This window comes from Bacidia gigantensis (genome assembly GCF_019456465.1).
Source record: "Bacidia gigantensis strain McMullin 20006 chromosome Unknown contig_246, whole genome shotgun sequence".
Taxonomy (NCBI): domain Eukaryota; kingdom Fungi; phylum Ascomycota; class Lecanoromycetes; order Lecanorales; family Ramalinaceae; genus Bacidia; species Bacidia gigantensis.
In genome coordinates, this window is record NW_025408602.1 from 4,996 (window position 1) to 971,542 (window position 966,547).

Sequence of the window (966,547 nt, forward strand, 5' to 3'; positions counted from 1 at the left end):
CGCTCCCTCTTATCTAAAATTACTAAGATTTATTATTTCTGATATCTAAGCTAAAAGAGGTTAGAGAACTGCGTACAATAGCTTGTTATTAAAACCGCAATATAGGTACGGCTACAACAGAATTATAGGACTATGTACAATAGGACGTTATTAATGGCCGCAATGCAGGTGGCCTTCAGCCCCCTAGGCAGGCTGCCTACGGCACCCTGAGTCATAACGGGTTGGCCCGAACCTTAAACTTAAAGTATATCTAGATATAGGCGAGGGGCGTATAGGTAATGTTATTAAAGACACGTCAACGACACCTTTCGCTAAGCAAATTATAAGACGATATATGCAAGGATTTCTCAATCTAGGTGGGAGGTGGGCAACGCGCGAAGGTACAGTAACATTAATTAAAGACGCGTCAACGATACCATTCACTTAGGAAAATACAAGACGACGACATGTAAATGGTACTTACATCGATCTGCATCATTAAAGGTCACCAATAGAAGGGTTATGGGCGATATGGTACTACACACTTGTGTCCCCTTCGTCACGTCAAAGGACGCGAAGAGTTCAAGCGAGGAGTGATTAGCGGGCAACTCGACGAGAGAGCTAATACGTATTGGGACAACAATCCAGGAGAATAGCGCAGGATATTCAAGCGAGGAGTGATCAAGTCGGGTGGAAGGCAGGCAACTCGGCGAGAGAGCTGATACGTATTAGGACGACAGCAGCATAAGCATGGTTTGGTGGACTGCAAGTGGTTTGGGTGGACGAACTAGTTGGTTTGCTCGATATCGGTTCAGTCCAAGGGTTGGACGGACTGGTTTAGTTAATGGTCCTGACAGGCCATATGGCGTAGTAGTTGTTTTAGATCGGGGTTTACTTCGCGAGCTTCGGCTTCCCTTAAGATCTTTAGGTCTATATTCAACTCTTTAGCCAAGTCCTTGAAGGGGCTCATGGACTACGTAGTGGAAACGCCCGGATACTACTGGATCAACACGGTCTATGGTGTGAAGAACATCGTGGCTACCTTCGCGTATAGAACTGAGAATGAGAGCACAGCCACGATGACGTCCTTGAGCAACGCCATGGATATGCTAGATACAAGCCCATCTTTCTGCATAAAGACATTTGCCGTCTCGATCGCAAACAACTTCGAGAAGAAGATCGGTATCGTCGTTAAGAACTAGAGTAAATACATCTTCAGTATCAAGTGCTATAACGTCTTCTACTTTAAGAAGATGGACTGGCATGGACCCCCGCAGGTCGGCTCAGTCGTCTACTTGGTCACCAACGACATAATAGCGAACACCAAGCCCTTGTCCAAGTCCGTGGTCATAGATAAGCTCATAAGCGAAACCTTGGTCTTGTTCGGAGACCTGAACTTGAACTCCTTCGCCAACACAGACTCAAAGCCACTCGACCGGATAACTCCAACATAGACCTGGACAGACGACAACGTCCTATTCTAGGTCCCCTCAACCCGTGCATCGTATTGACGATCAAGGCCCCGGAACGCTGCTCAATCCCTAGCCCCGACCCTTCCCCGATTGCCACTGGAATGCTAATCGATAGTATGCACCACAACTCTTGTGAGAGGAGAAATTATAGGGGGCCTGTGGCCCCATTGACAGGCTGCCTCCGACACCCTTCGTCAGCGCGGATCGGCCCGAACCTTAAACTTGAAATTATACATATAGGTATAGCGCCTGTCAACCCACGAAAGGATCATTACGGTCATGCCAGCCCCTCTACTAATGACACCGGCAACCTCACCGACGCCGAGATGAAGGTGTACTTAACGGCGTACAAATACGTCTTCGGCAACGGGCACGCGTTCTTTGAGTAGTTGGAATACCCGACAGATCTCATGTTGTCGATCATTAAGCCGAGGTGGATCTGGCTCATGGTGACATCACTAGTCGACAAAGTACTCAAGCGTCTTCTCATTGACTACAGGAAGTTGATCATGGCTGTGAACATCTCCGATCATGCGTGTGCAGGAGGACACGAGTGGAAACGACGTCGGGCAGGAGGAAGTCGCTCTGAACCTGTTCGCCGAGGACATCGAGAAGTTCAAGGCAAACGAGGAGCCGGATGTGAAGATTACCGGATGTGAAGAGTACCAGACGTGAAGAGTACCAGACGTGAAGAATACCGCAACGTCAGCTTGACCATGATCGGGAAGACGAGTATGATCGGTCGGTTGATCGACCCCGACAACAAGGCCGTGAGCCAGAACTGCATTATACTCGATAGCATAACGAAATATTATCTAACAGCGTCGCCGGCTACAAGGACATGCACGCGGACATGATCGGGGCAGGCAGGCGAAGATCTTCGACGTGTTGAGGAAGAAGAAGGCCTTGAACAAGAAGGAGCTCATAGATGCGCGTGCGTTCATGGAAGAGAGTTCGAGGAGTTCTGCGGGAGCATAAGAAGAAGATGGAAGTGGCCGCAGCAGTACCTGTGGTCGTGGCAAGAGAGAGGCATATACGAGCGCGAGATGCAGCCCTCGGTCCCGTTGTTGAGGAAGGATACAGGCGCACTCATGAGCAGCTTCGTGTACGGCGAGATAGCTGAGGCCGGTCACAAGAACGTCCATACGGACATGGCTGCCCCAACTCGGGCACCTGCGGGCGTGAGATTGTAGAAGCCCTGGATTATGGTTCTTCTGCACCCAAGGTTTAACTCCATGACCACATCTCATAAATGGTCTACCTCTTGTCCACCAAAGCAACGAATATTATCGTTGTGCATACCATGCATAGCAAACATGCAGGATATAATCACGGTCTATCGGGTCAACCCTGTGCCCCCGTCCTTTCGAAATTTCAACTCCTCCGCACATTGATTTCCTCCCCCCCGCCTACAACCTCAAAATGACCAATACACATAAGTCTGGCAAGAATTCTGATCTCTCGGATGCTCCTGGGAATCCTACAAATCGTTTACCATTTCCAAGGGCCTAGCTTCGGTGACTTCCAGTGTCATCGATCTAGAGACGCTTAATCGGAAAAATCGCAGACCTATTGTTCCAGCCAAAGAAAATACGTCGCAGAGAAAGAGAAGAAGCAATACAGATGATGAGGTAGGAAGAGGAAGCAATAAAGATGATGAAGTAGGAAGAGGAAGTAATACAGATGATGGAGTAGGAAGAGCGCTCGCTGAGGTTACATTGACAACATTGGACAGCAAGCCAACACCAGCGACACTGGTTCGGATTTTGAAGATCATCTTGACGACATCATTGACGATAGTCAACAAGACCCTTCATTCCTTGACTCGCAAGAAAGCCAAACCAAAAGACAGAGATACTCTACAATATGGAATGCCGTCGCCGAGGTCAATCATAAAGGCTAGAATATTACCAATGCAAACAATGTCCCAAAAATATCAATTTTCTGGAGGGACTGCAAACATCAGGAAACAAGACGCGTTCACAATTGGCGCATTAGTCTTACTCACTAGGAGAAGCAAGAGCCACAATAAGAAGACGTTGTCCAGGCTTTGGCTCGTCTACAGCTTTGCAATGTTGGGCTGAGTCAACACAGCTAGCACGGTATCCATTGCTCAGTAAAATGGTATACACTCCTCACCAAAGGGAAAGAGTATGTCTTCACTAAAGGGAAAGAGGTGGACACTGCGTTGAGATCCTTGTAGATGCAGCTACCAAATCATTCGAAAAGGAAGATTGATGCAGCTATCAGATCATGTGAAGGAATACTGAATGTCTGGATCGCAAAATTACATCCACTCTTGGCTGTCGTATGATGTCAGTGTGGCAACTGCGTCATCTTCTTCTTAGAGATGCGTATGCATCGAAGCTGGCAGGAGAGTGCCATCGACAATGAACGTTGAAATGCCTCCCTTTAGTCTCAGGACATTGGCGATACGTATCGAAGTAGACATTTCGAGGTCAAAATTGACAGAAACAACGAAGGAATGGTTCTTAGTTGTGCCTGCGTCGATGTCCTTAGGGTTTTGTTTGAGGCATTTCCGATTGGTATGGATGAAGGTGGTGGAGAATATCCGGCGCCAGGATCATGTGCATGAGGTTGTCGGGACAATTGATCCTTCCTGCCCCGCGAAAGAACACGAAAGACATTCATGCAAATGATGATGAACCCCGCAAAAGAACGCGAAGACATTCATGCAAATAATGAGGTCGTTGAGTTAATCCGAGTCGAAAAAGAGGTACAAGATGAAGCTTGTGACAATCTGGTCAATGATCCTTGTTGGGACAAATTGGTAGAATTAATCAAGATTGCGGACGAGGCTCCTGTGAGGGATCGGGACAACAAGGCTGATCTAGACGACAATACTTTTCATGATTTTAGTGATGCTTGTCGGGTAGAGGTTGTGAATTAGGGCAGGGAATGAGATTTGACGACAAGGCTCTTGTAAGTAGCCCAGACGATGAGCCTATTGAAAATTCCTGCCAAGGAAAAATTGGCGCCAATGCTAATGGAAGCAATGGCTTGTAGTTCACCGATCACGGCAATAAAAAGCACGAGTAGGAACATCATAAGATCTAGCATTTTATGAGCGAGGGACACTTGACTCTGGCGAAAGCTATCATAGTAAATACAATTAACGTTCTTGATAAAGTGCCGCCGTACTACACTTTGGGTAGACATAGCAAGAATGATAGGTATATTATCTATTAAACATTATTTCGTTGCTGGACATTGACAGTCAACGTCTTCTGGGCACATGGGCAGTTGGAAATGATCAAGGTTTCCGAAAATTTAGTTGCTACATAAGTGATATTCTTCTCGACCACCTTTGTTGAGGCTAGGCAGGCTGTGGTGTATTTGTCCACAAATATACGAGTCTCGACTATGTATGGCATGAAGGGTTGTCAGAGTGTAGGATCAATTCGTGACGGTGAGAAGGCCAGGTTACTGCTTATTAAATTGTCAATCTCGAAAAGGATAGGGGCTCTCTCAATTTGTCAGCACGATGTCACGAGTCCGTGCACTAAAGTTGTCAGCTAGGGACAAGATGTTTCGTGTGAATCGATAATAGGCAGCGATATAGGGCTTAAGCTACCCCAAACATCTCCTTCCATTCTGTATGAAATACTGCCCCTTGCGATCTCCCCATGGTACTCCCTATGAAGCAGAACAAGTGGTGACCATGGTTGCAGAAGACAGGGCGCCTTCGGCACCCTTCGAAGTCTCGCGGGCGGGTCGGCCCGAACCTTAAACTCAAAATATTTTGAAGCCATTGATATTGGGCGTGGTATTGGGCGATATATTAATATTGAGTAAATCTGCGAGACAGCGGTGGTAGATGGGGCAAAGGTCTTCCTCGCACTTGAAGAATTTCAAGAGGCTCTAGCGACGAATATCCAGAGAGGAAAAGTTCACAACATCTTAGAAAAGTACAACTTAGAAGGAAGGTAGAATCGAGGGATTCTGGGCGGAATCGTTTACATTCAATATGGAAGTGGATTTCATGTAGCTGTTTTACAAGGGTGGTCCCAACTTCCGGCCCTTACCAAGTCCGCGCTGTAGGTGTCCAGAGAGTAATGCAATACGCGTATTCATAACGTTGGCAGACGTAATTCCCATAGCAAGAGATCCTGAAGCCGCCAAGCCGGAAGGTACTAGAGTAAACACGGCTAGTAGCAGTAAAACGGCGGGCTAATTATACAAAAAGGCCAATTAGCGACAGTTCTAATGACAACTACAGCTATCGCTTGGGGATCTGCACATTCGATGAGATATTCAGTGGCAGGCAGTGGGTCACGATAAAACCTGAAACCCCGAGAATAATCATTTGCGGCATCCCTTGCCATCTTCCGTGGCTGGCTACATTCAAACCAGACGTGAACGGAACCACGCATAATCACTGTTCCGAGACTGGCCAGGGGTGCCCGCAAGTGGTCGCCGAAGTAACGCATAGTTTGGTGGATCCATAAACAGTCGTACCGACGGTCATACCGAACATCCGCAGTAGATTTTTGAAAAAAGGACTGAACACTAAAGCAGCGGCCGACTGGGGGTTCGGAGAACACAATCCTAGTATTCCGCAGAGCAGGATATAGCCGGGAAGAACAAGGGCGACCGCAGACTACGCCAGCGCTGGAAAGCAAAATGAATTTCCATCATTGACCGATCCGAACCAGCGAGCCAAAATGAGGACAGAGATACTGCTGACAATTCTTTCATCGTTGTTACCCAAAAGTGATTCTTAGACTCCCATTTTATTATAATAAGTCCAACCAGTGCGCCAAAGAAACGTGCTACCGGGTTATGGGACCAAAAGCCATAGGACCCACGGAAGCGCTCGCAAAACCATATGCAACGATCCGAAGCAATTTACCGAAGTAGTTGCGCCTGTTCTCAATCGCAGCTAAATTCTCTAAAGCGCCTGACAAGGACGCCTTCGTATTGTGATTTGTGGCTAAGACGTAGGTCAGGTTTCCCACATTTAGCTCTTCAACCCTCTCAAGATCCGACAAAGGCTGAACAACGCGTCCAAAGGGCCTTGTGGACGTTGCCGGGGTGTATATGAGGAAATAATTGGTCAAATGGACGAATTGAAGGGAAATCTCGCTGACTTCTTCCTGTATAAGGTGGCTGGGAGTACCGCAGGAAGCCAACGCTGCGCAAAGGGTCAGCCATAGACACAAAGACAAGCGACCGCCCAGCCTGACCAGACGCAGACACAAGGACAAGCAGCACATGGAACTTCGGCAGGAGAGAAATCCGCTCAACCATCTTCAAGTGCGGAGATGACATGTTCTTGCTCTTAGGAGACATTACGGACGGAAGGTGTAAAGAGTGTCATTTCAGGGTTTTTCGAGGTCAAAACGGCGTTCTTTGCATGTAAGATTTCAATGCTGCCTTAGACAGTTTCGCAATCCCAGCATGCAACTCACAGTTTGCAGATCTTTCAAACTTATAACAGTATTCGCGCGACTATTCGAAACATCCAAGAGAATAACATTACAAAATTGGAGCATTTTCAATTCTCCAGTAACATGGTCGCCACAATATAAAAATCTAAGTCGCTAGAAAAAGACCTACAGCATAGGATAGATGGAGTCCAACAGAGTATTAGTACAATCAATGCTTTATTAAGTCCTTCGCTTGACGAATCCGCGACCATAGCAATGCTCTTCACATCGTACTAGCAACTTAGGTTGTGATACTGCGCAATCTTAGCCCCTGACCCTAACTATACCAAAAGAATGAACAGCCTAAAAGTGGCTTGAGTTAAGACAACAGAAGCTCCTAAAGTACTAGATTGATACTACATACCAAAAGAATTACTAGCACAGGTGGCCTTCGGCCCCCAGACAGGCTGCCTTCGGCACCCTGAGTCATGACGGGTCGGCCCGAACCTTAAAAACTTAATATCTCTTTGGATATGTAGGGACGGTGGGACGAGTACAAATGAACACTGTGGACTAGGAGTAAAGCAGTTGACCGTTGCTTCAGTCGCATCACTTTCAAGTAAGGCAGATGTCTCATTGACCACCAAAGCAGAAGGGAGTTGGACAACATGTGACGCAGAAAAAGGCGACCAGTACAATGGAGAGGGGTATCTTGGCCCAAGCCTGAGGATGAATGAAGCACGGCGACTTGGAATTTGCTGTACTGAATGTCACAGCAATCAACTTATGAGGGCAAGATATGACATGCTCCATGAATGGAATGGAAGTACAGCGTGTCCATTGGAAAATATGTGAATTGGGAGAAGTTGGCAATATATGACAGCCACTACGGCACGAGAATGTTTCTACCCATCAGCTCGTCATGATAATGTTGAGGAACATATTGAAACAAAAGAGCTAGTACGAGGATCGGAACGGTGATCCGATCTCTTTCATCGCGCGAGCCGGCCATACTTCACCACATCAAGAAGCAAAACGCGGTCATTCTCGAAACGATCCAAGCCTTGCGACAGCCGATCTGCGTCGAGATGTTTCAAACCAAGAAAGAGAAGATGTCCCTCGGCTTCCAAGTCAAGATGAGTGCTGAATGAACACATTAAGACAAAGGCTTGTCCACAGCAAGTCATTACGCGATGTGTATTACAGCACGCTGCCCACGGGACAAAGCAAGATTAGTGCATCATGAAGAATGATGGCAAGTGATTTGAAGTTTCCCTCGTTGCGATTTGAGATTGGTCTACGACATCTAGGACGCGGAAGACATCAATCTTGTTTTCGGTCAACCGGGGTGGGAGGTGGGTATCAAACTGCGACAAAGGATAACGATAAGAGGGAGTTGAAGAGAAAAGAACGCTCGATCATAACATATACGACGATTCAGAAGGCAACGGGGATATTACCGTCCCGATGGGTAAATAGCTCGACCGTGGACGACAGCATCATTGCGGAGGAAGCATGTACTGGAACCCCGTCTTCATTGTGGTTCCTTCGATGCGTAATTAGGTCCCCTCTACTACACATTATCGAAGTATGGGTCTCCCTGATTGCTGAACGGAAATGGTAGGGACGGCAGCCAGGTGCAGACGTTATGCGAGCAGTCGACGACAAGCACTTAACAGCCAGTGGCAGTAGCCTGAAGGATTCATCAACAGTGGAAATGATGACGACCTTCTGAATTGTGAAAGCCATCACCAAGGATATCATGCACTTTTCACACACTAATACAGCGACATCTGAGGGATAAATACGGGTTGGGGTGGGCCCATATGACGACGAAACGATGGCATAGTAATCGCCAGCAACTTCACAGCAGGTTGGGGTTAATGAATGATACCGATCCAATGACTGCTGGTTTCACCACGAGAGGTAGACATACAATGAGACATGATACTGCTGCGGCCAATATATTTGTCAACTATCCCCTTCCACACCGGAAACATGGATATATCTGTCCAACGAGTGATTGTGGTCTGACGCAGATGCGCAATACATGCCGATAGAAACAAAAGACATCACAAGCCGACGACTTATTTAACTGGTCGGACTGGCTCAAAGATGGAAAAGACAGCCCCCTTTCTCAAGTGCGGGTGCTTGCTGAGATATTTGAACCAACATGCAACTTCCTGCTTTTGGCGTGGCTACTGGCAGAGAGCAAAGGCAAAGTGTATGAAAGGTCGTGGAGTGGCCAAAGGCAAAAGATGACCTATGAACACGTCTGACGAAACCGGGATCATCAGTAAAGGGGCTGGTATGACCGTAATGATCAGATCTTTCGTACGTTGACAGGCGCCACACCCATATCCACTTTTAAAAAAATAAGTTTAAGGTTCGGGCCGACCCGCACTGACTCAGGGTGCCGCAGGCACCTTGTGAAGGGGGCCGAAGGCACCCTGTCCCTCTGGGAGATGTTGTTGTGCTCCAGTCCATGGAGCAGATATCCAGCACCTTCAGCATTTAGAACCTTCAGCACTTAGATCAATTTCCAAGGTTTTGTTTCTCTCATCCCAACGAACATCATACACTACCGCGACCTGCACACCAGAATTTGAGATTGTCGGTCCACACCAGCAAAAGTATTCGTGCAAACCGTTCCTCTGATCGATCAACCATACATCCAATTCGACCATCTATGACCTGGGCTGCTACTTCTCTCGATGGTAGTATCTTGCATACCAACACGTCAATGAAATCTATGCAGCCGCAACGCTATTGGGGAGGGCATGTGCCCAAATATTGAAAAACACGAGGGAGAGAATGGCATTAGAGACCGAGGGTAGGCGAAAAATAGTCCAATCGACAGACGTAATCAAAGACAGTGATAGGTTAGCGAAAATAAGATGTAATGGAGATAGTCTTTTACTGTTGGGTGGGAAAATAAGATGTAATGGAGATGGTCTTTTGCTATTGGGTAGAAGCCCTCGCCTAGGACTGAGGGTTGTATCATCTTAAGCATATACCAAGTTCTTACCCATGCCAAAACTTTTTGCACTTTAACATGGCAGACATTCATCCAGTTATTGACGGGATAAGGAGGGAAATGACCTTCAACACCGAAAACTTAGACGTATGCAAGGTGACATCCACGCCAACGCGGAAGAGATCACCAGGAATACTGGTCAGGCCGGAGGGGAGGCGGGCACAACATACGACGCCTACCATACGACAGCATTGAATTTCAAAAGCACCTACCAGACCAATGATAGTATCACATCAGGCAAACTTCAGTCGGAGCTGTTGTCTCCCACTAATCCGGCCATCGCTTCTCGACTCTCTCACGGATGATCTGATCATCGAGAATGTGGTTGCACTACCATACCCAGATGTAATCTTCTTCGCCTACCCTAAGATGAAAGGCTAAGCAGGAAGGTAACTTCGAGGATGCTTTGAATGAGATCTTGGATCCGTAGTGAACATAGGCTGTCTTCAACGGAGAGTACAGCACCGAATATGGCTGATACACGACTTCGAACCGCAACACCTAGAATGGAAACGACAAATGGGAAGTTGGGAAGGGCAATGATAATAGTCGCTGCGAAAGTTTCGCTACGTACCCTGGTGCTATCTCCGAGAACGCGAAGGGTCAATCGCTTGGTGATAGTATCATATGGGCTGAGTAGCGCTGCGAAGTAGAAGCAACTGTGAGACAGCACTACCAGAACATTCATTGTGAGTCTATGACTTGGTCTATTTGCACTTCTCTTCCTGCTGCATGGATCCATCTCTTTGCACTTCTCTCCCTGCTGCATGGATCCATCTCTTTGCGCTTCTCTTCCTGCTGCATGGATCCATCTCTTCGCAAGCCCATCCTTCCACCTGCGTGGACCCATCTCTTCGCAAGCCCATCCTTCCACCTGCATGGATTCATCTCTTCGCAAGTTCAACCATCCTTCCACCTGCATGTATCCATCTCTTCGCAAATTCACCCATCCTTCCACCTGTATGGCGCTCGTCTCTCCGCAATCGAGCCTTGGCCTTGAGCAGTCTAATACCCCTAACCCTAAGTTCATCTTTGTATGGTTCTCAGCCTCCCGCAGTAGGCTACTGCCTACGACAATGATCTGGCAGACGGATCGTCTTGACAGGTGCTCGAGACTGGGCCATCGCAGGCATCCCGATAGCTCGCATCATCCTCAACCACAGCTTCCAACAATCTACATCCCAATCCTGTGCACAGCTTTCACCAATTACAACCCGAGTCCTGTGGCACCAGTAGGATCATTCGTAAGTGAACGGTGGAATGCGCATCTGCCTGGTGGCTTCCCTCATGAGTATAGGAACAATCTTCAACCAGCCACCGGATCGGAGGCAATGGCTGCTGAGTTACTCGTGCCATTCTCTGGAACGAATTTTGGACCAGGTGTTTCTGCAAGTCAGAGCAGACGGAATCATTCCGTGGCAGTGCATCGCATCTTCGCATCGGGCATAAGTTGACCCGCGCCCGCGCCGATTCTCTTGCATCTACCAAAGTCCTGCTGCACCACCCTGTTCAGGCTCTTCTTCTCGACTGGCAATACTCACGTCACTGTTACCACCCGCCAGCTCTTCTCCTCGCCTGGCAGTACCTACGTCACTGTTACTACCCGCCAAAGCTTTTGCGGTATCAGCAGCAACACTCTCACAACATTCGCAGCTACACCTCCAAAGCCCCTCCTTCACTTTCTCCCCCAGCACCACCGGGTCAATGTCAAGAAAGGTGCATGGTCACCATGATCTACTCTGCGCTCTGCGCCCATCTGTCTTCAAAGGAGCTAAATCACCAGAGCTCTGACCGCCAAAACCACCAGAATTGAGAGCCTACAATTCCTGCCTCATACACACCTCCTACAACCACCACTCCGATCAACATCGAGAGGAGCGCGTTGTCACCAAAACTTGCTGCACGATCATCTGCCCTCGAAAGAGTTCAACCGCCCGAGGTGCTGACCACCAAATCTATCAAAGTTGTGACCACCAAAACCACCAAAGTTGCTGGCATGCAATCCCTCCCTCAAACACCCTTCCTCCCGCAAACACTCTTCTTCCGCCGCCTCCTCTACTCCCCTGACTTCGAAGCCTCAGAGACGAAAGTATGGCAATCACCACCAGAATCACCACCAACAAGCGCAGTACCACCGCATACACCCTTCTTGCCCTCGAGACCTCCGAGACCCGTGGTCTAGCCGTCAAGATTGAAGGCGTGCAATCCCTCTCCCTTGCTCCAAATCTTCATGTTCTGCGACTCTGTTGAGGCACTTCAACATACGCGGCTGGCTTTTGGGAATGAGACTGTCTCTGCTGTGGATACAGGAACGATGACGGGAAGAGCATGAGACTGCCTCTGCTGTACATGCAGGAACGATAACGGGAAGAGCATGTTGGCACAAGACTCGACCTGACCATGGATGCCGAATGGTTGAAGGGAAAGCCACCAATAAGTTGCATGGGAAAAGAAGATCGTTACATATACATTGGAGTGGGACTGGCAAACGCTTGAGAGGAGCAGACTTCAAGTCGGAAGTCATGGGTAATCATCACCGACTTGACGCTGGTAATCATCACCGAATTGACGCTGGCTGGTTGGAGGAACAAGTATACGAAATGATCTCCCGCAGTTGAGCTACGGGCACAGCGCACGTCGTCAAGTTCTGCGTCAATGCCGATCAGAGCTGAGCGAATGCCAATATACACCTGCGTGGCTGCAGCAATGCGATGCGCTGTCACCGCATGGCACTTCCAGCTGGAGACTCCGCCTTGACACCAGCTGGAGATCCACCTCGACACCGAGCTGGGTGGAGAGCAGCCATTCAACGCAGCGACCGAGCATCTCTACACCCTCCACGGCTGCCCCACCAAAGTTGAAGTGAGCGCTCTACACCCTCCACGACTCCCCCACCAAAGTTGAAGTCTCTACACCCTCCACGACACCCTCACCAAAGTTGAAGTCTCTACACCCTCCACGACTCCCCACAAAGTAGAAGTGAGCGGATCAAAAGTCATGTTGACAGCCAAGCCGATCCTCCTCCTTACACCCACCCTTCCTCCTCACCTCTATGCCTCCCGCAAACCTCATTCGACCCTTCAAGTATTACGATCACGATACCGCCCTCAAAAGCCAGCTGTACCGATACGTGCTGTGCAAATGCTGTCTGCCACAAACCTCGATCCATGAATCGGCAACGAGAAGACATATTCAAGGGTGGTCCCTGTCGGAAGAGCATGGATACGACGTGGAAGATACGCCCGCAATACACTAGGTGAGAAGACACATTCAAGGGTGGTCCCTGTCAAAAGAGCGTGGATACGACATGGAAGATGCCGCAATACACGAGGCGAGAAGACACATTCAAGGGTGGTCCCCGTCAAGAGCGTGGATACAACGTGGAAGATGCCGCAATACACGAGGCGAGAAGACACATTCAAGGGTGGTCCCCGTCAAGAGCGTGGATACAACGTGGAAGATGCTCCCGCCAAACACGATGTGAGAAGACACATTCAGGGTGGTCCCCGTCAAAAGAGCGTGGATACGGAAGATGCCCCCGCAATACACGAGGCTCGGGTCAGGCAGAAACGGGCTGGGTTCAGGCAGAAACGAGGCTTCAGGCCAGCCTTGACACAACACATTCGCCTGAAGAAGGGGGAAAAGGGGCATGCTAGTACAGATATGGCATAGTAGGGGCAAGATCCTGTCTGGCTGCCAATCGGTCCACCCCGTCCCTTCGACGAATCAAGAGACCGGATATCCACTACAAGCTATCGACGACAACCACCTCGTCGCAATAACAGACGTCCCACGGGTGTGTACGGTGGCTTCAAAGAGTTGGGGAACGATCATACATTGGCAGCCTTGCAACTGGTGAAGCCTGCCAGCGGGGATTTGAAATTGCGCAAGCCATTTTGAGGGCGCACAAAAAACAATGCGCGTCAGCTGTTCATCATCCACAGCACGATTGAATGGTCAAGTATTGCAAGCGCATTGTGTGGTGTACTTTCGTTGTATGGGAGCTTCATCCACCACCAATAACTCGCAGCACTTACCTGCACCACCACCTGCACCACTACCTGAGCATGAACAGTACAGTCTCCGACCCTTCCATACGCTATCCACCCTCATCAGCTGTCGACTTTAATTTGCATCGTGTCTTGTCCTTGTTCTGGTGCATGTCCCTACCAGCAACTCCACCAATCCACCAATCCACCAATTTTCGACCAAATTCGACCATTTCACTCGCAATCAACTTCGCATCACTTCAAAACCAAACTTCTTTCACATGCACATCATCATCTGCTTGCCTTCGTTGTTGTTTCCTACCTCACCGTTTTTGGTGGTCTTCCGAAAGAGGAAAAGCGTAACCCTGCTTTTTTGAAAATGAGCTTGTGTAACTCGCAACGACTTTGGGTGGGAGGCGGGTTTACTATACCTCATAGACTGCATGACGGTAGTGTCTGATATGAGATAAGTGGTAGAATGAAAGTGCAGGGTGAGAGGGTCATTTTGATGTAGGGTAGATGTATTTTAGATGGGAATTGCGTGATGGGTGGGGGGGAACCACACTCCCGCAATGTGAGGGGAGGATCAACCACCACACTCCTGCAATGCGACATGATTGATTTGATTGTAGAAGTGATTGTGAAGGTGTATTAGTAGTGTATGATGAGTGCAAGGAGTGTGCAGTGACTGTGCAGTGACTGGAGGGTGGATGAGTATGGTGAGTGTGGACCTGCACAACCAGACACGACAACATGCCCAACAACCATCACTGCATCATGCACGACACTTCAACAGTCAATGCGATGAATGAACGACTGAATGCAGGTAGTAGGAGAATGATGGAGGTGATGGTGGGGGTGGGTGAAGACCTGCTGGATGGATTACTACAGGCAAGTTGGACACTGAATCCCCAGACAACCACAACTGATGGGATGAATAATAGGCATGAGAAGAGACTGACATGCGTAAAGAGAACGAAGAAGACATTCATCCAGACAGTGATCAGAAAGGGTGGGGGGTGGGTATCATACAAACAGACACCCCTAGACAACCGTGAAGAAGACATCCCCAGACAACCACGACTGATAGGATGGATGAATAGGGATGAGAAGAGACAATGACATGCCAAAAGGAACACCGAAGACATTCATCCAGACAGTAATCAAACCGGGTGGGGGGTGGGTACTTCACGAAAAAGATACAAGTTGGTCACCACATCCCCAGACAACCATGACTGACGGGATGAATGAATAGGCATGAGAAGAGACATTGACGGCGAATGACATGCCCAAAGAGAACACGGAAGACATTCATCCAGATATTGGTCAGAAAGGGTGGGGGGTGGGTTCTACACGAACCAAGAACCAAGTAGGACACTACACACCCAGACAACCACGACTAATAGGATAAATAAATGAAAGGGAAGATAAGAGACAATAACATAACCAAAGACAACGAAGACATTCATCCAGACAGTGATCAGAAAGGGTGGGGGGTGAGTACTACATACAAGAAGACATACCCAGCCCCATACCCACGTTCACACACACCAACTGATGGGACGAATGAATGAAGGGCATAAGAAGAGACAGTGACAGACAATGGTATGCCTAAAGACAACGAAGAAGACATCCAGATAGTGATTAGACAGGGTGGGGGGTGGGTAGTACACGAAGAGGACATAACCAGCCAAATACCTATACCTACACACACACCACACGAACATGACACATACACATAAGAGAGGAACAACGACAGTGGTCAGACGGGGTGGGGGGTGGGTACTACACGAAGAAGACATACTCACCTACACACCCACCACATGAAGAAGACATACCTACCTACCAACGCGGAAGACATTCATCCAGACAGTGGTCAGAAAGGGTGGGGGGTGGGCAGTACACGAAGAGAACATACCTAGCCAAATACCTACACCCACACATACACTACACGAAGAAGACACACCCACCCACACCCACTTATACACCACACGAAGAAGACACACCCACCCACACCCACTTATACACCACACGAAGAAGATACATATCCACATAGTAGTCAAAATGGGTGGGGGGTGGGCACAACACGAAGAAGACATACCCACATATACCACATGAACAAGACATACATTCGCACCTACATACCTACACCCACACACACACCACACAAACAAGACGCATATTCAGATAGTAATCAGACTGGGTGGGGGGTGGGTGATACACGAAGAGAAGATACACACAAGAGAGGAACAACGAAAACAGTACCACAGCAAGATACAACCAACACATGAACAGTACCGTACTACTACCTGTAAAAGGAGTAACATCCATGGAGACACTCACTCAATGACAGAGAGATGACCTACTAACAAAAGACACGCAAGACATCCATCTACATATAAGTCAAGCCGGGTGGGGGGTGGGCAATTAACGAAAAGAAGAGAAGTTACGCAAGTAAGATAGACAAGAATGACACCACTTAACAAGAAGACACCACCAATAGGCAAGACACTGACATACACCACGAACAACAACCTAAGACATGGATGTCGATAGTTCTAAAGCCGGGTGGGGGGTGGGCAATATGCGCAAAATGGAAGACAAAAGAGATGGATACAACAAAACAGGATGAATGACAAAGAACTACGTGGAGGACATTCATGCTGATAGTGATCAACTCGGGTGGGAGGTGGGTAATGCACTCTAATACAACACCGTCGACGGACGAAAGACACCAATGACATACACATGAAACGACGGAAGAAGAGAACAACATCGAAAGACAACGCGGGACATTCCATCCAATGGATAGTTCAACTCGGGTGGGAGGTGGGTAAATCACACAACGATGCAGGTACGCAAAGAGACCACGACAACAACATGCGAAAAGAAGGCATCAACAAGGAAACAACGGATAGTTCAACTCGGGTGGGAGGTGGGTTAAACACACGGAGAGACCTCGAACACAATACCTTCAAAAGAAGACATCGACAAGGAAACACTTAAGAAGAGACACTGCGGAAGAAAACCCTCGAAAAGAAGCCATCGAAAAGAAGCCATTGAAAAGAAACACTCGAAAAGAAACTCTCGAAGAAGATGACATCGAAAAGAGCATCCTCCAGGAGAATACCCTCGAAGAAAACACCCTCGAAGAAAACGCCCTCGAAGAAAACACGTTCGAAGAAAACAACCTCGAAAAGAACTTAGTCGAAAAGGAAACCAAAGAAAGTCCATTGAAAGGAACCCCTCGAAAGAAGAAGACGCCCGAAGAAGAAGACCCTGGAAAGGACGACCGCGAAGGAAACAGCTCAAGAATGAACACTGACACGGAAATGTCGAAAAAACGTCGAAAACAAGTCTGTGAAAGAAACACCTCGAAAGAAGACCTAACTACACTTCAAAGAACAACATAGTAAGAAAAAGACATCGAATAGATGTACGTAAGGGAAAAAAAAAGCCCTAGCCCTAAACCCTTGCCGACGACGGGCGCTCCCGCGACCGCCTTCAATAGACTTCACAGAGCAACCATCCGCAACGAACAACCACAGTAACCAAGTGGAAGGACTGAACAAACACTGAACAGGTGTAGAAAGCACGAATAAATAGACTGAACAGCTATGGAAAGCATTCGCCAAGAGACACACTCATAGAGTAGAACCCTCACGTCTCCCACCACATTTGAGTACTCCCTACCGCGGATTCACCTACCAGTGATACCTAATCCTGCGAAGCAGGTCGCTTAATCACTTACTAGTAATACTTAATCCTGCGAAGCAGGCCTCTCTCTTACTCACTAGTAATACTTAACATTGCGAAGCAGGTCTCTCTCTTACTCACTAGTAATACTTAACATTGCGAAGCAGGTCTCTCTCTACTCGCTAGTAATACTTAACATTGCGAAGCAGGTCTCTCTCTACTCGCTAGTACTACCTAATTCTGCGGAGCAGGTCGCTCTCTTCCTTGCTTTTACGTAACCCTGCGAAGCAGGCCTCTCTCTCATTTCTCATACCTAATCCTGCGAAGCAGGTCTCTCTCTCACTTACTAGTGTCCCCTCTCGCGAAGTGATTACTCTCTCACCAAGTGATACTCTCCGCGAAGCGATCATTGCTCTTTGCGAAGCGACCGCTCCTCCGCGCAGCGGAGTTCCTGTTCCCCGCGAAGCGGCATCCTATGCTCCGCGAAGCGATGTCCTGTTCTATGCGTAGTATTCCCCGCGCTATTCTATGCTTCGCGAAGCGATGTCCTGTTCTATGCGCAGCGGTGTCGTAATCTCCGCGGGGTAGTATGCTGTTCTCGGTAAAGTGGTGTGCTGTTTGTCGCGAAGCGGTGTGCTCGTTTTCCGCGCAGTGATGTGGTCATCCTCGACGCAGTATTGCTCTCATTTCCCGCGAAGCGATCTCTTCTTATGAACGGATTGTCAGGCGATTGGTCCTGCTAGCCCTCTGTGAATAGTCTCCTGTGAGGAGTATTGCTTGCTTTGCAATTTTTAAAAGGATCGATTTTGCGAAACAATACTCCACCAAAGCAGTTCTCAATGAAAAGGTACATCAATGGCGCAATCTCATGCATTTAATATTAACATGTTAGGTCGAATGCAGAAGTGGACCGGAAAAGGGGCGTTTATCAAGCGCTCCCGTAGGCTCGTCTTGGGCCAAGCCGACAGAATTGTGCTAAATTTAAAGAAAGCTCGCCGTCGCTGGACAGCGGAGTTAGAAGTCGAACTGGGAATGAAAGAACTGTCAAAACCGAAAAATGCTGCGCTGTTAAATTGCTGGGCGTATATACTTTCCAAATTACTGATAGAGTTGTAGGGAGGTTTAGCGTTACCTCCTCAGTCGCTCCACTCAACACTGGATCTCAGGAGTCTGTACCAAAATAAGATTAGAGTTGGAGCTGCCAACACCACAGAGCTTCTTTGGTGGCAAGCTGTCGCTGCGCCTAGTCCAGGATAGACTACCAGCATCACAGCAACAGACGCGTCCTACATTGTACCGTGGTCGACACAATACACAGGCTGCACTCAACACTCGATCATTTCAGTGTGTGCGCTGCAGTTTGATAAATCTCTTCGAAGAGCTAGTCCACCATCTGCGCGACAGGTTCTGCAATACTTATTAAAACATTGCGAGTTACACTGCTTGAATGCTCAATATTTTGCGTCGCTTGCTGCAGCGTTGGCTCCCGTTACACAATCTCTTATGCCGCGTGATTATGTTGCCAAACATATCCACAGTTCTCTCGTCTATGCAGCGCACACCTCCAATGCCTGGAATCGATGAGCAACTGAAGAATCTCCAATACCTCACATTGAGTTGCTGTGTACGAGTCTTCAGCTCCACCTTGTGGTCTGTTTTCTACAAACCGAATGTCGATTGTCATCTCGCTACGAATTAGTTATCGCTTGCCGACGTGTTATTCAGCGTCTTATCAACAGCAAAGACGATGGGCTCTCGACCAGCGGTTGCGCCATTGCAGGAGCAATCCTGACTGGCTTATCGGCACGTATTCCATGTCCTTGAAGACTTTGGATGCGCGATTTGCTCGTCATGATCCTGTTGCTAATGCCTGGCTAGGGTGCCTTCAGCTTTTTCTTGAGGGATAGAATGAACCACTACGAGCACAACATCGACAGTCTCAACGTGAAGTCGAGTATCTGTTGGAGGTGCTACAAGATGAGGAACCCCGCCAAGGACTTCACGGTATACGAGGAGATGAAGAGAAGGAGGGACGCGTTGGATGAGTGTGAAGTTATAGAAGTAGCTGTAGACATCGCAGTAGTAGTACATGGAAATTTTGCCTTGTACATGGATGACCGGTTCTAAAAGTATGGGGGCAGGTCACGGGTTTGGTGTACCACGAGCCAGCCTGGAGTAGATCGACGTGAAGATGACCATAGACGACCCGACGGAGGAGAAGGCCTACGGCCAGGAGGGAGCTGATACCGTCGTCGTCGACCGTGATTGCGCCCAAGTGGTCAGGTGCGTGTTCAACGTCACGAATTTGTTGACGAAGACGATCACGCAGGAGGAGATTGACAGCACCGAGCAAAAGTACTGCAAGAGGCACTTGAAGATGAGCCCGGACAGGAAGACCTACTTGATCCCGTCTGGCTTCGCTCGGACGAGTTGAGAGAGTCAGACTCGCAGATGTTCAATCGCATAGTTATCGATGGCCGGGAGGACTCGGAGGACCTTATGAACTTCTACTTCGACAAGTCTTAGGCAAAGGTGAATCAAAAGGAAAATGTGCAACGGCTATAGACATATTCACACGTGCAGGTTCGTGGCATCGCCGTCGAAGGAACGCACGAGCAAGGTCTACATGCCGCTCACAGTGTTCAAAAAGGGCCCTTTCTCTACGTGAAGGCAGACAGAAGGTGCACCACAAGAAGGCTGGGGGTCGGGGATGCGCCTCCTCGAATCCGAACTTAGACGACGACACGAGCACGTACATTCCGTCGCCATCGAAGTCGCCGTTGGTCTTCTCGCAGACTTCAAGACCAACTCTCATCGAAGTCTCGTCGTCGTTTCCTCTCTCGATTATGACTCCCAGGGCACTATCAGATCCCTGTGAAAGGCACCTTCCCAAGATAATCGATGAGGGCCGCCAACAGGATCTGGCACCCAGACGTGACGCAGAGCATCATCGTGTCTTCAAGGGCGCTCGTCTCGTAGTTCCGCGGAACTGCGAGATCGACCCCGCGGTCTACACCACGATGACTTTCAAGGAGATGTCGATGCACGAGAGCGGGGAGGCCTAAAGCTTAAGCCGAAGGTGTGGAAACAAATGACCGCCTGCATGTTCAACAAGGCGTACTGGATGTCGTACGTGACCAGATCCAAGCAGGGCATTATAAACACCATGCTGGGGCACGGCATTGCCGGTCCTACGGCGTGATAAAACTGGGGATGATGCTCGGCACGTCTATATACCCGGACGCGTCCTCGTTCGTCATCGACTCCGTGCTTGCGCCCGAAATACCGCTCCTTAGGAAGCCGTTCTACTCGCACAGGCTGACGTGCTCGTCCGCTATCGCCAAGCTGACCAAGACCATCCACTAGAGGGGGATCAACATCTTGAAGACTCCGTGTTGCCCGCTATAGAGACATTTATGAGGGACATGGACACCGCGTACGGAATGATGAAGAAGGACTTGTCCGTCGTCTTGTGCAGTAACCCTCACGGACGATTAGATCGAGGGCACCACGCTCACGAACTTAACTCACTTATAAGGTCGGGCACTCAGATGACCTTGCTGAAGAACGCGATTTTGGTCACGTCCATGATTGAGGAGGTGGACGGCGTCATGCTCACGAACGAGGTAAGACTCGCGTTCGCCGTCATCATCTGCTACGTGTGCTTGTGTGGGCTTCCCTTGTTGGAGTCGGATCCAGTCCAGTTGATGTACAGCCTTCCGCTCGACTGGTGTACGTCGTTCACGTGCTTAAACATCAAGTGTTGAGGGACCCGGAGAGGCACCCGCTCGCGGGGATGGACACGGACGTCAGCTCGACACTGGGCGCGATAATCGGAAACATGGACATGCTCTTGTCGCCGTTGACACCCACGCAGGAGGTCGGAACGGTGGCCACGTACTCAAGCTCGGAGTCCGACGAGTAATACTACGGCCTCGTGGTGTTCACGCCGTCGTAGGCTTGTAGTAGTAGATGTACGACGTACAGGTTGCATATACCTGGTACACGACGAGACCAGCGACGTACACAAGAGCAATACCTCAAAACACGAATATATGTAATACTATAATTATGATGTGCAGGGTCTGCACGAAGGCGAACATGACCCCAGAGCTATACGCGTCCTTCGACGGAATTAAGTACGAGAGCGTGTTTACGAAGGAGTGGATAAGCTCGCACACGATGAGCGACGCCTAAAAGTTCAAGACTGCAGTGACGGTGATCGTGTGCCCCAAGTGTACCACGTCGCCTGTGATCGACATCAGGCCGGAGAACCTGCCTGGGATAGCCAAGTCGATCGGCGACAACACGAGGAACATCCTGGGCAAGTTCATCGTCCTGAACGACGGTGTCGAGGTGTACAAGTGGACCAAGAGCAGGTTCATTAAGGAGGACGGAGTACGAGACGGGGACTAACGCAGCTTCGACAACTACGACATCTAATGAAGACGACGACGAGGGTGAAGACGAAGACGAAGACGATGACGAAAACACAGACGTTGAGGATCACGACGGAAGATCGTCCCTAAGAAGTAAGCGCGAACCAGTACTTGTCGCTCCTTTTCGCTGGGGGGGGGAAGGAAGGGAATACGTACCGGGCCGGGTTTTAAAATGTAGACAACAGAGACGACCCTCACCATATCCATAAACGGCACCGTGTCTATGATCGTGATCGCCGCTACGCACTCGATTAGCGACTTGACGTCGGATGGCGACCCGGGGATCTGCATAGACCCGTTGCCGTACAGGGACAGCGCCGTAGATCTCGCCAAGTGTATAGGCGGCTGAATCTTTAGCTGCAGCTGTTCACCACTAAAAACGAGATTATGTCTATCTGCTGCAGACGGTCTTCGAGTACGCCGAGAGCACGTGAATGGACTTAGGCATCATCACCAAGATGACCACCTTTGTCTTTCTGTGCCTAACCATAAACATGATCGAGCTGCCGGAAAAGTTGCAATGAATGCACGATGGTTGCCTATCTTCGTCCTCTTAAGCTCCTTCAACGTCATCCACCCGGCCCACCTCCCCTTGATCTCCCCGTCTACGACGACAGTATTGCTCGGGGACATAGTCATAGGCTCGATGATCTGGATGAGGTCGCTGAAGTTCGTCTTCGCGGACATGATATCAAGCGCGTTCCCCTTGATGATCACGGTGGAGACCACAGGTTTCATTGTCTTCGCTGTTATGTTGGAGTCGTTGGATACCCACGACATGATCGGGAGGATCTTCCTGATCGAGCCGTCGACGGTGGCTGCGTACCTAAGCCCCTCTCTGAACGAGCCGATGATCTGCTTCGTGAACAAGTCCAAATACCTCTCTGCCTGAACAACGCCGACAAGTACTCGCCGGCAACACCTTGTTCAGCCTCTTCTCGAAGTGCTTCACTATCTCGACTCGACTTCCTATCTTTCTCCCTATGCGTGCCTTTAACTGCCTGCTCATTATACTTCGTTATCGCGTTCTCGAAGTCGATCTCGTGTTCATCTTGTACCAGACTAAGTAGTTGAAGCTGGCTGGAGCTGTTGAACGGCGTGACCAATACCTTCGTCCTACTCCACAACAGCAGCGCAGACATGGACGTCGAGTTGGTCAAGTACAGCAATGAGTCCGCCGTGAAGGTGCAGAGAATCGCGGAAATAATCAAGGAGGGGTACGTGAAGTTAGCTCGAGACATGGACGTGATGGTGGACGCCCATGATGGAGATGCTGTCCGCGAAGTGCAACCACACAGTTCGAACCCGTAAAGACGTGGTGGCTTATGAGAGGACGAAGGACAACGATGTCCTAAGCTTCGTCGACGACATCTGCATCGACACAACCATAGACATCACTATAAACACGGCGCGGAACACAGGACGAACGCCGTTACGTCCGCCGTCATCTCCGACTGTATGTCCCCGCTCGAGTTTACGGACAGGGTCACGGAGACGAAGGCCAGCTCTTTGATAACATCCGTCGGCTATCATCGCGTACGTCTTTGAGTGCATCTGTGCGTCGAAGAACTCACGAACGCGGAGATGCACATGCTCGCGGACGAGACCACCCAGACGTTCATGTGGGTATACGTCGGTCCGAGGACGAACGTGAGCGTGATCAATCCACGGACAGGCTTATCTACGTGTCCAAATTCATGAGCAAGAATGACAACATGTACAGGACGATGGTCGTGCATAGCAACGAGGTCGCGTCTAACCTCATGAAGATATACAAGAATACGAACACGGATGTGAACCTGCATCTCAACATCAACACACTAATACTCCAGCAGGAGGTGAGATATTCCTGCTCGCAGACGAACATGCTTGTCGGGATGTCCCCGTGCGGATCCGTGCATGAGCATGTTAAAGGCGTGCCCGTCTCCACGGGAACATGCGGAAGTTCTCGGTGAAGACTAGGAACACCGACACGTCCATGTTCGGCAAGATAAGGTGGTACGAGATATGCTCAGGCACTCGATCAACAGGTCCAAGTGCTATCATCTCATCGCCGATTCCTGTTCTTACGTCTCTCAACGCACGAGAGGCCGAAAGGTACAGCCTGAGTCTTTGGCATCTTTCGCAATTCGTTGGTTATGCGGAGAATTGCTTGTCCCTTCCCCCAAATCTTGATGATGCTGGGTGAATCTTGATTTCGTGGCGTTGCCGCGTTGGAAAGCACTTCGGTAAGAATTGATCTTGTCTCTTGTATACTGCAGTTGGCTCAAGTGCTCAAAAACACTGTGATGTCCTTAAGCAACTTGTCGATTTTCGTGGACCTTGCGTCAAGACTATTGATACATCAAATTAGTCTTGTAGTTATCATACCGGCTCTTGACGTTGTCCAGCTCTCGCCAAATACGTCGAAGGTCTACCAATGAGGGCTCTTCTTGTTCCGGAAATGCAAATCCAGCGAGCAGGGTGATGAATCTTCCGCTGCATAGTTCGGCGCTTCCAGGTTGCCGTTAGCGGTCGATAAGTAGTCAATGCCGCTAAATCGAGGAAGGTAGTAGTGTTTCCTGCATAATTACTTGCATTGGTCGCTGATCCTTTTCTAGCGCACATATTTTCAAAATCTTATGCCAGTGAAGCTCGTTAAATCTGTTCAACGATTCCATAGCAATCTAATCGATCGGAAGATGTTATGCTAGGAGAGGTGTATGATTTGTCAACTTCAGTTACGTACTATGCAATACAACTGCTCATTCAGAACAAATGGGAGACCGACTGCTTTGTCTTGATTCTTCGCTCCGAATTTGGAGGTGATCACCGCACGAAGCGGCTGCATGGCCTATCCCTATATTCAAGTTTGTTAGGGATTTGACTTGCTGAAACCTGGGATCTTGTCATCACAAACGCCCTTCATGTCCTTGACGCCGCGTCGTTTGTACAAGTTTGAAGGCTTGCTGAGGAGTAGCACGAACACTAGGATCTTATTATAGCACGAGAAAGCTGGAGCCCGCGTGAGAAGCTGAGATTGAATCTTATTAGCAAGATCCTCCCGCGTTCCGATTGGGAGGAGAAGAGTCGAATGTTCAATAAGAGCTCTCTTCAGGTTGGGGATACTTTGCGAACCAAGGAATCCATTCAAAAGGGACATCGCCGCTTCCAGAATGAATTTGATAATATAAGACTTAAGGCTGTGCGTCAAGTCTTTAGAGTCTAAAAAGAATGTTACCGTCAGTAAGAAGGAATCTCTTAAGAAGGAATCTCTAAGCTAGATTAGGCTGATTGCCTAAAAGTTTTCTAATATAAACCAACAGCATCGTACTGCGCAACGCTAGTTAAACAACCGATATTGCATACAAAGTAGAGACCGAACAGAACGGTGACGCTCTAGTGAAGGAAGAGGTCAACGTCGACAATGCAAAGTTTGACTTTAATAGGTATGAGATTTCCGAATTCCAAAGTTCAATACTAATCAAAACGGCATGCTCACGAACCAACAACGATAGCAACCTTATCATCTTGTAGCGCCTGTTGCGCCAATGCTTGATCCGGGTGCCCTTACATTAGCAACGCCCACTCGATGAAGCAGATCTTAAGGATATATTCGCGTCATCTCGCTGTCTTCGCAACTTAAATATTGTGAACAAAGGTTTCTAGATTAGAAGGGTTTCTCAGATTTCTTACTTTAGTCTAGTCGCAAGGGAAGAATCTAGCGTGCTGCCGTCTTACTTTCAGCGGTTTCAATCGATCTATGAGCTTGTTGCTTTTCAGAACTCGCTTGCTTAAGGGATTGATATCCCTGTCAAGATAGACACCACGGACGCACTCGGTCGTGCGATCATACAATCCTGTCAAAGTATTCACTGACATGTAGTCCCCTGGTATGTCAGTGATGAGTACCGCCGGATTGTCGGTCAAGCCCTTTATGTCCTCTTGGCGGTATTTCATAAAGATGCTGAACTCAGCTTAAGCCAATATACAGAAATACAATTGAAAACAGACCGAGACGGTAAGGTGAAGCCAGAATTACCACGTATGAGCCGAATCAATTCCTGTCCAGCCAAAGGAGTCTAGACCACGGACAGCGAGATTCGCAGGACGCCCAGACTGCTTCATGTTGGCTAGCAGGACGGGCATGAAGAAAAGGCCAAGGGTAAGAATAGTTTTAAGACAAAAGCAGAAACCGAATATAGAAAAAAACGTCGACCTTTTTCTTATTATGGTAATAATCGGTGAAATTGGACATCGATATCAATTAGCGGAGTTGATAACGAGTTGTGGAGGGACGCGGTTTCCAGTTAAAGATGGGCTAATTTACCTCTCATTAGTATTTGCGCGAAGCAAAGCTGTTTGGCTTGCTAAAAGACGGACTCTCTTGACTTCAGAGCAGTGAAAAGCAAAACGTGCATGATGGCAATAGCAAGAGCTAAGAGTTATTTGACCGTTATGGCCTGCCCTCTTTGAGAAGACTCCGTCGTCGTTCGCAAAACTTCATTGATGTCAATGTTCGACATATCGTAAGGTTACTTCTTCAATCAAAAGTCCTTGAGAATTGCGCGACCGAAGTTTCAAGATATCATATGCTGTGAAAATGGCTTCTACGCAGCCAATATTGGAGCTCCTCTGCTAAGACATTCCAACTACTTGCAAAGCCGTAGCATAGTAGAAACTAATAAGTAGACGTCACGGAGGTAAAAGCAATATAGAAAGCCTAATCAAGCTATTACTCGTTGATCTATAAATGAATTTTATATATCAAGTTACTATCAACTCGCTCCAATTAGAGTGGCCGGCGCTTGTTCAACGAGGTTAGCTGTGAATAGTGTTGTCCGCTCTTACGCTTTGGCAGAAGGCTATACTAATGAGGGTCGTACCGATTGCAAGTTGTACAACCTTTGTCATGGACGGAAAACAGCATAGCACTAATGTTCCATGAACCATTCTACTGACTAAGGAAAGCCACTTATTTTTTTCTTACTGTGAGAGTCGCTATTTAGAAATATACTCTTCCCTATAGCAACTTACACGAATCGCTATGGTTGGTCTCTTTCTCCTAGTCTAGGACAGCTAATGTCGCTATGCCTGCATCGGTCAAGCTATGATTATAAGCATGACCTTGTTTTTTAGCTCTGAATTTTCGAATCCACCTAAACTATACCCACAGGCGAGCCTTCATAAGCTTGCCGCCTGTCCAATCGCCATCTCTAAGGCTGTTTGAGGAAACAGTATGCCCAATCATCTGCAAAGTCACAGACCCGTGCTCCACAACGCTGCCTACGAATCTACAAGGCAACGTGGGTGAATCAAGCGAAGACAACGGGATCTCTGCACTTTCAGGGCGGCTCGGCCCGTACCTTAACTCTAAACTGCGACTTCCTCATGTATATCTGTCGCGGGGTGTAAGTTGCTCCTATCCCGCACTTTTAAAGCATGAGCTTGGCATTGCATCAAGGCTTCAGAGTGTCCCAAGCAGAACTTGATCTATCCCTAGAGTTCAAAACGGGTGGGTGGGTGGGTAAGCCGGGCGAGGAGAGGTCCCCGAATTGCACCTCGATAACAAGATCTATAAATGATTGGTGCAATGTATATTTCTTTGCCTGATAAGTCCCCTCATATTCACTCTGCAGCGACTTCAAGATTTCATGCCGCTCCCCATCATGACCGAAGTCTAGGATGAGGCTGACTATCTTCGCAGGTGCCTGACACATGTAGAGTCTTGCTTTGCTTCGTTTAGGGTCTCAATTGATAGGATGCCAAGTGAGCAGGAGCTGGGGGCGTTATGGAACAAGCTTTTCCCAAGGCGACTTTTTCGAAAGAATCCTCAGATTGGTGTTGAATTCATCGGGCTACTTCGGCAATACAACTGTTCACTCTATTCGACGATCGCTTGGGGAAAAAAAGAGGGTTAGTGTTTCTTTATATCATGTTATACAATGATGAAGGTGCAATGCGCAGAGAATCAGCACATCAATCAAAGCGATCCCCGAGTTTATTGCCAGAGTTATGTTGCAAACACTTCCTCAGTCGACGGAAGGAGAGCTTTCACCGTAGAGGAGGGTCACCACGACAATATCGAGTATTTCCAAGAATTCTGGGCCTTCCGTGAAAAAGGACTCTCCCACAAACTACCAGCTGAGTAAATGGCAGCGCTTAAGCGTGATGCTCGATTGGTCGAGCTCTAGAGTAGAATATCAGTACTTCAAACGCAGCGACCCACTGATGATCAACTCTAGCAAGCAAGAGGGAGTATCGCAATTCCAGATCGAGGTTTTTAGAACAGACAATATAGCAATCCAGCAAACATAGGTAAAGCAGCGGAGGGGCTGTAAAGCAGCGGAGGGGCTAGAAAATCGACACTTAAGCAAGACAAATTTTGGCGGACGACGTAAAGATGGACCTTGAAAGGGTGCTATTAAAGATTATACCCGAGCCCTGCTATACCGCGATGATTATAACTTCAGACAATATCGCCACGGAGGAACAACGAAAGCAATGTATTCAGGATCTTTATCTTTTGGTTTCTCGGGATTGCAACACCTTGTATTTACCGGGAGAGGAGCCTTCCAACGGCCGTTGCCCAATTGCAGATTGTGGACTTATAATCGTTAGGTTAGTACACTCTATAGTCATCGATTTGATTACTCACTCTTAGGGTTTGTCTAAAAAACAACAAAGTACCTACATGCATTGTTGTCATAGATATTCCGTGCGCTCGAGCACTTGTCATTGGAAATGGAATATTGCTACGATTGCTTTGCTTGGATCATTATAGAAAAGTGGGAAGCCTATTGTGCCGTACACCTGGGGGTCGACATCCTCTGGACGATGTGGAACTATCAAATACTGCAGCACGCTATTACGTCAGTCCTTCTGCTAAAATCATGGGTTACCTGCAGCATCCATGTATCAGCATTAGAAGGGGCCTAGGAAGTTAAGGGTAGTAGCCTTCTTATATAATCACTCTTTTCATTTAATAGACTGGAGCTAAAGGAATAGATTAACATAGATACGCCGATCGCAGTCAGGAAGAATCTCCTTTCTAATGGGATTACCTCTCAATATGCCGAAAGGTACAGTCAGGTTTAGTGGTATTGCAATCAAATACAGCCTGGCTATGCTTTACTACTTCTGGGTACCTCCATGCAGCTAGCTAGACGTGATCCACTGTTCTTAGAAGGGGTACTAGCAACACCCTAGACTGGAAAGTTTCTTGCTTATGGCAAATCCAGCTAGCCAACCCTGCCGCTCCTATCCAGTGGCCGTGGCTAACGAGATGCGCCACTCTGGGCAGCACGATCTTCCAAGGACGAGATACTAAGACTGATTCTCGATTGCAGCATTGGCTGAAGCCGGCGAATCCGTTTGTGCAGGAAGACTTGTGGAGCACTTCATTTGTCAATGAATTACACATGATTGGTAATGAAAATAAAAGACTGCGAATCTTAGTGGCTGCCGGATGCTGCATATTATACTTTGGTAGGCTTGCCACTCTACATAGACTTCGACCCTCTTGTTTTGCTACGTTACTATTCTCTAGAATTTCGCTAGACCAAGACAATTCTCTCCCGATGATAGGAGCGATCAATTTCTTCCGAGAGTCTCCAGAGTGCCTACCATTCCTAGACGACTAATATCCAATCGATCTTTCTAAAAAGCCCGGCCCTAGCCCCTTGCGAAGGTAACTTATCCTGAAAAGCGGCAGCAAATCCAGCACCTGAGCTCGTATAGAAGATCCCTGCTCCGTTACAAGTAAGTCTTATGCATTCCCTGTCTAAATAATTTAAGAAGCCGTGGGGAAGTCGGAACAGCGAGTAGAAGAAGGATTTATAAAATTAAGAGTCACTCCTAATATACTATATTAGTAGACCCCGAGCCTTTGTCTATCGTATTTACTATGGATCAGAATTGAAATTGAGCATTGAAAATCGGCCGATGACTGGGCACACAGCCGTGGCCTTTTGTATTTAGCTTAAAGACCTACTGCTAAAGAGTCGCTCGTTCTCAACTGCTGTTGGACGGAAACATCCACAGAGGACATGGATATTAGATTCAAGAACCAAATAGAGGATGCAACCTCCTCGCCATCCCCGCAGCTATTAATGCTGAAAGTGTAGTTATCCAGCTTCGCTTTCTTAACATTCTTACAGACACTTGATACGAAACAACGGTTATTGTACCAGCATAGACTCCAACGTAATCACAAATGCTGAGCTTGACGGCTTGCAGGCTTACCAAGGTGGCCTTGATCAGTAGGCGAGGCGAGACTGTCTGGTTCTCCTGAAGCTTGGAACAGTTTTCTAAGGTTCGTCGATTAGTGTCGACATTAAAGTCTGCTTTTCTTCGCTTTAACATGCGCAGTTCTTGCTAGTCTCCTCTCTGTCTGTTTCGGGTCTAGGTTTCATTATCACTAACCTGCATCATCGATAGCTTTAAGCGTGACCCCTCTCTACATCGCGAACTAGTACGCGCGTTTACTCTGAGATCGGGCACATCGCTTAGACGGTTGAGAAATGTATTTTCGTCCCCCATCGACTGATCACAAAGCGGATGCGGACAATAATGTTGTTCCTCGGATCGCAATCTTCTCAAGAAAGAGAGCTTTCATGAAATTCGAGGGCAATATTTTCATGTTACCGCTTATGTTGAGTGGCGCGAGGCAATGGGTGGCCTCTACGTCCCCATACCGGACCTGCCTATTCAATCCGCCATGGAAGGTCTTAACTCTTTGTCGCTTTCAGAGATATTTCTGGCCAAAGTGCCGGTGTGTTCCGCCCCTCTGACATTGAGGCGGCTGCGAGTGACCAACCACCACGGCCGTCCCTATTCACCGCCACTGGCACAGGGTAACGCTGGGCTCCTTCGGAGCCCTTCAGGCACCACGTTCGGCTCGGCCCGTACCTTAACTTAAACTCTGATCTTCTCCTTCCTTTCTTCTACCTTTTTCCTAGGTAACCAGGGACTTCATAGAAAAGGGATATCGAGAGATAGCGGTGGGGGTTGAGCTCAGCATCTCTCAAGAAGAGCGTTTTTCGAATTTCAACCCCAAGTGTCTTGCACGTCAAAAGCTTTGCCTGTATATAAAATACTTTATTACTTCTAGCAGTGCTCCGCTCGATCTGTTGTAGTCTGCTCAAAACCGATTTCATCTGTCTGTGAGAAGTGGTACCAAGTGATGGAGTTAATCTCATTTCGCCCTGCATGAAGTTGCCCGGCACCTTTCGACCATAATAGCTGCACTTCTGCAAGAACAGCGTAAGTGGTAATGGATACGAAGCGAATGTAATAGCTATCAACGGCCGTTGTGAGTATCGTTCTATCTTTTCGAAGCTTCGCTCTTCTGAAGCCGCAGCAAAATAAAACAAAGCTACCGCGACAGCGATTGAGCAAGAAAACCAATATACGCTGCAAAAGATAATGGCCGCTGATGACACCTTGCACGAATGAGTAATATGACACACCTATCAAGCTTCGAGAATCATCTCATCCTATCGACATGCGCTTAGTCATCGAGTTGAATGTGGAAGACAGAGTGAGAGTAAGAGGAAGAGTGAGGGCATTTTACTCCCCGCAACTGTCGTTTTGACATATCTAGTGACTTGACCCGACGGCTCAGGTGACGTTGACAAGTAGAGGTTGATCTAGTTTTGCGCCGTACATACCCCTGTGATCTACCAAAGGGCGAAAAAGACATGGTTCTGATCGACGTAGTTGCAGTCAAAGAAGTGCATGACGATATATGAATAATATATCTATTTTTGCTTCAGATAAAGCACGCCTGCTCGCGAAGTGCATTTGCGGCCACGATGAATGATAGGTATTGTAACAGAATAGGCTTCAGATTATGTCCTAAGCGTTTGTTGTAAAACATAGTTTAAACTTTCAAAGTGTATATCATTGCGTTAGAAATGACGCTAATGGTTGTTGATGTTATGGAAATGTTACTTGGTATTTACGCAAAAGGGAACGAACGTCTTAGTACACCAACAGTAGACTATGCTCGCGTTTGACTAGGTGACTGGCTCTAGTAAACACCGGCACCTGCGCTCCAAAAGCGATCGCCTGTTGTCAAGCTGATAGAGTTGCATAATGACACCGTGGTTGGCGTATCTCGTACACCCTGTCCCGTTGTGAACAGTCCACTTATTTAAGACTTTGAACGCCAATGTTCTAATCTTCGCACATAGTTTAGTCCGCTTCTCAGTTCGCAAAATCACTTGACTTTCTTCTTCAGAAGAGAATGTCTTTCGTATGCTGTCCAGTCATACTGGGCTGTAGTGTGATAGTGGATTCTATTCGTCAGACATCTAAGGACGATCATGTCGAAATAGAACATTAGCCTATCTTAGAACTATGCAAGTGGGACAGCAGGATTGTTGGCTGAGATACATTCTATTGATGGCAACAGCAATCACTTGGTGCGGATTGCATGTCTTAACTCTGCATTCATGTAATGTTAAGTCATTTTTCTTAGTATGCTGTAGTAAAGCTCCTAAATTACTCCGCTGTATTAAAAATCACAGGTGGTCCAAGTATTGATAGGGTAGACCTGAATCTTCACAGCTGGTGGGGTACACATTGAATCCTCGGGTACTCTTTTTGAGCAGCGATTGCAATCTCTATGCGACGACCATTCCATTGCCTGGAGATTCATCCGATGTCTTGTAGGGATTCCCTCTCCAACTACTCTGGCTACTCAAATTAGCACCAGGGCAACCAAGATCAGGAAGTCGCAATTTAAAGTTAAGGTACGGGCCGAGCCGCCATGACTCAGGTGCCGAAGGCGCCCGTGAGTCTAGCTCGGCGAACACATGCCTTAGAGTCTTGTGAAACTGAATTCATGCTGTTACCAGCGATTGAGTCATAACTAATGATAATAAAACTTCTCACGGTCACGGCGGATATTACGCGAGTAGATGCGCTGGCCACCTCAACAAATGCCCGTCAGATACTCACAGATTCGGCCTTCCTACATGAAAAGCCTGTCATCGATTTTCACGCGCATCAGACATGTTTCAGTACACCTGTCAATGAGTGGAAGATGCCTGCAAGCAGCGATGATATCTCTTTTGACGGGGAGAATACATAAATCAGCCCGAATTCGCAGTGAACGACCTTGGGCAAGACTTATTCTCTGTCTAACACTGACAACCAAATTTTAAATGCTCCTCTGATGAACCATGAGGAAGAAGACCCGACTTTATACTACTAACGCATGCAATTGGTGCTTCATTGATCGTTGTGCGCTTTTCAGAGCAGGTATACTGTGTCTACCTCTGTATACTCATCCTAAGCGGTCGGTGTTTCTGCTGGGAGAGGAAGCAGATTGCTAAACGAGATCCGAGAAATGAATTTCAATACTATAGTGGGCATTAGCAGTGCATAGAGAGCTCAGTTCTGCCAGTTTCAGTAAGCTGGCAAGGAAGAAGCCTGACTGAAAACCAACGAGGAGATGCAGAAGGTGACAAAATGGTGCCGCCAGCTGTGATCCACTTCTCCGTGAATGCCAGGGTGTGCGGTGGTAGAATATGCCGGGTGGAGGACTGGGCCTTAAGTTACACAGCGAATCCATCGCATTTACGCCATTACTGAGTGCTTGATGTAACGTTCCTTAGGGTATCTCTTAGTTCTAGGACCAGTGGGTAGTATTATTGGGTAGAAAAGGAGACTGGCTTAGACGAATTTTCTGGGAACAAAAGCTGTAGCGAAGGCCAATGCCCAATGGTTGATACGATGTCACCTGTATGCGACGTGACCTGGTCCATCTCCCGAAGTTCAAAACGGGTGGGCGGGTGGGGAAGCCGGGCGAGGAACAGGACCCCAACTGCACCGCCAGAACGAGATCCAAGATGAGAATCTACCCTAGCAGACTGAATTTCAAACTGGCAATCAACGTGAGGTTTTTCTTGTCGCCTAAATGTATAAGAGCGCCTCATGACACAAATGCTCCTAATATCGAACACACTTTTTATCTGTTAAGTGATCTGGTTTCGAACCCAGGAACCGGCGGGTGGGTGAGGAGGCTTTTGCACCACGAATATGATCTAAGGTTAAAGCCACATTTCGAGAAGTCAAATATTGTGAAAGGAGCCTACGCAATGCCTGAAAGCCTGTCGAAGGTAAACAATTGCCTATCTTATTTATAATTTTTTCTTATCCCTAACTCCCAAATTCAAGTCAGTCTTGAAATTTGAGAAGAAGATGAGACGAAGAGCGAAGACGACATGGCGAGCAGTGATGTTCTATTGATATGATTTCAACACAGGACACTTTTGTATGCCTCTTGGTTTTTACAACCTGACTCAACAACATTCAGTATACGCTCTCAACCCGACACGCTACTAATAATTTTTTCTAGTCCTGCTTTGATACGGTCTTGGTGACAAACTCTAGGCCTTCGTTTGGAGTGACGACTTGCTTTAGTGCGATTGCCGGACAGGCGAGGAAGAAGACCCAGTATCGCATTCCTATCATTAAAGCATGATTTCATCCTGCCCATCATCTTCATCTCGGCTTATGTCAATCACGTTCTCATGATTCGGGTCTTGAGGATGGTTGTCTCGTTGCTGCATCATCTCCTTATAGAGCAGGCGCGTCTTATACACGAGGGTAAGCGGTCTATCCCTGGAATCTTTGATATCTCGTCTTTGTCTTGAGGAAAGTCGATTGCCTTTCGTCGAAAACTCGAGTCTATCACGGAGACTTCTAGGTATATCCCTTAGGTTGTTATGGTCCTTTGGCTAGTATGGTCCCTTTATTATAGTTCCTTTGACTGGTAGAGTTCCTATAGTTAGTATATCCCCTTTGGCTAGTAATGTGTATAGTTCGGCCTCAAATGATACGCCTAGTACCTGCCTAGAAGCCTCCTTGAAAGGACTCTAAGTAGTTCCCTGGAAAACCAGCTCCGCTTTGGAGTGTCCCCTAAGTCCCCCTAAAGGAGAACAGACACTCCCTATACCATCCGAAGGGTTAGATCTCATCAGACTTCTCCTCGGCCTGCCGAACAAATTCCTCCATGATTATCTGATGGAATTCGATGTGATTTACAAGTTCGTCTTAAGAGAGTAACGTCTGGGCTGTATGTATACACGATGAAACGGGTACTTAGGGAGCCTTGCCGGGCGCAAGTGGTCCCCAAAATGCACGGCGGAAACAAGATCAAATACTTATCTCCTTTTTCCTGGCTACTGGCGTAAGTATAATGTGAAACCACGAAAGTACATCTTATAGATTCGCGAACGCCCGATGTTTCGCATGCCACCCTTTTCTCAACGTCTGTTGCTATCATTGTAGCACAAGTCATTAAGAGAGATGGCTATTGTGGAGGTTTTCTTCATTGCAGAATCACTGGTCTGGTCTCGCGCAACGATCTGCATTGATGCATTGACCCGCTGCGCTATTTGCGTCTGCCGGTCTCACATGATTACCTATCTACGAACTTCAACAAGCGTTCGCCGTGATGACTTCCTCAACGAATGCCCTTTGCGTCAAAGATACCATCATTTTCTATCGACAAATCAAGTCAATCATCTAGAATTAGTATGAGAACTCGTCTTTGCAAGCTCGACGTAATGCTATGTCTTGTTCTCTTCCTGGTCTTCTCTCTTGTCGCATACGCGACTCCACAAAGCAAGTATACCCACTAATCCCATTCTTACCACTACTAATATCCCTCAGCTGCACCCAGCAACTTCTCTACCCCTCTCTCTACCACACCATCAATCGACTGCCCTTACAGTCCCCATCACGACATTGTATACGCCGCCATTAGCGACGCACGCTTCTCCCTGCGTCGTGGCCTTGACGCCATCCGCCACGGTGTTGACGGCGACCCTATCTTCGCCGCCTTCTACAAAACCAACAACTATGCTAACTTACTAACGCATTGGTTTAGCCGTGCAGCGACGTTCAATCCTCTGGACCCAGCCATCCGTTTCATTTGCGTAGGTCGTACGCGCCCAAGAGAACGCTACCGACAAGCTTACCAGTCCTGCCGCGAGAGGGGTGGCGCACTGCTTGTCAGTACAGCTGAGTCGCCCATCACTGGCCTCGGGGTGAATGGAATTGCGATATGTCCGCCGTTCTACGAAAGGTATACGCCGGAAGGGCGCACGCCGAGGCCTAATGCTTGTGCTACACTTGATAACAATGTATGGAGACTTCCAACTGCGTTTTCAACGACGCAGGGTTCTCGTATCATCCACGAGGCTCTCATACTGTATAGACCCCCGAACGAACTACCAGATACGCCCGTTAGTATGGTAGAGTTATTCACATTGGATGATCGAGTGATAGCGAGCAAGTCATCAGTAGCGTTTATTTTCGTGATTGGTAAGTATAACTTGATGAGCGGTGGGAATTGAGAAGACATAAAGTGAATATGCTGACTATGGGCTTATTTAGAGGTCAAGAATAATTGTTACAACCAGCTACCGGATATTCACGCGCCACCCTACAATATCCCTCGAGTTGTGGGGGAAATGAAACAGCTACACACCTCAACGAACGCTAATGCGCATAAAGAGTGAGTATATCAGGAAATGGCCAAGTAAGAGAATGGACAATGTAATGGTCTAATGCAATTCATAAGTACATGGCGTCATGGTTTGAAAAGAAAGCGTACTGGTCTGGTTCAGATGGACTCTGAACAAAGTCATCAATGTTCAATTCTACTGAATATGAGCCTTTAATATTGATCTTAAGTCGGACCAAGTCGCCTACTAGCTAATCCACATCAAGCAAATGGCACATTATCCTTCTTCTTGTCTGCTGGTTCACGGTGCCATATAATTCGCGGAAATAGAACGAGCATAGCATTAATGATTTGTCCGTCATACTGATTCTTACGTGCAGTAGCGCTGACTAATACCCGGGGTCGTCTGCGGCCTCGATCACATTCGCGTCAGCAATGACGGTGACGTGCATCCGTACGCTGAAAACTTGCTGCCTATTCATAATCGGGGAATTGAGATGAACGAAGATGCCCAAACATCATGGCCGTGGTGGAGCTGATCCTTTGAGGTTGCGGCTCGTATTTCCTATTAAGGAGGTAACGTGGGCTCAATGCGGTACTTCTCACCCCATTGAGAAGGTAATAGGCATCCGTCGCAGAATCCTACTGAGAAGGTTAGAGAGCATTATACCGGAGCTGTTCGTGACCCGTCTTGCTGTGATCGGACATTCAATTCATCCGGTCAAGTGGCCCTGGCTTCTAGACACCCTGAATTGTCCATATAAGGGCAATCCTAAGAATCCGTTGACTCGAATCCATGAGTTCTGTATCATCTGTCTGGAACCTGTGGTTTTCATATCAAAATGAAGTCTATTTTGCTGCTTGCTGTAACCTCCTTGGTTGGCTATAGCGTTGCTACAACACCCCAAAGACGAGCTCTCACAGACGCAGGTGTGCCAGACACGCCGCTCGTGAATGCTGCAATCAACTATACCAAGAAATTCTTGAGCGAGCAGTCATTCAACCATGTCATGCGCTCCACAGGGTTCGCCTTTAGCATCGCCAACTATACCTCGGAAGTAAATGTCATCGACAAAGAAGCCGTTGCAGTCGGCGCCATCCTGCACGATCTCGGCTGGGACACATCCGGCACACTCGTCAGCACTGACAAACGCTTCGAAGTTGATGGGGCCATAGCCGCTCGCGTCTTTCTTGCGCGAGAAGCCCCTCACTGGAACAGACATCGTGTGCAACTCGTATTTGACGCCATCGTTCTACACACCACCGCAGATATTGCGATCTATAAAGAGACTGAGGTCTCGGTGTGCAACAGAGGCATCGATGCCGACTTCAATGGACCGGGCAACGGAACTCATCCGGTGAACGGGTTGACGAAGAAGGCGTATGATGCCATTGTTGAGGCATTTCCTAGGAAAGGGTTTGTTGAGGATATCAAGGGGATTATTATAGGGTTCTGCAGGACGAAGCCATTGACGACGTATGGTAACTTTCAGGAAGATATCGGCGACGCTTACGTGGAAGGCTACACCTCCAAGGGCAATACGTAAGCTTCTATATGAATCAATAGTTGTTGACCAACGTTTGACTAACAATGTAAAGAATCGTTGACATCACCGAAGGTATCACAACACAACTGGAACGAAGTTAATGGAGTTGGGGGTTTGATATACCTTTGTCACTGCTTCGTTCAAGCGCATCGATCTGGTGATACAAAGAGTTGCTCCTTGATCATTTTTGTCAGATAGTAACGATAGACTGCAATAAGCAACTTGAACCATGCCTGTTGCCATGCTGGTGCAAATGACCGGCTTGGCCAGGCAGCAATGTTGTTGTGGGTACAAAATGAGCGCGTCATAATTTTTTCCCTGGTGTCCTGCACATTTTGAGTACCATCCCTTATTGCTTCTCAGTCCGATCTTAGAAAGTGCGTGCTAATGCGAGAACACATTCTCATTACGTGACGCAAACGTATACATGTCGTGGTGGCAGAGAAACAACAACATCAGCTTCGTATCAGTCAAGACATTCAAAACTGCCGCACAAGCGACTGCCATGCTAAGCGTTTCCATAGCAGCATGTTCGTCCCTACGTGAACAATGCGTTCACTCAGAATGTATTGTGACTGCTTACTCTTAATGAGACTCCACTTACTCTGGATCTGCCCGCACTCAAATGGGGCCACTACTGCCGTTGTCACTGTTTGCGTTTCTGCCACAATTGCTACTCGCCTCTGCCCTATTATTGCGAGGTAACGTATCGGACATTAGGTAAGTGATGTATATGACTGTTCACTGGCAGTGATACTAGACTAAATACTTGTGCAACATGAAAGTGCTCGAAAACGCATACCAGAATTCTATCATGGCGACTACACCTATGCTGGTGAAGTAGACACCTCCGTCTCGTTTGCGGCAGCAGAGTCCTCCAGCTACTATATCAACACGGAAATTGACATACAACTACGATCCAAGCCGGGCAGCGTTCGAACGGCGCCTGGTAGAAGCGTCTTTAGCTATGTCGGCGAGAAAGGCGAGGTGAAGGTCACATTTGAATGGGTCATGAACGGCGGAGCGCCCTTCACATACGGAGAATGCATCCGCGCCTTGAACCCACTTCTCGAATACTTGGAGGACCATCCCGAAGAGGAATACCACCCGGTGACCGTCACGATTTCAGAGAATTCGAATTTGAAGATTCTTGTTGAAGTCGAGCCAACCAAGGACGGTATTAATACTGATTTGAAAAGCAACCTAGGTCTGATCTTCGACGGCAAATTCTATCCTGGTAGAAGACTAGCCGCTGCACCCGTCAAACGTCTGTTGGCGAAGGTACGCTGCGAAGATGCCGATCATCCCGCGCACGAAGCTACACAGCACGTTATCGTAAGCGATCCGTTCGAACAACAATATGATATAGGGGGTGAAAATCGTCATGCATTTATTTAAGCATGAGGGGCAGGCTTGGCCCGAGTTCTCTTTTAAGGCATTGGCAGACTTGTTGGATGAAATTGATTTGTATTTTCAAGGTCTTGTGGTCTATGGGCCGTTGTATGGAGTGATATCGCGCACGCTTCGTGTGGATCAGCCTAATGTTGGGTATCTGAAGATTGATAAGGAGGATATCGTTGCTGGTGCATCTGGGATTACTCGCAACATGACGAATGTTGAGACCTTTTGATAGCTCAAGAGAAAAGACTCCCTATCACAAGAAGGATAAAACCAAATCTAAAGTAAAAGTACTCTCTAAAATATTAGTGCAGGATGTCTGTCCGACGAGGTTGTGTTTACTGGGATTCCGTTGCTTAATGATATTCTTTATCTAGTTATAGTTGTTGAGCATACTTGTAGTGCGGAGTGGGTAAAAACTCCGTGAAGTGTTGAGCAACGACCCTTGTGCATTGATCCATTGGAGGAATGTGAGTCGTGGAAGGAGTGGCTTGAAACAAAGCAGGCTTGATCAAAGGTCGTTATGATATGAACTCAGAGGCTGAGTCTAGTCAAACATCATTCAAGATGGCTAGAGCATGCAGGACACCGGACGCTTTCTTGCAGACTAAGATATTGAGATGCGTTATGCTACTGGCCCGAGAGATCGTGGCATTGACATTAAGACACATGACCAAACTGAAGGGATCTTTTGAGCTGACGTTCGTAAAGTTAGTGATAGATGCTTGAAGCTTGATCGAGTAGAATAGAGCCGGACAAAGCTGGCACCGAAGAAGGTCCGTGGGTCGTTTCTGACAGGCCGTGTCAAGAATGCAGGCACAATGACATTTTCCCGGTTCATCTACTCCAGACTGGCTCCTTCGAACAAACAAGCGCTGCAGGTGCCACGTGCCAAACACATCAACTATCGATTTTCAGTTCCGTATATTACCGACCCAAGGTAGTCCTACCCCGTCCCTAATATTGCTAGCGTTACGTGGTTGGTGCTCAGAAAATTCGACGGGAAGGACAGTCTTCCTAAAACAAGCTAGCCATCATTGAATGGCAACGCTTTTCTTGCACCCAGAAAGCTTTGATGAGTGCCCTTTCGACGGTACCAGGTAGATTCCGCTCGTTGTCGCGATTAATGTTGGAAAGTCTGAAACGTTCCGCTTGGCCAATCTCCCGGACACTCCTTTGAAACTGGCCCCAAGCCCCTGATCGAGGCTCTCTTGAACCGAAACGTCTGCATGTGTTTCACAACTTATAAGCAGGCTCTACATCTTGCTTGGATACTCTTCCTCTGAGTCTGCCCGGTGATGGCATTCAAGGTTGAGACTTTGCTAAGTCAAACGTCGAACGTCATGCTATCCCTTTCATGAACAATCGAAAGTGGATTGTACTGATATGCCTAAGTTTCACGGAGCATATCAAGGCTCTCATGCTATCGAAATGTCAATGATGGCTACATAGTCTGCCTTGTACTGAAATTGACCAGGCTGACTGGCAGACCGACAATAATGGCCTCGTGTATAAAATCTTGGGCACTTCTGCTCACTCTGGACAGTAAAAACTCCAGACCAGAGCATCAAGAAGAATAGATCGATTTTTACCCTCACCCAAACCACCAACATAACAAACGAGACTTACCTTATCAACAGCACCATGCAGATCTTCTCCAGACTTCAATCCCGCCCCTTCCTCCTCCTAGCAGCCCTAACATTCCTCCGCAACACCGCACTCGCAATCCCAACCTCCTCCTCCCCCCCTCCCTCCTCAACAAACGACAAGACTCAACCCCACCTCCACCCCCAACCTGCCCCCAAAACAGCCCGTCCAACGACTTCTGGGCCTGCGGCACCTGCGCCGGCATCATCGGCACCGACGCCTTCGGCTGCATAATCGAAGCCATCGCATCCGAAGGCATCCTGATCCCCGCGGCGGCAGCAGCCTGCGCCGCTCAATGCGAAGCCTGGGGTCCTGCCGCATATGCTGCGTGCAGCGCTTGTTTCGTGCCAGACCTCGCTGCCGCTAGCCAGACGGAAGCTAATCCGCCTCCCTCAGCCTGTTTTCCGCCGTGTGAGGATTGCCATCCGGGAGGGCCGAGGCCGGGCGATCCGGGTTACTATGTGCCCCCGACCTCAGTGGCTCAGGGACCGGCGAGTTCGAGCCCTGCGCCGGTGCTGGCGGCGCCGGGGTTTAATGGTGGAAGTGGCGCTACTTCGTGAGATTGTGGAGATTGTCAAATGATGAGAAAAGGGTGAAAACGGGGAGTATGTCGGAGGATTCATGCAAGGCTATTTTGTATTGGACGGCAGAGAGAATCGTTGGAGGTGGCAGAGTAGGGTGATAAGCATAACGAGCTCATTTGCCTCTGAACCTTGCATCATAGATTGAAATAGTGATTTTTGTGAATTCTGATCCTGTACTCACATCAATGTCCACCCTCATAGTATCCATCTGCTTGTTCTGCTTTCATGTGGTGTTCATTGCCAAGGCATTTATCTGTCTCCAAGCTGACAAGACAATATATTAGACCCCTTTTCAGTGCATCAAATTCGCATCTCATTCTTGGGAACCTCGGTTGATATACGGCTGCTTCGCTTTGTTCTATCTCGTACTCTCAGCTATATTTTCGCAGGAAACGCCAAGGCGAGCTCATGCCTCCTTACGATGGATCAATAGCCCCAATCGCTGCCCGACCATCAAGACTTCCGACTGCCGAAGCTAGGTATAAATCAGGTGGGATGGTAGACATAGGGCTGAATTTCCTCGTATGGTGGCAGATATACCTGGCTGGGCTCTTCCAAGGTTGCAAGTCTGCACGCGGGTGGTGCAGAAAACTGTCTCAATTCGACGGGCTTATTAGTGATACCGTTGGTGTAGGCAAGACGTTTTCGGCCACGTCCGCATTTCTTCTTCATTAGCCTGCTCCTTAGTCTCCTCCTGGGAGGCGCTGTAAGCGAGGTGTTGCCTCCAGATCCACGGACGCCATTAGAAGACTGACTGTGCGTCGCCGGACGAGGAAACCAAGACGGCTCTTTCCCCAACACTCTCATATACTTTTTGACAAGCGTCACGATGGAAATGAGACAGGCTAGCAGGACGAATCCACATATCGCGTAGAAGAATATTTTCCCAACGGTCTGATCGTATTTGCAGGATTCCGAATTCTCATCTATGTCGCACTCATCGACACCTTCACCTCTGCCTCCATATCTTGTATGTCTTGTTAGTCACATGTCTGAAAAGATGACATGCATCTCATGATCATCAACCAGTCGGACAACTAGCTGATCGTAGAGAATGTGTCTGATGTGGACCTAGCTTACCTGCGGATGATCATGGTGACTATGTGCTACCAATAGGTGCAGCGCATTCGGAGCCAAATGCAGCTCTCTTTGTTCTCAGTGGATATCCACCAAGGCTCTATCGCAAATGTATCAGCTCAGCGAAGTGATGACAGCTATGTCTGACTCAGAATCTTGAGTTCATGAGAGAAAGTGATTGACGGAAAAGATGCAACCTTCTAAAGCCAGGACATCGTAGTAATCTTATGCACTAAATTGAGAGTCACGAGATCATTGATGAGTCTTTGTGTCTAAGTACTGCCACTTCTCCTTGCATTGCTTGGGGTTCCGAGGCAGCGGACAAGGCGGATTCGGCCTATGGAATGCAAGGTCCGGCAAATATCTCGGCGATGAGCCTCAGCCCCGAAATTAGATACTTGCTGATGACCGTTGTACAATTGCTGTGAGGGGTATTGCTTCTGACTTGCGCGATATATGAAATAGGTTGTGGTCGGGTTTTGCACAGCCAGCACAGCCTCAGAAAGCGGTCGGCGTCTTTTGTCACTTCTATGATCGAGATGAAATCTTATTATGATATGAAGGAAAGATTGAATGTAGTTAATCATCATTGAGTCTCTGAACAGGCAAGGGTCGGCTGAGGCAGACTCATCTCGATATGATGGATCAAATGATGCAGTCAAGTACTTTCGAGTACTTATGTATTAGCCTTGGTTGCTGCCCCTTCAGTCTATGGTAGATATGCCCCCGTCTTGAGGCGTGGGATCACTGCAATATCTCTCACATCATCATGTTTAAGCAACCACAGCATGAACCGCTCCATTCCCACCCCCCATCCGACACTCTGGATGGGCTTGTAATCTCTGAGGTCTATGTACCACTTGTAGGTGTCCAATGGCACTCCATGCTGAGTCAAAGCAGCTTTCACGTCGTCTGCCGTCTTATGCCTCTCCCCTAGGCCACCCATTTCGCCAATACCCATCAAAAGGTCGCCACATAGTGCATTTTTGTGTTCCTTGTCGCTGTATGCCTGATAGAACGGCACACTTAAATGTGACATATTCGTCAGCCATACGACACCGCCATGCTGCTTCATAATAGCCCTCTCGCCCTTCCTTGTCAGCTTTTTACCTAACGCTGGCGCCTCGGGGACAACGTATTCCCAAGCCTCGGTATCGGCCCCGCAGATTTCCATAGCTTCTGCAAATGTCATCCTGGGGAATCTCACCCCCGGGGATGCAGCAAAGTCAAGGAGATCAGTGATGTGGCTTGTGTCGCCAGCAATGGATGTGATGAGGCTGCGATGTTTTTCGAGAAGCGTACCAGCGACTGAGACGACGAACTTTTCCATGACCTCCATTCCTTTGTCCATGCCACCTTCGAGCTCGCACTCAACATGAAAGAATTGATTCAAGTGAGACGAATCCGGATCTTCACCTCGAAAGGAGGAGCTGACGTAGTAAGTTCCTTTCGTCCCCTCTTTCAACCTAAGCATATATTCCAGCGCGAATTGCATGGAGTCAGCTAGGTACGTGTCACGGTCAAACAGAGAAATCCGAACTGGGGAAGAATCGGAGCCTAGGCCAACAGGGGAGCTGATGCAATCCGATGTCAAGGGCGACAGGACGTAGTCAAAGCCCATCTCTGTCCTGAAGAAGGTGATACAGGCATGGTAAAATGTGTCTTGGAGTTCAAACATGGCCTGATACCAAGGGTGATTGAGCGCTTGAAGTGAATGGGCCAACGGGTCCTTCCATGACCCTGGAGGTTTCACAGTCGTTGGCTTGAAAAAAGCTCTGATTGTGTCCACAAGCTCCAGCATCTCCCTTTTGTTCTTTGAAAGCGGTCCCAATTGACTTGTGACATAGCCTGGATAGCTTTTGTGGAAAGGCGCAGGGCTTGGGACAGCCTTCATCATAGATATCGGTTGAAGTATCAGGATTATACTGCCATTACTATCAGCGAGTGGGTCGATGTTGATGCCACAATGAGTGACGCCAAGAGATGTCTGCAAAAGCTCAATCACCGCCTGGATGGCTTGAACAAAGCCCCAAATGTTCTTGGCATCAAATGAGCTTTCAGGCTTGTCAGCATGTGCCTTTTGGCGTAAGTTGCATTCACCGCGAACGCTGCCTTCAGGGGAGAGAAAGGCCGCATAGGAGTCACTCTCCCATATCAACCATGAATGATAGTCCTCATGAAGCCCAGAACTTTGTGGGCTCTTGGGAACATGACCATTCGCAAGTGATAGTGAGGTACTCGTGATTTTGGCATGGATTCGACCCAAACGGGCGTCAATACTTGCGCGCCGGGTATGTCCCCGATCGTGTTGCTTTTGCCCATGTGTGCAGTCGTCTTTTTGAATCTCGAAGGGTAGTAGGCTGATTGTAGACCCGCCACGTGAGACTATTCCACACTTTGAAGATCCTATCGCGTGACGGAGGGCTAACTCGATTTTCGCAATGATCTTAAAAACATGAAGCAAAATACGTAGATCCAGAGTACTGATTTCTTTGCAATTCCGAAGTTCAATAACACATTGACCGTGCACAGTAGGGTATCTTGTGAGACCGGCACGCAAAACGCCATCTGCGTAGAAAACGTGCTGCTCGAGGATAGGCACTGTTGTCTCTGCCATGGAAGATCGAGCTGGGGTCAGAGACGTCGAACTCGCTGTGCTGAATATTCGACCTGTTGAGCTACTGTAGAGCTTGCCTCGATGATCCATGGCAAGAATAGCGCAAGGCATACCATCCGACTGCTGTGAGACTTGCTGTATAGCTGTGTCAACGGCACTTTCCAGGGGTACCTTTGATGCAACGAGACTGGAAACAGTAGCTGCCACGTTTGATTCCAGAATGGCTTCTCCGTGCCCGCTACTGTAATATTAAAAAAGAATTAGCGCTGTTCCTTCTGGGTGAAGGTTGACATACCATGCGACTGCGACGTGCTTGTTCACTATCAAGCCAGCACCTATGATTGCAGTATCGCCAATTCTTCCCAGGGGTTTGCCCGTTTTACCACCGGTGGATCCAGCTGCGGCTAGGTTTCCATGAATGTCAAGGGCGATTGCTCCAACAGTCCCTAGATTCTCAGCTTGGACTGAGTGGCCGGCTTTCCAGTTTTCCAGATGATCCATCCGTTTAGTGGTTGTAAAGTGAGTGTTATCCACAATATCCAGGCCAGCTTGATGTGCATAAGTATCGGCAGCTTCGCCAACTAAAATACATAATTTATCGGAGTCAAGCAAAAGACGTGCAGCCTCGATTGGGTTCTTGACCGTCTTTGAACAGGCTACTGCTCCGTAGGAACCTTTGTGTCCCCCCACGATCGCAGCTTCCAGTTCGTGGCCTCCAACCTCGTTTACAGCACTTCCTTTGCCCGCATTAAAGCCTTCATGATCCTCGAGGCATTTAACGATGAACTGAACTACGTCGATAGCATTCCCGCCAGTTGAGAGCTTAAATCCAGCTTGCTCAGCGATTCTCTCAAGGAGAGCTTCTGTCGCAGCCTGAACGGCCGCATTTGCTGTCCAATTCTCCATGGTACCAGCATGTAGGGCTACGGAGTAAAAGTTGGAGGCTTTTGCGAAAGACATCTGGGCGTGAGACGGCAGCGTTATCAATCGTTTGATGTACCACTACCAGTCTGCGCAGAGGAAATAGTCGTTTTCGGCAACAATTGGTCTGATAACAGAGATAATTGAGTGTGTTTTGAGATTGAGGCCGACTTTCCAACGACTTGTTCAGGGTATTACTGGTACTTTCGCTAATTATTAGCAGTTTAACAGATCAAACTCTTTGACGGTTGATCTCTGCCAAAGGCATTTGCGGGTTGAACAATGACCCCTTACCGCCCTTCCAGTAAAGTTGTCCACGTGCTATCAGTGTACGGCTGTGTCAACACTCTGCCACGCGACTTAGACGCGTGATTTAAGGTTCCAGCGGCGACTTCACACATTTGACACTTTTGGTGTGGCAAGCCGATGATATTATAACCATCGCCACCATGCGGGGTAAAAGCTAGCCATTGGACCAAATAGCTTCCTCCTTCCTTGAAGTAAGTACTGTTTACCTCATCTATTAGACACCCATCAGCTGAATTCCAATTACGAACAAGCGATCGGTCATGGCGGGTATCGTCAAGTTTCCAAGCGAAAGCCCGAAGTCGCAATGGACCAGCGTGAAAATATCCCAGGAGGAGAGAAGCTCTGGTTCGACAAGTCTTGAAAATGTTCAACTAGGTGTTGAACAATTCCAGAAGAACGGATTTGTCGTTATTGAGAATGCAATTCCGCACGATCTTCTCGACCAGCTTAATCAGAGGATGGTTGAAGAAACGGCAATTTCATTAGCTTGGCCACGAGTACAATACAACCATGGTGTCAAGCATAAGAACATTTCTCAGACCCCACCCCTGTCCCAAGATTTCGTTCACGAAGATATATGGGCTAATCGCCACGCAATCGCAATAATCGAGAACATTCTTGGTCCACGTCCCGAACTATCATTCATCAGCAGCAACATCGCCTTGCCGGGTGGTATTGGACGACAAGCCGTCCACTCCGACGCCTACCACGACCACCTTCCATTCCCCTTCTCCATCGAGATCTACATCTTCCTTTCTGACGCTTCTGCTCACAACGGCGCCACGGAGGTATGGCTCGGCACCCACGAAGGTTACGGCAAGAAAGATCACATTGGCCATGAGCGAGGCTGGATTCCGAAGCACCTCCTCAATCAACGTGCTGAGATTTCTCCTCCAATCCAGCCCACAGTACCCAAGGGGTCGGTCTGTATGCGAGATCTACGCCTATGGCATGCTGGTATGCCCAACTATACGCAAGATCCGAGAGTCATGCTGGCATTCATTTACTTTCCTCGATGGTATAGATCCCATATGCACTTGACATTACCTAAGGAGGTCAAATCGAAGATAGAGACTTGGAATCATGTTGCGGTTAAAGCAGAGTACGTCGATGGTCCTATGGACCATCTGAAACATCGACTCAAAATGAACTTCACCCAGATGCAGAATAAAGGCTTGTTTGAGAGTCGAGTCGAGACGGATGAGAAGATGGGAAAGCCAAAGGAGGTGGATGTGGAGCCTACGGAAGAGAACTATTGGATACCAGCCGGAGCTGTGTAGGAGGAATGGCAGATAGAAGAAAAGGCGAGTGCCTTTGTCGTCAAGAAACTCTGTTTCTTACTGTCGGACATATCATAGACAAGGGTATCGTAAACTAAACACGCATGACTCTCTATCATTCCTTCCAAGCTTTGCCTCACAAAAGGCATTGACATCTCAGATATCTTCACTTGCTTCCGGCGGTCTAGAGTTATTGGAATATGATGAAGCCGCCGGAATCGGATGCTCTTTCATTTGAACCTCTTAATGGTCTATGCTCTTGCTCTTAAGGCGTGCTACACATATGTTAGTAGATGACGAAGAAATTCGTTCTCTATAACACTGACCATTTGCCTGGGTAACGCGGAAAGGGAACGCATTCGCGAACAGTGTGTCGCTTCAGGATCCACGCAAGAAACCTCTCGAGACCCATGCCATAGCCTCCATGAGGTGAAGATCCATACCTAGAAGCACATTATCTCAGTCATGGACGACATTCAACATGAGTTGCTTCAAACTCACTTTCTCTGGTCCGCATAGAATGCGTATGATGCCAAATCCCACTTGTTCTCTTCCATGACCGCAAGTAACTCTCCGTAGTCATCCATTCGCATTCCAGATCCAACAACTTCGCCTACACCGGGGACCAGCACATCCACACTCTCGGTGACTTGAGGGTCTGTCGGGTCTTTTTTCATGTAGAACGCCTTCAGATGGACGGGGAAATGCGTGAGCATAACAGGGACACCGATCTGGTCCGTCATTGCTCTCTCTGCAGATTCCGAAATGTCTATACCGAAAGCATAAGGCTTGTCCTCATCGGTGGTGATCTTGTGTTCCACTAGCCACTCGATTGCTTCGTCATATCGCATGCGCCTGAATGGTCGGCTCGGAGTCTTGAAGCCAGGGTTCAGACTGAGGATGTAGCTAGCACTTTCTGGATCCGCGAGGAGTATGTTGATGACACCACAGAGGAAATCCTCGATGTGTTGAAGCAGATCTCCAAATGTGATGAAATCCAATTCACCCTCAATGTGCGTGTATTCCGATAGATGGCGGCGAGTGTGGGAGTTCTCGGCGCGAAACGATGACTGGATAGCATAGCAGTCGCCTAGCACCGGCAGTTGCGTCTCAAGGTATAGCTGAGAGGTTTGCGTCAAGTATGCTTTGCCACCGTAATATGGAAGGGAGAAGAGAGATCCGCCTCCTTCAACTTGAGTCTGGACGAATGAAGGCGCAGAAGCCTCACGCATGTCGTGCTCTTTGTAGTATTGTCGAAACGCAGACAGCGCTGATGCGCGCACTTTCATCACCCTTGACTCCTCCGTACGCCTCAGAACAAGATGTCGGAAGTCAGGCAGGGCTGCTTGATCTGCACTGTTGGGAACAATGCTCGTAAAGGCCTCCAGTCCCCCTGGCGCTTCGCCAATGATCTTGTAGTAGTCGACATGAAGCTCACGATCTCCTGGCGCCTTGTTCTCTGCTGGAACCTCTTTCATTTCACCATATATTTCGAGCGAAGCTTGTTTTTGAAGCAGGATAGGCGCAACAACATTGACGGAGCCAGAGAATAGGCACAACAGCTCGCCACGCGTGTCTGTCAAGTACACGAATGTACGGGTCTTCGAAGCTCGAATATTTGCGATTCTCCCAACCACTTTGACTCGCGTTCCTGTGACGGTATCGTTGCCCAGTATCAGTCCTTCAGGCTGGAGTTCCGAGATTTTGAGCTTCACAGCAGCTGGAAGACTAGCGTCCTGCTCAATAATGACTTTCCTTGCTTCCGTAATGGCGGCTTTTCGTTTGATTTCTTCGATATTTTGTCGCTCTGTCGTCTTCAGCCATTCACCGAACCGTGTGGCAGTCTTCTTCAACGCCGACTTGGAAGCCTCCTTCCACGTTCCATCGCCGTCCTCAGGGTTCTTGGCGCGAGTGTAGTAGATTGGTGTATTGATACCCGACTGCGGAGGGAAACTGATATGTGCGGCCAGAAGGGTTCGAAAGGGATCTTGTATGGTGCCTGTAGTCTTTGTGGAGTCATCACCGGTGTCTTCATCAACATAGATTGCTTTACGATCGTGCGTGGCAAGGTCCTTGGACGGGGCGTCTAGACTCAAGGAGCTAGTCATTTTGGCTGAGATTGATGATAACGCCATCTTGGGGTTGGTAAAAATGATGATGGAATGGGGGAGAGGCAAATGGTTCGAAAGCCTAGTGAGTCAGACGTGAGGCAGACGTGAGCTGTTCGGTGTCATACGCCCAGTTTGTACGACGCCTTGGCATGACACCAGAGTATCAAAATACGCGCGTTTCGAAGAGAGAGCGAATGAGGAGCACTATAAAAATTGGAAAGTGTTGAGGTGGCAAATTGGTAACATTGTTTTCTATCGCCACCGAGCGGGGTAATAGATAGCGACCAGATTCTTTACTCTTCGGTACACACACTGTTCACCATATCTATCAGAAAGCTGGGCCGATTCAGTGAGGAGCGTCTTCCTCTCTTTTCAGACAGGGGTGACTTATCGTATCTATGCATACAAGCGCCACGCTCAGCCTGTAGTGCATCCCCATTCAATTCATCTTAATGGGAGATATGCTGGCAGGGTTGTGCAAACACTCGTTCCATGCTGAAATGATCCTCCAGTCGTGATTTCGAATGTAGCTGACCGCCCTCTCGCTTCGAATAATAGCGCAAGCTCAAATAGGCCCGCTATCTGCCTGGTGTAGCCCGGATGAAAATCGAACGCGCAGCTCCCCTTTCTTCCAACCAAGCTCGATGTTTTGTTGCTACATCGTTCGAAACCGTCGGAAACGATCCACATGACTCGTCCCTCGACACATTCAGATCTCCATTGTTGTCAGAAGTAAGCCCAGAAGTGGTCAACCTCCCAGTGTTCCCCGACCAACATTGGAAAGAGACCCTACCCTCCTTCGGCCGCATCCTCTCAGCAGAACACCCCGGCCTAATTCCCACCCTTCTGAAGCCCTTAGTATCCTTGGAGCATTGAATTGGCCAGAAGCCTTCAAGTCAAACAATCCCCTCTTTCGCTGTGGCATCGCCATTGTTGTAGCCACCGAGACGCGGCCTTCCTTCCAACCTTGGCGCCAACCGAATTCAATCCCATGCCGATGGAGCAAGAGGGTAGTGGGGGTGTTGCATAGATTTTCGACTGATAGCGGCGGCGGACATCATGGAACGGGAGTAGAAGGGTCTATGGGGGAAATAGTGACTTTGGCGTACTATTAGTATGACGGAGAGCGACGGCACGAAAATTGGGAAGAGAGTGAGTCTGGATGAGATATTGTGTGAGGGCAGGAGAGACGCGGGGGAGGATCTCGGGATTGCTTGGGCCGATGAATGCTCATTGTTTATGAGCTGCTCATAAATCTTGCGTCCTCTGAATTATACGATCGAGGGTGATTGCGAGGGATTACCTTCAAAAATCTTTGTCTCCATGTCATCTAGAGCATTCTGTTTAATCAATAGTAATGTTACGAGGAAGAGCACTGTCCTGCAATCGAAACGGAATGACCTTCTCCGTTCTACTCCCCACCAGCACCCTTCTCCCCGACTTCGCCTCACTCATCATATAACTGACCTCCCCCCATAGTTCCTCGGTCCCAGGGAATTCCGGCACTAGAACCATAACCTCATCCCACTCATAGGTCCACCCTTCCAAGAAAGCCTTATCAATCGCCCCCTGAAAATCCAAGCTCAATTCCGCCCACTCGAATGTCTCAGCCCGCGTGTAATACTCCGCAGGTTTTTTGTCCACAACATCGAAACGGCCAGAGTGGTAGTTGTCTGTGGAATAGACCGTAGTATGTTTGGTGTCCAGGGCCATGATGGCGATGTGGTCGAATGCTGCGGAGGAGCGTGACGAGGTCGTGGAGGGGACGGCGATTACTGCTGCCAACCCGTAATTTCGTGGGACGCCGTGGGTGCGGAGATACTGGACTCCTGTTGCTACCTTCTGCTCAAAGACGCCGTTGCTGGTTGTCTGATTATTAGTAGCAAAGGTGGTGTTCTTGGAATCTTGGAGTCCTTGCAGGCGTTGGGGGAGAGCGCTGATTGCGGTCGCCCAAAGAAGGATTGAAAATATTTTCATAGATGTGAGGCATGTGATAGTTCTTTGTCGTTCTCTTTGATACGTGTGCCTGTAGGTGTTATCACATCCTGTAAAATTGTTGTCGAGAAGAGTATCAAGACCATTACAAATGCACGCATCATGAAAAGCGCAAAGAAGCCTTCGCCGCCCACCGATGTCTGTTTCAGTTGCAATGTCGCAGTCTGAATGTGTTTGATAGGAGGCGAAGTCGCTATATCCGCGCTCGCTCTCGCTGGTAGGCTCTCGCATTTCCCGCTCTTGCATCAAGGCACTCTTATTCGTGCGCGTAGGAATGTCCATACCATTATTAATTACAGATTGAACAACACTGTTGGAAATGATGTCGACAACATATGGCGTCGAGACTGCCATCAATGCTGTCGAAGTCGGTATGCAAAATCACAGCCGTCAGGGGTATCTAAGTCAGCGAGATCGGCGATTTGATTTTCTGTGTCGACTACATCTTATAGACAGCGACGATATTCTTGTTGAGGTGCAAGGTCGAGACGAGTAACGGCGTGTAATAGGGACCGGGAAGCTGCTAGGCGTAAAGGATAATGCTGCACTTGATAAGGATGCCGCATCTATTAAGGCCGATGGGAGCGATGGGATTGTTGCGCTGGAGAAAGATGCTGAGCTGGATGAGACCGCTAGGCTTGATGGTGAAGAGAGATGCTCCGTTTGACAATGCTAAGTCTCATAAGAGGGGATTAAATGATCTCGAGGAGCATTGAGAAGACAAATCACCCTATCATAAAGGTAGTATTCATGCAGTTCTCGTGCCTCCCTCTCCCCTACCTAAACCCCTTACCCTCCCCAACAGCCCCTCCTCACCCTATTTCAACTTCCGAAAAACCCCCTCCCCAATCAAAAACCTCGCGTCCCACGCGGGCGCGCTCTCGGTCCTCCACGTCCAAAAGAACCAGCCATTACTCTTCTGCGCGAACACCTTCGCCTGCTCCGCCAGGAACTGACTCACATTACCCCTCAACCCCTGATCGGCCTTGAACTTCTCAAAATCATTCTCGCCCTCGGAACAGGTCATGTTGATGCCGGGCCCGGCGCTGAATTTATCTTCGTACCGCGCGCCCTCGTTGCGGCCGTTGAGGTATTTGGCGCAGTCGGTCAGCGCGCCGCTCCATTCGCCAATGATGGTGGGGTGGGTGGAGTTTGTGACGGCGGCGTCGATGTCGAGGGTTACTTGGGCGAGATGGGCCTGAAGGGGTGTTAGCTAGCTTGTGGGGTGAGGTGGTGGTAAGGAGGAGCACGCACGGTTAGGTTGAGGACGAGCAGGTTGACGTCGAAGACTTGGTAGTCGTGGTGATCGATGATGTTGGCACCAGGGCCAGTCTGGACGTATTCGTCATTCCATTTGAAGGCGTTGACGAAAGCGTCGCTGATCGTCACTGCGGTGTTGGGGCTGCTTGCTTTTCGGACGACTTTGGCGCCGCAGTTGTGGTAGTTGACGACCTTCGTGGTTGTGTACTCCTTGTATCCGAGCTTCTCTGGGAAGGGTTCGTTGAGGAGTCCGATGGCTGACACTGCAGGGTTGTTGCCGTATTTTGATGAAATAATCTTGAGGACCTTCAATGTGTGGTCAATGTTTCCATCCTTGGTCCAGTTGCCCATTTGCGCGAACTGTCCAGAGTTGTCAAACCCGTTTTGGGAGCCGGGGGCGCCGTGCAGGTCGATGATGACTTTTAGGCTGTACTTCGCTGCCCATTGAACAGCCTTCTTTAGGTACTCTGCAGCGCCAGTGATGTATGGGTCGCCTTCAAGCTTCTGAAAGGACCAATCTGATTGCTGTAAGATGCAGCCGACTGGAAGCATTGAAATACTTACAACCAACACCAATGCGGACCTGATTGAACCCAGCATCACTGATTTGCTTGAAATCACTTTCCGTGATGAACTTCTCCCAATGATCTTCCAACTGACTCTGAGCATTGGGATTCTTCTGGCAGAAGGTATACTCGTCGACGTAGTCCCCACTTGGGAAGAGCGATGGAGTGATCCATCTGCACAATTTAGATTAGTGATCCAGGTGATATTCAAGCTGACTCACGACTCCAGGAGAAGCCACCCGCCCAAGTTGACGCCTTTCACAGTGCCCTTCGCGCCAACTTGCCAAATGGCACTTGCTCCACCTCCTGTCGATTGATTGCTGTATTTTGCTGCTCCACTGTTGTCTACCCCAGATCCACTCGCGTCGTCCCCGACTGTGATATCCACAGGTACCTCACCGGCATCTCCAGTACCTAGATCAGAGCATACATCACAAGGCAACCTGCGGTGATCAGTGGATGTCGCTCGAGACAAAGGGATAGTACTCACGCAATAGCGCCTGAAGCCGCGAGTATTGATATGACGAAATTAAAACCCCTCATGATCTGATGCCCTATCTTGCACGAGGCAATAAAGAAGGATGATTTATCACAACGCAATTTATGTACAGTGGTATATATGACTATGCGACCAGCGCTCGCCGGCAAAAGAGTGATGCGCGACTTGGATAACGAAAGGCGTTACAAGGCAATAGTAAGCGACTGTAAGTAGTAATGTAGATGCACTTCAATGAAAGACTGTAGGAGAGAGAACAACCCAGTTGTCTTCCGCATACTCCTTATTATCACTTACGATAAATCAACATTGAAATTGTCGGCGCCCGGACCATGCACTGCCGGTTTCAGAGCCTAAACTTGACACAAAGGTGAACGGGACGGGAACATCAGTGTCAGAAGCAGCGTTGGCTGGTTTGTGCGGTTGGTGTTAGGTGGAGGGCAAACCGCTCTTCATCTGCGAAGATTCGACCGTAGAAGGCTGCTCCCCAGATCGTCTGGATTGATCTATCTCGTGAAGACCCCATGATGCGATCTTGACGACGCTATTCCAAGACACGGAAGAACCTTTTCAGTAAGCATAAAGGCAGATGCGACCCTGCGATCGACACTGCAGACCACAACGTGACATGAAAATGCGGAGACTGGCGCGCATATGAAGCTTAGCAAGGCTGAGTCAATCAGTCGAAGGCAGACTACTGATTCAAGTATTCAAGTATTCCATCATTAAAGCGGACTGAGGCGGGTTGAAGCGAGGACGGCACGCGTTGCGCTTCATCTTACGGAGATTAAGAACGAAGCTGCTCCGCTTCTTGCAGTCTTCCGGTACTCTAAATCTCCGTCATGCAGCGATTTCCATCGAATTCGGTTGTGATGCGTTGGATGAAGATGAAAGGTTGAAGATGAATGTAAGCAACAAAATGTTGATCCGCACCAAGCGCAGATCACAATGTGCCCCGTTTCGAATGACGGTGACCCACGGTAGAGGTCTGAAAGGTCCAATGCAGCAGGGCTTTGCGAATGACACATGGTTCCACGAAGGCTCGCCTCGAGATTCGTTCCACGTTCACGAACTCCTTGGGAAATAGCAATATAGCATGCGTACAGCAGAATCTGTGTGACGGCAGATGGAACTCCCACATGTTCAATCCTGTTCTTGGGCCAACTCGCCTGACTCCAAGTGGTGACATGTCCAGGTCACACAGTCAACCCCTTTCCAGATGACTTGTTCAGGCTCTGCTTACATCTGATTTTCAATGGTAAATTCACACCATGTTGGATCTCGGATGCAATCTATCCCGCACTTTCGCAACCAACACCCCCTCCACCCCCTTCCAGGCTCAGTCCAACGACCATTCTTTTACCTCTTATCTTGTTGCCTTACTATACCCCTCCAAGTCTTCCTGGACCAAGTATCCCCTGACAACGCCCGAGGGTTTCGGCTGCGCAGTTGTTGATGCTGTGCTTCACAAGTTTCACTATTTCCAGTTGAATTCAGGGCTAGGGTTAGAGAACCCAGCAGATTTCTAATAAAAGGCGTATCTTTCAGAGAACGAAGCAAATTTCTGGACGGAATAGTGTCGGGTCCAGCGGCCGTTGGATTCTGCCTCTCAGGATGCTGCTGTGGACTTCAAAATTCCTCGGGTCAATCAATGCGAAGAGTCTGTTCGCACTTTGACGTATCACGGCGGATAACGTTGACTTCTTCCTCACTCGGGCCTGTCATCTCACTTTCCACACCCGACCTGCGAAGATCACGCACTCGACACTTCGAATTGATCGATCGCCCCTGACAATTTGGAGGCATTCGGTACAGAGCAAACCACGGCCAGCGACAGAAATGGGTTTTCATAATGACGCCAGATCTTGACAACCTCTATGCTGATCCTCTACACTTGTTCATGCTCTTCATGTTTCCTGCAGGGAAAATGACGAGGGTAAGATTCCTACGCGACAAAACGCGAAAAAGACACGCCAAGACCACTAGCGCCAACGCGTCCATTGGGTCACGATAATTCTTGACTTCGCCTGTCATCCACCCAGTCCCTCTTCTCCTATATGCAAGCTGAACATTTGACTCACACCATATCTCCAACCTACATGAAGCTGAAATGCTCAGCGCCTCGCAACAGCCTCTTGGAGCTTTGCACGCGCGAAAGCGCAATGTGAATTCACATCAAGACTTGTTGCAAGGCACCGAGGTCGATCGTCGCATCGAGCTTCCTCAGACTCCATAGTGGGATTCTATTGTGATGCAATACTCATCTTCACTTGGTGTAGGGCGGTGTGTCAGGGGCCACTAGCAGGAGACCAAGGCCTGTGGCCTCAACGACCTGTTGATTCACTTGCCATCGGTGAACGGCCACCTGAGCTTGAAGAGGCAACTAAATCCTGGGTGAAAACGTGCACAAAGGTCCTCGTCGCAGCCTTGTGTGGTGAAGAAGGTCGAGTGGTGGCCAGCGAGTGTCAGCCCCATCACACTGTTTCATTGTTCCCCCTGCCCATCCCCTTTATTCATTCACGTTTCTTTGTGCTGTACGACAACGATGACAAAGACGAGCTTTCTTCAGCCTTTCTGTTTGCTATTCTCTTCCCCACTCCTGCACTACATTTCTCATTAAACCCTCGCGCCCAACTCTATCATCTCAAAATTCTTACTTTCCTTGACGCTCAAACTTTACTTCTTCATCACCTCACTAGCCATCATGCTCATCTCAGCACTGGCTAGCCTAGCGCTGGCAGCTACGGCATCCGCGACCAAGCTCTACGTCTCGTCGTACACCGGCAACATCACAACCCTCGACCTCGCCCACGGCAGCAATGGCACCCACAAACTCTCCCTCATCGACAGCACGCCCGGCTGCGCAGCGAACGCCTCCTGGCTGCGCATCGACAGCAAAAACCGCAACCTATTCTGCATCGACGAGGGCATAGTCTCCGCCAACGGCTCCCTCAACTCCTTCAAAATCGACGCCCAAGGCGCGCTCAAACAAGTCGAAAAGGGGCTCAAGACCCTCATCGCACCCGTCAACGCCGCCATCTTCACCGGCACGAACGGCAGCCAACTAATGGCCGTCGCGCACTACGCCGACGCCCTCTCGACGTGGCACATCGACCCCACCACCGCGAAAATCACCCCTGGCCAGACCTTCAACTTCACCCTCTCACACCCGGGCCCTGCACCGCAGCAAATCCGCGCGCGACCACACCAAGTGCGCTTAGACCCGACAAACAAATACTTCGTCGTGCCGGACCTAGGCGCGGACCTTCTCCGAATCTTCTACATCAACCCCCTTACACTCGAGATTTCCTCACGGCCCTCCATACCCGTAACGCCCGGTTCAGGGCCCCGTCACGGCATCTTCCACGCCGAGGGCGTGAACAGCACATTCTACTACCTAGTCAGCGAGATCGCGAACACTTTGACAGGGTTCAAGATCAGCTACCTGCCCTCCTATGGGGGCATGACGTTCGCGCCCATAGTCAACACCACGACCACGGGCTCCAAGGCCAACGATACGACATTCACCGGCAACGCAGCCGCCGAAATCGCCATCACGAACGATTGCAAGAGCTTGTACGTCAGCAACCGCAACGCCAGCGTCTTCAACATCGCCAACCCGGATCCGGACAAGAAGAACACGACGCGCATACCGTCAGATTCGTTGGCGACGTTCGATCTCAACGACGCTACGGGCGGGGTGAAGTTCGCGGGCTTGAGTCCCGCGGGGGGCACGTTTCCGCGGAATTTTGCGCTGGATAGGTCGGATCAGTATGTTGCTGTCGGCTTGCAGACGAGTGGGCGTGTGGCGGTTTATGAGCGGGATTTGAAGACGGGGAGACTGGGGACTGAGTGGGTGGCGGCGGTTGAGGGGTTGGGGAATGTGACTAGTATTGTGTGGGGGGATAGGTTGGCATGAAGGGGGCGGGTAAGGGAGGGGGGCGTTTTCATTTCTTAGCTCTGGGTGAGGGTACTATGGTTTACTTATACATGCGAGATTCCAGAACATGGGCTGCTGGAAGGATAGCGAGGCGTCGGCTTCGAGATCTGGCAATTTCAATTGATTGTATTTACTTTTCCCCCCTGCGCTTGATCGTTTCGTTCTGATATCAAACCCTGCCAAACGAGTTGCTAGTGTCACTCGCTCAACTCAACAAACCCTCCATTTCTAAGATGCTTTCTCGCCGTCGGCCATGTTCCCGAGTCGACGGATGTATTGCCCACGTGCTTCCATCTGAGATTCAACGGCGTAAAGACTCCGTGGCCAATCTCGTCAATCGCTGAAACACAAACAACATGCCCATTTTCCATTCCCTCCGATCCGTCGTTGCTGCATTGATGTTACAACGCCATTTGACTTTCTCCCTAGGAGACGCGTCCGCCGCGTTCCATAAACGATATCGAAGGGCTGGTGGGACTCACGGGATGCGGCCGAGTGCATTATTAACAGGTTTCCCCCCTCCCACCACCATTCCCCCCTATCCCCTCCCCTCTCCTCCCCCACCAGCCCCTTCCACCCCCTCTTCCTTCGTCTCTCCCATCAAGCTCAAACAAAACACCCCACCCCCCCCCCCTTCTCCTCCCGCTCCTCCCGGACAGCACAGCGTCTCCTCAGGCTGGCCATTAATATAATGCACATTCAACGCGCCCGCTATCGCGAATTTATCCACGCTGATAGTATGGCCGTCCTCGAAATTTCTGCACGAGATTTCAGAGTTATTCTCAGCGGTGCAGGTGTAGATGTCTGCGTCGGCGCAGTCGGTGGTATTTGCAGGCAGGGTTGGAGGGGATGGGGCGGGGGATGGGGCGGGGGCGGGGGCGGGGGCGGGGGTGGTCAAGGCGAGAGGGACAGCGAGGAGGAGGAGAGAGATGAATGTTGTGAGGTATTTCATGACTGGAACCTTGTAGTGGTGAACTCCTGTTCGGGCGAAGACACGGGTGTGGAAGACTGGGGTTATGTTGTATAGAGGTGGGTTTTGCTGTAGACAGTATTTCGTTTTTGAGCGGATGAGATTGAACAACGGTAGTAGAGGAAAGCGATGGGTTTATTTATATAGACAGCATCTACTCTCTTTGATGACAGGAACAAACAAAGGACGCGTCGGCCCCCACGTTTGATGGATGGTGAGCCGCGTCGCACACCGAGACCCAGCCAGTCGAGCGTTCGAATCTGAGGTCTGTCGCGCTCGAGGTTGAGACAGAACGAAACACCAACATTTATTGAAAACGGTCGATATTGACTTATCATGCCGTTCGGGTTGGCAAGAGCCCTCTCCGCTGCAATTCGGCTTCTCATTGGTTGTACTTTCTTCTTCTACTTCCTGGCCATTGTCTTCAGAATTATTGAATGTACTCAGTTGCGAGAAATGGTTTGGTATATGACGGCGGTGTAAGTTTCCTGATCGGAGTAAGTTATACTTGACGTCGGTGGAAAGAATCTCAAAAGCGTGCCACATCTCTACCAGTAATGCGCTGTAATGCAGTACCTTCCTGGATGTGGACGAAGGGCTTTCCATGACTGGTGTCTTATTTAGAGAAAAGCAATTAATGAGTCGGATTGTTGATCAAGAATCAGGCATTTCATGGGGTGAATAGTGCTGTTTCCAAATCTCTCTTGAATGCTGGAGCTCTCTTGCAATATCATTTCTGGGATCCATCGTATAAATTAGGAAAGTCTTTCAACCCCTCTACCACCACCTAAGCCACTTCTTCTTGCCTTCATGACCCACGTCACCCTCCTCCATCCCCCCATGCTCCCTCACCACATTAACAAAAACCTGATCCAGCGACGTCTCGCCCACCGAGTAAAACTTCACCCCCAACGCCGCCTTATTACTCTCAAGAGTCCTAAACAAATTCGCCACGCCACCACCCTCATTCTCACCTCCCTCCAAACCACCGATACCCCTACGCGCGGGCACCGAAAACCGTAATTGCCCACAATACGTCTTCTCATCCAGTCTGGCGCCCTCAAAGTGCGTGCGCACCCACATCTTCAATTTTTTCATCTCCTCCACACCCGTGTACGGTGCGCTGTTCGTCACCAGATGGACATGGTAAACATCACCCCATCGCCTCCTCAGCGCATCGCACGTGTCCATCGCGAGAATGCGGCCGGACATGATACCCGCGCGATCAGCCAGCGCGTCTGCTTCTTCCATGCTGTGCGTCGTGAGCAGAATACTCCGACCCGCGGAGACGGCCGCTAGAGTCTTCCACATGGCGCGTTTGCTAGCTGCGTCAAGGCCACTGGAGGGCTCGTCGAGGAGGAGGACGGAGGGGTTGCCGGCCATGGCTATCGCGAGGGATAATTTGCGCTTTGTGCCGCCGGAGAGTTTGTAGGCGAGTTGGTGGCGGTAGGGCTCGAGGCCGAAGACGCGGATGAGTTCGTTGGCGTTGTGGGTTGGGGAGGAGACGCCGCGGATTTGGGCGTAGAATTTGATGTGTTCGTAGACGCTGAGAACGTCGGTGGCGTCGAATTGGGGGCAGACGCCTAGATGGGCTCGGGTTTTGTCGCGGTGGGTGAAAAGGGAGATGTTGTCGACATGAACGGCGCTGAGAGAGCTGGAGGGGCGGATGTCGCCTCTGATGAGGGAGATGGCGGTTGCTGTCATTATCAGTAAGTGATAGACAGCAACGAGCAAGCGACTTACATTTTCCAGCGCCGTTAGGACCTAGCAGCGCGAATACTTCAGACTGCTTGATATCAAAAGACACATCATCGACGGCAACATTACGGCCAAACGATTTGGACAGGTTTGTCACGCGAAGACCTGTCATTTTCTCCCCTAGAGTACGAAGCTCCATCGACTGTGACACGCTACCTGCAACCGCATCTTCAGCATGACGCTGCTTGCTGTAACGTTTGAAGAGCATACGCGGCGAGAACCCTGAGTCCCAGAGAAAAAGGATAGCGAAAAGAATCAAACACTGCAAGATCAGGTAGAATATGGGTCCGCCGTAGAGCTCAAACGCTCCAGGAGAATCTAGTTTGCCACAATCAATCAAGAACTGATTCAAGGCGACAAACACCGCTCGCTGGAGATTAGCGACAGGCGAGATAAAGCCGATAGAGTTTTGAACCTTTCCCAGCGTCGTACTCAAGTCTGCAATGCCAGTCCTAGTCTGAACACCTAGATAAGCGCCAAAGTAAGCCAGGCACATAACCACTTGACCACTGGCACAAAGCGCCCAGGCAGCCAGCTGTGACTTGGCGAACATCGATATTAGATATCCTAGAATTGTAGAAGCGAAACCGTAGAGCACGAGAACGACGAAGATATAGCCGAGGTGAATCCAGTGCTTCGTGCCAAGTGAAAGTAGCGCGGTAGATATTACGCTGATGACGATCACGTGAAGGGAGTCGAAAGCGAAATAGGCTAGCCACATGGGCTTTGACTTCACGCCATTGGAATACTGTAGAGCGCGTGCTTGGCGGAGCCGCTCGACTGTTGGGTACAAAGCGTAGAATGCTGGGTAGATGGCAAAGACGAGACAGAAGTAGATCGAGAATAGCAAGGCGCTGAATGCGTAAGTGTCGGGCTCAAGTGGCAAGACGAAATCAGAGTATGTCGTGACGATGCCAATGTTGCTCAGAAGATTATTCATGACGTTCTGCGTTACGACTGATTTGAACAACGATGCCGAGTAAGCGTTCCACGCAATGACTGGAGCAGACGTAGCATCCCCAAGCCAGAAGCCGCCGCCATCTAAGTTCTGTCTTTGCTCGGCGACGCGTGCGTTAAAATCCTGAAGACTGCTAACATTGTAGAGATTCTGGAAAATCGTTGGGTCAGGTTGACCTCTTCTAGTATAGACCGAAGGATAAAGATCGTTAATGCGGGACAGTGATTGGCTATATCCAGGAGATGGCGGGCCTCCAACTGCATTGGGTTCATATAGCGTAGCGAAAGACGATAAGTATCCTGCAGAGGGAGGGGCATACTCCTTTGTCTTTTCGCTTACGGCACAGTTCATAGGGTTAAAGTAGTGTAGTAGCAGGGGCGACACGCCGGCACCGATGAGAGCCACAATCAGAGCACTCAAATGAGGACCCCACTTCCTTCGAAAGACTAGTAGACGTTTGATAAAAAGCAGCCACATTTGCTTGCTTGCGTGAACATGGCTGCCGTTGTGTAGATTGATGTCTTGGAGTTCATCTACGTTGACGATTACTTCTTGTGATTTCTGATGACCGGAATCGCGTTGGTGAGATCCTTTTGCATTTGGATCCGACGATGTTAGAGTGACTAGTGATGAGCCTGCTAATCGCAAAAATACATCTTCGAGGGTTGGACCAGATATTTTGCAGTCGTGGTGTCCATGACTGCTTAGATTGTCGACGAGGTTTGCGGCTTCTGCAGCGTCTCTAGCATGAAGGGTTTGAGTCGCGTGACTTTTCTTCTGTCTGTCAGATGCGAGATTTCCTCGACCTTGTTGCAGGGGTTGAACGGTCTCAATAACGTAGCCGTTCCCGTAACGTTGCTTAAGCTCCGCACTAGATCCCTCAGCTTTCAGTGTACCTTTCGAGAGGATAGCTATGTGGTCCGACAGGAAGTCCGCTTCGTCGAGGAAATGCGTAGTCATGATAATAGTCCTTGATGATCGTTGGGCAAGAAGGATGTCCCAGATCTTCCTACGAGACAATGGATCTAGTCCCGAGGAGACTTCATCAACACAGCAGACTGCGCTTCCACCTGCAAACATCATAGCGAGTTGTACCTTGCGCTTCTGGCCGCCAGATAAGGTCTTCGACTTGGCGGCAGCCTTGCTATCAATATCGCAATCGTTTAACATTGCTCGTACATCGGCTTCTGTACCGCGAGAATCTGTGGCTTTTAGATTGTGAAAAATTTTTACGTGTTCTCTAACAGTCAAGTCATCCCTAATCAATTAGTCCTCGATCATTTTGCCTTAGCGTATAACTTCAACTTACCAGAGGATATTCTTCTGTGGCGTGACACCCAAACCACCAGATCCATCTACCTCGATCTGGCCGTTGCTCACTTTGCTGAGACCCGCAATTGCGTCTAGGGTAGTCGATTTGCCGGAACCATTCGGGCCAAGTAGCATGAGAATCTGCCCTTGACGAGCGGAGAGGTCCAGATTCCGAACAGCATCCACTTGCTTCCTCTCACTCGTGAATAGTCGAGCGAATAGACTGGGTTTGTAAGTCTTACTGAAATCCCTTAATTGTACAGTAGCGTCGAGCCCCCGGTGACCTTTATGCAAGATACGTCTGTTGCTTGACGTAGCGAAAATAGCGCGCTCGATACCCACAGCAGCGAGAGGATACACTATTATTTGAAGGACCAGAAATATCCAAAAATTAGATCCATGAAGCTTCCACGGGCTGTCTGGGGCCGAAGCATCTAGCTTTGCTCCCAGATTCTTGTACTCCCATCTCAGGATGAATACCAAGAAGTATGTGTAATTGGACGACGGAAAGAACAGACTAAGAGCAAAGACTGTTGCTGGCGTCTGCTTAGGGTCCGATAGCACCTGTGGAATGATCGCAAGGACCACCACGACCACCACCACGCAGATACCGCTTAATTGAGCTCTCTTAAAGAAGACCGCGCCAAAGATGGAAAATGAGCATAATGCGAGACCTGCGAGAATATGATACACGATCGTAATTGCCGGGTCCGTGAATGTGAAGACCTTCGCAGCAAGGATGATACCAATAGCCAGCCAGCTTGGGAAGTAGAGGATGGAGAAGCTGAAATGGTAGGTGAACAGGCGTAGGACCTGAGGTAGCCACCGCTGGGTATTTGGCATCATTGCTTCAACCAATTGCGCAAGGCCGGATTCCCGCTCGTAGGCAATAAGGCCTGTAAGTTGATAGACTACGCCAACCATACCCAGGAAGTAGACGACGCCAAAGTAGCTAATGCCAGATTGTAGGTAGCTCTGGCGGGTGTCACTCTCTCGTTGCTCCTCCGAGACTGTGGTGAAGGGATACTGAGTGACGGTGGAAAGGTCTCTTCCATGGTATTCTGGTGTCTTCACGTCAAGATTTTAGAGTCAGCAGCCATCTTATGCAGGTCCGTCACACTTTATACGTACCTGTGTAGTAATAGCATGATCAATCGCTTGTTGAAACGGCATAAGGTAAATCTGAGCATCGTTCTTCTGCCGTGTGACATCAAAGGTCTTGCCTAACGAGGAGTCTGCCCTTAGCGTGTAATTCCAATTTCCCCCTGATTGGGGGAAATTTGGGCTGGAGTGGAAAACAACAGCGCCGTAGCATTTGGATGTGCCGCGTACAGAAGCCTCGCACTTGTCCGACAAAAGTGTCTCGTCAGAGGCTTGAAATAACTGCTTGCCAGGAGCACGTTGTACTTCGTCAGACAGTGATTTGACGACCTTTAGCATGTCATCGCTTGCGTACGCATCGACGATGATGGCAATGGTGTTTCTTGACGGACTGGACCGAGAAAGCGCCTCTGAGAAGGAGAGGATGGGAGTGGCTGTACCTATGCCGAATTGTTGTGGTGGATTGAAGAAATACTGTGCATAAGTGACCAGCAAGACAAGGGCGAGAGGGAAAATTAGTGCCCTCAGCAGGGTCGAGATCGGACGTCTGACTGCTGCAATAAGGAGGTTTTTCTGAACGAGCACTAGTACTTGCCGGATAAGTAGAGCCATGCCGGGTCACGGGGAACTTGAGCGCAGATTCAGACGCCAAATGTTAGATGAACACCAAACAAAGCATTGCAAATAGTTGTCCAATGTAGGGTTTGCCTGTTCAAGCATTCTAGAGTCTGAAGGAAAGGTTGTAGAACATATATATTTGCAGAACGCTTGAGAGGCGCAGCGACAAGAGTTGGTGCGCAATTCTTTACATACATTTTGTGAGGGGGAGCTCGTGCTTCGTGCAGAGACATGCCATGCTGCTGCCTGATTTAGCATTTCAGTTTCGAGGTCAAACGTAGAGTTTGAATGTCGCAAAATTCTAGCTGTGGTGCACTGCCCGGAATTCTCAAGCGAGACTACCGAGCGTTTATGCTGTAGCACCCAAAAGAGCAGTCGTCGGCTCCAGCTTCAGATATTAGAACAGCAGTCATTGCGTCCGATGGAAGACCCTAGAGCGCATAGGGCGACCACTCTTTCCTTACTTGATGCAACAGCATCCGGGGGGGGAGGCCAGAAGACTTCACCAAAAGAGCAGTCGTCCTAGGCCGAGAGGCAGTGCAAATAGCCCGAGCCCATTCGCGGCAATCTGCAATATCGTAAGTTGGGTGCTGCCCCGGAGGTGGAGTGGTTTCAAGCTTGTGTCAAGCATGAAACGAGAAAATATAGCCGCGGAAACCTCTAGACTCAGAGTGAAACGAGACTCTCGTCAACATGGAAACATTCAGTAACAAAGGCTGTCAATAGCTAAAGATATACGACTATAAGTTATTGTTGGAGTTGGCATGACCCTTTAGCGCTCAAGATCTGTCCTGATGAAGAGCAAGTCAACAGCGTCGACACTGGTAGGGTTTCAACGTCAACCAGCTTAATATATCATCTTGTCGCTTCTAGGCCATAGGTTGTTATCAAGTTGTGTTGATCTTCTCATCAATACAGAGTCTTGTGGTCCAATACTCCAATGATCGGCCGCTCAGGCGTGATATACCGTGATGGTAAAGCAAGCCTGGCCAAAGCTGGATCAATATGGATGAATCCGGATAATCTCGCCCAGTCATCAATATCCAACAGCAACCATCAAGGGAGGTCGATTTTACCCGCCCTCTTCGCATTGTCCAGCTTTTTCAACCACGCGCAAGTGCACAGACGTCACCCTCCTCAAGGGCGCGGCTTCTTTCGAGAAGTGACACTCGCCATTCCAATAAGCCGTAAAGACCCAACATCTTTGCGGACGTATCCCTATCTTTATGCATCTCTTCTTTTGACACATCTGTACCATGCTTACACAGCAGTGTTCTCCCTCTCTCGGAGTAACGGCAAATGGTCGTAGGAAGGTCAAGCCCTGGTGTAGCAGCTCCTCTGCCTCAACACGATTAGTGCTTCCACATGTGCGCCAGCACCATCGTATCCATCTCTTAAACCTCAGACGGTCTCGTCCGGCATACAACTCTAGTAGCGGGGGGAAGGTCGGGAGGTCGCAGGCAGCTCTTCGAACGCGTTGGAACAACTCCACGGAGATGCGTCGGACTCATGCGTGCTAGCGCATGTCGTACAATCTTCGCGGTCGGACGATCGATCTTGAGCTGGAGACCCTCAATTAGGGCCAGGCTGTATGCTGTGAGAGGTAGAGGATGGCAGATCGAGTCAAGCAAACAAAGGGAACACTGAAAGGACCGGATCAATGTTTGACCGGCCACCGATTTCAAAAAACCTGACGAAGCGAGCGAAGCTGATGACTCTTGCCCAGATAGTCAACGGAATTCTCACAGCACTTTAGAGCTGTCCTGTTGGTATTGTCCTGTTGGCGAAGGCTTGAAGCAAATCGTCTCATGGGGCTGTTTGGGTGTTCAGATGGCTAATACGGTCATGAGGAAGTTTGGCGATGATGAAAACCAAAGCTCCTTTGTCACTATGCATTCCACTATACCCGTTGATATCAACACCCACATCCTCCACTATCACTCCGTCGCCCCCACCCCCTCCCCCACCCCCTGCACCATCGTCAAATTCCCCTCCCCCTCCTCCCATCCACCACCACCACCACCACCACCAACATTACAATCCGAATGCCCCCCCTGCTGCCCATACACCCATAAGTCCTACTAATCGCACTATCACTACTCCAAAAGAAGACGCCCAGGCTCCTCTTCCTGCCCGCATACCACGCCGCCGGCAAATCGAGGTTCTTCAAACACCAGCCATTGCGATTGGCAGCGTCGTCGATTTCCGCGGGCATGACTTCGTCCGTGGGTTGCAGGGCGGCGGGGTCCGGGACGAGGAGTTCGGGGAGAAGACGCGTCTGGCTACTGCCGCTGCGGGTGGGGATTTGAAGGAGCATTACGAGGGCGACGTGACATGTGCCTGTCATCCCTCGTCAACAAGGTGTTCACTCCTGCGATTCTTTTTGGCGAAAATTTTACAGGTGCTGAAATAAATGGTAAGGGGGAATGAAGGGGTAATTACGTACCGTGAACCATACCCAGCGGCGTCAGCTGCTGATACGGCGTCTTCGGGGCAGGAGCCTGGAACCAATATGTCCATCGGCGCTGCTGCTGGTATTGAGGGGTGATGATGAGCCAGAGATCCTTATATGCTGATAGGCAGTCGTCGTGGATGAGGCGGGAACCGGCCCAGTCTGGGTAGAAGGGGTGGGGGTCGACGCAGAGGGTCTGTTCCTCGCCGAGGGTGGCGTTCACGGAGAAGTCGGGCTCTGATGAGACGGGATCTGTTTGCGCAAGGGTAGGGGAAACGGTGGAGAGGAGTGCGAAAATGAGGAGGGTGAGGTTATTGAACATTCTGCTAGGAGTCGTAGATTCGAGCTGAGTGTCGTGTGAAGGCCTTTTCTGATTTATGGAGGATGTCGACACCTACACCAGACTCAAATTCCATGCAGCCCAGTGAGGCCATGGTAAAGCATTTCCACCATGTCGCACTCTAGCTCGTGTCTTTCGGCTTTGGCCCCGCCGATGTCGAAGTCTTGAGTTGGTCCAAAAATAGCTTTTGCATTGAAATGAGACCTATGTTTGAAACGACAACAGGCCTGAGCTCCTTTCAGTGAGTCCACCCGATAAAACGAGTCGTCACGCTTCACATTCGAAGTATAGATCCATTGAGGGACTCTGTCGACTAAGTTGGGCTTGATGTTGAGGATGAAGGATTTGTAGGCGGCGGATTCTAGGGTTACGGGCCAGGTTGTGGTGGAGGTGGTGTGCAGGGCTTGGAGTTGGGCGACGGTGAAGTCTGAGGCGCGGGTAGGCTTGTTGAGGTTCTGCATGTTTGCTGAGGTTCGAGTGATAGTGACTTGAGATGGAGGGTTGGAAATGGTGAGGATTTTGATGCAAGATGCAACATTTTATCGTGTCTGTGGGTGGGCAGTGGATGGAAGGGAGAGGCGGTGGGTGGAAAGTACGTATTGAGGACCGGGATCTGGGTGTATGGCGATGTCTCGGGATTACTTGACAGCACCTACACCTCGCCACTAGCTTCAGTTGACTTGGTCTATTGAATTGAGATCGCTGGCGTCGACAATGCGAGTGAGTATTTGCAGTAGACGTGGGCTATAACCCTCAAGACAGAATTCGTTCATTGTCATCCAAATGTAAAATATATACAGAATGAACCCCCCATATCGTCGTGTATGCCGATCATCAAGATCTCAATGCGCAATGCAAAACACCGTCCATCTATCCAAAGGTCCCAGATCCTGTCCTAAACACCATGCTTCGCCCCCCAGCCACACCCAAAAGATTGTGCAACCTCCTCGCATGAATCCCCCTCTTATGCTCATGTCGATGTCCCTCCCTTTTTTGCACCTGCGCATTCGACGTGTACGTCCCAGGGTTGTTGTACTGATTCCCATTGCCACCCGTGACGCCCTGGTTGTCTTCCTGGGGCCCAATAGTGCACTCCACATACCCCTTCTTCGGCAAGCCAATGAACGTGCTCTTCCCCGCCGTATTGTCCTGATACCAATAATTGCCTCCTTTGGTGTCCGTGAAGAATTGATCGATAGCGCTTCCGTGCCCGTTGTTTAGACAACTCGTGCAGTCCTGACCCTGCTGGCAGGGCGTCTTGCAAGTGTGCAAGTCTGACAGGTCGAGTTTGCCGCCGATGTAGGCTTCTGGCGTTCCCTTGCCTGAAGGGTCGCCAGAGGGGAATTCGCCGCATTGGACTGCAAGACTGAAACCATCGACGAGGCTGATGTCGCACACGGACTGGCCTTGTGCATTCGGGGCGATTGTGCATTCGATGATGGTGTTGCCGTACGTGCCATCGCCTAGGCCGCGGGATATAGGAGAGACAAACATTGCGCCGGAGCCCTTGAAGCAGCAGTCTGCGTTGTCTTGGCCGAGTTTGCCGTTCGTGGTGCCTTCACAAAGACCGCGTCGCTCAAATTGCCAATCGGGGTTGTTCGACTTGAATTTGAAGGGGACGCAGAACTCCCCATTGCTGCCACCTGGGCTGCCGCTTGGGGAATAGCCTTGGTCGGCGGTAGTGAGAGCGAGGAGGCTCGCAAGGGAGAGGAGCAAGGACTTTGTAGAGTAGGAGGTAGGCATGCTGAGCTAGAGAATGAAGAGACTGGTGAAGATGAGAAATGAGCGGAATAGAAACAATCAATCGTGATAGCACCAGGCCAACATATAAAGAAAGGAGAGACTGCGCCTGAAAGGCCAAAGGATCGCGAGGGCAATGATAGAATGAGTGAACTGTCTTTGCTAGTGAGCGTAGACGGCAGGCAGTGCGCTTTATCTATCCCCCTCATGAAACAGGTGGTTGTGCAACGCCTACCTTGTGCCGTAAGCCGGGCCACCACCACCAACCTGAAACGTCGCATAGACTGCGTATGCCGCCCTCGTTACTGCACAGTTTGTACGACGAGCTGCATATCTTTGTTTGTTGGGCTTACAAACAGGAACCTCACGCCGCACTTCACGTGGCGGAGGTTTCGCTGGAGTTGGTTGTTTCGTGGCACAGCAAGGCTAATCTCTGCCAAGACGCAGGAAAGCGCTTCGACAACAGGGCGATGCGAATAGGAGTCCATGGGATTGTGGCCCGTTCCAGACGTGCTTGCGGGCCTCCGTGAAACCTGTGGGGCCTTACCTGAAAGCCGTTTCGGTTTTCTCCAGATTTAAGAATCATGTGTGAGGCCCCAGAGGTCGGTCCATCACCCAAGATTCTCCATCAGAGCCTTCTTACGACCATACTTCCTATCTTGCAGGTACATGCGGAAGTCCTATCGTCTTCATCTTTTTCACCTCGTCGTGTGCAATGCCACGGGCGCCTGCATTTTCTTTTTCAAGCCTTGTGTAACACTTGCCGAGTCATGTCTCATAATCACCTCTTCCGATTGAATATTCAGCTCCCATGGCAAAACGCCGAGCATACATCGCACGAGCATATCTTCAGCCTGTGGTACATATCCTGAGAAACCCCTGTTGACGATCGAGGGCTCCCAGAGTGGCAACGAATGAGAGGGACATAGACAAAGGCGACGGTGCACAGTATTTCCGAAATTCGCTGTGCTACCGTTACTTTTCTGTGCATATATGTGTATTTGGCCCAAGGGCTCTTGCTCGTGGCTGGGGCATGGAAGGCTTGGGTGTGGGAATGTTGTACGAGAGTTCTAGTCACATGGGTTAAGAGAAAGATACCACTGCCAGAATACCGGATACGGCTTACCCAGGTTTCAATAACCCATTGCATCAAGAATGATCACAATACCACAAGAACCCCATTAATCGTTGTGTCAGCTGCCCATGCGAGAGGGCTGCCAAAGTCCGCCGTGCTGCTCCATTTCCACAGGTCATTGTAGACGATCAGAAACCCGTCGGCGTGCTTCTGATAGTCCATCATTGCTCAATGCTTCTCTGAGCTAAGACACCTGCTGGTCTACAGTTGCGACGCTTCGCAGGAATAGTAGAACGCTTCAAGGACACGAGACTTCCGACTATAGAGCTGGGAGCGTCTCGGATCGGAAGAATGTTACGCCTCCCGGAGCTCGTAGCAACGTTAGTCCGAGGCGCCTGAAGTCTCTGGAAAGTCGAAGGATCAAACACTCATTTCCAAAGTGCATCAGTGGGTGGCATGAATCTGCCACCCCTGCATCATTAGTACTCTACACTGGGGCCTGTCCTTCAGACTCCAGCATGACGGAAAACAGTGAGACATATGCTCCGCCACGTCTGCACACTTGCAGCAAAGACTCATTAAGAGTAATTGGCCCAAAATTACAGGAAAATCTGTCTAGCCACCATTGTGCATTCAATCTGCCAGTCAAGACAACAATGGATCGTTCTCTTCCAATAGCTCAAGATCTCATCTGTTGGCTGTCTGAAAGCTCATCAACGTTAGGCACGGGGCTTTATGGCCTTTTGATCCTACCATTACGAAGCAGATGGCCTTTCCACTCCTCAAACTTTGCAAAATTTCGCCAGAGTTCATGACAAGCAATGATAGCAGGTGCTGTTCGAGCGTTGTTGAAGGGTGTGCGCATATCATTTCATGTCGTAGCATGTTATACCCATTATGCTCGAAGTTTCGACATCCTGACTCGCAGTGAAAATGCCGGCATTGCGCCTAACAAATTCCTTCGGAGAGCATTCCATTCGAGTGAGATATAGGCTCTTTAACATGCGTGTCATTCCGTAGCTAAAATCGAGTTTAGCTGCCATTGTTGGTCGCTACTTATATGTTGAAGGTGGACAGACTTCATACTTAGACGATGACGATAAACCACAGTACGCGCCTGGTCAGTCATTCAAGATCTTAGCCTCCTTCAAGCTTTTTGCTAATGCTCATAAAAGAAAGTCAAACTTTGTCTCTTGATTTGTCAAAGGATTGGGACAACTCCACCGCAATCTGGGCTTCATCAACCAAGCCGTCCGACGCCCCGTTTTTGAATAAAGGCCTTCTCTGGTACCACAAGGCTGACGAGAAGCTGTATACTGGTTTCGTCGGCGCTTCGTCGACGTACGATCGGGACAACGTGCCCAAAACCCCACTCACCCTTTGGTCTTTTGCCCTGGATCAGAAAGGGACCGGGTCCTGGAGCGAGATTTTGAAGCCTGGGGCAAACAACTGGTACGACATACTGCGATTAACTCATGCTTCCACCGCCCAAACCCCTGAAATTGGATTTGTCCTCCAAGGCCACGACGAAGACCTCAACTCCAACCTTGGCATGCTACAAATGAATTTCGCAGCTTTATCCTTTACAAATGTAACATCGACGACGCCTTTCCCCAGTCCCATCATGGGAGGTAATATGCAATATGTCCCAACTTGGGGCTCAAAAGGCCTCCTACTGGCGATTGGAGGGGGCGGCATACGGACGGGTAATTGGCCCGACTACGACACAGTCCCAGTGTTCGACGTCGCAGCACAGAAGTGGTACAATCAAAACGTTAGCGGTAAGATACCCGAAGGACGATACGACGCCTGCGTCTCTGGCATCACTTCAAGCAGCCAGACGTTCGAAATATTCTTTTACGGGGGAGATGCCTTGGTAAACGCGAGCGCCATCAATTACGACCAAATCTACATCCTAACCCTGCCCGCCTTCCATTGGATCCAAGTACCCTACACAGCTCAGCATCCCCGATTTTGCCACAGTTGCGATGCCGTTGGTGGAAGCCAGATTCTTGTTCTAGGCGGCGCAGATCCCGCAATTCCAAGATCTCCGGATAATTCTCATAAGCAAATGACGAGCCCGGATCCGTTCAAACAAGGACTCGGAGTCTTCAACATGACGAGCCTGCAGTGGCAAGATCATTATTCTGCTTCACCATCACCGTATGAACAATCTAGTCCCATCAAGCAGCACTACCTCGAAGTGGGCCAGTAGGTTTCCCTTCTCATCCATATTATCCCAGAAGCCAGCTTACACATTTCTAGATCCTACATACAATCACTCCATCCCAACCTCGTGGATCTTTTCAAAGGCAGCGACCCCATCTCCTGTAAGCCAACAAATATCCCTCGAACCTGTTTTCTCTCGTTCCGCTCCACCTCCCTCTTCTATAACCTCACAAAGCTGACCTTTCCAGCCATCCAAGCTGCAGACTCGACTGCAAACTCGAACGCAAGCTCGAACGCAAGCTCGAACGCAAGCTCGACCGCAAACTCGACCACTAATTCAACAAATCAAAGTCACAGCTCATCCACCACCTCGTCAGACCCAGCTCCCCCTAATAACCCCACCAACACAGGCGTGATAGCAGGCGGCACCGTCGGCGGCGTCGTAGCACTCGCGATAATTGTCACCCTCGTGATCTTCTTCCTTCGCAAGCGTCGATCACCCAAAGCGACACCATCCTCCAACATCGACGAAATGGGCGACCGATCAAAAAGTCAACTAGCGAAGATGCACGAAGATGCTCGCCCTCTGGAGTTGAATGAAGTTGGTGTTCAGGAACTGAGTGTTTCCAACTCCGCATTCCAACGCTGGGAGAGAGTAGAGATGGGTTGAGCTTTGCCATCCGCATGCGAGTAAATGGAGAAAGGGAATTCGTCTCACTTTGTGGCTGTAGCTGAATAGGATGGGGACTTTTATTCTGACAAGTGATGGAAGCTCCGGCGAGCATATCATAAGCCACAGACTTGAAAATAACGAACAAAACACCCGCCGTAGCAAGACGCAGACTTCTCAAACCCCCCACATCCCATTCTTCTCTCCCACGTACGTCCCAATTAATCACCAACCCCCTTCCCAGCCCCTCCCAGCACTCCCACCGCAGCAGCGCGGAACGCATCCGCAGTTGCAGATCGCCCGCCTTCCCGCCTTCCAAAAAAAAGATCACACAAAATTGAAGCAAAAAGAGCGGGCTGAACTGGGATTTGAACCCAGGACCTCTTACAATTGTCATTGTGATGACCCAAAGCAAGAATTCTGCCACTGAACTATCCAGCCAAGATATTCATTTGCTTGGTATTTGTATATATATACTACAAATTTTGTGGGGAAAATTTGTCGTTCTCGAGGTGCCTTTTCCCTTGAATCTAGATCTTTTATCGAAATTGATGCGCGGTTTCGCATACCACCATAGCTATGCATGCAGTAGCGTACTTATGTCACAAGCCTCTCTGGTCTCGCTGTGCTATCAAATCTTGATCATACAAACAGCGATTTCTATCAAAGCGCACGTAAATACACGCGTGAGCAGATTGCCTCGAATATCACTCATACCAGTAGCTAACGCTATTCGAATTCTAACGAAGACTCTACTTACTCCCACGAAGTCTATCATCCCATCCCCCATACTCAAGCCGGTAACTCCTACGTCCTAGTCAACAATCACATGAAGTCTAGCCTTCAACACTCGCTCACTATGCCATGGCACCCAAAATCGCGCGAAAAGCCGATCAGCCTAGAGACCATATTTGCAGTGTTTGAGTATCATCTAACTCTCACGCTCCGTCTCTCATTTTCGAACTTCAGAAGCGAATGACACCACAAATCTTCCTATCGCATTAATTCTCTGGGTCGATGAATACAAGTCGAGTCGGTGCGCCATCGGCAGCTAGTCTCGTAAGTTGCGGAGGCTCGAGATTCCGCATTCTAGTCCGCTATTGATCGCTCTCGTTTGAAAGCTTGAGGTTGCTCTCGGGAGTTTGTCTTGCGTAGTGTGAGACCGATAGCGGAGAGGGAGTGCGAAGATTCATATCCCTCCCTGTACTTGCTCCACACCCTGTGCAATTTGGCACGGCTTTCGTCGGGGTAGATAGTCCCATGTTCTGTATGAAGACCGATTTAGGCTGGTAGGTGTCATGTATGTGGTGAGTTGAGAATGTGGGCGTGGGATTTGCCAGTGGGCAAGACGTGTTTGTCAGTGTCATATGCGGGAATAGTTACATTACGAGTTTTCTGCCCTTGGCCGTTGTGGCCAGAAGAATTGGTGAAGGAGCGTTGGCTTTCGTCGTTGAGAATTTGCTGGAAGCTGGTGGCTAGCCGGTCGCTGTTTTTCAATGGAATTCAGAGCGCTTTCACCTTTTAGAAGCTCTGGTCTCAGTAAGGACGCTTTCGATTTTTTTGCAGAGTCAATGTCAGGAGGCTTAGACTTTTCAAGGATTTGCACAACTTCGTCATGATGAAACACTCCCGCATATTGAATAGCCGTATAGCCATCGTGATCCTTTAGTGTTGTATCAGCACCATGTCGCAGCAGCTCGCGTACAACATCGACCAGTCCCACTTGCGAAGAAGCCATCAAAGCTGTTGTTCCGTGCCCGTAATACTGCTTATTAACATCCATGCCAGCTTCGAGGAGTAGGCGCACGGAATCAAGTGACCTTCTCGCGGCGATTAGGAGCGGACTAGCACTCTTTGCATCACTTCCATCAGGGTCCACACCATGATCGAGTAGCAACTTCATCCCCCTCAAGTTGTCAGTTTTCGTGGCATAAATCAAAGCTGATGCTCCATCGGAGTCAGTCAAATCGAAAGTTTCTTTGTATTCTGGCTTCAATAGATATGTCAACGTCCGATCTCTGTTCTCGCCCGGTGGATCCCTCGATCTCAAAGCATACATCAATGCCGTACGTCCAGTTTTGGATCTGATTTTGTAATCGGCCCCATGAGTGAGCAGCACCCTGACAGTGTCTGCCTGAGAAAGTCCAGAAGCTAGATGTAGAGCGGTCTGTCCATCCTCATTTGCAATGTCTGTCTTCGCGTGGGCACGACATAAGTCTGCCGTTAGCCACTCATAGCCAAGGTACGCAGCGTACATTAGGGCTGTATACTTATCCGCGTCTTTACGGTCTATATCGGCACCAGCCTGTAAAAGGTAATTGACAACTGCTCGGCAATTCTTGGACGTTGCGTGCATTAGGAGTGTCACCTCTTTCAAATCTGATGCATTGACATCAGCTCCCCTACTTACCCAAAGGGCAACAATTCTCAGCAATTTGTATTCGTCGAATTGGTAATCTAATTCGCTCATCAGCACAAGTAGACTATATTGACTTCCAGTGTCAATGGCGACTCCTTGAGCGATGAGGTAGCGCACTAGACCTAGATCTCCTTCTTTGCATGCCCAGCTCAATTTCACTTCAAGACTCGCAGATTTACTGTATCTTTGACTGTCTTCTGAAGCTTCCTTGCCAACAGCAAGTTTCGAGTGTGTTAAGTTAGATAAGTCCGTGGGTGTAAGCTTAGACAGGTACTCATCGTCAATAGGCACAATGGTTCGACCTACTTTACGATTATTGAAATTGGAGGTCGACTGCGATAGGATCACGAGCCTTTCTCGTGTGGTTCGCGAATTCGTACGACGAAACGGATCTTCGACTGCCTCAATTGCAAGCCGCGATGTGTCAGGCAGGTCACCCTCATGTACAGGAGAACGATTTGATCTGCGTAAAATCTTGTGCATGGATCCATCTGTTTCTGCAAGAGCACCATCGTCGAAGGTCTCTCCCTTGCGAGATCTAGCGTCCCCTTGAAACCCTAATGCTTCTGGTTTTGCCCATACGGGTATTAGTCGATAGAGCTTCATACGAATCAATTCATCTTACCCCATCCCCACGGGCTCTAGTCTCCATAGCATCTTCAATCAGCTCGGCGATTCCACCAGCGACCCTCTCATACCCAAGCTCACTTGCACTCTTGAATTTGCACATCTCCGAATGATTCGCGGGAATCCATTGTTTACGTTCGCATGCAAGGCCAAGCGAGGCAGAGTCGTCATCAACTATCTGTGTTGGTGTAAGTCACAGAATTCTCATCCTATCACTGGGCCAAAAACATGAAAGTGGGACATTACCTTGCCAGATGCACCAAACGCTATGTCCTCAAAGAACGAAAATATCTGGATTCGACCTACAATGCCACAAAACGAGTCTTGAAGACGTTCGAGGATTTCGGAACCTAAGCGCCGAATGTCAGCAAAGCTGATTTGCATAGGTCATCAAGGTAGAGCTGTCGCGTTTGCAGTTTGGCGTACCTCTAGTGAGAGCATCGATGATTTTGGTATTGTGATCTTTGAGAACCATGGTTGCAAGGTTCGTAGCAATTTTTGCCCAAGCTGTGTGATTACCACCTCGGTGTGGCGTCCCTAAGAATACGATGCCGTACGTCTTGCCAGATATGGCCGCAGTACGTGGATTTCGTCCGTTGGCTCGATTTTTATTGGATTTGATAAGCGCGTCCTTGATGACGAGACCGCCCAAACTATGGCCAACAAATATAATGGGGCGGTCTCGCTGAAAGCCGTTGTCACTCGTATTCCTGCGGAGCAGAAGCCACAGAACTCTTTGACTCACCTCTTCGGTCATCCGCCGCTTTCTCTGAAGGTCCTCAAGTAGATTTATCGAATGCTGGAAAATGCTACTCTGACTTGCGTTGCTGAAGAAATTCATGACATTGGCTGCCCAAAGCTTGATTTCAGCAACATTATAACGAACAACGCTCATACAAGCTTGGGCTCTAGAGAAGTGATCTTGACGAGAAAGCCAAGAAAAGACTAAGCATCATACCATCATAGCCGTAAGACATAACCCGAACATTTGGAAGCTCTACTGGCAAAAGATCTCGAGGCCAAACGACCTTATCAGCCTCCCACGTCTTGATCCTGTCGCCACGCAAACCATGGACAAAGACGAGGTCGGCCTGTATGGGCTGTTCTCCAGCAGCGACCACTTCCATACTTCGCGCTACTCAGACACTAGAAAGCTTCGAGAAAGAGTTCACTCGTGAGGTAAACAAGAGAAGTCAAAACGAAGTAAAGAGCTGATGTCCACAAGGCTAAGCGCCATCCTTTCTGATGGTGGGTGACTAATTTGGATACGGTTAGGTCGTGCTGCAAGGTGATGATCCACGAGGAGTCTAGACCAAGCCAACAGGAAACCTATAGAGCAGAGATCTAATGACAAGAAATGACGACCACCCAAGGAACCAGGAAAGAGGATACGAAAAGTGATCTCAGAAATGGAAACAACGATGGCTCCCGATGCTTGAGCAGCGTCACAAAGATTGTCGATACCGACACTTACACAATCACGTCCGATACCTAGGACATCCACATCGCTGGGTACTCGACGACAAGACACATTTGTAGTCATATCCACCTTCGATAGAACATGCCTCAAGGTGAAGAAAAGACGGGAGCAAAAAGGTTGAACAAAAACGAAGATTTCAGCGCTAGTGTAACATTCATCGTATTTACACCCCCAAAAGCCCATCAGGACCCAAACTCACATCAACATAAGAAAGTCATAAATGCACAATCCTCAAACAAAGCTCTACTCATTACTCCCTCAATCATCAATCCTATCTCATGTATATACATCTCTCCCCCCTCCCCCATACAGAAAAAGAAAGGATAAGGGCAATCAGCCCAGGGTATCACAACAAGCAAGCAGGCAGGCATGTAAACACCCTTACAACACCTCCCCCAACAGCTCCACAAACCGCATATGCACCTTCGCAAAAACCTGTCGATCGCCCGTCATCTCGGCGAGATTCCTACCCCTCAAATCCGGCGCGTGCGTGCGTATGCCAAACATATCCTTCCCTCCACTACCCCACCCAGTTCCGCCAACACCGCCTCCGCTTGCTCGGGCGGTGAGGAATGAGCTTGCCATTCCTCCCCCTCCTGCCCCTCCTCCTCCTCCTCCTGCTGCAGGCCACCCCCCTCCCCTTGCTCCTTCCCGCCCATCTCCACCATCAGTGGTATCTGCAGCAGAGCCTAGAAAAGGGGAGGGGGAAGACGAAGGCGCTCTATCAACCTTCCCCCCAACCACGCCGCCAATCCCATGAAACGCCGCCACAGACCGCCAGCCATGGCGTAGATCCTGCCCCCATCCCCACCCCCACCACCTTCACCGCCCCGCACCAAAGCAACAAAAGCATACAACCTTGTCCCGCCCCTCGCATGCTGATCCCTCAGACGGAAATTATAAGCGACCACGAAGCCCTCGCCTGGCGTGCCGAAAAAGAGCGGGCCGGACGTCATGCCGCGCGGGAGCTGCTCGCCTGAGAGGGCGCGCACGATGGCTTGGCGGAGAGAGGTGTAGGTGGAGGTGGAGGTGGGCGCGTGGGTGGAGAGGAAGGTGCGTTCGTGGGAGTGCGTTGGGGAGGAGGATGCTGAGGTGGAGGTTGTGGAGGGGAAGGATGCTGTTGCGGGGGTGAGGTGTTGGGGTTGGGGGGTGTAGCTGTGGGGGTGGTGGGGATGGTGGGGATGGCGAGCGGGAGGGGGAGGGGGGAAGGAGTCCGTGGTTGAGGAGCAGGAGGACGAGTAGCCGCTGTCTGGGTCGGTGGGGACAGAGAATTTTGTCTTTGTGCGGAGGGTGGGAGAGGTGGGTGCGCTGAGCGGGGAGGCGGAGAGGGGGGTTTCTGGACGGGAGGGGTGGTTCGCTGCTGCTGTTGGGGATGATGTAGGGGTGGAGAGCTGGAGGGAGCAGTTTATGCAGTCCCCATCATTCTTGCTCGTTCGGGGTCTTTCTCGTGTTGGGCCATCTGAGGTGGTCGGTGGATTTGGGGGCGGGACCGTGGAAATTGTAGTTGTCGGTAAGGTTGTATTTGTATCTTTATCGGGAGATGTAGATTGGTGGACATCAGCGAAGTCGAAGGAGCCAGTGTTGCTGGACTCTTGTGTAGCTTTTTTATTTTCAAAGCTTTTTGGCGCGCTTCGCAAATCGTCAAAGCTTGATGCAGTTGAGGGCGGGCTGCAAGTGAAGCAGGAGAGAGGTAGGGCTTGGGTGCAGATGATGGAGGTAGGGCCGTGATTATCGCAGAAGTGCGCCAGAGAGAGCTGTTCGTCTTTTGTCAGTGACGGTACGTAATGAGATGGCACGCGACATGCCGTCAACTCCATTCTCGAGATCCTCCCCACGCTACAAAGACACACTTGCCCGCATCACAATGTCTCTGGCCTCTGCCGTCCTCGACTCGTTTCTTCGTCTTGTTCTCGCCGCTGCGCGTCTCAGCAAGCGATGGTTCGGTGTTGTTGTTCTTCTCGGTAAAGGGCGTGCAGTAGTTTTGCCCCGGAGAGGCCGTAGGCGAAGATCAGGCGACGTAGATTGATGCCCCTTTTTATGAAGCGGCCAACATCGCCTATGGTGATCGTTGTATGGTCAAAGCTCTTTCTGATCTGGAATACCTCGTGGTTGGTGGTTTGCGCTCCAATCGCTCCCTGCGGGTATCAACGGCGGATCTTCCGGGGTTTGATACGGTCGTCCTGTCGCCACGGACCGCAACGTGTCAATTGGCCCCAGTATGAATAGTAGAGATGTCGCAAGAGTATACGCAAGGCTCAGGATGCGCAACAATGGGAGCACATGAACTTGCACGATGGGCTGCGCAGAAAAAAAGTCGGATCAGAGCTTCACCGTTTTGGCGCTATCAGAGACGTATTGAGGCTTTACCGCAATTGTATTAGCCTTATCGACGATCGAACAGCCAATCGGTAGCTTGCCATTTGAGATGCAGATCATTGGCATAGATCGTGGCTGCCATGTGCTCTGTCACTCATACTTTCAAGCACGTGGAAACGGTTGGGCAGGTGCCTTGATCCTCGCTTCCTTTCAGCCACCTACACACCATCCGACGACACTGCCTCCATTGGCGCTGGTCCGTGCCTCGTACCCTCTGGCTAAGTTTAGGACGAAGGGCAGCAATGACAATGCTGATCCCCCTGAGACTAGCTGCGAAGGTGTCTTCTATCGTCGTACCATTACATACTGGAAGCTAGAAGAGAGCAACCTTCAGCTCAGACGTTCAAGTTCGTATGAACGTCTGCATCTCCTCCTTGGCGCACGCCAAAGTCTTGTAGCCCTCACATCGTACGATCGATGAATCTATCATGACTGCGAATCTCGATCCTCTACATGGCCATCCATAGAGCAAGAGATCACGAGGATGCTTTGCATTGCATTCATACCTGACCAGGCTACGACGAGGCTGGCCCACTCGGAAGGTATGGACCGAAGGGCACGTTGGTCAGGTACCATACATTAGTGTAAGGATGCTGTCTCGAGGTAGCTGCAGGGGCCCTTGCTAGTAGAAGAAACTTACTACCGTGCTAATTTTGAAGAGCATCTTGTACATTGGAAGTCATCTGTTGACGTCCCGCCATCTTTAGGCAGCGAAGGTGGTACTGAGGTACTATCCCAAAGTATTGCCAAGACTCGGCGGGGAAAAGTGAGGCCGGTCCCGGAAAATCCCAGCAGCCAGTCATGTTGTTCGTTTCTATCCTCACGTCAAAGGGTCTCGTATAAGTTTCTTTCAGCTGAACAGGCGCATGGCCCTTTCTCCATCAGTTTGAAACTTCGCGTCAGAGGCACAGCAGTGGCACTGCGGTAGACGAGCTCCCCTACTCCGCTCCCTTCCCCTCTTAACATGGACCTGACACCTGATCCCGTTGAGACGATGTCATCTCGATCGCATTCGCCGTAAGCGACAGACAATTGCTTTTTCTTGACTCCAAGAACTCTTACCTTGGGCCAGACCATCTGATGATGGTATTGAGTGACACTGCGCCTTCTCTCTACGACCCAGACCGCTAATCGTGCATTCTCTTTCGGCCGGCTCAGCTGTCTTCGAACGACTGAGGCTTGTTGTAGGATGAAAACAGACCCTTGCTGGCTCTAGATATACACCGACTCTTGGGGATGGCCCTTGACCGTCGATGAAAATATTATCGCCCGCATGCTGCCGTTTCATCCAGCAGTCTTATGAATGTAACCCTCTGGACAGGATGTACAATTGTTAGTGAGGCTCATGCAGGTGAGCGTCGGCGAGCGGCGTGGAGACTTCCTGCAGCCTACCTTTCTCTGCAGGACCAGCGTCCAATGACTGATGCTGCGGCTAACTGGTGCAGTAGTCGCTTCGCGCGCTCAGCCGAGGCCAGTGGTGAGTCTGCACTTGGGTAAGCAGCCACGTGTTTGTGAGAGACCTCCCTGGTGTGAACAATATGCTTAATATTTTGCGAATGTAATGGAAGGCCGGCGGTCTCACTGACCCTTGCAGCATGACAGAATACGAGGCCTACCGAATTGCTCTCCTCGGCCAACGCTCAGCCGCATGAGATCAAGCGAAGGCTAAGCCTAGGAAGCGAAAATGAATCATCGTGGGTGAAATATACGAGTACACGAAACAGTGGCCTCTCTGTGCGTTTCATCAACATCTCGGGTGATCGACAGGAACAAAGCCAATCGTCAGGCGCCTCTAAGCTTTCGATTCCGATCCATGAAACTGGCTAGAGCTAGCCTGGGTGGACCAAGCCCCTGGAGTTAACGAGGCTATATTCTCCCAGACAGATGGCTCGGGCTTTAAGGCGGGAGCTCCCAATCTAGCTCACGCACTGTGTCTGCCCTATGTCGTATTGTGAGCAATTACTAGTTCGATCTAGCCCCCTTTGCTACCCTAGTTGGTCCAGACACGCTTGGCGACCACTTGTGGCTTGCAGCATCGACTAAAATTCCCCAGTCCGGAAGCACCTGACCATTCAGCCGGGTCACGCCAAGGCCACAGAATCTCCCCCTTTTAACTATTACTGGTTGAACCTCCGCTCAGCATGGCTACTTGCCATGCTTTCCTTGACTCAAATTCAGCCTTATCGAAGTCCCCATTCTGACCACATGCTTTACATCATTGCTTACAGGCAGCAATGTCAATCGTGACATGCAACGCTATTTTTAGGGGTTGACATCTGTACCTCGACGCTTGCTCATCGACCGGGACGATTCAAAAGGGCCTGTATCGGCCTTTGACACCCTCAGATAAATCGTCCAGGCTCACAAATCAAGATCTACATTGAATCAAGAACTATATCAACCCATTCTGGAATCATTCCCACAAGCCGATAGCTTCCACTACTCTTCTCGATTCCACACTTCACCATCCCTATGGATCGTCGGTACCCTCCTACGAGTATGCCTCAAAACACTGACGGAAGTTACAACTGGGCGGATTGGCCTCAAGGGCCTACAGTTGAAGGCCAAGGTTATCAGCAAGCCAGTCCGTATCAATCCTTCGATCAGTCACACTCTCCAAGCCCTGGATACCCAGTGAGCCCCAATACACAAGGACAGTGGATAAATCCAAGCCAGGCAGAACAAATGGCTTATGCAACAGCAACCACTGCTCCGCAACTCCAAGCCCAAAGTCTCCACCCATACAGCCAACCATCCCGGACTAACATGATGAACTACGCGGCGACTGACGCAGCCTGGGAAGACCCAGCGGTTAAGCAAAGCCCTATGCCCTCTCCTGGTATGGACTGGGAGTCTTGGATGAGTCACTCGCCGACCCCACAAGACGATGACGTTTCCACCAATGCCTCTTACTTCGGAGACGAGGCTGTCGCAAGGAAACATCCCTCCGTCCGTAGCCCAACGGGCAGCGAAGACAGCAGTTCATCACCTGTATTGAACAAGAAGAGAGAACGAGCACAACACAACATCGTAGAACATAGGTACCGGGAAAAACTGAACAGGGAGATATCACAACTCCGCAATCATGTTCCAGCCTTGAGAGATGCACAAAGCAGCAAAGGCGATTCACCTGCGAAAATCGGCAAGTCCACAGTCTTAGTCAAAGCCGGCGAATACATCGAGAAATTGGAGGAGGAGAACGAGAAACTGAAGAAGAGGAATGAAAACCTAGAACGACACCTTCACCGCGCAGCGCACGAAAAGAAGCGCTGATCACCCAATGTCTAGAAACTGCAACGCTCATGAATTTTGATAGCGATTTCTGGTGTCGGCGTCAACGAATTTTGGGAATCCTCAACGTTCCTTGCGAAAGGAGTTTAGTTTACCTGTACCTACAGACAGACTCGAGGGAGGGCAGTCAATGCTGATGATTGGCGCATCTGGCATGTCGCTTGTGTACGATATCATAGACCCGAGGAGATCGATTGAATGTACGATACAATACCCATCAAGGCCAGTCTCATACGTCGTACACATAAGCTCAGCGAATAGACTTCCCCTTAGCCCACCCTCCTTCGCCAAGAAGGGCCCCAGCAAGAAGGAGCGGTGAAAAAAAGCCTGACGTGGCTTTCTGCAAAGCCTCAGCGTAGACAATAACAACTCGACCGCCTGGCTGTTGATGACTACTTATAGGCCATAAATTCCGACGATGCGTGCGGAGCGCGATGGAATCATGCCACCTCTGCAGGCGCCACCATAGAGGCTACCATAATGGCGCATGAGCTTCAAGGTCTAGGCCGTCCCCTATTGGTGACACTGGTGATGCCAATTTTGTGGCTTCGCTAAGTCCTGCCATTTGTTAGGAAGCTGCATAGCCCTACGCTCGGCCTACGCTTGGGCCAAGGACCCCTTGGACCCTAGATGAGACACCAAAGATCTTTCTATCTGAGTCTTATCTGTTGACATCGGTCTGTCGATACCGTGACGTCGCTAGTAGGACGACGACCGTCAAGTCTCCAAAGAGGAAGCATCAATGAGTCATAGCGGGCATGGCCAGTGTCGATGCTACTTTGACGCAATATTGAAGCATTTCTTTCACAGTCATGCCTGTGGAAACTTGACAACCCCTACCTGAGAGTCATAATAGGCCAAGTCACTTCAAGAATCCAGCTGATGACCTCAACGCTTCGACTCACTCGTAGTCGAGAAGTAATACCGGTCTCGAAGTAACATCAGTAACGACAGACCACCGATAGAAGCGCCCGTACGCTTCATAATACTCGAAGCGATCCGATGAATTTATTCTGCGATAGGAGATTCTTCCAAAGACCGCAAAAATTTTACTTCTAGGATGCATTCTTACAGTATAAGCGAATATGCAAACGCTTACATAAAGCTTTTTCACAATCTAAAACACGACCGTGCATGAATCCCATGTTATTCCATCAAGAATCTCAACTAGACTAAATACCGCAACTTCATCTCACCAACGTGAAACTGTCGATCGTTCACTTTCATGGTTCATGAAGCGCTGTCAGCAATCACAGCTTACATAGAGGAAATCCCTCAATGCCGTCAGATGTGATTACACTGACACTTTGAGTGCTCTGAAGATGTCATAAACTCTAATAAGCGTAGCCAATGCCGACACATCTCATATTCCAGAAGCAGTACGCCGCAGGTCTGTGATCATCATCTGGATTCCGCAAATACCAACTCAAAGTACGTCAGTGACCTCATCGTCCCCACAACACTCATCGCTCACGCAAACCGCATTCCTCCGACCCCCAACTTTATCTCCTCATCCACTGCTCCCCCTCCAACCCCAGCAACGCCAACGATTCATTCCCCCTAAACCACGCTCCTCCCTCCCCCGCCCCATCTCCTCCACCTCCACCCCCACCACTTCCTCCCCCACACCCCCCTTCCCCTCCCCCATCCCCCACCCCCACAACCCCCGGTCTATAAACCTGCACATACCAACCCCCCTCATCCTCATCCACTCCAGCCCGCCTCGTTTCGGACAATCGACTTTCATCTGCCGATACTGGCTCTCGACGTCCTGGAGCGAGAACATGCCGCGCAAGCCAGCCTTGGCACAGCCCAGCACCACCACGCATTTATTCCCGTCGCCGTACCACCCACGGTAGTCCCCCGGCTGGCTCGCTTCCCAGTTGTACCGGTGCGTGAGGTAGTCGGTGTCGGCGCGCATGGCGGCGATGGCGGGGCTGCAGTCTGTGTAGGTGAGGGGGGGCGCGTTTCGTAGCAGTGCGCTGAGAGGGTGAGGGAGGAGGTCTGGTTTGTGGTGTTAAATACGGAAGGGGTGATGGCTGCGGATGAGGCGAGGAAGGGGTGAAGAAGGAGGAGAGAGAGGAGGAGTGGATGTTGGGGCTGGGCTTGGAGTTGGGGCCACAGCAACATCGCCGGCAATTAATATTGGTGACTCCACAAAGGACAGGCTGTGGGTGTGGTGGGTATCGATAACGACTAGCTTTGCTGTCAAACCTGCATGAGATGGAGCATACTTTTTTCTTCTCACACCCCTTCATCCCACCCACAGACGCACACGCATGCACATGCATAACATATATGCCTCCCCCCTCCCTCCCCCCCTCCTTCCCCCTCACCCCACGCATATCAGAAGGATTCACGTGCGTATCTGCCCCGTCACGCCTCGCCAGATGCGTTATCGAAACACAAAGTCTCAGCGTGGCCGCCGTTGCTATCGAAAGCTCTTGGATGGCCGCGGCTATACTTGCCTGAGACAGGGTATTGGGGGGGAGGTGCGAGCGCGCGTGTCTGGAGAACATTTGTGCGCCACGAGGTATAATTTGAGATACGCGGGACGCATATAGAGCGCCTGTTTTGAGATGTGTGTGTTGTGTTGGAGTGGGCAAAGGGCAGGGTGTGGCAGGCTTTTTTGTCGTAGGTTTATTGGAATCGAGAGGCTGGGTATGACGGTGTGTTTTATGACTAAAACAGGGGGGCCGGAGAAGATAGTTGAGGAAGTTGCCATGGAAGATTGGCTCGCTGGAACTCTCAAATCGTTCATTCTGTATATCATCGACGTTGTGAGGGATGGACTGTTGCAGCTGACCAGTGTTTTGGGGCTGTGATGGGAGTCCACACACACAGCACTCGGTCTGCTTTTTTACTTGCACACACCTGCTCAGTTTCTGCAACGTGCGTAAATACAGAGTCGGTGTGTTAGTTCATCGATTGGTAAGACCTTTGGTTTCCAAAGTCTTGCCTTGTGCTCAATACTTGAAACATCTTGAATCGAAATAGCATGGCAGGCCACTAACAATTATGAGCGTGCGGCTATGGGTATCTGTCATCTTGCTTTGAGATGTACAGACTACTAGATGGCTTTGCAATTCAACTGTGAAGATTGATAAGACACATATTCCCGCAGTAGAATAGGGACAAAGATATTGAGAGGGAGAAAGATTTTGAACGGCGCTTGGTATCAGAAGCAATTGTCAAGAGGCTGGAAGCTAATGAAGATTCTAGTAACCCGTGAAAAGGAGGCAGAGGTCTTGCGTTAGTCATTCACTGACCTAAAAGATTAGGGTTGAAGCTTTTGATTTCTATCATCATGAGTAGTTTGATCGCAGCTCTACCTCGAAGCAGATTTCGAACTGAGCCTCTCCACTAATCGAGGACTTAGTCTTAGGAACTCTGAATTCGCACCGATTGCTGATCCCATAGCTGATAGATCAAAATTAACGGTACCTTCCTGCTGTCGGATAGTGCCGCATGGAAGTCTCCGTCTTCGTGTAGAACTCTCATCTTGAGACCGCGACAAAGCGTTCCAGTATGTGAGCGCCCTCAATCCACAGAATAGTGAAATGAGAAGACGAACCAAGCTTACAAGAGGAATTTTGGCATGTATGGACAACAGAAGCGGGAGGAGGCCTTGTTAGACGAGGTGTGAATAATGCGAAAGTATTGATCAGAATAAATAAGGAATAAAGCAGTCTGGAAAACCCCAAAATGAGGTCGGCGCTGATTTTACCCCTCAGTGCACGGAATCTTCGACACTGACACCTTCAGCGGGGTCCTTCAACACACCCTCTACCCCTCCACTTACATCCACTAGTAGCATGTCTTTACCTACAACTTTTACCAAACTTCCTAGGTAATTCAAACCAATTCTAACTCGCCGTAAAGCATAGTATCGGAATTCCAATTGCCCAATCGAAGCTGTAAATGAAGCGGCAAATAGAATCGATCCACTATTATTAGCATTGATCATATATGATAATCCTGAGAAAGAGCCCGTTAAACCTCAGTACAGACCGACGTCCTCTCTCATTAAAAATTAAAAATGGCGATGTAAATCCAGAGCAAAACCCTCAAATGCAAGAAACGTTGGTAGAACGAGTGACGAGATCACAGCCATAATAGCAAAAAAACGACAGATTGTAATCATTATTTCTTCGATCATTAAATAACTGTGGTACCACTGACGAAGGGAGACACAACGGCTGTGCTTGAGGGCAAGATCACCATGATTCCCGAGGTTGTAGAGCGTAGGCTTACAGGTACACAAAATACTAGCACAATGCAAGCGTGCCGTTGACATCGGCTGATCACCAGATAGCACACCATCCTCGCCACTTTTCTTTCAAAGCCCGCAGACACAACAGATGCTACCAATTTCTGCAGCTTGCGCATTGGTATTGTGAATACCCCCTCACAAGTCTAGACGGTCCTTTCCATCATCAGAGTTCTTCTACAGACATCAGCAACAAGTAAGCAGCCCAGTCCACTGATCACTAACAGCATCACCCAATACCTCACCCCTTCCCTCAGCACCCTCCCCTCCGTCCCTCATCCCTCACCCTCACCCTCTCTGCGGCCCATGATTCACAATCTGATCAACCGTCATGAAAACACCTCCATTCGCCTGCGTAACCACCCTCATCCCCACATCTGCCACCCCCATCCCTGGGCCTGAAGGATGCTCTACTCTCGTCCATTCCACTTCCACGTGTTCCCCTACCCCTCCCACCCCTAACCCTCCCCCTTGTCCAGCCACCTCTCCTACTCCTCTCCCTTGTTCTCCCGCCTGCCGATCCCCGCGCCGATCAGGGTCATCGAAAGGATTAAGCCAGGACATGTCCAAAATGTCGCCCAACCCCCCCATCCCCATGTCGAAAACTTCTCCGAAATCTATCCCTGCCCGTCCCCCTCCCCCTCCCCGTCCCCCTCCAGTCCGTCCAATCAACCCAAAAACCTCTTCCTGCGCCAATCCACCCATCCCCATGCCCACCCCTATCCCCATCCCTACCTGCTGTTTATCCCCCCGAGGAAACGGCCTATCCCGACAAATCGGACACCCATTCCCGCGACCGGGCACGAGCAGCCATTTCGCAGCGCACAGCAGCCCGAACTCGTGCCCGCATTTGCTGAGGCGGATGGGCGTTTCGGGCTCCGTGCCTGTGTGGTAGGGCGTGGTGCAGATGGGGCATTCGTTGTCGTGATCGTTGGCGGGGGCAGGGAGGGTAGGGAGGGTAGGGAGGGTGGAAGGAGGCGGGGCGGCTGCTGCTGCTGGTTGGGATGAATTCGCTGGGTTTGTTGGATGGGGCGAAGGACGTGGAGGGGCTGGTGCTGAGGCTGCTGTGGGCGTTGGAGGTGGAGGTGTTGGAGGTGCCATGGAGCAGGAGGGAAGAAGGGGCGCTGGAGCTGAAGCTGCTGGAGGGGTGTTGCGGACGGGGCGGCGGTATGGTTGATATGGGAGGGATGGACGGCCGGTTGTTGAGTTGCGCGTTGTTCGAGGCATGGGGGTTGGTTTGTTGTGGACAGCGGATCGAGGTTGGAGAGTAAGGTAGATTGAGTGCAGAGATTGGGGTTTGTGGGGTGGAAACAATCTAGTGTTTGGGAGGGTCTGACGTAGAAGTTGAGGTAGCACAACAACAGTAATGCCATGAACACTTGTACAGAGCTTTTCAATGTAATTCTTTGTCTATTTGATGTGACTGAATCGATTTGGGAAGTGTTGAAGACAAGATCTTTGTTTTTCCTGTTTGCGATTTTTTCTCACAACACTTGCTTAGACACTTGGACGAGGGTTTGGATCACGTGTTGGTCCTGTGTAATGGCCAGCTGCTCTCCAAGCCAGCCAATCGAACTTTTCACCCATATTACTGACACTTACAAATGAACGACGAAAGATCGGTTGATATGATGCTATTTTTGATCGTCTTTCTCCGTTGAAATAGGAGGATCATTAGAATCTTCCAACGTTGATATCTTTAGCTTCAGATCTGGTAATCAGTCCTCAACACAGGTATCAAACGTTCATTCTCTGTACAAGCCTCTTGGTCGTTGGCTTAGAAAGATCCACTGTTTCCATGCTCGGTGTGTTCCTATGTCAATAAGAATTCAGCCTGGCTTGAAAGCTAGATATTGACAATCCATTGCTGGAAGGTACTCGGTATAATCTGCAATGTGCATGTCTTCTTCGGCCCGATGGCCTACTATCAACAACTCTCTATTAGACAATAGCTAAAGGTTAGTTGGGCGTACGATGTGTATTCTGATCTAAACGCATGTCAGCTCGGCGCCAGTTTCCACAAACGGCAATTGAGTCAGAACAAAGCAAAAAGAAAGATAGATATGGAAACAACCCTCCAGGCTGCAAATATATACGAATACCTTACCAATACTTGCCATTCCATTGTGCTACCCTCGTCGTACGTTGAAAATTTACTCTGGCTTAGCGGATTCTCTGCCTCTGCCGTCGGGATTCTTATACTCCTTATCACTTTCATCCACTGATGGTCACATTCTCACACCCCACATCCCACTCTTCCGGCTTCCCCAACCTCAACTCTCCCTTACCACTATCCCCCAACCTCACCAGCGTCTCCGTCCCCATACCCTCATACCTCGGCCAGCCCGTTCTCTCCAACCCCCCGTCCGGCTGTTCCACAAACGCCTAGCATCAATCAGCATACCCACCCAAAACCCCTTTCCCACCAACCGTATCTCAGGAAGGAACCACTTACCGCCCATGCCTTCATCATAACCATCTCCATCTTCACCTCCTCCGTACTCTTCGGTAGTCCGCTAACGTCCAGACTCCCCCCGAACACCATCTCAACGTCACTCCCATGATACGCGCCACTATCGGGATAAAGGCGGAGATTATCCCAGTCGCCGAAATAGACGAAACGATACACAGGGACGTGGTGGTTGACTTTGCTTTGGGCGGTAAAGGAGGCAGGGCAAGTGAAGTCTGCGAGGTTGAAATGGTCCCATGCGGATTGCGGGAGGGTGACGTTGGCGGAGTAGGCAGGAATCTTGTAGTAGCCTGCTTCGTTCGAGGTTTGGCCTATGAGATAGGGCTATCCCGCCAATCCAATAGATCAGCTAAGAAGGAAGGAAAAGAAGGAAGAAGGTCTCACCAATCGTGAGAAATTGCCACTATCAGAACGTGCCTTGTAGTCATCGAAAACACTGACCCCATCAGGCGTTGGCTGGAACGTCGGCGGCGGCCTCGCAGGATCCGAGCCCGGCACCAGTGGAGGCTTCACCTGCGCCGCCGCGGCCTCAATGGCGGTCACGTTCTTGACAGCGCGCATGCACGGCAATGTGTCCCCACTACCACCACACCCCAAAGCCTCAGAAACTTCATACCAGTGCGCCGTAGCAACGTCGTTACTATTAAGTCCGAAAGAAAACGCATCTCCAGAATGTTCGATATACCCCTTCACAATGGGATCGTTGACGTGCGAATAGGACCAATAATCCACAGCGACACTCGCAGATGATTGGCCCGCTATGACGATATGATTGGGGTTGCCGCCAAAGCCGTGGATGTTGTCGCGGACCCATTCGACGGCGAGGCGTTGGTCGAGGAAACCGAGATTTTGGGTGTTGTTGGGGGCGCCGGGGAAGCCGAAGATGTTGATGCGGAAGTTGACGGTTACGACGATGATGTCGGTGGCGGAAGCGAGGTATTGGCCATTGTAGAAGGGCGTATGGCTTGTACCGATTGTGTAGCCTGTGGAGTGATTCAGGGTGTGGACTTTAGGGGATAGGGAAAGAATGGACGGGGGAGGGGAGCTCACGACCCCCGTAGAAGTAGATGACTACTGGTTTTCTCTTCGCAGACGTGTCTTTGGCCCAGATATTAAGGGTCAGGCAGTCTTCGCTGCGGTTTTCGTCGATACTACCGGTGAAGGCGGCGATGATCTTGGGGAATTGGGCGTTTGCGTTGGGATAGGGTCTCGAGGGAGATGGTGGTGCGACTGGGCATGAACTGGAGGATTGTCAATTGTGTATTGGTACAAGCCTGGAGAATTAGATGTACGCTGACTATGGTTTCAAATATTAGTCATTGATGGCTTATTCCATCGTGTTTGGTACACTTACGAATCTTGAAGCTTCAAAGGTGCTCCTCTTATTCCCATCGTATTTCTTGGGGCCAGCAAACCGAAGATCGCCTGTAGGAGGTTGTGCGTATGGAATACCTAAATACTCGACGACTTGCGAGACATTCGAGGCTTTGTGGCCAAGTATCAGGCCATTTGAGGTTTTTACAGACGTCGCGTAAACCAGAATAGTGAAGAGCGACAGCAAAGCATATATAAAGCGCATGAAATGCATGATGGGGCTAACTTTTCAAGTACAGAAGAAACAAATGCTCACGCGCGCAGTTAAAGATATCCAACAGCAGTCCAATACGCGAAAAGAAGCAGTCAAGAAATCGCATGGAAAACGTGGAGAACGCATCTGCAGGGTAGATCAACATGCGAGAAACAAACGATGGATGGCATCCTTCGGTCGGCCCATCCAAGAGTAGGATCGGTTAGCTAGAGTGAAAAAGCAACCTGCATGAGGCTATCCAGCTGCCCCGCCCCTCCTATTGGGCTGCATATGCGGAGACCTGCAAGACATCAGTCGTCTAGGAAGGTGCGGAAGAGTTCGGACCAGCCAAGACTTCCGCACTCCCGTGAATGCCCGAGGGGGCTAGCAGCCTTGCCAAGACTTTGCGGCCTCGAGCTCCCCCCTTCCATGCCTTCTCCTTCGTCACTCATCCCCACCACTTCCCCACCTCACCGGCGAGCCACGAATTCACAGATTCCTCCACCACCTTCAGAAAATATGCCAGCGCCCACCTCCCCACCCTCCGCTCCACCAGCACCGCCAAATCCTCAACGCCCTCCCCTCCCTTCACCCTCAACTTTCGACTTCCTCCCCCCTCTCCACCCGATCCTCCTGCGCCTGCTCTCCCCGCCCCCACCCCCGCCGTCACTTCCCCTCTCATCATCACTACCACCACCAACGCCCTCTCCGAACGCTCTCTCCCCCCACCTCAACCTCTCCCCAGCACCCGTAAATCCGGGCGCAACAGGCTTGGGGGAAGGGGTGGGAGTGGGTGTGGGGGCATACCTCTCACCGAAGGACATACCCACAGCGACGTCGAGTATAAGGATGAAGATCGCTAAGGCGAAGGTGGTGGTGAGGGGTTTGGAGGGCGTGGACATGGGTGTGGAGGAGCAGGAGGAGGTTTTGAAGGAATTGGAGGGGGAGGTGGAGAGGGGGGTAGGATATTGGAGGGGTTGAGGGGGATGGCTAGGGGGTTGGGTGGAGGGTTGAATGGGGGAGGGGCAGGGGAGGGCGAGATGGAGTTGGGGGAGGGGTGAGTGAGGGGTGATGGACATGAAATAGGGCTGATTGGAACATATGTGGGAGGGAGGGACAAGTGAATCGAAAGAGCGTTGATGCAGCATGAGTGGGCCGAAAACAAAGATAGACCTTAAGCGGGGTGGGGTCGGGCGAAACGCGCCGGGAAGAGAGGTGGAAGTGCATCAGGGAAATTTGCAGGGTGGCGGGGAATGGCTTTCGCCCTGTTGCTGCTACGAGAGCACTTGGGAAGCAGTATGGATTCAGACGCATGTTTTATGAAAAGTGAATGTTCCTCGACGTCTACCCATGAGCTCAAAATTGACGAACGTAGGCTGCATGAGCTACTTTTCGGTGCCATACAATCTATCTACAGGATATATCACGACGGCATCATTCATAACAATGACCGTCACACGTGTTGAATCAAGCCAGTCGCCAGGCTTCTACCTCTGGTTGCAGGACTCTTGTCTAACCCAAAACGCCAGGCTGTGTACAAATGTGATGAACAGATGCTCTAGCCAACCACACCTTCTTCAACCCCATTCTTCCACCACACGCGCCCCAAACATCATACCACTCATTTAGCGTTTAAACGGGCAGGGGGAACGTGCTCGCCCACATCGATATCTCCTTTTTCATATCATTGATCTCTCCCACCTCACCACCAGCAACCTTGGCCTTGAAGTCCTTCAACTTATTCGCCTCCTTTGGCAGCGCCTTCTGCACGTTCTTGCAGATCTCGATGCACTCGTGGATGTATCCCGTTATCCGCTTGAAGTCATCTTCGCCCATACCCCTGGTCGTCATGGCGGGCACACCGACTCTGATACCGCAAGGCGTAAGCGCCGACTTGTCACCTGGAATAGAGTTCTTGTTGCAAGCGATGTTGACCTGTTCAAGCACAGCCTCAACACGTGCACCATCCAATGAGTGCTGTCGGAGGTCGAGCAAGACCATGTGGCTGTCTGTGCCATCGGCAACAAGTCTGTGCCCGAGGCGCTTGAACTCAACTTCGCACGCCTTAGCGTTCTTGATGACTTGCTGCTGGTATGTTTTGAACTCAGGCGAGACGGCTTGTTTCAGGGCAACGGCGAGGGCGGTAATGGTGTGATTGTGTGGTCCGCCTTGATGGCCTGGGAAGACGGAGAAGTTGATGGGTCCTTCGAGATCGTAGAGGATTTCCTTGCCTGTCTTGGCATCGACTTTTCGCACGCCTTTTCGGAAGAAGATCATGGCGCCTCGTGGCCCACGGAGGGATTTGTGGGTAGTGGTGGTGACGATGTCGGCGTGTTCGAAAGGGGACGGGATGACGCCTGCGGAGATGAGACCGCTGATGTGGGCCATGTCGACCATAAGGTAGGCTCCGCATAGATCCGCTATTTCGCGCATTCTCTTGTAATCAATCAGGCGACAGTATGCTGAGGTCCCGGCCACGAGAACTTTTGGTCGGTACATCATAGCGTTGTTTTCGAGGGCTTCGTAGTCGATGAGGTCGGTTTGGGGGTTGACACGATATGGGAAGGTTTCGAAGTAGGTAGAGACAGCGGATATCCTGCAACCTTTAGCAAATCAAGCCCGGCCAATTGCTTTGTTCTACAGACTTCTTTGCGGGTGTTTGATAACCGTGACTCAAATGACCACCGTGTGGCAAATCCAGTCCCATCAATCTCTCGTGTGGTCGCATTATGGCTTGGTAGACCTGTAGATTGGCGGGACTACCGCTCAGTGTCTGTACGTTGACGCCCCACTTGTCTGCATCCACATTGAATGCCTTCAAGGCTCTTGCTTGACATGTGAGCTCAATTTGATCAATGAACTGGTTTCCACCATAGTAACGGGCACCCGGGTATCCTTCGGAGTATTTGTTCGACATGGGTGAGCCTAGAGCATCATACACAGCTCTTGATGTAATGTTCTCGGAGGCAATGAGCAGAATAGATTCTCTTTGACGCTGGATTTCCTTGTCCTTACTGAGGATTAGCAAGCTTCTCTTCGTAGCAGCGGTGTCAACATACCATTATAGCCTTGATTTCCGGATCCAGCTCGGGCAAGGACTTGTGCATGATCTATGAAATGTCAAAGACCAATTCATTCACAGGCTTTTTGGTACTCACGTCCTTGTGGGACTCTGGCAGAGCGTAGGTCGCCATGTCTCCCATTTCGGCGGTAGTGTCGAGATGTCTGAGTGTGCAATGGTAGACGGAAGTGGTTGTGAGGTTCAATGATCCAAAATGCCTTTCGGACACCCAGAGTCGGCGATATGATCTGTATATATAGCGACAAGGACCCGAGTAAAAATTTACTCCAACATGTCCAGTCGGGAAGCTGCACACGCGGGGTGCCGCCCCCAGCGGGCGCTAGAGCGATAAGATTAGGGGCGAGATCTTAGGGCAAGCTTTTATTCTCACTCGCCTCATCAGTCCTTCACTCTTCCCCAGACTCTTGTCAAATGCCTGGTTCATGAGAAGCTTTGCAGCCTGCAGGGCTTCTCCGCATCTTCGAAAGGCCAGTAATCACTTGAGTCATGGCCAGCTATGGGACTCCTCACAAGCAACCCGATTCAAGCTTCAAACAATCAATCAACGACGGACTTTCTTCCCTTCGACCACGAGATCGCGTGCCGGGAAATTGCAGCAGCTCAATTCCTATATGAAAGAAAGATATGGGTCCAATGAAAAGCAGGAAAAGGCAATTAGAGACGCAAAGAGTCAACGATGGCATATCACCATTGGACTCGAAATCCATGCTCAGCTGAATACGGCGCGCAAGCTCTTTTCGAGTCCGTCTATTCGAGGGATTACTAGCTTGCCTCGATACTGAATTACTCTAGATGCAAAGGCTTCTGCCGATGATGAACCCAACACCAACGTCGCGCTTTTCGATATGGCTTTCCCCGGTACCATGCCCGTATGAGCCTCTAGATACAGACCATAAAACACTTACTGACCGGCACTCACAGATCTTTCAAAAAGCTACCTTGATACCTGCTATTCGCGCCGCGCTTGCTTTCAATTGCGCCATCCAGCATGAGAGCACATTTGACAGGAAGCATTACTTCTATCACGATCAGCCCGCAGGCTATCAGATTACACAATACTATTGTATGAAGCATTGACTATGCACAGAGCCTTGCTAACCCTTGATAGCGCCGTACGCGAAAAACGGTGGTCTTACACTCACAGACCTGGATGGGATGGAGAGTCCAATTACTATCCGCATCAAGCAGATACAAATGGAGCAGGATACCGCCAAGTCTACGATGCAAGGTACACTTGCCTTGCTAGATTTCAATCGTGTCGGTCAGGCTCTCATTGAGATCATCACCGAGCCTGATATGCACAGCGCGAAAGAGGCAGCCGCTTGTGCCAAAAAGATCCAAGTCATACTACAATCAGTCAATGCAGTGACGACAGGCATGGAGCATGGAGGTCTGAGGGCCGACGTCAATGTCTCTGTCAGCCCTGCTGGATCCTCGAAATTGGGTCAGCGGGTTGAGATCAAGAACCTGAGCACCTTTCAATCAATTGAAGCTGCAATCCACGCCGAAGAAGCCCGTCAGATAGCTGTCCTAAAGTCAGGTGGAGAAGTCGCTGGCGAAACGCGATCATGGTCACTCGGTAGCACAGAGACAAGGAGACTTCGGGGTAAAGAGGGCGAGGTGGATTACCGATATATGCCAGATCCTGATATTCAACCTCTCACCATTGGACAGGTGCGTCACATTCCCTGGTGGGTGGTTATGAACCCGCTAACATGGTGGCTAGGACCTGATTGACAATATCTCGGCCGAAATGCCTCCCTTACCAGATGATATAGTGCACGATCTGGTCGAGAACTCAGGTCTGACAGTGAAAGATGCTAAAACCCTAATGACTCTCGAAAACGGAGCGCGACTAGATTACTTCGACGAAGTCAAGGCCTTATTGGCTCAACTGCGAGGCAATGGCGTGCAAAAAGCCGAGCAAATCGACAGCAAAGATTCCATACACCCACCTGCAACGACTGAAGAAACGAAAACCACTGATCGAACAATCGCTAATTGGTAAGACCCAAACCCCAACCTCCCCGCCGCCATGTTTTGTTTGCTAAGACCCACCAGGACCCTCCAAGAAATCGGTCATCTCCTGTCCACCCACCCCCCAAAGCGCTTCTCGCCCTCCCTCGTTCCTCCACTAAGCTTAGCCAGCATCCTTTACGCTGTGCATATATACCTCATATCTCGCTCGGCCGCGAAACGGATCCTCAAGCAGATCTACAACGGCGACGAGAGAAGTGTTGAGGTCATGATCCGCGAGGCAACTGTTCACACGTTATCAGAGAGCGAGTACGGCAGTGTTGCAGAGGCAGTGCTTAGCGAAAATGCCCAAACAGTGGAGAGCATTACGACGAAGGGGAAAACCGGCAAGGTACAATTCCTGGTCGGGCAGATGATACGACAGGGTGGAAAGGAGCTGGTGCAGCCGCAGCGAGCGGAGGCTGTGTTGAGGGAGAAGCTTGGTCTCTCGCCAAAGGCTTGACCGTCAAGAACAAGGATAGCTTCTCTATTGATACGACCGTGAATCGTATCACGGATATCGTGCCGTTAAGATCTTCTCAATCCAGCTCCATCGAGCCTCAAAGTACCACTTATAATCCTCCCACTTCCTGCCAGCAACATTCGCTTTTCATCAGATACCCCTCTGCCCCACTCTCCTGCCCACAACTAAGCAAGTACCTCAAACCCCCTCCTCACCACCCGCTCGAACTGCTCAAACTTCACCTCCTCCCTAACCGTCGTGCCCTTAGCCTCATTCTCCTTATTAACCGGCACCCTCACATTCCTCTCATCGTACCCCCAACCACAAATCTCGCCCACAAACCCCTCAAACTGCGCGCCCCTCACATTCAACCACCCCTCCACCACATCCCGTTTCAACTCCCTCGCAATCTGGCCCACCGTCACCGCAATCCTCACTCTCATCAGCTCCTCAAAGCCCGCCACGTCCGCCGTCAGATCCGCGTACAAGTCATCGCTCTCCAGCACGTCCCAGAATTTTGCGTATTCCGCTGACTCGAGCAGCGTGTTGAGGTAGACGAGTTTGTGGATTGCTTCGACCAGGGGTGTTTCGACGGGAGCGGGGCCCCCGTTGGTGCCGTTGGCGTGCGGTTTGGGGTCAGAGGAGGAGGATGGGGTGGAGGGGAGGGTGAGGGGGTTGGAGGGGGAGGGTTGGCCGAGGATGTGGGGCGGGAGGAGGTGCAGTGAGAGGGAGAAGTCGGGGGCCGGGAAGACGGTGAGGCATTTGATGAGGATGGAGGTTATGGTGTCGTCGCGGAGGAGGTGCGGGTTGAATTGGTATCTGTGGTGGAGAAAGGAAGGGGGAGGGTTAGTCGTTGCGAAATGGTATAGGAAGAGATGGGAGGGTAGAAAGGGGGGTTGTCAGATAGAGCTAATAACGTGACTTCAGGCTCGCAGAGTGGTGCGAGTCAGGTAATAGGAAACGTTTACGTTTGGTTCATCATTGTGGTTTCAGGGATGAGGGAGAGAGGAGAGGATGGGTCACGAACAGCTTGAGGAGGGCGAGGTTCGCGTAGCAGTCATACGTCCGGTCTTCGCATTGCTGTGTCACGTATTCTTGGAATATCGTCACGGTCTCTGGGTTATATCTGTCGAGACCGTTGAGGATTGTGTCGATGTGAGCGGGGCGGTCGGGGGCGTAGTCGAAGGCTATGCCCATGGCGAATTGGCTCTAGGGAGTGTGGGTATGATGGTGGAGCAGAAGTAGGTGAAGTGCTCGAACTTTTGCGGTGCGATTTTGCGGAGCAGAGTTTAGCCGAGGCTTTGCCGAAGACTCTGTTTTCCTGTAGATTTTTTAGCCAGCTTCATCTCCATCCCTTTACAGTACAACATACGCTCCTCGATGTGAAGAGATTGGCTATGTACCGTAACACTACTTTCTTCTCGTCCCAAAATCTCGAGCAGCTGGTCTCTGCAATGGCTTGGCCATTCGCTACGATATCGAGGATGACGACAGAACGATCTGCCTCATAGTATTTCTTTAGGCAACCATTGATGTCGTTATTCCTTGGGTCTATTGATGACGCGTTCGGGTTTCTGTACAGTCTACGATACCGTCTCACATTCTAAGCTAGAAACCTCATCATCACCTGCATTACTTTCTTTACTGCTCGTCTCTATTTGGTAGATGCTGCCTGCGAAGTCCTAGCCTATACCATGACCGCGAATAGCGATTACGATCAAAAAGGTTTTGCAAGCAGGTATGGTGATCAAGACAGCAGGTATGCCACTTCAAAAGCAAATGACATTGAAGTGTGAGTCAGGAGCTGCAACCAAAACTCGGAATTCTTAACCTGCATTCGCAACTGTGGTCAATGTGGCACTCATCACTTATTTGCTGATTCTACTCTGGCTGTAGGTCAAGCTTGCAAGTGCAATAGGATTTGATTTCGTACTTGGGTTCAGCCACTGTTCACTTGAAGGAGCTGCGTGGAGAGGATTTTCACAGGTCGTCTAGCTATTTACCTGCTCACCACGGAATGACTCTGCATAATTTTACTCTGCTTTGAAAGACCGGCGAGAAAGGTTGTGGAAAAACTTAGAATTCTCTAGATTTCAACTCTGCAAGGTCGGAACCACACTCAAATGCACAGATGATCGAGCTAATCGCCACAGTGGCCGGGCTCCATACCTTGTGTAAAAGGAGACGGTAATTTCCAAGCCGAGCGAAGATGGCGGCGGCTTTGACAAGCACAGTATGAGACAGTTTGAGGTTTGCATACGATCGTGATCATTGTGTCGTCGACTCGAAAACACCATGCTCAACCAATAGGCGACTCTTTCCTTCTCCCACCATCTAGAAGCGAAGCCCTCGGGCAATCTCGCAGGGGCCCCTAGTAGGCGGTGCAATTTTCGGTTGAGTCGCAGACTGCATTCAAAGGGCTGCGATTGCTTTCAGTCATCTCTATGGCGAGTAGGGCGTGAGGCAACAAGCTTTGCGAAAAACGCCGAGATCACTCAAGAGGATAGCCTTGTTTTACTCTCACACATCTCCCAAGATTCGCATCCTGCCGTCTGCAAGCCACCCTAATCCAACTTGAGGTTGGTGATATACTCAATCCCAGAGCTGTTCATGGTAAGCACACACTTTTGAACGAGGAGCCCATATCCAATCGTGCTCAGCCGGCTACGGGTATCCTATCCTTTGGATCTTGTGAAGCAGAAACCGCACCTCTTCATCTTGGTCCAGTCACCATCATCACGTCGAGCACCAGAAGCCGGCCATGAAACGATAGCTGAAAGAGCCATCCTTAGCGAAGACAAGAAGGTGTCTGAGTTTTGGAATCATCCGACCGGCCCGTTTCCTAATTTAGGACGTGCAGAATTCCGTGATCGACTGAAACGCTGTCAAAGAGCTAGATGTTACAGAGCCTCAGCCGTACCGTTAGTCTAGTCTCACTGGATACCTACGTTCCACAGAATGAAAGAACCTATACCGAGATCATCACACCCATTTACTGAGAGGAGAACAAAGACACAAAACGATGCTAGCAACCCGATGGTATTTCCGTCCACTGGTCTTTACTTGCCACGATTCTGTCTAAGTGTTATAGAGGAACATCTCTGCAGGATCGCATGAGAACCTCACGGTATTTCGACTTGCCATCGAAAATACCTGGAATGTTAGCAATCCGATCAGCATCTCCTGTTAGAAGTGCATCGATGACCTCATTCATACGGTCACGGATTCCTCATCTATTCCTCCACATCTCGCCGCCCGACACGTACTGTCTCACCCCATACTCAATCGCTCCTCTGTGCGCACCAAACACATTACATCCCCGCACGGCGGAAGTTTTGACATGGGCGGTTTCAAGCTCCTCCTTTCGGCTCATATGACAAATCCCTTGGCAATGATGGTTTCACGTCTTGTAGTGAGCAGCCATAGGATTCCGTGACGTCTAGTTGCTTAAGTATAAGAATCCTGTTACTTCACCGTTAAACAGGGGCAGCAACTCATAGTCGATCGTTCACTCGTTGATCAGAGCCGGTCCTCCATCGCAAAACCCCTCATTCAAAACACTCGATCTCTACGTCAAGTCAGCCAATCACATCCCTCACCCATACTAAATCCACATACCTATCATCACCTCAACCCCTCCCCTTCAGTCCACCCATCAGTCCTCCACCAACCCTTCCCCCGCAAAAATGCAACTCACATCCAACATCCCAACCCTCTCCCTCCTCCTCCTAGCCCTCAGCACCGTGTCCCTCAACGCCCCCGTCCCAGACGCAGCCCCCCCATCCACCCTCATCAAACGCTGCACGTCAACCGCCAACGCCTACTCAACAGGCGGAGACCAAACAGACAACGAACACTGCAACGACGACGGCACCCCCTCCACCACCACCGGCACCGGCGACGGGGGCTCCGGCACCGCGACCGGATCCCACAGCAGCTCTTCGTCTGGGGTCACCCTAAATCCTCCCCTGTTACAGGGACGGGGACGACGACGGTGGGGCAAGGGGCGGGGGTGGGTACGGGAACTGGTACGGGGACGGGATATGGTACTGGAGCGGGAACAGGTTCTGGGGTAGCCAGCGGTGATATGTTGAAGGCCGCGTATCAGTGGTGCCTCACGAATTCGCCGGATAAGACGGTTTGCGAGGTCTTCAAGGGGCAGACGCCAGGGGCTGGGGGTGGGCAGCCGCGCTTCTGAGGGGGAGATGTAGCTGAGGGAGGATGGTGCTGGAGTAGGGAGGGGCTGAGCTTTGATGAGGTCGCGTGGACGCTGTGACGCTCGAGATTGTTTTTTTTTCTTTTCATTTTGTGGTAGAGAGTGTGGCGAGGTGTGTTTGCCGGTAGGAAGGTAGGCATGGAGGTAGGGAATGAACGCTCGTCGTCAGATCCGCGCTTTGGACGTGTTCATGAGAAGGAGGCCGCGACAGGATTCCCGGAAATTTGTCCTTTGCTGGTAATATTCCTCTAGTCCACGTCGTTCATGTGTATTCCCCCTTTGAATATCAAAATATTCATATTCTTCACTGTCGCTTGAAAAGCCTCAGTCAGATCGTGTGTTCTTCTTGTGTTTACTCCCGAGGTTCAAACACCGCGCGCAGCGTGCATTAATCCGACGGTCCCGCAAGCAAAGCCGTCGATGTCGTCTTTGCAGATGGCGAACCATCTCATGCGCATTGGTGGAAAGGGTGAAGCGTCGACGTCGTGGGCTGAGGCTAGCAACAACCACCCATCCCAAGAAGCGCCGTTCCCTCATATCTTTCCAAGCCGACGGAACCCCTTCACGTGCCCATCTATCCAGCATGCAGCGCAATTCCCAAATCATCTCGAGAAAAAACAACCGAACATATCAAGTTAAATTTCAGTCAAACGAACCCGGATGCGGTAGGTAATTCAGGATGATGATGAGGATATTAGATCACCGCTTTCACACAAAGCTGCTCCTGCAGGTCTCAGAGTGGTTCAGGGAGTTTAGTAACATGCAAGGCTTTTCGGAGGATATGTCATTGATCTAGAAACTTTTGGAGTGGCTGTGGGGATCTCAGATGCCCCTTTTTGGCCCCCAGGGCGTATAATATAGGCGCAAGTTTGAGGCTCGTTTCAGCCATCTGCGGCTTTGGTGAGGCTGCTTTTGAAGGTCTTGTATCTTTTCAGTGGGGAGGGAACAGCTCTTGACATGCTCTGAGAGGATATGTTTGCTCTTGGGTAGGTTTCTGACTCTTGGTGAGAGTTGGGGTTGATGGGTTGTTGGTGGAAATTGCAAAATGTGATGATTACTTGGTCGTTTTCAACATCTTGACCCTTCGGTGTATCCGATGATCTGACCAGACTTTCACATCTTGCATCGAATGAACAGCGCCAGTGTATGAATCCACGTCGCAATGGCACGAATCTGCCTCATGCTATCCAAGAACACATCTCAACGAGGCCAGGACCCGGCCTTTGTCAGGGAAACGTGACGGGAACGGCACATCCATGTTTCAGGGTAAGATATTTTCAGGACAGAGATGCCGCCACGAGGCTCCCACGAGGCTGAATATCAGGTACGATCGTGGAGGAAGAGGAGATACGGGGAGACGGTCCCGTTGTCTTCTATGTATATATACCTGCATCTTCCACCCACCAATTCCATTCTTCATCACATTACATCAGATCTTGAAGCAGGTCTTTGAGCGAGCTTACTTTCTGCCAATCATTAAATTCTCACCTGCACACATTTTTTAAAGCAAAGCATACCATACCCCCCACCATCTTCCACTCCCAACCCATCTCACCAGACCCAACAACGCCCCACATCCCCCACCACAAACCAAAACTTCACGATGCACTTCCTCACCCCCCTCGGCCTCGCCCTCTCCCTCATCACCACCACCACCCTCAGCACCCCCGCCCCAGCCCCGATGCCTCAAGCCTTGAACTCTCCCCCGACCTTCGTAACCTTGTGCGCAGGCCCCGTGTTGGCAAACGGCACATGCTCCGTCCCCGTTCAATACCTCCCACTTCCGGACGACTTCAAACACCAGCCTGGCAAGCGAGGCTTAGTACCGCAAGCCACCTATTACACGGGGCCGATCTGCAACGAAACGGACGTGCTGGCTTCGTGCCTGTATAATTCGGGGGGTGATGCGGGCTGTAATTCTATCCCCACGTCGGAATCTTGGACGAATACGTGGGATCCGCGGTGTCCAGGGAATTGAAGGGGTGAAGGGGTGAAGGGGGGAAGGAGGGAAGGGGGAGTGTCGGATGGGGCGAGGCGGGGCGTGGGAAGGAAGGCTGAGGGATGGGGGAAAGGGGATGGGAGAGGAGAGCAGGTTAGGAAAATGGAGTTGTGAGTGGGAATAGATTAGGAACCGGGGGGTGGAGGATTGTACGATAGATGCATAGACTTAAATAGCAGTTTTGCCCGTGATCTCGTTCTTTTTGGTTTTGTATGCGCGCTCGAGACTTGATGTGGAATAGATGAGGAAATGGTTTCTTACCTAGAATATCGAGTTGCCTCGATGATGACTCTCCCGTATTAGACAACGTGGAAAGCCTCGAGATATGCCTCGAGTCCTGACAAGTACGCACACGGTCTCTGCGCAGTCTGGACGTGGGAGGGATACAGCCAGCCAGCCACTTACACTCCGGAGATGTACATGGACCGTGTCTGCCTACTACGCGGACGGTATATGTTACCCCAGCTGCATAGAGTCTGATAGGCCATACCGGGGAGTCGTCAACGCAGTCGCTGGTTCGAGCGTGTGAATTATGCCCTTCGCTCTCCTTCCTCTTCTAGAATTCTCACATACGATCGTACCTATACCCTCCATGAGAGCGATGTCTCACTCTCCACCCCTCCACCATCCAGCGAAGTGATGGGACTTCACACCACCAGCACCTACAGAAGGAGTTCTCCATAGATATTTCCAGCGTCATCACTGTTCCGGGTTTCCAAATCTTCGATGTGAAGCTCAGAATAGAGGCTGTCGATCTGAAACCATAGAAGCGCAGGACAGGGGTTCGATACGGATGTGGCCTTAATACGTATCATGCTATGCTTCTGAAACGGCTGTGTGAGCCGCACTTGCATGGTCAGGCTTTTCTCATCTGGGAATACTGATAGTAAAGGTCTTGGTCCTGGGCTACTCCCGGAATTTGCAAGCTACATAACCATATTTCGTTCGTGAGAAGTCATTAGGAATTGTCAGATAGCTGCTGCTTAAGTATTGAACAGACAGCCAGAATCCATCCCACATTATGAGGCTCGTTGATTAAACTCGAGAGTTTCCATTGTGGATTTGTAGTACTTATTCCACGCTCTCTTGATGCTGAACGTACGTCATGTGGTATGTATGGCTCTGAAAAACACGATTGAACCCGGTCGAGCAAGTTTAAAAGTCACCGTACACCGAAGGATACAGAGATGTCGCTGGAGGTGGATATTCGACCTTTAAGATGGGACAATGGCACTTTAATGGGCGAGTAAGGGAAATGGCTTGCAAGGGCAAGCGACGGATGTCGGCAAAACTAATTTCCGGAAAATCACCACTAATTCTTATCGATTAGGGCTGCAAAAAGTTCAGTATCATTTCATTGCGCGGCGCGTCGCACGCTCATTCACTGCACCAAAATTGATCCCATGCATGCACGCCAGAACTTACGCCTCAAGTCAAAAGCATGTGTGCTGTTCTAAGTCGCCCTTATCATCGTTAGCTCGCGCCCCCAGTCCCCCAAATCCCCTCAAGACGGTCGACTCTGAAATAGCTCTCTAGCCAGGAATGCCAGCTGCTTTAACACGTGACTCGTCGCTCAGGTTCGGAGTGATGAGGAAGAGCTAGGATTTGAATACAACGATAGTCGCAATGAAGCAACTTAAGCCGGTCATCAAGAGCGCGGAATATGTCGAAAATTCGGACAGTGAGGAGGTCGAGCATACCACAAGAAGAGACCATGAGAAGCCTAGACAAGCCAATGATCTCAAGGCGAAGTCTACGAGAACTACAAAGTCATTTAATCGCGCTTCACAAGGACCAGGAGGCCGACAAGATCAAAGGACGAGTGGGTCAGACACTACCAAGTCTGACAGTAGGGCAACACAAGAGACCCCGATCACAAGCAGGAGCTTAGGAGACTCGAGTGTACGGGGCGAGTCCGATGCATCGACTAGCTCAGAAGTCGAAAGCCCTTTGCATCATAAAACAATCCAGGCTAGATTGCAAAATCATTCGGCTCCAAAGCATAGCTTAAGTGTCAAGCCACCTAGCGGAAGAGCCTCACTCGAAGCATCAGTCTCCAGCGATGAACAGCTTGGGAATGAGGCATCGTCAGATGAAGAGGAAGCGCAGCGAGGTCGCAGCGAAACCGAGAGCAACAGCTCAGAGACAGGCTCAGATAAATCCCCACCAATATCTAGCAGAAGCCCATCACACGCCGCGAGACAAATGGTTGCTTTTGCTCCACCACCATCATTTGAACCAGCGGATATCGCGTCACGGCCCCCTTCTAAGCTCGAAAGCGCATTCTCAAGCGCTCAATTAGATGGAAGACAAATATGGCACATAACTGCTCCCTCCTCAGTACCGTTCTCCGCCTTGAAGGGAATCACCACAAGAAATATCACAGATGGCTCGTCTGTTCTAAGTCATGCGGGGAATGATCATGGATTGGTACCTCGTCTAGATACCGACGCGACTGGTTCCGATATATTGCTTGTCGCCTCGACAGAAGCCAATGAATACGTACATGTGAAGATTCCCATCTCGAACACTCTCAACCTACAGCGGGTTGTAAAGCTGCCAAGCCACGTTCCGAACCAACACGACCAAGCAGATCAAAATATCGCAACGATTCGTAAATCTACTAAGCCAAAGAATGAACAGCCTGAGGGTCTCAGAATGCGCTATCAAGCATTTGGAATACCCAGTGCTAGTCCCTCCGGTTCGGAGTCAAGACATGTGCGCCCGGTAACCCAGAAGCCTCAGTTCAAGATCCCCAAACCCACAGAGCAGGAGGTCCAAAAGAAAAGAAAGCATGCAGTGACTCAGTCTCCATCTAACGAACCCGGCACAACACCTTCCGCGAAGAAAGCGAAAGCTGTCGCTATGGACGATGATCATGACTTACTGAAAATCAACAGAAGTCCCGAGACCACTTTAGATTCGATAAAGATCAAATCCGCGAAGAAGGAGCGAAGAAGAGAAAAAGCTAAACGAAAAGCCGAAGACGACCAAAACAAATTATTGCAACCCTTCAACGTGCCGCGATCTATTTCATCGGATTTGCAGGGTTTGAGGAAGGCAGAGGTTATCGATGATTTACAAGCAGTAGACGAGGGGATCCATATCGAGGATGCTGTGACAAACGTAACAGAGGACATGGACATTGATGAAGACCGTGCGAATGAAGCACTCACAAATCACAAAGACGCCGATCATTCGCCCAAGTTTGATTTTGAACAGGACTTGGCAGATGAGCCATTCGTGAATGATGTCTCTTATGCATCGCTAAAACAGTCTTCGCCTCTAAATATTAGCCAGGACGCGAATCATGTGAAGTCGGAGACCAGAGAAGAGAGAAGGCAACGAAAGGAAGAAAAGAGGCGCCGAAAAGAGGAGAGACGTAGTGTGAGAGCACTACAGCATACCGATGCAGAGAAGCCCAGCTTTGATGCTGTGGAAGAAGCAATTAAGCGACTACCGCCAAGCAAAAGTACGTCTCCTAAAGTCAAGGCACCCGTTGACGAAGACGATGAGCTAGAATATGAACCTATTGCACCATCGCCGCCGCAGGTGCGCAGTCCCTCCAATAGCCCAGAAGCAAGCCAGCCCACTCATAAAGCTGCTGATGAGGTAGAAGAAAAGGCTCGACTGAAAGAAGAGAAGCGGCAAAGGAAAGAGGAAAGGAGACGCTTGAAGGAAGTGAAGAGGGCAGCGAAACGAGAGACCGTAGCTGAAGAAGCTGAACATAAGGGGACGTCTCTCTCCAAACCAGAATTGACTACGGTGATACCGGCAAAGACGAATACGTCTGCCGCGGTAGCTGCCCCTAAATCAACTCAGAAAGAAGAAAAGCGGCCGCATCGACCTGTGGAGACTCTGAAGCCGTCTCCAGTCACTAAGGCTGAAGATAAGATCCGCCCTTCAACGGAGAAAGACAGATCTTCATCGAAGCCAGCAGCAAAACTTCCTAGCCAGGCGCAGTCGAATGTGAAGAACCCGTCTCATGGAATCGATGCAACTATCAATGAAGCAAAAGCAGAACACACGCCCCCCATCACAAAGAAACGAAAGCGGCAGACTATCGCACGTCCAGAGCTGATGGAGCCAGTGACACCAGCCGTCGACGACGCAGACAGCGCCATTAGTAAGCCCAACCCGATCACTAAAGACAGCGACAAACCAAAGCCCAAAAAGACAAAGACTATCAACCACCCCCCAGCACCCCGATCATCTTCACCTCAACCCAAGTCATCTTCTCCCCCCATTTCAGCCCCTCGCAGAACATCAGATCCCAAACCCACCCCCTTACCTTCCTCAGCACAACCACCATCATCCACCAACCCCTCCAAAAAGACACCCAAACCCCCTAAACCCTCCGAGTCAAAAGCACCCTCAAAAGCACCCTCAACAGCACCCCCAAAACTCGAACCAGAGAAGAAGAAATCCGCCACCAAAAAACGCAATACTTCCACGAACAAACCCCCATCGTCCTCTCTAGCGACATCAGCGCCCCCCAAGCAGTCTCCCCTTCAACGTCACGTCCATGGAAGGTTTGTTCAGGAGGAACAGCACGGTTTCGTCAGGGGAACAGCAGAAGGTCGAGAAAAGGCGGGGCAGTAAGGGTGGAGATGGTGATAGTAAGGTGAAGGGAAAGAAAGGAGATGGGGATGGGGAGGGGGGGAAGGAGGAGAGGAAACCCGTGGGGATGGATTGGTACGCGAAACTCAACCCTGCCACCTCGGAATGGAACCGGAAGAATCGATAGTGTAGGTTTTCGTCGGTCGGTATAAAAAGGAAGTGTGGGAACCGTGAGGTTGGAAGAAGGGTAATGAGAACCAGAGGGGGCAGGAGGGGGAGGGGATGAGGGAGGGTAGTATTTGCATTGCATGCAAGCCATGGCTTGTTTGTGAGAGAGAGAGAGGGGGGGGTGGGGGTAGGGAACTTGGGGGTGGAGACAGAGTCAAAAACGGGAGGTGACGGAGGGAAGGAAGATGTAGCGCCAGGGACTATGTCTCAACACTATATGTGTGTGTGCGAGAGGCTTGTATTGTAATGATACCCTGATCCCTCCCAAACTATACGTAAAACACCTCGTCTTCTTCTACAGTCCACCCCGATGTCGTTCACTCATCCCACCATGCAATCGCCACCCAGTCTATACACATACCTAGGCGCCCTACTCCACCCTAATCCTGACCCTGACCCGAACCTCCCTCACGATTTCACGACCTAACCAGCAAACTCCGTCCCGTCATCTCCTCCGGCTGTCCAAGCCCCATAAGATCCAGCACAGTAGGGGCCACATCCCCCAGCACGCCCTCCCCCTCCCCCTCTTCCTCAAACTAACCCCCTCCGGCGCATTCGCCAGCACAAACGGCACCCTATTAGTCGTATGACTAGTCTTAATTCCCCCCTCCTCATTCAACATCTCCTCCGCATTCCCATGATCGCTCGTCACAAACAGACTGTACCCCTCTTTCTTACAAGCCTCCCACACCGTCCCAATGGCCTTATCCGTCGCCTCCACCCCCTTGATTGCCGCCTCGTACACGCCCGTATGGCCCACCATATCGGGCGGCGCGAAGTTTAGCATGAGGAAGGAGTAGGAGTGGGAGGCGATGAAGGTGGCCATGGCGTCGGCGACCGCTTGCGCCGACATGGACGGTTGCAGGTCGTAGGTCGCGACTTTGGGGGAGGGGATTAGTTTGCGGGTTTCGGAGGGGAACTCGGTTTCAACGCCGCCATTGAAGAAGAAGGTTACGTGGGCGTATTTTTCGGTTTCCGCCGTGTGGAGTTGGGGTGTGGGGGGCGTGGTGCGAGAAAGGTATTCGGCGAGGACGTTGCCCATTTTTTGGGGCCTGTGATGGGGAAGAGGGGGTTAGTAGGGGGTGGGAGTACGGGATGGGAAAGGGTGATGAGGAGATGAGGAAATGGGGAGGGGGAGGACGCACTCGAAGGCAATGGGGAAGGTGTATTTGGGGTTGTAGGACGTCATTGTTGTTAAAGAGATGGATTTCGGGTAGGGGAAGTCGGGACGAGGAGAGCGGTCGAAGTCGCCGAGGAGTTGGGTTACTTCACGGACGCGGTCGGAGCGGTAGTTGAAGAAGAAGAGGGTGTCGTTGTCTGTGACCATTTAGTCACTGGAGGGAGAGGGAGGGAGAGGGGAGTAGGGGAGGAAAAAGACCTTGTACTCTACCGTTTTTGCCATTGACGATAATAGGTTCCAAGAACTCATCCTTACCACCCTTCTCACCGGTCTCATACCGTTCCTCTATCGTCTTCACTGGATCTGAGCTCTCTTCTCCTTCCCCAAGCACCACGCCCTTCATCCCCACCTCGACCCTCTCCCACCGCTTGTCCCGATCCATGATATAGTATCTTCCCACCACCGTCGCGATCTTGGCCACACTTCCCATTTCGTTGATCTTGTCTAGCAACTGCCGCATGTACCCCGCCGCGCTCTTAGGATCTGTATCTCTCCCGTCGCCGAAGAAATGTATGTAGACTTCCGGCACCTTCATCTCTTTCGCAACTTCCAGCAGTGCAAACAAATGCTTGATATGCGAATGGACTCCCCCATCACTGATCAAGCCCAGTAGATGTAACCGCCCGTTGCCATCAACAGCTCGTTGGAAGCAGTCGGTGAGGGTCTTGACTTTGTTCAATTCGCCTTTCTTGATCGTCTGGTCTATCCGCACAACATCCTGCCACACCACACGTCCGGCTCCGATATTCAAGTGACCGACTTCGCTATTGCCCATTAAGCCTTCTGGCAGACCCACAGCCAGCGAGCTGGCGTCGAGCTCGGTGTAGCCTTGTGCGGTCTTGCTGTTGGGCTCTTTGAAAGAGTCCATGATAGGAGTCTCTGCGGCAGTGATTGCATCGCCTTTGGAGCTTGAGGTTGGAATACCCCAGCCATCGATCACGACTGCCTTCTAATTAGCTTCATGGGCAAAGGATTTGAAGATAAGGAAGATTACTGAGGACCGCCTTCTGCCGCGGGTCGGAAGACATGGCTCAGATAGAAGAGGGACACTCAGGATGTCGATGATAGCAATGGACCCTAATGATTGTGTTATAGGAGGAACATAAGAATATCCAATGGATATGAAGTGCGTAGTCCGGCGATTAATTCGCAGGCTCAAGTAGAAAGGTTTTGTGAATTTGACATTTGAGTCATTTTTCGGAATGCGGCGAGATCCCGGGGTTGCCCCGCTATGAGAGCTAGTTCCAAGGGGCCAGATCCGCCACTATTGGCATGGTTCTAGGGGAGCTTTTCGGGGGTGCTACCCCCGAAAATGCCCATTTGATAGGGGTTGTTGAAAAGCATTTTTGGCAAAACTCACCAACAGCCAAAACATACAAATGACTCGACCACGAGTTCTTCACCTAGCGCCATCGCTCAATAACAAGATACTCAATCAAAAGTACAATCCCTGCCGTAGGTCCTCCCTACTTCGACCCGCTGGCATCTCCGGCAAAGGCTTGTCATTCCCACTCCGACTAGCAGGCATCTCAGGCAGAGTCTTGTCGTCCGGTAACTCTGCTATCCACCTCGCTGTTCCCTCCTGGTTGCCCCCAGCCATCTCAAACCTCGCGTTCATACTCCCATACTGATGCCCTGCCGCCTCAGCGATAGGCGACCCATCAGTCTCAGCAACAGGTGCCCCCTCCGTCTCAGCCGTCCATCCAGACTCCGTGTCCTTCTCATGCAAACCATTTGGCCCTTTCGCGTAGTCAGTTTCTTGCTTCACCTTCTCTCCCTCATCTTCCGCTTTCTTAGCTTTTCGCTTCCTAAGAACCCAAAATATGGCGGCGGCAGCACAAGCGAGAGCAGCGACAACCACACCCACAGATATCCCAGCTATCGCACCTCCTGAAAGCGCATCGTTGGCTTTCGCTTTGGGAGGAGAGGCAGCGGGCCGGGCAGGCAGTGGTGTCCAGTGCGCGGACCAGCTCTGCGCAAATTTTCCCGCGGGCGATGAAGTGAGGGTTGCTTGATCAGGAAGAATACTCTGGATGTTTGGTGCATCTGGTTCTGGACCTGGCGCTTGTGCGAGGAAGAAGGTCGATTGGTTGAAATTCATTGCCAAGAAAGTCGATTGTAGGAATGCGCGACCGAGGAAATAGCGGCCGGATTGATCAAGAGCATTGAAGGGGTAGCACGGGAAGTATTGCCTTGGGGTTGGGACGATGGGAGCTTCGAGGGTGAGGTCGAGGAGGGAGAACGGGACCTTGATCGTGATGTTCGTGGGTGAGATGTTGTTTGCGGCGGTGTCGGCCGTGGAGGTGGAGTGGTTGGTTGTGCTTTGTGCGGGGAAGATGAAAGATAGGTAGGTGGGTGAGGTGGTGATGCGTTTGTATTGTGGATCGTTTACGTTCCACATGTAGAGACCGATGCCGGGTTCGAAATTCACGGGTAAGAGGCGGGCGATGTTGGTGCAGGTGTCTTTGGACATGTAGAGATATGGGAGCACAGCGTTGATTTCTGTAGGTTGGTGGTAGCCGAACGTCTCATTCAGGGCGAGTAAACCAACATATGAGTCTTGAGGGAAAGGAGAGCCGCCCTTTTCGGTGCCGATCTGGATATCAAGAAGGTTGGGCTCTATTTTGCTATCAGACTTTGTGATGTCGAACTGGCCCACGGAGCCGATAATGCGGCTTTGGTCATATCCTCCCCAGACAAGACTACCTTCTGGCCCCAGGTTTGCCGAGCCGTAGTGCAGGCTGGTGGATGCCGAGGGTATAATGTCCTTGCCGGCAAGATGATTGGGAATGATCATGCCATTTCCACGCTGATACTTTCTCTCTCCATCTAAGCCCCCGAGCGCGAGAAAACCAACTTGTGGAGAGTAAGTTGCTCCATTGGGAAGAGTGATATCCTGCTCATGGATGGAATCGATAGCACTGTTCTCTACGGTCGTGAGCCCCGCCGTGGTGTTGAAGCTTACAGAGTCCACCAGGATCGATGCGTTGCCTGTCGTTTTTTGAGCAAGATCGCTGCCCTGCGATTGAACGACACCAGGGGCATCTGTGATATTCTGGTTCGCGGTCGTCGAATTCTCAGGATCGTAGAGACCAGCAGAAGCTGCTGCACACGTTTGCTGCTGTGAGTTGCTGCAGTAGTCGGTCGCATAGAATAAATGATATGCGAAGCCTCCTGGATAGAGATCAAGCATATTCAGTGGCTTCCCAGTCTGATCTGTTCCAACGCTAGCAGACACTGCCTACAATGGGCATAATGTTCAGCTTACAGCAGTGACGCCAGGCGGACGATAGTATTCCTACCTGCCATGGACCGTCTGGTCCATATTTCTTGCCTTTGCTCCATTGCACTACCTGTGGTGTGCCTCCGGCCGCGACAGACACAGCGAAAAGAATGTAGATGATGACTGAAAGCATATCAAATAATGCAAGTGGGAAGAGCGATCAGAACATGATAGTCGAACTGCAAGAAAACGTCCATCAACACGGAATTGCGTCTGACTTAGTACTTACCAGGTGCATGACCGTAAGGCGATCAAAGTGCAGCTATTGCTCGTGATGAAACCAGGTACCTGAGCCAAGCAGGGCGCCACATAGCACTTATGCAGGTTGGAGGCATCGCGATACTTCTGACCGTTGACACGGCTTGATGAAAGACACGCCGCTCATCGTCAATGTCAGCTGGCTTAAGCATCATTGGCTGCTTTGGAGTCTGCCATTTCAAAAGCGGCATGATTCGTTTGATGGTGATTCGCTTCAGACGGCAAAGTATTTTCAGTGCTGACGGTCTGACGCATGGCAACGCAGGGCTGGCAAGGGGCTGTTATACCTCATGCATGTCAGCATACCTTAGGCCTCGTTTCAACCCTAAATTCGTCTCTTATTGGCGCCTATCTTTCGCTTCTTCCACCCAATGAAAGAAAGATTTCGGGTGTCAATTTTAGGGAGGTCGAGAATTAATGCAGGTGCTAACATTCTTCACAGCTTGCCGAATAAATCGATGATGGTTGACAATCAATGGATTCTGTGGCGATACTTGGTGAGTCCTCGGCGAACAGTGCTGGAGGTTACCGAGAGATGAGTTGAACGGACAGCTCATATGACTTGAATGGGATTGTGAAACCTTGTGCATGCCGCGAGAAGTACGTTGCAGAGTCGGTTTCCTATTCTATCGCTGGAATTACTCGGTGACATTGTCCGTTGGCCTCAATGTAGGGATCCTTGCATGTTTCTGCCGTCAAGACGATTTTGCGGTTGAGTGGCTGGACTTGGGTGAGGCTGCAGCTGCAGCCTGAATCCTTGATAGGTTGTGGAGCAGTGAACCACAGCTATTGGCGAACCAAAGCTTTGAACATCTCATATCAGGATGATGGCATAATCTGCAAAACTCCAGCCTGCTGGGTAAGCAAATCTTTCAGTTTGAGTGAGCCTTGTTGGGCAATGCCTCACACGATTCGTACGACCTGTTCTATTGCACTTTCGAACCATCTGTTATCAGACAAGTGAGCAAGTCCTAATCGGCTGTAAGTTGAAGTGTCAATTATTCCAAGAACCATGACGTAGAATCGTGTGTCATAGAGCTGATCCGGAGATGGTGATAACGTCGACGATTCAGAGTGGGAATCAAGAGTGGCGTCTTTGGTAGGGGCTAAAGCTACATGAGATGTCCCATTTTTCTTGGAGTCATTGCCCTGTTCATAACCTAGTAGTATGCATGGGAGAGGCTGTGAGAATGGTAGCAATCTGTCTGTTGCGCCAGCTCTTTGTATGCTTCCACTACTCTGTGTCAAAATGCAATCTGGGTGAAATACCCTTTCAGGATCTTTGCCTAGACTATATTTCCAAGCTTCAGTTGGCTCAGGGCAATTGATCTCTACGTTTGATAGCAAGGCTCTCAATTCGAGACAGCCCTTTGTCACATGGCCGTATGGATTCAACCCCGCAATTTCACATTTGATATCTTCTACAGTCGCCAATGAAGTAAACGGATACTGACCAGTTTTGTCGACTCGGTATTCGGCAGATTTGATGGAGGCCCATGACCAAGACGGTGCAATGTAATCGGCTTTGCACGTTGCCAGACCAGGGCCTGACAAAGGATTCACCCAGCAGAGGTCCATTATTAAGTTCTTCTCCCAGAGCCCTGCGACGTATTCTGATTTCAACAAGGGTTTAAAATTTCTGGCCGCGCCGCTCAATGCTGGCAAGCGGTCAGTATCGTATGTCAATTGACGTGAGGAGAATTCTGCAACGATATCGTGCCATATTTTGTGCGGTTCTGACGTGGACTCACACTCCAACAACTGCTGCGGTAATCCTATTGAGTGACGTTGAAAGGGTTTCAGCCCGTCCTCCGCTCGTACCACAGACCTACATTCCCAGATAAGTTCAGCACGTGTAATATGTAATGTTCGGCGAGATAGCAAAGCCTCCTGGAAAGCCCAAGCACGAGACGCAAGGGGGCCTGAATTTCCCCGTGAATTATTTGGGGAGCTTAGGGCGTCACGTCGGGCGATCACATCTACCTTTTGGCATTGGGGCAAATCTAGCACAAATTTTGATGGCAACCACATTTCATCCCTGGCAGAGAGCAACGGAACTGTGCCATCTCGAGATGCATCAGCTGCTATTGTAACATATGCGTTTTCGTAATATGCGCCCATGTTCGATGATTCTCGTTCCCAATCTTCCGTGTCGTCCTGCAGAATGCAAAGTGAGTCGATCCAAATGTATTGTAGACCAAGCTCGCGGCAAATTCGAATGGCGTCCTGAAATACCAAGTTAAGACTTTCCCAAGGGACGTTGTCTCTCATTTGCGTGAAATTGGCCGTTGTCACCTTCAGAGGTTGTTGTTGACCCCAGCAATGACTGAGAGCAGCGTACGTTCCGTACTGACTCGGCGAAGGGTGAATTCTAATTTTGTCAGTGTCCCCACTACCAATGCTGAGTACTCGCTTCGGCATCAAGCACACGTCTTGGCGAGGACATTTGATGTGATGATTGGAACACTCCTTCAGCTCTGCAGCGACGAACATTGCGCACATCTGTGGGCTGGCTCGCAGCGATAGTTCCTCATTTGAGCAGAGAATTGGCAATTTCGCGATGGAATGCTTTTTTATTCAGGTCAAAGAACTACACACGATATTCTAAGGACTCTTTGATGTGATGACTTACCTTATCTTGGATATAGAAATAGAAAGGCCAACATCTCGTCCTCTCATCAGGTATTTCATAGAAATCAACCTCGACGTGAGCTGCACAACCGCGTCCCATGTCAACGGACAAAAGCGAGTTGTCCAAATCTGCTCTTTCGGGTGCAAAAGCGTCAACCATTGTTTGCAACAGTGAACAAAAAGGACAGCTGGGTGACAACGTGGAATATTCAATCGTAATCCTAGCTTCTTCGTCCTGTGATGGTAATAGATCGAGATTACTACAGACAAGGCAGACCTGGGAACTCATTTTGGCAACCACTCGAGAAATGGATTTATTATGCGCTCGTTGTCACCAAACTTATCTAGAAGGACCACGGCATCTTCAAAAGTGGAGATAGGGAAGCGTCCTCGACCTCGACACCGTCTCTCTTTAACCTCGAGAGTCTGCAGACAAGGGGGCCGAGCGGCGGCATGTTCCCCCGGAGCTAAGGGAAATGCCAAGACTTTTTGCTGAGTCTCTCGCTACTTTGCTCACCTTCGAACAAGCCAACGGCTCTTCAATTTCGGATGGTCGGCAAGTCAGAATCTCTGGACTGGCCCTGTATCCCTCAGACTGACTGATTGCAGGGCCAATCAGTGCGTTTGCTGCGAAGAGAGCAACACATACGCCAAAGGAAACCTCCCACGTTCTGTCAGAGCAGATTGCTCCTCCTGCCCAACATGAGGTTGAAGATCCCCGAGACTCTCCTGAGCCTCCGAGAAAGAAGCGCAGAAAACAGAATCGAAGTGAGGTTCGAGATAGTATCTCTGCAGAGCAAGTGCAAGATAGCCCAATCGTGACAGCGACTCCCCCAACAGAACATGGTCTTGTCATCTATCCTACAACCAACGTGAGCCTCGAACAAGGATTTGATGCAGAAGAAGAAGAATCGCTCAGTCTGACTAGCGATGAAACCTCGTAAGAGCAAACGCCACAGTAATATACTGGGCTAATCAATAGACAGTGAATGTAGGCCTGCCATACAGGACAGGTCAATTTCAAGCTTTGTGCCGTCTGACGCGAACATCCTGGAGAACACTTCAACGCAATGGACCGTACATTTAAGCCCAAAAGATGTGCGTGATTGTTTGGACCGCAAAAGAGGTCGTAGCTGAGGAATTTTGCTAGACCTTAGGCATTCTCGGACAATATGATCTATGGGTTCGTAAAGGGGCTGTGGGTATCGCTGGAGCGGTGCTACGCGAGTCTCCAGAGCTTCGGCGCGTCTTTGCTCCTTCCACACACGCAATCCCAATCATTCGACCTATACCTGATCCTTTTGGATCCAGAAGCCAGGGAGCTGAGGTCACCATACGGTCATGCGGTACACGTCTACATTTAATTGGGCGCTTGTCACCGCTATTTAGGCGTCTTTGGAATGGAAGAGACGAAGACCCACATGCAGATCGACGATCTTTCATCAATGTGAGCAATGAGAGATTCTAAGTCTCTGCTTCCCTGACAAAATTTAGATCCAACGCACTAGGGATGACTACTACAAACGACCCCTGCGGTCGCTACAGTTGCCTCAGCCCAGCCTGTCCATAGTACGGCATATGATTGACGCCAAAGTGCAAGCCAAGCCGTTGGAAATACTCGTTTGTGGGCCGAAGGCGTCTGGTAAATCAACGATGAGTCGCTGGCTTTTGAACGCACTTCTTTCGGCATCTCAAACTCATCGCTTGGACAATAGTAGAAACTCTATGCTCTACTTCCTTGATCTAGATCCTGGGCAGCCTGAATTCAGCCCTCCTGGCGAGATATCTTTGCTCAAAGTGCATTCTCACAACTTAGGTGTTCCCTTCACTCATCCAACGCCACCTCCAAGGATGGCTCAAAGTCTTCGCTCTCACTATGTGGGATCTATGACGCCCAGAGATGATCCACGGCATTTTCAAAGATGCACCTCCAATCTTCTGCAGACATACCGAGGCTTGTCCGAGTCAGAGCCTGGAGCTACGCTACTTATCAATAGTGCTGGTTGGATCCAAGGCAGGGGCTACGATTTACTCATGGAGCTATTGTCTGATTTACGTGCGACTGATATCATTTACACAAGTACCACAGGCCCAGATGATGTGATAGAAGGCCTCGTGAAAGCCTGCGACGCCAACGGAACACAGCTTCATCAAGTTGCTTCACAACCATTTCCGGATGAAGCAAATACTGCCTCCGATCTGCGTGCGATGCAGAGTCTTTCTTATTTCCACCTCGCTGAATCTGAAGCTGGGAATTTGCGGTGGAATTCGCAATTGCTGATGGAGATGCCTCCCATGCTTGCGCCTTATTCTGGCCCCAAGCAATGCATTTTCGCTGCCATGATACTCGGCGAATATTTCAACCCAGACTTTCTTGTATCAATCTTGGACGGCTCCACCGTAGGTTTAGTCCTGATTGAGAATGACTTGGCCATCGATAGTTTACGGTCGCATCCCACCTACGGTGAAAGTGGCAGTCTGAATGACGGTATAAACAGTGAAGAAAGTCTTGCTCGGAAAGGGGGCATTCAATCCCAAATGCACTCTGCGATCCGCCGGTCACCAGATGAGATCCCATATTTACAGCCCGAGCAAAACACCGCACCACTTCTCCCGGAATGTAGCCGCTCCCTCGGACAAGCACTCATCCGCTCTATTGATTTACGAAACAAAGTCTTCCATCTCTATACACCCGTCTCGGCTTCGGAATTACAAAGATTGCACTTTGAAAACCGCAAAATTATTTTGGCAAGGGGCAGACTCGACATTCCGGCATGGGCATACAAGGAAGAACTTGAATATGAGAAATCTTTGCATGGAAAGGGACATCCCCCTTTGGGTTTCGGAAAAGGACCTAGCAAGGACAAGACATCTGAGGAGTCAGAAATCAATGGATTGATGGCAGAAATGCAGAATGTGACGAGGAAGCAGCCATGGGTAAGTGTTGTAGAGAGAGGCAGGAGTAAGGACCCAAAAGCGCGGAGAGTGCGGCGAGATATTAGGTACAAGGGCCAGGTAAAGGGTGATACATGATGACATGGTGTAGTCGACGACTCAATCAACAAGTGATATGTAATATCCTAATACCAAACCCCATATTGTAAGAAATTGATCTGCAAATATGATTGGTCAAAGGCTCTGCTGAGTCACGCAGCCTCTCAGCCCTACGAAAGCCAGATCCTTGCCAGGAATTCCTGTCCTCATTCCCTCAATCGCTGTTGATTATCCATAGTCAGTGGTAGTTCTCGGCTCGCCTCTGCTTGAACTGTGAGGCTATTCATTCACATCGAGCCTCGACGTTGTGGTGTCTGTCTCGTCGCGGATCTCCTATTCTTCACGCTTCGCGTCGATACCACTGCTCGACACGGGTCTTCCGCATACCGCTAAGGGACGAACAGAGTGCACGCTCAGCCCAAAGATACACCGCTCACGCACAACCAGTCGATGATGCTAGTTGAGATGAAGAGAATGGTCGCCTATACATGATTCCACACATCATATGATCAAAACACCGTGCGACCTCTCCCCACATTTTCTCCGTCCGTGGCTAGGCATTTAGGGCCCATGCCCGCGCTAAGTGCTTCACAAGAGCAAGAACACTCAACAACAGGCTCCATAATGAATAATAAGAGAAAACGAGAACTTGGTGATGGCGAGACTGATGGAGCGGTGCCGGCCAATGGCTCAGGCAGTGATTCATTGAACATTCATACCTGGATGAAAGATGTCCTTGACGTCCTCAAAAGGTGGGTATTCTACCTCAAAGGGGCCGATCAGCGGAAGTATTTGAGGCTAATCAAATCTGCGTAGAAATGATGGCAGCCCATCCATCCTTGATTTCCATTTCGAGTCTGCGATATCCACCAAGCCTTCTCCGAAACGCAATAAAGCCTCCGAATCGTCGATGAATTTGTGCATCGCAAAGAAAATCAAGGATGCTGCATACACCAAAACTGATGAACTGATCGCAGATTTGGACACGGCAAGTAGCAAGTACTTGAAGGAAGTGGAGGAAAAGGTCACGAATGGAAAATTGACACCTCGCCAAGCGGAAAGCGAGAAGTCGGGCGTCGCAACGTTGAAGAAAAGGTTGAACGGCCTGATAGCAGGAGAGATGTTTCAGCGACAACGTACCTTGCAGCAACATAGCCATTCCGAGAAGCATCCCAGCCAAGACTTAGGTGGGGAGGCGTTGATCTCGGCTGAAGGAGGAATCAATAACAGTATGATTCTCACACTAGTGGGAGGGGAAAGAAGTGCAAAGCAGCTCTTCTCGAGTCTAGCCAAGCCAGGTGGAGATGATACATCCCTCACGGAAAGACCCTTACCCAACGGCATAACCACCACGAGTGTGATCCCTGTTCATACTCTAGAGGAAGGTAAAGAGAAAGTCACAACGATAGGGCAAAGCTTCCCGCCGCCATCGAGCCTCAAAGCTCTTAATCCTCCAAGACCGGCATCGAAGCATACTTCCACAAGAAGTAATTCTATCAACTGGTACAGTGCTGCCGACGCTGCCGCTTCCCCAAAAGAATCGTCAACGCGCGATCCATACCCAAATCAGCCACTTCCTTCTGGTCGTTGGCTTACCTACAATGTCCCACCCACCTCCGAACAATTCAATTCCCCTGGCTCCAGACGAAAGCACCGGGAACGCGCGTTGAGCTCTGGAGAGCCACCATCTGCGATTGATAAAGAGACAAGCAAAGCACATGCCCAAGCCCAGGACGACGCTTTGTATTGCAGTGTCTACTCGAGCTTTGCGCCAAGTCGGGACGACACTGGAGCAATTGTATCAGAAGAGCAGAAAAATCGGCTTTGGTGGAGCAAGTATGGTGAAGCTCAATATAACGAAATATTGGACGCTCGAGATGATCTATTGTATGGTCCGGATGAGATGGACCAAGATATGATTGAGGAAGAATTAGATGAAAAGGTGGTTGAAGAAGCAATCGCAGAATGGAAACCGCTAAGTATCGAAGAGATATCATCATTTGATAAAAGCAAGGAAGCTTCATCAAGAGAAGCTGAGGACCTGCTACAAGAAATATCGGAGCTCTTGGAGATACTAAACTCACACCAGCGAGTCAGGAATCTTTCTCAACCTGCGACTGCTCGTCCTTTACAAGGCCAGAAAGAGCAGCTAGCCACCGCCCCTCTAGATCCGTCGACCCCATCATCGTCGGAGACAGAAGTCTATGAGGATCTGAAAAAGCAGCTTGTGGAAGTAATTTCAACTTTGCCACCTTACATGCTGTCAAAATTAAATGGAGACAGGCTTGAGGCTTTGCAGCTCAGTACCAAGCTCAAATATCCATACAAAAATCAAAAGGGAACACTAGAAGACGATTGGACTTCTCCTAAAGCAAAAGTCGCACCTAGCGGGACATATTCAACTTATGGGGCGGGTGCCGCTGTCCGTGGGGCATATGCTCCGACTCCAGTCCCACAATATCCACGGCAAGCACCTGTGCAGGCCTCTGTGCAGAGGCAAGCTCCCAGCGCTGGGTATGCTGCATCGCAATACTCAGGGCGACCAGCACCCGTACAATATGGAGGGAGCAGTATGCCACGGCCGTCGTACGGGCAGTATCCACAGCAGCGATCCTCATCATCGTCATCATACGTCGACCGTTTCGCCAATGGTCAATACACTCCCCAGCATTCGTATTCCTCCTACAGCCAATACCAAAATTCTTATAGGCCTCCCATGGGTCAACAAGCGAACTCTTACGGCCAGCAGTATGCTTCACCACAGCCAAGAGTCGCCCCAGCATCAACACCCACGGGACAAGGTTATCAGCAGCGACCCCCAGGACCTCCTACGTACAATTATGGCGCTACACCTGGGGGGCCCACTTACACGCCTCCTATGAGTCAAGGTCCCCCCTTCACTGGACAGGCAGTTGTAGCCGGGCAGCAGCGGCCACCTCTCTATCAGCAGCACTCCTCCCATTATGGGTCGCACTCCCCGGCCGCAGAACAAATGAATGGAATGGGAGTGGATGGGGCAGGAAGGATGTCACCTGCATCACTGGACGCGAGACCATCTCTGCAGGGCTCTGTCACTCCACAGCCTGCAAGTGGACAGTCACCAAGACCTAACGGAACACCTGCTCCACAGCCAAATGGAGTGACGGCTTGAGATGTGTAGAGTAGGGTTCCAATGGATGGCAGACATGGATCGGACTGATGTTTGTTGCGATGTTGTACAGCATCTTCTCCAGCTGTTCATGTCATGTTCTAATAATAGATGGCTTTAAGTGTGGGTTAACGGACGGACCCTTGCGGATCAGTAGAAATAGAACTGTATTATCCAAAGACTCTACCCAGAACTACTACCTCTTCGCTCCTCCTTGAGATAGATGAGATGTCTCTGATCTGTTCAAGCCAGGGGGTGTTGTGTGCTCAGGAAACACCCTTCATCTAAGTCTCCGCAGGCCAGTGATTGGGCTCGTCTCTCCCCAAATACCCTACATACCCGCATGTTGTGCCGCCCCTCTCTTGCAGCGCTGATGCACGGCCAACTCAGCATCCTGAAACCCACATCCATTCAGGCCAGTACAGCGCCGCCCCCATACTCGGTTCCCGATACCTCCACCAACAATCCCTCGCAAGCTTATCCATTGGATGAAGGGCCGGTTCCTGCTTACGATCTGGCCATCTGATTTGCAGCCTTACAACTGCGCTTCAATTGTGCCTTCCAATTGCCCATCCCAATGCTGGCCGTGGGCTTAACACCCATTCACTGCCGTTGACCTGAGCGTTTCGGCAAGGTCTGAAGATGTCTCATTCTTCTAGCCACCATGTACAGTTCTTATCTATGCCATTCAAGCGTCGTCGTTTCATGCCAAACACTTCTTAAATGACCCACCTGGCTGACCAGGCCTGTATTGACCCCCAACGATTACATCAGGAACGGCTGCTATTCTGGGCAGACATCTGGGCATTGAAAGACTGACACCACCGCTTCGGAGTTGTGAACATCGACAATTCAATCATGATGCCGTCCATCAATGGCTCACGACGCCGGCATGCGAAGCAGCCATCCTCGTCGAAGAAGAAAGCGCCCCCACCAGATCTCGCCCTCACCTCTCGCTACTCCTCCTCCAGCAATAATTCAGATACGCAAGCAACACCAAGATCCATCTTTCACTCAAGTCTCAGACCCTCAAAGCGGTTTTCAAAAGAGCCAAAACCAGTCCCGAGAGAAGAGCCAGTGGGAAGGAAGGCAATTGAGGGGCCGGATAAGGAGAATCTCGATGTCTTCGCCTACATGCAAAGAGATGATGAGCCATGGGACACGCCAGTCAGCGACGAGGCAGAGAAGGAGCTAGAACCCTCAGATGATGAGATCTCGCCAATTCCTCCTGTCAAAAGCCTGGAAGGGCCCCAAGCATCTCCACGATACAGTGATCTGGAGGTTAAGGCTATACAAGACGGAATTCACCGGGCATGGGGCAGAGCGAGTTTACACTCAGATTCTGGCATCTCAATGCATTCCTCGAGCCCAGAACAAGAGTCGCCGATAATGCAACACAAATACCCAATGATTCAAGAGGACGAAGCAGACACGTTGGATGCCAATGTGGAAGAGGACGAGCACCAGCACATTGAGCTGCACGACTCCCCCGAATTCCTACCTACTAACAACGGCCCACCCATGCACTCCATCGAAGCAAACGAGGGTCTCGTGCCCGAAGCTTGCCACGTCTCGCCTCCAACATTCGCACCACAATTCCTCTCCGAAGAACCTGTCTTCCCGCACCTCGAGCTCCCCGCAATCTCCCAACGCCGCCACTCCAACTTCGCCCCGCAGCGGCGCTCGCGTCGCGACAGTCCAGCACAGCTCCCCTGGAAGAAGGCAGGGTACGATCTCCTCGCTTCCAACATCTCCTCCCACCGTCACCATCATTCCCGATCGTCTTCATACGACGGCCAGCAGTCTGAAGAGCTTATTAAACCCATCTACCGCAAATTCGAGACCCTGAACAATCGCATGCTGCTCTACTTGCAAGACGAGATCTCTGAGATCGAAGAGCAATTGTCTGAGCTGGACGCAGCGATCGCGCATGAAGATGGCGGACATAACAAGGTGGATGCACCAGCGAGTAGACGGCATGAAGCGAAATTGCCAAGTCAGCTGCAATGGCACCGCTTGGATCTTCTACACCGTAGCTTTGGGAAGGTTGAGCTGTACAGTACGTCGCCATCACTCCTCCCCTCCCCGTTTCCCTTCTATATTGTCTCGCGAGCATTACACACGTTGGTGAAACGACATGCTGACCTGATGCTTCAGATAGAGCACTAACCTCCTACACCCACCTAATCCGCACCCTCGACCCCGCCTCCAGCACCGACATTGCAGCCTACAGATCCTGGATCGAGGAGCACACACCCATCGTCCCCTCTGAAAGCACCTTCCTGTCTCATCAATCCGATCTCGTCGCCATCACGGCCACTCCTCCCACCATCAATTCCAACGCGAACAACCACACAAGATCCCGCCGGCGCCACTCCTCCACTCCTTCCTGCACACCCTCTGAAAATCATCTTGTTGAAGATGGGAAGATCCGCCTCGATTCTCCGTTTATTGTTTTGGCCTTTATGTTTGTCGCGACGATTATTGTGTTCAAGGTTGTGCCGAGATTGTTGGCACGCTTGGTGATCAGTACGATGGTGGGGATGGCGACGATGTGTTTGTTGAGGCCGGAGGGGATGGGGAGTTGGAAGGGGTGGAAAGAACGGAGAATGGAGGTCGCGAGGGTGGCGTTTGTTATGCTTGTATTGGCGCTGATTGTTGATTAGTGGGTTCGTTGGTGGGGAGTTTTTGGGAGATGGGAAGGGAGGTAAGGGAAGGGGACAAAAGGGAGGATGAGGAAAGAGGAAAGCTGCATAAAGGGATTCATGTAGGTATATGGGTGGGTCTGGGTTTAGGCTTGGGCATGGGTATGGGTAAGGGTATATGTATGGATATGGCTACGGACGGATACAGGCACACGAGCAACGACTCCACGAATTTCTTTCGGCTATGTACACTGATGACGATGTTCACGAAGATACCACATATATAGCAATATCATTTCGAATTACAATCTTGATTTCGACTCTCACATTCTTACGAAGCCTGCTCGATGCTTTTTTCGCACTCTGGGACTTCTGTATCAATCCATTCACCGGGGTTCCTGAGGTGGGGCACTGAACGAGGCAATTCCTCTTAACTGCATCCTCTCTAGCTGACTGCACACATTGGACTAGGTAAGCCATTTGCCAACTCATCAGCCGTGCGTGAGTAAGCTGCTACCTTGTCAAACATCCAGGTCTTAACTGAACAAATCAATCTCCATCAACTGAAGATGATCATTCGACAGAATGGATCCTCTGTCCATAATCGCCTCAAGCGTGGCTGTCGCCCACACACTTCATGTGACACTGCGTGGTATCCAAGCGACTCGCCGGGCCCTCCCTGAGCTCATAGCTCTGCATAACGAAGTGTCTGATTTACGGCTAGTATTGCAAGAGCTCGAAGCGATTCTTGAACAGAGGGAGCAAGCAGCCAACCCTTTACCTCCTAACGCCCACTTGATACAGGCGATCAATTCTTCTAAAGGTAAATTAGTACAGCTGTCAAACGAAGTCTTGACATGGGACCTCGGACACCCACTGTTCAGCACAGTTGATGATCAAAAGCGATTCCGTCTTTTGCGAGTTGGACGTAAAGCACAAAGATACAAAGAGGAGCTGAAGGAAATCAAAGCAAACTTGACTGCACATTTATCGATTCATTCCACGTAAGCCTACCGCAACTGCAGATTTCATTTACAGTACCATCAATCCTTTCTAGTCGAAAAACTCACGTCTTCTCCTGCGCAGGTCCACTACCAGCCGCATTGAAATCGACCTCCAACAAGTCCTACTCGTTGCAAGGGCGGAGGCGGCCAAATCTGACCAGAGCCATGAAACCATTAAGCAGCAGCTGACTCGGCATGGAGAGCAACTACAAACACTTGCGAGAATGACCCAGTCTGATCAGCAAGACACCAATACCAGCCAAAGCCAAGCTTCAGCTGTTCGAGGAGAATACGCACCTGTCAACGAGGTAGTGAGCGCAGACAAATTCGACACTGAGAAAGTCAAAGCTTTCCAGCACAATGGGTCCATACTATTCGAATCCAGCCAGCTGACCGCCATAAGTGCAGTGGGCATCCGCACCGCCCAATTTCCCCGAGCAGCTTGCAGTCCATGGTGCAGCTGCATCTGTCACCACGAGCGACGCTTCCGAACACCTCAAATCCTTGAGAACGTCATCGGGTCTCTCTTCGTGGGCTACTCAGGTCTCCCCAAGTTGACGGAGCCGTGCGACGAACATGGCTGTCGCCTTCGCGCGCAGCCAACCTCATCCATCACCTATTTTTTCCCACCTTGGTTCTTGGCCCGTGCTTTATCGCTTGTGCTGTCTTCGACGCCGCTGGCGGGGCCGATTGCCACGCTGAAGTTCCAGCGCGCCATTTCTGGGGACGCTGATGTTTTCAATTTTGCGAAGTTGGGGGAGGTGGAAAATATGAAGCGGTTGTTTGAAGATGGGCTGGCCTCGCCTCATGATGTGCATTATGAGTCCGGCGTGACGCCGTTACATGGAAGCAAACGGTCCTTGTGAATATTATACCATCAATTGCTAACGATCTGCAGTTGGCTATCAGCCACCGTCAAATCCACGTCTGCAAATTCCTGCTCCAAATGAACGCCAATCCGTTCCTCGAGGATCGCACTCAGTGGTGAGAACGCCCCCGCTCGTTGTCAGCTTTAGATCTCTCTTTCTAATCATCATCATTTGACAAGGGCGGCCGCAGACAACGCATGGGACAAGATCCTCAGCCGCAGCTTCCCCTCCCCCACCGAAAAAGCCCTGCGAGAGATGTTCTCCGAGACCGAATGCATCTCGCGCCGCGACTTCACCGTCCTGCACAAGATCATCCTCCACCTGCTCCCCAACGATCTTGACGCAGTCCTCGCAGCCTCGACGGCCGAAATCAACGCCTTCGACTCCAACCAGCGCACCGCCCACTCCCTAGCAGCTGAGCGTGGCGACCTCCCCTCTTTGACTACACTCTTCCGCTACGGCGCGGATCCTGCCCCCGCTTCTACCTCCGGCAGCACGGCTCTCCATTTTGCGGCGTGCGCGCTCGATCCGTGCTGTCTTGCGCCGCTGATTGAGCATGGCGCTGTGATCGACGCGAGGACGAATTGGGATCAGACGCCGCTGATCTATGCGGCTGCGTATCGGGAGGATAAGAGACACGCGGAGATTCTGCTGCGAAAAGGGGCGGATGCTGGTGTGAGGGATCTGGATGGTATTAATGCGCTAGGCTGGACGGCGATTGTGGGGAATGTGCCTGTCGCGAAGATGATCTTGAGTTCTGGTGGTGGTGCCGATTTGATTTTTGCTGCTGATAATGGAGGTCAGACGGCTTTGACGAGGTGTGTGAGTGTGAATCGGTATGAGATTTTGGAGGCTGTGATTGAGAAGTTGAAGGGGGATGGACTGGAGTTGGTGGGTGATGAGCAGGTGCTGTTGGCTGCGGCTGAGAGTGCTGATCTGAGGACTTTGGCCTTGTTACGGGAATTCGATTTTGAAGCGTTGGATGTTACGAGCGTCGTGGATGGGAATGGGGAGTGCGTTGAGGGTGTTTTGAAGAGGCGTGCAGATTTCGATGAGAGTTTACTGGCGGCTTTTCGTGGTTTGTGGCAGCGGAATGATGAACAGGAGCGTGATGTATGGCATGATGCTTTTGAGCATTTGGGCTCTGAAGGGTGAGAGTGAGAAGGGGGCACTTTGGAAATCTATGGGGTTGGGTATGGGTAGGGTTTGGGTGAATGACTTCAGATTGGCATGATGGCTCATTTACTCGATGTAGTGGAGATACCCATTTTCGGGACCAATTACACGGTGTTAGAGTATACAATCAAGACGTACGATTTCAACATACCGAATTGATTGACTGTTGTGAAAGGAGAGCGTTGTCCTGTCCTGGCGCTTCCATTTCGTCCACAAATGACGTAATTACATGCCAAGCCTTCAACCTCGACCCCAAGTCACAGCTCTTCATCCATTCATATCAATGCCATAATGATGTCCCAGTCCGTGGTACCATTTGATCTAGGGCCATCAGGGTCGAATGAATGATCTCATGTGCTCGTCAGGCTGAGTCTGGTAGGCACAGTATGGTGGGCGATATCGCAGGCGAGATGATTGGTTAGTCTTGTCTAGCTGACTAGCTCGTTAAGGCTACGATGGAGGTGCGGGTTCTTCATGAGACTATTTAACGTTCCCTCCTTTTCTACCTCCTTCCTCTGCCAAATGGTCCTTTGAAGTGCCTACTGAAATGTCTTTTGAACGTATGGATCCTCCGAAAGCTGTCTCTAAGGGTGCCCACATCGTTAAGTTGAGTAAATCAAGGCACTGGGAGCCACAAGGCCTGTCCCCGCAAGAGAGGTCTCAACTCTTCATCGATTTTGGACGCACGCTAATCATATATGCTTGCCTCGTTCTTGGTATAATACTGACCCTATCGTCCCGTTCCTCACGTAATCTTGACTTGCCTAGCATCCAAACTCCATACTGATCACTTACAGCGATCTTAAATGCACTTGTTCAAATATCAGAATGGATGGCTTCCCTTTTAAGCTTTGCCTTAATTTTTCCAGTCATGGCATTTCTGGTGGGTTTTGGCTTAGACGTCATCGGCAATCGCGATTCTCGTCGAGTTTTCAACACAGACATACTTTCCATTAGAAACTTCGTAACGAAGAATCCACGACCAGCACGCTACATTAGGGACATGGGCAGGCCCCGACTTGCTCCAGGTAATCGAAGACTCGAATGGATTTGTGTAAGTGCGCCTCAAGACTCTTCAAAATATAGCAAGGCCTCTTGTATCAATCTGACATTGGTAGGATTGTGGGAAAAGACTGTATGGCGACTTTGACAACAGCAATCCCGCATCCATTGAGACTTTGCAAGACTCTCTGACAACACACGCAAACGAAGGAGGATCTAGCAACGCACCTCCAGGGTCCAACGTCACATCAAATCAAGAGCATTCCGTTGCCGGAGACTTAGGCGTCCGAAAACCTCAGTATCGTAGCAAGGGAAAGACTCCGGAAAGGCGCCCCGCACCACTAGGTACATCACAAAATCCGATTTCTGACTTCACAAGACCGCCTCAGTGGTTTGAATTGCTAGCATACTCGAGGAAAGGTGAGAAAACGCTTGGTGAGATTTCCTTAGTGGATATCAAAACGGACGGAGAGCTGTTCCGAACGATCAAGCAGAGGTACAACTCCATCAGGGGATCTCAAGCAAAGTATCTCTACCTACTGAAACCAGTGGACATACATTTCGTACAGGTACGTCAGAAAAGTTCGACTTTTCCAGTACTCTAATATACTCCAAGTTCTCTCTACAAGATCGCTACCGGGCCTTCATTCATGACGCTCCCAGGAGTTGGCCACCTGCTGAGGCCACACTGAAAGGCCAATGGGAATACGAGATCCCAAAGACAGGGCCACCGGTGCCACCACCGCCAATTCCACCGGACGCGTTCTTTCACCATTTCTGGAGCGATGAGAAGCTGCACCGACGCGCGATATGGCTACGTCGGATGCCAAAGAAGTTAGGTCACGATATAAGATCCGAGCCACTCGATCTGCCTGTAGGCTGGGGCATTCTCATAATCGAAGGACTCAACAAAAAGAAAGCTTCATGGATTTTGTTCTCTGCAATGGCTGTGGTGTTTATACTCGGTACATTCTGGTCTATATACAAGCAACAAGGAGTCAGTATTTCGATACTGGCGCTCATGGTCCTGAGTCTCGTGGGCTCATTATTGACGTCTGAGTTCTTTGCACAGCTTGGGGAATAGTATGGCTTTCTACGACTTCAACGGTGGAAAATGCTGATGGAGCAAGTGGCTGGTGACCCTGAATCAGTGCCTTTGTACCAACCAAGTATCCGGGATGCCTCGTGACAATGTCCAAAAAACATCAAGGCTATGAGCTACAAATATTGATGTATAAGTTTACATCTGGAAGTCAACCAAAACAGTCAAGACCACTGACGAGGCGCGTAGGCACCGCTGCACCTACAGCTACATCCTTCAAGGCGAATAATGCAAGCATACTAGCGGCTACAAGAAAAACAAACATCAATTAGCAGAAAGTGAGGTGAAAAGCTGCTTAAAAACCAAAAAGCCAATGTTGCTCTATGAAACGTAGAGACAACTCGATATCTACCCCAGTTCGCACTCCAACACAGGAATAACAGAACACTGAAGCGCTTCTTCATGCCTCAACACACAAAGCCATCATTCTCTCAGAAATCTGCATTTCTCACCACGTCTCCTCAGCATCGCGAATATCAGTCTAGACGGCGTCTTTCCACCCCGCCGCTCTTCTCCCTTCGCCACCGCGTTGATCATAAGCTCTAGAAACGGATCACCCTCATCCTCATTCTCACCATCACCATCACCATCAATGTCCGCCCTACACCCGAGCCAAGCCAATGCCGCGTACTCCTCAGGTTGTGGGCGATGATTAACCGTCTCCACACTTTCCTCATCTCCACTACCGAGACAGCCAACCTCACCGCCGCTATCGCTACCGTCGTCACTGTCTCCAGAACAAGTAGGGCTTACTTCATCCACCGCAGCCAACAGGTCCAAAATTGACATCTTGCCCATCGTCCACGGTGACGGTTCACCACCGTGGTCACTTCCCACGTCCTTCTCTCCTATCTCTCGCCCTCCATTCCCCGGCTCGATCGTGCGAGCATCAGTCCGCTCGGAGGGGGCCGATAGTAGTCTACCGTGGTAGTCTTGCAATACCTCCATTGCCGCTGAGTTGGGTGGTGCGTTCTCCGGCGGGCTAGAGGGCTGGGAGTGTGTACTGACTTCCTTTATGATTGGGATCTGCGGGTTTGGATGGTCGTGAATGGCGTTGTGGCTGAGTTGGTGACCGACTTTATTACTGATTTGGGATGGGGATAGGGGTGGAAGAGGTGGAAGTGGTTTGTTTCGAGAGTAGGGGCGAGAGAAGTTTGGTACGCCCTGAGTTCTATTGGCGATAAGGAAGTCTTTGGGAGGCGGTGTTGGTGGAGGTGGAGTAGGATGTGGAGATCGACGGGAGCAGTGAGAGTGTTGTGCGAGTGGCATAAATATACAACGTTAAATTTTGGTGCGTGGATAGTGCGTTGGAAGAGTGTAGGGGACAATTTTGTAGAGAGAATCGCGAACAAGAACATTGTGGGGGAGAGAGGGGAGAGAGAAGGCGAGTGGTGTATTTGCACCACAATGGACAAGGGCTTTGTCTAGCAGGTTGTACACAGGAAAGAACAATGAGCTGACGGCAACATCATGGGCTAGGAATCATAGAAATCGGAATATGGTTTGTATGGTCTCTTCTGATCATTCCAGTCTAGATGGTGCCGAGCCACGTCGAAGCACACGGCTTGACCAAGATGTTGTCGCCTGTCACCGTCTCGCGTCCCTCAAGTGCAGAACAATCATGTTGATGCATGGCATTTTCCCTCACCGTATGTGGTCCGATCTCTTTATGCCTGTTCCACTCTATGAATTCCAAGTCAGAGTCACAATAATGTGAGCGCCCGTCTTGGTAGATGTAATCCACTCTTGACACCAGGCCTCTCGGTCTCAACAACTCCCATCACCTGCCTGAAAAACGAATGTTTCCTGTCTGCGACGGCGCAGACTGCACTCTCAGCATTTTTCCACCGCATTTTACATGCTCTGACAGGAAGGAAGCCTCGTATCACGCCTCGGCGGGGGAGGTTGGGAACCATCGGTCATTGTCCTTAGGGCGGATGGGGCAAAGGTCTTTATAGGGAGGTCCATGATACGAGAGAATATGCAGATAGTCGAATCGAGATTTTGAAGGCGCATCAAATCCATCGAGAGGGCGCTGGAGAGGATCTGGTAAGAAGGGAGTTGGTTCGTGAGGAGGCAGTTGATGGGGTTGTATTATATCATACGCTAGACCTAGTGCTGTATTAATGAAAATATAGCCGGCCGAAATGTGCCTCTCCGACATCGAATGCCATAGTCATGAGTCTCAAAATAATACTGTGTGTCTTTTCTACCCGATAGATGTTGGGATCTGTCCCTTTTAAGAAGCCCGGCATTATTTGCTCATAAGGTGGGATCGTTATATTCGCCGCTTCGTTTCGTGATTCGTGCCTTCTCTTGACTCGCAGTCTTCGCAAGGAGCCTTATATAATGTCCATTGATCCTCGTGTTGCCGCAATTCATGACTGGCAGGTTGCCAATGGATCGCTACTCAAGCGTATCACAGGAGAGAACGCCGAGGCCTATCCTGTCAACGTTGCACTGAAACCATCTCACTTCCCCAGGGCCTGCTTCGTCCATGCGCAAGAATTACAAACCATCTTCAATCGTCTCTATGCTGCCGTCTCGTCCGACGAAGCCTGGCTCGAGAAGGCTCTTTCTAATCTACTGCAGACAGATACCCTAGCCAGAAGACTTTGGGACATCCATAAAGAGGCTAAGCGGGATGGTAAGTAACCTCTTGAGAGATCCGAGATCTACAGGAGACGCCTGCACAGGGTGACTAATCCCCCAATGGTTCCAGGCCTGGTGCAGCCAATATCTATGGGCGTCTTCCGTTCTGATTACATGGTACAAGATGCAGCTACTCCTAACGATAGGCAAATCATCAAACAGGTCGAATTCAATACCTTCTCTGTGGCTGGCGGCGTGCACGCGAACAAAATCTCTGATATGCACCGGTATTTCACACATAATGTCAGTGCAGCCGCCCCATACTTACGGTTGTAGATTATTCGAGCGGATAGGCAGCCCACCATCAACCGATTTAATGCCACTCAACGACACAAAAGACTCAATCGTAGCAGCATTTGAGAGAGCTCACCGCCTCTATGCCAGAGAGAATGGCGGTGATCGACGACTTGCCGTAATGATGGTGGTGCAGCCGAACAATTTCAACGTCTGCGATGAATGTCCGATTGTGTACGGATTATGGTATAGGGGCATCCCATGCTATCGTGTTGAATGGGGTGATCAGCTTGAAACATCTGTCAGCTATGGCTCATCATCAAAAGAACTCCTGTTGCGTCTTCTGGACGGCGAAAGCATGGAAATCTCCATTGTTTATTACCGAGCCGGGTACGAAGAGAAAGAGTATGATCAATTTGGCTGCGAAATTCGCTGCATTATCGAGCAGTCTCGAGCGATCAAGTGCCCATCGATCCTAGGTCATTTGAGCACAATGAAAGTCATCCAGCAAAAGTTGTCCGAGCGGCAACATCTTGAACACTTCCTCAACCCAGAAGATGCTGAGAAAGTCCTCGCTGTGTGTTGCGAAATGTTTCCTATGGATACCTCAGAAATGGGCATGAAAGCTCGTTCGCTGGCCCTGGACAGGTCTACAGCGCCAGCATATGTTCTGAAGCCATCTCTGGAGGGCGGAGGTAATAACGTCTATGGTAACGACATCCCTGGTTATCTGGGATTTGAAGATGAGGAATCGTGGAGCAATTACATCCTAATGGCAAAGATCCAACCACCAAAGGACGTCACTAATACCCTTCTATCATGCAAGGAGGGAGTTTATGAAGGTGGCATTGTGAGCGAGCTAGGCATATTTGGAGCGTGTGTTTGGAAAACACTCCCGCAAGACCAGGATGAGAGAGCGGGTCCGCCTGTTCAAATACTTGAAGATGAAACAATTGGTTTCTCTCTTAAGTCGAAGAGGTGGGATGTGGACGAAATGAGCGTTGTGAAAGGATATGGCTGCTTCGATAGCCCGAAATTAGTGCCATAGTTGACATTGATCTACGAACATAATTGTCTGCACTGCCTAGCATCTCAATTGGGCCGACGGTTGATGCCCCGTTCCGGCGATTGAAATTCTAGAGATGCATCAAATACAATATATAGCAGAAACAAGCCGCCCATTCTCTGATTCAGAGCGACAATCAAGCCAACCACGCATCGACACATAACCGGAACTGCCACAAACACTGGGTCTAAAGTATCGCGATTGATTGTTGCACTACTTGACTACACGAAAAGAAGGCCGTACGATACGGTAAGGAATTTCCAAACTCGGCTGGTACTCATTTTGACCCTTTTGCTTCACTCTCAGGGGCACAGACCTTAGGCCGAAATGGGCAGTCTCCAAAGGTTGTAGGGTGTGTTTTCTGTGTATGTTCCACCAAACATTGAGCCAGGGAAGTCGTCGTTGGCCTGTCTGTCCGGCGTAAGTGGGTCCATCAGTGATGACGACGTCCAGAATCAAGTGGCTGTAAAAAGAAAGCCTGCTTGTTCTTCCGCGATCGAGGTCTACTGTTTTGTTTGAGGGAGCTGCGCATGAACCTTCAGGATCAGCTGCTGTACTCGAAGTATCTGTTTTATTGAAAAGGAGGTTTAGGATAAGTTGGAAAAGTACCTCGCCTGACGGGAGAGAGGTAAATGTTCAGATCAGAGGGTCAAGAATAGACTGAGCTTCAACAAGGACGAGGTCATTCTATTTAACTGCACTCCTGCTTCCCCATGTCCGAAGATACATCCCCCTTACTCGTCGCGGTCATGAGACAACAGCGACAAGCCCAGTCCTCCAGCCCTGTACATCTGGCCGCCGCCGAGCCTCTTGCAAGGACAGTACCTTACCCTCTGAGCAAAATCTACATGCCAAGATCCGTCACCAACCTAATGATGTGTGCAGTGGTAAGCGAGCTTGGGCAACGGACCTAGAAACCTCCTGGTTTGTTCTAGTAATTCCCTGGCCGGCAGGAGTACCTGTGACCGAGGCAGCGGAAGCGTGGATCGAGATACTGATCGAAGATTCTCAGGCTTTGGATTGGGTGTGATGTGAGTATTGCAGTGGATCTGATGAGTGCAGACATGCACATGTAAGCCAGCGGGACATCATCTCAGCAGCAGGTAGTGAGCCAAACCAGCACTAGCCGGGATCAAGTAGCTTGTGCAACCTCCTTTCCTTGATCAAAAAATCGTGCATGTTTCTCGCCTTTCACAAGTCGTCAACAGAGCCTATGAGACCCCTACCGCCCTTCCCTTGGGAGGATACCAAACCAGCTCAGTCTATCAGCCACCATTGCGCGATTAACAAGAAATCGAAGAGACAACACAAACACTGTAGTGCCAGTGAGGTGAGGTGAGCACAGCTTTTCGAATATTAATGATAGTGATAAACAACAAGCATAAGTACAGATTTCCCAAGTGCAAGAAAAGACGAATCAGCACGCTCCTATCTAATGCCGTCTGCCCAGCAGTCATGAGTAGATTCGTTCGTCTATTCATTCCTACCAGTCCTGTGCCATTATTCCTTTTCCTCTCCATGCGTCGTGTGTCGTGGTCCCCCTCGCATTCTTCCTTCGTGGACCGGAACTCCGGGTGTAGCAAGCCCGCGTGACTACTGTGAACTCATTCGCTTCTTCCTATCCAGACTGCCTTTTCCTCCTTCTCTGCCTCCTTCTTGTCCTCCTCGCCACGGCACCTCAAAGGATCATCTCACATGACGAAGAGGAGGTTGGTATCTAATGTCGCAAAACCCCGCATCAATAAATACTCTTTCGTATTACCTTTGCTCGCCATACAGCACGCGAGATTCAAGAGGCCATTCAGCCAACCCCATGACATTCAACAGAAGAAGAAGAACCTTTGGAAAATGTTATTTCACGACCTGATGACCGTGGGTTGAAATTTTGGCTTTTTCTTAGAAAGGAAAACGAGACCAAGAAAAAGGCGATCAGAAAAACTATAATTGAAGGACGTCCACCAAACAGACCGAAAAAGCGACGAAGAAGGTAGTCACCAATATTGGGGTGGCGAGATGTAGAAGGAGAAGCAGTAGAATCGAATGGTAGGATGTCATGAGTAAGGAAACAGGAACGACGTACTCAGCGGATGGCTGCAGCTCAGCTGGGGCTTCTGCGTATACTTCTTTTCCAATTCCTCGCGGATGCTGTTAAGTAGCTGAACGTAGGATTGCTGTGGGTTCTTCTTAAGCGCAGTGATGAAAGCCCAAGACATAGCGCCAGTGGCTTGGCCACCGATCTGGGCATCCTGACTGTATCGCGATGAAGTTAGCAGCATTCCATCACTTTGAAGTTAAGTACTCTAGTGTTGATGGGAGACGTACGAGGTTTGGGTATCTTTGCTGCCACTCCACATCACGACGTCAGCAGGGCTGGTCTTGGTACGTTTAGATTGTTCATATGATTCGTCGCCTTTGGTCGCCTTCTTCAAGAAGCCCATTGCAGTCGACGCCATGCCTCCATAATCGCCTCTGGCGTAGGAAGAAACGATGCCAAGCAATCCTTGGCCGGCCTCCTTGGCAAGATTAGGTTCTTTCAACACGCCCTGCGTGCTGTAGATGTACGGAAGATCCAGAGCGGAGCCAGAATGGCATGAGTCGAAGATTGCAGTCAGTCGCACTCCAGGCTGCAATGACTGCACCATGATGCGGTGGAGCTCGTCGTCCACGATGTGTCCAACTTGGCGGAAGTCGACGGGATAGATGACCTCGTCATAGCCGTCGTCTTCGTCGCCGTCGAGATCTTCAGTCTGGCCACCATGTCCTACGACAGCAATTCAATAAGGTGTGACAGAATCAAGGTTCACTGGGAAGTAAAAACGTACCAGAGTAATGGAAGAAAAGGGAATCGTTCGGCCTCGCGTCCTTGACCAGCCAATGCATGCCACGAATAATATTCGCCTTTGTAGGTTGACTCATGGGAGCCTGCTGGTCATCTGTAAGGAGGACCATATCTTCCCTGGCATAGCCAAAATGCCCATTCAAATAGCCAGACATATTCTTGACGTCGTTGATACAGCCTCTTAGCTGGCCCCTTTGATTGAAATAATTTATACCAATGAGAAGAGCTTTTCGACGGCCTGTGCAATTGGAATATGCGAAGTTATAGCCCTGAGGAGCTCCGGTACCGAAGCCTTGGGCTCCTTGAGGTGGGGGAGGGGGGCGCTGTGATTGCCCTGCACGTATGAGTTGTTATTCACGGATGCAATGCCTATTGCACGTCTCTTGTCAGCCACCAAATCTAGATCATGAAGTAGCGAACGCCATACCTGGTCGGCCGTTGTACATAGGACCTCCTGATGGGGGTGGACCGTAACCTTGGCCTGCAGTCGGTGGTGGCTGTATGCAAGATCAGTCCTCCATCAATCATCTGCGTGTATATTCTCTAGTGCTTACTCCTCCATACGGTGATGGCGCACCGTAGCCTCCGCCATATCCTGGTTGGGGCGACGGCTGTTGAGGCGGATATCCTTGGTAACCTTGCTGTGGAGGCCTAGGCACGTCGTTAGTCCGGTTTGGCGCAGACTCGCTGAATTAGATACGCACGGATAGCCATTTTGAGGAGGATAGTTCTGGGGAGGCGGGCCCCCGTATCCTTGTTGCGGCGGTGGTTGGCCATAGCCATATTGAGGTTGGGGAGTTCCGTAATTCTGCTGTGGCGGATAACCCTGATGCTGCTGACCTTGGCCTGGGTAATAAGACATGACCAGCTCTTGCTGCGAAGCTAAGGTTTTGGGCTTGGTGCGACGAGAGCTGAACGGAGCTGAGTGCGGAGGAGCGTTGGACTAGCGGGGCAGCTGATGTTGACGCGAAATCGGACCTAAATCATCGAGAAAGGCCGCGACAAGCGCTGCGACTATCGGAAGATAATTGATGTGCCTTCAGCAACTGTCAGCTTGGTCTGAGGTAGTATCGGTGGCGTAGTGATAGTGATTGAGGTCTCAAAGGTCGTTCAGCGATCGTCATCCCGTTAGTGGAGATTTCCTCTCTCGGAAATTTCGGACAGGACTTGCTTACGGACGCGATGATTGCCGTTTTCGGCCAAGCCAAGCAAGCCCCCTTTGAGATAACTTCCAAGCTTGGACCAGCAGATGTCACGACATCAGAAGCATGATGACTATGACTGTGGCAACGAGATGCTATGTGTTCTGACCTTCCTGATTGGGAAGACAGGGACAGAGTCGCAGGAAAGACAAAGCTGAGGTAGGAGATGGCAAATGCGAAATGTTCAGCTCCTTCAAGCATTTATGTAAATCGTTTCTCAATTCATTCATGCTGCAGATGATGCTACCAATCCCCACAGCCCGGAAGATTCGAGGCTTCTAGTGTGCTTCCGTGCAACTTCTAACGGATTACTACTGTAAGGTCGTGCATTATCTTTCGTTCCCCGTGCTCAGCCCTGTCCCTCTTCCATCATCCTGCAGCAATAAACAGCAAGATTTGGCAGAGATGTTGGCAGAGATGCAGCGAGATAACCCTAAATGGACGTTTGACATGCGAACAGCCGTTACATCATGGGGTTCTTACTTGATGCAGGCCGGTTGGGCCGGGCCTAGCACAGAAGGTGAGATGTGACTGGACGTTGGCCGCGGCGTTCAAACGACTCTGGGACGAGCGGTGTCGCAGAAGCGCCAGCACGATGGACGAATCCTACGCACGGCAGCTCTATCCGGGTCGACCGTTTTGTGTTCAGCAGTCGTTAGTCCGTTGATCTGGTTGGATGAGCAAGCGGACGAATCTCCTTCGCTGGTGGCTGCATATGGGCCTTGGCCGTCGCATTCTAGAACTCTGGTGGCGTTTTGCGGTCCTGCAGCGATGTTACCATTTGGGTGAGCTGACCTCCGCTGGCTTCCATGCAACATGGTCGATACTTAGGCCAGAACTCCAGATCACACCTCTGGCTACCCTATCACTTTCACGCACCAATCACCATTTGCCATCATTCCAGTCCGTAATCTCCGCTACCGCTCACCGCACGGTTCTGGCACGTTTCCTTCCTTAGCTAAGGCACCGTGCCAGCACCAACGAGCGCCTTACCATGGCTACTGTCCGAGAATCGTTAACCACGCTGGCGCTGGGCAAGCCACGAGCTCGTTGGGGGGCTCTCGAATAAACTCCCACCTTTCTTTACCACGTCGCCAGCTATACAAATACATCTTCGAATTCTAACCATCCGATACAACACTTCAGATGGCTCTCCGAAAGACACAAAAGCGACAGGTCTCCTTCACAAACTCAGTCTCTTCGTCAGCTTACCCCATCGATCAACTTTACACACCCCAACGCCTCCGCTCAGTCAACATCGACCCGCTCTTCTACCACCCAGCATCACCCCGCCTTGCTCCCAAATCAACCGGATCTGACTCAGACGTCTCAACGCCGTCATCGCCAATACTTAAACCAATACTCGAATCCACTTCACACCCAAGATCATAAGTCCAACCAACAACCATGCTCTCCTTCCTCACCTCCCCACCCCCACGTACCCGCCAATCCCACCTCTCCACCATCACCACCGAGAACGGCGCCACAAAAATCGACTTCCACCCCGCCTCCGCCTCCGCCTCCTCCAACTCCAAAGTCTGCAGCACAACCACAGTGCGCGCGGGCCCAACAATCCACGCGCCCCCTACCACTGGCACCGCTACCAAACCGAGACCTTCCACATCCACAGCGGCACCTTCCGCGCCAATCTCGACGGCCGCACCGTCGACTTCGCAGCCGGCAGCACCGCCACCGTCGAGCCGGGCGTCTACCACACCTTCTCCAACCCCTCTTCCACCGAGCCGCTCGTACTGTCCACGGGTCTGGATCCGATGGAGCGGGAGCGGGACGAAGCCTTTTTCCGCAACCTCTACGGGTACTTGGACGATTGCAGGAAAGCGAATGTCGGGCCGAGCGTTTTTCAGATCATGTTGTGGTTGTGGGTTTTCGATTGCTTTGTAGCGCTGCCGGGGCCGAAGAGCGTGGGGATGCCGGTGAGCAGAGCGTTGGTGTTTTTGCTGGGGGTTGTGGTGGGGAAGTGGGTGTTGGGGTATCAGACCAGCTATCCTGAGTATTATGATGGGAAGATCCCGTCTGCGCCGACGAGGGAGCAGAGGGAGAAAATGAAGTGATGATTCTTTATGGTCGATCTGCGCGCGAGGTGTTTGGGGATTTGGCGAAAAGGCGCTGGGTATAGACCGGGGTGGGATATGGGACCGTATATATATACACCAATACAGTACTTGTACGTAATGCGACGCTTCCAAACAACTTTCACTTATTCATCCCTTCGAACTGCGTTGCTCTGCTCTGTCCCGCCTTCATCTCGTGAGCATCGACTCGCCGATTGCGTCCGTCAGGCTTCACGAGAAATGGGAGAGGAAACCTTCTCATCATAAATATTAACAACGAACACCGGGACGGAGTAGATTTCCACCTCGACGACCTCTGCCTTGAGAGCAATCCTCTTCAAATTGACAGTGAACCTTTCCCTGCACTTAGCAGTCTCCTTTCCAGTCGTCTTATACCCCAGCCATTCCTTATCGATCTCCGGGTTCGAGATCGACGGCAAGATATGCACCCACGGCGAATCCGCGTCATGAAGTCCAAAGATCGCAGTAACTTTCTCTCCAGACAGGTCGAATTGCGCAGCCCCGCACTTCCCGTCTTGTATGGATGGTTGAAACAGTTTAGTCTGCAGATTCCAGTGGACGAGAGGAAAGACGCGGACGGGGTCGGTGGGCAGATTCTTTGGATGATGCCTGATCATGCGGAAGCAGCGACCAGGTGGCGCCGAACTTGCTGGGCCTACTAGAGCAGCAGCGGGATTCTGTCTCACGTAAATGGTTCTATATCTGCCCCGGCGTTTTTCCTCGGCAGACAGTTTGTCCATACGAGCGCTTCGGATTCTGGCGAATTGCGTTTTCGGGGTGTTGGTCCAAATCCCTTCTCTGCCCGACACGCATTTCAGAAGGATCACGGGACTCAAGTCGGCACGCTCGCCGTCAAAACAGCAATCTAGGGAGGCATAGTATGTGATATCCCCTTCATCGAATGGGATAAGGAATAGCTCTACCCTTAATCCTTTGTTCGTCACAGCAAAAGCATCGCTCTGTGCCCACGCTCCAAAGGACTTTATACGGCCAGAGTTTGCAAAACTGTGGGGGGAGCCGGCAAGTAGACCGGAATACCCTTCAGGATGAGACGCTTCTTCCATCCACGCGAACAAGGACTGATCGTCGGTGCTCTTCATGATCTCTTCCTGAAGGCGAAGGAATGCGTTTTTCCGCTCACCGTAAATGAGTGGCATGTTGACGCCGAAAAGACCTAGCAGGGAGTATGACATGTCTTCGACTCTGGTTGTCTCCCTTTTCGAAGCCCAAGACATTTTCTGAGCCACAGAGAATGCATTCAAGTTCTCACCTTTGAGAGCTCTTGCTGGGATCTGGGTTATTCGACGGACACGGCCTCTGAGCGAATCCTTTGTTCCAATGGGCACCCACTCTTTCGTAAAGAAGATAGCGTTTGACGGTGCTATGAGTTCCTGTAGGGTCCATCCGCGCTTCCACCAACGACTGCTCCCAAATTTTCTCGACACTCCGAAAGGGTCAATTCGATCCACCACCGAAACATCTGAAAGATAGATATAACAAACGGCTGCGTTCTTATACCACAGAAACATCGAATTGATAGCCTCGGACAACTCTGCGCTGTTGGACTTGTCTATGCAGCAGGTGTCCACCCAAAAGTATTTCAACCCATCGGCAACAGCTTGATCCCTGCCCGAAGTGACTTTGTTGGATCCTGTTAAAGTCCTCTGGCATACGTTGTCAAACAAGATTTCCTTATCGCCCCAGGTGTGTGACAGTATTGCATATCGTGGGACGTTGTCGCCCTCGAACGTCTCGAATGCTAGCGTATCGCAGCGCAGCAAGCGCATGGCGGTCGTGATGGGAAACCCGCCAAGCGTGGAAGCAAGGCTGATGTTAGGTCCAAGTATAAGTCATGTTTCCCGTGATGGAACGTTCGGTAGTCTAGCTAAGTCATCAAACGTTGAGACAACTGACAGGCACCCTCGGGATTCCTGTATTCTTTGATAAAGACAGCTGTCAAGAGCTTCCTCTCTGCCACGAGGCATCGCTGATAAAAGGGAAAAGTTGGAGTTGTTCGTCGGTCTGAAATTTTTTCGTCGATCATAAGGCAATCGGCTTCGCTCTAGGCGCACCAGGCATACTCCTTCTGGGTAGGGGGGCTGCATGAGCTAAGAGCTGTTAGGCAAGCACCCAGGGAGTGTTCCTAGCAGATTAGCTTTGTAGTTTCCTCGATGAACCATACCCTATCAAGGCTCGGCCCCTGAATCAACCTTGGTCCGTCCAACGGCTCGCTGCCCAACATCAAGAATCTCAATTCCCAAAAAAGGCCTTCACTGGTTCTCCTCTATCCCTCTCCTCTCCCCTCCACCTACTGCCTCACCATTCAAGCGCCTCGCCACTCACATTCCGTCCTTCCTCCTATTTTCGCCCCTCTCCCCTTCATTCCGCTCCTTTAAATTGGGCAAAATCTCAATAGAGCAGACGAATGCTTCCCGACTACATTGCAAATCTTCTGGCTGTCCTAGCACTGTGCTATCTTTGCCTACCGAAAAAGGTGGGGTGACTACCACACCTTGTCCCCCAATACCCCACACTAATTTTTACCGAACAGCGTCATGCTGCATGTTTAAAGCGAAATACATCAGGCTACGAAAAGCCGTGTTGGGGGCCGCAAGGTTGAACCATGAAATCATGTTCTGTGCCTCTTAGAATATTTCCCTTTGCATCAGCGATTTGCCAAAAGTTTGCCTGAATTCCGTATTTGGCCTTTAGCGCATGGGCCATGAGTGGGACAAGAGTTGGATGAGTCTGGGACGATAACACCAGAAGCTCCTTTGACATCTTTTGGAGCTGCCTTGCTGTCATAGTAGTCTGTACATACAAGGTCGTACATCTGAACCTTCCGTCCGTGAGGGAAGCGGACGCGTTGTGGTTAGAATTGGGGTTTTGGAGGAAATGGATGCGGAAGGTCAAGTGGATGTGTTTTATGTCTTTGTCGCCGGAGATCATACTCTCAATGGCTTCGCAGGATTGGCTCTGGAGCAGGAAATCAGTCAGGGATTTTAGGTCTGCAAATGCGAAATGCGACACTGCACACGAAGTCAAGGTTTTGTCAGATGTTGTGGCTAGCACAAGGGGTAATAGCATGGTGCCATCGGTACGTACGATGCCGAGAGACGTCCCGCTGAGGTAGGCTATCGTACATTTCTCGGTAGCTGCTGAGGTCTGACCGGCAGTACAGTGAGTGGACCAAAGTGCATGCAAACTACGCAAATATGTAAGTGTCTTCATTTGGATCGCAAGCCGTATGCTGTGGAGAAGCTCACTTTGTAGGGGTGGATTTATCGTGAGGTTTCCGGGGCTGAGCCGGCGGCAAGATCCTGAGAGCTCAAAGGAACCACGGCAAAATATCTCAGAGATCGAAACGACACGGTCAGCAGAGGTTGAATGGTCACAACCACCAGTCCCCCTATTTGCAGCACAGGTCTTGATGCTGGTAGAGGACCTTTCGTTCGAAATTCCATACATTACTCCGGAGAATATTAGGGATCGGAGCAAGGCTGATGCATTCACCAAATTGTTCGCAATAGGTCAATCTCTCTGGTTGATCATCCAGTCGATTGCTCGCACTGCTCAGGGATTACGTATGGGCTGTCCCTCTGCATAGGTAGAAATAGCACTGACCTATTTCGCAGCAATCACTCAGCTTGAGCTAGCGACAATGGGCTTTGTAGGGTGCGCTCTGCTTATGTATTTGCTGTGGTGGGATAAGCCATTTGATGTTGAGCATCCTGTGTCCATAAATTGCGCCGTAGAGCACCAGGAGCAAGTGCTTGTGAAGCTGAAAGAAATGTTCGATGCGCGGAATGCATCGCGATTTATATCGCCGGGTTGGAAGGATTTCCTCGATGAGCAACGTATCAGAAATTGGGCGTACCTGGACGATTCAGCTCTTGGGCTAGGTAGGCATATCAAAGTTTGGCAATCGTTAGCTGACGTCCCGAAGGTCGAGTAATTTGGCTGGTAAACCTGATCGCGATCATGGCTCTAGGGATGGCATTTAGTGCACTGCACCTTGCGGCTTGGGACTGGCATTTCCCATCCTCTGTTGAGAAATACATTTGGCGGATCGCGGCATTGGTGGCCACGGCAGCCTGTGTTCCAGTCATGATTTTGCTACCGCTGTTGGGTGCGGGTAAGAAAATCTGGCAGCGCTTCATCGTCATTGGTGTTGTCTTTCCCCTGTGTGGTCTTTACATCATCAGCCGGACGATACTCTTGGTACAGGTATTTCTGTGTTTTCGTTCTATGCCAAGGTCTGTATATAGATCTGTCAATTGGACTCGGGTTCTTCCTCATGCAGCTTAAAACCCCGAAAATAATTGCAGCAACCTGAACTCTATTCCTAGACTCTATTCCACAATGTATTGGATGCTCCCAATTTTGCATCCCGAGATGGTCATTCTTGACGACCTTGGCGCAGATCTCGGCGGCGACGATTGCTAACGCATTCGATTGCCTCCCTTATCTCTCCGAATGCGGAGGCCTTGGTCACACTTGTGAATTCCTTGTATATGGTTGCTTTTTGCATTCGCCTAAGATCTCCTTCGCCTCATGATCCCCAAGCAATTGTATATGCAATCTTTGTCTCTTGCACCCTCATCTCGAATGTGTATTTGAGCTCTTGCATCCTAGCTACGTATCACACGAGTTCTTCTCGGCTGAAACAAAGCTTAGAGACAACGGCCCACACTGACCATGAACGGCCACGAGCGTATGCTTCGTGCTGGGAGGCAGCATTGAAAGCCTCCCAAACGCCGGAGGTCATCTTCTCATGCATGTTCATACGATTTCGGTGGTCCAAGATTCCAGTTTCTATCCATTGTGCTTCCCCCTCTTGTGGTTTCGTGTCAGAAGCAAGGTGTGGCCTGGCGTAAGTTCCACCCGTTCATGTCGCAGGGCCAGGGGCTGCTCTCGAAAGTGGGTCGATGCTGTCGGCCAAGTCGGGTGCTTCTGAGGGTAACGCCTCGAACGCTACAAGGGGGCAGCAAGAACCGTGTCTGGTAGACGCTGGAGCGTTGTTTTCCGACCACCGGCAGTAGTACCATAGAGAAACTGATCCGGTAATTCTTACGTATATTAGACAGACCCAAATGATGCGACTCCAATGGAATCAGGACGATCAGATACTACTCTCTAAGGCCTTTCCTTGGGGGATTGTTTGGGAAATGATGATATGAAGACTCATACAAAAGGCGGGGATGTGGGTATATCAAAAATGGGTAGATCTATTGAAACCGCCCCTATAAATTATTCACCCTCCAGCTGTCTCATTGCCATCTCCACATTACCACAATTACTCACGTCCCACAATATGATGCAATGTTCAACTTCACCCCCGTAACGATCGCGACTCTCTCCAGGCGCTTCATCCACCTGCAAACTCATGGGCGCGACAGCATGCAGAAGCAAGACAAACGGCGCAGACATACATACAAGCCTGAAACCGCATAGAACGCAGCAGCGAAAAAAAGGGGGGTATATTTGCTTCCTTCCTAGCGAGCGTACAGGCACCAACAGTCTACCAAACGCCTCTATTCCATCAATGATACAGAGGAAGGTCTAATGAATGGATGGATGGATGGATGGTGGTACATCTCCGACCGTTGCGCCCACTTCCCGTCGCTGAGAGCACCGCTTCCATTGCCTACCGTCCGTCCATGCATTCTCGAGCGCATTATCATTCGGTTGCGAGTGACTACTGTGCGTTGGATGTATGCAGCCTCTTCACGCTCAGTCAGTAAGTCTTCCAATCCATCATCTCAGTTTTGGTGGTAGGGGTTGGTGAACATACGCTCGCTCGGCCCAAGACGACTCTACGCCTCAAAATTCCTCTCCACCTTCGGCTGCGTGATCATGCTCCGTTTCTGCGCTTCCTTGACCTCAGGGAGATCGCGAGGTCTGCCTTTGCAATCAGCACTGTCCTTCTCGCTCCCGCGCACCCCAATCATCGGTGGCAACCACTGCAGCAAAGAGAAAGGAAGCGTACATACATAGTCAACGCACTAGCACCCAGTAGCAGCAGCGCAAAGAACGCTATCGTTTGCTGTAGCTGCATCTTTCTTCCCAATATCCAAATCTTTCGCCGTTGGGTTATCAAAGATCCAGTACTGTTGTTGTCAAATGCCACTCAGCAATTTGAACAAGCAAAGCGCAGCAGAATGGAGGGGAGGGGGATGGGGGACAAGTTGCCTTTTTGAAGCTCTCCCCTCGCCTCAACGCAAGCGGCACATGACACGCGCAACCCCAATAATTCCCCATCCTTCACCACCGCAGCAAACCCTTTGTTCCCAAAAGTAGGGTCCCCCCTCCTGTGCCGCAAACTGGACTGGTGCGCCCTGACCTCTATTATTCCGCATGCGGCTAGAGAAGCGAGCCTCAGACCTGTCATGTCTCAGGCTTATCTTGGCTTGCTGCATTTAGCAACAAAGGGATGCGGCCCACCAATTTTGGGCTTGCTGCGGCACAAACCCAAACCACTCCTCCCCTTTCCCAGGGGGTTGGTTTCACAACCTTCTGCTACAGGCCTGCAGCGGGTCTCATCATCACAGGGCGGCTAGATAAGATGATGAGGACCCGAGCATGCGAGGGCTACGTATTACGGTATGGGGATAGCGCCCCTGCAGGCGAAGGCGGGGCGGGGGTTTCGGGAGTGTTTTGGCAGCTTTGATCGGGCCTGGAGGTTGCAGTGGTGTACTGCAGTGGCTTTGGGGTCAGCGTGGATGTGGTGGGTATGGATAGTGCAGGAGGGGGTGGTTGGAGGATTCGAGTGAGATTGAAGGAAGAGAGGGATCGCGTGGGAATAGACCTGGTTGGCGACTCTAAATATGAGGATGGTCGTCTTTTTCACCGAGGTTCTATATTCTGCATCGGGTGGAAGCTGTGCCTATTTAATTCAGATTTGCTGAACGATCAGTAGAGGTGTTGGCTCATGAGACGGGTATAGATTTGCTTCTGGTGCTTGTCGCCCCGATGCAACTGACATTCGGAGTGCTATCCGAGTTGAGATCAATCCGGTCCTAAAGAATGGGCCCTCTGCGGGCGCACTTGGGTTCGTTCCCTTGCCTATGCCTTCTGCCACAGAACGCTTTATCTGAATCGACTTCAGTCACCCAATCCGCGGTATATACTTCCTGTCTGTCATACAGCAGGAGGCCCTCACAATCTTCGCTCTTTGTATGTCAGGCTAGATTTCAAAGCCATTTTGTTCGACTTGCCTTTCGCGGTGCCTTATCAATAGAGCTTTGTCGACGACTTCAGTAGACTGAAGGGTGAAGATTCTACAAAGATCTCGTCAAATGAGCCCGTTCCACTCGATCCTCCTGATTTGCCAAAAGATTCTCGAAACGCACTTGGAGCATACAGTTCAGACGAGGAAGCTAGAGCTAATTAAGAATCCCAAGGTGCAAACGGGGCAGACCCTTACGGAGCCCAAGCTGGAATGTCTGGGCTATGTTATTATCGACAGAAGATCTTTGGAACTAAAGACGAGGAGCAAAAACGCTATGATGCGCGAAATCGGGTGTATTAGGAAGGGCGTAATACAGACACTCTATCAGCTCTAAGGACTGCCTATGGCGAACATTTCAACAACTACATCGAGGGTGAGCGAGTCTCAAAGAAAGCACAAATACAGCAAGCTCGCCAGAATGTGACAGACAAGGACCGTAACAAAGACACTCTGCACCAACTTTCAGAGGCATACACTCCATTCGAGAAGGGCAACTTCAAAACAGAGCAGCTCGTCGAGCTTGACGATATCGATCGAAGGAACGCCATGTACAATGCAACATACTGGTGGGATAAAAGCACGTTCAAAAGCCCGGCTACACGGCCGACTCCATCCGCTACATGCAAGTAGAGGCCTCCTCCCACCTGGGACACAACATCCACAGACACGTTCCCGCTCGAATTGTCCGAAGACGGCGCAATCGACCTCTCAGACGAGAGCAATGCAACCAAGAACCCGAAATTTATCCAGCCGTCAAACGACGGGACCTGTCGATCCCCACTGCAAGATAACGCCGTGGTCGTCTGTCACTGGAAAGCGCATGGGCAACAACATCACCGGTTTCGGCAGGGTCGGCCACAAAAGGCTGCGCTTCGACGTCACGGAGCTTTACTACTTCCTGACTATGCCGGATTTTATTATAGGCCTGGTGCAGGCGTGATTGGGAGCGATTCCGTATTTCGGTCCCGTCATTAGCTTTGCACAATACGTCAGTGAGTGGCCCATTTCCTTTAATTATTGGCTCATACTGTCCCTCTCAGTAGGTTATATGTGTAGCGGACCCTCTGTCGCTTGTTCTATATCAACGTGTCATGTCAAAGCTAATGCGTGCCTGTTGCGAGAGGTGTCAGGACGGCTGTGGAGAGATTCTAGTCGTTATGCGGATATGAGACGATGGTGGAACGTTTGTGTAGTATCAATGAGTCTCACTGAATGCGAGCTCATAACGTGTAGAAGAAATTGCAAACGAGAGCGATTGACCTACGTGAGATGGAAGCGTTCCTCCATCTTCCTATTAGCGTGTGATGGATACAATTAAATCCTTGGCACAAAAAACAAATCCCACACCCCTAAACGAGCAGTATGCAAACAGCTTAAAAACGATATTCTGAACGTTCTAAAGTGATTTGAGCTATATAATCAATATGAAAGTAGTTTGTTGTTTTAAAATCTAGTATTTTAGGTCTTAATATTAAGGTATTAAAATAGTTTTTGAAAATCTTAAAAATCGCTAATAATTCGCTTATTGATCGCATTAAAACGCTCAATTTGATGGTTTTAAAACTTGTCTTTTTTAATTAATATTAAGGCTTTAATAATATTTTTAATATCTATTAAATAGATTTTATATTAATTATATAGCTTAAATTAGTTTGGAACGTTTAGAATATTATTTTTAAGCTATTTACATACTGCTCGTTTAAGGGTGTAGGATTTGTTTTTTGTGCCAAGGATTTAATTATATCCATCACACGCTAATAGCAGTTGCAAAACCCGCAAAACCCGCCTCGTCCTTATGACGCGACGATCCTCTACGGCCTACTCGCCTAGATCCGAATCGTATGCCAGGTGTTCTCCGAGCTTCTCACCATTAGCCCCCTGTACATCTCCATGTGAGTTGGACCGCCAAGTATAGGCATCTTGAACCTGTGATATTCCCCATGCAATGGCGGTATACTTCACTATCCAACATCCGTCTCGCAGGATCAATGCCCCTTTGACATGACATTTCCGTCTCTTATAAATCCAGAATCCGACGATGGATCTAGGGCAAAGCCTACTTGACAACAGCTCGGACCAAGTGTCCGGATAGACTCCACCTTGATAGACGCTAGGTCAGGCGAAGGATCTAGCGCTGACCGTCCGAACCTACCAAGCAATCCTTTTCCAAGTTTCAACGAGGCTGAAACAAACACAGGGGCATGAGTGGGCGCAGTCTTCCTCGCGTGCATGCAAACAACTCGAGGACTCTCCTTTAACGCCCACCTGTGTGAAGATCCATCCTTGCAAGGGCCGGTTGTCGCCGCGTGTGGTGACGTTAATTGGCCTGAATACAGCCATGTGCCAGCCGCGTACTACTGCACGTGAAGAATCCTTCGAGATGGACATTACTCATCTCAGGGAATGCTCATAAACAAGAGAATCCTTCATCTGCCAGCGATGTTGGTCATCATTTTCATATTCGCTGTTGGGTATGGCGCCGCTATGGCGATTGCTCATTCCAGCCACTGCGATATGTTTGAAAATGGTTTCTTCGTCACCCAGTGGAAGCCTTTACGCAGGTAGCCTTACGCGTCGCCAGCAAGCTCAAAATCAAGATATTGTTCCGTCACCATCGCAATTTCTCAGGAGACGCTTGGCTGCAGGTGCGCTTATCCTGTCGTTCGGAGAAGTACTTACTTCTAATTCGGTACATCAGCTGTCAGGGTTGGTGACTTCCTTTATGTCAATGGCGGTCAAGTCTCCTATACCGGGGACAATAATCAAGTTATCGTGTCCGATGGTTAGTAGTATGGTCAAAAGAGTGAGAAAAGGAGTCAAGTTTGACAATCGCTTTAGAAGATCTGACCCTGTCGCTGGACCTATCAAAGGACTGGCAGAACACCACAGTGAATTTCACCTCGACTACCAAACCAGCGGAGCTTCCTACTTTAAGCAGAGGAGTTCTTTGGTATCATCAGGCAGAAGATCGGTTGTATACAGGATTCATCGGTGATCCCTCGGACGATAATCCATCTCCTGCTGTATGGACTTTCGCGCCGGACCACAAAGGTCAAGGGTCATGGAGCCAGGCCGTAGCTGCAGACTCTTCAGCATTCACAAACATCAACAGGCGCGGAAGGGCTTCCACTGCCCAAGGGCCCGATACTGGATATGCGCTTGACGGTATGAGCGGAGGCGACTTCCAATCTGGAATTCTACAATTCAACATGGATGACAAAACCTTCCAGACACTAAGCAATGCCGAAGCATATCCCTCGCCCCAGCAAGAAGGCGCCTTGCAATACGTACCAACATACGGTGAGAAAGGCTTGTTGATCGCATTTGGGAGTATTAATGCAGCCGGCAAATTCCCGACCACTAACACCGTCCCGGTCTTCGACATCAAGAACCAGACCTGGTACAACCAAACAGTGACCGGTGACAAGCCTCGTTGGAGGAACTGGTACTGTACTGCAGGGATCCAATCCACAAACAAAACATTCGAGATCTTCTTCTATGGCGGATTCGACCAGGATGGCGAAGCTGCCCTCATCATGGACGACATCCATATCTTGACCCTCCCCGCATTCAATTGGATCAAGGTACCTTACCCAGCAGAGCATCCGCGCGGGAGCCATACCTGCACGCCAGTGGGAGGTGCCCAGATCCTCGTCATGGGCGGAGACGATTCTAGCCAGGGTGACAATAACCAGACCCAGAAAATGGCGACGCCTGATCCGTGGGCGCAGGGGCTGAATATCTTCAATCTTGAGACATTTGGGTGGCAGGACAAGTACAACGCGAGCTTAAGGACGGATGATACCTATCAGCAGTCTGATCCTGTGAAGCAATTCTATGCAGCTAATTCTCGGTATGCCATCCTGCCGAGTTGGAGGAAGTTTTGGTTTACTGACCTCTTCCATGAACAGGCTGCCTCAAAATGGCACAGATCCACACATCATGGCCCTACTCAGTGGAAGTAATTCCTGTAAGTCCCACATCTCCACTCGTTTCATCTCTCTCTTCAAAATCATGCAACAAATCTCTGACCCTGCGCCACCCAACAGCCATGACAAACACCTCCGCCCCCTTCGACCCCGGCCCAGAAAACACACCCATACCAGCACAACATCACACCAACAAAGGTGCGATAGCAGGAGGAGTTGTAGGTGGTGTCGCAGGCCTTGCACTAATACTCACCGCACTCCTCTTGCTCTACCGCCGTCGATATCGCAAGCCGGATGATAGTGCGAAAGCGACGTTGGATTCAGGGTATACTAGTCATGGATCTAGTGGCGTCGCGGAAGTGCATGGGGATTCCAAAAAGATGGAGATGGGTGGGGGCATGGGCGGGGAGGACAGGCAGGAGATGGGTGGACTGGGGAGGCTGGAGTTGGGGGGAAAGGTGGTGCATGAGGCGCCCGGGAGTAGTGGGCGGTAATACGACTCATATGTAGTGCTGATCAAGCCTTCACTGAGAGGTCGGTGGGCAACGTAGGGTAGGAAAGTTGCATAGGGTGCTTGCTTTGAAAGCAAGTTGTTGTAGAAGTTCGGCGCGGCGCACTGAAAGGAATGGGATCATAATCAACTCCGTCCGCTTAATCGCACGTAGTCGCAACCAATGAAGCTTTCATTGCCTATACGAGGATGGTTTCTTCCACCCGCGGCATTGTGAGCATTGTATGAGCATTAGTATCACGTAACATCTCTCCAAAAATTATGCCCGTAATATGAATGTCCTACATTCAAGAATTCTAGAGTATCTTTCTGATAGGACGCCGGAGCTGGGCGACATGCGAAGCAATTCGCTTCCAATCAATCCTCCTCGTGTAGGTATAAAGAAGGTTAGAAAACAGGCATGACCTCGTTCTCCACGACAAAGAGGAAGGTTGAACGCGCCACTACCGGAGTTGCACATGCGATATGCTCACGAATGGCATGAGACACCTGCATCATCCTGCGTCGCCTTCCTCCGGTGACCTTCCACATCCACATCTAGCGTCCTGCATACTCAATGTTTGTTGAATGCAGCTTCCAATCATGATCAGTATCTCGCCCATCTCCTGTCGATCAGGACATGGCCCTTGAAGGGCAGTGGGTGCCATGACGAACTTCTTTCAGCAGGTCCTTCGCAATTATGAGCTATATAGGCATGGCTCCCAGGCGTGGATACAGCACCTCACAGCCTCATCTCTCACCTCCAAGATGTCTACAGTATATCCTGCCCTTCAGAGACTGTCAAAGTATGCGCAGGTAGTGCTACTTTCCTCCGCCTGCTCGGTTCTTGGGGGCACACCTCCAAGCTGCCCCAACGCACAAGTATCGTGCCAAAACACAACGGCCGTGGCAGACACTTGCTGCTTCAACGCCCCTGGTGGGCAACTTCTACAGACACAATTCTGGGACTACAATCCACCCACTGGCCCCTCCGACTCGTGGACGGTCCATGGCCTCTGGCCTGATCACTGCGATGGCACATACGACGCAAATTGCGACCCTGCACGAGCCTACACCAATATCTCCTCCATCATCTCCGCCGCTGGAGCAACCGATCTCCTCAGCTACATGAACACATATTGGAAAGACTACCAAGGGAACGACGAGTCATTCTGGGAGCACGAGTGGGAAAAGCACGGAACCTGCATCAGCACCCTCGAGCCCGGCTGCTACGCGAACTACGTCCCGCAGCAAGAGGTGGTCGCATACTTCCAGAAAGCAGTGGACCTCTTCAAGACCCTGACGTCCTATACATTTCTCTCCAACGCAGGTATCGTGCCTAGCAGCACGGCGACCTACACGTCCGCGCAGATTCTCGCGGCGTTGAAAGCGCCTCGTGGCGTCGATGTGGCGATTCAGTGCGCGAACACGAACGAGTTTGACGAGATATGGTACTTTTTCAATGTCAAGGGCAGCGTGCAGACTGGACAGTTCATTCCCGCCAATCCAGGTATTCCTTTCCTTCCCCATTCCAAATCCTAACCACTGCGACCCTACCCTCTGGCTTTCTACATGCTTACTTTTCCCCCTCTCAGACGGTTCCAAATCCTCTTGCCCTGCTACAGGCGTCAAATATCTCCCCAAAGGAGGCACCACCCCGCCCTCAACCACAACAAGCAAACCCACCACCTCCCCCACCTCCTCGCCTGGCAACCCTTTCTCCGGCCGCGGCACCCTCCAAGTCTCCACTTCCGGTCAGGCTAAAGGCTGCATCATCAGCGGCGGTACATGGTACACCACCGGCACGTGCGCAACATTCACAGCTGCAGCGTCAGGGGCTGGGTTCACGTTGACGAGCAGTAAGGGAAAATGTGGCGTGCAGGGGAACAATCTTGTTTGTGGGACGAGCGTCACGACGGCGACGGTATTTACCGCGGGAGGTGCGGACCTTGCCAACCCGAGTGGAGGCACGACGTGGTATGCGGCTAGTGTGCCGAGTGGGAGTACGCAGGTTACGGTGAGCACGGCAAAGGCGGCGACGGGGCTGGTGATTGAGTGGCAGAGTGCTTGAGGGATGGATATTTGGATTTTTGCATATATTTTTATATTCAATTAATAAAAAGAAATTAATAATAGAAATTAAATAAGTATTAATAAAGAAAAATAATAAAGTAATTTATATAAATATTATAAAAGGACTAAAGAAGAAAGAGGATAGAATTAAAGAGTATTTAAAGTAATTATTTATAAAAGAATAAAAGACTAAAAAAAGGTATAAAAATTAATTAAAAGGGAGAATTTTAGTTCTATTAAGGGTAATAAAAAAGATATATTATAGTAGCTAAATTGGATAATATATTTAGTTATATATTATAAGAAAGTAAAAGAAGGATTTATAGAGTTTAAGGTAAGCGAAGATAGGAAAGAGGGATAAGATAAAGAATAAATAGAAAGGGTAAAGAAGAGTTTAGTAGATGCGGCGGACGCTGCCAAGGGAAGGGCATTGGTCTAGGGTTGTTTCAGGTATTGCAGGTGGATTCTTCTGCTTATAGATGACATGTTGTGAGTGGCCCATGGCACCTCCTGAACTAGCACTAGCAATTGTGGTTGCGACACTTTCGCGCGTATGAGCCGGGTAGGAAATTGGTAAGGACAATTGCGTTTTATCAACTCAGTGAGGTTGATCAGGTGCACAGATCCGCTGAAGTTTGACTCCCTTTCCTGACATTCGCGTGGGTTCTCATCTTCAAAGCGTCTTCGAGCTCACAGTCATCTCCAGTGTCGTCCGCCAACCTCTGCCCCAATCAATGCATAATAGTGATGAAGCTTTGGAACCTGCATATTATGATGCTTGTGGCTCCTCCCTAATCAGTAGCCTCGACAAGACACTTGCAGGCAAACTGTTCCTTCAGCCACTAGCTCGGAGTATCGACCTGCTGTGTTTTCATTTGTTGAACCATATATCATTCTTAAAGGATTTCTTCGCTCTGTTTTGCAAACCAATTACCAGCTATGGTGTCAGAAGGAGAATTTTGGCTCATTAGAAAAGGATGTTATCGGCGCCGTTCTCGTTCCTCCAACTCCTTTACGTTGCGACGTACGTCTGCTATATGATGCAGAAGTAAGTCAAGCTCTTTAGAGCCATCGCCCTTGCGGTTAGGAGAAGCATCTGATAATGATATAGACATAAGCGAAATGACTGAATCGTTTGCGCGGGTAGAGCAGTTTTCTACGATGAGATGACCAAAGCGCTCAGAGAAACTTAATTTCCGAAAAAGGGAAGACCAGGTGGTACGTGATCCTCTCAAACGGCATGGTGCTACTTGAACCCCTCTCATACTGAGAGACCGTAGTGTATGATAAGGTATAAGACACGTAAATTGGCGTGGGGTCAGCCTGACACAGGTCAAGTCCAAAGCCTTCAGGGCAAGTGTAGGTATTTCATCATTCGCATTAAGGCAGAGTAGGGAGTCGCTACAGATCTTCAAAGACTCCAAGTGGGAACAATGACTGAGAAGTCTGGATAGAATGTTTGCGAAGCTTGATCGCTTGTGGAGTTGATCTTCTCGTAATTGAATGCTCAGATGTTTAATATAGCTTGAGTGATGTATCATGTCTGCCCCGAAACCGGCTCTATGATTAGTTGACTTGAGTTCAAAGGCCTTGATCAGGGAGATCTATCTAGTTGGCTGCGGCATATTAACCACAATTTCGTTAAGCTTGCTACAAGGCCATTCTTAAAGCATAGCACGTATTACGCGTGAAAAGATGCGTGCCGCTACGCAATCTTATACGCCGTCTTCATCTATCCTCTTACACAAGAACGCGAAAGCATAAAGATTGTGAAAACGTTTAAATAAGCTGGGCAGCTAGGATTAAAGGTGATCTAAGTCGGCATAAAGATAATTACTCTGATTATTAAATGACTTTCGGTTGACATTTATAACGATAACCTCTACATAAATCGCAATAGACGGATTCTGTGCAAGCGCATATAAGTGCGTGAAACTAATACGTGACGCAACTTTGATCTTTCGTTATAAAAATGGTGCAATAGCATAGTAGAATGCTTTACTCGCAAGCATAAGATTTCGAAGCGACTTATCGCTCTTATGCTTCATTTAAAGCTATATATATGGTCCTACTGGATTATCAGGGACCGGTCCATCGTCGATATAGCCGGCGATCTAATGTGTCACCAAATCAGAGACTGCAAGGAAGGGCAACAATTGCAGTACTCACCGTGTTACAGATTTCCAGCGGGACATTCATATTGGGTATGTTGATGGCGAAAGTGAGATCAGAGTGATAGATCAAGGAACAGAACGATGGGCGGCTGGCCGCGGAGTATTGTAGAGCCGCTGATATGCAACCGAGATGAGTATCAGGTGATGAGTCGTCGTTGCCACCGGGTAGCTAGACCAATTCACTCACTCAAATGAAACGAAATTGATTAGAGGAAATTGCGGAGACCTGAATGTCACTCATCTCAGGACCTTCAATGCATATAAATTGGGCGTCCCCGACACTGCAATGTATCACTCTTACCAGTTCATGAACAAGAACTGTCATACAACATCCCCAAAAGTCAAATACAAGATGCTTTACATCCATCACACCCAGACGGTGAAGCCTAGCAGTCGCTTCTACGGCATGTTCGCTATTCTCGGCGTCATCTTCCTCGCATTGTCTGCCTACCAAGCCACGAAAGATAGCGATTGGACAGGTCCAAGTGTTGAATCCCAAGCAATTTCATCTGTCCCACGTCAATCTGAAAAAACTCCTGTAAACATTGGATTTCCGTTTGGTAATGCCGATGCAAATCTAACATTTTCCGAAAATGACTTGCGCAAGAGAGTCGATTTCTGGTAGGCTGTCTCACAAATCCTGACTACACTGCTGTTTACTCACTCGGATTGGATCCAGCATCGCCTTAGCAGCTATAACGATCTTGCCGCAAACGTGAGTGCACCTCACTACCTCCTAACGACCTCGCTGACGCCATGCCGCAGGGGTGGACTTATAAAGACCAGGAGGAATTGACGAGTGTCCTTGGTTATAAATATATACATAAGCAACTGGGCATCTCACCAGCCCAGGATCTTCACATAACCAATGCTCAGACTGAACCATTCTCGGATTGCGAATTTTGAAATATTGTAGGTGACAATGCAGCCTCTCATGAATCTCATCATGTCATTCGGACTGATTCGCGATGTAGCCGCCAACAGATTACCACCTTTTACATTTTTGAAAACCCTAAAGGCCGAATGTTGATGGGATCATACAATGTCAGCCCCTACTCCAACTTGCATGGTCAAGAGAACATCACCATTGGGACAAACACGAACGTCGCATGGTGGCAGCGACTTCCTGATCTACAAAAATGGTCACAGGTTGCGGGGATCGTATGGAGTCAAGTCGCGGGCAACGACGCCCGCTCCCTGAAATACACCTTCAAGTCTGACTTACTCACTCCACAAGACCCCGGAGTTTACCACATTTGAGATAAAGCTGACTTTTCCGACCGCTTCTCAGGCAAGGAATTGCGACTCCTGCAACTCAGCAGATTATGATTGAGGCTGCGAGGCGACAACCCATCACCATGCCTGATCCTCATGGCTTTGTGTTTGACCAAGCGTGGCCTGGCGACACATTCCCCGCAGGATCCGATACTTACGCAGCTCTGATGGGCACACCACGTGGAGTCGGTATCGTGTATCTCTTGATCGGCCATCCAGACCAATTTGGCAGCAAAACCGTGGAATCCGTTATGATTTTCACAATCGCAGCACAGACACCGCCATATCATCTCCTTTTCACACTCACAGACTAGAATGCCGAAAGTTTCCTAGAGTGTCAAGTCTGTACCAACCATTTTTAACCGAAGGCAAAGTATCAATTTCATATTAGAGGAAACATGCACTTAGATATGTAATTGGTTTCAATACATACGGGAAATATCGATCCACCAAGAGGACCATAATGGAGTCGACCGGGTCAGTGATGCCGAGTTGATGCCGAGGTCCATCAGGGGCCAGTCAAAGGGAATTCAATCAGTTGCCATAGACATTTACAGCGGGAATATCACACCCCAAACAAATTTGTACTCATCTCAAGCCCCTTGTCTGCTCTCTCACCTTCTGTATCTACCAATCGGTCGTCGACGTCCTAGGGTTCTCCAGCAATCAGTCTCATTGCCACAGTTCCATGTGATATGACGCCTTCACTTTGATGACGAGACCTCTGACGAGGTTGATGAGAGCTCCGAAATACCCATCAGGATCGGCTCTGGACATCATGAGCAAGATCTGCGGTCTGGCGGAAGCATTCATCTCGGTCTGACTTAGTGCAAAGTTATGCTTTACCCAACGACAGCAGCAAACCCTTCTCAAAAAGGTATCTCCACAAATGCATAGCGCGCTATCCTTTGTGATTCCGTTGATCGAGACTGTCCTTCGGCCTCGGTGTCCTTACATCATCTGGCGAAGAACACATGGTCACGAGAGAGCCATAAAGTTTGGCTTCGTACGCATATGCTCGGCTCGGCATATGGGGACCTGTGACTGAAGGAAACCATACACAAGGGAGGCGTTCAGGATGGCTGCATTGCAAGAATCTTGCCCGTATCCTCTTAAATAATCTGGGACTAATGATTTAGTGCCTCGTGGAGTCAGTTTTGGGTGATGGATCACAATCTTACCTCAGGACTTGTCTTCTCGAGTTGAACATGGTCGGAACGCGGATAAATTCTGACCAGTGAGGTCGATGAAAATGACCTTTTGGTCATGAGAGATCTCATGACCCTGTAACTCATGACCCTGTAATCAAATTTCTTAGGTGCTGTTGCTGTTTGCTGTGAGAACTCGAGCTAGAAACGGGGACGACACGGTCTTATCATTACTAAATCGGTCATGCTCGGTGATATGACACGCTAAATGGTCTCACACCATCCTGCCAAAAACTGTGTTTTGCAAAACCAATCGGGAAATAAAATTGCTTACCATCTTTCTCCTCGGTATCATGAACATGACAAATAGGAAGTAAGTCCGTTCAAGTGACTAGTCGTAACCCCACTCGGTGTCCATTATTTGAAGGTATAAGACCTCTCCAAGAACGACAAGAAACTCATTGACCTTAACTTTCCAGATCCTCGATTTTGAAAGTCAGACTGAGCCTTGGAATCCAGTGAAAATGCTTTTATCCAGCCCCAACTTTGTCTTTCTTTCAGCAACCCTTACCCTTGTGGCATTTGCAACAGCAATCCCAGCACAATTAGAACATCGAGGCCTTACGTGCCCAAGTGTCAAAGGTACCAAAATGCACTACTCTCAAATCTCCCCGGTCGTGTCAATAGGCCCATCAGCTTCGTCATATGTCCCCTCGTCTATTCCTCAACCAGCGCAGTTTCTTCTGCCCTTGAGCTAGTCTAACTAATTATTTGATATGTATAAGGGATCGGTCCTCGCTCTTATGTCTGCTGTAAGACATACGTGGAAGTCGTAGAGGAGGACGAGAATCAATGCCTCGATGGACTTGTTGAGTCTCCTGGGACGCAATGCCCAAGCGATCACGCGACCCCGATTTGCTGCGGTGATTATGTAAGTGTGGGCTTGCGCTGATAAGGTGAACGTGAGAGCAGCTACTAATGAACTGATGTGCAGTATTTGCAAACCCCGGACGGGAAGGATTCTTATATTCTTTGCGGCCCGCCTAAAGGGTCCAATTGAACTTGATCGGAGAGGCTCAGCCGAGTCCGTCGGGGGTTTTACCTTGTGAACAATCATTCGTTTGAGGATATTGTCGTAGTCAGAGGTGGACAGAGAAGATGATTGTGATTACAATGTTGATGAGGTTGTGGCAGATGAATCTTAACATGAGAGCGTCAGTATGAGCAGTGTCACACCTCTTTCGCCGCAAGGTTAATTCCAACATGCAAGCAATTTTGTCTTCTATCACATGCAACGAGTATTTGCCTCTTTGTAGTCCTATTTTCTGGCATACCTTTGCCCTCCTTGGAAATTGCTAGCCAGTAGGAGTTGCATAACGGAAGCCAATGACATCGCATGCCGATGGCCAGCAGTCGTTGGCTCGTCGGATGCCTTTTTCCGCTCCTTGTGAATCAAGTTGCAAGCCGAAGCTTCGATTAAGAGCGAGCCATGCTATTCGTGTTGACATTGCGCCACCACCATGATTTAGCATTGGGGTTGAAAAGTGCGATTCCAGGCCTAAGGTAGTACGAAGTCGGCGGAAACTTCGGTACGGTGGAGACGGGGCCGATGTACTGACAGACTGAGCCGTATTATCCGTTGAGGCTTATGCGGGCCCAGCTATCTGAGGAGTCAACTTCAACAGCCGATTTGGATACGGGACATTCGAGGTTGACTAGATCACACGATATGCAAAGTCTGGATTCCCTTTAGTCACACCAGATATGCACCTCACATCAAGGCTGACCTTGAGGCAGACTCAACCCGGCCGTAGTATTCAGCACTAGAGACCCTAGCAAATCACACGTCAGCTGTTTATGCATATACTTGGCTCAAACTACTCGTGAAACATCAATTGATACAATTCCTCCCTCAACATGGATGGACAAGCACAGGACGTTCGGTGTCGGACCTTTGTGGGCAGAGATGTCTCATATTGTATGCATGTTTGGGGTTCTGTAGCTCAATGACGAGCTAGGGAGGATTCAGCTTAAAGACTTACATCCCAAGTCCTATCGCTGACCTCAATCGACCAGCCAAGTGGCTTTAGCTCATCTCATGGTACGGACACGCTGCTGATGGCGTCAATCAAAATATCGTATTCATCACACAACCGATCACAACGAGAAATGGAGCAGCCCTGAAGTACGATCTGAAACGGAAAGTCGAAAATCGGACTCGGAAAGATGCACACTGCTAGATTGAAGCTTCACATTGTGGCGGTCAATCAGCTTATGACCCTGCGTCTTTCGAGAGCAGTCAACCGGTTACTTTTCTGCACTAAAGTGCTATTAAACGACATAGGTTGCGCGTAGCCCGGCCATAGACAAAGTATAGCTTCCATTGATGACAAGAAGCCAATCATCTAGCGGAACTCTCCCCCGCGAAGCCATCACAAACACCCACCAAGAGAGCGTCTCGTCCCCGATTTAGCTGCAACACCCTAACTCTCATCACCACAAAGATTCGCGTAGCGCCGAAAACCCAAAAAAATTCAAACTCAAACTCAAAGACTGTGACTGTGACAATTTCCCTCCAATCATCCTGAGCTTCTGTGTCTCTGATCTCTCTCAACACCCTCACTCAACCAGTCAAACCCTCCCAAAACCCAAGCAACCTTCATCAAAGCTTCCCACCACCGCCACCAGGAGTAGGACCAGGGCTCTTGTGCGCAACTGCAGGCTGCTTTACCCCACCGCCATGAGTAGCTGATCCCTTGCCTGGTTGAACCGCAGGCTTCCCGCCGCTGCTGCTTTGCCCATGATTGCCAGCTTGACCACCGCCCCATGGGAAAGCCAGAATGGGGGTGGCAGTGAACGCGAGGAGGGCGAGGTAAAGAGTGGAGGTGAGACGCATGATGGAGTTGGTTGGGTTAGAGGTGGTGGAAAATTGAACAGTCGAGGGGATGTAGATGGTGAACGTGTTTCGCGGCCAGGTGAGGTGATTACAGCTGGACGGATCGTCTTTGAAATGAGAGACGTGGAAGGTCGATCTATGGGTTTATATCACAATCTCGTCTTACACACCACTCCATCTCTATCATGTAAGTCAGTCTCCCAGAACGCCTTGCTGTTGATCACCTTCCATAACGAAGCATCAGCTGGTGCATACATAACTTGATACCATAATCCGAAATTCGACAGGAGAACTTCACCACACCTGATCAACGCCCAAGACTCAATAAGACAACCCATTATAATCGATTGTAGTGCATTTCCACGATTTCATAGACACTCTAGTGGATCAGCGTGATGCAGACCATGCATGATGCTCTAGTAGAAGCCCCTTTTCGTCTCACCAGCAACTCCTAGCTCCCTCGTACTAGCAAAGACGATGACTTTGTAGCACCATCCACAATGCAAATGCGTCGAGAAATGTACGATGGTGTGCGATCACGATCACCTTCTCTGGTCGAACGTATCTCGATGACCCCGGAGCGATGTGAATGGTATCCCCACGTTTCATGTGAGCAGCTCAGTCAGAAGTCGAGGTTAGAATGAGAAATCTCGTAAGGTCTGTCCGATGTGTTCGAGTTCAACGTTTCACTGGTTTCTATATTGCTCTGTACATGCTAATCACTCTAGGTGCATCTAACAAATTCACACACTCAGCGCACAATCTTCGGACGAGGAGCGCATCAAACCACGGACTGTTCGTCCATCAAGACCTCCTCACCACTAAGTCCCGTCAGGATATAACTGTATCCCCTTTGGCCTCTTCTTCAAATGCTTTAGCCCGTTCGTATTCGAGATGTAGACCGCATATTTAGTAATTACTTTCCCCGCCGTTAACGCCGGCGCCTAAAATAAGTATAGCTCCATTCTAATTTCATTTCCTTCAATAGTATTATAATTATCTATATACTTCTTAATCTTGTCCCTCTTAACCTTAATATATATAAAGTTACCTTTTAAATATATCTTATTAATAGTAGTAAATTAAGTTAAAATATAAGACTAGAAGATATTATTAAAAAGATAAAAGATTTTACTACTAGGAGAAGTAAGATTAAGAAATAAAGCTTCTAATATTTTAAGATTAGTAGTCTAATAAGCTTAGATATAATAATATAATAAGTTATAATCTAATATTAGCTATACTAGCCTAGAGCTTTAAAGGTTTAAAAACCTTACTATTAAGTATTTATACTAGCTAAAAACTAACTCTCTTACTAGTAAAGCTATATAGTTACCTTTAAGCTAGTTAAACCCCTTATTAATATAGCTTTAGAATCTATATTTATAGATCTATATATAAGGATAATAGGTAAATATTTTAAAAGCTTTTTAATTAATAGAAATAATTATAAGAATAATAGAGTAGAGGCTACTAAAATACTATATAAAAGCCTAAGAAATTAAGCGAAATAAGCTCTTAGCCTACTAAACCCTAGTCTAGCTAGATCCTAAATTATAAAGATAATAAATATCTTATAAATTTAAATTTACTTTAGTAATAATAATAATATTAATACTAATAAAGTAGCCTACTTTAATAATATAAATATTAAATTTAATAAAAGTATAAAATTACTTTATTTTTATTCTTTTTAGTATTTTAAAAGGGGGTAAATTAGTTACTAATAGTATAGTTAATAACTTTAATATAAGTTATTATATTATTATTAATCTAACTATATTAATATTTAATTAATCTAATAAAAAAAGCTATAATTATAATAAAAAGTAAAAGAAGAGCTATAAAGTAATATAATATTATTATAATTAAAGTTAAAATATAAATTATATAATAAAGTAATAATTATAGATTTTTAAAATATTATTAATATTTAAGAGTATACTAAGTAGATTATAGTTAAGGGAAGTATTATATCTTTTTATATATCTTTATTTTAAAGGCTTTAATATTATTTATATATAAGCTAGTATAGTATCCTAGTCTAGTTATAGTCTTCTAAACTTAATTATATTTTAAAGGCTAGTTACTATATCTTAAGAGGCTATAAGCTTAATAAAAGTAGTAAGATATTCTAGTACTAACTTTAAAGAATATACTAAGTTTATAAAACTTAATTTAAGCTTAAAAATTAGGTTATTATTAAAATCTTAGAAACTATTAATAAATATATTTCTTTATTTATATATAAATAAAGATTTAATATATTATTAATATAAGTAACTTAACTTATTATAATTATAACTAAAAGTTTATAAGTAGAAATAAAGACTATTTTTAAAGTAAATTTATATTAATTTATTAGATAAATTTAAATATATTAATTTTATATCTTTAAGTTTATTTTAAATATTAAATTAATATATTAAAAATAATTAAAATTAGATCTAGGAAAGAAAAGCTTAATAGATACTTAATAAAGTATATATTAAGATATAAAACTAATATAATATTTAAGACTTTAAATATAATAATAGTTAACTACCCTAGTAAAATAATTTTTTATTAATATAATTTCTTTATTAGGCTTAGCTCTTAATAGTATTAATTATATAACTTTATTAGTAAGTAAAACTAATACCTAAAGCTTTAAGATAAGTATAGAGCACTAGTTACTAATTATAGTAATTTAATAAATTTAATAAAGTAGATATATATTTATAGATAGAATATATTAATAAAAGAAGAAAAAAGTATATTCTATTTAGAAATCCTTATAATATATTCTTTACTTATTAAGATTAAGCTAATAGGTCCTCTCTATATAATACTTTATAAAAAGTATTATAGTTTCCTAATTATTATTAAGTAGGGTTAGTAGCTTTATAAATAGTTTAATAGAATAACTAATAATTTATTTCTATTATTTCTTATTAGTATTACCTTAATATAATATTAAAAAGAAATATATTAATAAAGTAAAAGTTTTTCTCTTAGACTTTACTTTTATTATATAGCCTTTACTAAAGTATTATTATTAACTCTAAGCTTACTAAGTATTTTCCTATTAAAGGTTTTTAATATTAGTAATAGAATTAAGGGGAATAATTTCTTAAGAATTTAATTCTAATTTAAATATATAGATTTCCTTTTCTTAAAAACCTTTATATTTTATACTCTTTAATAATCTAGTTTCTACTTTTATTTCTTTAAGACCTTAAAAGATATTTATTATATTCTATTAAATAATTTTAACTTTAATATTAAATATATTAAAATAGTTATAACCTTTTAAGCATAGTATTACTTACTTATTTAATTAGTCTTTAGTAAAGTTATTTATAATATTAAAATATATTTTAGTATTTAAAGTAATTATAAGATTACTTTTAATATTTAAAATTAAACTTATAAATAAGTTTTAGATTTTATAAATAAAACTTAATAAGTCTTAGTATAAAGTACTTTTTTTATTTTAAATAATTTTATTGTCTATTATAATTATAATATTTATATTTAATATAGTTATATTATAGGGAAGCTATATAATAGAAGTTAGACTAGAAAGTTAAAGAAAGGTTAAAAAAGTAATTAAGTTTTAACTTTATATTATATTAATAATATATTAATTTAATTAAAAGACTAGAACTAGAGAATATTTCTTTAATTCTAATCTAAATTTAATTAAAATAAAATAAATATAATATTCTTAATTTATAGAAATAAAGTATAATATATTAATATATAAATATATAAAAAGCTTATAATTTATATATAAAAGTAAATATATATTATTTATATTTTTAGTTAACTACTTATACTTTTTATATAAGATATAGCTTAAAACTTTTTATTAATAAAGTTTTTAAAAAATAAATTAATAAAAGATAAAATTTATTAATAAATTATATAATTAATTATACCCCCTATTAAATAATATTTATATAGGTAGGAGGGAATAATTATTATTTAAGTCTAAAAGTGCTTCCCTTTTATTATTCAAGTCTTTTACCGCCTTAGTTTGCTTAAAGACTAAAGTACGGTAAAGCATCAAGCTTCTTCCAGCTAAAAGCTTAGCGACTGTGGCGTCCCGCCCATGCAGCGTGACGACGCTGATTCGTCCAGATCAGGCTGTGGCGTCCATCTACGCGCTCTGCCTTACGAGGCACCCTTTCCACCCATTCAAGTCCTCACATCTTCAAATGACTCCTCCTTTCTTTCCACCCCACTTCACTATCCAACAAACTAAAAGATCTTCACAATCCTAACTCCCAGCAATTCCAAAGATGAAACTCGTACAGGCCAGACAAGACCTTTAGCCCTGAGAGGGTAGAGATATGATGGAAACCCTTCTCGACGACGACGCAGCGTATGCGAGCTTCGAGACGAAAGCCCAGAAATCTCGCCGCGCGGGGTATGGTGCAGAGAGTTGTGCTGTCAAAGTACTTGAATGGCCTGCGAAACGAGACGCCAACCCATCGCCGCTCGTGACCAGAAGTGTCGCCGACGTTGTCAATTGCCCCCTCTCATATTCGAGCTCCTGTCCGGAACTAAGACCGAGGTTACGCGTCATGTAAGCCCGTTTTCAACTTCCCGCATCCGTTGCTGAGGTTGAGATAAGTTGACTGAGGTGCTGCGGGTGGTGGTGGGCGTAGTTTCGCACCCTACGACACACCCACATTAGAGACGGCAGCGGGCACGCTGGAGCTTCTAAGGTGGATTGGCGCGCCTTCGGATTTCTTGGATGTTAAGGTTGCGAGGAGCTTGCCGCCTTTTTTCTCCGACGAGGGTGGTGGGGATGGTGGTGGGGGGAGGAGTCATGGTAGGCCTCTTATCCCCTTCCGTTCTGGTGGTAGCTTTGGGGAGGGGAGACGATGGTGGATTTGGTGGGCTAACCGTGGATTTTGGTTGGGATGCGTAGTATCATGGATCCGCTTCTTCGACCTCATGCTGCCGGTGATGCAGGGGCATGAGAAGGGCCCGCCTGTTGATTCGGGCATGTTGATGCGGTGGGACCATTCCCCACTCCAACCCCAACCCCAACCCCAAACCCACACTCCACTCCAAACTCAAGCACAATCCAAGTCAGAGTCAACAGTGACTTTCATAATCTTCAACCCCCGCGTCTGGTAGTGGAGAGATTCATCCGCGCTTGGTCCCATGATCTGAGTGACGTACTGGTCGATCCGGTAGCGTTGTATTCCATAGCGATCGCAGCATTCGGCGACGATGCGCTGGAGAAGACGGGGCGGTGTCAGGATTTTATGAGGGGGAAGGAAAGAGCTGTAAGTATTGACCACCCACCCAAAGCCTTTCCCCCCGCTTCCCACATTCACGCCTTACTTCCTCACCATCCACGACCTCCACCTCTATCCCGAAGCCCATCCCCCACCCGCCGTGAAGTGCCTTCTCATCAAACAACCTTAATCTAAACAAACAACACAACAGACAGCAGCATCCGCCTCCTCAACCCTCCAAGACTTCCAGCAAGATTTCCACATCCTCCACGCCATAGCCGTGCAAATGATAACACTGAACGAGCGCGCCGCTTCCTCGTGCGCGAAAGTCAAGATGCTGATTGATTCTCACGCTGAGTATCCTCGTGACTCTCCCCATGCGGACGTGTTTAGGCTGGTGCACCGTAATCTCGAGCATAGGATGGCGCAGGCGGAGGAGTGGCGGGGACAGTGCGGGAGTTTGCAGCTGAGGGTGCAGAATATTATTGATTTGGTAAGCATCGTCCCTTCTTTTCTTGAGAGGGGTTGGTATTGGGAAGGGTGTGGGTAGGGGTTGGATAGGGGTCAGGGGGTAGGATTCATGTGGCTGGGGAATGATGCTGATGAACTGCATGGGTGTAGTCATTCAATATCGTGACCCAACAGGACAGCGCGGTGTTAAAGCAGGACAGCAGGTCCATGAAAGCCATAGCCACAGTGACTGTGGGCTTATTACCTGCAGCGACCGTTGCTGTGAGTCCTTTCCCTCCTCCCTTTCCCCCTTCCCCCCTTTCCCCTTGTGTTCTCCACCTACGCTACGCACTCAACGACAACAAGAAATTGACTCCAAGCTCTCGAGCAGACGATCTTCGGCTCTCAATTCTTCGCCCTCAACCCCACAAGCCAGAAGATCTCCATGGCGCTCGATTTCTGGATCTTCTGGACCTTGACAATTCCGTTGACTGGGGTTGTCAGTTTGTTGTATTACTGGCTTTGTTATCAACGGCGGAGTGGGAGGGTGTTGAGGGGAGGGGCGAGCGGAAGGGGGAGGGGAAAGGGGGAGGGAAGTGAGAATGGTGAGGGCCGGCTGAGGAGTCTGGCGGCGCGGATGGGGGGCAGTTAGGGTGGCGAGGGGGAGGGAAGGTAGGAGATGGGGAGGTAGGTGAGTCGTATGGCCCCGCATATCGAATGGATGGTGCAGTGATCGGGAACGATCTCAAGGCATTTAGTGGGTTTGGTGTTGCTGCTGTTGGTGAGTGAGGCGGTGCGCTGCGGCTTCGGATATTGTACTGGTGGTATATGAGTCACATGAAGAACTCAATGGCTTTAGGAAGTGCATAGATCATGGGCCTCAGATGATGACTCGTGACCCTAATTTCCAGAAAAATTTGAGGGTTACAAAGGGTGTTGTATGTGTCGGAAGTGCGTTGGTAATACGTTCCTTAACGAGCTTTTGGATCGATGATGCAGCACTGGATGTCGAGTTGGTAGGGCTAAGCTGTTCGTAACTTGATGGTTCCAAGCCTCCAGCTCAAGTCTGCGCCCATTTACACTCATGCGTTTGGTCTAGAAAGGGGCTAACAGAACTCTGACAGATGTGACTGACTAGTACGTGAAAGGAGTGGGTGAACATTGCCTGAGTGATCAGAGTTGGTGTCCAATGTTGGCTGTCTAGATTACTATGAAATCCCAGCTTGAGCACGCTAATCAACTGGATTCAGAATCACACTGGACTCCATGAATACCATAATGAAAGCCCGATGTCAAGTCGACTGGAAATGCACTGGCCGTGCTGCAGTCTCAAACTGCGCTGGATGCTTCTCGTCTGTCATTTCATGACTTCCAAGGGGGTTATACTTTTGCCACTTGCTTCACTGATAGCCGCCTCTGACTCGGAGAGCTGTTGTATTCCCAACACACATGTAAGATGAACATGGCATCCCTTGGGTTTTGCAATTTGATGTATAGCTCGATATTTAAGTGGTAGACTGGCAAAGAATTGTGCAGATACATGACACTTTTATACCATCTGCTGTAAAAGCGTTGTAGAATTACTTCCGTAGTTCGGCAATTAGAAAGTCAAGAGTACATTCGCAGATTAAGTGAGATTCTCGAGAGAATCTAATCGTATCTCTGTCAATGAAATTCGTAAAACCCGTTAATCTATTGGTGTAGCCTAGCTTCCCCCCCCCCCCCCCACACTATATAACAAGATCTCTGCAAGAGCTTTGATACTTCCGAAATCCATGGAATAACCTTCAATCTTCTAACACCAGTACATGAACCGGACCTAATTCCTCTTCAAAAAGAATAGCTCAATCGATGACGTTTCCGCGAGGATTGATCCCTATTCAGCTCATGTATTTCGAGTAGATCGCAGGTCGTGGTCAATGAATCTTAATCTTCTTGCCAATGATTCTCGCAATCTTGCGGCTGTCACGCTTAATCACAGAGACCCAAAGAGATTTGCCTGGCAGGGGTGATTCCATCAAGGCTTCCTCATCTCTGCGCCTTTTAAAACAAAGTTCTATATACATGAAGCTCATGACAATGATGGCAAGGAATATGAGCGCTTTTTCAAACGGATCCGTCCATACTCCAGTTCTGCGACTATCAATGTTTGTTGATTCGGGTGCCGTTTTAATGGACCCTAAGATCCTCATCGCCAAAGGTATCGCCAGACTTGCACATGCAACGCTAGTTAAGTTTCTAATAGACAATGGGTTTGTGGCCGTCGTTTGGGGGAGCATAATTCTAATGATGATCACGAGAGTTGCCGTTGCGGTGAAGCTAATTCCAAGCATAACCACCACCTCTAAAACCGTATCAACGAACGTTGCAGTGTTTTTGAAAATAGAGTCGATAGGTTTCTCGTAGAAAGGCTCCCACTCTCGAAGTTTTCCCCAAATTATACCGAGAATTGCTTTCAAGCACTGTGCGGAATACTATCCAGGTCAGCTGCTTGACTCCAAGCTAACTCGAATAGAAGGCTTACCATTTGACCTGAACAAGCGTTCCGGAGAAAATCTTTTTCGTAGGCTTGGACGGTAAGCCGTAGGTTCAGTCTGAGTACGTCATGTATACGCTGACCATCTCGGCGGTATAGTGCTTCGCTACTTGTACTCCAGTAATTCTCAGAAAATACTGGTCGGCACACAGTAAGATTCTGCATGTCCTAGCCAAATTCAGTGCTTGCAACGACAGGTATGTCAAATTGTGTGCTTACCGGCCGATCATGGCAATCATCCCAGAGACTCAGCTTGAACTCTTTCTGAGATGTAGCATTACCCTTGTCCGCGCGCTTGTTGGAATTTTGACCGTAATAAATCGCGAACGCGATCGAGAGTATTGTCAGAATGATTGTCAAAGTCGCGCAGACTTTTACATTGGCCAAGTGACGTCGCACCCACTCGAACCGAGACACTGGCTTCTGTGTTTCTGTCGGAACCTGAGGAGCGATTTCATACCCATCATTCTGCCTGTGATGACCATATATCAGCGAGAGTCTTCGAAGTCACGTTTCCCAGAATACATGATTGCTTGACATACGATGCTTCCGTCGGTGCGGCTGAGGTCACTGGTCCGCTATGAAGGATAGCAACCTCTGGCGAGTCTCCTGATGGTTGGTCGGTAGCGACTGAGTCGGCCTCAGGAGCAGGAGAAGCAACAGCCAGCGACGTACCGGTTGGCGACAGCGGTTCGAGGGCAATGACGCTGCCCTCATGGGGTCGGTCTACTGGGAAAGCACCTGGAATCGACAGAGCCACCATTTCGATTGCATCGGCGCTAAGACACTGCCGATTCAGAGCCATAAAGAAGATTGAGAGAGATCAACGACGGGGTCAAATGCTTGTAGATTCACAAAGTTACCTGATGAGAGATTTGGGGCTACACGTAGCGATTTAAGAAGAGGAATGCCTGGCGGCACTGCCACACCGACTCCCATCATTTCTAAAAACTGCTGGCGCCTGAACCCATGGGCTCTCTGGGCTGGGGTTCAGGTCTGTGAGCCTCACGCCTTCTACTAACCATTAGATCTCTCCCTCGAAGCCCACCTAAACCAAAACGACGATAGTGCGATTCCTTCGATTGGTAGCGAAAGTCCGAAGAACAGTGGCTTGAAAAGCATTGCGTGTGCTGTGTGCGAAAGCGTCGCAGAAACACGTCTTCATAGCCAACCAAATCTTTTAGCGTGACAAATCGGCCCCCCATGCCTGCCCTAGCCCCCTTGGAGGTAGTATCGAGGCATGTTCTGCTGCTAGTTATGTTTGGCAAAGGCTATGTTGAGAGCATGAACGATGGACTTCGCGACGAATTGGCCTTGACGATTGACGATTGCGGATGAAGTGGAAGTGAAGATGCACGGACGCGACATGTTTCAATAAAAGTTTTGGGAACAGAACTTGATACGGTATTGAAACAGTCAATCAGCGCTTAGAGTTCTACTTATCTAGGGGACGTTAGGGGAGTCCGTCCCGGGGCCTTAAACCCTATGGCGCATGGGCTCAACGAGTTGCCCGGTGCCTGGCATGATACAAGAAACGACTAAAATAGTATCAATTTTGATTTTAATTTTATACTATTTAATGATTAATTCATAGTAGCTTTATCTATTATAGCTATATATCAAATTTATTCCTTATTTATTTTTATTATTAAATTACTTTCTAGCTTAATAGTTATGCATAGTAGTTCCCGGCCGCATGCCTCTGCTGAGATGTAAGGTCTACTATGCTTCATGATAACGATCTGGAGGTGCGCGTGGGTCAGCAGAATGACGTCTACAGTCAGACCAAAGAGCTAATGCTGAGCATTATCTATTGTCTAGAAAAGAGATCTTTCCTAAAGAGTACCGTATATTCTCTTCCGTATATTCTCGTCCGTACATTCTTATACGTCGTCACCGAGTAGACTGTGTAGACTAACATGCTTTTATCATATAAAGTCGCAGCCCAATCTACTTCATCTCAGATCCTTACTCTCCTCTAATCCATCAAATCTACTTCTTGAGCTTCTTCCACCCATCAATGATCCGTAGACTCCGTATCCCCCGCCGCACCCTCCCCCGCGGCATTCGCAGCAGGCTTTTCCGTGCCACCAGCATTCTCACCATCATCAGGCTGCGCGGCGCCACCTCCACTGCCAACCTTCCTGCCATTGGCCGACAGACCAGCCTGCTTAAGAGCGTCGGCGACCTTCTTTGCAAGAATGGCGTGTTCTGTATCGCTCTCATTATGTCCCGCGGGCAGAATATACCACTCTCCCTTCGCATCCTTCTGAACGGAGTAGGTGACTCCGCCGCCATGCTTGTCGATGTCGGCTTGCAGACCATTGGCCACGGCCTGCAATGCTTGCTGTTCTTGAGATTGGTTCGCTGCGTCGTTTGGGGTGGCGCCGGAGTTCGCGCTGCCGGGGAAGGGACCGGCTTTGTGGGCGGCGGCGGAGGAGCTGGCGGCTGCGGCTGCTGCAGCCTTGGAGGCTTCCTGTGCTGCTGCGGATGCTTTTGTTTGGGCGTCCTTATCTTTCTGGTACTCGGCTGCGACTTGGTCGTTTTCCTGACCTAGCTGCACTAGGTTTGTCTGAGCTGGTCATCGCATCAGTTTCTTGTGCGGCTATGTGTGTCTGTATCAGTCGGGCTACTTACGTGCGCCTCCAGGACGTGGCATTCCTAGAGTTGTGAGGGAGAAGAGGAATACAGTAGTACAGAAAATGGATGTGGACTTCATCGTCGATGGAAACGGTCGATATGATTTCACGTACAGTTCTGAAAGTTGTCTGACAGGAGGGATCAAAGAGCTTTACAGGGTAGTATGTTGAATCTATTGCTGGTGGACGAATGTTCTTCAGATACTGTTTTGCGAATCTTAGGTTGGTGAGTCTGCCTTTATATAATCAAGACATGGCCGGTTGAAGGTTTGAAATTTTCCTCGAGAGGCATATAGAGTGTCAAATAGAACGGTATCACGATGTCACTAGTCATGGAGAATGTTTTGCTATGGGACACGGGTTTCTGTTTATGTTAAGAAAATGCGCGATTAAAATCTCTTCACTGTACAAATCCTTCAAGAAGAGACGTCATGGCTGTCGAATGGCATGGATGTTTACATGGATAACACGGCAGAACAGAATAATGACGCATAGAATGTCATTGATCAGAACCCTTCCTGACTATTTTTGGGCGCGAGAAGGGCAACCAGCCGACATCCCTTCACAAAGACGTTTCGACTCAGGACATGGCTTGCTCTGTCATGAAAATGACAGAGCGAGCTGAAATGAAGGGTTTCGTCCTTACAGAAGGCCGTTTCATGCAAGGACACGGCTCTTGCTCTCAAGAGAGGTACAAAGATGGGGGAGTGACGGGCGACGTCAATCCACCGCAAACTGCCGTGCCAGTGTTGCAGCCACAGTTCTATGGTCATGGCTTGTGCGTCCGCGATATACATGCAAGGTCTGTCAAGGAGCTTAGCCGCAGAAACGAAGCAATGCCTGTTTGGGGGAATTCTCCCTTTAGCGAAAGGGATTTATTGGATAATCTTGAAACGACTGACGGCGAAAAGGGAGCTAAATACCCGTGCGGGGTCGAATGCTATCCCTCAGGGCGAGATTCTACCGCTTAGCCAATCGTCTTTTAATTGTGAAGTCTCGAGGCAAGTCAAAATGTACTTCGTGAAGAGGTCCAACAGAAATTTTAGGATCCAAGATCTAAAGGTCTTATCGCGCCTTTTGCTTCTGTTGACAATTTATACATGATAGTGCGGGGATATCAATCTTGATGGACGGGAAGAAGTAGTTTCACGTAGCCGGGAACTAAGATACTCGGCGTTTCGTTATCAGAATGCTTAAACCAGGATGCTTGGTACAAGAGACGGGAAGATGCTGTTTCAGGCGGACGGCTTGGTATCAAATTCCAAATATAGGCTTCCGACATTCATATGACGCAGAAGCACGGATGCCTGATATCGGCAATCGCTATGACTGGGTACCTTGATGCTCATATCGGAGGAATTTGCCTTAAGTCTGCGCCTATGGGCTCGAGCTTTGCAGTCCGAGTGACTCTCTTGACGCTGAATCACATAAGTTGATGTATAGCCGCACAACTCATGTCGAGTCTTGATGCACGGCTGTTCAAGAGCAGTAAGCGTACGTCGCATTTCCTTGCCTGAGAAATATTAGTCTTGATGTTGTGATATGCTGCCTTGTCTGAGAAAACTTTTCTCCTTTCTCTTGACATTGAGCATATTATATCCTCGTTCCGATAGCCATCATACAGCGCTCGTCATGAGGTAGCTTCCAGTAAATGAAGGACACAAGCGCTGCCACATCAGTGGCTGTCTGAGTACAGGTACACCAGGGATTGCTCAAAAGGGATGCCATGGAACATCGATGTTCCAGCGTGCATGATTTGATCATCAAGACAGGTCACTGAAGATGTAAAATCTGTTTGCAGGGCCGATACCTCCTGTCGTGGCGGAGTTCATCGCCGATATCACATCCATGATTCGATTAGAGAAGCAAGTGCGGAAGTACCAAGACCCACCGGCGATACAACATCATATGATCACTGCGATGAGCGGCCTACATGCGATGACATTTAAGGGGGCTTTGGGAGGAGATGATTAGGGTTAGGGTTTGATAAGGATCTCGGTAGCTCTGGCGGACGACGATTAGGAAAGTGCTTGGTGAGGGTCCTGTAGTATAACGCAGGTCTTACCCGCTTATAGTGATGCCTTCACTTTGGCAAAAGATCAACAGAGAGGGAGAGGAAACCATGGAATTAATAGTCTCTCCTGCGATGACATTAGAACAGTACCAATATCCCAGTTCGTACGTGTAGGCAACAGGTGAATTAGCCATAATTGGAGTCTACTTTGTACGCAACTTTGAACGGATGATCGACATTATGATTCGAGAGCTTTGCGGTGTCTCTTGGGGCTGAGAAACTGAGCTTCAATCGATGCGTAAGTATCTCCTCCGAATCAAAGTCCTTTGATGATTGCAGTGAGATTGGAGCAGCTAGAAGGGCGACATTGGGGAGTGTGACGGTGCATTATAAGCCCAGACTACTATATAGGTGAGGATTGATCGCATCAGTGATGATCATGATGCAGCAGACGGTGGGCTTTGCGAGAGTGTACTAGGCGTAGCAGACGTGAATTAGAGAGATATTAGTGTATCTGTTTGACTTGGACTTTTTAGGGATGCAAGCGCCTAAAGTCCGCTGAACTTGGAGTAGGAGTAGTTATACGATGTCTAAGAAGAAATGCCAAGTGAACGTCGGCGTTGAGTATCAGGGAGATGGGAAAGACAATCTAGAGAAGCGCGCTTTGCGCAAGACTGGTGCCTATAAGCGAAATAGGCTAAGTTGTATATGACCTCCCTCTATTAAGACATCTACGGGCTTCATCGCACATATGAATGCACATAGCCACCTCATGGCTTTACCGTGAGATCAATAGGGCATACTTTCCTTATACTGACATCACTTAGTCCAATGATCTTCTCCGAGAACAAGATGTTATACGAGCGCTCTTCACTGGCTTCGCAGTTATTATTGCTCCTCTTCGCCTGTCATGTCGGAACCAGTATGGCACGCGCGCTTCCTAATCAACCAGGCCAGTCACTTGACATTAGACATACGTATGTCGTATATACCTAGAAGTGGAATTCAGCTTTAAAGGATCATACTGATTAAATTCATCATGCATAGAAGCGGAGAAGAACGTCATCTTCCACCAGTAGGTCACCGACAGCCATCGAATGAGTATATCATCAAAGCACGCAACGCGATATCAGTGAACAACATTGCAATATCTCCAAATTATCCCCCACTACCGCTCCCCTATACCCATGAATTCGCATTCGAATTCGATCATTACACTCTCTCCAATTACCGCTGGCCCATCCCCTCAGATGTCTACTTACAAGCCATCTTCGATGCCCTATCAGCTGGATGGGAGGCTATCGTAGATGATGTTGAGGACTTCCGATCATATGCGGAAGAAAGGGTTGATGAACGCCCATATCATGATGGGTACCGGTTTGTGAGTAGAGGGGTGGAGTTTGTCATGGTGCCCGGGCCTCATGGTGTTGACTACGCGGATTGGAGGTTTTTGCTGATGGCTTTCACGGATATTGTCTGGCTGTATGAGGTGCATGGGTTCGACTTCACGGCTTGGGATGGTCCTGTTGGGGTGGAATCGGAGAGAGGGATTATGATGACGGGGAGTATGAGGTTTGTGGGTGCAGAGAAGACTGTCAATAGCGCAAGTATTGAGTGAGCATTTCGATATCATAATCATGGTCGTGCTGGTTGTCCAGTGTGCTGAGAAATGACTTTTTATGGTAGTACGATTGGAGCCTTGAAGGAAGTGGATAAACGAACTATTTGAAACCAAGTGAGATCCTTGAAAGTTAATTTGGTCTTCTTAGACCCAGTCGAAATATGGCATTGCCTCGGAAGCCATTGCTCCGCCAGCATGCAAAACTGCTAAGCTCGAGGGCGGGATCAGGACAAGGACATAATCTTTCAACATAGCGATACCGGCGCCAATTCTATCGTGAGTCATCTCGCATCCCTAGGATGGTGATGTTACGCCGGCAGCCTCATCAACGAGTCGCCCGGTGCCCGGCATGATACAAGAAATGATTAATATGGCACAGATCTTGATCTCAAGTCTAAACCGTCCAGCGGTCTTTCTAAAGGTCTATCTTTATCTGTCATGGCTATGTACTAAACTCGTTCCTCACTTATTCTTGTCGCTAATCGCTCACTTTTGTCGCTAAATCACTTTTTGGCCCAGTGGTCCCACTCCAAATCCGAAAAACTTTTACTATCCAGCGCCAGAACTTCTATCCGTCTCAAATATCCAAATCAAACTATGCCTCCTCACCTGTTCTGTAATCTGGTGAAATGTTGAATATCGTGCTCACAGACCTAGTCCAATTCTCTACCGCCGTTCACTCTCAGCGTAACGTCTCCAGATTCGCACCATTAGAGAATTCCGCACTTCGGACTGCAAGCCCCAAGCGCTTCACCCTGTGCCTGAGCTAGTAGGAGTGCAGCTGTGTGACAATCGCACTTTGTCTTTGCCCTTTTATGGTAGTCGCAGACGAGGCCGAGCCGGCGTTTCAATGCAACTTCTTTTCTTTCCTCTGGCTCTAGAGCCCGCCTTCTTGGTGGAAGCTGTGAGGGCTTTCTGGTCGTTTTCGCGGGCTGGTCCTGTTGTGAGGATGCTGTACGTGATCGAGTCTGTTGAGACGTCGTGGTCGTTCCTTGTCGTGGGTATCGTATATCAGGAAATTGATCATGACGCAAATTTCCTACAGCTTGGGGAGAGCCGAACTGTGAAGTTGAAGAATGCTCTGCTTTGGGTAGGATTGGGATGGAGGACGTGCTGCGATTTTTGATAGAGCTTAAGCCGTTGAGGTTGAGCAGGCCGTTCTGCTCCGGTGGGGTAGTCACCCTTCGGTTCGCGGGGCCGTGCGATTGTCTTTCAAAGTTCGCTTGTGGAGTTACGAAGTCCCAAGAAGAATTATCTGCATTGGTAGTGGTAGTAGGTTGTGCGTCTGGTAATACTACCCAGTCCTCATCCAAAATGTGGTCAAATTGTGTCGGCATAGCTGGAGCAGAAGTCGTGAGATTGAAGTAGTCATCCTCGAAGATGGTGGTGTATTGGTCAGAGTCCACTTGCTCTCCTCGGAACAAAGACCCCGTACTACCTTGAGTCGAGTCGTGCAGTAAGGTTCCCTTCATTTCATCGTACATCTGAGCTTGGTCAAGAAAATGGGGTCCGTATACCTCGTTCGGCTCGACATCATTCAGACTGAAAGGAGGAGGAGCGGGTGGAGTATGCCAGGACGCTGATGCTTGGCTGGATGACATCTCCGAGAAGCCATAGCATTCTTGAAGGAATGGCTTGTGTCCTTCATGGTATGTATCAAATTGACTATTGCCCGGTCCATTGGGTTCATTTTCACTCATGCATAGGAAGTCTTTCAATCCGGCCATGGATAGGAATTCTGAGTCAGCAGTGGGGCTGAGATCTGTTAGAGGATTCGAGTCATGTTGAAGGTGCGATGTTAAAGCTAAATTGGGAAGATCTGAGGCGGGTCTATGAGCTTGGCTCGCTTGCGTGATAGAGCTTTGAAGGGTAGTACCAGAGGTAAAACTGGAAGTGTCGCACTCAGCGAAAAGCCGAGCATCTTCGTGATGGGAGGCATTTGCCTGGCTCAAGGGGTATTCAAGAGGCTCTTCCAGGTTTGGTGAGTGATAGAAAGGTCCATTCGCGGTGACACGGTTCAACTTATCCATGATTTTTTGGTCCTTGATCGATTTGCTGTCAAGGTAGGTCGATGGGTCTGTTTCGATGTGGTCGGCTGAAGCTGGTGTCAATCTGTAATGGCTACACAGCTTGTGCAAGACTTGGCTGCACGTGATTGTCGTCGTGAGGAAGGTTGAGGATGGTAGCACCCGCTTAAGCTTATCGGCGAGGCTCTGCAAGTACTATGGAAGTCTTTCAAATTGAGTTGGATCTCCCTGGGAATGTCCGAGGGATCTGGTACCGATCAGCAGAGGAGACTGGCAGCACTTTATGTGTCTGCACACCGTGTTACCGAAGACACCGAGACATACTTAGGCATAGAATTGGGAAGAAGAACCACGATCTGACACGAGCTCCTACGATACCTCATCAAAATCCTCGACCGCATTTCCAGCAACACGTCAGGCTCCAATTGACAAACCAAGATATGCATGATTGCTCTGTACTTTGCACGTTTCTGTATCTTTGCGTCATGTTCAAGGATCGAGCGTTATTCTAGAACCTTCATGCACAGCATGCTGTCCGAAACGACCAATGAGAGACAGCGTCAATACACCGGTTGCTGCGGTCATGGAATTTAGGCTAGTGCATGCAGAGAGGCCTGACGAATCGATGGCTTACGGAAAGGTACATACCCGGAGGCTGTGTCCTTCCATGATCTTTCAGCCTTGTACTATACCCAACTCTCCTCTCTTGATATTGGAGCGGTCAGTACTTCTATCACTCGAATGCAACTGCACATAACCTGGTAAAATTGGTTGAAACTTCTCGCTTGATCCATTCATCTATCGCTCTAATCATGATGAGTTCCATATATATCTTGAAAGATGCCATACTCCTGGGCCGGATGCACGTCGTCATACGGCTTATGATGTATTTGTAAGGTTTAGAGTCAGAAGGTTGTGCGCGGATGATGGGCGATCACCACGTGGATTTTGACAGGACACCACCACCACTGGTGAATGCCTGATGGCGTTCCATGTGGACTAATAAGGCCTGACCCATGGTTCATATGCATCATCTTGCATATTATACCGGCTGAATAGCGGTCTAGAATCTCCGTCAGGTCGTCCCACTGAGAAGTCCAGACTGCAGAGCCTCGTTCAAGAGCGTGCGATACGTCACTTCTGCAAAGCAACAGCCCAAATGAATAAGCAGACTTGATTGATAAGACCCCGCTGTTGACCTAGTGCGAACAAAGCAGGTGGGGTACGCGGTGCTTGTTTAGTGGGGTCAAGGAGGGGCAGTGTAATAAGCATCGCTTACTCATGCTCAATTTGGCTGGTAAATATTTCTCTTCGGTTGTCAATGGTTAAGAATGCTCAATTGATGACTGTGATTTCTCTAAGTCGTCGCCACCCTCCGCAGCCTGACAGCACAAAGTTGTAGGGAGTAGTATAGTGTGCTTGATCCTATGCTTGGCCAGGTTGTGAGCAGTACACACTCTTGGTAAGCATATGTTCAAGCGTGTGAGAGACCGCCTGCATTGTGACGAACTTCTAATTCTGTAACTCGTCAAGTAGAGCTGACAACTCTCTTATCAAAGTCTCGCTATGGCTAATGACACTCGAAAACCAATTCTTCTATCCTTTGTTCCAGATTTAAGTCTTCACAGGTCTCTGTTCCAGGGTTCCCTGTTTCAGGTCAGCACAGCTGACGCATTGACGGTACAATAAAGAGTAAGGCTACCCACATGTGATCCATATTTCATTGAGCTTTTTGAAGCAGCGAACCAATGCAGCATCGTTACCGACGCTCGCAGCGAAATGATCTATCTTCCAATCGTTGGAAAGTGGATGCACACCCTTCGCGCATATCTCGTACAGTCGGCACAGAGATGAAACAGCTCCTTCCAGCACGTTGGCAGTCTGATCGATTGCATGAGAGGTGAATGTGACTACTGTAAAATTCCTGACGATCATTGTGAGCACGCAGAGTGTACACAATAACATTGGCTGGTCACGAGGTCTTCGACGGAACAAGGTCTGCTGCGTTAATCGTAGAAGTGATTGCAATGTCCTCTCAAGCTTGTTACCAGGTCGAGTCTCTGATTCTTCATCCACTGCTGCTGGCGTGATCATTCGCTTCTTGACAGTCATTTGCAGGTCGTATCTAGATGTTTCCAATTCTACCTCCTCACCTTCACAGCGATATGGCATTTTTATGTCCATTATTGACAACTCATATGTTAGTACGAAGGCTCGTAATGCTGCAACGATCAGGTCATTTCCACTCATCTCTACATCAGTATCTCTGTGTCGATCTTCCAAGCTGATCTGGAGGGTGGCCATTTCCTCGAAGATCTCCAAGGTCGATTCTTCAAAAAATTTGGCCATACCTTTAGTAGGACTTTGAAATTGCGCCAGAAATTCTGTCACAGGAATACATATTCCAGGTGAGATGGTTAACTGGTCTGCCTTATTAATGCAGTCTTTAAATGGCCGCTTAGTATGGGCGTAATATACGAGGACGGTAAAAGTCGATCCGCAGTCGCCTTGGTAGGACCATTCTCCACTGCCAAGATTCAAATCTTCAAAGTATTAGGCTTGTATATGGCGTAAGGCTCATCGCGTACCTGGGACCACTCCAGATAAAGCATCAGCAACGGTACCACGCTGACACTCGAGCTGCCAAACATGTTTGTTCCGGGTCGAGCATTCTTTGCATGGTGTGTTTTCATCGCACTATTATACTTGAGCAGCAACCGATTTAAGTGATAGTCGGTCTTACCTGCTTTCTCAAGACTTTGCATCTCCAGCAAGAGCCACCAATTGCTCTTAACCTTTTCATTTGCTGGCGGCTGTCAATCGTAAGTGGGCCACTCCGTCTTGCTTTCGGCTTTGCTATGCCACCGGTGCCGGTGGTCTTTGAGAGTTTGGAAAGTCGCGACTGGATGTCAGAGCGGGTGCATTGTGCCAATTCTGCGTTGGCATCTTTCTGCCTTTGAGATTGAACATCTCTTGTTACATTCAAGTTACCGCGCTCTAAGGGATTCGAGGAGACGGCAAATTGCATACTACTCAGTAGTGAGAGGATGCCGCAACAGCTCGTTTCGGGTAAGGCGCATGCTTACTGATGTCCAGTAGTTGCGACGCATTCATAGCACTCAGAGGGTGGTAGGGCGGTTTCGCCATATCCAGCATGAGTACAGAAGCCATGTTCACATCGGAGCCTCCCTGGAATCCCAACACAAAGGTCACAGGTGAAGGAAATGCTGTGCATTGGTAACGGCATGTCGTCAAGGGCTAGAAGACAAGCGTGTAAGTCCGAAAGCCGGGAGAGGGGGGGGAGGGTTGAAATCTTTCGGTTGGCAAGGAAGGTCTGGCAAAGATTATATATACACTCTCAAGCACTGCCAAAATGCACAATCGCTGGTGCGGTCGACCAAGTCGATGTGCCTGCTTATGGTGGTTGCGACGACCTTACTCTATTCCCGATGGTCTGGACCTTAGCCTTGCCTCGATTGACAGATTGATTCACAAATCGACCGTGCCTGATCGTGTCAAAGCGCTTCAGGCGGTATGCAGACAAGACAGGTAGCATCCCAGATTAGAGGCTGCCCAGGCTAGAAGCTGCGACTGCAGTAGATCATGCAGCCGCATAGGTGGCGGGGCACTGCTGACATGCAAACTAATAATTATCGGGTCAAAAGCAGCACTGTGACCGCCTTGAGCGGTCTTAGAAGCCGTTGTCCATAAGCAAATAGACGCCGAGACTGCCCGCCGTCCCGGAGCGGCGCCTCGACCGCCCTGAGCGGTCTTCCTTATCCCTCCCTAGTGCGCGGTCTGGTGTCTAGTCAAAGCCTCTAAATTCAGCCTTCCGTTCCGAGCGTTGGTTTGACGCGAGCCGGCCACGCTCAAGAAATGATGCCTTGAAATGGTGCGATAGTTGGTGGGAAAGTAGTTCTGCAAGTTCTGTTAGAGGTTGATTGAAAGTCATCGGGCTAGATCTACACGTTCCAAAGGATTGGAGGCAAGTCTGGTCGTGATATGCATTATTGAAGTTCTTTAGTCCATGGTGGTGCAGGCCTTGGCGTAGCCGCCTTCCGTCAAAACCAACCCTCGCTCGTTCGGCCTCCTGTGAATGCACTATTTCAGCACATTTGCTTGGTCAGTACTACTACCGTCCCGAAACTCTGTCACATTCCTATCACCTGATTTGTACACTACCGAGAACCAAGGAGCTCCAGGCAAGCTCCACCGGCAAATGCACATTATTCCGCTTAAAGCGGTCATCAAATAAAGCCGCTCCAAAGCCACGCATCAAACATGTTCCTGAAACGACCCGATCCACACCAGATATATCAGGATTGATACCGCCCTCGTCATGGTACCATTACCGCCCGGGAAATTATGCCTCGACTTTTATCCAGGACCCAAGTCTGCGGCCGTTCCTCCTGCATCAACACGTATAAAAAGTTGGACATCCTACGTTCTCGATTTTCACTCATCATCAGTCTTCGGTACATCGATGTCATTGCCCTCGTCACTCTTGACACTATACGGCGCCTGATATGTTGATCTCACGAGCAAGTCACTCGACTCAGCCACCTGCTGGTGCCACCAGGTCCTCTTCGCATCCTGTCATCAGCCACGGTGGACCAAATCCATGGGGGCCAGAGGCAATCAGTAGCATCGTGTTCGGATGTATCATGGTGGTCATAGGATTGTTATGCCTGTGGCAAGGCTACCGGCGTCGCGGAGGTACGTACGCCATTGGGGAAGCCTTTTTGTCAGTCACCTAGACTTACATCATAAGCTAGAGAGCCAAGAAGATTACACCCTACCTTTACAAGACATCGTCATTGACAACGCAAACGCCATCGTCGCTGCTAATCGTTCCATAGCCTGGACGGCTGCCAGGGAGAGCACAGGCGACGAATCTAGCAACACTGAAGCTACTGTCAGGGAAGCTTGATCACAGAGGATAATGCACTGAAGAGGATACGAGTTTGACTTCGCTCAATTGCCGATCAAGAGCTTGAGTGGTCTTGTAGTAATGTTCATACACTACCGTCTCCTGACTACTCGCGATCTCATATTCAAGCTCACAGCTCTGATTGAGTGGCTAACAGGAGCTTGTTTATCCACATAGACTCACAAGGGGCGTCGTCACCGTGCCTCTTATATACTTCTCCACAGGACTGACCGAGGTGTTTGGATTGTAGATGGGAAGACTGGCTTTCGGACCACTTAAACCCTTTGGAGATTGTCTCATTGATGGACGGTCATCCGCACTTGCTTATGAGTACACAATGTTTGTTCTTGTCTTGCTCAGCAGTCCCGTTGTGTCTGATTCTTGTTGTATGTAGAAGTTGAAAAATCAAATTAACCACCCGATCCTCGGAGCGTCTTAATTCAACGCTAGTCCAAATGAAGAGTAGCTTATCTTGGCAAAAGCTTGACCACGGTATCTCAATTTGGTGGATCGACGGGCGGGACACCAGGGGAGGTAAACTCGCGCCGCTTTGATTAAGAGGTTCCTTGGGCGCAGAACTACTCAAGGTTTAGGCAAATCAGAAGCCTCAAAAGCAAATGAATAAGCAGTTTACAGAAAACAAGCCTCTCGCTGGCACCGCTGGGCCACGGCAATTGCTAGCCTAAAAGAGCATCTGGGGTTCCCCGTCAAAAGTGGGTGAAAGCATCGAGCAACTCCAACTAAAGGCCTCTATATCGATGTCGGCTTAGGAACCTGAGCTCCAACTGCATGGGTGAATCGACGCTCTAGGTCGGACCTTTGCAGGACTACTACTTACCTGCACTTGTTTGCGAGCTACTATGGCTCGCTATACCCGCGCCGTATTCATCACCCTCCTCCTCTTCATCTTGGTCACCTACTCCTCCTTCCGCTTTGGTGATGTCGAACCAAGGATCCCTCATTTCTACACTCAACAGCCAAAGCAAGATCCGGCTTTAGAATTTAAGGCTCACACGGGGGGCTTGAAGGATGTCCAAAATGCCACACTTGGGGTACGTTGACTCAAGGTTAAAACTGGAGAGCTCCAACGCTGACATTCTACCGCGCAGTTTCAAAAGATCTTTGTTGTTAATCTACCAGAGCGACCCGATAAGCTCGATGCATTCTCCCTCGCTGCCTCCCTTACAGGCTTTCGGACTGAGGTGTTGCCCGGTGTCAAAGGGGAGACGGTTATGAACAAAACACTTCCAACACTGAACGGGTTACCTGAGAAGAAGAAGGAGAGAAACAATGTGATAGGTTGTTGGCGAGCACACATGAATTTTGCAAGAAGGTAAGAGGCATGCCCCGTTTCATGTGCGCAAGAATTCTGACACATTCCGCCAGAGTCCTTAATGAGAATCTACGCACCGCCCTCGTGATGGAAGATGATGCAGATTGGGACATCAACCTCAAAAATCAGATGGTGCTTCTAGCACAAGGTACACAATATATAACAGGCGTTCCATCAGGAACGCGACCTATGTCTCCGTATGGCGATGACTGGGACCTCCTATGGATCGGGCATTGCTCCTCCACGATCCAGTCAGGGGATCAACGACGCTTCATCATTGAGAACGACAATACAGTGGCCATACCCGAACACCGGGTCAATTTTCTCGAAAATGCCATCAACACAACCAAAGAAGGTCTCGACCCACGCACAAGACTCGTCTATCAGGCAGGCGAGGGTCTCTGCACCTACTCATACGCGCTTTCCAACCGTGGCGCTCAGAAGATGCTCATGCACCAGTCTCTGATGAAGAAGTGGGTGCCGATAGACTTGGGGCTGGGAGTGATGTGCAAAGAAGAGAAAAATTTTAAATGCCTAGGCGTTTTTCCACAGCTAGTAGACAGCCACAAAGGTGCGGGAGAGACCAATAAGGACAGTGATATCCTGGACCCAAGTGCCAAATCTGAGGTCAGAGAGAAAGGCTACACGTTCAACATTGTACATTCAACGCGACTGAATATGGATAAGCTGATCCGAGGGGAAAAGCCGGTCGATTCAGAGGACTGGAGTCAGTTCCCCGATCAACCGCCAGTGGAAGGCCCGGCAAGGACGCGGACCATGAACAGACAGAAACGATGACACGAAATTCATTACATGCCCGAGAATGGAAGAGAGTGTGAAAAAATATTGGACGAAGGGGAATACCAGCGTATCTGAAAATTTATGAGCGACATGTGTGAGCATTTGGGCATAGCTTGGAGTAATGAGGTAATTGGTTTTGCGTTGTGTTGATATAACGATATTGGTACCATGGACGTTGAAACATCAGCGAGGGCGAAATGTTGGCATTTAGGCGTGGGGTCAGAGGTTCCACATTTCATTGGCGGAGTACATTATGTCACAAGTCATTGCCCTGACAGACTCTAAACTGGTCATCACTGGAAGATATTCTTATGAATTTCATTGCGTTCAACAGAGTACTTGTATTAGCTGTAGCGCATACGTCAAATTACTCCGTAGAAATGTATATCCCGCCCGCTCCCCGCCCGCGCAGGCATTTCCCTCCTTATCCCACTCTCCACGGAGCTCTATCAAGATTCAGCACAGCTTCAATTGAATCGTTCCCGTAGTCAATTGAGCCTTCTCAAATTCCCACTATCCTCGTACGAGATTGTATCTCCGCCCGCCAAAAGAAAACCCCTCCACCTTCCGCCCCTCCCCCCTCCTCCACATTCTCAACCACCTCCTACGATCCGTCCTCCAACGCCTCCTTCCAACCCTACACCTTACACCCTTCCCTCCTCCCCGCCCGTCTCCGCTCCCACCCCCACCTCTACCTCCCACGCCTATCCCCGCCCCTCACCCTCCAGCCTCCGCCCAACCATACACCCAAAATGTCCCCCCCGCCCACACCACTACCAATACACATCCGCCCCGCCACACCCCACGACATCCCCACAATCGCTACAATCTCCGTCCGCGCATTCTGGAACGATCCCCTCTACGCGTACACCAATCCCTGGCGACTGAGCCATCCAGACTCGTTCAGGAACCATTTCCTGAGAAGGACGAGGGAGCGGTATTGGACGCCGAGTTGGAGGTTTGTCGTTGCTGAGGTTGATACATCAGAGGCAAGGGGAGAGGCGAGCGAGGGAGAAGGCGGGGATGGAGGAGAAGGTAACGGGAAGAGGGAGGTCGTAGGTTTCACATGCTGGCACCGCGAACACGGAGATCTGAAGAAGGGGGTTGGGATAGGAATAGTTGGTATGGCCGTACGTACCCCTTACCTGCTCTCTCCCCACCAGTACCTCCTCACTCCACCAGAGCCACCTTACCAGCCGAGGGAAAAGACCTCACTGACACAAACCATCTACAGGCCTGGAGCGAACGCTCGCAATCCTCGAAAACAAATACGTCGCCCTCCTCGGCCTGGACAGAAGCGTCTGCAAGCCCAATCTAGCCAAGTGGACCGTGGAGGGGCATAAGAAGGAGTTTCCGGAGGGGGAGCCGATTTTGTATTTGCAGAACCTTGTAATCCTTCCCCTCCCCTTCCCTTTTCCCACCCCTACCCTCCTTCCCCTCCCAGTCTCCCCTCCTTTCCACCAAGCTAATACGATCACATTAGTGCGTCCTACCCCACCACACCCGTCGCGGTATAGGCGGCAAACTCGTGCAGTGGGGAATACAGCGGGGGAGGGAAGAGGGGGTTATGGTGGGGCTGAGCAGTAGTCCGATGGCGGAGAAGTTGTATAAGCGCGAGGGGTTGAAGGTTGTGAGGGTTATGGAAACGCCGATCGGGGACTGTCCTGTTTTGGAGTGGAGACCTGGTGGAGATGAGGGTGGTGGGGAAGGGAAGGGCGGGGGTGGGGAGGGGGGAAGGAGGGGATGAACGGGTAGGAGAGGGGGAGGTGGGGGAGGTGGGGGAAGGGAAGGGGAGAGGGAGGGGAGGGGAGGGAAAGGATTACAAGGTTCTGCAAATACAAAATCGGCTCCCCCTCCGGAAACTCCTTTTTATGCCCCTGCACGGTCCACTTCGCTAGATTGGGCTTTCTGGGTGCTTTCCTTTATGATGGATGAATTATGAGGTACGAGCGACGATTGATGATCATGAAGGGCAGGATAGAGTGACTCTAAGCGACGTAAATAGATATACGATTTATACATTATATATATACCCTCAACATCACCAAAGCCCCACGTCAATCCCCTCTCCCCCCCCCGCCCCCCTCCCCATTCCCCTCCTCCTCCGTCTCCTACCAGCTAACCCCTCTCCCACAGCAAGCACCATCTTCTCCCCCTTCTCCCCCCTCTCCCCCCTCTCCCCCTTCTCATCTCTATCATCAACTTGCCCCTGACCTCCATCCCCTCCATCCCCAACATCCTCCTCAACATCAACATCCCTTCTCACCAAAGCCCTCACGGCCTCCCACGACCCCCGCCTCGCCCTACGACTACCAGCGGCCTTTGTCTGCTCCTTATCCACCTCCCCCTGCGCCATAGCGGCTTCTTGCTGCGGGCCGGATTGGTGCTGGTTTTGTGCGCCTTGCGGGGATTGGGGGGACTGTTGTTGTTGTTGGGGTTGAGCTGGTTTCTGAGGCTGAGAGGCTTGCTGTTGGGATGGAGTGGCTTGCTGCTGCTGGGCGTTGGCAGTAGGAGCTGGCACGACCGTCGTTCGCGTGACGTGCATAGTTGTCGTTGAGGCGTATTGTCCCCCACCCTGCCCTTGCCCCTGCCCCTGCCCTTGACTCTGCTGCTGCTGTTGCTGCTGCTGAAACACCCTAACATAATTAACCAACCAAAAACTATCCTTATAACTCGCCCCACTGCTCGCCACAAACTCCTGACAAGTCTTCTTCCCCGTCTTGGCAGCGCATCCGCCGCTCTCCCAGACAGAGTCCTTTCCCGCCCAGTCGCCGCAGAAGGCGGTGTTGAAGACGATATTCATGTCTTTGAAATGCGCGTCCCAGTCACATCCTTTGCCGGCGAATTTGGCGAGGGGTTGCCCCCATTTACTCGGGTCGGGGGTAGAGGACTGGATGTCGGCTGGTATGTTGGCGCGGGGGAAGAAGTATATCGATATGCCGCTGCTAGTCCATTCGGTAGCGTACACGCCGCCGTTTCCCTGGTTGAAGCCCGCGCCGAAGCTGCTCGAATCTTTCGCCGTGATGGCGCAGCCCGTGTTTTCCTTATCAGGCCCACAATCCGTCTTATTAGATGTACCAGTGAAGCCGGCGCTAGAGTCCAGCGCACAGTTCGCAGACGTATGTAACGTCATCTGATTCCTTTCCTGCATGTTGACGCCCTCAATAACATCGATTTCCCCACCTGCGGGCCAGGTTCCTGCCCCCAAGAGCCAGAAAGCGGGCCAGGACCCGCAGACGGGGGAGGGGATGTGCAGGAGGTCGACGAGGAAGAGGCCGTGGTTGTATGATTTCTTGGAGGCGATACGCATACTGTCCCGGCCGGCGTTCGTGGTGGAGGTCGGGTCGGCGGTTAGGTAAGAGGCGAAGTTGGCGTTGGGGACGGTTTTGATGAGGTTTTTGGAGTCGGCGGCGGCGTATGAGTTGTATGTTACGAAGCCGTGGGTGGGGTCTTCTTGGGAGAAGGGGGTGAAGTTGCCGAAGAAGGTGTCTTTGCTGAAGTCGTCTATTAGGGCATAGCCTGCTATGCTGGTTTGTATTAAGATGGCGCTTGCAAGGAAGCGTGTAAGCGAGGGTGTATGCATGGTGTACGATACAGCGATGGAAGATGGGTATGTACAGAATGCGAGAAACGCTGCAAGACCAGCTGCAGGGGAAATGAAGGACTATAGTACAAGAAGGGAAGGAGTGCAGGAACAAAGAAGGTGGGAAAACAATGGCGGGGAATGCCATTTTAGCAGGCGCTTTTGTGAGATCGAAAAGTGGCACAAGACGAACAAAGACTTTTTGGCTAGAATTGTACGGAAGCTGGATAATAGGCTTGTCGATGTTCTTTGTGGTGTGACTAGTGGCTAGGGAGTGAGCGCTAAATCTCAGGAGATGCCAAGACCAGCAGGATCAAGCGACGACCAATCAACGCGCGAGTTTCAAATACGCTCAAACAGATAGAGATGCGGTTTCAGATCTGAATCATGCAGCAGGATGAGATGATGACCATTCAGAATACCTCTTTAAGCTTGTCGCTCATGTATTACCAGGAGTTCACGCGTCCAGGCTCGGGCCGTCACTACTTACTGGTACTGCATGCTGGCTCGCATCAGCATGTAGTCGTTCCAGCGGATCGGGTCGTATTTGGCCGGGTGTTTCTCATCAATGCATGAAGGCAGACATTCGACCATGTGTTCTCCTTTCGGACTCACGAAGTATGGAATTGAGTATCTCTCCCTGGTCATTCGGTCATCGCCGGTGAAACGGTCTTGTCTGGGCGGGAGATTGACACGATGGACCGTCGACTTTAGGGTGTCTAGGAAGGTAAGCTACAGGGTTCGGTCGCACGACGTCTGACTGACCATTGCTCCACCTCATCATGAGATCTCCAATATTCATGACCAGCGCGTCGGGTGCGTCTGGTAAGGGTGGTACATCGATGAACTCTCCCTTCTTCTTGGGATTTTCGATCTGCAGACCACCGCAGTCATCTTGGAATAGTAAGGTAATGGAAGGCCAATCGCTATGCGCGTCCATACGGATAGCCTTTTGCTGCTCAATGAGAGCTGCTGGCACGGGAGGATAATGCAGGAGTCGGAGCTGATTATTGTGGCCATCGTGGGCAGGACGGAAATAGTTCTCATCCGAGAGGCCGATGCCAAGCGCCATTGCACTCATGATGTTCTCAGCTGCGCGAAAGCACTCCCAGTAGAAGTCTGACATGAAGCTTCGGAAGCCAGGGAGAACATCCTCGGGAAGCCAGATATTAGGTTGTTGTTTATTGTCCTCGCTACCGATTTCGTAACTTTCCTACAAGGCCTCAATAAGAGGTAGCCCAATGAGGCTTATGAACCCACCTTGACATCCGAAACAGAACGCAACTTGTCGATCTCTTCATCTTTGTCTTCTTCATCACCCATGGCATTCGAAACTTTCTCCAGTCCAGGCCATGAGTAGCCTCGATGGACAGCGAAACCAGGAGGATGCGGGGCAAGCATCTTCTTTTCTTTCGGTAGATTGTACAACTTCTTGGACATGTCAAAGGCTGCTGCAAGCTTGTCAGAAGCAACGTGATGATTGATAATGTAGACGAAGCCGACATCGCGGCATGCGTTAATGAGCTTGGCGGCAACAGATTTCTTTTCCTTGGTGCTGGCACCAGGGCGCCATGCCGCAAAATCGACGATTGGGATTGTTGTGTTGGCTGCCATTGTCATTGATGAGTTGAGAGCGCAGATTGATGGTCAAGAGAGCATTTGATGGAGAAGCCTGCCGATTATGTAGCAATGAGCATGTCAGACTCGGAGTTAATTAATGCTGACTGCCGTGCATCCTGCACCTCGTTCCGGTACGAGGTTGGGAGCAAACGTTTTCATCGGCACCTTGACGTCAATATGATCAATCAGCTTGATGACTAGACAATTGCGTCTGCGTACATTTGACCAAATTTGCGTGTCCCACGGACCTTGTTGTCCACAGAGAGCTTGTGAGAAGTAAGAAAGTGATCCGCACTCAGCCCTACAGCTTGAAGTTCCGCCATTTTCTTGGCAGTATTATTTGCATAACTTTCTGCTGGCTCGAACAAAATTGGTTTAGTTAACATCTTCATTATTAAGATCTTGATCTTACAAGATACATTACCATCGTGACACAGTCGTCACTTTCAGACCACAGCCACTACCACCAATACCAACCCTGCAACCCACATCAAGCCCGAAGACCCAGCCCTACCAGCTCCGTTCCCAACCGTGTTAGAATTATCGTTCGACTGCGGCTCATTCACTCCCGTATTACTCGAAGGGCTCGCCCCACCCGCACCCCCACCCGTAGATGTCGTCGTCGGTCGATTTGTGAAAAGCGCAGTATCGAGTCCGCCCGCCGAAGATGACGCAGTCGGCGCGATCTGGGTTGCCGACGCGCTGGACGCGACCTGCGTATTCGCTTTGGCAGTGGCAGTGGCGGTCGCACTTGACTGCGCCAACGTGAGTGGGCGGACAGAGAAACTGCTCGTTTGAGAAGCGAGGGTTGCGCTGGGGGATGAGTCGCTAACGTCACCGCTGCCGCTGCTGGCTTCTTCGGCGCAGATCTGGCCGATGAGGGAGGTTGCGTCTGGGGTGGAGTATTAATCTTGAGAGCCAATTTGGGAGATGGGGTGGGGGAAGCTACCTTCGATCTCGGAGGGATAGCAGTCCGCTACGCTGACTTGGCAGGTGGGCGACTCGAGACTGTCGGTGAAGTCATTGTTGGTTTCGCAGGCGCATGCCCAGTCATCCGGGCTACCACAGGAGTCTTGGATGTATGTTTGAAAGCAGGGGAGCTGCGATGTTAGGTGTGGAAGTAGAGCGTGCTGAAGAGACTTACCACGCAGGGCGAGATTTGTGCGACTAGAGGGGCGATGTTCTGGGCATTTGATACCGCGACGAGAATCAGGACTGTCACGAGGGTAGGACGCATCATTGTGTGGGAGCAAATATTGGACTTTGCTTGAGAGATGAGGAGGGAGACGCTCTATTTCAGAGATTGGGTCTGGCAAGAGGCTGTGTTCTAGATTGATTCGCGAGGTCGAGAATCCGATAGTCAAATTTCCTAGTCAGGCTGAGAAGGTTGCTGCACGCGTGAGCCGTGCATGATAGACAGCATGCCAAGTGCAGGCCTAAGCGAGATTTGGCTCCTTTGTTCATGTCCAATCAGACGGTCACTTTTGCTCAATCTCTTCAGTGGAGTGAGAGCGCCTTCCTGTGTGCAAATGCCATAGTCGACTGTCAGCAGAAGTGTGATCGACATCATGCTGAGTCCAAACTTCGAGCATTTTCAAGAGCAAACTTCGAGCAGGTGTGAATTGGGGTCACGCCGCGACCCTTATTCATACATATGGAGTCCAGGATGAGAAGGGTGGGATCGGCCGGCCTAGAAGTAGCCTCTTCAGCCTTGTTACCGATTCGGCAGGGACTAAATCGAGAGCAGTAATTGGGTGTGATGGACCTGCATGCCGCTAGCCGGATTGGGCAGCTCAGCCTTTCGAGCCCCGCACAGACCACCTCCTTCGTCGTCCCTCAGTCTGACGGAGCTGAACCATCCAGACATCATTACCGGACTTTGCGTTGGCTTTCGGACATGGCGCAGACGACTGCGTGAAAGGCCTTTTGCAAATCGCAGGCTGCCGGATACAACAGATCTTGTGCGCGCTCCGTGAGACTCGGCGATAAAGCATTCTCGAACCATTGACTATTTTGAGCGGAGTCCTACCTCAGCAGCATCAGATGCCAAGCTCGTTCAAGAGACTCAATTGTGATCCCAGATACAATTTAGTCAATCTGTCCTGCTAGATTCTTCGATAAGAAATGGATGACGAAATCTTGGCGCCCTTGGAGGAAGTGATAACGATGGCATCGCGATCAAGTGCGAATGAAAGGACAACCAACGATAAGGCCTCGGTCGATCTGGGACATCACTCGGTCGCATCTTTGAACTTGAGTAACGACACGGCTACGAGTACTACGAGCGACAGCCCAAGCGAGCGACCACCAGAACGATTCCTCGAAGATAAGTGGCATTCACGCTGGAGAGATGATTTTCAGCGTGACTTCAAAGCGATACAAGCATTTCAAGAGTGGTATGACTGGCGTGAGAAGAGTGTGGGGCGCATTTGGCTGCGAAAGCTGCTTTGTTATTTTACATTTCAATCTCCCCCCAAAAGACCTCAAATCGAACATCTGCAAGACTTAATCCGACAGCTTTTCCTCCCGCGTGACCAAATTCCAATTCGGATCTTTGACTTTTATGATTCGGAAGTGCAAGAGTCATATGATACGCTACACAACGTAGAAAAATGTGGGTAGTCCTCTAAATCATGGTAACTACCTACCGCATGCTCAGTGACTGACCATGGCTAGACTGGAAGAGCAAGCCAGAGCACTGCAAGCTTCGTTGGATGTAAGACTGTTCACCATCGGTTTGACTATTGATGCTGACAACTTGGCTTTAGTCATGCTCCCGTAGGGCCTGGCGATTTCCAAAGCGTAAGAACTTTCTTCAGTAAGATGATAGGCCGCCGACTGAGGGCTGTCAGTTTATTCGGCAAATGTTTTGGGAGCATATCTCTAGTTTCGATATCGATAGCGACTCTCTCACCTTTGAGATGCTTGAACAGCTCGACCATGGGTTTCCGAAAGCCAAATTGACGATGCTATACTGTTCAAGAAGGCTCTGGAGATTGAATTCTGTGTGGAGGTCTCTACTTCCACGCGAGCGTCACGATGGCGACGGAAGTGGAATAGGCGAAGAATCTGCTTGGGAGCGTAGAATCTTGGACCACGGTCGGTTCCGGGTTTCCCCGTGGAGAGTGTTTACCTCGGATGTCCCGTATCAGCTTGGAGAACTGCGGTATGCAGGTTTCGGAATCGCTCCAGCCGTCCTTCCAATTCGTTGGGAAAAGTGGAAATGGTCACCAATGTTTTGGAGTTCTACATGTCGAAGCCCACTTAGCTGCAACATCGACCGTCATGGTGGTATGTTTCCGCTTCCCATATTTGAGACGCTTCCTGACGGGTGCAGGAATCCTCCTCACCTTTTCCAGCAGCACTCCTGTTGGATCAATCATCACCGGCTTTGACAAATGGCACTGTCAGCAATCTCGTCGTAATATCCCTCCACTCGAAGATCTTTGGTCTAGATTAGACGCCGGTACACTGCTGTCTTTCCCAGATCTAAATCCATACCTTCTGTGTGTTTATCTTGCAGCACAACTTTCCTCTATCCCAGAAATGTCTCCAAAATTGTCGCTCCAGGGTGATTGGACTCAACGAACACAATCCTTGGTTCGTACATGCTAGCACCTTGATACGCTGTAGTTCTAATGATTACTACCTAGGTCAATCAACGACGGCTATTCCTCTCCAAGGACTCTGGAAGACATATCTTCGAACAACACATTGAATATCTGGATGACTTATCCCAGCTTTTGGATGCTTTGGAGTATAAGGAAGAGTATCTTAGAAAATTCTTCATCGTGGAAAGGCAAGACCCAACCCATGATCGCCTTACGAAGATGATTGAGCTTGCAATAAGCGACCTTCAAGTCGCACGTAAACAATTCTCAAAGCTGGTTGAGGACCTGCGTACAAATCTCAACATAGTCAGTCTCGTCAGGATCACACTAGACCCACCTTATGCTAATTTGACCGCAAGGGATTTCAACTGCGCACCATCTCGCAAAACGAAGCAACCCTCCTAGCTGAATCGAACAACCGAGCCATCCTTGTATTCACCCTTGTGACAATCATTTTCCTCCCGCTTTCTTTCTTTACCTCCTACTACGGAATGAACTTGCCGGACGTAGCCAAGACTGACAAAACGCAAGCTTGGTTCTGGAAAGTCTGTGGAACTTCGACTTTCGGCATCGTTGGCTTGACTATTCTCTTTGGATTCAAAAATCGATGGACTGAATGGTTATTCTGGACAGTCGCTAGAGAATGGGATATCCGAGACGAAACTGTAGATCTTTCAGACTATTATGGATGAAACTTTGTCACTCGAGGATTCAATTATCACCATCAATAACGAGAACTAGCAGTCACTCCGACTCTTCAAGGCAGAAATACTATTGTGATACGAGGAGCCAGGGGAGACGTACGCTTTGGCAACTGCCCTCAATCAAACAACAACTTTCACGCGCGGTCTGGGATCTTTCAATCGCCACTTACGAATTGCGCGACGCCGAGTGATTTTCAAAATGCAACAGCTAATCTCTAGTGGCAAGTTATAGGTCTGAAACTCGATTTGAAGGCCAATCAGGACCAATCTTCAGCAGTTTGGACGGTTTGGACCCTCCATTCTCTTTAGTACCACAGACTATTTAGATTTAGAACTAGATGACCTCTATGATGATGACCTCAACAAGTAGACCAAGTGCTTAGAAAAGCAAATAGTCGATTTGCCTAAACTCCTGGCGGTCCAGCAAACCTTTGGCCATACTGAGCAACGTTGATAGAAAAGTCTACGGACTAGTCCAGGAGGTCAATAGCCGTGGTAACTACGAGAGATCCGATATTCACGGATGTCTCGCTGTACGTGGCAGATGATTTCGTGATACAGCCATCTATTACAAGTCTCCAGCGCCTCGTAATCTATCACAATGGTGGCCGAACTTCTACGTGCCACAGCACTTGTGATATCTCGTCAACGGGTAAAAAATCAGCCATTAATTCTGTGCATCCTCTGCATACTCTGCTTAGTCGAGAGCAATCTGGATCCCGATATGCAGTGCATGAGGCAAGCTTTTGCGTGACCAAGTCGGGCCACAAAAGATGTCAATTTTAATGTGTGCAGTACAAACGGAATCTATTGCGAAGGATACCATCCACTGTAGGAGAAGTGGGATGAAGAGAAGTCGGCGCAGATTGTAACCCACGAACACATCCATGTGAAATATTTCAATTGTATCGACGACTGATTGGATGGCAATTTTCGAACACATTATCCACCAAGCTCAACACCGCAGTCCTGACAAACCACGAAGATGTCTTACAACACTAAGGGCTGCCACTTCTTCCTACCCTTTCCCTTCCTAGGTCCCAACGCCGTTCCCTCTTCCTGGACGCTCTCAACATGATCCTGATCTTCCCCTTTTTGCAAAAAGCTCCCATCTTTCTCCGCAACTTCTGACCACAGCTTTTGAGGAAGCCGATCGCTTGATCCTATCCCTATTTCTCTGGACAAGGGATTGACTGGCACGATATCACCCTTGAAGCCAGCGATAAGCTGTTTGGTACCCTTGGTCGACCATACAGCATCTCGCCTCGCCGGTTTCGAAGGCTCGTTCGAGAGATCTTCTGCTGTGATCTCTGCTGGACCGCCATTTTCATGGGATTGTTTGGCCTTTTGGCGGGTGCGTCTTGGTTGTTCCGTGTGTTGACGTAGGCTTCTGGGGCTGTTGGAATTTGGGTGCCATTTATGACCTACTTGAGTCCTAAGTTTCTTCGGCCGGACGGATTGTTCAGCATAGTCTTTGGCATAGGCTGAGAATAGTGTTCGGACTCGAGCGTATTCGTGGTTTACGCCCAGATAACAAGCTTTACGGTACCGATTCGTTTTGAGATCGGGAATGGCTTTATGGTACAGCAAAAGCTGCACTGTCTTGAAGACGTCCAAAGGGTCAGGAGCTATAGTAGGTTCTTCCCACTCATTCCAGTTGAGCCAGTCGTTGGATCGCGATGGGTCAGCTGGCGTTAGCGCAGAATGGAGAGGGGTGAGGCCGGCCCAGTCAACGGCATTGACATTTGCACCTTTACTAATCAAAAATCGAGCCGTATTCCAGAGCTTCCCCGAGCACGCGAGATGAAGGGGAGTTTCGCGATCCCAGGGGTTTCGAAAGACATCATTTGGGTTCTTTGAATGACTGGCTATTAGCTGTGCCATTTTCTCATGTTTTAGGCGAAGTGCGCAGAAAAGAGCATTTTCACGCATCGAAGTTTTGGCTTCAGGATCAGCTCCAGCTTGGAGTAAAGCCTCTGCAACCTCAAGATGATTGTTTGCGGCGACCACATGAAGTGGTGTAGAGCCAGAGACGATGTACCGCCCAGGTTTCGTCAATTCACTCGAAGGCTTATATTGGTATCCTAACAGGTCTCGCGTCAATGTCTTTATATGAGGGTCTGCTCCTTTTGCGAGCAACAACCTCACGACGGATACATGGCCTTCAGAAGCCGCTTCATAAAGTGGAGTAGGTCCAATCATCGACGAAAGGGATCTAAAACGGTCATATTCCCGAAAAAGATTGATGTTGGGGTTTACTTTTCGGTCCAGCATCATTCGCACCGTGGTTTCATGTCCATGTTTTGCTGCCCAACAAAGGGCACTGCCTCCGTCGTTTTTGATGTTGAAGTCATACAGAATGTCATTTGCGAGATGATAAAGTCTTCTACTGACACGAGTCCAAGCGCAGATGTCTCCAGTGCTCGCGGCAGACTCAATACACTGGATTAGGACCTCATTGGGAAGATTTAGGAATGCCATCATCGAGAAGTCTCTGATCTGTGAATGAAAGAACTTTGTATTGCGGCACCCTCGGACCTTGTGATCAGATGGCTTCTCAAACGATCCTGAGTGGAGTCTTGCGTTGCTATATCTTTGATCGTCGTGCTCGAGCAATTGTCCTACGAGTCTGAATGAAAAATCTGAATTAGTGTTTGTCTGAATGTCAAGATCGAGCGATGAATTGGGTGATTTTGAAGAGTCAACTTAGACTTTGTGTGCGTGACCCACTTCCCCAACGTTGGGATGGCTACCTTGGATCCACAATCATTTCTGTTGGGCTGAGGGGCCTGTGTCGATGAAATCACAGTGAAAAGTTGCGTGAGAAACATGGTGTTGTACAATATCATAGGCAACATTCACACATAGACGTAACACAACAAGTCATTCGAGCTCTGGTGACATTACCCCTGAATACTCATTCATTACACACTAGCTGTTTTCAAGTATGTTTCACTACTAGCGCAAACCTTCCCATATCTCTTGGCAAACACCTCGAGTACTCCAGGCACTTGAAGCGTCCATCTCGCACCCCCAAAACAATGACAGACAACCAAAAACGCCTCCAAGAGCTCTCAGACGCCTATCAAAAAGTCCAATCAGGTCTGCTTTGCCCCCAACCCTCCACCTTCCCCCACTTTTCCCCACCCATCTCCTCCACCTCCACCCTCGCCCCCACCCCAACATTCCCACTAACCCCCCCTCCCCTCCCTTCAGACCTCTCCGCCCTAATCCCAACCCGCCAAACCCTCTCCTCCCAACTCTCAGAAAACCAATCCGTATTCCGCGAACTGACCTCCCTCCCAACCTCCCCCACCTCCCCAAACATCTACAAGCTAGTCGGCCCCGTGCTGCTGAAGCAAGAGCGCGGTGAAGCGGAGCTGGCGGTCAAGGGAAGGTTGGAGTTTATTGAAAAGGAGGTGATGAGGGTTGAGGGGTTGATTAAGGGGTTGCAGGAGGAGGGGGAGAGGAAGAGGGGGAGGTGGTGGGGTTGCAGGCGGGGATGGGGGGGCAGGGGTAGGGGGGAGGGGGAGGAGGGGATGGAGGGGAGGAGGGACGAGGGTATGGGTTTTGGGATAGATTGGGGAGATGGGAAAAGAGGAAGGGAAGTTGTGATACGTGAAAGGGGATGGTGCTATATTGATGGGGAGTAGATGTGATACCTGCAACGGCAAGGAGAGCCTATCCAGCGCTTGAGCTTCTGGTAGCGCAATGCTGTGGTGTCGCAATTACGCCGTCTGTTGGGGTACCAATTGTGTATCCGTCTACAGTGATACACATGTCCAGGCTAGACGGAGATTGCATTGGATCATTGAAATCGTGACTGAAGAACCCGAGGACAGAAGCAAGAAGAAGGGAGCCAGTGGCTCAATATATTAAGACATCTAATCATCATACATGGAATCATATGTCCCGTAGCTTTTGAGCGTGATCGTGCTCCTCTATCCATCTTCAAAGCTCGCTCGCCACGTCCTCGCTCTCCACTGGTTTCGGGCCAGACCTCGATGCTAAATCCTCCAGCCACTCATCAACTACAAGCCTGGCAACATTCGCACCCATTAGACTGCTCGTCTCCATGGTACTTATGAATGGCTCGATGCCACTCGTGTACCAGATATACGCTTCGTCATCATCGCCCTCCAACGGCACTTTTATCTGATCAAAGCTAACCCTGGGATGCTCCACAGGATAGCTATCCCAAACCTTTTCGTACTTCCACGAGACCAGCTCTGGAACCTCTCCATAATCGTCTGGTTTCCAGTCTAAGATCTCGAAAAACTGCGATGGCTCGACAGGAGCTGGAGAGAAGATCTTGTACAGATACTCGTGCTTTCGGGTGATATGATGGCGGACTATTCGTAGAGTGCTGACGCTATAGAACCATGGCCCTTCGCCAGGTGGCGCATCATGAATTGGTGCGGGTGTAGTTGTCAGGACTGAGCGGGGTACGGCGTTGCCTGGAGAAAGGTGGAACGTTTCAGGATCTAGTGCGAATGGAGATGTGAATAGGGTGACATGAAGTCGTACGTATGGTATTGAAGGAATCGGTAGGGCGGGTTGAGGAGTCAGAGTGAGATTAGCGAATTGATAAGGTGCAGCGAGGATGATGGTGTCGTATGTTGCTGGTTCTAAGGTAGCAGCTGCATCTCCCTGCTGAGTGGCTGATAGTGTGAAAGTGCCGTCATCATTTCGGGTGATACCATCCACGCTGGTATTTAGCAGTAGATTAGGCTGACCGTACCGTAGCATGCCATCGAAGATTTGCCAATTGCCTCCCACAACGGACATGGCGCCATCGGTGGCCATGCAGACCATCGTCTCCAGACCGTGTATGTTCTCCAAATTCTGCGCATAGTTGACGCGAGTACTAGCTTGTATAATGTCTCTGGCAAAGTCGTCACCAACTCCACCCGCTCTGAGGTATCCTAGACCCGCTTGCGCGACCACGTCTTCCAGTCCCACCTGTTGTACCGCACCTGTAAGGTCCCCAAAAGGAAAGACAGGAGCTTCGTACATCTTCAAGAATTTTCCCACGGTCTCTTTCATGAGACCTCTCGTTTTAATTGGTGCCAGGCCGTATCGCCAAAGCAGCCTTGCAAGCATCCACCAACCGCCCGTAGGATCGCGCGGGGACATATACACCATCTGTTGTCCGTCGAACACCCCAATAGAATCTTCTAGCTCCTTTTCATCTCCATCGTCTCCATAGCCCTTCTCTTTCGATTGAAAGCCTTGTGTAGATAACGCCTGTTTCTTCACCGCATGCATGAGATTCTGATTTACCTCCACGAAAATGCTAGCTCCAAGCTCCACAGGCTCGCCTCGTTCGTCATCGTCGTAAGTCTGCACCGTGGTGCTGCGTCCACCCACGTAATTATTGCGCTCATACACCGTGATATCTATTCGACCGCAGCCTTGAGTGTAGTGGTGTATGTAGTAGGCAGCTGATGAGCCGGCAGATCCAGCGCCTAAATTGCGTCAACAAACCGTTTGAGCAGGAGCTGGCAGGGCATGGTACCTATGATAGCAACACGTCTGACAGGGTCGAAAAGAGGGTCGCATGGGAAACGTGCCGACGTCACAGGTGCGAGATTTAGTAGAGGCTGGGTGTTAGAGAATCGACGATAGAGTGCTAGTGCAACAACGACGAGAATACAGAGATTGAGCCGACCGAGCCATGGCGACCTGTTGGAGCTAGATGTAATTGGCATGGTGGATGAGGAACCCTGATCCCGGGGAGATCGAGGGATTGACTGCTACATTGCAGAGGCAATCGAAGAGGTCACAGATGTAGTATTTCATTGGAGAGAGCGGGGAGTCTGCAAAACTAGTCGCATGTCTTGGCGCTGGCATTCTCCCGGTGGGACGTCCCGTCGCGCTGACATCGACGGTCTTCCCTTCTATGACTTCAGGGGTAACAATGGATTGACTCAGTGGATAGTCGAATCGTTAGGATCACAGGAAGAACGCGCAGGGAGATTGTCATGCGAACTGTATGAATTGAATGCCACTAACAAAAGTCGACTTCACCGTTACGCAGGAAAGTGGAGGCAATATGTTCTGGATCCATTCTCGGACGTCAGACCCTCAGCTAGCAATCAGTACAAAGTATGACATCCAAAAGCTCGCAAAGATCCCTGGTCCTCAAGCCCGGGGATCCAATGCCCTAGGCTTTTCTACAGATTAAACTACGTGATGAAATAGGCAGTCTGCTTGACTGCTCTACTTGCAACATTGGAAGCTGACAGGCGTGTCTTTAGGCTTGGAGCAAGGCTTTGACACCGGGGTCCTAAGGTCTCTTGAAGCGGACGTTTGACACGACCGCATGCGTGCAGGCGCAAGCATATGTACTAACATTATGCAGGGTCGAACCTTTCTTCTAGTTTCGCAAGATCGCCCTTTTTCGTGGCTTCAAAGTGAGGTCAATTTGGACCTCTGATGACGCTTCGATCGTGCTCGTTTGTCACGTGCTTAACCACCGTCGACATTGCGAGGCTTTCGCAAAAAGGTCGGCTCGGCACGCTGTTTCTCGCAACTCGCAAGACCATCCCGAATCGTTTCTGTAGCTCGGAACAAGCGACGTGACCACTACAGACCTCATCAGAAACGCATACAAATATCTCTTGCCTCTCACACATTTCCATCCCTCTTCATAAGCTTCCATTTCTCTCACCCGGACAACAGCAAACAATTCAATCAACCTCGAGGAAAGCATAGATCATTCTCTATTTGTTTCTTCGATTTTATCATGCATATTTCTCACCTTCTCTCCCTCTTCTCCCTCCTCACCACTAGCAGCATCGTACTCACAAGCCCAGCCCCGATTTCAGCGGCAGTAGTACCCCAGCCCGATACTACATGCGACGATGGCACCGGCCACAAAAAAGGCACCGGCTGCAAGCAATTTCCAAATGGCAAGCAGACTTGCAGCTGTGATAATGAAACCATCGTGAGTGAAGATTCTTTTACAACAGCTTCCTTTGATCCGTCACACCTACCATCACCCCCGCAAATAAAGCTCTCGCAACGTTTGAATCAAGGTGACACTGGCTAACGAGGGGGGATGCAATTGACAGCTTATTTGCCAAAGCGGCGTCTGGAAAGTCAAATTGGACTGTAGTATCTATACACCCCAGCTGTATTGTGTGAATTTCCCGGATGATCCTCCAGCGTGCCGGGCATGACGGAGCGTTGTATCGAGGGTTTCGGAGATAGGCACGGATACTAAGCTATTAGATGAATTGAATCCTTTCATGAGAATGTAGGCACATTTGATCTAGAAAGAATCAGGAAAAATGTTTTAGATTAAATGTGAAGAGCGAAAAAGGTTGAAGTACAGTCTCAATCAGCTCAATCATGTATACTGGTTAGTAAGCAGATGAATGCCCCGCACTATTCGACAAGGCTGGTATTCACTATTATTTTCCCATCAGTGTGCACATTCGATCCCTCGAGATAAAGCAGTACCTCAAAACAACTCAAAGAAAAACGTTAATCAGCAGTCCTTAATGAAGCCAATGTCGGAGCATTCGGGAACTCCTCAAGACGACTTGGGGCCAGAGGCCAAGTTTGCCCGTTTCGTGGGAGTCAACTTGGAATTGTTCAGAGCTCACACTAGCCAGCTGGAGTACATTGCTGTCTCTCATGTCTTCGGCAAGACAGAGTGGTGCCAGATACCTGGAATTCAGGGCGAGGTATTAGCATCGAGCCAAAAAGCGGCTTTCATCGAGAATGAACTTCCCTCGCTCGTTGGTGATCAACCTTTCTGGATGGACATCTTGACAGTCAACCAGAGGAATCAGGCTGAAGTAATTTCTGTCGTTGACATTATTCCTCAAATCTTCCGTGATGCCTTAAAGACACTAGCGATTCGAGAAGATGACGGGATATATACTTGCTGTAGAACTGCGCTTGGAAAATTGGACTGGCAGAATCTTTCTCAAGCGTGGCAAGATCATACTGAACAGCATAGGGATGATTTGCGGGACGAGTCTTACCTGCAACGCCTATGGACCTTTCAAGAATGCTTGTTCTCACGTGAGATACAGTTTGTGGTCTGTCGAAGAGGTGAGTACATATACCCGCCCTACAGTAGTAGTACCGATGAGCTTAGACCTTTAGAAAGTCACTCCAATGGGGATGGCGGTGTGGCTGAAAGATTCTACAAAAATCGAGTGGACGTGCAGCGTATAATGGAGTCTCTTTGGGTCCTTTGGCACTGTTTCTGGTCATCTTCTGACTTGGGACCAACGATCGACGAGTTTTCACATGCATATATTCATTGTAAGACTATCACACGACCAAGACCTAGGCGAAGAACTGAGTCTGAGGACATACATACTGGGCTCTTTCGGATGGCGACATTGACATCGCATAGAGTAGCGAGTAAGCCACGCGATTATATCTTTGCAATCATGCCACAATTCCCTTGGTACAATTATCCCAGCAGTGCGAAGGATATGACGTTCAGTCAGATTTTTCTTGATCTATATGACCAAGCAGCCAATACTGGACATCAATTCACCCCAAGAATTACAGCGTCTATGATAGAATCTATCACTGTGGAGGTGAATGACGCTCTCCTGCCAAGCGAGCATCAACCTGAGCCCGAATGCCTAGGGGATTTTCTTAAGTTGCTCGGTCAGCGCCTTTCAGTGGATCCACCGGCGGGGTCTTCTTATATTCACGTTACAACCAATGTGCTCGTCACAGAGATTACCGATGTGTCACGAAACAACTTTCTTGAAATTATTAGGTCAAGTATGGAGTATTCTGAAGACCTATGGCGTTTCAGCCACCGAGGTGGTGAGCTGTCTACGTTCGGTAATTTTCCACAAATTTCTTGGGAGCTTGATGTCATGGATGCAGCTACTCTGGGCTGGGTTCCTGATGCCGGAAGTTCTTTCGGCGATGCACTTCTTATGACAGAAGAGAAAAGCCAAACGACAATCATGACAGGGCCAAGACTGATTTTCAGGGAAGGTCCAATAGGAGAAGATCATGACTTAACAAGGATTGAAGAAGATCGTAGCATGGAGCATGTCACAATCCTCCAACAGTCGCGAAAAATTCTTGATCATATGTGGTGCGCATCGGATCGTATGACGAAAGATCCAGCCCAAGAGAGTGATTTCAAGATTTTCGTAAGTACTCCGAGATTCAAGTGGCCCAAACCACTATTGCAGACGATGTTACTTCTGGCAGCCATGGTCAATTGTCAGATCGGGCTTTCTGCTGCTCGATGGGTCCACAAACGCTTTGTGCCGGTACTGATAGCCTACGGGAAAGACACCAAAGTTCTTGGTCTACTAGCAAGGCATGCTCGCCCATCCAAACTGGGAGAGATTAAAGAGATGTATAGCGCAGGCCACCATCCTCAAGGAAAATCAATAGGAAAAGATCTCGTCCTGATTGACCCTGTAGTATCGGCTGGGCCTTTGGGTATTGTTCCAGACTTTCTCTACGTAGACCAGACCAGTCGTCAATTCGAAACAAGGATGAAAACACTCTACGGGGGCCTAATTAAGATTATTGGACCTGGAAAGGTCGCAATACCTTATATATCTCCAGAAGTGTTGACCTCTCAGCGCCAGAATAATCCCAAAGACTAACGGAGCTCCAACTAAAAGTTTATCCCTCTACGGGAGACGCTCACAGATGTACAGACCCCAATTCTTTCGCTCACTAGGGCTACTATCTTGCCTGGATACCCCAGAATAATGTAGTGGGGATGAAGATATAGCTTCTGGGCCCTGCCAATGAGGCGAGGCCCAACACTAATTTTTCTAAACCACTGATTCGGCAAGAAATGAGATATTCATACTATTAGCTACGAAGTAAGAATCATTCCTCACACATGGTGCCAGTATTCACATACTTCAACGATTTGGCGCCTCAAGAGAAGAACTCCACACTTAAGCGATTCAAGTCTAAGCGGATAGACATTCTGCTCTACCCCACCTCTGCTACTAAATTTGATATCGACAGCTGCGCACGGCTCTCCTGCTCAATAACACGAGAGAAGTTACTTGTCCGCCAGAAAGGGCGAGCTGAGACTATCAGGGCTGTACTTGAGTAGAACTTTACCTTCAAAAGTCTCTGCCCTCGTTCATTTCCCTTCATCAATTTCATTCTTCATGTATATATTTCAAAGCAGGACTTTTAGACTGAAGAAGCTTCACGATTATTTTGGCGGCAACTTGAGCCATAGAAGGTCGGAGAGTACATCCTAAAATGAGGTTCTTGTCTATATTTCTCCTTTCGCTGCTCGTAACCTTCACCCACTGCATCCCCTCACCACAAACACCCTCTACAATCCCAAACACCTTCACGAAGCGAAACGAAGACGTCGTCCACAGCGGCAACTACGCAATCGTAAACTGCGCCACTAAGGCCACCCCAGCCGACCTACTCCTCCGCCGCACCTACAACCGCCTCGGCGACGTCATCACAGACCTAGACGACCACGGCCTATCCTCTCCCTACGGCCTAAAAGCCTTCTTCAAATCCGCCTCCGCGATCCTGCGCATTCGCGAGGTCTTCTCCCGCATCCGCCGGGGCGACAGCATTTACCCGAACGGGGTCGAAGCCGCACCAGTCCTCTACTGCCTCTCAGCCGACGACCCAGACGAGTACGCCCGCAACATCTACAACGATCAATGCGTGAAGAAGGGGTATCCGGCGGGGACGATTGCGGGAACGGAGTTCGTGGTCTTGTGTCCGCTGTTCTGGACGGTGGAAATTGAGCCGGGCCCGGAGGAGTGTCCGATTCTGCTGTTTAATAGGTTTCCCCGCGAGACGGATGGGTTGATTCAGAATCAGTTCTCGACCCTCGTGCATGAGCTTGTGCATTTGTATGGCGTGGAGGGCAGTGCCACGGGGATGGAGACGTATGGCGTTCAGGAGGTGATTGAGCTGGGGGCCGCGCAGAGTGTGGAGAATGCGGCGAATTATGAGTATTATGCTTCTTGTGAGTGGAGAGGAATTCCTGAGATGGGAGTCTTGGGATTTGTGAATGAAGGATGCTGATTTGCTTTGTGCTTAGTTGTCGTTGCGGGGTGCACGGAGGCTCCGACGATTTTTGGACCTTGAGGATCTGTCGGTCTTGTATGGATTGGAGGAGGCACTTCTCGTACGAGTTGTGCTGACCTTGCGAGAGAGCGGGTCTTCTCCTTGGCTCTAGTCTAGTAGAAGGTCGAGATGTCATATGAAGGAGATCCTGAGCACCTTTCTGTCAACGTGCAGGCGAAACAGACCAGGGATGTGGCACGAGCGAGTAGCTGCTCGGGGGTTCCTCTTCCAAACACCTTTCGCTTACAAGTTGAACAACTCCACATTTTGGTATTAGCGTTGCCAGGCAAGTCCTCGAAATCGATTGACCTCGCAAGCGCTGGTGCAGGGACTGTGTCCACAACTTTCGCTGGCTTGCTTTTTGGTCCCGGTAGATAGCTTGGCCAAGGACTCATTGTCTTCTCTCGAGAGTGAGGGTCGTACGAGCTTGACTGCGACTGTACGACTCTGTTCTCCGTCTCTTCCTGCACTCTCTGAAGCCATTCATCGTCGATCTTGTCCATGTACACATTCCATAGCTTCGGGAGACATACCACGTCCTGCGAGCAGTAATCGATTATATCCTGCTGCAACGGTCGCGTGTGAAAGACCTCGTACGAGCCACCGTACTCTGGGCCGAACAATCTCTTTCCCACACACTTAACAGTCTCCCACTTGTGCAGTGCATCGGATGAAAGCCCAGCGTCTTCCTTGATGCACCGAGCGAGTCCATTGACCCGAGTCCGAAGCCAGAATCGTCCCGTTGCAAGCTCCAACAGTTGGAGGTCTTGAATACCTCTCAAAGAGATATTGAAGTGAGCAAATAGGGCATCAGAATCGTTGCGGACGTCAAAGAAGACTTTTGGGATTTCTGCGGATTCAAGAATCGAGCGGAAGGTGGTGCCAGAGTCATTTGGTGCATCGAATGCTGCTTGCTTCAGAACAAAGACGTCTAGGAGATAGACGTGGTTCTGTGGTAGATGGTAAAGTTGGATGATCGAGATGGAGCCATCGCGAGAGAGTCTGATGCCTTCAATGTCCAGATAGAACGAAGGCGGATTGATTGGCTGGCCATCGAGGCTGTCGAGAAGAGATGCCAACGATCGTGTATTGTCGATGATAGTGACCGCTATTGAGTCAGTCATGGCTGGTAAATATGTGAAGATGTAAAGTATCTACGTCTGCAAGTATTTGAGAGTTTGAATTACAGGGAGACATGATGCTTTACTTATAGACTCCGTTGTGCGACATCTAAGTTCACGATGGAGAATGATGTGGCTCCTGGAGGCTTAGTCTCAAGGCAAATAACCATAAGTGGCCAGCCATGGCTGTCATTAGCATTCAGTGGCTACTGCGTGTTCTCCTGTAAGTTTCGAGGCGTCTTCCTCCCGGTTTGGTACGTCTGCCTCAGAGAAACAGAGGCTTGTCCGAAGGGTGCCTTGTGGCGTTGATCATTGTCAGCATCTTGCAGCTCAAAGGTAGCACAATTTCGAAGTAGCACAGCTACGGCGTACCACAGCTCAGATTCTCCACCGCGCAGATGTACCACAACCTGGATGAATTGCAATTTAGATGTAACACAGATCATATGTGCCACAGTTACTGCCACCATAAGTCCCTTTAGGGGAGGGTCAAAGACTATATATTTAAAGTCGGTCTGGATATTATCATCCTGTACGAGAAATCCTATAGATACCTGATTGTTTAGTAAGATATATTTAGAAGTTAGAATGAGGTCAAGCTTTATGGAGAACAGCCGCTACAATTAGGTTTCAGCCACAAGATAGTCCAAGGATACGAATGCAGCTGTATCTTGTTGTCGGTATGCTTGAGCATAATAAAGGTGTGGTCTGTCTCTTGGGGGCGGCGACAAGGTAATAGGGCACTACTTTGAGATACGCCAAGTCACTTAATGTTATGTGCCAAGTTGGCGCCTTTGAGTAATGAAATCTAACAATTACAAGTGTTCTCACTATGGTGAATGGCGAACGGTGACTCATCGTCAAAAACGTTGCGCCGTAGCCGACTCTACCAATTCGAGCAGGCTGCTCTATGCGTCGGGCTGAGAATTAAAGCTTAAAGCATCGAGTAGGAGTATCGCTGGCCTGTAGATATTCTGATTCTCGATGTCGGCGGGATTTTTTGACGAGATAAGAGCAAGTCTTGTGAATGAAATGTCGAGGGACAACCTTCAACACATATTAGTGCGGTATTTTCAAGACAAAGCTATGAAGTTTCTTCGCAAACTGATCAGAAATTGTCCAGGGTAGGCAAACCCTCAACTCTTGTCAACTGAGCGCTACCACATGCACGCTCATAAAAATCATATTTGCAAACGAACGAAGAAGCTAGGCGACCAATGTAATAGTGCCGTTGCGCTTGACCAATTACTATACCATGGCAGGATTTCGCCAGAGAATTATACTTGAGTCACAAACCCTCCAGACAACTCTCCCCTTAATAAATCTCAATTTTTCGCAAAATTCTATCCACGGCGTAAAAGTAGCAAAGGTCGAGCCCAAGGACGGGATGTGGCTGACAACGGGGGTATGTTTCGGGTAAATGCTCCTAGGCAATACCTCATACGGATTGCCTAATCTTGACACATGAAGGCTGAGCCAACTCACGGCGCCTTAGCCCGTATCACAATTGTATGGAGGCCCTTAATTAGGAACTACAAATGTCACAGGTGCCCTAGCTTGAGATCGGGATATTGCTTCAGCCTCAAAATCTCGGCTTCTTTGTTTGAGGGAAAGACAAGGGCTGCCTAGCTTGACGTACAGGGACATCTTAATCAATCTTTATTTACATACCTCTACTTGAACAGGGTAATTCCTAATTTCTTAGTTCTCAATCTTTGACACATCTTCTGCTTGGGCTTTGTGTGAGTTGCCTATATACAATGATCATATATCACCCTTCATTTGGTCCCACTCTCCGAGTAAATGACAGAAAACCCCGCAGAGAGAGATCTGGCAGCTACTCACGAAGTGACAGCTATTTGATTCGACTTCCTCGCCTCAATCGAACAACGTCCCCCGAACAGCAGCCTTACACGAAAACCAAAAGCGCGATCTGTAGCACTCATGCAGCCATTGATCACAACCTTCTCTATCTTGACGGTACTTATGGCGATTCTGCCTTTCGCGACCTACGGCATACCCAGCCCATTCCCTCAAGAGGTATCAATAGACACGGCTGGCTGTGTTGTACGCCAATGCGCAGCAGGCATCAACGCCGCCGCCGGATGCTCTTGTGAGTCTTTGGTTCCAATCATCTGCTCTACTCCTGGTATTGACTCGGGGTGTCTCAGGTCCTGCGGAGCAATGGGTTGTTACATCTGTTTGCAGATCATGCGGTGATGCCCAAGTTGGCGCTGCTAATCAACTGGCTGCGCAAGCGTATCAGAGACCAGCAGGACTGGGATGATGGGGGGAGGTTTGTTGTGGTGGGTGAAATAGCGCGGTATTGCGTACGTGGTAGAACGTCTAGTTTGATCTGCTGGTGATTAATGCTTTACTATGGCACAGTGGCAATAAGACCCATTCCATACGGTTTTGATTCTGGTACGACATAGTGTCTTAGGGATATCTCAAGCATAAGAACAAGTAGGCTGCTTCAGCAGATTCTAGTCAAGACATCAAAGACAAGGATGGAGGTAGTGGATATACATCTAAGGTGTTGAAAGTTCTGGCGATGAATGGAGAAAAAGTCCTCACGATATCTTCAGACGGGTATCTCTGCATGATCTGTCATTTGCTGATAAACATCTCAATCCGTCGCTTGTCGCTTGCTTCAATTTTTGCGTGATATACCGCGAACTCCAGCGCCTCAAACTCACCTCTTTGTGATATACAGATAGACGGGTATCATCAATGCAATGATGTCATGGCGTGTAGAATCAGGTGTAGGCTCATGTGACAATACACCTGTTTCCAGACCGCCATTATCAAGATAGCCCACCGTATGACAGATGAAAAGACTTTAATGTGCGCCAGAATAACGCCCAACAACTCTGGCTATCAGTAGACGAAAATAGCGCGAGACTAGGTGGGCTGAGAGTCTTGGTCTCATGGCATTGCGAGTCTCGTATGGACCACCTCATCTCAGTAAGGACATGATAAAGAGCCTCATCCAGAGCGATAAAGACGCCGAAGTGATCCGACACTGTCAACTTGTCCACTCAGACTCATCGAGATAAGCCCACCGCTTTTCCACGGCCAGGTGAGCTTACCCTTCCTCCCGGTGAGTTCGCATCAAGACTCCGCGGGAACAGAATGAACCACTCGCCGATGACTCTGACGTGATCGTTTCAATCTTCTTCTTCAGCATCTAAATTATACATTCAGAAGATCTATTCCTCCCGAGCATATACAATGTTCATTCACGCATTCGCCACAGCGATCAAGGGAGATATCAAAGAGCCAGAGCTTCCGCCGGGTCACTACTCCCAACATTATCTAGGGCACTTCCATCTAGAAGTAGGGGCAAAAACGTGATGGGATCTCGCAATGACGACATACCGGACAAAAAAAGTGGTATGCATGTTTCGAATGTTGAGCCGCAAAAGCTTGCTATATGGCTTTGGATGATCCTCGCTAATCTCCCTAGAAGTTGCATGAAGATAGTTAATGATAAGCGAGGTAGGTATCATCAGTAAAATAGTGCTTAGAGGAGCGAAGTTTTTCTTGCGCTTGTTGCCATACAAGCATGACAAGCCTCATGATTTCCAGGCTGAATCTCAGCTGGAAGGTTACTTAGATGCAGTCTGAATCACTGAGATTCTAGTTGCGAAAGATATCGAGTTCGCGTCTATCGTAGGGGTATTCCAATCGTCTGTTTTTCTCTATGATATGGTTGGTAAGCCGTACCGGTCCAAAGCTGGTCCTTTGTGCAACATTCCTCCCCAACTCCCAAACAAAACTTGAATGATCTGAATGCCTAAAGGCTTTCGGACTCTCTTACGTCACTTTGCTGAAGATAATGTGTTTTGTCTCATTGCGGGTCGCACAGAGGTCTGAGCCTCAGGAACCACCAGCCGCCAGGAGTATAAATTTCCTGCGGGGACGCGTACGTTAGCCGCCCTGTACCCCAGCTTAATATCTTGAGCAGGATCACAACATCATACCAGTCTCTCCACGTGGTAGCTTTACCATTCAAAGACCAAACAATGCCATGCAGTTTCATCCCCACAAGCCTCACCCAATATGCGCCGTATATACTAAAAATAGCGATGGAGACGGTACATGGAATCAACCTTAAATGAGCTGTAGCCACAGACAGGGTCAATATTGTTGGTGTCTTAGATATCGCTCTCGTCATTGGTGACAATATTCAGCCTCAAGCCTCTCTCCAAAGGTTCTCCAGGCATTGACTTCCAGCATAAAATGCCAGAAGTCGCATGGCTGTCTCCATCACTCCCACCGATCCCATTCACCAAAAGCTACCACATCAATCGCAAATCCAATTCATCACAGCTCCCACTTTGACTGAATTCACGACGACAGGTCACTGACCCATCATGTTCGCAACACTAGCCATATACCTGACCCTCAGCGTCTCCTTCAGCGCAGCACTACCCCAGGCGCCCCCATCCCCAACCGACACGGGCCCATCCCTCCCTACGGCAAAACCCTACGACTGCGGCGAGCCCGGCCGTCCAGCAAACATCCCCTGCAGCGTCTGGATCGGCGCACACGACCAAACGGTGGCATTGCAAGAAGACCCCAACGTCAAACTGTCCGTCCACCCGCTCAACAACAACGAACTGGAAAATAACCTCTACCAGCAAACCATCCGGGCCTTCGTCGACAAAGTCTCCCTCGCTGCCTCCTCGGGCCAAGTTTATAATCAGAGTAATGTGGACTATCAGCAGAGCGTGGGGAATGATGGGGGGGATTTTGTGGCTGTGAAGATTGCGCAGACGCTGGATCAGTTTGCTAATGTGCAGCCGTTCACGTATACTGGGTTGAATGATGTTTTGGAGACGTTGGTTGATGTGGATGCGAAAGTTGAGTCGGCGATTACGTTGAAGAAGGGTGATGGGACTGTGATGGGCCAGGGGTGTATTTCTACGTCGAGTAGTCCGAATTGCTGAGAGGCTGGTGCTTGCCATTTGCCGGAGTTCGGCATGCTTGCGTAGGACTAGCCGATGCAGATAGTAGATTGCGGCTTCATAGTTTCCACCTTTGCATCAGCTGAGATGTCCAGAATTGTCTTGCGTGATACAGTTCGCTCTATTCGCCAAAGAAGTTGTGAGGGCAAGACATTCTGCCAGAGACCACGTCGGTAGGTATCATGAAGCCTTTCCTGCATGTCCGTTGCGAGCCCGTTGATCGCAACCATTCTATCTGACTCTTTGGTAAGTTTTGATCTGCGGTACTTTTCCAAGAGTCGGCTCCAGATATAATAGCCGTTCAAATGGACTTCAGAGTGCTTGCGAAAAGTCGTTTCAGAGCTACATGCCGTTTCAGTAGCGTTGATGAGCCTCTTTAATATCGTTTTAACGTTGTTTGATGTGGCAGCGCCAGAATTGCTCTCCGGTGTCTCGATTGCGGGAATCAACTCAATGGGACTCTTACTGCCGTCGTTTTTTCGGGGTCTTTTACTGCTGCTAAAAGCCTGAGCCAATATCCACAACGCTTTTTATCGCCCATCTTGATCGCTACTCTATATTGGATATGACGTAATCTCTACGTTCTCGGCGCCAATAGAGCTATAGTAGAAATGCCGGTCCGAAAAATAGTGGACGACTCTGTCTAAGTTCTTAGCCGATTTCGAGTCAAGCAGACCATTGAGATTGCTTTCCTGGTAGAGTACTGATCCAGCTGAATTGGACAAGTCATTGGACTGGGGTTTATCGTGTAGTAAAGCCTATCAATTGGCCGCATTCGTATCGCATTTGTTCTGAGAATGCGCTTCTTTGGCAGGTTCATTCCAACATCTGCAACTGGTTCACAATTGCCGATCTAGAACTAGACGATCCGCGATCTGCCATGAAAATTCTCAAGATCGTGAGCCAAAGGCGTCACGATGTCGTCGAAGACCTTCTGCTGTAGGTCTTCATTGTCGAGATTCATGTCCAGCACATCAAAGGGTTGGCGCAGGCACCTTCTTACCACGTCGCCATATGAAGGACCCATTTCGTTGTACACCGACCTCAATAACCTGTCCGCCGTTCGCAGTCTCGTAGATAGGTCACCGGCTTCTCCGTCTTCGATCTTGTACATTGCTGCCAGAGTTCTCCCGAAGCAGAGTTCAATCAAGGTAAAGCCAAGTGCCAAGAGAGCTCGGCTGCGGTGATCGAAGTGAAGCGATGAGGATTTCGAGGCATTTGGTTTCGCTGTGCAAAGCTTCCAGGGTAAATATGGGTATGAGTAGTCCGCGCCACCGGCTACTTCGCTGCTGTTATGGAAGAGTATGTCCTCACTAGACCACTCGGATTCGAGCCACCATTTCGTTCCGGTCAATTGAAGCACGCTGGATGCCAGGATTACGGCGATGCGCAGACGATCGCCCCTCAGGAAAGACATGCGAAGTGCTTCTTTGTCTGCATTGACTAGGAGCGTTCTTAGAGACACAGATTGCCGCTCAGCAGCATCGGCCATAGCCCGGAATATGTAATGTCTGTATCTCGCATCTGCCTCATCGTTTAAGAAGCCGACTTCCGGTTGGGTATCGGATGACTTGCAAAGAGCGGTGCATATGTCTTCAATTACACCAATGCCGTGCTTTTTCTGGCTATCCTGCTGCAAGGCGAGTGAGGTTGGGATAGACTTTGGGTCCGGGGCAAACTTGACACGGCCCTGATCATGCTGCTCTTGCGTGCTACTTACCCCAAATGTATCGTCTGACAATGGTACTACATCAATTTCTTGCCATTGTGAGTCAATCGTTGGGCAAGTAGCATCTTTCCGACCTGTAGACAGTAGTATTTTGAATCGGCAATCGTTACTATCCGTCAATTCCAACGGTCGAGGCCTCGATTCAAGCCTTAATGTGGCGATGTGGTAGTCATTACATTCGCATTTCCAGGCCTTGCCATTCACAAGCAGGCTGTAAAGACTCCTCGCATGGGCTCGTACGAGCTTCAATTGAGCTATTGGACGCTTTTTGAGCCGTCTCTGACGAAGGGGCTCGAGGTAGACATTTTGATGCGTTATGTCTCTAATGTCTTTATTGGCTTTGTCGATATCATCTAGTATCTCTTTGTACACATTCTTCTTCAATGTGACCTTGATCCGTTTCATCTCACGTTCGACCACTGAGTAATCTTCCCACAGAACCTAGTAGTTTTGAGTCTTGCCTGGCCAACGGGAGACGACTTGGCTAGAGTACTAACCTTGCCTGCCATGTCGACGCCTAATTTTTCGCACAGCCCATTTAATGCGGCGTGCATTTTCGCCAGTGTCCGAATATATGCGTGGTAAGAACGGCCTAACCGCTGCTTCAGTCGCTGCTCATATCGGGGGTCTTTCCACATAACCCCGCCTGGCTGCGACATCAGCTCCTCCATTTCCTCGGATGGAACGATGTCTTGAAGAAGCTCATCCAACGTATCAAGGTAGTATACTCGATGCGTCTCCATCACACTGGCATAGTCACTGAGCTTGATTCGGTAACGTCGCCAGTATTTGATGGTTTGTACGCCTTCTAAGAAGTGGTTCAATGCCCCAATGGCGATGGGGAAGGCGCCAAGCGCAACGCCTGCTACCTCAAAGCCAGACATCAAGACTTGTTTCTTTATATATACGGTTACAGATGTCCTCTCAAGAAACTAATTGCGACGTTGTCTGGAGGATGGCACCTCAGAGAAGGCTGAGATCTCGGTTGGGCAGACTTGCCTAGTCATGCATGATGACGTACGAGGGGGGAGGGGTGGCTTGGGCACGAAAACAGATGCTGACCTCGAGAATCGAGAGTCTTCTTCATATCTTTCCCACTCAATCAAAGCCTTGATCCAAGAGAGCGGCGACATCGATGCCATAGCGTGGAGGCGATGACTACTTCTATCTCGACATCGATAATTGGCTGTCTTAAATCTTTCAATACTTTTGTAGACGAAGCAGAGAGCCGGGCTGCCAGCGAGCAAAAGACCAATGCAGCAGCCTGGAAAGATGAGCTCGGACGAGTACGAATGTGGGCAGCCAATATTGGAGCCCACAAAACCGGACAATCGTCCTTGGACTTCCGCCTGAGGGATGCCTCACACGTTCGAGACCAGATTCTGAAGCTCCTTACGGACGTCTCGAAAAGACTCCAAGAGGCCCGAGAAATACTCGCAGAAGACATAGAAGAGGATCAAGAGGAATTAAGTGACGACTCCTCGGATAGTGAAGATGCCACCCAAGCCTTAGACGAGCTTCGTCAGAGCACTGCGACAATCATCGATTGCCTATTCCAAATGTCCATGCTGGTCCGCAAGCCTGCGCAGCATGATGCGATTCTGAAATCGAGACGTGCTGAAGTTGCAGCATATGAGCCTTTTGATTACAATCATGTGCGAGAGAAGTACCCAAAGTCAGACGATCTAATTGTGCAGCGTCTTGGGCATGCTCTTACCCGAAGGCGCAAATATCTCAAATACCGCGAAAGACATGCGATGAAGTTGATGCAGGGTATCGACAAAGTGACTTGGAATCTAGAAGGTGAATCAAATGTGGAGGGGACTGTCAGCTTACTCTCCGATACTATCGCTACCAATTTGGAGGAAAAGAACATTCACTTTGACGAGGGCGCCTCTGACTCAGGAGTCACCCAGACATCATATGCTCAAACGCTGCAAGGGGGTGGCGACATCACGATACCACGACCGCCAAAGGCTTCCAAAGATAAGAGGCCCTTCGAGTGTCCCTATTGTCATATTGTGATCACAATCAGCGGCACTAAATCATGGAACAGGCATGTTTTCCAGGATTTGCAACCCTATGTCTGCATGCTGCCGAACTGTACTACACCTGACAAGCTCTACGCCACTCGACATGAATGGCTTCATCATTTGAAAAGTGCTCATGCAGCCGATATCGCTGGAGATACAATACCAGCGTCAAGTCCTTTACACCGTTTCACTTGTGTCTTGTGTCAGGCAGATTTTGCCCTAGAAAAGGTCTACGAGCGTCATGTCGCTCGGCATCTACAGGAGCTTGCTCTCTTCATACTCCCACGCAACGACGATGATATTAGTGACGGTGAAACGCAGTCTGGTGGCAGTGAAGCCCACTCTTCTGATGAAAGTGTAGCTGCTCATGCTTGGTCCACATTTATAGGGTGAGGATAAGCTTCTCGTAGGATATGACTTCAGCTGATGTGGAAATCACAGGTCGAAGGTATCAGTGATCTCCAAACGAGACATCCGGTACGAATTTCTAGTAGGTCACTAGCTGCTCGCTGACAATATCCTTAGTTACGAGGGCATCCTCATCAATGTAAATCCTGAATACAACATGATTGAGCTATCGCAGGTTAGATATTCGGGCACCGAAGCGCGCGGGAGAGAAACTGTTCCAGCCTCGAACAGTCTATATAAGCAGATACTCGTTCATATGGATGAGGTGAACGATCTCCAGCTTATGAGGGAGCAGGAGCAGGAGGAGGAGGAGCAGACGCGACCAGTCTTTGACCAAGGCCTGGAATATTCCGGAGGACTGGTAGAAGACACCGAGTTTCCACAGTCGTCAAAGTATAAGAAGGTACCACCCGGGATGATACGATATTACATACGGGGCGATGATATCTCGTTCGAGGTATTAAAACGCCACATTAATTCTATGCTTGGCGCTGGAGCGACCGCAGCTGCTCCAACCGCTCTGGGTGTATGACTTCCTTATTCATAGAAGGTCTTGAATGCTGACATCTATAGGGTCGAACGGCATACATGATTACCGCATACAGGGAGCTCACCGAGGTAAAGTCTACCGCCCCACGTGTCCATCAGTCGCTAAATTTTGAAGCATGAAATTCAAGAGCTTAAGCAGATGTCGAAGGAATATGAGGCTTCGAAGGATGGAAGAGTCAACGACATAGTGAATCAGGACTCCACTCCTGAGTCTTGGTCAGGTGAAGATGATCCAATCCGCTCAAGAGAGGGTAGCATAGTTCAACGTGATGTGGACAGGCAAAGTCGATCCGACAGCCCAGCCTCAGACCCAGTTAGAGAACTTGAAAAACCTCTGTCTATTATACCGCCAACACATGAAGAATTCGCTGACACACGAGTGGTCCAGAGTCCTCCATCATCTGAATACGAGCGCCATGCAAGAGGAGGACGTAGGACGCTTGAAGATGAGGATAGTCATGTTTTGCGAAGCGGGTCAAGAGATCAGAGCAGAGAATCCTTCAATGTCGTGACCGATAGCTTAGCAGGTTCTAGTCCTGAAAGAGCTGGTAGAGAAGTCCAAGCCGATATAAATAGTGCGATGGACAAAGCCTCTCGAACTACCCTTCTCACACAATCTCGCCGAACAATAGCACAAAGTGAAGGAGAGCCTCGGGGCCGCAGCCAACTTGTATACAGAGAACAGTCTCCAACAAGCGCGGGAGACGAGCTTTACTCCACCAGTAAAATCACCAGACAGACGACTCGTGAGCCCAGCAGAAATGATAGAATAACAATTACTAGGAAACGACAACTGTCAGAGAGGGCTGCACTATCTAGCAAAAATATCGTTAGACATGAGGACGTACTCCGATATCTGGGAGCTGAAGGTCGGGAACGAGCTAATGCGGAAGCATATGGGCAAAGTCTATCTCGAGGGTTTGTTGCAGGAAACAAAGTAGACGAGAGTCATGCTAGACAAGATAGTTTTGAAACACCTCCAAGAAGTGCTTTGGTAGAGACGGAGGAGAATGAAGAACCTCGTACAAGAGCTCAGCGGATAGCGCTGCAGGAAGATGACAACGCCGATGACAGTGTGCAGACCAAAAAGACCGGGCACGAAATAGTCGATAGGATTAGACAGCAACAGGCGCGATTGGCAAGAAGGCAAAGGGAAAATAGAAGGAAGCTCGATTTGGACTCGAGTGAAAGCGATTCACCATCTATGGCTAGACGAGCGGCGTGGCATGTGTCCTTGGAGTCGAGTGAAAGCGAATCAGTAGGTCTTAAGCCAAGACCAAGGACGAGTGAGAGAGCCCTACATCTGCCGGAAGAACCAGCTGTTCAAGCGATAATGGATGTTACGAAGTCAATGCCAGTGGAGAAGCGAAGCCGAAGAAGAGTGCAAAGAGAAGATTCGAGCGATAGTGACAAGAGTGACATTGAGGACGGCACTAGGCAGCAAGCTCCTCAAGATGAACATAAAACACCCAGCCTCACTAGTAATGAAAGAGCCCAGCAGCAAGAAAGCAACGTGACTTCTTCGATCGATCAGACAAGGGCAAGAGGGGAAGAGAGTGACAGTGAGAGCGATCGTCTCCAAAAGCAACAAAATATGAGGAAGAGGCTAGAATACAGTAATTTGGAAAGGCAGCGCAGGAAGCGATCACAACCCGACGGAGAAAAGGGGCCCGAGAGAAGGCCACAGCGACCGGCAAGCAAAGAGCCAGCTTTCAATCCTCGTCCTGCTGACGATGAGATGTCTGACAGCGAGCCTGAACACAGCGCAATTCAGATGGCAGGGCGAGCACCAAAGGCTCTTACGAACGTAGAGCGCTTCTTTAGGAGAGGTGGACAGGAGGAGGATTATCCCACGGATTTACCAGCGCCCGACAGACGGGGAGTCGAGAGAGGAAGACCAAGGAAGGGGTCACTTGATAGTGGGCACATCATTGATGACAACAGCACTATAAGTAAAGCCCCACCCGTATCCACGCGCCAATGGGACCCATTGCAATCGCATGAGGAACAACAAGCGACGTTGAGGTCGCCGAAACTTCGCGACCGAGACTTGAAAGAACTCCTCAAGACCATCACATAACACCATCCTCCCAAATCAATCACCCAACCGCTTCCTCACCTCCATGGCACCTACTTAGTACTACCTTCGTGAGGGAAAAGGTTAGAGGAAGTTGTTCAATTGGTGCGGGCCGTGGTTCGAGTGGTGGGAGGCAGCGGAGCGCGTCTCCAGTGCTTGGGACATTCCTTCGACATCGTGACGAGATCTTCGAGTTGTTTCTACATGGGTCAGCCACGCCAGACTCGATGGTATTACCCCTGCCCTTGAGTGGGAAAGGGGAGAAGGGGGAAGGTGGAAAAGGGGGAAGGATGGAAGGGAGGAAGGGGAGGAAGGGGAGGAAGGGGGAAAGAAGGGGGGGAGGACAAACCTCACTAAAAGGCCGCGCAGCTGTGATCTTATACCCTTTCATGCCCTGCACTGAGATCAGCGCGCTGCTGGTGGAGAACCGGGGAGAGAAGTCACACGATGGTACTAAATGGAGAATAGGAAATGGGCGACGGAGGAAGAGGAAGTGGGAAGGGAAAAAGGGGGGTGGACCTTATAAACCATCCCCCTCGCACTCGTCCCGTCCCCCAGCATCACGCCAATCTGTCGCTGCAGTACCGCGCCATCAATGCCGTCGCTGGAGATGAAGTAGTCTTGAAGTCTCCTGCGCTGGGAAGGGTGTTTGTGTTCCATCGCTCTACTTGATCTTCTGTTGAAGCATTGTTGATGAGTTTGTGAGAAGAGACGGGGGAAGGTGCATTAAGTAGACATTACAGAGGAAGGAAGGACGCTTCATTTTTATCGCTTCATCCACAGTGCCTGGGTTTATATGGTTGTGAGATTGACTGCCATAGTATTAGGGCGCAAAGCCAATTCTAGTTGTTTTGGTGAGGGAAGAAAAGTGGCGTGAGGCGAGCGGTACGGTATGCTTCATCCTTTTGTGTGGGCTAGCTCGTCAGAACCTGGTGAATATTGTAGAATTGAATGAAAAGTGGGCGCGCTGAGACATGGAGATTGGAGGTCGTTGGAGCCGATTGGTTGATTGATCGCAAGTGCAGCTAGATATATGCATGATGTCTTTTGCGGATGGGAGTACTGGTCGAATACGAAACCATGAGCTGGACGCTCTAATCGAGGGTAAATGTGCAGGTAATGATAGGGCACTAATCTGGGGTGGTGATCTTTAGACACGAAAAGAATCGTAGAGAAAGTTGTATGGAAGAAATGTGGAGGTCTGGCTCTTCAAAATACTTCATTTGTGCCATACCTTCGTGTTCTCAACATAGTGGCAAATTCCCTGTCATTTGATAGTACTGTGTAATCTGCCACACGATGCTATTCGCCCCCTCCCATTCTCTTATTTCTTTGAGCCTGGCTTATTGCCGCCTTTGGGACGCTTGTCACCCTTGACAGACTTCCCCGAGCGGGAACCCTTCTCCTTGCCCTTATCTGACCCTCTGCTTTTTTCCTAGAAAGAGTCACCAGTTAAATTATTCCTTGCGTAGTATGTCGGAGACTATATTTACGCTTGCTGGTTTTTCCTTCGGTCTGACCGTCTTTGCGTTGCCCCCTGTCCCATAGGAGGAAGATGGCATATCTAGGTCTTTGGTAGGCGAAATCCGGTCTTTTTGATGGTATTGACAGTTTCCAAGATGTCCAGAGACTTTTAAGGCAGTTTAATGTCAATTAGGTTGAGAAGTCTACGATAAGGTCGACACAAGGCTGTGAAGCGGGGTATCTTAATAGACTTAGGTACATGCACCGTAACGCGGGTTCATCCGATAGGAGCATAATATCCTGGTCGAGCGTTAGCTGTAATCGCTATTATCTTTCTATCTCGACGTTGCGTTCCAGGATTGCTGGCCATTTTGCCCGTGATTCACAAAAATGTATCACTGGAGTTTTATCGACAAAGTTTAAGAAGCCCCGACCCCCCTGCCCTTAAACAGGCACAACGCCACTCTCCCTTGTCCACACCCCATCAAGGGGCTTCTCCCTTCTGAGAAATGTGCCTGACTCATTCATCCACCCTCCACCAATACCACTCTCTCGACGTCCTCTCATAACGCGCATCATTCTCATGTCTTAGTCATCACACCTTACCGGTGATTACAGCATCCCATCCCATCCCATCCCATCCCACACCTTCGTCTCAAGCAACTCTCCTAATTACACCAAACAGCCTGAGAAGGGGGAGTGATAGCGTAATCACCCTCAATTGTCTCTGGCTACTGGTTTGGGGAAAGCGGGGGCTGGAGGCAGTGTGATGTGATGTTTCACCACGCTCCACCCCGGCAAATCATTGCGGTAGTTCTATTGTGAGCAAAAAGGGGAGGGAGAGAACCTAGGGGTGGTCGGGGTTTCGGGTAGGACGCAAGTCTTGATTGGAGGACTGGCAGGCCTCGTTTTAGAAGCAACAGTCCCTTCGTCTTAGAATAGTCATTGTGGTCCTATTTTCGGATAGTCCGACTCTTTCAAGATAAGGTTATAAGATATATATATGTACAGGTCATTATTCGTAGCCCTATTACCCTGAGCTCAATACCAAACCAGGCTGGGTCTGGAAAACAGCTGCCCGAGCCAGCAATAACTCAAACCTTGTTCCCATCATCCCTCCTTGCCCTTTTACATCACAAGATCGCTCAATGCGGGTCCGAGTTACTGCTCCCTAACGGCACCTGCAACGCCCCCGTCGTCGGCCACGTCTTATCCGTCATTCCCCGACTAATCTGCCCCAACTCTCCATAACCTGTAGAATTAGTATTCGGATCGCCGGTTGGCTTATCCGCCCACAGCACCAGCAGCTGATTCTTCAGCCCTGGGACGACGGTCTTCCCAGCCGTCAGTGGCTGGTACATCGACGCATTGGTGCCTGCAGGATAGCTCGGTGCTGCCACAATACCCTCCGTCGCGTTGAAACTTTCTTGGTTGGTGCCTAAAGAGGGCGAGCCAGTGATGACCAGTTCGTGGATGCCAACACTAGCGCTTTGCTTGGCGGAGGCGTAGTGGTAGAGATATGTTGTGCCGTTCTGAGACACGGCTGCTAAGTCTGCGGAATTGCCGTAGAGGAAGTTGGGGAGGCGCAGCCCTGCGATTGCGTACATACTTGTTAGTGGGTGGGTGACTGGGGGTAGATGTTGCGGGTCGGATCGGGGCTGGGTGCACAGCATACCTTTTTTGTAGCCGTTTTTAGGCTTGTCGGACAAGGACGTCCACGCCTCTTGGAGGGTGCTGTTGCCTGTTGCGTAAAACAGTCTCAGAATGCCGTATCGATCGTCGACCGTTGCCGCTAAATGAGAATTGGGGTATGCGTCCGTGATTGTGTCGCCTTCGAGCCATGTGTCGTTGGCTTGAACCCAAATCATTTCCTTGACGGAGTTGGAGCCGTCAGTTTGCTGGGCATGGTAGAAGAGGTGTGCGCTGGGTCCTATACTGGTGTTGCGCGCATAAACAGCAGTCATGGCGTAACTATGCCAGCTATCCTGTGGATCGCTGCCTTGAGCAGGTAGAGAGATGTTGCCGACCATGGCCACGTTCAGACTGTTCAATTTTCCGGGTTCCCAAAATTGGTTGTCTGAGTAGATTTTCCTCTTTTCCTGTAGAAGGCCGTTCGTACCCACGTAGAATAGGCTTCCCTGTACCACAGAATTAGCCGTGCGCCTTCCAAGATGATGCTAATTCACCTGTTGACTTGTTCCGTTCATGTATGTGATCGAGGCCAGACCCGTATTGTTCAATGCATCCGTAAGTATAGGACTAGATTTTGTTAGTAAGTGAAAGTTCTCCTGCAATGCAATACTTGCTTTGCACTCTGCCAAGATGACGATCCAGTTGAGACAGCTTCCTTCACATTACCCAGCAGTGATTGAAAGTAAAGGCGGAACTCCTGCCGTTTCGAAGGATCGCTGTTTCCCCCAAGGTCATATGATATTGTACATAGGGGAGACCCTATCATTACATCCGCTGACCTGCATTGAACATTAGCTGACTCTGAAAAGCTCGAATCTAGCTATGCGACTGACTGCGCTTGAGGGAAGACCGGCCCACTTGGTGTAGGCGGTGGTGGTGCGGACTGCGCATCCGACGAGCCCTTGTTCTTCGCTTTCATGCCCCCAAATATCCCTCCTACTACAGCACCGCCAACAAGCAGTAAGATTATGATGACTAACAGTACCCAGAAAGTCGATCGGTGGAGCCAGCATATCCGTCGGTCTTTCCGCCGATCTCGCTCCCTGATTACCGGACTCGATGGAGCGCGTGATCTTGCGTCCCATGGGCGGGCCCACGAAGGCGTTTCCGGACTGAGCGTTGTACTTCCATAGGCGTAAGCTGTTTGTGGTGACATTGGATCGCCGGGACCCCCGCGGACAACGGTCACTACGCCGCCTTCCACTTGCTTCTCACTCTTGTATTTTATGTGCTCGTCTTCATCGAAGTGAAAGCCGTATGGAGACTTCTCCGGCTTCGGTCGCGGGTCGACTTGCAGACCTTCGTAGTCCTCGGCGACCGGGGACTTGTAGGTCGTGAGCGAGTATCGACAGACCTGAAGCATTTCTGACGTACCTTCTCAACGCCCTTCTGGCGAGGCATGGCGCGCGTGACCTTTTGTGTCCTGGAAGAAACGAGATGGGCCGCTCTGTTGGGGTCTTGGGGTTTTTTGTCATGTAGGAGTCTCAAGGTGACACCTTTCTACATCAAAGGAAGCAAAATCTCCGATGGGACAGTGAGACGACGAAAATGGGAGGGTGTCGATCTTAAGCTCGCCAATGGCCCAAAGAACGATGCCCACCCACGCGCGAAATGTAGGAAGGGCATTTGTGGGGTCAAGGATGACGCCAGAAGCTTTGATAAGATCGTCTAGAAGGCAACAATGGGTTGGTAAAGTCAAAAGTGGGTTGCTAGCATGACACTGGACCGGAACCAGATGGGCACTAGGGGGAAAAGCCTCGTGGACTACTGGATCGAGCAGTTTCACGGCGCGAGTGCTGTTTGAGGCTGGCCCGGACAATGTATGGCCGAGTTGATTTTCGTAAAGTTTTCGAGTATTTCTTATCGAGAAAGGCCAAAGCATTTCGGTCCAACGAAGGCATTGTAGGTCAAACCACCAGTTTCAAACAGGAATAGTGTTCTAGATGGCACTACTGAACCGTCTCAGCTGTGGGGCTTGACAAGCAGGTAAGATCGCGATAAATCTCTATTGGCGGATGACGGTGAGCGACATATCGTGCGGCTGTGGCAGTCACACTAGGGTCCAGCATCGATGGTCGCCAGAAAATGCCCCGTGGCTTATGTGTGAGGAATCTTAAGTGGGCTGCATGATTCCAAAGGTACGGGAATGGGATACCGTTGGCATGCACTAGACGCACTGCGGACAATTCCCACAACGTCTCGTATCGTTAGCCAACCTTGACGTGCATTCCTGCTGGAGTAACGGTGGGTGAAAATGCCGTCTCCAGCCGTTCCCAATGGTGCGCTTATACAATGCGGTTGTATTTTCATCCAGCTAGCCCGTTGCGTGAAAATCTGAAACATTTCCGCATAAATGGCCCGATTTCGTGTGCTTTACGTTGTGAAGTCCTGCGTAACGTTCACTGGATGAGCAGGTAGCTTATTGGTGGATTGGAATGGCAGATCTGAGGGCCAGCGTTTGCCGGTGATTCCAGAATCCACGGGTCGAGTTACGGGCTTTGATGGTAACTCTGCTCAATGCCAACGACGACCCAATCTTTTGTGGCGCACACCTTGAAACAGACATTTGGCTCGCTATGCCGTCATTTCGTAGACTGTCTTTCCTCTGAGCCGTCGAGTGTGTATGCATGTCTAGATCATTGTTCCTACTTGACACTTTGGAGCTGACCTTGACGAAGACCATCAACTTTATGTGTCCGTTGCGATGTTGAAAGTAGGTGTATGGCATTTCAGGCAAATAACCCCTCGCTCTCACGCCGAATGGACTTCGCTTCAATCTCAAACGAACCATGTTGCATCTGTAGGAACTCTCAAGTGCACGCTCCGGGAGGGCCGATCCTCGTTAGATCCTCGTTGCGAGACTGAAGTGCGTTTCGAAGCCAGGTCCCAGGGGTAAAAGAGTGAAGAGGTAGACTCGCTAAAATCTAGGTGGCTTTTGAAAACCAGATACTTTGGCTTGGACCACTACTTGGATTTATGAAACCACTCAGGAGCTTTGGCCATACCTTTCTGAGAGCCACATGTCACGCCGTGCATTGGGTCATGCTAAATCTGCTCTGGTGTCTCGGCCGTGTTGTCTAAGGTCTTGAAAGGTCTCGAATGAGGTTGGACCCAGAGCACCTTTTCAATCAAGTGTAAACTGAATACCCAAAAGGGCTAGAGGTCTAAGGCACCAGCTTCGAGCAGCTCCTGTCCAGTTTGATCCATGACTTCACGGATCCTTTCCCCTTCATCCAGTTCAGTAGGAACTTTAGGTTTTTGGGTTCGTTTGAGGGCTGCTTCTGGCTGAAGATGCTTGATTGAGGATGTCAGGTCAAAATTGCTCATGAGCTCATTCATGACCTCTTCCGGCATGCCCATCATCTCCCTCATCATGGCTGTAAAATCATCTTCATCGGGATTCTTAGTCGTGTCGCTCGCAGCTGCTTCAACATCATCACTCGAAGCGCTGGCTTCAGAGCTAGTCTCATCGTCGTCGTGATCCATGTCATCTATTAGACCACCATCGGAATTCTCGCCTTCGCTCTTGAGAAAGTTTTGAAATCGCTCTACCGTCCTGCGTAGATTGTTTTGGACGCCCTTATCACCGAATGCGGGTACCGAGTTTGACTGTGCTTTTCCATCGAGCTCTCTTTCAAACTCACCAAAATCGATGTCAAGCCAACTGTCGCTATCTTCCGACAGACCCCAGCTTTTCACATCGCTGTCTGAAGGTAGTTGCTCTTCCCCTGACTCAAGATCTTCAATCAGAAGTTTGATTTCGCGCACTTCTTTTTTGTCCCTATTGTGAGGGTCAGATAACAACATGGCAAACCCGCATGATAATCTTCCCCCAATTTCCAACTGCGCTCTTACTTTCAGATCTACTGCGTGCCTTGCCAAAGACTCCCATACGCTAGGCAAGGTAAACTGTTGACTCCTGAGCTGTGCATAGCCGACCTTTGTGAATTTGACTGAAGCTTCTACCAGGTCAGGTGGAGAGAAGGGTAACCCTTCTATACCCTCTTTTTCCAAATGATGGAGCGCAATGGGGTCACGAAGGTAGAAAGCCTCAATTGCCGCACTGACGCAGCCGGGGAAATTGTGAAGGATATAGGCAAGCTTTCTAGGAATCTTGACGAGGGCACAATGCAGGCTTTCACGTATTTGGTGGGGATATTTTTGAAGCCGCATAAACGCTTCAACTTCTATCTTTGCTGAGTGCTGCAGCTTGCGGTTTGGGTTGCCTATCCATTCGAGCGCTCTGTCAAGTGTCATCCTATCTGAAGTCCCGCTCAGACCTCGGACCGCTTTGCCTGGTAGTTCAAGTGGTATGACCAGCAACTTTCCCGCATGAATCCATACTCTGAAGTCGGCCACTTCGGGATTTAACCAAGTTGGTAGCGCGTTGGCTGCCTCGATGAGAAGGAACTCTCCATCTGTATCGAAGACTCTGATCCACACTTCTGGGAACTGAGCGCTCAGTTCCCGCAGTAAATACACGATGGTCCATTCATCATCAGCAGAGTCACCGAAGTTGGTTCGCCCCCACAGATAGCTCCTTTGCCCGTCGCGCTTTATTTTGAGCTCGAAACCTTCGCGCTGCCAAATGAAGTCTTGCAAATGAGTCTTGATTAACTTCTTCGCCGCATTCTGAATCTCGCGCAAATTGTCACGAGCGTCACTGCCGTTGGGATTGTTATTTATTAAATAGATGGAGTATTCGACACAATCATCTGGAAGGATCTTTGGAAAGCCATCGAAGCCTTCGCCGAACCACTTGAGATCATCTTGTGATCTCGGCATCGTCTCTTGACGGAATACTACTGACGAAATGAAAGTGAGATGAAAGTGTGATGAAGGCGAAATAAATGAGATAATTAGGCCTGGCCACCAAGCGCCGAGGCGTGGCGTGTAGGGCTGGGATGTCTTGGCAGGAGTCCTTAGCGTCGGGGATAATGCATGTCCGGACCTTCATTGTTTACTTCTGCAACTTTCACCAAACAACTTCAACATGACTTAGCACCTTCGTCCTCCGACGTGCTCTACGCGTCATATTGATCCATTGGATACATAGGTCACTGTATCCACTCCATGCGTTATATTGTACAACATGGCATACATAGAGACACCCCGCACCGACGCGGGCAATGCAACATACATGACGAACGGCCATGACTTCGAAAACTTTTCAGTCGAGAATTCAATGCTCTCGCCAATCAAGAAGAGAGAAGATATCGTCGCGCTGATGAGAAATGAGCGCGGCGCAAGTCTCAAAACACCTCGAGCTCGCATGCCACTCGCCGACCGCAGAAATCTGCCCGCTGTCCCCAAACCCGCCGAGTTCACACCATTACTGCAAAGTGTGACGAAACGGAACTTTGAGCGCAATGGCAAGCGAAAGAGTGGGCCTGAGACACCAGCTTTTCTTAAGGCTGGCTACCAGAACAAAGGGAGCCCAGCGCTGCCTGGGGCTGAAGCTTCGGCCCTCTATGGCAGTGAGCTGGGTAGCTCTGTGCTCGTCGACAATGGAAGCACGCCAATACCTCAGATTACTTCTAGCAGTGCACAGTCAACGCCACTTGCAGCTCTACCGAAGCGCGATGCCACAGGAGTACTCCCCGATCAAGGAAACCTGATGACATTAAGGGAGCAAGAAACTGTAGATACCCTTGCATTCCCGTAATGCTCTCTGCTGACATTTGGCTAGATCATCGACAAGATCGAGAAGGAAAACTTCGGTCTGAAGCTGAAAATACATTTTCTAGAAGAGGCGTTGCGAAAAGCCGGGCCTGGCTTCAATGAAGCTGCTTTGAAAGAGAATACAGATCTCAAAGTCGATCGTGTCACATTGCAAAAAGAGCTCACTCGCTGCAGGAAAACACTCAATCAAGCCGAGCGTGATCTTGAAGCGTATAAACGTCATTTGGAAGAGGTACAAGCTAAGGCGAAACGACAGCAGGCGGACGAGAGCTTACAACAGGAGCTTGAAGAATTAAGGACATCTATTCAAGAGCGACAAGAGGAAGTTGAAGAGCTTCGGGACCGGCTGATCACCTCAGACCAAAATGATGATCAGATGCAAAAGCTCAAGGACGAAATGGAGGACCTTGCGGCTGACCTGAGCGAACGAGATCGGCATATTGAGGAACGTGACGACGAAATTGATAGATTGAAAAGTCAAGCCAAAAAAGACTCGGATGAGTTGGATGAGGTCTATGCTGAGCTCGAGTCGGAAAAGAATCGAATGCAAGAACTAGAGGCTGAAAGCGAGGCAAAGAATGCCAATGAAGCTGCTTTGAATCAAGCCAAGGACGACCTGGAGGATGCTCTTGCGGCGCAGAGGAAAGCTGAGAATGATTTGGAGGAAGTATGTACAGTAGTCTACGTCAACCTGCCCATGCTAACTTGCCGCTAGCTTCAAGATGAGATGGCCAACAAATCCTTCACAACCAAGGGTTTAAGTCGACAACTTGAGGAAAAGGCCAATAAACTCCAAGATGATCTTGCCACTCTGCGGGAAGAGCACATAGACCTTCAATCCTTGTTCGACGACAAGTCCCGACAGGCTAAGAAGCTCGAGGATCAACTCCAGAGTCAAGGTCAAGACGCTGATGTACGAAACCAAAAAGTATCAGACCAGCATGAGCTTCTGCGACATGATCACGAAGCAACCCTACGGAAGTGCGAGTCTCTCAATCATGATCTGAAGAAGACCATTGAAGAGCTTCAGAACAAGTCTGAAGAGAAGGATCTGCTACACTCTCGGCACGACGCACTGACCACTGAGTCTAACGCACTACAGAAAGACCTAGTCAAGACTCGATCAAGCCTAGACGGTCTTGAAAATGATCTCCAAGATGAGCGCCAGCACGCCGCAGACAATGATCGCCAGCTCAGATCAGAAGCCAAAGATGAGATCGATCGTTTGTCCGAAGAGATCAATAAGTTGCAGCGCCAACTTGCGGACAAGGAGACTTCCAATGCAGGTGAGCGTGATACGTGGGAGGGCCAGCTGCGGGGTCTTAAGTCGCAGAAAGAGAAGTCAGAAGAACAAGCTGCAGGTCTTCAGCGAACTATTGACAAGCTTCAAGAAGTCGAGGGTACTCTGTCTAGTAAAGAAATGAAACTTCAGGAGGCCTTAGAGAGCGAAAAGGAGCGTCATCGAAGCGAAGAAGCCGTGCTTGAACGACATATACAGACTCTGAACAAGGAAGTGGAAGATAAACGACAAGAACTCGAAGAGCTACGAACCGATCTTTCTGAAGCTAAGGAGAACGTCCGACTCAGCGAACAGGAGCAAAACATTCTCGAGGAAAAAGTACAGGCTCTCGAGGACGAAGTGGAGGTTCTGCAAGGTGACCTGGAGGAGGCAGATACAGAGAAAGCTCGCTTGGCGCTCGAAGCTGTGGAAGAAGAGGCGGCAGATCTCAGAGAACAGCTGAGTGAAGCCCAACAAAATTATAATAGATCGACTATTTCACGACCTGATCAGCAAGAATTGCAGAGCAGACTCCAAGGAACCATGGAGCAGCTGGAGGAAGCGCAGGTGGAGAGAGACGCTGCTAAAAGCCAGATCGAAGAAATGCGAGCTTTAGCAGATGATACCTTCAAGTTGGACCGGGAGAGATCTGATCTCAAAGATTCTAAGCTAAGGCTAGAAAGTGAGGTTGGACGTCTTCGTGATGAGCGGAGCAATCTCGTCAAACAGCATGCTGCTGCTAAGCGTGAGCTAGAATCAAAGGTCGCGAGAGCTCTATCTGAAGAGGCTCGTCTGGCTGATAAGGTTACGAGTCTACAAGGAACGCTCGAGAATGCTGCGGAAGATAAGAATCTGGAGCTAGTTCTTGCGAATGAGAAAGTCCAGCGACTTGAGAGACGCATTAACGACTTAGAGGAACTTCTCTCGTCGAGCGGTGAGCACGATAGCGTTGAGCTCAGCATACTTCAAAAAGATCTTTTAGCTGCAAAGGAGAGAGAAACAGAACACCTCCGGCGAGAGAAAGCACAAAAAGACGTTCTTCGCGACCTCAAATCTAAAGTCAGCCAACTCGAGCGCCAGGCTCACGAAGCAGAGCTCGCCCGACTCGCCAGCTCACCCAAATCATCCGCTTCAGGCTCCCCTCATAAAACGGAGATAGTCGAGCTCCAGCGCCGTCTTACTGACGCACAAATCCAACTCCGCGATTCCAAAACTTCATCAAAGTCCGAGCTCAAAACCCTCCAAGCCCGTCTCGCAGAGTCAGAGCACAACGCCCAAAACGCCGCTGACGGTTTCGATCAACAGCGCGAACAACTTGAAGCAGACATCGCCACCTCCCGCCAAGAGCAAGAATCTCTTACCTCCAAGAATACTTCAGCAACTCAAACAATCACCCGTCTCCGCACCCGCATCTCCTCCCTCGAAAACGAACTCCAGTCCAACCGCCGCTCCACGACCGCGGACGACACCATCGCCGAAGAGCGCGCTGATCTCCATCAGATGCTCAAAGATGCCAAATTACAAGCCGAAGACCTGGAAGTCCAGCTCTCTAGCCGCGAGACTTCTCTTTCTTCAGCCCAAATGAGGGAGAAGGATTTGAGGGCGCAATTGAAGCGGGTTCGGAGCGAGAGGACGCTGCAGAGCCAGAAAGCGGCGGCGCTGATGCAGGAATTGGATGTTTTGCAGGGGAGGTATGAGCGCGCCCTGGATAAGTTGGCGAGTAAGCAGCGGGCGTGGGAGGAGGAGAGGAGGAGGGTGAGGTTTGCGGGCCAGAATACAAGCAGCTTCCAAGATGGTGGGGGTGAGGGTGGGAATGGGGAAAGTAGGGTGGTGGAGGAGAGGCATGGACTTGAGCTCAAGGGATTGGTGAAGCAGATCATGTGGTTGAAAGCTAAATTGGGACGGGTGGAGCGGTTCAGGGCTGATTTGGTGCATGAAAAGGGGTTTTTGGGTCTGCAGGTTAGGATGTTTGAGGATTGGTATGTCCCCTCCCCTCCCCTCCTTTTCCCCTTCCTTGCCCTTCGTCATTGATCACATACTAATTCTTGAACGCACAGTAATAAAGCACAACTAGACCTCCTAGCCGAAATGGGCGTCTCCCCCGACCGCCAGACATCAACCAGATTACGACTAGGCGATGCGTTGAGGAAGCAAGCTGGTGATAACATGCGAAAGCCGGCGAGCTTGAAGGTTGTGGCGAAGATGGTGCTGGCGACGTGTAGGATGAGGAGATTGTCCGGGGAGTGGGCTGAGCAGAAGAAAGTGGGTAGGGCGTTGAGGAATGCGCGATTGGGGAAGGAGGGGAGGGAAGGGAGGGGTTTCTGATAGATGATTGTGCGTATGCGAGATCAATGGCGTGTTCAAAGGGTGCTACTACTGTCATTAGTCGTCGGCATGCTGGGTCTGGCGTTGCGTTTGAATTGTGAAAAATGGAATGTTGAGTATAGTCATTCCTGATTTACTTCTTCTCTACTAGTTATGGCATTTGGTCGTTTAAGCTTTCGTGATCTCCTGCTTCGTTTGTGATATGTCAGGCGCTATGGTCTCAGAAAGTAGGCCCCGATTTAGGTTCGGGATTCGAGGTGAGTGCTTACTCCTAGGACTCGCTTAATACTCATGAGTCTCAGTGATGCTTTGTTTTCATGGGTGCTCTGTTTTCATGAGTCTTTGATTGCTCTTCAGCGTGTAATTTGTCTTGCCTGTCATGGATGAAGTCGAGAGGCAAGATTGTTCGGCTATCGGTGAGCTACGCTTGCAGCTATGCAAGCGAAAATGACGTTTTGCTGTGGAGCAAGATGTCGTTCTTCTTTGTTTACATGAAAGCTAACTAGATTACTGATAACGAAGATAGAACCCGAGGTGAATGATATCACACCTGATTGACCAATATGACCAATTTGGCCTGGTCAAGCAGGTGTGACAAATGTTTCGATCCGTCTTTCGAGGTTATCATGCTGCTCTGGAAATTGTATCCATAGCCGAACTGGAAACTCGTTAGCAATGATGGACTTTTATGATAGGAAAACCAACAATCCCGCCAATCTTCGTGCATTTCAGAAAAGCAAGCGATACGGAGAGTATCGCCGTCCATCAATTGTTTCCACTCTTCCTGATTCCATCCTGGTGATAAGGGATTGAAGCCTTCGGAATACACCTCGTAAGATCGACAAAGATTGAAAAAGGTGTTCTCCATCAACCTGGTAGCAAGTCTGAGGCGGCGACTCTTACGATTAAACCAGATATTCTCTTCGAATATCTTGAAAACGAGAAGAGTACAAAAAACCAAGGGTTGGTCCTGCACGCGATTCTGCGACATGATATTCGACAGAGCTTGCACCAGGTCTCCAATCATTGAAGAGAGCTTCTCACTACACTTCGGCGTCAGAAGTGAGTTGGTATCTGTTCCACGTAGAAGACGATGACATTCTACACTCGGATCTTCGATATATGATTCTTCGGACTTTTGATAACCCTTCTTTTCCAGAAGCTCGTGACTAAGGAAAGTATAATCGAACAAAAACATTTCGTGTGTCAGGACTAAGCAGCGTAGAGCCAGTGCTATTGGGATGGTCTCGTCCCGAAAGTCTCCAGGATTTTGACTAATCAAATCTGCTTGGTATTGTGCGGCTCTTCCAATCATTTTCTCTGGAAGACTCGCAAAGTGTTCTGGCCATCGCAATGACACGTCATAAAACTGCTCCAAGAATTGAATGATAGGTAGAGGTGGCTGCGACAGAGCTGTTTTTCGACCCTCAACTGCCCTAAAATCCTGAAAAATTGACTTCGAAGCAGCCTCATCGTAGGTGATTCGCACCCTAATATCATGTTGATCGGAAAGTAAGTGGGGCAAGAACCATTCTCCTGTGCCGAGATCAATATCTAGATGAACTCAGTGTTTGATCACGGTGAAGGCAGCGAGTCTCTATCAAACTAGGAAATTTGTTATGAATCTGCTTCACTAGGGTTGTCCGGAGGCTCTCAAGACCCGCGGAGCTTCGCCTTTGCATTGCACATCCTTTGCAATTGATTCTTACTGGAAGCTGTGGGGAATGAGCAAGTCTGCACTTCAACACATGACTCACGTAATCTCACCTGGCCATTTGCAATCCTGCATCTTGAACAAGCGCCCTGCAAGGTCGGGCGAGCTTTTGATTGTGAAAGTCTCTGCGCTGGCATCAGGTGCTTATCCACAGGAACTATTCTCAAAAGGAATGTTGTGATTGGGATGCAGTTTGGCAGTGTGAGATCTGCTGGGCAGTGTGGGGTAAGTGAAGTGAAGTAAAGTGTTACATCATCTTGAAGTGTTGACTTAGATTCCCGTGAACAACACTTCGAAAATTTCTGCCTCCTGTTGAGATCCTCGTCTTAATTCTCATTTTTAAAAGGAAGCTTGGACATATCGACGAGCTAAGCAGGATGATGCAGGCTTCACTCTACTGATTCTGAAAGACTAATCGGTTGATACTCTAGCCATTAGCAAGTGAGTGTCTACATCTACGATGGTTACATTTCTGACCGCGATTTCTAAGAGTACAACCAGCGTTCATATTTATCGGGACCATTTTCCACGATCAGCGTAGGCAACCAGTTTTAGTGTCCAGTGCAGAATCCAAGCTGGTCTATTATTGACAGAGCTAATAGTTTAGCAGTTTATTCGATCCTCAAACTAGATTACCGGTCGCTATTTTGACCCCTCACCTGGACTAACTATTCGCGAAATCAGCCACTTGGATTGTTCATCCAGCGGACTGTTCCCTACATTATCCACGATGGGGCTCCTTGATGTTCCTACTGAGACTCTCGCCCAGTGCACCGCCTATCTAGATAAAGAAAGCGATATCTATGCTTTAGCTCGAGTCTGTACCAGGCTCCACGATGTTGCCATCAACATTCTTTACGATTTTAATATTCAAAATCACAATTCCAGGGCTCTTTTCTGGGCCGCAAAGCATGGACATGAAAATTTAGCCCGAAAGATACTGAGTCGAATTCCCAATCCCAATTCGGTGACCAACTATACGGACCGGCATGACCAATGGAAGGATCCGGGCTTGAATATAGTCGGCGATTTTACACCTCTCCATATTGCAGCCTCCGAAGGCCATGTACCCGTCGTAAAGCTACTTTCGAATTCCGGAACATGCCCTCATTGCCAATTTGAGGTGCTGGACGAACAATATTTCCCTTATAAGTCTGATCAACATAAGCCATACATCTACTCCACGCCACTTCATTTAGCCTCCAAGGATGGCGACGTCGCAATTGTGAAGCTATTGCTCCAAATTAAAGCAGAACCTGAAGTCAGAACTTTAGGTGGAGCAGCGCCACTCTATCACGCAGTTGGTGCGAAGAATGAGCGAGTAGTACGATTGATCGCGAGACGGGTCACAAATGTTGGAAGCAAGTTTGTACATTCAGGTCACTATGTCACTCCCCTGCATCTTGCATGCATGAATCTCCGGTGGGATTCCGCACGTTATTTCTTAGAACGTGGCGCGGATGTCAACCAAATTGACAACAATGGCAATACGCCTTTGCAAAATACATTCAAGTAAGCTACCCATCCGTAATAACCCCATTTAGACTAAGACATATAGCTCTACGACTCATGTAGATGATCCCAAAGGCCTCTATATGACAGTCAAAATCCTACTGCAATTTGGGGCTGATCCGAAACTGGGGAATTGTGGCGTCTGTTGGATTGGAGTCAATCACCACCTTGACTCAATTAGGACACTTTTCAAGGACTACGCAAAAGAATATACTCAAAAACCAAAAGAACCCCCAGTGCAGATTGGTCGTGGCTGGATGACGGCACCAGAAATACCGAAACTCCCGGACATCGAAATTGAAGAATTGTGCAATCCCAGGCCCATCCCTCAAATGCTTTCGCTTTTCGACGGAAACGAATTTCCACCCCTGGGTGCCTAGAAATACTTTTCCAAGACGAAGTGATACATGTGATTTGGATGGTCTATCATCAGCCTCAAAATTTGACGTTATGCTTGCATGCTCTACACATATCTCCACTGGCCCTAGACCTCGAAACGCGAGAGACAAGAAAAGGGTACTTTTTTTTTCGGTTCTCGAGCTCAAGAAACTGTTGGGAGGGCGGGAATGAGGTCATACGTCCAGCAGACTATGATAAAGCGTTCGAGGAGTGATATGAGTGTCTTGTGAATGTAGTGTGTGGTTAATAGTCCATGATGTTGTCAGTGAAAACAAACCCAGCGCTGAGGCTGAAACAGAGCCAACTAAGAGCAAGGGCAGCCATTCATGATTTGAAACCCTGTGAGTAGGTATGAGCAAGTTTGCGTATGTAACAATAATTATCGAGCCGAGTCTCATACGTGAGCTCGGCTTCTGTATGCAGACATTTCATCAATTCGATTTCCAATCCGAGTTTAATTTGACTTCCTTTGTCTTTATGGTCTAGCCCTCGTGTAGTGTTGTTTTATGTATGGTTGTCTCGGATACTCAATATGAGTCGATTCACGAACAAAGCTCACAACGTGTAGTAAATCACTCGACGCATGACATTGAAGTCTGAGACAGCTCCTCTAAGACGCTCAAGATGAACTTTACCCCGTTTGCACCAGAGTCTTGAAATCTGTTCCTGCCAGTTGACGCTCTTTCATCTGTCCGAGACACCACCATTGTTGTCGAAGGTCATGGTCTCGGATATGCACAATGCCTCTGTCTTCCAATTATAATTGCAAGTTGGAAGGGTATGTATATATGTCTGCTCAGTGCAGGCAAGATGTACATCACCAAGAGGCAAGACTACAGTCGCAGCATCAAACCTTTTGTACTCTTTATCATACGCTCCCATAGACCTTTAATTGATTAGACACTCATGCAACCGATATCCGTAGCTCGGGCGATTATGCAAGGCAACGATCTGCTACAACCTCACATCAATATCCACAGCGACATCTTCTTCGAGCACGCTCGATTCATAAGTAGGAACATCTCCACCGCCTTCGTTGGCTTCATCCAGAGTTTCCAAGTTTCTCGTCGAAGCCCACTTCAGACAGACGCAATGAATCAACGGATAAGATGGCGACAAAATTACATGCACCACCGTGACGATCTCACAGTTCAGGACATTAACAGCATGTTCACCGTGTTCGATGATTACTTCTTCGGCAGCTCGCTTAGAGGACGTGTCAGCATATTCTATTTCTCTGACTCTGACTTCCGCCGCATGACAGGTCGGACAGGAAATCATTTCGGATCGACTGTAGCCTATACGTCTCCAATAGTGACTGGAGCATACATTGCCATCAGAAAAGCCAGGGGTCTGAGAGGACCAGAGGAAGTTTTGAGCAACATGCTGCATGAAATGTGTCACGCCGTACTAGAGATATACGGAGAATATTGTGACAAATGCGTGACAGCCCGACATGAGGAAGCAGAATGCCGTTTTACTACACAAGAGCATGAAGACCGCGGATACACGGGACTCGGTCCATATTGGATGAATCTCGCTTACGCAGTTGAGTATGGGGCTCGGAGAGCTTTCGTTCTACCAGGTTCAAATTGGGATCTTCATGTCCAGGCAAGAGCTCGAAACGAGTAGAACGCACGCCAAAGTCGGGCAATGCAGCGAGCTATGGATCCGTCGTCTGCGTACGTACTGCCCAGTCATCGATGACGAGGACAACTCCTACAGAGATATAGATAGATGATCGTGTTCAGTTTGTCGAGTAGCATTAGGCGAAGCTGGATTCGCTTGGGCGCTTGTGGGATTAGATACACTGGATAGATGTTGTAGAAAGAAGAAGACTGCCAGTCAATCCAGTACCAGTTCCTCTCTGGTTCTATGGCATTATTCGTGTGCATTCGGTATCTCAGTGCATCTGTGAACGACTTGCCCTCCATAAATTCCCTACCCTCCTCAAGCACAACTCTTGGGTGGCAAAAACCTCTTAATCTATAACTAATTTCCAGGAAGGTCAATTAATGGTACACGGTCGACGAACAGTCCAACATTGTCATCGCTCGCTGCTGTAGCGGCAAAATTACAGTAAGAATACTTCTAAATATTACCCATCGAACATGATTCTCGCAACCAGTCAGTCTCAGAGTCTTGAATGATGCATAGAGAGTTAATCTAGATATAGTGAACGCCAAGACTTTGAGTAACCCTAATAGCGTCTGCAAGGTCTGCATTATCTCACATTCAGGGATCGATGTCTAGATTGGCAAAGTCAATGTGCTAGAACATGTAGACTTACATGAAGTGCTTGTGTATGATGGTCCTTCATGATACATAAACAATCAAAGGAAGACGACAAGAATCGATTCACCGTCCAGCTTGCAAGTTTTCCATGCGTCAAATTTTCTCTCACCAAGTCAACTCCCCAGCAATGTGACAAAGTGGTGTATATAACCCCATCAGGAATCCGTTGCCCTTCACAAAGTCGTAGGCTGTCAACTACTCCGTTGCCCACACATATTAGGCGGCTTGGTTTCCAATCCTTGAGCAGACTTGGTACCGGACGAGAGCACTTGTATGTCTTGATGCATCGCTCCAACCAGTGAGATGCCAGAGAAAGGCATTGCCTAGATCCGGTATTCTTGGTCATCAACGTCTCTGAGAGCTGGCTATTATTAAAGCCCCAACTCGTAGAGTCTTCTTTACGCATCACAGGGACCAAGTCCAGATCCATGTAAAGCATAGGTTCTGCTAATGACCTAGTCTCAAGTCGAAGCCTTATGGTCGTCTCTGGTAAACCTAAATCCTTTCTTCGCTCGTAATTATAACTCAAGGCCAACAAGGCTTGGTACGATACGATTTTTGACGATGACGCGTGTTTCTCGAAACGCCCGCAAATACAGCAATCATGAGCAATAGCTTCTAAAAAGGCATTATATGTGTTATGGTGATGACCAGTGCCAGACTCAGTCTGCGTTCGGATTGCTTGCAGCATTACCAGGCATGTTTCGCAAAACATAACGAGGGTTGAAGGCAGAAAATGAAATTCGAATTCAAAGGCTCACTACTCGCAGGGACAATACTGCATAAAGCTAAGACTTCAAATATCGCAACCCAAGGAACAATGACTCTGAGGCATGCATTATCGTGGTCCGCCTCTATATGACAATGATTTGATTGCAGACACGAACAGCTTGTTGAATGATATATCGGCCTCCGGAGAAACTCATTCACCGGAATGGCAGAGGAGCTCGCTAAGTCATTTTAGTACTAGTGCTTTAAATTTGAGACACGTATCACAACTTTCAATACCATCTGGACCTTCGCAAGTAAAGCGATGTATTTAGACAGACTATTCGCATCTCATACACTATTGTATCGCTTGGGAAACTCGACGACGAACCCTTTGATTCATCAATCGCTTGATGGACTCGTAAGCTGTGAAATTACACTGCCTTGAAAAGGGTTGGATGAGATTTCTTGACGAGGTCGGCTCCCTTTTTCTGAGTCAATAGCAGAACTCTGACTAGAGGGAGTGGGGGGCTTGAAGTATCTGACTCACCTTTTCAGCAACCATGTAAACAACATTCTGGATCCTGCAATCAGGAATGATGGGGAAGATCGAAGCATCGATGACCCGGAGATTTTGGACGCCGTGCACCTTCAACGCTCCATCAACAACGCCTTGCTCAATGCTTTGAGACAATCTACAGGTTCCACAAGGATGAAAGCCGGTTTGGCTACGCTCCAGTATAGTCTTATTCATCGCTTCATCCGAAGCACGCGGCATTGGCCATGGATAGTCTTCGCCAACTAGATCTTTCATTCCATCGCCATTCTTTACGATATCGTCGATGAATCTTACCCCCTCGCGCAGCACGACAAGATCTAGATCGTCAGCAAAGAAATTGAGGTTGATGTATGGCTGGACTTTATAGTCCGCGGACCGTAGCCTGACCTCACCAGGAGGAGAGACAGGTCGCAACAGGTCGACAATTATGGTGAAATAGTCGCCTTGGAGAGGGACTGGGATGTGCCATTGGAATGCCGTACAGAACATTGGCTGAGGCGCCTATCAGTATCTCCCGAATGAAGTGCAACAGAAGTACTTACGACGAAGTCGATCTCGAAATGCGGCTGGCCATCTGGACCGAAGGGATCTACATTGCCATTTTTCTTCTTTGCAGCCACGTATGCTTTGCTTGTAGCAAGAGCCTTATCGATCCGTGGAAAGCCAACAAGCTCAAGCAGACCGCTGTGGAGAGGACCTGTGTGATCACGTTGATATGCTTGTACTGCTGCTTCTTGCATGGGCCCCGCTCTTAGCAAGTGGCTATCGAGTCCATAACCGTCTTTCAACTTGAACACGTGTGGCATGATAGGATGGTCAAGCAAGTTTTGGCCGACGTGGGGTGATTCGACCTTGGTGTTGATGCCGAAAGTCTCGAGCTGCTTCTTTGGACCAATACCAGACAACATCAACAGCTTAGGTGTTTCAAATACACCGCATGATAGGATCACCTCCCGTTTTGCTTTGACTGTGAACTCGGTACCATCAGCAGCTACTACAATCGCACCGACAGCTACACCGTCGTTGATCAAAAGCTGTTTGGTCTGGGTCTCTGCGATAAGTGTAATATTGGGCTTGCCATCCAGGAAGACTGCACTTGTCGATCGAACACCTTTATAGATGGTATTCATGCATTTGACCAAGCCATTAACTTGCCCTTCGTAGATGTTCTCGGTTAACTTTTCGCCCTTACTTACCCACGCGTTGGAGAGTGCATGTCGAAAAGGCTCTAATTCTGGGACCATGTCTGAGATTGCAACGTCGAGCGGACCCTTGCGTCCTACTTTGGCCAATCGTGGGCTGAAGTGCTTGCTATCGTCATGATAGTTTGCTGGCTTGTTCTATCTATCAGACAGGATCCATAGCAGGGTATCAATCTAGCGAACATGAAGGAGGGTCGCATACCTTATCGAAATACTCCTCGCACCCGTTCCAATTCCAGCCGGGGCCACCATACTCCTGCCAGTCATCATAAGTACCATGACTTCCCCGAACCCAGGTGAAGTAATTCAAGGCGCTGCAGCCACCGAGTGTCTTGCCTCTTGTATGAGGTTTCTCGACGCGCTCGTAGTCAGGGCGATTGATCATTGTGGCTTTGTAGCCCCAATCGTACTTGCTATTACGCAGCTCGAAGGCTCGCGCAGGGGTCGTGATCATTGCCTCGCTTCGGGGCGTGCTACAAAGGTCAATATTGAGGACGATAGAGCGAGGTTTAAAAGTCTGTAAATTGGGCTCTTACCCAGGGCCAGCCTCAACCACTAGCACGGATACATCTGGACTCTCCGCCAATCGACCAGCGACGACGTTCCCGGCTGTTCCACCTGCGCCAGAAGTCAGATGTCAGATGCCTTGCACATGCTCCTGGGGAACTGTACCTCCGAGGACGATGAAGTCGTATTCATGCTCGTTGATAGGTATAGAGCCCATTTTTCTTATGATATAATTATGCGTGTGGTAGGCTTCGATTTTCCCTCTTCAGACATGACAGATGCTTCCGCCGCGAACGTATATACATCCTCGCTGGCGTCCAAACCCTTCCGCTTCCGTGAAGACTCACCTGACTAATTGAAGTCCCGCTTACTCCGATTGACACCGTAGCGAGCGAAGCGAGGCATTGACGCTTATTGGCTGGCATTCACTTAGTCATGTATGTAGAACCATGACAAAGCCACCTACCCGCATGTACTCAAGTCAATATTGTTCTTCCTGTTTGTTTGTTTCTTTTTCAAATCGGGATCAATTGGAAACATCGTTCAAGGTCTGCATATTCAGGCGTCAGCAGTGGCAGGCATGCGTATTGCCGGGTGTCAGCTCGGAAGCAAATGCCTTGTTTGGACTTGACTGATCAAAGTTATCATGACTAAGGGTCCGACGTGCATATCAATGCTTCATGCCGCGTTATCCTGAAGAGAAAGATATGTCGAAACACAGAGTTTGCAGAAGAATTTTGTCCCTCTTGAAGCTCCCCAAAGCTGCTGTTCAAGTATCTACAGACAAGCGTTTCCTCTTTCAAAAGTAATCCAACATCAACATGGGGTCCTCATCAGTAGAATCAACAGTGTACACTCTCACCGAAGGCCAACCTCAACCTCGCAATGACACAAGTGCCGGCTTGCAGACGACCAATGGCGGCTCATACATGCTTCTCAGCGACACGCAATTGATCGAGACTCTCGCTCACTTTTCACGAGAACGGATCCCCGAGCGCGTCGTCCATGCAAAAGCGGCCGGCGCAAAAGGCTACTTGGAGGTCACTGACGATATTTCTGACATTACGGACGCAGAGTTTCTCACAGGCATTGGTAAGAAGACTGAGCTCATCACTCGTATCTCAACAGTAGGTCCAGCAAGAGGGTCTGCAGATACAGTCCGCGATGTGCGTGGCTGGGCAATCAAATTCAAGACAAGAGAAGGTAACAATGACTGGGTCTTCAACAACCAGGTATCCATCCCTCAACTCTCTATCAATCCATGACCACCACTCACATTCGCCCTTCAAAGCCCGTCTTCTTCATCCGCGACCCCATCAAATTCCCCTCCCTGAACCGCTCCCACAAGCCCCACCCAACGACCAATGCTTCCTCCTCAGACATGTTCTGGGACTTTCACGTCCACAACCCCGAAGGCATCCACACCCTCTTCTTTCTCTTCGGCACACGCGGCACACCCGCAACACTCCGCCACCAAAACGGCTACTCCAACCACACCTACATCTTCACCAAAGACAACGGCTCCTACCACTATGTAAAGATCCACCTCATCTCCAACCAAGGCATCCGCACCCTCTCCAACGCCTCAGCCGCTCATATCGCCGGCACTTCGCCCGACTACCACAGCCTAGACCTACGCACCGCCATCACCGAAGGCAACTTACCCACCTGGACCGTCTCAATCCAAACCATGCAACCCTCCACCGTTCCCACGAGCGGCCTCTCCATCTTCGACCCCACGCAAATTTGGCCGCACTCATCCTACCCTCTCCGCAAAATCGGCACCATCACCCTGAACCAGAACCCCTCGAACTATTTCACCGAGATCGAGCAAGCGACTTTCTCGCCCAGCAACATGGTGCGCGGGATCCTGCCCTCGGCGGACCCAGTGCTACAAGCGCGTATGTTCGCCTACCCAGACGCAGCGCGGTATCGACTTGGGGCGAATTATCAGTTTCTACCGACGAATAGGCCGGTGAACGAGGTTTTTGCGCCGACGCAGAGGGATGGCGCGATGAATTTCACTGATAACTATGGGGGCGAGCCGAATTATGTTGGGGCGACGATCGGGAAGAGGGAGGTGATATTTGAGGAGCGGCTGCTACTACGAAGAATGAGGATGGCGGCAGGGAGGCGGAAGTGGTAAGTAAGATGCCGGCGGTGTTTACGTCTGAGGTTACGGAGAAGGATTTTGTGCAGCCGAGACGGCTGTGGGAGATCATGGGGAATAAAGGGGAGCAGGATGAGTTTGTGAGGAACTTAGTGGCGCATGTGAGCGAGGTGACGGTCGAGGGATTGAGGAAGCAGGTCTACGGTACCTATTCTAGCACATTGTTGAGGGTATGGATCTGAAGAATGCTGACTTTTTGCTCTGTAGCTCTCTTTGCCAAGGTCGATCAGGACTTGGGAAGGCGATTGGAGCAAGAGACAGAGAAGAAGGTGGCGGAGAGTGCTGAGCATCCGAAGAAATCGGCGTGGCATTGATTGGTCAGAATAACGGTGTAGAGCGGCGATGGGGCTCCTTATGTGGAAATGAATTATCGAGATGGTTCGGTAGCTCACCACGTGTCACTGCAACGATCTCTGCTTTTGTCAACCTATCCTCGAAGCTTGCTCACCAGCACTACAGAAGATACTGTTGATCCTAAGGCTGGCTGTATTTCATCTGCTGTACGGTATAAGGATAAATGATTGAAAAAAACAACTATCCTGCCCCGCTCCTCGTGTCTTAGGGATTAGAAAATACCTCATTTGTAGCTTCTTCACATCAACAAAGACAAACCGCAACTCCCGCCCATCCCCAGTTTTAGCCCCTTTCTGCTCAACATTCCACCACTCCGTCACTTCCCTAATATCGAACGTCTTCCTCCCATCACCCATGATAATAGACGGACACTTACAATGAATCGAGCAGACCTTGTCCCCGTCTCAATCGCAAATCTTGACATTCGCCTCTGTTTTGATTTCAAATTGCGACTTCTTTGAGGCGCTTTATGCATTCCACAAGGCGTGGGGTGCAACATACCTTTTCGCGGCGGGATCTGGATCATCACTGTCTGTTGTCATCGTAACTAGTCTTCTATGGATGATCCAGACACGTGGAACATTTATCAAGGGTGAATTTGATGCCAAATACCAAATGGGTCATGTCATGCGTCAGTGACCTCTAGATTTTGTCTGCAATGAGTCAAGACATACCAACAAGTCAAAAAGTAAGCATAAATCCTCGTGAAACATTCACCGACGTCAGAATCACAGCAAAAGTAAACAGTACCCCAACGTAAGGTTTGAATAAGAGCTGAGCTGGCCCGAATAGATTGCTACTCCGACTCCAGCCTTCACGACCTTAAACTTTCACTCCAATTGAAGCTCTGAGAGCCACCAAGACACCATCAAGCAACGAATTGGTCCCCCACACTCAGATTCCCCACCAATCCATCCCTTGCCCTTCACCCGTCACCCACCCACCCACTCAAGGCCACTTAACACTCAACTCATAAGCATCATCCTTCCCAAGCGTCGCCTTCTGCATCCTCTTCCCCAACACATCATTCACGTCGTCCAAGTCTATTCGATCATAAATTAGCCTTTCCCCCCAACCCCCAAAGACCCCCAAAGGAAACAAACTCACCCCTTTTCCCCTTCCCAACTTCCTCCCCATTAACAAAGAAAGTCCCCTTACTCCCATCAATGCCCATCGCCTTCAACTGGTCGCTGACGCGGTCGGGCAGTTGAGTGAGGTTGGTGTCGCGCTTCCATTTCACGACGAGCTCGTAGGCGTCGTCGGCGGCGTGGGTGGAGGGGTTGAAGATTGGGCCCGTGGGGACGTTGGGGAGGGTGGGGATGGTGGGGAGTTTGATTGGGGCTGTTACTGGGGGCGGTGTTAGGGTGGGGGATTAGGTGGAGGGTTGGGGGGAGAAAGGAGGAGGGGTAAGAGGGGAGAGGGGGAAGGAAGGGGGAGGTTAGGTCGAGAGGTGTAAGTGAGGGAAAGGGAAAGGGGGAAAATTAGGGGACGCGGAGGCGTACGTGGAGGTTGGCCTGGAGCGCAGAAGACACCTCCGGCTAGGAGAGGCACGATGAGGAGGATGGTGGATAGCTGCATTGTCGAGTTCTTTTAGAATATAGATGGATTGGTTCGTGTTTTGATATGGGTTGGAAGGGGCTCAGAAGATGAACGAGTGTGGGAATGAAGGACTTTGAATGATCTTGAGAATCGAAAGAATGAATGATGCTGCTTGTTGTTGAGAGGAATTGACGTCTACTTTATACCTTTCGTCTGCTGTGAAAAGAGAGTCCCTCCATCCGATGGACGGAGGTCAGGCCGCTTGCCCCTTTTTTCAACGTTGCATTGATTCTTAACAAGATGTCACTATCGCCAACGGCTGAAGATCGTATGACTTCCCCTGTTCTACTTGCGCTGGTTATCCACCATTGTACGTTGAATTTGCTTTGGCTAGAGTTCACTATCTCAGTTGGCTTCGCTTGATAGACGAGAGTCAGGAGACGACAAAGTATATCCGCGGGTCTTCGAGACGTCGTCTCCAGGCCTCATCTACAACCACAGGAATATTTGAGATAGTATGAAACACAAGGGGGTCGATATGGTCGCGGACTCGACAAATCGGCCAGGCTCTATGTTGCTTTGGTCTATCGGGACTGTTGTAGACACCCTGTATCGGCTAATTTAGGTCATGACTTTACGTACGATCTCCACCAGATCAGACTCAAAATCGACGAGGCTGTACACCAGAGCTTTCCGCGTGAGACAGAAGCTGCAGCGTCATGATATCTGACTTCCACTAGCATCTATTTAGCGAGAGACAAGCAGGTCGCTTACGCCGTATGTCTCACACCCGCAAGGCCTCCACGTGGCATTCGGAGGATTGCCCTAAGCGCACCATTTGGAGACGGATACGAAAGCGCTTGTAGACTTGTTCCTGAATCTAGGGCCTGCATACAGCCAGAGACGTCGATACGGTCCCCCGTCCATGTCGAGTCATGCGAGCCGTCCCGAGTCTCCAGCCTTGGTCGCCAACCACGGCAGCTGCGTAACGACAAGCTTCCGGCCGAGCACGTGGAAGTCATCAGGTGAGGATTGTGGCTGTGGACTAGGTCATCAGGGCATGTTTCAAGCAATCGCGGCCCAACAGGCGTCAGGTACAACCGAGCCTAGAGTCAAAATGGGTTGATCGGGGGCTCTGTGATATCGTGGGCTTTGATGACAGCATGTATACACTGTATTGCAGCTCGAGAGGAGGACAGTGGGACGGACGTATTGCCCGTTTCTACTAAGTCTGCCCCTTCAGTTCACCCCTGATTCAGATTCAGGGATGGACCAAGTTGAAAGAGAAGCGGTTGTCACGCTACTTCTGCATATATTTCAGCATCCCTATATCCGCACATCCTTCGTCTTCTCTTTCATTATCAGTCTTCATGATGGCTTTCGAAGACTCTCACGACTCTGCTGCGTCTTTGTTAGAAGACTGTCTGGATCAGAGGTATTCTAATGATTCTTTCGATATCGAACCGTTGGAGGAACCCTCCTCAATCAGAAAGCGGATTCTCGTCCACGTATTGTTTATCGTCGTCCATGTGCTCATTCTGACGATTCAATTGCTATTACCGTCGCCACTTACCTGCCAGACGTCGTCTGTGTCTCTCATCCATTGTGGGTTAAATCGAAAATATCGTCCGCTGAGACTGACGACCCATGATTGTAGCACCAGCTAATGAAGCTATCTCGTACATTGCAAAACAGTATCACATCGAGCCCAGGATCAACAGCCCGTATGTTGGGGAGCCACGTCCAGAGCTTGACGACGCTTGGGAAAGTCTTCTGGCCAGTGAGTTGCATCTGGACATTCAAGTTGTGGAAGACGACTCCTAACTAATCTTGCAGACACCAACATCCGTCTCTCTCAGAAGGACATGGAGGCCCTAGATCGAGATGAAGGCATTGCTCTGCCCGACGGCGGATACCTCGGTATCATCAATGCCTATCATGAGCTCCACTGTATAGTAAGCCATTTGCATCCCGAATCAAAACACCAGGACATGAACATGAGCATTCTTGACTGACTGATATGGACCAGAAACGTCTCCACCACGCGCTCTACCCCTCACATTACTTCCCCAATCTCAGCGCCAAAGAGCAGAAGATGAACCTGATGCACAGCGAGCACTGCCTTGACACCCTGCGTCAAGGCATCATGTGCCACGGTGACACCTCACTTCTGACGCTGAAGTGGGTGCCGTGGACAAAGATTCCGTTGGCAAACTTCTCGGCCCCACATCAGTGTGTGAATTGGAAGAAGCTCGACGGTTGGGTAAGTTCTCAGGCCTTACACAGATTTGGAGTTAGCACTGATGTGAGTCAATGAATAGGCAGGGGAGCACTCGGTGCCCAGAATCTTTGAGAAAGATTATGTCGTTCATCCGACTCTGGGGCCGTCTTTTGGAGGGAATGGGAGCGCGCATTTGGGTGTTGCGGTGGATCAAAGTTAGGAGATGGTGGAGTGCCAAGTACAAAGCTGAAAACGGAGAGTAGTAACATTCGCTGACAAGAGAAGCCCACTGCTAGATTCTTAATCTAGCCTATGAGCTGGAGTGCTACAAGGATCTGAATAGCTTGCGTAGAGCATGGCAAAATAGCGTTTGGGAGGCTTATTGAAAATTGCACCTTGACTCCCGCTCTGACTGATTTGAAACATTCCACGATTTTTCTCAGACTGGATGCTTTACTTGAGTGAAAGTGAATGATCATATGCAGACTCGGTGTCAAGTCCAAGGTATGAAATAGCCGATTTCAGAGAAGTATGTGACTCAATAGACCTCCACTAGGTAGTTATAAGCACTACATAGTCATGACCTTTCACACCCTCGGCCGCGCAATTGAGACAGCTGTCATGAACAAGGACCGTTTGATAGCCGCGCCCGCAGCACAGGAACTGGGCGGCAGGGCTTCCCTTGGTCATAGCCACCCCGAAATACCCATGAGTATATGGATTAGCGACTGATGTTGCTTTTGAAGGATATTTAGCCTGATCGATGACATTCATCGCCGGATGGGGGCAGGTGTCGCTCCATTTCATTCCCATGTAACCTTCGATCACAGCTCCAAGGCGGACCTTTATTTCCTGCCCTGCGAATTTGAAGCTGCACAGCAGCTCTAAGTTGTGAAAGGTTTCTCGAATTGTGATCAATGGACTTCCGAGATGGACCCCAAGATTGGATGGCTTCAAATCGCCAGTCGTTTGTAGACTATTGGCCGTAGACCTGGGCTCTACTCGATCGGATACAAGCCCTTTATTGTATCGACCATTAAAGATCAATTGTCCATCAACTACTGTGAATGTGACAGCTTGTCGGGACGGTACACTAAGAGTCTCGAGTATAGTTGGGTAGACAGTGGAGGCACCCGAGCTTAAGGCGATATCTGGCGCCTCATAGGCCACCAGTGGACCAAAATTCCTCCCTAAAAGGCCGCATTGAATATATAGCATCAAGTCGCCAATACTAACGCGGTTGTAAAACAACATATCAATCATTTTTGAACCATAGTAATTGGAGGATTCGACTGTCACGTTTGGACCTGCATCAATGAATGAGCACAAGACGCCCTTACTTAATATTAATCCAACGATCTGCCATAGAAGGTGCAGAGTGCAACGCTTTCTTTTTTCCTTTGGCCTCAAAATTGATGACCAACTTTTGTTCCAGCCGCACTTTAGATCTTCACTGCAAACGCAGTGGCATCCATGAGTCTTGTGAGACAATACCCTACTGAGATTGTGGAATGCGGTGTCCTTATCCACCGAATATGCTGTAGGCTCAGCGCGAAGAACAGTCTTGCAGATCGCTCGAAGTCGTGATCGAGGGAACGGTCCAAGGAGGTCTTGAAGCAGCATTGGCTTCACCAATCTACCCGAGTTGGGACCGATTTGTTCAACCTCGATTTCTGAAACAGTCCACATGAGACAGTCACCGCATGCATCAAGCAATTCTTGGTCACATGTAAAGCCATGCTCAAACATGAGCAATTGCAATCGGTCTGCAAGGCACCCGGCCCAAGTGAGTCTGTAGCTCATCTCCCACCCAAGCTGCTGGCCAGCTTCATGAAACCTGCCGATTGGTAGGTTCATTTCTTCAGCCTCAAGCATACTAGTCTCAAGATGAATCTCAACCAAGTCTTTAGGCTGTGATGCTGAAACCTCACATACTATAGATGTTGACTCGGCGTCTTGAACTATAACCCCTTCAACAGTGATCTTTGTGTTATGCCTAAACGAAGCATGCACTAAGCCTAGTATATGTCCCATGCCACGTGTTCCAGATACACGGCAGATTTTTCGATCTTCGCGTAACGCGCGACTAATAGCATTGAGCAAGTGCATCATCAGATCGATGTTCAAGGGCTCGAGAAGATTTCGAGGACAGGCAATATCATTTGATTCGTAGACATCATGAATAGCCATGATCTGCCTAGCCAACAAATTGCCAAAGCCTAGGGTTGCCAATTTTGCCCCCAAGCAAGATGCAACGTCAGCTAGCTGTTGCATGCTTGCAAGGTTGGCAGACTTTGGAAGAAGTTCAGCACACAACCGGCTTAAGATCATGCCAGTATCAGAGTTCCGGAAAAGACTCGTCAAGCATAAAGATATGAGTGCAACTGCTTGACCACCAGCAGACTGAGCCATTAGAGAAGCAGTGTCGTTCTTCCTCCAGCCTACGGCCATTGACAAGTGTTCTAGACGCACATCACTACAACGGTGCAACAGAGTTTTGACTTTCTCAGCATACTCGCCGCTCGTGAAGAACATAGCCCCTAAGTTCTCCAATTGGATAAGCGCCAGAGGAGCTACATTGTCAGCAGAGAGAATGGCCAGGATCGAGGAAGCAGCGCGGACTCCTTGTAGACTTAGCCCCCCGACATCAGACTGTAATTGCACGTCACGCGACATTGAGGAAAGAGAGATGCACTGTTGGGCACGACTCTTTGAGCAAGATTGTATGACTTTGGATACTCGTAATGTGTGGTGGATCAAAGTCAGAGCTTGGAATTCTCATTCTCTTGCTGGTGTGGATTGCTGAAAGCCCGAATATAATGATTCAATAGCGTCTTTTGCTCAGGATACCACGATGTGCATCGAAAGGCTCTGCATTTTTGCGACAAATTCAGATGCATGTCAAGCTGAGAGAAGGTCTTTCGGTCTGATTTGACCTTCAGCCTTGTGGTATACCTAAGCAGGCGCTGATAGGCTGAGCCTTTATGCATGCTGCCCAAGCTGATGAGGGGCATTTCAGCTCATCGTTGAATATGGGCAACGTTCCCATTGGATCTCTGCTGATCCTAATATCCCGCAAGCCTTTTTATCGATCTCCGAATGTTATGTATGGACTAAAGATCAGTCATCATTCCAAGACCTTCCGCTGGCGAGTATAGGTTGTCGGAGATTCGTGGAAAATAGTTTCTCCGTCATCCGAAGACACCAAGGCTTGGAGAGAATCGTCATGCGAACTTCGACTCTTATTTACAAAGACGCAACGGCCATTCAAGAGACTCAAGAAACCTCTACCACATTCTCGCAATCTACGAGCCTGAATCATATGACCTGTTGTAGAAGATGCTCGATATGAACAGACAAGATTCTGCAGCCCGCCCAGGATTTTCTTAGACATCAACATCTCGATCTCAACATTCCTATATAACACCAAAACGAACGAGCTGTGCGCAGATCTGCACCCTCTTCGTACCATACCAGCCGTCTGAAGCACGTCACTCCAATTGAGGCCTATATCGTTCTTTCTACTAGCTCTACGTTGCAGAACCTCAACATTCGCAATTGTCCCCCAGGCGCCTCACCTCCCTCCTCGACTCCAATACCCTCCCCTCTACAACGCAATCATGTCCAACACAAATTTTGTCGACCGCGCCATCGCCACAGTCAAAACCGCCATCGAAGCCGACAGCTCCGCTGACTACGAGCGCGCCTACCAACTCTACTACCAAGCCCTCGAACTCTTCATGCTCGCGCTAAAATGGACAAAAGAACCCTCCCAAAAAGCGCTTATCCGCTCAAAAGTCGCAGAGTACATGGAACGCGCCGAGAAATTGAAACAACATCTCTCAGCCCAAGATAACAAGAAGAAGCCCGCGGCCGTAGGGTCGAACGGGAAGGTATCAGGCGGGGGTGGGAAGGGTGCGAATGGTGGGGAAGACGGGGACGAGGGAGGCATAGATGCAGATAGCAAGAAATTAAGGGGAGCACTGCAGGGAGCCATACTGACGGATAAGCCGGATGTGAAATGGGAGGATGTGGCGGGGCTGGAGGGAGCGAAGGAAGCGCTGAAAGAGGCGGTTATATTACCGATTAAGTTCCCACATCTGTTCCAAGGTAAAAGACAGCCATGGCGGGGCATACTACTTTATGGACCACCCGGGACAGGTAAAAGCTATCTCGCGAAAGCTGTGGCGACGGAGGCGAACAGTACTTTTTTCAGCGTGAGCAGTAGCGATCTGGTATCCAAATGGATGGGCGAGAGCGAACGGTAAATCCTCCCTCTCCTCCCCCTGCCCCTACCTCTCCATCCCCACTATTACTGACAGCTTCTAGCCTAGTAAAACAGCTCTTCACCATGGCGCGCGAAAACAAGCCCTCCATAATCTTCATTGACGAAGTCGACGCCCTCTGCGGTCCGCGCGGGGAAGGCGAATCCGAAGCCTCCCGCCGAATAAAAACCGAACTACTAGTGCAAATGGACGGTGTAGGCCGCGACAGCAAAGGCGTGCTAATCCTCGGCGCGACCAACATCCCCTGGCAACTCGACGCCGCCATCCGCCGACGCTTCCAGCGCCGGGTGCACATTTCCCTCCCCGACCTACCCGGGCGCATGAAGATGTTCGAACTCGCCGTCGGCAACACGCCGTGCGAGCTCAAGAGCGAGGATTTCAGATCCCTTGGCGTGTTGAGTGAGGGGTACAGTGGGAGCGATATCAGTATTGCGGTGCAAGATGCGCTGATGCAGCCGGTGAGGAAGATTCAGACTGCGACGCATTATAAGAAGGTGTTGGTGGATAAGGAGGGGGAGGAAGGGAAGGAGGAGAAATACACGCCGTGTAGTCCGGGGGATAAAGGGGCGATGGAGATGAGTTGGACGGAGGTGGAGAGCGAGCAGATGCTTGAACCGCCATTGGTGTTGAAGGATTTCGTCAAGGCTGTGAAGGGGGCGAGACCAACGGTTAGTAAAGAGGATATTCAGAGGAGCGCGGAGTGGACGAATGAGTTTGGGAGCGAAGGGGGGTAGATTTGTGGGAACATGCTTCGAGAGGGAAATAGGGTAGGGTACGGTAAGGAGGATGATATTCTGATGGTAGCATTGGCGTTGTAGGGCGTTTATATCAATCTGAGAATATCTATTCTGTTCAATTCAATGATTCTTGCTTCCCAATTTGCCATGGTCACGTAGGTCTCACACCCGGGAATCTTCTCTAGGCTTCAACGCCGACCACTTTAGGCATGGGAGATAGCCGAGGACGTCGATGAAGAGCAGCGCTTGCAAATAGCAGTCAGAAATCGTCATTTTGACCGACCGAAAATCACGTCCGCTTTTGCATGTCATGTAAAGTACAAATTCCGCCCCTTTGTCCAACGAGACACAACCGCCAATACCGAGCTTCACGTTTTCCCGCCTATCCAGACATTCCATGGCCTGACGCCATGCCTCACCAAACCTTTCACATATCGAAAAACACACACGAATCAAAGCCTCACTCATTCTGCCAAAGCCACCTGCTACTCATCACCCACCGCCAGGCTCACCCCCCCTCCTCACTTTCTCCCTGTCCAACTCGCCCTTCAACCTCCGATTCTCCTCTGCCCCTTCCTCAAGTCTCTTCCTCGCCCCACTACGATCCAGCAGCCTCGCCTCTCGCTCAGCCTTCAATCTCCTCTCCAACTCCCTCAGCCGATGGATCCATCTCGCCTGATTCGGTTCTGGCACAGCCTGGCCCTCAGGGGCTTTACTTCCAGTGGTGATAGGCTCCTGATTCAAGGCTACCTGCTGTCTCGATGACGAGCGACGAGACGGTGAAAGTGGGGAGTGCGGACCACCAGTCGCATGGGCGAGGTGTTCGACGGCCGAGGAGGAGTGATGGCGCGCTAGTGTGGGAGGTGGTGCGGCGATGTCTTTGCCGCCTTCTTGTAAGACGTCTACAGAAGCTGTTGGATGGAAGGTGTGTGTTGCGTTCTTCGGAGAACCACGGATCTTAGCTTCTTTCTGCAAAGCGGCGAGGTCTGATTTCAGAAGGCGGTTTTCGCCACGAAGCTTAGCGATTTCTGGGGCGGCCGTGAAGGCGCCGGAGACGCGGTGTGATTGCACGGTCATTTCTAGCTTGTCGAGCTTCTTGATGCGAGCGTCAAGGGTATGCTCGAGTGACTCATATTCAGACCAAAGATTGCGTTCCGTGACTTTGATGCGAGATTGGAAGCCGATGATGTTGTTTTCGATGGCGGAAATGGCGCCGAGAAGATTCTTGCTGAAAGGGCCATACATATCTTTGTTACTAATTGATTCGACGGTTGGGAGATGATTGTTGATGAGAGAATGTTGGTGCTGCCAGTCTGAACCACAAACGGTAGAGATGCGGTTCCAGAGGTTGATGAGCAGAGTGTGGCGGTCCAAGACGACGTCTTTATAATGAGATTCGAGGGAAGCAGCTCGCTTCCTGTCTGTCGCACGTGACCTCTCGAGCTCTGTGATGTGAACATCTTTCTGTGAGACTGTGCGTGTAGTCTGTTGATGTGTGCGCTGCCACTGGTCGTGTTGGGTCTTGTCAGCACGGCGACCCTGCCTTTCTCGCTCGAGAAGGTCAGCAAGCTTCTTGGTTTCGAGGCCATGGCTTTCCAGCAGTGCATCGCGATTTCTGACGAGGCGATCTTTCTCGGACAGATCGCGCTGGACAGTCTCGAGTTCTGAAAGGGTAGTCTGCAATTCTTTCTGCATTTTCGTCACTGACGCCATCAACGAAGTGCGAGTCCCGTTAGGCTCGCCCAAGATTGCTTTCAGATGAGTTTCAAGCTCGTTCAGCCGTTCCTTGAGAGACGTAGCTTCGTTTGTCCTTGTGTCGAGGTTTTTCCTGACTTTCCTTGACTCATCCTTGGAGGAAGACAATTCTCGGTTGAGGTCGTTCATTACTTTTTGAACTTCCTGTTTCTCTTTACTATCGATAATCTCCCTCTGATGCCTTTCATCGGCTATGCTGACCTCAAGATCATTAGCTTTATCCCTCTCACTAGCAAGACTGGCCTGCAGGTTGTTCAAGGCGTCTTCGAGATCACCGATCTTGATTTTGTCACCCTCTTGTTCCTCGCGAAGGAATGCAACTTCGCTCTGGGCAGATTCATGTTGGACAGAGAGCTTGGTATTCTTGTCCCTCCCTTCGCGAAGATCTTTATCCATAGCATCTGCTTCATGGCCGAGCTCATCAACCTCAAGCTCCAGCTCGCGGATCCTCTTTTTCTTGCTGTCCACGTCCTCCTCGATGCGGAGCATGCTTTCGCTCAGTGTCCGCACCTCTTGACGGAGGGCCTCTGCGTCTTCGGCACGATCAGAGAGCTCATTCTGCAGATGCTCGATGTCTTTACCACGTTGTTCGAGTTCTTCCTCTAGGGCTGCAATCTTTTCGCTGCCTTCGGCTTTCACATCGTGCAATTCAGCTTCCATATCGTCATGAGCTCTTAACACATCATCTCTCTCAGTTTGAAGGTTCTGCAGGTCTTCGGTGGCTAGAGAGATATCATTGTCATACAATTGTTGTAATTTCTCATGGTCAACCTTGAGTACGTCAAAATGCTCAAGCTCGTCCAACAATTGGTCGGCTTGTCCGGCCAAAGACTGTATCTCAAGTCTAAGTTTTGCATTTTGATCGCGTAAATGACCGTTCGTAAGCTCCAGTGCTTCGCGCTCGGAGTCGCTTACAGGAGTCATTCTCGTCTGATCACTTGCCCTAGAGCCAGGTCGTCCATGTGCGCGTGATGCAGAGCGTTCGAAAATACTTTCGCCAGCAATTGAACGCGTGCCATCGCCTCGGCGAGCACCAAGCTTCAAGTCCTCGATCTCCTGCTGGAGGCGCTCTCGTTCTCTATTGCGCGATGTAAGCATCGATGTCTGGGCGCCAACCTCACGGCGAAGCTCCGCATTTTCAAGGCGAAGCTGATCCACGAGGGTGCTGCTGACTGCAGTCGATGGACCATTCTGCTCAAAGCCACGATCGGAGCTGTTTGTATATGACAATACAGAAGATTGCTTTTGTTTCCTCTTCGCATTGAAGGCATTCGCCACGAAATTATTCGTCGTACTTGAAGACCCATCAGCCTTGAGTCGTCTGATCTCTTCCTGAAGCCGTCGGTTAGTCTCATCAGCTTGCTCACGCCGCGCTGTCTCTGCATCTAACAAGTCTTTCCACAAGTCGACTTCTTCGCGCACGCCAATGTCACTACTTTGCTTTGTCGAGCTCAGCTGTCGTACCACCTCTGCGAGTTTCTTCTTTTCGGTCTCCTGTACAAAAGACTCATACCTTGCTTTTTCTATCTCTACATCATGATTCGTTACTCGTTCTCGTAAATACGTGACTTCTTCCTCCAATTCTGTGAAGGCTTCTTCATCCGGTCTCAACTCGGGAATGTCGGGTACAGAAGACTTCGTCTTTTCTGAAAGCTCATCAGACTTCTCCTTTAGCTTGCGCTCAAGATCACGAATCGAGCGTTTGAGCTCTCGAGTATCTTTTGCTGATTGGAACTTTGCTGTCCGCAAGTCCACGTTCTCTGAAATCATTGCTTTGACACTGTCATCAGACTTGCGATTCAAGGCCTCATCAAGAAAGGTAATTTTGAGCTTGAGATTCCAATTCTCCTTCATCAGGCGATCAATAGTAGTGCTCTGCTCCTTTAATGTCATGTTATTCGAGTTACGACCTGCAGGTGTTGGACCCGCCCGCTTCACAGGTGATTGAGAGCGTTGTCTATTTCTATATTCACGTGCAAGCGTCTCAGGTACCCTAACGTCATCGACATGCCGATTGATGACTGTGTCGGTAGGGTTTGAGGTTTTGCGCCCCAGGGTGACAGGAGTCCTGGGGTCTGATTCATCTGCATTCTCTTCAAGCGCAGAGAGCCGTCCTTCTTTAGCTTTGATCCTGTCATCTTCACCACTGATTGCCGAGATCCCAGAAGCCATGCTACCTAGACTTATCGATCTTGAGTACTCTGTAGGTCGAGAGCTGATTCTACTGTATTCTGGCATGGCGCCCCCAGACTGTAACGCGTAATCTGCTTCAAGTGTTGCATCACTGGCCTCGGTGACTTGAGACGAATATGACGACCTTGTGCTATTCATTCGACTGTTCAGGAAGGGGGGCCGCATTCTTCTGTGGGAAGGACTCTCAACTTCTTCGACACTGCCTCTAGCCCTTCGTGATGTGCTCTCTGCTTTTGTTGGTGTAGGAGAATCAAATTGAGGCGCTGTAGATTCGTCATAGTATTTTCTCGGTGTTCCATGCTGGTCAAGTGGTATGCCGCCTCGACTTTCGTCAAGAGTTTCAGCATTGGTCGAAGCGCTTGAAACAGCCCTGGAGATAGTTCTTGCTGCCGCCGCCGCCGTGGGTGACGATGATAGTGTTTCTAATGATGAAGTGTTTGGATGAGATTGGTCGTCCTGCAAGTGTTGGGGCTCAGATGATGGTTGTTGAGCAGGGCCAGGCGCCGGTGTGTGATACATGCTCGGGCTAGGCGGAGAAGGTGCTCTAAATTCCTCAGGATCAGCAGATTGATCAGGCTTGGAATGCTTGACAATGGTCGTAGTAGCTTCACTTGGCGCAGATTCTTCAGATATTGTAGATAAATCACCAGCTGTGGGTCCTCGCACTGGTGCGACTGGTGAGACATCTTGAAGGAAAGTTGAGTCGAAGTCCTCTAATTTCTGTCGCATTTCCTTCTCTTGCAAGAAGGTGTCATTATCACCACCAATGAAGGACGAATCATCCTGATTTGGTGTACCGCTTGTTGCTTGACCCGTATTGCTGGATGTTTTGGCCTTGTTTTCCGTGGACTGTGCAATGTCCTCTTCTTGCAATGTCGTCTTGATGGGAGAAAGCTCCTCATCTGTGTCGAATCCACCCGGGACAAGCGACTTCCTCGTCTCGAGTGGTGGGCGGGGTGAAGCCATGGACTAGCTAAGAGCACGCAAGTCCCCCCTTTCGATATTCTGCTGGGCAAGATCGCTGGTTGAGAGTGGTTGAAAGCGATGCATAGCTCGCAAGATGCAAAGAAGCAAATGAACGAATGAATGAGAAGCAAATGCAAGGGTACTGTGTCGAGAGGGGCAATCAAGCGTTTATTTTGACAGTTGATAGGGGACAGAGGTCGCGTCTATGATGTCGCGTTTACAAGGTTCATAGCGCCCTTTAGCAAAGGCGGGACTTTCCGCTGTGCCAAGCCCCGCCCAGCCCCTCGGCATTGGTACCAGCCTCCGCTGCGATAATTACCATCCACTTTGAACCGTTCTTCTTCTGCAACGACAATCATTATTCTTCCATCCCCCAGGAGTGCAGAAACTCCGCACTTCCAACTGACTATACACAACGCCAAACACCCTTCTCTCGTGCCCACAACCTCCCTTACAAGTAGCCCAAGATTTCAGGTCCCTCACAGCTTGACTCTTCAAGCGTCCTTTCGCCTTGACACATTCACGCCACTGTTGACTCAAAAGAAGAATCAAAATGATATGATCAATCGTCAGCTTGAACGGCGTAATAGCTCCTAAAGGAAGCGCGCCTCGACATCGACGAGAATCCTAATCTGCAAAAACCCCACCTCAGACCATCAATCAAACAATCGCCCTCCTCAATCGGGCTTTACGACTCTCATCCCTCCATTCAACAGAGCCTCTGCAAAATCTGAAAATGGCCCGCACAACCATAGTAAAAGTGCTCGAATCACGGCGGAAATACGTATGGCCAGAAACGCAGCTGAATTTTTGGCTGCTCGTCATGCTGGTCTCAGGCGCCACGATCCTGGGCATCTTCACATACTTCATGACAGTTCAGCACCAAGTGCGTGCGGGTCAGATATGGTATGCTCCAATGCTACACCCTCCCTACGCACCTAGCGTGTTGCCCTGGTGCGTCTACACACTAACACAGCCGGATTGCTGTTTCCCCTAACTTCGCTTCTACGACCGCCGCGCTTAATGCACTTCAAACTTTCAATTTCACTATCGTATCTATGCTAATGGTTGTTTGATTACAGGCTATTTCCCTACTCCATAGCCGTCGGCTCTTTGACCGTCCTCTTCCTCGCGATCATCCTCGCCCTCGTCCAGCAGCGCCAGCTCCTCCCCGGTATCGTCCTGCTTGGCTGCTTTATCCTCTTCGTCCTCTACCTCACTGGCCTCATCGAAACAGCCATCCAGCTGTACGGTCCATCGGGCAGTGTCAACAGCTATTGCAACGTCTACAAACCAAGTGCTGGCTACCAGCAAGGTCAAGGAGAAGCAACATTGGCATATCTAGAAACTCAAGGCATCTGCAATGACTGGAAGGCAGCATTTGCATTTTGGATCGTGGGAACGGTGTTCTTGCTTTGGATGATGGTGATGGCATATCAGGTACAAAAGGATGTGTTTGATTAGAGCATTTGCACATGATTAGAGATGACTAGCGTTCATGAGGTATATATGAATCTCCTTGCAATTGAATTCGTAAAGTCTAGCCGTATTGCCCTCAAGATTTTGACTTCCAAGCATGTCCACGGCAGTATCACGTCCTACTAAGGCAGCCATCATAAAGCCCCTTTTCTTCGCACTAGCCGTATCCAGTTAATCTTCCAGCCCCTTTTCTCCGCCGCCTCAATACTGGACGCCGAAGTCAATGTCCAGCTTATTCGACTTAGTTATTGCTAAGTTCGAAGGCGAAAATTCCAGGCTCGAATTCTCGGTTTTTAAGTATTTCCCACCTGCAAGATCTTCAGAAAACTTGGGAATAAATATCCTGTTGACGATTTTGTCCAAAAATGGTCGAGGCTAGGTGGTTGCTACTGCTATAAGACAAGATTCAAACTACCGGAGGATATAGTGTCCACTGCTTCTTCGTAAAAGATTACGAAATACACGTCGAAAAGCCGCCTCGTTATTCACCGCCGGCCCAGTCTTGGGCGCCATAAAGGCCGCTTAAAGAGTCGCCTTTCACGTTTGTATCCTGTTCACTGGCATCGAAAGCTGCCCATTGGCAGCAAAACAGGTGGTGAAAATAGGTCATGGGCTCAAAGTTTCCTCAATGCATTGGAAAACCGGTGTCTTGAAAAGTTTCATGAATAATGCAAGCGCAGTCACTCAAGATATTGATTCTGTCGCTCGTCGGAAATGCCATATAAGTTTTGTCAGTGTCTTCATGGTGCCACATCGATGGCACTCTTTAATCACCAGATATTCCCATGTATGAGTATCAATGGGCTTTACTCTAACCTTTCACACGATATCATACACGTGACGACGGCGTTTTTATGGCAGAAGAGGCTGGATCTATCAAGACCATCGTGCTTGAAATCCCCATGAGAACTTCGCATATTTGAAAAACTGCATGAAGGATCTTAAGACACGCTTGTGCATGTGTAGACTTTCCATCGTAATCTTGCCGGGTCTAGACATCGATGTCTTGGCTTATGCGAGTTGTAAAAATCATTACATCTATTTTTATGAGAAACGATAGATCAAGAGGTGGGATGAGCTCAGCATGCCCTCTCGCACTTCGGACACTATGATAAGCAGGTAAAGATTGAATATGTAAGGCTGTCCGAAAGGCAAGCGGCAATTCCTAATCGATGATGATACAAAGGAAGTTCGTGAACCAACGTCTAGCCAGCTTTTCAATCTTGGTTTCAAGCTGACCATGATTCAGGTATTCCGGGCTAATTGAGTATTCAGGTGTCTGCGTTGAGTGTTCAATCATCTCCTTTATGATTTCTTTAGCTATTTCTAGTGACCTTTTTCTTTGCTCTAGTGGTCTTGGATGTGCTACAGCCTAGGGACTCTATGGCCTGTGCCTCCGCCATAGTCGGGTAGAATAAGTAGTGTTGGCGATAACTTATCTCGCCGAGCCCATCGTCGAGGATTCGAATTCGATCCCTAGACCAGCTAAGTTGTTGTGCTCGAAGATGGACTTATGGTCTGACTCATTGAAAATATAAGTATCTTTTCAAGCTCGTCCCGCTTGTGTTGCGTCTCTCTCGATTCATTTGAGAAATGCTTTGCCCAGTCAGGCGATTTATGCCTCTGCCCTCAGGTCCTAAGGTAATTTTAAAGGCTTCCGCTGGCATCATGTAAAGACCGGTATCATCTACCACTAATTCATGCAGTAATTCAACAATAGATTCCATCAGCATTGGAAGTGTCTGGCTCAATGTTTTGGATGGTGTACGTGGTTCATTCGAAGCCTTATGTGCCAGACTCCATAAGGAATCAGATGCTTGAAGGCAGGATCTCGTAGGATATCGCGGGCTTCGGAAAAAGCTGGAATGCAGTAAAGTATAGAAATATTAGTTGATCTTTCGGGCTTGATTACAGTGCCGTCACAATAGTCCGAGGGCCAGGAAGGATCCCGCATTCCAGCCGTCGGACGACGATATAGAATAGGTTTTATAAAAACTGCGAGCTGAAAAACGGACAGGCCTTTTGTTTTCCATTGCGGTTCAACTGGATCGATATCCATTGTATCCCTAAAATTAGCGATTCGTTCTCCTCGCGGAGAAGGAATAAGGCTTCATCCTCTTGCCTTAAAAAGGTGTGCGTTCTCTTGCTTCGATCTTTTGGCCTGGGACCTGAGAAGAAAACCTCATGGGCCAAAACGTTCGCTCCAAAAGAAACGAGGTCTTTCGTCTGAGAATCTTATAACCATTCTAAGTCCTAATTTGGACACATCTTTACCATTCTCATCCAGCGAAGTGTAATCATTCAATATCGTCGTTGAAGTCGTACATGACATCGTTTGAGTGATGCTAGAATCTTCTACACAAACGAGTCAAAGCGTAGACATTTTTGGCTCTCGCTATAGACTCAATGCATTGGATTAGGACCCCATTGGGAAGATCGATGGGCGCTGTTATCGAGCATCAGTTGCTTGCTATCGCCTTCCTTTGTCTCCAATCTTTGGAAGTTTTGAAATACTTCAATCATTTCTTCCGCGCATATCCGTTACGCTGCTTGTCTGAGTTTTCTCCTTCGACTTGGCTGCTGACTTAATGTCTTCAATTTGCTTGCTCTTGCGCTTGTCTTCTTCTTAGCTGACGGCTTGCTCCTATGTGAAGTCTGCATGATCAATCTGTGATTCTGATAGATGCTGTCCCAAGTAGTCGAAGCCTTCCTCTTCCCTTTCCCTCTCTCTTCCTCTTCTTCTTCCTTGTTAACGTTGTCGTCGTCAGTGGAGTTGGCGATGACGGTAGTCGTGGTGGCTGTGGTGACGATGGTGGTGGTGACGGTGACGGCGGCGACGGTGGTGGTGGCGGCGGCGAGGAAGGGTTGAGGGGGTGGGTGACTGTCAATCCAGGCCAAAAGGCCTTCGATATCGTCTGGCGCTAGACTATCATCGGATGATGATGAATGCTATGAATTTGTTAGCTAGAGACTCGATCAACGCATTGACTGTGAAAATCTGCTAAGTTGTATAGAGTCCTGGTGTGTGCTTGAGGTCGCCTGTATTTCTATAAGCCTTGCTTTCTCTCCCTACCGATGTCAATGTTGATATAGAAGAAGAGAAAAGCGCCGGCTAGCTACAAGTGAGGACACGTCCACCGTCCGCCGCAAGCTCGACAAGCCCCTCGCCGACAAGAAAGACTTACCAGGGGCCAAGAAGAGATGGGCAAACAAGCCTGATTGTTTGCTAAAGAGTAAAAGGGATTCTAAGCCCGCATGTGAAAGAGGCTTTCAAGCAAGAAAGAATCCCAGGCTCGAGAAACCATTCTGTGCTACGACAAGCAATGAGACGACTTCAATGTGCATTTAAGAGTCTCGAAATGCAAATTTCGGTATAGAATCGTCGGAGTAACTAGACTTGGCTTAAAACCCGGACGCAGAATGCTGTGACTATAATCATTCGTAACAGCCAAAAAGCTTGCTCTCTTAGTATGAGCTGCATGTGACCATTACAAGGTTCGCTGACAACTCTGTGAGGTCAATGGTCAAGACGTAGCCAAGATAGGCAGAAACTATTACAGCTTTCAGGCATTGAGGTATCCAAATTATCCAACAGTATCGTAAGCTCGATCAAGAGGCACTCTCCAAATGTAATCCAACCAGCAAGACTTTGGCTCCAGATGCCGTCTTTGTCGACATCTGGAATGAATCTCATGGCTGTCTTGGCGTTATATACTATTCTTTCCTCTAATTCATACACCTTTGCTTCACATTTGGTGGAGATGTATATCCAGACTGCTTTCAGAGTCTTCGGTTCTACGCCGGAACTCTCACTCGCCACTTGACCAGAGGCTTAGTGATTTTTGATCTCATATCTGGTCAATCAGTCTGATGGCTCCAAGATTTCGACTGGAAAATGGTCTCGAAGATATATTGTTTCCTCAGAAGAGTCGTTATATCGAACAAAATCTATTTTGAAGAACAGGCTGATGTAAACATAAAAGTCCAGACTTGAAGACGCAGAAGTCGTTTATAGTCTCAATCTTTCCAGTCTCATTGTCACGCAACCTTCAGTCCCTATGATCGATAGCATAGCCCCTGGAGCAACTCGAAGTCTCAGTCGCCCAGACGCCACACAAGGAAGTCCATACGTGCGGGCTTCGGTTAATGTTGTTTTCTATTCAGCGCCTGTAAGTAGTTCGATACACTAGATGCTCAATATTTGTCGATTTTGTTCTCAACCCTGTCTAAAAATTTCTCTATATTGAAATAGTTGGTATAGATTTAAGTCTATACGTTGTACTATTTTGCTTTTATGTTAGCGGAGGCTCTCAAGTATCGCTGACCATCCCTTATACAGGATTAGGAATTGGATATTTTAGTATCGCTTCTAGGCGAGTTAAGCAGTACGATTGAACCAAAGATATTGCTCTCATAGCTAGATTCAAAATTTTATTTGATTCCTTCATTTATATTCATCGACCGAAGTATATGAAGTTTTTCCTCCCTAAGGAATGCTCTCCACACGGTATCGCAAAGACAGAACTCGTTGAGTATGAAATACGAGTCGCCGAGCCGGCAGAGACGTTAGTAGGATAGTGGTAGTAAAAAAGTTACAGCTGGAAAGGTTGCAGTAGATCTGAAATCGACGAAAGAACGTTCATTAAACTACCAAACACTAAAGGACTCGATATTGACGTCCTGATCCATTATGCTCAGGTCGATCAGCGCGGGATCGGATTTTTGAGCCGGCAGATGCGTTGAACATGCCAACCACACAATACCTAGAGGTGGGAGAAGTATTGAAAAAGAACTACCTTGTATAAAAGCCTAGGGCTTTACCTGTGGTCATTATTGATGGTGCCGTCATGGTTCCATGATAATCCGAAGGTGCTGAATGATCGATTGGCAGTGCGGGCGGGAAAGCCATCTTACCTCGTGGGTAACATCCTCGACTATAGGGTGGGAAACAGATGTCTGCTGATGATGATTCGCTGTACCCTTCTCAGTCTGGATCGTTCGATCGTTAAAATGACTCGACGCTAGCGCTGAAACAGCGTCCTTGCAGAGCTGTGTTCTAAATGGTGTGAAGACAAGTTGTCTTCTTGAAGTATTTTCGTGCGTCGTCTTTGATTTACGAGTTGTATTTCGCTCGGAAGTTAGCAACGATAGCATATTTCTCCCCTTTCTCCAATCTTACAATCTCCTCACCAATTGGCAATTCAATCTTCGCTTGTCTTTTTGCTTCCTCCATATTCTGTGATAAAGAGTTGGGCTGGCACTCATTGCAGCAGTGTCCATGTAGCAGCTATCATCCGTACACTTGAAATGAGTCAAATCCATCGACAAATGTGTCGGGACCTGGATCACTAGTATTGAGATCCATATCTCTTGCTTTGGGATGAGGCATTTAACAAATCGAAGTCAGATAATTAGAGGACTGAATCTCGACAAAGAAATTGAAGGTATGTTATCAAGCCCAGCCTCTTGCCTTTGAGGATGAGCGGAGTACGACAGTATTTGGTCTTGAAGAGTCTTTATTGCATAAGTCACCGTGCGAAGAATTCCATCTGCTTTTCCGCTTCCAAACCCAGTATCTCCCATTCATCGTAGGAGAATAAGCCAAATGGCCAGAAAACTGCGTACAAGGACTGATTAAAGAATTGTCTGCCCCTATGCTTCAAATTTCCGATCGTAGAAGTCCCAGTAGGAATCAATAATCGTTCGAAAGTGATCACAGCACATGCCCATTGACCAAGTCCATAAGGAAGTATGTGTACCACGTCTTGCTTCGTCCTTCCACTCATCATTTTATGAAAGCTTTGCCCCAAGGATCTCCAGTCTCACGTAAATGTCACGGTGATATCCGTCCTTTCTTCAACCCTTTGCGGCTGATGTAGCAAGATATTACAGAAGCCTTGCCTTGCGAAATCTCTCCTTCGACTCAATAATGCTACACAAGCTGGCACTTGCACAGACTTCATCCGGCCCAGATATTCAGGGCAGGATATCGCTTGCTGTAGCTGACTCAGTTGTCTTGGGTTTAAGCCTTCAGCAGATCATCATACTCCCAATCGGTAGTCTTGACATGACAGAAAGCGATACGAGGAATGTACTTCTTCCGAATCAAATTACAGTGTAGCAACAATATACCAAGCCACGGACAAGACGAGGCATCAGCTGTGGGGTTCAGCCTTGCCATTATGTTCTTTGACGCCTTCGTTTTCCCCGGCTTGTTGCAAAGTATCTGTCGTTTGACCTCTCTATAAGCGATCTCCTTGCTTTCATGTCTCTCCACAGACTTAGCTGTCACCACTGACGGAAATGCCAGCGCCGAATCAGCTACTATTCACCTTCCGAATGATAAATATCAAGTATGATGCTAGTGAAGGGACCCACAAGCAGAGAATCATTGCGTCTGAACGCTCCCTCCATGACGCAGCTTGATCACACCCATCTTATCGGCGCGAGTGTTAGCACATGCTCTCAGTACCACTAAGACTTCTTAAACGTCTCTGAAACGAACTGAAGATCTCTGCCAGCCGAGACCTATAACCACGGATTATGCAGGGTTTGAGGCTTTTCGTATCACTCGACGCTATGGAAAAATGGGCCACCCGGCGGCAATGGAATAGGAGGCTTATCGGAATCTCGAATGCATGAAAGAGCAAGGAGAAAATGTATGCTGAGTCTGAGTGAACGAGGAAAGGCAAAAGAGCAAAGATAGGATTGAATTCTCGAGAGAACAGAAGACCACAAACACACTTGCAGGGCGGAATGTTCAAAATAGCGGCACACACGCTAAGTGCTCATCAAACATCGGAAATGCCGTCGACTGATAGCCTTGTACACAAAAGAATATATATATATAGAGAGCATAGTCAATTCAAGGGTAAAAGCAGACGGCAAGAGGAGTTCACGAAACACTTGGGCTTCGAAGAAAGTCTGCTCTAGGGTTCAAGAATCAAGAGCTATGTTAAGATAGACGAAGAACTTGTGAAACTTATAGGTGCGGTTTGATGGCAAGCAATCCCGAAGTTTGTTTAATTCAAACCAAGCAATAGAAGAATGGGGGCCTGTGGGACAGGCATGAAGTTTGATTCATTAAGATTATCAAATACATATTTTCGGTAGTGCCCATGAATAATCTCTGGGGTTGGCCATGACAGCACAAGTTCTAGTACAAAGCAAAGATGCCCATTCTAAGCCATAGGAATCAGATGTTTCACCCAGGAAATTTTGATGTGAAATTCGTTAGCTATGCGCGTGCTCATTATACTCTGTCATGATGTCATGTATGCTTAAAGCCCGGGCCAGAACAAGTAAGTAAATGCAATAATGAGGCTGAGATTGTAGTTGCTGATGAGTCTATTGCCGAATCCTTCGAAAGGTAGAGGGGTAGGGGTAGGTGGCAAAAGCATGCTACCATTCCCAACGTTACCTGATCCTGTTGCTGTAGAGAAGCTGGACGAGTAGAAACCAAGAGAAAATGCAGCAGCCGTCGGACCTGCAAGCAGCGTGGACTCAGGTCCGACGCCACCTACTACTCTTGTAGTCGAGGACATATCGGCGGGAGCCACAGATGCTGACAATCTTTGTTCTGTGCTGGTAGGAGCTTCAGGAGGTGGTATGATGGCTATCGAGGTGGCTTCAATACCCATCGAAGTTGGTACATGGGTGGATTGGCCGAATGCACTGGGAACAGTGGTGTCAGCCGCGGTACTTGCTGCTGCAGTCGTCGAGTCGGCTGTGTTGGCTGAACGTAGGACAGGAACATCAACTGAAGATGTGGTGGCTTCGGCACCAATAGAGGGAGAAGCTGGTACTTTGTTGCTGCCACTAACGCTTTGAATTGAGCTAGCAGAGGCGAGAGGGGGTGTGTCATCTTGACTTAAGTAAGTCCCTGAGAAAGCCTCTCCAGGTGCACTAGAGCCTGTCGCAACCTTCGACGGTACGCTCGAGCTTAGTGCAACAACTGCGGGCTTGGTGAAGGCTGGTGCATCAGATATGCCACTAGCAACGATTTCAGCTTTGACGCTAGAAGCGGTTTGGCCACCTTCTTGCAAAGACGAGGAGGACAAGAGGGTCTTTGATCCACCAATGACCTCTTGCACTGGTGAGCCATTTGGCAGCGTGACTACAGGTGCTCCGCCTGCATAGGTTGCGACGGCTGTGACGGAAAGATCTGACAGACCTAACAGAAAACTTGATGGCAATGATTGCAATGGGACGCTGGGTCCTCTCGTCTCCGCCTCTGGACCCATCAAAGTAGTAGAACCTGAAGCACTTACGCCAGGGGGAAAAGTCTCGTACTCGAATTCGGTATTGGTTGAGGCGACAATTTCACCAGAGGAAAATACGGCTGCATTTGAAGCTTCTACATTGCTGGACGAAGAGGGTGCGCTTGAGTCAATTGCTGTCATGGACAGCAAGGGGGGCCAACGCTCGATGGTCCCACTGGAACCGACAGCGGTATTGCGGTAGGTTGAGCGGGGCCCAGTAGAGAAGATCCGACCTCCGATGAGATGAGAGGCGATAGGATGTTTCCAGTAGGAAAGGAGTCCTTCGAGGATGGTAGGCTCCCTTTCGAAGATTCAGAAAGCCTGCTCAAAGCTTCTTGTGATGTATCCGGTTTGGCAGCCGGGGAAGTAGACTTCACACTCTCGGATTTGCCACCAGTCGATGTTGTTGATGCTTCAATTTTGCTTGGGACCGGAACATTGGACCCTTCAGTCTTGACACCTCCAGGTTTGCTATCGGTGGATGTTCTCGGTCCTTCAACGTTGCTGGGGACGGGGACACTCGACCCTTCGGTATTGATCTCTTCAGGCTTGCTATCAGCCGGCGTTGTCGATGCCTCAAGTTTGCTGGAGGCTGATACACTCAATGCCTCAGTTGTGACACCTTCAGGCTTACTATCGACGAATTTTTTCGATACTTCAAGCTTACTAGAGACGAATGCACTGGACCTTTCAGTCTCAAGACCTTCGGGTTTGGTATCAGTAGGTGACTTCGATCCTTCAATGTTGCTGGGGATGGAAACACTCGACCCTTCAGTCTTGCCCCCAGACTCAAAGGTAGAAGCTTCTGGTTTTCTCCCCGAAGATCCTCCAGATGTCTCAATCTTTACGGCTGATGGATTGCTAGACACTTCAGGCTTTCCAATAGAAGGAAGAATTTTCGTCTCGGATGCGGCAACGGAAGGTCTGGTTGCCATTTCAGGCTTCTCGGTGAAGGATGTCGGTGACTCTTCAGATTTGATGATGGTGGTTGCCAATTCAATTTTACTGATGGTGAAAACCGGAGATGGCTCAAATTTGCCTTCAGATGACGATGGGGACACTTCGGCCTTATCTCCAGGGGATAGTTGCGAGTTCTCTGGTTTGCCAGACACCGTAGAAGGTCCAGCACTCTTTTGAGCGGCCGACATTGGCGTTATCAAAACTTCGAAGCTGTTCGTTGTGAAGATAGCCAAAGGCAATTTCCCAGAGGCTTCGAGTTTTGCAGACCCTTCACTGACAGTTGTTGTATGTGGGAATTGTGCTTCACCTGATTTAGATTCACTTTTCGAGTCAACACTTGCTTGGTTTGGGGTGTTGGTGTGTAGCGGATTTCCAGAAAGCGAAGACAATAATGATACGGCTACCGCAGGAGATGTGGCAGGTGGGATTTTCTGCTCAGACTTGTCAGGTGTCTTGTCATTTGAGGATGTCTTAACCAGAGATGGCAGCTTGTTGTCATTCTCAGTATTTTCAGATTCTATTGCAAAAGAACCACCCTCGGACTTGTTGAGAATGGGCGGGAGCGTGGATGAAGTTGAGGGATGGCTGTTTGCCGTCAGGAGAGAGGTGAGACCAGCATCTTTGCTGGGTACTATCGGAGCTGTTACATTTGGAAACAATTTGCTTAGGCTGGTCGTCAGACTTGCAATTTGGCTTGAGAAGAGTATACCCGTGGGTGTGAGAGTCTTTGATTCGCCCTTAAGTGAGATGAGACTAATGACTGACTTGCCACTCAAAGTCTGCGTTCCAGAGCCGCCCTCTTGCAGGGAAGAAGGTATCGAAATGTTAGTGGTCATTGGTAAAGAAGCCATAGAAGATGCGGAGCCATATCCGGGCGGGAGAATTGACGTCTCATTTGATGAAGGAAGCTTTGTGACATAAATGGAAGGAGTAGTGACAAAGCCTCCCCCGTAACCATTCCCAAGCATCGGCTGTGTCCAGACGGGAATAAGAGGAGAAGTCAAATTAGTGTAGGACCCTTTGTCTGGGATCGATGCCCCTTCAGAGGGTGAAGGTACCACTGAGTACCCGGGAAATGAAGTGATGTCTGCGGTCGAAGAGACTGTCAACGTTGGTTTTGAAGGAAACATCAATCCTTTGCTTGACAGAACAGCGGTACCCAGGATGGGTTGCTCGGGTTTGCTTGAAAAGCCTGAAGGATTGCTAGGGCGTTGCATTGAGGAGATTGTATGGGTATTGAGCTCTTTGGAGGGGACAGTCGACTCGCTAAGGACGATATCATTGCTGAAGGCTGAAATTTCGGGCTTACTCGACGCAAGCGTCAAGCTCAAAGAGGACGAGGGTACCGGGGCCAGTGTGATTGAGTACGTGATGATGATAGGCTTGATGTTAGGCAGCGATGCCGTCACGTTGGAGGACGAAGCTGTCTCAGCTTCCGTGAATTGTAGACTTGAATCCGAGAAGATCGTGAACGGAGATTCTGACTTATCATCATATTTGCCCGACTTTGAAGTGCTCGACTTCCCTGTAAATGAAGAGCTTGAGGATACGTCCTTCAGTGTTGTTGGAACACTTGACGAAGCCTTGTCTTTGTCTGATGTTGATGATGGCGAAGATGTGACAATTACTGTCTGCGATGTAGACGAGGAAGACTTGTCTTCACCAGATGTCGAAGCGGTAGATGAAGTCTTATCATTCGTCGGCAATGTTGCTTCAGACGTGGTTTTGATATCGAATGTAGACAACCCCGAGGTTGAATGTTTGTCCTTGTCGGGTAAGCTAGAAGTTTTATCATCTCCTGGCAGAGTCCCCAAAATGGAAGAGGCACCGGCGTCTTTGGTCGAGGTGTGAAGCTCCTCATTAATGCTTGTACTATCCTTGTCCTTGTCGGATCTAGGGGTGGGGTTGGTTACTACCACACCTGTTGAGGGAGCATCCTTCGAAGCCGTCCCGGATACAATATCAAGCGTGGACGTAGGCTTGTGTTGACTTCCTTGTGTAGTCAAAGCGCTCGACTGATCCTTACTCGGTGTTGGGGTGACAATTGACGAGATTCCGGACCTTCTGATAGAGACGATATTTAAAGACGACTTATCGTTGAGTTGAGAGGTAATCTGGGAAGATGTCAAATCTTTGCCTTTGTCTTTGTCGGCATTGTAGGGATCGGTTGTCCGGAGAGGCTTGTCATCTTTACTCAGAGACAGGATTGAAGAGATCTTATCTTTGTCGATATATTTCTGCGGCAAAGAGGATGAGAGGTCTTTGGCCGGCAGAGCCGTGATGGAAGTGTCGGTGACAGATGATGCATCAGAGTCCTTCTCGGCGTCCTTACTGTCTGATCAAGAAGAGTCAGCCTACGCAGCTCATTTTGACAATAAGTAGGACTCGATGGGGGTGATGATGAAGATTGGATGAGAGCAATGTCTACAGTCGAACATGTGAAAGGTAGACCGTGTAATGCATTCACAACCTACCTGGCCATCGGCGATCTAGTGAATTGTCTGATTACAACGTCAGCGAAAGGACTTGAGCATCACTGCCAGCACAAGCATGGCATTCAAAGTGTGTAACATACACCATGGCTTCGCTGATATGTTTGGTATTGCGAAGGCAACCACCAACAGCGTTGTGAAAACCCGCATCGTCAATGACCGCTCGTGAACGCGATTGTTCACCTCAAAACAAGGCAACTGTCAAAAAAGAATGTGAGTAGGAACAAGCGAGTGACTATGGTCAGGAATGGGCAATGGAGGGTGCTTGTGAATGTTTGTTTAAGAAATGGGAATTTTGTCAACACTCCAATGACGTGATGCCCGGATTTGGAAGCGGTTCGATTGACGACGACACTGACTTCCGATCTTTCCGCAGAGCCACCGGCCTATAGAGCCAGTGAATCTGCAATTGAATACACCAGTCGTGGAAACGGCTGCCGATTTGCCCTCGCAGTATGAACACAGGCGCCTTCTTGGTGGACTGCTCTGGCAACAAGCCTTGACAGCAGGAGAGGAAGGAGCGCGACCGGAAGAACATTTTTCGATGATGACCAGCATGACAACGAGCAGTCACGTCCCAGGTTCTGCTGCTTTATTTACTTTCTGTCTTCCTCTTCTTTTCTTCTTCTTTCTTCAACCAACATCTTTCAATCACAAGCATCCAAGCACCGCATAGCTTCTGCATCATTCCATCGTTTCTTACATCGCTTTACTACGCCTGCATCAATTAGTTCAATCAAGCACAACGTCAAGGATGCATTTCCCACGCCTTGCCTCTCTCGCCACCCTCCTGGCCTCATTCACTCTGGTCAATTCTCTGAAAGAGCCAGCCCTCTCACCACGGTTCAATGGGTTGCACGAGATAGCCTTGTCTCAAGATGGCTGCGAGATCAGCTGTTTCATCGAACGAAATCAACACACATTCTGCTACATGGAGTGCTCACCAGATTCCAACCAAGCTGCCTCTGAGCCAAGTAGGTAATCCGAATCCACAGCACCAGCAGCGTCCGTCAAGGTACTTACATAAAGCAGCAAGGGAAATTCTCCCACTTCTTCGTGCCCGTGCAAATGGCGAGAAAGAAGGTACTACGACCAGCACCATCAATGTACCATGCAGTGGCCAAAACATTGTATGCCACTCCTCGACGCTCCTCATATGCTGATTCCACTGACTGCCCCATTAGAAAACCCTCCAAGCCCGTGCAAATGGCGAGAAAGAAAGTACTACGACCAGCGTCCCTGAGAACGCCTGCGGCGGTCAAGACACGGCAAGCCACTCCTCGACCCTCTCATATGCTCACTCCACTGACTACCCCAACAGCAAAAACTCCAAGCCCGTGCACACACCATTCGCCACGCAAACACAACTGCCTCTCCGGCAGCGGTCTCAACCATCACTGTCACTGTGACCATCACCACAATCCCAGACTACTGCCTCACAGCCGTGCACTTCAGTCCAATCCCCATCGTCCCAACAGCAACACTCACACAAGCCTCCTCACTCCTCGCCGCCGCAAGCGCAGCCCTCCAATCCGCCACTGCCACGACAGGTCCCGCCAATACCAGCATCTCCATCATCACACCAGCACCAGCACCCGTCCCCATCATCCCTGCCCCGAAGCTCATCGGCACGGCTGCGAATGCAGGCATCCCCCAGGGCGCCAACTCCACGCTGCCGAGACTGACGCCCACACCAACGTCGACGACAATTGGAGCAGCAGCCCCGATCCAGCCCGTCCGTGGCGACGCGTCCAGCTTTACCAGACGCGAGGAATTCTCCATTGCTGTGTCTACTGCGCTCGGGATCTTACTATTTGATTGGGTCTTTGTGCCTTTTCTCCGTGCGATGGCAGAGAGGGCTACGCGCGCTGTGAAGAGGGAATAGGGTAGATATGATGGCATTACAGTATTTATATGATGATGGTGAGATGGTACGTTGTGAGGGAAGGCGATGTGGTAGATGTGCGTGCGAGTGGCAGATGAGGTTTCCTGTCAGGAGTTTGGGTGGTCGGTATTTTGGGATCTTGGTGTGAGTGATGGCTTAGGCGTCGACGGTAAATGGAAAAGTGCTTTGGTTTTTTTGATTAATGAGAAGCGTCAGTCGGAATGATTAGCGTATAGGGAATGATAATGAAGTTATGACCATCACGATGCTCCCGTCAGCGATTTTTGCGTTTGTGGAAGTTTGAATTTGGATTTCATTGAGTTGTGCGCGGGTGCGGGATATGATGGAAAGGTGCCCACCTATGCAAACGCCTGGCTATGCAGCATGTGATCCCCCCTGTGCTCTATCTTCCCTCCCGTTGTGCACCATTACACCGCTCCCTCTTTCTCCCCAACTCCCCGTCACCTTTCCCACCCATCTCACGACTCTTCGCCCTCCCCTGCCTCACCCTCAAGCGGACATCCCTTCCCCAGCACCGTCCCAATCAATCTCGCTCTATCAACCTTCGGCCCCACACTTCTATCCCATGCGTGCTCAGCCCAGTCGTCGTCGTCATCGGGATCGGAGGGTTCGAGAAATTCACGGAGAATTGAGGGAGGCTCGGTGCCGGGCGGGAAGGCGTGGCGTAGGAGGCAGGACAGGTGGAATGTGTGGGGGTGGGGTTCGCAGGGGAAGGCTATTAGGTAGGCTTGGTGAGAGTCTGGGTCGGGGGGTTAGTTAGGTGTTTTGAAAGCTGGGTGGGGTCGGGCGGGTGGGACGGGGGAGGGGGTGGAAGGGAGAGGGGGTGGAAGGGAGAGGGAGAGTGGCGAAAATGGGCGGGTGAGGTGCAGCGGAGTGGAGCCTTGAAAAGTAGAGTGGGGAAAACACATACCTCGATCGTTGATGGCGTCGCCGCAGCCCGCACAATGTCCGGGCTTTATATCTTTTGCCTTGATCTCTTTCGGCCCGGCATTGGTGGCCTGCTTCTTGCCCTTCGAATGCGCGGCCACGGAGAATCTGATCCCTTTACGCAACCCTGAAGAACGACTTTGCATTGCACGGTTGATCTCACCTCGGAGTACTCTTGCTGCGCCACGGCTGATGCTCTCTTGGACCTCGAATTCGCGGAGTATGTGCTGCAAGCCATCCTTCAGACCTTGCACTTCTAGGCCTGAGGGAATACGCTGGATCAGGTTGAGCGGGTCGATGGATGTGCCGACTTCTTTCAGTAGGCCTGTGATGAAAGAGGGTTTGTCCATGCTTTCTTCGATCAGGTCGTCCCAGAGGGCAGGATCGTGCTGTTCCTTGGCAAATTGAATGGCTTGGCTGACATCGCCAATGCTGTCGATTATAAGACGTAGTGCCTGCGCTGTGCGCCCTTCTTTGGAGAGGAGATAGACGAGCTCAGGTGTGTAGTTGCGTTGCTCGCAGATTTTGGATGCAGAGCTTAGAGTGTAGGATTGAGAGGCTTTGAGGAATGTCATTAGTAGGTCACGGTCATATTCAGCAAAGAGGGCGACGGCCGTGTCGGCGTAATCAGAAACGAGGTTTTTGCCTTCTTGAACTAAGAGACGCTCTTCTTTGGGTGTGGATCTCGAGGTGGTTTGATCAGTTGAGGTATCACCATGCCACAGAGCCCGGAAGTAGAAGAATAGGTATGGATTGGGCGTACTGTAGCGGCTATTGAGTTGGTGGATGACTGATTCGGGGAGAACGACACCACGATGCGCTTCTGTAACGAGAAGACGAATTGGCTCGAGTGTGAGCTCGGCAAGATCAGACAATGAAGCGGTACGCTGTTGATCCTTGCTCACACGGAGGAGAATGAAGCCTGGGATGTCATCTGCTACCGCTTCGACGAGGTGCGTTTCAGATATAAGACTCATTGCTGCATCAGCATCTTGGAGGCGTATGTAGCAGCGAAGTGCCTTTCGAGGTCGGCCAACAGCCAAATAGAGTCTTGCTAGGCTTTCCATGAGAAGACGCCAGTCTCTACCCGCTTCATTGTCTTCCACCGAATCTTCGCTGATTTCTCCAGACTTGAATTTGCCATGGATAGTCTCAATAATACTGTCGACGTCAAAGAGCTCAGGGGGCCATCGTCTGAGTAAGTCACAGAATTGTGGTATATCTTGGGATACGTAATGACCTAGTATAAGTTCGTACACAGGGCGACTAAGAGGACCCTGATCATGGTCGTAAGGCACGAATGGTGTTATATCATCAAACTTGTCCGCTTGGGCAAAAACCCTGATCCACCGTTCCCAAGCAGAAGGAGTACCCAGAACCTGACCGCATATTTTACCAGCAATTTCCCAGTCCTGGGTGGTGACGAGCTGATCGACCCAACGCTCTCCAACACGGATCTTTTCCTTTTTGGCGCGAAGCTGAATGGTTTGCTTCTCTGAGGGAGCCACCAAAGACTGATCATCTGCAAAGAAATCACTTAGGCTATTATCTGTAGGAGTGCTGGGAGAGCGGTCGGAAAGTCGGTCTTCTGGAGCAGTGGCTGCCGCCTCCGGACTACGATCTAACAGATTCCACGCTTCCTCATATCTTGCGTGGCTGTCTAGCCAGATGAAATGATCAGGTAGGGTGGGCTTCGTTGCAATGATACAATCGTAAGGACTTTGAATAAAAATCTTCATCCCATGCGTCAAGATGGACGGATCTGGTGAGTCTTCTAGCTGTGTGGTCTTGGGTTCTTGTGTTTGAAAAGCTTTAGGATATTTTATTTGAGCAGCTTTAAGGTCCGTTATGGCGTTTGCTTCGCTGCCTGTTTTACTGGGGCTGGTACTGTCCCTGCTCCGAACACTAGCACTACTGCTGAAGAGTTTGGTCGGATACATGGTTGCATCCCAAATGCCACCGCCGATAGCCTCAATGCCACCACCAATAGCTTCCAGCGTTCCACGCTGGTTCGCAGTGTTGGTGCGCATGCGGATGGCGGGCAAGACGCTCAAGTGGTAGTCTGTGGCAGAAAGGCTCTCGTAGCGAGTAATGTGAAGCGTGTCCGCCACACTGACTTCTTTCTTAGTTGTAACATCGACTATCCTCATTTCGGGTTGTGAAGCATTCTGACGCCGGGAGAGCCCTCGTTTCGTCGTCTTTTGGGTAGTATCCTCTTCTGGTGTAACATAAGCAAGTATAAGCAATAGTTTTGGGGTATATAGCGAAATTCCAGATATAATACAGTCCATTCGTAAACTAGCAACGGGTTAGGCAAGTCGTATGATAGGCATGCAAGCGTTACATACATCGTAATAAGCTCTACAAGTCCAGCTCTGTCCTGAGCGGGCGCTTTTGCTGTCTTTGCACCAGCAGGGTGCACATTGACAATCCAGATGGTTCCAGACCATCCTACAACAAGTTTCTCTATCGTCCTGCTTTTTTGGGTCATCCTGAGGCGTTCAATGTCGGCTGGCTCTGCTACACCATCATTTGGTGATTTCGTCGGAAATAACTCGTCTGACTCCAGTCCTGCTTCATCGATCCATTCGACATGAGCTTTCCATATCCCAGCCAATTCATCCCACCCTGGGCGGTTTGGATGATCAATGTGTTTCATGCGCTTCCAAGCTAAGTCGGATTCCATGGACTCAAGATGCAGATTTGACCTCATGAATTTGATGCCATGCTCATTGACCCATACAACGTACTTGCCTGACAGAGACCATTTTATGCAACTGATTGCGCCCTCTCCTGAATGTAGGACTTGATCCTTGCCAGTATTTGATCCCAGACCAATTGAACCCAGCCATCCTGAGGCCGACGCGGCAGCGCCAGTAGTCGTAGCGTCTGACTTTGTACCAGTTTGGCCTCCAACGGTCAGAACCAAGCTACCTGCACGACCTCCTGACAAATATGATCGATCTGATTTGAACTCTGGTGATAACGCGACAGCATGAAGAGGTCTTCCAAAATTCCGCAGCTGTACATCTTTTGGATCTGTGAGGGATGTCACGAAAACATGACCGTCTATTGAGGAGGAGGCTATGAATATAGCGTTCGATGGTATTAGAGGAACAGGTGGCTGTTGAGTGTTCTTGCTTTGCGGTGAATCTTTGGCGTTTCTTGGAGCTGAGGGAGTGGGAGCCTTCGTCTTGTGTGCTGGCTTTTGGTGATGGCCTTCGACCTTTGTAGCGGCCAACGGGGGCGGGAATGGGGATACTGAGACCGATGTGATCGACGCTTGATGAGCGCGAAAAGAGCGGATCGACTGGAACAATGGCAATGATAAAGTATGCTGAGAATTCAGTCACCATACTGGAGAATGACCAAGCTACTCACAATGTGGCCATTATGAGTTCCAACAAGCTAGCGCTGGTAAGTGGCTAGAAGACCTCATTGATGCTGGAACGAAGCTTACCATCTTGTCTCCAGCGACGAGGAAGGCACTAGTGGAGTCTCCATTCCGATAGACTGATCTGAGATGCCTAGTCAAGGACGCATATTTCAATCGAGGTTCCTCCTCTTCCTCTTCCTCCTCAGAAGCATCGTCCTGCGCCTCTGCGTCTGGATTGGATAGCTTGCCATTAGAAGCAACCTTCGTGATTTCTTCGTCTTCTCTATCGTCATTTCCACCCTCTTGCGCCATTCGAATGCAGTGGCATTACGTCTTTCAATGTCTATACCTCTCTCTGGTTCTCACCGATGGATGATCCGCGGATTTGTGCCAAGGGAACAAAAATCGGCCCCGGGCGAACCCCTGTCCGAGCCAGGGGTGAGTGCCTGACGGTCTAAGTAGGTATGCAAGCAAGGCAAGGTACGTTAAAATTAACACTAGTAGCAGGGGATCAAGTGGTGCTATCATATTATCCCTGGGAACACGGTCCTAAGACAATGTCTTGTCATCTACACATCATCCTCTTCCTTTCCGATCTTCTCCAACCCTCCTCTACCTCTTCTCACTTGTTCCTCTATTCCCAGGTCCCCTATTTGACGCGACATCGCTTTCACGAAAGCGCCTTTCTCGTCGCCTCTTTTCGCATTCCGCGCCCTCATTTTCTCCTCTATTTCCAACTCGGCTTTCTCCTGCGTTTCGATCGCTTTGAGCCGTGCCGACCGGGAAATCTCTAGCTCTGAGGCTGTGGATTGCATGCTTGCGAGGTTGGCGGCTCTCTCTTCTGCGGATTTAGAAGCGGTATCCTTGTTAGTGTGATGACCGTCGTAACGAATTGGAGAACGAGAACGGAATGGGGGGAGGAGCGTTGGTGCCGGCGATTATGATTAGTAGGAGAGGATCGCCGCCGGCTGTCGTATGTTGGTGAGTTAGCAGAGCGGCGCCGAGAGTTTTCATGATAAGTTCTGCGGCGATATTCATTCTCGGCGCTGTGCCTCTCTTCTCTGTCGGCTCGTCCTCTACTTCTGTCGCGTTTTCTGTGACCAGAGTGATGATGCCGGTGCCGGTGCCGGTGCCGGTCCTCTTTTCGTTGAAGGTCAACGTCCCGATCCGCAGCTTTCAATAGCAGACGTCTTTGCACAGGATCGTTTGTCAAAGCCTCATAAGCAGCTTGTTCTTGTTTTTTGATCGCTAACATTGGATCTTCTTGGATTTTGCGAGCCGTATCACGGACCGAATTCATATTCCCTGGAGCTGTAAACCCATTCTTATAGGCCCCTTCCTCTAAATTCTCGTCATTTCTTTTAACAAGCGAATCAATCCTCCTCTTACCCAGTAGATAACCTTCCATTTCTTCTGTTGTACCGGATTGTCCAGTGGTTGGTCCTGAGTACTATATGAATCAGCCCGTATTTTTCTTTGCCTATGGGTGTTGTGATTGTGCTCACCATCCAATCGACCCTCTCTAATTTCTGTGATCCGTTTGCTGTCTGTTGCATCTGCTGCAGCTCCTCAATCTGGCGTTCTTGCCGAAGCTCTTTGATCCTTTCCTGCGTTTTTTTGCGCTCTTGGAGTGCTCTTTGCTCTGCTTCATATGTACGTTTCTGATTAGATAGAATCGAAGGATGCCAGGATTTCTTCAGGTTAAGATCTCCCCCATGATGGCGGTTTAGTAGGACGTAGATGAAGATGCGGGATGTCTCAGAATTTCAAAGGATTTAGATGTTATCTTTCGACAAAAGATCTGCTCTGTAGGGGATCAGCGTTGATGTTGAAACTGGAACAGCGTTCAATCCGACGAATCAAATTTGGCGAGCGCACGCCATCTTCAGAATGTATGATGCAAGTCTGACAACCGCTGGTAACAAGAACTGTTGTACCGTCCTTGTACGATGTTCCGCAACTACGATAGGTTACCGCTTATGTAATCATGAATTTTATACTGATAATATTTCAATCTCAAGCTAACCAGAAGAGTAACTAGAGCGGCACTTCAGACGCCAAGAAACGTCATCTGCCGACATCTGGAGCCTTACGAAAATTTTGATAGCAGAGGCACCGAAGACAGAGAAGTTTCACGAGTCCTGGACATTGACAATGTGCTATGTTTGGCTTGTGCCGCCATATTCCACGAAATTCGACCCTGTGCTTCGCTCGACGGTACAGTTCACTCATAACCACAAGCAATGAACCCTTACGCCTCGCCGGCGCGAGGTGTTCCCTTTTTCATTCTGGGGGCCGCCTGCTTGCCAAGAGACGTAAAGACTTCTTCTCTTCGAACAGCGTCTTGAAGTCAGAGTTAAAAGAGGCACGAAAGAACGAGAACACCACATCTACAAAGAGAAAGACGAAAAGAACTTCCGCTGCCGCGAATTCTTTGAGACGGGTAGCGGTGGAGGCCCAGAGGTCTCGAGATGTCAAAGAGCACCAAAAAGGATCGTCGGCGGGGCCAGATGCATTGAAAGTAGGTGGGATCCTTGGGCAATTTCAAGGAGTTTTCTGTTGACGCGTCGCCGCACAGACTGTGACGGCAATATGTACAGCCCAAGAATACGACATCGCTCATATTGCGCGCATATTGGAGGGATTCGGCCATGAGCTTGACCCCTGCGGCACAGATCTCTACCCTCAGGTAGTCCACGTCGCCCTTCCTGTGCAGATATCCCCTTCCAACCAAAGTGAAACATTCTGGACCACTGGGGATCTCTTTGTATTTCCGTCAGGGACGATAGTCGCTTGGGATATCCCAGATGCAACTTTGGAAAGTCTAGTATCAGGCGCGCTCCGGCCTGCGGCTACAGCGCCTTTGAGCAAAGTCGAAGAAGAAGATCTTGAGTACGTGGAAGACGCAAACAGAGAAAACAGCAGTATCAAAGGCGATCGCATAGTACTTGGCACAAAGCCACAGCCTGCTCAAGCTCGTTCAGATCTGCAAGCAGGTGATGGCAAGAATAACAAGGTTCCCACTTACAGCGAAGCCGTGAATACAACTCCGAGCCGGACTCTTGACACTGTGCTTGCAAAGATCGCCTTTTCATCTGGACTGGCGAGATCAACGAAGCTCGCTGTACTAGAAAGCTTGTTGAGCAACTACTTCGAGTCTACTAGATCAATCCCAGAGGTGCTTTCACGTGGTGGACGTCTGCCATTCACGCGCAGTTTCATCCTTCAAAAAACGGGACAGCTACTTAGCATCCGAGCTCAATTGAACCTCTACTCGGAACTAACAGATTCCCTCCCAGACTTGTTTTGGGATAGCCGGCACGAGCTAGGTCTTGAGGGCTACTACGACCAGGTGGGCAAGGCCCTCGACACCAATATCCGTATCAAGGTCCTGAATGAGAAAATGGACTACGCGCAAGAAATTGCAAGTGTTCTGAGGCAACAACTGAGCGAGAAGCATGGGGTCAGACTTGAGTGGATCATCATTCTGCTGATTGCTGTTGAAGTGGTGTTTGCTATCGACAAAGAAGTGAAGGAGTATCGGGAGCGATCGGTCCGATAAGTGAGTGTACGACAGGGCTCGCCGAAAAAACTTGTCCATACGCTCCGCACTATGCAGGCGATTCGATTTCGTGTGCCCCATGGCAGCGAATAAGACGCCTCTCGGTCAAATTATGCTCGGCTGCGTCCTTGTCACGATGGGTGATTGTTTCTTACTCCGAGATCAGTCCTAAACCAAGACTTTGGTCCTAAATCAAGGCTTGCCGGCGTCAAGGGCTTTTGAAATAGAGATACGCTCCACTGAATCATGTAGCATCGAGGCTTTGGTCTGCCAACCACTTTGTTGAGATACCCATATGCTACCAACGTCTATACACCGCGTGTACTGAGCTTCATTTTGTATTTTGTATGTCTCTGCTATAGGCAAATCGGTTGCCTCCTAAGGCGTGCTAGCCTAGCAAGCTAGGCCAGAAAAGACTTAGTCGCTTCGCGGCCTTTTCTTTGAGCACGCCTGCTCCGGAAAGTCGTGTTTTTTAGATTTTCAGCTTCGTGTCCCATCGGTTTCGTTTGAAGTTGGTTCCCAACCACTTTCACATATAAATCTATGTATATATATGTTTGGGATATAACATATTATAATCTCGCGCCGAGTTTTTTAAGATTTGAAAAAAATTGAAAGCTTCAAAAGTTATTGTTGATTCAAAAATTTTGTATTAAAAAAAAAAAAATTTTGCTTTGCAACTAGAATTTTCTGAAATTTAAGAGAAATTTTTTCTCCTTAAGTAATTTATATAGAGAATCAAAAGATCTCACCCCGAGTCGTAGCCGTCCAGTTGTAGGAAGAAAATAATAATTTTTTCTTAAAGGTTGAAGTTCAAAGACTAAGAAGCTCTCAGAATCAAAAATACCGGGAACCTCGACTTTCCGGTGCAGACCCCCTGCGGGGACTCACATCAACAACACTAAAAAGGCCCCTAGCAGGGGGTCTGTATTGGAGACAACAAATCGGTCGTGAGAGTGACCTATCGGCGATAAGGGGTTAGGTCCGTAGTTGAACTAAAATAATTATCCTCAATTCTGAATGCTTCGCCTTAACGGGAACATCGCTGCATGATGAGCAGTCAAGTCCTGAAGGTATGTTGATAATATCGAGAGAACTTCTCAATACTGAGACTTGATTGACAGGTTCCTACGCCGACAAATGTTTGTATATTCTGCGCCACTCGACTCCAACTCCCGACCATTCACGCTGCTACACGAAATCAGAGGCGTCTATTCCGTACCACTGCAACTAAAAGAAAACCACCATCTGGTGCAAGAGGACAAGAAATAGACCATGAGCAGGAACAGTGGCCCGAAAATGGGTGGCAACACCCACCGAAGTCGAGGCCCCGATGGGAGGGCGCGGCCAACAGGCCTTTGCAAAGGGGGTCAGATAGCGGACAATCTAAAGCGTCAGATCATTTTTCTAGAAGACAAGAACCACAACGGCAATCTACAGGGAGTGAACTCGCATCGTTGTTGGATGGTCTCTCAAAATCTGTATCCTCAACACAGAGCACAAATTATGAGCGCGCTCCTGTGGACCGAAGTAGTACACAAACAAACCCTCCATCCTCGAGACTGAAACCATACTCAACAACTCCGGCTCGGAGACTTGGTGGTGAATGGACATGCGGTTGTGGACATGAGAACAGTCGCACAACACAGATGTGCCGGAGTTGTCATGCATTTCGACTTTCTTATACCAGCAACGAGGCTCGAAGAACTTGGCAATCTGATTGGACGTGCAAAAAATGTAATACACTCAATGACGGTAGCCAAGAGACCTGTCAAAGTTGCAGCCCTCGCCCTCGTAGAGCTAAGTCTCGGTCGCCTCGTGATGAAATTAGAGGGCGAGACGAAAGTGCATCCAGACGCATGTCATTTCCACCTACTAGCCAGCTTCCTCACAGACCCAATTTTCCCAGGGACCAGTCTAAAGATGCAGGTGAAGACTCATCTCATTTTGCAAGAGGAGTCGACGAAGAGCGTAGGATAAGGGAGAGTTCTCTTCCAGGCGGTACTTTTGGCGGACCGCGTAGGAGTCTGGGTGGAGATGCAAATCCGAATCCTGCTTGGGCACAAAGCAGAGGGCCCTTGTCGTCGATTGGAGGCCAATCACAGAGCGAGAAAACCCCCCTGCAACAGCCTTCCCCGACGACCAAGATCTTGAAACGGATCCTAGAATCTTCTTTGATGATTCATTTGCTGATGAAGCTGCACCCCAGACCGCACAAAATCAAGCTTTCATGATGCATCAAAAGCAAAAGCCTGAAAGAGATTTTGCCCGTCAACGAAAAATTAAACGTGGTGGTGTTTTACGAAACGCTGAATGGGATGCCGGAGAGGCAGAAGGGGATTCGAGCCGATCAAAGCGAAAAGCAGAACGATTGGAGCAGAGAAAGAGAGCCAAAGCAGCTCAAATACAGGCAGGACCGCCAAAGCCTGTCTACATACCAGAATTCATCAGCGTTTCAAATCTTGCCCCACTCCTAAAGGTCCGGGTGGATGGGTTCTTGAGGAAGATGAAAGAGTTAGGATTTGATGAACTCAACCACGATCACATCCTGGATGCCGAAACCGCTAGTCTGATTGCTGCAGAGTTTCATTTTGAGGCGGTACTGGATCAGCCGGAGGATCAGGACCTCAAGCCTTTGCCACCAGTAGAGGATCAGTCAGTGCTTCCAGCTCGGCCACCAGTCGTGACTATTATGGGCCACGTTGACCACGGAAAGACTACACTATTAGACTACCTGCGTAAGTCTTCTGTAGCAGCATCTGAGCACGGCGGCATCACTCAACACATTGGGGCTTTCTCCGTGCGCATGCCCGGCGGTAGACTCGTTACATTCCTCGATACTCCTGGTCATGAAGCATTTCTTGCAATGCGAAAGCGTGGGGCTAACGTGACCGATATCGTAATTCTGGTCGTTGCGGCAGATGACAGCGTAATGCCCCAGACCATTGAAGCCATCAAGCACGCTCAGTCCGCCAGAGTTCCTATGATTGTCGCCATCAACAAAGTTGATAAGGAAGACTCAAATATCGAGCGTGTCAAAAGTGACCTCGCGCGCCACGGAGTCGAAATTGAAGATTTTGGAGGCGACACCCAGACGGTACCGGTTAGTGGCAAGACAGGAGAAGGAATAGAAGAGCTAGAAGAAGCTACGGTAGCACTTGCCGATCTTCTCGACAGACGAGCCGAAACTGAAGGTCAAGTAGAAGGTTGGGTATTGGAGGGCACGACGAAGCGAGCAGGTCGAACAGCGACCGTACTCGTACGTCGAGGCCAGCTTCGTCCGAACGACATCATTGTTGCCGGAACATCCTGGGCTCGCGTACGATGCCTTCGCAATGAAGCCGGTGTCATCATCGAGTCTGCAGGGCCAGGCACTCCCATCGAAGTCGACGGATGGCGAGAGCAGCCCACCGCCGGAGACGAAATGATCCAGGCGCCCGACGAGGCAAAAGCAAAATCAGTAATTGACTATCGACTCGAGCTTGCCACGCGGCAGCAATCTGCGACCGACATTGCCGCCATCAACGAATCTCGGCGATTGGAGCAGGAAAAGCGCGAAGACCTCAAGAAAGCCGAAGAGCTTGCAAAATCGAAGTCGAGTGACTCCACCCCCATCGATACTGGAGCTGAAGCCACACACAAAGCGACAACACCAGCAGCGCCCAAATTGCAGCAAATCAATTTCATCCTCAAAGCTGACGTCTCCGGCTCCCTTGAAGCAGTAACAAACTACATTTCCGGCGTTGGCAACAGTGAAGTACGTCCACACGTCCTCCGCGGCGCCGTCGGCCCGATTAGCGAGTTCGACATCGACCATGCCGCTGCCGCCTCTGGCTCTATCATCTCTTTCAACACCCAGATCGATAACGCAATCAGGCACACCGCAGAAGCGAGGGGCGTCAGGATCATTGATCACAGCATCATATACCGACTCGTCGATGAAGTGAAAGCCGTTCTATCTGAGAAGCTCGCTCCACTGGTCACGCAAAAAGTCATTGGCGAGGCGGAGATTGCGCAGGTTTTCGATATCAATGTTAAGGGGAGGAAATATGAGCCTGTGGCGGGGTGCAAAGTTCGAAATGGTGTTGTTGGGAAGGGGAGGAAGATCAGGGTGCTGAGGAATAAGGATGTAATTTATCATGGTAAGTCTCCCATCTTTCCCTGCTGCGGCAGATTCTCCTCGTTCATGGGGGGTGGGGAGGAGAGTAGTGAATACTGACGATGCACCAGGACAACTTTCCTCCCTCAAAAGCGTCAAAAAGGACGTCGATGAAATGCGTAAAGGCACCGAGTGCGGCATGAGCTTCACGAATTGGGCAGGCTTCAGGGTCGGCGATCAGGTGCAGAGTTATGATGAGATCGTGGAGAAACGGACGCTATAAATATGAAAAGCGGACATAGATGTGTATATAGAGATCACAGCTATGGACACAGGTAAGGAAAAGCAGAGCTCTGCTTCTGACACGCTTGCTTTCTGTGCATCGCTTTGTTTTCTCAAATTTCTATTGCGTCGTCCATCCTGAAGTTTGCGTATCTCGCTTGCAAGAATTGGTGACTGTCGCGTTCTATGTTGCTACTGCTGTCTTTCTGTCATGGTGTCAGAGGACGTAGCCTCACTCTTTTTTGCAACGAAGACAAGAGAGCGAAGGAAATAGCAGAATCTCACTGCTTCCGCCCCTCGCTCTCATCTGAAAAGCTCTCTGGCGTATCTCCAGAATTTCAAACCTCATATCAACAACCCCGGACTTGCGTCTCCCCCTCCACCGATTCGCAAATTATTTATACCCCCTTATCAGAGAAAGTCCCGCTGGGTACCGCATCCAAATGACATGACAGAGTCCCCAAATATAATCAGTCCAACTACTGGTCTCTTCCCTCTCCCCATTCTCCTCTCTCTTTTCTTCAACTCACTGAAATCTCACACCCTTCGCCTTCCTACCCGTACCCCTACTCCCCTTCCCCGTGCGTCCCCGACTCACACTAGCCTTCCTCTTCTTTCCCGCACTTCCCTTGCCGGAGCCAAAAGCGCCATCATCGCCCTCCTGTCTCCGCAATCCGTTTCTATCACCCACCCCTCCTTCCCCCTCCCCTTGCCCCTCGCCGTCGCCGTCGCCGCCTTCTTCGAAAAGCTCCCCTTGCCTCGACACCCCCTGGCCCAGCAGCTCAGCAAACGCCACTGCATCCTCATCATACTCCTCGCTCTCCTCCGTTGCGTTCGTTTCCGTGCCCGACACGAGCGAGATGCTGGGCGTAGGCGAGCGGTTGCGGTAGGCGTGTTCGCGGGGGTAGTTCTTCGCGTAGGGGTTGTTCTTATCGGTCGATGAGGTGGAGAGGGGGTATTTTGGGGGTGGGGCCATGCTGTTGGGATGGTGGCGAAACTGCGGAGTGGTTGGGGAGGTGAGAGAGTAGGATGTCAGTGTCTCGTCGGGGGTGTAGCGCTGGGTGGCGGACTCGGGGAGTTTGAGGCGGAGTTGGTTTGAGTACCAGAGGGAATCAAATAAAGGGGTTTGGAGAACCTGGGGAAAGGGAGCTGTTAGTCAGTTGAAAGAGGGGGAAGGGGAAGGGTTTTATGACTTGGATAAGAGGGGTGTGACGAAAGGTGAGTGCTAGGGGAGGGGAGGGGACGTACGGCATGGTACCAGCTCAGCTTGTAGTCGACGGCCAGTTTGCCTTTGTCTAGCTCGCGGAGGAGGATGCGCTCGATGTTTGCGCGTGAGATGCGGTGGATGGTGCCGCTGCGTTCGTGGTGGGATATCATGTCGTTTGTGAAGGAGATGTAGAGGTCCGTTATGCCTGGCATTGTGCTGGGGACCAACGATGATGATGTTGATTTCGCTATCAAAGAAGGTACGATTAGTGGTTGAAAAGAATGTAGTAATAGGGCGAGATATTAATAAGAACAAAACGAATGCGTATCACCGCTCAGGTGTTGAAGAGCAGAAAAGTGAGTGACAATGAGATTTTCGAAGTGTCGTACTGAATGCTGAGGTGAGGATTGGCCACCTCGTGTCGTACTACCCATGAAGGAATATGAATACTATTTTATCCATATTTGAGGCAATTGCAAAGCTGACGGCCATATTTGAAGAATGAAAGCCCCAAGAGGTTCGACTTTCACTTCACCATCATCGTTGGTAGATGGTGAGAGTAATTTTCAGTGCACATCTATCGCAATGACGACCAACACATCATTTGAATCAGTGTTACCTCCTCACTTCAGGTGTGAATGTGAGGTTACCTCTTCTGTCTAATCCAATCTCAAGACCACGGCTTTCTCCATGCAGATGATTTGGTCTTTCGCATGCAATTCAAGGAGTCAAAAGAGTGTTTTGCATACGTGAAATCATGCTTCTGATATGTCCGTGATCTTACTTGTCGCTTGTCCAGCAAACCGTTGACCACATATCTTTGGATATTTTATCCAGCAGCAAAATCGATCCCTTTCCGTTGAGATGAAATCTCCGTTAAATTGGGCTCCCGGAAGGTTATACTTCCACTTCGATGATGGACGATGAGATGTCTCGAATTCCTGCAGCAAGGCATTGAGAACTTCATTTTTGCGAACTTTCTAGCGCCATCAATTGCGTTGCAACCCCCTTTCGACCTTCGGCTCTCCTCGAGAGATTCTGCCGCTGGAACTTTGGAAGGCGCCTCCTTCACGCAGAACAATCGCGATCCAAGGTCCTGCACTCTGAAAGTTCACTTACTCTCCCTACTCTCCCGCTCCACCATGATCTCCTCTCCAATGTTCTCTCTACCTCCCCACAAATCCCCTCACGCCCCCCACCACCTCCCCCAACCCCCCAACTACCAAGTCCGGTCCTCCCCACTCCTCCCCCTCCCCCAACCCATCACTCCACCCCTTACCTTCCCTATCAACCCATACAGCCCTCAAACCCGCTTTCTTCGCGCCCACGACATCGAACGGATTCCCGCTGACAAGCCAAACACCCTCTCCCCCCTCCTTACCCTCCTTACCCTCTCCATTTTTCCTCCCTAGCTTATCAACCAAGTGCGCGTAAACTTCAGGCGCAGGTTTATACTTCCTCGTCTCCTCCACCGTGATGATATCCTTGAAGATACGCGCGTAGCCCCCAAAGACGGGGAGTTGAAAACGGAATTCTTGACCATAGAGGCGGTCCCGTTGCTGAATACCACTGCTTGGAGGGCTGGCGCATTATCCTGCCCTTGGATGTCGGTTGATTGGGCAAGGGCAGTAAGTGCGGGGGCAACGTCCGGGAAGGTGGAGAGGCTGTCGTATTTCTCCATCAGCGCCGAGATCTGGGGAGGAGGGAGGGAGAGGTCGTGCTCGCGTAGCGCGTGCGTTAGGGCGCGGGTGGTGAGGGTGTTGAAGGGGATGTGTATGTCTTCTGGTCGTTAGCAGGACTTTGAGAGACGAGGACAAGATAAGGGGAAGGGGGGACGGACTCATGCTGTTACACCGCCAAGTATATTCCAACTGGTATCTCCGCCAGAGAGAGGCGATGGAGGAGGCTTTGGCTTCACCGAAGTGGTGGCCAAGCTCGTCGGCAATTGAGGAGGTGGAGAGGAGGGTGCCGTAGAGGTCGAAAGCGAGGGTTATAGGAGCTTGGGAGGACATGGTTGGGCTGGGGAGGGGTGGGGTAGGATGTAGCTGAGAGAAGGTGGGATGCAGAGGGCATGTTGGAAGGCTTTGGGGATTTCGTCATTGGGGTTGTTGATTAGACTTCTTCAGGTGACGAGATGTGCAGGCTGGATGAGGTTACCCGGCGTTCAGGTGTACGAAGTTCGGGCGTATATGTAGAAAGGACGTTTATGTTTTGTGACATTACATTCGTTCATGCTATGATTTATAAAGAGCAACATGCTTTTCGTGATACCACATGCTTGATTTTGAAGCCGCTGCTTTCTATCAATGTTTTCCTACTCATGACCATAACCGAGATATCTCATACCGCAGACTGAAGCCTTGACTCAAACAGCATCATGAATCTAAGCCTTCTTCTTTCCTCCTCTCCCACCTCTCGCCCCACTACCCATCGCAGCCGCTTTCCTCCGTTCCTCGCGATCATTCACATCCTTTGCCTTCTCCCGTTCCTGCTCTTCACGCTCCTCTTTCTCCGCCACTCTCCTCTTACTCTCTTGCTCCCTCTTCTCTTTAATGAGACTCAGTCTTGCCAAGTCTGCCCTTGCCTCATCTGTTTTCCCCTCAGCGTGCAATTTCTGATACTTCTCCCTTGCTTGCTGAGCTTGCACAGCTTCCCTCTCCCTTCGTGACAGCTGCGAGGTATCTCCACCCTTTTTCGGGACTTTAGGAGCCGGGGCGTCGGCTGACGGTGGGACTACGGGGGCTTTGGCTTGAGAGCGGGATTTGGCGGTGTGGTTCGGGTTGGCGGGCATGTCTTCATCTTCTGCTTCTGACGAAGAATCCGAGTCTGATGAAGGGATGTCGCCAGGGGCAGCAGCTTTCTGTGATTTCTTCTTTATGGCAGCTTCCTTCTTGGCTTTGGCGGCGGCACGACGCTCTTCGCGGGTCAGGTTTGAGTCGTCGGGTTTGGATTCGTCGTCTGATGAGTCTTCCGATGAGTCTTCCTCCTCTGAGGAAGATTGTGGCTGCTGTTTGCTCGGATCCTGAAGAAATTCGCTTTCAGTAAGATGCAGGCATGTTCGTGGAGAAGGGGGCTCACAGCCCACATGCTGATGGGGTTGCCATCTGCATCTAGAGGGGTGAGGTTCTTGCTGAACTTCTTTCCTCCTGAAAATACATCAGTATCGGGATTACCCACACTTCGCCCATGACTACGAACCTCCTCGTGTTGGCTTGCTGAACTTCCCCGCTCTGCCTCGTCCTCCTGGTGCCATGATGTCGCGTGACAAGCTTGCAAAACCGAGTGAGGGCAAGAGTAAGTTTACGATCTAGTGATGTCCTGTTTGCAAACAAGCTTCAGAGCCCCCACGTCTGAAAGGTCCAAGAGGCCAGTCTCTGTGTGGCTACAAAGAGCAAACAAAGTTCCTGCTGTGACGTGGGGCAACATCGCTTATTGTAGTCTAGCGCTGTCAGGTCTTGGCAAGAAAGGCTGCCGACATTAGCTTACTCAGCCGCTTTGAACAACTCATTTAAAATCATCCCTGAGTAGACGTAGCTGCAAGATGCTCAGGTTAGCCTCTATATTAGATCAACGATGAAGGCCATGGGGAAAAAGCCTCATTTCGGTGATATTAGCCTTGGGACTTCTTTGTTTCAGGTGTCTTTCTTCGGCCTAGCCTGGACGTGATTCAATAATCATTTCTAGGCTGGTCAGGGCAACCAACAAGATGAGGGGAAGCCACCCCTATTCCCGACTTATCATCCCTACCGAGCCGCACACTATCATAAACAAACATCTTTAGGGCGCCGTTGGTGGAGAGGTTCACGATGATCGCAGAACGAAATGCACTCACAACTTGCTGCTACATCGTCATGCTTTGTGCTACCTATTGTACCCGTGCATCTCGCCTATCTTGATGACCGATCAAGACATTGTTATTGTCTGCTCTTGAGCCTCCATTCCAACACGATGACGACGAGGGTCTTCTGTGCCTCAAGAGCGACGACATGTCGGTACCGCCATAGCTTACGATCACGCTTTAGCGGCATCAGCTAACTCGAACCGTCTATATTCCACAGCTCGAGAATTACCGCATGCTTGGCTTCGAGCGATCGGTCTTCCAAGATGCTGGGTGGGGGCTATCAAGAGGTCTTCAGCAAAAGTACAAGAAGCTGCAATGTCAGTCATGAATTCAATTTGTTTTGTTTTCTTTACACACAACAGGGCTTCTTTTACCAGATTCTACTCCAAATCAGAATACTTCCTGTACTTTCATTTGGTTCAGTCCCACATAGTCCGTCAGTCAATATGGGTTATCCTACGCTGTTCCTGCTACTCACCTTGGGTATTTCCTCGACTCACAGACGCAAGGGGCCCTGCTGACCTTGATGCAGGTACTCTGTCGGTTGCTGGTCCTTTGCCCAAGGGAAGTCAACTACATCAAACAGACGGAGTAAGCTTCGCTGGAAGCAACCTTTTCTCAAAGAGAGACGTCTCTAGCGATGTTTGTGGGCAGCAGAGTGGAACCAAAGTTGCCTCTGATACTCGGGATGCCAGCACTTGGACTAATTATAATATCGACAAATGGTTCTCGGACAAGTGAGTCATGCCAGATCTGGCCGATGGTTCGGTGGGTATGACGTGTATTGACCTGCATGAACAGTGTCGGTCCAATACAGATGAATGGTTGGACGCGTGAAGACGCACCCCAACCTGTCCCGAAGACCTCGCCACAACCTGTAGTTCCAGAACCCGTCCCAAAAGGCTCCGATGTGTAAGTCTCGATGTGTCTAGCTCATTGCCCCTCGACCTGTGTACTGATCGGAGCCATAGCGCCGTCAAGCCCCCTGCTGGTAGCAAACAGAAGCGTCAAGGATCAAAGTACGACAATATTCAGCAAATAATCCTTCACTTTGCGGGCAACGAAGGCGCTGAGCAGTGTGACGAGATCTCTAGTCCTGTATGCCAAGGTACAGGTCTCGATTTCAATCTGTGCATGCAGCATCCTGAAGCTCACTTCGTCTTTTTCGCCATTACCCATTTTGCCAATTGGTTGCACAAACTTCAGAACACTTTCACCTACTCTACAGTCGCCGCTGGTCTATCGACGGCAACGCTTGTCAAACAGTTCTTCACTCCTCAAGTTGACCCAAGTACATTGGTCCTGCCAGTGGCAATCATTAATGGACTTTTTGGCGCCCTCAGTCTTGGTATCCCAGCGGCAACTCTGGGATCAAGTGCCGCCACCATTGTAAGTGGAGTACTTACTCAAAAGGGTTTGACCGCTGTCGAGTAAGTCTTCACACTTCATTGGGACATATCTCTCAGGAGCGCATGGCTGATTGTGTAATTCAGCCCCTTGGTTCAATGGGGAGAGGTCCAGACCGCAGTCGGCAAGCTCTACCAATCTGTTACCATAGCCCTAGACCAGTACTTTGACTCAGTCCTCAAGACTCTCCCACAATACGCCTCAGGTGCGGCAGTCGATTACTTCAATGACCCGGTGCAACTTCCGTCGGTTCTCAAGGACGGCCATTTCGCCTCCAACGTCGATGTAGGTAGCATCAACCCTAACGTCTTCGGCGCCGTCGTCTCTCCTGCAATCAATTCCCTCTGGGTCCAAGACCGCGTAGCCATCTTCAAAATCACAGACCATGCATACAATCGCGTCGACCACGGCAAAGCTTGCTCATTCTGGCCTGACCAAACCGTCTGCAGCCCGGACGGCGGCACGGCCTACATCTTCGCTCGCTGGATCAACACTCCACAGCCACGCGAGCGCATCCCCGCCCTTGACACCAACAAATGGCACGTCTGGGGTACCTCGGACAAGGGTGAAGCGGACGATGGCACCAAGAACGCCAACCATCTCACCGAATACGCCCTTAGTCTTGACATCATACTTCAGTCTGCCATCAAACAGCAGGCTAAGCACGGCTACCTTTACAGCAATACGCAGCAAGACACGCTCGATCAACTAACGAACGACCCTGGCGATATCACCGAGGCGGACCTCGCGAGCTGGACGATTCCAATCTGTGACATCGATGCGATACTGAAGGCGCATGGGAAGACATACATTGGAGCTGAGCCTGTCGGGACGGAATTTGGTTATTCGCTGCCAACCTGGGCTATGTGTACTTGTGTGCAAGCGGAAGGGTGGCCAACTGATAAATATCCCTACGAGAATCCTATTGCTAACCCGGAGTGTTCGCCTGGCTGGGGCTGAGTAGACAGAATGCTCACACATGATGGAAAAAGGCGTGTAAGTGGAGTGAGTCATGGCTTGTGAATAAACATCTTATTACGTAGTCATGTGCACTGAATGTACGAATACTCCTTATGCAGGCAAGACCTGATGGAATCTCTTGTGAGCGCATCTGTAGTGCAATATCGGTTTGTATGGTTTCATGGCTCCCCCAATTTTCCTCAAATAATCCCGAATGAGAAAGAAGTATTCATCTATCAAGATCGTAAGTACGTATTGGAGCTGCGTAGTTTCCATGAGCCCGACATAGACCATACAGAGAGTGTTCTCAAGACTGCGAGTTTCGAGAAACAGATGATGCTAAGGTAGGTAGTTTCGTAGTTTGTCACGCCTTGGCGTAATTAAATAATGGAAAAAATACAGAGGTCCCGCTGGCATTGCCGCTTTTGCTAGTTCTAGCGTCAAGGTGAGCTAGAGATGACGGGATATATATACCGCTACTCCTCTTGAATCACCCTCTTAGGCTTTTGGTGCTGGGTAGAAGTCGCTAGAAGCCAAAGCTCCGCCGATCTGTCGTCGGAGTCCACCTTTACTAAGGGCTACGTCTGTTGTAGTTCAACACAGTGCACTTTCTTCCCATGCTGAAAAGAAAACTGTTTGGTCGTCGTAGAGGCATCGCCCCCGGATCAACCAAGGGCTGTCTCGGCGACCTCACCTCCAATTGGAGGAAATGCGCTCCAGTATACCAGTGTCCGCACCCACCGGCTATGTCCAGCTAGGGAAACTACATGCGTCGGCTTCGAACTTCCACTTACATGCGGCTCCGCAAACATGAACAGCAAACTGTAGAGGCGCCATGAGTAGTGAAGCAAAGAATCAACGAACCACGGCTTGACACGAGCAAGCATGCATTCACTCTTACAAGCATCTACTCTCGGTGACTGCTCTGGATCAAAAGGCTCCTGCATGAACGGCAACATTTCAGCAGGCTAGTCACCCACTTCGGACAAGCAGATGCATGCCTCACCAATGACCTTCGAGGGAACACAATATCTTGTCTGTCAGAGACCGTTCGCTGCGTTAACACTGCATATAGTCTGCTGGATCTCGAGTATTACACCCACTTCAGGGCGCAGGATCGGCAAGATGATACCTTAGTTCACAGCTTGGCAGGCTCCCACACTTCTACTTAAGCCTCAAAGCAACTATCGAGAGAGGGACAAAGCACATATATCTACCTCTGACAGCCTGCTCGGAAGAATTGGAAATCATCAACTAAGCCGATCTCATACCAGAAAATCGACTCAGCCCGAGTACACTGCTCAATTATATTTTACCTTCGTGACAGAATACACCATGCTCTATTGTCAGAATTGTGGGAAGCAACGCGTTCATGGCCACGCTACAAATGATTCGCACGCTTGCTACTGCGAGGACTGTCGGAAGAGGAATAAGATAATGTTTACCTATTGCACACATTGTGGCTCAGATCGGACTCAGAAGAACGATCGTTGTTATAAACACTGGGCAAATTGGAAGGTAGAGACTCGATTCTCCTTACACAGAATCAATCAGCTTACAAGTAGCCGAAGTAAAAGAAAAGAAGCAGAACAAAGTGGAGGCAAGATGGCGTGGGAGGCACAGCGCCATCGGTCGTTCTCTGCAAGGTGGAAAGGGGTTTAATTGGGCTTGTTGGTCTTCGATGTCTTTTAAAGAGACCGCCTCAATGCACGGCTTTGAGGCGAAGCCTACGGGTCTGTTGGGATCAATCTCACAAGCATGACGGAGGAAGCTGGTACACGGAGTGTTTCCTTCGCGCAGTCGTTATCAGCTTTAGCTGAAGATGTTTGTTTTCTACCTCCAGCATTTTTGTTTCAGATTTCAGCTCGGCATGACAGGGCGCATGTGTCGCACAGAGTTGTGGGACTTTCTCTTTCAATTAGTAGCTGGGTTTAATCAGCATCATTGTACAGAACAGTCGCAAGTCTCACTAGCAGCGCAGAATGGTCACTCTTCATCTTTGACCTGATGAGAAGCAGAGACTTCCATTGCCCCTTTGCCAGCGTGCATCGGTCTAGCCAGCTTGCGGCCGCTTTTTCTCCCGATATATCTTACCAGATGTATATGCACAAGATCGCCGATTCTCTTGAAATGCAGCGACTTTCTGGGATGACCTTGATTTTCGGGAGAATGAGGCTCAAATGTTGTATTTCACCCAATCAAAACCAATCGACCGCCTGCTGACTAGGAGCCTCAACCACACCCACGCCAATAGCACCGAGTCCTTACAGATCCCGAATCTTGGCTGCAGAGATCTACGGCGTCTTTCCTGCATGTAATAATCCAACATATCATGTAATCATGCCCAGAAAGGATCGATCCTCCTTGTGCTGGTATCGGTTGGGCCGATTTATCTCAGCCGCCAGCCGCCAGCAGTCCAAATGTAGGATATATTGACCTCAACGGACCAGAATTTCCCAAATCGACGTTATCAAAAAGCATCCAAAGCCATGATTGAGCAATCAACAGAGATCACAAGCATCGATGCTGTCAAGGTCTTGGCGGAGCCAGGGGCGTTCTGCACGCATCACCAGTGCCCTGCATGTTAAGCCTCGCCCCTCGAAGGTAATGGATAATTGCCTGTATGTCGTTCTGCCGTGTCTCCCCTCATAGCACGGTTCCCCTTGGTTGCAATTAGATGACATCTATAAGGTGCTTGTAACCCAGACATTGTGGGTCTTCGACCGGAAGACCAAGGATAAGTGACTCTCTCTATACAGTAACATGGTCTGCAATCAAACACAGGTGACATCGATTGGTCAGACTCCGCACGCCAGAAGCATATGCGGGCTTCACCGAGTCTAGACGTTGGTTCTTGCCCTGCATGAATATATGTTGCTTTCACGCTTACAATCGGGTTACGCTGAGTTGGCTTGTGTCGGTAATTCTGTTGCGGAAACGGTTTCTACATCTGGCAATACGTAAACATTCGCATTATTCACACTTTGGTAAGAAAATTAGGGAAGTCATTGTATAACATATGGAGAGTGTAAAAGCGGCGACCCCGGGAGTACCCGTATCGTACAGCTTGTAAGCTTGGCACTCACACGTACCTTACTAACTCAATTTTCTAGCGCGTCCACATTTCCCTCCCCATCATAAAACGCACCCTTCATATTCACTCTGACTGTCCCAGCTTCCCACGGCGAGTCTTGGAGGGGAAATTGGAGGGCAGATTGATTTCCCGTCGACTTACCCTTCGCCTCCTTGTGTAACAGGTGGGAGGTGGAGAAATAAAAAAGTATGGGACATACAAATTATGGTGTATATTGGTTAGTGGTTGAAGAGCCATGGAAACCCTTCTCTCGTGAAGTCTCAAGAACGAGATAGATGGAGGTGATGGCATGGCATGATATGGGATGGGATGTGCATTGATAGCTGGACCAGGCGTCCTGTTATGTGGCAACTCTCCCACGAAGCCAACGAAGAAGCTACCATAGACACGAACAGAAGAGACTTCAGCCTCCATTCGATGGCTTAATCCCACTCCCCCCACCCTCCCTTCCTCGTGTGCATTACAGTTTTCGCTTGTACACCCTGCCGAGCGGCTCTTGCGTCGTCCTGATGTGAAACCGACAGAAACAAGCATTTGCGAAGCTTTCCATCCTTCGGAGAATACATTTGCGTTTTTAAGACAAGACGTGGGAGATACGTGGGAGATGCGTGGGACTTCGTGGGATGCGGCTGTGCTTATCGAAAGCTGAGGTGATACATTGCTGGCTAGGTTGTATGACGTGGTTGAGGCAATAATAATATCGAAAACTATATTTGGTGTTGGTGTGGGTCCATACTACAGCTGCGTCAATTTCAGCCGCGTTGGATCGCAATAGATTCGTAGGTGAGATAAGCGAGGGTGAAAGGATCAGGGCGTCTGTTTTGTAGGGTTTCTCAGGCGCAAAATTTGCATAAGTTCGAAGGATTGGGTTGTGATTATGCACGCTAGCACCGGCTTGCTATTACTCGAATGGGGAGGAACGACGACATGTCATGAATGCCACATTGATATATCTTGGATTGTTCTATATATACTGGTGAATGAGGTGGTATGGTTGTTGTAATGCTATACACGTGAACGTTCCAAAATGCAAGAACTTCCAAAGCGCGTTAGGTGGCTTCTTTAGAACAATCCCTAACCGTTCTCAGAGGCAAATTTGCGATGCTCTTCTTTCTTGGTGTAGCGTCCTCGAGAGCATCCAAATCGAATTGACGTATGCCCGTGCTGACATCCATCTCAGACGTCTTAACGAAAAGTCCTCCCTTCCCTTTTGTCCAAATCTTCCAGAAAACATAGAGGGCGATGACAATAGGAGCAGCCAGGTACGATTCGAAGAAGACTTGCGCATCGGGAGATCCGCCAACAGGCTACATTCATACACATCAGCATTTATCCTTCAGCGTCACAGAGAGAAGGATGACTTACGAATAGTGAGACGTAAAATGTAGCAATCAGGGCGATACAGTTGAGGAAAAAGCCGATGTAGCTGCCGATTATGCCGAATTGTGCCTGGTACGGAAGTTCGTCCAAGGTGTGGCCCTGCGCTTTCCAACCGGCTCGGAACCGTATGTGCGAAAGACAGATGCTTCCCCAGACGAAGAAGTAGGATAAGCCGCTCAGAGACAGGAGCCAGGTGAAGAATGTGTCGCCAACATTTGCTTCATTGATGAAAGCGAGCAAACCGAAGCAGAGCTGAATGACGACGCACCAATAAGGGCGGCCATGCTTGTCGATCTTTGTGAGGAATTTCGGGCCCATACCTCGCGTAGCCAGAGCTTGCATGGTACGTGTTGAACCATAGGTGCACGAGTTTGCGACAGAGAGAACGGAGATAGTGATGACCGCGTTGAAGACTGACGGTAAGCCTTTGACTTTCGCCGCTTGAATGGCTAGGACGAAGGGAGATGCCTTGGTGTTTGCGCCTGAGGATCCGAGAAGATCTTTGGAGTCGGATGGAAGGATCAACCCAACAATGAAGAGAGACACCACATAAAAGAAGGTGATTCGCCAAAAAACCTGCTTTGTTGCTGTAGGTAGAGTCTTTCTTGGGTTGGCTGCTTCAGCCGCAGCTAGACCGACCAACTCTGTGCCACCGAAGGCGAAGGCGGCGGTGACAAAGACAGAGCAGAAACCCTTGAAGCCGTTCCGAAACGCGCCTGGGTCGTGCCAATAGTGGGCGCCTATGTAGCCTCTAGGGTCGCTTGGAACGCCGCCGCAATCGACGATGATACCAAAGATGATGAAACCGCTGACCGCGACAATTTTGATCAAGGATAGAACGAATTCCACTAGACAGATTCATTAGAGACCTTCTTGGAACCAGGGCATCAGATAATCACCTTCTCCATATCCCCGCACACCAAAGATCTGGATGGTGCAGAGAGCGAATAGGAAGACCGTTATCCAGACTCCTACGTTGATATCGTCTCGCCAGAATTTGATTGTGATACCGGCAGCAGTGATTTCAAATGGCAAGATAGTAAGCCACGAAAGCGCATAGTCCCATCCCATGGCAAAGCCCCTGTTACTGTCAATGACCGCTGTCATCGCAGGGTTTCCTAGACTTACCATGACTCGTCAATGAAGCGACACGCGTAGGCGAAAAAGGCCCCGTTGACGGGAATCAAAACAGCCATCTCTCCGAGCGCTTGCACTGTGAAGAGCAACATGCAGCCGATGATCATGAACCCGATGAGCTGGTTGGCAGTTTCAGTATTTAGTTGCTGTGCATAGAAATGCATAACATACAACACTCCCGGGTCCACCAGCGTGAAAAGCAGAACCAGAGCCGACGAAGAGACCAGCGCCGATTGAACCGCCTGCAGAACTATCAGCAGAGTATCTGTGTTGCTGCACTTGCATACACCATACCGATAGCAATCATCTGCATATGGCGGCCTTTGAGATCTCTGTTGAGCTTGCCTTTCGTTGGCTCTTGAGCTTCGAAGTCATGATCGTGGACTGGGCTGTCACTGCTGTCGTATTCCTTGTCCCGAGGGAACTTCTCGTCGACAGGGCCCTTCTCCATGTTGACGGCAATATGAGAGGGGAAAGTATCAAGGTGTAGGAAGGACCACCAAGGGCAGGACGGCGACGGTGGTGGGGAGGAGGGGAGACGAAGCAATAGAAGTGAACTCGGTACCGGGGACTCGGGGAGCTTCAAATAAAGAAGCGTGGCGATGTGGTAGCGGCGGTCATTAGTCCGTAAGTGATTTGTTCCGATCTCAAGCTTCGCTACGATTGACTATTTCGAGACCTCGGCCTGTCGCGCAGGGGCAGGTGGGAGGGTTGCGAGATAAGGAATGCGGACCCTAGCGATGATGTTCCATCGAGCAGGCTGGATGGAACGGCGTATGGAACCGTCTGGTGTGCCTTTCAGACATGATGTTGCTGATAGCGTCAACATGCATATCATGCTAGACGATCCAATGTCGTGTGACGTTGCCTGCTTTGCTTTGAGTTTTTTCTGGAGCTGCCTGCCACGATGTTACTCCATGTGTACGAATAATAGGACTACCAGAGAAAGCCACTGTGCCCCGCTCGAGATGCGGGTTTTTCATGGCCACCGCCCCCTGTTATCGCGTTCCAACAGTTTGTCACCTGGGAGTAAGGTATGTCTTGGATGAGTTGCCAACCCCCACTTGTCCTAGCGGGACATATCGCACCACCCCTAGATCAGTCTCAATTATTGGAGCGCCAGCCGTGATTCGTCGCCGCTTATCGAAGGCCTGTGGTAGAGACTCGGCCGAATTTGGTCCAATGGCGGTGCGCCTATTGACGAGCCGTTGGCCGCTATACGGGTACTTGCGTAATAGCGCCCTGATATGTAAGGCATGCCGTGAGGAGGAGCAGGCCACTTTCTCAATGAGGAAGTCGATCCAGTGCACCGGGGAGCTGGTGTGGGCGGCCAGATCATGTTGATCGACAGACAAATTGAGGGGTTTCTGCGCACGCTCGCCCCCGAAAGAATCTGCCACAAATATTTTAATTGGTGCTATTTTACTCACTAATCTTTAGTCGTTGGGCCCTGTAATCCGAGATTTTCAAGTCGGGAAATGCCATTCTCTGGGTAGATAGGGACTATCATTACGGTCAAATGCTAAAGCCGACTTCCCCTAAGGCGGTGCGATATGTCTTGTCATGATAACGGCCGGATCTCATCTGAGTGTTCCTGCACTCGCTGTGGATTCTCCTTGCAGGGATTGGTTTTCCCCATGATTGTCCTGCGCCACAGATTGAAACCAAGCCCATGGACCGTCCGTTCGCGATCCGAACCTTGGTGGTGAATGCTGCATCGGTGGAAGGTTGCCTGCAGGCATTGCTATTACAGAGATCCAATACATCGCACGAGTACACGCTGTCGGAGGCATTGAGCTCTGTCGACCGATTCATAGAGCTTGGCGGACTACCATCTGCCTGGCTTGAGTCCATCAGTCCGCGAGGTTCCCTCGAATGTATAGCCAGTGGGTACCATGGGAGTTTAGCATCCATGATTTATTCATTCCCAAACCCCGCATTACCAAGTCTGTAGTGCATGCAGCTGTTCAAGACTCGCCTGAGCATAGGCAGCCGTCAATGCGACGGTGATCAGTGACGCACAGTGATGGTGGCAGACAAGAGAACCATCCTCAGTGATTGCCTTCATCGTGACTGCGGCTTTGACTTTCACAGGACATTGCAATCCTAACAGGCTTTGCATTCATCAACATTACGCTCCGAATAAAGAGTAGAGTGAGCATTGTGGAGATGCGATGTGTGTGGGGTGATGGGGCAGATTGGCAATTCAGGGGGATTTTTGTTTTTTGATACAGGACCTGAATGTATTTTTCCCCGAATTAACAGCTACTGCAGGTACGAATGAAACCTTGCCCCCCTCTTGCCCCTTTTCGTAAGGCGCTGCTATGGTGAGAATCATCCACAGTGCTCTCCGCCATGGAGAAAAGCACTGATATGTGTTGTCACCTCCGTGCGTCGACGTGCAGTCTGGCACCCATAGTCATTGGCCCGAGAATCGCTAGGATGTAACCTGACCGTTCTTCAGCTGCAACGGCAGGATTCCGTTTCATATTCTTTAGCGTATCGCAAAATTACCCGAGACGGATCACGATTGCACATCACGGCCAAAGCTCCCACCTGCATGAGTTCGTTGCGTCCGAGTGTCTTCTTTCGAGAGGCCTCGCGAATGCAATGGACCGCATCTCCCATGACCTCGTCCTCAGGGGAACTTCTCGCTCTTCGATCATGGACCAAATGCTCTCCTCCTTAGACCCCCCTACCGGCTTCTCCACTGGACAACCCACCGCTCCGCTCGAAGCCGCCCCAGTCCCAATTGTGCCTGCCGGGCCACGTCAGCCAACGTTGCAGACCGATACCATCTGCACTACTCTCAATGAGCCTACAAGAGAAAGACCAGGAATCATGAGACGGTTCATGGCTCGCTTCAAGCGGTCTTATGGCCACCAGGCAGATTCGGCACCACCAATACCCAGTCTTCCCCCATTAGAACCCATCGATCTGAGTATGTCGAAACCGGGGACTGCAGGGCACTCTTCCAAGCACAGCATTGATGAAGACCGGCTTGCGGCAAGACTCTTCTTCCATGGCGATGAAACGATCGCCCCCAAGTCCGAGGCAGCTGCTTGGCTCGGCGGTGAAGGTATGATGTTTTTCTGCCAGCTTGCTCAGTCACGATACTCTTCTCACATAACAATAGGTGCCGCCCGGGACCGTGTACGCAAAGCCTTCATGGAAAGTTTCGAATTGCATCAGACCTCTATCCTTTTCGCCCTGCGTGAGCTCTGCAGCCGTCTTTATCTCAAAGCGGAATCGCAACATGTCAATCGCATAGTGGAAGCTTTTGCTGAAAGATATTATACCTCCAATTTGCCATGTGGATACAGACATCCAGACGTCGTGCATGCAATAGTATACTCTATCCTCATGCTCAACACTGACCTCCACGCGAACGAAGTCGGCAATAAGATGACCAAGAACGAATATCTGAAGAACACCCTCCCAACGATCCGCAGCGCCGCATTGAACGCTGCGCCCGAGACCTTCAAGAATGTGTCGGAGGGATTCGACTCTCCAATCTCGCCCCGGCCCAAATTGCATTCAAGGCGTACTTCAGTCGATGAACGGCGATCTTTCGACCGCGAACGGCCAAAGCAAAGACTGTCTAGGTTTATTTCTGACAACAGCATGTCGTCCTCGAAGCCCCAACTATCTAGAACTTGGACTGCTACAACCCTCCATTCGAACGCCGCCAGCGCCTCAAAATCCCGACTGAACTCTAGCCAAGTCGGTGATTTGGTGTTGAGCCCTTCCTTGGCTGTCACACAGCGTACATGGGAGTATGAAGTTGAAAATATATTGAAGGAGATATACAACAGTGTCCGCCAGGAACCACTTCCGTTGTTCAGTACGGTGGATCAACGCAATGGGGTAGACACGCCCCCACTATCAGCGCATAGTCTCGCACCGTCTGAAGCGTTTCCGAAGCGGCAGCCAAGTTCAATCAGCCTTGATCATTCGAGATTCCTCAGAGAAAGCTCAAGGCCACAGATGTATACGAGGGAACGTAGCTCAACGAGCCGTCTCGGGATTCCTCGAAGACACTCAAGAGCAAGGTCAACCCCACGCAGCCAGCGTTCTTCGATCGACGAACAGTCGTCGATAACATCCCCGTCAAGTATAAGCGCTTGGAGTAACAGCTCGCATTTAAGCAAACTGCCTGACAGGGGCTCTTGTGTGACATGCGCTAAGAAGGAGAACCAACCAGCTATTGGCTTTGCAAATGCAGTCAGCCAAGCTATCATTCGTGAAGAGGCTGCGCCTTGCGAAAGCGACGATGGTAGTCTAGATGGAGCCCCTCTTCTTGAAGATGATAGCCTTGGTCTTGCGGGAGCACCATGGGCAAAAGAGGGCATCCTACATCATAAACACGTGAAGCTTAGTGAAAATAAGAAAGCATTCAACAGGAGCTGGGAAGAAGCTTTCGCAGTCATCGAAAAGGGTCGTCTACTTCTCTTTGACTTCAAAACTATGGGAGCAAAGAAGGCTTCACAGGTTCCGAGGGGCACTGTAGTAGGGGGAGGCAATTGGGCGGAGAACACGCAGCCTCTGGCAACTTTCGTTCTAAGGTACTCTTATGCGGCGGTCCTACCGTCGCAAGTGATTTCAAGATCGCGACCTTACATCTGGGCGCTTACCGAAGCTACGGGCTCTCTCCACCACTTCCAAGCGGGTACGCCTGAAATTGTCCAGGAATTTGTTACGACTGCCAATTACTGGAGCGCTCGTCTTTCGCAAGTACCATACGGGATGCCTGCGACCAATCTTGAATTCGGCTGGTCTAGAAGAGCACTCTACACGCGTCCAACGCGGCCATCAAGTAAACATTCGAGATCTGCCTCAATCTCTAGTCCCCGACCAAGCACAGTTGGCTCCTCTCGATATGACAAAGTGGAAGGCCGGGCGTCAACTGAGAAGTCAGACCGTGGCATCTTCGTCTGCGAATGGGAAATCCCACGTCTACCGGCCTTTCCCAGCAAGTTGATGGAAGTGGATCAAAAGAATGCTATGGCTCGATATCTGAAATCTGCAAGAGAAGAGCTCCAAAAACACAACGAGCTATGGACGCCGATATGTCACGCCGTAAGTCTTTCGCTAAGTTCAGCCTCTTTTGTGCTTGACCCTAACAATTGAGCCGAGACTGATTTTTGTAGTACTTACCCAACGATCCCAAATTAAAGAAGACACAGACTAATTGGCACAAGAAAGCGAATTGGCTAGCTAACGAAACATGGAAATTCACCATGTTCATCGAATCCTTGGACAATGCGGAGAAGGCAAAGGAAAAGGTTTATGCTGAAAGAGAAAAGACTTGAGTTTGACTTTGTGAATACTGTAACACTATGTAAACAAGCAACAAGAGTCAAGAGACTCACGAATTACGAATTATGAACGGCATGTTGACTTGCCTTGGAAGTGAAGAGGAACAAATTGTGTGGACGGAGAGATGGAGGGGATGACTTATTGGTCCTTCAAACACGACTCTTAGAGCTCTGAAGGCGTGATTTCCTAAGTATGTGGCCTTACGCCACAAAGCCGTGGCAATCTTGATTTCGAGCACAAGACTTTACCTTTCAACCTTCTGGATCATTCACTGCTCCCTACTGTAGATTTTAAATTACAGCTAGTATCTGGGTATATTTAGCGTGGTCTGCCTGCTGCAGGGATCTTGGCAACATCTGTAGAATTGATCACGTCAAAAACATTCAGGACCAGTGAGGACATCCAAAAGGTGCGTACAAACATTCCTCGATGGCTTCCATATCTGCCACCATTATGGACAACCTTCGTGTGATCGAGCTCGGGGTGTTCTGCACTCCAAAAGGTCTCGGCTCGCTAACCATGAAGCCCGACACAGATCTTCGGCCCTACCAAAACAAACAACAGACAGTACGACCTCCATCAAGATGCCCACAATGCTGGAGGATCCCACAGCGCCGGTCATTTATCGCACTTCCGGCGCTCCACCTTACCCTGTACCTTCAGACTCATCACTGCCAGCCACCATAGGCCCCCGCCAAGTCACGCTCAGAGATCGTGTCACCATTGCGACCATAATGCCTTTCTCGACTCCATCTGCCATACCAGAAAGGCTGCTGCAATACCTTTGCGAGGTTCTGAATATTGAAATTGAGAAGGGGGATACTTATCCAATGACACAGGCTATGAGCGTGCCCACTTTCGCAACCTATTGGTTCCAAAACTTCGGCGCTGTGATGTTGATGGGTAATGTAGCTGATGCTGCGCAAGCTGCTCGAATGGAAGAAGAGGGTGCTAGATGGGAAGAGGTCTGCCTGGGGAGCTTCTATGTCAAACCGAATTACCCTGGACGGAGCAGCCACGTCTGCAATGGAGGTTTCATGGTTACGGAGGCAGCAAGGAATAAAGGTGCTGGACGATTGATGGGGGAAATATACCTGGAATGGACACCAAAGCTCGTAAGGATCCCAGTCCCTTGGGCTTGCGGTGCAGTTCTGACTGACCCATTACAGGGCTATACCTACAGCGTGTTCAACTTGGTGTACGAAACAAATGTTGTTTCATGTCGCATTTGGGATGCATTAGGCTTCAAGAGGATAGGGCGTGTCAAAGGATGTGGAAACCTTCGGTCTAATCCTGACGAGCTCGTAGATGCTATTATCTATGGTCGAGACTTAGGACCAGACGCGGAAGATTATGTGTCTGAAGAACGCTTTGACAAGATCAGATACTACCTCAAGCACGGCAAATATCCGGTTGGTGCTGATCGAGCGGAGAAAAGTCGACTGAGAAGCGCTGCAACTCACTATAAGCTTGTACCAGGCGACGATGGTGATGAAGGTGAAGACAGTGAAAAGTTGATGTTGAAGGATAAGGAAGTCATCAGTGATCCGCAACGTCAGTATGGCATCGCGCGGGATTTGCACGCTCAGCAACACGGTGGAATCAACAAGACTACTGCAATGATTGCAGAAAAGTATCATTGGGTGCGTATTAAAGAAACAGTCAGCCTGGTAATCAAAAATTGCCCAGATTGTAAAGATACTCAAGTAAGGCCTCCCGCTTCACGATCAGCAACCAAGTATCAGACCTCGACGCCCCGACAGCAGAGAGCCGCGCCTCCAGATCCATCATTTATCGATCAGCTTTTACGTTTCGACAATCCTACGTCTCAAGGCGCACATGGCGCACCTGCTTCGAATATTCGACAATCACAGCAACAGCACACTGCTCCCGTTGCGACAATGGGATCAAGCGAGGACTACGCTGGTATCCCCCTAGATCCTCAAATCGTACAGAGTCACCAGAGCACGACACCTGACTTTGCGGAAGGTCTAAGAAAAGTCGCTGAATTCAGTCGTTCAATACGTCCTCCGGAGACCCGCATGGATACAACCATGGATCTTGGAGATCACCAAGCACATCAACATGCTGACACTCGGATGGCAACCGAACGACATGTGAGGCAAGGTGATGACCCTATGGCGTACCAGGATTCGGAAGGGGCTTTGCATAACCTCGCTTCTAACGAACGTCAAGCAGACGTTCAAATGACAGACCACTTTCAGGTCGACCAACAAGGCCAGTGAAACATCGAAAGGCCGTTCAGAATGGATCACTCCTGTAAATTCGCAGCCATTCTGGCTACATCTAGTCTGACTCTATCTAGGCCAAGGTCTCTTGTTAATTTCGCGCACAATGGGTACACTCTACAAGCAGCAAGCCAAAAACTCACATGAATCAATCTTGAACTTCAACTGACGTGCCGGTAGCGTACCTTCATAACTTTAGGGTTGGAAGGATGGATACAGCCGCTTTGAATTCTTCGTCCATCAGCAGCCCTCCTCTCTTCTCTCGATTTCGATGTATTCCGTACGTTTTTGTGTGACGGAAAGACTGGAAATATGGACAGCAACTACTTCTCCACTGACCTGCGCATAGACCTTTGGATATGTCTCCCAGCAACTGTCAAGCAAGCATCCTTTTCCATGTCATGAAACCACAAAATCCGAACATAGTACCATTCTCACGATGGCCTCATCAAGAGAATCCAACGTTTAGATCTAAGTTGTGAGATTTTCATTCATTTTTAAGCTGTTTCGTTTCTCTTGATATTAATTGAACCTGGTATCTTTTTCTTTTCATGTGCCATTGTTATTCTCCCTCGATCCTAACCAGAGTGCGCCCCGTCAAGGGACAGCCCTAGACCTGATGTTTAAGTAAGTCTACCTGATAGCCCAACCACACGGTATTTGCCCTTGGCCAATTGTAACGCAGCACGGGCATCCCGGCTTCAACTCTCGTGCCAAATCAAAGCTGACGTCGGCGATCAACAGAACGAAGCAGACAAGACTTTCTCGTCCCGGGAGACTACCAAGCTTCTGGAAAGTGCTTGATTGAGACGAGTCTCGCTCGTCTACCGAATCATGCATCCCGGACCACGGTGTCGTAGGAGTCCAAGACCATGGCATTCTCAACACCCCGCTGTAGCCCTAGGCCCTCTCTCCTCTCCCTCGCTACCCCCATTCTCTCCAGCCTCTTCCCGCCCTCAAACACCTCAACCCACGCCCCCGTCCCCCAACACAGTCATATTCCCCTCCCCCTCGCCCACCCCTATCCCAGGCTCCCTACCACTCAAAACCCCCACACTAACCAACCCCCCCACCGGCCTTTCCCCTTCCGCAAACACAATCCCCCCATTAAGCCCCGCCGCCACGCGTCCCACACAATCGTCAATCAACCTACTCACGGCCTCCAGCACCGTCACGATCCGCGCCTCCACCTCCTCCTGCACCGGGTACCGCTCCGGCATGTCGAAGATTATCAGGCATTCGTGGTCTTCGACGAAGAGCGGGACGGGGATGTAAGCGTTGTCGCCGTGGTGCGAGAAGTCGTGCGTGAAGATGTAGTGGGAGTTGCGGTGGTTGCGGAGGAAGTGGGATAGGCCTGCGCGGCAGTGGTCGCGCCGGAGAGGGGCGTGTGGGGTTCGTAGGGGGTGCAGTGGGGTTCTAGGGTGTTGGGATTGGGATTGGGGAAGGGGAAGGGGAGGGTTGTGTTTGTGATGTTTGTGAGGGTTGATGGGGCTGAGGGAGTAGAGGGGGGAAAGAGAGGGTGAGCTGAGGTGAGGAGGGGGGTAAAGAGGAAGAGGAAGGAGGAGAGAAGGATGCGAATCGAGGGTTGTGGTCGCATTGCCCAATCATTCGTCGCTGAATGTACAGTCCGAGTGGGAGGATGCGAAGCGGTGGCGTCCGTAACGCAAGTTTGAGATTCCCATTTAATGAGTGTGATGTAATCGCGAGCTGAGCTGAGCTGCTGCTGGAAGTTCCGCAGCTGCGCTTCTATGGTGGATCGTGTCTAGGATGCATATACCAGATGATCGGGTCTTGCTGCTGCATACACGCGCATAGAAAAGTCTCTTGTTTCATTCCAGATCCTTGGTGCGTGGGTATGGTAGGCTTGCCTTCTCGGAGTATTCGTTTTCAGCTTGGACAAGAACGTGAGATACAGCGCTTGTGTGGATGGTGGTCCAGTAGCGCATTTGTACTGGAATCTTTTGATGCCTTGAATTGAGTGTCCCTATGATTCTGGAGTCACTGACTGGAGTAAGTATCTATAGCTTGAACATGAGCTGTCACGTCGGGCGCAAATGCCGTTAAAATTCACATGCTCACTTTCGATGATGTGAGCTTCATCTTGACCTCTTCAGGGTGATTCAACCAAGTCTCCCCGTGACAGTCTTCCACAGGCCCTCTGATAAATCGTCCGGCCGTCCATGTAGCGACATGAGGTCGTTTCTGCCTGTAATCATTCCGGGCCATGAACAGACTCCCACGCGAATCCAAGGCTTGCCAATAGATTGAGTGCGCTGATTGACCACAAGGCCTACCCAGCGGGGTCCCGGTTCTAGATCTCCACAGGATATCCATCCCATCATAAGCACCTTGTAATCGGTAAGCAGTCGAGGAAAATGTGATTGCAAATGTGTAAACCGCACACGCTCGCTATTCGGCAATGTCAGGACTGATGAATCAGGCAAAAGATTATCCTCATGCAATGAGAAGATGTCAGCAGTTCGAGGAGGATGACTCTGAGCATCGAGAGCCACATGGGCTTCGAAGAGGGAAAGGCCGGCATTTTTTCGATGAAGCCAGTTCTTGTGCCACTCGTCCACCAGTGCGTCGAAATCGCAGACTTTGCCATCGTAAAGCGGGATTTTCCTTGGACTGGCTGAAATGGTGCACTTAATTCCCGAAGTCAGAGCACCAACGTACACAAAAGGAATAGTCATGTGTCTGCTTACACGCCAGGCTTTGCCCTCTCCAGGCGGTTGCTCATGAACGTGCAGCTGTGATAGAACAGGATCTTTATCATTCAAATGGAAACCTAGCGAATCCTCGAGTCTCGAAAAATCCGACTGTGCGCCGAGACGAATGTTGTATACTTGCATGATGCCGTAGACTCGATCTTCATGTAAGCTAGCCTGGCGCTTTGTGGAGGCGCTGTAGAGAGACCATTCATTGACAGCGCTGAGTGCGAGAAGGCCAGAATCCATGAGTGTTTGGCAGACCGCCATGGAAGAAGGAGTAGATTCTAGACGACACATGGTGTAAATTTGCTGGCAGCGAACCAGAAGCCAGTTTATCGTCAAAGGCATGCGGAAATCTGCATCCATTCGATGCACTAGTGAGGGACCAGCGGAGGAACGAGAGAGAATAATGGCGTCTTTGCGAAGGTAGGCTTCCTGCAGCGTCCATAGTGACGTAAACCAGGGTTGATGGCGAAGGTCTTGGACGGCGTCCAGAATGGAAGTGATTGTGTCCAGCGAATTCATGCATTTCGATGTCCGTGAAAAGTATGCAGAGTCCAGGGTACTTCCTTTGATATCGTCTTTCGATGCATCTAATGGCTGACGACTGTAGTAGTGTTCGATAGGTGATAGGCAATCCTCTAAGGCTTCCAATGTCCATGGCACAAGCCACGCGAACACTCTGGCTGCTCTTCGGAAGATGGCAGCTTGCTTGCCGATCTCATCAATTTTGACCGTATTGTCCTCCTGATCTATGCAGGCCACGTCGACCCAGACGTAAGAGACACCAACACCGGCTGCTTGAATAGCATTCACGAACTCATTTCTTGAGAAATGAGACTCGCTGATTGGTGGTACGGTCCAAGTCACATTCTTGACCGGAATTGAAGCACCTTTTGGATCGCTATATCTTCCCCAAGTGTAGGATAATGCATTGTATGCGGGCTCTTTGCACTCCCCATAAATATTCTTCGCTGATCGTACAAAAGAGGTCATCGTTGGTATATGAAGCAGACGTCGCGGCCAAATAGTCTCCTCCTCACGAGAACTTGGCTCGTATCTTTCATAAGCTACGTGAGGCTCAAGGTGTGGAAGCATGTCCCTGTTTGATTTGAACCTTGTGTGCACATCCTTTTGGGGGGACCTTCGGCGACGCTTCATTTTCGACGATATCCAAATACATCAATGCAGAAGGTGACAGCAATATCCCCGCGCTTTCAATGCAATAATTTTTCTATCAGAAGTTGAAACAGCGATGTACCCAGGAACTATCCAAAATCAAGGGAGATGTTTTCAACACACTTTCTTTCAAAGGAGGTCCGTTCTTCAAAATGAATGCGGAAAAACGACGCTATGATGTCAATGTCAAGAATTAGCAAAGGCTAACAATTCTACACTTCGTACAAAATCAAGCTCAAGGCTGGCACGGTACTTGCACTCTCGAAAAAAACCTCAAATGCTTCGAAACTTGTTAAGCGGTTGGCTTATGTGTCGGCTTTCACAACGGGTGAAATTGAAATTCAGTCGTGGTGTGAATATAATCTGATACTTTTCATATGCCTCAGTGACATGTGATTTGTGGGGTCCGTGGTCCTAACGCGAGAGTGACTGTCTTCTATGAGCTTTATATTACTTGGCCTGCAATAATTGACAGAACTATCTAGGCAGTCTATCTCATAAGAGATTGCAACATCGTTCCTTTTGACATTGCTGAGATTTCCGCATTGGACACATGTCATTGTTTACCAGATAGATACAGGCGCTAAATTAGAAGGCTCGTTTCATACAGGTCTTGGCGTGATCGCTACGCGTCAGAATTATAGTAAACGAAACACTTCCTATATAACCAGCCAATCAACCCCAATAGATTCTACATCCCAAGCAGCTCTGCAATTTGCCAGATAGACACCAATTTTCAGCATAATTATCTGCCCAGTCTCCCTTACTGTACCAATCTGCTTGAGCAGCAGGCCAGTTTGTGGCGCTGGTGTTTTTTCATCGTAGAATACCTGTTGATACAAGCAGACAGCTATATTTGGGGCTTGCTGAGGGCTCGAAAATGTAGACAACCACACTTCAACGTTGCCAGAGAAGCCCGAGATCTCACTGTCGAGCGTCATTACATCTTCTTGACCCGGTAATGGAGCCCAGAGAATGTCCTTCTTCAAAGGGTTGTATTCATGGCCTCCTGCGTTCTTGAAACACGCGGCTGTCAAGATTGCAGCTTGCTTGATGCACACGCTACCATCGTCTTGAACGTTCCACGTCTTGACTACAGGATGGGCATAAATACTGAAGCCGATCCTGTGTGGTGGAACTATATACGTCTCGCTGGAAGTAAATGGCAGCATTGAGCCGACGGGCTTCCGATCGCCTACAACATTCCATTCATCGTTGGCTATTGAAACAGCCCCTTGAGCAAAGCGCATATCGCATGCTATAGCAGTGAAGAATGTTGGCCCAATCGTTTGTGACGCCTCCTGTAAGAAAACGGCTGGATAGAACCCGAGCACCAAATTGTCCTCTGGGGGCGCCTTTTTGTGCTTCGATAGATAATCTTTATACCAAGCTGTCGCTCCGACGACAGACATGATTGCCTCAGCACGGCTCTGGCTACACTGTCTGAGCTGCCCTGACGTAAATACCGCAGCTGGTGAGGTCCAGTGGATACTGTTAATAGACGTCATCGTGAGAAGAGTGTCAAGATCATCAAAGGCGGCAGCGCTAGAGGTATCAGCAGTACCTACTTCTCCCTCTGCACTATGTTTGTCCACGTACAATGATCTTTCGAGTGTCTTGTCAACGCGAAGTTCATTTTCTCCGGAAGGTAATGTCTCCTCAGCCTGATCTGAATTATGACGTGATGCCATGGCCACCAAGTAGTCCAAAGTGATCACAACATCAGGTCCAGCCCGCAACGGCTGAAAATAACGGTCGCAGACGATCATGTCAGGCCGGAGGCATACCTCCTGGAGGGTCCACAAGCTGGTGAACCAAGGCACAACTGATGTCTTTTCATCATCACCTGGATCTGATGCTACCTCTTGCGAAGTGTCGAGTAACAACTCATTCAGCTCTTCTAAAGATGCCTGATCATCGTTGTTGAGTTCTATGGTGGCCTGATCTTCCGAACATTGCGCCAAAGACTGCTTCCGGAGATACGACTGGCTGAACCATTTTGTCGCACTCCTCAGACATCTCCAATCGATAGCGTCGTTCAACCAGGCGACAGCGAATTCTGCATTGCCAAAGATAGCGGCTTGTCGCGCGATTTCAAGAAGTGCGCGTTCAGAACGGTCTTGCGGAATACAAAAGAGATCAATCCACACATATCCAGAGCGGAAGATTTGAAGGAGCAAATTTGGGATTCCCTGCACTTTAAATTTTGTGTTTTGAGGAACCAGCCATGGAACACCCTCAATTGTCAACGATGGATTCTCTTCTCCTTCTATGCGCCATCGTCCCCACGTATGGCTCACGCAGATATATTGAGGCGGGGATTGCAGCGAGTCGGTCTTGACTGTCTTCTGCAGCGCCACGTCCCAGAGATAATATGGAAATCCTCCTCGTGCCTTGCGAATCTGCAGCCAAGGGCACGCTTCGATACAAGCGGGGATCACATCGAGCTTGGATACCACAAGATCTCCTAGAATGTATACTTGATCGTTGTCTGAATGCTGATTTTGTTGCGAATAAGTATCAGCAGGAATATTTGCGAAAGACCACGCGACCCTTTGAATAGCAGCGTCACTTGCACAGAGTTGACGCTGCTCTTGCACGAAGCCACAGAACGCCTGAAAGTTGTCCTCATGCAACTGCCGAAATTCATGCACAAATTCGAGTTGGAATAGCATAAACAAGTTTTTGTGATATGTCGATTCAGAGAGACGAGCGAGCTCCCGATCAACGCTCTCATATCCGCTCTCGGCGTTTTGTTCAGAAGCTGCTTCTTGAATAGCTCGTTGAGCAGCTTGCGAGAGCGCCGGGCTTTGAATTCGGCCACTCCACCATTCGTGGAGCAACCGATAAGAATGCAATTGGGATAGGGATAAGCCACTCCGGAAGCTGTCGATTGCGTCAGGACGACACAGATGGTCTTGCACGATGCCCCATTTCTTTAGGGCTCGTTTGAAGCCAAGAAAAGAATTTTCCTGGTTGAAATCATCATCATGAGTCTCCACGTAGTCACCCAGTGGCTCGCGGAGCCAGCTGCTATAATCCATATGTCAGTGGCAGAAAGGATCCGACCCCTTTTCAATCGGCTAAGGCTCCATGAAAAGCAGCCGATGCCTCAGAAAAGCCCTCGTGGATGTCTGGGAAATCAACGACAATGTGGAAACAGACGACGAAGCTAATTTGACCTATCTGGCTCTGAAGGTTTTGTTTAATTTGCCATGCCTGTTTAAATTCAGTTCGATTCTGGACTGCTAGCTCAGACTCGACGATCACACAGAAGCCTTCGGAGTGGAAGCAGTCGAGGCATTGCATTAGGACTTCTGCAAGGGCTGTAGTTCCTTACCACGCTGCCCTTCCGTTGTACGGTTCTTGTCAGATCTAGCGCCGCTTCACTCTCTCGCATTTAAATGGCAGACTCTTATCACCGATTCGTGATTACTTGCTTAGCCTAAAGATTTCATCCTAACCTTTACTTCATTAGGGATGGCTCGGAAGCTCTGTCGAAGGCTTGAGTTTCAACCTCGTCAACCTATTCGATGACTACCGGGAAAACCTAGGTCCAAAGGTCAAGTAGGCATCATGTCTCAGGTACAAGCAGACCTCGTCATAGCCCAGTTCCTCCTCGAAACATGATCGCGGGACATTGTCTTCGTACATGGCTTGACCGGTAGTGCCGATTCTACCTGGGCAATGGAGAAGGATGGTTTCGCTGGCCTTCGCGACTCCTTCGTCAGGATATTGCAGATGCCCATATATCAACATTCGGATATGATGCGGATGTAGTGAGTCTCTGGAACCCCGTGTCCCAGAATCGAATCAGCAGTCTCGCGGAAAACATGCTGGGGAATTTGGTCCGTCTGAGAGAACGTACGCACACAGAAGCTCTAAGCATGATCTTCGTTGCGCATGGTCTTGGTGGGCTCATTGTTCAAAGTGCGCTGCATATATCGCGAGGGAGCTTCGAGCCTCACCTGTGCAAATAAGAAGCCTGTACGGCAGGTATTTGCTTTCTTAGAACTTCACACTTTGAGTCTGACCTTGCTCAATGAGGAAAGCTTGGGGCGCTCTTTGCCAAAACATTCAGGCGTGCCAATATAGATATCGTCAAAGTGCTGAGCCCAGGATCTGAAATGCTTGCTGCTATTCAAGGTCGGCTCTTGTGTAGGTGCCGACTTGGAGCCAACCCTTCGCCTGCTTGTTTTGATCACATTGCTAGATTATCGAAGTGGGACTTTGACATAGCTATTGACTACTTTGCCGTGTCTTTTGCTAGGCCTAACAGGAAAGTGGGGTCTGCTGTGGCCTTCAAAAGTTAGTACGCGGGCGAGGCCCTTTCGAAGCGAAGATTTCACAAAGAGCAGGAGACATAATTCTTGGCGAATTCACACTCAATGCATGTTTTGACAATAAATTTACATCTAGCTGTGGACATTGAGAAGCTCATTCGTAATTTTCGAAAAGTACAAGCTCGCCTATGGCCGCTTGCCAAAATTGAACATCATACACATTACCCTCAGCAGATATCACCATATTTCTTCTGCAACTGGGATACACACGTCCAGAAAAAATCTTTTTTGCACAGCTCGCACATGGATTTTCAATGGAGCGACCTATTCTTTCTACAGCGCAAGAAGAAGCGTTCGACAATGCCAGATCGGCTACAACGACGTCAAAGATATCATGCAAGGACCAGAGGAAGGTTGATGAGAATGTTGTGCTAGTTTGATGGACAAGAGAGAGCAAACAGAGGGATCTGCACCGACAAGTCTCACTGAACTGTCTGATTCTAGACTCGGACTGCTAACACATGATGTCTTAACTAATTATCGCTTCCCATGACCGCGAACAGGACCTAGGAACATCCTTATACGTGATTCAAGAGCATTGTGTCACCCCATGAGCTTCTCCGTGCGATAATTGTTGAACATCCGGAAACCCACCGCGATTACGCAGACAATCCAGACGCCTGTATATGCCACAAAGCCTACCGGGAGCCAAGTTACCTTGGCTTTATGGATACTCAGCTCAGTACCCGTACTCAGCTCTATCGGATCAGACAAAGATCCAAAGTGAGTACAAAGACAACTTCGGAATAGGCCGACTAATTGAGCGATTGTACTGAAGACGAGCACGAAGGCATTCACGATTGTTGTGGTTGCATATACGTATTGCAGAACCTTCGCCGTCAGTGGCTTTTGTGTACGACCCTGCGTAGGCCGCGACGCGATCCAGGTTCGAAGTACCATAAGCCAAGCGAGGACGAACGATAGCGCACCGTACAGCATGAAAGTGAAGGACCTGCATCCAATCCCAATGGTAGGCGTGCTATATGAGATAGCGGCCGCACAGGAGCAGACAAAGGCTACCATAGCCCATGCGAGCGTTTGCCCGAGAAGGTACACGAGGTAGAAGTAGGCAGGACGGTGTGTGTAATTGAGGGACGATGACTGATTCACAGTTGCGTCTGCCCACCGCTTCCAATCGTAGGAAGTCCTTACTCTTTCTCGGAGAGGAACTGTTCGAGGATGCAAGTCCACCAATTTTCCAATGGCGTCATTCGCTACGCCAGGATTCACACTTGCAATGTAGGAGTTGCTGAGTACTGCAAGTATGATCAGCCAAGAATACCAGATCCCATATGCAAGGCCATGTGCAGAGTCATTTTCACCGAGCTGAAGATATGCATCGTGAAAGGTGGAACCGGTGGTAACAAGTAACAGCACAACGGGCACGCCCACGCCGTTGATAAAATCCGCCCTTGCCTTTAAAAGGGTTTTGATGCCCGTTTCAAGGCTGGCGATGAATGTAGGATTATCAAGGGGGGTTTGAGCGCTGTCAAGTAGCTCTTCTTTGCCAGCTGGGCTTTCAGAGTGTGATGCTCTCTCTCGTAAGACTGATCCTTCTTTTTGTGGGATTGATTTGGAGACCTCGACCAGATCTTGCTTCTCTTCCTCCAACTGAGGTCTGAATATAAGGGCCGGATCCCGGGTGAACATCTCGGTTTGATTAGCTATCATGGCGACGCCTAGTACAACTCGCGCGGACGTTGTGTCCGCCTTTGTTAAGTCTCGTACCATTAAAGCATCCATCCAAAGCTCTGCGAACGCCCCACAAATGGCGCTAGACGGATCACCGAGGAGGGCAATATACTCCTTTATCTGGTAGCATAGGCTATAAAAGGGCCATTTCTGGTCCTTACTTCTTCCGTCTTCTCCCACCGAGCATAGAATGAGGAGGGTCAGGGCTGGTATGACCCAAGTGGCCAAAGGCTGAAGCCATTGTTTAGCGGTACTGGCTTGGTAGCCAGGACAGTGTTCCTTGCACCATCCCAATGACGCGTTGACTGATGGGCTAGGCGAGTCAGCCTTCTCGAAGTCAAAGGCTGGATTGACTCCACAAGCGCCCCATGGCAATAAGGGATTAGCATCGTCGAATTGCTCCCGGACGGCTTTCATACAGCAGACGCCCCATTCCATTGAAGTGCCCGTGCTGACAGAGGCAAAAAGGAGGAAGAATGTGGCTATGAGGAGAATCTGATGTGTGATTGCAGCATACTGAATGCTGTATAGCAGCATTCTCGTAGAGCCTGCTCTTCGTGCGATCTTCAAATGTGTGGTATGGGCAGGGCAATTTCGATCCAATTTCGAAGATGGGGAATTAGCTTTGCTCAAAAGGCTTATACTAATGACCGGACCTCCTGTAGGTCCTTTCGTGGCCTACTCTGTTTGGGTCTCACCGAAGGCTTGGTTTGAGTCCAAGCAGAGCCTCACCGAGTAGCATGCTGGGTCTCGACTCCCCGATTCGCCAACGGTGATACACCCCATTATATGCAGTCATATCATACGACAACTGTGTGGCTGTTTGGTGGCAGCGAATCAGATCATCAAGGCGAGTCACAGTTGACCAGAACGGATCACTGCGCTGTCGATCTAAACCACTTCTGGGCGGCCTGGGGTCACCTTCGAGGGCGATTCCACTCCGATTTGGCAGCCTTTCAGCTGACACATGCAGCTGCATGAACTGCTAAGACTAGCCGATAGCTGTCATTTCGTTAGTCTCTAGCTACTGCTGCATCGGCGATCATCATGGGCGCTAACAGCATTGATGTACCTACCAAGCTGTTCTATGCCCTATATTATCGGCGGACCGTTTAGCTGTCACTCAAGGGCACCTATTTCCATGTCCTCTTCAGCATAGGATTCTGTCTCTGTCTCTCCGCTCGTCCAAGTCACTACAGCTTCTATTTCAGGATCATAATGCCTTCCAGAGGTTGCCAGCTACTCATCGCCTACCGCATCATCGTCATCGTCGTCGTTGCAGGCGCTCTCGGCGTTCCCGAGCGGGACTACACATCAACAGCTCAGATCCCACCTCCCACAACAATCAGAGCTAACCTCCTCCAACATCAACACCCCCATACTCTCCACCCACGAGACGACCCAACACCAACCATCGACTTCGCTTCCGTCCCCACCTGCGTCCTAACTGAATGCATCTACCCCGCCTCCCACTACACCCCGCTCCCCTGCCCCAGCATCCCCGCCCCCTGCCCCTCCGGCAAAGGAACCGGCTGCTCCACCTTCCCCAAATCCTGCTACTGCAACCTCGCCAAGCCGCTCGAATGCGCCTTCCACCCTTGCGCCTGGGAAGACGTGATACGGATGGAAAACTGGTTCAACGCGACCTGCCCCGACGTCGAGCACTCCATCAAATACAGCTTCCAATCCAATTCTAAAACGGTAGTGGTGCCAGCTTGTGCGAAGGGTTGTATTCGAGACCAAACGATCTCTTATGGCTGCACCTCCGAATCCAGGAATTGTTTCTGCTCGCACGGCTCGTTGTTCGGGTGCACGTCTACTTGCTCCACTAAGGAAAACTCGACGGTGGCGAGTTGGTTCGCTGCTACGTGTTTGACATCCGCGGACGAGGCGACGCAGTTGGTGAAGGGGGATAAGGAGGAGAATTCGCAGGCGAAAGCGGGGGGCCCGGAGCCGCCGGAACGAGCGAAGCCGTTTAGGTGGTATGAGAAGCTTGCTGTGAGTGTCTTTTGCATTACATTGGGTGTGGGGGTTGTGGTGGCTTTTGTGGGTGAGTGGAGGGATAAGTATGGGTTTTTTGATGGGTAGAATTTTGCTAGAAGGTGGCCGGGAGGGGCGAGGTGGGTTGGTGTCGAGGCGATGGAAGGGGAGCGGTGATGGAGGGGGTTGGAATGGGAAGGGGTGGAGAGAGGAAGTGAGGCTAGGCATGGAATTGCCCAATATGAGGGAAGACCTGCACGGTAAAGCTATTCGTCATCTTGGATCATTATGTTCATGGACTCATATACCATGACACTCACCGTCCCCCCACAGGCTACGAAGGCGCAACAAACGGCAAATAATAACAATCCTTCACCAGCCCTCCCGTAACCGTATATCTCAACCCCCTATTCTTCAACCTCTCAATTCCCTTTTCCGCATCCTTCGCTAGGAAAACCTTACTATTCTGCCCCTCCCCCTCAAAATCGCACGTAATGGTCAAGAAAGCATTCCCACTCGTATCAAGCGCAGCGTAAATATCACCCGGCTTATTATCATCAAGCGGAATCGGCACCAGCCCCACAAAGTCCGCATCTTTCGGGATCGCAATCTCGCTCGAGACGCGGAAACGCGAGACGCCGTATTTCTGCATGAGATCAGGGTAATAATGTAGGAAGCGGCCTTCTGCGTCACCGATGGCGTAGCCGGAGGTTGCTGCGAAGAGGGAGCCGCCGTTGCCGGACGTGAGGTAGATGTTGCCGTTTAGAGGGTCGATTTCGAGACCGTAGGTGGCGGAGGCGTCGTTGATGTAGACATAGGTCTCGTCTGGGATCTCGTTCGTGGTGTTGCCTGTGGTTGTGAGATCTTGGTCTGCTTCGTTGAGGGCGAGGTCGCTGAGCGAGTCGAAGGGTTCGTTGTCTGCGGGTAAGTCGTCGTCGTCGCCGTCTACGAAGTCGAATGGCTCATCACCGCGCTTGGTGATAGCTCGCTTGGTGTTGCCTCCTACATCTCCGGTTTCTGGAGGGGTCGGGTCAGGGTTGTCAGCGGGAGTCTCGGGGTCGTTCGGCGCTGGGGAAGCGGGATCTGCTGGTGGTTGATCCGTGCCACCAGTATTAGTAGGGGCTCCGACCCTATTGTTCGTTAGCGGAGCATCGCCAGATGAAGATATGGAACGTACGGGATGCAATCTCCCGTAAGTGGGACTGTTCGTTGGTCAATGTCAATTTTCTTGAGACCAAAGAAGTCGGCGTATAGATTATTCTTGACTGAAAGTCCTCTTTGTCAGCTCTTTCAGCCCGGTGAGGGGTTGGAAGGGAGGAAGGGAGAGGAGGTGCATACATGATATCTGATAGCTCACGCCATTTACACATGTAGTGTCTCCGCCAATCCCCTCGCCTGTAGTACTCCCCAAATACTTTGCTGTTGCTTCGATACTTGGCTTCTCATATACTGCGGCAGTCTTGCGGAATTTTATTGCAGGAATATCAATGCCCAGTCCGACACCAATAGGAAGACCTATACCCGCAGTTGCTGTAATAGTACCTTTCGCTTGGAAGACTTTCTCTACCTGTGGAGTGAATCCCGAGGTTGATGACTTTGAGTTGTCCACAAGATCGAGGTTCGCAGCGAAATTTGGTATGGTCACTTTCGCTCCTGCTAGCACTTGACCAGCCAGAGTGACTCCAATATCAATCTCGGCATCCAGCGTGACGACAGGACCAATTGAGTAGATTCCAGATACGGAAAGCGGCGGGACTGGGATTCCTTGCGAATACAGCGGATATCGATACTCCTGCTTGAATTCCGCCTCAGCATCAATGCCAATCTGCAACCCGGCGGCAATGTTGCCATTCAGACTGGCTTCGGCTTGAGTTAAACCAGCAAGGATACTGTATCTAAGCCGCCCTAATACCAGGACAGTCCCTTGGACGCCGCAGTCAACGCAGTATAATGTGACACTACCGCTGACCGCCCCGCCTTTGGAATCTTTCTCTTTCTTAAAGAGTTGCTTCGCTGGGCCCCACGGCGAATCAACGAGATTTGAAAGTGCAACATTGATAGGCAAGTTAGCTGATGCCGTAGGAGCAATAGTCAAAGCATCAGAAATGCCTTGTATTGCCTGTTTGCCTAGATCTACAGCTGCTGCTCCCAAGTTACTGACAAATTGTTTCCCTTTGTTCCACAGCTGAAGAAGATTGAAATGTCAGCTTTGATTGGCTTGAACCCGAGAAGCACTTACATTCTTGGCACCGTCAAGCCAACCGCGACGGCGTAACCTAACCATTCTGCGCGACTGTTCGACGTTAAACCCCTGATCAGCATTATCAGATTGACTATAATCGTCATCAGTGTTCGGTGCAAAGTTCTCGAGACTACTGCTGTAGTCGTTACTATCAAATTCCAGGAAGCCAATCTCTGCATCAATATCTGCATCGAAAGTAGGAGAGCCACAAGTTGCCGTGTAGAAACCGTCAATCATAAGAGAGGGTGGTGCACCACAGCTGCTGTTTGCAGAGCCAGAAGCGGTATCGTTGAGACCAGAGGTGCTATTGAATCCAGATGTATGATTGCCATTTACAGGATACGGCGGAGTTGGCGGATTTGTCTTTGGGGTGCCACCTTGACTAGGTGAGTAGATACCCCAGCTAACCTCGACTTCTGGCATTGCTTCCGCGATCGAGAGTTCCTGCACTACAGTGACACTGATCGACTTTGCCTCATAGTCAACTTCAACACCCTTAGCAAGCCAGAAAGTATGCTGATCACTAGATTTGCCACATCCGTCCTCGAAAGTAATGAATATGAAGGGCGAATCTGTCGGCCAGGTCGAAACAATGCGATCAACTGTATCCTGATCGCTACAGCTGACAACAATATTCTTATCATGGCAGCTGGACACTTGTATACGTTCGGAATGTGAGCAAACTACCGAGGGATGAGAGGTATTGGTCGAGACCTGAGCAAAGGTATGTTCTTCATTGTGACCTGGGTGCGAGGGGTCAGCATTGCTAGAAGTAGTATCCAATGCATATCATACTGCATGCACCACCAGGTGTATAGTAGAAAGTTTGCTGCTGGCTTGGCTCCAGGTTCTTCAAGTCCTGCACTGGCTGACTCCAATGCACCGCAGGGAACAAAACGCCGCGCGACTGCTGATTTTGAGCTTTTTGGTTACTAGATGGAGTTGATTGCGCCCCTTGATACGCTGTGGAAGTAGTGGCTGGCCCCGTTGTTGCTGTTACAAGTTGGGTACCATTCTGAGCCAGTGTGCTGTTGTAATATGGGAACACTGAGGCAGACGCACTGCTACCAAAAGCGGTCCCCACACCCGAGGAAGCCCCATTTTCCCGTCGGAGCCTTTGAAAGTGAGGTATGGCATGGACGGTATATGAGTGCAAGAAAACAGTTGCGACAACAATGATCTTGGCTGCGCCAGCATACATCTCAAACATAAGCGTTGGATCTCATGGCTTCAGATCTGCGTTGCAGCGCGGGTATTATAGATCCTGTCTTGTCAGTGTTGTGCTAATTTCATTTTCCATTCCTGCTTCTCGCGCCCTAATTTTGAATGAATATAGCACTAGCCAGTCCTGGTGTAGTTAATCCCGTCCTGAGGTCGGGTGGTCCCGATGCGGCCAAAACGCAATCTCGCTATGGGACTCTCAGCTCTGGGCAAAGGACGCCACACCTCCAAACAGCTGTAGACCAAGGTCCAGAACACGGCATCAAAGTAGGTAGAATTTGGCGGTAGCCCTGACCAGTCGGATTGAGAAGTGACCCATCACTTCCCTTGGTGACTGATGCAAGGACGCGAAAGTATAAGCTCGGCAGTGGTCAGCCACGTCAGATCCTCCGGCGATTATACAAAGCATTAACACAATCTCTTTCCCCCTTAATATATTGCTGTATGGTTCACACAATGGACCCATCGTCTCACTTGCAATCATGCGTGCCGTGTCGACCATCCTCTTCGATTGTGAGATTGTTTTGCTGTTCCTCCGCTTTTCCGTCGAGCCCATTTGTAGAGCTTCATTCACGAGGGAGCCACGACTTTGAGTAGTTATCATCTGTCACAGTCTGCTATACTCATCGTCATTGCATGCGCTCATCAAACACAATCCTACTCAACTTTGCAGAAGAAATTGCGTATCGAGCCAATCCAATTAAGAATGATCAACAGAGCGTCGGCAATCTTCCATAGGAGATCATAAACTCCATTGTCTCGATGTCACAACCTAAAGCCTTTAATGATTTTCGTGGAACTCCACACAGCGAGAGTGACGAGGACGAAGCAGATCGAGGTGAGAGCGAAGATCCAAAATGTCGGACCAGACTCATTCATTTGTTTGACATTCATGCCGAAGAGCGTTGCTGAATAAGTGAGTGGTATATATACAAAGGCAAGCTGCGTCAGTCGCTTGACAGACTGAGCTTCTTCGATTGACTTTTGTGACTCCCGGATCGCAAGAATTCCATTCTCAATTTGTATTCGCTCTTGAACGATACTGGATATATGGTAACCGTCGTCTAGCGTGCGTTTGCAGCAATTGATTATGTCTGACATATCTGCGGTCTGTTCTCGATCGCTGTGACCATTTTCGAAATCTCTGATGAATAAGCGTAGATTCTCTAAAATATGGACCGCTTCTGCGTGGTGTTGTAGCATTGCGCTTGTCTGGCTTTCTTCACCGCTCGATCTATCCTGATGAAGAAATCTCAATACCTCTATTCGGTCTGATATCAGTTCGAGAGAGATCGAGATCACTGGTCGGAGACATTCTAGTGCTTGGTGCTCCAGGGTATGGAGGTCTTTGCGTGGTAAGGACTGCAGCGTCTGAGCACAAATCTTGGCGAAATTGGATGGAGTTAAAGCATTATATAATGCGCTGGAGAACTTTGAATTCTGATGGGCTGTCCTGAAGATTGAGGGACGTCCATAGGTCTCAATACCATGACTGGGACGGGATCTAAGCTCATTGGAGACGAATATGAGGACTGCATACACATTAGCAAACAAGCAGATGCTATGACACATTCAAGAATACCAATAGGTATACTGTGATTGATCCCTCCTCTGTTGTTGAATACCAGACTCAGAAAGTAGGGTTCCATGATAAGGTAATCCTCAGACTTCATTGGGATGCCAGGCGGGAGTCGACTTTTCCTGTAAATTGCGGGATGCTCAGTATCTTCTTCGGAGCTGGCCCTCGGTCCAATTAAGCCTCGTAAGAATGAAGGTTCCAGATCGAATGTCATCCCAAGCGCTTCCACTAACTGGAACGGCATTCTTTCAAAAGATACGACATGGAGGACTCGAAGCTTAACATTTTCATCATGGGTCTTCAATTCTCTCTTAAGCGTAACCTCTGGAGTACCATCTCCCGGATCATACGTTCTCGTCTTGAAAGATTGACCTACAAGGTCAGAAATAACTAACCGCGTCCCGTTATGGTCCAATACATCCCAATTGTTACGATGATCTTCCAAATAAAAGTACAAATCCCGATATTCAGGAAATACGCCAATATGGGCGCGAAGAAAGTCTTTGTACGTTTCAAATTGGGCTTGGTTAGTATTCATGTCCGAATTACCGTCGGTTGGATCTGCTGGCCTCTGTTGACAATCTAACATGGTGTGTCCAGGGTCGTTTTTGATCCTCTTTTCGGTAAATGGTCGGTCTCGCCGTTTTTGTGCGCATCCGCTTTTGACTAGTATGGGTATGTAGCGGAGGACAAGAAGAGAGCTTTGCTGTCCTGAAGCCAAGTAGTGGCGATGATCTAACGGAGTTTTAGAAGCTTTGACGACGGGTAGTGAGCGACAATGGTGCAAAGCTTACAAGGAAACGCTGAAGTTCAAGTAACGGCATTTAGGCAACAGGGTCCTTCTGCATCAGGCTGAGAGGACCCTGCATATAGCTGAGACGAGACTAATGTGAGCCGAGAAGTATCAACCACTATACTTCGAGTCCATTACTCGCAACCTTCCTCCCTTTATGTCTGCACCAGTGTTCAAATACTTCCTTATCGATCAGCCTCACTGTGGGAGCTTCATTCCAGTCTCCCGTCGAGGCTTCCAGACTTCTCTTCTTATCTTCCTCTGAGATAGCTGTTGACACAACATCGTACCAATCCTTGGTAGCCATCACGCTACGCGCTAGGATCATTTTGAACTCCATAAACAACGCCGCTCTCGGGCTGCTCTGCGAAGCCTGCTGTTCTAGCTCTACAATCTCTGAAGCAACCGTTTGTGCCGCTGCCTCTGTTGCAAAGGAAATGGGTTGCGAGGGAGAAAGCGTAACGAGTAGTCGATGCATGATAAGCGTAGAGCCGAGACAAATGCCTAGAAGCTCAAATGATTTGTCGCATTCGTATGTGGAAGTATTTGGAACGGCGAGGAAGGATACTTGGTCGGTATCGGAGCTGCGACCCAGAGTGCGCATGAATTCATCGTAGCTGTGGCGCCACGACTGTAATTTCTGTAATATGGAGAGGGAGCATTGGATGTAAGCCGAGACAATATGGCTAGGGATAAGCTCATCCCGCTGAGATCGGCAGACAAGTTCCTGAACCTCGTGCATCAGGCGTGGGATAGGACACAGGATGATCCAGAGCGAGATACTAAGCTCGCTACAGTCAGACAGGGCGGTGCCTTTGATCATGCAGTTTTGGATGGCTCGTTGCCAGGGCTCTTCGTCCACGAAAGTAAAAATGTTTTGCATCATTGCCTCTGTGAACTGGGATAGTCTCAGAACAATCATTTTCACACGATGGGTACAAGAAGAGAGAGCAAAACGAGCTTACCATTGGCCCTACCATGGCCAGCAGCAACGCCTTCTCAAATGGTGTCGTGTAAGCTGTCGGCCCTCGCAACTTCAGAAGTGCATTAGCACCACTCATGTGATAATCCCAGGCTTCCGGTTGAGACTCTGAGAGCAACTGCGATATTCTGGTCAGCGAGTTGTCCTCATAGTGGAAGCATTGGTTGTCTGTGCAGGCATTGCATCCTTACCTCCCATAGCGACAGGAGCCGTACCGCACAGAGCACATCGGGATCTGTGACTAGCGTCAGATCATCTAGAGCACTCTGTACGCTACAGACTGCCCGCCCGAACAGAGCAAGTGCGTACTTCGATGGCGGCTGGCCAGAACCCTGTAGGAACTCGCGAACTCTAATTACAAGACACTTTGTTACTGCTTCAAGGCATGGGGTGTTGCCCCATCTGCTTGGCAGATATGAGATGAACGACCACTGGCGGCAGCGAAGGACATGGACCAGCTGAGACGGCTGGCGGGCGAGTTGCTGTGCTGTGATGCGACTGACGTAGTAAGTTGTTAGAGCGGACAAGTCTAGAATATCAAAATTGAGCTCGCGTCTAAGGGCTTCGTAACCTGTCGGAGACATATTTGGTGCAATCTTGAACAGAGATAGAACACCCTTTTCAGCTATGGTGTCCGTGCAGTCGACTGGGCTTGGCTGTTCGCTAACGGCTTCAATGTTCGCTACATTTTGCCCGGTAGAGCTGACATGCTGGCCCGAAGACTTGTCAACAAATCTGCTGTGATGACGTGGTTCATCTTGCTTTTCCAGGCTGTGCGTGTCGTGGCTGTTGACAGGGTACTGTAGTAGATTGACCTTGCCCCAATTGCCGTTCTGCCGTCTAGTAACGGCGGCTTTGGCCATTGCCCGCTGGCGGACAATACGACGCACGTCATCGCTCTGTGGGGCTAGAGGCTCCGTGGAGTTGATGAAGCAGAAAGACGTTTGTGCCCTTTGAGACGGCATTACGGCGTGTTGGTGGGATATGTACCAGATGGACGAAAATCTACGCCTCTCCAGAATGTCTAGGCATCAGCAGAAGGACCGATAGGGTATCAAGAAGGAAAGTCCAACAGCCTAATGCGTTGTTTAAAGAGTGAAGACACCGGTTCGGCTACCTCTGTGAAAAAATGCTTCATACTTGAAGGCCGAAATGACATATTCAGTCAGTCATGCTGACGCGAAGAACGAATGAGTCATTCCACATCACCAATCTTTTCCAAGGCAGCATCTTTCGAGCGACCTCTTACAGTCTACTGCCGTCGATAACAGGGTCAGTTCATCCACAGTCACTCATATTTGCAGTGCAAGGGCGGAAGAGGGTAAGATGACGTAGCGCGAAGGACAAGGGTACTGACTTCCCGAAGCGGTTAGAGCAGCAATCCCAGCCAATCACGATAGCCATCGCTTAGCTCAGGGGCGAGATAGGGGCCACAACATCCAGCATCTCGACCAACCTTTACAATCAGGCTTTATGCGACTCCTCTCACTGCTCAGTCTAAGCCGTTCTAGGAATACAGAAGTCTAGTCACAGTTTCGTTCCCTTTACGGAATACAGTACCCTTGCCAGCCTCGAGCTGAGATGATTCTACAAGAATCTTGCCCCTTAACCATTTACGGAGAATGGTATCCTAGCATCTTGACAATGATACCTAGCTCTTCATAATGAATGTTCTTGTCCTGCGAGGTCCAAAACACATAAAATGGCCTCCGGTTACCACTTTTACTCTTTGATTCCTTCATTACAGCGCTCTGCTATTGTCTTCCAAGTTCATTTTGAAAAACGCTACCCCATTGATTCAAATCGTGAAAAAACCAGTACCATGGAACCTATCACCACTGTCAGAGACTTAGTCCAACGAAACAAGTACCACTTCTTCTCCTCTCCTTCCTTTTTTACATCACTAACATTTCAAGAAACTATGCCCCCACGCACGTGGCCCTTCCCACGATGGCAGAGGCACCAGGCATAGGCAAACCACCTCCAAAGATCTTGATCAGTATGTATACTCCACCTTCCCATATCCAAGCCAATGCTGAGACAGCCCAGTCACATGCGCAGACCCCCGCTGCGTACCTGAGAAGTTCCTGCAGCTTGAACCCATCGGTAGGCAACTATTCCTCTCCTCTTACTCCATCCTTGTCCCCCGACTACTATCCAATGCGTCCACAATCAAACGTACCTCAAGACTCGGGGCAGAATATTGACTGACACCAAAAATAGAATACGTCACCTTCCGCAATCCATGTGGGCACGTAAAGCCAGTCATCTCTGCTCTGCTGGCTCTTGACCACTTAATTCAAGGGTTTGAGGAGGTGATGATCATTCACCATACTGGTATGCCTTCTCTCGCCCCTCTCTTTCACCTCTCCACTTCAAAAATAACAGATCCCCTATGCAAACATGCATCATCTGAATCGTCAAACAGATTGCGGCGCATCTATGTACACCGACGCCTCCGTCAAAGACGGTCTCAAAGCCCGTCTACCACCCAATCTCCATGGCGAAGTCGACAGTATGGACTTCCATGGCATCACTGAGTAAGTCACGCCTCTACCAGCCCCTACTGCCTTCATCAGGCGAGCAATTTGAGCAATGAGCTAAGACGAAAGTTAGTATCGCGCAAAGCGTCCGCGACGACATGGACGTCCTGAAAGCCGATCCGTTCGTGCCGCCGAAGCTGAAGGAGAATGCGTACGGATTCGTATTCGATATTAAGACGGGCTTGATGACGCCTGTTCAGGGGTGAAGAGGGCAATGTGGTCAAAGTGGGAAGAGGGTGGCAAGGAAAGGGATGAGAATGAGAAGTCAGGCGTATCGTGCTAGGTGCTGATGAGAAGTAGTTTGTGGAGTATGATAATGTTGCGTTGCCACAGACGAGTTTCTTACATCAATGCTTTGGCACCAGTTTCTATTGCGCGCACAGATGATATTAACGTTCCCCATAGGCCGCATGCTCATCAGTAGTTTGTCAAACAAAACTTTCGTGATAACCGGATCCCCTCTCTCCCCGCCGATCGCCCACGAGCTTCCTTCCTTAGCAACTCCGACGGACATGAAGCACAGCCGAGATCAACACACCCTACCACATCGCAAGCACACGTATCTGCATGACTAGCATCGGTCCTCATCCCCCCACTCCTTCCAGAGGTGAACGTCCTCGAACGAAATCTAACAGCAGAACCCAAGGACAAGCTCACACCATAATCCCACACCCAACAATAACATGCACATCAATTTGTTATCTATCTACTCAACAAGTTACTAATTCATCTCATACCGCCCCTACAGCCCCGCAACAATCCCTTCAGTAAACGCCCACACATCACCCGACCCATGCCTCGCAAACGCCGCGCCCGTATAAAAGGTACTTTTCGCCCCTCCCGCCCCTTGCAACGCATTCAATTGCGCATAGAACCCACCTTTGATCGCATCGCTGGACACGCGCAACTCGTATGGCGTGTGGCTGTTGAAAGCGACGAATTTGGGGGTGGAAGGTGTAGTGCCGGGGATGCCGCTGGCGGTTTTGATGCGGTTGATGGTAGCGACGATGGCGGATTTGACGGCGGCGTCTGAGTTGAGGGGGCGCTGGCGCCGAATTTGATGTCTTTGAGGTTGGGGATTAGGGTTGGGTTGACGCTGTAGGCGGCGGGGACTGTGGGGTGAGAGATTAGTGATGGTTCTGTGAATGGATGTTTGTGAAGAGGGGCGCATGTACCTGGCGGTAAGTTGTAGGGCGTGTCAGCGCCGACGTTGGTGATGGAGTCGATGTCGGGGATTCCGGTGTCGGAGACTAGGGACGTGTAGTATGCGCCTGTCACCCATTGCTGGAAGAGGGAGCGCTCTTGGGTGCTTAGATCGAAGCCGGCGAGGTTTGAGACGAGTGGTGGAGCTGATATTATGAGTTTTGAGGCGATGACTAGCTTTAGGCCTTGTGGTGTCTGGATAACGAGCTTGACACCGTTGTTGGTGCGAAGAGTGGCGATGACGGTGCTGCTGAGGAAGACATCGCCTTCATGTCATCAGTAATCGCGGGTAGAGAATCAAGGCATGCGTTCAGGCAGCAACTTAGACGAAGACTTACCACCCAACTCCTTACTGGCCTTCTCATACAATTCGCCATTGTTCCCTCTTGCTGTGGTCAAGAATCCGGCCTGGAATCCAGCCAACGTACTTGTCCCGAAATATCTCAGCACATACAAAGACGGAATCTCCAATAGATTACCGAACCCTTGGGCGTACTCATTGATCGTGAACACCGCAGAGTCGATCTTGTACTTCTTAATGAAGTCGCCGAACGGGATCAGGAGATCGTCAGGCACAGGGTTCGGTAAGTCATACCCCGGCTCATTGAGGAACGCATATTTGGCCAACTGCGCCCCATACGCGCCGAAACCTGCAGTAGGATCTGCAGGTGTATAGCCCGCGACTTGTTTTCCTGTACGGAAATCTACACGATACGGTGTCAACTGTGAGCTGAAGTTTGCGACGGTCAATGGTATGTCGAAACGGGCGAAAAATTTCTTCACAATGTCTATGTCTTCGTATAGAACGACTCCATAATCGATTTTTTTGCCAGAAGCAGGGTCAGTATATGTATTAGTGTGGCCGCCGAGGTAATCCTGTTTTTCAATCACAGCGACGCTTTTCTTGCGGTCGCGGAGAGCGATGGCAGCGTATGTGCCGGATGCACCACCTCCGAGAACTACGACATCGCGTTTTATGATAAAGGAAGGGGAGTAGGAGGCGGTGTCGAAAGAGACCGCTGGGGCGGCATGTGTTAGTGGAGGGAGGGTAGCAAGACAGGTGGCAAGGAAGAGGAGTGTCTGGCGGATAGAAGGCTTCATACTCGCAGTGGATCAGATACAGATGGGAGAAGCTGCAAGTTGAAGGCATGGCTGCAGCATGTCGTCCCTTTATAAGCTCTGCTCGTTGGAAACTTGGGATCGGTCATTTCACCTGTCTAGGGAAGAAGTCCACATGCTCCACCCTTGTCACCTGCTGCTTCCCCTCTCAGCAATCGAAATATGAAAGATCGATTGGATTGCAAAATCAAAATCTCCCTGTCCTATCAGTGGCGCTCCCGATCCGCACAGGAACCAAACCTGCCAGGTGGGCCGAGGATATCCGGATTTTCATTTGCCCATCATCGAATTGTTTTGTAGATGGAGAATCATGGTGTCGTGCAAGGTTTGAAATGTTTGACTTCCCCACAAGTCCGTCGCTAGTGGAAGCGCTTTTGTAGGTCTCCTTCCCTGTTTGATTATCTTGACCCTCCGCAGCTAAACGAAGTCAGAAATCCATCACTTGTGTACGATTGTTGTCGTGTATACTCGCAAATTAGAGCACTAGGCGTTCATGATCTTTTCTTAGCCTTGACTTAGTTATAGCGAGCACTTCAATGAGAGTCCAGACCGCTACCCATCTCGTATTGTTTGAACAAGTTTAAGGAGCCTCGGAGGGTTCACAACTGGCATATTATACTTTGCTAGAACCGGACCAAAGTCACTGGCTAAAGTCTATCTAGTTCTGCCGTCAGGGTCGGAGAACTGATGATCGAATTGGTCTTTTGTGTCTCGGTCCTTGTTTCTGGCCTAATGACTTCATCGATTGGAGTCCTCTTACCCAGCTTACACAGAAGGCGCGATATACCACCTTCGGCGACCCTAAAAGCTGCAGTCCGCGACCCGCATCCTGATATTTCATAAAATCGTATTTGTAGACCATGTCGAATATTCGATCTGCTTCATATGTCCTGTATATCATGTAGCCGGCACCAGCCGGTGTGTGGTGAGTCGGCTCAGAGATGAAAAACATCTTGCTCCAACAGTTCTCGATATGTGCAGAGAGCTATTGAAAAGAGGAGTGGTAAGAACATATGATGAACATAATCTGGACGTGAGGTCGTCACCAGTCGTCACTATAAATAAGGTAAGGCACCCCTAGTGTGACGGTCGGTACCGTACTTCAACCCAGAGCCTAGCTTGGCGTAGAGTATAACCCTACGACAACATGGGCCGAGGGTCGGTTTTTTTGAAGGTTGCCGCGCCAAATTAGAGGCGCAAACTTAGGGTCAAGCTGGCCTTATACAGCTAGCCTACAGGCAGCTCTCCCAGGCAGCCGTCCCTAAAACGCCCCCTAAAATTGGATTTGGCGCGGCAACCTTCAAAAAAACCGACCCTCGGGCTACTCAACTTCTCCGCGATAAGACTCTTAAACGAATTTCGAAAAACTATAGCGGCTTGTCACGGAACACGGACGGTGGGTTTTCAAGGTGCTTTCCCAGCTTTTGACAGTGGCCTACGATGTTCTCATCCGAATATCACCTGCTTAGATCGTACTGTCGATTATCGTGTACAAGAATGGCCAGACAATGGATATGATGTACGAAGTGAAGAGACAATGCCCAAACTGGTATGGAAAGAAACCCTCGAACGGCATTTTGTTTTGAGTCTTCTAGAAGCTCTGTGAAAGGAAAGCCTACCTTCATATCGTGGATATCTTACGCGACGATCTGTTCCACAGCATCATGAAACTCATCTTCCTCTCCTTCATCATCGTCACTTTTTGTCATTTCCTCTGTCCCCACACTCTTCAAGAACTTACCGAAAGCGTGAGCGAAATCTTCTTCTACGTTCAAGCCATCTCGTAGCCGTTTATCCACGATTTGTGGAATCGCCAAACCTTCATTATCTACACAGTCCACGTCTCTCAAGGTCAATCGAAAGGCAGTCAAGACACGTAGAGTTTCGACTTTGGCATGGTAGGCTGCCACGTGAGCGATGCTGGGGTATGAAAGGCTTGCTCCTGTGAAGTTTGCACCTTTGCCAAACAAATACTTCAATGCAGGAACATTGTTATACTCGACCGCGTAGAAGGCCGGAGATCTCTCGTCGTGGCCTTTCAAGTTGGTGTCCGCACCCTTCTCTACCAGATACTCCATCGCATCGTTGTGACCCTCAAGTATGACTGTCGTGAGTGGCGTCATGCCTGGGATGGTTGCCCAGTTTGGATCGGAATTTCCTTCCATCAATGGCCGATAGTATGCCAAATCAGATCGGTGTCCTGCAGCATAGTGCAATGGCGTCTGACCTTCAACATCGCATTGCGTAACATCAGCTCCTTTCTCAAGAAGTGGTTGAAGGCAGTCAGGGTTCCGTGCCTCCGCTGCGTACATGAGAGGACTGTGTCCGCGTGGTGTGCATAGGTTTGGATTTGCGCCAAATTCAAGCAGAGACTTGACGGTCTCTAACATACCTCGCTGGGCAGCCCAAGAAAGAGCAGTCCTGCCATGAGAATCGGTATTGTTAACGCAACCTGGGTTGTTCGAGATGTAATCGACTAGAGACGAGGTTTTGATTCCTAGGACGATTTGATGGAGGATTGAGAAACCCATTTCCTCAAGACAATCTCGGTCGCTGAAGATCTGCTCCATTTCTTGTTGTGTTTCATGTTCGAACGATTTGCCAAGTATCTTGATCCATGCTAATTCAAGTGGGGATCTAAACATTGTGAGGAGCGTTAAACTATGATCAGTAGAGACCTGGCATACAATAGATTCCAACCATCCTCAATCAACGGATCAGCGCCTATCGCAAGCAAAGATTTACATATTGCTGTGTGGCCGTAATTTATTGCATACTTTAAGCTGTCAAAGCTCTTGTAGACCAGACAAGAGGCCTTTTCAAGGAGACACATGTACTTACATGTAGTGGTGTCCAACCCCTTCAGAAAAATGTCAGATCTCAAATATGTTTGTCCAGCATCCGGCGTTACTTACCCCTTGAAAGTAGCGCTTGCATGCGATTGACGACTGCCAATCATTTTTCGGACCGTTCGAACGTCATTGCCTTCAACAGCTCTGTATATGGAGAAGTCTGAACTGATTGGTCGGACTTTAAAGCAAGCCGCAGGATCACCCTGGGAAGTTGTAATTAGGACAAGGGAGAGCATCTTCCTCAGAAACAATGTCGGCAGGTAGTAAGTTAATGTCGCAGAAAAGGGTGACTTCTGGGTGCAGCGTGTATCTGAACAGCCAGTAGACAGTAGTGGAAGATTAGAAAAGCCTATGAAGATTTCACCGAGTACTTTCTGCGCGAAAGACGGCGATCTGTATTTCTTTCTCTGGTGGCAAGTGCAAACACACTCAGAAACGCAGCCTCTCTTTTGGAATCGAGAGAACTCGAGCTTCAGTTTCGAAACGGATTCTGTCGATACTGTAGTTGATGTAGTTGCAGGCGGGAAATCGCAAGGCAACTCGGCGTCCAAATTTTCACTCCCTTTGTTTGCGGCATATGGAATTGAGATCACTGGAGCTGACTTTGTCACTGTCGTGGTGGTAAGTCTCGACCTTTGCTCCAAAGTGACGACTGAAGAGTTCAGGTTTTCCGCAAGTGCAGCGAGCTGACGCTGTATCTCCGGTATTCTGCCATATTCGGCCAGTCGTTGCACGAGCCCTTGGAGGGTTGCATTGAACTCATCACTTCGCTCTGTTTGGCGCTGTACAGTCTCCGCATTTTCCAGCAGAATTCTCTTTAGTAGTACAACACTACGATAGGCATGAGTGCTTGTGCGGTTAGCCGACGCTGCTCAGTGCCTTGTGAAGCGTCACATAGCCTTGCCTTACCTGCTATTCGCAGAAAAATGTACAGCCACACTTGTCTTCAGCTCTTGAAGTTCCTGGCGGAGTGATCTCATCTTCAAACGATGCAAAACCCATTGCCTGTGATGAATGGTAGTCCTACCAAGACCTCGAGACTTCGTCACGTGCCGGAGAATGACTTGGATTTGTAGTAGAATTCGCTCTATCCTCTTGATTGAATACTCTACGTTGGAGATGATTTCAGGATTGCCAAAAGGACCAGTAGCACCTGGAATAGCAAGCCGTCGGTCAAGAGACTGATTCTCACCAGTGTTGTCTTTGATGTTTGACAGAATGAGCCGTGTATCGATGACGTCGTTCTGGAGGAATGCGATCTCATGAGGGGCATTCTGCAGTTGAAGTATGAAGGATAGTACTGTGTCAGCAACAGTAATAGCTGCTCCGGTCACTGTCACGGCGGAAGCGATGATAGAGATGGGCTCCGCCATGGCTCATGATGAGGAAGAAGGGAAAGAAAGTGATCATAATGAGGATAACAGGTCAAACTGGGCATCTTCATTTCAGCCCAAACGGACACTATCACGGCCTTGCTCCGTAGTTCAGCCTTCTGAGCAACGCCAGCGCTAGGAGGACATACCGACGGACAGATCAAGTACAGGGACCGATAGCCTCAGACATATAGAAACGCTCAGAGAACTACTCGTTGTATGAAAATCTTGCAGAAAGTACGATTCTCTACAAACAGCAGAATCGATATCATTGCTAAGTCGGCCCTAGAAGAGTTAACCTGCCTACCCGCCATACGGGGCCCTTATAGGGCACTTTTCGATTTTGGCGTCGCAATAATTAAACATATGATTGTAAGTCTGAGGATCTTGCTACGCTATCAATATTCGAGGATTCCCTTTGTGCCTTATAGTAGTGGGAATGATGCTAAAGGACACTTGATTGATAAGTCTATTTGAATGATCGAATAGGTGAACATGGAGTTTGTGCGTACTTTTGAGAGCTACTCCGAGCCCAACCTTGGCCCGCTACTTAGGGCTCTTTTCAATAAAACGCACATTCGAGCAGTACAACGATTGAACTTGAATACAATAATCTATAATTAGGGATTTTAATTGTATAGCTATTTCTGAATTAATTAAGCATTGTATCATGGTTAAAATTCTAAGAATCTGTTTCCAGCCGAAGGGTTAGAAATTGCCCTAATTCAAAAAAGCCTTGAGTATACTCAAGAGTTCATCTCAAGGGAACTCTATTGCTGCCTAAAGTACAAGCGTAGGAGCGAGCCCATGCTAATGCAGACGCCGGTCTACTCCGCTAAGCCGGATGGGTTTAGCATTCAGGCAGAGCCTGTCTGCCCAAGTTGACTTCAGCTAATGAGGCCGAGTAAGGCTGCCTTCATGGAGGGTACAAAGAACTGAAAGACTTCTCACGCTCGGTACCGATCGCCTACCCTATAACACAATGGAGACAGCTCTGACGATCACAGAACTGCTGACTCTGGATGCCCATTCCTTGCAGAAGAGGTTAGAAGCAAGAACGCTTACAAGCGTTGAGCTCGTGGACTCGTGTCTCGCGCAGATCGAAAGTCATGATCGAAATGGAGTGCAGTTGCGGGCAATTACTGCAATTGCACCACTTGACAAGCTTCGAGAGCGAGCCCAACAACTTGACAATGATCGCGCGTCAGGTCATGTGAAGAGTAGCTTACACGGGATACCTATACTTGTCAAGGTCAGGTTTCAGCACAGAGATCAGAGCGATGACTGAGTCGTCCAGGACTGCATTGCAACGAGTCCAAGATATGGGCTCAAAACCAGCGTTGGTAGCCTTGCGCTGAAAGACTCATTTCCTCGAAAGACATCCAAAGTCGTTGATAAGGTCTGAGGTTACATAATCTCACATCGATTTCGTCTGCTGATTCTTTGCGACCGAAGCTCCATGATATGGGTGCTATAATCCTGGCAAAGACCAACCTCAATGTACGATAGAGATAGGTCGATAGCTAAATATGGCAGACAACAGGCTGACGCATGTATGACAGGAGCTCTGTGGTGCAAAGTAAGAACATGAAACTTGTGAATAGGGACCGACTTACCAGCTTCTAGAGGGGAATCTGCTTCCAACGGCTGGTCTGCCTTCGGTGGACAGACTCGTTCGGCTTACATACCGCTTGATCCTGAAGACAAAGGGATGGGACACACTGTATGCCACTACACAGTGTAATAAGAAACAGGATCGCTAAGCAATACGTTAGAACCCATGCGGATCTTCGACTGGTTCTGCCGTGGGAGTCTCAGCTGGATACTCTCCTCTTTCTTTGGGGACAGATACTACAGGATCGCTTATTTCGCCAGCTACTCGGGCTGCGTTGTACACTCTGAAACCAACTCCTGGCTGTGTGGATATGTCAGGAATTTGGCCTAGCTCTGTTTACTTCGATGCGGTTGGAGGAATGGCGAAATCAGTTATTGATCTTGCCACCGTGACTGATTGTCTTCTGGATTCGAGCGTGGAAGAGCCCTCACAGCCTCGAGCGCTTGTACATTGCCTCTCGAAAACTTTCAGCGGCCTCAGAATTGGATTTCTCGATCCGCGTGTCTGGCACTACCCACGAGAACTCGTCCCAAAGATTGAGGAAGTGGACAACCAGATCGTGAGTTGAGTCCGTAAGGGCTGATTGTATGCCGCGCTTACGAGCACGACTCAGATAAGCGCCATTGACGATGCAGTCTCGGTGATTCGCGATCGTGAAGCGGCTTCGGTTGAGTATCCCATCTCATTCCCTCCAACATCTGCTCTCAAACGTAACGGACGCAACACTATAACAACTGCAACAAGTAGGTACTGAGCCTCGAGCGATATCGCCACGAATTGAAGTCCTTTCTTGCAGTCTATGAAATGAGAAATGGTACATCAGAATACCTGAGCCATGCCAACGTAGACGACGTACATTCCCTTGAAGAACTCATAGAGTTTAATATCAAGCATGCAGCCGAAGAACTGCCAGCAGGTTAGTACAGGAAATTGTCCTTAGGCTGTCTTGTGATTTGATCTGATCCAACAAGGTCATCCCGACCAAAACTTGCTCTTGAAGGGATTGCACGAACGCCCAAGTCGAGCACGATACGAATCAGATGTGGCATACTTTCAGCATATCGCACGAGATCATGGCTTGAACAGGTTGTTCCATGAAGAGGATCTTAACCTGCTTGCATTTTCAGCAGATTGTCTCTTCTTTCTCATGGCATCTGCTGCAGGTAAGTTCTTACAGTCCTTCCATTCGCGTTCCTTGAATTTTGTCTTCAGAGATTAATCGTATTGACCTCGATAGGTGTCCCAATTGCATCAATGCCCCTGGGTATTTTAGATTACAACGGACGACCTTTCGGACTAGGCCTTGTTGCGCAGGCTGGAAGGGAAGATCTCATGTTCCAATTTATGAGCGCTTTTGAAGCCTCTTTCCCTAAAAGAGGTGTCCCATCCTTCCCGACACATGATACGATGAAGCCTTAACTCAGGAAAGTTTCTTCATCTAGGATTATCAGTAGAGCGCACACAATGAGCTTCAGCTCTTTGTCGTAATGTTGGAACCTTAATTGCGTAGAGGTATCGCAGTATATTATGACTTAATAGATGCCTAATGCCTCACACATTCGTGTATTGGGTCAAACTCAGGGGTTACACTCCAAATACGGCCCAGTAGGCTCCAAGTGATCACGACGATGTGTGTAGACTTGACATGTCATAAGCCATTCCTATCGCTTATTGTTTGTGATGCCACAGCAACCCCGGAAAGCGATGATAATTTCCACGCCCGGTCATTAGGCCAGAGGATATATGCTTCTCGAGCGCCACCTTTCCGACTTCATCTACCATTTGATGCGTTATTCGCAAGCGGCCTGGCAGACAGGAAATATGTTGTTGGGTAGACATCTGCACAATGGGAAGATCATCGTTTCATAAGCTTGTGCTGAATTCTGTGTCCATTGGCTTTAAGGCTTCGCCACACCTGAGAAGCGTCGAACAAATAGAATAGAATAGCGCTTACGAGCAAAGGCACTGACGTTAAGAACCACACCCAGATATTCAACGTGGTTGGACCACCTCCAAGCTCCTGGAAATTCATTCCAAAGAAAGACGTTGTGAATGATAATGGGACAAAAATGAAAGCAAGAAAGGTAAGCTTGGCCATGCGCGCTGTCTGATTAATAGCCTCCCTTGACTCAGCGATCACGATTTCGTTCATCAAGGTTCCGATCGCCTCCGTGCAGTGCTTGTATAGCTGTTCGTTCATCTTCAAGAGGTACGCAAAGTCATCCTTAAGATATTGAGTCGAGGCTTCCGTCTTTTGTTGATTTTTAGCATCGGAGGCTCGCGGCCAATTTGGAGACTGCATATTCTCGAGGGAAGTGCATGACTCTTGATTTTGATGTAGGTGTCTATAGAGTAACTGTTTCAGACCTTTGAGATTGTGCAGGCAGTCCGGCTCCTGAGAATAATGAGTGTCTTCGAACTTGTCGAGCATACCGGCACAGAATGAGAGAAATTGTAGCTCTGCTTGTGCGACGAGCTCAAAGACCTCTCTCAAAGCATACAGCGTATCGCAAGCCATCAGGTTCGGTCGCAAAGATCGCCCGTAGTCTATGTGCAGAGTGCTTGCACTTTGCTTCGAAGGACGTGTAGGCTGATCATATCCAGGACCAGGACGACTTTCATCTAACTTGTGCGATTTGAGTGCTAGCATAGGTTTATATTTCATGATAGGTTGTGTACGAAGGCTTTCGTGTCGCCGCTTTGTGCCCATCATGTTTTCGTCAAATATCCAAGGACCACTAAAGCTTTCAGACAAATCTTCACTTGCATCGACCCAGATAAATACTTCTTACATCAGCCTTAAATTTTAATACGATAAGCCTTACTCATTACGGCGAAGAGAAATCTACACTCACAGTTCCAACCATCTCCCCGTTCCTCGTCTGTCTGGAGGTAGATGGATATTCGTTGCTCTATAACAAAACTTTTCGCATCTACAGTCCAATAATCTCGAACTACCGGGTCACTTGTGGCAGCCTCCCCTCGCAGTAAGCTCATTATATAATGTTCCATGCCCACATTGTTCGCATTTCGCTGACGCTCTGAGCTTGTGTCCCGGCGTGCGCTGGGCTCAAGTAGCTGTACGGTGGTAACATTGAGGGTCAACATCTTTGGTGAAGATGAACGCAGTGCAAACGCTGATGTTCTTCTCGCAGATCGAATCGGGGGTCCGAATTCCAGGAAACGTCGGAAATACTCTGGATCTATGTTGTACGTGGACCCGATGCAGCGAAGCCACTCTGGTGAAGGAAACCCCTTCAAGAAGATTATGTACTTTGTTGTCTCGGAATTTCCAAAAAGCTTGCCATGGCGCAGGTCGTCGCACGAATGAAGCTGGCGAGTGTTTTGAAACCACAAACCAGTAGAAGGCTGCTGACAGAGCTCATAGACGGCAATGAAATCACCGTGAGAGCGAGACACCAGCTTAGGTAGAGGAGGATACCTGGGAGCGAGAAACTCGGCTAGATTCCTAAAGTTATAGCCTCTACCTGAATCTAAAGCAGAAAAATCGTCGATGGCCTTGGCATAATCATCCTCTGTCCCTGAATTTGAATGCGTCAGTGGTAACAATGTCGCAGCAGGTTGCGATGACCTACAAACCGACTCGTCGGCCGAATCTGATCTGAGACGTGAGTTCTTTGGGCGGACGAAATCATTCGATTCTTGTGGTGGACGGGCCATGAATCTCTCGCTTGATCGTCGTCGGTCCCAAACTTGACGTCGCTTCTCAAGACACAATCTTCGAGTATGGAGTAGCAGTTTAAATCTGTAGGACTTGAAAGCTCAAGCCATCGCACGCCGTCTCTGTTAGTTGGGAGGTGTATTTCTTAGCAGGACTCATATGTCTGTTTCGCTGAAGATTTCGAAGCGGAATCTTTGGGCTCGGGAAGGACCTGGGGGCCATTTTCGGTGTGAGCCTGTCAGGAGGCTCGCTGGTGGCCCTTCGAGATCGAGCATCGCCGGACTACCCTTGTTTGCTAGGGCTTATGGGGTTCTAAGCGCCCAGCGGTCGGCCCCCATGGCTTCCTCCCTTAATCTTGTTTTCCAGGGGAAGATATCTCGTGATAAGCTGTCGCGCAGCCTGGCCAACGACAACCCTGTCGGGCCTCTATCGTATTCCATTCTAGCCCTTCCGTGTTCCACCCACCCTTATCAAGTTAAGTGGCCCCTGGACATCTCCAATTGAGAATGTAGAAACATGTCGTCAGTTTGGCCCCAGAATCAAAGAGCGATTGTTCCTAGACTTATGTTCTCAGAAACCGTTTGTGCCAAAGAATCTCATTTATGACACTTAATGAAGGACTTAGAATCCTGCAAAATGCGAGCGACTGGCGTCTTTAAATGGTCCCATCGGCTCCGCATCCACCTCCGATGCTTGCTTCGGAAAAATCTAGTCCTATGAGCCGGTCGTATAGAATTGAAAGCTCTGCTGGTATCTTGCGCTCTACTGAGCTCTGCTATTAATGGTAACCCAACGAATGTGAGCTTGTTGTTCATGCATTACGTACGGTCTCAGAAGCAGTAGGGATCTTCGCTTCGATCGACGATGGAACACCCTACTGTCCATAGCTTGTGCGCCTTCGCCATCCATAGCGTGTGGGGGCTACCAAACTATTCTTGCATGTAACCTCGCTAGGTTCATGCTAACATTTTATTGGTCGCTCCACTCTGACACGAGGCTCTTACAGCGTCCTTCCCAGTCATCGGTCCCTGCCTCCATGATTCGCTAGATCTACGATGCGGCGGCTCCTAGGGATCTGAATGTCTTTGCGATTGCATGGCATTAATCCAAGAATCTCATCATGACCTCCGTTGACTGTTGCATTATTCCAGAGCCATAGCTTTCCACAGATAACAGGTTTCCTCTTAACATGTACAAGCTCTACCGAGGAGACAGGGTGGTTGGTGATGACAGGGACATAGAGTATGATGCTTGGTTGTGTGATATGAAATCGCCAGTATCTCATGTCCGCCTTCTAGTATTGTTGTTGTCCCTGGGGTAGCGACTCCCCTGCTGAGGCATGGAATGACTCGACAGGCTCTTGGATTCAAGCCTTGATGACGAGTACCGGTCCGAGAGCACAAGTATGGATATATAACTATACCATCATCGAGTCACCAACGCCCTTTATGCAAAAAGTTCTCGACGAAGGCAACGATCTTCTACATATGTTAGTGGACCTTCAATGGACGGTAGGTAACGGGAGTTATCTATGTCATGATTATCTCAAGTTAAGCAAATAAAACTTGAAGGCACCAGGTATACCTTTGTTATTCATTTGTCATAGCCTCGGAGGCTTGATAGTCAAAAAAGTTAGTACTCAGGACCTTTTGATAGCTTCAGGCTAGGCTGAAATGAATAGGCTATATGTAATGCTCGAGAACGTCATTACAAGTATAGGGAAGCCATAGATGTTCTTTCTGGAATCGTCTTCCTGGGTACCCCCCACATAGGACCTGGTATGTCAGGATTGGAGGAAGTACTTCCCCATATCGTGAATTCAAGACCCAGATCGCGGTTTAAGTTCAAAGTGGCAAAAAGTGATCAAGAGGATTTGCAAACACTGTGCCGTGACTTTGAGCTGGTAAATCTCAAAATTCCTATCATTTCAGCATATGAGACTCGAAAAACGAAATCATCCGATCGTAGGTCAATTGCCAATGTATTGAAAAGCCGTTCGCATATCGTAGGTCTTATGACGGCAGTGTAACACGTCGATGGGCCTTCTTCTTCATAAGCTGATACCTCGTCCAGGCTGTCGGGCGAGAAGCATGCTGTGTCAAGAGTCAAAACGAAGCGCTTCTGGAGATCGACGAGAGCCACGACGATATTTGCAAGATTGGCATCGGTAGCGAACCTTATAGCAAAATCGAAGACTTCCTGAGGAGGATCATCTCGGAGGCGCCACGGTACATTGGTGAGCGATTTAGGCCTTGTAAGTGGTGTCCTCGAAAGCTTTTAAATTCGAGACAAATGACTCTTATGCTTCACCGTATTGTAGATACCGGTCCCCGCGACCCTGATCAGCTGTCTCTCAGAAGTAAAAGTACTTCTGACCCAGTCAATATGTCCAAGACAACCGAGAGTTTCCAGATGGTAGAGAATAGCGTAGAGCCAGGATCAATGGAAACGAAAATGAATGCCACCAGGCCCAAATCAATGACTGACTCTTTTGAGGTCTTGCAACGGCCTGAAGAATTTGAGACAGCCAGGAAAGACCCCATCTTACCTTGCTACTCCCTGAAAAATATAGAAAGAAATCCAGGATTCTTCGGTCGATCGGGAGAGCTAGAGTTGATCGATAAGTATCTACTTCCTCCCACAACTGGTCAGGATACTAATAAGCTAGCATTGAGATCATTTGGGATATGCGGCATGGGTGGACTGGGGAAGACACAAATCGCGATGCAGTACATTTTTACCCGCCAGACACGTTTTGACGCAATCTTCTGGCTTTCTGCCGACGACAAGAATACACTTGGTGTGAACTTTGCAAGCATTGCTCAGCAGTTGGGTCTAGAGGACATGACCGACACCCAAGATCTGACTATCAGCCGAGAACGGGTCAAGGGCTGGCTATCAAATCCTGTGAAATCTTTCCGAAATTCCGATGACCAGGAAAACGAAGCATCTTGGCTTCTTGTCTTTGACAATGCCGACTCGTTATCCGTGTTAGACGAATATTGGCCGCTGACAGGGAGAGGCTCTGTTCTGTTGACAAGTCGCGATCCCATTGGCAAGACAAACTTCTACACTGAGAACAATGGCATCGATGTTTCCAAGCTGTCCCTGGAAGATACCATGGCTTTCATACGCATTCTTACGAAATCTACGCTTGATTCCGACAACGGCAAATCCTTGAAGCAAATCGCAGAGATTCTAGATGGGCTACCACTTGCCATTGAGCAGATGTCGAGCGTCATTCGGCGTTTGCGAGTCAGTTATGCTGATTTCCTCAACCTGTATCGAAAGGAGAATTGGCGTCTCCATGACCTTGGGCCACAAGAAGATCGGAAAACCTATCAGCATACTTTAGCTACTGTGTGGTCTCTACAGCAATTCTCGGATAGCGGCGAGACATTGCTCCAAGTCTTTTCTATGATTGATCCTGATTCCATTCCAGAGACATTATTGATACGCTACTCTGGGAAGATCGAACTTCAGGGATATCCCCCTGACATGATCGCTTACTATGGTGCTCGTGCAGAGCTCATGAGTGCATCCCTGGTCGCTTTAGTCAATGAGGAAAAGACACAGGAGAAGAGCCTAGCGCTACACCGCTTATTGCAGGAAGTGGTTCTAGCGAAAATGGACGAGATGCGAATGACAACAGTCTTCGAAACGGCATTACAAATCCTACATTCAGAGTGGCCGTTTCAGAGTCTGCTCCATCGGCACACACGTGCTAGGTGGAGCCAGTGTGCCATGCTGTACCCACATGTGGCACACTTGAAAAAGGTTGCCTTCAGCATTGAATCTATCAGACAAAAGTCTTTAAACAACATTGCTTTCCCTGCACTACTGAATGATGCGGGCTGGTAAATAGATGTCCAGATACGGTGAGACTCAATTGCTGATGAAAGACAGGTATCTTTTCGAACGCGGCCTTTTGGAAGAATCCCGCGAACTCTACACAGAAGTCCAAACAATCTGTGAATCGTCGGAGCAAAGGAACACACAAGCTGTCGCCGACTTGCTCCGAGAATGCTACAATAATCAAGGCACAGTTGCGAACGAGATCAACGATCCAAAAGGTGCTCTACATTATTTCAAATTATGGGAAGGTATGTTGCTTGAGCGCCAAGCTCATGATGGTCAAGCGGTCGAAGATCTTGAGCTTGCGATCATGCATCAGGAAGTAGCGATTACATTGGCGTTCAATGAGGACTACGAGAACGCAATTGATCGATTGTGGAAGAGCTGGAAAATTAGGGAGAGATTGACGGACTTTGAAGAGACTACCCTACTGTGGCCAGTCTCAAATCTAGGATTTATCTACTGCGAAGTTGGCCGCTTGGAAGAAGGACAGAAGTTGCTGGAGAAATATTTGAAAGTACGAGCAGATGTGTTCGGAGTAGATGACACGCAATTCTTCGTGTAAGCTGCCCTGGAATAAACCCCTACAAGCATCATATGGTCTAACATGGATAAAGAACGGGCAAATGTTTACATGCTTTGGGCAACATCTATGCAAGCCAGGGCCAGATGGACAAAAGCCTCAAACTTCACACCCGAGCTCTGACACAATACCGCGCAACTTTGGGAGAAGGGCACGCCCGCACGGCAGCAGCTTGCTATCGTTTGGCAGATCACTATAAGAGACTTGAACAATTTGATGAGGCTGAGTACGAAATTGAGACCAATGTCGAAAAGCACTGCTGACAATGTTATCAGAGTCATGATCAATCAAGCACTTCAAGTGTATTCATTTCGCAAGTGTCATCTAAATGAACTTGCCCGAACTCTATATAAAAGAGGTCAGCTGCTTTCAGCAAAGGGGGACGCATCAGAAGCCACTGCTTCTTGGTCGAGGGCATATGAGTTGCGGCGTTCAATTGTAAAGGATGATGTCCGGCCAATTGACGAGGTTTTGGAAAAGGACTATGACAGACTAATCATTTTTTGGAATCGATAGAACAGAATGTGTGTCCTCAATGTGCAAGTCTCTAGTTTCAGTCGTGCTGGTAGTACCGTGAATGGTGCTGCTACGTGATTATGAGCTGAGTTGGCCTTGTACGAGGCTATAGTGAAAATTGTGTGGAGTCACGATTAATGAATAAATCGTTCTGAACTACACCGGCAGGCCGAAAGACTTGCATAATGAAAAGGTATTGTATAGTCGCTCAGTGACGAGTCGTAGGGCCTCCTTGACATGGATGCGATTGCAAGATATTATACGCCAGACCCGATTGCTATCCCTAGGTTTGTAAAAAAAATCTCATCTTTTAGTCTATTTTGGAACGATGCACGACCGAGCATTGTAGAGTGCCAGATCGCTCCAGGGATTGACATTTAGATGACATGCTCCGCACGCGATCTCGGTTGGTAAGCAGGGGAGAAAAAGAAGTCTGTTGACCGCTGTAGGGGGATAATAACGTTTTCTAGAAAGCTTTGCTCAAATTCGGTGCTATGAAGGCTAGGACACGCGAGTGTGAAGCCGAGGTCGCATGACAGACACCAGGCTACGGCAAGTTGATACAATTGTCCCATCTCCATAAAGATCTCCTTTGACAAGCGCTTGGCCACTAGCTGTGCCGTCACAATCGGGTATGCGGTTTCTTCACTTTCCTCGGCCAGAGCTTCGATGGGCTTGTTGTAAGCTAACTCGATGAGCACAATGGACAGTGTAAGTAATGTCTCATTGGCCACCCAGATATGAGGGTTGCTTTTCAATCCTGACGCGGGGCTGGTGGCATCAAGAACCCTACTTGACAGAAACCGCTTTGAGATGTAGGGTTGCGGGAGGGCCGAGCCAGCATGAATTTGACCAGTTGGCAGATACAGAATATCCTCTTTGGCCCAATTGTCGAGCCATTCTGTAGAGTGCAATTGCAACACTGTCGAGGCCAGGGCGAAAGCTGCGTCATATCGGATGCCTTGAAACAGCTTCTGCCTCTTAATCCGACCTCCCTTGCTCGCAACATTTGGCGCAGGCTGCAAAGGCTCGCCGATATGGATGGACGCCACGGGAGCTTTGACATCTTTCCTAGCGTTCATGCTGTAGAGACCTTAGCAGGCGTCTTGCTCATCAGCCAGAACGCCGTGACATTTGTCGTCATCGTCATCGTGATGAGATTCCTGGATATTCTTTATCAATTTGCAGAGGTCTTTGATTTCCACCTCTTCTGCTTTGTTGATGTCCTGCTTTTTGGCTTGTCTTTGTGGCAGAGGCGCCTTCTTCGGTTCTGGGAACACGAACCTAGTGGCTCGAACCCGCGGTCGTTCGGGTGATTTGGGAGGCTCATGGTCGCTAGCCGCCAGAATCAGTAACAAGCAGCCACAAGAAGTCGGCTGAAAGACATGATGCTGTACTTACTGCTTGTGTTGTGGCAGACTACCTCGCTCTTGATGTGAGCATTCACCATCCGATGTCGAGCGTTGTCCAACAGCAGGGCTGTTGGTGATAGAGTCTGGGTCGTAGATCAAGGGCGCAATTTCGGCTTCCCGCCAATCAAGTGGCGGGTGCTGGTGGACGTTTCTTTCTGCCTCCGCCTTCCCTTCGGTCGCGTAAGAAAACATGAATTTGAATCTGATATCTTGACTTCTTCCTTTGTCTTCCTTACTACCGTTGCCGTCGACATTGCCCGAAGCAATGCTTTGCGATGGTCTGCGGGCCTCCAGGCGGAGATTGGCGTGGTGCGGGGTGCCACACTCGCAATGCCATCCCCGGGATAAAGCACTGTATAGACTGCGAGCGCAATTCCTAACTTTGCGATAGGTCTTCAATGCATCGTCGGTCTGACCTTTGTGTGGTATATTGCCTTTCAGCATTGACGTGTGGTGCTTAACGACTTCGAGCTTTGCTTCTTTCTCTTGTCTGATCACGGCCAGGTTCTGACTTTGGTTTTTCAATGTCTCCAGTTCGCTGAGTCTGCGATTCAATCTCTCGACGCCTATTTCGCCTTTTGACCTGTGGAGGAATTCTTTGATGGGTTTCAGTGCCCCCACAGAATCTGGAGGCTTCGTGTTGGTCGTCAGTATTTGCTTGGTTGGCTTGGGGAAGTACGCACTGGGTTGAAAATCTTCTGCATTTCGTCCATTATCTCTTTGATGTCTATCATTGTGTCCTTGAACGCTGGGTAGACCGTTCCAAGATGGTTCTCAAGCTTCTCTGACAGGATAGGATCCTGCCATGATTTTCCACCAGGGTCTTGTAGGAGCTCAATAAACTGACTGTCTGGCAGCACCGGTGAAATGATCTCTTCGATTGTGTTCATATATATATTTTGCTGGGTTGCAAATGACCTGGCAAGCTGTCGCATCTCCTTTCCAGCAAGGCCCCGTTTGTATCGATCAATACCTAGCTGAACGATTGGTAACACCCCTGCGACGAGACCTGCAACCTCGAGTCCTGACATGACGCCCAATGGAAGGGCTCTTGCCAAGTCTACAATCTGTCAGAGTAGACTACATAAACATGCTCAGCAGAAGGGACTGCCGGACTAGTGTTTAAAACACGATTCAAAGAGGGCGGCTGGCAGCCTTTTGACTTCGATGGAGGGCCGTCCGCCCCTCTTGCCTTGTTTGTTATATCGTTTTTTTCAGAACATATTGCCCCCGCCGCTTGTGAACCTCCCACCACCAAAATTTAGCGTATATTAGGTAATTAGTAGGCGAAGACCTTATATTATGAAAAAGCTTATCATCGTCTATATATAAGGCTTAAAATAAGATTTATATCGGCTTTTTTAATAAAAGAGGGTCTAACTTATATAAAAGATATAGTAAAGGAGCTAATATATAGCTAGCTAGTATATAGTTACCTTTACTATTTATTATATAGTATTTTTAAATATTATTTTATTATTAGCCCCTAAGCTTTTATATATAGTCTTTAAATATATTCTATTTACTTTTATTATTTAATTACTATTATAGTAATAAGTTAAAAGCTAATTTTAGTTAAAATTAAAATTAAAATTTAAAAGAATTTTAAAATTAGCTTTATAAATAACTAGTTTATTACTAATACTTATAATATTAATATCTAAACTACTTATAATTATAAGAACTTAGAAGAGCTTTATAGTTAAGTATATATTAAGTTAAATCTAAAAAGCAACGCTCTTTATATTATTAATTAATATTATAAAAAGTAGATTTAAGAATATTTAAACTTATAGCTAATAGCTTATTTAAATAAGATTGCCTAGTTTATATTTAATAAATTCTATATATATTATAGTGAAATTACTATATAAAAGGCTTTTATTTAAATAGGCTAAACTTAAAAGAAAAATAAAAAGCTTATTTAAGAATATAATCTTAAATTAAAAGAATAATAGTTTATTAAGCTTAATTAATACTATATATTATAGCTTATATTTATTAATAAGTTAACAGCCTATAAAAAAATAGATATATTATTATTATTTAAAGAATTTTTTATTAAGCTAACTTAGTATAGCTAACTAATACTTTAGCTAATCTTCTTCTAGTATATTTTACTATTAAATTTAATTATTTATATAATTAAAAAAATAAAATATATTACTAGCTTTTATAGTTAATAAGTATATTACTTATAAAATTATATAGGGATTAACTATAAGCTTAATTTTTATAGCTTTTACTTAGGACTAAGTTCTCCTTCTATATTTTATAAATAATAATAAAAACTTTATACTTATAATAAATAATATTAATATCTATTATAATCTTAGACTAAAAATAATATATAAAGAATATAATATTGTAATTAAATATTTACTATTTTATTTTTTTAATTTCAACTTAATTAAAATATTATTTATAATTTTAAAGAATTAAATAAAAGTAAACTATAAGTTAGTAAAAGAATATAAATTTAATCTAAATATAAATAGGTTTATTAAGTTTTTTAAAATAGCTATTTAAATCTAAGAAGCCTATAATAACCCTAGAGTATTATTTAAGAGATTATATATTCTATAGCTATAAAAAATCTATAATAGCTTATATATTATTTATATATTTATAATAATAATTACTCTATAATTTTAGCTTATATATCTATTTTAATATATTATCTAAGTTAGAAATATAATTATTATTATCTATATTATTATTACCTTTAATAAATAGTTATATAATATCTTTATTATTTATAATTTTTAAAAATAGTTTTTTAACTTTATTATAGTTTTTTACTATTATAATATTAAGATTACTTAAGTTCTTATAATTTTATTTACTAGTATAATTAATAAGTATTTATATAATATTACTAAGAAAATCTAGCTTATAGATTTAATTAAAGACTATATAATTATATTTAGCTATTTATAACATTTATACTATATAGAAATTTTTATCTAGCACTTTTCTAACTTACTATAGGCTTATAATATAATATAGTAATTTCTTTTTAAGCTAGCTAAAGTAGTTATTAATAAAGCTATCTTTAATAAAACTATTATAATTATATTAAAGCTAAAGAATTATAAATCCCTTTATTAATAATACTAAGCTTTATTCCTTTAAAATTTATATCCTTGCTTTTTTAAGCTAATAAGCTTCTATTTCCCTAGTAAGTTCGCTATCTATAGCTTATATAATAAAAGATAATAAAAAAGGAGTAAGAAATAAAAGAATAAGAAAAACTACTTAAATAACTTATTAAAAAGGTTAAAAATTATAATATTAATAGGAACTTATTGTAACGGTCGTTTGCCTATGCAAAGGCCGTGTAACGACTAGCTTGGGTCGTGTATAAGCTAGGTTAGCTTAGCAGGTAATAACGAGCTATAAATGCAAAAGAAAATAAGCTCTAAACAGCGAGCTTAAATACTGCGATAGTAATACAATTTATACGTAGAGCTCTATTAAAGTATTTAGTAATAAATATATTAATAACTAAAGAGCAAACTATCTATTGTAAAAGGAATAATATTATATATCTAAAAGTACTTATACTATACAGGCTACTTGCAGTTAGCAGAACTATAAGCACTATATTCGCTATAAGCGCTGCAAGCGATATATAGTTAGTTACCTAACTAAGCTAGTAATAAGTATCTATGCACTATAAATCCTGCAGGGCGTAATACTATCCCCCTATAGTACTACCTAACTTTATAACCTAGGCTGCTTTTACCTTTCTATATTGCAAAATGCTTTCCTCTTTTTACTAACGTCGTCTTCGCTTATATTAAGTAATATAATATAAAAGTTAGATTATGCTTTTCCTTTGCTTATCTTGTTCCTATAATAACTTAAAGACTTATAAAGTATTAAAAGGGCAGGATTCTTATAGTAAATATATTTGTGCTAGTCGTCCTAGGAAGTGCGATATTTTTATCTTAGAATTTATCTATAAGTAAAAGCTCTATTCTAGAAACTTCCTATATTAACTAAACTTTTCTAAGGGAAAAACTTTAAAATAAAAAGAAGGAAATTCGTTTTCAGATTAACCTTATTTCTAAAGAGTATAATTTTAAGTATAAAAAAGCTGCCCGCTATTATTATAAAATGCTTACTCTTTTATCTAAATAAAAATAGCTTTCCGAAATATATTGTTCTTTCGATAAAAAAGAAAATAATTATATTAAGCAAAAGGTTAACGTTATAAAGAAGCTTAAAAAGCTAGATTATTCTAATATTACAATAACTAATACTTCTATTGTTGGTAATTCGTCTAGTATTTAATTCCTAGTAATATCTTCTAAAGAAATTAATTAAATAATTGCTGATTTCGATTTTAATAACTTTCTTTTCCTATTTAAAGCCGCATAAATTAAGGCTTAATACCTTCTAGAAAGCCTATTTAAAGGTTTTAATTAGGATAATCGCTAACTGCGTTAAGTTAATTATTTATTTCTTTAGTATTTAATTATAAGTATTCCTAGTTAATAAAACCTCCTATAACGTCGAGGTAGTTTTTCTTAAGTGCTTATTTCTTATTTTTTGTTTCCTTAAACTGCTCGAAGTTGCTTTAGGCTAACTTATCTAGTTTTGTTTCTTTTACTGCTTTTTTAACTAGCTTTTAGGGTCTACTAACGCTTTTTTTTTTTAGTGTTTTTTTGTTAGTAAAAGATTCCTCCTCTTCTACTATTTCGTCCTAGGACAAGGAGCTAGGCGTCAAGTCCTATAAATTATTTTCTTTGTTTATTAGGTATAGCGATAGTCGTTGTTAAATACTTTCTGCTAAGTTAAAGATTAATTTTTTATCTATATTATCGACTAGGTTTTCTTTAGAGTATATCGAATAATCGCTTTCTTTCGAACGTAGTATATAGTATTTCTAGATTTCTTTTGTCCTAAAAATATCCCTTCTATAGGATTTTGCTATTAATTTTTATATTGTTTTAAACTATTTCTATATTATAGTTGCTATTATATCTATATTTTTCTTAAATACTATATCGACTTCTAGGATATTATTCTATATATAATTAGTATCTTCTAGTCCTTGCTAGTTTATTATTATAAAGTTTTTATATACTAAAAGATATATTATCTAGTTTTCTAATAGTATTTTTCTTTTAAGTTTTGCTTCCTTTATCTTAAGCAAAGCTCTTATATTTTAGTTCTATTTTTCCCTTAGAATAATATAACTTTAGTTACTGTCGATAACTTAGAATAATATTGTTCCTATTAGTCTATATTTACTTTCAATATCGACATCCTATACTAAACTATTTTTGCAAATGCTTTTTATAGCTTCAAAGTATCCTCTAATTCTGTTAAATATTTTTTTTAAATATTTTATTTCCTTATTCCCTGTTGATTAAAGCTGTTGTTTATTTTTCTCTAATTTTTATTTTTATAGCCGCCGTTATAGGCTTCTTAGTAAAGAACAGTAAATATTAAATCCTTAGCTGTTTAATTATTCTTTTTCCTAGTTTAAGTATCTTTAGGTACTAACTAGACTTATCTTTTTCTAATTAATATATTCTGCAGTTATTCTCTATATAAGCTGTTTATAAAAGTCTATTATAATTGTTCCCTATAGCTAGTATAATTTCTTTAGCTATTTCAATCTATTGTTCTGTTACTTTAGTAGCTTTTTTTAGGCAGTTTCATCTAATATATTTAGCTTTACTATAAGTATAATAAGTTTTAATTCTTAATCCTTTTTCTAAAATATCTATTTCTATTAGATCTCTTATAGATTATTGTCCTTTTATTATAGGCCTTTTTTGCTATACTTGTCTATCGAAGTACTTTTCTTATTATCTGTTATTAATCTAAACTACGATTTCAATTATTAATTCTAATAAATCTAGTTTATCCGCTATTACTATAGCGTCTTTGACCCTATTATATAAACCTTAATAGAAATAGGCTACTAAAGCTAAGTTGTCCTATTCTATCTTATAAGCTAGCGTTCTAAATGTTGCTATATAAACTAATACTAACGCTCTTTACTTTAGGTTTTGCAGCTTCCTCTTAGTTACTTTGTTTTCGTCTACTTCCCTAAAAACCGTCTTAATATATATTATAAAGTTACCTAGGTTATAGAATATTTGTTTTGTTTTGCTTTTTTAATTGTTGTCTATATTTATAAAGTAGTCCTTTAGATAGGGTATTACCTAGTTAAAAGCTGCACTTATAAAGTATAATATAGCAAATATTACTTTAGTAGTTTCGTTAAGAAACTTAGATATATATATTTTTATATAAAGTTATACTATAACTATCTATTGTTTTAAAGTACTTTAGTCCTTTTTAAAGTATTCTAGGGTAGTATACTTAATAGAGTCCCCTAGTCCTAAGTTTAATGCTAAGGACAGTATAGGGGTCCTAAGCGTCGAGACGGATCCTATATTATTTATAAGTTATTAAAGTATAATAGTCGTTTACCTATATAAAGGCTATATAATAATTAGCTTAGGTTATATATAAGCTAGGTTGGCTTAGCAAGTAGTAACAAGCTATAAACGTAAAAGAAGGTAAGCTCTAAATGGCGAGCTTAAACACTGTAATAGTAATGCGATTTATATATAGAGCTTTATTAGGGTATTTAGTAATAAATATATTAATAACTAAGGAGCAAACTATCTATTATAAAAGGAATAATATTATATATTTAAAGGTGCTTATACTGTGCAGGCTGCTTATAGTTAGCAGAACTGTGAGCACTGCGTTCGCTGCAAGCGCTGCGAGCGATACGTAGTTAATTGCTTAACCGAGCCAGTAACAAGTATCCGTGCGCTGTAAGTCCTGCGGGGCGTAATACTTATAGCTTAAAAATTCTATCCTAATATTAGTAGCCTAAAAGGAATATTAATAAGTTATTATTAAAGATACTAATTAATTTTAGAATTATTTTTAGAATTATTTTTAGAGTTATTTTTAGAATTATTTTAGAATTATATTTTAAACTAAGTAAATAATAACTATAGTAGTATATTTAAAGTAATTCTTTTATTAAAGTTTTCTAAATAATATTAAGTTTAAAACTTAAAATTTTAAAAAAGCAGTATATAGTACTTATTATCTTTAACCTAATATAATACTTAATTATAAAATAACTAACTATAATAATAAGCTTTATAAAGTCTTAAATTAACTTATTAAACTTTTTATTTAATAGTTATTATTATATCTTTATATTAATAGTATTATTACTTTTAATAAAGTTATTTTGCTAAGTATTTAGCGAGCTTAATCTTATAAAATAGAAATAAAAATTAGCTTAGATATTTATTTTATTTTAATAATATTATTCTTTAAGAATTTATAAAATATTCTTTTATTTATCTATTAATATTATCTAATCTCTTTTTAAGTTAATATAGTTTTATCTTATAATAGCTAGTTTTTTATAGCTATATATAACTTCTACTTTTAAAAAGAAATTTAAAACTTATAAATTATTAGTATAATTTTTCACTTTATCTTCAATAGTATTATAAATAAAAATAAATAATTTATCTACTAATTTATTAAAATCTTTCCTTTTTAATATACTACATATAAGCTTTTTTTCTTACTCTTAAAGTATTATTATTATTAGTTTAAAAATTTAAATTTTTTACTCCTTTTTTATATTTATATTCTAGGTACTATTCTAAGTATTAATAAGATTTAAAGAACCTATAGTAAGTATAATATTATTATAGATAATAAGATCCTTATTATTATAATAAGTTTTATATTTAACTTTTATAGAATTTCTAAAATCTATAGTTTTTATTATAATAAGAGTAAAGCTTCCCCCTAATTTATATAGTATTTTATGTAATAGAACCTTAAAGATTCTTTAAAAAATAATAATTAAATTGCTTTTACTTATATTTAAATACTATTAAATATTCTATACTTTAGGTTAATCTTTAAATAAAACTTATTTAAGCTAATTTTACTTTTATAATTATAAAAGCTTTAACTCTTATATTAAAAGTTATTATAAAAAAACTTAAAAAAGTAAAAAGATAAGGAGATATAAAAGTGTATAAAAAACTTATATTATATTTTAAATATAGGGCAAATATATCTCTTTAAACTAATAATATACTCTTAAATATAAATATATTAAAAATGTCCTACTTTTACTTTAATAAAGATTTTACCTTTTTTTTTAAATTAATTTATATATAAATTAAGTTAAAGAATTTTAAGTTAAATAAGAATTATTTATATTCTTAATTTATTTAGCTTAAATTTACTAGGAGTTTAGGCTAAAAAGGTTAAATATAAGATAAAAATAAAAGTAAAAGTCTTTTAGGAAATTATATAATAAAGTATTTATATAAAAGTAAAAGCTTCTTAAGGTAGCTAATATTTATATTAAATTACTATTTATAAATTATAAAAGCAGTAGGCTTTTTTAAAAGCATTAATAGTAAGGCTATTAATTAATTTATAGTAAGAAGGGGGGCTAAAGCTAATAATAATATATATTTAGCTAGCTTTTTATTAGCTATTTAGTAGTTAATTATAATTATAATAGTAATACTAAAAAAAATATATAAACAATAACTTAAAAGCCTCCTTCAGTATTTTATAGCCTCTTCGCCTACTAATTACCCAATATACGCTAAATTTTAGTGGTGGGAGGTTCACTAGCGGCGGGGGCAACATATTCTGAAAAAAACGATACCACAGAGCAGACTGAAAGATACTCTAAGAGACGCTACTGATGCACGCTTACGGCGCGAAGAGACGGGTGCCCCCCACCACCACTTCAATCTTAGCCTGGCTTTCCAACCTTCCTCTGAGAATTTTCAGTCTTGTATCATTCATTCCGTTGGGAATTGAAAGATGTCATTCGTCAACGTCGATGGATCTATCGCCTGTATTCTTCGAACTTGTCGACAAACCCTACTCAAGCTACGTCGTTACCTACAGCACCAGCTTCATGATCCTGATCTTATCTTGGAATCCGCAAGATGCAGTGACGCTGTTGGTCGTCTTTTGATGTGGGACTCAGAGACCGGCGCTGGACTAGGTCGACTTGATCACGGACTTCGAAAATCCTCAAGACTTCGCGACGGAGTGTTAGATCTATTACGCGAATTGGTAGCTGTTACTAAGGAAGGTCTGTAATATGGAAGACTTCATAGTCCTACTACTGATATCAATCTAGCAATTTCGTCCATGAATGGTAAGGAAAAAGCTGACGGAGGAGATGCCGCTCAGGCACATGAACCCTCACCAACACTCAACAAAATTCAATCGATTTCATTGGAGCTTGGAAGTAGTCTGTCAGCAAGCACAGCTGATCTGTCTTCACCACTTCATGAAGCGATATCTGAATTAAACAGCATTCTGGATTGCCTCTTGAGACAGGTTCCAGCTTTACAAGACCCAACCCCTCATGACTCAAGAACAAGGAATACGTATGAAGGCGCATACTTCTTTGATCTAACTCACATCACGAACAAATTTCCTAATGCAAACGAAGAACTATTGAAACACCTAGGAGTCGCGAATTGGAAGCGTAGGCAGGAGCTTATATTTCTGCGAGCACAAATTGAAGAAGCAGAAGAAGCCAAGGCAGAAGCAGTGACCCCTTGGTCAGCTCTGAAAGCTGGTCAATCGGGCATGAGCAAAGAAACCCAAATCTATACTGCTTCAGAAGCTGGGACTACAGCTTCGCAGTATAGCACTGTCGAAAGTATTGGTCTGCAGAGTTGTACGACGGGCCATGCATCGACATTTTCAAGGAGAGCCTCTATGGAAACGGTGACAACCTCGATGTCTGGTGCCTCCGTATACAAGGATCCATCTCTTGATCTAGATGAAGCAGTCGATACTCCCCGCTTGAATTTACCTCGCCCGCCAGCGCCAAATTCCAACTTCGAAGGCAAAAGATTTAAATGTCCATACTGTTCTTTCGACTTGGTGAGGGTTACTACCTTGAGAATGTGGAGGTGAGTCATCGACAAGCTAGCTTTACACCTCGAAGAACGTTGATAAATTTGAAGGAATCATGTCATGACTGATCTGGAACCATATCTTTGCACTTACGGTGACTGTCTACGCCCAGCGAAGACATACGGCTCCAAAAACGACTGGATACAGCACGAAATTGAAGTGCATCGAACTGAGAAGAGGTGGTTTTGCAAGCCATGTGATAAAGAGCTTGTTTCCAGACAAGCCTTTGATGAACACATGCGAGAAAAGCACACTGAATTCAGCAAGATACCCCAATTAGATGTTTTTGCAGAAATCTGCCAAAAGACCTCCGCCAAACTGGAGTATCGAACAGAATGTCCTTTGTGTCTACAGGGGAATCGTAGCGAAAAAAGACTACGAAGGTTCGTCTCCTACCCGTTTCTATGACCAAACTTGCGTTGTTGCTCTTTCAGATCGCTTTCAAGTCTGTATTGTTCCTACATTGGGCGCCCACTCGGTATCCCAGATTTGTAATTTGTAACGCCACTTGTTGTCTAAGTAACCGGATGGCATATATACCAATCCATGAAGCTTATGACCCATATAAATTAGGCATCTAGCAGATCACCTCGAGCAAATTGCCCTCTTCGCCGCGCTCCGAGACAAATCGCGACTTGAGGATGATGATACTCTCGACTTGATAGACGATTCAGAATCGGATGAAAATGTTGATGTCAGCCTCAGGGAAAGTATAGACAGTCTGAGTATAGGATCGGATAGAGACAATGATTTCGATCTCATGGAGGATTCAGGATCGGATGGAAATACACTAGCGGAGAGTGTTGTGCTCGACACACAAGATGACTCAAAAGATCAAATGGAGACACGTCAAGCCGCCATAGAAAGATATCTCGGCGACCAAGTGGAAGCGAAAGTAGGCAGTATTGGTCAAGGACTTCAAGAAACTTCTACGACGGGACAAGTGTGTTTTCCCGTGATGACCATGGTGCATCCACCAAACGAGTATTTCTTCGGACGTGATCAGGCTCTGGAACAATTGCATCAGAATCTGTCGAATATCGGTGATATCTGCGTCATTCACGGGGCGGGTGGTATCGGGAAGACCCTGACTACTGTCGAGTATGTATATCGTTACAAAGATGAATACGAATGCATCTTCTGGCTTCAAGCCGACACTTCGCCTGGTCTGGCAGAATGTTACGCTGATATCGCGCGTGAACTCAAACTCGTTGAAGGAAACCAGGATCAGTCTCAAATTATTGAACTGAGCAGACACTGGCTGGACACTAGCGGTAACTACACGATTGAATCTTTCTAAGTCTCCTCGCTAACAGAAACAGGACGTCGGTGGCTGCTCATATTCGACAACGTTGAGGTTTGGAATTACGTAATCTCGTATCTGCCGCAAGGTTTCTTTCATAGTCGAGGCTCTATCATTGTTACCACCCGGAGTTCCGACTTCGCCACAAGAGTCAATCACAACTTACCACTTCAAACTTTTGCAATTGAGGAAGGATCAATCACCCTACTCCAGTATCTCAACCGCCCAAATCCCAAAAGTGACCCCGACCACCCCGTAGCTCAAGAAATATCTGGCCTTGTCGGCGGATTACCTGTGGCCCTTTCTCACGTCGCAGGTCTTGCAGCATACTCAGAATGTACATTGTCTGAGCTCCTAGAAATTTTCAAGCAAAGGCGTAAACATACTGAAGCCGCGATGAGTGAGGACGATGACCTTCCGGCCTCGTTTCGACAAGCATCCTACAGTTATGATGAGACGCTTACCATGGTGTGGAATGTCACTTTGAGAGAATTACCTATCGACCCCCGAGACATGATATACATTCTAGCGTACTTGAGTTGTGAGGCCATTCCAGAATCCATGCTCTTTGGCGTTCATCAAGAAGATATCCTCGATTTGTTCGATTCTAGGGAGCCAATTCGGTAAGCGAGACTAAGCCGATAGCCTAAAAGACTCCGGCTCAATGTTTTACAGATATACGAGGATGAAGAGAACCCTTATCAAGCGTCGTCTGATACAGACCAGAAATATTGACGGCGAAGCCTGCCTCTCTCTGCATCGATCGTTACAGCGCAGCATCCAGGACACCATACTTAAAGATACCAATAATGCGCAACTGGTTTTTGATCAGGCTCTTGTCCTCGTTCGCAAAGCTTTTCCTGCTCCGTCACCCACTCAAGCCCCTGACCCGATGAGCTGGTGTGGACAACAGCGGCTGCTTCCCCACGTCAGGAGTCTTCTGAACGTTTTTATAGAGGGAAAAGATACGATCCGCGGATCGAAAAGGTTCGCTAAATTACTCTCTGATGCCGGAATCAACCAATGGGCTCACGGATTTACTCGAGACGGCCTTTCACTACTCACGACTGCAGAACGAGTACTACAGTCCGTGCGTACAGACTCTTCGAACCTACAAGCCGATATCCTCTCACTCGTAGCTCTGATGCAAGATAACATGGGTATCTCCACCCGAGCAGAGAGTCTTCGCCGTCGTGAGCTAGCTCTCAAGATTCGAAGGAAGTATGTCGAAGGTCTTTCCCAGGCGAATCAAGTTGAAGAAACACTTCTATACAATTCTTCGCTCGACTACGGTATCTCTTTGCTCCAGTACAACAAATATCAAGAAGTCGAATCAATCCTGGACAGATGCCTCGAGAAGTATCGTCAATGGGGCACACCAGATGATATTCCCTACGAATATGCCAAATATGGTCACAAAATGGGACTGATCCGAATGTACCAAGGACGATACGAAGAAGCCTTGGAGCTTTGCCGAGATGGTGTTCAGCAGATGGAAAAGACAGGCAACGATTCCCTCATGCTTCGCTTCAAGTTCGATCTTGCCTGCATCCATCTGCAAAAAGGGGACATTAAAAAATCTCTGGCAATCCACAAGGAAGTTTTAAATCAACGCCTTCCCGTATGTGGTAAATCCAACGAAAACACACTCCAGAGCTACTACGCCATCGGCGCACTTGAAGAGATCCGTGGCAATTATGCAGAAGCCGAGTAGGTCTAGCCCTTTTTCCCCCTGCCCTCTCACGTCACAAGAACCGTGAAGATTCTCCTGCTCTATCAATCAGTCCGAACTCGGATTTTAAATTCGGAATACTGACTCGCATCTTTCAATACAGGGCCAATTTCCGGCACGCGCTTGATAGACGGCGGACAGCGTTCTGGTCCACCGAAGCGATCGCACGTACGCAATACCATTTGGCTAAAGTTCTTTGGGCTCAAGGGAAAGATAATGAAAGAGCTACCAAGAACTATGAGGAGGCAAAAGAGACACTGAACGAGTTACTTCCTTTAGATTTCCCCGACAACCTGAAAGATGTGCAAGACGAAGAGGTGCTATTCGATCACCTGTTGACTGTTTATGGGGCTCGGTTCACGGGAACGAAATTGTTGGAGGTTGTACGCTAGGTATACTCAAAGGTTCATCTCCAGGTCTGCAGTAGCGAGTGGTCTTTGTATCTCTAAATCTAATATCATCGAACTGTTAGTGGGCGTCTAAAAGCAATGTGTGTTGCTGAAAGACGCGACCAAAGAAACTTCTTGTAGCCGCCGAATGCTCAAACTAACGTTTTATGACTAGAGTAGGGAGTCCAATGAATTCTCTTGTGCGGGCCAGCCTCGTGTATAGAGAGTTCGCGTTCACAAGAGTACGGTTGACTCGATTCCAGAAGACTTTAGAGAGAAATACCCTCGGTCGGCGGGGTGCCAATATCCTTGGGCTCTAGAATGTCTGCCTAGGGTTTTCCGCAAGACTCCCACCAAGACTATCCTCAGAAATGGAATCTGGGTCGAGAGGGCGCCCTAGCCCTAGAAGAATATGGCTAACACTTATGCCAGCCAAAGGGATACACACCTCTGCTCCAAGAGACCTCCGTTCTACAATCTCTAAACACCAATATGCCCAGGCCTTCTCATTCCAAGCAAAGTATAGCTCCCCCACCCTTTCGGTACTCACCACCCTCGCTCATGACTGAAGCCTCTCGGCTTCCATCAGCTTCGTCGATCTACAGAGGCTTGATGCTAAAGATTGAGGATTGAATCGGGGCAAATTGTAGAGAGTAGTACCGGTGTGGTGTCGTTTCGGCAGAACATTGGCAATGCTTATGGGCTTTAGGGCTGCTACATGATGTCTCGAATGGCAAGGCAAGAAAGTGAATCTGTAAGTCAGCTTTCCATTCCAGTCCCAGTGCATTCTGCCATTGGAGAGGGTCCGTTGCCTTCTTGACGGCTCTCGTTATCTGTCAAGAACGATGCAAACATCATGAATTTGCATCGCATATTTATGGCAACAACTGTCATTCGTGCCACCTGGCATCTCAAAGTACTCAAAACCCCCTCTTCAAACCTCAAAGCTATTCAAGAGCTATCCAGCTTTCGCACTATTTCAGAGATGCTCAATTCCTTTTTTCCATGGACTTTGATTCGAAAGGCATTCCCTTAGGCCTTACCTTAGTCTTTACAGTCTGCTGCGACTGTCGTCAAAGCACTTACATTTCAATTTTCTCAGATCTAAACCTTAGCCTTGACTGGAGAGTCGACCGACAACGGGCTGTCTACCCTTTTCTTTTCGATATATCCGTCATTATTTGTTACCCCAATCTTGCCAATTACCAGCCAGGCGGGTATCAGGGAGATCGCCCATAGACCAAAGTTGAAGTACACGCCTCCAACAGAGGCCATTATCGCTACGCTATTGACGCCATACTGAAGACCATCAATACGCCCACTTGTTGAAAATAGAACTCGATACTCACACTGATGGCTTGCCAGGCTGACTCTGTTCCCCGAAGCAATCCCGCAATACGAACAATTTCTGGCTGTGTCTTTGCAATATGACCAACTACAAAGTACCTTAGCCCTGTCAGTCGCACCGTAGTAACAGCCACGTCTTTTGATACTCACAGAAACAAATAGTTGAGTTGAAATCCTGCCACCCAGAATAGGAATAACGCGAAAGCCTTGCCGAACCCAGGATCAACCCAGTCATATATTATCTTATTCCTATGGAAGTCCGTGACCAGGACAGTGGCCCAGATCCACCAAACTCCTTGTAAGCCAAGTACCACAAAGAACGATCCTCGGGCGCGAGTCTTTAGTGGAAGCGAAAGCCGATCAATAAAAGCTCCTAACAAATTGCCAGCTATGATCGCCACGATGCCAGAAAGGAATGAACCTAAAGCTCGAGCGCGGACGGTGAACCAGAGTGAGGCATACGTAAACATCACAGCCTCCGTGTAGACGCCTTGACCAATCAGTGGAATTATCAACAGAAACTCTTTACTAAAGAAGAGTTTGGCTGTCAAGATAAGTTCTTTCCAGCTGTTGTTTGTGATGCTCATATCGACAGGAACACCATCTTTGCGTTGAACTCTCGATGGCTTGTTTACGAGCAGGCCAACGAATGGACCGGCGGCTTGCAGGGCTATGAAGATTAAGTAGACTGTATACGAGACTTTCCCAGCCTCGTTGGCCTTCGCATTGAGTCCCAAATTAATCGCCTGGTCGCCCCACCAAGTCAGCTCTCTTCCCATGAACAAGACCATCGTCGTACTTACACCACCGAGTATCTGCCCTCCTACCCGAAAGCTCAACCAGAGCCCCAGAAACTTCCCTGATTATACGGCTCGGGATAACTCAACGCAATCGCCGCCTCTGCCATCCAAAAGACACCGGCAGATATACCGCACAGAGCAGCACCGAAGAGCACGAACCACTCAGTACCGTACCGATTGTTCGTGTACAAGCCAGCCGCATATGGCGCATAGCCCATTGTACCGAATATCAGAGCCCATTTGATGCCGATGAAATGCACGATCACGCTGCCTAAGCTGCAAGAAACTACCATGAGGCAGAATGTCAGTGCATTGGCGCCGTTGACGAGGTAGGGTTTCTCTTCTCCGCCGGCTCCGAGCGAGTTCATTGCTGCGACGAGCTCATCAGCGTGACCAGTCCCTCCATGAAGCTTTGACTAACCTCCCCATATTCCGGGTGCGAGAAAATTACAGGCGCCGAGGATCAATGCATTGTACAGAGTCGACCGATACCATTTGACTACAAGCAACTGTGAGTTTGATTCAAGATGTCGTTTCTACTAAACCGCTGTGTTCAGATCTCACCTTCCACTTTTTGATGATCTATTGGTCGGTCCTCGACTTCACCATAGGCATGGGGCACTTTTCCGTTACTGTCGTCTTCACTCATCTTAGTTGACCGTACGATATTACTTCAACAGCAGCGATGACTGTATGACGAAACTAAGTGGAACTCCTGGCCGACAAGGGATATATAGAGCACGAACCGAACCGCATAGTGGAATGCACTTGGTCAATGCACGTCTGGAATACCTGTAAGGCTTCACGATTGGTCAGTGCCTGGCACCGTCGGAACATAGCGAGGCTCTAGCATGTTCGCACGACATCTACCCACCAGATTGCATGCTTGATTCCGCGTTCTACGCCTATCGCGTGGGGCTCGCATGGCATTTTCTCTATCCTGCCATGACAAAACCAAAGGGGTCCGGACAGGAACATATCCAACCTCTGTCACATCTAATCCTCATACTTCAGCTCTCTATTACCTTTTCCTTGAGTTTTGCTTCTTCTCCAGCGATGTCACCTCCGTGTGCATCTGACTTTTCAATCCTTTTATTTGCATACGCAGGCTCCTGCTCCCCAGCCCTCCAGAAATATTTTGCCCCTGGATGGTTCTCCGCCAATCTCCTTCCGCCATCCCTCCCAAAATAATTCTCCCTCAATGTCCCTCCAGGCACTGCATAATTCTCCCAAAAGACACCCCGTCTCCTCAGCTCTGGAATCAATAATCTGATAACATCTCGAAACGTCTCCGGCACACTTGCATAGCTCAGATTAAAGCCATCAACACCCGATATATCGATCCACCTCTGCAACTCATCCGCTACGGTCGTCGGACTTCCAATGAGTTTCGCTCCATTACCTCCAAGGACAAGCCAATCCGCAATCGTCTTTTTATTCCACACTACACCCTTCGGGCTCACTTCCGCCCAATGATTCACCATGCTCCTCACCGCAGGCGGCGCATTATCACTAAACCTGAAATCCTCATCGTCACCGTACTTACTCAGATCATACCCTGACCAGCCTCCAAACAACGCCAGCGCGCCCTCTCGATCTCCATACGCAGCCAACTCTTCATACTTCTCCCTCGCAGCTTCATCATTCTCAGCCACAATGACAAGCACCCCAGCAACGATCTTGATATCAGCTGGATCCCTCCCTAACCTCTGCGCCTCTACCCTAATGCCCTCCACACTAGGTCTGACTAACTCAGGGGTATGCCCGTTCAAAAAGATGGCCTCCGCATGCGTAGCCGCGAACTTCCTCCCCGCCGTCGACGTGCCCGCCTGAAACAGAAACGGCGTGCGCTGCGGACTCGGCTCGCACAGATGCGGTCCGGGCACAGTGAAGTACTTCCCCTGATGCCGGATCTGTCTCACACCCTCCGGATCCGCGTAGGCACCTGAAGGGTGACCCGGCGGCAGGACGGCGTCGTCCCGCCACGAGCCTTCCCAGAGCTGGTACACGACGTGCAGATACTCGTGCGCGATACGGTAGCGCTCGTCATGCTCCACCTGCGTTTCTAATCCCAAGTTCCTTGCTGCGGAGTCGAGGTACGATGTCACGATATTCCACGCCACCCTCCCCCCACTCAGATGATCGACTGTCGAAAACTTTCGAGCTAGCAGATACGGGGCTTCATAAGTTGTGCTCGCCGTGACTCCGAAACCTATACTCTCCGTTGCGGCGGCCATGGCAGGGATTGCGTAGAGAGGATCATTGATGGGGAATTGACTGGCGGCGGGGATGGTGGGGGTGAGGTTCGCGGGACCTTTGTAGACGTCGTATCCGCCGAGGACGTCGGCAAAGAAGATGGCGTGGAACTTGGCGGCCTCGAGCTCGCGGGCGAGGGAGATCCAATGGTTGATGGATTTGTAGTTTCGGGATGTGTCGGCGGGGTGCTTGAAGAGGCCTGGGTTTAGGTGCCCGGGAGCTTGCATGGCGAAGGCGTTGAGGATCCATTGTTTCTTTTTTGGCTCTGCCATCTTGACCGGGTGTGGAATGAAGGTGTTTCGCAGTTGGAGGTAGTCCCGATGCAGTACGGCTCAGCACCACACATCTGGACGGCAAAGACTACAGCCTACTCACCACACTGTATCGCTGATTGACTATCTAGAGAGACTCACCGAGACCTTCAGATGTTATGAAAGTCTTTCTTTTCCGAGTTGAAGCTTTCATCCTGAAGATGACGTGCATCAGACCTTTCACCATCATGCACGACGATTGCGCCATCCGCTATCAGGCGGGTACCAACCAGACCATATGCAACCCCACTCAAATGGTGGGGGAAGCACACAGCAGACGGAATGATGCAAGATACGGACTGCAGGCTCATTCAAGATCCCTGGCTTGGGCATTGACATAAATTGTATGAGTCCCAAAGGACCCTACAGCTTACCATATCAGCACAGGATGCCCCCTGAGTCATCTCACTCCGCTTCATCTTCTCCTCTATCGGGCCACAAAGAAGATAGCGAGACATCTGTGGACTCTTCCACGGAAGCCCCAAGATCTGACGACTTCGCATCCTCCAGATTGTTGTTCAAGTTGGAGGAGCATCCCGTAGACCAAGGCCAGGATCTCAAAGTCGGTTACATCCCGTTCGACTACTGCCTCGATCGGCAAGTAACATTTCTTGTGTGATAGGTTGCAGTCATAGGTGCCGGCATATCCGGAATCACTGCTGGCGTGCTACTCCCTATCAAAGTCCCTGGCATCCAGCTCACCATCATAGAAAAGAACGCTGACGTTGTGAGCATTTCCAATCAGGAAGCTGTCAAGCACCGCATGATGAGAAATCTTATGAATCTTGTAGGGAGGCAATTGGCTAGAAAACTCCTATCCTGGCGTCCGATGCGATATTCCCGCCCACGTGTACCAGTCCACCTTCGAGCCAAACATAGCATGGACCGAGGAGTACGCTCAAGGCTATGAGATCAGGGACTATTGGCAACGAGTGGCACGTAAGTATGGTGTGTACGAGCGGCTTCGCACTAAAACAAAAGTTATTGCTGCCGTATGGGACAAGGAAAGTGCGCAGTGGCAATTGGAACTGGAAGATCTGGTGGCTGGACGGAGCTACAGCGAAACATTCGATGTAGTGATCGCGGCGATAGGCCGATTCAATGCATGGAGGCTACCTCAATATTCTGGGATTGAGTCATTTGCCGGTCCACTTCGTCATGCAAGCAACTGGGATCCTTACTTCGATCCCAAAGGAAAGTCTGTTGCGGTCATAGGGAACGGGGCGAGTGGTATCCAAGTGACGACAAGTCTTCAGCCAATCGTCAGCCGACTCGATCACTACGCAAGAAGCCCCACTTGGATTGCAGGTTCTTTTGCTGGAGAGGGAGACGGAAGAAAACTCGAGCCTAATCATTACTCGCCTGAGCTGTTACAGTCTTTTCAAGATCCTGAGGTGTACCTTGACTTCCGCAGGAAATTTGAAGAAAAGTTCTACGTAAGATTTGACGCGATTCTGAGAAACTCCAAGGCGAACCAAAAATTGAAAGAAGAGTTCGTGGCATCGATGACGGAACGAATCAAAGACAAACCTGGTCTACTTGAACATATCGTACCGGATTTCTCGCCGAACTGTCGGCGACTTACCCCTGGGCCAGGCTACCTGGAAGCCTTGACTCAGCCGAATCTTGACTTCATCCGCATACCAATCACCCGATTCACCAAAGATGGAATCGTGACAGCAGATGGTGTTGAGCGGAAAGTCGACGCCGTCATCTGCGCTACGGGAGCAAACAAAGACCTACTCCCACCATTCCCCATCACCGTTCCCGGAGTCGGCTCCTTACAAGACACATGGACACCCAGCACCTACACATACCTCGGTCTAGCAACTCCATCCTTCCCAAACCTCCTGTTCATCCAAGGACCCAACGCCACCGGCTTCAGCGGGACCGTGCCAAACCAGATCGAGACGCAAGTGACCTACATCGCCCAACTACTCCGCAAAGTCACACAACAGCGTCTCAAAACCTTCGTCCCTTCCAAAGCGGCGACCGACGATTTTGTAGCCTACAGCGACGCTTTCTTCGCTCGCACCGTCTGGACAGAAGGATGTAGCTCGTGGGCGAAAGGTGCGAAACCGGGTTCGAGGATCCATGGGCATTGGCCGGGAAGTGCTTCGCATCTGAATTTCGTGAGGCGAAATCCACGGTGGGAGGACTGGGAGTGGACGTATAGGTCTAGTAGTGGGAATCGGTTTGCTTATTTTGGGAATGGGAGGGTGGGGAGGGAAGAGAGGGAAGATGGTGATCCACCGCATCCGGATCTTGTGAGGTACTTGAAGCGGCCGGATTTAATCGATTTGAGGATTTATCATGAGGAGTGGTTTGAAGTCTAGTCCCAACACAAGGTCTGTAGAGGTGGTGTGTCAACCTCTCATGAACAGCGGGTTTGAGTGAATAGTACTTCTTCTACCCAACTTCTATCACTTCTACATGTTCTATTCCTGATCATGTTGTAAAGTCCTCTTTAGATAGTTTGGGTGGCTGCAGCTAGTAAGATCTGGTGAATATGACTAATAATCGTCACAAACAGAAGGACTGAAGATCATCAAACAGACAGACCGCTTCTCCGCAGTAACGTAATTAGACTGGAGGGAAGTGACCATATTCGAGTGAAGTTATTGTGCAAATGAGCGGTCAGCAGCATATTTAGGAGCATTCACCTCAAAGAGGCGAGACAATTTTGGCGTGTCCAAAGAGGAAAACCCTACCTAGCACCAGGTGGCGCAGAACTGGTGAAGAAGGCTTTATAGAGGCGTATTTCATTGAATGAAAGCATTCACGTGAGTGTTTTTGAGTGTGTGGCGTGCCACCAAAGTATATAATTCCTAACAGTAGCCTTGTACTTCCTACAATTCCATACCTTCTCAAATGCATCTTGAATGACTCACAGAACACTGTTCAGTCATCAAAGACATTTCTTTTTCCATTGATCCAACCACAACCCCCATTCTTGCCGAAACACCAGCTTATATACTAAATATATACTCCACATCTTCAACTATGGCGGCTCAATCTTCGCGTCGCACAGAATTGAGAGACGCACTCGCTTCACCACCTCAATCGCCTGCACATGCAGATCCAGAGTCGCCTAGGAAACGAACAAGACTTTCCAGAATGACAGAAGATTCCAATGGGGACATGCTCATCGAGCAATACCTCTATTACATTGAGCCATATCGTTCGTCATCGTCAATGATCCCCTACCCATGGCCTCTCGAGCTCGAGAAAGCACCGATACGATACGAAACCCTATCAAACGATCCTCAATTCCGCGAGGCTCTCACACAACAGCTAAAAGTCCACAAGATTCCCAACTTTTCGGCTTCGTTTCATACGCAGAGTAAGCCGGGCTACGAACCCCACACACAAAGAACAGTAGCTTTGCACATCCAAGTGAACGTTAATCCAGACATGCCGGATTTCGAATAGTTGGGCGCCAGGAGGGCGGTCGAAGCCCTCCTAAGCAAGCACTCCAACTGCTCAGGCTGTGAAGTGGAAATGTACGACCTGTTCAAAATCGCTAATCCATTATTCCTCCCGATACCCTCGACGTCCGGGGTCATCAAGTTCTACGAAAGTATCAGGAAGACTCTGTTACAGATCATCATTTCTCGAATCCCAGGCGCTTGGCGATCCATGTGCATTTTCACAGTGGAGCCGCGCCGGAATGACCCTTCAATCTCAACGTACGATGTCGTTATTAGGGTCGATTCCGTTTACCAGGCATGAATGGTCGACACTACGCGCCATTCTAGAAGTCGCCATTGCGGAAGCGAGGCCGCAAGACAGAATCGGCGTACGATTTGTGCCCGGCTTCTAGTGTTGATCAAGATATTGCGCCATCCCAGATCGGTGGTAATTCAAGAAAGGGCGGATTATCGGGATCTATCATGGAACAGAAGCCTTCGTCAGTCTTGAGAGGCATTGCCGGAGGCTCAGTCAATCTGGCAACAAAGGCCCCCTCGAGGATGTGGTTTATACAACAGAGTTCGTTATTGTGAGCGCCAGGTACAAAGCCTTAGAGACCACCCCTGATCCCCCCTTCTAATCGAGACTGAAATCCCGTAATTGCCACCTTTCATTCACGGAAGCAGAGCTCCAAGCCTATATCTCTTTCTAAATCGGGGCGGTAAGGAAGATATAAGCCTACTAGCTCGTAGAGAAATCACAACAATTCATCACAAAATATGCCTATTCATTCAACTACTCGAAAGACTAGACACATTATTTCTATCCCCAACTCATCCTCACTACTCCCTCCTCACTCCCAACCGGCAGCCCAAACTCCACCCGCCATTTCTCCCTTAGAGCTTATGCAGCAATAGGCGGGGCAGCGGAGTCCGGTGCGGCCGAGTCCTCCACCGAGACGGGGACGATGGCAAAGGAGGCTACGGACTCGACATTGCCATCGAACTGGCTCTATTGAGCGTAAAAGAAGTCGTCAGCACTGGGCCTTGTGGACCTAGATAGATAGGCTGGGCAAAGGGGAAGGGAAAGGCGGCCACTTACCTTTGCAGTCTCGATACTCTTCTTAGCCGGATCGACGAGGACGTTGGCGCCAGGGTACCAGTTCGCTCCCGTGAGCACTCTAGTTTGATGAGTCAGTATTAATTGGGGGTGATGTATGAGTGAAGAAGGCGGTGCGGAGCGTGGTTGATGCGAAGAGGGGACGAGGGAACGGGAGGTTACCCAAGCTTGTCACTTGTCTTCAGGGCATCGATGACTCGGAGGATCTCCTCGGTGCTGCTGCCGACCGTGGGAGGGTAGCTGAAGATAAGCCGGATCTTTTTGTTCGGGTCGATGATGAAAATGTCGCGGACGCTCTCGGGCACTTTGGCTGTATTGACTACTTCCTGATCGACCCTTGATACGGTGCTGTCAGCAGAAGTTCGTTCTTTTTTAGGCGTGAAAATGAAATGAACGTGCAAGTGTGCTGGTATGCAAGTGCTGTTTCTCTCTGGTAACTGCGTGAGAGTAACCCTTCGAATAGGATAAAGAGGTCATGTTTCGGTTTATTGCTCAAGTTTCCCATATGTAGATGAAATATTGATACTCACATGTCATAGAGGTAGGCAATCTTTTTGTCCGAATCTGTAATGAAGGGAATGATGAAATCCTTCGGGGTGATGCCTTGGATTTCCTGGACCCATTTCTTGTGTGCGTCGATGCTATTTGGGGCGAGGACGATGAGTTTCACGTCACGCTCATCAAAGGAATCAATGATGCTTTGGTAGACAGTCAATTCCGTGGTTGAAACCGGATTCTCTGTACGGTGCGGCGTCAGTACTGAGCCGAGTGATAAAGGTGCAAGGCAAAGCAGGGTGACTAGTATCTAATGAAAAGCAGGGAGCTTTACGGTTCGGTTGAGCGAAAAGAACAACCCAGCGGTCCTGTAGGCCCACGAGGGTCTTAGGTCAGCTACTTTGATAAAGATTTTGCTTTTGAGGAAAAAGACATACTCCAATGAACTGATGAAAATCGATAGGGCCCTTTATAGTAGATCATCAGCTTGTCATTTCGGGAATACAGAATATCTTGATAAGCTGGAGGTGTTCGTACATTGGTGGTTTCTGCATTGAAATTGGGTGCAGTCTCCCCAATACGCAACCTGCCATGTTTGTTTAGTTCCAGAATTGTAAGGATAGTGAGGAAAAGAAGAATAGATAGAATGATTAGACTAACGATTTCTTACTCATTTTTGCAAGGAGATATGGAGGAGGTGGTTTAGCAGTTCTTGACTTTGGAAAAAGGTCGTTGAGGTGTAACGGAGGTATTGTTGAAAGAAATTTCAAGAGGAACGAAAGGTCAATAAATGCCCATGATTTCCATACGCCATGGACTGAGCGACTATGTGGTTCTCGAAACTAGGACACTCTCCCCTCTCAGCAAGCCGGCTCGAATCGCAGTCGACCAACTACAGTACAGAGACACTGAGTCGATGGTCTTGTCAGGCTCCGTAATCGGGGCTTCTTGCTCAACACGTTCCTGTTGCGGCCAATAGACATTCCAATCCGCCATCATCTGGTATATTCTTCTCACATAGTTCTGGTAGCTGCAGGAAGATGAGAGCTGTCATTAATGCATTGTCCTTCTGTGGAAACGGATCCGAAGTCTCGGTCGCTGATCTGCACATGACCAACCTGAGGAGTATAAATCAAATGACCTATGACAATGCAGCTGCTGCCGGAGTCGACAATAGTCTGGCGCAAGTGCTTGACCGAACGAGCTTCCTATGGCCGCCATGTGGGACACTGAAGAAACATTATTCGATGCTTCATTATCAGCCGGAGGAGGTTCTGTTCTTTCGACTGAAAGCGCCGGTGGGGTCAACAATTCAGGCTAGCCCATGTCGATTCGTCCTCGCCAATGATGCACAAATGGTTGGAGTCGCAGATGCAGCACCTTTCAGCTCCGCCTGGTTGGGTAAAGTCGACGTTACAGAGAAGGTATAGCCTCGGGGGTTATCTAGGTGGTAAATCTCCGATCTCGCCAGGCCTGAAATTACTCCTGATCCATACGATGTCTTATCACACGGTATTCCAAGACATGCGGAAGTAGTGACTATGGGAATCCTGAATTGAATTGGGCTCAGAGACAGGGCTTATGCATGCCCCGCACAAGGCTAATGCAAGTCTTATGCAGGTCTGACAGGAGCACTTCCTAATGCGTCTGACAGCTCAGCTGGACACATCCTGCACGCTAGCCTAGCTCCATGATGGCGTTTCCAACCTCAGCTGAACTATGGTAGGTAGTGAGTCCCTCTTGCCGATCGCTCGGACGTAAAGTCGAGTAGATATATCATTCCCAACGGTCGCATTGCAAGAGACATTGTCTCCATCAGCCTTTCCAAAACAAAAACAAAGATTCGAACATTCAGACTTCCATCCAAACCCTTCTTTACGACCTTTGACAATCATTGAAGATGCTGGTTAGTCATAGACCCACGCTCTGGTAGCATTGACGGCCATTAAATACACTCGCAGTGTGGCTCCTGCGGTGGACGTGGTTGGTGGGGATGTTCCCCCTGTGGTACTTGTGGAGGGCGTGGGCGTGTGCTCTGTCGTCGCCGTTGCGATACCTGCTGTGGACAAGGAGGAAATTGGTGCGGAGGGTGTTGGTCTAGATGCTGTAGGTGTTGCGGCACCGGTGTCATAGTTTCCTGAACAGGTGAGGCCCTATTGACACTCACACAAACGGCTTTAAGTAACGGTGCTGTAGTGACAACGAAGTGTTCTCAACGAGAAGCCTGCCGCTTCGTAGGATATTGGCCAAATCCAAGGAGCATGTTGACAGGGTAAAGTCGGCGGGACTCATCTAAGGGTTGCATACTTGTCACTGGTGAAAGAGTAGAAGAATTTCTTTGATCTGAAGATTGGCAATTGACTGGCGCAACAGTCAGAGATGATTCCAACGTCCTTCGCTTGTTGCTGTACTTTAGTCGCGCAGTAAAAGATTCATCATTGTCTCCCTCGATCTATAGTCCTCTTGCCAACAGTTTCCTTCCTTCCCTGTTCTGTGACTGAAACACCCCTTCATTTGTGCTTTGACTTACACACGGGCAGTCGCTCTTGCTTAAGACTCTTACCGAGGCCGCGAGTGTCTAGCTCACGAACCAAATCCCCTTACTAGGCACGTAAGCTAATACTCACATGATTTCAATCTTTTTTCAGACCTCTCACATTCTAATGCTCTCCTTTGAATTTGCACGAGAGCACAAGTGAGGATCGGGGAATTATGAAGCAGCGTCAAGACAGCACCAATGAATAGATAGAGGGCGTAAGTACTGAGACGATAAGTGAATAGAGCATAGGGAGACCACAGGGGAGCCAGAAGCAAGCAGTGACTCGACATTGGCGTTGTTCGAAGGCAGTATTGGCGGCCGTGAGGTGAATATATCTCGTCACCCCCACCCAAGCCTCTTATCCGAGTTTCTAGCGTTTGACTTAAGGTACCATCCAATGGTGATGAGCTGTGACACGACCCACTGGCTATTTCCAAGCTTTCATTCTAGACCCTCGCCGGCACGGGCTAGTATGCAGCATCAACCGCTCGCGGTCTCGTTCAGCTGGCTGTAGTGTCGAAGTGGACGCCACACCTCGGCCTATTCCAATGGCACGTCGCAAATGCTGTTGCAGCTAACAGGTTCTGTCCTAGGTTACTACCCTGGCGCACAAGAAGCTTTTGGCTTGTAGGCTCTAGCACGCAGGTTGGTTTCCCGTACATACATCTCAGCTGAAGCTTGTCTAGCCACCCCTTGGCCTGAGCATTGGATAAGCCTGTATGAACGCTGAAAGTTGATACGGCGGAATGTCAAGTCTACAGTCTTAAATATTTACGAGAGCCCTTCGTAGATTGGAATTTCCGACTTCTACGGTAAAATCAACTTGATCAAATGGCAGCTCTACCGCCTTCAGCTCATAAGCACCAGCACTCCGGACTCATCGTTGTTCTCAAGGATCATGCCAGAATAGAGAGCGGCTCACCCGTGCAGCACATCATTGATCGTCACCAGTGTGCGTCGAATCCGATCTTTGGCTCAAACGTGGAGCTGAGTGCAGAGCATTCTCACCTTGCTAAATACCATCGCGTACATGTAGCTCCAGAGAAGTTTGAAGAGCCTGTCGCGGAGTTGAATGCGCATGATGATGTAGACGCCGCATATATTAAGCCGGCTGGCACACCACCTGTTGTTCAGGTTCCGATCGCTCCGATTACTACGGCCATTGCGCAAACAAAGAATTTCACGGATCATCAAAATCATCTTAATCCGGGACCGGTCGGAGTTGACGCTCTGACTGCACACATCAAGCCTGGTGGGCAGGGAGACGGTGTGAATATCATTGACTGTGAACGGGGATGGCAACTCACTCATGAGGACTTGCAAGTCAATGTTGCCAGTCTTGTCTACGGGGGTGACCTCAAGTGGGATCCCGATGCCAACGACCCACTCGCCAAGAGATACGCATAGAAAACCTTCGAGGATTCGTAGCCTGGGTCAGGGGCCTCATCAACCACGGCACAAGCGTAGTAGGGGTGGTTAAAGGCGACCTGCATCCTTACAGAATCACTGGGACTGCTTTGAATGCGATTGTTCGTGCTGCAGCTTTCGGCCTCGAACAGATGGACTGTGCGGCGTGCGTCTTTGAGGCTACCAAGAAGCTAAACGCTAGTGACAAATTGCTGCTCGAAATCCATCAGCCGGGGCCAAAGCCGAAACCCCAAGGGTCTAATCACGACCAGTATGGCCTCATTTCTTTTGAGTGGTAGCCAGATCAACTAGCGGTAGTACATGCTGCTGTCAAAAAGGGCGTCATTGTCGTTGAGGCCGCTGGTGACGGTGAGCAGGACCTCGACAACACAATTTACGACGTAATTCCCTTGAATCTTGGCAAGTTTCCAGACGAGTGGAAGAACCCATTGAACCCAAAGAACAAGGATGTGAAGGGAAACTTCTTATTAGGAGCGATCCTAGTAGGTGCCGGTTGCCCACCACCTGAAACGCATGGAAATATCAACACACTTGATGGATTCGGATGGAAGCTCGGTCCTGACAGCTCCAGGTGCTCGTTCTCCAACTACGGTGCCCGTGTCGACTGCCAGGCACAAGGATGGCAAGTCACAACCACGGGGGGCGGGGATCTCAAGAAAGACCAAGGTGTGGACAGGTTCTACACAGACATCTTCGGTGGTACATCTAGTGCCTCGCCGATCATCGTGGGAGTGTTGGCGTCCATCCAGGGGATGCTGAAGCAGGCGAGAAGGGAGTTGATCACGCTGGACCAGGCTGTGAAGCTGCTACGCGATACTAGATCGCCACAGCAAGACGGCGCTTTGGAGAATAATGGTCCGACGTTGTTCCCCAAGACGCAAAGAACTGGCAATCGGCCGGACTTAAAACAGCTCATTGGGGTTCTCAATCTTTGATGCTCTGGTCTCATTAGAGATTGATTAGTTGTGAGGTAGATATTGAATCTACCATACGTATTAGCATACGACGCTGAACGCACATTGATCACATCTGATGGTGTTACACAGCACGACCTGAACCCCTAGATCAGATTTTCAGCCTCCTCAGGTTTTTTTGATTGATTCGTAGTTCTAACCTTTTTGGGAAAGGCCCATTACGGACTCTTGAGGAGTTCAACCACAAGTCGACGCTCAATTGACTTGTTGACTCGAGAACTTCTATGCTTAGTATTCTTGAGACGAGAATGTATTCTATCCAAGTTGATTCTTGCATGTTCGGATTTATCGGAGATATGACTCGATCTAAATTTGAAATGGTAGAGTGCTGCCTGGTATGATGCGGCAGAAGCTGCCGCTTTCCCATGTGGCTACCAACGTAGTAATTTCCAGCCAAATTCTATTGCGTAAAGCTTTAGGGGCAAATATAGGGATTCCAAACTTAGAAAGCGCCTTATAAGCTAGTCTTTTACCCTCGAGGTGGCTCCTATTTCCCGCCATATGGGCTTGGCCGTGCCAAAAAGACTGAACGACCCTCGGAAGGAGGCGTTGATAGCCAATTCGAAGGTTCTGAAAGACACGACCGCAAGCATCGTCTTAAGCATCTTGCCACCCTTATCCGACACTCGGAACCGAGATCGGCTCCTATGACAGATCCACTCTCTATCGCAGGAAGCGTGGCAGGTGTGACCACGCTTGGAATCCAGGTCACACAGTCATTGGTCGAGTTTTATCAAGCATATAAGCGCCAGGACTCTGAGCTTGCCGGTATTACTGGGAAGCTTGAGAACCTTGCAGAGACCTTCCGACACCTTGAAAAGACTTTGTTGCGTCGTAGTTTTCGAGTAGACGAACAAAGTCTGGTCACGAGAATTGAAATTCCAATCACAGATTGCGAGGAATTGATTCGAGAGCTACAGGATGAATGTCAGAAGTTTAGCCAGACCTGCTCAGCTGGCGTCAAAGCTGCTGTCAAAGTGGCAGGACGTCGTATCGCATACCCATTTCGACAAAGCACGCTCCAGAAACTCGACGAAGATATTAATGAGATGGGAGCCAGCCTCTCCATTGCGCTAAACGTGTTGCAGCTCAATGATAACCAGAGATTTCAGGACAATGTTACGGAGATGAAAGCCGTCTTGGAAGCGGTTAAATCTAATCAGATTTCATCGGATCTTCGTGAGTGGCTCAACGCACCTGATGCCACCATTGACTACAATGCGGCTTGTGCAAAGAAACACCCAGGCACTGGGACGTGGCTCATCAAGAGCTCCGAATTTACGAAATGGTTGACCAATGAGAATACTATCTTGTGGTTGAGAGGCTTTGCCGGGTCTGGCAAGTCAGTCTTGTGCTCCACAGCGACACAATCTGTGCTACGACATTGGGGATGCGACCGTGGCGTCGGTGTTGCATTCTTCTATTTCACTTTCACCGATGACTCGAAACAAGATGAGTTGTCTATGATACGAGCATTGCTACTACAACTGTCGAGCCAGCTCCAAGATGGCCACGCAGATCTCACGCGGCTGCATGAATCATATAAGTCTGGTACACCTCCATCGTCGGTTCTACTGGAATACGTCCGGCGCTTGATCCAGAGGTTCCGCCAAGTATATATCCTACTGGATGCGCTTGACGAAAGCCCTCGAAATGGACGACGAGAATACGTTCGTGAAGCTGTAGACACAATGCATAAATGGGGCATGCCTAATTTTCACCTTTTCGTCACGAGCCGGGATGAGCCAGAAATCCGTGCATCTCTTGACCATCCTGCCACCCAACAAATCATAATGCAAAATGCAGGAATTGATAAGGACATTGCTGACTTTGTATCAAATCGGCTAAATGAAGACCGAAGGTTCCGGAGATTGTTCCCATACCGTGATAAGATTCAAGAAAGATTGGCCAAAGGGGCTAACGGCGTGTAAGTAGAGGAGTATCGAAGAGCAGCAGTGTCAGGCGGGACTAATTGATTTGCATAGGTTTCGGTGGGTCGAATGCCAGCTGAAATCTCTGCAGTCGTGTCCCCGCAGTGAAGACCATCTCGACAAGGTGCTCGGTTCATTACCTCGATCACTGGATGAAACATACGAACGGATACTGTGTAGTATCGACGACCATCTGATTGAAGATACGCGAAGGATTTTGACTCTACTCTGCTTTGCTTCAAGACCATTGAAGGTGGGGGAGCTTATCGATGGTATCGCTATAGAGATTAATGGCTCCCCAGGCTTGAATCGTAAACGCAGATTGCAGGATTCTGACGATATCCGCGATATATGTCTCGGACTTGTCGATATTGGCCTTCATGCCCGTCTAGAGAGTATACCTTATGATGATGATGATGATGATGATGATGATGATGATGATAATGATGATGATGATGATGATGATGATAATGATGATGAAGACCTGACGCCAACAGTCCGAGTTGCTCACTTCTCTGTTCAAGAGTATCTGGAGTCCGAACGTATTCAGCGACAGAAGGCTGCAATCTTCAGCTTATCCCGCGTTGCAGCACATGCCGAGATTGCACAGATTTGTTTAGTATATTTACTTGAGGATGGCCTTTCCAGCTCAATTGTGTATCAAAATCTTATGCAAGAGTTTCCATTGGCTCAATTTGCAGCCAGGTATTGGTATCGCCATTATAGGGATAGCGAAAGCCCTACTCTCGCACTCAACTCTCTTGTAGTAAAGCTATTCTCACGTCAACATTCATTTGCAACTTGGGTGAGATTGTACGATATGGATCGACTTCGCAGAAAGGGTGTCGGATTCCACCGCCCTCTTGACAAGATAGCAACTCCAGTATACTACGCATCCTTACTGGGACTTGATCAAATTCTGTACATACTAATTGACGAGGAGCAGGCAGCGAGCGCGATTGTGTCGGCTCAATCGTCAGTAAACACGCCTCCGATCCTCGATCAGATCAACGCTCGAGGCGGAGAGTATGACAATGCACTGCAGGCGGCGTCATATCAAGGTCATGAAAAGGTGGTACAGCTGCTGTTGGAAAACAGAGCTGATATCAACGCTCAAAGTAGAATTTATGGCAATGCACTGCAGGCGGCGTCATATCAAGGTCATGAGAAGGTGGCACATTTGCTGTTGGAAAAAGGAGCTGATATCAACGCTCAAAGTGTACTTTATGGCAACGCACTGCAGGCGGCGTCATTTGGTGGTCTGGAGGAAGTGGTCCAAATACTACTTGAGAAGGGACTTGACGTTAACGCTCACCGTGGAATTTATGGCTCCGCACTGCAAGCAGCGTCATTTGCAGGTCATGAGAAAGTGGTGCAGATATTGCTCGAGAAGGGAGCCGATGTCAACAAATATAGAACAAACAGCAAGATGTTATGTGGACCTCATAATACCGTACTGCAAGTGGCGTCATATAGAGGTCATGACAAGGTAGTACAGATATTGCTTGAGAAGGGAGCCGACGTCAACGCTCAGGGTGGATTTCGTGGCACCGCACTGCAGGCGGCGTTGGGTAGTGGTCATGAGAAGGTGGCGCACATGTTGCTTGACAAGGGAGCCATTCGCCCATCAAAGAAAAAGGCTTCTGAAGAGAAAGGCTCTACGACGCGTTGACGAGCGTCGAGAATCTGGCCCTAACACTGCAATATCAAGGAAGTACAAGGTTCCGAAAGGGATGACCTAGTGGGCACCAGGAAGATGGGAGGAGGCGTTGGGTAATGATCGCCCCCTAAACATCGATCAATGTCTACTGTCCGACCTCTTGCATATTCCAGCTTAAGCACTAACAGGATGCTTCCGTGAATAGCTGATGATGCTCTCTCGTTAAATGTCGCTGAAAACTATCACCGGATAATCTTCAAGGAAAGCAAGATTGTTGGGCACAAGTAGTAGCCCTTTGGGCTATACATATTTGTTATTTATACCCCAAGGATTGCTATTTCAGGATAGGAAAGGGAAAAGGGGTACTTCCAAGGGAGTATAAAGGGAACAAAAGGGCGTAGCCGGTATGAGGCTGAAATGGCTTCCTCCGTCTCGGCTGAAGCGGCCGTCGATACCCTCCTGCTGCTTAAGTTTCGCCACTTTTGAGTACTCTCTTGAAAATTGATATCACAACGGCCAATTCTGTGAGCGCTGGGCTCAAGGGTTGTGCAACAGTGTATCGACGGCGGTGCAACGAGGCAGCGCTGGCTAGGCGCTGCAGGTGTTCCAGGGCCACGCCCTAGTGCATGCTGGTGACAACCCTCGGGCGTAAACCCCGTCACCCCGGCGTCGAGCCCCATTGGAGTAGACGGCGGTTTTGCAAGTGGGGGTACTCGGGCTGCATAAGTCCCACGCTACTAGAAATGGATGTCAAAGCAGATTTATCTTAGCAGATACCTTGCTCGACTGCGCTCACATTACATCCTGGCCCTATGTATTCCTGGTTTTTGGCGATAGCACTTGCTGTCACTATATCGTGGCTTGTATCTATAGTCCTTCGAGGCTCAAAAGATGAATGTCATGACCCTACATCAAAAGAGCAAGTCAATGTTCTAAATGACCAACATCCCGACCCGAGAGCCTGGTTGCGCGGCTCAGCCTTCGGCGACGACAATGTATTTCTGCTTCCTTCCAAGCATGTATCCACAGACCCATCCGAAGATGGATCCAGCGAAGCGAATATGAAGCCATACGTCGTTTCAATGCTCATGTGTATCGAGGTCTTGATCTCGATCCAGCATCCTCGGACATCCGCGTCGTAGTCCAGAAAGGCTTTGAACGTGATCTTGTCACCGTACCGCTCAAATCGAATTACATAGCTCTCTCCTACGCGTGGGGCGATGAGTGCGACGTTTGCGAAATAACAGTCAACAGGCAGACCTTCAAGGTGACCAGGAATCTCTTTGAGGCACTCGTGTTCCTTCACGCTGCAGAGATTGATTACCCAATATGGATCGACGCATTGTGTATAAACCAGGACGATGCCGCGGAGAAGAGCGTACAAGTGAGAAGAATCAAAGACGTGTATGCCGGAGCCGGACGGACAATTGTTTGGCTTGGTCCGGGTACAGAAGGTACTAACAGATTCATTGACTATGTCAACAAATTCGCCCTAGATCATTACGATATAGACCCTCAAGAAAATTTGAAGCTCCTCGTTCATGGGGTTCGCACCAACCTGGCTGTCTTGAAGGGATTTGGGGAGTTGATCGTACTCCCGTACTTTCGGAGGCTATGGATTGTACAGGAGCTCATGGTTTCGCAAGGGCCCGAGATCATGTGCGGAACACGTATGATGCCATTCTTTGCAATTCCGATATTGATGAGAGTCGCAATCAATTTCAGCATAAATATTTCACAATGCCAAACAACAATGGGTGTTTCACCATATCAGAAGAACCTGGCTCTGTTGTATGACTTCCGAGATGAAATGGACAGAAGTGGCGGAGCCATGGATTTGAGCGTTTGGATTGGACTAGTTGGCGTGAAGCATCAGTGTCGAGATCCACGAGACAAGATTTTTGGCCTTTTGGGGCTGTCCCTCGACAGGTGTTCAGAGGAGCTAGCGAAATTGAATTACACTATGTCGCCGAATGAGATATACACAGAGACCACGAAGTACATTCTACGGAAGCATAATGACTTGGACTTTATCTGCATCGGTCGCGGACCTGACCGGAACCAGGAACTTTCGAGCTGGGTTCCGGATTTTCGTTTAAACCCATCTAGATCATTTCCAAGCTGTACAAAAGATCCGCTAATCAAAACGCACGCGTTTGCTGCAGGTGGACCAGAACACTCAGCATCACACCCCGCTATCAATGCAAGGGCAAAGTACGACGAGGCTGTAAAATCGTCTCCAGACTACCTCCGATTCATGAGTGATGTATTCAACAAAAGCATTCTGGTAACTCAAGGAATCGTAGTCGATACAGTCTATGATATGGGCGAATTATATGACATAGATTGGTTGGAAGAGCCCAAACATGCTGATTCAATCCTCAGTACAACTCAGCTAGCTCACCACCAGAAGATCTTACATGAAACCGAGCAAATAGCCCACAAACGTGGCAGATATAACAAATGGATCTATTCTGACAGTCCCGCATCATACCAGCACGCCCTGTCTCGAACACTCGTGTGCGGTAGAGACGCTGATGGGGAGCCCTGCAAACCGGGAGGCGGCTTCTATGCATTCAAGGACCCCAAGATTCCCACCAGTAATTCTCAATTGAGACTACAAGGCCCCGATGTCACGATGGACGACCTAAAAGTACATTTACCACGCCTCCGACGCCATTTCATGGTCTCATCAGCCGGATACATCGGACTTGTGCCGCCAGGCACTCGGAAACATGCTCTCATCTGTGTTCTTTTCAACTGCAGTGTTCCGGTGATACTACACGCACTGTGGCCGAATCGGCCGGCAGGGTCCCGTAAATTCGTATTCGTCGGTGAATGGTGAGTGCTGTATTGAGGATATAATGATGTTGCGTTGTGCTGATGTGGCTTGTGCCTGTCTTCGCAGTTATGTTCACGGGATCATGAATGGAGAGATAATCGAACAAGCTGCAAAAGGAGATCATTACAGGGCTGAAACTTTCCATATTGTCTGAAGGTGGTGCAGCCTCTTTTGATGAGGTATTGGTGCTTCTTTGGGAATCCAAAGCATTAAAATATGATTATCCCATCGACTGTTAAGTGCCTTAAATCCGAAATTCTAACCTAGTAAAGTAAAACCTTTATAACTTTATAAATATAAGCTTATATAACTTCAAATTAGTATATATTATAGTTTTAGTAATATTAAAGATATTTAGAAAGTTTTTAATATATATTCTAACCTTTAAAAGCTTTAAATTTAAAGTTAAAATTTTGAAAAATTTTAAAAAAAAATTAACTTAAACTTTTAAGCTAAAATCTATATACGCTAGTGGCAAAAACATCCAAAGCTTAAAATATAATATATAAGCTTTATATTTATTTAATTTTTAAAAAGATATATATAATATTTAATTTATTATCTAAATTATAAATAAATTTTTTAAAAATAAACTTTTTTTAATAAATAAATAATTGTCATAGATTATAATGAGAGCAGGATAGGAATGTCCCGATTAGGCTTAGCTCAGCCCTACCCGGCTTGGCATAAGGCCCTATCTCTACTATAGCTTATTAGATAGCTTATAATTAGTAGTAATACTAAAAGATTAAATATTATTATTATTTTACTAAATATTAGTAGTTAAAAATAGCCCTAGCACCTTAGCAAACAACTACTAAAAAACCGCCTTTTTCTTAACCTTTTTACTAGACTAGTCGGCTTAAAATAATAGAGAAAGATAGCTTTCCTATTATTATAGCCCTAAAGCCACTATAAGGAGCAATGATAATACACTTATAGTAACTAGAAGACAACTAATTAGAAGCCTTAATAATAGTAAAGACCTAGCTTATAGAAATAATAAAAGTAATAATATTAGAAAAGCTTAAACTAATTAGAGTAATGTTATTAGAATATAAAAACAAGCTATAAAAGCTAGATATAAGGGCTTTAGAGTATAGATTATATAAGCTATTACTTATATATAATTTCTAGGGTTAAATAAGCTAAAAAGAGACGGAGAAAATAGCTATAACTATTTTTCTAAGCTTATCGCTTTAAAACACGTCTTCCTAAGACTAAATATATATAAAAGAGATAAAGAAAACAGTTATATTATTAATAAACTACTTCCGCTAATTAGATATTAATTACTTTACTAGAAATAATTATAATAATATTTATAGCTTTATTAAATATATTAAAATTATAGTAAAAGTTAAAAAAGTAAAAGCAATATTAGATTATATTATAATTTTATTCTTAAGTAAAAATCTTTTAATAAATAGCTTAAATAAGGCTTATATTTAGTAGTAATATAAGCTTACTAACGAATATAGATACTAGGTTTTAAATATAAATAACTTAAGTATTTTAGTTAAAATTTTATAAAAACGCTTTAAGTAGATTAATAACTAGCTTTTAGATAATTTATTAAGAAATCGCTATATAAAATAGGATACCGCTAGCAATAAAGACGTTATTAAGTAAGCTAACTCTTTTATAATTACTATTAAATGTTTTAAACTCCTAAATTATAATGCTATTATAATAGCTTATAATTGCTTTAATAATAAGCTAAAAACTAGCCTTTAGCCTCTATATTCCTATATAAATTATATTAATTTCCCAAAAGAGTTAGTATGTCTTTAGCCGATTTAGTACGATATCTATATATATAAGTAATAATAATAATCTAGGCCTAGTCCTAGTCCTTTTAACAACTAGCCTCTTTACTATCTACTATAGTAATAGCAAAATTAGCTAATAAGAGCCTTTTTTACTCCTCTATCTAATTAGTAAAATTAGCTTCCTTAAAATTAAAATTTCTAACCCTAATATTAACTGCTATGTTTAGTACCCCCTTTTTAATAATTATAACTAGCCTATTATATAAATATAAAAGAGGGAATACTATTTATAGCTATTTACTTTATTAATAAAAGTAAATAAAAGTAGGAATATAATTTAATTATAAATACTTATATTAGTATAATTAATCCTATAGCTTATAATCTTAATTATATACTACGCAATATAGGAAATATATATAATAATAAGGAATATATATTTATAGACGCTTAGTTTACTATTAGAAGTAATTATTACTATTATTAAAATAGCTATATATATTATTATAATAATTAAGCCTTCTATAGTTTACATAGCTTTTAGCCTATTAATTACTTTTCTACTAGTTTTAAATAATTTAAGCTACAATTTTTTAGTTATATAGTTATTTTGCGATTTTATAACTTTATTAAAATAACAATTTCCTACCTCTAATTTTTAATACTTCTTTTAACTAATTAGCTTCTGTTTGCTATTACTCCTCCTATATATTAATATACCCCTCTAATATAATCCTTAGCCTAATTAGCTTAACCTTGCTGTCGCTATAGCCTCTAATAAAATAGGCTTTTTTTCTAATATAATAAGATTAAATCTTAACTAAATTTTAATGAAATTAAGTTAAGATAGCTTCTTTAAGAGCTAAGACATATATATAGATAAAGATAAGGCTATATCTATAATAAGGATATTATTTTTTATTGTTTTTAGTAGTATATTATTATAGATTATAATAAGAGCAAGATAAGAATATCTTAATTAGGCTTAGCTTAGCCCTACCTAGCTTAGTATAAGGCCCTACTTCCACTATAGCTTATTAAATAGCTTATAATTAATCTATTATTAACTAACTATATTATATATATATTACTTATTAAGGCTTGTACCTAGTGCGTTTTCTTATAATAATTAAATAAGATTTTACTCTAAAAAAGTTTGTGGTAATTTTCAATATTTTATTATTAAAGTTTTTATTTTTATAATAAAAATTAAATACTTTTATTAATTAAATATAAAATAAATTTCTTATAAAAATATATTAAATTTTTTAACTTTAAGATAAAATATTTATGATTTCCTAGAATTTTTTAAAATTTTATTTTCTTAGTATTTATTATTTATATATTAATCGTTATAATTTTTACCGCGAACCCAATTAAATTAAGCTTAAAATATTAAAAAGAAAGATTTACTAAGTAGAATTAGGGTTACCCCTGAAATAAGGCACTTAACAGTCGATGGGATACCGACAGCTATCGGTTTATAACAATAACACAAAACCTGTGAAAGGATCTACCCAAAAAGGAATAATGTATTATGAGGTGAGAGGCGGGTAAAGCTGGGAAAGTTTTGTGGGTCTAAGGTTAAGGAAAGCCATCTTGACCTTGGAAACGTGGTCTCTTCCTGCTTTGGTACTCTTATACTTTTTTCGCTTTTGACTCGCACATAAATTACCTCTGGGCCAACCTTATCTCCCTCTTTTCCACACTCTACCGAGAATCCATTTCCGCCTGATTATGTGTTCCTCTCTTGGTCTGCTCAACACGCCGAAACGGAAAACCGACCCATTGTAAGATTGAGGCAATTGCCACACGACTGTACATTTCAGAATTTCCTTTCTTAGGCCAACATAATGTATATGTCTATCCATTATCATCCAAAGCATTTCTAACATCTACTATTACAATCGCAATCATAGCCCCACATCCGAGCGCTATGACCAATACCACAACCGATTCTACGTCTCACACGAGAACCAAAAGCTCTAGGCTCCAAGATAGCTACGTGGACACACGAAAAGAAGAAAAGAACAGAAAACACAGTCCAGATAGCAAGGCCTTCAAGCAACTAGAGAACTTCAAAGGCTGGAAATGCTACAGCAAAGACCCCAACAACCGGTCGTGATCCATCCATGCATTCACTTTAGAAAAAGCGGCAAGCGAGCGGGCGGCCGCAGCAAAGGAGTCTTGCGGGAGCACCGCGTAGCATCAAGGGAGCAAAAGGAAGCATAGAATGGGTATACAATTCGATTGCTGATTTATTAACTCTTTCTACGCCAAACTTCTCCAACATCAATCGAACTGAACGTCTTCTCTCACCAATCCTCCGGCCAACGTTACTTTAATTGAGGGTCTAAAAGAAGAGGTCAATCAAATTCAACATAAATTTTCCCTATAAGATGGGGAAATCACCCCTAATGATTGCCTCGGAGAATGCTACCAGGATACAAAAGCGGCGGCTCTAGAGGAGGCAAATTAATATGTATTACTCTGGGTTCGAAGTAATAATATATATATTTCTATACTTCCAAGGCCGTCTGATACTCACTGCCAATACCCACGCAGCTCTCTTAGCCACCCTCAATCCCATACATATGACTCACTACTTTTACACTCTCCATTCGCTATGCAACTCCATCAATGCTCACGCCACGCTATAAACGCTAGAAAGCTCACAATCGCTCACAGAAAATGCAGCCTCGCTTGCAAAGACCAGATCGCTGAAACGACAAAAGCTGGAAAAACAGCAGCCAATCATCATCGCCCTCCCTCCTGACCACCAGGCACCATTCCCCTCAAAGCCTCCTCATCGCTCATGGTAGGAATCATATTCCGCTCCGGATACGGCCCCGTCTGCCTCTCATCCACCCCAGCCCCAACCCCAACCATCCCCTTCAACACCTGCGCGTCACTACCAGTAGGTATGAGATTAACATCCGGATAGCTCTTCCCCGAAGCTCCCGCCACCCCACCCACACCTACTCCGCCCTCACTCCTCCTCCTAAGCACCTCTTCATACTCCAGCGTCCTCCTCCTCGCCTCTTCAAGACTAATAGGATCCAGACTCCCGAATTGCAACTGACTATTCGGATCCGCAAACCCAACGATACCCAGCCCATTTCCCAGATCCATGCCTGGGGCCCCCACCCCGGCCGAAGAAGACCGCGAATGAATCATCGGATACGTCGGGTATGGGGGTGAGAAGAAATTTGTTGTTGTGGGGCTGGGGTTGCTCGATACGCCGGCGCTGGAGGCCGCGGCTTGGACGGCTGGGGAGGTTTTCGGGGATTTGCGCAGTGGGCGGCCGTCGGGGGCGCGGTCGCGGGGGAGACGCTGTGGGGGGAGATTTGGGGATGGGTGTAGGGGGAGATGGATCCGGGTGGGTAGGGCGGCGGTTCTGTTTCTGCGAGTGAGGCGTGTGATTGGTGGGAGGTGTCGCGCGACATGGGCTGGGATGTGTAGCCTGAGGGGAGATTTTGTGGGGTGTAGTAGAAGTAGGGTTGGTGGATTGTGGGGAGGGACTGTGAGAGATTGAAGGTTTCTGCTGTGGAGATGGTGGAGGGTATCGGATTGGTGTATGGTGCCTGGAGTGGGATGTTGGAGGCGATGATAGGATTTACAGGGCGTGGGCGTTGGCTGGTGGTTATCATATTGTTGTCATAGGGTAGAGGGGCTGGATTTGGCCCAAGTGGTGGTGGAACAGCGGTGGATTGAAATGGAGGGTAAAGGATTGGTTGTGGTTGTGGTGTTCCTCGAGGTACCATATTTGATTGGTAAAGTGTGTTGGCAGGGGGCCGCCCAATAACAGCGGTATCGGGGTCATCGCTGGAGTATAATGTGAAATCACCGTCCATTCTCTGAGTATCACCTGTATCAGGGCCTCGAGGTAGGAATTCTGTGGCCAAGGGGCTTGATGCACTGCTCTGCCGAGGCTTTGTGTTTGCGTTCGACTTTCCGAGTCCGAAAATACGAGAGCCGGCAGAAGTACTACTCGGTTGAACATGACTGTCGTTATTCGTTGATTGAGACGGCTTCTTACCAGCAGCGATGTTTGCCCATGTAGGTCTATTCTCCTGCGATGTGAAAGGTCGTTTGAGGAAAGAAGTTACACGGTCAACCGAAGACGGCGGACTGCGATTCTGAACTTCTTTCAGGGCTTCCTTGGCTGGCGAAGAATTCCGTCTGTGCTGTATGTTTTCTTGTACCTCGCCCACCGAGACGCTGACGCTTTGTCTACTGACCTGGGCCTTCACTGGCATTGGTCTGTAGCTACCAAGATCCCGGTAACGACTCTGTCTTGAGTTTCTCGGCGATTGTACGACCGGCCAGCCGGACTCGTAGCTTCCCGCAGTTGGGGCACGAGGACGAGAAGTTGGTCGAGCTGTCGTTTCGGATGGATTTCGCCGCATATCATGGGATTCATGGTCACTCTCATAGCCCTTGTCTTCATGCTCAAGTACTCGACCTACTGGACTTTGACCGACTATTTTCGGGCGAATGCCTGGACTTGCTGTCCCCATGCTTGCGGGAGAGTCCATAGGTTTATCTTTAGGAATACCGAATATAGTCTCGTGTGCTAGAGGAGGGGGAGTAGGGCGATGATTCGGAGTTGGGGGACCTGGTACTGAGGGTGCACTGTCTGAAGAGCTGCTTGTCCGGTCAAATATTGATATTTGGAAAATGCCATGGGCCAAGCTCTCTTGTGATGAAGTAGGCTCCCTTGCGTGGATCTCCTCGTTGATCATGTTGAGGATTGGTTGAAGAACTTCTCGTATATCCTCCAGGTTCTGGTTTGAGCCTTGGTAAGTCCAGGAGTGGTCCCACAGGCGTTGGCCATGAACCAGATAGTATCTATAGTCAGACACTCGAGGTGCCTCAGTTCTACGCTTCATCTTCGTATCAGCTTCATGATATGAGTAGGAAAAAAGGTTCACAGCGTAACCCAGCCATTGCGGGAGCATTCTTCGCGAATTGAGAGATTCACAGCAGAAGTCTTGGACAACGGTATGTATCTTCAGCATGTCGATTGGCTCAGGTTCCATGAGGCTATCCCGGCTTGACGATGCAGAACCTTTATCAGACTCAGGCTCGTTTCTCTCAAGAAGAGCGTAGCGCAGCAAAATACTTAAAGTGTTGTTAAGGTCCGCGAAGCCTCCCTCCTCTCGCGTTTTCACCTCAACATTCCTGGCTCTGAGTATGCGGAGCCCAAGGTGAACCATCTCTACGGGAATATTTTGGCCAAACCAGCATAGAATGTTGATGAGATTCCAGGCTTCATTGTGACCAAGCCGCAAAAGATCGTCAAGGATCTGGTTGTAAGTATTGTCTAGACCCGAGATAGCGGTGTATGAAAGCTTGAATTTCGCAAGTGGCTCCCCTGTATCTGCGATTCTGCGGCTGATCGCTCCAATAGCAAGCGGCAGCCCACCAACTCGTTGGATCAGCTCCCTGGCTCTTTTTCTATCTGCATCGGTCACTTTCCGTGGGTTGACCATTTTGATCAGAAGCTTTTGCGCATCGTCTTCCTTGAGTGAGCCAACTTTGATCGGAAACGGTCGAAGTAGTCGCTGGAACGATTGCAGATTCTTCGCTCTTGATATGAAGATGATACTTGAATTTCGACTGTCCGGTACATAATTGTTCAGCTCCGTCGCGTCTTCGTCTTTCTCAACAAGCACGCCGTCAAATACTAGCAGCCAATCTTGCCGACTCTCGAACCAGGCTTTGACCGAATGGACCCAGTCTTTGCTGTCAGCGTTGTCGAAATACTCGGGACAGTCTCGCGCGATGACCTTCTGCTTGATCTCCCAGAATGAGTGATGCAATTCTTGGACTGATTTTGACATGACCCAAAAAATGCCACCTGCATATCTTTTTTTGTTCTTATTGACATACTGTCGAGCAAGATGTGTTTTCCCGCCACCTGGTTGGCCATGGAGAAGGACGCAAGCAGACCCTTTTGAGCGTCGACTTTTGTCAAATAGGTGTTTATCGAGATCGAGAAGCTCTTTTGCCATCCCAACGAAGAAAGAATTAGGTCTGAAACCAGGTGGGACAATGAAGTATGGATCAGAAGGTTTAGGGGAGTTGGAAGAAGCCGGAGTATTGGTAGCAGTGTCTTTTACGTCGGTTTTGGGGGCGGGCTTGGGTTGAATGATTTGGGAGGAGTCTACGGAAACGAGAAAATCAGCAATGGACTCGAGATTAATAATTCCAAATTCGTATTGATCTTCATCAAAAGCCATGAAACGCCATAAGACTCCAATCAAGCGTTTCGATCAACGCGTAACATCCACCATTTCTTTATCGTCAACTTCTTCTACCTCAATCTGATCGTAGAGTCTCTGATTTTCTGTACCCGGCAAAGCTAAGGGCGTCTTACCAGGTGTATTGGAAACAGAAGTATCTGTCTTCGGAGAAACTTTGAGAGCATCTGCATACGTTAGTATAATAGGCCGACGAACGAGGGTCGGTTAGTCTGAACATAGCCGCCAAAGTCAAGTGCCTGAGCTTTAGGATTGCCCGCCCTAGAGCGCGCCTTGTAAGCCAGCCTTTTCCCCTGGGCATTGCCCCTTACCGCTATGTTCAGACTAACTGACGTTCGGAAGAGAATTCTCATTGAGGGCGGACTTACCAGGCGTGTTTTCATCAAGCCAATATCTCTTTCTTGTCAGACTCTCGTCCCGCTCTTGCTGCCACCTATTGACGATAGTGTTCGGAGCGTCGCGCGAATAACGCATCAACGCTTCTGCAACAAGGTCGAATCCGGGCGAGCTATCGCTCTCGAACTTGCACATATGGCTGTGGTCTTGCTGAATGACAGATCTTTCCACATCTTGCACATTAGGACTAGCAGACTCCTCGTCCACTATCATATCCATCTTCAGCTTTCCCAGGTTCGTCTTCTTCCCTTCGTGGAAGAAGTAGACGCGGAAGCGGCTAATGAGCTGAATAAACTGCCGATCGATGACTTGGAGGGTCTCATTCTCACGTTTGAGGGCATCGACTAATGCTGGATTGCTGTCAACTAAGCCCGAGGGCATAACGCCACGGCAGATAGATTCGAGGAGCGAGCCCCATTTTGCAATGTCTGACCCTCTGTGCGGGGTGCCCAGAAATAATATACCGTACGTCGAGACATATATAGAGCGAAGATGTTCTGTGTGACTGCCCTTGATGTCTTCTGAGTAGATCAATGCACGTTTGACGACCAAGCCCCCAAGGGAATGCGCGACAAAAATGATAGGTCTTTCGGCTGCACGTCGTATATTCCTGTTTGCAGCCAACGAAGCAACGAGGCTCTCGGCGTGGTTGTGGATCTTATCTTTTGAAACGCCGTCCGTGAAACTCGCAACGGTGGCATCGTAGCCATATACTAGGATGCGGGCTTTAGATTCCTCGAGGATAGGGGGCAGGAGCTGGGCCGGCCAGAATAGCTTTGATTTCTCTGCGGTCCATGTTTTCTTAGGATGACCGTTGAGGCCATGAACGAAGACGATATCAACCTTCCCACCTCCTATTGGACTGTATACTTGGGTCAGACCATAGTCTTGGATCTCTTCCATCTCGGGGTTGCCACCAGACGATGCAGCCTAAGAGGACACGTTAGCGTGAGTCAACAAGGGTTCCCTGGCTCTAGTAACCAAGCGTGCTCACCATAAGAGTCTATAAAGGCCAGTGTATACTCATATCCCACCACAGAGCTATGCTTGCGAAGTTATATAGTCTTGCTCGCGCTCGGTGAGAGGATATGCGGACCGCTCGATCGAGTCATCTGATGCAGCAGAGGCAATGCAAGAACAAAGGGCGTGCAGGGATGGCTGCCTGGGCGAAGTTGCGGCTCTGCAATGTTCGTGTTCACGCGTCCATTAGGTATCGATGACGCAGAAGCTGCACAAGGTTTGTGATCATAGAGTCATGCACTCTTTGAGGGAGGGTGGACAGAGGTTGACAAGCTCCAGGGCCAAAGTCAAGAGGCAGCAGCAGACGTGTGGCGCAGCAGCAATTCTAGTATCGAGCTCATGGAGGTAGGCAACTATAATTCATTAGCTGGTGCTGCTTCGAGTGTGACTTTTTGAAGGTCAGCTGGGGCATAGCCGAGTCTCCTTTGCTGCACGCGTGGTCATTAGCGAGCACTAGACTGGTAATGTAGTCTCATTGGGGGATAGTGTAGGCGGTCTGGTGGACTGAATGCGCAGGCGGCCCCTTGCATCGAGTCCCTCTTAGGCAAAGCTGCCGCCATCCGGCCACGCCCCGGAAGACGCTGTCAATTTAGGCTCACACCTAAGACACCCAAGCTTTTGCATAAAGCCTGCAGCCGCCACCCACTCTCCACCGAATAATGCACCAGGTTAGTCATCTATTGGTGAATGGTGTATTTGTAAAGACTCGGCATGTTCAGGCAAGCTGCTCGCCTCGGAAGCATGTGGGGACGATACTGCAGCCTCGAGAACCCCCCGATCTACCAACCGTCGATGCTTCAGGCCTTCTTGCGCCCTTCGAGAACCCCACCTTCCTCCCATGTATTCCAAATCCGCCGTGACATATGCTGGCCGCCAAGTCCGCCATCGAAGGCACCAGGGACCTGAGATGTAGCCTGGCAGTGCCGCTAAGGACAGAGTTCCTTGCTTCACCAGAAAAGCGTTTGCCTGCCATCATCATGCAACGGCGGTGAGGGGCTGTCTGTTGCACTCGCAGTGAGCACATATGCTACTAGACAACTGCTCTTTACGACTGCATTGTCGATGCTGCGGCAGGACCTTTCTCTTACCAATATGTTACATCCTTCGGTGAATGAGATTCGTCCTGCCTCATCATTCGTTCATTTTTTCCAAAGATGTTGTGCTTTGGTATCCTGCAATGCCACAATGTCGTATTGCACTACATAGGCTTCAAGGCACTTTGAGGCATACAATGTGCTTGGAATCTGCTTCCGTGGAACCACTGACATCAAGTAGAAGAAAGCGGTAGCAGGAAAGATAATCGAGTAGACCGTAGGTACGGAATAGAGCTGTCCATGCTTGCTAGACCGGGCAAGGCTGGGCAACCTAACAAGGAGCCCGAGATCCCAGTTGCGGGGCAGCTAGAGCCCGCCGGGCCGCCCCTAGCAAATCCGATCCCCGGGTTACCTTGCCTTGCTTACCATGCCTCTGGACCGCACCAGGCTTGCGATCCACAAAGCCATAGAGTAGCTTGAATTTCTCTTTCTAGAGGGAAATATCGTTACCGAGAGATGCCGAGATACCGAGAGAATTCTGGCAATGAAGAAACAAGAAGCAAAGACTACCATAAACGTCGGAGGAGCACAGAGAGGTACGACGACCAAAATAGAAGAAGCAGACACCATTCGCGCAGTCCACGTCGCTATCGAGAGACCTCACCACGACGATACACGTCAGAAAGTCGGTCACCGCCTCATCGAGGCAAACGGTCCAGGGAACGAGACAGCGGTCGTAGGCGCCTGCCCAGCGCCTCTCACTCACCTCCGCCAAAGAGGAGGTATCGAGAGGAAGAAGGCCGTTTAAAGTACAGATCGCGCAGTAGAGAACGGTCAGCTCCCCGACAACGAGACAATCATCCTCACCGCGTACGAGACCACGAACATCCTCCGCGACCGCGAAGTCTGTCTCCCGCCCGACGATCTACAGCTCCCCTACCTTCGCAGCTGGATGCCTTCCACGACAAATCCTCCCACGCCTCAAAAGACCTCTCTAAACCGTCTCAGTCCTCAAACGGTCCACCAATTGAGAAGCAAAAAGCCAACTTCAATGCCTCTGGTCTTTTGGCAGCTGAAACCAATACAGTAGCTAACACAAACATCGTGCTTAAATATAATGAGCCTCCCGAATCCCGGCTCCCTCCAAAGACCTCTCTTTGGCGTCTCTACATTTTCAAAGGCTCTGAAGTCTTAGAGACGCTAAATCTACATGAGCGAACGTGTTGGTTGTTTGGCAGGGAACAGCTGGTCGTGGATCATGTGACTGAGCATCCGAGTTGCAGCAAGCAGCATGCGGTAATACAATTTAGGTATACGGAGAAGAGGAATGAATTCGGGGAGAAGACGGGAAGGGTGAAGCCATATGTGATTGACTTGGAGAGCGCGAACGGGACGAGCGTTAACGGGGAGAGGCTCCCAGAGAAGAGGTATGTGGAGGTCAAAAGTGGGGATGTTGTAAGGTTCGGGGATAGTAGTAGGGAGTACGTCCTACTGCTGCCGCCAAAGGAGAGGGAGGGAGATTGAGACCCTCACATTTGGTCAAAGCAACAAAGGCGCACTTTTGGAGATCTGTACAGAAATGTACATCTTCTATTTTCCCAACAACTTAGCCATCCAACGCCGCGCTAAACTGTGACCTGTAATCTATGATACAGCTTGTACTACAACAGCCTCACCTCGCACCCAGCAGCAATAGCGGGCCGATATGCTTCGGTATGTTGAAGCCAAAGAGGCTTATGAACCACAAGATTCCAAATACCAGGGCGGGAGAGAGCAGAATCTCTGTGTGTTGCAGAAATGGGAGGGCTGCAATTTCGATCAGTAGATGACGCTTTAGGAGCGAGGAGGTATTACCATTGTATCCCAAGAAACATATGACGGTATAGTATCCAGCAGCTACCAGATACAGAGTATTTCCGAAGAAAAGTGATACCCTAGACAGACATCAGTTCTTTAGAAGATTCTCAAACCATGCATCTTGTAGGCACGTACCAATTGTCCCTCGCAATTACCGGCCACAGGACAAATTGTAGCACATAAACCATCACCCAAACCGGAAAGAAAGCCCGAATAGCGACCTGTTTCCCACACCCGTCAGCGCCTGATTCCCCTCTTCAATTCATGCCCACCCCATACTCACATCAAAACAATACCCAAACTCAACCCCCTGCCCCCCCTCCTCACCAACCCCACCCCTCTCCCTTTCCTGCTGCGGAAACAGACCCCGTCTCCTCCTCCCCACCTTTCCCCCAAGCCAACCCACAACCATAGCACCCACCCCGCCTTCAAGCCACCCCCTCTCCCCCAGTAGCCTCGGAAGCACCCACCAACACACCCCGGCCTGCACCACACAGCCGCCCAGAAAATGCACAAACACGAAAAGCATGACCAAGCGCACTGTGGCGCCCACAGAAGATGTATAGGCGATACCCCAGGCCAAGCCCGTAAGGAAGAGGAAGGCGGACAGGAGGTAGGTGAAGGAAGGGTCGCCGCGGTGGTAGCGGTGCGAGTGCGAGTGCGAGGAGTGGTGCGCTATGCTGCGGAACACGGCTTTGGGGCGGGTTAGGAGGGTGGCCATTTCCCAGGTTGAGAGCTCGAAGTCCATTTGGGGGAATTTGAAGAGTCTGGGGGGTGCATTAGTGGAAATGTGAGAGAAGGGGAAGGAAGGGGCCAGGAAAGGGGAGGGAGGAGGAGGGAGGAGTGAAGGGACCTTTTGAAGAAGCGTGGCATTCGTAGGCCTTCGGAGCGGGTTGAGGAGGTCGAGATGCCGAAATTAGGGGCACCGCCATGTTGTCGGGGGAGGGTAATTGTGGGGTTCATGGGCAAAAATGTTGAACTGTACACTTAGAGAATTGAATGTTAGGGTGCCAAATACTGTTATCGTCGAAAGCGAGCTGTCAAACGCTAGGTGGTCAGCCTATCCCAGCCCGACCGTAATTTATATCAAAGATACGAGAGACCTAAGGTAGCGCCGTACCATCAAAAGACCCTTACCCCAGATCTTGGCGCCTTTGGTCAGTGACGTATGGCTAACCGTTCGACGTAAAAAGCTCCACTTCTTTCTGTCTTCTCATCACATCCTTTCTACACCACCCACAACTTTCACGCAATCCCAAACCAAACTACAACTTAAAGAATACATCAAGAAATCAGCACGATGTCGTTCCTCATGCGCACCGTCCCGCTTGCGCGCTCAGTCCCACGCACCTCAACCCGCCTCTTCGCCACAACACCAACAACGCGAAAAACCGCCACCGAGACCGCAAAAGAGACAGTTGGTGAGTTTGGCGTCAGCGGGATAATTACGTGTCCCACGCGTTCCACCTAAGCCCCACCCATACATTTCGCCATACTACGTGTTTTCGGCGTGCTTCTAATCCCTCATTCCCTCTGCCTTCCCAGCCCTTTTTTAGCCCCAGCAACCCACCAGACCTTTCGCAAAGCCCGTGCTAATCCTAATTTCTCTCCATAGAACAAGCCACACAAAAAGCCAAAGAAGCAATAGGTCTCGGCAGCGGCAAATCCTCTGAACTAGCTGGAGAAGCAAAGGGCAAAGCGAGCGAGGTAGCGGGGAAGGTAAAGGGCGAAGCATCAGAAGCGACAGGCAAGGCGAAGGGGACAGCGGAGGAAGTGTCGGCCGAGGCGAGGGCGAAGGGGCAGGATGCAAAGGCGAAGGTGCAGGGCTCTGATTAGAATTGAGTGTGGGGTGGCTGGTGAGGAGGGGGTGGAGGGGGTGGAGGGGGTGGAGGGGACGGACTTGAATTAGGGAGTGGTGTGAAGGGTAGGGCTTAGGTGGGTCGACTGGGGAGGGCGGAAGATGTTATAGGGATTATGTCACAATGAGTTGATGAGGCTTGACCTTTTTGTGAAAGCCCCCCAGGATTTTTTGAAAGTACAAAAATGTTCTTCTTTCTACTACAGGTTGTGCAGACATCACCGTCCGTTGTTCTGACAACCATAATGCTTGATTCGTTCGCGCTCTTACTCATGGGAACGGAAGTGAACAGGGGTCTCCTACGCGCTTATTCGGAAGATGGCCACACATTTTGTAAATTAATCTTCAACTGCCTGCCCTCAAGTTCATCACACCACCTTCCTCAAACCCCCCTTCCAGCTTCCCTACTATCTCCTCCCAAATCACAAACAATCAAGCACATCATTCCCCTCAAACCAAACACTCAGCGCCTTCAGCTCTTCTTCCGTGAAAGCAGGATCCGCCGTCCCATGCCTAGTCAGCGTATACCCCACAAGGCTGACCTTATCTGCCTCCATGTCCAGCCCGTCAAGTATGCTATCTTTTCGACTGTGATCGCTGCAGAATGCTTGGAGTCGCGTAAGCTCGTCGGTGTCGAGGACGGCGTCGGCGGTGTTGTGACGGGAGATGATGTTGGAGGCGAGTGTGTCGGTACGTATCATTTTTCCTACGTCAATCTTGTCTGCGGAGGGGTTTTGGGCTGGGACGGTTGACATTGTGGGAGGAGGTGAGATCTGGATGGGTGGTGGGGATGTCGACGTGTGGGCTTGGGAATTCGTGATGCCTTGCTCAAGCAGGCAGAGATATATTACATTCCTTGTTTTACAAGAAGAAGGTGCTTTAGTGACGTTTAGTCAGCTTATCTTGATTGGGCTGCCCTGTAAGTACCGCATCTCATACTTTTCTTTTGTCTTATTACAAGGTTCCTCTCACTCTGTACTATCAAAGCTACCTTCAATGCAAAAGTTTCTACTCTCATCTTGCGTCTTTGCCTCAGCCCTTACTTCACATTTTCCCTCCAATACTATTCGTGGTGTCAATGGCATTGGCGGTGAGCTCACAACGGCGTGGGCGCTTGGAGGGCAAGAGCGATGGAGGCGAGGTTTCTGATCGTATTCACCTACAGGACTCTGAACAATGATCTTTTGAAAGACGTCACTGTCGCAAATGGAAGAAGAGTAGAGGGGTGAGCGCTCTGGTCGGCCATTGATGCTGCCGGTGATGTTGAGCCAGGGGGTTGAGCCTGTAGATGAGAGGAAGTCGCCAATGTAGCGAATTGTGAGAGGGAGGCCGCTTGGAGTTGAAAGGTTAGATCAACGTTTCAGTGGAAGGAAATAGACAAGAGGTTCAAGGAACAGCGAAGAGTAAAGGGCAGAGTGTGCAGGTAAGCTATGTTGGAGAGTCATTTTCTAGGATGGAAGAGGCTTTTAATTGATGTCCGAAAAAGGAGAGAGAATGCAGAAGAGATTCAAAATTACGAACTTGTCTGAAGGGGACAGATGGCTGAAATCAGACAACTTACCTGCGAGGATTGGTATGTATGAAGTCGAGACGGCGGATGTTAAACACGTCGTGGCTAGCATCGGAATAGTAATAAAGCTAGAGGCTCGCCAGGCCCTTTGGCTCTTTTCAGTGAAAGAATGGAATCTCACGGAGTCTGTTTGGTTAGTATTCTTCCTGTAAACAGTGCGGCTATCGACGCTGCGCTCAGCAGAAGAAACCAAGCAATGGTCTTGCTTAAAGAACAGAAAGAGCAGGAGAGCGCGGGTTCGTATTGGATAAGTGGAGGATATGAGGATTAGGTGATAGAGCAGTTGGTTCACTGCCCCAACAGTGAGTAGCCGCGCCCCTTTCTGATACATAATCCTTCGGATTTCTTTGCGCTTCACTTCCCATTGTTAGGACCGCAATATGGACGCTCCTTAAAAGTACTGTTTACTATTTCATCAGCGCTTATCATCTAGGAATTTCATAGTTCGGGATCGCGGGATTCCGCACGCCGTCAGGAATGGTGACGATTCGTTGAGAGACGAGAAAATTGACAGATAGCTCTAGGAATGATAGTCTTCAATCTCACGTTATAAGAGAATTAACATAGCTTGATGTGGTACTCCGGAAATAGCTCATCGGTTGCTGCGAGTCCTGACCTGACCGCCAGAAACTTGTTTGTCAAGATCGAGCTTCTTTCATTGACCCTCATCGCTCTTCAACAATGCATGAACTCAGTTTCCCCTTCCATGACGCAGGAGTCGTATGTCGAACATTTCTTACGCTGAAATCAGTCTTCGAAGCTACAATATGCAGGTTTGACCGCTGGAAAGATATTAGGATAGATTTTTATGCTCTTTGGATGCAATGTTTGTTAGGTTTCATTGCGCATAGGGTAGATTTCCTGATCTTCTTCTATTCCATGGTTTGGAAGATAAAGCGATCAAAAGTTGGTATATTCAAATGTTAGGGCCAATGTTCAATTTTGGGAATCGAAGTCCGACCAAGTATGAAACCGTCAGCAGTGGTGCGCCGAAACCCTTAACAGCCAACAACCATCATTGTTTGTAAATTCTTGAGGAAATGTTAGAAGCGGCTTTACAGGTCATACAAAAAGTCGGTCTAAGTCATGCAAGCAGCATTGCGTTGGGAGGAAGGCGCTAGAATTTCATTGTTCAGCCTCCAAGCGCTACAGTAAATGCAACCCATTTCCACTTGATAAAGAAAGAAAGTACTCGCGGCACTGATATGGTATATATATTAACATAGTATGTCTGTTCTTCAGTGGTAGGAAAGGGTCGCTACTGAGTACGCCAAAGGGTTTAAAGTCCTCAATAAATTTCTCGGAGATCGACGGTTCTGGGATCGTGTGTGACAGACCTCTGGCACACGGCGAGGGCTGTGGTAGGGAGGAATTTTTGCAGTTCGAGCGTTCGATTCTTGATTCCACTGGTTGATGTGAAAGTCTCAATTTTGATTCTCAACAATGAGGAAACCTTCTCACGGCTTCATTTGATTTTTGGCCATGCATACAGGCCTTTGCAAGCTGACTGTACCTTCACAAAATGTTGATTCTACGCTCTCGACACTCCAAGACTGGGATGGCGGGGTGGCGAATTTGCCACTGTATTGACATTTTTCCCCTGAAGGCAAGACTCCTGATTGCTGAAGGGGCCACATAGTGCTACCACAAAGCCGGGATAACTTCTTGGCTCACAAGGTACAATTGTCTGTACGAGCGGTGATTCATTCAGCGGTTCTATTCAATCTTGACGGAATTGTAGCAGGTCCTTGCTGCGTTAGGAAGACATGCATTTGCCAGTCTTAGATAACTTATTCCAGAACTTTTTCGAGCGGTTTTTTGAGGTGTTGCTGGCATTTCGACGGATCATTTCTTTGACATGTTCCTAATCATTCGCAGTCTGCTCTAATATTGCCTATTTGCTGGACAACGAGCCTGCAGGACCCATGGTTGGTAAACAATCAGCCTTCTAGCGAGAGTGAGGAAACGCACAGGTATCTTTTCAGCCTCGATTTTTGACAGGACTCAGGATTAACAGAATTTGTTGGTACATACGCTCTCCAAATTATTGCGGACTACTCATCCTCTTGGCTGTTTTTAGAGGGTTTGCGTGTCTTCCAAGTCTGAAGCTGTAAAAGTGTTTTCAGCTTTTTGGAGGTATGTGAATACCTCAAGTACCTTCAATACACTTGTTGGAGTAATGGTTCTGTCTTGATGCTCTCAAAACTTAGTACGTACTTCGATTAGCAGTACGATGGGCAGTCAATCAGGGATACCGATATTAAGTGCATATAGCATGTCCTGAAGACTTTCAGACATTCGATAGTATTTCGGAGTATTCAAAGCGAGGACATCACTTGTCAAGCGAGTACGAAACGCAATGAGGTAGGTAATCTGAGCATTTAGTGCTTTATGGAGTGTATTCATTAGAGCAATAATGATTGTCTATCCAGGAAGTCAAGACCACGTAAAAAGTCCGGTTCAATATTTACTTCAAGCGCGAAAGTTTACTTTGCACGCGCTTCTGACGTCTCACGAGGCACCATAAAATCCTAAGTCTGATCCGATGATAGTCAACAAGAACATGCATCGAATCTAGGACTCATCAATTCGTCATTGCTCCATTTTGGGGGTACAGTAAACAGTATTGGCACTCTCCGCGGGGTCTTTTGCGCATATTTATGATGATAGTCTTGACCGTGCAGCACTACCAGTGCAAGGACTTTGATCTCGCGGTAAAAATCATTTCAAGGATCAAAATTGTGTCAAAACGCGTGATTATGAAGGTTGCACAGGAGGAGTATGAAGTGGCTGCCACCAATTTGTTCAAACCTTGATACTCAGTCTATGTACTGATTCAAGGCAACTTTCTGTTGATTTGTTACCTCCTCAAATTTGATGAACATGCATGTCTTGAATATTAGTAATTACTTGCACGAACCCGAATAGCAGACAATGCCTTCCTTTATCACTACCCTAGTTGTAAGTAATGACGATCTTCTGGGTCCCTAGAACTAATTTGGTGAAAGCTAGTTCTTCGGGATGTTTGATCTATAGACGTTCAGCTCAGTCACCCTTACGCGAATGTTGAGTCTATCTCGTGATATGGGTGTGCCGTGGAGCCTTTGCCCTTCTTCCTTTGTAAAACCTGACATCCTATTTCGAGAGGCAAGTCATGGTATCAAAACCCGAGGTGGCAAGTTTGGAACTGTCAATAGTGTGTGCGTTTTTGCGAAGAAAGGTAAAGCGGCTTTTCTCAACACATAAATGTAAATCTTGAGGTAGTATGAAGAGATTCCACAGATTCTGACTGGTGATTCCTACGCTAAATGATGTCAAGTCTGTATGTAGCTTTCTCGTTCTGAAATAAAAGTAAACGATCTGGAATCGAACAAATTCAATAAGCTGCTATACAGCATTGCAGAAGAATGGAAAGAATCTTTTTTTTGAGGACATCTATTAGCCCTGAACATGGGGCCTCGTCGATGCTCTATGATTGATGCTTTTCCCAAATGATTGAGCCGTGACTATCAATCTTTGAGTCAGGAATCGCATCTAGCAATGTGTACTTGACCTTCGGAAAATCATGTCGAAAAGTCATGAAGAGCACCCAATACCTCACCATAATGTGTTTTCGGGGAAACTTTAATAACGCCCTGGGAGGCGTTGTCATGCCCGTTGCCCAGAGACCACACGCCCCTTTGCAATTGCTGAGACGGAAGGAGCCCCTTAGTGATTGGCTTTCCGACAAAAGACTGCTCCGCGTCTTCTCGTTGTTTACTTCTCCATCCTCTCTGCAGTCTCTCTTAATGTCATGCCCAGCCTGCTTGTCCTCCTGTGGCAGCTTCATTGAATATTCGTTTCCACATTGACCCACCCGACCATCCTCAATAGCATCCATAGGCCGTTCATGATTCCGCTATTGCTGGAGGAGTACATCGTCATCTGTTCATCGTCCTCAACTGTCATAAAGTTGTATCCTAATGATGATCTCTGGACCTCATCACGACGATACATACAATACACTGCCGCTGCAGATTTATACCACAGTATCATGCCGTAATGCTCCATTGCCCGAAAGCTCATGACTGACGTTGACGCACAGAAAGCATTCCCTCGCTGCTTGTTTCCTCACGGTGGTACTTGACGACAGAGACTGTCATGAAGCTGTCCAACACAAGCATACATGATCGATGAACCGGCTCAGTACATTGAGACACTGTAATACCTTCCTCTCGACGAGCACTTCGACCGAGATCTGCTGTGCAGCATACAAGAGTAGGATACGAAATGTGTGAAGTCATCATAGCCGGCTGCAAGCTGTCAAGAACCACAAAGGTATGTACCATAGAGTAATCTATGGACAATACTTGGTCGACGATAGTCGAACTTTGTTTCGGCGAGGGGGGCTTCATCGCCTCCCGAATGACGGGCCTGCGATGAAAAGATTAATACCCGTGGTAACTACGAGCTATTTTTTGCAATGACTTAAACCTGTGGCAATCATGAGACCCTTCATGATTTGTTCTGGCAACAGACTCATTTTGTTGGGGACCCGGACCTCTTCCTTTTTTTAGGACTGCGGTGGCGCTGACCACCGTAGTTTCTTTAGGACTCAAAATCCACGCCATCGCCTGGCACATACGATCGAGGACATCGAACGAACATCCAGCGAGGGGGAAACATCATAGTCTCTCACCACACACTTTTGATAACAGGGAACAGCTCGCGGTGTAATGATTCTTTCGGCAACAAATGTACTGTGACTTTCACGATAACCCTCCTCAGAAATCGATCTGAGAGGGGCTCTATCTCGGGGGCTGCAGTGCAACGAAAGGGTTGTGCGCCTTCAACCATCGTGAGACCCTCCATGACTCGTCATGTTAGGAACACGGCTTTCGATCATCTGCCTCCCTTAGAACTCGGACCTCACTGCCGCCGCCCAGCATTTATGATCGAAGCTATCGAACAAGAACCCGGCGAACGACGAATAGGCATTTCTTCATCGTCCTATGCCCTCAGTACCCACAATACCCTCAACGCCCAATATCCTCTGTCTTGAAATAAATTCCAACAGTCCACTGTGACCTAGTACCAGATAAGTTTAGACATTCGAAATTCTCTCAGGGGTCTGAACGGTCCAGTCATTGGGTGACTTCCGATGGGTGTCACAGACTACCAGCAGGCCAAAGGGAAAAGAATATTCAAAGAGATGGGTGGAAGGAAAGAGACTGATCTGGGGTTATTTCGAATAAAGACTTGGTGATTTGTGGGATGGCGCTCCCACGCAAAGTTAATCCAAGAAATTTATGATTTTACCTTGGTTGTGGCACTAACCTTCACGTCTCTTGTGCCTTGCAGCATCGATATAATCACGATCAGTCCCTCAACCACATTAATCAAGGAACTTTTACCCTACTCGAGCACATTGCAGTAATTCAGAAGTCTGCTGGGAGTGTCCAATAGAGAGTAAGGTGCGGTCTGAATCATCACATGAGGCTTTCACAAAGTTAAGGCGATTGTGCTAGGCTCGGTCCGGTGACGTTGCCTTCACAAAGAGGTCTCGTTTAATCATTCAATCACATTCGAGATCACGACGATCATTGCAGAGCTACTAGCTACATACTCTGACAAGACCTGAGAGTCTATGATTCCAATCGGTCTAAGTCCGGCGATATGAAAGCACTGTCCATTTGAGATGCAATGAGAATGAATGGTAGGGGGTAAGTTTAGATATCATTGACAAAATTTGATTATCCGAGTATATCTAAACAAAGGGAAGAGGAACAAATGGTTTCCCATATCTTCTTTTTACAGCCTCGGCACTTATCTCTGGTGTCGTCTGCGTATTTTGAAATGTCAGAAATGTCTGTCGCCTGATTTTGACTTCATTACGTCAGAGTCAGTACATGAAGTGGTCAAGAGTCGCAGACAAGATATCGATGATTGATGATGGCATGTGTGCCAATTAGATCGTTCTGTGTGTTGCTCATTTGATGCCTCTGCTTCTCCAAGATGGCGATTGCAATCACTTCCGGAGTATTCAGACATCCTGTCCAGACTTTGACGTGGATTCTTCAGTCCTCTTCTTGATCACCACAGTCGTCACCTTATCCAGATCATGGGGTCGACGCGGTGTCTCAACGAACTCTAATCCGAAGCAATCTTCATCCACGGTTCATAGTCTACAGAAAGTACTCCATATCCAGCCTTGGAACTCATGCGTATCCTTGAATTCCACGAATTCGAAGCGTGAACAGGTCTCATCGAAATTTTTGACATGGTTGTAGTCCCTTTCGAGGATGAGTGGATAAGAGTTCTCAGGTGCAGCCTTCCTCAAAGCCCAGATGCGAAATTCATCCCCGAGCCGAAGGATGTTCCAAATGTGACTGACGAAGTCGGGGCCAAAATCTTCTGATGTCTGAGGCGTCTTGAGCCAGCGCTGCCAAGGCTCTTTTGGAAATTGTTTGAGTATGTTATCGAGAAGTTTATTCAAGAATGGCATTGTGAAGCTGTAATGATGGTGGTTCGTGAGCGCCAAGCTCAAGAGCGATCGTAGATTGAAGACTGCATTGTTCCATTCATGGTGTCGCTCTCCTCTTGCAAAAGCGTGCAATTTCCAATCCAGACAACGTTCCCATTTGAGATCATGCCAGGAAGTCTTGCAGCGGGAGGGTCTTGGGAGTACCAATTTCGCGGGATCGGTCATATCGAAGACTAATTCTATCTCGAGAAGACTCTCCAGTACCTGAAGCTTTAATTCCGGTGGTAGCTTCTCCATGATGGCGTTGTTTGCACAATATTGTGCGAGGGGAACAATAGATAGTCAATACTGGGCTCGAGCCCATTCTGATCTTTCTTATAATATTTTGTCTCTTTGTTTGGACCCAGCAGACGGCTCACATGACAAAGGTATAGCGAGTATCACAATGAATGTCGACTAGTGTCCCCTTGTGTCGCAAGGCAATGGGTCAGTCCGACCTCTGTGTCAACCCAAAAATTTCAGGTTAGCTTCCGTCCCCCTGAATCTTGATTTCCGCCAGTCCATAGCAAGGTCTCTACACCGCCGCCGCATCGATATCACAAGATTTACCTTTGTACTTGTAGCCTCAAACTTTTGCATACCCTCGGAAGACTTCATGCGAATGGACATTTCGTGCCATCTGTCGAGCTTGGATGGATATTGGTTTAGAACAACTGAACAACACTCTGAAATAGGACGATAGGCTATTGTCTCAAGCCCAAGATCAAAGGCGCGATGAAGTTCATGAGAAATTGTCATGCATCGAGACATGAAGGTGCGTCTCATTAATCCTAGTTAGTTCACTCTGGCGTAGCGCATCCGTATTCATGATCCGATGTACATGAATATGAAGTTGTCGCTGACCATCCCATAGAATAACAAATTTGTCTATCCCCATGACTGGTGCACCAATAGAGTATTCTTCCGTTCTTGACTTTGAAACTTGCCGACTTCATCTCTTTCTATGACCAAGTCATGAAATCAAAATCCATAAAATCGCCCAGTCCCATTCCTTCGAAATCCATCTCCGAGCCTATTTCGCCTGGCAGTCGCTCCCGTTTCATGATCTCATCCAAGCTCAACGGATTCATCATATCTACCTCCTTCCCTTCGCCTCCATCTCCGCCTAGGGCCCCAAACATCTCAACTCTATCCCACCAGACTTTCAACCTCTGAGTTCTATCTGTGAATGCCTTTAAACCATCCCTAGCAATACATTTGCTGTCACAATTAGTGTGAAATCTGCATGGTCTTGACAAGATATTTAAATATCCGGAAATGTTGCAGGCATGACGGAGAGGATAGGGATTTTCGGCAGTGCCACCTGTGGTCCAGAAGGCGAGTTTGAGGAGTACCATGAAAGCGTGGGCATAATACGAGCGTTCAATCGTCGTTTGGCGAAAGATGAGCTGCTGAGGAATTGTGAGATAGAAGTCCAAGAAAGCTTTGGCCTTCTCAAGGCAGGAGAGGAGGAGGCAATGATGATTGGCCGTGGGTGGGGACGGTACGAAATGCATGGATACTTCGTAAAGATATATCCAGGCATGACGGAGGGCCACGTTGAAAGATGCTAATCGGGGATTTTGTCAGTTTAGTGCCCTTGCAGAAAGTTCTTTAGGGTGGTGAGTGGTGGAGTAAGGCAATGTGTTGTCATGCAAGCCTAAAAATTTCAAGAGAAAGGAGGGAAGCTCTTACTATCTAGGCTTTCATTTTGGAGTGGATCATGGCTCTGAAAATCTTCTAGCCGCTTTCGAAGTGCTTGGGTAGTCAATTCAACTGTTTGGTTATCCAGATTCCGATTAGCAATTGTATCATAAGAGAATGTTCTGGTAACGTCTTCTAAAAATCCTTGCAGATGTACCATTCGTGATAGATAGTCATTGGAAGGAGTTCTCGAAGCATCAGTGATAATACAACAGCACGCCTTGAGGTCGTTATTGAAAGCAATCAAAGATGGTTTCCTCAGCGTCATTGACATACTGAGCGGTCAGCAACCGATATCTGAAAGATCTTTGCGGAAACTTACACGGAAGAGAGCAGATAGATCATGATATAAAGCCGGCAATTTTCCAAATTGCTGCGATTGGGAGGCCGCGAGAGCGCCGTACTAACAACATTCAAGTCTGCGGCTAAGGTTGCACACAATTGAGCAGAGGTATACATATGGTCTATACGGCAGTCTAGCTGTAAGCACAGCCTGTTCTCGCTGTAAGCTAGGAGCATCAAATGAACCGATGCCACTCGTTTCGGTGGGGCTGAAATGCTTACCATTGAACATAGACTACCAGACCATTCAGTAGATCTAAGTCCTTAGTCCCGTCAACGTAGACTCTACGCGCCATAGTCTCTCGTAGCTCTGAATCAAGGCGCTGTTGAGTTGTCGCGTCCTTTTGGTAGGCGATAGTAAGCACTGACTGCAGAAGAAATGGATGATCATGCCGCAGAGATGACATATCAGGGTCATTCGACGGCCAATTTAGAGATACTGCAGCATAATCACTTTTGAACAGTGTCAGGGCTTCCTCGGCGTCGTCGTAGCTAAGGATGCCTTTTGTGATTACATCCGAGAGACCCGCCGTTGTTTCTTCGGTATTCAACGAGCTTGGAGTTGGTGGAAACATGGCAGCCGACTGTGATAATGAAAGATCATCATTTGATGGAAAGTTTCCGGAATCCGAAGCTATATTACTTTTACCGCTCTGTGATTGAGGTACAGTCGATGGTGGCGCCGCTTGAGAGGCACCGACGGTTTGCAATAGGTTATAGATATTGTCAATCCTCTTCTCAACATCGGCCAGTTTCCTGAATGGACCATATCAGTAAATTCACGAGGTCCTAACATCGGTGCAGCTGACGTTTGGGACCTGGGACTCGTTTGCTTAGACCTGCCACGCGCCTCGGAGAAGACGCAGTGTTTGTCAAATCGAGAACATCTAGGTACATCAACAAGAAGCGCAGATTTTGAATACCAATGTTCAATACCTTTGACACGTGCGACTTCCTTCTTGCGGGAGGCACCTTGCTTTAGCAGTCCGACAGCTATCACAGGACCGCAGCAACTTTTTGCCAGCAATTCCTGGCTCAATTGCGGGTTTCATATTCGGTAATTGCGATCAGAGCATGACAAAGGTGTAGAAGTGAGAAAGGATGAGAAAGATTGGGTGGTGGTAAGCAGGACATCGGAACCGGGAACAAAAAAGATTCCGACCCGGAAGCCAGGAGCTCGGAAGGCAAAATGCCGTGCCAAGAAACTGTTCAGAGAGACGGGATGGATGCAATCCCAAGATAGAGTATTTAGGAAGCGTTCATGTCCCCAAACGAGGTCTTCTCCTTCTCGTTGCTCGCCACTGCGTCAACAGTCCATTCGTATAAGTCCTCTTGCAACAGTTCCTTGTAGCTGTCCACGCTAGATTTTACCTCTTTCTTGCCTTCATAGTAGACGCCACTAATGCCCTTTACATCATTTCCCACAGCCAGCCTAGTGAGGTTTTGCCCTGATTCTTCCGGCGAGAAGATATTCGAACTGACCAGTAGTCTAAGTGGTGGAAGCATTCGCGGTAGAACGTTATCCCACATGAAGCGTATAAGCCCGCGGTACTCCCTTCCCAAGCCTGTGCCGGGCATTAAGCCAGGATCAAAAGAGTTCACTGTCCATTTCTTCCCCCTAATGAACCATTTTGAAACCTTCGGTGTAGAGCATAAGCCCACATGACATTTGCCAACTTAGCATTGCAATAATGTAGCCGGCCGTCAGCTTTGGCGCCTTCAGGAGTTAGATGAGCCAGTTCTTCGGCCTTGACATACTTGGCAGGTGGCATTCCTGTCTTCTGCGCGGGATCATGGACACCACTGGCCGTAATGACGATTCGAGCGTCTGGAGCGAGGGATGATCGTAGAAGATAGAAGAGCAAGGCATGACCAACATGAGCGATCGCAAAAGTCTTCTCAATCCCATCAACCGAGTACTCCGCCTGATTGGGGAACTGGAGACCGGCGTTGAGAAGTAACGCTTTGATTGGTGCATGACTCCTTTTCGAATAACTTTCGTAGAAACCTCGCACGTTCACCAAACTCGAAAGATCCAGAGGTTGAAATTCGACATTTTGCTGGCCGGTGACGCCGTTTATTTTTTCAGCTGCGGAATCGGTATTTGTTCGCGATGCAATGATAACAAGATAATCCGGATGCTGTTTTGCAATCTGCAGGGCAGCGTGATACCCAAGCCCGGCAGTGCCTCCCGTGACAAGTACAGTACCTTCGTAGGTGGACATTGTGGTACGCTGATGATGCTACTTCACGTATGTGGAATATAGCACACCGCCGTCGATTGAAAAGGGAGTCCGAAGATAGATTGTTAGGCTTCGTCAATTATTGATTTGAAATGCCTAGTTTGATGGAGGGTTGCGATCGGCTACCGAATCGTGGCTGCCCGAGTCGTGGCTTTTCGCCTGCATCGACGGCAATAGGCGTTAAGATGGCAGGTGAAAGTCGCCCACATATATTGGCACGATCTGTTGCTGCAATGATATGAAGGATGGTATTGCATGTTCCTAAAACCGTTGAACGTTCCGAACATCTAGCTTAGAAGCGCAACGCTCAGGGTTCGCATACCGAGGGAAGCAATTCGTCCCGCAAGGATATCTTGGCGCAACTGAGAAAGTCCCTTCAGCGAATTGAAGGCACCATAACCTCATTGCGTGTAGCCTCACCATTTCTTGGGCGCACTGGTTCGTGATCGTGGAAACGTGCCACTCACACTCTTGGTTTAACGCGCCCGCTGCTTTATATTGAGGCCTGTCCGATTTGTGACCGGAGTTGCATCTATGATAGTATTGAAGGCTTCGTTATCCTCTAGATCAGAACCTGATTCAGCATCAGAATCGTGTAGCTGTTGGTTTAGAGGCCGAGGTATCGTGTCCATAATAGGCCTATCGTCTTTGGCTGGGTTGGCAAAAGGCTTCGAGGCTAGCACGCGCCTTCGCAGGTCTGCCATTTCTTCCTCATCATCTTCCTCGCTCTCATTAAGAATGTCAATTGGACGGTCTTCTAATTGAACTCCACCTGCCTCAGTATCCTCACCCTCGGAGCCCTGAGCGACGTCAGAGTCATCTTCGTCGCTGGAGTCGTGAAACGATCTGCGGTTTATGTTGCCGCCTGCCCATGCGTCTCCATTCCCTGCAATATCAGCCTCGACTCTGCTCTCTGAATATTCTCGCTCAATTTTCGCTAGCCAATTTTCCTCTGCTTTCTTAACCTCCGCAGCATTAGAACATGCTGCGTAGCGTTTGAGTAATTGCGAATTGATCTGGAGGAATGTTTCGCCATAGGAAAAGTGAGCAACGACTTCATGAGCCCAGTCTTCATGACCGCAGATGTAGAAGCAAGCTGCTAGCGCTTCGGCACAGTTCAGCCGCCATGGTCTTCCATAGTTGACCGAATTTGCCGCCACCAAGTATGGTACTGGACATGTCAGCACCGGTATCCCAGTCCAGCTGTGCTCGGCACGTACATAATCTTTCACATTTACCACCTATTTTGCCCTTGGGAATCTCTGCGACTCTCACCCATGAGCATTCCACCACAGCAGCGCCATATTGTTCGAGAAGATCGTTGTCCGTTGGTGAGATGACTTCTTTTGCAGTCGGCCTTCACAATTTCATAAGTATTTGCCCATCTCTCGTCCAATTACCGTGCCTCACGTAATAACGACACCAGGAAACTTCTTGCCCACAGGGAGTTCCCTCATAAGGCCAAAATGCATGAGCCTTTTACCCGAGCATCTCTTTGGATCGCAGTGCTCCAGATCCCAGCATGCAGCTTTGAAAGGTGGTCGCTTGCCAGTCGCCTCTTGTTGTTCGTCATCATCTTGATGCTCTTGGTGTCGAGGGGTACTGGAATATTTTTTGCCCTTGCCGCGGTAGCCATCTTTCTTGTGACGCATCCTCGGGCCCGAGTCTTCTGTGATGTAGCTGTAGTAGCTGAACAAAGCGTGACTGGGGTCTGGCTAGAGATGAAGAGAATCGGTGTCTACTCCTTTGTATTCGTGTCCGCAGTCGTAGATTTTAGAAGTGTATGACCAGATCGATGACATCTTGGGCTTGCGGGCTGATGCGCGCTTGCGGAGCTTGAGCACCAGCCAATGAGGTCAAGCCACTTGCTTCAAGTAGGCAGCTTTCGATATTCATATTCAAGGCCGATTCACCCCGACTCGAGCCCACAATTGGTTCATATCGCCCATTTTCCTGCTCTCCAATATGGAAGCGGCCTCCGCGCGGTACGCTGCAAGAGACCGCTTTGGACCCTTCGGCGAAGCTGCTCAGACCCCACTACAGCGCTACATTCGTATGTTTTGGCCATGGGCGCATTGATAGCCCATGTAGCTCATCGGAAAACACAGAAAACGCAGTCGACCCTCAGCAAAACTATGAGCCAAACCTAGCGCTAAGTCTCGAGATTGCAGACCTCATCAACTCGAAGAAAGGCAGCGCCCCTCGCGAAGCCTCCGTGGCTATCGTCAACCATGTCAACCACAGAAACGCCAATATTTCATTGCTTGCCCTCTCCCTACTCGACATATGCGTTAAAAATTGCGGATACCCATTTCACCTACAAATCAGCACGAAAGAGTTCCTAAATGAATTGGTAAGGCGGTTTCCAGAAAGGCCGCCGATACGCCCATCGAGAGTCCAGTCAAGAATATTGGAGCTCATAGAAGAATGGAGGCAGACCATATGCCAGACTTCACGCTACAAAGAAGATCTAGGGTTTATCAGAGATATGCACCGCCTCCTGAGCTTCAAAGGCTACATGTTTCCAGAGGTACGACGGGAAGATGCTGCTGTGCTCAATCGCAGCGAGGTATGAAACCCCTCGAACCTGATGGCAATATCTTACGCTTTCTAGAATCTTCAATCAGCCGAGGAGATGGAGGAAGAAGAGAAAGCTGCGCAGTCTGCCAAACTACAGGAGCTGATCAGGCGAGGTGGGCCACAAGATCTCCAGGAAGCCAACCGCTTAATGAAGGTCATGGCGGGTTTTGACACAAGACATAAAACAGACTACCGGGCAAAAGCAGCTGAAGAAGTGAGCAGGGTTCAACAGAAAGCAAGATTACTGGAGGAACGACTTCAGAATTTCAAGCCAGGAGACAAGGTGGTCGAGGGTGATGTTTTCGAGGTGGGTCCCATCATTCTGCCACGCTTTTCTTTTTCTAAGACAGGTCAGGAACTGGTAAGCGCACTGCAAAGTGCCCATCCGAAAATCCAGAGGATGTGCGAGGAGGAGTCTGACGACGCGGAAGCTGTCGCCAAGCTGCTTGAAATCAATGATAGCATTCACAGAACCATCGAGAGATACAAACTGGTGAAGCAAGGCGACTTGGAAGCAGCCTCGAAGATCCCGAAAGGTACTCTGGGAACTTCTACTGGAGTCACCAAAACTGGTGACAACGAGCTCTCGCTCATAGATTTCAGTGGTGAAGCTGAGTCTCAGGGTGACGCAAATGGCAACACAGATGCAACAGGTGGGCAAAGAGCGACGTCTGTCGAGGATGACCTACTCGGGCTATCAATCCAAAATCAAGATTATGGCCAGTCAGGTGGCATTGCTCTCGGATTTGGGGCTAACACCAGTGAGTTCAAAACATGCCATTAGCGTGAGCTTCCTTTTAATTAATGTGGTTCAGACATACCAGGACCGTCACTATTGTCAAGTACAACCCAGGGCAATTCCGCCAGAGCCCCATCAGATCAGCCTCCCGCATATCAACAACCAACTCTTTCACATCCCAAACCAAATTATGACCCTTTCTCGTCAGTCAATTCTTCCTCGCGCCATGCGTCCGGCACATCGACACCTGCTGGATTCTCGTCCTTTCAGAGTCAATTTCAACAACCTCCAAAGTCAACCCAAACAGCGCCTGATCCTTTTGCGTCTCTCTCGTCTCCACAGCCGTCCCAGTCCGTCCAACCATCTCAGATACCCCAAGCCAGCGCCTCTGCTTCGTTATTCGACTTCTCCTCATCATCCACTCAGCCAACGCCTAAACCTCCCGCGTCCACGCAGAAAACGAATGTCCCATCAACAGATGATGACTGGGACTTCGCTTCAGGCCTTGCCCGAAGAAAGTCACCTCCCCAGTTCAAGCCTAATCACGGTTTCTAATACCGCCGTCAATATCGCCTTCAAGACAACCAGAACCGCTGTGGATTCAATCTCGATAGCCGCCCATTTCTCCAACAACACCGCAAATCTTATCACCGAATACGCCTTTCAGGTTGCAGTGACTAAGGTAAGCTTCATGTTTCCTACCACATTACACTCTTGAGGCTCGCGAAGAATACTAAGCAATAGCCAGGGTTTGACCCTCAAGCTGACGCCTCAATCCGGGCGAAATCTGTTACCGAGCCAAAAAGACGGCATTACGCAACCAATCGTGGTAAATGGTGTACAGAAGGGTCAAGCGAATGGTGTCAAGATGAGGTGGAAGGCCTCGTACCGGATGCAAGGCGAGCCGAGGCAAGAACAGGGCGAGGTGCCACCGCTGGGAATAGAGTAGTCAGGAGGGGCAGTAATGATCATTGTCATTGTATATAGACGAGCTAAGGCGAAGAGATTGCCATTCCGAGTACCTCAACTGAGCATTTGCGCCTGCTTTTCCAACCTGTGCTTTCGTAGGCTTTGTTTGTACGGGAGCTTGATAAGTGTAGCTCAATGTGGCGTTGACTGTACGATACACTTGTTGTAAGTCTAGAGGGGATTGGTGTCCGAGTGCAGCCTTTGTAAGAAGTCACTGATGACGACAAGAATTGCTCATGGCAGGCTTCTTTGCTCACCTCTGCGTACTCGAAACTAGCGCGCCAGTGTCTCTCCGCTAAAATATCCAAAATACTGTATAAACAAGTAGGTTCCAGTCCATATAGAGATAGCTTAGAGGCTCCAAGACATTGCCTGTGCCAGATAAAATACTAGCCAGGGGTCGCCCGGGCGAAAACATTGCCCAAAATTTAAGTAGAAACCTCCAGCTACATGGCAGAGTAACAAGAAGATGTTGAGAATGACAAGGAGGCTGAACCACCGCAGCTGATCTTTGTTATCATAATGCGAAATGTCAGCCATATTTGGTAAGTGTCCATTTTCATATCCCGGAGCAACGACCCGGAGACTAGCCATAAGGCCTGGGAGCCCATGCGCTCCATGACATTGTCCTCAGGGTTTGGTGGGGTGGTCTTCTTATCTAAAGCATTGCTCTGCAGCCGCAGGTAGCTAACGAAGAGGAAACGTTGCCGCTTCATGTGAACCCCAAAACCTCTTAGTCTCTATATGATGTGTCAGATAAAGTTCTTTAGAGTAAAATTTGGCGACTTGAAAGTTCATAGAATCATCCTTGAACCTTCACAACATGAGACTTTTCGCAGTGAAAGCAGATGGTAGGCAATGGAACTGTACGGGAATTGATTCAAAGCTCAGCACAAAATGTTCAGCTTACCGAGAACGCCTTTCTGTAAGCTTAGCACAGGGAGACTAAGGAGTATGACAGCTAGAGACTGGCCAAACTCCCATTGGAAATCACCTGGTGGAGCCCACGAGCGGTCACCACGAGCTTGTATCAGCTGCAAGGTGCCCCAAACCAAGGCAAATACTAACCACAGGAATTGCGAAAGGGTCAAAACTCAGTCGTCCGATAGGATTTTCGATTTGCGAGCAACTCGTCTCCCACAATAAGGATTGATACACATCGGCGATCATACGAAGTTCGAAATATATCATACTGCAGTACAAGGGGCATTTTTTCAAAAGATACCTGCCCTACCAGCTCTGAAAGACCGCTGATGCGTGTTATGCAGTGTCAAGCGGAGCACGTTGCAATGTTTATGTCGAATTTATTTCCGGCTGAGCTCGGATCCTTTGTTCGATAGTCGCAGTCATATCACCAAAGCCCAAGATGGTTAAAAATATTTCTATGGATAATGTTCTCGGCTGGGTAGCCTGATGCATCGTTCATATGCAAGAAGTAGCAAACCGCCGACACACCAGCTAGCCTTGAGTCATTCACCCAACGTGTGTTTCCAGTGGGTAGCTGCGCACTAACAGCATTGCGACCAGAACTAGAACAGTGTTGAGCCAGGCGCCTGTGACAAAAGATATGATGACCTTCAACAGAGCCGTCAGTATTTGTGAGTTCGGGATCTTGCGCAGTTCTCAAGACGTGTCTACACATTGCTTTGCCAGGACTTCATGTACCCCTATTCCAGCGAGGTCAGAATCTGCAGGGAAAGGGTTCGTCCATTGAGGCGAAGATTTCCTGAGCCCCTCGTTATTAGAAACATGAGTCAAAGTATCGAGTCCTGGACAATCAATCATGATCAATGGAGTTTCGTCATGCAGAAAGTTTTGTGAGATGCCGGAACGATAGCGAACGTCATGAAATCAAATAGACAAACTCAGATCATTGTTCTAAGCGTATTCAAGACCGCCCAATAAGTTTCAAGACAAAAGTCGCAAAGGCAAGAGCAGTGTCGTGCAGGAGCACATGCTGAAGCCTGCAGTGGTCTCACTTTTGCCGATTTTACGGCAAGACAATTTCAACAACAAACTGTGCAAGGCGTGGAAATCACTGATCCCCCCACCATGCATGATGAGGCTTACATGGTGAATCAACCGGGTGTAGCTTGCACCTTCAGCCTTATCTAGCGAGCTGACTTCGGGCAGAATTGACTGTATCGTCGACCAATATGCGACGTTTGCCACATCATGGACCCGTGTGAAAGCGACGGATGCTGATGAGCCTACGCTAATCCCAAAAAGGCTAGCGTTCCTTTCAACTACTGCCTTTTTCACGACCCTCAAACTTTGCAATCCACAATACGACTATGAATGCTATTGAAACCTCACACTTCAGGCAGCCGTAACATCAGGGCTTTGTGCAGTGATCTATCGCAAACCTGGTCTGCTATTGTGAGTGCTTCTTGCCCGCGACACTGTCTAGCTCGGCACAACTAATATTCTTAGGGACGTCGAGAGCCTCTACGTTATCTACGGGCATCATGTCCTCAAGCGCGTCGGCATCTATTTGAGTTACATGCTGGCCGAGAAGTTAAGCATGTACCACCAGATCTGCAAATTGAACAGATTATACCCGTCCCATCAGAGAAAAACACACATTGGCACACAACATCCGAAGAGTTGATAGATGCTCTTGGCCCGGTAGGACAGGAGTATGCGACGCCAAAAATATACGCCCAGAAGGCGGACCTGTCATATATAGATGCTCACACTGCGACCAATGATTATGCGCAAGGAAGAAGAGCGGCTGCCGAAGGCAAAGCAAATTTAGAACTCGTAACGCCTTCGTCGTGGGATGCCAAAAATTTGCTGGCTCGTTATATTCGCGATGTCTACCCCATTCTTGGATTTATTGCCAGGACAAGAGCTTCATCACACAATGCGAAATTTTACGATGGAGCTTTGTCTGTTTTCACAGAGACTCGCAGTCTTCAGTGGCTTCAGTATCGTGGATGGGACATCACGGACTTGATGAGCTGGACGTGGATACTGACGGCATCTTCGGCGGACCTAGCTGCGCGAAGATTGGCTATGATCAGTGAGGTATCTACAGGGAAACACAAGAATTTACCAGTTCCTCACTTCTTATTCGTCTTTCTGCTTCGCCGCCAAAGATTTTCTGCCAGAGGCCTACGTGATCTCTTGACCTACGCTTGGAGGTCAGTCGATCTTGCGTCTCGTCGATTGCTCCAAGAAGGAGGCTATGCGAGCTTGTCCGCACACCTTGACCTTGGGAAACCTCTTCCTGAAAAAGTCATAGCTAGCCCCAAGGAAGATCCTTCTGGTTTCCAAGAGGATGTTTTCATTGTGATGATAATTCGACTCCTTCGGCGTGCTCGAGAAGTGTGGCCTGCAGCTTTTGAAAGCATCACGGCTTTATGTTGCAAATTTGTCAATGGGAAGAATTTCCAATCAACATTGGCACCGTTGGAATATGATCCGAGATTATCATCAGCATCAACGCCAGGATTCGGAGAGAATGAAATACCGGATCGGGCTCGACTTAGCTTCATATACAACACCATGCTCAAACTGCTTGCGGTGCCAGTATCATCTCACCCCTTTGTCTCAGCGGTACATCAATTACGAGCGCAGTCCACAATTCTTCAAAGGATGCATGAAAATAATCCTCCGTTAGTGGTCGATAGGAGAGGCTTTCGTGCTGTCACTGCTGTTCAATTGATGCAAAAGAAGACACTCAAGGAACGGGAATGGGCTGCTCTTAAGTCAAAGTCTTGGCCACCTTGGAAAGAAGATCGAACAGGTATCGATGCACTGATCGGCATTGAACACGGGAGTAGCCAGGCAAATGATATACTCCAAAAGGCTAGTGAAGCCGGCTACGCCAAGGAGGGTTGGGAGGATGCCGCAACTATTCTCGCAGGCTGGGATACCGATACAAGTCCAACCATTCAAACACGTAGTATACTTGTTCCCGAGACACTAGATGGTGAAATCGATACAGTCTGGGTCAACCGCATCAAAGCCACAAGAACCTTGAATGAGGCTTGGGCCATTTATCTGGAATGTCGAGACAACGTAGAAAGGCCGGACATGAGTGTTTACCATGCGATGCTATGCAAAATAGTACAATCAGCGCGAGTATGTAGATCAAGCAATTCGACTAAATTCAGCACATCCAATCCGTTGCCTGGCGATGGTACTGAAATTTTCGAAGAGCCGGCATTACCTAGAGACAACGTCTACATTCGATCAGAGCCACCCACCGCCGAGCAATTCTTTGATAGCATGATCAGTGAAGGCCGTACTCCAAGCAAGATAATCCTCGGACTGTTACTGGCAAATGCGACGAGCTTGCCGATGGCATTCAAAGTCCTGGAAGCGGGCCATTTGCCCCGGCAGTGTAAGGAAGCACTGCTTGGTGGCTCTACAAATTTTGAAGTAGAGGCCGAATATCAATTTTGGCTGCGACAGATCCCACCTGTCCTGTTTGACTCCTTTCTTCAAGGACTGTACCGGCATTGTCTCAGCTCTGTCAAGCGTCATGGTCGCGAGGGTCCTGTACATGGCCAGAAAAGCGCACCGGAATCTCAAGGATTGATTCAAAACCCATTGAGCTACGCATTCAGATTAATGCGAGCTGCCAAACCAACTCGCGCAAAACCCTATGAGCATCTCCTTTTCACACTTTCTCGTACAGGTTTGATTGTCAATGTGGACATGCCTAGAGCTCCTGCGCCACTTCAAGATATGTTATCCTGGCAGATGGCCTTGGAGATGCTCGAACAGATGAGCGAGGTCAACGCAGTACCTGATGCAGCAGTGTTCATAGGAGTCTGCAAGTGCCTGGAGAAAGCATTGTTCGCTTCTGCTGCAATCTTTACACAAGATAACCCTTCCAGATGGTCCGACGCCACTCAGCGTTCGGCCGCCCAGGTATCACTGAAAGGGGTACCACTAGTGAAAGAAATGTTCAAGAATTGCGTTCGCTCAACAGTAATGCGACAAGAAGTACCTCCACATCTCCTACAAGAGAAGGCTACTCTAGAGTCTGAAGTCGAGGACGAAGGAAGTCGGGATGACAGCGGGGAAGAATCTATATCAGATGAAGATTCCTTGGAAGACAAATCTCCATTCCTACCGTCAGCATGTCTCCTTCCGCGCCTCCTTGAAGTTCCACGACCAGCTCACCTCCACCGATTCATCCGCGTCCTCGGCCTTTCGTGTGACTACCACGGACTCCTGGACCTCATCGAATGGATGGCTCTCTTCAGTGACGAATTGAAAGCTCATGCTAAGGAGCAGCGGGGTGGACTTAAGACCTTCCGTCGCGCTTTGGTTGCTACCAGAGTATTTTTGGAGAGAAGCTGGGTCTACTACGAGATTCCTGGGCGAGAGAATGTTGTTCCTATCGTAAGGGATGTTGAGCCTTCCCCGCGCGAAGTATGGGAGGCGATCAGGCACGTGATTGAGAACATGCCGTGGTGGGGAGGGTGGCCGAGGGATAAGGAGGTGGAGGAGTATGTCATGGAAGGACACTTTATGTAAACAACTAAACAATAGTAAACATGCCTAGTTCTAGATCTGACGCCAGGGCTGTAGAATCAATTAATAGAATGGAAATGAAGGAGCTAGGGTAGGGCTGGCGCTAGATCAAAACAGGCTTACTGACCGCAGCTGTCACCAATCAGCGGGCCGCATCTCAAAAGCTTAACCCCTGAAACGCCACGATGGATGAAGCCGGTGTTTCAATACCATGTTACCGCCGCATCCTTTTGAGGCTTGGATACGATGACAGCAAAGCCTTGCATCGAGCTGCGCCTGCTAGATGATTCAAAAGCAGAGTCAGTCCTCTTGTTCTTCACTCACATCGTCTTGCTCCATCATTCATATAAATAAATATTATCGGCTCAGGTTTACCCATCAAACATTACACCATGAAAAGCCTTTTCTTGCTCGTCTGCATTGTCACCTTGTTGTCTAGCACCTACGCTGCATTTTCTGGGGGTGGAGGTAGAGCGGGAGGTGGAGCAAGTAATGACGACGCAGGCGCAGGCGCACGCGAAGGTGAAAACGAAGGTTCCAATTCCGGAACGTCACGCACTGGGGAAGGCGATACCGCGGGTACCTATGGAACTGCTGGTGGAGATGGTAGTAGTAGTGGATCAACAGCGACCCATGAGCAGGATCCCCTAGGCGATGCCCTAGATGCACTGAGCGACATCATCAAGGAGCTTGCCGACAAGATTGGTGATGCCGTCGGTGGGTCGGGTTCGTCCACAAGTCAAGTCGCCTTTTCAACGCAGCGTTCGAGAAATACGCAAAGCGCCGCCCGTCGTCCGTCTCAGACGAGCAGTAGCTTGCCAGCATCGATCACGGGGGATGCAACGGGCTGTCTCAGCGTTCAACAGGTCTACTCATCTTGCTCACAGGCCTTCACATCTACGACTGGCGATGCTATTGACCAGATCAATAATGACATACAAAAGGGTGACTTCGCGGACGCAGGCGCTCGCAGCCAAGCGTCCTGTCTTTGTTACACCTCTGCGACCAATGCTAGTACACCTTTATGGGTCGCTACGCAGTATGATGGCTGGGTGTCTCAGTGCAATAAGTACCTGCAAACGGCTTCTATTCCGGCTTCAGTCACGGTCACGGACACGGCGACCGTGAGTGCTGCTGCTGTGAAATCTCAACTTGGTGCTGCCGTCGGATTGTGTAGCAAAGCTGGAGATGTCAGGGCGCCGACGACTGCGCCTGCGGTAACACCTATTTCAACACCAACAGGAGCAGCTTCGAAGGTCACAGCGGGTACGACAGTGGTGTGTCTTTGGACGATAGGCATTTTGGTGTCGTCGTTCTTGTTGTACTGAATCACGCTGCGTGAGACACGTTCACATGAGCATGAGTCAACGCTCTGTGTTACAACATTCAGCAAGGTGTCGTCTAAGACAAGGCATTGTGACGAAGGCAGAGTTGTCTTTTATCTCAAGGATGCCCTTTTTGAATTCAGTTCCAAGCATCTTTCACCACTTCCTCATCTTCACATCCTCAGAGCAAATTTACGGAAGCCATCTTTTCCACCATGGCTTCTGCATCCAAATCATCAGGCTTCCTCAATCTCGATCATGATGTTCTTACTTGTGTGATGGACTACGTACCTCGAAAGGATGCTATCATGTTGGCTTCAACATGTAAGTCATTGAAACATAATCATGCAGTTCTTCGAGCTATTTATCGAATACTTTTCAATAGATCCGACGTATGCATGATCATGATGAGGTGGAGGGAAAGGGGAGGAGGAACTTCGACACCATCCGTCAGCCATGGTATCGATGCTGTGACAGGTCCACTAGTACACAACATCACACTCGGGGCCTGGACGACTCCTGAAGACATGCACCGTCTCAATCACTTCTGCACAAGGATTAGGAAAATCGACTTCACAGAATTGAATGAGACCATGGATTGCACCCGTTACGAGACTGACAATAACGATTGGTGTAAGGTTCGCTTCGTGTGGCCACCGCTGCGGCAACTTGCTTCGGGGCTTTTCCGCAATCTTCGACATGCAGCCTTGAACTATGGCGTTTATCGCTACAGACAGTTCTGCGAGCCTTCCTCACAGCAATTGCCCGTATTCTTTCAGGCAGCGCCTCAGCTGGAGACATTGGAACTTGAAATTCGCCCCCGGATGGTTAGTATTTCATACTTTGACATGAAGTACAGAGTAGAGCCCTTCATGTCGCGCTTCGAAGCTACTTATGTGCTTCTTAACGAGTTGGAAAGCGCACCGCCATCACTTAAAACGATAAGCTTCACCTTCCTGCCCCGCATCGTGAGTAATATGGCATACTTCATCGCCGCTTTAGACAATATGTCTCACTTACAAACCATCAAGTTCGCACTCCATGGAGATCTAGCCTACATGCAGGATAACGAAAGTTCAGCGGAGGCCATCGACTATGTCAAAGACCTAGGGACCGCAATACAATCAAGACGATGCCGAATCCTTGTGGACCAGCCTAATGATTACTCTCTCGATGGACTCGACCCAGGTTTTGGCAAGCTGATATGCCACCCTGGAATGCCCGCTGAAGCTCTCAAGCGAATGAACTTCAACCCAATTTATCCTTGGCTGAAGATCATGTCAATCTCTCTCGGGGAGCCAATGTTCACCTTCGACCAGTACAAAAGGTTTGTAATCAATGTAGAAACGTTCCCTAGTGATGTCGCCAGTCGGAGCCTGCGAGTCTGGGATGAGGTCAGGAATATCTCAGACTATTTCTTCAAGTTGCAACAAAACGACTTGCCTGTCACGGTGGCCCTAGACTGCATGAATAGCGGAGCTTTCTTCGCGCCAATCTGGCCACGCCCAAAAGAGGCGTCGATTCTCGATCTGATCAAAGACGACACGTTTTCCGCACCTTCTGGCATAGAAACCTTGACTGGCTTGAATCCGCCCCGTGATGGCGCTGCCCCTTATGAGACACCGATGTTTCTGTGGGGTCTACCACTAATTGATCACTCTATAAGTGATTTACGAATACATTACGGCGAATGCTTCTCTCAAATCTGGGAAATCATGCGATACAACCTTGACGAACTCCCCGCGTTGGGCGGTCTTCCGGACCTCGATTCCCCGGAAATCCTAGACTATTTCAGAGGCCAGATTGAAGCACGACTCAAAATCGAATCGAAAGGACTCGCCCTCCTCTTTCGAAGCCTGCAAAAGTACCACAAATTGAATAGGCTTGCACTCTACATGCCAGCCGCGCTGTATCCCGATCACGACCAGACATTCATCGACTGCTGTCTACCCGCTGGCGCATGGACTGTGCAGCATGAGGGTTCGGGCGGGGATGGATTTGCCCAGAATTCGAAGGCTTGTGGGCCGCTCTTGAAAGTTCGACAGGTCTCGAAGAAAATGTGTCCTTTTATTCATAGGGTCTTTACTCGTGCGTCTTCCGTGGGCACGGCGCCTGGTTATCGTATTGTGAATGCTTTGCCGAGGAATAATACTGTGAGGCCGGAGGTCGATTTGAAGGGTGTTGGGACGGATATGGAGACTTTACTCACGTGTGAGATGGAGGAACATTTTGTGGAAGGTTGGGATTATTGAGCGAATGTGCGGAAGTATCGTATGAGAAGAGGTTGGAATTTCAGGATATTCCTTCAATAAATTTGTGAAAATGTACTATGAGTCGAGTTCCGCAAATTGCTGCAGAAAAAATAGGGTTTGCCTCAACAAAAGCCAGACGGTACAATACTGCACTTACATGCGTTCTTCCCGATTTTGTGACTTCTTGTCGTGAGGGAAGGGTGAGCGGTAATATGAACCAATACGTTGGCATACAATTTCGAGGGAACGGTCTGATGCGATTCCCTCAGAGACAACTTATACGCTAACGTCCAAGGTACATTAGGTTGGTACGTGCCTGCATGTCTGCTCCTAGCGTTGGCGCTTATACTTTTTGAGATAAGTGATGCCTATCCTCGCCTCATCATTTTCAGCTGCGCTGTAGTTCTAGCTTAACAGATCAAGTTCAAACATTGCTCACTCGTCACTGCTGAATCTCGCGTACGCGAGTCCTCGCCACTGACCCAAATGCTGCTTCTTTCCCCTTTCAGCCTTATCCGTGTTTCGTCATGTCTTGACTATACTCATAAGCTTTGTACCGAGCATGATTGATCATCTTTCGAAAGTCCCTATGTCATGGATCCCTTGTCAGTCACAGCAAGCATACTGGCCATCCTTGGAGCAGGTGGGAAGATTGGCAAAGGGCTGAAAAAGGTCGTCCATCTCAAAGACGCACCTGATGCATTACTGGCGTTGAATAACGAAGTAGCGGATTTGAAACTCGTAGTTGCTGATATTGATGACCACCTCCGAGCCCTAGAGGAAGTATCCGACAGCGCACCTCCGAAAAGTGTGACCAGTGCGCTCGAAAAGGTGAAATCGACAACACTGGAACTTGAACGCTACATTGCTTACGACTTGACCACCGTCGATGGAAAGACAAAGGATCTTCGAGTTGATAGATCCAAGTGGATGAGAGCAGAGGTTGTTCTATCAAACCTCAGAGAAGCTATCCGCGGAGACAGAGTCGCTTTAGGCTCAGGGCTGAATCTTATTGCGTTGTAAGTAGAATTTTATATGATAATATGCGCTTGTCTTGCTTATTTTCACAGAATCACAGCGAAAGATGGCGTCAGATTAACCAAGAAGGTCTACTGCTCACTCGAGGCTGTGCACAACAGCATCCTTGACTCCCGAGATGCTCTCAAGAATGAGTCTGAATCTCAGTCAATACCAAAGCTTTGTGACGCGGACCATCAACAACAACCATCCCCACATCCTTCAACGGTGGGCTGCCATAATACTTTTGACCTGCATGAGAGAATCAGCTCTGACACGAGAGGCCTCCGGAAGAACAACGGAACACAGTCACTCCTGAAATACAGTGACTACTCACAACAGGAGTCAGGCAAAAACACCTTAGACTTCTACGTGTCTACATTTACTTGCTCATCAGATTGCAAATGCCGATGCCATTCATACAGCATAGGCAGGAGCCCCAATTTCCTCACTTCTGTACTTGGATCTCTTTTCATTGGCTATCAAGCGTCACCATGGCTCAGACAATCCTGCGATGAACAAGGCTGTCTTTCTGGCTCTAGAAAATACTCTTGTACCTATTTGTTTCCCTCTTGGCTTTTACACCGAGCAGTCAATTTGAGCTTCTCTAATTTCGCAGCGAAGGGACCAGAATTCCTTCTGAGGGTATTGAGAGTCCGCAGTTCGTATGATTCGATCGTCCAAGTGATGATGAAGTGGTCTGATAATAAGGCATTGCTGAATGAAGTCAAGCGACAGCTTGATGCTGGTGAAGCCTCGGTACTAGATCTGTTCGAAGATGTTGACAAAAGCCTGGTGCAGGTGGGTCCTTTGAATTATATGGTGTTTGCAGACGACGACTGACGTAATAGCAGCTGGCGATCTGTTTTATGCTATGGGATGTGGTTCACCTACTCATTTGCTACGGAGCAGACATGACTTATGAGAGTAGCTGTGGGCGGTAAGTGACGTTGGCATTATTGGTGCGAAGATAACTTACCACTACTAGGATCCCATGGTTTGAGCTTTGGGAATGGCGCTGGGCAAGGCGACGTATACCGGCTCGCACATATCAAGCACTGGTAGAAACCTGCCAGTTTCCACGTCAAATTGATATTCTTCGGGTTCCTCCACTACATCGCGCTTATTTCAGGTCTGGTGGACTAAGCTTCGAGTCGTCCCTTTTGTCGACTTCCAGGGCAGATGTTGACGGAGAAGACTTTCAAGGTCGAACAGTCTTATCATGGGCTGCAATAAAGAGTGATGCACGGTCAATCCTAAGACTTCTGAGATGCGGCGCGGACCCCAATCAAGTCGACTTACACGGTGATACTCCTCTTCATCATGCAGTCAGTGCTCGAAATACCGAATGCATAGAGATTCTGCTAGCATCGAAAGCTGACCCAAACGCGAACAATGATACCAACTGCAGACCTTTGCACGCAGTGAAGGACAATCCCGATGTGGAACGGCAGATTGGGTCCCTTGTCAATTACGGAGCCAAGATCAACGAACAAGATGATGTAGGGCGCACACCGCTGCATTTTGCAGCAATGTTTGCGGCGCCCTCTGTCTGTAAAGCCTTGCTCATTTATGGCGCTGACATCAACCTCCATTGTAATGGGCGTGAGACACCCGTTTTTACGGCGATCAAACGTAGGACAGCCTGTAATCTTAGAGTCTTCCTCCAAAACAAAAAGCTGGACTGGACAATCGCAACGAACAGAGGCGAGGGTCTTCTCCATTACGTTGCCATGTACGGAAACAAGCACACCATTAAGGCTTTCCATCAAACCCCTTTACTCGAGGAGACGTAGATCGTTCGGATAGCGATGGATGGACCTGCATGGAGCTGGCGAGATGGCGAAGAGATTGTCAGGGCGAATGGTCAAAGACGCTCAGCATGCCTCCGGACAGAGATCCAATAGCATGGTTCGAAGCTTTCGGGAACTTGATTCTCGACATCAGAATACGTCACAAGCGTGTGAGAATGTCCAAAGACGACAACAAGGGTCCAGAGAGCAGTGGAACTCGAGCTGAGATCAATCATGACGAAATTGCAGACAGTGATAACGCCAAAAACGACGGCTATGACGATAATGACAATGAGGAGGAACAATGGGAGGACGCTCATGAGGGTCTTTAACCGCCATCGTGTCGATGGAACGCTTCTGCCCCCGGATTTTGCTAGGCCTTGTCCATCGATCCTCTTTCGAGATGTCTAAAGCTACATGCTTTCGACTTCTTTCAGGCACGTTCGACTTCAACTATCCAGCGAATCCTGAGATTGAACTCGCAGATCGAGGTTCGGCCCGCTGACGTTTGCCTTGCTCGGGATTAGGTTACGGCTAGTGCCGGCGCCGGTGAGGCTGCCAAAATTAAGGCCCACCACGTGCTTATCGCACCTGCAGGCTATCCTATCCACTCTTTGTACATTTTGGCGCAAGGCAGCTGACTCGATTGTCATTATCCTTATATCACGATTACTCTCCCTGTGAGTCTTCAGATCAGGCAACATGCAGTCCGCCTTCGATAAAGGTCGCCAGTGGATGCAACAAGATGCACCAGAAAACGAAACAAGAAAAGCTGGCGACTTTCGCAAGACCGAAAACAGCATGCCCCGACGCGACACCAGCGACTGGAAAATATCACTCACCGATAATGTTTCCTCCTACCTTGGGAGTCGCAACCCTATGGCCAGAGATATAGATCCCAAGACAGAATCTGTTTGGCTGTTTGATAACGTTGCTTACCGACCCGTACACGTCTATCCACACAAGCCGCAGCCTCATCAAGCAGAATTTATTGCAGCCTACTTCCAAAGAAACACCGGGAAAGACATCAGCCAAGCGGTAGCAGATATAGCGGAGAAGATAGGGCTAAAGAAGCAGGGAGCCAATGAAGCAGAGACCGAAAAGCGCATCGCAGAGCGCTTACAACCATTCACAGACGCAATCGCCCCTGCACGCTCTGTTTCTATCACCCTCCCCAACGGCCAACAAGAACGACTCGGTCCCGGCGGCCGCAGCGCAGTCAGCGAACAAACCCTCGTCGCGCTCGAATCGCACAAAGACGGCGAAACAATCTCCATCCAGCCCAACCCGCCCGAAGTCGCCATACACGGGGCCATGACGACACACTTCACCGAACCCGAAGGCTGGCTCATAATCTCCGACATCGACGACTCGGTAAAAACAACCATGACGCCCTCTCCCATCGGCATCCTACAAACCACCTTCGTCGACGACCCGAAACCCATCCCCGGCATGCCCGAGCTCTACCAACGCATCCAATCCACTTTCCCACAACCGCCCACCTGGTTCTACCTCTCCGCTTCGCCCTACAACCTCTACCCTTTCCTCCGCTCCTTCCTGCACGCGCACTACCCGCCCGGCCCCATTGTGCTGCGCGACGCTTCGTGGATGAACCTCGGTGGATTCCTCGCGAGTCTGACGCAGGGGACTGAGGCGTATAAGAAGAGTAGGATTGAGAAGATCCATCAGTGGTTGCCGAAAAGGAAGGTCATTTGTGTGGGGGATAGCACGCAGAGTGATCCGGAGGCGTATGGGGATATCTGTAGGAAGTATCCAGGGTGGGTGAGGAAGGTGTTTATTAGACGGGTGGAGGATGTGGCGGAGATGCAGGGGACGGATAAGAATAGTGCGGGGAGGTTTGAGAAGGCGTTTGAGGGGGTGGAGAAGGGGGTTTGGCAGACTTTTCTCAAGCCGGAGGAGTGTTGGGAGGCGGTGGAAAAGCTGAGAGGGACGTGATGCGATAGGATTCGAGTTTTGGGCAAATATCAGATGGTGGCGTTGATTACTTGGCTTTTTAATCTTGATTCGTATATGATGGATAAGATGATGGGCTACGCGATGGATGAATAATGTAGACAAGACTTTGATTTTTATATACATAGGACACACAATAAAGGTGTACATACACAATTACACCCACCATCCTCAATGCCCCTTGAACCGTACAGCCCTCTTCTCCTTGAAAGCAGCTAAAGCCTCATCCCTATCCCTCGTCCGCCTCACAACCTCATACGTCTCCTCCTCCCCATCCGTCCCCTGACCTCCCTCCCGTCCCATCCTCACCGCCCTCAACGCCGCCATAACAGCCACCGGCCCGCCCTCACAAATCTCCCTCGCAAAATCCACCGCCATCTCCAACACGCCAACCCTCTCTTCCTCTCCCCTTCCTTTCCCTCGTCCATCCACCCCATCCACCCTTACTCCATCCCCCGTCCCTTCCCCCAGCTCCCTCTCCCCATCTTCACGCCCACAAAACGTAACTCCATCCACCACACCCACCCTCCTACACTCCGCCGCCCGCATTTTCTTCCCGGTCAACACCAACCGCAGCGCCTCCTTCTCCCCCACCAATTTCCTTAACCGCCACGTCCCGCCCGCGCCGGGAATGATGCCCAACCGCGTCTCGGGCAATCCCACAATGGACGAGGGGGACATGAAGCGGAACGTTGTGGCGAGGGCGAGCTCGAAGCCGCCGCCTAGTGCGGGGCCGGCGATGGCGGAGATGGTGGGGATGGGGAGGTTGGAAAGGTCCGAGAGGGCTTGGCGGAGGGTGGTGAGGAATGTGGAGGTTCTGGAAATGAAATGTTCGGGTTAGTTCTAGGTGGTGGGGTGGGGTGGGGTGGATGTGGAGGAAAGGGAGGCGGCGGGCTTACTCGGCAGCGGTCATGTCTCTACGTTGTTTCAGATCTGCGCCGGCGCAGAAGATGTCGGGGACTGCACTTGCGATGATTAAGGCGCGAGTGCCTTGACCAACTTTTGCTTCTTTCTCGTTTGGAGGGCGCTCTTGCGCCGAGACGAAGCGCTGCCATTCCCCTTGAGTCTCTGCCTGTACGGCGCGGATTTGAGAGGAGAGCTCCCAGAGGAGTTGAGTGGAGATTGCATTTTTGTTGCGTGGGGAGGAGAGAGAAAGGATCCGGATGTGGCCGGTGTGAGGGGCGGGGATGTCGGTTGTTTGGATTAAGGATGGGAGGGATGGGGTGGAGTAGGGTCGGCGTGGATGTCTAGGGAGGGAAATATGAGGGCGTAGGAGCTGGAGTTGAGGAGAGGAAAAGCTCTTGCGTGAGTTCCATATAGAATAACGTAGGAAGCTGCATGTTTGTGATTGTGAGGGAGGCATATTTGGTAGGTTTCTGTCGAGGACCTTGACCGTTGGAGGCCAGGATGGTGGCCCCGAGCCGACCCGTGAGACCTGCCAAGGGGCCCTAAATGTACCCCTATTTCCCCACAATCGTGGACGTTCCAATGATCTAGATCTTGCCGATTGACAGCCACTCATCAAACTCAAGAGAGGAGCTTATTGCTCTAATAGCGTACACTAGCGCTAAAATGCGGTCAAGATTGCGATGATGCTGCACCAGGCTGCTGTACAGAGACGATGTCGGTTGGCGGTTCCCGGGAGTGCATCGCGTCCCGCCCAAAGAGAGGCCCACAACCCATACTGACATCGCATTCATTTGACACGCAAAGTATTGCGGAGCTCATGATGAACGTTGCTACTGTAATGAAAGCTCGGCGCATGAGTCGTTGAATTATTGCTGGCCGAATTTGCCCCACATATTGTCACTTTCAATGACTTGAAAACTGCTGTCACTGCGGCATCGATGGGATGCTATTGACTTCTAAATAGCGACAGTGGCGTTGACCGCGTCGCTCTACTATCTCCAATGTGGCTGGTAAGTGAAGTCTATATCTCGGATTTGTTCGCTCGAGCGGGGAATGGCACCAGAAGCGACGGCACTAGCACGTGGCTGCCAGCATATGTCTGAGTAATGCTCCGGCGGTGTGGATCGTCAGCCGCGAACGAAGGCGCGTGAACACCCTTGTACTTTCCCTTTCTGAGCCTGCAGGCCCATTACATTTATTGTCTTGCCAACCCTTCGACTCTCGAGAATTGTACAGCGCTTGTGAGCTTGCGAATCAATTTGAAGATGAAGTTGATTTTCCTCAGTGCTGCTATCGTAAGCGTCACGTTCGCCGCTTCAGATGCTTTGAAAAAGTCATGCGTAGGTCACCCAAATACTGTTATGGTTGTGCTGTGACTTTGTTCTCCAATCTTTTGTTTTGCTGATCTTATGTTTTGACAGTGTGCCTCTTTATCCAATGCTCTTTCTTCAGAAACTCTCTACGTTCAAGATCAGGGGTACATCGAATCTTTGAAATCCTACTGGACAACCCAGGAATCAGCACTTAAGCCAAGCTGTATCGTCAAGCCTCAGTCCACCGATGACGTCGCGACTGCTGTCAAACTTTTGGCAAAATTAGATTGTTCTTTTGCGATCCGCGGCAATGGTCACACAGCCTGGGCAGGGAGCGCTAACATCCAAGATGGTGTAACGATAGACCTTCGCTCCATCGATCAGATCAAGGTTGGCTCCAATGGGTCCCCCACCCAAGTTGGCACAGGTGCAACATGGGGAGATGTTTATGGAACACTGGATCCTTTGAATCTTACTGTCATTGGCGGTCGCGCTTCTCTGGTGGGTGTCAGCGGATTGACCCTCGGTGGTCAGTTGACCCACAAACAATATACATCTTGTTCTTCGTCCTAATATCTTAGGTGGTATATCCTACTTGTCTCCTCGCTACGGCTTCGTCTGCGACAATGTTGAAAACTACGAGATCGTCCTTGCCTCAGGCAAAATCACCAACGCGAACGCAAACCAGAACTCTGATCTATTCCGAGCTTTGAAGGGTGGCTCCAACAATTTTGGCATTGTGACACGCTTCGACTTGAGGACAGTCCAATTGGGCCAAATGTGGGGCGGTCAGGTGGTGTATAACGTCTCACTTGTTCCACAAGCACTCAAAGCTTTCACTGACTTCAATGCTGCTAACCCTTACGACGAGTACGCGAGCACCATCCAGAGCGTAGCATTTGACTCTACATTTGGACTAGTTGCTGTAAATTCTTTCCAATATACGGCACCGGTTGTAAATCCACCAGCATTTGCGGGCTTCGATGTCATCCAACCTCAGCTGAGTTCTACCTTGCGCATCACGACGTTGAAGGATATCACGGATGAACAGGGAGCCTTCTCACCTGCCGGTTTCAGGTAAGTCTCCAATTGGACGACGACAGTAAGCCTCTTACGTCCTAAGTAGCTGATTTCTTGCACCTTAGAGATCTCTACACAACTATAACATTCCGCAACGACCTCCCCTTCCTCACCTACGTCTACAACACCTGGAAATCGACTGTCACATCTAGCATAACCAGCATTCCGAACCTCAACTACGCGATCACATGGCAGCCTATTCCTCCTGCCATTACTTCCAAATCCGTCCCCGCTACCTCTTCCAACTCCTATTCCAACCCCAACCGCGACACAGGCAATTCTCTCGGTCTCGAGAACTCCAAAACTCCGCTCATCCTCTGCAGTCTCTCGATCAAATGGGAGCGCAGCACTGATGATGCAGTGATCGAGTCCACAGCGAGGAATTTTATCGAACAAATCGGCAAGGCGGCCAGGGAGAAGGGCGTGGATAATGATTTTCTTTATCTGAATTATGCGCTCAATGGCCAGGATCCAATCCGAGGGTATGGTAGAGAGAATGTGGAGAGGTTGAAGAAGGCGAGCAGGCAGTATGATCCCAACGGCGTGTTTCAGAAGCAAGTGCCTGGGGGTTTCAAGTTGCCTTTTTGACTAGAATGCTTCGGAGATAAAGAAGAATTTTGTTGACGGAAGATCATGTAAGTGATGCTGATAAGGTAAGCAATGCTCGCACAATTCTTTTGGAGTAAAGCACGAAGACGGGGTGGCAATGTCGAGATTTAGCAGATTGTGGTTTTGATCGCCGTCTGCGGTTCTCAGGGATTGGATGCTCGATGTAGATTCCGTTTCCCAAGAAAAATCCTTTTTAAACTCTTGTTTTCGTTGTATCAAGTTCTTGGCTGTGTTCTACCCCCCTCAACTCTTGCCTCGTTCTCACGAGAGCTGCTCGCTGTTCAGTAGCTCCTGCTGGGGCCTCCTGTACCTCTTCAACACCGTCCAACTCGTGAAACTTTTGCTGGCCATCTAATTCGTGTCTCTGCTGCTCTTCAGCTTCCAGCTCTGGTTTCTGCTGGAGATATGCTTGTGTGTTGTCAGCCAGTGGCGACTTCTCGGACTTGCTCATCTCATTCTTTCGGCGAAGTCGCCTTCTACGAAAATTACGAAATACAAACGCGGAAATGAGTAGGATCAATATAATCGCGGAAGGCACGGCAATACCTACGCCGATGCCTGCAGGTTTTGCAAGCCGCGATGTGGACGACGACTTAGTAATTTGAGAATTTGATGATATCTGGGGTCTCATGTCTGACAAATTCTGCGAGGAAGATGGATTGCTATCGTTGTACAGCATTGTTGGAGTGGCAACAGGAGCGATAGGAGTTGGTGCTATTAGCTCCCCTCCGCCAAAACAAGTTGAGAAGCCAAGAAAGTCTCTGAACTGCGACCCAGCATAGGAAGGGAAGTCAGTCTCAGCAACAGTTGTTGGGCTTAACACAGTATAAGGCGAGGAGAGTGTACTAGGCGCTCCTGAAGTGGTTATACAATTGCCGTCCGACAAGAAGTTACTCGTGATCGAGTATGCCGTCATCACGAGACCTGACCTCTGCGTGGAAGATCTGTCGGATTAGCAAAACAAATCGAGAACCCTAAAGGACACTCACAATATTTCACCTGCAGAGATTGTGGGCGTCGCATTCCGCGTAGCTACAGCTAGATAGCAAAGGCCGCAATCAAGTGGTCCTGGTGCTGGCAACGCTTTTTGTCAGCGTCAAGTCTTCAATCGATAGTTTCCAGATGCTCGTAAAGAATTCACAGACATATGATAAGAGGTGTTGGCTCCTCCGTTGTCATATCGACCGAGGTTCCACCGAATCTGCCCTAAATGGTATTACAGACTCAATTTTTCAAAACTTGGCGATGGCTCAAGGGAAAGCACAAAATTATCTGGGACGACGAGGCCCATTTACGGCGGAGATTCCAAAGCTTGGGGCGAAGTAGGATCCAAAATGATGTGCAAATGCACGATCATGCACATGCACCAGGCTGTGAAGCGGCACTGCGAAACCGCCGGCAAAGATTGGATGTGAATAAAAGCGCAAACGAGGGGGACCTCGACAGAATCCTTCTCGAGGATGAGAGAAAGCATTAAGCTAGACCGCACTGCGGCTATGCATCCTCTGCCCAGGGAGATGGACAGCTATTCGGCTATTAAAGCCGAAAGGATTGACATCAAAAACAACGTTGAAAAAGGAGTCGTGCCTACTTCAAATTCTCACGTAGGTGGTTGGCGCGCCACGAGCGCTAGTTTATGTAGAAGAATGAAGTTCAGAGATTCGCAGAGCCAAAGAAAAGACAAGTAAAAAGAAATCTTAGATATCGGGAGAGCCTGCCATCAGATCTTCAATTTCATTGTAAAGAGCAGAAAAGTACTTTGAGGCCTTCCCCCCTGGATATTCATGATTAGGGGAGGACAAGAACGCAAGCAATCAGCATAACTTTCTACTCCGTCGTCGAAACAACACACCACAATTTTCTTTGACTGGTGAAGATACTTCAATTCATTCAAAGCTGTATCCGTTCATCTATCAATAAAAGTGCCCATGATGGCCCGCTCGCTCATGAAATCTCAGACGTGCCCCCGGGTATCAGACCGTTTCGACTTGTCCACGTAATGAGATGGATAATTTACATGAAAACAAAGAAGCCGCGCCCTACCACCGCGGTGACTTCATATGAACATCGCCTCGCTTACCCTACCATACCCTACCCTACCCTAGATCTTTCATGCATGATGTGAAGAGAACGGCTCTTTGAGCCTCAGCATCATGTCTTAACGTCGGCTCACTTTTGAGGAGAATGACGTTCGTTCATATTGTGACGCTCCTCGATTTCGTAATACTGAATCGTGGTCAACCCAAGCGGACAAGAAGTTAGGTCGCTTCCAAGCTTGCAGGCGAAGGAAGACTATCGCCATTGACTTCTTTCTCCTTGCCCTTTTTCGTTGGTGTGACAAACTCCCTCTCATCACCGCCACTCTCATCAGGCTTCGAGTGAGCCATTATGCCATTCGTCAGCGGCTTCGTTGGCTGAGTAGTTCCGCTAACCACACCGTTCCTACTTGGCTCTCTCGACATGTTCTCGCCACCCACGATTCCATTCACTTTTGGTGCCTCACCATTCATAGGCGTTTTGACAGGGTCGCCCGGTCTCTCCGTAGAGACAGCCGCCTCGCCTTCGCCGATCTTGGCAGTGTCGCCGTCGTTCAACTTCATCTTCTTCCGAGGATGACCTTTGCCAGGGCCTGGTTCCTTGAATGGTCGTTTGCGCGGACTGGTGATCTTGCCGGTCGGTGGTAATTTGGGTTTCGGCATCCTTTGCTTGATGGGAAGGTTGTCGTCTTCAACGAGAGGCTTGTCGCCGTTGCTGGTGAGTTTGTCACGGAAGAATTGCTGCACAAGGCCGACTTGATTTGCCACGTTTTCGATCGTAACAGGTTCGTAAGGTTCAGGCTCTGTGAGCACCAGCGGAAGATTGGATGCTCCGGTGCTAAAATTATGGTCAGTGTCGTAGTGCGTGCGGGATGAAAATAACAGCTTACTGTGAATTTTGAGCTCGATTCGCATTGAACATGCTCTTTTGAAGGAGGTGCAGTGGAACACTCATGCTTGCATCACCAAATTCAACATCCAGACCTAATTCCTTGAACCCGAAGAAGTCGTCGCCCAATTCTTCGGCGAAGTCGCCAGATACGAACTGCTCGCTGTCGTCATTGAAAGCACCTGACCCATCTGGGCCTGCATCATGAAGGGCAGGACGCAGCAAGTCAGCCAGGTGAGCTTTTATCCTGTCATGGGTCGCATTTATTCGGGTGCCGGTCCTGTCAATTTCTTCATTGACATATGTATCTAGGGATTCTAGATCTGCGCCGTTCTCCTGAAGGGTATGCAAAATGCAGTCCTGCCGAGAAAAGCGAGGCTTCCATATGACCTTATTCTCCTGGCCTTGCACAGGGATGGGAACAAGAGGTGCTTGGGAATATTGCGTTAGTGTTGAAGCTATTTTCTTAAAGTAGTCGCTTGCCATGTCAGTAAATGCTTCCATTGCTGAGGGTTGAAATTCTTCGAAGCCAGCATGCATGAGGAGCTTTGCTGCTGAGCGTCGGAGTGCGGCCCGACTTGTATCAGGGGCTAATACGGGGCCTTCACAGGACGTGACGTGTGGATTGACGTCTTGCTCGGCAAGTGGTACAATGTCGGTCTTCTGAAATTGGCCTTGGTAGAGCTGAGACTGCAACGCCATCTGTTTGACAACACCAATCTTTCCGGTGATTTTCCTGGTCTTTTGCACTTGATGCATGTTGCCGTCAATCTTCTTGGTCAAAGCACTTTGTGGAGTAAGGAAAATCCCTTTCGGTATTTCTCGAAGGCATTCTTCGGCATTGTCTTGAACATCACCCTCCGAGTCCTCGACCCACCGTAGGCGAGCTGATATGTCAGGTATCGCAGCTAGTGGGTCGTAGTAGTCTGGAAGCACTTTCTCATCCTCACCCTCCATTCCTTCAGCTAAGGTCTCTCCCTTTGGTTGTGCAATTTCTCTTTCGTCCATCTCCGCGTCTACTCGTGGCTTATTCATAGGGCTGTCGGTCACTGCTTGCTTCTGTTTCCGGAGCCAGCCTCTCATGCCTGCTTTAGTACGCAGAAGGGCCGGCGCTTCAGGATCCAGGCGGTCACCCAGAAAAAGTCGATGTCGCTCTGCAGTCACAAGGGCTCGATCTTTCTTCGTGACCGATTTCCAAATCTTATACTCCAAATCCTCATATTCAGGCTCCTCGGGAGGCTCATTCATTGAAGGAACAATGCCATTAACCATAGATTCCGTGTCAGCGTCCGCAAGCTCGCTCTGAGAGCCCGTGGCTGCATGAGCAAGTAAAGCGCCGACACCAGTAGGCGTTGCCGTCCCATGTGGTGGACTGTGGCTCCCTTCTGCGCCTACTTCCGAATCCGGCTTGACAGTATCGTCTCTAGGCGCATAAAGCCCATTAGGCAAAGACGTAGGCGGCTTGCTGTCAGGCCCATGCGAAGATTCTTTGGTGCTGGCAGGTGCTTTTCGAGCTACTGTCCCCTTCTTTGACTTCTTGCTCGGCGCTGGGCGACCTCGGGAAGAGATGATTGGTTCATCATCGCTTTCTTCGTCACCATCAAGCTCAGCAGCACTGTGCTGTAGTCTACGTTCTTCGGCTTCTACCTCTGCCCTATCCCTGATAGTGATATCCGGAATCAATGGTACAAGCTTCTCTGTCTGTTTCCGCATGAAAGTGGCGTGCTTACGCATGTAGTGATCTGGGGTAGCATTGTATTTCAAACAATTGGCCCAAATGAGCATCAAATCGTCGACAAAGTCTTGCTTAGACTTATACTGAAGGGCTCTGAGTTTCTTTGTCATTGTTCCGAAGTCCATGGGATGCTTGATGATCACGCTGTAATCTGGCGCCTCCTTCTTATTGACCTTGTTGAGGAAGTATGTAGAGTGTTCCGTGTGACCTTTCAGTTCGCTCAAGACTTTATCTAGAGATTCGTAAAGCTCTTCTTGGCCAATCTTTTCCTCACTCGCCCACTTGCTCCGATTCTTTCTGACCTCGCTCATCAAGGTTCTGAGCTCCGAGTCAGACGCTTTCACTTTGTCCCTTTCATCATCAATACGCTTGATGAGGTTTTTCAGTGTCAGACTCGATGCGCCCAAGTTCGTCTGACTGAGTATGCCTTGTTGAGCGTTGCCTGAGCCAGCGTGATGGCCAGATCCGTCGCCTAACTCGGCGTCGACTTTACGCTCTAACTCTTCGAGCTTCTTCTGCTCAAGCATTGCATCTTTATCGTTCTCTAAGGTGTAGAATATCGTATGAAACGTGCGGCGCGCCGCGTCTTCCGTTGCCTTGGCTTCTTCATCTAGCTTCCTTCGCGCCTCCTCCGTGGTCTTACCCGCCTGTGTTCCTTCGCCCATGCCTGGTGCTGAGGACTGCGATATTTGACGGAGCATAGGGTGGGAAGTAAGGACCCGTTTGGCGGGGGGAAGAGCGCTCTTGGACTTGAGAGGCGAGACATTGGCAGAGTCTGAGGCTTCCTCGCCTTCTGACTCGTCGTCGTAATCGTCTTCGTCGATAGCTCGGGCCTTTCTTTTCAAGGTAGGTGACGGCTGGGTGGGGGCGGCGTCCATAGCGTTATCTTCCTTAGGCTCATGTTCTGCGCCACTTTCTTCGATATCCGCATCTTCTACCTCTTCCTTCTCGAACAACGACGCAAGACGAGACTCGCTCTTGGCATATAACTCCTTGAAAATGGCTAAACGTGGGTCGTCGTCCGCGCCAAGATCGCCCTCGATACTGTTCATTAGGCGGGCAGAACTCGCAAGGACGCGGCCATTGGGTGTCAAGGATCGTCGTGACTGGGAGCGCGAATTCACTTTGCTATGCGCAAGGCCCGTCGGAGTAGAGAAGGGGTGGAGTTTGTGGCTAGACATGATGTTGCGGTTCCCCCGTCATTGGGGGGGAGATGCGCTCCCCTTAGCGGAGAACGCCCGCAGACACCTGCAACCTCAGGTGAAGTGGTGTGGGCTACCTGCTGGGGTTTGGGTAGGAAAAAGACCGATAGACTGACGTTCGCATGTTTCGAATGATGGAACAACAGTCTTTAAGGCAAAAAACGATGGTTGAGGGTGCGTGGGTGATGGTCGGTTTTCTGTGAGCGCTGCAGTAATTGTCGAAGTGAGGTACGACACAATGCCTAAGTTTTGCCAAGCGTTTCTTCACTCTTAAGCTTGATCGCCCGCCATAATCTTATTACCGATACTACTGCGATCAAGTAGGCCAACTCAGCCATCTACATTTCCCAGAGCTTCAACATGCGTGCTGCGGCCGCCCATTTCTACAGGGACACACGCACCGGCACATAGTCTTCGCCGTCAAGTCATTCAGTCCGCAAGACGTCGAACAATGCGCATCCGCTACCCGTTTGCAGGTAACTTGCCTGCAGTATGCCCGCCTACCTGACATTCTAACCATAAGCATCAGGCGCATTCGTAGCTCTCGTCCTCCTCGCTGCGTACCTCGGCCTCTCTTCTGTCCAAATTCCACAGGCAAACGACAAAGTACTTCACTTCCTGACTTTCTTCATCCTTACGCTCGCTTTCTACTGGATTTTCGACACCACTAGGCGGCGAGTCTTCAACTTTACTCTGCTTTTCGTGACCGTCTTCTTAGGGCTTGGGTCAGAGGCTCTACAAGGCCTAGCTACAGCCAGGGAATTTGACCCTTTGGATATTGCTGCGAACCTCATCGGAAGTCTGTGCGCTCTGGGGCTGTGTTCTTTCTATCACAAGCGAATGTTGGATAGGAGACGGAGAGCGAAGGGCTATGGAATGGTGCCGCAAGAAGGTGATGATGTAGAGTTGGGAGTGCAAGAGACTGGCGTGGTTGAAGAAGGAGAAGAAGAGACTCCGCAAGAGGATGGCAGCGTAGAAGCAGGAGATGCCGCCAATAATAATGATGCGAAATGACCGGACAGATCCCGACTGGGAGCAAATGGGGAATTTCCTTGATTCATCAATTGCCTTTCCTAGGCTATGTTTGTATGATATCTGAAGGCAGCATTCGATGTGAATGTATATGTTGATTTCAAAGCTTCTTTCACGCTTCTGAATACTTGGCTTTCGGCAAGATCTTCTCACGCTCGAGCTCATCAAAGCATTGAGAGAGTGCCTCCCAGGTATCAACATATCTGCAAACGTCAGCCTGTTCCTGTAATTGCCACGGAGAATGCAGCGTACCCAGTCCATCCATATCTTCTCGCCTTGCTCATGCTGATCACGGCGCTGAAAGTCCTCCCAAGCACAAATCCTAAGAAACCCCAGGTCGCTTTCGCGAAGGCATCCTTATCAAGCCCGTCCCTCTCCTGCAGCCTTTCCCACGCCTTCTGCACATCCTCTCTTTGGCTCCATTTGATTAGGTCACACTTCTGTTCCACCCTTCCCCTTTGCACGTTATTCTCCAACCCAATTTGCGCTGCAACGTCCGCAATTGGTGGTCTCTCAGCTAGCTCCACGCTTGAGCTAGGATCTTCGCCGAGACCTATATTGAACTGATTGCGAGGAATATGACCTCCAAAGCGTCTTGCTATCTTAGGCCACAGGTTTTGCCAAGATTCGGTGTCGCCATTCACGATATTGAATGCTTGATTGCCACAATTTGGTTCTAAAGCTGACCAGATGTTGAAGTCAGCGTGTAGAGGGCTGTAGGTAAAGCTATCGAACATAGTATAAAATGTTGGTGAGCCAGGAAAGACGAGGTTGCCATCCAGCTCTTTAGAAATTGCAGCATAAAGGCCGATGGATGTGGCAATATTCATGAAATTACCCTTTGCAACGCCAATTACGTCGTTCGGATACGTGACCACCCAATCCCAATGAGCATTCTTGGCTTTGTCGGCTAAAATGCGTTGCTGATAGTAATAGAAATTTGGTGGACGTCCCTCGCCTTCCACCCATGGATCTGACTCCTCCATTGGCTGCTTTGGTGGGCCGAGATGCAGCCCGTACTGCTTTGCACCTGCAGTTATGATGACGCGTTTGAGTTGCTTAGCGGCACCTGTAATTTCTAATGCCTCGAGGAAATTCTTCAGCATGGCTCCATTTACATCCCAATTCTCCTGATCGGTGTCTTTCTGCAGGTACGCGGCGAAGAAGACGTATTCCGCTTGGACACCTTCAAGCTGCTTGGCCATTCCATGGGCATCTTTGGTAAGATCGAGAAGATGAGTTTTTACGTTGGGTGGGAAATTCTCCTTTTGGCTTCGAGACAATGCATATACAGTCTGCCATTGCTTTGCATTATTGCCGAGGGCTGCTACAATGCCTCGGCCAAGGATGCCTATGTGAATGCGGAGTCAGCGCCAGTGTCAAAACATTTACATCACTGCAGACCTGTAGCACCAGTGACGATAGCGTTAGGCATACTAAACAGCGATTCTAAGTGTCGAGAAATTCAAGAATAATAAACCAGGTAGTGTATGTTCTTTAAAAACGGAATGGCAACTATCAAACAGACAAGACGTAAGTATGACGACAAGGACCTGAGCTTCCCCATTTGGGACGCTAGGGCATCGACCGAGCCAATCAAGAGCCAGTTGAGCAAACTCTTTCTTGAACATGGAAAATAGAATTATATGGATCAAGCGACAAGTCAAGAGATGACGGCAATGATGTTGGACTTTTGCTGAAGTTGTATGTCCACTCAGAGGTAAGAATACGACTCAGGTCTGTGGAACTGGCGCCTGTTCGTGGGTTCAGAGTGGTTTTGCTCTTCGGACGGAATGAGAGCCAAGTAACATTGATGATGTCCAAGAAGCCCAATTTCTTGCCCGGATCTTCCTAAAAACATGGGGAAAAGGAAAGGTTTCCATACTTTGTACTGCATGTGACATATATTTCCCGAAACGATGAGGCGCTGCGGCCAGAAGATATCATGGCGAGACTCGCAGCCGTTGGGATATTGGGATTCATCTTTTGCCAAACGGAACGCCCTTCTTCAGCTCTTCAACGAAATGCCGGACGAAGCTGTTGCTAGGCTCTGATGTGACACATCAGTGACCTTCATCGTGTTGTCAGACCCACTTATCACACTGACTGTTGGGGTTGTCTATCTTAGTCCCACCCATGTTCTCTATATTTGGTCCATGCTTTGCTTCGTGCATAGCATTGTGAATCTTCTGGACTCCGCGGTGAAAGGTGGGGCTTCGTAAGAGCTACAAAGGCGTTTCAACGTAAACAACGGCAGATAGAAAAGGGTAGGCCGAGCTACCGTTCGTGTCATGTAGCTCTGACATACGTTAGCCTCGAACATCTACCAAAAAGGGCAAAAAATTACCTCAACGAGCGCAAGCCACCAGAGTCTCATTTTGAGCCTTTCCAGGACTGCCCGAAAAGTGCGGCGCTAAAACAGGAAAACGGAGACTTAGAGGTCCACGTTATGGCACTTGGCCTTGGATGCCAATGAAATCGCTTGGTTTGTCGTATGAGAGGTGAGTGGTGGGTAGATGCAGACAAGAATCTTCAATGTAGCGGTGCCCCATTGTGGTGTGGCAACTTTGGCCTTCTCATAGGGCTGAGAAAATGCTGCATCATTTTCTTCCCAACAAGTTGCCTTCTTAGATTCCAATTAAACATATAAATGCTTTTGCCAGTCTTCTTCTCTGTATGATCTCACACTCTACTCTGCAACAAGCCACTTGAACAAAAAGTCGCAGCTTGAGACCCAATTTGCTGTAGTTCGCCAATACTGCATGATCTCTTGAGTGTCACTGGTCACAAGACAGCAGGGGACTAATGAGTGTTGTTATCTGCTCATTGGTTTGACGAGCTACTTGTCTTTCTATCAACATTACACTTCCACTTCTCGTACAACAATAGCCATCTGCGGGTTTGTCGAAAGAACGAATCTTCAGTCTCCCCTATCGAATATCTACAAAATCAGAGCCCCTAGCACAGTCAGCGCCGCCATCACCTCGCGGCAGATTTGGGGCAAATGTAAGACAGCGATTCGCCTTGATGGCGGCTCCATTTGCCAAAGGAATAAGTACGGCCACGAAACGAGCTCGTTCGCAGGACAGCATTAGAAAGTCCGAAACTCCCCCAGTCGCTAAGGCTTCGAAAGTAGACGAGCCGCCAGAGCCAACTATCCCTGCCTTTTTGCGTCAATCAAAAATTGGTAAGTGATTAAGCCATTTGTGCACTTACCAATTGCCACGTCTGCATATGCACGGTGCTGAGACTAAGCTTTTTGGCGTTAGATATTAACGCCAAATTCAGTGAGTTGAATTGGCAGGAAAAGTTGCGCATCATGCAAGGGCGCAACGACCCAGACTCACCCTGGACCCAAGATTCGCATATCTCTGTGCTACAAAGAAATCGCTACACTGGTGTTCAGCCATGGGACAAATCGCGCATCCGGCTGAAGGTTGGGCAGGGAATGCTAGATTACATCAACGCCTCCCCAATCGCATTGAAGGACCCGGGTACCGGTCTCGAAACTAGATTTATTGCAACTCAAGTGAGTTAACTCTAACTTTTGCATGAGCACCTTTGCTAATAACCGGCTTGAAGGGCCCTAAAAGATCTAGTATGGGTCATTTCTGGCACATGATATGGCACGAGACTCAGGAGATTGCTGTGATCGTCATGCTCACTCCAACTGAGGAGCAAGGTAGAGAAAAATGCTTTCAGTACTTTCCACTCGATGCAGAAGCAAGTCCGTTTCAGATCAAAGCCAACGGTCACCCTGATAGCCCAGAAGAAGGCAGAGTTTCATTTGTAGAATTGCAGCAGCAGCAAGGCGAACACACCCAAATACGGAAACTTCATTTGACTTTTGGTGATGAGACTAAAGTCGTTTGGCATCTTCTATTCACAGCCTTCCCAGACTTCGGTGTGCCAGAAGATGAAGATCGTGTGGAGCTATTGGATCTTATCAAAATTTCATCAAGGATGAACTCCCATCCCCAGAATCCGAGGACCATTCACTGCAGTGCCGGCGTTGGCCGCTCCGGCACATTCATCGCACTTGAATACTTGCTCGCCCAAGTGGAGTCCGGTGCAATTGCCAAAGTCGACGCAGAAGAAGACATAATTTTTGATCTCGTGCATCAATTAAGGGAACAGCGCATGTTGATGGTTCAATCTGAAATGCAGTATCAATTTTTGTATGATGTGGTTGCCGAAGAGTGGGCAAAGAAGATCTTTGCAAGTCAAATGTCAGAACAGCCGTCACCAAAGCTTATGAAACTCAATGATGGAATCAGAATCGCAGTCCTAGACGAAATCGATGTTTTGCAGGCTCCCGGAACACCGAATATTGAGATCCATGACACTGCCGATGGCCAGACTGAACAAGCTAGTTCTGAAGACACTTTCAAACCCACGATGCCCGCATCAGAACCCGAGCTTCAATGGAGTGGGGCGAATGACAATACACCCGAAGTCGCAAAAAGTGAAAGCAATAACACAGGAGAAGGTTAGATGAAATATTCTGTGACCCACTATTTGGAAAACAACAATCTGAAATCATGACAGATAAGCCGGACTTCTGGATGTCATTTGAAGGATCCTGCCTTATCTTTTCCGGTGCAACCATGGCAATACTCGTGGGGATTTTCGTTGCATGGATGAACAAATAAGACTGCATGACCAGGGATCGGCGACGGAGGCAATCTGTGATAGCGTTTTGGACATAGTGGCGTTGTGTCTTGCTAGCATCAGCGGGATGGGCTTGGTATTCATAGAATGGAGCCGAAATAATCCCATTATTTTGATCTGCTTCCCTCACGTTCACGGCGCGACCTATGAGTACTTGCTATGCACTGATCAAGGCGATCCCAACCGCAGCCATCATCATGTCGATGCTTGTGCCGTCTTAGCTGCCTGTTGTGGATTGATCTTTTTCCCATCCTTGTTGAACCTCACGCGCGGTGGTGGAGCGCGATTACGTCTTCCTTCCCTTGACCTCACACTGATGGTGGGTCAGCTTCTGCACATCTAAATCCGGACTACTGCAAAGACATACCGCACAATCTTCCCGTGAATAGCGCAGGAGACACAGTATTGCAATTTGAGGTACATTTTTGGCACGGCATATTCGGGGAACACAGAGGCATCAGAAATATCACCTGGTGGCGGGTGAGTATCAATAGCGCTCAACGGAGCGGGAGACTTACGGATGGCAGCACTCTCGACCATGTTCCGTATCGTGAATCTCTTTATTGCTTTATCTTTGGGGGTACATCGAGAGCAATTCGAGCAACGAATAGGTTTGACGTGGCCGCGGCCTTTCTTGTTGCGTCCGCTGAACGCCAGTCAAGAACAGTCTTCGAGGTAGGAGAGTAACATACTTAGACGCTCGTTTCTTCACCATGATTGCGGCTCTGAATGAATTATGAGCTAGCTTCTGTACGAAGCTTGTAAATACCCTCACCTTGATGTTAAAATGTCGTTGCTGTTTGGGCGAGCTCTGCGGTCGTCTCTTTCGCGGTAACACAAGTGCGGTTCTCGGTTATCTTAGCGCGTCATCTTATCTCGCGTGCCAAGGAAAGTCAAATTGGCTCTTGTTTACCGGATCCGAAGGGGGTGTAAAGGGACATTACATCGCCGAGATCATTTTTTGTCCTGTTCTCTGCATCACAGTCCTCAGTGATCTTTAGATATGTCATCTGCTGGCACTTTCCGTGGAACACCGACGAGCAGAGGCCAAGGTCAAGGTCGTGGTCAAATGCCTACTTTCGAAAGCAGTCCTTCCAATATCCCTCGTCCAAGGCTCGAAAATCATGCTAGCACAGCACTCTCAAGTGAAGCTGGCACGTCAACACTATCCGCAAGCAGACAAAAACAATCAAAGCGAGATGAGGTAAAACCAAATCCTCAATGGACCATGGCGCTGCTTACAAAGGACTGTAGGCCATACGGAAGAAGTTGGAGTCGGACCTTAACAAGAAGAAAGGGGGGTATCTCGAGCTCGACATACTCGCAAAGCTCCACCAGGAACTGTACTTGCCCTGAAACCAAGTCAGGCATTGCAGATCAAACCAGGCACAACTGTCGCGGAGGCAGCACAGCTGATGGCCGCGAAGAGAGAAGATTGCGTTCTTGTCACAGACGACGACGAGAGGATTGCTGGGATTTTCACGGCAAAGGATTTGGCTTTTCGCGTAGTCGGTGCTGGAATAAAAGCGCGTGAAGTCAATATCTCAGAGATCATGACGAAGAACCCGATGTGCGCGAGAACAGATACTAGTGCAACAGATGCTTTGGATCTCATGGTAAGAAAAGGCTTCCGGCATTTACCTGTAATGGACGAGAATCAGGACATCTCGGGAATACTGGATATCACCAAATGCTTCTACGATGCAATGGAAAAACTTGAACGAGCTTACAGCTCCTCGAGGAAACTATATGACGCTCTCGAGGGTGTTCAGTCAGAACTTGGCTCAAGTCAACCGCAACAAATCATACAATATGTCGAAGCTTTGAGGCAGAAAATGTCAGGTCCTACCCTAGAATCTGTCCTGAATGGAATGCCACCGACTACAGTGTCTGTCCGTACTACGGTAAAGGAGGCTGCTATGCTTATGAAAGAGAATCACACAACTGCCGTCCTGGTGCAAGATCAGGGATCTATTACAGGTATCTTCACAAGTAAAGATGTCGTTCTTCGGGTTATTGCACCAGGTCTAGATCCAGCAAACTGCAGCGTTGTGAGGGTCATGACTCCACATCCAGACTTCGCTCCCATAGACATGAGCATACAGGCTGCACTTCGGAAAATGCATGGTGAGTTATGAAATTTCGTATTCCCATACTGCGATCTAACAATTACAAGATGGGCATTATCTCAACCTCCCTGTCATGAATGAACCTGGTGAAATTGTTGGTATGGTCGACGTCCTTAAGTTGACATATTCAACTCTGGAGCAAATAAATTCAATGTCGACTGGAGACAATGAAGGTCCGGCTTGGGGCAAATTTTGGTTATCGCTTGATAATGACTCTGAATCATTCGTTTCGGAAGGTGGAAGTCACCGTCCTCACACCCCAGGTCATAGATCTGGCATGATATCGCCAATGCCTGATCGACCGGCTGTTGATCGCGTTGATAGTGTTCAACCCCATGAGTCGGCTTCACACCATGGTGATGAGTCGAGATCCGAGAGCCCGGAAGTGTCATCTCCAATGATCACAGAAACCCCATTCCCTTTCAAATTCAAGGCCCCAAGTGGACGTGTGCACAAGCTCCAAGTTACTCCAACATTGGGCATCGAAGATCTTGTTGCCAACGTCATAGCGAAATTGGGCAACGAGGTTGAGGCCGTTGGTGGCGAAGCCAAAGTTGATGACGGTAGACTCCTACCTTCGGGCTTTGCAATGAGCTACCTTGACAATGAAGGGGACTCTGTATCCATCACGGTGGACAGAGATGTCGTGGACGCAATTACGCTATCCAGACGGCATCATCGGGAGAAAGTGGACCTCTTCATACATCATCCTGACAAACCTCCTATGTCTGCTACGCTAGACCCTCACCCAGGCATTACCAAACCTCCAACGCCGCCTCCATCGTCAACTTTGAAGAGCCGAAGAAAGCATCTGGAGGAATCTGAGGACGATATGGCAACGCCCGTCAAGAAGCGGCAGCAACCTGCGAGCCAAGCCAAGCAGCCAGAGCAGGTCATTGCTGGAGTTCCGAATGAACTGCTTTTACCAGGTGCAATCGCAGCACTGGCAGTCGTGATTGTCGGTGTCTTTGCGTTTAGCAGATCGAGTCGAAATTAGCTCCTGTAAGACTCTATTTACATCTTTATCCTTCTTCGCGTAACTTTCTTCGACTCGAATGTTGTTCTAAGCGGATATTTCTACTTCTCAGCTTCAAGCTTGCATAGACAGCGAAGCGATCTGTATCTCTAAAAGATCTATAAGTCTTTAATTGCTAGCCGGACTGAATCAAGGCCTTTCTCACCTCAATTTCAAGGCTCAACGGCAACATACAACGTGTTTGTAGGGACAGTGTTGCGTATAACTGTAACTCCCAAGCAAGGTGCACCAGGTGCCTCCTGTTGGTTTCAATCACCCAGGGGACAGACTTCCAATGAGTCAGTTTCCAGTTTACATCAACGTGATTGAATATGCGCTTTCTGCTGGAAAACACTCCGGGGTGACTGCCCTATAAGAGCACCCCCGCAATTCAATGGCAGGCGCCTGTTGCGGAACCGGATCGGGAGTGCTGTCTTGGCAGGCCCTTATATCAAATTTATTTTTCCCATAAAAGATAGTAGAACCATTAGAACCGAATTGGGGTTGGAGCGCATTGCATTTGCAGATCCCATTATTCATAGCTCTATCTCCTGCTCGTCATCTTATCGCCCACATCCTTCGGGTCATCCAACAACGTACACCTGCTTTTCTTCCTACCACTCAATGGGCAGCTAGCCTGCTCTATTGTGGGAATTCGTAAACCGCGTCTTTAGACGCGCACAAAGACCTCAATCACCACGGCAAGCTTGCGCAAACCCAAACGAGTAGTGCCTATCGCCATCGACATGTCTGTCTTACCGCAAGAGGTCCTGAGCGCCCTATCACAGCTGTTGCAAGGGCTTGGTTCGGCAGACAACAACATTCGCCAAAAAGCGGAAGATCAGCTGAGCAATGAATGGGCGACTGCGAGGCCAGACGCTCTGTTGATGGGCTTGGTAGAGCATATACAGGGGGATCCAGAAGCTTCGGTATGAAGAGACGACCCGCCTGCCTGTGGTAGAATTAAGCTTACCTGGCCACGTATGCAGACACGATCCTTTGCGGCTGTACTTTTTCGTCGAATAGCAACCAAATCGCGTAAGATTCCCGGCACGGAAGAATCAAAGGAACTCTTCCTTTCTCTTCCAGGGACACAGCAACAAGCGATAAGATCGAAGCTCCTGGAATGTTTGCAACGCGAGTCTATTCCTCAAGTCAGACACAATGTTGATGATGCGGTGGCCGAAGTCGCAAGACAATACGCAGACAATGACGAACAGTGGCACGAGTTGCTGCAAGCACTCTTTCAAGCTAGTCAATCCCCAGACACCGGCCAAAGAGAAGGGGCCTTTAGGATACTCACCTCGACCCCCGGTATAATCGAGTCGCAGGATGATGGCATTGTACTGAGTGTATTCACGAAAGGCTTTAAAGATGACGATGCCAAAGTACGGATCTCGGCCATGGAGGCATTCTCCTCCTTCTTCGCCGTGATAAATAAAAAGAACCAGAAGAAATACTATGCCTTAGTCCCTGAGCTACTGAATACTTTGCCACCCTTGAAAGAAGCTGGAGATACGGACAACTTGTCCAAAGCATTGATCGCACTTATTGAGATTGCCGAAGAGGCTCCGATGATGTTCAAGCACTTATTCCACAATCTCGTGCAATTCAGCATCTCGGTCATTTCGGACAAGGAACTCACCAATCAAACGCGTCAAAATGCGCTCGAGCTCATGGGCACGTTTGCAGACAGTGCTCCAGCACTATGCAGAAAAGACCCTTCGTACACATCGGACATGGTCACCCAATGTTTAAGCCTAATGACAGATGTTGGAGAGGACGATGAAGATGCTGAAGAATGGAACGCATCGGAAGATCTTGACGTTGAGGAAAGCGATCTAAACCACGTCGCTGGTGAGCAATGTATGGATCGTCTTGCCAACAAGCTGGGTGGTCCTGCTATTCTTCCGTGTACTTTCACATGGCTACCGCGAATGATTTCATCTACCGGCTGGCGAGACCGACACGCCGCTCTTATGGCAATTTCTGCCATCTCTGAGGGCTGTCAAGAGCTTATGGTAGCTGAGCTTGACAAAGTCCTCGAGCTGGTAGTACCCGCTCTAAGAGATCCACATTCTCGTGTCCGATGGGCTGGCTGTAATGCTCTTGGACAGATGAGCACTGACTTCGCAGGGACTATGCAATCCAAGTATCACCAGATTGTATTACCAAACATCATACCTGTCTTGGATGCCCCCGAACCACGTATACAGTCGCACGCTGCAGCTGCTCTGGTCAATTTCTGCGAGGAAGCGGAGAAGGAGATCTTGGAGCCATATCTCGACGAATTACTCACTCGGCTACTTAAGATTCTCCAAAGCCCCAAGCGCTATGTACAGGAACAAGCCTTGTCAACTATTGCCACTATAGCCGATTCCGCCGAGAATGCCTTCGCGAAGTACTATGATACTTTGATGCCAATGTTGTTCAACGTCTTACAAGAAGAGCAATCTAAAGAGCTTAGATTGCTTAGAGCCAAAGCAATGGAGTGTGCTACTCTGATTGCGCTGGCTGTCGGCAGACAGAAAATGGGAAATGATGCGATCACCCTTGTCCAAATCTTAGGGCGCGTTCAGCAGAGCATAGTCGATGCGGACGACCCGCAATCTCAATATCTTCTCCATTGTTGGGGTCGAATGTGCAGGGTTCTAGGCAAAGAATTTGTGCCATATCTTGTTGGTGTCATGCCGCCTTTGATGCAGCTTGCCAGCGCCAAGGCAGACCTGCAGCTACTGGATGATGACGAGCAAGCAGCAAAGGTCAGCCAAGATGAGGGCTGGGAAACCGTACCTTTGAAAGGCAAGATCATCGGCATCAAGACATCCGTGCTTGAGGACAAGCATAGGGCCATTGAATTGATCTGCATCTATGCGCAGAACCTAGAAGCAGCATTTGAACCTTACGTGGAGGAAATTATGAGCAAAGTGTCACTACCAAGCTTAGCATTCTTCTTCCATGACCCAACTAGAGTGGCTGCTGCAAAAAGTGTGCCAGTGTTGCTCAATGCAGTCAAAGAAGGAGCAGGTGAACGTTCACAGAAGCTACAAGACATTTGGGCGGTGACAGTCGATAAATTGCTCGAAGTTCTAACAGCCGAGCCAGCGATAGATACCCTCGCAGAGATGTACCAGTGTTTTTATGAATGTTTGGAGATAGTGGGCAAGAATTGCTTGACGGCTGAACACATGGGTGCCTTCATTGGAGCTGCGAAGGAGACACTTGAAGACTATCAAACGCGAGTCAAAAATCGTCAAGAAGAATGGCAGGAGATTGAAGAAGGCGAAGAAGAATCCGAAGAGACCCTTTTCGCCATAGAAGACGATCAGACATTGCTCAGTGACATGAACAAAGCCTTCCATACCATATTCAAAAACCAGGAGACCTCGTTCCTGCCTGCGTGGGCACGCCTAAGGCCATTCTACGATTCCTTCATCACCAGCAACGATTCCACTCAACGCCAATGGGCTCTTTGCATTATGGATGACGTTCTTGAATTCTGCGGCGATCAATCTTGGTCCTATCAACAACATATTCGTCAACCCCTCATCGACGGTATGAGAGATCCAATTCCGGCTAACCGACAGGCAGCTTGTTATGGGGTTGGTATAGCCGCTCAGAAAGGCGGTCAGAACTGGTCTGCCTTTGTCGCTGAAGCTTTGCCGACGCTATTTCAAGTGACACAAATGTCGAATGCTCGAATGGATGATCATGTATTCGCAACGGAAAATGCTTGCGCTGCGATCGCCAAGATCATGCAGACGAACTCTAGCAAAGTTCCGAATCTCCAAGAAGTTTTGCAACACTGGCTACAAACATTGCCAGTCGTCAATGACGAAGAGGCAGCTCCATACTCTTACATGTTCCTCGCCTCTCTAATTGAGCAGTGAGTCTCGTTCCTTGATTCCATTCCATCAGCTTTCTTCGACTGTACCTTTTCACAATAGATTGTCTGGATCACAGAAGCTGACTTCATTACTAGACATAACCCGGCAGTCATAGCAGCTGCAAGCCAATGCTTCATCTACATCTGTCAAGCACTCGAGGCGGAGACATTGCAGGGACAGACAGCTCAGCGCGTAGCAGCGTCAGCCAAAACGCTAGTCCAAACTGCTAGCCTCGATGCCAACCAGCTCCTTTCAACTCAAACGCCAGAGTTGCAACAGACCGTCAGGACTTACTTTCAATGACCAAGAGCCTTCGATGCTATCTTCAAACGATGAGAAGTGACCATAAGGCCTACGCCCGACTTCCCGTATGCCACAAGACAGGACCATTTTCCCGTAAGCAGGGGGCTTCCATGAGGGATGTATTCATGGAATTATGGGATATTGCATTATGAGTGAATGCACCAGCTTGCATTCTGGATATTCTTGTAAGGAGTAGGAGGGATAGATGTGCTGTGATAGATTCCAGGCTCACATCAAGACGCAGGAATTAGAGGTGGCCAGCGAAAGCAGGTAGATTTCACTACAACAAGATGGGTGGCAATGGTGTGCAAGACGCATGTAGCGCTAGCTACAGTAGCTTTGGTGTAACGGAACGTCAGAGCACAAATCTTGGTCATGTTTGATGACTTGCATTTCTGATCCTGATCCTGTACTGTGAAGTAACCCGTCTATGTCGTCGATTGAACCCTCGACTAAACTCTTTCTCTATGTTCCCATTCCCCAGATCTATTACGGAAGACCTGCTTCATATGTCAGGCGCCCGATTCGCTTTTGGCCTCTATTCTAGCTTTAAACTCCATGAAGACTCTTTTTGCCGTTCAGCCGTGAAGTCATATGCCCCTAACTTTCATCCGGGACTCCTTTGTCGAAGCGAATGTATGCAGCTAGAAGCGTGTGATGTCACGCCCAAACAACCAATTCAAGAACCTGTGCAAGATCACTCATATTAGCCTTGCCATCTCAATGCGTTACTTTTCGTCCTCCTTCTACCTCTCGCAGAACCGAACCGACCTGGTTTTTTTTTTGGAAGAAATTGCAGACAAAAAAAGACAATTGCTCGACTTACCAGTACGTAGGAATCAGCACCCTGTTCCTCCAACTAATGCTCTTAACCATATACGCGCCTCTCCAAACAAGCCACGCCGCCCGTCCGCTCAGATCCGGTGTGTTCTCGCCTCCACTATCGACAATCGCCTTACTATCCCCTACATACGCCATGATGCCCAGATTATTGAATTTGAAAGGTTTTGTCTTCGCGGCTGCTGTTGGAACAACGCCATTCGTGCTTTGTGCCAGCCCGCTTCGCACGTTCGCCATCTCATACCCTCCACTTGAAGAATGCAAAAAGCCAGGCGTGCTTCGCTCGCGCGCCTCTTCGTTGAAGCATTTGGCGAGGTATTCGGCTTGTTGAGAGGCAGTCTGCGCTGTTGCGGGTAGGAACATGCCGTCGACGGATGCGTTGTCGCCGAGGGCGTAGACGTCCGTAAGGGCAGCCTTCGTGGCAGGCTTCTCCTGGCCGTCCTTGGTCGAAGTCGTTGTTTGTGAATGTAATTGCATGCGCAGATGGTCGTCGACCAACAGCCCTCCTGTCTTCGGGTGGCTCGCGAGCATCCAGTCATGACTCGGCAACTCACCAGGATTTCTCCCTTCACTCACCATCGCAGAAGAATTCGGGAACCGTCTCTGCTTCCTCAGCGCACTCTTCACAAAGGGATTGATCATGTTGCCTGTACTCCACACGCACATCCCCACCCCCTCCTCTCCCTCCTTCGTAACCAACGTATACAGCCCCTGCGCGTCCGCCAACTCCTCATCCACACCCGACCCTCCCCCCTTTCCAGCCCCATTCCCCTTCGGCTGCCCCGACCGCAGCTCCAAAATACTGCTTTCCGTCTTAATCGAAACCCCCTGTCTCGAAAACGTCCTCATCGCATACGCCGCCAACTTCTCATCAAACATATTTAGCACCTTCCTCGCCACGTCATGCACCGTAATCCTGACCATGGGTACCAGTCTCGGATACACCTTCGCGAGCGTCACCTGCACCAGATCCGACAGTTCGGCGGCAAACTCCATCCCTGTGGGCCCACCACCAATGATGGCGAACCGCAATAATTGCTCCCGCAACTTCTCGGGCGTGGTCGGCAAGCTCGCCATCTCGAAACACTCCAACACCCTCTTCCTTATCCTCCGTGCATCACCGACGTCTTTCATGAAATACGCATTCTCCTTCACCCCTGGCGTGCCAAAGGTCTGGCTATACGCCCCGACGGCCACGACCAACTTATCATAGCCAACCTCAAACCGCTTCCCCTCTCTCCGCTTCCCGAACTTCTCGAGCTTCAATGCCGTGAGACTGCTATGGCGGTAGGGATCAGCATCCGTGCTACTCCGGCCCTTGCGCTGATCGACGACAGATTCCTCGATGGTGATGGTCTTGCGGTTGACGGAGAGGGTATCCGCCCAGCCTTGCATGTACTCGATATTCGGAGTGCGATGGGAACGGACGGGTTCGAGGGCGAGGCGGAACTCGAGCGTGCCGACTGCTGCGGAGTTGAGGAGGGGCGTGAAGACGAAGTAGTTCCGGGGGCTGATGACGAGGGTTTGGTATTGAGAGGAGAGGCGTTGGGAGAGGACGTAGCCTGCGGGAGAAGTGAGTGGGGGAGGTGGTGGGTGAAGGGGTGGAAGGGGGTGGGGGTTAGGAATGTACCAGCCCATCCTGAGCCCAGGATCACGACTCTTTCACGATTTCCTCGCGTTTGGTCGAGCTGGTCGAGGCCGAGGGTGGCTCGGTGATAAGGCGTCGTCGAGAAGCATCGTCGGGTTGTCTCGCCTGGCAGGTGGAATATGTTGGCGGCTTGTGTAAGAGGACCGGCCAGGCGTTTGGATGTGCAAAGAGCAGCCATGAGGCTCTAGGACCCCAAGCAACAGGTACTGCGAGCAGAATAACAAGTGACCCAGAACATGCAGCCAAGAAGAAAAGGTAGGAAGATATTGAGGAACAAGGGTAGTTCACGGGAACCTGAGAGCAATCGGGCACTTCTTTTTCGCTGAGGACCGGTAACCAACGGGTTTCTTGGCATCAGCCTCAAAGGGTCCACCGACCCAGAGTTAGCCAGCCAACCAAACAAACGAAAGCAGTGAGACAAGATCAGAATGAATGAGTGAATAGAATCGTTACGCTGATGACTCCTAGCTCTTGACAATCATGATACAATACCTGCCCAGAAATAAAACCAATGCTCTGTACACAAAAGTTTTCCCGAGATATCTTCGTCAGACCGCTGTCTCGGGTCGTTCATTATCGGCAACCACAGGAACATTCAATCCCCGATCCGGACTCTGGAGAACCAGCTGCTCATGCTTTCTTGCCTTGATGAAGTCGCTGACTGCTCTTATTAAAATAAACCAACCTATAATCATGACTGCGTAAGCAATCCAGTCTGTGCTGCTACTGCTGCCTGACGATGCTGCGTCTGCTGCTGACTGTGACATTGCTGCTGCTGTTGCGGCTGCGGCGCTATCTGGCTGGGTGCTTGGGTCGAAGTCATGATTGTTCGGATCTGCTGGAGGGGCAAATGAGTCGTTTGTGTCTGATGGAGATGATGATTTATGTGCTCCCGCTCGCATGTAGAATCCATATTGCACAAGAGTGATTCCGAGCCCAGCTCTTGAGCCATTCTTCGCCGCGTGTGTGGTGTGTAGGAGATACGTAAGTAGGAAGCCGACTAGCTGGAACGACATGCTTATCATGCCGTTCCAAATGAACGAGAATAAAGAGCCGACTGGTAGGCCGTCAACATAGACTTCGTCCGAGGATGAAAGGTTGCCGGGAGCGAAAATTGTTGTTGGTTCCCAGTAGGGCGGAGTGGCATCCGCAGCTGCATCTTCATACGACTGCACGAAATCGTAAGTTCGTTATAAGAGGAAATTTGCAAGGAACAGAAACATACAGGTGGTTGCTCTTCCAACTTTTCTCCTCTCTCAGGTTTCGCATTCAGGTTAGCAAAGACACCATCGTTCAATCGAGCGTATGGGTTTTGAGGGGCACTGCGTATAGCTTGTGTGGTCGTTGCCTGGACAGGAACAGAAGGCTCATGACCAGGAAAGCGTGTGAAGCTTCTAAGTAAGTCAGGTCGGCCGCCATCTTGCGCTAACCTGGAGTCTGTCCGAGACTGGCTGGTTGCCGACCGCATCAGCCGTTGCCTGTCGTCACCCCCATTGTCGCCCTCATCATCAGAATCAGATCCGTCATCGAATGTATCATTTAATGTCCTTTCAGCGTCGGTAATTATAGGGTCCTCCGAAGACAGCAGATGCCTCGAAGAAGGGGAGGAAGTTCGAGATCTAAAGGAGGGAGGCGGAGAAGGGCGGTCATTCCGTTGGTCTTGGGGACTGATTGGGGTCATCGGAGTCTCATCTTGATCATTAGTCGACACCTAGAAAGACATGCATCAGCGCAATCTTCCTTGCAGAGTCCAGATTGATAATTAAGGGTGCCCGAAAGGCTGACCGAGACGTACCCTTTCATAGTGCTGAGGGCTCATTGTGAAGCCTTGAATCAGTGATGCTGTTCACTAGATAGAGACTTGGCTTCAGTCACCCGTTGACTCGCTCAAGGAACTTGATATCATAACACCATGGTTGATAGGGAGGTTTGTAAGAGTGAAGGTATTGGAGATTCGTCGCGTTTCTAGGCTATGGGCGGACGGAGAGGCGAAGGGCCGTCGTCACCCACCCAATCGAATCGGTACGGAGTAATTACACGCCATACCTTATCGGCTCAGTCTCTTGGCACCCGCTCACCATTTACGATTGAGGCATAAGACTTGTCCTCGTCGTCATTGACCATGGTGCGTCTTGCTTCTTCAGTCCTGAACTGATCATTTCCTTTGCACACGAGTTTTATCGCGATGACTATGGCCTCTAAGCAGGTGAGGGCAATCACGATGAATTGATCTATCGTTCGAGGAATTTACTGACATCGCCGTGATTTGTAGATCATCTTGAAGCACTACAAACGCATCCTCACTTCATGGCCGGTCGACAAACTACGTCCTGACGTCACTTTCCAGAAGTGTCTTCAACGTAGAATGGACAACAGACTCGGTCCTTCGTCAATTTTCAACTCGGTGCAAGACAACTCGAATGATGCGCATGTAGTTGCGCCAACGCCTGTACCATTTGACGAAAAGGCAGAGCTCGAGCAAGTCAATGCTCTATACTCTTTCCTAGAGAACCGGTACACGAAGAAGGTGACTCCTATTGCGCCCTAGAGCTTATGACGAGCTTTCTGATGGAAGACTGAGCAGTATCCTCTCCCGGAGCGCATGATGAAGCCCGCATCAAACCCTACCCATTATGATGATTTGGTGAAAGAACTCGAAGAAGCTCCGAACAGATCATGGTTTGCATCCAAAATCAATAGCTGGAAAGGCTTTTTGCGACTATCTTGATTTGATACCCTACCACCAAACCCTGATGCAGAGGCCTCCCTATTGTTCAACTTCGTGCTCAAACCGACAGCGACAAGATGCTGTGACATATTGGACAGTATCGTGTGCTGCACGACGGGAAGGTCACTATGGTATCCAGCTCGGTGAGCAAATTTGAGAAAAAGACGCGGCTCATAGACTAGGATGCCTGCATTGGTTCTGCAGGGAAGCTGCATGTCAGAATGAAAAGGCGGGCGCAGAGGCACGGTACGTATAACGGTGCAATCAGTCTCCGCTTCACGGAGACCAACAATATTGTAACAGGCGCGTGTCGCATGAGGTACGTTATGTCATGAGGGGGCCGCGTCCAGGCACAGGGGCCACAATAGTCTTTATCGTTAGCAAGCTGTCACGGTCAGGCAGATGCGAGGAAACGTGTGATCAAAGACGCGCAAATGTTCTCGCTGCGCGGTGAAGGTGGAGCAGCATCATGTGCTAATCTCTCGATGTTGTGCATCTGAATTATAGTACACCAAAATATTGAGTTTTCTCGTCTACAGGAGTACCCCGCCTCCTGTGACAGTGTGAGGTGGTGTTGCATTGATCTCTCGTGCGCATCGTGGCCGTTGTTGACCATTTTGATTCTCGGCGTGGGGGAGTGTATACCTAGTCCATCTACGATCGGGGGCGTGAAGTTACAGGCAACGCTGTCATCTCCGCCGGCTGCTGACGACATTTAAGGCTCGGATTGAGGTGTTGTAGCCGCATCGACGATGCAGCAGATTTATATTGCTCCTGCGCCGAGATCCAGTCGCCGCTGAGTCATGCGATCCGGAGCGATGATTGGGCCGATGCCCAATTCAACGCACTAGGTGCCGCAGCCGACAAGTACTCCTCCAGATCGCCGCCATATCAACGCAGAAATCTCATGCGGAACACGCCCAGCCAGAGGCGGACCCTGGGTCTCTGTAGGAAACAATCGAGATTCACTTCTCGACCGCCGTGGGTAAATATGTTGTCTCATCTTGCCTCTCATGGCATCTCGGCTAGTCCACCATCTTCTCACGATCCGTCATCCCTACCTAAACCTCAAACGGCACAGATTCATGCCGACACTCGTGAGCTTGCACACGTGATAGACCGACACAGAACCTACTCCTATCGCTGCATCAGCTGCATATCGATATTCCCACCTCCCAACTCAAGCATCCCCAAGTGTTGAGCTGCTTACGCTCATACGCTATATCTGCCGTATAAATTATGTCGATACAACTTTGAATCCTCAAGCCACTTTCGACTCCGCCGACGAGTAACGGCTAGACACAGTCTGGGATCAATTGCCGATTTATCAGATCCATAATATCACACATTGATCTCAAGGATGCTGTCTGCTGCGCATGCTCCGAGGCCCCGATCGCCTCGAGCATCAACGACGGCCCGGAAGAGGGCCGCAATGATCGCAGTCCCACCCGCCAAACGCATCCGGACAGATTCGTCGTCATCAGATAGTAACGGAGCACAGATGGTTGCTGCGCACAGATGTCATGAGGAGTCGGACAAGTGGTTTGACCATGCGAATAACGATGCAGTCGCAACGAAGAACATCCCTTTCATCGACAGTAAGTCCTGTCACCGCTTTCGATGCATATTTTTAGTAATCCTTTTCAGATGATCCCCCATTCTTCGTTAGAAGACAAAGCTCAGGCATAGTACACGGTTCGGGGCCCAAAACCAACAGGTCTATGCAACCAACTCAAGAAAACGTTGGGCCCACCGCGCCTACGGCTTCTCTACTTGCGAGGATGAATGCTACAAATGCTACCATCGACAGTCCGAGCGAAGGGTTTCGTGGTGTAATTGACGATCTGACGGTACAAAACCGGAAGTTGAAGAAAAAGCTTGGGAAGTACGAGAGGCTGCATTGCTCGCACTTGCAAAATGACAAACTATTTGAAGTCAGGATTCACGGGCTGCCATCTCACAAAAAACGAGAATTAGAAGACACGCTGAAAAGCTTTGCGTCAGGCATCGAGGGAGTATCGCGGCACAAGCGGCACCCAAGGAAAGATATATCCTCGACGTTTCCAACGTCGAGTCTCCACCATGAACCGTCTACATCTTCAACATCAGGTTCGAAACCGATCGACTCAGCATACGCATCCATGTCTGTCTCCGCTCTATCGCAAGCACACCCTCAACTCAAGAATGTCTCGCATTCGATGCCGAACGATGTCAAATCGTTTTTGAGAGACATTCCTGAGGCCCTGATGCCGCGGAATTGCTTTGCCATGTCAGAGAGGTCACGCAGTAAGCTTGTTGCTCGTCGCCTCGAACAAATTTTTACCGGCAAAGGAGCCAAGGCACACAGGCAAGGGCAAATGCAGCAGCAACAGGAGGTGTCGACTGCTGCTGCGGAAGCTGATCGTACTAAAATCGAAGCCTGTGGGCAGAGAGTATGGAGGGAAGGCACACGCGAAGCTCACATCTTGCCTGACAGTGCTGATTTCAAGGTTGACTCAATGGAAGATGGGTTTATGTCATTACGCCAAACAAAAGAGGAGGTTGACGAGACGGAAACTGGTTCGCGATGTCCGGAAGTCAGCCGAGCTGCAAGTCCAGAACAGAGGCCTACGCGCCCATTGGATTTGGACATTCATCGTGCCCAAGCTCCGTCGGACAACATTGACTATATCCGCCATCTCGGTCTTGCCAGTCCCACTGGCGAGCATAGTGTCATGGTTGATGGCGACGATGGATGGGTTTATCTGAATCTCCTCATCAGCATGGCGCAGTTGCACACATTGAATGTGACACCAGAGTTTATTCGAAGTTCTGTGAAGACACATAGCGATAGACTTGAGCTATCAAAAGACGGTACGAAAATCAAATGGCTTGGAGGCCAAGAGGGTACGCAGCTAAGCTCAGATGGTGATGAGAGCGAGGAACGAAACAATTGGAAGAGCTTCGATTCAAGCAATCCAGTCAGTAAGACTGGGTCGTCGGCAGACATGTTTAGTAAAGATGGTCTTGATCCGCAAGCATTCAACTACACTCAAGCAGGTACCAAAAGGCGTCTCGTCAATCTCGAGACTTCAAATACGTCTGATGACTTTCACTATCGCCCGCTCTTTAATCGCATACTGCCCTCAGACGAGGAGGAGAGCTCTGACATGGAAAGCGTGTCCACAGACACTACCAACTCGATTGATCTCAAACCGAATCCGAATACTAAGTCGAATGTCATACGTGAAAAGCAGAAACATCCGCGTAATCGAAATCCCGAAGGCGGGCCGATCATCTTCTACAATGGAGCCAAGTTCTGTACTGACCTTGGAGCTGATCCGAGCCCTGCGAAGGATCATGTCTCTTACAATCGTTTTACTCAACGACCCGTGGGATTTCCGAGAACGCCATCGGCGCAATCGACGGATGATGGATCGGACTCTGACTTTAGCCTACCAACCGCAGCTCGATCGACATTGGATCTCAACGATCTTAGAGAGTCGATCCCATCTTGTGCTAGTGAGCTTGATTCTCCTCTGGCTATGGAAGCTTCGGGACTTGGTGGTGTTCATCCTGATGACAACTTTATTGTGAAGGTGCAGACTCGCCGCGGGATTGGGCAAAGCTTCCCACACAAGCTCGCTTCTGTCTCAGCGAGACGCGAGTATGTGCACAGAGTAACTCGCACAATTCCGAAGACGACGATTGACACTTTTCGGGAGGGGCTTGAGATACCCCGCAGCCAAGCTCCTGTCGTTAACAGCGAGATTGTTTCTGCGGTGAAGACAGATATTGCACCATCCACGCTGCCTCCACCATCCTATGTCCACCTACCGTTCACTTCTTCCTCTTCCTCCGACGATGATGATGAGGATGAGGATGATGACGATAGTAGCGAGGATGAAGGCATTGACGTATCGATGCGTCAGAGTCAGCTGGAAAATGCTTACCACTGTAGCCCGCGCCCCGCTGCTGCACCTATCACTCCACGGTCAGATACCGAGGCTAAGGAAGCAGCCTCTGATTCCGACTCGGACGATTCATCCATTGACCTGCTTGCTCACGCAAGGCTACAGGATCCTGAAGCAGTACGCGCCAGGGAGATGGAATTTGAAGGGGATGTGATCGCCCCAGGTGAGATGCCACGGACTATGACTACGGCTGCACTGGCGCTGGATCAAGACAGTGAAAGCGACGTCGACAGTATGAGCGTTGATCAAGAATCGAGCGACAGTGGATTTAGCGAATGATTAGATAGATTATCTTCTGCCGACTACTGCATCGCACATGTATGATATTGAGTATTTGATATGAACGTGTGAGCGATCACCTAGAAATACAAATCTTCGCCTGATGGGTACCTATTCCATTGTACGACTGTTGTTCGCTTAGTCCCCTATCTAGTCCTGAACCTTATCTAATCGCCCTCTCCCGATCTGCGACGCCCTGCCGATATGAGGCGCCCCACTTCCGATCACGTCACATGGTCGCTGTGCCAATAATAGCTCCGCCAAGCCGATAACAACCGCCCCTTCCGTTTCCGGGTGCACCTGACGCACAAGCAATTCATACTCTTTTACCCCTCCATCACTTCTTCGCAATCACACTCCCATCGTTCCCCCACTGTCCTGAAGCTATCGCAACTTGCACGCAACACCTACAACCCCACCACCTTTTACAAACAAATACCTACGCGCGCGGAGATGGATCCTAACCAGGGCGGTCAGAAGGAAGATTATGTTGACAAGGGTATTCCTCTTCACTTCCCCATCCCATCCCCGACCCCCGTACCACCTCCCACTCCCCTCCGCACATCCCCCCTACACTCATCGTCCCCAGAATCAATCACTAGATGCTAACTTACTGGTGGTGGTGGCATAGGTCTCGATGCCGTAGAAAAGAAATTCGGAGGCGGCAAAATCGACCCCGGCAAGCAGCGCAGTATGAATGAGAAGATCACGGATAAAGCGAGAGGATTGTTTGAGAAGTTCACGGGCAAGAAGGTGCCGGATAAGGTGTCGAATTAGATGTCTTATCGGTGATGGGAAGGGAGGGGTTGACGGGATGATATTATGTCTTTGAGCCGGAAATCGTGAATGGAGGGAGGTGCTGGTAATGATAGGAGGGAAGGGGAGAGCATAAAGCAGAGCGAGCGATTGATACCCGCATACATCGACAGAGGGGGAGTAGTTGGCTTTTGTTAGCTTGCACGCTCGCTGGGTGGAATATTATCTTGTTTGCCTCGATTGCGTACGTGAATTGCGAGATCCCGTCTTGATCATGGTTTATCCCTCGATGCTTGCTTAACGCCCGCCAGCCGGCCAGCCAGCCAGTCTTTGATAATTTATGTACAATCCCTCATGCCTCCCTTATCTATCTTCCTTCCCCTATGTCCAATTCCCACCTCAATGTCTCCTTTTCCACTCCCACCATCAACCATTTCCACACGTATCGTTCGCCGTCCCCGGCACCTCCGGAAAACTCGTATGCGGCGGGCTAGCCGCAAGACTCCATTGCACCCCGGGCGGCGGCCTGTTCCTCCCCGCACCACCAGGCCCACTGATCCCCAAATTATCCCCGCTCACGTCCCAGACTGTGATGTTGAAATGTACGCTCTCTGCATAGTCATTAGAATCTGCGTCTTGGCTATCGGAGGCGGAGGAGGAGGTGTCATCGGTGGTGGTATCAGCACGTGCTCTCTTGGCTGAGGCGACTGTGCTGTTGACGGGGACGGGGACGGGGCCGGAGTTGATACCGTTGGTGATGTTGGAGACGGCGGAGGCGGGTTCGGGTGGTGGGACTTGCCTGAGGCCGGAGGAGACGGCGAAGTAGCAGTCTGTGCCGTGGCAGGTGTAGAGGAAGACGTTGAATTTTAGGTATGGGTCTTGGTCGTCGTTTATGATGTCTGTTGAATAGACAGCTGGGCGTGCGGACTGTGTTAGTCGGATGTTGTGTCTGGGACGAGATTCCGGACAAGGGGAGGGAGGAGAGGGGTCATGTTTACCCTCATATCCATCACCTACGTCGCACCAGAGTTGAAATGTGCTGTTCACGACTGATTGCGTCCATACTACTTGTATTGCGTCGCCTGGAGCAAAATCGTAGGCTTTGTCTGGGTAAAGGATCGAGCCGAAGGGTTGTGCAGGCGTTGCTGGAAGAGCGAGGGATAGTAGAGAGAAAACGAGTGTTGAAAGAATTGGTCCTGCGAGTGATTGGTACATCATGGGCGGTATACTGTCACCATGGTTGACCTGAGGCCTCAACAGCTTAAAGGTTGCAGCTTTTAAGTACCAGTCTGTTCACAGTTGAAGATTCTCTAGCCCTCTCGTCCAAGCGTTCAGATCCGGTGATTGAGACACACAGTTGGCCCAGAACGTCACATCCTGCTATGGGAGAGCATGGTCCTCTGACCAGACATCGAAAGCCTTGTAGCCATTAGTCAAAGGCGCTTGAGCAACCTTTTCGGCTGTGGCAGGGGAAGCGGCCACACGGTAGACGCTACTCTGCAAGACAAAGTCGCATAATCGCCGCTTCTGACGTCTTTTTGCAAAGCGCGAAACAAGCGCAATCCTCCACACATTCGAAGTCGGAGTATTGGCTCGCATCGGCTCTACTAAGGTTGTCGTAGGTCTTGGGGTTCCGAGTTGTGGCGCAAGTTCAATATCACAATGATTCTTTGCGTAGGAGAATTTCGGGTTCCGTTTAAGGAAAGCCACATCTTGCGGCGAAAACAGTTCGTAGCCAGCTTTGTGCATCATTGTTGGTAATTGAGACAATAGATGATACTATAGGAACAGTCGCTCAACTAAGTGAATACGCAAAGAGATACAAGAAGAAAGCTCGCGGGCAATGGATCGCAAGGCGCTATTGAATATACCAAGAGTCGCGAATTATCAAAACCTACCAGTCAGCCACCTCCTACCTCTTTATAAACTTGAGTAAACGGCACTACACATCCGTCCGCATTCGACACGCTGCTCCATACTGACCTTCCTACCTCCACCAATCTTGACTGTATGCCGCGGTGTGATCTGAAACCGGTGTTCTTCCTTCCTCTTCGCCCTTACCAACTCGGCCTCATAATCCAATGGCGCAATGTAAAGCGGCGTGTTGGCATTATTTCTCTTCCCAGTCCCCAGTTGATAATTTTGGTTCCCGCCCCACCACACAACATCGGCTCCCCAGTTTGTATCATTTCTGGAGTCTGTTGATTTGCTTTCACCTGTACCCACATGTGTCACATTGTCCATCGTTGCACTTACATGAGTACTACCCACGGACAATGACTTCAGCCGTATGGGAACTACCAAATTGTTGATCTCGTCCCACTCGAACAGGCCGCTCAATGGCTTGATTTTCTGCGGGCTCCCCTGAATGTGCGTCCAGCGGCCTGTGCCTAGGGTTCCTAGGATACCGGATCCACATGCCCAGGTATCGGCCGTTATACGACCGAGAAGTCTGTTAGGCCCTGTTTCGCCGCGCTGAGAGACCTGCGTTGCGTCAACGGTAAAGAAAGAATTGGAGCCACCGGCAGCTATTGAAGTAACGCGAGGCGAGAGACTTGTGCCAGCATAGAGACGAGAAATTGGAATGAGAGAAGGCGCGTCGATGTAGGGCGATTCAAGATTAGGGTCAAATCCGAGTTGGCCAGATGTATTGTCTCCGAAGGAGAAGACTCGACCTTCTTTGTCAAGGGCGAGTGAGTGGTAGTCTCCAGAGGCGATGGCAGCTATGTCGAAGCCACGGAGAGTAGATATTTCATGTGGTTGGTCGTAGGGGCCAGAAGGTCTTGATGACCATGTGAGGCCTGGAATTCCCATTTCGCCTCGAGACGGGAATTCTTCGCTACTAGCTGCGGCACTGAAGACTCGCCCAGATGACGTGAGTATGAGGAGACTCTCCAAGCCTGCGCTGATGGAGGAGACCTTCTCGTTCCATGACAAATTGGAAGGCTCTATCGTGCGATAGCTTACCTTAGAGCGAGAAGTCCAAAATGGTATCCACGTGCTCTCTAACCTTTTCGGCCCCTGAGCTTGATCATTTTGGGATATCGGTAGTGAGTACACTTTGCCATTCGAACCAAGGGCAATTATCCTATCCCCCGAGAAACTGATTGATTTGAGGTTCTTACCCACAAGCGTAGGCGTTGGCTGTGCTTGATCTTTAGCAAATCCAACTCCCCATTGAAGCAGATCGCCTTTCTCTGTGATTGCAGCTCCAAAGTTCTGGTCAAGCTTTAGATCTCGTAGCAGCAGACCATCGAAATACGGGATTCTTCGAGGCGTCTTGATCTGTGTCTCATCAGAATCAGGCGCAACGACTTTTCCACTGTTGGAACCCCAAGCATAGACGCCAGGGTTCTCCCAGCTTCTTTTGACCTGAAAGTGCTGTGAGCTGATTGAATCTCGGTTATCTTCCTTCGAAAGGCCAGCGGTCTTGCGACGCTTCTCTATTTGGACCTCCGCTGGAGCAGGGGGGCTTTCTGCATGCAGAACGGCGAGATTGTAATTTGAGAAGCCATAGATCAGCAATGGAGTAGCACCTAAGCCCAGAATACAAGCTCGAAGCACACGTTGCTTTTCACTTAGGGCACCGTCAACACGAGGACGATATTTAGTATGGAGTTCCCGGCGAGCAAATCTGCTCGATGCCACTACATCGACATGTCCAATCTTCGGTATCTGTCGAACTAGCCTAGGCCAGTTATTCAAAGCAGCCATGCTCTCTCTATATCCCCTCTAGTCGAAGCTGAAATGTCCTTGCTAAGAAGTTTGGTGTAAAGCGTTATGCAAAATGGATATATCGTCATAAGCGCTGCTTATCGCACCTTACTTCATTTAGTCAAGAGTGCCCCATTCGGCTAGCGTCTAATTGCCGCTTTTCTCTCCTTTCTGCCTATCACACTATCAGAGCCTTCCTACTTCTACTTCTGCCCATGAGTCTGCCCTCGCCAAATCTGATCGTTTAAGTCCATGTCATGAAGCCTCTCGTACTCCAGGTCTGTCTTTTCTCGTGAGCGCATTTAGAAATTTGAAGCAAAACAATGGGTGCCACAATGCTTTCTCTATTCCTGAAATATACATTCATCGTGGTAGCAGTTGCTCTTGGACTTTACCTTGGCCTTCTAGGACTTCTGACGACTCCTTCTTTTCAAGCCCATGTCGTCTATCTACACAAAATTCAGATGACGTGGTCCAAAAATCTTAACGTTCCGGAATCCTTTGGGTTTTTACGCGGTCAAGTCACGCCATTTTCCATCAAATCTCCAGATGGTCAATCGCTTTTTGCTTGGCATATTTTGCCTGTTGAGCTTTATCGACAACACGAAGCAGATCTCGTGGCGGAGCCCGCTGGCTTCGTATCGGATTCCACCTCCCGAGCAGCGTTTAATTTACTACGCAATGATCCCGATGCTCGTTTAGTCATTCACATGCATGGAGCTGCAGGTACCATTGGATCAGGATACAGAGTTCCAAATTATCGTGCCTTATCCGCAGGGCAGCCTAGCAAGATCCATGTCCTAACATTTGACTATCGTGGGTTTGGATATAGTTCAGGATCACCATCTGAACGTGGTCTATGCCTTGATGCTACTGCGGTGGTGGAATGGGCAATGAATGTTGCAGGAATTCCGTCTTCCAGGATTCTAATTGTTGCGCAATCTATAGGCACCGCCGTGGCACTCGCTGTGTCAGAGCATTTCGCTTTACAGTCGCCCTCAATTGTTTTCGCTGGCACTCTTCTCATCGCACCATTCATTGATGTGGCGACACTCGTGGCTACATACAGTGTAGCAGGCACTATACCCATCATATCACCTCTCGCCAAGTATCCCCGTCTTTTCAGCTACCTTAGAACTTTCATAAAGGATAGATGGTCGAGCAAAGACCGCATCTCGGGCTACATACGAGCTGTTACCGCAGCCAGCGAAAAATATCAGTTAACCCTGATTCATGCCAGAGACGACTGGGATATTCCTTATATTCATACGCAAAAACTTTTCCGGCATGCAGTTGACGCTACAGTGTCGCAAGAATTGACAGATGACGAGTTTGAGCTCGCGACGTCAGAACACAAACAGAACCTAGGCGCCGCAGGATCTGTTGTTGACTGGCGAACAGACCATGGCATTATTCGAGAGGAAATACTGGAGACTGGGCTACATGATGTCGTTATGGGCAATCCAGTAGTCTCATTAGCTACTATGCGCCTTCTGGTAGCTGCAGATCCTTCTTTCAAATGATTAGAAGCCGAGGCGGTAGAGATTTTGCGTCATTCGATTCATATTCCAAGACGACCATTACCAGCTTCTATAGGGAAAACTCCATAGCCTGCCACAAACTACCCTCAATCGTATACCCCCTACCCTGTTCGTCTCGTCAAATAATCTATCAACAAGTTTTCAAACGGGTGATTATCAATTGTCTACAGCCAGATGTCGGCAGCTGCCTTAAATTAGCCCTGAAAGCAGGCGGTATCGGCTCTCATGAACATGAGACAATTGGTTGTTGCCCTCTCATCAGAGTACGTGAACCCAATAGGTCGAAACGATATAGGTATCATAGATGGCTGGTTCCGAAGCTCTGAACGCAGCAATGACACCACCTATCATGACAAGGCGGCTGGCAAGATAGAAGACCGGTGAGATGAGGCTTATCATAGTCAGCGGGCCACCCCATCGCAGGATGACCTTTTCATATTGCATGAAGACCAGCATCGAGAAGATTGACGCGAGCCCCGCTACTCGCCACAGCCATTGTTCGACAAACGTTGGAAAGACCGTGTGCCAGGATATGAGATGAATAGCGCCAAACGAGGCTCCGAAAACACATATAATCGGCCAGAGTACCTTCGAATGATAAAGGTCCGGGTCCCAACACGCAAGCACCACCTCTTTATTCGACCCTCGAAACTCGCTCGTCGAGGTCGAGTCTTCCTTCCCGTTTTCGCCATGGGAGCCTCTTGGAAGTACAAGGTCAAGCACATCCTGGTGTATAGTACCTTCTTTGGCCTCTTGCAAAGCTGCCTGTCGCGCTTTCATTGTGGCTTTATCTTCGGCTTCCTTCTCAAATACTCGGGGGTAAGAGAGAAAATGGTCCAAAACGAGTCTTGTTTGGCTTCGCCTTCATTGTCGAAGATGTTGCTCACGGCCAGTGATTCAAATGTCTCCGTGTGCTCAGCAGACATCTCTGGCAGGTCGACCACAGAAGGTGTCATGACGTCTTTGGGCTTGACCCACCAGAAGAAGTACGTAATGGCAATGAGAGGAATATAACTCAATGTCATGGTTTCCAGCTGACAAAGAGGGAGTCCGTGGACTTGTCGCATTATACTCTGGGCCATGAACCAGCAAACTTGACCAAGTGCCAGTAGTTTTACCGCGCTATCTGCGTTACTTTTATCACGGATGTTCTCTTCGGATAGGCCCCATGTCGTATGGTTATCCCAGTCAACGAGACCCTGCTCCAACAGCCAAGTGTATTGATTCGGCCAGATGACTTTCTGACCTTGCGGTGTACGGTATCTGAGAGCGAGCATCCCGATATAGAAAGCATGAACAAGCTTCAGACGGCCTCCAGTCAGTCCCATGCAATTCCTCACCATCTTTTGTGCCTGGCTCCATTCTTGAAGGCCTTCGACTGCAATGAATTCTGGGGCGAGGATCGTCTTGAGGAACAGGACAAACTTGTGGAGCCCATGGAATAGAGGCCGCTTGCAGACTCGCGCATGTATCACAACCCAAGTACACAGGAATATAGTCGTGAGGCAGCTGGTAATGATCCCTAAGGTCCCTCTGCCAGGAGATTCAACGACCCAACCGACCAGTCCGTTTGCTGAAGGCTTCGGACTTGAATTACAATCGGTAGACGTCTGTCTCATGTCATATCGACTTCATTCACAGTGGTTAATGAATTTCTACAACCTATCTTTCTCGAATCGGAAAACTCGGGCGCGAGAGGCTTTGAGATGGGAGATATATGCAAGACAACAAGGCATGAAGGATTGGGGCCATTACGTTTACGAAACCCATCCCACAAACATAGAATTTCATGTTTTGAAAGGACGATCCGTTCCTTCTCACCCAATCTGAAGCCTTTCAAAACCAGACCCCCTGCATAAGTCCTGGCGCTTAATGAACGCCCAATTGGATTTCAAGCCGATGGGCCTCCCTCCTTGTATTTTAATACCTTCTACTAACCGGAACTAGTGTCTTCTCAGTGATGCATCTACACCTTGAGCATTTGCATCGTGACAAGATTCAGGGTCGAAGATCCTGACGAGGTTTGTCCCCTGAGGAACCCACAATGTTAGGGCAGAGTGGCGGCTACCTAAAATTTTGGCGCAATCTTAATCACGTCTGCGTGAATTTGAGGCTGGGCTTCGAGGTGATTAGTGGCCCATTATTTCTACCTCTTTCCGAAGATCTTCTTCTTCTCAGAGGCCTCTCGTCCATTACCAAAGGTGAAAGACTCGCAGCTCAATGCTCCAATATGTCTCTGAAGGGTCAGTGTAGCCCCGCAAACGCCGAGCTTCGAGTATTCCACGTGCAAATAGCGGTCTCAGGGAAAGTGTAGAACTAGATGCCCATTTTGAACCGAAAGGTCACAGCGCTGGGTTGCTGCCACTGCACCACTTCGCAATGGATCCACATCTGAGAAGAAGAGAATACGGCAAACAATTTCTCGTGGAAAGATCTTCGCAGTCCGAATTCCATATCACGAGATACTCAGAAGGTCCGCCGCATCGAACAATCACACCAAGCCGCAAGAGCCCAAAGGCGACAGCGATCCAGCAACTACGATGGCAGAGCAACCCACGTCTTACTCTGCGTTCAATGGCACCCAAAAGCTACTGCTCGCCTACGCAGCCTCCATCTCCGCCACATTCTCAGGCCTCGCATCATTCATCTACTACCCAGCCATATCAGCCCTCGCGCGAGACTTGCACACATCTACAGCCAAAATCAACTTCACAATAACCTCTTACCTCGTGGTCGCGGGGCTAGCCCCCTCCATTCTCGGCGACATGGCAGATCGCATTGGACGGCGTCCCATCAGCCTCCTGGCTATGCTTCTATTTCTAGGTGCTAATATTGGATTGGCTATCCAGCATTCTTACAGTGCACTAGTCGCGTTACGGTGTCTACAGAGCGCTGGTGCGTCGAGCACAATTGCATTGGCTTATGGGATTATTTCGGATATTTCTACGCCTGCGGAGCGAGGGTCTTATATGGGTATATTGATGGGGTTTACAAATGCGGCTCCTTCGCTGGGACCTGTGCTTGGTGGTGTCCTCGCGGAAAAGCTCACATGGCATTGGGTCTTCTGGTTACTGACTGTTCTATCTGGCGTGCATCTGTTCGCCTTGTCTGTCTTTCTACCGGAGACTTCGCGGAAGCTGGTTGGTGATGGCAGCTGGGCACCACAGCAATGGATGAATAAGTCATTTGCGTCTGTTATGTTTTCCCGCAAGCCTCGAAGGCCAGTGAGCGAGCAGAAGGCACAGATATCTGTTCCCAACCCTTTTCATTGTCTCGTTGCGTTAGTCAACCGTCATAATTTCATGATTATTCTTGTAGGCGGTATACAGTACACCATCTTCGGATGCCTTGCCGCATCGCTGTCAGTTCAGATGATCGACATCTATTCCTTAAATTACCTGACTGCAGGCCTAGTGTACTTACCATCTGGTGTCGGTGGTATCGTGGCTGCATACCTGACTGGCAGGCTTCTTGACTACGAGTATCGCTTGACTGCCCGAAAGCATGGCTTGCCAGTGAAGAAGGCGGACAGTGATGTGTCCCACTTTCCGATTGAGGAGGCACGACTTCGATCAGTGCTCATCTTTATTGCTATCAATGCCTTTGCAACTGCAAGTTATGGCTGGACACTCGAGTCGAGAACGCATTTAGTGGCTCCTCTGGTGATGCAATGTCTTACTGGCGGCTTCTCTGTGGCTATATTTGTCGTATGCGGGGGTCTTCTGACTGATCTCAATCCAACCAGGGCTGCCACTGTACAGGCAAGCTACAATCTTGTCAGATGCACTCTTGGAGGTGTTGGAGTGGCTGTCCTACAACCCATTGTCCGACAACTGGGCATCGGATGGTGCTTCACGATCTTCGCAGTAGCTGGCACGCTTTGTTTACCAATACTCCTTGTTATCAGAAGTCGTGGCCCTCGGTGGCGACGTTTCAATTTGCCAGTTGCTGCAATGGAAGTGTCCGAAGACAAAGTAGTTTAAGGCTGGGAGGTTCCACGTCTCATCACTGTACGCATTGACGCCTTTGTTGATACAATTAGTCCTTTGCAACCGACTCTCTCTTCGAAATTCAGTCCATTGTGGAATATGGCAATCTCATCCCTGACAGCCAAAACAATGGATCCATTTGAGGTGACCCGAATGACTGGTGTCTCTGTACTACTATGCCATTGTAACGGTATGAAGAAGTGTCGCGTGTAAAATCTATCAGGCAGAATGTCATCAATATTGATAGAGCAGACCCAGCCTTGGTGATTGAGATAGAGCATCTGAGATTTGTGAGTACCAACGATGCGTTTGATGCTCTGAGCTATATCATCTAGCGAAACACTGGCACCAATGAACTCTGAGTCGCTCGTCATTTGACTTGTTGGGTACAGACGTAGTGAGGGGGCCAGGTCTACTGATTTCATGCCGGCGTGATAAACGCAGAGATGAGTCCCTTTTGATGCTGTCTCCACGTTTAACGTTATGCGCGTGGAGTGATACGGTTGTCTCAAGAACGGACCCTTTGATTCCTGCAAAGTTAGCCAATCGAAAAATTTGATTTGACTTTCGCCAACGAGCAACAGCTGCTGAGGGCTCTTCGGGTGCGGAAACCAAGAGTTTTGCAGGTCCGACTTCTCTATATTGATTTTCGATCTCGCTAAACCATCTGTACCATCCAAAGTCCAGACTTGTGCCCCATCGTTCGTGGAAATGAGGAGTCTGTCTCCGTCAGGACTGAGCAAAACTTCGGACGCCCGGCATCCGGAGTGTGGAAGCACAAGAGTGGACTGAAACTCTCTGCTATCGTCTCTGATGACTCTCTGTAGCGAGACGCTGCCAGATCGATCCTTGGCAAGAAGTAAGCGATGCTTGTCGATCCATTGCAACCTAGTGATCGCGAGATTCGGTCCATGTCCAGCCAAAGCTTTCAATTCAAGTCCACTTGATGAGGAATAAAGTGCCACGGTACCATTCTCCCTTCCGCAGAAGAGAAATTTAGAATCTTGATGTGTTGCGATCGCGGTGACGGTAAGATCATCATCAAACATAGCATTTGCAACGTACTCAGCTTCACCGCGAGCACTCTCTGTGAAATTTAGGCTTGAGTCATCACGAGATGTTGGCCGGTACGCTAGAGTCGAGGGTTCCCAGATATTGAATTGATTGCCACGAATATCAAGGATTCGGAGGTTGTTACTGTTGAATGCTAGGGCACGGATATCCTGCTGGTAGGAATCGATCTGGTACAAAAGTCTCAATGTCTCAAACTCGAATATCTTGATGATGCCATCTCCACTACCTGTTACAAGAGTACTCCCATCTGGTGAGGCAGCAAGCGATGAGACTGGAGCAGCTGCCACTGCGACTGTATGTTGAGTGAATGGGTCAAATACTGCGACTTCTGCGCTTTGATAGGCGACAGCGGCCAGGCATATGTCCGGGTTTGGATTGAAGGCGAAATCATGGATGAGTGGCTCGGGATATACGGCTCCGGTTTTGTGATACTGTCCGATGAAGGAATTATCCTCAAGATCCCAAAAGCTGATCGGTCTTTGGCGGTAGGCTATACCAATCAGGTTCAGACTAGCGGCAAATTTGATTCCAATTGGTGGTCTGTTGTAGTGGTATTCTGTCTGATCCTCCTCGTTAATGTCGCAGAATTGCGACGTGTCCACCTCTGTTCCTAAATGGGCTTCCCAGAAAGAGAGAGTGTTTGCTCTGGTTGCAGCCATAAGTATAGTATCAGTCTCATTGAAATCAATCGCCAACGGCAAAGCCGTCAGATCTCTTGCCCACAATTGCACTCCTGAAGAGGTATTCCAGACAGCGACTCGCTTCCTCCCGGCGGATGCCAAATACAGGTTAACGTTCCCAAATGCGAGCTGCCTGGCCGGCTCATTGTGGTGCAACCTTAATTGTTCCTGGAACGAAGTCTCATTATATATTTGCACATAACCATTTGAAAGTCCCAAGGCGTACTTATTATCTCTGCAAGCAACGGAAAGCGCCTGAGTGCCTGTAAAGTCAACGCAACAGAGACGATCGTCCCAAGTCTTTTGGGAGAGGCCGGTAAGGCGCAGACCTCGAGGGTAAAAGTCAAAGAATCGTTGGTAGATGAATGACTCTGTTGGACATATCGGCGGAATCAAAAAAGCGATCATTGACGGAGCTGTCAGCATTGCTTTGCCATGTTGGGCAACAAGATGAACAAGGTCCGCGGTCCACTGTGAAATTTTTTGGATTTCAGGACCGAGAGGGGCATGATATTTGGCTCTCCGCTCCAGATAAGTCTTCAAATTCTTCGCTGTGGATATCAAGGGGCCCAGATCCTGCTTTGTCCCAATCAACTCTAGCCAGACTAGAGTCGTACTCGTCAAAAATCCATCCAGGCTCGTGAGCAAAGAATCCGTTGATGCGGACGCTCTTGCAACGTGATCTGAGAAATACTGGATAGCATAAGCGCTGAATACTGAAGGCTTCCGTTGTTTTGTGAGCGAACTTATGCGGCGATGTTTGGGAACCTTGAAATCCTCCCCTTGGAGATACTCTAAGCATACTATAGCTAAGAGTGAGTGAGCCTCCTGTCTATCAATGGACAGCCCTGATGGCAAGTTGTCCTGACGCAAATACTCTCGGACTGTCTGGTGTGCAAGCCAAACTCGAGACTGCGAGTCCACAAAGATGAGGTTTCCACATAATGAGCTCAGAGTTTTATGGAGCTGTGGCAAGACCTCTGTCAACTCTAGCCGCAGAATCTCCTTCAGCTCGTCGACCGTGAGAGGCCTCGAAGCACAGATCACCCAGCGAAATATGCATGTGATGAGCCTTGCTTCTCTTGGTACAGACATTAGCTGCTCGAATATCTTCTCATAGAGCTCGTCAATCTCTTGAGGCACCAAATCTAGGATCTCTTTGATGCTTTGTTCGCTCATAGCGCTCTGAAGTTCTTTCACAACAAGCTTTGTCCAGAGGAAGTTGCCGTTCGACTTCTCGAGTATCTGTTGTACAAGGCTTTCACGAGCTTCGTCGCTTTCGCACGGTAAATATGAGGCATGTACCCTCACATAAAGCGCGATGTCTGCCAAGGATTTGTCTCTCGAAAGTATCTCATGATGCTTGGAGATTTGCTCATGTGAGAGTGCTCTTTCAATAACTAGAGAAGGTCGGCTAGTGAAAAATATCTGCAGCGGATACTGCTGGTCCATTCGAGCGAAGAATGGAAAAAAGGTTGAGAATGTTGTGCACTCATCGATGGCATCAATGATCCAAAAATGAGGTTGGCGGAGCTCGACACGAAAAATTCTTGACAAAAAGACAGCACGCCATATCGAACGCTCGTCTGTACGCTCCAACGGCACGTCGTCTCTCTGCATAGTCAGCAACGCATGTCGGATTTCTGCATTTGACGAAGCCATCTGCCACGCTAAGGAGCAAAGAAGCTCTGCTAGTTTTGAACTACCACCGCTGTGATGTCTGAAGAAGAAATAGGAGCATTCTCCGTTCATCTGCTCCAGATGTCTGACCACATGGCCTGACATGGTCGATTTGCCTGTTGCCGGATCTCCTGTCAGCCAGAAGAATTTGGGCTGCGACTCTAATCCTGATCGCCAGTTCAGAAAATTTGGATGCTCTGTCAGCCACTGACAGGAACCCTCCAGCTGTGCGTCTGTAATATTAGCCAGATCATTCTCCGGCTGACTCGACAAGCCGAAGTAAGTAGCCAGAAGGCGCATTTCCTGCATGCAGTCTGCCTTTTGGGTCGAATAAAAGGTGGCCTCAATTGACTCAATTGTTGCAACAAACGCGTTTCGAATAGTGGTGTAATTACAGTCAGACGGATTGTCAAATTTGCATACGTTGCGGTGATCAGCGTTGAGCAGCTGAACCCGTTCTCCTGGTAACTCCAAGATGGCGGACTCCTTCTCAACTATCAAGCCAATATTTGTAGGTACTGTCTCGAAGAAGGACCAGAGTTGGATCCCTTGATACACGTGCCGGAACCCATCATTGATAGCTTGTATAGCATCCGAATTGGGCATTAAGCTGTCCACGTAAGCCTTTGGACCGTGAGAAACCGCAACCTTGAGCACGTTGTGTAGTAATTGGGCGCTATCTGCGCCTCTGTGTGGTGTAGCAAGGAAGAACATACTATGTACTCGTGCCGCAACGTGATGATATAAAGGATCCTGTCGAGCAAGCAAAAGCATCTTCTTGATGACAATACCCCCCATACTATGTCCTATGAGAACCAGTGGCGTTTTTGAGGCTGCTCTGCCCGAACACAGAGTATTCTGGATGTCGCCGAGCAATGCCTGTCCAAAATCATGTAAAGTCAAGGAACTGGTCTTTCTCTCGCCCCAGTCAGAGTTGTAGCCAAAGGTGGAAATCCTGACATTCTTAAACCTCGACTCCAACGGTAGCCATTCTCTAGGCCAGAAGGTCGAAGGGTCTGGGCTCTTGCTCCACGTCTTCCGTGAGCCTCCGCGGAGCCCGTGCACGAAGATGAAATCGATGAGTGGTTCTGAGGGTTCGTGGAGGAAATTGAGCCCTAGAGGGCCCCTAACATCGCTACTGCTTTCTACTTCATTCCCCTTTGCTGCCAGACTAAACACAGTCAATCTTCTATTTAGGAACGACATGCTTGACGAAGTCTTGCTTCGAACAGAACCCTCTGGAGAGACCGGTGGTCTGGATATACCAGTGGACATCATCTCTGTCGTGGCCAAGTTGAAAATTGATTGACGTCAAAATTTAACACAAAGATGCCTATCATAGGTTAGGCGTTATTTAAACCTGATTGCTTTATATCCTGAACCCATCGCATAAGACAGATTTACCAAACACAAATGGCTTCAATGTACTTGAGCATGGTAGATCGTAAAAGCAAATGAATCGAATGAGACTCTAATGGGGAGATGCCTCTGAAGATTTCCAGGTTATTCAAAGGGCAAGGGTAACTGCCATAGCCGCTTACTAGTGGATCGCAGCCTTCCGAGCTGAGAATGTAACCTCTCAATAAGCGGGTGGGAAGAAAGTTGGGGTGGACGAGGGGACGGAGAACGGTCCAGACACTGATAGATGCTTTAGTGGCAAAGAAGGAGGTTTGGTCTTGTTTCGCACCCAATAACGGAATTCCGAGTCCTGCACAGCAGGTAGTGTTCTTGTTTCAAGAAGGTTGCAACTTTCATTTGGGTTGAAGTGATCGGTCCGTAAAGGTTACTCCACACGGATCGCGCGACGTCGCTCAATAATAATATTAATATGACGCTTGGAGCCAACGCCCGGTTTGTTAGACTGGGGATCCTTCCGGGGTGCTTAGCTCTTGAACTGAGCCAATGATGTGAGCTGTCTGAGATTAACCGCCCGGCGTAATTCCTTCGATGATGCCGGATCATGGCTAATAATGGAAGTAGTTCGGCGTTTGTGCATGAAAGTAGGCAATCTTATGCTACCCATGTTGCAGCTTCACCCGGTCGAAAGCATGAGCGCGACATGTTCGACCTATATAGACTTAGCAATTGCCTTAGAAGAGCCACTTTATTGCTTATGCCGCTGCTATGACGACAGTAGTCACTGCCAATGAGTACAATAACGTTAATACGCAGCAAAAGGAAATCAACATCGAAGCTTCCAAGCATATTGAGCTTGATGAAGCGATTCTCGCAGCATTACCGTCCGGTACCAATGTTGTTGCAGTGACACCATCAGGCGCCAGTGCTTGGGCACACAGTGTGTGTCTGGAAACTCGGCTCGCAGATGGAGTCAAGAAGCTGTATTTCTTGAAGGCAAGCTCGGGACATTCTGCAAGTGGTGGTTGTGGGTAAACGACAACTGACAGTGGCTTTCCAGTACCAAACAGGTGATCTGGCAAGGCGGATGTTTGAAGGAAGTTTCGAATCTGAGTCTCTTCTTCACCGGTACCTTCCAAATTACGTCCCAAAACCCCACGCCTGGGGTAGTTACAGCTCACCACAGGCCCCCAATACGTGGTACTACCTCTGCGATTTCCATGACTTGGTCGATGAGGTTCCCGCGCTTGATCAATTCGTGTCCGTTATCGCCAGTTTGCATAATGATAGCCTAGGGAAAGAGCAGCGATATGGTTTCCATGTGCCAACTCACCTTGCCAATATACCAAATAACAACGAGTGGCAGGATACATGGGAGGCTTTCTTCAAACAGCTGATGGAACGTATGATGCAGGTAGAAGCTGATGCCCATCCTCCCGACGATGAGTTCGAAGGGCTCAAACAAGATTTCATGGCTAAAGTTCTGCCTCGACTACTTCGACCCTTGGAGACCGGCGGTCGTTCGATACAGCCATGTCTCATTCATTCGAACCTATGGCCTGGCAATTGCATGCTTGACGCGGACTCCGATGACGTTATAGTCTTCGACTCCTGCGCCTATTGGGGCCACAATGAAGCTGATCTTGGCAGCTGGCGTGCCCCGAGGTACCGGCTTGGGAAGCCATATATCAAACAGTATCAGCGAACAATAAGTATTTCGGAGCCTGAAGCGGACTGGGATGACCGAAATGCCTTATACGCGATGCGGTATGACCTTCTCGTGTCGGCTTTGTATCCAGGTACATCTTATGGACTAAAATTCAGAGAGCTGTAAGCATCGCTCGCATCGAATAGGCCTGCAACTGACACCCGCAGCGCGAGACAGGACATGCAACGATTAATCGAGAAGCATCCGAATGGTCTTGAAGGGTTTTTAGAGTGTAGGGAACCTTGAAGAGGTCTGCCTCGCAACATTGTCATATTTGTCGAAAGGATGTAGCTTTAGATAAAATACCCTCACCGTGTTCGAAGACTTCACATCCAATTGTCCAGTCGAGAAATGAAGCTTCTGTGACGAGAAATGCGCAGTATTCAGGATATGCAGTCAGAGACAGGCGTACTCTACGGGGTCTTCAGAGTTGTTTCTCTAACAAGAAGCCCTAGAGTCTGTACGAGGTGAGTTCGGGCATACATCAAGAACCGTCAGGTACGGCGGTACCTGAAGATCTAGCCCGAGGGGCCCCCACACGCTGGAAGCTTAGTGGTGCTTAGCGCCGGGGCCGGAGCAGACGTAAGGGCCCCTCGGCAGGGATGTGAGAAGGGTGAAGGGTCAAGGGTGTCCGGCTCCAGCCTTCTCCATTATTTCGACGGAGCATCCGGCCTTTCCATCTCTCTTGCTTCCTGCTTTTACTCCACTATCCTCGAAGAAAAAACCTCATGCGCCTCAGTGCGCTTCGGCGCAGGCATAGCGCGGGGAGAGACTCGCTCGACCGTTCTCGGCGTGTGGAAGTGCGACTTTCTGAGGATTATCGGGAAAGGCTGAGGCTCTGCGACGTTGTCATTACGTTCGTGCGTACGCAAATCGCCGCGGCAAGGCTAGACCGTTCAAGCTGTTGCTACGCTGCAGCTTCGTCGAATGGGATGATTGGAATCACCCCAGTCGAGTGGGATGCCTGCTGATAGTGTGCGCCATCGTCTTACCGAGTAACGATCGTCCCAGAAGGAGAGTGATATGCGCATGGATGTACCGTTCGAACGCACCTAATGCAGGGTTAGTCCTTTTCTATGCTGACCTTCCTCGTCAAGCTTTTTTCGTTGCGTGATGCGCCGTTCTATAATAATACTCTCGGCCAGGAACTCTGCGTTCTTGTTGATTATGCACTGTCGCATTGCCAGTCCGGCCTCTCCTTTACTTGGGTCAACTTTCCCATCGCAAGCGTGATGGATGTTTGCGACCATTGCAATCAGTATGTTGAGTCTCGGTCATCAAAATCTCGACAATCACGAGCCGGGCCTGTTGAGGCGAGTCCTTCGAATTCTGCAAAAGTCGGGGAGAGACCTTACAAACAATATAAGTATCAGCCACTGTCAAGATATAGAGGGTCCATCCGCGTCTTGGTCTTGCTTGGAAAAGAATCCATGGAAGCAGAAGTGGAAGTCAGATTGCTGCCAATAGACTTTCTCAAAGACACCCCGCTGGAATGCTCTTACGAAGCACTGTCATGGTGCTGGGGTACATCAAAGCCCACAGGACGCATCATCATCCGAGAAGCCAGAAAGGGCCGCAAGGACGACATACGACTGGAAAAGAAAGTCACTCCTGACCTGGTTGCCGCGTTGAAAGCGCTGCGCCACCAGAAAACAGACCGCTTTCTATGGATCGACCAAATCTGTATTGACCAGGACAACCCACTTGAGAAGAATCATCAGGTTGAAGTCATGTCTGACATCTATGGTCGAGCACGCAAAGTCTGCATCTGGCTTGGAGAGGGTGATCGCTCGAGCCGGATGGCATTGAAATTCATCCAAAACGAGGTCCTACAGCTGCAAAACTTCGATGAACTGTGCGAGAGTGAGAAGGCGAGTGAGAAATGGTCTGCATTGCTAGACCTCATGCAAAGACCGTGGTTCTCAAGACGCTGGGTCGTTCAGGAGATCGCGCTTGCACACAGAACAGTAGTATACTGCGGGTCTGATAAGATCTTATGGAAGAAATTTGCTGTGGCTGTTGAGCTCTTCGTCGAAGTAGAGACTGCCACTCATCGACTTTCTGAGGTAATGAAGAAGGACCGCCGCTTCTACCACGTCCCGGGCTGGTTTGAATACGTCTCCGCTCTTGGTGCCAGTCTCCTAGTAGAAGCGACTGGAAAACTGTTCCGTAACTACAAGCCTAATGGCCCAATGGAATCAGAGGATGACTCGGAGAGTGAGGATGATCCTGATGCGGAAGACACCGACGAAGAAGAAGAAGTGGCCTCTGAGGCCGACGCCGGCAGCGATGAGACGGCCGTTGAGCGCAGTGTCGACCGAAAGATCTTGAAAGGACGTTCTCCAGGCCAGCCGCTTCTGACGCTTGAGTACCTTGTGTCAAGTCTGTCTATATTTGAAGTGACGACTCCTCATGATGCCGTCTATGCTCTACTTGCTATCGCTCGAGACACCACTCCCTTTGCCGATGACAAAGGCGGCTTTCATCGGCAGCTAACAAGTACACAAGAAGTCTTTGAGGCCTTTACACAGAAGAAAAGATACAAAGTGGACTACAAGCAGCCGTTCGCAGATACATGCAAAGACTTTGTCGCCTTCTGCATTGAGGAGTCCAAGGATTCTTCACGAGCCTTGGACATCATATGCAGGCCTTGGGCACCAGACGTCGCTAGTCATGATACGAAACAGAAAGGAAGACACAAACGAAAAGTTCATCGCAATCATGGACGTTCCCAATCCAGATTTAGTGAATATTCTGAAAGCAACACTACGTCAACTGCAGATAATGTAAGCAATGAAACAATGTTTGGATGATGAACAACAATACTGAAATCATTGAAGATAGGAGATGCTGAGCCGACGTGGCCACACATGAACCAACAGATTTCAGAAGATGTTGACCAAGACATCCCATTACCTTCATGGATACCATCGTTGTCAGGCGCAGCTTACGCGATGTACTCTCAAGCGGGTGTACATACTCTCAAGATGGGTCGCAAGAATGCCGATACACTCGTTGGGTTACCCCCTTCTAACCAATCCCTGGAGAGAAACTATAATGCGGCCGAGACCAGAGGTATTGAGCGTAAGTCACTACGGTTTGTCAAGCGACCTGCAACGGGGCATTGGAGTATGTACGTCAAGGGCTTCGTCTTAGACAAAGCCTATGAAATACAGCCTTCATCTCAGGGCGGCGCAATCCCATACAGCTGGGCGATAGCAGGTGGCTGGTCAGAAGTGCCAGATTCAGATCCTCCTGATGCCTTCTGGCGCACCCTGGTCGCTGATCGCGGGCGTGATGGAAGAAATCCGCCTGTATATTACTCTCGTGCATGTAAAGAGTCGTTCCTCAAAGGTGGTTTGTCAAGTGGATCAGTCAACATGACAGATCTGATCAATAACGAGAGGTGCTCCGTCATCGCCCAATTTTGTCGACGCGTTCAAGCTGTTATCTGGAATCGATGCTTTATCACAACAACTAAATTACAAAGGTTCGGCCTTACTGGGCAGAGTGTCGAACGCAATGACCTCATCTGCATCCTTTATGGATGTAGCGTCCCTGTCGCTCTACGCCGATTGCGGAAGAACAAGGAAGACGTCATAGCAGAGATGCAAGATGATCTTCTTATCCTGCACAGAAGAATTTGCGCCAAATATCGAAAAGTCAGGGACGGCCGAGCTTATCGTAGACAAATTGCAAATCTTGATCGCGCCCTAAACTACTTCTGGGAAGGAGAGATGAAAAAACGGTGGTATGAAGACCCTGATGGGCGCAAGGCTTGGCTGAAGACCCGGAAAGCCCAGAAAAGATCCATCCGTCATGTGTGTGGGAATTTATACAATCTGCTTCACGAGCCAGATGAAGAGAATGAGGTACTTCTAGCTTCCACTAATCTGGAAAACATTGAACAGTTGTTGGAGAGGCGAGCGTATGTACAATGGAAAGCTCAGAAACGAAAAAGCGGAGAGCTGCCAGTGAAATGGTTTCGTAGAGGAGACAAGAGAACGTTCGCACTCCGGCTAAAATGGGGACGAGTTTGGAAATTGAACGTGCAGAAGCAAAAGGCCAAAAGAAAGGCTTTGGAGGGGATGAGTACACCGAAAAACATCTACCAACGAGCGACATCTTTCCTCGGAGAATCTTTCCTTTCCGTCCTCAACCCTCGGCAAATTCTCGATTTGGTCAGTCTTTTGCGTAGCAAAGTGCTTGGTTTCACGCCAGCCGAAGATTATACCAACCCACAGAGTTCTCCTACTCGTCACCGTCAAGATGGGCTTACCAAACTTCGAGAAAAGGACGACAGCTACATCCTTCGGCATAAAAAGCGATACCTTGAGCCGTACGAGGGACGTGTAGATGATGATGGAAAAGTCGTATTGAGTGAACCTGACTGGGATAGCACGGAAAAAGATAGTCTGCATCTGCAAGAGAAATGGTGCTACTACAAATTTCTGGGTGAATGTTACATACATGGTATGATGGATGGGGAAGCCATGGCACACCAGAACGAAAACGGCATCCCGGCACAAGTATTTGAACTCCGGTGAATAGAGAGCAGTCCACATGGACGGGCTCATCTCGACCTGGAATTTACGTTGACAGTACCAAAGCAATAGGGGCTCTGAGGAGGAAGCTTTGAAGACTATTGACCCTGGACTGATTCTTGTTTCTTGAATCAACTTCTTCTTGTTTGACAATGCGCGTAGGAGAACAGGATTAGCGCAAATCAAGCGTCGCATCTCAAGGTCTTAACAAAAGAATATCATGTGCTGCGCAAAAGTGTTTTGGGTATATAAAAGTCTGGCGAACTTTTTGGATTAAATCGGGTAAATTGAATTGTATTGACGACAAGATGTATGAGGAATGATATACGGATGGATCATAGTTTACAGGATACCTAAACGCTTCGAGTATGAAGCCATAATATGTAAAATTTACTAAGAATGCTGTACTACCTCTGGTGTTGGGCACTCAGTGCGTCAAAGTCCGAGCTTTAATGGATTTCAGGGTGTTAGGACTTCGTAGAATCCTTGGTATCGTTTGAGAGCCTTCTTACTTTTCGAATGACCATGTATTCATTGATTCGTTTTTAGGCGTTAGTAAGCTGCGTAGAGCTTGGTAGATGCCCGCCAACAGGCTTAGTTAGAGATTTGACATCATCCACCACAGGTCAGCAAAAGGCAGATTTGCTAAAACGCTACAACTTCAGTCGGCTGATATACGAGATGTATAGCGCCACCAGCGCCAGTGTTCCGAGAGCCAAGTATAATTAATCTAAACAGCATGAAACCAGTTCGATTTAGCGAGTGGGTGTGAATTTGCTCGAGTTTTCTGATCTCAACTTTGCTGAGTGCCGATAGTACACCTAGCACAGGATCATCAATCATGATCACTGCAAACTCCATCACAAAACAATATTTATCAACAGATCAATTAATCCTGGCATCTGACGTTACTAGTATGCCTGCTCCTTCGATCACATCATCTCAAAGGGCGATTCCTACGACTGCATTTCTCATCACAACTCAATACCTATCAGCAGGTTATTCAACACCGTCATCCGGCTCCACTTTACCTATCCCTTCGATCACATCATCTCAAAGGGCGACTTCTACGACACCAAAATTTTCACCATCGGACATGCCTACGAAAATAGGGTTAGGCGTCGGTATACCTTCGGCAACCGTTTTCTTCATCTTCGTTGTCACGATGGCCTGGCGCACACACATTCTGCGGCAACATGAGAGGGCCGGACGTCGCCGTGCATCAGCTGAAAACGAGAATAACCAATTATACTTACAACAGAAGCCAGAGCTTGAGGCCGAACAGCAACAAAAGCACGAGATAGACGGTAGGGAAATAGTACGTCAACTGGACAGCAATGTAGGTGTCTTCGAGGCCCCAGGTGGAACACGCAAAAGTTCAATCGCCCTAACAAGGACGAGGCAAGAGTTGAGAGAGGGGTCGAACACAGCCAAGAACTCAATTAGCGATAACAAAGGAGGCTGCTTGCTTTATCATTGTGACCACGTAGGTCACTTTCAGCCGTGAGAATCCCGCTCGCCTCAGTCGCACACATGAAATCTGAAGTGACAGTTAATCAAAGCACGCGCCAATGAACGGGCGTAGGTTTGACCAAATCCTCCCGGCACCACCGCTCGTTTGTGAAGAAAATGGCCGTCTTCACCAGGACAATGCTACCATCACGAGCTGGAGATTCGATACCTTCAAGGATGATGCCAAATTGACGGTAGTTGTAACGTACAACAGCCACGGCGAAACGATAGGGGGCCTCAGGAAGCTGTGAAGCCCACGCATTAAACGAATCAAAAGGTACGTATCCCTCGGGAGTTGAGATGGTCACTGGCCCACCATCAGCGGACGACAACTCATCCTTGTTACTGTACAGGGCAGCAGCTTCCTTCATTATCACGGATCCATCGAGTTGTATCTCCCAATGGTCTGTGAGCGACATTGTCCACTCACTTGCAGGGAAAGTGAATGCTTGAGCAACCTGCCAGAACTTTGGATTATGGGCCAAGGGGAGCATTGTCCCAAACGATTCCCCACTCTCCGCGTCTTGAAACGTATTCTGTGGAAGACGCCCATGAAGGAAGAAGGACCCGCCAATCTTACGTTGTGCCTCTTGAAGAAAGTCTAAGGGATACTGATTGAACACAAGATCTTTCTGAGGAGGCGCTTTACCATGCTGTTTCCGGTAGCGCTCAAACCAATCAGTGATTCCTAAAGCAGACATGATTGCTTCAGCTCTTGGGCTGGTTGACTGACGAGATTCAGCAGCAACGAGAAGGGACATTCGACTCGGAGACGACAAGTCGGTCAGCTCCCATCTCTTCATAGTGAACAGTAGCACCTCTATAGCTTTAGGTCTTTCCTTCGATTCGGCGACTTCTGAAGGAGGTCCGTAGGCTAGACTAGCGAGGTTGTCCAAGGTGATCAACGCTGTCTTGCCTATACTGAGAAAATTCCAATCTCTGTCAACGAGAAGGGACGAAGGGCGCAGGTAGGCCTCTTGCAACGTCCAAAGTGATGAGAACCACCGTGATCCTGGATTCTTCTTATGAAATGCGACGTCCTCGGCCGAGGTCGAATCGTCCTCTGGCACTGGAGCCCATGGATTAAGAGATTCATCCGACGGAAGAGAGGGAAGAGTTTCGTTCAGCTGCTTACTGAGATCCTCCAAACAATTCCGAACTCCAATATCAAGCGGATCATTGCGGTGCAAATGGTTCAAGCCCAGCCAGGATAAGCATAGCTCGAGAAGCTTCCATCCGACAACATCATGCATCCATATGACACTGCATTCCGCCTGGCGAAATATCTCAGCTTGCTTTCCAATTTCTTCGGCTTGTTCAGCACACTCTACTTGAGGAATGCAGAACAGATCAAACCAGATATACCGCACGGGCCAATCAAGGCGTTGGAAAATTGCAGGCAGGTCTTCGACTCTGAATCGAGAATTCGTGGGCACAGCCCATTCTACGCCAGTAATTTGAATTGCTTTTCTGCGCCAACGGCCCCATGTATGGCTAACGCAATAGTACTTCAGGCTTCGATCGACGATATCCCTGACTTTGACTGACTTCTGGGCCTGTCTATCCCACAAATAAGCTGGTCTCCTTAAAGTTGCTCGGTCTTCAAATCTCAGCCATGGACAGGGCTCCAGCGTGGATCCTATGTGAGTCATCCCCTGAGCTTCTGATGCACCACCTGACAGTATCTGATATGAGCGTTGCCCAAGCGCTTGCCATACAGCCTGCTTGAGAGCGCGTTGTCTTGCCAAAGTCACCTTGTCACCGATTTGCTTGATGATTTGCTGCGCTCTCGGGGGTAGATTCGAGAGAGGCAGCGCATCTAGCTGCCTGATTTGTTGGTAGATGACCATTTCAGCGACGAACAAATGTGCAAGAAGGCTTTGATAGCCTGCTCGGTCGCCATTTTCAGGGTGCTCATCCTGCCTTGCCTGTGCAGCTTTGAGCAGAGCAACTGTAGCTTCGTCCTCTTCCGGCTTTTTCGGGTGAAGATGAGCATTCCACCAATGATTCAAAATGACCCATGACCTGACCTGCGGCTGTGAAAGGGTGGCCTTGAATTCGTCCTGATCGGCCTTTGCGGCATATATACTTTGGAAATGCTTCCATAGCCTCAGCGCTGCAAGATAAGGATCGCTGCTCCCTCCTTCCGGCAATGCTGACTTGCTGTCGAGGAAGGACCACAGCTTCTTGTACAAGAAATCCATGACGTCCAGTAGACCTCGCTTATGGACGCACAAATCCCAGTCTTGCTTTACGCTATCGAGGCGTCGAAGCTCTTAGCCGCATACTTGACAAAGGCTAATTTTCTCTTGGATTCACACTCATACCCCGGCGAGCTGACTCCCCTCTGTCGAAGTAGCGCGAAGGGCCGAAGGCGAAGGGAACAGCGTTATATTGCGCTGGATATATCCTTTTTGAGACCGTTCGGAGGTGGGACAAATGTAGTGAAGCGTGACGCCCTGGCCGAACTGACATAAGCCTTGGCATGTGAGAGCCTCAGGTGCAAAGCGTCTCATTGGCGTGGGCTGCGTCCCCCATCCCACTACAATGATATTAATCAGTAATGCACCTGCTGACAGCCGCTTTCTGACCGCATGGATTGGGCCAAGCCTCACACCTGCTCGATCGCTCGATGTTGGCCTGAGGCTTATGGCTTCACTGGTCGGTCCTACTTTTGCCGTCTCGGCTGTCATTGGCGGGTCGGACCCCCGACGGGCACAGCCACCCTTCTCGTGAAGGTGGCTAATGCGCATCCATGGCGTCAGACGGACTATCGAACTGATCCCTTCCTATTCAATAATAATAATCCTACGGAAGCACTACAGAATCCTTCAGGCGCGACTTAGAAGCAGAGCGACGTTCCGCGCCGACTGCGCACGGCTAGTCACTTAAAAGGATTGTAAACCTAATGTGGCAATCCTCCGGTAGGATTGCCGAAAGTTTCCATAAAGTATCATGTCCACTTTTAATGGCATCTTTGCTTCATCTTTCACATTTCGGGGCCATCAACAAGCATTTGTTTCCCCCACAGGTCATTCTCACATACCAATTCCACACACTGATTGTGGAATGTCGAAGCAGTCTCAGGCTTCGTCCCTGATCAGTGCACTTGGAACACTGATCGGATACATCGGTTCAGAAGCCGCGACCGAAGATGTCTTCGAGCGACTGCTATGGCCTCAACGATTCTTCAACGCAGTAACATGGCGAGATGCATTCGAAGTCGGCCTACTCCTGCCGATGGGCGGCCCCATCCACAAAGCCGCCCTCACAACCCTCGACAAATTTCATACAAATGGCATCTTCAAAGGCCGCGACCTAGGGAACATGCTAGGAACAGCATTCTTCCACGACATGTCTTTCAAATACAGAGAACATGACCCCTCACCAGGCAATACAGGCAAAGAATACGTCCGCAACGGCCTCTGGGTGCAAGCCATCTCCCGCATCCCCGTCGGCAACCAACCCCCCGAAAAGAACCTCACCCAGAGACAGGCGAAGAGCAGAAACCGCTACTCGTCCGCGCCAAATCCGCCGTCAACTTCCTCGAACTCTCGCACGTCTTCCATGACACCAAATCCATCGACCCTGCCCTGGTCATCGAGAACGACACCGGCCGCATTACCTTCCGCACCCTCCTCGCGCTGGTCTGGAGCGAAATAACAGCCATTGCAACCGGCGCAGCGGTGCTCGGCTACTGGCGTTCTTCGTTCTGCCTCTTCTGGTTCTTCCCGCTACTGCTCAAGCTGCTGAGCGCTACGTGCAGTATCAAGCGCGAAGGTCTCCTGCCCGCTCCCCATCAGCCTGCATCTCAAACCAAAGAATGTCCTCCTGAAACAGAGGAGCCAATAAAGCGCTTCGAAATAAATACGCGAGGGAATGGCTTCTTGATCATCTCGGGCCCCGAGAGTGTTGTTCTCCAGTTCTTCCGCCACTACGGGCACCCTGTGCGCTCGCGCCCACGGGAGATCCTTCAGATCATCATCATCATAACTCTTGGCTTCACTTTTCCCGCGGGATTGGTTGCGTCGCTGATTTGGATGCCAGAGGGCATGCAGTACTTCTGGCTCGGATACCAATTGTACGCCACGATCGCGCTTTATGTGGCGCGGTATACGAAGGGCAGGCAGTGGGCGACTACGGAGGCGAGGATGGCGGCTGTGCTGGGGAAGGGGTGTGAGGACCCAGGTGGCGGGGACGGAGTCGTGTATTTGAGGGATGGGAAGGAGGGCACGGTGGTGAAGGGGGTGTTGACTCGAGTGGGAATTGGGAGGTTTAAGGAGGGCCAGGAGCTGGTGGAGAGTTATTTTGATTCTAGGGGAAGGGATGGGGAGGAGAAGAGGGGAAGGAGTGAGAGTGAGGATTCGGAGGAGACGGTTGGGAAGTGAATTTGATTGGAGCACGATACTTGATGAGATGAAACTTCGGCTACTACGATGATGACTACGGACGACGGGTGGTATTTTGTTTGGGTCACTCTTTTCTTGGTCTTTGGCGGCATTTGCTGTGGGATGATCGTTCTCTTGTCCGACATTTGGAGGCTTTTTCTTATCGAGCGACAGATGGATGACTTTACGATTGGGATGACGGGACCCATCGCTATGACATGGCTTTACTGTATTATCAGGTGTAAAACAGAGAATCACGGCACTGAGCAATTGTCTCTGATATGTACGGAGAGGCTTTATTGTTTGTAGTCCAAAGAGACTCATTGCAATCCGGATACGATTTCTCTAATTCACTACTAAAATTTTCGCCTCTTGAATCTTTCGTTGTCTCCGATCAATCGTTGGACTGTTTCCCTCTCAGCCTGTCTACTCTGCCCAAGCACGGCTCGATTGCCTGAAGCAATAAGCCAGCAAGGCTGAGTCGCCGATATGGCAGGATTCTGAAGGATCCACTACTAGGGTGTAGTGTCCTAGGATCCGCCCTTCCTCAACACTTTTGGACTTAGTGTACGAAGCAGGGTCTTCTGATCAGCGCGTCGCCGATTCTGTGTCTGTTGCCACAACACAGCCTAGCAAAATCCACTCTCTCACAGAGCCTCATCCGCAGACTTTAGCTCACCAGTCCAATCTCCCCACCCTTCGCCACAATTTTTGCATGACACTGGCTGCGAGACGGTATGCCTGATTGGGTTGCAACGGTGTGGGTGCAAAACATACCGTGGAGATGCAGTGTTGTCCGTCGAGCGCCCGTTGGCGCACAAGGATGGTGTGATCGAGCCTTGTCCTAACAGCAAGACCTTGAAGGCTATTGTTGTATTAGGCCACCAGGTGGCGTAGCGCGCTATTGTAGCGCAGCCCACGAGTAGGATAATCTTGCGATTGTCGAAATGAGGCTCTTGGTACTCTGACTGATTTGACCACCTACCTTAAGTACCTCGGCGTTTTAGGATCAAGTTCGCCCGGTTCCACAGATGAACACTTCGTAAATGCAAGGAGAGAATCATGTGCCATGAAAAAAGAAGACAGGACGCGTACGGAGACTTCAGGGAGCTTTGCATACTGACTCCGACACCTTCTACCGATGAGCCTTGAACGCGTGAAGTAGCCTCAGCTTGCTCAAAGTCCTTGACCATCTCAAGTATTGATCAATGCAAACAATGTCAACTCAAAAAAAACCCATTTGCTTGAGAATAATTTTCAAATACTTCACACACTGAGTCGTGCTAAAATCATGAGGTTTGCTAGATCTTTCACAAAAATGACTGCCTGTACCGCCGCTACTAACAAATGAGCAACGTGAAGTCAGATTTGCAAAGTTGTACCAGGTAAATCTTCATGAAGATACCTGGTCATTCACTTGCAAGAAAATCTGCAAGGCACGCAAGTAAACTGACATGACTTTACCAGAAACACGGAGGAATCAAATTATTATGCTGCCAAGTTCACATTACCTACGGCAACACAATAAGTCGTTACTTAAGAAATATATTTCTAGCAGAAAGGCCCAAGATTCACTAGAACCAGCTGTACTCAAATCATGTGTCAGACATATACAGAATCCATCGGTCCTGTAGAAATGAACCTCTGTAAGGACCGTGGAGCTTGAGCCAGGGCGAGGGGGCTTCTGACCATTAGTACTACGGCAAGCCAAATAAAGACTTCTGCCAATATTGGCAAACGGAGATACAGTCCGGCTTTAAGTAACATACCAAAAGTTCTTTTTCAACTCCAAATCCTTGCGACAGTCAAGATGAGGTTTTGATGTGATACCCTCGCGCACCGTTCGACGCAAAAGCATGAATGCCAATAGCTTCAAAGAGCTTCAAGAGAGTATTCAAAAAGCCTTGGTGGATACAACGCGCTCCGCCGGACAACTTGCAAATGAAGACCTTGCCTTTCACTGTGCTTCAAACCCTGCAGTCGTACCTCTGCTTGAACGTCAGAAGTCCCGCTTACTTGACCTCGTCAATGATCTGACTAAGGTTGCTACTAAGGGGACTGAAGTAGCGGCACCCGGCATTTCAGATGCTGAGGCCATTGACGATAAATGGGGTGGTCTGGTTGATGTCTTTGACAGTCTGCTTGAGAAAGCAGATGTCTGTCTCGATAAATATACGGGAGTGATCAAGAAAGAAGGCCCATCCAAACCAGAAAAGCCAACTGGCGCTGAAAGCGTAGTCATACAAGACAGACTCTCCCGAGCCAAACTAAGAAAACCACAGCTTCTTTTTGCTAACCCTCCCTCAAATCATGATACTAGCCCTTTTAAGCCCTTACTCAAATCTAAACCTCACGCTCTTACCCCTCTTGAAGAGTGTGCACGACCGTCGAAATTACCAAATGGCGTGGCGAGGTGTGTTGGCATGAGCTTTACCGTGCAGTTAATGTGCTAATCTCACCGCAGCTATGCACAACCTTACGAGATGGAAATCAAAGCAGCTCGCACGTCATCGATCATATCGACTAAGCGTGAACCAGTGCCTTACCTTCCTTTCACTACGACCCACGCAACTTTCGTTGATACACTGGAAGCTGTAGACGTTATGTTGGAAGAACTAAAGGGTGCAAGCGAGATAGCAATCGATCTTGAGCACCATGATGAACATTCGTACATAGGAATTGTGTGCTTAATGCAGATAAGTACAAGGGAAAAGGATTGGATCGTTGACACGCTCAAGCCTTGGAGACAGGAGCTGCAGAAGCTCAACGAGGTCTTTGCAGATCCTAATATAGTAAAGGTTGGTAGCACTTGAGAACTTCCTTTCCGGTCTGTTTACGCAACTAGGTACTCCACGGTTCTACGATGGATATCATTTGGCTCCAACGCGATCTTGGCTTGTATGTCGTTGGCCTTTTCGACACATACCATGCATCTTACGCTCTGCTTTATCACAAACATGGGTTGGCTTTCTTGTTGAAGAGATTTGTCGATTTTGATGCTGCAAAGAAATATCAAATGGCTGATTGGCGAGTTCGGTAAGCATGGTCAAGAACTATTCAGTCTAGTAGCATCCGCTAATCGCTTTATAGACCCCTTTCCGAAGGGATGTTTGATTATGCTCGCTCAGATACACACTTCCTCCTTTATGTCTTCGATATGATGCGCAATGAACTCATTGACAGCTCCAACTTGACACAGCCTGGCGAAGATCTGCTTGAGGAAGTAATGCAGAAGTCAAAACAGGAAAGCCTTCAGCGCTACGAGCGGCCGTCTTATGATAAGGACCGTGGAGAGGGTTTGGGAGGCTGGAACAGCATGCTGTACAAGACTCCAAGTGCGTTCAGTCGGGAGCAGTTCGCAGTCTTCCGAGCTGTACATCAATGGCGGGACACGATCGCTCGCAATGAAGACGAAAGCCCTAGCAACCTTTTGAGTAAGAAGAATTTGTTTAGTATAGCAAGAGAGCTGCCGATGAGTCTACCTTCCCTGCTTGCTTGTTGCCATCCTCTCTCAAAAGAGCTGAAAGACCACAAACATGATCTGCTTAGAGTGGTCCACAAGGCCAAGAAAGATGGCAAAACTGGCCCGGAGATGAGGGACTTCTTTCGCAAAGGTCCTTCGAAAGCAGACGATCAAATTACAGTTGATGGGACAACTCCATTCAGTAAAGGAGTTGGTGCGGTCATTGCCGCAGTGCGTTCGCAAACTCCACTACCTCTTCGAGCCAAGGCTTCTCAATTCTGGGGCTCAACATTGGACGACTCAAAGACGGGCCATCCTGACAAATTGGCGGGCCATGTTGGAGATCATCGACTAGTCTTGCCGCTTCCTGATCTCACTGCGGAAGTCTTTGTCGACACAAAATCACCGAGTGCATCATCTTTGCCTGGTCCCATCGAACCTGGTTCCCGCGCCGAGCATCAGTATGTGAAAGACAAAAAAGTCAAGGAAAATGACGTATTTGTCATCAGGAACTCGAAAAAGCGCAAAGCATCCGATACGAGACAAGAGTCACGCGATTCCGATGGAGCGTCGCAGAACGGTGCGAGTGCGGCACCGGAGAAGATGAAGCTGGACACTGCGGCTGAGGACGCGGAGATTGAACGAGCAGAGCGGAAGCGTGCAAAACGACAAGGACGACTTGAGAGGAAGCTTGCGAAACGTGAGAATCGTTCAGAGACCCAGAAAGGCTCCGCACAAAACGAGCCAGAGCCGTTCGACTACGAGAATGCGCCTTCGGTCTTCCATGCAAAACCCACGAAGGAAGAGCGGGCGAAGAACAAGGGCAAAGCAGCTGACCCGTATGCCAAATCGCTCAACGCTCCTAGTGGCCTCCCTCGAGTGCAACGGCAGACAGGCGGGAAGAGTTTCACATTCACGAAATGAAGGCATTGGTCTGCTGAGGAGATGCATGATATCAAATTCCATTAATGGAAGATTTCGCCCATGCAATGTGATGAAGAAACGCGCACGAGCACGAGCACTGACAGTACAATTCAAGCTACAAAAGGGCTAGTATGGGAGCGCCTGTTGCAGGTAAGCTTTGATCTTTGACAGGTGCCTTGAATGTTAGCTCGTGGGTCAGAAAGATGGCTGATCGTTCCTGCAAGCAGCTGGCACGATCGAGACGGGATCCTAGTAGTAGATGGTCCTGCACGTCAGCTGTGTAAAGCTGGGGAGCACAACGTGGGCCGATGGCTGGTATATCTTTATCCTGGGAGAAGTCGGATAACGGGAGGAAAGATCAGGACTGAGGGTGATAGCTAGAATAATCAGTGGCTCTTGGAGTGTAGATAAGCATGTATCTGAAGTATGCGAAGATCCTTCCCAATTCTTGTCGGCCTAGGCGTTCCGTGGGTATGCTGGGCAGGGGCGGAGAAGTTGATCCGGTACCAGGGAAAGCGTAATCTTCTCCTGCCTCAGCCAGATCTCATTAATTGCTGTGGGTGCCGCAAGATACGCACAGAGGAGAAGGCGATCTGTGATCAGCATGTTCCGGAGCATGATGGATGCTAAACAGTGGGTAGTCAGGATCCTGCCCTGCTGCTAGTCATTTCACTAGTGCGATGCTCAGCAGCAAGCGGCGTCCTGTTCCTGAAGAGCCAAACGGCCCCCAAGCTCGATTGGGATCTGGTGGCGGTTCTGGAAGGAACGCGTAAACTCACGTTGTCGTATTGGTATTATTATTATCGTGGGAGGTGGTTTCATTTCCTGTTCATGCTGCATGGCTGGGGCGTTTCGACTGCACATGATACACCACTCGCTCTCGGCTTGCTGCAGGTGCGTCTGCATCATGCATCTTCAATGTGTATATATATCCACATGATATATGCTATCTGCTATCTGCTGTACGAAAACAGTTGGAGATGAGAGTGTCTCACATCCAGCATATGATGGAAGCTCTGTTGCTGTGGCCTGTGCTTCCTCATGCCGGCAATGCCGCTGCTGCAGATCAGTCGTAGTCGCTGACTCGCACCCACTACTCGAAACTACCCAGTAGAACCGTAGAACTAGCGGTAGCCTTCCCACTCTATTTTCACCGACCTAATCCCTCAACCCTGTCTTACCTGCATTGCATACCAAACGTTATTTGCCTTCCTCCCTATACCTCTCTCTGCCTCTCTGTATCACTATCATTCACCACAGCAGCTCATTTCCCTGAGATTGATTGTCCGGTAATTGTTGGAGACGTCTCATCATCCAAGCGCATATTGCAGGAACAACAGCAGCTTAAAGGGAGGGGTTGCTTCACCCTCGACAACCCCACAATCCATCTCCTAGACCTCCTCCATCATCATTCCACGGGATCGCGAGCCATTTCAGCAGTGACGTCGCCTTCACACAAATCCTGCTGGGATAACCGAACATACACTGTGCGGGTGTCAAGCCAACAAGAGCGACGTGTGCGCAACGTCATTCTCCCATCCAGAGTATCTGCCTGCTCTTTTTCCACCTTCTGTCACGGACACTCAGCTCAGTAGACCACTGAGTCGCACAATTGTACTTGACGACCCCCTCTGACTCCGATCAATCTGCGCGCCTGCCTCGCATGCAGTAGTCATGGCCGCGGCAGTCATGCCCCAGCTCTCCAGAGTGTCGACCTCCTCGTCTTCATCGCACCTTCCCATCTCGCGGCAAAATACTACGTCATCCAGTGATGGACGCAATGCGCGACAGTCAAAGCGGTACTCCACCGCCTTGTACCTGTCAATGTCTGCGACCAAAGAAAAGGATCTTGAGATAGAGGATGACTTAGCAAGAGGTACCAAATTTGACAATCCTCATTGGGACTCGGTATGCTGAAATTGACCAGCTCAAAAATTGCAGAGAGACTACAAGGCCAAGATTTCGAGTCAATCGAAGAAGAATTTCGTGCTCGAGAAAGATGTCAGGTATCTTGATTCCAGGATAGCGCTGCTCATACAAAATCGGATGGCATTAGAAGAAGTAAGTCAGCCCTCCGCGTACGATTGTGAATCGCAAGGCTGACGAAGAGTCTAGCAAAACGAGGTAGCAAGCCATCTCGAAGACGCTTCGGACCTCCAAGAGGGCTTTTTCCCGAATGACGAAAAAACTCAGAAATACGGCAACCTGTTCTTCCTCCTCCAGACAGAGCCACGATATATTGCACATCTTTGCAGACTGGTGACAATGGCGGAGATTGACTCCCTCATGCAGACAGTTATGTTCACGATCTACGGGAACCAGTACGAGAGTAGAGAAGAGCATCTACTTCTGACCATGTTTCAATCTGTCTTGACCTACCAGTTTGACAACACCCCAGACTACTCATCGTTGTTACGACAGAATACTCCTGTGTCGAGGATGATGACAACATACACAAGAAGAGGTCCTGGGCAGTCATATCTGAAAGTCGTTTTGCAAAGCACAATCAACAAGCTTATCCAGCAGGAAGATGTCAACCTTGAGATCAATCCACTGAAAGTCTATCAACAGATGGTCGAACAAATCGAAAAAGATACTGGCTCTGTGCCCGATCATCTACCGAAGGGCGTGACGGCAGAGCAAGCTGAAGAAAACCAAGCTGTACAAGAAATCATCGCCCCTAGAGTCACCGATCTCATGAATCTTGCCAACGTGTTTCTCGATACGATCATCAACGGGCTTGAGGAAACCCCTTATGGCATTAGATGGATATGTAAGCAAATACGAAGCCTGACCAGACGCAAATACCCGGATGCCAACGATCAAACTATCTGTACGCTGATTGGTGGCTTCTTCTTCCTCCGGTTCATCAACCCTGCCATCGTCACTCCCAAGTCTTACATGCTTATCGACGGCGTACCAGCTGAGAACCCGAAGCGGTCACTCACGTACATTGCGAAGTTACTTCAGAACCTTGCCAACAAGCCAAGCTATGCCAAAGAGCCATACATGATCAAGCTGGCGCCTTTCATCGAACAGAATAAGGAACGTGTCAATAAATTCATGCTCGACTTGTGCGAGGTCTCCGACTTTTACGAAAGCTTGGAGATGGACAATTACGTCGCGCTGTCGAAGAAAGATCTCGACCTTTCGATATCTTTGAATGAAGTCTATGCCACACATGCGCTGCTTGAAAAGCACAGCAAAGACCTCGCGAGGCAGGATAACCCCCATCTCGGTGTATTGCTGCAAGAGCTCGGCTCTGCACCGGCCCAGCTGCCCCGTAAAGAAAATCGTGTGATCAACCTTCCCCTTTTCTCAAAATGGGAACATGCTATAGATGACTTTACGGCGGCCTTGGACATCACACAGGAGGAAGTGTATTTCATGGAAGCCAAAGCTACCTTCGTCCAGATTCTCCGCTCTATTCCAGCAAACTCAAATGTCCACCGTCGTCCGCTACGGCTCGATCGTGTGGCTGAAGCAGCAGGTACATCACGCAACGATGCCATCTTGGTCAAGAAAGGTATTCGATGCATGGAATTGCTCTCCCAGTTGCAGGAGATGAGCGTGATTGATAAGTCGGACGGCTTTTCTCTTCTGCGCGATGAAATTGAATCCGAACTTGCACATCTCGGTTCGCTGAAGGAAAAGGTGATTGACGAGACGAAGAAGCTAGAAGAGGTTTACCGTACAATTCGTGATCATAACCACTACTTGGTTAACCAGCTTGAGACGTACAAGTCGTATCTACACAATGTACGAAGTCAAAGCGAAGGCCAAAGTCGAAATCGCAAGCAGAAAGTGCAGGTGCTGGGACCTTACAAATTTACTCATCAGCAGCTGGAGAGGGAGGGTGTAATACAAAGAAGCAACGTGCCAGAAAACAGGAGAGCAAATATCTTCTTCCACTTCACAAGTCCTTTACCGGGAACCTTTGTCATAAGTCTTCACTACAAGGGTATGCTTTTAATCTCTCCGCAGTTCCGCTGTTCTAACTTTCAAATTCAGGGCGTAACCGTGGCCTGCTTGAGCTGGATCTCAAGCTTGACGATCTGCTTGAAATGCAGAAAGACAATCAGGAAGCCCTCGACCTAGAATACGTGCAGTTCAACGTGCCGAAAGTGCTGGCTTTGCTCAACAAGCGCTTCGCAAGGAAGAAAGGTTGGTAAGCTTGACCTTCTTCGGCCGTATGACAACAACGAACTACGCATCAGTGGTAGATATCAAAGTCACTGGGTTTACCACCAAAATTGGAATGGGCGCTGGTCCGTGTGACATTGGTCCGAAATAGAAGCGAAACGCCTTGCCCAACGGCATAACATCCTTTGGATAGTCGACCCCCGGCTGCCTATCACAACGTCTACCTGTGCATGCTGCACTGGGAATGGCGACACAGGACCAGTAGCACGCCCCTTTTCCGTCAACGAAATAGATCGGCCATGACGCCTCCACAACCCCCGGACCCAGGCTGATACAGAATTCGACGAACCCCAAACAGGAAATTCACCCCTACGCACCAAATGGACCCTCAAGCAGGCCTTGAGTTCCTCATCCCGCATCACCTCCCAACAGATCCCTCTTGCTTCGCTCACCACCAAATAACCAACCGAAATGAACCGGCGCAAAAACTCATCTTGCTCTATTTGTCAGATTCATATGCTATCTTGGACACAGCGTTTTCCAAATCTAAGCGGTACACCATGTCTTTCTTGGCAAGCGGGTGGTAGGTAGGTCTTGTACGATTAATGCGAAATTATTGAAAGAGAGAGGGAAGGGAGGATAAGCGATGTCTGACTATACTATTGAATTGAATGATATCTTGCAAAGCAGCGATTATCTCCTCATTCTTTTTTGGCCCAGTACTACTATCTGCTTGTCCTCCTCCATGTACTTCTCGAGAGAGATTTCGATGCACGCTGTATTGGGAGAGGATAATGGGATCATTCACTGGTGCCCGCGGCACGTTGCGTGGATGCACCTGTCCATTCTTGCTTATATTAAGGTACTCTATGGCATTCCCTGCTTTCTCCCCTCTTCATTACTCGAGATCTGTCTTGGCTTGTCGATGTTGTGTTCGAATGTACTATGCTATGGGATGATATGCCTTGCTGGCTGTCTTAGAAAAAATTTGGGATAGGTGGTTTGGAGGGGTTAGGTAGGGTGAGAGAGGTGAAGTGGTGGGCTGAGGATGAGAGGTAAACAGGTGGGTTGAGTAAGTTGAGTAAGTTGAGTAAGTCAAGCCATTCAACAAACCCAAAGAATCTAAGAATATCGGAGCACAATATCGCCGCCATTTCGGTCGACCAATGAAGTAGGATATATAATGAGACCAACGCATGCATCCAATCCCAGACTCCCATGTAATCGACGTAAAGAAGGGGAAGGGCAGGAAAGCAATGGAGATCACACTTTTGATTCTTTCGGACGAGTAGAGAATTCCACAGCCCCAACCCCTATCTTCACGCTTCTCTCCTCCCATCTCTAGCATTTTGCACAAAATACCCGCTCAATACACCTCACGGTTTGGGAATCCTAATGGTCCTGCTAACCATGGCGCATCCCCATCCCACAAACACCAACGCAACCGCATGCAACTGTCCCCACGCCTCCCCTGCCGCCTCCCCTGCACCGATCCCTGACCCCTCCGCAGTACTAATCCACCGCATCCCCAGTACATCCAGCACGCCACCCAACACCCCCCTTCCCCTCCCCCTCCGCCTTCCACCCGTCCAAACCACACACACGCCGCCATGCCGCCCACAAGGATATGGCTCATCGGGATCGGAAAGCCCTCAAAGTATTTACTCTTCCCACTCGCATCCTTCGGGATGGTAGCGACAGTGACATTGAAGCGCGCGAGGCGGGTAAGGCCGCAGAGGACGAAGAAGGCTAGGCAGATGGTGTCGAGGGGGGTGCGGAGGCCGAGGACGAAGGCGCAGGTGGCGGGGGCTACGCCGAAGGAGATTAGGTCTGCCAGGGAGTCGAGTTCCTGTTTTTATTCTTGTTAGTTTTATGGGGTACGGAAGGGGGGGAGGGGGAGGGAAACGTGGGGGGAGGGAAACGTGGGGGGAGGGGAAAGTGCAAAGGGAAGCGAAGGGGAGGGGAGGGGAGGGGAATGGGCGAAATACCTGGCCCATAAGACTCGACTTCCCCCTCCATCTTGCGATCTTGCCGTCTAGGAGGTCGAAGAAGCAGCCAGCGGGGACGAGGGCGAGGGCGAGGTAGATCCAGAAGTTGTTGGGTTGAGCGGTAGTGGTGACGGGGGAAGCTGGAGATGTGGGAGAAGGCAGATTGGTGAGGATGTGCCGGATTGAGGAGAGGATGGATAGGAAGCCGCAGAATGCTGTTTGTTTGTCATGGGATGTTAGTTGGTGGGATTGGGGGTGTGGATGACGAGGGTGATGGGGGTGAAATTGAAGAGGAGAGGAGGAAGATGTACCATTCATTTCCGTAACGACATCTGCAAGATGTAGCGCTTTGATCATGGAGAAGTGCCCTGCATCATCTGCGAGGAGTTTCTTTTGCTTTTCTAGACCTGTTGTTCAGATGAAGGCGTTAGCCTTTTCTTCTCACGTTCAACCAGCATTCTCAGAAGAATGTATCTTGGACCAAGGCATGGTGGACGTACTTGCTTGCGGTGTAGTGCTGGGTTTGGAAGGGGAGGATTGAGAATCAGAAGAGGGTTTCTCTTTCACGTCGCCAGTGCTGGCGGCGTTTGGGCGGAGTGACATGGTGCTGTGAACTTGAAGGATCAACAGCTAGGACGATAGGTGTGAGAGATCCGAAAATTGAGGACGGAATTCGAGGTCAATAAATACGCTTTCCCGAAAGCTTGGACAGCTTCACGAACAGGGTAGCACAGAGGTAGCGCCGACCAAGTTTCCTAGAGGTGCGGAATGTTGCGCCATTTAGCTGTGAATAAGGTGGACAGTCAAACAGATCATGGGGCTTCAGTTGAAGTGTCTTGAACTTGAGGTTCATTATGTTCTATAAGCTATGTAGTGGTTTGCATTGTGCAGCAATGCGGCGTTCAGTCCAATCCTGCCACCGTTCGGATGGGCGTGCAATCCTGTACCGTTGGATCCATCCTTGATCCACAAACCAATGCTCCGACATTGTTGGATCCGTAGGGAAACCATGAGAATCAAGGTAGGCTACCATTAGGTGCGACATGATCGATCCTTCCGACCCCGGCATTATGTTCATGGCGTTCGAGATACACCTACTAAACATATCTAGATTGCTCTTTACATCCCCACCACTTCCAAGTCTTTTCAAAGGATGCTTGCAGGCGAAGGTCAAACCCGGCCTCGTATCTTCGTCATGCATTCCCACCCATGGTATAACGCCAATGCTCCTTGGCCATTCAGAAAGAGTGAAAGTCAACTCAGAGGTTGCGCTAAGTTAGAGAGATCGAATTATTGAGGATTATTTGGAGGGAGAGGCGCATGATAGGAGTTCAACCTAATGTCGATTAGTGTTATGAATGGTCAGGATTCGTGACCTGCTTCCTCATTAGCAACTACATCTGAAGGGACATCAACGTTGACTATACCTTCAATATCCTCCGGGAGTAGTCTTGGTTGTCAGCAATACTGCCGTCGCTCTGCCGTCGCTGCATCATCACTGAAGGTTCTAGCCTCGAGTCGGAGGTCGACCCAGCAGAACTTGGCGACGGCTTGAGGTTGTTGTAGCTGCTCATCGCCGCATTCTGACGATACTCATTTTCAACCGCCTTCCTCTTTTTATATCGGAGGAAAAAGAACAGTCCACCCGCGATGGCCGCAATGGCGACCACTCCGACAACAACGCCCGCTGCGATCCCCGCAGTGTTTGTTCCTCCGCCAGACTTCGGAGACTGCGTCGTTGTGATCACTGTAGTTTGAGCTTGTGTCTGTCCACCAGCTGCGGTGACCACGAGAGTGCTGGCGCGCGTAATTACGGATGTAGGGTTTGCTTTATTGGCATTTTGTTGGGCTGCGGGTGTGGTTGTAGTCTTTGGTGAGTTTGCGGTAGTCGTATCTGAGTCATCCGATCCGCTGTTGGAGTTTTGATTTTGATTTTGGTTCTGATTCTGGTTGGAGTTTGAATTTGAATTCGAGTTCGAATTGGAGTTGGAATTAGAATTTGAGGATCCACCAGACACAGCACCGGGATTACTATTGGTACCCGTTAAGAAGACGGAGAATGCACTGGAACCACCACCTATTGCCAGTGTTAACTTAGAACGACGTAGACTGAGGTATCTTCACTTACACATTTCAGTGCCATAGCCTTGGCATTTTTCATTGCAAGATGAGTCTGAGGTCTTCCCATTTGATGGTGGCAGCTTGTCACCACACCAACAATCTGAGCCTTTTGTTGTAGCACCAACCGCTTTGCCTTGCCCCAGACATTGTTGCTGGCAGTATCCAGGTGATTGATATTGGTAGGACCCCACAGACGTCAAGCCAGTTGATGACGAGTAACACCCTTGGGCTTGGGGAGCCCCTTGAGCTTGAACTGATGCGAAAAAGGCTAATAGCGGTAAAACGACGCTGTTTGATATTGATGGTAATGATTTCATAATGGTGATTGTATCGTAATGGAGACGATTAGAGGTACAAAATTAGGCTAGATCTTGCGGGTGAATCAGCACAAGTTCTGAGCGTAATCCAGCCACGAGCAATTCCATTCAAGGGTGTGGCAGGATTGTACAAAGGAGGCAACTACCTTTATGGACCATCAAGATCCTCGAAATTTGTTTTATTGTGCAGGTCAAGGAACAATGGGTATCGGCGCTTCTGTAGGTCAGGTATTGTTGGCCCCTCTTTGTGCGGAACGAGTGCTGTCGACAGCGATTCCAAGTCGAATGTCGTATGAGTGATTATAGCAGTTGCGACCGCGTGATGGATTGATGATGGCAATCGTCTCGGAGAGTCGCTCAAAACGGGCAACGGCCAACACCCCAAGTTTTATTATGATGACGCGCTAAGCAGAAACGATAGAGTGGCTGCCAGCAGCTGTAATTGCGTACGCGAAGTGGATGTATAGCTGCAGGTGGCAGGAGTGAGGTTGATGTAGATGGCACGGTTCAGAAGTCGCGATGGTTGAACGACTGTGGAATGCCGTTTGGGGTTCGTTGTTTCGGATTATTGGCTCCAACCCCTTTAAGCAACGGCCAGTTACGGCGTTAATGAGAGTCAAATATCCTCCTCTTGGCGTCCAATGATATCCAACGAGTGTCTTTCAGCGATGGTTAGCTGATTGTCGATGAAACGGGGCGTCCATAGGCTTTCTCTTTTGATGGGAGAATGCAAAGGACAGAAGAGAGCGTCAGGGCAGAGGTCAGAGGGTCAGAGGTCAGGGAAGGGTCGGATGGCAGAAAAGAGATTGCGAGCTTGGCAGAGGAAAGAAAGGCCCCAGAGTCTCCACCAGTGACTAATCCTGCAGGCACGGACGGGCGTTAGACCCTTTCAGGTCCCATCTCGTAAGCGCACATGCTAGCAAACTCTATTTGGCTGTAGGAGGACCCCTGTCTCGCCAACTGAATCACTAAGCAGCCAACCAGAGGCCAGCGACTGAGGCCACTTGGCGGGCCTAAAACGGCCGCTCGTACTGCATGCGGTTAGTCATCGTAGCTCGGCCTCGGGATGCTGTCAGTACGTCAGACATACATATGCACATATATATATATATATATATCGTCTACAATAATGGCCCGGAATTGTCGCCTGCCGCCACAATGACACGATGATGCGACGTTCATAACCATCCTATTGAACCAGGTGTTCGAGCCGCATATGGAATGAGGTTGGAATTCACAATGAAGCCTATATGTACAAGCTATCTATCAACTATAATAGCGAGGTTCGTTGAACACATGATACGCATGCCCTCGTCTGCCTTCGCCTCGGAACATGGCCGGGAAGCGTAGACCCCCGTCCACTGCATCCTCTGCTATCTGCTCATCCGTGCCTTCGGGTTGCCCTACCACGAATTTGCCAACCTAATGTAGTCGTCAGTATGAGTGAAAGCTTTCAACACAATAGAGCTCTAGAATATCTTACCTGCAACTCGGTATCTGTGATCGTCGACCGGCTCACCCGAGCGTACCCCGATCGCTTCAGACCTTTGTAAAGGATGTACTCACACCAGCGGTCCCAATCCGTCGAATCGATATCTCGCATCCCGCTTTTCTCGCCGACATATGTATGATAATTGCCCTCTCCAGGCTTGATCACTAGGTAGCTCAGAAGAATCAGAGGCCTCGGGCATTCCTTCATCAGCTTCGACAGGTACTCCGACTGCAAGCGGCGGTCCTCAGGGTCTTCTTCTTGCCCGGAGTGGAATACCACAACGTCCACATGCTCCCCGTACGCGTCGAGCGTTGCGTGTATCGCTGGCGCTAGCTCGCCTACAGGTGATGGGAGCAAGTGATGAGTGGAATTGAGGATGGGGAATTTGGACAGAAGAGCTGCACCCCATGTGTGCTTGTTGGGACCAGGCCCAGCGTCCAGATACATGCCGAGATCTTCCGCCAAATATTGTGCCGTGTCACGGTTACCCATGATGATCCTCTGCAGGTCCGATTCCAGGAGTCCAATAACATCTATTTCGAGCTCCTTGATGAGATCACGTATACGACGTTCGGATGACCACATATCGTTATCGAGAGAAAAGTGGACGGTCCAGATGCCCGCAGTGATCACCTTGTCCTCTTTGTGGTAGGGTACGAAGTCATTTGTAGGAAATCGTAGGTAGGAGACCGATACGGCGAGTAGTTCCAATGCAGCAAGGATGTAGACGTAATACGACCTTAGTCTATTGGATGCTCTTGTGTTTGGCTTTCTGGGTGTCTTGGAAGATGGGGTGGGTTTGGGCACAGCAAATACACCAGCCCCAACGAACAACGCCATCGCCGTCATGACCCAGTCTGTATGCTCCCGCATCAGTGGGCCTCCGGGGACGAAAGCGTAGGCGACGACCCAAACGTGAGCGAGGACCAAGATATTGTAGATCAGGAAGCCTAGCCCAAAGACCACTGGCCCATGACGGGCAGCTGATGCAATGAGCGGTGGACTCAGTGATAGTAGCTCTAGAGCCAAGAACGCAGCACCTAGATAGCCAGTCCAGAATTTGAAGTTAGTCAACAGAAACGCCCCCATTCCAAGAATGCCAAAGCTGATCCAATTTGCGGCCCTTTCCTGGAAGTACAAATAATGTATCACGCCAGCCCCCATGATGAGCAAAGTGATGACACCATGTGCAGCAATAGGTCCTCTGACAGGAAACCCTTCCCAGACCCAATAAATCATTGTACTAGAGTCTGAAAGCAAAGAATGAAGGCCAAAGAAAAGGCCGGCAAGGCCAAGAGCAGCAGCGGTCGGAGACTTCACGGGTCCACCAGTCACTTCAAACCCGCCTCTGTTGTCAGCTGTACGTCTGGTCGATCGAAGCACTGCAGCGACTGCCAGACCAAATCCTAATTTGTTCCAGCCTCCATTGTCTGCATTGACAATTGGCCACAACGGATTGCTCGTATGATTTGCAAACTTTGCGAGACTTGACAGAATCAACCCCAAGCTCCACGCTAGTGCTCGAGCTTCAAGTCGGACAGGTGATGAACGCTCAGCATAAAAAGTTGCTGACCAAGCCAGGCACGTTGAGGAGACCGCAAAGCTAACGATCAACAATCTAATCTCGGGTTTGACCACTAAATAGGCAAGAAGTCCAGAAAGTGAGGCTAGATGGATGTAGCGAAGGTATTTGATGATAGCTGATCGATAGGATTTAGAGCAGAGGAAAAATGGTGAGACCGAGGACATGACCGCAACTTCGTAGCCAGAGATACCCATATGCCATAACGGGAAGTCTGAGCGTCGTCAGCAAAGTACAGTCATTATGGAAGGTGAACAGACACCAGACCGTCACGCCGAGAGAAGTGAGCAATGTCCAGAAAACAAACTAAGATTCATTAGCTGTCTACCCATCGCAGTGAACTTTGTTCGCTTACGCCATTGTAAACATCCGCGACGGCATCAATGGCTTCACCGACAGCAAATTCGGAACCAAATGCTTGGCCGATTGGCTTGTCTTTTCTACAATTGTGTCAATGCGAGGTAAGTTTCAGACTTCAAGAAAACTTACTCCTTCTCAATTACTGCATCTGAGACTTGCTGGCTTTTACTACGACGCACAACGATCAGATCAGGAGACAGAAGGAGCCAGCCATCTTCCTACATTTGCATATTTCGGAAGCCAATAGACATACCCTCTGCTTGCACCTTGCACATCCCTCACAGCTAGCTCGAATCCTTCGAAATCGAGTGCTGTCACCGCATCAAATCCGACATCCAGTAGAATCAGAGACCACTCAAAGAAGGAGTAGGTCGTATATGCTTATTCGTCGTCAGCCCGTTGTCGACGATCGATCTCAAGTAGAGCGTCTCACCTCCTGCCACTCTATGTACCTTGTGCTGTATGAAGTAGTATATCAAGGGTACCAATGTGCTGAAGAACGCCGTCGCTAGCCTCTTTCTCCACTTCAGCGAGTTCGGGTTTGCTTTCGGACTGAGCGCTATGCAACCCAACGTCCAGGGCAGTGTCGCCACAAGATAGGATATCATGAAAATGTCATGCCAGCCGTGGTCATCCGTAGATGTAACATATGTCCATCCACCGCACGTCAAAGTTCTGAAGATCCCAACCCCGAGGATGACTTTAGGAAGGGTAGTGTTCGGTCGTGCAGTGAGGAGGTAGTACAGGAAGACTAAGGCGAAACGTGGGCCAGAGGTTATAGCGATGAAGACTTGGAAGACCGCGCGTTCGGGGTAGCGGTCACCAATGGTGCTTGAAACGGAGGGAAACCATTCTTGAGGGTAGCCCTGGAAGAGTAAGCACTGGGAAGCTAGGGCAAAGCACGGCGAGCGTTACGTAGTACTCATTCTGCACAATCTTTTGATAGTGTAGGGACATGCCCACAATCAACGCCCCAAAAAACGCGCAGTACGCAACAACGGTGTGAATCCAACTGATCCATTTTCCTGAAAGGGCGAAGACAACGTCGCTCTCCTTGCTTTTGGGGGGTGCCATTACGCCAGGCTGAACGTCAGAAAAGATCAAAAGAGGCACTCATGAAATATGTAGACGGCTGTGGAGCCTAAAAGAGAGTATGGAAAGAGAAGGAGCTCGTCCAGACAATACCAGAGCAAAGACTGGTGAATAAACTTACGAGGAGCTTTTTGGCCCGAGGCGCGGTAGCAACAGCGGAACTGCCAAGAAAGCGGAATTAGGGCTCGAAGATAGGGGCTAGGGGTAGGTCTAGCCCCTGAGTGTGATATTCAATGCTCGTTCTCATGCTCATGCCCATAAAGATCTTAGAGTGTAAATGAATGTCTTTGTTTGATGATCTACGTACGATATTGAATGTTGCACGTCTTGTTTAAGGCCTTGCTTCGCTGAGTTCTCCCTCCCTATCTCAAGCTCATTTACCCCTTACTTAAAATGTCTCTCCCTCTCTGGCAGTATACTGGACTTGATCAAAGACTATCCTCGTCTGGTTGAGAGGTGCATCGCTCGAAGCTACAATTACACTCACACTCGTCACGTATTTGAAAGATCCATATGTCTGTAGTGCAGATCCCTGTGGTCCTGATGCCGTGTACGATTCGTAACCATCGGTATGGCCAAATCCTCCTGTAGTGAGGGCTGACAGGAAAAACTTTCCTGACACAGCGACATCACGACCGCCGCGTCCGACGGGAGCGACCAGAGCAGCAGAGAAGGAGTTGAGATCAAAAGATGTAGTTTCGGTCCCTCCAATGCTGAGGATGGTGTGAGGATCGCTATCGCTGACTGAGACCTCAGAGACCGCGTTATTGGGTGGCGATACCGGGCTTAGGGCCTCATTGTATGCGCCGACAGAAAGACTCGACCAGGTCAAATGTTGGTAGGGATTTTGAATGGCTCCGTTAGGCAGGTCGTCAAAGTTTACAAGGACATCGTAGCTGGCGGTTGGGTTACTTTGTGGGACTGGATTGGCAGCCGCGAAGGCTGTCAGGCAGACTAGAGCAGCAGGAGCGATGGTAATCATTTTGAGTATTAGGAAGGTCGATATGATGGTATGACCGATTGGCACTGGTGTTGAGCAAATCTTGGATCGATATGAAAGGTTTTCAGTCGCCTGAGATTGGTTTCGTAAGGGCAATGATAATGAGCTGGGTATGTGGCTCACAACAGAGGTCTTTATAGCAATCACCTAACCCTCCCATCAGCAAAAGACCCGAGGGCTATGTTCGCGCAGAAAGTCGTATTTGGACCATGCTGGGAGATTCGGATCGCCTCCACCATTACGAGATGTTTCCTCGTGTCTTGAATATTTCCTATGGGGAGATCAGATGATTGGTGGTTTAAGTTCGTCAGCAGTAAGCGATCAGGGTCCACGTGCTATAGTCGACAACCAAGGGAACAATTTGCGACGACTAATTGATCAGTCTTGCATTCGTGTAAGCCACGCTCATTGGTGTGGTGTTGTCTGCGGTGATTTCGAGTCCGAAGTGGGCTCTTTGTCAGGCTATGAGGGGTATTTTAGCAAACTCACTGAAAACTGCCGGTCATGGCCGGAACCTCCGCTGAAAGCTGATAAGTCCCATCAAATCAAGGCATTGCAGCACGAGTCTTCAAAAACCAAAACGCTCAATACGGGCACCCATGACCTTGCAGACTGCCAATAGACTATTCACATTTTTACTCGTGACCAACGGGCCGTGAATTTCATGCTGCACATGCACTCGGACCATCATAGCCGTCCTCGGTTTTCGGAGGATGAATGCAGAGGATGGCAAATATTTGACCGGCCTGAAGCTGCCAGAAAGGTGATAGAAACGTGATAAGCGGCTTGTTTTCCGAAAGTCAGTGACGGGTCAATGCGCTCTTTCACTCGTGCTCCAACACTATTTGATGCTCAATTACTAGTTACTCGAAGGTGGCGACATCTTCCATAAAAGATTGTTCGAGGCCTAGGTCAACGTTGAAGAAGGCAAAGTCGCCGACATCAGGGTGGTAAGGACTGGTGTGCATGGGTGACATAGTCAGATCATTATGCCCTGATGAAACGTCGTCAGGCTTGTCTTCTGCCTGGTAGATATTGGAAAGAGTTGACCGGGAATGTAGCTTTACCGACTCATTGATTGGAGGATCACGATAGCCATTTGAAAGATTGTCAACAGAAGAGACTCGTTGCTTCAGATCTTTTGCTGCCGGACCTATCATAGCAATGGATTTGTCCAGAAACCCAGCAGTGTGCTTTGACATTTTCAAGGTCCATTGGTACTGATCAAGCCTGTCAACACTGGATTCAAGGTCTTTTGTAGACTCTAGAGTCGTAGAGACCAATGCTTCGAAAATTCCAATAAGCCCAAGACTGTACTCGGAAGCAAAGTACCAGAAACTTTGCCAATGTTCAGGCTTGAGAGCTTTGACAAATGCCATTGAAGACATCGATCGAGCAAGAGCAGCTTGTCGGCAGATACTGACAAGCTCGGGATTCGCACACGTGGCCAAAGTGCGGACAATGGCTCTGTGGAGGGTAATCTCTGTTGCCCAATATGCTAAAAGCAGGTAGCCACTTGAAGAAAGCTTTCTAAATTTTACCTGCTCAATGTTCAGACATTGAGGAAGATCAGCATACCATTCTTTGAGCCTTATTTGCAAAGGCTTCGCTTTCATGAGCGCCCCTGTCGTGGCATCAGAGCTGTTCCGGATGTCAGACTCAGCGATTGCAGAGTACAATGATGCCAGGACGCCCGAGAGTATCTGTGTCAAGGATACCATAGAAGTGAAGAGTATCCGTCCCTTCTCTACTTCAGTGCTTCCTTCTTCGTCATTCTCGTCGGCAAAATTCTCGGGGAAATCTTGCTCCACTAGCGGCTCAACACTCCAGTCTGCAATAATAATGTGAGACGGTCTCCCTTGTACCAGGCTCGCCCACTTATCCTGCATGAATAATGCCCAAGCCAACCGCTTCCGAAGACCTCTCTCCCACTCAGGGATGTTCCAGCTTGAGCAGTCCTTGTGTAAGCCCAAGTCTTGACCGACCGCCACCATCTGGGCAGTGAATGGCCAGAATGTCTCACGCGATCTCTGCAATAGGAGCAGACCTGCTTCGACGGTCGATAGCTTCGGTCTATGGACTGCATAGTTCATACACTTTAGTGCTAGAGTCTCCAGAGCGTTCACGTCTGGGGCTGGAGAGCCTGAAAGCTCTTGATTATAGCTCCAGTACCCTGTGGCCAAGATATAAACTGCGGCTAACAGTACCGGGGAGAACTCGCGATGGGTACGGTCATACTTCTCCAAATAGACTCTTTTATGGAGGATGGGAAAGCTAGGATGCACGATTCGGAAATAGAGATTGATCAACGCCCTTCCATGCGGGGCTACAAGGTCTTCGATGGCGTCGAGGTCAGCAGTTTCTTCTTCGTATTGCTCAGTCCCTTGATCGGGGCGTATCATGAACACGTCATGGTTCCCAACACGCTGAAACGATGTGCCATGTGACGTGCTGGGATTTGCAAGAACCTTCTCTGCTGTCGCAAAGACTGGCTCAACGCTGCCGCTTGATCCGATGAGGAGACCGTGGTGCCGACGTTGTAGACCTAGGGTTCGCTTGAGAAGTGTTGGTCCCTTGAGATTAGCATAATCTTCGACGACCGTTTCCTGCGATCTCCGAAGGTCGGTAGACTCGGAGAATTTTGGACGCACAGTAGAACCAGAAGGTCTGTTCAGTAGGCAATGTCAGACAATCTTTCATTTTGGTCTGAAAGTTAAGGCTCACCTGTCAAGCTCTTCTTCCCGACTGATTGATTTTCGTTTTCTTGGTGGAATCTTCTCCACGAACGTGCAATCCTGGTTGTGAAAATCACAAAGCACACACTTGACAAGGCCGTCGTCGATCACACACCGACTTTTTCGCTTTCTGCAAGCATCACAGGGACGTGACTTGAGTATCCTCTGCTCACTAAACGACTGTCGTGCGGGCTTAGCGCTATCATTGGGTGTCGTTCGTTCGAACGGCGACATGCGCTTGGATGATATTGCTTGGTCTTCAATTAGAGAAGCGTAGTGAGTCATCGCGAGGTCTTCCTTCCTCCAACCTTCAAGAAGCCATATAGTCTAGTCATGAAGCTAAGTTTCTTCGATATATGTTTCTTTATAAAACATGAGAAGCAGATGTCTCATACCAGAGAGTTTTTCAACCTTGAAGTATTCCCATTAGAAGTAGATGTTACGAGTAGCTCTACTGATAAACCTTGTAATTAACACTCACGATGACGTGCAGCTGGCTACTACAAGGAGAGTCAAAAGGCCTTTCTGCGAGTCAAGATAACAAGGTCCCAACTTTCACGATAAGCGATCTTTGACCGATCGAGGTTTAGTGCGGTCTTTGATTGGCTGATTTGTCTAACATAGATGGAGGCTCTAGAAGTCGCATCTACCTGTGAGTGACAGCTTAGACAAGGTCCTTGTATTCATGAGAACGATTGGGAGCCTTCGTCTATCTAATCGAGCCAGAATTCATGTAATTCTCTACAAGTGATTTTTGTCAATGCTCGGTTCCAGCCAATTCAAAGTCAAGGGACTTGAAGGTCTGCAATAAGGGTATGCATCAAGTGAGTAAGCGTTCGTAGCCTACATGGTCACGAAGAATCTAGAAGCCCATTCCTCATCGCCTTATCAAATCGTTCAGCGATGGCCAATGTCTCCGCATCCATTCTCGATCCACCGAGAAAGGTTACGCTAAATGGCAGATTGCCATCCTCATCCCTGGGATTGTTTCCCCTGAGTTCATGGACTGGATAGGTTCCCGCAGGGACAGCCACAGCACACAAATCAAGCACATTTCCAAAATGTGTGAACTCTCCTAACACACTATTTTTGGCGATAGGGTCAGTTAGTACCTCTTCAACAGTCCAATGAGTAGGGGCTGTTGGTACGACGACCACTTCGACTCCTGCCGCACTGTACTCAAACACTTCCTCTGCTTGGCGTGTATAAAGAGCTTTAGCTTGAAGATCGCGGTAGGCATCAACAGCTGAACTTTGTCTCGCAACGACAGCTGAGAAAATCTCTTCTATGACTGGGTGGAGATTGGACCGGTTCTGAGCAAGCCAATTATCTGGTAGGCTGGCGAGGCGCTCGCATACGAAGCTGCCGTTGTAGAGTAGCTTACCAGCCTTTTCGAAAGGTGACCAGTCGATGGGTTTCAGATGACCCCCAAGCTGTTGGAGAAGTTTCACGATCTCGTTAAATTTGCGACGATAGACAGGGCTACAGATGAGGAGAGATTCTGGCGGCGGAATGCCAAATGAGAATGATGTAGCCTGAGGACCAATGGAGTTGACGTGTCTCGGCAGGGGAGCACATGCTTTGGAGTAGCGATCTGTTGGATCGTACTCAACGCTCGAGTCCCAAATCATACGTGCGTCATCTACGCTTTGGGCGATGATAGCTATACAGTCGAGAGACAAGCAGGCTGGAGTCACCCCTTGAGCACTAATTATTCCTCTGGTTGGCTTGTAGCCTACTACACCATTGAAACCCGATGGGACGCGTCCTGAACCTGCAGTATCTGTGGCTAGGGAGAATGAAACTAAGCCGGCACCTACGCTGACACAATTTCCGCTAGATGATCCGCCTGAAATATAGTCCGGGTTGAAAACAGATTTCGTGATTCCGAATGGTGAACGACACCCGGTGAGTCCCGTGGCCAACTGGTCCAGATTCGTTTTGCCCACAAATATGGCACCTTGCGAAAGCAATATATCATATGATCGAGCGCTTTGGGAGGGTACATGTGCTAAAGGCGGACACGCTGTTGTAGTCGGTATACCAGCGATATCGATGCTATCCTTTACACTGAAAGGCACACCAAAGAGTGGTGGTCGGCCGGTGGTCGTTGACCAGGCATTTTGCAGCTGACTTGCTCGGTCTAAAACCGCGGACTTGGTTTCTTGGTGAATCCAAACCGCTGGATCAATCTTCGAGTATTTCTCGATCTTCTCTATGACCGCCTCCATTACGGTAACTGGGGATAAGCCTCTGCGGTATGACTTTTGCAGACCAGCAACGCTAAGATCACCGTCAAAGGCTGGAGGTGTCTGTGGGGGTGTCGTGCCGCAACTGTGGATTGGGGCTGGGACATATGGTGCGAGGCATTTCAGAAGCGGTTCCAAATTGCCGACGAAACCGAAAAGGCCTTGTGACCAATGTATCATGTCAAGCGAGCAACCTTTGAATTTAGTATTGTAGCCAGCGGTAGCCTCTTCGATACCACCTTTATCGTATCAGCCTCGATATAAAGTAGATTTCAAAGTTGAAGTGGGAAACGCACAGCACTCAAATCCTCTATCATTTGCCTCCCTGATGGTGGTGGCAAAGCAGCACTCGGTAGTCACGCCGCTTACGAAGAGGTGTGAGACTCCTCTCGCCTTCAGTCTTGCAAGTAATGTTGTATTCCAGAAGGCTCCTTTTCCTGGCTTGTCGATGACTACTTCATTGGGAAAAGGTTTCAAGTCGTCAACGATATCATGCCCATACTCGCCTCGTATAAGTAGGCGACCCATTTCCCCCATATCGCCAATGACTTTGTTGTGCTGGACATTGTCCGGGGCATCAGCTTGGCGATTTAATTTGGAGGACGGGCAGTCTGAGAGGTCGGGCTTGTGGCCCTCCCGGGTGTGGAAGACGGCTAGGCCAGCACTTCGGAAGATGCTGAGCAACTTCTTGGTGGGAGCAACTGAGGCTTGCACAGCTTCAAGGGAGCCGCCCTGGATATAGCCAAACCCACCTTCAAGCAGAAAGTCACGTTGCATGTCAATGATGAGTAGCGCGGTCTTGTGTGGGGGAAATGAAAGTCATACGGCTTGGCTGGAATGACAAGCTCAGAAGGAAGGGCAGAGATCTTCGACGCCATGTCTGCCATCGTGTTGGTATAGAGCTCGCAATGCTTCAACAAGGAGAAGATGAAGAATCTCAGGTTCAGAAACAAGCAAGATTCGCTCAACCTACCAAGATCTTACCCCGCGCCCACGAAGCGCTGCGAATCGAGCTTTTCCACATGGTCAACTTCATCTCCGTAGCAGACAAAGCTCACTCGACGCAGAGGGTCCCGGGAGATTCGAAGATACGACCGACGGCACGCCCGACGGCGACCGCAGGCGGTGGCTTGCAGCTTCGGACTCGAGCAAAGGAAGGGAGATAAGATCGTGGGGTCGCGGAACAGCGGCTGTTGATTGGCTAGAAGGATACTCTAGGCCTCTTACAGTCTAGTATGCCCCTTACTCTTTGGTCTAGACCCTCGAGGCCTTGGACTATCTCGAACCCCTTGATGCCCTCCCATCTTATCTACCAATATGATGGCATCCTGGGATATACAGATGTTTTCTAGATATATGTGTATCTACAATGATACACCCTGATTTCCTATTGTGCATGTGCCGACGCCCACCTTCTTTGCAATGCGTTCATAGCCATGGCAGAAGCAGAGCTATTTTCTGTCCATATGTCTTATCTTCTGCACCTCGACACGTCCTCACAATGAACATATATGCTGCAGTCACGTCTCTGCTCTGATCATCCTTGCACATTCCTTTTCTGCACCTCGGAAAATATTTACCAACCTCTGATTGCTGTCTGCCTTGACAAACTTGATCGTCATGTCTTTCCTTTCTCCCAATCGCCTCAAGGCTCGCATTGCCCCACAGCTACATCGACGGGTTCCATTCGAGGCTGGCATGTACGCCAATAGCCCACGATGGTCGAATAAAGGTTTGCTCAATGAATGAGTCCACTGCCTACGTTGTGCTCACAAAACATCTGTCAGATCTTGACCCTGTACCTGTACACATGAGGACATGGGGCGGCTTGGTAGCGACCTTCCAGACGCTATAATGCAGTCTTCTTCGCTGTATCAGTGTGCTAACAGAGAGCTAGGATTACTGGGCATATTGGACGTCGGACATGTAAGTCTTTGATCCTGTACTCGCAGCAATAAACATGCTTCCCAGCATGGAACACTTCGAGATATTACGATGAGTCCTAATGTCGCTTAGGCTGGCACCTCCGCTTGCAAGCACTGTCTCATCTGTCATGGCTCTCGGCTTCACTGCTCGAGAGACCATACCAATCGTGTTCTTCGGCTTCGCCATCTGTAGCGTGGTCATCACATTGACGGGCAAGATGGGCGCCCAATACAGTATCGCCTTTCCTGTCATCGTCCGATCAATCTTTGGAATGTACGGCTCTTACCCAGCCATCTGTATTAGAGCCTTCGTTGCAGCCATGTGGACAGCGATTCTTTGCGTACAAGCCGGAGGCTTTTTGCAAAATTGCATCCAGGCGATATGGCCAAGCTTCAGAAGGTTCCCTAATCACCTTCCCGCGGATGCTGGCATCACGTCCGCGGGCTTGCTGTGCTTCTTCCTCTATTGGATATTTCAGACAATGCTGGCCCTGATGCCTATTCAGAAGCTTCGAATTCTGTTTCTCGTCAAAGCAGTCATTGTGCCTCCCACCTTCTTGGCCTTGTTCCTTTGGGGTGCCATTGTGACAAAGGGTGGAGGACCTCTAGTGACTGGTCATGCCAAATTGACGAGTACCTACATGAACACTGCCTACTCGTCCCTGACCGGGCTGAACGCCATCATAGGCCTGTTCTCCAGCATGTCAGTGATCCTTGTAGGAATGTCAATGCGCAAGCTTGATGCTGACTGCGATGTCTCTCTAGGGCGGTCAACATGCCAGATTTCGGGCGATTTTCCAAAAATGGTCTTGCAGGATACCACCAATTTTTTGCACTGCCAGTAATAGGGACACTCGGAGCTCTAACGCCAATCTTCGTCACATCAGCTCACAGCTACATCTGGGGCGAGTTTCAATGGTACATGCCTGCCGTGATCATGGATTTCGATAGTCGGGCCGCTCAGTTCTTCACCGCCTTCTCTTTCATGCTCGCGACTATTGGCAATCAAATTGCTGCCGGCACTTACCCCTTCAGTAACGATGTATCTGGTCTTTGTCCGAAGTACATCAACATCTTCCGAGCCACTGTCATCATCTCGGTCTTTTGCGTTGTCTGCACCCCATGGAACATTATCAAGAACGCTGCTGGTCTTCTAGCGTTCCTTTCTGGTTACTCTTGTCTGATGGGACCCTTGGCCGGTGTCATGGTATCTGATTTCTACCTCATCAAGAAAAGAAAGCTCGATATCCACGAGCTGTATAAGGATCACGGAATCTATCACTACTCTTATGGTGTGAATTGGAGAGCATTTGCTGCCTTTTTCATCGCATTCATCCCTTTGCTTCCTGGGTTTGCAAAGTCTATCAGTGTGACTTTGAATGTTGGAGGGGCATGGAAGGTGAGCTCTCGAATTGTCTTCGGGACCGTGAATAAAGCTGACGATGTGTAGATTTATACGTTCGCTTGGTTATATGGCTTCTTCATCGCTGTTCTTAGCTACTACATCATCTGCACATACGTCTCACCTATCACTAGTGCGCTGGTCGACGAGGCAATCCTGCCACCACAGAAAGGCGACGACAGTTCCAGTGAGGGTAGCACCTATGAGACGAAGGATGGCGTTCGAGCAGAGACTAAGGAGGTCGGTGACGTGGTCTAGGATTGTTTGTCCTAATGGTGAGGAGGAAGCTGCGACGCACTCACTGGAGTTTTACGCCTTGAGCGGCTGTTCAGTCAGCGAGGAAAATCCGTGGGACCATTTTCGAAGTGTACGACGACGTATGTATTTACCTTGGTAAAAAGCGAATGATACAATCGTTTGGAAACGAAGTTCATATGAATCATCTTTCAAATCCTTGATGTACGCGAGCCACAAATCTATTTTGGTTTCCCTGGTGCATATTTCCCTTTCTTTCTAGCAGGAAACTTGTAGTCACTTTTGATATAGGATTTCTTTTCTACGTGAGTCTTCATTCACGAGAGCCCGGTGCGAGAATTACGACTTTCTGTTCTGGTAGGAGCGAAATGTTTCTCAATGTTCTTGTGCCTCATATTTCGGCTGAACATTGCTAGTTCGCAGGCTTCCTATTGTCTCTTGTCCGATGGCAGGTAGATCGAAGGCTTGATGTCATCTGGCACCTTCTCTCGCTGTTGCTAACGTATAGGTTCGTCATGATTTCGACGAGGGGGCTTCTTCTCACGACGGCTTTGCTTATCGAGAGTCATCCGGTAACAGTCAAATCAAAGATTACAATGTACACTATATCCTCAACAGAACCATTGGGCATCCAGTCCGAGGACAAGACAAGATTTGCGTGAGCCCTCATGAGATGAATGATCTAGCTTGAGAGACAAGTGTTGTGGTGCCGTACTACTTGCTGGTGGCAATTAACGCTTGTCACCTCAACAAAATAGGCTCCTGCTCGCTTTTCTGTCTCAACGAACAAAGCTTTGTTCTCGACAATAGCGTTACTTCACCTTCCACAGGACCCCGGCAACTACAATTCTGACTCCCGATCTCCCTGATCCTTTTCAATCTGACGTTCGAATACATCGACTCACGCAGCTAGCTACCAGAAATAGCCCTTCGACGTCTCCCTCGCTCTCAAATTATGAACGCACCTGGATGGCAAGAGCCAGCCGTGTGGGGTTACCGAATTGACTGTCGATGCTATGAAGCTCTGAACCCTATGACAAGTTGCAAAGCCACAAGGTACCAGAACTGTGACAAGGTTTCACAATTCTACAAGTCCCAGATTGTACAACGAAAGTTTGAGATGGAGGGACTTCAAGATGACCTACTTGACTCCAGTAATGGAGGCACAAAAAACATTCCTAATCAAGAATTACAGGCTATAGTAGACAAAATCGGCCAACTAGAGGATGAACAGAGGACCTTGTGGCGAGACTTTTACGATGCAATTAACAGGGAAGTACAGGAATTCAAAGAGCACCATCCTGATGGACATTAGATTGAAGGCTGGGGTGAATGGAGTGCTCATGTGCTGGCTTACTGAGGTTTTGTGTCCAAAGTGATCATGATGACGATGATGATTTAAAGAGCATCAGATACACGGAGGTCGTACTGTGAGAAGGGGTCAAATGGGAGCAACTACTTTGGCTTGGGCCTGCTCGAAATGATTCCAAATGAGGGCCATGTTCAGCGTAGGTCGTCCTCCACCCTACCCATTATGTCTCTTGGCTTCCGATGGTCAAAGATGAACCTCAAGCACCAGTAAATCTTGAAGCTAACGACCCCGAATTCAGCTCTGCCTAGGCGTAGAAAATACAGGAGAAATTGAGATGACGGGAAGAAATGCTTGCATTCATCCAATGCCAAAGACAAGGCCTTTGATATCCACGCTGGCATAAAGGGTGGAAGGGTTCTTGAGAGAACAAAATGTGACGCGAATAATACCCCCCAACCTTTAAAACTGGTGGATCAAGCTTATATTATGCCGATGCCTCCCTGCAATAAATTACCATCGATATCAAGAAGGTAGCGCGCTTCTAGATGCTCCATTCCACTGCCTGCTGTCGAGCTTTCATTTGATGCTACTTGTCCCCTCATCCCTCCACTATCCCCTCTTCTTGTCACAATCGGTACAAATTCTACGCAGTATGTCAGCTCAAAGACGCCTCGCGCTATATAGTCTGACTCACGGTAGATAACTAGGTGCATAGCTCTGATCCGGGCTCACCGCTTTCCCTCCAAACAATTGATCTTCTGTAAAGGAAGGGAAGATGGCTGAGTTCCCATCCACCATGGACAATAGCGTCAAGCCATTCCCTGGAACGAACGAATCGGTCCAGGTGGACAAAATGCTGAAGGTGCCGCACTGCACGCCATTGTACGGTGTACGTGAAGCTGGTACCCCATTGGATCCGGTTTGAGTATAGGAGCACAAGGCGGGAGCTGAGAGATCGTTTTTGTCGATGCCGTAGGTAAACGTGCAGGTAGTGTCTTCGTTATCGCAAAGACGCGTGAAGGCTGTGATGGTCCATTCTCCTGGTGCGGCCAACATCATTGATTTGACATTGCGTTTTGGTGGCCGGGCAGATGTGAGGAATGGAGTGGTGGCTAGGGAGAGGGCGAGAAGGATGGATTGGAAATGCATGATCAAATCGTTGATATTAAAGTAGCGAGTTTGGCAAACGTATGCATGAAGGGGAGACCTGAAGATGAAATGAAGAAAAATAAATACTCATATATCGATGATGAGGATATGCAAGGAGGAGTAGCAGCATACATCCTGACGTGAACGTAATCAAACGCGAGCATAAGGTATGGAATGCTCGGCATGAAACCCACGTGGAGAACTCATAGAGTGCAGAATTCAAGCACTTAAGGTAGACATGCCTATGATCATGAATACCTGTATGTACTTTGTGTTCAATCAAAGAAGTCTCACCCTCTCGAGCATTATCCGAATGTAGAAAGAGTCTAGTCTAAACACCTCGTCTGCCACATAGCCCTTCTTTCAGCTATGAATCGCCTGCGACCGAGACTTAGTCTTGCAGTTTCGAAAATCTGTTCCCTGGTGTTATCAAGTAGTGTAGTGCAATTGTTTCAAGTAGTACAGTGGCGATTATCGCAGTGGTGTCCTATACATTACATGTTTCTAACACATTAAACATGGGACAACTCGTCACACTTGTCTTTGAATTCACTTTGTCTGGTGTAAAAAGATCCTCCGTCAAATAAAACACCGAACAACTACATTTTTCCTCCATCATCGAAGTCCGTCTCGCCCTTGCTCATATCTCAACAAGGTCTCTCTCTGTACCTCGTGAACGACGCACATCCAAACCAAGAAAAATGCCTACAAAATGCAAGTGTCCAGCAGACCCGTTGGAGCGTACTCAAGTACACAAGACACGTTGCATGAACCGTGCATGGAAGAAAATGGACAAAATCAACGAAAAAATGAAGCCAACCATCGACAAGGAAAACGAAAACCTGGTGTCACTGGAGGCTGAGTTCAACTTTGATCTATTCAACAAGGCTTCCGATGAGGTGCTCAATCAAGACCATCTTGAGTACAACCTCAAGGGAATAGAGCTCGATAAGCTGGATAGGGAGAGGAAGGATGGGATCAGAGATGCTTGGGTGACTTTCCGCGAACATTATCCGGACACACACGTCGCAGGCTTGCCCAAATGGGCTCTCGAGGATCCACCAGCCGATGACGAAGCGAACATTCATTGATATGATCCGAGAAGACTCGAGTGAGAAGACAGAAAATAGCGATTCAGGGCGCAAGATAGGGGAAAGATAGGGGAATGATTTGGCGTGCTATGTCAAATTTCAGCCTAATTCAGTCACTTTATCATTGATTAAAGCTGGAGAGCGTATCAAGACTCAAGCTACTTTGCTGGAAGGTCTAAAGCTGCACGCCTGCTGGATAGTGAAGGGCTGGACTGTAGGATACTTGTGAGTAGTGAGATGATAATGCTCTCGAAAATATTAGTTTCACTGCTTACGAAAGTCAGATGAAGGGGAGTCTTACATAGCGAAGAAATTAGCCAACAGTTTGAAGGATAGGCACATCTACCCTTACAGATCCACTTTTCCTGACCATTGGGCATTTTCTGTACAAGTTTGAGGCCGTGATTTACGCGTGCTTGCTCGATGAACGGCGCCATCTGCTTGGGGATTTCCGCTATTTTATGTTCTAACCGCTGCCTTTGACGATCAACCTCCGCCAACTCCATCCTCTCTTCCGGCGTGGGTTTATTTTTCCAAGGCTTCAACCTTGATCGTTTAATGATGCCTCGTGGTAGCTTACTGAGTCGTCTCCTGAAGTCCTGCCGATCGCTTTCAAATGCGTCTTCAATTTGTTGAATTCTGCATGCATAGCACTGCTTTACCTCGAACTCATTACCTTCGCCGTAGTGTTCTTTATCTGCTCTATTGACCTTGCGTTTGCAGCAACCCCACCTGTCGCCATTGATAATGATAGCCATTGATCTCAACTTCACTAGCTTGGTCGGCGAAATAGATGGATGATGAAGAGTGCTGGATGCTTGATTGAAGTTCTTTCGAGTGTTATGTTGCTAACAGATCGAGCAGTCACAACGGCCATCTCTGCAAGACAGGATATGATGCACTACTTTTGGTGTCGTGCAAAGTGTGAGTCTAGATTCACGAAACCAAACCTTACTCATACCGATGTGACGCTCTGGGAGGCGACTGGGAATCAGGAGACTTGCCGAGTAAACAAGCAGAGGCGTTTGATACGCCTGCCTTCGAAACCTTACATCATAATCTAAACGAGTCTTACAATAACCAATTGGCCGTCTTTGAAAAAAACTGTCTGCAGATATCCCTATTTTGAGCCGGACATGGCGTCCATCACCAACCACCAAAGAATATCATCGAAAGGCTGAAGTTGGCCTTAGAGTACTAGTAACATGACAGAGGTGACCGGGCATCTCACTCTTTGGAAAGACTCTAGGCGGCTTAGGCTTTCCTGACACGACGGCAAATAGTAGACATAGAAAACGGCAATACTCAAATAAGGAAAACTGCCTTGAAAGAATCGGGAGCTGTCAATGGAAAGCGTACACAGTCTTCATGCCCACTGCACATAGACACGCGAGAGAGTCTGCATCGGAGAACGCAGAATGATGGGACCTAACATCCATTATCACAGCTCGAGAGCCTCATTGTTCACTAAAGAGATGCCATTTGAAGATGATGGTATGCCTGAGATCATGATGGCCATGCAAAATACCAATCTTACTGTCATTACCTTCATACTGTATCGCGGGCCACCTTGCCGTAGAAGTGGCAGATGCCTTGTGGAACACCCTCCTCTCGAATCATGAGACCTGTTTGGCCGGCAGTATTGATAACCCATCATTCATTTCACAGACTCAATGAACCATTACCTCAGCATTATGCTGTTGGGCTATGAGTTTCTGCTTTTTTTCGTTGGAGGCTCCGTCACCCATCTCCATATCCTCATCTCCTTCGCCCTCGCCTTCTTCTTCCACTTCCTCCTCATCTTCTTCCTCGCTCCCACTGGTATCTGCTTCAAGATCCTCACTGCCGGCGTCTGAATCATCTTCGTCCTTCGCTCCAGCGGTGTCGTCAGCACCACCCATGTCTTCGTCTTCACCGTCTGCTGCAGCCTTTGCTTCCTCGGCAGCAAGTTCGGCCTTGAGTCCTTCTTCGAGCTCGACCTCCTCTTGTCCATAGGCTACACCGTCGTCCTCAACTTGGTCTGCCTCCGGTTGCTCCGGTGGGAACTCAGCGGGGGCAGAGTCTTCAGTGTCCCTGATCAAGATTCAGCAAGTGTCTCGTGCGTGTGATAAGCAATAGACCTTACCATTTAATTGCAAACCGTGTGACTCTTGGCTTATCAGCTAGTATGCTCCGTCGCACCCTGTCAATGTCTGGTTTTGCGGGGGGTCTGCGTTCAGCTCGTCTGAATCGTATTCATTATTAACGTAGTAACCAACGCGGACAAATTCTCGATCATCGTAGCTACATGTCAATAGAATGACAGTCACGCCTAGAATCTCGGTAGAGGGTATCCGGCGCAGATCTGGTGGGTCTGCTTCAAAAACGAACTTGTTGGTTCCGGTGGGTATCGGCCCAACAAACAAGGAATCGAGTTCCTGGTCGTGTTCAGACCTAGACATGACTTAATATGGCCACAATATTGCATCATTCGCGCCTCACGATGTAGCTGAGCCCACGTAAGTGAGCTTCCACTCCAAATCTGCTCTAGCATTAGCATTTCGACTCATTTTCCAAGCTATCGAGACGAGCGAACCCTTCTGAAGCTGCTCTAGACATTCAAATGTAATCTCGAAGTGATAAGCATCTGTGATCTTTGCAGGATTGTTGAGGATTTTCACGCCTAAGATTGATACTACAGACATGGTGCTTCTTGAGGAGTCGATAAGAAGGGTGGGCTGAAGTCAAAGTTTGTATGCTCAGAATTTTTTAATGATCAACACGTACTGCTCAATACTGCCATGAAAACAGTCGAGAGAGATGGGGAGGTGAAGTTGCTAGGGTGTTTGTTTGAGAGAAAGAGAGGGCAACGCGACTTTCGCGTTCCACCCATTTTAGCCCTCTTCTGGCCTAGCGCAGGCTACGAGAGTGCCAAGACAATCTGAAAATACAAAGGAAAGCTGGGTACTTTGTCACACATCCATCAAACCACCTCCACGGACCACATCCGTTTTCTCCCTTTGATGAGCATCCTCCTTCCTTGAACTCTTTGAGATCTTCTTGACATTCGCTTTACACGCCCACGGCAACCTTTCGCAATCGATCTTCACCCCGTTCCCTCCACGGTCGCATCTTTCCTATCCTGAGACAGTCAAGGGAGGAGACAAACCGCACTGGTAAGGCAACGGCTTGTGATACTTCGAGGCAGTGCGTATGGAGACTGCAAATATCTCTGGTACAGCGGATGGAGGTAGCGCATTCACACAAGAATATCAGTCCTCCAATAGCTATGACCCTGCCCCAGCAGAGCCAGCTGTTTCCGCTGTTTTGTCTCCTATTAGCACAACACCTGTTGATCCTTCCAAGTCCAACAACCCCACCTCTAACACCACTTCCAAACCCGCTCTAGCTCATTTCCCTGTTGCTGTCGCCACCTCTGACCTTGCAGCGGATCGGCAGAGTCAATCCAGGTCAATGTCGCGAGGTTCCTCCAGTGCCAGTTCAAGCAGCAACGTCATTATAACAGAGCAAACCAATGATATAATGCCTTCTCAAAGCGCACAGCAGGCCGTCGTTCCCAGCGTGAACGGAGCCTCTGTCTCTTCTCCACCTGCTTCTCGTGTTCTTGCTGTTGTTGATCCATCAAATACAATATCTTCGGGTACTGATGTCCAAGGCCGTGCTGTCTCGAACGCAACGCCAGTCCCAAACCTAGATGGCGCTGTCGAAACACCTTTTGGTACTCCGAGCCAGTCTGGAGCTGAGATTTCGGCGGTGCCGGTAAAAGCGCCGCCTCAAGATGTACCGAACGTAGCGAGTGTACTTCCAAAAGCACGGCTTCCGCACGACAAAATAGGGATGCTAGAGGATAGGATCAAGGACGACCCACGGGGTGATATAGAAGCGTGGCTAGGTCTCATTGACGAGCACAAGAGGAGATCCAAGTCGGAAGATGCTCGCAGCACTTATGAGAAATTTCTTTCACTATTTCCATTTGCGGTAAGATGGGACTTTTACCGCCTCGTGAGTTCCAGCTAATCCATTCACTAGGCTGAAGTCTGGGTTTCTTATGCTCAAATGGAAAATGAAGCAAACAACCGGAACGGTATTGACAACGTGCTTGGTAAGAGTCTCATACAAATGCCGTATCTACCGCTCTGGTCCGTGTACCTGGACCATGTCCGTCGTCACAACAACCTCACAACCGATACTTCAGGCACAGGTCGTCAAATTATCCATCAAGCCTACGAACTTGCCGTGGTACAAGTGGGACTCGACAAAGATGCCGGCCGGATGTGGCAAGACTACATCCTTTTCCTCAAATCGGGACCTGGAATCCTTGGCGGCAGCAATTGGCAAGATCAACAAAAGATGGACGAGCTTCGAAAGACATATCAACAGGCCATATGCGTCCCTACACAAGCCACGAATACTCTATGGAAGGAGTATGACGGATTTGAGATGGGCTTGAACAAAATGACGGTAAGTGAAACAACCCTCGGCAATGACATCAATCTAAGAGCATTAGGGGCGCAAATTTCTTCAAGACCAGTCACCAGCTTACATGTCCGCACGAGCATCCTACACAGAACTCCAAAATATCACACGAAATCTCAAAAGGACGACGTTGCCCTCACTTCCACCTGCTCTCGGCTTCGAAGGTGACACCGAATATTTAGAACAGCTCAGTATCTGGAAGCGGTGGATACGATGGGAGATAGACGATCCGCTTGTTCTCAAGCAAGACGATCTGGACGGCTACAAAGCTCGAGTCATCTTTGTATATAAGCATGCTTTAATGGCCATGAGATTCTGGCCAGAGCTTTGGTGTGACGCAAGCGAGTTTTGCTTTGCCAACAACATGGACGAGGCAGGTGATGATTTCCTGAAACAGGGTATTGCTGCGAATCCCGAGAGTTGTCTATTAGCGTTCAAACGTGCAGATCGTATAGAGTTTGTCACCTCTAGTGAGGAAGGGGAGGAGAAGACTTTACGCCGTGCTGCTTCAGTCAGAGAGCCATTTGACAAGGTCTTAGATGCGCTTTATGAACTAATTGCCAGATCCAAGGCGCGAGAGGAACAGGACTTAGCTCTCATTGAGGTCCAGCACCAGGTCAGTGTTACTGAGCAGCCTACAAACGGGATTGCAGGGGATGAAAAGGGTGATGAAGACGAAGAGCTTCGCCAAGAAGATATGAAGAATCGAGAGAAACAGAAAGCCGAGCGAATTGAAGCCACCAAGAACGTTCATGCAGTCCAAATGCGTCTGCTGTCGCGTACTTTGTCTCATGTCTGGATAGCATTGATGAGGGCCCTGCGTCGTATTCAAGGTAAAGGGGGGTGGGAGTGGGCGGTGCTCGCGGAGTATTTTCAGATGCTAGAAAGCGTGGGCGAGTCACCTCTGATGTCTACGTGCAAGCTGCCTTGATTGAGTTTCATTGCTATGAACCCGACACGGGACGGAAAATATTCGAGCGCGGCCTAAAGCTCTTTCAGGAGGATGAAGCATTTGCTTTGGAATACATCAAGCATCTCGTTGCAAACAACGACCATACGAGTAAGCCAAGATCCAGCTCCGTACACTTTGATTAACACTGACACTGCACAGACGCTAGAGTTGTCTTCGAGACCGTAGTGACTCGACTAGCCCATAAACCTGAGACGACGGCCAAAGCAAAGCCTCTGTATGCTTTCTTCCACGATTTTGAGTCCCGCTATGGCGAACTGAGCCAAATTGTGAAGCTGGAGAAGCGTATGAGTGATCTGTTCCCCGAGGATCCTTCTCTCGCGCTGTTCTCCAAGCGCTTTTCTGATGATGGCTTCGATCCAACTGCCATCCGTCCCATCATATCTCCTGCTAAGCAAACAAAGCCCAAATTTCTCCCTACCATACAGGCCATTGCGCCTGAAGCTCAATTCATTCAAGTCTCTACGAATTCGCCCAAACGCCCTTTGCCTCTGGATGAATCAGATAACGAGTCAGACCGTCCGCGAAAAGCTATGCGCGGCGGTGCATCACCTTTGAAGCCAGCTCCGGCCCAGCCCATGATTAAGCAGAACAGTCAGCAATCACATCAGCAAATACCGCTCCAATCTGTCCGTCCACCCCTACCACAGTCCTATGCAATTCCACCATTGCCTCGAGACATCACCTATCTTCTCAGCATCATACCAAAGGCAGAGACCTACACTGCAACCAAGTTCAATCCTGCCGGGCTCGTTCGATTAATCCGGGAAACCCACGTTCCTACTCATATCTCCCAATTACCTCCACAAGCAGCTAGGGGAGTCACTGGGGCTAGTCATCCTCCTCCGCCACCTCAACACATCCCACCCCCGCAGACACCTCAACTGCAAGGTCCACCACCGCCATATGTTCAACCTGGATCAGTCCCGCCAATGCAGCAACGGCCTGGTCTACCTCCAATGCCTCAAGTCCCCCCGGTTGGTTATCCACCTTATCCAGTTCCAGCAGGAAGTAAGTATTTGCCTTTTCTATCCACCTTGTTGTAGTATTGACGTAAGACACAGCTCCATACTATTCTCGATAAAGGATTGAGTTTGTTATAGGTCGGAACACATTCTAGAGCGCTATCTTGACTGACGCTGAAGCATCACCGTTTCGTACCGTAAGAAAGCATGCTAGGCAGCATCGAATTCATTAGAAAGAAAAGGCGTTTCCAGAGAAAGGTTTGCGTGACGTCAAATCTGTCGATACCCAGGTTGTGTGCATAGCGAGGTTGAGGGAAAATCCGAGTGTATTTCCCTCATTCAAAAGAGAGACAGTGTTCCTCGCACGGTAGGCAGCAGGTTTCTACTGGGCAGAAGGATTTATACATCCTGGTGCGAAATTACCATACAGTACGTGATCATCCAATAGTCAGCTCTTATACCAGAAATCTTATGCGTCACCATTGTCCTATGGTAGCCTAAGAAATACATCAGCTATGCCATGCGACGTTTCATGATACAAAGGGGTAAGGCATTCCTACTCATCTCAATCAACGGGACCAAGACAGACTACTCGAGCCAGGTTCTTGCATTCCTCGCTATCACCTCATCGTCGATCAAAAAGAAACCACGCTAGTGGACTAGCGCACCCGGCCTTGATCGCCTTGCCTCGCTCCTTCTTACGACCACCTCCACCTCCTCAACCACCCTTACTCCTTCTACCTCCTTCCTTCTTTCACCGTCCCCCCTCTTCGTCTTCTTCTATCTGACCAACACCACTATCTACTTCGTTGACTCACGCGAATTGGTGCTCCCGTAATTTGTCGTTCTGAATCTAACACGTTCACCGTTTACCAAACTCGGCTTCGATTCAATTTGACACACCAAACAACATCAACAAACCATCAGTTGAAGCTTCTTTCAACCGCTGCTACAACAAACAATAGACACTTTTCGGCGCCTCACTTCTTTCTTATTATTGTGTAAGCAATCACCATAGCAACACCTCATTTTGCCCCACACAAGTCTCAACCCAAAATTTCACTTTCACACTCGAACACCCACTCTTCTACACTTCACTATCAAAATTCAAGAGTCTTCATTATCACACACGGTTATTCTTCTCACCAGATCAATGTCTTAAGATTGTTCACACATCATCTCGAGTCACACCCTCGGGTCTGAGTGTAGTTTTGATTGCCACTGCTGTTTGGTCATTCATCGTCACACCTTATTTCATTAGTTTCAACGCCTGATACATCGTTCGACTTTCAGCGTTCACGTGAAAATCCTAATACGATTGTCTCACTCGTGGCAAGCGGCTGACTTCACTCGTAGATAGACACGTCCCCAAATATCAGCAACGATGCCTAGTGCTGGTAGGAACCCCCGCGCTCTTGGCCGTGGTCGTGGGGAGCCCAGCGCTCCTCCTGTTGCGGAGGCTCTGCGTTTTGATGGACCTTCTGAGGCGCGTGGGCGCTCTCCCTCCACTGGCCGACCTGGATCCCGCCCAGGGAGTCAAACGAGATCCGCTTCTCAGCAGCGCGAGCCGGCTCGTCCTCAACTCGTACTAAGCGAAGCAATGCGAAATCTCTCACGAAAAGTAGATCTTGGAGGGATGGCGTATGCCACGGACTACAAGGTAAGCTACTATTCCTCGCGTGCCTTGCACGGTCTCGTGAATCGTACTTGCCGCTGTGTTCATACCACAATCTTGCGTGAATGTATTACGCTTGTACTGCCGTGCGAATTCCTTTTCTACTATGAGTACACATGAACATTCCTACAATGTCTTTGCAATTCCCCCGTGAATGTCTTAGACACGCGAGTTTGCCTCTTCTTCTTCACTATTCTATGCCCCTTCACACTCCATAATCACGTTCTATTCATTCCTATTTCACACAGTATCCGGCAAGTGTGACCTACTATTCATCGACTTGCCAAGCCATCTTGGGGTATATAAACCTCCTCCTCCCCCAGCTTCTTTCTTTCTTACAACCATCTACCATCTACCATCTTCATCTTCAACCTCTTCCGAGACCCACACAGACAAGCCTATCAACTCATACACATTGAGCACCCTTCTCAACCATCTACTCCTATCTGACCTTCATTCTTCTACACCTCTCTTTGTCCTTTTCCAAACCTTCCTTTCATCGATCATCATGTCGGTCAATAATGATCAACCAAACGTGGCCGGTGTTGAAGGCGATGAACCTCGTGCTGCAAGTTACGCTTCTAACATGTTTCGCATGGAGATGCCCAAGGTACTCATGAAGCGCCCTGGTTTCGGAACCCTTGGCCGTGCGTACAAGGTTACACTGAACTCCCATACCGTCAACGCTTGGCCAAAAATGGACGTTTATCAATATGATGTAAGTACTTCTGCTTGCTCTCACATCGTCAGACCTTCGCTAACACCCTTTAGGTTGTTATCGGCTCAGGCAAGGAGAAGCGAAAATTGATTCAACTGCTTTGGGAATCAAAGGCCGTTCAGGATAAAATCGGACAATTCTGGTTGTTCGATGGCAACAAGCTTGCCTGGTAAGTCAAGCGTTCCTACTCGCTGGCGTACAATACTAACAAGTAATTCAGGTCCGGACGAAACCTGCCCAATGAGCTCAAGATTGAGGTGGATATGGATAAGGAGATGGGTCGAAACCCTCGTAAGAAGGATGGCATAGTTGTCGCTGATATTCATGCTGTTCGTATTCGAAAGACGACCCATATTCGCTTGGACACATTGCGCTCGTTCCTGGATGGTACCCTTCTCGAATTCGATGACTCGATCTATTCAGCCATAAACTTTTTGGACCATCTACTCCGAGAACACCCTTCGAAGCATCTTATTAACCTCCGTCGATCTTATTTCCAACAACCAGAAGAGTTCAAAGGGGATATTAGGCCTCTCTTCACTGGTATTGGCAATGGCGTCGAAGCTTGGCGTGGCGTTTACCAATCCCTTCGCATGGCTGAGGGAAAGAAGCTTGTTGTCAATGTCGATGTTTCCAATGCAACTTTCTGGAAAGCAATGCCATTGCATACACTGTCTATGGAGCTAATTGGGGAGTTGAATCCTGTGGTTTTCGAAGGAAAGCTTCGAAAGCGGAACGCTAATGACCCGGATCCAAAAGCGTGGAAGATCCTCAAGCGCTTTGTCAAATGCCATTTCCACATTCGTCGCCCAGGAACAGGAAAAGACCCTAAAACGAAGATCATTTTTAGGATTCTCAACGAGAGTGCCGAGACCTACCGCTTTGACTGGGTCAATCGTGAGACTGGACAGACAAAGAATGTCAGCATCGTCCAGTATATGCTAGAGAAGTACAAGCATCGTCTTACGTATTCCTACTTACCTCTCGTGGAGGTGAGGGCGAAGGAGCTTTATCCCATGGAGCTCTGTGAGATGGCATATGGTCAGCAGTACAAGACCAAGCTCAATGAGAACCAGACAAGCAACATGATTAAGTTTGCAGCAACCCGGCCAGCAAAGCGACTTGAAGGCATTCGGGAAGGCCTAGGTCATCTCAAGTGGGATCAAGATCCATTTCTTATGAAGTATGGCTTGAAGATTGATCGGGAAATGACTCGATCAGATGCTCGCGTCTTGGATCCACCAGAGGTTCAATATGCTAAAAATACAACTGCTAAGCCCGGCTACACTGGACGCTGGGATCTTCGTGGAAAGGTTTTCTTGAAACCAAACCCAATTCCCCTCCAATCATGGGGCGTATGCGTCTTGACAGGCACAGGCGTTGAGGGAGGTGATACACGCAATGTCCCATCCATGGATCAGACCAAGGCTTTTATTCAAATGTTCATTAAGACTTATCGTGGCCACGGAGGGATCGTAGACAACGCCCAGCCACCTATCATTGGTGGAGTGCCGGACATAGCTAAAGCTATTGAGGGCTGCTTCTACGCAGCTGGCAACGCAGCTAAGAAACGACCACAAATAATGTTCGTTGTGGTCTCCAACATTGACAAGAACGTCTACGAACGAGTCAAGAAGAACCTCGACTGCAAATGGGGCATTGTATCCCAGTGTGTGACAGGTCAAAACGTTAAGAAAAATTCTCCTCAATACCACTCGAACGTGAGTATGAAGTTTCACTGCAAGTTAGGCGGCACAGTCTCGATGGCAAAGGGAAAGAAGCCTTATTTCGAAGTGCCAACTATGATCCTTGGAGCCGACGTATCGCATGCTGGGGCTGGAATGGTACAGCCTTCGTTCGCTGCTATGACAATGTCAATGGACATGACGGCTTCACGATATACTGCAGCTGTCGAGTCAAACGGATATCGCCAAGAAATGATTAGTCCGAAGAACATCAACTCCTTTTTGCTACCACAAATCCAGCGTTGGATGGAGAACGTTGGAGGCGGACGCATGCCAAAACATGTCTACTACTTCCGAGACGGGGTCTCTGAGGCTCAATACATCCCTCTGCTTGAAAACGAGGTGGCCGATATCAAACAGGCGTTTTACGAGAAGTGCAATAACGAGAAGAAATATATGCCAAAGTTCACCGTTGTTGTCTGTGAGAAGCGGCACCACATCCGCTTCTTTCCTCCTCAAGGCCCTGGCTCTGATAAGAACGGAAATCCAGTCCCCGGCACCCTGGTTGAGCGAGATGTAACTCGTCCTTTTGAATACGACATGTATCTCAACTCGCATTCTGCTATCCAAGGCACCGCTAGACCTACACATTACCAGGTGCTCCTTGATGATGCAAAAGTGCCAGTCAATCAGCTACATCAACTCCTTTACGAGCACTGCTACCAGTACCAGCGCTCAACGACACCTGTATCTCTTTTCCCGGCGGTATACTACGCCCATCTTGCTGCTGCTCGTGCAGTGAGTCACGTCAACATTACGGAGCAAGACCGCTGGATTCAACGTAATGAGTCTGCAAAGCGACCAGGCATGCCTCAAATCGATTATCAAGCGAGGCCCGGTGAAACTCTTTCCGAACCTCCAGCACTACTTCCAATGGAGCCTACAAACCAAATCCATTTCGCTATGTGGTACATCTGAACACACTCATACCAGCAAGCCGAGGCGATAAGTTCCCATGGCAGCAAAAATCATGCATACTTTCTTTTTCCTTTGCAACATGACGATTACGACGGCTGAGATGAACACGCACGAGCTTATTATCATGATCATTACTATCAAACTTGCGGATATCCATGACTAGAAGCATAAGCAACGGCGGAGGAAACAGGCGGAGGAGAGCAAGTCAGAGGCAGCAGTCAATCACGGAATCAGTGCATACTTCCACGTGTCACTCATCAGTTCTAGCTTGCAAGAAATGCTCTAATTAGGTCCAATCCAAGCTGTTGACAACCATTAGCATTGCTGCATTTTCCTCCTTTTTCTTGCTTTCTTTCTTTTAATTCTCGGCGTAGAATGACTAACCCAGACAGAGTGATTGCCGTGCCCATACTGACTTGTTCTTGAAAACGAAGTAGATAATTGATGACATGGCCCACTCGTGCTCATTCTAAGGTAGGCAAGTTTCCCTCAAAGCTTGGCGGCCGAGACGTTAAAGATCCCTGCGTGAGGAAGCAAGGCACGGAAATCGAGCCTCATCAGCCATTAGGCCCTTGCCTAACCGTCTGTCATGGCCCTCGACCTATCACCATGAGGTCTCGTATCTTCTACGTGCCTGCTCGTGCCGAAACGATAAGGAGGGCAGCTTAATCTTCTGGGAGAATCATCCACTTCGTCACGTCTTGCAATCTAAGCAATCTCATGGCAAACGCCAGTCATTGCGCCACCTGCTTTGAGACCTTGACCGCTGACCTTGAAGATAGAGACGCATTGGGGTTTGAGCAGGTACAAGATCTATGGGGGCGCTATGAACTATATCAAAAGAGCAAGCAGAAAGCCTCAGGTGTCGGAAACCAGCACTCTGAAGATGGCGAGGAGCTGGAAGGTGATGAGGGCGCCGCGGAAGGGTTGGAAGAAGATGACGGGCTTGACATAATCCACGCGGAGCCAGAGCGTCGGCCTGCAACTCGTTCGACTCTGCAAATTCCCTGCATATCGCGGCTGCAAGCAGTCTCTCCAGCTTCCGCATCGTCCTTATCCTCTACGTCGTCATCGCTATCCACAACATCCTCAAGTGCTGCTCTGAACGGGAACTCCAAATCCTCATCGAACTCGTCATTCTTCTCCTTCGGCCGCTCGAAACAGCCATCACCAGCTGTACCAAAGGTAGAAGAGCATCCCCTGTTTATCACGTGGAACACCATATCCCAACGGACTGGAAACAAGAATCTACGAGGCTGTATTGGCACATTCGACTCTCAAGAACTCTCGAGCGGCCTGGGCAGCTACGCCCTGACAGCGTACGTCAAGGCGTCATAGTCGACAACCCTTGCAAGTCTATGATGCCGCACTGACTGACCGATGCCCTCCACAGTGCCTTCAACGACAGCCGCTTTCCACCTATCGGCGCTTCAGAACTGTACAGCCTCTCATGTAGCGTCACCCTTCTCATGAACTTCACGACATGCTCTTCTCCGTTCGACTGGACGCTCGGTGTTCACGGTATCAAGATCTCGTTTTCACACCACAACAGACGATATGGGTCAACCTACCTACCAGATGTGGCTACCGAGCAAGGCTGGACGAAGGAAGACACTCTTGCTAGTCTGATGAAAAAGGCTGGGTGGAGTGGGCGCAGCCGGGAATGGCGTGAGGTGTTTGAGAAAGGGAAAGGGACAGTGGTAAGGTATGAGGGGAGCAAGGCGACCTTGAAGTGGGATGAGTGGGCGAGGTGGAGAGAATGGATGAGGAGTGTTGCGACTACATAGGGGATTGCAGGATCGCTGAATGTCTCGGACTTGGGCAGATATCGTCCTATTTTCAAGAGCCATTTTATTGGGGTGCTGGAAGGGGGCGCTCATGATAGACGAGAATATACGCTTCAGCAGCGAGGATTTGGCAATTGAACTAGAGTTCAGGTGTAGCATCGATTCTACGATCCATAAACTATTGCCTGTGCAAGTTCATCAAATTCTGTTTCTTCACTGATAGCTCGATGTTAAGGGCCAAGGAGCCGAGGAACCATTCTCATTTGGCCCAATATCTGTACAATCTACCCCTTCCCCTTCACGATACATCCATATGATATATCTTCGATATCTAGCATTGACATAATTGCCCATTGGCCAATCTCAGGCTCCTCCAGTCACTCAATTGGCCACCACTCAAAGCCTCCTTTTGCGCCTTGTGCCTGCATGTCTTGACGGATTACCGCCCCTCCACGATCTTCCCCCCTCTCAAGCTATCGTAAGGATTAGAAGTGCTTATTTCTTCTTTAAGAAAGCCTCCACTGCTGTCTTCGCCCAATCTTTGCGACCTACCACCGTCCCTTGGGACTATGGCACAAAATGCACAAGACGCCCATCAAGGGATAAGACCGCAAATACAGCCATGTCGGTATAAGACAGGGAAGACGCTGGGTGCAGGATCGTACTCAGTAGTCAAGGAATGTGTACATATCGACACAGGCCGCTACTACGCAGCAAAGGTCATCAACAAGCGCATGATGGCAGGGAGGGAGCACATGGTGCGTCAAATTCCTAGTCTTACAGAGTCCTATGGCACAGGGTCGATGGAGCAAAGCAGTATTGAACATAGCTGACTCGACGACATAGGTGAGGAATGAAATAGCTGTCTTGAAAAAGGTATCTATAGGTCACCAGAATATCTTGACGCTCGTCGACTACTTCGAGACGATGAACAACCGTATATGCCCCCTTGAAGACCTGAGGTACTCCCTCAGCTTTGGCTTGCAACCACTGACAAGTCTATCGCAGTATACTTGGTCACCGACCTAGCTTTGGGCGGTGAACTCTTCGACCGCATCTGCCGGAAAGGTTCCTACTACGAATCCGACGCCGCCGACCTTATAAGAGCCACGCTCTCCGCTGTCTCATATTTGCATGATCATGGCATTGTCCACCGCGATTTGAAGCCCGAGAATTTGCTCTTCAGAACCCCGGAGGACAACGCAGACCTGTTGATAGCGGACTTTGGGCTCAGCAGGATAATGGATGAGGAGGCTTTCCACGTTCTCACCACGACGTGTGGCACGCCAGGCTACATGGCACCCGAGATTTTCAAGAAGAGTGGACATGGCAAGCCAGTGTACGTGCTCTACCGCATCTTCCATATCCGAACCCCAAAAATCCCTCCGCTAATATCCACTTTATGACTGCAGCGACGTCTGGGCCATAGGCGTAATAACCTACTTTCTGCTCTGCGGCTACACGCCCTTCGACCGGGACTCCAACGTCGAAGAAATGCAAGCAATCCTCGTAGCCGACTACTCCTTCACGCCGCTCGAATACTGGCGTAGCGTCTCCCTCGCCGCGCGCGATTTCATTAAACGCTGCCTCACCGTAGATCCGCACAAGCGGATGACGGCGCACGAAGCCCTCTCTCACCCCTTCGTAGACCCTGAAGCCAGAAAAGACGGCGGGGATCTATTACCGACGATCAAGAAGAATTTCAATGCGAGGAGGACGCTGCATGCAGCTATCGATACCGTGAGGGCGATCAATAAGTTGAGAGAGGGTGGGGCACAAGGGTTCATGGATGGGGCGATGAGTGTGGATCCGAAGAAGCGGGAGCAAGCCAGAGGCAGGGCAGGGCAGCAAGCTTTGGCTCCTGGTGATGCAGACGGGGGAGGGGATCCGATGGAAGGGATTGAGACGAATGGTGGAGGGACCGCGAAACCGAAGCCAAAATTCGACCCGAGAGGGAACGCGGCGGGACAGAGTGACATGCAGATAAGAGAGCAGCAGAGACGGGTGGAGGCGACTTCTCGGGGGTTGTGGCAGCAGAGATGATAGGAGGATATGATACTGCTTTGTGGGGGGATATTGAGGGGAAAATTGAGGCTGCTTGCTGGCTTAGCTTCGTGTTGGAATCGGGAAAAGGGTATGGAGGGATCTACTGTGGATATATCATGATTGACGAGACGGTATGTATGAATGCAACGACTTGCCTGTGCGAACGGGCTGGATTGATAAGTGGGCAGCTGATAGACCTCAATCCAAGGAGTGAGATAGGGAGGGAAAACTGAAGCAAGGTTCTCAAATCTGGAATATTAGCAATAAGTTGCTACATACTTTTCGTGGGAGCATTAATGCCTCACTATCGTATTTTCCATTTTCTCTCACCTCGAATACACGCTCCCGTTGTAGCTCGTCGGCCGGCCCCATGCACTCCCACCCCTGATGCTACCCCCTTCAAATCCATCGATCCCCTTAACATCGAATACTCCATTGGCCCATTCAGAGAACATGTCCACATCCCAAACCTCATCATCTCTGCCCTTTCCCTTCTTACTCTTCCTTCCGCCCTGATTCCCAGCCTTCTCCTTCTCCCTCATAATCTCATCATAGAACCCCTCATAATTCCCCACTACCATCTCCTGCACGGCAGCAACCAACGTCTCCTTCGTCCTGTTTTCATCGAGATACTCATCCAACTTCCTCCGCAGCGTCGGCACCTCTTTCCCCGCAATCTCCTGAATCTTGCCTACAGCGGCCATGGCATCGAATCTCGGGCTCGCTAGAGCAGAAGCATTGATAGGCGCCGTGATCGCATTCGCAAAACCTGCCGTGAACTCATTGATGACGCTTCGGAGTCTTCCGTCGAGCTCGACCTTGGCGTCGAACATGTTCTCTACAACCTTAGGAAGTAGCCCACCGCCGACCAGGCCTTCGCGGACGAGGCGGAACCAATTGCGAGGGTCGAATAGTCCACCACGCTCGCGTAGCTCGTAGAAAGTATTGGTTAGATTAGAGAAATCGAAGGCGATGTCCGGAGTGACGTATTCGATATCGAAGGCGACGATTTGAGATTTCAGAATTAGGAGGTGTTTGATGAGGAAGAGGCGGCCATCGGACGGAGTGCGATGGGTCAGAGAGGAGATAGATTGAGAGGCGCTCAGGAGGGAGTGGACAGTTGTGAAGACAATAGTGTGGGCTAAGTCGTCGAAAACTGTGGACTGTTGGCTATTTCAGTATTGATAAGGCCCTTGGGTGTAGTGGAATGTGGCTTACATTGACAAGGCGGTAAATACGGCTGAGTAACCAAATTGCTTTGCGGAGAGTTGGATACCAGCCTTGAAATGCGGCTTCGGTATCGAAGTTCCAGCGGCCTGTGGGTGAGTCACCTTCTTCTACGATCATTGGGGTCTTAGGCATCGGGGTCGATGGCTCAGGGTTGGAAGCCTTCCTGCCGGACGTTGGAGTCTTTTGAGACTTTGTACCAGAGAGTGAGACCTGCCGATTGCGAGTTGGGTAGTCAAGCTCTTCTTTCTTTGGCTTGTATCTCTCAATTTCATCACGAAGTATCGACTGTGTCCGGAATACGAGTCTTGTTTGAGCGTCTTCCAATGCTGGGCGAATAAGAACAGAGAAATCGAGCTGGTTGGCCTCCAAGGGTTCTGCGTCCTCATCTTGATCATGCATATAACGCATCTGAAGCAGCGTGCAGAGTTCGGCGAGCTTCAGTAATTGAACCTCGTGAATAATGCGCGGTCGGAGATGATCATGAAGCGGCTCGCAAACGGATTCAAGAAAGTCGTACATTCCTTCCTCACCCACAAACCATTCCCTCCAAAGATCATATTCGTCGGAACAGACACCTTTTGTATAGCCAATGGCACTACGTGCAAATGAGACAAGATCTTTTGAAGTACTTGGAGCCATGGCAATGTCCCCTATCCTTTTTCGGGCGAGCGGTATCACAAGCTTACCGCGTGTTGCCGAGTAACTAGTGTAAAGCTCGTTCATGAGTCCTTGATATTCACTTTCGCCACCGGCTTGAACACTGGCAGGTAAGATTGCCCGCTTACGGATTTCCTGGGCGACCTCCTTGAGCTCGGCAGCACCGACGCGGAATTTGGCATATAAAAGGGCAGACATAGTAGTGTCGTTCAGTTGCTTGTCAGCTATCCGGCGAGACACGTCTGAAGCGATATCACGAAGACCGTTGATAAAGTTAACACGAATTAGAGTCAACCCTCTGGTCATCAGTAGCCTATAGTGGGATCGATATGTCGCCGCTTCTTTGTGCTTGGGCTAAATTGATCAGTACTGGCGCAGGTCTACTAAAGGGGAACATACGTGAGCTGCCATGAAATCTAGACAGTGGTCGATACGCGTTAGCATCTCGGAGAACTCTTCGCTTCTCACAAGGCTTCCGGCTCCTGGAGCATTGAGCCTTCTGGTGGCAGGTTCCAGGTAATTATAATATTTAAGATTCTGGTCGATCTCGTTCGCCAGTGTTTCAATTCGCTTTTGTTCTTCTAACAACCCTTCGCACTGCTTTTGAAACGTGCTGGTCTGTGCCTCGACAGCTTTAAATGAATTGGAAAGGTCATCTAGGAGATCGAGCGACGACGAAGTCTCAGCTAAAAGCCCTTCGAGGTGGCTCTCAGAAGCAACCAATTGTCTCAAGTACTGTCTGTAGACTCGAGTGAGCGATGCCACTCTGTTCTTGTAGAGTGAATCATTTACGAGTAATTTTCATGGCTCGATTCCAGCAACATCCCTTCAGATGCGTGTAACTGATCCGCAAAATCCAAATCATTGTGTAACTCCTCTGGATCTTCGGTCGAAATATCTTGATCATCCTTCGATGTCCTAGGGTTGCTCAATCTGACTTCGTGCTTCAGATCTTGCCGTAGTATCGCCGTCGCAGCATAGTGGAAATCGGTGTACGACTGAGCTCGTTTCTTCAAGGTTGCTTCAGGGGGACCCAACTGTCCAACCTCTTTTACGGATCCGAGACCTGGCCCATCTAAGCGACCATCAGCTTGCGTTCCCTCCTGCGACTAAAATCAGAAGACACAAATGCATGGCGTATCGAAAGTCATACATTGACGGCGGGCTTTTCCAGCAGCGATTGTCTCCTCTTATGTTTCACTTTGGTGGGCTGCTGGCGTGAGGGAGATGCATTATGGGACGGATAGTAGTATGAGGCATCATCATACATTATTCTCCATTCATCTGTTCAGTTGATAGGGTACAAAGGTAGACCACTGTGGGACGGCCGCAGCTCGAAGAAAATTGACGGAAACTTTCCGCTAAATTTTGATATACAAGCTCAGGAAAGTGCTGTTCCGCATACACCGACAAGCGATGAGTTTACGACGTGCAATTAGCAAACAGTGTGAGTAGTCTGCCAGACATACCTGCTCGGAGCCCTGCTGAGCCTTCGCAGTTGGCCAATTAAATCGAATAGCAAAATCCATTCGTTGGATAGAAGCTTCACTGAATGGCAAACCACTCGCAGGCATTCAAGTGGTGTCCCATATAGATACTCATGCACTCATACAACAGCAATTACGAGAAGATGGCACTAAACAGGCATTCGATCATGATCGGTGGCAGCGTAAGAATGTGACCAAACGATTTAGAAATCTTCGAACTCATCGTCTGCAGGTAATTTGGATAAGCAATATGGAAGCACACTTGCGCCTCACTATGAGCTTGAAAGCATGGTATACAGTCCTCCCAGCCCACATGAAATCACCCTAGAGCTCCTGCTAGCTTCCCAGGCTCATATGGGCCACAAGACCTCCCACTGGAATCCTGCGAATTCACGCTACATCTTTGGCATACGGCAAGGCATACACATAATTTCTTTAGACGCGATAGCAGCACATTTACGAAGGGCTTGTCGAGTCGTTCGAGAAGTAGCCAAACAAGGCGGACTGATTTTGTTCGTTGGCACAAGAGCTGGGCAAGATGGCGCGGTTGTCAAAGCAGCTCAAATGGCAAAGGGCTGTCATGTCTTTGATCGATGGACCCCAGGCGCGATCACGAATGGAAACCAGATCTTGGCTGCAGGCGATAAGAAGCTCGTTGATCAATTTGATCGAGCGGTGACAGGGATAGAAATCGATTTGAGCGAGCAGCCGGCGTTAAAACCAGATCTTGTGGTGTGTCTCAATCCAGTCGAGAATTGGGTACTACTGCATGAGTGCGCATTGAACAATATACCTACAATTGGCGTCATTGATACAAATGCTAATCCCACATGGGTTACTTATCCGATTCCGGCAAATGACGACAGCGTTAGGTGTGTGCAGGTGATTGCAGGGGTTCTTGGTCGGGCGGGAGAAGAGGGACAGAAGATGAGGATGGCGGATGCAATGAGGGGCGAACTCAATTACAAACCTTTTGATATGGAGGGTGTGGAAGGTATGAATGATGATGACGATACTGAGGAGGTTGGCGACGAGGAAGAAGAATTATTCAAATGGTTAGAAGCAGAGAACGCGGGAGAAGGTATACAAGTTGCTCAGGCTGGAAGCTTTGTTGGCATTTCGGATACCTCGGGAGTAGACTCACCAGGATCGAATGAGCCAGTGGTGGATGTATAAATATAGCGAGAATGTCTTGAGAGGTGAATATTTTCGGCTCTATACATATATCTATCCAGTCCTCACCCTCAGTTTGCTTGAACTTTCTGAGTATCAATTATGGGTATCTATCCCAGAGCTCTCAGAGTCATCTCGGCCCTGGACATGTCAGCTATCGCTTCACAACTAGATAGGAGCATACATACACGACAAAAGTCCCAGCACTGACGGGCATAGCTCTCAATAAGGTCGGTCCGATACCTTTCCAGAACCCCCTCAATCCCTCGCTCCTCCACGTCTGCCCAAAGCAATCCCTCATGCTCGCAAACTTCTTATTGGGTCCAAAACCGTCACTCTGCATCTTACTCTTCACAACATCAAACGGATAGCTACTCAACCAAAGCATCTCACCCGCAAGCCCTCCATAGAATGCTACTTTCCATTGCGGGATCTCGTTTCTTTTCACGAGATTCCGCTTGGCATCCGCATTCATTAGATATTCATACGACAAAAACCAGACGCCATACGCTTGAGCTTCTCGAAGAATGGTCACGGCCTCACCGCGGTAGAGACCGGAAAGTACGCCTTCGTGAGCGGAGAGTTTCCGGACGCAGTCAATGGGACCGGAGTACAAGCGATTGTGACCATGCGGCTGGGTTTGCAGCCGTATACGAACATGTTCGATGGGACCCGAGATGACGGAGTTAGTGATGCCGGCGAAGGCGCCCGAAGCATAGTACTGAGAGTAGGACAAAGTTGGATTGGTTGGATGGATAGAAGCGTTTCGTGCTTCGAACTGTCGTCTAGCGTAATGAAAGCCGCCAAATTGTATTGACACCTAAGACAAGTTCAAGGCGTCAGATAAAGGTGCTATAATGATGAATACCCGAACGAGGGGTCGCCATGGTTCTTATGTTGAAGAAAGAAATATGAATTGCCACAGCACGAAAATGATTAAGGGGCTTGAGGAAGCGCGACTTACACACGCACCGATACCAACCAATGGAGTCAGTGTACCCTTCAAAAAGTCAGTAATGATTTTCTTCAAGATATTCACATCGTCTCAATGACCTTGTAAAAAGCAAGTGGTCCCTCATTCTTGAAGATCTGTGTAGCACCGTCCAAAGCGCCGGAGTATTGTGATGTCGTTTGGAGCCGGACCTTGACAATATCTACGGTCCAATTTAAGCATCAATTCTGGCATTTTCTCTCAACAAAACATACCGAATGGCTGACCTACTCAAGTCATATTAGATCTCTCTCCACCGTAGATTTTGTTTGGGCTTCTGAGGAAGTATGAAAAGCGCAAGATATTTCTTGAGGTATTCCACGACATGACGATTTTTATTCGAAATAGAAATCGAAAAGCAAGACAAATTTCACTCATGTAGACCAGGAAGACCGAATATTGGTCAGAACAGCGGTTTGCATGAATACTCACCGAGCAAGACTTGGGCTATCCCACCCGCAGCGCCTGCGACGAGATCTTTGAGAGTCCTTTGGAGGCCCCCAGCCTCGGCGTCTGCTTCCGCCATCCAAATGAGCTGGCAAAAGACGTATTCTCTCCTATGTCACTGAAACATCATTTTGCAGAAGTGCGGATTGTCGCCTCAGGTTTACTCGGTTCTATTGCCGCACTATGGCAAATAGCGTGGTTGCTTTCGGCAAGGCCTACTTAGGGATTTTTTAAGTGAATCATATTCTCGATGAATTCGTATGGTAAAGAATCTTTTTTTTAATGCCTAGTGATGACTAAACTTCATTGGAATAACTTCAAATTCCGAAAACCTATTCATTATATCAAGAACATAAGTATGCAAATTTCAGACTAAGTAAGTGTCGGTTCATGGTTGAAATACTTAAGAATCTATTTCGAGCCTTTCCCTAGAAGTTTGGAAATAGGGCTCATTTAAAAAAAAAATCTTGAGTACAGACAGCCCTAAACGTTGCCCAGACCCGTACGAGTAGCCCGGGATGCTTTACTCCAGGCGGCCTGATAAGGGGCTGTTTCCTATTAAAAGGCCAGAATTCACTGGCCAGGGTCCTCGTTCATTGACTCTTCACGATAGTTTTGAGTAAGATTTGTGTTATGGCTGTATCCTATCTAATCTCATGAGTAATGCTTGCCATCCAGCCAGCACGGACTGAATATGCCAAGATCCTTTGCCCAGTCCTCAGCATCGTGTACGTTTCCTACCGCGAGCAATTGGGCTTTCGCAACCCATGGTGACACTGTTCTAAGTCTTCCCTCTCTACGCAAATACTGTAGATGATAAATTCGAGGTTGCATATAATTCCACTCGCGATCGTAAGCAGCTGTTGAAAGTTTCATGCCTCCGAACGTGATCGGTCCCAAACATAATGTCTCGACATTGCTGATGGTTTTTAGAGCTTGGCATATTCTTTCTGCAAATTTTGTCGCTAGACCTTCAAAAAAGTAATCCTCATCTAGCCAGATGCCCCGTTCGTCAAGAGACATAGCAGGCAGTCCCCGAATGTTGAAAGTCCTCAGATACTTGAGCTTACTGAAGAATGATTCGAGCTATGTACGTCAGCTTCTTTACGGAACGCTGGCACCGACGCTGTACTCACCTCAGCATTCGCGCCCATAAAGTCATGGAAGTGATCCCACCGGACTCCCAGACCCAATGATCGCAATTCTCGGCAGTACTTTGCTATGAGTCGGAACTCCATGTGGTCTTTTCGGCTGACTATGGTATCTCTTCCCCAGACAAGACGCGGTCCGGTCCTTTGCTCCCAGACCAATGACATTAGTGATCGACCGTGAACCTTCAAGATACTCTTCAGATCCCCTGCGCGGGTGCATTCACCTTCTAGGAGTATGTGCAGTCGTTTCAAAGGCCGTAATTTGACTAGAAAGTCGCGAAGAATGTTAAGGAAAGTGGCCGAGATGTGCTCATGTCGTATCCTGAGTTCCTGAAAAGGTATACGGTCGGAGTCTGTAGCTTTAGCCACGAGAAATGAAAAGGCTGTTTCCAATCCCACGCATGACTCAACGCAGAGTCTTTGAAGGCAATTAAACTTGAGAATAGCTTCGGTCCCTGCACAAAGAGCCGAAATATCTAACCCAATGAGGGTCATTGACTTAAGCTGACGCATGTCGCTCGTGGCTTGATCTGTCTTGTCTTTTGCAGATTTGAGTGCGGACACAATGGCAGTTGTTTTCTGCCATCGCTCATCTCCATTAGCCTCAAGTCTACCTTTTTTGGCGTATTCGCGAAACAAAAATCCCTCAATCCCAATGTGCAAGTGTTCCAATGTCCCGTAATTCTGAGCAAGGAGCTGCAAGGGCCAAGTGCCCTCATCCAGACGTAGGTCAGGCATATATAGACGACGCAGACCAGCATAAGACAATTGTGCTTCTCCTTGTCCCGAGATGTGGGCACGAAATGCTAAGTGCTGCAAAGACTTTCCTTGTGACGTGAAAAGTTGATATATGGTGACCGTGTCGATGAAGCAATCATGATGCCATAAAAATATACGAAGGCTGTTAGGAGTAAGTCTCCCAAGTATGAGACGAATCAGTCCATTGAGAGTGTATGATGCATGGGATTCAGGCTCGTAGGATAAGAAGCGAGCTTCAACGTCTTGCTCGGTCACTTTCAATACACCAAGTCCTCCTTTGTCAGCACCTGCTCCGTCCAAAGTCCTCGAATTTATAATCCTGAAAGCGCGTGTGAAACGAAATCCAGAATTGTTTGTACTTAGGAGCGATTCGAGACTCGCCAGGCGCTGCCATCGCAATGGCACCCGAATGTCCAAATATTCATAGAGCACAGGCTGAACAGTCAGGTAAAGTGCACGATCAACTTGACACAGCGCGGCTAAAGAGTCTCTAGGTAGCTATGGCTGCATATCAGCTGGTTCCAAAGACTTTTGATTGCCTTGAAGTCCCGTTCTGGGTCGGCTTGGTATGATTTTGCTTGAGGACAATGACCGTAGAAAACTGACATACCAGCTTTGCTACCTTCGAACATATCTCATTTGGCAAGGATGCAAAGGTTGGCATCTGGGGCTGGCAGGCACAGAAATTGCGCTATAATCCCTTAGATTTCTTCTCGAGTGAATGATTAGAAGAAGACGGCAAAGGGTGAATTCTAATCATTGCTGAGTGTCCTGTGTCAACATGTCAGTCAGTGTTCAGTGTTTCTGCTTCCACGTTTCGTTTGCCACCCTTCACGCCATCTCAAAAGACCTGATTGAGGAGATGTTTCGTAGAGTAGTTAATCATGAAATACAAGATTTTAATGAGTTATAAATGGTGGTGAGCGGGACCGCCGGATGAAGCAAACAAAAGAAAGGAACACGATTTATCCAGAAGTTGGCCTTTGTATATGTGTCACATCTGATTGACCAATTGGGCTCATTGACCAAATGCTCAACTTCATGACCAATCAGTCAGCTTGGTGAACCCGCTGCTATCTTGTTCGCCAATCTCGTGCTGTTTTGGGTGGAGCAGCGGTGGTTCTGGGCAGTCTTACCTATTTAGTCTTTAGAAGTTTTTTTACTTGAAGGGTCTTTTAACATATCGTCGAATATAGCACCATCAACCCTTCAATAAGACGTCGTCCACCCTCAGGAGGACGTATCGTTGACTTTAGGCCAGGGTATTATGCCTTGTTTAAATTGATCAAGCCTTAAAAATATAATCTATTGACAACTGTTTAGATGGTCAATTGGACGCTTACTGACCAAATCAGACTTGTTTCTTATTTGGGTAGACATTTAGGCAATGAGGTTGTTCCATTAATGCAAGCAAAGCACACAATCTATTCAAACACCTAAACAATGAATTTCAGCACTTAGGGAAATGAGTCACCAAGAAATCCAAGGTCGACCGAGGATGGAATTTCCCCCAACCATCTCTTTAACTTATTGCGGCAGCCAGATCCGGAAACAATTCGCCGCACCCTTCAAATCCACACACTCCTGCTTGATCTTTCCCTTATCCCAACTCCCAAAAAACAATGCACACTGAGCCAACCCTGCAGTCATATCCGGCCCTCCTCTCTTATCCAAAACCCCTTTTCCAGCATCACCACCAGTCAGTCCCCCTTCCACTTTGTCATCATCATCATCATCATCACCATCAACAACAACGTCGATCTCCTCTTCCAAGTACGCATACGAATTTCCATCATCATCCGTCCACACCGTCTCTCCTCTTTTCAAGTGCTTCCCGCTCCCAACTTTCGTATCGTCTGGTGTCCCAAAAGGTTTCGCATCTTTCGCCGCATTCCTGTTCACAAAGACCGCATTTTCCATGTAATAGATATTGATATCCGACTTATCATCCTTCTGAGTCCCCTGTTCCTGCTTCGGTGGTGGCGGCGCAGGAGCCTTTTGATCAGGAGGTGGACTCATATTTACCTTCGCTGGCCCTTTTGAACTAAAATCAATAACTTCGCCCGGGTTCAATTCGCGAGAGAGCGAGAAGGAGTGGATAGCATTGCCTTGGCCTTTGAACTCGGGAGCCACATTTTGAGAGTAAACGTTCGCGTCGATCTCTTGTTTCTCGTCTGTGCAGCCAGGCTGGGCATATACAAAGACTTTGAGACCATCAATTGCGGTGCCGACTTTACCGCCGTATATTTTTTTGTCGTCGCCTTTGACAAGGCCGACGGCGCGGGGGAGGAGGGCGGTTATGTTAGATAGTGTGTGAGGAAGCTGTTCTTCATTCTGGAGTTCATTGGGTGGAATGAAGTCTTCAAAATCGGCTTCATTGGTGGCTAGGGTCGTTAGGGCGAGAGCAACGATTGAGAGTAATTTGGAGGTCAATAGCCCCATGACTGAGAATGCTTAGGTCATTGATACGGAAAGATGGCTTTGCAAAGTTTGAATTTCAGAAATTTGTAGGGGACGTTGCGAAAGACATTCTAATCTTTGGTGTAATAGCAGGCTTAGTATTGTGCCTTGTTCTCTTTGGTAGGTCATGGCGGGTGAAAGCAACAAGACGCGAGCATGAAGACTAAAGATTGTTGATTACAACAGATTCTTTGACCCTAAAGTCTTTGGAATGCATAGTATGCTAGATACCAAATGGTCCTTTTGATCTTGTCGAGTGAAAATGCTGTGAGAATTGATTCTGCTTTTACGAATCGCCGCATTGAGGTTTGGAGGGCGGAATTGCTTTGTTCTCCGGCTTTGCTTTGAGCTCGGCGCTAGACAAGACGCTCACTCCACCATACAAAATTGATCATACATTTGAAAACTTGGTCAGAGGTATGCGAGCCCCAAAGTAGTCTCCAGCGGAGAAGGAGGATTGTTTGAATCAGCTTGTCCAAAGTGATATGGGCCGTGTTGCAATTCGCATTCAAGCATTTCGTATCGACCATACTGGTTACTACTTTCTTGCCGGTATCAAGACGGTGTAAGAGAAGCTATGCTCTTCCCTTGTATATCACGAAACAATACGCAAGATGACTTGCTCCCGTTTTCTAGCTTCACGGGTAATTTGGAGCTCCTGATCACTTGTGCCATCTCCTTGGTAATGTGGGTATCAACAGGGCTCTCAGAAAGCGTACTGGGGCCCAAGAATTCTCATTCCACTTTCAGTCATGGATGTAGGACGCACAGCGATTTTTGCCTAGCTCTCTCGTCACAGTGTTCTTGCAACGAGAGGCCACGTCAGTGGAAAGGTACGATTTGCAAGAGACCATGCGGCGTACACTTTCCAGACTGGACTCTGGTACCTGGGCTTGTGCGAAGACGATCGAAGTGAGCTAACGTCGAAAATGGAGATTGCTTCAATATTCAATGGCGGAGACGTTGCCTTGAGCTGTATACTGATCGACTGCATTTAAGATACCTTGGCGAGCCAAGATGTTGTTCGTGCGTTGCAAATATAAATTATCCTGCCTCGCATGAAACGCGTGATCACCGCGTAATTCATGGTCCTAATCGCTGGGACGAACCTAAGTACGTTGGACGGACGCCGCCGTTCGGCGATGAGCCTGCTGGAGCGTTCGCGGTTGGTAAAACACCATAGCGTCCATAAGTCTTTTGGTCGATTGAGACATAATGTGGGAGTCGTCCGAGGAGATTCAATTTTCCTTCTATCCAGCGGAGTATCTTCTCGGGTGGAGCAAGTATCTTGAGGTAACCTAGGCCATCTACGGAGCATTGCCGTCAGCTACGGATCTTTTGTAATACTTCAAATCACAGACTAGGGCAGAAAGGATGACTCACATGCATAACCAACGGCAACACTGCATAGATGACCAAGGAAAGAGGTGTTTGGTACCAATGCAGACACGAAGACCAAAAGAATCAGAGGAGTAGTCCATGTTGGTATCTTATTACTTCCGATGCTTCATGGTGTTAGTCAACGTTTCCAGCATATGGTTTATCAGAACTCACGCGAAATGTGGGTTTGCGCGAAACGCTTTGATGGCTTCAGCACCCAACAGTACAAATATCCACACGCTACGTATGATCAGCCTCTCTTGCCTGCGACCATGGCAACCTAGCTGTACCTCGCTCCCATCACAGTTGTATTGGCCCTGAGAATACCTCGCTCTATCAATGTATATGCTCCGCCTGGCAGAGTCGAGAAAGCTAAAAGGGTGTGTCTTAGTATCCTCGGCATATCTGTTTTCGCGACTAATACTCACGACCACCAAAGAATGCTGCAGTAAGGAGTGTACCATGTTCCGCTTCGAATCTTTCAAGTAAAGGAACAATCGAAAGGGTATTAAGGAGGAAATGTAGGAAGCCAATGTGTATAAGAGGATACGTGTTCAGGCGATACATCGTTCCAAGATTCATCTCTTGTGGTATGAGAGCACCCCATGATGCAACATCCCAAGCAGATTGTAGTTCCAGAATCCAAAATATTACGATGAGGAGTAGGGTAATGCGCGTGAACAGCGGGAGTCGAAAGATGTACTTCTGGAACTTTGCTGGACTGTACTGAGCTAGGTACGACGCCATGATATCAATGACTTTAGCGTCTAGTCAACACACTGTGTTAAATGATCCGAGATAGAGATAATGGAGAATGAGGAGCCATTCCCTCAACGTAATGTCCATTGGAGCAAATCTGACGATTAATTTGGCTTCTCAGACTTTCAGATTTGATGCGGGTCGGGACGGCTGGCGTTGCTGCCGCTAGTTTTAGTGCAGACTGTTGAATCGATGTTCCCCTATCTCGAAGCTGCTCCTTATCCCTGGCTTATCATGCGCTACAGCTTGAGACAGATCTGCAAATGCAAGTTACGCAGCGTTTGAGAAACTAGCGACCGCCGGAAAATGGATAGTTCGAGCCAAGATGAGGAGGAAAAGATGTATACATTGGGCCTTTGCTCGCTGCATTACGAACTAACGAAGTTCCAGAGAGCTTTCTGATCATGCTCTCACGGCTTTGCGACATTTCTACAGCGAACAGGATATGCAAAAGCAACGCTTCGAAGAACTGAAGTCAGTGACAGAACAGTCCAACTCCGCTACTCGATTTTCTATGGATATGTTTGCTGAAGATTGGAACGCTAGCCAATTCTGGGTATGTATCAGGCTTCCCGTGCCTTGTCTTACTGATGAGTACAGTATAGCGAGGACACAGCCGTAGCCCTAGCAACTGAACTTTTGTCTGAAGCGACGAACGACACACAGATCGCAGTCATCTCAGCCCCAAGTGTCTTTGTGCAACTGAAGAACCTACTGAATGACGATGTCATAGCGCATGAGAGACCTGGTATCTACCTCCTCGAGTACGACGATAGATTCAGTGTCTTCCCCGAGCTCCATCAATATGACTTCCGCCAGCCACTAAAATTGGATCCAAGTTTGAAGGGCCGATTTGATCGAATTCTCTGCGATCCACCATTCCTGAGTGAAGACTGCCAAACCAAGACAGCCATAACAGTCCGCTGGCTGGCGAGGACTCGAGGTGAAGAGGAGAAGGCAACGAGCCCGCGTGTTCTAATCTGCACTGGCGAAAGAATGGAGCAACTAATTCATCGAATCTATCCTGGCACGAGAACCACAACATTCAGGCCTCATCATGCTCAAGATCGCTTGGGTAATGAGTTTCGATGTTATGCTAACTATGAGAGCAATTTGTGGGCGCTCGAGTGATGCGCCACATCGCACACAGAGCACCATCGTGATGTGTGGGAAAGAAGGCAATCTGTGTGGGCTAGTGAACGTATAAGTTCTGCCTAGTTGAGGTCAGTCACAGAATGGACGCTGCAAGGGCTAGAGCGGACATCGGTGAGGCCGTGCATCCGTGTGGGATGCCTTGGATGCCCTGACGCTTAAAAAAGGGTTGAGCGTGCAGCGGCAGTGACGGTCTCAACCCTAAAAGCTGGCTAGCAATTCGAACCCACGGCTCGAACTTCCTGAAGAGTCAATACCTTATGGCTGTGGATGATAAGCAAGTGAGTCAGAACACGACTGATGTCATCACGTCCAGTATATTTGGTGATCCCATTCCACGTGATTAGTAAGAAAAGCACTTCGGTTTGATAATCGCCGAATGATCCCGGACGACGGAGTTTGTTGCCATTGCTAGAGTACATATGTAGGCATGTGATACATCCCAGATTCTCATTGGTAATGATCACTCTCCGACGACTCCTTATGGCTTTCATTGCCCCTGGGTAAGGGAAATAACCATCTGCGAGGAGCCGGAAAGGCCGGGGTATATGGTACTTTACCAATCCGCCGTCTTGGCACTTCTTGACAGACTGCAGGGCGAAACCCACGTCAAGCTAAAAGCTTACGATAAAATCCTATTGGAGCTGCGCAGTCGACCACCGTTTTCTGCACCCCTGGTTGTGACAATAACGTTCACATTTTCCGCTGTTTCCAGGCCACCAACTGACCTACATCAGTTCACTGCTATACCATTTCTAGGAAAGCGAAGCTCCTCGACCGTCGGCTCCGCTGCCCAAAAGTCCGATCATGGTGTCAGCAGCCTTTGATACCGTCAGATATAACTATCATGTTGCCTTCCGCTGGGCTGCCACTGCTGGTGCCTTGTCCCTTCACCTTTACCACCCTCCGAATAATCCTGCCAGGCCGACCAGGCACCAAAAGAAGACCAACGTCCCCAATTGCCGTTGCGCCTTTGACCTCCTCGCCCCTCAACCCAGCTGATTATGAACACCAGTCTCTTCATACAGTTCAAATTACCTCACTAATAGCATATTATTAATCCTTGATGGTGGTACATCGCAGGTCCTTCATCTTTGCTTTGCTAAGATGCCGTCGATCGTGTCGTCGCCTACTACTGTGGCATCAGCAACGATGAATCCTGTATTCGCATCTGCCAGCAATTACTTCTCATATCCGGAGTCTGGCGGCCTGATGCTCGCCCACATTGCTCTGATGACGCTGGGATGGGTTTTTGTGTTGCCCGTTGGTGAGAGCTCTCTCTCCGAAATGATAACCATTCATATTGATGTGTAATCTTAGCCATCGTGTTGAATATTGCTCATTCTTCCTTCACCCTCCCCGTTCAACTCTCGTTTTTGGGATTGCACGGCATAGCCACCCTGCTCGGGACGATCTACAAGTACAAGACACCCCAGCTGTACCAACACAATTCACATGGACCTATTGGGTGGATTGTGACCTGGATTGTCGTCGCGCAAACCGTCCTGGCAATATTCAAACTCGCCGCTGGTCTTCGGTCAAGACCAACAAGCGATAAGAATGAGCAAGAGGCGCTCTTACGTATGACATCACAGGCTTTGAAGCAACATGAAGAAGAGCAACCAGCTACTTCATATCAGCACAGGTTTTCTGGAGAGGACGGGCCGTTTACAACACCTGAGCAGTCACGAAGCCAGTCTGTTTCCTCTACGGCCACATATACGCAGGAAGAGCAGCAGAGGCTTCACGAATACGAAGCTGATCATGCAGCCTTCACTCAACATGCGGGAAAGGAAGGTCTTCCGGATAGTAAGAGGGTTGAGCGTGTCGCGACCGCTATAGCAGGAAAATTGTCGAATCCAATGCTTCGTTTTGTCGATCTAGCTTCCAACTTCATAGACCGTGCCATCCTCGTGATAGGTTTTATAGCCTTTGTGAGCGGTGCCGCTGTCTATGGCGGTGTTTTCGTAAGGTTTTCCTTCAACCTGAGAAGATATTTAGCAAATACTGATACATACTTCAGCGGGGTAACAGCATTTTCAATGGCTTGGCACACGCTATCAAAGGTGGCATTTTCTTCTGGTATGGCCTGCTTACGCTTGGTCGATGGACGGGATGCTTTTCTGAGTACGGGTGGGCCTGGAATGTCAAACCGCCTGCCGGCGTTGTTGGCTCCTGGAAAGCGCGCGTTCCCTCAGCTGAATTTGTGGAATCTTTCGTCATCTTTTTTTACGGATTTTCTAATGTCTTCCTGGAGCATTTGGCCGCATGGGGTAAAGAATGGAGTCCAATGGATCTCGAGCACATCTCTATTACGATCATGTTCTTCGGAGGCGGATTTTGCGGCATGCTCATAGAATCGACGAGGATAAGAGACTTACTCAACGCTGTGATGTTGACGTCTCCTGCGGCTCATGGACCTCAGCAAATCCAGGAGAGCTTGAAGCCTCCAAAGACATATCCAGTCTCAATGAACCCCCTGCCGGCCTTGGTCATTATGTTACTTGGCGTTATGATGAGCTCACATCATCAACATTCAACAGTCTCAACCATGGTCCATAAACAATGGGGCACTTTGTTGGTGGGCTTTGCTCTCGCTCGTGGCCTCACCTATCTTCTGACCTACCTTTCACCTCCTACCTCCTACCTCCCCTCTCGACCCCCGACGGAGCTAATCTCCTCTTTTTGTCTTATCTCAGGCGGCATAATTTTCATGGCAAGCAATCGCGACACTGTAAACTCAATGGATGAACACGGTATTCATGCCATGTTTCCCTTCGCGGTCACCATGGGATTCACGTCCTTCCTGATGGCCTGGGCAATTATTGTACTAGCCGTCAAAGGATGGGCTGTGCAGCGAACTCCACATTATTTCCATGGACGTTTCCACAGACTCAACATCATCAAGACGAATATGACCACCCCCGACTTTAATTCTTGACGATTTTGACGACTTTTAATGTTTAGATTCGAGCACCGAGCTATCGGGATTCTCCATTTGGTTGGATGCAAGCGTTGTAGCGGTTACAGTCAAGCGAGCTTCTCTCTGCTTCTTTTCTTCTTTTTTGGGTTTGAAACATTCTATGGTTCAGGAGAGGGTTCTCACCATATGATACCACGCCGCTATGAAGAATGGGGATGTTTGGGCTTGAAAATATAGAGACAATGATGAAAAGAACCAGATCTACGTTTAATGTTCAGCTTCTATCTAATCAAATATCTCTACAGTGTGGTGTCTCTCGTATCGGAGTAGCGTCGCTTTCCTATTTACAGCCCCCGAAATCAGAGTCATACCTTACTCCCCCAAGGTTCACCTTTCGTTCCTCCCTCGTGCCTCTTTTTCTTGTGCTCCTCTCGATTTTTCTCGATGAATCTTCCTAGAATAGCCTTCATCTCGCTCTCCTCCATCCCTCGAACATCGGTCCCTCTTGCGTCCAGACATAGCTTCACCTCTTCAACACTGATTTCCTTAGCCCCACCATCTCTGGCAATAGCCCGATCATCCAGCCGCAACTCATCCGCTCGATTTTCCAGCCGCTTGAGTAGAGTTGCACCAGGAAGTAATTTCAAATAGACAAGAGGGTCCCACAGGCCAGGCCAAGCATTGAACCTCACACCATTCACGACCATCTCATTCCAATGCTCCCCTCTCTCGACACCCTCCCTAGATTTCGGAAAGTAAGAGAAATCCAGCCCCTTCACCTCCCCACCACCTGCCTCCTTGCGCGCATACCCCACTTTCTTCCCAGCCCTTTCCCTCCTCTCCTTAGCCTTCCTCCGCGCCCTCTCCCACTGCACAGGCAACCATACCACCTTCGGCACGATCGCCCCCACGAACGGCACCAACAGCGCCGTGAACTCCCCACAAACCAGCAACAAAACCGCGAAAACCGGGACCTTCAACAAATCTGCCTTCACCCTCTTAATGAATACATATTGCGCCCGCGTGATCTCGCCAGCTAGCAAAGCTTTTCGAGCGTTGGCGGAGAGGAGGTGAGGGCGCAGCGGCGCCTGGAAGAGGATTTTGCGGTTCGCGAAGAGGGCGAGGAGCCCGGTCTTGTAGAATTTGAGGAGAGTGCGACCGACGCTGAAGTAGTATTTGTACCATGGTGTGCCTGGGGGGCGGTCGGGAAGGGTCAAGGGAGGGGGGAGGGTTGTGGAGGATGGGTCAAGGGCGGATGAAGTGGCGACGGGAGGGGGAGAGGATTGAGTTGCGGCAGGTGGCGTTTGTGAGGAAGTTGTTGGGGGAGGTATGTGCCTCTTGGCGGAGGGGATGCGAGAGGATGGTTTATATGGCTGCCGCCGTGATTGAGCTTTTGGGTGCGTGGTGGTGAAGGTTAGAGCTTGGCTTTTGCTGGGAATTGGAGTGTGGTGGTGGAGAGCGAACGGCGAGAAGCTGGCATGCTTGTGGACCTTGGATTTGCAGAGATTACGGCCGGCATTAAGCATCGCTTGATAACAAAAGAATGAATGTGTTGTTCGGCTCTGGCCATTCCTATTCTTGTCAATATGTTGTTTTTTTTTGGTGATGACATCGCTAGCGTGACGTTTTCGCGGCCCGGGTCTCGGCCGATGGTGTTTGAATGCTTTTGCCAGTGAAAGCAGCTACGGTCTTGTACAGAAGTCTATAACAGAGGCTTGAGGCTTCTCTGCTATGTCAAAGACGACCGGCAGGTACTTACGGGACTACTCGCGTGCGCTGAGTATGAGACTGATTCTCTGGCAGCAATGATTTGGGTACCAATCCTCGAGGCATTCCCAATGCGCCGTTCGTGGACAAGGTGGAGGACTATGTCTCCTCGCGAGCAGAGGTGGATCAGACGATGAAGAGCTTTCAGGAAATGATATCGTGCGTCAAATTGATCCGTCCCGCATATCCACGTCTTACGAGGCTACAGAAAGTACCAATTTATGGAAGTCAATACACAACGGCGGAAAGCGGGGCTGGATGACAAGATACCGGATCTGCAGCGAAGCTTGGATACTGTCAGATTTCTCAAGACACGAAGGGTGTGATCGATGTGGTGTGGAACGGTTCATTTGGAGACTGACGGCTACCAGCCCGATTCGGACCCCTTAGAAGCTACGTTTGAGTTGAACGATACCCTTTATGCGAAAGCGCTCGTGCCCCCAACAGAGGAGGTATATCTCTGGCTAGGCGCAAACGTGATGTTGTCCTACCCTGTGGACGAAGCTGAGACTATGCTGGAGGGTAAGCTCTCTGGAGCACAGAAAACGATGCAAAACTGCGATGAGGATTTGGATTTCCTGAGGGAGCAGATTACGGTATGCAGCGACAACTAGAGACAGTCGTTTCACACAGCTGATGAGGTTGCAGACTCTCGAGGTGGCAACCGCACGAGTATATAATTGGGACGTAATGATGAAGAGGAGGGAAAGGGCCGAAGGTGGTGGTGAAGAGGGAAAAAGGGGGGCGAAAGGGAAACCGAATGGATAGTACGGTATTCCTCATAGAAGATAGATTCCCTTCACATTTATATCCACCCCATGGTGCGTTCATACCAGAATTCAGAGGGGACCTCACATTCTCGCCCGTTTGCGGATCGCTGCACGGTAGTACATTCATAATGATGAATGTGACCATGATCTCCCGTATTCCCTACAGGAGGAAATGGCATGCGGCTCCGCAGTTCCGCGAAGCCTAAAATGCCTAGCTCCGCAGGCTCCACAAGCCGCCGCCAAAGGGGCCCCTCGCCCCTCTTTAGGGAGCATATAAAGAGCTTGCTCCACCCTCTCTGGAAATGCTTGGCATTTGGAGGTCCCTTAGATGACTAACAGGCAAAGCGTATGTCACCTACTAGATCGTTGCGCATCATTGCTGAGAGCTTTCGCACTTAACTTGGCTCGTCAATCATACTCCTGACAAGTCTTTCTCATCCTCCAGCTCTCCATTGACTCCTCACCTGCTTCCAGCGCCACATCGGCACCAAAATCCTCTCTGTCAAGGCACGCGACTCAACTCTTTCACCCAGCTACTTATTCACATTTAGGACCTTCTTCGTTTCCCTCATGAAATCACGAAACCTCCCGGTCAAATCCACTGTCAATGCTGTTGCAACTCCCGGCTAGCCTTCATTACCCAATCACCGTCACAGAGCTTCTCAAGCAGCCCAACGACGATGTCGAGAGGTTTGCTCCACTGTTCGCGTACACGTTCAAATCGACGGTATCAGAAGGAGATGGATTGGGCAATGATCTCCAGGTCGAAAGGACTTTCCCCACGAGGTTCGAGTCCAATGTCGAAGGGAAACTAAAAGCATGGAAGGTGAAGAAAGGCACAGTCATCGCCCATTCAAGGTAGGACCACTCTTAGGCTTCGTCAGAGTCGTAAGACCCTGACATGTGTGGTAGAGAAATAATAGCAGAGATTGAGGAACCATGTACACACAGCGTACAATTCGGCGGCATGTGTGCAAACTGCGGCAAAGACATGACCCAGTAGGTCCCGAACATTTGGTCAGAACGCACGAAATTATCTAACCATTTCTAGGTCGTCGTATGTGACAGAGCAGCTCGACTCATCCCGTGCGACCATCAACATGGTCCATGACAACGTTTCCCTTACTGTCAGCACGGCGACAGCGACGACGATGGAAGAGGAAGCCAAGAGAAGGCTCCTAGCAAGTAAAAAGCTATCTCTCGTTGTCGATTTAGACCAGACGATAATCCATGCTACGGTTGACCCAACTGTAGCAGACTGGCAAAAGGACGAAAGCAATCCGAATCACGAAGCTGTGAAAGACGTCAAGTCCTTTTTACTGAAAGATGATGGACCTGGGAATAGAGGATGTTTTTACTTTGTCAAGCTTCGACCCGGCTTGCGAAAGTTTCTTGAGAACGTATCGCAGCTCTATGAGCTCCACATCTACACAATGGGCACGAGGCTATATGCCCAAAACATCGCAGAGATTGTGGACCCTGATCATCGAATCTTTGGAGATCGCATCCTGAGCCGCAATGAAAGTGGTAGCATGAATGTAAAGAGCCTGCAAAGACTCTTTCCTGTGGATACTAAAATGGTGGTTATCATAGATGATCGCGCTGATGTTTGGAAGTGGAGTCCCAATCTTATCAAAGTCAAGGCGTATGACTTTTTTGTGGGCATAGGTGATATCAACTCAAGCTTTTTGCCCAAGAAGCCGGAGCTCAAGATACCGAAGACCAGGCTCAAAGCTCCTGAAACGGCTAGTGATTCGACAGAAGGTACTGAGACCAAAGAACCAGAGCCATCGACTAACGGCGACCAACACGTCAATCCGGCCGAAGCAGCCGAAGTTCTGCAACAGAATCTCGTAGACAGTACCGCTTCACCTCTGGATCGGCTCGTTGCAATGGGAGGTGCAGATGATCCTGCCAACAGGACGGCGCAGTCGACACAACAAGACGAGACTATAGCGGCGCAGGTCGAAGAAAGACCGCTGCTTAAGAAACAAAAGATGCTTGAAGAAGAAGGGGCAAATGCTGCTGCCGAGACCACGAAAGATGAGAACGACGAAAGCAAATCGGTATCCGAGAAGTCCAGTGAGTCGGAAAGACCAAAGCAGAATCTTTTGCATGATCAAGACCAAGAATTGTACAAATTGGAGAGCCACCTTGGCGCGGTACACAAGGCTTTCTTTGAAGCACACAAACAACAGGTAGCATCTTCCCAGGGCGGTCGCCTGGGCCAACTTCGTGGAGTTCACAAGAGAAAGATTGGCCCTGAGACGTCCGATCTCGACCTAGTGCCAGACATCAAGGACATCATGCCTCGGGTCAAGTCAAATGTACTCGCAGGTACGGTCATCGTCTTCTCAGCTCTCTTTCCTCAGAACGTAGACATGAGGACAACTGATTGGGGCATACAAGCCGCCGAGTTCGGCGCCAGAATTGATTCAAAGGTGACGAAGCGGACGACGCATCTTGTTGCAGCCCCCAAAAGGACGGACAAGGTCAAATTAGCGCAACATAAGCGCAATTGGGACATTAGTATCGTCAGTCGCCATTGGCTAGAGGATTGCTTCAGTTCGTGGATGAACCTCGATGAAGACCCATACCTCTTAGACATCGAAGGGCCAAAAGACGATGCTTCTTTCTTGGATGAGGACTCGTACAGTAACACCGATGATGACTCCCAGATTGACGAGGATTCCGATGAAGGCGAAGTAGAAACCCCGGAGAGAATTGATGGCAAGCCCGTAAAGCTTAGGCTTACCACAAGGACTCCGCCTCTAGACGACGATCATGAATCTGAAGTTGACTCAGGCGAGACCGCTGAATTCGAATATGACAACAAAAGCCCCGTCGGTACAAAAGAAGACTGGGATGAAATGGACGCCGCCCTCCAAGACTTCCTTGGCAGCGAGGACGAAGAGGAAGACGACGACAACAAAAGTAATGCCAGTCAAGCTAGCAACGCGAGCACCGTTAGTATTCGGGCTAAGAAACGGAGTAGAGAAGACTATGAAAGCGGTGAAGAGTCCGACGACGAAAAGGTGAAGAAGAAGCAGACTACTGGTACCTCATTAAGTCAGACAACCCTAGTTGATTCGAACGACGGAACGACAGACCCGCAAGCGGGGAATGAGGATCCAGTCGAGGATGGACCAAAGCAGGAGGGTGATGGCTGGAGTGACTTTGACGAAGACGACTTTGACGCCGAGCTGGAGGAGGCGGAGAGCGAAGAGCAGGAGGCTTCTTTGCCTGTCTGATGTTGGCTGCTTGTCAGGGTTGGAGTTGTTGGCCTCTATCATCTTCTCCTGATATCGTGCAATGCTTTTGCCAGCGTTGATCGTGCGGACCGCGTGGCGTATGGAGTGTTCGGCTTCGGCTTCTGATCTTGAATACCCCTGAGCGGTGGCGGACCATTTTTTGAAAGTACTGTCGGGAAACATGGAATGGTATGCATGCATAGCAAAGGCATTGTTCGGCATATGATAGCGAGCAATTTGAAGCATTGAGAACTTATATTCAAACCCCGTAAGGTCACTCGGATGGTCTGAATTCCATATTCTTAAAACTCCATGCCATCCTCTTCCCTTTCCCTCTTCACACCTCCCTGCTCTGCCTTGAGCAATTCCCCCACATGCCGCTTGAAATACTCCACGTAAGGCTTCAAACTCGTCTTCTCATAATCCGCCACCTTCTTCCCCGCAACCCCCTCTTCCTCACCCCCTGCCATCCCCTGACCAAATTCATCAATCTCGCCTAATAACTCTGTCACCGTGGGCACTCCCAACGGATCAAATTTCTCCACCTTCTCCAAATCAATCGGCACGCATACCTTCCCGGTCCCAGGATGCACCACAAACGGGCTCTTCAACAAATGAATCTGCTTCTTACTGACCTCCACATCCAACCTCGGATACGTGTACTCGAGCACAATATCCTGTTTCGCCTCCAGCAGCGCCTTCCCGTCTAGACTTTTCGAAGCACCAGATTTCGCCACGCTGTCGATGTCCGACCATTTATACGTGCTCGAGCGGTGCGGGGAGGCCGCCCATTTCTTCCGCAACGCATCCGTGAGAGACCTGTCGGGGAGGAGATTGAGGAGGCGTTCTGCGCCCTCGTGAGTGGCGAAGGGGTCTTGGTCCTCAAGGATGGCAGTGGCGAAATATTCTTTCAGGATGTCGAGACTTCGTGCGAGATGCGGGTGCAAAGGCCGTTTGACGTTGACTTTCTTGCCCGACTGGTCCCCGCCTTTGATCACTTCGAGATAGCCGGCTAGTGCTCTGCGCCGCGCATCGTCCATGTTCCGCGCCCGCTTATCGGAGATCCAGGCGTGTGCGCCTCGGCGGCCGGAATAAACCCACATAATGTGCTGGAAGCCGAAGTCGGCGCGGAGGCTGGCGTCGACGCATTTGACGGCCATACTGACGAAGGTCCAGCATTTGTGGCAGATGTTGGCTTTGGTGCAGCAGGTACGGATGGAGTCATAGTCTGTGAGGTCGAGATCGAAGACAAGTTCTTTAGCGATGGGTCGGAAGGCGGTGGATTTGCGGAGGGTTTTGCGGTCGCGCGGGTTGGTGCTGTAGATGGGGCCTATTTCGAAGCGGGAGGGGTTTAGTTGAAGGACTTGTTTGCGGAGGCTATGCGGGTGTATCAGTTGGTTTGAATTTGTGGGAATGGGATACGAGAATGGAGGCTTACAGATCACCGGTTGGAAAGCTTTGGTAGCGGAGGTATGCGTCGTTCTGGAGTGTGAAGGCGAATTCGCGGTGTGCGAAGTCGTTGGAGGGTTTGATTGAGTGGTTGAGCCATTGGAAGAGATATCGAAAGGGGAACAATCGTTGATAGAAGGCTAGCATTATTTCGGGGTCTGTGTACTTTGCAGAGGGTACGGCTTGACTGGACCATGGCATTGAGTAATTGATCTCAAGGATGCTGAATATGGGCCCTTACATGGGGGCAGCCGGTGGGCTGCTCTCGACTTTGCCAGTATCATTGCTCGAGCTTCGGAACTCGTCATCTGAGTCGTCATCATCATTGAATAGATCCTCTAGCTTTACGTCTGCCTTTCGGCCTCCATTATCGACAAGTGTCGCTGGTGATTCATCGCTTGCTTCTTCGCCGTCAATGGGTGGCGCGTCTGGTAGGGTATTATCTCCTCTATCAGCTTGAGACGACGACATTGTATCAGGAAGTGTCGCATGAGGCATCATGAGCTTGTTGTTCGAACGGATTTCAAATGAGCCGATATGCTCCAAAGCCCTCTTAATGGAAAACGCGTATATTAAGGTTCCAACGCGGGCACGTAGCACGGCGCGCTAGCGAGCCCTTAAAGTGGTTTCTTGATCTGTCAGACTTTCCATGCTTGATGTCTAACAACATGAACCGAGTCTGTACCACTCAGAAGCATCCCGGAATCAAAGGTGTTCGATCAAAAAAGGCATTTTGATGTACAAGAACCAAGTAGATGAATGCTCTAATGAGTCCGAATGCCGAGAACGGCCAAGTTAAGGGCGACGTGGATTGTACAAACGGGCTCATATACAATTGAGAAGCCTTCTCGAGCCTGTTCTAGCTCGACAGGTATCTCTGTGCTGGAGAAGACCGTATACCCGACATTACATGTTTTAATGGCTACACAGCCTTCTTGCGCTTACATCTGCATGTTCTTACTCTATCAAGGCGAGGGCCCATTCATTTCTGGGCAGCAAGCAAACTCTGCTTCTCCTTCTTCAAACTTTTGACCACACTCAACGGAATCTTCAGCGTTGCAGCCACAATGTCCGGTGGAGTCAGCGCTAACCACTGCGTTAGACTCACGTCCGCCACGCGCTCGCTCTTATACAATTCAATCCAAATCAATTTCTCCGTTTCAGACGTGTTTTCGACATAATGGCCGCTGTTATCGGGGAATACCGCAGTATCGCCGGCTGAAAAGTCGAAAGTACGTGCGATCGCGCCACCAAGGAAAATGGTTGCACGGGCAGTGCCTTGGTGGAAATAAAGCCATTCCTCGGCCTAGACCTTCAATCAACTTTATCTTTCTACAGGGGATGTGCGTACATTAGGATGCCAATGTAGCTCCCTCAAACCCTTTGGCTCTAGCGTCACAATCGCCGCGGCTATCGTGGTAGCGATTGGAAAGTTTCTCGAGTCAACCTTGGCGAGCGTTCCTCCGCCGCCTGGAGCTGGGGGAGTTGTAACTTGGGACAGGTGGTAGACATAGGAACTATTGCCGGTGAGCTGGCCGTTGGGGCTCTCTATCGTACCGTTGGTGACGTTGGATTTGAAGATGTACGGATCGGGGGTCGGGATGGCCTTGAAGACGTCTGTAGAGACACCAAAATTCTTTGCGACGATGTCGATCGGTGTGTGCGCAAGCCAGTCGTCCACGTTGAAAGTTGTGCTAATCTCTTAGATTTACGACATGAGCGTCTCTGGGGTTGGGAACTCACCCTGTTGCATCAAAGTTTCCTACAGTGGTTTCAGCATGCTGGTCAAAATCACTCTCACGTGAAGCCCTTACCATCGTCAAACGCTAAAAGATACTCACTTTCCTCGGCAAGACCTGGAGAAAGTGAGTCATGATCTCGTCTCTTTCTCCAGACGCCATATACCTTGTATTGTATGGGCCTCCCCCTTCGGAAAGTACCAGATGTCACCCACTTGCAGGTCGTCCACTTGATTCTTGCCGTCTTCGTCGACTGCTGAAATTCGGACAGAACCAGCGTACACGTAACCCCATTCTGCCTGCATCTGGTAAGCTTCCATTCTCACGTTGAAAAATGAAAAAAATATTACCACTCGGTGCCAGTGAAGCTGCCTGACCGCGCCTTTACTGAGATGTTGCTGGGCTGCAGCAATGTCGTGACTTGCAGGTAAGTCTGTAATGACTTGTTCACGCACCCAACCTCCAGGGAACACTCTCGTCTTGGAGTCAGAAAAGCTCCATTTCAGGTTTGGGACAACTCCATTGTCTGTTGATTGTGCGCCGAGACCATCAGGATTCTGTAGGTCAATCTGCTTGTTTGTGCCACCTTGTGACAAAGGTTAGTGGGAATTTGGCTGGCTTGAGGAAGTTTGTGGATAGGGTGAATGGCACAACGTACCCAAGATGGGAGCTCCTTTGCCTTTACCGTCGACAGGTTGACCTTGCGAGAACTGCTGTCGTTTCTCGAGTATTGGTCGTAGATGCTTACTTGTTGCTCGCTTGAGCTTTATCTCCTCTGCCGGGTCGCTTGCAGGCGTAGGTGTGGCTAAAGCTGCGCCAATCAAGAGCAGCAGGGAAAGAGCTGCCAGCTTCATGTCGGATGATTAGATATTCCAAAGCTTGTTACTTGCGGGGAGGAGAGCACGCTTCTCGTCTTCGGAAAGACGCAGTCAGTGCAAGAAAAAGAAAGCAGAAGCAGCACGATGCAGGCAACAAATAGTCTCGATCCTCGAGCAAGAGATGCATTCAGACTAAGTTTCTGAGTGCATGAGTGCTACTTCAGTCTTTCCCATTTCTGCCCTGACATGAGCATGCAATTTCCCTTCCTGCAGCCATCATGAAAAAGACACGCGAAGACGTGATTGAAAGCTAAGGTCATAGCTCCTGAATAGGCAGCTGCATAGATGAGCCAAGCAACAGAAGCAATGATCTTGGACGTAGCTGGCCTAGTATTTCCAAACCAGACTCGTAAGAGCGATCACTCACCAGGTTGTCTTGTGCAGCAAATGCTTGTTTCAATCAGCAACGAGTAGAGAGACGTGCTCCAGATTACGTGATGGCGCTCTTGGGGGAATGGCCTCATACCGGAGTCAATGTCGTGCTCGCTAGATCCTTGGCGGTGTTTATTCCCCGATGCAAGTCACGGTCGCTTGAACGTCCTACATGTGCTTCATCACATGAGAGAGTATCAACAAGCTAATGATTCAAATCAAATACGCAATCTCGCCGCTTTTTCATATAGAGCAATTCCAACAACGATAACAGATTCTCGTGGCTCGCGACCAGGCAAGGACGAGCAAGCACCCGACGGGGCTAGCGCTGGCTTCATGACTAAGCAAGCTCTATTCACACTCCTCCTCAGCACGCAAACCTGTCTATATTTGCATGTAATGTCCAGACTGCCACTCTCACGTCTCAAAGGCTTTGTTATTATTCCATTCAAGAAGCTCGAGATGCTTTGTGACTGTCAGGCTGTCGGAGCATCAATATCTCAAGACACAGCGTGCCTGCTGTCCTGAGCGTCGACCGAGCAAAACAGCAAGGATCTCTTGCCGCGTGCATTGAAGTTTGGGAGATCTGGACAACCACTTCGTACCAGGCTGTCAGCGGAGCTTCAGGCCATGCAAAGTCTCGAAATGACATTCTATCCTTTAACCTTTCTCAAAATCCCAAGAATGGCATAGTACCAGACCCTGCGAGCACGACATGCCCCTTTAGTCCACAATTTCCTGTCACCTTACCCCAAATGTATTCCTGCTAAGCTCTCACGCCTGGTAAGTTCACATCTCTCCACGATTCCGTCATTTGCTGTCTCTATTGCGGAAGTGGTTGATGGGGCGTTACGCCGTCGACGGGCCTACGCTTGCCCAAAATGTTTCCAACATAATGCACGCTGTGCTTAGCAACGGTCTATATACCCCATTTTGGCTGTACCCCTGTCTGCAAAGTCACTCTTATGTCAAACGACATCCAACACTCCCAAATTGAAGCACGAGGTTGGTTCACTTTCAAATCTCCGATTCCAGCGTTGCCTAACGTTCCCTCGTCGTGAAAGATTCAGGGTTGGACCTGTCTGTGTGTGTCTACTTTGAACCCTACAAACATATTTTACTTCAACTTGATACCAGGCATTCAGCTTCTACAATTCTTACCAAATTGAATGAGATTCTTTGCAATTCAGTCATGCTACTGAAAATAGCTGCAAGACAACGATTTGAGATCGGAATCATTTCATCTCTTTAGAAAATTTACTCACGAGCGATTTCTCTATTATCAATTTCATCCGCTGCATGACCTGTGAGTGCCGACCAGGCGCTGCCGTAAGGGGTTTGACGTGCATCACGTCTCCATTCGTTCTGCTTGCAAATTCCTCTATTGCATATTACATGCCATTATCCTTGTTCACGCTGAGCTACTTTTTATTGCTTGGTTTCGACAGTTGCCTGTCACTGTCCACACTGCACATAGTGTGGGGGCCTAAAGGCGAGTTTTCTTTGCGAAAGAGTTGGGCAGTGACGGCACTTGCAGCCACGCAAAAGCTTCTGCAATGCCAAAGCATTCATTTACGACAGGGTCAACGACGGCATTTGACCTTGATCAAATGATGATCGTCGTCAAAGATACGCATCTGGCAAGCGTTGCCTCTCACAGACCCGCTAGACATCGGCTTTGTCACGACGCTGCTCACAGACGCTTTCTGATCAGCAGACTAAAGTCTTTTCAGTAGAAGTTCCTTGAATGTCTCCAATATAGCTCTACGGATTCAGGCGACCCCACTTTCTATAGTCGACGGCACTTCCTGCTGGCAGAAAAGTGAACAACCGTCCCTCCGCATATCATATAAGGTGGAAACTACCTCATTATCCTCTCTTACTTTCTCAAAGCTTCTCTTTTATCTGCACCTGTCATTCCTCATCTACATCGGCAGTAGACCCGACCCCTGACGTGTTGCATTACTTTCTCAGAATGACTGGACGAAAGCTGCTGCTAGCTGTGGCCACCAGCCACCTGACAGCCATTGCTTTTGCATCTCCAATGCCAGAGGCGGAACCAGACCCAGTACCGCAGATATCTCTACCGCCGATAATACCTTCAGTACCTGGATTCGACGACCCACTCAGCACCTTAGTGCCGCCGACTCCGGTACTTCAAGCTCCAACCCCGCCTAAGGACAGTCCTCCTTTCCAAGGAAGTGATATCAAGCCGAAGAAGATTGGCTACTTCTGGACTGGAGCCGGCGATAACGACCATGCAGGTACCTAACCTGCACCACCAGTGCTCTTGCTGTGGCTGACTACGAAATTACAGACTTTCTCGCGACTTACAGCCTCGATGACGTGAGCACGGAGGATACAATGAATGAACAGCGAATACTAAATTATCTTCAGGACACATTTGGAGAGTTCATCTGGTTGACCGATGTGCCCACCAGCGGCAACAGCCCACACCATCTTGGCACTACCCTTGACGGAAAGACTCTCGTTGGAGGCGGCCTTCTTTCCCTCCTCAAAACTCAGGTACGGCAGGCACTACCTTGCAAAACAATATCCTAGTACTCATTAAGCTCAGGACACGGCTTATTACTTTGACGTGTCCGACCCATATCGACCCTCTTTCAAGAAGAGCAATCGCGCTCTGACAGCTGCGATCACTGACGAGATTCGCGCCAAACCCGATGGGTAAGTCTTCAGACCCTGACGAACCCAAATTAGGCGAGTCAGTCGACTATGACTAAAACATGCAGCGGTTTCTTAATCACGTACATGGGATGTGAGTACAAACCAAACATCTTGGCAACCTATCCAACGTCGAAGACATCTGACTGACGGCATCAGCGGCGGGTGGTACTTCTCCCGGACGCCTCGTCGAGACCGACAACAACTTCGACATTATTGGACAGCATCCACAAGATGTTGCGTCTCAAGTCAACATTTTTGCCGACAACTTCAACCCGCACGGCCTCAGTATTGACTTCGACAAAGACATCATCCTCACCTCCGACTACATTGTGCCTCTATCAATATTGAAACCTAGCTTGGGGATCATTAGAGACAATACCTTACGTCTTTGGAAACTGAGCAGCCGGAGTATTATCAGTACCATCACTATTCCTGACGTAAGTCAACATAAAGAGCCAATCCATTTGAAATTCCGGGCAGTGAGTCTACTCAGTACTAGCTAACGACATCTTCGCTCCAGGGGGCGGTATTCAAGACGTCAAGTTCATTCCCGGTAACCCCGACTCAGCTGCCCTGGCAACTGCCGTGCATCTCGGTCAAGTCTGGATCATCTACCCATTCAAGACCGACGCCAATGGCAAGCAAGGCACTGCTCAGCTGCTGTACGACCTAGGCCCAAAGGCACGCGATACGACAGCAATCTAGTAGGCACTGTTTCCAACGGGCAATCTCCTCTATGACTGATGTTGAAATCCACCAGCTCGGATATTACCAAAGACGGTAAGTTTATCTACCTTACCATCACAACCGGAAATCACGTCGCCGCCCTTGACATCTCCGATCTCTCCAACGTCAAGCGCCTAGATGACCCCGATGAACAACAGCCACTTATTGGCCCGCACTACATAAAGGTCACCCCGGACGCGAAGCATATTGTCGTCACCGATTATTTCGTCCAAACTGGCGACATCGGTCTCATCAATACGCCGGCAGACTTCAAGGCGCAGTACATTGACATCAATGACGATGGGTCGTTGCACTTCAATCGAAGCATTGACTTCACAACACCTTATACAAACAGAGGTGGGGGTAAGCCGCATTCTGCCGTTGTGTTCGACTTGACAGACCCTGCCAATCCATACTACTACTGAATAGCCATGTGGAGGAACCAAGCTGGTGTGACTCGGCCTTGATAAAGCTGGGGGAGATGTTCACTTAGTGCATTCCATGTCGAAGGATCATTCACGCGGAACATTCGTTGCAGTCCTCAACATTCGAGAGTGATTTGATTCAACTCAAATTGCGCGAGAAGAATTGTTAGTTTTAGTTTGTCTCATAAGTAGATGTATCTCTGTGCAAACTACTTTTACCTGCTATAATACATATCTTACAATGGAGCGTAGATATCCATCGCGTGGTCTTTGAAAATGGCTACGCTTCTCAGCGTAGCTGGAGTCGGAGTTGAATTTATCCCAGTCCAGGCTCCTGTCGCTTACCTGCGCCTTTGACCAAGCCTTGAAGGCTTCGTACTTCAGAAGCTAGCCCCTCAGAGCAGAGAATATCGCATTGGGTCCAAGTTCCACCGGCCCCCGGTCGCATTATTCTGAGGCCTCAAAATCGAGTGGCGTTACGTTTCTTCCTTCCCAAATCCAACCCCTCAATCCTACACCGAGTTAGTCAAACCGAAAAGCTCTATATTCACACTTACATCGTCCTACAAGATGTTTAGCATCCGTATCCGACATGTCGCTCTTCGCCTCCTCCAAGATCTGATTAATGCCCTTGTCTTTCAACGCTTTCTACAACAGCGTCTCCCATTAGCCAAATTTCACGGAGATTCACCAGGAAAGCTTTAATTGGAATCGCCTTACGTCAAGACATTGCTTATATTGCGCAAACAAAGGCTCGCATTCATTCTCTTTAGCGTTTCCGCGGAGGAAACCTAGAAATTTTAGCCCTTGAGTCCTAGATCTGTGTCAAAGGAATTGGCAGAAATACTCTCCGTATACCATTTCAGGAAACAAGAGTCGTAGCGCCTGTTGTAAAATTAGGGACGACGGTAGGGGGACAAGTGAGGAAATATACGGACTCTTTGACTTCGTTGCATTCTGGAGCAAGAGACGATGACATTCCAATATCTAATGAGTCTCCAGTCCGATGCTTTTGAGTTGAGCAAAATTTTGATTGTTTCTTGATGTGCTGGAGAAGAGCAGATTATTTCGCAAGCCGGCTTAGTCATCTTCAATATAGCGGAATTGTTTCCTTTTTCCCTTGGGCTTGGCGGCAATTTCTACCGGCCGCTCGGGCGTGAAACCAAGAGGCTTCTCATCAAGCATGGATGACCATACCGTCGACCACAATGCAGATAAAGGTGAAGTATTTTAAGTATTTAGTAATCCTCATCAACACATGGTGCATGGTGACAACCCTATGTCTGTTGTATCCCCAACAAAAATGACGCTTCAATGGGTATTGTAAGGCTTGGGACCTTCAAGTTCTTTGGTCATTTATGATTGTCTGATTATTTGTGGAAGCCATTTTGCATCCGATTGGATCTGGCCCATTATCACAGAGGTAATACCAGGGTTCGCCCCGATCATATACCGAATTTCTTCCGTTCATGGAGGCAGCGAAAGCTCAGGCAGAGACTGTCCTCGATTTGGGCAGTCTCGAGGCAGATCAAGGCGTGACTGTACAAAGAGCTCACTCGTCAAATAAGCGATGTGTATTTCTGACGTGAAGATTGTTCAAGCAGCTTCTACGAGAAATTAAGGCTCTCAGGAAAAAGGGAGTATCTGAAAGTGTGAACAAATTCTTAACACGCATTACCACACGGCTTGTGAGACCGACAGAAACCGTAGAATAGGTACGGTGATACATTACGCCCGATAATTTGCTGGTCTTGAACAAACGAGCTTGCTTTGTAGTCTTCTGGAGTAAAGCAATTGAAACAATGACTGGAAGGTAATATGACGCAAGTATTAACAGGAGACACAACGTCCTGATATTCAGGGAGAACTTGAACAGCTCAAGTTGAGCAGTAAGAGAAATTGAGGCAATGACTGGAAAAAGGAGAGAGACTGGGAGGAAACACGCACCATAGCCACGGTCCGAATTACTTGGCTGCCCCTACAATGCAGCTGCATAGTGGACCGTCAGTTTCTAACATTGAATAAGATATATGATGAATCAATTGAGAAAGCCAGCTCTTGCTCGATCAAACAGGCTTGAACCATGTCGGGCGCTGGACATACCCCTGCATTTGTGTGATCGGGTATGCCTACCACTAGCTAATATGATATCTGAGGGTGATTCAGTCGTTTAGCCAAATCGTCTCGCCATTCGGAGTCGTCAACCACTACCACGTCGCGTAAGAGTAGACGTTGATGCTCATCGATGTTTGGTCGTGCTTGATCCTCGACATCGCCACTTTCAGACGTCCAGGATCAAAGACTGTTGTAAACTAGAGCTGCAAACCCGATGGAGGCTTCAATTTACCTTGCACTAGATCCAGCAGATTAGCGGTTTCATTTGAATCAGCCACCTCAAATCATCATATATTTTGCCGACAATTAAAAGATCTATGAACGGATGTAGCTTGAGACTATGCGCCTTGATGGCGGTCCGAAGGCATCTCAAGTCGTAGAATATGTTCATTGAAAACAATCATTTAGGAAGGAATGATTGGCACAACACGGGACCCGCACTTGGTAGAGGGTATCAAGTCGAAACACTTCACAGTCCAAGCTTGCTTGACAAATCTTAGGTAGGTCAGTCTATTGAACATAATTTCCGGAGTTTAGTGTCAAGATAACACACAACTTCAAGCACTTACATCCTTTTACTGCGGCTTTCTTTTGATCTCTGACGAACTTGTTGACGTCGTTTGCGAAGCCTGAGCTATTATCCTCAAGTTTGTCCATTGAGTCGCCTGCCAAGCCTAGATTTTCAGTGCGTTCTTGGATCTGCCTTTGCATGTAAGCCCAATAGCCCTCTTGCTGTTGTTCAGATTGATGAGAAGATGACGGGCTAGTGGTTTTCTGACGGTCAGCTTGGCGTTCTGCTATTTCATCCGCACGCATCTGCTCGAGCATGCGCTTTGAGGGAGGACGATCAGGTCCTCCGACTACTCATTGTCAGTTGATCTCAGTCTAGTCGTCAGTGTAAGACGATGGGATCATACTCAGCTTGTCCATATCTGCAGGGGTGACATGCGTCGTGCCCGAAATCCATTGTAGATTTGATATTGTAGGCCTCGGCGGGACCGACAATTCCGGGTTGAATATTCTATCGAGCGATCGAGTCCTAAACCACTTAGTATGGCTGCGTGAATGCAACGGGAGCAAGGCTTTACAGGTCCTGCCCTGTACCCCAAACATTTAACACTGCCACCTCAGACGGTCCTATCCAGCCGAAAATGTACCCGATGGGGGTTACGATTGCCTCTGATAGCCTTTGAATGTCTAGTATCGTAGAAATATCTGCAGACGCGATCTCCTTTAGACCAGGAATTGAGAATGCTTTTGCCGTTCCGTCACCGAACACGCCAACTAAGGCGTATGTATGTGCCTCAAATCGAGCTACCGCTGCTTGATAGCAGACAACTGTATCCCAGCTTTTGTGGGCTCCTTTCGAAGACGGAGGTCTGAACAGATGCGCACCATTGCTTGTAATGACCAGCACATCTCCATTGACTTTGGTGCCGCTTCGTAAACCACCAATAATCTCTTGAGCTGCGTCTGCCGGACCCCCCGTGTCAATATTGATGGGATGTATAGAGATGATTCTGTCACTCAGATGGCAGAGTCCAGCCATCTTAACCGCATACCCACCGGACGACTCGGGTAGCAGCTTAAACGTCAGCAGGTTGCCTGTGTTGGTACCCACAAACAAGAGGATGCTTGAGTAATCTACGCACAATTATCTCCTGTGTAAGGTAATCGTCAGACGTGTAACTCACTTTCTCCTTCTAGGCTCATGACGCCGAAGTCTACGATTGTAGGCCACTCTCTTGTTGCTTGACTCTGACTGACGCTTGATCTACGAAAGCTGCTCTTTTTACCTGAGTGGGAAGACACTTCAATGACATTCGTTTCGAAAATCACTGCAGGCCCCCGTAGGTCAATTACGACGATAGCCCCGCTTTCGAATCCTGCGCAGACGAAACCAACATCACTCATTTTTATAGTTGTCACAGGTGCTTGCTGCTGATCAAAGACAGCTAATGGTGAGAGACCTTCCTTTATGCCAGGTTCCGCTCGATCCTGTATTGCTTCGAGACCGAAACCTCGAGCTTCTTTGTGGGGTATATCACGGCCATAATTCTGGTTATGGTCCCATCGAAAGATAGACACTTCGCCAGAGCGCAGACCTACTGCTAACTCTCCGGTAGCACCTGACATTGACATAGTCACGATTTCTACATTATCGTAGCGCCCGACTGCGCGAGCGACGTCCACTTGCAGAATATCTTCGTTTTCGATGTCATCGCCATGTCCAGCGTCATATAGGCGAATTGTTCCGTCGGCATGTGCAGTATGAAGAATGTTACGGTGAGAAAAGCGCATCAGTGAACGCTTGGCCTCTGCGCCACCCTTCAAGATTGGTGGGCCTTGCAAACGCTTTTCCACAAGTCCAAGCCATCTGGTACGGTCCACATAGCTCATAGCAATACGGTCCACGAATGGGTGAACATACGTTAAAGAGACGTGAAGCTGGTTTGTAGGCGTGATGGGATGGCCGGAAGGAAAGCTCATTGTCACCATCTCACCAGATGCAAGGAGCGCTATGACAGCTATGGGATCGCTTGCTCCAGCGAAGTGGGGTGTCTTTCTCGGTATGAGGCAAAAGTCAACGACTTGAGCGTTTGGAGGGGATGGTAACACAAATTGACGCTTCGGCCTCACAAAATGATCTGTCAAGGCTTGCCATGATGAAGTAGCATAAACAGGAGTTGCACCAAGTTCAAGGAAATTAAGTCCCTTGTCCACGTCTGTCGTTGAACGTCCTCCAGCTACTAGTAGACCAGTATCATCTGGGTTTTCTTTGGCACACCATGCGACCTTGAATATCGGTTCACGAATAACACTCGTTCCACTACTTGATCCTTGAACAGATGTTCCCGAGCCAGGACCGGCTGCATCCAAAGTACGAGCGAGTATTTGTCTCCCTTCTTTGACATCCCAAATGACGAATGTCGAGTCCTCGTGCCCGATCAGCACAAAAGTTCCAGTAGGATGCCATATAGCCTGTGTCAAGCGTGCCGAGCCTTGAACGCCTCTCGAAGATGGAATAGTTTGAAATGTCTTGCTCGGCTTGTTCTGCTGGAACGAATATACTATAGCTCCATCAGCGTATCCAACCAGTAGGTTGCCGATGTGTCGTGGATGGAATGCCAGGGTAACCACAGGCGTTGGACGAGCTCTAGGATTCTGTTCCTTCCAGAGAGATGGAATTCGCCAGGGAGCAAGATTCTGTCGGTCCATATCATAAGCGAGGACCTCGCCTTACCAGATCTTTCAGCATCGATCATTTGCAAAGTTTTAGGGGCCTGGATAGACAAACCATTTTGGAGGCCAATCAAAGCATAGTCTAGTGTAGGGTCTGTTGCTAGCGCAGTGATTGACCCGGACGGTGAGTATGATGTGAGAATACGCGTATTCAGGAGGGAGAAAATGGACAGTTCATTCTTATTATCGACCGCAACTAGCTTGTCGGAGCAGAATTGAAGGATCTTCACGGAAGCTTTACGAGGGAGACGTAGAGTTACGGTAACCCGCTTTCTACCAAAGACATAGATTTGGCCGCTTCCGAATTTCGAATCATTAGTACCTACGGCAAGTATTGACTGAACCGGATCATATGCTATGGCGGATACTTGGGAATTGACTCCATATCGGGCCACCTGCAGTGCGTTAATGCTTTGAATCAGCCTTGGGTGATTTGGGGAGCAACCTCGTCGATGGCGAAGAGTCGCGAATCAAGGCCCGCGGAGAAATCTTTTTGTATTCCCGCCTGCTTCCCTCGCAGAAAATGAGCCATCGCCTATTCCGCATCGCAGATAGCAAAAGAAGGGCTGAAAGTGGTTGCAGGCTGGAGCAGAGAGATAGTCACGTGATTTATCGATAAAGGATTCATAACTTGCATCATCGTACCGGAAAGCAGCGGATCAACAAAAGTAGCTCTTGTCTATTTGAAGCCATTGGTCTCACGTACCTCCACCATGGCTACCGACATAAGGGTCTCCGAATTGAAAGACCCGGTAGATGTGGCTGAGTACTTGTTTCGAAGACTGTACGAAGTTGGCGTAAGAGGTGTTCATGGCGTGCCAGGGGATTATAATCTTGTGAGGAACGCTTTGTCATGAAGTTTGCATTGGATCTAATAGGCACAGGTAGCCCTGGACTATATACCTCAACATGGTCTGTACTGGGTAGGCAATTGCAATGAACTCAATGCTGGTTCGTGAGGATCAGTCGGCGTAGACGACATCCATAGACTGACCCGTCGAAAGGCTATGCAGCAGATGGATACGCTCGAGTCAAAGGCATCTCAGCTGTAGTGACAACGTTTGGTGTGGGCGAATTGAGTCTTCTCAATGCAATTGCTGGGGGTTACTCTGAATATGTACCCATCGTACATATAGTCGGGACTCCTTCGACGTTGTCTCAAAAAGATGGAATGCTCTTACATCACACATTGGGCAATGGCAACTTTGAGGTGTTTGCAGACATGAGCAAGAATATCTCTTGCGCGACAGCGAAGCTTAACGATCCGCACGAAGCCGCCACTCTTATTGACCATGCCATACGAGAGTGTTGGCTTCAATCGCGGCCAGTCTATCTCACCTTACCGACTGACATGGTCCAAAAAAAGTTGAGGGAGAACGACTGAGGACTCCCCTTGACTTAGATTATCCTACCAATAACGAAGAGAAAGAGGACTATGTGGTAGATGTCGTATTGAAGTACTTGCATGCGGCTAAGAACCCTGTGATACTTGTTGATGCCTGTGCGATTCGCCATCGGGTGCTGAATGAAGTACATGAGTTGGTAGAGAAGTCAGGTTTACCCACCTACGTCGCACCAATGGGAAAAGGTGCTATAGACGAGACTCTTCCAAACTACGGGGGTGTTTATGCTGGGAATGGGAGTAATGCCGGTGTGGCAGATCGCGTGGAGTCTGCAGACCTTGTGCTCAGCATCGGTGCCATCAAGTCGGACTTCAACACGGCAGGATTTACATACAGAGTGAGCCAGCTCAAGACAATTGACTTTCACAGTAGTATTATGAGAGTCCGATTCTCTGAATACCCCGGTGTGAGAATGCAAGGAGTCTTGAAGAAGGTGACTGCAAAGATGGGCAAATTGAGCATACAACCAGGGCCTTCATATGACAACATTGTTCCCAAAAAGGATCAAGGAGTCTCAACCACTGAAGTCATCACACATGATTGGTTGTGGCCAAGTGTCGGCCAATGGCTTGAGCCAGATGACATAGTCATTACCGAGACTGGCACTGCTAACTTCGGAATATGGGAGACCAAATTCCCCAAAGGGGTGACGGCCCTGTCCCAAGTCCTTTGGGGTTCGATTGGCTGGTCTGTCGGCGCATGCCAGGGTGCCGCGTTAGCTGCCAAAGAAAGCGGTAGCAGGCGAACAGTACTCTTTGTCGGCGACGGCAGTTTTCAACTGACCGCACAGGAGGTGAGTACCATGATCAGAAACGATTTGAAACCCATCATGTAGGTTGCACTTCCAACATACAGCCCTGCCAACGCTAACGATCAAGCTTCCTCATTTGTAACAATGGCTATACTATCGAACGATATATCCATGGGATGGACGCCAATTACAACGATATACAAGAATGGAGGAACAAAGATCTTGTCGACGTGTTTGGCGCGACGCCACAAACAGCCAAGACGTATCAAGTGAGAACCAAAGATGAGGCAAACGCACTTTTCAAGAGTAAAGAATTTTGTGCAGCATCGGTTTTGCAGGTATCTATGGCAGTCCGATGATCTAGCTTCTTCTAATCTCAATAGTTCGTTGAGCTTTACATGCCGAAAGAGGACGCACCCAAGGCACTGCAACTGACGGCCAAGGCATCAGCAGAAACAAATGCTAAGCAATGATACGACATACGATGATTGCAAGGCTAGTATATTAGGAGGGATGTGCTATGAGAATCACAACATAGATGAAAGTATCGCAAGCGAGCCCGAAATCACGATATGCGCTGTGAGAACTAATGCTGCTCAGAAACAGTGCTTTTAGTCAGTAGATGATCATTTGTAAATAACTAGTAATATATAATTACTTCTCGACCTTAGTCATGACGTAGAATACGCTCAACACAGTACAACCATTTGCCTGCACTCCTCGTCACAACTCGCAACCAATCTTGGACAACTCACTTAACAATGATGGAATCCACTAAGCGCAAAGCTTCACCTCCCAGTGATCTGCCCGTCGAGAAAAAGCTGAAGAAGCAATGGCGCAATCCCAAAAAACCCCAGCAACAACGTAGCCCACCTGCCACCATCGAACCTGGTGATGCTGGGATTTGGGTAACATGTGCCAAAGGTAAAGAAGGCAAATCCACCATCGAAGTACGCGATCTTTTTGAGGATTACGCTTTGAGGCTGTACAATCACCTTGGAAACACAGACGCGGATACCTCAGAAGCTCCTCCATTAGATGACGATGACGAAGGGCAAGGTGCCGATGACATCGAAGCCTTGCTCAAAGGCGAAATCAAAGACATTAAGCAATCCAGTGTGAAATCATCCTCGAAGAATGAAGCAGTCTTCCAAACGGTAAAGCTAGACACGCAGTGTGTCTTATTCTTCAAAACTAAACCGCCAATTGAATCAGTGAATTTCGTTCACAAAATCTGTCAAGATGCTAGAGGTGGCGTCACGCAGAAAAGGTGTAGATTCGTTAAGCGCTTTACACCTATGAGCAGAATGGCAAAGGCTACCATTTCTGGCTTAGAGAGTGTGTGTGATTATGTGCTGGCCGATGGAATAGGGGTCGAGGGGACAAAGTATGCCATCCGGCCTACATTGAGAGATCATAATGTGTTGAAACGAGACGAGATCATTCAACTGGTTGCAAGGATGGTGGCGCAGAGTGGACCGTCATACAAAGTCGATCTGAAGAATCCTGATGTGGTTGTTTTGGTAGAGGTCTACAGGAATGTGCTTGGGATGAGTGTAGTCCCTGGGGAGTTTGAGAGATTGAAGCGATACAATCTCGCGGAGATACTCGAACCAACGCCTACGTCTTAGGGCCAGTATGTGGCAACATCATAATCAAATTACTATCAAAAGCGAAATGGGCTTTTAAATCTTTCGGTACTCCTCCTCAAAGATCTTTTTTCTTAGTGTCGCCCCTTTAATGTCAAGAGATTTACGCCACCAAAGTCACCTGTGTGATTGTGTCTACTCGACTCACTTGAACTTTGTTGGTGGGTGTTTCTTCATTCCAACCCGCTATCTTTCTGGACCGATCAATTTTTGAACGTTTCATATGCGCCAACGAGTAGCGGGAGGCTACGTGAGCTGAATGAAGTGAGTGAAAGAACATGGGGTGATAAGAGAGGGAGCTAAGAAATGGGAGTCGACTACGGGGCAGCTATGGTCAGTTCAAGGGAGGTTCCATCGAAAAAGCGACCGATCCAGGAGGCGGTTGAAAGATGTCTTGATCGATCGCGGTGACGCCTTCAAGGGAAATATTCGCAGCTCAAATAACACGACAGAAGTACGGAGCTAGTTACCAGCACCAGTGCTTTAGACGAAGTCTCGGCTTCGCATCTGTTCATCTTCCTCTTGTGTCAAATACTTTCACATTCGATGCCTCTCAATCTCGCTGCTCGAGCTCAAAGTGTGCAATCGGCATGTATGTGGAGCATATCTAGTCTTCACGCTCTAGCTACTTGAGAACCGCAGGACAAATGCTGTGTGATTGTGACCGAATATGCTTGGCAGATCTCGAAGAATTATAGAATCAAGATCACGGTAAGAAAATGCTCGCGACGCGCCATCGGCACCTATGATTGTAGCCGTACTGTTGCGATGCGGTGCCAATAACAGTGCAAAGCAGACGAAGATCATGAGCGTGTAAGCGAACATTTCCTTTGAAATTGCATGAGGAAGATGTCGGTGATGAAACAAAAGAAGTTGCACACCAACGAACTTGGACGCCTCAGAACCTTGTTGAACCCGGTCTGATTCTTGAGGTGTAGTTCTACAAGCGAGCATTTCAGACAGCGACTTATCTGCAGCGAGTCGCATTGACCACGATCATCATTTGCCTTCGAGGACCAGAAGCACAGGTCTCCCTTACGACAGGACTCACCTCAGGAGGTGCTGATGCCAGGGCTGGCCACGAACCTAGACAGCGGGAGTCGTTACGGAAACGAATCAAAGATTGTTGCGATCCAAAGGATGCGAAGCTCTCGCTTGGCGTAGGCGAGGAGGCCAACTACAGCAGACCTATTAACGAAGGGGGAAAGCGAGCCAACCTGTTCGGGCATTTTGACAAATACATGCATCCAACCTTCTTGACTTGCGAAAGCCACCATCCCGTCCCTTCCCATAAGCTATGTTTCAGCTCTTCGGCGAGCACGGCACTTGCATGGGTCTATATCATTAATATTATTGTATCAACATGGGGGTGAACGCATGGCGTCCCTGCATCACTACCGAGCCTTTCTCGACCACCCTGCCATCGCACCGTTACACAAACGCTAGAACCTTTTCCTCACTGGCGTCTGGGAAGCCAACCGATTGCCTCGCCTAGCGAAAGTCCCACCCCGTCCGCTCTGTCTTACCTCTTTAGGCAACCAGCCGGCCTCCCTGCTGCGGACTTCATGCACCTGAGGACGACGCTTTACCGCTGTCGTTCGCGGTTCGCAGTTTGTGGTACTCGCCAGAACACAGGCACGTCATGTATAAGAATTCACCCTCGGCAATACTTCGTGAGGCGAGCCACCGGTCTATAAGGAGCACTGCTGACTGCTATGGCTTCGTTACCGTCTGACTAACACGGCTCCAACGGCATGAATTCCATTACACGCGCTTCTGGAACACCTCAGATCCAAGAGAGCAGAAGCTGCTTATTTGACAATGCCTCGCTTCTCCATACACTAGCCGAGTCAAAGCCTCCCTCCTTGTTCTGGCCTCTCTCAAGGATGACAGGACGTTTGGGTTTGGCAGACCGCCGCCTGCCAAGTTACCACTACAGTGGTCTTTACTTCGACCGTGCGTTAAATGCACTGACATAATGACCGGGCTTTGCTATCCTCGATTGCCTTACGCCATCATATGAGTATGCGCCTCCCCCATCTGTTGCCTCACAGGAGAACTCTTATCATTTCTTGAATCTGCCCTTTCTTGCCAAGTTGTGTTGCAACCTTCTCAGTTGCCCTTGGGTCACCATGGGCCTTATTCATAGACCACTGTCTCCTCCCATGACCCCTTCCTCAACGACACAGAAAACCATCCAACAGATTTTGTCTTGCTCACGCCTCACAGTCAGCGGTCTTGAAGAGCTGCAGGGACACCTCCACCGAATATGTTCAATTCGACTCTCCAACGGCGCCCGCCTCATATTCAAAACCTGTCCATCACCATTCCAGACCCTGCTGCGACCCGAACAAACATACCTCGATTCTGAAGCCACGATACTCCAGCTCCTGGCCAACACCTATATACCAGTACCTCGTATCTTGAAATATGAACCAGCCCTGAGCAGCTCGACCGCTCCTTTTATTCTTACGACCTGCCTCCCAGGTTCTCTCTATGCCGACGTCATCCATCACCGAACAAAAACCGAGCGCGGAGGTATCGAGAGGCAAGTTCAAGCGCTGCGCTCCAGTCTCAACCAGTATACATCCTTCACATATGGCCCAGCTGGTCTGGTCAAGGCAGGCAAAGGCTTCAGGACATGGAAGGAAGCATTCATCGCCATGATTGAGTCCCTTCTCATGGACGGGGAAGATATGCTGGTCAATCTCCCATACTTTCAGATCAGAGAGGCGATCAGCAGGTGGGAGACGTATTTAGAAGACGTCAGGGAGGCGAGATTGGTGATACCTGGCTTGGGCGATCCGTCAAACACATTGATCGACCTTGACGCAAATGAGGTCACTGGTTTGCTTGATTATGGACGCGCGATGTGGGGAGATGTTGCAATGGCTGAAGTGGGAAGAGGGAAAGATATCAAGGGGCTTTTGTACGTCTTGTGCGCCCTCGTAATGTAATTGATCTTGATACTGACGTGTGAAGGTATACTTGCTACGACAGTGTTTTCATTGTCGTTCGGAATCACTATAGGTCGGCCAATGATGCCTGCGAACTCGACGCGAGAAGAACTTTGACAGAAGCATTGATGCGGTTATCACCCGAGGGAACTTGATCTCCTCAACGAGCCTCCACTCAATACCATTTTACAATGAATGCTGCAACCAGTGGATGATGCATCGTCCTATGTGTAAATTAATGTGTCCGCCATCAGTGGCAGATCTTTATATAGGTAGAATGTCTCTGACATGTGATTGACACGTGACGGATGTTCCGTGATCGCGTGGCATTGACGAGGGCAATTTGGGAGATTTCGCAAGCGCGCAACGACCCGCTGTCGTCTTAAAATAGCCGGGCAGAATGCGGCTCTAGACCGCCAAGACCAGGAACTATCTGCAGGTGGTGAGGTGAGGCGGAGATCAGTAGATAACCTCGCAATCAACGAACAATCCTGCATCGGCCAGGCTACTCGTCCGGTATTCCAAAGTTACAGCATATTGGAAGTTTTGGTACCAATTCTGACCTCAGATTATTTCAGACACTCGTGATACAACCCATGACGGTGCGCCACGCCTTTGTGCTACTCCTTGCGCCCAGAGAAGAAGTCTTACAGATCCAGCGCATTCGTGAGCTGTCGAATGAATGGGTAGCTCTCATACACCTCAAGATACTATAACACGACCCCTCCTACAAGCGACCTAAAGCAAGAGAAATTGGGACGTCTACGCCATTCATTGCTAGTGGGAGTCACATAAACACACGAGTCACACAGCTTACACAGCTACGATTGCTGTCAATCGCTCGAATTTTGGCACATAAATGTGCACAGCACTTTTTCATCTAAGGCACCGAAGTAGTCTTTCATGCTAGGAATATAAAGGGTTTCCACTGGCGGTTGTGCGGGGTCATTGGCCTCTTGAAAGGCGCAGCTCTGCTGCTAGAGGATGACCTTGCGCCAGCGCTCATCCTCTGCCTTATCAAACCACTCAGAATTACAGGCGAGAACGCCATCTCCTGCCCATTCACGTCGTCCAGGCGATCTTATACTTGAAGATGTACCGGTATCCAATAAGGGACAGTCTGGACCTTCTTTAGCTATTCCCTCTCAGGGGACTGGATCACCATACCCATCGCTATCCGCTGCTCCTCCAGCATCACCTTCGCGTCCAAGAGCGAGCACCACAGATCTTCACGGTGGTCAGCTAGCAAGACCACCGAATAGAGGGATTCAACGAAATCAGATTCCTCTAGAGTACCAGCAGGGACAACGATATCATTCGAACCCAATCAGCATGGACTCGAGACCGACCTATATTCCTCCACCGCCACCTCCGCCCCAGCAACAGAGTCATGTCCTCAATTTGCCCCCTCCGCCTCCTCGTCCACCTGCCGCAAACGCACCGCACAGTATGGTTCCACCACCTCCGCCGGGTCCTCCTCCTTCAGCGACGAACATGCCGGCTCAATGGACCCAACAAGGGTGGGGCAGGCTCCCACCCCCGCCGCCTTTAGGTCCCAATCAAATCGGGGCCAAGCAAAATCAGTATCCGAATCAGTCTGTATATCGAAACCAATTACCTTCAGCGCTTACGATTCCCCCTCCCCCCCTCAATCGGAAGCTGTGGTCTCAGCAACTTATATCCCAGGTGGGGAGTCGTTTGGCCCCGGTGTTGGCATACCGCCATTATACACCCAGCAAGAACAAGAGCCTGCATTTGCACGCGACGATAGCTTCTCATATAGTCACTTTGAAGCTGGCATGCTCCACGATCAGAGATTCTTTAATGGTCCTTCTTCTGCCATATCTCCTAGTAAAGAGTTACCTGCTTTCAACGAGCATATGAGCGGGCCAGGAATCCAATTGTCTCAAAATAGACAAGGTGTAAGTCAACATGCCTCTACACCCATGAGTACGACGGTACCAAATGGTCAGTCTCAGACCAACTCTGATCAAGTTCCGTCGTCTGCATCTGGGCATGGACGTAGCAGCAGCTCCGGTCTATTATCTCCAAATGACCCTGCGCGAGAGTGGCCTCCTGATCGAGTAAGCAAATGGCTTGAGGCAAACAGCTTCTCGGAAGATTGGCAAGAGACCTTCCGAAGTCTCAACATACAGGGAAGAGATTTTCTCGATCTTGGACGGGCGAACAACGGGAGAGGCAACTTTGGCATGATGCACCAACAAGTCTACCCTAGATTGGCGAGAGTATGTGGCATGAGTGGATCAGGTTGGAACCAAGAAAGAGAACAAAAGGAAGGAAGACGGATGAGGCGCCTTGTTAGGGCTATCGCTGAGAGTGCAGAGACGTTCAGAGGTCATGGTCGTCGTGAATCTGTTGGCTTAATACCCAGCGCTTCGACAGATGGCGGTGTGGAAACATCTCCCAACCCAGGCAGCATGGAAGCATTCAGTCAAACACCTAGTACGGCTGGTGTGGAAGACGAAAGTCCTGGAAAATTCTTCAGATCTCCTGCTCCCGCGCTCAACCCTCGCATGGCTTCCAAAACTCGCAGCAGTACTGCCCCAACTGCGATATATAGCCAGGTTGGTGCCACGGCAAGCGATACAGGTCTAGCTGAAATGGCTCAAATGGCTCGCTCGGGATACTCTAGAGGTATCTTAAGCAACATCAACGACGCTGCGTCCAAACGCCACCATAGCCCTAGTGCATCAAGCGATACCGGCACTGGGTCTACATTCATCGGCGATGCTATTCGCAACACATATGATGCGAGCCCACAAAGTGGTAGTCCATCAACCCAACACTCAACGCTTGTAGGAGGTGGTGCGCTCTCCGCTCCACCTCACAATCGAATAGGCCATCGTAAGACTGGCAGTACTGATTCAACGGCATCACGAAGAAATGGCATAGAAAGCCATAGACCTACCGCACTCGATATTGGGCCCAAGAACAGCCATGCAGACCCTCCTTCAAGTGCGAAAGAACTCAGCAAAGGATTCTTGGAAAGATTTAGGAAGAGGAAGAAAGACCATGATAGTTCTCATCCCTCTCCAGAAGACCATTCACAGGAGTCTCCAACAAGCCCACAGAACCATCGCTACATGCCACCGTCGCAACCATTCGCAAAGGGTGGCAGAAACTATAGCACTACGTCTCTGGAGCGGCCTTCTTCGGCCTCAACTCAAATGTCGGAACACGAGCGACTGTCACGTGAACGAGCTTTTGCACGCGGTCTAAGGCGGTATGCGTTTGTCACTGCAGATCAGTGGAACTACCGCCTCGTAGATATTACGGAAGCTGAAAGCTCTTTAGCTATCAGGGAAGCCATTTGTAGAGGTCTCAACTATGGGGAGAATGATGTGGACATGGCATTGCTCTACCTTACCGAGCCCGGACAAATTGAACATGATGATCCAATATCCGACTCAATGCTCTTGTTTTCAAAACACAGCAAGGCTGACTCCAGCGGTGCGCTGAAAATCTTCGTCCGTCGTGGGCCGAACTCGGCTTCTCTAATGCCTCCGCCGCTTTCTGCAGGTCTGGGCATTGGAATGTCTCCAAAGGCATCACCTCCACCAGGTAGTGTGTTCCCAAGGAAAGCTGTAGATGAGGACGGTTACAACCGCATCAGAGTCAATGGCATGGCTCGCTCTCGCTCTCCGCCTCTAGCATCTAGACAAAATACGCTAAAGGCTAGCGACCCAGCTTCGGCTACCAACATGAACGGTGATGCAGACAAGTTTGCTGCGTTGTCGGACATTACCACCGCCAAACAAAAGCTTCAGACCATGAAGACTGCTCGCGAAAGTGGCAGTGTTTCAGACGCTGATTGGGCATCTTGGCTTGAGGCGGCAGTGGAAGAGTTCCAGCAAGACGTAGAGAAGAAAACTACCAACCGAGCTGAAGGCGGTAAAGTAGCGGGAGAATCTCAAAAAGAACGGACTGTGAATTTTGATACCCCTAAAAGATCACCCTACGAGCCTGAGAAGAAAACGGATCCATTGGTGCCAACGCGGAAACCGCCTGCCCCGCCAGCAAGCTCTCAAATGCTCGAAAAAGCAAACTCCCTGACGAGAAAAGCAGGCGACTCAGCCAGGTCATCTCTGTCAGGGCCATCGAGCCAGTCGAATAGGAAATCTATTGGTGATCCAGTCGAAGAAGAGGTGCACGATCAAAGTCAAACCAAACCAGCAACCGGTTTGCCTCCTAGCGGTGGTATCGGAGCTGCTTTGGTGAACGCTGGTGACGTTTCAAGCTCTGTGGGAAGGCTCGTTGGATCACGTAGGAACAATCCAACACTGAACGCACAGGCACAACGCCAAAATATGATGAATTCTGGTAAGCTGACCCGCGATCTTCCATTCGATATCAATAGTCGAACTGCGAAAGCCATTGCTAACCGCATGTCTATCCCCCTAGGCTCTGACAACCAAAAGCCAAATCTAGCTCTACAGACGCAAATGTTCCGCAATCCCTCCAAAGAAAAGATGCGCAAGCGTCCGTCACCGCAGCACAGTCCCACGTCCGGAGGCCCGCCTTCTCGCAAGAGCTCGACAGCGTCACGCCCTCGGTCTTATGGACCGGCCTATTTCTTCAAGGAAAACGAAATTTCGTTTGATCGGCCACCACCTGTGCCACAACTGATTTCTGAAGACGATTCAGACGACGGGCTGTTTGCAAAACCACTAGCAGGAAAAGTACAAGCGGCCAGGAAGTCAGTTGCAGAAGATAGTAATGGTTCGCGGAGACCAACCCTGACTTTGGATACGGACCAAAGGTCAAGAAAGTCGAAAGGGCTTTCAGTGAGTTGGAAGAAGTCGCCTGACTTACCGACGGACCCTTCCACGGCTCAATCGAGCAATACAACAGATTTAGATAATGATAGTCGCACGTCGAGTTTCGGAAAGTCTGATCGACGAACTCCAGAGTCCGATGATCCCACATCAGTGTCTGCTGATTCACCCGACATCACGAAGATCTCGCGAAGACAGTCGTTCATGAGGGACGACGTGTGGGCAAACAGACCGCCAACCGAGGATCTCCTTAACAATCTTGACGCTTTCTTTCCCAACCTCGATCTTGACGAGCCTGTAGTTGAAGACATGGTAGGCTCTACACCGACCTCGCCCAGTGCTAATGATGATCACAACCCGCTCGACAGCGCAGCTTCAGAGCCTCAAGCAGCTGGTAGACGTATGATTCGGTCTTCATTGTATGATCGCATTCGACCCGAATCTATCGCAGAAGAGCCAGAAACAGAAACTCTAGGATCCGAAGAGTCCACTTTGCGAAGCCGAGCTCCTATGAGCTCAGGGCTGGCCAACAGAAGCGTTCGCAAATCTGGTGGATTGGGGCGTATGAAGTCAATACGTGACGTTGCGCGTGGCGCTCATGAAGGCTCCTCCAAGCGTAATACCCAAATCCACACACCCGGAATTCCTTCTATACCTATGTCTAGCGACATCGTCCGCCGCAAGAGCACCAAAATGTTCGGTGCCAACATCGTCCAAGTCAAACCAGGAAGAGGGAGTCGCGTCAGCCTGATTGAAGCTGTGCCCAAACAAGCCCCAGGCCCACCAGCCAACTCCTTCCAAATCGCTCGCGGCCAGCTCATTGGCAAAGGCAGCTACGGTAAAGTCTACCTAGGCATGAATCTCACAACCGGCGACTTCCTCGCCGTGAAACAAGTCGATGTGAGCCAAAGAGCCGCCGGCAATGACAAAGACCGCATGAAAGACATGGTCGCAGCACTCGACCAAGAAATCGACACAATGCAACACCTCGAACACCCCAACATTGTACAATACCTCGGCTGCGAGCGAAAAGACTTTTCCATCTCCATCTTCTTGGAGTACATCTCCGGCGGCAGCGTAGGCTCCTGTCTGCGCAAACACGGGAAATTCGAAGAATCCCTCGTTTCCTCCCTGACGCGCCAAACGCTCGGCGCACTCGCATACCTCCATCAAGAAGGCGTGCTCCACCGCGATCTCAAAGCCGACAACATCCTCCTCGACATCGACGGCACCTGCAAAATCTCCGATTTCGGCATCTCCAAGAAGACAGACAATATCTACGGCAACGACATCACAAACAACATGCAAGGCTCCGTCTTCTGGATGGCCCCCGAGGTCGTGCGGTCCCAAGGTCAGGGCTACTCTGCCAAGGTCGACATCTGGTCTCTCGGGTGCGTCGTGCTCGAGATGTTCGCTGGCCGCCGCCCTTGGTCTAAGGATGAGGCCGTGGGGGCAATCTATAAATTAGGGACCTTGAATCAGGCGCCCCCAATCCCGGATGATGTCAGTCAGGCGATCAGTGCGCAGGCTTTGAGCTTTATGCTGGATTGCTTTACGATTGACCCGAGGGAGCGGCCGACGGCGGGGACGCTGTTGCAGCAACAGCCGTTCTTTGGGGAGACGAAGGGGTGGGATTTTGCGGAAACAGAGTTGGCGAGGAAGTTGAGAGAAGGGGATATTAGGTAGCTGGGTGAAATCGACCAGTGAACCTGCATTGGGCAGCTTTTGTAGGGGGAGCTTCTTATCTTTCTTGAGGCATATGCTTAGGGTGATTGGACTAGCGTTGCACGTCTTTGTCAAGCGAAGGATAGGCACACGGGAAAACTTGGGTTTGATACCCGTTTATATAATGCAACGTGTGATGGACGATTTGTACGATGTACATGGAAATGAGATTTATAACCGTATTCTTGAACGCCTTTTCATTGTGTACGTAGTTTCGCGGAGCTAACTATGCATCTCAGCCTCAACGCCCGCGTCGTGTGCAAGTCTCCTCACATGCCCGTTCCAGACCTCCACAAAGCCAACCTCGCCCTCAACTCTTCAATAAAATCTTTGCTAAACCACCTCAGCTCTTCGCCTCGCCTTTCACAATCCTCAGCCCATTTCAGCAGCAGCCTCAAATTCCACAACCTCTCACTCCTTCCATCACCCAAACACCCTGTCTCCACTAACAGTCGATCATCCAATGAAGTCCCTCGGATTCCCCTGTACACACTACTAGCCAGACCCGCAGTATCAGCAGGTAAGACGAGCGCTCGCTCCGCGCGATCAAACCCGCTGAAGGCGGGGATTGTGAAAAGCCACTCAAAAGGTTGGTTGTGGAGCTGGTGCGCTATTTGCGTGTCGTTGAGCGCCTTCATCGTGGCAGAGAAGGCGGACGTTTGAGAGGTATCGTAGGCGCCCCGACGGCGTAGATAGATGCTTTGGTGTTCTCGGAAGGCGGAGAGATGGGCCGGATTTGTGGCCAGATTGAGCGTTATCGGCCAGTACTCTGGGTCGTTCGTACTGATTGATGAGATTGTGTGGAGGTCTGGGAGGAGGTATGGCGCTATCTGATGCGTGTTTGTACCGTCTGTGTGCGTGATGATGATGGGTAGGGAGAGAGGGCGATGACTGTCAATATCTCGAGGAATGAGGCAACGGCGTTCAGCGGCCAAGACCCACAGATGTCGGAACGCTTGGAGGTGAGACTTGTTATCTAGCACTGAAGCCGGGAAGAGCGGATAGAAGGCACACAAGAGGGATGCAACAGCAAGGTTCGATGTGCCTAGCGTATGCGTACCGCCACCCAAGAAGAGAATGCCAACCGCGAAATGAGCTGCGAGATGACTTCCATAAGGGATTTCCGAGTCGGTCCGGCCATGCAGAGAGCGAAGCCGCCGGAAGACCACGAGATCCCCTCTACCGGCCATGACACACGATGATGAGAGAGCTAAAACGTCTTGGCAATTGCGAACGGTGATCTGAGTTAGCTTAGCATCGTAGTTGTGCGCTGGCAAGCGACAAACGCGTAGAAACTGATCCAGATAATAACAGAGAAGATCCCTTGCCTCTATATTTCCACTGCCCGCGAAGCGAAGTCCGACACTGAGGCATAGACCCGCGAGAACATTGAAGAAGGGAAGATCCTCAGTGTTCAGACTTCCGATCTTCGTGATTCGTTTCTGTCGATATGGCAACGGCATCTGTTTTGCTACCCAGGCATGAGTGGCTTGTATGTCGGCCCACAGGATGATTTGTTTGGTGACCGACCGTAACAGAAAATGATCTGGCCGGATGTAATCGAATTGATGAGTTGTTGGGGGTATGTCAATCTTTCGCGCAACTGCTTTGTCGTTTGTTCCCATATATACAAGTGCAATGGCCATGATTGCGCCCGCAGTCGCGGTATCCGAGATGTGTACAGAATCCATGTACTTGGTCGCGACGGCTAGTGTGAGGAGCCTCTCCGCTATGTGCATGTCGCGTGATCCCCTCAGGTCCCCCCTTTGCCCAAATTGATCAAGCCAAGAGCAAAGCCAGCAGATAATCGGTAGCCTTCGTCTCTCAAGATCTCCATAGGGTTGAGTGCCTCCTCCACCTCCATATTCTCCAGCTCTGAAAGCAAGATTTCACTCATACGACGGTGCTGAGAGTCGCAATACAGCAGCCCGATGCCCATAATACCACAAGTCTGTGTAAGAGGGGACAAATTCAACTCGGCAGCGCCAGGTGGCAACATTCGAGTTACGTGGATTGAAAGAAGCCGCGTGATGACGGTATCCATACTGCCAAGATAAGACACTGAAAGGCCCAGCAATAGCCCAATGGATGTCATATTGTGCTTTGGAGTGAGGTATTTGAATGCCACCCATTTAGCGAGGGACCTAAGATGGCCATTCAAGCCAAGAGCGAACAGGAAGCCAGCATGTCTATGTGTCAGGTCCCGAGGTTTGTTGAACAGGATCCAGGAGGTGTCAATTCCTTGCGCTTCCCTTGAAATACTTAGGCCAGCTTCAACCCCAGCATGGAAGAAAGCCCATGATACTTTCTCTTCAGTGAAGGCGGTACGATCTGCAGTGACGGTTGTGTCTGATGGCTTCATTGTACAGCTGAGGGTGAATCCATGGATCGGATATTTCTCTGTAATCAACGGCATACGAGCACTGTAAAACAGTAGACTTCGCCCTAACGAAACAGACAATGTTCTCAAAGCCACAACTTTTGCCAACTCTTGCTGAGTCTCTAGTAAGTCACTTTCAGCCCAGCCCGGCTCAGGAACGCACTGCGCAATAGGATTCTGAAGCGGATGAACTAATTTGGCTGCCTCAGCAAAGCGTTGATCTTCATTGAATAGATAGCGTGTGATGGATTGTCTATCGATTTCGGCCGACCCGTCATACGGACCGATATTCTCAACGTCAGAAGCTTGACTGCAGATGATATGAACATCTCGCATCGGATTCTCTGAAGGAGTATAGAGGATTCTCCCCTTTGAACGGGTCTTCTCGCTGGCCTTGCCAAGCATAGCAATATCTTCTCGTTCAACAAGTTGTAAGGTTGCCGTATCGGAGAGCGCTGATGGATTGATCTGACATGCAGATAGGACAGCCCGGAAGTAGACTGCCACGCTCTCGGGAAGAGTCTCAAGAACTGAAAAATTGATGCCAGAGGTTGCCATGTTGCGAATTTGAAGATCTATGGGCTGTCCCTGACTGCCCAGAAGATTTGTGACCAGTAGAGTCCGAGGGGTAAGATCCATCAAGATGCTCTGGACCAGCTCTTCATGGCCTTCTTGCTTCAGTGAGAACGAAGCAATCGCATCAATGAGAGTGGGAAATTTTGATACTTGATCAATGGAGGCAGCTGACTCAAGGTGTTTTAGGATCGATGGTGGTGGGTATGGCTGAGATGGTGACTTGATACCCGTCATTATCGATCCATCAAATTGCCAGTCCCGCATGTCTACGCTTTCGAGCATATAATAAGCTGATACTTTTGAGGACCAATCAGGCCATCCTATCCAGCTGCCTATCTGGGCCAATATAGGGGCCAAGCGATGCATATGACTTGTGGAAGTAGTATCCAGTTTCAGCTCTTCTCTGTATAGATGTAGGGCAATAAGAATGGATGGCAATGCCATCTGACGAGCTCTTGAGTCTCTTGAAGCAGCTACGGGTGAATAGCCCTGTTGGCCAGAAGCCAATTGGCCCTGGATAGAATTTGCAAAATCTCGGGCAAGCGCTATACAATCCGACATATATGATGATTTTGGCAATGACTTGGCAGCTCCCGCGGATAGATTTGAGCTGAAGGTGCCAGTTGATTGGGCTAAAGATCGAGCCACTGGCTCCTCAGCCCTCGTCCACTGCCACGCTCCGCCTCTCATCCAGTCCGGACATGTCTTGGATGAAGCACTCTCTTGTCTCATCATCTCATGCCAGCTCTCCTGGTCAGTATTTGCGCCACTGCTTGATCTAAGAAGCCCACCTTTGCGCCGCTTCTGGCGTGGTGTAGTCTCGAGCTGTGGCTTATCCAGGAAAGGTACAGCGAAAGAGCAAAGGAGGACAAGCAATCCAGTCCACTCCTCGTCAATAGTGCTTTCTTCTCGCCTTTTTAGCCACGCCATTACATCCCACCACCCTCTTAGAATAGAGTCACCATCAGTTTCAGTTGATGGCAAAACCGTCTGGCAAATCTTAATTATTCGTGCTACGAACCAACTCGAAGGCGCCAGCTCTATCGTAATCCTGTGCTTTTCTCCCTTTTCGCTGACAACGTCTACACCTCCTTGGCGGTCTGCTTGCTCGAGAGCGACAATTGCCTTAATAGTCTGGCTAGTTCTGCGGTTTGAACCGCTTTCATCTGCACGCTGGCGCGGATGTTGAGGACTAATCTTGTGGGGGTCATGGAGGTTCAGAGGTTCAGAAATGTCAATTTTGAACATAGAACTCCATGGAGCTTGAAGGCTGAGTCCGCCTTTGGCATCCAGCACTAGTATCCAGTCATGGTTTCTATGACTGATTCTGCAAGCATCTCGTATACCCGAGCGTCTTGTGCCTGTGACGCTGCATTCGTAATTCCGAACATCTGGAAGATCTAAATGGTCTATCTTCTTTGACTTTCCTCGGTCTGTTGCCTTAACATGGACTATGAGAAGCTCACCAAGCCTACGTCTCATAACACAAACGAGGATATTTTTAGCCCCATAATTGTTGAAAAATGGCCCAGGAGACTGCAGTGTGAATACATGTGTATCGGAGAGAGTTAGATTATCCATAGTCTGGACGCCTCGCGATTGAGGCGACTGCAGACGAGATATTTTCTTGAAAATGATCTCGTTCTTCAGACGATGTTTGCCTGTAGCAGAGCTCCCACCAGCGTTCATATCACCACCATCATCAACAGCTTCTAGTCTGTCATCAAGCGGCTGACTTTGTAAACTTACAGAATCAATGCTCGAAGTGATCTCCAAAAGAGGGTGGGATTTTGAAAACTTTGAAGTCTTTTCATAATCCTGATTAATCTCATACAGTCGAGGACCAAACGAAGCTCCACGGCGGCTTGTTCTTGATCCATGTGTTCCAGCCATTAGGTCTGTAAAGGTGTCTTTGTCCTGTTTAGTGGACAAATCAGCTCGAGCTAGCAATGAGCTGACCCGGCGCGATGACTTCGCAGGGTTGGCTGGGTTTTCGAGAACGGATTCAAGTAGCTCAGGCTGCCTTTGCAGGCTTTGATCTTCAAGAGAAAGCTCTCTACTGGGCTGACGGTGCGTGCTCGCTACTGGAGTGTTTGCCCCCGTGCTAAGACGACTGTTAAAAGAGCTGCGTCGGCGCGAAACATTTCCGCTGAACGATCGGAACGACTGAGATCGCAATGCATGATCATTGTCTCCAATGCTGTAAGTCATTGCCCAGACAGTCGTTGTGTCATCTTTCGCATTCTCGGTAACGGCTATGGCAAAAGCTGGCGCATGAGCAGTCAAGCTATTGTGTCTGCTGAATTCGTCCTCTTTTGTCACATACAACAACTTTTCATTCGAATCCAAGTTCACGAATGCTGTGCCTATAGCTGCTTGGGGAGATAGTGTCTTCCTCGACCCAGCCGTGGAATCTGTGACCACTGCTCCAAGCTGTGTCATTGTGTCACTAAGACAAAACAGCCGGGGAAGCTCAGGCGACCCTGGTATAGAGTCAACGGTGCGTAAACCTGCCAGTAACGGCGCGAGGGGATCTTGAAGGCCATCGCCGTCGCCAGATGGGCCAAACGACTTGGTCACAGCAGTAGATTGGGAGAGAGAAAAAGTATTCTGTGGCACAGTCGGTAATCTTGGGGTATGTTGTGGCTCCAAATGCTCAACGACCTTTCTTTGGAGCAGTACACCCCGGTAAGCAGGGAAAATGGAATCCACTTCGAATGGTAAATAGACGACATGGCTTGTCTTTGATATGAGGTATACATGAGCTTGTGTCTTTAGGACAATTACCAGGGCCCGGCAAGCTGGCTGTCGCTCGAGATGTTTACCATGACTGCTTCGGCCGGCTTCAACTTGTGTGTATCCGTCCTGCTTAGCCCATGGATCTCTTCCCTTTGGTCTTCTTCCCTTAGTCTTCGAATCTTCACCGCTCAACAAATCTCCAACTTTCTTTCCATCAGTTTGCCGCTCTCTTCGGATATTCTCTGAGGGAGGATGCGAGGGGAATTCGGTAAATGCGGCTTGGGTGACAATTTCGTTCTCAGCTTCAAACCGAAAGACTCGTTCTATGATACCCCCCCTCGACCATACAACACAATACGCTGTAGTCAATAATTCTTCTCGGACAAAGCCTTTCCCCACCTCGTCGTGCGAGTTGGCCTCCCATTTGTAGGAGGCTCTGGATGGGTCTGAAGGGAGGATACCCTCAGCCACTAGAAAGGGTAGCGCTGAGGGTATATGAACACCGAGGGATCGCACAGAAGCCATCTGCACCCTGGACACCTGCTGTTCGCGACATGACTTAGAAGAGAAGTCTGCTTCCGCTTCACTACATTTTCACGGTGAGTGTCAATACGCTGCCAAGGATTGACAATCGCGTTAGAACTAGGTGTGGAGCCACCCCCAGATCAGAGCTTAGTCCAAGGAATGCGTATTTTGCATCTTGATTGCGCATTTTATAAGACGATCGGATCTGCGGGTGAGTGATCATCCGATGCATCTCGAAAATGTCTTGAGGTCGCTAAACTCACACTCAAGAGGCCAAAACTTAAGAGAATGTACTGTGCACAAATTTTTCCTTCGGATGAGGGCACATGATGCATTAGACCTCAGCGCTGTAGGGAGGGACCACCTCAAAGTTGCATTATCAATAGCGATGCCTCAGGAACGCAAACAGCGTGGGCGACGCGCAGAAAGGAAGAGAAAACGGGTTGATGATGAACGAGATGTTGAGCCTCAGGGTCTGATGGTATCAGAAATTGATTCAGTTCCTGGTGCGGGCGAAGGGTTTGCCGCTGCGCAGCCGCAATTGACTTCTTCTGGACTAGGAGATCTTACTTTCTACGGTCTTCTGACTGAGCAAGAGCAAGAATATTTCAAGCAAGCGGACTCGTTGCTTGAGAATGACCGATTCGCCACCCGCGAAGAGAGAGACCTTTTCCTAGAGAGTGTCTGGAAAGAGGCACATAACAAGGAACTAAAGCTAGCTAACAGCCAGTCATGTTCGAGGCTTCTCGAGAGGCTCATTCTGTTATCAACGCCCGATCAGCTGACATCTATGTTTGAAAATTTCAAGAGCCAGTATGATTGCTTTTCCAAAGATACCCGCTTCTAAGATCCTGACTTCACTTTCAGCTTTCTCAATCTCGTACGACATCGCTTTGCGTCTCATTGTTGTGAGGCACTGTTCCTACGTTCAGCTAGTTTCGTAGATGAAAACGCCAGTACTCAGAGTGAAAATCATCCCACGGCTGATCTGGAGACGGGCTTTCTCTCAGTCGTCGCGGAGTTACAGCCACATCTGGGATACCTGTTGACTGACGCTTTTGCTTCGCATGTTCTTCGTGTGCTTCTGATAATTCTTGCTGGTCTGCCTACTGAGGGCCCTCAGAGAGCGACTATGCTACAAAGTAAGAGAAAAGAGAACATTTCTATCCATAAAATAGCAGTGATGGCCGACGAGGGCGATCCTTCACGTACTGTACCTCCCTCTTTCGGTACAGCTTTGAGTAGAATCTTTGATTGTATTCTAGCTGGTCTAGATGCCAGTAGCATAAGAGCTCTTGCAACACATCCAGTTGCAAACCCAGTACTACAGATCTTATTAGAGCTCGAACTAACGCTGTCCGAAAAGCAGAGTGCCAAGCAGCCAGAGTCTCTTCTGCGGAGGATGCTCCCAGATGAAAAGCTGGAAGAGGGGACTGAAAGTGTCGCTTTTGTCAAGCACCTTTTGTATGATCCTGTAGGATCTCGTTTGTTGGAAACCATTGTATCTCACGCTCCAGGAAAGATGGTCAAGGCACTATACAAGCACAACTTCAAGATGAACATAGAAACTTTGGTCCGAAACGAAGTTGCTAGCTTCGTCACAATGAAGGTTATAGAGCGTCTAAGTAAAGAGGAACTGAAGACTGCAGTGGAAAGAATATGTTCAAGCCTTGAGGTTCTCATTGAACGATCTCGGACTGCCGTTATCAAAATGCTGATTGAGCAAAGCCGAAAGATAGGACTAGATACCCAGCCTGTTGCTGATGCTTTTCAAAGTTCATTTGGCGCAAATGTCAATGAGCAGATCAGAAGTATGATATTAGGAGATCCATTGGCAAGTAAGCAACCATCATCGCAGAATAAAAATGAGCGAGGTGATGGAGCCCTCAGCAAAGTACACGGCTCTCTTCTTATGCAAACAATGCTCGAAGCACCAGATAATTTGAGAGAGCTCGTCAATGCAGCGCTAATGTCTGCTACTAATTCAGAATTGTTAGATGTCGCTAAGGACAGAGGGGCCTCTAGAGTCTTGCAGGCCGCACTGACGTGCTCAGAACAGAGCCTAGCAGTAAGACGTCAACTGAGTCAAGCCCTGCTCGATTCAATCGTGCAGCTTTCTACCCACCCTGTTGCTTCTCATGTTGTCGACGCCATGTGGACAGGCTCCTCGGGCTTGAATTTCCTGAGAGAGAGGGCCGCAAACGAGATCGCCTTAAATGAGTCCGTCATACGGCAGACGATTCCAGGTAAAGCCATATGGAGGAATTGGAAGATGGACGTGTACAAACGTCGACGAAAAGAGTGGCTTGAAGACGGCAAGGGTTCCTCAAGCTCTGGAAAGACTGGTATTGAGCTTGCGAGAGAGCGTCATATTCAAAGAACCGGAGCTCAAGAGTCTCATTACCACAAAAAAATAAAAGGAGCCAGCGCTTGAAACCAAGCCCTTTCCGAGCAGTGAAATGTCACACGGGAACGGTACTATCTGAGGGGCGAAATGGCTTCAGTCCATCGACAGACGGAAAGTGTGGTTGATATGGACTCGTCATTTGAGCCGAGAAATGAGGGCATTGATAACGCTTAAGCACCCAGTGAAAACAAAAATGGATGTTTCATATGATCTTCGCAACATATTGCTCTATCAGCCACGTCACAGAAATGTCCGTACATCGAAGACCACAAAGCCAACGACCCTATGAACGAAAGTCACATGCAAAAACAGGGCCGATAATGTCACGATTATGCAGTGCTCCAGTCTTTCACGACTTTCATTACACTTTTGGTTGACGACAAGAAGTTCCTTTCCTGTGCGTCTTGAAGTACTCAATTTCCAAATGAGTACATCCTTTTCGATCAACAAGCTCCTTCTAAGTAAAGACGATGTTGGGATGGCAGACTAGTCATCTGCGAAGGTCTCGTTCTCGCCGCCGAATTCGCTCATATTCTGCCCACGCTAGACGTATCTCATTTTGTTTGGCATCCTCCAGATTTTGTATCTCATGATTCCTTACGTCCCAAATTTGAAAGACTACGGTCAATTAGTCGCACTGGAGAAAGTCTTTCAAAGACGGGCATGTCTTACAGGATCTGTCTTGTCGATACGGCGAATTCTCACTCATAGCGTTGATATTGAGCCTCTTGTCGTGAAGCCCGTGACCGTATGTCCTTAAAATTTCCCTTTGTTGATATTGAGCATCTTGTCGTGCACAGCTTAAGCATGGATACGGTCCGTTGAAGTCGGCAGCTTGATGGCTGCATTGGTCAGTTGGTACCCGTGGCATGATATTTCAAAGTCCAAATGATGTGAATCTCGATAAAAGCAACGAAGTTCAAACAAACAAGCAACACCATACTCTTTTTGATGTTGCATATTGTCCGACAAGTGGGCGTATCCAGCGACGCACATCTTATGCAAGACAGACCTGGAGCATAATTAGCCACCATGCAGCACTTTCTTGCGGTAAGATCGCCCATGTTGCACAAGAAGATGAAGTATTGCATTGAGAAAGGAGTTATTGATTTTCATGCCGGATGCTTCAGCAAACGAGGTACTGATCTCTATAAGCGACTCAAGCTTAAGTGGCATTGGTATCTATAAGCCTCCCGAGTTCGTGAGAGTCTTGCTCACAAGCCGATACATACTCTTCCCATGCAGTATACAAGGCATTACTTTTCCCCTCGACTAGATCTCGGAGCTTCCGCTGGTACTGATCAGATCTCCAGAAGACTGCAAATATTTAGCTTTGTCAAAATAGAGGCCTAGGACGCGAATTACTTACAATCTAGTGTCTGAAGCTCAAGGGGTAAGCTTTTCAGATTCTTGATCGAGTCTTCTACTGCTTGGATGAGTGGATCGTAATGAGCTTTGATGTGGGCTTGTATCGCTTCGGCTTGCCTGCGTATGTCTGCTAAAGAGCCGTGTGACACGGGTGCATCTGCTGTGTGACCACCCTCACACACTGACTCAGACGGTGTTACTTCCTGATTCTCCGAGGACATAATGATAGCCTTGTTGCTTGAGATTTGGTTTACAAGGAGAGATCGACATAAAAAGATCATGAGGGAAGACTAGTAAAGCTTATTGATGCCTTCGTGAAAAGCATGAAAGGTTGGAAAAAGAGAACATTGCTCGTCCATAATGATTTTGACAATGGAATCCATTAGGCATAGACAAAAGCTCATCACTCGACAATTGAGGTTGGACAAGGACCAGGCAAGAACAAGGCATTATTTTCGCATGACGCTGTACCACCTATCCTTCCCTCCAGATGTTATGTCACTCTCACTACCTTTTCGATTTTGTGCGAGCAAAGTCTTCCTCCAAGAAGGACAAACGCATCGTGTGCTACTGCCTTACTTTGACCGGAAAAAAAATCGTACAGCCATGATGTTAGAGCACCGTGTCTTTGAGGTATGATCTGATCAGAAACATGAGATTGTTGTACGTTGATCTCTGGAAAGCGTGACTGCTCACGCAGATCGAAGGGATGACTGCTGATAACCTGAACACTTCGGCAAACTTAGAGTTGAGCCGACTGCATTTTCTCCAATTCTGTGTCCTTCACCGTAATAACTCCAAGGTAGTGCTCGAAGCAGCAAGAGTTCGCAGACCTGTTGTGTTTGCACTCATCTTCTGCTCCCTTGGCCTTCGTACTACGTATCCCATTCCTCCCGCGCCTTGTCTTCCGCGCGCTCTTGTTCCTCCATGAGCTCATTTATCTCCTCCGCCAGATTCAATTGGGCGCTGGCAACTAGGATATGATCAGCTCAGATACAGCAATCCGCATATTCAAAAACGCTAACTTACGCGCTCTCTGGTGTTTCCTCGATACTAATCCTTCGTACCATATTTCCCGTTGGTTTATCCTCGAATCAAAATATGACTTGATTCGATCGAGTTCTATCTGCATTGCCCTCAAATCAAACAGTGAGCCCTGCATGCATATCCAACGCTTTCTGTTCCTAGGCAAGGACAATTGCAAGAGTAAGTGGGTCTTCGTCCCATTGGCTTCAAGAGGCTATGATCAGGGCTAGCGTGCGCTCATTGAAGTAAGACGGATATTCACGATGTTTGGGATCAAAACAAGGAAGAGCCTCATGCCGGCTTTATACTTAGAAGCAGTAGCTATCGTGTTGTACCAGGAGTTCGTGTGACATGTTGAGGTTGTTCAACGATCAGCATCTCACACCGACCATTGTTCCTCCTGTCAGACATCAGTCTCGCTTTCTTAAACAGAGTTGTTCACAGCTCAAACGCCAGGACAGATCAAAGACTCACCAAACTCATCAGACCAGATACAAGCAAAGGACACACGATACGTTGTTCAACCGTAATCCCATCTGCCGACCATTCCAATCTCATCAGGTCAGCAATAATGCTCCTCCCACTCCTTCCAGGCCTTTCCCAATGCGCTCTCTTGCAATTCCATCAAAGAGTTCAATCTCTCGATCATCGTCAATCGTGCTTCAGCCACTACACCTCTCAATTCGAAGGTCAGCAAGACCATCACTCGCCCTTGTTTATTCTTTACTTCCAACCAGCACTCACGCGCGACGGTCCAGCTGTTCGACCTGATACCCTCGATCCAATACTTCAATCGATCGATCCTAGGGCCGTAAAACTCTTCGATTGCGTTGGTTTTTTCCAATGTTGTGAGTCTGCAGCAATCTCTGCATTGGTAGGCGAGGTCTTTGGGGCCATTGTAGGGATGATCGCAGCTGTAAACGCCCATATGTGGCAAGCAAAGCGAATCAATCGTCGTCAAAAAAAGGACTGACGCGGTATATTTACTGGGCTAGGACAGATGAATGGGATCAGTAGCGGTAAATAGTGTTATGCAATCTGTGGCAAGAAAAGTGTTCTGCGGGGTGTCAACACTGTTGTACGGATGGAAAGACTTCAGTCAACATTGCTCGACTGGTGTATCGTGCAATACTCACGCCTACACAGAACTGGCCGCTGTGTTGCAGCAATTTGCTGACTCTAAGTGACTGAAATGTGGTCGGTCACAACTCTTCTACCAAAGATTCGTGTCAATACCAAAATTGAAGCTACCTCGTCGACACTGACATATTCTCACCAATCGGCGAGCACGCCTGATAAGTGAATGAACATCAGCTCGACATGCTCAGATAGCCGAAGCCGGATATTCATTCACTCTTACCTCGTGCATCTCCGTCTCCCACATATATTCGTTGCCCATGGCTTCCTTCCTTCCTTCACGGTTGTGCAGACGACTGATCGCCCCGCTTCAAGACCTCGTCTCGATGACACTATGCAGTTATCCAACTTAGTAGTCGCTCTTTCTTATCCTGCATCACCAGCAACCAGTCCTTTCGTCAAAAGATACCATTTGCTTCATCCGAATATCTCACGAAGGACGAAACGCAAAAGGCGCACCATGCCATCTCCCCCACCATTTCCATCGCCTCCATCACCACCATCGAACCGATCAACCTCCTCACCACCACACACCCCACCAGACCGTGAAAGAGATCGTGTACCAGATCCACCCCCAACTCCCCGCCCAGCCCCCCGTCGAATGGTACCACAACCCCGGCCCTTCTCCCATGCACCACCAGTCATTCCTCCTCTTCCTCCGCCACCACAGGAAGGCTACAGCGGCATTTTAATCCCAAGCACGCCCCCACCACCAGCCTCACCACCATCCCACGTCCCCTTCTCCCCTCACGACCCCTCTACACAACCAGAAGCCCAAAAGCCTCCACGTAGAGCCCTCTGGATCACATACACAAAATGCGGGCACAGGATGCGCGTGCTACTGCCGGCGGGAAGCAAGCTCGCTGAACCATCGCCACCTGATCCCACTGATGCGGACACCAGCACCACCAACGGCAACAGAAACGGCAACAACCCACTTCCCCCGGCCCCACCAGCTCGGGGTAGAGCACGCTCCAACGCAATCGCCGGCTCACGCCCTGCACTCTCTGAACTACAGGCGTCAGCGCCCCCGGAGTCCGCTTTACCTGATTCCGGCGACGGTGCCAAAGCGAAGAAGACCAGCGAAAATGAGGATGTGAGGTACATGAACTCCGAATGCCAAGACTGCCTTCGAATCGCGGCCGTGAAAGCCGAGCTCGTTATTTGCGAGAGATATTCGGGGCGGATTACGTCACTGTCGATTTGGATTGAGGGGATGGTGCCCGGATCTGTTAAGGGGGATTCAGAAGATAGGTGGAGGAGCGCTAGTGCTAGTGAGTTTTCTTGCCTCATCTGTTTGTTTGGGTGGGGGGGGGGGACGCTGACTTGAACGTCCTCATAGTAATCGATGTGCGCGCTATTAAATGTGCCGAGTTGGATGAAGCCAAGGTTAACCGCACCTCGGAGATCAAGAAAGCGTGGCGGGAGTACGAAGACTTGTTTGGGCTACGACCTCAGACGCCAAATTCGGAGGGTGAAGAGCCGGATGGCATGTCAGTGGTCGATGACGGGATATCGAATCCTGAAGGTGCTTCTGGAGCCTCGGCGGATGAGGAGGGCGAGTGGAGCGGAAGATCGGCGGAGGGAAGCAGCGTGGGTGGGGATGTGGACTCAGAGGGTCCAAAGAGCCCCAATTGTTCTGCTGGGAGTGGCGATATTGATAAAGATGGTGAGGTAGATTCAAGCAGGGGGGCGGAGAGGTACAAAGAATTGGATATCGATGACAGGTCGTCGACGAAGGATGGAAAGAATTCGGCTGCCGCAGTAGGTCGCATGTCTCGAAAGGCTTACGAGGGCGCGTGCAAAACGGGCGCTCTGCTAGGCCGGGTCCGAGAAATGACAGAGAGCATCGAAGAGGAGCTGGATGACTATCGTGCCGTTCAAAACGAGGATGGAGTGTTAAGTGACGAGAAAGCCCAAGTAAACGCCGTCCAGCGTCAAATTGATGGGGTGAAGATTCTGATTAATCGCCGCCTTGACAGAGGTCGTGGAAAAGAGCCGAGCGATGGACCGGGCTCTTTGATTAATATGATTGCGGAAATGAACAAGGGAATCAGTGATTTATATGAAAGAAAGAGAAAGCGCGAGCAGAGAGGCGAAGACGCTAGCGAGGATGATGGTGAGGAAGGGGAGCGTAAGAGCAAATGGCGGAAGTCTTTCTCTTCGTCTGAACAGTGATTCATACCACTCCTAACTTGGGGAAGTTTTGAGTAAGAAGCAGTTCTTAGCCTTAGCGACTGTAGCGTTGAGATCCTGCCCCTTATAAGCTGTCAAAGCAGACAACATCAATAATTCGTAAACAGAGCCAAGCCATAGCCACCTACCATTGAAGACGCCTGGCCATCTAATGCAAAAGAAAACCCTCCCGTCAGAGAAACAAAAGAGTCAACGGACCCGTGATGCAGATATTGTGAATGCCGCGGCCAAAAGATCCGAGAAATATGCGATCACCGCCTACCGCCAGGGACATCAAGGCTAAGACTTTCCCTTCTCGAGCTATCGAGGCTTGCTCTCACACCGCTGCGGCTACTGCTCGAGCTTCCTCGACGCTTTCGTCGGGCCTCTTCTGGGTCTTCTGGATGCAGGCCAGTGGCTCTAGCGAAGAGGTTGAGTACGTCAGTAAGGCTTACAACTCCATTCAAGCGGCCAGACATATTTTGGCCCGGTAGCGCTGAGGCTGAGACTGATGCTGTAACAGAAGAATGCTGAAAAGGTGGAGCGGCTGTGGGCAAGTCTGTCGTTAAATGTGGCGGATGTACAGCTGGGGGATGAGCAATCGATATTGGGGTACTATGCTGGTTCGTGATTAATGGCGGGGGTGCGTGAAATGATGAGCTCGAAGAAGAGTGATGATGTGACGGCTGCGTTGGTAGAGGCGTAGTGGGTGCGGAAGAGCTGGGAGTCCCGGAGTCTACGACCCACATGCTAGGGACAGTGTTAGCTTAAAAACGCTTGGAGGACCAGGCCTTGTTCAAACCGATGGGAGCTGGTAGCGACCAGCTTCGCAACCGTGTGAGCGAGTGTCGAATAAGAATTGATATAATAGACTGGATACGAGTCTTTGCCATCATTCATTCCACGAGTCGAAAGAATGACTGATATGAAATGTATGCAAGTGTTTTCGAGTAGAGGAGCAGACGAGGACTTGGTTAGCAGCTTGTACTCTTTCAGCAGGATCCTCAGAGAACATCCATCGGAACATACCTTGACGTCAACATTAGAGATGTTCCCTACTACATTGTATTGATTGTCCACGATTGCGAGTGACGATACGCCTTCATTATTCATCAGTTTTAGAGCCTCCTTTAAAGGTGTATCTCCACTGGAAACGCATTAGCATAATACTCCTGACAAAGAGTTTTGAGCTCACTTGATCGAAATGAGATTCTGGCTACCGATCCCTAATTGACTGATCTCCTGCCCATACAATCGTTCGAGGACAGGGAAACTCCCACCATTCTCCCACAAGAATTTGACTAGCCGTAGCTGACTCAATATACCTACAACTTCACCGCTGCCTTCTTTGACAATGACAATTCTGTGAACACCACCACCAAATAGCTCGACAGCTGATGTCAACTGCGCCGTGTGCGGTAGTGTGACGAATGCCTCTTGACTGCCTAGTGACTTGGCTTCTCGGAGTGGGATTTTTGGCCAGCTTGCGCCTTGTTAGCGAGAGTTTGGAAAAGCTGGATGTATTCGTCGGTGGAAGGGGCCAGTTGCCCTGTTGCAAAAAGGAGATACTGGGTCAGGTCGCGATAGTCGAAAGTAGCTACGGCCGATTTGTCGGCTCTGGAGGAACGGATGAGGAGCACAGGAAGACTTGACTGTGTGAGTATCTGCGACTCTCTTAGTGTACGGTCTATTTGTCGCAAGGGATGGTGTATCAACATTTGTTGCTTCCTCAATACCCGTATCGAACTCCACGAAGTGTACATCTTCTGTTGCTACCAGCTCGCCTACAACAATATGCTGCCAGTCTCTTCCGGCAAACTTCGGATCGGCTTGGCCTGCAGTAGGTGGGTTATTGAGCAAGTCCAGAACTTGAGATTGGGAAAGCGAAAGATGTCGTTGCTGTCGCGGAGAGGGCGGGGCGCCTCGGAGTTGCTCCGTAAAACTAGGACGATGATTGTGACTAGCAGAGGGCGATGGACTCAAACGCATATTCTGCGAGTTTGTGCGCTGTGGGGTTGGCCGACCGCTTGAGTTGGCTATGGAGCTCGAAAGCGAAGAGGAACGCGGTGGGTGTGAATCAGCCATGTTTACAAAACGTTTTTATAGATTGATGAGGTGAGAAAAGTTGGAAAAGGATGATTTGAAGCTTATGATGGTATGATAGAGCCGCAATTGGCCGTCAGAAGTTGCTTGAGACTCATCGGGAGTATTGCGTAGTTCTGGTTTTCGTGAGTGAGTCGCGCAAGTCAGCATCTGCAGAAGCTCGTCCCCACAATCCCAAGCGACGAACGACCAATCGTCATAATTCGATGCAACATCACGCTAGTACGGTAGCGCGTTGTTTAGAATATTCAGAATATACACATTATTTCGTAACAAACATGACAGGTAAACAAAAAGAGTATTGGTAGTATGAAGCTCAGGCGCCCCGATGAATTTGCAATCCTCGATGAGCCAGAGGTGGGTAAGTTTGGCATTAAGTAACGAAATCTGCACGTAGTCTATGCTTATAACCGCACTCCATCAACGCCTGCTACCCTGGGTCGTGAACAAATCGGTATCATACAAACACAATAGCCGCCCACCAGTATCCAATATTGTGACAAGAACATGTGTTCCTTTGAAAACGCACTCCAAACTCTGACCTAGACCAAAAGCGCCCTTCGCTGCGTAAACCAAACTCCTTTCTCCAGTGTGCCGCTACCAGCACTTCAGGCGGCCCCAGAAACCCATTCTTCTCTTATCCCCAGGACCATCTGCAAAGTCGAAAGCACTCCCCGCCTCTTTCGACAGTAGATGCGGACTACTTGATGATGCTTGAGGTCGGGTAGGTGATTGTCTTTGGGGGAACAAACCTAGCTTTGACGGAGATTTCTTCAGCTGCTGCGGACGCTGCTGCTGCTGCTGCTGCTGCTGTGCGTGAAGTTGACGTGCAGCTACGACTCGGCGGATGATGACTGCAGAGATGGCATGGTCAGTCAATCGATTGCTCAGGGAAAATTGGGAAGTGAATGCTGAAAAGCAGTGACATACGAGCAAAAGTTTCTTCGATGTTGACCATTTCTCTCGCACTTGTTTCCATGAAGCCACAGCCGTGATCACGCGCCCACTGTAAACCAACTGCTGCAGGAATCTGTCTTGAGTCTTTCAAGTCGCACTTATTCCCGGCCACCATCTTTACCGGTAGCACGCCTCCACTATCCTGACGGTGATCGCACTCCATATCTATCATCTGCAGGAAGTAATCTAAGGCATCCAAGGTGGGTGATTGTGTGATGTCGTAGACGAGTAAGAAGGCATCGCTGCGCAAATTGGAGGCTGCCCAGAGACCCCGGTACTCCTCTTGACCCGCTGTGTCAGTTAAGGAGAGGTGATAGGTATGACCATCGATGGTACGAGTCACACTGTATGAGTCCTCTGCAGTTGTCGTGAGCGACGTTCAGGTGCGCTGGGAGAGAAAGGTACCTATCGTAGGGTCATACCTGTGAGGCGGTTAATACACATTTTCAATTGTTGCATTGTACTTACTCTTGTGTCCATTGACTCCGAACTAGACGCAACGTGATTGAGGACTTCCCTATTCGAGGGCATTCACGTTAGCATGGTTTCGTGGCTTTCAGAAAGTGGGTTGAAAAGCCTACCGCAGCCACCATCTCCGCAAATTGTAATGGATATCCTGCTGTCATCTGTCATTCTGTGACGGAGAATAAAGAGTAGTAGTATGCAGTCAAGGATGATTCAGCGCAAGTAAATGACCTGTGGCTTTCTCAATCAAGCGAAGAATGCAGTTCATGCAGCCTCAATCACAGTCACACGGCGCAAAGATAATCAGTGGCCGCCAGCGAGTGACGCACAGGCAAGGGGCTCTTCATAAGGAATGCCGATCTCATTTGTGCAATTCAACCTTCCAGAACGACGCCAGAAGGACTCTGGAAGCATCACGCCTTCCAAACCGACTCCAACCACCCAACAACGAAGGGTAACTTCACTCTTCCCCCTTTTCCCCGTGACAGTGTTTCGCGGGAAGCAGGAACCAGTGGAACAGCAGCACCAGCAAAGGGTGATGAGCATGTCGATCAAAGAAGGAACCCCTGTCACCACATGGTATCCCTAGTCTAGGCTGGACCGACCCAGTAGTGGGCCACGCGAGCAGCAAGCAAAAAAGGAGAAGAAGTGAGAACAGGGGCTTTCCCCAACCGTGCTTAACTCAAATGCACTGCATGCGGTGGGTGATTTTCGTAATCATGCTCTTCTCCACCTCCGCGGGGTGCACAGCATGATCAATGCGCGTCACACCATGCTTGGTGCATTTCTCCCATTCCGCCGGGAAGACGATATCATATCCAAGCGCACGTACTTCTAGCCTGCTCGCCACGTGAGAATGTCAGTGATCGTCCTGTGCAAGATTGAAGATATGAACTTTATCCGCCGTAAGCAAAACTCCAGTGCCATACTAACGAAGCGGGATGTCGCCCCCCGCTCCGGCAGGTGGTGTGGGTATACGCTAACCCCGGAAGTGGCTTGATGGGGACATGGCTGGCTGCATGCCCCTAGCTTCTTACGGAAGGGATAAGCCCAAATTGAGCGAAATGCGAATTTCGGCCAACTTGCTGGCTCGGCGGGCTCGGCGAGAGGTCGGAGAGGCTCTATCACGATGTACCATTACCGAGGAGGGGCACCAGGGGTCGGTAGTTGCATTTGATTGTGATCTGTCGTGTTGTATGGACTACTGGACCTTGGTGGAACCCCTTTTCCCCATGTGAAGGAATTGTAAGATCGATTCTGCACGTGGCTACTCGTTGGTACTTGCAATTTGACGTCTCCTGCCTCACTAGCGCGTGGCCGGTGGTCAGGCCAGATCATGAGTACAATGATGCCTACACTCGCGAACAATAATAGGACAACTTATTCTAGCGTTCATATCAAGGAGTCTAGAAGTCCATTCGCTTTATTGGAATAGTTTGGATGATTATTTCAGGAGGATGTTGGATAAGGGAGGTCTAGTACAGTGGAGAAGGCCACATCTCAGCTAGATCCACTGGGCATCCACACAACTGGCAGCACAAGCTCATTCACTGTGCTTCGATCACAGGCATGCTAAGGTAATTAGATATATTCATATCTTGGTTGGAGAGATGCTATGTGCAAAATATCCCAAGAGATATCATCAAGACCCTATGCAAGGGACCTCCTTCATAATGCGCCATGAAACGCCCTATGCCTCTTAATCCCCATAATTGGGGAACTCCTTCCCCTCCAAGCAGCCTTGTGAAGACTTCCAGAAGCCTTAATATAACGGAATGTGGTTAGAAAATCGTCACGTGGTATCGTTAACGGCCTTTCATCCATAACTTCCAAAGTCGGCAAAAATAGCAAAAAGGTAATAGCCACCACCGGTCAGTTCGCTTTCAGATCAAAAAGTGCGTGATCATATCACTACCATCGAGGCTCCCGTCGAGTCATTACATTTCCACCCCTTCCTCTATTTTCGGAGGAATGCCCCCACCAAATCCATGACTTGCGGGTGCCTCCATGCGAGACGTTTTCGCATTGTGTGAATTTGCTGATATTTGTTGCGGACTTTGCGTGTCTTGCCCATGAATGGGACTCGCATCCATGTTGCGTTGGTTGCCAAGCTTTGCAGAGATAGATTCGTGAGATATCGTTCTCACGGGCGAACTAGATTTATTGGATGATGTTCGTGGGGTGACTCTTCCATTCTGTAGCTTATGTCAGCCAAAACCCATACGAGATTGCTGGAGCTGGCTTGAAAGCAAACGTGGACGTACCTCTTTAGCCCATCTGAGGCCACAGCTATTACAAAGGTCACGGTTACCACTTGGCCCTCGCCGCCACTCGGGCGTTACACGAGTATGGCAATTAGCGCAGTCTTTCTGCATGTTGCCTGCCCCGTTGCGTCTTTTCCGCTTCTTTTTACTTGACAGCAAGCTTTGCAATTCTTCCGCAAGGAGACGGTTGCGCTTCTCCATTTGTCGAAGCTCAAACTGCCAGGAAGTGCTTCGCGTCGTCTTGAGCTCGTCAAATACATTGTCCTCTGAAGCTAACGCTTCATGTTGCGTACCAATGGACAGGCCGGCGCCTCCTGCCTGTGTCGTAACTCCAGGATGATTCCCAGCAGTTGCCGAAGGCGTTGGCCCTTGACCTCCTGAAAGAGCACTTGCAGAGGAAGTGGGAGACACTGATTGGTTGTCTACCTGAGGCGAAGCATTAGATGACTGCTTGTTACGGGAAAGCTTGAGGAGCCGTGTCTGTGCGACTAAAAACGTAGGCTTTTGACCTTCAGCGGCATCACCAGGATATATCGTCGTTTGTGCTTGAAGTACTTGACCGCGCTTGTTCTCGACGTCATGTTTGAAGGTAGCTTTCACGCCTGTTCGAGCCACCTCCAGCTTTTTCATGAACTCCAGCCGTGACTCTTGACGCATAAGTGCCTGCGCACTTGTACCTATCAAATCCTCAGGCTGCCGGTCTAGAAGACTGCGGACATTGGATGAAACAAAAAGGAACATGCCGGAAGTAGACATCTTGGTCCAAAGCTCGCTCTCCCCGAAGCCGCCGTCAGTCATAACATCTGCTCTTGCTAACGCATACACGGGCCGCTCTCGTCCAACCATAATGATACATTTGCGTCCTTTCCCTTGCTCCAGATGAAGCGATCCGTGACTTTCGAACCATGTGTAACCATTGTGTTTCCGTCTGATTCTGAAAACCACGTTCACAGCCGCGCCCGTAGACGTGTCCTTCAATTCTCGTGTGACAGGCACAATGTCGCTAGGATGACAGACAGAAGAAAGCGGGGTACCGACAAGTTCGCTCGAGTCGTACTCCAATACCTTTCGACTCGAGGGGGAAAGATAGAGAAACAGGCCTTTCAAGGAGAGTACATGAACTACATCATCCGTGTTCTCAAGAAGCACTTTGTCCCATATCCGCTTGGACAACTCCGATTCTTCAGAGCCAATTGTACTCAGCACCGTGGAGACATCATCCCGGTTGACAGTCTGACCTGTCTCCAGAGTGTTTTCTTTTTGAGCCTCTGGCACAACGTATCTTGGTAGGAGACCACGCTGATAGTTAATGGTGTAGGAGCCATCTATAGCTGCATTAAGCACAGGTCATTTGATGGGAGAGCAAACAACCTACCTGGGTTTTTGTTTGTTATGGAAGTCGGCTGCTCAACCAAATCCACCTGAAACCCTACGTAATACTTTATTTCATCGGTATCCCACGCAATAGGAATCATAGTAAGCAGGTTCATAAATGGTTGACCCCCTTTCCGATAATTGATGACACTGATCTGTGCCTCGCGTCGCTCAGTAATCATGTTCTTGATCCTGAGCACAGATTTGTCGTCTACGTATTTTCGCTGCACGCCAGCCTGTATCTTTCCATCTGGTGACTGTAGGAAGCGGCAATTTCTTCCCAAAATTTCGTGTCTTGTATATGCAGTGAGCCGTTCGAAAACGTCAGAGCAATACACTATTGGTAGATCATGCTGTGTGACATCGCACACTACAAAAGCGCATGACATGTCTACAGCACCGATGTTAATTTGAGGATTCGGTCTAGCAGCAACTCTCATTAAGACTCCAAGCATGTCAAAGCCGCTTGAGGAATACGCGTTTTTGTACATCGGTACGACTTGCTTTCCAGCATTATTCTGGCCTTGGAAAGGCACACCATTTCCATCCGTCGAGACGTCCAGATTGGGTGCGGCTTGAGATTTTTGGCTTGGATTGTACGTGGGTAACCCATGGGGGCCCGGTTGGGGATGAGCATTCTCGACTGAATTGATTGGCAAGCCAGGGTTAGGGTTTGGAATCGGTATCGTTTGAGGCGGCGACTGTGTGTTCCGCATCTGGTCTGAGACTCGCATGATTGGCACTTTATCTAAAGCGTTTGCGTCAGCCATGATTGTAGTCGTTGGGCCTCCGCCTGGGTCATGTAATCTCCCAGACATGGAAGATGTCATATCTCGTTGCATTTGGTGATCATTTATTTGGGTGGCGAAGTTATTTTGCAGATACGAGTCCTGAGGGGTGGCGGCACCGTTATGGTTATTGTCCATTGGGTTTGGGGAAAAGTTCATGCCCATCATCATATAATCACTAGACAAGTCAAATCCACTCATGGGGTCGCCAGAGTTGATGGGCTGGCCGTATGGCGAAGCTGAATTCAATGACTGATACGAAGGCATGTTGGCGTACGTGGTATTCAAAGCGAGGTTTTCATGAGACATATGCCGCCTTGCTCTTTGCTGACTCTCAAGGCGCCTTTGGGCAATGTTGCCAGGTCGCTGCATCCCGGTTTCGGCAGGGACTGCACCAGGGTTGAATTGAAAGCCATCTAGTTCATGGTTGTCAAGAGATCCAAACTCCATCATGGAGGATCGCTGAGGGTCCTGATCCATCATGGGCCTGCCAGCACCAAATGAATTTTGATTCGAAAAGCTCCGTCTCCGATGTAAGTCTTTCTCATTCTCCTGGATCATTTGATCCATTGGCGTCCCAACCATGCCATTGCCGCCGTTTGCATTGATCAGTCCCAACATGGCATTCTGCTGGTCGGTTAGGCCTGCATAACTATGCAGGTCCTCCGCCGAGTACTGCTTTTGGGGGTGGTATAGGCCGTTCATCACGACGGCTTATCTTGCGCGACTTGGTTGAAAGGCTATCTGCTCATCCGACATTGAGAGCTGTGCCCAGGCGGTGGATGCTCATGTACTCGCCAGGCTCTTTTCATCCTCCAAATCCCCTTGATATTGTAGGCCTAGCCACGCTCTCTCGCTCTGTGCTGTTGTCGTTCGCCGAGCTGAACGGCTTTGCAGAAGCCGCCTGGCTTTCGCAGAAAGCTGACGAGGATCCGGGGCAAGTCGTCAGGCTTTACCAGGACTGTAAGCGCGCGTTGTGAATGGAGGTTGGTACGGTCGCGAATGGTCCGCTTATTTTCCGGAAGCTTCAGGCGTTGGGTATTGAGTGGGTTCTCTTGCGGCGGATCAACGCAGGAAGGCAGTTGTCTTGCGCGCCTCCCTCCAAGCCCGAGTAGCTTTAAAAGCTGGGTTTGGGTGGAATTTGCGGCATTTGCGGCTGGATTTATGGCTATAATAGGTAGAGGAGGCGAGATAATTTTGGTTCAAACGGGTAGGAGAGGAACACAACCCTCTTCAAGCTCCCGAGTTCCTTGCCACTAAATTCATTCTGGTCTTCCTCCAGACCTCCCCAGAGTTTGCCTTAGCTCACTGATCTGCACGGGCTTGTGCGGGCTGGTATGGGGAAAAGCCATCCTTGCTGATGAAGTAGGCCGTAATAGGCAAGAATCACTGACCACGGTGACAAAAATGGGCAAGTGAGGTTGACCCCAGACGACGCTTATGATCACACCACGCACACCACGCCCCCTGCAGTCTGCAGAATTACACCGAACAAAGTCACCCACTTCCTACCATTGTGGTCTGGGCTGTCAGATGGCATGTCGTCTGAAGATATGGTATTTCAAGTTGATCACATTTAAGGCTTCTCACGTGGAGTGATTAGGTTCACTACAGACGTTTTGACGGTAACCTAGTGACACTCCCTTCAGACATATTCCTACCCACCCTATCTTTCCAGCTTCAAACTCGCCTCACGTCCTCACTTCCGAGAATTCTGCTCTATCTACCAATCAGTCGCTGTCGAAGCCATCAAGCCATAGCTACTCTCTCTCTTCAATGCTCCATCGAGCCTCGTACTCTGCCCAGCAAGCATCCATGCGATCATCTCTCTTCATCTCCAAATCTATCCACTCCCGCACTTTCTCCTTCCTCGCTGGTTTTCTGCCAGCGTATTTGATTTGCCTCCGAAGATTGTCGAATTTTCCTTGGAATCGAAGTTGTACTGCTGTTTGCCTTTGCCGAGCGTCTGCGCGAGAACATCTCTCACAAAGATAATTGCAGGTACTATTCGAAGAAAACGTCGAGTTGCCTTGGGGTGCGCAGACCACTTTATGATTGCAATTGTATGTCACACACGCAGGCTTTGCACCAGACATGTTGAGGTGAGGTTGTCGGCACAACGCAGGTGGTAACTTGATAGCCGGAAGCTTTTGTCAGGAGCTGTGATGGGGATCGTAAATGTGATTGTGGATGTGTAGAGTCCGTAAGAGCCACAGACCGACCTACCGCCCCAACAATATTGATATATAACACGTTCTGATTTGGAGAAGTGATGCAAGCAAAGAGTGTACGACATCATTTAGTCGAAAAGTGCTGTCGTACACCCAAGGATTGGGCGATGTCTGTGTCAATATTGAGAATCCACGTGTAACGCGTCACCTGTTCCCATGGTTCAAGCTGGACACTGAGAATTTGCAGGTCTCCTCATCCGCTGGAAAGCTCGATCCTACGCCTAAGAACATTTCTGGCTTCACTCTCACTCAGGTAATCCAGACCCAATTCCTGAAGGATCTCTCTAGCACTCTCATTGTTAACGAATAGACGCTCCTCAACTTCCCACAGTCCTAGGTCGACCTTTTCTAAACTGTTGTCTGCACCCCCACCGGCTTGGACCGGTAGATCGAGCAGAGTCAAAGCATCGTTCAGCCTTCGCATACCGCTCTGAGCCTGCCCGTCGCCAACCCAGCGATCAATCGTCGACAACACGACCTCAACATCTCGCTTGTATTGCGCCACTCCAGCAATAGAGAATACGTACCGTAGCAAGACGTTGTCATACAAAAAGGACTGAATTGCGAGAGTGACTTGTCGTACAATGCGGCGAAGGGCTGCTTGTGCCAAAACTTTGGCGAGGAAAGAGACGTTTTCATTGAGATATTGAACCGTTGCATCCAGCTCTGCGGTTGGAGCAAGTGAAGAAGGTGATTCCGAATTTGAAAGAGAAGACCAAGGATTGATTCTGCTGTAAGGCCTGAGTATATCGCGAATGCTAGTCACCAATCTGTCCTGCAACACCTCCTCGGTCTTCACCTGTAGTCGTCGGAAAGCCGCTGCAGTCTCATCAAAGAAAACGCCAGAGTCTTCCTCTGTGCCTACAGCGCTAGAAGTCCGCTCTGCAACATCTTCGAGGCTCATTTGTCCCGCGATATTCTGATCACCCCTATCCTGTCGCGCTCTGTATTGTAGCTCGTCCCATAGCTCAATGAAGAATACGTCGTCATTGAAGTCTCGCAATTTACGTACCATATACTCTGCGCTACCGTAGATGCTGCAAAGCCGTTCAAGACCCCCAAGACCTTGCAAGTCAGCTCGGTCTTCTCGTGACGCTCCTTGAATATTTCGACCAATTGTTGACGTTAGCGTTTGATATCTTTGGAGTGAGTCACGTAAACGGCTGTGGAAGATATCTAGGATTTCGACTTGAACGTCGATCAGGAACTGAACCTTTTGCTGGAATGATGCTAGATTACGATAGCGGTCTGTTATAGTCTCAAGAAGGTCGCTGACTCTCACTGCGGCATGTGTAGGTTTCGTGGCATTAGAAGTATCGAGGTCGTAGTCGAGTTCAAAGCTCTCGACATGCTCAACAATAGTATTGTAACGCTGGATAGCAAAATCCTTCTCCACGGAAAGCCAACGTGGAAACCATGCCATTTTGACGAGAACCTCCCATGTTAGCCCTCTCCAGCCTTCAATAGCCCTGCCACCATCATAAGACCACTCATCACGAAGACTAGAATCGAAAGACATCAGCTCATGGATTAAATGGCTGAGTAGACGAGGTTGATTTGTGAGTTGAGGCAATAGACTGTGGAGTTTTTGGTGAAGCATAGGCAATAACGCTGTTATGAGCGCAGAGGTCGAGTCGATGTATGTCGAGGTCATTGCCATGTTGGTCTTGACAAACCGATCTCGCAGAACGGGTTGCAGAAAACTGGCAAAGAATTCATCATACGTGTTCAGCAAACCTACGAAATGAGACAGGAAGTACTCCGGCTGTATGGAGTGTCAGTACAGCACTTTCAATCAGATGGCGGTATACTCGCCTTGTCAAGCTTGTTTGTTGGGCGATCTCCTTCAAAGTGATATTTAAAACGAAGTACCAGTGGTTTTGCCATCACTTCTAGGGGTAAGAGTGTCAGGGGCTCTCCCGAAGGCGTTATTCCAGATCTATATCTATTTTGTAGTTCCGGTGTTTGAAGATCTAGTAATTTCTTCACACCTTCTGTCCATTCGTCGGCTAACAAGCCTTCCATCGTGAGATCTTTCCCTGGCCATTTCATTTTCTTCAGCGTGACCTCGAAGTCCTGCGCGAAAGCTTCCTTCATCTGCTTCCAAAGAATATTTGTAACCTGCTCCACATGGTCAACAAGATGTGGCGCTGCACCTTCAGCGGCTGGCTGTTTTGCTTGCAGATCGGCAATGAGACTTTGCAAACGAAGGTAAGGTTTTAAAGCGTTCTGAGGTAGTTTCTTGAAATTTGCCCGAGCCTCATCGCTTCCAGATAGTCAATTGCAACGTACATTGATTGAAGCAGAGCAACTGACCTAAGACGCTCGACTTCACCAAGCAATGCCATATACTCTTGGGCGAGATCAAGCATTTGCAAGCTTTGCATAATAGAGCCGAATTTATTGACAGCATCATCGCTTGCTTCGGATTGAGTTACAATCCTCAGCCGCAAATCTATGTCTAATTGAACGTCCTGGAACTTCCGCGCCTTTGATCGGAGGCTCTGTCTATGGTCTTTGGAAGCGCTTGCGGCGCTTCCATGATCGCTTCTGGCTTCTCGCAACTGCTGTACATCAGAGATTGCTTTACAGCGAGGCGAAAGTCAAATGTACTTGCTGGTCCAGAAGCGATTGCTGCCTCTTTACGTCTTCCAGTAATCCGTCAATGAGCCCGAGGTCTGCAGTAGTCTGAAGCTTGTCATCCAAGAAATCTTCCACGCGAATATCTTGTTGCGTCTGAGCATAGCTCCCATGCTGTCTTTGCAAGCCAAGTAAAGCCATCTCATCTCGCACTGTATTTAGGGAGCAAACTTGAAGGTTGTAGTGACAGAAACCTTGGGAAGTCAACCCAAACGCGCGGATCGCGCGAGCTGCACGATGACGAAATTAGCAATTGTAAGTCACCAGCTCCTTTGATTCAGCCAACAATATTTCTTAAGCGATATCTTAGGACCCTTGTGTGTAAGATGATTCAATGACGACCCCAAGCAAGCGGCGAAAGATAAATCACACTCAGACCTCGCCACAGAAATCTAAGGGATTGGACTTCTTCTTCAACAAACAGAGGACTGTCAAGGACACCCTCCAGTCGCCATCCTCAAGACTCGAGGATACTAGCTCGCCAGATGAGTCGCAGCATATCATACCCGACGACGAGGACGGTTGTGACCTGACAGACGAGGCGCTTGCGCGCAAGTTACAAGCAGAATGGGAAGAACAGGACAAAAGCGCAGGCTCTGTCGCTCGATTAGGGATTAAAGAGTCAGAAAGGTCTGCATCGACTGCTGATGGGACCCTAACGAAAGCTGAAGATGAGCTGTCTGTTGATAGCGCCGATCATGGGTCCAAGCAAAGGAGCGCGACTGGTCACGGCACTCTAAGTGTGGCGAAAAGTACCTCAAGAGACACGCTCTCATTACAGTCTGCAGCTTCTTCCGAGGATACTGTCTCCTCGACAGTCCCGTTTGATGAAAGCCCGCTGTCTTTCGATCCTTCGAAATACATACCGGGTCTCAAGGCTCATTGGGCTACAGAGGGTGGCAATGCTCTCTACGGTCTATTGACTAGATGCTTCGTTCTCGTGAATAGCACTCAAAGTCGCATCAAGATCGTAGATACGTTAGTGAACTTCTTACGGACTATTATCGAGGCCGATCCTGAAAGTGTCTTGCCTGCCGTGTGGCTTACGACAAACGCGATTGCGCCTCCGTTCGTCTCTCTGGAGCTGGGACTGGGGGGCTCATCGATCTCAAAAGCATTGAAGAAAACATGTATGCTTGACAATGCCGGGCTCAAATCTCTGTACGATAAACATGGCGACGCCGGTGACGTAGCCTTTGAGGCAAAGAAACGGCAAAGCTTTACTTTGCGGAAACCGAAGCCGTTGTCTATCAAAGGAGTCTTTGAGAGCCTCGTCAAGGTAGCGAACAGTAAAGGGACTGGAAGTCAAGAATTTAAGCAGCGGATTGTGGAGCGGTTGTTACAAGATGCGCAAGGCGCTGAGGAGAGCAGGTATCTGGTTCGAACATTGTGCCAGCATCTGCGCATTGGCGCTGTCAAGACGACAATGCTCATCGCTCTGTCTCGTGCATGTCTTCTATCGCGACCTGCTGGTGCGACTTATCCGATCAAGGAACGATTCGAGCTAGCAAAGCTCAAGAAAGACAGCTTATCAGAGGTCTACAGCCGGGCTGAAGAAATTGTGAAAGCTTCCTTTGCTCGGAGACCGAACTACAACGATCTCGTACCAGGCATGTTAGAGATCGGGGTACAAGATGAACTGGTGCTTCGATGCGGGCTGGCTTTACACATTCCCCTGAGACCTATGTTAGGCAGCATAACGAGAGATCTTGGCGAGATGCTTACTAAATTACAAGGGCGTGACTTTAGCTGCGAGTTCAAGTATGACGGTCAGCGTGCACAAGTCCACTGCGATGAAAACGGCAGAGTTTCAATTTTCTCGAGACATTTGGAGGTCATGACAGATAAGTATCCGGACTTAGTCGCCATGGTGCCCGACATCCGCGGTGAGAGCGTCAGTAGCTTCATTCTGGAAGGTGAAGTCGTTGCCATCGACAAAGTGAATGGCCAATTAAAGCCTTTCCAGGTTCTGACTAACAGGGCAAAGAAAGACGTCGCAATATCTGAGATCAAGATTGACGTCTGTCTATTTTCTTTTGACTTGATGTATCTCAATGGAGAGTCCTTACTTGATAGGCCATTCCGTGAAAGGCGGTCTCTCTTGCGCAGCCTGTTCGTTGAGGTTCCACATCGTTTCACTTGGGTCAAAAGTATCGACTCCTCGTCCGGCGATTCAGAGACTGTACTTGAATTCTTTAAGTCAGCCACAGATCTCAAGTGTGAAGGTATCATGGTGAAGGTGCTCGATAATGCGCCAAATCCTTCTCTTCAGCTACCTGATGAAAGCCCAGAAGAGATTGAACCCTTGGCTCTAGTTGTAGAGTACCCCAAGACAAATAAACCAAAGTTGTCGTCTAGCAAGAAACTAATAGCAGAAAAGACGGAGGAAAAGCAAAAGGGCACGCGACGCAAGGCGCTTCTTTCAACCTATGAGCCCGATAAACGACTTGACTCCTGGCTCAAGGTTAAGAAAGACTACAACACGTCTGCCGACACTATTGATTTGATCCCCGTAGCTGCCTGGCATGGTCAAGGCCGGAAGGCAAAATGGTGGTCGCCCATCTTGCTCGCCGTTCGAAACCCAGCCACGGGGAGCCTTGAGGCAGTGACTAAATGCATCTCAGGCTTCACTGACAAATTTTATAAAGACAACAAGGACCGTTACAACGAAGAAACAGGCGCAAATCTTATCAGTAGGCCTAGTTATGTTGAATACCCTGGTCACCCGGATGTCTGGTTTGAGCCGCAAGAGGTTTGGGAGATGGCATTCGCGGACATCACTAAAAGTCCAACCTATGTTGCTGCCTTGGGTATAGTAGATGAAGATCGAGGACTCAGCATGCGATTTCCTAGATTTTTGAAGGTTAGAGAAGACAAAAGTATTGATGAAGCCAGTACAGCCGACTTCTTAGCAGAGCTATGGTCAAAGCAAGAGGCCAAAGGCGATGCGGCGAATGGTAAGCCTGCAGTTCGAGAAGACGATAACGAGGACGCCTGATGAGCCTTCTTGTCGCATTCCAAACGCACGGTAAACCGAGGCGAGATCTTCTTTGCCACTTGACTGCGTTTCCGATTCTTCCTCCTTGTCTCTAAACATTTTTTTCGAACGGCATCAGCTCTAGATGTTTGCTGGTGCATTTCCAGAAAGGCTTGATTGAAATTTTCTTCGCCTCTTTCGATCATCGTGTAGAAGAGAAGTAGAGTCTGCACCTGCGCGAGTTACAAGTATGCCCACAAACGAGCAATAAAAAAATATCATACCTGGCCTCATCAAGCCATCGGTCTCGTTCTCATTCGATAGTACTCACAATAAGGCACTGAACCTGCCGTCCATTTGCCCTAGATAAAGCTTGATTGGAAAGCGTCTGTTGAAGTGGTCAGCGACATTGCAAAGATATCTCTTTGTTTTTAAAATGGCAAAGAAATCCCGGACCTGGTGTGCCGGCACAGGTAACACACAGCTCATGTTTGCCCCATGGAAGGATTTTGATAGTTCATATAAGACGCGTCTCGAGTTATTATCTTCTCTGTTCTCAAAGTTCCTTCCCATCTATTCCATAGATTGATCAGAGTGCAACTGAACAAGACATAATTCAAAGTCACGAAACTAATTTAATGACCATCCGCATCATTGATAGTGACTGAGCCGCAAACATATAAGATCAATTGAGCCTTCAATAGGGTCATCCTCGGGTGCAAAGGCCTAAACTAGGCTCATGGACGTCGTCTTTTACTAGACTCTCGGCGAGTGGGTGCCCAGCGTAGAAGATGAACCCCAACCTGAGATGTCCAAGAAAACATTCAACGACATTTTCCTCGAGGTCAATCTCGAGTTCGACCACGACCAGATTTCAAAGCAAAGGCTTGATTCGTCAATTCTCGAGGCCCAACATCTCCATTTTTATGGCTTTGCCTTTCGATGCTCTAACCTCTTACTTACCTCAGACCCACATCACCTTTTCCTCCAAACCCCACACGGATGTCTTCAGCATTGATCTCAAGCCAGAACACCAACCAACAGAAATCTCTCACGAACCAGCATTCCAGAGCGAAAAAGAAAGTGAAGCCAGAGCTCAGCTCACTTCGGGGCAACTCAGGTCAAGTCTCAAAGCTCGCGCACCATCAATCGCCTTCTCTACAAACACCGACCCCGATACCGACCTGAGCCAGGAGCAGGCGACAACGTCTAAGGCGACGGCCTTATCTCAGTATTGGGAGATGAAAGGATGGAGAAAGCGTCTGTCAGAGACTTGGGCGACGAGTGCTGGTCGAAGTTGGATTTACAATCGCCCCTTCCCAGCAAGTTTCAGTTGGGCTTTAAGCTTGCTATCTGCTCTCAGCATACTCTTATGGGCGTGAGAAGTTCCTAGATAGCATCCAGCAGAAAAAAGAGACAAGGAGATTCTACTGACGCGAAGACAGTCCAGCTCCCATGAGTTACTTTCATAAAGTGAGGAAGGAGAGTGCGACTTCTATGACGATTGTGGGGGACCAGCAAAGCCAGGATCAGTGGGCAAAAAGGTACGGTACGTGGCCTGAGTCATCTGCTGAAACAATATTGAGTAGACACTCAAAATCTAAGTCAGTGATAGAGTCGACTTAGAATGAGAAGGGAGTTCTGGCAACTTTGGGCTTGACAGGCAGGCCCGAGGCTGTATGTGACGCAGATCTAGGTTCGGACTTAGATGAATGAGCCATTAAGCTGGTCTGACCATGAGACAAATTGGCTGGAAATATGTGAGTACGCTGGTTTGTATCACCGTGAAATCAAACAAGTAATTTGACAGACGGATGTAGCAGTTGCAATTACGAAGCGGGCCTCATTTAGTGACCTTGCTTCTTTCATTGCTCCGTTGCTACTTTGTACTAAGCAACTATACAGGCATGATGTACCGACTTGCAACTTTTCTTTCTGTGTCGACATGCGTCTCAAATGATCCTGCCATCTCATATATATCGGGCTTGAAAAGCCAGTGGTCCCATTCAAGAGCGAGCCGCCACAGCATCTTCGGCGTCAGTAGGCGGACCCTGAGCATATCAACGTCATATCTCCCACCCTCACGAGCGTCCCTGAACTCGCCTATTTTAGGGACGAGGCTTTCGTAAGCACCGGGAGCTATGCTATCTAAGTATTTTAGATTGTGAAAGCCACGGGGTGAATAGAGGCAAGATGTGATCATGTCCCAGTACATGGATTGATTTTCTGTCAGCGGGAGAGTATCTGGCGGTTTCGCCTGGAAGTCTAATAAAGTTACCTCTCTTGGCAAATGAAACTCATCTGGTGAGGCCTTGAGAGGCTCGTAATTCCGCCGATCCCACATCATGAGCGGGCCTGTGGGCATGTAGAAGGCGTAATAGTCATCGGAGCGCAGATAGAAGACATTTCGTATCTTCACGGGAGCTTTGCAAAGGCCGTCATTGAGACTTGCGCAGCGTTTCTTGATTTCACTGACGAGATTTTGCATTTGCGTGGGAGTGATCGACGGGTCGTAGCGCTCGAGATCGAGTGCGTCGATCTCAGCTTGCTTCTCTACGAAAGACCTTGCCTTTGTTATCAGGTTGCTTTGGCCTTGCATGATCCGTTTGAAGTATTTCAAACGCTCAAATTCTGGTGTGAATGCCTTTACTTCCTTCCTAGACTTCCTGGACGATAAGTCGGTCCAAGGAGCCGGTGAATCTCCAACGAATCTGGAGAGTTGACCAGCTGCAAAGCGCGCGACAAGGTCACGATATTCTTCATGCCAGCTTCGGTTCACTTCTGCATGGCCTTTAGAATCCTCTATTGTGGTGTCTTCTCGAGTGGGCGGAGTGAAAACCTTTTGCTCTTTCATTCGCTGGCGTGCACGTTGGCTGCTTGCGATATCTAGACGTTGCTCTCTCTGAGAGACCCTCTGTGCTGCTGTGTTGAAGCCAACAACCTGGTCCACGTGGCAGTGTGCTTCGAGGCCTACAGCATGCTTCCGTCGTTGGTCTATAGTGTGTGGTAGAAGTCCAGCGGTCTGGTGATCCAAGGCCCACATCAGCATTCGGGTGGGACCTCTGGCATGGAAGCTGCTCTGTAACCTAGCATCATGCATGAAACGGTAAGCTACCAGGTCCGAACTCTGTAGACTATCTCTCCCACCACGTGTGGGTGTGGCCTGCTCAGCGGCATTAACAAGTTGGAGAACCGAGTTGTTTTGGCTGGACGACTTTTCAGGAATTAAGCCTTCTTTGAGGTATTCAGATGGTGTATATAGTAGTTCATGCTCGCTCCAGTCCCGCAAGCTGTATGAAGAATTCGGCGCTTCAAGGAGAGGCTGTAAGAAAGGCCAGTACAGTTTGTGGTCAGGCTCTACTAGAATGTGCTCGCGGGGTTTTAAATAATCATGTAACTTTGACGAGAACAAGCTGGCTCCGGGACATATGTCTATGATAGTCCCGCCGACATAAGGCGCCAACGATGGCGCAAGTCGTCGTATGATATCATCTGTAAATCATTATTCAGAGTTCAGAATCCGAAGCGCGCACGGGGGGGATGGCATTACCGCAAAGACTGGGGCTGACGATGTCAGTCCGGCTTCTTCTTGGATGCCTCACTTGACGCAGCTTTTTGAGTACCGACGTACATGCCAGACCGCTCATAGATTATGCGTGATGCTAAGAATGAAGCTTTTCAAGCTTCGTCCAATGACGAAACCTCCAAAAAAAGTAAACTCCGCTTTCCTCCGAGCACCTTCTCAAGTGTTCGTTGGCGCTGTTCTTCACCATTTGCTCATGTATGAGCTGTTGAGAACATTGAAGATGTCTGTCAATGTTGCTGATATGGAACTTCCCCAAAATCTGCAGATTTTTCTCGTTCGTGCGCCACCTCTGCTAGGCACCCACTTCCGCATATTCCAGACTCTCACTTAAAGCGCAAAATAGCCTCCTAGATATGGCAGGCCTCGCAGCGGAAGGAAGAGCTCTCGAGAAGCCGATGAACGTGGAAGAGATCATTTTGAAAGCTGAACAATTCGACTACAATCCGCACATCGAATTTAAATACTATCTTCGAACTGCAAATACCCTTCTTAAAGAAGTACGTAACCGATGTACAAAGCGCTCCTTCGACTCACCTGCTAAGTCACCGTAATAGGCAGACATCTATGAACAGGAAGGCAATGATCAACAGACCTTTTTTCTACTCTACCGACATGCTCAACTCGTCATCGTCAAGTTGTCGAACTCTCTGAGTCCCGATGCCCGACAGCCTGCCAACAAAACCGCTTTAAATGTCGCTATAAAGCAAGCCAATCAAAATCTCCAGAAGCTTGAAGTCCTCAAACCCAATATCAATAAATACTATGAAAGATATGAGAAGCTTAAACACGAGCGTGATGCTCGCCGCGCCTCCGCTGTTGCGGCTCCTCAAAACTCGAGGGCCTCAACACCTGTCAGTCATAAGAGAGCGCTTTCAGACCATTATGGAGATGGGACTGTGACCGAGACGATAGCTGCCGGTGAAAACCGAGAACTAGCTGTCAAATTAGCTCAACGAGAGATCAAGCGGAGAGCCACGGCACGGAAGGCTACACGCCAAGCTGGAATTTCTGAGGAGGTTGAGCATGAGAGAAGGTCAGCTGGAGGACTGTGGGGTGACTGGGAGGATGCTCTTACAAAGGACGACAACAAACTCGATAAAGACACTTTGAGCCAGCAAATACAGGGCGTGAGGTCGCAAATACAAGGTTCAATTAAGGGAAATGCCAGTCGAAGAGAGCGACCGCCGACATTTGAGGGCCTCAAATCCAAATACTTCCAGTATCCAGCAGTTCCGGAAAGGAAGCTTTCGACGGACGACCGGTCTGCGACTATCAGCTCTGGAAACCTGGCCTCAGAGCGTCCAAATTCTTTGCATTCTTCCTCCTTAAGGAATCATGCAAGTCAACTACCCCCTCAGCCACCACCAAAAGACCCCGAGACATTCTTGTTTGATGAAACACCGACTCCACCTGAACGCCCTGAGAAGCTCCTCTCATATACGAACAGTGACGACGACGGTATTCCCGAATCCCCCGCACAACGTCCAGATCCGAAACCATCGGAGTTCACGTTCAAGCCGTCAGCACACCTAGAGAACGGTACACCGTTGCGCACCATTTTTTTGCCTCCAGACCTTCAGCGTACGTTTCTATCTATAGCGCAAGCGAACACCAGTGCTAATCTTGAGACTTGCGGTATTCTTTGTGGGACGCTCATCTCCAATGCTCTCTTCATCTCTAAGTTAGTAATTCCAGACCAAGAAAGCACTTCGGATACTTGTGAGACTGTCAACGAAAGCGAGCTATTCGATTATGTTGACGGCGAAGACCTTCTTGTCCTTGGATGGATACACACGCACCCTACCCAGACATGCTTCATGAGCTCTCGAGATTTGCATACACATGGTGGCTACCAAGTCATGCTTCCAGAGAGCATTGCCATAGTCTGTGCTCCAAGTAAAGACGAATGGGGGGTCTTCCGATTGACAGATCCACCGGGCATGAAAACAATTCTGAACTGTACCCAGACCGGCTTATTTCACCCACATGCTGAGAGCAACATATACACCGATGCTTTACGGCCTGGCCACGTCTTCGAAGCCCAAGGCTTAGAATTCGATATTGTAGACCTGCGACCACGATAATGACGGAAGGTGTCGCACTTAAAATGTAATGAATGTATGAGCTCAACGGAATACCGGTGCATGATGAAACGAAGAATCAATCGAGTCTTGTCCGGCTTGTTGTTTTGTCGATCGCCACCGTCAATCGACTCAAATTTCTCTCTTAGACTTAACGTCTGCCGCTCGAGCTGCCGCAGACTGCACTCGCTTTTCCGTCTGTTTCTTTTCCATGACTTCGACCGCTCTTTTCATACCCCCTTTTTCCAGCGCCCGCTTTCGCTGGCAGTATTCGTGCATCAGGAATGAGCCGAAGCAAAAAGTACCAACAGCCCAATTGCACGAAGTCATAACCGATGCTAGATCAATCAGCCTAAGACATATTACGGAAATATCTCCTTGCTCACCGCCAAATATCGCTCGAAGCCCGCCTACCCCGAAGCCGCCTCCAATTCCTATCATGAGTGCTTCACGAACACATGGCTTCTTGTGGATTTCCTTGAAGTCGGAAATTTTGACGCTCTTGAGTGCATCACTAATACTAGGCTGTTCTATTTTGCCTCCGGCAGTGTGTAACCCACCGCCTGGCAGGGTATTTGCATTTTGTGGTCGAACTTCTGGTATGGGAGCACCGGAAGGCTCTGGGATTCTTGCTGGTTCTGATTTCCTTTCTATCCTCGGATCAATTCTATCGGCAGCCATCGTTCCTCACGACGATTATTGGCGACAAGACCTACGGATTGACGTCTGGTCGAGGGGGTACTTTCAATTTAGTGGGCTTGCTGCTAGTGGCTTGGCAGACGCGTCCCAAAAGAGCACGCGTCCTCCAGCTCCTACAGGCAGGACTACACCGCACAATTTTGCCGCTCTCACTGCCATTTCAGATGATCAAGTCGCTTCAAGACATGTTTGTTGCATGATGACGCTACTTGGTGCTGTGGCCAATGTTGCCGCTTTCTGATCCTCAAATACCTCTGTTTCCCCATTCGAACCACCGATGCCTACGCGGAAGGCCGACCGAAGATATGGTCCTAAGAACTTTCGCCCAGCAGGATCTTCTGCCCTCCCGCATAGATCTAAAGTGGTTGATGCATCAACGCTGCGCGCAAGCGAGGCTACTTTCCAAGATGAAAAGATACAAGCTGCGCGCCTCGCCCACTCCATCGACGAGTCGATGGGTTTCGCACGCTACGATTCAGGCAGAAGGAAGATTGGATGGCTTTGTAACATGCATAGTACAACCATAGAGGATGAAAAGATCCCTGGAGGACGAGCGGGTGTGGAGTTCTACTTTATTGAAGATGACGGGGGCACTTTCAAGGCGACAGTGCAATATGATCCCTATTTTTTGATCGCTGTTCGGAAGGGGAAGGAAGCAGAAGTCGAAGAATGGTGTCGGAGACGGTTTGAAGGTCTTGTGAAAGACGTTGAGCGCGTCGAGAAGGAGGATCTGCAGATGCCCAATCACTTATTAGGATACCGAAGAATGTTTCTACAATTAGCATTTCACAACGTTTCGGACCTTCTCAATGTCAGGAGAGACATTATGCCTATTGCGGAAAAGAACAAGAAAAACATGAATGCGATGGACACATACGCAGAAGTTGCTAAGTGAGCAATCCATTTAAAGGTTCATGTCCGGTGTGAACATCTAGACTAATATTGATAGTGCCAATGCTGGCTTCGACCTTTTCGACGAAGACGAAAGACGACACGAACATTTAAAAACCAGCGTAGTCGATGCAAGCGATTTTATCGTTGATATTAGAGAATATGATGTTCCCTACCACGTCAGGGTCGCAATTGATAAGGACATTCGAATTGGGAAATGGTACACGGTAGAAGCGAAATACGGTATAACAAGCATGAAATGCATAGAAGAGCGAATAACGCGGGCAGATCCCGTCGTGTTGGCATACGATATAGAGACAACAAAACTACCACTGAAATTTCCCGACGCCGTATCAGATCAGATCATGATGATATCATACATGATCGACGGCCAAGGGTTCTTAATCACTAATCGGGAGATAGTCTCTGAAGACATAGCAGATTTTGAATATACGCCGAAGCCGGAGTATGAAGGGCAATTTCTCATCTTCAATGAACCTGATGAGAAGGGCGTGGTGGACAGGTTTTTTCAGCACATCAAGGAAGCTAGGCCATCTGTGATTGCAACTTACAATGGAGACTTCTTCGATTGGCCTTTCGTTGAAGCTAGAGCGAGCGTTCTAGGAATCGACATGTATCAGGAAATCGGCTTTCGGAAGAATAGCGAGGATGTATACCAAAGTAATTACGGGGTTCATATGGACTGTTTTGCGTGGGTCAATCGCGACAGCTATCTCCCACAAGGAAGCAGAGGTCTAAAAGCCGTTACCGTTGCTAAACTTGGATACGACCCTGATGAATTGGATCCGGAGCTTATGACACGTTTCGCCGTTGAAAGGCCTCAAACATTGGCCGAATATTCAGTCTCTGACGCCGTCGCGACGTACTATCTGTATATGAAATACATTCATCCCTTCATCTTCTCCCTGTGTAACATCGTCCCCCTCAATCCGGATGACGTTCTTCGGAAAGGGACGGGTACCCTTTGTGAGATGTTGCTCATGGTTCAGGCTTACCAAAAGAACATTGTGCTTCCGAACAAGCACAAAGAGCCGAAAGAAACTTTCTGGGAAGGCCATCTCTTAGAATCAGAAACATACGTTGGTGGCCACGTCGAGAGTATTGAGGCAGGCGTATTCCGAAGTGACATACCCGTGAATTTCATCATTGACACAACCGCCATTGATGAGCTCGTTCGGGATCTCGACGCTGCATTACAATTCAGCATCGTAGTCGAAGAGAAGAAGTCTCTAGAGGACATTACTAACTACGATGAAGTCAAAGCAGAAATTGTAGCGAAGTTGGAGACCTTGAAACGAACTCCAAATCGAAGCGAAAGACCTTTGATATATCACTTAGACGTCGCGTCTATGTATCCAAACATTATGACGACAAACCGCTTACAGCCAGATTCAATGATAACAGAAGCCGACTGTGCAGCTTGTGATTTCAACAGGCCAGGGAAAACCTGCGATAGACGGTTGCCTTGGGCGTGGAGGGGGAGTTCCTGCCAGCTCAGAAGAGCGAGTACAACATGGTTCGGCATGCACTCGAGAACGAGCGCTTTCCGGGGAAGTTTCCAAATAGTCCGCCCATCACCTTTCAAGACATGACCACTGAGCAGCAAGCAAGTCTTGTTAAGAAACGTTTGACCGATTACAGTAAGAAGATCTATCATAAAATTCACGAGACTAAAACCCGCGAGCGTGAAGCGATTATCTGTCAGCGAGAGAATCCGTTCTACGTTGACACCGTGAAGAACTTTCGAGATCGTCGATACGACTTCAAAGGTAAACAGAAGGTATGGAAGAACAACACGGATTCGTTGAAAAGCTCAGGCGCAACTGCGGTGGAGATTGAAGAGGCTAAAAAGATGATCATCTTATACGATTCGCTTCAACTAGCTCATAAAGTCATTTTAAACAGCTTCTACGGTTATGTCATGAGGAAAGGCTCACGATGGTATTCAATGGAGATGGCCGGTGTAACATGCCTTACAGGGGCGCACATCATCCAGATGGCACGAGAACTTGTTGAGCGCATAGGAAGACCTCTGGAACTTGACACGGACGGTATCTGGTGCATGCTGCCAGCAACATTCCCGGAAAACGTCGTCTTCATTTTGAAAAATGGGAAGAAAATGCCCGTGTCATACCCATGCGTTATGTTGAATCACCTTGTGCATGGTAAATTTACCAATCACCAATATCAGGATCTCATAGATCCTTCGAACTTTCGCTACGACACCCATAGCGATAACACCATCTTCTTCGAGGTCGATGGTCCTTACAAAGCAATGGTTTTGCCGACCTCCCAGGAGGAGGATCGTAATCTGAAAAAGCGTTATGCGGTGTTCAATCACGACGGCAGTCTAGCTGAATTGAAAGGTTTCGAAGTCAAGCGAAGAGGAGAGCTGAAACTGATCAAAATCTTTCAAACTCAGATTTTCAAATTTTTCCTCGAAGGCGCATCACTGGAGGAAACCTACGCTTCTGTTGCTAAGGTCGCTAATCAATGGCTTGATGTACTTCATCAGCATGGCTCCACCCTTGCTGACGAAGAATTGATCGATCTTATCTGTGAAAATCGGAGCATGTCAAAGACGCTTGAAGAATACGGCACCCAAAAGTCCACCTCCATTACTACGGCAAAGAGATTAGCTGAGTTCCTGGGCATGCAAATGGTCAAAGACAAAGGCCTGAATTGCAAGTACATCATTGCAGCTAGACCTAGAAACGCTCCTGTGACCGAACGAGCAATACCCACGACTATCTTTGCAGCTGACGATCAGGTCAAGCGTTATTTTCTTCGCAAATGGCTCCGAGAGGACCCTACCGATATGAACCCTCGCGCGTTAATTGATTGGGACTATTACCTCGACCGCCTTGGCTCTGTGGTGCAAAAGTTGATCACTATACCGGCTGCACTACAGAAGCTACGTAACCCAGTCCCACGTGTCAATCACCCAGACTGGCTTCAGCGTAGAATCAATATCAAAGACGATAAGATGAAGCAGAAAAAGATGACTGACCTTTTCACAAGAGAACCACTATCAAACATAAGTCCTAATACTATGGATCACCGGTTACCTACTGATCTCGAAGACTTTGGCTCGACCCAATTGGCGAGGGCGAAGAACGGTCAAGTCGCACGCCTAGTACAGAAGAGAAAGGTGCCAGAAAGGGAATCGCAGACGAGCCTAGACCCCTATGCTAGCCTTCCATCCAAGATGCCCGATCCTACGAAGGATTATGCTGGCTTCTTAGAGTATCAAAAGAAGAAGTGGAAAATTCAGAAGCAGGCACGCATAAGGCGACGTCAGCTGTTTGGCGAGCGCGGTAATGCTGTGTCTGATAGCCTGAGTGGTTACTTCATGAATCAAGCCGAGCTACTCTTCACCAATACTTGGCAACTCCTTCAAGTCAGGGAGTCCGAGTCTCCTGGGGCTCTTCGTGCCTTTGTCTTGATTGACAGGAAGGTGCACGCCTTGACAGTCAAGGTACCTCGACAGCTGTTTCTGAATTTCAGAGGGGACGAGCTCCCAGACATCGAGATAGAAGGTTGTGTTGCCGAAAAAGTTACGCACACGCTACCAAATGGCCATCCTTCCGTTCATCTGTTCAAATTAGTCATGCCAGAGGAGGTGTATGTACGAGAAGCAGAGAAATTGAGCGACCTTTTCCATCATCCTAGCGTCGAGGGCATCTATGAAAAACAGGTCCCCCTGAGCATTAGAGCAGTCCTTCAGTTGGGAAGCATCTGTTCCTTTGACGAAGGTCAAAAGGGTGTCTTAGGTCAAGGTCTTGAGCATGGCTTTGATCTTACAGCGCTTCGCCGAGAATCAACGAAGCAACCGTATCTCTCCGAGACTGAAATGGACTTCGTATTTCTCTATCATATGGTCATGAGCGACCGAGAGGTTATTGCTTTATTTTCAACTGCCAAAGATGACGCTCAAATTTTCGTTTTTGATCGCAAGAAAGATACACAAGGGCTTCCAAATCCTGACAGAGTGTATGCGGATCTGCTAGCCAAGCGCTTTGACGAGAATGGCGGAGAAAGATGGCAAAACGTAGTTGAGTATCAAGAAAGAATTCGTTTCAAGACAGTGCAAGTCCGCACAAAGCGAAAGTTGCATACCGACGTTAGTGATGCTATCAAGAAGATGCGTAAAGACGAGAACAAACCTGCTCTGTTGGTCCTGCAGTCTCCACGGAGAAAACTCCTACTTAACGATATACCTTCACTCAACGATCTCCCGGTTTTGCCTCTCAAACACGAGCCGTCAGACAGCAAGCCTCCGCTACTTGGTTGGCAAGGCTTTGTAGTCAAACGAGTTGTAACCCACTACCTTGCGCTCGGTTCGTGGATCAGTCATCTGATCGAGCTTGCCCGATATGGCGATGTTCCGCTTTGCAATCTTGAGAGGGATGATCCTCGGTTTCTGATTGATATTGCCTACGCGAGAAGGTTGCAGAAGAATAATGTCGTGCTTTGGTGGTCTGGCGGTCCCCTACCCGACCACGCAGGTTATGAGAAAGACAATTATGCAGGAAGAATGGAAGAAGTTGAGATGCCAGCAGTCAATAACCCAGGAACATACTCTTCTGTGTGCATTGAACTGAATGTTAAGAACCTCGCTATCAATACGCTCTTGACGTCCTCTTTGATCAACGAACTTGAGGGAAGTGACTCTGTTGCGTTCAGTAATGCACCGCCTGCAGACGACGGCCCAAGCGACGGAACAGCTGTGCTGTATTCTGACAATGCATTTGCATCAGCCGGTATCATGGTTCTGAGAGAGATGGTCAAAGCATGGTGGACGGAAGCCTGCAAAGGCAGTGGAATGGCCGACATTATGGTTCAGCATCTCGTCCGTTGGGTTGAGAGCCCCGATTCGTTCCTTTTTGATCAGTCTCTCCAATATTACGTGCAAATGATGTCGAAAAAGGCTTTTCAACAGCTCATGACAGATTTCAGACGTGTAGGTTCCCACGTTGTTTTCGCCAACACCGGCCGGCTGTTACTTCAAACGACGAAAGCAGAAGTCGGTAACGCCTATGCTTACAGTCAATATATTCTCAAATCTATTAAAGCGAAGCCTCTGTTTCATTTTCTTGATCTTGATATCAAGGAGTACTGGGACTATCTGGTCTGGTACGATGAACACAACTACGGCGGAAAAGCCTGTCAGGAGGTCGTTGAAGCAGAAGCCCAACAGCTCGACACCATCATGCACTGGCAATTCAATACCTTCCTTCCTGCACAATACCAGACAATATTTCACGATTGGATAGTCGAATTTATAGATCTGATGCACTCGCTCAAATGTCCCCGCCGTGAGACACCCATTGGCGGCGAAGATTCCTTTCAGCCCTCAAGGCCGACCCAAATCCCTTTTCGCTCCCTCACCCAAGATCCTGATTCTTCATCCAGGGACAAGCCCACCGACGTCCTCAGCAAGTCCATATCCAGGCCTCTAAAAAAGTCAATTATTCACTTAATATCTCGCCATCGCCAAGAAATCACCCATCCTGACCTTGCTACCGACTACATTTTCCCTATCCTTCCTGGCTCTCACTTGGACCTTTCTAACGCTTCCCCAGTATTCCATCTCGTGAAAAACATAATGCACGTCTTCTCGCTCGACAAGTCCATCAATCTGGAGACACGCCTACTTCGCGCCGATGTACTCAAATTCTTCGAGGTGCGTGAGTTCTCCGCTCAAGCGCGGTGGGAGAACCCAAGCGCAAGTTGCAAGGTTGAGGGTGTGACTTGCGAGTGGTGTACCATGTCACGCGACCTCAATTTGTGCCGGGACGACGACGTTATACCTGACGTTTCCATGACATCCAGCGGTGGTGCCGCTGTGGAGGAGGCAGTAAGACAGAAACCTTGGCTTTGCCCAACTTGCCGGCATCCTTATGATAAATTAGCAATTGAAGAGCAATTGATTGGGAGAGTGCAGAAAATGGTCACCGGGTGGCAGATTCAGGATCTTAAGTGTAAGAAATGTAGGGGAGTGAGAGTCAATGAATTCATGGAACATTGTGCTTGTGGGGGGGAATGGGGAGAGACCGTCAGTAGGGAAAAAATGATTACGGACTTGAAGGTGCTAGAAGGGGTGGGCAGAGGATGCGATTTGAAGATGCTTGGGGATGTTGTAGATGGTGTTATGAAGGGAATGTGAATGGCTCGTACTACATATATGTGTCGATCACGGCCGTGTAAATAGATCAGCATCTATGAACGATGCGTGTAACGATGGGGTACAGGCGTTTGGCATGGCAGGGCAAAGCGTAGCGAAATGAAATCATTCATCGTTCTTTTAATTTGAAGTCGGTCCCTGACTGATACCTTTCTCTATTGCAAGTCCTCACCTGCTCCAGCTCTAGATAATTTGACTAAAGATAGTGGTCGTACTCGTCACAACAGCGTATCGCCCAGTGCACACCTTACCAAACTGACTCCAGCTCTGACGGTCTCTTCTTTACCTTGTTCTTCCAATTTTGGGTTGACTTCCACCAGATCCATCGCAACAAGACTTCCAGTCTCATGCACACATTCGCAAATGAAGTCGCCTTCTCTGAGCGTCAAGCCTCCTCTCACAGGCGTACCCGTCGAAGGCGCCCACTGCGGATCCAAAGCATCCACATCGAATGAAAGATGTATTGGCGTATCCGTCCCAATATGTGCCAACGCCATGTCCATAACGCGCCCTATTCCGTGTCTGCCATCACCATCAGCAATAGGCAAGACTAGAAATTTGCGGGTACTTGGAAGATCTACTCACCGATCAATATCGTGCATACTAAAAGCACAAATCCCATGCGTCCTCAAAATTTCCTTCTCCCCCGCATCCACATCTCTCAATCCAATATACACCAATTTCTTTAAACTCAACGGCACTTCCTCTTCTCGCTCGCCCTTCCCCTCCCCCGGCAACCACCCAAGAACGTCTTCTCTCTTCCTTCCCTCCTTCGCCAAACCCGTTAACCACGCCACTGGCATCCCATGCACGTTTCCACTGCCACTCGTCTCCGGCGTGTTTATATCGGCATGAGCATCTACCCAAATCACCGCCACTTCTCTCCGCCCCCCAAACCGTTCCAACACCGCTCTCGCACTCCCACTAACTGTCCCGATCGCAATACTATGGTCGCCGCCCAAAGTCAACACCATCCGTCCCTCCCTCGCCTGCTCGTACACTTGTCTGCTCAGCTCCCTAGTCACGGCAGACACGGCACGCGGATTCTTCATCCCTCGATATGGAGTGTCTGAGTCCGGTGAAGGGAGTAGAGAGGCATAGGTATGTACGGTGTTGTCGTGGTGAACGGTGTAATGCAGATCGTCTTGGAGCTGGGAGATCAGGCCAGCGGAGAGGAGGGCGGTCGGTGCGGCTTCGGTGCCGGGCTTGCATTGGCCGCCTGAGAAGCCTACGGCGATGACGCCGAGATCGTGGGGATGAGAGAGGAATTTTGAGGGGATGGAGGTGGTGGGATATGCCATCGTCAGGGTAGGAAATGGAGACAGGTGTTAGAGTCGGTGAATATCGGACGGATGCAGCAATTGTAAGTTGGGTATGGCAATCAAGGTGCACAAGCAGAGCAAAAGGGAGGGGGGATATGTGAGCACGACAGGAAGAGCGAAATGAGCGTCTAATATATACATTCTGAAAGAGTATTTACCACAAGTGAGAGGAACAAAGCTTACTTCAGAACCGAGGGAAGACGTAATGAGTCCGATAGCGCGATACTCGTAAAGGCGCTTGCTTTAAGGAGAGTTTTAGGCTTCGTTCCCCGCTAGAACTTGCTTTTAGGGGGTCCAACGCCCCGTAGCGGCGAGCCTAGACCCGCGTTTTCCCCTAAGTGACAGGCTTCTCCTCTCTTCATCCCTTAAAAGCAATTGTAAGAGAACTCAGGTCTTGGGATGACCGCGGGGGTGCTGATAGTTGATAGCATCACGAGTGCGACATTGCCATAGAAGTATTCATTACGTAATGGTTGCAGGAGCTGGCTTTTCTGAGAGCGGCTTGGTGTCGATACTGATGCTGGCTGGAGAGGAAGACTTGTCATCTGCAGATGATGTCCCTGTTCAACTGAGGATGTTTGACCGGAAGTATTGGCACTCGAATTGGACAGTTCAATGTCCGAGGTCAAATCATCTGGTACCATTGCATTGAATGCTGCAGAAGGTTGCTCTCATTGGGCAAGACCTCCATGTGAATTCGTTTGCTCGCTCAATCACAATCGCTCTTACCTTCTTCTGCCATTCATCATGACCTTCTTTATAATCTACACCTTGTTGGTCAGGCATCACTCTGTAAATCTGCAAGACTTTTCCTTCTATTTCAAAACACAGTTATTGAAAGACTTGTGTCGGAAGTCAACTCAGTGCATTTCTGAAGTTTGTAATTGACTGATGGCGGCCTCATCTGACTCATTGAATGATCAAAGTATGTCACACACGGCCGACGATTGTGAAATCTTGTTTGACAGTGGCACAGAGTCTACAAACATTGTCCCTCGCTACCTTTTCCGCGCTTTCTCAGACCAGTCTTCTGGCAGGAACTCGGGGAACGCTATAGTTCCCCACGCATTCTCGGTGCCATTCTCGAGAAGGAATCCATTAGGCGCTATTGACCACGCAATGATCCACTGTCCCGCCGCACAAGCAGCAATTGATGAGCTACCGTTGAAAGACATGAAGACAATGCTCGAAGCCCATCTTTCGTGGGATTATGGGATACCATCAGAATTCAGCTCTTGGTCGAGTTCATTTCTATTTGTGCTGCGACATGGTATACGGAAGAAGTATAACTGCCGTGAATCCAACATCTGTTTTTGCGTCTTCGACACTAGGGGAAAAAGTCGTCAAAAAATATTTCCTGCAATGAGTCTCTTGAGAATGTACAATATTCGAGATGAGGCAAAGATGTCTCATAACCTCTATGATCACGAGTATCTCCATTATGGTTCACTTGTTAATATCGGAAATTACAGCATCGCTACTCTGGTTGACCTCGAAGATCAAGATCTGTACAAGGAGCTGCCAGAACTCGGAGCAGAAAGAGCCAGCTACGACCTCTCGCTCCGAGTGGAGCAACTGCGCCAAGACATGTTCGGTACCTTACGCATAACAACAATCGAGGAAGTGCGGCTACTGCATTACATTGCAAAGTGTTTCGACAAAAAGGAGTTCCACATACCGATCATAGTGGCAATTCTTGCCCTTCGCCGGAGGATTGGAGAGAATGACGAAACACTTCAGCAGATCCTACTTATGATACCTGAGATCACCCTTCCAGAATTTACAACCTCTGATGTTGACGGGCTCAGACAGCTCCAGTCGGGTGCAGGCAGGTTGCTCGAAGTAGCAGAATTTGCCAGACTGCTTTCTGACGTTTATGGAGAGAGAACGAAAAGCGTACGGCCGCAGGTACAAACACAGTCTTTCCCTGTAATGTTTGGCAATAGGCCATTACAGATCGAATATACTGAGGCGACTGCGAAGTCCAGCAGATGGATTGCGACCGCCTTATCGGACGGCACTGAAACCTGACGGCATCGCCGAAGCACATTCTCAGTATCTCAAGCAGAATTCCGAGTGAATGAGCTGCCAACGCCTTCTTTGATCTTCTCGTTTCGCCCTGTGTGACGACAATAATCGGGCTGATTGACCTAGCTCTATCGAGCTTAGCGTACTGTTTTGTCTAGTCCTTCATCCTGAGTCGCAATCATCTCTACAGAGAGGATAGTGCGTGCATCCTCAATTACACTGATCTCATCAGACTCGCCTCTCAAGTCTCCGAATCAGAAATTCGCCCGCCGGAATGGTCTATCGCGCTCTAATCCGTACTCATCATATGACATCACGAAAGAAAATCCAGGCTATCACCAAGGCTGCCAAAAAATATGATTGTGCTCTTTATCTAAAGACTGGGTCTCATCCGCCGGGAATAATGATCGCCGAGTGTACAGAAGAAGAAAGAAATGGCCTTTCTGACTGGGTCGCTTTTGTAAAGGTGAGTTCGAATATTGTTATGGCAAATTTCCTAGTTCTGTCAGAAAACTTCTGCGAATGATACGCTTCTCCTTTGGGGAATCCAAAGGAGCGAACTCGCAGCGTCAGAAGTTCTGGGATGTTAAGTTTTTACACTTTTGATTTTCCGACTCTAGCATTTGATTCTGATATCTTTCCTCAATAGAATCTACGGTATAAAGATTTTCAGCTTATATGTTCAGAGGAAGCGGAGAAAGGCAGTCTCGGTACTTCCTTTGGTACAGTGAAGGAGTTTGACCACGCCAAAACTTTTGCAGCCGACTTGGAAACGTGTGGACTGAGGGAGTGGTGGGAAGAATCTATGGGGTTTCATCAATCGAAGCCATGAAACAACTTGCTTGTTATACTTACTCCCTTCAAGGCCGTCGAGCCATTAATATTGGTCGGAAGGTCTCAATTTGAGCTACTAGAGAACAAGTCTCATACGAAACGAGTGTAACAAACCTCGCTAAACCCGCAATACTACCAAGAAACCTGTCTTCCCTCATCAGTCCAGTACCCGCCAGTACCTTCAATACCACCTGTAAACAAATTCAAAATGACTTCAGCACCTATACTCGGATCACGACCATGCCCTTGGCTGAAATTCGTAACCGACAACCCTTGGGTGCACGCATTCACTCTGAATGATTCTTCCCTAAGCATGACGACATCTTGAGACATGATTATGTTCATCGCAGCCTTCGATACTTTGTGTAGCATTACAAGATGTCCGATTTCATAGTAGGCTGTTTTGGGATATAGTGTCTCGGAGATAGAACCTACAACACCAGAGACGAAGTTAATCCGTCGGGTTGATGACTTGTGAAGCAGTAGTAGGGCAGCGTCCATTAAAATAGCTGGGCCGACAATGTTAGTAGATAAAGTTTTTCGAAGTCTATGCGAGTCGGTGGAATAAATGGAAGTACAAGCATTGTTGATCAAGACGTCCAGGCGACCGAATTGGGACTCTGTTGATCCAGTTGCTACTACTATGAAGTCGTACGATGTCACGTCCAAGCCGTTGGACTCCACGATCAATGGGCTAGAAAGAGATGAGATGGTGTCTTACCTTTGGTGAGCGACCAACAGCCCATAAGCATCTGATGCTCGGGATTATGAATGAGCTATTTTGGTGACATCAAGACCGAAGCCTTGATTGGCGCTTGTTATCAGATTGATCTCTCTTAAAGCAGACATACTATACAAGAAAAGTTGGGCTAAGCGTCTCGACTGTTTGAGGTGACTTTCTAACTTGATTTCCAATATATGAATATATTCCCAGACGCGTAAGCTTTGTCGCGTAGTGTTTTCACAGACTCTGCTTGAAGCCGCCTTACACCCGTGTTGTCATCGGACGTACTGTGAAGTTGCAGTAGGAATAGCGAACTCACGTGGCGGCCTTATCCATTCAAGCTGCCAACAAGTGCAATAGATCATAAGCATCACAATGACTGTCCTTTAATCTTACTGGTTCGATCAGTTGCCTCAGACACTGACCAAACATTGCTGTAATACTTTCCAGCGTCATGTAGATAGATGATGTAACTGACACCTCTGGAGTCTGGACAATGCATGTAGCCTAGAGCTAAGCCCGATTAGTACATTAAACATGTAAACATATAAACCAGACCGCGGCTAAACCATGGAAATACCGATATAGCCATCAGAATCCCTATTATGATACATGAGTCTTTGGCTCCTCGCAAGATATCGAAGCTTGTCTTTGTCTTGTTGAGCCCGCCACAATCTTACCCCTCTTCCTAGACCAATCCCATCCATGGACCCTCACCACCGCAAAATAGATCTACAAGCTCCCGCCGACCTGACATATCTTCTCACAAACATCCGCACTGCTGCACAAGAAAAACTTGATACTGCAATTCCTCCTTCCGCCGCACCCCAAGGGGAAGATGCGTACAGAAGTAAAGTCGAGGAATTGGTTCAAGACGTACGTTTGCGCCAATCGCGTGTTTTTGCATTAAGCTGGGTGCTTGTTCCACTGAAATTGATCAAGTTCTGACATTCATACATCAATGTAGTACATTCATCGCACACTGCTCCTCGCGCTCCCAAATCTCTCGATCAACGGATTTGACGCGCCACCCTCTCTGGTCCAGCCAGCCCCCACCAACATCTCTAATGCCAACGAGAAGTCAACGAGCCCGGTAAATTACTCGGAAGAAGACATAGCAACAGGAAACTACGCCCCCTACGACCCCCGCCTCGCGGAGCGATTGAGGGGTCTCTACGCGCGACTCGAGATCGAATCGGAGAATGTAGCGCGCATGCGGAGGGATGTGCCGAAGAAGGCCGCGGATGCTTATGTGAAGGAACTGAGTAATGGCCTGGAGGCAGGGAGAGAGGTGAAGAGGGTGGAAGATGAAGAAATCATTGATGTGGAGATGGATGTAGGGTTTGGAGAAGCGGTGAAGGGGGTGGACAGGAGAGAGGAGATGGAGAAGACGTGGAAGATGGGGACGGAGGGACTGGAGGGATTGGGCGAGATCACGCAATTGATTGGGAAACTGGAACGGGCCAGGAGGGCTGTGGAGGTTGTACAGGGGACCTGAGATGAGTGGATGTTGAGGGGGCGTTTTGGGTGAGGATGACTTGTTGATATCATGCTGTATCGGTTTGGACGCTGAACGCTGTGAATGAATGCTTGGAACAATGTCTATGCGCCCATTGGTGCTTGTCCAGCGCCCGCGCCTGCTTCTGCACCTCCAGTGAGACCGTGTTGTGGGGCTGGTGCCGTGGACACCTCTGTTGGCTTGGCTGCCTCCGTCGGCTTGGTCTCCTCAGCCTTCGGTTGTGCTGCTCCATCTTGGGCCCATTTCGGCGGCTTCATCCATTCGGGCTCTTGCCTGTATGAAATTTAGCACCATGGACGCTATTCGAGTCTAGAGAAAACAAACATACCAAGGACCTGCATCACTTAACATACAGCTCTTGTCACACTTACATGTCCCACCAAGTACTTCCGGCAGATTCTCCTTCGAGACCTGCTTCAGCAGCTCCGACTGGTACCCGCTACCTAGCACATGAATCTTCTGCACCGTCACCGGATCCAAGAAGCCTTTTACCACACTAAAGACAGATGCGAATCCCCATGGCGCATTGATCAAATACATATGTCCTAGCCTCTCAGGATAATAGTTTTGCGACACTGCAGACGTTTGCCTGAGATATCCATACACTGAGGGTACCCTGGTGACGCCCACCCCTTTAAGATCTAGAACCGTACAGCACGTCTCCAGTAATTGGCCTGACTTTCTGGAGCAAGCGGGCAGGCGGGGATCTGCTAGCTTCTCATATTCAACAACAAGGTTTTGCAACATTCGTTTGTCTGTAGTGATTTTGTTTATGGCTGGGAGGTCAATTTTGCCCAGGTGCTCTATGTAGACTGGTCGGCCGTCCTGTGAACAAGTAATCAGATCACAACTAGGGCGAGTAATCTTAGTATTGCACTATCAAAATGACTTGCCTTGTCTGTTTTGTGGTAGTACTGGGGGTAGTATTCGAAGACTTTGGACTTCTCCGTGTATTCGAAGTTGCGGACGAGATCGTCGACACCGAACTCCTTTCTCCATTTTTCGCAGTCCTCGAACCTGTTGGCGTTATCAGTCTTCACCCTTTTCGTCCAGCATGCGTCTTGATACCCACATCTTCTTCGCGGCCGCGACATCGAACTTCCTCGCCCTCAGGAATCGTAGCATCGTCAGCGTGTCGAGGCGCTCCTTATAGCCAGCTTGCTCAAGCTGAGTTCGCAGCGAGAAGATTGCTGCATCTTGCTCTTTCGTCGTGTGTCCTGGGTGCCCACTTTGGACAGTAGGAGCTGTGGTGGGGTAGTCATAGTCGTCATATTGGGGATGCTTCTCTATTTCGTGGGTCGTCATGTTGGCGCTTCAATTAGAGGGCAAAAAATACGTATACTGTAATCATGGGAGGATGTGAGACATCATCACTAGACAATAGGAATTCTTGCACGTGTAAATCTTTGAATAGTCCGGATGAGGAAACAAGGAAACAGGTACCTTAGTGGCTCTACGCGGGGCTAAGTTGCTCTTACGCGAAACGTCCCCAACAATCTATAGCTCGAAATACACGATGTGATTCATGACTCGACTGGTTCTCGGAACATTGTTTTAGGGATTGTCAGCAATAGACTGTAGTAGGTTTTACATTAGGACAGCATCCTACGATCAATTGGAGTCTGGATGTGGTCTATTTCCGATGACCAGTCGGCACAAAAAGGCTATATTTCCAGATACCTGACAAACGCCAAACAATATTATCATGATCCACGCCCTCGCGAGCCGGATACTCGTGTAGCATTGGCACCTCTCCCAGCGCCCCGTCCGCCACCAAAGCCACTTCCTCTTGGTGCACCTCTACCACCCCCTCGTCCTCCACGATCCCCAAAACCTCCTCGTCCTCCACGATCGCCGAATCCTCCCCTTCCTCGAGGCGCACCTCTAATTCCTCCCCTACCACCTCCTCTGCCCCCTCGGATTGGTCCACCCCTTGACGCTCCACCTGCCCGCTTCGGTTTTGTGCCTGGGGGCGCCTTCGGTTTTGGGAGAAACCTGGTAAAATCAGCAATCGGTCGAGAATTCAGGGTATACACGCCGACTTTTCTAATGGCAGTAGCTTGTCCCCGCCTATGTAGAATTTGTCTCCCCTTTTGAAAGAGCCTGCTTGGATGCCTTCCTGCGGTTTAATGGTGAAATGGACTTGGTTGATTCGACCAAGGACCTCGTCCACCTTGCCGATTGTTGTCTAAACCACGTAAGCCCCTAGTACATATTTCGAATATCTGGGCGCACCTTGTTCTCGAGGTATATAGGAGCATTAAAGTAAGGGATCTTAGGATTCGTTGATTCGCAGACCATCTCACCCTCGCAAGGGTGTACAAATGAACCGATTTCTGGTGATCGTCAGTTTGAACATTCGTATCCTTGTACGGTGTCCTACCAAGTACGGATGCTGGTGGGCCATAAGATTGCTGATAATTTCCTCTCCCTGCGAAAGTCAATGATGGATTTTTCGCACTTGGGATTTGGGAACAAACCTCCTCGAAAGCCTCCGCCTCTATCCCCCCGACCTCTAGGCGCGCCACGGAAAGACATCGTGAATCTGTGAAGAAGAGGATGCCGCACAAAGGTCTTTCAAGCCCTGGTGTGGCTTGTTGAAGCTAGTAACAGGCCGGACATAAGCGGGAATTAGGGCTAGGGCTCCAGGCTCGGATACCCTACTTATCTGAATACGGCACTTCGAACGAGTCATAAACACTAACTGACAGGGGAAATGGAGGAAGCATCAAGTGGCGGAGCTGAGAGACCCTATGAGTCACGTAATGATAACGCTTTAAAATCCTCAGCTGCAGATTCTACAATTGAATCCTGGTCTAACCCACAAGAACCAAAGAACCCTGCTTCACCGAAGTCGAAAAGAGCGAGTCTGAAGGCTCCTGTGATAGTGCCACAATCACAGCCGGGCTATGAGAAGGCAAAAAAAGCTGGGAAAATGGCTTCGCAACCTCCAGCTTCTACAGATGGGTCCTTGCCAGATTTCATAATTGAGCGAAACCAACTTTTTGATGAGCTGAAGCGAAAGAGTGATGCGGAAGTGCTTTCTAAAGACAAGCCGGCAATCAATGTCACGCTTGAATTGGGGCGCGACAGAAACGGACAGCTAAGACCGGCAATGCCTGTCGCTGCAAAGGCATGGGAAAGTACACCCGGATCATTCCTGAGGCATGTCGATAAAGACGTGAGCGCAGACGTTGTGATTGCCAAGGTCGACGGAAAGCAACTTTGGGATCTCGACAGGCCACTAGAGTACGATTGCCGCGTCAGTTACCTCCCGTTCACGAGTGCCGAGGGAAGGAACGTTTTCTGGCACTCGAGCGCGCATGTCCTAGGAGAGGCGGCAGAGTGTCAGTATAAGTGTCTACTTTCGCACGGTCCTCCTGTAGATCAAGGTTTCTTTTACGATATGGCCTTACCTGAAGGGCAAGGGGTCAAAGAAAGCGATTGGCCGCCTCTCGAGTCCAAAGCGTCGAAATTCTTCAAAGAGAAACAGCCTTTTGAACGTTTGCATGTTTCAATACTGGACTTAAGAAAGATGTTTGCGTACAGCAAGTATAAGATGTATTATATAGACAATCTCTTACCTGCAGAAGGCAGTACAGTATACAAGTGCGGCACACTTGTTGATCTTTGTTTGGGACCTCACATCCAAAATACTGGAAAGATAAAAACTTTTCAAATCATGAAAAATTCCTCAGCCTATTTCAGAGGTGACAAGAATGATGACTCCCTACAACGGATATATGGCGTCGCCTTTCCGGACAAAAAGCTTATGGCTGAGCACAAAAGGTTCTTAGAAGAGGCGAAAGAAAGAGACCACCGGAAACTCGGCATCGATCAAGAACTTTTTTTCTTCAATGAATTATCTCCTGGCTCTGTCTTCATGCTGCCGCACGGGACATTAATATTCAATGCCATACAAAAGCTGCTCAGGTCTGAATACCACATGCGAGGGTACCAAGAAGTGCAGTCCCCAAATATGTATGACGCCGAGCTCTGGAAAAAGTCAGGGCACTGGCAGCATTACTCAGAAGACATGTTCGGACTAAGTGTAGAAAAGCGACAATGGGCTCTTAAGCCAATGAATTGTCCTGGTCACTGTATCATGTTTGGACATCGTGAACGAAGCTACAGAGAGCTACCTATACGCATGGCAGACTTTGGCGTATTGCACCGCAATGAAGCGTCAGGCGCCTTGCATGGTATGACTCGGGTGCGGAAGTTCCAGCAGGATGACTGTCACATCTTCGCCACACAAGACCAGGTAGGATTTTTTTGAACTATTGCACGATCGAGCTTATTCTTCACAGATCACCGAAGAAATTGAAGGACTTTTCGATATGCTGAAAGCTGTCTATGGCCTCTTTGGCTTTCCCTTCAAGCTCAAGCTGTCAACGAGGCCCGAAAATTTTCTTGGCGACATTCAGACCTGGGACATTGCAGAGGCCAAACTTAAAGCAGCACTGAACAGGTTTTCAGACGCAGGAAACGGTGATTGGGAACTCAATGAGGGCGACGGCGCCTTCTACGGGCCCAAAATTGATATCACGATCTCAGACGCCTTGAAGCGCGACTTTCAGTGCGCCACGATCCAACTGGACTTCCAATTGCCGCAACGCTTCGAGCTCGAATACATGACAGACCAGGCTGCTTCAAAGCCAAAAGACGCTTCAGTATCTGCAACTAATGGGGACGCACCCGAAACAGAAAGATTGAAGGCACCTGGACCTGGCCGAGCGCGTCCTGTCATGATTCACCGCGCAATCATTGGCAGCTTTGAACGTTTTATGGGAATCCTGACCGAGCACTTTGCGGGGAAATGGCCGTTCTGGTTAAGCCCTCGCCAAATTCTCGTGATACCAGTGACACCCGCCGTCAACATCTATTGCGAAGAGGTACAAATATTGTTGAGAGCGAACAAGCTGTTGGCTGATGTGGACCTGAGCGGAAATACAATGCAAAAGAAGATTCGCACTGGACAATTGCAACAGTACAATTTCATATTCGTGCTCGGTGCTCAGGAGAGAGAAGCGAGGAGCGTGAATATTAGGAATCGAGACGACAAAGCGACACAGGCAAAAGGGGAGTTAGTGGGACTGAGCGACGTGATTGCAAGACTTAGAGCGTTGAAAAAGGAACGACGGTTGATTAACAAGATATGAGCGTATGACATGATGATGAGATAGGAGATGTGTAGGCCTCTCAATAAGTCAAAATTTGGTAAAGCCCAAGCACGCTGTCGTGTATTTATCATGTCTTGCATGTGCAGCTTTCAGCGCAAGAGGATGATGATTGAGGGTTTTAGGCGTGGAACGGTCTCCCCGTTGACGCCGAACTACGCCAATGACGTTGGTCTGCTTTGGCGGCCATCACTAGTGCTATCCGAAATGAAGCTGTTGCTTTAATAGGACCCTCGTTTTCGTGTTCCCCTCTTCATCTCCTACTCCGCCTTGCTGAACACCTCGTCCTGCCCTTGGCCACTGTGGCAACATATCCATAGCGGTGAGGAACCAGAGCCGGAACCTCACGCTGCCTGTGTTTCCAGCTCCTTCCGGTGTGGCGGAAGCTTTCCCAATCATAAACAAGGCGCGACTCTCTATATTTCTAGACCCCTACACTACCTTCCTAGCAATTATCTCCGGACGCGAGTATCCATCGGATTCGTCACTCGGCTTGTCGCAGTGTCTGCACGCTGCGAATGCTCCTCCCCCGCCAAAATTGAATGACCAGGGTTGTTGCCCTCATTCGACCCCGGTAACGTAATTGAGGCCATACAACCAAATCGGGACTTTAAAATGTCATCCCTTGTGGGAGGTAACGACTTCGCCCAGGGTGTCCCCAATACATCCTCGCCCTTATCGCAGTCCAACCTCGAAAATCAGAATACTCAGCATGAAGAGCTAGGTTCTTCGACCTTTGGAGACAGCAGCGAAATGCGGCGCACTCACTCTGGGATCTCTCAATCGCACACCTTGACGCCTTCCCGAGGGGGTACGCTCAAAAAGAAGAGCTCAATCAATAGGAAAGCGAGCGTGAAGCGAAGCGGAAGCAGAAAGAGCAGTCGACCAAGCAGCGTCAAGGACTTGACTTTCGCAGATGGCATCGGCGAAGATAGATTGAATGATGCTTTCTACACACCCGTGCCAACACAAGGAAGCCCCACGGAAATCCTGGCAAATCGCTTTCAAGGTGCATCTGACCACATGAGGCTCAAAGACAGTCAGCTAATGCGCAGTCTTAGTTTGGCGGAAAGTTCTTAAGGATCTCATTACCTACTTTCGTGACCTTCAGAAATCATATGATGCTCGGTCGAAATCACTGTATTCTCTCTCAAATGTAATGAGCAACATCACCGCCCCACCCGGCTTTATACCTCAGGGCGGTATCAGCGATGCCTACTCCGTCCTCCGAGACTATCATAAAAAGTCCATATCTGAAGGGAACAAGGCGAAGACAGTCGAGGAAGACGTCATTGTCCAGTTGACAGGGCTTCGCAGTGACTTGGGACAGAAGGTCAAGGAGATCAAAGGCTTATCTGGCGATTTCAAAAATAACGTAGACAAAGAGACCGAAGGAACGAGGCGTGCCATCAGGACACTAGAAGCTTCGCTCGCAGATCGACAGCCGGACGCAAAGAATGATCCATACCTCATCCGGTTGGGGGTTGAGAGGCAGCTGGAAAGGCAGATAGAGGAGGAGAATTACCTACATAGAGTACGAACCCTCTACGTCAATTTTGGTCATGGTGTAAGCTAACTTGGTAGGCATTTTTGAATCTTGAGAGCTCGGGACGAGAATTAGAATCAATCGTCATGGGCGAGATACAGAAGGCATACAACGCTTACGCTGGAATATTGAAAAGGGAGTCTGATGAAGGCTATGAAGCTATAGAGGACCTGCAGACTGGTCCTTTGGCGCTGGCAAAGGATTACGAATGGACATCTTTTGTATCTCAAAACGATGCATTTATTGACCCTAGAATACCAGTAAGGAAACATGAAAACATCACATATCCTGGAAAGGAGGAGCCAGCAGCTGCTGAAGTCCGGGCTGGAATGCTTGAGCGTAAGAGCAAGTACCTCAAGAGCTACACCCCAGGATGGTACGTTTCCTTTCAAACAAAACGAGAACAATCTGCTTACTTTTGCAGGTACGTCCTAACGCCGACTCACATACACGAGTTCAAATCGCCCGATCGATTGTCTACTCAAGCCCCCGTCATGTCTCTTCCATTGATAGAACAAAAGCTTGGCTCGCGGTCAAGCGCAGACTCTACTTCCCACAAATTCATGCTGAAGGGCCGGCAAAGTGGTGGTTTGCACAAATCACACGCCTGGGTATTTCGGGCTGAGTCTTACGATACAATGATGGCATGGTTCTCTGACATCAAAAACCTGACCGAAAAGACTGGCATTGAGCGAGACGCCTTCATAAGACGAACACATGCTCGTTCAATCAGTGCAGGCTCCGTCAGCGAAGGCAGTGCTCTTGACGAAGACGAGGCAGACCAAGTGCCATACTCTGCCGCAGCATCGCAAGCGGAGCCCTCAACAGAGAAGCTCCCGCAACGCCCCAATCCAGGTGGGCGTTTCCCGAGCAATCTGAACATCCATCGAGACTCACAAGTGCCTCTTGCGCCGTCTAGTCCTTCAGATAATTCCGGCGACCGAGACGTGATAGCTGCTGCTGGGGCACTGCCAAGCTCTGGTGTCGGTGATACCGGAGACGAAGGAGCAAAATTATACACAATACCGGTCCAGCCGCCAAGTGCGCTTGAGAGACACGATAGTAAGTACGGCGAATGGATGGCTCCAACGATCGGAGGAGCAGGAGGGATGGCTGCCGCTGCAGCAGCCACGCGCCAACGTGAGCACGAGAGACAGCTGGAGCAACAACCTGGCTTGGAATCTGTCATCGTCGGAGCACCGGCAACCGTCGTAAAAAGCGTTCCGCCAGTCGATACGTCGGCTAGTGCTCAAGCTGCCGTACAGCTCTCCAACTTCAGTCCCATAATCAGTCCTGCGAACAACGATGCTGTCGACACCCCGACAGAGGGGCAATCCCTGCTTCCTGTCGTGAAGCACTCTGCGGATCCCGCTGAACCGCTCAGAGACTTGGCAGATCGGCCAGTGCTGAATACTCAGGATAGCATGACATCCAGCAAGGTTGATATGCCTGGTGGGTATCCGGCCAGTAGGATCAGTACGCAGCAGTTCACCTGAAGTCCGAGACTTTCATTCTGTGGAGGAATATGCTCAAGTCACGGCTGTGATATGGCCGTCTTGGATAACGCAAGTGCTCGTTGACTGACAAATCGTTCTGTCTCTTTTTCAAATGCAATGACTACAACTCGCAGATCTCGTGGGATTCGGCTTCTCGACTTTCCCTCCATTAGTTGTATACCTTCGTTGGGTAGTACGGTGCCTCTGCGTTTCCTTAACGTGTGTTCCTTTCTTCAAAAGATTTGCACGAAAAAAAGCGATGCGTTTCCTTCACCATTTGGGTTTACGGTATATTTACGTAATTATCGATCTTGTTGATACATACGACCACAGGACACGGACAATACGGGTTCCCGTCAGCTCACCCAAAGTCAAACCGTGTACCGATTGAGTAGTAGTTGGGTCGGTGACGACCAGCGAATGTCGATTGTTGTATGTTTTTGACTTTTTGCCAGCTATTCTGCCCTTTTCCCATTGACTGGGAGATCTCAATTCTGTTACGATGGCGAGGCAAAAATTGCCTAGGAATACCACTCCTACTGCAAGACGTTCGCTGCTGTTACAATGCTTTGCTTTTTTCTTTTGACATTCTTGTGAAGATCACTATAATTCTGTCGCTCTGTTTCCGACAACTATGATTTGTACCGTCGCGGAGGCACCTCCGAATTATGATGGCAACAGTTCAGTAGACTCCTAGTTCAGTTGACGGTTTGAAGATTGTGACTACTTGCGTAGACTGAATTGTTGAATCATTAAATTATGCTAACGTCTTTTGAAAGCACTTTTCTAGCCATGGAAAGACGATATATAGCCTGCCGCCGATTTCGGTTGACTCTAAATTATATATTAGATGTATTTCTACCTCTAGCGATCTATCTAAGAGCTTCGAAGTAGACTGTTCACAGACAAAATAGATCTACACGCATTAACTCCTATGGCCTTTTTTTCTTACGTTGGTTCACTTTCATTATATTCAAAAATGTTAAAGGGGGTTATAAATTTGCGTGTTTCTAATAGAGATGACTTAGGTAGTGCTAAGAAAGCCAAGTAGTTTCTCTTAATTTGAATGTATTTATATGTAGGTTCCTAAAGTTTCTAACTAGAATGTTAATATTACGCCCTTATAATATCAATGTTAATTTCAGTTTTTTTTTTGGAAAAGAAGTTATAAGAGAAAAGTGTAAGTGATATAACCAAAAAGATCGAGAGATTACTGCGCTAGTGATCCATCATATCGCCGCCAGTGACGGCTTAAATGATTGACTAATCTTTGTTTCTGTAGGCATATGTACTTTGGGTTTAGTTCAGACTCCACTACATTGATATTTGAAAGACCTTTGCAATAAGAGGACGTAAGTCTAAGAGACAGGTGCAAGTAGATCAAGGCTTTGCAGATGCCTAGGAAGCTAGAACTCATCTTAGATGCCTACTACCACCACTACTTAATGATTCACAACGTCGGCTTCTTGGTGATCCTCCACTTGTCATTTCCGACATGCTCAGCCTTCCCCTCACCCTCCAACTTCTGCAAGATAGCTAGCACACCCTTCGCCGCTGGCTCCCAAAGGTTCTCCGGGTAGTCCTTATACACCACTTTCACAATCTCCATTGGTGTTGCTCCGCCTTGTTCATCCAGATCTTTCAGTACCTGCAAGACCTGCTGCTCTCTCTCCTTTCGATGCACAAGGTACTCGCGTATTCTCGCGGGTCCGTCTTCAATTACAGCTCCATGGCCCGGGTAAGCACGGCCAGTAAACTGCTCCTTCATACGCTCGAGACTTTGCAGGTAAGTCGGGAGGTCCTCGAAGACAGCTGTGCCGTGGCCTAGAACATTGTCGCCAGTGAACATGGCGGACTCTTCCTCAAGAACGAAAGCCATATGGTTGGTGGTGTGACCGGGACAATAGAAGGCGCGAAGAGTTGCGCCTTCCGTTTTGAAGCTTTCGCCGTCCGCGATATCTTCCGTGCCTTCAGCTGGCTCATTCTCGTGAATTATGGCATTCGGACATATCTGATGGAGCTGACCACAGCCGCCAACATGATCGGGATGCCAATGCGTAAGTAAAGCATGAGAGATAGTTGCATTTTCTGCCTTGAGCACGGAAGACAATGCAGCAAACCAAGATGGCTTGCCCTCGCCGGTGTCAACCAGAAGACGATCAGAGCCAGTGCCGACCAGATAAGTGTCGGTACCTGCATATTTCAGCGAGCCAGTCTCGATAGTACTTGAATGCTTGTTGATTGCCTTGTAGTGTAAATTTGCCGGGATTTCCACCCAATATCCGTATTACTCGAGGGCTCAACTTCTCGATCTCTAATAGCTGAGGCAATTGGGCTGCCATTTTGTCATACGACCGGACACAGCGTAACGTTTTCTAAGCCCCGCCAGACAGTGTGGGCGTTACATGCCGGTCTTGTACTGTGCGAGGTACTCACTACAGTGAAATGCTTCGATTGATCTGACTTGTCAGTGCGTCATACCTCGGCTGCTGCCTGTGGCGCATGCCATGGTGGCTCAAATCATGTACACAAAGAATGTGGGCGATTTATCATTTTGCAATTGACGCTACAACACCCTCTTCTTGTTTGGGTATATCGTCTTGAATGCCCATACGCTTTTCTGGGACCGTCTCGTCAGGTTCTTCCGTATACCATGCGCCATACCCTGTATCATGCCTCGACGTCAGGAAGTGTTTGACTCTATCATTTTTCACAAGATCCTGTGACGCTTCTCTTCTCGACCGTAGTTGGAAGCTCGCGTGGTCATTCGTCTGCCTTATCTGAGTTTTGAAGGTAGAATCATGTTGCTCAATCAGTAGGCTCTGACCGTATGCACCAAGAAAGACCGCCGAGACAACAATGGTGAGAAAGCCACTGTTGGATGTATAGACCGTATGTTGGCTCTTTGTCTCGCCTCGGTGGTACCACTTCTCCCAGTCTTCCCACGTTGCGTTATAATATGGCGAATCATTTGTATCGAATCCTGACCATTTACTATTACGCCATGCTGTTGAATAGTATGGAGCATGGTCGTGGTTTGGTTGCCCGCCCCAGCCAGTGCCCGTCATGTCATACGCCTTCCGTCTGGCAGGATCGGACAGAATCTCATGCGCGGCCACAATGAGGCGATAGCGCTCTATCTTGACCATCCCTGGTAAAGCAGAGATATGATCCAGACACTCATTATTCCGCAATCGATCGGGATGATACAGTTTGACTAGTTGGTAGAAGCGATGTTTGGTGTAATGCTCTCCCCGCTTGATATGAAAGATCTGGTAGGGTGTGGGTACTGCGGTCGGATGAGGCAAATCTGGCCAGCAATGCTCTTTTCCAAGATCTGCTGACCTCGCATCACTGTTTGTAGATGCACGTGCTCTCTGGTGATATCTATTTATTTTTGGAGACGGATTCTGCGAGGTTGGCTTTGAACGGTTGAGCGGAATTGATGAACAGTGAAGGTTGCTGTAGGGCGGAAGAAGTAAGACGGACTTCCTCATTGTCATTGAATTGGACGTGCACGTGTTGCTGCAAAGTAGGCCATGTTCTGGCACTCACCGGCAGCAGTGACTGCCACGACTGAAACGTGTGGGGTGAGAGTTGATGCCGATATGAGATCGATGACGAGACTCCCGATTCATTCGTAGTACGCAGACGTGATGAAATGTACGCTCCCCTTATTGGTCCAGGTACGCGAACGTGGCGCGTGCAATGGTTTATATTATATTATTGACAATCTATATCATTTACTCTCTTTTTACATCACTACGCCTTCATATTGCATCAGCTTGTGATAAATACCTTGCACATTGCCATAGTATGATCTAGGGTCCGTTGTAGCCCTTAGCAAATCTCAGGAGCTCATTTGGTCTACTTCAACATCGTCTGCTGGCTATGTAGTCCCTTTCCGCACCGACCCACGGCGGCGATGGCCGTATCTACCACCACCTTCGACTCGTCTGGTCAGACATTCACAGAAACGCTCGTCCCTGCTACCCCAACCGTTTCGTCCTGGCCCAATAGAACTCGGGGCAACCCAAACGAGCACAAGCACTTTCTCAATCCTTTGGACGCTACGACTCTTTCTTCGATAGCTACGCGGTCAATTCTGATCCATTCAAGCACCATCACGAAGGCAACCTTGTCGACGCTTCCATGGTCAATAGCGCGAAGTCTTTGGCTGAACCTAGAGCGGAATGAGCTCGTCAGTGCACGATTGTGGTGCGCCTTTGTCAGTACGTTTCCTGAAGAACTGGAGGTAGAATTCCCTGCCCTGGAGAGGATGGGCCGGAGAGAGGCGAGCGCACAAAAGGCAATAGAAGAGCGGACGGTCGGAAATGGTCACGAGGTTGAGAATAGAAATGGGGCGCTCGAAAGCCTGAGGAGACATACAACGCGAATAGTACACGCCCGTAGGTATCCACTGGATGCGTATTTGGGACCACTTTTGGAATTGAGCGGGAGGAATACGCTGGGCAAGTGGATGGCGGTGTTGACGTTGCAGAATGTGAAGGCCTCGAGGCAGGCGATGACCCAGGGGCTTTCTGGGTTAAGAAATCTCATTTGCCTGACTCTGGGAGAGGGCGTGGCGTGTGAACCGGGCCATGGCGTTGATGTCGCAATCTTTAGGGAATGGGGCAGGTACGCTGCTGAGGGTGTTGCTTCAATGGTCACTGAAAAAGACTTAGAAAGATGTGCAACGCCATTTGGGATGCTGAGGGTGCTAAATTTGAGGTTGCAACCAATTATCAACGCCAAAGTATTTAAATACCTAGCCCCACTGCCACTGCTTTCTACCATCAACGTGGATCGTTGTGGTATCAAAGAAGCGGATACTGAAGTCGCGGAAGACGAAGGTTGGGACTTATTAGATCCCGACTCTGGACATCGCCCGCAAGGCATGACTGTTTCACATGGTTGGGAAGCTGTCGCTGAAAGTTGCCTGGATTTCGCGCGGGATATGGAAAAGGCTCCTCGAGCTATCGAGGACGCTTATGCTCTGCCTAGGCTGCACTTGCTCCTCGGAACGGACTCGATGATGCTGATTTCCGACAATTTTCAGCGTGGGCAGGGAAATAGATCTTTCGTCAGAGAGCCCGTAGCGCAACGAAAGCGAGCTGAAGTGATTGTGCTCGGCACAAAAAGATGCTGGAGTCAAGACAAGAGTACAAGTACTGAAAGGGTCAACAAGAAGCGGGAATTCAAAGGGTCGACAGAGAATGATGAGATATGGCGGGCAATTGCAGCATCATTCCCAATCTGAACCTTGGAAATGGGCACTTGATTTGAGAGCGCGAGTGAGGATTGTCTCGGTCGATTGTCGTCCCCCATCTGGAAATCGTGGCGCACGGGCGAAGCGCTAGTCTAGTGCGACTTGCCGGCAACCGAAAGAGTAAGACGTGCTCGGAGAAGGCCTGGCCGGCCTCATCCCCTACGCCACAATCATGTGGCTCCACCGATGCGGTGCCTAAAGAGTACTAATCTCCTTTCCAGCCAATCTTCCTCTCTCTCAGTCTGCAGGGTCCTACGAATCCTACGCAGGCTAGACTCTCCCGGGCATGACGTTCGTTGTGATGTCAGTGCGGATGCGATTATGTGCTTGCGGGAATTAAGGGCCAACCCAGCAAGGACGCAGATTTGTGCGAATGCTACGAGACAGGGGGTTTAAGGGCATCAGGAAAGTCGAAATTGAATATAGCTACGCCTGTTCGGCAGCGGTTATCTTGTCTAGCTCTCAATGTCATGTAAAAAGGTTCGCAACCTCGCACCTTGCGAGTCCTCTCAACGTATCAAAATATTATGTCCCTGAGCGTCGAAAACTCGGTAAAAAGGCATGTACTCGAAGTAGATAGAAAGGCCATGAGCCAGGATTATTAGTTGATATGTGATGGTGGTATCTGTCGTGTGTGTGTACGTTTTCATTACCGTCGTTATAACAAATGCGTTCAACGTGTGCGAGCTGTTCCTCAGCTGGGTATAATCCTTCAAACCAAAATCAAAAAATCCGTCCATCATAAAATATTCGCTATCGTACATTCTGTGGTAACGAGAGCGGCTGGATGCATACCGCTCTCATGGGGTATCTCAGTTGGAAAGAGTTTCTGCTTGTGGGCAGTCATAGTCGTTGACAAGACGAGAGGCTCAGGATGATCGGTCTATAATGATCGTGGTCGCCGTTGTCGAAAGAGGAGCTTGCTTTTAGAACATGAGTCTTAATTCGAGATTCGCATTCTGGAAATATGGATTTGGCCTTGAGAGGGGGGTGGCCTGGCCCGAGCCCGGTTCTTGCTTCGAAACACCGTCAAGCTCTATGAGTTCCACGATCATATCCTGCCCTTCCGGTAATTCGCGTACCACTTCATCGTCGATTATGATCTTCAATCCTCTCGGATCAATTCGTAAAGCACGGGCGATAGATGCCGGGTCGACGTCACACTTAGTAGCAACACCCTTGATCAAGTGCCTTGCTGTCCTCTCCATCAAGTAGACCGCCTGGTAGTAGTCAGGCTGTGCCTTACTATTCGGTAGAGAGCCTCGAATGTAGCAGCAGGCGATAGGCTTGCTCGCTCGTTCTGGTGGCGCTTGATATGAATGATCAACCCCGGATGCTTCGATCCAAGCAGGAAGGCTATGCGTGTCGTCGTGCCTCGTTACCTTGGTCGGTGCATCGTAGGTGAAATTGGGGTTAGAAACATGAGTCAGATGATCCCAGTCGGAGTGAGGATGAAGTTGCTCCATGACAAGAGATCCTTGATAGGCAGACAGGCCTTGTTGGGAAGTTTCTGTCGTAATGTTGGGTTGCGTTGCGGAGACGGGAGAGATTGCTTTGCATGGTGTAGGTGTACTTTGGCCGCTTAGACTTCCCGTCTCATACGAAGGTCTGCGCTCGATCATGGGAATGCTCGCTAGATCTAGAGGATGCCCAGGTAAAGACACTGGATAGTCGTCGGGATCATCTTCATTGTCGCCTTTCAGATGGAGCACGCTGACGGGTCGTGTCGAGCTGAACATATCTTGGAAAGTGGCAAGCTTGATGTGTAAATCGTCTTCGATGGTGGGTCGCTCGCTCGAGCCATTGGAAGACACAGACCAGGTTCTTCGATGCTTTGGCGCTTTCCCAGCTCGATGGCTACATGGCTTTGCGACTGTCGAATCTTGCCGTTTCCGCTTTCCGACGTCTTTCAATCCGTTCTCGACTTGAGTGATCTGTTGTTTTAGCTTGTCGATGGTTTTCTTGATGTGTGCGACATCGTTGGAAAGTTTGCGCTCCGCGCCGTGGTCTCGGAATAATTTCACTTTGCAGTAAGAGACTTCGGCAGTCGATCCAGGAGTCGATTCCGGCGTATTTGAAGAGATGAGCTCAGTCTTTGCACAGAGTCGGACGGGGATTCCCTTGACGCCCTTGGAGTGGCTGAAATCAGTCGATAGAAAATTAAACCGCACGGCCACTGTACAATCCGCAGTAGCAGAGCCTGCTGCAGGACTCCAAGTGACAGCGAATGAGTCGAATGATGCCATGTCCAGGTCGATCCTTGGTCGCTTCTGATCACCATCGGCCCCTTGATGCTGGTCAACAAACTCAACAGCTTGGAGTTTACCGGCTCTCTGATGTGCCTCGGCAGTACCACGGCCTTCCTTCCACAGTTGCCAACAGGCTGACGGCCTCTGTCTCTGCTCCTCGTCTTCAAAGGAAACCCTGACAATCGTGCGATATTTGCAAGGCCCAGGAGCGGGTCCTGAGCCGAGTGTGTCATGTATGGACAGGGCATAAGCTTGACCTTTGTTGAGGTAGGTGACTGGAATCTCTGTTGACTGCTTCACCATGGCCGTCGCAGCGTTTAGCGTCACACGATATCGGAGCCTTTCCACACATGTTAGTCCCGGAAAGTCCTTCTTTTCGAGAAGACAGGGTTCTACACACTTCTCCCCTGATGATACCTCATGACAATTCATCTCGTTGACGCTAGCATCATGATGCGAGAAATGCGAGCTGACCAATGCATCCTGCGCGGCGTCCGATCCTCGACCAGCCGAGAGGCTTTTTGATGGACCCATCGTCTCATAGCCAGAATCTCGATGCACAAATGCGTGCGGCGCATATGATTGCTGAAGGTGAAGTTCCTGGGCGCTGTGGAAAGCGTGTTGATGCAATAGGCTGCCATGTAGCCCATGGGGATCAATCATTGAAAGGTTACTGTCGCTCGTTGTCAGAGGAGTACCGAGTTGGATCCCAAAACCAGGAGTGTGGAGGTCGCCCGCCCGGTTGTGGAACATTGGGCCCATCGCAGTTCCGGTCGCGGTGAATTCGACAGGATCGTGGTTTGCAAATTGAGAGAAGGAGAATGAGTTTGAGTCCAATACTGAAGGCGTAAGATTCCATTGATCGTGGTCGTGGATCGAAGGCTCGTGAGGTTTTTGTTGCTCTCGTTCGCCATGGTAGTCGGCACTACATTGACAGGGCGATTAGTTTCCTTATTCAAATTCATTGAAATCCGAAAGTGGCAGTAAGTACGGTGGCAAGCAGCTTCAACGGAAAAGTCTTTCGTTTGGAAAGGGACATGCGTCCAAACCCTACGCACCTGTGATCCATTATCTGTTGCATCGATTTGATTTGCGCCGGGGATTTGCTGTGAGCGGGTGATGTTTCTCCAAAGGGAGAACTAGGTGTCCCAGACCCTACGTTGGGATAGCTCTTCCTGAAGGTGGCATAGAGCTCGCTGGAGGGTTTTTGAGAATTTCTCCTATGGGGTGGTGTGAGCTAGATGGGGCTGATGAGCATTGAAGAATAGAGATATTTACCTGTTGCGAAACATGATGCTAGATTGATCTTAAGGTGGAAGACATGAGAGGTTGAATGCTCCTAAGTGTGGCTGTGTTGCAGCATGTAGAAAGCGTGTGGCAGATCGTGGAGGTGCGTGAATTGCAGCGTCTGAAGAATCGAGTCGAACCTGGAGGCTGGAAGAGCCGGGAGATTGCTCGTAAATTAATTATGGATATTGAGAAGCGCGCCAGAGTGACGGATAGGGCCTGGCTTGCAACGGGCACAAGGATGTCGAGGGGTAGTAGCAGTAGCAGTAGTCTTCGTGCGGACTAAGGAACTGATGATCATTTTTTCATTCCTCTATGAAAACTGAAAGCGCGTAAGTTCGGGCGGTAGACTGGACGAGGTGCAGGGGACAACCCGTTGGCTTGAGGCGTTTGAGAAATCTAGACCCTCACCGGCATGCCTTAGCGTCGCCGTGGAGTGTGGCGCTTCTTATACTGGGATCGTGATGGCCCCCAAAAGCGTCTATCATTGCCCTTTTGACAACAGGGTCTTGTGGCGCCAAACCGCCTTTCGGTATTGATCTGCGGCAGCCACATCACACGCAAGCCATAGTGTGGCTCGCTTGCTGTCGGCATTATTCGAGATGCTTCACGATGCCGTCTTGCAAGGAGGGCCTTCTGATACGTCATCCCAGCTCCTAGGCAGCAACAACAGGTCCTCCCGAGGTCCAATTACCGCTATCAATGTGTCGTAGCTAATAAGGCCCCAAGCCGTGTAATGCTCTGCTCATGGCCTATCGCCTGACGGTGATCCATGGTTGAGCGTCTACGCTTGCTTGTCACTTGACTGATGATTGACTGAGGTACGGTCGGCACACGATCGCCCAACCTTGGACCCCGTAAAGTATGAGAGTGCACCGCCACAAAGAGGGGTCTTTCCGGCGATTCGGGTCCGTTTCAAAGAAAGGCAAGATCGACGGGTGATGAGCCACAGGTTGCGTAACTGTGGCGACACGCTCAGCCGAGCGGTCAAGCTTTCCTGACGTGGACTGGCAAAGACAAGCAAAACAAAGAATACCCTGCCAGCAGCAGGCCCATCCATGCCAAACTCAGGCCGTTACACATGCTCCAGAAGGTAGTCGCTGATCGGCGCTGCAGAACAATGCTTAAAATAGTCAATTAGGCTGTAGGCTCGCTACAGTGTCACGGTCGGTAGCAATCCTCGTACAGCAGGCTCTGATCATTATTTCGAACGGGGACTTTCAGCCGAAGCACGCCCTCCTGCGAGTCTGTTATTTGCCGCCTATGGACTGCTTCATTCAAGGCCCATGTAGTCAAGCTTTGGGCAAGGAGCTTTGGTCTTGTCCACCTATGTGCGGAGGACGCCGCGGTCGACGATCAAGCGAAAGTGCCCAAGGATCCGCGGAAGTGCATGCTGATCACGTAGATTTTGGTCGATATCTTCTTATGTTTCTATGTTCCTCAGTAGAGGGAACATATCTCACGATAGCAGCGACGAAGCCGGCATGCTTTGAAGAGTGATTTGTCCTTGTAGTCTGTCCTTCCGCAATACTGACCCCAAAGATACGCCATGAGAGAGCCGTGAGATGCTCACAGGAGTGCACCTTCAATGGTATGCAGCCAAATTCTTGCCAGTAATCCCCTTCGAGAGAACGGCTGGTACAGCTGCGGGGCGCTCTCTCAGGAGACAGCGCCAAGACGGCCTGCCTACGTCATGCCGTAAGCTGTATGAATTCCATTAGCTGCAAGTCGACGACGCGCCCAGCTCCGCGCCGCCATAGGACCAGAACCACTGCTTCCTCACAATATTCTACAACGATATAATGACCTCCGCTCCGTCTCGAGACCCCTCTACTTCTCGATCCATCGACAATGCGTCTCCTGCTCCATCTAACGCACCATCTACGAGCTCTGCCCTAGATAAGCCCGAATCGATCTCCGCAGCCTATGTCTCTGATAAGCAGGATGATAGCTCGAAGCTAAAGACCTTTTTGAGCATTCTACGCAAGTTCATTGGCATTTCTGATCTGGCCTCTGTCCGCTTCTCTTTGCCTGCCCAGTTGCTCGAGCCAACCCCCAACCTCGAATACTGGAACTATCTGGACCGTCCTGAAACATTCATTGCAATCGGCGATTCGGACGATGCCTTAGGTCGTATGCTGGAAGTGCTGCGCTTCTGGTTTACTAAAGACCTGAAGTACGTGAAAGGCAAACCCTGCAAGCCATACAACAGCACTCTCGGAGAGTTTTTCCGCTGCAACTGGGAGATCAAAGATGATGCACCCCCAGTTCTTGGACCGACGCACAAGGAATCGACCACACAGCATATAGAAACAGAGAACAAGCCTGTGCGGATTTCATACCTCACAGAGCAAACATCCCATCATCCTCCTGTGTCCGCATTTTACGTTGACTGCCCGGTTAAAGGAATTAGCGCGCGGGGTTTTGATCAACTTTCCGCAAAGTTCACGGGCACAAGCATCAGAGTCGTACCTGGTGCCCATAACTTGGGTATCTTTGTCAATATCGCAAACCGTGACAATGAAGAGTACCAACTCACCCATCCGATCGCACATCTCGGAGGAATCATACGAGGTTCTCTAAGCGTAACAGTGGCCGACACATGCTTCATTACATGTCCAAAATCGAAGCAAAAAACCATTTTGGAGTATCTAGAAGAGAGCTGGTTGGGCAAAACACAAAACAAGGTGAAGGGGGTCATCTTCACCTATGACCCAACACACGACGCAATTACGCGAATAAAGGACGTCCCAGACAAGGATATTCTAGCACGAATTGAAGGGAACTGGCATGAAGAAATTCACTACACACTTCCCAACCACAAAGTACATCGACTCTCTTCTTTCCATGTTGGCAAATGCCACTGACCTTTTGATCCTGCAGGAAACCCACCCCCTAGTTGACCTCCGCCCCCTCTTCCCCGAACCTAAATTAATTCCGCCCCTAACAATTCAATTACCCAATGAGTCGCAACGATTCTGGGCAAATGTCACAACAGCCATCAAAGACAAGAAATTTACCGAGGCTACCAGATTAAAACAAGAGCTTGAAGAAAAGCAGCGGCGAATTGCTAAAGAAAGGGAGAATACGGAGAACGCATTCAAGCCGCGATTTTTCACGCAAACAATCGAAAAGGACGGGAAGCCTGACTTATCGGAGGAGGGAAAGAGGACGATCCAGGATTTGCAGGAGGGAAAGTGGGAGATCAAGGAGGGAGTTGGGGCGGGATTAGAAAAGGATGTCATTTAACGGTTTGTTTGAAGCGTGTTAAGGCATACAATAGAATCCCTCATTGTTGTCTGTGTTACGTTGTGGGCTTGCATACTTTTTCCGTTGGGCGTTGGAGGAGTTGGTTCCGTATGTTGGGTAGATGGATAGTATTTTGACGCCTAACCGGGGGTCCGTCATGCGTATGTAAAAGTAGCATGAGCAATGATCAAATGCGATATCGACTCTATCACGTATATACAACGCTGAAGATACAGCCTAGGTCAATTGGGTTGCCTCCTTTTTGTTTCTGCTGGGACTTCAGGGCCAGTGCCTGGAAGCAATTGTATTATCTTCCACCCTTCTGAAAGAGTGGAAGCGTATGTGCAACCCGTCATAGTAACAAAACGTGGCAATGATCCCTCTTCTCAAAGGCGATCGTCATGTAGTTAGCCTTCTCTCGAAATAACCAGATGTGTTGACCGTACTTGAATCAAGATGGTTGAGCAAGAAACCATTCGCACGACCAGTCAGTTATCCTATCTCTGACATACTAATAGCTCTGAGGGTCGAGAGACGAGAGCTCCATTCTCCTCGCTCAGAATTTCCTCATTTATGCTTGTGGATGTATGTATTTCGGCTTCTTTTCAAAACAGCCACCATGATACCAAAGCCAGGGCATGGCTTCTCGCGCACTCGACCGCAAGAAACTCGCAATTGAGATTGGCGCTGTGGATTCTTGAATGTCGATTCACCAGTGCCGTAATGGCCATTGTGTTGGTCCAGCCTCCCAACCACAATAGCAGATATAAATAAGGTTAAACAGTTCACTTAGAAATGGAATTAGCTGGCTTGTGGAGGACAAGCCAGCTGCGCTGGTGTCAATTTTGCGTTTCACGAGCGTATTACGCTCGATCCGGGTGACGAACATTACTCCGCACCCAACAGCGATCATGACGCTAATAATGAACCTATAACGCTTCAGTCGAAGTGTCCAAGCGCGAAAGACAGGGCTTTCCCTAATATGTGAGGCCAAAATCTGAGCTTTTCTTGAAAACCAGGGTAGCACGGGTCCGAATCTGAAATTCCAGAAAAGCCCAATTATCGTAAAGAAGCAGAGCCCTACAGCCGACATTATAGCTGCAGACGAATCGACTGGGTCTCGACAACCTTCCTTTCGACCGCGTCCACTATAAACAACGAGTACGTAAGGGGACGCGAAGGCCACAGTTCCATAGATGACTGAAAGGATGAGCCACATGGTCCGCCCATTCGGCATGTTGCCGCAGAAGCATAAAATTGCTGGTATCAGGCCAGCGTAGAGGGAAAACGTTTCATGAACGACCACGAACCATTCCACCACTAGAATGCCCTTGTCCCAGTCGCCACTTAGGAAACCAAGATAGATTGAAAGGGTCAAGACATTCGAGCTGATGAAGGAGTATATAGCATCCTTAGGCGAGACGAGGCAGGCAAGGAAGATTGTCAGCCACTGAAAATAGAGGCCAAGTCTTATTCCGATACCATAGAGGTCGGTATCCCCAATGATGACGCAGGAGTCGGCCTCAGACGAGTAGTGGGTATAGGTGTTGATAGGGACTGGCAAGAATACAAGGGCAAGTGTGACAATTGTGGTAAGAAAGTGATATGGCATTCGGCTTTAGAGACTGATAAGAAAAGCAAGACTGTTTGAGTGAGTCTTGACATGCGAGGAAATAAACGGATGTACGGCTGATGAAGGTGGACATGCTCGCGTGTTCGGGGTATATAGACAAAATGACAGCGAGCTCAAGGTCGCTCCCCCGTATTGGGTCCTGTCAACAGGGCGCTACTCACCCAAAAGAGCGACTGCCTTACCTTGTTTGGCGCTAGGGCGTCACCGTGCTGACATGCAAATGTCATACGATGCTACGAGTCCTGAGCATCGACTAATGTTACGACCCTTCTAGTTGAACAGATGATGCTATCTGCATAAACATGCGGATGGTGTGCGTCTGGGAGGCAGCAGAGAAGAGAATTTGTGAAAGGAAGGAGGTCCGCGGAAACTTAAGCCTTTCCGGGCGCAATTTTAGTCTCATTCTAGGGATCCCGGGCCACCAAAGGCGGAGGCCGCAGCGCTGCCAGGGGGAATGGACAGGGCGCTCATCCAATTCAAGGACAATTTAACTAGCACCGCAGTCTGAGAGTTGTGGAATTGAAAATATATGGCCGCGATCCGTAAGTAGCTGTCAACTGTTTATCACGAGACGCAAGAATGGCTGAGGACGGACATCAGTACCTGCTATTCTAGCATTAAGACGAGATCCGCGTCTTCTCCGTGTCCCTCCCTACATCTCTGCCCTCCTGGTCCTCATTGGAGTCGTCTGGCTTTTGCTCTTGCCATTGAATCAATATTCAAGACATACGTACATCTCTGAAAATGCACTTCTCCCAGGTCAAGTACATACCTATTTTGGGGGCAGCGAACAGCAGATCTTCAACGCCTACAGGCATGAGATCGAGGACGTGACAGGCAAGGACCAGAACACGTAAGAGGATGACGTTCAGAAAATTGGGGGTACGGGGCTAACAGTGGATAGGATCTCCGCGAAATTGCGAGAAATATTCGAATCGGCAGGATTGAAGCCTGCCACTCAGAATTTCCAGTACCAAGCAGCAGGCAATACTTATAAAGGTCAAAATGTTTATGCAGTGCTGCGAGCCCCACGCGGCGACGCTACTGAAGCTGTCGTTCTTACTGCTGCTTGGGAGAATATGGACAACAAGCTGAATTCTTATGGTGTTACGCTGGTGCTTACTTTAGGAAGATATTTCAGTCGTAGGTCTGCATTTACTTCAGGCAGTAACATGCTAAACAGCTCTAGGATGGTCGCTATGGTCCAAGGACATAATCATACTTATCACTTCCGATAGTCGAGCGGGCCCTCAAGCATGGGTTGATGCATATCATGACGAGCAGCCCTCATCTTCTGTCGAGCCTCTATCTATTAAGAGTGGTGCCCTTCAAGGTGCGATTGTCATAGACCTGGCGAACAGCCATCGCTTTGAGTCCATACACATCGTCTATGATGGCATAAATGGACAATTGCCCAATCTCGATCTCATCAACACCGCGGTGTCCGTTGCAAGCGGACAGATGGGTATTGGGATTGTCCTCCAACGAATGTGGCATCACGAGGATAGCTACCTCGAGCGCCTTGAGACCATGCTTCGAGGTATGGCAAACCAGGCAGTCGGCCTCTCCGCTGGTTCCCATGGCAGCTTCTTTCCCTACCATGTGGATGCTATTACCCTGCAAACCGTGGGGGATGGGCCACAGGACGAAATGGCTATGGGTCGTGTCGTAGAGAGCATTTTCAGAAGCTTGAACAATCTGCTGGAACATTTTCATCAGAGCTTCTTCTTCTACTTACTCATGCAGGCGGACCGCTTTGTCAGTATAGGCACATACTTGCCTAGTGCAATGCTGGTGGCTATGAACTTTTCCATCATGGCGATCGCGTTGTGGATCCGCAGTGGACGACCAAAAAGACCTTCTATGGCCTCGACAATTCCTGCAAAGGGATCTAAGACTGAGGTTGAGATTGTGCAAACAGATGGCCTGATCGCAGTAGCGCCTAAGCAGTCCGTGAAAGTAGTCGAGCGTCACCTTCTCATACCACTAGTACTAGTCTTCTCTGCACACTTCCTCGGCCTTTTCCCCTTATACTTATTCAACAATATATCCCGCGACGTGAGTACCGTTTCCTTCAAATTGACTTCGACATATCTGACTGAGGTCTAGACTTTTGATGCTATATTCGCGCCTTTCACTGCCCTTAGCATGGGCTTACCTACAGTATTCGCACTCCGCACCGAAGGTCACATAAGTAATCAGCATCATACGCTCACGCTTTGCTTTTCATTACTACTATTGGGAATGTTCTTGGCTACGCTAGCGACTTTGAACTTTTCATTATCACTATTCGTTGGGCTGCTTGCAACCCCTCTTTCGTTCATTCCATGTCTGCAGGGAGAAGAAGAGAGTGATGTTCCAAGGACAAGGAAAGCATTCTACAGCGTCGTAATAGCCGTGGTCTCTCCACCTTCGGTACTATGGGTTATAAGCGCAATATCCAAGACAGGCGTCGTCGACATTCTGACCCAAGCGGCTTTTGGATGGACTGTCAATGGGATGCGGACACAAGTGATAGTCTGGTGCGTATGGTGGCCAGCCTGGCTCGTGAGCAGCGTGCTTGTAGCGATATGAACCACGAAAAAGTGCCTGTCAAAACCATCCAAGACAAGGGGCGCAAGTGCCTTAGTGGTCAACTCTGTCCAACAAGTTGCCACTCGCCTCCACCAATCTCCTTATGCTCGGCTCAATCTCCACAAACTTCTCAAAGACGCCTTCTCCAATCCTCTCAAACATAACAGAGGCACCAAGAATAACAATGTCAGCATAACTTACGACCTCGCCCAAACAAAATGGGCCTCCCTTAGCCCTCAAAACCTCCCCTACCATCTTCAGGCCCGGCTTTGCTCGCTTGAATGCATCGTCTCCACCTGTCTCCTGCTCCAGCTGATCCAATGGCATTCCGTATTTCGCCGACCTTGTGCGTTCAAAATACTCCTTTGACCTCGGAGTTTGAACATTCCTCGCACACTTTGGCAGGTATACACCAGCGATCGCAGGAGAGAGGGTTGCGAAAGCCTCCAACACCTCTTGGAGAATTGGGTCGTCAAGGTAAAGGGACGGTTCGGGGTACAATTTCTCAAGTTCCTGCGCAATGCGTTGGGAGTCCATCAGATATCTGCCATCGGGTAATTTAATGGTGGGAACAGTATAAGCCGTACCAGACTCATTGGCTGGAATACCAAAAGATTTGAAAGTGGGCTCTATATCCGGGTATTCAACCCAAGTAGTTTTGTATGGGATGTTTTTGTAGTTCAGGATGAAACGCGTGCGAAGGGTGTTGATGGACCAAGCCTTGCAAGGTGATTTACTAGGCAGGTCGAAAAACTCAATTTCCACCGACATCCTGAAAATCTGGTAATGTCTCAAGGAAGGATCTGGCGGCGAGAAGGAATGTTCATAGCGGGCATTTTATATAGAGTAAGCTGACAAATGTTCGGATGAATTCAGCCGAGGTTGGTCAGTCTACAATCTTATATAAGTTTCTAGGAAGGCAGCCCTTAGAAAGTGCTTATCTTTTGCTGTAGACGTGTTCTAAGACTACTATAAAGCTAGAGGCACGAGAGAGTGCCTTATATGTCGGACCTTCCAAAACGCAGTAGCCCCTTATCTCCTGCGACTGAGATCTCGCATGGCCGTGTGCCGAATAAGTAGCGCTCGCACATAAAGGAGAAGAGGATATTGGTGATCAGAAACTCCCCTATCGTAGTATAATCTTCAGGCATTCAAGCCTGCGCGTTTGAGGATCATTATCGCGTACGGGCGGTCGTGTCTACAAACGTCCAACATCAAGACTTTTGAAAAATCAACTTTGGATTTTTGGTTTTGAGGATATAATTATACTCAAAATCGTGGTGTAATAGTTAATTAGGACAGCATGCATGCTCTTTGCAGTACTCTCTAGCTATACAGCCTTTTCTCTGCTATTATTCCTTAGAATTTGCTTACTTTTAGGCTGAGAAACTGGCTTGCAAGTGTAATCTATAACAGTGCATTTGCGCAATATCTTCCCTACTTGATTTAGGCCTGATTTGGCTGGAGAAACTGCATAGCTCCTTCCCTACCGTCTTGGAGCCTGATTTGAGCCTGATTTGGCTGGAGAAACTGCTTTGCAGACAGCTTGCATAGCCAGCTAGCTGTATAGCTCCCTCCCCACCGTCTTTAAGCCTGATTTGAGCCTGATTTGGCTGGAGAAACTGCTTTACAGACAGCTTATATAGCTAGCTGGCTGCATAGCTCCCTCCCCACCGTTTTTGAGCCTGATTTGGCTCGAGAAACAGCTTTATAGACGGCTTGCAATGCTATATACTTGTATAGCTCCCTCTTTATCGTTTTTGAGCCTGAAAACTAGGCTTGCAAACAGCTTACATCGCTAGCTGGCTGCATAGCTCCCTTCCCACTGTTTTTGAGCCTTACTTAAGCCTGATTTAGCTGGAGAAACAAGCTTGTAGATAGCTTGCAATGCTGCATGCCTGTATGCTCCTTATCTCCGTTGTTTTTGAGCTATTCTGAGCCTAATCTAGCTTAGGAAATAGGTTTGCAAACAGCTTGCATTGCTGCATAGCTGCATTGCTATTTCCCTACCTATTTTAAGCTTAATATGGCTTAAGAAATACGTTTGTAGATAGATTATATCGCAAGCTAGCTGCATTAGGCTTGTTTAAAGCCTGGTATGGCCTAAGATATAGTTTTAGAGATAGCTTGTACTGTTACACCATGCTTTTGACCATTATCAAAATCTGAAAAATCAAAAATCCAAAGTTGGTTTTTCAAAAGTCTTGATGTTGGACGTTTGTAGGCTTGACCGCCCGTATCGCGTAATCGCCACTAGCGTTGAAAGCGGCTGTTGCCCTGCCAAAGCGCGTTGTTTACGATTCGAAAGTCCCCGTCCTAATATGTCCTTTCATTACTTGCAAGGCCAGCAATGGCGAGGTTAAATACAGGGAAGGTGCGACCTGTGGTAGCAGAGAAGTCCAAGCGGCAGACATCAGTTATAAATATTCCAGCGCCCTCAAATGATCTCGTAAGTGCTTATGGAGAGTCTGTCAGAGTTTCTACAAAGAAAAGTGAGCCGAGAAAGCAGAGGAGCCTGAACCACTTGAGAGAAGGCAATGATACTGATCCGAGGCCACTATCTCTTGAAATACAAACAAGCGGCGGGGACATACAGGCTTTAAAGGAGGTATCCGATGGAATCTTGGGAGAAAGCGAATCATTCATTAGATCTAGCCCAAGAAAGCTCGCGAAAGCTCCGGTCGATTACTCCAAATTTGTCATTGAGGTCGCTGATGATGAATCATCCTTAACTGAGAACGAGGACACATACACGGATCTCTCGGGCTTTATCGTCTCTGACTCGGACAGCACCGCGGACGAATCTGACAGCCACGAGCTCCATGCGGGGCGGTGGCATCCACCGAAGAAAATATTTTCTTCGCGAAGCTTGCCTTCACTTACGCCACCAAAAGATCCTCCCCTTTTGGAGAAGACTCATAAGCTTCCCAGTGCCAAGTTTGACGAACAAGAGCCTAGTCAGACGGATGATTCGCCCACCGATGACTTACAATCAGTCATTGTGTTGTGAGTACCGCCGCCAGCCACGAGAACGAAGCTCATCGATTTAGCTCTCCCGCAAAGTCTAGATCCCCTCGTAAGCTCATAGTCAATGATATACCGATCACGCCACCATCTAGTCCGGGTAGAAGGCGACTCCAATCACCTTCTAAGCAGCTACGGATTCCACCAATGCCGCATAGACCGAGTATTGATGCTTTCTGGAGCCAAGACGTTATCAATGACTGGAACGACCAGTATTCGCCAAAGAAGACACCAAAATCACGCTGTCGAAAGCCACTAATCCTCGATGACTATTCTGTTTCGAAGGCTCCACCTTCCGGCCCTTCGTCCAAAAGCCCCACGAAAAGCGCAGCCAAGAAGGACAAGGCCTCTCTTGCGAAACACAGGGCTTTTAATGAACGAAAGCACGACATGGCTACATGCTTCCTGACGGAGGTAGATCAGATCATCAGTAACAGTCAGGTTACACAGATGTCAGAGTCGACTGGTGGCATCAAGATCATCTGGTCGAAGAAGTTGACGTCGACAGCCGGTCGAGCAAATTGGCGGCGAGAGGCAATAAGGCATAAGCATACTGACGGCACAACCTCAGAAACCACTCATAGACACCATGCCTCTATTGAGTTGGCAGAGAAGGTTATCGACGATGAGGAGAGACTTACCAACGTCTTGGCTCATGAGTATTGCCACCTTGCTAATTTTATGATTAGCGGGGTGAAAGATAATCCGCATGGTAAAGAATTCAAGCAATGGGCAGCCAGGTGTACGAAAGCATTCCAAGACCGTGGTGTGCAGGTAAACACTAAGCACAGCTATGAGATTTCGTATAAGTATATCTGGAGCTGTTCGAATTTGGAATGTGGCACCGAGTATAAACGCCACAGTAAGAGTATTGACCCTGCCAAGCATTCTTGTGGAGCATGTAAGGGGAAGTTGATGCAAATTCGCCCTGTGCCGAGAAAGGGTGCCGCAGAAGGAAAGCGGAGCGAGTACCAAGACTTCGTGAAGAGGGAGCATGAAAGGACCAAGAAGGCGAATCCTGGGGCAAGTTTTGGTGAAATAATGGCTATACTCGGTCGAGAATTTCGAAAGAGGAAGATGAGCGGCGCTGAAGCGATGAAGGTTTTGCCCACGAAAGATGCTGTCGATAATATGATGAATGAGCTCAAACACTTGGAGCTTGGTGATTGAGCTGTGGATGGTCTCAGAGCTCTTCTGTGGATTGTTTTGGTGATTGTGACAAGCATTTCGTCTTATGATACCTTCTTCAAAACCTCACTACCCTTCACTTGGCGCGTTCTCTACCCTCCAGGTCCGAACATACCCCAATCTTTCACTTCTAAAGATCTCAAAATATCCCCTAGCACTTCCTTTCCTTCCTCTACAACACTGCCATACTTTCCCCGCTCAAAATCCACATCTTCAACTTCCATCATAGCAGCCTCTGGTCCACCAGGTGTACAAGGCACATTCAGCGCCACGGTCACATCCGTCATCTGCTGCTCCAACCTCAACAGCGCAAACAGAATGACCACAAATTTCGGCTCGTTCTCCCTTCGCTCCCTCCCTTCCGTCGGTGCTGGTGGTGTAACAACGGCCATCAACGTTCCCACGGCCATATCAGGAAAATTCGGCAAACGGATGTCAGTGTCTATAGCATAAGTACGCTTGGCGTCTCCTTCGGCCACAATATCTGAGAAATGGTATTCAAGCGCTGCTTGGAGCGATGATAAGTACGTGACACGCTCGCAGAGGTCGATCGTCAGTGATGTGAAGCCGTCGGTGCGCAGGAAGACTTCTTGGTTATCGGGAACTTGGCGGATGGAGGACACATCGGCGAAGTTTGTGGGAATTGAGGCTATGATGGCGCCACCGAAGAGAGAGTGAGATATAGATGATGTGGTCATGAGTGCGGTAGCGTTTGTGATGGTGTCAACAAGAAAGCTGCATTGTTTGGGTCATTTATGCATATTTCTTGCGCCAGGCAGGATAGGCATCAACCTGACACGCCAAGGCTGCAATTAGGTACCCGATTGCTGTGGCCTGGTTGAAGAAAGTGCACTTGATTTTCAGAAAAGGGATGAGCAAATGAGAAACAACTTCATTGCAGTATCATCCCGGGAGTAAGTACATTGAAATGAATGCTTTGTAGGTCATTCAGAATGCGCAACCCTTCATCCGGAAGTGCTAGGACTGAAACACGACTGTGAGAAAGACTTTCTTACAGAGAATATGTAGGAGATAGCGTTGAGTTAGCAGAGGCGAATAAGCAAGAAAGCCTCGTTGACCAGTCCCAAGTATAGTCCCCAGGTGAGTATTCGCTTGCTGTCGAAGAAAGAATGACAAGCACAGCCACCACAGCCACGACGCGTGACGCACGTCGGATCTACCCGCGAGCGCGTTCTTGGTCCATATATTGATTCTGCAAGTACGAGAATTAATTATTCTTCTGGGGTCGCTACGACGTTCTGCATTTCTTCTAAGCATTTATCACGATTACGAAGCATGCTTTTCCAGCTATATCGGCATTTGCGGCCATCACGGCACCTGGGAATTGACAGGTCCTAAATTGACCACACAATGTCAATACCTGAGCTGGATCAACGGTGCGCTAAATTGCGCCAGAGGCTCAAGGAGTGGGAGGCTTCGTTTACAGCTGCCCATGATGGTCGTAAGCCTTCCCGCGACGATGTCAAGCAAGACGTCAAAATTAGTGAGTAAATTTCGTGTAGCAATGACACTAATCGTCATGCTGAGCTTCGAAGCCACAAGGTACAAAGAGTACAATACTATCCGAGAGAGACTGTCGAAAAGACACATTGCAAGTACGCCATCGCAAAGAAAGCGCTCTTCTTCTGGGCTAGGTGAAACGCAGGACCCTTATGAGACTCCAAGCAAACGTCAGAAACAGCTCCCAAGCTCCCACCCCGCAGCTGTTGATCCATATGATCCTCCAATATCATTCCTGCTAAGCCCAAGTCAACATCGCGCCTGTATTGGTCCCACGCCGCAGAAAGACGGAAAAGTTCTTGGAATGTTTGATGCATTTTCCACCACACCAGCGAGCAGGACCCAACCGAACAGACGATCATTAAGAGATGCTAGCAACAACATTCACGCGACACCAACGAAGAACTTGGCTCTTCAAAAGGCGTCACAAGAGGATGATCCAATCATGAAGGACAAGCTAGATATCCAAGTGACACCTTCAATCCAAAGAATCATCAAGAGCAGTACGCCAAGCTCGCGGGGCAGTATGCGAAAGCTTCGCTTTGACAATACACCGGCCTTCCTCAGGAGGGACAGTCAAGCGGTCGCCGCGTCAGTACAGGGGCACAATGAAGGAGAACAAAGCGCATCATGGAGCCCTGTTGCCACTCGCCAAATTCGTAGACCACTGGGCCGAACTTTGAGCGCCATAGTGAAAGATTTGAGGGATATGGAAGACGAGAAGCTGGATGAAGATCTTGAGCTCATGCGGGAGATGGAAGGAGAGATATTTCCTACAGCCATGCACAAGCCGACAATAAAACCGAGTGTGCAGGTAGAAGATAGTCAGCAGGTTGAAATGCCTCTTGGTCCAGACCAGGGCCCGCTCACGGACGACGGTCTAGGCGCCGAGGTCGAAGGTCGTCAGGGTGATGGACAGCGACATAAAAAGGCTTGGAAGAAAAAGGGTCAGAAGCGGACGACTCGGAAGGTTGACATCAGGCCTAACACTGCGAAATGGAAACCTGAGCCAAAGTGGAAAGATCAGGAAAGCGATGAGGACGACACCTTACACAAGAGTAGAGAGCGGGGGAGGGTGATCAAGACGGAGACGGAGATGTTGAAACAACGACTGATCCGGAGATCAAAAACGATTCGGACGGGGCCAAGGCGAAGGAGAAGATGAGTCAGCATGACAAGGCCAGCAAACTGGGGAGACTGGCCAAAGCAAAAAGGAAGATCAGTGCGACTGCGAACGCGAACTTCCGAGCGTTGAAGATCAAAAATAAGAACTCGAAGGGGAATGGAAGGGGAAGATTTGGAAGACGACGGTAATGTTGGAAGATCTTGAAAGCATGTCTTGGCGGTCTCTCCTCTCCCCGCCCCTAGTCCCCCTGCCGGTGGGACACCTCGGGCCGCTTGCGGCTGTAGCGCCCCCCGGGCAGATTTCGTAAGGCCAGCCACCAGGGCTTGGAAGGAAGCCTGACGACATGTGCGCCTAATGGGGCAGGTGAGTGAGTGAGACATTCACAGCCTCATTCACAGCTGCCTTGCCTCCTTTATATAACGCACCTCAGTCCATAGGAGAATGGCTCACGGGGAGACGCTGAATTCGCCATCTGAGCTGCCATGGATGACGTCCCACCATCCTACGTCGAGGCAATCGCCCGAGATGGTTGGCCGCTTGTCGCCCCCTACATCTGTTCTTCAACATTATGTAGCCTTGTGAGAGTGAGTCGTGACTTTCAAAAGACATTTTCTCCCTGTTTGTGGGGCAATCCTGCCGCCCACTTTGCAGGTGACGCCGACCACGATGACCCGGAGTTGAGGGATAGAGTTTATGGTATGTACTCAGAGATCAGACGAGTAGAAGAGTCACTGAGATGCCATAGTGGCATTGACTCGATTCAAGCGAATCCTGAAAAGAGTTCGCCTGCCTATTCGGGAGCTGACTCATACATTGCACTTTCCCCCAGCGCAAGCAGAGGTAGGCCCTGGCCACGAATCCTTATCCAGCGGCATTGCAATAAAATGCTAAGTGATCTAGCTATATGATGGACCACGAGCAGAATGGATTCGTGATCTGCTTGAGCAACTTCCCAACCTCCAGTCTCTTATTGTCTCGCGCCTCCCCTTTTTCGATCATCCAGCTTTACTTGCCTTGGCTCGCCGCAACTCGGTGCTGTCCTCCGTCACGCTCCCTGGAGCATCAAATTTTCCGTTGCGGTTGCTCATTGCTTCAAATTGTCAGAACACCACATCTCAGGGATTAGCTGAAGCGCTCAAGCATCTGCCGTTTGTCTCGTATCTAGATCTCTCCGGCACTTTAGCCGTGAGAGATCGATCGGTGCTCTCAAGCTTCTACAAGTTGCCGTTACTGCAAGTTCTCAAGCTGCGCAACGTCTATCTCAGAGACATTGACATCGCGGTACTTACAGCTGCTGTAGATGTACGCGTACGAAGTTTAGATGTGCGGAACAATCGGCTTACCGACTATGCGGTCCAATTTCTTCTACGAAATTGTTTTTCCTCAGACCCTTCACCATCAGAAGGGCCTAACGGCCGCAGGAACCATCGGTCTGCAAGTCACATTGATCGAGCCTTGCTCTCAGAATCGCCATATCATGATCCTGTGGTGCTCGAAGAAATTCAAAGTGACGCTTACGAAGAGAACCTGGTGAGAAGGCTCACCAGCAACGTTGTCAGGCGACTCCCCTTCGAAGACATGAAACACCCAGGGATCACGCACCTACAAATAGCAGACAATGACTTAAGTGTGAACGGCATTGCCGCTTTGGCTCGTACCAAGAGGCTGTGCGTTTTCAATGCTGGCTCACTAAGTAGTCCGGCGGACGACCAAACCTCTCCGTCTAGATTATACAATATGCCCGAGATCATATATCGGGATCACCGGCCGCGACTCAACCTGGCTAAGTTCACCCCTATTTTGGAGCAATATTGTTCGGACATGACTTCTATACGTATAGACTATACTAGTGTGTCTGAACCCGCCATTGAAGAAAAGGTCACGTCCGACGCCTTGCTGTTCGAGCTTGAGAGTCAAGACAAATGCCCAGAGCTTGTCAAAGACAGAGATTCCCTGCCAGAGCTGGAAGATACTCAGCCTCCTCTATATGAGCTCCAAAGTACAGAGCTTGCACCTACGTATGAATTACTGGGTGATATTCCTGAGAATTCGGCTCTATCAAGTGACAAGAAAACTCAAGGTCTTGTCACAGAGACACCAGACATCAGACGAGGTAGCGTCTTTGCACCCGAGGTTTTGGAAGGTCCTTCAACTAGCGTCCATGATGAGTCAACGGTGCTGAGTGCCACTGGCCTTTCCATCAGTGCTCAGGATGTTAATGGCATCTCCGGCGGTCTCGCAAAGAACAACCCTTTCAGAAGCAATAACCCTTACCGAAACAGTGTCTCGAACCCAGCAAAAGACAGTCCAGTCTACCGTGTAGCAATGCTTGAAAAGCAACGCCTGGAGTATCGAAGTCGGGATCCAACTACCCCCACGGCTCTTATCCCAGGCAAGCTTCCCAACCTTCGTACCCTCAACCTCACCTCTGTCCCCTGCTACACCCCCACTCGCCGTCTCGTTGATGCCCTCATTACTTTCATCAAATCCTGTGCGTTCGAAGCCCACCTTTCCTCCCAGCAAGCCCAGCTGGAAACCTCTTCTCCTCGCCGCACAACGTCCGGCCAAATCCGCCACAGCCATACCCGGAAAAGGACTCATTTCGCCTTACAGCGCATCATCCTTGAGATGGCCCCGGAAGACGCCACGAGCGCAGCATCCTACCTCTCCCCTCACATAGTGAAGCCTTCCAAGTTCGCAAACAGGACTAAATCGTCGACCGAAGACGCCGACAGCGAGGCTCTATGGGAAGCAGCGGCGGGTGACTTCACTTTTTTCGACGATGATGAAGAGTGCGGCCTCCCTGCAGCAGAAACAACCAGTAAGCCTGCCATATCTCCGGCTCTCGGTGACGAGAAGTTCGTCGTTGTCAGCGGGGGGACAAAGCAGCTGGGTTACCTTCCCATGAAAACGATGCCGAAGCGGCGAGAGGAGGTCGTGGATACAGTGAAGGAACTTGCGGCGTTTAGAAGGCAGAGGAAGGAGGTGTATGAGCGGGCGGAGCGGGCGGCGAAGTGGAACGGGAAGGATGTGGAGTTCGTGGAGGGATATTGGCCGGGGGAAATTAAGATTATGAGAGGGAGTGCGGGCGTGGAGGAGGATAGGAGGGGGAGTATGACGGACTATTCGGGAGGGTATCTGGGGGGTGGGAGGTCTGGTTGCTCTTGAAAAATATGGGATTTTGATATTTGATGCTGCTGTGAGCCTTCGTTCATTCCTGTTATCCGCCGTAGATATAATTGAATTCTTGGCTTGATTGTCATTGAGCTGGAACGTTGCTCGTCAGGTCTGAGATTGAGTGGAAGGCCGTCGTCCATCCCTTCACTGCCCTTCGGACAGAATGAGGCGAAGATCGCTAATGATTTGTCTTAATGAGTCCATTCATTTGAATGTGCGGTTGTGCACGAGTCGCTATATGATCTATGTCGTTGAATTCCGTCTCAGCTTCTACCGCCGTGGCATTCCCCTTCCTCTTGCCCTTAATGCTCTCTGAGCAGCACCGGGCGGCAGTCCTCTCTGCGGCGCTTGTGGCTGCTCTGATGGCTCATTCTCTGCGCGCAACAGTCAGCAAGCTTCGGGCGTAGTCAAAACAGGAAAAATAGGGGATCCAGAAAAGACGTCAAAGGAAAACTCACTTATGGTCTCATCAACACTCAAGATCAGACAACTCGCTTCCACAGCTGCCTGTATCGCGTTCACCTTGACCAACGCCGGCTCCCACACAAAGGCCTCCATCATATCTTTCGTTCCGCCTGTGTCGAAGTCAACGCCTGCCCATATATTTCGTCGCCGCGAGTGCTCAACACGGAGTTGGGTGAGCACGTTGGTAGCGTCAAAGCCGGCGTTGTCGCAGAGTTGGCGGGGGATGATTTCGAGGGCTTTGGCGAAGGATTTGATGATTGCTTGTTGTTTTCGCACGGATGAGCCGACGAGGTCGGCTGTGCGGTGGAGGTGGTTTGATACTTCCATCTATATCGGTGTGTAAGCATCCGGCGAGATGAGTTCTGCTCGATGCAGTATTTGGGGGACAGGGCCAGTTCCTGGAAAAAAGGGGGGAATGGTAGGAATGGAAAAGCAGTCTTACTTCACAAGCGCCTCCTCCAGCAACAATGTTCCTGTTCTTGATTGCTCGCTTGACTATCATGATCGCATCGTGCAAACTCCGCTCTACCTCTGCGATGAATTGCTCTGCGCCGCCTCTCAGCACCAGCGTGCAGGTTTTGGCTGCAGGGCACCCTTCAAAGAAATTGAAGCGCTCGCCACCTATTTGTCGTTCCTCGAATCGCTCACACGTCCCCAGATGTTGAGGTTGGATGTCAGAGCATGTGGATGAGATAGTGCCACCGCAGGCCTGGACAACCCGTTCAAGATCGTCTGAAGCGACTCGCCCGGCGCAGAAGATGTCTCGGTCTGCAAAGTACTGTGTTGCAAGATCACCAATCGGTAATTTACTCAGCACAACCTTCGCGCCTGTCTCTACCAAGGCCTCTAGCTTGTTGATTATGATCTGCCATTCGGCGTCTACGATGGCTTGGTATTCTGACACCTGATCCACCCGGACCTCAGCATTGTCCTTTTCGCTTTTGAGTTCGAGCTCTACGTTCAGGCAAACTATGGTGGGGTCTTTAAAGCTTTTTGGTTGCTGCTCGAACCCTGCGTAAGAGAAGGTTTTCTTGAATGCCACACCATTGACGAATAGGGAGTCTTGAAGGCCGCCGCCTGTAATTTTCTTTATACCGATAAGCTTTTCATTCAGGTCGTCTTGGTCTAATGAGAGGACTGCGTCGACAACCACTGCGCCGACATTAGCCCTGAATCTCCCACTTGGGGACATTATATTCATTTCCTACTCTTTGTGAAGAAGTCGCTGTTCCTGTGTATCAGTTTTGAGCTCATAGCGGTAGCTGCTAGTCTCCTTAATGTCTCTCTCTGCTTCCCACCGTCAGTCGTCACTTGAATCTCTTCAATTTTATCCACGGCTAGCTGTCCTGCTCGTCGTAGACCTTTCATTATTATCTGTGCACTGACGCCCTGCTCTACATGCTCCTTGACCTCCTTCAAGATTTCCCCAGCCAGAACGACGACGGAGGTTGTGCCATCGCCGACCTCAGCATCTTGCGAGCGGGCTATGTCAGTCAAGATCCGTGCAGCTGGGTGAACGATATCAAGGAGCTGGTCGAAAAGTCGTCAGCCTGAATGAGCTTATACGATGGCAAAGCATGGACGTGCCTTCATGACTGTGGCTCCGTCATTCGTAATTGTCTGCCTGCCATTCTCGTCTACCATCAACAGGTCCCCTCCGTAGGGGCCTAGAGTTGACCGTATAGTTTCTTGCACTGCTAGACATGCTTGTATGTTTGATATTATTTGGCCTCTCCCTTGTGAAGAGTCTGTGCCTTCTTTCAAGACTATTATAGTTGGCGTTTGCCCTCCAAACGACATCTGTGCGGTAAGTGCGCGAGATTACAGGGATGGTGGAGATAGCGAAGGCGTCGGAATCGAAAGGCAAGCCCAGAGCAAGTCGCGCATAAGGTTCTTCAAAGGGTTGCTTTCGAGAATTTCAGACAGTTTGGCGGAGCACCAGCGTTCTGATCAACAAATATAAAATTCTTTGCATTCCATTCTCGCGGCGGGCTTGGCAGACTTCCCGCTGTAGAGGCGGCGGAGTTGAGCCCGAGTTAAGGTAGAGACGGTAAGGTTAAACTCTTTTTCGGCGCCATTTCTAGGGGCCCCATGGCAAAGCACATTCCCCAAGCATACTACTACATTTCAGCACAGAATGGGCTCCATACGCAGGAGCAAGACGAAGCGGAGGACGCGGTTGCTAATCCTCCCAACTGCATTCTTTGCTCAATAGCTGATACTACATGTAGCGATCTAGACCAAATCCACGCCGACTTATACTCCACCAAACATCTTCAAGACCATAAGAAATCAAAAAATGCAGAAGATCTGGCAGGGTTAGGTCACTTCTATTGTGTTGAATGTGCCAAGTACTTTGACGGAGAACACAACCTTGTGCAACATAGAAAGGGCAAAAACCACAAACGACGGTATTTGAAAAGCTTCGAGGACTCCGAAGTGGGAGCTAGGCTGACCTATTGGTTCTAGAGTACGTATGCTTCGGGAAGAGCCATACACGCAGAAGGAAGCCGAGCTTGCTGCGGGACTGCGAACAGACAATGGTATCCAGGGCAGATCCTTGGCAGGCACTTCGGAGGTGGCTGTAGATATGGACGTCGAGGTCGAGGTTGAAAAGATTTGAAAGGCTTGCCAGTTGGCTTTGAATATCAATCAAAACGCGCCTGCAAATCACATCATCAATGTGTCCACCTGAGCACACAAAACGAACGTACAAAGTAAATGGGGTTTCCTTCGCAACGGTCTGAATGAACGGATGTCACCGCGAGACAATCTTTCCATATAACTCTGCCAGAGTCTTTAAGCGCCATACATAAGACTGCCTTGTTTGTCGGCGGTTGATTTGAGCGTGGCTCAAACGATTGTTTAGGTCTCCGGATGCTGACAAGTACTGATGAATTGTTGAGGTCAGCTGCTATTGCTACTTGAAGAATTCTTTGACGCCTGCCGCTCAGAGCAGTATGCGTCTGAAGGCAAGTCAGCTACAGTTTCTTGTTTAAAACATTGCGCCTTTATGTAAGGGACAATTTCTAGCTGCGATATGGGGAAGACATGCCAAATTCAATGCACGACAAACTCGAGATCGTGCATGTGGGGAAGTAGTGCAAATAATGCAGATGTGCGGCACAAAAGACAGATTGAAGAAGCCCAATCATATATTCTGTATGTCTCTACACATTAAAGGAACAGATTTCGGTATTAAAAGTCTCGCGTCGTAGATTTAGCTGCTATTGTCGGGTGTCCTGATAGCGCAATGAAGTCAGAGAAGATGATGTATTACACGCGTGCAGGACGCTGATATTCCTGGCCCCCATTCCTTTTGACTGCTTGAATGTCGCGTGTCACAATGCCAACCAAGACAAAAACCACAACCACGACCATTTCCGGGACTGTACTGAGGCAAACTTTGACGGCTAGGGATCTCAGGAATTCGGCCGTTGGATGATGTACCTCGAGCATGAGGAAGCAAACAGCATAAACGAGTCGCAAGCCTATCAAAGGAAGGGCGATTCCGACGGCTTGAAGCAACTGACCAGCATTGTCAGCAATGCTCTGATTCGGAGGGGAAGAAGGCGGACCTTAGCACCCTGGGCAGCAGCCATGTTTGCCTTTCGTCCACCAGCTTGAAAATGTCCTAGCAGCTGAAGGACAGCCCACAAGACGAGTAATAGCCACGCGATGATCACAACGGCCGAGCCAATCGTCAAAAGGGCTGATTTGGTGTCACCCTGATCGCCGTCGAACAATTTGATAATTCCAATGACGACGATGACTAGTGCGACGCTGACGAGCATATGGTATTGGATTACGAGGAAGACTTCGAGAACCTTTCGCTTTCGTCCGCGGTTAGGGTTCCTTGCGGAGTATCTACTCTTGCCATCAGCTCCAAAAAGCAGCTTGATGAAAGGAGGATAGGAGAAGGATGATTTACGCTTCATGGAGAATGCCTGCGACTGCGAGTAGCAAAGGCGACAGCCCAATGCTATTCACAATCAAGGATTTCTTGGAATTTGTTTTGTGATTTGATTCTTCGTTGATGTTTATGCCGTTGCCAATGATACGGACGACGCAGAAAAGTTGGAGGTAAAACCAGCCGAGGAAACCTGACCAGCCATGCTTCCACAAGCAGAAAAGTGATGGTTGCAATAAAATGAGATAGATGACAAGGCTAGCAATGGAAAGCGCGTCTGCCATGGCTGGGAGCTGAGATGAAGCAGTGACTGAATGCTTTTGATCTCTTGGATGAACTTTTGGAGATTGGCACCAACTTGCGTATGAATTTCTTGGGGATCACATCGATGGCAGCAAGTACCATCTTTATAACTTCAGATTATCTCCTTGGCCGCAACTTGAACCGTCCCTACCAAGGCATAGCGCCACGTTCTGACTTGACTCAGCCATGCTATGCACTGGTGACACCTCGCGAACAATCAACGGTAGTATGAAAAGGTACACAATCCTTCGCTAGTGAAACAGCAGTCAGGCATTGCGTGGCTGTGATTAGTCGGAGAATCTGCGGTGAGATGGCAGGTGGGAGCGAAAGCGAGAATCCTGGTCGTTAGGCTGTGCGGGCTAGCCCAGCAAGGCTAGGCCAAGCGAATCTCGTGAAATTCTCCCAAATATCATGACTTTCTCTACTGCACACTTTGGTCCCCTTAATCTTAAGTAACACCCGCCTCTCTGACATTGGAACGCTGGCGATGTCCGATTGTGAGATATGAGGTTAGGTAGACTTCGGGTTCGTGCCCTGTAATGCGGTTGCCTTTGTCAAGATAAGCCACGGCAAGGTTCAAAATAAGTCCAAGTGGTCTGAGTATATCTGAGCCCAAGCTCTAATCCCGGTATTCCTCGATGGCTCGTAACGGGACAGTCATAAGATGTTGCCACCCATCTGGTAGCGCGCTTTGAATTCCCTCGATTTCCCTTCGCCCTGTGTCTTGAATCCACCAAATATTTCTAAATTTCACCAGAAGAGCGAAGAAGTGCGCGAAGATGACAAGAGCGCGCGGCTGACTTTCCTCAACAAGCTTTATGAAGCGATCTGGGACTAAGATAGGGAAGACGATTACACGTCTACAGATGTCTGCCGCGGTTTCTTGTCCAGCGTCAATCGCTATTTGCACACCACCTAAAAGACTCAGCGCTGCCTCATAAGAGACTCGGACCTCGATGTCGTCTAGCCCTGAAGGGAATTCGTTGGCATGGGGCTCCAAGAGATACTTTAAGCTTTCGCGGTTACTTTCTTCATATAGTTCCTTGTTGAGCATCGTCATCGCTGGAGGCCTGCAAATCATGCGCATTGATAACGAATCCTCGTTTTTGATCCATTCCCACGCTTGAATGAATATGTTCTTTGAATCGTGTGTCATCTTAAGCCATTGAAATGGTACCGTGTATGGTATAACAAGACGGTCCCGCAGCATACTGAATGTAGCGATGCGGAGAACGCTTGAGGTTGTACAAGCAGCGTCTGCATTGTCTTGATTCAGATTACTGATATCCTGAAAATGTGCTTGCAATGCACGATCCAGGTATGATCTATGAGCATCCATCACTTCTGGGTTGTCTGGATCCAACGCTGCCAAGTGCAAAGACGCCAAAGCATACAGCGAGTAGAGCAAAGCGTCGTTCTTGAGCGCTAAAGCTGGAATAAGTGACTGAAATATCTCGGTTGCGTCGGCACTGGTTGACACGAGGAGTGAGTCGAAAGTGCTGGTGCTATATTGATGCATCAATTTGAGCTCGAGGAGACGCCTATCTCTGGACTCTGCGAGAGCCGAGTCGTCACTAAAACTGGAGCAGTTAGCTGGAGACCTGGAAAGGCTTATGCCCATCCTGTGACTCCGGTGCTCGTGGCCGCTGCCTTCGGATTCTGGGCGATCATAGACGCAAGTCACTTCATGTCGCTTGCAATTACCACAGATAGGGTGAACCTCGTCGCACTATCCAAATGGTCAGAGAAGTTGATATAGTATTACTCTTACCCAGTAGCAACAAGATTAGTACTCAACGCATCTGACACGGCAGATTCAAGATACCACCTGTGCGTTAAGGGCCAATTATAGGCAATTGCATCCCTGAGCAACTTCTACAAGCTAAGCTTTTAGGACTGCAACAGCCACTTATTTCAGCTTTAAAGATCTGGCGTGGCTATCTTTTGTCCAACCAACCATCACCCGCACCTGAAAATGTGTTCATTGCACTACGAAATTCATGGCTGTTTTGAAAAGGAGAAGGTGCCTTGAATATAATTCCAATGATTTTGATACGCTAGACAGAGCATACGAATATTCAATATTCTGCTAATCAACGTGAACTTTTTTCATAAATAATGACATTGATTTAGGAGCAAGTCTTCAGAAGCGCACCCGGCACGCAGTGAAATGGACTCGAGTGAACAGGACAATTACCTTGACTCTCCGGGCTCTACATCGCTGGCAGCCCTTTCTTGACTTCCGATGATAGAGTCTGGGGGCAGACTTTTTGTGTTTTGTTTCTGAGACTCTGTCTTCTGCAGATCGAGTTCCCTGTCTAGTGACTCTTGGAGATTCGTTGTCAGCCATATTTTGGCGTCTACTGGCGCACGCATATTCAATTCACATGGACAAAGGTTGCAATAGTGTTGAAATCCTACATGATTTACAAGGATTTCCCAGACTGAATGCATATACGAATCCAGCAGATGCGGCGTCCTCTGCTCGCTTACTCAGCGGATGCGGCTAGTCGAACCTTCTGCTGGATGAGTAAAGCAATTCTGTGATTGGTCGATGCATCTCCAGTGGTCAACCCGTTGTGTTCCTACAGGTTCTTCTCGAATATACAGAGCCATTCTGGTGGTCACATAGGTTTGCTGAAAGGGCAAGTGGTTCTTAGTTGAATCATACGTGCCACACGTGAGCTCTAGAGGCAAGAGCGGTAGCTTCCGACCCATCTCCTCGGCTGCTGGGACGCAGATAACGGTCCCTCCCTTCAACGTTCGCCATCCCATTGTCTGCGCAGGACCGCGCTCCACTTTCCACGCCCTCACCCAACCCCCAAGCTGCGCTACCAACGCGGCTTGACACCAGTGATATCCTTCAGCCATGCTATCTACAAAGGTTCTCGCCGGGACGGGCATGGGCAGAGCTGTACGTCTCCCCGCTCGACCGCCCCGTCAAGGCGTGCTGTTGGGGTGTAGGAGCCAAGCGAAATACCGTGCCCGATACTGATACATACTGAATAGGTGTCGAACGGCTGCATCGTATGTCAATTTTCAGCTGTCTCAGCTCTTTCCTACAGACGCCACCGCCTCGAAACCGTGAGCTACTGTGAGCTACGTACCACGTACTGACACGTTGAACCATCAGTTACCAAGGGTGCGGGCATTCGCGACTGTCACAGACGACCCGTTAGATAAGAAGGTCGAGATGACCAATTGGGAGAAGGTGAGGGTTCCTCTAAGCACAATTGCCGCAAGATAGAGACTTATCTTTAGCTAGGGGCACTTTATCAATTACAAGTATGATTGAAATACTGATGCACCAATCAAGTAGCGCTACTCACTGTCCGCAGGAAGATGTCTGAGAACCTTCAAGTCGTCCGCTCTAGACTCAACCGCCCCTTGACATATGCAGAGAAAATTCTGTACTCTCATCTCGATGATCCCCACGGATCAGAAATTGAGCGTGGGAAGTCGTATCTAAAGCTTCGACCCGACAGAGTTGCTTGCCAGGATGCCACCGCACAAATGGCCATACTCCAATTTATGTCGGCAAACATGCCCTCCGTCGCCACGCCTACTACGGTACATTGTGACCATCTTATAGAGGCGCAGATAGGCGGTGACAAAGACTTGGCGAGAGCTCAGGATATCAACAAGGAGGTCTACGATTTTCTTTCCACAGCGTGTGCAAAATACAACATCGGTTTCTGGAGGCCCGGATCAGGAATTATCCATCAGATTGTGCTGGAGAATTACGCATTTCCTGGTGGCCTGATGATTGGCACTGATTCCCATACCCCGAATGCCGGAGGTCTTGGAATGGCGGCCATCGGAGTTGGCGGTGCCGATGCCGTTGATGTTATGGCTAACCTGCCTTGGGAGGTAAAGGCTCCTCGTGTGCTTGGTATCAAGTTGACAGGAGAGATGTCTGGCTGGACCTCACCGAAGGATATCATTCTGAAGGTAGCAGGTATACTAACTGTGAAGGGAGGCACTGGCGCGATCATCGAGTATCATGGGCCTGGTGTTGATACACTGTCTGCCACTGGGATGGGGTATGTCCTCTTCTTCTCTCCCCGGCTTGAATTTAATCTCGCTTCGTTCACTAAGACTCACCTTGACGAGCGAAGCTGACATATTGCCCTGTGCTAGGACCGTGTGCAACATGGGGTTGGTATTTCTTTTTCTTCTATCTCTATTGCCCCTTTTCTTTTGCTTTTTTCTTTAAAAAACCATCAGCTGTGATCGGTCCTGGGACATCGCCCCTTCCCTCTATTCTTCTCCGTTCAGGACTGGATATGTTCCTTCCCCATGGAACAGATTCGCCCCTTCCCTGCAATTATGGACAGCTATGAGAGCCTCGAACAAGGCGCCGCCCTTCTATCTACGTCTACAACGAACCGTACCTGCAGCAGAAGCAGCCTGTCGCAATACTGCAAAGGGAGTCATAAAGCCTGCGTTAAATGTACTTTTGGCGATCTACGTCTACAACAACCAGCTCATCCAGTATCCTCACCTTCCCTCTGCTGGAGAAGGGGCCTCGCCCAGTCTACAGCAAAGTACTTTTAAACTACTTACGTTACAACGAACGGTCCAGCTAGCATAAGAAGCCTCTTCCAGCGATGGCTAGCTCTACAACTGACGTAATATCATTCGTCTCGTTACTACTTTGGACTTGGTTAAGCACGGCGCCTAAGAATCAAGTCCAATACATATTCTCCAAGGTCCTGGATAGTTATGAAACCGTGGATGAGCTCCTCAATTCTGTCTCATTGAGTCTCGCGCCCGGACTACCTGAGGCTCTGCAATCCACAATGCCACCTACTATCGCCTTCTTTAAGAGTCTGCCAAAGAATGATAGGGATTCAGATTTTGGGCTGTATACCTACTGGTTCTTGAGAGACAAGGCTGTCGATCGCGGGTCTACATTGTTTCAGGGACCGACACTCGTACTGGTATCTCCGTTCGCCTAGATCAGTACGAAAAGTACTTTTCGAGCACCAGCGTTACGTTACCCAGATATGTCCAAAGGAGTCTTTCCGAGGGCTACACCATTACACACAAGGGGCTTGTTTGCTCTATGCACCTACCTCTGCCGCCACAGTACCAGTGTACCGGGTCATGTTTGTGGCAATAGAAGCAACATTCGCCTTTGCGCTTTGGACATTGTATAGCAAAACGGTTTACGGATACGGAATGTCTAACTGCTGCTTATGGAACCGAGGCAGCCTTGAATACGATGGCCTTTGCTCTCATAGTGCTTTGACTGAACTACCCGCGGGCGATCATACACATTCTGCGGAAGAATTGGAGGCACAAGCACTCAAGGCCAAGAACAACGAAAAGTCAATGTCAAAAGATGCCGTGAAAAGGCCAAAGCAAAGGATCCCGCGCAGTATAAAGCTAAAGCAGTCAAGCAAAGACAGAAGTATCTCGCTGAAAACCCTGGTGCGCAAAAGAAGGCCGACAAACGTTGCATAGATAAAGCCATAAAAGAGAAGAAGCACTACTGTGCTATCTGCAAGCATGCTTTTACAGAAAGGGCCAAATTAACGGAACATCTCGTGACAAAAACACATGTTGCAAAGGCTGCGCTGCTAGAACAGTCTGTTCTAGCAGAGTAAATGACTACTATCACACATCCCGGCGAAAAGTACTTTTGGAGTTCAGTATGAGTCTACGCGTTACGTCTTTCAGGTTCATACACAACTACACATTCTCAGGTCTCGGGCCATAGATACGTTTCACTAATCTAGGAGCGGCAAAGCACTTTTGGCACACGCGGTATGTAGATGCTACACGTCATACAAATGCTCATATATCCATTCGTATTCAAATTTCAATCCTCCTGCACAGAATGGCATCGCTGTTTCAAACATAGCGGGCGACACTATTCTGAAATCGCCCCGAAACACCTTTAGAGTCGCTCTTTCCTCGCACAACCAGTCTTGAGCCCGGCTTACGAAATGTCGTCGTGGCCGACTTTTAGAAGGTCCCTTGGCCCAAGGTCTGCCAGAGGCGATGTCCAGCTTCTGGCAGGGAACTGGAAGGGCTCTTCCAGGCTAGGTTTTACTTCTGGGTTGCCTACCTTGGCAGTTTAGGGGAGCTCCCAGGTGAGGTGTTTAGGGCCCAGGAAAATAGACACCACGACAGACTATGGGCCATAGCCTCGACCTATTTCAACCCATACGGTCCTCAAATCCTTTCATGGGAAGCATCACCCTCTCCCCAAAAGCACTTCTTAGCCTGGTCTCCGAGTCCATACCGAACCGGCCTCGAGCCCGGAATTGTCACTTCTTCCTTGAAAGATTGTCAGCCCGGTCGTCAAATCAATTCCAGAGCGGCCCTGAGCCTTTCCTATGGAAACGAGTCTCACTCTGCCCGAAAGCTCCTCACCATCACATCTTGATCCGACCTGAAACGATTGCGAGAGCTCTCTGGAGACGTAGCAACAAATTGCCTTTCAATTACACGGGTAACAACGATCATTCTTTCAGACTCCTGGGTCTCTTTCGGCTTTCAAGATATCCCCAATCGACATCATATATGTCGCCTTTCTCAGCAACCGGCCCTCTTCCACCAACGTAGTCCATGGTCTAGGCTGTTCGAGGCGTAGCACTAAGATGTCAAGCACTACTTACCTTTCAGATCTTCAAAACTCATGGATCGTCAAAAAATCCCCATCTGCTGTCTCCTTTATCTGAGCTACTGGTCACTTAAAGCTCTTCAGGTCATTGCATCACCTACAATATCGCACTTTAAGAGAACGCCGATGAAGGATACGCAAACTCGGGATTTTTGTCTCTTTGTCCATATACCTTCTAGGTCCCGAGATATGGATACGTCTGCCAGATTCCCGAGCCGGATTTCTTTCTTCTGGTTTTGCCCACCCTTTTCCCTCTTCAAATTCTTGGCGTTAAAAAAACCCTACCTTGAAGAGCATTGCTAACTCAGTACCATTTACAGAGCTGAAATTGGCGCCACGACGTCTCTCTTCCCCTTCAACGACCGCATGTACGATTATTTGGCTGCGACTAAGCGAAAAGCAATCGGAGACTTTTCGCGAGCCTACGCTTCCGAGCTCAGAGAGGATAAGGGTGCAGAGTATGACGAACTGGTTGAAATAAATTTGTCCGAACTAGAGCCGCACATTAACGGGCCATTTACCCCAGATCTTGCTACTCCGATTTCCAAATTCAAGGAGGCAGTGAAAGAGAACAACTGGCCGGAAGAATTGAAAGTAGGCTTGATTGGATCTTGCACTAACTCCTCGTATGAAGACATGTCTCGTGCCGCCTCGATTGCACGAGATGCTTTGAACCACGGGGTAAAGGCCAAATCAATGTTTACTGTCACTCCTGGATCCGAGCAAATCCGTGCTACCATAGAACGAGACGGCCAGCTTAAGACCCTCGAAGAGGTTGGTGGTCTAGTCCTCGCTAATGCTTGTGGTCCATGTATTGGTCAATGGGATCGACGAGATGTAAAGAAGGGCGAGCCCAATTCCATCCTTTCCTCATATAACCGGAATTTCACTGGACGGAATGATGCAAACCCTGCCACTCACTCCTTCGTAACCTCACCAGATCTAGTCCTCGCTATGATCATGGCCGGAACTCTCAACTTTAATCCTCTTACAGATACATTGAAAGACAAGGATGGCAATGACTTTAAACTTTCTGCCCCCACTGGAGATGGACTTCCCTCAAACGGATACGATCCAGGTAGGGATACATATCAAGCACCGCCAGAAGACCGCAATAACGTCAATGTTGCGGTTGCTCCAGCTAGTGATAGACTCCAAGTTCTTGCAAGCTTCCAGCCCTGGGACGGTAAGGACGCCACGGATCTCCCTATTCTCATCAAGACCAAAGGCAAGACGACAACGGACCACATTTCAATGGCCGGTCCTTGGCTGAAGTACCGTGGTCATCTTGACAATATCTCGAACAACATGCTTATTGGTGCAATAAATGCCGCGAACGGGGAAGCAAACAAAGTCAAGAATCAAGCGACTGGAGAAGTGGGTGCGGTCCCAGCGACTGCACGAGATTACAAGAAACGAGGCCTTCATTGGGTCGTGATTGGTGATTGGAATTATGGCGAGGGTTCTTCGCGCGAACATGCTGCCCTGGAGCCAAGACATCTTGGTGGACTTGCCATCATTACGAGGAGTTTTGCACGTATCGTAAGTCTCAAAGATCTGTGTCCTCTTGCGTATTGGCTAACTCTGCTAGCACGAAACCAACCTTAAGAAACAAGGAATGCTGCCCCTGACCTTCGCTGACCCGGCCGACTATGACAAAATCAATCCTGACGACAGAGTCGACGTGATGTGCACGGAGCTCGCAGAAGGCCAGCCTTTGACATTGAAAGTTCACCCGAAGGACGGCAAGGCCTGGGAAGCTCAGCTCAGCCATACGTTCAATGGAAGCCAGATCGAGTGGTTCAAGAACGGCAGCGCGCTGAATGCAATGGCCAAGCACGCGGATGCCCATGTAGAGAGCGGCGAGCAGTATGCGTAGAGTGTGTGATGGTGTGTGAGAGAATGAAGCGGCAAGCATGATTGAATGGTGGCCCAGAAGATTGCTGGCTAATTTGCTAAAGGGCGTTGGAGTGATCCTTAGTATGAGTTGCACGTATGTATGTAGCGTGAGCATATCCCATTAGACTACATAACCTCATCAAATATCCCGTAATGTCCTATTGCTTCGCTACCTTGCACCCCTCGGCTTCCCCCTCGCTATTCCACTTCCCCTTCCTGCCGTTCCTCTCGCTATCCCCCTTCCAGGACCTGCGGTATCACCTCTCCCCGCTCTATTCGCCCCCATTCCTCCTGTCTTATTCAAACCACTGGCAGGCCGTTGCGCTGGCGCTGGCGTCGCAAACTTCGAAGCTGTCTTTGTACTCGGTGGATTATCAACGAAGCTGGTGTCTGTTGTCAAGAACGTCTCATCTCCCAGATCGAGCTTTGAAGGTGTCTTGGCTGCATTAACGGTGGGATGGTCGGTATTGGAGCTCGAATTGGGAGCACGAGCAAAAGACTCCGGTATCGGTGCCTTCGTAAATGTGTCAGCCCCTCTGATCGCATCCACTCACTTCAATTCCTCCCGCTAGATAGGGCAGGGGCCAAGGGTGTGGTAAGCACGTGCACGCGGCTGTAACCCACCTCAGGAAAGTCCACACAGAAAGCATTCATATTCAGCCCATAGAGAAACCCCGCAAAACTCTCATTGAACCTCGACAAGCTCTCATGCATCAATTGAATATGCATGAAATTGGCCTCCAGGTCCGCCATCGAGTCGCTTAATTCCGCGAAGGCGAGCTCGAAAGCCTCGAGTGGGAAGGCAGAGGTGCTGTTGTTTAGAGTGCGGGGTGTGAATGTTTGGCTGTCGCGGAGAGAGGTGCGAGAGGAGGGGCGAAGAGGGGTTGAAGGGCGCGACGGGGGTTTGGAGCGGGATAGAGAAGTTGAACGCGCGTGGTAGGAGTCCGTCATGGTTGTTTGCTCAGGCTGCAACCTTGCGAGAGGCGCCTGAAGCGATAAGCGTGGCTGCTGAAGATCCGATGACCTGTGATTCACGAATCTGGTGGAGTATTCACAGTCTGAACTTGTATCTCTTTCACGTCAAACGCGGGACGCGTCGGACAGTCCCGCCACTGCCGCTTTGGCAGGACAGGAGTGTATGCGGCACATGGAACATCCTTTGACATCTCCAGTACTAAAGGTACAATAATCCTCTATTCAAATGCCACTCCCATATAATGACTGCAAGATACTCTCGGGGAAGATGTACGTGAAGTCATACTTCGTTTATGCCAGTTTTAATGACAGGCTTATGTCCTTTGGCTAGTTGAATAATTCTTACATATGTACATGTGTGTTTTGTGTATCTTCATCCGTTCAACCATGAAGCACATCTAATGCGTGAGTAGCTACCCTCTTATTGGGATCACTCACTTCTCCAATCGCCAATTACAGTGGTACGAGAGCGCTTCGCGTAGGCTCAAAAAGAACCGCTCAACCCATGCATATGCTGAAGAAGATCTTTGAAACTCTACTATGCTCGCAGTATGCATCATCGCGTTATGACGAGCGAGAAGCCGTCGACCCACTTGCCGCATGAGCCCGAGATGCCTGCGATGCTGTAACCACGAGGTGGAATTAAGGTGTGCCTTCGGAATGGAGAGATCAGCACCAGTGCAAGATGTCTGTGAGTGGAAGGAAACAAACCCTGAGCCACCAATAGCGTTGCCATAGACTCCCGATCGCCTTCCTGTACTTGTGAGAATCTCAAGACCATCTATCCAAACGCCTGCCCTGAGATAGAAACCTAATAATATTTCACCTTTCCACTTATCTACCACGAACGATTAAAGGTAAGTCGCCGCACCAAGGACATAATGCTTACCGAACGTAAAAACATCGGCTCTTCCCCCTCGATTACCGAACATCTGGCTTGTCTTATCTTCATACACGAACTCCATGCCGTCTAAGGCAAAGCCATGGTATACACGAATAGATGTCAGAATCTTGTTTTGCTCCAATGCTGACTCCAGTATGATGTGCTGAGGTCGTGTCCCTTCTTGCTGGGAAAACCCTAATTTGCATGCCTGGAAGCCGTACGATCCGTTAGGAAGTTTGTGAATGTGCTCTTTCGACTTGAACATCTGCGCGACATTATCTACGCTAGATTCTCCTAATCCAGCAGAAAATACTTTAATCTTGATATCCTTGGCCTTTTTATTGTGCGCTAAACGTTCTCGGAGAACATCCTCGCTGAGCATGACCTGTCGCGGAGGCCCTCCGGCTTGGACATCTCCACTCCCATATTCAATCCATGCACGACATTCAGCTTCCGAATCAGCGAATATTTCGACGAATGATACTCCCGTTGGGGCCGTCAAGATGATTTTCCCGCTTTCAACGGGCCATACTTGAATGCTATCATCAGGATTAAGTGGGGCATCTGTGGGTAATCTGAAGCACGGATGGTGCTTAAACCGTAAAGTATCAAGCCTATGCCACATGCATTCATCTTTTGGCTTTATTAGAGGCTCCCCAGGTAACTTTGTCCTTGTTGAGTACGGCTCGCGGCACAAGAACGTCCGGCCAAAGCGAACGAAATCTCGTCGCATGATGCCATATTCTTGGTGCGGGCAGCCAAATAGATGGCCTGTCTCATGTAAATGCGCACCGATACCCACATTTGCTGCCTCCCAATTGCTACCAGATTCGTCACAATCGTTGGCAACGAAAGTAGTGTCAGTTCTGGTGCAGTCAGAAAAGGCTGGCACAATCTCTTCAACGCTAGACGGGTAACTTTGCAGGGCATGCGAGCCAAAGATGGCTAATTGCACCTCGCCAGAAGCTCCACCCAATGCAGCATGACCTGTGATGGTCTTAGAACGCGTGTCCCAGTGAGAATCTAAGAGAAGAGCGGATACGTAGATCCTTTGCCCTTTCGCAGGCTTGAAGTAATTTGTCACGTCGTTCATTGCAATTGTGAAGAGCTCGCCTTTCCCAGTGGCTTCGCTGTATTGTTGGGCAACATCCAAGTTTCGTATCTCTCTGACGGTTTTATCTGATCTGATGATATGAATCTTGGCCTCGTTTCTCATAATCCCCATCTCCTTATCCCTGTACGTCAATGAGCCCGTTTGCCACTCTTCATCGAATCTAAAGCACCGCCTTCCGAGACCCTGTCGATACATTTGTTCCCCTGTGAAAGCTTGCCATAAATATACAGACATGCGGAATTTCCTGATCGCAAGCTCCAGGTTGTTTCCTTCCCTCTGCTTCCTTTCTGGTACAGCATCGAATGTGCCAGGCGAATCTTTTCCAAGAATGATGGCAAGCTGGAGTGGAGGTGCATTGACAAGGGGGAGAAAGTTGATGGTGACCCAAGCGCAATGGGACGGTAGGGAAGGATGAGCAGCGGTCACTTTCGGCGACGTGAAATCGAAGCGGAGGCGATTGGGACCTGGTGTGAGATGTACGAGGACTTTGAAGTGGGATGCGCTCACAGGCCAAGCGGTTGCAGGGAAATTGTCTTGGTGGTGACAGACCGTCACAGTCCCATCAAGCGCCTTGTCATTCGACTCGCCAATGTGACCATATACAAGCAAAATCTTCTGATGCACCCAAGAATTATCGGAAACAGAGATGATTCGCGGAGCGCAGGGCGACAGGGACGCTTTCGGGTTTGTCGTGCCATTGATTGAAGGTGTGTTCAAGCCCATGAAACTGCTTCTGTTGCTGACAGAGCTAAGTGGCATTGGTCTCTGCTGTTGAGATGTAATTGTCGAGTTTGATTTACTGGACGTCACATTGGTGAGATTCGGCTGCGACGTGCTAGGCTTGATGGATGAAGCAGGAGTAGAGTTGCCATTCTGTGTTGAATTCAATGTAGATGTCGATTTGTTCAGGGGCGGCACATTGACATTGTTCGAGTTAGCATGCGAGCTTTCGCTGGGCTTTCCAACCTTGGATGCTCTTTTGCGGCGAAGGTCTTTGAAGAACGGCATCATGGAGGCAGGAGGCCAACAGGCCTAGGAGTGGACGAGAGTACTGCGCGAATCAATACGTCTGTCTTTGATGCGGGCATTGATGTCATTCAACAGCCAGTTGCGGAAGGAACGACCCTCTGCACGGGGGAAAAGGATTGGTTGCGTCAGCGGGTTTGATGATATGTAAACGAGTGGGTTTCGACGAGAACAGGTGGTTTTAATGCTCGCGAATAAAGCGGAAGCAAGGAAACGAGCGTAGTTGACGACGAGAACCTAAGTTCCGTGCGTTTCACAAGGGTCTCTACGAGGACATGGCAAATGAAAGATTCTCAAAAAGGCCAACGATCTTCCGAGCGTTGCAGCAAGGCAGGAGGCTATCGAACTCTGGTGGGAAATGGAAATGGCCTAACCGCAGGATCTATTTACGGTCATTACGCACATGAGATCTGCAACTGCAGCTCGCGGGGCTCGTATACAGAGTGGGTAGATCCAGATCTGGCATTTGTTGAAGCAATTATTGCATTCCGTACAATGCATCCTGATTGTTCTATAGAATACGCTATGCTTGGTCAGAAGGGTGCCTGGACTGCCTGGTGTGCTTATCTGTCAGCCACTCATTTGGACATTTGAAGTCAAACGCGTAGCCGCCGTTGGATCCTTTTAATAATTTAGATATGGCTGGAAAACCGGCCTCTCCTCTCCCCGCTACTCCACTAGCCATTTCCTCCGTAAGGACCATTCCGCTCCAACATCTCCTCCAAGCCTCCTTTTCCAGTATCCTCCCAGGTCTTTTACACATGTCAAATGTAGAGAGCCATTATCTTGGAGAAATCTTCAATTCGCATCTGGACCATTGCCACACCTGTAAATCGCCGCTCTTGCCCCCCACAACCGTCCGTTTCCACCCCAACCCAAGGTACTGCGGCCGGTGTCTTGACTGACCCGCACATTTCGAGTGGAGCTGAATACTTGTCATGGCGTTGTACCTGCGTCAGTCCAGCCCTGAAGACGTCGTAGAAAAAGTTCTTCGCCGGGCAGAACTTGCCAATGTAAGGCTGTGCTTAGGCCCTATCGCTACCGTTGCTAATCACCGATCGTGCAGATGGCAAGGAAGCTGAAGGACAGGCTAGCCCTGGCCAGCCACAAGATTCAGCACGGCCAGGAGAATTTAAGCTTCAGAGACGTCGAGGCTCTCTTCGAAAGCTCCGTCAAGCGCAAAAGACTTATGTCGGCCATTGAAACATCTTCAACATGTTCGTCCTCGTCATCAGAGAACACATACGTCCCCAACGGTGTTGCATCATCGCCATTGACTGCTCCTTTGTTCTCGGACGCCGTTGAAGGTTCTGGAAGAGCGACCAACCCTCGGAAAAGAAGTGCCCATCAAGGCTCTACATACAATTTTTTGGACATGACAAAAACCAAGCGACCAAGATCACACTCAATGGCACCGCCGCTCATCGAGAATACACGGGCTTCGTGGAAAACCAGCCATAACCTTCCACAATCTTCCCCAGTGCATTCTCGCCATGCCTCACAATTTTCTACCATTCACGGCCCTGATATTTCATTTGCTTCCGAGATTTCGACAATACCTGACTCTCCAACATACGCCGACGAAGAGCGATTGACTAGACTGTCATATCATGGGAGTCAACCGAATCAGAAGGCTTCACCACCTCAAACTCCTCCACCTACAACCCACCGCCGGAGCAAATATACCGCCCCTGGTGAAGAAGGGGCTGATCTGCTGCTGTTCCTGGCTACATCACCCTCAGCAGGGGATCTGGGTACTAGACACACCCGCTTGCTTCCGCCCTCCACACCCCCCTCCAAAGAACTCTTGCGTACTCCTGCTCTGATCGGACGAAATACCCCCGGTCAGAATTTCAATTTCGCGGAATTCATTAACATTACACCAAGCCCCGCACAAGGTGCCTTTGGCGACCGCACACCGGGTATTAGCAGGACACCATTAGCTGCGAAGGACGCTCGAAGAAAACTTAACTTTGATAGTTTGGTACCTCCCAATGGTAGCCCGCCACTCAGCAACGTTGGACGGGGTAGCATCAAGACGGGCCTTGGGATGGATCTTGGAGAGGAACTAGTGTCCTGATCTCATGCATTGTGGCCTTTTCCAGCTAGCGCACGAGAGTGTCTCCACGCATTCGGAGCGAATGAATTAAAGAACAACAAACGATTAGGCAACATGATACTGCTAGCACTTTGCGCTGTCTACCAATTGAACGTGAGCATATTTCATGCGGCTTGATACTGTGATCAAAGTCCCGGTACATGCCGCATGCAGTGAATGGCTTGACTTTTTGCGCGACGCGACGACGCGTCTCTAGCGTGATCTGACAGCGGGAGCACCCGTACTCTGATGCACCATGACGTATATGTCCACCCCCGGTATAGCGGACGAGGGGGACAGCAGGGCAAACCGATCTCTTGCTGCACTGCCAAAAAGATTGCACACGCAAGCTCAAAATGGCGGCCTGTATCTTCTGTAAGATCATCAAAGGTGCTTTCCCTCTCGGTCGCCCCATTCCACTCATCTGCGCTTCACTAAGATCATACCGCATGCGTCGGCAACGTTGACTCCGAAACCTAGGCGATATCCCCTCCTTCAAGCTCTTTGAGTCCGAGCGCGTATTTGCTTTTCTGGATATCCAGCCTCTAGCCCAGGGACACGCTGTATATCTCCCCATTTTACCCAAAAACCCCACCCATATGTCGTTGACTTCTTCATGATCAGCTCGTGATACCGAAGTACCATGGCGCCAAGCTCCTCGATATTCCGGATGAGCAATTGGCGGAGGTGATGGTACGTCGTTCTCCCTTGGCGAAATGGAGAGAGACAGAACTGTAGAGATGTGAAAATGGACAAGCATTGGCTGACGAGAAACAAAGCCTGTCGCAAAGCGTATCGCCAAAGCCGTTGGGGCGGAAAATTACAATATTCTGCAGAACAATGGACGATTGGCACACCAAATCGTTGATCATGTATGTTCTCCCTTCTGTGAGGAGCAATGGCGAAAGGGCCAGGCGTCAAAAAAGCAGGAAGCAGGACGGCAGGTGCGGAAAGAGCTGAACGAGTTCGCAGGTCCATTTCCATGTAATCCCGAAGCCAAACGAGAAGGATGGACTAGGGATTGGATGGCCGGCACAAGAGACTGATATGGAGAAATTGAAAGAATATTTCAAGGAAGTGAAGGCGAAGATGTAAGTTGGTACTGTGATGCCGAGGTGAATGGTCAGGTGATCACGGCCTTCGAAGGAAAGTAAAACAAAAAAACGAATTGACGAGTTGATGTGGGATGATCATGCCTCGAGCTGGAATAGGAAGTCTTACATGAAGAAGAAAGATGAGAAAATGAAGAATATTCTTTCATGCGAGTTGACGACGCTGCTTTGGTCGTGCAACCCATCTAACCCATACCCAAGCCTGCCCATTACATATACAATCATCGACGCCATTCGGATCCGTCAGTCGACTCCCTCATCAACATGCCCAGCCGGTATCGGTCCCCCGTTCGCGACCGGCTCCGCCTTCTTACGCGATGGATAGAAGTCTATTCCGCCCCCAGGGCTAATGATCCCTGTGCGGTCATAAAACGTTCTGGCTCTCAGGAACGGGTCTAGATCCCAATAACCTGCTCCAAGCTTCTCGGTCAAGTCCCGCCTCCTCCCCTCCACCTTCTTATGCCCCGACAGCCATTGCTGCGTGGTCGTCTCATATTCTATCACCACACCTCGCCTTTCCTCCAATAATCTCTCCCTCGTCCCCTCATCCTTCATCTTCTCGTTTTCCCCTTCCCGTGGTGGTACATACTTGTAGTCCCAATCCTCCTTTCCGCCCATCTCCTTCAATAAGTGCTCTAGGGCCACAAATTGGCTCAATTCCTCGATATTTTTTGTGAAGTGGACCTTGGCGGCAACGACTGGGTCGAGCCAACCCTTTATAATTTTCCAAATGGACTGGAAAATCCAAGGAGACTTGTGGACGAGAACCACGCCGAGGGATTCCGGGTAATTGGCTTCGAAGCATTTGATCATGAACTTGACAGGGGCGTAATCCATATTTGCAAGTGAGAAGTCAGTCATGTCGAAGACGATTGCCTAGCGATGAAGTGTGAGTGATGACCAAATTGGAATGAGGCGGGAGGGATAGTAAAAGGGAAACTGGTGACACGTACGGCCGTATCAACATTATCGTGCAATAGTAATCGCGCACTCTCAATTGTGTACACAGTATACCGTTCAAGACTACTTTCCGTCTGTTCGCCCGCTCTATGCAATTTTACGCGCACAAAGCATATGGGCCGCCCCTCTTTATCCATGCCGTGCAAGAAACTCTTGCCTATCCTCATCTGTTCGAGAAAGTCGTGACCGTCCCTCTTTGTCTTAGCATCCGCGCTCTGGCTATCTTCTAAAGCGCCGGCTTCGCCCCGCCTGATGATGTCGCTGTCCACTTTGACCTCAGCCATTCGCCATTTCATCGTTGCGATCAGCATAACCAGCGCATTCTGTATATTCCACTTGCGTGCTCGGAGAAAACGCAGGAGCAAGGCGTCGGGGTTGTCATGCTTGACCATGCTCCAAAATGCCTGGCGAAGCTGTTCCGGGGGTAATTCTGGATTGTTTCTTGAAAATCCTTGCCCTGACCGAACTTGTCTTCACCCTCCACGACAGATGCGCCATTCAAGCCTCCATGCTTCGCGTCTTTGCCCTTCTTGCTTCCAAAAAGACCTCCACTTTTCTTTTTATTCTGCTTATCCGAGGCAATGGTGTCTGTACTTTCTTTGACGTGGTCCGTGCTGCTGTTCGTTACAGCTGTATGATCTCCATCTGCAAGGTCTGGTACGCCGAAGGTATGGAGGAGAGCTACCCAGAAGTCTTGAAGCTTTGCCTCCTGGTCTGGAGTCAGATTGCCGGGTCGTCCGGGTAAAGGTGTGCCTGACATCAAGGCGATCTCTTCCTCCTGTAGATCCGATCCAATGTGCTTTGAAGGTACAGCCGGTCCTTCAGCGGCTTTATGATTCTTGTAGAAGACGAATGCGCCGCTGGAGAAGATGGCCGCAAATGCAGCAGTCGACCAATGCCCAGTACTTGAATACGCGGTAGTGGTGAAGGGCCGGGATCGGTCAGTGTGTGGTGGTCTGAAAGTACGAAACAATGGCGTAGAGACAGCGCGTGGTAGGGAAGGTCGAGAATTGTACGGTACTAAGTAGGAGAAAGGAAGGGTGCTGCGTCTAGACTTCAGCATGTGTGAAAGGAAGGCAAGGCCATGAACGGCTAATAATGCACAATAATGCACCCTAGGAGGGTAGTTCTTACTCCGTCAGCTCAAGTCTAGTGTTGCGGTCATCTCATGATCTCGGTCATCGTTTTGCCCAGGAAAGAGTTCAGATGCGGCTTTAGCGCGGCCCGGAGATTCGTGGCCCTTTGTCCGTTGTTTGTCCGTCAGGAACTTCAACAGGAAGTACATCATTTTATAAGAAGCATCCGAGAACCCAACCTTGTCCAATTGCACTGGATGGTGTTGAGGAGTGGATGAGACTAGACGCCCAGTCCAATGTAGTGCAGACCATCATTGGCACTCATAAGGTGGTGCATCATGCACGCGATCTGCCAAAGGCGGTTGAAACGTATATGCCCGTCATCGCTCGAGGCAAGCACCATTGAGGCAAGCGAAACAGACGGCACGCTGAGGCTTCAAGTCTACCCTAATGTTCCGTGGCAGGTGGCCGCTCACGCTGTTGGCTTCCAGTGGTCAGCATCTGCCGGGAGATCTGTGGCACACTTACATTGGACATTTGCTGTCCGACGATTAGGAATTTGTCACAAACCGCGAGCAGTGATGTAAATGATGCTTAGCCCGGTCGAGGATCCTTCCCTCAACTTCACAATGCGTCACTCGTCTTTCATGCTTGGCTCCTTCAGCTGTCACTAGCGTCTCTTCTGGGGGAAATGATCTACGACCTTGGATTTCTAATAGCTCTGATCTGGCTCAGGAGTGCATGTTGTACTATCCCTTGCCTTCTCATACAACTTGCGCGTGTAAGACGGGTAGGTTCCACGAGCTGTCTTGCACTGTCCCGGCTGGGCAGCTTGGTAAGCTATTGAAAGATCGTCTTTCAGCTGTGATATCATGCTTGTCGTATATGTATATATCTTGTTTCTTGTCAAGGACGTCCAGCCAAAAACGAAAAAAAGTCTCGATTGTAATTCAAGAGTTCAAGATTACTGCTAAAGAGCCAATGTCTGCTCAGAGAGACTTGAAAATGGCACATGCCCCTGTTGAAATCATCTATGGCGTCGCAGCGGCTCCTTCATGGAGTCCGGACGAGATGAGGAACAGATTCAATGTCTTGCATCAACACAACGTGACTAGCCTTGACACCGGCGCAGCATACGTACGGGTCTCATGTCTCCTACAATGCTACTAATGACTGTCTAAGGGGGACAGTGAGACCGTCCTTGGCGAAAGGCATGCCCCAAAGGAGTTTGTGATCCATACCAAGGCGCCTGCACTTTACCCTCGTTGTCTGACGAGGCAGCGTGTTTTGGATGGGATGCAAAAAAGTCTGAAGGACCTTGGCGTGGATAGTGTACGAGACGAGATCTTGGTCTTCATCACCCTTTCCTTGCTGATCAACGCACTGTCAGGTCGATCTTTATTACCTGCATCATCCAGATGCACAAGTTCCGATTGAAGAAACTTTGTCTGCAATTCAGGATATATATGCCGCTGGAAAGTTCAAACGGGTATGGTCCGCGTCTTCATTGCCAAAGGATCTAAGCGAAGGTGCCTAATACTTACAAATAATATACAACTAACGAGCCCAGTTCGGTCTCTCAAATTTCCCGCCCGAGCAAGTCCAGCAGGTGTATGACATTCAGTCAGCGGCTGGGTCTGTCGTACCAACAGTCTTTCAGGGAAATTACAATGCCGTATCCCGCCATATTGAGGTTGATCTCTTCCCGTTGCTCCGCAAGCTCAACATCAGCTTCTATGCGTACTCTCCGATCGCTGGAGGCTTCTTAGTCAAGGACACAGAGTCATTAAAGTCAAAGAACGTCGAAGGTCGCTTTAGCGGCAGGACTAGCCTCGGCGATATGTATAACACCCTCTACGGCAAGGAATCTCTGTATCAGGCGCTAGATGAGTGGGGAGTCATCGCAGACGACGCCAGCATTAGCAAAGCGGCGCTAAGCTATAGATGGATTGCATACCATAGCGCATTGAAGAAGGAGGTTGGAGATGGGCTTATCATTGGGGCGAGCAAGGTTTTGCAGCTTGAGGAGACCTTGACAGCAGTTGAGGCAGGACCCTTGGACGTGTTGACTGCGAAGCGAGCCAGTGACATTTGGGAGAAGGTAAAGCATGAAGCGCCACGAGATAACCTGGACTTCTTGAAAATCTGAAATCATGAATGTGGGTCAGTGTCGTGAGGGTACTGGAAGTGAATCGGCATGCTTTGACGGCTCCAATCCAATGGAATCTCGTCTAAGGGCGTGAGTTTTCCCTTGTTCCTTTGATCTATAGTTGCTTGCTCAAGAAAATATTTTTGAATATCCCGCTTGAAATGCTTCTCACTTCTCATCCACCTTCGTTGCATGTTCCTCGGTCTCGTTTGCGCTCTCTCTAGATATTACAATACATGCAGGAGGAGCGAGAAACGGTCCGGTGTCGGACAGGGAGGTTATATGTCACATGGCAAACATTTATATGGGTCTGCTGCTTTCGCACTTCCTGCCACAAACACTGCGATTGAAACCTATAAGCATAGTGAAAAGCCACTCCTGAGCTACCCCAAAAGCGCAGGCGTCTATTTAAGCATTTAATATGATTCAAAACACACCATCTCAGCTATATCATGGTTTCTTCAGCTTTGTGTGCCCCCCTCTCCTCCCTGGCGTGCCTTCATAGACGCTTATTATCATGGCTATAGAAGACTGTTCAAAACAATCTCATGTTTTCGTAGATTTCAAACAGATTCCAATGCATCAGGGACGAAGGAATCAACAGACTTACAACTCCATGACTAGTGGAGCATTGGGAAAGCTTTTATGGGAGCTCTCACCTGGTCTTCCCTAGTCTCAGGTTTAGGTTTCATTCAAGCGTGATTTCCAAGAGGGAATGGCCTCGTTGATCTTAGTAGCAAACCATTCCGGGAATGTGAAAGAGCTTGAGTTCAAATAGGATCATAAGACAGGATTGGGAAATTCTGATTTAGATCAGTGGGATATGATGCGTCGAACGTTGAGAGTTTGCACTGTCAATTTGACATTCATAACCGCCAACCAACAGATCATAACAACAATGCAAAGAGGAGTTGCGTGCCTACATGTCTCACACTGTCTTAGTGAGGACGCATTTTCAAGATTTCTTACCTTCTGTTGGGGACGTTTTTTCATTGAATGGGTAAAGATTGGTTTTGATAGAGTCAAAAAACTACAGCAGAGTCTCTTCCAATTTCAAGACTTGCTGGCGAGCAAGACTCAGACACCATCAAATTTGTTGTGAAAAAATACATTTTCCATAAGAATGGTTGGCCCTACGGCGTAGGACGGAGACAAGATATATGTACGAGATACGCCTCGTGCGCCTGGCTCTACGAAGGTATCCCTAGCCACGGGAAAAGAGAGAAAGATGATTACTTAATAATTTTGCTAACTATTGTTAGCCAACTAGAGACTTACAGAATACTCTTTGAAAGTCAAAGTCACGCACACGGTCGTATCTTTGGCGAATACTGGCACCTGAATGTTCGGAGACACCATCCTTATTCCCACGCATATTTGTGTTTGACGCCGCACGAGCTCATTTCGGGCCTCAACAGGACAAAGAAATGGTATGATTGCTAACGAGACGGCAATGCTTGGGCAGAAAGAAGAAGACTGTGGACAAGATCAAATGATATTCTCGCTTTATCTTACCATGAGCTTGTAGTTAGGGGCAGCCTGATGTCTTTACAGTATCGGATCCTTGTCGTAAATAGTAAAGCTTATCATGAGTAGGTAAATGCTCTTAGGAAGCTAACGTGTTTGTTTGATAATTTTCTCGTCGGCTCGATGTGTCACTAGGCCAAGCTATCTACATGAAGCAACCTCATAGCAATCATGCAAAAGCCTGCACTCCGATCGACACGGATCGACCAGCTACGAAGAGCTTGGGAGTGAGCGCTCTGACGGCTAGTAGCTTATATTGACTACTGAATTGTGGATGGATAGAGGAATCCTTACATCGAAAAATGAAGCCGTTGTTTGCTCGTGCAGAGATCACTGCCTGTATTTCGCAAGCTGAGCCATGATGTCCTGCACGTTCTGCTGCTGTGGCGGCTGTTGCGGCGGCGGAATAGCTTGATACCCTTGCTGAGGGGGCTTCCTTGTTGTTGTGCTCGACCGAGCAGTTGCGACAATGCCTGGTTGTTGCCATAATTAGCACCTGGCTGAGTTAAGCTTTGCGGTGGGAATTGCTGGTGCTGTGGTGGATTTTGATATTGATAACCCTGAGTAGGCGTTTGCGGTAGCTGATAGCCTTGTTGTTGATTTTGTTGCTGCTGTGGAGTCTGGCGAGCAACACTACTCAACAAAGCTGCTAAATCTTGTGGGGCTTGACCCGGCTGTGGATTACCTTGATACTGTTGCGGATTTGATGGATTTTGGTTTAGAGATCCTAGAAGTTTCTGCAGCGCTGGGCCGTCCAACCCTGCTAAAGGACTCATCGGGGTTGTGTTTACATTTGGGACCGGTGGCTGTTGCTGCGGCATAGAGTGTGGAGGCATATGCTGCTGGGGCATCTGATGCACTTGATGTTGCGGTGGGCCATAGCCAGGGTTTTGTGGGTAATGCTGGGACTGTGGCATGGGTTGCGCCTGTGGCTGCTTGGACCTGATCACTACGTCGGCGGCTACAGCTGCATCGAGTTCTTCATATTCTGCCAATGCATTAGTAAGCTCCTACGACGAGGTAGAGACAATAAGTACCATCGAACCGGATGTTGCTTGGTCCCCCACTACGATCGAAGAGCTGAAGAGGGATTTTCCCTGTCACTTGTGATTTTCGATGAATCTTGACAACAGCCTGCACTCCTTCCAGAATCTGCCGCTTTATGACTGCCTGCAATGACACTCCCCTAGGAAGTTGAAGCACATCGCACCGAAGAGAGCGATCACGAAATGACTGCTGAATATAACCCACAAAGGTTCGATCTGACTCATCCACAATGATTATCTGTACATCTGGGACCTGGACAGGGTTTCTTCTAGGAATTGGCAAAGTCCGCTCGTCATCAAGATCTCTGCCTTGAGGACTACGACTTCGATACCGTCCGTTTCTGCCATAGGGTGGAGATCTCGAGCGGCTTCGCTTTCCGCCATAGTATCGATCAAGGCCGTTGCGAGCCAGATGATTGTCGTATCCACGTCTTGGGGATGGCGACCGGACAGGCCGATAGTCATCCCTCGTACGCCGTTCGTAGACGCCATAAGGATTTTGCCCTACATGTTGAATTCCTTGGCGTGTATTACTTCCTCGACCATAATCCGGTGAGCGTGACCTTCGGTTACGTCCAGCCCTGTCCGCATTTCCAGAATTTCCTGCATTCCGTGTGTTCTTTTGGGGTTTCGATATTTCAAGATCTAGGCAGTTTCAGCAGCGCTGGGATCAAAAGGACGGATACGTCGTACGAATTTTCCTCCCTCCTAACTCTGTGCCCTCCTCCGCTACTAGTGCACTACTGCTGCAGCCGGGATCAACAAACTGGACGAAGCCGTACGCGTTCTTCATTGATATTTGGGCCAAGCGACCATACTTCGAGAAGACATCAAAGATCATCCGCTTGGAAACTTTCTCTGTAAAGAGATTTCCTAACGCTAATGTCAGATTTTCATTCCAGGAAGAAAGGTACAAGGCATACCAAGAAAAAGCCGAGAGCCTTGAGGAAAGCGATCCCACGTGCCTTCAGCCACGTAGCTAGCTTCTTCTCGCAAAAAGTCTTGATATGCTGAATCTGTATCGGGCGCTGCAGCAGCCTGCTGTGGTTCAATCAGTGGTGGAGCGTCCGGCTGTGCAGCACTAACACTGGATTCAGTCAATGATGTTTGTTCTTGTGGAGATGGCTGGCTAGGTGCTATAGACTGCTGAAAACTTGCTGCAGGTGGAGGAGGCAAGCCATTGGGGCCAACAGTACTCGCAGGAGCATGATTTGGAGGAAGGCGACCTGTCGATGTTTGAGTGGTATTGGGCGGCGGTGGATTATGATACGAGCGGATGCTTTGTCCAGCAGTGTAATTTGGATGTATAGTTGGTTCATCCTGAGGTGGAGGTCTGGGTGGGAGACCAGCTGGAGTAGGAAGAGCACTGATAGGGGTTTGGGCGCTGCTCGGACTTGATACTTGGGGGCCAGCCGACGCTGTAGGCGCTGGTGCGGACGTTTGGACACTATCTGCGGCAGGGGCAGTGGAAGCGGAAGCAATAAGATTATCGAGCAGAGCTTGGATATTTCCGGTTTCGATGGTCAATTCTTTCTTTGGGGATGTTTCGGGATTTTCAGGCTGGCTTTGGTCTAATGCAGTGGAGGAGTCTGCTTGAGGGTACGAGTTGTCTGCTTGGATGGGCTGCTGCTCAAAGGCATCCTGCACAGAAGCATACAAGTTCTGGCCATGGTTGGGTTCTGAAGCGAAAGGGTGAATGTTCTCGGGGGCTGAGGCAAACTCTGCATGACCAGTAGATACATCTGGGTGCTCCGTGGAAGCATGGATTGTTGAATAAACCTGGTCCTGGCTCTCTTTCACTACATCCTCAGCCTTCATTATAGGTTGCTGCTCACCAGCGACTTCGCCGTTCAATGTTGCAATAGTAGTGGCTGACGCTTCTTGAGTTGGCGCAACTTGATAGTGGTCTAGTCCTGTAGAGTCAATGACACCTTGACCACTGGTCGCATTCTCCATGTAGGCAGCAAGATTGAATTCCCCATCCGCCTGATTCTGTAATACTGGAACGGTTTGCGAGTCCGGGACGTGGATGGGTTTTGGGCTGGCTGGAGAGAGTGTCAGGCCGTTGTAATGAGGCGCTTCTGCGAGCGGGCTAGACGGCATGAATGCAGATAGAGAAATCTTGTCAGGAAGAAACCGTAGGACACCAATGAGCGACAGGTATCTTGGGTTTACAAAGATAGACGGAGGCAGATGAGGGCTATCTAGATAAGGTTGAAATTTTCAAACTCGACAGAAAACCTGGAGGTTGGGCTAAAGCATTTCCTTGAAGACCTTACAAAGAGTCCCTCGAGCAAGCCATGCGCTCTGATATAGAATATGATTGCTGATGAGGAGGCGAGTGCACGGCGACGAGAGACAGTCAGTAAATTGTGGTGGTGGCTCCTGCCTCATGCACGAGGACGAGGAAGATCTAGCTCTTATTGTTCTAGCGTATAATTCTATTTCCGGATCACGTGACATTGTACGAATGAATCAGTGGCGTCACCTACTGCTTTTTTCTTGTCTCCAACTATTTTAATAGTGAAGCATGATACGCAATACTTTGTCATCATTGTCTCCTGGTCGAACATGTATCAGAGGTAGACCAACGTGTCTCATCGCCCGAATTTCGACTTCCCATGCCATCCCTGACGTCACATCCGAAATTGAGCATCAGGAAACTCGGGATTGGCTTGCTCAATTCAATGAAAAGCAAATTCCAAGGAATATCTGTGAAGTCACCTTCAGCCGTGCATCAGGTCCTGGAGGCCAGAATGTGAACAAGTGCGCCCACTAGCATATTGATTCACGTATCGAGCTCATTTAGAATAGAGTGAATACTAAAGCTACATTGCGCTTGAGCACTCAAGCTTTCCTTCCACTTGTGCCAAAATTGCTCCATGCGGAGATATTAGCTTCGAGATACCATTCGGAGAATTCAAGTTGTCTCGTTATACAAGCTGACGGCAGCCGAAAACAGGCTGATAATGCTATGGAGTGCTACAAGAAGTTGTACTCTCTAGTGGTCGAAGCCGCCCGTAAAATTGTCAGAGGCGAGACTTCAAAAGCGCAGATGAGCAGAGTAAGAGCTTTGTAAGTATCTTGAGTTGAGTAAAGACAGCTGTGGGCAAGTATCTAACGGTGGATGACCCAGGCAGAAGAAGGGGACTGAAGTGCGCTTAAGGTGCAAGAAAACTCACGCAAACAAGAAAGCATCTCGGAGAAGATCGAAAACCCAGTGAAGCCTCTACGACTGAGCCATGAGGCACCAAATATTTCTGAGCGAAGGAATGAAGAGCCGAGATCGCTTGTTCAAAGTCTTTCCGATTCGACTAACTGCCTGAAAAGCTCACCCTTCGACGTATCAAGCAGCGCTACCATGTTTGTCAACTCAACGTTGTTGTGATCGCCGACATCAATCTTCTGCTGACTCCAGGCCTTTTTCAGAGATAATTCTGCGACTTGCTTGAGGCCTTCGTCAAGGTCTTCTAAGACTAAGAAGGACAACAGCCATGAAATAAGCTCTCGACGGAAATCCACTCGCACGTCAGCGTTCGGGAGGGACGTGATTGCAGGCTGTATTCGAGACAAAGATGTGGTCAGAGCTGCGGGGAACTGAGGAGAGCCTGAGTCGACGCCGATGATTGACTGTCGAACGAAACGTATTGTGATATTTGCGGTCTGTGGCTTCACTGCTCGCATTGTATCAAGCACATGGTTGAGAATCGTCTGTTGGCAAGGTAGCTGATCAAATTCGGCAATCATGTCGAAGAAGTCAAGGCCGAATCGACCATCCTGGCCTAGCTGCTTAGCTGCGGCGTCGAAGATTGCCATAGGTGCAGCGCCGGATAAAGCTGCACTGGTATCCAGCCGTTCCATCGCATGTTGACGTGTCTGCCCTGGCTCGAGCGTAGCCCCGTAATCACCAGCAGTAATAGTAGGTAAAGAAATCACGTCTACATCGGCATGACCGTCGCTCTCAACTTCCCTCATGCTTACAGCTTCCTTTCCCTCGAGCCCTAAAAGCTGTCTCCTCCCCACAATCTTCGCGATGAAGATACACTCTAGCTTACCATACTCTACCCATAACTCCCTATCTCTTCCGCAAAACCTTAAACCCCTCTGTAGAAAGCTTCTCGCCTCCCCCACGTCGCCTTTCTCCTCAACCGCATACTTTGCCGCCCAAACCCACAGTTCCGCCTTCGTAGGGTGCAATCTCAACATCCTCGTCAGCACCTCCCCAATTTTCTTATGGCTCCCCTGCCTCCTCGCAAAACTGAGGTACTGCATCCACAACCCCACATCGCCATGAAATTTCTTCGTCGCCCGATCCAATAGGCCGAAAAGCCGTCTCTGCCCAATGTGATTCGTGCTCTTCACCCCTAAACGCTTAACCCTCTTCTTTCGCAAAGACTCCAGGTTCATCTCATACTCGATGTAGCGAATATAGTCGGAACGGTGAGAGCCGCGAGCACTGAGTTTGTGCTCGTAGTCAGAACGCTTTCTGGCTATGGAGGTGATTTCAGGCTTTGTAAAGATTTTCTTGCGTTCGAGTTCCTGGAGCTCGGGGACGGATTGTTCAAGGTAGAAGCGAGCTTTATCGCTGGCGCCAGACATCCTTGCTTGGAACCGACCTATCGAAGGGACACCCTTCACAATGCATGAAGCATCTTCTCTCAAATTGGCTGCAGCGAAATGATCTGGGAGAGCATATGGTCGAAGTCGAGCCGCGCGCAAGACGCGGCAAATCGGTCAAGATAGGTTTGCCAGGGCAATCTGGCATGGTTACCCTGTCATGAGTTCATTAATCCGAACCTTTAAACCTGGTACGAAGAGACCGGCCATGTTTAGATAATTATTGTGTAGTCAAAGTGGAATGCTAATCTCGGCCCTTGGTGGTATCATTCGTCATCCCCTAAATAGTCGCATGTGACAGCAGGAAACAGGTCAAGTTGACCTCCTACCGTCCAAAAATTTGCATATAAGCTATTCTCACCGCCTTGAAAATGAAAAAGGTAAGTCCTAGATACGCCCTGGAAGAGATTCTAGCTATCTTATGCACCCAAATCCATACTTTGCTTCCTTCCTCTCTGGAAACTTTTCCTACTATGCATATGTGCACCATCCGATGCCCATGGCGCGTCCCACTCTTGGATCCGTCTTCGAAGTTCAGGATCACTCTCATCTCCGATGAATGTCCAACTTTCCTCACCTAGGTCCCAACCTTCGCCTTCTTTGGCTATGGCTTTGCGATGTTTGATCAGACTCTTCGCATATTCTAGATCGCGGTAGATTGCCTGTATGGCTGTCTCCACACCGTGCTCCTTCCGAATCTGTTCTCCTAGGACGCGTGCTTTGATGATCATACGCTGCGAATGCGTGGCTTCCCAGAGCGCGCGAGAGAACACAGATACGTTCAGCTTCTTCAAGCATGCGCCGACCCCAAGATCTTCGACACGCGAGCCAAAAAAAATTGATCGCCAAAAAACGGCTTGACTATGGTTGGTAATCCAGCACGAAGGCTTGCGCCTGTGGTTCCTGCACCGCCATGATGGGCAGCCGCATCAATCTGGCCGAAGAGCCAGTCATGAGGTGCAGATTTGATTTGCAAGATCTCTGGTGGAAGACTAATCTCTGTTCTGCCAACATCCTGGTTCCCAAGCCTGTCGGACCACCCTTTGGACAGAATTGCCCGGACGTCCGCTTTCAGCACTGAATCAACCACTGTTTTGGTCAGAGCAGCAGGGTCCGAGACCACAATAGAACCAAAACCAATGTACACAATCCTTTTCTCATCTTGACGGGCCTTCCTGATGAAAGCCGCAAGCTCTTCAGGCGGCGTCCAATCTGTAGCCTCGTTGAGGAACCAGTAGCCTGTCACACGGATCCAATCGCTGTAGTCAAGGGGAGGGACCACAACAGAAGGACTGAAGTTGTAAAGAAATGGAACTTTGTTTGGCTGCATTTTGTCAATGGTAGTGCTTCGGAGGCCAAGCTCTTTCTTGCGCCAACGGTTTACCTGCCCAGCAATCGCTTTCCAGAACACATTGTCGAACATGACATATGTGATGTAATTGTAAGCACCCCCCATTTTTCGTTCGGGTACTGCGAACGCATGGGGGTAAGCACGTGTGCGGGTCCAAGGCATCGTGAAGGCACGAAAGTAAGGTACACCCAAGGCTTCAGCTATGTGTATGCCTGCCATTGCGCTTGGGCTTTCAATCAGGATGTCAGTATCTTGACATGCTTTCCAAGCAGAGCTGAGGAGCTCATCAATCCAGCTGCGAAACTTGACTGAAGCCTCTCTAAGAAAAGAGTAGGTAAACATGCCGTTCTCCACACAAATTCGCATCAATTCTGCTGGATCACCATCAACGGGAGCAAAATCGATGTCGTGCTTCCTGATCCAGGGCTCGAACTCAGCATGAGTGGCAATCTTGGGCCTGTGGCCTTCAGTCTTCAGGCCTTTGCATAAGGCAATATATGGCTGCACGTCACCACGAGATCCGATCGTAAGGCAGGTGATCCGAAGCGATTCAGTGGGTTTGAAGTTCAGGATAGAGGCTCGGGGATCATCGAAGAGTATAGGTGGAGCTTCTGCTGGCTGAGAGGATCTTTCTGCAGAAGTTGGCATCTTTATCTCGTGTTCATTGAAACCATCTTGCCGTGCCTCTTGTAGTGCTTTGTGTTCAGCTTTTGCAATTTCCGCGACTTCATTGTCCTCACTGATGACGAACTTCGACTCTCCTTCATATCTCTTGGACTCAAGGTTTCCAAGCAAGGTAATAACACAATCATCCCGAGTATCATGCTCGTTGAACTCAAAAAACAGCTCTTCGTGACCCCTGACAACAACGACAAGCCCGTAGTAGCCAAATCTGAAGCCTTTCTCCTTGTCCACATTTTCAATGTCTTTCAATGGCAGGAGCATTTTTGTCTTCGTGCCGGGCAACAAACTTCGAAAACAGAAGCTCTTGTTGCTGATATAAATCTTGCCGTACAGAGGAAGCACTCGATGTAAGTACCCATAGTATGTGGCTCGCAATTTTTCCGACGGCGACAGAGCAAAGTGTGCCCTGAATCGATCACCATAGCCTGCCTCCACCCCTTCCTCGGCTGCGTTATCTATGCCCTCCGCCATTAGGCCTTCCTCCTGACCGTAATGTTTTCGACCCCCAGCCCACATATCGGACACCTTCTCTACGTATCCCATCGACTCTGTAGCAAGAATATTACTCATTCTTTTGGAGCGTGTTCGAAGATAATTAGTGAATCCAGCGGCTTTTTGTAGCGGATAGCCACCGGCTCTGACAAGTTGTTGGAGTGTCGGTGACTGTGCCTGTGATGACGAGGTTCTAGTCCTGTCTCCAATCTGAGACTTGAGAACTAGACTTTGCTCTGTCTGATTTCTTGTTGGTGGTTGAACCTGTATATTGCTAGGTGGGGAATTGGTACCAACAGACTCAGGAGATCTTGCAGGGCTTCCATTTCGGCTGAGCGATTTGGCTTGCTGTAAACGGCGAACAGCTGGGGACTGAAAGACGTCACTTCGTTGTAATATCTGACTCCCGGAAGCTTGAGAAGCTTGCGTGTTGTTGCTTTCAACGTCTGGCGCAGACGATCCGGTTGTCAGATCAAGAGATTGCACGAACGAATCCATTGAAGCCTGAGGTGCTGTAGATGGCGATTTCCGACGGTCACAACTGGAAATATCTCTTGTGCGGCTAGAGCTCGCCGTTCTCCTACCTCTATCGAAACTTGAACGACTGAAATCTCTTTTGGACACTTCGAGACTCCTCCGGCCGAGCTCTAAGCTCTTACGACTTGTATCGCTACTTTTCCGCATGAATTCTCGACTAGGACGGGGGCTTGCCTGGCTACTAGGTACTGGAGAACTTGGCATTAGAGTAGCTCGTACTTGATCGTGCAGCACGGGTGTCCTTGGCGACATTGGGCTTGCAACCCGATATCCACGTCTTTGTCTAGGTATTGGAGATTGCGAGGCCTCGCGTGATGGAGCGCCGTCGTTCATGGGTAAATTCGTGAGAAGATCCGACGGTAGGTGTTGCGCGGTCGTACCATCAATGAGAGAACCTAAAACATCGAGAGCATCCTTGCCGAAGCTGAAGAATGAAAAAAAGTACTGAAGAATTTTTAGCAGTTGCTCTTATTGGCTTATTGAAACATACTTCGTCTATTGCGTATGTCTCCTCGCTATCTACTACACGAATCTTGAAGGTGTCCGCAAAGTCAATTACGGGGTTTTCCTCAATATCGATTACGTTTTCGATAGGTAGAGATATCTTGATACTGTCGCCATCATTGTGAGATCTGAAGATGACCTTTTGCAAAGTCTTCACCCATTCTTTAGCACTTGCTGCACTGTCGGCTTTGAAGTGGAACGTTCGTTTATGTGTAATTATAGAAAAGTCTTTTACTTCTTTGCTATTGTCTTTCGCGTGAGATAGCGAAGCGGAGATGCCGTATCGTAGATCTATATTCCCGCTCGGAAAGTATCGCTCTGATTGTCCCGCATAGTAAGATAGCACATCGCCTTGTAAAGTGAACCAAGATCGCTTGTAGGTAGGATTCTGTCGGCCTCTTTTCGAAAGATATCCTGATTTCGAGACGAGATCCTAGATTGACTTAGCAGTTCCTTAAATCTATTCGGAGAGGTTTGTTTTACGGATTTCTTTGGCAGATAGGCGTAGAAGCAGATATGTTTCGAGGTGATGTACATATAGCCCTGAAGGAGAACGCTTTGTAGAAGCCAGCATGGATACTCTAATATGAGGTCAGAAAACCTTGGAACATGAGAGAAGGAAGGCTAGGCCACATGCGTAGCAACGCACGCACCAGCGATGACCTCTTCGGCTTCTTCAAACCCGAAAATCTCCTTCAAACGTAGGACCAATGCACTGGGAGGTTTTCTTGCACCTTCTTGATGCATCCTCATAGCTTCTTCTTTCTGCTCCTTTGAAAGCATGGTGGAGAGGCTCGAATCGGCTTGAGCTTCTAGCATCTTGCTCATGACCGGGGCATCTCTAGGGGTGAGTCCCTTTGGGCTCCTTGGTGAATCTTTTGGGGACGGTAGAATAATACTTTGCGACATATAGGTTTTCTCGTTGACAGTCCTCAAATTGAGCTTTGGAAGTGTGCGAAACCCTCCTTTTTCCCCAAGTCTCGGATGCTTTGTGGTGGCTTTTGCGGCTACAACGGTTTCTTCCAGTGCCGTGTTTTGTGCTTCGACAGGATGCTTAGTGGGCATGGAAGAAGCGAGTTGCAGTGTTGCTGTATCAATTACAGGGTCCTCTTCGCTCTCACTGCTTGCTTCATCAAAGCGAGCATGGAAATCAACTTTCGAGCCAGCAGCTGCAATCATTGAAAATACAGACTGATTCATATATTGCGCTGGCTGACCATTCGTAGCAGTCACATCATCTTGTACATCTTCTCCCTCTGTCAGCCTCTCAGGATACTTCAACGACGGCTGCCGGATAGGCTGTCTCCTCCTTGACAGCTTCCGCGGATCCCTTCTGACGGCATCGTGCTCTGAGGACATCCTCAAACTGGTACCTCAAGAAGCTTTGAGAATGCTTCTGAATTAACAAGTAGCAAAAGTAGCGTTGGAGGCGTACAGGAGCCTAAGGGCTCAGGTGATAAGGGATATCCATTGCATAGCACACACCTGCGTGCACACCCGAAAGGAAGACCATGCACTTGCACGGAGGGCCTTGGGCATTTTGTAGAATAGTGATACTTGTATTGCTTGTCATCTGTTCAAGTTCTGCAACGCAACACATGGTATTGCTTTAAAGCAAGTACAACTAGTGCTGGCTCGTTGAATTCCAACTCGCCCGGCTTTAGGGCTGAAGGTCAAGATGCAGGCAGCACCGTTACGCTAACCTAGACTGGTAAAAGTGGTGCAGACTTTTTCTTCTGCGATCAGAGGCTCTACACCTAAACGCAAAGGCGGAAGAACGCATGGGCGGTCAAAGACGCATTGAATTTACAATTTACATACTAGGAAGGGAGGTAATCAACGGAAACGCCTTTACCCAATCCTTCTCAACCTACACCTTCATTCTCAATTATTGATGCGGCTGATACCCTCTGTCCCTATGTTTTGTTACTTTGCCAGTGCAAGTCCGACGCTGTTGCTGCCAAGGTCATACACGGAGTACCATTTGCGGAGGAAAGAATCACCGAGGATCGCTAACGGTCCGACAGGCTCGGGAATATCTGGGGGGAAAGGGTCAGCAAGGAAGGAGAGTTGATCGGACAAGAACTTACCCATGCCAAAGAAGGATGACACACAAGAGCCCTGAACCTCTAGGATATAATCTTCCGGACCAATCGTGAAGTTCTGACCAGTAAGGGTGAAAGTCATGTCTGGAAGGCTGTCCTTCTTTTCGCATTCGATAGTATATTGGCCAGACCAACTCTTTTTAGCACCAATCTGCGAGTTCAAGATCTCCGCAAGATCGGATGGGAGAGCAATCAATGATGTTCCGGTGTCGAGTATTACGCCCGTGTTTTCAAGCTCAGCAGTCTCTTTACCGAAGGTCAGGGCGTCGAGATCGACCTCCCAATAAGCCTTCCTTCGTAGTGGAATCTTTGTCATTTTGCCAGTGTAATGGGCCTTGTTGACACCTCCAAATAGAGCTTCAGACTCGTCTCCCTCGTTACTTGTGTCGCTTAGATAGAAAGATACTATAGGCTCATCTAGAAGACCCTGATCGAGCATCTGATAGAATGGCGGGACAATCTTGTTCACACTTATGGTGTTATATCCAAGGCCCATTATGCCATCGAATTGGCCAAATGCGAAGGCCAAGCCAGGTTCTGAGGTAGCCTCGGCGAAATCTTGACCTTTGATCTTGATGTCTCCGATCTGGACAGTGTCTTGTGAAACGAAGCCACTTAGTTCGCCAGAGCCGTACTTAATTTCAAAACTCGATCCATTCTTCTTGTATGTAGATGATGCGGACGAGTCATATTTACTGTGAAGGAAGCAAGCTATTGAAGAGCATTCTGAAGAAGGAACCCAAAGGTTGGACGAGCCTGTGTCGAGTACGACTTTGAATTCTTGCGGTGGAGTGCCGACAGCAATCTTTGAGAAGTCTTGCAGACGGTTAGAGTCAAATGCTCATACGAGTGAGTATCTACTTACATTGCGCATTCAAAAAGTTAGACACAGGGACAGGATGATCAGTATCAGTGTGGATAGAGGTATCTCGGAACATTTCTTCGCTGTGAGATTCTGGATGATATCCCATTGCCTTTTGGCCGGCATATTTATGGTAAAGCGACTTTGCTTGCGCAGCGAAGCTACCATGCTCTAGCTGCTCTGTGAGAGGGATTTTCTCAAGCTTCAACCTGTGAACGCCGGCGTAAGTGGTGGCCACCAAAGCTGCTGATGCAGCGGCTAAAAGAGAGGTCTTCATTCTTATGGATTGAATTCGATGGCTTGATACAACAAGAGTGATATGCGATGGCGATAGGGAAGTGATGGAAGAAATTTGTAGTCGTCTGACCGGTGGCTGGATGATGCCTGGACAAGCGGCGCTAATTTGAGACGGCGGATGACGCAGACGACGAATGACTCAGCAAAGAGCCTTCTAGTGGGTCTATTGGATGAATTACGCTAATCTACAGCAAAGCTATACATCAATTATTTGTAGAAATCGAATTTCACATCGCTTGACTCTCCTTTCACTTGACTTGAATAAGCATCCTCCAGGTCAGATTGAATGATGTTGTACCTGTTCTTCCTTACTGCTCTCAGGCCGGCCTCTTGCATGATGGCAGCAATGATAGCGCCTGACAATGGATCATTTCGAATTATCAGCGAGTCAAGATCGACCTCAGGGGAAAGTGACATTTTCGAAGCAATAGTGGTGAATATCAAGCGACGTTCTCTTCGATCTCTTAGTGAGGGGAACTCGATCTTCCGGTCAAGGCGACCAGGTCTCAACAGGGCAGGATCCAGTGTATCCGCTCGATTCGTAGCCATGATGACCTTGACGTTGCTGGTTTGATCAAAACCGTCCATTTGATTGAGCAATTCCAGAAGAATACGCTGTACTTCCCTGTCGGCACCAGTCTGAGCATCGAATCGTTTTGTAGCAATTGCGTCGATCTCATCAATAAAGATAATGGCAGGGGAATTTTCCCTGGCCATGCGGAAGACATCACGAACCATCCTCGGACCTTCGCCAAGATATTTTTGCACAAATTCAGAGCCCACCACCCGAATGAAGTTTGCCGTTGTGCTGTTTGCCACAGCTTTGACCAGCATCGTCTTACCAGTCCCTGGGGGCCCGTAGAGCAGAACACCTCGGGGTGGATCAATACCTGCGTAATGTGAGCGTGTGCGGCAGTCAGAGCACACGGGCGTGTCAGACCTATCTGCTTGTAAAGATCAAACTGAGTCAAAGGAAGCTCAACTGCCTCTCTGATCTCCTGCTTCTGCATATCGAGCCCTCCGACATCTCCGTAGGTCACGTCGGGCTTCTCATGAGCGCCGAGCATCGCTATGGAGGAGTCCGCTTCGGGCGGTAATATATCAACAAGTGAGTTGGAATGGCGGTGGAGGGCGACAGAAGAAGAAGGCTTGAGCTTTTCGCGATCGAGGGTCGACAGGATCCGGACAACATAGTTCGAGCCCGTAGATGACTGCACAATTCCGGTGCTACGATTTCTTAGAATTCTTGAAAGAATAGAATCGTAGTATTGCCTTACTTTTGGTCAATCGCTTCCATGAACTGTCCGATCACGAGAGGGACGCTCTGTATTCGCTTGATTTCTTCTTGTGCTCGGACAAGTTCCCTCTTAAGGCTTCTGCACGACTAGTCAGGAATACCCTATGGTAGAGTGCCCGGAAGAACGCGCCTTTGCTCATCCTTGATATATTCTTCCTGCAGGTTTATGTACCTGTTTGAAGGTCAGTCAAGGCAAGAGCAAGGCGACAGGCTCTAAGGGTATTACTCTAAGTGTCTTTGTAGTTTCTTCAGTGTCGAGTACTCATCGTTATCGTCGTTGGCAACGCCCTCAAGATCAACGTTAGGAATGTTGGAGGCTAGCTGCTTCTTATGAGGGGGTAGGGAGTTGAGAGGGTTCTCGACAGCGACGTCAGCCATGGTCTAATAGGGAAGAGGGGCAGCTGCGGTAGGTACTGAACGGCGACGTTAACGTGGACTTGAATCGATGGTGACCTTCTCAGAGATGAACAGTTGCAGTTTGTAGACCGAGGGTGAAGATATGGTCACGGGCTTGGCATGTCTTCCTTTTGGCGGTTCCCTCGACTTTCCAGCAAGATGAAGAGGATGAAATCTGGATCGGACAAGATGCTAACGGTCGGCTGCACGCCCGATGATCAGTCAAGCATGCAGAGACACTCGCCTGAAAAGCATGTACAGCAGGACCAAAGCGATGATTGGACGTCCCCGTGTGACTTGGGACGGGCACACTAATCTTATTATCCTCCGGAACTGCTAATGTCCATGCTCGCCAGTGGCTGGTGCTGTGACGCTGTCTCTGTCCGTTCTTGAAAAGCCTTTTCCTTGCCAACATACTACCATTCCCATCATCTGTCCTGTAGGGCGTAGAGCGCTGTAGAATACGTATGCTGAAGGACTGCCGTGCTGCTGTGATAGCCTAACATGAAAAGGGCCTAGTGCGCCTTCGGGAGGTTTTCCTTGCGGTCTGAGAGCGGAGAACGAGGGAGAGTCTGTTCTTTTCTGTCTCCATCGAAACTAAAATCCAAGCAACGCGGCCCCTCACCTTGTGTTATCGTTTGATCGTTGGAATCGTTGGAAACGCCAGGGTAGGATATTGGAGGGGCAAGTCTTCAAGAGGCATCAAGCATCAGGTATGTTCATGTGTTATTATTTACTTGTTTGGCGCGTTTGGATCGCCCCCTTCCTCTTGCCTTCGCTCGACGCCCTTACCCACCCCATGCCCATTCTTCATTCGTCCCTTTTCGGCCTGGACTCTGCGACCGTGACACAAGCGAGGATCATACCGAGCATCGCAGTCTGCCGAAACCCTTGCCAGGTCTCTGCTTGTCTCTGCCTTGTTGCATCTGATTCACTCTTGCTGCCAACCAGGCGCATGTCGACTGCTGGCTGTTTGCTCCCAACCCTCCCCGTCGAATCACCAGAGCCGCTTCCCATCCTTCGGGAATGACATGTGCTGACCTTGGGACACTTCGCGATGGATAGCCTTTCTGTCTTAGGAGTGGCCTACAGTCAGCAGCTGGAGCCTCATGCTCTAACGCCAAACAGCTTTTCACTCTTATCAGTAAGCAACCTTTATTTACTTCTTGCTAATCCCCCATGATCTCGACCACTCGCCTCTCCATGCTACAATTCAAACTTGATAGCCAACTATATCGGACCGCGACTGTTGTCCTTCGACAGCCCGACCCATCCTCACCACTATGGTCTCAATCCAAACAGGCCAGATGGCCGATAGTCTGCTACGACATATGACGGCACAGCTGCTGACACGTCTGAATCTTTCTAGATGGGCTTTCGACCTGTCGAATCGCCATGAGTGGGCCAAATTGGCTGAATGATGCCCAACCCTATTCGAACGGAGAGAATGTCGCCTTCAATGGTTCGAGCGACCCCGCCATGTCCTTCATGCAAACACCTTCCTCGTCCTCCTTTGACTTCAACACGGTGCAGGCGCAGCAGATACAGCAGCGTATGGCGAACGGAGACATGCTCAATGGAGCCACCACGAACGCAAACCTTCATTACCAGACCCAGCCTACAATCCCATCGAAACGCCCCAGGCCACCAGACGATAATATAGGCGGCTCCCCTCAAGCCTACGGTGGCGCAACCCCCGCTTCTCGGTCTCAAACGCCACATGGATCATACTCGACGTATCCTGCTCCTGTTAATGGAGCTGTCTTCGCTGGTGGCAACCCATATCAGAACGTCACTCAGAACGCTAACCCTTCAAACCCATCGCCAGCTCCCCAAAATCAGAATTACAATACCCCAAACGCTCACCAACATGTCCAGACCATGTCACCTTCTCCCTATTCACCTGCTACGCAAAATTTTGCAAATCATGCATCGCCATCCCATTCAGAAAATGGAAGCCGAGTCAATACCCCTCAAAATAGTACTCCACAGTACCCTCCCGCAGCCGCATATGGAGTGGGAACGGGACCGCCATATATGCCACAAGGTGCAGTTGTAATGAATGGCCCACAACAATCTCAATTTAGCCAGACTCAACAGCATGAACAGCAAATGATATTAGAGACACGGGCAAGACAAATGGCGGCAATGCGGGGTGGTGTTCATCCTCAGGGTGGCCCCTTCAACCCTATGGGTCAGATGGGAAACCAGATGTCGAATAATCAGCTCGCACACTTACGAGTACAGCAAGCACAGCAAGCACAGCAAGCACAGCAAGCACAGCAAGCACAGCAAGCACAGCAAGCACAACAAGCACAGCAAGCACAGCAAGCACAGCAAGCACAGCAAGCACAGCAAGCACAACAGGCTAACCAGCGCAACTTGCATGTTCAACAAACGCTCCAGAATTACATGAATTTTGCACGGTCCAGGGGTCTGCCGTTCCAAACGCATACGGTCATCCTGGGTAAACAGCATCTCACCATGAATCTGTTCTTCGGTGTCATTAAGATGGGGGGTTCCAAGCAGATAAGCCTCGGGCAACAATGGCCAAAGGTTGCCCAACTTTTGCAGTATCACCCTTCACAATATTTGCAGGCTGCTCAAGAGCTGCAACATTTCTGGCAGACATATCTTTCTGAATTTGAAATTTACTACGCGCAAAATCAAGGTCAAAGACCGAGACCTGTGGGGGATCATACGCGAACAGCTAGCAATGTTCCACCCGGAGATTCTCACCTCAGACAGGCCTCCTTCTCACCGCCCAAGCAAGGCCACGAGCAAGGCCCTCGCTTCATGCAACCGCCTCCGAACCAGGTGCACAATCCTCACAAAGCCGTCCCTGCAACGCAATCCAGTGTTAAGAGCGCATTGCCCAATGGCTATGCAGTCAATCAGCAGATGAGCACACAAGACAGTCATCCGGCTTCTACTTTTGCAGAGCCGCGGTCCGATACTTTTCAGTCCCGGGTTGGAGCTCAAATTGTCCATGTTAAAGCGCATCAGCCGAAGACGGAAGACCCTAGCAACCATGTCGGGTACGAGCCACGAATCCATTATTTACCAGAAATGTTTGTACCAAGAGCCAATAATCTGAAGTTAGGTCCCCCCAAAGAAAAAGATACGGTAGATAACCCAAAGATGCCGAAGAGCTATGGTGGTATCCACCTTGATGAAGGATTCGCAGACAATGTTGCATGCCTACTCAGATACAAATTGCAAGCTCCTTTACCGGACGAGCTAGGGCCAATTTACATACACACTCTTACTCTGTCCCTACGCTCGGGTATCTCTGGCGAGATTCGGCATGCACTAGACACTCTCCTACTGCTATCACTGGAAGAAGCCCCGCCGTCGCTAGACAATAGTGACGATCTGAACGAAGCGCTCATAGAGTGTGCGAACGACCAAATTGACCTTCTTGCCGAACACGCTTCTGAAGTCTCCGATGCGATGCTCATAAATTCTTATGAGGACACCGTTAAAGGTTGCAAGGCGGAGGTTGAAGAAGTGCAGGCCCCGTCCGACTTCAGAGCGATAGGACACGATCTTGAGACGGCAGTCGATAAGCTGATATGTATCACAACAATCCTAAGAAATTTCGCGTTTGCCGAGTCAAGAAACCATCAGACCAGGTATCCCGAAGCCAACAGTCATCGAGCTTTGTCCGACCCCATTGTATTGAAAATGATGACCACTGTTATTCGGTATCTCGGCACACGGAATATGTTCCTCCGCACGCACCGGAATGCATTGGACTTCTTAAAGGACATTGTGATCTTCCTCAGTCAAATGGCTCATCGACTCGAAATCCAGAGCAAGGACGACGCGCTTTGCGTCCTGCACTTTCTCATGTCTTTCGCGCCGGTGCCGGAGTCAGTTCATAGTGATCCAAATGAGGTCTACTTTCCGTCCTATACGCCGTCTGTCAATCAATACCTACCGTATGCTATAGATGCGCTGGCTAAGCTTCTCACACGCGAATCAAACCGAACATTCTGTCGATCCATCCTCACAACTGATATCACGACCGCTCAGTCGTATGAATTGTTCACTAAAGCATTTGGTCTTGCAATCAGTCCGATACCTGATTTAGAGGCTTTACACGACATTGCTGCAAAGCAGATGGAGGCCAAACAGAGGACTCTCCACACGAGGGACCCTCGAGAGAATGCGGAAATGGCCATTCTAAACCTCATCCGCTATCGCTTACCATTCATGATTCAAGGTTTGCTCGTTGCAGAGATCCTTGTCGGCATGATACCCAACACGGAATCTGAGCTGGCTCTGTGCTGGCTCAATTCCCAGGATCGCTTCGCGCTCCGGCTGCTGAGAACACTTGCACTTCTATATGATGGCGAAGGTAGATTCTATGGATGGCAGATATCCCACCCTCATGCAGCTCCTCAGCCACAAAATATGGAAACTCAAGGCTTTCATATGGCCACATCCCGGGGACTAACCGTACTTCAAAAGTTGGTTGATCGAGCTAAGGATGCCGGCAGCGACGCGGCGAATATCCTTGCTGGGACTGGTCCTTCGAAACAAACGATATACGAAGCTTTGAAAGCGAAAAACATGGATGTCAATATAGTAAGAAAGCTGTGTAGTCTTTATGCCTTGGATGACTAGGGTGAGCCTAAGGCTACGGTGCGAGATGCGCAAGATGGCCCCCTTGTACACAGGATAATGTCGCTGGGGGAAGATACCCGACTGTACTTAATGAATGATATCAGAAGCACAAAGTAATGGGATAAGATTGTCGTAGGTTGAGCACCAGCCCAAAGACCGAGTTGACCGAGCATCTAACAATTTGTTTCCTTTACAGTCTTGCCAAGTCATAAATACCAATCAAGATGTATACATATTCAGGATGAAACTTGCGAGTCTTAGAAATGGCGATCCTCTAGAAAACGCTTAACCGCGGTCTTATACCATCCCTTTGATTGACGGAGTATCAGAAAAAAATACTACTGCATACCAACAACATCAGGCACGTACTTTGATTATTATGTGTCCGGTAGCACTTCTTATGGCAATGTTCTCCTTTTTCAAATCCAAAGCTTCCTGTAACTCATTTCGCAAAGACAATCTGTCTCCATCTATCCTTCTTATTCGTGTCTGTTTGAGATTTCCACCACGCTTGGCTAGATGGTAGACTGGGAGTTCCTGTGAGGGAGTCCGATGGACGAAATAGGGTAAGAATGGAAGATCTGTATGTGCTGCATTTGATGGGTGGCCCAGCGTCAGGCTCTGTGGTGGCGCAGGGTTCCGAGGCGGAATCTCAGATGATGTTGGAGGAGTTGAAGTGAGAGCTACTGGAATTCAGCTCGAACGATCAGAGGACAGAATCAAGCTATACCACGTGCTCCAAACTGCGTAAACGATTTGTGCTGCGCAGACCGCACGAGACAACGCAAAGAGAGGAATTGAGGAGTCGTTAACGGGCGTAGGAAACCGTGAAGGCCACGAGCAGTCATCGCCCATAGGATTCCATCCGGTAATTATTGACAGTAGCGACCAGGAATCTTCATTGCGGACTTGATTGCGGAGTGGGCGGCTGGGTGCTCTTGGCATTCGGACGAGTTCCGCGTTCGCACAGCACAGGAAAGATGCGAGGGGAATACCCTGTTCTCATAGAGCTCATATAAAATGACGGACAATGCTCCAGTATCCGCTGATACCCTTATTCAGGGCAAGGCTCAGATCTCTTCCACTGAAGCCGCACTAAAATATGACGCTCTGCCCAAACTCATACCTCACCTGGACCGCCATCTTATATTTCCATTATTGGAGTTCATGTCTGGCCAGCCGGATGACGAAGAAGTTACCAGAACCAAATATGAGCTTCTTAAACAGACCAACATGACAGATTATGTAGCAAATCTTTGGCAACAACTCAATGACAGTGACGAGGTACCGGAGGAATTTACCAAGAAAAGAGAAGAAGTCCTTCAGAGGCTGTCACTATTCACAGAGGAGACCAGCAAGATCGACGGCCTACTCAGTGACGACAGTGTAGTCTCAAATTTACGGAGCGATAAGGTGGCCAATTTGAAGTACCTCGAATCAAATCACGGTGTTATGGTCGAGAATGTGGATATGCTTTATGATTTTGGCCTCTTCCAGTATAGTTGTGGTAGCTATGGAAACGCCGCTCACGTTCTCGATCATTTTCGCATCCTGTCAACAGACAACGACAAGGTGACTTCGGCAACATGGGGAAAGCTAGCGTGTGACATCCTCACGGGGCAGTGGGACATAGTAATGGAAGAGGTGAATAAGGTGAAAGAATCCATAGATACGAAGCTCTTCAACAACCCCTTAGCACAGCTGCAACATCGCACATGGCTGATACACTGGACGCTGTTTCCATTCTTTAATTACGAATCGGCTAGAGACACGATCTCGGACCTCCTCTTCTCCCCAAGTTTCATCAACACCATCCAGACCAACTGTCCGTGGATCCTTCGCTACCTCTGCGCAGCTGTTATCACAAATCGCAGCCGCACACGAAACACGAGCCAGTACCAAAAACAATTAAAGGATCTTGTCAGGGTCATAAGGCAAGAAGGCCACGAATATCACGACCCGGTGACCGATTTCATTAAAGCCCTTTACGTAGATTTCGATTTCGAAGCCGCGCAGTCCAAGCTCAGCGAAGCGGACGAGATGCTGAGAGGCGACTTCTTTCTCTCGGCGTCGAGTGACGCTTTTGTTGAGGCTGCGCGGCATTTGATCAGCGAGAGTTATTGCAAGATTCACCAGAGGATTGATATTGGAGATCTGAGTAAGCGCCTCGGACTGGAGCCTGATGAGGGTGAGAAATGGATCGTAAATCTGATAAGGGACACGAGAATGGACGGGAAGCTAGATTACCAGGAGGGAACGGTGCTCATGAATCACCCTGCTAATTCAGTGTATCAGCAGGTTTGTACCTAGGGTTCTGCGACCTTTTAATTCGTACTGACGCATGGCAGGTTATTGAACGAACTAAAGGCAGCTTTTTCCGAACATCGGTGCTGAGTGCTGCAGTGGCTAAATAGCTTGGAATCTCGATTTTCTAAAGCTTCGCAAGACTTCATCCATAATGCCTTTACGAGCACATACGTATTGCATAGCGCCTGGGAGTTGACGAGGCTGAGTGAGGACAAGAGAGTGCTTCAATAAGACCTTCATGTCATTTGAGCAAATTAAGCTTCCAGTCCTAGCTTTTCATGATACTGCAATGTCCATGTCGGTTTGCGTAGTGAGGTCGGTTTCCAAGTGAAGCGATCCAGCTTCAGCAGGCGCGTTATTGTATGCGATAGGTATGGCAGCTGGGTTCGTGCACACCAGGTTTGTATATATCGACGTCGGAGATCAAACGGTTTCTTTATTTGCCCCCGATTGCGGTTTCGTTCTCTTGAATCGTCCTACCTGGCATTGTACGGTCATGGTCAACCTGCTCGCCTACGGAACTCTCTTGGGTGACCCAGAGCTCCCAGTACACGCCTCGTGCATTCAACAAGTCGGCATGGGTGCCCTCTTCGGCAACATGTCCGTCTTTGAGCACGATAATCTTATCGCTGTCAAATATCGTTCGTAGCCTGTGAGCAACAAAGACGCTGGTCCTGGCCTTGTCCTTTAGTAAGCTGTTGATGTTCTGCAGTAAAGCATGCTCTGTGTAGGTGTCCAATGCGGATGTTGCTTCATCACAGAACAAAATCGGCGGGTCTTTGAGGATAAGTCGTGCGATGGCAAGGCGTTGCTTTTCACCCCCGCTGATCATCATGCCACGTTCTCCGACCATAGTTTGATAGCCATCCGGTAGGTTGACAATCATTTCATCCACCTGAGCTCTTCTGGCCGCCTCGCGAACTTTCTCAAGAGACGACTCCAAGTTACCATATCGAATATTATGCTCGATACTTGAGTTGAAGAGAGGTGTGTCCTGGGGTACTACGCCAATGACTTCGCGCAGGCTCTGCAGACTCAAGTCCTTGATGTTCTGGCCATCTACTAAAATTCGGCCACCGTCTATATCGTAGAATCGAAACAGTAAGCGAAGAATAGTCGATTTTCCACATCCACTTGGTCCGACAACAGCAACCTTCTTGCCTGCCGGAATCGTGAGGCTCAGATTTCGCAGTATAGGCCTGTCTTTACGATAGGCAAAGTCAACATTCTCAAACTTTATCTCGCCGCCTTGGGTCAATTGCAGAGCCTTAGGCCTCTCTCCTTCCTTGACTGCAACATTCACTTTCTGCAGATTGAAAAGCGTTTCCATGTCCAGGAGCGACTGTCTAAGCTCTCGGTATACTGAGCCAAGGAAGTTGAGAGGAACAGATAATTGAAACACCAGTTGATTCACCATGACAAGATCACCAACTGTCAATGTACCTGCTACGACGCCTTGTGCCGCATAGTACATCATAGTAGCAAGCGCGCCGGAGAAGATAAGGCTCTGCCCTGAGTTCAGGAAGGCCAACGAGGTCGTCACCTTTATAGAGGCCTTTTCGTATTTCTGTAGCGCATTGTCATATCTTCCAACCTCGTATTTCTCGTTATTGAAATACTTTACAGCCTCAAAATTGAGCAGTGAATCTACTGCTACGGTCGCTCCTTGATTATCAGCAGCATTTGCCTGCTTTCGAAATTTGGTCCGCCACGAAGTCGTGATGACAGTAAAACCAGTATAAGCTACCATTGTTACTGCAGTGATTGCCGCAAACTTCGGACCATACTGGTAGGCCAGGATACCACAAACCATAGATATCTCTAATGCAGTGGGCAGGATATGAAAAACCATCGATGTCAGTAAGAAGCTTATACCCTTTGTGCCCCTATCAATTGCCCTAGTGAGACCACCAGTCTGCCGTTGCAGATGAAAACTCAAGTCGAGTCGCAAGAGGTGTTCAAACACATTGCACGCCACTCGACGAATAGCTTTCTGGGCTACGCTTGCGAATATCGCATTCCGAATCTCTTGAAATACGGCGGCCCCGATTCGAGTGAGGCCATAAGCAACAATCATAGAACCCCCGACAGTCCAAGCTGTGCCGCCGAGTGTTGTGAAGTCGATATTCATTGAATCGACGATGTTCTTGAAATAAAATGGCACCTGCACGTTCAGCACTTTCGAGCCCACAAGCAATCCAACGGCTGTGGTCACCCTCAGTCTGGCTCCAATATCGTTCTTCGGCCAAAGGTATTGTGACATTTCCTTGATGATCGCCCAGTCAGCCTTTCGCTGTTCTTTGTTAGAAACTGTCTGCTCAGAGAGCAGTGCATCTGTTTTTGGGGCAGGTTTGGGCGCTTTTGGTTTTGACTCGATGTCAAGAGGCTTTGCATCACTGGGCTTCTGCACAGTCTCTGGTTTTAGGCTGGAGTTTTCTGCCAATTCTTCTGCTCGCTTTGTGGCGTAACACCTCCATTGCCGGTGAACGGAATGGCACGGATGAAACGCTCGAGTATCAAGACATTTAGGAAGGGTATATCCAAGACTTGTAGTAGACCTCCGAATATTCTTGGCCGGCCTCAGGTAAAGTTGACCAAATCTTGAAAGTAGCACAACCTGCATCATTCGGGTTTTGGCGTTGAGATGTTGATTCGAGCTCGTGCATCATTGGAAAGACCCATTTCTGTTGATTTTCATCGTGAATTTTGTTCAATATTCCACAAAGGGTCAACAGCTCTGGAGCTGAATGGAAGGACTGCGCCATTGTGGTATAGTGAGCAATCATGCAAAGGCGTGAAAAGTGGGCCGTATCCCCGCGATCTCCGAGACGCGTTCTGCAGAGAATGCCCGACAATGCCCAATTGCATTTTACTTTGCAATGCTTAGATCTTACAGGTGTAAGGAAGCTGTAGACTTGTCAAGATGTCACTTTCGCGTCTCCCAAATACTCAAGAGAAGCGTACAGATTTCTGCTTACTCCGCCCAGTCCACAGATCTTACATTCCCAGAATCACCGCAGCATACTTCATCACCTGGTTTGTGAGGACGTGCTCTTGAATCGGATATCCTTGACAGCTTCACAGATGCCCGCTTTGAAGTCATCGGCTCTCCTTTCTCCCTCCTCTCAGTCACGCTCTCTGCATCTCAAAAGCTTTACACGCGAAGGGGCACGTTGGTATCTGTGGGTGGGAAAGCAGAGAATGTGGGCTCGGATCTTGACGATCATTAAATGGGTCTGATCATTGACATAGGCCGTATCTACGCTGTCTATTCTGGAGCCTTTCCGTCGGGCCTTATTGAGGATACCGTTCCTGTACCAGCGAATATCCTCCACGTCGCCTATCACTGCCCTCATCTCTACTAAATCTCCCGACACGTCAATCACTACAGTACATCTAGATGGAACTACAGACTGGAGACTTGTAGGCCGTGCCCTCACTGCATGGACGGGCCGAACTTTGTCAATATCTCCGGCGGTGAACAGAAGATTGGTATGCTCAGCCCCGACTTGATGCGTTTGTTCTGATAGCAAGTCGACTTTGGCGCATTGGGGAAGCACTGAAGTCACAGGTCGGGGTTTGCTCGCTCTGGCAGGTCGGGGATCGATATTTCAGGTGCAAGTAGACGTGGGAGAGACTTACATCGCCCATCCGAGGTTCTAACCCCCCCAGATATGCGTGGGGCCCCCGTTAATATTGGCCAGCAACATCGTCGCATATTCGATCAATGAATACCTGCCTTTGCCGTACCGATTGAGTTCATCGACGCTGCGGTTCCAAATTCCGAGCCTTTCTAAGTTTTTCCGGGGATCTAAATTCATCGTGAACTTGAGGGCAAGCCAAACGTGGCAGACGATTTCGAAGGCATGGTTTGGCCTTCGCACATGGACGAGGACTGTCATTTGGGGAGACCGCGTTTGTTGATGCCAGTCACTAAAGCGGAGATATTTGTTAATGGGAAATAGCTATTTCTTCAATTTCGAGGCCCAACAACGATCCTTCTCCAGACTCGCGCCGCCCGACTCAATGATGTCCTCACCTCGCGCGAGGTAAATGAGATAGCTGAAGCTCAACCTGGCATAGTCCAGTCTCTAGTAGACCTACAGCGACTGGCGAATGTTGCGGATCCCTCAAAAGCTGCAAATACGCAGACTACGTCCGCCGCGACCGTCAAGGCTCCCCGAATGCGTACTGCAAGCATTGATCCTGACGGCAGAGTGATCTTCGAGGCTTCTGAAGGTCTAAAGAACGTAAATTGAATGGTGGCCAAGTCCACATCTGTATAACAGTCATGTACGCTTTCACACCTGCGACTACCTTATTCTCTGCGCAACACCCTTAACATTGCTGGAACACTTGATACTTCACGAAAAGAAGAAGGACTGTTGAGAGTTGTCCACGGGCTCACAGGGAAGCTTGCGGAAGGAGACGGGCTGGGGGCAGTCCAAAGTCAAGTCACGAGGTGCGAAAATTAGTCCAATTAGAAGGCCTAGAACTCAATGCCAAGAAGGCACGCGACCACTTAAAGCTTCAACATCCCCACCATTTCTAAAAACAATAATGGGCCTCCATTAATAATAGCTTCAAAATGCATTTACCACAGATCAAGAAGTCTTTGGACCGGGTCCTTCACCCACTGGACTATGACGGTCGTCAACAGGCCAAGGAGGCTAAGCTTGAAAAGCGCTTTCTCAAGGAAAACAAGCCTAAGCCTCTACCTTCTTCACGTGTCAATATCACCCAAGAATCCCTTGTGACCGAATTGCCCGTCATTACTTTCTTTCGTTTGCCTCTAGAGATCCGCATGCAGATCTATGAACTCGTCCTCGGTCAGCGCCTCCTACACCTTATCCACTATCCAGGCTGCATAAAGCATATCGACTGTGGACGTGAGCACGCAAAAGATGTCGAAATTCCAAGTCATCAGCCAGCAGCATACAACGTTGCACACTGGCGCAATAACACTACTACCGGTCTTCCGTTACTACTTACTTGCAAGACGATCTATCGCGAGGCAATCCACGTCTTGTATAGGACCAACACATTCTCCTTGAGCGATCTGAATATACTAAGATACTGGAGAGACCTCCCTCTCGTACGCCTCCAGCACTTCCAAGATATACACCAATTGAAGATTTCCTGGACTTACTACAAAAATCCTGGCCTATCTATAGGCTTGGTCTACGAGCCATATGACTGGTCCACATGGCAGCGCTTCTGGAATATTCTTGCTAGAGAGATGCCAAATTTGAGAAAATTGGAACTGGCTTTGGAATGTGTCGGGATGGGAGAGGAAGTTTATGTAGACCAGCCATTCGTGAAAGTCATGATGGAAGTCAGAGGCATTGAGCAGTCCTCACTTGATATCTCAACAAGAGATAGTATGAAGAATAAGAGATGCCCCGACATTGAGGAAGCTCTGGCCGAAGCGTGGCGGCAACCACGCTGAAATCGCGACTAAGTTAGTCTGATCAAGGTCGTTAAAAGGAGCCGCGGAAGATTGCCGCTGTCCGGCGCGATTGGGAAAGTCTTGGCGTTTGTTTACGTGAGGCTCACCGAGTTCACTGATTTCTAGCTTGCCAGCAACTGGCGCTTTACTCTCCAGTATGGGCATAAGAGTCATAGCCAGGATAAGACCCCAACAAAAGCATGAGCTAGATAAGGATACAATTATCTCAATATCGAACACTAACAGCGCAGCTGTGGTCAAGGTGCCAAACCCCAAAAATGGAAGTGAACTGTACTCTTTCCAATTCAGTGGTGTCTATGATCAGCATGCGACTCAACAGGATATCTTCGACAATGAAAGTATGCACCGTTTTCTTTCAATCTTAGAGTAATCAGATGCTAAAACATCGTGGCAGTCTCCCCCACAATAAAACAGCTCTTCAGCGGCTTTGACGTTACAATTTTTGCATATGGCAGCACTGGTACTGGCAAGACGCATACAATGCGGGGAGCGAAATCACTCGCCGATCGAGGTGTTATCCCACGGCTTCTGTCTGGCGTCTATCGTCGGGCTCGAAAGATGATGAAAGATTCCGACGGCGCCACGAGCGTCAGAATAGCTCTTGCATATTACGAGATTTATAATGACAAAGTATTCGACCTCTTCGAGCCGTCAGAGAAACGGTCTGCTACAGGACTGCCAATCAGAGACAATGCAGGCAAGACAGTCGTTGTTGGCTTGACGGAGAGACCGTGTGAGAGCTTGAAGGAATTCGAGCAATTGTATGATGAAGCAAATGTCAACCGATCGACAGGGGCTACCAAAGTGGGTGATATGTCGACCTTTGATGAATATCATGATTAACAGAGCGTAGCTCAATGCATCTTCCTCTCGCTCGCACGCAGTTCTACGTTTGACATTAACCATCTCCTCGGGCGACGAATTAAGGACCTGCATAGCATCCGCCATCGACTTAGCAGGCTCAGAAGATAACCGGAGAACCGAAAATGGCAAAGAGCGAATGGTAGAATCCGCGAGTATTAACAAGAGTTTGTTCACACTTGCGAAATGCGTCGAGGCAATTGGCCGTGGCGACGAGCGAATTCCTTATCGAGAGAGCAAGATGACTCGGATATTATCCTTAGGTCAAACGAAAGGAATCACGGTCATGATCCTGAACTTAGCACCAATTCGATCGTGCCACCTGGACACCTTGAGCTCGCTTCACTTCGCCAATCGAACGAAGAAAATTGAAGTCAGAGAGATAGAGAATGAACCTGTCTTCAAAGGTTGTACCCGGGCCGTACCATCTTTCGTTGGATCAACCATACAGCGACAGCCTCTCCGGCCCTTGGCAAGCACAGTGCACAATGCAGGCATGGCCGCCGCTTTAGTAACGAAGAAAGTCGACAAACAGTCTAAAACTTTCGCTGTATTTTCGGATCGATCACGCCCGTCTAATGGTCAGTTGCGATCGCGTCTGGCACCACAGACTCACAGGTCTCCCCTGAAGCGATCATCCGATCTGTTCTCCTCATCGGCATCACGGCCAGCAAAGCGGAGGACACAATTCAAGAAAATGGACACTTCCCAGCCGAATATGTCACAGCAGGCAATGGAAGACATGATCGAGCGCAAGGTGACAGACATGCTGGCCGCACGAGCGCTTGATCAGCCGTCCATAGCTCCTCAGCCGGAAATTAGTGAGGACGTCCGGCGACGACTAGCAGATCTTGAGAAGAAGATCGAAGGTAAAGATGATGGGCGGGAGCAAGGGTTGAGTTTCCTCTTGATGGCTAAACAACATGCCGTACGCGGTGAGGATGCGAGCGCGCTACGAATGTATACGCTTGCGAAAGACTTCTTTCCTCAACACCAAAAGCTTGAATTCAAGATTGAGAAGCTACAAGCCAAGATGATCCTCAAACAAGATGCTGTCGAGATAGATCGACAAGAGATCACTCCCCAGGGCTCGAAGCCAAACAAGTTTCTGCTGAAGAAGCCGAGCCAACGGTGTATGGACGAGAATGATCCAGATTACGAGCCTGAATCGCGCACCGGACAGCGACATGATAGAATAAATTCTCCGCCCATTGATTGGGAGAGCGGTCAAGAGCAGACTCCTCGAAGCCAACGGCTATTGCAAGTAGTCAACAGTAGAGATGTATCTCGGATACGTCAGTTGAAGGGAGTGGGTGCGAAAAAGGCTAAAGCAATACTAGAGGCTTTTGCAACACAAGAAGAGCCAGGACGACTGGTACGAGATTTGAGGGAGTTGAGTCATCTGAAAGGCGTTGGGGCCAAGGCGGTGGAAAACATGCGGGAAGCTTTATGACTTTCCTCATAAGAGTCACATTCGCTGTGTCTTGTAGATGGATGACGAATTGAATTCTCTAATCTTTCCCCGTGGTAGGCGTAATACCGTGATTGATAATGGAGGTGCGACGGCTGTGAGCTCGGCCGTAACATATTTAGCCCGAGATATCCGAACAGATAGCGGCGGAATCTCCCGCTTGGGAAAGCTTGAAAAGTGACGAGATCATGGGAGAGAACGTGCTTGAGCTATTTCGAGAGTAGTGCCTGACATCCTGGGCGGTGATTGGTAGCAGCCTCAAAGCTAGACAGATGCAAGGATCTATCCTAGATAGGCAAAGTCCTCCACAATTGGCTCGGTAGACGCTTCGGTATTTCTCTGAGCCCCGAGAGCGATATCTCCGCCCTTCTGTTCGCCCATACCGCCGTTTCTCCTCATTCAGTCATCAGTCATACAGTCATAGCCTCTCCGCTACTCTATAATATTGTTGGACTGGTCCGTAGCTCGATCCTACAAGAATGGGCATATGCTTATAAGCCCACCCGTGTTTCGATCCTCACCACTTGGAGTTTAACAACAGTTGGATTGCGAATTCCATTTTGACATTGCTCATCTGCCATTCCAGCCACCACCATGGCTGAATCTTCAGGCTCTTCGACCACCATGCACGAGAAGAAATCATTCGACCGCTCCTCCTCCTCCCCCTCGCACGCCGGCCCCATAGAGACAACAGCGAACATAATGGCGGAGACGGCAGAAGAACCACATGAGAAGGATCTTGAGAAAGCGGTGGAAGCAGCTGGTACAAAGATTCCACCCGTGTCTGCAATGGACCCTCCCCCAGATGGAGGTCTGGAGGCGTGGCTCGTGGTCTCTGGCGCTTTCGCATGTCTCTTCTGCAGTTTCGGCTGGATCAATGCAATTGGCGTCTTCCAGACTGAATGGGAGAAGCATCAGCTCCGCAACTATACCCCAAGTACAATCTCATGGATCCCATCACTCGAGGTTTTTGTGATGTTTGCTGGTGGTCCGATCGCGGGCAAGCTCTACGATAATTATGGACCGAAGTGGATTCTGCTGGTGGGCTCGTTCTTCCATGTGTTTGGCCTAATGATGGCGAGCATCAGTACGACGTACTATCAATTCCTACTTTCGCAAGGTACACAGTGGCTCCCCCTCCAAAACACTATCTCTTGCCTTGACTGAACAATTTCCCAGGCCTATGCAGCCCAATTGGCGCTTGTCTGATCTTTTACTCCGCCATGTCGTCGGTGGGCGGCTGGTTCTCGAAGAATCGCGCCCTCGCCTTTGGCGTCATGGCATCCGGCTCTTCGCTAGGTGGTGTCATCTTTCCCATCATGGTTCAGCGCATTATTGCCCGAAGCGGCTTCGGGTGGGCCATGAGGGCTTCGGCGTTTCTAATCCTTGGGATGCAAGTCTACGCCAACCTCACGGTCAAGTCTCGTTTCAAGCAAAAACCAACGCCATGGAGAATCGGCGAGTTCATTAAACCTTATACCGAGATGCCCTTCTTCTTGGTCGTTCTCGCATCATTCTTCTTCTTCTTTGGCATGTTTTTGCCTTTTACTTTCATCATCTTGTCGGCCGAGTACAACGGGATGAGCGCAAGTCTAGCAGGCTATTTGCTTTCCATCCTCAACGCGGTTTCTATCTTTGGCCGAACTTTGCCCGGCTTTGTCGCAGATCGCGTGGGCCGGTTCAACATTATGATTGTCACTTCATTCCTCTCGACTATCGTTGTACTGGCCCTCTGGTTGCCAGCGAAAGGCAACATACCTTACATTCTGTTCGCCGCCATCTATGGGTTTTCTTCGGGAGCTTTTGTGTCGCTTGCGCCAGCTCTCATTGCTCAAATTTCCGATATCAGACAGCTCGGTGTGCGGACCGGGTCGATGTTTATGGTCATCAGTTTTGCAGCGCTTGTGGGCAGTCCAATTGGCGGACAGCTGATCATCGAGAACAACGGCAACTATTTACATCTGCAGATATTTTGCGGTATCATGATGGCGGCTGGATCTTGCGTATTTGTAGCAGCGAGAGCAAGCTTGCAAGGCTTCAAGTGGGTCAAGGTATAAGGGATATGCATCGGTAATGATGAACGTATAATGTTTAGACAGCGCATTTGGTATAGTAATGGGTTGGAAAGCAGGGCAGCATCATCTAAAACAAAATATGTGCTCGGTGAATGGTATGTAGCAAATCATAGCGCTGGCGCCGCATTGGTTCCTGATGGAAACACTACTGAAGCATCAGTATATCTCCATCACCAACCATATCCTTTGCTCAAGTTTTCTTCTATACATTTCTAGTGAGCGTTCTTGTCTTCAACCGAAGCAGAATATCAAGATTGAGGAAACGACCCGCCCGATTCAAGATCTACGGTAATTGCATATCGAACCGACCCTTGTTAACTGCAAGCGTGGCAGCCACGCGAGAGGGATCGGCAGGGGAACCCGGGGGAAATGACGGATAAAAGATAGCTTTATATTCATCACCCGGAAATCGCAGTCCTCTCCCTTATTATTCACCGCTCTTCATACTACAACTACTACTACTATCACTAATAATAACAATAATAATAATAATACATAATCACCGCAATCCTCGCTCTCTACTGACCCGACTCGTGCTTGTCTTCGTAGTTCAAGAGAACAGTCCACTCCTTTCACAGAGGATTCTCTTGCATCGCCGCACCTACCCTCTCCTCCTGCGGTAGCCACTCCTCTGTGAATCCACTTCCTGCCTTTCCCTCCCTCGCCGAACTCAACGATTGGAGCTCGGCCGTCTGATGAGACTCTATTCGCAGCCTATCCACCATCTGCAAAACAATAATGCACGCGCTCATATCTCGCGTACGGGACCGTATGACCTATTCCCCTCCTTACCCTCGAAGCACCAGCTAATTCCCTTTCCCTTCTCCCTCGCTTTCCACCTTCCCTGCGCGAAGAGGATCCCAACTGACTTCGAGGGTGGTGGACTAGGCTTAGAGCTCCTCCGCCTCGAGAAGACATACACCCGCCGTCGCAACCACAAGCCGAGCAGCCCGGCCGCGCAATACAGTGATGGCGAATATACTTTTACTCAGAGCGGTGGGGCGCGGAAAGAGGGGCAGCATGTAAAGGGATCAAAGGCACGAGGAGGTTTCTGGGGAGACTGTGGGGGGGGTTGGAGGATTCGGGGACGGCCGTGAATAGGAGTTGGGGGGCACTTTGGGTGGAAGGAAGGGAACGAGAATAGTGGTGCAATGGGTGGTGGTACTGTCATGCATAGCGCGGTGTAAAGATTATGGGGGGAGTCATTCGGCGTATGTTCAGAAGATACCATTTTACGTCTGGTTGACACGGCGGGTAAAGCATACCCAAGGGTAATATGATTCTGTACATAGTCGCTCTGCTTGTATGTATACACTGCTAAGCTACTTGAAGGAGAATTGCGAGTGAGATGGTCCATTGACTTTTGGTGTATTCAGAGTAACTGGATGTGACGTGACGGTCTTTCGGCATGTGAGGCTGATTTTACTACCACGCCTTATGCCGCTTGTGCTGCGAAGTTCAGAGTTTGCTGGCCGCGCTCCGGATCACTCATTCTGGGAGAGAGGACTCATTAACTTTGTTGAATGTGGACGGGTATGAAAAGACTCACTTGATTATCTTCACATCGTCGCCATGGTTTTTCGTGTTGGCCTGTTGCGGCGAGATAAGAACGAATTGTTTCCCAGGGGAATTTCGCGCGAACTGGATCTGCACGTCACTGGTCAGCAGCTGAATCGCCTCACTTGAGGAGTTGCATGTACCATCATGCCCATGCTGATTTCTCGGTTGATGTTGTCCATGAAGACATCGCTACAGCCTGTCAGTATAACAAGCTCAGGCGTCCGTCCCACAGCCAAAGCTTACAATTCATCCAGACACCGGATAGGTGCGCCCATTGCTTCCCAGATTGAAAGCAGAAGGCAGATAGTAGAAAAAGACTTCTCTCCTCCAGACAGCCCATGCGTCGTATGCCCTTGGCCGCTCTTTCTTGTCTCATCAGGCTCAACCTAAGCCTTCGTGAGTACAGGTTGCCAAGATCAGCCAAGATCAATCAAGTGTTATCTTACATGAAGGTCAAGTGTTCTCTGTTTGTGGCTAGTCAGCAATTTGCCACGAAAACCGCGTTCGCTCAGCAAATAGAAAAATTGGATCCGAGCGCGGGCAGTGATCAGTCGTTGAAATACTTTCCACCGTTCTCGACGGTTGACGAGGGTTGTTTTCAGAAGCTGACGAGCATGAGCCCACAACGAAAGAAGACAGCCTCTAGGGAAATCTTACTTGAGCCAAGGTCTCGGTTCTCTCAATCTCCTCCTTCGCACGATCACGCGACTCGAAGGCTTTGCATGCGTTGCGAGCAATTTCCGCTCGATCGCCAGTCCTTCAGTTGCTTTAGCGAGCGGAACAGCTAGTCCAGAGAACATTGACGACTTACCTCTCTTGGGCGCTGTTAAGGTCTCGTTCCAGCTTTTTGTACTTGTTTTCTAGGGCGGTTTCCGTCTCTCCGGGTTCGATTGGCACTCGTCCACAGATTCTATTTGCCTCGCGTGTGAATTCGAGGACAGTCTCATCCTGTTGTTGACGGGTGTTCAATTGTCTAGCTTTCTCACGTTGTGCACTCTCAACAGCCTCTATTGAAGTGTTCTTGTCGTGCAGCGCGCCTGCCCGCTTGTTGGAGCATTGAGTTACCTTGCTCTCAGCTTTGAACACATGCGCCTCTGCTTCTTTGACAGCATCATCAAGTCGTGACAAGTTCGCCCTCACTTCTTTGAGGTTATGCTTGACATTATCGAGGGCAACGACAGCATCTCCATATGAGTTCTTTACCAATTCTTCTTCTTCATTTGCCTCCGTCACTTGTTCCTTTAGAGCTTCGAGACGACCTTCCTCGACTGCGTCTTGATCAAGCGCATCCTGTAATTCCTCCACATCACCCTGTGCACGTTGCGACTCGAATATCATTTCCTTTGCGGCTTTCTTGTGTTTCCCAACGAGTTGTTCACACTGAACAAGAAAAGCTTGTTTTTCTTGGTGTAACTTTTCCAGCCCATGGAGCTCGTTCTTCAAATCCTGTACATCTGACTTTTGCAATCTAAGATGGTAAGCCAGTTTCAGTACAACTCTGACGATGACCGACCTTATCTGGTATTCCAGGTCCGTCTTCATACGGGGGGCCCCATTGAAAGCAGGGATGAAAGATTCAGAAAGACCACCCCCAAAGCCGTAGCCGAATCTGATACCTTGTCCTCTTCTCTTGTTATGAGTAAAACATTGCCTTACATTGCGAATTCTATCCCCATTCATCGTCGAAAGAGCTTCCTCTCTGTTGGTGATAAGAATTGTTTGATCGATCCCTTGGCTTATGATCAGCGAATTTCGGACAAGCTCGTCGTCAATCTGTCAATGTCAGCGACTTCAGCGGTCAATGAGAAATACTACTACCTCTAGGACACGCATCCACGTTTCAAATTCTGGACCTGGTTCGTGATCGCTAGTATTGAGTCGCTTATCATTACCGATCAAAATCGGACATACGCTGATCAGGTTAGCAAGATTAGTACCAGAGCGCAACATGCAACATACCAATTGCATCTCTGCATAAGTGCCGACAATTTACTCTGGTCTTCCTTACTCGTAACAATGAAGGAATCAAGCGCACCACCAAATTGCTTTTCAAGAATGCTCGACCATGCAGGCTTTAGCAGCCTAACATGGCTACCTATTGGGCCAACTGGTTTGTTTCGAAGTGTATCATCCTGTCGTATAGCCTTAAGCAGACGAGGCATCGTACTCGAATAGCCATTGAGCTGCTCTCCGCTATCTCGTTGCATTGCCCCAAGCCTTCCATCTGCTTGCCGGACAGCTTGTCGTTTTATATCCACCTGTTCTTTTGATTCTTCTCTATCGGACTTAGCCTTTCGAACATTCTCCTCGAGTTTTGGAAGATCTTCGTCGTGGTCTTGACCTCTTTGCTTCGCTTGCAAGGCTTTTTCTTGTCTGTGTTCGAGTTCAAGCCGCCGCTCCGCGTTTTTACCGCCATCTGCTTCGCTCAAGCGCCGATGCTCGTCGTCGATTTCTGCCCTCAAGGTTTCAATCCTCTTCTTCACTGTTTTAATTTCATCTCCAATGCTACGTTGCTCGGCCTAATCAATTTATGAGATGCTTTTCAAGAATTCTTTCGATCCACTGACCTGCAATCCAGACGCTTCCTTCCTGTTCTTGTCAAAGTCGTCTTTCACAGAAATGTGTTCCTCTTCCAAAGGAGTTAAAGTCTGCTTTGCCATTTCTACAGCGTGCTCAGCTCGAGCTTTTGACTGTTCGGTCTGGTCAAAAGATTCGCTGTAACTAGCTGATTCTGCTTCTAAGCGTGATATCTCATCGTCTAGCCGCCGAAGTTCCAGGTCGTTCTCTTTTAGGATCGCCTCCTGGTCCTCGACTTGGATCCACGCCAGCTTTTGGGTCAGCATGTCAATCTTCTCACGGATCACGTCTTGCTGTTCTGAAAGTTGTAAAAGCTCCTGCGCTTTTTTTGCCTGATCGTCGAAGACCTCAAAATCCTGCGCCTTTTTGTGAAGCTCAGTATCGATAACGTCCAACGTTTGTTCAACGATGAGATAGTCGCCGTCTAGGTGCTCAAGTTGAGTGCCCTTCATAAAGAATTTGTACTTCTCTTGTGGAGATGAGTTATTCAGAAACTGCCGTGCCATATCTTGAGATAGCACGTTCATTGGGTTATCAATCTGTAGAGCAAAATAGTCGCACATCTCGTCTAGATCACTTTTCTTGTTGGAGATGAGTTTCCCGTTCCAGTTCTTCAATTTAAAGGCGCTACTCCCCGAGCGCGAGAAATGACGTTCGACGAATATAGCGTCCCCAAACGCATCGTGCTGATATGCGCTCTGCCCGAAGTTCTTGATCTTTACGCTCAGCATAGCAGACCTAATACGTCAGTGGTGCGCCACATATTTGTAAGGAGCCATCCTACTCTTGGCCCTCTTTAATGAAGCTTTTCAGGCTTTGGCCACGATTCGTTGAGCTTGCTTTTCCCCCCAAACATATTGTGATGGCGGTCAGAACAGCGCTCTTTCCGCTGCCATTATGGCCGATGACGAAGTTTATAAGGGGGCCCAGCTTCATTTCCAGATGCGTATGGCACATAAAGTTTGAGCAAGTGATCATCTCAATGATGCCATTGTCTGCGGCCTTGTTGTTGGCACGGGGTTTCGAGTTTTGCTGGGTTGCAAATTGCGTTGCTTGTTCTTCATCAAAGTCTTCATCATTCGAGGCCTCGGTCGATGAGAACCTTTCAATTTCATCATGCAAGAGCCGAGCCCTTTTCCTCTGCTACTGCATGAGCATTAGAACCCGAATGTAGGGAGTTGGCATACTGAAGCTTGCTGTAAGCTGGACTGAGCGCTTTCGACATCTAGGATTTCAGTATGTCCATCATCAATCGAGGATTGATGGCGTTTCATAGGCGCCATGGTGAGATCACACTGCTGGTAGCATGGACTCCGTCGTTCTTCCCGCACATAGGATCAGAGGACGCAAACGCGTGAATAATATTGAAGCGACGCGCCAAAGGCCGGGCTGGGGGGGCATTCGAAGACCTGCTTACGGAATAGGGAGTGATACAAACTACGCAGCCTTCCTCTTGTATGCGCATTTCTGAAAACTCCCGATTTGGCCATTTTTGCACCAGATCCAACAATCGAAGCATCTACATGCAATTCGCTACATTCCAATGAACAAAAATGGCGACTGACAATGGATTTCACTGCAATTTTTCATTCCCTCTCGTTATTTTCTTTTGAAGATTGTTCAGGTCTCGCCGTGCCTATGCTCGCTCTACCGCTTTCAAAGCTCGTTGCATCCCCCTGATTAACATACCAGTCTCCTCCAACCCTACACTCATTCTTACAAGATGCTCTTCCACGCCGAAGTCAGCGGCCTAAGATACTGTGTTAGCCAAATAAGAGTTTGACGGATGGAAGCTCACCCATTTCAGCTCTTGGTAATGAGCCAATAAAACATAGGGAGAACTTATTCGTCAGTACACTCAGGTGTACTGCAAGGTATAGACTACCACGTACCATAACGTGAAATTCGTTCCCAAGCTTGGCCCTTTCGCTGTTTCTAGGTTATCATAAAATGAAATTGCCTGGTCCCTCTGCTTGAACGTCACAGAAAGGAGGCCGCCGTAACCTCCACCCCGGTTTCGACAACGATCGTAGTTGTGCTTTGATGAGCTGTACTTCGGATAGTACACCTTTCGCACTATCTCAATCATCAGCCCAATTACGCATTCTATGGCTGGAGGCAACCGTGCCGTGTGGTGATGCAATTAGAGCATCACATATTGCCTCCGCATTTTCATTGATCCTTTTTATCCGTGTCACAAAGTCACGACTGTTTCGTTCCATGAATATCGCGTCTTCAGGCCAGTAATTATCCTCGTAGCTTAGGTTGAGTATTCGCTTGAGTCTGCTGTAATACTGTTGCCTTGGATTGAGTACCATACTGTGACTTGTGAGCCCACACGCTCGGTAGATAGACACGCAGCCTACCTGCCACCCATCACATTACACTCTCCTGTGAATACTTTTGTGAGGCTACTGACAACAATATCCGCGTAAGGAAGGACGTGTACGTTGAAAAAATTACCGATTGTTTCATCGACAACAACTGCAAAGCCATAGTGGTTGGCGAGGGAGCGAATCCGTGGAAGATTTGGCGTCTGCAGCAGAGGATTTCCTGGAAATTCGCAAAAGACTGCGAGGAATCGCTCCCCAGCCTCGCATCGCTTCTCTAAATCATCGAGTTCCTCATCTGATCCATAGCCGTAGAATTGACAACCGGGCCCAAATTTCTCTAGGATCTTGAGTGTATCTGTGTAAGGAAAGCTAACGGTCATGAATCAAATCCTTTGACAGATGGCCATAGTTGATGACATACCCATAGCTAACACTTTTTAAGTTGCCCTTACAAGCCATCATCATATTATGCGCGTGGAAAATAGCATTCATGCCACAGGAATATAGGTACACATCATCCTCTGAAAATCCATCGACGCTAGCAGTTCTAGTTGGAGGATGGGAAAGCCTTAAGGCTTCAGAAAGATCAACATTAGCTGTGAGAGCACCTGCTATACGTCTACGTATGGCCAGCTTCGCGCTGTCTGAAAGCGACTTGTCGAGATTCCTGCCAAAACGCTCCTCGACGAATTGTGCATGGTCACGAGGTTGATTTGGAACCTCACCTGGTTGGTCTATCGCTTCACACGACAAAGTAGTATCCATCGAGTTGTGCTTCTGATACCGTCTTGGCCCTTTACATAATATGGTGGAGCCCACCTTGGTTGCGTTCTGTCGATTGAGCGTTCGGGTCGCGCTTAAACGACCTTCGTAGAAGGCTTTCGAGCAATACTCAGCGCGCCGACTAGATATACCTTCTCCTGTATGCTGCCAGAACATTTTTGCAACATGCGAGTGCTCCTTCGAGAAGAGAAATGCAGACACGATGGGCTTCTGAGAGTCATTAGGGAAAAGATCGATGATTCGAGGCGAAATTGAGGTATCAAGCATTGGTTGCGCACGGAAGAATGCCAGACATCGAGATGCACTTATATTCGAAGGAAAGAGATATGCCTGCTCAGAGGGTGAGCCGTGCCACTGCACAATGGCTGTCGCAAAGGCTTGGATACTCTTATGGACGAAAAACCTAGCTCTAATTAATTAGAACCCGTAGTCCATGGCTCTTCACTGACCGAGGATATCCCGTGGTCATCCGTTTGACGACCCAGTCTTGACCTTCCTCATACCCGACGTTGGCTTGCCAAGTGGGCAGGGAGACTGAAAGAGCCTGGGCGAAATTAATTCATGCAATATGAAATCAAATCGGGGAAGCACACATGAGCTGTGTCCGAGGGAATCGACTGTCCAGTCGTGGACACGTCGGTTCTCGCAATCATTTTGGACCGTAATCTTGGGTCTCAGAGGATGTTGCGATTGTGAACAGAGGTTCTGTGTGTCGCCCCAAAACCGCTGACGGATCATGCCGAGACCGGAGTTCCTCTCCTGCGGATTGACGGGACGGATGCACGATTGATCCTCCCGTCGGTTCGGGCCGACTGTCTAGGAGGGGCTTTACCTTGCGAAGTTTTTCTTTGCATCTTTACAAGACTACCCTTACCCTTACAATCTTGGATGACCATATCAAGCGATATTTCCGGATTATCTAGAATGGCCATACCTTCCACAAAAAGGCGTAAGATCCAGGAACACCATGTTGGCTTGGAGGAACGGCCCACGGAGCAGGCCCGCAACTCACAGCGCAAAAGGGCAGAGCGACATAGTGACCATGCAAGCAGCAGCTTAAACCCCGTCTCAAAGTCGACTTCGCTAGCTCAAATTGAAGAATGCTCTCCAAGATCTGCCAGCTTCTTGGAGTCAGAGAACCGCAACCTAAGTCTCATAGACTTTCAAGTCAGCGAACTAATAAATCGTGTACAGCCAAAGTATGATCGCATGTGCAAGCTAGACAGCGCATTGCGTAAGCTCACAAGAATTATTCATGCTATCCCAGACCGGGAACCAATGTCATTGAGCGACGCGAAGCATGTCCAAAGTACCACACACAAAGTCAACATACCTTTTCCAGAAGTCCATTTCAATAAAGACATTAGGTACAAGCTCTCTTATGCCCAGCCTGCGAGTATAGAGGTCACCGGCTGCTATGCCCGAAGAACCTCCATCAATTTACACGAAAAGATCCTTGTAGACTTGGCTATTGGAATGCCCTCCCGACTTTTCGAAGATAAAGATTTCATGAATTATCGCTATTTCCACAAACGTGCATACTATCTCGCTTGTATTGCGACGGCAGTTCGAGAAAACTCGAACTGTCATTTCACGCTTGAATATGCTGATCAAGATGATAATGCTTTACAGCCAGTGATTGTTGTCAACCCTAGTATTGACAATGGTGAGGACGATTTCCGAAGCACTAAAGCCAGAATACGTATCGTCCTTCACGCTAGCCAAGATCTCTTCTCTTTGAAGAAAACTTTACCGACCCGAAATTGCATTAAAAATATAGACTCATGCAATGATGATAAAACGTTCACGATCCCTACGCCTTTTTACAATGCTACCCTTAGGTCTGAATGCTCTTCAGTGGCTCATGATAGAGCAATTAAAATAGCCTCTGAGAACGCAAGTGCATTTAAAGCAGCCAGTATCTTGGGTGCCGTTTGGCTTTCGCAGCGAGGCTTTGATAGCAGCATTTCATCCGGCGGGTTTGGATCTTTCCAATGGGATTGCATTATGGCTCTGCTTTTGCTGGGTGGCGATCACAAGGGCAGTCCGGTCTTGTCCACGAAATACACAGCTTATCAGATGTTCAAAGCAACTCTTCGGTACCTAGCAACAACGAGTTTAGTGGACTCACCAAAGGCTATTATGAGCAATGATCCACATCATGCTGGATTTCAAGTTCCGACTTTTTTTGACGGTGTGAGATGTGTCAATGTCTTATTCAAAATGACGTTATGGTCATATCATGCTCTGCGCCATTCAGCCATCAAAACCAATGAAATTCTTGCGGATCCTCTGGTGGATCATGTTGATGCATGTTTCCGTCAGAGAGTGAATTTTCCTATCTATGCATACGATTGTGCAATTCGAATGCCATGCAAGAACATTGCTTGTGATCAAGGTCGGCTATCACTCGTAGACTGTCAAGGCGGTATTCCTCTAGGCGAATTGTACACAGTCCTGCAGGAGGGACTTGGTGATCGTGTCACAAGAATTGATATCAGAAGTCCTCCTTCTGAAACGCGGCAGATAGGAACTTTATCAAGACAAATGTTGGAAGGGGGGAAGGTTTTAATAGGCTTCGACGTCAATGCGAAAACTGCTAATCGACTTATCGACAAGGGACCCTCTGCAGAAGACATTTCAGCTTCTCAAGGCTTCAGAAATTTCTGGGGAGAGAAAGCAGAGCTCAGGCGTTTCAGAGACGGCAGTATCCTCGAAAGCCTAGTTTGGTCGTCCGATGAGGGAGATGGATCTATACTTTCACAGATAATTCGATATTTACTGAATAAGCACTTAGCCAGAAATATCGCCGAAAGCATTGAATTTGCAGACGATGTTGTCCTGGGCTCAATTTTTCGCCTCGACATATTGAACTCAACAGATTGTCTGGCTCCATATCGACCGCTAATCACCGCCTTTGAAGCTTTGCAGAAAGACATACGTGCATTGGAGGGTTTACCACTTCGGATTCGTCAAGTTTCACCGGCGGATGCTCACTTGCGCTACTCCTCTCAGAAGGCGCCCAAGGCTAGCGCTTCTTTCTTTCGCGGACGATTGATGAATCTATGCGTCCGGTTCGAGGGATCAAATCGATGGCCAGACGATTTGAATGCCATACAGCGGTCAAAGATTGCGTTCCTCCTGAAGATGGCTGAGCGCCTCCAAGATCAAACGAATGGCCTTAATGCTTACCTAGGGCTTGAGCATCTTTCCAGACCCTGGCAGAATGTGCCGTTCCTAGATATTCACTATCCTACAGGAGCGGCCTTCCGCCTACGATTAGATGTCGAACACGAAAAATACTTGATCGAAAAAGAGCTCAGTATGACGGCTAAATCGACCACTGCGCGTGAAGCTGCAGCTTCGGCCCTATCGGCTTATAAGCGAAGCTTCATCCAAACACCGTTACACACTCAAGCCGTGAGCACTCTCTGTACACGTTTCGCGCTTCTTTCCCCTTGCATTCGTATCTTGAAGGCTTGGCGCGACTCTCATCTCCTTTCTGCGCACATCAGCGACGAACTCATCGAGTTGCTCACCATTCGCACTTTTGTCCACCCGGGACCATACTCTCTGCCTGGGAGCATCAGGACTGGCTTTTCAAGAACACTACTCTTCATCTCTAAATGGGACTGGCGGCGGCAACCCCTTATTGTCGATCTCAATGGCAACCTGAACAAGGACGAGGTAGAGGCAATCAACACACGGTTCGAAGCATGGAGGAGTATCGATCCTGCCATGAGCAAGATGGTTTTGTTTGCTGCCTCCAGTTTAGATCTCGATGGCATCACTTGGACAGAGTCCGGGCCTTCCAAAGTAGCAGCATTACGCTTCACTAGCTTAGCTAGAGCAGCGACATCTTTAATGGAAGGAAAAGGCTTCGACTTAGAGGTAGAAGGCTTATTCGCCCCAGATCTTTCCGGCTATGATTTCGTATTCTACCTGAACCGGGAAATCACAAACACTGCTAACGCTGGAGAGCCAGAAATGAATGGCTTCAAGAACTTGCAGATTGATCAACAGGCCGGTGTAAGACCGGCAGGTTTCGATCCTGCCGACTTATTTTTGAAGGAATTGAGAGAATTACACTCCAAGAATGTGGTTCTTTTTTGGAACGCTGATGGTGGAAGTGTTATTGGGGGGCTCTGGAACCCAATAACGACCTCAACCTCGTGGAGAATCAACATCGATTTCTCGTCGACGCCCACTCTTGAGGCCAACAATGAGAATGCAAAGGTTAACATCAATAGAATGGGAACTTTGAACGACATTGCAAGGCTTGGGGGTGATATGATTGAACGGCTCAAAGTGAGAAATTGAGACTATAAGCAGGCCATCTGTAGGAAATATGGCAATTGTTTGCCTTCTTTTGCAAAGGCGCCTAACGCCACGCTCAAGCTTTGAAAAGTAAAGAAGTCTCTACAACTACCGGTTGAGGATCATCTTTTGACCGGACTTGCCCTGAGCTTGCTGTGTCGAAAAGGAACAGTGCTTGTCTCTGATGGCTACAACCTCGTACATGCCCTCGTCCGATGCACGAGCAGTTTTGCTGTATTCGTACGAGACTTCATTCTTTGTTTCCAAGACCATCGGCTTCTTGCTCTGGTGTGGGATAGTGCTTCTCGTATAGCTGTCAGAAGAGGTTAGCTTCAGTAACTTTAGATGACATGAGTTTCCAGTCTTACGTAAAATGAAAAGGAGGGGTCCCGCCAAATTCAAACAAGATCTCAGCTTCGCCGCCCTCATGAATGTCCACGGTTGTCACTCTTCCTTGGCTTACCCTGACAGTCGGCATTTCGTGGATGGTCTTGACAAGCTCTGTTCTAGCTTTACAAACTTCAGTACTCCTCTGGTCGCTGACAGCTTTAATCACAAAATCGCCTGGTTTCTCTGCGATCCGTCTGAAGGTTGTATCCGGGACTGTGGCTTTTCGCTCTCTGTCCTCAAAGTTGTAGAAGACACTGAATGGTGGCGTTCCAGACAGCGCGAACGCAATCCTGTCGCCAACGCAGTAGTCTCGTCTCTCCTCTAAAGGCGAGATACTTGGCAGTTCTGCAACATGCACAATTACATGCGGCGCGTTTCGATCTATGGTTCTTTGACAACCCCGGGAGTCCTGCACGCTTCGAATCCTTACATTGTGAATGCCAAGCGCGCGTAAACGTTGAGGGATATGTAAGTTGTATGAGTTCGATTGAACGTGGGGGACGTTTACAACTTCTGGCTTGGAGAGTGCGTGATGCTTGAATTCAAGCTCCAGGTGAAACGGCGGTTGTCCCTCCAATTTTATGGGCACTACTTCACCTCCAGACTCTTCTTCCTGGCAATACTTGTACGTTTTACCTGCTTCGGTAAATGAAGCAGTTGGGAGAGCGTGCACCCGTTGCTGCAAGATCACGGGCTGAAACTTCCAGTGATCGTGGCCGTAAGACAAATCACCCAGTTTAGACAGCTTATACTCGTAATTCCCAGCTTGTGAGGTCTCCATCTCAATTGATGTCTGGTGAAGTCCTGAGCTGTATCTCTTTTTCGTCACTGACTGTGACCCATGGATCGGCTTAAGTCGTTGCTCATATTCGTAATTAAAAGGGGGTGTCCCTTTGAAACAGACTTCCGTCACATCTTCGTCGCCCTGACACACTTCTCGCTTGATATGTCGATCTTTGATGCGTTCCACATATGAGCCCGATTGAATTGCAATACTTGGCCGTGGGATCCATGTAACGGTAAAACGGCTGCTTGATGGGTCTATTGTCCCAGGACAAATTGCGTCCTGCACATCGCTGAGCTCGAAGGTACCCTCTGACATAACTTCGATCTTGTCATTGCTACTGCGAAAGAATTTGGGACCTGCAATACCGCTCGAATCCTCGAGACGACGATGATACAAAGTCCACGGTGCTGTACCTTGTAAGCGTAGGGGGAGACTAACTTTCTTACCCTCTAAGGCGGAAATTTTGAATTGGCCATCGATAGTTCCAAACGACGCTTTAGGCCTCTGTGCTCTCACATCTATCTTCGTTTCTGCCTGCAGTGGTGTTCGACATCCCGATTGATCGGTCACGCTGGTAAGCACCAGAATATATTCTCCTCCATTTGCTAATGTACCTGTGTCGAGGTGAAGAACGGTATCTGCTATATGGTTTATCACTCGTCTCATTCTCTTGCCACTATGTAGAAGCTCATAATCCATCTTGAAAGGAGGCTCTCCTGCCAGCTGTATTTTGATATTCGCACTTTGATCAAGGCAAACACTGCGTCTATCGTTCGGGTGTACAATATACGCGGAAGGGGGAGCCCTAACATCTTGCTCCAGAATCAGGTTTTTATACTGAAGCGATCGGGGACGATGATACACGCTATCACTGATTTGCATGATTTCATAAATATAGTGTCCCGTGTCTGAGGGTTTCAAGTCTCTCTGTGTGTGCATATGATCGACCGTGAAGGTCTCAGCCACAACACTACCGTCAGGCTTTTTGATAGTGTAAAAGACCTTGAATGGCGGCGTTCCCACGAGATTGAGATCCACCGATAGGCCAACAGAGTTACCAACGCACTTGTCAGGGATAGGCTCGAAACTGATGTCAAGATCTGGCTCAGCGGTATTCAACAGGACGCAAGAAGATGGCTCTAAGACTTCACCAGCACAATGATCAGAAGTGATCGAATGCAGAGTATATAGACCGGGTTCTTGAATGTCTACACTGCCCCTAGCGTCTGCAATAGTGACGTACTGCGGTTGAGCTGCCCCTGAGTGAGCTTGCTGTGGGAGTACATCTTCCTGAGGGGTGAAGAGATAGGTCAATACGTATGGTCCATCAGGCTGCAAATCAAAACCTGCACCAGTAATTGTTAGGGGTAAAAAGCCATGCATTCCTTTTGCCAGCTTCAAAGGATGCTGAGAGTCACAGTCATGCATAAGGACCTTCGGTCTTTCGTGAACAACAAAGTGCTGCTCAAGTGGCGCCTTGGAGGATTTTGACCATGTTGATTCTTGCATAGAGTGTTCGGAATACTTGACAACATTCCCAAAAGCATCAGACACCTCATCGATCCTGTATTTCCAGACTCCACCCTCAGCAAGAGTCTCATTCATTGGAATCTCGATATGCTGCGCCATAGACCAACCTGCATCCATGCTGTTGGTAGAGATGATAGACGCTTCGGTGCTCCGCTGGAAAGCAGCAGAAGGAACGACGTTATCGGGATGAATATTCAGGACAGTGTGTCCCTTTTCTTCCCGGTTGACTTGTTTGCTGTACTTTATCTTTACCGGCGGTGTGCCAATTACAGACATTCGGAAATCTGACAAATCGCCCTTGCACTTGTGACTGGGAGCAAAGTGCATGTAGCTGGTTGGACAGCGGGCTACGACAGCGCCAGAGGGTCTTCTCTGCACTTCCAAGTGAGATTCGTCCACGACTCGTTGTAGGCGGTACCATCCAGTCTGCTTGACTGTGAAGTGGAGAGTCTGGGCGTTGGATCGGATTGTTGTCCCCGATTCTCGGCTGGCCTGCTTTCTCATCCGCTTGATCTCCTTTTTCGATATCACCAACAGCTCTTCTGCATTTGTATCAGAATCAATCCGTAAAAGATCGATTTGTATCGGTATTGTCTGGTTGATCAGAATTGGCAAAGAAACTGAGGACTTGGGACCACCAGTACAAAAATGTTCACCGTCTGGATTCAGCACTGCAGATCCTTCGGGTAGAACATGTATAATCTGCTTTCCCAGAATGAGAGAGCTGTTGTGTAAAATCGAAGCTGGCTTGACGCGCCTTTCAGAGACGGCAACCTCTCTGTCATAAAGGACTTTTGTGAGACTCCCAAGCCATGTCAAAAGAGGAATTGATACACGAAACATCAATACCCAATTCAAGATTCCATGCACCACGAACAATACCGTAAAGGTGGAAGACGACCATTCGAGCCATGGTATTCTGAGGTTAGACAATGCGTACAGGAATGCCGTGTCGATGCCTACCCATTTGGTAAACAGCCAAAACCCATCTTCATTGCCAGACCATAGACTAGCATAATCATAGAGCCGCCAACCCATCATCAGAGCGTAGATTATTGAGACATAAAAACGTTGGGACGGTGCATCAACAACGGTGAAAGGGATTGCCGGCAGAGGACCTTGCACCGTTTCTTCTGACTTCCGTAATGATGGTGAGTCCATGGGGTCAGCAGGTAGCTGTTGTTGCGGTTTAGGGGTTATTGGATCTAGATTTGGCCGAAGTCAGTAATTTTCCTTTGCAGATCTTATACAAATATTTCCAGGTTGAGGAGCGCATTGATGATGGCTAGGGGCCTTCATCATATGTCTTCCGCTGTGGATGGTGACTTCTGAATAGACTCACAAGCTGAGCGCAACCTGGGCGTCGCATCCATCGCAATGGATAGTCGATGGGGACCGAGGGAGGTATGCCGCCCTGGTTAATCAATGGAAACATTGCTTTTTGTAGCGTTTCTTGTCATCCCACGCCCTGACAAGATATATCTAAAAGGAGAGGATATTTGTCGTTGTGATCTAAAGGTCGTTGAACATTAAATCTACGGTTCACCACAACATTTCGGAAATTCACGCGATGACGCGTGATCCGTACGCGCGGTTGTCATAACCCATTCACACAAGCAGCCGCTATGTCCTCCCAAATCACCCAACATCGAGTGCACTTACTGTGTCATCATCTTTGAAGCACAAGAATTTGATGATCTGCTGTTGAGAGGGCTTCAAAAAAAGTTCCTGACAGGAGGCTTCTTAATGTTCTTAATCTCCAACAATTCAACACTGCAACGCCCCTGTGTCATTCATAATGATTTTGACTTGCTTCTCTGAATCTCTCGCCTCTCGAAATTGCCACCGTTGTCCACCGTACCAAGTCTATGGGGACAGTGGGTCGATTCAGGCTAAGTCCCTCCGTCAAGACAGGAGACTCTACGATGCAGTTGACAGCCGCAACGGTAGATATTCCTGCTTGAAGAACCTTGTGGCTTTCAGCCTAGTGTCAAACAGAAATTAACCTATTTCTAGAATGAGGACAAGTCCAAGTGGGAGGGTTTCTGTGAGATTGAATCGGAACCCGTAGGTCCCAACAGCACAATCTGGAGCAGGAGGCCTAATGCTCTCACGGGCCCTATTCAACGACATGCTCAAACGGTTCGGTATCAACGGTGCCAAAGTCAGAGAGGTTGTCTCACTCGACGGAGATATGTTGTCTCTCTTACCGTCCGTAAATAGCTTATCGCTGTGATCTATCTGAGTTTCCAATAGACAACCCATTTACGGCCTCATCTTCCTTTACAAGTGGACCCCAGAAGACGCTGATCAACAGGAGCAGAGCTGTCCGGAAGACATCTGGTTTGCCAATCAGGTAATGATTCTTTCCGACATCCACAACAATCTACTAGTACTGAAACCTGAGTTTCTTTCATTATCAGACCGTCAACAACGCCTGTGCCAGCGTAGCTCTATTGAACACCATCAACAACATCCCAAGCCTTGAGCTTGGGGAGCATTTAAATGCATTCAGGGACTTCACCAAAAGTTTTAGCCCCGCATTGAGGGGAGACGCAATAGCCAATTTTGAATTCGTGAAGAAAGTTCATAATTCTTATGCAAGGTAAGGCTGAAGCGTCCACCGCGGGCCTGTACTGCACCCACTCAACTTGATTATGTCGTTTTAACTGAGTTGTAAGGAAGATGGATATGCTCAATGCAGATCTTTTATTGAAGAATCAAGCCACCAAAAAGGGGCAAAGTTCGGCTGATGATAATGGCGAATCAGGCTTCCATTTCATAGCCTTCATGCCAGTTGACGACAAGTTGTGGAAGCTCGACGGGCTCGAAAGACAGCCAATGTGTCTCGGTGAGTAAGTATATAACTTTTTATTTTCACAGCTTACTCCCGGGCAGGACCTCTCACAGGTGAATGGGTGAATCAGGTTCGACCCGACATTGAAGCTCGAATGTTCCGATATACAGAGGATCATATTGACTTCGCCGTGCTTAGCCTCGTCAAAGATCCTCTTCTAGCCTTGACGAGTTCCTTGGCATCAAATGTCAAGACAATTAACCTACTAACAACACGTCTGGACGAAACTGGCCAGGACTGGCGCCAATTCAGTCTAGAGGAAGTGACCAGTAGCCGCAAAGGGGAGCTAGAGAATTTCCTGCAAGCAGCTGACGAAATGTATGGCTTAGCGCAGGCAGACATAGATGCAGCTCCCCTCGAGCACGCATATGTTGTAAGAATGGCCAATTGTACGAATGCGGGTGACTATCTCGCTTTGCGTCAACACGTTATTGCAGACCAAGCACGTCTAAGGATGGATATTGTGGAGGAATTGGAGCTGGCTCGATCCGAAGACGCAAGCGCATCGTCTAGATGTGGAGATCTAGGATCGAAAATGCAAGGATTTGTAAGGATGATGAAGGCGAAAGAATGCACGGGGTGAAAATAGCTTAGATGTGGAAATTACAGGTAAGGTTTCATAGAGCATCAGTCAATACTCATCTCAGGATGCCTTTTTCGTAGAATGTAGCTTGTTTCTTACTTCTCGGTTGAATTGCATGCACACCCCTCACAATTTGCACCCCCAATTTCGTTCAACATGTCGGTCGACAATGATCCTTGCTTTCCAACTCAACGATGACGGCTGAGGATAGAAAGGACAAGGAGGATCATCCTCCGAAATTTGAGAACGTCGACACGCTGATCCTTGATTACCTCATTTTCCAGGCTACGAAAAGTTCACTAGAGGACTTTCCTTATAACCTCCATCATTTGACAAAGGTTGCAACGTCTCATGATGTGGATTCCTTGGACCTCGTAGGCGGTAAGCTTTGCCAAACACTGCATGCCTTTCCGTTCACTAAAGCCGCTTCTAGCTTTCCTGTCCATCTTCCAAACGATTCACGACACTATACCAACTGGCTCCGATGTCGAATTTCGCCTCAGGCTTCTCAAATTCAGTATCTTATTTACAAGACGAAAACTTAATTTAGATTCGAGAGAGGCACACAAGAGCATACACAATAAGCTTAAGCAAGACAAAAATGTTAGCCGCATCGGTAGGACTGGCTCGCCTATGGAGGTCGTCGACATTTCCGACGACCAGATGGACACGGGGGAGAGCACCCAGAAGCACCCGAATGGCTCCCTGCTATCAAACCCAAAGCCGACGATTTCGCTCTTGAAGTCACTTCCTGACTTCATGGCATTGTCAGCTGTACAGAATGCAAGGCAGGCAAATACAAACATTACCGAGACATGGATGAAATTAGCGGCAGGTTATATGGCACAAGCTGTGATAGAGCAAAGCCTCGTCTACCAATCGGAGGAGAAGGATATCTTACAGGAGGCCTTCCAATGGGGTTTCGATGAGGAGAGTTCGGCAGAGGAAGGCACTGACGCTTTCTTGACGAACATTATGTTTTTTGATGAAGAGGCCGAAGAGGCTAATGCTACATGGACGGCCATCCGAGATGGCCATATGCGTGCGGTAGGGTTGAGTCTGTATCAGCGTGCATTCAAAGCACATACTAAGATGTGACAGGTCATGCCGTCACCAGGAAAAAGTTACGCTGACCATACACAGCAACTCTTACAACGGGAGTTTCCCATTGCCGAGTTTGAAGCTCGGATGCTCACCTTTCTTACCAGTCTACACACAAGTCTCCCAAGACCTATACTCACCCAGGTAGAGTGTGGAGATATTGATGACTTGTCGAGCAGTCAAAGGCAGATGTTTCGAGAGCGAGTAGGTTTACTTGATTCTGCTTGATATAATCGGTACTACAGGGCTTGGGTATGCCGAACCGAACAATATTGGAAACTCAAGCATTCTTGCGGAGTACCTCGTCACACGATACCTTTCAGAAGAGACATTTCTTTATGCTCAAAGGTCGATCCGTCTCTCAGGATTATACATCAGTATTATCATACTACGTGAAGGTTTGCTAGTCGTTAGGATACTCATCCCGAATATTACTAATAAATGCCTTGTCCTCGGGGTCCCAACGCTTGAAATACTGACCAGCTATTGCCATTAGATCATGCTTGGCCTCATCCCTCACAATCTCGATATGGTCTTCGGCAACATAGCGTGTACTTTTATCGTCTACTAACGCATGGTAAAAGCTTTGCTTCCGACCTCTCGGTAGATCGTCCACTCTCATTTGCACCATCCAATCCTCTTCTGCAGAACATGTAGCGTCCCAGCCATAGATGATCGCGTAATACTGATATCGTTTATGGCGAAAAACATGGCCTATCCTATAACGTACGTTCCTTGTCGCTTGTGAGTCTCGTGCCTTTTTCGGCTTCCTAGCATCCGCAGTAGCACGAATGTCGCGCAAGGTTTGTGCAGTGCTGCTTCCAAATTGTTCAATTTTTGGAACCAGATGTTTTTCTACCAGCCATGTATCTACGTGAAAAGTCAGCGAAAAAGCTCTTAGCAATGCGAATTGCACCAAGAGTAGGGAATGACGATGCCAGACAAGCGCATTGGAAATGAAGATGAATGCAAGTCCTTACAGCTGTCGAGATCCTACGTACCTGTGGCATATTGGCCAGCAACAAGTCTGAGCACTCTCGGAAGATACCATGCTTGTTGCATCATCGAGACTTCGTTTTCATTTCCGCTAGGGAGCAAAAGCAGAGCCCAGAGAGCAGCATAGAAGGAGACTTCTACACCCGGCTTCACTGAATCGGCTGCTGGACTGCGAGGCAGAGTCTGAACCGAAGTTATGATGTTTCTCGCGCACCGAGAAACAATATCTGCCGTTGAAGCTGGACTTAGAAGTCTCTCGTGGTCGTTCGATGGTACGCCCATAGAAATCAGTTGCGATTCGAGCGTTTCCAGTGGCACCTCTTCGTTAGATCGAAAGGGATCTAGATAGATCGGAGATCTTGGTATAGGCTTCTCTAGATCCCCAGCAATGGAAGACTGAGTAGAGTCTGGCTGGACGACAGCAAGTACATGAAACGGAAAGCCACATGGTTGGGCATTAAGCCCAAGTCTTTGCGCTACTGAGCAGAAAATAGCAACTGAAATTAGTGGCAAAGAGCGGTGTGTCTTTCCCGAGATAGCTTCTCCAATGAAATTATTTGCGAGATCATGATAATGTAGGTCCACATTCTTGTCAATTCCTACAAGATGGTGATTCCGAAGATACTTGATTACTGCAACGGCTTGTTTCTCCTGGTCAAGGTCTTGGAAACTGGGATCGTGTTGACGGAACTTGTCTGCAAAACCATCGAACTTATAAGAAATATCACCGGTATCTATAGAGCCATCCTCAAGGACAAACACATCAAATGCTGCCAATGCTGTCTCCAGGGTAATGACTTCGCCTGAAGGCTCTCGTAGATGTGCCCATTGGTCAACTGCAATACTACGATTCAAACAGCCTAGGGTGTGGCTGCTGTACCATCTGCGAGCAAGGATATCGGAAGCCTCGTCTCCTATGCTAAGGTTCTCAAGTAAGACTTCCTTGGCATCGAGACCAACATCGATGATAGTCTTTTGCTTCTGCGTCCGACAACTCTGGAATGCAATAATGCTGTCAAGCTCTTGTGCAACCATCTTGTCTGTGAGAAAGCGTTCTGAGTAAAGTCGTTTCCAATCTATCTCGGTCACTGGTTGCATTAATTTAGTTGTAAAGCCATGACTGCGGTTCCAGAATTTGTATTTTCTTAAACAGAGATGGCGCCATACGACAGGCCCACAAATTTCATCAAATGAATGACAAACCTGTTGGAAGGTTAAGACTGCAGTATCTGGGAGATGCAGTAAAATATGATGCAAAATTTCCCGGGGAAGGTCCTGAAGATTTGAGGACATTTTGCCACTGGTCGAGGCTCCGGAGATCAAGAAAGGTGAAAGGTCCGTCGAGGCTCCGAAGGATATCAATTGCAGAGGCTACATAATCCTTCGTACTTGTGACTGGCTCATCCACATCGATACCTTGGCTCTGTTTCGTGTAAACATTATATCAATCATGGGTTCCTCAAGTCTCTCAAGTAAATGACGTTACATCGGATCACATGCACTAAATTTTTAATACACCGTTCAATTGGTACTGAAGTAAGATACAAGCTCCAAAACAGTTTATCATATCCGACTACACAGCGTAAAGCATGTTTTCTGCGGCTGGCCAGCACAGGATATAGCATAACGACATTCATTTCAAGATGGGCGCAAACCAATCTAGTGCATCTGGCGGCTCGGGTCACGCAAGGAAGCAAACAACCAACCAAGTCAGAGTTTGTTACTATGAGTTGCTAGCTATATCGCGGACCGCAACCGATGAAGAGTCAGTAGAAGCCTCAGATAGATACACATGGCTGAGGTCGGAGTAGAATTAAGAAAGCGTACCGGAAAAAGGCCCTAGAACTGCATCCCGATAGGAACTATGGCAACGTTGAAGCTACCACGCAGCTGTTTGCAGAAGTCCAATCCGCGTATGAGGTCCTCTCGGACCCACAAGAGAGAGCATGGTATGACAGCCATCGAAATGCGATCCTTTTCGGAGATGATGAGGATGGATCGAATTACCCCTATGAGCACAACGTTCGGATGACGACGTCACACGATATCTTGCAAACGATCGGAAGGTTCCACGGTCAAGCGGACTTCACAGACTCGCCAAACGGTTTCTATGCAACTTTACGAGGCATTTTCACAAATCTTGCCAAGGAAGAGGAACTAGCTTGCGGATGGGAGGGTGTTGAGCCTTTCAGCTATCCCTCCTTTGGATCGGCCAACGATGATTACCAAGATACTGTTAGGTCGTTCTACGCTGTCTGGACTGCATTCGCAACTCGAAAACCCTTTGCGTGGAAAGAGCTTTACAAGTATTCTGATGCGCCGGATCGTCGGGTGCGCAGGTTGATGGAGAAGGAAAACAAGAGGCTACGAGAAGAAAGCATCCGTGAGTTCAATGACGCTGTTAGATCTCTTGTGGTTTTGGTGAGAAAGCGAGATCCAAGGGTGAAATCGGGGAAAGAGACTGAGGCAGACCGACAAAGAACCCTGAGAGACGCTGCCTCAGCACAAGCTGCCAGATCCAGAGCCGCCAATCAGTCAAGAGCAGATCAAAGTAATGCCATACCACAATGGACGAACACAGCTGGACTAGAAGAGTCGATTATATACGAAGAGGAAAGTCCTGTGTCATCTGACGAGACATTCGAATGCGTTTTATGCGATAAGATTTTCAAAAGTGAGCAGCAGTACAATGCGCACGAAAGAAGCAAAAAACATGCAAGAGCCTTACGGCAAGTACAAAAAGAAATGCAGCAAGATGATGCAGATCTCGCCCTCCACCACTCATCGCCTTCAGACCACGAGCCGGACGCGGAACATGGCATCACTTCCAACTATAGCAATGATGGAAAGCAAGACCAAGCCTATTCAGAAGATGCGCCGGTCTCTGGATCTGGCCAACCTTCCAGATTTGACAGCTCCCCTGACAACGAGTTCATAAGGATAGAAGACGCTGATGCCCATGGGTCTGAAGCATCATGTAATGATCAATTTTCTCCGGCGGCGCGATCCAGTACTCACGAATCTAGAGTATACGCGGGAGGTTTTGACCCTTCGATTTCTCAGCTTGATAGCAGTGTAGAATCTCTCGGCCAGCAGCTTACCTCTGAGTCTGTCGTAGAGGAGAAGCAGCCTAAGATTGGTAAAGCCAAAGAGAGAAGAGCGCGAAAAGCTGCTCAAGCAAACACCTCACGTGGTGTGGAGGACCACGCCCACAGCTGCACTAGCTGTCAGGTGGAATTTTCGTCAAAGACAAAACTTTTTGCCCATATCAAGCAGTTTCCAAAACATGCACAGCCAGTAGCAATGCCCACGCCGAAGAAAAAGCGAGGTAAGAAATGAAAGATCCATAACTCGCCGCCTAGAATTGACAGGTATGTGCTTAATCCTTGCAGTGTGCCGTTACAAGATTTGATTGCCGCAAGTTTCTCTCCCTTCGATCCTTGTTACTCATTTTTCCCATCCCTTCACAACTATGATTCATCCATCACACGAGTGAGTGTCAAGTCTCTTCAAAGATGTCCCAGCAAGATTAGACTTTCTCATTCGTAGAAAAGGTGTATTGGCAGTTGCAAGCAAAGCCTAGGATAGGTTGCTCCCCACCATTTCGCTGAGCAACTTTCCCATATCTTACGCTTTCGGTCAATAAATAACACCAAGATTACATGCTACCTGTTTAAAGTATGATCTCTTCATACATTCATCAAAGAAGAAGTGATCAGTCTGTGACTTGCTCCCTTGAAGACTTTCTTCTCTTCTGATATTTTCCTGACTCCTCGCACATACTACTACTCTACGGGGACCTCAAATGTTGATTCTTCGGATAAATCTCCTAGCAGTATTCCTAGCAAGAAAGGATTATTTCCCACTTGCTCATATCCTAATTCCGATTTGTTTTACACAAAAAGTCTGGAATGAAGGTTTATAAGTGAAGAGGTATTCGGGAGCAAGTGTGTTGGGCGAGTCCCCAAGAGTATTGAAGGCTCGAGCCTATGTTGTCTAGATTTCGTGCACGGAATTGTACAGTGGAGAGAGCCTGCAGGAAGGTTTGCGCGGAAGGATGATCTTAAGACAAGCGAGGGGAGCGTCGTGTCAGTGGAATGTGGAGCTAGCCATGGGCTCTCGTTCACCGAGCGTGCATGGATTTTTGTAATAATCCACACTGTCTTTGCTTTATGTATATCCTATCATTACAAAAATTTGCGTAGACGGCTTGCTTGAAAAGTCGTCTACATCAACGAATTAGCAATTCTTCGTCCAAGGTCGCGTTCTGACTTGGTGTGGCTTGTGTGGTCGTACAAAGACAATGGAGCTAGAAAAGCGTTTACTTGAGCCTTAGGAACCTCATTGCTTCACAAGAAATTCTGTGTTGTCTCAACGTATCTCGATTTCGAAACCGATAGATATCCAGGCTAAATTCGTTCAATGCTGTGCGTCCTACGGTGTTATTTTTAATACAAGCAACGTCTGCCTTTTACAATAGAGGGACTGTCCAGGTGGTGAGCTTCTGCTTGCTATTACTGCAATACGGATGGCATGAGGCCAACTCAAATACATCTAGACGAATTTCACCTCGCCAACACACGTTTAAGTTACTGAACACAAAGTGAAACTTTGCCTCAGACTTTTGCATAATACATTCCTCATACGTCAAACTTTCTTTATTACAAGCTGCATCCAGATTTCTGTTAGGTGTCGTGTTTGCCTTGTGATCAACACTCTGGCAAAGCACTTCACGCAAGCTTGTCGAAAGAAAACGTCTCTAGAACAGATAATTTCCTTCTTCATACAAATCAATCTGTTAATTCGAACACAAGTCTGCTATACTCGAGTGACCTTTGTTCACTTCCATGCTTGAACTTTGTAGAGCACGTAAACGGCCTGGATAAAAACAGATTACACGTAGCGTCATTCCTGTCGTGCCCGATCGCCACAAAGTCAGAGTCCTAACCTAACCCCGCTCTCGTGGTCTTCACGATTTGTGCAACGGGCAATGGAATACCTTTGTTGTTTATTGCGCCTAAGCCTGTCCCGGTACTCCACCCCATCTTCTCCAACATGGCTCGCCCTTTGTTTTCCTCCCCGAGCTCAGGTGCAGATGCTCCAACGACCTCACCCTCCTGGTAATGATTATGCAATCCAAGGCGTCCTGGCTGCTTGGCCACTGGAGCCTTTTGCCTCTTTCCTTTTACTTCCTTCCGACCCTTCGACGAGCGAGGCATGATCTTGTGACGAATGCCTTCGAAGGCCACATCGTCGAAGGCTCGAGTCCTTGATGTTTTGTACAAGTTTGGATACCGACCTGGGCCTTGACCCATAGACTTGCTATTCAGACCTAGGTTATGACCAATTTCGTGGACCAATTTTCTTGCACAGGGATTCATCGGTGGCAGCGCGAGATTTTGACTTGTAGATGCCAGAAAACACCTCAACTCGTCTTTTAGATCCTGTATAGATATGCTATTAGCATACTTGACTCGTAGGTCAGGCTTATCCTTTCGGCCCTTGCCCAGCAGCCCTTGTTGTCGAAGCTGTTCGCGCTCCTTTTTACGCCTAGTCTTCTTGACTCTATCGTTAGCCCATGACTCTTGCATTCTTTGGTTAAGCTCCGAGTCGGAAAGATCGAGCTGCAATTCCCGGCGCCGACCTTTCGCTTTGCGTGGAATGTGAGTCTGCATCGCATATAGCCCAGCAAACGGTTCTTCCGGCTCAATCCTAAGAACTGTATCGGAAAGCCGTCGAGGTTTCCTCTCTTGCCGAGCTTTGCCTGCTGCATTTCTCTTGGATTGAGGTCGGTGAGCAGCACAACCAGTGCGGTTTGTCATTGGATCATCTACATCAACGTCAAATAAGAATAGCTCGTTTGAGCCCATGCCTAGTTGCTCTTGTTTGGACAGCAGGCGAGCAATTCGCTCGTCGGTCATCTGGTATTTACGCCGCTCTTCGAATTGGTGAGCTTGGTAAGACTCATGAACCGTCTGTTGCACATCCCTTTCAATTATCTCATCTTCATCGAGATCACTATCAGAAACGCCCTCGGAGGCTGAATTGGAAAGAAAGGCCTTCTTTTCTTCAAACAATTGGACTAGTCTTGCCGATTCTCGAGATTTGGCCAACGTTTCTAGTGACAGCCATCGAGCATCATCTACCGCCATACCCTTCTCGGCCACGAGATACTGTAGGCCTGATGGTCTCTCCCGTCGACTGAGTACTTTGCCAATCGTTTCAACGCCACCACTAGAAGTACTTAAATCGTCAAGGTCCCTGAGATCGGCGCTCGACCATTCATCGTCAACCTCGGAAGCAGGTTCAAGAAGGTCGCTGTCACTATGTCCTCCATCAAACCCGGCGAGGTTTGGTGCAGCTCTTGATGATTCTGCGAAGGTGGTGTCTATTGACTCGTTGGCGCTGACGTTGGTTATATAATCAGACATAACTTCGTCAGCAGCCACCGAACGCTGCTTACGAGAGCTATGTGTTGCCTTAGCAGAGTCAATAGGGGCTCTTAAGGGCAATTCATCATTGCTACGCTTTGACCCATTGGTTGCGGGAGCATTGCTACTGCTACGGAGAGAATCGTTCAGTATCTTCATTTTCTTGGGTATCATTTTTGCCTGCCGCCCGGCAAATAGGACCTCTTCGTCCTCGTCAGGCTCAGATGGAGACGAGGGTGCTAAAGGCATTAAGTCCGGCATAGAAAGACCAGTCGTAACGTGTTTTCTCTGAACATCGGAGAAGAATATTGCTTCATTAGGAACGGCATCCATTGCGAATGGTGGCTGAGGAGACTGATCTAGTAGATTATCGGTCTGTCATTCTTCGGAAAATAGGTTCTTCTCAAAAGCAAAAGTGACCAGACTCAATCCTTTGGAAGCGAGCGAAGATTTGCGTCACACAACTTCAATCGGCGTAGCTCAATGGTAGCATTTGCCTGTGACGGTGAATGAAGTACTTGTCGTGTAAAATAGGGTTAGATATTGACGTGTGAATCCTTTCTATCGAGTCAAATACTCCCAAGCCAAACCCGGTGGCGAAAGTGTTTCATAAAAGTCTTCACAGAACGCGATACAAAATTCCGCGTTTCTCCACAATGAGACAAGTGTTATGCTGCGCTATGAGAGCTTTTTGACACCTACACTGAAAGTATGAACGACAATATATTCGCTAGATACGACCAATTTTTAGTTTGAAAAGTTCAACAGGCACTTTTTCAAAGAGCTGTATATCTTTCGTGATCACTTTGTCGCTTTCACTCGAGGCTCCTGATGGATGTTTGACGTTGTAAGCCACCTCATTATTGTGTTGATAGCAGAAGAGTAGATTTAACGCTAAAACGCTATCTCCACAATCTCCGGCCAAGCGGGCTTATTCGAGCTATGATTGTATCCTCATCACATTTACAGCATTTGATCTACATTTGCAAACCACGACCCCTCTTTACCAGCAACTGACTGGCTAGCAGCTTGTGCCTCGACTCTACAGGGCGCCAGACAAGCTGGGTTGTTTTCCGTGTAAGCAATCCTGGAATTTGCCAGAGACAGGTAGCGTTCGGGAAAGAGAGAGCTCCGCCTTCAGGCGAGTCAGTCGCGTGGTGCGATGGCAACTGTTGATATCGCAAAATATAAACGCATCGTACAGGGTCTGTTCGATCCGGAGCCGAGAAATGATGATATCTCGGGGTCTGCTATATGGTGCCTAGGGGCTGAGTACCCATCGAGACCGTCCAGGAATGGTACGAACAATTCTTCATCACCAATTGGTGGACATACCCCATGTATCATGCCGGATAAGACAGCTACAGACAAGCTGAAAGAGGACGCGAGCCCAGGGGAACTATCAAAAGTAACAGGGCTCAAGGAGGGTGACGAAGCAGGAAGAGAAACACCAGATATCACGTGGCCTACGGAATTTCTTGATGATTGTGAATCACGCATCTGGTTCACCTACCGTTCGAGTTTCCCTCCTATCGTGAAGTCGCCGGATGCTACCATGACGTTAGCAGTACGATTCAGGAGTCTTGCCGACAAGCAAGGGTTTTCGTCCGACACAGGCTGGGGTTGTATGATTCGGTCAGGACAATGCCTACTCGCAAACGCTTTGTCTGTCCTTCGCCTTGGGAGAGGTAAGCAAAGTACGAGCTCGACTTCTAGTCTTAGTACTTACTTTGCTAGAGTGGAGACGCGGCACTCGTCACGAAGAAGAGAAGCAGCTTCTCTCACAATTTGCAGATGATCCTAGCGCTCCATTCTCCATACACAAATTTGTCGAGCATGGCGCACGAGCATGTGGTAAACATCCTGGGGAATGGTTCGGCCCATCTGCAACTGCTAGATGTATACAGTAAATGCTCGCTGTTTGCTGTCTTGTTCGCGTAGTATCTGACGTGGAAGCAGAGCTCTCTCGAATGCCGACCCTCTCTCGGGCTTGAAAGTCTATGTCAATGGGGATGGTGCTGATGTGTACGAGGATACCTTTCTAAGCATCGCTGGGTCAGACACTGGCAAATTTACGCCTGTCTTAATTCTTGTCGGAGTCCGCCTCGGTATCGACCGTATTACGCCGGCGTATTGGGACGCTCTAAAGGCTTCTCTTGAACTTCCGCAATCGATTGGTATAGCTGGCGGTAGACCATCATCTTCACATTACTTTTTTGCGCACCAAGGAGACCAGATATTCTACCTAGACCCCCACTTCACACGGCCTGCTCTGCCCTTTCGCTTGGACCCCGCAAGGTATACCGCTGAAGAAGTCGAATCAAGTCATACAAGGAGACTCCGCAGGTTGCATTTGAAGGATATGGACCCAAGCATGCTGCTTGGTTTTCTTATCAGAGATAGGACAGACTGGGATAGATGGCGAGAAGCCCTCAAGACTTTGCCAAGTAAGCCTGTTGTCCACATAGCCGATAAGGAGCCGATCTTGTATGAACAAGGAGTCGAGAGGCCGAGTGCGTTGGCAGAGGTTGAAACCTTGGATGACGAAGCGGAAGAAGATGATCACGGGGAGATGATAGAGCATCCGTCAAGTTAATGAATGAAGCGTTGAGCTTTGGAAACTTTTCTCTGACAACTCTATCCAAAGAATCTCTTGCAATGCACTTGATGTGACTTCTCATACAATGACGGCAATACTGAGCAGGTGTGGGACCTAATGAAGTGAGTTGTGTACTGCAATTTCACGAATGAAATGCAGACAAGCGGCAAAACTGATCAGATTTTGGCGCGAGAAAATTCATGCTTGCTCGTCAAATATGGTACATGAGCCATTCCACAGATGCAAGCTTGCTACCTTAGCTCATCCTGCAGAACCTATTCCGTGATACATCAAAAAGAAGCCCCCGAACACCGAGAAGACACAGCGGTCTCAACCCCTTGGATATCGCACCAAACTAATCATCATGGCTTACTTCGTTGAGGAAGAGTATTTTGTAACAGCCTTAGTGCCTTCTGACACGGCGTGCTTGGCAAGTTCACCAGGGAGGATGAGTCGGACACTGAATCAAAAGTGAGCAGACTGCAAGTAGTAAAGCATCGGGGAGATCTCACGATGTCTGAATCTCTCGAGAGGAAATGGTGGATTTTTTGTTGTATGCGGCGAGTTTGGAAGCCTCGGTGGCGACGCGCTCGAAAATATCTGATGGGTTAGTTAATGACGCATATTTAGAAGACTCGGTATTACTAACCATTCACGAACGAGTTCAAGATTGACATGGCACGGTTGGAGATACCAGTATCGGGATGGACTTGCTTGAGTACTACAAACGCGTCAGCTTTACTTCGACTCTAGGATACCAGCAAAAGATGAATGGCAATCTGTGCCCAGGGAAAGGCAGGCTCATGCACGCGAAGCGCGATAGGTTGCGCAAAACCAAAGCAACTCACCTTTATAAATGTAGGAAGAGTACGTTTCCTTTCTGGTCTTATTCCGCTTCTTCTTCTCGCCGGATGGGGCGGCTGTCTTCTTGCCAGCTTCCTTTTTCTCAGCTGGCGCCTTGCCAGCCGGGGCTTTGCCTCCGGTGGATGGCTTCTTTTCAGCAGCTTTTGGTGCCATTTCTCAAAAGTAGGATTTCGAAGTTGAAAGGTGAGTTGGGAGTGAAAAGTAAAAGGACGTGAGTCAAGAACGAAAAGATCAATAAGTTGAGATAGCTTTGATGGTGGATGGGTGAGTGAACGAGAAGTTGCGGGCGACGAGCGGACTTATACTCTCTAGCCGTTGGCGGTGATTTGGCGAGTCGAGCTAAGGTAGGCGCGACACGAATGAGGGGGAATGGGAAATATTTAGTTCCGTTCCCGTTCAAAACAAAAAGGTGCTGTAGCCTTGGCAACAACACACTCCGGGTGATTGAATTCACGCCTGAAGAGGGCCAAAAAAACACGCGCTAGTGGCATGTTGGCGCTTTCACCTACTCTCATTCTACCTATCTGACTGGCCAGCTCAACTGACTAAGCTGTTTTTTCACTACTTATCACATCAAGCACGCTTGACTGTCGCTACTTAATCCATCCACTGCCGCCAACTTTCGACCTTCTCCATCCATTGTCGCACCACATATCTTACTTCACGCAATCAACGTTAACGTCTCACCCCCCATTTCTTCATCAAACTTTCCAAATACCGATTGCAGATCCATCAAAATGACTGGAGGTAAATCTGGAGGCAAAGCCAGCGGCAGCAAGTCCTCGCAATCGTGAGTTTCCCCAGCGCCCGGTTGGGCTCTATTTGCTTGGGCGCAGAAGTTTCAGCGACTTGCTTGCCATTTTGCCGATTTCGCTGATTCATGCCTCAGTCGTTCATCGAAAGCTGGTCTTGCGTTCCCAGTCGGCCGTGTCCATCGTTTGTTGAGAAAGGGAAATTACGCTCAGCGCGTTGGTGCTGGTGAGTCTTGTGCACGCATTGGATGTTTCATTGTTCTGACGCTTTGTGACCAGGTGCTCCCGTTTACCTCGCTGCCGTCCTTGAATACCTCGCTGCCGAAATCCTCGAATTGGCTGGAAATGCCGCTCGTGATAACAAGAAGACTCGAATCATCCCTCGCCATCTCCAACTCGCCATTCGAAACGATGAGGAATTGAACAAACTTCTCGGACACGTCACCATTGCTCAAGGTGGTGTCCTACCCAATATCCATCAAAGTAAGCCGATCATTTTCGCTTTCTGTTGCACTGATATTGACCTCAAGATAGATCTCCTACCGAAGAAGACGGCGAAGGGTGGCAAGCCTGCTTCTCAAGAGCTGTAGACGTGGGCAAATGATCTGGAGCGTGCTTATGAATTTTGATTTGACATGTTACCGGGGTTTGGGGGGTTGGCCATGGATATGGCTTGGCAGTCTGGGCATGTTGTACATTATGCGGACAGCATGGACATGAAGTCTAGACGAGAATTCATCATACCCAATTTCGATTGACTCAATTTGAGCGTCCATTCATTCTTGGCTCCTTGTAATATTTGCTGGTGAAAGAAGAATCAACAAAGTACCCATTCATAAGCAAGGCAGTCTGCGCGCTTGGATTGAGTTTATTCCATCTTCAAATTGTCACGCTGTACTACTTGAAACCGGACCTCTCATATGACAATAAGCAACTATGTCGGACTAGATGGGCGTCAAATGACCATTGGCGGAGGTGCTGCATCAGGATTAGCGACTACATGAGAGAAGACGAATCAAGAAGACGGGGACACACGGTCAAGTATAGGCGCTGGAATATTTCTTTCGTACTTCGATCCTGTGAGGCCAGTTATTGTCCGTAACTCAGGATAGTAGCTTGCGTAAATGTGCTGCGTACCTCCCGGGGCAGTAGGCGGTCGATACGGGTCAGGATGCCTCCACCTATCCAGTAAAGCCTCCGTCTCTTGGAGTAGAGCCTAAGGATTGGTCAAAATCGACAGAATTCTTGAATAGGTTGTGGATCGCCTCACTCGCTGCTGTCGAGGCTCCGTAACATGCTTGTTGGCTTCAAAGAGTGACCTAATATACAGAGCTTGTCCCCTCCAAATATGCCGCTGTACAGCCCAGTCCAGTGCGAGTTTCAGGCTTCGACGATATAGAGACCTGGCGCAAGCTTTAGAAGAGTGCATGTGTTCTGGGCATTCTTGCTCACTTGACTGCTTGCTGGCTTGCCATATCGCAAGTTCAGCCTGCTGCCTATGACTTGACCATTAATCCGAACAGTTGAGCTCCAGACTAGCTGACTTGATTGTGACCTGAATTGAGAAGCGTGATATCCACAGCAGATTGGGAAAACGACCTCTCGTCACCGCGGCAAGCGCTAAACCTAGCCGCAGCTTTGTAAGGTAACTTAGAACTGCGAACCCAATTGAAATTGCAATACCAGCCGTTAGAGAGACCTCACTCACTTCTGTGGCCAATTGACAGCTCCTCGGAAGCTTTTCGCAATGGGCTTGAAGTGGTCTTACCTCGTGCCGCTCTGTTGATTAATCCTTAACGCTGAACGCGCAACGCCTTTCGTCCTCCCCTAGTTGCGTCTCGAGGCTTCCTCTGCTACCTCCTAGAATGGCAGCCAGACTGCAATGTTTGATAAAGCGACCTCGCTCGTCCTTTTCAAATGTCTGGGGCCATCAATTATCCCGCTGCTTCTCCCGAACATCGTCGCTCCGCCTTACATCACTGCCTGCTTCTTCCTATTTGCGCTCTGAGAGTCGAGGAGGTCCTCATATCACTATCCCAATATCGTTCAGGTTCGCTCTAAAATTTCCGAACTATGGTTTTAATTTAATAAGGATAGATACCGGCAAAGAAGTGCTATTAGGCCATGTCTGCAGTGTAGATGCTACGGTAACAAGATTTAACGGCTCTGAACATCACCCTTTTTGACTTTCAAACAGCCGACAAGATTGTGAAGGTGCCGGAGATGGCTGAATCAATATCAGAAGGCACACTGAAGCAATGGCAAAAAAGTCATTCTGCACCGACTTTTACCAGAATCATCGAGACTAAATCTGGTCCTAGAAATTGGTGATTACGTTGAGCAGGATGAAGAGATCGCTAGTATTGAGACCGACAAGGTAAGCCTAGAGCCCAGGCGACCCATCAATCAGCCACTTAACACCATTGCTTTGCCCCAATAGATAGATGTCGCTGTCAACGCACCCGAACCCGGCACAATTAAAGAGTATCTTGCAAAAGAGGAAGATACGGTAACGGTAGGACAGGATCTCGTCAAGCTTGAGCTTGGTGGGCCTCCTGAAGGTGGTCAGAAACAGCAAGCCTCCTCTGAACCCAAAGCCCCGGCACCAGATGACCAGTCCACGTCCTCAGATCCCAACCCTCAGCCCGGTAAGGAGAGGTCAACTCAGAAATCAGAGAAGGAGTCACCCTCACCGCCGCCGCCGCAATCCAAAGAACCTAAGATCTCAGACCAGCCTCAAAAAGAGGATGCTTTAGCATCCTCAAGTGGGAAAGAACCTCCGGCAAAAAGCCGCGAGTCACAAAAGCGGGATCCAAAGCCCGAAAGCAGCTTGCCAGCAGGCGGACGTGGTGAGCGACGAGTGAGTATCTTCTCTTTGTCAGAAACGTCTTCTCAAAAAACATCAGGTGAAAATGAACCGGATGCGTCTGCGCATCGCAGAACGGCTCAAGCAGTCTCAAAACACTGCTGCATCCTTGACAACTTTCAATGAAGTGGACATGTCCCAGTTAATGGAATTCCGGAAACTTTACAAAGACGAGGTACTTAAGAAATCAGGTATCAAGCTTGGCTTTATGAGCGCATTCTCACGGGCTGCTGTGCTCGCCATGCGAGATGTTCCCGCGGTGAATGCATCTATTGAAGGGGCCGGTTCTGGCGACACAGTTGTATATCGCGATTATGTCGACATCAGCGTTGCTGTAGCCACCGAAAAAGGCCTGGTAACCCCAGTCGTTCGCAATGCTGAAGCTATGGACATGATCACAATCGAGAAATCAATCGCCGACCTTGGGAAGAAGGTGAAGCTGATGAGGCCGCAGGAGGTAACAAACTGTAGCTGACATGTCGGCAGGCGCGTGAAAACAAATTAACCATCGAGGACATGGCCGGTGGTACCTTCACCATTAGTAACGTAAGTCAAGCAGTCACGCAGAGAACGGAGCAAGGCTGAGTATTGGACAGGGGGGTGTCTTCGGGTCGCTGATGGGGACCCCTATCATCAATTTGCCGCAGACAGGTTTGCTCTTCCAAGGATACCAACCAAATTCATCCTAATCTCCATGCAGCTGTTCTGGGACTACATGCCATAAAGGAGAAACCAGTGGCAATCAATGGCAAAGTCGAGATTCGTCCGGTAAGCTTCGCCTTTCGATGGCCGTATGGTGAGCTGGTGTAAACTCACCCGTGGACAGATGATGTATTTAGCGCTAACGTATGACCACCGCATGTTGGATGGGCGAGAGGCGGTGGTCTTTCTTGTGAAGGTGAGTGCCAGACATTACCTCCTTCGCAATACTGATATGTGGCACTTTAGCTCAAGGAATATATCGAAGATCCGCGCAAGATGCTGCTTGGGTGACGACGCCTCTGGTAAATATATTGCAAATCAGGTAATCAAATTCATAGCAAAAGGAAATAGGAGAAGAAAGCTTTTCATCATCTACTTCAGTGACCTCGGCGTGTACTCGATCTGCCGATGTGGTCGATCAAGTGGAAAGCGTAGACGTGCAAGACACATTCATCCACTAGTCTCAAGTTTGACCAATTATCAGCAACATACATCGAGAACCAGAGCGACTTTTCACATGGCATTCAGGCAACGCACGATCCAGTCGACTCTCAACTGATTGGACAGCGAACCATCTTTTCATTCCAGCATTCTTCGCATGAAACTTGAAGAGCAGCAACAATACCGCGACCGCATCTGGAAGCATGGCCCACCACCACCCAGAACAATCATTTCATGGGCCAAGCTGATTACTTGGTTGGCTCGTTGGTTACCGATGATCTTGGATGGCGCAGGGGGCGGTCGGTAAGAAAGCTTAGCCTTGATGCTAAACTTTTGGGCGCGTGGGGCTCGTGGCTCGGACGGAGATTTCCTTGCGATCGACATCCAATTCACCTGTGATGGTTAGTTGCATCCTTCAGGCGCAAGACTACTCAGGGTATTTTTAAATGATTGATATTATAGCCGGTAAATCCGGCCCTAAGGTCATCAGTTCTAAGTAGTCAAGCAAGACCAACAAGGTATTGTTAGTATTTGAAACTTGGTAGGCTTAATCGAAATGCTTCAATCTATTACACTACCAGTTTTCAATTAATTTGGTTCTCAAATGGTAGTTGTAGACCATATTCAGAGCTGATATTCGGATTTATCGGAAATATCAATCATTTAAAAATACCCTGAGTAGGTCTATCGGCTGACGCAAAACGCTTGCAACGCCTGCAACGCTTATACTGATCTTAGCGCTATGTTTCCTCGGCAGGTTGCTACAGCTACCGTCCTGTTAGGTGTTGAACCTTGCTTCATGTTAGTCCTACGAGTAGTAGGACCGGTGACGTCGCTTTAGAGGCTTGTCACAGCCGCAACAGTCATTTAATATTCATGGTTTTGACCTATAGCCCGACCACCCGATTCCGCAACTCGTCACGGAGATTTCAGCCTGACTCTGTTGGATCCATCTATCTGTGTTTGAAGACCCTTAAATGTAACGCCGGTTTGTTTGATGGATTTGCTTGATCGTTTTTCGTCAACATGTTGTCACGTCTGCTCAAGATAGTCTCTACATCAGCCTCAATTCTCTTATCCACAATAATTTGGTCGGTACATGCTGGAGATGAAAGTACTAATGGCACGACTGCAATTATAGATTTAAATAGTGCTCTTCCGATTGTCGACCTCCAGTACGAATTATATCGCGCAACGTCGCTGAACGTAAGACTCCTCCCTCTGAAAGTTAGTAAGCCGTGCACCTGACAGTTGTCAAGGTGACTGGCCAATACTATAACTTTTCGAATATTAGATACGCCGCTCCTCCGGTGGGTGACCTTCGCTGGCGCAACCCTCAGCCGCCCAGGGTCATCCGAAACCAGGTGAATGATGGCATGCTCGGTTATACATGTCCCCAGTCCTCCCCAGCTTGGTCTCCTATATCAGCAAAGCAAGCAGGAGAGGGGGAAAGACAGTACCGCCAGGACTTTCCGGACAACAACAAAACGAAGATTGTCTTTTCTTAGATGTTATCAGCCCTTCCAAAGTATTCGCGAAAGGCAGAAGGGAAAACCACGGCTCCTTAGCGCCTGTTTTATTCAATATACATGGAGGCGGCTATTTTTCAGGAGACAAGACCGCTATCTACAATCCCAGGGGGTTATTAGAGCGAGGCAAAGACGATTTCGTGTATGTCTCGATCAATTACCGAGTAAGCAAGCCACGACTTTCGCGATAGACGATGAAATTAATTGGACCCAGCTCGGTGCATTTGGGTTTCTAGCAGCTGTTGAACCATCTTCTGCAAATTACACTTCTCCCAATGCCGGGTTTCTGGATCAGAGGTATGCCCTCAAATGGGTGCAAAAATACATCCATTTGTTTGGTGGCGATCCTCAGCAAGTCACGATCACCGGAGAGTCTTCTGGGGGCACCTCTGTCCTGAGACACCTTGTGGCGTATGGTGGCTCCAAGCCCGAAGAAAGTGGTCTTTTCATCCGTGGAGTAGTACAGAGTCCCTCTCTAACCCCTATAGATCCGCAGTATCTGAAGCTTGGTGCAAACTTGTTTTTGCAAAGCGCTGGAGTCTCGACCGTAGACGAAGCGAGAAACTTGTCCACGGAGGTGTTGCAGAAAGCGCAAAAACAAGCACAAGTCTCGGGACCTTTCAATGTTCAGTTCTTCACCCCCGTCGTAGATGATGATGTTCTTCTGGACTATCCCACGCGTTTGTTGAAGGAGGGCAAATATTTCAAAAATGTCACGATGATCGCCGCCCACAATTTCAATGAAGGCCGCCATTTTGCAAATCAAAGTGTCAGCACAGATGCTGATTTTGACAACTGGGCATATCAGCTTTTCCTTTCTACTCCTAACGTCGCAGAGAAGGTTATAAAGGAAGTGTACCCTCCGCTTTATGACGGATCCCTTCCCTACAAAAACCCTCTGGAACGTCTCGAACTATGTACCATGGAGCTTAGTGTGGCTTGTAGTACGAATGCCATCGGCGTCGTACCGGAATTGCAAAGCCGCAACTATCTTTTCAGCATCGACCCAGGCACTCACGCGCAAGATCTCGCGTACACATACTATCCCACGGGCGCAACACCTGGATTCTATCCGGCTATCGCAGAAGGTTTACAGGAGTATCTTACTCACTACATTTTGACTGGAGATCTTAGCCATAAAATGGACCTCCCTGCTTGGCCCCTGTACTCTACGCACGCCCATGTGCTCAACATTACAGAGGCGGGGTTTTCGCAAGCGAAGGATCCAGCAGCGAATAACCGGTGTCAATACTGGAATTCGGTACCCTACTTTGCCAAACCGGGACAAGTAGCTGATGCTCACACGAACATGACAGGCTAGGTCTATACAGTCTCAGCTACTAAAGCCACCCTGAAGACTCGGACGCAGGAGGGCCAATATTGATTTGTAAGGTGGCTCATGTCGCTTCGAGTTTGATGCGGATGCGAACATGAGCATCATATAGCTGAGACTAGTAGCATGATCATGTGAATTAGTCCCCGCACTCCTGATGAGGTTCCATCTCTGGCAAATTTGCTGCTCGTACTAATTTAAGCCTTCGAGTCGCAAATTGGACCTTTGGTGCCCGTTGGCGCTAGTGCAAGATTTAACAAAGCGGGATACCAGGGAAACCACGCTTTTTCCATTTCAGGGTAGAGGTGCAACTGGTTGCGACACGGAACGCTCACCAATATTTGGTGACGTAGGGTACAAAGTCAATCAAACGCCCCCCTCTGTCCTCTCGGTCTGTGACCCCAGATCTTATAATGCGAGTGATCTTGGCCGGCAGATCTAGCGTGTTCGCTGTCTGTCATTCCCCACTGGTATGAACATCCAGATTTGAGCAATGTGATTGATATACATACATTTTCTGTTTACGTTGAATCATAAGTCTAGCTCATAAACGTACTACGGCGTTATTGCACACGAATATCGCTTTGATCAGTTGGCATGCCTAGTCCACCACCAGATGTCATTGCCTACCAGAGGAACCATGCGTCAGACTTCAACGCTGGAGGCCTCGAGGCATTCATCATTGCTGGTGTTTGCATCATTACCATCCTGGTGGGGTTGAGGTTGTGGAGTAGGAAAATGCAGAAGATTGCATGGAAATCCGACGATTTCACTTTGATTGGCGCCCTGGTAATCTACTCTTTCGTCTTTGATTCGTGATTCCATTAGTAAAGGGGCGAGCATCAGCATTAACTGACATCATGGCTATCACTGAAAGCTGATCACAATTGGAGATATGGTGTGCAAGATACTCTTCTGTACGCCTTCAATCAGACGCCTGGAATGTCAGAGGTTAATCTAACTATTTCACAGTTAAGTTTGGCTTTGGACGCCATTTCTACTCACTGCCGTTCGAGGAGCGAGTTCAATACAAAAAGGTACATATCCGAAAGGCCCTTTAGTAGATCTGGTCACCAACAATGTACCTGCACCCAACTTATCTGATACTACCTAGTGCGGCTACTCCTCGAACATCCTCTATACCACGTCCTATCCATTATCTCGCATCTCCCTCGTCCTTCTCTACCATCGCATCTTTGTTCAAAAATGGTTCCGAACAGTTTGCTGGATGTTCGTCGCGATTTTCTTCGGTTACGCTCTGTCTACCGCCATTGCGGACGTCTTCCTTACTGTTCCCGTCAACGCACGTTGGAATAGTAGAGTGAAGCCTGTTCGCACGGTAGACCAGATCAAACTCTTCGTCGCCAACGCTGCTTTCAACATCACTACAGACATTCTTTTGCTCCTTTTACCGACCGTCACAATCTGGCGAATGAGGATGACAACGATGCACAAAATCGGCTTAACCGCAATTTTCTCCTTAGGAGTATTGACCATTATTGCGAGTTTCTTCCGCTTGAAATACTTCTATAAAGTCGACGGCAACGATCCCACGTGTAAGAATAACTTCCCAGTCATGTCTCCACCCTGCTTCTCTTCTTTTTCCTCACCGGTTATCTGCAAATTTACTGACAGCTTCTTCCCCTCAGATACTCTAGTCAAAGTCGTATACTGGACAGTCGCTGAGCAATTCCTTGGCATTATATGTCCGTGTCTCGTTACATTTCGGCCCCTCCTGCAATCAAGCTATCAAATGTTTTCCTCCCGCCGCTCTTCTCGCGGCGATCGCAATATAAGCAATCGTCCCCGGGATTCAACCGGCAGCAGCACGACCAATATCCACCCGACAGGCGAAGGGGTCGAATCCTGGCCATTCCCCACCAAGGACCTTAGCCCTACCACCACACAGACCAAAAGCGAAAGCCGCAGCATGAGCGAGACAAATGGTAAAGAAGTGAATGAGGCGCATGCTAAGCACCAGCCGACGTATGAGTTATTGCCCATACCAACGACTCCACAGCCTCTTCATTATCCTGCCACGCCGAGTCATTTGGAAGATGGCAAGGCTGCAATTTTCACGAACCCGATAACTGCGACAGCAGCAGGACATGCGGCGGGAACTACCCTGCCCGGGGATATCCCGTATGTCGGTATAGCGAGAAACGCGCACGGTATGGCATTGGATCAGGAAGCTGCGCTCGCCTCTCTTGACCCGCGATATGAATCTCAGAATCTCAATTCACACCGGGCCGAAGTAACTCATGAGCCAACTGCCGGTGACGGGGAGTGGGGTGGTAAAGGCCTGATGCATGATGAGGTGCCACAAGGGATGATTGCAGTGAAGCGAGATTGGAAATTAGAGGAGAAAAGAACATAGAAGTCATAACAAGATACTAAGTTAGTATCTACTTATCTATTTCCCTATAGTATTTAGTAGATAAATAACAATATTATATATTTATCTAAAATACTTTAGTTCTCTAGAGTTCTAAATAATTTTACTAAATTATAATTATCTTTATATTATAATTAAAGTAAAAATATTATAATCTAAATTATATCTTTCTTAATTATATAGAAATAATAATATTAAGAACTTAGTAAATATTATAAACTACTCTTATATAATAGTAAATATATTTAGACTAGAAGATTAATATATAGTAACTTTTATTAAATATATAAATAAACTTTTTATTTAAAATAAAGTTTTTTTTTTATTTTTTTTATTATTTCTAGGCCTTAGAAGCTAATTTTTATTACTAAGTAAACTTTTAATATTAAAACTAAAATTATTAATATTATTATAAAGTTAAACTTTATTAAAGATTAAATAATAATTAAAATAGTTTTTACTTTTAATTTTAATTATTATTATATAACTATTACACTATAGTTTACTATATATATAGAAGCGTAAATTGGCAATCTAGCTTACTAAGGAGTAAAAGAAACGTCTTAGAGCCTACTACTAAAGGTAGGGGATCCTATATTAAATAATAGGGATTTTTACTTTTTTTTAATAAAAGTTAGTTCTTTTTTATAATTTTTTTAAAATATTTATAAAATTAAGTACTTATTAGAAACTTATTAGAATCTAATAAAAGCCTTTTCTATATATATTTCTAATACTATTTTATACTATATATTTAAGTTTTAATAATTCTAATTCCTTTTTACTTTATATAATTTAGAATAAGTTAGAATATAACTTTAAATATATAAAATTAAGCAACAGCTATAGTATATATACTAGCTGCCAATATAATCCTTATATAAAAATATATATAAAATATAAGTAATATATTATAATAATAATTATTACACCGCTTTAAAGCTAGTAATTTATCTTAAAATATTATAATAAAGATATAAAGTACTTATATATAAAATAATAATCTTTTAATAAAATTTTAATAAAGTTTTAATAAAAAAGTATTAATTTTTTTAAATAATTTAAATACTAGTAATACTTAGTAAAATATTAAAAATAAGATTAAATAGCTTAATTAGAATATTATATAATATAAATAGTAAGTTAAATTAAAATAAATATATAAATAGAATATATTAATTTATAATTATATTAATAAAAATAAAGATTTTCCTAAGTTATTAGATTATAATAATTTAATAAATAAGCTAAATTCTTATTTTAACTATTATAACTTAGCTAGTAATAAGTTATAAGATAAATTTTTATATTATAATTAATTACTATTATTTTTAAGTATAAAATAAATAAGTAAAAATATTTTAATAATAATATTTTTAATATTTAAGAAATAAGTTTTAAACTAAAAGCTTATCCCTAATTAATAATTTATTTAAATAAAATTTTTTTATTATTATAAGCTAAAGTTAAATAATTACCTATTATATAAAAATAATTTTATAGTAAAATAATATAAATAATAAATATATTAAATTAATAATTAACTTATAATAGCTAATATTAATTTAAGTAATATAAGGAAAATTTATTAAGCTAATTAAACTCTTTAAAGCAAAGCTTTAATAATTTATATAAAGTATAGAAAAATATATAAAAATAATATAATATAGGAAAAGTTTTATAACTATTTTTAAACTTATAATTTATTAATTTTACTTAAGTAGATAATATTTTAAATATTTATTTAATTATTTATTAAAAATTTAATTAATTTATACTTAATTATAACTTTTATATAAAAAAATTAAAAACTTTTATAAAAAACTTTTTAATAGAAAAGTTTAAAGTTTAAAGGTTTATTAAAAAATTAAAAAGCTTTTATATATATTTTATTATTAAATTTAAAAAAACTTTCTAGAAATAATATAAAAAAAGTAGTTAGAAATAATATTAAATTTAGAGAATACTAATCCTTTTATTAAAAGCTAACTAAATTTTTTTAATTTAAATTTATAGAAATTAAGTTAAAAACCTTAAAATAATTCTAGTTTATTAAATTTAAAAAAATATAAATTTAATATTATAGCTTTTTTAAAATTTTAGTAGATATTTAATAAAAAGCCTATAGAAAAGGGTAATAAGTCGTAATATATATACTAGAATTATAAAAAATATAAATATTTATTAAATAAATACTTTAAGCTAAAAAATATAGTTAAAATTAAAACTATATAGGCTAAAGCTAAAAGCAAAGCTAATAAAGCTTTAAAGAAGTTAGGAAAAAATAAAAAAATAGAGAAATAATTTTATTATTAAAGCTTTATTCCTATATTAAAATTATTAAAAAAGTTAAGTTAATTACTAAAATAGTAATAAAGATAAAATATAGAAATAGTAATATATACCTAGACTTTAAATTAGAATTAAACTTTATTTTAAATATATTTATACTTAAATTTAGTTTTATAAAAGCTAAAAACTTTTAACTATTATTAATAATAAGCTTTAATAGGAAATATATATATTATAATATTATATATAATATCTCCTAAGCCGCTATTAATATATAGAATTATTAGAAATATTATAAAAATTATTTTTATATTATAAATAAGCTTAAATAAGATTTATTTATTAAATTACTAGCTAGATATTTATTAGCTATTATCTTTAATATAAAATATTTAAAATAGCACTTTAATTAAAGTATAAATATATAGAAAAGCTATATTTAAAAACTTAAAATTTTTATTAAAAGTTTAAAAATAAAATTATATATTTATATTTTAGTATTAGTTAGGATAATAAATAAGGAAAAGTTTTATTTAACTATTTTACTATTATAGATTTAGGAATATAAAAATATTTTCTTTAAAAAAAAAAATAAACTCTCTAAGCTTAAAATAAATAATTATACTATTAATTTAAATAGATAAAATCCTTTATATAAGTTTATTTATAATTTATTAAATAATAAACTAATAAAGTTATATTAGTATATTAATAATATTTTTAATAAAAATAAATTAAATATTTAGTCTTTTTTATTAAAGCTTTTATCCTTTTTATATTTAAGAAAAATAAAAAGCTATATTTTTATATAGATTATTATAAGTTTCATAAAATTATTATTAAAAATTAATATCTTTTATTTTTAATTATAAAAACTTTTAATTAGCTAAGTAATATAAAGTTCTTTTTTAAAATAAATTTAAAAAATATTTACTATTATATTAAAATTAAAGAAAATAATAAATAGAAAATAATATTTAAAATTAAATATAGTTATTTTAAATATATAGTTATATTATTTAACTTAGCTAATATTTTAGTTATATTTTAAGCTTATATTAACTAAGCTTTAGCTAGTTTAATAAATATTTTTTATATAATATATTTTAATAATATTTTAATATATTCTAAGTCTAAAAAATAGTATTAAAACTATATTAGAAAAATATTAGAATATTTTTATAAATATTTTTTATTTATAAATTTAAATAAGTATAAATTTATAATTAATTACTTAAAATTCCTGGGATTTATTATCTCTATTAAAAAAATATTAATAAATTTTAAAAAAGTTAAAACTATTATAAAGTAATAAATTTCTAAAAGCTATTATAATGTTTAAATATTTTTAAATTTTATAAACTTTTATTATTACTTTATTAAAACTTATTTAAAGAAGTTAATCTTATTAATAGATTTATTAAAAAGTAGTAAAAATAGTAAAAAGCCTAAATTATTATAATAGTCTACTAAAGCTAATACTACTTTTAAAAACCTATATAATACTTTTATAAAAATATTACTTATATAGTATTTCTATATATAAAAAAAGATTAAAATAAAGACTAATATTCCTAGTTATAAAATAATTATAATTATATTTTAGTAAAATAATAAAAACTATTAAAAGCTTATAGCTTTTTAGTCTTAAAAAATAATTAATATTAAATAAAATTATAAAATATATAATTAAAAGCTACTTATAATTATTAAATATTTTAAGTAATAGTATTATTACTTTAAAAGTACTTTTTATTTAATAGAAATATATTTTAATTATAATAATCTTAAAAATTTTATAAAAATTAAAAAACTTAATAGATAATAATATTATTAGGTTATAAAGCTATTTATTATAGACTTTAAAATCTTTTATAAATTAAAAAAAATAAATTTAATAAATATATTATCTTAGCGCTTTAATTATAAAAAGTTAAATTAAAATATATTAAAAATATTATTAATTTTATAGAATAAGCTAAGTCTTTTAAAAAGGCTAAATAATATACTTACTACAGTATATTCTTTTAAAGTTAAATATAAAATTAAAAGTAAATTTTAAAAAAAACTTAAAAAATCTTTTATAATAAAGTTAAAAGGATAAAATAATTTAATATTTATTTAATAATTAAATAATATATTTCTAATAGAGTCCTATAAAGTTAGTTTTATCGCTAGGAATAATAGTTATAAATATTGCCTTTTATATTCTATTATATAAAAAACTATAGTAAATAAAATAATTTATAGTAATATATTAGTTCTTATTAGTTATATAATCTAATAGCTTTAGAGGAGGGATATTTTCTTATTAATAAAGCTAAAAAAGCTTAAGTAGGCTAATAGATTAAATAATTAAAGTATAAATATTAATAAAAATCTATTATTTTTTAGTTTTTTATATATATTAAAAGAACCTACCTTAAGATAAAAGCTTATTATAAAATAATATAATAATAATCCTTTAGCTAGGTATTTTACTTATAAAAAGATATTAAAGCTTTTTCACTAGAATTTTAATTAGCCTAGTATTTTAAAAAATATAAAAAAATATATTAAAATTTATAATATTTATTAAAAAATAAAAATATATAAGTATAAATTATATAATAAAATATAATTATTCTTTGTTCTAAATAAGCTTTAAAGGGAAATTATATTAAACTTTATTACTAGTTTTCTAGTAAGTATTTATAGTAGTATTATATATAATATAATATTTATAGTTATAAATAAATTTATAAAAATAACTTATTACTTTTTATATAAAAAAACTATTATAGTTTCTAAGTTTATAAACTTTTTTATAAATTAAATATTCTTTAAGTATAAAGACCTAGATAGAATAATAAATAATTATAGTTCCCTATTTATTAATACTTTCTAGTTAAAAGTATATTATAATTTTAAAATTAAAAGATAGCTAAGTATAACTTTTTATTTATAAATAGATAATTAAATAAAAAAATAAAATTAATTTTTTAAATAATACTTATATATATATATAAATAAAGAGTAGAATAACTAAGTAAAAATCTTATTATTAGCTAAGTTTATATATAATAACTTAATTTATAATATAACTAATAAAACTCTTTTTTCTTTTTTTATAAATATTATTTAAAAATAGAAATATAAGCTAAGGATAGCCTTTTAAGAAGGAAAGTACTTATAGTAAAATATTATATATAAGATTTATAAAAAATTTATAAAGATTTTAAAGTTAAATAATATAATATTTAAGAGAAATTAATAAAATATTATAACTAAAAGTATAAACCTATAAAGTATTATATTAATAATATAGTTTTTTTATTAATAAAGAATTTAAAATTATAAAAGCCTAGTAAAAAGCTATTTAAACACTTTACTAGACTATATAAAGTATTTAAAAAAAATAGGTAAATAAGTATATAAGCTTATATTACTATAAAGAATATAAATATATAATATATTTTATATATTATTATTAAAATTATATTATATTTATAAAAATTAAATTAATTTTAAATACTTTTTACTTAAGCTTTTATATAAAGAGGAAGAATAGGAAATAGAGTTAATTAAAAGCTAAAAGAGTAAATAAAATTCTTTAGGTATTAATAATAAGTAGTATTTAATTAAATAAAAAGAATAGCTATTTAAATATAATTAATAAATATATAAAAATAATTTATAATATTTTTTACGCCTAAAGAAAATATATAATAAAAAAAATCTTAAACTAGCTAAAAAGTATAAAATATACTATCTTACTTAAAAAGCAAAAGAATAGCTTAAGACTTTAGCGGAAGCCTATTAGAAAGCTATTAATCTCTAAAAGGTATTTTTAAATAATAAAATTTTAGATTTTAGTTATATATACTACTTATAAGTATAAAATCGCAGAAAAATAGCGATTTAATAGAATTTTATTAGAAGTTATATAGACTTATAAAAAAACTTTTAAAATACTTGTAAATAATATATAATAAAAAGAAAATTTAAGTCTAAAAAGCTTTATAAGAAAGATAATAATAAAAAATAAAACTTTTAAAGAAAGTTTTAAAAATAGTTAAGTATTAAAGAATATATTAAAAAAATAATAATATATTTTAAAAAAGATCTAAATTATAAAAAAATATTAAGAACTTTTATTATTGCTAATATAGCGACTTTAAAAGCTATAACTATAAGAAGGTATTTTATAGCTAAGCTTTTAAAATATAATATATTAATATTATAATATATAGAAAGATTATTAATAGAATTTATATATAAGTATACTTTATTTTATACTTTTAATAATAATATTTTAAAATATATACTTTCTATTTAATACTAATACTTCTCTACTCTTTAGAATATTATTATAAAGTATAAACTATTAAATATTTAAAAATTAAACCTTAGTAGTTTTATATAATTAATACTTTTTCTTAAAGTTATAAATAAACTATAAAAGCTTATTTTTTCTTTTCTTTAATAGTTCTAGAAGCTAGATTAGCTAGCTATTAATAACTAATTTAGGAAGATTTATAATAAAACTAATATTAAAAGCCGCTAATTATTATTAAATTCTAGAAAAAGGTCTTTAAAATAAAAGCAACTTATAGACTAGAATAAGGGTAATATAAAATATTTTTATTAATAATATTACTATATAAAGATTATATTATAGAAAGTTAGCTTTAAACTACTATAAAAGTTAAAGTAAAAACAACTTTAATTTAGATTTAAATTTTAATTTTAACTTTAGTTAAAACTTTAGTTATTATATCCTATAATTAAGTCTAATTATATTTTTAGATTTTCTATTATAAGAAAAGGCAAAAGGACTATTATAACTAATAGGAATAAAACTACCTTAACTAAAAAGAGTAAAACAACTAGTATAAAGAATAAAACTATTTTAAGTATAAAAAGTAAAGCTATTCTAAGCAATAAAAATAGAACTAAAATTATTTTTATTATTAAAGCTAGTATTAAAGTTTAATCCTCTTAAAAAAATAAGAAAAAGAGAGCCTTAATAAGCTAGGGCTAATTTTATATTAACTTACTATAATATAAATTTAATATATTTTAAGTTAGGGCTTAAAGTATTATATTAGAAAGCCAGGTAGTTGCTACTAAGTTAATAAGTATAGTAATATGCTATAGCTTCCTTTTTATTTTTTTTATTTAAGAGTTTATTAAATAGATAAAAATAAAAAGTAGTATAATTATTAATAAGCAGAGAGCACTTTTTATAGTATAATTTTAATAGAAATCTAATATTAATAAATTCTAATATTTTTTAAAGCTACTTTAAATTAAACTTAATATTTAATAAAAAAAAATAAACTTTTATAATAATAAACTAGATTAATAGAAGTAAGCGTTCTCTTCTTTTAGCTATTAAAAATAGCTAAAAGTACTAGCTTCTCTAATAAAAAGCTTATTAATATAGTAGTCTTTACTATAGCTTTTAAATTAAATATAATAAAGACTAAGAAATAAAGTAATTTTAGTTCTAGTTTTATATTTATATTATATTTTAATTATACTATTTAAAGCTTTTATCTTAGTAATAACTTTAAATATAATAGTTCTTATAAAGCTCTAAAATATTTAGGTAATATAGCTAAGAAAAGTAAAATAATTTATTAATTTTATTAATAGCTATTATATAATTAAAATTAAATATAAATAAAATTCTTTAATATTTATAATTTTATATTACTTAAAACCTTTATAGTCCTTACTACTATAAAGTTAATATATAATACTTATACTTAAGCCTTTATAATAATAATACTATAGATCTAAGTTTAGCGCTTTTTATTAAATTTTATAAAAATATTAATTATATAAAAGAAATAATAGTTTTATATAAGTTAATATCTAGTTATTTTCCTAAATTAATATAGTTACTTAAAAAAAGTATTAATATACTATTAAAAAATAGCTATAATAAACTATTAAAAAGTATAAATTATATTAAAATAAATATAATAATTAAAAATAGAAGGTAAATATAATAATAATTCTAAATTTTTATAATAAATAGTTATAAAAAAAAAATTTAAAACTAAAGAATTCTACTTATTTTAAGAAAAATAGTAAATTTTAAGACTTAAAGTAAATAAAAGCTAAATAAAGGCTAAAAAAAGCTAAGAAATAAAATAATTAACTTTTACTTTTATAAAACAATATTATAATCTTAGGATATACTAGTATAAATAATATAATATATATATTTATTCTTAATATATTATATATTTATTACCCTAATAGCGCTAAAAACTTTACTTTACTACTTAATTATATAGCAATTATAATATAAAATATATTATTAAAATATAAAGTTTAATAGCCTAGCTATTATATTAATACCTAAGCTATAAATAGTTATTTAATAATACTATAATTAAAGTATTTAAAAGTAAAGTAATATATAATTTTTTTTTTTTTATAAAGTTTTAAAAGTTTTTAATAAAATATAATTAAAAAATATAGATAATTTAAATCTAAATATAAAGGCAATATGCCTAGGCTTAAAGGCTATATTATATTTATTTATATAATAATATATATTATTATAAAAAATGAAAAAATATTCCTATAATATACCCTATTATACTTATTTATATAAGTTAATATATAAATATAAAACTTTAAATAATAGCTTATTATTAAAAGTATAATAGAATTCTAGTAAAACGCTAAAGATAATATTCTTTAAAAAGGAGGCAACTATTATACTATAGTTTACTATATATATAAAAATGTAAATTAATAATCTAGTTTGCTAAGGAGCAAAGGAAACATTTTAAAGCTTATTATTAAAAGTAAGGGATTTTATATTAAATAATAAAAATTTTTACTTTCTTTTAGTAGGAGTTAGTTCTTTTTTTATAGTTTTTCTAAAATATCTATAAAATTAAGTACTTATTAGAAACCTATTAGAATCTAATAAAAGCCTTTTCTATATATATTTCTAATACTATTCTATACTATATATCTAAGTCTTAATAAAAAAGAGATTAAGTAGTAAAATAGAAAAAATAAAATTTTTTATTAATAATAATAAAATAGTTTAAAATAAGCTAGAAGTATATTAAGATAAAGCTATTATAATTATAGTATTATAAGTCTTAATTTTCTTTTTTGCTTTAAAAGATTTAACTAACTTAAATTTTAAATAAAAGAACTAAATAAATTCTATAGCTTATAAATAAATATTAGATAAAAAAAATTATATTAATATATATAAAATATATAGGCTTATATTAGAAAAAGAGACAATTATAAATTAGTATATTAAACTTATAAGCCTAAATATTATTCTAATAGAGTTATAATTATTTATAACCTATTAGTTATTTATTAATTTATAAGATAATTATAGTATAAATATATTAATAAATAAAATAAAGCTAAGAAAAGTAAAGTTAATTTTAAATCTAATTTAAAATTAAATATTAATAAATTATATTTAAATATTAAAGTCCTAACTACTTTTCTACTTTAAGTAATATTTTAATATTATATAAGTTATAGTTAAGAAAAGCTAAAATTCTTTAGTATAAAAAGTCTAGAATTTATATTATAATAAAGTAAGTAATAGTATATATTATTATAAGTATTCTTTCTTTTTATATTTATATAGAAAAGATTCTCTAACCTTATAGATTTAACTAAAGCTAAAGTTTATTATAATATTAATACTAAAAAACTTTATTATTTAATAGTTATTAAAGTTAAATAAATTCTATAATAAAATTAATAGTAAAAAATTTAGCTTAAACCTTAAATACTTAATTATATATAAAAATTACTTTAATAGAAATATTTTAAAAAAGTATAGAAATAAATTATAATATTAATTTATAAAAGAATTTAATATTAATTTATAAAAGAATTTAATATTAATATATTTAAAAACTATATAATAAATCTAGAAATTAGTTATTTCTTAATTATCTTAATAGTTTAGTTATATATAACTTATATTATAAAAAAAGTAAATACTAATTATAGGTAGTTATTTAATAGAGCTATAATATTAAAATCTAGCCCTAGTTTTTATTAGAAGCCTATATAGAACTTATAATATCTTATAACTAAATACTTAAAATAGGTTTTTATAAATAAATTTTATAAAGTTAAATCCTTAGATATTAAATCTTAAATATTTATTAAAAAGTTTAAATAATATTATATAAAATCCTTGCCTAACCTTATTATATTAAGTAATACTTTAATTATAATCTACTTAAAAAACCTTTTAAGTCTTTTATTATACTTAAAAAACTAAGCTATTAGTAAGGGGCTAGATTTATATAAGTTAATTATATAAAAACTTAAAACTTTTAATATAAAATATATAAAGGCAGCTAAGGTAGGAAATAATATAAATAAAACTAATATAGTTATAAGATAAATTAAAGTAAAAATAGTTAGATTTATAATATTATATATTTTAATAAGTCTATTTTTAAATAAAGTTATCTAGGTATTAATTTTAATATATATTTTTAAAGTTAATATAAAATTCTTAACTAAGTATTATAAGGAACTTATAATACTAGAAACAAACCTATAATAGAAAATAATATTAAATTATAAAGTATACTTTATAAGATATTATAAGCTTTTAATAAAGATAAAAGCCTATTAAGAGATACTAGAGCAAGTTAATAAAATATTACTAAGAAGTATATAAAAATATTTATAAATAATAATAATATTACTATTGCTTATAAAATATTAAATAAATTCTTTAAATAATTTTAAAAAAGCTTCTTAGTTAAAGATATTTATAATAAATATATAAATATATATAAAAAAATAACTTAGAACTACCTTTTTTTTTATAGCTATCTACTTTATTAAATATAGATTTTCTAAAACTATTAAAATTATTAAAAATAATATAAAATTATAAAAGAAAATATATAAAAATATTTATATTTATTAAAAATATTATTATAGCCGCCTATATAATAAAGGTAAATAGTAATTTTAAATTTTATCTATAATTTTATTATTATAATATACTATAAACTAGTTATAAATCTTATTAATATAGCAATAGTTTATTAATAAATATAAATTCTATAGAATATCTATTTATATATACTACTTTTTAATAAAGTCTAAATATAAGATTAAAACTATTAATAGCTTTTAGAAAAAGGAGTTTAAGTAAAACCTAGAGTTTATATTAAATATAATTATTAAAATTATATTATTAATAACTAAAGGACTTAATCTTATTACTATAATTAAATACTTTCTACTAAATATAATAAATTAGCTAATTATTATATTATAATACTTTAGCTATATATAACAAATTAATTAATTAAAGTAAGTCTTTATATATATATATAATTATTATAAAGATAATAATATTATAGTAAAGACTATAATTAAAGTATAAGCAAATATTTAATAAATATTTAATAACGAAATATATAGTTTAACTACTATTAAAGAAACTATAAAAGTATTAACTTTAGTTAAAGTAATTATTTTTATAAATTTAAAATCTAATTATATTAATAATAATAATAATAATTAGTTTTATATTATATATAAATAATAATAATTAGTTTTATATTATATAGCTAAATAATTAAGAATTTAATATATTAACTTTTAATTAAATTTAAAATTAATTTTTAATAGTATTTTAATTTTAATATTAAGGATTAAAATTTAACTTAAAATCAACTTTTAGTACTTAATAGCATAGGCCTATATAGTGGGGTGCCTAGGGCGCTATATATATTAAAAAATCTTAAGTATACTATGTTACTAAGGAATTTATAAATATACTAAATATTTATATTTTTATTAATATAGATTTAGTTATTTACTAAGCTTATGAGCAATAATATTTTTTTTTTATATAAAATTAATTTAAAATTTATATTATATTAAGATTTCTATTTATTTAATTTATTATTAGTTTAATTATTTTATTATTATAAAGTATACTAAGTTTTTATAATTTATAAATACTTTAATATTTTTTATTTTTTCTATATATATTCTCTATTATTAAAATATATTAATTATTACTATTAGTTCTTTATTATAAATATTATAATTTTATTTTATATTTATTATTTTATATAAATAATATACTATAAGGTACTATTTATTATTTATTTTCTATTATAAATATACTTTTATTACTATATCTAATATATTAATTTTAATTTAAATTACTTTTCTTAATTAAAAAGTTTTTAATATTAAAGTCCTTATATATTCCTTCTTTAGTTAATTAAATATTTATTATTATTCTTTAATTTAATTATATTCTATTTCCTTTTTTATTAACTTTATTAAAAATAATATAACCTATAAAAACCTTTATATAAATTTTTTATTAAAGTTAATTACTCTAAAGAATAATTATAATTCCTTAACTATTATTAATTCTAGCTAATCTAGTATTACTTATATCTTCTCTAGATTTATTACTAAGCCTTTAATACTTATAATATATTTTAAAAAAGATACTTCTTTCTTATAAAACTTATATTTCTTTAACTTAAGCTTAAGGTTTATTTCTATTAAATATATAAATATCTTTTTAATATTTTTTATATATTATTATATTATTTTTAAGAATATTAGTATATTATCTAAGTATATAATAATATACTAGTTTAATAGGTTCTTTAAAATATTATTAATTAATTCCTAGTATAATACTAATATATTAGTTAATTTAAAAGATATAACTATATATTTATATAATCTATATCTTATTTTAAAAGCTATTTTCTATTTATAGCCTTTAGTTATTTATATTAAGTTATATACTTTATATATATTAAATTTTAAAAACTATTCTACTCTTTATAACTAAATTCTAAGTTTATTTATATTTAATAATAAATATTAATTTTTTATTATAATATTATTAAGCTTCTTATAGTTTATATCTTATACTATATTATCGTTGCGCAGCCTTCTAATTGGTCCCGATAAGCTAATAAAAAGTATAGTAACGTGACCAAACCACCAAAATCTAATAGTTTTGCTATACAATTCATATTGCTTGTATCAGCTTGAAACTCTCAACGTTTTATCGCAAAGCCCCGTCAAGCTTATATATGAATTTGCATACAATTCCGACCGTCGGTTGCTGATCAATAGGGGGATTATCTTTTGGTGGCCTGCAGCAGGCGCCAAGCAGCGCGGAACAAAGCCGTTATTATTGTTTACACCTCCTGCTCCTACTCCTACTCCTACTCCTCCTCCTACTCCTACTCCTCCTCCTACTCCTACTCCTCCTCCTACTCCTACGTAAGTAAGCCCACCAATCATATGCAGCTGCTAATAGGTTTAAACAGCCCCTCAGCCAATCAGAAAAGAGCTTGGATACATAGAAAACGGCCCTGCAAACGGTTTGCAGGAGGGTTTGCAAACAGCTTGCAAAACGCGCTTTTTCCCAGCTGTTTTTGGGCCTGATTTGGCCTGAGAAACAGGCTTGCAAACAGCTTTGCAGACAGCTTGCAATGCTAGCTAGCTGCATGGCTCCCTCCCCACCGTTTTTGAGCCTGATTTGGCTTGAAAAACAAGCTTGCAAACAGCTTGCATTGCTTGCTGGCTGCATGGCTCCCTCCCCACCGTTTTTGAGCCTGATTTGGCCTGAGAAACAGGCTTGCAAACAGCTTGCAAAACGCGCCTTTTCCCAGCTGTTTTTGGGCCTGATTTGGCCTGAGAAACAGCTTTGCAAACAGCTTGCATTGCCAGCTGGCTGCATAGCTCCCTCCCCATCGTTTTTGAGCCTGATTTGAGCCTGATCTGGCTAGGGAAACTGCTTTGCAGACAGCTTGCAATGCTGCAGGGCTGCATGCTCCTGTTCCCCAACGTTTTACTATTGTTTTTAAGCTGTTTTTGGCTGGGAATAAATATTAGCTTCTTCCACACTCACTGCCCGGCTTTCAAAATATTTCTTTAATTTAAGTTTAGCTCATCGCATAAATGCGATGGCGATCCACTAGTATAATTATAGTTTACTATTCTTTTTTAGAATAAAAAGAATTAAATATTTAGCTAAAGAGGATAATAGCTTTATAAATCTTTTTATAAAGTTTTTTTTTAAATATTTATTTAAAGTTTTAAATTTTATTTTTAATAGTTAGTATATAAGTTTAAATATTAATTACTTACTATTAATTAACTTAATCTAATAATTCTAAGGTTAATATAATAGTAATACTTCTTCTCTTTATTTTTTTTAAAAAAGTATATTTATTTTTTATATTCTAGTAATATAAAAGTTTTATTAATACTTTTTCTTTTAGCTTTATAATTAATTAACTTTTCTTATATATTTATTAAAGTTAGTATATTATTTAGCTACTTATTTTTTAAAATTTAAGATATATAAGTACTTTTAATATTTTATTAGATTCTTTTATCTAAAGTTATAATTATAAATTATTTAAGTTTCTAAGCTTTAATAATAAGCTTATCCTTAAACCTTAATTCTTTAAATAGCTAATTAATAACTAAATTCTACTTCTTTAACTAAGGTATTCTTAGTATAATATTATAAATAGCTATCTTAAGTATATTAAATATTATATTCTTATTATATTATTAAATAGCTATTTTTATTTATATAGTTTTTTTTATAATTAAGTTAGTTCCTATTATATTTTTTATAGTTATTATAATTATATATAATTTATTTATTACTTATATTTTAATCTATACTTTTTATACTTTTTATTTTAAAATATAATTCTTTTTATTCTTATATTTATTAATATAGTTATTAATATATTATTAAGCTATATATTTATAATAATATATAAGTTATATCTTTTAATATCTTATACTTCGCTAAGATTATTAATTATTACTTTAAGTAATATTCTTTATTATAACTTTTTATTTTAATATATTTTATATAATATACTTTTATAGTATTACTATATAAAGTTCTATTATTATATTAAAAGCTAATCTTTTTTTTATAAAATATATAATAAGTATATTTTATTTTTAGGTTCCTTTATTAAAAATTAGTAATATAAGCTATATTATTTATTTCTATATTTTAAAAAGAATTTATTTTTATATTTATTAACTAAATAAAATATATATTAATTAATTATATAATTAGTCTAAGTAATTCTTTTATAAAGTTCCTAATAAATAATTTATTATATTACTATTTTAAGGACTTTATTTTCTAATATATATATAATATTATTTATTTAATATCTAAGCTAGGAGTTAATATATAGGTATAGTATCTTCTTAAGAAGTTATTTATTATTATCTCTTAGTTTTATATTTCTATATTATTCTAGTTTATTAAAAAGATTTTATAGTTTATTTTTAAAATAGTTTTATTTATAATTACTTTATTTATATGTTTATTATCTTTATTTAAGTTATTTTATTATTTTATTAAAATTTATATTAAATAACTAATATATTTTTTTATTTTTTATAAAGTATTATTTATTATATTAATTTATTCTTACTCTTTATATTTAATTAATATTTATTCTTAAATATTATTATCTATTATTATAAAAAATAATATATTTAAATTTATATTACTTATTAAGCTTTTAACTTTCTTATTATTAATTAATAATAAATATAATAATAGAAGTCTTTATAAAATATAATAATAGAAGTCTTTATAAAATATTTAATTATTTTTATATTTAGTTCTTTAACTAATAATTATATATAATATACTTTATTTTATTATATTTATAATACTTTTTTTAGTAAAGCTTTTTATAATTATTTTTATTATTATATTATAATATTAATATATTTAATTCTATAGGGTTACCTTATAAATTAGTACTTCTTAGTTATCTTACCTTATAGTTATAATATCCTTTATATCTTATTATATTATTATTATATCTTATAATAACTTATCTTATATATTATCCTTATTATTTATTTTATTCTATATATTATTAATATAGCTTATTATTAATTTTAATTACTATTTTTATTAAATTATTAATATTTTTAATTTCTTTACTATAGTATATAAATTTGTCTTAGATATTATCTTTTAGACCTTAATTAAATATAAATATTTAAGCTTTATTATTTTATTTTATTATTATTATATAATATTAGAAAATAGTTATATAGTTAGCTATTTCTTTAGTTTATTATAGTTATTATATTACTAATTTAATATACTATTCCTTATTAGTAAATCTAAATATTTATTAGATTTATTTCTTAAATTTAGAATAGTCTTTAATTTATTTATATATCTTTATATTAATAATTCTATTTATATATTTTTTAAAGTCTAAATTAATCTATAATAATACTTTACCTTTTATATATATTACTATAAAGGCTATTTTAATCTTACCTTTAATATTAGATATTAATTTAAAATAGAAATCTAACTAGAATAACTAATTATTAAGCTTATTCCTTTACTTGTAAAAAAAGTTAAACTTTAAAGGTTTAGTTCTATCCTTTTTAATAATAGTTAATTAATATATTATATACTTTTACTAAGAATATTGCCTATTTATAATAAATCTAATTATATTTATTTTAAAAGTATTTAATATATTATAACCCTAGTATTTAAACTAGTAAATAATATTAGCTAATTTAACTATAAATTAGTAGATTAATTCTTTTAGAATATAAATAGTAGTTAAAAGGCAAATAAAAGTAAGATAGCGAAATAGAATTAAATTATAATTATTTTAAATTTTATAATAAAGAATAAAATTTATATTAATTATAAAAAATCTATTTAAAAAGGGGAATAAGGGGTTTTATATATCTAACTTTATTTAACTTACTTAATAATACTTAACTTTTAATTATCTTAAGCTTATTTAATCTAAAGGTTACTTAATACTCTTAGCGCTTAAGTGTATTTAAATACTTTAGCTATCCTTTCCTTTTTTTAGTTATTCTTCTTAATAATTTAGTATAGCTATAGTCTTAATACTATAGTGGTTACTTAGTTACGCCTATTATACAAGATTGTAATAATAGATTAGTAATTAATATTAATATAAGTAAGTATAATAGGTATAGTTTTCTATTAGTAATATATTAAATAATATTAAATATAATTAAGTTAAAAGTATTTATATAATAATATTCTATATTTAAAAAATCCCTAATCTAAAACGCTAGTCTAACAGTTTTTTTATTAATAATAAAAGCTAAAATAGAAGTAGCTAATTAAATTTAAAGTAAATTATAAATTAAAAAAAATAAAAGAAATTTAATAAAATTAGAAAATAACTAAAAGTAATAATATTAAAGGAAAAAATAATATACTAGTAAACAATTTATTACTCTAGTAATTTTATTACTTTATAACGTTTTTAGAAAGCGCTAATATAACTTAGTTAAATATTATTATAGATATAAACTAGGTAGTAATAAAAAATAAATACTATATTCTAGTTTTAAATATAAGAATATAATAAATAAATGTCTTTTTCTATTAAAGTCTTTAATTAATTAGCTTTATCTAGCTAAAAAAGTGTTTTAGAGGCTTAGATAGCGGAATATTAAGCTAGGATTTAATAGAAGTAATTAAAAAGCTAATTAGTATATATTAATAAAATATATACTAAGATATTTTAAAGGTCTAGAACACTATCTAAAGCACTAGAATATAGTAGGTATATACTATTATTTAATAGGAACTAGATTTTAATAAGGTAGAAAAAGCTTAAATTTCTAAGTATAGTAAGAGCCACTTTCTAAGGCATAGTCCTATATATACTAATGCGGCGTCCTATCTATATTAAGCTATACTCTAATTCTTATCCTTAATATTAATTTAAGTTAACTAAAAAATATAATATATACTATAGTTAGTATATTATATTTAATAGTAAATATATTTAATAAAGTTTACTTCTAGAGAAAGGGATTATATAATAGTCTTAGTAAGATATATATATATAATTACTTTAGAGTAGGTATTAGCTTAATTAGGCTTAGTATTATATATATATTTATTACTTTAATCTTATTAATTCTTAATATAATTAGACTTTTATTATTCTTCTAGATTTCCTTCTAAGACTCTAATATATTTTTATATTTATATTATATTTTTATAGTATTATTTAAAGCTTTAGCCTTAGTAATAATATTAGCTTTAATAATTTTTATAAAAGTTTAAAAGATTTTAATAATATAGTTAAAAAAAGTAAAATAATTTATTAAATTTATTAATAACTATTATATAATTAAAATTATATATAAATAAAATTCTTTAATACTTATAATCTTATATTACTTAAGACCTTTATAGTCTTTATCTTTATAAAGCTTATATATAATATTTATACTTAAACCTTTATAATAATAATACTATAAATTTAAGTCTAGTTCTAATTATTAAATTTTATAAAAAAAAATTATATAAAGAAAATAATAATTTTCTTATTAAGACTTAGATATATAGTATAGAATAGTATTAGAAATATATATAAAAAGGCTCCTATTAGATTCTAATAGGTTTCTAATAGGTACTTAATTTTATAAATATTTTAGAAAAACTATAAAGGAAGAACTAACTCCTACTATAAGAAAGTAGAAATCCCTATTATTTAATATAGGCTCCCTCACCTCTAGTAGTAGGTTTCTAAGATATTCCCCCGCTCCTTAGCAAGTTATATTACTAATCTACACTTCTATATATATAGTAAACTATAGTATAATATTTCTATAAGTTAGTATTTAATTATCCTTTTAAATTAATATAATTACCTAAGGAAAGTATTAATATATTATTAAGAAATAGCTATAATAAATTACTAAAGAATATAAATTATATTAAAATAAATATTATTATTAAAAATAAAAAGTAAATATAATAATAATTTTAAATTCTTATAATAAAATAAAATAAAAAAGAAAAAGACTTAAAACTATAGAAATCTATTTATTTTATAAAAAGTAGTAAATTTTAAAACTTAAAGTAATTAAAAATTAAATAAAAGTTAAAAAGAACTAAAAATAAAATAATTAACTTTTATTTCTATAAAGTAGTATTATAATTTTAAAGTATATTACTATAAATAATATAATATATATATTTATTTATAATATGTTATATTTTTATTACTTTAATAATATTAAAAACTTTACTTTACTACTTAATTACTAATATAATAATTATAATATAAAATATATTATTAAAATATAGAGTCTAATAGCCTAGCTATTATACTAGTACTTAAGTTATTAATAGTTATTTATAATATTATATTTAAAGTATTTAGAAGTAAAGTAATATATAGCTTTTTTTTCTTATAAAATTTTAAAGGTTTTTAATAAAATATAATTAAAAAATATAAATAATTTAAATTTAAATATAAAAATTATATATTTAAGTTTAAAAACTATATAAGAATTATTTATATAATAATATATATTATTATAAAAAATAAGAAAATACTTTTATAATATACTTTATTATACTTATTTATATAAATTAATATATAAATATAAAATTCTAAATAATAGTTTATTATTAAAAGAGTAGTAAAGCTTTAGTAGAATACTAAGAATAGTATTTCTTAAAAAGAAGGTAATTATTATATTATAGTTTACTATATATATAAAAGTATAGATTAGTAATCTAGCTTATTAAAAAATAAGAAAATATTTTAAAAACTTACTATTAAAGGTAGGGGAACTTATATTAAATAATAAAAATTTTTACTTTTTTATAATAGAAATTAATTCTTTATTAATAAAAAGTTTTAAATAGTATCCTATATAAAAAGTGTAGGTAGCTAGTTAAAAGCATAAATAATATATATTTACTTTTATATATAAACTATATATAAGCTATATATAAATTATAAATTAAAAAATTAAACTTTTATAAAAAACTCCTATTTAATAAGGAGTATATATACTTAATAAATTACTTACTAAGACTACTTTTAGTATAGATTTTAAATTTCTAAAATTTTTTGAAATATATATAATATTAAGGAAACTATAAAGGTTTTAAAATAAAGAAAAAGATTTACTTTACTAAAACTCTATAATTTTTTACTAAGCCTATATATATAAGTAGTTAAAAGTAGAAGCTACTATTTATACTTTTTATAAGCTTTTATATAAACTATTACTAAAACTTTTATTAATATTTTTTTATAGTTTTTCTAAAATATTTATAAAATTAAATATTTATTAAAAACCTATTAGAATTTAATAAAAGCCTTTTTTAATTATATTTCTAATATTAGTCTATATTATATATTTAAGTCTAAATAATATATAAAAACTATTTTTAATTATTTTTTTATTTAGTTATTATTAAGACTTGGACATATAGTGTAGAATAGTATTAGAAATATATATAGAAAAGGCTCCTATTAAATTCTAATAGGTTTCTAATAGGCACCTAATTTTATAGATATTTTAGAAAAACTATAAAAGAAAAACTAATTCCTATTAAAAGAAAATAAAAATCCCTATTATTTAATATAGGATCCCCTACCTTTAATAATAAGCTTTAAAATGTTTCTTCTGCTCTTTAGTAAGCTAGATTGCTAATTTATACTTCTATATACATAATAAACTATAATATAATAGTTGCCTCCTTTCTAAGGAGTACTATCCCTAGCGTTCCACTATGGTTCCGCTATACCTTTAATAATAAGCTATTACTTAAAATTTTATATTTATATATTAACTTATATAGATAAATATAATAAAATATATTATAAGAATATTTTCTTATTCTTTATAATAATATATATTATTATATAAATAAATATAATATAGCTTTTAAGCCTAAGTATGCTGCCCCTATATTTAGATTTAAATTATTTATATTCTTTAATTATACTTTATTAAAAACCTTTAAAACTTTATAGGAAAAAAAAAAAAAAAAGCTATATATTACTTTACTTTTAAATACTTTAATTATAATATTACTAAATAACTATTTATAGCCTAGGCGCTAATATAATAATTAAACTATTAAACTTTATATTTTAATAGTATATTTTATATTATAATTACTATATAATTAAGCAGCAAAATAGGGTTTTTAATACTATTAAAGTAGTAAATATATAGTATATTAAAAGTAAATATATATATTGCGTTATTTATACTAATATACTTTAAGATTATAATATTACCCTATAGAAATAAAAATTAATTACTTTATTTCCTAGCTTTTTTTAGCTTTTATTTAACTTTTATTTATTCTAAGTTTTAGAATTTACTACTTTTTTTAAAATAAGTGGAATTCTTTAATTCTAAATCTCCTTTTTTTTATAACTATTTATTATAAAAATTTAGAATTATTATTATATTTACTTTCTACTTTTAATTATTATATTTACTTTAATATAATCTACGCTTTTTAGTAGTTTATTATAGCTGCTTTTTAATAGTATACTAATACCCTTTTTAAGTAATTATATTAATTTAGGAAAATAATTAAATATTAATTTATATAAAATTATTATTTCTTTTATATAATTAATATTTTTATAAAATTTAGTAAAAAAAGCTAAATTTAAATCTATAGCATTATTACTATAAAAGCTTAAATATAGATATTATATACTAGCTTTATAGTAATAAAAACTATAAAAATCTTAAGCAATATAAAATTATAAATATTAAAAATTTTTATTTATACTTAATTTTAATTATATAATAGCTACTAATAAAATTAATAAATTACTTTACTTTTTTTAGCTATATTATTTAAATGTTTTAAAGCTCTATAAAAACTAGTATATTTAAAGTTATCGCTAAAGTAAAAGCTTTAAATAATATAATTAAAATATAATATAAATATAAAACTAGGACTAAAATTACTTTATTTCTTAGTCTTTATTATACTTAATTTAAAAGCTATAGTAAAAACTATTATATTAATAAGCTTTTTATTAGAGAAGCTAGTACTTTTAGCTACTTTTAATAGCTAAAAAAAGAGAATATTTGCTTCTGCTAGTTTAATTTATTATTATAAAAGTTTATTCCCTTTTCGCTAAATATTAAGTTTAATTTAGAGTAGCTTTAAAAAGTATTAAAATCTATTAATATTAGACTTCTATTAAAATTATACTATAAAGAGCGCTCTCTATTTATTAATAATTATATTACTTTTTACCTCTATTTATCTAACAAACTTTTAAATAAAAAAAATAAAGAAAAAGCTATAGTATATCGCTATACTTATTAACTTAGCAGCGACTACCTAGCTTTTTAATATAATACTTTAAGCTTTAACTTAGGATATATTAGATTTATATTATAGTAAGTTAATATAAAGCTAGCTTTAGCTTATTAAAGTTTTTTTTCTTTTACTTCCTTAGAAGGATTAAGCTTTAATATTAGTTTTAATAGCAAGGATAATTTTAGTTTTACTTTTATTACTTAGGGTAGCTTTATTCCTTATACTTAAAATAGCTTTATTCTTTATACTAGTTGTTTTACTTTTTTTAGTTAAGGTAGTCTTATTCCTATTAATTATAATAGTTTTTTTATTTTTTTTTATAATAAAAAATCTAAAAATATAATTAAACTTAACTATAGGATATAGTAACTAAAGCTTTAGCTAAAGCTAGAACTAAAGCTTAAGTTTAAGCTAAAGTTATTTTTACTTTAACTTTTATAGTAGCTTAAAGCTAACCCTTTATAATATAATTTTTATATAATAATATTATTAATAAAAATATTTTATATTGCCTTTATTCTAGTCTATAAGCTGCCCCCGCTTTAAGGACCTTTTTCTAGGATTTAATAATAGCTAATAGCCTCTAATATTAACTTTATTATAAATCTTCCTAAATTAGTTATTAATAGCTAGCTAATCTAACTTTTAAAACTATTAAAAAGAAGAAAAAATAGGCTTTCGCGGTTTATTTATAGCTTTAAAAAAAATATTAATTATATAAAGCTACTAAGGTTTAATTCCTAAGCATTTAGTAGTTTATATCTTATAGTAATATTCTAAAGAATAGAGAAGTATTAATATTAAATAGAAAGTATATATTTTAAAATATTATTATTAAAAATATAAAATAAAATATATTTATATATAAACTTTACTAATAATCCCTTTATATATTATAATATTAATACGCTATATTTTAGAAGCTTAACTATAAAATACTTTCTTATAGCTATAGCTTTTAAAGTTATTACGCTAGTAGTAATAAAAGTTCTTAATATTTCCTTATAATTTAAATTTTTTTTAAAGTATATTATCGTTTTCCTAACGCGTTCCCTAATATTTAACTATTTTTAAAGCTTTTTTTAAAAATTTTATTCCCTATTATTACCTTTTTTATAAAGCTTTTTTTAAAAATTTTATTCCCTATTATTACCTTTTTTATAAAGCTTTTTAGACTTAAGACTTTTTCTTATTATATATTATTTATAAGTATTTTAAAAGCTTTTCTATAAATTTATATAACTTCTAATAAAATTTTATTAAATTGCTATTTTTTTTATAATTTTATATTTATAAGTAATATATATAATTAAAATTTAAAATTTTATTACTTAAAAATACTTCCTAAAAATTAATAGCTTTTTAATAGGTTTTTGCTAGAGTTTCAAGTTATTCCTTTACTCTTTAAGCAAAATAATATATTTTATGCTTTTTAGCTAATTTAAAATTCTTCTTATTATATATTATTTTTAAATATAAAAAATACTGCAAATTATCTTTATATATTTATTAATTATTTTTAATTAGCTATTCTTTTTATTTAATTAAGTATTATTTATTATTAGTACTTAGGGAATTTTATCTATTCTCTTAGCCTTTAATTAATTCTATTTCCTATTTTTTTTTAATATAAAAGCTTAAATAAAAAGTATTTAAAATTAACTTAATTTTTATAAGTATAATATAACTTTAATAATAATATATAAAATATATTATATATTTATATTTTTTATAGTAATATAAACTTATATATCTATTTACTTATTCTTTGAAGAATTTTATATAGTCTAGTAAAATATTTAAATAGCTTTTTACTAGGCTTTTATAACTTTAAATTCTTTATTAATAAAAAAACTATATTGCTAATATAATATTCTATAAGCTTATACTTTTAGTTATAATACTTTATTAATCTCTTTTAAATATTATATTATTTAATTTTAAAATCTTTATAAATCTTTTATAAATCTTATATATACTACTTTACTATAAGTACTTTCCTTTTTAAAAAGCTATTTTTAGTTTATATTTTTATTTTTAAATAATATTTATAAAAAAGAAAAAAAGAGTTTTATTAGTTATATTATAAATTAAATTATTATATATAAACTTAGCTAATAGCAAGATCTTTACTTAGTTATTTTACTCTTTATTTATATATATATATAGGTATTATTTAAGAGATTAATTTTACCTTTTTATTTAATTATTTGTCTATAAATAAAAAGCTATACTTAGCTATTTCTTAATTTTAAAATTATAATATACTTTTAACTAAAAAGCGCTAATAAATAAAAAGCTATAATTGCTTATTATTTTATTTAAGTCTTTATATTTAAAAAATACTTAATTTATAAAAAGGTCTATAAACTTAAAAGCTATAATAGTTTTTTTATATAAAAAATAATAAGTTATTTTTATAAATTTATTTATAACTATAAATATTATATTATATATAATACTATTATAAGTATTTACTAGAAAACTAGTAATAAAGTTTAATATAATTTCCCTTTAAAGTTTATTTAAAATAAAGAATAATTATATTTTATTATATAATTTATACTTATATACTTTTACTTTTTAATAAATATTATAAATTTTAATATATTTTTTTATATTTTTTAAAATACTAGGCTAATTAAAACTCTAATAAAAAAGCTTTAATATCTTTTTATAAGTAAAATACCTAGCTAAAGGATTATTATAGTATTTTATAATAAGTTTTTATTTTAAAATAGGTTCTTCTAATATATATAAAAAACTAAAAAATAATAAATTCCTATTAATATTTATATTTTAATTACCTAGTTTATTAGCCTACTTAAACTCTTCTAGCTTTATTAATAAGAAAGTATCTTTCCTCTAAAGTTATTAGATTATATAATTAATAGGAACTAATATACTACTATAAACTATTTTATTTATTATAGTCTTTTATATAGTAGAATATAGGAAATAATATTTATAACTATTATTTTTAGTAATAGAACTAACTTTATAAAACTTTATTAGAAATATATTATTTAACTATTAAATAGATATTAAATTATTTTATCCTTCTAGCTTTAATATAGAAGATTTTTTAAATTTTTTTTAAAGTTTATTTTTAATTTTATATTTAATTTTAAAAGAGTATATTATAGTAAATATATTATTTAGCCTTTTTAAAAGATTTAACTTATTTTATAAAATTAATAATATTTTTAATATATTTTAGTTTAACTTTTTATAATTAAAGCGCTAGGATAATATATTTATTAGATTTATTTTTTTTAATTTATAATAAATTTTAAAGTTTATAGCAAATAGCTTTATAACCTAATAATACTATTATCTATTAAGTTTTTTAATTTTTATAAAGCTTTTAAGATTATTATAATTAGAATATACTTTTACTAGGTAAAAAATGCCTTTAAAGTAATAGTATTATTATTTAAAATATTTAATAATTATAAGTAATTCCTAATTATATATCTTATAGTTTTACTTAATATTAATTATCTTTTAAAACTAGAAAGCTATAAGCTTCTAATAGTTTTTATTATTTTATTAAAATATAATTATAGCTATTTTATAATTAAAAATATTAGTCTTTATTTTAATCTTTTTTTATATATAGAAATACTATATAAGTAATACTTTTATAAAAGTATTATATAGGTTTTTAAAAGTAATATTAGCTTTAATAGACTATTATAATAGTTTAAGCTTTTTACTATTTTTATTACTTTTTAATAAATTTATTAATAAAGTTAATTTCTTTAAATAAATTTTAATAAAATAATAATAGAAGTTTATAAAGCTTAAAAATATTTAAATATTATAATAGCTTTTAGGGATAAGCTATTTTATAATAGCTTTAATTTTTTTAAAATTTATTAATACTTTTTTAATAAAAATAATAAATCTTAAAAATTTTAAGTAATTAGTTATAAATTTATATTTATTTAAATATATAAATAAAAAGTATTTATAAAGATATTTTAATACCCTTCTAATATAGTTTTAATATTATTTTTTAAATTTAAAATATATTAAAATATTATTAAAATATATTATATAAAAAATATTTATTAAACTAGCTAAAACTTAATTAATATAAGTTTAAAATATAGCTAGAGTATTAATTAAGCTAAATAATATAATTATATATTTAAAATAACTATATTTAGTTTTAAATACTATTTTTTATTTGTTGCTTTCCTTAATTTTAATATAATAATAAATATTTTTTAAATTTATTTTAAAAAAGAACTTTATATTACTTAGTTAATTAAAAGTTTTTATAATTAAAAATAAAGGATATTAATTTTTAATAATAACTTTATTTAACTTATAATAATTTATATAAAAATATAGCTTTTTATTTTTCTTAGGTATAAAGAAGATAAAAGTTTTAATAAAAGAAATTAAATATTTAATTTATTTTTTATTAAAAGTATTATTAATATACTAATATAATTTTATTAGTTTATTATTTAATAAGTTATAGATAAGTTTATATAAAGGATTTTATCTATCTAAATTAATAATATAATTATTTATTTTAAGCTTAAAAAGTCTACCTACTTCTTCTTTAAAAAAAATATTTTTATATTCTTAAATCTATAATAATAAAATAGTTAAATAAAGCTTTTCTTTATTTATTATCTTAATTAATATTAAAATATAAATATATAGCTTTGTTTTTAGATTTTTAATAAAAGTTTTAAATTTTTAGATATAGTTTTTCTATATATTTATACCTTAATTAAAAATAATAATTAATAAGTATCTAGTTAGTAGTCTAATAAGTAAATTTTATTTAAGCTTATTTATAGTATAAAAATAATTTTTATAATACTTTTAATAATTCTATATATTAATAATAGCTTAGGAGATATTATATATAATATTATAATACATATATTTTTTATTAAAACTTATTATTAATAATAGTTAAAAGTTTTTAACTTTTATAAAGTTAAATTTAAATATAAATATACTTAAAATAAAGTTTAACTTTAATTTAGAATTTAAATATATATTACTATTTCTATATTCTATCTCTATTATTATTTTAGCGACTAATTCAACTTTTTTAATAGTTTTAATATAAAAATAAAGCTTTAATAATAAAATTATTTCTTTATCTTTTTATTTTTTTTTAACTTTTTTAAAGCTTTATTAGCTTTGCTTTTAGCTTTAGCCTATATAGCCTTAATTTTAGCTATATTTTTTAGCTTAAAGTATTTATTTAATAGATACTTATATTTTTTATAATTCTAGTATATATATTATAACTTATTACCCTTTTTTATAAGCTTTCTACTAAATATCTATTAAAATTTTAAAAAAGCTATAGTATTAAACCTATACTTTTTTAAGTTTAATAGACTAGAATTATTTTAAAATTTCTAATTTAATTTCTATAAATTTAAATTAGAAAAACTTAGTTAGCTTTTAATAAAAAAATTAATATTTTTTAAATTTAATATTATTTTTAATTACTTTTTTTATATTATTTTTAGAAAGTTTTTTTAAATTTAATAATAAAATATATATAAAGGCTTTTTAATCTTTTTAATAAATTTTTAAGCTTTAAACTTTTTTATTAAAAAGTCTTTTATAAAAGTTTTTAATTTTTTTATATAAAGGTTATAATTAAGTATAAATTAGTTAGACTTTTAGTAAGTAATTAAATAAATATTTAAAATATTATTTATCTAAGTAAAATTAATAGATTATAAGTTTAAAAAATAGTTATAAAACTTTTTTTATATTATATTATTTTTATATATTTTTTTATATTTTATATAAACTATTAAAGCTTTGCTTTAAAAAGCTTAATTAGCTTAATAAATTTTTTTATATTATTTAAATTAATATTAGCTATTATAAACTAATTATTAATTTAATATATTTATTATTTATATTACTCTACTATAAAATTATTTTTATATAGTAGGTAATTATTTAACTTTAACTTATAATAATAAAAAAACTCTATTTAAATAAGCTATTAACTAAAAATAAACTTTTAGTTTAAAATTTATTTTTTAAATATTAAAAGTATTATTATTAAAATATTTTTATCTATTTATCTTATATTTAAAAATAATAATAACTAACTATAGCGTAAAAATCTATTTTATAATTTATTATTAGTTAAACTATAATAATTAAAATAAAAATTTAACTTATTTATTAAATTATTATAATTTAATAATTTAAAAAATTTTTTATTTTTATTAATATAACTATAAGCTAGTGCATTTTATCTATATACTTACTCTAGTCTAGTTTATTATTTATATTATATAGTATTCTAATTAAGCTATTTAATTTTATTTTTAATATTCCGCTAAATATTATTAATATTTAAATTATTTAAAAAAGTTAATACTTTTTTATTAAAACTTTATTAGGATTTTATTAGAAAACTATTACTTTGTATATAAATATTTTATATCTTTATTATAGTATTTTAAAATAAATTACTAGCTTTAAAATAGCGTAATAGTTGCTATTATAGTATATTGCCTATATTTTATATATATTCTTATATAAGGATTATGTTAGCAGCTAGTATATATATTATAGCTATTATTTAATTTTATATATTTAAAGTTATATTTTAACTTATTCTAAATTATATAAAATAAAGAGGAATTAAAACTATTAAAACTTAAATATATAATATAAAATAATATTAAAAATATATCTAGAAAAAGCTTTTATTAGATTTTAATAGATTTCTAATAAATATTTAATTTTATAGATATTTTAGAAAAACTATAAAAGAAAAACTAACTTTTATTAAAAGAAAATAAGGATCCCTATTATTTAATATAGGATCCCCTACCTTTAGTAGCAGGCTCTAAGATGTTTCCCCTACTCCTTAGTAAGCTAGATTGCCGATCCACGCTTCTACGTACATAGTAAACTATAGTATAATATTTTTATTATTAAAAGAACCCTTTATATTAATATTTAAGTCTTCCTTTCTATTTTTAGAGTTAGATATCTTTAACTTCTTTAGTACTAGTATTTTAAAATATTTATTTTTATTACTATTATTTTTTTTTTTAAATTTATTAAGTTTTTCTTTAAATATATTTTTATACTTAAGGTCTAATAGCCTCTATAATTATATTACTTATTTGTTTAGTTTAAAATATTATAATAATAAATTTAGCTAATTTAATTTAATATTTTTTATTAATTTAATTTTTTTTAACTTTATTAAAGTTTAATATAACTTTAATAAAAAATAACTTAAAGGTAATTTTTTTATAAATAATAATAATAATAGGCAATATAATAGAGTATAAGGGAAACTTATTATAAAAGGAGCTAAAAGAGTTTAAAAAGCTAAAGAAAATATAGAAAGATAATTAAAAATATTATTTAATAAAAGTAATTAGCTATAAACTTAATATAAAAGTCTATTTCTAATTATACTTAGAGAAATAAATATAAAAATAAGCTTCTATAATTATTATTATAAAAACTACAAATAGTTTATTAAATAATAATTAAGTTTTAGTAAAGTTAGTAGTAATATACTAAAGCTATATTTATAAATAAAATAAAAGTTATTTAGAAGTAAATAGTTTTTTTTAGGTAAGAATATATTAAAGTATACTATTTTAAAATCTATTATAAATATATATTTTAATATTTAAATTAAAATATTTAATAAAAGGGAAATAAGTATATATTTATAATATTCTAGCCTATAGTATTTTAGTAAGGTTTTTATAGCTATTTTAATATTTATATTATTATTTTCTTTTAACTTAATATTTTAATTTAATTTAGTAAATTAAAGGACTATTTTAGCTAAAGATATACTATTTTTATTATTTTTAAAAGTTAATTTAAAAATATTTAAATATTTTTTAATTAGCTTAATTCTAAGATTATATATTATTTTTTTAACTTTATTACTAAGTTTATATTTATATACTTAAAAGCTATTTCTTAAAAGAGAAACTACGCTTTTAATTATTAGTAATTATATACTACTAAATACTATTAATTTACTTTATATATTTCCTTATTTATACTTTAGCTTTAGTTTATTTAAACTAGCTAGTATAATTATAAAATAGTTATTATAAAATTATTAAAAAATATAATAATAAAGGAGGATAATTTAGAAAAATAAATAATAATAAGTTATTTTATTATTATTATAAAGTAATAGTATTATAAAGTTATTACTTTATAATTTATAAAATACTAAAAAGCTAATAATAGTTATAGTATACTTTTATAAGTTATTTTAATAGTTATTACTATATTATTTACTATAATTTCCTAGGTAATAATTATTTATAAAGATAAAATTATATATTTAAGTAATATAGAGATTATTATTTAATAAAGTAAGTAGTAATATTTATTTATATAATTATTTAATATAAAGTAAATAATTTATTTATTAAATTAAGCTTAATAATTTTAAATTAATTTTTAATTTTTAATTTTTTAATTTTTTAGCTTAATATTAAATTCTAAAGTAAAGTAGTTATAAAATTAATTTTAAATTATTTTTAAATTTTAAATTATTATTAATTTTATAATATTAAAGAAGTTAACTTTATATTTATATTATTTATAAGTAAGTATTCTAATTAGTTAATTTAATAATATTTATATTAAATATAGGTTTATTAATTATATTCTAAGTAATAGTTAAATTATAGAAGTTAAAATTAAAGATTCTTTATATTATAGCTTTATTTATAATTCCTTTTTTTATCTTTATATTATTCTTCCTATAGTAGTTATAAATATATATATATATTATATTTATTTAATTAACTTTATATATATAGTTAAAATATTATATTATAATAGTAGGCTAGTTTATTATATTTAAAGAAAAGTATTTAGTTATATCTATAAGAATTAGCCCTTTTAATATTAATAATATAATTCTAATTATTATATTTAATATCTATACTAGGTTTATCTTATCCTTTTCCTTTTAAATTCTATTAATAAAATAAACTTTATATTTAGCTTTTATATTTAAATAATATATATAAGCTAGTAAGTTATAGCAATTATATTTTTTAAGAAATTATTATTATATTAATAAGATTTATAGCTAGCTTATAGTATATTATAGTAATAAAATTATAGGCAAAGTTTAAAATTATTACTTACCTTTATTATAAAAGTAATTATAATAATATTTTTTATAAATATAAGTATTTTTATATTTATTTTTTATAATTTTAAATAACTTTTAATAATTTTAATAGCTTTAAGAAATCTATATTAAATAATATATTATATTATAAAAAGAGAGAAAAGTTATTTTTTATTTAGTTTTATAAATTTAAAAATTTATTATAAACCTTTTTAATTAAGAAAGCTTTATTAAAATTTTTTATTAAAGTTATTTAATATTCTATAAATAATAGTAAAGTCGTGAATATTTATAGCTTTTTTTATATATTTCTTAATAAAGATTTATAATTTCTTTTAGCTTTTTTTAAAAAGCTTTTACTTTATAAGAAACTTATTATATTTTATTATATTTTTTTATAATATTAAGTTATTATTTATTTTAAGTTTATTAAAAAGGTCTTAAGTACCTTATAATATTTAGATAAGAGTATTAAGCTAACTTTAAATATAAATATTATAAATAGCTTTTAGATAACTTTATTAAAAAATAAATTTAATAAAAACTTAGCTATAAAAAAGTTAAATATTTTAACGCTTACTTATTATATTATTTTATTATATATAATTATATTATTAAGTTTTTTAGTTATATCTATAAATTTAGTATTATAATTTTAAAACTTATTAATAATTAATCTATATAAATCTAATCTTTTTATTTTAACTTAACTTTTAAAATAAGTTTACTAACTAAAGAGATCTATAATATAAATTATATTTAAAGTACTACTTAAAATAATGAAGTCTAAAGGATTATATATATAATATTATTTAAATTTTTATATAACTATCTAAGGGTTTATATTTAAAGATTTAACTTTATAAAGCTTTTAAATAAAAATTTACCTTAAGTATTTACTTAGAATATATTAAGTTTCCTACTTAGTATTTATATAAAAGCTAGGACTAAGATTTAGTATTAAAACTCTATTTAATAATAACCTATATATAATATCTATTTTATTTATAATATATATTATATATAAAAGTGTAATTAAGATAAAGAAATAGTTAGTTAGCCTTTAAGTTTAATTTATAGTTATTATCTTTATTATTATAAGTTTACTTATAGTTATAAACTTTTCTATATATTTATATTATAATTTTTTTAAATAAGAGTTTAAGGCTTTTTTATTTTAGCGAATAGTATATTTAACTAGGTATTAAAAGTTTAAGCTTAGTTTTTTAACTTTATTTTTATTATAGAATTTATTAAAGTTAAATAACTATTAAATAATAAGACTTTTTAATACTAAAGCTATTATAATACTTAGCTTTAATTAAAGCTTTAATATTAAAGAATTTTTATAATATAAGTATTAGAAGAAATTTAACTACTAATAATATATACTATTTCCTTCTTTATTATAATAAATCTTTTAAGTTTCTTGCTCTATAGATTTTTAGTTTTTTATTAATAAAAACTATTTAACTTTATAATAATTTCTTTAAATAGAAAAGTTACTATAATTTTAATATTAAAATTTAATTTATTAAAATTTAATTTTAAAATAAATTTAAAATTAATTTTATTTTCTTAAGGCTTAACTTATTAGCTATTATACTATTATTATAACCTTTATATAAACTTTTTAATAATAAGTATATAATAAATATTTATAGCTTTATTAATATAATTTTAAAGCCTAAAAGCTTAATATATTACTTATTAGTTATTTTTTTATTAAAGTTAAGTTTAAATATTTTATATATTTTAATATAATTTTACTTATTAATTATTTATTTATAAGTAGTAAAATTTATTTAATTTACTTACTAAAAATTTAGGTTAAATAAATCTTTTAAAATCTAAGGAATAATTAAAACTTATAATATAATATTTATAATATAATTGTCTTTATTTGCTTACAAATCCTTTTAGCCTAATTACTCTTTATTAATAAATTTTTTATTATTTTAAGTTTATTATTTATTTTTAACTTATTAGGCTTATTATCTATAAATATATTTAAATCTAAATATTTTAAACTTTATTTTTATAGGAATTCTATATTTTATAAACTTTATAAAAATACTATTTTTATTACTTTTATATTTTTCTTTAAATTTATTATATTTTTTTAGGTTTTATTTATACTTAAGGTCTAATATATTCTATAATAATAATATTACCTTATTTAATTTAAGGTTTTATATTAATAAATTAAACTTATTTAGTTTAAGGTTTTATACTAATATAACTTTCTTTAGCTTTTTTAAAGCTTTATATAATATTAATTTATAATAATCTATATATAATCTTATTATAAATAATATTAATAATAAATAATATAATAAAGAATAAAAGAAACTTATTATAAAAGGAGGTAAAAGAGCTTAAAAAGCTAGGGAAAATATAGAAAAATAATTAAAAATACTATTTAATAAAAATAATTAGTTATAAGTTTAAGGTAGAAATCTACTTTTAACTTTATTTAAAGAGATAAATATAATAGTAAGCTTTTAAAATTATTACTATAAGAATTAAAAATAATTTATAATATAATAATTAGAATTTAGCTAAGTTAGTAATAATATATTAAAATTATATTTATTTAGAAAATAAAAGTTATTTAAAAGTAAATAGTCTTCTTTTAAAAGTAAATATAATATAAAGAATTTTAAAATCTTAAAGCTTAAAGTTAAAGATTTTAAAAGAAATATATTTTATTTTATTATTAAAATAAGTAGATATATTTAATCTAAAGTATTATTTATTAATATATTTATAAAGGCTTCTATATTAAACCTATCTTTATTTTTAAATATATTAAAAAATTTTAATATTATACTTGCTAGTTATATATTTAATATTAGCTAATTATAATTAGCTAAGAAAAGGGCAATATCTTTAATATTAAAATTTATTATCTATTACTATAAAAATAATTCTATTTTTATATTTTTTTTATCTTTAGTTATAATATATTTAAAGTATAAATTATATATAGTTTTAGTATACTAGAATAAGTTAAAAGCTATAGCTATATATACTTAATAATTTAGAAATACCTAAATAAAAATTATTTTAATATTTCTTAAATAGCTTAATTCTAAGACTATATATTACTTTTTTAATATTATTATTAAACTTATATTTATATACTTTATAGTTACTTCTTAAAGATAGAATTATAATTTTAGTTATTTATAACTATATTTTATTAAATATTCCTAATTTAGCTTATAAGTTTCTTCTTTTATACTTTAGGGTTAAATTATTTAAACTATTTAATATAATTATAAAATATTTATTATAAAATTACTAAGAAATATAATAATAGTAAGGGGGTAATTTAAAAAGATAAATAATAATAAATCTTCTAATTATTTTTATAAAATATTAATATTATAAAGTTATCTCCCTATAATTTATAAAAGATTAAAAAGCCTATAATAATTATAATATACTTTTATAAGTTATTTTTATAATTATTACTATATTACTTACTATAACTTTTTAAATAATAACTATTTATAAAGGCAAAATTATATATATAAGTAATATAGAAATTATTATTTTATTAAATAAATAATAATATTTATTTATATAATTATTTAATATTAAATAAAAAGTTTACTTAATAATTAAATTAAATTTAGATCTAAAATTAATACTAAAACCTAAAATTTAAACTAAAATCTAAATAACTTAAATATATTAATATTTATATAGCTTTTTAATCTTTAATACTAGCTTAATATTATTATTTATTATCTATTATTAAAATATTATTTATAAAAAAGTATAGTATAATCTTTTTAAATATTATAACTAATTAAGTATTTAAGTATTTAATAGCTATATAAATATATTTAATATTAAATAAAAAGACTACTAGATAATAAATATTAAAGCTATTATATAATAAACTATTATCAAGAAATAGAACTTTTAAGTAAAGTAATTAAAGCTAAATAAGATTAATATCTGTATTTAAAAGCTTAGATATTAATATTCTTTTATTTTTAATATTTTTTTTCTTAAATTACTATTAAAATATTTAAAGAAATAAAAAAAATTTATCTATTATTAATATCTATTTTTTATAAGCGAAACTCTATTTTCTTAATATTTAAGCTTATATAAGTATACTAATAAGGATTATAATTAGTTATTAAATATTTTAAGTTATAAATTTTTTTATAAATAATTTTTAATATTTTTATATAGTTTACCTATAAATACTAGGTATTATATAAAAATAAAAATTAATTTTAAAATCTAATTTTAATAGAATTTAGCGCGCTAAGTAGTATTAAAAGAATAAAAATTAATTTTAAAATCTAATTTTAAGAGAATTTATAATATAGACTTTAAATAAGTTATAAATTATTTTTATTAATATAATATTATAATTTAATTTTATATATATTTATAATTATAGTACTAAAACTTATTTAAGCTTAATATAGTACTATTTAAAGGGATATAATAATAAGTAATATATATAGATTAATTTTAAAAATATATATATTAATTTATATATAGATACTAAATAGGAGATTAAGTTTAAAAAGGACTAAGAGTTATATATATTATTATTATATTTTTTTAATAGTCTTTTAAAAGCTAAACTTAAGGCTTAAAATTAATTTCTTAATATATTAAATAAAATAAGAAATAAAAGTTTATAAGCTACTCTTAGTAAGGTAAACTTAAATATTTTTTAAATAACTAATATTTATTTATTTATAAAGATTAAAATGCTTTTTAAAATAACTATTTAAAAGAAGTAAATAATAATTATTAAAATATAATATTTAACTATACTTTGCTAAAAACTAGGCTATTATTTTTAACTTTTTTTATAAGCTAAAAATATATATATTATTTAGAAGTTATAAGGAAACCTACTAGTTTTCTAGTGTTTTTAGCTGCTAATTATTATAATAATAAAAGACTAAAGGCAGTAAATTACCTTTTTACTTTATTAGAACCTAGTATATAGTACTATTTATTTAAAAACTACCCTAACTTTACCCTTAATAAATAGTTTCTAAATAGTAAAACAAATAAAATATATATTAATAACTATTTTAAAAACTAAGGTATTAATAGGAACTTTAAATAGTTATTATATACTAATATAGAAAAGTAATATTATTATATTAAAGATATTCTTTTTAGCCTTCTTTCTAGTAAGTAGATTTTAAAGGAGCTTAAAGTAAAGAATAAAGTCTAAAACTTATTAGTAATTAATTATAAAATCTAATATTATAATATTATTAGTATTCTACGCTTTTTTTAAAATACTCTACTTTTAAGAATAAATTAATATATAAACTAATCTAACTATAGAATATAAATATAAATAATAATAATAAACTAGTCTTTAATAATATAGAAAAAGTATATATAAAAATATATATAAATAATTAGTAATAGACTATATAGAATTATATTCCTAAAAGTAGAATAATTATTTTAATATTATTAATATTTAATAAAACTTTAATAATATTATATAGAAGCAATTTATTAATATAGCTAGTATATATTATAATTAGTAATTTAGACTATATAATTTATAAAAGCTAAGCTTAGCTAAGTTTTTTTTTCTTTAGTTTTATCCCTATTATTAAAGTAAATAGTAATAGGTCTTTCTTAAAGAAACTATAATTAAAGCTTTATTATATAGTAATAGAGACTATTTTAAAATATAAGTTACCTTGTTAGCTAATTAATTCCTTTATAAATTATTAACTATAAATAATACTTAAAAAATTTAATAATATAGAGATTAATATTTAATATATTAACTTAAAAGCTTAGCGCTACTTTCTAATAATTACTAGTATAATAGCTAACTACCTAGAGTAGGTTTTAATAATAAGGGTAAAAAATAATTAATATTATTTAATTTATTTAATACCTTTTAATAAGAGAGGAAATATAATAAATTATTAACTATTATATATATATAAATATATATAGTAATATATTAAAGAATAGCTTTTTTAAAAATATAAAAAAAAGAATTTAATAGCAAATAATAATTTCAATATCTATAAAATAAATAATTTTGCTTAAAAATATTTATTTATCAATATTTACTTAGCTATAATAATAGATATATTTTATTAAATATTGAAAAGCATTATAATATAGCTAATTAGCTAGACTTAGACCTTTATCTAAAAGCTATATTTAATTAAAAAGAAGAAGTATAGCTAAAAGCTTTTAATAGCTAGTACTTTAATAAGTATAAAGCTAGATAAGTATTTTTATAAAATCTTAATATTTATTAAGTTAAAAAAGTTTAAATAGTTTAATATAGTAAGTTAATAAATAAGAAATAAATAAAAAGCTATAATCTAATAGCTAATATTTATTATTATATTATTATTATAATTTAAAACTTTAAAAGTATTTTAATATATTTATACTATATTTAATTTTATTATATTAATATTATATATAATTTATAATAAAATAATATTAAGCTACTTATAGTAGGTAATTTATAGGATTAATAAGTTTAAATATACTTTTAACTACTACTACTAGCTAAATATTATATTAAATAATAATTATAGTAATAAGTAAATTAAAAGAAATTTTAATATTTTTAAATTATATATTATTACCTATTATAAAGATTTTATCTAGCTTTATAAAAGCACTTAAAATTATAATATATATTATAATATAATAACCTATAAATTCTTATTAAAAGATTACTTTTCTAGAATAAATAAATATAACTTTAAGACTTAAATATTAGAATATAATATATATTATATAAATATAATAATATTTACTAATTTAATAATATTCTAAGATAGTTAGCAAGCTATTATTATTAACTATATATCTAATACCTTTATTATATAGCCCTTAGAAATAAGCCTAATATTTAATTAATATAAAGAAGGGTTATATTTAATACTTATAATAATTTAAAAATTAAATCCTAGGTATTAGAGATAAGCTTATTAAATAATAACTATAAAAGATATATAATTTATAAAATTTCTTAAAGTATTAGTAGTTTTTCTATATAAAAATTATTAAAAATTTAATAATATTATTAGGCTTATAATAAATACTTTTTAATATAAATATAATTACTTTTAAGCTAGTAAATACTATATTAGTATTTATACCTCTATAGTATATTAGGCTATAAATAGTAAATAAGATATTAATATTAAATACTTAATAAAATATATTATTTAATATAAGCCTAATTAGTAAAATATATTAAAGTTTTATTAAAATAATATTTAAATCTAGTCTAATCTATTAAATAATAATTTAGCTTAAATAACTAATAATAATATTAAATATAAAATTAGCTAACTTAAATTAATCTTTATTATTATTAACCTAAAGTACTAAGGATTTTATAGTAAGGTTTTAATATATATTAATATTTTCCTAGAGTTGTTAAAATAGTAATATAATAGTAAAGTAGATAAAAATTATAATATATTTAAAGTTAAATTAATATTAAAAAGTAAAACTAAAAATCCTTAGAACTTAAGCTTTTATTATATATATAAAATATATTATATTCTATATAATATATATTTAATTCTAATAAAAGAATTTAAAAATTATTTTTATATTAATAATTTTATTAATTAAAATTAATATAACTAAATATATAATAAGGAGTAACTACTTAAAGGCTTATAAAAAGTATATAATTTTAAAATATAAAAATAGTATTAATAATAAAGTAAAGTTAATCTTTAATTAAAATTTGCTTATTTTATATCTTTACTAAAAAATATTTAAAATATATTAATTTTTAAATTTAATATTAAATTTAATATTTAAATTTAAGCTAGCCTAAGATAGTTTTTATAGTATTATATATTTAATATTTTAGCTATTTTTTAGTCTAGCTTAGCTTAAGCTACTTAAGAAGATTTATAAGCAAGAATTAATAATAATAAGCTTATATTACTTTTTATTATTAATTAGATTATAAAAAATATATATTAGGAAACTTTAAAAGCTAATAAGCTATTTAGCTTCTTTATTTTAAGCCCTAGTATTTCTATATTCAATCTTATTATTTAATACTTTATTTAAGCTTTAAAGTAAAAGCTTAAGCCTAAATCCAAGGCAGTACTACTATAATTTAAATACTAATAAGCTATTTTAGTTAAAGAAATATTATTATATAAAAGGCCTTTAACCCCTCTTTTATTAAGCTTAAAAGTATAGCTATTAAATAGGCTTTATTAATATAAAGATTTATAGTTAGCTTTTAATAAGTTATAATATTATTAAGAAGAATTAGAACTTATTAAAGCTATACTACTATTATTTTTTTTAATATTTATATTAAAAGATATTAAATAAAGAAAAAATTAAAATAAAAGTAAATAAAGTAAAAAAAAGAATATAATATAATAGGAGTAATATCTACTATAAAAGATAATAAAAATTTAAATAGTAGAAGCCTTTAACTTAATAAAGAATTTAATACTTAAAAGGAAACTCTTAATATAAATATTTATTTTAGGGACTTAAATTATAATATAATATAGTCTCCTTTTAAATTATTTTCTATTTATCTGTTTAGCAGGTCTACTAGTTAAATTAATAATATTAGAAATCTACTATATACTTTTATATTATAATAAAAAGAATAAATCTTTTAATTATAAAAAGTTAGTAACTTATAGTAAACTCTAATAAGCTAGGCTTTTTTTTAATAGAGCTATAAGTAAAATAACTTTATATATTAATATTAAATATTAAACTAGTTTTAAAATTAGCTATAAGCTTTAAATACTTTTAATTTAAGTTAAGGACATACTTAGTAAACTTTTAAATTTTTAATTTTAAGCTTTAATATTAATTTTAAATCCTTAGTATTAATTTTAGATTTTTAGTATTAATTTTAAATTCTTAATATCTAAACTAGATTAAAAAAATAGATAAAATATATTAAGATTATTTTTATATTTTTTTTATCTGCTATCCTTTTCTTCTTAGCTATTTTTCTCTACTTCTAATTTTAGCTAATCCTAGCTAGTGTTTTACTTTTATTAAATATAAAGGACTATATAATAATATTTAATACTTATAAATGTTATAGGGTTTCTAGAAAAGTATATTACTTTTCCCTCTTTTTTAATATATATTAATTATATTAATAATATTCTAGTAACTAATAAAACAATTTTTTATATAGTAATAGTTATACTAAAAAGTATAGTTTAGCTAATAAATATAAGGATAATAATTTTATTAATATGTTTTTAAGCTAAAAAAAACTTAATAAAATAAATATAACTTCTAATAGAAATAGATAGTTTTTATATTTAATAGCTATATCTTATATAATAAAGGAGGCTACTTTATTAAACTAAATTACTTTACTAATATAGAGAGTAGTTAGAAATATTCTTAAATATACCCCTTTTTAAACTTTATTATTAATAACTTTTAAGTAGTAGTAAGGCTTTATTAGGCCGCTAGCTATTATTATATAATAACTTAAGCTTATTTAGCTAAGCCTGCTTTTTTACCTTTTATAATAATACTTTTTTATATAATAATAATCTTCTTTTATTATTAAATATTAATTTTTAAAATATTAATATATAATATTATTTTAGTTTAAAAGCTTAAAGTAATAAACAATAATACTACTTATAAGCTAGTATTTATTATTAAAAAAAGATTATATTTATTAATATTAAATATAAAAGAGTTCTTATAAATTTAATTCTTTTATTTAAAGTAAGGATTATAGCTAGAGCTTTAAATCTTAAGGTATTATTATAGATAGATTTAAATAATAAAATAAGACTAAATAGACTTATATAATTAATATAAAAAGAAATAGTATTTAGGTTAAGCGCTAACCTAAATAAGCTAAATAATAATATTAATTTAAAGCCTAGTTCAACTAAGGTATAGAAAGTATATTATTACTAGTATTATTTATAAATATAGCTAATAATTTACTATCTTCTAAATTTTTAATAAATTTAATAAAATTAAGGTAAAATTAATAACTTAAATATAATATATTATTAAGAATTATTATATTTTTAATAAAATAAAAAGTTTAATTTCTAAGAGTATAATAAAGCTAATTATTAAAAAATAATAAATAATTACTAAGGATATTAACTTTATAAGTTATATTATTATTATAAATTATCTTTTAAAACTTAAATATAAATATATTTATATTAATTTGCTATAGCCTAGAAGTATAAAAAGAAAGTATAGATTCCTTAGTAATATTATTATAAAAATATTTAAAAACTTATTCTTTATTAAACTTAAATATACTATAAGTCTTATATTTATAATAATATATTTATTTAACTTAATTTAACTACCTCTAATCTAGTTACTATATATAATACTTTATATAGCTATTTAAGATTTTTAAACAAGTTCTAAAGAAGTAGTTTTTTTTTAAAATTTAAATATTTCTAGTAATAAAATACCTATTCCTTTATATTTAAAGCTATACTAACTAGTATTATATAGAAGCTTAAAAATATAAAAAAAAGCTAAATAAAGTAGTTTATTTCTTAATAAATATTTATTTAGGTTACTTTAAGTAAAAGAATTAATTAATCTAGAAGTATTAAAGTTGAAATTAAAAATAATAAAAAAAAATTAATAATAATTTAAATAAGTTAAAAAAAGAACTTAATTCTAAGGATAATAAGGATATAAATAAAAGTATAAATAATATAAATATTCTTTATACTTTAATATATTAGTAAAAGACTAACTAATAGTAGGAATAGCAAGACTTTTATATAAATATAGATAATAGCAATATAGTAGGCAAGAATAAGGAGATACTAGAATATTTATAATATAAGATAATTTAACTTATATATATTAAAAGCTATTTAAATACTTTTAAGGAGCTTAAGTATATAAATATAAAATAAAAAAGCTTTAATAATAGTTTATTAGTATATACTTACACTGTTATTTAAATTTATTATACTAATTTTATAATAATTTAATCTAGATTTTTTAAAGCCTTAAGATATTAACTTTTAATTTTATTTTTATATACAAATTACTAGTATAATAAGTGTATTTGTAAATAGAAGTCTTAAAATACATCTATCTTAAAGCTAATATATTATAAAAAATAATACGCTTATAGTATATTTTAATATTTTAAAAAGAGAGGGAGCTTATAGAGAATCTTAATATTAAGTATTTTATTTTTTAAGTTACTAGATATAATAATAAAATAAAAATAGATATTATATAAATAAGCTTTATAAAGAAATATAGGCTAAAAGAAGATAGCTATATATAATACTTTAGCTTAACTTAGAAAATTATTAATAATAAAAAAAACTTCTAATAATTTAAAAAATAGGCTTTACTTATTAAAGTTATAAGAGGTTAACTAGCAAATAATAATAATAAATAGTTATTATAAAAGTTAATTATATAAAAAGGATTAAAACTATATATTATAATAAAGGTACTATTAATAAAAGAGCGATAATATAAATATCTTATTATAAAACTTAAAAGAACTATAATTAAGTTAGTTTAAGCCCTAATCTAACTAATATTTATATGCTATAGATTATAAATACAATATATTTAATAATAATATATAAATAAGTCTATAAGTCTAATTTAAAAGTATTTTTAAATATTTAAAATTAAATTAAATTTAGCTTTTTAATAAAATCTAATTATTTATTTAAGTTGCTTAGTAATAGCTATTTATATATATAATAATATACTTAAAGATAGCGCTAATAGCGCTGCGTATAATAGTAATACTTAGAGAAAGTTATAACTATATAAGCTACGCTAAGGAGCGCTATATCTATTAGTATTTTAATATAGAATCTATTTATAAGAAAAGCGTTACTAGCCGCAGCGCTCCCTAGCGCGGCCTATGCAGTCTATTGAAGTTTGCAGATATAGTAATATTTAGATAAAGTAATAATAGAATATTATATTTAATATAAATTAATATATTAATAAAAAATATTTTTATTAATTAAATATAAAAAGTATATTAGAATAATAAAATAGCTTAAAAATAAATTAATTTAAGATAGAAGAAACTATTAAAATATTAATAATAATACTATATACTAAAAAAACTTTTATAGAAGCTAATATAAAAATATTATAATAATTTAAAATATAAATATTTAAAAATAGTTAGAATATATAAACTTATTAAATAAAATTAGTCTTTATTAAATATAAAGATAATAATTAATAAATATATTAAAAAATGCCTTTTATATAAAAAAATAAAACTAAGAACTATAAGAAGTATAGTTATCTATAGAAGATATACTTATTAGAATTTCTATAATAATATATTATAATAGATTTTATAATAAAGTTATTATTATTATAAAACTTAGGAACTAAAGAAATATATAATATAATAATAGTTATAGTTAATAAATATATAAAATATATTATAATAATATTATTTAATAAAATATATAATATAGTATAATTAATATATATGTTTTTAAATAAAATAATTAAAATTAAAGGATTTTTTAAAGAAATAATCTTAAATAAAAATAAGTTATTTATATCTTTATTCTAGAAAATAATTATAGTAGAAACTAGAATAAAGTTAAAGCTTTTTATAATATATTACCTAGAAATAAATAATTAAATAAAAAGAATAAATTAAATATTAAAGATATATTTATAATATTATACTAATTAGAACTAGAATAATTAAGTAAAGCTTTTATTTATAATAGAATTAATATTTAATAACTTAATATTAAGTACTATAAAAATAATATTATTTTATATAAATTATAAAAGAAATTTAAATATAAATAATATATTAAGAGAATTATTAAAATCTTAGAAGGCTATTAAATATATATTAGAACTTAAATAAATATATAAAAATATTATTAACTTTTTAGAAAAGGTATAAATTAAAATAAAAAAATAAGAAAATAAGTATAAAATAAATAAACTTTAGCTAAAAAAGGGAAAGAAAGTATAGTTTTATATAAAAATCTTAGGATAAAAAGACTAAATAAAAAATTAAATTATTTATAAGTTAGCTTATTTAAAATTTAGAAATAGAAAAAACTTATTAACTATAAATTAAAACTATTAAATAATATAAAAATATACCTATTATTTTATATATTATTTCTTAAAAAAGTAAAAGATATTAAACTAATTCTAATATTATTTAAATATAAACTTAAAGAAAATAATATCTTTAAAGTTAAAAAAATATTAAAAGAACAATATAATTAATACTTTATTAAATAGAAAAACTATTTAGAAGAAGAAAATATATAAAAATTAAAAGAATATTTACTATTTAATTATATAGGAAAGTTTTAGCGTTTCTACTAGTAGTAATAATAGGAATAAATAAAGTTTCTATTTATTTATTAAACTAATTATAAAAAGAAAAGTTAGGATTATTAAAGAAAAGATTATTAATTATTAGATTTAATTTAAAAGCTAAAGTTAATAAATATATATTATTAAATTGCTATTTTTACTCTTTTTTATAATGCTTATTTTTTTCTATTTTTAAAATATTCTTTATATTAAGATTACTTAGTTAATCTAGCTTCTTTAAATAAAATTATCTTATTTTATAAATATGTAGTAGCTTAGAATAAATAGCTAGTTTTTATTTATTTAGGTTATTAAGGATATTATATTACTTATTTATCTCTTTTTTAAAAAGAGCTAAATCATATTTTTAATTATATTTATTATATTTAATATAATAAATTAATTAATTAGTTTTTATATACTTAGAACTTTAAAAAATATAATTCTTATAATAACTATAATATTTTCTTTTCTTAAAAATACAATAATAGCATTAAATACTATTATTAAAGAATTATATAATATAACTAAAAGAATTATATAATAAAAGAAATTAATAACTAAGGATAATTATATTAAAAAAAGAGATAATATTATAACTTTATATAATAAGTATAACTAAGTAACTATTATAATATTAAAACTATAATTATATTAGGTTATTAAAAAGAATAACTAAAAAAAGGAAAAGATAATTAAAGTACTTAAGTATATTTAAGTATTAAAAATATTAAATAACTTCTAGATTAAATAAACTTAAAATAATTAAGAGTTAAGTACTATTAAATAGGTTAAGTAGAATTATATATATAAAACCCTTTATTCCCCTCCTTAGATAAATTCTTTATATTTAATATAAAATTCATTCTTTATTATAAGATTTAAGATAGTTATAACTTAATTTTATTTTACTATCTTACCTTTACTTACTTTCTAACTATTATTTATATTCTAGGAGAACTAACTTACTAACCTATAGTTGAATTAGCTAATACTATTTACTAGTTTAAATACTAGGATTATAATATCTATATTAAGGATCTTAATTAAGCTTAGTCTTTTTTAACTTTAATAATAGTAATAAATTTTAGTTATTTATATAAGTAATTAATAAAAGTAATTTTTATAGAAATAAAAAATACTTTTAAAACTAGACTAAAGTTTTTATTAATTATTTTAAATAATAAATTATTTATTTATAAGAAATATATTACTAAATATACTATAACTATTTTTATTAGAATTAAGTTTACTATTAACTAAAAGATATTTATTATTAATAATTACTACTAATAAAAAAATTTATAAAAAATTAATAAAATTATAGAATTATTTAAATAATTAGCTAAATCTTTTAACTAATATAGTTTAGGGATTTATAGATACTTAATAAGTAGAGCTATAAGTAATATTAGTTAAAATAAGAGGATAAGGTTTTTTTAAACTTTTAGGACTATTTAAACTACTTAGTAATTAAGAACTAACTAGTATAGCTAATAGTACTAATTTTAGTTATTAGAAACTAAAAAATATAAGGTTTTTTAATAATAAACTCCCTATATCTTATAGCTTAAGACTTATAATATATAATAGTAAGGATATTTACTATTAAAATATCTATTTTCTTATAAAGTAAATTAAAAACTTTATTTATATTAAAAAAAAAGAAAATTATTAAGATTAACTTTAATACTTACCTATATAGCAGCGCCTTAATCTAGTATATATTAAAACTTTTAAAATTAGAATATTTTTATTTTTATTAATTTAATATTAAAGAATAAATTAACTAACTTATAAAATACTTTAAGCTATTTTATTTTAAAGCTTTTAACTTATTTATATTAAAATAGTTTTTACTTTTAAATATATATAATAGGAGAGAGCTATTTAGTTATATTTAATAAATAATTAATTATGTTATAAGTCTACTTAGGGGTGAAAACTAGCTCCTAAGGCCTAGAAAAGACAAGGAGAACTAAAATAGAGAACCAGCTCTATCTTAGGCGGAAACCCCACCTATATACCTAATAAAATGCGCTATATATCGACCTTCTAGTCTATATATATTTATTATTATATAAAAATAGTTTGCGATATATATTAAAACCTTAATATTACTAAATCTATATAAATAGAAAAGACATAATCTAAATCGTAATAGTACCCCCCTTCTATTAAAATATATTTTTATATTAGTTATAAGTAGTCTAAAGTATAAATAAGCCTTTATACTAATTAAGGAGTTAAATACTTTAATAGTAATTAAGATTTAAATAATTATAAAGCTTATTCCTATATTCTAATTTTTTAATAGAATAGCTAAGTAATATTATTATTAATTACGGAGACTATATTTCTAAAGGATTTAAGCTATAGTAAACATTATACCTAAGTATTTTAATAAAAATTTTTTCATAATATTTAGTAACTTCTTTTAGCAGTATTAAAGTATTACTTTATATACTTTTATTTTTATTAAGCGATTTTATAGTATAGTTAGTTATATCCTAATTTTATAGGCGGAACGCCTATTAATTAGTATTTTATATAATTAGGACTAGGGGACTAGGTTTAAATCCTAGCAAAGTTAATAAGTTTTATAATATAATTAGTAATATTTTTAAAAACCCTTATAAAAGGTTTAAGCCGCCCGCGTTTAAATTGCAGTAGAACTAAAACTTATTTTTTTTATATTTTATAGTATTATAATACCCGACTTTTTCTGCTTTTAATTTACGTTATTTTACAATTTTTTATAAATAAAATCCTATAGTATTAGCTATTTTATTAGCGATAAAAAATAAATAAAACAGCTTAAAATTAGTATTAGAAGTAGTTATAGTCTAATTTTTTTTAATTCTTTACTAAAGAAAATTAGTTTAAAATTAAGCTAATTATAGCTTTTTTTCATTTTAGTATTTTTTTTATATTTTTATTTTAGTAAAAAAAATAATATTTAAGTTAATTAGAAATAGTTAAAAATTATATTAGAAAGTTGTTAAATAATAAGCTTATAATTACGATAAGCAGGGAATATTTAGACTTCGCTGTCTCTATTATACTACAATTAAGTTTTTTAGCTTATATACTTTAATATTTAAGATTTTGCTTTCTTATAGTCTAGAAAAACGGAACTATAGTACAAATTTAGCTATAACTATCGCTAAACTAAACCTTTATTAGTATATATTTTAAGTATCTTTATGTTCTAGGTTTAAAGGTTACTTTATATACTCCTCTTTTATAGTTTTTTATAATAATAAGTCCTATAGTATTAAGGTGTAGGCTTTTGCCAAGTTCTTTTTATTATATTCTTATAGTTGATTATTAGTTTTTTTAAAGAAGAATACTATTTTATTAAGGGTTTTAAAATAATTGGAGATTAAATACTCTATAAGCTATAGTAATAAACAATCCTCTAGATTGTTTTTTTGTTAGTTAGGTATTTTCTTTAACGTATATACTATCTATTGGAATTCTATATAAAATGCTAGGAAAAAACATATTCCTTATTTAAAAGTAGTATACTTTCGTTTTATATTACTAACATAGTTATAATCTTAATATAGAGTATTAAAATAATTGAAAAGAGCCTATAGTTCTAGAAAAAAATTAGAATTATTATATTTATTATCTAAAAAGATAGTAGTAAAGTTAAGTATATTGTTTTTTAACTAGCTTTTAATATATATAATTTATTTATTAGCGGTAGAGTATTTATCTTTATTATAATTAAGCTTATCTATTATTAAATTCCTTTATAAATAATATATAACTTTATTATCTAGTATTGTTATAAATTATTTAAGGTTAGCAATTTTTCTATAATAGTTTAATATAACTTTAGCTATTATTACTTTATATTTTATCTTTTACTTAGATATAGTTTTATACTAAAGATTTAACTTAAGCTTTAAAAGATCCTTTTTATTATAAATAAAAGTTTATAATTTATTATTTAGTTAATTTACTTTTTCTAGTTCCTTCTGTATTTCTTTTAGCTATTAATTAACTTTATTAATATTTTAAGTTGCTTTTTTATATTTTTTAAAAAGTGTATTTAGATATAAAGCTAATTATTAGAAGATTTTAAACTTAGACTAAAGTTTAATATCGTTTCCTAACTTTTTATTATATTCCTTTTATTATTTAAAAGAATTAATATCTTAGAAGTTGAAGTCTTTTATTTCCTTTAACTTTTCTTAAATTATATTTTAATAAGGAATTTTATTAAGTTTTTTTTTTTAGCTTAGATATTAAATATACTTATCTATAGATAATATTATTTTCTAATTTTTTAGGGATTATTTTTTTAATTAACTATATTATTTATTTAGTTTTTATTCTTTATTATAATATATTATATTTAATAAGCTTAAAAACTTTATCCGCTTTTATTTAAGTTTATTATTTAGTTACTATTTTTTTTAGATATAGCTATCGTTTTTTTCTATTACTTTTTTTAAATATATAAAAACTATTTTTAACTATTTCTTTATTTAGCTATATAGCGGCAACTAGGGTTAAAGGTAAAAACTAATAATAGTTTAGCCCCTAATAAGGTTTATTTTTACAACATTATTACCTAGACGTTATAATAATAGTAATAATCTTAGTTTTAATATTATAAGTCTATTTAGGGGTAAAAACTAGCTCTTAAGGCCTAGAAAAGACAAAAAGAACTAAGATAGAGAACTAGCTCTATTTTAGGCGGAAACCCTACCTATATACCTAATAAAATGCGCTATGTATCGACCTTCTAGTCTATATATATTTACTATTATATAAGAATAGTTTGCGACACATACTAAGACCTTAATACTGCTAAATCTGTGTGAATAGGAGGGACATAATCCAGATCGTAATAAATTATACTAAGGATATTAACTTTAAAAGTATTTTCTAATAGGTTATTTAAGCTTAGAAAAACCTAGATCTAGAACTAAAAAAGAATATTTTAAAACTTATAAAATAGATAGATTTATTATTATTTTTATATATAATTAAGTTAAAAAAGGATATATAATAAGATATTTATTATAGTTATAATAGTAATTTAATATAAAAATAATATATTTTAGATAATAGGTTTATATATTTTTAAAGTTTATATAGTATTAATTTTTATTAAAATAATTTCTATTAAAATAGTAATAAATAAGGTTTTAGAGCTAATTAACTATTTTAATAACTCTTTTAGCTAAGATACTTATATTAATAAGATAACTATTTTTATTATTTATATTATCTACTATATTAAACTAATTAGTATTAATAGCTTTTATAAGAATTTAGAAATAATTAATAAAATAGGCTTTAATTATTTAGTCCCTTTTAACTATATATGCTAGTAAATACTCTATTTAACCTATAAAATATATTAAATTCTAGTAATTAATTCTAATAAATTAATAACTATTAAAAATATAGAAATAACCCCTTCTTCTAAATAAATCGCCCCTAAGCCGCTTATTAGAGCAATATTAAAAAGGATTATAGATATAAAAGTAAAAATATTAAGGAGTAATAATCCTTCTAGAATTCTAAGAATAAACTACTAGATAAACTAGTATATAAAAACTATTATACTAGACTAAATAAACTAGGGGAGGAATAGATTATTTATTATATAAGGATAATATTAGATTACTTTTAATATTCTTTAAGACTATTAAAGAGGTAGTTAATATTTAGCTTAAACTATTTAAATATATATATTATAAAAGTACTTTTCTATTTAATAATATATTAAAGTTTTATATTAAAAGCTTTATTTATATTCTAGAATCTTTTTTATTAAACTTTATTATAATTAAGGAGATACTAGTTGTTAAATTATCTACTAATTTATAGATAACTTATAATTTTACTTTTTATTAGTAGTATTATATTATAATTAAAGCTACCTTTTCTATAACTTAAGATCTTAATAAGTTTTATATAGATAATAAATATATAATATTACTAATTAATTAAAAATACTTTAAAGCTAAAGCTACTAATTAATTAATTTATTAAATCAAATTAAATATTTTAATTAGAAGTATTAGTAATCGCTTATATAAATATAATAAATATATTTTTTTAAATATTTTTATTCTTAGAAAAAATAAGAATTATATTAAATAGCTTAATTATTTCTATTATAAGGTATATTTAATTAATAATTTTAAAGTTAAATTCTTAATTAGTTTAAATATTATTAGCTTTAAAGAAATAATAATTAATATAGTATACTAGTAGCTTTATATTAAAAGCTATAGTATTACTATTTTATTATAAATTATATTTAAAAAGTAGTATATTAATTAAATAATTTATTCTATAGAAAAGATTATAATATTACTTAGGTTAGAAAAAATAATATTAATTAAAATAAAAAGAAAGCTAATTCTATATAATTAAGATTATTTTTTCTATTTAAAAACTAATTTTCTTTTATTTTTAAGTATTAAAAATAGGTTTTATACCTATATTACTAATATTAATATAATTTCTATTTAGGTTAAGAATACTATTAATAACCTTATTATTATTTTAAGGAACTTTAGTATTAAATATATTTATATAACCTAGATAAAGAAGGATATTATTAAGCTAAAATAGAAGAAAATACTTTAGCTATTAAACTATTTAGCGATAGATAGTTTTATAAAATAGCCAAGCTAGCTATTACTAGCCTTATAGCTTTTAGTAGTATTAATATTATTTCTATAGGAAATAAGGATTTTAATACTTCTATACTAGCCTAGGAATTAGTTATAAATAATAGAATTATTATTTATAGAATTAATAATATTACTTAATAATTATTATAGGTTGTAAATACTTATTTAAATATTTAATATAATTTAAAAAATATTATTAATATTTTAAAAAAATAGTAAATATTAATTCTAATAGTTAAAAATACTAAAGTTAAAGTATTAAAAGTCTACTCTATTAGTACTTAAAATTATAAAGTAATTAATAAAGAATTTAATAAACTATATTATACTAGTAAAATATCCTAGATAGAAAAGCTTATACTTTTTAATTTTCCTATTTTTATAGTTTAGTAAATAGTTTATTTACTTAGTAAAAAATTAATTAAAAAAAATTATATTATAATTAATATTTAAAAATTTAATAAGATTATAATTCTAGATTTTTACTTATTATTACTTTAATTAAATATTATTTCTATAATATAAAAAGTAAAATTTATAGATTATACTAGGTTTTTTTATTAATAGATAGTATATTTTAAAGACTAATATAAACTTATAGTTTTAAATTATTATAGAAGTAAATACTAGAATATTACTATTATAGGATATTATAATAATCTAGTATTTATATAATATTAAATTAATAGTCTCTTACGATTTTTCTATTAGTTTATAAAGGCTTATATTAATAATATTATTATTTTTAACTATATACTAGAAGAATATATATAGTACTTTAGTACTATTTTTAAGCTTTTTACTTATATAAATATAGTAATTAAACTATTTAAAACTTACTTAGGATATCTAACTATTATTTTACTAAGTTAGAAGGTTAATAGCTTTAGCTTTACTATAGTAGTAAATAAGCTAGAGGTAATTTCCATTTTATACTTTTTTAAAATATTATAAAATATTAAAACTTATTTAAGTTTAACTAGATAGCTTTATAATTTTATACTTTATTATATATAAATTACTAAGCTATTATAGAAATAAAAAATACTTATATTTAAATCTACTTTAAAAAAAAGAAATACTAGGAAAACTTTTAATAATATAGTATTTATTAGTAAAAAGTCTAAAAATAAGCTCTAGTCTTTTAATATACTATAGGCTATCTTTAGTAAGCTAGTATTCTTTACTTATATTAGCTTTAAATAACTATTATATATTAATATTAATATATTAAAACATTTTAGCTTTAAAGTAATTATATATTATATTAAAAAAAATAAAAATATTTTTAGTAAATATAATATTAAATTTATTATATTTTTAAGCTATTATTTTACTTTAACTAAATTATACTATTAGCTTATAAAACTAGAGACTACTAGTATTATATAAGTAATTAAGAAAATTTATTATTTTATATATATAAGAGATAAAACTATAAATTCTAATAAAACTAGAATTTCTAACTATTATTCTTAGATTATATAGCTATTTTAAGTATTATATACTAAATAAAATTAATAACTAGCTTTAATAATAAATTAAATTTATATTTAACTAGAGTATTTATATATTTATTATAATTTAATATTAATATTTATTATAAGGTAGAAAAACTATATATTATTTTTAATACTTTATTCTACTTACTTAGTTCTTTTTAAAAAATAAACTATTTATTAAAAATTAATACTTTAAATAAAGTATTACTAGTCTATTATATTAATTTATTATATTTTTTTTTAAAATATTAGATATCTTATACTATATTATTATTAAGTAGCCTTCTAATTAGTCTTAATAAGCTAATAAAAAGTATAGTATATAACTAAACTACTAAAATCTAATAGTTTTGCAATACTATTAATATTACTTATATTAGTTTAAAACTTTAAATATTTTATTATAAAGTTTTATTAAGCTTATATATAAATTTATATATAATTCCAACTATTTATTACTAATTAATAAAAAAAATATCTTTTAATAGCTTATACTAGCTAGCTAAGAAGCGCGGAATTAAAGCTGCTATTTTTATTTTAATTTAAGTTCCTATACTTGTTCTTACTTTTCCTTTTCCTCTTCCTATTCCTACTTTTACTCCTATATAAATAAGCTTACTAATTATATATAGCTGCTAATAGGTTTAAATAGCCTTTTAGCTAATTAGAAAAAAGCTTAGATATATAGAAAATAGCCCTATAAATAGTTTACTAGAGAACTTATAAATAGCTTATAAAATATACTTTTTTTAACTAATTTTAGGCCTAATTTAGCTTAAAAAATAGGCTTATAAATTGTTTACATTGTTAGCTAGCTATATAGCTATTTCTTTACTATTTTTAAGCTTAATTTAACTAGAGAAATAGTTTATAAATAGCTTTATAAATAGCTTACAATGCTAGCTAATTATATAGCTTTTTCCCTATTGTTTTTAGGCTTAAATAGGCTAGAGAAATAGGCTTATAAATAGCTTTATAAATAGCTTATATTGCTAGCTAGCTATATAGCTCTTCTTCTACTGTTTTTAAGCCTAATTTAAGCTTAATTAAGCTAGAGAAACTACTTTATAGATAGCTTATAGTACTATATATTTATATAGCTTTTTCTTAAATATTTTTAAGCTTAATTTAAGCTTAATTTAGCTAGAGAAACTATTTTACAAATAGCTTATAATACTATAAAGTTATATACTTTTTTTCTTTATTATTTTATTATTATTTTTATACTGTTTTTAGCTAGGAATAAATATTAGCTATTTCTATACTTATTACCTAGTTCTTAAAATATTATTTTTTATTTAAGCTTTAATATATTATATAAATGCGATAGCGATCTACTAGTTAATATTATAATATAGTAATATATAAATTAAGACTAGGCTATAGAGGCGATTACTTAGGCTAACGCTATAACTAAGTACTATTATAATTAAAAATATAAATTAATTAGCTTTAGTTAGAAAGTCTTTTTATATCTATATAATAAGTACTTTATTCTAAGCTTTTTAAACTCTAAACTAACTTTCTAATATATTAGTCTTTTTAAAATAGAATAAAAAATTAATAAACTTATATATTAACTTAAGCTTCTATTAATTATAGCAATTTATTTAGTTATTTCTATTATATAGCTAAAACTAATACTAGAAGAAAATAACTTATATAATTATTTAAATATATAAATATTCCCCCTATTTATATATAGGATAATAATAAAAAATATAAGATTAAATAGCTATTTAAAAAATATTTTATTTAAAATAAAGTCTAGTACTTAGTTAAGTAGGCTAGATATAGGAATAAGTAGAATATTTAATATAATATTAAAAACTTTATTAATACTTTAGATTTAATTAAAAATTTTAAAAAATAATTAAGAATAGTGTAGGAGAATAGAGTAGTAAAGAAGGATAATAACTAATATAATTATATTTAAAGGAGTAAATATATATAGAATTAATTTTAAAAAGGATTAGTCTTAAGAAGGATTAATTATAGAAAGTATTTTAATTAGAACTATTTTAAATATAATTATATATTAGTAATAAAGGTATTAATATTTTTTATTTAAAGTATATTATTAAGGATAAGAATTAGAGTATAGCTTAATATAAATAGGATACTATATTAGTATATATAGAACTATATCTTAGAAAGTAGCTCTTACTATACTTAGAAATTTAAGCTTCTTCTACTTTACTAAAATCTAGTTCCTATTAATTAAGTAGTATAGCTTATAAATTAAGATTTATAATTATTATAGTTAGCTAATAAGTATTAAGTTTTAATTATTTAAGGTTTTAAATAAATTATATAGTTTAAGTATAGCAGAAGTAAGGTACTAGTACTTAGTTTAAAGGAGAAGTTCCTTAATTATATAATAATTTATATAGTAATAATAAAGATCTTTTTTAAATTATATATAAATTATATATATATTAAAATTGCTTTTACTCCTATAATAATACTTATTAAAAGAATAAAAAATAGTATTTTTATTATTATATATAAGCTATATTTTATATATTTATAACTATAAAAAAAGTTTTATTTACTAAAAAAATAAAAATATAATTTCTAAAATATAATATATTATTTATTTATATATAATAGAATTAGGTTAATTATAATATATATTAATTAGTTATATATATTAGGAATTAAACTAATTAATAAAAAATAATAAATAGTTTTAATATTTCTATAAATAACTATATTTTCTAGTAATAATAAGAGTTTTTTTAATAAAATTACCTATTAAAGAAAATTATATCTTAATAGGGATAAGCGCTTAAGTATTAGTACTAATAATTATTTAATATATTTTCTTAATAACAATAAAAGTTTCTATTTTAATAAAAATTTTTATTAAAAAAAATAAAAGGATAAATATTTAAATATTAGTATTAGCAACTATTTAGTATATTTTCCTAGTATTAATTTTTATATTTTTTATTTTTATAAAAGATTAGTAAGTATTATAGTTTTTAACTAGTTTTTAAAACTTTTTAAAGCTTTCTATATTATATTAAAAGTTGTTTTTATAGTTATAAATCTTCTACTTAATAAAATAATAGATAATCTCTTATAATATTACCTTCCTATTTATTAATATTTCTATTTTAAAGATTTTATCTTTTTTTATAATTAATAGTTATTAAAGATTTAAAATATTTTTATAAAAATTAAATTTAATTAGGAATAGCTTAAACTAAGTAATTAATATAATAAAATAAATCTTTATATTATATAATAGCTTAAGTTAATAAGCTAAATTCCTAATATATTTAATAACTTTAAAAAAATTAACTTATTAAAAGCTTAATTTAATATTTAATAGGCTTAAAATTAAATAACTTTAATATAATATAAAACAAGCTTTTTTATTTAGTTTAATATTTATAGGAATATAATAGCTACTATAATATATTTTACTAATAGCTATTATAAAAATAATAGTTTTATTTATTATTTTCTATTTTACTAAATATAGCTTATTAAAGTCTTTAGTAGGGAATTTAAATAATATATTAAGATTATTTTTAATATAGGAATTATAAGCTAGCTTATTTAATAAAAAGCTTATAATAGTATTTAAAATATTATTTAAAATTATATTAATAAATAGTAAAATATTAACCTAGTTATTAGCTATAGATTATAAAATATAAAAATATAATATAATTTCTATTATTTAATTAATCCTTTTAAACTAACTATTTATTTAAAAGTAATAAGTAATTACTATTAGTATATTAATCCTTATATCTACAAAAGGATTTAGCCTAAAAGCCGCGAAATACGCGGATTAGTAGTAGGTTTTTTCTTAGTAAAAAAACAAAGATTAATTACTTAATAACTAAGCTGTTTTAAGTAGTTTTTAAAACTTTAAACTATATTAAGCTTATTTATAATAAGGTTTAATAGATTTAAATTTTAAAACTTTAAATATAGCTATATTTAAAGCTTATTAAGTAATTTAAGAAATTTATTTTTTAATAAACTTATTTTTTACTTAAGTTTCTTAAATAGTTAAGTATTTTAAGTATTTAAACTTAAAATATTTAAAGTTTTAAAGCTTTTATATAATAAACCTTAATATAAATAAGCTAAATATAGGCTTAAAGTTTAAAATTTTTAATTAAAAAGTTTATTTTTTTAAAAAATAGCTATTAGGAGTTAAAATATCTTATATATTTATTATATAGCTATATAAATAGGTTTTCGCATGTATTCGCGTGTATTCGCGTGTATTTAGTAAGTTTCGCGGGTCAAAACCTTTTGCAGATATAAATACTTAAAAATTACTTTTTAAAAATTAAATATAAATTTCACATTTTAATCTAATATAAAAATATATAGTTTTTTTTAGTTTTTTTCTATTAAAATAATAATAAAAGCGCTAGCCTACTTAGTAACGCTTTAAATTATTTTTTTTAGAAGTAAAATTTTATATTTTATAAACTTATAAGTAATAATAGCTAATAAATTAAAGTTCCTATTATAACTTTTAAAAAGTTTAATAATAAAATCTATAGCTAGAATATAGAAAAAAATTAATTATATAGCTATTAAATTTAATATATTATATATTAAATATTTTTTTATTTATATTATTTAATATTAAAAATAATAAAAAATATAAGCTTTTAGCTATTTATATATATATTTAATATAAATAAAACTAATAAAATAATTATAAATTACTTTAAAACTATTATAATTAATTAAATTATATACTAATTTTAAAAATATTTTTTTCTATAGCTTTAAGTATATATAAGCGCTTTTTTCTTTTTCCTAAGGTAAAATAAATAAAACTATCTATAAACTTAAAGTAAATATTAAAAAAAGTATTTAGTTATATAATAGAGAATAGCTTAAATATTTTTTATTATTATAGATTATTTTAATAGCTTATATATAATTATACTTTAAAGTTATTAAATATTTTAACTAATATAATATAATAAATAAGCTATTTTTTAATAAATAGTTTATTAAATAGTATATTTAAAATATTAATATTATTATTAAGTTTTAAACTTATACTAAGAAAAAATAATAATATATTTAGGATAGTATTTAATTTTTTTAATTTATATTTAATTTATAATTTAAAGTTAAATAAATATTAACTTATTATTATAAAATAAAGGTTAAGTTTATTTATACTTAATATTATTAAGCTAGTTTATTTAAATATTAAAATTATAGTAAAGTAATTAGTATATATAATAGTAATATTATTAAATAATTTTATTATATAATATATTTTCTTTATTACTTAAATTATTCTTATTATTTTTAATTTTATAAGTTAATAATTCTTTTTAATATTATTTAATAGCTTATTTAAAAAAAAATAAACTAAATATTATTATATAATAAAGTTTCACTTTTCTTATTTATACTATAATAAACTATAGCTATAAAGTCTTATACTTTAGAAGTATTTAAATTAATAAAAAGCTTTTATTAAAAGTTAAAATATATAAAAAATATAAAACTAGTAAATATTTTTTATAAAGGATTATATAATTAGAGTTTTATTTCTAATAGCTAGTCTAAGATTATTTTTATTAACTAGCGTTTTTAAATAGTCTTTTTAATACTATTTACTAATTTTATAAGTAGTATTTTTTAGTTTTATAAAGCTTAAGAAAGTTGGGTATAATAGGGTATTATTTTATATAGCTAACCTATTAACTTAAAATAAAGCTTTAATTTTTTTAAGTTAAAAAGAAATTTTAAATTTTAAATTATATATATATTTTTTTTAAATATAAATAAGCTTAAGTAATTAACTTTCTAATTAAATAATATAACTAATAAGTAGCTAATATAGAATTTATTAAAGAAAAAACTAATTTATTAGTTTTTAAATAAGTAAAAAACATTTTTAAAATAAATAATATAATCTATAAAAGTTTTAAAAAATATAATAATATTATTTATAAAAGCTTTAATAAAATTTCTAAATAGTTTAAGAAGCTTATTAATTTACTTTTAAATATATAATAGTAAGCTTTTATAGCTTATAATTATTATATTATTTTACTTTTAACTTTAGTATAATATAATTATTAATTTATATTAATTTTCTTTTTATATATAAAATTAATAAAAATAGTTTTATATATTTATTATTATAATATAATAGTAGCCTATTATAATAATAATAATATTTTTTTATAATAGTATTAAGTAAATATTATTTTTTAAAAATTTTATTAAAACTTTTAATATTAATAATAATTTTTCTTTTAGTATCTTTACTAGATTTTATAAAGTTTTATTAAATAATAAAATAAGGATATAAAAATTTAATTAGTAAATTAAACTATATTATTTTACTTTAAATATAAAGCTTATTATATATTTTATTAATTATTTTATAATTTTTTAAGTTAATAAAGTAAATTTTTGCTAATTTAAAATTTATATTAAACTTAAATAAAATTAATAGCTATTTATATTTAAGTAAATTAATAAAGTTTTAATTAATCTAAATAATAAAAAAATTATTAATAATATATTAATAGAGCCTCTAAAAGCTTAAATAAGTTTAATTACTTAATTAAGCCTAGTTTAGCCCTACCTAGCTTAGTATAGCTTTTCTTCTATAATTATATTCTTAGATAGCTTACTAGACAATTAATCTAATATATTATAAAATTTATACTATAAGAGTCTACTCTTAATTTAGTAGCAACACTTAAAGAACTAATCTACTAGCTTTATAATACTAACTTCTATATTAGGATTATCTTTACTAGGCACTTTACTTACTAGAAATTTTTTAATTAAGTTATTACTTTAGCTAGTATTATAGCTCCCTTAAGAAATATTATTATAAGTAACAAATAATTCTAGGAGCTACTATCTTATATTATTATCTCCTCTTTAACTTAAAATATAGCTAATTAAATTTTTTAGCTAGCTATAGTAATAAAATTCAACTTTAAAGATATTAATTTCTTTAATTTAAATAATAAATATAAACTTTTTAAATAATTAAATAATAAAACTATATATTATAATATTTATTCTTTTATAAAATAAGTTTAAATTAAAGGAAAGATTAATAATTTAATATTTAATCTTAATTAATATTTACTTAGTAAAGCTAAGTATTAATTTATTAATAAAATTATAAATATATTAGAAACTAGACTTTAAATAAATAGAACCTTATAATATAATAAGCTTTAAAAAAGGTTTAAAGAATTACCTTTTATTACCCTAGCGAAGCTAGAATTATTAAAATATATAATATTTATTAAAATAGTATAAGGAAACGTAGTACATAGAGACTTTAATAAGCAATATATATAATATAGTTAATTAATAATAAATTAATTATAAAGCTATCTAGGAGTTATAATAGAAATAAGACCTTATATTAAGCTAGGTAAAGCTAAGCTAAGCTTAATTAAGATATTTCTATTTTACTTTTATTATAATCTATAATAATATACTACTAAAAATAATAAAAAATAATATCTTCATTATTAGTATAATTTTATCTTTATTTATATATATCCTAGCTTTTAAAAGAAGTTATTTTAGCTTAATTTAGTTAAGATTTAATTAAGTTTTAGCTAAGATTTAATTTTATTATATTAAAGAAAGTTTTTATTTAAAATTATAGCAATAGCAAAGTTAAGCTAATTAGGCTAAAAATTATGTCGGAAAGGCATTTAAATATATAAAAGGAGTAATAGTAAATAGAAGCTAATTAGTTAGAAAAAAATATTAAAAATTAAAGATAAAAAATCGTTATTTTTAATAAAATTAGAAAATTATATAGAATTGCAAAATAACTATATAATTGAAAAATCGTAGCTTAAATTGTTTAGAAATAATATAAAAATAATTAATTAACTAGGAGCTATATAAAGTATAAAAAGCTAGCTAATTCTAAGCTTAGTAAGCTAATATATTAAAAAAACTATATTAATTATAATATAAACTATCTATTATATAAAGATGCAGTCTATAGAAGCGTAATAATAGTAGAAAATTAGCTTATAAAAACGTAAAGAAAGAGCTTATTAATATATATACTATAGGGGCTTATATATATAATAAAAAGGAGGCTAGTTTAAATATATCTTGTCTAACTTGTCTTCTAATTAGTTAAAAATCATAGCTATAAAATATTTTTTTATAAGCTATTTTAAAAGCTTTTAATCGTTTTGTTTTTTTATTATTTTTATATACGTTTTAGCTTAGAAAGACGCATTTAAAAGCTATAAGCTTAGAAAAGAAATAAAAGTAATTATAACTATTTTTTTTTTTTTATATATATTTAGCCTTAGGAAAGTAGTAATTAGCTTTTAACTTTATCTATAATTATATTAAGCTTATTAATAATTAGTTAAAGCTATTTTAATATTATTATTTATATTATTTATATAAAATAGTTTATAGTAAAAGCTTCTAATTAACTAGTAGCTATTAGTAGGGAGGTTTAAAAAAAAAAAAAGTATAGTTTAGCTAGGGTTACTTATTTTTTTATAGTTTTTTTAGTCGACTAGCCTAGTAAAAAAGTCGGGGAATAGATAGTTTTTAATAATTATTAACTAAGTATTAAAGCTATAAATATAAATTTTCAATATTTAAATAAATATAATAATACTTAATCTTTTAGTATTATTATTATTTATAAGGAAATATAATACATAGAAACCTTAATAAGTAATATATATAATATAATTAGTTAATAATAGATTAATTATAAAGCTATTTAGGAATTATAGTAGAAATAAAGCCTTATATTAAGCTGGGTAGGGCTAAGCTAAGCCTAATTAAGATATTCTCATCCTACTCTCATTATAATCCGTAACAATAGCTATTATTTATAAGGAAACGCAGTGTGTAGAGACCTTAATAAGCAATATATATAATATAGTTAGTTAATAATAAATTAATTATAAAGCTATCTAGGAGTTGTAATAAAAGTAAGGCCTTATACTAAGCTAGGTAGGGCTAAGCTAAGCCTAATTAGGACATTCCTATCCTACTCTTATTATAATCTATAATAAATAGTAATTACTTATTAACTTAAAAATAAGTTGATTACGTAATCAAGCTAAAAAACATAAATATATATAATAAAATATATATTATATAAGCTTAGTAATTAAAACTATTAATAAATATATTTAGAATTAAATTATTACTATAGCAAACTAGTAGTAAAACTAATTTTAAATATAAGTATAAGCCTTAAATCTAACATAAGATTATAAGCTTTTATTATAAATCCCTTAGATTTATAACGTAAGCTTATAATAATATTAATAATTATATTTATAATTTATAATTAGAAATATAAAGATTATAAATCCTTAGATAGTTTTTTATCTATAAATAAAAAGGTTCTCCCTCCTTAAAAATTAATCTAATATTATTTAATTACCTTTTAATACAATTATTTAAAATTTTAAATATACGCCTTAAACTATTATTTCTACTTATAATATAAGTTTTAAACTATATATTTTAATTAGGCTAGCTTTAATATTTTTTTAAAACTTAATTTTATTAAAAAACTTTAACTCTTTTTATTTAAATATAATTTTTTTTTTAATAGGTTATAAGCCTAGCTTAGCTTATTAAATATTAGCTTAAAATTCTAAAATAAATAGAATAAATTAATTATATAACGCCTATTTAATAATAAAAATCTTATTATTAAACTTTAAAAAATTATATTAAAAATATATTTTTAAGATATTTTTTAATAAAAAATAATAATTAGCTCCTAAAAAATTAAAAAATAATAAAATAGATTTTTAATTAAATAAGATTATTATTTCTATTAAGTTATTAAAAAAAGAGAAAAATTATAAAATATAGTTTATAAAAGTAGACTAGCTATTAGCTAAAAAAGGTTTAATAAATATATTAATATTAAAAATTTTAATATTAATTTTAATAAAAAAGATTATAAAGTTTATATTATAATTAAAAAAGTAATAAAAACTATTTTATTTATAAAGTTTAATTTAAATAATAAGCTTTTATTATAAATTAAATATTTTAAAAAACTTTATAATATTTAGAATATTTTAAATAATTTTTATAGCTTTAAAAGGTTTAGCTTAGAATTTCTTTTAATAAAAAAGCTTTTTAATATAATTTTTTAATTTATAAATAAAATAGAATTATATTTAAATTAAGTTAAACGTCTTTATAACTAATTAATAATTAAAAATATAATAATATTTAAAAAAGTTATATACGCCTAGGTATTAAATAACTTAAAGCTTAAATATAAAACTTTAATTATTATAATTACTTAAAATATAAAAATAAATAGTTTTAAATTAATTAAATTAAATAATTTATTTAATAATTTAATTAATAAATTAAAATATATTAAAAATAATAATATATATAAAAATATATTATATTTTAATACTAAAAAACTAAAAATTAATTAATATTATATTAAAAAATTAAAAAAATAAAATATTTATAGTAAAAGTTATAAAAAAATATTTAATAAAAAATTAAATAAAAAATATTTATATTATAATAAAAAGGGATATAATAAAGCTAAATACTAAATTAAAAATCTAAATTTAAAGCTTAATTTTAAAATTAGTAAAAAAATTAATAAAAATAATTTAGAAAAGTATATAATAGTTTTAACCCCTTAAGCTAATAGTAATTTTAATATATTAGATATAGCTAATAATAATAGAAATTTCTTTTTTTATTTTTATTTATTTAATTTAAATTTTAAAATATTTATTTTAAATTCTAGTACTATTATATATATATACTTAAATAAAGCTTATTTTAGTAATTTATTATTTATTAATAAAATTATTAATTAAAATAAAATAAGTAAAATTAAAGCTAATAGAATAAAAAATATTCCTATTTTATTTAAAAATTTTAATATAAAAGTAATATTAAAAAATTGTTTATATATCCTAGAATTAAAAATAAATCTATTTTCTATTAATTAATTAATAACTAAAAGCTATAAAATATTATTTAATAATAATATTTATAAAATTTTAAAAAAAATAAAAGTATTTCTAAAGCTTATAATAAAAATAGTTTTTATATTTTTAATATTATAAATAATAATAAACTACTTTAAATATTACTATAAAAAATAGTAATATTAAATTATAATATAAAAAACTAAGTTATATTAGTCCTAGAGTTTTATATAAGCTAAAATTAATTAAATTAAATAAATATAATTTAAAATATTAAAATTATTTATTAATAAAAATTAAAAATAAAATAAATTATAATATTAGCTTTAATAAAGTAACTAAATATTTAAAATTAGTTAATCTAAATTTATTTAGGCCTATTTAAATTCTTAGTTTAAAAAGTAATAAATATTTTATTATTTTTTTAAATAAATACTTAAAATATTTAATAGTTTATCTATTAAAAATTAAAAACTAAGCTTTAAAAGCTTTTAAATAATATATTAGATTAGAAAAATAATTTAGTAATAAAGTATTAAAATATTTAAAAATAGATAATAGTTTTAAATATAATAATATTAATAAATATTATTTAGAAAAAAATATAATATATAAAAAAATAGCTTTATATACTTATAAATAAGCTAAACTAGCTAAATATATTAATTTAACTTTATTAAATAAAATATAAGCTATATTATTTATAGCTAAGCTTAATATTAATTTATAAGCTAAGGCGTTAGAGGCTATTATATATATATATAATAAAATTTTTTCTAGTTTTTTAAATTTTAAAATAAAGTTTAATAAAACTTTAAATTTAGATAATATATATATTTAAAATAGCTTAGCTTATATTAAAAATTATAGAATTAAAAAGTTAGATTTAAAGTTTAAACTAAATATTTTAATTAGTTATAGTTTAAATTAGTTTAAATTATTAAATTTAAAAAATAAATATATTTAATTTTTAAAAAATATTAAAATATTTAAAAAAATATTTATTAATTAATTTAAAAAATTTTAATATTATAAGGACTAGTAATACCCTAGTTAATACCTAAATTTTAAATTATATAAATTAAAATTATAATTTTAATAAATTAATTTTAACTAAAAATAATAAAAAATATTTATTTAATAATTTAAATTAAAATAATTAAAATTAATTTAAAACTAGTAATAATATTAATAATTTAGATACTAATTACTTAGAAAATTTAAATATAAATAATAGTTATATTATAAATAATTAAAGTATTTTAAAGATAAGCTAACGCTAGCTATTTTTAATAATATTAGTAAATTAAATAGCTATAAATAAATAATTAAAAGCTTAAAAAATAATTTTTAATAAAAAGCTATAGAAATTAAATTAAAAAGTTTAAAAAATTATAATATTTAAACGCTAGTAGACTTTTTTAATAATATTAATATATTTAAAAAGAGATAAGTTTTTAAAGAAAAACTAAACTAAAATAAGAATATTTAAAAATATAAAACTAAATAAGTAGTTAAAAGTTTTTAATAATAATATAAAATAGATTTCTAAAAAACTTTTAATAATATTATAAAACCTATAATTTATAGAACTTTATTTATATTAATAATAAATTTAAATTTAAATATAAAATAATAAAATATAATATTAATGTTTCTAAATGCTTTTTTATTTAAAAAATTTTATATAATATAGCTAGAAAGCTTTAGCAATAGTATTAATAAAGTTTATTTATTAAATAAAGTTTTATATAGTTTAAAATAAGCTATTAGAAAATTTTATAATTTTTTATTAAAAATATTAATTAATTTAGGATTTAATTTTATAAAAGTAAATAAGTCTATTTTTATAAATAATAAAACTAATATTATAATAGCAGCTTATATTAACGATTTATTAATTTTTTCTAATAATAAATAAGAAATTAATTTATTAAAAAATAATATAAAATTAAAAATAGATATTACTAATTTAAAAAGTATAAAATACTATTTTAGTATAGAAATAAAAAGAAATAGAGCTAAAAATAAGCTATTTTTAAATTAAACTAAATATATTAAAAAACTATTTAATAGATTTAATATAAAAAAAGATAAATAGATTTTAAATCTCTTTTTATAAGGAATTAGATTTGAAAAATTAATTAAATAAACTAGCTTAAATAAAATAAGATATTATTAATAAATAATTAGTTTATTAATCTATTTATTTATATATATTAGACTTAATTTGACTTTTTTAGTAAATAATTGCGCTTATTTCATAAGCAATCCTAATAGCGATTATTTTAAAGCTTTAAATTATATTTAGCTTTATTTAAAAAATATAATAAATTAAGGAATACTATATAATAATAATAGTAAACCCGATTTAATTAATTATATAGATAGTAATTAAAAAAGTAATTATATTACTAGAAAATTAACTATTAAATATATATTCTTTTTTAGGAATAGCTTTATATTGTAGTTTTTAAAACTTTAAAAATTAATAGCTCTAAGCTTATATAAAGCTAAATATATAGCTTTAAAAGAAGCTAATAAAGAGCTAATTTAGTTATAATTATTATTTAATTAATTAAATTTAAAAAGCTATAATAAATCTAATATATTATAATAATAAATTAGCTATTAATTTATTTAAAAATCTAAAGTACTACGCTAGGATAAAATATATAAATATATAATATTATTTTATATATAATTATATAAGAAAAATCTATATTTAGACTAATATATATAAATATTAAAAATCAACCAGTAGACGCTTTAATAAAAGCTTTAAATAATAATACTTTTAAAAGCTTTATTACTAATATTTCTTTAAAAGATATTAAAAATATTTAAATAAGGAAAAACTAGCTTCTAAAAAGCTAAAAATCTTAAAAAGATTAATAAATAGCTTAAATGCTTAGTAATCTAGTTAAGAAAATTAATATAAAATAATAATTATTAAAATTATAAAGGATAAAATTTTAAAAGAAATAAACTTTAAATAAATAATATATAGCTATTTTAATTTTGAAAATATTAAGTAATTAAAACTAAAGTTTAAAAAGTTTTAAAAAGCTAATAAAATCTTAAACTATCCTTAAATAAGAGGTTTTTAACTATAAATAAAAATAAATAAAATAAATATATAAAGTTATACTAAAATAATAATATATATAAGTTTTATAAATTTATTTAAAGTTTTCCTACCTATATAAATTAAAAAATTAAAATTTTTTTTAAAAATAAGTTTTTTATAAGAAGTTTTAAATAAATAAGAATTAAAAGGCTCTATTAAAATAGTAATTACTTATTAACTTAAAATAAGTTAATTATGTAATTAAGCTAAAAAACATAAATATATATAATAAAATATATATTATATAAGCTTAGTAATTAAAACTATTAATAAATATATTTAGAATTATTTTGCTATAGTAGCAAACTAGTAGCAAAACTAATTTTAAATATAAGCATAAGCTTTAAATCTAATATAAGATTATAAACTTTTATTATAAATCCCTCAGATTTATAACGTAAGCTTATAGTAATATTAGTAATTATATTTATAATTTATAATTAGAAATACAAAGATTACAAATCCTTAGATAGTTTTTTATCTATAAATAAGGAGGTTTTCCCTCCTTAAAAATCAATTTAATATTACTTAATTGCCTTTTAATACAATCGTCTAAGATTTCAAACATACGCCCTAAACCATTACCCCTACCTACGATATAAGTCCCAGACTATATATCCCGATTAGGCTAGCTCCAACATTTTTCCAAAACTCAATTTTATTAAAAAACCTTAACTCCTTCCGTTTGAACGTAATCTGTCCTCTAACAATATTAAATATTAAACTATATAAAGATTCTAAAAAATATATATAAAAAGTTATAGCTTTAATAAAGTATATAGGCTTTAGTAGTAAATTAACAGTTTTATTTGCTTTTAACTATATAGAAGCCTACCTATATATTACTTTAACTTAGCCCTCTATAATAATAATACTTTTAGATTTTATAGCTTAGATTAATCTACTAAGCTTATATAATTTAATATATATTAGTTTAAATCAAGCTAATTAAATTTTTTAAAATAATAGTAAAATCAATATAATTAAAAAGATCCCTCTTCCCCTTTCTTTTCCTAGCCTAAATAATAGTAAAAATAGCTTAAAAAACGTGGAGAAAAAGAGAGTTAAAGGAGACCCTATAATTTAAAGCCTTATAAAGCGGATAAACTAATTAAAAAGGAGGATAATAATAACTTAGCATTCTATACAAATATCTATAGATCTAATAATAAAGATAATAATAATAATATAATCCCTATTAACTTTACTTAGCCTATAGCCTAATTAATAGTTTATAAATACTATTATATAAGTTTCTAATTAAATAACAAGCTATATAAGTATATTCGCATATAGTATACCTATATTTACGAGCTATAGATGCCTTTAGTATCAACCTATATATTATTATAGCTGAAAGTTAGAATAGTAATAGATTATAAGTCTTAATTACAATTTTAGTCTTAATAGTAATATAGTTTACTTGCCTAATTACTCTTATAGCCTACCAATTGTTTAAAAACATTAAAAACTATATTAATAAGGATGTAGATAGTTAAACTAGCTTATAGGGCATAAGCATTTTTAAAAAGAAGGGCAAACTATTAGTAAGGCCTCTAGGAGCTTAGATAAGTCTAATTACCTAATTAGGCCTAGTTCAGCCCTACTTAGCTTAGCATAGCTCTTCTTCCACAATTATATTCTTAGATAGCCTACTAGACAATTAATCTAATATATTATAAAACCTATACTATAAGAGTCTACTTTTATAATATTTAAAATTATTTAATAGTTTCTTTATTACTATAAATAATAATACTATTAAGGAATTAATATTTTAATATAATATATATATATACTTGTAAGTTTATATATAAACTAGTACTAATAAATTCTAAAGTAATAAGTATTAAAATAGCTAGTAAAGTAAAAGTAGTAATTTTTTTAAAAAGTTTCTATTTTAGCTTGAAATAATATATTAAGTTAATAGCTACTAAAAAAATATTATTAAATATAACTAAATAGTAAAAGTTTTAATTATATTTAATAATATAATTAAGCTTAAAACTATTACTAATTATAACTAACTTAGATAATATATTAAGAATTTAAATAAAAGTAATATTAGAATTAATAATATAAATAAAAGTATTATTTTTAAAATCTAATAGGTTTATAGATTTTAGTTTAAACAAAAAGTTTTAGTTATTAAGAAGAAGCCTTTCTTTATATTAAACTAGAAGACTTTTTATAATATTAAATAAGATTATAATTATACTTTCTAAATAAATTATATATTATATAGTATTTAAAGCCTTTTTAATAATTATTATATTTATTATAAATAACTTATAAAAGCTAATAATAAAGTATTAATATAATATATTAATAATTATATACTTTAGTATAATAATATTTTATTTAATTAGTATATTAATTTTAAAACTTTTAATTAAATAAACTTTAGCTATTATTTAAATACTAGCTAAAGTACTATTTAGCAATATTCTTAAAATATAAAATATTATAATTATTTATTTTTAGCTATTATAAAAAGTATTCCTTAATTTTCTTACTAAGATTAGTAATAAAAAGTAGTAAATCTAAATATTTAAGTAAACTTTTTAAGCTTAAAATAATTAATTAAAGTTATAATATAACTAGTATCTAAATAGCTTTTAAACTTAAAGTTTTAGAAATATACTTTTAGTTTAATATAATAGTATTTATAAAATATATATTCTAATAATTTTTTAAAGCTAAATAAGTTATAGTTTAATATTATTAGCTTTTTATTACTTAAGCTAATAGTAATATTAATATTAAAAACTTCTATTATAGGAAGAGATAAAAGAACTTTAATAGATTTATTAAGTATTAAATATTTTTCTTTATAATAATAATAGTAAAGCGTATTTTATCTTTTAAATATATTATAATATTTCTTATATTTATAAATTATAATTAAGTTTATAAAAAAAATATTTTAATAATAGCTAATTAAAATTTAAATTATTAAGCTTACTATTATTTTAATTACTTTAACTTTAGTTATAAGCTTTATTAGTATTATATAAATCTACATTTTTATCCTTAATAGATAGTTTATTATAGTAAGCTTTTAGCTTTTTAAAATATTATTAATTAGAAAAGTTATTACTATAAATATTATTTTAACTAAAACTAATAATAGTATTTTATTAGGGTCTTAGAAGGAGATCTAAAAGAATAATAAAATTCTAACTATACTAAGAATTAATAAGATAAAAGCAATAAATATATATATAGTGCTAAGCCTAATTTGGCTAGCGCCTGCTCTAAAGCGATTATATATATATAAGCCTTACTAAGACTATTATATAACCCCCTTCTTTAAAAGTAAGCTCTATTAAATGTATTTACTTTTAAATATAGTATATTAACTATAATATATATTATATCTCCTTAGTTGACTTAGATTTAATAGTATAGTTTATAAGTTAAAACCTATAATTATTAAAGTTAGCTAGTAATATAGTAAGTATTAAGCTTTAATTATCTAGGGTTTTAAACAAATTATATAATTTAAGCTTATTTAAATATTTATAATAAAAATCTACTATTAAATAAGGATAGTTAATTATATCTATCTATATTTATTATTTAAGCTTAGTATTCTACTTTAGGTATTTTTTATAATAAATATAATATTCTAAGTATTTATATTTCCTTATAATAAAGTTATTTTTTTAATAATTAATATAAGCGTTAACTACTTCTAAAGCTTTATTATCTTTAAACCTATCTTTAATAAAGATAAGTAATAATAATAGCTTAATTTAGCCTAGGAGCGGATTATAATAATCTAGGTAAAGGAGCTATAAATAAAATATTAGATAAACTCTTTATATAAATTATAATAACTCTAATTTATAAGCTAAATTATTAATAATATATATAATCTTAAATAGGCTTAGGTTCTTATAATTTAATAAAGGCAATAGCTTAGTTATTTTTATATTTTTTATATTTAATATTATATTATTGCTAACTTCTAAATTAAGGTATAAATATTAATAATAATTTATATATTTTTCTTATATAGCCTAAGCTTATTTTAGCTTTTTATATAAATATTAATATATCTTATCTAATCTTTATATAAGTTAATCTACTATATAGATCTTATTTCTTTATAATTTTAATATTTTATTTAATATATTTTTAAATGCCTTTAGTCTAGATTATAATAAATATTCTTTTATAGCTAAAAAAAGTAATAAATTAATAAAATAATTAATATCTAAATTAGCTTTAAATTCCGTAATTAATAAATAGTTAACTTAATTATTTTAATTATAATTAATATAAGCTTTTAAATATTATTTCTAAATAAAAAATAATTAATAATTTTAAATAAGTCTTAATCTTTTTATATAAACGTTTTTAAAAATAAGTAATAAATTATATTTTTTTATCTAAGAAGATATTTAATAAATACCCTTCTTTATATTAAATCTATTTAATAAATACTTATATTATAGCTTTGATTTCTAGTAAGTGAAGGGGGATAAATTTGCGCTTTTTAAATAAATAATTAATTATTATTATTATATACTAAAATAAGTGTTTATACCTCTTATATACTAATAATAATATAATAAAATCAACTCAAATATTAGTTTAATATTGTTTTAAGATTAATAATAATTTAAAAAAGCCCTATTTACCTTTATAATAACTTTTTAATCTATTATAGGTATAATAACTTTTTATATATTATATTATTATATTTGTTATTCTAGGCTAATAGTACTTTTTATTAACCCTATTATATATAGATACCTTTTTTCTATAGTTTTTAATAAGTGAGTTATAAATTAATTTTATAACTTAAGTATATAAATATTTATTATTATTAAATAAATAAAATCTCCTTCTAATATAAAAATAATTATTTTAAATTTTATAAGCTTTTAACTTTAACTTTAATAATTCCCTCTTTTTTAAGTTTAGTAAAATTTTCTTAATATTTATATTTTTAGTATATATAATAGTTTATATTAATATATTAAATATATATACTTTATAGATCCTTTATAATAGTTTTTCCTTAGATAAAGTAAGTTTAATATTAAGTAATTATTCTTATAACTCCTTACCTAATACTTTACCTTTAATTTCTAGTAACAATTACTCTTTTAACTCCTTATTACCTTTAATTAGTTTAGATTCTTTAAGTAATAATTGCTTTTATAACTTTTTACTATCTTTTAACTCTTTTTTATTTAAGTAATATATTAATATAGCTAGGTCTATAAATATCTCCTCTACTTTATTTAATAATATATATATTAAATCTATTTTTAAACTAAGGTTAATTTAATTATATTTAATAATAATTTAGTTTTAATATTGATATCTTTTATTAGCTTTATTAATAAGAATATTGCCTAGACAATATATTAAGCTATTAGGTTTTATACCTTACTTTCCTAAATAATAAGTAATATAAAAGTTGAATTCTAATAAAAATTTAACTTATTTTGCCTATTTATAGTTTACCTATTTAGAGGATATAAAATACTTTAAATTTTTATAATTAGAGATTATATTAATAGGATCTTTAATTAAAGTATTTATTAATTTAGGGTATTATTTCTTAAAAGTATATATAATTATTAATAGTTTTTTATTATAAATTTTATAATTATATTCCTATAATATTATTTTTTTAAATAAAAATATAACTAGTTATAAAATACCTATATTATCCTTTTATAATAGAACCGCTATTATAATATAATTAAATATATCTATTTTTAATTAGGCTTTTTTATTATAATTAAAATATATTAAAATTAAATTAATAGTAAATATTTACTTTAAATTCTTAAATACTTTTTATTTAAGCCTATCTTAGGCTTAGGGATATATAAAGTCTTTTTATTATATTAATTTTATAAATATCATTAATAGAGCTATTATTTTAGAATATTTATATATAAATTATTAATAAAAATTTATAAAATTAAAGAAGGCTTATATATCTTTAATACCTCTTAGGGTCTTCTACTTTTAAATAGTTTTTATTTTTTAAAAGTTTATCTTTAAACCTTATATAATAATAATTAAACCTAAATATTTTATTTTAATTATATAAAAATTATATTTATTAATATCTAAGAATAACTAGGTTATATATAGTTTCCTTAGGATTATATTAATATATTAAATATATTCCTCTTTATTATTACTATAAATAAGAATATTATTTAAATATATAGTATAAAACTAATTTAAAAATTCTTAAAGTATATTGTTAATTAATACTTAAAATGTTCTTAAAGTATTATATAACCTAAAAAATATTATAATATATTTATATAAACTATATTAAATAAGGAATATTATTTTTTCTTTATATTCCTTTTTAATATAGATTTTATTAAAAATAGTAATAATATTAAATTTAATAAAGATTTTTATATTATATAGCCTTAATAATATTTCTTAAATAAGAGGGGTATATTATAATTCTTTATTATAAAAATATTTAATACTTAATAATTAATACAAACCTATAGTCTTTTATCTAGTTTTTTAATAATTAAAACTAGAGCTATATAAAGTAATATATTAAAGTGAATATAACTTTTCCTTAGTATATCTTTTATATATATTTTTATTATTAAGGCTTATTTATAAGATATATTATATACTTTTTTTATAAAGGCTATAGCTCCCTTTTTAAAGTTAATTTAGTAATTTATAAGTTATTAAAGAGGTAGTTTATTAGCTTCCTTAAGGTTTTAAACCCTTAGCTATTTATAATACTTAGAGGGTACTTTCCCTTTAAGCTTATCCTTTGTTAGTAAAGATTTCTTTATTTTATAAAAAAAATTTCTTATAATTATTTACTATAATAGTAACTATATTTATAATAAATATAATATATATATACTTATTAAGTTCTAGCTACTTAAAGTAGTTAAGTTATATTATAACTACTTTATTATCTATATTTAATACTATTTTAATAAATATATTTACTAAAATTTTAGCAATATTATATTATATAAATAATTTTATATATTTAACTAGGCCTTTATTTAATATTATAATAAGTCTATAATATTTTAAGCAATATATTATATAATAGTTAGAATTAAATATTAAATATTAAGCTAAGAACTTAATATTAAAATTATAAAGCTTTAGCTATACTATATCTAAAATAAAGTTAAATTTTCCTAGCATTATTATTATATATTATATTTTATTAATATAGTCTCTTAGCTAAAAAGTTATATAAGCTATATATATTATATTTAAGGCTAATTTATTATTAGCTAGCTTTAGCTTATATAACTTTATAAAGGGTATAATGTCTAGTCTATATTTTTTAACTAAAGATAGGTTAATAAAACTTATTATAGATATTTTAATATCTATTAAGTAATTAATAGAGCTATTGCCTTTTTTAATAAGCAATTCTCTTTTAAAGTCAAATTATCTACTACATTATAAGTATTAATTTAGGTTAGTATAATTAAAGGAAAGCTAAATAGTAGCTAGATTAGTTATAAGTTATTCTAGCTCTTTTATTTTACTTTATACTTATTTTAGCTCCTAAAGGTATTTTTTCCTAGGAGTAGCTAGTTTTTTAATTCCTTCTAAATAGAGTCTAGCTTAGTTACCTTTATAGATTTTAATTAAGTAGCTACTTTATTATTAGTAAGCTACTTGCCTTTCTTATAAAAGGCGTTATTATCCCTTAAAGAGTGCCCTATCTTAGTATACTTTTAATAGTATTTTTTTTTATTTAACTACTAGATTATCTATAAAAGACAATAGGAGTTAATATATACTACTGCCCTAAATATATTATTTCCTTTAGAATTAGGCTTAGAAGTATTCTTCTTATTAAACTTATTATTAATACTTTTATTAACTTAATATATTTTAATATTATAATAATAATAATACTCTATATAATTATAATAGCTATAAGTAATAATCTTATTTATTAATTTATAATATAGCTTACTATTAATTATATATTTTAGATTTTAAATTTTTATTAAATTATTAAACTTAAGGGGTATAATAGCTATAGTAAATTATATATAGAATTTATTAAATATTTTGTCTTTATTATTACTTATACTTATAGGAAATTTAAGGTTATATAGTAAAGTATCTACTTTAATAGTTTTATCTATTTTATTAAATATATTTTTAAGGTTTTACTAAACCTTATTAATTTTAAGGTAAAGGTAAGTAGCTTTAGTAAGGGCTTATAGTTTAACTATACTAAAAGCTAACTCTTTATAATAATTATAAATAAAATTAATCTTATAAGGCTTTATAGGATATAGTATAGCGTTATATATTAGTTTAGATAGGTATCTTAACTACTAGGCTTTATATTATTTATAATTATTAGTTCCTTTAAACTTGCTTAAGTTAAAGTAATATTTATTACTTTTAAGTACTATTACATTATTAGTTATACTAGCTTATATAGCTATTATATAATTTAATTATTAAAGTATTAGAAGCCTTTTATCTTTAAAGTCTAAGTTATTAATATTTAATATTAAGACTTTATTACTGCCCCTCTATAAGTATTTTATTTTTAATTTTAATACTTTAATTTACTATAATATATTATTTAAATTATCTTAGTATAGTTTATAAAAAATATAAATATAAACTAGAACTTATTAAGCTGCTATTAAATAGTTAGTAACGTTTTCCTTCTCTATACTTAGAGCTATAATAATCTTTTTAGTTTAAAGTATTAATTTCTTAAGCTTATAAATCTTTTCTTTTTCTTATAATAGGTTGAATTTCATATTAGAGATATTACTTATAAGTAGCTAATTTATGTTCTTAAAATTATAGCTTTAGGAAATTATATTATAAATTATATTATATTATATATTATTTCTACTTTTTATATAAGTTATTAACTTTTAAGCATTTTAAGCTCTATTTATTATTTCTTTACTTATAATACAAAGTATAATTATATTATATTTATTTAAGTTAAAGGTATAATATATTTATCTAGTTAATCTCTTCTTTAATAATATTATTAATATACTTATTATTTCCTTAGTAATTCCCTAAGTCTTAATATTATTATCTTTATAATTAATAACTTCTACTTTTTATATTTCTATATATTATAAAGTGTCCGGCTTAGCTAATTAGTTATTAGCTATAATATAATTTAGTTTATTATTTATATATATATTTATAGCTCCTTCTATATTAAAGTCTTTACTATAAAATTAACTAGGGGTTTTAATTAAAGTATAAGAAGTATAAGTACTTAGAGGGGGGCTTTAGAAAGGCTTTTAACTATAAAGTATATAATTCTTTTTATAGTTTTTTATATATCCTTCTCTTAATTATAGGCTATATTACTTATTTATTTTATATAAGCTACTAATTACTTAGTTAAGTTTTAATATAATATTATTTTATATATTAAATCTATAACTATTATTTATATATTTTTATTATATTTACTAATAGCTAAATAGCATCTCTATAGCTATTATTATAAATAAAAGTACTTAGCCCTTTAGAATAATAATAGTTAAAATTATATTAAGGTCTTAAAAAGAGATTTAAAAGAATAATAAAATTCTAACTATACTAAGAATTAATAAAATAAAAATAATAAATATATATATAATACTAAGCCTAATTTAGCTAGCGCCTACTTTAAAGCAATTATATATATATAAGCCTTGCTAGGACTATTATATATTTAAGTTATTTTAGCTAAATCTTTTAATATTATTAGCTTAGTTAGGAAATAAAGGTAAACTTAATTTATTTCCTTTTATAATAAGTTAATAAAGAAATAAAGTACCTAGTTAATATTATAGCTAATTATTTTTAAAAAAATATTAAAAATTAAGAAATTTATAATTAAACTATTAATTAATATAAATATTATTTTTATAAAATCTTTAACTACTATAATAAAGATTATAAAACTAATATAAAATAATATATTAAAAATTAAACTTAGCCCCCTACTAACAACTTATAAAAAAGTTATTATATTAATTAATTATTTAATAGAATTACTTAATACCTTTTTAAAAAAGTAAATAATTTTACTATAAGTTTATAGCTTATTATTAATATTTTTAAATATTAAAACTTAAAAAAAATATATTTATAATTATTTAAGAATTAAATTCTATAATATTATATTAGAAATTTAAATTAAAACTATTCTAGATTAATAATAATTAATTTATTATAGTGTTAAAATCTACTATTTTAGTAGCTTTAAAAATTAATTTAATATATTCTTATACTTTATAATACCTAGCTATATTAGCAAGTATATAATACTTTTTAAAGTATATTATTATTCTAACTAATTATAGTAGTTTTTATTAAATAAATAGTAATAATTCTTATTTTTTTACTTATTCTCTATATATTACTAATTTTTTTTCTTTTTTTATTAATTTAGAAATATATTAGTTTAATATTTAATTATATAATAATAGCTAAATATTATTTTAAACTATTATAGGGTTTTTAACCTAGGTAATATTATATAAGCAATTAATAAAAATAAAAATATCTTAATAATAAGTATTTTTTTTTATATATTCTATTTTAAGTATAATATTAAATAACTTATTATTATAAAAAAAATTAAAAAAGCTTAAATTAAATTTTTTTTATTAATCTTTATTAATATTAAAAGCACTATTACTAGTTAACTTTTAAAAGCTAGGGGGCTTAGTAAACTAGGAAAGCTAGGTATTATATAATAAGTAACTAATACTTTTTATATTATTTAGTAGATTGCTACTTAAGTAGCTAGGTTTATTATAAAATTTTTAAAATTTAAAATAAAACTAGGTTTTAAACTATAAAAATATTTAAAAATTATTAATAGCTAAAAACTAATAAACTTTTAATAAATACTTTTTTAGCTAATATTTAGTTAAATAAAAATTAATAATAATTAATAGTTTCTATTAAATTATTTAAAAAAAAAATTTATTACTTTAGTAATATAAGCTATATTATAAAACTACTTCTTAATAAGTATAATAATAATAATACTAATAAAGTTAATTATTATAATTAAATATATAGTTTTTAAGTATATTAACTAAATTCTTTTAAAGTATAATATAATTTAAGCTTATAAATTATTTAATTACTTAGCTAAGAAATATTAATTTTAATTAATTAGAACTTTAAATATTAAGACTATTTATTTATAAGTTAATATAGTTTAATAAGTTATAGTATATTAATAATAATATATTTAATTATTTAAATTATTAATATTTTAAACTTATTATATAATAAGTAATTTAACTAATAAAAATTATAAACCTAAAATATAAATTTATTTTTTATGTAAAGTAAAAAAGTATAAGTTTTAATAATAAAGCTAGTTTATAATATTTAAAATAATTATTAAATAAAGAATAATTAAAAATAAAAAAATAAAAAAGAAAAAATAAAAAATAAAAAAGAAAATAGGTTATAAAAAACAACTAATACTTTTTAATAGCGCTAGTAATAAACGCCCTCCCTTATAAAGAAAAAATATTTCTAATTAAAAATATAATATTATATATAGTAATATAAATAAGTATAGCTTAAATAAAGTATAATAGTATAATAAGCTATTTTTTTTTTAAGTCTAAACTATATTAATAAATTATATATTTATAAGTAAAGGAATAAAAGTAAAATAGAAAATAATAAACTAGTAAGTTAATAAAAGCTTCTAGTAAAAGATATTAAATTAACTAAGAAATAATAATTAGTCTTTTAGTACTAGTATAGTAAACTAAATATTATTATTATTATAATAAAAGTAAAGTATTTATAAGTATCTATTTATAGTATAATAATTATTTATTAATCTAAGAGCTGCACGCCCTAAGGCGCGTGGCGCTAAATGGCGCTAGCTTAATAGGGCTAGCGCCTAGCCTAGCTAATAGGTAAGCTAAAAGGCAAGTAGTTAATATATATATATATAGTAGAATACTCTAATAATTTGCCGTTCTTAAAAAATGCCTATGCCTATAGGGGCTTGCTCTACTAAGAAATAAAAGAAAGCTAATCCCAAGTATTATATATATAGAAACTCTGCTCGCTAAAGGGGTATAGCTTAAGCTAAAGCTAAAACTTATACTTTATAATTATTTTTAAATCGCGATATTAAGATTTTTATTTTACTTTTATATATAATATATTTAAATTATAATATATTATAACTTACAGTTATACTACTCTTATAAGAGGGGGAGGGAGGGGTATAATTCTAGATAAAAATTAAAAAAGAAGAAATGTCGTAAACTAGATAAGCAAATAAGACAAATTATAGTATAAGTATTAATTATAGAAACTATCTACCTATGGGCTAGAAATAAGGTAGGTTATATATCTATTAATACCTATTTTATATATATAAAGTAAAGAGCGTTCTAGAACTATAATAGTTTATACTAATAAAGTAAAAAAAACCGACATTTTTGTTAATTTCACTATATTACTTAAAAGTTCTAAAAGTACTTTTTACTTAAATATTATATACTAATAAAGCAAAGCTAAAACTTATTATTTATTATTAATAGATTTTAGTATAGTCCCTTCTAGAGTAGCTACAGAAAAAATAAGCTAATTCTTTATAGCCTCTCTATATTTTTCTATAAGATTAATAGTATTATTAAAGTTTTTAATACTATATTACTAATTGTTTTTTAGACTATAGCTATGCTAGCAAACAAAATACTATATAATAAAAGTACGTTTCTAGCCACAGAGAATAATACACTTATTAATTAAACGCTTTATATTATATAACTTATATTTATTAGTATTTCCTTTAATAAAAATAGAACTAGGATAGTATAGGCGAAGTCGCTTAAAAGGATTAGTCTATAAATTAAGAGTGGATTCAAGCTAAGCAATAGAAAATATATTATATACGTTCTAATATTCTAGAATATCGAACTAGTATACAAGTATTTTAACTTTTTTAAAAATCTTAAATAGTCTAATATATTGCTAGCTATACTTTTTAAATATAATAAATAGAATATTATAGCTATAGTAAAGGCGTAAAAAAGCGAAATCCCCTTTTTATATATAAAAAAGCTAATACTAGCGATTATAGTAGAACTTATAATTTATATTCGCGAAGTTAATAATATTTTTAGCTTTAATCTAAGCTTTAATATAATTGATATTGCTAGGGAAGTTATTTAATAGCCTAAATAGCTATAGTAGCGTAAATTTATAAACAATTTTATTTAGCGTTTTTTTAGTAGCTTTAGAGACTAAGTTATTAAAAAAAACTTATAGTTTTAATAAAACCTAAAACTAGTTAGCAAAGTTCTTAAGTATAGTAAAGAAAAAGTAAAAAGTAATTTCAATAAACTAGTTTAATCGTTTATTTTAGCTATTAGTTTAAAAATAATATACGGTCGAGTATAGTAATTTAATATTAAAATACTAAAAAAATTATATTTAAAGTTTAAAGAAGAATTTCTAATTATAATCTAATATAATAACTTGCGGAATTCCCTAGTTAATAGTTTATAATTTTTTAATAAAAGCTATAGCCTATTATATAGCTATCTATTTAATAGAGCCTATAATTAAGGTAAAGTGCTTATTAAGTTTATAAATAACTAATATAGTATAACTAAGGCCCTTATTAAAAAAAGGTAAAGCTAGAATAAAATCAATTATAATAATATAAAATAGTATTAGAAAAGTTGAAATTAACTAGAATAAATTATATAATTAATAATATTAAATCTAATAAATAAAATATTATAGATAATACTTAAGATAGGATCGGAGATATTTTAAGAGCCGCTATATATACTAGCTAAAGGAAACTTATTTATAAATATACTAAAAGCTTAAATAAGATTTATTATAGATAATATTAAAGATTTTCTTAAAAAGTTTTTTTAATATATAGAAATAGCGATAACTAGTTTCTTTATCTATATAATAAATAAATTAACTAATTAGTTTTTTAGCTTCTAGAGGAAAAGCTTTAAGTTTATATAAAAGCTTTTTCCGAATAGATAATATATTAAAATTCTTACTTTTCTTTTCATTATATAGAATAGTTAAAATATACTATTATGCCTTATTTTTCTTAAATTTTTCTATTAGTTTTTTTATGAAATTATCATTTATATATACTATAGAGGCAATATATATAAATTAAATATTTAATTCTTTTTTAGTATTTTAGAACTTAAAGTCAGCTTTATTAAAAGTATTTTCAATATTTATATTAGCTAAGTAGGACAATATATCCGGAACAATATACTCTTTTTTTAGTATATATTTAATATCGAGATCAAAGTAGAAAAAATATTTAAAAGCCTATATTAAGTATAAGTTTATTTTATTAATAAAAAAGCTAAAAAGCATAGTTTATTTAATAATACTAAAAGTAGTAGTATAATTAGTATAAATAATTATTTAATATACTATTTTAATTATATATTAAACTTTTTTTAATACTTAAACTAGGCTAGTAACTTCTAGTTTTATTAGCTAATATCTTATTTTTAATAATTTAAGAAAATATAATAAGAAAAGAATAAACTTAATTAAAAACTTTAATAAAAAAGAGTATTTAGTCTTTTTAATTTTTTTAGTATTTATTAAGTTAAGGTTTTCTTTAATATAAAGTCTATGATATTAAAACCGAACTCTTTAAAGACGTCTAATATAATATAAAAGCGTTAAGCTAAATCCTAATAAATAAGGTAACTTAGTTAAAAAAAACAATTAAAGGCTTTAAAAAAATACTCTAGCTAGTTTAAAATCTAATATTAATATAATTAAAAAATAATACTTATACGGATTTCTTACTTTTAATGCCTTTTTTAAAAGGAGCATTTTAATAGATTATAAAAGTATAATAATCTAGGTATAGAAAAAGATATATTTATATAATTAACTAGTTATACCTAAATATATCTTAAGATTATATAGCCTTTTAAGAAATAAAAGCTTACTAATCGCTTTAAGCTTTTCTTTAAATATAGATAATTTAAATAAATTAACTTTCTATTTTAATAGTTCTATATTTAGATACCTAATAAACGATTTTAATAGCTTAATAGAAATACTTAAATATATAAATATCTTAAATATTAATTATAGATACTATAAATATTTATTTTTTGTTTTTAAGAAAATAACAATATTATTAATATAAGCTTATATAAAATAATAATATAAATAAAGGATTTAAATAATTTATTATTATATATAAGCTAGAAAATTTTTATATCCTATAATAAAAATATAAAAAGTCTCCTATTTATAATATAAAATAATAATAAGTTTATTCTAATTATTTAGGTAAATACGCTATTAATAGAAAAAAAAGGCAGTATCTACAACTATAATATATAAGCATCTATATATAAAGGCGATAATATCTTCCTATAAAAATACTAAATAAGTATCTATTTATATAAGCTTATTAAAACTTTTAATATTAATAATAGCTTAGCTTTTATAAGCGCTATTAGTACTAGTTTTTTAGATAATAAATATTAAATAGCTAAACAGGGTAGCGTCTTTAGTCTATTCTAATCAACCTTAATTATGTAAGTTATTAAAAGTCTAATTAATAATAATATAGTCCTTTAGCCTAATAAGATAAACTTTAACTTTTAATAATATTTTAAATTCCTAGTTTAATTTAAAAGGAATTTTTATCTATTTATCTTTTAGAATATCTAGAAAATTTTAATTAGTCTAGATTATTAGAAATTTATTTATAACTTTCTTAAAAGTATTAATATTTTTATTATAAATTATAATACTATTTACTATTATAGTCTTTAGTATAGCAGTAAAGGATATAATAAATAATATATTAACCTTAGTACTAAGCGCTATAATAGAAAGTACTTTTAAGTTATCTACTAATAAGGTAGAATTAAATAAAGTTTTTAATAGTAAAAGTATAGTAGTAATAGTAATTATAATTATAATTATTTATTTAGCCTAGTTTGTCTAATAGGTCCCTTTAAAGGCTTTAATAGTAAGATCCTTAATATTAAATATTATATAATAAGAGTTATATTTTATATTATAAATATTCCCTAGATATACTTTATAAAAAATAATAATCGGGAGATTAATCTTATTTTAGGCGATAACTACATTAATATTTTTATTGACAATATAAGCAAAAAGTGCGATATTACTTTAATTAAAAAGCTTAAAAAAGTAGTCCTAAGTAGGAAGAGTATTCTTACTATTGTAAACAATTAGAATTGCGGTTTAGGAGTTTAGCGGAATTGTAGTAGCCTTTTAAAAAAAAACAATTTATTTAATTTTTTAACTATTAGTATAGAGCGTAATTAGAATATACGTTTCGTAGCTATTAATATAGGCTTGCTTTTATAAAATAAGGATATTAATTTATTTTAGTTTAATAATATTTATATTAATAAGTATATTAATTTTTAGTTTATCTATAATATAGTATTCCTATATAAAGATAAAAAAAATATCTTCTTTTTTAAATTTTAACTAAATATATAAATTGGGATTTTCATATACTAGTCTATAGCGTAGTGTCTATTCTTAAAGCTTTTAATAGTAATAGATAATGCTATCTAGTGGATTTTAGGTTCCGGAATCTACGAATATAAAAATAATTAATTGATTAATAAAATACTATACCTAGAATTAAGGTAAATGTCCTTTAACTCGCTATTAGGATAGAGGCTAATAGCTATAAAGATATAATAGTATTACTTAAAGCTATATCTTTTTTTATTAAATAATTTAGTATTTAACTATACTAATACTAGTGTTTAAGAAGGGGGTTTTAAAGTCTTTATTAAAAAGCCTTTATCTAGAATATCTACTTTCTTAGAGTTTTCTGCCTTATTTAAATAGAAACTCTTATTTAGATTTTCTACTAATCGACCTTTAATATAGTTAATATGTAAATACTAGTATAGCTAGTTACTGCTAGGAAAGTACTTTTAATAGTAATAGTATTAATAAGCAAGTAAGCTAACTATAAAACCGCTAAAGACTTTTTTAAATTTATCTAGAAATATATAATATAAGTTATAGTAATTTAGGTTCTTGTTTTTAGCTGTTATATAGTAGGAGGAGGTTTTTAATAGTAAGGGGTTATTTAGATTAGAAGTATATCTCTTATTATATAGTTTGTTATACTTAGGCTAGTTGTTATTTTTAATACTAGCCTAATATACTTTTATAGCTTTAAAGCGTTATAAGAAACTACCTTAGCCTTAGCCTTAGTAGCTTTTTTAGTTTAGATATTTTTAATTGTTCTAGAAGTTTAAGGATATTAAATATAATATATTTTTAGATATATTCCTAGCTATAATTTATAAAAACGGTTTTGTAAGAGAAGCTAAAGAAGGTCCTTATTATAGTTATTACTAATAAAAAGTATTAGTATTATAGTTCTAATTATATAATAAATAGAAAAGCTACTATAGGTATTAATTTCCTTAATATAGTTATCTATATTAATCTAGAGAATTGAAGTATAGCTATAGCTAAAAAAAGATAAACTATTAATACTTACCTTAATTAGAAAAGCTTGGTTTTTTTATATTAAAACGCAAAAGAGCTTAAACTAGATATTTATTTTTAAATTAATTTAATTAAAGAACTATACTAATATTATTAGAGTAGTCGGCTTATTAATATTATATTAAAATTTTATAGCTAAGTTATTCTAAGCAATTAAAAATTAATTATATATTAAAGTTATTTCTATTAACTTAGTAAAATAGAGGATATATTAAATATATACGCGAGGCGAATATTTAAAATAAATATTTAATATAGTATATTACTTAGTCTAGAGATAAGATAAAATAATAGGATTTATTCTTTAAACTAATATATTAAAGTATAATACTAGATATTAAGTGTACTTTCTTTTAAAAAGTCCTTTTCGAGCTCTATAAGCTATAAAGAATACTAGATAAGTGTTTTTTTATAAAAGTAAATTATAAAAATAGCTTTAATTTTTTATTCGCTATAGATAGAAATAAGATCCTTAATATAATTTATAAAAGCGTAAATATTATAGTAGAAAATATAGTAACTAACATTTACTAGGGAAGTATTTCCTAAGTCTTTAAGTTCTAAATTAAAATATTTAATATTATTAGCTTTTAATATACTATTTATTCTAGTATTAAGTAAAACTTTTCTAGTAAGAATAAACCTACTAAAGTTAAAGTTAGGATTTAGATAAGCTAGAAGCCCCTATAAGGCCGTCTATTATTACTAAGTAAAACCAATATTTTGCTAGTTAATATTTTTATTACTGTAGTCTAATATATCTAGAAAGCGCCTAATAATTAATATTATAAAAGTTGTAATATTAGTATTATAAAACGGTTAACATAATTTGGGTTCTACTAATAGTGTTATTAAATAGGTAATTAATGTTAAGGACTAGGATAGTATATAAATAGGGGTGTTGCCTATTAATAATGGATTAAGAAGCCTTTTAATATAGGCTACTTTAATTAAAAAGTCTTTTACTACTTTTTATATAAAAGTTTTATTATAGATCTAGTTAGATAGATAGTAGGTTATTTTAAAAAAGTTCTAGCTTCTAGTACTAAAACTAGCTTTAACTAGAACAAGAAAAAATAATAGTTTAAGCTAGTCTTTAGTTATAACCCTTAAAAAATTTATAATATTTTTACTAAGTATTAATATATATAATCTAGTATTTTTAAAATCTTATAGTTAGAACGCTAAAAGTAAGAGCGAGCAATCTATAGGGAATACTAGCGTTATTTAAAAATACTTTTAAAATAAAAGCTTTAATTAATAGAAGTAAATAAATAGATAGTCTATTAAACTGATATTATAGAAGAAGTATAATAGGTCGGAGGGTAAAAGTTGGAAATAAGTACTTAAAATAAAGTAAAAAAAAGCTTTCCTATTTCAAGAGCCGTATTACTATTTAAGTAAATAAAGTAATAGTTTAGTAAATAAATATAGAAAAAATCTAAGCTAGATTGATCTAGAATTTAATACTCTAGTATTCCTTAATCTAGAAGATAAAGTATAAAGGATAATAGCTTTTTAAGCTAGTATGCTAGAGGGCTAGTCTACTACTAATATAGCTAGTGGTTTTGCAGAAAACCCTTTTAATTAATTAATTAATAGCGACAATAATAAAGGTAGCTGCGAAAATATGCTAAATAGGCTAATTAAAGCTTATACTAGATATATTACTATTAAATTATTATAAACCGGACAAGTAAATAAAATAAATTATAGTATAAGTATTAATTATAGAAACTATTTGCCTATAGGCTAGAAATAAAGCAGGTCCTATATTTATTAATACCTATCCTATATATATAAAGCGAAGAGCATTTTAGAACTATAATAAGAAAAGCTATATTTTAAAAAATTTTAATATAATAGTTTAGTCTAATTTAGCTTAATCCTAAAGAAGTAGATAGCTATTCTTTAAAGCTAGAGTAGAAATTAAGAATACTTCTAAAGGAATTTTAAGCTAAATCTTATTATACTCTAATAATTTTATTTTTATTATAAGCTAGGTTAAATTATAGTTTTAGCAATTCTAATATATTTTTTAAATAAAGCTATTAATTATAGCTATTTTTTAATTTTTTAAATTATATAAAATACTAAATAAAAAACCTGCCGCTATAATAGTATTATATATGTTTTTGCAAAATAGCTAAAAACTAATATATAAGATTTCTTTCTATTATTAAAATAAGTATTATAGAATTTTTATAATATAAATTAGATAATAGGGGTAAAACTAGCTTAAAATAAGCGATAGAGATTATTAAATAAACTTAATTTAATAAAAGTGGGAATTATAGATAATAAGAAACTAGATTAATTTTTTTAATTATTTTATAAAAGCTAATAAACTATTATTTAATTTTTATATTCTAGTTTTTTAGGCTAAATAATTTATAACTATAATATAAATATAATAATACTTAGTTACCTATTTTAAAAAACTTTTAAATATAGCAATTATTATATTACTTTTTTATTATTATTATAGCGAAAGCAATAATATCTTATATATTTATATATATATAATAATAAAAAGATCTTTTCTTAGTAGAAAATAGAAAAGCTAGAACTATAGAATTTAATTCTTTAATTTTAGTTATTTAGGATAAAGGTAAAGCTTATACTCAATTTAATATTTTATAAATATAATAGCTAAATAAGACTTAAGTTAATATAATTCTTATTACTTAAGAAGTAGAATTATAAATTAAAGTAGAAAGCTAACTAAGAATAAAAAGCTATAATTTAATATTTTCTAGAGAAGTAATTATATATCGAAAAGCAATTTCTATTATTTAACTAAATTATTTTAACTAACCGTTAGCCTAAAAATACTAAGTAATAGTAAATATAAGCTTAACTCTTAGCTAAAATATAATAACTTTCTAAAGACTAGTAATAAATTTTTTATTTTAATTTAAAATAATTATAAATAGGATATTTTATAAATTAAAGTATAACTTTTCTATAAATATAATAGCCTATTATTCGCCTATCTATATAATTTTCCTAGCTATTATTATAATTGCTTTTAAAAATTTATTTATAACTAATATTATATAATTAAAATTATCTAGTATTAATATAAATAAAATAACAATAAAATTAATAATTAAAATACTAAAAAGATAAAGAAGTAAAAAAATAAGTTATAGAGCTTTAAAAGGAGTATAACGTAGTATTTTATTATTTAAATATAAAGTATAATAAAATAAGTATCTTTTTAAATACTTTACTATATTAAAGAAATAAAAATTTCTTATAATATTTTTATATATATAATTGAAACTTAGATAACCTTAATTATTATATACTATTTTAAAAATTTCTTATTCTAGACTTAAAAGTAAAATAAAATAGAATCCTCTAATCTTATTATTATTATAAATAAGGTTATCTAAAAGTTTAAATAGAAAACGCGCTATATTTTAATTCCTAGCATTGTTTGTTTTTAAGATATTTAATATATAAATATATTTTATATTATTTTTATAATTAACTTTAATTTAAGTTTTAAATTTTAAAAATATTTTAATAATTATAATAAGATATACTTCTATAATCTACTTAGATTTAGTTTCTAAATAATTATATATATTATTAATAATAAATAATCTTAATAATATATTAAAAATAATATTTACTTTTCCCGCTTTATATTAAATATTAAAATGAAAACGCGCGAAGTACTTTAATAACTAAATATAATATAGATTTAATTTTATAATAGAAATTATATTTAAAGAACTTTATTTTACTATATCTATTATTGCCTAATAATCTATAAAAATAATAATAAGTTAATATAATACTTTAATTAAGTACTATAACTTTTTAACTATTTATATTAAATATATAATTTTTAATTCCATTAGCTAATATTTTAATTTAGCTTATATTAGAAGTTTTAAAAGAAATATAATAAGTTCTAGCAATTTCTATTTAATAGTAGTTATTTTCTTATAAATATCTAAGTTTTTAGAATAATAGATAAAAATGCTAAAACTAGCTTCTAGTAATATATTAATATTAATAAATAAAATTCTATAAAAATTAAAATATATAAGAATTTTTAAATATATAAATAACTTTTATAAAATTTTAAATAAATTAAATTCTAATTTCATAAGTTTAAGTATTTAAGTTTTTACTACTTTTCTTTTCCTAATATTGCTTTATATATATTTTTTATATAAAACTTAATAAAGTTTTATTTTCCGATTTTAAAGAAATATTATAATATTAATATAGAATAAAATATATTAATATAAATATCTAGTTAATTTTAAATAATAATTTAAATAATAAAAAATTTTTAAAAACATAATTTTTACGATTGTAACTAGCTTATCCTTATTAGAGGCAAGGCTAAAAGCATCTATATATTAACCTAGCAATTATATAAATAAATATCTAAAAAAAAACTTCTTAAGTAATAATAAAATATTAAAATTTAATAATTTTTTAAAAATATTTTATAAATATTCTTTATACTTTTCTAAGGAATTAGAGAATATTATAATATTATTTATATAAACTCTAATATATATATAATAAGTATATAGTATATAATTAATTATGCGTTAAATATAAGCTAGCGAATTTTTATATTTTATAAAAGTATATTTAAAAGTTTCTTATTTTTAATAGGATAAGATAATAAATTTAAATTAATAAATTTTTTTAATAAGAAACTAATAAAAGAAACTAGCGTAATTTACTATTAAAATATATTTATATTTAGAAACTATTATAAAAATATCTAATTATATAAGTATAAAATAAATATTAAGAATTATAATCTAATTTAAAGCTTTAATATTAATTACTACTTAGCTTTTGCAATTATTTAGTATATTTTTCTATATAATAAAGTATAGAAATAAAAATAGAATATAAGTTTTTATCTATTTTAAATAATTTTACTTATATAGTTTATTAAAAATAGAATTAATAACCTCTTAATTATTTCTTCTAAGCTAATAGATTTGAATTTAACCTAGTTTATAGATTTCTTATTAATTATTTATAAAAAGAATTTTTATTTATTATTTTTAAAAAACTTTAGCTTAATATTTTATATTTTTAAATAGAAATTTATAGCTATTAATATTATTTTATATTTATAATACTATATTATTATCGCTATAAATTATAATATTAAATTTTAAATAAAATTCTAGTTTTAAAATTTTAGAATTTTCTCTAAATAATATAGAATTAATTTTAATATTATTAAAATATAATAGAAAAGTAAACTAAATTAAAAGATCTAATATAATAGTAAGTATTTTAATAGTATATAGTACTAATACTATAGCTAAAGCTTTTTTTAATATTACTTTTTTCTAAGAATTATATTTTCTTTTAAATATAAATAGCTTAAACTCTATTATAGTAGTAAATATATTATCTACTTCTATATTACTAATGAAACTAAGTTTTATATTTTTAGAAATTATAATTAATAATAATATAAAATTCTAAATAAAAACTCCTAAAGCTAAGGCATTTACTAGATATATAAATAATATAATAGTAGTATTAGTAAGCTTAAAAAGTAAATTTTATTTTCTAAAATTAAAATCTTTATTAGGACTAAATATTAGTACTAGTTTTTAACTATAAAGAAAAATAGTTATTTTATTTTTTAAAAAGACTATATATTATAAATGCAATCTTTATTTAATAATTTTTAATTTAATTTTTATATCTAAGTTTTAGGTTAAAGTAGCTATTTTATTTAATAGGTTAAGAATTTAGCCCTTAAGAAAGAAAATATTTAAACCTAATAATATATTTATATTTAAATTATTTATAATATATATTTTTCTTTTAAAATAAATAATTAAACTATTTATAATTAAAAAGAAAAAGTTAAGTTCTATCTATTAATTTATAATATAAAGTTAATTACCTATTCTTCTAACTCTTATAAGTATAAAAATAGTCTTAATTTCTAAAGTAAAAGAATAATATTCAAAAAACTTCTTATTAATAAGTAATATTATATATTTATTATTAATATATATAATAATTTATAAATTTTGCGCGCTATAAATTAATATAATAGCTATAATATAAATATAACTTTTAAAGCTATATTTAGGGGCGTAGCTACTTATAGGAACTAATAATAAAATACCTAAAAGTAAAGAAATATTAATTTTAATAGTAAGTAAATTTTTTATTAAATTTTTCTTTTTAAATTTTTAAAAATTTTAAAATAGCGAAATAGCTTAATGTTCTTAATTTTTTTATTTTAATAAAATTATAAAACTATTTACTATAGTAGTAGACTATAAATTTAATAATTTTTTAATAATAATACTTAGTAGGGTTATTTTATCTAGTTTATTTATTTAAAAGTTTTTAAAAGAATTAAATTTAAAAATTCTAGAAAAATTAGGGGAGACGAAATTTTAGTTAGATTTCTTTAAGTTTTTATATAAAATAGAAAATGATTTTTTTTAAATAATAATAGGAGGAAGTATTTTTTCTTCTATTTAATAGTTTTTAAAATAGATAGAAAAAGATTTATTTTAATAAAAATAAAATTTAAAATATTTATATAACTTATTATTAAACGAAAATCTAGTATTGTACTTCTAATATAACCTTATTAGAATATTACTAAGTTTTTTAAGTTATAAAAATCTAGTATTTTTTATATTATTAATAGTTATAGAAAAATAATTTGAAATTTTATCTTTTTTAAAAAATAAGATATCTAGATTATTAGTAAAATTATTATTTTTATAGAATATACTATAATAATAGTCTAAGTTATAAGTATTATTATTATTTTTAATAAAGCTTTTACTATTTTTAAAGTTATTATTTTCCTTTTTATTAATATAGAATAAATATTTTATTTATCTTTTATTAATATTATATCTTTTTTTATTAGATTTACTTTAATCTTTTAATATAAATATAGCTTAATCTTAATATAATATATATTAATAGCTTTTTTTTAGCTTACCCTTTTCCTACTTAATAAGTTTATTAGAATTATTATATAAATATATAGAAATAGATTTATAATCTCTTATAATTTATTTATTATTAAATATTAGTTATCTAAATAAATTAAAGCAAGATTTCAATAGACTAAATTACTTATTTCTATTCTATTTACTATAAGAATTTAATAAAATATAGCTATTATAAGAATTTAACTTAGAGAATAGTTTATAGAGATTAAACTAGTTAGTTTTTATTAATTAAATCTATTAAAATAGATTAGAAATTATAGAAATAAGTATTAGCTATTATAGGAGTAGGATCTATAGTTATATATTTATATAGTTATAAGCTATTATAACTTAAGTATATTCTAAAGTTACTATTTTAGAATTTCTACTATTAAAGATAACTTATTAAATATAATCCTCTAAATTTTTATAATTCTAAATATTAGTAATTATATATTTTACTAATTCTAAATAAGCAAATATAATATTAAAAGGATTATAAAATTATTTTTTTAGTTTAAAGTATTAAAGTTCTATAAAAGTCTATAAACTAGTATAAGCTATATTTAATAACTCTTTAATATACTATCTTTTAGCTTTTCTTTAAAAATATTAATTTAAGTTTTAAGCAATTATCGCTATATTATTATTTATAGCTTTAATTTTTATTTTTAAAATAAAAGAAAAAATATTATAATATATAGTTTTTCTATCTAATAACTTTATAAAAAAGACATTATTTATAGGCTTAAATAAACCAATATTATGAATATAAAATCGATTAGATTTTTAGAAACTTAGAAAAAAGTAGAATACTTAAGAAGTATAGGTTAGAATAATATTAAGAATTATTAGAATTAATTATTAATAAAAACTATTTAGTTTAAAGGTTTTTAATCTCCTATAACAAAAAATATAATTATAGAAGGAATCTATATTATAATTATTCCTAAAGCTTATTATTTAGGAATTAAAAGCTAATATAAAGAGAAAGTATAAGCTTCTTCTTCTATATTTTAAATATTAGTTTTTTTAAAACTAATTTAAATTTAGCTAACTTTAGAGGCAAAGTTCCTATTAGCTAGAATAGAAGTTTATTACCTAAAATTTAATAATAATATAAGCAAAATTTAAAATAAAAATTCGATATTAAGCTTAAATATCTTAATAGCGAGATTAAAATTAAAAATTATCTATACTTTAAGCTTCTAGATAAAAAGGCTAGAAAAAAAGAATTTTTACTTAAAATTTATAAAGGTAAGGTAGTTTAAAGCTTTATTTCTTAATAACTTATATAATTAAATCTTTAATATTATTATTAACTTTTCTTTTAAATAAATATTTAGAAGATATAAAATTTTAAAAATTAAAAGTTAAAAGAATAATATATTTAATATCTAAAGGTATTAATATTTTAATCTTCCTCTCTAGATTAAAGAGGTTGAAATCTTAATATATTTATAGTTATAAAAAAAGATTATAATAAAAAGCTAGTGGCTAGGAAAAGTGAAGTTAGAGATTAAATAATAAATTCTAAAAAGTAAAGAATTCTTAGAATCTAAGAAAAGAAAATAAAGATTAAGTATATATATAGCGCAGTGCACTCTTGTTATATATTATAATTGTATAGGGTAATAGTATTATTGCTTAATAGTTACTCTATTAGTTTATTTTAATTTTGAAAAAAAAGATATACTATTAGCGAAATTAAAAATTCTTAAAATCTTAAAATCTTAAAATTTAAAAAAAAATAACTAAATAAAAAAGAACGAATTGTAATAGATTATAATATATATTATAATAGATTTTTCCTTTTTATAGAAAAGTTATAGCGGAAGACTAAAAAGAAGTACTAGAATATAATTAAATTTTTCTAAATTATAATAAAATTATAATAAAATAGGCTAGAGCTAAGATATTATTTTCTAAGCTTAAAAAACATAGATATATATAAGTCTTACCTTTTAAATATATAGAAGCTATAATAAGGATATATATAAGTATTATAATAATATAATATTCTAGTATAAAAGCTAAGGAGCTTCTCTAGTCTAGTAGTAAAGAAGTAGCTTCCTCCCTAGTATAAAGCTCTAGTTAATAGTACGGTACTTAGAGAACAAGATATAGCTATAGTAAGATCTTTAAGATTATATTTATAGTATTACTACTATAATTATAAGTGTTTATTTATAATATAATCATTATTTATTAATCTAAGAGCTATACACCCTAAGGCGCATAGCGCTAAATGGCGCTAGCCTAATAGGGCTAGCGCCTAGCCTAGCCAATAGGCAAGCTAAAAGGCAGGTAGTTAATATATATATATATAATAGAATACTCTAATAATATTAATACTTAGTTTAAAAAAAAAGTTCTTTAATTATATAATAATTTATATAATAATAATAAAGATTTCTTCTAAACTATATATAAGTTATATATATGCTAAGACTACTCCTACTCCTATAATATTAAGCTTATTAAAATATTTATAATAAAAATAATTTATTAAATAAAAATAATTTATAATATTTATTTATATTTATTATTTAAGTTTAATATTTTACTCTAAGTACCCTTTTAATAAATAAATTATTTTAAGTCTTTATATCTTTTTATAATTAAATTTTTTTTTAATAATTAATATAAATATTAATTAATTTTAAAGTTTTATTATCTTTAAACTTATTTTTAATAAAATAAATAATAATAATAACTTAATCTAGTTTAAGAATAAATTATAATAATTTAAATAAAAAAGCTATAAATAAAATATTAAATAGATTTTTTATATAAATTATAATAATTTTAATTTATAAGTTAAATTATTAATAATTTATATAATTTTAAATAGGTTTAAGTTTTTATAATTTAATAAAGATAATAACTTATTTATTTTAATATTCTTTATATTTAATATTATATTATTATTAACTTTTAAATTAAAGTATAAATATTAATAATAATTTATATATTTCTCTTATATGGTTTAAGTCTATTTTAGCTCTTTATATAAATATTAATATATTTTATTTAGCCTTTATATAAGTTAATCTACTATATAAATCTTATTTCTTTATAATTTTATTAATTTATTTAATATATTTTTAAATACTTTTAACTTAAATATAATAGCTCTAGGCCTAGCTTAGCGTAGGCATTCGCTTAGAATAGGCGCTAAGCTTAATTAAGTTTAGTATATATATTTATCTATACTTTTATTTAATTCTTAAATAAACTTCTACTTATAATTAAAATTTTATTAATTTTCTAAACTATTATTCTAAGATTTTAATATAATTCTAACTATTATTAATATAAAGAACCTAATACCTTTATTTATAATAATAATAAAAATATTATTTAAATATAATAGAAATATATAAAAATAATATTATAATACTTTCTAAATATTATATAACTTAATAAAGCTATTAATATTTATATACTTAAGATACTTAAGTATAATAACTTAGAAATTAAAAAAAAAGAGAATATATAGAAAACTATTAAAAAGACTATAAATATTATATACTTTATAATCTATAGTTTTAATAATATTTTATTTTTAAGTAGTTATCTTCTTTATATTCTACTTAATATTAATAGAACTCCTAGGCAATTCTTTAAAAATAACTTTAATATAAAGATTAAATATAACCTTAATTATATTATTATTAAAAATAAAGCTTTATAAAAGTTAGCTATAGCTATACACTAGTTTAAAATATAAGAAGTAAATATTATAGAAGATAAAAAAGATTATAATAAAACTTAAAAAGTTGCTAATTAAGCTAAGAGTATATTAGTAATATTATTAAAGTAAAAAATAATAAAGAGAATTTACTTTATTTTTAATTTTAAATAAAGTAATATTATTTAATTAAGTAAAATAAGTAGAGATATTATAATTTATATATATAATATAATAGAATTAATAAAAAGTATTAAAGATAAGTTTATTATATAATATAATACTATTATTAATATAATTTCTATAATATATAATTTTAAGTATAGAAACTAACTATTACTAGTATTAATAGTACTAAATTTATCTTCTTCTAGCTTATTATAGCTAAGAATATTAACTTTATTAGTGTTATTACTTTTATTATTACTTAGTAGCTTTAATAAACTATTTTTACTCTTTATTATATATAGTTTTAATAATATAAATACTTTATATATTAGAAGAAGTAGCGTGTTTTTAAGAATTTAAAACTTGCTAATTAAAACTTCCTTACTTATAGAATTATTATTCTTTTTAAAATTACTTTCTAAATATACTATATCTAAGCTAAACTTTAATATTTAATCTAAAATATTAAAGTTTAACTACTTAAAGGATATAGATTAATACTTTGCTATAGCTAAAGATAAGGATATCTATACTATAGCTATTATAATATAAATATTATAGCTTATTATAATACTATTAAGAATTTATTATATAATTAAATTTATTAATAAATAATTTTAGTAAAGCTTATTTCTATTCTATTAACTATAACTCTAAAAAATTTATTTTATAATATTCTTAAGCCCTCCTCTATAGACTTTTTACTTTAAAACTATAAAGAATTAATAAGATCTTATTTATTATCTATATTATTAGGTATTAATAAGATATAGATTATAAATAATAGGGATTTTGTAAGCTTATAAGTAAAATCTTATAAAATTTTACTATTTTATAAGTAAATATTATTATACTTTTTTAACTTTAGTAAACTTAGTATTAAGCTTAGTTTTAAAAATACTTTTAATAATTTTAAAAGTATAAAGAAGAAAACACTATATAACTTATGCTTTAATAAGCTTATAACCTTTAATATACTTATTTAAAGGAATATATTACTAATAATCTTATAAATAAAACTATTTACTTTTTCCCCTTTTTACTTTTTAATCTTCTATAATTAAAAAAAAGGAAATATATTTAAATTAAGTATAAGTATAATAATAAATTAAGTAATAGTAACTTTAATTATAACTTTAATGTAGAAACTTTACCTTTTTTATTATTTAACTAGATAAGATATAACTTATATAATAAAAAAATAGTTAATAATAATAATATTTAATATAACTTAAATTATAATATTATAAAAAATCCTAAGAAGAGAAAGTAAAAGGCAGCAAATAATAAAGATTATATTAATAATAATAAAAAAGATTATAACTTTAAATTAAACTTTAAAAGCGAAGTTAAAGGACTAGAGACTATATTAGATATTTCTATAAAATTTAAAAATAAAAAGAGGTTTAATTAACTAGATTATAATAATATAAATAAAGAAAAGCTTAAAAATTTATTAATATATCTAAACTTCTTTCTAGGCATTACTAACTTAAACCTTAAATTTACTAGCCTTTTAAATAAATAAATATATAAGTATTATACCCTAGAAGAAACTATTAAATCTAGCTAATTTATTAAATAATTTTTAAAAAATAGCTTTAAATTAGGATTAAATAATTTTATTTTTATATTAGGATTTTATTAACTAATATTCTAATATTAACTATATATTACTTTTATTTTTCTTAAAATATAAAATAATTATAAAAGGTATTTATATAAAGATAAAATAAAGTTTAATAAAGTATAAATAGTATATCTATTTTATTTTTAATTATTTAATTAATTAATCTATTTATATAAACTATTATTAATCTAGCTATTATTATATTACACTTATTTCTTATATTTATTTAATAAGAAATATACATAGAATAAGCTAACTTAGACAATATAATAAAATAATAATATATACCTATAAATGCCTTAAAAAATACTAAATACTTAACTAATAACTATTTTATTAAATACTTTTATATAAAGTTATTTATTATTTATAAAATATATATAAAAGATAGCTTTATACTAATTTTTATTCTATATTTAATAAATACTAATTAGTATTAGGATTATAAGTTTTTTTATTTCCTTTTTAAATAGTTGCTAAAAAAGCTATAGAATTAACTAAAATTAACTTATTAGCTATTTTTAGTTTTTAAATATAATAATTAAGTAAAGCTTACCCTTAATATTAATATTCTAAATAAAATAGGTTTAATAAGCTATTATATTATAAAAATAGAATTAAAAAGTTAGAGTTATTTTAAGTAGAAAAGTTTTTTTAAAAACTTAAATCCTATATTATTAACTTTTATTATTATTAGAAATTAGTAATTATTTAAAAGTAGAGTAGCGAAACTATTTATAATCTAATATATTTAATAGTATATATACTTACTAAAGGGTAATAAATAAATTTTAAAAACTAAAACTATATTTAACTAAATTTTTCCCTTTTTCTTACTCTTTTATATTTTAAATAAAAGCTACTTAAATATAAATATAGATAAAGGATTATTTAAATATATTAATATAATATAAGAAATGTACTTAGAGTATATAGCTTAGACTATTCCTATAAATAGAACTTACTTAAAGAAGTTACTTAATAATCTATTTACCCCTTTAATTATAATTAAAGTAAAATAATATTAATTATTACTTTTATAATATATAACTTATCGAAATTAAAGCTTTAGAAATTATATATAGCTAATTAATAAAGTATTTAAAAGCTATTAACTTTAATAACTTAAATATAGACTTTATAATTACTTTACTTTAGAGAAATAGTATTATTTATAAGTTTTAAGCTTTTTTCTAAATATAAAGAGAATATTTGCTACTTGTCTTTCTATATTATTATAAAAGCTTATAATAAAATAGAGTAAAATATATTAATTTACCTTTATTATATAGTTATAGATTATAAGTTTTAATCCTAAATCTTTATACTAAAGCTATTAAAAATATATAATAGATATAGGAAAAAAACCTTAGCTATTAATTAAGAAAATAAATAGATAAGCTTTAAAAATAAATTAAAAAAAGAAAAACTAAAGCGCTTAAAGTAAAACTTTCCGCTAAAATAGCTTTTAGTTTTACTAAGTAACTCTAGGTAGTAGTAATATTGCTAGAACTAGCTAATATAATTTTAAAAAAATAGTTAAATATTAAATAAACTAATATAAGTATAAAATAATACTTTAATAGCTAGACCTATTATATTTATAATAATAGTTTCTTAAGTAAATACTATTATACTATTATTAAAAATGCTTTAAAATTTAATCTTATTAAATAAATATTTATAAATTATTATTTATTATAAATACTTATTTTATTATATTTTCCTAAAATTATAGTAATATTCTACTAAGTATAATATACTTTCCTATCTTTAATTCTCCCCTATAATTAAACTTATAGATATTAATATTTTTATATTATAATATTTTAAAAAATATAATATTAAAGTTGCCTTCTACGCTAGTAATACCTAATAAAAAGTTAAGATTTTAAATTTATTCTAAAATAGCTATAAAAAATATTTATTACTAAATATATTTTAAATACTTTTTAAATTATTTAAAAAATTAAATAAAGATATAATAGTATATACTACTAATATATTTATTTACTTTAATATAGATTATAGCCCCTAAAAAATAGACTAAGTGCTAAAGAAAATCTATTAAATTAATATAACTAAAGAATACTATATTTATTAGCTAGAAACTACTTGTAAAGACAAGCTAAATATTAGGTTTCTATCTACTATTAAAATAAAGATAAATAATATATATATAAAAAAAAAATTTATATTATAATTATTTATAAAGTTAAAAAAGTAGAATAAGATAGCTAAAATAAATATAAAACTACTATACTTTTATAATAGAATATTATAACTTATTATAATTTTTATTTAATCCTTATTTGCCCTATTCTTAGGACTATAATCTAATTATTTTATATATAATATTTTCTATATATTTTAATTTATATTCCTTTTCTAATATCTATTTTAATAATATAGTATAGCTGCCTTTTTAACTCTACTTTATAATTTTATATTATTTTATATATATTTAAACCTATATAAGATCTTATAAAATATTTTATAAACTAATATAAAATAAATATAGTATTTAGTAAGATCTTTTATAAAGTCTATTATAAAGTATCTTATAATATATAGAAAAAAAGATTTTAAATCTTATAAAGTGCCTATAATATTTTTTATAAAATCTTTATAAAATTTTAAAAAAGGATTAACTTCTTTTATAAGATCTTATAAAGTATCCTATAAACTTTTATACTAAAGCCTTATTAGTTTTAGCCTTAGTACTAAAATTATATTAAGTTTAATATAAAAGGCGCTTCTTTTTATTTATAAATAATAAATAAATTATAAATAAAAATTTTATTTATTTTATATATTAAAATATATAGTATAAATAAAGCTTTTTTTAAGTAAATTAGCTATAATTCTTATATATATTTTTTAAATTATATATATATTTATATAGCTATATTATAATTATTATAAATATATATATAGGGTATCTAGCCTTAGAAAATAAATATTAATTTTTTAATTACCTTTTCTATAAATTAAATATAAATCTATATTAAAAAGTCTTTAAAAAATAATATAATTATATAATATTACTTATAATTAAAAATATATAAATTAATAAAAAAAGCTTATAATATTATAGGACTTATTATTTATACTAGAGGGAAAAAGCTTTAAAATATATACTTAAAAGTTATAATAGAACTTATATCTTTTTATAGTAGCTATTTATATATTAAAAATTTCTTAAAATTATTAAAGTACTTTTTCTATAGCTTCTATTAGAAATATAAAAATAATAAACTATTAAAAAGTATTATAAAAAAATATAATAACTTTCCTTCTTTTTTTATACTAAACCTAAGTTTATTATTTATTTATTTATTTATTTATTATATCCTATATAGAGGGTACTATGCTAAGGAGGCTATTTAGAAGCGCGTATATAATAGCGCCTCTAATTTATCTATCCTTAGGGTAGGGGCTTATTACTATTAGTATATTTTAAAGCATTATAAGTTAAGCCTTCGCTTAAACTTACTATTATAACCTACTTAGCTTTATAGCTATATCTAGTTATAATCTAATATATATATAATATCTTCTACTTACTAAAGAACTTTTAAAATATGCTTACTAAAAAGAAAAATAATATCCTTTAATAACTTACTTATTAATAGGTAAATATCTTACCCTGCTAAGCGCTATACTTAATATTATTACTTTAAATAAATAATACTTTTTAATTGCAAAATAATCGCTTATTTAGAACTTTATTTAAGGGAAATTATACTTTATACTAATAGCCCTAGAACCTACTAATAATATTCTATTATTTAACTGCTTCTTCTCCCTATAGTAAGTCTTTTTTTTATTATATTTTTACTACTTTCTTTAATTATAAACTTTAGCGCTAGGCTAACGTTTATATTTAAAAATAAAAAGGAAATTATAATTAAAAAAAGGGCCTCCGCAGGGAGGAAATATAGTTTAAAGGTAGTTATACTTTATACTAATTGCCTTAGAACCCGCTTATAGTATTTTATTATAGCTATTTTTCCTTTCTGCAGTAGATTTCTTCTAAATTATATTTTTACTGCTTTACTTAGGTATAAGCTTTAGCGCTAGGTTAATATTTATATCTAAGGATAAAAAGGAAATCGCAACCTAGTAAAAGTTTATTATAAAGAAGAAAAATAGTTTAAAAGTAATTATACTTTATACTAATTATTTTAAAACTTTTTAATTATATTCGCAGTAAATAATAAGTAGTATTACTTTAAACTAAACTAAAAAAAGCTAAATTAATAATAAGTAATAAATATTATAAAAGAATAAGTTAAAATATTTATATAATTAAAGCTAATAATTTAATAATAATACTTATTAATATATTTCCGTTAAGGCTAGTTGTATTAAATATATAACTTAATTATAAATTACTTGTAATTAAGCTATTTAATTACAAGTTATCTTTAGTAAATTCTATACCTTAAAATACTTAAAATACTTTATATTTAATAATAAATTTTATAGCTTTTTATATTAAGGTTAGCTTAGTAAAAATATTTTTTATATTGAAAGGCTTTAGGCCCTACACTTTTAGCTTCTCTTTATTATAGTTAGGGTATATCCTTAAAATATACTCTTTTATTTAAATGCCTTTACTATACTAGCAATAAAGTATAATTTCTTTTCTATACTTATATAAAAAGTCTTTAAAAACTATTTTAGTATATAGTTAAGTAACTATTAAGCTAACTGCTTTAGGTCCTCTATAGAATAGGCGTATTACTTTATTAGATATCAGTTAAAGGGTCTTTAAGCCTAAGCTTTTATTTATATATTCCTAGATATATATTTAAATCTTCTTAATACTTGTATAAATCCGCTACTTAACTGCTAATAGCAAGTAAACTTCTTAGCTATACTCTTTAAAGATTAAGTTTTTAGCAAACTTATTTGCTATTTCGTTTTTATTATTGCTTTTATAAACTTTAACTTAATAAAGCTTAATTAGTATACCTACTACCTATAAGTTGTTAATCTTATTTATAATACGCTTAAAAATATACTACCCTAACTACTAGCAGGGTTTTAAGATTACTTATAATATTACTTAGTTATTTATAAAAATATTAACTATAAAAAGGGAAATATTGAAAGCAATTTAGTAAACTATATTAATACTTTTAAGCTCCTTTATATAGACTATATAATTAAATACACTCCCTAAATAATATTACTAGGACGCCTTAAACTAAGGAGAATAAGCTATAGCTTTTATTCTATCTTAATATCCGCTTTTATCTATATAAATATAGAGTTTATTCTTATTTACTATAACTATATTATAGTACTTTTAAGTATTTTTTTCTAAAGCTTTAATAATAATATTTAATAATATCTATTATAGTGGAACTATATAAAAGATTTTCTCCTTTATTATTCTATTTATAATCTAGGCTATAAATCTATTAATTAACTCTAAAAAGCTTTTAAACTTATTATATTTTATATAGGGTTTCTGCTACTTAACTAGATTTTGTAATAAAGTAATATATTAATATAATAAGTAAATTTTTATTTAAACTACTTAATTATAAACCGCTTTTTTAAGTGCTTATACTGCTAGAAATAGGTTATATTCTATATTTAAAGCTACTCTTAATATATTCTTAAATCTGCTAAATATAATATAGGCCGCTTTTTTCTAGATTGCCTTTAAAGTCTTCTAGATTTTTATTTTTTTTATTTTATATTCCTTTATATTAAAAGTAAATTAAGCTATATAGCTAAAGAATAATATTAGTAGTATTATACCCCTATGAAAGCTATAAAGTCCTTTATATAATATACTTTATATAAAGCCTACGTACGCTATTAAGCTATTTAGTTTAGATATTGCTTAAACTTTAATATTTTATAGATAGTTTTTTTAATTAAGCTTTAAGTTAATAATTATACTAAGTAATCTCATGGAGCGAATAGGGTAGACAGTATGAGTTCCTAGCACTAGTAGTACTTATAAGTTATTAGTTCTAAATATTTTTATCGCTTAGGTTGCTAAGGGCTAAAAGTAAATAAAGTTATATTTTTTAACTTTAAACTCTAATATATAAGTAGTTGACTACTACTATAAGTTATTATAAATAATTTTTAAGGTTTTATAATTAGTTTATATTATAAAGCCGTATATTAATACACTAACGTTATTAATATATAAAAGTAATATAAAACTTTAAGCCTTATAAATATTAGCTATATTAGTATTATAAAATAAGTAAAAAATAAAAAAGATAAACAACTTTTATAAAATATTAATAATAATAAAGTATATTTTAAACTCTTTTTTAAAGAGTATAATTTAGGTTATCTAGTTATTTAGGAAACTGCTAATCTAAGCTATTACTTTAAAATATATCTACTTTTTTTATAAATTATATAATAGCTTAAAGTATAAAATATTATTAAAAACTTTTTTAATATCTAGTATTAATAATAAGGCGACTTAGTCCTCCTTAGATCTCTAAGCGCTATAAACTTTTTCCAACACTATATAGATTATATTCTTAATAAATATAAACTTCCTCCTACTGATATACTAATAAAAGAGAAGCTAATAAGCCTCTACTATATAGTTAATTTTTATAATTATAATCTTTTTAAGTCCTTTGCCTAGTATACTTAGTAAAGTAATTAGGCAGTATATTTTAAGTATTATATAATTTTTTTTGCTAGGCTTTTTTAATACTATAGTTTTTATATATTAGAATTACTTTAAGCTATATCTTAAGTTAAAATAAGCTTTATAAATTTAAAATATCTAAGTTTCTATATAAAGTAATACTAATTATTATATTTTAAATATTAGTCTATCTTTGCTAGAAGCTTTATTAAAGTAGCTAAAGTTAATTGCTCTTTATACTTTCCCTTATATAATAATAAAAAATTCTATTAATAAAAGGTACTAAAACCCTTTAATATTAAATAATTTAGCTTTTTTAAATATAGGGAAAAAAATCTCTTTAAATATATTTATCTTATTAGTTAACTTAACTACTATTATATTCTATAATATTTGGATTTTAAAAGTAAATATAGTAAAGCGTACTTAATTACTCTTTATTTTTTTACTTAAACTTTATAACTAGATATTTATCTTATAGTCTACTATTTACTTATAATAATTATCTTTTCTCTTAGTTTTAAATAGTCTACTGCTATAGTTCTTTGCTTAATTTTTCTAAGCTTTATCTTTAAATAGTCTTATTTTTTCTTATTTATATTATTTTTTTTTTGCCTCTTTAATTGCTTTTTTATATTTAAAGTTAAAGCCTAATTTAACTTTAAGGTAGTATATTCTTTCTAGTATAGCTTTTTTAGTAGCTTTTATTACTATAGTAATTAGCTTACCTAGCTAATATTTTAGTTAGGGGATTATAATAATTAAGGGGTATATTCTAAAGTAACTTTCTGCATTTCCCTTAAAAACTTTTCTTTATCTATTATTTTTTAATTCTTTATTGTCTTAAGTATAGTTTAGCTTAAACTTTGCTTAATCTTAGTAAATATAAGCTAATAATCTAATTTATATTCTTGTTTATTATTTAGGTTATACTTTATTATTCTATTTATTATAGCTAAAGTAGCTAGTATTAAATTAATTATAATAGTTTTAATATTAATTCTTTATAGTTTAAATATTAATAGCCCCTTTAAAGTTAATATAACTAGAAGATAATTATCTATTATATCTAGTAGGTCTGCCGCCTCCTTATGTTAATACTTTCTAGGGCTAATCTATATAAAATAATATAAGTTAAAGTCCCTTATTATTAAATATTTATTATTTAAGTATTTAGCAATTGTAGCTCATAATATACTTAGTAAAAAAATTAAGCTATATTCCTTTATAAGTTGTTTTAGTCTATTTTTTCTCTTTTTCTAAGTTAAAGCTAACTTAAAGTATTATAAAAGTAATATATTATAGATATTATATATATAAAACAATTTCTATTTTTTTTACTATAGCTTAAAAATTAATATTAATAAGTCCTTACTATATTCTATAGTATACTATTATTTTATTAGCAGTTTCGAATTAATAAAGAAGTATAATCTCATAGTTTTACCTATAATTTTAAAAAATACTAAATAAAATTCCCCTTAGTTTAAGTAATAGGTTTAATTTTTATAAAGGCTAATCTATAGCTTAGTAATTGTAATTAAGTCAATATTATCTAGGTTATTATTTTCTAAAAAAGGGATTATAATATCCCTAGATTTATATATATTATATTATAAAATTCTTAGTTGGTTTTTTATTAAGGCTAGTTAATAGTTTAGTTTTAGTTATTTAAATATAATCTAGTAAATCTTGTCTAGCGGCTAATAGTTTTAGCTAAAAGCTAATTAAGCTATAGCTATTTACTTTAAATAATAGTTTATTTTTAAACTCTTTTTTTTAGCTTTAAATTTAGCTTTAGCTCTAGCCTAAAATCTATATTATATTTCAACTACTTAAGGCTTTACTACTAAGAGTTTTAGTATAGTTAGCTATTACTATGTTATTAGTATAAATACTAAGGATATTTATTTTATTGCCCTTATCTACTAAGAAAAAAAACTAGTTAGCTTATACTAGCTATATTATTTAAAGTTAGGCAAGTATTAATATCTATATTTTAGACTAGCTAAAAAAGTTTTTAAAAATATCTAAGTTATTAGATAAGTAGCCTAGGTTAAAGCTGTTTAGGCCTAATATTAGTAACTTAACTTAAGTACTAACTACTTCTTAAACTTCCTTTTTAAAAGTTTTTAATTTTATAACTATAAGTCTTTATTAGCGTTTTTTTATAGGTATTTATAAATAGTTTTATTTATTTGCTAAGTTAGTTGCTTTAGCTACTTCCCCTAGTAGTCCTTATTATATTTAGTCCTAATTCTTGGTCTAAATAGCCTACTCCGCTAATATTTTAAAGCTTTGCTTTACCTTTTATATATTCCTATTTATTTATTTTAATAAAAATAGTTTTAAGTTTCTTTTAACTTTCTTTTTACTTCCTATTAAGGTTTTTAACTTAATTATAGTTTAGTTGTATAGCTTTAGCTCTTCTTAAAGCTGCAGTAGGGTAGTAGCCTCTTTTATAGCTTTAGTTATAATATCTCTATAAACTGTTATTAGGGCTACTTTTTGCTTTTAGCTCCTTTATATACTTGTAGTAAAGCTATTAATTTTACTAAAGCTTAGTTTATATTTTTATTAGGTTTATAGCGGTACCTCCGCTAGGGTTAAATCTAGTACCCTTAACTTCTCTAATACTAGTACTATTTAACTTAGTATTTTAATTAGGAATAAAAAGTTATCCCCCCTCTTTACTTTTATAATTTCTATAATAGCTTTAATCTTTTTATAAACTAAAAAATCTACTATATAAAGGCCTTAACAATTTATATAAGTTAAAGTAAATCCTAGCTTAGTATATTCTTTATATTAATAGGAGTTATAGTTTTTAGTATAATACTTATATTATAAAGTTAAAGCTTTGCAACTTAAGATAATATATCTAAGTTATTAGTAGCTAAAATATTTAACAATTCTACTTTCTAATATATATTTTTTGTATTTATAGTATATTACTTCTATTATAATCCTATTAATAATCGCCTTATTTATATCTTTTTTTTAAAAAACTAACTACTATTATTATTACCTTAGCTTTTAAGTTATCTACTTTAATTTTATATAGCTAATAGATATTAGTAATCGCTATTTTAAATTTATTAATATAAATAAAACTTTTGCTTAAATTTTTTTTAGGATTAAAGTATTATAGGGCAGTTAGTTAGTAGTGAAAATTCTATATACTATTACTTAGTATATAGGGATAATAAGCTAAGCTCTACTCCTATAAAATTAAGCCTACTTTTAAGCTTTTTTAGCATTTCTTAGGGTATTAGTATCCTTTTAATATTTTATTAGGATTTTAAAGTTTCTGGATTTAAATTGTTTAATTGCTTTAAGTTATATTTATTATAGTATAAAATATTTTATTAAAGCTTATACCCTAATATCTAATAATTGTTTAGTATTTTTACTATTATAGCTTATAATACTTTCTTTATTAAAAAACTTAATAGTAATTTAGCGTTCTACTACTTAATAATTAACTAGAGCTAGTTAAAATAAATTAGAATTATATAATATTTATTATAATTATAATAATTGTTTAAGAAAATAGATACTTATCTTCTAGGCATTAACGATTAGTTTTTTAAAGCCTAGTATAGGTATTATTAAATTAAAGCTTAAGTAGCTCCTATATTAATAGTACTAGTTAGTTTATTAAATATATTTTATTAAAGTAATATTGCTCTCTAAGTACTAAATAGTGTTAATAATATTATATAGAAAGCCTTTAAGCCTATTGTTTCTTAGTTAGCTTATTACCTTTTTATAGGCAAAAGTTAAAAGTTATAAAGCGTTAATAATAGTCTTTAATAAGATATTCTTATAGTGTTTGCTTTCCTCTTTATTTTTAATATATTTAAGTAGAATCTTTTAATATTTAATAGTAAATATTTAAAGCTTATATATAGTATAAGCCTTATATACCTTTAGGGTTTTTAGCTATTTCGACTATCTATTAGCACCTATAGCGATATAGTGTTAATAGCGATAAAAGGTTCTAGAAGGGTTGAAGTACTATATAAAAGGTATTTATTAAGTTGATTATATATCTATTTATATCTATTTATATAATAATAGTGTATAAGTAGAGTAATTGAAAGATAAAAAGTACTTTAGAAAGAGAGTTAACCTAAGTTTATTAAGTTTATTATAATTATTAATACTAATTTTATTTATTTTATTACCTTTTAAACTATCTAGCTTTTATAAAAGATTTATATTTTTTATTATTATAGATATTATTATTATAAGTAATAATTAAATAAAGAAAAGTAATATCTTAGAAAAAATTTATAATTTATAATTTTAATAGTTTTTATTCTCTAGATTATCCTTTCTAATAGTATAGCTTATTATATTTGCTTTTTTAAAATTAACTTTTAAGTTTAAATCTAATAGATTAGAATTTAATTATTTAAAAGATTTAAGTTAATACTTTAAAAGATAAAAATATTTATATTACTATTATTATATTAAAGTTATTAAGCTTAAATGCTACACTATTTAAAATTTATTATAAATTATAGTTCTAAGGTAAATAACCTAATAAAGTTCTATTTTATTTAGCTAACCCTAGCTTTAAATATTTTATTTTATTTTATTTTTAAGTAGCTTTTAATAGCTATCCTACTTTTAAGCTTTAGGGAGCTAGTAAGATTTTATACTTTATTAGTATTGTTAGTAGTTATAAAATATATATTAGGGATTTTATAAGCTTAGAATTAAGATTTTATAGAATTTTATTATTTTATAAAAAGGTATTATTAAACTATTAAGGCTTTAGCGCTCTTAATATTATATTTAGATATTAAAGTACTTTAAATAATCTTAAAGCTATAGAGAATAAAATGCTATTATATAAATACTTTAGTAAGCTTATAATTTTTAATATATTTATTTAAAGGATATATTACTAATAATCTTGTAAATAAACTTATTTGCTTTTGCCTTTTTTTGCCTTTTAGTCCTTAACTACTTTTAAAAAGAAAAGTATTTAAATTATAAATATATTTAATAACTAGTTAAATAATAATAATTCTAATTTCAACCTTAATATAAGGCTCTACCCTTTTTTATTATAATCCTAAGCTTAGCTTAATATAGCTTATATAATAGAAAGATATTTAATAATAATAATAATATATATAACTTAGATTATAATACTAAAAAGAGAAAATATAAGCTAGTAATTAATAATAAAGACTATATAGAAGAAATTAAATAAAACTTAAATATTAAATTAAATCTTAAATATAAAGCTATAGAGCTAAAGACTACTTTAGCTATTTTTATATAGTTTAAAAGTAATATAAAGTTTAGTTAATTAAATAAAGAAAATATAGATAAAAATAAGATAAAGGATTTATTAATATTCTTAAATTTTTTTTTAAATATTATTAACCCTAACTTTAGGTTTATTAATTTATTTAATAACTAAGTATATTAATATTAGACTTTAAAAGAAAATATTAAATCTAGCTAATTTATTAAATAATTTTTAATAAATAATTTAAAATCTAGATTAAATAATCTTATTTTTATATTAAAATTATATTTACTATTTTTTTAATATTAATTATATACTACTTTTATTATTTTTAAGGCTTAAAAAATTATAGAGGGTACTTATATAATAATAATATAAAATTTAGAAAGATATAAATAATATATTTATTTTACTTTTAATAGCTTAATTAACTAATCTATTTATATAAACTATTATATATTTAATTATTATTATATTATATTTAATCTTTAAGTCTATATTATAAGAGATTAAAAATAAGTAGAATATTTTAAATAATAATTTACTATAATAATATATATTTATAATTATCCATAAACTATATTTTATATATATTCTTTTAATTATTATTTCTTAAAAGCCTATATTTAAAGTAGTCTATAAATTATATAATATATATAGATTATAGTTTAGTAATTATTTTTATTTAATACTTAACTAATACTTATAATTATAAAGGTTTTATTAAGTTATATTTATCTTTTAATATTTTATTAATAGTATTACTATACCTACTACCTTTGCTATATAAACTATATTTAATATTAATATATAAATACTATTAAAGGCTAAATCTTAATTATTAAGATTTTAAAAAGCTATATATTAAAAACTATTATATAATAAATAATTAGTTAAATAATTAAAGCTATAAATATAAATACTTATAATCTTTATTATACTATAGTTTACTATATACATAGAAGTGTAGATTAGCGATCTAGCTTACTAAAGAGTAAAGGAAATATTTTAAAGCCTATTATTAAAGGTAGGAGATTTTATATTAAATAATAAAGATTTTTATTTTCTTTTAATAAGAGTTAGTTCTTCTTTTATAGTTTTTCTAAAATATTTATAAAATTAAGTACTTATTAGAAACTTATTAGAATTTAATAAAAGCTTTTCTATATATATTTCTAATATTATTCTATATTATATATTTAAGTTTTAATAGTTCTAACTTTTCCTTATTTTATATAATTTAGAATAAGTTAGAATATAATTTTAAATATATAAAATTAAGTAATAGCTATAGTATATATACTAGCTACTAATATAATCTTTATATAAAAATATATATAAAATATAAATAATATATTATAATAGCAATTATTACGCCGCCCTAAAGCTAGTAGTTTATTTTATAGTATTATAATAAAAATATAAAGTATTTATATATAAGGTAATAGTTTTCTAATAAACTCTTAAAAGAGTTTTAATAAAGGAATATTAATTCCTTTAAATAATTTAAGTATTAGTAATACTTAGTAGAATATTAAAAATAAAATTAAATAGCTTAATTAAAATACTATATAATATAAATAATAAGCTAGATTAAAATAAATATATAAATAAAATGCGCTAGCTTATAGTTATATAATTAAAAATAAAAACCCTTTTAGGTTATTAGATTATAATAATTTAATAAATAAGTTAAATTCTTATCCTAACTATTATAACTTAGCTAGTAATAAGTTATAAAATAAATTTTTATATTATAATTAATTGCTATTACTTATAAGTATAGGATAAGTAAGTATAAAGATTTTAATAGTAATATTTATAATATTTAAAAAATAAACTTTAAACTAAAAGATTTTTTTTAATTTTTAATTTATTTAAATAAAACTTTCTTATTATTATAAGCTTAAGTTAGCTAACTACTTACTATATAAAGATAATTTTATAGTAGAGTAGTATAAATAATAAGTATATAAATATAATAATTAGTTTAAAATAGTTAAAATTAATTTTAATAATATTAAGAAAGTTTATTAAGCTTATTTAGCCTTTTAAGGCAAAGCTTTAATAATATATATAAAGTATAGAAAAATATATAAAAATAATATAATATAGGAGGAGTTTTATAACTATTTCTTAAACCTATATTTTACTAATTTTAATTAAATAAATAAGGCTTTAAACTAGTATTTAATTACTTACTAAAAGCTTAATTAGTCTATACTAAACTATAACCTCTACATAAAGAAATTAGAAACCTTTATTAAAAACTTTTTAATAAAAAAGTTTAAAGCTTAAAAGTTTATTAAAAAGGTAAAAAAACCCTTATATATATTTTATTATTAAATTTAAAAAGAATTTCTAAAAGTAACTTAAAAGGAATAGCTAAAAATAGTATTAAATTTAAAGAATATTAATTTTTTTAATAGAGGCTAGCTAAGTTTTTTTAACTTAAATTTATAGAAATTAAGTTAAAAACTTTAAAATAATTCTAGCCTATTAAACTTAAAAAAGTATAAGTTTAATACTTTAGTTTCTTTAGGACCCTAGTAGACACCTAATAGAAAGCTTATAGAAAAAGATAATAAGTTATAGTATATATACTAGAATTATAAAGAGTTTAAGTATTTATTAATAAAATATAAAAAGCTTAAAAATATAGTTAAAATTAAAACCGTATAAGCTATATAGGCTAAAACTAAAAATAAAGCTAATAATATTTCTAAGAAATTAAGAAAAAATAAAAGGATAGAAAAGTAGTCTTATTACTAGACTTTTATTCTTATATTAAAACTATTAAAAAGATTAAGTTAGTTGCTAAGGTAGTAATAAAGATAGGATATTATAAGGAAATATAGTACATAAAGACTTTAATAAGCAATATATACAATGTAGTTAGTTAATAATAAATTAATTATAAAGTTATCTAAGAGTTGTAATAGAAATAAAGCTTTATATTAAGCTAAGTAAAACTAAGCTAAACTTAATTAGGATATTTTTATTTTACTCTTATTATAATCCATAATAATATACTATTAAAAATAATAAAAAATAATATTTTCGTTATTAGTATAGCTTTATCTTTATCTATATATATCTTAGTTTTTAAAAGAAGTTATCTTAGCTTAATTTAGTTAAAATTTAATTAAGTTTTAGTTAAGATTTAATTTTATTATATTAAAGAAAGTTTTTATTTAAAACTATAACAATAGCAAAGTTAAGCTAATTAAACTAAAAATTACATTAGAAAAGCATTTAAACGTATAGAAGGAGCAATAGTAAATAGAAACTAATTAGTTAGAAAAAAGTATTAAAAATCGGAAATAGGAAATCGTTATTTTTAATAGAATTAAAAAATTATATAAAATTGTAAAATAATTATATAATTAAAAAATTGTAGCTTAAATTATTTAAAAATAATATAAAAACAATTAATTAGCTAGGAGCTATATAAAGCGTAGAAAGCTAGCCGATTCTAAGCTTAGCAAGCTAGTATATTAAAAAAACTATATTAATTATAGTATAAACTATTTATTATATAAAAATGCAGTCTATAAAAGTGCAGCAATAGTAGAAAATTAGCTTATAAAAACGCGAAAAGGGAGCCTATTAATATATATACTATAAGGGCTTATATATATAATAAAGAAGAAACTAGTTTAAATATATTTTGTCTAACTTATCTTCTAATTAGTTAGAAACCATAGTTATAAATTATTTTTTTATAAATTATTTTAAAAGCTTTTAATTGTTTTATTTCTCTATTATTTTTATATATGTTTTAACTTAGGAAGACGCGTTTAGAAGCTATAAGCTTAGAAAAAAAATAAAAGTAATTATAGCCGTTTTTTTTATTTCTTTTATATGCGTTTAGCCTTAGGAAAATAGCAATTAGCTTTTAACTTTATTTATAATTATATTAAGCTTATTAATAATTAATTAAAGCTATTTTAATATTATTATTTATATTATTTATATAAAATAATTTATAATAAAAGCTTTTAATTAGCTAGTAACTACTAGTAGGGAAATTAAAAAAAAAAAGAAAAATAAAGTATAGTTTAGCTAAAGTTGCTTGTTTCTTTATAGTTTTTTTAGTTAATTAGCTTAATAAAAAAGTCAAGAAATAGACAGTTTTTAGTAGTTACTAGCTAGGTATTAGGGCTATAAATATAGATTTTCAACATTTAAATAAATATAATAATATTTAATCTTTTAGTATTATTATTATTTATAAGGAAACGTAGTACATAGAAACCTTAATAAACAATATATATAATATAGTTAATTAATAATAAATTAATTATAAAGCTATCTAAAAGTTGTAATAGAAATAGGGCCTTATACTAAGCCAGGTAGAGCTAAGCTAAGCCTAATTAGGACATTCCTATCCTACTCTTATTATAATCTATAATAGATATAAAAGTAGCAACATATATTTAAACTTTAAATTAGAGTTAAACTTTATTTTAAATATATTTATACTTAAACTTAATCTTATAAAAGTTAAAAACTTTTAACTACTATTAATAATAGGCTTTAATAAGAAATATATATATTATAATACTATATATAATATTTCCTAAGCTATTATTAATATATAGAATTACTAGAAGTATTATAAAAATCACTTCTATACTATAGATAGGCTTAAATAAAACTTATTTATTAAACTATTAGCTAAATACTTATTAGCTATTATTTTTAATATAAGATATTTAAAATAGCATTTTAACTAAAGTATAAATATATAGAAAAGCTATATTTAAAAACCTAAAGTCTTTATTAAAAATTTAAAAATAAAGCTATATATCTATACTTTAGTACTAGTTAAAATAATAGATAAAGAAAAACCTTATTTAACTACCCTACTATTATAGATTTAGGAGTATAAAGATATTTTCTTTAAAGAAGAAGTAAGTAAACTCTTTAAACTTAAAGTAAATAATTATACTATTAACCTAAATAGATAAGATCTTTTATATAAGCTTATCTATAATTTATTAAATAATAAATTAATAGAATTATACTAGTATATTAATAATACTCTTAATAAGGGGTAGATTAGATATTTAATCTCCTTTACTAAAGCTTTTATCTTCTTTATACTTAAGAAGGATAAAAAGTTATATTTCTATATAGACTATTATAAGTTAAATAAGGTTATTATTAAAAATTAATATCCTTTGCCCTTAATTATAAAAACTCTTAATTAGCTAAGTAGTATAAAGTTCTTTTCTAAAATAAATTTAAAAAACGCTTACTATTATATTAAGATTAAAGAAAGTAATAAATAAAAGATAGTATTTAGGACTAGATATAGTTATTTTAAATATATAGTTATACTATTTAGCTTAGCTAGTACCCTAGCTATATTTTAAGCTTATATTAACTAAGCTTTAGCTAGTTTAGTAAATATCTTTTATATAATATATTTTAATAATATCTTAGTATATTCTAAGTTTAAAAAACAGTATTAGAACTATATTAGAAAAGTATTAGAATATCTTTATAAGTATTCTTTATTTATAAACTTAGATAAGTATAAATTTATAATTAATTATTTAAAATTCCTAGGATTTATTGTTTTTATTAAAAGAATATTAATAAATTTTAAAAAAGTTAAAGCTATTATAGAGTAGCTTATTTTTAAAAGCTATTATAATATTTAAGTATTTCTAGGCTTTATAAACTTCTATTGCCATTTTATTAAAGTTTATTTTTAAAAGTTAGCTTTATTAATAGACCTATTAAAAGGCAGTAAAAATAGTAAAAAGCCTAAGCTATTATAATAGTTAAATAAAGCTAATACTACCTTTAGGAATCTTTATAATACTTTTATAAAAGTACTACTTATATAGTATTTCTATATATAGAAAAAGATTAGGATAAAGACTAATACTTTGGGTTATAAAATAGCTATAATTATATTTTAGTAAAATAATAAGAACTACTAAAAGCCTATAGCTTTCTAGTCTTAAAAGATAATTAATACTAAGTAAAACTATAAGATATATAATTAAAAGCTACTTATAATTATTAAATATTTTAAATAATAATATTATTACCTTAAAAGTACTTTTTATCTAGTAAAAGTATATTCTAATTATAATAATTTTAGGGGCTTTATAAAAGTTAAAGAACTTAATAAATAATAGTATTATTAGATTATAAAGCTAGCTACTATAAACTTTAAAATTTACCTATAGACTAAAGAAGATAAATCTAGCAAATATACTATCTTAGCGCCCTAATTATAAAAAATCAAGCTAAAATATATTAAAAATATTACTAACTTTATAAAATAAACTAAGTCTTTTAAAGGGGCTAAATAATATACCTACTATAATATACTTTCTTAAAATTAAATATAGGGTTAAGGGCACTAGGGGCTATAGGAATTAAATAAGCGCCTTGGCACCCCTTTTAGATTCTATAAAGCTATATAAAACTATTTATTTACTACGTTTTATTTTTTATATATTCACTACTGTTAGTAAAAAGTTGCTTATATTAGTAGGGCATCTCGCTAATATATTATCTTATCTCCTTTATTGTTATCCCCTTATAGACACAGCGTAATATAGTTTCTATCTTAGCATAATTAATATAGGTTTCCTTCTTTATTCTTTAGAAAAAGATATTCTAAATTATTTCTTATTAGTTGAAATTAGGTAAATTGGATAAATAATATAGGTTAACGATATTGTTTTTTTGCCTATACTTTTTTGCTATATTAACAATCTTTTTTTTCTTAAGCTATTTATTAAAGCGGAAGCCGTAGGAAGGATCTCTATCTTCTAGGAAGTAGGCTTAGCCTATTAAAGCCTTTAAATAGTCGAGATCCCTTTTATAGATAGGCAGCAATCTTTTAGTGTAATAGGCTATTATTATATAATGTCCTCTTAGTGTAGCTTCCTCTAGAGGAGCAAATGCCTCCTATTCTACTATTCTATTAATAAGTTAAGCAGCAGTTTCTTATTTTTTCTTTGTAAATCTTTGTCTATGTAGCTTAATCTTGCCTATATATTATAGATACTTATTGTTATAGATTTGGAGCGGTCCCTTGAAGTAATAACATAAGGAGGCTATAATATATATAGATTCCCCCTCTAAATCTAGGATTTCTTATATATACTTATCTTTTTTAGCTTTATTAGCCTTACGTAGCTTATAGCCTATTCCTTGCTTATTAAAGTTATAGTAGGCTTTATTAGTAGCAAGGATATATCGCTAGAAATTTATAATCCTATACTTTTACTCCTTATAATATTTAGCATTTTCAACTTAAGATTTTTTGTAGGCGGCAGTAAAAACAAAGATTTTGCGACGCTAGTATATTTATATATTATTTATATGCTCTTTTAAACTCGTCTATAGAGTTTTTTCTCTAATATTAAAGCTATAGTAATATACTTAACTATATAATAGCTGTTTTCAGACGCATTAATTAATCTAGAGAAGTTTATATAAATTAGTGTTGGCGAGCTTAGGATGACGGCTAAGACAAGTACTTAATAGTTACGTATAGTAATAGCATAGTAACCTAAGAATATCCTGTTGACGTTCCTATAATTATATAGTATTCTTATTCACTTTTTATTCTTAATAAATTATTGTTTTTTTTTCTTGCCTTGGCTATCTAATATATTAAAAAACCGTGTCTTTTTTATAGTATCTGCTTCAAACCCGCTATTATAAGGATAGGTATAGCTTAAAGGGGTACTAGGCTCCCTATATTTACGAAGGGGATTAATTCTAACTATTGTAGAATTTTTAATTAATTTTTTAAGATAGTAGTATAGAAATAAGATGTGTCCTTAGATCTAGAGATATTAGCGCTTATTTAATTCCTGCGGCCCCTAGTGAGGGTAGACCTTAAAGAAGACTTAAGAAATCTTTTATAATAAAGTTAAAGGGATAAAATAGTTTAATATTTACTTAATAGTTAAGCAATATACTTTTAATAAAGTCTTATAAAGTTAGTCCTATTGCTAGGAATAGTAATTATAAATATTGTTTTCTATATTCTACTATATAAAAGACTATAGTAAATAAAATAGTTTATAGTAATATATTAGTTCTTATTAGTTATATAATCTAATAGCTTTAGAAAAGGGACACTTTCTTATTAATAAAACTAAAGGAGCTTAAGTAAGCTAATAGACTAAGCAATTAAAGTATAAATACTAATAGGAATCTATTATTCCTTAGTTCTTTATATATATTAAAGGAACTTACTCTAAAATAAGAGCTTATTATAAAATACTATAATAATCTTTTAGCTAAGTATTTTATTTATAAAAAAATATTAAAGCTTTTTTACTAGAGTTTTAATTAGCTTAATATTTTAAAGGATATAAAAGAATATATTAAAACCTATAATATTTATTAAAAAGTAAAAGTATATAGATATAAACTATATAATAAAATATAGTTATTCCCTATTCTAGATAAGCTTTAAAAAAAGTTGTATTAAACTTTATTACTAGTCTTTTAGCAAGTACTTATAGTAATATTATATATAATATAATACTTATAATTATAGATAAATTTATAAAAATAGCTTATTACTTTTTATATAAAAAGACTATTATAGCTTCTAAGTTTATAGACTTTCTTATAAATAAAATATTTTTTAAGTATAAAAACCTAGGTAAAATAATAAATAATTATAACTCTTTATTTACTAGTACTTTCTAGTTAGAAATATATTATAATTTTAAAATTAAAAGATAGCTAAGTATAGCTTTTTATTTATAAATAGATAATTAAATAAAAAAGTAAAATTAATCTCTTAAATAGTACCTATATATATATATAAATAAAAAGAAGAATAACTAAGTAAAGATCTTGCTATTAGCTAAGTTTATATATAATAACTTTATTTATAATATAATTAATAAAACTTCTTTTTTCCTTTTTTATAAATATTATTTAAAAATAAAAATATAAGCTAAAAATAGCTTTTTAGGAGGGAAGGTATTTATAGTAAAACAATATATATAAAACTTATAAAAAATTTATAAAGATCTTAAAGTTAAATAGTATAATATTTAAGAAAAATTAGCAAACTATTATAACTAGAAGTATAAGCCTATAGAGTATTATATTAGTAATATAATTCTTTTATTAATAAAGAATTTAAAGTTATAAAAACCTAGTAAAAAGCTATTTAAATACTTTACTAAACTATATAAAATACTTAAAAAAATAAATAAATAAGTATATAAACTTATATTATTATAAAGAGTATAAATATATAATATATTTTATATATTATTATTAAAGTTATATTATACTTATAAGAATTAAATTAATTTTAAATACTTTTTACCTACTATATAGTAAGTAGGGATTTTATAGCAATAGTAGTTCTAGACTCTTTTTTAAGTTCTAATCAATTAATTAATTAATTATTAATAAATTCTAGACTTTTTAGTTCTAGACTTATATTCTATTATCGCTTTGCTTTTATTATTATTCTACTACAATTTAGTAGCAATACTAGTTTTACTAGTATACTAGCCTCTTTTAAGGCCTAGATCTAACTAAGTTCTCTAACTACGCCTATATATAGGCTTATAATTATATATAACTTTATATTGTTAAAACAACTACTTTTATACTAGAAATGTCTACTATTAGCATTTTACTAACTTTCTACTATATAATAATTAGTTTTTAATCTTTAAAACTCTATATTGCTATTAATATAATATTTTTTATAAGTTACTAGTATAAATATAAAATTTAGAAAAAAGAAAAAATAATATTTATTAAGAAAAAGCTTTAAAATTCTATTATAATAGTTGCCTTAATAACCTAGTTATCTAGTAACTTAGTTATCTAATAAATACTTATAAAACTATTAGTTAGTTTTTTAGAATATTTATATAAGTTTAGAAGCTAGTAATTAACTACTTTCGTTTTTTATAAATTAGACTAGTAAATAGAAATAACTAAAACTTCCTAAAAAAGTATTAAAATTTTTATTTTAGTTTAAAGCGCTATAAATCTATAACGAAGGCTATTTCTATATATATATTACTATATACTTTTATTTAGTAGTTAAATTAATTACTTTTAACTATAAACTACTAATAAATATATAATAGAGTAAATAACTAAAGCTATAAAAAAGTAGATCTAATAATATAGATTATATCTTATTTATTAACCTAATAAATCTAGATTTAATTAGCTTTCTAGCTAGCTAGCTTATAAGAGATTTTACTAAATACTTTCTACCCTAGGCAATTATTAAATATTAGAAGCTTATAAGTTTAATTTTCTTAAGCTAGTTTTTTTAAAATTAATTTAAAAAATATTATTTAACTATTTTTAAACTAAATATTTAAACTACGCTAGCAAAAAAATAGGTTTTAGAACTCTTAGTATTTTAGAGTAAAAAACTAGAAACTAGAGATTTTAAGTTTTTAGGGGTTAACTTTTAATTATTTTATAAATTAACTTTTCTAAATATATATTTTTAATATAAATAAGAAAAGGAGAGAATCTTATTATTATAGATAAACTATACTTTTTCGCTAAATTTATTACTTTCTACTAGAGCTATATTAATAAAATTACTTTTAAAAACTCTAGACTAGAAATTACTAAATAAAATATTTAAAGTAGAAGCTATAAAGTCTTTTAATAGGCTATTATTTAGCTAAATTACTAATTAAGGTTTAAGTCTTAGATATATACTATTTAATTAAAAAGGTAAAACTTTTAAATAAAATATATAGAATTATTATACTTTTTTTTAGAATAATTAACTAAATAATTAAACTTAAAACTAGTTATTAAATATATAACTTATAATTAATTAAACAATATAGCTATTAATTCTTATAATTTCTTTAAAAGTTTTAAAATAAGTAATTGCTAGGGCAGTAGCGTAATTATATTAAAGTAGATTAATAATAAAATAGGTAAAAGGCTTTATTAATTAATATATAAATAGCTAAAATAATTATAGAAATAATAATTTTAATAAAAATATTAACTTTCAACCTATACTATTAATATAGAATAGTTTAAAAAGAGCTTTTTAGGCTTTAGATATTAGCCTTTTATAACTAAACTATAAAAATACTTATAAAGTTAGAAATATTATTTATTTTTATAAAGAAATAATCTACTATAATATTTATACCTAATCGTAGAGAATTAAAAATAAAGCTTACCTAAAAGGCAATAAATTTATATAGTATAATATTACCTTCTATTTTAGAAGGTTGGTATTATTATAATAGTTGTAAATTTTTTTAAAAGATAAGTATACTTTTTTTATTAATATCTCTATTAAACTTAAGTAACTTCTTAAATAACTAAAGGAATAATTTAAATTATTTATATTAATAGTGGTAGCTAAGCTAAATAAATAGAATTTTAGTTTTCTAGATATAAAAAAAAGCTAAGAAATAGTATTTTATATCTAGTTAGTTTTAAAATTTACTAAATAAATAAGTATTATAAATAAATATATATAATATATCTAAACTTAAAATAATTTAGTAATAGAATTATAATTTACTATCCCGCTATTAAAAACTAGGGTAAATATCTAAACTTTTACTGCTAAGCTAGAGGAAAAAAAGGAATTATTTAATTAAATTATATAAAGCTAATATTAAAGTTAAAATTAAAAACAGCAAATTATATAGGATAAGAAAAGAGAATCTTATAATAATAAGCTAACTTATAGGGATTATTTAAAAAATAGGTTATAATAAAATTAAAATTTATTAAATTTTCTTAGAAAATAATAAATAAAAAGTACTAAAATAATTAAAAAGCTATTTTATTTAAGTAACTAACTATTTAATTCTTAAGTTTATTTTTAGCATTTATATAGAGGATATTTATTAAAATATTTATTAGGGTAATTTTAACTTTAATTCTAGCTTTAAGCTTATTAATACTTAATTATATAAATATTTAACACTTATTAATAAATATTATTTTAGCTATATCTAGTACTATTCTTAGCGCTACCGCTAAATATAAATTAGGTTTATAGCTTAAATCTAGCTTTATAAAATATTAGAAAAGAGTTGCTAGTACTATACTTTCCTTTAATAATTACTATTAAAAATATTTAACTATACTAAAAATATAATAATAATTATTTTTAAAATTACTAAAAACTAGAAGTTATAAAGTAGCTTATAAATACCTATAGTTTAATAATCTAGCTTATAGCTATTTATAAACTAATAATCTAGCTTATAATTACTTATAAACTTATAATACTTAATATTTTAATATATTTTATAAATACTTAAAAAGAATTTATAGTTTATAATATATATTTTATTAAAGCTAACCCTAATTATTTATATTAGGAACTAGTATATTTCGCTTTATTAGATTTATATAAAGGAGGCTAACTTTTCTAAAGGGAAGAAGATTATTTAATATTAGGAGTAAATTATATTAATAATAATAAAAATTTTTATAATATATTAAAAAATAAAAATAATAAATCTGCTTAATTAAAGCCTTTCCTTAAAATCAATATATATTTTAATAATATTACTATAATATATTATATATTAGCTAGTAAAACTAGATTTAAACTAGAGTGCTAGTATTGTTTTATAGAATTTTACTTAAATAATACTTTATATAAATATATAAAAGAAAAGGGATATAATAAAAAAGAAAATAAAGATTTAGGTAAAAAGCCTATAGCGAATAAGTATTAATAAAATAATAAAGTTATCGCTTAGCTTAAAAAGCTAGCTAAAAAAGTTATTTTAGTTTTAAATAGGATAGGAAATAAGACTAAAAAGCAGCTAATAATAAAGATTATTATTTTTATAGCTTCTTTAATATATATAGATAGTTTAGCTTTTAGGATATAATATTATTTAATAGCTATTATCTATACTAGTATAGAAAAAGCTAAAAAGTAAATATATTTAAATATTAAATATAATATAAGTTTTATTAATTAGAAATTTATATAGTCCTATATTCTAAAGCTTAAAGTCTTATATTATAATTATTTTATTATTTTTAAGGAGATTAGTACTAATTAGCATACTACTAATAAATATATATATTTCTTTTTTTATATAAAAAGTTATATCTAGGAAGGAGATATCTTTTTAAAATTTAATAAGATTCTATACTTAGTAAATAATCTTAAAGCTAATATACTTTTTAAAATAGATTTTTTTAATTTAAAGTAAGCTAAGATTAATATATTTAAGTAATAAATCTCTTTTAAAATATACTAGGACGTTATAGTAAAGGCATATTTAATAGCTTATAATAATATTTATATTAAAAGAATATTATATTTAAACTAAAGATAAATAATACTACTATATACTATATTAAATATTATAATAGCCTTAAAAGGCAAAAAAGCCCTTCTAGATAAAGACTTTATTTTTAAACTTATTATTAAAAAAGCTTTATACTATTTTATAAATATAAATATTTATTTTATAACTATTTAAAATAATATAACTATGCCTATAGTCTTTTATACTTATAAAAAAGTTAAATATATTATTAAATATAAAGGATAGGAGGCATATTTAGCTAATATAAATATAATAGAAAAAGTAGTAAGAAAAAAGTTAATTATTTTCCTAAATAACTATAATATTTTTAAAAAAAATATTAAAAAAAGTAAGATTAACTTATAACTTAAGATTAAATTACTTAATAAAGTAATATTTTATAAAAAATCCCTAGTAGCTTTATAGTTAGCGGGATTAATTAACAGATTTCTATATATCTTTAAAAATATAAAGGATATAATTAAATTACTAGAAAATAAATAGATAGAAATACTACTAGTTAAAGACTAGGAATTATTAATAAAAAAAATAGGATATAAAATATATTTATAAAATATTAAATTAAAAAATTTAATTAATAAAAAATATAATAAAATATATTAAAAAGGGAAAATATCTTAATCTAAATACCTTATACTATTTAGTTTACTAGTTTTTATTATCTAGAAAATAGTATATAAAGGACTTAATAAAAAGCTAGTTAGAAAAGGTCAAGTTATTATAGATATTTAGAGGTTAAATAAGATTATTCTTATTAATAGTTATTTTTTACTTCGCTAGGAGGAAATTATATAGTTATTATAAGGCTATTATTATATTAGTATAGTTAATAGTAATATAATATTCTATTTTTTTAAATTAAAGATAAAAAAGCAATATAAAATAATAGTAATCTTATACTATAGATCTAAATATTTTAATATTATATTAATAAAATATAAAGGATTAGTTTTTTATATATAGTATAAAATAGATAATTTTTTATACCTTTATTAAAACTATATTAAATATTATATAAATAATATTATAATATTTTTAAAGTTATTTACTAATTATTTAAATTATTTAAAAAAGGTTTTTATATTTTTTATTAAATTCTAAATCTCTTTAAGTCCTAAAAAATCTTTTATTAAATATTTATTAATAATTTTACTTAAAATATTAGTAAATAGTCTTAGTTTTAGAACAATAGAAAAGCAAATTAAAGTTATATAAAATATTATTTTTCTAGAAATACTTAAGTTACTAGAATTTTATATTAAACTAATAAATTTTCTCTAGCGCAATATTATTTAGTTTGCTAAAATTACTAAACCCCTAACTAATTAGAAAATTAAGTTATTAAAAAGATATTCTATAAAAGGTAGATAAAAATATAAGATATACTTAAAAAAAGTAAAGTTTAATTAAACTAAAAAAAAAAAACTATTTTTTAGTTTATTATAAAAGGCCTTAACTTCTAAAGACTATTTATTCTATAAAAATTTTATAAAATAGCTTTATATAAATATTAATACTTTAAAAAAGTTCGATTTTAAAGTAATACTTTATTATATTAAAAGGGATCCTTTTAGAAATAACTTTTTAAAAGCTAATATTTAGCTAATTCTTTTTTTTAAAACTTTTTAATTAAGTAGAAAAGTATTACTAACTTACTAAGCTAGAAGTAGCTTATTTTGTTTAAATATTATAAAAAACTAACTATATTATAATATAATATAAAGGAAAATATTTTATTATTTATATAGATTATACTATAATAATTAATATCTATAACTTAACTACTTTAACTTCCTTTTTTTAAATAAGTTAAATTTAAAGCTTATTTATATAGTATAATATATTAGCTAATATAAGCTAGATATATACTAGCGGCCTAGCTACTTAAATATAATTTTAAATACTTTATCTTAACTTGCAACTATAGATTCTACTACTAAGGATAATAAAAGAAAAAACGTATTAAATAATATTTTTATTTATACTATAACTTTTATAGAAATATTATTTAACTTTTATACTAATCTTATCTAGGGATACTAAAATAATAAACTTTAAAATAAGATTTATAAAGTATTAAAGTTAGAAGAAAAAAAGGAAAAAAAAGAAAAGATTTTTTAATTCTTTCTATAAAATAAATTAATTTATTATTAAGATCTAAAGAATAATAGATTACAACTCTATATATTTTAAAGTTTAGAAAAAGAGATTTTTAGTCTAGCGTATAATAAGAATAGCTATTATAGTATAGGTTATACCTATAAATAATTAATAGAAAGATATTATTTTTATTATTTTATATATTAGCTTAAATTATATATTACTTATTATTTAAATTACTAATTAAATTAAATAAAAAGATATATACTTTATAGAAAATTTTAGCTAATTATAATACCTTTTTATATTTTTTATATTTTAATAATTAATTTTATTCTAGGATTACTAGCACTACCTAATAGTAATAATATAATAATATCTATTATATATAAATTCTTAAAAGCTTTAAAGAAAGTTCTAGGAAAAGATATTTAGAAAACTAAATAATAAGCTATAGCTTTTTTAAAGGAGATATTTAATTAAGGAATTTTAATAACTATTATTTCTAATTAAGACTTTAAATTTTTATTTAACTTATAATAAGCAATTTTTAAAATACTAGGAATAAGACTTTTAGTATCTATAGTTTATTATTTATAAACTAATAAATAGTTAAAATAAAATAATTAATTCCTAGAAATAGCTTTACACTATTATTTAATAGCTAACCTAGATGCTAACTAGGAAAAGGACTTTATCTTTATTATTAGTTTTATAAATAATTTATTTAATATAATTACTAGAAAAGCTTTTAATAAAATTATTTATAAAGCAAAATTAAATAAGGGGCTACTAATCTAAAAACATAGTTATTGATAAATAGATATTATAAAAGCTAGAGATCGGATTCACTGCAAAGCTATAGATACCTTTGTCTTTATAGTAATATAAAATAAAATTAAATATAATAAAAATTATAAGTTGCTAGAAATAAAACTAGGGGACTAAGTATTTATTAAACTCTATATTAGATATAATCTAAAAGGAGTAGAAAATAAAAAGTTTTTTAATTAATACGCTAGCTTTTTTAAAGTTATTAAACTAATAAGTATAAATATATATATATTTAAATTGCTTATTACCTAGTAAATTTATTTAATTATTTTAGTTATAATACTAGAGCTAGCCTTACTAAGGGACAACCTCTTTAACTAACTTTATAAAAATAAACTACTACCTCTAATCTAGTATAATAATAGAGATAAAAAAGACAAAATTAAAGCTTTTTTAGATTAAAAAGTAGCAAGGCTAAGAGGCAGAAATAATAAAAAGAAAAGTAATATATAATATCTAATAAAATAGAAAAGCTTTAGTCTAGTATATAATATTTAATATAAAAAAAAGAATCTTTAAAGCGCGCTAGACCTTATTAAAGATTATCTTAAAAAGTATAGTACTTATTCTTAAGTAAAATATAAATCTAATTTAAAAAGACTTTAAAATTAAACTAATTAATTAATTTTATTATATATAAAAATATTAGTAAAACCTTCCTAATTTCTTATTTTAATATTATAGGCTAGTAATATAATTTACTTAGTATTATAATACTTTAAGTCAATATTTATTTTTAAACTTTTAAGCTTAAGCTTAACTATTATAATAATATTATTATTATTTAAAAAATTATTTTTAAACTACTTTTCTTATATATATATTTTAATAAATTATAGTATAGCTTTTATACCTAAGCTAATAAAGAGAAAAAAGTTTAAAAACAAGGTTTATAATTATAATTTTAATATTTTTAATTTATAGCTTTTTAACCTTATTAATTTAAACCTTTTTAACTATTCTAGACTTAGATAGAATAAAACTAAGCAAGAAAAGAAAAAAAATAAAAAAAGAGTTATTAAGGAAATTAAACTAGCTAAACTATAAAAAAAGAGTAAAAGTTAAAATTTTAAAAAATATATAAAAAGAAATTAACTAATTATACTAGGAAAAAGAAGCTTAACTTAAAATTCTAGAAAGTATATAAGAAAAGATTAATTAACTATACTAAAAAAAGGAATTTAACTTAAAGTTTTAAAGATAATTAACTATATAGGGGAGTAGAAATATATACTAATAAATCTGCTAGTAAGTAGGTTTTTACTTTATATTAAAATCTAAGAAGTAGATCTACTTTTTAATATTAATTTACTAAAATAAATTTTATTATTATATAAAAAACCGCTTTTAATAGAAGTAAAAAAAACTAATAAAACTATATATTTAGTAGTTAGCTACTATCTTAACTTTAGCTAGATAGCGGCAATTTAAAAAAATAAATCTAGATTTTTAAAAAAAGAGTTTTTTATTTATTAGCCTTTTAATTTTAAGCTAAATAAAGGATTAAAAAAGATATATATACTAAGAGGCTAACTTTATATTAGTATAGATAAGGAAATAAAAAAAAAGAAATAGTTTAAAGTAATTAATAAAGAGTTTATATTATATAGTTTTTTATATAAGGTATAAGGTATTATAGCTAGTAGTAAAATAAATAAAATTAGCTTTAAAAAGGTATTAATAAAAGTTATAAAATTTAATAGTCTAATTTTTAAAGAAAGCTAGCCTAATTATAATTAGGAAAGAGCTATATAAAATAAGTTAATATGGTATAAAATAAGTTTTAATATATTAGTAATTATTATTAATAATAGCAATATATTATTAATAAAAGTAAAAAAGAAAATTATTAAAAAAGAATTTAAACTAAAAAAGAAATTATTAAGGCTGGCAGCAGCAAACACTAATATAAAAATATCGGAAATTAAGCTAAAAAAGATAAATATTTAGAAGGCTAAAACTATATATAAAAAAGTAAAAGAAATAAGAAAATAAATACTATTATAATCTATAATACTAGTAATAATAAAAGCGTTATTAACTAGAGAAAATATAAATAAAAAGGAATATATTAAAGCTAAATATTAGAGAAAAAAATCAATATTATTATAATTTAATATATTTATAGAAGGAGAAACCTTACCCTTTAAGGCTTTAGAATAGAATAAAAAACTACTAATATAAGAGGAAAAGCTAAAGAAAAAAGTTGCAATATCTAGTTTAATATTTTTTAATATATTTAAAGATATAAACTACGCTATAAATAGGCTTCTAAACTATACTACTAAGTAAATAATAGCTTTTAGCTTTATCTAAAGTTATATTAATTAAATATAAACTAAATATAAGATTAAAAAGCTAAATAATAGAAGAGAAAATATACTAAAAAAGCTAAAAAATACAATAGTACTAAATTTTAAAGTTATTAATAATAAATTTTAAAATAATAATAAAAGTAAAAAGATTTTAGTACTAGATAAAAGTAAAAAACTAGATAAAGGTTTACTAGTAGTAATATTTAAAATAAAAGAAAAACTTAAAAACTTAAAAAATAAGCTAACTAAAACGCTAGCGGCGCTTAAAAAAGCTAATATATATATTTTAAATTATAATTCTTAAATAAATTTCTATTAGTATTAAGCTAATAAATTAATAAGTAAAAAGAATACTCTATTATAGTTTTTTATATTAATAGAAAATATAATAATATAAAATATTAAATTAGCAAAACATTATTATAATATAGCTAAGGAATCTCTAGTAGTTAATTATATTTAGTTTTATTAATAGATTTATAATATTAACAAACTAAGGCTATTACTAAAAATATTATTTAAGGGCTAAAAGGCTAATATATTTTCTAATAAAAATAAATATACTACTTTTAGTAAGCGATTAAAAAAAGTAGATAAAGAATTTTAGAAATTAATACTATATAGGCTTTTAATTATAAACTATAATAAATAAAATATATTTTTAAAGTTTTTAACTTAAGTAAACTAAATTATATACTTTTAAATTAGAAAAAAGGTAAATCTATTATTAGTTGCTAAAAATAGAGAAAATAAAAAGAATATAAGTAGTATCTTTTAATTCTATTTATAAGATAATAAAATTATTATTAAAAGCTTCTTTAAATATATTCTAACTAATAAATAGCTTAAAATAATAAAAGCTTAAGAAATAGTAATTTAATAGGAAATAATATATAAAAAGGCTTTTAGCTTTAGAAATTAGAATTATATATTTAATATATTAGGAGATTTAAATAATAAATAATTAAAAAAGAAATGTTAAATTAATAAATAAAATTAGGATATAGAATAGTAATAAATTAAATAAAAATCTAATAATTAAAAAATATATAAGAATATTTAAAGAAATTATATAAGTTATAACTTAATACTAAACTATAAAAGCAAATAGCTAAACTATATACTAAAATAGAACTAGAACTAGAACTTAATCTATAAAAATATAAAGCCTTAAATATAAGCTTATTATAACCTTTTTAAATTAAGCTAATATAGCCTTTTAACTTATTATATAAGCTATTGCAGAGTACTAGAGAGGAACTTTTTATACCGAAATATAAAGAGTATTACTAAAATATAATAATAGAAAGTATAGAAAAATGCGTAGTATAAAGAAAGCTAAATAAGAAGAAACTATAAGCTTTAAAATTAATCCTATAATAAATAAAATTTCTACTCTAGCTAGTAAAATCTACAATAGCTTTTAATTAATTTTAAAGTCTATTCTTAAACTAAAAACGCAATACTATTTATTATTATTATTATTTAATAGTTTTAAAATTTTTCTATTTTTATAATTAATTAAGTATTTAAATATAAAAGTTCTAAAGGGAAATAGTAATATATAATAGTTATCTAGCGTTATATATAATTATATAATAGAAACTTATTCTAGAATATTATTACTAGGCAGGAGTATTAGTTTTTCCCTATAAGGGGAAACTACTATATAGTAAGTAGGGATTTTATAGTAGTAGTAGTTCTAGACTCTTTTTTAAGTTCTAATTAATTAATTAATTAATTATTAATAAATTCTAGACTTTTTAGTTCTAGACTTGTATTCCATTATTGTTTTACTTTTATTACTATTCCGCTATATTACCTAAGCTTTTATATAAAAAGGAAGAATAAACAATAGAATTAATTAAAGGCTAGGAAAATAAATAAGACTCCTTAGGCACTAATAGCAAGTAGTATCTAATTAGATAAAAAAAATAGCTATCTAAATATAATTAATAAATATATAAAAATAATTTATAGTATTTTTTATACTTAAGGAAAATATATAATAAGAAGAATTTTAAATTAGCTAAAAAATATAAAATATACTATCCTATTTAAAGGGCAGAAGAGCAGCTTAGGACTTTAGTAGAAACCTATTAAAAAGCTATTAATTTCTAGGAAATATCTTTAAATAATAAAATTTTAGATTTTAATTATATATACTACTTATAAATATAAAATTATAGAAAAATAGCATTTTAATAAAATCTTATTAGAAATTATATAAACTTATAAAAAAGCTTTTAAAATACTTATAAATAGTATATAATAAAAAGAAGTTTTAAGTTTAAAAAGCTTTATAAAAAAGGTAATAATAAAGAATAAAACTCCTAAAAAAAGCTTTAGAAATAGTTAAGTACTAAAAAATATATTAAGAAAGTAATAGTATACTTTAAAGAAAATCTAGGTTATAAAGAAATATTAAAAACTTTTATTACTACTAGTATAGTAATTCTAGGAGCTATAGCTATAAAAAGGTATCTTATAGCTAAGCTTTTAAGATATAGTATATTAATATTATAATATATAAAAGGATTATTAATAGAATTTATATATAAATATACTTTATTTTATACTTTTAATAATAATACTTTAAAATATATACTTTCTATTTAATATTAGTATTTCTCTGCTCTTTAAAGTATTATTATAGGATATAAATTATTAAATACTTAAAAATTAAACTTTAGTAGTTTTATATAATTAATACTTTTTTTAAAGCTATAAATAAATTGTAAAAGCCTATCCTTTCCTCTCCTTAGTAGTTCTAAAAGCTAAATTAGCTAGCTATTAGTAACTAATTTAAAAGGATCTATAATAAAGCTAATATTAAAGGCTATTAGCTATTATTAAATTTTAGAAAAAAGTTTTTAAAGCAAAAGTAGCTTATAGATTAGAATAAGGGTAATATAAAGTATTTTTATTAATAGTATTATTATATAAAGATTATATTATAGGAAGTTAACTCTAGGCTACTATAGAAATTAAAATAAAAATAACTTTAGCTTAGACTTAAGCTTTAGTTCTAGCTTTAATTAAAGCTTTAGTTGCTATATTTTATAGTTAAGTTTAATTATATTCTTAGATTCTTTATTATAAAAAGAAATAAAAGAATTATTATAACTAATAAGAGTAAAACTACCTTAACTAAAAAGAGTAGGACAACTAGTATAAAAAATAAAGCTACCCTAACTAATACGAGTAAAGCTAAAATTATTACTATTAAAGCTAATATTAAAGCTAAACTTTTTTAAAAATAAAAAAAGAAAGCCTTAATAGACTAAAGCTAGCCTTATATTAATTTACTATAGTACAAATTTAATATATTTTAAGTTAAAGCCTAGAGTATTATATTAGAAAGCTAAATAGTTGCCGCTAAGTTAATAAATATAGTAATATACTATAGCTTCCTTTTTATCTTTTTTATTTAAAAGTTTATTAAATAAATAGAGGCAAAGAATAGTATAATTATTAATAGGTAGGGAGCGCTTTTTATAGTATAATTTTAGGAAAGGTCTAGTATTAATAGATTCTAGTACTTCTTAAAGCTATTTTAGATTAAATTTAATATTTAATAAAAAGGAAATAAACCTCTATAATAATAAATTAAATTAGTAAAGGCAAGTGTTCTCCTCTTTTAGCTATTAAGAGTAGCTAAAAATACTAGCTTCTTTAATAAGAAATTTATTAATATAGTAGTTTTTACTATAGCTTTTAGATTAAATATAATAAAAACTAAAAGATAAAATAATTTTAATTTTAATCTTATATTTATACTATATTTTAATTATATTATTTAAGGTTTTTACTTTAGTAATAACTTTAAGTATAATAGTTTTTATAAAGCTTTAAGATACTTAAGTAGTATAGCTAAAAAAAGTAAAGTAATTTACTAATTCTATTAATAGCTATTATATAATTAGAATTAAATATAAATAAAATTCTTTAATATTTACAATCTTATATTACTTAAAATCTTTATAGTTCTTACTACTATAAAGCTAGTATATAATACTTATACTTAAGCTTTTATAGTAATAATACTATAGATCTAAGTTTAGCTCTTTTTATTAAATCTTATAAAATTACTAATTATATAGAAAGAATAATAGTTCTATATAAGTTAATATTTAATTATTCTCCTAAATTAGTATAGTTACTTAAGGGGGTATTAGTATACTACTAGGAAATAGCTATAATAAATTACTAAAAAGTATAGATTATACTAAAGCAAATATAATAATTAAAAGTAAAAAGTAGATATAGTAATAATTCTAGATTCTTATAATAAATAATTAAAAAAAAAAAAAATTTAAAACTAAAAAATTCTATTTATTTTAAAAAAAGCAGTAAATTTTAAAACTTAAAGTAAATAAAAGCTAAGTAAAAGCTAAAAAAGGCTAAGAAATAAAGTAATTAACTTTTATTTCTATAGGGTAGTATTATAATTTTAAGGTATATTAGTATAAATAATATAATATATATATTTATTTTTAATATACTATATATTTATTATTTTAATAGCGCTAAAAACCCTACTTTACTATTTAATTATATAGTAATTATAATATAAAATATACTATTAAAATATAGGGTCTAGTAGCCTAGCTATTATATTAATACCTAAGCTATAGATAGTTATTTAGTAATATTATAATTAGAGTATTTAAAAGTAAAGTAATATATAGTTTTTTTTTTCTTTTTTTTTATAAAGTTTTAAAATTTTTTAATAAAGTATAATTAAAGAGTATAAATAGTCTAGATCTAGATATAGGGGTAGTATACTTAAGTTTAAAAGTTATATTATATTTATTTATATAATAATATATATTATTATAAAAAATAAAAGATTACTTTTATAGTACATTCTATTATATTTATCTATATAAATTAATATATAAATATAAAACTTTAAATAATAGTTTATTATTAGAGGTATAGTAGAACTTTAGTAGAATACTAGGGACAGCGCTCCCTAGAAGGGAAGCAACTATTATATTATAGTTTATTATATATATAGAAGTATAAATTAGTAATCTAGCTTATTAAGGAGTAGGGGAAATATTTTAGAGCCTATTACTAAAGGTAGGGGATCCTATATTAAATAATAAAGATTCCTACTTTCTTTTAATAAGAGTTAGTTCTTCCTATATAGTTTTTCTAAAATATCTATAAAATTAAGTACCTGTCGGAAACCTATTAGAATCTAATAGGAGCCTTTCTATATATATTTCTAATACTATTCCATACTATATATCCAAGTCTTAATAATTTCCTTAAAAATCTAAATCTATTATCTTTTACTTTTATAGCTATTATAGACTATTAGCTTATAAGCTTTATATTAGGAAGGCTAATTATATTAGAGAATAAGTAAGATTATATAAAACCTAATTATTAAAAAATATTCTTAAAAGCTATTATAAATAAATAAATATATTTTCCTATTATATTTATTATTATATATTTTTAATAAATTATAGTTAAATTTAAATATAGATTTATATATTTTTAAGAAGCTTAATAAAATATAAAAATACTTTTTTAATTATATTACTTAGACTATCCCTATAAATAGAACTTATTTAAAAAGATTATTTTATAATATACTAAAACTTATAATTATTATATAATATCTATAATAAATTTATAAAAATTATATATTTTATTTATTATAGCTTAAAAAATTTAAAAACCTAGAAACTAAATATTAGAAGTTTTTTAAAATTTTAAAATATATTAATTTTAATAATTTTATATTAAATATAACAATAGCTAAAGCCCATAAATAGTATAAACTATATAAGTTTAAAACCTTTTTTAATATTTAATTTAAAATTTTTCTATTTTTATCTTATAAGCAAGTTTAAATTTCTATTTTAAACTTTTATATTAAGGTTATTAGAGATTTATATATAATATAGTAAAAGACCTTCTAAGGTTAACTAAAAAAATAGAAAAAAATATTTAATAAAAAAATAAAAAAAAATAACTATTAAATAGTTAAAATAAAAATTTTTATTTAATTAGTATTTAGCTTAGCTAAATAGCTATAAGTTTTAGTAGCTATTCTAGAAATAACTAATATAATTTAAAAGTAATAACTTAATTTTATATAAATTAATAAAAGTATAAAGTAGCCTTAGTTAGAAAGTAAAATACTATATTTATAAATAAAGTTTTTTAAATAACTAATTTAATATTTTTATTAAAAATACTTTAATATTTTAGTAAGTTATATTACTATCTTTATATTATTTTTCTTTATAGTTCCTTATTATATTATATTTTATAGAAGTTATATTAAAATTTTATAAAGTATAGTAGCCTTTCTATTATTAATACTCTTCTATATTTAAATCTATAAATACTAATATTATTATATTTTAATATATTAAAAGCTTTATATTATTTTTTAGTCTTTATATAGGTAATATTACTTTAAAAGCTAATATTCTTTTTAATTTTTAAATTAGCTATAGAAAAGGTTATAAGTTAAAAGTAACTTAGGTTTTAAAAAGTAATTTTAAAAAGATAAATATTAATATTATAGCTATTATAGCTAATATTTCTATTTATTTAAATATTAATTATAGTTTATATAAAATTTAATAATATTTAAAAGAAATTTATTAAATTAATATTTTTAAAGAATATTTAATATTTTAACTTAAAGCTATTTCTATTAATAAAAGAGATATTAGGTTTATCTAGAGTTTAAATAAAATATTAATAAAGTATATATATAAAAGCAAGAATATATATCAAAATTATTTTTATAATATTAAAAAGAATTAATATAATACTTAAAATATACTTAAAATCGCTAGGCTATTATAAAAAGTTACTATTACTTATTATATTTTTTAATTAATCTCTTTTCTATTTATTTTAAATATATAATTTAATTATTTTAAGTATAGTACTTATATATACTTTAATTTATATTCTTTTTTTAATATTTACCTTAATAGCTTAATATAACTATTACTTTAGCTTTAATTTAAAATTCTATATTATTTTATATATATTTAAACTAGTATAAAATCTTATAAAATATCTTATAAGCTAATATAAAATAAATATAGTATTTTATAAGATTTTTTATAAAATCTATTATAAAATATTTTATAATATATAGAAAAGTAGATCTTAGAGCTTATAAAGTACTTATAAGATCCCTAGTAAGATTATTTTAAACCTTTAGAAAATATATTATATTTCTTATAAAGTTTTATAAGAAAGTCCCTTATAATTCTTATCTATTATATAAATTATTTAGAAATACTAAAGCTCTTTATTACTTTATATAGCTATTAGCTAAAAATAAAAAATAGCTTTACTAGTAAGAATAATTTTAATATTTATCTTTATTTTAAACTTATTATAATCTTTAAATAAAGTTTTAAAAATATACTTAATCTTAGATACTATTTTTTAAAAGGTTTTTAAAGTAATAATCTATTATTAAAGCTAAGGTTTTTTTAATATTTTATCTTTTTATTATAATATAGAATATGTTATTATAATAGTTATAGTCTTTAATATTTTTAGCTATTTAAAGAATAGCCTTAGTAATAATTTTTATATAATTATAAATAAGTTATTTATAATCTAATATAATATAATTATAATAATAATTTCTAAGTTCTAAAAATATTTAAAAAGCTTAATAACTTTTAATAGAAAAGTTGTCTAGTCTAGCCTATTTTAAAAAATTTAGTTTCTAGTATTATAAAAATTATCTTTATAGGTTTTATATTAAGTTATAAAATCTATAAAAATATAAAATCTAGTATTATGTTTTTAGGCTTTATAGGCTATTAAATAATTATTTTTATATTAATATTAATATTAAAATATTATTTATATTATAATCTATCTATTTTTTATAGCTAATTTTATTATTTTAATATAAAAGGTTTTATTAGCCTTTAAAATCCCTAGAAATATAAGTTTATATAATAATAAAATATTATATAAAGTTTATAAAATATTAATTTTATTATAAATAATAAATTTATTTATTATAATATACTTATAAATCTAGATCCAAATCTTAAATAAAAGCTAGCTTAATAAGCTATATAGCTTAAAAAAAATTATTTATATTTAATTACTATATTTAATAGGCTATAATTATTTTAATACTATTAGGTAAGAAGTTTCCCCTTAAATATAAAAGTTTAAAAGTATTATAGGCTACTTTTAATAAGTATATAATAATATTTTAATAGAAAGAAAAAATACTATTAAAATCTTATTTAGCTAGGCTATTTTTTAAGGTGCCTAGATATAATTAGAGATTATAGACTTAATAGCTTAATATATATTTATTATTATTTTTCAAATCTTATAAAATAATATATATTTTATAAAACCTTATAACTTTGCTTTAACAACTTTTATAATACTTACCTAGCGCTACTTAACGCTAGGTTATAGGGCTTAATACCCTTTATTATACTAATAAATAATTAATAATTTAAAATTTATTAGTATTATAATAAAATATTATTTATTATAGCTTTATAAATATTTCTTTAATATATAATTAGTTTTTATTATTAATATAAGAGATTTAGAACTAAAAATAATAAAGTTAATAAGTTTTTTAATTATTATTAATTTAAACTTTAATTATATATATAAAATAATACTATTATAAAGTTACTTTTATTTAGAAAAAAATCTAGTTTATAATAATAACTATTAAGTTAGCTATAAATATTTTAAATTAAAGGAATAAGTTTTAATAAATATAATAGGCTATATTTTAATTATTATTAGTACTTAGTTATATAATAATTATTTATATATAAAAGTTAAAAGAAATATAACTTTTTAATATATATATAAGTTAATAGTAATTTTTATAATTAAGCTATATTAAGTTACTTTTACTACTCTAGAGCTTTACTATTAATCCTTTTAAAATATAAAGAATATTAATAATCTTTATTTTAAAGAAGTCTATTTAGATAATTATATAAAATTTTACTTTTATTAAACTTAGACTAAAAGATAAATAGTTTTATAAAATTAGAATAATAATAAAGTTATTTAAATTATAACTTATATTTATACTTCTAATAAGAAATTATAATAATATATATTTTACTTATAGATTTTTAGTATTTTAGTCTCTTCTATACTTTAGGATTCCTAAACTATTAATATTTTAATAGAAATATATTTTCTATTAATTATAAGATATTTAGCTTAAATATCTATACTTACTATACTAAGCTTTAATAAATATTTTATTTCTACTAAGGTATTAGAATCCTAAGCTACTTTATATTAAAATAAGCTATCTATTTTAGTAATAAATATATTTAAGTTATTTAACTAAACTTATAATAAAAAGGAAATATTAATATAATTAACTTCTATTAATATTATATTATTATTATTATTTTCTATAGAGATATAATTATATTATCCTATTTATATACTTTATATAATTTACTCTACTTTTTATATATACTTTTTAAGTTTATATTTTAATTAAATATAACTTAAACTATAAAGTATACTAGCTTAAATATTTTATAATATATTTTTATAAAATAATTTTAATATAGACTACTTATTTAATAATTTAACTTTTAATATTTTCTAAGTAAATATTTTTATACCTTTAGGAAAAAGATTTAAGTTAAAATAATATAGTTTTTTTATAATTAATAATATATTTAATAATTAATTATTTTTTTAAAAAAATATCTTAAGCTAAAAGCCTTTTTTTAATATAATCTTAATATAGTAGGATCCCTTTTTTCCTATTAAATATAAATATTACCCTATTAGTTCTTAATTATTACTTTAAGAAAGTCTATTAGAGTAGAAGTCTTTTATTAGCTCTACTCTTTATATATAAAAGAAAGATAAAGAAAAAAAACTTTAAAAGCTTAATTAAAGAGCTTTAAGAAAGCAATTAATATTAGCCTCTATAAGTAAATATCTTATTAGAAATATTATTTATTTATAGATAAATCTAAAAGATAAAAAGATATTTATTTTTTATTTAATTTATTAGAAATAAGTTTTATTTATAATAAAAAATATATTATTTAATAATAATAATATAAGTATTAACCTAAATAAAATAAAGTATAGTTACTAGTTTCTAAGTAAAATAAGCAATATTAAAATTATATAAATAAAATAAAAAAAGTAATATATTTTTTTATATAGAAAGATTATATTAATATTATAATAGAAAATATATACTTAGCTTAGATAAATTATTAAAAATAATAATAATAACTAAAGTTTATAATATAAATAAATATAATATACTTTTATTATTATTAAAATTAATTAAATATTATTTAGTCTTAAGCTTAATAAGAGTAATTTAAAATTAACTAGTAATTATATTAACTCTAGAAGTCTTATTTTCTAGCCTAGCTTTTCCTTTTATAAAACTTTATAAGACTTTATAAGATCTTATAGGACCTTATAGGATTTTATATAATACTTATAAGATATATATTTCTTACTTTACTTTTATTATAATTAAAGATTATTTATATTATTATTATAAATTTTATTTAATTATATTTAGTTTATACTAAAATATTTAAAAACACTTTAAGCTAAATATATTATAAAAATATTTATTAAAGCTATTAAATAAATATACTTTGTAATAAACTCTATATTAGCTATAAAAATATTAGAAAATATAAAAATAAGCTATACTAATTAAATTAAAATAAGAATAATAAATATAAAGTAAAAAGATTAAATAGATAGCTATTAAAGTTCTATTTAAATTTTATACCTAGGGATTATAAGTATTTAAAATAATAATAAAATAATATAAAATTTAATTATATATAGCTTTATTTAATAATTAAAGTCTAATATTTTTAATAATTTAAATAAACTTATATTAACTTTTATAGTAGAAAGTTAGAAACTATCTTTAAGTAGTATTCTATTTATAACTATTTTATTAATTATATAAAATTATACTTAAATAATATATATAGCTATAGGGTCGCTTATAGTAGTTGTAAATACTTTTCTATTAAAATAGTAAATATATAATTAAAAATAGAAAATAAAAGTATTATTATTACTAAAATAATATAATCTATACTTCCTATTTATATATGCCCCTAATTAAAAATAGGCTAAAATATAATTTAACTTTAAAACTAGTAAAAATATTTAAAATACTATATTAAAAAATCTTATTTTATAGGCAAATTAGAAAAAATATTTAACTTATAAAAATATTAATTAATTAAGAAATATAATACGTTAAATACTATAGGGTATTCTAGATAATAATTTTTATATAAAATTTATTATAGTTCCTTTATATATTAATAATATAAAAGATTATAAATATATTTACTAGTATTATAATATTATATAAATTATTAAATTTTTATTAAAATATAAGCTATTTTATAATAATCTAGCTTATACCCTAGTTTATATATAGAATAAAAATAATAAATATATCTATAATAAAATCTATACTAGGAATTAGTAATAAAATATATAACGCTATAGTATACTTAAAAGTAAGATTATTATACTTATCTTACTTATTATTAATAAAATAATAATAATTAATTATTATAGAAACTTAATATATTAGCCTATTTATATTATAATTAGTAATTTAAATATAAAAACCTAGAAATCTTTTAAATAATTTACTTTTATTCTATTTATAATACTTTTAACTATTAAATATATAAACTATTTATAACTTTATCTTTAATTTTATATTTATTATTTATTTATATAATATATTTTTAAATATATATTTAGCTTTTATTATTATTTATTAGCTTTAACTAGATAGGTAAGCTAATAAACTATTAACTTTTAAAGCCTTTATAGATATTAATATAACTATTTAATATATTAATAATTAAATATAACTTTGCTTTTTAATTATTATATTTATAATAGCTAATTATTTAAAGTAAATGTTATTAATAAGTATTAAAAAAATAGATATTATTTAATCTATTATATAATATTTTATAAAAGAGGTAATTTAATAGAGAAAACTAGGCTTAAAACTTATAAATTAACTTAATCTTAGTTTATAAAATAAAAGAATAAAAAGATAAATATTTATATAATTAAGCTAGAGTAATATATTTATAATTTTATAAATTTTATATAGAAGTACTTATATTTAAATATTTATAAAGCTATAATATTTAGTATTTTATATTAATTATATAAAAGTATTATACTAAGTTTTATTTTTTAAATTATTAATTTAATTAAAGAAACTTTATTAAAAGTAAGAAATAAAAAAAATAGCTTAAAAATAGTAGTTTTTAAACTATAATACTAAATAAGCTTCTTACTACTATAAAGCTAAATTAATATTTTATTAAAATTTTTTAAATAGCTAATTTAAAATTTTTTTAAATAATTTAGCGAAGTAAAGTAGTAAGCTAGTATAAAAAATAAAGCTATTATTTAATAACTAATAGCTATAATAATACTATTATTATTTTTTAGATATCTAGATATATTAGTTTATACTTAGTTTATTCTTAATTTTATATTAATTATATTTTATATTTATTATAATAAGGATATACTAGAATATATAAAATATATACTTTCCTAATTTAATAAAACTAAGGTTATATTCCTAAAATATTAATTAGTAATATAAAAGCTAAAGAAGCTTATAAGAGATAATAATTTTAATAATATCTTAAGTATAAAGTATAAAAGTATTAATAGTAAAGAATTAAACAACTTTTATAAATATAATAAATAAAATAAAGAAGGATAAATATCTATTTTTAAATAGTAATTAGCTACTGCTTTTAGTTTCTTAAAAATATATACTTTTATATTTTATATATTATTAATATAAGAGTTTAATAATACTACTAACTTTATAATAAATTATAGTGAAAAAGTATATAAAAATTAGCTAAAAGATTAATTCTAATAGACTAATAAAAATATTAGTTAAAAAATATAAATATTTAATTATAACTTATATAATATTAATATTATAATAATAAAAGAAGTTATTACTTTAAAAGATACTTAAAAGCGTTATATAACTTAAGATAAAATAGAGGCTTATATTACCTAGCTAATTAAATTAATTTAAGCTATAGATTAAATCCTAGATTTTATTTATAAACTTTTAAGAAATCTATTTTAATATAATTTTAATAGCTTATAATAATTTACTAGTAACTTTTAAAGTAATTAAGTATTTAAGAATTAAGATTTTTATAATTATTTTATTATATTTATTTAAGAAAACTAGAAAAAATATAATATAAATATTAATAATAATATTATAATAAAAAAGTAATAATTATAAGATTAGAATAACTTATAGATAAATAGAATATTAGTTATAATATATTAATTACTTAAGTATTAGATTTAAAAAAGTAAAAAACTAAATAATATAAATATTTTTTCTAAAAAACTTATCTAGTATTTTAATAATTAGCTAAACTTAAATAAAAAGTATAAAGATTTTTTTTAGTTTTTTAATACTTACTTATAGATATATAAAGCTTTTTAGAATATAAGTAACTATAAGGTTAAATATACTATTAATTTATATTAAGTAATTATAATAATATATAATATTAATTAATAAAATAGTAAAAGAAACTTTTAATAATATATTAAAATTCTTATTAAATATTATAATTTTAAGAATAAAAAGAATATATATCTAATTTATAATATATTAGAAATAAAGCTAGTATTTTTATCTTAAGCTTAATAACTTATTTACTTTAGTAATTATTAATTTATTAAGTTTTAAAATATTATTTAAAATATTTATGTTATATTAAGTAACTAATTTAATATTACTTTTCTTAATAATTATATTAATTAAAATTAATTTAATAAGCTTTATAATTTAGACTTTTTAAATAATAGAATTAAACTTATAGATAAAATAGCTTAAAAATAAATATAATAACTAGAATAAATAATATAGTAAATTTATAATTTTTATATAACTATTAAAGTTAATATAATTATTTAATAATATATTAATAAAGTTATAATATTATTAATAATAGAATTATTAATATAATATAACTTAGTTTTATTTTTAGATTTTAAACTATTTTATTAAGTTTTTTCTAGCTATATTAAAATTTTATAAAATTTTTTTTAGCTATATTAAAATCTTATAAAATCTTATATATACCTTAAATCTAAGCTTAATAATCTTTAGCTTTAAATAATATATAATATAATTTTTAATATATAAGTATTAGCTTTTTTTTCTTTTTTTTTTTTTTTTTTAAATATTATTAAAAATTAAAATTATTTATTAGGATTTTATTAGTTTATCTTTATTTAAAGATTCTATTTATTATATAGAAACTCTAAAGACAAAGAGGTTATATAGCTATATAATCTTAAGTAAAGAGAATTAAACCTTTATTACTTACGTCTTATATAATAGGAGGCGGCTAGCTAATAATATTTAAAAAGAAATTATTGCTAATACTATTTCTATTACATATTAATTAATATTTAACTTTAGTAATTTAGAATAAACTATTCTTTTAAGCAAAATTACTTTAATTATATAGATATACTTTTATAGCGATATTTTATTAGCTAATAAACTTATATTAGCTATTATTATTTTATATTTTATTAATAAACTATTAATAAATTGTTTTTCTTTTTGCTAATTAATATTTATAGTATTAGAGTCTATTAGGTTAAATTAAGTATTAAAGTCTATTAAATTAAACTTATTACTAGATAGAGTTTTTTTTAAATTTTAATCCTAAGGCTTATTAACTAAATATATAAGTTTATTTTATACTTTTATACTTTTTACTTCTTTACCCTAGAAAGCTTAGAAGGTCTTTAAGTTATAAGTTTTATTAATATAATATTTATTTATTAAAATAACTTTATTTATTATAATATACTAATTAATACTTTTCTTATAATAGGCTATAGCTACTATATTATTCTATAATTATTTAAATTTATTAAAGCTATAAGTAAAATAATATTTCTAGAATAACTAAATAGTTTTATAATAAAATATTTTAAAGCAATATTTATCTACTTTATTTAATATTACTAAAGCGACTATTATAAATACTATAAGCTTTAGTATATTTTCTAGGATTAAGATCTTTTTTTAATATATTCTTAACTAAATACTTTTAAATTCCCTTTATATTTCGCTTACTATAGAGTATTTTATCTAAATATAATAAGTATTTTAGTTAATATTATATAGAGGATAATATTATCTTTCTAAGTTAGCCTAGGTTAGTTAGGTTCTAGTAAAAACTTTATTATAAAAAAGATACTAAAAGAGATTTCTTATTTTTAGCTTATTAAACTTGTTTCTTACTTTAGTTTATAGCTATTCTAGCTTAAAATTCCTTTTATACCTATTTTTATAAATATAGATTAAGGTTATAGTTCTGCTTAAGAAATTAATTCCTTTTAGTTTTTTAGCGAAAAGCTTTTTATATATTAATTTAAAGTTTATATCCTTTAAAAGTAATAATATAATCTTAGGTTTCTTATTAATTATTTTTATAATTAAAGTACTAGAATTTTCTTATACTTACTAGTTACTATTCTAGCTATAGCTATTAGTACCTAGTAAAGGCTTTTATTTTTATAGTATTATATATATTATTTATAAAATCGCTTATTTAATACTATTTTATTTAATTTTAGTATAATCCCTTAGGATTTTTAATTCTTTATAAATTAGATCCTAAATATTATTTATAATTTAAATATTATATTTATAAAGCTTTAGCTATAACCTTAAGCTATTAAATTTTCTAAAGTTATTAAAAACGCTTTATTAGTTATTTTAAGCAGTGTGTTTAGTTTTAATTAAAAAGTAATACTAGAAATTTATTACTAATAGCTAGGCTATTATTATTAGATATTTGATAATTAAAATATTACTTAAATTTTTAATTACTTTTAATCTATTTATAGTTTTTATAGCGGGCTAAAGATATAGTCTAATTAGGCAGTAAAAATTATTATTTAAGGGTTACTAATATTCTCTATTATTTTAGGGTACAAGTTATTCTTATTATACTTTATTAGAATCTTTTCTATAAGTAATACTTATAGTATATTTAGATATTTAATAGTTTTTATAATAATAGCTATTATTATAGCTTTAATAATAGATATTAGATTAATAGTACCTATTTTTTTTTTAAGCAATATATATAAAAGTCTTTAATAGTTTTTATACACTTATAGTCCTAAATAAAATAGTAGTATTCTTTTTCTAATTCTTTTTTAATATATATAAGTATTTCTAAAAAGCAGAAGTAATATCTTAGTAATAATATTATATAAGCATTTGTAGCTAATAATTAATCTTTTATAAATAAATAGTATTATATTTATATATTACTAACGTTTTTAGCTTTTTAAATAGTCTAGCTCTAATAGTCCTAAAGCTATATAGAGATATTAATTCCTACTAGAATCTTTAAATATTTATAAGGTATTAATAATAAAATTAATTTAACTTCTAATATATATATAAAATTAATTATCTTTATATTAAATAAGTAAGTTTTAGACTAGTTTATTCTTATACTAGAGGCCCTTTTATAAAGATTTAAGATTTTAAAGGTTTTTTTAGCTTCTAGTTAATTTCGTAAGATTATCGCTATATTATTTATATATATAATTATTTTAAAGGTAATCTTACTTGCTAGAACCCCTTTAATTATTTAGCTTTTTTTTAAATAATATACTAAGCTTTTAATTATAATAATAAAGAAAGTATAGCTAATAAGATTATTTTATTTTATGCTATTTCTAACCTATAATTCCCAGCCTATAAAGTTATTTAAGTTAATTTAAATCTTTACTTTTTTATATAAAAGCCTAATCTAGTTTATATAAATTTTTAATATTTTAATCTACTTAAGCGCTATTATAAAAAAGATATAATTAACCCTATTATATGCTTTTTCCTAGTCTAAAAACAGTATTATAATCCTTTCTATAGTTTTTATATTATATTTAGTTATTAGTATTTATATTATCTAAACATTATTATTTATTAAGCGCTTTAGTAAGAAGGCAGTTTAATATTTTTTAATAGTGTTTCTAAGAGCTTTTATTAAGTATTATATAAAAATATTTATAAAGAATTTATAGTTTAAGTTTATAATTAATAATAATTAATAGTTTTTAATATTTTTATAATCTCTTTTATCTTTATAAAAAATTGTTAAAAAATTATTTATTTATTATCTAAGTAGTTTTATCCTTTTTTAGATTACTATAAATAAAAACTTAAATCTTTCTATAATAAAGGGGGGTTTTTATTTTTATTTTCCCTTTTTTCTTAAAAAGGAGAAAAGCTTTATAAAATTTAGCTAGTAGTTTATTTACCCTAGGCGACCTTCTTATAGCTACTTAACGTATAAAGCCTACTATTTTGCTAACCTTAATTAGTTTAGTTATTTCCCTTATAAGCTTTTAATTAATTTTATTTATAATAAATTTTAATATTTTTTTTTTACTTCTTCTTTAAAGTTTTTTAAGCTATATAAATATTTATAAAATATTTCTGCTGCTTTTAAAATTTTTTAGGATCTATTTATAGGTTATTTTATTTATTATATAAGGCTTTAATTATATAATTATTAGACTATTTAACTATTTTAAAGAATACTTTTATAGGCTTTTTATTTATTATAAGGTTTTTTGCTATTATATTATATAAGTAGTCTTGGTTCTAGACGTTTATAAAGTGCTTTTTTTATATTTCTATTAAAGTTATTATCTTTTTAAAATCTAGGTTTTTAAACCTAAATCTTCTTTTTTAGAATTATATTCTTTATTTTTTAAAGAATAATTTTAGTTTTATACTTAAATAGCAGTCTATAGTTATAACCCCTTAGAGGAAAGCGTAAGTACTAGCTTTATAATCTTTTTAAAAAATAAGTATATTAGCTATCTTTAGCTTCTAAAGATTTTTATATACTTTCTAACTTATTATATTCCTTTTTATTAAAAAAAGGTTTAGCCTTTATCTTTTTAGGCTTTTATTTAAGCTTACTACAATGTTTAAAGTTATTATAATAGCTTTATAATTAGTTAAAAGCTTAAAAGGTTTTATACTTTAATTTTTAGAGCTAATTATCTAGTTTTTTTTTAAATAAATTCAGTTTATCTTAAATATTAATTTACTTTTATATTTTTTATTTTTTATAAAAGTAAATACTTTAGTATTAGGGTAGTATTATTTCTATTTATTAGTTTATATATATATTTTGCCCTTAAGGTAGTTTAATAAGTCTTCTATTATTTTAAACTTTAATAAAGATTTTATTTTATTATTTTTTTAATTAATTGCTTAAAAGGAGGCATTTTAGTCCTTTTTAATTATATTATATAATATAAATAAAAAAGTCTCTTATAGCTTAGTATTAATACTATTTATTTAAAGTAACTAGTTTACTTTTTTTATAAAAATATAAGTATTTATAGCTATTAAAATTAGCTTTTAACTTTCTATATAATAAGCAAGTAAGCGACTATCTCCACTATAGAAAATCTTATATTTTTTATTCTTATCTATATATTATATTATTATATTTTTATTAATAATAATAATAATACCCCTATTACTTATATATTAATATATAATTAATATATTAAAGTATTTTATTTTATATTTATTATATATTACGCTAATTATATTAGCTTCCTATATAAGTATAATATTTATTTTATTATATTTAAATATTATATATAATTTATAAAAGCAGTTTAACTTTATTAGGAGCTAAATATTTAAAAAGAATATATTTATTATATTAAATAATAAATATAATTAACTAATTACTAGATTACTAATAGGTTTATTAATAAAGTATTTATCCTTTAGTATATAATTAAACTTTATATAAATTATTTCTATTTAAAAGTATTTTACTATTTTATATATTTTATAGTAGATATTATATTATTTAAAGTTATTAGTAAGTATTTAAAATTTTATATATTTATTATTAAACTTAATTAGGCTAATTAAAAATTTAAAAAACCTAAGGCTTCTATTAAAGATTATTATTATAGTATTGCCTATAATACTATAAATATTTTATATTTTAGCCTAGAACTTATAGTTTTTAAGCTAGTTTATTCCTTTTATTACTTTTATTAAATATAGTTTTATATTTATAAATATTTTTTTAAATATTAAAATATAAGTAGAAGGCTTTATTAAATAGAAGTATATAAGCTTTATTTCTATATTAATATTAATTATATAGAAAGTCTATCCTATAGTATTAATAGTAATTTCTATTTTATAGTAGTATATTATAAGCTTTTTCTTACTAATATACGCGATCTTATCGGTTTTTTAAGCTAATAGGATTTTAGACGCTATAATTAATTTAGTTATTAAAAAGACTATAATTTAGAAAAGGCTATATTCTTTTAAAAAGTTGAAATATAACTACTTTCTATTAGTAAATAGTATATTATTATCTATATCTGCCTTACTACTTTATATTATTTTTTTAGTTTTCTTTACTTTTAGATTTAAAGTTATAGTTTAAAGCTTTAGTTTTAGGCAGAGTTTATTTCTTTTTTTAAAGCCTATAAAAAGTTTTATTCCTTTTTATTTTAAGCCTTATTAAGCTTTAAATATAGTTTTAACATTTAAGGCTATTATTCTAGCTTTTAAAATAAGAGCTTTAAAGGCTAAGACTAATAATACTTTATTACTTAAAGTTGCAATCTAAAGCTTAAAAGTTATTAATTTTTTTATATTTCTAAAGGTATTTTTTAATAATAAATTACTAGTATTAAGTTTAAAGCTTTTAGCTATTTAGTCCTAACTTTTTATTATTACTTGCCTTTTTTTCTTTGCTATTAAAATTAGAAAAAAAGACATTAAACGCTTATTATTATTTATAAAGTTCTTTAGGGTTACTAGCGGTATTAGGGAAGCTAGGTAGAGTCTTTATTCCTTAATAAATTTTTTATTTTTCTTTTTTATTTTTATAAAGTTAGCTATAGCTTCTAGCCTATCTACTTCCTCTTTATTTATTTTATTTACTTTTAATAATTTTTTGTCTTTTTTAGCCCTATTTATATTTAGTATAGTTATATCCTCCTCTTACTCCTCCTACTCTTTCTTTTCTTCCTACTACTTCTTTATTTATTTAATTTCTTTTTATATTTTAGTTAGCTAGATTTCTATCTATTTAACTACTTTTTTATTCTTTTTCTTTTTTTTTTATATTTTCTTTATTTTTTACTTATCTATTATATTATTTATATTAGTAGCTTAACTACTTTTAATAAATAGATTAAGAAGTATACTCCGCTTTTTAGACTTAGTAATAAATTATTTTTATTTTTTCTTTTTTATATTATTTATATTAGACTATAATTTATCCTTAAATAAACTATAGTCCTAGTATATACTATTACCCTTTATATCTTTACTTAACTAGTTCTTAGTTATTTATTTACTAGTTTTAAGTTCACTTATATTAAAAATATATTTCTATAGTACTTTATATTATAAAAACTCTAAATTAAATATTGTAATATATTAAGTAGTAAGCTAGTTTCTAGATTTTTAAAGTTTATAAATTTTTAATATATTTTTTATAAAATTATATGTTTTTAATAAATAACTTTTATTAAGGTTACCTATACCTACTAAGTATTTTTATTATTTTTTATTTAATAAAATTTTTTTAGCTATATTATTTTATAGCAATATAATAAAGTAAAAAACAATAAAAAGTTCTAGCTAGAAGACTTTATTTATAATATAATCTTTTTATTACCTAAGGTTTACTATTAGTTTATAAGCTTAAGCTTTAGATATAATAGTAATCTTAGGCTATAAGCCCTTAGAAACTCTATAATATAATATTATATATAATTTTAAAACTCTAATAATAAAATGTTTATTATTAGAGCCCTTAGAATGCCCTTTTTTAAACCCTAAGGGGCCCTAATCTAGTTGTTCTAGGGAATTAAAATTATTTATTAAGCTATAAGACTTATATCTTTAATTAGTTTATTATTACTTAATCTAGACTATTAATATTATCTTTATTAAAATAGTAAATTTTAACTATTATAATAAAATATTATTTAAGCCTTTTTAAAAGCTTAAAAGCTTTATATATTCCTAATAAAAGTAGGATAATTACTTTAACTTAAGTTATATAAAAAGTTAATTTAATAATAAAGAATTTAATAACTTTAAACTATTTAAAAAAAAATAAAAATTAAACTTAAAAATTAATTTATAAAGAATAAAAATTTATATATTATATATATATCTTTTAATTCCTTTTTCTATTATATTACTAATTAGTTAAATTTAGCTAAAGCTATCTTATAAACTAAGTAGTAGTAGCTTAACTTTATATTAATTATTTTTTAATCTTACTTTTTTTAATTTTTTCTTTTTTAATTCCCCCTTTTTAACTTTATAAAAAAGTAGCTTTTATTATATAAATATTAATAATAATAAGTATTTTTAAAGTAATACTAGGAGATAAAATACACTAGGTAAAAAAAGTATACTTAAATTAATACTAGAATATAAATATATTTTAAAGGAAACCTACTAAATAGTTAAAACTATTATAATAAATAATATTTATTAAATTGCCTATTTACTATAAGTAGATTAAAGGGAATACTTAGAACTTAACTAAGTTATATAGAATACTTAGCTAAAAGTTATCTATTCTACCTATTTAAAAGAATTTAGCTATATTATTATAATAGTCTTAATAATATAAAAGGCTAGAAAGATAAAAAGGTAAACTATATAAACTTTCTATACTAAAGAGTTATAGATTTTTAATTTAATTAAGTAGGTATATTACTAAATAATAATAGATTTATATAAATTAATAATAAAATACTATTATTTTTCTATAGAAATAAATATTAAATTAAAAGTTAATAGCGATTTAAAAAACTATTTATAGATATATAATTATTAAAGTAATTTATATAAAAAGTTTAAGCCTTTTTAAGTATTTTTATTAAAGTTATTAATTAAAGCTATTATTATTATTAGCTTTAGCTAGAAAAGGGTAATTAATTAAAATAAGTAGATAAGAAAGATATTTTATTTATTACTAAGTTAGTTTATTATACTTATTTATTTAATAATAAAACTTATTTTATTAAAGTATAATATAGAGAGCTTTTATAAGTGAAAGTTAAAATACAAAAATATATATAATAATAAAAATAATATTTAAATAAATAAAAATATTATAAAAGCTAATATAAATAATTTAAAACTCTTATATTAAGTTTTTTTAAATATAATATTAACTTTAATAAAAGGAAAAGATAGTAAAGTAGCTTATAGCCTTATTTTTATTTAAAATTAATAAGCTAATTATTATTAATAAAAAAATAAAATAAAATAAGAAAAATAATTATTAAAATAAGTATTATAATAATTTTAATAAAGACTTAAGCTATTTAAACTAGGAGAACCTAGCTATAAATTATAAAAATAAGTATCTATTTTAAAATATAATAAATAATATATTAATAATAATATTGCTAGGAAAAAAAGTATATTTATATTAAAAGTATATATAAAAGTCTATTAATATATTTATCTAAGGTTATAAGTAATAAGTAGAAAAAGTTACTAAAGTTTTATAAAAGTTTTATAAGTAAATAAATAACTACTTAAAAAATATATTTAAATACTTTATAAATAAATATCTTTATTAATTTAGATTTATTAAAAGTATTTCTTTTATTTAAAGTAATAACTACTAGTAACTAATATATAGCTAACTTAATAGTAGAGTATTCTAGCTATATAATAAGTTTTATAAATAAATTTATTATTATTTAATAATAAAATAATATATATTAAAAGTCTAAATACTAGCTAAAAACCTTAAAATTACTTAAGATTTATTAAATAAATTTAATATATTAATATATTAGCTTATAGTATCTAGAAATAAATATTATTATAAATTAAAAAAAATAGTTTCTTTAAATATAAACTAGAAACTATAGTAAGAAAAGATTAATATAATAGAAGAGATAAAACTTTAATAACTAAATATAATAAATATAAAAATATTCTTAAATAGGTTATAATTATATAAAAAGTTTAAAAAAATAATAAAGTAAAAAAAGATAATAATAATAGTTTTTAAACTTATAAGTAAAAAATTAGATAAATAAATAAAGCAATATAATTTTATAAATATTTTATAAGAATTTTATAATATAATTTTATTTATAATATCTCTAGGTTAAATAAATAAAAATAAATAATATTAATAATTAGTAAAAGTTTTATCTTTAAAATATTTTTTATTAAATATATAAATAATATATCTAAAGTTACTAATATAATTAAAGTAAATAAAATAATATATATTTATAATATATTTAAATTAAATAAAGCTATTAGTATAATATATATATATAATATTAACTTTTATGAAGAATAATAATATATATATACTTAAAATTATATACTTTACTTTTATTATATATATTATATATAATAAGTTAATAAGTTATTTTATATTTAATTATAATATATATAAAGTATAATATATTAATATATAAATATATAAATAGCATATAATTTATATATAAAAGTAAATATATACTATTTATACTTTTAGCTAGCTATCTACACTTTTTATATAGGATATAGCTTAAAACTTTTTACTAATATTTTATTAATAATATTTTTATTTAATATTTATTTTTATACTTAGATTCTAATATATAGCTATTAAATATATTTATAGTTAGAAATAAAATATTTATTAAATAAAAAAGCTTTAAACCTACTTTATTAAATATATTATTAATAAAAAAAATAAAAGTTTTATTAGCTCTAAATAGCTAGTTATTTTATAATTAATTAGCTTATATAAAGATTATTATATATTTTATTAATCTTAATTAAATATATTATAAAATAATAATTAAATTTAAATATATTAAAAAACCTTATTCTAGTATTAATTTCTATTTATACTTTACTAAGGTTATATAATACTATTATATTAAGGATTATATTTATATTATTACTACTAATAATATAAGAAATATAAATACTTTATTTTATAAAATAGTTTCTAAATATTATAAAATAAATAAAAAATTTAAGTAGATATTTATTACTTAAGATATTAAATATATTTTATATCTTACTTATATTATTTAATTAATATTAAAGAAAATATTAAGTATTATAAAAGTTAAGCTTTGAAATAATAAGTTATAAAAAAACTAAAATAATAAATAAAATATATAAGAGATAAAATTAATATATTTAATAGACTTTTAAACTTTACTATAGCTTTTAGCTAAAATAAAAAAAGATTTTTCTTTTTTTAAGGTTTTTATTAATTTTTATAATAATTTTATTAATTTTAAACTTTAGCTTTATTAGCTAATACTAAATATTATTTAATTAAAAAAGTTATTTATATATATAAATATAAATAATTAATATAAATTTAAATTCTACATAATATAATAGGAATAAATTAATAAAACTTTTAAAACTTATTTAAAATATTATTATTTAATAGAATTTAATATTTTATATAATAGTATATATATTTTATTTCTATTATAATTTTAAGCTTTTTATTATGCCCCTAGTATTTAAACTAGTAAATAATATTAGCTAATTTAATTATAAGTTAGTAAGTTAATTCTTTTAAAATATAAGTAATAATTAGAAAATAAATAAAAATAAATAATAAAATAGAATTAAAATATAACTATTTTAGATTTTATAGTAAAGAATAAAACTTATATTAAATATAAAAAAATTTATTTAAAGAAAGGAATAAAAGTTTTTATATATATAATTTTACTTAACTTATTTAATAATACTTAACCTTTAATTACTTTAAGTATACTTAATTTAAAAGTTACTTAATATTTTTAATACTTAAATATATTTAAATATTTTAGCTATTTTTTCCTTTTTTTAGTTATTTTTCTTTATAGCTTAATATAGTTATAATATTTATTCTATAGTATTTGCTTAGTTATACTTATTATATAATATTATAATATTATTTTTCTTTTTTAATATAATTATTCTTAGTTATTAATTTCCTTTATTATATAATTTTCTTAATTATATTATATAATCCTTTAATAATAATATTTAATATTATTATTATATTTTTAAAAAAGAAAATATTATAATTATTATATTATTATATATTATTATAAAAACTATATTTCTTAAGGCTTTAAATATATAAAAACTAATTAATTAATTTACTATACTAAGTATAATAAATATAATTAAAAATGCGATTTAGCTTTTTTTAAGAAAAAAATAAATAAGTAATATAATATTCTTAATAATTTAGATAAGTAAAAGCTAGCTACTTATTTTAAGCTATTATATATTTAAAAAGTAAAGTAATTTTATTTAAAAAAGCTAAATTAACTAGGGGACTTTAATATAAAGAATATTTTAAAAATAAAAGAAAATAAGTATTATAAAAAAGAGTAAAAATAGTAATTTAATAATATATATTTATTAACTTTAGCTTTTAAATTAGATTTAGTAATTAATAAATTGTTTTTTAATAATATTTTTTTTTAATTAACTTAATAAATAAATAAAAGCCTTATTTACTCCTATTACTAATATTATTAAAAGTGTTAAAGTTTCTTTATATAATTTAGTAATAAGTATTCTTTTAATTCCTATATATTTTCTTTTTTTAAATAGTTTTTCTATTTAATAAAATATTAATTATATTATTTTTTTAATATTTCTTTAATTTTAAAAATATTATTTTTTTTAAGTTTATATCTAAATAATATTAGAATTAGTTTAGTATCCTTTACTTTTTTAAAAAGTAATATATAAAATATTAAATATATTTTAATATTATTTAATAGTTCTAGTTTATAATTAATAAGTTTTTTTTATCTTTATATTTTAAATAAGCTAACTTATAAGTATTTTAGTTTTTATTTAATTATTTTATTTTAAGATTTTTTATATAAAGCTATACTTTATTATTTTTTTTAGCTAAAGTCTATTTATTTTATATTTATTTTTTTATTTTTTTATTTTATTTCATACTTTTTCTAAAGAATTTATAATATTTTTATATATTTATTTTAGTTCTAATATATATTTAATAGTTTTTATAATTTAAATAATTCTTTTAATATATTATTTATATTTAAATTTTTTTTATAGTTTATATAAAATAGTATTATTTTTATAATATTTAATATTAAATTATTAAATATTAATTCTATAATAAATAAAAATTTTATTTAATTATTTTAATTCTAGTTTACATTAGCGAAAATTCTAATGCCAAGAGGTGCAGCCGCTTTGCAATTTGCGCAATTTGCAAGGTGCCGCAAGTAGCTAATTGCATGCGCGGGCTTAGCGAAAAACTATAGAGTTTCGGCAAAAACAAACTTTTTCTTTATTTTAAAACGCTTATATCTCGCTCAATATTACATGTATTTTAAAAATTCTTAAAGATTTGAAATCTACGCTAAAAGTAGTCTTAGTAAGTAATTTATTAAGCTATAGTACCCCTTATTAAAGGAGGGGTTTTTAAAAAGGTTTTGTTTTTTTAGTTTGCAAACTACTTGCTATTTGCGCGCAATCTGCGGGCAAACTACGCATGAAAGCAGACATATACTTTCCCGCATTCCGCGTTTCAAAAGTAGGTAAGTAACTTAGTTGATTACAATATAACTAGCTATAATTGTAAAGACAATCTCTGCTAAGCCGCTAGGCCGTAAGCGGCCTAGCGTCTTAGCTTTAATACTTTTACTTAATTACTATATATATTATAATTTATTATATTATTTATACTTAAAGTAATTAGAAATATAATTTAAATTATTACTACATCCCCTTATATATATAAAATTAATTCTATACTTTATAAAAGTAGATATTATTTTTTATTAAAATATAATTTTTTAAAATTTTTTTTTATAGCTTAGTATATATATATACTTTTTATACTAAAATATATTTAGGTATTATATATAGAATATAAGTAGCTTTAGGGGGTTTAGCTTAAAGCTAAGCCTTTTATAGCCCCTATAGCCTTTAAAAGTAAAGTAATTTAATTTAAAATAAACTTATTTTATTTTAAGATATAAGCTAGTCTTAAAGCTAAATTATATAATTTAAGCAACTAAATATTAAAAAAATAAGCTTTTATTATAGATAAAGTAATTATAAGTAGCTTTTAAGCTTAGCTCCCCTTAAAATAAGTAAGAGTTAATAAAAGTAATAAAAATAAAAATAAATTTAATAACTACTAAAATTAAATATATTTAAAACTATTTAAGCTAAAGGCTTCTATTAAAGCTATATATAAGTACTATCTAAATAAATTATATTATAATAGGTATAGCGATAAAAAAACTATAAAGCTAAATTTTAATTTAATTTAAAAATTCTAAGTAGGATTATACTTAAGTATTCTTTATTAATAATAAAGTAATAAATAAAGTAAACTTTTTATAAGTAATAAAGGAGCTAAACTTTATAGAGCAGACTATTTAAGTACTTAAATAATAAATTAAGAAACTATATTTTATATAATAGCTATAATATAGGAATAAAGTAAACTTTTTATTAGTAATAATAAAGCTATTTCTAGAGTAGTTTTAGTATTAAAGCAACTAGGTAATAAATTATAAGACTATAGTTTTTATAATATTAAAATAAGTTCTATTAGTAAACCTTTCTAGAAAATACTTAAAAATATATAATATTAATTTATTACTATTTAATAAAATTAGGTAATAAAGTATTAAAGATATTATTTTAAGCCTAAATTATAATAGAAAGTCTTAAATATATCCTAGGGTAATAGCTTTATAAGGCTATTAGCAACTATATCTATAGTTAGGTAGTATTTAAGCTTAACCTATTTATTATTAATATACTCTTTAAAGAATATATATTTAATATATATATACTTAGTTTTACTATAGCTTATAAGGTCCTTTATAAGAGCAATAGCGCTTTAATTATTATAAAATATAATTATTATAAAAATAAAAACATTTTTAATAAACTTTTACTTTACTAAGAGTATATAATTAAAAGTAATATTTTCTAAATTAATATTAAATAAAATAATAAAGTTAAGTATAATTTTAGTTAGCTAGCTAAGTAAGCGTTTTAGCTAAATAGCTTCTTTAATTATATTAACCTAGTTAATATATTTAGCTTTATAAGTAAATAAAACTACTATAAGCTATTATTTAAAAAACTAACTAATAGTAGTATTCCCTAAGTTAAAAATAAAACCTAATATTAAGTAGTAAATAAAAGGATCTTTAGTATAATCTATATTAAAGAAACTAAATAAAAGGTTTAATAGCTTTTTAAAGATAAGTTTAAAAGTTATAATATTATATAAATATTAGAGGATATATTTTATAGCTTTTTAATAAAATTTATTTAAATTTAATAAATAATAGTTAATAATAAAAACTATATATATAATATTAGAGCAATTACTTAGTATTAGGTATATAAAAGAGCTAATAGTAGACTAGTATATTTATATAAATATTATAATAGCTATATAATTATCTATAACTAGCTAAAACTAAGTAGTTTTTATTAAAATACTTATACCCTTTTCTTTTATATTAAAGTTAAATATATTAAACTGCTTAAAAATATTATAGAAATAACCTTCTTAGCTTAAATAAATAATATAATTTAGGCGATTATAGACTAAATTTATATTTAAGTAATAGTTAAAAGGGCTTAAGTCTTTTATATTAAACTTTTTACTTAGTTAAGCCTTTAGCTATAAAATAGTCTTTATATTTAAACTAATAATAGCGAGATTATCTATATATATAATAATAATAATATTTAGCTTTAAGTATAAGAATATACTATAGTTTTTAATAAGTAAATAGTATTTTAATTCTATAAAGAAATTAAATAAATACTAGTATTAGATTTATAATAATTATTTTAAGCTATATAAAGCTTTATAAAGCTTATAAACTTTTTTTATTTTATCCTTAAAGCTTTTAGGCTATTTAATATAGATATCTTTAATAATATTGCTATAAAAAAAAGCAATTTTAATATTTATTTATTTAAGTTTAAGATTATAAGCTACTATAATAATAAAAAACGCTTTATAGCTTATTAGTTTAATAACTATAATAAAAGTATTATAGAAATTAATACTTTTATATTATTAGAAGCCTTTTATAACCTAGTAAACTTTATACTAAATAACTTTACTAGTAAGCTTTTTTTTAAAAGTATATACCTAGTATTTACTTAGGATATTAACTTTTTTAAAAAGTTAATTAAGTCTTAAATATTATTCTTTATAAGGGAATTAAGCTTTTTTTATAGTAAACTACTAATCTATCTTTTAGTAAGTATTTGCTATAGCTTTATTATATATTTTAAAATTTTTTAATTCTAGGTAATTAAATACTATAAGGTATATTATTACTTAGATAAAAAAATATTTATATAAAGGCTTAGCCCCTTTATAGGCAATTGCGGTAAATATAGTGCTAGTAAGCGGATTTAATAATTTAAAAAACCTATATAAGTAAAAATAATAATTAAGTTAAATATTTCCTATTAAAGTAGTAGGAGGAGGCATTTTAATATAGTTTAATTCTATAGGTATATAGTTTAATTCTATAGGTATATAGTTTAATTCTATAGGTATATAGTTTAATTCTATAGGTATATAGTTTAATTCTATAGGTATATAGTTTAATTCTATAGGTATAAATAAGTTAAGAATTAAATACCCTAATCCCAAGGTACTTATATTTAAAGTTAAATAGTATAAAGTTAATTAATTAAACCTAGCTATTAATATATTATCTCTAGTAAGTAAAAAAAAAAGATCCTTTTAATTAATATTATTATAGTAAATAAAATTAATATATTTAATATTAAAGTCTTTTAAATAATATTATTTTAGTACTAGTAATACTATAGAAAGTTCTTTTATTTATAATAGAAATATAGAAAAAAGGAGGATTTCCTTTTTATTTTTAACTAGTTTTTTCTTATTAAGAAGCTACTTTATATAATAATAGTATTAAATAAGATTATTAAGTATTAGTATATAATAGAAATTATTGCTTTTAAAATTAATAAGCTTTTTTTAAATAACTTTAACTTTAAACTTAATTTAATTTTTATTAGCTAAATTTTAATTTTAATATATACTATAAATACTAAGTTTTTTAAGTAAACTAAAGTTTAATTAACCTCCCCTAGTAGCTTTATAAAACATTATATTTAGCCTATTAACTAAATAATAGTTTTAGATATAGATTATAGTACTAATAGCCTCTATAATTATTATTTTAAAAAACTTACTACTTTTAAATAAAGTATAAATATATATTTTAATAGTTTAGCTATTTTTTTTAATTACTCTATTTATTTAAAAGTTGTCTAGAATAATAAGTTCCTAGATAATACTATATTTAATATAATAATTATTAAATAAACTACTATTATAAATATTAAAATCGCTATATAAATATTTAATAAGTATACTTAAGTTAATTTTAAATTTTTTTTATAGCTAGTAAAGGTCTACTAAAGGGTTAACTTAAACTTATCCCCTATAATATAGATCTCTATATTCTTAATAGTATTTTTAGTAAATATATAAAAGTACTTTTGCTTAAAAGGTGCTTTTGCAATTAGTTTAAAAATATCTATATAAATAAGTTTATTTTAATACTAGCTAAATAAAATATAGCTTTTATAAAACAAATTCTTTATCTATATTTTAATATAAATAATATAATAATAGTCTTAAAATATAGGAGGCTTAGTTAAATTAATACTATTTATTATACTTAGTAAGTAAACAATATTCTACTCCCCTATATAGCTTATAAATTTATACTAAAAGGCTATACTTTTTTTATTAATATTTCTTAATTAAATAAAAAATACTTTTAAGTATAAATTAACTTTTAAATAGTTTAATTTAAAGTAATAAAGATTATAATCTATAAAATATATTAGAATACTATTACGCTTAATTTCAATACCTTTAAATATAAATTCTAATTAATAGCCTAGCTACTAAAGCTATAAAAAAAATTAAATTAAGGGGGTTATTTAGTATATAAAGAATATTATTAATAATAAATAAGAATATATTATTTTAACTTATTAATAGGAGCTAAATAGTTCTATAGGCAATTATATATCTACTACTAGTTTAGCCTATAATTAAAATAGGCTAAGCGAGGTATTTAATCTTAATAAAAACTAAGAAATTATTAATAATATAGCAAGAAATACTATAGTTAAAAAGCTATATAAGTTTTACTTTAGAGGTAAAGCTAGCTGCAAATACTTAAATTAATATATTCTTACTAGTATTAATGAAAATAATACTAATAGAAAGTTTAATAATGTTTTTTAAACTATTTTAGTAGTTATCCTCTTTATTCTTTTTTTTATTATTATTTAGTTAGAGTTTTTTATCCCTTTAGCTATTACTTTAGCCCTTACTTTAATTGCTTTAGAAGGGTTGTTTAGCTCTTTAAGTATAAGTTAATATATTATATTAATAGGGATTAAAACACCCTACTTTTTTATAAAACTTTATAACTTTAAAGATATTAATTGCTTATCTACTTTTTAAGCTAGGTTAAAACTTAACCTAAATTAGCTTTCTAAAGTTAAGTAGTAGAACTATAAAAGCTTCCACTCCTATAATAAATATAAAAATTTATATATAAGTTGAATCTAAGGCTTTATAGGCTAGGAAGTAGGTAATTATATAAAATAGGTTATATTTAACCTTTATAAATATTGTTTTAGTAAAGGGATTATAATCCTTATTAAATAAGTTAAAATAATATTTATATTTAGGTTTAAAACTACTATAAAGCCTATAGATAAAGTAATTATTATTTAATAGGATTAATATTTTATAATTTTTAAAAAGAATTTTATAGAGATTATAAAACTACTTATAATATTTTTTTAAGGAGCTATATTTTTTTATTATTAAATTATTTTATTTAATAAAAGTTTCCTTTAAGAAAGCTCTTTTTTTCTAGATAATTAAAAACTTAATTATACTTTAAACCTCTTTAGCTATAAGCTTATTTTCAATTTAATTAGCTAGGTAGGAGTTAATAATTTCGTAGAGCTTAATATAAATTATATTATTATAAAGGTCCTATTTCTTTTATTTAGCTAGTAAATTATTAAAAAATAGTAGATCTTTTTTAATAAGCTATATAGTCTTAAGGCTATTAATATATTATTAAAGCTCTAATATAAAAAGCTTATTCTTAATTAATTTAGCCTAGAGAACATAGTTTTCGCTATTTAAAGAGAGCTTTTTAATTTTCTTTAAAGTTAAACTAAAGTTCTTAAAGTCTACTATAATTAAGGCTTTAAAAAGATTTTAAAAGGTGTAGAAGCTCCTAAAGAAGAGTTTAAAGATTATTTAAGTAGTATTTAAACTTATAAACTAAATAAATTAGTATTACTAATTAGTAAGAGAATAGAAATATAATCTAGGAGTTTAAACTTTAGGGTAGAAAGTATACTTAATAATAAAATATATTTATAATTAATAGTACTTTTCAAGGTATAATTATATTAAAAAGAAGCTTAAAAGTACTAGAAAATATTTTCTAACTAGCAATAATATACCTATTCTTACTTTAAAATAAGCTTATTTTAAAAAAGCTTAAGGGCAGTATGTTTCTAATATTTTCGCAAGGCAAAGTAAGTAGAATATCGCTTATAAATATAAATAAAGCAAGTATTCTTTAATTATAAAAAAAATAAAGTCTATAATATAATCTTTTAAAAGTATTTATCCCTTAGAGATTTATTTATTTTTATATTAATAGCTAGCCTACTACTAGTTTCTAGTAGCTAGCTAGCCTTATAAATAAATATTTCTATTTTATTAATAGTTTAAATACTATAATTAGCTTGCTAGCTATAGTTAGTTTAAATATTAATCTCTTTAGTTTAAATACTAAAGAGCTAGCCTAGTATAAATCTTTAAAGCTAATTAGCTATTAAACTAGCTAAAAGTTATAAGCTCTAGCTTGGAAACTAACTAGGAACTTAGATTATAAAAGTTTAGAATAAGTATACTTAGATATTATACTTTAAATTAATATTATTTAAAACCTTTAATAGGCTAAAGTAGAGTTAGTTTATAATTAAAGATTTAGGGCGTCTACTCCTAAATAGGTTTAGGGGATAAAGCCCTAAATATTAAATTATATTAAAAATGCAGTCCCCCTAGAACTAAGTCTATAGTAGAAAGATTTCTAGCTTTTAGCCGCTAGATTTTAGTAAGCCTTAGTACTTTTAGCTACTAATTTTCTAATATAATATATATAATAAAAAGTGACTATAGGGCGCTTAAGTATTTATAATATAGTAAGTTTATATATATAGTTAGTAATAATTAAATATAATTATTTAGTAATTATAAATATAGCACTAATATAGCTAGGCTTATAACTTTTTAAAAGTAAGTAAGTAATTTAATTAATTATAATATAACTAGCTATAATTGTAAAAATAATCTCTGCCAAGCTACTAGGCCGCAAGCGGCCTAGTGTCTTAGCTTCAACACTATATATTCTACGCAGAATATAGGCTAAAAATTTTTACTAATATATATAATATTATAAATATATTTTTAATATACAATTTATTCTTTCTATTTAACTATTTATTTCTAGGTAATATATTATAGAAAGCTTTAACTTAGTTTTAGTTTTTATTATAATTATTTTCTAAAATAAAAATATAAATAGTTTATTTTTATTTAAAATTATTTTTTTAAAAAATTTTCTAATTTTAATTACTTTATTTAAGAATATATATATTAGTTATATTATATTATTCATTTTAGTAAATAGTATTATTATAATATATTTTATATATCTATTAACTATAACTATTATAATATTATATATTTTTTTAGTTTTTAGGTCCTATAATAGTAATAGTTTTATTATATTTTTTTTATATAAAAAGTATTTTTTAATATATTTTTTAATTACTATTTTTATATTTAATAAAAACTAATTTTATTTAATAAATTTATATATTCTAATTATTTTTAAATATTTATATTTTAAATTATTATAATATTTCTATACTAGTTTCTATAAGAATTCTTTTAGTATATAATATTTTTACTAATACTTTAATAGTTTTTTTTATTTTAATTTAATTTATTTTTAGGCTATTTTATTATTTTAATATATTCTTTATATTTAATTAATAAAGTTATTTTTTATTAATATATTAACTTATATTAAATATAGTATTTTATTATTACTTTATTTAAATACTACTATTAAATATTTATATTTTTATTAATATAAATCTAGTTATTTACTAAGCTTATTAATAATAATAAATTTTTTTTAATATATAATTAATTTAAAATTTATATTATACTAGTAGTTTTATTTATTTTATTTATTATTAATTTAGTTATTTTATTATTATAAAGTATATTAAATTCTTATAATTTATAAATACTTTAATATTTTTTACTCCTATATATAATTTTTATTATTAAAATATATTAATTATTATTATTAGTTTTTTATTATAAATATTATAGTTTTATTTTATATCTATTATTTTATATAAATAATATATTATAAAATGCTATTTATTATCTATTTTCTATTATAAATATACTTTTATTACTATATTTAATATATTAGTTTTAATTTAAATTATTTTTCCTAATTAAAAAGTTTTTAATACTAGAGTTTTTATATATTCCTTTTTTAGTTAATTAAATATTTATTATTATTTTTTAGTTTAGTTATATTCTATTTTTTTTTATAAACTTTATTAAAAATAATATAATTTATAAAAACTTTTATATAAATCTTTTATTAAAATTAATTATTTTAAAGAATAATTATAATTTTTTAACTATTATTAGTTTTAACTAATCTAATATTACCTATATTTTCTTTAAATTTATTATTAAGTTTTTAGTATTTATAATATATTTTAAAAAAGATACTTTCTTTTTATAAAATTTAATTTTTTTTAATTTAAGTTTAAAGTTTATTTCTATTAAATATATAAATATTTTTTTAATATTTTTTATATATTATTATATTATTTTTAAAAATATAAATATATTATTTAAATATATAATAATATATTAGTCTAATAGGTTCTTTAGAATATTATTAACTAGTTCCTAGTATAATACTAGTATATTAGTTAATTTAAAAGGTATGATTATATATTTATATAATTTATATTTTATTTTAAAAGCTATTTTCTATTTATAGCTTTTAGTTATTTATATAAAGTTATATACTCTATATATATTAAGTTTTAAAAATTATTCTAATTTTTATAGTTAATTTTTAAGCTTATTTATATTTAATAATAAATATTAATTTTTTATTATAATATTATTAAGTTTCTTATAATTTATATATAATTATAGTTTATTATTTTTTTTAAAATAAAAAAAATTAAATATTTAACTAAAAAAATAATAGTTTTATAAATCTTTTTATAAAGTTTTTTTTAAATATTTATTTAAAGTTTTAAATTCTATTTTTAATAATTAATATATAAGTCTAAATACTAGTTACTTATTATTAATTAATTTGATTTAATAATTTTAAAATTAATATAATAATAATATTTCTTCTTTTTATTTTTTTTTTTAAAAAAGTATATTTATTTTTTATATTTTAATAGTATAAAGGTTTATTAGTACTCTTTTTTCTAGCTTTATAATTAGTTAACTTTTTTTCTATATTTATTAAAGTTAATATATTATTTAGCTACTTATTTTTTAAAATCTAAAATATATAAGTATTTATAATATTTTATTAGATTTTCTTATTTAAGGTTATAATTATAAACTATTTAGGTTTTTAGGCTTTAATAATAAATTTATTTTTAAATTTTAATTCTTTAAATAGTTAATTAATAACTAGGTTTTACTTCTTTAACTAAGATATTTCTAATATAATATTATAAATAGTTATTTTTAATATATTAAATATTATACTTTTATTATACTATTAAATAGCTATTATTATTTATATAATTTTTTTTATAATTAGGTTAGTTTTTACTATATTTTCTATAGCTATTATAACTATATATAATTTATTTATTATTTATATTTTAATTTATATTTTTTATACTTTTTATTTTAAAATAGAGTTTCTTCCTACCTTTGTATTTATAAATATAATTATTAATATATTATTAAGTTATATATTTATTATAATATATAAATTATTTTTTTTAATATTTTATACTTTACTAAAATTATTAATTATTACTTTAAATAGTATTTTTTATTATAATTCCTTATTTTAATATATTTTATATAATATACTTTTATAGTATTACTATATAGGGTTCTATTACTATATTAAGGGCTAGTTTTCTTTTTATAGGATATATAATAAGTATATTCTATTTTTTAGTTTTTTTATTAAAAATTAATAATATAAATTATATTATTTATTTTTATATTTATTAATTAAATAAAATATATATTAGTTAATTATATAATTAGTTTATATAATTCTTTTATAAAGTTCCTAATAGATAATTTATTATATTATTATTTTAAGGATTTTATTTTCTAATATATATATAATATTATTTATCTAGTATTTAAGTTAGAAATTAATATATAAATATAGTACCTTTTAAAGTAGTTATTTATTACTATTTTTTAGTTTTATATTCTTATATTATTTTAATTTATTAAAAAAATTTTATAATTTATTTTTAAAATATTTTTATTTATAATTATATTACTTATATATTTATTATTTTTATTTAAATTATTTTATTATTTTATTAAAGTTTATATTAAATAATTTATATACTTTTTTTATTTTTTATAAAATATTATTTAATATATTAATTTATTCCTACTTTTTATATTTAATTAGTATTTATTTTTAAGTATTATTATTTATTATTATAAAGGATAATATATTTAAATTTATATTATTAATTTTAATTACTATTTTTATAAAATTATTAATATTTTTAATTTCTTTATTATATTATATTAACTTATTTTAAATATTATTTTTTAGTTTTTACTTAAATATTAATATTTAAGTTTTATTATTCTATTTTATTATTATTATATAATATTAGAAAATAGTTATATAATTAGCTACTTTTTTAATTTATTATAGTTATTATATTATTAATTTAGTATATTACTCTTTATTAATAGGTTTAAATACTTATTAGATTTATTTTTTAAATTTAGAATAGTTTTTAATTTATTTTTAAGTTTCTATATTAGTAGTTTTATTTATATACTTTCTAAAGTTTAAATTAATTTATAATAATACTTTACTTTTTATATATATTACTATAAAAACTATTTCAATTTTATTTTTAATATTAAATATTAATTTAAAATAGAAATCTAACTAAAATAACTAGTTATTAAGTTTATTTTTTTTATAAAAGAAGTTAAGTTTTAAAAATTTAGTTCTATTTTTTTAATAGTAGTTAATTAATATATTATATATTCTTACTAGAAGTATTATCCACTTATAGTAAATCTAGTTATATTTATCTTAAAAATATTTAATATATTATATTTTTAGTATTTAAACTAGTAAATAATATTAATTAATTTAACTATAAATTAGTAAGTTAGTTCTTTTAGAATATAAATAGTAATTAAAAAATAAATAAAAATAAATAATAAGAAAAAATTAAAATATAATTATTTTAGATCTTATAGTAAAGAATAAAACTTATATTAAATATAAAGAAATTTATTTAAAAAGGGAATAAAAAGTTTTATATATATAACTTTATTTAATTTATTTAATAGTACTTAACTTTTAATTATTTTAAGTATACTTAATTTAAAGATTACTTAGTACTCTTAGTATTTAAGTATATTTAAATACTTTAGCTATCCTTTCCTCTTTTTAATTATTCTTCTTTATAGCCTAGTATAGTTATAGTATTTTATTCTATAGTATTTGCCTAGTTATACTTATTATATAAGGTTGTAATAGTATATTATTATCTTTAATATTATTACTATTATTATTATTATCTTTATTATTAAAATAAAGACTTTTTTTATAAAATAATTAAGAACCTTAATTATAGAATAATTAAGAACTTTAATTATAAAATGACTAAGGACCTTAATATAAATAAAATAAGTTTAGAAAGAATATATAATATATTAAAACTATTACTTATTAGAATTATAAATATATATATAAATTATAATTAAATATAAGTTAAAGTAATTTCTACTTAGAGTAATTTCTACTTTAAGTAATTAATAATTAGTAATTAATAGTAATTAATAATTAGTGATTTTTACTCTAAGTAATAAGTAATTATAATAAGGATATTACTTTTCTTCTTTCTTATTAATATCTTATTATAGGTATAGCTTTAGAGGAGGTCTTAGCGTAAGTAAATATTATATATAGTTCTAGATAAAATCTTTATAATTATTATATTAATTATTATTAATAGAAGAATCTTCCTTTTATTATTATACCTCTAGTATACTACTATTATATTATAGAAATTATATTAATAATTAATATATATATTATAGTAATTACTTAATCTTATATATTTAAAATTATATTTTAATCTATTTTAAATTATATAAAATAAGAAGAAGTTAAAACTATTAAAACTTAAATATATAATATAAAATAATATTAAAAAGAACTTTTATTAAATTCTAATAGATTTTTAATAAGGACTTAATTTTATAAATATTTAAGAGAAACTATAAAAAAAGAATTAACTTTTATTATAAGAAAGTAAAAATTCTTATTATTTAATATAAATTCCTTTATTTCTAATAATAAGTTTTTAAAATATTTCCTTACTCCTTAGTAAGCTAGATTACTAATCTATACTTCTATATATATAGTAAATTATAGTATAATATAGAGTTTATAATTTATAAGAAAATACACTAGGTATAAGTCTTAATAAGTAATATATATAATATAGTTAATTAATAATAAATTAATTTAAAGCTATCTAAGGAGCTATAATAGAAGTAAAGCTTTATACTAAGCTAGATAAGGCTAAGTAAAGCCTAATTAGAATATTCCTATCCTACTCTTATTATAATCTATAATAATATACTATTAAAATAATAAAAAATAATATACTTATTATTAATATAGCCTTATTTTTATTTATTTATATTCTAGCTCTTAAAAGAAACTATCTTAGCTTAATTTTCTTAAGATTTAATTAAGTTTTAATTAAGATTTAATTATATTATATTAGGAAAAAAGCCTATTTATTAGAGGCTATAACAATAGTAAGATTAAGTTAATTAAATTAAAGATTATATTAAAGGAATATTGTTACGGATCAGAATGCAAGCAGGATAAAATATCCCGATTAGGCTTAGCTTAGCCCTACCCGGCTTAGCATAAGGCTCTATTTCTACTACATTTCCTAAATAGCTTTATAATAAATTTATTATCAACCAACTATATTGTATATATTGCTTATTAAGGTTTCTATGCACTGCGTTTCCTTATAAATAGTAGTAATACTAAAAAGATTAGGTGTCGTTATATCCTACTGAATATTAGTGTCCAGAAATAGCCCTAGTACCTCAGCTAAATAACTACTAAAAACTATTATTATCTTTAAAATATTATTATTAAAATCTTCGACAATCCTTTAGCTAGATATCGTTATGCTACTATGTCTTCTTCTATTACTTGTAAACTTATCTTGCGTTAAGCTCGTTTTAAGACTTTTAACCTTTAGCCTTAAAATAGCTTAATTACAGCAGCTAATATAATAAAAGCAAGCTTTATTCGGATATATATATATGCTAACAGTATTAACGTTATATGCAACGACAGCACTATTTATTTATTATATAGTTTACATTAATATAATTGGTCGTAGGACCTAGCTATTTACTATAAAAAGATATACCTAAACTGCTTATTTGTTAAAGTTTATTTTATACTAATTACTCTTCTAGCTATATTATTAAAACTAATATATGCAGAAACTGTAGCTTCTATTACGTTATTACCTCCGGCTATACTTCTTCTAGCTTATCAAAATTAAAATCAAGCTCTTATATATTTAGCTTTTAAACCGACGTTATACTTTACGATTTCTAACCTTTACGTACGCTATGCTCCTTTTAAAACAATTAAGCCCCTATAGCTAATTATTTTACCTACCCTTACGTAGAACGACTTTAAAAAACAGTTTGTAAATAAGCCTCTAACTCCTCCAATTACGGCTTAAAAAGACAAGCTAAAAAACCAACTAATTAAAAAGCTTAAATACAATACAAAGAAAAAGTAGAAACAGGCTCCCTGTTTAAAAAAGGCTTTTAAGGCTAAAACCTATATAAAATGGCTTAAGAAATAAGCTGTTCCTATTCCTATTCCTGTCTACGGTTTATGCGGCTTGGAGCTTATCGATAAGTTTTAAGCTATTTCTAAACGATTTAAGCTACAGTTTTTTAGCTATACAGTTATTTTGCGATCTTGCAATTTTCAAATTCTTTGTTAAAAACGACAATTTCCTACCTATGATTTTCAATATTCTTTTCAACTAATTAGCTTCTGTTTGCTGTCGCTTTTTCTATGCGTTTAAACGCCCCTCTAACGTAATCCTCAGCCTAATTAGCTTAAACCTTACTGTCGCTGCAGCCTTTAAGAAAAAGTTCCTTAATATAATATAAGTAGTTTTTGCCCAAAACTTAAGCAAATTAAACAAGGATAATTTCTTTTAAAAGCTAGGATACAAATAGACAAAGATAAGGCTATATTTATAACGAGGACGTTATTTTTTGTTGTTTTTAGTAGCATATTGTTACGGATCAGAATATAAGCAGGATAGGATATCCCGATTAAGCTTAGCTCAGCCTTACCCGGCTTGGTATAAGGCCCTACTTCCACCACATTTCCTAGATAGCTTTATAATAAATCTATTATTAACCAACTACATTGCATATATTGCTTATTAAGGTCTCTATGTACTGCGTTTCCTTACAAATATATTAATATATAGAAGAAGTAATAATAAGTTGAAACTAATTAGTTAAAAAGAAATATAAAAAGTTAAAGGTAGGAAATTATTATTTTAATTAAATTTAAAAGTTATAAAATTATAAAATAATTATATAATTAAAAAACTATAGTTTAAATTATTTAGAATTAACTTAAAAGCTATTAATAAGCTCTAAGCTATATAAAGTATAGAAAGCTAGTTAATTCTAAGCTTAATAAGCTAGTATATTAAAAAAACTATATTAATTATAATATAAATTATTTAAGTAAGGATATAGTCTATAGAAGTATAATAGTAATAAAAAATTAGCTTATAAAGATATATAAATAAGGCCTATTAATATATATACTATAAAGGCTTATATATATAATATAAAGGAGGCTATTTTAAGTATTTACTTATATTATCTTATAAAATATCTTTTAATTAATTAGAAACTATAGTTTTATAAAATATAAGTATAGCTTATTTCTCTATCTTCTTTATATATATTTTAGCTTAGGAGGATATATTTTAAAGTAATAAGCTTAGAGGAGAAGTAGAAATAATTATAGCTATTTTCTCTATCTCTTTTATATATATTTAACTTTAAGAATCTAGCTTTTATAATATATATTTTTAATTAGTTAAAGCTATTCTAATAATACTACTTTTATTATTTCTATTATTTATATAATCTAGGCCTAGTTTAAAGGTTTTAATTATCTTAGTTAATAACTATTAATAGTAAGGTTTAAGTAAAAGAAAAAGTAGGATATAGTTTAGCTAAAGTTGCTTATTTCTTTATAATTTTTTAGTTAACTAACTTGATAAAAAGGTTAGAAAATAGATAATTTTTAATAGAATCTAGCTAAATATTAAGGTTATTAAAAAATAGAATTCTAATATTTAAATTAATTAATAATACTTAATCTTAAAGTATTACTACTATTTATAAGGAAATATACTAGGTACAAGCCTTAATAAGTAATAGATATAATATAGTTAGTTAATAATAAATTAATTTAAAGTTATTTAAAGAGTTATAATAGAAGTAAAGCCTTATACTAAGCTAGGTAGGGCTAAGCTAAGCCTAATTAAGATATCCCTATCCTACTCTTATTAAAATCTATAATATAATTTTATAGTTTTATAACTAATAATTTAATATTATTTATATTATTTAAAAAATTAATTAATAAGATTTTTTTTTAAAAATAAAAACTTTTTATAACTTAATTTAATAATAAGTTTTACTTTCTCTTAAAGCTTTAAACTTAATAAAGTAAGCCTAATAATAAAGTACTTAATAGGGTATCTTTACTAAGTTATAAAAGTTTTAATTTTCTAGCTTTCTTAGTACTATTATAGTAATAGCTTTTAATAAAACTATTTTAATATATTATAGTAGTAGATTAAGGCTATTTTAAGACTATATATTTATACTTTTATCTCTTAATAGTAAAATTTATTAAGATTAACTACTATTAGTTCTAGAGAGTAAGATAACCTATACTATTATTCCATTTTAGAAATGTCTTCCACAAAAATCAAACCTATGTTTAAGTTTCTTCCCCAAGGTGCACTCATCCAAGACTTCGAAGTTGCAGGCTGCAACATTGTTCTTGGGTTTCCCGAGGCAGCGCTATACCAGACTCCAAGTAGTTCTTATTTCGGTGAGACCATCGGACGAACAAATAACAGGATAGCGAATGCCAGTATCGCTGATGTGAATGGCAAGACCTATCAGCTTGCAAGAAACGATGGGCATCATTCCCTGCATGGTGGTTCAGAGGGATGGGGAAAGAAACATTTCAAAGGGCCATTGTTTGTCACGAGGCACGGTCACGAGAGCATCCACTTCTCTTTAGTAAGTCCGAATGGCGACGAAGGATACCCAGGCACCGTAGAATGTCGAGTGTGGTACACGTGTGGCGCCGAGAACGGCCAGACCATTCTCGACATCGAATACGAGGTTGAATTAACAGGAGACGAGTGTGGTGAGACCATTGTCGGTCTAACCAATCATAGGTCAGTCACCTGTCCTGATTGACGAAAGGTTCTACTTGACGGTCGAGCAAGCTATTTCAATCTAGACCCAAATGCGCCGACAATCGCAGGGACCCAAGTCACATTGACCACAGACCAGCGCCTTGATACTGATGCAGACGGCATACCCACTGGCGACATATCAAAGCATCCCGCAGTCCCTTCAAGTGGCATACCCTTTACGCTTGGGAAGGACAGTCCATCGTTCGACGACTGCTTTGTAATGGATAAGCCTTCACAGTCTTTCTTGCTCGATACACGTCTGCAGTCGTTACGCAAATTGGTTTCATTGTATCAGCCCAATACTGACTTGCACTTGGAGGTATTGTCCACAGAGCCAGCTTTTCAGCTCTATACAGGGGAAGGGATCAACGTTCCTGCACTATCAACAGCTGATGGGCAACTCGTGTCACCAAAAGGCCCGAGGGCAGGCGTAGCAATAGAGCCAGGTCGATATGTTGATGCACAGAGGAAAGAATGGCGAAGTCAATGTCTGCTCGAAAAAGGGAGACTTTGGGGTGCTAGGCACAAGTACAGGGCGTGGAAGGGACCACTCGGATCGGTGGACTGAAGATGGCTTTTAGAGTTGCTTTTGTTCTTAGTAGGCAACATAAAACTGACAGGAATGGAAAACATTGGTCTGGAATTGGGGAATTGTATCAAGCGTCTGCCAGGGTCGGGTCAAGAGATAGAAGGGGGGTTTTAGCTGTTCGAGCAAATGGGCTACCGTAGAAGAGATGACTCCCTACGGCCAGTCCGGAAAGTTCTAGTGCTAGGGTAAAATACGATGCTCTACTAGCTTACAGTTGCCTGCATTCAGCGGAAATAACAGCTCCCGATGTTCTTGTAGAACCACGTCTGCAATTTAAGAAAGGAAATGCTGCTTGTACCCTGATGATAAGCATTCGTAGACGAAGGATTATGGTACTAACATGAATCAATAGCAAAGCTATCCTCACAAATGGTTCGGGTTGTCTCTATGCTACTGATTACTCACGATAATGCTCTGTTCAAAGGCCGTTAGGTAGGTCAAAGCTTGACTAGCTTCACATTCTACATTATCCATGGATGTGTTGTTGAGAGTGAGTCAGCATGCGGTCAAAAGAGTCGCCGAAAGAGTCCAAGAGAAGCCATGTAAGGTAATACATTTCGACGTCTGTCTTGGCTCACTTGCGAGATGTACTGAGGTTTGCAAAAGGCTCAGGACAGTCGACCGACAGGGAACTTGTCAAACTGTTCTCTATGCTCTGCAAAGCGAGTCTTTATCTTTAATGCGACCTTCTTATTATTCCACCCTTTGCGACGTGATGCTCGAGAGCCGAGACGGAGATTCTTTCACGCTGAAATCGCCTTGCTTCAATGGATCGTCCAATATACTTCAAGTTGCATTGTTCCTTCCGCCTGCAATTCAGCGACTTGATGATTCCTTGTCTCAAAAGCAATTTGGCGAGAATCGCAAGGATAACAAGGCCTAATGGCCCTTTCAATGTCATTCTCCACATCTTGAATATGCTTGTAATCATTAGTTACGGCTGTAATTTGATTGGCTTTGATTACGAGGATCTGACTTCTTTGACTACATCTCGGTCTTATCAAGACTTGATGGCCATGGCCTACGCGGGTTCAAGGTTGAGCATTTGGGGAGACCAATCTCATTAGCTCAGTATATCCCGCGGTACATTGATATGCCGTGCGGTCTCTGGACCTCTGTATAGCTTTATGCCTTACTAATGGGAAAGATGGGCCGTCGGAGCTGCACAACCTCAAGAAGCTCTTATGAGCGCGCTACGCAGGAGAGGCTTGCAGCCGCTCTCAGGCGCTGTCTTTTGCTAATTTCTGTGGCGGGCGTTCTGTGCAACATGTGCAGCAACCGACTGATTAGTTGCATAAGGATCAAATCTATCATTCTACAAGATTCGAGACTTTCATCTAATTCGATGCCGTTCCCATTTCAAGGAGTCGATCGTCCTGAGACCACCTTCTAACGCTCTTTGTGTTGCAGGTCGAGTAGGCTTTACTTTCTCTTCTTCCAGTAGGCCTTGAATTACCACTCATGGAGGCACATAATTTAAGAAATGGCTTCGATTATTCTTGGTAGCCTAAATCTTCGAGCTCCTTTCTGACAGCTTCTTCGGTGTCCATCTTCTTGATTTGCGTCCCCTCTAGTATTTCACCACCAGCTCTCCTCATCCTCAAATCATCGATCGCTCTCAACTTCTTGAGCAACGCCCTGATTTTTTTGTCATGGAGGCTGACACCTCCACCATCTCCTGCACCTGGGATTGCCGTAGTGCCTCCTCTCGGCGTTGCAATAACAGTGTCTTTGACCTCTCCTGCACGTGGCAACCGTTTGTGAGATCCAAGATCTGCTTGTCGCGGCTGTGGGCTGGTCTCTCCGATAGCTAAGGGTTTTGGTTTCTGACTTCCGTTTGCTCCGTCTGCTCTGGGTGGCCGACTTGGAGATGCGTGAGCAATCGTCGTTTCATCTGTTGAACTCGCAATGTTGACACATTCGGGCGTGGGGTCTTTGGCCTTCCTTGCATCTCTTTTTTTCTTGTTTTTTGCCGCCGCTTTTGAGAGATGCTCGTCGTCTACCGAAACATTTCGCGTGAATTGTCCATCTTTATCAACCGGATCCGCGCCGGGAACTTCCCGCCTTCTGGCCTTTCCAAAATTGCTCATGCTGATACCCTGCGACAAACTTCCATTGCTAACATAAGCCGCACCACCCTCGTCCTCCCTCTTGAAGGCAAGGGGGGTGATCTGGCCTCTAGCTCCTGGTGGTCGGTAGGCACCCGCCGCTTTGACTGGGGTTCTCACTTTACCCATATACTCAAGTACAGATGTATGTGGGATAGGCAACGCGTCTGGGGTGTCCGAGAAGGGCGAAACCGTTGACCGAGGTCTCCAGATAACATGATAAAGCTCATGTAAGTCCTTCGTATACATTAGTCCACCTCCAACGTGCCAGATCTTGACCCCATTGTCGACACGAAGTCGAGGACTCGTTGTCGCAGTTAGGATAAACTGGCCATCAGGACTCCACTCGCAGACACTTGCATTACTAGCCTCAATTGCGCAGATTTTGGTGTGATCCTTTTCTAAGTCATACACGTCCATTTGGCCAGCTAGATTGCCAAAGCCTGCAACAAGGACGAGTCTTCCGTTGGGCGAGAATAATATTGTGTTACGTGGACTAAGGGGGAATGTATAGGTCGCTTTGGCCTCAGTGTTGAATAGAGTCGTCTTCGCGGGCATATAACCGTACACTACGCCAAATTCTTTAGAGTTTGGAGACCACGTCACGTCGTGAATAGGCCCATCTTTATCTGTGGCACGCATCAGCGAAAGATGACTTCCTTTTAGATTGCCAGAGAACCTACCAAGCCCTATCCTCGAATCAAAATCGCCCTCTGCGCTGAGTAGGTACAGTGTCGTCTCACCATAATAACTCTTCCCAGACTTGTCTACGTCGGTTTGCGCCAGGACTATCAGGCTCGTGCCATCTTTGTTCCATTTTAGCTGTACTTTATCGCCCTTGAAAAAATTCTTTTGTGACATTGGCGCAGTGAATTGGGGAACACCAAAGATCTTGACTGATGCTGGGAGGCCCTGCTGATGTTAGACACATTGGATCCTATTTCTGGACTACATCGTCTTACTTTGCGTTCCGGTGTAAACACAGCAATGGCGGGATTATGACCCGATGAAATGGCAAAGTCTGTAAGTCCCTCCACACGTAGCTTGTTCCAGACAATTGCAAGATCACTGCTCTGATAGAAGTGTACCTCATTGGTGACTGCCCGAGCACAGTAGAGCTCATCGTGGGTGTATTGCAGGTTCCACCCCGTTGCAGACTTTTGTACAAAGCGCCCGACGACGTTGCACTCACTCCCCGCGACATCCTGGCTGCCCTCAACCACTCGCCAAACCTTTAAATTCTTAGTCGCATCACCGCAGTCGTCTTTGGAGGGTCTTTCCCATGTGATGATATACGTTCCGAGGGGCGAAAAGCCGATCTCGAACACGTTCTGCGTTGGCAAGATAGCGGCCGCGGCTCCCGTCGATGTCTCTGCTACTGTTACCCTATGATTTCGTCGGTCAGCAATGGATCGCAAGTTTGACCTTGAGCTTCGCTGTACCTGTCTGGCAACGCCCAGGCAAAATACCGCCCGCACCCGGAGTAAGCGCAGCATCTGATGTTACCCTCGGAACTTTGAGATTAGAGTCAGCCAATGGACACGGTCCGCTTTGGTCTCACAGCCTTTCAAGTCAGGTAATTGTGACACTTACGGTTCGAACCCCTGCAGTGCTTCGTATGTGGGCGGGCCTTGTATTATACCAACGTCTTTGGGCGTCCGATCTGGAAAGCACTGTGCATCAGCTCCGATCCCTTGTTCGACAATCACCTAAATGCTGATCGCAGCCGACCAGATATCTTCGGCGCGGATACCTACACGCAAATTGTGTTGGGCTGGCCATGACTAGTGAAAGTCACAGTCAGAGACACTCATCCAATCCTATGCCGACTATAGCAGGACGAGGGTGGCCGGCGCAAAGCAAAGGAACGACCGGAACAAAGATCACATCAATAATGAAGCTTTCCGTTGTGGAAGTTGCTTCCTATGATCGTGCTAGTCCCGAAAAAGGCTAGATCGCTTTGCGGCTTTTCTGATAGCACGCCCGCCCCGGGAAGTCGTATTTCTAAGTTTTTGGGCTTTGTCACTTTGTGTCTATCCGTTTCATTTGCCTTTAGGAATTAGGTAATTACTATTTTACACATATATATATATATACACCTTATAATATATATATACAAGTCTTGTGCCAAAGTTTTAGATATTTGAAAAAATATAGTTTTTAAAACTATTTAAAAATAGATTTTACTTTTTACTTTATACTGTTTAGGTTCTTTATTTTTTAAAAAAAAGAAGAAAATTTTCTATTTTCTATCTTAAGTAATTTATATAAAGAATTAGAATATATTATCTTTAGGAATAGTAGGCTAATTATAGACTATTCTCTTTTTTTTAACACTTAAAAATTAAAGATTTTCAAAGCTAAAAGCCTTTTTGAAGTAAAAATACTGGCAACCTGGACTTTTCGGTGCAGACCCTCTGCAGGATCCTTCCAACACCAATACACCAAGGATCCCTAGCAGAGGGTCCGTTTATGGAGACATTGTGGAAGTGCTCAGCTGTGGGTCTTGAATGACAGGACGCGACCAAAAGCCTTGAATAAAACCGCCGTTCAGAAACAAAAAAACCCCCAGAATGCCACATTTTGTGGGGAGGAAGTACTAATAAAACTTTCAGGAGACTGGGAAAAGCTCAATGAAGATTACCAGAATTTTCTTCTCGGACTCAGGAAATTCAAGGCAAGTTTGGATGCATCAGATGCTGTTCAAGTTCAAAGCGTTGGTGGTTCTGACTTTCGCGTGGTTTTCCCCCTTTTCACCCCTTGTCATAATCAAAGGCTGTTTTTACTCGTGCTTGCTCCTTTGACTGTGACTGTGGTGGAGCATTTGCGTGAATCGGTGCAGTTGTTCTTTCAAGGCCTTGTCCTCAGCTCAAGTGACAACGTCATATTCACATCATTATTTGAAAGGTGGGCCAATGACTTGCAGGTCTTATCTGAGGCGACTTAGGCAAAGAGCTACTTGCCTTCAAAAGAGAATTTCCCTAATGCTCTGCCCACGACTGGGCTACCCAACCCTTTCCCATTCATGTCATGCATAGTTTCGCCGATAATCCTCTCTGCTTGCTCCTGGCCACCCGTACCTGCGGATCTTGCACTGTCCAGTCTGCTCCTGGGTTTTGACTCCGTAGCGCTTGTGCTAGCCCAGTCTCCTCCGTTCATACTAGAATCCTCGACTCCTTCCATGGGACTTCCTGAACGCTCCGATCGCTGTTTTGTGTGCCTCGCCGCCATGGCGTTACCGAAACCGGACGGCCGAGCCAAGGTCGAAGTCGGTCCGCTGAGGCTGCTGCTAGCTGCCTCTCCAAAGCCAACCAGGCTCGCGTTGCCGTCGTCGCTTAGCCCCGTGCTACTGATACCGTCTTCAGCATCCTCACTCATTTTGTCGGCCGAGTCGGGCACACTTCCGCCAATGCTGCCTGTGGCCGAAGCACTACCGACAGTGCTTTTGTAAAGCAGGCCTCCATTGTCGAAGTACCCCTGTTGCTGCTGATTCTGGCCGTTTCCTTGCCCAACGTGCTGCTGAGCGCCCCGTAAAGTCGCAACACGCTCAAGACCAGCGAGCCGGGAGATTCTATCTGCTCGTTCCGCGTCTAGGGTGTTGGTGGAAGAATCTGAGGCTGAGGACATGTTGTGCGCATGCCCGTATGATCGTATTTTGCCCCGCTCTCCCTCCTTGATAGCAACCGTGCTCAGTTGGCTGATTCCTGAATTTGGGGTACCTCTATCTTAGTCAGTAAGAGAAGCAAGCCGTGCCATCTATCGAACGCTTACGGGCCAAAATCGGAAGGTGTGTCTGAAGGCGGGGGCGGGAGATTTAAGAGGTGAGGGCCGGTCATAGCGGTCATCGTTCAGGATTATCTAACAAAATCGTGCGCAATGCTTCACTTTGGGTCGACCTTCCTTCATACGGATTTGCAATGAGGCTCTCCTCTGAGAAGTCGAAAGCTAAGTTGGACCCGAGCAGCCTCTTCGTTTTCTCTTCAATGAATAAAAGCGTGAGAAGGAAGGAATCGGGGAAAGGATCGATCGTTAAAACCAAGGTCATAAAACGCTTTGTGTTGTGAGGTTCTTTGTTGAATAGAATTGGTGACTGACCTGCTAGCCCTGGTTGATTGATTGATTGATTGATTGATTGATTATGTCATTGTAGTCGCCGTGAGGCACAGGCTATAATTGGCCTAGGACTAGTGTCTATTTAATATAAAAGCGGACTAAGGAGCATAACAAGGCATATTTAAAGTTATTATTTCTAATAGAAGTTTATAAACTAGTTTACTTTATACTTTAATTACTGCTTAGCTTTTAAGCTAAATAATAGTTTTATTTAAACTTTTAAAGTATTTATAAACCTATAAACCTTAACTCCTGCCGCTATCCTATACCCTTGCCTTTATTAAGATTAAAAACCTATAATAGTACTAGCGCTTAAAACTCCTATTAAAGCTCTTTATTAATTATATTTATAGGTTAGCTAAGCTTACTAACTAGCCTAAAAACTCTAAATAAAAATAAAAATAAAAATAAAATATATTAAGTCTATTAAAGTATTATTATATATTATTAAAAAGTATAGTAAACTATTATAGCTTATACTTAAAATATATTTAGTTACTTAGTTTACTATAACTAAAAGTTATATAAAAGAAAATCTTAATATTAATTATTTTTTTATCCCTTTTTTAAAAGATATAAGTTAATATAAATCTTAATATAAAATATAAAATAAAACTTATATAAAAAGGGCCCTTTTTTACTAAGGGGCTTATAATATTTATTAGACTTTTTAATTTAATAATTATTATTAAAAAGAATTTAAAAAACTAATTTATTAAAAGAATTTAGTAGCTATTTTAATTATATTAAAATTACTAAGAAAATAAGTTATATTTATATTATTTAATTTTAAAACCTTTTATTACTCCTCTATAAAAACTACCTTAAAATAATATTAGAAATTTTCTAGAAATTATCTAGTAAGGGTTATTATTATATAAAGGATAATAAATAGCTTATATTTTATTTAAATAATATTTATATATTATATTAAGATATATAGATTAAATATATAATAGAAAAAAATAAAATAATTTTTAATATAATTTATATTTAATTATATATAATAGAGATATTTTATATACTAGCTTAATTTTAATTACTTTTTAATATACTATTTAATAATAATAAATAAATACTTAGTATATATATTAAAGTAGCTTATATAAGTATAAAAGTCTAATAGTAATTATAAATAAATATAATTTTAAAAGATAATTAATACTTCTTAAATTTATAGTTATATTAAATATATATAAAATAAGATAATAATTATAATTATTATAGACTATAATATATAATAATATTATACTAAGTATAGATTAACTATTAAAACTATATTAAGACTTTTTTAATATTTTATTATATATAATATTTATTTAATAATATCTTAATAATATATAGATAACTTATACTTTCCCTTCCCTATATATATATTTATACCTATTTACTATATAATATATTCTATAATATTTATTATTATAATAAATATTCTTTTTCTTAAAAATAAAATAATATAGTTCTTTAAAGGATTATTTTTTAGTATTCTATATAAGTTATTTAAAATAATATTTATATTACTATTAAATATCTATAATCTAAGATATATAGAGTATATAATTATTAAGAAATATATTAAAGCTTATAATCTACTTATCTATAACCTAAGCTTAGAAATAAAAATACTTCTATAGAGTATATATTAATAGGAAGAATTAAGAGGAAATATAATAATATAGAGTTTATATTTATCTCTTTAATAGTATAACTTATAATTTTTATATTTAAGTTATTTTATTTTTATATATAGCTACTTATTCTTTATTATATATTAAACTATTCTTTATATAGTTATTTTCTTCTATAGTTATATTATATTATATTAAGTTTTTTAGTCCTAGCTTTAATCTTATAGTATTATAGTCTTCTTTATACTTTCTTTAATATATAATAACTTTAAATAATAGTAATAGTAAGTCAAGTACTAGATAGTAGCTTATATAGAGCAAATAAGGGGGTAATAGAAAAAAGGGGGGAAATAATAAAAATAGTAAAAAATTATAAAGTGTTAGCGGGAGGGTTAGTAGGAGAATTAAGAAATAATATAGAGTAGTAGTATAATAGTTATTTAATATATATATAATTAAAATTATTATTTAAGTATTTAATTTTAGCTTTTCTTCTTAATATTTATATTATTATTTTCTTTTATATAAAGTTATTAATATCTATATCTTTAAAGTTAGTTAAGTTTTTTATAGTTTTTATTTATATTAATATTTTTTTATATATAAACTTGCTTGTCTTTAAATTAAACTTATCTACTATTTAATCCCTTATTATTTTTATTTTATATATAAAATTAATAAATAATTCTAAAAAGTATATTAACTATTATATAAAAAGAATTAGAAATATAACTTATAAAAGAAAAAGGTTTAATAATTCTTTTCTTATTTTTTATAAAAAGAATATTAATTAATTTAATAATAAAATTAAAAATATATATAAAATTTAAAATAAAATATTTCTTTTATATAATTTCTATAATTTTATATATATTTTATAATTTTTTAAAGTTAATATCTATACTCTTTTACTTTTTAATTTTCTCCTTTATATTATTAATTAATATTATTTTAAAAATAATATCTTAGAAAAAAGTATTTATATTTATATACTTTATTATATTTATTTTCTAATTAGACTTATAGTAACGGAATTTATACTTTACTTTAGTATATTCCTAACTTATATTCTTAATTATTAATATAAAAATTTTTTTTAATAATATTGTCCTTATATTTGAAATTAAAATACTTTAGGTAGTATATTCTATATTCTTATATTAAAATATTAAATACTATAGCTAGGCTTATAATATATATTAATATTAATATTGCAAGCGTAGTATTAGTTATTAAAGGTATAGGGGGGAGTTTTCTTAATAGCCTTATTCTTTTCTTTAGTTTTTTCTTTAATTAAGATTTTATTAATCTTATTTATAAAAAGGGTTAACTTTAATTATATATCTTATTAATAAAATATAGTTATAAATATTTAAAAGTACTTATAATCCTATAAATTTTACTTAGCGTTTTATTAATATTACTTTAGTCTTTATATTTATTATTATCTTTAAATTTAGCTAACGCCTTTTATTTATAACTAGTAGGTATAACTATTAATACTTTATATACTTTTTTCTTATTTAATTTTAATAATAATATAATATATTTTTTTAATAAACTAGATACTTTAGAATATAGCTTTTTAATAAAAGGATTTTATAAGGAATACTTTTTTTTAATAGTATTATCTTAATTAAAGAGATATTAGTAGCGATAATAAGAAGTCTATTATAGCCTAAAATAATAATAATAAAATCTTATAAAATAAAAGATAATAAGAATATTATTATAAAAGTAAAAAAATATATAATAGAAGTAAAGTCTAAAAAATAAATACTATAAAAAGTAAATAAAAAAAATAGGAAGGTAGGGTATAAAGTAAATATACCCCTTATATAATTTAGGTAGAACTTTAAGAATTAGACTTAGAAAAAAAAAAGCTAAAAAAAAAATAAAATTTTTCTATTCTTCTTATAAGGAATTAATTTTATTATTCTAAATATAAAAATACTATAATAACTAAGTATATAATAATTATAATACCTTAGTTTTAAAAAGCTATAATAAAAGCCTATATTATTTATAAGTATTAAAATATACCTTAAAACTTTTATATTAATCCTATAATTTTTAAATTAAAAAAAAAAATCTTAAGAAAAATATTATAATAATATATAGTATTAAGTTTTCTTTCTTTTTTAATCCCCTTAAAAACTTTTCTTTAAAAATCTAAATATCTCTTAAAGCTAAAAAAGTATAAAAATAATATTATATTAAAGATTTTTTAAGTTTCCTAAGTCTCTTTAAGTTTTTTCCTAGCGTAGTCTACTTTAACTTTAGAAACTAGGGGGCGAATTTTTGCACTTTATAATATTTTAAGTTTTATTACTTTTAAGCTCTTTTAACTAGTATTATAAATCTTTAAAAAATAAAAAATTATAAGTTTTATTAAAAATAATATAATAGTTTTTAAGCTATACTATAAAAAAAATAAAAATACTTTAGTAATTAAGTATAATTATAATACTAGGATATATATATATAGCCTATTTTATAAAAATATAGACTATAAGATTAGCGGGTAGTATAAAGCTATTTCTAAATTTTTAATTCTATATTTTATATTTTTAATTTTAATATAATAAAATTAGCGCTATTTTAGTATTTCTAAGCTTCTTTCCTAATAATACTTAACTTAGTAGCATTAGGAATAGTATTATATTATTTACTATTTATAAAGAATTAAATATATCTTATATATACTTTTCCTTAAAAATTAAAATTATTTTTATATATATCTAGTATATATATTACGCTAAGTATTAATTTGTAGCTCTACTTTAAAAGGTAATAAATCTTTCTTTAATCTACTTATTACTTATATACCTTTTATTTACTATTAATTAATTTTTTTTTTCTTATTATATTAAAATTATTATTTTTTAAATTTAGTTAGAATATACCCCCTATTTTTCTTTAAGTTATAAGCTAGAATAGTAATTTTATTTTATTTATTATATAAATTTTTATAGTTTATATTACTTTTTTTATATTTATTAATATTATACTATATTTATATTTATTTATATTAAAAGTATTTAATTCTTTATATTTAAAAGCTTTTATTATTTTTTCTAAGTTAATAAGCTTTTTATTTTTTTAAATAGTTTAAATAGCTTAAAGTTAAAAAAGAAAAAATATTTAAGATTTAGTAGTAGTATACTAAAAGTCTAAACTATTAAGCTTTAAAATAATAATAATAATAATAATAATAATTATAAGCTATTATAAAATAAATTAAATAAAAAAAGCAGCCTTTATTTTTTAAATAAATAAATTAAATTGTTATACCCACTAGTATTTAATATAGTTATAAATAAAAAAAAATTTATATATTTAAAAATTAATAAAAAAAATTAATACTAATTTTTATAGTATATTATTATAATTAAGTAAGCTTTCTATAAGTATATTTTAAATATATTAATAATTAATCTTATATATAAAGCTATTAATAATAATAATAAAAATAATATATTTAAAGCTTTACTTTTAAAAGTTATTCTATTATTATTAAAACTACTTAAAAAAAAATTTAATAATAATAAATCTACACCTATACTTTTTTATAATCTAAGTGTTTTTGCTTCTACTATAATATTATCTAGCGTGAGTATAATAATACTATTACTTTTATATTAGCTTTTTATCTTTAATACCTTTAAAAAAGTAGATTATATATAGTTAAAAATTATTTTTATACTTTTTCGCTTAGCCTTTAGCTTATAATACTAAACTATAAGACTTAGTTAAATAGACTATATAAGCTTACTTAAGGTATTTAGCCTTTTTAAAAATTTTAAAAAGCTAAGAATATTATTAAAGTTAATAGCTACTTTAAAGAAAAATATAATATAATAATTACTATTAATTAAATTAAGAAAGAAAGAAATTCTAGTAGCTAAAAATAGATAGCTAATATAGAGAGCAAAGAATTAATTAAATCCTAATAATAAAACTATATTCTTTTTTAATAATATTAATTTATTTTTTATTATTATTTCTGCACTAGACTTTATTTAAAAAAATATATTTAAATATAATATATTTTATTAATAAGCTTTCTAAACTATTTTATTTTAATATATAAATGTTTTTAATCTAAGCTTATAATAATAATTTTATAATAATATTAAAAGAAAAATAGATCTTACTTTTAGATATAATATATTATAAATACTTTATTATTATATTTTCTATTATAGAGAATTTAAATATTATTATATTAATAAAGTTACTATAGTAAGAAAAGACTTTATATTTAAAGTAACTAATTAAAAAGAAATTAAATATATTATATATTTATTTTTAAATTTTTTAAATATTAAAAATCTAGAGCATAAATATTATTTTATCTTTTTTTATATAAAAATAATAAAGTTCTTTTACTTAGTTTAGTGTTTATTCTCTTTTTTTTAATAGTATATTATATTTATTAAGAATAATATTATATATAATTATAATTTTAAGGAAATTAGTAATAAAAAATAGCTAAAAAACTATAATACCTATTTCGCTATCTATTTTTTTTATAATAATATTATTTTAAAAATTAATTCTATTTCCTTTTACTTCTAATCTAGGGGGAATTAAAGCTTAAAACTTTTATAAGATTTTATTTACTTTTTTTTATTTCTAAGCTATATTTCTTTATACTAATATTAACTTTTATTAATACTTTTAGCCTATATTATAATATATATTATATAATTATAAAAATTTACGTTATAATAGTAAGCCTTTCTTAGAAAGAAAGAAAATAAAAGATAAATATATTCCTATTATACTTAAAACTATATAGAAGCGAATTTTTAAATATTATTAAAACTCTAAAGCCAACTTTAAAGTTACTTAATAAAAGTATTCTTACTAATATTAATAGTATTAAAACTATATTATATATTTTTATATTAGCCTTTATTAGTAATATAAAATAATAATTAGAAAATTTTAGTTTTAAAGCTATATAAATAAATTAGTATTATAAGAAGTATATTATAATAAAGATAGAGTAAGAGAATCTAATATTTAATATAATCTTAAATACTTACTTATATTATTAAATAATAGCTAAAAAATAAAGAATAAAGTAAAGTTAAATTAATAATAAGGTTTTTTATACTTTTAATATTAAATACTTTATATTGCTATTTATTAAAATCTTTTTAGTATTTAATATTATTTAATTTCGCTTTAATAATACTATATACTTAGAATTCTAAGGACTTGTTAAATAGGCTTAGTACTATCTTATTAATATAATTCTTAAACTTATTACTATAAAAAAATACTTTATAATACTTTAATATTTTTTATTTTTATTAAATTAAGTAAGACTATAAGTAATTTATTACTTCGGTTTTTATAATATATAGGAGGCTATATACCTTTCTATTATTACTTTATTATTACTAAAAACTTAACTATAATTTAGCTATATTAAGCCCTTATACTTATAAGTAATAATTTTAATAATAAGTATTATATTAAATCTATAAAATATTAATTATATTATAGTATATTTTATAGCTTTAGCTATAAATAATATAATTATCCTAAGTTATAGTATTTTAAAAACATAATATAAAAATTTATATTAATATATTCTTAATTCCTAGAAAGTATTTTAATAACTTTTCTAAGCTGCTATACTCTTCTACTTATTAAATTTCTAAAAAAGTAATATACTAACCTCTTTATATACTTCTTTTTCTATACTATTAAATATAGAAAATAATAATAATAATAAAAATATAAGTACCTTTAAGTATAATAAACTATAAAGTTTAAGTAAAATAGAATATAAAGTATTAAAAAAGATATATTAAGTAAGTAAAAAGTTTTATATAAGGTAAAAACTTATAAAGTATTTATAAGTTAATTAGATATTTATATTAAATTATATTATTATAAAGTAGCTAAAGAATACTTAACTTTAAATAATATAACTATATTTATAAGTAAAAATAAGTATTAGTAAGTTTTTATACTTAAAGTATTTAACTTCTAAGTTACTAAAGTTTATAAATAATTTAAAAAAAATATTTAATTTATTAATTTCTATAAAGTTATATAGGCTTTATTTTTAAAAAAAGTTATCTATTAAATATTCCGATTTTATTTTCGCTAGTTTATTTAATATTTTAAAGCTTAATATTAGTACTTATTTTAAAGTAATTAATATATAATACTTAATATTATTTAATATATTATTCCTAATATTTAAGTAAAGTAATAAGTTAAAAAAGTAACTTATTTAATAATTTATAGTTTTAGATATTAAATACTGAAATGCGCTCGCTTTTTATTGCATCCCTCTATAGTATATTAAATATATTTTAGATTTTCCTATTAAGATTCTTCTCTAACTTTTAGATCTATTTTTAAGATTATTATTATAAACTTATAAACTTGACTATAATTAAAAGAATATATATTTAAATAAAAAAAGGAAGATTTAATAGTACTAAAAGCTTACTTTTATTAATAAGTATAATTATTTTTTTTTTTTTTTTAACTTTAGTAAACCTTTACTATAAGTGTTTTTCAATTATAATTATTATAAATTATATTTATTAACTTACATTAAGTAAGTTAGAATATAATATTATATTGAAAGCGAAAGACTTTATAGCTATTTATAACGCTAAAATAAGTAGATTTAAAGGTATTTTCCTTTATTTTTTATAGGAAAATAAAACTTAATTATTTATATACATTAAAATAGTTATTCTATTCTCGCTGCCCTAGGTAGATTTACTTCTAAAAGTACTACTAATAAAATTATGAAAAGAAATAAAAATTATTAAGTTATTAATAATTAAAGTAAAAAAATTTATTTACTTTATATAATATTAGAAAAACTTAATATTAAATAGTTTTAATTTATATATAGAAATAAGGTTTTCTTAGTTTATTAGGATTATAATATTTAATTTATATAATTAGTTAATATTATTAATAGCTATAGTATTAATTCTATTTATAATATTAATAGCTATATTATAAAATTTAAAAATAAAATTAGCTATAAAAATAAAGGATTTATATTTTAAGTATAAATAAAACTTAATAGTTTAATAGTTAGTATAATAGAGGATATATATACTAAGAGTAATAATAAGCTTTTAATCTAAGTATAATAATATAAAAAGTTTAATTTATAGCTATTTAAATACCCTAGATTATAAATCGCGAAAATAGAATTAAAAAAAAATTTTTAAAATTTTTTAAAATTTTTAAAATTTTTTATATATTACTAAAAATAGTATGAAGCTTAGAGATAGGAAAGAGTATATATATTATTACGCTAAGCTTATAAATTATTAAAGAATTATTATAATATACTTATATAATCGCAGTTACTAAATATTAATATATTAAAAAAAATTTTTTATTTTAATATAAAAAACTATTTTATTCTTATTCTATAATAATATTAATACTTTGTCTTAGTAAGTTTATTATATAAATAATATTTCTATATATATACTAGATTATATTTTAATAGTAAATAATATAATTTAAATAAATTATATTAGTAAGAAAAAAAAATTAGCTTGCTAGGATTATAATTAGTAGCTTTTCTTTAATCCTAATTCTAAGTTTTTTTACTTATCTTTAGAAGATAAAAGGAAGCTTTTAAATATACTTAAATATAAATTATAAAATGCTAAAGTCTTCTTAGGCCTCTCTTAAGTTATTCTTTAAGTCTTAGTTTATTTTAAGTTTAGCAGCAGTAATACTAGAGTAATTAGCTTTAATAATATTATAATACTTTAAAGCTTTAGTATAATTTTAAAATTCGGAAGTATATTAATTAATTTAAATTATTAAAGTGAGTTTTAAATAATAATAAAATTAATTTAAAAAAATTAAATAAATATAATAAATAAAGTTAGTAAAGTAAGTATAAAAATACTTTAAAGTATTATTATAAAATTAGTAGACTTGAAATCCTTTCTTATAATATTACTAATAATAGTAGAATTATCTTTAAACTATAAGTTTAAAAGATTTTATTATATTTTAAAGATTTAATAGGGTTTATATATTTTATTTCTTATTCCTAGGGTAATACTAAATATAAAATTAACTAACTAGTAGCAAAGTAGTAATCTAATTTTTAATACTTAAAGAACTTTTTATATATAGTAAAAATACTTTTATCTAAGATTTAAAGTTAAGTAGTCCCTTTTAAATATAGTATATTTAAACTCTAATTTTAATAGTAATAATAATAATATTTAGTTTTAGGTAATATTAATATCTAGTTTATATTTATCTTTTAAAGCTTTATACTTAATAAGTCTTCTTTTAGACTTACTATTAAAAAGAAATTATTATATTAATTATATTAAGTTACTTTAGCGGCAATAGTCTTAATTATAAATATTATACTTTTATTTAAAATTAATAATTATAAAATATAATAAATATATAAATAGTTTAATTATTTTTATTTATTTTTATAAGTTTATAAAAAATTAGAAATATATATTATTATTTTTTTATAAAAAAGGTAAAATATTATTCTACTTTTTTTAATTTAAAATATTAATTTTTTATAATATAAATAAATATAACTATAGCTAAAATATAGAGATTAAAATAGAAAATAAGATAAACTTCTTTTTATAAAAATAAAAAATATAAATAATAAAAATAATAAAATAATATTATACTTAATTTAATATAATAAATATAAATATTGAATTTATTTTTTTATAATTTTTTAATTATATATATCCCTTTATTTATATTTATTTCTTTAAGTTATAATATATAAAAAACTTTATTAATATTAATAAGAATTCAAATAGAATAGCTATAGATACTAGTATATAAATACTAGTATTAGTAAGTATTATTATATAAATATAAAATAATTATATACTAATTTATTTATATTACTAAATACTTATATAGAAATTATAAAGTTTATCCTCTAATATTTTATATTTTATAATCTAAAATATTTATTCTATTATCTATTTTTTAAAGCTTTTAATAAAATACTTTATAAAAATAGTATTAAGTATCTTATTATATAACTAGTATTTACAATATCTTTAAATAGCTAAGGTTTATTTATATAAATTATTTTACTTTTATCTCTAAGTTATAAACTAATTAGATTATAGTATATTATAAACTATTCTTCTCTTCTTATTTTATATATATACTACTTATATTAATAATATTATAACTATTAATAGATTTCTTTCACTAGATTTAAGAAGGTTAAAAAGGGTTAAAGAAAGCGAAAATAAGAAATTTAAATTAAAAGTAAAAATACCTTAAAATAGGAAGCATTTTTATATATATATACTAAGAAAAATAAAACTAAATAAGTAGTCTCTAGGAATAGAACACTATTAAATAAATATATTATAAATTAATTATAGTTTTATAGGTTTTTAAAGATTGCTATAAACATAAGATATAAGATATTAAATAGTGCTATACTTAAGTTTAAAAGTATATATATTATAAAATAATATTATTAATAATTTTTATAGCTTTATAGTCGATAAAGTATTATATTTATTTCTATAGGTAGTATAAGTAAAAATAAGGTTATAGTAAATAGATTTATTAGTTTTATATACTATATTATATTATAATAAATTTTTATTTTATTAATAATATAGAAATAGCTTAGGGAATAATAATAATTTTAATATTAATCTTAGGGAGAGTTATTATTTTATATAGTTTAGTTTATAATAATAATTAAATTAAAATATATTTACTAGTAATTTATCTTCTAACTTTTAATACTATTATAAATATAATTTTAATATACTTCTTCCTATTAACCCTAACTATTTTAACTTTACTTTACTTATATATTATATATATATATTTAATATTTCCTACTCCCTAGCTATATATTAATAATTCTTAGATATAATCTTTATTACGCTTTGAAAATCTATAGATATATAATTAACGCGCTATTAAAGCGTTATTAAAGCGTCCTTAGTATATAATATACTATTTATACCTCTTTTATAAGATATTTATATTAAAAGCCTCTTTATATTAAAGTATTATATTTATATTAAGTTAATTTAATAATATATTATATAATAAATAGTATAGTAACTTACTAGACTTTTAAATATATAATACTTAAAGTCGCTATAAAGGAGTATACTCTTTAATAAAGAACGCGCTTTCTATATACTTTATATAGGATATTCTCTACCTAGTTAGAGGGGGTAAGGTAGGTATTTTAGTAATATATATTTTATTATTTAATCTAGTTACTTCCTTTAAGTGTTATAGAAGTACTTTAAGCTATTTTTAACCCTAATCTTATATAAATACTTTTTAAAGTATACTTTACTAGTATATAACTAAAAGATAAAAAAGTTTATATTTTATAAGATACTATTATATTTGTTAAAAAACTCCTTTTTAAGGAAACTATATATATAGAAAAGCTATCTTCTATATATATAATCTTTTTATTTAATTAACTTATTTATAATATTAAGTTTTTTTAATCCTCTTTTTAATAACTAACTAAAAAACTAATAGCTTTAGGGTAGAATACTTCCTATAGATAAGGAGTTTAAGCCTATTTAATATAATGTTTTTCGCTATTTAGTCTATAGCTTTATTTTTTTAAAAGCTTATATAAGCTAGTATCTAATATAGTTTAACCTTTTCTATTTTAATTTTATAAATTAACTTAATAATTTCTTTAGTTATAAACTAACTAAAAGCTTTTTTTAGATTATATATTACTTAAAATATAAATTAGTTATTAATAAAGATTTATATAAAAAGTTAATAGTCTCTATAAAGGTTCTTAGCGACTTATAAGGTAAAAATAATCGCTTTACCCTCTATTATATATATATAATATTCTAATTAAAAACTTAAATATTTTTATTATATAATTCCTATTTTTAAGTTTATTACTATATATTTAATATAAATATAATATTTTAACTTATCTATATAAAAGATAATTACTAGCTTTATAATATTTTCTATTTTATATTTAACTAGTGTATTAATTATACTTAGTATTATAAATATTTATAAATAAGGTTCTTATAAGGCTAGAATATAAGGTTTTTACTTTTCTATTTATTTTAAATATTTTTTCTTAGTGTTTAGTAGCTTAGAGTTAAGTTTCTTAATAATAATATTAGTTAAGCTATTAAACTTACTACTTTTTATATAAATAATTTTATTATTAATTAACTATTTAATTTATTAATTTATTAGTATAAGGAATAATTCTATATTAAAAACCTTATCTATAGTATTAATAAATCTACTAGATATTATTTTAGCTATTTATTTTTAAATTATTTATAGTTAGAAAATAATTTTTAAATAGCTATTTTTATTAGTTTTTACTTATATACTATTATAATATATAGTAAGTAAGATAATATAAATAGTATAAATATACTTAAGGTCTTTAAGTATAATATTTTAAGTTAAGCCTAATAAAAAGCTAAATAATTATATTTATTTACTAGAAACCTCTTTTAATTATTTAATATATAAGTTCTAAGTGTTACGCCCCGCAGGACTTACAGCGCACGGATACTCGTTACTAGCTCGGTTAGGCAACTAACTACGTATCGCTTATAGCGCTCATAGCGAACGTAGTACTTGCAGTTCTACTAACTATAAGCAGCCTATATAATATAAGTACTTTTAGATATATAATATTATTCTTTTCGCGATAAATAGTTTGATTTTTAGTTATTAATACATTTATTACTAAATACCCTAACAGAGCTCTATATATAAATCGCATTACTATCGCAGTATTTAAGCTTGCTATTTAAAGCTTACCTTCTTTTGTGTTTATAGCTTATTATTATTTACTAAACTAACTTAGTTTATATACAACTTAAGCTAGTCGTTATACAGCCTTTGTATAAGCAAATAACTATTATACTTTAATAACTCTATTATAGATAAAAAACAAATTTTTGTTAATATTACTTTAGATAGGTCGCTAACTAAGGTATTACTAGACTTAAGAGCTACTATAAATATAATATTTTAAGATTATACTATATAGATAGGCGTGCTTTTAACTAGGAAAATGCATCTATATATAATAGGCTTAATTAAGTAAAAGGAAGCGCTCTTAGTCGAATAAGAAACTAAAGAAATATTAATAATAAATAATAAATATAAAGAAAAAATAAAATTTAATATTTATTAAAGATTAAAAAACGTTTACCTAAGTATACTTTAATTTAAAAAATAGAATCTAATACTAAATTAGAAAGCTATAACTATAAAAATAAAAAGCTAACTACTTAGAAGACCTAAAAGTTTGGTTAGCATAAATAGAATAAAAATAGGATTCCTTACCTAGAAATACTAGATAAAAATAAAGCGGGAAACAGTAGTATATAAGAGAATCTTAACTAAATATAATAATTTCTTAAATATACTAAAAGAACCCGAAAAAGGGTTGCTTTTCCTTAAGTATATAAAAGACAATTATAAAATTATAATCAATAATCTAAGCTAGCTAAAGGCTAGACTTATATATAGGTTAATATATAAAAAGTCTAGAATATTAAAAAAATATCTAGATAAAAACCTAAAAAGAAAATATATATTAGAATTAAAATCGAATATTAAATAGCTAATTATTTTTATAAAGAAGAAGGATAAAAGTTTATAATTTTATATAGATTATAGAAAGATTAATAAACTTATAAAAAAAGATTAGTACCCCTTGCCCTTTATTTATAAGCTAAAAAATAGATTTGTAAATGCAAAAGTATTTACCTATTTTAACTTAAAAGACGTTTTTAACTTAGTAAAAGTAAAGAAAAAAGACAAATAAAAAACTGCGTTTAAAATAAAATTTAGGTTATATAAATATAATATAATACCCTTTAGGCTTATAAACGCCCCGGCAATATTGTAAAGGATCGTTAATAAAACGTTATACTAGTTGCTAGACAGAAACGTTGTTGTTTATATAGACAATATCCTAATATATTCAGAAGATATAGAATTATATATAAAATATATATAAGAAGTTCTCTAAATTTTTAAAAAAAAGAATTTAAGAATTAAATATAAAAAATCAATATTCTATACTAAAGAAATAAACTTCCTTAGGTTTATAATTACGCTAAAAAAAATCGTAATATAATATAATAAGTTAGAAGCTATTAGGGACTATTTAGAACCTAAGTCCCTTAAAAACTTATAATTATTCTTTAGTTTTATAGGGTTTTATTAATATATAATAGGAGGATACGCTAGAATAGTTGTACTATTATTAGATATACTAAAAAAAGAGGTTAGATTCTACTAGAATTATATACTAAAACAAGCTTTTAAAAAGCTAAAAAATGCGTTTGCTTTAGAAGAAGCACTAAGATTTTATAACTTAGATAAAGAATCTATAATTTATGCCGACGCATTAAATAGAGCAATTAGAGCTTATATATTATAGGATAAGAAACTAATAGCTTATTATTCTAGGAAATTAATACTATTAAAAGTAAATTATATAATAATAAATAAAGAAATATTAGCTATAATAGCATTATTATAATACTAGAGAATATATATAGAAAGCTATAAGCACCCTATTAAAGTAATAACAGACTATAAAAATCTTTTACTATTATTAAACAACAAAAAGTTAAATTAAAAGTAGAATAAATAAATAGAAACAATAGCTAGGTTCGACTTCTATATCGAATATATTAAAAGAATAAAAAATATTGTAGTAGATATATTAAGTTATAGAAGCAATTATAATATAGCGCTTAAAGAAAATAGACTAATACTTCGCTAAATAATAAAAGGGCTAAAAGTAATAAAACTTTTAGAAAATATATAAGGGATTATCGCAGAGAATTATAGCTCGAAAATAGCGGGATATTAGGGAGTACTTAAAATATATAAAAAAATCTAAAAAAAATAAATTAGAAAGGCATAAAAAATAACGTCGAAAAATTTATTGCTAGTTGCAAAATTTGCTAAGTTTCTAAGAAATAAAGAAAAAAAATAGTAATAAAATACTATACGGTAGAAGTGCCTAAAAAGCCTTTCGATATAATAGCTATAGATTTTGTTACTAGATTTCTAAAGTCTACAAATCTGATTATAGGGGTTTTATACAATATAATAGCTATAATTATTAATAAATTCTCTAAATTCGCTAAATTTATATTTTACTATATAATAATAGATGTACTAGACTTAGCAAAACTTTTTATAAGGGAATAGTTCTGCGATAAAGGACTTTTTTTAAAAATAATAATAGATTAAAATAAATTCTTTATATCTATGTTCTTTAAAAGGCTGCAAGAAGCCTTAGAAATAAAAATAAGAATATTAATATTATTTTATCCCTAATTCAACAAATAAATAGAATAAATAAACTAAACCCTAGAAAAATACCTAAGAATATTTTATATAGATAAATAATATAATTAGGCAAAGTTACTGCCTATAGCATAAATAGCAATAAACTCTTTATAGAATAAAAACCTAAGGAGTACCCTAAACAAAATATTCTAGGGAATAAGCGTTAAAATAGAAAAAACTGATACTAGAGTACTAGCGGTTAATAACTTCGTTAACAATAAAGCTAGGTACTAAGAAAAGTTAAAAGAACAACTCAATAGAAGAAGAATACTTATAAAAAAGAAGAAAAATAAAGGACAGAAACCTATAATCTTAAAGCTAAGCAATTTTATATACCTTAGCACTAAGAACCTAATAGATAATAAACTTAAAAGGCTATATATAAGGGTATTTAAAGTTAAGAAAATTAAAAATACAGTAGTAACACTAAACTTACTATAAATAAAGATGTTTTTAAAGTTCTATACTTCGCTGCTAAAGGTTATACTACCTAGAGCAAAGCTAGCAACATTATAAAACTATACTAATAAGGAGGAGTTTAAAGTAGAAAAAATACTAGAAGAGTCTAATAGCAGATAATTCCTAGTAAAGTAGAAAGGATATCTAAATTCGGAAAATATATAGGAGCTATATTCTAACCTTAAAACCGCTTAAACCGCTTTAAAAAAATTTAGGAAGTAATATAGGGGGGTAGTATTACGCCCCGCAGGATTTACAGCGCACGGATACTTGTTACTAGCTTAGTTAGGCAACTAACTATATATTACTTGCAACACTTATAGCAAACGTAGTGCTTGTAGTTCTACTAACTACAAGCAGCCTATACAGTATAAGTACCTTTAAATATATAATATTATTCTTTTCGCAATAGATAGTTTGCTCCTTAATTATTAATATATTTATTACTAAATACCCTAATAAAGCTTTACGTATAAATCGCATTACTATTACAATGTTTAAGCTCGCCGTTTAAAGCTTATTTTCTTTTGCGTCTATAGCTCGTTACTACCTGCTAAGCCAACCTAGTTTGTATACGACCTAAGCTAGTCGTTGCACAGCCCTTGCATAGGCAAACGACTGTTATACTAAGTTAGTTTTTTATTTATTAAAAGTTTAAAGTATTTAGCTATAAACTTAAGTTTAATTAAGTCTTCTCCTTTTAATAAAAGCTAGGCTTTAAAACTTGCTCTTTTTCTATAATATATTAGTTAAAATTTTTTAAAATTAAACTTTAATATATATTTAGCTTTCTAATTATTTATAGCTTATTATACTTCCCTTAATTTTATATAGTTTTCTTTAATATTAATACTTTTTATTATTATTATAATATTATTAATAAATTTTAGGCTTTTAGCCCCCTATTATATAATATTTTTAATTAAATCTATATTATAGAATATATAGAAAATAAAAGATAATAAGAAGTTTTAAAGGATTTTATTTTTTATATTATATTTAATTAATATTTTAAGTATTTTAAAAGTTATTTGCCTATTACTAATAAAGTTAACTATAAAATTTATAATTATATTACTAACTTTTCGTTTATAAAGGTTATAAAATAATTAAATATAGGAAATATTATTAAATACTTTTAAAATATTAAAAAAAGTACTATAACTATATATCTAGTTAAGTTTCATTTAATAATAATTAATATTAATTTATAAATAACTTCTATTATATTTATTACTTTATAACTTCTAAATTATATATTAAAAAGAAATAAATATATATTAGCTATGTAGCTAATTTTCTAAGTAATTACTACTTCTAATAGCTTACTTAGTATATTTAAAAAAGCAATAAAGCAATATAATTTTAAAATAATATAAATTATTTTCCTAAGCTTCTTAAAACAATAGTTATTAATTAATAGAAGTATTTTAAATAATAATTTATTTTTATATATTTATTATATAACTACTTTAAGGGTTTTATAAAAAACAATATATAAGTTTTAAAGACTTTATTAGGGATACTATCTAGGCTAAAAGCTTTCTTAATTAATATTTATTATATTACTTATATAATTTCTTTTTAAATAATTTTAAGAAAGTTAATAAGCTTAGAATAGTTATAGTTAGCTAGATTTAATAAGTTAGGTATTAATAGTTTAAGAAAGAAAAACCTAGTAAGTATTTTATTTTTACTTTTTAAACTTAAGATAAAGTCGCTTATTAAGGTTATAAAAGTAGGGAATATAAGCTATTAAAATATATTTTTTATATATAGCTATTTAGCTAGTTTTTATATTTTAGTTATATCCTTAGTAGCTTTAGCTACTTTATCTTAGTAGTACTATTTTAGATTATATTATATTAAGTATTTACTTCTCTATTTTACTTTTTTATATTATTTTTCTAAATTAAAATTAATTTATTTATTAAAGAGCTGCTATTTTAAATAGTTTTTAAGTTAGATAATTTTTTTATACTTATTATTAAAATATACTTATAAGTATTTTATTAATTACCTTAGTAAAGTTAATAATTTAATAATAATATTAAAAATATTATATATATTAAAAATATAAATATTAATATTATTTTTTATATAGGTTTAAAAATAAGTTAGTAAGTATACTATAAATATTTTAAAAAGAATTAATAGTTTAGTTTCTTTAAAATTATATTTTAATATTTTCTTTTTAAGTCAAAAGGTTATATTAAATATAATTTTTATTAGGATATAATTTAAGCTTTTATTAAAGGAGCTCTCTATTATAGGGAGTACTTTATATAATATAAGTTAGTTAAAAACTCCCTTAGTTCTAAATACTAAATCTAAAGTATTTATTTTATATTATAATTAATATTAGTTTTAGGTTTTAATTCCTATTAATATAAAGAGTTAGAAGCTTTATTTGCTAATAACCTTAAATAGCTTATTTATTTAGCTTTAAAGTTTATATTAAATATTATTTCTTTCCTCTATTATTAAGAGCTTATATCTAGTTTAAAAGTATTATATTATTCTTCTCTAGAAAACTAATTAAAGTAATATATATATAGGCGCTAATGCTATTAGTGTATTGCGCAATACACTATGCGCTATATATATAATAATTGCCCCTATTAAAAAAAGCTTATTTATAAGCATAAAAAATAATTTATTTTAAGGGGGTTTAATAGTATATTTACTTTGCTAAAAAGGTTAATAGCGGGGTATTATTTATAATAGATAGTAGGAATTCTTATCTTTCCTTAGTAAAATATATTTTTTATAAGTTTATTATTATTAGGTTTAGCTTTAATTACTATCCTAAATTTTTACTAATATTTAAATTTATTTAATTTTTATAGAAATAAAGGTAGTAGTAGTAAGTAATAGTTAGATTATAATAGCTATTTTTAAATAGCTAAAGATTCTAGCTAAAAGTCCTATTAATTATATTCTTCTAATATAAACTTAAGCTATAGAAATTTTTAAATAAGTATTTTCCTAGCCTATAAACTACTAGCTTTATCCTTTTATAACTTATTTAAGTAATTATTAAACTAGTTTTTAAAAAGATATTTATAGCTTTAAAAAAGCGCTTTAAAGTTAGTATTTATAAAATTTTTAAAGTTTATTTTTATTATATAATTATCTATTCTAGTTCTATTTATAGCTTTAGCTAAGTATTTTATTATATTTAAGAAGTATTAGATTATTTTAATTAACTTTTTTCTATTTATATTCTAAAACTTTCCTATATTATAAGTAGAAGTAGTTATAAGTTATATACTTATTAAAGACTTTAAAAACTTTTCTAATAAAAATTAGGACTTAATAAGACTTTTATTTATTAAAGATTCTAGAAATCTTTTTAAAAAAATAGCTATATAAAAACTTTGCGCTAAAAGAGTTAGAGAATCATATTATATATTTATAGCTGCCTATTAGGGTTCTAATCTTTATTAGAGATATAGATTTTGCTTTCTTAGAAGCAGAGGATTATTAAGTAGAAAATAGGATATAATAAAATCTAGATTTTTTAATAAAAATTAAAAGGCAAAATACTTTAAAGCTAGATAATTTATAGCTGCCTATTAAGGTATTATATAATCTATATATTTAAAAAGCAGGCTTTAGCTTTTTTAAAGTAGAAAATTCTATTAATATAGTATTTCTATATCCTATAATATATATTTTTAAATTAATTATATTTTATTATTAAAATTCTTTAACTTATTTATAAGGCAGTAATTAAACCTAAAATTAGCCTTTAGTAAGTTTATAAAAGTAATTCTATTAATTATATTATCTATTATATTTTTTTTATTTTTTAAGAAATATACTAAGTTATTTTTAATTTTAATTACTTAGCTTTTAAAATAGTTAAGGAGGAAAACTAATAAGTTTAAAAAAGTAGCTTTTCCTTTATCCTAGCGGTATATATCTTTAGGGCTAGCTTTTAGTAGGTTTATAAAGGTACTTTTATTAATTATATTATTTATTATATTATTATTACCTTCTAAGAAATCTATAGGGATATTTTTAACTATAATAAAGTTTTCCTATATTAGTAATATCTTTACTAAAATAATAATTGCCTATTTAATTTTAATTTTTTTTTTAATTTTTTTTTTATAATATTAATAGTAGTTATAACTTCTATAATTAAAACGATATTAAGCTTATAATCTAGGTAAAGCTATTTAATTAATATATATAGAAGTGGGGGGTATTATACTATATAATATAACTTTCGTTTAAATATTAGCTATTATATTAATACTTTTATAAAAAGATAGCTATTTATAGTAATTTCTTAACTTAAGTACTTTTATTTCTAAAATATTAATAAATATTATAGTAAAGATAATACTATATTCTATCTACTCCTAATACTTTAGCTATATAGCTAATATTAATAAAAAGTTTAATTAGTATTAATTTATTATTATTATTAAATTAAAGGTAGCAAATTTTTTAAATATAAGCTAAATTATATATTAAATAATTTATTATTTAATTATTTATTAAGATATTATAAAATTTATTAATAATTTCTAATTTTATATTTAAAGATAGCTAAAACGCGAGTAAGGGTGCTTTTACTATTTCTATAGCTTTTATTTACTTTTTTTTTTTAACTTTTAATTCTTTTAAAGTATTTTTAGGATTTTTAAATAAAGGATAATATCTTTTATAATTAATATTATAAAGATTTAAAGTTATAATATTATTTATTTATTAGTAATACCTTAGTATCTTATTATAATATTTTAAAAGGTTGTTTATAAATAGTATTAGTTGTTTAATAATAAGTAGTAGAGGCTTAGGAAAGACTATTATTAGTATAACTGCTTATCCTCTTTAATAATATTAATATTAATTTTTTTATTTATTAAAAAAAAGTTTGCTCTTATTTTCTTAGCTAGATGAATTTATAATTTAATTATAATATAGTTATTAATTAAAATAGTTAAAGTATTCTAATAAAATAGAGTAGCTAAAAGGAATAGAATAGTTAAAGTTTCTAATAACCTTCCAAAGCTTAAAATATATATAATTATTTTTAAAAATATTAGACTAGTTTAACTAGTAGCTTTTTTTTAGTTAAAGCTTTTATAAAACTTTTATTTTAGCTTTTTCTAATATTTGCTTTTTAATATAGTTAAAAATATTTATACTTAGCTAATTTTAATTATTATAGTTTATAGTTCTAATAATAATTAGTATTTTTCTATATTAATATTTACTTATAAGTATAAAGTATAGATTTAAGATTAAGTTTAAGTTAGAAATATTATTTAAATTAGTTTTACTAAAAAAGTTAAAGTTAAGCTATTATTAGAGTTTAGTTTTTATAATAGAATTAAAATTATTAGTATAATTTTATAATAGCTTTATTTACCTATTTTTATTTAACTGCTCCTAAAGATATCTAGCTAAGTATACTTAGCTTAATAGGATAGTAAAAGATTATTTTATAAATAGTTTTTGCAATAGATTATTTCTATTAGAATTAATATTAATTTTATAATCTTTATATTTAAAAAGGTTAGACTATCTCTAAATAGTAAATATTTAATATAGTATAGGGAGTTATATAGCTTTTAATTTTATTAAAAGATTTTTAGTATAGGGTCCCTAGCTAGAAAGCTAAGTTTTTTTAATATCTTTAGGAAGCTTTTTTACCCTAAATTAAATCTTTATTTTTATAAGGTTTTTTAGTTTAAAGCTTATATATTTATAATAAACAAAGGGCCTATTATTAAGTAAATGCCTTAAATTATATACTAGGCCTTTCCTAGTATTAGTTACTTAGGCTTTACTATTATTATTATAATTTATAAGTATATAGAGTGTTAGAAATATATTAAAATAATAGTTTTTATTAAAGTTATTACTTAAAAATAATAATAATATTAATAGAAATAGGAGATAAAACTAATAAAGAAGTTAAAAGTAATAATTAGTTAAAGTTATATTAAATTTATTTATTAAGGTTAAAAAGCAATATTTAGCTTTAGTGCCTTTTTTTAAAGTACTTAATAACTTAAGGGATATTTTTTTTTAGCTTTTAAATAGGTTTAAAGGTTATTTTCTTATAATTCTTTTATTTTACCTTATATCTATAAATATATCCTTGCTTTTTATAATAAAATATTTTTTTAATAATATAGTTATTATTCCTATTTATTATAATAAGTCTAAAAGGGGAATTTCCCTTTTATAAATATTATTATAGGCTTATTTAAAATAAATAACTAAAATAATAGGGTATATTTATCCTATAGAGAGGGGAAGCTTAAATTAGTAAGCGAGTTTTCCTACCTTGCTAGTAATCTTAAAAAGGCCTACTTTCTTTATTAAGAATAAGGAGGAATATAAAAAATAATATCTAGAAGTTCTAGTCTTTACTAATTTAATATATATTATATTTTCTAGATTAAAAAACCTATATTTTTTATTAAATATAATTACTATTTTAGTTTATACTAAATAAATAATAGAGTTAATATCTTTAAAAATTTATTAATAATAGTATAAAAAGTTTTCTATTAATTTATTTATTACTAAAGCTAATAAAAGATTAAGTAGTTTATAGGGAGGAACTCTATAAAAGGTTTTAAAAGGGATTATATCTATTATAGAACTTATAGATATATTAAGAGCATATTTAACTTTTATAATATATTTATTTTAGTTCTTTTTATATTAGCTAATAAATAAATAGTATAGTGCTATCTTAATAGTCTAATTTATCCTTTCTACCTATCTATCTATAAATAGGTAATATATTACTATTATACTTAAAATAACTTTATATTTTTTAAATAAAGTTTTCTAAAATTTGCTAATAAATTTTAAATCTTTATTAAAGAAAATTTTAGTAAACTAGCCCTATAATCTATAGATATATTCTTAGTATATATATATTTATTTTTCTGCTATTTATATTTCTTTACTAGGAACTAATTTAATAAATTTAAATATTTTATTTATAATATTAAGTATTATATTATAATTTTTAAAGGTTAAAGGCAATTTAATAATAAAGTTAATTAAGATTTTTTCTAGCAGTATTATTACTTCACTAATAAGATAAAGTTATTTATATAAAAGCTTTTTTAATATCTTAAAAAGTTAATATAAAAGATAACTTTTAATATATTTTTTAATAGCTTTATATAGTTTAGAGAAGAAAATTAAGTATTTAAGCTATTAATAGGTATAAGTAATATCCTTATAAATATAGGAGTTATATTTATAGTTTAAAACTAGCTTAATTAATTTAACTAATATATAGAAATAATCTAAGTTTCTATTAATATAATATAGAAGCTTTTTTTTAGTATTTAATTTAAAGGATTAATATATAATTTAAATACTATTTTTATTATTAGTAAAAGTTTTTATAATTTTTTTTAATTTTTTATATACTTTTAAAAAGGTTAAATCTATAAAAAGCATTTTTAATACTTATGTTAAGAAGTTACTATTAGCTAAAATAAAGCTTATAGAAAAAATTTATATAATTATATCCTTTAGGGGGTTAGTAAAGAAGTAATTATCTAAAAAAATCTAAAAAAAGCTATTTATATTTCTATATAATTTTTTTTTATAATATATTATTTTTATTTAAAGATTAAAAAATAATAAGTAAAGTATTTATTTATTTAATCTAGCGCTTTTTCTCTTAATAGTTTTATTTTATAATATAGACTTTAAAGTAATATAGTCTATAATTACTATAAAGTTATTACTATTAAAATATTATAAAAGCTTAAAAAAAGTCTAAATAAGAGCTCTTATTTTAAGCTTAGTAGCTTAATATTTAGTCTTAGCAAGGTTAAGGTCTTTAGAGAGATAAAGAATTAATTTTTTAACACTATTTAAATTTTTTTAATATAATATTATACTATAGCTTTTTTCTTTATTACTATTTATATATAAAATAAAAAGCTTATTAAAATTAAGAAAAGCTAGAGTTAAGGCATTATATAATTTCTATTTAAAGAATTTTTATATTTTAAAATATATAGGACTAGTATCTAAAAGAGTTTTAAGTTAAAAATTATTTTAAATTTTATTATTAGTCGACCTATAAATATTGTTATCTTTAGGCTTATAAACTTTTTGCTTTAATAATAGGGATATTAATTTAGAGTAAAAGCTTTATATAAAAGGTTTAATTTTAATTTATTATATATATTTCTTCTAGTAGTTTCCCTTAATAGTAATATATTTAAAACCTTTAGTTTTAAGCTACACTAGTAGTCTAGTAATAAAAGTAAAATAGTATATAAACTTCTTATAATATTTAAAAAATCCTATATTAATCTCTAATTTATAAAAGGTCCTAGGAAATTTTATCTTTCTTATAGCTTTGACTTTCTCCTCTACTATACTAAAACTAAGCCTTAATATATAATAGCTTAATATAATAATACTAAAGTATATAAAATAATACTTATTTAGAGATAGTATAATTCTACTTTCCTCTAAGATATTAAAAATATTATTAAAATAATAAAAATATTTTTCTATTAAAAAAGATTAAATAATAATATTATCTATATATACTAGTATAAATTCTTATAAATAAGGGGAAAATAAGTTTTTTATTTAATACTAGAAAAATTTTAGTATATTTATAAAGCTTATAATAGAGATAATAAGCTATTCTTAGCCTCTATAAGGTATAATAAATATAGTTTTTTATTAGTTTAATTTTTTAATTAGTTATTAAAAAAAGCCCTTTATTAAATTAACTAATAAGAAAATTATTAAATTGCTTAATACTTTAAAAATAGTATCTTATTTAGGGAGCGGGTAGGCATCTAAATAAAGCTAAATATTAATCTTTTTTAAATTAACTACTATATATAATTTATTATTTTTCTATATTATAAAAGCGGGAGAAAACACTAAAAAAGGTATATTTAATAGTACTCTTTCTATTTAACTTTATTTAATAAAAAAGTTAAGAATACTATTAATAGCTTTATAATTATATATTAATAAATTATATAAGTTTTACTTAAAGCTTTCTAAATTAAACTTATCCTAGAAAGGGATTAATATTTTAATACTATTATTAAATTTACTTAATTTAGGTTAAAAGAGTTTATAATATTTATTTAAAATAGACTAGATATATTAAGAATATTTCATATCTTAATATAATAAAATATCTGCTAAAACTATTAGTAATTCTAGATAATTAATAATATAAAATATATTTATTTTATTTTAAAATCTTTTAATAAAAATTTTAGCAAAATTAAGGTTAATTAATGTCTTTTTTAAGTCTTTTAAAAAAAATATTTAACTAAGGAACTACTTTTTATATACTTTTATATTATATTTATTAAAATTTACTAAGGGGACTAATTATAGATTATTTAAAACTATACTCTATATTAAAAAGTAGAAAATACTAATAAATAAGTCTATTAAAAGTATAAGGGAAAGAAGGTATATATTATTTCTTATTAAAGGTCTATATTTAAATAAAATATTTATACTATATTCTGCTAGTATTATATATACTTATATAATATAAAGGTTTATTTTTTTCCTTCTAAGCTAGTAGTAAATAAATAGCTTAATTAATAAAATATTAATTATTTTTTTAATAATAAATAAAAAAATATCTAAAAAAATTAATTTTAAAAAGGGTAAAACTAATAATAAAGCTTAAATTAAAATTCTTAAATTTTTACTTATAAGAATAAAGTCGCTATTATCGCCCTATAGTATATATAGCTTATTTAGCTTAATAATATTTATTTTAATTAAAAGGCTATATAATAAATAAGGAATAATATATAATTCCTTTATAATATAAATTTCCTTTTTATTATTTATTTTTAAATTAATATTTAATTAAATTAATATTTAATTAAATATATATTTAAAAAATATATTACTTAGGCCTATACCCTAATATTAAAGTTGCTAGCCCTATAATATTATATATAGCTTAATAGTTATAAAAAAATATTATAAAAAGTTTTTAATACTAATAATACTAGAGAATTAGTATTTAAATAAAAATTTATAATTTATTTATTAATAGTATAATATTAATAATAAATATTAGAAAAGTCTTTAAAGTATATTCCTAGATTCTTAGATAAAGGCAGTTTAGCTATAGATATTTTTATAATAGAATTTAAAATATTAAAAACTAAAATAGATTTATTAAAAATAAGCAATATAAAATTATTATTATTAATATTAATAATTATAAAAGCTATATTAGCTAAAATCCCTATGTTTTTTCCCTTTACTAATAAGTTTTTTCCTTATTAGCAAAGGTATTTTTAAGTATTTTAAAAATTTCTATATTATAAGAATTTAATTATTAATTTATTATCTCTATATTTATTATATCTTCCTTATTTTATAGTTTAACTTAAAATATCTTCTTAGTTTCTAGACTTATATAGTTTATATCCTAATAATTTCCTTTATATTTATAATAAAGGCAGGCTAGAGGCCTTTTTATCTAAGGTATACTAATAAGTATTTACGAACTAGCAGGTACTAGGCTTTAATTATATTAATAATTTAATTTTAGTTTATAATCTAAATTATATAAATAGTATAAAGTCTCTTTCTTGATAAAATCTTTTATATTACTAGTAGATTATTCTTTTAATAAGTTTACCCCTATTAATATAAAATTAAAAAAGTATTATATATAGTTTTAAAGGGGATAACTTTTTTAATTAGCTAGAGCTAAAGTTTTTTAATATTTTAATTCTATAAAAACTTACTTTACTATTTTTTTATTTCTTTTTATATAATAATTAAAACTTTTAATAATATTAAAATTACTTATTAAGATAGCTAAAGTTAAATTTATATTTAATCTTTACTAAAGATATTTTACTATTATATATTTATCTATAATTTCTATTTTAAGTAAGAAATTAATTTTTTATAAAAAATATTACTATAAAGATATATTACTTTTTTTAAAGCTAAAGTAAAAGGATTTTACTTTCCTTATACTTTTAAAGCAGTTTAACTAATACTCTTTTAATAATTTATTCTTTTAATATATTAAGCTAGAATTTAAATTATAGTGAATTATATTAAAAAGGTTATTATACTATTTAATTACTTAACCTTAAAAGTATAATAGAAAAATATAAAAAACTATTATATTTCTCTTAATTTCCGCTATATCTTTAAAATATTAAATAAAAAAGTTTACTCTATAGCCTTTTATATTTAAAGGATTTTAGAATATAATATTAATAAAATAGAGCGACTTTTTTTACTAAAATAAGTGTTTTTCTAAAGGTTTTTAATTATCTACCTAAAGAAGTTATTTAGATAGTAGATATTAATAGGGCTAGTAGAGTTATAGATTCTTTAGTTTTTTATATTATAGCTAGTAGTTACTTAAATTTAAAACTATTTTAAATCTTTAATATTTTCTAAAAATTTCTAAATAGAAGTTTAGCTTATAGGCTTATTAAGGATTATAAAGCTAAGTAGAGGGCAGCTCTTATAATTATAGCCTTAGTAATTATTGCTTTTATAATTATTAAAATTAATAAATTTTAATATTTTTTTCCTTAAGATAATAATATAGAAATACTATATTATCTACTAAAGGTACTATATTAAAGCAGTAATAATTAATAATTTTAGAATATATAAGCGCCTATACTAAGCTATATATTTTTACCCTTAATTCTTGATAGAATAGTTTAAGGAATAGTACTTTATTATCTATATTATATTTTTTATCTTAAATAATAAGTTGCTTTACTTTGTATACATTATAGAGGTAGTATTATCTCTTGCTAATAATAAATATATAAACCTTAAAAAAAAAGTAAGGCAAAATTCCTTCTTTAAGTAAATATTAATAAAATTCTAGTATTTTATAAAAGCAAAAGTAGTATTTATTAGGATAAAATTACCTAAAAAAGCTTTTAACTAAGTAAAATATTGTTTTTTTATTAATCTTATAATACTAGGGGCGGAGTTTAACTATTATTTAACTAAATATATAATATTATATTATTATTAATATTAAGATTTCTAAGCAATATATCTAAGCTTATTTAGAATAAGTTTAGCTAGCTATTAAAATTAATTTCTATATAAAAAATATAGCTAGAATGCTTTAAAATTAATAAATTATTTATAATAGCTTAATAGTAAGTTTCTTTTTTAGTTTTAGCTATAAGCTTATAGAGAGACTATATACTATAAATATTTAGCTTAGTAATATAATATAAAACTTAATAGTTAGCTAGCAAATTGCTATTTCTAGTTATCCCTAATAAAAATAGAATACCTACTATATCTCTTTAGTAGAAAGTTTTTATATATCCTACTATTAAAGTGTTTTTTTTTAATTATATTAATTTTTCTTAAAATATAATTAATAGTATTTTCCCTTTTTCCCTATAGAGGGCTTTATTCTTTAGTAATATTTAATAATAAGTTTATAGGAAGCTAAAGCAAAAGCTTTATACTTATTATTTTACTAGATTCCCTAGCTATATCTTAACTTTAAAAACTAAGGGCATAAGAGTATATAAAGGACTTAAGAAAACAAGGTATAAATATATATATAATAGGTAATAGGTTTATTAATAAATAAAGATATAATAAATTTAAGCTTTTAAAGAAAATAAAAATCTATAGTTATTTATATTTAATATTATAGTAATTAGAATAGGAAAATATATAGCTAAGCAGGAAAGTATTATATAGCTATTTACCTCTAGTATAATAGAAATTGCTAAATAGAAATAGCGCTAAAGAAGCTTTTAAAATATTTACTAATATAGTTTTCTTTTATAGTCCTTTTTTAAAGATAATTATTAGGCAGGATTAGGAAGCTACTTAAAAAAGTTCTTGCTAGTAAGAAAGTTATAGCTAGTAGGAATTCCTATTAGCTAGCAGGAATTCCTATTTTATAGCTAGTAGGAATATCTATTTAGTAGGAGGTTTATTTTACTAAATAATAGAATAGAGGTTAATAGTTATAAATAAATATAATATATTAAAGGTTCCTCTTAAGTTATAAAACTGCTATTAAGTATTAAGCAAGCTATAAAACTACTATTAAGCATTTGGCAAAGAGGGTAGAAAACTGCTAATATATTTTCCTTTAGATTTTATAAAACTACTAATAGGTTTATAAAAGTTACTATTAATTATTAAGAGCTTATATCTAGTTTAAAAGTATTATATTATTCTTCTCTAGAAAACTAATTAAAATAATATATATATAGGTGCTAATACTATTAGTGTGTTGCGCAATACGCTATATACTATATATATAATATATATTTAATAGTAAAGGTTTAAGTTATTTACTATTAAATATTTTATATTAAATAGTAATACTTTAATATATTTATTAAGTTATTTAACCCCTAGATATTTAGGAGTATAAAATTTATTATAAATATTATATAAAGTAAGTTATATATTTATATTAAATATTAATTTAATTAATAAAATATCCTTTATAATATTAATCTACTTTTAAAAGTTAAAAATAATCTTTTTATTAATATAAATAATAATATAGCTTTATTCCTTAGTATTTTAATTAAATAAGTAAATAAAGTATTCTTTTATTTCTACTAAGTTATAAATTCTATTATTAAGCTTATTTTAGTATAGTTTTAAAATAATAATAATATTATACTTTTAGGCTTTATAGTCTTTAAATAAAAGGTTAATAATCTTTTAAAACTTTTATATATTATATTATAAAGTCTAAAAGTTATATATTAGTAGCTAAGATAAAGTTACTAGCTTAATTAATTTATTTATTAATAATTAAATTAATATTTATTATAGTTTTATTATTACTATTAATATTATAAGTTTTATCCCTTATAAGATAATAAATAAACTCTTATTTATATTATTTTATACTATTTATAGCTTTCTTTTTTTTTTTTTTTTTTTACTTTAGTTTAGCTTTTGCCTTTTAGGGTGGTTTTAATTTTATATCTACTTTATATTTTAATATTATTAAATAAAAAGTTATTATTACTTGTTTTAAAAGTCATTTTAAAGTTAAATAAAATATATTTCTTTTTTTAAGCTACTTTTTAGGGTATTTCTAAATATTTTTTTTTTAAAGCTTAAATTTAATATAAATATATTACTATTATTATTTATAAAAATAATATTAATAAAAAAGTTAGGATTACTAGCTTTATTAATAATATTTTA

The 966,547-nt window shown here is 42.0% G+C and overlaps 239 protein-coding genes and 1 non-coding gene across 240 annotated transcripts; 119 read left to right on the forward strand and 121 right to left on the reverse strand.

Annotated features, from left to right (window-relative positions):
- Nucleotides 1–2,873: 2,873 nt before the first annotated feature.
- On the forward strand, nucleotides 2,874–3,354 carry KY384_005668 (uncharacterized protein; the record flags this gene model as incomplete). The annotated part of the gene is made up of 2 exons (XM_044814167.1): nucleotides 2,874–2,940; nucleotides 3,164–3,354. 2 exons carry the CDS (start codon nucleotides 2,874–2,876, stop codon nucleotides 3,352–3,354), a joined length of 258 nt encoding a protein of 85 aa, XP_044668317.1.
- Nucleotides 3,355–4,113: 759 nt separating this feature from the next.
- Nucleotides 4,114–4,478, forward strand: KY384_005669 (uncharacterized protein; the record flags this gene model as incomplete). Its single annotated transcript, XM_044814168.1, is given in 2 exon segments — nucleotides 4,114–4,353; nucleotides 4,368–4,478. The coding sequence occupies 2 exon segments, from the start codon at nucleotides 4,114–4,116 to the stop codon at nucleotides 4,476–4,478; spliced, it is 351 nt and encodes a 116-aa protein (XP_044668318.1).
- A 12,021-nt stretch (nucleotides 4,479–16,499) lies between these two features.
- On the forward strand, nucleotides 16,500–17,280 carry KY384_005670 (uncharacterized protein; the record flags this gene model as incomplete). Its single annotated transcript, XM_044814169.1, has 2 exons — nucleotides 16,500–16,556; nucleotides 16,786–17,280. 2 exons carry the CDS (start codon nucleotides 16,500–16,502, stop codon nucleotides 17,278–17,280), a joined length of 552 nt encoding a protein of 183 aa, XP_044668319.1.
- A 2,474-nt stretch (nucleotides 17,281–19,754) lies between these two features.
- KY384_005671 (uncharacterized protein) lies at nucleotides 19,755–21,979 on the forward strand (the record flags this gene model as incomplete). The annotated part of the gene is made up of 3 exons (XM_044814170.1): nucleotides 19,755–19,918; nucleotides 20,985–21,189; nucleotides 21,800–21,979. 3 exons carry the CDS (start codon nucleotides 19,755–19,757, stop codon nucleotides 21,977–21,979), a joined length of 549 nt encoding a protein of 182 aa, XP_044668320.1.
- A 473-nt stretch (nucleotides 21,980–22,452) lies between these two features.
- KY384_005672 (uncharacterized protein) lies at nucleotides 22,453–23,144 on the reverse strand (the record flags this gene model as incomplete). Its single annotated transcript, XM_044814171.1, has 2 exons — nucleotides 22,453–22,820; nucleotides 22,883–23,144. The coding sequence occupies 2 exons, from the start codon at nucleotides 23,142–23,144 to the stop codon at nucleotides 22,453–22,455; spliced, it is 630 nt and encodes a 209-aa protein (XP_044668321.1).
- An 11,319-nt stretch (nucleotides 23,145–34,463) lies between these two features.
- KY384_005673 (uncharacterized protein) lies at nucleotides 34,464–35,007 on the reverse strand (the record flags this gene model as incomplete). Its single annotated transcript, XM_044814172.1, has 2 exons — nucleotides 34,464–34,707; nucleotides 34,976–35,007. The coding sequence occupies 2 exons, from the start codon at nucleotides 35,005–35,007 to the stop codon at nucleotides 34,464–34,466; spliced, it is 276 nt and encodes a 91-aa protein (XP_044668322.1).
- Nucleotides 35,008–37,305: 2,298 nt separating this feature from the next.
- Nucleotides 37,306–39,640, forward strand: KY384_005674 (uncharacterized protein; the record flags this gene model as incomplete). The annotated part of the gene is made up of 3 exons (XM_044814173.1): nucleotides 37,306–38,006; nucleotides 38,796–39,291; nucleotides 39,416–39,640. The coding sequence occupies 3 exons, from the start codon at nucleotides 37,306–37,308 to the stop codon at nucleotides 39,638–39,640; spliced, it is 1,422 nt and encodes a 473-aa protein (XP_044668323.1).
- Nucleotides 39,641–43,425: 3,785 nt separating this feature from the next.
- KY384_005675 (uncharacterized protein) lies at nucleotides 43,426–46,239 on the reverse strand (the record flags this gene model as incomplete). The annotated part of the gene is made up of 2 exons (XM_044814174.1): nucleotides 43,426–45,574; nucleotides 45,629–46,239. The coding sequence occupies 2 exons, from the start codon at nucleotides 46,237–46,239 to the stop codon at nucleotides 43,426–43,428; spliced, it is 2,760 nt and encodes a 919-aa protein (XP_044668324.1).
- A 584-nt stretch (nucleotides 46,240–46,823) lies between these two features.
- KY384_005676 (uncharacterized protein) lies at nucleotides 46,824–47,843 on the forward strand (the record flags this gene model as incomplete). The annotated part of the gene is made up of 1 exon (XM_044814175.1): nucleotides 46,824–47,843. The coding sequence occupies one exon, from the start codon at nucleotides 46,824–46,826 to the stop codon at nucleotides 47,841–47,843; it is 1,020 nt and encodes a 339-aa protein (XP_044668325.1).
- Nucleotides 47,844–48,156: 313 nt separating this feature from the next.
- KY384_005677 (uncharacterized protein) lies at nucleotides 48,157–49,951 on the reverse strand (the record flags this gene model as incomplete). The annotated part of the gene is made up of 2 exons (XM_044814176.1): nucleotides 48,157–48,286; nucleotides 48,345–49,951. The coding sequence occupies 2 exons, from the start codon at nucleotides 49,949–49,951 to the stop codon at nucleotides 48,157–48,159; spliced, it is 1,737 nt and encodes a 578-aa protein (XP_044668326.1).
- Nucleotides 49,952–51,298: 1,347 nt separating this feature from the next.
- Nucleotides 51,299–52,303, reverse strand: KY384_005678 (uncharacterized protein; the record flags this gene model as incomplete). Its single annotated transcript, XM_044814177.1, has 1 exon — nucleotides 51,299–52,303. The coding sequence occupies one exon, from the start codon at nucleotides 52,301–52,303 to the stop codon at nucleotides 51,299–51,301; it is 1,005 nt and encodes a 334-aa protein (XP_044668327.1).
- A 557-nt stretch (nucleotides 52,304–52,860) lies between these two features.
- On the reverse strand, nucleotides 52,861–54,318 carry KY384_005679 (uncharacterized protein; the record flags this gene model as incomplete). The annotated part of the gene is made up of 6 exons (XM_044814178.1): nucleotides 52,861–52,886; nucleotides 52,907–53,147; nucleotides 53,204–53,727; nucleotides 53,774–53,949; nucleotides 53,997–54,218; nucleotides 54,266–54,318. 6 exons carry the CDS (start codon nucleotides 54,316–54,318, stop codon nucleotides 52,861–52,863), a joined length of 1,242 nt encoding a protein of 413 aa, XP_044668328.1.
- Nucleotides 54,319–56,975: 2,657 nt separating this feature from the next.
- Nucleotides 56,976–58,190, forward strand: KY384_005680 (uncharacterized protein; the record flags this gene model as incomplete). The annotated part of the gene is made up of 1 exon (XM_044814179.1): nucleotides 56,976–58,190. One exon carries the CDS (start codon nucleotides 56,976–56,978, stop codon nucleotides 58,188–58,190), a length of 1,215 nt encoding a protein of 404 aa, XP_044668329.1.
- Nucleotides 58,191–59,958: 1,768 nt separating this feature from the next.
- On the reverse strand, nucleotides 59,959–64,921 carry KY384_005681 (uncharacterized protein; the record flags this gene model as incomplete). Its single annotated transcript, XM_044814180.1, has 4 exons — nucleotides 59,959–60,878; nucleotides 60,925–63,155; nucleotides 63,207–64,276; nucleotides 64,340–64,921. 4 exons carry the CDS (start codon nucleotides 64,919–64,921, stop codon nucleotides 59,959–59,961), a joined length of 4,803 nt encoding a protein of 1,600 aa, XP_044668330.1.
- Nucleotides 64,922–67,365: 2,444 nt separating this feature from the next.
- KY384_005682 (uncharacterized protein) lies at nucleotides 67,366–68,180 on the reverse strand (the record flags this gene model as incomplete). The annotated part of the gene is made up of 2 exons (XM_044814181.1): nucleotides 67,366–67,725; nucleotides 67,830–68,180. The coding sequence occupies 2 exons, from the start codon at nucleotides 68,178–68,180 to the stop codon at nucleotides 67,366–67,368; spliced, it is 711 nt and encodes a 236-aa protein (XP_044668331.1).
- A 409-nt stretch (nucleotides 68,181–68,589) lies between these two features.
- On the reverse strand, nucleotides 68,590–69,462 carry KY384_005683 (uncharacterized protein; the record flags this gene model as incomplete). Its single annotated transcript, XM_044814182.1, has 1 exon — nucleotides 68,590–69,462. One exon carries the CDS (start codon nucleotides 69,460–69,462, stop codon nucleotides 68,590–68,592), a length of 873 nt encoding a protein of 290 aa, XP_044668332.1.
- Nucleotides 69,463–71,355: 1,893 nt separating this feature from the next.
- On the forward strand, nucleotides 71,356–73,373 carry KY384_005684 (uncharacterized protein; the record flags this gene model as incomplete). The annotated part of the gene is made up of 5 exons (XM_044814183.1): nucleotides 71,356–71,515; nucleotides 71,571–71,654; nucleotides 71,710–72,745; nucleotides 72,800–72,864; nucleotides 72,952–73,373. The coding sequence occupies 5 exons, from the start codon at nucleotides 71,356–71,358 to the stop codon at nucleotides 73,371–73,373; spliced, it is 1,767 nt and encodes a 588-aa protein (XP_044668333.1).
- Nucleotides 73,374–73,726: 353 nt separating this feature from the next.
- On the reverse strand, nucleotides 73,727–73,814 carry KY384_005685. Its single transcript has one exon. It is a non-coding gene; the product is annotated as a tRNA-Pro (tRNA).
- A 943-nt stretch (nucleotides 73,815–74,757) lies between these two features.
- On the reverse strand, nucleotides 74,758–77,546 carry KY384_005686 (uncharacterized protein; the record flags this gene model as incomplete). Its single annotated transcript, XM_044814184.1, has 5 exons — nucleotides 74,758–76,392; nucleotides 76,418–76,597; nucleotides 76,666–76,769; nucleotides 76,846–77,319; nucleotides 77,378–77,546. 5 exons carry the CDS (start codon nucleotides 77,544–77,546, stop codon nucleotides 74,758–74,760), a joined length of 2,562 nt encoding a protein of 853 aa, XP_044668334.1.
- Nucleotides 77,547–82,747: 5,201 nt separating this feature from the next.
- KY384_005687 (uncharacterized protein) lies at nucleotides 82,748–83,548 on the forward strand (the record flags this gene model as incomplete). The annotated part of the gene is made up of 1 exon (XM_044814185.1): nucleotides 82,748–83,548. The coding sequence occupies one exon, from the start codon at nucleotides 82,748–82,750 to the stop codon at nucleotides 83,546–83,548; it is 801 nt and encodes a 266-aa protein (XP_044668335.1).
- A 4,576-nt stretch (nucleotides 83,549–88,124) lies between these two features.
- KY384_005688 (uncharacterized protein) lies at nucleotides 88,125–88,937 on the reverse strand (the record flags this gene model as incomplete). Its single annotated transcript, XM_044814186.1, has 1 exon — nucleotides 88,125–88,937. The coding sequence occupies one exon, from the start codon at nucleotides 88,935–88,937 to the stop codon at nucleotides 88,125–88,127; it is 813 nt and encodes a 270-aa protein (XP_044668336.1).
- Nucleotides 88,938–90,050: 1,113 nt separating this feature from the next.
- Nucleotides 90,051–91,894, reverse strand: KY384_005689 (uncharacterized protein; the record flags this gene model as incomplete). Its single annotated transcript, XM_044814187.1, has 5 exons — nucleotides 90,051–90,221; nucleotides 90,292–90,630; nucleotides 90,691–91,289; nucleotides 91,357–91,547; nucleotides 91,722–91,894. 5 exons carry the CDS (start codon nucleotides 91,892–91,894, stop codon nucleotides 90,051–90,053), a joined length of 1,473 nt encoding a protein of 490 aa, XP_044668337.1.
- Nucleotides 91,895–93,505: 1,611 nt separating this feature from the next.
- On the reverse strand, nucleotides 93,506–95,076 carry KY384_005690 (uncharacterized protein; the record flags this gene model as incomplete). Its single annotated transcript, XM_044814188.1, has 4 exons — nucleotides 93,506–94,469; nucleotides 94,519–94,883; nucleotides 94,933–94,983; nucleotides 95,032–95,076. The coding sequence occupies 4 exons, from the start codon at nucleotides 95,074–95,076 to the stop codon at nucleotides 93,506–93,508; spliced, it is 1,425 nt and encodes a 474-aa protein (XP_044668338.1).
- A 490-nt stretch (nucleotides 95,077–95,566) lies between these two features.
- KY384_005691 (uncharacterized protein) lies at nucleotides 95,567–97,434 on the forward strand (the record flags this gene model as incomplete). Its single annotated transcript, XM_044814189.1, has 6 exons — nucleotides 95,567–95,696; nucleotides 95,748–95,824; nucleotides 95,877–96,018; nucleotides 96,064–96,629; nucleotides 96,682–96,959; nucleotides 97,017–97,434. The coding sequence occupies 6 exons, from the start codon at nucleotides 95,567–95,569 to the stop codon at nucleotides 97,432–97,434; spliced, it is 1,611 nt and encodes a 536-aa protein (XP_044668339.1).
- A 185-nt stretch (nucleotides 97,435–97,619) lies between these two features.
- On the reverse strand, nucleotides 97,620–98,631 carry KY384_005692 (uncharacterized protein; the record flags this gene model as incomplete). The annotated part of the gene is made up of 2 exons (XM_044814190.1): nucleotides 97,620–98,253; nucleotides 98,462–98,631. The coding sequence occupies 2 exons, from the start codon at nucleotides 98,629–98,631 to the stop codon at nucleotides 97,620–97,622; spliced, it is 804 nt and encodes a 267-aa protein (XP_044668340.1).
- A 6,644-nt stretch (nucleotides 98,632–105,275) lies between these two features.
- KY384_005693 (uncharacterized protein) lies at nucleotides 105,276–108,251 on the forward strand (the record flags this gene model as incomplete). The annotated part of the gene is made up of 1 exon (XM_044814191.1): nucleotides 105,276–108,251. One exon carries the CDS (start codon nucleotides 105,276–105,278, stop codon nucleotides 108,249–108,251), a length of 2,976 nt encoding a protein of 991 aa, XP_044668341.1.
- A 602-nt stretch (nucleotides 108,252–108,853) lies between these two features.
- KY384_005694 (uncharacterized protein) lies at nucleotides 108,854–110,645 on the reverse strand (the record flags this gene model as incomplete). The annotated part of the gene is made up of 5 exons (XM_044814192.1): nucleotides 108,854–108,895; nucleotides 108,979–109,489; nucleotides 109,583–109,754; nucleotides 109,816–110,559; nucleotides 110,612–110,645. 5 exons carry the CDS (start codon nucleotides 110,643–110,645, stop codon nucleotides 108,854–108,856), a joined length of 1,503 nt encoding a protein of 500 aa, XP_044668342.1.
- Nucleotides 110,646–111,052: 407 nt separating this feature from the next.
- On the reverse strand, nucleotides 111,053–113,349 carry KY384_005695 (uncharacterized protein; the record flags this gene model as incomplete). The annotated part of the gene is made up of 2 exons (XM_044814193.1): nucleotides 111,053–112,858; nucleotides 113,251–113,349. 2 exons carry the CDS (start codon nucleotides 113,347–113,349, stop codon nucleotides 111,053–111,055), a joined length of 1,905 nt encoding a protein of 634 aa, XP_044668343.1.
- A 712-nt stretch (nucleotides 113,350–114,061) lies between these two features.
- KY384_005696 (uncharacterized protein) lies at nucleotides 114,062–115,949 on the reverse strand (the record flags this gene model as incomplete). Its single annotated transcript, XM_044814194.1, has 2 exons — nucleotides 114,062–115,660; nucleotides 115,791–115,949. 2 exons carry the CDS (start codon nucleotides 115,947–115,949, stop codon nucleotides 114,062–114,064), a joined length of 1,758 nt encoding a protein of 585 aa, XP_044668344.1.
- Nucleotides 115,950–116,265: 316 nt separating this feature from the next.
- On the forward strand, nucleotides 116,266–118,822 carry KY384_005697 (uncharacterized protein; the record flags this gene model as incomplete). Its single annotated transcript, XM_044814195.1, has 6 exons — nucleotides 116,266–116,341; nucleotides 116,399–116,729; nucleotides 116,785–116,887; nucleotides 116,940–117,135; nucleotides 117,179–117,236; nucleotides 117,298–118,822. The coding sequence occupies 6 exons, from the start codon at nucleotides 116,266–116,268 to the stop codon at nucleotides 118,820–118,822; spliced, it is 2,289 nt and encodes a 762-aa protein (XP_044668345.1).
- A 531-nt stretch (nucleotides 118,823–119,353) lies between these two features.
- On the forward strand, nucleotides 119,354–121,934 carry KY384_005698 (uncharacterized protein; the record flags this gene model as incomplete). The annotated part of the gene is made up of 2 exons (XM_044814196.1): nucleotides 119,354–119,535; nucleotides 119,600–121,934. 2 exons carry the CDS (start codon nucleotides 119,354–119,356, stop codon nucleotides 121,932–121,934), a joined length of 2,517 nt encoding a protein of 838 aa, XP_044668346.1.
- An 855-nt stretch (nucleotides 121,935–122,789) lies between these two features.
- KY384_005699 (uncharacterized protein) lies at nucleotides 122,790–124,597 on the forward strand (the record flags this gene model as incomplete). The annotated part of the gene is made up of 2 exons (XM_044814197.1): nucleotides 122,790–123,990; nucleotides 124,089–124,597. 2 exons carry the CDS (start codon nucleotides 122,790–122,792, stop codon nucleotides 124,595–124,597), a joined length of 1,710 nt encoding a protein of 569 aa, XP_044668347.1.
- A 564-nt stretch (nucleotides 124,598–125,161) lies between these two features.
- On the forward strand, nucleotides 125,162–127,604 carry KY384_005700 (uncharacterized protein; the record flags this gene model as incomplete). Its single annotated transcript, XM_044814198.1, has 4 exons — nucleotides 125,162–125,580; nucleotides 125,663–126,410; nucleotides 126,479–126,564; nucleotides 126,629–127,604. 4 exons carry the CDS (start codon nucleotides 125,162–125,164, stop codon nucleotides 127,602–127,604), a joined length of 2,229 nt encoding a protein of 742 aa, XP_044668348.1.
- Nucleotides 127,605–128,496: 892 nt separating this feature from the next.
- KY384_005701 (uncharacterized protein) lies at nucleotides 128,497–129,711 on the forward strand (the record flags this gene model as incomplete). Its single annotated transcript, XM_044814199.1, has 3 exons — nucleotides 128,497–128,679; nucleotides 128,744–129,196; nucleotides 129,244–129,711. The coding sequence occupies 3 exons, from the start codon at nucleotides 128,497–128,499 to the stop codon at nucleotides 129,709–129,711; spliced, it is 1,104 nt and encodes a 367-aa protein (XP_044668349.1).
- Nucleotides 129,712–129,880: 169 nt separating this feature from the next.
- KY384_005702 (uncharacterized protein) lies at nucleotides 129,881–130,677 on the reverse strand (the record flags this gene model as incomplete). Its single annotated transcript, XM_044814200.1, has 2 exons — nucleotides 129,881–129,975; nucleotides 130,182–130,677. 2 exons carry the CDS (start codon nucleotides 130,675–130,677, stop codon nucleotides 129,881–129,883), a joined length of 591 nt encoding a protein of 196 aa, XP_044668350.1.
- A 1,401-nt stretch (nucleotides 130,678–132,078) lies between these two features.
- KY384_005703 (uncharacterized protein) lies at nucleotides 132,079–133,663 on the forward strand (the record flags this gene model as incomplete). The annotated part of the gene is made up of 3 exons (XM_044814201.1): nucleotides 132,079–132,376; nucleotides 132,452–132,608; nucleotides 132,658–133,663. 3 exons carry the CDS (start codon nucleotides 132,079–132,081, stop codon nucleotides 133,661–133,663), a joined length of 1,461 nt encoding a protein of 486 aa, XP_044668351.1.
- Nucleotides 133,664–135,732: 2,069 nt separating this feature from the next.
- On the reverse strand, nucleotides 135,733–137,382 carry KY384_005704 (uncharacterized protein; the record flags this gene model as incomplete). The annotated part of the gene is made up of 6 exons (XM_044814202.1): nucleotides 135,733–135,931; nucleotides 136,004–136,442; nucleotides 136,504–136,854; nucleotides 136,948–137,017; nucleotides 137,075–137,171; nucleotides 137,225–137,382. The coding sequence occupies 6 exons, from the start codon at nucleotides 137,380–137,382 to the stop codon at nucleotides 135,733–135,735; spliced, it is 1,314 nt and encodes a 437-aa protein (XP_044668352.1).
- Nucleotides 137,383–138,993: 1,611 nt separating this feature from the next.
- Nucleotides 138,994–141,602, reverse strand: KY384_005705 (uncharacterized protein; the record flags this gene model as incomplete). The annotated part of the gene is made up of 2 exons (XM_044814203.1): nucleotides 138,994–139,626; nucleotides 140,100–141,602. 2 exons carry the CDS (start codon nucleotides 141,600–141,602, stop codon nucleotides 138,994–138,996), a joined length of 2,136 nt encoding a protein of 711 aa, XP_044668353.1.
- A 1,169-nt stretch (nucleotides 141,603–142,771) lies between these two features.
- KY384_005706 (uncharacterized protein) lies at nucleotides 142,772–143,770 on the forward strand (the record flags this gene model as incomplete). The annotated part of the gene is made up of 4 exons (XM_044814204.1): nucleotides 142,772–142,944; nucleotides 142,997–143,032; nucleotides 143,089–143,408; nucleotides 143,451–143,770. The coding sequence occupies 4 exons, from the start codon at nucleotides 142,772–142,774 to the stop codon at nucleotides 143,768–143,770; spliced, it is 849 nt and encodes a 282-aa protein (XP_044668354.1).
- Nucleotides 143,771–149,449: 5,679 nt separating this feature from the next.
- KY384_005707 (uncharacterized protein) lies at nucleotides 149,450–151,469 on the forward strand (the record flags this gene model as incomplete). The annotated part of the gene is made up of 6 exons (XM_044814205.1): nucleotides 149,450–149,607; nucleotides 149,675–149,691; nucleotides 149,745–149,828; nucleotides 149,885–150,899; nucleotides 150,958–151,016; nucleotides 151,096–151,469. The coding sequence occupies 6 exons, from the start codon at nucleotides 149,450–149,452 to the stop codon at nucleotides 151,467–151,469; spliced, it is 1,707 nt and encodes a 568-aa protein (XP_044668355.1).
- Nucleotides 151,470–152,233: 764 nt separating this feature from the next.
- On the forward strand, nucleotides 152,234–153,536 carry KY384_005708 (uncharacterized protein; the record flags this gene model as incomplete). The annotated part of the gene is made up of 2 exons (XM_044814206.1): nucleotides 152,234–152,975; nucleotides 153,091–153,536. The coding sequence occupies 2 exons, from the start codon at nucleotides 152,234–152,236 to the stop codon at nucleotides 153,534–153,536; spliced, it is 1,188 nt and encodes a 395-aa protein (XP_044668356.1).
- A 2,528-nt stretch (nucleotides 153,537–156,064) lies between these two features.
- On the forward strand, nucleotides 156,065–157,301 carry KY384_005709 (uncharacterized protein; the record flags this gene model as incomplete). The annotated part of the gene is made up of 3 exons (XM_044814207.1): nucleotides 156,065–156,333; nucleotides 156,687–156,926; nucleotides 157,004–157,301. The coding sequence occupies 3 exons, from the start codon at nucleotides 156,065–156,067 to the stop codon at nucleotides 157,299–157,301; spliced, it is 807 nt and encodes a 268-aa protein (XP_044668357.1).
- Nucleotides 157,302–168,634: 11,333 nt separating this feature from the next.
- Nucleotides 168,635–170,059, reverse strand: KY384_005710 (uncharacterized protein; the record flags this gene model as incomplete). The annotated part of the gene is made up of 4 exons (XM_044814208.1): nucleotides 168,635–169,192; nucleotides 169,243–169,422; nucleotides 169,474–169,726; nucleotides 169,797–170,059. The coding sequence occupies 4 exons, from the start codon at nucleotides 170,057–170,059 to the stop codon at nucleotides 168,635–168,637; spliced, it is 1,254 nt and encodes a 417-aa protein (XP_044668358.1).
- Nucleotides 170,060–171,271: 1,212 nt separating this feature from the next.
- Nucleotides 171,272–171,913, reverse strand: KY384_005711 (uncharacterized protein; the record flags this gene model as incomplete). The annotated part of the gene is made up of 2 exons (XM_044814209.1): nucleotides 171,272–171,831; nucleotides 171,892–171,913. 2 exons carry the CDS (start codon nucleotides 171,911–171,913, stop codon nucleotides 171,272–171,274), a joined length of 582 nt encoding a protein of 193 aa, XP_044668359.1.
- Nucleotides 171,914–174,946: 3,033 nt separating this feature from the next.
- On the forward strand, nucleotides 174,947–175,525 carry KY384_005712 (uncharacterized protein; the record flags this gene model as incomplete). Its single annotated transcript, XM_044814210.1, has 1 exon — nucleotides 174,947–175,525. The coding sequence occupies one exon, from the start codon at nucleotides 174,947–174,949 to the stop codon at nucleotides 175,523–175,525; it is 579 nt and encodes a 192-aa protein (XP_044668360.1).
- Nucleotides 175,526–176,238: 713 nt separating this feature from the next.
- Nucleotides 176,239–178,001, reverse strand: KY384_005713 (uncharacterized protein; the record flags this gene model as incomplete). The annotated part of the gene is made up of 2 exons (XM_044814211.1): nucleotides 176,239–177,640; nucleotides 177,934–178,001. 2 exons carry the CDS (start codon nucleotides 177,999–178,001, stop codon nucleotides 176,239–176,241), a joined length of 1,470 nt encoding a protein of 489 aa, XP_044668361.1.
- A 1,252-nt stretch (nucleotides 178,002–179,253) lies between these two features.
- Nucleotides 179,254–180,583, reverse strand: KY384_005714 (uncharacterized protein; the record flags this gene model as incomplete). The annotated part of the gene is made up of 2 exons (XM_044814212.1): nucleotides 179,254–179,985; nucleotides 180,299–180,583. The coding sequence occupies 2 exons, from the start codon at nucleotides 180,581–180,583 to the stop codon at nucleotides 179,254–179,256; spliced, it is 1,017 nt and encodes a 338-aa protein (XP_044668362.1).
- Nucleotides 180,584–183,345: 2,762 nt separating this feature from the next.
- Nucleotides 183,346–184,616, forward strand: KY384_005715 (uncharacterized protein; the record flags this gene model as incomplete). The annotated part of the gene is made up of 3 exons (XM_044814213.1): nucleotides 183,346–183,537; nucleotides 183,595–183,818; nucleotides 183,872–184,616. The coding sequence occupies 3 exons, from the start codon at nucleotides 183,346–183,348 to the stop codon at nucleotides 184,614–184,616; spliced, it is 1,161 nt and encodes a 386-aa protein (XP_044668363.1).
- A 755-nt stretch (nucleotides 184,617–185,371) lies between these two features.
- On the forward strand, nucleotides 185,372–185,962 carry KY384_005716 (uncharacterized protein; the record flags this gene model as incomplete). The annotated part of the gene is made up of 1 exon (XM_044814214.1): nucleotides 185,372–185,962. The coding sequence occupies one exon, from the start codon at nucleotides 185,372–185,374 to the stop codon at nucleotides 185,960–185,962; it is 591 nt and encodes a 196-aa protein (XP_044668364.1).
- Nucleotides 185,963–186,676: 714 nt separating this feature from the next.
- KY384_005717 (uncharacterized protein) lies at nucleotides 186,677–188,202 on the reverse strand (the record flags this gene model as incomplete). Its single annotated transcript, XM_044814215.1, has 2 exons — nucleotides 186,677–186,727; nucleotides 186,763–188,202. 2 exons carry the CDS (start codon nucleotides 188,200–188,202, stop codon nucleotides 186,677–186,679), a joined length of 1,491 nt encoding a protein of 496 aa, XP_044668365.1.
- Nucleotides 188,203–188,688: 486 nt separating this feature from the next.
- Nucleotides 188,689–189,822, reverse strand: KY384_005718 (uncharacterized protein; the record flags this gene model as incomplete). The annotated part of the gene is made up of 3 exons (XM_044814216.1): nucleotides 188,689–188,921; nucleotides 188,968–189,415; nucleotides 189,463–189,822. 3 exons carry the CDS (start codon nucleotides 189,820–189,822, stop codon nucleotides 188,689–188,691), a joined length of 1,041 nt encoding a protein of 346 aa, XP_044668366.1.
- Nucleotides 189,823–191,946: 2,124 nt separating this feature from the next.
- Nucleotides 191,947–192,444, forward strand: KY384_005719 (uncharacterized protein; the record flags this gene model as incomplete). Its single annotated transcript, XM_044814217.1, has 1 exon — nucleotides 191,947–192,444. One exon carries the CDS (start codon nucleotides 191,947–191,949, stop codon nucleotides 192,442–192,444), a length of 498 nt encoding a protein of 165 aa, XP_044668367.1.
- A 516-nt stretch (nucleotides 192,445–192,960) lies between these two features.
- Nucleotides 192,961–194,125, forward strand: KY384_005720 (uncharacterized protein; the record flags this gene model as incomplete). The annotated part of the gene is made up of 3 exons (XM_044814218.1): nucleotides 192,961–193,113; nucleotides 193,476–193,739; nucleotides 193,793–194,125. 3 exons carry the CDS (start codon nucleotides 192,961–192,963, stop codon nucleotides 194,123–194,125), a joined length of 750 nt encoding a protein of 249 aa, XP_044668368.1.
- A 1,002-nt stretch (nucleotides 194,126–195,127) lies between these two features.
- KY384_005721 (uncharacterized protein) lies at nucleotides 195,128–196,621 on the reverse strand (the record flags this gene model as incomplete). The annotated part of the gene is made up of 1 exon (XM_044814219.1): nucleotides 195,128–196,621. One exon carries the CDS (start codon nucleotides 196,619–196,621, stop codon nucleotides 195,128–195,130), a length of 1,494 nt encoding a protein of 497 aa, XP_044668369.1.
- A 1,467-nt stretch (nucleotides 196,622–198,088) lies between these two features.
- Nucleotides 198,089–199,848, reverse strand: KY384_005722 (uncharacterized protein; the record flags this gene model as incomplete). The annotated part of the gene is made up of 2 exons (XM_044814220.1): nucleotides 198,089–199,605; nucleotides 199,656–199,848. 2 exons carry the CDS (start codon nucleotides 199,846–199,848, stop codon nucleotides 198,089–198,091), a joined length of 1,710 nt encoding a protein of 569 aa, XP_044668370.1.
- Nucleotides 199,849–201,654: 1,806 nt separating this feature from the next.
- KY384_005723 (uncharacterized protein) lies at nucleotides 201,655–203,748 on the forward strand (the record flags this gene model as incomplete). Its single annotated transcript, XM_044814221.1, has 1 exon — nucleotides 201,655–203,748. The coding sequence occupies one exon, from the start codon at nucleotides 201,655–201,657 to the stop codon at nucleotides 203,746–203,748; it is 2,094 nt and encodes a 697-aa protein (XP_044668371.1).
- A 622-nt stretch (nucleotides 203,749–204,370) lies between these two features.
- On the forward strand, nucleotides 204,371–205,228 carry KY384_005724 (uncharacterized protein; the record flags this gene model as incomplete). Its single annotated transcript, XM_044814222.1, has 2 exons — nucleotides 204,371–205,106; nucleotides 205,182–205,228. The coding sequence occupies 2 exons, from the start codon at nucleotides 204,371–204,373 to the stop codon at nucleotides 205,226–205,228; spliced, it is 783 nt and encodes a 260-aa protein (XP_044668372.1).
- Nucleotides 205,229–205,320: 92 nt separating this feature from the next.
- On the reverse strand, nucleotides 205,321–206,331 carry KY384_005725 (uncharacterized protein; the record flags this gene model as incomplete). Its single annotated transcript, XM_044814223.1, has 1 exon — nucleotides 205,321–206,331. One exon carries the CDS (start codon nucleotides 206,329–206,331, stop codon nucleotides 205,321–205,323), a length of 1,011 nt encoding a protein of 336 aa, XP_044668373.1.
- Nucleotides 206,332–210,707: 4,376 nt separating this feature from the next.
- On the forward strand, nucleotides 210,708–211,283 carry KY384_005726 (uncharacterized protein; the record flags this gene model as incomplete). Its single annotated transcript, XM_044814224.1, has 1 exon — nucleotides 210,708–211,283. The coding sequence occupies one exon, from the start codon at nucleotides 210,708–210,710 to the stop codon at nucleotides 211,281–211,283; it is 576 nt and encodes a 191-aa protein (XP_044668374.1).
- Nucleotides 211,284–212,160: 877 nt separating this feature from the next.
- KY384_005727 (uncharacterized protein) lies at nucleotides 212,161–213,914 on the reverse strand (the record flags this gene model as incomplete). The annotated part of the gene is made up of 2 exons (XM_044814225.1): nucleotides 212,161–213,471; nucleotides 213,528–213,914. 2 exons carry the CDS (start codon nucleotides 213,912–213,914, stop codon nucleotides 212,161–212,163), a joined length of 1,698 nt encoding a protein of 565 aa, XP_044668375.1.
- A 270-nt stretch (nucleotides 213,915–214,184) lies between these two features.
- KY384_005728 (uncharacterized protein) lies at nucleotides 214,185–218,100 on the forward strand (the record flags this gene model as incomplete). Its single annotated transcript, XM_044814226.1, has 4 exons — nucleotides 214,185–215,452; nucleotides 215,589–215,997; nucleotides 216,045–216,089; nucleotides 216,136–218,100. 4 exons carry the CDS (start codon nucleotides 214,185–214,187, stop codon nucleotides 218,098–218,100), a joined length of 3,687 nt encoding a protein of 1,228 aa, XP_044668376.1.
- Nucleotides 218,101–220,706: 2,606 nt separating this feature from the next.
- KY384_005729 (uncharacterized protein) lies at nucleotides 220,707–222,654 on the reverse strand (the record flags this gene model as incomplete). The annotated part of the gene is made up of 4 exons (XM_044814227.1): nucleotides 220,707–221,699; nucleotides 221,864–221,969; nucleotides 222,087–222,577; nucleotides 222,628–222,654. The coding sequence occupies 4 exons, from the start codon at nucleotides 222,652–222,654 to the stop codon at nucleotides 220,707–220,709; spliced, it is 1,617 nt and encodes a 538-aa protein (XP_044668377.1).
- A 1,755-nt stretch (nucleotides 222,655–224,409) lies between these two features.
- KY384_005730 (uncharacterized protein) lies at nucleotides 224,410–226,038 on the reverse strand (the record flags this gene model as incomplete). Its single annotated transcript, XM_044814228.1, has 1 exon — nucleotides 224,410–226,038. The coding sequence occupies one exon, from the start codon at nucleotides 226,036–226,038 to the stop codon at nucleotides 224,410–224,412; it is 1,629 nt and encodes a 542-aa protein (XP_044668378.1).
- Nucleotides 226,039–226,345: 307 nt separating this feature from the next.
- Nucleotides 226,346–230,539, forward strand: KY384_005731 (uncharacterized protein; the record flags this gene model as incomplete). The annotated part of the gene is made up of 4 exons (XM_044814229.1): nucleotides 226,346–226,894; nucleotides 226,943–227,602; nucleotides 227,651–230,193; nucleotides 230,272–230,539. The coding sequence occupies 4 exons, from the start codon at nucleotides 226,346–226,348 to the stop codon at nucleotides 230,537–230,539; spliced, it is 4,020 nt and encodes a 1,339-aa protein (XP_044668379.1).
- Nucleotides 230,540–231,120: 581 nt separating this feature from the next.
- Nucleotides 231,121–232,328, reverse strand: KY384_005732 (uncharacterized protein; the record flags this gene model as incomplete). Its single annotated transcript, XM_044814230.1, has 4 exons — nucleotides 231,121–231,197; nucleotides 231,245–232,093; nucleotides 232,249–232,254; nucleotides 232,307–232,328. The coding sequence occupies 4 exons, from the start codon at nucleotides 232,326–232,328 to the stop codon at nucleotides 231,121–231,123; spliced, it is 954 nt and encodes a 317-aa protein (XP_044668380.1).
- A 655-nt stretch (nucleotides 232,329–232,983) lies between these two features.
- KY384_005733 (uncharacterized protein) lies at nucleotides 232,984–234,145 on the forward strand (the record flags this gene model as incomplete). The annotated part of the gene is made up of 2 exons (XM_044814231.1): nucleotides 232,984–233,765; nucleotides 233,812–234,145. The coding sequence occupies 2 exons, from the start codon at nucleotides 232,984–232,986 to the stop codon at nucleotides 234,143–234,145; spliced, it is 1,116 nt and encodes a 371-aa protein (XP_044668381.1).
- Nucleotides 234,146–237,601: 3,456 nt separating this feature from the next.
- Nucleotides 237,602–239,313, reverse strand: KY384_005734 (uncharacterized protein; the record flags this gene model as incomplete). The annotated part of the gene is made up of 4 exons (XM_044814232.1): nucleotides 237,602–237,658; nucleotides 237,718–238,218; nucleotides 238,269–239,066; nucleotides 239,131–239,313. 4 exons carry the CDS (start codon nucleotides 239,311–239,313, stop codon nucleotides 237,602–237,604), a joined length of 1,539 nt encoding a protein of 512 aa, XP_044668382.1.
- Nucleotides 239,314–240,256: 943 nt separating this feature from the next.
- Nucleotides 240,257–241,919, forward strand: KY384_005735 (uncharacterized protein; the record flags this gene model as incomplete). The annotated part of the gene is made up of 4 exons (XM_044814233.1): nucleotides 240,257–240,667; nucleotides 240,727–241,515; nucleotides 241,554–241,749; nucleotides 241,813–241,919. 4 exons carry the CDS (start codon nucleotides 240,257–240,259, stop codon nucleotides 241,917–241,919), a joined length of 1,503 nt encoding a protein of 500 aa, XP_044668383.1.
- A 3,226-nt stretch (nucleotides 241,920–245,145) lies between these two features.
- Nucleotides 245,146–245,939, forward strand: KY384_005736 (uncharacterized protein; the record flags this gene model as incomplete). Its single annotated transcript, XM_044814234.1, has 4 exons — nucleotides 245,146–245,278; nucleotides 245,335–245,453; nucleotides 245,528–245,761; nucleotides 245,820–245,939. 4 exons carry the CDS (start codon nucleotides 245,146–245,148, stop codon nucleotides 245,937–245,939), a joined length of 606 nt encoding a protein of 201 aa, XP_044668384.1.
- A 332-nt stretch (nucleotides 245,940–246,271) lies between these two features.
- On the reverse strand, nucleotides 246,272–248,395 carry KY384_005737 (uncharacterized protein; the record flags this gene model as incomplete). Its single annotated transcript, XM_044814235.1, has 1 exon — nucleotides 246,272–248,395. The coding sequence occupies one exon, from the start codon at nucleotides 248,393–248,395 to the stop codon at nucleotides 246,272–246,274; it is 2,124 nt and encodes a 707-aa protein (XP_044668385.1).
- Nucleotides 248,396–249,339: 944 nt separating this feature from the next.
- On the forward strand, nucleotides 249,340–250,739 carry VPS4 (Vacuolar protein sorting-associated protein 4; the record flags this gene model as incomplete). The annotated part of the gene is made up of 2 exons (XM_044814236.1): nucleotides 249,340–249,983; nucleotides 250,049–250,739. The coding sequence occupies 2 exons, from the start codon at nucleotides 249,340–249,342 to the stop codon at nucleotides 250,737–250,739; spliced, it is 1,335 nt and encodes a 444-aa protein (XP_044668386.1).
- A 495-nt stretch (nucleotides 250,740–251,234) lies between these two features.
- Nucleotides 251,235–255,656, reverse strand: KY384_005739 (uncharacterized protein; the record flags this gene model as incomplete). Its single annotated transcript, XM_044814237.1, has 1 exon — nucleotides 251,235–255,656. One exon carries the CDS (start codon nucleotides 255,654–255,656, stop codon nucleotides 251,235–251,237), a length of 4,422 nt encoding a protein of 1,473 aa, XP_044668387.1.
- Nucleotides 255,657–256,739: 1,083 nt separating this feature from the next.
- Nucleotides 256,740–256,995, reverse strand: KY384_005740 (uncharacterized protein; the record flags this gene model as incomplete). The annotated part of the gene is made up of 2 exons (XM_044814238.1): nucleotides 256,740–256,901; nucleotides 256,951–256,995. The coding sequence occupies 2 exons, from the start codon at nucleotides 256,993–256,995 to the stop codon at nucleotides 256,740–256,742; spliced, it is 207 nt and encodes a 68-aa protein (XP_044668388.1).
- Nucleotides 256,996–264,415: 7,420 nt separating this feature from the next.
- KY384_005741 (uncharacterized protein) lies at nucleotides 264,416–268,723 on the reverse strand (the record flags this gene model as incomplete). The annotated part of the gene is made up of 4 exons (XM_044814239.1): nucleotides 264,416–265,299; nucleotides 265,428–265,476; nucleotides 265,558–268,683; nucleotides 268,715–268,723. 4 exons carry the CDS (start codon nucleotides 268,721–268,723, stop codon nucleotides 264,416–264,418), a joined length of 4,068 nt encoding a protein of 1,355 aa, XP_044668389.1.
- A 1,003-nt stretch (nucleotides 268,724–269,726) lies between these two features.
- On the forward strand, nucleotides 269,727–270,733 carry KY384_005742 (uncharacterized protein; the record flags this gene model as incomplete). Its single annotated transcript, XM_044814240.1, has 2 exons — nucleotides 269,727–269,978; nucleotides 270,170–270,733. 2 exons carry the CDS (start codon nucleotides 269,727–269,729, stop codon nucleotides 270,731–270,733), a joined length of 816 nt encoding a protein of 271 aa, XP_044668390.1.
- Nucleotides 270,734–271,212: 479 nt separating this feature from the next.
- Nucleotides 271,213–275,369, reverse strand: KY384_005743 (uncharacterized protein; the record flags this gene model as incomplete). The annotated part of the gene is made up of 5 exons (XM_044814241.1): nucleotides 271,213–271,493; nucleotides 271,665–273,979; nucleotides 274,030–274,991; nucleotides 275,063–275,089; nucleotides 275,142–275,369. The coding sequence occupies 5 exons, from the start codon at nucleotides 275,367–275,369 to the stop codon at nucleotides 271,213–271,215; spliced, it is 3,813 nt and encodes a 1,270-aa protein (XP_044668391.1).
- A 478-nt stretch (nucleotides 275,370–275,847) lies between these two features.
- KY384_005744 (uncharacterized protein) lies at nucleotides 275,848–276,613 on the reverse strand (the record flags this gene model as incomplete). The annotated part of the gene is made up of 2 exons (XM_044814242.1): nucleotides 275,848–276,507; nucleotides 276,563–276,613. 2 exons carry the CDS (start codon nucleotides 276,611–276,613, stop codon nucleotides 275,848–275,850), a joined length of 711 nt encoding a protein of 236 aa, XP_044668392.1.
- A 687-nt stretch (nucleotides 276,614–277,300) lies between these two features.
- KY384_005745 (uncharacterized protein) lies at nucleotides 277,301–278,619 on the forward strand (the record flags this gene model as incomplete). The annotated part of the gene is made up of 3 exons (XM_044814243.1): nucleotides 277,301–277,328; nucleotides 277,414–277,578; nucleotides 277,658–278,619. 3 exons carry the CDS (start codon nucleotides 277,301–277,303, stop codon nucleotides 278,617–278,619), a joined length of 1,155 nt encoding a protein of 384 aa, XP_044668393.1.
- A 1,923-nt stretch (nucleotides 278,620–280,542) lies between these two features.
- On the forward strand, nucleotides 280,543–283,001 carry KY384_005746 (uncharacterized protein; the record flags this gene model as incomplete). The annotated part of the gene is made up of 3 exons (XM_044814244.1): nucleotides 280,543–280,590; nucleotides 280,688–282,761; nucleotides 282,850–283,001. 3 exons carry the CDS (start codon nucleotides 280,543–280,545, stop codon nucleotides 282,999–283,001), a joined length of 2,274 nt encoding a protein of 757 aa, XP_044668394.1.
- Nucleotides 283,002–283,470: 469 nt separating this feature from the next.
- Nucleotides 283,471–284,419, reverse strand: KY384_005747 (uncharacterized protein; the record flags this gene model as incomplete). Its single annotated transcript, XM_044814245.1, has 3 exons — nucleotides 283,471–283,479; nucleotides 283,599–284,135; nucleotides 284,249–284,419. 3 exons carry the CDS (start codon nucleotides 284,417–284,419, stop codon nucleotides 283,471–283,473), a joined length of 717 nt encoding a protein of 238 aa, XP_044668395.1.
- A 2,171-nt stretch (nucleotides 284,420–286,590) lies between these two features.
- On the reverse strand, nucleotides 286,591–287,460 carry KY384_005748 (uncharacterized protein; the record flags this gene model as incomplete). Its single annotated transcript, XM_044814246.1, has 3 exons — nucleotides 286,591–287,229; nucleotides 287,286–287,353; nucleotides 287,406–287,460. 3 exons carry the CDS (start codon nucleotides 287,458–287,460, stop codon nucleotides 286,591–286,593), a joined length of 762 nt encoding a protein of 253 aa, XP_044668396.1.
- A 1,332-nt stretch (nucleotides 287,461–288,792) lies between these two features.
- KY384_005749 (uncharacterized protein) lies at nucleotides 288,793–290,415 on the forward strand (the record flags this gene model as incomplete). Its single annotated transcript, XM_044814247.1, has 4 exons — nucleotides 288,793–288,816; nucleotides 288,866–288,960; nucleotides 289,020–289,478; nucleotides 289,542–290,415. 4 exons carry the CDS (start codon nucleotides 288,793–288,795, stop codon nucleotides 290,413–290,415), a joined length of 1,452 nt encoding a protein of 483 aa, XP_044668397.1.
- A 4,143-nt stretch (nucleotides 290,416–294,558) lies between these two features.
- On the reverse strand, nucleotides 294,559–296,477 carry KY384_005750 (uncharacterized protein; the record flags this gene model as incomplete). The annotated part of the gene is made up of 5 exons (XM_044814248.1): nucleotides 294,559–294,816; nucleotides 294,875–295,737; nucleotides 295,789–295,970; nucleotides 296,018–296,291; nucleotides 296,321–296,477. The coding sequence occupies 5 exons, from the start codon at nucleotides 296,475–296,477 to the stop codon at nucleotides 294,559–294,561; spliced, it is 1,734 nt and encodes a 577-aa protein (XP_044668398.1).
- A 2,213-nt stretch (nucleotides 296,478–298,690) lies between these two features.
- Nucleotides 298,691–301,338, forward strand: KY384_005751 (uncharacterized protein; the record flags this gene model as incomplete). Its single annotated transcript, XM_044814249.1, has 2 exons — nucleotides 298,691–301,105; nucleotides 301,177–301,338. The coding sequence occupies 2 exons, from the start codon at nucleotides 298,691–298,693 to the stop codon at nucleotides 301,336–301,338; spliced, it is 2,577 nt and encodes an 858-aa protein (XP_044668399.1).
- Nucleotides 301,339–301,929: 591 nt separating this feature from the next.
- KY384_005752 (uncharacterized protein) lies at nucleotides 301,930–303,591 on the forward strand (the record flags this gene model as incomplete). The annotated part of the gene is made up of 1 exon (XM_044814250.1): nucleotides 301,930–303,591. The coding sequence occupies one exon, from the start codon at nucleotides 301,930–301,932 to the stop codon at nucleotides 303,589–303,591; it is 1,662 nt and encodes a 553-aa protein (XP_044668400.1).
- Nucleotides 303,592–305,714: 2,123 nt separating this feature from the next.
- KY384_005753 (uncharacterized protein) lies at nucleotides 305,715–307,304 on the reverse strand (the record flags this gene model as incomplete). Its single annotated transcript, XM_044814251.1, has 1 exon — nucleotides 305,715–307,304. The coding sequence occupies one exon, from the start codon at nucleotides 307,302–307,304 to the stop codon at nucleotides 305,715–305,717; it is 1,590 nt and encodes a 529-aa protein (XP_044668401.1).
- An 842-nt stretch (nucleotides 307,305–308,146) lies between these two features.
- Nucleotides 308,147–310,531, reverse strand: KY384_005754 (uncharacterized protein; the record flags this gene model as incomplete). Its single annotated transcript, XM_044814252.1, has 1 exon — nucleotides 308,147–310,531. One exon carries the CDS (start codon nucleotides 310,529–310,531, stop codon nucleotides 308,147–308,149), a length of 2,385 nt encoding a protein of 794 aa, XP_044668402.1.
- Nucleotides 310,532–312,373: 1,842 nt separating this feature from the next.
- KY384_005755 (uncharacterized protein) lies at nucleotides 312,374–313,960 on the reverse strand (the record flags this gene model as incomplete). Its single annotated transcript, XM_044814253.1, has 1 exon — nucleotides 312,374–313,960. The coding sequence occupies one exon, from the start codon at nucleotides 313,958–313,960 to the stop codon at nucleotides 312,374–312,376; it is 1,587 nt and encodes a 528-aa protein (XP_044668403.1).
- A 1,313-nt stretch (nucleotides 313,961–315,273) lies between these two features.
- KY384_005756 (uncharacterized protein) lies at nucleotides 315,274–319,521 on the reverse strand (the record flags this gene model as incomplete). The annotated part of the gene is made up of 7 exons (XM_044814254.1): nucleotides 315,274–315,518; nucleotides 315,965–316,632; nucleotides 316,680–316,767; nucleotides 316,841–317,687; nucleotides 317,742–318,487; nucleotides 318,540–318,965; nucleotides 319,440–319,521. The coding sequence occupies 7 exons, from the start codon at nucleotides 319,519–319,521 to the stop codon at nucleotides 315,274–315,276; spliced, it is 3,102 nt and encodes a 1,033-aa protein (XP_044668404.1).
- Nucleotides 319,522–319,622: 101 nt separating this feature from the next.
- KY384_005757 (uncharacterized protein) lies at nucleotides 319,623–323,284 on the reverse strand (the record flags this gene model as incomplete). The annotated part of the gene is made up of 5 exons (XM_044814255.1): nucleotides 319,623–319,723; nucleotides 320,560–321,297; nucleotides 321,476–322,235; nucleotides 322,303–322,437; nucleotides 322,511–323,284. The coding sequence occupies 5 exons, from the start codon at nucleotides 323,282–323,284 to the stop codon at nucleotides 319,623–319,625; spliced, it is 2,508 nt and encodes an 835-aa protein (XP_044668405.1).
- Nucleotides 323,285–324,722: 1,438 nt separating this feature from the next.
- On the forward strand, nucleotides 324,723–325,068 carry KY384_005758 (uncharacterized protein; the record flags this gene model as incomplete). The annotated part of the gene is made up of 2 exons (XM_044814256.1): nucleotides 324,723–324,859; nucleotides 324,948–325,068. 2 exons carry the CDS (start codon nucleotides 324,723–324,725, stop codon nucleotides 325,066–325,068), a joined length of 258 nt encoding a protein of 85 aa, XP_044668406.1.
- A 536-nt stretch (nucleotides 325,069–325,604) lies between these two features.
- Nucleotides 325,605–327,166, reverse strand: KY384_005759 (uncharacterized protein; the record flags this gene model as incomplete). The annotated part of the gene is made up of 3 exons (XM_044814257.1): nucleotides 325,605–325,891; nucleotides 326,038–326,331; nucleotides 326,404–327,166. The coding sequence occupies 3 exons, from the start codon at nucleotides 327,164–327,166 to the stop codon at nucleotides 325,605–325,607; spliced, it is 1,344 nt and encodes a 447-aa protein (XP_044668407.1).
- Nucleotides 327,167–328,821: 1,655 nt separating this feature from the next.
- KY384_005760 (uncharacterized protein) lies at nucleotides 328,822–331,409 on the reverse strand (the record flags this gene model as incomplete). Its single annotated transcript, XM_044814258.1, has 3 exons — nucleotides 328,822–329,845; nucleotides 330,100–330,867; nucleotides 330,946–331,409. The coding sequence occupies 3 exons, from the start codon at nucleotides 331,407–331,409 to the stop codon at nucleotides 328,822–328,824; spliced, it is 2,256 nt and encodes a 751-aa protein (XP_044668408.1).
- Nucleotides 331,410–332,391: 982 nt separating this feature from the next.
- Nucleotides 332,392–332,814, forward strand: KY384_005761 (uncharacterized protein; the record flags this gene model as incomplete). The annotated part of the gene is made up of 2 exons (XM_044814259.1): nucleotides 332,392–332,661; nucleotides 332,707–332,814. 2 exons carry the CDS (start codon nucleotides 332,392–332,394, stop codon nucleotides 332,812–332,814), a joined length of 378 nt encoding a protein of 125 aa, XP_044668409.1.
- Nucleotides 332,815–334,887: 2,073 nt separating this feature from the next.
- KY384_005762 (uncharacterized protein) lies at nucleotides 334,888–336,705 on the reverse strand (the record flags this gene model as incomplete). The annotated part of the gene is made up of 4 exons (XM_044814260.1): nucleotides 334,888–334,939; nucleotides 334,995–335,808; nucleotides 335,880–336,566; nucleotides 336,621–336,705. The coding sequence occupies 4 exons, from the start codon at nucleotides 336,703–336,705 to the stop codon at nucleotides 334,888–334,890; spliced, it is 1,638 nt and encodes a 545-aa protein (XP_044668410.1).
- Nucleotides 336,706–339,091: 2,386 nt separating this feature from the next.
- KY384_005763 (uncharacterized protein) lies at nucleotides 339,092–341,126 on the forward strand (the record flags this gene model as incomplete). The annotated part of the gene is made up of 2 exons (XM_044814261.1): nucleotides 339,092–340,563; nucleotides 340,613–341,126. The coding sequence occupies 2 exons, from the start codon at nucleotides 339,092–339,094 to the stop codon at nucleotides 341,124–341,126; spliced, it is 1,986 nt and encodes a 661-aa protein (XP_044668411.1).
- Nucleotides 341,127–342,037: 911 nt separating this feature from the next.
- KY384_005764 (uncharacterized protein) lies at nucleotides 342,038–344,103 on the reverse strand (the record flags this gene model as incomplete). The annotated part of the gene is made up of 4 exons (XM_044814262.1): nucleotides 342,038–342,753; nucleotides 342,793–342,995; nucleotides 343,062–343,705; nucleotides 343,756–344,103. The coding sequence occupies 4 exons, from the start codon at nucleotides 344,101–344,103 to the stop codon at nucleotides 342,038–342,040; spliced, it is 1,911 nt and encodes a 636-aa protein (XP_044668412.1).
- A 7,828-nt stretch (nucleotides 344,104–351,931) lies between these two features.
- KY384_005765 (uncharacterized protein) lies at nucleotides 351,932–356,474 on the forward strand (the record flags this gene model as incomplete). The annotated part of the gene is made up of 7 exons (XM_044814263.1): nucleotides 351,932–352,208; nucleotides 352,257–352,991; nucleotides 353,160–353,430; nucleotides 353,621–354,321; nucleotides 354,370–354,973; nucleotides 355,026–356,060; nucleotides 356,186–356,474. The coding sequence occupies 7 exons, from the start codon at nucleotides 351,932–351,934 to the stop codon at nucleotides 356,472–356,474; spliced, it is 3,912 nt and encodes a 1,303-aa protein (XP_044668413.1).
- A 1,490-nt stretch (nucleotides 356,475–357,964) lies between these two features.
- Nucleotides 357,965–358,609, reverse strand: KY384_005766 (uncharacterized protein; the record flags this gene model as incomplete). The annotated part of the gene is made up of 1 exon (XM_044814264.1): nucleotides 357,965–358,609. The coding sequence occupies one exon, from the start codon at nucleotides 358,607–358,609 to the stop codon at nucleotides 357,965–357,967; it is 645 nt and encodes a 214-aa protein (XP_044668414.1).
- A 44-nt stretch (nucleotides 358,610–358,653) lies between these two features.
- Nucleotides 358,654–359,267, reverse strand: KY384_005767 (uncharacterized protein; the record flags this gene model as incomplete). The annotated part of the gene is made up of 3 exons (XM_044814265.1): nucleotides 358,654–358,988; nucleotides 359,040–359,117; nucleotides 359,183–359,267. The coding sequence occupies 3 exons, from the start codon at nucleotides 359,265–359,267 to the stop codon at nucleotides 358,654–358,656; spliced, it is 498 nt and encodes a 165-aa protein (XP_044668415.1).
- A 153-nt stretch (nucleotides 359,268–359,420) lies between these two features.
- KY384_005768 (uncharacterized protein) lies at nucleotides 359,421–361,146 on the reverse strand (the record flags this gene model as incomplete). The annotated part of the gene is made up of 2 exons (XM_044814266.1): nucleotides 359,421–359,603; nucleotides 359,644–361,146. The coding sequence occupies 2 exons, from the start codon at nucleotides 361,144–361,146 to the stop codon at nucleotides 359,421–359,423; spliced, it is 1,686 nt and encodes a 561-aa protein (XP_044668416.1).
- Nucleotides 361,147–361,573: 427 nt separating this feature from the next.
- KY384_005769 (uncharacterized protein) lies at nucleotides 361,574–363,521 on the forward strand (the record flags this gene model as incomplete). Its single annotated transcript, XM_044814267.1, has 3 exons — nucleotides 361,574–361,747; nucleotides 361,808–361,912; nucleotides 361,977–363,521. 3 exons carry the CDS (start codon nucleotides 361,574–361,576, stop codon nucleotides 363,519–363,521), a joined length of 1,824 nt encoding a protein of 607 aa, XP_044668417.1.
- A 667-nt stretch (nucleotides 363,522–364,188) lies between these two features.
- KY384_005770 (uncharacterized protein) lies at nucleotides 364,189–364,617 on the forward strand (the record flags this gene model as incomplete). The annotated part of the gene is made up of 1 exon (XM_044814268.1): nucleotides 364,189–364,617. One exon carries the CDS (start codon nucleotides 364,189–364,191, stop codon nucleotides 364,615–364,617), a length of 429 nt encoding a protein of 142 aa, XP_044668418.1.
- An 882-nt stretch (nucleotides 364,618–365,499) lies between these two features.
- On the reverse strand, nucleotides 365,500–366,884 carry KY384_005771 (uncharacterized protein; the record flags this gene model as incomplete). Its single annotated transcript, XM_044814269.1, has 6 exons — nucleotides 365,500–365,607; nucleotides 365,698–365,776; nucleotides 365,878–366,063; nucleotides 366,246–366,520; nucleotides 366,748–366,796; nucleotides 366,871–366,884. 6 exons carry the CDS (start codon nucleotides 366,882–366,884, stop codon nucleotides 365,500–365,502), a joined length of 711 nt encoding a protein of 236 aa, XP_044668419.1.
- Nucleotides 366,885–367,319: 435 nt separating this feature from the next.
- On the forward strand, nucleotides 367,320–368,343 carry KY384_005772 (uncharacterized protein; the record flags this gene model as incomplete). The annotated part of the gene is made up of 2 exons (XM_044814270.1): nucleotides 367,320–367,634; nucleotides 368,128–368,343. The coding sequence occupies 2 exons, from the start codon at nucleotides 367,320–367,322 to the stop codon at nucleotides 368,341–368,343; spliced, it is 531 nt and encodes a 176-aa protein (XP_044668420.1).
- A 1,237-nt stretch (nucleotides 368,344–369,580) lies between these two features.
- Nucleotides 369,581–371,112, forward strand: KY384_005773 (uncharacterized protein; the record flags this gene model as incomplete). Its single annotated transcript, XM_044814271.1, has 3 exons — nucleotides 369,581–370,100; nucleotides 370,178–370,326; nucleotides 370,456–371,112. 3 exons carry the CDS (start codon nucleotides 369,581–369,583, stop codon nucleotides 371,110–371,112), a joined length of 1,326 nt encoding a protein of 441 aa, XP_044668421.1.
- A 686-nt stretch (nucleotides 371,113–371,798) lies between these two features.
- Nucleotides 371,799–374,754, forward strand: KY384_005774 (uncharacterized protein; the record flags this gene model as incomplete). The annotated part of the gene is made up of 2 exons (XM_044814272.1): nucleotides 371,799–373,078; nucleotides 373,137–374,754. 2 exons carry the CDS (start codon nucleotides 371,799–371,801, stop codon nucleotides 374,752–374,754), a joined length of 2,898 nt encoding a protein of 965 aa, XP_044668422.1.
- Nucleotides 374,755–375,554: 800 nt separating this feature from the next.
- On the forward strand, nucleotides 375,555–377,587 carry KY384_005775 (uncharacterized protein; the record flags this gene model as incomplete). The annotated part of the gene is made up of 2 exons (XM_044814273.1): nucleotides 375,555–375,737; nucleotides 375,794–377,587. 2 exons carry the CDS (start codon nucleotides 375,555–375,557, stop codon nucleotides 377,585–377,587), a joined length of 1,977 nt encoding a protein of 658 aa, XP_044668423.1.
- Nucleotides 377,588–382,113: 4,526 nt separating this feature from the next.
- On the reverse strand, nucleotides 382,114–382,488 carry KY384_005776 (uncharacterized protein; the record flags this gene model as incomplete). Its single annotated transcript, XM_044814274.1, has 1 exon — nucleotides 382,114–382,488. The coding sequence occupies one exon, from the start codon at nucleotides 382,486–382,488 to the stop codon at nucleotides 382,114–382,116; it is 375 nt and encodes a 124-aa protein (XP_044668424.1).
- A 41-nt stretch (nucleotides 382,489–382,529) lies between these two features.
- KY384_005777 (uncharacterized protein) lies at nucleotides 382,530–387,015 on the reverse strand (the record flags this gene model as incomplete). The annotated part of the gene is made up of 4 exons (XM_044814275.1): nucleotides 382,530–385,585; nucleotides 385,640–385,789; nucleotides 385,991–386,948; nucleotides 387,013–387,015. 4 exons carry the CDS (start codon nucleotides 387,013–387,015, stop codon nucleotides 382,530–382,532), a joined length of 4,167 nt encoding a protein of 1,388 aa, XP_044668425.1.
- A 4,214-nt stretch (nucleotides 387,016–391,229) lies between these two features.
- KY384_005778 (uncharacterized protein) lies at nucleotides 391,230–391,765 on the forward strand (the record flags this gene model as incomplete). The annotated part of the gene is made up of 2 exons (XM_044814276.1): nucleotides 391,230–391,350; nucleotides 391,545–391,765. 2 exons carry the CDS (start codon nucleotides 391,230–391,232, stop codon nucleotides 391,763–391,765), a joined length of 342 nt encoding a protein of 113 aa, XP_044668426.1.
- Nucleotides 391,766–392,209: 444 nt separating this feature from the next.
- Nucleotides 392,210–392,542, reverse strand: KY384_005779 (uncharacterized protein; the record flags this gene model as incomplete). Its single annotated transcript, XM_044814277.1, has 1 exon — nucleotides 392,210–392,542. One exon carries the CDS (start codon nucleotides 392,540–392,542, stop codon nucleotides 392,210–392,212), a length of 333 nt encoding a protein of 110 aa, XP_044668427.1.
- Nucleotides 392,543–393,260: 718 nt separating this feature from the next.
- On the forward strand, nucleotides 393,261–393,628 carry KY384_005780 (uncharacterized protein; the record flags this gene model as incomplete). The annotated part of the gene is made up of 2 exons (XM_044814278.1): nucleotides 393,261–393,490; nucleotides 393,514–393,628. The coding sequence occupies 2 exons, from the start codon at nucleotides 393,261–393,263 to the stop codon at nucleotides 393,626–393,628; spliced, it is 345 nt and encodes a 114-aa protein (XP_044668428.1).
- Nucleotides 393,629–399,514: 5,886 nt separating this feature from the next.
- On the reverse strand, nucleotides 399,515–400,117 carry KY384_005781 (uncharacterized protein; the record flags this gene model as incomplete). The annotated part of the gene is made up of 1 exon (XM_044814279.1): nucleotides 399,515–400,117. The coding sequence occupies one exon, from the start codon at nucleotides 400,115–400,117 to the stop codon at nucleotides 399,515–399,517; it is 603 nt and encodes a 200-aa protein (XP_044668429.1).
- Nucleotides 400,118–400,821: 704 nt separating this feature from the next.
- KY384_005782 (uncharacterized protein) lies at nucleotides 400,822–404,130 on the reverse strand (the record flags this gene model as incomplete). Its single annotated transcript, XM_044814280.1, has 4 exons — nucleotides 400,822–401,080; nucleotides 402,128–402,661; nucleotides 403,179–403,523; nucleotides 403,664–404,130. The coding sequence occupies 4 exons, from the start codon at nucleotides 404,128–404,130 to the stop codon at nucleotides 400,822–400,824; spliced, it is 1,605 nt and encodes a 534-aa protein (XP_044668430.1).
- A 494-nt stretch (nucleotides 404,131–404,624) lies between these two features.
- On the reverse strand, nucleotides 404,625–406,044 carry KY384_005783 (uncharacterized protein; the record flags this gene model as incomplete). The annotated part of the gene is made up of 4 exons (XM_044814281.1): nucleotides 404,625–405,319; nucleotides 405,369–405,505; nucleotides 405,559–405,863; nucleotides 405,937–406,044. The coding sequence occupies 4 exons, from the start codon at nucleotides 406,042–406,044 to the stop codon at nucleotides 404,625–404,627; spliced, it is 1,245 nt and encodes a 414-aa protein (XP_044668431.1).
- Nucleotides 406,045–406,113: 69 nt separating this feature from the next.
- KY384_005784 (uncharacterized protein) lies at nucleotides 406,114–408,416 on the forward strand (the record flags this gene model as incomplete). The annotated part of the gene is made up of 6 exons (XM_044814282.1): nucleotides 406,114–406,201; nucleotides 406,257–406,717; nucleotides 406,763–407,489; nucleotides 407,544–407,932; nucleotides 408,135–408,149; nucleotides 408,216–408,416. The coding sequence occupies 6 exons, from the start codon at nucleotides 406,114–406,116 to the stop codon at nucleotides 408,414–408,416; spliced, it is 1,881 nt and encodes a 626-aa protein (XP_044668432.1).
- Nucleotides 408,417–410,734: 2,318 nt separating this feature from the next.
- On the forward strand, nucleotides 410,735–413,932 carry KY384_005785 (uncharacterized protein; the record flags this gene model as incomplete). The annotated part of the gene is made up of 2 exons (XM_044814283.1): nucleotides 410,735–410,815; nucleotides 410,870–413,932. 2 exons carry the CDS (start codon nucleotides 410,735–410,737, stop codon nucleotides 413,930–413,932), a joined length of 3,144 nt encoding a protein of 1,047 aa, XP_044668433.1.
- A 389-nt stretch (nucleotides 413,933–414,321) lies between these two features.
- On the forward strand, nucleotides 414,322–417,506 carry KY384_005786 (uncharacterized protein; the record flags this gene model as incomplete). Its single annotated transcript, XM_044814284.1, has 2 exons — nucleotides 414,322–415,206; nucleotides 415,440–417,506. The coding sequence occupies 2 exons, from the start codon at nucleotides 414,322–414,324 to the stop codon at nucleotides 417,504–417,506; spliced, it is 2,952 nt and encodes a 983-aa protein (XP_044668434.1).
- Nucleotides 417,507–418,100: 594 nt separating this feature from the next.
- On the forward strand, nucleotides 418,101–420,648 carry KY384_005787 (uncharacterized protein; the record flags this gene model as incomplete). Its single annotated transcript, XM_044814285.1, has 6 exons — nucleotides 418,101–418,525; nucleotides 418,577–418,848; nucleotides 419,143–419,324; nucleotides 419,378–419,463; nucleotides 419,512–420,258; nucleotides 420,333–420,648. The coding sequence occupies 6 exons, from the start codon at nucleotides 418,101–418,103 to the stop codon at nucleotides 420,646–420,648; spliced, it is 2,028 nt and encodes a 675-aa protein (XP_044668435.1).
- A 370-nt stretch (nucleotides 420,649–421,018) lies between these two features.
- KY384_005788 (uncharacterized protein) lies at nucleotides 421,019–422,272 on the forward strand (the record flags this gene model as incomplete). The annotated part of the gene is made up of 1 exon (XM_044814286.1): nucleotides 421,019–422,272. One exon carries the CDS (start codon nucleotides 421,019–421,021, stop codon nucleotides 422,270–422,272), a length of 1,254 nt encoding a protein of 417 aa, XP_044668436.1.
- A 2,192-nt stretch (nucleotides 422,273–424,464) lies between these two features.
- Nucleotides 424,465–426,180, forward strand: KY384_005789 (uncharacterized protein; the record flags this gene model as incomplete). Its single annotated transcript, XM_044814287.1, has 4 exons — nucleotides 424,465–424,539; nucleotides 424,621–425,041; nucleotides 425,094–425,589; nucleotides 425,658–426,180. 4 exons carry the CDS (start codon nucleotides 424,465–424,467, stop codon nucleotides 426,178–426,180), a joined length of 1,515 nt encoding a protein of 504 aa, XP_044668437.1.
- A 214-nt stretch (nucleotides 426,181–426,394) lies between these two features.
- Nucleotides 426,395–427,117, reverse strand: KY384_005790 (uncharacterized protein; the record flags this gene model as incomplete). Its single annotated transcript, XM_044814288.1, has 1 exon — nucleotides 426,395–427,117. One exon carries the CDS (start codon nucleotides 427,115–427,117, stop codon nucleotides 426,395–426,397), a length of 723 nt encoding a protein of 240 aa, XP_044668438.1.
- Nucleotides 427,118–428,459: 1,342 nt separating this feature from the next.
- On the reverse strand, nucleotides 428,460–432,042 carry KY384_005791 (uncharacterized protein; the record flags this gene model as incomplete). Its single annotated transcript, XM_044814289.1, has 2 exons — nucleotides 428,460–429,075; nucleotides 429,128–432,042. The coding sequence occupies 2 exons, from the start codon at nucleotides 432,040–432,042 to the stop codon at nucleotides 428,460–428,462; spliced, it is 3,531 nt and encodes a 1,176-aa protein (XP_044668439.1).
- Nucleotides 432,043–433,207: 1,165 nt separating this feature from the next.
- KY384_005792 (uncharacterized protein) lies at nucleotides 433,208–434,530 on the reverse strand (the record flags this gene model as incomplete). Its single annotated transcript, XM_044814290.1, has 3 exons — nucleotides 433,208–433,298; nucleotides 433,348–434,446; nucleotides 434,500–434,530. 3 exons carry the CDS (start codon nucleotides 434,528–434,530, stop codon nucleotides 433,208–433,210), a joined length of 1,221 nt encoding a protein of 406 aa, XP_044668440.1.
- Nucleotides 434,531–436,122: 1,592 nt separating this feature from the next.
- Nucleotides 436,123–437,589, forward strand: KY384_005793 (uncharacterized protein; the record flags this gene model as incomplete). The annotated part of the gene is made up of 3 exons (XM_044814291.1): nucleotides 436,123–436,282; nucleotides 436,365–436,624; nucleotides 436,729–437,589. The coding sequence occupies 3 exons, from the start codon at nucleotides 436,123–436,125 to the stop codon at nucleotides 437,587–437,589; spliced, it is 1,281 nt and encodes a 426-aa protein (XP_044668441.1).
- Nucleotides 437,590–437,961: 372 nt separating this feature from the next.
- Nucleotides 437,962–438,481, reverse strand: RPS26 (40S ribosomal protein S26; the record flags this gene model as incomplete). Its single annotated transcript, XM_044814292.1, has 4 exons — nucleotides 437,962–438,079; nucleotides 438,134–438,236; nucleotides 438,285–438,412; nucleotides 438,459–438,481. The coding sequence occupies 4 exons, from the start codon at nucleotides 438,479–438,481 to the stop codon at nucleotides 437,962–437,964; spliced, it is 372 nt and encodes a 123-aa protein (XP_044668442.1).
- Nucleotides 438,482–438,987: 506 nt separating this feature from the next.
- Nucleotides 438,988–444,800, forward strand: KY384_005795 (uncharacterized protein; the record flags this gene model as incomplete). Its single annotated transcript, XM_044814293.1, has 6 exons — nucleotides 438,988–439,016; nucleotides 439,064–439,893; nucleotides 439,943–440,857; nucleotides 441,222–441,271; nucleotides 441,585–441,839; nucleotides 441,900–444,800. 6 exons carry the CDS (start codon nucleotides 438,988–438,990, stop codon nucleotides 444,798–444,800), a joined length of 4,980 nt encoding a protein of 1,659 aa, XP_044668443.1.
- A 1,122-nt stretch (nucleotides 444,801–445,922) lies between these two features.
- Nucleotides 445,923–447,766, reverse strand: KY384_005796 (uncharacterized protein; the record flags this gene model as incomplete). Its single annotated transcript, XM_044814294.1, has 2 exons — nucleotides 445,923–447,502; nucleotides 447,571–447,766. 2 exons carry the CDS (start codon nucleotides 447,764–447,766, stop codon nucleotides 445,923–445,925), a joined length of 1,776 nt encoding a protein of 591 aa, XP_044668444.1.
- A 370-nt stretch (nucleotides 447,767–448,136) lies between these two features.
- On the reverse strand, nucleotides 448,137–449,407 carry KY384_005797 (uncharacterized protein; the record flags this gene model as incomplete). The annotated part of the gene is made up of 3 exons (XM_044814295.1): nucleotides 448,137–448,757; nucleotides 448,814–449,299; nucleotides 449,384–449,407. 3 exons carry the CDS (start codon nucleotides 449,405–449,407, stop codon nucleotides 448,137–448,139), a joined length of 1,131 nt encoding a protein of 376 aa, XP_044668445.1.
- A 2,341-nt stretch (nucleotides 449,408–451,748) lies between these two features.
- KY384_005798 (uncharacterized protein) lies at nucleotides 451,749–454,548 on the forward strand (the record flags this gene model as incomplete). Its single annotated transcript, XM_044814296.1, has 2 exons — nucleotides 451,749–451,914; nucleotides 451,964–454,548. 2 exons carry the CDS (start codon nucleotides 451,749–451,751, stop codon nucleotides 454,546–454,548), a joined length of 2,751 nt encoding a protein of 916 aa, XP_044668446.1.
- Nucleotides 454,549–455,730: 1,182 nt separating this feature from the next.
- KY384_005799 (uncharacterized protein) lies at nucleotides 455,731–459,018 on the reverse strand (the record flags this gene model as incomplete). The annotated part of the gene is made up of 3 exons (XM_044814297.1): nucleotides 455,731–456,549; nucleotides 456,757–457,083; nucleotides 457,288–459,018. The coding sequence occupies 3 exons, from the start codon at nucleotides 459,016–459,018 to the stop codon at nucleotides 455,731–455,733; spliced, it is 2,877 nt and encodes a 958-aa protein (XP_044668447.1).
- Nucleotides 459,019–459,341: 323 nt separating this feature from the next.
- Nucleotides 459,342–460,541, forward strand: KY384_005800 (uncharacterized protein; the record flags this gene model as incomplete). Its single annotated transcript, XM_044814298.1, has 1 exon — nucleotides 459,342–460,541. One exon carries the CDS (start codon nucleotides 459,342–459,344, stop codon nucleotides 460,539–460,541), a length of 1,200 nt encoding a protein of 399 aa, XP_044668448.1.
- A 794-nt stretch (nucleotides 460,542–461,335) lies between these two features.
- KY384_005801 (uncharacterized protein) lies at nucleotides 461,336–462,178 on the reverse strand (the record flags this gene model as incomplete). The annotated part of the gene is made up of 1 exon (XM_044814299.1): nucleotides 461,336–462,178. One exon carries the CDS (start codon nucleotides 462,176–462,178, stop codon nucleotides 461,336–461,338), a length of 843 nt encoding a protein of 280 aa, XP_044668449.1.
- Nucleotides 462,179–462,779: 601 nt separating this feature from the next.
- KY384_005802 (uncharacterized protein) lies at nucleotides 462,780–464,429 on the forward strand (the record flags this gene model as incomplete). The annotated part of the gene is made up of 3 exons (XM_044814300.1): nucleotides 462,780–462,802; nucleotides 462,901–464,097; nucleotides 464,321–464,429. 3 exons carry the CDS (start codon nucleotides 462,780–462,782, stop codon nucleotides 464,427–464,429), a joined length of 1,329 nt encoding a protein of 442 aa, XP_044668450.1.
- Nucleotides 464,430–464,538: 109 nt separating this feature from the next.
- On the reverse strand, nucleotides 464,539–469,188 carry KY384_005803 (uncharacterized protein; the record flags this gene model as incomplete). Its single annotated transcript, XM_044814301.1, has 1 exon — nucleotides 464,539–469,188. The coding sequence occupies one exon, from the start codon at nucleotides 469,186–469,188 to the stop codon at nucleotides 464,539–464,541; it is 4,650 nt and encodes a 1,549-aa protein (XP_044668451.1).
- Nucleotides 469,189–470,106: 918 nt separating this feature from the next.
- KY384_005804 (uncharacterized protein) lies at nucleotides 470,107–471,172 on the forward strand (the record flags this gene model as incomplete). The annotated part of the gene is made up of 2 exons (XM_044814302.1): nucleotides 470,107–470,365; nucleotides 470,409–471,172. The coding sequence occupies 2 exons, from the start codon at nucleotides 470,107–470,109 to the stop codon at nucleotides 471,170–471,172; spliced, it is 1,023 nt and encodes a 340-aa protein (XP_044668452.1).
- Nucleotides 471,173–472,476: 1,304 nt separating this feature from the next.
- Nucleotides 472,477–475,593, forward strand: KY384_005805 (uncharacterized protein; the record flags this gene model as incomplete). The annotated part of the gene is made up of 3 exons (XM_044814303.1): nucleotides 472,477–473,832; nucleotides 473,887–474,452; nucleotides 474,537–475,593. 3 exons carry the CDS (start codon nucleotides 472,477–472,479, stop codon nucleotides 475,591–475,593), a joined length of 2,979 nt encoding a protein of 992 aa, XP_044668453.1.
- A 1,553-nt stretch (nucleotides 475,594–477,146) lies between these two features.
- On the reverse strand, nucleotides 477,147–479,589 carry KY384_005806 (uncharacterized protein; the record flags this gene model as incomplete). The annotated part of the gene is made up of 2 exons (XM_044814304.1): nucleotides 477,147–479,358; nucleotides 479,576–479,589. 2 exons carry the CDS (start codon nucleotides 479,587–479,589, stop codon nucleotides 477,147–477,149), a joined length of 2,226 nt encoding a protein of 741 aa, XP_044668454.1.
- A 582-nt stretch (nucleotides 479,590–480,171) lies between these two features.
- KY384_005807 (uncharacterized protein) lies at nucleotides 480,172–481,490 on the forward strand (the record flags this gene model as incomplete). The annotated part of the gene is made up of 2 exons (XM_044814305.1): nucleotides 480,172–480,555; nucleotides 480,594–481,490. 2 exons carry the CDS (start codon nucleotides 480,172–480,174, stop codon nucleotides 481,488–481,490), a joined length of 1,281 nt encoding a protein of 426 aa, XP_044668455.1.
- Nucleotides 481,491–483,346: 1,856 nt separating this feature from the next.
- On the forward strand, nucleotides 483,347–485,877 carry KY384_005808 (uncharacterized protein; the record flags this gene model as incomplete). Its single annotated transcript, XM_044814306.1, has 4 exons — nucleotides 483,347–483,903; nucleotides 483,955–484,288; nucleotides 484,336–484,526; nucleotides 484,581–485,877. The coding sequence occupies 4 exons, from the start codon at nucleotides 483,347–483,349 to the stop codon at nucleotides 485,875–485,877; spliced, it is 2,379 nt and encodes a 792-aa protein (XP_044668456.1).
- A 1,674-nt stretch (nucleotides 485,878–487,551) lies between these two features.
- KY384_005809 (uncharacterized protein) lies at nucleotides 487,552–490,049 on the forward strand (the record flags this gene model as incomplete). Its single annotated transcript, XM_044814307.1, has 4 exons — nucleotides 487,552–487,753; nucleotides 487,805–487,938; nucleotides 487,993–489,838; nucleotides 489,889–490,049. The coding sequence occupies 4 exons, from the start codon at nucleotides 487,552–487,554 to the stop codon at nucleotides 490,047–490,049; spliced, it is 2,343 nt and encodes a 780-aa protein (XP_044668457.1).
- A 3,311-nt stretch (nucleotides 490,050–493,360) lies between these two features.
- On the reverse strand, nucleotides 493,361–494,196 carry KY384_005810 (uncharacterized protein; the record flags this gene model as incomplete). Its single annotated transcript, XM_044814308.1, has 4 exons — nucleotides 493,361–493,384; nucleotides 493,436–493,919; nucleotides 494,050–494,072; nucleotides 494,137–494,196. The coding sequence occupies 4 exons, from the start codon at nucleotides 494,194–494,196 to the stop codon at nucleotides 493,361–493,363; spliced, it is 591 nt and encodes a 196-aa protein (XP_044668458.1).
- A 1,516-nt stretch (nucleotides 494,197–495,712) lies between these two features.
- Nucleotides 495,713–499,954, reverse strand: KY384_005811 (uncharacterized protein; the record flags this gene model as incomplete). The annotated part of the gene is made up of 9 exons (XM_044814309.1): nucleotides 495,713–495,868; nucleotides 495,930–497,734; nucleotides 497,781–497,826; nucleotides 497,876–497,960; nucleotides 498,010–498,048; nucleotides 498,134–498,260; nucleotides 498,314–498,746; nucleotides 498,796–498,963; nucleotides 499,460–499,954. 9 exons carry the CDS (start codon nucleotides 499,952–499,954, stop codon nucleotides 495,713–495,715), a joined length of 3,354 nt encoding a protein of 1,117 aa, XP_044668459.1.
- Nucleotides 499,955–500,835: 881 nt separating this feature from the next.
- Nucleotides 500,836–502,913, reverse strand: KY384_005812 (uncharacterized protein; the record flags this gene model as incomplete). The annotated part of the gene is made up of 4 exons (XM_044814310.1): nucleotides 500,836–502,639; nucleotides 502,697–502,767; nucleotides 502,823–502,837; nucleotides 502,881–502,913. 4 exons carry the CDS (start codon nucleotides 502,911–502,913, stop codon nucleotides 500,836–500,838), a joined length of 1,923 nt encoding a protein of 640 aa, XP_044668460.1.
- A 645-nt stretch (nucleotides 502,914–503,558) lies between these two features.
- KY384_005813 (uncharacterized protein) lies at nucleotides 503,559–505,733 on the reverse strand (the record flags this gene model as incomplete). The annotated part of the gene is made up of 2 exons (XM_044814311.1): nucleotides 503,559–505,195; nucleotides 505,253–505,733. The coding sequence occupies 2 exons, from the start codon at nucleotides 505,731–505,733 to the stop codon at nucleotides 503,559–503,561; spliced, it is 2,118 nt and encodes a 705-aa protein (XP_044668461.1).
- An 843-nt stretch (nucleotides 505,734–506,576) lies between these two features.
- KY384_005814 (uncharacterized protein) lies at nucleotides 506,577–508,541 on the forward strand (the record flags this gene model as incomplete). The annotated part of the gene is made up of 6 exons (XM_044814312.1): nucleotides 506,577–506,688; nucleotides 506,744–506,787; nucleotides 506,854–506,882; nucleotides 506,973–507,584; nucleotides 507,647–508,280; nucleotides 508,332–508,541. 6 exons carry the CDS (start codon nucleotides 506,577–506,579, stop codon nucleotides 508,539–508,541), a joined length of 1,641 nt encoding a protein of 546 aa, XP_044668462.1.
- A 3,159-nt stretch (nucleotides 508,542–511,700) lies between these two features.
- On the forward strand, nucleotides 511,701–512,090 carry KY384_005815 (uncharacterized protein; the record flags this gene model as incomplete). Its single annotated transcript, XM_044814313.1, has 1 exon — nucleotides 511,701–512,090. The coding sequence occupies one exon, from the start codon at nucleotides 511,701–511,703 to the stop codon at nucleotides 512,088–512,090; it is 390 nt and encodes a 129-aa protein (XP_044668463.1).
- Nucleotides 512,091–513,760: 1,670 nt separating this feature from the next.
- Nucleotides 513,761–514,531, reverse strand: ASF1 (Histone chaperone asf1; the record flags this gene model as incomplete). The annotated part of the gene is made up of 2 exons (XM_044814314.1): nucleotides 513,761–514,163; nucleotides 514,272–514,531. The coding sequence occupies 2 exons, from the start codon at nucleotides 514,529–514,531 to the stop codon at nucleotides 513,761–513,763; spliced, it is 663 nt and encodes a 220-aa protein (XP_044668464.1).
- Nucleotides 514,532–515,282: 751 nt separating this feature from the next.
- KY384_005817 (uncharacterized protein) lies at nucleotides 515,283–518,620 on the forward strand (the record flags this gene model as incomplete). Its single annotated transcript, XM_044814315.1, has 6 exons — nucleotides 515,283–516,068; nucleotides 516,120–516,551; nucleotides 516,598–517,333; nucleotides 517,444–517,626; nucleotides 517,678–518,547; nucleotides 518,601–518,620. 6 exons carry the CDS (start codon nucleotides 515,283–515,285, stop codon nucleotides 518,618–518,620), a joined length of 3,027 nt encoding a protein of 1,008 aa, XP_044668465.1.
- Nucleotides 518,621–520,684: 2,064 nt separating this feature from the next.
- KY384_005818 (uncharacterized protein) lies at nucleotides 520,685–523,557 on the forward strand (the record flags this gene model as incomplete). Its single annotated transcript, XM_044814316.1, has 3 exons — nucleotides 520,685–520,894; nucleotides 520,948–521,063; nucleotides 521,115–523,557. 3 exons carry the CDS (start codon nucleotides 520,685–520,687, stop codon nucleotides 523,555–523,557), a joined length of 2,769 nt encoding a protein of 922 aa, XP_044668466.1.
- A 720-nt stretch (nucleotides 523,558–524,277) lies between these two features.
- On the forward strand, nucleotides 524,278–525,344 carry KY384_005819 (uncharacterized protein; the record flags this gene model as incomplete). Its single annotated transcript, XM_044814317.1, has 2 exons — nucleotides 524,278–524,876; nucleotides 524,951–525,344. 2 exons carry the CDS (start codon nucleotides 524,278–524,280, stop codon nucleotides 525,342–525,344), a joined length of 993 nt encoding a protein of 330 aa, XP_044668467.1.
- A 569-nt stretch (nucleotides 525,345–525,913) lies between these two features.
- On the forward strand, nucleotides 525,914–527,387 carry KY384_005820 (uncharacterized protein; the record flags this gene model as incomplete). The annotated part of the gene is made up of 4 exons (XM_044814318.1): nucleotides 525,914–526,102; nucleotides 526,191–526,220; nucleotides 526,319–526,683; nucleotides 526,757–527,387. 4 exons carry the CDS (start codon nucleotides 525,914–525,916, stop codon nucleotides 527,385–527,387), a joined length of 1,215 nt encoding a protein of 404 aa, XP_044668468.1.
- A 329-nt stretch (nucleotides 527,388–527,716) lies between these two features.
- Nucleotides 527,717–530,547, reverse strand: KY384_005821 (uncharacterized protein; the record flags this gene model as incomplete). Its single annotated transcript, XM_044814319.1, has 5 exons — nucleotides 527,717–528,553; nucleotides 528,609–529,631; nucleotides 529,677–530,016; nucleotides 530,070–530,380; nucleotides 530,431–530,547. The coding sequence occupies 5 exons, from the start codon at nucleotides 530,545–530,547 to the stop codon at nucleotides 527,717–527,719; spliced, it is 2,628 nt and encodes an 875-aa protein (XP_044668469.1).
- A 146-nt stretch (nucleotides 530,548–530,693) lies between these two features.
- KY384_005822 (uncharacterized protein) lies at nucleotides 530,694–531,940 on the forward strand (the record flags this gene model as incomplete). The annotated part of the gene is made up of 3 exons (XM_044814320.1): nucleotides 530,694–530,724; nucleotides 530,776–530,946; nucleotides 530,997–531,940. The coding sequence occupies 3 exons, from the start codon at nucleotides 530,694–530,696 to the stop codon at nucleotides 531,938–531,940; spliced, it is 1,146 nt and encodes a 381-aa protein (XP_044668470.1).
- A 151-nt stretch (nucleotides 531,941–532,091) lies between these two features.
- On the reverse strand, nucleotides 532,092–533,454 carry KY384_005823 (uncharacterized protein; the record flags this gene model as incomplete). Its single annotated transcript, XM_044814321.1, has 5 exons — nucleotides 532,092–532,757; nucleotides 532,902–532,937; nucleotides 532,991–533,091; nucleotides 533,144–533,155; nucleotides 533,361–533,454. 5 exons carry the CDS (start codon nucleotides 533,452–533,454, stop codon nucleotides 532,092–532,094), a joined length of 909 nt encoding a protein of 302 aa, XP_044668471.1.
- Nucleotides 533,455–534,029: 575 nt separating this feature from the next.
- Nucleotides 534,030–535,917, reverse strand: KY384_005824 (uncharacterized protein; the record flags this gene model as incomplete). The annotated part of the gene is made up of 3 exons (XM_044814322.1): nucleotides 534,030–534,461; nucleotides 534,512–535,764; nucleotides 535,815–535,917. 3 exons carry the CDS (start codon nucleotides 535,915–535,917, stop codon nucleotides 534,030–534,032), a joined length of 1,788 nt encoding a protein of 595 aa, XP_044668472.1.
- Nucleotides 535,918–536,812: 895 nt separating this feature from the next.
- On the reverse strand, nucleotides 536,813–539,226 carry KY384_005825 (uncharacterized protein; the record flags this gene model as incomplete). The annotated part of the gene is made up of 3 exons (XM_044814323.1): nucleotides 536,813–537,729; nucleotides 538,855–539,052; nucleotides 539,184–539,226. 3 exons carry the CDS (start codon nucleotides 539,224–539,226, stop codon nucleotides 536,813–536,815), a joined length of 1,158 nt encoding a protein of 385 aa, XP_044668473.1.
- A 69-nt stretch (nucleotides 539,227–539,295) lies between these two features.
- On the reverse strand, nucleotides 539,296–539,872 carry KY384_005826 (uncharacterized protein; the record flags this gene model as incomplete). The annotated part of the gene is made up of 2 exons (XM_044814324.1): nucleotides 539,296–539,333; nucleotides 539,554–539,872. 2 exons carry the CDS (start codon nucleotides 539,870–539,872, stop codon nucleotides 539,296–539,298), a joined length of 357 nt encoding a protein of 118 aa, XP_044668474.1.
- A 60-nt stretch (nucleotides 539,873–539,932) lies between these two features.
- KY384_005827 (uncharacterized protein) lies at nucleotides 539,933–541,015 on the forward strand (the record flags this gene model as incomplete). Its single annotated transcript, XM_044814325.1, has 3 exons — nucleotides 539,933–539,965; nucleotides 540,279–540,440; nucleotides 540,485–541,015. The coding sequence occupies 3 exons, from the start codon at nucleotides 539,933–539,935 to the stop codon at nucleotides 541,013–541,015; spliced, it is 726 nt and encodes a 241-aa protein (XP_044668475.1).
- Nucleotides 541,016–542,143: 1,128 nt separating this feature from the next.
- On the forward strand, nucleotides 542,144–543,977 carry KY384_005828 (uncharacterized protein; the record flags this gene model as incomplete). Its single annotated transcript, XM_044814326.1, has 3 exons — nucleotides 542,144–542,303; nucleotides 542,357–543,003; nucleotides 543,060–543,977. The coding sequence occupies 3 exons, from the start codon at nucleotides 542,144–542,146 to the stop codon at nucleotides 543,975–543,977; spliced, it is 1,725 nt and encodes a 574-aa protein (XP_044668476.1).
- Nucleotides 543,978–544,324: 347 nt separating this feature from the next.
- On the reverse strand, nucleotides 544,325–545,485 carry KY384_005829 (uncharacterized protein; the record flags this gene model as incomplete). Its single annotated transcript, XM_044814327.1, has 1 exon — nucleotides 544,325–545,485. One exon carries the CDS (start codon nucleotides 545,483–545,485, stop codon nucleotides 544,325–544,327), a length of 1,161 nt encoding a protein of 386 aa, XP_044668477.1.
- A 205-nt stretch (nucleotides 545,486–545,690) lies between these two features.
- PRF1 (peptide chain release factor 1) lies at nucleotides 545,691–546,494 on the forward strand (the record flags this gene model as incomplete). The annotated part of the gene is made up of 5 exons (XM_044814328.1): nucleotides 545,691–545,710; nucleotides 545,763–545,885; nucleotides 545,935–546,046; nucleotides 546,098–546,322; nucleotides 546,375–546,494. 5 exons carry the CDS (start codon nucleotides 545,691–545,693, stop codon nucleotides 546,492–546,494), a joined length of 600 nt encoding a protein of 199 aa, XP_044668478.1.
- A 609-nt stretch (nucleotides 546,495–547,103) lies between these two features.
- On the forward strand, nucleotides 547,104–549,747 carry KY384_005831 (uncharacterized protein; the record flags this gene model as incomplete). Its single annotated transcript, XM_044814329.1, has 2 exons — nucleotides 547,104–547,354; nucleotides 547,548–549,747. 2 exons carry the CDS (start codon nucleotides 547,104–547,106, stop codon nucleotides 549,745–549,747), a joined length of 2,451 nt encoding a protein of 816 aa, XP_044668479.1.
- Nucleotides 549,748–550,049: 302 nt separating this feature from the next.
- KY384_005832 (uncharacterized protein) lies at nucleotides 550,050–551,667 on the reverse strand (the record flags this gene model as incomplete). The annotated part of the gene is made up of 3 exons (XM_044814330.1): nucleotides 550,050–551,124; nucleotides 551,186–551,383; nucleotides 551,438–551,667. 3 exons carry the CDS (start codon nucleotides 551,665–551,667, stop codon nucleotides 550,050–550,052), a joined length of 1,503 nt encoding a protein of 500 aa, XP_044668480.1.
- Nucleotides 551,668–552,178: 511 nt separating this feature from the next.
- Nucleotides 552,179–553,789, reverse strand: KY384_005833 (uncharacterized protein; the record flags this gene model as incomplete). Its single annotated transcript, XM_044814331.1, has 6 exons — nucleotides 552,179–552,502; nucleotides 552,548–552,890; nucleotides 552,940–552,958; nucleotides 553,011–553,052; nucleotides 553,102–553,521; nucleotides 553,594–553,789. The coding sequence occupies 6 exons, from the start codon at nucleotides 553,787–553,789 to the stop codon at nucleotides 552,179–552,181; spliced, it is 1,344 nt and encodes a 447-aa protein (XP_044668481.1).
- Nucleotides 553,790–556,160: 2,371 nt separating this feature from the next.
- Nucleotides 556,161–558,024, forward strand: KY384_005834 (uncharacterized protein; the record flags this gene model as incomplete). Its single annotated transcript, XM_044814332.1, has 7 exons — nucleotides 556,161–556,449; nucleotides 556,503–556,711; nucleotides 556,764–556,873; nucleotides 556,939–556,964; nucleotides 557,030–557,290; nucleotides 557,394–557,535; nucleotides 557,634–558,024. 7 exons carry the CDS (start codon nucleotides 556,161–556,163, stop codon nucleotides 558,022–558,024), a joined length of 1,428 nt encoding a protein of 475 aa, XP_044668482.1.
- Nucleotides 558,025–560,377: 2,353 nt separating this feature from the next.
- Nucleotides 560,378–563,914, reverse strand: KY384_005835 (uncharacterized protein; the record flags this gene model as incomplete). The annotated part of the gene is made up of 7 exons (XM_044814333.1): nucleotides 560,378–560,454; nucleotides 560,709–560,999; nucleotides 561,057–561,178; nucleotides 561,228–561,783; nucleotides 561,834–563,378; nucleotides 563,438–563,777; nucleotides 563,828–563,914. 7 exons carry the CDS (start codon nucleotides 563,912–563,914, stop codon nucleotides 560,378–560,380), a joined length of 3,018 nt encoding a protein of 1,005 aa, XP_044668483.1.
- A 181-nt stretch (nucleotides 563,915–564,095) lies between these two features.
- Nucleotides 564,096–566,009, forward strand: KY384_005836 (uncharacterized protein; the record flags this gene model as incomplete). Its single annotated transcript, XM_044814334.1, has 6 exons — nucleotides 564,096–564,218; nucleotides 564,267–564,333; nucleotides 564,387–564,689; nucleotides 564,749–565,616; nucleotides 565,664–565,874; nucleotides 565,920–566,009. 6 exons carry the CDS (start codon nucleotides 564,096–564,098, stop codon nucleotides 566,007–566,009), a joined length of 1,662 nt encoding a protein of 553 aa, XP_044668484.1.
- A 288-nt stretch (nucleotides 566,010–566,297) lies between these two features.
- KY384_005837 (uncharacterized protein) lies at nucleotides 566,298–567,167 on the forward strand (the record flags this gene model as incomplete). Its single annotated transcript, XM_044814335.1, has 1 exon — nucleotides 566,298–567,167. One exon carries the CDS (start codon nucleotides 566,298–566,300, stop codon nucleotides 567,165–567,167), a length of 870 nt encoding a protein of 289 aa, XP_044668485.1.
- A 2,183-nt stretch (nucleotides 567,168–569,350) lies between these two features.
- KY384_005838 (uncharacterized protein) lies at nucleotides 569,351–570,142 on the forward strand (the record flags this gene model as incomplete). Its single annotated transcript, XM_044814336.1, has 1 exon — nucleotides 569,351–570,142. The coding sequence occupies one exon, from the start codon at nucleotides 569,351–569,353 to the stop codon at nucleotides 570,140–570,142; it is 792 nt and encodes a 263-aa protein (XP_044668486.1).
- A 1,332-nt stretch (nucleotides 570,143–571,474) lies between these two features.
- Nucleotides 571,475–576,624, forward strand: KY384_005839 (uncharacterized protein; the record flags this gene model as incomplete). Its single annotated transcript, XM_044814337.1, has 2 exons — nucleotides 571,475–571,737; nucleotides 571,767–576,624. 2 exons carry the CDS (start codon nucleotides 571,475–571,477, stop codon nucleotides 576,622–576,624), a joined length of 5,121 nt encoding a protein of 1,706 aa, XP_044668487.1.
- A 308-nt stretch (nucleotides 576,625–576,932) lies between these two features.
- KY384_005840 (uncharacterized protein) lies at nucleotides 576,933–578,354 on the reverse strand (the record flags this gene model as incomplete). The annotated part of the gene is made up of 1 exon (XM_044814338.1): nucleotides 576,933–578,354. The coding sequence occupies one exon, from the start codon at nucleotides 578,352–578,354 to the stop codon at nucleotides 576,933–576,935; it is 1,422 nt and encodes a 473-aa protein (XP_044668488.1).
- Nucleotides 578,355–578,416: 62 nt separating this feature from the next.
- Nucleotides 578,417–582,883, reverse strand: KY384_005841 (uncharacterized protein; the record flags this gene model as incomplete). Its single annotated transcript, XM_044814339.1, has 1 exon — nucleotides 578,417–582,883. The coding sequence occupies one exon, from the start codon at nucleotides 582,881–582,883 to the stop codon at nucleotides 578,417–578,419; it is 4,467 nt and encodes a 1,488-aa protein (XP_044668489.1).
- Nucleotides 582,884–583,271: 388 nt separating this feature from the next.
- Nucleotides 583,272–585,317, forward strand: KY384_005842 (uncharacterized protein; the record flags this gene model as incomplete). Its single annotated transcript, XM_044814340.1, has 2 exons — nucleotides 583,272–583,696; nucleotides 583,751–585,317. 2 exons carry the CDS (start codon nucleotides 583,272–583,274, stop codon nucleotides 585,315–585,317), a joined length of 1,992 nt encoding a protein of 663 aa, XP_044668490.1.
- A 1,085-nt stretch (nucleotides 585,318–586,402) lies between these two features.
- On the reverse strand, nucleotides 586,403–586,879 carry KY384_005843 (uncharacterized protein; the record flags this gene model as incomplete). Its single annotated transcript, XM_044814341.1, has 3 exons — nucleotides 586,403–586,431; nucleotides 586,509–586,607; nucleotides 586,660–586,879. 3 exons carry the CDS (start codon nucleotides 586,877–586,879, stop codon nucleotides 586,403–586,405), a joined length of 348 nt encoding a protein of 115 aa, XP_044668491.1.
- A 2,402-nt stretch (nucleotides 586,880–589,281) lies between these two features.
- KY384_005844 (uncharacterized protein) lies at nucleotides 589,282–591,300 on the forward strand (the record flags this gene model as incomplete). Its single annotated transcript, XM_044814342.1, has 3 exons — nucleotides 589,282–590,095; nucleotides 590,164–590,955; nucleotides 591,125–591,300. The coding sequence occupies 3 exons, from the start codon at nucleotides 589,282–589,284 to the stop codon at nucleotides 591,298–591,300; spliced, it is 1,782 nt and encodes a 593-aa protein (XP_044668492.1).
- A 592-nt stretch (nucleotides 591,301–591,892) lies between these two features.
- On the reverse strand, nucleotides 591,893–592,985 carry KY384_005845 (uncharacterized protein; the record flags this gene model as incomplete). The annotated part of the gene is made up of 4 exons (XM_044814343.1): nucleotides 591,893–591,916; nucleotides 592,026–592,143; nucleotides 592,192–592,479; nucleotides 592,681–592,985. The coding sequence occupies 4 exons, from the start codon at nucleotides 592,983–592,985 to the stop codon at nucleotides 591,893–591,895; spliced, it is 735 nt and encodes a 244-aa protein (XP_044668493.1).
- Nucleotides 592,986–593,696: 711 nt separating this feature from the next.
- KY384_005846 (uncharacterized protein) lies at nucleotides 593,697–594,171 on the reverse strand (the record flags this gene model as incomplete). Its single annotated transcript, XM_044814344.1, has 2 exons — nucleotides 593,697–594,129; nucleotides 594,155–594,171. The coding sequence occupies 2 exons, from the start codon at nucleotides 594,169–594,171 to the stop codon at nucleotides 593,697–593,699; spliced, it is 450 nt and encodes a 149-aa protein (XP_044668494.1).
- A 2,557-nt stretch (nucleotides 594,172–596,728) lies between these two features.
- On the reverse strand, nucleotides 596,729–599,652 carry KY384_005847 (uncharacterized protein; the record flags this gene model as incomplete). The annotated part of the gene is made up of 2 exons (XM_044814345.1): nucleotides 596,729–598,110; nucleotides 598,161–599,652. 2 exons carry the CDS (start codon nucleotides 599,650–599,652, stop codon nucleotides 596,729–596,731), a joined length of 2,874 nt encoding a protein of 957 aa, XP_044668495.1.
- A 1,719-nt stretch (nucleotides 599,653–601,371) lies between these two features.
- On the reverse strand, nucleotides 601,372–602,601 carry KY384_005848 (uncharacterized protein; the record flags this gene model as incomplete). Its single annotated transcript, XM_044814346.1, has 1 exon — nucleotides 601,372–602,601. One exon carries the CDS (start codon nucleotides 602,599–602,601, stop codon nucleotides 601,372–601,374), a length of 1,230 nt encoding a protein of 409 aa, XP_044668496.1.
- A 368-nt stretch (nucleotides 602,602–602,969) lies between these two features.
- On the reverse strand, nucleotides 602,970–603,959 carry KY384_005849 (uncharacterized protein; the record flags this gene model as incomplete). Its single annotated transcript, XM_044814347.1, has 3 exons — nucleotides 602,970–603,444; nucleotides 603,495–603,742; nucleotides 603,792–603,959. The coding sequence occupies 3 exons, from the start codon at nucleotides 603,957–603,959 to the stop codon at nucleotides 602,970–602,972; spliced, it is 891 nt and encodes a 296-aa protein (XP_044668497.1).
- A 193-nt stretch (nucleotides 603,960–604,152) lies between these two features.
- KY384_005850 (uncharacterized protein) lies at nucleotides 604,153–606,816 on the forward strand (the record flags this gene model as incomplete). Its single annotated transcript, XM_044814348.1, has 1 exon — nucleotides 604,153–606,816. The coding sequence occupies one exon, from the start codon at nucleotides 604,153–604,155 to the stop codon at nucleotides 606,814–606,816; it is 2,664 nt and encodes an 887-aa protein (XP_044668498.1).
- Nucleotides 606,817–607,721: 905 nt separating this feature from the next.
- On the forward strand, nucleotides 607,722–608,426 carry KY384_005851 (uncharacterized protein; the record flags this gene model as incomplete). The annotated part of the gene is made up of 2 exons (XM_044814349.1): nucleotides 607,722–608,173; nucleotides 608,411–608,426. The coding sequence occupies 2 exons, from the start codon at nucleotides 607,722–607,724 to the stop codon at nucleotides 608,424–608,426; spliced, it is 468 nt and encodes a 155-aa protein (XP_044668499.1).
- A 266-nt stretch (nucleotides 608,427–608,692) lies between these two features.
- Nucleotides 608,693–609,895, reverse strand: KY384_005852 (uncharacterized protein; the record flags this gene model as incomplete). Its single annotated transcript, XM_044814350.1, has 1 exon — nucleotides 608,693–609,895. The coding sequence occupies one exon, from the start codon at nucleotides 609,893–609,895 to the stop codon at nucleotides 608,693–608,695; it is 1,203 nt and encodes a 400-aa protein (XP_044668500.1).
- An 839-nt stretch (nucleotides 609,896–610,734) lies between these two features.
- KY384_005853 (uncharacterized protein) lies at nucleotides 610,735–612,465 on the forward strand (the record flags this gene model as incomplete). The annotated part of the gene is made up of 2 exons (XM_044814351.1): nucleotides 610,735–610,878; nucleotides 610,936–612,465. The coding sequence occupies 2 exons, from the start codon at nucleotides 610,735–610,737 to the stop codon at nucleotides 612,463–612,465; spliced, it is 1,674 nt and encodes a 557-aa protein (XP_044668501.1).
- Nucleotides 612,466–612,594: 129 nt separating this feature from the next.
- Nucleotides 612,595–613,143, reverse strand: KY384_005854 (uncharacterized protein; the record flags this gene model as incomplete). Its single annotated transcript, XM_044814352.1, has 1 exon — nucleotides 612,595–613,143. One exon carries the CDS (start codon nucleotides 613,141–613,143, stop codon nucleotides 612,595–612,597), a length of 549 nt encoding a protein of 182 aa, XP_044668502.1.
- A 295-nt stretch (nucleotides 613,144–613,438) lies between these two features.
- On the forward strand, nucleotides 613,439–620,242 carry POL2 (DNA polymerase epsilon catalytic subunit; the record flags this gene model as incomplete). Its single annotated transcript, XM_044814353.1, has 3 exons — nucleotides 613,439–614,052; nucleotides 614,111–615,413; nucleotides 615,530–620,242. 3 exons carry the CDS (start codon nucleotides 613,439–613,441, stop codon nucleotides 620,240–620,242), a joined length of 6,630 nt encoding a protein of 2,209 aa, XP_044668503.1.
- A 236-nt stretch (nucleotides 620,243–620,478) lies between these two features.
- On the reverse strand, nucleotides 620,479–621,561 carry AGA1 (A-agglutinin attachment subunit precursor; the record flags this gene model as incomplete). The annotated part of the gene is made up of 2 exons (XM_044814354.1): nucleotides 620,479–620,782; nucleotides 620,846–621,561. The coding sequence occupies 2 exons, from the start codon at nucleotides 621,559–621,561 to the stop codon at nucleotides 620,479–620,481; spliced, it is 1,020 nt and encodes a 339-aa protein (XP_044668504.1).
- Nucleotides 621,562–622,509: 948 nt separating this feature from the next.
- KY384_005857 (uncharacterized protein) lies at nucleotides 622,510–623,662 on the forward strand (the record flags this gene model as incomplete). The annotated part of the gene is made up of 2 exons (XM_044814355.1): nucleotides 622,510–623,501; nucleotides 623,566–623,662. 2 exons carry the CDS (start codon nucleotides 622,510–622,512, stop codon nucleotides 623,660–623,662), a joined length of 1,089 nt encoding a protein of 362 aa, XP_044668505.1.
- A 2,211-nt stretch (nucleotides 623,663–625,873) lies between these two features.
- Nucleotides 625,874–626,666, forward strand: KY384_005858 (uncharacterized protein; the record flags this gene model as incomplete). Its single annotated transcript, XM_044814356.1, has 2 exons — nucleotides 625,874–626,044; nucleotides 626,136–626,666. 2 exons carry the CDS (start codon nucleotides 625,874–625,876, stop codon nucleotides 626,664–626,666), a joined length of 702 nt encoding a protein of 233 aa, XP_044668506.1.
- A 104-nt stretch (nucleotides 626,667–626,770) lies between these two features.
- Nucleotides 626,771–627,992, reverse strand: KY384_005859 (uncharacterized protein; the record flags this gene model as incomplete). Its single annotated transcript, XM_044814357.1, has 5 exons — nucleotides 626,771–626,960; nucleotides 627,016–627,022; nucleotides 627,059–627,512; nucleotides 627,536–627,704; nucleotides 627,760–627,992. 5 exons carry the CDS (start codon nucleotides 627,990–627,992, stop codon nucleotides 626,771–626,773), a joined length of 1,053 nt encoding a protein of 350 aa, XP_044668507.1.
- Nucleotides 627,993–629,403: 1,411 nt separating this feature from the next.
- Nucleotides 629,404–631,849, forward strand: KY384_005860 (uncharacterized protein; the record flags this gene model as incomplete). The annotated part of the gene is made up of 2 exons (XM_044814358.1): nucleotides 629,404–630,951; nucleotides 630,998–631,849. The coding sequence occupies 2 exons, from the start codon at nucleotides 629,404–629,406 to the stop codon at nucleotides 631,847–631,849; spliced, it is 2,400 nt and encodes a 799-aa protein (XP_044668508.1).
- Nucleotides 631,850–632,482: 633 nt separating this feature from the next.
- KY384_005861 (uncharacterized protein) lies at nucleotides 632,483–634,909 on the forward strand (the record flags this gene model as incomplete). The annotated part of the gene is made up of 4 exons (XM_044814359.1): nucleotides 632,483–632,906; nucleotides 632,929–633,401; nucleotides 633,452–633,789; nucleotides 633,838–634,909. 4 exons carry the CDS (start codon nucleotides 632,483–632,485, stop codon nucleotides 634,907–634,909), a joined length of 2,307 nt encoding a protein of 768 aa, XP_044668509.1.
- Nucleotides 634,910–636,359: 1,450 nt separating this feature from the next.
- KY384_005862 (uncharacterized protein) lies at nucleotides 636,360–637,977 on the reverse strand (the record flags this gene model as incomplete). The annotated part of the gene is made up of 2 exons (XM_044814360.1): nucleotides 636,360–637,102; nucleotides 637,485–637,977. The coding sequence occupies 2 exons, from the start codon at nucleotides 637,975–637,977 to the stop codon at nucleotides 636,360–636,362; spliced, it is 1,236 nt and encodes a 411-aa protein (XP_044668510.1).
- An 857-nt stretch (nucleotides 637,978–638,834) lies between these two features.
- On the forward strand, nucleotides 638,835–640,169 carry KY384_005863 (uncharacterized protein; the record flags this gene model as incomplete). Its single annotated transcript, XM_044814361.1, has 1 exon — nucleotides 638,835–640,169. One exon carries the CDS (start codon nucleotides 638,835–638,837, stop codon nucleotides 640,167–640,169), a length of 1,335 nt encoding a protein of 444 aa, XP_044668511.1.
- A 935-nt stretch (nucleotides 640,170–641,104) lies between these two features.
- KY384_005864 (uncharacterized protein) lies at nucleotides 641,105–643,719 on the reverse strand (the record flags this gene model as incomplete). The annotated part of the gene is made up of 3 exons (XM_044814362.1): nucleotides 641,105–642,767; nucleotides 642,828–643,352; nucleotides 643,706–643,719. The coding sequence occupies 3 exons, from the start codon at nucleotides 643,717–643,719 to the stop codon at nucleotides 641,105–641,107; spliced, it is 2,202 nt and encodes a 733-aa protein (XP_044668512.1).
- A 1,797-nt stretch (nucleotides 643,720–645,516) lies between these two features.
- Nucleotides 645,517–646,963, forward strand: KY384_005865 (uncharacterized protein; the record flags this gene model as incomplete). Its single annotated transcript, XM_044814363.1, has 2 exons — nucleotides 645,517–646,539; nucleotides 646,598–646,963. 2 exons carry the CDS (start codon nucleotides 645,517–645,519, stop codon nucleotides 646,961–646,963), a joined length of 1,389 nt encoding a protein of 462 aa, XP_044668513.1.
- Nucleotides 646,964–649,175: 2,212 nt separating this feature from the next.
- KY384_005866 (uncharacterized protein) lies at nucleotides 649,176–651,170 on the forward strand (the record flags this gene model as incomplete). Its single annotated transcript, XM_044814364.1, has 5 exons — nucleotides 649,176–649,195; nucleotides 649,321–649,449; nucleotides 649,501–649,739; nucleotides 649,786–650,654; nucleotides 650,706–651,170. The coding sequence occupies 5 exons, from the start codon at nucleotides 649,176–649,178 to the stop codon at nucleotides 651,168–651,170; spliced, it is 1,722 nt and encodes a 573-aa protein (XP_044668514.1).
- A 51-nt stretch (nucleotides 651,171–651,221) lies between these two features.
- KY384_005867 (uncharacterized protein) lies at nucleotides 651,222–651,941 on the reverse strand (the record flags this gene model as incomplete). Its single annotated transcript, XM_044814365.1, has 1 exon — nucleotides 651,222–651,941. The coding sequence occupies one exon, from the start codon at nucleotides 651,939–651,941 to the stop codon at nucleotides 651,222–651,224; it is 720 nt and encodes a 239-aa protein (XP_044668515.1).
- Nucleotides 651,942–653,520: 1,579 nt separating this feature from the next.
- On the forward strand, nucleotides 653,521–655,364 carry KY384_005868 (uncharacterized protein; the record flags this gene model as incomplete). The annotated part of the gene is made up of 2 exons (XM_044814366.1): nucleotides 653,521–654,176; nucleotides 654,299–655,364. The coding sequence occupies 2 exons, from the start codon at nucleotides 653,521–653,523 to the stop codon at nucleotides 655,362–655,364; spliced, it is 1,722 nt and encodes a 573-aa protein (XP_044668516.1).
- Nucleotides 655,365–655,474: 110 nt separating this feature from the next.
- Nucleotides 655,475–656,080, reverse strand: KY384_005869 (uncharacterized protein; the record flags this gene model as incomplete). The annotated part of the gene is made up of 1 exon (XM_044814367.1): nucleotides 655,475–656,080. One exon carries the CDS (start codon nucleotides 656,078–656,080, stop codon nucleotides 655,475–655,477), a length of 606 nt encoding a protein of 201 aa, XP_044668517.1.
- A 758-nt stretch (nucleotides 656,081–656,838) lies between these two features.
- On the forward strand, nucleotides 656,839–661,197 carry KY384_005870 (uncharacterized protein; the record flags this gene model as incomplete). Its single annotated transcript, XM_044814368.1, has 4 exons — nucleotides 656,839–657,961; nucleotides 658,681–658,725; nucleotides 658,775–658,869; nucleotides 658,930–661,197. 4 exons carry the CDS (start codon nucleotides 656,839–656,841, stop codon nucleotides 661,195–661,197), a joined length of 3,531 nt encoding a protein of 1,176 aa, XP_044668518.1.
- Nucleotides 661,198–661,476: 279 nt separating this feature from the next.
- On the reverse strand, nucleotides 661,477–665,273 carry CCT7 (T-complex protein 1 subunit eta; the record flags this gene model as incomplete). The annotated part of the gene is made up of 6 exons (XM_044814369.1): nucleotides 661,477–661,580; nucleotides 661,665–661,998; nucleotides 662,114–662,823; nucleotides 662,880–663,201; nucleotides 663,259–663,471; nucleotides 665,205–665,273. The coding sequence occupies 6 exons, from the start codon at nucleotides 665,271–665,273 to the stop codon at nucleotides 661,477–661,479; spliced, it is 1,752 nt and encodes a 583-aa protein (XP_044668519.1).
- A 1,230-nt stretch (nucleotides 665,274–666,503) lies between these two features.
- On the reverse strand, nucleotides 666,504–668,260 carry KY384_005872 (uncharacterized protein; the record flags this gene model as incomplete). Its single annotated transcript, XM_044814370.1, has 2 exons — nucleotides 666,504–667,458; nucleotides 668,082–668,260. The coding sequence occupies 2 exons, from the start codon at nucleotides 668,258–668,260 to the stop codon at nucleotides 666,504–666,506; spliced, it is 1,134 nt and encodes a 377-aa protein (XP_044668520.1).
- Nucleotides 668,261–668,753: 493 nt separating this feature from the next.
- Nucleotides 668,754–674,397, forward strand: KY384_005873 (uncharacterized protein; the record flags this gene model as incomplete). Its single annotated transcript, XM_044814371.1, has 8 exons — nucleotides 668,754–668,798; nucleotides 668,894–668,911; nucleotides 669,018–669,095; nucleotides 669,150–669,169; nucleotides 669,223–669,927; nucleotides 670,025–670,042; nucleotides 672,839–674,060; nucleotides 674,110–674,397. The coding sequence occupies 8 exons, from the start codon at nucleotides 668,754–668,756 to the stop codon at nucleotides 674,395–674,397; spliced, it is 2,394 nt and encodes a 797-aa protein (XP_044668521.1).
- A 1,846-nt stretch (nucleotides 674,398–676,243) lies between these two features.
- On the reverse strand, nucleotides 676,244–678,397 carry KY384_005874 (uncharacterized protein; the record flags this gene model as incomplete). The annotated part of the gene is made up of 1 exon (XM_044814372.1): nucleotides 676,244–678,397. One exon carries the CDS (start codon nucleotides 678,395–678,397, stop codon nucleotides 676,244–676,246), a length of 2,154 nt encoding a protein of 717 aa, XP_044668522.1.
- Nucleotides 678,398–679,353: 956 nt separating this feature from the next.
- KY384_005875 (uncharacterized protein) lies at nucleotides 679,354–680,495 on the forward strand (the record flags this gene model as incomplete). Its single annotated transcript, XM_044814373.1, has 2 exons — nucleotides 679,354–679,428; nucleotides 679,482–680,495. 2 exons carry the CDS (start codon nucleotides 679,354–679,356, stop codon nucleotides 680,493–680,495), a joined length of 1,089 nt encoding a protein of 362 aa, XP_044668523.1.
- Nucleotides 680,496–680,869: 374 nt separating this feature from the next.
- Nucleotides 680,870–681,608, forward strand: HNT1 (Adenosine 5'-monophosphoramidase; the record flags this gene model as incomplete). Its single annotated transcript, XM_044814374.1, has 5 exons — nucleotides 680,870–680,903; nucleotides 680,994–681,076; nucleotides 681,138–681,206; nucleotides 681,293–681,385; nucleotides 681,486–681,608. The coding sequence occupies 5 exons, from the start codon at nucleotides 680,870–680,872 to the stop codon at nucleotides 681,606–681,608; spliced, it is 402 nt and encodes a 133-aa protein (XP_044668524.1).
- Nucleotides 681,609–681,868: 260 nt separating this feature from the next.
- KY384_005877 (uncharacterized protein) lies at nucleotides 681,869–683,648 on the reverse strand (the record flags this gene model as incomplete). The annotated part of the gene is made up of 3 exons (XM_044814375.1): nucleotides 681,869–682,501; nucleotides 682,579–683,015; nucleotides 683,048–683,648. 3 exons carry the CDS (start codon nucleotides 683,646–683,648, stop codon nucleotides 681,869–681,871), a joined length of 1,671 nt encoding a protein of 556 aa, XP_044668525.1.
- Nucleotides 683,649–684,642: 994 nt separating this feature from the next.
- KY384_005878 (uncharacterized protein) lies at nucleotides 684,643–685,810 on the forward strand (the record flags this gene model as incomplete). The annotated part of the gene is made up of 4 exons (XM_044814376.1): nucleotides 684,643–684,798; nucleotides 684,844–684,993; nucleotides 685,052–685,150; nucleotides 685,232–685,810. The coding sequence occupies 4 exons, from the start codon at nucleotides 684,643–684,645 to the stop codon at nucleotides 685,808–685,810; spliced, it is 984 nt and encodes a 327-aa protein (XP_044668526.1).
- A 1,857-nt stretch (nucleotides 685,811–687,667) lies between these two features.
- KY384_005879 (uncharacterized protein) lies at nucleotides 687,668–690,486 on the reverse strand (the record flags this gene model as incomplete). The annotated part of the gene is made up of 5 exons (XM_044814377.1): nucleotides 687,668–687,810; nucleotides 687,834–688,325; nucleotides 688,375–689,028; nucleotides 689,077–689,256; nucleotides 689,307–690,486. The coding sequence occupies 5 exons, from the start codon at nucleotides 690,484–690,486 to the stop codon at nucleotides 687,668–687,670; spliced, it is 2,649 nt and encodes an 882-aa protein (XP_044668527.1).
- Nucleotides 690,487–691,677: 1,191 nt separating this feature from the next.
- On the reverse strand, nucleotides 691,678–693,731 carry KY384_005880 (uncharacterized protein; the record flags this gene model as incomplete). The annotated part of the gene is made up of 2 exons (XM_044814378.1): nucleotides 691,678–693,065; nucleotides 693,440–693,731. 2 exons carry the CDS (start codon nucleotides 693,729–693,731, stop codon nucleotides 691,678–691,680), a joined length of 1,680 nt encoding a protein of 559 aa, XP_044668528.1.
- A 59-nt stretch (nucleotides 693,732–693,790) lies between these two features.
- On the reverse strand, nucleotides 693,791–697,927 carry KY384_005881 (uncharacterized protein; the record flags this gene model as incomplete). The annotated part of the gene is made up of 4 exons (XM_044814379.1): nucleotides 693,791–696,508; nucleotides 696,555–697,001; nucleotides 697,052–697,149; nucleotides 697,222–697,927. 4 exons carry the CDS (start codon nucleotides 697,925–697,927, stop codon nucleotides 693,791–693,793), a joined length of 3,969 nt encoding a protein of 1,322 aa, XP_044668529.1.
- Nucleotides 697,928–698,494: 567 nt separating this feature from the next.
- On the reverse strand, nucleotides 698,495–699,812 carry PEP2 (Vacuolar protease A; the record flags this gene model as incomplete). Its single annotated transcript, XM_044814380.1, has 2 exons — nucleotides 698,495–699,489; nucleotides 699,539–699,812. 2 exons carry the CDS (start codon nucleotides 699,810–699,812, stop codon nucleotides 698,495–698,497), a joined length of 1,269 nt encoding a protein of 422 aa, XP_044668530.1.
- A 227-nt stretch (nucleotides 699,813–700,039) lies between these two features.
- Nucleotides 700,040–701,507, reverse strand: KY384_005883 (uncharacterized protein; the record flags this gene model as incomplete). Its single annotated transcript, XM_044814381.1, has 5 exons — nucleotides 700,040–700,722; nucleotides 700,773–701,059; nucleotides 701,110–701,208; nucleotides 701,260–701,301; nucleotides 701,356–701,507. 5 exons carry the CDS (start codon nucleotides 701,505–701,507, stop codon nucleotides 700,040–700,042), a joined length of 1,263 nt encoding a protein of 420 aa, XP_044668531.1.
- Nucleotides 701,508–702,920: 1,413 nt separating this feature from the next.
- KY384_005884 (uncharacterized protein) lies at nucleotides 702,921–706,298 on the forward strand (the record flags this gene model as incomplete). The annotated part of the gene is made up of 2 exons (XM_044814382.1): nucleotides 702,921–706,118; nucleotides 706,284–706,298. The coding sequence occupies 2 exons, from the start codon at nucleotides 702,921–702,923 to the stop codon at nucleotides 706,296–706,298; spliced, it is 3,213 nt and encodes a 1,070-aa protein (XP_044668532.1).
- An 879-nt stretch (nucleotides 706,299–707,177) lies between these two features.
- INT6 (eukaryotic translation initiation factor 3 subunit E) lies at nucleotides 707,178–708,467 on the forward strand (the record flags this gene model as incomplete). The annotated part of the gene is made up of 1 exon (XM_044814383.1): nucleotides 707,178–708,467. One exon carries the CDS (start codon nucleotides 707,178–707,180, stop codon nucleotides 708,465–708,467), a length of 1,290 nt encoding a protein of 429 aa, XP_044668533.1.
- Nucleotides 708,468–708,900: 433 nt separating this feature from the next.
- Nucleotides 708,901–711,090, reverse strand: ATM1 (Iron-sulfur clusters transporter atm1, mitochondrial; the record flags this gene model as incomplete). The annotated part of the gene is made up of 1 exon (XM_044814384.1): nucleotides 708,901–711,090. The coding sequence occupies one exon, from the start codon at nucleotides 711,088–711,090 to the stop codon at nucleotides 708,901–708,903; it is 2,190 nt and encodes a 729-aa protein (XP_044668534.1).
- An 817-nt stretch (nucleotides 711,091–711,907) lies between these two features.
- Nucleotides 711,908–712,723, forward strand: KY384_005887 (uncharacterized protein; the record flags this gene model as incomplete). The annotated part of the gene is made up of 2 exons (XM_044814385.1): nucleotides 711,908–711,956; nucleotides 712,449–712,723. 2 exons carry the CDS (start codon nucleotides 711,908–711,910, stop codon nucleotides 712,721–712,723), a joined length of 324 nt encoding a protein of 107 aa, XP_044668535.1.
- Nucleotides 712,724–713,052: 329 nt separating this feature from the next.
- Nucleotides 713,053–716,248, forward strand: KY384_005888 (uncharacterized protein; the record flags this gene model as incomplete). The annotated part of the gene is made up of 4 exons (XM_044814386.1): nucleotides 713,053–713,845; nucleotides 714,048–714,272; nucleotides 714,329–714,738; nucleotides 714,788–716,248. The coding sequence occupies 4 exons, from the start codon at nucleotides 713,053–713,055 to the stop codon at nucleotides 716,246–716,248; spliced, it is 2,889 nt and encodes a 962-aa protein (XP_044668536.1).
- Nucleotides 716,249–716,860: 612 nt separating this feature from the next.
- Nucleotides 716,861–718,323, forward strand: KY384_005889 (uncharacterized protein; the record flags this gene model as incomplete). The annotated part of the gene is made up of 2 exons (XM_044814387.1): nucleotides 716,861–717,386; nucleotides 717,446–718,323. The coding sequence occupies 2 exons, from the start codon at nucleotides 716,861–716,863 to the stop codon at nucleotides 718,321–718,323; spliced, it is 1,404 nt and encodes a 467-aa protein (XP_044668537.1).
- A 1,453-nt stretch (nucleotides 718,324–719,776) lies between these two features.
- On the reverse strand, nucleotides 719,777–723,761 carry KY384_005890 (uncharacterized protein; the record flags this gene model as incomplete). Its single annotated transcript, XM_044814388.1, has 12 exons — nucleotides 719,777–719,834; nucleotides 719,891–719,988; nucleotides 720,042–720,090; nucleotides 720,145–720,287; nucleotides 720,348–720,365; nucleotides 720,559–720,658; nucleotides 720,713–721,674; nucleotides 721,720–721,813; nucleotides 721,861–722,420; nucleotides 722,469–723,216; nucleotides 723,263–723,618; nucleotides 723,666–723,761. 12 exons carry the CDS (start codon nucleotides 723,759–723,761, stop codon nucleotides 719,777–719,779), a joined length of 3,282 nt encoding a protein of 1,093 aa, XP_044668538.1.
- Nucleotides 723,762–724,559: 798 nt separating this feature from the next.
- KY384_005891 (uncharacterized protein) lies at nucleotides 724,560–725,861 on the reverse strand (the record flags this gene model as incomplete). Its single annotated transcript, XM_044814389.1, has 3 exons — nucleotides 724,560–724,797; nucleotides 724,845–725,180; nucleotides 725,233–725,861. 3 exons carry the CDS (start codon nucleotides 725,859–725,861, stop codon nucleotides 724,560–724,562), a joined length of 1,203 nt encoding a protein of 400 aa, XP_044668539.1.
- A 657-nt stretch (nucleotides 725,862–726,518) lies between these two features.
- KY384_005892 (uncharacterized protein) lies at nucleotides 726,519–729,914 on the forward strand (the record flags this gene model as incomplete). The annotated part of the gene is made up of 1 exon (XM_044814390.1): nucleotides 726,519–729,914. The coding sequence occupies one exon, from the start codon at nucleotides 726,519–726,521 to the stop codon at nucleotides 729,912–729,914; it is 3,396 nt and encodes a 1,131-aa protein (XP_044668540.1).
- Nucleotides 729,915–730,019: 105 nt separating this feature from the next.
- KY384_005893 (uncharacterized protein) lies at nucleotides 730,020–733,779 on the reverse strand (the record flags this gene model as incomplete). The annotated part of the gene is made up of 2 exons (XM_044814391.1): nucleotides 730,020–730,224; nucleotides 730,280–733,779. 2 exons carry the CDS (start codon nucleotides 733,777–733,779, stop codon nucleotides 730,020–730,022), a joined length of 3,705 nt encoding a protein of 1,234 aa, XP_044668541.1.
- Nucleotides 733,780–734,749: 970 nt separating this feature from the next.
- KY384_005894 (uncharacterized protein) lies at nucleotides 734,750–736,058 on the forward strand (the record flags this gene model as incomplete). The annotated part of the gene is made up of 4 exons (XM_044814392.1): nucleotides 734,750–734,829; nucleotides 734,875–734,974; nucleotides 735,304–735,469; nucleotides 735,502–736,058. 4 exons carry the CDS (start codon nucleotides 734,750–734,752, stop codon nucleotides 736,056–736,058), a joined length of 903 nt encoding a protein of 300 aa, XP_044668542.1.
- A 194-nt stretch (nucleotides 736,059–736,252) lies between these two features.
- KY384_005895 (uncharacterized protein) lies at nucleotides 736,253–737,156 on the forward strand (the record flags this gene model as incomplete). The annotated part of the gene is made up of 2 exons (XM_044814393.1): nucleotides 736,253–736,439; nucleotides 736,492–737,156. The coding sequence occupies 2 exons, from the start codon at nucleotides 736,253–736,255 to the stop codon at nucleotides 737,154–737,156; spliced, it is 852 nt and encodes a 283-aa protein (XP_044668543.1).
- A 406-nt stretch (nucleotides 737,157–737,562) lies between these two features.
- Nucleotides 737,563–739,253, reverse strand: KY384_005896 (uncharacterized protein; the record flags this gene model as incomplete). The annotated part of the gene is made up of 2 exons (XM_044814394.1): nucleotides 737,563–738,029; nucleotides 738,161–739,253. 2 exons carry the CDS (start codon nucleotides 739,251–739,253, stop codon nucleotides 737,563–737,565), a joined length of 1,560 nt encoding a protein of 519 aa, XP_044668544.1.
- Nucleotides 739,254–739,798: 545 nt separating this feature from the next.
- KY384_005897 (uncharacterized protein) lies at nucleotides 739,799–741,494 on the forward strand (the record flags this gene model as incomplete). The annotated part of the gene is made up of 2 exons (XM_044814395.1): nucleotides 739,799–739,920; nucleotides 739,967–741,494. 2 exons carry the CDS (start codon nucleotides 739,799–739,801, stop codon nucleotides 741,492–741,494), a joined length of 1,650 nt encoding a protein of 549 aa, XP_044668545.1.
- Nucleotides 741,495–743,098: 1,604 nt separating this feature from the next.
- KY384_005898 (uncharacterized protein) lies at nucleotides 743,099–744,919 on the reverse strand (the record flags this gene model as incomplete). Its single annotated transcript, XM_044814396.1, has 1 exon — nucleotides 743,099–744,919. One exon carries the CDS (start codon nucleotides 744,917–744,919, stop codon nucleotides 743,099–743,101), a length of 1,821 nt encoding a protein of 606 aa, XP_044668546.1.
- Nucleotides 744,920–745,748: 829 nt separating this feature from the next.
- Nucleotides 745,749–747,182, forward strand: KY384_005899 (uncharacterized protein; the record flags this gene model as incomplete). Its single annotated transcript, XM_044814397.1, has 3 exons — nucleotides 745,749–746,274; nucleotides 746,324–746,492; nucleotides 746,546–747,182. 3 exons carry the CDS (start codon nucleotides 745,749–745,751, stop codon nucleotides 747,180–747,182), a joined length of 1,332 nt encoding a protein of 443 aa, XP_044668547.1.
- Nucleotides 747,183–747,554: 372 nt separating this feature from the next.
- On the reverse strand, nucleotides 747,555–748,202 carry HTB1 (histone H2B; the record flags this gene model as incomplete). The annotated part of the gene is made up of 4 exons (XM_044814398.1): nucleotides 747,555–747,645; nucleotides 747,698–747,785; nucleotides 747,835–747,906; nucleotides 748,034–748,202. 4 exons carry the CDS (start codon nucleotides 748,200–748,202, stop codon nucleotides 747,555–747,557), a joined length of 420 nt encoding a protein of 139 aa, XP_044668548.1.
- Nucleotides 748,203–748,786: 584 nt separating this feature from the next.
- HTA1 (histone H2A) lies at nucleotides 748,787–749,391 on the forward strand (the record flags this gene model as incomplete). Its single annotated transcript, XM_044814399.1, has 3 exons — nucleotides 748,787–748,839; nucleotides 748,939–749,027; nucleotides 749,081–749,391. The coding sequence occupies 3 exons, from the start codon at nucleotides 748,787–748,789 to the stop codon at nucleotides 749,389–749,391; spliced, it is 453 nt and encodes a 150-aa protein (XP_044668549.1).
- A 1,327-nt stretch (nucleotides 749,392–750,718) lies between these two features.
- On the forward strand, nucleotides 750,719–752,660 carry KY384_005902 (uncharacterized protein; the record flags this gene model as incomplete). Its single annotated transcript, XM_044814400.1, has 9 exons — nucleotides 750,719–750,851; nucleotides 750,999–751,070; nucleotides 751,123–751,178; nucleotides 751,242–751,661; nucleotides 751,684–752,124; nucleotides 752,154–752,213; nucleotides 752,394–752,435; nucleotides 752,494–752,565; nucleotides 752,616–752,660. The coding sequence occupies 9 exons, from the start codon at nucleotides 750,719–750,721 to the stop codon at nucleotides 752,658–752,660; spliced, it is 1,341 nt and encodes a 446-aa protein (XP_044668550.1).
- Nucleotides 752,661–754,200: 1,540 nt separating this feature from the next.
- KY384_005903 (uncharacterized protein) lies at nucleotides 754,201–755,660 on the forward strand (the record flags this gene model as incomplete). The annotated part of the gene is made up of 2 exons (XM_044814401.1): nucleotides 754,201–754,503; nucleotides 754,554–755,660. The coding sequence occupies 2 exons, from the start codon at nucleotides 754,201–754,203 to the stop codon at nucleotides 755,658–755,660; spliced, it is 1,410 nt and encodes a 469-aa protein (XP_044668551.1).
- Nucleotides 755,661–756,269: 609 nt separating this feature from the next.
- On the forward strand, nucleotides 756,270–758,049 carry KY384_005904 (uncharacterized protein; the record flags this gene model as incomplete). Its single annotated transcript, XM_044814402.1, has 5 exons — nucleotides 756,270–756,461; nucleotides 756,550–756,589; nucleotides 756,645–756,709; nucleotides 756,787–757,228; nucleotides 757,523–758,049. The coding sequence occupies 5 exons, from the start codon at nucleotides 756,270–756,272 to the stop codon at nucleotides 758,047–758,049; spliced, it is 1,266 nt and encodes a 421-aa protein (XP_044668552.1).
- A 170,481-nt stretch (nucleotides 758,050–928,530) lies between these two features.
- KY384_005905 (uncharacterized protein) lies at nucleotides 928,531–929,616 on the forward strand (the record flags this gene model as incomplete). Its single annotated transcript, XM_044814403.1, has 2 exons — nucleotides 928,531–929,027; nucleotides 929,079–929,616. The coding sequence occupies 2 exons, from the start codon at nucleotides 928,531–928,533 to the stop codon at nucleotides 929,614–929,616; spliced, it is 1,035 nt and encodes a 344-aa protein (XP_044668553.1).
- A 1,514-nt stretch (nucleotides 929,617–931,130) lies between these two features.
- Nucleotides 931,131–933,527, reverse strand: KY384_005906 (uncharacterized protein; the record flags this gene model as incomplete). The annotated part of the gene is made up of 4 exons (XM_044814404.1): nucleotides 931,131–932,657; nucleotides 932,708–933,131; nucleotides 933,339–933,408; nucleotides 933,503–933,527. The coding sequence occupies 4 exons, from the start codon at nucleotides 933,525–933,527 to the stop codon at nucleotides 931,131–931,133; spliced, it is 2,046 nt and encodes a 681-aa protein (XP_044668554.1).
- A 1,173-nt stretch (nucleotides 933,528–934,700) lies between these two features.
- Nucleotides 934,701–935,590, reverse strand: KY384_005907 (uncharacterized protein; the record flags this gene model as incomplete). The annotated part of the gene is made up of 2 exons (XM_044814405.1): nucleotides 934,701–935,466; nucleotides 935,517–935,590. 2 exons carry the CDS (start codon nucleotides 935,588–935,590, stop codon nucleotides 934,701–934,703), a joined length of 840 nt encoding a protein of 279 aa, XP_044668555.1.
- Between the last annotated feature and the right edge of the window lie 30,957 nt (nucleotides 935,591–966,547).